General features: G+C 43.0%; 4 protein-coding genes across 5 annotated transcripts in view; 2 read left to right on the top strand and 2 right to left on the bottom strand.

The window, feature by feature from the left end:
* Positions 1–184,463, top strand: part of AGPS (alkylglycerone phosphate synthase) — a 531,881-nt gene extending 347,418 nt beyond the window's left edge. The window contains exons 15-20 of the mRNA XM_030208991.1: positions 104,825–104,894; positions 118,423–118,484; positions 129,942–130,031; positions 133,532–133,631; positions 134,030–134,087; positions 183,273–184,463. Of these exons, the coding sequence (XP_030064851.1) occupies positions 104,825–104,894; positions 118,423–118,484; positions 129,942–130,031; positions 133,532–133,631; positions 134,030–134,087; positions 183,273–183,394 (502 nt within the window). The 3' untranslated portion in view covers positions 183,395–184,463. The remainder of the gene's footprint in view (positions 1–104,824; positions 104,895–118,422; positions 118,485–129,941; positions 130,032–133,531; positions 133,632–134,029; positions 134,088–183,272) is intronic.
* Positions 184,464–328,128: 143,665 nt separating this feature from the next.
* Positions 328,129–872,488, bottom strand: PDE11A (phosphodiesterase 11A). The gene is made up of 20 exons (XM_030210333.1): positions 871,258–872,488; positions 778,187–778,345; positions 650,898–650,987; positions 650,197–650,337; positions 641,462–641,526; positions 615,211–615,343; positions 584,779–584,854; positions 578,774–578,841; positions 569,356–569,448; positions 528,252–528,302; positions 489,795–489,941; positions 489,587–489,694; positions 466,102–466,211; positions 457,139–457,229; positions 444,495–444,595; positions 410,232–410,309; positions 404,072–404,135; positions 390,234–390,308; positions 384,447–384,530; positions 328,129–329,622 (listed from the first exon to the last, which is right to left on the bottom strand). Exons 1-20 carry the CDS (start codon positions 872,041–872,043, stop codon positions 329,434–329,436), a joined length of 2,709 nt encoding a protein of 902 aa, XP_030066193.1. The 5' UTR covers positions 872,044–872,488; the 3' UTR covers positions 328,129–329,433.
* Positions 872,489–896,216: 23,728 nt separating this feature from the next.
* On the bottom strand, positions 896,217–928,846 carry LOC115474235 (cytochrome c, somatic). Of its 2 annotated transcripts, none has more exons than XM_030209617.1 (3): positions 928,775–928,846; positions 924,319–924,493; positions 896,217–896,481 (listed from the first exon to the last, which is right to left on the bottom strand). In XM_030209617.1, the coding sequence occupies exons 2-3, from the start codon at positions 924,485–924,487 to the stop codon at positions 896,333–896,335; spliced, it is 318 nt and encodes a 105-aa protein (XP_030065477.1). In that variant the 5' UTR covers positions 924,488–924,493; positions 928,775–928,846; the 3' UTR covers positions 896,217–896,332. The 2 variants fall into 2 exon arrangements, with proteins under 2 accessions (XP_030065477.1, XP_030065476.1); XM_030209616.1 differs by lacking the exon at positions 928,775–928,846 and adding an exon at positions 928,512–928,728.
* A 20,172-nt stretch (positions 928,847–949,018) lies between these two features.
* RBM45 (RNA binding motif protein 45) lies at positions 949,019–1,044,946 on the top strand. The gene is given in 10 exon segments (XM_030210623.1): positions 949,019–949,359; positions 964,951–965,085; positions 973,894–974,020; positions 974,729–974,845; positions 983,739–983,909; positions 984,940–985,069; positions 996,879–996,975; positions 997,831–998,006; positions 1,010,517–1,010,722; positions 1,044,692–1,044,946. Coding segments are annotated over 9 exon segments (1,425 nt in total). The 5' UTR covers positions 949,019–949,080; the 3' UTR covers positions 1,010,710–1,010,722; positions 1,044,692–1,044,946.
* Positions 1,044,947–1,092,761: the final 47,815 nt, after the last annotated feature.

Genomic DNA, 1,092,761 nt, shown 5'->3' with positions numbered 1-1,092,761 from the left:
TGAGCCTGAGAGCTAGGGATACCCCAGTCGTGAGAACAAGCAGCCTGCTTGTCCTCGGAGAAAGGGTATGATACATACCTGTAGCAGTTGTTCTCCGAGGACAGCAGGCTGATTGTTCTCACCTACCCTCCCTCCTCCCCTTTGGAGTTGTGTGTTTCATCTTTTTGCTAGTCATTCAACTGGCGGGAGCGGTCGCGCACGGGCGGGAAGACGGCCGCGCATGCGCGGTGGGCGTGCCCTGCGTGCCGACCGTCCCGCGAAGCTTCTTTCCGGTTGGTGGGGGCTGCCGCGGACGTCACCCAGTCGTGAGAACAATCAGCCTGCTGTCCTCGGAGAACAACTGCTACAGGTATGTATCATACCCTATCTTCTACCTCCTCAGCTTTTCCCGCCTGTTTTAGTTTCCGTTGTGGATTTATATTGTTTTGCCAGTCTTCCAGAAGCTGGTCTTTCTGCTTCAAGACACGTGAAACTTGACTGGGATTGACACCATATTCTTTAGCAATAGATACTTGACTTTGTTTTCTAATTTTTTAAGAACTTCTATTCGTTCAGCCATTGTTAAAGCCTTACAGTTGCGCGACGACGACTACGACCCCAGTGTACACTCTAACAACATTCTTTCGCTTATTCTGCCTTTGACAGTTAAAGGGGCGGTAAATTTGAAATCTCGTTGGTTGTCACGTGCCAGTCGGCTTCCGTATTCCATGCGCGCGCTTATGCGGAGTCTTTCCTGCAGAGGAGTGGTCTTGAACCATGCATATAAGCGAATCTTGCACTTATCAGTGGTGCGCTAAACCAAAGTTTGTCCCCATAGGAATTGATGGTGCCAAAAATGGGACCGAAGTACGGCATGCAGTTAAACAGAGCATGCGCTTATCCAATGTGCACTTAAATGGAGTGCACTGTACTTACCAGCCTCAGATGTCAGGTCCATTAGAGCAGCATGAAGTAGTGTATTGGTGGGTGCAGTGCAGTGTAGACAGGTGGACCCAGGCCCATACCTCCCCCTACCTGTTACACTTGTGGTGGAAACTGTGAGCTCTCCAAAACTCACCAGAAACCCATTGTACACACATATAGGTGCCCCCTTCACCCATAAGGGCTATTGTAGAGGTGTACAGTAGGGGGTAGTGGGTTTTGGAAGCCTCAGCAGACAAGATAAGGGAGCAACGGTGAGATGTGTACCTGGGAGCATTTATATGAAGCCCACTGAAGTGCCCCCTAGGGTGCCCCATTGATCTCCTGGGAAGTCTGGGGGACCAGTCTGCTAAAAATGCTGGCCCCATGCTACATCCCAGTGGCTTGATTTTCTACGTTTTTCATTTTTATGGGTATTTTTGTTTTTGTTTTAAATGGCCTGAAAAGATAATGCACAGAGCTGAAAACCTTGTTAGAAATGGTATTTTCAGAAAAAAAATATTTGTCTTGTGGTTTTGAAAATGGACATATTTCCTATTTGGATTTTGGACGTTTAGCGCAAAACATCCAATGTCCGACTTAGATGTCGTATTGAAAATGTCCCTCTGTGTGTTTAGAATTCAGGATGGATTGTGCAAGGAAGGACCCTGATATGATCAGTTTGCCATAACTTTAAAGTATGTTACATTCCCTTTTTTTAATGGAACAGAGGTTAAAATTAGAGAGGAATGAAAATGAAAGAGGGGGGGGGGGGGGGGTACACAATGAAAAGATTGGGTGGGGTGGGATAATATAGATTACTGTTTCAGGACGCTCTGGTTTTTTTTTTTTTTTTTTTGTCTTATTGACCTACTGTAATATAGTATTTTCAAGCTTGCAGCTGCTAAAGAGCCTTGTGAAACTTTACAGCAGAGGTTTTCAACTCAGTCCTCAGGACACCAGCCAGCCAGTCAGTCAGGGTTTTTAGGATATCCACTTAATCAGTAAGGATATTCTGAAAACCCTAACTGGATTGAAAACCTCTTCCTTACAGGGTGATTACGTTTATGGAATATTTTTTGTTTACTTACATGTTTTTAATGTAGGACAAGAATATATTTTGCATTCAGTTGACAATTTGAGTTAAATGTACAGAGGTTCTTGGTGGTAAAAAAACAAAAAACATTAATGGCACTTAGGACATAAAACTGTCTATATAGATGAAATTTGTCTCAGTTGACAAGAACAGCTGCCCAGCAAGCATTTACTGGCACTTGGTATTATAGCCTTAAATAAAAAATGCAAATGAAAATTAAACCCATAATAAATACAAATGGGTATGTGTTTGAGTCTTATTTCTGCTTTGCTTTAGCAGAGGTTAGGGAATGGCACTCTGCGAATGTAGGTAATTGCTACTATTAACCCTTAACAAGCATTGCAAGGGGAACAGAGCTAAGCACAGAATGTGAGCCTTTGTGTTAGATGGGTATTGATTACTGTGGTTTTATTTTGTATTTTTAATGCTGCTTAATGCAGTCTGTTCATTGGGAAATAATTTTTGCATTCTAGAAGATTTCACATAATAGATTTCTGTTTATGCGTTTACATTTCTATTGTTTTGAATGATCTGCCGCAGCAAGAATTATGAATAGGAAATTGCACATGCAGACAAAGATTTAGTATTTGCAGTGTAGTGGCTTCAAGAAACAGAGGCTCGGGCTAATTCACATATAGAATTTCTGCAGAAAAAAATAAAAATGGTGTTCAAGGTTTTCTGCTGTATAATACCACCAAAAATTGTACTGTAGTATATTTTTGAGTTAAATTTTCTGCTGTATAATAACTACCTAAAAAAGTACTGTATTGTATTTTTGAGTTAAATTAGTCTATTTTACTACGAGTGGAAGAGTAGTCTATTGGTTAGGGTAGTGTGATGAAAGCCAGGAGTGAAATCCAACTTCTTTCGCCAATGCTTCTTATGACCTTGGGCACATCATTTCACCCTTCATTACTTCAGGTACAAACTTAGTTTAGAAACCCTGTGGGGACAGGAGACTGTTCTGCTGCACCTGAATGTAATTCACCGTGAGCTGCCAGCGAAAATATATAACATATGTATGTATCCACAAAGTATTTACAAGAGTTTTAGGTTTCACCCCATTTGCCGCCTCCTAAGGTAAACACTAGCTCTTGATTTTGATTTATTCCCATGTTGCCGACAGGTTGGTATAACAAACCCAGGCATGTTCCCAGAAGTGTGCATTAGGATCCTTATTTGAAAAGAAGAGCACCTTGGTCATATTTAAGCTTTAAATTGAAATACAAATGGAAAATTTAATTTAAGGGGCATGTTAATTTAGGTTATTGCATGCTAATGGAGTTAGCACATGCTGTCTTCTGCCATGGCCCCTTATATTCCTATGGGTGTGGTGGCAGTGCATGCTAAGTAATCATGCCCCTAAGTGTGTATATGTATGCATATCTGTGAGGACCTTCAGTTAATTTTGATCTGCCATTAGTTATATGTTATATTCCTAGCCCGATGTTCAATTTTTCTGTACTACAGAATCGGATACTCTGGCTTGATGAAAAAAATCTAACAGCTCATGTAGAAGCTGGCATTATTGGGCAAGATTTGGAAAGACAGGTATGTATAGTGAGTTTACTGTCTTATGAGGTATAGTCCCTTTTTCATGGTTCAAACTATAACAAAGCTGTACTTTAAATATTTAGCTATGCTCAAGCACAGTTTTTCTCTAATAAAGCTTTTTAAAGATGTACTTAAATGGCAGCTGATTGCTGACTTTCTGCTGTAATGTTGCCGCAGATTATATTGTGAAAGGCTAGTGTGATTGCCTGCTATTTTATGTCTTTCTGTATAACTTCTACCAATAAAATCTAATAGTTAAATATATTCTAAAATATTTTACATGCTTTTGAAAAGGTTAACATTAAAGTGCAAAGAATATATTCTTTAAAGCTTTTAAATGTCATTGTTCAAGTTATTAACTAAAGTATTTCACTCTCCATCCCTTTTTTCAAATGCTGTTTGGAAGCTTTTTATTTCTTTGAGAAGAATGGAATGGGATTTTTCTCAGTCACCTTCCTTGGTTTAGCTAGGTATGCCCCATATAATTTTATCAGCTCTTTTCTTTATATCCGTGTGGTAGGTTGCGCTAGAACAAGGATGTAGAACTTGCAGGTCCACACACCAGTCAAGTTTTCAGGATATCCCTAATGAATATTCATTTGTTTTCACTGCCTGCATTGTATGTAAATATGTCTCCTGCATATTCATTAAGGATATTCTGAAAACTTGACTGATGTGTGGTTCAGGATTGCAGCTTTGCTAGAGGGCTCTTGACTCCCTCAGGCTACATCCTCATAAGAACAGAAAATGAGACCAACACTATTAGTGGGTTAGCTTCCAGCCACACACTGGTTTTATATTGTACAAAGCAGAGGGTGAGTGAAACTGAAGCTCTTGCCCACCCTCCCCCAAACCAAAAGGGGACTGCATGCCCCCCTCCCAGACCCCTTAGCCAAAAGCACTAATCTCCCAATACCTGTAGGCTGTCACGTTTTCAAAACAGGAAACTAGGTTGTGAGCCCTTGGGCCACTGTCGAGGAGCGGCAGCGGCAGGCAAAACCACCCCACACCAGTGACAAGGCAGAGCTTTAATGAGCAGTTAGGCTTCACCTGCACCTGGCCACTTTTCACCAAAGGTTGAGCCCTTGGCTTCAGGTGGCCAGCAGGACTTGTAGGACAGGGCAGGAACAGGATCTCAACTAGACTGAACAGGGTAAAATAAAGGACAGGACTGAAAGCTGAAAACAGCCACTAAAACGGAGCAAAATACTGACTAACAAGACACAAAACTAAAAGCTGCAGAGCAGCCACTAAGATACAAACAGACAAGGACTACACACAAAACTATAACCCAGAGACAAGACAAACAAACAAACAAACAAACAAGCTAATCTAACTATCCACAGACTAACTAGAACAGACAAGAATCAAGGCAGGAAACCAAACTAGAAACTGGACTCCGCAGAAGTGCACCAGCACCCCAACATACCAGGGCCTTAGACACGATGCAAAGGCAAAGCCAGAGAGTTTCAAAATGGCTAATAAGCCCAGACAGGAAAGACTCAGCTGCAGCAATCACCAGGAAGCTATGGTGGCTGTGCAGGCTCAATCCAAGCAAGCAAACCTGGCAGCCTGGAAGATCCGGACCGGACTCAGCTAAAATCTGGAACGGGTGATGGTCCATAGCAGCCACCTGTACTGGCCACCAGAGGGCGAGGAAAGCACAGACGTAACATAGGCCCTCCCCAAGCCTACCTTAGAAGCTCTGCTTCTCTGGTGGCCTAGTTGGGGCATGAGCGATCCCCAGTTGCTCTTACCCATGCTATCTCTGTGTTCAAAATGGCTTTATGTCCCTCTTTGGTGAAATCCTGATATCGGGACCAGGGCAGCATATGTCCCCATCCCAACAGTGGTGAGTTGGGGTGGTGTGGTTTGGGGGTGAGAAGTAGCCCTTGGGTCTGAGTGGTCCAAAGCCATGAAACAGTGTATGTGCATCATGCAAGCGACGTGACCACATCACACCATTTTTGCAAAAACTTCATTGGCTACCAGTACAATACAGGGATAAATTTAAAACTATGTGTCTGATCTTCAAGGCCCTTAAAGGAAATGGCCATGAGTACTTGAAGAATAAGTTGAACCTCTACACACCTCCAAGGACACCAAGGTCTTCCCAAGGGGTATCCCTAACCACACCCTCTCCAAAAGACATTACATGATGTGATACCCACAAGCGACCTTCTCCGGAGTAGCCATACACTCTAGAATGCACTCCCTGAAAGGCTCCACTTAGCAGAAGACTATCTCTAGTTCAGGAATCAGGTGAAAGCTTGGCTCTTCAACCTTGCTGAGATAGCATTTAATCATCTCTCTGACCTAATGTGCAACTTTCTTTAAATTAGTCACCTTATTTTGTAAATCCTCTTACCTTTTTACCTATCTATATGCTCCATCTTTGCTTATACCCTATGCTGTGTTTTAAAATGTTCTATTACGTATTGTGTTGACATTGTAAGTAGTATTCTATGCCATACTTTGTATTGTTGTTTGAATATTTTTTCTGCTGTAATTGTCTATTGCTTATGTTTGATTTATTCTTACAGTACACTGCCTTGAGTGAATTCTTTCAAAAATGTGGTAAATAAATCTTAATAAATACATAAAAACAAACGCTGTCAGAGGCATTGGCTGAGAAGTGGATAGCCATGCCCTGGCCTTTGGGGTTGCTGGGACTCCCATATGTACAGCTGAATGTGCTAGATGGGCAGAGGAGGGCTATCAGATCAGGGATCAAAGCCTGCCAGCATCACCGTGGGCTGATTGGAAGTTGGATAAGGATGGGCTCCAGCTGTCCCCAGAGGGTAATGTCTCAGTGGAGCAGGAGGACTCTGCTTGGAGGAAGAGGATTCCTCGGTGGTGACTCTGTTTAGGAAGGAAGAACTCAGTCATTTGATTGACACCTTGGTGCTACAGATTTTATCATTAAGCCAACAGAAGGTATCGGATGGCAATCCAGTTTTAGAAGTGCTACTAAAAAAAAAGGTATCATCTTATTTTCTTTTCCATGTTTTATTTTGTTTTATTTTTATTAATTACCTTTAGAAGTGCTACAGAAACCAGCTAAGACGTTTGTGCTCCATAGGGCCCTCTCCCAGATGACATTGACTGAATGGGAGACTCATGGTACCTGATGCTTGGGCAGACTTTACCCACTCCTTTGTGAGGAGCTGGATAGGATGTTGTGCCCAACACCAGCAGCAGAAGTGGTCCAAGGAAGGGGGACAGCCAGTAGTAGTTAGTCCAAATGGATCTTTATTGACGACAAAACCAAACCTGTCTTGGCCGACTTTCGGTGCTTGCCTGCACCAGGGGTCTATAAAATATATCCATATACAAAGACCCTGTAATGTATGTAAAGGAGGGCCTTGAATCAGATAGATTAAAAATTCTGCAGGAAACAAAACACATCTTGGAATCCCTATAGATTGAAATTCCATGTGTAAAGGGGAAAAGGATAGTGATAGGAGTATACCACCGTCCACCTGGCCAGGATAAACAGACAGATGTAGAAATGTTATCAGAAATTAGGGAGGCTAACAAACTGGGCAATATAATAATAATGGGTGGTTTCAGTTACCCCGATGTTGACTGGGTAAATGTAACGAGTCAGAGAAACTGAATGAAATCTCTATAAACCTGGAGGATGTAATGGCACAATTTGACAAATTGATGAGTAGCAAATCTGGACCGGATGATGTTCATCCCCGAGTACTGGTAGAATTGAAAAATGAACTTGCAGAGCTATTGTTAGTAATATGTAATTTATCTTTAAAATCAAGCATGGTTTTGGAAGATGGAACGGTGGCCAGTGTAACGCCGATTTTTTAAAAAAAGGTTCCAGAAGACATCTGGGAAATTATAGACCAGTGAGCTTGACGTCGGTGCTGGGCAAAATGGTAGAGACTATTATGAAGAACAAAATTACTGAGCATATTCCAAAGCATGGATTAAGGAGACAAATTCAACATTGGATTTAGTGAAAGGAAATCTTGCCTCACCAATCTATTACATTTCTTTGAAGGGGTGAATGAATATGTGGATAAAGGTGAGCCAGTTGATATTGTGTATCTGGATTTTCAAAAGGCATTTGACAAAGTACCTCATGAAAGACTCCAAAGGAAATTGGAGAGTCATGGGATAGGAGGTATTGTCCTATTGTGGATTAAAAACTGGTTAAAAGATAGAAAACAGAGAGTAGGGTTAAATGGTCAGTATTCTCAATGTAGAAGGGCGGTTAGTGGGGTTCCTCAGGGTTCTGTGTTGGGACCGCTGCTTTTGACATACTTTTAAATGATCTAGAGATGGGAGTAACTAGTGAGCTAATTAAATTTGCTGATGACACAAAGTTATTCAAAGATGTTAAATTGCAAGAGGATTGTGAAAAATTACAATGGGACCTTGAGAGACTGTGCATCTATATGGCAGATGACATTTAATGTGATCAAGTGCAAAGTGATGCATGTGGGAAAAAGGAACACTAATTATAGTTATGTAAATCAAGGTTCCACATTAGGGGTCACTGACCAGGAAAAGGATCTAGGCGTCATCGTTGTTGATACGTTGAAACCCTCTGCTCAGTGTTCGACAGCAGCTAAGAAAGCAAATAGAATGTTAGGTATTAGGAAAGGAATGGAAAATAAAAATGAGGACATTATAATGCCTTTGTATTGCTCCATGGTGCGACTGCACCTTGAATATTGTGTTCAATTCTGGTCACCACATCTCAAAAAAATCTCAAAAAAGATATAGTGGAATTAGAAAAGGTACAGAGAAAGGGGACGAAAATGATAAAGGGGATGGAATGACTTCCCTATGAGGAAAGGCTAAAGCATCTAGGGCTCTTCAGCTTGGAGAAAAGACAGCTGAGGGGAGATACGATAGAGGTCTATAAAAAATGAGTGGAGTAGAATGAGTTGACGTGAATCGCTTGTTTACTTTCTCCACAAATACTAGGACTAGGAAGCATGCAATGAAGCTACAAAGTAGTAAATTTAAAACGAATAGGAGAAAATATTTCTTCACTCAGTGCCAGAGACTAATAAAAGCAGTTAGCTTAGCGGGGTTTAAAAAAAGGATTGGATGGCTTCAAAAAAGAAAAGTCCATAGACCATTGTTAAAATGGACTTAGGAGAAAATCCACTGCTTATTTCTAGAATACAATATACACAAAGTATATGAATGCAAATGCAATCTGCATAGAGGCTCAGTAAATACTGTAAAGTGAAGTGGAGACTCATATATTTGACACAAAAATTTTTTTTTCATTCAATAGGTGAATAACTAACTCGTGTTCATTATTTAATCATTGACTCAACCTCCACCGACCTCTTCTTATCACTCATTTATGACTGTTAATCAATACAGCACTCTCAATATAATCAAAATATACACAGCACTTAGCTTAGGCAGGTTGGTGCACTCATAAACCCCGACAGGTCCCCGTTTCGTGTTAACTTTATCAAGGGGGAGTCACCAATTCTGTTGTATAAAAGAGAGAAAAAAGGGCTGTAAACTTCTTAAGAAACATCATTATATTTTGCATTCATTCTATATAGCTGGTGGCTTACCCGATAACTGCCTCAAATGTGTGTGCATATATTCCCTTGTGTTGTCAAACTAAGATGGCGACGGCGTCTTTTTATTGCTAACAAAAACCGCACCAGCTGATTAAATGGCGTCATGATTAAACGTATCGGCGTCAAAATTAAAACCCTCAATACACAATATCTTAAAGAGGATAAAGGTGCCCTTGCACAAAAAAAGTCACACCTGACCAACAGGGAAATTCTACAGACAACGTTAAACATTCAGATAAACTGAAACAATCCGAAAAATAAATATCCACCAAAAAGAATAGAAATGAGGATTCTGAAAAAAAATCTCCATTACTGTTTGAAAAAAAAATTTTTTTTTCATAGAAAAAATGTTTTAGAAAAAATATTTTACAAAAAACAACTCCATTGGATGTATGCGTTTAAACCATTAGGTTCTATCGTATCTAATGTGAAGATCCAGAACGTTTCTCGCTGCAATATCTTTCTGTTCAAATCACCCCCCTCTCTTAGACTGGACTACTTGCTCAATTACCATACACTTCAAGTCTTCTATGGTATGTTTGTTAGACAACCAGTGTTGAACAATGGGTGCCCCAAGATTTTGAGCCATTATCCGCGAGCGGTGCTCGATTAGTCTCTCGTGCAAAGATCTAGTTGATTTTCCAATGTAATATTTCTCACAAGGGCATTTGATATAATAAATGATGCCAACTGATCGACATGTGGTTCTGCCTTTCAATGTGTATGTTTTACCATTGATAGAAAAATCTAAACCTTCAATTGTAGTGGGGCACGTCTTACAACGAGGTTTCATGCATTTGAAATGACCTGGGCTGGCGATGTTACCTGCTGAGATGGCAGGCAAAACTGCGGGACTTAAAATCTCCTTAAGATTTTTAGAACGTGAAAACGCAGTTCTAATATTATACTCCGAGAACACAGGGTGTGATTTAATGATGTCCCAATGACGTCTAACAATGGCTGCTGTGGACTCCCCTCCTGGAGTATACCTTGTGACAAAAGTCATGATATGCTCCTCTTGTTGTGTTCGTCGTGGGCACTGGAGCAACCAGTCTCTGTTGTTATGTTTGGCCCTAGTATATGCACGTTTGATTGTTTTGCGCGGATAATTTCTTTGCAGCAATTTAGCCCCAAAAGCCTCAATGTGCTTTATAGTCCGCATCTGTTGTTAGCAATAAAAAGACGCCATCGCCATCTTAGTTTGACAACACAAGGGAATATATGCACACACATTTGAGGCAGTTATCGGGTAAGCCACCAGCTATATAGAATGAATGCAAAATACAATGATGTTTCTTAAGAAGTTTACAGCCCTTTTTTCTCTCTTTTATACAACAGAATTGGTGACTCCCCCTTGATAAAGTTAACACGAAAAGGGGACCTGTCGGGGTTTATGAGTGCACCAACCTGCCTAAGCTAAGTGCTGTGTACATTTTGATTATATTGAGAGTGCTGTATTGATTAACAGTCATAAATGAGTGATAAGAAGAGGTCGGTGGAGGTTGAGTCAATGATTAAATAATGAACACGAGTTAGTTATTCACCTAATGAGTGAAAAAAATTTTTTCGTGTCAAATATATGAGACTCCACTTCACTTCACAGTATTTACTGAGCCTCTATGCAGATTGCATTTCCATTCATATACTTTGTGTATATTGTGTTTGTGATTTTCCACACTCGACAGAGTGTAGGCTCTTATTTGTTTTGGCAGTATTTCTAGAATAAGCAGCATAAAATGTATTATACTGTTTTGGGATCTTGCCAGGTACTTGTGACCTGGATTGGCCACTGTTGGAAACAGTATGCTGGTTTAGATGGACCTTTGGTCTGTCCCGGTATGGCAAAACTTATGTACCTATATGCACTTATGATGGCTTTACTATAATTAATTTCGAAATGAAGGATTCCAAACTCCACTGAGTCCCAAAAAACACGTACCTCCAACACAGTGCTGTGTTTCTTCTCTCAGCGCTTCATCAGGGAGAATTAATGCAAATCAGTCTTTTACTGTGCTGCCTTCCTGATTTAGGGTTCCACCTTAGGAGTCAGCACCCAAAAACAAGATATACAGTGGTGGAAATAAGTATTTGATCCCTTGCTGATTTTGTAAGTTTGCCCACTGACAAAGACATGAGCAGCCCATAATTGAAGGGTAGGTTATTGGTTACAGTGAGAGATAGCACATCACAAATTAAATCCGGAAAATCACATTGTGGAAAGTATATGAATTTATTTGCATTCTGCAGAGGGAAATAAGTATTTAATCCCTCTGGCAAACAAGACCTAATACTTGGTGGCAAAACCCTTGTTGGCAAGCACAGCGGTCAGACGTCTTCTGTAGTTGATGATGAGGTTTGCACACATGTCAGGAGGAATTTTGGTCCACTCCTCTTTGCAGATCATCTCTAAATCATTAAGAGTTCTGGGCTGTCGCTTGGCAACTCGCAGCTTCAGCTCCCTCCATAAGTTTTCAATGGGATTAAGGTCTGGTGACTGGCTAGGCCACTCCATGACCCTAATGTGCTTCTTCCTGAGCCACTCCTTTGTTGCCTTGGCTGTATGTTTTGGGTCATTGTCGTGCTGGAAGACCCAGCCACGACCCATTTTTAAGGCCCTGGCGGAGGGAAGGAGGTTGTCACTCAGAATTGTACGGTACATGGCCCCATCCATTCTCCCATTGATGCGGTGAAGTAGTCCTGTGCCCTTAGCAGAGAAACACCCCCAAAACATAACATTTCCACCTCCATGCTTGACAGTGGGGACGGTGTTCTTTGGGTCATAGGCAGCATTTCTCTTCCTCCAAACACGGCGAGTTGAGTTCATGCCAAAGAGCTCAATTTTTGTCTCATCTGACCACAGCACCTTCTCCCAATCACTCTCGGCATCATCCAGGTGTTCACTGGCAAACTTCAGACGGGCCGTCACATGTGCCTTCCGGAGCAGGGGGACCTTGCGGGCACTGCAGGATTGCAATCCGTTATGTCGTAATGTGTTACCAATGGTTTTCGTGGTGACAGTGGTCCCAGCTGCCTTGAGATCATTGACAAGTTCCCCCCTTGTAGTTGTAGGCTGATTTCTAACCTTCCTCATGATCAAGGATACCCCACGAGGTGAGATTTTGCGTGGAGCCCCAGATCTTTGTCGATTGACAGTCATTTTGTACTTCTTCCATTTTCTTACTATGGCACCAACAGTTGTCTCCTTCTCGCCCAGCGTCTTACTGATGGTTTTGTAGCCCATTCCAGCCTTGTGCAGGTGTATGATCTTGTCCCTGACATCCTTAGACAGCTCCTTGCTCTTGGCCATTTTGTAGAGGTTAGAGTCTGACTGATTCACTGAGTCTGTGGACAGGTGTCTTTCATACAGGTGACCATTGCCGACAGCTGTCTGTCATGCAGGTAACGAGTTGATTTGGAGCATCTACCTGGTCTGTAGGGGCCAGATCTCTTACTTGGTTGGTGGGGGATCAAATACTTATTTCCCTCTGCAGAATGCAAATAAATTCATATACTTTCCACAATGTGATTTTCCGGATTTAATTTGTGATGTGCTATCTCTCACTGTTACCAATAACCTACCCTTCAATTATGGGCTGCTCATGTCTTTGTCAGTGGGCAAACTTACAAAATCAGCAAGGGATCAAATACTTATTTCCACCACTGTAGGTGTCATCGTGGACAATGTTCTGAAATCTTCTTTGATCTAAGTTTGGGTAACTCTGGAGTGGATAATAGCTTTTCAGATGAATCCTCCTCTTCCGGTGTGTTATCATCTAATTTTTTAGAGAGACGCCCCAGGCAGCGTTCATATTCCAAAGGCAAACACTTACGGCTCCACCTAAAAAAATTAGGTGGTAGCACACTGGAGGAAGAGGATTTATGAATTAATAAAGACTGTTTTTCTTCACAAGGTCTGCTTCCTCTTTTGTTTCCCAATGAGAACACTTCTACATACTTTATGCAACTGTACATATAATTTGCCTTCAATCTAGCCACCCACATATTTATCCCAATGCTTTTATCTTAGCCATCTTATTTGCCTACATATCCCAACTTCAGTTGTCCCCTCTGCTGCCTCTTAAGATGCTTCTTCTTATTGTGCTGACATTGTGAACATCATATTTGTTATATGAATGTTCTGTCATGCTGCTATTATGGTAAATCATTTGTATTCTGCTGATACATATTTCTGTTGTATGAATGTTGTGGTGTACTATTTTAATGTGTATAACTACTGATACTGTATCACTAGTTCTGTTGCTAGGTTTTAATTTGCCTATTTTCAAATTTAACATCATTTTTAACTTATTCTGTCGTTCGGTCATTTTATTAACGTTATACAGTTAATACAATGCAAGTTGTTTGTATCAGGTATACCTGTTGTACATTGCCTTGTGTGAATCTGGTCATGATGGTGGTTAATCATAATAAATAAATGAATTGTAACTGATATAAATTTTTATCAATGTTGGTCCAGTAAATCAGAGTCATTCTAGTTTATTTCAGCAGGAAATTTAGAAATGGAGGGTTTTTTTGCAAATGTGTGTTTTTAGATTTAGGTGATCAGTAGAAGACGCTTTTAGTAGTATTGTTGGCTAATGGAATTGAACAAATTTGTTGTGACTTGGTAGTTAAATTGTTTTGTTGCTCATATTTTATTAGGGCAGATGGCCATAAACCTACTTGATACCCTGTTATAATATGTTCCCGTCTCTGGGGGGAAAAAGTGACTAAAGTAGTGGATTCAAGATGTTGAGAATGGCTGTTTTGTTTTTTTTTTTCCATGACATAGGTCCATACGCAGTCTGAAAAAGTTACATGTTGGACTGTTGTATTACAAATTGTTTGCTCTAGCAGAATTCATTAAAAACTCATATATTTTTGTTCCTGCTGATTTAGTCACCTTTTCCCAGAGATAGTCAAATATCTGTGTGCTTATTTAAAAAAAAAATAAAGCACTTTTAACCATATTTTTTATCAAATTGATCAATGCATGGTAATGGTTTCAAGTACAATATAAGGAATGTACTGCAGATGGCGGGCCTATAATATTTGTGAGACTGCTGAGCTTTCAAAATTATTTCAGTGGGACTACTTTTGCTTTTGCTGCAGTTTAAGGGCATCGATTCAAACTCAGGTGCTGTGCAGATGGCAAAGCTGCACTAATGTAGAAAAATGAGAAACAAGTGACTGTCTCTAATGCAGAAGAATGCACGACCTGAATCACAAATACAAGATGCCATTGCATACAGGAAGCTTGGCCAGATGGCTGTACATTAAAACACATCACTCCTTAAGAAAATTAAGTACAGACAATTTGTTGAAATCTTTTGTGGGCCTGCTGCTTGTCCCATTAAGATAGAAGGTAGAAGGAATAAGGTATTAGGGGGCTTGTTCAATAAAAGGGGTTTTCCCATAGGCATAGAATGGGGAAAAGTCCCTTCTTAATATGGGCCTAAGAGCTTTATTGATAGTGTTTAAATGGGGCTGACTGTTATTTAGATGTAGTCTGTTTTCCATATGTCTATGACTTGTATCTTTACGAACAGTGGGAGTGTTGGTGCTGAAATAAATCCATTGTGTTTGAGTGAGATGCTTGTTAGCAGTGTTCATTATAATAGAAAGTAATACTGTGAAAGTAGCCCTTTGCTACTTTTGCTTTAAATTGGAAGTGCCATTTTTCAAGAACAATCGGATTTCTGAAGAGAATGTTTTATCTATGTAAAATGTGCTGACTGAATTTCTTCCTCATAAGAGACAATTGAAAAGACAGAAAAACTGCTGTTAAAATGATTTTTTTCTGTTTGTGTTGCATGACAGCATCAGCCCAATTGACATTGATTGCTTCCTAAAATATTTGCAGCTTGGAGAAAGTGGTTACTGTACAGGCCATGAACCAGATTCCATGGAGTTCAGTACTGTGGGAGGATGGGTGGCCACAAGAGCTTCGGGAATGAAAAAGAATATCTATGGAAACATCGAAGATCTGGTAAAGCTTTTACATATGTTATCTTTTACTGCAGGGAAAAATTAGCAGAAGATCTGAATGCTAGATTTCGTTTCTATGGTGGTGGTCTCAGAGGAAGAGAATCTGTTATGTGGTGATGTGTTCTCTGTTGGCCACCAGACTTCATTAAAAAGCCCTTCAATGTACATAATTTCTTTTATATAGAATAGTTTGGGGAGAAAATGCCTATTACTACCCTTTACTGGATCAACATCTAAGTTTAAGTCTTACAAGCTTTTGGGCAGCTTCAGAAGGAGAAAGTGAACCTTTTTGTAGAAGTCTGAAATTTCATGGTACTGTTATGTTGGCCAATGAAAGGTTTCGTGCTGCCTGTATTAGTAAGGGGTATCTATACAGCTGTGCATCAATTCTTGTGTAAGAATTCTAACTCATCAGATTAAATATACAAATGTGTATATTAAAAGCATATATTTAAAATCTCATATTGTAAGTTTAAAAAATATCTAGTAATCGATTCCTGTTATATTGAGGTACTGAATATCTGATGCTAAACTTAACTGATGCTGAGTCACATTAAAATTATTCTGGTTGTGACAGAGAACTGTGTGCCCTCAGGAGGACAATAACTTGTATATTTTATCTTGTTGTCTCTTGTGAGTTCCTTGTACTTGATTATCTTTTTGGTAAGGATTTTGGGAAGCTGTTTTTGGAGTAGGCATCTCTTCATAGTTCAGTAAAGGAGACAGCATTAGTAGGCAGCAAGACTTGAATTTCAGAGAGAATAGTTTAGATGTAAAAGGACTTTTGAAAATCTTTTTTATTTCTAAGGGAGTGTAATGCTGTGTTTTAACAGCATATATTTGCATGTAACTATCCCTCAAAGCCACTGGTCCCCAGACTCTGTCCTTAAGATCCTTTACTATATCTATCCAGAATATTCACAATGGATATTTGCACATGGTTGATGGTAGAACCAGGTTCGTTTACCTTTCTCTGTCAAAAAAATGGGATGAAGTCCGTCATGCAACTGAGTGTTGATTTTTCTGAACATGCATAGAAAATCCTGCACAATGACAACTTCATTAGATCTCTTGGTCTCTTTATTTATGCTTTAACATGGATGTGTTATTGTACTGTTACTCTTTTGCTGTATTCTGAAACTTTGATAGATTTATTCTGTTTTCTTTTCACTGCTCACTGGTTCTTCTCTGCCACCCCCCCCCCCCCCCCCTTTAAAGAAAAGAGACCTCTCTTGAGCTGCTATAATTAAGTTCCTCTTCTCCAACCTGCTGTGCTCCATGGCGGATTCAAGCATTACAATTGCGGCTGAAAAATGCCTACCATAGACTTCTGCAAGTGTCTGGATCCTGACTGCAATGTACAAACAGTGTCTTTGCCTTCAGAAATGAGACTTCCTCAAAGAACGTGGATCTGTGCTAAAGGAAGAGGTGCCATGGCTGGATGTGGGACACAGGCTCCAGTGTTGGAATCATCAGTGCCTAAGTAGTCATCCAAGTTGTTGGCTTACACGGCAGCCCCTACATTGGTGCTGAAGGCCTGGAGAGCCATATCTTTGTTGGTCCTGGCACCATCTTGGTCTCCATTAACACAAGTCAGCCACCTCTGCATGTTCAACTCAGTGCGAGAGGTTTTGGAGGAAGAGTTATTCATATTGGTTCCTGAAGAAGGCATCTCTTCACTGGGACACTCCTCAGTGCAGCAGGCACAGTAGTTCCCAAGGTGGACAAAGCTGGTGTCCAGATGGTCAAGAAGGCATTTTATGATCACTGTAATGAAAGTGCTGCTGAAGGTGGTCTGAAGACAATTGCCTTTTCTAAATGGCAAGTTTCCAGCCAGCTGCTTCTTCAAAGTTCTAGTAGGGAAGACATTGTTTATGTGTACCATACATGCACTAGTTTGCTTAATAGTTCTTTTATACCTTGTATCATAAAACTGTGATTTACAATAATACGTATGCATTAGTTGTGACCATGATTTACAAAATGTTTATCATTGCATTGTCTTTGGAATCTGAAATCATTCACTCAAATGCTCCCTGAAGGTGAGAGGGATAATTTCTTGGACCAACTTTGAATGCACCACTGTGGAAAACATCAGATCCACATATGAGTATTTGACAGTTCATCCAGAACATAGTAGCCACTGGGATGAGAAGAATGACCTCATAAAAGCCATCAGGCCTCTATGAAATATGCCCGGCACTTGAGAGAACCCATTGTGGTGAAGGTTGAAAGTAATGGTTGACTTGATAAAGGACATTGCTTCACCCTGATAGCTTCTCATCAAGTCATAGTAGAGCTGGAGCGCATATTAGGAAGCAGTGCTTCCCATACAAAAAGCACTTCTACCATAGGAAACCTACCAGCAGTATCAGAAACAAAGGCAGCAATTGTAACAGCAGTAATAGAAGTCCTATGCCAGAGAAAGGAGGATTCTTCCAAATCCCCAACTCAAGCCTAAATGTTTGGTTTTCAAACATAAACAGTATAGTTAGTCCTTCCCACGTGCCACGGATTTGATGGGAAGAAGAATCCAACTTCTGCTTGTTGTGGTAGGTGCCAATGAGTGAATTTTGGATACTAACAGCCAGGATTTTGATGAAGCTTTTTTAGTAGCCAGTGAATCCTGCCTTCCTTGTCAAGCAGATGCAGCCATTACAGATGGGTTGTGTCCAGCAGAGGGAGATAGAGAGCACACTTTTTTCAGTGCCTCATACCAGCTTGCTCCACTGCCTTTCTTCAGTATTCTCTATCTCCCCTAGCAGAGTGGCTGCAGCTTCTTCGAGCTCCATCTAAAATCTGCCTGGAGGTTGCTCCTGTGCTTTTGCCAGTTGTTAGCAGGGGTGTTGGAGGCTATAGCAGCTTCACTTTAAAGGCACATAGGTTCGCCCTTTCCCTGCCTCACCCATACCTCTGTGGATGTGGACACATTGCTTAGCTTTCCCTGCCTTTCCCACTCACCTGAGCCTCTGGAGTTCTATTTACCTCTGCTTTCCTCACAGCGTTTAAAAAAAAAAAAAAAAAGGAACAGAGGTTTTTCCTTGCCTTTTTCTGTGGGACCGGAGCTGTGATACTCGGTCCAGTGAGGTAAGAGTGTTTTCTGATTCCTCCGGGGTGGACCCGCGATCGGGGCGATTTGGCGCGAACCGCCATTTTGAATTTAACCGCCGTTTTCGGCGATGGCTGCGGAGACAGTAAAGCGCTGTTCCAAGTGTGGCAAGCGCAGATCAGCAGCGGGGCTCTGTAAATCGTGCTGTACAGACGTTAGAGCCAGCCCGAGCATGGCAAGCGACGATTCTTCGCGCTCTGAGCAGGCAGCGGACGCCATTTTGAATTTACCACATGGCGCGACCTCCGCTGAGATGGAGAGTCCTAAGCCCGGGGGGAGGCCTCGGAGTGAGGCTTATATGAGAGCTACTAGCCCCGGCAGAGATCCGGGTGCCCAGGGTGAGTTTTTCTCCCCTGATTTTGTCTTATTAATGCATAAAGCATACATGCTTAAAAGAGCTCTCCCACAAAGCCCTGCAGGGGCCTCTTCTAATGCCCCCCCCCCCCCCCCCCCCCCGGTGGATTCTAGCCTGGGTATGCCCTCTGAGGCGTTTTTCCCTGATAATTGGCAGAATATGAAGCGCAGAAGGGCTCTTTCCCCTTCAGAGAGTGCTGCACCTCCATTTTCCCCCCTGTGGTCGGGCTGCGAGGATTCGGAGGACTCTGGCAGGCCTTCATGGTCTGAGGAGCCAGAGTCTGGTGCAGAAGTGACTCAGGATCTGGACGATCCCTCCGCAGTGAGGATTTTGCACAGTGATGAGCTGCCAGCGCTTATTTCTGATGCCCTGCAGGCTCTCTCTATTGAGGACCCTGCCAGTGGCACAGCCTCCTCTGTGAATCCTAGGATGGCTAGTACCACAAAGCCTGCTCGAGCCTTTCCTTTGCATGACTCCATCCAAGAGCTTATTTCGGCTCAATGGGCTGACCCCAAGGGACCTTTGAAAGTTTCCAGGACTATGGAGCAATTATACCCTCTGAGTAAGGAGCATATGGCTTGCTTTGCTATGCCTAAGTGGATGCCCTAGTCACAGCTGTGACAAAGAGAGACACACAATGTGAATCTGCTGTAATAAATAAAGATAAAGAATTCCAGAAATAAGTCACATAAAAAGAGAACATAGAATTAAATATTCTCCAAAACTGAACCCCTTTAGATGAAGGTGAGCAAAGCAGTAGTTGACTGCAAGCAGCAGGAATGCCTAAATAGCGGAACCATTATTAAATTGATCACGTTGTCTTCTGTGGTGTGTTTGGACTGAATTCTATTATATATAGTGTTCCTTTCTAAGTATATTTTAAATTTTACTTTTAATCTGTATACCACTTCGACCTGTGCATTTGATTAAATGATATATTAGGCTTATAATAAACATAGAACAATTTCTTGCTGGATTGCAAATAACTGATGTCATGATGGTGCATCAGATCAGAGCTGTGGCATGCGGGGCTGTGCCAACCCGGTACGCGGGGTAAGCACCGCAGGGGGGCGCCTGCCTTCAAGGGCGCTGCGCCAGCCGCGGCTCAAAAAAACAAAAACAAAACCTTACTGCGTTGGCGCATCAGCGCCTATGCGCATGCGCTGCTGCTTTCTTCCCGCTGGCAGCGCTCGACTCTTTGGCACCGCCCCAGGTCCCTCCCATCCTCTCTCCTTCTCTTGGTAGATTCAATCTGTCTTTCCACCACCTACAGGTCAGCGGAACCAAATTCTGCCGGGGAGGGGGAGTGCGGTGAGAGCTGCTCTTTTTTTCCCCTGTGTTCACCTCCATCCCCCCGCCCTTATTCAGGGCAGGGTTTGTTCAGCCATCTCATAGTTTGTCCTTTCCTCTCCCACTCCTCCTCCCCTGTTCACGGCTGGTCTCTCCCTCTTCTTCCTACTAGTAGAGAGAGAGAGGGCGGGGAGTGTGTGGCAAACTCTCCTCTTGCACAGGAAGCTGAGCTGCTTTTCCATCCCTGCCGGCTCGAGAAAAGGGGGAAGACTAGCTGCCAGGCTGAGGTAAGCTTTAGTTTGTCATGCACTCAGCTTTATCATTCTGGCGTGCTTGGGTTTTTTTTTTTTTTTTAATGTATTTATAGGTTATATTTCCCCTTCCCTGTTACGTTGAGAAGACCGCAGAGCGTGGTAGTTCTTTCTGTTTTTCCCCTACCCACTCTATCCCTCAGTACTCCTCTGTGGTTAAACCACTTTAATAGCCACTCTCAGGTGACTGTATTTCTTTTGGTATGACGTTGATATGAACCTCCCCTTTTTCCTGCAACCTTAAGTAGGCTGTGGAGTTCTTGTTGCTTTTGTTTTTCTGTCTGGGTCTGCCCCCTTTCCTAGACTTCATTTCTCCCTGGCAGAGAGGGTTAAATGACTGTGGTCATTTTGGCTTTTTTTTTCTGTGGCCTTTATAGCCCTTCCCCTTTATATTTCAGACAGAGTCCAAGATGTGGAGTTGGACTTTTGTGTATGAAGTATCTATTAAACTCTTTCTCCCGACTACCTCCCCAAACAGGATTCCCTGGGAGGGCTTCATAGTCTTATTTAAGGTGAAAAGTACTTGGCTTGAGCCTGAGAGGCCTTTGTTTTTCTTGGCCACCTCATAGTGTGAGTCCTGCATTTCCCCCCTTTTCCAGAGCACAAGCTTCCTCCCCACTATCGCACATCTGTGGGAAAAGCTCAGTGGAACCTCTTGCCCATCTTCTAGACTGAATGAATAAGCAGCCTATAAAGTAAGGGGGTGCCTGGTGTAGCGACGGAGGGGTAAGTCACACCATTTTTTCCTCTTCCCCGGACCCCTACGTCTAGCGCTGTTCTGTTGCAGCAGGGCCTGGCACCAATTAACCCATTGACAAAAACATTGGGCTGGAACCCCCCCTCCCCCAAATGAGATGGCATAAAAAAACATGAACAGCAGCATTAAAGCAGGAGAAAAGCTAAAATTTCACTGAAGCTTTGCATAATATTCTTTCAGAAATCAAAACTATCTCTTAGGAAACCATTGCAGAAGCAAACCAACTAATATAGTTACTAGTGAATAAAGAAATCAAAATAATTTAGAAAAGGAAAGCCAAAATGAAAAATCCATGTGAAGTTAAAATCAAATGTTTTTGGGAGATCTGAGCAATTTGAAGAATCTAATGGAAGGTCTACTTGAGTAAAAATCTCATTAAAAGGTACAACTTTGTGCCCAAAACTATCTTAGAAATATCTGAGGAACTAGATCAAAGTAGCACAGGGGGGCAGGGTGGGAGAAGAGGGAGAAGAGAGAAAGGAGATGCCACAAGGGGGGGGGGGGGGGGGGCCAACTGATAGTCTGCAGGGGGGCACCAGAGACCCTAGGCACGGCCCTGGTAGCATGGTCATTTCTGCTTCCTAGTGATCAGGGTGGTTTGTAGGGCTGGCACTTCGTTTTCCATTCGTATCTTAACTTCTCCCTAGTGTCGACTATATTTCCTAAATAGATAGCGCATTTGGAAAAGCAGTTCTACAAAACCCATTCATTTGACAGCTCCCCTAAATTGAATTTTTGTGTTGGCCCTCACAGTCCAGTACCAGGGCACCCTTAATGCAACCACTGGTTATGGAAGCCCTCACAAGTGGGCTGATTTTCATTTTGGAAGTTGATAGAAAATAAACTACAGTTGCTTACCTGTAAGAGGGCTTCTTCATAGAGAGGATAAATTGGATATACAACCCTTTCTATTTTCCTAGGGAGTTGATTCCTAAGCTGTATAGACAGATTGAGGAGGCTGGTGGGTGTTGCTGACCCAGAACTCCTGCACATACTCAGAAAAATCTCTTTCTAAGTTGTTAAAAGTGGTGGATATTCATTCAGAGCTGTTGTCTGCCACTTATATGGTAGTTCTATTACAGGGTTTCAAGTCTGTTCTAGAAAGAAAAGTAGGTGCTTACTTTTCTTTGTGGAGTATTAGATAAAGTGGCTAAATGTGCTTACATTTAAGGCATGAATCCACAACCAAACATCTACCAACTTAATTGTTGGATTCTGTATTGACATTATTTATTATTTGGACCGTCAGAGGTGGCTTTTTTCACATGACCATACTAAACTCGGTTGATCATGGCTCACCACAGATCGTCACAGGTCCTTATTATTTTTGTCCAACTTTAAACACACTCAAACAACTTCTCTGTGAGGAAAGTCTAAAGCGGCTAGGGCTGTTCAGCTTGGAGAAAAGACGGCTAAGGGGAAATATGATAGAGGTCTATAAAATAATGAGTGGAGTGGAACGGGTAGATGTGAATCGTTTGTTTACTCTTTCCAAAAATACTAGGACTAGGGGGCATGCGATGAAACTATAAAGTAGTACATTTAATACGAATTGGAGAAAATGTTTCTTCACTCAACATGTAATTAAACTCTGGAATTCATTGCCAGGGAATGTAGTAAAAGCAGTTAGATTAGCGGGGTTTATAAAAGGTTTGGATAGCTTCCTAAAGGAAAAGTCCATAGACCATTATTAAAATGGACTTGGGGAAAATCCACTGCTTATTCCTAGGATAAATAACATAAAATGTTTTGTACTTTTTTGAGATCTTGACAGGTATTTATGACCTGGATTGGCCACTGTTGGAAACAGGATGCTGGGCTCCATGGACCTTTGGTCTGTCCCAGTATGGCAGTACTTATGTTCCATTGAGTAATGGCTATAATTGCTGCCTCTGCAGCATTCTCAAGTCTAGTTAACATAGCAACTATTGAGGCTCAGCCAGGAAACTGTACCTGGGCCTTTGAATACTAGTTATGGGGCTGACTCAATGGCTTCATTTTATTAGTAGATTTTTTTTTTTGTAGAAACTGCATGATCTATTTTTATTCTGGTTTAGTTTATTTACTATACTGTTTTTTTTCAGCACATCTAAGCTTGTGCTTACTTATTGCTGCCACCTTTCTAACAGTCATTTAAACTCAGTATAAAGACTTTCAGCTGTTTCCCTAATTCTTTCTCTTGATACTTTTGTCAGTGCTACAACCATTGTGGCTTTATGTTCTGTATCAGTGGTCCTTGAACCATTGTTCTGTGTTATAGCAGTATCGTATGAAACACACCAGCACTGATGGAAGGTAGTTAATCTCAGGTCCTGCTTATGTTATCTCTTCTGGTATAAAACTACTAGTATCTGTGACTTTGCTTTACAAAACTACAATGCCATAGATTGTGAAAATTCTGGGCAGTGTGGTTCATCAATCATAAAGAAGTTCACCAGTTAACAGCTGGCCACCAGCTGTTTACACTTCTTATCTTTAACTAAAAGCAGTATTGTGTAGACAGTGATAGATACACCCTGGGTTGAAAGGCTATTTGCTTGATCCCTTGTTGGGAGGTCTTGTGTCTTAAGATCTGAATTACCCTTCTGATCTACCTTAAACAGATGAAGGAGGAAGGGGAAAGAAATTTTAATAGACATATTGTAGTTTGTAATAAAGATGAGAGATTTGCTTATGTTTTATTTTCTGTAATATTTAGAGTAAGAGGATTGATTTGAAGTATTGAGTTAGCACCCATACGTGTGATGTGCTATTTTTTCTTTATACAGTAGTAATCATAGTGGCTTTCATTAATCATTCACAACACTTTATTTTAAACAAGGATATAAATTGATCAATAATTTGTGTATTATGTGTATTACAGGTTGTTCATATAAAAATGGTAACACCAACTGGTGTAATAGAAAAAAGCTGTCAGAGTCCTCGTATGTCAACTGGGCCCGATATTCATCATTTCATCCTGGGATCTGAAGGTGAAAACCCATCACAGATGCAGTAATTGAGATGAAAATATTTTTCCAATGAAATTCAGCATGTATTTGTGACAGAATCACTAAGATACATCCTTTTATTTATACCTTTAGGTAAAATAGCTGTAAAATATGCGTTTTATATCTTTGAATACTCTTCTTTCTAGGTTGACTGATGGTCTGGGCCACTGTTCTTATCTGTATCTGACTCTTACTCTAGTACTATCTTAATACAGGATAAGGAAAATGAAGTATAACCACAATGGTTGTGTTCATATTATATTTTATTCTAATCAAATATGAAAAAGTCTTATGTTAAGAGTAGGAGCTGGCAGTAATATTTTGATATGCCAAGAGTCCATAGGCAGGGCAATTGCCAGTGAATCCACATTAACTTCAGCTTCTTGCTGGGCCCCTCTTGCTACCTGCCCACAACCACAGATGGCCTGGAAAGAACAACACATTTTGCCGCCTCTTGCTTCTGACCTTCAACAATGCCAGCAGTGCTGCTGCTGTTGTGGGTACTGACAAGCACTGGAGAATCTGTCAGCCATATGTGAGGCAAAGTGAAGGATGGGGTGGTGGTCTCCCAGCAGCTCAATAGCACTTCCATAGCATCCCACAGATCAATCCAGAGACTTGTGGGTTATGTCCCTCTGCCAGCAGGTGGAGACAGAGAGAACTTCAGAAGTTTACTATATGTGGTCATGTGCACCCACCTTAACCTCAGTATTCTCTCTATCTAGCAGGTGTGTGGTCATAACCGTGTAGCTCTGGATTGCTTGGCTCCTGGCCAGGTCCGGTAGAGGTTTTGGGATTGAGGCGGCCCAGGCTTAGAGTCTAGGTGTACACTTGGTGCGCCATCCCTCCCTTCCTCCCCCCATCAGTCCCCTCCAAGTCTGTCTTTGAGGTACCTTGACTGAGATTTGCTCTGGCTCCTTCTTCTGCCTCTTATTAAAAAAAAAAAAAAAGCAGCATTTCACAGCCTGCTCACATTAGCGCAGCGGGCTTGTGCCGGTTTATAGACCTGACTGTGGCGTGAGGGGATCAAACTTGCCTCTGGTAGCAGATTCTCAAAGTGGGGTGAATAATTTTATGATAGCAGGGTCTCATCAGTGCGGCTTCCGATGTGGGAACTGGGGAGCAGCATCGGGTGTTTGTTCCTACTGTTCCCACGCAGGCCCGCCGACCGCTGTGCCACTGGATGCCGCTGGGCAGCCTGAAACCGGGGAGCATACTGTCCTCCCAGACCATTCTGCTGGGGGCATGGTGGAGTAGTGGAGTTTTCTTTGTTGCGCGCCTGCAGGCGTCTTCCTTTCCACTGCATTGTGTGGAGAGGCTGAGGCACCGGAGTTCCATGAAGGGCCCGGTTTGACTGTGATGCTATAAGTTTTTAGTGCTGGCCATTCTGAAGCTGTGGCTGGGGGAGCAGGGGTAGATTCCCCCCTTTTCTTGCTCCAGATTTGGTACCTTTGCGGAGTATGGCCTTTCTGATGAAGAAACCTGAGGGACTCACAGTGGGAGTCCTCAGGTCTCCCGCAGCATCCCAAGCGACTGCGGCACTGGGGACCATGAGACTGGTCTGTGGCTTCCCCAAGCTTAATGACTGTAATTTGGCAGGTAATGATTATACTGTGAGTGTTTTATTGAGGATAATGGCTGTGCCTCCTCTTGCAGTTGAGCATTAATAATATTTCTGTCTTGCTTTACCCTCACTTGGTACCCTTCTTGAGGTGGTTTATGGTTTGTGTGTACCCTCTTGCAGTTGAGCACTAAGAATATTTCGGTCTTGATTTACCTCTGATTGGTACCCTCCTCAAGGTGGTTTATGGTTTGTGTGCAACATAAAAGGAAGGGAGAAAGAGATCAGGATTAGGGAAGATCCTCCTCTAGGTTTTTCACTCTTTCCCTTTCTCAGAGCATGGCAGTACAGATGGTGTTCGGTTTAGTTAGGCTTAGTGCTGTTGAATCCATGTTTCTGGGAGAAATGTTACATTTTGAGTTAATTTCTGGGGCTGGTGCACTCTTCCCAGGTTTCTCTTGGTCTCCATGGTAATCCTGAAGCCCTCTGTGTTGACATGGTGGCATTTTCTCCGGGTGCAGTGTTTACATTAAAATAGTTTAAACAACCAGCCGAGAGTAGCACAGAGCTCTAGAAGTGCTGCGTCACGTGCCGCTGAAGCTTGCTATCTGTAGTGCACAATGGTGCAAACAGCCATATTCTGCTACACCATCTAGCTCTGGTTCTCAGCCACACTTGTTAGCTACAGTGTGCAGCCAGTTCTAGTGCACAGCCACACCAGCCAATTCTTGACCCTCTCTGCAAGAAGTTAGCTCTGGCTTAGATATTGGACAGCTGACGTGGCTTCCAACTCACATTTAGCAAGCTACCTTTTAAAAGTAATCTTGTGCTTGGAGATGATCCAGGGAAGTTGGGTAAAGACCTGAGGGACTCCCAAGTCTCAGAGCTTGCCAGAGGATGAGTCTAAAGATTTTTTTACATCTTCTCAGTTTAGTCGTAGCTTTCGTGAGGCCACGTGCTCCAGGCCTGGAAAACCACTTTCAGGGTTTCTGCTTTCACTAGGATAGACCATCTTGCGTGCTGGCAGAATGAGCTTGGCTTCAGCTCCAGGTATACCTATACCTAATTCATCTCCCAATGATGGGGTCTCTGTTCACTCCCTGGGTTTCGTAATAGCAGGACTCCTTTGTGGGTTTCATGAGAAGTGGACCAGAATTGCCTCAGAGCAATGGGTCTTGGATTTCTAACGCAGGGTTACAATCTGAAGTTCTCCTATTTCCCTGCAGATTTTTATTGGATTCTCCATGCAAGCTCAAGCCCAAATATCAGGCAGTTTATGCCACCTTGCAAACATTTCTTTATTTAGGCATGGTCAGTCTGTCCCCAGTTGCATTTGGGGGAATGGGAAGTAGTTGTTCCCTTTACTTTGTACTTCCAGTCATGGCGCTTCCTTCCAGCTGAGCTTAGACGTCATAAGAGTCTAGAGTGTTTAAGGTTCAATGTTTCACAATGGACACTTTGCAGTATGTAATAGTTTGTCTAGAGAGGAGAGTTTCTAACTTCCCTGGATCTCAAGGAAAGTGTGCTTTCATATTCCCAGTGCACCTTCCCGCAGAAGAATATTATCAATTTATGACCTTGAGGGGCATAATCGAAAGGGGCGCCCAAGTTTTCCTGAGGACGTCCTCGCAGGACGTCCCGGCAAAGGGGCAGGGAAACCCGTATTATCGAAATAAGATGGGTGTCCATCTTTCGTTTTGATAATACAATCAGGGATGCCCAAATCACGACATTTAGGTCGACCCTAGAGATGGTTGTCCCCGATTTTCGGTGATAATGGAAACCGAGGACGCCCATCTCAGAAACGACCAAATCCAAGCCACTTGGTCGTGGGAGGAGCCAGCATTCCTAGTGCACTGGTCCCCCTCACATGCCAGGACACCAACCAGGCACCCTAGGGGGCACTGCAGTGGACTTCAGAAATTGCTCCCAGGTAAATAGCTCCCTTACCTTGTGTGCTGAGTCCACAAAACCCACTACCCACAACTGTACACTACTATCATAGCCCTAAGGGTGAAGGGGGGCACCTAGATGTGGGTACAGTGGGTTTGTGGTGTGTTTTGGAGGGCTCACATTGACCACCACAAGTGTAACAGGTGTGTGTGTGTGGGGGGGGGGGGGGGGGGCCTGGGTCCGCCTGCCTGAAGTGCACTGCACCCACTAAAACTGCTCCAGGGACCTGCATACTGCTGTCATTGAGCTGGGTATGATATTTGAGGCTGGCATAGAGGCTGGAAAAAATATTATAAAAAATATTTTTTTGCAGCTGGGAGGGGGTTAGTGACCACTGGGGGAGTAAGGGGAGGTCATCCCCGTTTCCCCTCCGGTGGTCATCTGGTCATTTAGGGCACCTCTTTGTGCCTTTGTCGTAAGAAAAACAGGACCAGGTAAAGTCATCCAAGTGTTCGTCAGGGACGCCCTTCTTTTTTCCATTATCGGTTGAGGACGCCCATGTGTTAGGCATGCCCAAGTCCCGCCTTCGCTATGCCTCCGACATACCCTCGCGAACTTTGGTTGGCCCTGCGATGGAAAGCAGTTGGGGACGCCCAAAATCAGCTTTCCATTATGCCAATTTGGGCGACCCTGTGAGAAGGACGCCCATCTTGTGATTTGTGTCGAAAGATGGGCGCCCTTCTCTTTCGAAAATAAGCATTCATGTCTTTCAGCCTTCCCACATCACCAAGGTCATGCTGGTAGTGGCAGCTTTCCGTTGCGAGGATGTATTGCAATTTCATCCATACCTTGTGATTGGCTGATTTGCGACTCCCTCTGTCAAGACACTCTACTGATTTCATCCAGTATAGCTACTCTTCTTCAGTCCTTAGGATTGGTGATCAATTTCACCATGAGTCGGTTGTTTCTGGGAGGGACTTGGGAATTCCTTTCTTCCTTTTGCTCCTCAGCAACAGATGCCAACCCAAGTCAGGGTTTGTTTTTCCTACCAGGTCTGGGGTTCTGGGAATAGGTTCAAGTTCTGGGCGCAATGGTCTCCTTTTGGACATTCTCCCATGTGCCAGAATCCACATCAGACCACTTCAGGGGTTCCTTCTCAGCTTTGTTGTCCTCTCTCTTGTTCTCTTCAAGCCAACTTTGCCTTAACAGGTGAATTCAACATCCTTCCTCTGACAATTCAGAAGTTCTCACTCTCTGGAGGCGGCTATCTGCAGCTTGTAGGCTGCTGGGCATGCCTTAGCTGGCTGCAACAGATTACGGATCTCTTCCATAAGACGAACAGTTGACCTCCTCAGTTGCCAGATGTGGAGTCGAGGCTGGCTTGTTTGACAGATTTCTTGTATGATTTGTTTCAGCATTGACTAAGCAGATGTCTTTAGCGGTCACAGCAGGTCATTTGATGTGGTTGCACCACTGGGTGACAGATGCAGTTTCAAACAGCGACTGGATAAGCTCCCTTTAAAGGGTAAGCGGTTGAGGACTCAGTGAAGATGATGAAAGATCTGGGTGACTCATAGACTTGGTATCTTCCTGAAGACATGTCTACAGATTCTTTTTGGTCGGGTCAGACTCACCCTCATTTTAAAGAGACCAGGTACTATCATTCGGGGCAGCCTAGTTTTCTTCAGTGATCCAGGTTCAGTCTTAGCAGGGTTTCAGAACGCCTGACTTTGTCATTTCGAGATCCTCTGGAATTCTCCTGAAGGGGTGACAGGGCGCACAGTCCTGCCTTTTCTTCATAAGGTGGTTTCTGCCTTCCATTCCAATCAACCTTTGTCTCTTCCTGCTTCTTTGATGTTCTCCATGTACTCCTATACTATTTGGACGTGACCAGCGAGTTCCATTGGTCAGATCTTTGCCTCATGGTTTGCTCAGGACCTCAGGAAGATAATCTAGCTTCCAAAGCCACGTTGACTCGCCATTTTTAGATTAGCAGATTCAGATGTAGTGGGGCAATGTCTAGGGTGACCCACTAAGTAGAAATGACATCCTGCGTAGCCTCATGCACTGGAAAAGACTGAAGCAATCTTTTAGTGCTCATTAGTGCTCACCATTTAAAGATTGGCAGATGCTGCTGTGGCAGGATCAGAAGGAGACATATTCAGAACCTGGAGAGCCTTAGGTATACAGGAAGGCGGCTCCTTCTTACGAAACATCCACACTGCGGTGAGGTCATCAGATTCTTGACCTGCTGAGCAGAGATGACTCCTGGCATAGCCTCATGCTGTCCTCTTGCTAGTTGTATGGAAGGGGATATGGTTTTGAGAGTCGCGTTGGCTGAGGGAGGCTATTTCTTTGGCTGGCATCTCTATAAGACAGTCTCCACCATTGTGGTTGGCAGCACTTTCTTCCAGAACGTAGGTGACTTCCTTCTCCGAGTGCCGCCTAGCTTCCATGGCTGCCTTTTGCAGTTCGGTCTCTTGGTCCTCTGACCTGCCATGGATGTCTTTTGTAGATTGCCCACTTGATCTTCTGTCCTTCCCTTGCTAGGCATTGCAAGCTTGATGTGGCAGCACTAGGCATTCCAGGCTTGACGTGGCAACGCATGTAGCCACGGCCTGTGGAGGATTGCTCCGGTCTCCTTAGGATATAGTGCCCTGCCCCACTTGAGGACTGCTTTGGTACATCCCACAAGTCTCTAGATTGATCTGTGGAATTCTGTGGAAGATAAAATTAGTCCTTACTTGATAATTATCTTTACATTAGTCCTAACAGATCAATCCAGTGGTCTGCCCTTTGTTGTTCTTGGTTGAGTGTTTTCTTCTAGATGCTTCAGTTTCATCAGGTTCCTTCATTTGATCTAATTGCTTCAGTTTCATCAGGTTCCTTCGTTTGATTTTGGCTACAAAAACAAAACAAAAAAAACGAAGAAACAAAAAGAAAACCTTCTGTTGTTACCCTCCTGCAGGTGCGGTTGAGGAGTGTACCTGGGCTTTATGCAGGCAGGAGAGGGCTTACTGTTGGATTTCCTCTTTCTTCCACTGCTTTATTGACAATACTGAGGTTAAAGTTGCTGCACATGACTATGTATAGTAAACTTCTTAAGTTCTCTCTATCGCCACCTGCTGGCGAGGGACATAACCCACAAGTCTCTGGATTGATCTGTTGGGACTAATGGAAAGAAAATTATCAAGTAAGGACTAATTTTACCTTCTGAGCTGGGGGAAAGCTGCAAACAGCTGGTTTGCGTGTAGCTAGGGCTCTTCAGCTTGGAAAAGAGATGGATGAGGGGAGATAAGATTGAGGTCTACAAAATCCTGAGTGGTGTAGAAGTGCATCAATGTTTTACTCGTTCCAAAAATACAAAGACTAGGGCATACTCAAGGAAGTTACCTGGAAATTCTTTCAAAACAAATAGGAGTAAATATTTTTTCACTCAACGATTAGTTAAACTCTGGAACTCTTTGCCGGAGGAGGTGGTAACAGTGGTTAGCATATCTGGGTTTAAAAAGGTTTGGACAAGTTCCTGAAGGAAAAGTCCATAGTCTGTTATTCAGATGGACATGGGGAAGCCACTGCTTGCCCTAGGATTGGTAGCATGGAATGTTGCTGCTAATTGAGTTTCTGCCAGGTACTTGTGACCTGGCTTGACCATTGTTTGGAAACAGGATACTGGGCTAGATGGACCATTGTTCTGACCCAGTATGCCCACTCTCATGTTCACATTTGCATCAAACTTGTCCCTGGTTCACCACTAGCTGGAAGAAGCCTCAACTACATCTTGAACCAGTGTTGAAGGCTTCACAAGGTTAGAAGCTACTCACCTCAATACTATTGTTTCACCGTAGCCATAAATTAAAAAATATCCTATATAATAATTTGTACCTCTAACTTTGTCTGGCTGGCTGTCTGGGTTTGTAACATCTCCTGACAGCAAGCCTCCAGCATTCCCTTCCCTCTCACTGTCCCGCCCTTGCATAAACACGTAATGACGTCAGAGGAGGGCGGAACAGTGATTGGGAAGGGAACGCTGGAGGCGAGCTGACATCAGGGTGTTACGAACGGAGCGGAAGCCAGCCAGCCAGAGAACGTTCAGGTACAAATCGCTGGACATGGAGGGGAGGAGAGAATCGTGGGACATTGAGGGGAGGGCAGGGCAGAGGAGAATTGATGGATATAGATGGGAGAAGAGAATCGCAGGACATGGATGGGAGGGCAGGGAAGAGGAAAATCGCTGGACATGGGGGACATGGGAGGGGAGGGAAGAATCGCTGGACATGGAGGGGGAGGGTAGGGGAAGAGAGAAAAAAAAACACACGAGAGCCTTCCTAGGGCCCGTTTCATTGTTGACAAAACGGGCTTGGTTCCACTAGTATATATATACATTTTAAAAAGAGTAATTTTATAACCAAGTAGGATACATCACTGCTACCTTGCAAGCTTTTGAACCCTATCTGGTGTCCTCTGTTTCTGTCCTGAGGGGAGGAAAATGGTCCTAAGATGATCACCCAAGCCTTACTTGAAAAGGCACAAAACTTGAAAGCAATCTGATTTAAATTTGTTTTCATAAGAAGTGCTCTTTACAAAAAAAGGCTTGTGGAGGCAATTCTATAAAAGATGCTTAAAGTTAGGTGCCCAAAATCTAGTGCTAAGTTAGTATTCTACACCAGCCAATTTGTATGATTACTAGCTTAAGTCAGTGAGGTGCCTAAATATAAGCACGGTCACTTAGGCTTGCTTTGTGACAGGTGTTGATGAGCACGCCTAAATGCAACAGTTAGTGAAGATAAAACTGAATATTTAGTTCTGCACAATGAATAAAACAACGTGTATCCTAAGTACGATAATGGCATTTTCTCTACTTAATCTCTTTATATGGCATTAAACTTGGGGAAGCTGAAGAAAATAACATAGTTTATTAAAAAAAAAAAAAAGGGTATCTTAAACAGTGTTCCTGGAACTTGAGTCCTCTGAGCTGTGAAGCTGCAAGCAGTGACACAATACATTACAGTTCTGCTCATTCTTTTCAGACATTATGCACAAGTCTGACTCTGTTTATGAGTGCCTTGAGGCGATAAGCCTTGTTGCTCTATGTAAGCCGGGTACTGAAGTAATTTCTTTATCTGAAGCAGCTTAGCACATAGTAATGTTGGTCTTTACAGCTTAGCTGCCTTTTTTTTTGTTTTAATTATTTAAGTAATTTTTAGATTACATACTCCAGAAAAAATTCTTGATATAGAAACAATAGAGAACTAAATAAAAAATGAATGATGAATTATTAATACAGGGAAACCATAACAAGTTCTATCATATTTATTTATTAATTAGGATTTATTTACCGCCTTTTTGAAGTAATTCACTCAAGGCAACATACAGTAAGAATAGGTCAAACATAAGCAAAAGACAATTACAGCAGTAAAAATATTCAAATAATACAAAATATGGCATAGTATATATACTATTTACAATGTCAACACAATAAATAAAACATTTTAATAAACAGCATAGGGTTTAAGCAAAGATTGAACATATAGATAGGTAAGAGGAGTTAGAAAATAAAGGGACTAATTTGAGGAAAGTTGCACATGAGGTTAGAGAGGTGATTAAATATTAGCTAGGGTTGGATTGGATAAACATGTCTTGCTATAGTATGTGCAGTGCCACTTCTTGTATGTGTTTCTGACTAGCAGGGTAGATATAACAAATGACTCCCATTTATCTATGCATATTTGTATTTATCTCTATTAAATGTTTGTTAGGATTTCTTAGAGACTTGGGGTTTTACAGCTGTTAATTATTTCGTTTAACTTGTGCTAAATAAACCATTGTACTTTATGGACTTTTCATAGTCAGTATTCTTTACCATTAGATAAGAAGGTTGTAATAAGCCAGGGCCAGGTATTCGTCTTAGCCATCCCCTACATCTATACTATTTGGCTACCTTTCTTTTCTACACAAAAGTGTGATCTACGTTATGCCTACACCTTCTAAACTAGTTGCACCTCCTTTAGCAGCAATAATTGTAGCCAGATGCTTCCCATAATTTGGAATCAGTCTTTCACATACCTCAAGGCCCCACTTCCATGCCAGCAATAGCAGCAGAACCCAAGGGAGAGCAGTAAGCAATGCCACTTTTTAAGGATTTACGAAGGCAGTTCTGCCTACCTGACTCTTTGTGTCCAATGGCTTCAACTGAGCTGTGCTGTTCGACAAGTCCCTAATTTCTCTTCTGTTCTCTGAACCCAACCCTTTTTGATATATTTATCACGTTCCTTATCTATTTCTTGTCATGTGGCCTCACAATTATACAAAGCTCAAGTTAGGAAAGAGCGGTATACTTGAATATAAACCCCCTGACTTACACTCGAGTTATGTTTTCACCCCTTTTTGGGGGGAAAACTGTTAACTCGACTTTTACTCAGATAGGCTTATATTTGAGTATATACGGTATATATTTGCATGAATACTGTTTGTCATTTATTGGTTTTCAGCATGAATTGCATTTTTCTTCATAGTTGTTTTGCAGTGAGGTCCAAGTATTGGCTCACTGATATATAATGCAAATTTATTAATTTATTTTAGAATTTATTTACAGGTAAACATTGTAAAAAAAACTTGTTTAGGAAGTGTTGCCCAACAATGCAGTGGACCCCACTTCTAAGATTAAAGACTAGAACAGTAGCTTGTGGCAAGCTTTTTGAGAATAGGCAAGATTGTATTTTGCAGAAAAGACCTTTGAAGTAGTGGACAGAATTATTTTTTTTATAAAATGCCACTGTATACATACAGACTTATTGAAATGAACCTTCCTTTCTTGAAACTCCATATGAAATGTAGTTCATTTGTTCTTCCTGTTGTAATCTTGTGGTGTCTTTTGTGCAATTGTATATCTTTAGCTTTTTATGAATTTATGTTTATAATGTGCTACTAGGTGAAATCATCTGTTTCTTAGAGAATTTATTTTAGGGGAAAGAATGGAATAATGATTTTGAGGATCACAGTAATAGTAATAATGATAATACTAAAAAGTTCAAATGTTTATAACAAGACAGAGTGAAACACTCCTAATTATCAAGGTAAGCTTTTGCTTAAGTGTCTCAGCTTAAAAGTATGCTTCAGAGTTAACTGGTAAGAGCATTTTTATCTAGGGTCCGCTGATGAAACTAGCATAAAAACTTTGGGCCCCTTTTACAAGCTTTGGCAATGCGTGTTTTTGATGCGTACCGCTGCCCCCTTTTACTGCAGTGGGTAAAAGGGAAGTATTTCTTTTCTGCAGGAAATGGCTGTGCAGCAAGTAAAGCTGCTGTGGTAGCCCGGTGGTAGATCCTTTTTAGTGAGCGGTATGCCCACGTTAGGCTTACCTCAACTTTCTAAAAGGGGCCGTTTGTTGCTTTTATATTGTTCCTCTGAGTAGTACAGTATTAACATGCTTTTGTGTGTGTGTGTGTGTGTGTGTGTGTGTGTGTGTGTGTGTGTATATATATATTTTTTTTTTCCCTTGAAAGGAACCCTTGGAGTGGTTACAGAAGTTACAATTAAAATACGACCGGTTCCTGAATATCAGAAGTATGGCTCAGTAGTGTTTCCCAACTTCGAGCAAGGTGTGGCTTGTTTAAGGGAAATAGCAAGACAGGTAAGGCTGGACTTCATTTACAGATTTTGGTTATCTTAACATAACTCCTTAGTGTGACTTGAAAGGAAGTAGTCTCTAGAGCAGGGCTTCCCAAACTGTGGGTTGGGACTCCATTTGGGGTCGCAGCCTGGGTGGGGTCTCCATAGGTACATCTTAATTCTGTACTTTTGAGGGGTCGCACAGTATTATTTGGCCTTTATCATAAGGTCACTGTCACAAAAAGATTGACAAGTTCTGCTCTAGAGTCACAATGAGTACTGTGATAATGAAATAATCTTGGCAACAACATTTCTATGATTGAAAATTGAGCATAATTACCATAAGCTTAAAATAAAACAACCATACTGTGTTCTCTTAATGTTTATCTACCCACATGCAGTTAGAAAATTGTATTTTATTTTTGAAAATCGTAAAACTGCCATTAAAACCTAGTCCATCTAAAAGGAATGAGCTATCAGAAAACTAATGACTTGTTTCTTTTGAACGTGTGACACATTGTAAAGTGCATGCTGCAGTCATAACATAGAAGAACATCCTCTGTTATTAAGTTCCCCATTTCCCTTTCTTGTCTCCGCTAGAAGCCATGAGAATGGCAAGCACTGGCAGAATATACCACTGCTGCTGCAGCCACTGCCTCCCAGGTCCCAGAAGTGCCATGTGCTGTTGGATGGGGAACAGTGCGTCATGAGCTCTACTACTACTACTACTACTATTTAGCATTTCTATAGCGCTACAAAGCATGCGCAGCGCTGCACAAAAATAGAAGAAAGACAGTCCCTGCTCAAAGAGCTTACAAGCTCCTGCTGCTGTTCCCTCCTGTGTCCTATGGCTTTTATGCATAGTTGCACATGTGTACCTAAAATTAAATATTCATTTCCTTGTCATCAGGCAGATGCAGCCATTACAGATGGGTTGTGTCCATCAACCAGCAGAGGGAGATAGAGAGCACACTTTATCAGTGCCTCATACCAGCTTGCTCCACTGTCTTTCTTCAGTACTCTATCTCCCCTAGCAGAGTGGCTGCAGCTTCTTCGAGCTCCATCTAAAATCTGCCTGGAGGTTGCTCCTGTGCTTTTGCCAGTTGTTAGCAGGGGTGTTGGAGGCTATAGCAGCTTCACTTTAAAGGCACATAGGTTCACCCTTTCCCTGCCTTACCCATACCTCCGTGGATGTGGACACATTGCTTAGCTTTCCCTGTCCTTCCCCACCAACAGTGGATGCAGGCACATAGGTTTGCCCTTTCCCTGCCTTTCCCACTCACCTGAGCTTCCGGAGTTCTATTTACCTCTGCTTTCCTCACAGCGTTAAAAAAAAAAAAAAAAAAAAAAAGGAATAGAGGTTTTTCCTTGCCTTTTTCTGTGGGACCGGAGCTGTGATACTCGGTCCAGTGAGGTAAGAGTGTTTTTTGACTCCTCCGGGGTGGACCCGCGATTGGGGCGATTTTGGCGCGAACCGACATTTTAAATTTTACCACCGTTTTCGGCGATGGCTGCGGAGACAGTAAAGCGCTGTTCCAAGTGTGGCAAGCGCAGATCAGCAGCGGGGCTCTGTAAATCGTGCTGTACAGACATTAGAGCCAGCCCGAGCATGGCAAGCGACGATTCTTCGTGCTCTGAGCTGGCAGCGGACGCCATTTTGAATTTACCACATGGCGCGACCTCCGCTGAGATGGAGAGTCCTGAGCCCGGGGGGAGGCCTCGGAGTGAGGCTGATATGGGAGCTACTAGCCCCGGCAGAGATCCGGGTGCCCAGGGTGAGTTTTTCTCCCCTGATTTTGTCTTATTAATGCATAAAGCATACATACTTAAAAGAGCTCTCCCACAAAGCCCGGCACGGGCCTCTTCTAATGCCCCCCCCCCCCCCCCCCCCCCCCCGGTGGATTCTAGCCTGGGTATGCCCTCTGAGGCATTATTCCCTGATAATTGGCAGAATATGAAGCGCAGAAGGGCTCATTCCCCTTCAGAGAGTGCTGCACCTCCTTTTTCCCCCCCTCCCATGGTCGGGCTGCGAGGATTTGGAGTACTCTGGCAGGCCTTCATGGTCTGAGGAGCCAGAGTCTGGTGCAGAAGTGACTCAGGATCTGGACGATCCCTCCGCGGTGAGGATTTTCCACCGTGATGAGCTGCCAGTGCTTATTTCTGATGCCCTGCAGGCTCTCTCTATTGAGGACCCTGCCAGTGGCACAGCCTCCTCTGTGAATCCTAGGATGGTTAGTACCAAAAAGCCTGCTCGAGCCTTTCCCTTGCATGACTCCATCCAAGAGCTTATTTCGGCTCAATGGGCTAACCCCGAGGGACCTTTGAAAGTTTCCAGGGCTATGGGGCAATTATACCCTCTGAGTGAGGAGCACATGGCTCGCTTTGCTATGCCTAAAGTGGATGCCCTAGTCACAGCTGTGACAAGAGAACTACCCTCCCTGTTGAAGGAGGTTTTGCCATGAAGGATATTCAAGACCGTAGACTGGAATCAGCACTTAAACGGTCATTTGAAATTGCAGGTCTCGCTATTCGGGCGTCTGCATGCAGTTGTTATGCTGCTAGAGCCTGCCTGGCTTGGTTGCGACAGGCAGTGGAACAGCCCGGTGATGGAGCGGAGCCCTTTTCAGATGTGGCTCCGCGGATGGAGTTGGCCTTGTCCTTTCTTGCTGACGCCCTTTATGATATTGTCAGAGCTTCGGCTAAACACATGGCAGTAGCAGTGGCGGCTCGCCGTCTTCTTTGTCTACGGCATTGGGCGGCGGACATGGCCTCTAAGCAAAGGTGGGTGAAGTTGCCCTTTCAAGGCCTTCTCCTGTTTGGTGAGGAGTTGGAGAAAATTGTGAAGGGCCTGGGTGAGGCTAAACCCCAGCGCTTGCCTGAAGATAGGCCTCGGCCTTCCTCTAAGGGTGCGGCGGTCCACTCCTCTTACAGACCTCGCTTCCGTGAAGCTCGAAGGTACCACCCGGGGCGTTCTGCTGGGTTCACTTCTCGTGCCCGTTTTTAGCAGAGGAACTCCTTTCGCTCGGACAAACGTTCCACAGCCACTGGCTCAAGGCCTGGAGTTCAGGGGCGACCCTCTCAATGATGGTGCGCCGGCCCTCTCCTCGAGTCCTGTCATCGGAGGACGTCTTTCCCTCATTGCCGAGGAGTGGGCCAACATTTCCTCAGATCAGTGGGTGTTGGACCTGATCAGAGACAGTTACAGAATAGAATTCGACGCCCCTGTAAGAGACGTGTTTGTGGAGTCCCGATGCGGTTCTGCTGCCAAACGGGCGGCGGTAGAGGAGACTTTACAAGGTCTGATTCAGATAGGGGCCGTGTCCCCGGTACCTCCCGCCGAACACGGCTGCTGCAGCTGCTCCATCTACTTTGTGGTGCCGCGAAAAGGAGGGTCTTTTCGCCCTATTCTGGACTTAAAAGAATTAAACAAGTCCCTGAGAGTGCGGCATTTTCACATGGAAACCCTGCGCTCCGTCATTGCGGCGGTACAGCCAGGAGAGTTTCTCATGTCTCTGGACCTGAAAGAAGCTTACTTGCACATTCCAATTTGGCCCCCGCACCGGAAGTTTCTGAGGTTTGCGGTGTTGGGAAAGCATTTCCAGTTCCGGGCCTTGCCTTTTGGCCTCACCACAGCTCCCCACACCTTTTCAAAGGTTATGGTGGTAGTAGCTGCCTTTCTAAGGCGAGAGGGTATTCGGGTTCACCCGTACCTGGACGACTGGCTCATTCGAGCAAACTCTGCTGCAGAGAGTCAGCATGTAACAGCCCAGAGTGGTCTCAGGGGGCCAGGTTCGACACAGCCTCGAGGTATGTGTACCTACCCGAGCAAAGGTGGTGCAAGCTTCAGAATCAGGTCCATCTGCTCCTGAGGATGCCCCGCCCGCGAGCTTGGGACATTGTCCAGCTGCTTGGATCGACGGCCACCATGGAACTGGTGCCCTGGGCGAGAGCGCACCTGAGACCTCTACAGTATGCTGTACTCCAAAGATGGTCTCCAGTATCTCAGGATTACCAATGCAGACTCTCTTGGCTCCCTGCGGCCCGACTCAGCATGGAGTGGTGGCTCTCAGACAGAATGCTGTGGCGAGGAATGCTGCTGGCGCTCCCCGCTTGGTGCCTAGTGGTGACAGATGCCAGTCTGAAAGGCTGGGGAGCACATTGCAAGGGGAAGCATGCCCAGGGTCTATGGACACCCGAGGAGTCGGAGTGGTCCATCAACCGCCTAGAGTTGAAAGCGGTGTTTCAGGCGCTTCTGGCCTTTCAAGTGACCCTAGAAGGATTGGCTGTGTCAGAGTGATGTCAGACAACACGACAGCAGTGGCCTACATAAATCGACAAGGCGGCACTCAGTGTAGAGCTTTAGCCGCGCAGGCTGAACAAATTTGCCACTGGGCCGAGCTGCATCTACAGTTTCTGTCGGCAGCTCACATTGCAGGTCAGAGCAACGTGCAAGCCGATTATCTAAGCAGGCATCAGATCGATCCAGCGGAGTGGGAACTTGCAGACGAAGTGTTCCTTCAGATATGTGTCAAGTGGGGCAAGCCCGTGATGGATCTAATGGCGACAAGCTCCAATGCCAAAGTCCCGTGCAGACGGAGAGATCCTCGCGCGGCGGGGTTGGATGCCTTGGCTCAACCCTGGCCTCCGGGCCGACTGTATGTGTTCCCTCCGTGGCCCTTGATAGGGCGAGTGCTCCTGCGGATTCGGCTGCATCCAGGAGAAGTGGTTCTCGTCGCCCCGGATTGGCCCAGGAGGCCTTGGTATGCGGACCTCCGACAGATGCTCGTAGAGGATCCCCTTCAGTTACCTCTGGTTCCCAACCTGTTGTCACAGGGTCCGGTGACCATGGAGGACGCCGGCCAATTTGGTCTTATGGCCTGGCGATTGAGAGGGCGCAATTGAGAGGCAGAGGCTATTCCAATAAAGTAATTACCACTCTCCTGCAAGCCCGCAAGCGTCCCACTTCCGTGGCTTATGCCAGGATTTGGCGCCAGTTTGAAGTCTGGTGTGCTTCCAGAGAGATCACACCCCTGCGGGCTCCTGTCTCGCCGATTCCGGACTTTTTGCAGGATGGTGTACAAAAAGGCTTGGCCTATAATTCCCTGTGGGTGCAAGTGGCAGCATTGGCCTCCCTGCGTGGCAAGGTTGAAGGCGTGTCTTTAGCTGCTCATCCGGATGTGGCACGGTTTCTTAGAGGGGTGCATCGGCTCCGTCCTCCCGTGCGTGCACCTTGTCCAGCTTGGAACCTGGGGCTAGTGCTGAAGGCCCTTCAGGGTGCTCCCTTTGAACCGCTTCGGCGTACTTCAGAGAAAGATTTGACACTGAAGGCCATCTTGTTAGTGGCTATTACTTCGGCGAGACGGGTGTCAGAGCTCCAGGCGCTGTCCTGTAGAGACCCTTTTCTGCAGTTTTCAGAGTCCGGGGTCACGGTTCGGACCATGCCTTCCTTCTTGCCTAAGGTGGTTTCAGTGTTTCACCTAAACCAACCTATTTTCTTGCCCTCCTTGGTCGAGGAGGAGTTTCCAGAATCTTTTGGGCAATTGCACCTGTTGGACGTGCGCAGGACTCTGCTGCAGTATCTGCGAGTTACTAACTCTTTCAGGACCTCTGATCATCTGTTTGTTTTGCTGTCAGGTCCTCGCAGAGGGTCTCCAGCATCTAAAGCCACTATTGCCCGCTGGCTTAAAGAATCTATCTTTTCAGCTTATTTTCTTGCCGGCCGGCCTCCGCCTGATGCCTTTAAGGTGCATTCCACTAGAGGAATTTCCTCTTCTTGGGCTGAAACTGGAGCACTCTCTCTTCAAGTGATTTGTAGTGCAGCACCATGGGCTTCTAAGCTCTCTTTTGCCCGACATTACAGGCTGGATGTGGCTGCCAGGAGGGACGCACATTTTGGAGCGCAAGTGCTGGCGCGTGGTGTGGCTTGTTCCCACCCTATCTAGGGATTGCTTTGATACATCCTATCTGTAATGGCTGCATCTGCTTGATGACAAGGAAGGGAAAATTAGGTTCTTACCGTGATAATTTTCTTTCCTTTAGTCATAGCAGATGCAGCCATGATCCCTCCCTGTCTGATGCTATCTGCTGTAAATCTGTTTCAGGTTCTGTTCGTGTTTCCTGGAGATTCCGTCCTTGGGAGAAAGTCGGAAAACAGTCTTCAGGATTCTTGTTCAATTAAAGGAGGATGACTTAATTCCCTCCAGTTTAATGTTTTGGAGGATGAGTTTATTCCCTCCGGGAGGATGAGTTTATTCCCTCCAGTTATGTCTCAGTGGAGGATGAGTTTATGCCCTCCGGGAGGATGTTTCATTCCCTCCATTCTGAGTTAATGCCCTTTGTTGTAGGGCCATCGTTCGCTGTGAGGAAAGCTTATGTTATTCCCATTGCGGTTTGCCATACTGCTTTGGAAGCTTCAAATACTGAAGAGAGGCAGTGGAGCAAGCTGGTATGAGGCACTGAAAAAAGTGTGCTCTCTATCTCCCTCTGCTGGTTAATGGACACAACCCATCTGTAATGGCTGCATCTGCTATGACTAAAGGAAAGAAAATTATCACGGTAAGAACCTAATTTTCCCATGTTCAGCTAGAAAGAATGAACCCATCCTCCACAATAGTCAGTCTAGCAAAACACCCCTGAAAGCTCTTAGAAAAAGGTTGGACAAGCCTGGCTTATCAGGGTCCATATTTTATATTTTGTAACGTTCAGAGGGCCAAAACATGCGTACATGTACACACTCACGCTACTTTTCTAAGAATCACAGACTTGCCCCCATCCATCATCTCCTCTGTCTTTCCTTCCCCCCTCCATCATCCAGCATTGCTAGTTTCTCTGTCTTCCCCTCTCTCCAGCATGCAGCACTGCCCCTGTCTTTCTGCTCCCCCACTGCACTATTCAGCATTGTCCCTGCCTATCTCTGTTCCCCCTATCCAGCATTTCCTAACTGTTTCTGTTCCTTCTCCTATACAATATTTCCCCTTTCTGCAGTCTCTCCAACCCATTCAGCATTGCCTGTCTCTCTCCCCGCCTCCTATTCACTATTGCCCTGTCTCTCCTTCTCCTAATCTAGTATTGCCCTATTCTCTCTCCCTCCCCTTCCATCTACCTCCATGTAGCACAATTTTCCTCCCTCTCATTGTTCCTCTGCCGGTCTGTGCTAATAAACAACTTAGTAAGGAGCACAGGACTGTGGCTCTCTGCATTCCGCTACTGCTACCTGTGCCAGTCCAGGAAGTTCACATCTGAAGAGGCAGGACTGGCACAGGAAGAAGTAGGGGCTGCAAAGAGCCACAGTCTTGCGCTTCTTCCTTGGTGGTTTGTTAGTGCAGACCCAGGGGAGAAGCAGTGAGTCTGTGGTCTTGAAATGATTCAGTTGGGGCTGGGAAGGCTTAGCCTCCACAAGCCTCTTATATGGGGCACCTGTGGGTTCCCCACTATCTCAGTAATGACTGAAGTGGCTGTTTCAAAATGAAAGATCATGAGTGACATAGTAGATTACGCAATCAAGTATAAAGAGATCACATTCGGAATAAGAGATAAAGTGGTATTGCGTTAAAGTTCATATGATGGATCGTTGCAGTATGCCTTGTTGAAGAGGCAAGTCTTCAGTGATTTCCGAAAGTTGGTTAGGTCGCGCATTTTTTTCACGTCAAGTGGTAGTGCATTCCATAGCTGTGTGCTTATGTAGGAAAAGCTGGATGCATGTGTTAATTTGTATTTTAGTCCTTTGCAGCTTGGGAAATGGATATTCAGGGGCCTCTCCATTAATGATTTTATGAACCAGGGTGCAGACTTTGAACGTAATACGTTCTTTGAGTGGAAGCCAGTGTAGTTTTTCTCTTAGGGGTATGGCACTTTTGTACTTTGTTTTACCAAATGTGAGTCTGGCTGCAGTGTTTTGGGCTGTTTGAAGCTTCCTGATGATTTGTTCTTTACATCCAGCATAGAGTGCATTGCAGTAGTCTAGGAGGCATATTTTCAAAGCACTTAGCCTTCCAAAGTTCCATAGGTTTCTATGGAACTTTGGAAGGCTAAGTGCTTTGAAAATATGCCTGTAGGTGACTTAGCACCATTGATTGTACCAGGCTGCGAAACATTTCCCTTGGGAAGAAAGGTTTTACTCTTTTGAGTTTCCACATTGATTGGAACATTTTATTTGTTGTATTCTTCACATGACTTTCAAGTGTGAGATTTCAGTCAATTGTAACTCCAAGAATTTTCAGGCTGTCTGAGACGGGAAGTATATAGTTTGGTGTGATTGTAGTGGTGGGTTTACTCGTGTTATGTTGTGATGAGAGGATAAGACATTGTGTTTTTTCTGCATTAAATTTTAATTGAAATGCATCCGCCCATGAGTTCATGATTTGGAGGCTGTGGTTGATTTCATTGGTGATTTCTTTATAGATCATGTTTGAACGGGATGTAGATCGTGACATCATCTGCGTATATGTATGGATTGAGGCCTTGGTTGGATAGCGATTTGGCCAGAGGTGTCATCATTAGGTTGAAGAGGGTTGGAGAACTCCGCATTCAGGTTTGCATGGAGCTGATGTATTCGAATTAGATTTCACTTGGTATGTTCTTGCGGTTAGGAAGCCTCTGAACCAGCTAAGAACGCTTCCTCCAACTCCGAAGTATTCTAGGATGTTTAGTAATATTTTATGGCTTACCATGTCGAATGCGCTGGACATGTCAAATTGTAGGAGAAGTATACTGTTGCCAGTTGCAATTGCTTGTTTAAATTTAGTTAGAAGAGTGATTAGTACTGTTTCGGTGCTGTGGTTGAAACAAAATCCTGATTGAGATTCGTGAAGAATTGAGAATTTGTTTAAATAGTTGATAAGCTGCTTGGTTATCATACTTTCCATTAGTTTGGTTACCAGAGGGATAAATGCTACTGGGCGGTAGTTGGTTGTCACTTGTTTTTTTCTTTGAATCCTTAGGTATTGGGGTAAGTAGATTTGCCCTCTGGTGTGATGGTAGGATTCTAGATCCCTTTTGTTCTCCCCCACAAAAGTTGCTTGAATACCTTCTGCGTTTCTCAATCTGGTCTCAAGATCATCACTGTTAGGGTTTACCATGGTGCAATTGGAATTTATCATTAGGAATAAGCTCTATACAGCTTTTAGTTGTTTACTTGATGCATGACTTTTGTCTATTGAAGCCTTGCCATCTGTCTTACCCAGCTTATGAAATCACCATTTGAGCTACTTGTCACCTGCAGTCTGAAGTACCTGACATGGAAGGTCTTGTTCGTGCTGGTTACTTTAGCTCAGTGATTCACGTTGCACTGAGTTTTTCAAAAAGAGTGATTTTGTGCACCCATTCAAAATACCTTCCCAAAATAGTGTTTGAATTGTATCTTAACTAGTCAGTAGGCCTACCGACCTTTCCCCCCCCCCCCCCTCTCTCTCTGTGTCTCTCTAAAGCTTCATGCCCATAAAGGTGAAAATGCACTGCACACTTTGGACTGCAAAAGAACCTTGGCCTTAAATCTGGAGCAGTCTAAAGTCTGTAGAAAGGCCACCCAGCTTTTTGTTGCTTTTGACCCTACAAGATGGGGGCTGCTTTTGGCTAGCAGACTACTGTTATTCATTTGTGCCCAGGCAGGTCTGACTCTATACAGGCTCATTTTCGAAAGAGAAGGACGCCCATCTTTCGACACAAATCGGAAGATGGGCGTCCTTCTCACAGGGTCGGCCAAATCGGTATAATCGAAAGTTGGTTTTGGGTGTCCCCCAACTGCTTTCTGTCGCAGGGACGACCAAAGTTCACGGGGGCATGTCGGAGGCGTAGCGAAGGCGGGACTTGGGCGTGCCTAACACATGGACGTCCTTGACCCATAATGGAAAAAAAAAAAGGGCGTCCCTGATGAGCACTTGGATGACTTTACCTGGTCCTGTTTTTCTTACGAGCAAGGCACAAAGAGGTGCCCGAACTGACCAGATGAGAATTGGGGATGACCTCCCCTTACTCCCCCAGTGGTCACTAATCCCCTCCCACTTTCAAAAAAACATCTTTAAAAATATTTTGTGCCAGCCTCAAATGTCATACTCAGGTCCATCACAGCAGTATGCAGGTCCCTGGAGCAGTTTTAGTGGGTGCAGTGCAACCCACTGTATCCACATCTAGGTGCCCCCCCCCTTCGCCCGTAAGGGCTATGGTAGTAGTGTACAGTTGTGGGTAGTGGGTTTTGGGGGGCTCAGCACACAAGATAAGGGAGCTATGCACCTGGGAACAATTTCTGAAGTCCACGGCAGTGCCCCCTAGGGTGCCCGGTTGGTGTTTTGGCATGTGAGGAGGACCAGTGCACTAGGAATGCTGGTTCCTCCCACGACCAAAGGGCTTGCATTTGGTTGTTTCTGAGATGGGCGTCCTTGGTTTTCATTATCGCCAACAATCAGAAACGACCAAGTTTAGGGACATCTCTAAGGACGACCTAAATTTCAAGATTTGGGCGTCCCTGACCATATTATTGAAGCGGAAGATTGACGTCCATCTTGTTTCGATAATATGGGTTTCCCCGCCCCTCCATGGGGACATTTTGTGAGGACGTCCTCAGCAAAACTTGGGTGTCCCTTTCGCTTATGCCCCTCATAGTGTCATGGCTCATAATGTCAGAGCTGTGGTGACATTGATAGCACACTTGAAGTCAGCCTCTGTAGAAGAGATTTGCAGTGCTGCAAAATGGACTTTGATCCACACATTTACGTCGCATTATTATCCAGACTAGGACTCCTTAAGCATTGGTAGGTTTGCCCAGCCAGTCCTCTAGAATCTGTTATGGAGCGTAGGATCTAACTTCATCCCCCCTATTCCCATTACTTTCAGTTTCCAGCTGCCTTTTGAACAGAAAGAGAGGGAAACAATTATAAAGTTTATAATTTAAGGCTAGTTGCTGTCAAAAATAGCTTTCATGTTTGCTCATTGTAGCACCTCTGGTTTCTTTCTGTTTATCATTTTTTTTCCCCTGTTGAAAGCAGCCTATAGCTAGGCAGTCCTATTTGTGAGGATTCAGCTATTCTGCTAGTCTTTGGAGAAAACACAGATGCTTATGTGTTTTTCAAGGACAGCAAGACAGGAATCCTCATAACTCTCTGTCCTCTTGAAGGAGTCATATTCTGTGAAGCTTTCAGTGGACTGAGGGGGTTCCGTGTGGTAGTGGCAGGCCAGAATAGGGGTCAATGCATGGTTAGATAGTCTTAAAAGATCTGGAAGGGATGCTGGAGAAAAGTTCCCCTTCAGGCTCCGTAAGATCATGTCAGCCCACGTGTGAGGATTCCTATTCTATTATCCGATGGGAACACTTGCTACAGGTAAGTGTGTATTACAGTTTCGAATGGTTACTTCAGCTTAGGTTATGACATTTTTGTTTGTTTCAGGTTCAGAAAAGCTACTTAATTGTATTCTTCCATTGCCATATTGTACAGTACTTGCAAAGCAAAAGGTCTAAAACCAGGTTTATTCTAGGTATTGTAGTATTCTAATTCTACAGGCACAACCAGTAGATATGGAGATTTAATTATGTTTTTATAAATATTGTTTATATCAACTAGGAATGAAGTGTACTTAATTCTTTTATATGTTAATATTAAATTTTTTGGTTATCACCTTAGAACTCTATGGGTAAAGCAGAATATTTATTTATTTATGGTATTTATACCCCCAATATATATGTTTTAAATTAATAATTTCCAAAATGATCAGGATAAAGTGAATTATGAAATAAAACAGTCAAGTGACAGTTTGATTTCTGTAAAACTTACAAATTGGATTAATGAAATTTTGCAAAATACAGTGTTTTTGTAAGTTTTCACACCCTTGTACTTTTTCACGTTCTGCTGTCTGAAAGACATAGTTCAAAATTCATTGAAGTGGGAGTTTGTTTCACTGATTGACACAACATACGCTACAGTTTCAACACAGCTTGACTTAATACCCATAGGAATATAATGGGTGTCTCTGTCATTAGCACAAGCTAAATTTTAGCGTGCCTACAGTGTGGCTTAGTAAACAGGGCCCATAGTTTTTGTTTTATTTATTCAGATGTTGGTCATAACATAATTCACTACAGAAGCTGGAAAATTTAAAGCACTTTAAAAATACACTTTTTTGAGCTGGTAGTTTTGTCCTGCTCCTTTGGAACAAGGGCAGAGATCTGGTGCCAAGAGCCTTCATTCCCTGGGTTACCTGAGAACTTTTTCCCTATATTTTTATATCCCCTCACAACTCTCTTTATTTCAGTCATCACAGTGACAGTTCTTAAGCAAAGAATTCATTGAAGTGGGAGTTTGTTTCACTGATTGACACAACATACGCTACAGTTTCAACACAGCTTGACTTAATACCCATAGGAATATAATGGGTGTCTCTGTCATTAGCACAAGCTAAATTTTAGCGTGCCTACAGTGTGGCTTAGTAAACAGGGCCCATAGTTTTTGTTTTATTTATTCAGATGTTGGTCATAACATAATTCACTACAGAAGCTGGAAAATTTAAAGCACTTTAAAAATACACTTTTTTGAGCTGGTAGTTTTGTCCTGCTCCTTTGGAACAAGGGCAGAGATTTGGTGCCAAGAGCCTTCATTCCCTGGGTTACCTGAGAACTTTTTCCCTATATTTTTATATCCCCTCACAACTCTCTTTATTTCAGTCATCACAGTGACAGTTCTTAAGCAAAGACTTGCATTTTGGCTCTTTTTTAGGACCTTACAATCATGAACATTAAATCATGCTTCCTAATGACCATAACTGTGCTCTGTGGGACTATGTACATTGTCACCGTAGAATCTTCCAAGGAATGGTAGACATGAGCTGGTTGTCAAACCCAAATCCTTCCACATGGTAATGAGCCGTTCTAGGTAATGAGCATTTGTTAGATAAGGACTTTTGATTTCTAGTGATGCCACTAAAACAAGAAAGTCCATGCAGAACTATTGGAGTTGGAAAATTTTTGTGTTATATTGTTTCCCTTGTCGTTTATAAGAATGATTTTTTGTTCATTTGTTTACAAGGGTATTTTTTTTATTCCGAAGCAAATGTGAAGGGGGTGCATTTACAGGGCATGCTCTTCCTAAAGAGGGTTCACTCTTTTTTTTCCCCAATAGTGCAGTCATAAGGGAGCAACAATATAAAGTTCTGCTGTCTTTATATTGCCCCAAAACGAGCTTTTCAGGCATGTTTGAGTATTCAGGGAGAATGTCCCAGATATACACAATATCATGTTTCTCTAGGTGGTATGCTTTGGACCTGTGCACAGATCCTGAGGGTATTGGCAGATGATCATTTAAAATTTAAACAATTTGTTGGACATATCAATGGCAGTGAATCCTGAAGTTCAGTTGTGTGATAAATTGAACTAGGTGGCCATCCTGCGTAAGGGAAGAAAACTTTTGCTGTTCAAGACATGCTTAGTGGGAAAGAAGTGTATTTGGTAAATTGGAGAAAGTGAGAACAACTCACATTTAGTCAGTGGAAAAATGTTATTCCAGATATTGAAGTTAAGAGAGGTAAGTAAGGCAAGGAAATTACCACACCAGTGGGAAACTGTTCCAGAAAGTGTGGGCTCCTATCGAGAAAGCATGCCTGCAAAGGGGGGGGGGGGGGGGGGGGGGGGGGGTTGGGACTTGATATACCACCTTTCTGAGGTTTTTGCAACTACATTCAAAGCGGTTTACATATATTCAGGTACTTATTTTGTACCAGGAGCAATGGAGGTTTAAGTGACTTGCCCAGAGTCACAAGGAGCTGCAGTGGGAATCAAACTCAGTTCCCCAGGATCAAAGTCCACTGCACTAACCACTAGGCTACTCCTCAAAGTTAGGTATTAAACTATAATGTTTGGCTCATGGAGACAGGTTAAAGTGTTTTATTAATCGTGGAAACCATTTATTGAACAAAACAGGAATATAATTATAAATGGTATACTGAGTATTGGGGGGGCATGGGGGGGTTCTTTTTCTTTGCTCCGGAGATGAAACAACATGGAGCCAGGAATTTGAGGACTTTAGACTTGGTGGGGATATACAGAGGGGACGGGTTTGGGGTATGAAGGATGGGGAGGGCAATAAAAAAAGACCAAACATTTAACAACACTGGGGGACAGATGCACATAATTTATGGATGGTTTATTCTGTAAACAGTTGGTCAATTGCATTATTTCCTCTTTGATATATTTTGAAGAAGGAAGAGAAGTTGTGAACTGTGTTTCCATACCATCATGCCGATCAATCCATAGACTGGTGGGTTGTGTCCATCTACCAGCAGGTGGAGATAGAGAGCAATCCTTTTGCCTCCCTATATGTGGTCATGTGCTGCCGGAAACTCCTCAGTATGTTCTCTTTCTCAGCAGGTGGTGGTCACACACAGCAGCAGCTCTGGCTAGGTCTCCAAGCCTAATTCTTAGGTTTTGTTGAGTACCTGGGGTTGAGGGCTCTTCTTGAGCAAGTGCAAACCTGGTGGTGCCAGGTCCCTCCTTTTCTCCTCCCTCCCGCTGGCTCCGTTAAAAAAAAAAAAAATTTGAACGTCCTTTAAGGGCGTTTATTTCAACGTTTATATCAGCGTTTATTGCAGCTGCTCACTGGGACACCAGTTTGTTACAGCTCGGAGCGAGAAGCAGGTAATTTTACCTTTTATAGCGGGCAGGGGGTTCCCCGTTCGGTCTCCACGTAGCTTATGGCGTCGGAGGGTGAGGGTGCGAAGATTCGCCCCCGGACCGCGTGTGTGCGTCTAGCGGGGATGCGGGGGTTTCAAAGCCTGATTCGCCTTTGTTTGGGCATCAGTTTGGACTCCGGTCAGTGTTCCGGTTCTTCCTCCAGTGCGGCGGTTTTTTCCCGCCATAAGCGCCCATCCCCCGCTGCTCGCACCCCCCATTTTGGCCGGCCACTCTGCTTGGACGGCTTCTTCTTGGGCTGCCCTCGAGGTGGGAGACGTTAATGTTATGGTCGCCCTTGATTCGGGCGACGGCAAGAAAGCGGCGAAAGTTAAGCGCCGTTCTTTCCGCGCAGCTCCTTCTTGGAGTTAAGCGCCGGACGCCATTTTGGATGCGCAGCATGTTTCCCCCCCGCTCTTGCGAGCGCCGGTTGAGGGTGCGTCTAGGGCCGTGGCCCAGGCGGCAGAAGTGCACAGTTTAGGGGGTTCTCCCCTGAGTTCATTTTCCTGCTGCATCAGGCTTTTCTTATGCTAAACGCTGCCCCGGCTCCCCCCTCTGATCAAGGGGTTGAGGCCTCCGGAAGCTAACGCCCTCGGGTGGACTTCCAGGCCCTAGAGGACTCTGTCTCCTCTGATGTAGATGAGGGCAGCGTATCTGAGTTCTCCCAGCGGTCCTTTGGGGATTCCTTGGAGGAGACGGATTCCCGCTCGGATGGAGCGGATAACCCCTCTGCAGCACGGATCTTTCGCTCAGAGGATTTGCCCAACCTGTTAGTGCAGGCCATGAGCATTTTGAAGATTTCCTCTCCGGAGGACGTCTCTTCCTCAGCCTCTGTTGGCTCTGCCATTATGCTGGGGACGAAGCGCCCGCCTAGAACCTTCCATGTGCATGAAGCCATGCACACCTTGATTTCGGCTCATTGGGATTTCCCAGAAGCGAGCCTTAAAGTGGCTAGGGCTTTGTCCCGCCTCTATCCTCTGCCTGAAGGTGAACGGGAGGCCTTTCTTGGGCCTACCGTGGATTCTTTAATCACTGCGGTGACTAAGAAAACGGCGTTGCCGGTGGAAGGTGGCACGGCCCTAAAGGACGCCCAAGACAGGAGATTGGAGGCGGCTTTAAAGTTGTCCTTCGAGGCGGCTGCTTTAAGTTTGCAGGCCTCAATTTGCGGCTCCTATGTGGCCAGGGCATGCCTGACGCTAGTGCAGCGGGCTTCCCCCTCGGATCCTTCCTTGAGGGCTGATTGGCCAGCCCTGGAATCGGGCTTGGCCTACTTGGCAGACTTGCTGTATGATGTCTTGAGAGCCTTGGCTAAAGGTATGGCTCAGACAGTCTCTGCACGGCGGTGGCTTTGGCTAAAGCATTGGTCTGGTGACCACGCCTCTAAGTCTCGCCTGGCTAAGTTGCCTTTTAAAGGCAAGCTGCTCTTAGGGTCGAGCTGGACAAGATTTTGACCGATCTCGGCACGTCTAAGGGCAAGAGATTACCGGAGGTCAGGGCTCGGGCCGGTGGTGCCTGCCCTGGTTCCTCCAAAGGACGGTTTCAGGAAGCCCGTCGGTATCGCCCGGGCAAGTCGGGCTCCTCTGCCCCCTTTTCCTTCATAAGGAACTTCTCCCCCAAGCAGCATTCCTTTCACAGAGACCGCCGTCCCGGTGGTGCCTCCTCCGGTCCTCCCCCAGGGTCTCGTACCCAATGACGGGGCCCTGGTCCATGGCCCAGAGCAGAGTGGAGGACGCCTATCCTCGTTTCTGAGCGAGTGGACGAGGGTAACTTCAGTCGCTTGGGTGCTGGAAGTCATCAGAGACGGCTACAAGCTAGAGTTCTGCCGACCCTTAAGAGACGGGTTTGTGCACTCTCCCTGCAAGTCTCCGGTCAAAGCTGTGGCAGTGCAGCAGACTTTGGACAATCTGATCCGCCTGGGTGCGGTCGTTCCGGTGCCAGAAGATCAGCTTGGCAAGGGACGTTACTCCATTTACTTTGAGGTACCAAAGAAAGGAGGTTCTGTCCGGCCTATCCTCGACCTCAAATGGGTCAATCGGGCCTTGTAAGTTCAGCACTTCCGGATGGAGACTCTCCGCTCTGTTATAGCGGCAGTGCAGGCAGGGGAGTTCCTGGCATCCTTGGACATCAAGGAAGCTTACTTGCATATTCCCATCTGGCCTCCTCATCAACGCTTTCTACGTTTTGCAGTTCTGAGCTGACACTTCCAGTTCAGAGCCCTCCCGTTCGGGTTGGCTACTGCTCCGCGGACCTTTTCCAAAGTAATGGTGGTCATCACAGCCTTCCTTCGCAAGAAAGGAGTACAAGTCCATCCTTATCTGGACGACTGGTTGATCCGAGCCCCCTCTTTTGCAGAGTGCGGCAGAGCTTCAGACCGGGTGATTGCTCTTTTGAGCTCCCTAGGGTGGATCATCAACTGGGAGAAAAGCCAGCTGGAGTATCTGGGAGTTCGATTCGTCTCCCAAGTGGGCAGAGTGTTCCTGCCAGACAATCGGGTTGTCAAGCTTCAGGCTCAGGTGGACTAGTTCCTAGCAGCCTCTCCTCTTCGGGCTTGGGACTATGTGCAGCTGTTGGGCTCTATGACGGCCACGATGGAAGTAGTGCCCTGGGCCAGGGCCCATATGAGACCTATACAGCTCTCTCTGCTGCAGCGATGGACTCCAGCTTCGGAGGATTACGCTGTGCGCCTTCCCTTGGATCCGGCGGTGCGCAAGGCGATGAGCTGGTGGCTGAGGCCAGACAAGCTGTTCGCAGGAATGCCTCTTATGACCCCGGAGTGGGTTGTCGTCACGACGGACGCCTCTTTGACGGGCTGGGGAGCCCACTTCTTGGGAAGGACAGCGCAGGGGCTCTGGTCCCCTGCAGAGGCAAAGTGGTCTATCAACCTCTTGGAACTCAGAGCCATTCGGTTGGCGCCTTTGGAGTTTCTCCCGGTCCTGGCGCTGAAGCCAGTATGGGTCCGGTCGGACGATGCCACGGCTGTGGCCTATGTCAATCGCCAGGGAGGTACCATGAGCGCCCCTCTAGCCAAGTAGGCCATGAAGCTATGCCAGTGGGCGGAAGCAAACCTGGAACAGCTGTTGGCGGCCCACATTGCGGGAGTCATGAATACTGCTCAGGCCTTCTTGGACATCACGAAGCGCTGGGGCCAGCCGAGCCTAGATCTGATGGCGTCATCCGCCAATTGCCAAGGGCCGTGCTTTTTCAGCAGAGGACGGGACCCTCGATCTCTGGGAGTAGATGCTGTTCTCCAACAGTGGCCGACACAGGAGCTTCTCTGTGTTCCTGCCTTGGCCCATGTTGGGCAGGGTGCTAGGCCGGGTGGCAAAGCATCAGGGCCAGATAATCCTGGTGAGTCCGGATTGGCCCAGACGTCCCTGGTATGCGGACTTGATCAGACTCTCAGTGGACGGCCCTCTGCAGCTGCCAGCGGAGCGGGGCCTGTTGCATCAGGGTCCCGTGGTAATGGAGGATCCCTCCCCCTTTGGTCTTTCGGCCTGGCTATTGAGCGGCAGCGTCTGAGGAAGAAGGGCTTCTCAGACAAGGTCATCACCACTATGCTGAGAGCGAGGAAGCGCTCTACTTCTACTGCTTACGCCAGGGTTTGGCGTACCTTTGCATCATGGTGTGAGGCAGGCTCACTTTCTCCCTTCACTGCTCCAATTTCTTCAGTATTGGCGTTCCTGCAAGAAGGTCTGGAAAAAGGCCTGTCGCTCAGTTCCCTTAAGGTCCAGGTAGCGGCTCTTGCTTGCTTCAGGGGTCACCTGAAGGGTGCTTCCCTGGCCTCGCAGCCAGATGTGGTACGCTTTCTCAAGGGAGTTAATCACCTGCGCCCTCCTCTGCACTCAGTGGTACCTGCGTGGAATCTCAATCTGGTGCTAAGAGCCTTGCAGAAGCCGCCTTGTGAACCCTTGTCGAGGGCACCTCTGAAAGACCTGACGTTGAAAGCAGTCTTTTTGGTGGCTATCACTTCAGCCAGAAGAGTTTCCGAGCTCCAGGCGCTATCATGTCAGGAGCCCTTTCTGCAGTTCAGTGAGGCAGGAGTGTCTATTCGCACGGTGCCTTCCTTCCTGCCCAAGATTGTTTCTCGCTTCCGTGTGAATCAGCAGCTCTGTCTACCCTCCTTTCGTAGGGAGGACTACCCAGAGGAGTACTCTGCTCTCAAATATCTAGATGTGAGACGAGTCGTCATCTGATGCTTGGAAGTGACCAATGAGTCCGGAAGTTGGATCATCTGTTTGTGCTGTTCGCAGGTCCTCGTAAGGGTCTGCAGGCTGCCAAGCCTACAGTGGCACGATGGGTCAAGGAAACCATTGCAGCGGCTTATGTGGCCGCGGGGAAGGTGCCGCCTATCCAGCTGAAGGCTCACTCCACTAGAGCACAGGCGGCCTCGATGGCAGAGGCCGGGTCCATCTCCTTGGAAGAGATTTGTAGGGCGGCAACTTGGGCATCGGCTCATACCTTTTCCAGACATTACCGCTTGACTGTGGCTGCTCGGGCGGAGGCCCGGTTTGGAACTTCAGTGTTGCGGTCAGGGATTTCTATGTCCCGCCCTGGGTGAGTACTGCTTCGGTACACGCCACCAGTCTATGAATTGATCGGCATGATGATATGGAAGGTAAAATTATGTTACATACCTGATAATTTTCTTTCCATTAATCATAGCCGATCAATCCATAGCCCCTCCCAGATATCTGTACTGTTTATATTCTGGTTGCATTTCAGGTTCAAGTTTAGTCTTCAGTTTCTGTTCAGGAGGACTTCGTGTTCAAGTTTTTTCTATTGGATTCTTCAGGAGTTGAGACGATTTTGTGTTACAGTGAGCTGCTGCATTCCTCTCCCCTCCGTTTTACGGGGCTGGATTGAGACCTAAATTCTGCCGGCGCTCCCTCCCGCTTCGTGCGGCTGTAGGGCAGCTTTGTACCCCTCTCGCTTCGGCGGTGTTAGGGTTAGTCAGCTCCTCCCGCAATTGCGGTTGCAGGATAAGCCAGATCCCCCCGCATCGGCGGGTGTGGTGTCCCTCCCCCGCTCCGCGGGGATGAGCTGGACGGATTCCCCTCCCCCACTTGTGTGGGGATGAGCTGGGTTGATTCCCCTCCCCCGTTTCGGCGGTGGTGTGCTGGGCAGGGTGTCCCTTTGTGGGTGTAATTCTCTAAGTGCTGAGTCCTGCGGATGGAGCTTTGATATCGACATACTGAGGAGTTTCCGGCAGCACATGACCACATATAGGGAGGCAAAAGGATTGCTCTCTATCTCCACCTGCTGGTAGATGGACACAACCCACCAGTCTATGGATTGATCGGCTATGATTAATGGAAAGAAAATTATCAGGTATGATACATAATTTTACCTTTGAGCACGTAAGTTGAAGTTAAAAAAAAAAAAAAAAAAACTAAACAAAAATAGTGTGCACTATTATCAACAAACAAAAAGACACAAAATGTCATGTTTTCGGCTCATTTTCATTTAATGACATGGGATGTGTTGTTGATGTTTCCCACATCATTGCAAATGACAACCCATTCCTTTTTTATTATTTTTTAAATATGTGAATTAAAAAAAAAAAGCCATTCAGGATATACATGAAGCCCCTTTTACAAAGGTGCGCTAACCATGTAGATGCCCTTAGGAATATTATGGGTGTCTACACTATTAGTGTGCGCTAAAAATGCTAGTGCACCTTTATAAAAGACTCCCTAAGAGACTAAACACAAGTTATTAGACATACCTTCTCAAGCCTTATACCATTTGGAAAGAAGGGTAACATAAGAAATTTTAAACAATGTTCTTAGTTTTCAAGTTTAGGAAAATCAAATCTCTGTTAAACTGAAAGATCTTTACTATATACTTCTACTAATTTTTTGTTGCTTGAAATCTTTATAAAGTGTTTTTTTAAAGGAGCAAAACTGGTGAAATGATGGTATATATTACATGAGTCAAGATTTGTAAATGCTCCTTTCATCCAGTAAAATGTAAAACAACAGTGAAACTGAAAAAATTTAATGAACTATGTTTTTTTCATGTGCAACCAGGATCATAATAAGCCTTTTACAATTTTTCAGATGTTTTCAGTGTCTTCGGCTTTTATGTAAACAAGAAAAAACTTTTCTCTAGTAAATAAGAGCTCATAATTGCTGATGTTTGTGTCATTTAGCTAGTGAATATGATTTATGGAACATGTGGTTTGGCTTTTTGGGATATATCAAAAGACTGTGACAACGTGATACCACTGTTGATTTTATATTTATATCTATATCTATATATATATATATCTATCTATATATATATATATATATATATATCATACTGGTGATTTTATATCTATCTAATCTATCTATCTCCTGCCCACACCAAGGGAGTTCTGTCTGCCTCTGATAGGGAAGAAAAAGGTACCCCAAAGCAAAGGACAAAAAATGTACATAAAGCATAAAGTTACCTATTCATGTTTATTTAAATCAGGGGTTGGAACCACGGTCCTCAAGGGCCACAACCCAGGTGAGTTTTCAGGATTTCCCTATGAATATGCATGAGATCTGTTTGCATACGTTGGAGGCAGTGTTTGCAAGTACAGTAGATCTCATGCATATTCATTGGGGAAATCCTGAAAACCCAACTGGGTTGCAGCCCTCAAGGACCGAGGTTGCCAACTCCTGATTTAAATCGAGGAAAATTAACTGTGACCAATTGCTTCTAATCCCAGTGCAAAGAATTTTTGTCTTGAGAAACTGTCTTTGTTTTTTTCATCCCCTCAGTAGACCAGCTTGAGCTGATGGCCAGGTTTGCTGCTTATAAAATGAGCGCTTACTGAGAATTTTTCCTTTGGAAAAGGATAATAAATATTAATTTATTTATTTGGTACTCCAATTTCCTACCTCCCTTACAAAAAATGCACCCGAGACAGTTTGACCTGTAGACATCAAATATTAATACTTTTTAAATTTGTGCAAAATATGGGTAAATACATTTGCATTTTAAAATCTTGATTTGGGGAGCAAATTGTCAAAATATTTGCTATGAATATATATTATATTTCCTATCAGAATTTGTAATGTTTATATATCCTCAATGCTTTCTTACAGAGATGTGCTCCTGCATCAATTCGCCTTATGGATAACGCACAGTTTCAGTTTGGTAAGTTTCCATATTAAATAAACTAATATTTCTAATACATTAGTATGTTTTCTTTTTCTTATGATTTTGCTGTGGCGAAAGTGCTGATAAGCTGCGTAGAAGGATATTTACATGGCTACTCTTTTCTTTAATCTTATACTCTAATGCCAACCAAACGTTTTTAGCTTGTTGAATTGGAAGATAGAGGGAGATCTGAAAGACAGTTATCTTCTGGTTTTGTAAAATTTCTTAGACATTTCTTGAAGTTTTTGAAAAATCTTCTTGTATAACTTAAGTGCTGTGATCTTAAAATATCAAGATGCTGTTTTTGCTAAACTTTATTATGTATCTACTATACATACAGATATGTATGAAAATGTGAACAGTGAACAAAGAACCAAGCTTCAGAAAATGGAGACAGAGCTGAGTTAATATTCAGAGAAATCATGACCATTGCTAGTAATTATCTATATAAATAAAATCCCCCTCAGACATTCTGAATCCCCCTCAGACGTTCTGAAGCTCACCTCTCTCCAACTGTGGCTCCTGACCTAGGCTATTCGGACTCCCGCACTCAGCCACGCCCATCTGCGCCCTAGGCCACGCCCCATCTGGACATAAAAAGCACTCTCAACGTTCCATTGACCACTGACGTCAATGAAGCCAGTTCGTTTGTTCGAAGCTCTGTAGCAGCAGATGTGGGCCCCGCCCTCGCGTCAAACGTAATGACGTTGAGGGCGGAGCACATTCAAGGAGCCAATCAGTAGCCGAAAGCAGGAGAGAGGCCAGGTTCACACTCTCGCATAGGACGAAGAGGGAGGGCGGCAACACGGCGAGCAAATGGCTGCGGCGAGTGTCCAATGTGCAGGAGGCGGGTGAGGGCTCGGGGTCGAGGACCACTGGCGACTCGGAAGTGGGGGGAGGGGGGGAGGAAACAGCACTGGCTACGACTCCAGCGCAGCCGTCATCCCATTCACTGAAAACAAAAGAAGCAAACCTATGACATGCTTCAGGACGTTTAATACACAGGAGTGGAAGTGACCCAAGCAACTGTACAGTAAGGAAGGAAGCCCATTGGTTAATCTCTGTTTCAACTCCCCCACGCAGCCGTCATTGCTATACACTCACAAACAAGCAAACCTAGGAGCTGCTGCTTCACATTGTCGTTTTTAAATTGAGGACAAAAGGAGAGGGGACACAGACAGACCCTGCAACTGGGAGGGGGGGACCCTGCAACTGGGAAAAAGGGACGGGGGGAACCCCCCTGGAACTGGGAGGGAGGGGGGAATCCCCCCTGCAACTGCAACACAGACCGGGGGGGGGAGACCCTGGCACATACTCTCATTCTCACACACACACTCGCACCCAGTCTCACTCTCCCTCTGTCACACACACACGCGCACATTCACTCTCTGTCACACACTCACTCTCTCAAACATACACACTCCGAGGAAAACTTTGCTAGCGCCCGTTTCATTTCTGTACGAAACGGGCCTTTTTTACTAGTATTCAATAAGTCTCTTTGGTTTAATGAATTTTCCAGAGATGACATTGGTGGTCATGAGCTCTGTTGCAAGTAAGAGAAAATGTTCCTTTTATTTCATGACTGGTAGTAGTGGCTGTTCTGATAGTTTTGTTGTTCTTAAAAAAAACAACAACAAAACTCAAACTATAAAATTGCAGTCTGCCATAGACCAGTTGAGTGTGCTTTTTAAAGTTAGCTCAACATATGCAGTAACTGCAGGAAACAGTGATGTGTTTTTAAGCTACTCTGGTGCCTTGCAGATGAGACTCACTGGTGCCCTCAGGCCATATTCATATCATAATCTATGTCTTTCCATAGCATCCTATAGACCAATCCAGAAACAGATGAGTTATGTCCCTCCACTAGCAGGTTAGATAGAGATCAAGCTTTCAGCTCCCTGTCACGTATACACAGCAGGAACCTAGGTTTGTGAGCCCTTGGGCCACTGCCGAGGAGCGACAGCGGCAGGAGAATCACCCCAACACAAGAGAAGGCAGACCGGAACTGGAACACAGTGGACCGGAGCAAGGCTTCACCTGCACCTGGCCGCTTTTCATCAGAAGTTGAGCTTCTGGCTTCAGGTGGCCGGCAGGACTTACCGGACAGGACAGGGAGGCAGGACTGCAGGACACAGCAGCAGGCTGACAAATAACAGGTAACACTAGAAACACGCTGGGTTCCAGGAAAACCGCAGGCAAACGAACAATCCAGAAACAAGCCGGGTCAGGGCAGGCGGCAGGCAGAAGAAATAGTCCAAAAAACAAGCAGAGTAAAAGTCACCAAAACGAAAAGCACAAAGGCACTGCAACAACTCACAGCAAAGGAACGCCTCTGAAGAACACTGTTGCAAGGCAACTAGGAACCTTACCAGGTGGTTAATAAAGGCAGGTCACAAGGGAGTTCACCAGGTATGGGTGCTGCTTTGTTCCAAAAAACTCCCAAAACAATCTGGAGAGCTGGAAGATCCGGACCGGACCGGACCAGCATATCTTCCGGAACATGGGAAACGGTAAACCATCACTTCACAGCATTCCCCAGGTCTAAACCCCGAGGACCGAGGTGACTGCGAGCCAGGGACCTGGGCACAACCGTGACACTCCCTATATATGGTCACATGCAGTCACATGATCCTCGGTATTCTCTCTATCTAGCAGGTGAATGGTCACAGCTCAGCAGCTCTGTTTCGCTCCTCTGTTATTTTTAGGTGTTTGAGCAGGGACTGTCCTTCTTTGTTAAACTGTACAACGCTGCGTAACCCTAGCAGCGCTCTAGAAATGTTAAGTAGTAGTAGTAATAGTAGTGTAGTTGAGCCTGTTTGAATCTCCTCTCCTACTTTGTAGGTGCAGTTGAGTGTTTGGGTCTCCTCTCCTACTTCAGTGGGTGTAGTTGAGTTAACCCTGGGGTTGAGGGCTCTCCCAGGCTTGGGATCGAGCGGTGTTACACCTGGTGGTACCAGGTCCCTCCCTTCCTCCCCCCTCCCGCTGGAGCCAGTGCAACATGAAGTTTTCTCCTCGATTAACAGGATAAGAAAGTAAAGAACAGCTCACTCAGGACAGATTTGTTGCAGCTTCGGATTTTTTTCAGGTACTGAAAGCTAATAGCGGGAGGGGGTTGTTCCCGGGATGAGTAGCGCGGCGCCTGCCTCCCCGGACCGCGTTTGCACAGCGACAGATGTGCGGCCTTCCGCGGAGTGGGCCGCCCATTCCCACCCTTTGGCCACCGATTTTGGCGCGCCTGCCGCGCTGACCGCCCTACCGTTGTTCGCCGCCCAGGACACGATGGCGTCTCGGGCCGCGTTAGCCGCCATTCCCCCGAGGCCGACCTCTGACACACTTCTTTTCGGGCCGCAGTGGCAGCCCATCTCACGTTGGCCGCTCATTCTTTGATGGCCGCTCATGGAATGCAGGCCGCCCTAAAGAAGGGCGGTTTGGGAAAGGCGCCTAAGTCCAAAAAGAAGCGCCTTCCTTCCCGCACTGTTCCTTCTCGGGGTGAGGTAACGGGCGCCATCTTGGATCGCGCAGCTCCGTGTCTCCGCTTTATTCAGCGGTTTCAGAGAGCTCTTTTCTTCCTGAGCCCTGTTTTAATGTGGGATTGGATAAGGAAGCTTTGTTTCCCCCTGAATTTGTGCGTTTAACGCACCAGGCTTTTCAGCTAGAAAGGGCTGGGGCTGACCCGGCAGATACGGGCGCTGGGTCTGCTCAGAAACCCCCTAGGGTGGCCCCCCTACTTTTAGATCTTGTGTCTGGTTTTTCTGAGGTAGATGAGGGCAGCTTGTATCAAGTATCCCAGCTTTCTGGGGTAGAAACGCTGGAGGAGAGTGAGATCACCTCTGATGGAGCGGATGACTCTTCTGCTACCTGGCTGTTTCGGCAGGAGGAATTGCCTAACCTGATTGTGCGGGCTATGGAGATTCTAAACATCTCGGCTCCTCAGACTTCCTCCTCGGTGTCTCCTTCTATTATGACAGACACTAGGCGTCTGCCTAGAGGTTTTCACCTCCATGAGGTTATGAAGGGCCTGATTGCGGAGCAATGGGACTCTCCGGAGACCGGCCTTCGGGCCATTAAGGTCATGAAGCTCTTATATCCCCTTTCTGAGGGAGAGCGTGAGGCCTTCTGCCTGCCTAACGTGGACTCTCTAAATCATGGCAGTGACCAAGAAAATGGCTTTGCCCGTGGAAGGCGGCATCGCCCTGAAGGAGACCCGAGCTGGACAGAATTGTGAAGGAGCTGGGTGATGCCAAGGGCTAGAGGCTCCCAGAGGTCAGGACCAGAGTGAATTCTCGTGTGGACTCCTCTAGGAGCCGTTTTCGAGCTGCCTGCCGGTATCGCCCGGGCAAGTCTGGGTCCTATTTTAGGCTGTGTTTTCCCCAAAGGCAGCAGTCCTTTCGTGGAGACCGTCGCTTCGGCGGAAATCCCTCCAGAGCTCCCCCAGGGCCTCGTGCCCAATGATGGGACCCTGGCCCATGGTCCAGACTTTATAGGAGGACGGCTGTCCTAGTTTCTGGACGAGTGGGCCAGGGTGACGACGGACAACTGGGTTCTCGGAATCTTCCGAGACGGCTACAAGCTGGAGTTTTTGCCGTCCTCTGAAGGACCTATACGTGGCCTCTCCGTGCAAGTCCCCGCGAAAAATCGCGGCAGTCATACTGACTCTGGTCAATTTGTTCCAAATTGGCGCTGTCGTTCCCATTCCAGTGGAACAATGTGGCTCAGGACGCTTCCATCTACTTTGTGGTACCAAAGAAAGGAGGTTCGTCTCGGCCTATTCTAGATCTCAAGGAGCCAACAAGGCCTTGAGAGTGCGCCAGTTCAGGATGGAGACCCTCCGGTCGGTTATTGCCGCTGTAAAGAAGGGAGATGTTCTGTCCGCCTGGCCATAAAAGAGGCCGATTTGCACTTCCCAATTTGGCCTCCTCAGCGGTTTCTCCGCTTTGCGGTACTGAATCGCCAGTTCCAGGCCCTTCCTTTCGGTCTGGCTACAGCGCCTCAGACCTTCTCCATGGTGATGGTCGTCATAGTGGCGTTTCTCCACAAAGAAGGGATACAAGTGCACCCTTACCTAGACGTTTGGCTGATCTGGGAGCAATCCTTCAAGGAGGGTGTGCGAGCCACGGACAGAGTTCTCTCTTTGTTGCGATCTTTGGGTTGGATCATCAATCTGGAGAAGAGCTGACTGACTCCTTGCCAATCTCTGGAATACCTAGGAGTGATCTTCGACACTCGAATAGGCAGAGTCTTCCTTCCAGAGGCTCGGAAGCAGAAGTTACAGACTCAGGTCTTCAACTTCTTGGCCAGGTCAGCGCCGCGTACGTGGGATTACGTACAGCTGTGGGGATCCATGACGGCCACCATGGAGGTGGTACTGTGGGCGAGGTACTACAAGAGGCCAGTACAGCATTCTCTGCTCAGGCGTTGGTCTCCAGTGTCGGAGGACTACTTGCTTCGTCTCCCCTTGGAACCTGCAGTACGGATGAGTCTGCGTTGGTGGTTGCGGACAGACACTCTCAGTCTGGGCATGCCCCTGATGGCGCCGGAGTGGATAGTAGTCACCACGGATGCCAGTCTGTCAGGTTGGGGAACTCATTGCCTGGGACGGATGACTCAAGGTCTTTGGTCTCCGTCAGAGACAAAGTGGCCCATCAATCTCTTGGAATTGAGAGCGATTCGGCTGGCCCTTCTGGACTTCCTGCAACTGCTGTTTCGGAAGTCGGTACGAGTCCTTTCCGACAATGCGACAGCTGTGGAATATGTCATCAGACAAGGAGGTAGACAATAGTAAGAGGATTACCATACAGGACTCCAAGATGTAAGATCACCGACCATATAAAGAGGAATCCAATAAAATTTATATGGAAATATAATGTTTGATTTTAACAAAATATTTCTAAACAGCAAGGAAAAGACCTCAAAACGCCCGACCGCTTACTTTCAGTTTTCAGCGGCTTTAACTGGGGGCGTGGTGTTCATCACTGGTCATAAAAACCTTGCTTGGAAAGAATTATTTTAACTTTTAATTTATTTCCAAATAGATTTTAACAATTTTGCTCTTTTTACAAGAAATTTTTTTTAAATATATTGACAATATCAGTGCTAACTCCAAATTTTCTTTGGTTCATAAAAACCTTCATTGATTCTCATGAAGTGCTCTAAAGCAGCTTTACAAAGATAAAGTAAAGTCGAGCACTTATCTGTTGCCTGACGGTGGCCCCATCCGTTTCGCTTGTGGGCTTTTTCAAGGGCTGTGCTTCGACAGGGAAGGCATTGAGAAAATGTTTTTCCTCTCTCTTGATCTGACCATCAGCACTAAGTTATACAACGCCTGCTAGGGAGTCCCTGTAACCAGCCCCTCCAAATGACACAATGATTACGATTTACAATTAATGACTACTCTTACAGATGAAAGATTATTCAGTTGTGATACTTCCGCTGTGTACAGCTGTATGTTGCCCAAGCCAGCATGTTTGAAACTATAAGTGAGATCAAATAAAAATGCTACCAACAATAAGCGACAATATGGATACAGCAGCTGATAGGTTTGTTTGTTTTGGGTGTACCAAGATAGTGGCTGCACGGGAGAGACATCTTCAGCTTTTTGATGTCATGCCATCTCCTCAATCTAACCTCCTTGGTTCTGACACTCATTATCCCTCCCATGCACATAATTAGCGCCTTATCAATTATAGCCAACCGTCCCTAGTGCACTCACTAACTGCAGCAGTCGTGCATATCACACTTTATATGAAACATGCCAATGTGTCATTCTTAGAGTATGCACTTTTCTTCAACTTATTGACTATTTATATATTTGTTAAAATACATTGTTTAAATCAATGAAATAAACTTTCTTCTATGTTTGTGCAGCGCTGCGTATGCTTTGTAGCGCTATAGAAATGCTAAATAGTAGTAGTAGTAGTAATGCATTTTGCATTGTATTTTTTTGAACAATGTGAAAAAAGTTTGTGGGAAGATTTCTTTTACAAAGCACTTTTTTGTTTAAAGATCCATTGCTGATTTTTGTGTTTCATTCTCAAGCAAATATTTCTGTACAGAGAATTTAAGCCTCATTTCATTTACCCCTCCCACCTTTTGAACCTAGCTTGGGTCATGGTTATGCTGGTTCTTGTCAGAACATAGGACTCCACGAGTACTTGTAAAGAAGGAATTTAGTATGCTGTGGAAAGGGGATCTAGGGAGATATCTATATAAAATGTATGCACTTCTATTACTAAGAAGAAAAAATGTAGAATCTTTTTATTAGAGTTGTACCAAAATAGCATATGTTACTATTTGGCCAAATATGAACAATGAAAGATATTATTTGGCCGAATACGAATAATGGGCATTGAACTTTAACATAACAAAAAATAAATGAAACAACATGAAAACAGAAATCAAGTATTTATTTCAGTAGGATTTAGCACAGTGGAGCCCTGGATTATTCATATTTGAATTTAAATCACTATTCATCTGAATACGAATAATGTATTCAGGGTATTATTTGGGTCTGAATTGAAAATAAATATTCGATACAGCCTTATATTTTAATTAAAAAATAAATTCTATTCAGGAATAGGACACAAAAAGGAAGTAGCAAAATCATGTTTCTACTTTGAGAAGTCTCTATTTATCACTGTTGCTTTAAAGCATCAGGTCACTTGAAACATTAGACTGCTGTTACAGCATTTGCTGACCAATCTCAGAGTTTTGTATAGCATTTGCTTTTTAAACATACTGTTGGCCCAGTGTTGTAATTCCAAATGTTAGTGTTCAAATTCATGTTTAGTAGGAGGAACAGCTAACTGCTCCAAATAGATTCCTTCATTGTATACCCACCTATAAAATATATGAGCTTATGCTGCAGGGGCAGAAGAAGCACTTTTTAGTGCACAGAGATGGGACGTCCTTAATATGCTTTTGGTTTACTGCTATATTTGAGATGCCCAGGCATGGCTGGTTACAAAACCCACAAGGCAAACAGGAGGAAGCCCTCTACGGGAAACAATGAATAACAAAAAAAAAAAGGATTAGAGGGTGACACATGGTTCACAAAACGGGAAAGTTCACATCCGAAGTCTTTATTAGGCACCAAAATAGTGCCTAATAAAGACTGGATGTGAGCCGAGAGTCACCCTCTCCTCTTTTTTGGTTCTTCATGGCTGGTTATAACCCAGCCTCTTCTGGGACTCATTCATTTAGAACTGGAGCTGCCACAAGTGCTGCAGCTATGGGACTAACAGTCAGCATTATCCATAGGTGGTGATACTTAGTCTATAAAGAATACATCAGACCAGATGACTCATGATTCCTAGTAATGTTATGTTTTTTTATAGCTTGTGTACTGTGAGGAGGAACAGTATGGATCTTTGGACACTCATTTGCCAAATGGGCTGCCAAATGAGTGAAGTTAAAACCATATGGGACCTATCTAGGCCCAGTATCCAGGGACACTATTGTTTGTTGAATAGGTCATGGTGACATTGGATAACTATTCATTCCTCTCCTGTGGGCAAGGAGGGATGAGAGCACTATCATGTGATTAATTGTTATTCCCTTAAGGGGGAGCAACCTGGGAGCCTTGTCTAGCATACTGCTGTTATGGGTGGCCAGAGATCTCTTTGGCACAGCTGCATTGTTTAAAGATACCATCGTAATATAGTTTGACATCATCCTTTGACCAGAAGGTATGAAAAAGGGGTCAAAAAGGTGGACAGACAGCTTAAGATGTGGGTGTGCCATCTGGGCAGTCTGCAGATCCTGCACTGTTGTGTAGACATTGACTAGGCTGGTTTAAATTGGAAGGGCAGAGTACACTTGCCTGATGTTGGAAATAATTTTTTTAACAATGTCATAACAGAGGCACATGTAAACATACCTTTTATAAGCATATATTTGGGGGTGACTGCAGCTTGGTGGCAAGTTCAGAGCAACTGGCCTAGACCGGTGATGGGTGTACCCAGGGATGAGAATGTTGGAACATTTGTACTATAATCTGGTTGTGGCTGGAATAACTCTACAGTCATTACTGGCTATGATAGAGGCTGGGGAATCACAATTAACCACATGGCATAAGCTGGGTTAGCTGTGCCATTGATGGGCAATGATGGCAGCCTTTATGGTCCAGTAGTAGACAAAAGGTCCGGTGACCAACCAAGATACAAGCCAAACCCGGAGGGTGAAGAAACTGTTGAACTGCAAAGAATGAACTTTGACCAGGATAATAGATACACTGACACCTGAAGCAGGCATTGTATTGCTGAAACACAGTTCCTTGTCAAGTCGGTTTTGTTTGCAATATCTCCATATTCACCTCTGGGTTTGGCTTGCATTTTGGTTGGCAGTTGGACCTTCCCTATATTTTGTTTCTTTGGACCTTATCCTCTTAGGGAATCTACATTTCTTACATCCCTATAGTAGACAGACCATGCAGAAAAGTGTTATCACATGTTTTGCTCTCTCAGACACTGTTTTGAATTATTTAACTGTTCAATAGAAGCTGCAGCCACATATTTTCCACCTGTGAGATACTGTTCAATTTGATACCCCCACTTTACATGGGAAGGTGTAGTTGTTGGCATTGGGCACAGTAGGGATGTGGACTCTTGGCTGTCTATGGTAACCTATAGATTGCACTTTTATCCTTTTAATATTTTCTTGGATCCCATGTTTGGTTTCCCTCTTAGTGAAGCAAAGGATTCTAGGTGCAAGAAAAATGTATAGCTATGTATTTTACCAATCTTCTGATCTTATAAATAAGGTCAGTAGAGAATTAATAACTGTATATTGTTCAAGATAGTTCCTTCACAATGTTCCCCAAGACAGAGTTGTCATTTCTCTGTTCTTTGCTCAACTTCCTTTGTAGGTGTTGCGTCACTTAAAGTTATGCCGTTGAGCTGAGTAGAGAGGAATTGATGCTAGCTTGAACAGAGGAGAGTATAAATGTTAACTAGGAGGTCTGAAAATATGAGACTGTTTTATGGCTCATATAAGTAAAAATGTATTGTCTGCCATAAAAAGGGGTGTTAAACAGCACATTTCGTCTTAGGAACTTTGCCCAGGACAGTTTCTTCTGAATATAAAATTTCTGTGTTGGCGCTGTTCCTGCTAAACTTGAAACTTTATTTTGCAGGGCATGCTCTTAAACCTCAGGTGTCCTCAATATTTACATCATTTTTGGATGGTTTGAAAAAGTTCTATATTACGAAGGTAAGATTCTGATTTTAAATAGAAAATGTGCATCCTGATTTATGGGAAATAGAGGATTCAGAACACAGGTCTTTTTAATGGTTTTTGAAGGGTTTTATGATGATTTACACTGTAGCCAGTTACATACGATACTTGTCTATTAATGTTCCATTTTCCATAAAGACAGCATCTCTTTAGGACCTGTGGACTGATGATTTTGTGTTTCATTTTCTATGGCCTCTTGCTCTTTTTCTGGAGGCTCATTTTTCTGTTGCTAGAATTTGATCCCACATATGTTATAGCCAAATGAAAAAAGGTTATTCAGGGCTGTGAGCAAAGAAGAACTATCATCAGTTTTAAGCACCTGTCTTCGTCCTTTTTAGACATCTATTGAAGATACCAGAGTGCCCACCATTAGAAAATGCATTCATTTTCAGTTCAAGCATACTCACTGTTCACCCTCACTCATACAACAGAAAAAGAAAAGTTATCCTATAATATCTTAGTCATAAAACCCCATTCAAGAGCATAGGTCTAACAAAAGAGTCTAAAAAAGCTTCATGACAGGATAAAGCCCCCAGAACAAAGCTAGGTGAGTTGAAAATCGAGCCATTAGATTCTGCGCTTAAAGCTGTAATGTATAGCTTGATTCCCCAGTTTATTGGCTTGTCTTCTTTTGGCTTTTATTTCTATTTAAAAACGTGGTAACTTATGTTAGGATCAAATATGCAAGCTTGTATTAGAACCAGATCCTCATATTTTTAAAAATCTATTACCTCGCAGTAGCACTTCAGCTATTTGTCATCTGTACTATAAAATCAACATGCAGTTCCACCACTTCAGGTTGCTTCTTCTTGGGGGATGTTGGTGATCCCCAGGTGGAAAGCCACTGTGGTTCAAGGACCTGACTCTCTCATATCCTTCTGTTTAGAGCATCCTGTGCCCTAATAAACCCAGGCCAGTTTTCCATTGCTGCCACCACAAACAACTCACCCAGAATTACACCCACTAACACCTTTCTTGCCACAGCCTGTTCTGCTGCTGCTGCTCTTGGTATTCTCACACTACATTACCTGGTGCAACCCCTGTTTCTGATGTCTCCCTTTGATGTGCTTAAGTGCTCTGTCACACCACCACCAATGTAGCATATCTCTCACCACTCCTTACTGCTGTGGCCCAAATTATATCACTCAATGCCAAGCCCTAGTTCTCATGATGGCCAGCTTTAGGACTTGAGTTTTGCTGTTGCACCTCAAATTACCACCTACAGATACCAGGCCTTGTGGCACAATCTGCTGCTGTTGCAGGATTCAGGTAATGTGGTAACTGCTGACAAAATATTGATAAATGCACCTAAAGTAAGTATCTCTCTTTCTGCTCAGAGCTTCAACAGACCAACATTTGACATTTCTTACACACATTTTCTTTATAACTCCACACACAACCTCCATCTCTTGCTAATACGTGGAGGTGTATTTTCAAAGCATTTAGACTTACAAAGTTACATTGTAATCTATGGAACTTTGTAAGGCTAAATGCTTTGAAAATGAGCCCCATAAAGGCATATTTTCAAAGCACTTAGCCTTCCAAAGTTCCATAGAAACCTATGGAAATTTGGAAGGCTAAGTGCTTTGAAAATATGCCTGATAGTCTCCCTCTTTTTTATTTGCACATACCCGTTCATGATCACATAGTAAAAAACCCCACCTCACTCATTTAGCCATATGCTCACATCCTCCCTCCTTCTCCATCTCGTTCACAACCATCTTTGTTTGATCACAGACACATCCAAAGTCATGTTCTCTTACCTACAGTAGTGGAAATAAGTTTGATCCCTTGCTGATTTTGTAAGTTTGCCCACTGACAAAGACATGAGCAGCCCATAATTGAAGGGTAGGTTATTGGTAACAGTGAGAGATAGCACATCACAAATTAAATCCGGAAAATCACATTGTGGAAAGTATATGAATTTATTTGCATTCTGCAGAGGGAAATAAGTATTTAATCCCTGGCAAACAACCTAATACTTGGTGGCAAAACCCTTGTTGGCAAGCACAGCGGTCAGACGTCTTCTGTAGTTGATGATGAGGTTTGCACACATGTCAGGAGGAATTTTGGTCCACTCCTCTTTGCAGATCATCTCTAAATCATTAAGAGTTCTGGGCTGTCGCTTGGCAACTCGCAGCTTCAGCTCCCTCCATAAGTTTTCAATGGGATTAAGGTCTGGTGACTGGCTAGGCCACTCCATGACCCTAATGTGCTTCTTCCTGAGCCACTCCTTTGTTGCCTTGGCTGTATGTTTTGGGTCATTGTCGTGCTGGAAGACCCAGCCACGACCCATTTTTAAGGCCCTGGCGGAGGGAAGGAGGTTGTCACTCAGAATTGTACGGTACATGGCCCCATCCATTCTCCCATTGATGCGGTGAAGTAGTCCTGTGCCCTTAGCAGAGAAACACCCCCAAAACATAACATTTCCACCTCCATGCTTGACAGTGGGGACGGTGTTCTTTGGGTCATAGGCAGCATTTCTCTTCCTCCAAACACGGCGAGTTGAGTTCATGCCAAAGAGCTCAATTTTTGTCTCATCTGACCACAGCACCTTCTCCCAATCACTCTCGGCATCATCCAGGTGTTCACTGGCAAACTTCAGACGGGCCGTCACATGTGCCTTCCGGAGCAGGGGGACCTTGCGGGCACTGCAGGATTGCAATCCGTTATGTCGTAATGTGTTACCAATGGTTTTCGTGGTGACAGTGGTCCCAGCTGCCTTGAGATCATTGACAAGTTCCCCCTTGTAGTTGTAGGCTGATTTCTAACCTTCCTCATGATCAAGGATACCCACGAGGTGAGATTTTGCGTGGAGCCCCAGATCTTTGTCGATTGACAGTCATTTTGTACTTCTTCCATTTTCTTACTATGGCACCAACAGTTGTCTCCTTCTCGCCCAGCGTCTTACTGATGGTTTTGTAGCCCATTCCAGCCTTGTGCAGGTGTATGATCTTGTCCCTGACATCCTTAGACAGCTCCTTGCTCTTGGCCATTTTGTAGAGGTTAGAGTCTGACTGATTCACTGAGTCTGTGGACAGGTGTCTTTCATACAGGTGACCATTGCCGACAGCTGTCTGTCATGCAGGTAACGAGTTGATTTGGAGCATCTACCTGGTCTGTAGGGGCCAGATCTCTTACTGGTTGGTGGGGGATCAAATACTTATTTCCCTCTGCAGAATGCAAATAAATTCATATACTTTCCACAATGTGATTTTCCGGTTTTAATTTGTGATGTGCTATCTCTCACTGTTACCAATAACCTACCCTTCAATTATGGGCTGCTCATGTCTTTGTCAGTGGGCAAACTTACAAAATCAGCAAGGGATCAAATACTTATTTCCACCACTGTATATATCTATATATATCTATCTATTCATCCATATGTGTGTGTGAATATATATATAATATATAATATATATATTATATATATATTATATATATAATTCTCACCTCCAACGTTCTGAAGCTCACTGTGTGGCAGGGAAACACTGAAGCCCTGCACTGTTGGTGGCTAGGCTGTCAGCACCACTCACTCTCATTCATAGACCCGCCCTCACCACGCCCCATCCACACATAATTCACAACCCAACATTCTAAATGCAAATTTGTAGTTGCAAGATCCCATGAGTGTCTGCCCCGCCCTCAATCACAATGTGATGATGTAGAGGGCGGAGCTATCACACTCAGCGAATCGCATAACAACATGAAACGTGACCTCAAAAGCATCACAAACAGTATCCCAGGACTCCGGGATACTGCTGGCTAACAAAACCTTTCACTCTCTCCAGAAACAAGCTGCGGTGGAAGCCTAGCCCAGCTCTCACTCTCTTCCTCAACCATTCAATGCCCTATGAAAGAAAAACAATGCCCTCGAGGCCTCAGCTTCTGTGCCTGCATATTGCACAAAAAAAAAACAAGCTTCTACTACAACAAAGCTCTGCTCTCTGTGAGGAAACATGTACAGTTTGCAAAACCTTTCAACACATCTTTTTCCCCTGGGCATCAACAGGTTTGTTTTGGTTTCTTTTCAGGTGTTAATTTTCTGCCCTTCACAACCTTTTAACCTCTTTGCGCTTTCCCCTCAGTTTTCACAACAGGGAACTACAATAAACTGTGCTGTATTACATGTAATCCACTTACATTTCTGTGAGTTACCAACAACAGAGCCAGCTCATACACCTACACAGTAAGCTTCAACCAAGGCAAACACACTGTTTCCGGACAATCCACACATAGCTCAGTAAGCAGCTTCTACTACAAAAATGGGGTGATAAACACTGAGGATCCCTAAATATAAAGATGGTATTAAAACAAAACTTACCACCCCCTTTTTACAAAAGCTTCTCCTCAACACTTTCCAGAACCCATGCATGCCTAATGTTAGGTCATGTCATTGCAAGGGCTCTATCATATGTTTCCCAAAGATAGCATGGAGACATGGAAATTTTTCTACATAGGGGCAAAGGGACGGTCCCCACACCTGACAGCACAGGGAAAGAGGGACCACACAGAGGGAGGGGGGAGGTATCTCTGCCACACACAGTCTCTTCTCACTCTCACACACTGTCCACCACACACTCTATGCCTCTCACATTCACACACACTCTCATTCTCACGCACACACTGGCACCCACACTCTCTCCTCTCTCTCTCTCTCTCTCACACCCACATTCACTCTCTGTCTCACACAATCACTGTCACACACACACTCTCAAACATACACACACCGAGGAAAACCTTGCTAGCGCCCGTTTCATTGCTGTCCGAAATGGGCCTTTTTTACTAGTATATATATCAACAGTTTTGAAGGAAGTGAGGTATTGTAATCTACAATCAATATACATAAATCCCCACCAATAAACTGTATTTACAATAGATTTTTTTCAGTTTATTACACACACATACACACACTTCCTCTCACGTAACCATACACATTCCCCACCTTTCTCCATCTTAAGCATCACACAGCTGCCTCTTCACTCGCACAGGTGCACCCAGCCTCACATTCTTAGCCACATATTGCCACTCTCATTTAAACATACGCACACACAGTTTTAAATGATGGATGGTGCCCAACAAATCTCACCTACACCCATATGTACAATAACATGTTTTCACATTCATATTATATATAATTATAAAAATATTAAAATATATGTATATAAACTAATTAACAAAAACTGAAGAACACACCAATAACTAAACTTAAGTTATTCATGCTCCCTTATTTTTAAATTTGTTTTTTTTTATATGCATGTGAGAGAGATTTATTTAACTATGCAAGAGAAAGAAGTGTAGGTGGTTTATGGCAGTGTTTCCCAAGTACAGTCCTGGAGTACCCCTTGCCAGTCAGGTTTTCAGGCTATCCACAATTCCATATCATCAAGCTGATCAATCCATAGACTGGTGGTGTTGTGTCCATCTACCAGCAGGTGGAGATAGAGAGCAAACTTTTGCCTCCCTATATGTGTCATGTGCTGCCGGAAACTCCTCAGTATGTTCTCTATCTCAGCAGGTGGTGGTCACACACAGCAGCAGCTCTGGCTAGGCCTCCAAGCCTAATTTTTAGGTTTTGTTGAGTGCCTGGGGTTGAGGGCTCTTTTGAGCAAGTGCAAACCTGGTGGTGCCAGGTCCCTCCTTTTCTCCCCCCCTCCCGCTGGCTCCGTTAAAAAAAAAAAAAAAAAAAATTTTTGAACGTCTTTAAAGGCGTTTATCTCGACGTTTATTTAAGCTCTATTGCAGCTACTCACTGGGACACCAGGTCGTTACAACTCGGAGCGGACAGCAGGTAATTTTTACCTTTTTATAGCGGCAGGGGGTTCCCCGATTCTTCTCCTCGTGGTATATGGCGTCGGAGGGCGAGGGCGCAAAGGGTCGCTCCCCGGGTCGCTTGAGCGCTTCTAGAGGGGATGCGGGGGTCTTAAAGCCTGATTCGCCCTTGTTGGGTACAGTTTCGTGACCGATGAATGTCCCGGTCCTTCCTCCGGCTGGCGGTTTTTCCCGCCATAAACGCCCATCCCCCGCTCCTCGCCTCCGCCATCTTGGCCGGCCACGCGGCTCGGACGGCTTCTTCTTGGGCCGCCCTTGAGGTTGGAGACATTAATGCCATGAACGCCCTTAATTTGGGCGACGGCACAGAAGCGGCTAAAGTTAAGAGCCGTTCTTCCCGCGCAGCTCCTTCGCGGAGTTTCGCGCCGGACGCCATTTTGGCGCAGCATGTCTCTCCCCCGCTATTGAGAGCGCCGGTTGAGGGTGCGTCTAGGGCTGTTGCCCAGGCTGCGGAAGTGCACAGTCTGGGGGTTTCTCCCCCAGTTTGTTTTGCTGCTGCATCAGGCCTTCCTCATGCACAACGCTGCCCCTGCTCCCTCGTCTGGTAAAGAGGTTGAGGTTCCCAGAGGTAAACGCCCTCGGGTTGATTCCCAGGCCTTGGAGGAATTTGTCTCCTCCGATGTAGATGAGGGCAGTGTCTGAGGTCTCCCAACGGTCCTTTGCGGATTCCTTGGAGGAGACGATCCCCGCTCGGATGGAGCGGATGACCCCTCTGCAGCGCGGCTTTTTAGCCCAGAGGATTTGCCCAACCTGTTGTTACAGGCCATGGACACTTTGAAGATTTCCTCTCCGGAGGACGTCTCTCCCTCAGCCCCTGTTGGCTCTGCCATTATGCTGGGGACGAAGCGCCCGCCTAGAACCTTCCACGTGCATGATGCCATGCACACCTTAATTTCGGCTCAATGGGATGTCCCAGAAGCGAGCCTTAAAGTGGCTAGGGCTATGTCCCGCCTCTATCCTTTGGCTGTGAGTGAACGTGAGGCCTATCTGTGGCCTACCGTGATTCTTTGATCACTGCGGTGACTAAGAAAACGGCGTTGCCGGAAGGTTGGCACAGCCCTAAAGGACGCCCAAGACAGAAGATTGGAGGCGGCCTTAAGGTCGTCCTTTGAGGCGGCTGCTTTAAATTTGCAGGCCTCAGTTTGCGGCTCCTATGTGGCCAGGGCGTGCCTGACTATGGTACAGCGGGCTTCCCCCTCGGATCATTCCTTGAGGCTGATTGGCCGGCCCTGGAATCGGGCTTAGCCTATTTGGCAGACTTGCTGTATGATGTCTTGAGAGCCTCAGCTAAAGGCATGGCTCAGACAGTCTCTGCGCGGCGGTGGCTTTGGCTGAAACATTGGTCTGCTGACCACGCCTCTAAATCCGCCTGGCTAGATTGCCTTTTAAAGGCAAGCTGCTCTTTGGGGTCGAGCTGGACAAACGTGACCGATCTCGGCACGTCTAAGGGCAAGAAGTTACCAGAGTCAGGGCTCGGGCTAGTGCTCGTCCCGGTACCTCCGAGGACGTTTCAGGAAGCCCGTCGGTACCGCCCGGGCAGGTCGGGTTTTTCTGCCCCTCTTCCTTTAAGAGGAATTTCTCCCCCAAGCAGCATTCCTTTCGCAGAGACCGCCGTCCCGGAGGTGCTCCCTCCGGTCCTCCCCAGGGTCTCGTACCCAATGACGGGGTCTTGGTCCACGCCCCAGTGCAGATTGGAGGACGGCTGTCCTCGTTTCTGGCGATGGACCACAATACTTCAGACCGTGGGTGCTGGAAGTCATCAGAGACGGCTACAAACTAGAGTTCTGCGACCCTTAAAAGACGGGTTTGTACTCTCTCCCTGCAAGTCTCCGTCAAGCTGTGGCAGTGCAGCAGACCTTGGACAATCTGATCCGCCTGGGCGCGGTCGTTCCGGTGCCAGAAAGTCAGCTTGGCAAGGGACGTTACTCCATTTACTTTGTGGTACCAAAGAAAGGAGTTCTGTCCGGCCTATCCTCGACCTCAAAGGGGTCAATCGGGCCTTGAAAGTGCGGCACTTTCGCATGGAGACTCTCCGCTCTGTTATAGCGGCAGTGAAGGCAGGAGAGTTCCTGGCATCCTTGGACATCAAGGAAGCATACCTACATATTCCCATCTGGCCTCCTCATCAACGCTTTCTGCGTTTTGCAGTCCTGGGACGACACTTCCAGTTCAGAGCCCTCCCTTTCGGGTTGGCTACTGCTCCGCGACCTTTTCCAAAGTAATGGTGGTCATCGCGGCCTTCCTACGAAGGAAGGGTACAAGTCCATCCTTATCTGGACGACTGGTTGATCCGAGCCCCCTCTTATGCAGAGTGCGCAAAGCTGTGGACCGGGTAGTTGCTCTTTTGAGCTCCCTGGGATGGATCATCAAACTGGGAGAAGAGCCAGCTGCGCCCGACTCAGTCCCTGGAGTACCTGGGTTCGATTCGACACCCAAGTGGGCAGAGTGTTCCTGCCAGACAATCGGATTGTCAAGCTTCAGGCTCAGGTGGACCATTCCTAGTAGCCTCTCCCCTTCGGGCTTGGACTATATAGTTAAGGACAAATGTAACATAGTTTAGGGCCTCTAATGACGGCCATCGAGTGGAAGTTTGTGCGCCTGGGGCCAGGGTCCTTCATATAGAACACTTCAACACTCTTTGCTGCATGCGCGGGACTTCCGATGTCGGAGGATTATGCTGTGCGCCAGTCCCTTGGACCCAGCAGTGTGCGCAAGGCGCTGAGCTGGTGGATGCAGACAGACAAGTGTCTGCCGTAAATGCATCCTGGGACCCAGAGTGGATTGTCGTCACGACGGACGCCTCGTTGGCGGGCCTGGGGAGCCCACTGCTTGGGAAGGACAGCGCAGGGGCTATGGTCTCCTGCAGAGGCAAGTGGTCTATCAACCTCCTGGAACTCAGAGCCATTCGGTTGGCGCTTTTGGAGTTCATCCCGTACTGGTGTTGAAGCCTGTACGGGTCTTGTCGGGGACAATGCCACGGCTGTGGCCTATGTCAAACCGCCAGGGAGGGTACCAAGAGCGCCCCTCTAGCCAAGGAGGCTATGAATATTTGCCAGTGGGCGAAGCGACCTGGAGCAGCTTTCAGCGGCCCACATTGCCGGAGTCATGAATGTCAAGGCGGACTTTCTCAGTCGCCATACCTTGGAGCCCGGAGAGTGGCAGCTATCTGCTCAGGCGTTCTTGGACATCACGAAGCGCTGGGGCCAGCCGAAGCCTAGATCTGATGGCGTCATCGGCCAAGTGCCAAGTGCCAGCGCTTTTTCAGCAGAGGACGGGACCCTCGATCCCTGGGAGTAGATGCTCTTCTCCAACAGTGGCCGACACAAGAGCTTCTCTATGTGTTCCCGCCCTGGCCCATGTTGGGCAGGGTGCTAGACCGGGTGGCAAAGCATCCCGGCAGGGTAATCCTGGTGGGTCCGGATTGGCCCAGGCCGTCCCTGGTATGCGGACTTGATCAGGCTCTCAGTCGACCGATCCTATGCGGCTGCCAGTGGAGCAGGGCCTGTTACATCAGGGTCCCGGTGGGTGATGGAGGATCCCTCCCCCTTTGGTCTTACGGCCTGGCTATTGAGCGGCAGCGTCTGAGGAAGAAGGGCTTCTCAGACAAGGTCATCGCCACTATGCTGAGAGCGAGGAAGCGCTCTACTTCTACTGCTTCTTACGCCAGGTTTGGCGTATCTTTGCAGCGTGGTGTGGAGCAGGCTCACTTTCTCCCTTCACTGCTCCAGTTTCTTCAGTGTTGGCGTTCCTGCAAGAAGGTCTGGAGGAAGGCCTGTCGCTCAGTTCCCTTAAAGTCCAGGTAGCGGCTCTGGCTTGCTTCAGGGGCCGCCTGAAGGGTGCTTCCCTGGCTTCGCAGCCAGATGTGGTGCGCTTCTCAAGGGAGTTAATCACCTGCGCCCTCCTCTGCACTCATTGTGCCTGCGTGGAATCTCAACCTGGTACTAGAGCATTGCAGAAGCCGCCTTTTGAACCCTTGTCGAGGGCATCTCTGAAAGACCTGACGTTGAATCAGTCTTTTTGGTGGCTATCACTCCAGCCAGAAGAGTTTCCGAGCTCCAGGCGCTCTCATGTCGAGAGCCTTTTCTGCAGTTCACTGAGGCAGGAGTGACTATTCGCACAGTGCCTTCCTTCCTGCCCAAGATTGTTTCTCGCTTCCATGTGAATCAGCAGCTCTGTCTCCCTTCCTTTCGTAGGGAGACTACCCAGAGGAGTACTGTGCTCTTAAATATCTGGATGTGAGACGAGTCATCATCAGATACTTGGAAGTGACCAATGATTTCCGGAAATCGGATCATCTGTTTGTCCTGTTTGCAGGTCCTCGTAAGGGTCTGCAGCTGCTAAGCCTACAGTGGCAAGATGGGTCAGGAAGCCATTGCAGCGGCTTATGTGGCCGCGGGAAGGTGCCGCCTATCCACTGAAGGCTCACTCCACGAGAGCTCAGGCGGCCTCGATGGCAGAGGCCGGATCCGTCTCCTTGGAAGAGATAGCAAGGCGGCAACTTGGGCTTCGGCTCATACATTCTCCAAGCATTACCGTTTGACTGTGGCTGCACGGGCGGAGGCCCGGTTTGGAGCTTCGGTGTTGAGGTCAGGGATTTTCATTGTCCCGCCCTGGGTGAGTACTGCTTCGGTACATCCCACCAGTCTATGGATTGATCAGCTTGATGATATGGAAGGTAAATTATGTATAATCATACCTGATAATTTTCTTTCCATTAATCATAGCTGATCAATCCAGAGCCCCTCCCAGATATCTGTACTGTTTTTATTCTGGTTGCATTTCAGGTTCAAGTTTAGTCTTCAGTTACTTCAGAAAGACGTCGTGTTCAAGTTTTTTCACTTGGATTCTTCAAGAGTTAAGAACGAGTTTGTGTTACAGTGAGCTGCTGCATTCCTCTCCCCTCCGTTTTAACGGGGCTGGATTGAGACTTAAAATTCTGCCGGCACTCCCCTCCCGCTCGTGCGGCTGTAGGGCAGCTTTGTAACCCTCCCGCTTCGGCGGTGTTAAGGGTCAGTCAGCTCCTCCCGCGTTTGCGTTGCAGGATAAGCCAGATCCCCCCGCATCGGCGGGTGTGGTGTCCCTCCCCCGCTCCGCGGGGATGAGCTGGACACGGATTCCCCTCCCCCACTTGTGTGGGGATGAGCTGGGTTAATTCCCTCCCCCGTTCGGCGGTGGTGAGCTGGGCAGAGTGTCCCTTCGTGGGTGTAATTCTCTAAGTGCTGAGTCCTGCGGATGAGCTTTGATATCGACATACTGAGGAGTTTCCGGCAGCACATGACCACATATAGGGAGGCAAAAGTTTTGCTCTCTATCTCCACCTGCTGGTAGATGGACACAACCCACCAACATCCTATGGATTGATCAGCTATGATTAATGGAAAGAAAATTATCAGGTATGCTTATACATAATTTTACCTAATAATCATGAACTTGATTGCATACACTGCCTCCAATATATGCAGATCTCTTCATGCATATTCATTGTGGATAGCCTGAAAACCTTACTGTATTCCAGGACTGGACTTAGAAAACACTGGTTTATGGTTTAGTTATTTAACTTTATATACCGCCTTTTTCTTGGAAAATAGCAAGGCGGTTTGCATCAAATCAAAGGAGCAGAGGTTAATGGAACACCATTCCTAATAAGAAAGGGAAGGACGGAAGAACAATGCAAGGTCTGTCAGCTGGCCACAGGCAAAACCTAGAGGCTGACAAGTTGTCATAGTCCTTATAGAAGAGAAATGTTTTAAAGCACTACCCTAAATTTTAAAAGTCCAATGGAGTTCCAAAGGACAGACACAACACAGAAAAATGCACATTGGCACGTGGAGGCAAGATGGACAGGATGAACATGAAGTCATCCATTTATAATGACTGAAGTGTTTGGGAGGGAGTGTGGAGGATTATTTGTGAGGCAAGGTATGAAGGGCCACCATATGGAGGGCCTTATGGAGTGGAGGAGTGGCTTAGTGGTTAGAGGCACCGTTCTTAACATCCAGAGGTGGCCGGTTCAAATCCCGCTGCTGCTCCTTGTGATCTTGGGCATTTAGTCCTCTATTCCAGGTACAAAATTAGATTGAGAGCCCTCCAGGGACAGAGAAAATACCCAGTGTACCTGAATGTAACTCATCTTTGAGCTACTAGTGAAAAAGGTGTGAGCAAAAATCCAAATAAATAAATAATGTGTTAGGATAAGAATACTTATACCGGATCCAAGATTGAACAGTAGCGAGTGTTTTTGTTTCATAGGGAGTGAATGATCCATCTCTTCACATAGCAGAAGATCCTCACTGCATATTTGCATGGTCTGTAGTTGACAAAGAAAAATAAAGTGGAAGGCCAGCATAAATGACATTTAAATGATCAAGGGTAGATGCAATTATTGCATAGAGCAGAACCTTATGAGAGGCTGTATCCAGAAATCTTGGACACAACAAAAACTGTCTAAAGGGCCCCAAAAACATTTTTTTTAAAACCAGAGCTGCAATCTGACTTTAAAAAAGAAAGATGGTGGTCATGATTATCTAGAAAGAAACCCGAAGGTAAAGGGTAAATAATCCCCTACACAATGTCCAAACGGAAAAACAAAATAGTAAGGTGGACCAAAAAAGCTCTTCACAGCCAAATGTATACAAACAATTTAATTCAGCACCAGTCGTGTAATTGACCCAGGATACCAGTCACTGATCCAAAAATTCTTGATTGTCAAGAAATGTATTATCTAAGACCCATCGGAATCATCTTGGCTCTGCAATAATTGATTAAACCAATGAAATGGGAACTCATGCAAACAATGTCCTTTAAGACATATGATCTCAGTCCATTCGTCAACCAAGCTGTCCTCTGTATTACCTGTTCCCCCTGAAGGGACTCCTCAGGGGGAACAGGTATTGTAGAAGACACTGAAGGCGTACCTCAGAGATGCTGATAACATCCAAAGGCTGAAAAGACATGGTCATCAATAGTGCAATCCTGTTATTCAAATAGTGTGCCCTATTGACAACACAGAATAAAGAACCTGATTTCCAATGTTTTCCTACTATTTTTGGGTTAAAAATTATATGAAATGACAAATGTTTATCAAATGAATGTAAACCCTTAATGACCAATTTTCACTGATTTTCTCTTACAGAACTACACACACACTTGCACAAGGGAAAATGGACATGGATTCAAAATACACATAACTCTCAGATTCTATAAAGTTGCGTGCCCAAATTTCCGACTAGTGTGCAAATTTAGGTGCGTGAGTTACAGAATAGTACCAGTTGTGCACCTAACTTGTTAAATTAGGCATCAGTTGGCCTTAAGTATCCTCTTGAATTTGTGTAAGCCACATTGTGCCTGCTTATGTGGGAAAAATGTGGGTAAAAATGCGCCTAAATAAATAATAGCCTTTACGTGGCATTAATTGGTACTAATTGACATTTAATTTTGTAGTTCTGTGCGTAACTGTACTTAGGTGCTGTTCTATAAGCTAGTGTTGAACTACAAAGGGGGTGTGTACATGGTGGGTCAGGGGCGGGTCCTACAGCTGTTTGCATAACAGTTATAGAATACTAAGACTACATGTGCAACCTGCCAACTTTAGGCGTGACCATGTTACACCAGCCTTTGACATGGCGTAAGTGTTCACTCCTAGTTAGGTGCGTGCATGCTGACTTAACGTCCTCAATATAACTGCAATTTGTGGACAGTTGCCGTTAGGATTAGTGCTTAGCACCCATATTTTTGGCACTTTTCTTGGACCCTACACCTTAGTCAGTATCATCCTAAGTACACCTTAATAATCAAACTAATGGAGATTTAATCATAATTCTATGTTAGTCTAGTCTTAACAAAGTTCCAGCAACCTTCCCCCCACTTCAGACTTCTTCATCAATCCTCTATCATTCTCCCAGTATGCCTTTAACTTTGACCTCACTCACTGATAGCTGCATAAGGTTCTGGCTGTGTTAGTTGAGTACCATTCTTGAATTTACTTTTGTTCAAAAAGTAAAAATAATTAAATGACATCGCTTACACTGCGCCCCCCTCCCCCCCACTTTGGACTGATATAAAAGGATAACTTGTGTTAGTGATTTCTGTAATAAAAAATATTGCTAATTGAATTGTTAAGTTGTTAAATTTAAAACACTGTAACTTGTAGGCCTTTATTCAGGCTGTCCATCTGGCAAAGAGAGTAGGAAAGTTCATGTTTTGTGAACATCCAAGTCTTTGCCTATCTACTTTTTCCTCTTGAAACCAAGTGATTGCGTTACTTTGACTTGGAAATTTAAAAAGAGCAAACATATTGTGAATTTAATAACACATTATTCTTGTTAAATTATGTTTGTCAAATACATTAATTTTATACCAAATATTCCTAGTATAAATTCATCTCTTATATGGATGCTAAAGTAAATAAGTTTTTTATGTAGGACAATCTCCCCCAGATTCGATATATGGCGCCAAAAGATTGGCACTAAAGTTAGGCTCAATGTCAAGATGTGTGTGCAACTAAAGTGATAAGTGAGCTATCAGTATGAATTAATGAGTCTTATAATTACACTTGGCACTAATTGAAATTTGTGCGTGCATCATCTTATGAGCTGTTCTATAATACTCTGGCCCTAAAATCCTGTAGTGCACATCTCAGAAGGGGACATGGTCAGAGGACGGGCACATGCGTTCTAAAATGTTTGGCTCATTGCAAATGGTATAGCACCATTTACGCACTAAAATGCAAGAGTTGGGCACCAACATTTACACCAGGTTTCAGCTGGCGTAAATACCGGCGCTCAAATTTTAGGCATGGGAATCCACTCTAAGCACTATTCTATAAAGCATGCTTATCTCTGAGAAACCTTTGCACCAATTCTTTCCGACACCGATTTTTGAGCTCCATTTATTGAGCACCTTTTATAAAATTACCCCCACCATGTATATAGTTAAACAGAAAGAAGATTTTTTTTTAATCCAGAAAGTTGTGTCTTCCAAAGCAATGTGAAACAACATTCTTTCATTCTCGTTGTTTCAAGGGTTTAAGTAAATAAGCAATTTTCTTATTTTTCCCTGTTGTTGAAATGTTGCTTACGATTTTGTTCAATCATTGTAATACTTTTAATATTAGAAGATTATTTTAACTCAGAATGGAAATGAAGGTGTTGAATTTGGTTTTGCAATAAAAAAAAAATTGACTTACTAAACTTTTTTTCACAGTTTAAAGGATTTGATGCCAACCAGCTGTGTGTAACTACTTTATTGTTGAAGGTGACAGAGAGAAGGTCCTTCAGCATGAAAAGCAAGTTTATGACATTGCTGCCAAATTGGGTATGATTTTAAGTAACATAATTCCTTTTTTTTTTTTTTCGCAGAAAAGCTATTCTTTTTAAGTATGGCCCCTAGATTGACATGCTCCATGCGTCAAAGATTTAGAGAGCAGGAAGTTGGACATTACTAACAGGTGCAGAATGTATTTGGGACTTAGGTTTGGAAAGTTAGAATACAGGTCCTTAATGCTGGCTGTCATCAAACATTTCTCTTTGGCATGTGTGAGATAGTGAAAGGTGATCTACATGCCAGGAAGAGTCAAACAAACCAGTGGAATTGATGTGATTTGCCTTTTCAGACATGTGCAAGAGATTCAGGCTAGGTAAAAAAGCATATAACTTACTGATTATATAAACAAATTCACAATATTACATGAATCACAATCAGAATTTTGCCCCCTCCATAGCACTGAAACAGTACTAATTACCCTTCTAGCCAAATTTAAGCAGGAAATAGCAACAGGCAAAAGCATACTTCCTTGTCATCAGCAGCAGATGAATCTATTAACTGATGGGTTGTATCCGCCTACTAGCAGGTGGAGATAGAGAACACTGAAGAACCACAGTGACCCTTGGACGGCTAGCCCCAACTGCCTTCAGTATTTCTCTATCTCCCAGCAGGTGTGGACGTAGCTTGATCAGCTCCTGGATTTCTGCCTCGGGTGGCTCCTGTGCTTTGCCAGTTGAGCAGGGCTGTTCTGGCTGGTGGTGCCCACTTTAAAGGCATATAGGTTCGCCCTTTCCCTGCCTTACCCATTCCCCCCTCCTCCCGGAGTCCCTCTGTTGCTGCCTGCCTCCAACTTTCCTCACAGCGTTAAAAAAAAAAGTGCGCGCTTGTACAGCGTTGCTATTTCTGAGGCTTTTTCCAGAGATTCTGGTTCTGTGCAGCTTGACCGGAGCTCGTTGACCTCGGTCTTCTGAGGTGAGAGTGGTGTCCAGCTCCTCCAGGGGAGGTCCCACGGATGCCGTGTCCGAACGGGGTATGTTTGGCGCGATGTTTTATTGCTATTCCCATCCAGTCGGGCGATGGCTGCTGAGGGAGTTAAGCGCTGCTTCCGTTGTGGTAAGCGCAGGTCAGCAAAGGGGCTGTGCAAAACGTGCTCCTTAGACGCTCGCACTAGTACGAGCATGCCGAACGATGATTCTTCCCCGCTCGATGGAGCTGGCAGCGGGCGCCATTTGGAAGCGCCGCATGTCTCGAGCCTCGCGGTTGCGGAGGAGTCTGAGTGTAGGGGGACGCCTCGTTTGGAGGCTGCAAGAGGAGCTCCTACATCCGTTTCTCCTAATTCGGAGGCGGAGGGTCAGGGTGAGTTTTTCTCCCCTTGAGTTTGTGCTTTTAATGCATAAAGCCTTCATGCTGAAAAGAGCTTTGCCGCAGGTGTCTGACACTGCGCTGCATTCTGGATCCCCTCCGGGTGTTGATGGCCCGGGGCTGGCTACAGAGGTTATTTCTTCTCCCCCCCCCCCCCCCCCCCCCCCCCCGCCTGAAGCGTTTAAGGCACATTCCACGGGTGCACTCTCTCTTCAAGAGATCTGTAGTGTGGCTACTTGGGCTTCTCAGCTCTCATTTGTCTGGCATCACAGGCTGGATGTTGCAGCGAAGCAGGACGCGATTTTTGGAGCACAAGTGCTTGCGCGCGGAGTGGCCTGTTCCCACCCTAAGTAGGGAGTGCTTTTGTACATCCCATCAGTTAATAGATTCATCTGCTGCTGATGATGACAAGGAAGGGAAAATTAGGTTCTTACCTTGGTAATTTTCTTTCCTTTAGTCACAGCAGATGAATCCATGATCCCTCCCTGTCTGACTTTGTTTTTTGTTTAGATCTTTCATGCAGATATGTATCTCATTGGGAGAAGTTGGAAACCAGTTCTCAGAATGTCTACATGCTGTTCTAGTACAGGAGGTTGAGATCGTCCCTCCTTTGTATGGTTATTGCTCCGGTTCTGGGGCATTTGTTCACTGTGAGGAAAGTTTGTTATGTTACCTTTCTTATTCACTCTGCTTTGGAAATTTCAAATATTGAAGGCAGTTGGGGCTAGCCGTCTGTGGTTCTTCAGTGTTCTCTATCTCCATCTGCTGGTAGGCGGATACAACCCATCAGTTAATGGATTCATCTGCTGTGACTAAAGGAAAGAAAATTACCAAGGTAAGAACCTAATTTTCCCTTCTCCTCCAATTTGACATGTCCAGTGCGTTCGACATGGTAAACTGTAAAATACTACTAAGACTCCTAGATTACTTCGGGATTGGCGGACACATACTTAGTTGGATCAAGGGTTTCCTAACCACTAGAACATATGAAGTGAAATCAAGCTCAAACATATCACCACTGTGGAAAGCAGAATGCGGAGTACCTCAAGGATCACCACTATCACTGATCCTTTTCAACCTAATGATGACCCCACTAGCCAAATCCTTATCCAACCAAGGCCTTAACCCTTTCATCTATGCAGATGATGTCACAATATACATTCCTTACAAACGTGATCTGACAAAAATCACCAACGAAATCAAGCTCAGCTTGAATATTATGGACTCATGGGCAAATGCATTTCAACTAAAACTCATCACAGAAAAAACACACTGTCTCATCCTCTCATCCCAATACAATACGAACAAACCCACAAACATAAACACCCCAGATTATACCCTCCCTATCTCAGACAGCTTGAAAATTCTCAGCGTTACAATCGACCGTAACCTCACACTAGAGAACCAAGTGAAATCTACAACAAAGAAAATGTTCCACTCAATGTGGAAACTCAAACTCATGAAACCATTCTTCCCGAGGGAAACATTTCTCAACTTGATACAATCAATGGTACTAAGCCATGTAGACTACTGCAACGGAATTTATGCGGGATGCAATGAACAAATTATAAAGAAACTTCAGACCGCTCAAAACACAGCAGCCAGGTTTATATTTGGAAAAACGCGATTCAAAAGCGCCAAACCCCTCCGAGAAAAACTGCACTGGTTCCCAATCAAAGAACTTATTGCTTTCAAAATCTGCACCCTGGTTCATAAAATTATCTACGGCGAAACCCCGGGATACATGACAGACCTCATAGACCTACCAACCAGAAACACAAAAGGATCAACACGAACATACCTAAATCTCCAGTACCCAAGCTGCAAAGGACTAAAATACAAATCAACCTATGCATCCAGCTTTTCCTACATAAGCACACAACTATGGAACACATTACCAAAAGCCGTGAAAACAACTTATGATCACCTAAACTTCCGGAAATCATTAAAAACTAACCTGTTCAAAAAGGCATACCCTACCGACCCAACTTAAATGCCTGTACCCTGCAATACAACGAAACCAAAGCTCGTAATGGACATATAATAACTCTTCCTTTCTATGATTTTTCTTCCTCTCTACGATTCCCTAATGTGTCTGTACACACGAACCTTATTCTACCACAACATTACTGTATTTGTTCATACCGGAATTGGGGAACGCCTTTACGGTACTATGTAAGCCACATTGAGCCTGCAACTAGGTAGGAAAATGTGGGATACAAATGTAACAAATAAATTAAATAAATAAATAAGAGCACAGTTACACCACTCTCTCTATAAGCCCAAAATGAGAAGATTTAATGGAACATTCTTTTACATAACTTATTAAAAGTAGAAAATGCTTACCTACCCCACTCACACACACAGATACACACCTACACCTTTCCATAATAGAGTTGTAGGAAACCATTAGGGCTATGATTTGGTTGACCAGTAAACTAATATTTTCCATAGAGCAGAATGGAGGAGGATGAATAATGTTGTAAGGTTAATATTTGATATTGGTTTGTATTGACTATGGCACAAAAAGAAATAGTGCCACTGCTGTTTCTTAGAAAGAAAATTGTGTTTCATCAAAGAATTTGATAAATTATCTATAGCCCACCCCTTGTCACAGATTGTTTTGTGGCATTACAAAGAAACAGAAATCATTTCACTTGAGTAACAGGCTGAGTAATGATAGGGTGTTTTCTGTCCGTCTGGTTTGATTGATTACTCAGCTCATCGATGAGGACTGTGGTGAAAATGTCATTCGTCAGGGCTGCATTCCCTCCCTTTCTCTTTACTGTTCACACTAACAGTTCAGTAAATACTAGATTTTTTTCTGAATTTAATTTAATCTACTTTCTTTATTTTAAATTATGTTTTAATCATCTCACCTTGAATTTTGATTGTAATGTCCAAAGCTATCACTGTCTTATATTTAATTTCCATCTTGTTTCTTTATCAGAATAGCAGCAGAAATCTGGTCTGCTGTGTGAATGTCTTATATATGTGCAGTAATTGGTTGCTGTAATTCATTTTTTACTTTCATGACACTTGAATTAAATTTCATTACAATCATGTGGAGAGAAAGCATGAATGTTAACTTAATTGGTTTAAATCTTTTTCATACGTTTTTATAGAGTTAACCCTGAACAGTCCAAGTTGCCATGTCCTTAAACATAATTATCTACCTTTTTTATACTTGTATTAATTTAATTCATCTTGTCTGCTCTTTTCTAAATTATTAACATTTTCTGTGGTATTCAGTACGGAAAAATCCATTTAAGAGGTGCTTCATTCATTATAATCATTTCTTTTATTTCTTTTGTTGTGCATGATAGCTCGTAAGAGGTTAGAAAGTTCAAAAATGTACACAGTGCAATACAGTGGCATGCTTTTCTTTCTTCATTTGCAGATTCAGGCATGTCTGTGTGTGGGACTGTGGGGGAGTCACCTGGTAAAGTGTATCAGTAGGGAGGCAGGTGCTGTGTGTATGTATGGTGGGAAAGAGAGCTTGATGCAGTGTGGGTGGTGATAGTGGTCTCTTGTGAGATGTTTATGAGTAGTATGGTGTTTATCTGTGGGGATGTGTGGTATGAGTTTTTGTGGATGTGTAGGCGTTCTGTTCCCCTCACCCATGTACTCACTTTCTGAACCTCTCATCCTCTTGCACTTTCCCTTCTCTTCACCGCCCCCCCCCCCCCCCAACTTCTAACTTCTGCACTCCCCATCTCTTTGCATTCTCTCCTCCCTCTCCATGTATTGCCCTTCTGTAATCTCTACCCTTCGACTACTGCTACTGTCATCCTCTGCCACTGCTGCAGGTTCCACTTCCACTGTCAACCTTTGTCACTGCTGCAGGTTTTACTTTTCTACATGTCCCAAGTGGAGTTCCCTGTTAAAGTAGTGCCTAACTCATGCTGTCCATTAATGCCCATGTCCACCACATTTCAGAAAAATGTAACAACCTGCCTCAGCCATAGTCCTCTTACCTTTTCCACAGTGACTTTCTCAGTCTTTATGTGCTGGCAAGTGTTGGGTCACCGCTGTAGTCTTCTACACTGCAGCTTCCATTCTTTTGTGCTAGTAGGAGTGGATCCCTGCAAACACACTTAAGGTCAGTGTGCTGTAGAATTTTTCAGTCAGGGTTCCTACAACACCGATTGACTTCTTACATCCACACTAATCTTTAGGTGGTGAGGCCTAACTTCTCCAGCATGCACTTCTTCAAAATCACAGCTGCTTCTGTCTGTGCATTCGTACAGACTGAAAGACAGATGGCTGGACTTACTTTACCCCAATGGCTACTATTACTTGAATGAAACATACCTAAAAAATAAATGCAAGACAGTTCTCAAAAGCCATTGTAAGCTGTGTCATCATTGATTTTCACCCTAAGATTAGCTTATTTCCCTGAAAAGTAGCACTGTCCTTGTTACAGAGCAACCTAAAACATTTGCGTGTGACTTTCATCTCTCCAGAGCACACATGTGCAAACTATGGGTCACATCCAGTCTTGGGAAAGTATTGTTGATTCCACAGAGGTGAATCAGAAATGATGTTGCTGCTGGCACTTGGTCCTTCTTTCTGCTTCTTTTTATTCATGAACCAATGGTATTTGCACCCAAATATGGCCCTCAGGTCAAAAGGTTTTCCCCACCCATGTTCAGAACAAATGTAAAAGTTTTCATCTGTTGAGGCAAACTCTGCGAGGATACAGTAGCAGTGTTCAGCAATCAGCCAGAGAGGTATCAGACTGTGATTTGAGAAGCACCTTTTCTTCAAAGGCTCTATGTGGTCTCAAATAAAGACACTACAGGTATCTGTTTTCATTTAAATTATGGGGAACTGAGGCTATCCTGGATCGACAACATCATTGTAGGAGACAAAACATCAAAGAGAAAAATAACTGGTCAATATTCAGCCTGTGGCGGTCTGTTTTTTTTTTTTTTTAACGACTGCAGTGGGCAGAATTAACTCTAGATATTCAATGTTGGGCATTGAATATCTGGGGCAAACTCTCTAGATGCTTGCCACCAGAGCTTATGTGGCTCCTAGCTGATATTCAGCAGGGCCTGCATAAGAAACACTTATAGGCCTGGTGAATATCAGCCAGGACCCACATAAATGTTTTCCACATACCCTACAGCAGCTCTAATTCCCCTCCAATCCTCCCAGTGCAGCACCTTATCTCCCACCCACCCCCAAGCCCAGAAGGCCCCTTGGGCCAACTTACAGTTTCTAGTGGGGGTGATTGGGGCAGGAGCAAACCCCACTCGCCCCTGCTCCTGCCCCTAGAGGTTACCTCAGGAAAATGGCTGCTGTGACCTAAAGTGGCAGCCTCAGTGTACTTTATAACTTTTCATTCAGACTGTTGCTAGAGACAGGAGCAAGTAGAATTTGCTCCTGCTCCCATCGTCCCCACTAGATCACCAGGGACTATAAGTAGGCCTTGTAAGGGGCCTTCTGGGGTTAGAGGGGGTCCCCACTAGATCACCAGGGGCCATAAGTAGGCCTTGTAAGGGGCCTTCTGGGGTCAGAGGGGTTGGGGGTTAGGTGCTACATTTGGGGGAGGGGGTGAGAGGAAGATTGGAGCTGCATCAGGGGAGGGGGATTTAGGTGCTAGTTTGAGGGCAATGGGAGGGGGATCGAACGGATGGGAGCTGCCTTCTCTGCTACTACATGGAGGTTAGCCAGATTCTGGCCAGTATTCATACCGGTGAACCTCACCGTAAAAAAAAGTTAAAGCAGTTTTTCTGTCCTAACATTATGCGGTATTTGGGAGGGGGGGCGGGGTCTGTTATTAGGGATGAGGACAAGCCCGAAAAACGTGTGTATGATGGCTTTGCTGTTTGGTTAATTCTGAATTTGTGTGTGTTGTGAGTGTGGGGGCTATTATTTGATGTGTAGATGAGTGCATATTTGAAGAATGGTTGTGGACTCTGGGGAGGCTGAGCTCCAGAGATCTGCTGTGGAGTATATACTGTCAATATGTATTTGGCTCTAACCAGGCACTTAACTATGTCACGACGGGAGGTGAGATTTGTCTCCTTGAATTGGTGGGGGGGGGGGGGGGGGGGGGGGGGGAACATCAGTATGTTAGTAAAGCACTCAAAACCTTTGGTGGCTTTAAACCTACTGAATGTGATGTGGCTTGTATCCAGGAACTGAAGCTTTCAGAGGTAGAACATAGAAAGCTTAAATGCTTTTGGGTGAGGGAGGTGTTTAGTATCTCCTCTTGGGGGGGGGGGGCAACATGGGGGAGTAGCGATCCTGTTCCAAAAATCATTGGCTTATACTGCCTCTGCTGGCCACTGATGGGGACGGTCGTTATTTGTTGCTCCAGCTTACCTTGCAAGGTCATGACTTTGTCTTACTGGTTCTTTATGGTCCTAACAACTATGATGCCCAGTTTTACGGGCGCTTGTTGTACCTGTGTTCCCCATATGTTGGTGGAACCTTGCTGATGGCCAGAGATTTTAACTTGGTTGCAGACCCTTTGGTGGATAGATCTGTTCCTCAGCGGGGCCCCCTTGGGGGAGAGGGAAAGGGGATTGGCTGACTTCTGCCAATCCTTGGACTTGGTTGATGCATGGAGGTGCTTAAACCCTGATTCTAGGGATTATACTCGCTTGTTCCGTGCTCATGGCCTCTTCTCCTGCATCTTTTATCTCTTGCTGTCCTCCACTGCTTTTGCATCTGTGCTGAATGAGGGGATTGGAGACGTGGCTAGGGCCGCCGCTGCCCCCGCCCCCCCCCAGGATTGCCACCACCGCTGCTGCCCCTCCAGGATTGCCACCACCGCTGCCCCCCAGGATTGCTGCTGCCACCCCACCCCCCCACCACAACTCCACATACTTTGGCTGGCAGGGCTCCCCAAGACTCACCAACAGAAGCCTTCTTCCAGTGCTGTTCACTCTGCTGCATTGCCTGCCCTGCACCTGCAGTTGCTTTTCCCCTCATGTCACACTCAATTTCATCAAAACCGAGCATGCGCAATGTGAGGGGAAAAACAGCTGCAGGGCAGGAAATGTGGTGGAGTGAAGACCAGCAGTGGAAGAAGGTTCTTCTGCTGATGGGGTCTGGGGACCCTTGCCAGCCAAACCAGAGGCCCTGGCCTGAAGTCCTGTATTTGCTCCTCCCTAGCCTCTAAGGGGGGCCTGGTACTGGATTTTTCTTTCTCCTGCTCCTGTTGGGACGTGATCACCCGGGTCCCATCAGGAGCAGGAGAGAGAGAGAAACCCCAGCGCCAGCCCCTCCCCCCTTTGAGGCTGGTCCCTGGGGAATCTTGCCCCCCTTCTCGGCAGCCCTGGCCATGGCAATCAATGACCATGCTCCTATCTCCCTGGATTTGGATGTAGACCCTTATTGTCACCAAGTGAGATACTAGCACTTTCCATCTTACGTAGCCCAAGATGCTGAGTTTTAGGAATATCTCTGGGTACTACTACTACTACTATTTAGCATTTCTATAGCGCTACAAGGCATACGCAGCGCTGCACAAACATAGAAGAAAGACAGTCCCTGCTCAAAGAGCTTACAATCTAATAGACAAAAAATAAATAAAGTAATCAAATCAATTAATGTGGACGGGAAGGAAGAGAGGAGGGTAGGTGGAGGCGAGTGGTTACAAGTGGTTACGAGTCAAAAGCAATGTTAAAGAGGTGGGCTTTCATTCTAGATTTAAAGGTGGCCAAGGATGGGGCAAGACGTAGGGGCTCAGGAAGTTTATTCCAGGCGTAGGGTGCAGCGAGACAGAAGGCGCGAAGTCTGGAGTTGGCAGTAGTGGAGAAGGGAACAGATAAGAAGGATTTATCCATGGAGCGGAGTGCACGGGAAGGGGTGTAGGGAAGGACGAGTGTGGAGAGATACTGGGGAGCAGCAGAGTGAATACATTTATAGGTTAGTAGAAGAAGTTTGAACAGGATGCGAAAACGGATAGGGAGCCAGTGAAGGGTCTTGAGGAGAGGGGTAGTATGAGTAAAGCGACCCTGGCGGAAGATGAGACGGGCAGCAGAGTTTTGAACCGACTGGAGAGGGGAGAGGTGACTAAGTGGGAGGCCAGCAAGAAGCAGATTGCAGTAGTCTAAACGAGAGGTGACAAGGGTGTGGATGAGGGTTTTGGTAGAGTGCTCGGAAAGAAAGGGGCGGATTTTACGGATGTTGTAAAGAAAGAAACGACAGGTCTTGGCAATCTGCTGGATATGAGCAGAGAAGGAGAGAGAAGAGTCAAAGATGACCCCAAGGTTTCGAGCTGAGGAGACAGGGAGAATGAGAGAGCCACCAACAGAAATAGAAAACGGGGGGAGCGGGGAGGTGGGTTTGGGGGGGAAAATGAGAAGCTCGGTTTTGGTCATATTTAATTTCAGGTGGCGTTGAGACATCCAGACAGCGATGTCAGACAAGCACGCTGAAACTTTGGTTCAAGTGGGATGCCTATTGTACATATAATGATCAGCATAAGGGCGACCCCAAACTGTTTTGCGAAACCACAAAGGAGGTATCGAGGAATGACAACATAGCTTACACCAGCACCAGTAGCAAACGCCTAAATTCTGCCATGAGGAGTTTAAGCGAGGTGCTTGAGTGTTATTTTACACTTGTGATAAAGAGGTCACCCACTATTCTGATGGTCCACAAAACATTTAAGTGTTTTTTTTTCATAAAAGGAACCTTTATTTTTGGACACATGAATCCAAGGAGGTTTAATAGACAGGAGACCAAGTGATGTCAAAATGTTGAGACCAATTAGGTTAGTCTGAGTTTCCCCTTCCCCATGCAGCTGTCATCCCTGTACACTCAAAACAAAGCAAGTAAACCTATGAGCTGCTGCATCCAAGTTGTCATCCTTTATTGCTGGTAGCACTTTTATTAATCTCACTATATTTTCAAGCATGCCGGCTTGTGCAGTATACGGATCTGTACATCTGCTGTCTGGAATTTTGGAGGATAGAAATAAGGAAATAAAAATTAAAGTTTGGATGTACTCTGTAGAAGTTGTTGTTTACTTTTGCAATGTGATAGATGCCTGTTCTGGTGTGTGCATGTGATAATCTTTGAATAACTGCCAATATTAACGGCTATGGATTTCTGAACATGTGGTATCATTAAAGTTGGGTGTATATGCTAATCTCAACTTTGTTAAATGTTTCAGACATATCCATCTATTTGTTCTCATGATATAACTGAATTCTATTATTCTGTCTCACTGTATTTTCAAATGTAAGCCACATTGAACCCGACTTTGCTTGGGATAATGTGTGATATAAATGTTTAAAAAAAATCCTTTATCCTCCACCTTTTAAGACACTGCCTACCTGCTGGATAGTGATGGCATAAGGAAAGCAAGTTTAGTCCAGTGAAGACCAACTCAAAATAACCTGTTCCTTAGCTGGGCCCTAGTATTACCATATTGAAAATGAGACCATACCATGCCTCTGTGGTTATGCTCCACTAATAAGTTAAAAGATTAACTGGATTTCTTGAAAGGATTATATAAACTTAGGATGCATGACTTTGGACACAAACATACACTTATTTATTCAACTAGTAAAAAAGGCCCGTTTCTGTCAGAGATGAAATGGGCGCTAACAAGGTTTTCCTCGGAGTGTATGTTTGAGATGGAGAGTGTGATAGACAGAGAGTGTGATAGACAGAGAGTGTGTCATAGAGAGTGTATGTGAGAGACAGTGAGTGAGTGCCCCCTCCCCCCTCCCTTTATGGTCTGAGGCCCCCGTTCCACCCCACCTCCTCTCCCCTGCCCCCCCCTTCAGCCACCCATGTCCTGCGACCCTCCTCTCCCCCTGCCTCCCCTGCAGCCACCCATGTCCTGCGACCCTGCCCCCCCTGCAGCCACCCATGTCCAGCGACCCTACTCTCCCCCTGACCCCCTGCAGCCACCCATGTCCAACGACCCTGTTCTCTCAGGAGTGGCCTAGTGGTTAGGGTGGTGGACTTTGGTCCTGGGGAACTGAGTTTGATTCCCGGCACAGGCAGCTCCTTGTGACTCTGGGCAAGTCACTTAACCCTCCATTGCCCCATGTAAGCCGCATTGAGCCTGCCATGAGTGGGAAAGCACGGGGTACAAATGTAACAAAAAAAAAAAACTTGCCCCTCCTTCATCCACCCATGTTGTGTAACCAGTTCTTCGGGGCAGGCAGGAAAGATCCCTGGTCCTGCCTGCCCGCTGCTGGTGCTGGTGCTGATGCTCCTCCGCTGCCAGATCGCTGTTCAAAATGGCTGCCGAGACTTCCAATGGCGGACTCGCAAGACTTCTGCTAGGCAGCTGATGAAGATGGACGCTTAGAGTCTCTTTCTCCTTCTTCAGTTTGAGCATCGGTTTAAAATACAGTTCTTTACCCATGAACTTGATATGCATATTCCAGAACCAGACTTGGGAAACACTGTTCTAGTTTGACCCGTAAACACTTTTTGATGAAGACCACTAACCATTTTAGTATATGCCACCTGAACCAACTCCATCCTGTTAGTTTTTGAAGGTGTGGTTTCTGGGAATGTACACAGTATACGAAATGGGGTCTCAAAGACTTATACAGGGGCACTATCACTTTTTTCCTGCTAGTCAAATCCATTCCCTATATACCAAAGCATCCTTCTGTTTTTTGTACTGTGTCTTTTCTGCTTGTTTGGCTAACTTAAGCTAATCAGATCCGATCATTCAGAAGCCCTACTGTTGTATGGAAGTATTTTACCCCAAAAAATCAAAGCCAAGTACTTATCTTAACATGAGTTCCAGGTTGCTAACTACTTGGCTTTAATTTTTTTTTTGATAACTTTTTGACACTGTGGTATGATATGCACAAAATATTTGCTTTGGGAGTTATTTATTTATTTAAATGTGCATTGATTGAAAATGAGACTAAACTATAGATCTTCCCAATTCATGCTAGTCTATTTCAAAGTCTGAGCACGTTTCACATTTTTCAAGGTATGATATAATTTGCATAGTGATACATGCATGCTGTAGGTTATTTTAAAGTTTTTGGATATACATGTTTTCCCCAGCACTTCGTCATTTATAGTTTCCCAAACGCAAATACAACAGGAGCAGCAATTTATAAGGCTGCATATAGATGAAAAGGGTGGCATCACCTGGCAACTTCAAAGTATAAATGATGCCACCAATTTCACAAAACTCTACATATAAGTAGCGGTGGCAGTTAACTATGGAAGCTGCAAAAAGTATTTTGTTTACGTTTTGAGGCAAAACTAAGAAATAGGATTTAAGGAAAACTGCTCCCTTAATTCTCCATGTAGTGCTGAACACGTGGGCCTTCCTGCTTTTCCAGAGAGGCCTGGGGGGAATTTTTTTTTTTTTTTTTTACACAGATGTGTATTTCCATTGCAAAATGCATAATACATGTATACATTTTTGTCCCACCATAAATATCATTGCTCCATGCTTCCCTGAAATTTGTGTTCTACCTCTACATGTCAATAAGGGCTTTCTGAAATCGCCATTTACACTTGTAGCCAATGTATATATGGAAAATCCACTATTTACCAATACATCTTTTGTTACCCGCTAAGGTCCTTCTTCTATAAAGGTTATGCTAATTTATTAGCATAATTTATGCTCCTAAATTAGAAGCATACTCTATGCTCTACACCAGATTATGCTCCTCATTTAGGAGCATAAATTTAGGAGCCTAAATTATGCTCATAAATGAGGAGCATAAATTTAGGAGCATAACCTTTATAGAATAAGGACCTATATCCCCTAATAAGGGTTCACTGAGTCTTACAAATGTGGTACAATAACATCACAAATTCATCTAATATAAAACACTCAAAAAACAAATATTAGTAAAACTATTTGTTTTGAGTAAAAAAAAAAAAGTCAGAATGCCACAAAAGTACAATTTAAATGTTCCCAAATAAAAATGTTTTTTGCTTCTTGAAAAAATGTAAGTAATTCACTTCAACCCTTATAACACAAGGCAAAGAGTTCAAAAATGGTGACACATCCGAAGAAAACAGGGAAGTAAACTGTCTGGTATAATGGACCCCTCTAAAAAAAAAAAAAAGGGGGGGGTCAAAGTATCATCCGATTCCAAGAGGCACAGTAAAAAAAAATACAAACCAGTTCAATCAGCAGGCGCAATTCCATAATACAATCTGAAAAGTCAAACAAGCTGTCAAACAAAATATGCTCACCAACGGGAAGCCAATGCAGCTTAGCAATAAAAGAAGAGAAATTGCTAAACTTGCTAAGCCTAAATATTAGCCGAGCTGAAGAATTTTGAATTAGCTGTAAATTCTTCAGGAATTTAGAAGATAAACCTAGATAGAGAAAATTGCAGTAATCTAGGTGTGATAGTACAAGCATTTGAACTAACAAAATAAAAGCACCTTGATCGAAATATGATCGAATTAATCATAGTTGTTTCAATTTATAAATAGTATATCTCTATAATTGATTAATTTGAGGTTCATAGGTCAAAGATGAATCCAAAATTATACCAAAGATTCTGAATTTAGCCTCCACTGATAATATTTTGTCATCAGGTAACCTAATAGATGAGAATAAATCGATATCAGAAGGCCTTGAACCAAAGAACTTTTGTTTTGCTAGAGTTGAACTTTGGCATATTGTCAAGAGCCCAATTCTGGATCATTGATATACAAGATGAAACACTGTTTGAAACTTCAAGCAAATCGTCAGAACTGGATATCCATACAAGTATATCATTTGTGTAAGAAAGCAATAATTCACTTGGTCGCAAATTAAGATTTCCTAAAGTAGACATAAAGGGAAAAGGAATGGGACTTATAATACCGCCTTTCTGTGGTTTTTCCAACTACATTCAAAGCGGTTTACATATTATATACAGGTACTTATTTGTACCTGGGACAATGGAGGGTTAAGTGACTTGTCCAGAGTCACAAGGAGCTGCAGTGGGAATCGAACCCAGTTCCCCAGGATCAGAGTCCGCTGCACTAACCACTAGGCTACTCCTCCAATCGAAAAGCAGTGACGACAAGGGAGAATCTTGAGGTACTTCACAACTGGGTGACCAACAATTTGAAATCACATTATTCCTTCTCACACAATAACTTGATTACCTAAAAACTCCTGGAGCCACTTGAGAACCTGCCCTGTTAATTGAATCGCATTCAATCTCTCAGCAGTCAACCACATCAAGAGGGGCATAATTGAAAGGGACGCCCAAGTTTTGCTGAGGACGTCCTCGCAAAACTTCCCGATGGAGGGGCGGGGAAACCTGTATTATCAAAACAAGATGGACGTCCATTGTTTGTTTTGATAATACGGTTGGGGACGCCCAAATCTTGACATTTAGGTCATCCTTAGAGATGGTCGTCCTTAGACTTGGTCGTTTCTGATTTTCGGCGATAATGGAAACCAAGGACGCCCATCTTAGAAATGACCAAATGCAAGCCCTTTGGTCACGGGAGGAGCCAGCATTCTTAGTGCACTGGTCTCCCTGACATGCCAGGACACCAACCGGGCACCCTAGTGGGCACTGCAGTGGACTTCACAAATTGCTCCCAGGTACATAGCTCCCTTACCTTGTGTGCTGAGCCCCCCCAAAACCCACTCCCCACAACTGTACACCACTACCATAGCCCTTACAGATGAAGGGGGGCACCTAGATGTGGGTACAGTGGGTTTGTGGTGGGTTTTGGAGGGCTCACGTTTACCACCACAAGTGTAACAGGTAGCGGGGGGATCGGCCTGTGTCTGCCTGCCTGAAGTGCACTGCACCCACTAAAACTGCTCCAGGGACCTACATACTGCTGTGATGGACCTGAGTATGACATTTGAGGCTGACATAGAGGCTGGTACAAAAGATTTTAAAATATATTTTTTGAGGGTGGGAGGGGGTTAGTGACCACTGGGGAAGTAAGGGAGGTGATCCCTGATTCTCTTCGGTGGTCATCTGGTCAGTTTGGGCACCTTTTTGTGCCTTGGTCGTAAGAAAAACAGGACCAAGTAAAATCGTCCAAGTGCTCGTCAGGAACACCCTTTTTTTTTCCATTATGGGTTGAGGACGTCCATGTATTAGGCACGCCCAAGTCCTGCCTTCGCTATGCCTCCGATATGCCCCCTTGAGCTTTGGCCATCCCTGCGACGGAAAGCAGTTGGGGACATCCAAAATCGGCTTTCGATTATACCGATTTGTATGACCCTGGGAGAAGGACGCCCATCTTCCAGTTTGTGTCGAAACATGGGCGTCCTTCTCTTTCGAAAATGAGCCTGCAAATGTGGCAGAGATATCAAATTGCAATAGTATTGCTTGCTTTCCCTGACTCAATAGTTTTTACCCTAGAAGTCAAAGTTAGTAACAGGGGTTTGTTGCTATAAGCAAGGTCTGAACGGGAACTGGGAATCTTGTAAACATGAAAATTTCTCAAAATATGAGGAAAACGTCATGACAACTCACATAAAGCTTAGTGAAAAGGGGAATGGTAGCAATTGGATGATAGATAGATCATAAAGTTAAATCTAATCCAGAACCCTTAGGAATTGAGGTTAGAAATATTTGACCCATATCAGATGAAAAGGAGCCAGAACCAAGTTAACCACTGCAAAACAGACTGAGAAATAGAGGAATACAAAGAAACAGGGCATATATCAAGAGTGCAGTAGGAGGTAGTTTTCTGTAAAATCCTATGAACTTCCCCAGTAGTAATAGTTTGAAAAGAATCCCAAATTAAGGGCCCTGTTTACTAAGCAGCGCTAAGGGTGCAATAGTGTTTTTGTGTGCATGTTAAAGTCGCCCATAGAAACATATGGGCGACTCTAGGGTTTAGCGTTCGCTGACTTTAACATATGCTAAAAACACTAGTGCACCTTAGCAATCAGGGCCCTAAATTGACTAACACTGAATTTCCCGGCCTAAGCACATATTCAAGATTGAAGGTTATTTGAGTAAACCTTATTTTGGAAGAAATCAGCAAGATCCTGGGCTGAAGGTTGTAAGAATTGAGAGGATGCATCTTTAGATGGTCGAGGGGCCCTTGTACAGAGCGGCAGTAAGCCCAATGTGGGTTTACTGCTCGCTCTTTGGGCTTACCCTGAGCGTGCACCATTTCCAGGGGGAAAACGAAAACCCCCGGAAATGGCTTGCACGGTGATAACCTGGTGGTAATTGGGCATCACCTGCTTGGTTATCACCAGGTTAGCACGGGAGCTGTTATCGCCACTTCAGTGGATGGCAGTAAGAGTTCCCGTACCAAATGGCCATGTATGCTGGGGGCTTTTTTACCTGCTGCATTACAAAAGGACCCTGGGCTAGATGCATCAACCAAACGTAAAAAAATCTAAATCGTAAAAGTGCTTAACGAATTTGAAACAACGAAGAATGCACAAAAAAAACAGCTCAGAAATGTTCGGTGCGGTATTGAAAAGTACAATGTATTAAGTGTACGTTATCCCCGTCCTTAATTTGCTCCTTAAGCATGCGCAGAGCAGCCACAAACGTATTAAACCTACGTAGGTTGCTTACGTCAGACTGGGGCGTGCGAGGGGGGATCCCGACCTGCAAGCCTTTTAGCTTTCTGATCTAGCAGAAGAGTGCAGTTGAAGATAACTCTAAAATGAGCAACCGACCCTCTTAAATCCCCTTTTGAAACAAAAAACCTCTTTGCAGTTTGTTTACAGTACTGGGAAAATTGGCTTTAGGGTGTTAATTTTCAAAGCTGTTGGAGCTATAGAAATGCTAAGTAGAAGTAGTAGTAGAAGGGGAGAGACAGGATTTTTAAGCTGCAGGGAGACCAGTATGTTTTGTTTTATAATGATGCAGGGGAAAGCGGAGAGCCAGGTGTTTGTATCTCACTTTTCTTTTTAAACATGCTGGCTTGGATTTTTATGGTGCAGGGGGCCTTAACGACAGGTCTGATCACACGTAAAATTTCTGACGGTATATGATTCGTTGCAATCATTGGTATGGTTAGTGCATTCCGAATTGTCCACATTTCAATGGTAGTTTCTCCTTTGCATTCTGTTTTCGTTAGCTGCTTGCTTCGTAGGAAAAAGGCCTTTAATGCATGCAAGGGTTAGAAATTTCCTTCCTTAAAGGGTTGTTAGAGGGTCGTTAAGGTTTAGTGCATCTAGCCCCCTGTCGCACAGGAAATACAGCCCCCACCGCTAGTGCAGTGCCCTTTTTCCCCCGCAGCTTGATAAAAGGACCCCTTAGTGATTAACTCGTTTACTAGACCCAGGCAACCTTTGAGTGCTAAAAGAATTAGATCCAGTAAACTTGCTATAATAATTCTTTCTAGACTCGGCAGTCTACTTTTTATATAATCTATATAAAGATTTTCAAGAGAGCTTGTCATCTAGATCTCTAGTTCTACACCAACGGTGCTTCAAGTGACCACAATCGTGTTTTAAACTATCCTGTAAACCATGACAGTGTCTATGCTGTCTAAGTCTCTTGTAAGTTCAAGGAGCAATATTGTGGATTAAAAACTGGTTGAAGGATAGGAAACAGAGAGTGGGGTTAAATGGGCAGTATTCACAATTGGGAAGAGTAGTTAGTGGGGTTCCTCAGGGGTTTGTGCTAGGACCGCTGCTTTTTAATATATTTATAAATAATTTAGAGATGGGAGTAACTAGCGAGGTAATTAAATTTGCTGATGACACAAAGTTATTCAAAGTCGTTAACTCGTGACAGGATTGTGAAAAATTACAGAAGGACTTTACGAGACTGGGCGGCTAAATGGCAGATGACGTTTAATGTGAGCAAGTGCAAGGTGATGCATGTGGGAAAAAAGAACCCGAATTACCGCTACATCATGCAAGGTTCCACGTTAGGAGTTACGGACCAAGAAAGGGATCTGGGTGTCGTCGTCGATAATACACTGAAACCTTCTGCTCAGTGTGTTGCTGTGGATAGGAAAGCGAATAGAATGTTGGCTATTATTAGGAAAGGTATAGGAAACAGGTGTGAGGATGTTATAATGCCGTTGTATCGCTCCATGGTGCGACCGCACCTTGAGTATTGTGTTCAATTCTGGTCGCCGCATCTCAAGAAAGATATAGTAGAATTGGAAAAGGTGCAGCGAAGGGCGACTAAAATGATAGCGGGGATGGGACGACTTCCCTATGAAGAAAGACTAAGGAGGCTAGGGCTTTTCAGCTTGGAGAAGAGACGACTGAGGGGAGACATGATAGAGGTATATAAAATAATGAGTGGAGTGGAACAGGTGGATGTGAAGTGTCTGTTCACGCTTTCCAAAAATACTAGAACTAGGGGGCATGCGATGAAACTACAGTGTAGTAAATTTAAAACAAATAAATCGGAGATGATAATTCTTCACCCAACGCATAATTAAACTCTGGAATTCGTTGCCGGAGAACGTGGTGAAGGCAGTTAGCTTAGCAGAGTTTAAAAAGGGGTTAGACGGTTTCCTAACGAACAAGTCCATAAACCACTACTAAATGGACTTGGGAAAAATCCACAATTCCAGGAATAACATGTATAGAATATTTATACGTTTGGGAAGCTCGCCAGGTGCCCTTGGCCTGGATTGGCCGCTGTCGTGGACAGGATGCTGGGCTCGATGGACCCTTGGTCTTTTCCCAGTGTGGCATTACTTATGTTCTTATGTACAATATCATCCAATATGTTTGGATGCTGCATCCCAACAGGATTTTACAGATCTAGTATTTAAGGAGCCAGCTGTCGCCATAATCCATTCTTATCCAGAAAAGAAACTTGTCAATCTTCTCCCTAGTAAAAAATATTCTAGGCTGGTGCTTGTTTATAGGTCTAGATGTACAAATATTCAAAACAAAATCAAGTTGAAAGTGATCAGACCAAGGAATAGGAGACCAGGACGATGAATCTACTAGATTGATGGAATGAACTGCAACCAAATCTAGAGAACGACCCTTCTCATATGTGGGTCCTTCATTCACCAATTGTAGGTCACACAAATGTACAAAAGGTATAAAATTGTTAACAATAGGATCAAGGTGATCTTCATGATGCAAGTTCAGATCACTAATCTTTAGAATTGACTGACCACCTGGGTAATTGCATCCACCAGTAAGAATTCGGCCTTTGCCCAAGGTCTATGAGGACGATAAATGAGCAACAAGCCTATTACATTAGATGAGCAAGACATATCGTCTTGAAACTTGCATAGCATAACTTCTAAATCAGAATAAACACAAGAATTAACAAGAGATTAAAAAAGCTCTTAAATATTTCTTCGAAATTTCCTTCTCTACATCCTATTCTTGGAGAAGCTTCTAAAGTGATTGTCTCCTTCCTAGTACCCCAGCCAGTTTGTTTTAGAACTGGGATGTGAATGTTCAAAGACTAACTCAATTTAGCTCATAATTGTGAGATTTTGAGGCTGGTATTAATACTGTTGCAAATGCACTTTATTTTATTTTATTCTTTTTGAGATGTTATCCTTCTAGCATTTGAGCACTGGTTAACTCTTAAGTGGTGGTGGTTTTTGCCTTGTTGCAGGAGATTTATTTCTTCTGTGTGACATTCTGACACATTGTACTTCTCGATAAAGTGTAATGTTGCTTATTTGTGTTTCAAAATTTAAAAAAACCAAGCATCGTAAAACATACAGGGGGATCTTTTACTAAGCCTTGGTAGTATTTTTAGCTTGCAGTAGAAATCAGCTTGCGGTAAAAGCCAAGACGCCCATTATATTCCTATAGGTGCCTCAGCATTTACCACCAGCTGATTTTTACCACGAGTTAAAAACGCTACCATGGCTTAGTAAAAGACACCCACAGAATCTTCTCTGGTGTGAAAGCTATAAGCCTAGAACAGGAATTGAACTCAGTACATTAGGTTACTTATGTAACTAGTAGTAAGTGGAGTGCATGATCCAAAAGTTGTAGCTTGAGAGACATCATCATCCCATCTCATTTAATTGATAAATGATTTTAATCACAGGTAAGAAACTTCCACAAGAGATAGAAAGGTGGCTTTTGGAATTTGATACTTTGTGTATTTTTTTATATTTATATTCTGAATTTGTTATTCAGACCATTATTCAAACTTAAAGCCTTCATACTTATATTTCTCAGATAATTGAGATAAGGTCCTGGAAAAAAATCAGTTTCTTTCGTTAGTTAATTGGATTAGCTGATTTGACATTTTCTGGCATGGCTGTGGATGAAATCAGCTGGGACACAGATCTGTATTGTTCATACATTATAAGATACTTCATTCTAAAGAATTGTGGCCAGCTCTTTATCTACTGTTGTACTTTTAAAATCTAGGACTTAATATTTTATAGTTCAGTAGCATCTTGTACTGCATTTAAAACTGCCTATTTCAGTGGCGTAGCCAGAAGTCAATTTTTGGGTGGGCCAACAGGTTGGATGGGTGGGCACTAGACAGTGGTTTGCTGGTAAATGTTTAACAACAGGCTCTCTCCCCAGTCCACCTCTGCGCCCCCCCCCCCCCCCCCACCTCCCCTCAAAATTGCAGAGCTGGCTATGGCCGGGGAGAGAGCCTGGGGTGGAGGGAGGCAATGCATTTCTCTCGCCAGGAAAAATAAAATTAAATGATCCCAGGTTCCAATCTAATTCATGTTTAATGTGGGATAAAATGCCATAAATAAGTAAATAAATATAAACTTTTAATGTTGAGCACCTGATTCTCAAAGTGGACATATTCCAAACACTATAATGAAAATAAAATGATTTTTTCTACCTTTGTTGTCTGGTGACTTTGTTTTTCTTATCATGCTGGCCCAGTATCTGATTCTGCTGCTATCTGTCCTCAACTCCGTTTCCAGGGCTTCCTTTCCATTTATTTCTTTACTTTCCTCCTTTCTTCTTCATTTCTTGCTCTACATCCGTAAGTAAAAGCTGGGTCCTCCGCAGACTTGACTGTCCAGTGGATCCAGCTTCTGCCTATTTTCTCAATCCATGTGCAGTTTTTCTCTTCTCTTCCTTTTCCCTCATATCATCTCCTTTCTCTCTCTTCCCTCCCCACCATCCATGTCAGCATTTCTTCTCTCTCTCCCTTCCCCTCCATCCATGTGAATCTCCTTCCTCTGTCTTCCCTTCCTCCATCCATGTTCAGAATTTCTTCTTTCTCCCCTCCATCCATGTGCATCTCCGTCCTGTCTTCCCTTCCTTCACCTCCATCCATGTCCAACAATTATCTCCCTGCCCTCCCCTCCATCCACCCATGTCCAGGAACCCTCCTCTCTCCACTGCCCTCCCCTCCATCCATGTCCAGCAACTCTCTCCCCTCCATCCACCTATGTCCAACAACTCTCCTCTCCCCTGCCATCCCCTCTATCCACCCATGTCCAGCAACTCCCCTGCCCTCCCTCCATCCATCCATATCCAGCAATTCTCCTCTCTCCCCTGCCCTCCCTTCCATGTTCAGCAATTTCTCCTCTCTCCCCTTTGAGCTTTGACCATCTCCCTCTCATTCCCTCTCCAGCACTCTCATTCCCTCTCCAGCACTCCCATTCCCCCCTCTGTCTCTCCCTTACCCAGTCTCCTAAATTCCTCCCCCATCTTTCACCCACTTCATTAGTCCCCCATACTCTGTACTCACCACCCCTCCCAGACCCATCCTTCCCTCTGCTCACCACCCCTCCCAGTCCCATCCTTCCCTCTCCTTACCAACAGTAAAGAACGACAACGTGGATGCAGGCAGCAGCTCGGGTTGCTTGCTGTGTTTTGAGTAAACGGCGACGGCTGCGCGGGGGAGTAGAAAAAAAGATTTTCTAAATGGCCTTCTTCCTTCTCTACTCGCAGCGGCGAACTGGTGGGCGGCGGCAATAAAAGTATAAAGCAGCCAGGCTCCTCGACTCTGTCCCGTCCTTCGCTTTCACTTCCCTGCCCTCCCAGCGTCCCGCCCGAAAGGAAATGACATCAGAGGAAGGCGGGACGCTGAGAGGGCAGGGAAGTGAAAGCGAAGGACGGGACGGAGTCGAGGAGCCTGGCTGCTTTATACTTTTATTGCTGCCGCCCACCAGTTCGCCGCTGCGAGTCTGGAGAGATCATCAGTTGAGCCAGAGTGGGTGCTGTTTCTGCCCTGCTAAGCTGGTGCAGTGTGTGTGCGCTTGGGTGGGCGGGCCTGAAGTGAAATTGGGTGGGCCTGGGCCCACCCAGGCCCACCCGTAGCTACGCCCCTGGCCTATTTGAGCACTGTAAAATAATTTCTATTTACATTGTGTTTGAGTTGGAGGCTGCAGATATTCCCTGAAGAAACCTAATAACTATAAAGTAGAAAAATGGGGTACATGTTCTCTCTTTTTTTTTTTTTTTAAATTTTAAAATGTTTAATGATCACTATTAAGTTTGTTTGGCTGGAATATAGTTTATACAGACTTTTCACTGTGTGCGATATGTAGTTCATTTGACACCTCTAACATTTAACCATCCTAACAATTGCAGAGGGCTGGCTGCAGGAGAAGATAATGGACAGAGGGGATACATGCTGACATTTGTCATTGCTTACCTTCGGGTAGGTTACTCTTTTGTCTTCTCTGTTTTAAAAGTGATGTAGATATTGACACATTTACAGGCTTATTTTCGAAAGAGGAGGATGCCCATATTTCAGCACAAATCGGAAGATGGGCGTTCTTCTCACAGGGTCGCCCAAATTGGCATAATCGAAAGCCGATTTTGGACGTCCCCAACTGCTTTCCATCGCGGGGATGACCAAAGTTCAAGGGGGCCTATCGGGGTCGTAACAAAGGCAGGACTTGGGCGTGCCTAACACATGGGCGTCCTCAACCCATAATGGAAAAAAAAAAAGGGCGTCCCTGACGAGCTCTTGGACGACTTTACCTGGTCCTGTTTTTCTTACGACCAAGGCACAAAAAGGTGCCTGAACTGACCAGATGACCACCGGAGAGAATCGGGGATGACCTCCCCTTACTCCCCCAGTGGTCTCTAACCCCCTCCCACCCTAAAAAAACCCATCTTTAAAAATCTTTTGTACTAGCCTCAATGCCAGCCTCAAATGTCGTATGCAGGTCCCTGGAGCAGTTTTAGTGGGTGCAGTGCACTTCAGCCAGGCAAACCCAGGCCCATCCCCCCTACCTGTTACACTTGTGATGGTAAATGTGTGTGCCCCCCCCCCCTTCACCTGTAAGGGCTGTGGTAGTGGTGTACAATGGTGGGTAGTGGGTTTTGGGGGGCTCAGCACACAAGGTAATGGAGCTATGTTCCTGGGAGCAATTTCTGAAGTCCACTGCAGTGCCCCCTAGGGTGCCCGGTTGGTGTCCTGGCATGTCAGGGAGACCAGTACACTACGAATGCTGGCTCCTCCCACGAACAAAAGGGCTTGCATTTGGTCATTTCTAAGATGATCGTCCTTGGTTTCCCTTATCGGTGAAAATAAGAAACGACCAAGTCTAGGGACGACCATCTCTAAGGACTAACTAAATGTCAAGATTTGGGCGTCCCCGACTGTATTATCGAAACAAAAGATGGACGTCCATCTTGTTTCGATAATACGGGTTTCTCCGCCCCTCCACCGGGACGTTTTGCGAGGACGTCCTCCGCAAAATTTGGGCGTCCCCTTTGATTATGCCCCTCATAGTCTACCAAGCAATGCAGATAGCTTTGGAATAAAAAGCCTTGTAAAATGAAAAGCAAATCTGTCCAAAGAATTGTTGGCTTTTGCTTTAATCCTGAGATGGATATTATGCTATTGTTACTATTGTATTCTGTTCATCACCATGAGCATTATTTATGGAAAGACTGTTTACAAATCAAGGCCCTAATGCTCAAAAGTAAACGCGGGCACTAGAGGCCACTAACACTGTACTGGTGTCTGCATTTACCTGTGCAGAATGTTCATAGGCCCAGAGTGCGGGAATATACGAGTGCACAGATGAACAATACAAGTGGCATGCTAATTTCAAGCTCATGTTAATGAGGCCATTTTGTATTCCTCCTCAGTGCTGAGAAAAGAGCACCCAAAACAAAACTGCCTTACCACTGCAAAAAAATTTTTTTTTTAATTCTAGGTTGGAGCAGGCGTTAGGGTGTTGGAAGAGAGGATTTCTTATGATTCTCATGTTTCTCTCATGATTCCTTCTGCAAAATCTGCCTGTTTTTGATTGCTTTTGGAAGCAGAAGGAAGGCCATGCAAGTCCTTAAGTGCTGGGTGTGAAAGCACACTTTGGCATCTGCTTCCTATGTCTAAATTTAAAGCGTCCATGCTAAAAAAAATTTAAAATGCCCAAAGTGAAAACACGCATTGACGTCTGTTTTCTGTGTCCAAATATAAGCATCCAAGCTAAAAATAAAATTTAAACACTTACATTTAGGCCATAGAAAACAGACACCAATGTCTGCACGTGTAGTTTTTACCAGGTGCATGTTTACTGCTGAACTCTTCTGTGCATGTGCCAAACGCAATTCTTCTGCGCCACAGCACGATCTTTCCACCAAACTCTCTAATGCTCAATGCTATGAGTGTGCCTATATTTGCATCTCATTAGTGTTGAGCATTAGGGCGTTGTTCTGCACTGTTCAGCGGTATTTTTACGGCAGTATTTGGAACAGTGCTGCAGTTTTGAGCATCAGTGCCCAAATGAATGAATGAATTTTACACAGTTGTTGCTTTTTCCCCAGTTGACTTCCATTAGATCTGAGAATGCTTCAAATGTTTATATTGGTCAGTGTCATATGTTTACTGTTGTCATAATGGTAATATTCTTGTGAGAAAAGTGGATTCATTTCCATAGAAATGGAAGAAAACTTTTGAAAATATGCAATTTACTTGCCCTAGTATCATTGAGTTACTTTTTGTAATCAAATTATAGTTCTTTATCAGTAGATTAACTTAAATTGGTTACAGACTTGTTTGCCAGTGTGATGTCGATTTTTAAAAAGGGTTCCAGGAGTGATCTGGAAAATTATAGACCGGCAAGCCTGACTTCAGTGTTGGGCAAAATAGTGGAAGCTATTATATAAAAAATAAAATTACAGAACACATAGACAAACATGGTTTAATGGGACAGAGTCGGCATGGATTCAGCCAAGGGAGGTCTTGCCTTACCAATTTGCTTCATTTCTTTGAAGGCATGAATAAACATGTGGATAATGGTGAGCCGGTTCATGTAGTGTATCTAGATTTTCAGAAAACTTTTGACAAAGTACCTCATGAGAAACTCCTAAGAAAAATAAGGAGTCATGGGATAGGAGGCAGTGGCCTTCTGTGGATTAAGAATTAGTTATTGGACAGAAAACAGAGGGTAGGGTTAAATGACCATTTTTCTTAATGGAGGAGGGTGAATAGTGAAGTGCCACAGGGATGTACTGGGACTAGTACTATTTAACATATTTATAAATGATCTGGAATTTGGAATGATGAGTGAGGTGATTAAATTTGCAGATGACATAAAACTATTCAAAGTTGTCAAAACACATGCAGATTGTGAAAAATGGCAGGAAGACCTTAGGAAACTGGAAGACTGGGCATCCAAATGATAGATGAAATTTAATGTTGACAGATGCAAAGTGATGCACATTGGTAAGGATAATCTGAATCATAGATATCTGATTCTAGGGTCCACTTTAGGAGTCAGCACTCAAGAAATAGACCTAGGTGTCATTGTAGACAGTACACTGAAGTCTGTGCGGCTGCAGCCAAAAAAGCAAACAGGATGCTTGGAATTATTAGGAGAGGGATGCAAAGTAAGACCAAAAATATTGTAATGCCTCTGTATTGCTCTATGGTGCGACCTCACCTTGAGTGTTGTATTCAATTCTGGTTGCTGTGTCTCAAAAAGATATAACGGAATTAGAAAAGGTTCACAGAAGAGTGACCAAAATGAAAGAGGGGATGGAACTGCTCCCATCTGAGGAAAGGCTAAAGAGGTTAGGGCTCTTCAGCTTGGAAATGAGACGGCTGAGGGGGGATATGATTGAGTTCTACAAAATCCTGAGTGGTGTAAAGTGGAGAGGGTGAAGGTGAATCGATTTTTTACTCATTCAAAAAGTACTAAGACCAGGGGACACTCAATGAAATTGCATGAAAATACTTTTAAAACAAATAGGAAATATTTTTTCACTCGACTAATAGTTTATCTCTGGAACTCATTACCGGAGGATGTGGTAACAACAGTTAGTGTATCTAGGTTTTTAAAAAGTTTGGACAGGTTCCTGGAGGAAAGGTCCATAGTCTGCTATTGAGACAGACATGGGGAAGCCACTGCTTGCCCTGGAATTGGTAGCATGGAATGATGCTAATTGGTTTTCTGCTAGTATTTGTGACCTGGATTGGCCACTGCTGGAAGGAGGATACTGAGCTAGATGGATCATTGGTCTGACTCAGTATGGCTGTTCGTATGTTCTAAAATTTAAACAAATATGATAGTGGTATCTAACAGCTTCATACATTAACAGATTTTAAAGGATGGATTTTAAAGTTTAACCAGAGTGTGTCTCCATGATGACAAATACTAGTTGGCAATACTAAAAAGCAACCCATGAGACATAGGAAATTATTTCCAATCTCTTTGATGTGCGTTGTATGTGGTGTTTAGCTATGTGTGTGTGTGTGTGTGTGACTGGGAAATTAGAGAAAGAGGGGAAAAGCTCTAACTGCTTTGTCCATAGAAATACATTTGGCCATTTTTTAGAGGAGTTTATTTCTCTGAAAATTTCAGTCTCATTGGCCTATTTTCAAATTCAGTGTGTCTCTTCACTGCCCCTTTCTTTCTGAGCACTCTACCAAAACCCTCATCCACACCCTTGTCACCTCTTGTTTGGACTACTGCAATCTGCTTCTTGCTGGCCTCCCACTTAGTCACCTCTCCCCTCTCCAATCGGTTCAAAACTCTGCTGCCCATCTCGTCTTCTGCCAGGGTCGCTTTACTCATACTACCCCTCTCCTTAAGTCGCTTCACTGGCTCCCTATCCGTTTTCGCATCTTGTTCAAACTTTGTCTACTAACCTATAAGTGTGCTCACTCTGCTGCTCCCCAGTATCTCTCCACACTCGTCCTTCCCTATACCCCTTCCCGTGCACTCCATTCCCTGGATAAATCCTTCTTTTTTTTATGTTTCAACGGTTTTTATTGATGACAAATCAGAAAATACAACTTTACTATATCACATTAATAGCATGTTTGACATTAACACCACTGGTACGCATCCTTATTGATAGTCATCAAACTTTTACATTTTAACCCTCCCCCTCAACTATTTATGTTTCAACAATTTTTTTTATTGATGACAAAACAGACAATCATCTCCAACAAGTGTAATGTACATAAAGTCAAACATCAAAATTTTGTTCCCCCACAGCAGAACATTAATGTCAGTCAGCAAGCTTTGTCTATTATCTCCCCCCCCCCCCCTAATATATTCAAACAAGATAGTACTATAGCAGTGTTTCGTCCCCAGTGCCAACCTTTAACATTCCACTCCCTGCCCTACCCATCCCCCAGCCCCCAGGGTAGATGTTCGCCCAGCCAATTATGAGATCGTTTTGCCCTAGTATATGTGCCGTTCCACTATGGGGCAACTTTCAAGTGTGGACAACAGCAAATTCCAGATGAGGGGTCCTTTTTCCCTTAGTACTTAGTACTGGATAAATCCTTCTTATATGTTCCCTTCTCCGCTACTGCCAACTCCAGACTTCGCTCCTTCTGTCTTGCTGAGCCCTGTGCCTGGAATAGACTTCATGAGCCCCTACGTCTTGCCCCATCCTTGACCATCTTTAAATCTAGATTGAAAGCCCACCTCTTTAACATTGCTTTTGACTCGTAACCACTTGTATCCACTCGCCTCCACCTACCCTCCTCTCCTCATTCCTGTACACATTAATTGATTTGCTTTATTTTTTGTCTACTAGATTGTAAGCTCTTTGAGCAGGGACTTTCTTTCTTCTATGTTTGTGCAGCGCTGCGTACGCTTTGTAGCGCTATAGAAATGCTAAATAGTAGTAGTAGTAATATCCTTACTACCCTAGCAAGTTTTAAATTATAAACAGCACAATAATACTAAGATGCAGACTTCAGTCCCACAACGAGAGGGGTGCTATTCAGCCTTTTGCACTGAGTGTCACATGTGCAATTATCTACCAGTTGGTGAGAGGTTATATGTGTGTACATGATTCAAAGAGCACCTAGCTCTCAGAAAACAAGTCTGTTCTTTTGGGGCTAGAGTAGTAGACTTGGAGGAGCTGATGGAGACAGAGAGGTACATAGAGGAGTCCTAAAGGAATGTTGTAGAGAAGTCCCACCTCCAGGCTGGCAGCTTCTGTGCTGGCTTGGAGGAGGGAGGTCTCCTAAAGGAGAGCGTCAACCTGGTAAAGTAGGAAGTACTCCTGTAACCAGGACCCACCCACCAGCGAATGCAGTATCCTCTCCGCATCATGGATATATCTCCAAGAACTTCTGCCTAAGTGGGCACTCAGATCAGACAAGGCCATAGCGGAGAAACTGCTTTGGTCTTTACAGAAGAAATACCTCAGTGGTGTTAATGTACAGGAGGTGAGCCTTTTTCAAATAAAGGAAACCTCCGGAATGAGAGGGTATAAGATGAAAAGAGGAAATAGGCTTAGGATGAATTTGAGTACATAAGTACATAAGTATTGCCATACTGGGACAGACCAAAGGTCCATCAAGCCCAGCATCCTGTTTCCAACAGTGGCCAATTCAGGTCACAAATACCTGGCGAGATCCCCCCAAAAAGTACAAAACATTTTATGCTGCTTATCCCAGAAATAGTGGATTTTCCCCAAATCCAATTTAATAATGGTCTATGGACTTTTCCTTTAGGAAGCCATCCAAACCTTTTTAAAACTCTGCTAAGCTAACCACCTTTACCACATTTTCTGGCAACGAATTCCAGAGTTGAATTACACGTTGAGTGAAGAAACATTTTCTCTGATTCGTTTTAAATTTACTACTTTGTACCTTCATCGCATGCCCCCTAGTCCTAGTATTTTTGGAAAAAGTAAACAAGCAATTCACGTCTACCCATTCCACTCCACTCATTATTTTATAAACCTCTATCATATCTCCCCTCAGCCATCTTTTCTCTAAACTGAAGAGCCCCAGCCGCTTTAGCCTTTCCTCATAGGAAAGTCGTCCCATCACCTTTATCATTTTCGTAGCCCTTCTCTGCACCTTTTCTAATTCCACGATATCTTTTTTTGAGATGTGGCCACCAGAATTGAACACAATATTCGAGGTACGATCGCACCATGGAGTGATACAAAGGCATTATAACGTCCTCATTTTTGTTTTCCATTCCTTTCCTAATAATACCTAACATTCTATTTGGTTTCTTAGCCTGCGCAGCACACTGAGCAGAAGGTTTCAGTGTATCATCAACGACGACACCTAGATCTCTTTCTTGGTCAGTGACTCTTAACATGGAACCTTGCATGTTGTAGCTATAATTCAGGTTCCTCTTTCCCACAGGCATCACTTTGCATTTGATCACATTAAACGCCATCTGCCATTTAGACGCCCGGTCTCCCAGTCTCGTAAGGTCCTCTTGTAATTTTTCACAATCCTCCCGCAATTTAACTACTTTGAATAACTTTGTGTCATCAGCAAATTTAGTTACCTGACTAGTTACTCCCATCTCTAGGTCATTTATAAATATGTTAAAAAGCAGCGGTCCCAGCACAGACCCCTGGGGAATCCCACTTACTACCCTTCTCCATTGAGAATACTGACCATTTAACCCTACTCTCTGTTTTCTATCTTTTAACCAGTTTTTAATCCACAGTAGGACACTACCTCCCATCCCATGACTCTCCAATTTTCTCTGGGGTCTTTCATGAGGTACTTTGTCAAACGCCTTCTGAAAATCCAGATACACAATATTAACCGGCTCACCTTTATCCACATGTTTGTTCACCCCTTCAAAGAAATGTAATAGATTGGTGAGGCAAGATTTCCCTTCACTAAATCCATGTTGGCTTTGTCTCATTAATCCATGCTTTTGAATATGCCCTGTAATTTTGTTCTTTATAATAGTCTCTGCCATTTTGCCTGCCACCGAATTAAGACTCACCAGTCTATAATTTCCCGGATGTCCCCTTGAACATTTTTTTAAAATCAGCGTTACATTAGCTACCAGTACCTCGCTCGATTTTAAGGATAAATTACATATTACTAACTGCCGTCATCTACTATGTTACTATGTAATAGTTCCGCAAGTTCATTTTTCAGTTCTATCAGTACTCTGGGATGAATACCATCCGGTCCAGGAGATTTGCTGCTCTTCAATTTGTTAAATTGCCCCATTATATCCTCTAGGTCTATAGAGATTTCATTCAGTTTCTCCCACTCTTCAGCTTTGAATACCATTTCTGGCACTGGTATCTCTCCCAAATCTTCCTCTGTGAAGACAGAAGCAAAGAATTCATTTAATCTCTCCTCTACGGCTTGTCTTCCCTGATTGCCCCTTTTACCCCTCGGTCATCTAGCGGTCCAACCAATTCTTTTGCTGGCTTCCTGCTTTTAATATACCTAAAAAAAAATGTTACTATGTGTTTTTGCCTCCAATGCAGTCTTTTTTTCAAAGTCCCTCTTTGCCTTCCATATCAGTGCATTGCATTTGACTTGACATTCCTTATGCTGTTTCTTATTATTTTCAGTTGGTTCTTTCTTCCATTTTCTGAAAGATTTTCTTTTAGCTCTAATAGCTTCCTTCACCTCACTTTTTAATCACGCCGGCTGTCATTTGGTCTTCCGTCCTCCTTTTTTAATAAGTGGAATATATTTGTCCTGGGCTTCCAGGATGGTGTTTTTGAACAGCATCCATGCCTGATGTAAATTTTTGACCCTCGAAGCCGCTCCCAAGTTTTATTTTTTTTTCACCGTTCTCATTTTATCATAGTCTCCTTTTTTAAAGTTAAAAGCTAACGTATTGGATTTCCTGTGTATACTTCAAAACTAATCAAATTTAATCATATTATAATCACTGTTATCAAGCGGCCCCAGCACCATTACCTCCCTCACCAGATCATGCGCTCCACTAAGGTCTAGGTCTAAAATTTTTTTTCTCTCATCGGCTCCTGTACCAGCTGCTCTATAAAGCAGTCCTTGATTTTGTCAAGGAATTTTACCTCCCTAGCATGCCCTGATATTACATTTACCCAGTCAATATCGGAGTAATTGAAATCACTGATTATTATTGTGTTGCCCAGTTTGTTTGCTTCCCTAATTTCCTTCAACATTTCTACATCCGTCTGTTCAACCTGGCCAGGCGGACGGTAGTACACTCCTATCACTATCCTTTTTCCCTTTACACATGGAATTTCAATCCTTAGGGATTCCAATATGTGTTTTGCTTCCTGCAGAATTTTCAATCTATTTGATTCAAGGCTCTTTCACTGAAAGGGTGGTGGACGCGTGGAATGGCCTCCTGGTGGAGGTCGTGGAGATGAAGACTGTGTCAGAGTTTAAGAAGGCGTGGGACAGACATGTGGGATCTCTTAGGAAAAGGAGGAGTTAGTGGTTACTGAGGATGGGCAAACTGGATGGGCCATACGGCCTTTATCTGCCATCATGTTTTTGTCTACCTATACCAGAAATGATGATTCAGAGGAACAGAAAGAAATCTCAGTGAATCTGGAAGAAGTACTAAGCCAAATTGACAAGCGAATAGTAAATAAACTGGATCAGATGGCATGCATCCAAGGGTACTGAAAGAACTCAAACATTGCTGATCTGCTGTTAGTAATCTGTAACCTGTCATTAGTTGTCCATAGTACCTGAAGATTGGAGGCTGGCCAATGTGACGCCAATTTTTTAAAAGGGTTCTAGGGGTGATCTTGGAAATTACAGACCGGTAAGTCTGATGCCAGTGCTGGGTACAATAGTAGAAACTATTATAAAGAGTAAAATTGTGGAACATATAAATAAACATGGATTAATGGGACAGTCTCAGCATGGTTTCAGCCAAGGTAAGTCTTGTCTCGCCAATTTGCTTCATTTCTTTGAAGACCAGAATAAACATGGATAAAGGTGAGCAGGTTGATATAGTATACCTAGGTTTTCAGGAGGCTTTTGACAAAGTTCCTGTTTTGTTTCGGGGTTCAGAGACCCCTAGGTTCTGTCTGGTACTGGAGCTCAGCTGTCCAGTGGCAGAGAGAACCCCCAAGAAGGCTGGATTGACCTCAAATCTAACTCCATCTCTAAATAGAATATTTCACTAGTACAGGGGTAATCAAGAGGTTGTGAAGTTCTAAAAGGAATTGCCACTGAGAGGGACATCAGGTCTAAGGGACCCGCACTGGCAAGAAAAAGATACCAGCCTTATGACAAACTGGATTTAGGCTACAGGTTATACAATGCGGCGAAAGAAAGCCTGATAGAGCAAAAGCATTTATACTTACTGCCTTTGATCATTAAGTGAAGCCCACAGAACATCATTTGGGATGAGGAGTTTGCCAAGATACAGGTCAAATCAGTGATTGACAACAAGCATGTACAATCAATTAGTTATAGGAATATAATAATCCAGCTGCAAACAGGTGCTATCTGAATCTTAGTCTTTTATAATTTCTTTTACCAATCAAAAGGTTTTACATGGGAAAGCAATTAGGTAATTTGTCAATTCTGCTGGTCACATTGGTTTCCCCTGGAGAGAGTGAGTGGCAACCCTTCTCTCTAGCTTAAACCAGGAAATACACTAACTTTTATAGGTTCATACAGGATATCAGTAATATGACAGTAAGCCCATCTGATTGGATCTAATTTATATCATGGTTGTCACTGATTGGCTTATGCTAATGAGTAGCTTCATCTCGTGAACATGTTCTCATCTTTAGCTTGCTTAACCACAAACTTAAGCACGACCTTACACCTAGTTTGAGGAGCCATCTGTATCCTGTTTATGCGGTTTCTGCATCCTAACTTCTTCCTCATTCTGCTGCATTGTCCTTCCTCATTTAGCTCAGGAGCTTGCTGGAACTTCAGAGTAGAGAGTTGCACGGGGACAGAAATCTTACCCATCCCCACTGGAATCTTACCCGTCCCCACCCATCCCCACTGGAATCTTACCCATCCCCACCCATCCCCGCAAAAATGTAAACCATCCCAACCCGTCCCCACCCGTCCCCGCAAGAATTTAACCCATCCCCACCCATCCCCGTAAGAATTTAATAGTACATAAAAGAAAGTTCCAGTCAGCTCCCTCAGTCTCTCTCTGGATTTGAGCCACAGCACTGTAGGCAGGAAGGAACGGAAGTTGGAACTTGGAACACTCTGGTGCGCACATGTAAGATTTGTCTCTGATTCACTGGCAGTGTGTGCTGAGAGGTCGCCACATGCACGCGCCAGTAGGTCAGGTGACATCTGATTCTCGTGCCTGTGTCAGAGCTGAGGTCTGTGCACCAGCCTGGGAGCAAAGAGGATTAATAGTAACATAGTAAGTGACAGCAAATAGACCTGAACGGTCCATCCACTCTGCTCAATAGTCACACTCATGATCAATTCATCATTAAATCAACAAGTGTGATATTATATACTTGATTATGGTCTTTCTTTCGTGTTTCTGGAACAAAGACCACAGAAGTCTATCTGGCCCCATCCTTATGTTCCAACTGCTGGAGTTGCCATCGAAGCCCACTCCAGCCTATTCATGTTCTCATTTGTGGGACACAGACCATAAAAGTCTGTCCAGCACTGTCCTCATGTTCCAGCCACTGAAGTTGCTGTCTAAGCCCTTTCCAGCCCATCCTACACCAGATTGCCATGTATGAGACACAGACCATACAAGTCTGCCAGGTATCAGCCCTAGTTCATCACAGCCAGAGTCGCCATCTAAGCGTCACTTGACACATCCACACACATGCAGCCATTTAAGGTTAGGTTTTTTATAACTTCCATTTTCTAATTAGAGATCCTCTGTGTTCATCCCATGCCTTTTTGAATTCCGTCATCATTTGTGACTCTACCACCTCCTTAATGGAAGACTTTCCACATTTATGCTGTTAAAGCAAGGAGGAGGAGGAGGAGACAGCACTCAAAGAAATTGGTATTTGGTAGATGAGAGGCTGGTGCAGGTGGAGCTTACAATTCCACGGGAAGCCCACAGAACTGGTTCCATCCCCGCGGGAACCCCGCAGGAACTGACTCCATCCCCGCGGGAACCCCGCAGAACAGCTTCCGTCCCCGCGGGAACCCCGCAGGAACTGCCTCCGTCCCTGCGGGAATCCTGCGGGTTCCGCGGGATTCCCGCGGGGACGGAAGCCGTGCAGCTCTCTACTTCAGAGTTCAAATTTCGGCTAAAGGCCTGTACTTTTCTTGTCATTTTTAGAGCCTGTACCTAAGTCTCAGGCCTGGGCTTCCAAATAATTATACATTCCTTATGAGAGACTCCTGAGAAAATTAAAGAGACAAGTTCCTGGAGGAAAAGTCCACAGTCTGCTATTGAGACAGAAGCCACTGCTTGCCCTAGGATTGTTAGCATGGAATGTTGCTGTTATTTAGGTTTCTGCCAGGTACTTGTGACCTGGATTGGCCACTGTTAGAAACAGGGTACTGGGCTATATGGACCGTTGGTCTAACCCAGTATGGCTATTCTTATGTTGTTATGTACTTATATAAGAAGGACAATTGCTGATATGTCAAAAAGCAGCTGTAAACCGAGGGTTTTTAAATTATAACTTGGAAGGACTGCAAATATGAGTAGTAGAAACTGTTTCTATCTTTTTTTTTTTTTTAACACTAGTTTCTCTTTTACTTTGTGTGCCATAAGCATTCATTCACAACTATTTTTGAGGTTCTTTTTTTTTCCTAATTATGCTCCCTTACTGCCATAGCCCTTATCAGATGCAGACTGTGGCTCCCTCCAAACCCAGGAATGCTTGTATCTTTTTTTTGTTTGTTTTGTTTCGATCGATTTTTATTAAAAAATTTTCATTTTATATAAAATAAAACATCAGACACCCATAAACATAGAATATCACCAGAAACATCAGCACAGAATATTCCATAACCAGGGGAAACCTCCCCCTGGAATCCCCCCCCCCATGCCTGTCCCCACCCATATCCATATTAAACACCTCATGGGATGAGTGTTCACTGTTGTTTCTTCAGAGTGTGCCCCAAACTAAATGTTTGCCTTAACCCCTCCCCTCCCCTCCACAAGATGGGCCCATTCTTCTTGTGATGGGTCATATTGTCCATGGCATCTGTCAGTCAAATGTTCCATATCTCGTAGTACCTTTAAGCACTATACCCAATCCTGTAGGGTGGGCCCAATGGAATGCTTCCATTTGGTAGCTATCTCACTTTTGGCTGCTTACAAACAGTCATTTAAATCTCCATTGCCATTTAGGTCCTCTCCTATTACTGAAGCCCAATGCATGCATCTTAACTCTGGCCACTGGGTGTTACTGTTGTGAGATAACTAGGATTCCCTTCTTCCACCCTACTCTGGGGGCTTTGAATGTTGCCTTTGCTGTATCTCTGCTCAGTTGGAGGAACGGAACACCTAACCCAGGTCCTTCCATCTAGGCCAGCCCTGTTCTAATTTATAACCAAAAAACATGCAATGAAAATATTGTCCTTTTGTTAAATCATTGGCGAGTATCTCTTTGAAATCACTACATGAAGATGGTTTGTGTGTTCTGTAAGCTTATAAGGAAACTTGAATTAACTTTGTAGGAATGTGCATCAGTAAACGTTTAATGCAGTGTTTGGTGTTTTCTCTGGTAAGTAGTAAATCTCTTTTGTATTATGTATGTGGGTTGGTAGAATCTGTCGTGTATTCTTACCAGAAACTCTAACAGATTTTATAGATGTTTCATTTTAATTTCTTAAATGTCCGCAAAACAGTTTTTATGTGACTAAAATACAGTGCTAATGCTAAACAGAGCAGAAACTAGTATAGATCGGTATCAGATATGTTGCTTGTATGATTTGTGCACATATCCTTTAGGAACTGCTCAGCTAAGTATCTGTTTTCTTGGCTACACAAATCTGATTAGGCTTCTGTAAGTTAAAAATAAATCTGGCAGTTTTAAACCATTCTTTTATTACTTTGTGTGTTTATTAATAGGACCTGGGTATGGAGTACTATTTAATTGGAGAATCCTTTGAGACCTCTGTTTCCTGGGATAGGTAAAATAATTCTAATATTCTTTTTGTATATGAGCATTTTAAACTGCTGTCTGTATTGGGAGACTTGCTAAATATTCTTATTTCATTTGAATACATTTAGACATCTCAATTTATGTTGAAAAGTGAATACTGTATGTGAAGATGCAATCTGTTGTTTCTTGATGCTGGTCCCAGATTAATTTATTGGAATTTTATTGACCTCCTTTATGAACAGATTCACCCAAGACGGTATTCAGCAAGTACAACTTGATGTAAAAAAAACATATAATTTTGTTAACAGCATAATACTAAAATAGCCAAAATAAAAGCATAAATACAATCAATGAGGTTAAGTTGAATATGGCAAATTGAATCCTAGTACAGGGCTAACATGATACTATATCAGAAATATAAACATTTAACAGCACTGTAAAACAATCATATAACAGAAACATGATAAGTTAACAGAATAAAAATGATCCCATGATGGCAAGCACAGAAGAATATTCATACAATACAGGTAAGATCCACATGATGTCAGCACAATACAAATGAAACACCTTAATAGGCATGTATTAGAACATTCAAATAACATAGATATGATGCTATTGCTGATTGTACAATACGATGAAACATCTTAATAGATAGCCGAAGAGGCAGGTGCTATTAAATATGTTGCTAAGAGGCTTTTGATTTATTTATTTATATAAGAGTTTATAGGAGAACTGGAAAATAGCAGTTAAGGAGTAGAACTATTGTCAAATCATGATCATAGTTATGGGCCTTCTTACTGTTATGTATCTTGTGTTTGGGAAGAGTTTGACATAAAGTATATGACACAGCTTGTTGAATGTGACAGCTCTCCTTTCTTAACCCTCTCCTTTTCTGCACAGTCTGGTGGTGGGGTTTTTTGGTTGCCTTTGCTTCCTTTTCTGGAGTTAGTCGTCTCCTTATTTCACACTTGCTCCTAGGTGGGGAAGAAGTCTTTCTCCTCTGGCCCTTGGCCACAACACAGTATTAACACTAAGTGGCTTATAAGTGCATTTAAGTAGATTTCAGTCAGGATGAGAGAGAGGAAATAAAATCAAGGGAAGAAACTCAAATAGTCATGAATGAAGGCTTATGCTACTGTACTTGGGGCAGGTTTAGATTGTAAGCTCTTTGAGCAGGGACTGTCTCTCTTTGTTAAATTGTACAGCGCTGCGTAACCCTAGTAGCGCTCTAGAAATGTTTAGTAGTAGTAGTTTTATTGGAGGTCCAAACCTTTGCAATTAAGTTGCTGAGCCATTAAAAAATTAATTGAAAAGCAGCATTAGTTAAGAGGTTCAAATGAAACTTGTCCATGTTAAGGTCATTTTAGCAGATAAATAAAAATATGGAGTCGATTATTCAGCATGATTTAAGTTGGCTGCCCCCTTAAACCACACTATTCAGTAGTGCATAACCAGGCAGTGCCTCTGAATACTGCTCATTCCAAAACTGAGCAATATTGGAGGAATGAGTTGGGGAAGACCACGTTTAGGTGGGCACAGGCCATAATCACTGCCAGTGCCTGCATAGCGAACTAGTCAGATAGGACTGCCTTTTGTGTGGTCCTGTCTTTGACTGCTTAGCCATGCGGGTGCCGGTGCTGAATATCAGCCAGCCCCACATAACGTCTAGGTTGCAGTTGCCAAACCGATCCTCCTCCAGTTTCCACCTTCCTATTCCCCCTAATTCTCTGCTATCCAGAATGTCTGATTTTTTGTATTGTTCTCCAACAGTGTTGGGAGGCGGGGATAGTGCTGGGCAGACTTATACGGTCTGTTCCCTGAAGAGGGCAGGTACAAATCAAAGTAGGGTATACACAAAAAGTAGCACATATGAGTTTATCTTGTTGGGCAGACTGGATGGACCGTGCAGGTCTTTTTCTGCCGTCATCTACTATGTTACTATGTTATCTGTGGCTAAGACCTATATGCTGCTTTATTGCTGAAATCTTTGAACATAAGAATAGCCATACTGGGACAGACCAATGGTCCATCTAGCCCAGTATCCTGTATCTAACAGTGGCCAATCCAGATCACAAGTACCTGGTAGAATCTCAAATAGTAGCAAGATTCCATGCTATCAATCCCAGGGACAGCAGTGGCTTTCCCCATTTCTATCTCAATAGTAGACTATAGACTTTTCTTCCAGAAATTTGTGCAAACCTTTTTTTAAACCCAGATACGCTAACTGCTGTTACCACATCCTCTGATAATGAGTTCCAGAGCTTAACTATTCATTGAGTGAAAAAAAAATATTTCCTCCTATTTGTTTAAAAAGTATTATCATTTAATTTAGTCTTAGTACTTTTTGAAAGAATAAACAGTCAATTCACATTTACCTATTCAGGATTTTGTAGTCCTCTATTATATCCCCCCTCAACCTTCTCTTTTTCAAGCTGAAGAGCCCTGTCATGAAATGCCTAGCCACCCACCTGGGGCTACCCCACGGCCACTTGGAGGATCTGTCTCCAGCAAAGCTGAGGTACGCCTGCATCTGCCACTTGTGGTCTACACTAGCACTCTCCTCCCACCAACTAGATCCCAACTGCCTCTGGACAAGTCTCCCGCTCTCAAATTATCCCCAGTGATTCTAGGTTACTGGGGCCACACTCCCAGTAGTCTCACAGTTCCTAGGAAGCATTCACAGACCAACACGCAAACCACCGGGATTCTTAGTCAGTCCTGTGAAGCAGAGACAATAAACTAAAAATGTTTATTGTCATGAAAAATTAGAACATTGAACAGAAAAGGTGCGATCAGCAAAACAATAACAGGTAACTGAAATATGGATCAATTATAACACTAATTGTATACTGTCTAAATAGTACCTGGGTTGATCAGGACATATATCTGCTCACATGTTATCAAAAATAACTTTTCACAGGGCCTCAGCAAAGAGATCTTCCTCTCTCTTCCCGCTGGCTAAAAATGGAGAAAAAAGCCAGTACATCCTAGATGAATTGAGCTCCTGGTCCAATCAGAGCCCAGAACAACATGTTTTCAAAAATATATTGCATCTTACTTCCTGCCTGTGCCAGGTCATTCCTCTGTAACGGTTTTAAAGTAAGGAAACACCAGCTGCTGGCCAATAGGAGAAGTTCACTTCAAGAATTATCTAAGACAGTTTTACAGGCTTAAAAACTCACTGTTTTGTCACAAGCCTTAACCTCTTAAGCCTTTCCTCATATGAGAGGAGTTCCATCCCTTTAATCATTTTGGTCATCCTTCTTTGAACCTCTTCTAATTCTGCTGTATATTTTTTGAGATTTGGCAACCAGAATTGCACACAATACTCAATGTGAGGTCACACCATGGAGCGATACAGAGGCATTATAGTATTCTTTGTCTTATTTTCTATCTCTTTCTTAATGATTCCTAGCATTCTGTTTGGTTTTTTGGCGGTTGCCACACACTGAACAGATTTCAGCATATTGTCCACGATATGACATCACTTTTTCCCTTTATCATTGCTTTCCTTCTGGAGAGCACAATCTGAAAATCTTCCTTTTTTTTTTTTTTTGTTGTTGTTGTTAGAGAGCATCCTAATATGCTCTTAAATATTTTTTGCAAGCACTAATATCAAATAGCTTATTCTGCTATTTTGATTGAGTTATGACCATTCGAGAAGAGATCACTATAACATACACTGTATGTCATAACCTAGGTGAATTTTGTCTCGCGTATAACTCATCTGAGCTTATTTGCTTATGAGTAAAATTACCACCCTTAATGGGATCTTTTTTTCTGATACGGTGATGGTGGTGGTGGTGAGGGGTTATCAACATGGGCTACTGTTAAGATGAGTTATTTTACCACTACCTCGTTCTGTTTTAGCATGTCCCATTTTATGCAATAAGACCTAATTACTAATAACTCATTAATAACCTCTTCCTTTAGTGTCTTTCATTTTGATTCATATAAAGGCCAAGGTGTTTCCTTTTTTATTTAGGCTCAATTTATCATTTTGTTTCAACCAAGAATACAAAATACAGCAGAACTTGGACTTATGGTAGCTCCAAAGGGACAGCAGCTGCTGTAAGGAAAGCTCAGTGACAGGAAAATCAGCAGCACAAAACCCTGACATTAAGCTGAACTCCTTTGCCAGATCGCAACAGCCTGCTGCACTTCTTTTGATTTCACTTTCGATGTGTGGGGGCACACCAGAAGTGAAATAAAAAGAAATGCAGAGGGTATGCTGGACATTGTGGGAGGATAGGGATACAGAAAAGGAGATGTTAGACATGGGGGGGGGGGGGGGGGATATGGGCACAAAGGAGGAGATGGTGGACATGGGGGGGGGGGGATAGGGGCTCAAAGGAGGAGATGCCTAGCTCTAACGAGCTAATTTTACGGGTGCTCTGGAGCTGTCGGAGGAAGGAAACACAAGCATGCAGCTGCAAAGGCTGCCTGCTTGTGCTCCCTACCTCTTCTGCCCCCCCCCCCCCTCCCATGACACCTCTGTAGGCAATTCCCTGTTGGTCTAATGGAATCCAGACCCCCCCATGCCCCCCAATCCTTCCCCTGAAAAAATTCCCTGGTGGTCCAGTGAACTCCACACCCGCCCTCCCCCCCATCCCAGCAATTGACCCTGGTGGTCTAGCAATTCTCCCCTCCGCTCCCCTCCCCTGTACCTTAAAAAGAAGTTGGGCAGGAGCAATGGCTCCTGCCTCAGTGCTGCTGCTTACATTTCAGACTGGTGCCTGATTAGTTTGGCAGATCTGTCCTTTTTTTTTTTTTTAATTATCTTTATTGGAGTTCTCATCAATGGTAACAATATTAGAAAAACAAACTGCTTCAACATTCAGCAGGCAAAAAAAACCCATCCACAACATATCATATAACATGTGGTACCATATCAAGCAAAACCGATACACATATATAGTAACAGATGCAATCCAACCATCCATTGAAGAGCTCCAGCATCCATTTTTCTGTTATCTCCCTCTCCCCCTCCCTCCCCCCTCCCCCCCCCCCCCCTCCCCCCCCATGATGGGACCCTACAAACAAACCACCCATCTTCTTCCAGCTTCCTTTTACCGGATCACAAACCAAGGTACTAACCCGTGATGACATTATCTTGCATTATAACACATTAGTACAACATCCTACACAGATCCAGAGGAGACCATGGATATCCTCTGAGAGGAGCCCCAAGAGCATTTCCCCAACTGAACCTAGTAGTCTTGCAATGTACCTCAAGCATTAAGAAGCAAACTGCGCTCCTGATGCGAAAGGTGTAGCCAATAAGGTTCCCATATGCTCTGAAAGCATTTCCACTGTGTTTCAGCCCTCTTAGCCACCCCTTCTCTCTCAAATAGCGCTAGATCAAACATAAACGTTTTCCACATAGTGATTTGAGGAGCTCTTTGCATACGCCAATGTACAAGTATTACCTTTTTCGCTAACAAAAGAGCTTTCGCCAAGAACAGGTGCTGTGCCACAGATTCCACTTGCAGCAAGGTCTTGTCATAGAACAGAAACCCCACCGAATGATTCGGAACCTGTCGTCCTATACAATCTGATAGTACCCTCCTAACCCTTTCCCAAAACACCTGAGTCTTACCACAAGCCCAATACATATATCCCAGTGAAGCATTGTCTACCCCACATTTAGGGCATCTACCTGAATCTGAGAACCAGCTTGGAAGGCTGTCCAGGGAGCAATGTGCATTCTAAGAAGAAATTTATACTCCTGCTCTCTATGTTGCTCATTGCTAAAGGTTCGTACAATATTTGCAAGAAACTCCTGGAGCACCCCCACATCCATGCTACCCTTTAATTCTTCCGACCAGGCCTCTGTAGCTCTCTGCAAAGAGACCATCGGCCTAACATCTTAAAGCACCCGTATGTAATTGGATAATCTGGGATGCATGGTATCCTCCAATCTCAAACCCTCTGTTACCCGCTGGGCAGAGAGGAGACATAATGTCGAACTTGTAAAAACAAAAAAATATCAGAACTCCCCCATCCATATCTCTCACACAAAGTCGACATAGGTAGCATTTTCCCTTCCCCATCCAATATATCCCCTACCCACCGAATGGCCACCTCCCCTTCGTTCTCCATGAATCCACCTCTCCCCATCCCCGGTGGAAAATCTAGATTACCCACCAGTGGCAAGAAGGGTGACACTCCCCGCATTCCTCCAAACACTTTGCATAGGACCCTCCACACTGTCCTCATATACCTCCAAACCACTTGTTTCTTGGACGCCTCTGTCAGTTGTTCAACCCTAGCATGCAACAAGTAGGATGCTGACAAAGGGTACATGCAGCTAGCCTCTACCTCAAAAGGCGTAAACCCCGATGTCCCAAGCAGCCAATCTCAAACATGCCTCATGCCACAGCTCAGATTATATTGCCTCAGATCCAAAAGCCCCATCCCTCCTTTAGCCCTAGGGTTCATAAGAGTGGACAAAGATATTCTGGCCCTCTTACCCTTCCAGAGGAAAGAGCTCAAGACATTATTTAGTTTTCTCAGATCTGCCTCTTTCAGCCAGATAGGCAAGATCTGTAGCACATACAACCACCGGGGCATTATGAGCATATGCTATATAATAAAAAGCACCTCCAACATTCTGAAGCTGACTCTGTGGCACTGTGGCAGAGTAGGGTTCGTAAGTCTGTAGTTCAGCGTTTCATTGGCTCTCACTGTCCCCACCCTCACGTCGAGGAAACGGAATGCTGCATAGTTGCCAAGCAAACAAACGCGACATCACAGGAACGAAGACCCAATCAGACAGAACGGAACTTGGAGGAGGGAAGTGGAGTGGATTTAATCTCTAACAAACAATCATATACAGGGCAGTATGAACATCAGTGGAGGCAAGTGCACAGAACGGAAGGGAAGACAAACATTTAATCACTTTGTCACTCAAACACACACACACACACACACACTCAATCACTCTGTGTATCTCTCTCTTACACTGTAAAACACACTGTCACTCTCAGTGTCTCACATGGGCAGCTGTATGTTGCATTCTCACAAGTAAGGAGCTCTTCTGATGTGATTGTTAAACTGATTGAAGGGCCTGAACAAGGAAAACTTTTACCACATTGTAACACAGTTTACACAAAAAAATATTGTATATAAAGGAATCTTACACATGTAAACAACAATTATATTCAGAATACAACCGTGGAAACATTAATGGCAGGAACTCATTACATTGCTAGCGCCCGTTTCATTGTGTTAAGAAATGGACCTTTTTTACTAGTTATACAAGAAGATGCGCAAACACTCCTCCGTTCTCCATAATAACGGACACACATTTAGCTCATACAGTTTGTTTGTATCTGCAGCTATGTACGCACCCAAATACTTCAGGGAGCCCCCTGCCGCCTTCAGTGGAAACTCCGCCCCCAGATCTTCAAGCCTCATATTTATTGGCAACGCTTCGGACTTGGACACATTAAGTTTAAGTCCGGACATGAGCCCGAATTCATCAAATAGCTGCAACACCTGCTTCCATGTCCTGCCTGGCTCTGTCACCACCAACATAATATCGTCAGCAAAGGCCATACACTTTAGTGGGGCGCACCTTTGTGATACTGCTATCCCTGGTATGCTTTCAGCAGACCTAAGCCGCACCAACAATGGTTCCAGAAAAAGTATATATAACAAAGGCAACAGGGGACACTCCCGCCATGCACTTCTCCCTAATGGGAATCTATAGAACTGGGCAAAAATCTGCTCCAACTTCTTCTGATCTGTTTCTACCCTTCCCCCAGAGTCATACAGAGCAGATATCACGGACATACCTGACCACCTCTTAGTAAGATCTGCCAGCAATTTACCCGGCTTATTTCCATATTTAAAGAGTCTGTACCTTTGATAAAAGATGCTTTTCTGCGCCTGCTCCTGAAATAAGCTATTGGGTGCCCCTTGAGCCCACTCCAGAGCATGCTTACCCGCTGCTGTGGGACAGTCGCTCAGCCGCCTCTTGAGCATTCTAATTCATCTCTCCAACTCCACCATCCTATTAGCCTGTTGTCTCTTTCTCTTTGCGACATACGCTATGATGTCTCCTCTAATAACTGCCTTCCCTGCTTCCCACATTAAAGCAGGATTTGTCACATGCTCTTTGTTATTTTGTAGGTACTCCTCCCATTTATGACTCAAGTAATTTCTAAAAACCCTGTTCTTATACAGATATACGGGGAACTTCCATCTCCCCCTCATTCCTCCTCCCACACCTCCTAGGTCAGCAGTGATATATACAGGGGTATGATCTGAAACCACCAGTGGCCCAATTTCAGCCCTCTGCACTTGATGGAAAATATCCCTAGAAAGAAAAATATAATCTATTCTAGATTTTGTTGCGTGAACCCTCGAGACATGAGTAAAATCCTTCTCTAAAGGGTGCATAGTTCTCCAAGAATCTACCAGATCAAGACTTTTCATCAAAACCCCCGACCCCTCTGCTGTTCTAAATCTGGACCTCTGCACTCTAGCCGTAGTATCCATGTTGGGATCCAGAATTGTGTTAAACTCCCCCAGGATGACTTTTGGTCCAGCGATCCCTGACAGGACAGCAATTAATTTCCTAAAAAATGTCTGCTGAGAGGTATTGGGCGCATATACAGAAACTAAAGTAAGTCGAGATTGGTGCAAGGCCCCCTCCACAATCACATATCTCCTGTCTACATCAGCTGTGATCTTATACTTCACAAAAGGGACCTTTTTACTTATTAAAATAGCTACCCCATCCTTACTTTTTGGCGCAGACGCCCAATAACACTGAGCCACCCAAGCATGCTGTAATTTTTGATGCTCCATATCATTGTTTAGTTTCTTGTAACAATTTTTGATGCTCTATATCATTAAGTTTAGTTTCTTGTAACCCAGCAATACCCACACTATGTGCATTCAGATACTGCAAAATCTTAGCTCGTTTAATCGGCGAATTTACGCCTGACACATTCCAGGACACACAGGTTACCCCTTTATGTGGAGGAGTGGCCTAGTGGTTAGGGTGGTGGACTTTGGTCCTGGGGAACTGAGGAACTGAGTTCGATTCCCACTTCAGGCACATGCAGCTCCTTGTGACTCTGGGCAAGTCACTTAACCCTCCATTGCCCCATGTAAGCCGCATTGAGCCTGCCATGAGTGGGAAAGCGCGGGCTACAAATGTAACAACAACAACCCCATAAGCAAGAAGGGAACCTTGACAATACACTCTCCAACAATCTTACTGTTTTTCCCCACCCTGGGGCCCAGCCTCCCCCACGGTGAGCTATCAAACTCACATCTCCATAACCACATCTCCATAACCATACACTCCAACACACTCTCAACCTTCGCCTCCCACTGTTCCATCCCCCCCCTCCGCTCCCCCCTCCCCCATCCCTCTGCCCCCCAACCTCCCAGTTCTCCTCCATTACACTCAAAGGCCATTTCCCGACCCCCTCCCCACTATCTATACACACAGAAGAAACTTTACCCCCCCTACCTTGCTTCATAAACCGTACATCCACGCATCCCCTTATAACTGCCCCACAGTATGCAGTTTACTCATATCAAAAACTTTCCCCGACAAACAATCTCACCCCCAAAAACCCATACAATCTTCAACCTAATACTAGCCCACATACATTCCAGAATGTTCCACCACTCTTAATCAGCAGTGCAATACCTTTCCCCCAGAAAATTATTATATAATGTTCAATTCGGGAACCACTGCTGCATCTGCTTTTTCGCTGCTTCGCTAGTCTCGAAAATATGCGCTTTTCCTTCCTTGATCACCCGGAGCCTCGCTGGGAACTGCAAAGTAAATCTTGATTTGCTTCTCCACCAATTTCTTACAAATGTCCGAATATCCTTTCCTCAGCTGGGCCACTGCCATAGAATAGTCCTGGAACATCAGAATTTTGGAATTTTAAATCATGCATAGCTCGACATTTCCTCATCATTTGTTCTTTCTGTGCGAAGTTCAGAAATCTCGCCACCACCACTCACGGCCTAGTCGCTCCCTCCATCCACCGGCCCACGCGGTGCACGCGTTCAATCTGTATGGCTCCCACCTCCAACTCAGCCTCCATAAGCTCTGCAAACCAGTGTTCCAGGGCACCTTTCGATCTTGATCACCCGATATTTCCGGCAGGCCCACGAGTCTCACATTATTTCGCCTGGATCGATTTTCTCGCCTGGATCGATTTTCTAAGTTGTCCAGTTTTAGATTACAGCCCGCCACTTCTTTCTTTAAGCTCGTTAATTCCTCCAGCACTCCTTGCAGGCCGTCTTTCGCAGCCCCGACTCGCACTTCCAGCTCTGACACTCTCAAGTTAAAATCCGTTACCGCCTGGGTCAGTCCCTGCACACTGGCCTGAATGCCATCCAGTCGGGTGCCAAGCATGGTACTCACTGCTGTCGAGATTTTACCAATTAGTTCCTTTGAAACCGCCGCGTCTTCTCCCGCGTCTTCCGCCATTTTGTTTTCAGCCAGCGCTCCCAGTTGCATTTTGGCGTTATCTTTTTTAGTGCTTTTCGCAGCCATGTCCGCCCCGGATTTCAACACACATCTGTCCATAAGCGTGGGGGCTTTGATTCTGCTCAAACACAATAGTTAGATAGGAAGGAAATTATTTCAAAGCTTCTTGTTAGAGGAGAGGGCCGAGAAGCTCAGAGAGAACGCTGCCTCTTAGCTCAAGCGCATCACGTGACCCCCTCGCTGTCCTAACTTTAACCACTTACTTAGCTGGTTCGTGGACTGAATACAACCACTAACCGGTGAAGCCCCAGCTTTGCCCAGGTTACACCCACAGTCAGCCCCAGCACTAACCAGATAGTATCTGGGTTGTCACAGGCAATGCTCAGTGGTGCTAACTATTTAAATGCTGCTGAATTTTGCTTGATGGCCAAATCAGTGGGGTTTAACTGGCTTGGAGCCAGTGCTTTCATAAAATGGGATTTCAAATTTTAAAACAATTTGTAGTAACATTTCAAGTAGAGGAGTGTGGTAGCCGTGTTAGTCCACTCTTAAGGTTATCAATAGTAATCAAACAAAATAAAACATGGAAAAGAAAATAAGATGATACCTTTTTTTATTGGACATAACTTAATACATTTCTTGATTAGCTTTTGAAGGTTGCCCTTCTTCGTCAGAATGGAAATAAGCATTTCCGATCTGACGAAGAAGGGCAACCTTCGAAAACTAATCAAGAAATGTATTAAGTTATGTCCAATAAAAAAGGTATCATCTTATTTTCTTTTCCATGTTTTATTTTGTTTGATTTCTATTAGTAACATTTCTAAATTGGTACTAGAAGATATTTTGTAGGGTTTTATCTTCTATGCCACAAATAAATAAATACATATGTAAATCTAAGAATAATAAAAAAAAAAGCAGTGGTTGAAGATAATCAGTTGTATATTCAAAGAGATGCAGGGACTAGATGAAGAGACTGTAGACTTCCCGCTCATGTCATTTAGTGGTACTTTGTTCTAGGGTGCTGGACCTTTGCCGAAATGTAAAGGAAAGGATAGCACGAGAATGCAAAGAAAAGGGTGTCCAGTTCCCTCCTTTTTCCACATGCAGGTGAGTCTTATCTGTGTTCTTCCAGATGAATTAACCCTTTCAATGCCATTGCTTCCTTCAGCAGAAGAACTATACATCATTTAAAGTTTGGAGTCTGATAAGCTTGACTCTTGCCTACTGTTAAGATAACTTTTCAATGTCTCCCTTGCAGGCTATCTTTCCAGTGGAGAGATTACAGTAGCGCTTGATTAGACTTGTGAAATTTATTTCCCATATATCCATTGGGCTGTTGCACATTTAACCTCTATGAAAGTCAGAGCACTGATTGACAGAGTAAATGGAATTCACATCTGGATTTTATAAAGGATACTCTGTACAAAAGAACTTGCATGATGCTGACCCACCAAAGAAATTAAATATAAATGAACATTTAGTTTTTTTGGCTCAAGCATTTCTCCTGCTTTCATAAAATAGAACTACAAAAGGAAAATAATTTGAAGTAACCTTTCTAAAACTGTATTGGAAGATGTTTTGTAGTATTTTCTTTTTTCTTTAAAAGCAATAAAATGTCTTTAGAAGAGCTCGGGCAGTTGACTTTAAACTGTATTTCCATATTGTAGGATATTTATATCTGCGATCCCTTGTTATTCTTTCCAACCCAACAGAAGTTGGAAAGAATTATACAAAAGGGGCTAAATGTGTCAGTCTGTTTGGGGCAAAATAACTCTCCAAACATTTAACAGAATGGGATGGACCTTGGCATTTGGAAGAAAAAAACGGGATGGAATGACTTGGGGGGCTGGGGATTTGGGGGGGGGGGAGGGACAGTAAAAGATATAGCGAGTTCAGAAATGGACCAAATTGGACCAGGGATTCCAGAGAAATGAGCCCCCTCCCCCCAAAAAAATATGTCCCCAGTGTATTTCTATGGAAAAAAGTTCCAGCTTTTGTAGCGTAGAAACTATAGTAAAGTGAAATGTAGCAGTTAAAAAAACAAAGGGCTGTTATGTTCAAAAGTTAATAGACCTTTACTTTCAGCTAACATGTTGCAGTTTCTTTATTTTTTCATGCCCAATGCTTTCTGGACCCCTCGGAAAATATGAAGAAACAAACTTTTAAAGGATGATCTATGCTGGTATTGTCTATTTTCTGGATCAGTGAGATGTATGATATTTGATTGCCAACTAATATACGCCTTTTGGTCTAGAATTTGGCAAACAGTGACTTCTGTTACTTAATGTACAGCTACTTTATCTTATGATGTAGTGATTCTTCGCTTCGCTCTTTGCATCCTTGTTTTGATACTGCTTCTTGTAAGCTCAAACTGATTGATACTCTTATAGCAAATGCAATTCAACATATACTCAAGAACTGGAAAGACGCCAAATTTCTTAACTATACTTTTTCGTGGAAAACAGTTTGCCTATGTAAACAATATAAACTTAAGGTTTCTGAAAAAAGCTCCTCTTCAACAGCAGTTCATCAACTGTGGTCCCCTATTAACCTATATTTTTAATCAAATTGATTATAATGGACTCACCTCTGTTTATTGTTTGCTTATTGATAGTATTTGGTTTATGTGAGAATCCATTTCTCTGCTATAGTGTAACTGCAATGTTATTACTACTTTAGTACTTTATTACTTGTTTTCTTGTACTTTCCCTCCCCTGTCCTTTTTTTTCTTCTTCCTTTTATTGTTAAAACTTAGTTTTCAATAAAGTTACTGAACTTAAAAAACAAAAACAAAGGGCAAGGCAGTTGAAAAGGTGTAATTCCCTGTTCTTCCAAACCCCCAAACTGCTTCCATGGCCCAAATGCTACCTCCCACATCTGCCAAACTATCCCATAAATTGCTCCATGTCTAAAAACTACCATCCTGCAAACTGCTTTGTCCCCCAAAACCGCCCCATGTAACTGCTCCACAACCAAATACTACCCCTGCAACTATTGCTGCTGTGCACATACTGCCCCCACACCCAAAAATATCCCCAGCATTGTCATGCCACCCCAGCATTGTCCTGCAAACCTCTCCTCCACCACTTCAGAAACAGTCCCATCTCCCCAAAAATAACCTCTTACAAACTACCCCACACCCAAACCTACCCTAACGGCAACTGATAAAACTTCCTCACAAACTGCTCACAATCCCCAAAACTTGTCTCTCACAAGTACGTAGCATCTGTTGCAGAGTTATTGGAAAGAATTCCATGAGCCATTCTATACCTGTTTTCCTTGCTGGTATGGCTGCAGTATTAACTGTAGTGCTTAACTCTTGAATTACACAAAAAATGCTGGCAATTAAGCAAAAGACCTATTTAATCTTTCTACTACTAATTCAGTAGCATAGATTCTATCCAGTCTCAAGCTTTACTTGCATATCACCACATTTGATAACATCAGTGTTTCTTGCATGCTTTCTTGAATTCTTACTGATTTGGTCTTCACTACTTCCACTGGAAAGGTGTTGCTATCACCAGTTTTGTGAAACAATATTTCCCTATGTTGCCTCTGACTACCACCTTATGAACTGTATATCCTGACTCCTGGAAACACAGAAGCATAAGCAATGTCAACAGAAAATGAGCACTTGGTCCATTTGTCTGTCCCTTTCTGCCTGCCAAGCTAAATGGCACCCCAGGCAGCGCAGAATGAGAGATAACATCCTGCTCCCCCCTCCCCCACTTATACCACTATTGTGACAATTAAGGGTCAACTGTGCCCCCTCAGTATTTCAGGAATGGCCAAACTAAAAAGGGCTTTCAGTCCTTTCAAAGAAAGGGAATTTTAACAGTGTTTATCTGATGCTTCTAAATGTTCTTTGCTTGTGGATATTTACCTGCCGAGTATTCTTTATATAAAATCTTAGTTGCAGAGACAATATAAATAGACTGCAGGGGAGACATTGAAAAGTTATAATAGTATTGTTCCTGAACATTTTCCACAGCCATTTGAGAACAGATACAATATAAGACTTGTTTATAAAAATTTATGATTTTCAGAATACATGTTACTTTTTCAATAGTTGACTTGTTTATTTTTATGTAGTCTGGAAATAATTTTTTTAATGGATTTTGTGTAACATGAATGGATTTAATTGTGAGTTCCCTTCTGATTTGAAGGCAAGTCAAGATGGTCACCCTAAACATCACAGCACATAAACCTCCATTACTGCCAACCACCAAGCATATTTCTTCAGGACCTCTAAAACTGCTGAGATTGCAAAGCAGGGATATTTATTTTATTTCTCAAAGGGTTTTCAGTGACATGGTATTAAATATTAAGTAGATGATTGAGTGTGGGCTTGCTCAAATCATGCAAGATAACCATTCATTTAATTTTTTTGCCATGTATCCCTTCATTCCACTGATTGGGCATTGGCGAAGGAAAGGCACAGACAATTATTTCAAAGAAAAATGCTATCAATACTATCACAAGGAGGAATGCTAGGAATAGAAATAAAATAGTTTGAATTTATGGAGCATTTTCTATTAACATTTCTAGCTTTGTGATGTACCATTTTAATTTCTTGTAATTATAAAATTCTGTTTATTCTGTTTTAGGGTAACACAGACCTATGACACAGGAGCTTGTGTCTATTTTTACTTCGCTTTTAATTACAGGGGTCTTAGTGACCCAATTCATGTCTATGAACAAATTGAGGTAATACATTATTTTTCTCTGGTTTAGGTGTGCATTCTACATAAATATATTGTGATACTTTCTTACTAAGAACTCAGAGTATTCCAGCTCTGTACATACTTGCCTTACAAGGTAATGGTTCATTCTGTAATCTCATGAGTGAATGCTGGGGGTAAATTTTCAGGACCGTGAATGGTATGTTAAGCATTCAGCATATGTTAACAACAGCAGAATGGCATCTCTTATTCCCTTTGCAAAGTGCAAAAAATAGACCCAGAGCATTAGGGAGCAGTAAACACATTTTCTTTTCTATTAATTTATACATGAAATCAGTGAGTATATTTATTTTCTTTCATCCATTGCATCCAGTTTTTATGTTTAATGGCATTTTTTCCTTTAATCTTTTTCTCCCAATTTAGGTTGCTGCCAGGGAAGAAATTCTTGCCAATGGAGGTAGTCTATCACATCACCATGGAGGTAATCCAGTTTAAGCTTTCCAAATCTGCCATTTGCCAAGAATTTTTATAAGCAGTTTCCCTGCTCTTTTTAGGACCCTCTTTACTTTTCTGAAGCAGTAAAAATGGGGACAAATTTCTTTTGAAAATGGCCTGTTGTTGGGAGCAGATTTTGGTCCAGTGTTGTTCAGAGATGAATTTCTTCAGCAAATTACAACTACTACTACTTATCATTTCTATAGCGCTACAAGGCATACGCAGCGCTGTACACCATACACAAAAAGACAGTTGGGAATCACCTTCATTGGCATTAATTCTCATTCTAGCATCATTCTCCTGCCACTGTATGGTGCACTTCTAAAACAGAAGCAAATTCTGTTCTTTTCTGGGTGCATTCTGTGTTTGACAGAGAAATGTTCTGTAAAACATTCCAGTTATTTCATATAGTGACAATATAGCCATATTATTGCTACATGTGAACTTTTCTTTGTAATAGCCACTATGACCTTTGCAATAGCCACTCTGACCTATGCAATATAAACATTTTCAAATAAAATAAATAATAATTCCTTATATCCATGCTAGTATCTTCAGACATTTCTTTTAGACCTGTTTCAGTAGCATCTTTAATTGTGCAGCCTTGGCTTCTTTCTTAATCAAGAATCTTTCTCAAAGCACTTCATATGTTTACTACTCCCATTTGTTAGCCTCTACTGCATGTTTATACTTTCTGTGTAGACTAACTATTGCACTGTAGGACTGCAAGCGAATAAGGTTCTAGATCAGTGCTTCTCAACCCAGTCCTTGGGACACACTCAGCCAGTCAGGGTTTCAGGATATCCACAGTGCATATGCAAGAGAGAGATTTGCATGCACTGCCTCCTTGGTATGCAGATCTCTTTCATGCATATGTATTGTGGATATCTTTGCAAACCTGACTGGCGGCTGGGTGTGCTCTGAGAGTGGGTTTAGAGCCACTGTTCTAGATTTCACGTGAAGTGAAAAAATAACTATGAGACTTCCATCCACAGATCAGAAACCTCATACTCTAAATTCAAATCTCTTCTTAAGACGCACCTTTTCCAAGTCACTTTCTGCTCAGATACATAACTTTTCTTGATTCCTCGCTCTACTCCTCTTACCTTCTCTTTCTTCTGTCAATAGGATGTTGTTTAATGTTTAAATGCTTTTAAAAAATTATAGATCCAAGTGGTTCACAATAATAAAATACATACAATACAAAATCGGCATTAGAAATCCATCTCATGATAGGAAAGACCTAACAACACTCATTCAAGACCAATCATCCCTTACTAAATGGGTCATAACTATAAATGTGTAAAACAGATGAACCAGATCCAACTACCCCCCCCCCCCCCCCCAAAAAAAAAAAAAAAACCATTAACTAGTGAAAGCCTGAGGTTTTTAATACAACTTTAAACCTCTTAGAATCTGCTTCCCCTCGAACAGCCCTAGGCAACTCATTCCATAGGGATGGGGCTAGCCAGCAAAAGCTCACTCTTTAAACCACTCTTGTATAGAAGAATTGGAAGAGGGTAATACCAGGTGGTTATCCTGTAATGACTTTAAAATCAGACTAGGTAGATATAGAGGCGTATTTTCAAAGCACTTAGACTTACAAAGTTACATTGTAATCTATGGAACTTTGTAAGGCTAAGTGCTTTGAAAATGAGCCCCATTGCATCACCTTTGGATTTATTTATTTATTTCTGTTTATTGTTGTCAGCAAAAGACCTTCATATACAAATTACGACATAGCATAACACGAAGCAAATTATCAATTTACATGTTACCATCTTAAGTCTAGAAGACTTATAAACTGAACATATTCCACGTCGTCACTAACATAATCCATCTGACCTTTTTTAAAGAAATACCCTCCACTCATCTCCCTCACACACATCACTCAAACAACCACATACTCCATCTTCCAATCTTACCTCCCTAATCCCCCCTTCCCCTTCCTTCCCCCCCCCCCCCCCCTTTAAAGATTTTATACATCTTGAGACGGGCTATTGATTATCGTAAGCACAATGAGTTAATTTTAATATCTTAAATTTGACTGACTCTCTGGACAGCTGGCAGCTAATGAACAGTATTTAAACACAGGCATAATGTTTATACTTCTTAACTTTACCTAGTAACCTAATAGCGGTATTCTGCAAGGTTTGTATGAATGAGTACATGTAGTGTAGATTCATGAAAGCAGTATCGTGCTGCCCACAGGTGGCATAGGGCATAGAAACCCTTACAAATAACACTAGAGATTTGCTGTTCAGATGTCAAGTGAGCATCGATAACAACCCCTAAATATTTAAAACTACTTACAGAAGTCATTAATGCCTAATAAGGTCATTTGCATCAGTGGTTGAAATTGCCCAGTAAGCCAACATACCTTCATCTTCTCAAGATTCAAGATCAATGTAGAATAGATAAGCCACTGTGCCACATACTGCAACCATTTCTGTAATTTTGACAAATCTGGAGAGAGACGGTGAACCTTTTCCATGAGAAGGATGTCATCTGTGGAACAATAAAACAAAAACTTTGTATGATATCAAATAATGGACTGATGTATATGTTAAACAATATGGGACAGGATTCATGTGTATGATGAACAACACAGGGGACAGAAGTAATGGATTTTGTGTAGAGATGGGCTAAAGATTATACTTTAAATCCAATTCATGTTTATTTACTATTTTGTTTTATGAATTAAAAAAACTGTCAAAAAAGTCCCAATCCATATTTTATAGTTTGAAAATTACAGTTGAGGGGTAGAATGGTTTAAGTGTGTAAGTGAGAAGAGGGGTGGAGGGTGCTTGTAAATACCAGAAATGTGAAGTACTGTCCTGGATTTTACCTTGATTCATTGGAAGCCTGCATACTTGTAAACACACTTGTGTTAAAATGGTTACTGCATATTTTTTGAAAGACATAAGTATTGCCATACTGGGATAGACCGAAAGTCCATCAAACCCAGCATCCTGTTTCCAGAAGTGGCCAATCCAGCTTACAAGTACCTGGCAAGATCCCAAAACAGTACAATAAAATTTTATGCTGCTTTTCTAGAAATAAGCAGTGGATTTTCCACATCCATTTTAATAATGGCTTAGGAACTTTTCTTTTAGGAAGCTATCTAAACCTTTTTAAAACACTGCTAAGTTGTTTTTACTACATTCTCTGGCAATGAATCCAGTGTTTAGTTACATATTGAGTGAAGAAATATTTTCTCAGACTCATTTTAAATTTACTACTTTGTAGCTTCATTGCGTGTCCTCTAGTCCTAGTATTTTTGGAAAGAGTAAACAAGTGATTCACGTCAACCCGTTTCACTCCACTCATTATTTTATAGACCCCTATCATATTTCCTCTCAACTGTCTTTCCTCCAACTGAAGAGCCTTGCTGCTTTAGCATTTCCTCATAGGAAAGTCGTCCCATCCCCCTTATCATTTTCGTCGCCCTTCTCTGTACCTTTCTAAATCCATTGTATCTTTGTTGAGATGCGGTGACCAGAATTGCACACAACATTTGAAGTGTGGTTGCACCATGGAGTGATACAGAGGCATTATAACGTCTTCATTTTTGTTTTAGAAACATGACGGCAGATAAAGGCCATATGACCCATCCAGTCTGCCCATCCTCTGTAACCCCTAATTCTTCCTGTTCCTAAGCGATCCTGCATGCTTATCCCATGCCTTTTTAAATTCTGGAACAGTCCTCTACTCCACCACCTCCACCGGGAGGCCATTCTACGCCTCCACCAACCTTTCTGTGAAATAATACTTCCTTAGGTTACTCCTAAGCCTATTCCCTCTTACCTTTGTCGTATGCCCCCTCATTCCAGAGCTCTCCTTCATTTGAAAAAGGCTCTCTTCCTGTACATAAATGCCCTTGAGATATTTAAACGTCTCTATCATGTCTCCTCTCTCCCTCCTCTCTTCCAGCGTATACATGTTGAGGTTCATAAGCCTGTCCCTATAATTTTTGCATTCAAGACCGCTTACTAATTTCGTAGCCGCCCTCTGGACTGACTCCATCCTGTTTATATCTTTCTGTAAGTGCGGTCTCCAGAACTGCATTCAGTACTCCAAATGATGCTTCACCAGAGACTTATACAACGGCACTATCACCTCCTTTTTCCTGCTGGTCATGTCTCTCTTTATGCACCCAAGCATCCTTCTGGCTTTGGCCGTTGCTTTTCTACCTGTTTGAAAGCTTTAAGGTCGTCCGACACAATCACCCCCATGTCCCGCTCTTCCTTCGCACACTGAAGCACTATACCCCCTATACTGTACCGGTCCCTCAGATTTTTGCCACCCAAGTGCATGACCCTGCATTTTTTGGAATTAAACCTTAGTTGCCAAATATCGGTCCATTCCTCTAGCTTTGCTAGGTCCTTCCTCACGTCATTCATACCCTCCAGGGTGTCCACCCTGTTGCAGAGTTTAGTATCATCTGCAAAAACCTTACCAGACAGCCCTTCCACAATATCGCTCACAAAGACGTTAAAAAGAGCCGGACCTAGGACCGATCCCTATGGTACTCCACTGACGACATCTTTTTCTTCAGAGCAAGCTCCATTTACCACCACCCTCCATCTCCTACCATTCAACCAATTTTTTACCCAATCAGTTACTCTAGGTCCCATACTGAGGACACTCAATTTATTTATCAGTCGCCTGTGCGGAACCGTGTCAAAGGCTTTGCTGAAATCCAAGTATATCACATCTAGCACCCCTCCCACATACAACTGTTTGGATACCTAAGATTACCTAACATTCTATTTGCTTTCTTAAACTGCTGCCGCACACTGAGCATAGGGTTTCAGCGTATCATCAACGATGACACCTAGATCCCTTTTCTGGTTGTTGACTCACCTTGCATTACTTAGCTATAGTTCAGGTTCCTCTTTCCCACATGCATCACTTTTCATTTGCTTGCATTAAACATCAAATGCCATTTGAAAGCCCAATCTCCCAGTCTCATAAGGTCCTCTTGTAATTTTTCGAAATCCTCTTTTGATTTAATAACTTTGTGCCATCAGCAAATTTAATTACCTCACTAGTTACTCCCATGTCTAGATAATTTATGAATATGTTAAAAAGCAGTGGTCTTTTCACAGACCCCTGGAGAACCCTACTATCTACCATTCTCCATTGAGAATACTGACTGTTTAACCCTACTCTGTTTTCTATCTTTTAACCAGTTTTTAATCCACATTAGAACACTACTTCCTATCCCATGACTCTCCAGTTTCCTCTTGAGTCTTTCATGAGGTACTTTGTCAAATGCCTTTTGAAAATCCAGATATACAATATCGACTGGCTCACCTTTATCCACGTGTTTGTTCACCTCTTCAAAGAAATGTAGTAGATTGGTGAGGCAAGATTTCTCTTCACTAAATCCATGTTGGCTTTGCCGCCTTAATCCAAGCTTTTCAATATGCTCTGTAATTTTGTTCTTTATAATAGTCTCTACCATTTTGCCAGGCACTGACGTCAGGTTTATCAGTCTATAATTTCCCAGATCACCTCTGGAACTTCGTTTAAAAATCAGCGTTACATTGGCCATCCTTCAATCTTCCAGTATCATTCTTGATTTTAAAGATAAATTACATATTACTAACAATAGTTCTGCAAGTTCATTTTTTTAATTCTGTCAGTACTCTGGGATGAATACCACCTAGTCCAGGTGATTTACTACTGTTCAGTTTGTCAAATTGTGCATTTACATCTTCCAGGTTTATAGAGATTTCATTCAGTTTCTCTGACTCGTCAGCTTCGAATACCATTTCTGGCACTAGTATCTCTCCCATATCTTCCTCAGGTAAGATAGAAGCTAAGAGTTTATTTAGTCTCTCAGCAATGGCTTTGACTTCCCTGGGTGCCCCTTTTACCCCTTGTTCATCTAGTGGTCCAACTGATTCTTTTGCTGGCTTTTTCATTTTAATATACCTTCAAAAACCCTTTTACAATGTGTTTTTGCCTCCAAATCAGTCGTTTTTTTCAAAGTCCCTCTTTGCCTTCCTTATCAGCGCTTTGCATTTGACTTGCTATTTCTTATGCTATTTCTTATTATTTTCAGTTGGATCCTACTTCCATTTTCTGAAGAATTTTCTTTTAGCTCTAATAGCTTCCTTCATCTCACTTTTTAACCATGCCGGCTGTTGTTTGGTCTTCCTTCCACCATTTTTAATACATAGAATATATTTGGCCTGGCCTTCCAAAATGGTACTTTTGAACAGCATCCACACCTGATGTAAATTTTAGACCTTTTGCAGCTGCTTCTCTAAATTTTTCTTTTTTTTTCCACCGTTCTTCTCATTTTATCATAATCTCCTTTTGAAAGTTAAATACTGATGTATTGGATTTCCTGTGTGTACTTGCTCCAAAGCCGATATCAAATCTGATCATATTGTGATCACTGTTATCAAGTGGCCCCAACACCATTACCTTCTCCACCAGATCATGCGCTCCACTAAGGACTAGGTCTAGAATTTTTCCTCCTCTTGTTGGCTCCTGTACCACCTGCTCCATAAAGCAGTCCTAGATTTTGTCAAGGAATTTTACCTCCCTAGTATGCCCTGATATTACATTTACCCAGTCAGTAGTGGGGTAATTGAAATCACCCATTATTATTGTGTTCCCCCGTTTGTTACCCTCCCTAATTTCTGATAACATTTCTGCATCTGTCTGTACACTTCTATCACTATCCTTTTCCCCTTTACACATGGAATTTCAGTCCCTTGTGGTTTCCAAGATGTGTTCTGTTTCCTGCAGAATTTTCAGTCTATTTGATTCAATGCCCTCCTTAACATACAATTCTACCCCTCCCTAGCAGCTGCAGTAATATAAGTCCGTTTTAATCTGAAAAAATTTGATAGCACTGTGAACGGCTAGAATAGGATTTTAAATTTAAATTACTAAATGTATGTCTCATATAGGATTTTCCTCCAGTTTTTAGTTTGTTTGTTTTTTAATCATTTATTTATAATTTTTCATTTTACAAGGGTCACTTGCAAACAGTAATACAGAGATGACTGCACATTAATACAAGATAAGAAGAAAACAATCCCAACTAGATATATGGATTATATACAATCTTTCTCTTTCTTAGACCACAAAGTGAAGAAAAATAGGGAGAGTGAGATAAGACAAGGAGATCAATTAAACAGTAAACAGAAAAAGAAAACATGGTATTAACCTGTATCCCCAGATATTACTTATCTAATTCATTATTCCACATTGATCATCTGGTTGGCTTCTTCAAGACCAAATACTGTGTATAGTCAATTCATTTCATTGAGAACATACTTATTGTCCAGATTTTAGTTAGAAATAATACATCTGATTACATTCTGTCTCTTTTAAAAACCAGAAATTATTTAACAATACGTATACTTGAGTCTCTAATTCAAATCCCACTGATTAAAGCAATCCCAGTTTTCACAGGCTTCACTCCTTTCAAAGTAATAATTAAGGAAACTATTTCTGAGGAAAACTTTAGGAGTCATACCTGGAACTCTGGGAAAAACAATAATCTCAACATTAATCATCCACAATAACATCCACCTTATCATTCAAAGTTTCTGGTCCATTATCATTTTCAGGATCATAACCACTTCTAGCTTGTGTAGAACTTCATTTATTATATCAATTTTTCACTCTCAAAGGGTTCAGTCAAATTGTCCATGTAACTCTCCAATAAGATTATATCTGAAACAAAGTTATTTACTACCGCCGTCAGGTCCCGAAGCGCCTTCCAGATGGCATTCAATGTAACCTCCACAGAAGCCAAAAATTCCAAGGTGATTTATCTTGAGGTGTTTAGGAGTGGTTCCGCCGATTCGGGTTCTGCTGTAAACGTCCTCCATTTCAGCATATGTCTCTAACTCACTCCTCCACGCCTTTGGACATGGTGGTTGAATAATTCGGGAGCGATGGAGTTGTTTTTCCAGGTTCAAGAGCGTTGACGCTCCTTCGTCGGCACTAATCAAAGGACTCGCCAACCCTTTCATCTGTGGGCAGTTCGACGCGCAGCGGTCCCGCACTTGCTGCTCAGGGGACAAAACGCTGGCCATCAGCGGCTGACCGCCAGCTGTTCCCTTCCTCTCAGTTAAGGAAAGTGCAATTGCAGAGAGGGAATTTAAATGAAGAAGTCCATTCAAGTCTATTCAGCCACGATCCAGGAACAGATTGTAGAAGTCTGCCCAGAACTGGCTTTGTTTCCTAATTATCAGTGTTGCTACCTAATCTTCACTAAGCCTCTTTGTATCTATTCCTTTTAAACTGGATTCCTTTGTGTTTATCCCACACATTTTTGAATTCCATTACCCTTTTCATCTCTACCACTTCCCGTGGGAGGGCATTCCAGGAATCTACCACCCTCTCAGTTAAAAAAAAATGTCCTCTAGTTCTACCGCCTTCTCATCTATGGAAAATGTTTGTTTGTGGATTAATTAATTAATTTGCTACATTTATACTCCACATTTTCCCACCTATTTGCAGACTCAATGTGGCTTACAAGTACCATAAAGGCATTTGCCGTTCGGTTGATAACAAATACAATATTGTGTTGTGGTCAGATGAGGTAGATGTGAGCCAGGCGTCATGGGGTCGAGGGGAAGATGATGGTAAGTTGTCCAGTACGATGCTTGATTATGTTGTGTTGCTGGGTGTGGGGAGTTACGTTGGTTCGGCAGGATAGGCTTTTTTGAAGAGGTGAGTTTTTATTGATTTCCTGAAGTTTAGGTGGTCATGTATTGTTTTCACAGCATGCGGGAGTCCATTCCTTAGTTGTTCGCTCATGTAGGAGAAGCTAGATGCATATGTTGTTTTGTATTTTAGCCCTTTGCAGTTAGGGTAATGTAGGTTTAGGTATGATCGCGCTGATCTGTTTCTGTTTGGTAGATCTATAAGGTCTGTTATATATCCTGGGACTACGCCGTAGATGATTTTATGGACCAAAGTGCAGATTTTGAAGTAGATCCGTTCTTTGATTGGGAGCCAATGTAGCTTTTCTCAGAGGGGTTTAGCGCTTTCGAATCGTGTTTTACCATATATCAATCTGGCTGCTGTGTTTTGGGCGGTTTGGAGTTTTTTTTTGTAAGTTGTTGTTTATATCCCACGTAGATTCTGTTGCAGTAATCTGCATGGCTTAGGACCATTGATTGTAATAGTTTGCGGAAGGTTTCCCTCAGGAAGAAAGGTTTATTTGTTTGAGTTTCCACATTGAGTAAAGCATTTTCTTTATTACGGTTTTTACTTGGCTCTCGAGGGTGAGATTGCGGTCGATTGTGACTCCGAGTATTTTTAGGCTGTCTGAAATCGGGAGTGTGTGTCCTGGGGTGTTTAAGGTTGCGGGTTTGTAGTTATGTTGAGATGAGAGGATAAGGCAATGTGTTTTATATTTGAACATTTGTATCATATCATCCCTGTTTCTCCTTTCCTCCAGGGTATACATGTTCAGGTCAGCAAGTCACTCCTCATATGTCTTACTATGCAAACCCCATACCATTTTCGTCACTTTTGTTTGAATCACTTCAAGTCTTTTTATATTCTTAGCAAGATATGGCCTCCAAAACTAAATACAATACTCCAAGTGGGGCCTCACCAATGCCTTGTACAGGGGCATCAACACCTCCTTTCTTGGGTCTTTCCCTTTTTTCAAGAATGTAATACGTGCCTGACTTATGAGTATTGGTAGGTCTTTCCCCACCCTTGCCTGGATGAAAAGCTTCTGAAGAGGTAGAAAAAGCCAGATCTGACCAGTTTGCATGTATTTGATCTATCTTCTGCTAAGAGTTTGGCTCTAGATATGTTCTCCTTCCTGATACATGTCTGGAAGGTTAACCGTCACCAAGTATGCTTGATCCCATTTGGTGCTCCTCCTCCCCTCCTCCTCAAACTGGGAAAAGCTGTGATCAATTACCTCTGACCCATTCACAATGTCCCTTCCTATGTATCTTGGGTACAAAATTCACCCCTTGTCAGTGCTTAAGTTTATAGGCTAGCATCTTATCTGGTTTGTTTTCTCTCTCTTTGTCGTTCAAGCTGATGCAACTACCTCTGCCATTCATAGGGTGCTCAGCTTTACTGAAAGTTAGTGAGCTCCTTAAGTATTGACTGAAGCTCCCTTGATTTTGTGTAAGCCCTTAGCTTCTGTTATCTGCAGTTTCAAAATTTTTCCCTCTTAACCTTGCTTTTTTCTCCCTAGCAGATTGCTTCTCTCTGTTGCATACATAAATATTTACTAATGACATCTCTGAAAACTCAAACCATCCCCTGGAAATTAATGCTTCTCCCTACCCTAATCCCAAATCTATGATGATCCCTTCTCCTGACTGTTATTTTAGATCCTTTATATTTTGAGGCTAAGAGTATCTATCTGAAATTTTCATGCTATTCATTAGCCATTCATCGTTTAGTCTAAGAAGGGTAGTCCATGATGTCCTCCATTCCACTGCATGTTTGTAGGCAGAACTTAGCCCCTTTATGTTGTGTACCTACCTTATATGCCTACCTAGTACAGAAAAATATCTTCTTTAACAAATGTTGCTGTATTAAGATAATTATACTTCAAAATGTATAATTTGTTTTTCTACTGCACTTTATTCACAATTTTTCTGTGGAGCTCACTTGCAGCTGCAGACCAAACTATACACAAAGTCGTTACTAATGCACAGAAAATCCCATTGACTAGTACAGCAGCTTCCCTGAATAGCTCATATTCATGACAGATACCTGAAAAGCTGACTGGGTTGAGAACCAATACTTTAAAACATTTAAAGAGAAATAGTCCCCTTTGCCTTTAAAACTAAAAACTGGACCCCTCTGAAGGGACACCACCTTGTAGTGTGGAGGGGCTTCTGTGTTTCAATGACTCAGAGGGCTATGCTGAAGAGTTACCCATATCAGACAGGCCTCTGAGGAGAAACCAGACAAAGAGTGTCCCAAACTGGGAGAGTGGTAAGATGGTGACCTGAAGTTTGTATGCCCAGCGGCCACACCCCTGGAGTGGAGCTTTTCAGGGGTTTTGATGACAACTTCAGAAATTTTAGAACAAGGAGAATGCCGGGCAGACATCTGTGATCTACGCCCTGAAAATGGCAAGGATAAAACAAGCGTACTTGGCACTACTAACTCTCTCTTTAAGAGCCCTTCAACTGTAACTACTCCCCTAAAAAGGCTCATATATGGTTTTAACCTCCACCTTAACCATATATCATATAGAAATCATTCATATGTTTTTTATCGCCTCAGCAGTGCACATGACCAACTTCACTCTTTTATTGGACATTCAACAGCACCCAAATCCTCACTGGCGATAATATTTTATTAAACTATTTCTTCATTTACTTATTTAACTGTTCATTTTACATTTTAATCTCTAAGTTACTTATAAGCAATACTTAACTTGCACTGAACGGTCAGACCAGGGGTTCAACAATGCCTGACATGCATGTTTCGCCCTAAAAGGCTGTGTCAAGGGCTCCCCTAAAAAATACATAAATATTAAGTGCATTAAAACATCATCTTTAAGGAGGCAGCACAGGTCCCGTATTTTACAAATGCCCAGCTGTCTCCCCAAACTATACCCCATATTTTATTCTAAACCATACTTCCAACCTACCCTTAGCCGTTCTTAGTACCAGCCTCGCAATGTTTTCTTTCTGGATTTCCTCCTGCTAAGATGGCGACGGCTTCCTACTCTGTCCTTTTAGCTTCTCCTCCTCCTATTGATGTCTTTACCCCCTGAGTCTGATGGACCAATCACAATTCCCCACTACATTAAGGTAGCTCCTTATATTAAGGTAGCCCATTCTAACTCAGCATTAAGTCCCTGTGGGGTCACTGTTTTCAAGAAATATATATACCATTGCTCTCTGTAATTCAAAAGTTTTTTCAGCATTTAAAAGGGTAAAAGAGATTTCCTGTTTGCTTCCTGTGGGGTAAACACAGGAGATCGTTTAAGTTTTGCTTTAATTGGATTCCATCTTTTTTCTATATAGTGTTCATCTAACTGGAATGAGCTTTGACAACTTCAGAGGTTGGGAAGTATGACCTCTGTCAGTCAGATTTCTATGGTCTGGCTTCCATTTAAAACCAATTAGCAAGCGCTTCAAGGGTTAACAAACAGTCAAGCTGTGTGCTTCTAAAGCAAGAATGCCAAACTTGCTTTCGCTTTTAAAGGATAAATCAAGATCAGGTATACATATGAAGTATCACATACCGTGTGTAATGAGTTTATCTTGTTGGACAGGATGGACCGTGCAGATCTTCATCTGCCATCATCTACTATGTTACTATATATGAGAGTACAAGAATTATGAGCTGGTTGACACTATGCATTGTGGTTCCCATTTCCCTTCCAAACACTAATGTGAAATCTTAGTAAGAGTGTTGCCAGGGAAGCTAGTAGCTCTGATACCAGAGATGGTGCAGTGAGATCAAATCAGGTTCATTAAGGAGTAAAAGATTTCAGACAAGATTAAGAAGGTTTTAGACCTAATACGGTTGACCAAAACATTGGATATCCCTTGATAAATTTGGTTACGAAGAGAGCATTTAAAAGGGTAAAAGAGATTTCCTGTTTGCTTCCTGTGGGATAAACACAGGAGATCGTTTAAGTTTTGCTTTAATTGGATTCCATCTTTTTTCTATATAGTGTTCCTCTAACTGGAATGAGCTTTGACAACTTCAGAGGATGGGAAGTATGACCTCTGTCAGTCAGATTTCTATGGTCTCGCTTCCATTTAAAACCAATTAGCAAGTGCTTCAAGGGTTAACAAACAGTCAAGCTGTGTGCTTCTAAAGCAAGAATGCCAAACTTGCTTTCGCTTTTAAAAGTCATGACATCACAAAGCTTCATTGTAGAACTGCTAAAGGTGCAGCTGCCCTGAGTATCAAACTGTGGGCAGTGGCGTACCTAGGGTAGTTGACACCCGGGGCCGGTCATTTTTTAACACCCCCCCCCCCCAAATCCAGTACTAGGCATACCGAGAATACAAAACATCAGGACCTATAGAGCGATTCTACCATACCATAAGCAGTAATTTCTATGAGTCACACAAGGAAAAGGAAAGCATCTTAAACACTACAATGAGCACTAGAACATCAATTCACCTATTGTAAAACGAAACCAGACAGAATAATACAGATCGTCGATCCTGCACAGTCAATGCCAACTGAAAGCCATGTCTTTTTCACAAACACAGATATACCCTAATCCACTATAGAATAAGTAGTAATATTTAAACTTTCTATTTAGACAAAAATTAAACTGAACTCCCAAGATGCCAGACTCTGCATACAATGCAACACCACAGAAACAGAAAACGTCCCCTAGTACTGTGCAAAATATAAAGACAGCAGATGTAAATTTGAAAAAACTAACAAATACCAATCACCACTTTACAAATTAACAAATAGAAATAAAACAAATAATATCATTTTATTGGACTAATACATTTAGCTTTCAGAGACCAAAATCTCCTTCCTCAGGTCAATACAGTATAGTGCTGTTACATTATCCTATCCTGACCTGAGGAAGGGGGTTTTGTTCTCTGAAAGTTAAGTCAAAATGTATTAAAATTAGTCCAATAAAAAGATGACCTTATTTACATGTTCTACTTATAAACATTTATTAACACAGCTACAATACTATATCCTAAAGCAAAATAATTTAAATATATATTTACAGTTTGTTGTCTCTGGTTTCTGCTTTCCTCATCTTCTTTTCACTGTCTTCCTTCCATCCAGCATGTCTTCGCTCACTCTCTGCCATCCAGTGTCTGCCCTCTCTCTCTGCCCCTTCCATCCACTGTCTGCCCTCTCTCTTCCTTCCATCCACATCTGCCCTCTATCTCTGCCCCTTCCATCCACCATTTACCCCAGTCTGCCTCTTTCTCTCTGCCCCTTCCATCCACTGTCTGCCCTCTCTCTTCCTTCCATCCACATCTGCCCTCTATCTCTGCCCCTTCCATCCACCATTTACCCCAGTCTGCCTCTTTCTCTCTCCCCCTTCCACCCACCATCTGCCCTTTCTCTCTGCCCCTTCAATCCGTCTGCCCTCCCTCTCCCATCCATCCAAGGTCTGCCCTCCCTCACGCTCCCCACTTCCATCCAGGGTCTGTCCCCTCTCTCTCTGCCCCCTCTTTTCAGCCCCCTTATTCCACCTGCCCCTAGTTCCAGCCCCAGCCCACATCTCCCACCTGCCCCCCTTTTCAGCCCCACTATCCCACCAGTCCCCATCCCTTTTCTCCCATCAGTCACGAGCTTCAGCCCCAGCCAGTTCTCCCTGTCCCCTTTAAAGCCCCCAGTTTCAGCCCCTGCCCCGTTTCAGCCCCCAGTTCCAGTACTAGCCCCCTTATCCCAAATACCCTCCTTTTCAGCCCCCAGTTCCAGCCCCCTTCATCCACCACATGCCTTGCATCCCCCCTTTTCAGCCCCAGACCCATTCTCCCACCTGCCCCAGGCATGGACCCATTTTCCCTCCTGCCCCCTTGTCAGACCCCCAGACCCCTTCTCCCATCTGAGCACTCCCCTCCCCAATCCCCTTCTCCCCTATGACCACCCCCACCCTCCCCAATCCCCTTCTTCCCTCTGAGCACCCTCACCCTCCCCAATCCCCTTCTCCCCTCTGAGCTCCCCAATCCCCTTCTCCCCTATGAGCACCCCTACCCTCCCCAATCCCCTTCTCCCCTATGAGCACCCCCACCCTCCCCAATCCCCTTCTCCCCTATGACCACCCTCCCCAATCCCCTTCTCCCCTATGAGCACCCCACCCTCCCCAATCCCCTTCTCCCCTATGACCACCCTCCCCAATCCCCTTCTTCCCTCTGAGCACCCTCACCAATCCCCTTCTCCCCTCTGAGCCCCCCCTCTCCCATCTGAGCCCCCCTCCGTCGAGAGGCCTGAGCCCTCTTCACCCTAAAGCCACCACCCTGCTTTTTATTTTTTAATCCGTGCAGCAATGCAGGCAGCGCCTCGCGTCTGCCGTGCATGAACTGAAAAGAGGAAATCGCTTTGCTGACGTCGGGCCTTCCCTCGCTTGTTGTCCCGCCCTCTTTTGAGGTAACTTCCTATTTCCTCGAGGGCGAGACAACAAGCGAGGGAAGGCCCGACGTCAGCAAAGCGATTTCCTCTTTTCAGTTCATGCACGGCAGACGCGAGGCGCTGCCTGCATCGGCGATCGCTGCATGGATTTTAAAAAAAACTGTCGGCTCTCGCGGAGCACCCCCCCACCCGCTGACACCCGGGGCGGACCGCCCCCACCGCCCCCCCCTTGGTACGCCACTGACTGTGGGCCCTCTTTAATAAATTGCGCTACAGACGTGTTAACGGTTTTAGTGTGCGCTGTGTAGATGCCCTATATATTCCTATGGGCATCTACACGGTTAGTGCGTGCTAATTTTTAGCACATGCTAAAAATGCTAGCGCACCTTAGTAAACAAGGCATTGTGTGTCTAAATAAATTTTGCACAAAAATGAATGTTATGTGGCTAAATGGAAACGGGAGCCGATTTTGTAACGGAAAAAAGGCTTGCAAAAAGAAAACTAGTGCTTGTACTAAGTGTTATGTTGTATATAAAAATGCAGAAAAGTTGAGTCGAAGTTGGAGATTTATAAAATACATTAGCGTGGGAGAAAGGAAACCCAACATGCGATTGCAGTCAGTATACATGTGGGAACTAAAGTAGATGGGGACAGGGTAATAGAAAAGTCATGTCTGCAGAACTGTCTGCCAGAAACACTGGATTAAAACTTGACTTTAAGCTTTTTAAACAGTATGCAGTACTAGTCTCATGAATAAACATCACTATCTAAAAGCCTACTAACTTGCCAGCCTTGTACCTAGAATCTAAAAAGAACCTCCAAAAGTCTGCCATTGACCTTTACTGCTGCTGTGCGTTACTTGTTCATTGCTGATAAACTGTTAAATTGTCCCCAAACCCTCTCTGCCACATAGGGCCTAGTAAATATCAGCAGAAAAAGACCTTCACGGTCCATCCAGTCTGCCCAACAAAGTGGCCAGTTGAATCTGGCACTCTGCACTGGTTCCACTTCTTCATGATTTAACACTGGTATATTTAATATCTGTCTCTCCCTTGTCAATTTTGGGGCACAGACCATAGAAGCCTGCCCAGGACCAATCCGACTCACTAACTACTGGATTTACCATTGAAGCCTACTCCAACCTCGATCGTGATCTATTTTTGCCATTTATGGGACCCAGATCGTAGAAGTCTGCCTGGCATTGGTCTGTTTTCCCAAGCTCTGAAGCTGCTGTTGAAGCACACTCCTTTTACGAGGTCATTTAAGTTTTGCTTTAATTGGATTCTATCATTTTTCCATATAGCGTTCCTCTCTGTTTATCCCACGCATTCTTGAATTCCGTCACCTTTTCTGTCTTCTCAACCCCTTGTGGGAGGGCATTCTAGGTGTTGTCCACTCTTTCTGTGAAAAAGTACTTCCTGACATGTCTCCTAAGTTTCCCACCCTTCAGTCTCAGCTCATGACCTCTAGTTCTACTGCTTCCCTGTCTGAAAAGGATTAGTATGTGTATTAATACCTCTTAAGTATTTAAACATCTGTATCCCTCCTTTTCTCTATTGTATACATATTGAGGTCTTCAAGTCTCTTCTACTTCTTTTGGCACAGGCCCTATATTGTTTTTATCTCTTTCCTCTGAAACTCCTCACATTTTCTGATATGGAAGGATGGTGGGGATAGAGGAAGTACCATTTTGACACTTGTGACATCTCTCAGCCATTGTTGGGGGAGAGATGCAAATAATAGAAGCCACTAATTGCTATATATTTCAAAATAGAGATCTCGCGATGCTGTGAGCTGGACGGACGCTTAGCGCTGCAGCTCTGGGACCCCGGCTCCTAAACGCCCCCAAAATAAAAGAAATCAGCTGAGTTGCCTCCCTCCCGCGAACACACATAACGGAGGACTGTATGGACAGATATTTACGCCGCTCACCAGCTCAGATGGCGCATAAAGCGGTGAAAAAAGAAAAAAACAAACTCGCGAGCGAAAACAAAATGGCGGACAACGAGAACGAATTGAGAACGGAATTCTCCGAAGCCCAATTGGCACAGATTACAGCAGCGATCATGAAGGCACTAGCCCCGCAGTGGGACTCCCTGTCCGAAAAACTAGACAGTTACGCGGCGGGCTTTGATGGCTTGCAAACGCGAATGGGAGATGTGGAGACCAGAGTAATGGCGCTGGAGGATGATGTTAGAACGCATGGGCCTGAGATTGTCAGCTTGAAACAGCAACTGATAGATCTGACAGACAAGTTCGATGATCTCGAGAATCGCTCGCGGAGAAATAATATAAGGTTAGTTGGCCTGCCTGAAAGCATACCGGAGGCTAACATGGCGGAGTGGCTGGAACAATGGCTGGGCAAAGAACTGGCTTTGACTGATTCAAGAGGGCCATTGGTGGTAGAAAGAGCCCATAGAGTAGGCCGGAAAAACGAAGATGTTAATCGACCCCGAGTGGTAATAGCAAAAATACTGAACTATAAGCATAAACAAGAAATCCTGCAGGGTTTCAAATTGAAGAGAGACTCACTGACCTATAACACTAAACGAGTACTAATTTTTCAAGATTTTTCCCGGATTATACAAGAAAAAAGGAGACAATTTCACCCCCTCTGCACAATACTGATCAAGAAAAAAATTAAATTTATGCTAACATATCCAGCTCGATTGCGAATCTTTTACCAAGATAAATGGCAATATTTTGACACAGCACAGCCTGCACGAGCATTTCTGAATGGATGTGGATTATTGACGGGAGAATGAGAGTTGCTGGACAGGCGCGGGAGTCTGGTCATGAAGCATAAGCAGATTGTAAGGTGAGGGAAGCACAGGGAACGGGGGGGCAGGCGGGGGTCGGGGCTCCTTAGCGTCACAAGAGATCCCCCACTTTCAGCTAGCGCTGGAAGGGCACATAGGGTTTTGGCAGAGGGTGAAGGGGGGAGGGGAGGGAGGGAGGGACAAGAAGAACGGACAACTAATGATCTATGAAAACCAATCATCAGGGCAGGAGAGACAACGATTAATAACAGAGGACAGATGTTCCAGAGGGATAGGGGGAGGAAGAATAGATAAAGAATTGGATATAATACATAGGATTAAGACTCATGCAATCCAGCATCACAAGACACAAACATGCCAATTAGGCTAGCTACATGGAACGTAGGGGGAATAACTTCCCCCATAAAACGAACAAAATCTTGACTGCACTAAAGAGACATAAATAGACATTGCTTGTTTACAAGAAACGAGGCTATCAGACCAAGAGCATAAAAAATTGAGAAGCAGTGGGTTGAAGAGGTTTATGCAGTTTCGGCCCAGGGACGGAAGGGGGGAGTGGCTGTCCTAGTGAGGAGGGGAGTGACCTGTAAGTTTACAATAATTGAAAGAGGAGAACAAGGGAATTATATACTGCTCCAAGGGTGGGCACAGGGAATAAAATTTCACTTACTAGTAATATATGGTCCTAACGTACCGGATAAAAAGTTTTTCCAAAGTTTGATAGCTAGATGTTTGGCAATCCGGGAGGGAGAGCTGATGGTAGTGGGCGACTTTAACCTGATTTCTGACCCCACCTTAGACTGCTCGGCGACCGCGTCCCCATACTATCGGGGGTATAGAACACAGATGTGGCAGACTTTCGCCGACACTCTGGGATTGGTGGACACATGGAGGACCTTCCATACGGGGGAAAGGGACTACACCCACCGTTCCAGGGCCCATAATACCCAGGCTCGATTAGATTACATACTAACAGATCGTTCCCTGTTCTCCCGGATACAGGCGGTCCACATAGGCCCTGAAGAGATTTCGGACCATGCCCCAGTGTGGGCGGACATTGAATTTGCTGTGGAGGGGGGAGGGGGTGGCCCAGGCTGGCGTTACCCAATTTACTTGGCTAAGGACCCCCACTTCAATCAATATATACATACAAAATGGGCCGAATTTAAAGAATATAATATACAACATAGGGACCAACCCAAGTTATATTGGACAACCTCGAAAGCGGTGCTGCGAGGAGATATAATTGCTTATGTGTGCAGAAGGAAAAAGCAAATGGCGAATAGCATCCTACAGTTAGAGAAACAAACCCAGGTAGCTAAAAGGACATATATCCAAAACCCTAATACACACACAATGGAGGCCCTCAGGGCGACACAAGTCGCTCTAAACACTCTTATCCATGAGAAAACAACCCACTCCATGAATTATCAGAAATACAGACTTAAGCGCTTTGGAAACAGATCAGGGAAACTGATGGCCAGGCTAATTAAGGGATGGGGAGGCTCTAGAATTATAGAAGCGATTAAAGGCCCTAATGGACAGACAATAAACGATCATAAAGCAATAATTGACCAGTTCACGAAATATTTTGCCTCCTTATATGGAGCAGAGGAGGGGGGGCCGGGGACACCCATGGAGATACAACATTACCTAGAACAGGCGAAGGTCCCCAAACTGACGGAAATAGAACTAGAATCCCTAAATGCACCTTTGCAACTTAATGAACTTCAGGCAGCGATAAAGACTTTAAAGACATGCTCGGCCCCGGGACCTGATGGATACTCCGCGGAATACTATAAAAACATACCGATAGAAGTAATGGGAGACTTGCTAGCCTATTTTGAGGAGATAGTTGAGTCAGGTTCATTTCCCTTACACGAAAACACAGCATTAATCACCCTGATCCCGAAACCAGAAAAGCCCAGAGAGCAAGTGACATCTTACCGACCTATCTCTCTCATAAACGTAGAAGTAAAACTGCTGGCTAAGATACTGGCAGAGAGGATGGCAGCACCCCTTGCTAGGATGGTGACCCCAGAACAGGTGGGCTTTGTCAGAGGGAGACAATCTTCATTTAATGTTAGGCGCCTGCTGTTGGCGATGGCTCGCTGCCGGGCGGGGGGGAATCCCGCCCTGGTGGTGAGCCTAGATGCAGAGAAGGCCTTCGACAGGGTCGCTTGGCCGTATCTTTTCCAGACGCTAGAACACATGGGTTTCGATGGGTGGTGTATGGAGGTGATGCGGGCACTCTACAGAGAACCCTGGGCAGGGCTATTGGTGAATGGAAGGCAGGGCCCGCGATTCCCGATAATGAGAGGGACGAGACAGGGTTGTCCCCTGTCGCCACTCCTCTTTACTATAGCCTTGGAACCCCTGCTCCGAACTGTTTTGTTAGCGGAGGAGGTAAGGGGGGTGGCGCTGGGACAGGAGCAAGTCAAACTTCTGGCTTATGCTGATGACCTACTCCTAGTGTTAGAGGAACCGGCACGCTCTCTCCGGGGCATGATGACCTGCCTGGAGACCTATGGACGCTATTCTGGATTTAAACTGAACTATGATAAATCTTGGGCGCTCCCACTGATGCCCTCGGTGAAGGGCGACTGGCGTGGTCCCTTCCCTCTCGGATGGACAGAAGACTCCCTCAAATATTTGGGGATTCAGATCCCAGCAAACTTGAAGAAACTTCATGAACTTAATTTAACTGCTTTGCTGTCAGATACTAAATCAAAGCTGGAGGGGTGGGAGAACCTCCCGATATCCCTATTTGGACGAGTGGCACTATACAATATGTTTATTATTCCAAAATGGATATACGTCTTTCAAACAGTGCCCCTTTATCTTACCAAAACGGATGAACGGCAACAGAACAGACTCTTAAATAAATTTCTGTGGAGGGGAGGGAAACCAAGACTCCCGTTGAGGATGATGTGCACCCCAGTGGAATATGGAGGGGTGGGCCTCATGAGCTTACGGCATGTGACTGTCGCCTGCGGAATGCGCCATGTCAACGACTGGCATAGACGAACTTCAGATTTTTCAAACACCCCTCTGGAAAGACGGATGTCCCCGGTTGCGGACTTGGGATGCCTCCTGCATCTGACAGGGAGGGAGACCCCTACGGAACTACATCAGTCAGGTATAATGCCGGCGGCGCGGGCCGCGTGGCGCTGGGTGTGTAAGCTACACCATTTTTCGTCGAGAGTAACACCATTTCTACCCATATGTGGCAATCCGCGGTTTCCCGCGGGAAATCTATACCCAACATTTAAACGCTGGGAGAGACAAGGACTCAAATATCTGTTACAAGCGGTGACTGACGAAGGGAAAATTAAACCCTTTGCGGAATTACAAAGGGAGTACAGTATCCCCAGCAAAGATTATTGGCACTATTATCAACTGGCACATTATATACGGGGGCTGCCTTGGGCAGACCTGGCGGAAGATGTTAGGGAGGAACTGTCGACGGCATTCTCCTTTGAAGCACAACAACGAGTGCCACTGACCTTCTACCACAGACACATCAAGGACTCCGCCTCAGAACTGGATTATAAAAAATTAGCGGAGGCCTGGACCAAGGATCTCGGAACCCCTATTCAGGAGGAACACCTCAAGTCTTTTATCCTGGGCATTCGCAAAAGGTCCAGATTCATTGAGCACTGGGAGACATGGTATAAATTTGCGCTCCGAATGTACATTTCACCCCGCAGAGCATTCCACATGGGGACCTCCCCTTGGGGAGAGTGCCCGAGGTGTGGTACAGCAGGAGTATTAATTGGGCACATGTTCTGGGAATGTAGGAAGGTGGAAGAGTTGTGGAGGGAGGTGCTGTTCCAGGTCTCCTCTTGGTGGAGATCTAAGTGGTACTATGATGTGTTGCTGTTGTTTGGCAGGCCCCGCCTGGGACTGCCAGCACCAAAAGGCTACAAATCTTTTGCAAATAAAGTAACTTTAACAGTAATGCAATTACTCCTGGCAGGATGGACTACTGGACAGTGCCTAAATATTCAGCAATGGCGGGTCAAGCTGATTGAACTGATGAGACTTGAAAGGCTAGACATACAGGACTGGCAATCCGAAAGGGGGGTAGAGTTCCAGGACTGCTGGAACCCCTTCTGGAGAACGTTGTCATCTGGAGTTAGAAGTAGACTTTTAAATGTTTGAATACTTGCCTGTTCTTCTGCAGGGGGGTGGGAGGGGGGGAAGGAAGGGATAGGAATTAACATTGGGGGGGGGGGGAGAAAATAAAATGCTTGGTGACGCAGTTGGAGATGATGTTAAATACCAGATTTTATTCATGTTCATGTTGGAACAATGTATAAGTTGTGTTACCAATAAACAGAGTTAAACATATATTTCAAAATAGGGGGAGGGAGACTCAATGAAATGAAAAATATAAGAATGTAGCAAAAAATTGCATTAAATGTCTTAGTTACTAGAACTTATCTGTGAATAGTAATCTTGTTTTTGATTTCTTTTTTGTTATGTATACATAACAAATATGTTTAGATAGAACACATGGTAACACTTAAAACCAGTAGGCAATTGAATTTGACAAGTTTGAAGCCTGTGAACAGTAGCTCTAGATGTCAAAGCCTCAGCTGGGCTACTGACTTTCCCACCTCTTCCTGCAAACTCCCCTTACCTATTGATATTTTAAGTTCCTGATCTGGTCCTTAAAGAGTAGAAAGCAAGCATTCTCCTGCCTTTTACCAGCCAAACCATGAGATGAGTAAATATTGATTTATGTCATTTTTTAAGTAATTGAGTTCTAAAAGTTCATGAAAGATGTACAAATAGATGTTAGGATGGAGGCCTTGATCACCAGTGCCTTTGCTCACAGGTTTTAGACTTGTGGTAATTGACCTCCCCCCTCCCCATTTTGTTTTATTTCCCAGGTTAAACATACAGATCAGCAGTAAATCTCTTAATTTTTATATAAATGGGTCCAAGAGCAATTTAATCCCTTTATCCATATCCTGCATGAATTCATTGCTTCATGTTTACCTCATAGTGTCAGTTTTATTTACTGACCTTCAGACCTTGTCTTGACATTCTTAGTTTTAGGTCTGCAGAGAGGAAAAATAGAATATTGATGCAATTTCTCTTGTAGTGTTAGGCCTGTAATTATGATTAATAACAGTTGCTTTTGCTATCTGGAAATAGACAGGCTGGTTTGTCTGCCTACAATCATGCTGTGATAAATGGAGCTATTTTAGCTGTTTTGTGTATCAAAGAAAACAGATGTAGTCTGGAACTTGAGGCTATAAGAAATACAAACTGTGTAATTCAATCTTCACAGTACTTGTAAATTAAGAGCTGGTCAGTTTATACAAAGTATATTGGAGAAAAATATTTAGCCTAATTTTTGTAGTTAACTCAAAACTAAACAGACTCGATTAGCAAACAGAAGTTTTTGAAATCCATATATGGAGGAAAAAAATTGGAAAGACATTTTCTACAATTTTTATTCTGAAGATGGGTATTTCCATAATCTTCTCTCCTATGCAGTAGCTTAGCAACATATCCCTTGCATGTGTAAGAGATTAGGTAGAAAATGTATGTATTACTAGTGAATTAATATTTAACACTGGGCAATGCAGTCACTATAGTGATGGAAGAGAAATAGAGGATGGTATGATTGAGGCACTTTGATACCTCAAAGCTATAAATAATGTAAACAATGCAGATCTCCAGCAGTGGAAAAGAAATTATAGAGAGCAAGAAGTCATAGTATGAAATGCCAAAATTGTAGACTCAGGTTTAATATCGGAAATCTAGTGAAATTAACAAAGTTCTATGGCATTGCCCTAGGAAGTAAATTGAACAGACTTAAGTGGGCCTTATGGTCTTCTCATGTTCACATGCTTCAGGCAAAATGGTATCAGGATACCGCACAAAATTAGATTTTAAACAGCAAAGGGACAGATTGAAAACCTGAAGCATGAGCAAGGGAAATCCTGGAAAATATTGGGGGGGGGGGAGGGGGAATGTCAGCATGCAAATAACCCAAACAACTGTGTCGCCTGTTATCAGTGAGGTTGGAAATCAGCGAGCAAGATTGCCCAGTCATCCAACTTACATTGATCATCATACTGCAGGATGCAAAATTTAGCCTATCCTGGGTATTGCTTACATTATATGGTTTAACAGAGCTTCAACAATGTGTTATTTGCTGATGGACACTGTTAACAGACCAAATTTAAAGCACCTACCCCAGATTTTGCAAAATTTTAGATTTTCTTGATGTCCAGAAAAGTGATGATGTATTCAGACTCCAGTTAGCACAAAAAGGAAAGTGTCATATTTACCTATAACCAATTGTAGTTTCACCCCCAAACTTAAGCAGACTCATTAGTCCTAAGACTGGCTGGGTTAGGATTATTTGTGTTTGTTATTTTTTTAAAATCAAGCCTTCATACCCAGCCACCAAGACATTAGACCTTAATTTTAACTCCACCTTAACAGTATTGCACCAGGAAACTGTCCTGTTGACTGTCATTTAAAGATTGATTAAATAAATGCCAATTTTGTATCACTAACCTCTTGAAATTATATTTAAAACAATTTGATTCTAATTATAAAATTCAGGGTTTTTTTTTTTTTTTTTTACAAGAAAGTGCTCTTAAATAGTAGAGAATTATTGAGGTGTTAAATTTCTAAAATGGCGACGGGCTTTGTCTTCTGTTCCCATGCATTGATATTGTGCTTTAGAGACAGGTTCAAATAATTAAGGAATGTAATAGAAAAAGAAAAGGGACACTATTTTGAGAGGCAGAGATTATACAAAAGCATGAGTGTAATAGGAAAAAAATTCTTGTTTTGCACAAGGAGCCCTGGTTCATAGCTCCCGTCCTCAGGGCTGTCACTATAATGATCAAACTAGGAACAATTTGGCGGCAAGAGGATGAGACTACTAGAACTGGAGAAAAAATCCACAAGTGGTTGCCAATGAAGGCCCATAGTGCCGGATTACAATATTGGTTTCAGTTTACCTAGAGAGAGAAGGAGGACTATAACAAAATGGCTGTCTTCAGGCTAGTTGATTTGTTTTGTAACATTCTAGAGAAAATTATTTTTTTATTGCTTCCTATAGCACACATACTTACACTCTGAGTGGCCTCTCTCCTTTAATATGCATTAATATACCAGCACAGGAATTCCTGGTTCATTAGCTTTGGTTCATTGAGTTAGTTATTTGGTGAAATGGGAAAGAGGCAGATCAAAAGTAAAAAAAAATCCAGCAGTATGCTCTGCTATGAGGAGCCCTTTAGATAGACATCTACACCTTTAAGAGAGCTTTACTTGTCATGTGATAGAGGAGCAGCTTGTGTCATCCCATGATTTGGGAGCCTCCCAGAGTTCTGGTGAAAGTACCTGCTTATAATAGATATAAATTGCTTTGGTTGAACCACAGAAAGGTGGTATATCAAATCCATGACCCTTTACTTATAGCCCTATTTATGGCCTTTGAAAGTAGTTTTAATAGAAGAGGGTATCTGGAGCTGCCTCTGTGCTCCAGGTGTGATATCTACAACAGAGCAAGTCACTTTGACCATTTTATTGTAACCAGTAGCTTTCCATTGCTTAAAGTGGTAGCTTCACTAGCTAGTCTGGAAAGCATTTAAGGTAGAGCAGCACTTACCAAATTTTCCTTGGCTACGACTTCATTATCACAGGTACAGAAAACTTGCAACCCCTGAAACCCTACTTTGTGCTTCATGCTGCTTCTGCTCCTGGCCTTCTGCAATGTCACAGCCAATACAGCTGTCATTCCCCACCTTCCATGGAGTCTATGCAGACCTGAATATAGACCGGAAACGCAAGCCGATTACATGTTTGTTTTCCGTCTGCCCAGGTCACAACACCAAGTAGAGGCTGGGTCCAATCAAATTATTTCTTTGGTTGATATATAGAAGATAGTTACCAAAACTGAAGATTTATTAAAATAATCAGTGACTCAGTTTTGTGACTTCACCAAGGAGCCTGTGATTGAGTTGGATCAGAAATTCAATCAGATGGAAGTTTGTCTTAAGATTTTGGAACATAAGCATTGCCATACTGGGACAGACTGAAGGTCTATTAATCCCAGTATACTGTTTCCAACAGTGGCCAATCCAGGTCACAAATACCTGTCAAGATCCCAGAAAAGTAAAACAGATTTTATACTGCTTATCCTAGAAATAAGCAGTGGATTTTCCCATCCATCTTAATAATGTCTTATGGACTTTTTCTTTTAGGAAATTATGCAGACCTTTTTTTAAATCCTGCGAAGCTAACTGCTCTTATGCCATTCTCTGCAATGAATTCTAGAGTTTAATTACATATTGAGTGAAAAAATATTTTCTCCCGTTTGTTTTAAATTTACTACTTAGTAGCTTCGTGCCCTCTAGTCTTAATATTTTTGGAAAGAGTAAACAAGTAATTCACGTCTACCCATTCCACTCCACTTAGTATTTTATAGACCTCTGAGCCTTCTCTTCTCCAAGCTGAAGAGCCCTAGCTGCTTTAGCCTTTCCTCATAGAGAAGTCAGTCCATCCCCTTCATTTTTGTCGCCTGTCTCTGTACCTTTTCTAATTCCGCCATACCTTTTTTGAGATGTGGTAACAAGAATTGCCACAATATTCGAGGTGTGGTCACACCATGGAGTGATACAAAGCCATTATATAACATTCTCATTTTTGTTTTCCATCCCTTTCCTAATAATTTGTAGCATTTTATTTGCTTTCTTAGACGCCGCTGCACATTGAGCAGAGGGTATCAACACATCATCAATGATGACACCTAGATCCTTTTCCTAGACAGTGACCTTGCATCACTTAGCTATAGTTTGGGTTCCTCTTTCCCACTTGCATCACCTTGCACTTGCTCACATTAAATGCCATCTGCCATTTGGATGCCCAGTCTCATAAGGTCCTCTTGGCAGTTTTTCACAATCCTCTTGTGATTTTACAACTTTGAATAACTTTGTGCCATCAGCAAATTTAATTACCTCACTAGTTACTCCCATCTCTAGATCATTTATAAATATGTTAAAATGCAGTTGTCCCAGCACAGACCCCTGGGGAACCCCACTATCTACCCTTCTCCATTGAGAATACTGACTGTTTAACCCTACTCTGTTTTCTATCTTTTAACCCGTTTTTAATCCACAATAGAGCACTACCTCCTATCTCACGACTCTCCAGTTTCATCTGGAGTCTTTCATGAGGTACTTTGTTAAATGCCTTTTGAAAATCCAGATACAAAATATCGACTAGCACACCTTTATCCACATGTTTGTTCACCCCTTCAAAGAAATGTAGTAGATTGGTGAGGCAAGATTTCTCTTCACTAAATTCATGTTGGCTTTGCTGCATTAATCGAAGCTTTTGAATATGCTCTGTAATTTTGTTCTTAATAATAGTCTCTACCATTTTGCCAGGCACTGACGTCAGGCTCATCAGTCTATAATTTCCCAGATCACCTCTGGAACTTTTTTAAAAAATCAGCGTTACATTGGCCACCCTTCAATCTTCCAGTATCATTCTTGATTTTAAAGATAAATTACATATTACTAACAATAGTTCTGGAAGTTCATTTTTTAATTCTGTCAGTACTCTGGGATGAATACCACCTGGTCCAGGTGATTTACTACTCTTCAATTTGTTAAATTGCGCCATTACATCTTCCAGGTTTGTAGCGATTTCATTCAGTTTCTCTTACTCGTCAGCTATGAATACCATTTCTGGCACTGGAATCTCCCAAATCTTCCTTGGTGAAAACTGAAGCAAAGAATTCTTTTAATCTCTCTGCTATGGCCTTTTCTTCTCTGAGTACCCCTTTTACCCTTTGGTCATCTAGCGGTTCAACTAATCCTTTTACTGGTTTCTTGATTCTAATATATTTAAAAAAGATTTTACTATGTGTTTTTCCCTTCAACACAATCATACATAGTAACATAGTAGATGACAGCAGAAAAAGACCTGCACGGTCCATCCAGTCTGCCCAACAAGATAACTCATATTTGCTACTTTTTGTGTATACCCTACTTTGATTTGTACCTGTGCTCTTCAGGGCACAGACCGTATAAGTCTGCCCAGCACTATCCCCGCCTCCCAACCACCAGCCCCTCCTCCCAACCACCGGCTCTGGCACAGACCGTATAAGTCTGCCCAGCACTATCCTCACCTCCCAACCACCAGCCCTGCCTCCCAACCACCGGCTCTGGCACAGACCGTACAAGTCTGTCCAGCACTATCACAATCTTTTTGACAAAGTCTTTCTTAGCCTTTATCAGTAATTTGCATTTGACTTGCCTTTCCTTATGCTGTTTCCTATTATTTTCAGTCAGAGCCTTCTATTTTCTGAAGAATTTTCTTTTAGCTCTAATAGCTTTCTTCGCCTCAGTTTTTAAATGTGCCAGGTGTTTGGCTTTTCTTCCTCTTTTTTTAATACATAGAATATATCTGGTTTTCCAGGATGGTATTTTCGAATTACATCCACATCTAATGTAAAGTTTTGACCTTTGCAGCTGCTCCTCTTAGGTTGTTTTTTTTTTTTTTTTACCATTCTCCTAATTTTATCATAGTTTCCTTTTTGAAAGTTAGATGCATTAGAATAGATTAGATTTCCTTTGTGTGCTTACTCCAAAGATTGTATCAACTCTGATCCTGCTATGATCACTGTTATCAAGAGGCTTCAGCACCACTACCTCCTGGACCAGATCATGTTCTCCACTAAGGACTAGGTCTAGAATTGTTTCCACTCTTTTTTGATAACTGAACCAGCTGCTCCATAAAGCAGTCCTTGATTTCATCAAGGAATTTTACCTTCCTAGCTTTCCCTGATGTTACATTTCTAATTGAAATCACCCATTATTATTGTGTACCCCAGTTTGCTAGCCTCTTTCATTTTTGATAGCATTCTGCATCTGTCTGTTCATCCTGGCCAGATGGACAGTAGTGCACTCCTATCACTATCCTTTTCCCCTTTACATATGGAATTTCTATCCATAGGGATTCCAAGATGTGTTTGTGTTCTGCAGAAATTTTAGTCTATTTGATTCAATGCCCTCATCGTGTAATGCTATACCTCCACCAATTTGATCTACCCTATCACTGCGATATAATTTGTACCTTGGTATGACAGTATTTCATTGGTTATTTCCTTTCACTAGATCTCTGAAATGGCTATTACATCTATCTTTTCATTTAGTGCAACAAATTCCAGAGTTTAATTACACGTTGAGTGAAGAAACATTTTCTCCAATTCATTTTAAATTTACTACATTGTAGCTTCATCGCATGCCCCCTAGTCCTAGTATTTTTGGAAAGTGTAAACAGACGCTTCATATCTACCTGTTCAACTCCACTCATTATTTTATAGACCTCTATCATATCTTCCCTCAGCCGCCTTTTCTCCAAGCTGAAGAGCTCTAGCTGCTTTAGCCTTTCCTCATAGGGAAGTTGTCCCATCCCCTTTATCATTTTCGTCACCCTTCTCTGCACCTTTTCTAATTCCACTACATCTTTTTTGAGATACGGCGACCATAATTGAACACAATATTGGAGGTGCGGTCGCACCATGGAGCGATACAAAGGCATTATAAAATCCTCATCTTTGTTTTCCATTCCTTTCCTAATAATGCCTAACATTCTATTTGCTTTCTTAGTCGCAGCAGCACACTGAGCAGAAGGTTTCAATGTGTCATCAACGACGACACCTAGATCCCTGGTCCGTGACTCCCAACGCTGAACCTTGCATGATGTAGTTATAGTTTGGGTTCCTCTTTCCCACATGCATCACTTTGCAGTTGTTCACATTAAACGTCATCTGCCATTTAGACGCCTAGTCTCCCAGTCTTGTAAGGTCCTCTTGTAATTTTTCACAATCCTCCCACGATTTAACGACTTTGAATAACTTTGTGTCATCAACAAATTTAATTACCTCACTAGTTACTCCCATCTCTAGGTCATTTATAAATATGTTAAAAAACAATGGTCCCAGCACAGACCCCTGGAGAACCCCACTAACTACCCTTCTACATTGAGAATACTGACCATTTAACCCTACTCTCTGTTTTCTATCTTTTAACCAGTTTTTAATCCACGATAGAACACTACCGCCTATCCCTTGACTCTCCAATTTCCTCTGAAGTCTTTCATGAGGTACTTTGTCAAATGCCTTCTGAAAATCCAGATACACAATATCAATTGACTCACCTTTATCACCTTTATCCACATGTTTTTTTCACCCCTTCAAAGAAATATAGTAGATTGGTGAGGCAAGATTTCCCTTCACTAAATCCATGTTGATTTTGTCTCATTAATCCATGCTTTTGAATATGCTCTGTAATTTTGTTCTTAATAATAGTCTCTACCATTTTGCCCGGCACTGACGTCAGACTCAGTAGTCTATAATTTCCCGGATCTCCTCAGGAACTTTTTTTTAAAAATCGGCGTTACATTGGCCACCCTCCAATCTTCCAGTACCACGCTCGATTTTAAGGATAAATTACATATTTCTAACAGTAGCTCTGCAAGCTCATTTTTCAGTTCTATCAGTACTTTGGGATGAATACCATCCGGTCCAGGAAATTTGCTAACCTTCAGTTTGTAGAACTGCCCCATTACATCCTCCAGGTTTACAGAGAATTCATTCAGTTTCTCCGACTCGTCAGCTTCGAAAACCATTTCTGGCACCGGTATCCCACCCAAGTCTTCCTCAGTGAAGACCGAAGCAAAGAATTCATTTAATCTCTCCTCTACAGCTTTGTCTTCACTGATCGGCCCTTTTACTCCTCAGACATCTAGCGGTCCAACCGATTCTTTTGTCGGCTTCCTGCTTTTAATATACCTAAAAAAAAATTTTACTGTGTGTTTTTGCCTCCAACGCAATCTTTTTTTCAAAGTCCCTCTTAGCCTTCCTTATCAGTACTTTGCATTTGACTTGACATTCCTTATGCTGTTTCTTATTATTTTCTTCCATTTTCTGAAGGATTTCCTTTTAGCTCAGCTTCCTTCACCTCACTTTTTAACCACGCCGGCTGTCATTTGGTCTTCCGTCCTCCTTTTTTAATACGCGGAATATATTTGTCCTGGGCTTCCAGGATGGTGTTTTTGAACAGCATCCACGCCTGATGTAAGTTTTTGACCCTTGCAGTCGCTCCTGTAAGTTGTTTTTTTTTTTTACCGTTCTTCTCATTTTATCATAGTCTCCTTTTTTAAAGTTATAACGTATTTGATTTCCTTTGTATACTTCAAAGCTAATATCAAATCTGATCATATTATGATCACTGTTATCAAGCAGCCCCAGCACCATTACCTCCCTCACCAGATCATGCGCTCAACTAAGGACTAGGTCTAGAATTTTGCCTTCTCTTGTCAGCTCCTGTACCAGCTGCTCCATAAAGCTGTCCTTGATTTCATCAAGGAAATTTACCGCCCTAGCGTGCCCCGATGTTACATTTACCCAGTCAATATCAGGGTAATTGAAATCACCCATTTTTATTGTGTTGCCCAGTTTGTTTGCTCCCTAATTTCCTTTAACATTTCTGCATCCATCTGCTCATCCTGGCCAGGCGGACGGTAGTACACTCCTATCACTATCCTTTTCCCCTTTACACATGGAATTTCAATCCACAGTGATTCCAAGAAGTGTTTTGTTTCCTGCAGAATTTTCAATCTATTTTATTCAAGGCTCTCGTTAATATATAATGCTACCCCTCTACCAATTCGATCCACCCTATCACTACGATATGATTTGTACCCCGGTGTGACAGTGTCCCACTGGTTATCCTCCCACCAGGTCTCAGAGATGCCTATTATATCTATTTTTTCATTTAGTGCAATATATTCTAACTCTTCCATCTTATTTCTTAGACTCCTGGCATTCGCATATAGACTTTTCCCACTATGTTTGTTGTTCCTTTTTACATCATGCTTAGTACTTGACAGTATTAATTTGCAATCTTTTGTCTGATTTTTATTTTTATTTAGAGACACCAAATCTACTACGGTCTCTTTTGCAACCTCACTATCAGGATACCCTATCTTCCCTGTTTTGGTGATATCTTTGAAAGATACCTTATCCTGAACCATGCGCTTTTGAGCGACTGTCGGCCTTCCCCCCATTTCTAGTTTAAAAGCTGCTCTATCTCCTTTTTAAATGCCGACGCCAGCAGCCTGGTCCCACCCTGGTTAAGGTGGAGCCCATCATTTCGGAATAGGCTCCCCCTTCCCCAGAATGTTGCCAAGTTCCTAACAAATCTAAAACCCTCCTCCCTGCACCATCGTCTCATCCACGCATTGAGAATCCGGAGCTCTGCCTGTCTCTTGGGCCCTGTGCATGGAATGGGTAGCATTTAAGATACTGCTACCCTAGAGGGTCTGGATTTGAGCTTTCTACCTAGGAGCCTAAATTTGGTTTCCAGAACCTCTCTCCCACATTTTCCTTTGTCATTGGTACCCACATGTACCATGACAGCTGGCTTCTCCCCAGCACTATCTAAAATCCTATCTAGGTGACGTGTGAGGTCCGCCACTTTCGCACCAGGCAGGCAAGTCACCAAGCAATCCTCACATCCACCAGCCACCCAGCTATCTATATGCCTAATGATCGAATCACCAACTACAACAGATGACCTAACCTTTCCCTTCCGGGCAGCACTTGGGCCCAGATGCATCAACCATACGTAAAAAAATCTAAAATGTAAAAGTGCTTACCGAATTTGAAAAAACGAAGAATGCACCAAAAAAACAAGTCGCACATGATCGGAGCGGTATTGAAAAGTACAATGCATTACAGATTCGTAATCCCCTTCGGTAATCGGCCCCTAAAGCATGCGCAGAGCAGCCAAGCATTATGCTGGCTGCTCTGAGCATGCCACAAACGTATTAAACCTACGTAGGTTGCTTACGTCAGACTGGGGCGTGCGAGGGGGGGGGGGGATCGAGACCTGCAAGCCTTTAGCTCTGTGATCTAGCAGGAGAGTGCAGTTGAAGATGACTCTAAAAAGAACGACCCTCATAAACCCCCTTTTGTAACAAAAGACCTCTTTCACTGTGATGGAACAGAGGAAGGGAGGGGGACGGGGCAGCTTGTTTACAGTACTGGGAAATTGGCTTCAGGAGATAAGCAGAGAGTGTTAATTTTCAAAGCTGTGGGAGAAGGAGAGAGAGAGACAGGATTTTTAAGCTGCAGGGAGAAGTGGGGAGCAGTGTCTGTATGATCTGGGGGGGGGGGGGGGGAAGCCGTCCATACAGGACGCCTCTGACGAGCGCCTTTGCCCCCTCCCGATCCTTTTTTTGAGGTATGTTTAGTTTTGTAGTGATGCAGGGGGAAGCGGAGAGCCACGTGTTTTTGTTTGTATCTCACTTTTCTTTTTAAACATGCCGGCTTGGATTTTTATGGTGCAGGGGGCAGCGGGGAGATGACAGCTCAGGCCTTAACGACAGGTCTGAGCGCACATAAAATTTCTGACGGTAAATGATTTGTTGCAATGGTCGGTATGGTTAGTGCATTCCGAATTGTCCACATTTCAGTGGTAGTTTCTCGTTTGCATTCTGTTTTCGTTAGCTGCTTGCTTCTTAGGAAAAAGGCCTTTAATGCATGCAACGGTTAGGAATTTCCTTCGTTAAAGGGTTGTTGTTAGAGGGTCATTAAGGTTTAGTGCATCTGGCCCCTTGGAGACATATCCTCGGTGCAAGAGGATAGTACATCCCCTGGTGGGCAGGACCTGGCTACAGGAGTACTTCCTACTGCACCAGGGTGATGCTCTCCTAGAAGACCTCCCTCCTCCAAGGTAGCACAGGGGCTACCACACTGGAGGTGGGACTTCTCTACAACATCCCTGTTGGTCTCCTCTATGTACCTCTCTGTCTCCCTCATCTCCACCAAGTCTGCTACTCTAGCCTCAAGAGAACGGACACGTTCTCTGAGAGCTAGGAGCTCTTTGCATCGGGCTCACACATATGACATCTCACAAACTGGGAGATAATCATACATGTGACACTCAATGCAAAAGACTGGATAGCACCCTTCTCGCTGCTGGACTGCGTACTCCATCTTAGTGTTTTTGAGTTTTTCAATAATTTAAAACTTGCTACAGTATTAAGGATATTAGCCTAATATAAAAGTGTCTTTTAGTTTATATGGAGGGGCATAATTGAACGAAAACGCCTATCTCCATGGGCGTTTATCTCCGAGAACGGGTCCGTGAAGGGATGGACCGAACCGTATTTTGGGAAAAAATAGATGCCCATGTTTTATTCAACAATGTGTGAGCTGGGCGTTTTTGTTTTTCAGCGATAATGGAAAATTAAAGCGCCCAGCTCAAAAACGAATAAATCCAAGACATTTATTCGTGGGAGGGGCCAGGATTCGTAGTGCACTGGTCCCCCTCACATGCCAGGACATCAACCGGGCACCCTAGGGGGCACTTTTACAAAACCAAAAAAACAGGTAAAAGAGCTCCCAGGTGCATAGCACCCTTCCCTTGTGTGTTGAGCCCCCCAAATCCCCCTCAAAACCCACTGCCCACAAGTCTACACCATTACTATAGCCCTAAGGGGTGAAGGGGGGCACCTACATGTGGGTACAGTGGGTTTCGGGGGGGGGGGGGGTTGGAGACTAATAAGCATTAAGCAGCACAATTGTAACAGGTAGGGGGGATGGGCCTGGGTCCACCTGCCTGAAGTCCACTGCACCCCCTAACAACTCCTCCAGTGACCTGCATACTGCTGCCAGGGAGTTGGGTATGACATTTGAGGGTGAAAATAAAAAGTTGTGAAACATCATTTTTTTGTGGTGGGGAGGGGGTTAGTGACCACTGGGGGAGTCAGGGGAGGTCATCCCCGATTCCCTCCAGTGGTCATCTGGTCATTTAGGGCACTTTTTGGGGCCTTATTCGTGAAAAAACAGGGTCCAGGAAAAGTGTCCTAAATTCTAGCTAAAAACGCATACTTTTTTCCCATTATCGGTGAAATGCGCCCATCTTTGTTCGGCAGATAACCACGCCCCAGTTCCGCCTTCGCCACACCTCTGACACGCCCCCATCAACTTTGTCCGCATCCGCGACGGAGTGCAGTTGAAAACGTCCAAAAATCGGCTTTCGATTATACCGCTTTATTCGTTTTTGTGAGATAAACGTCCATCTCCCGATTTAGGTCGGAACTTGGGCGTTTTTCTCGTTCGATTATAAGCAGGATAGTATATTGTATGATTTATTTAGTGTTTCCTTCTTAGATGGTAATGAAATGTATTTAAAACTCTGTAAGAGCACTCCTTGATTGTTACCCTAATTAGAATAACTGACTATAAATGAAGAGTTGTCCTAGGGGTGGGTGAGTGTTGGTGAGGGTGGGTGGGAAGACTAAACTAGATCCTGCAGTGCCTGCTAGATTCTATCTGTTAATGCTGTGGTACAAAGTTTTTAAAACTAAGTGGAAAAGATTATGGAGATTAGTTGATAAAATTGCTTTTTATATTTTTATTTTGCCTAACACTAACCTACAATTCATCCTTTAAACCCCAATCTTTATGTTCCCAAAGCACAAAGCAAAATAGCATTCTTCTCTCAGAACTTCTCAGAAAGAAGGTTCAGTGGGACCTTTCCTCTTTATATAGTTTTAATCTAAGGGGCCTTTTTTAAACAGGCTCTTTGACGCTGACTCAGCAACCTATGCAAGTATTCTACTTCCTCACAACTTAATTAACACTTAATTGAGGTCGCTGGATGAGCTACCTCTCCAGCAGCCAAGGAACAGAAAATAACTGCCAGAGAAATGTCCTGTTCTCTCAGAAATTATTTGTTAGGCTTCTGGCATTTGCATACAGACATTTCATAGAGTTTACAACTCAGCAGTTGACAGTGATAATTTGCAATCTTGAAAATCTGTCTGCTCTTTATTTAGAGACATTTGGTCTACTGTGGTCTGTATTGCAACCTTGCTATCGGGGTGCCATATCTCCCCTGTTTTGGTGATATATCCGAACCATGCGCTTTTGAGCAACTGTCCACCTTCCCCTAGTTTCTAGTTTAAAAGCTGCTCTAATGTTGATGCCAGCAGCCTGGTTCCACCCTGGGTAAGGTGGAGCCCATCTTTCTAGAATAGGCTTCCCTTTGCCACAATGTTGCCCAGTTTCCTAACAAATCTAAAACCCTCTCCCCTGCACCATCACTTCATCCAGGCATTGAGACTCCGGAGCTCTGCCTGTCTCTTGGGTTCTGCGCGTGGAATGGGAAGTACTTCTGAAAATGCTACCCTGGAGGTTCTGGTTTTGAGCTTTCTACCTACAAGCCTAAATTTGGCTTCCAGAACCTCCCTCCTGCATTTTCCTATTTAATTGGTACCCACGTGTACCAAGACAGCAGGCTCCTGTCCAGCACTGTCTAAAATATTATCTAGGTGCTATGTGAGGTCCACTACCTTCATACCAGGGAGGCAAGTGGCCAAGCAATCCTCACGTCCACCTCCTTCGTTGCTGGACTGCTGCCTGCACCTTATGATTGGTGATTTCTTAATTCCGTTGCTAATGGAATGGGAATGTATAAACTAAAGTGCCCTAAGATTGCTAGTTATATGCTATGCTAATATTTAGTTATTATTATGATTATGTATGTATTATTATGATTATTATTATTTTTTATGTTATTAGGTTCCCCTCTGAATCTAAGTAGACTGTATTCTAAGAGCTAATTACTGTCTGATAGAGATGCCCTAATTGAATTTGTAGCTTCCTAATTGGTTCAAGGGCCTATAAATCAGAGGATTAAGCCAGGGGTGAGCGGGAGTTTGGGTAGGAATTTGAGGCTTTCTATGCTTATTAGTTGTGTTTCATACTGATACTATAGTAACTGTAAAATAGCCCCCTTAAATTCTAGCCTATGGAACTGTAACAGAGACATTGGGGCTCATTTTTGAAATTGAATGTCCAAAAATTGTCATAAAACACCGTTTGGATGTTTTTCTTCTCAAAACATCCAAATCAGTATTTTTGAAACCTATTTTGCAGATGTATATCTATGCAATTTGTCTGCAGTGCGTCCAAATCACAAGGGGGCGTTTTGAAGGTGGGATTAGGGCGTGCCTAACATTTGGACATTTTACAATACCTCCCCCCAGTAGGCACTGACTCCCACCCCTAAAAATGTGAATAAACATATGATTTGCCAGCCTCTGTGACAGCCTCAGATGTTAAAGTCAGGTCTATTAGCGCAGCATGCTGGTTTCTGGAGTAGTGTAGTGGTCGGTACAGTGCACTATGGAGTGGGGGATCCATGTCCTTATCTCCCTCTACCTGTCGCACTTGTGGTAGAAACTGTGATCCCTCCCAAAGTCATCAAAACCTTACTGTACCCACATATAGGTGCTCCCTTCACCCATAAGGTCTATTGTAGTGGGGGACAGTGGGTTTTACAGGGCTCAAGGAACAAGATAAGAGAGCAAAGGTGAGATGTGCCCTGTTTACTAAGGCACACTAGCGTTTTTAGCATGCTAAAATTTAGTATGCGCTAACACTAGAGACACCCATATATTCCTATGACTGTTTCTAACATTAGCGTGCACTAAAAATGTTAGCGCGCCTACAGCACAGCTTAGTAAACAGGGCCCTCTGTGTCAGATTTATCATTACTCATTCACTGTGTATAAGGCACTAGTATGATGTCAATCATAACACTAGTTACTGTTTTAAGATTATACCATACAGGAAAGAAATAGATTCCAATTGTGTAGCCAAGGCACTAGACAAGCATTTACTCTTCCGTCTTTCCTACCGTCCAGTAACAGATGGCTAGGTCACAGCAGCTTCACAGTGGAATCTGAAGTAGAATCTGTAATAGGAACCTTTACTAGAAGAGAAATATATACCCAAACAGTATTTTCTGACTTGAGTTTTCATAAAATAAAGAGCAGTATATCCTTTCTATAAATATTTCATGCAAAGCAGTAGCTAAAATTAGACATTAAAATATTTACAACAGGGGCAAGATTAACCATTTGATGGGCTCTACTCAAATGAGTGCATTGGGCCATTCACTGTAATATTAAATACATGTTTAAATCCCTACAAATGTGTTGTTAGACTCCACCTCCTGTAATAAATCACATCACTTTCTTCATTCCCCACCTTCTGACAATAACCTTTATTGCCCCTCACTTCCAGCCAGCAGGAGTCGGCAGGCAGTGCTTCTAACCTGCTGCTTCTATGTCCTCTACCAGCTTTCCTCTGCAGGTGGGGGGCCAAAGGGTCTTGTAAGACCACAGGACCCTGTGTAGTCCTGATGATAGAGAAAAACTGGCAGAGGAGGCAGCATCACGTAAGAAGTGCTTCTCATCAACTGAAGGACATTGTAAATGGGGTGGACTGACAGATTTTTGCACCTATGGTTCTGGGCATACCCTTGCTCTTGTTTTGTAAGCAGGTGACTTATAGAGGGTGAAAAATCTGCCTTGAATGCTGAATTAGAATATCTCTCATGGTGCCCTAAACTTTGGGCCCTAGACATGTGCTTACTTTAAGTATGCCTTAATTTTGTCCTGTTTACAAGTAACATCAAACATATGAGTAAAAAAATATGACATGCAAGTGTTCTCAACCCAGTCAAGACATACCTAGTCAGTTTTTCAGAATACCTACAATAAATAATGTGTAAGAGAGTAATTAGGGTAAGTTGGAGGGAGTGTATGCAAATCTCTCACATGCACATTTATTATGCATACCCTGAAGATCAGGTATCACCTGAAAATGTATCAGATTTATCATTACTAAATTCACTGGTTATGATTCACTAGTATTGATGTCAAACACACGGGCTACTGTTTTCAGATTAGACCATACAGTATGCTTAATATCTATTTGGTGAAAAGGTCACAAATGAATTGATTTTATGATCATATATGCTATCTTCTGGATTTAAACCATCATAGCAGGGGCGTAGCCAGACACCCAATTTTGGGTGGGCCTGGGCCCAAGATGGGTGGGCAGAAGAACTCCACCTTTTACTATGTTACCTTGACCCACAAGTGATTTGGTCTCTCCCTCTCTTGCCTGCATTCCATATAGTCTTTCAAACATCCCCCTCCCCGCATATCTTTTAAATAGCAGATTTTCACCGGCAGGAAGCAGCAAATAATACACACTGCTCATGTTGGCCCCACAGCCTTCCCTCTGATGCAACGTCCTGTTTCCGCATAGGTGGGAATACATCAGAGAGAAGGCTGTGGGGCTGGTGCAAGCAATATATATCAGTTGCTGCTTGCTGCAGGTGAAGATCTGCTATTTAAAAGGTACGCAGGAGGGACAGTTGTTGGGTGTTTTCAGCTGGTGGGGCTTGGGGATCCCTGCCAGCCACATCATAGATATGCTGCTACTGGGTGGGCCTGAGCCCAAAGTAGATGAGCCTGGGCCCACCCTTGTCTACGCCACTACGTCATAGGGAATGAAGGAAACAGCAGCAAGTAATTTATGATGTGGGTATTCTTGGGGAAGTGCAGGTATATAGCTATCAGGAAGCTGTCTCTTCCTACAGTGCTATTCTATCCTCTGCCTTAGACACTCTTGCACCTCTCATACCCCATCCTATAAGACGTACCAAACCCCAACCCTGGTAGACCACCAAATCTGCTACCTACGTTCCTGTACCCGATCCGCCGAACACCTCTGGCTGAAATCTCGTTCCCTTGCTGACTTCACACACTTCAAGTTCATGCTGACCTCCTTCCAATCTGCTCTCTTGCTTGCAAAACAGGACTACTACATCCAGCTGACTAATTCTCTCGGCTCAAACCCTCGACTTCTCTTCGCCACACTAAACTCTCTCCTCAAGGTGCCTCCACCCCCAATTCCCCCCTCACTATCTCCTCAGGCCCTAGCTGAGTTCTTTCACGACAAGGTTCAGAAGATAAACCTCGAATTCTCTACCAAGCCATCCCCACCTCTCCCTCCCCTTGTCCGTTCCCCTATTTCCTTAACCCCTCCATCCTTTTCCTCCTTTCCTGAAGTCACTGATGAAGAAACATCACATCTTCTCTCCTTCTCAAAACGAACTACCTGTGCCTCTGATCCCATTCCTACCCACCTTCTTAACACCATATCTCCTACTCTCCCCTTTTATCTGTCATATCCTCAATCTCTCTCTTTCCACTGCGACCGTTCCTGATGCCTTCAAACATGCTGTGGTCACACTGCTCCTGAAGAAGCCTTCACTTGACCCTACCTGTCCTTCCAACTATCAACCCATCACCCTCCTCCCCTTCCTTTCCAAGTTACTTGAACAAAGCCATTCATCGCTGCTGTCTTGACTTTCTCTCATCTCAAGCTGTTCTTGACCCACTCCAATCCAGCTTTTGCCCTCTCCATTCAACTGAAACGGCGCTTACAAAGTTTCCAATGACCTGTTCCTGGCCAAATCCAAAGGGTCTCTATTCTATCCTCATTCTTCTTGATCTATCCGCCGCTTTTGACACTGTTGATCACAGCCTACTCCTTGATAAGCTGTCTTCATTTGGATTCCAGGGCTCTGTTCTTTCATGGTTCTCCTCCTACCTCTCGCTTCGCAACTTTAGTGTACAATCTGGTGGATCCTCTTCCACTTCCATCCCTCTACCAATTGGTGTACCTCAAGGTTCTGTTCTCGGTCCTCTCCTGTTCTCCATCTACACTTCTTCCCTAGGCTCTCTAATATCATCCCATGGCTTTCAATACCATCTCTATGCTGATGACTCCCAAATCTACTTCCCTACCCCCGAAATCTCAACCAGCACCCAAACCAAAGTTTCAGCCTGCCTATCTGATATTGCTGCCTGGATGTCTCAACATCATCTGAAGCTTAACATAGCTAAAACCGAGCTTATCATCTTTCCCCCTAAACCCACCTCTCCTCTCCCCCTCTTTCTGTATCTCTGTGGATGGCACTCTCATTCTCCCTGTCTCATCTGCTCGTAAGCTTGGGGTCATCTTTGACTCCTCTCTCTCCTTCTCTGCTCAGATTCAGCAAATTGCCAAAACCTGTCGTTTCTTTCTCTATAACATCAGCAAAATCCGTCCCTTCAACTCTGAACACTCTACCAGAACCCTTATCCACACTCTTATCACCTCTCGACTTGATTAGTGTAACCTGCTTCTTACCGGCCTCCCTCTTAGCCATCTCTCTCCTCTTCAATCAGTCCAAAACTCTGCTGCGTGACTCATTTTCCACCAAAGTCGCTATGCTCACATTAGCCCTCTCCTTAAGTCACTTCACTGGCTCCCTATCCGTTTCCGCATTCAATTCAAACTTCTCTTATTGACCTATAAGTGCATTCACTCTGCCGCTCCCCAGTACCTCTCCACTCTTGCCGCTCCCTACACCCCCCTCGGGTACTCTGTTCTGTTGACAAATCTCTCTTATCCGTCCCCTTCTCCTCTACTGCTAATTCCAGACTCCGTTCCTTTTATCTTGTTGCACCTCACGCCTGGAATAAACTTCCCGAGCCTATACGTCTAGCCCCCTCTTTGGCCGTTTTCAAGTCTAAACTTAAAGCCCACCTCTTTACCACTGCTTTTGACTCCTAACCACTGCTCATCTGTCTCGTCCTTTTTCCTCACCTCTTTATTCCCTTACCTTAATTGTTCTGTCTGTCTGCCTGTCTTATCTAGATTGTAAGCTCTTTGAGCAGGGACTGTCTTTTGTGTATGGTTGTATAGCGCTGTGTATGCCTTGTAGCGCTATAGAAATGATAAGTAGTAGTAGTAGGAAGCACCTTACTGGTGTGAATGATGCATGATAAAGATTTGTACAGGACAATAAAATAAAGTAATTATATCTGAATTAAACACAATGGTCACCATTCAGATGAAAAGCTTGTGAAATTTTAAGATACGGCGCACCTTAGAAAATTGTTATTCTTTTCCTCATGCATGTTGGGTGTTTTGTTATGGTGAAGAAACTAATTGCAGTTGGTTTGTAAGATGAAAACAGGAAAAATCATTGAAAGGAAGAAAAAGAAAGGCAGAAAAGGAAAATGAAACAAGAACAAATGAGAACATGTGAAACCCCATAAAGACTAGGAATGAAACTTGAATGTCAAAACTATTATACCATCGTGACAGACCTGAAGACTTGACATTTCACTGGTTTTGTGACTCCAGTAATACTGAAGGACAGTATTTTCAAAAATTTAATTATTTGTTCACTTTTAAATGCTGTCCTTGTTTAGTCACTCAAATGACATTTCTGTTTTCTTTAAAAACTTTTAAAAAGTGATTTTGGAGCATTTTCCACTCTGACTTTGCAAGTATGTTCTGAAACAGTTAGTGCAGATGCTTTATGGCTACTGAGAACACAAACTACAACTGCCAGAAACTCCATTTTAAAAAATGCTGACTGCAACGCTTATATTGCCAGGCTAGAAATAAGAGCATTGCTTAGTATGGAGAAGGATGGAGCCAAGTTCATTAATAAAGCCTTACTGGAACTCCATGGCCTTTCTTACACACTTCAGATAATTCCCTTGGCAATTTATTGTGTTCAGAAACATTTAGGAATGGCTAACCAAATCATAAGACTTATTTGGCTAAACATTCTTTGCCCTATATAAACTATATAATCATAATGTTCTGTAAGAAAGCTGATTTGTGAAAATGAAGGTGATATAAAGCTGCTTTTTTTTTAATTAATGCCTTTTGAAATATACTTTTCAAATAAGGAAAAAAAACCGACTTGAACAAGGATATGTTGCAGAAACCACTACTAAAAGGACATAAACTTGCATTGGCATAAATGAAGAGGGAAGGGAAAAATAAATACCTGAAAAACAAAAGGAAATAAAAGGAAAACTTTTTCACTCCTCCAACTAAACTGCCCAGTTATCCATCCCCATCTACCTGTCCCCCAAGGCAAACCTTAGCTGGCATCAAAAATCTTAATCATACCATTTTATCCAATAGAAACATTTCTAATTATGCAGAATCCAAAAAGGTATAATTGTTCCCTTGAAAGCTAATCAGGCATTTGCAGCGAAACCTTGAAGTAAACATCTGAGCCTTCAACTGAAGAAAAGGAATGTGCCATATCTGGAAGAATCTGCATTTTCCAACAAGAAAGAAAGAAAAAAGAAAGATGTTTTGATGTAAGTCTTCAATTTTAGTTTAGGCAAGGAGTGATATTGTCCTGTGATGATTCCAAAAATCCTAAAAGATCTAAACTAGCTGGAGACACTACATCAAGTGCACCCTCTGTTTCATCTTGGCTATCATACTCCTAAAAACATAGGGTTCTGGTTATTTTATTAGGATTTATTTACCGCCTTTTTGAAGGAATTAACTCAAGGCAGTGTACAATAAGAATAAACCAAACATGAGCAATAGGCAATTGCAGCAGTAAAATATTCAAATAACAATTCAAAGTATAGTATACTATTTACAATGTCACCACAATACGTAGTAGAATATTTTAATTGCAGTGTAGTGTATAAGTAAAGATGGAACATATAGATAGGTAAGAGAGTAAGAGGAGTTAGAAAATATGGTGACTAAAGAAAAGGTGCACATGAGGCCAGAGATATGGTTAAATATTATCTCTGCTTTTTGGAGGGAGGTTCTGGGGGCAGAGTCAGCACTTGGCTTGGGGTCACCGCATAAATAGGACTGCATAAAAGTAAGTCCTATCTTTCTGGAGTGCCCCAGAGCCAGTTAAGTGCTGAATATGGTATATTTGTCTTACATAACTACACTGTACAAATGAATGGCTACTTCAGTTTTCGTAATGATGATTGAACTACATTTGTAATGTCAGTGTTATGAAGCAGTGCTGCAGTAGATTTGAAAGGCATTCAGGCTTATTTTCGAAAGAGAAGGGCGCCCATCTTTCGACAGAAATCGGGAGATGGGCATCCTCTCAGGGTCGCCCAAATCGGCATAATCGAAAGCAGATTTTGGGCATCCCCAGCTGCTTCCCGTCGCGGGGACGACCAAAGTTCCCAGGGGCGTGTCGGAGATGTAGCGAAGGTAGGACTAGGGCATGCCTAACAGATGGGCGTCCTCGAGCGATAATGGAAAAAAGAAGGGTTTCCCTGACGAGTACTTGGCCGACTTTACTTGGTCCATTTTTTCTTACGACCAAGCCTCAAAAAGGTGCCCGAACTAATCAAATGACCACCCCCTGACTCCCTCCAGTAGTCATTAACCCCCTCCCACCCTGAAAAAAATCACTTTAAAAACTTTTTTGCCAGCCTGAAATGTCATTCTCAGGTCCATCGTATGCAGGTCCCTGGGGGGGAAAGTATGTGTGTGTCAGTGGAGGCATAGCGAAGGCGTGGGCGTCCTTCTTTCAGACATTTTGGACGTCCTGAACTGCCCCCCTCTCCCCCCACAGGGACGGCCAAATTTCAAGGGAGTGGAGTGGAGGAGTGGCCTAGTTAGAGCACTGGTCTTAAAATCCAGAGGTGGCCGGTTCAAATCCTACTGCTGCTACTTGTGATCCAAAATCCCAAATAAATAAAGGGGATGTCGGAGGCATAGTATAGGCATGAACGTCCTTCTCACAGAAACATCCACATTTTGGACGTCCTCACTTGACATCGCAGAGACAGAGGCATAGTGAAGGACTCTAAAAATAAAAAAGACATCCCTGACGAGCACTTGGATGTTTTCACCTGGACTTGTGTTTTTCTAAGGTTGTAGGCAGCAATTTATTTAAGGTTGTAGACGGCTACTATACATGCAGCTTGTCTGCTTGTATGAAGCCGTCTTTGGCATGCGCAGAGCAGCCATGCATAATGCTTGGCTGCTCTGCACTGGCTTCCCCTCCCTAGGAAGGAAATCGTGTGCAAATGAGCTAACAGCAGTTCGTTTGCATGCGATTTCCTTCATGCATGCCTGTTCCTTTCCAAATCGCTATGGGATCGGTAAGGGAAGGGCTTTTTCCGTTCAGTTAGTGCATCTGGCTGAAGGTAAGGGAGCTATGTACCTGGGAGCAATTTGTGAAGTCCACTGCAGTGCCCCCTAGGGTGCCCAGTTGGTGTCCTGGCATGTGAGGGGGACCAGTGCATGCTGGCTCCTCCCATGACCAAATGGCTTGGATTTGGTCGTTCCTGAGATGGGCGTCCTCTCTTTCCATTATCGCTGAAAATCAGAAACGACCAAGTCCTGGAGGCGACCATCTCTAAGGTCGACCTAAATTTGCTGCTTTGGGCGTCCCCGACTGTATTATCGAAACAAAAGATGGATGCCCATCTTGTTTCGATAGTACGGGTTTCCCCGCCCCTTGCTTGGAGCCATCCTGCGAGGACGTCCCCAGGAAAACTTGGGCGTCCCTTTCGATTATGGCCCTCATTGCCTCGAAGCCTGAGGGTTTGCTACATGTTGTGTCTGAGAAACGCTTAAAGATTTTTTTTCCACAGATGCTTTCATCATTAACCAATTTCAATCATTTGGAAGGTAGCACGGGCCAAAATTAATTTTTTCATGTCAAGTAGAATTATCTCCCCCCCCCCCCCCCCCCCCTCCCCACACCCAAATTCTTATTTCCGAAAGTGATCATATCTGTCGGACCCGTTTACTAAAGTGTGGTAAACGTTTGCCCTTACCACTTGATAAGTGCAAAGCCTGTGCAGTGATTGTTGAGGGTGTTTCAAGCATCATCTCATATAATCAGTGTGCAGATAAAAGCTTTACTGTGCAGGAGGCAGTAGGGACATCTGCGCTATCTGTATTAAACAACACACAGTAAGTTACCATGTTTCTAAATGCAACTCACGGTCCACGCTCATTTCCCACTCCATCACAAGGTACATAGCATGAATTAGTGCATGCCAGCACAGTAACAGTTACCACAGCCATGCACTGTTACCACATAACTAATAATTCATGCAATAGCTCACATGTTGGCTAAAAGCCTCTATGTGTGTTTAGTGGCTTCTAGAAATTTGTGAAAACCAGTTGCCTGCTGATTTCTGATGAGAGATCTTGGCTACAAAAAAATGTCAAGTATATAGAAGGCTGAAATAAACCAACAGTAAAGATAATTTGCTTTCTATAGCTCAGTACTGGATATCAGTAATGTGCAGGGCTTTCTGGTCTTCTTTTGCGGTATATATGAATTTCTTTGTATTCATATTACTGATACTAAATTTTACTTTGCCAAAGAAAACAAACTTGATATAACATTTGCTTTATTTTTAACCAAATGTTTATGAAGGGCCAATAATATGCCTGTTCTACAGCTTTCTCACTTTCCAGTTCAATAATCAAATGTATGTTAGATTTATTATTGTAAAAGAATAGAGCATAGAAAATTTGACAAGATAGATGTGTAAATTATCATTCTGACAGAACTAATGATGCAGTCCAAGCACCTTCTGTTTTCCAGCACTTGGTGAGCAACTTCATTAAATATGCAGTGATTGTTTGGTGGCAGTTTAGACTTTTAGTTTAGCTCCTACTGGAGTTTGCTGTGCTCCTGAAGGTGGAGAAACAGGCAGAGAAGCAAGCTACTGGGCAGCCTGCTGTGCCTCTAATGTGCTCCATCTTGTTGGAGCAGTTGTTTGTAGTCTTTTCAGGACAATTGCATCCATAACCATAGGACACATTTACTGAAACTATATTACAGATGAGCTTTGAAAATGGCATGACCGGCCTCCCTTGGCTCCATGCAAAGCACAGGAGTGTGGGTGGCAGTGCAGAGGCAAGCCATCTCCACAGTCTGTCAAGAGTTTGTTCTTATTCATTCAACTAGGCCCAAAAATCTGCTTATGTTAAAGCAAGGCAAATAAGTCCTTACAAAACAATAAATATTTTGTTAATGTTAAATGGAAGGACTAGATGGCTGGTGAGCTACGACTGTATCTCTGGAATGGGTAAGAATTATTTTGTTAATTTTTTTTTTTTTTAATTGGAGTTAAGATTTCTATTTCTTTAGGCTGCATGCTACTTTTTTCCAGCCCACACTGTGCATACATTGTGTTTCCCAGAGGCGTAAACACAAATAGTCTGTTTTCCAGTTGTTTACCCATCATTTATTATTTTGATGTCAATTTGATGGTTGCCCTGAGAACTGGTCACAAAGATGGCTCCAATTTAGCTTGAACTACCTTTCAAGTGGCCACAGTGACAGATGCTTGATCACCTCAAACTGACAAATGAATTGTATTTTAGGCCAACAAGATGAATGTTGCTTTGTCCCTAATGAAAGAGTTAAGGCCACTCTGATTGACCCATTAAATCCATGTTGGTGGTTTTGGTTAATGAGTGAACATTCATATATTGACAATGTAAGTCCAGCCATTGAAACTGTTTACTAGAAAAATATAGATATGAAACAGAGCTTATTAGGATTTACTAGCTTATTATACAATTAATATGTTCTGCAAGTAAGGCATATTAGTTAGCAAACATAGGTATTTTCTCAGTTAATGAAAGTCCTTATTTATGCAATATACTAAAGGCCCTATTTACTAAGCCTCGCTGTAGGTGCGCTAACTTTTTAGCATGTGATAACGATAGAGACACCCATTATATTCTATCGTTTATGCACGCTAAAAGGTTATTGTGCCTACAGCACGGCTCAGTAAACAGGGCCCTAAGAATTGTTTATTACATGTGTTGCCTCAAGTTTTCCAGAACAAAATCTAAATCCACTTTTTTATCAGCTGTTATTCTATACATGCCCAAAGTGATTTAAAACAATCACAAAATTTATAATACACATGACACTGTTATAATAAATGAAGTTCATACTATACACATATATAAAATCATATAGAGAAACATGCACATACTTATATATATCTGATAAAATATTATGTAGCCCATAGCATTGTACATCTTTAAACATCAATGAAAACTGTCCAAAGATCTTCACCTAATATGCTGTCAATTAAAAAATAAAATCCTATAAACACAAAATGTCCATTTTGCCAATCTCTCATACATTTTGATAAAGCAGCCCTGTAGGACCTTGAGAATCCACCAAAGATATGGGCAAAAAGTTATAGGATGCACCATATTAAGAACAGAACAGTAGGCAGATATCAGTCATTAAAAGCTTGATCCTTAAAATATTGGTAATTAGGGAAAAATTAAAAGCTTTAGGAAGACTGTTTCAATGGAATATTATTTTAGGGCCCTGTTTGCAACGGCGTGCTAGTTTTTTTATTGCGTGCTAAAAATTTGCTTTTGCTAACCATGTAGATGCCCATGGGCATCTACACGGTTAGCACACGCTAAAAACACTAGCATGCCTTTGTAAACAGGGCCCTTAATTTTGTGTGGTAAGAAAATTCTCTGCATTTATATATTGCTATACTGTTAATCTTTCTCTCTCAGATTTGCTTTATGAACTGGTAAATTTAACTTCCATGTGAAGTTAAATTTACCAGTTCATAAAGCAAATCTGAGAACATAACTTGTAGATGGTAAAATGAAATGTAAATGCTGTGAAGTGTTTGCATTCTTATTCTCATTTTATTTACTTGAATCCTCTTTTATATAGGGCCCTGTTTACTAAGCTGCGCTGTAGGTACGCAGAACGCTGGCACGAGCTAACGGTAGGGACACCTATAGGAATATATGGGTATATCTATCATTTAGCGCGTGCTAATTTTAGCCGTGCTAAAAACGCTAGCGTGACTTAGTAAACAGGGCCCATAGAAAATAGATATGTGCCTCAGTATTAGGAAAAATTTAAAAAACTTTGCACAAGAGACTTACGTATGTATATTTTAAGAGTTATAATAAGCACTCAAGAGGCTGAGCTACTAATCAATGACTTAATCTAAACAGATGAGACAAACGTGCAGGCAGCAGCAGTACCCTGAAGAGTTTTCTTTTATTCTACACGTGCATGGAAGATGGTTCACAGGTCCTTGATGCACATAATTTTCCCTTATATATCTATATCTATCTATCTTATCCATCTATCTATCTATAAAAGAAAAATGGAAAAAAAACCTTTTATTGTTAAAGGTGTAATCTGAAATGGTTTTCCTCCTTTAGCAATAGGTCCTGTAGAATCAGGCACACTGTTTGGGATTGTGACCCAATTTCTCGGTTTTTTTTTCTTTAAATGAAGGCTAAGGTTTGTGAGAAATGTATGTATTTACCATTGTGGTGGTTGGAAAATGGCACACAACCTCTGCCTGAGCTTCATCTACATTTCATAGTTTGCTAAGAAAACAGACAATGTGGAACACTATCTTCCTTTGGGAATACATTGAGCTTAATGAGCTTGATAGTCTGGTGGGCTCAATAAATCAAATAAAGCAAAACATTTCTCATTTTTGAATAACAGCATTTATCACACAGTGTTCATTCATGGTCACAAGATTGATTGGCTTCCACTCTCATGGCATATATTGAAGTAGTTTTTTTTTTTTTTTCCTAGTGGGAAAGTTACGGAAGCAGTGGCTGAGAGAGAGCATCTCAGATGTCGGGATTGGAATGCTCAAATCTGTCAAGAATTATGTGGACCCCAATAATATCTTTGGAAATAGAAACCTTTTATAAGCATACATTTTCTCTGAAGCCCTAATGGTTCAAAACCCTGTTGTCTTTTTCCAGCTTAATGCTGCACGGTTATCTGACTAAATGAATACAACTTAGATGCTTTTTATGGAATGAGAGAGTCATTGGTTAAGCTGAATTTTAATTCTCTTCCTACCATTCCTGATAACAGATTTATATTCAGTCTTACATTTCACCACCTTCCTTCCCTAAAGAATCATGCTCCTAAATCAGTATTAGCATTGAGCATGGGTTAATTAAAAAGAAAAAAAAAAAAGAAGGCTGGCAAAGGGACAGCTTGCTTCATTACCAGCTTGGAGATGCAGACTAAGCATGTTAAGCCTTGAGTAAGCATGGCACAGCCGATGGTCTGAGTATCCATGGAGAATGCAACCAGCTGTTCAGTGCAAGAGCATCCCCTTGCCAGGAGAAAGTGTGTCTACAGAGGTAGCTGCTCTTCTACACTTTTTGCTTGAATGCAGTTTCTTGGAACTGGAAAACTAGACGTTGCGTCTGCTGAGCACAGATGTGTATGTTGTATAAGGCTTACTTAAGGATTATTTACTGTAAGTTAAAGTAGCTCTCCTTTTGCAAGTGAAATACACCTCCATATATTTAGTTTAGACATTCTCTGGTTATATACAATGTATAGCCTGGACAGCTCCCTGTGGCATTACTGAGAATTTGAAATTTTGGCTCAGCACACTATTTCTGAAGCTACAGTGCATTAATCTTTAGCTTAGCATTCTTCAGCTGTCATAGGAGAAGCACAGTTGTATTTGAATTCCTGGGATAATCTACTGTAATATTCAGTCAAACATTTTGTACAGAAATGCTAACATTCTTCATATTGTATGTTGAATACAAATCTAAGACATAAAATTAATTGCCATCATCTACATTGTCACAATCTGATATCACTTTCTTGTTGCACTAAAACAATACAGTTTAATCCTTCTAATGTCCATGATGGTTTCACTTCTAAACTGAACGTTTTCATGATTTACCCAGCACTTTATCTTTAAAGAAATATAATATACCGCATTAAATGTTGTCTGTTCTAATGTGTCTACATGCTTTTTTTTTTTTTTATAAATGTGTACATCAGTGGTTCCCAGACCTGGTCCTGGAGGCATCCATCCAGTCAGGTTTTCAGAATATCCACAATAAATATTCATGAGAGAGATTTGCATTCACCACCTTCACTGCTTGCAAATCTCTCTCGTGAATATTCATTGTAGATATCCTGAAAACCTGAGTGTCTGATGTGCCTCCAGGACCAGGTTTGGGAACCACTGGTTCTTACATAGATATAAATAGTACACACACACATATGTATTTAAAATTGAGGTCCCAAATGTGTGATAGTTATATGATAAAACCCAAGTCAAATTGTGTTTGAATTTTCAAGTTAAACAGTTTTCAGTGTATTTGTGGGCTTTTTTTTTTTTTTTTTTAGTTAAGATCACATGTAAGTTCTGAGCCATGAGCCAAAGATAATCTGTTGTTGGCGTTTAAGCTGAGATTGAGAACCTGTATTCTAACCCGGGATTGGGAGGGGGGGGGGGGGGGGGGGGGAGGTATACTGCCATCTAGCACCACCGGAGGCGATAGCATTATCTTCCTGCTTAGCAATGATCATTAAATCTGTTTTTAAACAAATACAATCTGGGGTAGTGGGTTTTATTTTGCATGTGAACATGATAAATTTTTGTTTAAATGCCAAGGCCCCTACTAACACTTAGCGTCATTGCACATTATCTCCCACAAATTCCATTGCATAAAATGTGTTGCACAGGTAAAGTTTGATAACATTATTATCGCATACTAAACACAAGTAAATAAGGAGCAAAATGTTGTAGTCTAGGTTTCCAGATGTAGATTCCTTTCAAACAATTATAAATTGATATGATTTAAGACTAAGGTATAGCCAGTACTAATCAGGTCAGAGAGAAGAGAGGTCTGCCCTGTTGGACCAAAATTGCAACTATTATGGTAGGAAATGTAAGAGTCATTTGAGCATGGCTGTCTAAGAAAAAGTCTGTGCCTAGCTGTCAGTCAGCCAGACTATACTGATTTTTCATTTTTTCTGATATTTCACAGGACTGTCATAAGGTGGAGACACTCTGCCTGCTCAGTAGAAGTATGATATCTCTGATACCACTAGAGCAGGGTAAAAGGGACATGTAACCTCAACCTAGGGAATATATCTGCATTCATTAGTGCAAACTCAAATTCCTTGGCTGTATTGGCTTGAGGTGATTGTTGTTATTAAAAGGGGCTTTTAAAGGTTTAATTTTGTGCAGTTTGAAAAATATAACTTGCTAAATGTTTATTTAAAATTTTATATAGATTCTTAGTGGTTTACAATATAGAAAAATCTTGAAAATGAAAAGAACTCCATAAAAAATATAGAGAAGACTTAAAACAAACATGCCAAACACATATACACCAACATCCATATAACATAATCTTATAAAAACTAATTAAATAACAAGTTAATAAACTTGCTACAAGAACCAAATCAAAACAGAGTAACTAGCATTTTTCTGTTGCAAATGGGCAGCATTTTGAAGGACACGTTTTGGAAAAGGGGGGAGAATGTACATAGATTTTTAAAATTCTGCTTGGCATATTTTATTAGATAAGAGTTTTAAAATATAGACAGCTTTTATTGAATGAAATGTAAGTAACCTTATTTTCTTGGATTAATAACAGTTTTGGCATTTAGGAGGCAAGTTTTGGGCTAGAGTCAGGTTATTTTAGCACAGGGCCTCATTGCATAAAATGGGACTCTGTGCTAAAATAACCCAACCTAACAATAGACCACGTTGATAACATTCTCCCTTAGTTTATGAAAATTACTTTTACATTTCTTAAAATATTGTAGTTCAAAATAAGGAAAAACTGCAAATATTGTAGAGCTCCTCATACCATTCTATATATTACAATTGATGAGACCCTATTAAAGGATTTTTAGCTTTGATTACATACCAACAAGTTTGGTTTTTAGAAGACTAAAATATGTAAATTAAAACTTTGTCATAACCCAAACATAAATGTGTGATCTATTTAGGGGCATAGGGAGCAGCTTGAGGACCAGAATTGAGAATTTTTGAGTAAGGACCTTCCTAAGTATAGATTATAGGATCAGATGTAAAAGTATATATAAGTATTTTTTAAAGAAGGCTTTTAAAAATGAAGTGTTTAAACTAGAAGGGGGGTTTCTGTTTCTGCTTGTCTACATTTCTTTGCAGTTTTCAAGTGTTGGTGGACCTCATAAGATAATGAAAATTGAAATAACTGGATTGGCCAATGATTCTACATATGGAGATGACAGTAAAAAAAAAATAAAAGCCTTTACAAAATATTCCAAAACAATTGTGTATTCTGTGTGTTTCAAAGTATATAATTAGGACTTGTAATTTAAGGTTTTGACCGATAAATACCTATAAAACTCCCCTGTTGCTGAATGAGTAAATTAAGTGTGGTATTTTTCCATCTTTCCTTTGCCTGCCTCGAATTCTCTGTTGTTTTTGTGCCTTGTCCATGTCTGAAGCTGCCTCAGCTGTATAGATTTGATTCCACCAGAAAAGGAACCCAGCAATGCCACCTGTGCTGCAAAAACACTGATAAACGTTCTTTTTTTATATTGTCAAATAACCTCTGATTGAAAAATAAACATCTAAATTTACAGTTTATAAACAACTAAGAACAGAAATCCTAAATATAATTAAAATGTTACAGTCTAGGGGGAAATGCTCTTGATTTTTCTTTTTTTTTTTTTGGCCTGTGCCCGGATCTTCCATTTTAATTTTTTCTTTGTTTTGTATCAGTAAATACTTGCAAATGAAGCAGCAGACTTGACTAATCCTGATGACCTGCTGCTGAGTCTGTTGCTCTAGCTTGCATGTATCTATTTCTATGCCATTCTTGTTTACTAATCCTGACACACTACTACAACACTAAGGCTAAGTGAACCTGTTCTTACTCGTTGCCCCCTTGAACATAAATTACAAGCAGGTATGGCGGAGTGCCCTAGGTAGCACTGCTATAACAGTATTTATTTCTTCTCTACTTTCCTATCCAAATAGAATTCCTTTCAATATGTTTATATGTGTAAACCGCTCAGATAGATTTGATGGGCGGTATATCAAGTAATAAACTTGAAACTACTCCAAAAGGAGAAAATATATAATTCAGTATGTTTTTCCAGGTTTTAAGTTCCCAGATGCCTTCACATGCTGTTGTTGCTGAATATGTCCAGAGCTGTAGTAAGAGTTTATCATGTAACAATGGAATCCTGGCAGCTAGGATCCCTTATACCAGCAGCACTTTGATGAGCAAATTTGGCAGTGAAGCAGCTAGACTCCTGGTACTTCAGAGGATGAATGAATTTTGATTTTTCAACCTGTATATAACAAAGGCAAACTTGTTTCTTTTATCCTGTTCCTTTGCCTCATTTCACAGATTATGTACCTCTGGAAGGATAGATGTGTTTCTACGAGGACAAGCAGGCTGCTTGTTGTCACGTGTGTCGATGTCCGCATCGTCCAGGGAATCAGACAGCTATTTTGGAAGCAAAATATTTAAAAAACTTCCAGAGTAGCATGCAGTGCGCATGCGCAACCATCTTCCTGCCCGTCGTGTGAGCATTCCCGCTCTTATTTTTTTCTCAGCGGTGAGGTGCGGTCGAGTTTTCCCCGCTCCTCGCAGGCCCGGGAAAGAGTTTTCTGACCTACTTTTTTGTCTTTTTCTTCTTTTCTTCTTATTTGTAGTAGAATTTATAGTTTGTTTTTTTTTTAAACCTCCCGTAGTTTTCTTTACTTTTTTGCCCCTTTTTAAGTTCCCTTTGTTTTTTGACATGGCCAGCTTGCGCCTTTCTTTTTGTGCCCTTTTTTCTTTTAACAGGCACGATTGCGTCTTTTGATTTTGCCGAAGCCGTTTTTTCTTCCATGTCATCGAAGACACCCAGCGGCTTCAAACGGTGTACTCGGTGCAACCGGACTATTTCAGGTACCGATACCCACACTTGGTGCATCCAGTGCCTTGGGTCCAACCACAGCCCAGCCACTTGTAGTCTGTGTCTTCGCATGAAGAAGCTCACCCAAGCATCTTGAGAAGCCCGAGGGAAGCTTTTTGGGGCTCAATCCGCTCCTTCAATGTCGACATCGGTATCAAGGGATGCATTGACGTCGGGAGCTAAGGTAATGGCTGCGGAACAACCAACTCATGCTGGGAGCATTGAGGCATCGAGTGGGTCTCCACCTGTCTTGAGGCCTCATGTTTAGCAGGCCCCCCAGGACAGACCGTCGGACCCGGCCCCGAGGAGACATGAGGATTCCATGTCTTCCTCATTGGTACCGAGGAGTCTCAATGACGGGCGTCAAGTGAAGGCGAAGAAGCACCATCATCGTTCTCCTTTGACACATGGTGCCGGGAGCTCCGGGGCATCGAGAGATTCGGCGCCGAGAGGATCACTCTCCCTCTATACAGGAGGTGCCGATGCGTCGGTCTAGCAGCCCGGTACCTGCTCCTGAGCCTCGACAGATTCTGCCACCGGCTCCTGTACCGACCCTGCAGCCTTGTCCGATGGCGGCTCTCAACGAGCACATCAGGGCCCTGCTTCCAGAGCTTCTGGAAGGGTTACTGTGCCAGTCTGCTTCGGTGTCGGGGGTGCTTGCGCCTTCCGTACCGTCTGCTGCAGCGGTATCTGGCCCTTCGCCTGTGGTGAGGTCCCTGATCTTGGTGCTGCCTGCAGCATCGGTGTCTGCTGCCACGCAGGTCGACTCTCCCTCGATGTCAATGGAGGAAGCTTCACCGGAGTCCAGGTGGGCGTGGACTTCTCGGCATCGGCATCGAGGACGTCGTTCCTTAGCGTCGAGGCAGGCTCAGTTTCAGACTGAGAGATGTCTTGTCCAATACTGAAGATGAGCATTCGTGGGAGGAAGAGGAGGATCCCAGGTACTTTTCTTCTGACGAGTCCTATGGGATTCCTTCTGAACCTTCCTCTCCACCAGAAAGGAGACTGTCTCCACCAGAGAGTCTATCCTTTACCTCCTTTAGGAAATGGCTGCGGCTATTCCCTACCCTATGGAGGTTGAGGATGAGCCCAGGGCTGAGATGCTCGAGGTCCTGGATTATTCTTCTCCACCTAGAGAGCCTGCAGCGGCTCCTTTGCATAATGTACTCAAGGAAGTCCTTATGCGAAACTGGTCGTTCCTTCTGTCTAACCCCGTGATCCCAAAGAGAACTGAATCCCAATATCGGGTCCATGGGGAACCTGGATTGATGAAGTCTCAGCTACCTCACAATTCCATGGTGGTGGACTCCGCTCTCAAAAGAGCTAAGAGTACTAAGGACTATGCATTGGCTCCCCCAGGCAGAGAATCTAGAACCTTTGACTCTTTTGGGATGAAGACTTATCAGGCCGCTATGCTCGCTGCCAAAATCCAGACATACCAGCTCTTCACGAGCATCCACTTGCGGAACTCGGTGAGGCAACTGTCTAGCTTGGTTGATGCGCTCCCTCTGGAGCAGGCTGAGCCTTTTTGCCAGGTGGTCAGGCAGCAGAAGAAGGCGTGTTGAAAATTCCTGGCCACGGGTACACTCGACACTTTTGATGTAGCATCCAGAATCGCTGTCCAAGGTATAGTGATCCACAGACTTTCATGGTTGCTTGTCTCTGACCTGGATCATTCGGTCCAGCAGCGAATGGCGGATGCTCCTTGCTGGGGGGATAACCTTTTTGGTGAGAAAGTAGAGGATCTGGTTGACCAGCTCAAAAAGCACAATGATGCTATGGATTCTCTCTCCCGCGGGGAGTCTTCTGGTACTACCTCCTCATCTAGGAGGTTTTTTGGAGGGAAGAGGAGTGCTCCCTATTCCTATGCTAGGCATAGGTACACTCCTGCTTCTCAGCAACCTGTCCAAGCTCAGTCCCAGCGCGCTCGTTCTCGTCAACAGCGTGCGCCTAAGGCCTCTGTGGCTCCCCAGCAAAAGCAAGAGATGGGCTTATGACTGGCTTCAGTTCAGCATAGTCTCAGAAAAAGTGTGCTGGATGATTTGCCTGTCGGGGGGAGGTTGGCCTCTCATAACCTCCGATCGGTGGGTTCTTCAAATAGTCCAGTCAGGATACACCCTCAATCTGGAATCCAAACCTCCCAAATTGTCCACCGGGAGCTCATTATTACAGTTCCCAGCACAAACAGGTACTTGCAGGGGAACTCTCCGCCCTTCTACAGGCCCGAGCAGTCAAACCCGTTCCACAAGGGGAAGAAGGACTGGGATTCTATTCCAGGTACTTCCTTGTGCAAAAGAAAACAGGGGGGATGTGTCCCATCCTAGACCTAAGGGTCCTGAACAAATTTCTAGTCTGAGAAAAGTTCAGGATTGTTTCCCTGGGCACCCTTCTTCCCATGATTCAGGAAAATGATTGGCTTTGCTCTCTGGACTTAAAGGATGCTTACATCCACATCTCGATACTCCCAGTTCACAGGAAGTATCTTCGATTTCAGCTAGAAACACAGCACTTTCAGTACCGTGTACTGCCTTTTGGCCTGGCGTCTGTGCCCAGAGTGTTTACCAAATGCCTAGCTGCAGTCGCAGCATCGCTACGCAGACTTCGGAGTGCATGTGTTTCCTTATCTCGACGATTGGCTGGTGAAGAGCATCTCGGAGGAGGGTGCTCTGGAGTCCATGCGAATAACTATTCGGGTGCTAGAGCTACTGGGGTTCGTCATAAAGTATCCCAAGTCCCATCTCACCCCATTCCAAAAATTGGAATTCATTGGAGCCCTGTTGAACACTCAGACAGCTCGAGCTTACCTTCCCGAGGCAAGGGCGGACAACCTTCTGTCCCTGGTGTCCATGGTTCGAGCATCCCAGCAGGTCACGGCTCGGCAGATGTTGAGACTTCTGGGGCACATGGCCTCTACAGTTCATGTAACTCCCATGGCACGTCTACATATGAGATCAGCTCAATGGACCCTAGCTTCCCAGTGGTTTCAATCTGTGGGGGATCTACAACTGTCCACCAGCTTTCGGAATTCTCTTCAGTGGTGGATGATTCGATCCAATTTGACCGTGGGGCGACCATTCCAAGTTCCTCAGCCACAGAAAATGCTGACGACAGATGCATCTCTCCTGGGGTGGGGAGCTCATGTAGATGGGTTCCACACTCAGAGAGCCTGGTCCTTTCAGGAAAAAGGTCTGCAGATCAACCTCCTGGAATTAAGAACGATCTGGAATACTCTAAAGGCTTTCAGTGATTGCCTGTCCAACCAAGTCACCTTAATTCAGACAGACAATCAGGTTGCCATGTACTACACCAACAAGCAGGGGGGCACCAGATCTCGCCCTCTGTGTCAGGAAGCCGTTCAGATGTGGCTTTGGGCACACCATCACGGCATGTTCCTCCAAGCCACTTATCTGGCAGGTGTAAACAACAGTCTGGCCGACAGGCTGAGCAGGATAATGCAACCTCACGAGTGCTCTCTAAACATGGGCATAGTCCGCAAGATCGTCCAAGCGTGGGGCACCCCCTCAGTGGATCTTTTTGCCACTCAGATCAATCACAAGGTCCCTCAGTCCTGTTCCAGGCTTCAGGCCCATGACAGACTAGCGTCAGATGTTTTTCTCCTGCATTGGGGGACAGGCCTTTTGTATGCGTATCCTCCCATACCTCTAGTAGGGAAGACTTTGCTGAAACTCAAGCAAGACTGTGGAACCATGATCCTGATAGCACCTTTCTGGCCGCATCAGATTTGGTTTCCTCCTCTTCTGGAGTTGTCCTCCAAAGAACCGTGGAGATTGGAGTGTTTTCCAACCCTCATCACTCAGAATGAGGGGTCGCTTCTGCATCCCAACCTCCAGTCTCTGGCTCTCACGGCCTGGATGATGATAGCTTAGAATTCACTTCCTTGGGTCTTTCAGAGGGTGTCTCTCGAGTCTTGCTTGCTTTCAGGAAAGATTCCACAAAGAGGTGTTACTCTTTTAAATGGAGGAGTTTGCCATCTGGTGTGACAGCAAGGCCCTAGATCCTCTTTCTTGTCCTACACAGACCCTGCTTGAATACCTTCTACACTTATCAGAGTCTGGTCTCAAGACCAACTCCGTAAGGGTTCACCTTAGTGCGATTAGTACTTACCACCATCGTGTAGAGGGTAAGCCTATCTCTTGACATCCTTTAGTTCGCTTCATGAGAGGTTTACTTTTGTCAAAGCCCCCTGACAAACCTCCACCAGTGTCATGGGATCTCAACGTCGTTCTCACCCAGCTGATGAAAGCTCCTTTTGAGCCACTGAATTCCTGCAATCTGAAGTACTTGACCTGGAAGGTCGTTTTCTTGGTGGCAGTTACTTCAGCTTGTAGAGTTAGTGAGCTATCAAGTTTTATCACAGAGTAGTCCTCCGCACGCACCCTAAGTTCCTGCCAAAGGTGGTGTCGAAGTTCCATCTGAACCAGTCAATTGTCTTGCCAACATTCTTTCCCCGTCCTCATAACCACCCTGGCGAAAGCAGTTTGCTCACCTTGGACTGCAAGAGAGCATTGGCCTTTTATGTGGAGCGGACGAAGCCCTTTAGACAGTCCGCCCAGTTGTTTGTCTCTTTTGATCCCAACAGGAGGGGAGTCGCCATTGGAAAACGCACAATCTCCAATTGGCTGGCAGATTGCATATCCTTCACTTATGCCCAAGCTGGGCTGACTCTGGAGGGCCATGATACGGCTCATAATGTTAGAGCCATGGCTGCATCAGTGGCTCACTTAAAGTCAGCCTCCATTGAGGAGATTTGCAAGGCTGCAACGTGGTCATCAGTCCACACATTCAGATCTCACTACTGCCTCCAGCAGGATACCCGATGTGACAGTCGATTTGGGCAGTTGGTGCTGCAGAATCTGTTCGGTGTTTAGAATCCAACTCCACCCCCCTAGACCCATTTGTTCTGTTCCAAGTTGCATGCTCAGTTAGTTGTTTATAGTTTCAGGTCAATCTATGTTATGTCCTCACTTTTGCGAGGCCCAATTGACCAATGTTCATTGTTTTGAGTGAGCCTGGGTGCTAGGGATACCCCACATGTGAGAACAAGCAGCCTGCTTGTCCTCGGAGAAAGCGAAGATACATACCTGTAGCAGGTATTCTCTAAGGACAGCAGGCTGGTTGTTCTCACAAACCCGCCCACCTCCCCTTTGGAGTTCTTTGTTGTTTATTTGCTTTCTGATTAAACTGAGCGGGAACGCTCACCTGACGAGTGGGAAGACGTCCGTGCGCTGCACGCGCACCAGAAGACTCTGGAAAGATTTTTTTTTATATTTTGCTTGCAAAATAGCCATCCGATTCCCGGGCTGACGCGGACGTCGACCCACATGTGAGAACAATCAGCCTGCTGTCCTCGGAGAATACTTGCTACAAGTATGTATCTTCGCTATTTTAACTTTGTTAAATGTTTCAGACATATCCATCTACTTGCTCCCTTGAAATAATTGAATTCTATTATTCTGTCTCACTGTATTTTCAAATGTAAGCCACATTGAACCCGAGTTTGCTTGGGATAATGTGGAATATAAATGTAAAAAAAAAAAAATCCTTTATCCTCCACCTTTTAAGACACTGCCTATCCAGTTGGATAGTGATGGCACAAGGAAAGCAAGTTTGGTCCAGTGAAGCCTAACTCAAAATAACCTATTCCTTAGCTAGGCTCTGGTGTTATCATATTGATACTACGTGGATCCATAGGAGTCTGACTTTTCCTATAGGAAGTATAGGTGCCTTTTTAAAGGTACGGTTACTAATATTTGTGTGATCAGAATTGATGCTGTTACACTTGCTGCATAGGCTCTGATAAGCTTTTTTGCAGAATTTAATGTTACTTCACAAAATAATTTGGCAGACAATCCTTTATTTGTCTGCTCCTTTGTAAGAGGGGGTGGAAGGAACACACTCAGGAACTCCAGGGACTTGAACTGGTTAATGTCAGCTTCAGAAATGAGAGAAAGCAGGAGCACTAGAGGAAGGGACAAGAAAACTTATTTTATTAATACAACTTAAGGCATTTTATATTTGTTATGAAGCAAAATTGAAGTATATGAGTCACTTCAATAATTATTTTCCAAGATACTGTGATGTTTGTTGAGAGGTTGATCAGACTCAAGTCTACTATAATGGCAAAGTTTAAGTTATGGGATAATGCAACTTCATTTAAAAATGTCAGTGTTTCCAAGGTTTCCATAAGTATGCCTATGGTTTATATTGATTCAGGACAGACTGTTAACTTAGAAATCCATTATCAAGTACACTCAAGGCATTATTTAGGAGTATACCAAGCACTACTCACATTATATGCCTAGGGCCACACACCCCTCACCTCAAATGTCAAGTCTGGCTACACCTCTGTCCTGGCTCTTTAGGGTCAGAGACTGTGCTAGTCAAATACCTTTCTGTAGTGGATTAAAAGATGCTGCAGCATGGAGGTTGATATATATTTAGTCCCCTTGCATTGATAGGGGAATTGTCAGACTGCCAAACCTTGGCCTTTTTGTATAGATGATGGTCTGGCTGGGAAGTCGAACCAAAGACAATGACCTTCCTCTTGGACAGGTTATTTATAAATACATAAGTATTGGCATACGAGGACAAACTGAAGGTCCTTCAAGCCCAGCATCCTTTTTCCAACAGTGGCCAATCCAGGTCACAAATACCTGGCAAGATCCCAAAATAATACAATATATTTTATGCTGCTTACCCTAGAAATAAGCAGTGGTTTTTCCCCAAGTCCATTTTAATAATGGTCTATGGACTTTTCCTTTAGGAGGTCATCCAAACCTTTTTTAAACCCTTCTAAGCTAACTGCTTTTACTACGTTCTCTGGCAACAAATTCCAGCGTTTTAATTACATGCTGAGTGAAGAAAATTTTTCTCCGATTTGTTTTAAATATACTACTTTGTAGCTTCATTGCTTGCCCCCTAGTCCTAGTATTTTTGGAAAGAGTAAACAAGTGATTCACATCTATGAACCTTGTTTTCCTCTGCAAGTGCGAGCTGTCTCCTACCTGGTTCCTCAGGAAGGAAGATAATGCCCCTGTTCTCAAAGTTGCAGGAGTTAGGGTACTGCTGCATAGGCATAAGCTCTGCTTCATAAAATATCTCACTAATACAAAGGTATTCTAGCTACCCAATGTCAGAATAAAAATACAATTCACCATCCAATACAAGTATTTCTTGCTAATACAAATATCTCCTGACTAACCCAATGAGTATAGTCCAATTTTCTCCATAACATACAAATTCTTACTAATACAAAAATCTTTAATATATGCTAAATATAAATATTGGGTCAACAATTTACAATGGTATACAACCAAACAAGAAACTGAAAAGAAAACAAATCAAAATAATACAGTAATAATAATAAAACTTTCAGTCTGTACAGCCCTAGGCATGACTGGACCAGTCATTGAAGTGGAGCCTGTGATAACCATATATGAATGTCAGCTTAGCTTCCTGCCCCAGAATGGAGCAATGAAGCCTTTCACTACACATGTTTAAAGCACCTCAGGGAATTGGAATCTCATCATGAGGTAAGACAAAAGTAATCTCAACAATATCCAAACTGACACATGTAACAAATAGGGTTCTCTTGCTAACTATGAACCAAATGACCCCCAGACTGAAAGGGATTTGAATTTTACAAAATAAAATCTCACCCAGCTCTATTAATTTCCCAGGTTTGGACTGGTGCATGATTGAAAGAGAAGTGTTACCGGGGTCTGTACTGCAACCACTTTTTTCATTGCATGTGATAGGGAAATACAGAGGCAATGTTTTAGCAGGCACTAAAATTAATTGCACAGCAAGTAATGAATGGCTGCAGGGGAGATAGTCAATAAGCTCCTGATGCTTTGTAGTGTTAAGAAAAGCACTTTGGGAGCACAGAAAGCATTACTTGGTGTATGGAGTGAAGGTTGAGCCTAGTAGTAGAACTGTGGGCCTAAGAGCAGGGACACCAGGGCTCAAATTCCACTGCTGTTCCTTAAGATCTTAAATATGTCACTTCACTCTCCATTGCCTCAGATACAAGCTTAGATTGTAAGCCCTCCAGGGACAATGAAAATATCTGCTGTACTTGAATGTTACTTGCATTGAGCTACTGCTGAAAAGCATGAGCTAAATTCCTTTCCTATTTAAATAAACAAAGTGCAGGTAAATAATCTAAATATGGCAGTAAAATAGCAGCTGGCAAAACATTAAGGGTTCCAGTAGCGAAAGATTAACAACAGGAAAAGAAGCTGAGAATACTGCTCTCTAAAGGTTTGGCACAGTGAAACATAGTCTTAATTGTGTTTTATACTGAAATTCAAAAAACAGCAGCAAAGATCATGATGGTTGATAAAGCTCTTCCATAAAAAGAAACTAGAACGTAAAGGGACAGTCATTATTGGAAAAGGAGGTTTAGGGAAGAAGTGACAGAGTCATAGAAGTCTTGAAGAGGACCTTAGGTATGTATTAGAAAAACTATACAAAATGGCTGCCATGCAAGACAAGTGATAAAGCTATGGCCCACAATTGCAGGGTTTGGGAGGAGCCCTGGTTCATGGACGGACTGTTGCCACAATGACTAAGTTAGATGAGTCAAGAGGGGAGGTACATATGTTTCCCTTGACTGGTAGAGAGCACATCTCTAAAAGAAGCAGAAGAATCTGTCCACAATCATCTGGGTGCTGGAGTTACTAGGGTTTGTCATAGGCTCAGTTGGGACATCAGGTAGTTTATCACTGCAATTGGAATTCTAGCTCTGCTAGACATGACTTGGGTGAAACCCTTTCTAGCACAACAGAGGGTCACCAATCTAGTGTGCTCTTAAGTGGTAGAATCCAAAAGAGTCAGCAGACATCAGCATGCAAAATGTTGAGAATTTTGGGCCAGATGGCCACAACAGTTCATGTAACACTTTTGGCACATCTCAGAATGTGCGAGTGTGGAATTATTTAACCCACAAAAGATGTTTTGAGATCCAGTTGGACGACAGAACAGAATCCACCACTGGAATATAAATTTTGTTCATCTATACATCGGTGTCTGCAATAAACGGAAAATATGACTCAGAATCATTCAGATAAGTTCTAAGACAACATTTGCTGGTCATATTGTGATTAGTGACGTTTTATAACAAGCACTAGATGTTGAGAATTAAGAACTGTTTAGTTATTTAACCTTGCTCCGTTAGCGGTCAGTAAAAGTGTATAGTGAGTGGACTGTTGTGTTTTTCACAGTTCCATCACTAATCATAGATTTTTGGTGGGGGTGGTTTGATCAGAATTGGATAATTGATACATGATTCAAGTTCCGTTTTTTGGCCACAATATTTTTTCTCCTTATAGGAGTTTGTTTTAATGATTGTGGTCTTTTTCGGAAGGTGGTAGGGCCTGTGATGTTAGCCAATTCAGTGGAGTCCTAGGTATAGGTTCCCTGGGCATCTGAGGCTGGTTTTTCAATTATATTTCATTTATTTTTTGATCATAATCCTACACCAGCATCTTTTATGATAAAGGAGTGGCGGTAATAGTTTCTTTAGATACATCTCAGAATGAGACAAACTCAATGGACCTTGTGCACACTATAGACTTGGGCCACTCACAGACTGCAGGATGTCACTTCTGTCATAGAATTCCTCTGGGACTGTTTCCTGGTGGATGGTTCATTTCCAAGCTGGCAAAAAGCATCCTTTTTAAAATATCACAATATCAAACGCTCATGACAGATGTGTCTAAATTACGAAGGTGGGTTTCATGCTCTGGACTCATGCTCCTCCCAGCAAAGTTATCAATAGAAATCAAACAAAATAAAACATGGAAAAGAAAATAAGATGATACCTTTTTTTTATTGGACCTTTTTTATCCTCCCAGCAAAGAATTCACCAAATAATTTTTCTGTAATTAAAGTAGTTTTGAGTACTCTAAGAGTTTTCAGAGAGCTGGAGACTATCAAGATGTGGAATTTGGACCATTTCTCACAGAATGATTATCCATCACTTACCTGGCAGGGAAGGATGTCTTCCTGGCAGACAAGCTGAGTTGTATTCTGCAATCACACAAGTGGTCCTTAAACAAGAATGTTTTAAGAGTGGGGCACTCCCTCAAACTTTTCAACTTTTCTCAGAACAAGAAGATACCTCAGTTCTGTTCCAGGCAGGGACACATAGCAAGCTAGCCTGAGATGTCTTCCATATAGATTGGGGAAAGGGTCTTCTGTACATGTAATTTCCGAAATTCATAATTACAAGAACTTATCTGAAACTTGGACAAGACCAAGGAACAATGATTCTCATTGCTCCACATTGACCAGGGTAAGTATGGATCCCTCTTCTAAAACTTTTCATAAGAAGATTGACAAAATTGGGGAATTCCTCTTCACTGACCACACAAGGTTAAGTACATAAGTTAAGGGACTCTGTTGCATCCCAATGAACACATCACCCTCACAACTTGGATGTAGAGAGAGTAATTATAGTTTCTTTGAACTTGCCTCAGAGTATGCCATGGGTGTTGCTGCCCTCCAGGACAAATTCCACTGAGGACTTGCAAATTTTATGTGGAAGAGGTTTGCTATCCACTATGATAGAAAAGCTCTAGATCCCTTTTCCTATCCTATACAGAAACTGCTTAAATACCTTCTACTTTTGCTAGACTGTGGGTTAAAACCAACTCTGTTAGGATACAGTGGTGTAGCCAGACAGCCAGTTTTGGGTGGGCCTGAGCCCAAAGTGGGTGGGCACAAACTTTTCTCTGCTCCGCCCTACCTCCACCTCAAAATATAAATACTTTAGCTAATGAGGATCCTCAAGCTCAGTCAGCTGAAGACTTTCTCTGAAGGTGGCCAGAACTCTCTTTTACCAAGCTTGGCAGGCAGCAGCAATGACCCTAAGCCACTGATGCCAGCACCCCACACATGCTTAGCTGTCGATGGCTCAAGGATGCTGTTGCCAGAGCTTGGTAGAAGGGAGTTCTGGCCGCCTTTGGAGGAGGTCCTTAGCTGGGGATGCCTGGGAATCCTCACCAGCTATACAGCAAGGGTTAGGACTGTTGTAAGACCTACTTGGCCCAGGTCAGAAAATAAAGGAGGGCTCCCCTCCCCGATTCCCTCTCCTCTTTGCCTCCCCTCCAATTTCCCACCTGCCATTACTATCACACCAAAAGACCCTCACTAAATACAGAACAAGGGATCACAAATTAGAAATAAAAATATTTAGACAGAAATTGAAAAGGAACCCCAAGAAGTTAAACATAGCACTACTGCAACACTGGAGACATAAAACAGAGATGCATTTCCTTTTCTAGAGAACACAATACAAAGGCATTTGCTATGCACATTTCCAAAAGCTAACAAATTCCATTTAAAACATTCAAAATAAAATGCTTTGTTTCTACCTTTGTTGTCTGGACATTTTATTTTTCCATCTTGCTGGTTCCAATTTCTCTTTTCTGCTTTCCTCTCTGTCATCTGCTAATTCTTCTTCAAGCGGCTGCAGTCCATTTGTCTTTTCTCCTCTCTTCTGTCTGTTCCCTCACTAGTCCTGCCTCTGGCATATTGATCATTCCTTTCTAGCTCTTTTCTGCCTCTCTCGCACCCTTCTTCGTCTCCTTTTTACTTTTCAACTACCTATCAAATTTCCATCTTCTTCTTTCACCCACTACCTCTCCCATTCCCCATCTTATTCCTCCCCATCTCTACTTTTTCTTTTATTGTTAATCTACTTCCTATTACCATATTTCTACCCTCTGTAATCACTATCTCTCATTCTTTTCCTTGCCACCCCGTCCTCCCCGTCTTGGCCTCTCCCATAGGGTTCCACCATTCCCATTGTCTTCCTCCCTCCACCCTTCTAACCGGCATCTGATCCCCACCCCACCCTGGTAGCCTTATATTTTCCTGCCCTCTCCCCCATGGCCCAGCATTCCCCCCCCCCCTCACCACCTACTGTGCACCTCTCCCTCCCTCATCCACCCCCATGTCTCCCCCTCTCATTCCCACTGTACACCATCTCTCTCTCCTTCTCCTTTGTGTTCTGGGTCCAACATCTCTCTCCCCTTCCCATACAGCATCTCTACCTTCCTCCCCTCTACCATCATGTCCAACATTTCTCTCTCCCTCTCCCTTGTGTTCTGGTCCAACATCTCTCTCCCCTTCCCATGCAGCATCTCTCCCTTCCTCCCCTCTACCATCATTTCTAACATTTCTCCCTTCCCTCCACCCCTATGCCCACCATTTCTCCCTCCTCTCCACCCCTATGTTCAAAATTTCTCCCCCTCTCGCCACCTATCCCCTCTCTATACAGCATATCTCCCTCCCCTCCCCTCCACCTCATATGCAGCCAAGACTTCTCCCTTCCTCACCCCCTACCCCTTTGCTGCATCTCTCCCTTCTTCCCTGTGCATCTCCCCCACCCACATGTCTCATCTTTCCATATTCCCTCCTCCTTGCGCAGCATCTTTCCTTCAATCTTCCCTCCCCCCCCCCCCCGTGCAGCTGCTGTCCCTGTCTTCCCTCCCCCGTGCAACATCTTTTCCCCATCATCCCTTCCCCCGTGCAGCAACTTTCACCCCATCCTCCCTCACCCTCCTTGCAGGTCTGCCCAGCAGCGATTCCGGTCGCAGGCTCGGCTCGCAGCGATTCCCACACGCCTGCCAGCTGCCGCTCAACACTCTCCTTGCAGCTACTAAGTGCAGAGGAGAGGCTTTCAGGTTAGCGCTTAGTAACTGCAAGGAGATTGTAGAGCGGCAGCCGGCGTGTGGGAATTGCTGCGAGCCGAGCCTGCGACCAGAATCACTGTGCAGGAAGGAACACTGCTGTTGGGCGGGCCTGACCCCAAATTGGGTGGGCCCAGGCCCGCCCGTGGGTACGCCCCTGGTTAGGAAACAACTTAGTGTAACTGGTGCTTATCACCATCACAGTTCATAGGATCTATTTTTTTTTTTTTTTTAAAGTATCAAGACTCGATGCAGTCCTGTGTTTTAGTGCATGGGGCATCTGCCTCTGGAGTCTCAACTTTAGTCGGACGTTTAAGTCCTTTGTACTGTTAAAGGACAGATATGAACACAATACAATCAAACAGCCACCCACACTATTAGGCTGTTTAGGCCAGTTACAGAATAAATGACCACAAATTAGAAATTGCCCTGTAGCCTGGCATAAACAGTGGCCTTCTCTTCCCTACTCCCCCATCCCTCCCTATAACCCAACATTAACACTGCCCTTCCATATAACCCAACATCAACACTGCCCTTCCCTACTCCCCCATCCCTCCCTGTAGCCCCATCAGTACTACCCTTTCCTACCCCACACCACTCCCTGTACTCCAGCATCAGCCCTGCCCTTTTCAATCTCCCACCCCCAACCAGAAACACATCAGCATGAAATATAAAACTTTTTTTTTAACCTGGAGATTGCAGAGCCCATGCCCACCAAAATGAAATTATAAAACTTTTTTTTTTAATCACCATTATACATACAACTGTTTTGTTTAACCTGACCAGTGCAAAGCCCTCCCCAACCAACGCCCCACCCCAGCAATCCAACTTTACACAGAAACTTTTTTTTTAACCTGGGTAGCACTTCACTGCAGAGTCTACTGCAGTACCCCCTGATGAGGCCCTGAAGCAGTGTGCTGAAGAGGAGGCGGAGGGGGGGGGGGGGAAGAGTAGGCTTGTCTGGGGGAGGGAATGCCGCACTTCTAGCCTCTGCTCCTGCCCCCATGCACCTGTATGGCACTGCTGCTTCCACTGTGCAGCAAAATCGGCCCAGGAAGTTGTTTATTTGGAGCTCTGGTGCTGCTTGTTTTTAACTTAGCCAGTGTCTGGGGCTGATGAGTGTCCAAATTTCTTCAGCAGCATGGCACAGCATGAGGAGAGGGGGGCAGCTGCTAAGTTTTAAAAAGCAGTGCTGGAGCTCCAAACAAATAACTTCCCTGGCCGATTTTGCTGCATTTCTTTTCTCCAGAGGCACAGCAGAGGAGGGAGGAGGGAGCAGCAGCTAAGTTTAAAAAAAAAAAGCAGTGCAGGAGCTCCAAAACTTCCTGCCGTGGGCTAATTTTGCTGCAGAGCAGTAGCCGTGCCTTACCCTTATGGGGGTGTCTGGGGCTGATGAGTGCCCATATTTCTTCAGCGGCATGGCACAGCACAGGGAGGTGGTGGGGGGAGGGAGCTAAGTTTTAAAAAGCAGCAGTCCAGGGTTGCCAGGTGGAAAATTTTTTTCCCACCCAAACGAGCCCAAAACCGGCCCAAAACCCACCCAAAGTCAAACCCCGCCCCTGACACCCACACCCCCCGCCGTCATCAACCTCGCACCCGCCGTCATCGGCCCCCGCCTCTTCCGTCACCGCCCTGCCTCCCCGTCATCGGCCCCGCCCAGAACGTCACTAACCCCGCCCAAAACGCCACTAGCCCCACCCCCCACGGCCCAAAAAACCGCAAAAAAAACCCGTCGTAAGACCCCAAAACAAGCCCAAAAAACCGCAACCCGCCATGGGCAAAAATTTCCCGCGGCGGGTCGCAGAAAACCGCCCACCTGGCAACACTGAGCAGCACCAGAGATCTGTTGCACGGGGGCAGAAGCAGAGGCTAGAAGTGCTGCGTGCAATAGAGCAGCAGCTTCCATGGGGAACTTTAAGCAGAGCAGACTTGGCATATAGGTAAGTTTGTAGTGAAGGGTCCTCCCCCTCCCGAATCCCAACTGGACTTCAGGGCAGCCCAAACAGCAGCAAAAAAGTACCTCTGCGGCTGTGCGTGTGTGCAGGGTAATCTATATTAATAAATCCCACCTTGAACGTTCTGAAGCTCACTCCAAGGCAGAGAAGCACAAAAATCCTGTAGTCTTCATAGGCTAGGACCAGTCACCCTCACTCATAGACCCGCCCTCAGCCACGCCCCATCTAATATAATAAAACGCACCGTGAACGTTCTAATGAGGACAACGTTCTGAAGTCACTCAAACATTTCTTAGGGTTCGTGGATTCGTGGTGTGAAGCTAGCCAGGCTGCCAGCCGTCTCTGCCCCGCCCTCGCGTCAAACGTCATGACGTCCAGGGCAAACGTCATGACGTCGACGGCGCAAAAAAAAACGCAGCGTCAGGGAAGGAGGCGGCGCTCCCGACGTCTCTAGCCTTCCCTTCGCTGTGTTCCGCCTTCTTCTGACGTCAAGGATGACGTCAGAAGAAGGCGGAACACAACGAAGGGAAGGCTAGACGTCGGGAGCGCCGCCTCCTTCCCTGACGCTGCGCTGCCGGAACCGCCGCCACGGAGGTAAATTAAAAAAAAAAAAAAAAGGGATGTAGGGGGAAGAGAAGAGGAGAGGGTGGGCAGTTGAACAATGGGAGCGGGAGGGCAGAGGAGAAACGACAGCAAGGATGCGAGGGGGGGGGGAAGAAGGGGGCGGGACATGCTGGGACATGGGAGACAGAAGAGCATGGATGTGAGGGGGGGTCATGGAAGGGAGAGAGGGGAATTGCTGGAAAAGGATGAATGGAGGGGGCAGGGGACAGAGAAACATGGATGGGCATGGATTGAGATGGCAGGGCTCAGGGTGAGAGGGGAATTGCTGTAAAAAGGATGAATGGAGGGGGCAGGGGACAGAGAAGCATGGATGGGCATGGATTGAGATGGCAGGGCTCAGGGAGAGAGGGGAATTGCTGGAAAATGATGAATGGAGGAGGCAGGGGACAGAGAAGCATGGATGGGCATGGATTGAGATGGCAGGGCTCAGGGAGAGAGGGAAATTGCTGGAAAAGGATGAATGGAGGGGGCAGGGGACAGAGAAGCATGGATGGGCATGGATTGAGATGGCAGGGCTCAGGGAGAGAGGGGAATTGCTGGAAAAGGATGAATGGAGGGGGCAGGGGACAAATGGGCAAGGATTGGGAGGGCAAGGCTCACACTCTCTCTCTCATATACAATGTCTTTCTGACTCTCACTCTCACACACTCTGTCTCACAATGTATCACATTCACTCTCTATGTGCCACACAGTCACTCACATACTCGCTTGGTCTCATACACTCACTCTCACAGAGAATCTGTGTCTCACACACACTCTCTCTCTCGCACACACACACACCCTCTCACACTGTGTCTCACATACACACTTGCACACACTTTCATTCTCACACACACACTCTCACAAACACACTCACACCCAGACTCACTCTCTCTCTCACACACACACACTCACACTTTCACTCTGACTCTCACACAGTCACTCTCACATACACTCTCCCAAACATACACACTCCGAGGAAAACCTTGCTAGCGCCCGTTTCATTTGTGTCAGAAATGGGCCTTTTTTACTAGTCTGTACATAAAATGCTACCTCAACATTCTGAAGACAACCTGCTGAAGCAATCTGCAAAATCCCTAAACAGTTCGTAAGTTCATGGTGGTGAAGCCATCCAACTCACCATGTCTCTCTGCCCCGCCCTCGAGAGCGGAACACAGAGAGTAAAGGGATCCATAAAGGCACCCCTACCAACTGGCAACCCCCTCCAACACCCAGGCAGGGGGAGTGTTTCCGTACCTGCCTAGGAATCGCTACAGACTGCTGGCAAACTCCCCAACCACACGACAACAAAAGCCACCCGCAACCCCCCCCCCCCCCACACACACAAACACACACACACATACATAAACGCACACACACACACATAAACACACACACAAATGCAAACACACGCAAACACACACACATAAACACACTCACATAAACACACACACACACGCAAACACACACACATAAACACACAAACACACACACACACACACACATAAACACACACACACACAAACACACACACACGCAAAAACACAAACACACACAAACACACAAACAAACGCAAACACACACACACAAACACACACACAAACACAGATAAACACACACGCAAACGCAAACACACACACAAACACAACCACACAACACACAAACGCACACACACAACAACACAAATACACAAACACACACACAAACGCAAACACACACACAGAAACACAAACACACACACACACACACAATAAACACACACACACATACACACACAAAACACACACACAAACACACACACACGCAAACAAACACAAACACACAAACAAAAACACACAAACACATACAAACACACACACACATACATACAAACAAACACACACACACACACCAACAGCCTCGACGGTGCACCTCTAAGTGCCCCCCCACCGCATCGCCACAACAACCCGTGCAACGGGGCATCAGAAAGCCCCTACCCCCCTTACCCCCTCGCCGCATCACCCAACCCCTCCCCCGCCGTTTCACCAAGCCCCTCCCCCCCACATCGACCGCCTCGCCACCCGCGACCGCTAATACAAACTCTGTCCGGCGGCTGCTGCTGCTTCTATTCAGCAGCAGCAGCCCGTACATAAAGAAAACAAACAAACAAAAAAACAACCTCCTAAAACGCACCTCTGTGGAGAACCATCTCACATTGGCTGACGTCTCTGCAGCCGCTCCTCCTCTCCCCTCAACGTCAGTGCCCCTGCCGGAAGACCCCGGAGAAACGCTGAGACATCAAAGGGGAGAGGAGGAGCGCATGCTGAGACTTCAGCCAATGTGAGATGCTTCTCAATGGAGGTGCGTTTTAGGAGGATTTTTTTTTTGGGTTTTCTTTATGTACGGGCTGCTGCTGCTGAATAGCAGAAGCAGCAGCTGCCGAACACAGTTTGTATTAGCGGTTGCGGGTGGCGAGGGGGTTGATGAGGGGGGAGGGGCTTGGTGATGTGCCATGGTGGGGGGGTCAGGTGATGCGCGAAGGTGGAGGACAAGGGGCTTTCTTTGGGTGCTGCGCCGGCTGGGGGGGAAGGGGGGGTCTCGCTGGACATGGGTGGCTGGAAGGAAGCAGGGGGAGGGGAGGGGAGGGGAGGGTTGCTGCACATGGGTGGCTGCAGGGGGGGCAGAGAACAGGGAGATAAGGATGGGGCTCCACACACCACATGGGTGCCTGCAAGGGGGACAGGGGATACAGGACGGACACTGCAGGGCGGGCAGGGGGACAGAAGGGTTGGTGGTCATCAGGGGGGACAGGTGGGTCGATGGACATGGCTGGCCACAGGAGAGGAACAGGGAAAAAGGAGAGGAGTGTCCTCAGACATGGGTGGCTGCACAGGAGAGGAGGGTTGCTGGACATGGGTAGCTGCAGGGGGGGGCAGGGGGACAGAAGGGAAGCTGGACATGGCTGGCTGCAGGGGGGACAGGGGAGAGAGGGGGGACGCTGCACATGCGTGCCTGCAGGGGGACAGGAGGGATGCTGGGGGGGGGGGCCTGAGACCACATGGGTGGCTGCAGGGGGAGCAGGGGAGACAGGAATGACGCAGCAGGGGGAGAGGAGGGTTGATGGGCATGGATGGCTGCAGGGGGATGCTGGACATGGGTGGCTGCAGGGGGATGCTGGACATGGGTGGCTGCAGGGGGAACACGGGGAGAGGAGGGTCGCTGCACATGCCTGGCTGCAAGGGGGCAGGGGAGAGGGAGGGGGTGAGGGGGTTCCTCACACCACACACGCAGTCGCTCATTCTCTGTCTGCCACATACACTCTCACTCACACACTCACTGTCTTTGTCCCTCTCTCTCACACAGTGTCACACAAAAACACAAACACTGTCTCTCACACACTCTCTCTCTCGCACAAACACATACACTCTGTCTCTCTCTCTCTCTCACATTCTCTCTTTGACACATACGCTCCATCTCTCACACACGCTCTTTCTGAAACATACACTCCAAGGAAAACCGTGCTAGCGCCCGTTTCATTTCTAACAGAAACGGGCCTTTTTTACTAGTCAGTTTATAAAGCACCTGATTGATGCAGAGGCTGAGACAGGGTGGGCCTGAGCTGAGATTGGGCGGGCCTAGGCCCACCCAGGCCCACCCGTAGCTACGCTCCTGCGTAGAAGGAAAGCACATCTCTGTACAGCCCTTAGTTGTTTGATTTATGCAGGGCTTGCTTCTAATGAAACTTCTCCTCAAGCCTTCCGCAGTACCATGAGACCTCAATGTGGTATTAACCCAACTGATTAAAGACTTCTTTGAGTCACTCAATGCCTGTGAACTGAAATACCTGACTTGGAAAGTCCTGTTTTGGTGGAAGTAACTGCAGCATGCAGAGTGAGAGAGCTATCCACCTTACACCAAAATTCTTCCACAACAGGATGATTCTGTGCACTCGCCCTAAATTCCTTTCTAATGTACGGCCAGATTTTCATGTTAAGGGGATGAGATTTGATATACCACCTTGCAGTGGTTAGAAAGCGGTTTACATATTATATACAGGTGCTTATTTTGTACCTAGGGCAATGGAGAGTTAAGTGACTTGCTCAGAGTCACAAGTAGCTGCAATGGGAATTGAACCCAGTTTTCCAGGTTAACAGGCCACTACACTAACCATTAGTTTCCTCCTCTTAACCAGTCTCATGTCCTACCAAAATCTTTTCCCAGGGTGAAAACACACTGCACAACTTGGATTGCAAGAGAACCTTGGCCTTCTGTTTGAACTGGCCTTAAGCCCTTAGAAAGTCCACCAACATTTTGTGTATAACCAGTGCAATTTTTCTAGCAAAAAAGGTGCCGGTACTCAAATGCCAGGCCACCCTTCAGGGGTGGGGTGATCACTGAGGGACTCACTCCACAGTAGCCAAGCCCCCTGCAACCAGTCACAGGCAAGGCAGAATTGGTGTCTTCAGCCTGAGCTCTTTCATTAAAACTTGTGGTCCATGGGTCAATTTTAGAAGACACTGGAAAAGGTGCCGGTACTCAGTACCCCCGAGTACCTCCTCAAAAAAAGCCCTGTGTATAACACAAATAGGATACGGGCTGTCACCACAAATATACAGTGTCTAATTGACTAACAGGCTGCATTACCTTTACTTACGCCCAGGAAGGTTTGACTTTTGAAGATCATTTCAAACACATCACAATGTCAGAGAAATGGCAATGTCAGTAGCCCACTTGAGATCAGCCTCTGTGGAGGAAATTTGCAGAGCTGTGACATAGATTTCGGTTCATCCATTCACATCCCACTACTGTTATAGTAGGTTTGATCAGTCAGTCCTTTAGAATCTCTTTGGGGAATAGAATCCAACTTCATCCCCCTTAGGGCCATTTCTTTTGTATTTCACACTGCTTTCAAAAAAGAAGAAGATTAAAAAATGGCTAGGTGTCACCAAAGACACTTTGGTGTCTGTCTGTTGCAGTTCTTTGTTATTGTTTTCTCTTTTTTTTTCAGTTGAAGGCAGCCTATACCTGGAGAATCCCGTGCGGTAGGATTAGCTATCCTGGTTGTTCTTAGAGAAAACCAATTTACTTTCCTGTAGAATGTGTTCTTCATGAATAGCAGGATACAAGTCCTCACCTACTTGCCCACCTCCCCAAGAAGTTGCATTCTACTCAAGCTACGTTAATAGGCTGGGGTAGTCCCACATGACAACAGCAGATAGGAAGTGGCACGCATACGCAGTGAAGCAACGCAAAAGTGTTTCCTTGCATCTCCATCAGTGACATCATCCATTCTGTGAGGACCTGTATTCTGCTGTCCACAGAACACCTGCTACAGGTAAGTACTTGATTTTATTTTACACCTTTCTCAAAATTCTAGGCAACTTACATTCAAGTACAGTGGGTAGCTTTCCTGTCCACAGAGGGCTTTATTATCTGAGGCAATGGAGGCTTAAATGGCTTGACTGTGGCCACAAGAAAAATTGTTGGAGAAACAGGATTTGAACCCTAGTTTCAGCCTGCTGCTTTAACCACTAGGCTACTCTTCTTCCGCAACATTTTTCAAATCTGTTATGCTGAAAGCAAAAGACCCCACAACAGTTTCAAAAGGTTTGGGCAGTGTGCTTGTAGAATATTAAATATTGACACATATAACTTGTGCATGGTTTGCATTGGGTCTAAACTTCTCATTAGAGGCCAATCAAATTTTGGTTTTGGCATTGAAACTAGCCCCGAATCTGTATTTGGCCTCCATTCTGTTTTGGCTGTTAAAATGCCAGTGCATTTTTGGCTGAAACTGAAACTTTGAGCTGTGTCCCTCCCTTCCTTAACAGGAGGAGCCTTGTATTCCTACTCCTTGTCCCTCCCTGCCCCCAAACAGGAGAAACACCTCTTCTGGCGCCACCTGTAGGCCCCCTGGGTGTACCTTAAGTCCTGATGGTCTAGTGACCTAGTTGGAGCAGGAGTGATCCCCAGTTGCTCCTACTCATGCCCTCTCTGCCGTTAAAATGGCTGTTGCAGTCTTCAGTGGCAGTCTTGTGAAATTGCCACTGATGGTGGTGGTAGACATTTTGTGATTGAAGCCCCTCCTCCCCCCTATGGTCCAGCAAATCCCTATGGCAATATTTATGTACTTATCATTTCCCTACTCACATTATAATTTGACCAGTACTTGTACTTGAAAACAATCATGCAGGTTCCTTTCTCATAGAATCTAGCTTCTGCATACCAAAAGTTTGATTAAAGCACTGCATCTTCAGCATACCCAACAGAGCCTGGAAATTCTTTAAAATTACCTAAGTAGTATCCAAGCCAGAAATATATAAAATTTTAAATAATGCAAGACCATAGCAAAATAGCCTCTATACATATGGACCTCAGATAATGAAAACTGAAACTAAAAGCCACAGTGCTTTTACAAAGGCTGATTTTGCGCCACAATTAGAGTGATAGCTGACATCATATCTCCACAGAGTCTAATTCTTAATGAGCTTATCAACCCAAATTTACAGCCTTAAATTCCTGCTAGAATTTTGTATGAAAACCATTTATTTATCACACTCTATTTACCACATAAACTACTATACAAGATTATAACTGCATTACTTGCAATCACATTACAGAAAAAAAAAAAGAATGTAAAAATTAGGACTCCCCCCCCCCCCCTCCCAAGACTACCTTACAATCCCTTGTAGTCTAGTGATGTACTCAGGGCAGAAGTGATCCCCAGTTGCTCTTGCCCATGTCAGCTCTACTCTCAAAATTGCTGCGTGACCTTTTGCGGCAGTCTCGCAAGATTGCCACTAAAGATCATGGCAGCCATTTTAAGGGCAAAACCAGCAAGGGCAGGAGTGACTGGGGATCGCTCCTGGCCTGACTACACCCCTAGACCACCAAAGATTGTCAGATAGTCCTGGGGGGGGGGGCATCTACAGGCGGGCAGGGCGGAAACAATTCCTCTTTTGAGGGAAGGGGGAGGGAGGGAAACAAACTGGACAAAGCACAAATTTTCGGCTTCCACCAAAAACACATGTTGAGTTTTAGCTGAAACCAAAAACAATGGCTGTAGCCTTTTGGACAATACCATAACATGACAGAAAAAGAATTTTGGGCCAGTTTTGGCAGCGTAAATGACCAAATCAAAATTCTGTTGACCTCTAATACAAGCGTCTCCTCTGACAGGGGAAAGAAGTGTTGTGAATATTATATTTTTGAAATAAATACCATAATGATTTTAGTATTACCAAAGCAGAAGCATGGAAAGAAAAGCTAAATAATAAGTTTGGAAGGAGAAAAATCTCTGGAAGTTTTAACATGCATGTGGCAAGATTTTCCATTGACCCCAATTTCTCTTTTCAGAAAAGCACTGAAGATAGTGAGGAAAGTGATGGCAGGGGATTGCAGGGGATTGGGCCGAGATTAGAAGAAAGACACTTCTTGACACAAAATAATATATGTGGAGGATTCGTTATCAGGTAAAGACACCAGGGTCACTGAGAAGCCCATGAGTGCTGAGAAAAGTGCCAGACAATGGGAGTGAGTACACAGAATGGTGCTGTTATTACCTAGCCGCTCATCAATCACAAGACCCTGCACCCTGGGGAGATGCAGTAATGAAAAGTGACAAATACAGCTTGACCCTCATTTCTTCCATGCCACCAGCAGCCTGCATTTGCCAATGCAAAATGCATTAACACTAAGCATCAGGAAATCCTTTTGGCAAGGAGCATACAAATTCTTTAACTTGCTAGTCCTGAAAAATTCAATTACATGCATAAATACACACACACACACACATATATATATATATATATATATATATATATATATATATATATATATATATAACACCATGAAAATACAGCACCTGTGTAAATAATATTTGACAAATGGAGCGATTGAGAATGGAATGATCTGAAGTCCAGTCTGGAAGCCATTTTATTGTGTTTCTGTAGTGGTTGCTACTAACCTGTGTGATGACTTCTGCTGCCACATTCACTCTATTAAGTACATAAGTATTACCATACTGGGATAGATCAAAGGTCCATCAAGCTCAGCATCCTGTTTCCAAGAGTGGCCAATCCACGTTACAAGTAACTGGCAAGATCCCAAAATAGTACAATACATTTTATGCTGCTTATCCTAGAAATAAGCAGTGGATTTTACCCGTCTATTTTAATAATGGCTTATGGACTTTTCTTTTCGGAAGCTATCCAAACCTTTATTAAACCCCACTAAGCTAACTGCTTTTACTACATTCTCTGGCAATGAATTCCAGAGTTTAATTACATGTTGAGTGAAGAAATATTTTCTCTGATTCTTTTTAAATGTACTACTTTCTAGCTTCATTGCATGCCCCCTAGTCCTAGTATTTTTGGAAAGAGTAAACAAACGATTCACGTCTACCCATTCCATCCCACTCATTATTTTATAGACCTCTATCATATCTCCCCTCAGCTGTCTTTTCTCCAAGCTGAAGAGTCCTAGCCGCTTTAGCCTTTCCTCATAGGGAAGTCGTCCCATCCCCTTTATCATTTTTGTCACCCTTCTCTGTACCTTTTCTAATTCCACTATATCTTTTTTGAGATGCGGCGACCAGAATTGCACACAATATTCAAGGTGCGGTTGCACCATGGAGCGATACAAAGGCATTATAACGTCCTTATTTTTATTTTCCATTCCTTTCCTAATAATACCTAACATTCTTAGCCACCAACGCACACTGAGCAGAGGGTTTCAACGAATCATCAACGATGACACCTAGGTAAAACCTTGCATTACATAGCTATAATTTGGTTTCCTCTTTCCTACATGCATCACTTGCTTACATTAACTTCCCAAAAAAATTAAAGTCCCTGTTTACTAAGCCGCGCTAGAGGTGCGTTAGCGTTTTTAATGTACATTAACTTTGACAACCCTTTTAATATTCCTACAGGCATCTATACTGTTAGCACATGCTAAAAGTGCTAGTGCACAGGGCTCTAGGTGAACCTAAATGGGAAGAGATATCTATTCATATGCACACATTTGTATATAAATGTATAGATAAGTCATACTTGCACACCTATTATTTTAACAGAAATGTTCACAAACAGCATCTTTTCAATACGTTTATCAAGGCTTTCATTTAAAAATAAAAACTATATTGCATATAGTGGGATATGAAGATACAGTGGGGGAAATAAGTATTTGATCCCTTGCTGATTTTGTAAGTTTGCCCACTGACAAAGACATGAGCAGCCCATAATTGAAGGGTAGGTTATTGGTAACAGTGAGAGATAGCACATCACAAATTTAATCCGGAAAATCACATTGTGGAAAGTATATGAATTTATTTGCATTCTGCAGAGGGAAATAAGTATTTGATCCCCCACCAACCAGTAAGAGATCTGGCCCCTACAGACCAGGTAGATGCTCCAAATCAACTCGTTACCTGCATGACAGACAGCTGTCGGCAATGGTCACCTGTATGAAAGACACCTGTCCACAGACTCAGTGAATCAGTCAGACTCTAACCTCTACAAAATGGCCAAGAGCAAGGAGCTGTCTAAGGATGTCAGGGACAAGATCATACACCTGCACAAGGCTGGAATGGGCTACAAAACCATCAGTAAGACGCTGGGCGAGAAGGAGACAACTGTTGGTGCCATAGTAAGAAAATGGAAGAAGTACAAAATGACTGTCAATCGACAAAGATCTGGGGCTCCACGCAAAATCTCACCTCGTGGGGTATCCTTGATCATGAGGAAGGTTAGAAATCAGCCTACAACTACAAGGGGGGAACTTGTCAATGATCTCAAGGCAGCTGGGACCACTGTCACCACGAAAACCATTGGTAACACATTACGACATAACGGATTGCAATCCTGCAGTGCCCGCAAGGTCCCCCTGCTCCGGAAGGCACATGTGACGGCCCGTCTGAAGTTTGCCAGTGAACACCTGGATGATGCCGAGAGTGATTGGGAGAAGGTGCTGTGGTCAGATGAGACAAAAATTGAGCTCTTTGGCATGAACTCAACTCGCCGTGTTTGGAGGAAGAGAAATGCTGCCTATGACCCAAAGAACACCGTCCCCACTGTCAAGCATGGAGGTGGAAATGTTATGTTTTGGGGGTGTTTCTCTGCTAAGGGCACAGGACTACTTCACCGCATCAATGGGAGAATGGATGGGGCCATGTACCGTACAATTCTGAGTGACAACCTCCTTCCCTCCGCCAGGGCCTTAAAAATGGGTCGTGGCTGGGTCTTCCAGCACGACAATGACCCAAAACATACAGCCAAGGCAACAAAGGAGTGGCTCAGGAAGAAGCACATTAGGGTCATGGAGTGGCCTAGCCAGTCACCAGACCTTAATCCCATTGAAAACTTATGGAGGGAGCTGAAGCTGCGAGTTGCCAAGCGACAGCCCAGAACTCTTAATGATTTAGAGATGATCTGCAAAGAGGAGTGGACCAAAATTCCTCCTGACATGTGTGCAAACCTCATCATCAACTACAGAAGACGTCTGACCGCTGTGCTTGCCAACAAGGGTTTTGCCACCAAGTATTAGGTCTTGTTTGCCAGAGGGATTAAATACTTATTTCCCTCTGCAGAATGCAAATAAATTCATATACTTTCCACAATGTGATTTTCCGGATTTAATTTGTGATGTGCTATCTCTCACTGTTACCAATAACCTACCCTTCAATTATGGGCTGCTCATGTCTTTGTCAGTGGGCAAACTTACAAAATCAGCAAGGGATCAAATACTTATTTCCCCCACTGTATGTGCTGTTCAGTTTATTCAAATATATTGTTTTTCAAGTAATATTTCCAAATCCTAAAATTATGACCATTTATTCTTTTCTGTTTATCTTCCAGTGCAGTGAAACAGCTGACAGCCAGGTTTATTCCAAACATTTAGCTTTACTGCCAGGTCTGTTGTTAATACTGCAACACTAGAGTTCGTTTATAAGGGGCTTTTTGACTTTAGAAGGGAGGTTTTCTTCCATTAGAAATTATTATAAAGAATAAAATTACTGAACATAGTCATAGTGTAACCCACCTTGAGCTACTACTGTAAAAGGTGTGAGCAAAATCGAAATAAATACTACTACTACTTATCATTTCTATAGCACTACTAGATGTACGCAGCGCTGTACACTTGAACATGAAGAGACACTACCTGCTCGACAGAGCTTACAATCTACTTAGGACAGACAAACAATAAATGGATTTAGCTAAGGAAAATCATGCCACACTGATCTGTTACAATTTTGATGGTGTAAATAAACATGTGGGTAAAGGTGAGCCAGTGTCTCTGGATTTTCAGAAAGTGTTTGACAAAGTCCCTCATGAGAGCTTCCTGAGGAAAATAAAAAGTCACAGGATTGGAGGCAGTGTCCTATTGTATATTGGGAACTGGTTGAAAGCTAGACAACAGAGATTAGGACTGAACCGAATGGCCAATTTTGTCAGTGCCTCGGGGTGCCCCAGGGTTCTGGACTAGTGATTTTTAACATTTATAAATAACCTGCAAATGGGGACAAATGAGATGATCAAATTTGCAGATGACAGACACAAGGTTATATAGAGTTATTACACCACAAAGGCCTCGATGCTCAAAAGTAAACGTGGGTGCTAGAGGCCATTAGTGCCATACAAGTGCCTACATTTACCTGCATAGAATGTTCAGAGGTGTCTAGCACGGGAAATAACAAGCGCACCAAGTATTAGCGCAGATAGCATGCAAATGTAAATTGCAGTCATTTTGTATTCCTCCTCAATGCTTAGAAAGGAGCACCCAAAATAAAAGTGCCTTACCGCTGCAAAAAATAATGCCAGGTTGGAGCAGGCATTAGGGTGTTGGAAGAGAGGATTTCTCATGCTTCTCTCATGATTCTTTCTGGAAGCGGAAGGAAGCCCATGCAAGCCCTTAAGTGCTGGTAGTTAGAAACAGCAGACCCAAGCAGAAAGCAGCTGTTTCTTGCATCTAAATTTAAAGCACCCATGCTAAAATAAATAAATAAATAAATAATGCCCAGTGAAAGCACAGATTGGAGTCTGTTTTCTGCATCTAAATATAAGCATCCAAGCTAAAAAAATTTTTAAAATACTTATATTTAAACCACAGAAGACAGATGCCAATGTGTGATTCATGTTTGGATTTTACCAGGCACATGCGCGCAGAAGCCAAGCTTACTACAGAAGTCTTCTGCGCATGCACTAAGCACAATCCTCCTGCCGAATTCCCTAATTCTCAATGCTATAAGCATGCCTATATTTGCATCTCATTAGCATTGAGCATTAAAGCGTTGTTCTACACTGTTCTGGCAGTATTTTTTGAAGCACTATTTGGAACAGCGCCAGAGTTTTGAGCATTGGGGTCAAAAGGAGGGGAAGAAATTGCAAGAGAACATTGCCAACAGTGCTCATACAAATGGCAGATTAAATTTAGGAGTGTAGTTATTAACATGGGCTACTGTTAAGATGCTTTATTTTACCACTAACTCATGCTATTTTAGCGTATGTTCATTTTATGCAATGAGATCTAGTTACTAATTACTGGGGTTAACTGTAAAATAGTAGTAGCACACAATGACAACTCCCTACTCCCACCCACCCCTTAATGTGAACAAGTAGAAAGTGATGCATATAAGGAAGAACAACTGAAACCTATAGCTAGCTACAAGATGCAAGCTTACCCCTTAAAAATCACCACCCAGGAAAAGGATTTAGGTATCTTTAAAGACGTGCAGTCCAAAAAGTTTCATTGTGTTTAGTTTCCCTATAACCTCTATGGAAAATTTCATTAAAAAATGTTTTCATTTCAGTTGTAAATAGTGCACTGTTTGCAAAAGAGTATGTACTATTTTCTAATAGTGTGTGCTCCTCAGGAAGAGTGCATACCACTGTTCCCTCTAAGCTGAGCAGGAGTCCTCCACCTATAGTCCTGCCAGCAGGAGGTGCTGTTTCACTATCACATTTTTAATAGTGAGGGACAGGCGAGTTCTGCTGGAATCCAAGGAGCCTGCCTGTCTTTAGCTATTGAAAACACAGGGGTCCTTTTACTAAGCCACGTAAGGCTCTACACGCGCCCAACACGCGCCAAAATGGAGTTACCGCCCAGCTACCACATGCCTCTTGCAGTAATTTCATTTTTGGCACATGTCCGATACGCACGGCTGAAAAAAATGTTTATTTTATGACGTGCATATCGGATGCACACAAAGTGACTTTGGGAGCGCATAGGTCATTACTGCCCGGTTACTGCATGAAACTTTACCACTAGGCTAATGGCTGGCGGTAAGGTGACAAGCCCAAAATGGATGCGTGGCAATTTTGATTTTGCTGCACGTCCATTTTCGTCAAAAATTTTTTAAATGCATTTTTTACAGGTTCGCTGAAAAATGATTCTGCGTGCGCCCAAAACTCGCACCTACACTACCACAAGCCATTTTTCTGCGCATCTTAGTAAAAGGACCCCACAATATTGAAGCAACCCCCTCCTCCATTGGGAGCAATGCAGTCGGAGGACTCTCACTCAGCTTAGAGGGAACAGTGGTTCATACTCTTCCTTGATAGTGTGCACGACGCAGGGAAATCTGAAAATTTTGAGCATCTCCAGTCATCTCAGAATAGAAACAACAAGGGAAATGTTTCAAATTAATGCACATTCCTAGGTGTTATCATAGATAATGCATGAAATCCTCTACTTACTGTGTGGCTGTGGTCAAAATAGCAATTAGAATGTTAGGAATTATTAGGAAAGGAATGGAGAATAAAAAACAGAATGTCATAATGCCTCTATATTGCTCCATGTTATGATCATACCAAAACTATTGTATGCAATTCTGATCATTACATCTCAAAAAAAGTTAAAGCGGTATTAGAAAAAGTATAGAGAAGGATGACCAAAATGATAAAGGGAATGGAACAACTCCCCTATGAGCAAAGACTAAAGAGGTTAGGTCTCTTCAGCTTGAAAAGAGACAGCCTAAAGACGGTATGATAGAGGATTAGAACGGGTAAGCATTAATTGATTGTTTATTCTTTCAAAAAGTACAGAGACTAGGGGGCATGCAAATCAGAGAAAATATTTTTCACTTAACACAGTATTAACCTTTGGAATTTGATACCAGAGAATGTTTTAAAAATTTCTGGAAACATCATTGGAAGAAGTAACAGGTAGAGCCACCTTGCTGGTAACATTTGTATTTAAACAAGATAAAGATAGGATATTCAATCTGTTCTTTAGAAATCGTTTGACATTATTTTTGGGTCAGAAGATTATGGATTTTCCTTGATATATGTAAACCTACTCAAGATCAAAGAAGAAACAGTTTTTTTGCCATTATGGGTCAAGGATGCCCATGTGTTAGGCATGCCCAAGTCCCGCCTTCGCTACGCCTCCGACACACCCCTGGGAACTTTTAGTCATCCCTATGACGGAAAGCAGTTGGGGACGCCCAAAATTGGCTTTCGATTATGCCGATTTGGGCGACCCTGGGAGAAGGACGCCCATCTTCCGATTTGTGTCGAAAGATGGGCATCCTTCTCTTTCGAAAATAAGCCTGATAGTAACATAGTAAATGACGGCAGATAAAGACCTGAATGGTCTATCTAGTCTACCCAATGCTTTTTGCTATTATAATGTTTTTTCAGTCTTTGGTTTTGATTATTCATGAATAGTCTGAGTATTCTTGTTTTTTGTGATTGTTTTGTTTTTTCATAATTCTTTTTTTTTATTTTTAACTGCCTGCTGTACCTGAATGCACATTGCTTCAACAGCCTTTGGACTTGCAGGCAATACATAAAATATTAAGTAAAATAAAAATGTATGTTATAATTGTATAGTGCTTAGATGTGCAACGATAGGTGGTCTGAAAGTTTTAATAAAAATGAACTGGAATGAAATGAAGAAAACAGAAAACTTTATTCATACTTGAGTGTATGTTTACTAAGGTGCGGTAGCGTTTTTAACGTGCCTATAAATTTAAGGCATGTTAAACGCTAATGTGTCAATGCATTCCTATAGGCACATTAGCATTTAATGCATGTTAAAAACGCTAATGCGCCTATAGTGCACCTTTGGAAACACAGGCGTTGCTTTCCTCTTCTTAATGTTCCAGTAGGCTCCACCTTTAAGACTGTACCTATGTACCTTGTGCTATATCTGTTAGTGTACCTTAGTAAAAGAATCCCTAAATTAGTACCTGAGGCAAAGGAGAGTTAAGTGACATACTGAAGCTCACCACAAATGTAAGTGAGGTTTGAACTCTGGCATCCCTGGTTCTCTGTGGTAGGCTACTCATTTACATGTGTTTTGCAAAGATACTAATCCCTCTGTTTACTAAGCTGTATGGGCTGTGTCAGCATTGCCACACGGCAGCCACTAGTGTGGCTTAGTAAACAGGAGGGTAATTGTATAGATATATCTTCTTTGAGTGCTCACAGGTAACTGCCTACTGTGGGTAGCTGAGTCGCCTTTAATTTCATCAGATCCTGCTAAGAAGAAGAGTATTTTGAATGTATGTTGTCTGTTTTCCTTGTTCTTTTTTTTCCCGTTTCTTTGCATACTTGGGGCTAGGTTTACTAAGCAGCGCTATGGGCACGTTAGTGTTTTTAACATGTGTAAATGGTGTATGCGTGTTAAACAATAGCGCACGTTAAATTTACAGACACGTTAAAAACGCTAACGCTCCTTAGTAAACATGCCCCTTGGATTTTTTAAACTTTTTTTTTCTCCATTGTGATAATGCATGGTTTTGAGAATTTATTTATTTGATATGTCATAAGTAATCCTTAATGGGTAATGCATTTGATATACCACATTTCTGTGTTACAACAAAAATGGTTTAAAAATGCACATATTTTTCCTGTTTCTAGTGGGCTCACAATCTAAGGGACCCGTTTACTAAGATGCGCTAAACCCATTTCATAGTGCATCGTAGTAAAAGGGTCCCTTAGACTGTAGCACATTTTAACACTGGACTTTCCCGTGTGCTAAGCCTATTTCTAAGGCTTCGTGCTACTTTTTCCATTAGTGCATGAAACGTGCAAAAATATTAATGCTAAGTGTTCCTGCGTTAAGTCTGCGTTATCCAATTAATGCACGTTAATGCGAATGTACTAGCTGGATAATGCTTCCATGTCCATTCTTCACCCCCTCCCAAAAAATACTAAAAAAAATATAGCGCACAATTAGCATACACTGACAGGCAAATTACCGCAAAATGCTTTAGCATGTTTTGTGGTAAGCCTTTTCTCATGCATTAAGCCTGCATTAGGGCTTAGCACATAAGATTTTGTTCCAGAGAGAGCTGTCATTGAAAACGTGAGTCAAAATGATTTTTAAAAAAATGTTTAGTGAGACATTTTGCTACTTTGTTCTCACTTGCCAGACCCAACATCTGCTTGTTTGGCACAGGCCTATCACTGCAATGTTTGGGACAGGCAGGAAAGAGAAAATTTAAAATGCTACTGCTGGTTAAAGTTTACTGCTAAATGCGACATAATGTAAACTTAACATGGAAAATCAGTCTTCCTCCTACATTTTTTTTTGGATTCTATCCAGTAACAGAAACAAAGTGCTTCTGGTGTTCAGTATATCACATTTTGCCAAAACCTTTAGATTAATCACTGGGGGCCCCTTTTACTAAGCCGCGTAAGGCTCTACGTTTGCCAAAATGAATTTACCACCCGACTACCGCATGCCTTTTGCGGTAATTTCATTTTTGGCATTCGCCCAAAAAATATTTTTTATTTTCAGACACACGTCAAGTGGCATATGACGCATGTAGGTCATTACCATGTAGATTTCTTACCACTAGGTCTATGGCTGGCGGTAAGGTCAGACACCCAAAATGCATGCGCAGCAATTTGGATTTTGCTGCACGTCCATTTTTGGAAAAAAAGTTTAAAGGCATTTTTGGTGCGTGCGCTGAAAAATATGTCTGCACGCGCCCAAAACCCATGCCTACACTACCGCAAGCCACTTTTTACTGTGGCTTAGTAAAGAGAGTCCTGGGTTTGGATTTTAGATTCTAGCTCAAAATGAGTTACAGGCAGGGACAATAGGTATAGACTTACTCTATCTAACAGGGCTTAGACAAAGTTATGGATTTACACTATCAGTTTAATGAGGGTAGGCGGATGATTCACCTTACTATTACTGTGGATCGCACCCTATCGACTGTGGGATAGTTTCAGATAATCTGAGACATAAATGTTGAAGCCTCAATGAAATTTCTTCAGCCTTACAAGTTGGTAATCTGTTCTGTTTATGCATTATATATTTTTTCTTTTCTGCATTGTTTGAACAATCTTTTATAATCTTCATTCTATAGAATATGCTAGCTCAGCATAAGCACAGGGCAAATAGAGATATTCCAAGCACAAGAATCAGATGAGGAACAAAATTTAATTAGTAAATAAGGGTTTTCTTTTCTCATTAATTTCTGTTTTCTTTTCTCATAACTTTATATATACCCTGGATAAAGTTTTGGTCTCTGTGAATCCTGATTATCTGCCAAGCTTTCATCATTTTCATTTTGTACTTATTAAACTTGTTTTCATATTTACCACCTATGGTTGAACCTTTTGCATTTTAATATGTTCTTGCAGAAGAAAGTGTTTGCTTTTTTTTTTGTTAAGTATGAATGCAAGTCCAGCACTTGTTCTACCTTGAATTCACTTGCTTTGCAAGGAGCAGTAAATCTAAATGGAAGAAAATTAAAACTGCTTCCTGATGGGGAAGGTAGAATTGATTTTATCGGGCTGAACACTTCAGCAGCTTCAGGCATGCATTGGGCAGAATGTTTAGAGGCTCTCTCTTTACAGAGGAATGCGAAAAAATAAATTAAGTTTACCTAGAAAGCTAGAAAGAACAGGCAATGAATTCAACTTTAATAAAAGTAAATCAAACTACTGAGATTTGCTTTAAAAAGGAAGTGAAAAAAATGACCTTCAATTGAAAACTAATAGGTTTTCTTTTTGCCCTGTTTTTTTGTGCTCTTGCTTGTTTTGCATTAACTCTTTCCTTGCTTGCTGAGTATTTGCTTGGAAACAGCAAGACACCTTGGTGGTACTAAGTGAAAATGGTCAAAATATTCAATCTGGGTTTAAGCAGTGATTTCCAATTCATATCATTGGGGTAAATGGCAAGCAAAAACATATATAACTAGTATTAATTAGCCCAAGAATGGGCAACCACAGTTCTTGAGGGCACAATCCAACTGTGTTTTCAACATTTCCGAAATGAATAGCATGGAATCTATTTGCATGCATTGGAAGCAGTGCATGCAAATCAACCTTGTGCATAGTCTTTGCGGAAATCTTGAAAACCCAACTGGGTTGTGGCCCTCAAGGACCATGGTTGCTCACCCTTGAATTAACCTGTTCCTCTCAGTTTACTAAATTATGATTGATGGTATGAAAACAGAGAAACAGGTCTTAGCATGGCTTCAAAACCAGATCTGTAGCATTTGGTACGGCAGGACCCAGCACCGCCATGAAGCAAGCGGAGTCCTACTCCTCTTCTGACAAGCCTGGGACTTGGTACTGCAAAACAGCATAAACAATTCTAATTGGGGATGGGGAAAGGGGGAAAAGACTCTCAGCTATCACACAATGGTGAAACCTTACCAGGTGGAGATTTGGGGGAAGGGAATGAATATGTAGCAGGTTCCAGAGAAAGCTGCTCTTTGAGGCATCAAGGGGCCCTTTTACTAAGCCGTGTAGGCACCTATGCGCATCCTATGTGCGTCAATTGTGAACTACCACCCGGCTACCGCCTGGCCCGGGCAGTAATTTCATTTTTTATGCATGTCCAGATAAGCGCCCTGGAAATTTTCTAGTGCATGGTGCTAACTGGGTGGTAATCCTTACCACTAGGTCAATGGGTGGTGGTAAGGTCTCAGGCCCAAAATGGATGCATGCCAATTATTATTTTGCCACATGTCCATTTTCGGCCAAAAAAGGGCCTTTTTTGAAGGTGCACTGAAAAATGGACCTGCGCACGTCCAATACATGCGTCTACACCAGTGCAGTCCATTTTTCAGCACCTTAGTAAAGTGACCCCCCAAGAGTGTTATTTGCAATGGCTGGAGTATCATGAGGAATCTCCAGTGCTCATCCTCTCCTCCCCCAGACTAGTTTTAGTTCTGCTTTAAGCTGGAATTGTAAGTGTTTCAAAGGACACCAAATACTCTAATATTTATTTTCATTATATTTATATGTTGCTTTTCAATTAATATCAGTGACTTTAATATCCCATTTTATGATAGCAGACATTTGGAAATACTTGATATTTGTCCACTAATTGCCTCCTAGCTGCCAAACTTGATACAGTTGAATCAACCCTTTTATTTAGATTTGATTACATGTTTCTGTATCACCTTGAAGTGAGTTACCCTACTAGGCCAAAAAAGAGAGAGTGACAGCCTTTGACCATCACATCCAGTTATTTTGGAGGCATATATGTTGGATAGGTGTGTCCTAATCCCTGAGAACTCTGTACAGATGTCATAATATGAGGCTAGTAATCCATGGTTTTACTGTTTCCAGTGGCTGAAAAGGAAGATGTCCACCAAGAAGGAATCCACTACCATAACTTAAACATGCAGTCAGGGCTGGATGAATGGTGGAGAAACTAAGAAATGGCTAAACGGCAAGTGCTTTACTTGCTGTACGGCCATTTCCTGCAGGAAAGAAAGACTTCCCTTTTACCCGCTGTGGTAAAAGGGGGCCTCAGCGCGCGTGAAAAACACACGCCAATGCCAGTGCAGGCCCCCTTTTGCCGCAACTTGGTAAAATGGACCCATAATTTGGTGTGAGACAGATATTACCCATGATAACAAAATTGACCCAGACTACATCTCCCACCTTACTCCCCTCCCCAATGCCTATTTCTACCTATTCATCTCGTCTTTTACTCTGGTATAATTAACTTTCACCCTCTAATAATATTCTGTATTCCTTTTACTATGTAAACCGCATTGAACCTGCTTTGAGTGGGAAAGCGCGGGATACAAATGTAATAATAATAATAAATGTTCAGAGGATTGGAAGGTCCTGGAAGGCAACAAATTTGGCAAATGTTTAGGACCCAGCACATGTAGCACTTTGGATATTAAACAAAGAATTATAACAGGAATCCTAACTTCAATAGGTAACCAACGCAAATGTTTTAGGAGTGGAAGACATAATCCATTCTCTTCTTGTTCAACAATACGCGGGCAACGGCATTTTGCATCAACTGAATCCTTCATAATATTTTTGCAGGCAACCAGTAATAAACTATTACAATAATCCAAGCAATTTGCAACAAAATCATGAATTAATATAGCTGGGTCTTTATGTTCCAAGGAGAAAATCAGGGATTCCTTTTTTAAATTAACATTTTGAAAATGTATTCCAGAATAAGAAAAGAAAAAGAAGCCACAGATAGGTAATTCTACATATTCCAAGTCAAAGCCAATGGAAAATAATACCATTACCCATACATCAAGTCCAAATCAATTGGGGGAGAGGGGGAGAGAAAATAAGAAATATGAAAAAAAAAATCCAAAACAGAGAAAACAAACAGCCCTTCTACAATTTACATGTAACTCTTAAGGTGTTTATACCTTCTTAGCCTCACTAAATATCTCCAGCAAAAAGCAGAATCATACCTTTCTATCAATTAGAATCTTTTCAAGCTGTGAAGGATGTAATAATGTATTGGGATTCTAGTTAGGTTTTATCAGGCATTGACGCTTTAAAAAAATGTAGCTCCTAGTGCCAATGCCCTGCTCTTTAACTGAAGAAGCTTCTTCCTCCACAATTATGCAACCCTTGCCATATCAGGAAACACTAGTAGCTTCTGACTACAAAGCATCAGATCCTTAAAAAAAAAAAAAAAAATCTAATTTTAACCTGGGCACTGCACAGCCCATCCCCACCTAGAAACCTACCAACATTAAATACAAAAACGTTTTTTTTTAATTATTTTAACCTGGGCCTGGGTACTGCAGATCCCAGGATTAAAAAATAAAAAAGTTTGTATTTAATGTAGGTGAGTTTCTGGGTGGAGGTGGGCTCTGCCATGCACATGACAATAAAAAACAAAGGGTTTTATATTTAATGCTGGTGTGCTTTATGGTGGGGTAGGGGTGAGATTAGGAAGGGCAGGGGAGATGCCAGACTATGGGGGGGATGGGTAGGGTTTAGGACAGGGCTAATGTTAGGCTACAGGGAGGGGTGGGGGTAGGGTAGGGCTAATGCCTAGCTACAGGATGGATGGTGGGGATCTTGTCATATGTTGAGGTGTTTGCTATTATAGTAGACTTATGTCTGGTCAAGTTTCAGATACAGGATAATGTAACTATATAAAAATATTTTTTTCCATTAAGTATGTATGTGGTTTATGTTGATGCAGGACAGCTGTTACATAGTAACATAGTAGATGACGGCAGAAAAAGACCTGCACGGTCCATCCAGTCTGCCCAACAAGATAACTCATATGTGCTACTTTTTGTGTATACCCTACTTTGATTTGTACCTGTGCTCTTCAGGGCACAGACCGTATAAGTCTGCCCAGCACTATCCCTGCCTCCCCACCACCAGCCCCGCCTCCCACCACCGGCTCTGGCACAGACCGTATAAGTCTGCCCAGCACTATCCCCGCCTCCCAACCACCAGCCCCGCCTCCCGATCTCGACCAAGCTCCTGAGGATCCATTCCTCCTGCACAGGATTCCTTTATGCTTATCCCACGCATGTTTGAATTCCGTTACCGTTTTCATTTCCACCACCTCCCACGGGAGGGCATTCCCGCGGGAGGACAGCTGTTGGACAGACTACTTAGAAATTCATGATCAAGTGCATTCTAAGGCATTATTTTGTAGTATCCCAAGAAACACTATTCATATACATAGTGCCCACCCATATTAGCTCTGGGTCCACCCAAAATGTTGTCTGGCTATGCCACTGCTTTGTAGTGAACTGTTCCCCTTGGCGGGTAATGGACAATTTCTCCCTGGGTATGGATTCAAGGATTGTACAAAATTGGTTTAGGTAGGGCTTCACCTGAGTGGACCATTTTGAGGAGGGCGGATCTTTAATATCCTATGCATCTCAGAGTAAGAGACTCCAATCTGTATCACACAATAAGCCTATTATATGGGTTTATTAGATTGTAGGGCTCTTGAGGAGCACATAGGTACCCACTTGAAAGAACTTATAGGGGAAAAACATCTATACCGGCGCCAGATCTTTATTCTCAATGTATTATGCCACATTGCCCCCCCCCCTTCCCTAAAGGACTTTGAACAACTTTTGAATCACTGGGAGCTTGAGTTTGGATTGAAGGTTTATGCTATTTATATTAGGGCCCTGTTTAATCAGATCCCTCGGGGTGTTCATGGGGCAGATCTCTAGGAATGTTAATTTAAAATTATGCATAGGGCTTATTATTCTCAAACACAAGTGATTAGGGTAGGGGTTGTGCAATCTCCAATGTGCCTTAAATACCAACAGGCTTTGTGGGAATGCACATCAATATTTTCCTTTTGAGGGGACATTTTTAATTATCTGGGACCTATGCTGGGACACATTATTAAACAGGACCCCATTGGTACTTTGTTTTGGGGAAGATTGATCTCCTGTGGATACACGGGAGGGGCCCCAATTATTTTTTATAAGGAAGTGTTAGTGGGGCAAACAAAAAGAGTATATTATGTCATTGGATAGATAGATATCCCCATTCACATTGGTTTGGGAGAAATAATGCACTCATGATATTAGAATTATGTCAGGCCAAGCTGACACTTAGAAGTATTTTCTGTAAGTGCGTGAGAGTTATATATAAGATTAGAACTTCCAGCAGGACTTCAGTCTCATCCTCAATTATATAGCTGGACCCTAATAACCCTTGCTGCAAACCTTGAAATGATGTCTTTTGGGAGTAAATGTGGGATGTAAGGGAGAATTGGGTGCGGAGAGGGGTGGTTAGAGGTTGGGGTGTGGTGAACTGGGATGACTGGAAACTATGCGCTTATTGTCAATGTCAACTCATTCTTGGATTGTATATGGGATGGATAAATGTGGGCTTGGGGTTGGGAGAATTCTTGGAGGGAGGGTGGGTAAAAAGGGAAGGGATTCCCCTGGGAATGCTTGAGTGGAGGGGGAGCAGGAAAATTTATAGTGATAAGATTGTTCAGTTATACAGTTTGAGGGGGGAGGGAGAGGGTGTTATGTTAACTTAGCAAGATTATTGACACATTATTGTATATAGTGGAAATATACTTTGTTGATGAAATATAATAATCATATCCATAAAAGGCATAGGTTGCCTACAGAGCATGACTGGTTCGATAGTTTATAGAATTAGGATGGGAGCATTTATTAAACCCTCAGAACCAGGCTCTAGATATGTTGACAATAGGTATTATACTTAGCTCATTATTGTTTTTCCTTTTTAAAGTTGACTTTGGTTCTCAATAAAAACTGTTTAAATATAAACATTAAATAATAGAGACAGTACTGTCAACATGATGTCCAAGTATCTGATCCCTCCTCCTCCCATACAGTGTGTTATCTACATACCTTTTTACAGATATCCATATAAATGGATTTAGTGATAGTATCCATATAAGTGCCACCATTGAATGTAATTGTATTACTTTATATGGATAAGATATCTGTATAAAGTTACACCTGCTATTGATATGTCAGCACTTAAAAGGATAACTTGAATGGATAGCTCTTAAATATTGTCCTATTGGTATACATTTTTGGCAAACTCCCAGTCTACCCAAAATTGAAATGGTGAACTTTGGCCATATAGAGAATGATATAGCCAACTGTTAACTATTCCATGATGGTGGTATGTCAGGACCTCCCCTGGCCAATAGCGTAGATGGAGCAGCTAGGACCAAGGCAGGATGGGCCCAAAAAAAAGCAGGGCAATCGATCTGCAAACTCCAAAATGATGCCAAAAAAACAAGCAGATCAGATGAGAAGATCAAACTAAAAGTTTATTAAAACCATATGTATTCAAACTGCCCGACAGAGACCGTGTTTCACCCACATCAGGGCTCCATCAGGGGCACTAAAACAACCAAAAATAAAAATATAAATATAGACAGTAGTACAATTTAAAAACAGATACCAAAATTAATCGAGCATGGTACCGGAAGATTGGAGGGTGGCCAATGTAACGCCGAAAAAGGTTCCAGGGGAGATCCGGGAAATTATAGACCGGTGAGTCTGACGTCGGTGCTGGGGAAAATGGTAGAGGCTATTAGTAAAAGCAAAATTACAGAGCACATGCGAGGACATGGATTACTGAGACCAAGTCAGCATGGCTTTTGTGTGGGGAAATCTTGCCTGACCAATTTACTTCAATTCTTTGAAGGAGTAAACAAACATGTGGACAAAGGGGAGCTGGTTGATATTGTGTATCTGGATTTTCAAAAGGCATTTGACAAGGTACCTCATGAAAGGCTACAGAGGAAATTGGAGGGCCATGGAATAGGAGGAAATGTCCTATTGTGATTAAAAATTGGTTGAAGGACAGGAAACAGAGTGGGGTTAAATGGGCAGTATTCACAATGGAGAAGGGTAGTTAGTGGGGTTCCTCAGGGGTCTGTGCTAGGACTGCTGCTCTTTAATATATTTATAAATGATTTAGAGATGGGAGTAACTAGCGAGGTCATTAAATTTGCTGATGACACAAAGTTATTCAAAGTCGTTAACTCGCGAGAGGATTGTGAAAAATTACAAGCGGACCTTACGAAACTGGGAGACTGGGCGGCTAAATGGCAGATGACATTTAATGTGAGTAAGTGCAAGGTGATGCATGTGGGAAAAAGAACCTGAATTATAGCTATGTCATGCAAGGTTCCAAGTTAGGAGTTACGGACCAAGAAAGGGATCTGGGTGTCGTCATTGATAATACACTGAAACCTTCTGCTCAGTGTGCTGCTGAGGCTAGGAAAGCAAATAGAATGTTGGGTATTATTAGGAAAGGTATAGAAAACAGGTGTGAGGATGTTATAATGCAGTTGTATCGCTCTATGGTGCGACCACACCTTGAGTATTGTGTCCAATTCTGGTCGCCGCATCTCAAGAAAGATATAGTGAAATTGGAAAAGGTGCAGCGAAGGGCGATGAAAATGATAGCGGGGATGAGACGACTTCCCTATGAAGAAAGACTAAGGAGGCTAGGGCTTTTCAGCTTGGAGAAGAGATGGCTGAGGGGAGACATGATAGAGGTATATAAAATAATGAGTGGAGTGGAACAGGTGGATGTGAAGCGTCTGTTCACGCTTTCCAAAAATACTAGGACTGTGGCGCATGCGATGAAACTACAGTGTAGTAAATTTAAAACAAATCGGAGATAATATTTCTTCACCCAACGTGTAATTAAACTCTGGAATTCGTTTCCGGAGAACGTGGTGAAGGCGGTTAGCTTGGCAGAGTTTTAAAAGGGTTTGGACAGTTTCCTAAAGGACAAGTCCATAGACCGCTACTAAATGGACTTGGGAAAAATCCACAATTTCGGGAATAACATGTATAGAATGTTTGTACGTTTGGGAAGCTTGTCAGGTAACCTTGACCTGGATTGGCCGCTGTCGGGGATGGGATGCTGGGCTTGATGGGCCTTTGGTCTTTTCCCAGTATGGCATTACTTATGTACTTATGTAACGTGTTATAGTATCTAACTACAAGAGGGGCATGTACAGAAAATCAATGAAAATGGTAGAGGATTTGCATTGCAAGACATATAAGGAGAGACTTATTGACCTGAGCATGTATACCCTGGATGAAAGGAGAAACAGGGGTGATATGATACAGACATTCAAGTATTTGAAAGGTATTAATCCACCAACAAACCTTTTTTAGAGATGGAAAGGCACTAGAACATGGTTTGAGGTTGAAAGGGGGTAGACTCCGGAATAATGTCAGGAAGTAGTTTTTCACTGAGAGGGTGGTAGATACCTGGAATACACTCCCGCGGGAGGTGGTGGAGATGAAAACGGTATTGGAATTCAAAAATGAATGAGATAAACACAAAGGAATCCTGTTTAGAAGGAATGGATCCAAAGAAGCTTAATGGAGATTAGGAAGCAACACCAGTAATTGGGAAGCAAAGCTAGTACTGGGCAAACTTTTACAGTCTGTGCTGTGATCGTGGCTGGACAAATTCAGCTTCGGCTTCAGAATTTGGAGAACAGGGACAGTGCTGGGCGGACTTATATGGTCCATGCCCTGAATATGGCAAGGACAAATCAAGACCAGGTATATATATGAAGTATCACATACCATATGTAATGAATTTATCTTGTTGGGCAGACTGGATGGGCTGTGCAGGTCTTTATCTGCCATCATCTACTATGTTACATGGGCAGGACATGGATGGGTCTTCCACTTATGTACATAGGTGTCGACTCCGTGGGTGATGTGGGTGCTCGAGCACCCCCAATATTTCACCCACCGGAAGTTCGTTCCCTCCCTCCCTCCTCCCTTCGAGTTCCAGGCCCCCTCCCTCCGAATTTTAAAAGTAATCTATTTTACCTCGTCAGGGTTAGGGCGGCAGCAGCGGTAAAAAGCATGTAGGCTCGGCTCGGTGCTTAGTTGTTTTCCCTTCTCTCTCTCTCAGCTCTGGTCCCGCCCTCATTTCCTGTTTCCGCACGGGTGTGGTCAGAGCTGAGAGAGAGAGAAGGGAAAACAACTAAGCACCGAGCCGAGCCTGAATGCTTTTTACCACTGCTGCCGCCCTAACCCTGACGAGGTAAGATAGATGACTTTTAAAATTCAGAGGAAGGGGGCCTGGAACTTGAAGGGAGGGAGGGAGGGAGGGGGGACCCTGGAACTCGGAGGGACTGGAACTGGGAGGGAGGGAGGAGGGGGGCCTGGAACACGGAGGGAGGGAGGGAGGGAGGGGGGCCTGGAACTGGGAGGGACTAGAACTGGGAGGGAGGGAGGGGGGCCTGGAACTCGGAGGGAGATGGAGGGGGGATGAGGGAGGGGGGACAGGGGAGGGGATGAGGGGGAGGGGGTCAAGGGGGAGAGGGGAGAGGGAGGGGGATGAGGGGGAGGGGGGAATGCACTACCTGTAAAAAAAAAACAGCACCCCCAATCATTTTGAAAAGTTGGCTCCTATGCTTACGTACATAACTTACAGAATACTGTAAGATGTGTATACTGTATGATGCACTTAGGCATGCAAACGTTCGACTGCCATAGACCTGGTGTAAGTGGGCACACCTAAATATAGGTGTGTCAATGCTGATGTATTCTAGTATTCTACAATTAAATCTTGACAGCAAGATGCAATTATAGAATTAGTGCTCAGTGTGTGGCATAGAGGCACCAGATTATAGAATTGCCCCCTAACACTTAGGGGGGGGGGGGAAGTTACCAACATGGGCTACTGTTAAATCAGGTTATTGTACCCTAAATTGGGTCATTTTATGCAATGAGACCCTTTGCTAAAATAATCCAACTTGACAGTAACCCACATTGATAATTTCCCTCCTAAGTTCCTTTGACTCTATTTTTGCATTAATAAACCCTATATCTGCCTTTATATCTGATATCTTTGATGAAATACATCACTTTTCAACAAATACAAGTGCCACAACTTGCATTTCAGTTTTTCAGTTTTATAAAATAGTTAATTGTAAGAATAATCTCTGTTGCTGTCCTTGAAGACTGAGACGAAAGAATGTGCTCGTGATCATACCATGAATTGACATCCCTGTTTTATTGATTCATCAAGAAGTCTCTATATTTTGCATTCTACAATTGCAGCTGAGCTTCTGATGTCGGCCATGTATCCCAGGAGATGTTAGCAAGCATCAAATTGATTTAGCCCTGTATCTGATAAATAAGATTTGACAACACATCCCAGCTTTCAGTGCAAAGGCAATTGCTATCAAGTTTCAAGTCACTAGAAATTAGATTTGTATTATTTTCAGACAATTTTAAGCCAGAAAGATTTATTTATTCAGCACTTTACTTTTCAAAGAGGTCACACTGTCCACATCTTCGTTTCAACAATCTGCAGCTTCCATAAAAATATCTTTTTTATCACTGTCTGACTTGTTTATTTGTAAGATGGATTCTTCCTTCACCACCTTTTTGAACTCTGTGGCAGTTTGTGGTTGAAGGCCTTTTTGTGTAAAAAATAAAATGTACAAGTACTCCAGGGACTGGTTTCATATCTTGAGCTCTTTATGGAACTATTTGTCATTGCAGACTGGAGACACCATTCATAGCAGATTAACCAAAATCAATTCAAACTGGCTATTCATTGTAGCTCTTGATTTAAAGAAGCCCTTCAGTGCACTTCTCTTACTTTATAGTTTAGCGGTTCAGCTTGAGTTGGGTTTCATGTTTGTTACATCGTTGGTGTTCAGGAATACTTTTTTTTTCATCAGCAGCAAAGTAATACGGATGCTTTAGAAACACCAGTTTTGAGGATAGGGTAGGTCTGCTGATGAGGCCTCATAGGAACTGAACTCCCCAAGCCTGGTGGAAAATTCCAGTAACACCTTGTTTTTATGGCAAACTCACAGAAGTACACGAGGTGCATGATGCCAAGAAATACATTGAAATCTGGTGCAGAAATGCTACAAGTAGCATGCCTTGCAGTCATGAGGCTGAGAAAGGGAAACTAGAGAGGGTGATATATAGAGGCCTAAAATACAAATTAATGCACGCATCAACCTTTTCCTATATGAGTACACAGTTCTGGAACGCACTACCACGCAACCTGAAAATGATTCATGAATTAACCGACTTCCGCATACTACTGAAGACCCATCTTTTTGACAAAATATATCACAAGGATCAAAACACATAAATTCCTTATATATAGTTAGAAATGTCTCATAATATTTCCTTTTTCACTCTCATCTTACGTACCTTCACCACATATGAAACCCCTCCCTCATAGCTAGAAATGTGTCATGTCACATGAAGTTATCTTCAAGTTGCTATCCTATAGCTCTTATTGCCTCATAATGTTATCTTACTTTGTCTTCTTATAATTCCTCACCATGTAACCCATAATCAAATTGTAACAAATTGTATTTCCAGCATTCATGATGTATTGTAAGCCACACTGAACCTGCAAAGAGGTGGGAAAATGTGGGATACAAATGCAATAAATAAATGATATCCCAGAGGCCAAAACAATCGCCATCCAGGGAGAACACCGATAATCACGAGGAACTTGGTGAGACAAAACTTTGTATCTTGAAAATTGTCTTGTGGTGTGTTCAAAATGAAAGGCGGCTTCAGTAATATGAACCAAGTAATGATGGCACCCATAGAAAGAATATAGGAGACTGAACAGGCAGGAAAGAAGTAGAAAAAAATATAGTGAGACACACAGAAAGGCACAGCAGGACAGATAGTCCAAAGACCAAAAATGGTGTATATCAAACAAGGATAAAAGATCCTAGAAAGCAGATTTAGATTTAAAAAACATATTTGTAGCCACTTTTTGCCCAGGTTGTTTCAGAGGTAAAACACCAATAACTAAAAATGTAAACATGGAAATGACAACTGAAAATAAAACAATAATGTGGGGAAGTGACATCATTCTCGCAGATGGCTAGAATGGTTTCTCCTCTAAATGTTATAAGACCTTTGCAGGGGCGTAGCCAGACACCCAATTTTGGGTGGGCCTGGGCCCAAGATGGGTGGGCATATGAACTCCGCCTTGTCCCACAAGTAATTTGGTCTCTCTCTCTCTTGCCTGCATGCCATATGGAGGGGCATAATTGAACGAAAACGCCTATCTCCATGGGCGTTTATCTCCGAGAACGGGTCCGTGAAGGGGCGGACCGAACCGTATTTTGGGAAAAAATAGATGCCCATGTTTTATTCAACAATGTGTGAGCTGGGCGTTTTTGTTTTTCAGCGATCATGGAAAATGAAAGCGCCCAGCTCAAAAACGAATAAATCCAAGACATTTATTCGTGGGAGGGGCCAGGATTCGTAGTGCACTGGTCCCCCTCACATGCCAGGACATCAACCGGGCACCCTAGGGGGCACTTTTACAAAACCAAAAAAACAGGTAAAAGAGCTCCCAGGTGCATAGCACCCTTCCCTTGTGTGTTGAGCCCCCCAAATCCCCCTCAAAACCCACTGCCCACAAGTCTACACCATTACTATAGCCCTAAGGGGTGAAGGGGGGCACCTACATGTGGGTACAGTGGGTTTGGGGGGGTTGGACGACTAATAAGCATTAAGCAGCACAATTGTAACAGGTAGGGGGGATGGGCCTGGGTCCACCTGCCTGAAGTCCACTGCAACCCCTAACAACTCCTCCAGTGACCTGCATACTGCTGCCAGGGAGCTGGGTATGACATTTGAAGGTGAAAATAAAAAGTTGTGAAACATCATTTTTTTGTGGTGGGAGGGGGTTAGTGACCACTTGGGGAGTCAGGGGAGGTCATCCCCGATTCCCTCCAGTGGTCATCTGGTCATTTAGGGCACTTTTTGGGGCCTTATTCGTGAAAAAACAGGGTCCAGGAAAAGTGTCCTAAATTCTAGCTAAAAACGCATACTTTTTTCCCATTATCGGTGAAATGCGCCCATCTTTGTTCGGCAGATAACCACGCCCCAGTTCCGCCTTCGCCACACCTCTGACACGCCCCATCAACTTTGTCCGCATCCGCGACGGAGTGCAGTTGAAAACGTCCAAAAATCGGCTTTCGATTATACCGCTTTATTCGTTTTTGTGAGATAAACGTCCATCTCCCGATTTAGGTCGGAACTTGGGCGTTTTTCTCATTCGATTATAAGCAGGATGGTCTCTCAAACATCCCCCTACCCTGCATTCCTTTTAAATAGCAGATTTTCACTGGCAACGAGCAGCAACTAATACACACTGCACATGTTGACCCCATAGCCTTCCCTCTTATGCAACTTCCTGTTTCCGCATAGGTGGGAATACATCAGAGGGAAGGCTGCAGGGCTGGTGCGAACAGTATGTATCAGTCGCTGCTTGTAGCAGGCAAAGTTCTGCTATTTAAAAGGTATGCAGGAGGGACAGTTGGGAGTTTTCGGCTGGTGGGGCTTGGGAATCCCTGACAGCCACATTAGAGATGTGCTGCTATTGGGTGTGCCTGAACCCAAAGTGGATGGGCCTGGGCCCACCCGGGCCCACCCTTGGCTACGCCACTGCTTTAGTGGTCTTTTAGCAAAAACACTCACATGTATGTTTAATGTCATAAGGGGGGGGGGCAGGGAGGCTGATCTGCCTGAATCTTTGGCAGAGGTAACAATTAGCCCTAAGCCCCCTCACACCTGATAAGGATGAAACCCAATGTGGCTCTTATTTCTCTGCTGGTCCTTATAGCGCTCCACAGACTGACGGGCAAAGTTTAGTCATCATATTCAAAGCACTCGGGTTTTATCAGTACCTTTATTGCTTAATCTACCATTGACAAATCATGTCTGAAATAGCTCTTCTTTTACAGAAACAAAGTCTTTGGGAAGCCCCTTTGTTACAATTGTGACTGACAAAGAGAGAGCAACGTCTGGTGATCATCCAGCTTATAATTGAAAAAGAAAAACGCCTATATTGCGACCCAAATCGGGAGATAGACGTTTATCTCACAAAAACGAATAAAGCGGTATAATCGAAAGCCGAATTTGGATGTTTTCAACTGCACTCCGTCGCGGATGCGAACAAAGTTGATGGGGGAGTGTCGAAGGCTTGGTGAAGGCGGAACTGGGGCGTGGTTATCTGGCGATCAGAGATGGGCGCCTTTCGCCGATAATGGAAGAAAAATATGCGTTTTTAGCGAGAATTTAGGGCACTTTTCCTGGACCCTGTTTTTCCACGAATAAGGCCCCAAAAAGTGCCCTAAATGACCAGATGACCACTGGAGGGAATCGGGGATGACCTCCCCTGACTCCCCCAGTGGTCACAAACCCCCTCCCACCACAAAATATGCCGTTTCACAACTTTTTATTTTCACCCTCAAATGTCATACCCACCTCCCTGGCAGCAGTATGCAGGTCACTGGAGCAGTTATTAGGGGGTGCAGTGCACTTCAGGCAGGTGGACCCAGGCCCATCCCCCCCCCACCTGTTACACTTGTGCTGGTAAATGGGAGCCCTCCAAACCGCCCCCCAAACCCACTGTACCCACATGTAGGTGCCCCCCTTCACCCCTTAGGGCTATAATAATGGTGTAGACTTGTGGGCAGTGGGTTTTGAGGGGGATTTGGGGGGCTCAACACACAAGGGAAGGGTGCTATGCACCTGGGAGCTCTTTTACCTTTTTTTTTGTTTTTGTAAAAGTGCCCCCTAGGGTGCCCAGTTGGTGTCCTGGCATGTGAGGGGGACCAGTGCACTACGAATCCTGGCCCCTCCCACGAACAAATGCCTTGGATTTATTCGTTTTTGAGCTGGGCGCTTTCATTTTCCATTATCGCTGAAAAACAAAAACGCCCAGCTCTCAAATTGTCAAATAAAACATGGACGTCTATTTTTTGCGAAAATACGGTTCGGTCCGCCCCTTCACGGACCCGTTCTTGGAGATAAACGCCCATGGAGATAGACGTTTTCGTTCGATTATGCCCCTCCATGTCTCCTCCGTTGGTGGCCCATCACTATGGAATGTACTTCAAGTTGATATCCACCTGGAAAATTATGTTTTAAAAACTTTCATATGAAACACAAAACCTTTTTTTATTGCTTTTATGAAATTTACATTTCCCATAATCAACCAATAGGAAAACAAACATATCAAAACTCTGCTGAAACCCAACAAAAGAAATTTACAAGAAATACAACATAACCCTAAGCCCACATCAAGGAGAAAGAAAGGCAATAAAGAAGAAAAAAACATAAAAGACAATAAAACAAGATCAATATCTTGATATCTAGGGCTTAAGCTAGTTACATAACTCCTATTCAACAACACACCAACTTACTCTCAATAACCAGCCTCCTGCAGAAATTTCTCAACTTGCAAAGATTCAAACGAAATATATTGCTTACCCTGATAAGTGATTAAACAATTATAGGGGAACTGAAGAAAAAAAAAAGTAGCTCCCTTAGCTATCACCCAGCTTTTTAAGGCCAGGAAGGCTTTTCCTTTGCAATTGAGTAACTCGCAAGACATCGAGGACTACCTGGATTGTCTTGCCACAAAGCAGTATTGATTTCTTCTTGAACTATGATCTCAAAATTACTGATTTATCCATTTCATTCAGGAATGTGACCAGTAAAGTAGACCCGGTCAAGATGGTATCAGTAGAGTCCTCCAAAAAGGCAGTTAAATGAACACTACCCAAAGGACCCACTTCAATCAGATCATCCTCCTGGTCACCTTCCAATATTTTTTTGATAGGTAAAAACATCTAGCCAATGAAATATGTTCTGAATTTGACAGACCCAATACCTCCTTAAAATATTTACAAATAAAGATCTCTGCAGATAAGTAATGAATTACAGGAAAATTAAAGAAACAAAGGTTCCTAACTCTTAAGGAATTATTTTATGGTGTAAATAGATTATTAGTTTGGAAAGAAGACATCGTATTCTCTATAGAATGAACTTGATCATTTAATTGTCCAAAATTTGTCCACTGCTTTGAATATTTGGACTGAGCCTGAAGAAAACTGACAAAGCTGAGGGACAGCATCCTTCAGCAAAGTCTTTGAGTAATAACAGATCAAATGTCCTTTAAAGTTATTTCCTTATAATAAATAGAGGATATGGTTGTTAGATGGAAAGATTACCTTCTTTGGAAAATCCATAGATACCTAGGTATCTTGTACTTCCAAAAGTTTTTGCTCCCCAGGAATCATGGGGTTAATCAGTAAATTACGCTGGCGTAGAGAAGTTCTAGCAGGAGAACTTAATGAAGCTCCCTCCAATGAGGGGCTTCCTGACATACCCCCTGGAATAGGGCCCCTCAGTAAGTGTCAATCCATAGGGTCAACTACCTTGGGGATAGGTGTTATCGCAGCCTGTTTTATTCTTCCTCTTTTTTTCCTGCCACTCAACAAAAGGAGATAGAAAACCAATCTTACCAGATCTTCAAAGTGCCAAACCTCCCAACATTGGTAGCCACCATATACCTCTGAGGCATTTCTCGGTGCTTCTTGGTGCTTCAAGGGGCCTGGCATGCCCTGCGGCCATGCCTTGCAGCTTTTTTTGTAGATGGAAAAGACATCTTTAGATGAAGTCAGACGGCAGAGGCACAGGAAACGCCCAGAGGGAAGGGAGAGTAGATGACAGCCTCTCAATTGCACTTCCTGCTAATAAGTCCTTCATGCCCTCTCTCTGCTTTGTTACTGCAACAGTGGCTTCTTTTATAGATGGAAAAGAGGTCTTTAGATGACATCAGATGCCGGCGGCATGGGAAATGTCCAGAGGGAAGGAAGAGTAGATGACAGCGTCTCAATCACACTTCCTGCTGGTAAGTCCTTTGTGCCCTGTCTCTCAACATAAAACCTTTTTATTTAGTGTATGTTTTTGTGTACGACTTGGAATTATGGGTTGAAATTCAATAGTGGAGATACAGGTAATAACATTGTAAGAATACATTTTATTTCAGTTTGTATACATTTGAATATTTAATTGGTTTATTAAAATCCACCAAGAGTGGAAGAATATAAATTTCTCATAAGTAAATAAAAAATGTAAATATGCTGATATACTAATTGTAGATGTAATGCCCCCTTGTGGGCATCCCTGGTTCTGGAGCCAACCTGACTGGAGTCTCCCTTGGGCAGGCTCTGTCAGGCCATGGAATGATTGGCGCCTGCTGCCTGCACCTGGGAAAGAAAAATGTTAGTGGGTGGGATTTTCCTCCTTACCCCTAGGAAATTCAAAAAGACTGCTGTGAACAAGGCTGGATGAAATGTTAAACAGTTTATTGAACTATTTGCAACTTATACTATATGAAGCCTTAAGACATTTGCTAATGAGAAGTATTTGTTATAATCAACTTGTTAAGTCATTTGAGTGAATGGTGCTCAATAAGCAAACTACTAAACAACCTTTAATCAGTACTGTTGAACCCACTTAGTTTCCTTGATAATATGGCGGCTTTAAACACCTCTCCCCGGTCCTTTATTAAGTCTTTTTATTGGACTGGCAGTATTACCTTTGTCCCTCTTTACTCCTTCTCTTTCCCCTTGTCCACCCCCACCAGGCCTCCCAGATCTCACCCTCCTGCTGGATCACTCTGGACCAGTGGCTGCTGGACATCCAATGGGGATGAGTCAGTCTGGCTGGGCCAGTCTCTGCTGATGAGCTCCAAGTGCTGATTGCACTCCCAGGAGCCTCTGCCTTCTGCAGGCTATGAGTACCTATTGTATTACCAGGAGCCCCTATCATGACTCTAAGCACTGGCTACACTCCCAAGAGCATCCCACCCCTCTGGGCTCTGGGTGCCGATTGCACACCTAGGATCCTTCATCAGGGCTCCGAGTGTCAATTGCACTTCCCAGAGCCTCCACCTTCTCCAGGCTCCGAGTGCTGATTGCACTCCCAAGAGCATTCCTCAGAGTTCCAAGCACTGGTTGCACTCCCAGGTGCCTCTCTGCCACTGGGCCATTGACACTGACTGTATCCCCAAAAACATTGCCCTGAGCTGGATCCCAGGGACCACTCTGCCGAAGCTTGCTTCCAAGGGCGACTCTAATGCTGAACCTTAGGCCCCAACTGGGCCCATGTCTCACTCTGAGCTGCTTTCCAAGGACCTTCTTGCCCTGAACGAGCTCCCAAGGGCTGCTCTGCTTATTGGCTTGAGGCACTTATTGTGCCCTGAATGGCATTTTTTTCTGCCTTGAGTGTGATCCCAAGGGCTGCTCTGCTGCTTGTCTTCAGGAGGAGCCTCCATAGCTCCTAGCTCTTACAGTCTTAGATAGAATCTCTATATCAGAGAAAAATAACCCCAACTCTGAAACCCAGGGAAGGTCACAGCTATCCCACCCCACTTATATTCTGGTGAGGAGTTAATCTAACCCTCATAATCGACTTCAGTTACCTTTACTTGTGTGTGTGCATTATTAACCCCAAGTTTATTTATTACTTTTAATGGATAATTCTTCCAAAGTATGTAAATGTTGATCATTTTCTCTGCCTTTTCTCCCAATAAACAATTCACATATTGTCACTCACTAGGTGAAATGTAACCATTTGAAAACTGTTACAAGGCTGCTTACTACCAGAGCATAATATCAAAATGCTTGCTTTCTCCTCCAGTTAATTTACCTCAGCCAGAGAGAATAATTTGATTTCCAAAATAATTTTAACCAATGATTTCTTCTTTTCCTTCTGTTTCTGAAAATCCCCCTCCTTTAGAGGTGGTGGTGGGGGGGGGGGGGGGGGGTCATTGTGTATTTAGGGGCAGTTAGGAGCAACTAGTGTTCTGTAGATGTGTAGCTGGTAAACCCATGCTGGGGGAGAGGATGGAACCAGTGGCATAGGAAGGGTGGGGTGGTGGGGCGGTCTGCCCCGGGTGCACGCTGCTGGGGAGGTGTCGACTCCGCTGGTTCACTGCTTTCTCTGCCCTGGAACAGGTTACTTCCTGTTCCGGGGCAGAGAGAGCAGGGAACCAGCGGAGCCGACGCAGCTCCCAGCAACGTGCACTCAGGGAGGAGTGGCCCTCCCGCCCGCCCTCTTTGGTAAGAATGCGCTCCGGGGGGGGGGCTCGCGCACCGAAGGGGGGGGGGTGTGCCGTGCTGCACCCGGGGGGGGGGGGGTGCGCAGCGGCAAACCGCCCTGGGTGTCAGCCGCCCTCGCTACGGCACTGGGCGGAACATCCTTGTGAAAAGGCTAGGAAAGCCAAGGAGTATCAGGACTAGAAAAGGCATTGCTACCGTGGTAATACTGGTGGTACCTGTACCCAGGGCTTTTTTTGAGGGGGTACTTGGGGGTACTAAGTACCGGCACCTTTTTCCATTGTCTGCTAAAATTGACCCATGGACCCCAAGTTTTAATGAAAGAGCTCATGCTGTTCATACCAATTCTGCCTTTCATAGATTCTGTGACTGGTTGCAAGGGGCCTGGCTATTGTGGGATGAGTCCCTCAGTGATCACCCCACCCCTGAAGGGTAGCCTAGCATTTGAGTACCGACACCTTTTTTGCTAGAAAAAATGCACTGCCTGTACCTGAGTACTGTTAAAGTGAATTAGTAGGCTTTGGTGCAGTCATTGCCAATAGGACTGCAAGGGTGCGTCACAAAAGAACCAAAGTTCTTTGTGCTACGTGGAGGATTAAAAGTGTAAGTAGCAGGGACTGCTTCTATTTTTCCTGGGCATCCAATAAGGTAACTAAAATAAAAAAAAGGGAAAAAGAAAATAATAATTTAATTTCTACTTTTCAAATTACATTTCCAAGTAACTCACTTGAACAGAAAATAAGCATAGGTTAGTGGAAACTACAGGAAACAAAATCATGAATAATCAAACAGCTTCTCCACACATACCAAGTCCACAATATAAAGTATGGGAACCCAGTCAAGATAATGAGCAAGAAACTTTAAAAGGAATAGAAAAGGAAAAGAAGAACAAACAGAGTGTATATCACAACTTTGTCCCCAGGGGCATCTAATATTAACGGGCCAAATGTCTGCTGATGACATTACTGAAGACTCAGCCTGTAGAGTACCTGCTATCTTTTTATTACTCAGACAGGTAATCAATTGAGATGGCTCAGTAAATATATCTAAAAGAATGATATGTAACAATACCTTCACAAGAGAGCTTCAGGAAAAAAGGAGCTCACATCTGTAATTATCTAAGTTTTAGTAAGAGAAACTGTTTTCTCTTCCTTTGAGTATCCTTGGTTACATCAAGAAGGATCCGACTGAAAATAATAGGAAACAGCATAAGGTGTGTTAAGTCAAATAGAGAGAGAGAGAGAGAGAGAGATGCAGAGTCAGTTGGGATAAATAAATGGGTGGCTAAACGCATAGAAGCCGAGTTTTCAGAATTATTGGGGGTGCTATGCCAAATGGAAATAACCCCTTCCTGGACATATACAAGGAATTCTCTCAATATTGGGGGTGCTCAAGCAACCACAGCACCCACAGAGCAGGCTCCTAATAAAGGCAAGCTCTTTGTACTGTTAATCAAGATATAAGGAACGTGTCTAAGTTATTGTGTGTGTAGCAAGCTAGTCCAGGTGCAGAATGGGTTTATAGTCAGTCACCTTGTGTATTAAAGGCTTGAGAGAAGAGCCAGGCTTTTACCTGCTTCCTGAAGTAGAGGTAGTCTTGAGTTATACGTAGTCCCTCTGGGAGCAAATTCCAGAGCATGGGGACTACTCCTGAGAAGGCTCACTGGCAGGTATCATATTGTACAATTTCTTTTGATGAGGGAACGGATAGTGATGCTCCTTGAGAGGTTCTTAGAGGTCTCAAAGGTATTTAAAGAGCTAATTTATTCTTTATGTACTCTGGCCCATTTTGTCTGAGGGCCTGGAAAATCAAACATAGTTTTAAATTTAGCCCTGTATGATCCTGGTAGCTAGTGTAATTTGTGCAGGAAGGGTGTGATGTGGGCACACCATTTGCAGCTTTCTATCAGTCGTGGTGCAAATAGTGTGACTAATTCTGAATTAAAGCTGATACAAACTCTTTTTGGTTTGACCAGTGTACACGGTATTACAGTATTCTAGTCATGATGTTATCATGGCATGGACCACTGTGGTCAGACTCATATTACGCAATATAACCGGCTATCTGTCAATTTTCAGTGCATCACTGTCTGAGTTTGGTGGCCAAATTTGGCCGCGTCAATAGCAGGTCTATCTTTGGTCGTTAAGAACTTAGCCGGCCAGCGCTGAATATCGACTTAGTCGGCTATGTTCTTGGTGGCCAAAAATAAACCAGATATTCAATGCTGGTCACAGGAAATGGCCCAGCAGTGAATATCTGGGCTCAGCACTGACCGTGGGAGGCAGCCCGGTTACCTCCAGTGGTCTGAATATTGGGCCCAAATTTTTTAAATATTATATACAGGTGTTTATTTGTCCTTGGGGCAATGGAGTGTTAAAGACTAGATTCTGTATATGGTGCCTGAAATATGCATGTGGAAAAAGATTACGCCTAGGCGTTGTTACGTCTGTGTTCATCTCGCCCTCTGGTGGCCAGAACTGGTGGCTGCTGTGGACCGTCACCCGTTCCAGATTTCAGCCCAGTCCGGTCCGGATCTTCCAGGCTGCCAGGTTTGCTTGTGCCGTTTGAGCCTGCATAGCACCCGTAGCTGCCTGATGATTGCAGCAGCTGAGTTCCAACTGCTTCTGGGCTTATCAGCCATCTTGGAACATGTCTTCTTGCCTTTGCATTGCGTCTAAGGCCCTGGTATGTTGGGGTGCTAGTGCATTTCTGCTGTTTCCAGTTCTAGTTTTTGCCTGCCTTGATTCTTGTCTGTTCTTGCTAGTCTGTGGATAGTTAGATTAGATTGTTGTTTGTTTGCTTGTCTCTGAGTGGTAGTTTGTTGTTTAGTCCTTGTTTGTTTGTATCCTGCTGGCTGCTCTGCAGCTTTTAGTTCTGTGTCTTGTTAATCAGTGTTTTGTTCCCTGTTTCAGTGGCTGCTGGCAGCTTCCAGTTTCTGTCCCCTAGCTTGTCCTGTCCCTGCCTTGTGTTGTATTGTCTAGCCCAGTTTTCTGCCTTGCTGCCCATGTTCCTTCCTTTCCCCTCTGACACTCAGTCCCTGTGCTGCCTAGCTGTTATCCAGCTCCTGCCCTGCCCTGCAAAGTCCTGTCGGCCACCTGAAGCTGGGAGCTTAACTCCTGGTGGAAAGTGGCCAGGTACAGGTGAAGCCTAACTGTTGTCAGAGTCCTGCCTTGCCCCTGGTGTGAGGTGGTTTTGCCTGCCACTGCTGCTCCTCGGCAGTGGCCCAAGGGCTCACAACCCAGTTCCAGATTTGAAAACGTGACAGGCGTCTTCTCTAAAGTATGCCTACATTTTATAGAATAGACTTAAATTTCCATGCGGTATATAGAATGCGCCAAGCGGCTCGCCTCATGACTAAATGTGATTGTGTCCATTTAGGCCACTTTATACTTGGTGTAAATCCCGACACCTAATTAGGCGCAGAGCGGATGTATGCTATAATAATGTGCATAGATTTTAGAAACGGCCATGCCCCACCCCCTTTTCAACAATGTGACTTAGAATTTAGGTGCACCATGTTATAGAATACACTTAGTGAGTTGTGCGTGTAAATCTCAATTAATGCCAATAATTGCTTGTTAACATCCAATTAACAGCACTGATTAGCTAGTTAACCAATTAAGTTATGGGCATTGTTATAGAATACGCTTCAGTTTCCTCACAGATTTTCAGGCATCATATATAGAATCTGGGAGTAAGTGACTTGCCCAGACTCACAAGGATCTGTACTGGGAATTGAATCCAGTTCCCCAGGTTCTCAGGCCACTGCACTAACCATTAGGCTACTCCACTACGCCAATGGGTAGCTAGTGGTGACAGACCAGGAGGTGGGGGGGATGACATGGTCAAAATGTTTGGCTGATGTATTCTGAACTGTTTGTAGTCTTTTAAGGACAGCAGAGGGGAGCCTGACATATATTATTTTTTTTTTTTGTACCGCGCGCTTTTCCCACTCATGGCAGGCTCAATGCAGCAGGCGATGGAAGGTTAAGTGACTTGCCCAGAGTCACAAGGAGCTGTCTGTGCCGGGAATCGAACTCAGTTCCTCAGGACCAAAGTCCACCACCCTAACCACTAGGCCACTCCTCCACATTAATGTGTGTGTTTGCAAGGCACTCAGATGAAAATGATGTTCTTTCTAAACTGAATGAGAATCCTCCATCTCCATTCCTGCCAGTGGGGGTGCTGTTTCAATATCACATTTTCAACAGCAAGGGACAGTCAAGTTCTTCAGAACTTCATAGGACCTGTCTGTTCCCAGCAATTAAAAACACTGTATTAAAGCACCGTCCCCCACTGGCAGAAATGCAATTGGAGGACTCCTGCTCAACTTAGAGAGAACATTGCTGCTTGGACATCTGTGTGTTTGTGACTGGGAGACTGACTTATACCACTAGCAGCTACTGGCAGTAAGGCTTAGTTCTTTCGTGCTTCCTTATGAGACATGCGAATATGTTACATAGATCACACAAGTCAATCACAATGAGGGTGACAAAAGAAGGAGCAGCAGACGATGTCCAAAAACACTTGGCTTTATTATACAATCCAAGACTCGACACAAGTCTTGTTTCGGCCTAAAAAGGCCTTCTTCAGGAGTCTTCTATTGGGCGTGTGGTGTGGTAATGTTAAGCTAGCCTTAGCGAAATGTACATGGTGTCTAATGCCTTACTACTTCCAAATGTTAAAAAAGTAAATGAAAAAACGCTTGGACTCTATGTAGAAGACTCCTGAAGAAGCTCTTTTTAGGCAGAAACACGACTCGTGTCAAGTCTTGGATGTTGTAATAAAGCTAAGTGTTTTTGGACATCATCTGCTGCTCCTTCTTTTGTCACCCTCACTGTGATTGACTTGTTTGCGTGACTGCAAAGGTTACTGTTCTTCTGTTTGTTTACAGAGATCACACAAACACACTGAAATCAGATACAATATACCTTTTATTGCAAGCAGGAGAAGTAATCAGATAGCTGGTCACACTGCATTCACTGATTGGCAATATGATAGGTTACAACACAGCAGGCTTTCTGAGCTCTATGTGGAGAGGACATGATGAAGGGGCACAGAAATACACACACACTGCAGATCCTCTCTGGTATATATGACGATGTTACTAACCTAAACAAACTAGAACATTTTATGCTTTCTATTCTCAAGGGGTGATGGCCACTGTAACCAATCAGAAAGTGCAAAAAACATGAAGAAAACATATTTATCATAGGTGCACAGGCTGGGAGAGAGGATGGATATGTTTTCCCATCTTGGTGTCTAATAGTGTATCTGTAACTGAGAAGGGTAATATGCAGAAAAACATGTTATGACTACATTAGGAATAGCTGCAGGGGCTGTGAGAAAGGAATGGGTGTTTTTCTCTTAGCCCGTGGGAAGCAGTGCCCCTAATTGTCTGATAAGAAAGGTTTGTTTTGCTATGCAAGCTTGGGAAGCTTTAAAAATATGCAATGAGAAAGAAAAAGAAAACACAAACAGTAACAGTCAATTTAACTTTAGTCTAGACCCTAAGCCTAATTTTCACTGAAATAGCCATGATGGTCCCATCCTGCATGAGAGAGAGAGAGAGAGAGAGAGAGAGAGAGAGAGAGATGGGTATTCTGAACAGCTAACTGCTATGTTATATGTTTGTATGTAGCTGCTGGAATTGGTCATCCCATAGTCCTATGCATTGGACTACATTAGAAATACATTGGGCCTATAAAATATAAATTTCTAAGGTTATATCAGTGTTATCTGTACCACTAAAGTAGACATATATAGAATATAAGGTATCGATAATGATATTACAAATAACAATATTTATTTAGTTTGACATTTATACCCCACGTTATCCCGAACATAATCGAGAGTTCAATGATATGACAATACCTAATTATTCTGCGAACAGAATAGATCCAGTGGTTTCTACACTTTAAGAAATTTACAAGTAGATCTGAATTTCTCAGCTAGTTTTTCTTCATATTTATATATACGAGACACAGAATTCCACCAGAATGTAAATAAAACTTTACTATTATCTTTCCATTCTCTTATAATAGTTTTCAATGCAATAGTAGTCAAATGCTCCTCAAAGCAAAGAAATCAGAAAATAGTAGTTTTGTATTTTAAGGTGGAGCATGTGTTCAGTAGCTTTGAAATTCTATCCCATACCATAACCCCAAAAGATAGCAGATTAGGACAAGAGAATATCATATGTTCCATCGTGCCTACATCTGTAATTGTAATGACCAGCTTTGATTAGATAATTTGTTATTAATTCTAGTTTAACAGGAGTCCAGGTGGCCTTATGCATGATGAAGTATAATGATTGCAACATCAAGGCTGAAGCCAGGGGTCTATTAAAAGTGACCACTGAGAATTATTAAATGACACAGAGAGGTCCTCATTCCAGAGACACTGCAATGTGACATTGTGATGCTGAGATTTAGACAAGAACAAGCTGTAAAACTGAGAGGCAGAGTTACCCTTGAAAAGGGCATCAGAGAGAATATTAATAATCTCGAGAGGTTGTTTTACTTTTACTAATGATCTTAGCCAGTGTGTTTTTTCTAGCAAAAAAGGTGCTGGTACTCATATGCTAGGCCACCCTTCAGAGGTGAGGTGATCACTGAGGGACCCACCCCACAACAGCCAGACACCCTGCAACCAGTCACAGAATCTATGACAAGGCAGAATTGGTGTGTAGAGCCTGAGCTCTTTCATTAAAATTTGGGATCCGTGGGTCAATTTTAGCAGACAATGGAAAAGGTGCCGGTACTCAGTACCCCCAAGTACCCCCTCAAAAAAAAGCCCTGATCTTAGCAGAGTTTATAGCAGATCTAAGTTGTAAGCATTTAAAAAATTGTGAATTAGCTAGATTAAACTTCATTCGAAGAATGCTTAAAGTGGACTGCTCTGTTATCCAAGAGCTCACAAATTCTGTATATACCTTGTGAAATCCATATATTCCATGTAATCATTTTTTTTGTTTATTGCAATAAAAGTTTCTTCCATAAAGGGGCATAAGTTGTACATAGAATGGGATGATTTCGAAGCTTGTCTAGTTTATTAAGGGGTCCTTTTATGAAGCTGCAGCAAAAGGGAGCCTGCGCTGGCATTGGTACGCGTTTTTGACACGTAAATGGCAGGTCTTTGTTTTTTTTCATGGCCATGTAGCCATTTCGGGGAGGGGGGAGGAAGCACTTACCACCAACCATTGAGGTGGCGGTAAGGGCTCCCGTGCTAACACAGCGGTAACTGGGCAGCGCGCGGTACTGCCCAATTACTGCTGGATATACACTGGTGCTACAAAAATTGAAATATTTTTGCAGCACTGAAAATGGCGCATGCAGGGGGAGGGAACTACTGCCGGGCTGCTGCAGTAGCCCAGCGGTACTTTCCTTTTAGCGAGTGGTAAGCCTGCGTTGGGGCTTAATGCTGCTTCATAAAAGGGCCCCTAATTGCACTAAGAGCATCTTGTAATATATCCTTGTCAGAATGTTTATTAGTAAGAGTGGTTCCCATTCTATACTTTAAAGGTTTGGGATATGATAGTTTAATGCTCACTGTTTTTTGTTTTTTTTTAAATTTCAATAAAGAGGATTTGGAGCCCTGTTTACTGAGGTGTGCTGACGTTTTTAGCACACACTAAATGCTAGAGACACCCATGTATTCCTATGGGTGTGTCTAGAATTTAGCGCATGCTAATTTTTAGTGCGCTAAAAACGCTAGCTCACATATAGCACGACATAGTAAACGTGGCTCTTGATATACAGTGGGCCATTTTTGGGCAGGGTGGGTAGTAGGGGACACACCTGTCAGATCTAACTCATTTCTAAACTTGACGTGTCTTTTCCCCTGTTTTTCTCCAATGTCAAATTTGGTCTTGTTCCATTAAATTTGTGGAATGTTATTTTGCCCCACAGAAAAGCATGGATAGTCTCAACCTGTTATGTATAATAGTGCAGTACTCTACAGCATTGCTGAAGTATCAGCCAACTTACCATTATTACCCTGGAATACAATAGGAACTGTGCATGAAATAAAGCATATTTTTATTTTGGCCTGATAGAACAGAAGAAACTTTCAAGCTTCCACTCTCTACTAGAAACTATCTATTGGGCTATGGCAAGATGAGCTTTTACAGTCACATATGTGAGGTTTATCTTCGTTTTATATCCCTCTGCTCCACCATCTACAGGCACATCTATCTCAATCATCAGGGCAGTAATCCTTGGCCGAGACCAAGGACTGCAACTCTTTAGGAGTCTTGGTTCTCACATTTTATGTTGTGAAAAATGATGAGGCTACTGTGATGATGAAGCTCCCACCTCAGGATCCCAGATCCCTCTTTCACTCAGGGTGAGCTGGTTCTCCATATGCAGATTTTATGCAAATTAATCTACTACCCTTTTCTGCTCAGGGTGACCTGCTTCTCAAAAGGCAAACATAGTCAGCATAGTCCGGTCTCACCAATCAGGCTATTTTCAAACACATCTTTATTCCAGCCTCTGGGGCACACTTCTTTTAGCTTAAAACACTTTCACAAGCTTAAACCGTTCTTCCAGCTTAACCCCTTCTTCTTTTAGCTTAAAACACTTTCCCAAGCTTAAACCGTTCTTCCAGCTTAACCCTTTCTTCTTTTAGCTTAAAACACTTTCCCAAGCTTAAACAGTTCTTCCAGCTTAAACATTTCATTTCTTTCTACTCAGTGCAATCTTCCCTTTTAAACATTTCTTCTTGCACATTTCAATATCCATGGATTTCTTCCCCCTGAGCCCTCTCACAGGCATTTGGGCTCAGTACTAACTCAGTCCCTGGACACACAGTCCCTCCTTGTAGCCCCCAGCTCTAGACACACAGTCTTTTCCCCTGGGACACACAGTACCTCTTCCTCTGGGACACACAGGACCTCTTCACTGTTCTAGACACAGCCCTTTCATCTGGGACACACAGGACCTCTTCACTGTTCTAGACACACTCTTTTCACCACCAGGCCATAGGGCTCAGCCAGTACTTCTCATGGGGATCCCTCTGCTTCAGTTACCAGCCCTCTTCTTCAGCTGCCAGCTTTTCTTTTTCCCCCTCAGAACTCAGGTGGGGTATTAAGTAGTTAATGGCCAAACAGGACCCAGCCCCTAACCGGCTGCACCTGTTTCCCCCTCCAGGACTCTCCCCGGTCCTAGCGACCTCCAGCTATACCTCCCCTTACTGGCTCCCTTCAGCAACTCACCCAGCCCTTCTCCCTGGACATTTTAGGGGGGTCCGCGCCCTCTAGGGGCCCAACCAGGGTAGGACAGCCTCTTCCTTATCACATACCCCCACCCTTAAGATAATTGCTGCTCCACCTCAGCAACCCTTGTAGCCTTTTCCACTGAGGAGCAGCAATTCTTCACAGAGGGCTTATTCATTCCAGGCTCATCCCTGTTCTATCCCTGGGTCTCACCAACCCCCCCCATCTAGGCTCCTCATCCCCCTCTTAGCACATCCCATGGCCCCGGGCCCTTCCCATTCACCAGGCCTTGAGGGGCTCCCACTACAGCGGGCCCTACCTGACCCTCTTCTCCTGCAGCCCCCTCCCACCTCTTGGGCCACCCGACGCTACCATGAGCCCTCCGAGAGAGGGGTCACCTAGCTCGCCTAGGTCCCTTATCTTTCTCTTAGCACCTCACATGGCTTGGCCCTTCCCCCCATTCCCGGGGACCTGAGGTGCCTAACCGCAGCAGGTCCTGTCTGACCCTCCAACTGCAGCCACCTCCTACCGCCTGGGGCATCCGACCTCACCACGATCCCTCCGAGAAAGGGGTCACCTGACGACTCTTCTCTTAGCACCTCACATGGCCCGGGCCCTTCCCTCTCACTAGGGTGCCCGCCGCTACCATGCTCCCCCAGGCTGAGGCCCCTGCAGTAAGTCCCATTTGACCCTCCCCCTGCAAGTCCCAAAACCTGGTTCTTAATGTCCAGCTTTAATAGATCCTCTCCAGCGGTAGTTGACTCCGGTGAGTGCTCTGGCCTTCTCCTCTCCGGCTTGAACTTGTCTCCGGCTTCTCAGGCATCCATCCTTCCTGGCCGTCCGATGCGGTGCAGCCTGCAATCACAAAAACAAATTCCAAGTGTGGCCTGTTTACTCTCCTGGCCCCCTCACTTGTGCTGCACCTCCCTGTGTGTCCGCCTTCCCTCCCAGGGAGGGTCTTGTGGCCTCCTCCATCCCCTACAGCCACTCCCAAGCCTCCAGTTCTCACTTACGTATCCACTCTCACCTCCCCCCTAAATACCCTTTACCTGGGGTAGGTGAGCAAAGCGCTTTTGCTAGTGTTGGCCCCCTCGACGGGCTTCTGGAACCACAGCCTCTGGAACCTCCAGGGACACCTCCATCTCACGCCGACCCCTCATCTGGTCTGATCTGGAATCCAACTGCTCCCACGTGGATGTTCAGTGCAGATCCCACTCCTGACACCACTTGTGAAAAATGATGAGGCTCCCACCTCAGGATCCCAGATCCCTCTTTCACTCAGGGTGAGCTGGTTCTCCATATGCAGATTTTATGCAAATTAATCTACTACCCTTTTCTGCTCAGGGTGACCTGCTTCTCAAAAGGCAAACATAGTCAGCATAGTCCGGTCTCACCAATCAGGCTATTTTCAAACACATCTTTATTCCAGCCTCTGGGGCACACTTCTTTTAGCTTAAAACACTTTCACAAGCTTAAACCGTTCTTCCAGCTTAACCCTTTCTTCTTTTAGCTTAAAAACACTTTCCCAAGCTTAAACAGTTCTTCCAGCTTAAACATTTCATTTCTTTCTACTCAGTGCAATCTTCCCTTTTAAACATTTCTTCTTGCACATTTCAATATCCATGGATTTCTTCCCCCTGAGCCCTCTCACACAGGCATTTGGGCTCAGTACTAACTCAGTCCCTGGACACACAGTCCCTCCTTGTAGCCCCCAGCTCTAGACACACAGTCTCTTCCTCTGGGACACACAGTACCTCTTCACTGTTCTAGACACAGTCTTTTCCCCTGGGACACACAGTACCTCTTCCTCTGGGACACACAGGACCTCTTCACTGTTCTAGACACAGCCCTTTCATCTGGGACACACAGTACCTCTTCACTGTTCTAGACACACTCTTTTCACCACCAGGCCATAGGGCTCAGCCAGTACTTCTCATGGGGATCCCTCTGCTTCAGTTACCAGCCCTCTTCTTCAGCTGCCAGCTTTTCTTTTTCCCCCTCAGAACTCAGGTGGGGTATTAAGTAGTTAATGGCCAAACAGGACCCAGCCCCTAACCGGCTGCACCTGTTTCCCCCTCCAGGACTCTCCCCGGTCCTAGCGACCTCCAGCTATACCTCCCCTTACTGGCTCCCTTCAGCAACTCACCCAGCCCTTCTCCCTGGACATTTTAGGGGGGTCCGCGCCCTCTAGGGGCCCAACCAGGGTAGGACAGCCTCTTCCTTATCACAATGTATAGCTGTTAGGTACGGATGTGCATGGAGAAAGCTTTTTGGTTTGCTTGGGCTCCCCCCCCCCCCCCAATTTTCTGCCTTTTTCAGTTTGTGTCACACATTTGTTTTAATGAAATATTTTTTAACATGCCTTAGAACTTTAACTTGTCTTAGAACTTTAACATGTCTTAGAACTTTAACATGTGCTGATTAACTTAGCATTCATGAATTTGTAGGTTAACACTTGCTAACAAAGTCAAGAAGACATGGTATAAGGAGAACCATGACTGGGATATAGTTAAACCAAATGATAATCTATTCAGAAAGGACAGAGCACGAAACAAAAGTGAAGGAGTGACACTATATGTAAAAAATATATAGTGCCACTCTTTACATGGCAATAAGGCAGCACTGTGGGTTAAGATGAAAAGAAAGAATGGAACATCTATTTGCATTGGTCTGATATACAGTCCTCCCTCACAGAACAAATACGGTTTTAATTGAAGATATTCACAATATTGCTATGAAAGGGGGAAGTGCTATTGATATGTGACTTCAATTTGCTGGATGTTGACTTGAACATCCTGCCTGCCGTGTCATCTAGAAGTAAAAAAATCCTGAATTGTCTACAAGGAGAAACATTCTGGAAACTCATAATTGAAACTCACATGGGAAGGGGTGATACTGGACCTGGTGCTTACGAATGGGGAGAGTGTTTCTGATATTGTAGTGGATGATCATCTGTTTTCAGTGATCACTGAATGGAGCGGTTCAATAGTAGAACACAGGTGAAGATCATTCATTCAATACCTATGTCATGAAAACAGCTTTGTCAAGATGGGGAAGTACCTGTCACGCTGGTGAGGAAAAGTGAGCCCTTGGGCCACTGCCGAGGAGCGGCAGGCAAATCACCCAAACAGGAGGCAAGGCAGACCACAGACAGACGGGCACAGGCCAGACTGGAGCAGCTGGACTGGAACAGAAACACTAAGCAGAAGCAGGAGAATAGTCCATGAATCAAGCAGAGTCTTACCGGCAGGCAGCAAAGCAGAAGGGAAACCAGGAACCCAACAGGGTCAATAGGCTGGCGGCAATCAGTAGTAAACCAGGAAACAAGCAGAGTCTTGGGTAGGCAGCAGACAGTAGAATAAACCAGGAAACCAGCAGGGTCAAAGGCAGGCAGCAATCAGTAGAATAAACCTGGAAACAAGCAGAGTCTTGGACAGACAGCAGACAGTAGAATAAACTAGGAAACAAGCAGAGTCTTGGGCAGGCAGCAGACAATAGAATAAACCTGGAAACAAGCAGAGTCTTGGGCAGGCAGCAGACCGTAGAATAAACCAGGAAACCAGCAGGGTCAAAGACAGGCAAAGCAAGCTTTCAGGGCAGGAACCGCAACAGACCAACAAGGACAAGAACACAACTGAAGACCTCTGTTGCCAAGGCAAAGTAGAAAGTTTCCAGGTGGTTAATAAAGGCAACATACAAGGGAGGTCACCAAGTAAGGGTGCTGCTTAGTTCAAAAAATCCCAAGCCAGTCTAGAAGGCTAGAAAATCCGGAACCGGCATGACTTCTGGAACATGGGAAACAGCAAACAGACATTCCATCGCAGCTACCAGGTCTAACCACCAGGTGGCGAGATGCTTGAGAGCATGAAACATGGGCACAATCGTGACAGTACCTCAAGGAGTCATTAGCAGGATGGCTACACTTAGGGGAAGGAGAAAGGCAGTGGACAAAATTGAAAGAAAATGTTTTAATGTCTACAAATTGTTTTGGTAGCAAAGTAAATAAAAGTAAAAAGAGGCAACCATGATTTCTGAAAGAAGCTGCTGAAAAGCTAAGGAAAGAGATTTGGTGATGGGTGGCATCAAATCATGGGGAACCTGAAGAATTTCCCCCCCAGATATTTCTTCAACATCTCCTGTGGTGACAAGCCTGGAGACTTTGGGACGTTGAGTCTCAGATTTAATTGACAGTCATAGTTTTCTAGCATGTCTAGTTTTTGGTGTATATTCAAATTATCCCTCATCATCAGTCGCTGCTCACTGCCGGTGAAGATCTTCTATTTAAAAAGATATGCTTGGGGGGGGGGGGGGGGGGGGGGGGGGTGTTGAGAGACTGTATTGCCTGTGGGGCAGGGGTGGGGTGGGGTGGGCTTCTTCTGATCACACACCTTGGGCCTAAGCCCACCCAAAATTGGATGTCTGGCTATACCCCTGCTGTGAGTCATTGAATGTTCACAGGCCCTGCTCCATTTCCACCATGTGGGCTTCCTGTTAGACTGGAACCCATGCACAGTGCTGGGGTTTATGAGTGCACATTGACACAAGGTCATGTGCTAAATCCTGCTACTGCTGCCACCAGCATTGCTGATACTGCCTTCATACTTTGGAAAAATGAGGGGAGGAATGAGAGGATAGAGAAACAGAGAGCTGCCATTTTGTTTTCATCATCATTGCAGTCATGAATTTTTAAGTAATAAAATGGGGACATATCGAATAAAGGTTTAGGAAGCACATGCCTAGGGTGTCAGAAGTTGGAAGCAAAAACCTTATAAACATCTGCCATGGAACTGCAAGAAATCTGGGGAGAGGCAGGGGGAATAAATGATTGGGACTGAAGCAGGTAGGAGGACAGGGAACATAGGGACAAACATTGTAAGAATGTTTAAAGCTTATGGGCTGGCACTTTCTTACTGCTGTTTTCATGCATCATGAGATTAGGGGTAAGAACACTGGACATGCCAACTCAAGAATTTTAATAATGTTTGCAGGCTGCTGGCAAAGTTACTCCCACCGAAGTCCAAAGGAGGAAGCAGTTAGAAGCAGGGGTTGGGGTGGGGGAATGAAACACAGAAGATGTTGGATAGGTGAGAAAGGAAAAGGTATTGGACTGGGAGAAAATAGAGAAAGAGGAATTATAGGAAGGGTGGGGGATGGTGGTTTGAGAAAAGACGGTTTTAGATGGGTGTTGGTTGGAGAGAGGATGCTCTACAGGTTAGGATGGGGTACAGCAAGAGAATGTTGGGCAAGTGAAGGAGGAACAAAGAGAGGATTTTGGGGGGGCCTTGTACTAAGCAGCGGTAAGTGCACCATGGCCTTACCTCGTGCGAATCTGGAGCTACAGCTGGCTCAATGTGGGCACCGGTGGAAGTTTCACCCCCAGTGCATGGTATTTCTAGTGCTAGCAGAAATATTCAAAAAATATTTCCGCAGGGGGTTACACAGTGGTAATCGGGCAGCGCTGTGCACTACCCGGTTACTGCTGGGTTAGCACGGGAGATCTTATCGCCACCTCAGTGGGTGGCGGTGCTTCCCTCTGCATAGTCACATGGTAAGAGCAATCTTACCACATGGCCATGTCTTTTTCCAGCCCTTTTCCCCATAGATGGTAAAAAGGGCTTCAGCACACGGCAAAAACAGCCGCCACTTCTAGCAAAGGGCCCGTTTTATTGCAGCTTAGTAAAAGGGCTTTGGGGTGATAGTGGTGTGCTGACAGGCGAAGAAGAGAGGGCAAGGAAAATATTGGATGGGGAAGTCGGGGTATAAGAAGAGAGAAGAGATAAAGGGCATGGTGGACAGGCCTGGATTTAGACAGGGACTACATAGGCAAATGCTGCAGATGCCAACTTTTTTATTTTTGTAATTTTTTTTTAAATTATAGAAATAGAAGGAAACTAACAAATACATCTAGTAGAGTTAATATCTAACCAAGAAAACCCCACCAACATCAAAGAAAACAGTGTAACATCACAGCCCACATTCTCGGGGAAAACAGGCATTAAATTAATTAGATAAAAAAATCTAATAAAACTGGAAGGGTGACTCTAACTTTATAAATCATACTTTTAAATTAAATTACTATCATCCATGAACCCCTAGACAAACCACAACAATAAACAATTAAAGTAATTACTCCATTTCCCCCTTAATAGCAATAAATCCTTCCAATTGGGTAGGTTCAAAGAGAACAAAATGATTCCCAGAATAAGAAATCAAACATTTACTAGGAAATTGAAGATAAAAAGTAACACCCATCGAAAATACCTGGGGCTTCAGTGTTAAAAAAAAGCCTTATGCCTCAGCTGAGTCGAATGGGCAACATCTGAGAGAAGCAGAATTCTCTGACCACAAGAGATAAGTCTTTATGTTGAAAGTAAGCTTTCATAATAAGACTCTTATCTATTTCAGAAACCAGTGAGACCAGCAGAGTTGCTGTATTAGGATAAGAGGCTTGAGAAATTTCCAAAATTGTCAAGAGATCTATCTCAGCGTTTCAACAGTATCCAAGCCAGTCTCTGTTTCACTGGTAATAATTTTGAGATACCCATCTCATGCAAATTTGGTAGCTTTAGTATCTCAGAAAAACATTGTCTAAGCAATATCTCAGGGGAAAGGAGATGAATAATAGGATAATTAAAAAAATAAATCTTAGATACTTAGGTCTAGAAACATTTTCCATAATTTCTAGTCTACTATGAAGCACTAGGCTATCTTTAACAGTAGATACCCCAGTTGAATTCAAAGTCTTAATTTGAGAATCCACAGATAGATGATTTTTTTCCCCACTCTCTTAATTCTAGTATCCAATTCTAGTTTGTCAACCGCTGTCTTTGAGAAGGAGCACAGCTAAGGTATTGTCCCTCCCAGGGTACCTTCTATATGGGTAACCACATTCAAAATGTCTGTTAAAGATGTATCCATCTTAGTACTCTCCAGTGCCTATATTAAAGTATTATCAGGAAAAATAACAGGAACAGGAAAAAGTAGATTAACAAAACCAGAGAATGAGGGACTTTGCTCAGTAGGTTTATTTATTTATTTATTCATTCATTCATTCTTATATCCCACAATTATCCAAAAATGAGTTTCGGTTCAATGTGGCTTACAATTATTACGGGGTTGCAGTATTAGTATTCAGTTACATATATTGTGGAACATTTGTGCATATGAGATTAACCATAAACTTTCTTGAATAGGTATGTTTTTAGTTCCCTTCTGAATTGGAGCTTTTCCTTCTGAATTGGAGCTAATTGTTGATTCCTCTTATGGCCTTGGGAATTGAGTTCCACCACTTGGTGCCCATGTAGCTGAATCCTCTAGTGTAGATAGATTTGTATGTGATGTTTTTGCAGTTGGGTAGGTGAAGTAATAGGTAGCTCCTGGTTTCTGGACTTCTTTTTCTTGGTGATAGCTCAATCAAGTTTAACATTTAGTCAGGAGACATGCCAAACAGTATTTTAAAGATTAAAGTGCTAGCTTTAAAGAATAGTCTAGCTTTGATTGGGAGCCAGTGTAGCAATACAAGCAGCGGAGTTACTCTTTCATATTTTGATTTTTTTGCTTTATTTTGGATGGTCTGCAGTGATTTTAGTATATTATTTTTGCATCCTACATATGCTGCCTTGCAGTAGTCTAGCTGTGGTAGTATCAGAGATTGTACTATAAGATGGAATGCATGTCTGGGAAAATAGTTTTTTATCCTTCTCAGTTTCCTTAGAGTTTTGAAACTCTTTGATGTCGTTGCTGAGACTTGATTTTCAAGTGATAGGTGTTTGTCAAAAATGATTCCTAGTATTTTAGTTGTTCCTCAATAGGGTATGTTGTTTGCTCGATTGTGAGATTTTGGTAAGAATTTGGATTATGCGGGCTAGATAGTACCAGTAATTTGGTTTTGTCTCTTTTAAGTTTGAGTTTAAAGGTGTTGGCCCATCCTTCCATGAGGTCCATACCTTTTTTTACCCTTTCTGATATCACTGTGATATTGTTCTTAAATGTTATATACATGGTGATATCATCAGCATATATATATATATTGATTGAATCCCATGTTCTCCAGTTTCTTTCCAAGCGGTGCCATCATAACATTAAATAGTATAGGTGATATTGGTGAGCCTTGTGGCATTCCACATTCTGGGATCCAGGGGGCTGAAAGTTCATTGGCCATTTTGACTATATATGATCTCGTCTTCAGGAAGCAATTTATCCAAGATGCTACTGCTCTACTGATTCCCATGTTGTCCAGCAGGATCATTAGTGTTGTATGGTCTACTACTTTGAAGGCACTCGACATATCAAATTGTAGTAGTAGTATTTCTGGCCTTGGCTTATCAGTTTTCTGAATGTTGTTAACAGTGTGGTTATGACAGTCTCCGTACTGTGTAGTGGTCTAAACCCTGATTGGGAGTTGTGGAGTGGTGAGAATTGCATCAAATGTTCTGTTAATTGTTGTGCTACTAGACCCTCCATCATTTTGGTCAGTAGTGGAACTGAGGCTACTGGTCTGTAATTTGTGATATCGCTGATCTTGTTTGTGGCGTTTTTAGGAATTGGGGTGAGTATGATGTTACCCTTATCTGAGGGGAAATGACCATTCATGAACATGTATTCTATGTGTTCCATGTAGCATTGGATGAACCAGTCTGGTGGATTTTGCATCATGTAGTTCGGGCAGCTGTCTAGTTGGCATTTAACATGTGCCTACTTTGTTAACATTGTTTTGACTAATTTGGTTGTTGATATTTTAAAGGATGACCAGATTCTATCTGCCTTGATATGATCATTGTTGGTTTCATATTCATGTAAGAATTCTGTGAGGAATGTTTGCGGTGTGGCAAGAGTTGATCTTATTTTTGTTATTTTTCATTCAAAGTGTTGTGCAAGCTCATCTGCTGTTGGTGGTGACCCATTTGATGTCAGATTTTAGTGTTTAGCAGGTTATTCATGAATTCATATACTTTTTTTGTGCCATAAATAAGTAAATAAATATAAACTTTTAATGTTGAGAACCTGATTCTCATGATATGATATCTGTTTTAGAAGCCCTTTACCAGGAAAAAAAATCTCTGCAGTATACCCAAAATGACACAAACCAAATTAGCATACAGACCAGGAATTAGGAGAACAGACAGTCTTGTCAACTCTGAAAAACAATGTGTTATCAAAATCTCAGAACCTAACAAACAGATCCATATTCAGACACTTGGCCTTGCAGTCATACATGTAGAACAGAGATAGCCCCTATTAAATTTCTTCAAAAATTAACCTGAAATCCTAAGAAGTAAGAGTCTGCATGCAGCACAATACCAGAAAAATAGAAAGAAACACATTGCTATACATTGCAAAATATGATAGCAGATGTAAATTCTCAAAGTGGACATATTCCAAACACTAAAATGAAAATAAAATGATTTTTGTCTACCTTTGTTGTCTGGTGACTTTGTTTTTCTGATCATGCTGGCCCAGTATCTGATTCTGCTGCTCTCTATCTGTTCCCTTGACTCTGTTTCCAGGGCTTCCTTTCCATTTATTTCTTTTCTTTCCTCCTTTCTTCTTCATTTCTTGTCCTCCATAAGTAAAAGCTGAGTCCTCCGCAGACTTGACTGTCCAGTGGATCCAGCTTCTGCCTATTTTCTCCATTCATGTGTAGTTTTTCTCCTCTCTTCCTTTTCCCTCAACTCATCTCCTTCCTCTCTCTTACCTCCATGTCCAGCATTTCTTCTCTCTCCCTTCCCTCTTCTCCATCCATGTCCAGCATTTCTCCTTTCTCCCCTCCATTCATGTTCATCTCACTTCCTCTCTCTTCCCTCCCCTCCATCCATGTCCAGCATTTCTTCTCTCTCTCCTTTCCCCTCCATCCATGTGCATCTCCTTCCTGTCTTCCCTCCCCTCCATCCATGTCCTGAAACTCTCCTCTCTCCCCTGCCCTACCCTCCATCCATCCATGTCCAGCAACCCTCCTCTCTCTCCTGCCCTCCCCTCCATCCACCCATGTCCAGCAACCCTCCTCTCTCCCCTGCCCTCCCCTCCATCCACCCATGTCCAGCAACCCTCCTCTCTCCCCTTACCTACCCTCCATCCACCCATGTCCAGCAACCCTCCTCTCTCCCCTTACCTACCCTCCATCCACCCATGTCCAGCAACTCTCCTCTCCTCTCCCCTGCCCTCCCCTCCATCCACCCATGTCCAGCAACTGTCCCCTCCCCTGCCCTCCATCCATCTATCCATCCATATCCAGCAATTTTCCTCTCTTCCCTGCCCTCCCCTCCCCTCCATGTCCAGCAATTTCTTCTCTTTCCCTGGGCCCTGCCCTCCCATCCATGTCCATTGATGGCTTCGATGCTCCTCTCTCCCCTGCCCTCCCGCTCCCATGTCCACCTGCCCACCCTCTTCTCCCCCCAACATCCCTCTTTTTGCTCCTGCCACACTGTGAGGTTTACATCTTTGATTTACCTCCGTTGCAGTGGCGCATCAGTGAAAGACCAGCCCATCTCTAGCCTTCCTTTCATTTCCTGTCAGTGTCCCGCCCTCATGGAAAGAGGAAATGATGTCAGAAGAAGGCGGGACACTGACGGGACTGAAGGGAAGACTAGAGATGGACAGGGCTTTCACTGCGGCTGCTGTGATGGAGGTAAATCAAAGATTTAAACCCCCCCAGGGTGGCAGGAGGAGGTAAGCAGCATGGCTTGTGGCGCCCTCCTGCCATGCTTACCTCACTTACTGCCGGGTTGCGCCACCCCTGGGAGCCGGCTCGTCTGCCAGAACAACCAGCTCACAAGAGCTTTAAACATTTAACAACCAGCTCTTGCAAGCCAGTGCGAGCCGGCTCCAGCACACCACTGCAACCCCTCCTTTCTTTTTGGCTCTATTAAGTTGTATGATTTTACAGTCTGATGGGCATATATCGAGTATTGCTGGATCATCTTTTTGTTGCAACCTTGTTTCTGTTATGAATAGAAAACCTAATTGCTCAGTTTCAATCGTCTCTAATGATATTTGGGGAGGGGGGTTGTGCTATATGTTAAAGAGGGAATTTAGTCAAATAAAATAAACATTCCACATGAAACAGATAGCAGCGTGGAATTATTATAGATAGAAATTCCACGTGTGAAGAGAAGGAGTATTCTTGTAGGGCTGTACTACTGTCCGCCAGGACAGAACGAACTGACGAAGAAATGTTTACAGAGATTAGGAAAGCTGGCAAATTCGGTAACGCTATAATAATAGGTGATTTCAATTATCCCGATATTGACTGGATAAATGTTACCTCAGGGAGTGCCAGGGAGATAAAATTTATAGATGTAATAAATGACTGCTTCCGGGAGCAACTGGTCCAGGAACCAACGAGAGGGGGAGCCATTTTGGATCTGGTGCTTGGTGGCGTGCAGGACATAGTGCGAGAGCTGGCGGTGTTGGGACCCCTGGGAAACAGTGATCATAACATGAGTAAGTTTGAGGTACTATCTGGGATGAACCCGCAAAGGAAATCTACTGTAGTTGCATTTAATTTTTGAAAGGGTGAGTATAATAAAATGAGGAAATGGTTAAAAAGAAACTAAAAGGACTGGCTGCTATGGTTGGACACTAAATCAGGCATGGACATTATTCAAAAATACCATCTTCGAAGCCCAGTGCAGATGTATTCCACATGTATTCCAGCGTGGTTAAAAGGTGAAGTAAAATAGGCTATTACAGTCAAAACATTTGTCCTTCAAAGAATGGAAAAAGGATCCAAATGAAGAAAATAAGAAGCAACATAAGCACTGGCAAGTCAGATGCAAAGCATTAATAAGGAAGGCTAAAAGAGAATATGAAGAGAAAATTGCTGCAGAGGTTAGAACTCACAGAAACAACTTTTTCAGGTACATCAGAAGCAGAAAGCCTGCGAGGGAATCCGTGGGACTGTTAGATCACAAAGGAGCAAAAGGGGAGAAACTGAATGAATTCTTTGCTTTTGTCTTTATGGAAGAAGATATAAGAGATCTACCAGTACCGGAAATGGTTTTCAAGGGTGATGATGTGAAGGAACTGAAAGAAATTAAAGAGTAGTAAATCACCTGGACCGGATGGCATACATCCAAGGGTACTCAAAGAACTCAAGCATGAAATTGCTGATCTGCTGGCAGTAATATGTAACCTGTTGTTAAAATCATCTGTAGTACCTGAAGATTGGAAGGTGGCCAATGTGATGCTAATTTTTAAAAAGGGTTCTAGGGGTGATCCAGGAAATTACAGACGGTAAGCCTGATGTCGGTGCCAGGCAAAATAGTAGAAACTATTATAAAGAATAAAATTCCAGAACACGTAGACAAACATGGTTTAATGAAACAAAGTCAGCATGGGTTCAGCCAAGGGAAGTCTTGCCTCACAAATTTGCTTCACTTCTTTGAAGGTGTGAATAAACATGTGGATAAAGGTGAGCTGGTTGATGTAATCTATCTAGATTTTCAGAAAGCTTTTGATAAAGTTCCTCATGAGAGACTCCTGAGAAAATTAAAGAGTCATGGGATAGGAGACAAGGTTCTCGTGTGGATTAGGAATTGGTTTTTGGACAGAAAACAGAGGGTAGGGTTAAATGGTCATTTCTCTCAATGGAAGAGGATGAACAGTGGAGTGCTGCAGGGATTGGGACCAGTGCTATTTAACATATTTATGAATGATATGCAAATCAGAACAACAAGTGAGGTGACTAAATTTGCAGATGATACAAAACTATTCAAGATTATTAAAACGCTTGCGGACTGTGAAATATTGCAGGAAGACCTTAGGAAATTGGAAGACTGGGCATCCAAATGGCAGATGAAATTTATTGTGGACAAATGCAAGGTGATGCACATTGGAAAGAATAACCCGAGTCATAGTTACCTGATGCTAGGGTCCACCTAGGTGGTCAGCGCTCAAGAAAAAGATCTAGGTGTTGTTGTAGATAATATGCTGAAATCTTTTGTTCAGTGTGCAGTGGTAGCCAAAAAAGCAAACAGGATGCTAGGAAGTATTAGGAACAGGATGGCAAATAAGACCGAAAATACTATAATGCCTTTGTATCGCTGCATGGTGTGACTGCACCTTGAGAATTGCGTTCATTTCTTGTTGCTGTATCTCAAAAAAGATATAGCGGAATTAGAAAAGGTTCAATGAAGAGCAACCAAAATGATAAAGGGGATGGAACTCCTCTCGTATGAGGAAAGGCTAAAGAGGTTAGGGCTCTTCAGCTTGGAAAAGAGATGGATGAGGGGAGATATGATTGAGGTCTACAAACTCCTGAGTGCTGTAGAATGATTTTTATTCGTTCCAAAGGTACAAAGACTAGGGGACACTCAAGGAAGTTACATGGAAATACTTTTAACACAAATAGGAGGACATAGTTTTTACTCAAGAAGTAGTTAAGCTCTGGAACTCTTTGCCGGAGGATGTAGTTGTTATGACTCTGCCCCGGTATCATGCTCTCATTCATCTCGCCCCCTGGTGGTCAGACCTGGTGGTCGCAATGGACTGTCTGTTGATGGTTTTCCCAGTTCCAGAAGTCATGCCGGTCCGGTCCGGATTTTCTAGCCTGCCAGTTGGTCTCGAGACTTTTTGGAACTCAGCTGTTTCCGTACCTGGTGAACTCCCTGGCTGTTGGCCTTTATTTACCACCTGGAAGTGTTTCTAGTTTGCCTTGCAACAGAGGTCCTCAGAGGTGTGTCTTCTGTGGTTGTTTGTTGCTGTGCTTTCCCTGCTACTTTCAGCTTCTGCCTTTGAACCCTTGCCTGGACCTGGACTTTGACTTTGTTTGCCGCCTGCCTTTGAACCTTTGCCTGGACCTGGACTTCGACTTTGTTTGCCGCCTGCCTTGGAACCCGTGCCTGGAGCTGGACCTTGACTTTGTTTGCCTGGCCCCGGTTCTGCTGGGTTCATGGACTATCTTCCTGCTCCCTGCTGTGGCTTCTGTTCCGGTGGGTGTTCCTCCTGCCGCTTCCACCCTCGGCAGTAGCCCAAGGGCTCACTATCCAGTGTTTCGTGTGAAGCGTGACAGATTGCAAGGCCATGAGCTCGGAAGAATCACCCGCCGGTGCGATAGCACACCTTTATAAGCTTTATAACGAAGTGAATGTACAGGTCCAGTTGTTAAGCCAATATGTGCACCTTAACCCCCCAGGAACTAGGACATCTTCCGGGGTGGCTCCTCCAGATTCAGACTCAGGACCGGTGGCAGCTCTGGTAAGGCCAGGTATCCGTCTGAAGTCACCCCCAAGATATGATGGGAATCCTAAAGACTGTAGGGGTTTTCTCAATCAGTGTGCTATAATTTTTGAGCTTCAAGCTCGGGACTTCCCTACTGAAAGAACTCAGATAGCCTATATTATGTCGCTATTGTCTGGACAGGCTCTGGCCTGGGCGTCCCCTTTGTGGGAGAAGAATGACCCAGTGATCCATGACCTCCGCAATTTCCTGGATCAATTTAGACGAGTGTTTGAGGAGCCCGGGGAAGTTACCTCCACAACGTCAGCACTTTCGAGATTAAAGCAGGGAACACGGACTTTGGGCGACTACGCCATTCAGTTCCGCACCCTGGCTTCTGAGTTAACTTGGAATAATGAGAGCCTGGTCGCGACCTTTTGGCAGGGTTTGGCGCCCCAAATTAAGGATGAGCTAGCTGGACGTGATCTTCCTACGGGATTGGATGACCTGATTAGACTCTACACTACAATTGATATTCGGTTCCAGGAGCGTAACCGAGAACGGCGCTCCACAGAAAGGGTGGGAACCAAAACACCTAGTCTTCAGGCTGTGCCCCCAGTGTCTAAAGGCCAGGAGGCTTCTCCACTACCACCCGTGGAACCCATGCAATTAGGACACACTTCCCTCACCATGCAGGAGAAACAGAGACGTCGGAGTCTCAACCTTTGTCTGTATTGTGGTGATACTGGACATTATGCGACCAGGTGCCCTCTTAAACCGGCACCCCTGGATCAGGGTTTGACAGCAGGCACTATAGTAAGTCTATCTCCTGGCATTCTATGTACTCAATTCTTGGTGCCAGCTATGCTCGATCTGGGTCACAAGAGGGAACCGACTGAAGTTTTCCTGGACTCCGGGGCCGGTGGAAACTTTATAGCCGAGGCCCTGGTTCATCAACTGAACATTCCTACACAAGAACTACCTAAGACCAAGCCGCTTTTTTCAGTTTATGGACGCATTCAAGGTTATGTAAACACCCAGACGGGTCCGGTGAGCTTATGTATTGGGGATCACAGAGAAGACATTTCCTTTTACGTCCTCCAGTCAGCCGTGAAACCCATTGTGTTGGGTCTACCGTGGTTACAGAGCCACAATCCGATCCTAGACTGGGAGAAGGGTGAAATCTTGGACTGGGGTGAGTCCTGCAGGAAGGATTGCCTCGTGTCGGATCATGGTGAGATGGACAGCGAACGGCAAGACCAAGAATCAGATGCCTGGACTGATATTAGTGACTCACAGTCCCAGAACTCGGATGTTGCTGGAATGGGTCTGCACTGTGTCTGCATGGCGCCTCCGATCAGCCAGTTCCAAGCTGGAGTCGGCAAGGCATCCAAACCCCAGAGTTTCGCCATCAGGAGCACTAAGAAGACCCCTCGGGGCGGGTTATCCTAAACCTCTCCTCGAGGACAGGATTCAGGTCTTAAGGCTCAGGACCGCCATGATGTTCGGAAGTCTCAGGGCTCACAGAGGAGTCCCCAGCGAATCATGGCAGGTAGCCCTGCTTCTGTGCTGGGCACTCGGGCCAACTCAGTGTACAAGCTCCAGTCTGGTCTACAACTGACCGTCTCACGACCCATGCCTAGTACAGGGATTATGGATCACTCGCTCAAACTCAACAACAGATTCCATCAGAGATATCCATGGAGACCTAGATCACCCGAGAGGTCCGGGGGGGGGGGGCCTTGAGAGGGAGGTACTGTTATGACTCTGCCCCGGTATCATGCTCTCATTCATCTCGCCCCCTGGTGGTCAGACCTGGTGGTCGCAATGGACTGTCTGTTGATGGTTTTCCCGGTTCCAGAAGTCATGCCGGTCCGGTCCGGATTTTCTAGCCTGCCAGTTGGTCTCGAGACTTTTTGGAACTCAGCTGTTTCCGTACCTGGTGAACTCCCTGGCTGATGGCCTTTATTTACCACCTGGAAGTGTTTCTAGTTTGCCTTGCAACAGAGGTCCTCAGAGGTGTGTCTTCTGTGGTTGTTTGTTGCTGTGCTTTCCCTGCTACTTTCAGTTTCTGCCTTTGAACCCTTGCCTGGACCTGGACTTTGACTTTGTTTGCCGCCTGCCTTTGAACCTTTGCCTGGACCTGGACTTTGACTTTGCTTGCCGCCTGCTTTTGAACCTTTGCCTGGACCTGGACTTCGACTTTGTTTGCCGCCTGCCTTGGAACCCGTGCCTGGAGCTGGACCTTGACTTTGTTTGCCTGGCCCCGGTTCTGCTGGGTTCGTGGACTATCTTCCTGCTCCCTGCTGTGGCTTCTGTTCCGGTGGGTGTTCCTCCTGCCGCTGCCGCCCTCGGCAGTAGCCCAAGGGCTCACTATCCAGTGTTTCGTGTGAAGCGTGACAGTAGTAACATCGGTTAGTGTATCTTGGTTTAAAAAAGGTTTGGACAAATTCCTGGAAGAAACGTCCATAGTCTACTATTGAGACAGACATGGAGGGGCATAATCGAATGGGGACGACCATCTCTAAGGGCGTCCATCTCTAAGGACGTTCCGGCGAAGGGGCGGAGAACCCGTTTTATCGAAACAAGATGGGCGTCCATCTTTCGTTTCGATAATATGGTTGGGGACGTCCAAATCTCAACATTTAGGTCGACCTTAGAGATGGTCGACCTAAATGTTGAGATGGTCGACCTTAGAGATGGTCGACCCTGGTTTTCGGCCATAATGGAAACCGAGGACGCCCATCTCAAAAATGACCAAATCCTAGGCATTTGGTCATGGGAGGAGCCAGCATTCATAGTGCACTGGTCCTCCTCACATACCAGGACACCAACCGGGCACCCTAGGGGGCACTGCAGTGAACTTCAGAAATTGCTCCCAGGTGCATAGCTCCCTTACCTTGTGTGCTAAGCCCCCCAACCCCCCCCTAAAACCCACTCCCCACAACTGTATACCACTACCATAGCCCCTAGGGATGAAAGGGGGCACCTACATGTGGGTACAGTGGGTTTTGGGTGGGTTTTGGAGGGCTCCCATTTACCACCACAAGTGTAACAGGTGGGGGGGGGGGGGATGGGTTTGGGTCCACCTGCCTGAAGTGCACTGCACCCACTAAAAACTGCTCCAGGGACCTGCATACTGCTGTGATGGAGCTGGGTATGACATTTGAGGCTGACATAAAGGCTGGAAAAATGTTTTTTAATATTTTGTTTTTGGTGGGAGGGGTTGGTGACCATTGGGGGAGTAAGGGGATGTCATCCCCGATTCCCTCTGGTGGTCATCTGGTCAGTTCAGGCACCTTTTCGAGGCTTGGTCGTGAAAAAAAGAACCAAGTAAAGTTGACCAAATGCTCGTGAGGGACGCCCTTCTTTTTTCCATTATCGGCTGAGGATGCCCATCTCTTAACCACGTCCCCGTCCCACCTTCGGTACACTTCCGACATGCCCCCGTGAACTTTGGTCATCCCCGCAATGGAAAGCAGTTGAGGACGCAAAAAATCGGCTTTCGATTATGCCGATTTGGGCGACCTCGGGAGGACGCCCATCTCCCAATTTGTGTCGGAAGGTGGGCATCTTTCCCTTTCAAAAATAAGCCTAATGGGGAAGCAACTGCTTGCCTTGGGATTGGTAGCATGGAATGTTGCTGCTAATTGGGTTTCTGCCAGGTTCTTGTGACCTGGCTTGGCCACTGTTTGGAAAACAGGATACTGGGCTAGATGGACCATTGGTCTGACCCAGTATGGCTAATCTTATGTAAATCTCTCTTCTCCCACTGGTGCCAAATTTTGATAGGTGCTGGAGCTTTGCTGCCATTGTCATGCTTTGATTCAGGCCTGGTGCAGTTTTGAAAATGATTCCCCACAGCTGCAGCAATATTTCTTCTATAAGCAAATTCAAACAGGCTTTCCCCTCCCGTGCTACCTTGCCCCTTCCATGGGTTTCCATTGTGACAGGAAACCTGTGCTGAATTAGGGGGGAGAGGGGGGGACACCACAGGACTTGTTAATATGTGAGTGCAGGATGGCCTGCAATAAATTTAATTACAAAAGAAATGTTTCTGAAGCTTGCAGGATGACTTTTGGCACAGGGGCAAGGTAAGGTGAGGGAGGGGAATTGTGAGAAATAAAGCTCTGGACAGAGGCAATTGAGAGTGAAGGACCCTGTTCTAGTGACCACTTCCCCTTCCTTGCCTTCCTACCCTATTCTTGTTCCTATAGGCACTCACTAATTAAATCTGGCCCTGACTGTGGATAAAAGAAAGGGCATGCTGGGCTGGCATAGGGGTAAAGAGAGTGAGAAAGAGAAGGGGATGTTGAAAGGAGGAAAAGAGAGAAAAGGTTGCTGTGCCAAAGCCTCCACAAATATTTAGGTCTGTAAGTGGAAGGAGGGGTACAAGATTAAAGGTTTGCCAAAGCTGTCTAACACCCTTGAAATAGCCCTGCAAACTTTTCTTCTGCAGTCAGAAGGTGGGTAAAGCTTATGACTTTTGCAAGCATTTTAAGAATGGATTCTAAGTTAAAACTCAAAGCAGACCATACTGGACATAAACTAAGAAGGCCTAAATGCAGACCCACATACATGCATAAGGGTGCCAACTGGATCCAGATTCATCCAAGGTGATGCAGTTCTAGGTTTATCCCATTGCATAGAGGGATCTGTATTCAATAGGCAAATCAGAACTACAAGTCCCTGTATGCAATGGGGTAAACCCAGGACTGGATCAACCTTGTTGGGTGTATCTGGATGCAGTTAGCAACCCTAGACTTGCACTGCCTTTTGCACAGCATGAAAAGGAAAATTCACAGGCAATCTACAGTCAAACACATAACAACATCATGTTCTACAGGTCTCTGACTTATATGGGATTAGTCAGAACCATTGCAGTCATCACAATAGGAGATGCTATAACAGAATAGTCTACACCTCCTCACTACACTAAGATGGTATGGTCCTGGTGCCTGGTACAAAGAACATTCTGGGCTCCTGAGGGGTCCAAAGGGACCCCTAGATAGGTATAAATTAAAATATGTAATAGCTTTGGAAATAAGCCGATAGAAAATCTCCCTACCCCCTCTCCCCACCTCTACATATATATAATTCCTGTTTTTCTTATATAGAGTTTTTAAAAGTGAGAGACCTGATTTTTTCTAATTTTACTCAAATAACTTAATCCCTTTTCTTAATTCTACTAAGTTGTAGGAAGGAAAGGGTTCTGATTATCGATGAGTTTGGTCATTTTAAAGCGGAGATGAAACCAAAACTGGTAGCAATTCTTGGAGAACAGACATATGTCTCTATCGCAACAGACTGCTGGTTATCCCATGGAAAATTTTACACTGGGGTGACAGTCCACTGGATTGACAGAGTCTTTAGAGAGGAAATCTGCTTCTCTGGCCTTAAGAATGAAAGTTTCCCTCACATTTGACATTCTTGTATCAGTTCTTGAAGATATTTCAACAGAGTTTGCTATCAGCTGGAAAATTGTTAGAACAATAGACAGTGATTCCATCTTTGTGAAAGTCTTTTCTGTAATTTGACAGCATGACGATGATGATGAAGATGCAAATGATGAATTAGATAGTACTATTTCTAATGCAGATGATAATGACAATAATGATGATAAACTACTCTTTGTTATGTGGAACTCAAGTGTTCCAGAGATTCCCTTGATCAAAACCTGCAGATCCAGTCAGAAGACATCAGTACTATTGCAACCTGGCCTGATCTGAAGGAACTTTTTTTCAGACTGAACAATCCACTTTCTGCTAGTGTAGTTGTTGAACCTTTTTAGCTGTGCTGGATTAATGGCTCACAAGCACACTCGCGTAAGTGACAAGTCATTTTCAAAAATTTAGTTTTACTACTAGAAAAGTGGATTGAATTGTAGAACAATAAAGTTGTTGGGATAAAAAACATTATCAATATTTGCATTCATTTTAGTTGTGGTACTTTTACTTTTTACTCAAAAATGATTTTATTAGATAATAACTTTTTAACTTTCATTTAAGTAAATTGTTTAATATGTTATTCACTGTACTTTTACTTAAGTATTAAAATATACATTTATTTTTACTTATACTTAAATGCTTTGACCTAGGACTTTGAACAACACTGCCTCTTGTTTCTTTGGCCACAGGATCTGGAGAACCCTGCAGCAAATCAGCATTGCCCCTCTGGACTGCTTCATGCTTCTTCACCCTCAAAATCTGGGGAGCACCATGTCCACTCTGGTCCTGAACCTTCACCTCCTAATTTCTTTAGAATGCTAAAGAGAAAGAGCTCTTTGCATGTGTATTTAAGAACCCCTTCAAGTATGCGTGTCACATGCACAATACATGTGACTTGGTATCTTTGGTAATCTGGTCATCTGCTTTTCTGCCAAACCTACTGTATATATAGCAGATTGCAATAATCCAAATTAGACATGATCAACATTTGTATGGCTTATTTAATATGCATGAAAAGCAGCTCGTTATCATGGAAAATGAATAATGCAGCTTTTGGCTAAAGGCATTGTTAATGTTCCACATGAACAACTTAAAGGAGCAAAATATGCACCCCCCCCCCATCTCAGATTCCTTTTGGAAAATGAAGATCTCTGCCTCTGATCTAACCCCCTCACTAAATGAAAACTCTTCTCCCCCCCCCCCAAGACCTCCACCTCTAATCTCTTATAAAATATTAAGCAGGTCCTAGCGCCCCTCCACATTTTTCACCCCTCCCCCCTCTTTCTTGGCATATACCCGAGGTTTAGTAGTGATCAGGTGCAATCACAATTACTAGCCCTGGGCAACTCCCAGTCTCACAGTACTCTAGCTAGAGATAAGGCTACACATAATGGAGCTGCAGCAATGCAAACATGTTACCATAGGGATTCACTAAACTGCACTATTGATGTACCATGGGTAGTGAATCCTGCAGTAAATTTTCCTGCTGTAAAATACCATACAAATGTACTATGTTACACAAGTTAACGCATAAGGGCCTTAGGTTGTTAACCCTCATAGGACAGGGAAATATATATTGTACTTGAATGTAATTTGTCTTATGCTTCCAATGAAAAGATGAAATGTAAATATAAATAAGGAAATAGTTCAGCAGCTGAATTAGAGGAAGCGATATGTTCTGCCTCATCTTCCTGTGCTAGAAAGGGCAGCATTGGCAAAATGAAGCACCAGCAGCAGGAGAGGGTTGTGCCCCAGAGGAGCAGCACAAGGATATGGAGAGGGGCCAGAGAGGTAATGGGTAGGAGGATGCAATATGACATAACAGAAAAAAGAAGACAGCAAAAAAAAAAAAATGGAGACAGGCTAGAGAGGCAGAAAGGAAATAGGGATGGAAAGAAAGACAGTTTGGAATTAGAGGAAGAATGAGGGAAGAAAGAATATATCCAGCCTAGCAGTGCACTTAATTTTGCTATAGTGATAGCATGTATTCACAATAAGCCTGGCAGAGCAGAAAAGGTTCACATTGTGCAATGCTTGTGAATGCCTTAGTGGTCTCTTGAGGCACTTGCAATGAAACATGGCTCCGTGTCAGAGGACTATTTTTCAATAGCCAAAGCCCCTGAAGACAAGTTTATTGTAATTGCAATATAAAAGAAAAACCTGATACAAATCTAAAACCCTATGATTGTATCATATTAACCCTCAGATAACGGTTCACTCATATCACATTGGGTTGTGCATATGAGGGCTGCTCGTTATCCACATTTCAGTAATCTGACTGGGCTACTTTAGGACGGGATCAGTGCTTTCCACTTTAATTTTTTTCCTTGGTCCCTAATAGCACTTGATCATTGGTAACATTTATTCCGAGCCACACAATTGTAGAGTAAGAAAAGGCCCTGGAGAACAAGAAAGAGGGAGAGAGAGGCAAATAAAAGATGAGGAAACAAGAAAAGGACTGATGAAATTAAAGCATGGAAAGGCAATGAGAGGTCACAGGAGAAGAAGAAAGCAAAAGGTGACAAATTGAGAGAAAGATGAAGACAGACAAGGACAGATGTGGCAGAAACATATGAATGAAGAGGAAAAATGAGAAGCAGAAGGTTGAGTGCAGTGGCGTCTCTAGATAGAACTAGAGAGAAGTTGCAGGAGGGGACAAATTAGATATGGAGGGGGGAGGGGGGAAGTCAAAGCCAAATTTCCTAAGTGTCTGTGCCTTTTCTGCATGCAACACTGATCATGCATCTTTCTGTGCCATTGCTACACGTATTTGAACCACAGCCATAGATCTGGAGCAAAGACAAATTGTCATCCCTATACTATATGACAAAGATACACAATGTGCAGACAATTTCAGGCATGAGTATAGGGTAGGACAGGCATGTAACCTCAGTCTTACTCTTTAACATCTGTGTCAAGAAAGTTTTATCTTCTCAAGGCTGGGTGTGATTTGCTGATGTCAGTAGGCCTGTATACAGAAAGGCATGATAAGGTAGCACAGCTCATTCACTGGAACAGTATATAACATCGCTGTACCAGAAAACCACTGGGATCAAAACACTGACAGGAGTTGTGGTTACATGGCATATTCTAAGACCATCTCAAATGAAAATAATGAAAGAGCAGATGGGACCCCTCCCCCCCAAAAAAAAATACCCAATCTGTGTACAAAATAATAATATAAATCTATGGGATGCAATATGGATTAAACAATAATGTGGAGAAAAAGACCTCAGTGACTAAAAACAAAAACCTAATATCCTATAGAGGAAAAATCACCATCACAGGTCAGAAACAAATTCACACGTAACCCATCTTCAAAGTATTATCAATGCTTATAAAGATCTGTATAATCCAAAATTCCACGTCCTAATTATCAATATGAAAATCAATACTTACAGTGGGGGAAATAAGTATTTGATCCCTTGCTGATTTTGTAAGTGTGCCCACTGACAAAGACATGAGCAGCCCATAATTGAAGGGTAGGTTATTGGTAACAGTGAGAGATAGCACATCACAAATTAAATCCGGAAAATCACATTGTGGAAAGTATATGAATTTATTTGCATTCTGCAGAGGGAAATAAGTATTTGATCCCCCACCAACCAGTAAGAGATCTGGCCCCTACAGACCAGGTAGATGCTCCAAATCAACTCGTTACCTGCATGACAGACAGCTGTCGGCAATGGTCACCTGTATGAAAGACACCTGTCCACAGACTCAGTGAATCAGTCAGACTCTAACCTCTACAAAATGGCCAAGAGCAAGGAGCTGTCTAAGGATGTCAGGGACAAGATCATACACCTGCACAAGGCTGGAATGGGCTACAAAACCATCAGTAAGACGCTGGGCGAGAAGGAGACAACTGTTGGTGCCATAGTAAGAAAATGGAAGAAGTACAAAATGACTGTCAATCGACAAAGATCTGGGGCTCCACGCAAAATCTCACCTCGTGGGGTATCCTTGATCATGAGGAAGGTTAGAAATCAGCCTACAACTACAAGGGGGGAACTTGTCAATGATCTCAAGGCAGCTGGGACCACTGTCACCACGAAAACCATTGGTAACACATTACGACATAACGGATTGCAATCCTGCAGTGCCCGCAAGGTCCCCCTGCTCCGGAAGGCACATGTGACGGCCCGTCTGAAGTTTGCCAGTGAACACCTGGATGATGCCGAGAGTGATTGGGAGAAGGTGCTGTGGTCAGATGAGACAAAAATTGAGCTCTTTGGCATGAACTCAACTCGCCGTGTTTGGAGGAAGAGAAATGCTGCCTATGACCCAAAGAACACCGTCCCCACTGTCAAGCATGGAGGTGGAAATGTTATGTTTTGGGGGTGTTTCTCTGCTAAGGGCACAGGACTACTTCACCGCATCAATGGGAGAATGGATGGGGCCATGTACCGTACAATTCTGAGTGACAACCTCCTTCCCTCCGCCAGGGCCTTAAAAATGGGTCGTGGCTGGGTCTTCCAGCACGACAATGACCCAAAACATACAGCCAAGGCAACAAAGGAGTGGCTCAGGAAGAAGCACATTAGGGTCATGGAGTGGCCTAGCCAGTCACCAGACCTTAATCCCATTGAAAACTTATGGAGGGAGCTGAAGCTGCGAGTTGCCAAGCGACAGCCCAGAACTCTTAATGATTTAGAGATGATCTGCAAAGAGGAGTGGACCAAAATTCCTCCTGACATGTGTGCAAACCTCATCATCAACTACAGAAGACGTCTGACCGCTGTGCTTGCCAACAAGGGTTTTGCCACCAAGTATTAGGTCTTGTTTGCCAGAGGGATCAAATACTTATTTCCCTCTGCAGAATGCAAATAAATTCATATACTTTCCACAATGTGATTTTCCGGATTTAATTTGTGATGTGCTATCTCTCACTGTTACTAATAACCTACCCTTCAATTATGGGCTGCTCATGTCTTTGTCAGTGGGCACACTTACAAAATCAGCAAGGGATCAAATACTTATTTCCCCCACTGTAGCTTCTATGCATTCAATAACAAGGCCCAGCATACTTAAAGAATAAGTTAGCCCTTTACACACCTTTATGACCTCTAAGGTCCTCTCAATGATCATCACTATCTGTACCTTCATCAAAAGAAATCATACGTTGTGATACCCACCAGCGAGCCTGCTCAGGAGTAGCCCCCATGCTCTAGAATTTACTCCCAGAGGGGCTATATATAACTCGAGACTACCTCTACTTCAGGAAGCAGGTGAAAACCTAGCTCTTCTCCCAAGCCTTTAATACATAGGGTGACTGACAATACACTCATTTTGCACCTGGACTAGCTTGCTAAACACATTGTAACTTAGATTAGTTCCATATCTCTTGCTTAACTATACAACGAACTTGCCTTGAATTTAACTAACCATCAAATTATCTCAACTGACTCTACCACGTATCTTGTTACCATCATATATCTCTTGGTCCCTCAGCTATATGGTAAGCCGTATTGTAGAAAATCTTTAGCATCGTATCTATGTTATGCATGCTTATTAGCTGTATCATTAGTATTATGCTAACATTGTATTATATCTCTGGTATTTGAATTCCAGTGCTGTTAAATGTGTTTATTTTTGATACTGTTTCATGGTAGTTCTATTATTGGGTTTCAATTTACTGTTTTCAAGTTTACCTCATTTAGTATTTATGTTGATTCGTGGTTATTTTACTATTGTTATGCTGTTAACAAAATGATAAGCTTTTTATGTTAAACTGTACCTACTGTACACTGCCTTGGGCGAATCTCTTCATAAAGGCAGCTAATAAATCCCAATAAATAAACAAATAAATAAATAAATAAATAAATAAATAAAATTGTCCAGAAGCTGGAGTTGTGCAAATAGGTATTATACATCTATGGCAGAAATTGCACCTTGAATGCGACATTCGTACATGTTTGAGAGCAGGTGTAAATGTTCATGCATTCAGTTTGCAAGTATGTTTGTAGATTAGCATATTATATAATCAACAAGCACACTTGTGAACTTTGCCCAGATCGTGCCCAAAGCAACTCTTGCAGTAATAGTATGCATGTTCATGCCATTGCATGTACTTTTCACCTGATGCTATTTTATCAGACTAATGAACAAAACCAAATCCAGACTTGGCAGTCTACCACAATGGAACCAATAAAATGTACTGAACAAACTAGTAAGGTCAGTATTGAATCAGCAGTTTTGCATTTTGCACTGTGATACAAGTAAAGCTGCTTTTTCTTTTCAATATCTGGAGGCCTTATATCGATAGGTGGTAATTCTAGGGATACCTAAATGATGGTGCTCCAATGCAGAGCAAGAACTACCTATTTTATAGCATCTGGATTCCATTATAGAATACTAGCATAAACCCACATTGGCATATGTCAGGTTAATGGCAGACATAAATGGGAATACCTAAAAGTAGCAAGCAACTTGAGCAACTGATAGCATTCTGTAAAGTGAGTGCATATTTTGGAGACATGCCCAGGTTTCACCCATGCTCCGCCCATGTGCATGCCCCCTTGAACTTACACATTATTCCCTGGATTCTATATACGGCATCCAAAAATGCTTATGCAAATTTTGGCACATGCCCAATTTGCATGTGCAATTTAATTAATGAGCCAATAAATAGCAATAAATAGGTGCAAACATCCAATTATTGCAGTTAATTGGCTCCAATTAGGATTTGCATGCACATTTTATTAAGTGCTATTCTTTTAGCATGCAACTGAAAAAAGGGGTGTGGCCATGGGAGGAACATAGGCGGGTCAGGAGCGTTCACTAAAGATGCACATAGTATTATAGAATTTGGGAAATCCGCACCTAATTTAACAAGCAAGGAATTACAATGGGTTTCAGTAGAGTAAATCCATGCACCCAAAGTTGGGAATGGATTCCAGCATTGCGCACTATGGTAAAAACAGTGCCCAACATGGAACACTATTTATAGAATAGCGCTCAGTGTGCATTTTTTTCAGTGCTCAAATTTGGGCACCATTTACTGAATCTAGTCCTAAAGCACTTATACTTACTCTTATAGAATAGCACCCAATTTACCCTGCATTTACATGCATAAAGGGCCAAATTCTATAAATGGCACCTTAAAAATCAGCACAAAAAAACCATGCGCTTAGAGTGATTCTATAAACTACATCCAAAGGTAGGCATAGTTTATAGAATATGCTCACATGCTGTTCTTGCAACTAAAATGTAGGCGCACCCATTTAGGCCACCTAAAACCAGGCCTAAATACACGCAGATTGGGTGTATTCCATGATAGTGTGCATAGTTTTTTGAAACTAACAGGAAAAGAAGAGGAAAAATCCGTCACGTGAATGTGAACGACAAACAGAAAAGTGAGATAGACTCAAGGAAGATATCAAGAAGTATTTAATTCTAAACAGCATAAAAACGATCCGACACGGCTGTGTTTTGACACAAAGGCCTGCCTCAGTGGTCAAGTGGACCTCTTATATTGTAGGGAAAAAAACATTAACTTAAAAGTAAAGTCAAGATCCTGGCTGTTGAACCTCTGTATAATCCTCAGTAGGAAAAACTGCTGTACTGCAAACCCCTCACTTTTCTGTTTTGTAGGTTTATGAAACTAATATGACCTGCCCATGGATACACATCCCCTTTTCGGCTGCGTACATTAGAAATTACACGCATTGCACTATAGAATATGCCTAGAAAGTTGCATTTAGTGCCGCTAATTGGTTAAGTGCCAATTATCAGTGCTGATTGGCTTGTTGATCAATTAAGTTGTGTGTGCAATTTGGCCATGCAGTCAAATTAGCATACACAACTTAAGGTGCCAGTTAGAGAATTTAGGGGAAAGCATGCTTAAGTATGGGTGTGCAGTTATAGAACTGCCCTCTCCTTGTTATACATATAAATCCATGATCCCCCCTCATCCTATAACCTTAGCATCTGAATGTGACATTTACACACTAAGGACCAAATTGTATAAATGGCAGCTAAAAAATCAATGCAGAAAAAAACGTGTTTAGCACTATTCTATAAACCTCACTTAAAGTTAAGTGCAGTTTACAGAATACGTGTAGTGCCTGTCCTTGCAACTAAAATTAAGGCATGACCCTTTACACCCACGAAAACCTGGTGTAAATGCCTCTACCTAAATTAGGTGTGGATCAGGCATATTCCATAACAGTGCCATGACCCGCCCATGCCCTTCCCATGGCCATGCCCACTTTTGTGATCCACGCATTAGAATTTACATGCACCACTTTACAGAATACGCTTAGAAAGCTGTGCATGTAAATTCTAATTAGTGCCAATTAGTGCCAATAATTGCTTATTAGTGGTCAGTTATCAGCGCTGATTGGCTTGTTACACAGTTGCATGCAAACCTTTAGTCACCATATATAGAATATAGGGGTAAGTTTGTAGAACTGTAGCATGTACTGCATTCACACATGTAAGTGCTGGTTAGATGCTAAGTAGTATTCTACAAGCTTGGCTCACAACCAACACAGCACAGAACTGCAAGGGGGTGTATATGTGGCTAGGGCATGGGAAGGGCATGAGCAGATCCCATTGCTAGGCAGGTAACTTATAAAATACTGTACGTTTTGTGCTAAAGTCCAATATTTACATGCCGTATAAGTGATGCTGCCTAAATATTGGTGTGCAAATGTGGACCTATGGTCTATTCTATAATGGAATCTGGGCACCCAGATGCCATTATAGAGTTCATGCTCAATGGCCTGCATTTTGGTGCCCAACTTTGGGTAGCCATTGTAGAGCTACCCCCTATACATATAGGGGGGGATTTTGTAAATAGCGCTCAAAAATGGATGCCGATAAAAATCAGCGCTAAGTGTTACACCTTTTATAGAATAGCTATTAGTGCCGAGTCCCGCACCCTAATGCTAGGCGCCAGACTTATGCCTGCTGAAACCTGGTGTAAATGCTGGCACTGAAGTTAGGAATGCTAAGCCAGTATTTCTTGTAACAGAATGACAGAGGAACAAAGATACTTTTCAAATTCCAATTATAATTCTTCTCAGTTACTCACAATGTCCAACATATGTAGTTAAAATAACAAAAATTCCGCACCAGAGTATGAAATATCTGGGTGGGGAGGTCTCAGAATCCTACCTCCACCTGTTCTTAATAGATGGCAGGACTTATCAAGGTAGTTTATGTCACTGGCATAAAAAAACCTTTCCAGTTCAATCATTAAAACTCTGAGTGGTCTCAAACCACTGGTTATCCTCTTTAAGTTGTGAGTGTGACCTTTCAAATTAAAAAAAATGAAGAAACTTAGCTATCAATAACAAGTGTTGTCAAATACAAATGCCCCAGCCTACATGTCAGATCTTGTAGACCTGCTGCCCAGGAACGCTAAAAGGTCATCTCGAACGTTCCTTAATCTGCACTTCCCCAGTTGTAAAGGCCTAAAATACAAATTAACGCATGCGTCTAACTTCTCATACCTGAGTACACAGTTGTGGAATAAATTGCCACGCAGCTTAAAAACTACTTATGAACTAACTAACTTTCGCAAAGCCCTGAAGACCGACCTATTCAACAAGGCATACCAATAAGAGCAAAAACTAAAAATGTAATACATAGCAACCTTACCTATTATCAACAATGTTCTTGCTTATACCTACTTGTCTGAATTTCGATTACGCTATTTTCTATGACATCTCCACCTTACCTATTATCAGTAATATTTTTATACATATATTAACTTGTCTGAATCTTAATCATGCTACTTTCCATGTAACACTAACTGTTATCTCCTAATCTACTATCTACTAATAACAACACATTGTAAGCCACATTGAGCCTGCAAAGAGGTGGGAAAATGTGGGATACAAATGCAATAAATAAATAAATAAATAAATACTCAGCTGCCGACCCCAGTGACTGTGGCCAAAGTTTTGCCCATGGGTGTTTCAAGGTGTAATGATCATATCAGTATTTCCCGTACTATCTTCTTCTTAGTGTCATTGAGTTCCCTAAGCATGGCGACGGGACATCCTTTGAGCCAGTTTTCCACAGTGACACGCACAACTATTCAGAACGCCTCAGATATACCTATGCCCCTCCCATGGCCATGCCCCTTTTAGAAATACACACTATGGAAGATAGCCACTCTGCCTTATAGAATAGTATACAGTCAGATATGTGTGCAAATTTTAATGGATGCCAATTAACATCAATAATTAGTTGTTAGCATATTATTATTGATGTTTTTGAGCTCGTTATTTAGTTAAATTGTGTGCACAAATTTGGGCTCGTGAATCTGGGCACCACACATATAGAATCCAGGGGAAAGTGCTATATGTAGAGGGCGAAGGGTGGGGGTGAAGGCATTTTGGGGCAGAGTTGCAAATATGTATAAAAGATACAAATTGGACACTGATATATGGCCTCTATTCCCCTAATTCTATAAAGCTGCACACCCAATTTACAAGTAGTGTGCAAAATTGCATGCACAATTAATAGAATAAGGTCAGTTGTGCACCTAATTTAAGTGATTAATTAGAGGCTAATTGGCCTTAATCAATTATTGGGTATAATTGGTGTTAATTAGTGCTAATGGGCACCATTTGGCAGTTACACATGTAACTACCTATAGTTGGTATTCTCTAAGTTGTGCCCTCAAATTTCAGTTTGTGCAACCCCAAGGGAGAGGGGGGGACGTGGATCTGGGATGGGCTTTTGCAAGTCATGGAAATGTCAGGCACTTTTGTGCTTGAGTTATAGAATACCTGCATTTAGACGCCTACAGTTAGGCATGAATATTTACATGTATGTGCTCATGCCAAAAGTTACATGCATAAATGCAGAATTATACTAGTATTCTTTAATGGCAGTTACAAGCACAACTGCTGTTAAGAATCCATTCTTAGCACGCATCAACCTGACACTTAACTTTAGGTAATCTATTGAGACTTACCCCCTATTTGTATTGATTACACATTTACTCAGATGTAGGAAAACCAGGTTTAACTTGGGCCATCTGAGCCAAATGTATAACTTATCTGTATAGCACCAATATTCTGGATCTTATATGGTATATCCTATATATAGAGGCCCCAATATTCTACATGTGTGTATATATATATATATATATATACAGTGTGTTTTAAGCCTGTAAAATATATTGGATATTTCCATGTTTTAATTATATCTGAAGTTCTCCTATTTGACCAGCAGATGGTGCATGTTTATGCTTAAAGCCATAGGCGCTGACTCCGTGGGTGCTGTGGGTGCTCAAGCACCCTCAATATTTCACCCACCGGATGTTCGTTCCCTCCCTCCCTCCTCCCTTCGAGTTCCAGGCCCCCTCCCTCCGAATTTTAAAAGTCATCTATTTTACCTCGTCGGGGTTAGGGCGGCAGCAGCGGTAAAAAGCATGCAGGCTGGCTTGGTGCTTAGTTCCGTTTTCCCTTCTCTCTCTCTCTCTCTCAGCTCTGGTCCCGCCCTCAAGGGGAGGGGGGAATGCACCACCTGTAAAAAAAAAAAATTCAGCACCCCTAATCATTTTGAAAAGTTGGCTCCTATGCTTAAAGCTGTTATAGGGAACTGCATGCTCTTTTTCTTTAACACCAGCAGGAAGCAAGCAGTAGTATATGTTTAAAACTTGTTGCTGGGCTCTGATTGGCCTGGTGTTTGAAACTGCCCAGTAGTGATGGCTGTTGCTTCAGTCTTGGCTTGGAAGAAGAGGGAGACAGATCTCTTTGCTAAGGCTCTGTGAACAATTATATGTCCTGATCTTTCCAGGTACTGTTTAGACAGTATACAGATGTTATAATTGATCTATATTTCAGTTACCTGTTATTGCTTTCCTTTTTTATTTTATTTTATTTTATTTTATTAAGTTTTTCAACAAATTTCACAAGTACAAACACTTGTTCAAGAAATACAGCCTGGAAAATCATCACAAGTAAAAGAAAAAAGAAAATTATCTCAGAATTTGAAATTGGCTTTCTTAGACCACTACTCGTGGGAAGCGTGTCAAACAGGAAATTATAGGAGTACATATAAAGCATATATTACAATTTAAAGGCTGCGTGATATTCCATTTATCTTCTTATGCTAACATTATTTGAGCCTTTTTAAATCTATAAAAGATTTTAATTGTTCAGGAGTGTAGAATATATATTTAGTTTCACCAAATCGAATCAAACATTTGCATGGATAGGCTAAAAAGATTATTCCCCCAAGTTCCACCACTTCTTTTTTCAGATTCAGAAAAACCTTTCTCCTTTCTTGTGTCATTTTTGTAACATCTGAATAAATCCAAATTTTTTTCAGATCCAAAAAATTCCTTACAGTGTTTGAAATATAGTCTCATGATAGCATTTAAGTCCTGCTCAAAGACAAAGGAGACCAATAATGTAGCTCTTTCAGATACATTTTCTATGGCTTGCTCCAAAATAGCTGATATATTGTTCAAATCAATATCAATCTTTCCTTCTCTTCCTTCGATTTCCCCAACTTGTTTCCCAGGTCTTTTAGGTAAGTAGTAAATCTTATTGATAGGAGGAATAGCGTCCTGAGGAATTTTTAAAATATCTTGCAAATATCTTTTGAATAAGTCCAAAGGTAACTGGCCTGGTACTTTTGGGAAATTCAGAAGACGGAGTTTTAATCTTCTGTTATAATTTTCAATCTGTTCTATTCTTCTATGTAAATTTGTTTTATCTTTGACTGTTGCTGAGTTAAATTCTTGCAATTGTTTTATTTCTGCTTGAATCAAATTATATTTAGTGGAAAAATCTTCTTTCACAACTTCTACATTTTTTACCAACTCATCGAATTTAATGGATAAAGCAGAGACCTCACCTGAGGATTTTTGTATCCATTTGGTTTAACTTTAGCTAGATTTTCTCAAGGCTCACCTCCGCTGTTGTTTCTGAGAGACTGCTTAACTCACAAGTCCCTTCCAGAATTTTCTGACGCATCGGTAGGCTCTCGCCAGCAAGTCCGCTCACCACATCTTCGGTGGGGTGGATACTCGTTCCTATCGATGCCGTTAATGCTGGGCAAGGAAGGATGTTAGAATCTGAGGGAGGCGATAGTGATGTTTGCAATCCCAGCTGAGGTTCCGCTCCTCTGGATGCCTCTGCTACAGGAATTACAACCCTCAGTTCACTCGAGGAAGTCCCGGTGAGGAAGCAGTCCAAACTTTGCTGGGTTGGCAAAGGGGTCGAGGTAGGTGGGGGTATAGACCTCACCAGACCTTTTCTTTTAGAATGAGGCATAGTATTTTTATTTTTACAGGTTTCCTCCACCAAAGACGCCTCACTTCTCTCACCAGCTCGCCGCCGCCATCTTGACACGCCCCTGGCTTGCTATTGCTTTCCAATTGCACATTTTTGTCCACTGTTCTACGTTCTGAGAATAAACATAATTGTTTGTTCATTCTGCCTGTCTGGACTGATAAAGAATCCTAGTGGTTTGTGTGTTAGGACTGTGAGTGCTTTCTGGGAATCGTGGGACCACTGGGAGTGTGACCCCAGTAACCTAGAAATCACTAGGGATAATTTGAACATGGGAGATTCGCCCAGAGGCAGTTGTGACCCAGTCGGTGGGAGGAAGGTGCTAGTATAGTGCACAAGCGGCAGGTGCATGCAGACCTGAGCTGTGCTGTGGGTTAACCCCAGGTGGGTGTCACATGGAGCAATCTTTAATTCTCTAGTTTGTATTATCTTATTATGTATATCATTTGTATATGTATCAAATTATTTTCTGTGTAAAATATTAGTGGCCAACCTCCATCACTGGGGCTTAGAGTCCATCCATTGTGCATGTGTGGAGGCAGAGCCATCAGAAGAACAGGTGAGAAGGTTGACTACCTGAGGCACCAAGTCTAGGACACACCAATCCACTTTGTCAAAGGACTGGGTATCAATGCCACTGCTGTAGTAGCAGAACACTCCAGAGCTCTAATGCAGCCACTAGCTTGTGACCATATCATCAGAAGGAGACCCCAGTAGGTTGGCTACATTTTCCCAGGAGGTTAAACTCCTTCAGGTATCAACTGGTATGGCAGTGAGCCTGTGTATAGAGATATAAACTAAGCTACACATTATAGATGTGTACCTTCTCTACAGTCTAAGAGGTGAATTAATAACTTTAAACTTAGCTAATGAAGAGGCCATTGCTTGGCTTTGCAGATGGCATTTATTGGTTCAGATTATTTACACATTTACTTGTTTACTGAATAGAATTTCCAGTCAACAACAAATAGCTTCTGTCTGATTTGGGGTTGGGAGACAGTTGAGGGATGCTATGTGGATTGTGAGGGGTGGGGGGTTAAGATCACAATTGAGGTGATTGCTAAATGTAACTTGCCTTGAGCTACAGCTAAGAAAAGATGTGAACTAAATCCAAAATCCTTTTCACCTTTCTTTCTGCTCATCTCTAGCATATTAAAGCAGAGAGAAGTTGATGCTGGTCAGGCTGAAATGTCCATTTAGTACAGCACATGGACAATTTATTGTTGGCTCATACTCTGGACAGAAAGCACTATCTAACTGCTTGCAATCTCATCTGGGACTTTGGGGATGCTATAAAGTTTTACAGCCAGGGAGCAGGAGATTGCAGCAGCAGGTTCAATAAATGGACTTTTCCCCAAGAAACAATAGGGTCTGACAGATGCTTATTGGGTGTCTCAAGAAGGCTTTCTACTGGAAAATGCAAATATCATTCATCAAAACCAGCATCTGCCTTTTCATTCAGAGTCCTATTCAACTAGTTTAACATATGAAGACTTTACAATATACATTCTTAATAGTTCTGTTTAAGTAATGAGATTATACATATTTTTGTATATGTAGGACTGGTAGTATTGCCTCCTCATCCAGCTCAGTCTTGGAGCCCCTTTTCATGCACAGAAACACTTAAATGATAAAGCAAGTACTGATTTTGGTGAATACGTTTATATTTGATAGTGGAGATTCTGTGAAATAATCAAGCTATTTGCATCAGTTGGCACCAGAAACTCTACCTTCTAGGAGAATCTATTGCACATCAAATCAAGACACAAAAGTTCATGATCAAAAGACTGAGTTGTCAGGTTATCTAGTTTAAGGTCCCAGAGCAGTTGGGGGGGCCTAGCGCTTCCTGCCCCACATGTTCATTTCTCACTCTGCTTCCACTCCACCTCTGGGTCTGGCACTACTCATCTTTCTGAACCCATCTCCTCCCCCCCCAACTCGTGGCCTGGTATCTCTTCCTGTGTCCAACCCCCCCTTCTTTAAAACCTGTGTTTTTGTGGCAGGACAGCAGTATTTCCCTTCAGCTGTCTACTGCCGAGCTTACGGCCTGCTCTCTACTCATCCATCCCTCTTCTGACACACTTCTTACTTCCACAAAGGCAGGATTCAGTGGAGAGCAGGCTTCAAGCTCGGCAGCAGACAGATAAAGGGAATCACTGCAACTGCCACTGCCATTCTGCCACAGAAATGCATGTTTTAAAGGGGGGGGGGGGGTCGGACGTAGGCGGAGATACTGGGCTGCAGGCAGAAGGGAGAGGAGTTGAGAGAGACAAATGCTGCCAGACCCGGAAGCAGAATGAGAAATGATTGATGGGTGGGGTGGGAAGGGAGAAAGGGAATGAAATTATTTTGGACCCAGGGGCAGTAGGGAAGGAGGAAACAGAGAGGGAGAGATATTAAATGCATGGAGGGAGGAAGGGAAGGAAGAATGATGGAGACATGTTGGATCCGGGGGCAGAGAGGAAGGAGGGAGCTAGATTAGAAACATGGGGTGGGGTAAGGGAAGGAAGAGAGATGGATAAACATTGGACCCAGGGGCAATGAGGAAAGAAGGAACAGAGAGGGAGAGATGTTATACACAGAGAAAAATGCAAGGAAGAGAGATGGAAAAATGTTGGACCTGGGGATGGAGGAGAAGATGGAAACATATTGGACCAAGGTGCAGAGGGGAAGTGGTAAGGGAAGGAAGACAGATGGAGAGACAGACCCAGAGGCATGGTGAAGGAGGAAACAGAGGGAGGGAGAAAAGGAACAGAGATGGAGAGATGTTGGATGTGGGGTTGGAGGTGGGGTAGAGTAAAGGGAGAGAGATGTTGGATCCCAGAGAAGGGAGATAGGGAGAGAAAAAGAGGGAGAGATGTTGAACCTGGGAGCAGATGGGAGAGAGGGAGATATGCTGGACCATGGGTGGGGACAGTGGTGGAGTGGAAGACTACAAGGCTGCTGGGGGAGGGGCAATACTGGGAATGTTGGAATCTTATGGGTGAGGCTATTGGGGGTTGTCAAGGTGATGAGTAGGAGGAGGAGGATAGTGAGTACAAAGGATAGAAATGAAATTGGACAGTAGATGAAAGTAGAGTGGAATAGGAGGCTAGGTAAGGGGTGAGATCAGAAATGGGAGAGCTATGGGGTGAGAGAAAGAGATGGAAAGTTGATAGGTAGGTGAAAGGAAACAGAAGATGGAGAACTGGAAGGAAAGAAAGAGGGTGAAGCTTGAGTGGACAGAGGCAGGAAAGAAAAAGAGGAAATAACTAAAAGGGAAAGATCAGTTTGTCAGACAGGTATAGTGAAGGAATGGAACAAGACAGGAGGAGAAGAAGGGAGAAATGATGAATGGACAACTGAAGGAAAGAGTAGAAGGCAGGAAAACAGAAAAGAGAATCTGGGACCAGCACGATGGGAAAATAAAATGTCCACACAAGAAAGGTAGAAAATAAGTTTTATTTTGAATTTATTAACTGTAATATTTTAGCTTTGGGAAATGTGCATTACAAATGGCTTTGTATTATGTTCATATATTTGATTTTATTTCTTCAGTGTTGCGATACATGCTGAGTTTGATTTCTTGGGGTTCCCAGTTCAATTTTTGTCTTCATATTTCTATTTGCAATTTGTGATCCATTGTTCTGTGTTTGATGAGGGTCTATCTGTGTTTTGGATATGATTGAGGTGTGGTATTCTGTATGTAGTTTCTGTATAGAACTGGATACCAGTTTCACTTGCTCTGTTTTGCCTGTAGTTGGTGTTTTAGGGCCCAGTGTAATAGTTGTAGTGCTGCCTATTCATAGGTAGGATTCTTGCTGTTTGAATCATACTATTAATGCTATTTTCATATGACATATTTGGTACATTATGTAGTTAGGATTTTTTTTTCAGGTTTTGTATTTTGCAATGTGCCTGGAAGTGGAGAGATTTATGTTACTATTCCTCAGATGAATGAGAATCAGAATGTTTTTTTTTTTTTGTACGGTGACTTCCATCAGGAAATTTCCTAGTTCCGATCTGCATCTGTTGTTGGGGAGAGGTTGGATTTTTGTGGATGTAGATCATATGTACATTTAACTCATCACAACTGCTATACTGTGTCAAACCAAAGATCCATGAGGGTCATATATGCAGTGTGTCACATATGTGAGCATTGTCCTTCAGGTGTGTCCAAATCAAAAAAGGTTGAGCCTCAGCAGCATTTAGAAAGCAAAACAACATACGTATCATTCCAGTTATTTACCCTGAATGCACCATTAGCAGGATTTAATGATTTTGTATATTTCTACATCAGGTTTTTGTCTAAAGTGTGTTTTAGAAATATTACGACCGATGCAGAGGCAGTAATCTGTCAGATGGGGGGTTGGGGGGGGGTGGGCATAACCCTTATTGCCTGGGGGCCCAGATTCCTGTCAGTCCACCCCTGTAGGCAGTGCTGTGTTTCTCACAGCCCCATCATGAGGCATTCTGGGACACCCATCACTGATTTCAATGTGTAGAATCAGGGTCTGCTAATACCACATTGAGTTGAGATGTAAAGGAAGTTCAAAAGAGGACTGACTGAAAGGTCTCACTCCTGGAAATGGCAGCTCTGAAAAGACTTTCCATCTAATTTCAAGACATCTGAGACATCATGGGTCAGTTCTGTTCATGAAACTTCTGGCACTAAGCATTGTGGGACTTGAAGTCTTGCATTTTTACAGACTTGCAGCATTCAGAGAGGGGCCTAATTCCAGGATTGTTTCGGGGCATCCCTAGTGGCCTGTGATAAACTGGCAGGATTACATTACACACTGTGATTTGCAGACAGCTAGTCCTGCCAAGAATTAAAAGCTGCTCTCTTGAGTGCTGTAGGCTTTGAAAACAAGCTCTGTGGTGTGTTATTTAGCCATTGTGTTTACTGAGCTGTGCACCTTTAATCATTTCTAGGGTTTCCTCTAAATGGCCCCAATATAAAGCTGTCAGAAGTAAGGCAATTTACTTTTGTAAATTAGTCTGGTTCTCATAATTGTTCTTGTTGGAAGTGACCATGGAAAACCTTGGTGACAAAAGTTTTGACATACCTGGATATATTTGAACATGTATCTGAGAGCTGTCTTGTAGTCGCAGACTGTGATTAATGGAGTGAATGGAAATTGTCCTATAATCATTGTAGTAAATGTAGGATATTAATAAATATTCATGCAATAATGTTTTTCCTTATTAAAATAGCTTATGTGATCAAGTGCAGAGCCGGCAAACTAAAAGCCCTTCCAAAGTCACTACAACAAGCTGGATCTCAAGCTTAATAAAGAGTGAATTAATTGCACACTAAACCAATTTACAAATGTGATCTGTAACTCAGAGTCTTAATTACATGGAGAAAAACTGAATTAGTTTATTAATGCCGTGAAAAGGACTTGTGACCTATCTGCCAAACAGCAAGGTGGAAATAATTAATCTGGTAAATTATAAAGAAACAGATAAATGGCAATGCAGAAGCCTTCCAGCAAAGGGCAGTAAATTAGGCAATCATGACCTAAGAGGTGGGTGTTTTAGTCTCAGTCCAGGTCTACTCAATAAGGAAGGGGAGAAGAGGGATTATAACCTCATGTCAAATCTACGCTTAGCCATTTAATTTGAATTAGATGACAAAGCACATGCCCGTTATGCATTTCTGTAAAATGCTGTGCTTTGCTGATATCGGGGCTGGGCAAAACAGTAGAATCTATGATTAAGAACTGGAATAGAAATACTGGGCATACAGATAGGGAAGAGCCAGCATGGATTTAGCATAGGGAAGTCTTCCCTTACCATTTGATAAGAAAATTTTTTGATAGTGGGAATAAACATGTGGATAGGATAGGAGGCAATGTCCTACTGGGGGTTGGTGATTGATTAAAGATAGAGTTGGACTAGATGAATGGGCTTCCCAATGGAAAGAGGTGGAGTGGAGTGCCTCAGGGATCTGTACTGAAACCAGCAGCTTTTAGGAGTGACAATTGCAGCTGCAGTCGAAGAAGAAGATGTCCTGCCAACCAAACAAGGTCAAAGATTCATCAGCACAAATGGTTACATACATGAAGGGTGGGTAATTATCCAATAGTCCATTTACCCAGGTAAATGACTTTTGGAAACTGACCTCTTTATGTTTCTATGTTAAGAATATGTACGCATAATGAGGTTAATATCCAGGAAATTGACCTCAGGAGGCAGGTGAAAACTGGATTCTTCTCCCAGGCCTTTAATAGAAGAGGCAAGGAATTAACTAGTCACATATACAAGGACTAACTTCAGCTGCATATAGGGCAGCAGGACTCACTCATACGTATTCTATCAGATTATTTTCCTGCACCTTTTCAAACTGCACATGCAATTTTTCCTCAAATTAGTCACCCGTATCATCGATCTGAACTCCTGTTACTCTAACTTATTTGTCTATGCAGTATGTTCCACCTTTGCTTGTCCTCTCTGCTATCTATTAGGGCGTTTTAATGTGCATTGTGCTGACTCTGTAAGTAGAATACCATGCTGTGCTGTGTACTATCATTTGAATATTTTACTGTTGTAATTGTTTATTTCCTTTGTCCAGGTTATACTTGCTTTACGCTTCTTTGGGTGAATTTTTCCAAAAAGGCAGTAAGTCAAATTTAATAAATAAATAAATATATCAGAGAGGGGGCTGAAGAGCTGAAAATGAATGAGGTGCAAGACCAGAGATTTGCCTAAGGTATCTAATATCCTTCTTTGGCCCTAATGATGATGATAATTTTACCTGGTTGATCCTGCCAGAGCATTTGCTTGTCTCAAAGATTAAGCCATGCATGTGTAAGTACACATGGCTGGTACAGTGAAACTGCGAATGGCTCATTAAATCGGTTATGGTTCCTTTGATTGCTCGGGATTTTCTTTGGGACTATGCCATTGAATTTCAGCAACAATGTTTTGGCTGTTTTTCAAACATAAGTAGTGGACATTTTTCATTTTTCTGTGCTCAGTGGTTTTGGGAACTTGTTTTGTGCATATTTTTCAGTTTCAGCAAGTGCTATGCTAGTAGTTTGGTAAAATTAATATTTATTTATTTGTAACACTTATACCCCGCGCTTTCCCACTTATTAGCAGGTTCAATGCGGCTTACATAATATAACTGGTTTACAAGATAACACAGATTGGATAACAGCTGTAATACAGTGTATGAAGAGGTGGACAACAAAATGTGGATGAGTAGATGGGTAAGGGAAGAAGAGGGTGTATATTGGGATAGTGTGTCGTTGATTAAGGAATAATGTATAATGAGGGTTGGAAGAGAGATAAATTCAGAAAGGATTAAGTAGGGAAGCATATTTCAGGTTCTGTCATATAGTCTGATCTGGTGAAGCGCAGATGGACTCCTAATATTGATACCAGTATTTTGGAACAGCTGTTTTTTTTTTCTCCGTTATTTTTGATTATAGAGTTTTTTCCAGCTGCTCTTTTTTCCAGTTTTTATTGAAACCTATGATAGAATTGGATTCTGAATGGGATTGATTATAAAGCCTTAGGGCTTTCCCATGGAGATTTGAGGTTTCATTGGTTTAGCATTTGAATTTATTGATTTAATACAGCACAGCACTCTCCTGATTGATGTCTTTAGTAAATATCTAGTATTTTAGAATGGTGATAATTAAAAAAAATCCACCTTGCTTACGTATGAGCACATTCCAGAGTTTCAGAGATGTTGTATAAGTTTGAAGCAACCTGAAATGGCTACTGCTGATGCTGAGCTTGGTCTGTTCTAGCATGGCACTGCTTTAGATCATACAACCAGAAAAAAGTAGAAGATCCAAAAAACAAGTCACAAGATGACCATGAGAATTTAAAAGTTTATTCTTCAATCTTAAAAACAGGATGCATAGATACATATGACCCAATACGAGCTGTGTTTCAGCTGTGGAGTCTTCCTCCTATTCTTTTGTATTAGTAAATAAAGAAAAAAATGTGTAGAAATATTTGGAAGAGGATATTATTATTATTGTCCATTTTTTCTCTCAAAGGTAGAACTGTAAAATATTTCCAGTTTTTCTCACTCCTATGCTTGAGTAAAAAATAATCTGTGCTTTGTCTAGATGTTGCTGTGGTTTTTTTTTTTAGTAGGCCTTCATGCCTTTATTTGGGAATCATGGGGCCCTTTCACTAAGCCACATAAGTGTCTACGCTTGCCCATTGTGCGCCAAAATGGAGTTACCGCACAGCTACTACATGGCCCTTGTGGTACTTTCATTTTTGGCGTGCATCCACTATGCGCACCTGAAAAATATTTTTTTTCTGCCATGTGTCAGCTATACCCGCCAAGTGGCATTTGGCGCATGTAGGTCATTACCGTCATTTACCGCATGAGACTTTACTGCTAGGTCAATGGCTGGTGGTAAGGTCTCAGACCCAAAATGGACATGTGGCAATTTTCATTTTGCCGCATGTTCATTTTCGGCAAAAATTTAAAAAAGGGCGCGCTGAAAAATGGATTGGCGCACGCCCAAAACCCGCGCCTACACTACCGCAAGCCATTTTTCAGTGTACCTTAGTAAAAGGACCCCCATATTTATTAGAAAGAGATATTGTCTGCATGTTGGGTTGATGGATATCTTACCCTTTTCATTCTACATTCTTATGTGATGTTTCCATGTTTCTGGGCAATAGTTGTGTTGACAGCTTTTGGCCTCATTCATTTAATGATCAACTGGTGTACAACCTCTTCAAAATATCCCACTCCTCAGTAAGTACCCAGTGGGCCAGTGTCATGTTCATGCCACCACTGGTCTAAACATTTTTTAAGCAAATGAAGGACTGTGAGATCTGGATTATGAGTCTAGATTTCATTTCAAAAATGTGTAAAATGACCCTAAACTAGAGCCACAGTATGCAAAGAAATATTATTAACATTGATTGTGAATCTGAAAAAAGACCTGCCTCTGACACTCAAAGACTAGTATTTAACATTCCTGGTTTAGAGTGATAGCACTGAATTCAGTTCCCCAAGCTATGGTTATAAAGCAAGTATTCTTGAGTTCTTCCAAATAACAGAATGAATAGGACAGTAATGATAATATAAACTTAAAAAATAATCTTACAGCCATTAAAATCCTTTATCTGGTTTACTGAATAGTGAATAGAAAAGTGTATGTTCTGTTAAGCTGGAATTGTTCCATTTGGAGTTTCAGCCCACTTTTGAAAGACTGCACTAGGGGTGAGAGGTCAGATAGCCACAATAATTTATGTAGCACTTTCCATTGAAGTCTCTCTGAAACCAAAACAGATAACCAAGCTATGCTTTTGTACCATCTTAGCTTTGAAATTCTAGACCAGACATGAAGACTTACTGCAAACAAAGATCATTATCAGTTGTGAGTTTCAATTACTTACTTTAGGTCCTGATTTACCAGGTTTTTTCTCATGCACAGAGAGTTTGGTGTGTGTGTGTGTGGGGGGGGGGGGGGGGGGGGGGGTGCCTTTGTAAGTAAGGTCCTCAGTCTCTCTGATAAAAGAATTAAAAAAAGCAAGGAAGCATCATCGAATGCTCCCAAATACTTGTATACTAGCTAATATGTGCTCAATTCCAAATATTTGGTGCTATGACTGTACTAAATGTAAAGGATCAGAGCTTTCTGCTATGTGAACTGAGGGGGTCTTTTACTAAAGGTTAGCTGGGCTTATCTGCAGCAGGTCCCATTTTATTCCTATGGGTCCTGCTGCAGATAATTCCAGCTAATCTTTAGTAAAAGACCCCCTGAGACATTCTACTTAAGGTTGGAAGAAATTCTGACATTGCAGAAAGATAATGTCATGTTCAGGCTTTAAATAATATGTTTAACTTTCCTTCACATATGAGGAAGAAACTGATATTGAAGGGGCAAGAATGAGTGTGAGCTTATAGTAACTGCAGATAGGATACAGGCTAGAGAATCAAATGACTAATCCAGGGGTTTCCTCCTTTTTGGCTGTGTGGACACCTTATAGCTCAAAAAGGTTCATTCAGATCACTCTTCTTCTCCTAACCCTCAAACCTGTTCATGCTATTCCTTCCAGCCTAGTGGTTAGTGCAGTGGGAAACTGAGTTCAATTCCCACTGCAGCTCCTTGTGACTCTGGGCAAGTCACTTAACCCTCCATTGCCTCTGATACAAAATAAGTACCTGAATATATGTAAACCGCTTTGAATGTAGTTGCAAAAACCTCAGAAAGGCGGTATATCAAGTCCCATTTCCCTTTCCAAGTCCATCTCCACTAGTTTCTTTCTCTGTCCCCATTGGTCTTGCTTCCCCCCCCCCCCATCATATATCTTTTCCCTCTCCCAAAGCCCATCTCTATCAACCTCTTTATCTACCTAGTCAGACCCCACCAGTCTCTCTCTCTCTCCCCCCCTGTCTCAGACAGACCCAGTGATCTTCTTCTTCCCTCAGAATCTCCATCAAATGCAAGGTGATGCACATTGGAAAAAAATAATCTGAATCATAGTTACCTGATGCTAGAGTCCACCTTGGTAATCAGCACTCACGAAAAACATCTGGGTGTCATTGTAGATAATAGCTGAAATGTTTTGTTCAGTGTACAGCAGCGGCCAAAAAAGCAAACAGAATGCTAGGAATTATTAGGAAAGGGAATGGGAAATGGGACTTGATATACTGCCTTTCTGAGGTTTTTGCAACTACATTCAAAGCGGTTTACATATATTCAGGTACTTATTTTGTACCAGAGGCAATGGAGGGTTAAGTGACTTGCCCAGAGTCACAAGGAGCTGCAGTGGGAATTGAACTCAGTTTCCCAGGACCAAAGTCCAATGCATTAACCACTAGGCTACAAGGGATGGTGAATAAGACAAAAAATACTATAACGCCTTTATATCACTCCATGGTGCGACCACACCTTGAGTACTGCGTTCAGTTCTGGTCACCGTATTCCAAAAAAGATATAGCGGTATTAGAAAAGGTTCAAAGAAGAGTGACCAAAATGTTAAAGGGGATGGAACTCCTCTTGTATGAGGAAAGGCTAAACAGGTTAGGGCTCTTCAGCTTGGAAAAGGGATGGATGAGGGGAGATATGATTGAGGTCTACAAAATCCTGAGTGGTGTAGAACGAGTAGAAGTAAATTGATTTTTTACTCATTCCAAAGGTACAAAGACTAGGGGACACTCAAGGAATTTACATGGAAATACTTTTAAAACAAATAGGAGGAAATATTTTTTCACTCAGTGAATAGTTAAGCTCTGGAACTCTTTGCCGGAGGATGTAATAACAGCGGTTAGTGTATCGGGGTTTAAAAAAGGTTTGGATAAATTCCTGGAGGAAAAGGTCCATAGTCTGCTATTGAGACAGACATGGGGAAGCAACTTCTTGCCCCAGGATTGGTAGCATGAAATGTTGCTGCTAATTGGGTTTCTGCCAGGTACTTGTGACTTGGCTTGGCCACTCCTTGAAAAATGGGATACTGGGCTAGATGGACCATTGGTCTGACCCAGTATGGCTGCTTTTATGTTCTTCTGTTTTTATTCTTTCCTGTTTCCTGCAAACCTTTGGGATGGCCTCAAAGACCACAGATTGAGAACCACTGACCTAATCTACTAGTTACAAAAGCTGAGAGGCAAATGTCTTGCTAAGAGCCCTATTCACTAAAAGTGTGATAACTATTGAGTTTCAAATTTAATGCACAACTCATGCAAATGTTGTTGACATCACAAAATAGATCTGATGAAATGAAGTTGCTTGCTCATAGGATTGTTTGGACTTCAGGAAAAGGAAGAACTAACATAGCGGGAATTGAAGAACTTGCCATACAGTATGTATAGTCCAATTGTACTGTGGATTTTTCTCATAGACAGATAGAGGACAATTTTATAACAGGGCATCTACTTAATAGGATAACTAGGTGCCAACTTAAATGCTATTGGTTTTTTTTTTTTTTTTTTTATAAATGTAAGGAAATACAGAAATTAATATAAAAAGGAAAACATTTTCTCTCAACAATATATATTTACATAATTGTCCACAATTGGAAGATCCAAGATCAGGAAAACAATCTTAAAGAAAATAAGAAAAACTCAAAATGGTTAATCTTACACTTCACATTTTCTGAGGGAGGAAGGTTAATCGGTTATTGCAGCCGGTACAGTGGTAACTGAAGGAAGTTGCTGCAGAGCATTCTTCATCTGTTTCCACAAACTCTTATAATTTCTTAGGTTCAAACAAATAAGTAATAAGGAAATAAAACACTTACAAGGGAATCGCGCTAGGAAGGTCCCACCTAGGGCAATGATTCCTGGCTTAAAAGCCAAGACCTCACACCTCCCAGTCTGCGATTCCCTTGATGTGTCAGGAAATATATGCATCTTTGAACCCAAAAAACTATCAACTATCGGAAATACAATTTCAAAAACATTGTTCCTATCTAAATCAAAGACGAAAGTCACTAATAATAACTCTATCTATAACTTCTGAATTTTCCAAAATGTCAGTTAAACTTACATCTCTTTTCTCTGATAAAGAAGATATTAAAGGAAATATAATTTTAGTCACCAAAAGGTGGCTATCAGAAGGTATTAGCAAATTATCAGAGAAATATTTCTTCAAGAATTCAGTAGCTGATATATAGGATATTATAGGTAAATTTATCATTCTCAAGTTATTTTCCCTTAATTGGTTCTCCAGAAATTCCAATTTTTACAAGAAAGATAACTATTCTTCATTACCAAATTATCTGATTTTCATAGAGAAGCCATTTCCGTAATCAAAATCTCTATTTTTATATCTTGGACTTCCACTTTGTTAGATAAGTATTAATATAAATTCTTTAACTCAAATAGTGAAAATTTTTCAACATCTGAAGAAGAGAGTTATTCACATTCTGCTGCAGTTCCTATAGTACGTTCATTATGACATTATTGGCTTCACCAAGTCCAATTTCTCCACAGAAACCGCTCCAGATATCTTCGGGGGGAAGAGCTCACTCTCCAATCCCCCAGTTGGTTTATTATCCAAGTCGATGCTGCGCCAGGACCTCCTCAGGTCACATGAAAATCCTAACCCACTTCGGGTGTTTCCATTATTGACCTCCATAGCGAAGCATTACTATTTCCGGGTCTTGGAGGGGTCGTGCCAACAGGGGAACTCAAAGTCACTCCCTCCACTGAGATTCGGCAATAAAACCTTGCTGTTCCCCGAAGCAAGAACCGATATCCCCGACGTTATGACCCCGAATCTCTCCAAAATAGACTGAGAAGTGGTGGGAACCCCAGCCATGTTTGAGGAGGACAGCACCACGGCTTTGCCTTTTCTCTTCCCCATTCTCTGGGAAGCGCGCCCTCTTCTTCAGGCATTCTGGTGTAAAACGGGAACACAACTAGCATACGTCCTCCCTCAACACCATCTTGGATCCTCCAGGTTGGGACACTCTTTGTCTGGTTTCTCCTCAGAGGCCTGTCTGATATGGGTAACCCTACAGCATAGCCCTCTGAGTCATTGAAACATGGAAGCCCCTCCACCACTTACAAGGTGGTGTCCCTTCGGAGGGGTTAAATGCTATTATATAAAGACACCTAGGTGCCTGTAGTTCTTTATAAAATAGTAGTGTAAATAGCATAAACTGCAACTACCTTGTAGGTGTAGACTCTTATATCTGCTCTTGAGCAGGTGTAAATCTCCACACCTAGATAATTCAAGTACATGTGTAGATTAGGATATTTGAGCAGGTGTAAATGCCCTCACCTATATAGATACATAGAAAAATGTAGTCAGATAAAAACCATAAGTGGCCTAGCAAGTCTGTCCATCCATGCCATCTGCTCTCCCTATCACTCTCTTAGAGATCCTATGTACTTGTCCCAAGCTCTCTTGAATTCAGATACTGTTTTCATCTCCACCACTTCCACCGGGAGGCTTTTCCATGAATTCACCACCCTTTCCATGAAGAAGTACTTCCTCAGGTTACCTCTGAATCTATCCCCTTTTACCTTCAACTTATGCCCCCTTGTTCCAGAGCTTCCTTTCAATTGAAAGAGATTTACCTCCTGGGCATTGTACGCCACATAGGTATTTAAATGTTTTTATCATATCTCCCCTCTCCCACCTTTCTTCCAAAGTATATATATATTGGGATCTTTAAGTCTATTCCCATATACTTTATGATGAAGACCACTGACCATTTTAGTAGTCACCCTCTAGATCGACTCCATCCTGCATATATCTTTTTGAAGATGTGGTCTCCAGATTTGTACACAATATTCTATGTTTCAACATTTTTTTATTGACGACAATCCAATATTAACACTTCACAAATAGAAAAGCTCCAGAGAACACACTCACGTGTAAAAGCAGAATACACATAATAGTACAGAATACACATAATAATAGTCAAGAATACCATTTGTCATCAAACTAGTAAACCGTTTATCCCCCCCATCATATAAATTAACAACAAATGATTAAACATCTGATTCCAATACAACCCCCAACTTTGCTACCCACCCCCATAAGTCACAATATCCCTCCCACACCCCTCCTCCTATCATTGTAACAATTCAACAATTCAACAGAAACCCCCAGCATACTTTCCTTCAACTATTGAATACAAACTCCATAAGTTGCATGAGCCCTAACATAATCCCAGAACCCCCACTCCCTACCTCCGCATCAACAATTCCCTAGAGCAAAAAAAATAAAGTCAATTATAAGTCATTAATGATGAGGCTGCGCCCACGAGGATTTAAGTTGTCCAAATAAGGATTCCATATGAGCAAGAATGTCTTCTTATGTCTAAGCGTACCCTTCACCTCCCTTGACTCCCAAGAGACCAAAAGATGTACCTGATTCCTCCAGTGCCAAAAAGCCGGAGGGTCTGGTGAAAGCCAGTATTGTAGGATAACTTTCTGTGCTACCAAACACACTTAGCAGTTCAATAGAGTCGCGGCACTAGGTAATGGTCTAAAAGCTCCAGGAACATCTAGCAAAAATTGTTCTACTGACCCCTGGACATCTCGACCCAATATTCTTGACAAAAATTTCCTAGTCTGTTCCCAGAAGCTCCGAACCCTGGGGCACGCCCAAAAGACATGATGTAGAGTATGGCGCGGATGCCCACACTTTGTACACAATATTCTAAATAAAGTCTCATCAGATTCTTATACAGGGGCATGATCACCTCCTTTTTCCTATTGGCCATTCCTCTCCTTATTCACTGAAGCATCCTTCTAGCTTTCGCTGTCGCCTTTTCTGTCTGTTTGGCCACCTTAAGATTATCACATATGATCACACCCAAGTCCCACTCCTCTTTCATGCACAAAAGTTTTCACTCCCTAAACTGTACTTTTCCCTCAGGTTTTTGTAGCCCAAAAGCATGGCCCTTAAATCTAAACTGCCAAATTCCAGACCATTCCTCTAGCTTCACCAAGTTCTTGCTCATGTTATCCACACCATCAGGGGTGTATACCATATTGCAGATTTTAGTATCATCTACAAAGAGGCAAACCTTACAAGACAGCCCTTCAGCAATATTGCTTAAAAAAAACTTAAAAAGAACAGGCCCAACAACCGGAACTTGTGGCACATAACTGGTAGCATCCTTTTTCTCAAAATGAGCTCCATTTACCACTACCTTCTGCGTAGTGGTTAGTTCAGGGGTCTTTGATCCTGGGGAATTCGGTTAGATTCCCACTGCAGCTCCTTGTGACTCTGGGCAAGTCACTTAACCCTCCATTTCCCCAGGTACAAATAAGTACTACTACTACTTAACATTTCTAGAGCGCTACTAGGGTTGCGCAGCGCTGTACAGTTTAACAAAGAAGGACAGTCCCTGCTCAAAGGAGCTTACAATCTAAAGGATGAAATGTCAAGTTGGGGCAGTCTAGATTTCCTGAATAGAGTATAGTGGTTAGGTGCCGAAGGCGACATTGAAGAGGTGGGCTTTGAGCAAGGATTTGAAGATGGGCAGGGAGGGGGCCTGGCGTATGGGCTCAGGGAGTTTGTTCCAGGCGGGGGGTGAGGCGAGGCAGAAAGGGCGGAGCCTGGAGTTGGCGGTGGTGGAGAAGGGTACTGAAAGGAGGGATTTGTCTTGAGAGCGGAGGTTGCGGGTATATACTATGTAAACCGATTTGAATATAGTTGCAAACAACACAGAAAGGTGGTATATGAAGTCCCATTTCCCTTTCCCTTCCACTCAACCAATTCCTAACCCATTAGTTTACTTACCACAAAAGTCAGACTCACCGGCCTGTAGTTCCCAACCTCTTCTTTATTTCTGCTTTTGTAGAGAGGGACCACATCTCCAGTCCTCTGGGACCACTCATGACTCTAGAGAAGCATTGGAAAAGTCAGTCAGCAGAGTGTCTAGAACTTCTCTAAGTTCCTTAAGTATCCTCGGATGTATGCCATCTTTGTCCACTTTTAGTTTAACCAGCTCCTTATGAACACAGTCCTCTGAAAATTGTCCAGGGAATACCACCCCTCCATTCCTATTTGTGCACATGTACTCATGTGACTGTTTGAGCAGGTGTAAATGTCCACACCTAGATACTTCAAGTATATGTGTAGATTACTATATATTTTTTAAATTTATGCACATATTTGCAAACTCCACCCAAACTCCATCCCTGTATATGCTTACTGGCAAAGTACTCACCATCATACATTTGATGCCAGAAATAGGCAATGAATGCTTAGGGACCCATTTACTAATGTGTATTAATGGGTGAAATGGTCCCTTCCATGTACCTCAGGTCCCATCTGAAAACTGCGGTCCAGTTTATGGTCAAAACAAAATGTTCTGGATAGGCGTCCTTTGCCAGTGAACAGTACAACCATCCTCAAAGGCACCAACTCTGATTACTGTTCATTCACTCCTCCATCAAAATCTCAGGTGATGAAAGGTAAGTGTCTGGACTGTATCTTGGAGAACTTGGACTGTAATAGGGTGTTATTGTGTTTGTTACTAATGTGAAAGAGAAGAGAAGTTTCCTACAGTGAAGGCAGCAACCCTCACCCATCTTCATCTTCCTGTCCTCCACCCCTACTCCAATAAGCCACAACACTCTGTTGAGAAATCAGAATAAAAGGTTTGTTGTTGATAGCCAAGAGCCTTCCCTTGTAAAATCTGTAGTTTTTTTTTCCACTGGGGATAACTGAGAGATTGTTGGATAATTCCTGTTAATTCTTTAAAAACAAAAACAGAAAAAAGAACAGCCAACACACAGTGAACCTTGATGGACCTATATAATTTGTTTTTGAGTGTTTGGGGGGAAAACAGAGGGGAAAGATTGCTCATAAGAACTTTGCATTGGTGAAAACTACACTTTTTTTGGATTTTTTTTTTGCACATGTTTTTAACTGGGTCAAACTGCTTGGGTTTATAAATGTTGGCTCCAATTTTCTTTACTTTAAATAGCAAATCCTAAAGTACCTACACAAAAGCCATGTTTTCAGAGCCATGAAAAGTAATTAACCATCCAGCTGCAAAGCTTTCTGACATCTGGTTATGTCTTGTTAAATTGTCCTAATTTGGGTTAATTGCGTGCTGGTTTTGTTGTTTTAGTAGTGGTATATATTTTTTTAATATAGTAAAGGACCTTGGTGTTTCCAGACATCGGTAGTCTCATGATGCCTAGGACGTGGACTCTAACCTCACCTTAGCCTGCAACAGAAGATTCCTGCCCTCACTACTGCAATCTCATTTCTGATGTACTAAAATAACATGTTTCTATTTGTAAATATTGAAATTGGGTTTGGATTTATGAATAAATAATTTGTTCTTCTTCCAAATCAAAATTGTTCTACTTCCTTTTCAGGGTCAGTGATAATGTTCTGTTTAGTGCTGGTAGAAAAGTCATTGACAATCATAAGAACATAAGAGTAGCCATACTGGGTCAGACTAATGGTTCATCTAGCCCAGTATCCTGTTTCCAACAATGGCTAAGCCAGTTCACAAGTACCTGGCAGAAACCCAAATCATGGCAACACTCCATGCTACCAATCCCAGGGCAAGCAGTTGCTTTCCCATGTCTGTCTCAATAGCAGACTATGGACCTTTTCTTCCAGGAATTTGTCCAAACCTCTTTTAAACCCAGATATACTAACTGCTGTTACCACATCCTCCAGCAAAGAGTTCTAGAGCTTAACTATTCATTGAGTGAAAAAATATTTCCTCCTATTTGTTTTAAAAGTATTTCCATGTAACTTCCTTGAGTGTCCCCTAGTCTTTGTACCTTTGGAATGAGTAAAAAATCAATTTACTTCTACTCATTCTACACCACTCAGGATTTTGTAGACCTAAATCATATCTCCCCTCATCCGTCCCTTTTCCAAGCTGAAGAGCCCTAACCTCTTTAGCCTTTCCTCATACGAGAGGAGTTCCATCCTCTATCATTTTGGTCACTCTTCTTTGAACCTTTTCTAATACTGCTATGTCTTTTTTTGAGATACAGTGACCAGAACTGAACACAGTACTCAAGGTGCGGTCGCACCATGTAGTGATCTGAAGGCATTATAATATTTTCGGTCTTATTCACCATCCCTTTCCTAATAATTCCTAGCATTCTGTTTGCTTTTTTGACCACTGCTGCACACCGAACAAAACATTTCAGCTATTATCTACAACGACATCCAGATTTTTTTCTTGAATGCTGACCACCAAGGTGGACCATAGCATCAGGTAACTATGATTTGGGTTATTCTTTCCAATGTGCATCACCTTGCATTTGTCCACAATAAGTTTTATCTGTCATTTGGATACCCAGTCTTCCAATTTCCTAAGGTCTTCCTGCAATGTTTCACAGTACGCATGTGTTTTAACAACCTTGAATAGTTTTGTGTTATCTGCAAATTTAATTACCTCATCATTCTGATTTCCATATCATTTATAAATATGTTAAATAGCACTTGTCCCAGTACTGATCCCTGTGGCACTTCACTGTTCACCATCCTCCATCGAGAGAAATGATCATGTAACCCTACCCTGTTTTCTGTCCAATAACCAATTCCTAATCCACACCAGAACATTGCCCTCTATGCTATGACTCTTTAATTTTCTCAGGAGTTTCTCATGAGGAACTTTATCAAAAGCTTTCTGAAAATCTAGATACACTACATCAACTGGCTCACCTTTATCCACATGTTTAAAAAAATGAAGGAAATTGGTGAGGCAATCCCTTGGCTGAACCCATGCTGACTGTCCCATTAAACCATGTTTGTCTATGTGTTCTGTAATTATATTCATTATGTTTGATAATATCTGCTTATACAGCATTGATCATTTTTTTGTTGAATTATCAGAAGAATTTGACCTTTAATGAGAATTCCTAAAAGTAGCCTATCATGCAAATGGTCAGAACAATCCCAAACCCCCACCTGTAATCTCAGGAGCTGCAGCAGGGAAGCCTGGTTCAAATCCCACTGCAGCTTCTTGTGATCTTGGGCAAGTCACCTAACACTCCATTGCTTCGTGTACAACTAGATTGTAAACTCTCCAGACACAGGAAAATACCTACTGTATCTGAATGTAACTTGAGTTGGGCTATCTCTGAAAAAGGTGTGAGCTAATTCTCATCCTTTGCAGCCTGATCAACTTCACCCTGTGGGTAGGGATTTAGCTTACAGTGAGTTATATTCAAGTACAATAATTATTTTCCTTTCTCTGGAGGACTTGCAATTAGGGTGTCCTTTTACCAAGCTGCGGGAAAACCTTTCCCGCATGCTAAGGTCATTTTTCTCATGCCAGAAAATGACCAATTTTCTATTTTCACAAGGTTATCAATAGAAATCAAACAAAATAAAACATGGAAAAGAAAATAAGATGATACCTTTTTTATTGGACATAACTTAATACATTTCTTGATTAGCTTTCGAAGGTTGCCCTTCTTCGTCAGATCAGAACTGACGAAGAAGGGCAATCTTCGAAAGCTAATCAAGAAATGTATTAAGTTATGTCCAATAAAAAAGGTATCATCTTATTTTCTTTTCCATGTTTTATTTTGTTTGATTTCTATTGATAACCTTTAAGAGTGGACTAACACGGCTACCACACCTATTTTCACAATTAATAGCCAAGCACTAATGTTGCCATTAGCAATTAGCCATTAACAGAAATTAGCATGTGAGCACTTACTGCCACCTATTTTGTTAATCCTTTGCTAATCAGTTAGCGCACGGTAATGTAGATGCACTAATTGATTAGCACAGAAATGCCCACTCTCTGCCCCTGACACATCATTCATACCGAAAAAAATAAAATATTATTTAGTGCACAGTTCACATGTACAGAATGGGATTTTACTGCAGAATGTCTGAGTGCATCCCTTGGTAAACCCTTTTAAGCTGTGGTAAGTACACGCTAGTGCTTACCGCAGCTTTCTAAAAGGACCCCTCAGTTTGTACTTTGAGCAATGGAGGGTTAACTGATTTGCCCAAAATCACAAGGAGCTGCAGTGGGATTTCAACCCAGCTTCCCTTGCTCTCAGTCTACTGCTCTAACCAATTGGCTACTACTCCAAATATCAGAAAAACTGAAAAGATTTTTGTGAATAAGGTGGCCTGATGCTGTTCACTATAGTACGAGGCACTCTCCTTTACTGTGTAGATCCAGCTCCTGTTCTTCAGGTTCTTCAAGCCAGTATTCTACAGCCACACCTAATAGCAGGCCAGGAACTCCACTTGTACCAGGTGGCCTGATGCTGTTCACTATAGTATGAGGCACTCTCCTTTACTGTGCAGATCCAGCTCCTGTTCTTCAGGTTCTCCAAGCCACTATTCTACAGCCACACCTAATGGCAGGCCAGGAACTCCACTTGTACCAGTCTCCTAAGGGAGTTATCTACTTCTCGTGGACAAGGCCAAACAATATGATGGCTTGCTTAGAAGTGTGTGAAAATAAAAAGGGGGAAAAAATCCTGGTAGCTGAAAATAAAGGTTCATTGTTCTGAATAGAGATGCAAATTTTAGCTTCATGAGCATGCTTTAAATATTTAGGGGCCCTTTTTACTAAAGTGTGCTGAAATCTGGGCTTAACGCATTCTAACACGGGACTTTCCTGCGTACTAAACCCTGATTTAACGTGGCACTTTTTAGAGCTTTTTATTTTCTTATTTGCAGGTCATACACTGATGTTCCCATTAGCACTCGATACCTGCAAAAAGTGAATGCAGGAGCACTTACTATCTCCCGCATTAATGGGCAGATGATCAAAAACAAACATGGGCACTAGAGGTGGTTAGCGCTGCACTAGGTTACTAGGGTTAGGGGGTCGGCTAGTAGGATCCCACTGGACCACCAGGTAATTTCTTTATTGCTGGGGAGGGGGGGGGGGGGCTGGAGATCCATCAGACCTTTAGCTACTTGTGCTCGTGGGGGGTGGGGGGTCTGGAGGTCAACTGGACCTTGATGCCCTTCTGTTGGGCTGTGTTTGATAGGTCCGGGCTTTTTTTTTTTGACAGATGGACCTGTCAAACAACATCTGCGGGAGGATTGTGCTTAATGATCAACATTAATAGTGTGCATAAATTTGCATGCTATTAGCATTGATCGTAGGGGTGTTATTTCCCTGTGCTGTTCTGGCGTTAATTTTACAGTGCTGTTCAGAACAGCGTGGGGCTTGTAAGTCTGCATTATCCAGTCAGGGCTATACATGGTGTCTAAAAAAATAGGCACATCCAAAAATAGCGCTTAATGCTATTCTATAAATCATGCCTAAACTTAGGCGCAGTTTATAAAATAGTGCATAGGCCAGGAAATGCACCTACATTTAGGCACAGCTATTAATGTCACTGAAAATCTGGTGTAAATACCCACGCCTAAATTAGGTGTGGTTCCCCTGAATTCTGTATATTTGAGGAATGCCCCTGACATGCCCACACTCCTCCTGTGACCATGCCCCCTTTCAGCTACACATCTTAGAATTTATGTGCACTTCTTTTTAGAATACCTAAAAAGATGCATGTGTAAATTCCAATTATTGCCAAGTAGTGCTGATAATTGGTTGTCCTATGTGGATGCTACCAAGAATACATTGAAATATTTTGGAAAATATCTGTCAGTAAAATAGCTTCAAAGTATAGGTACTGAGGGGGTATTTTTGTGCCTATGTGGCCTCTTATAACATACTGACTGATTTAAAAGTACGTGTTTTGACATGATGGCGTATATTTTGCCAGGGACAAAATTTGATTGGAACACGGGCAGAGTAATACATATGGGGAGGAGTGGTTAAAGTAGCAGACTGGGACCCAGAGACACCACGGTTCAAATCCCAGATACACATCTTGTGATCTTGGGCAAGACACTTAGTCCTCCATTGCTTCAGGTACAAACTTAGGAGCCCTTTCACTAAGGTGCACTGAAAGCTGGATTTAGTACACTCGAATGCAGGACTTTCCCAGATTTACTGTGGCAACATTTAAGGCTTTTTTTTTTTAATATTTGTTTTTCAGGTCTTGTGTTGATGTTCACAATATCATGCGCTACCTGTAACCAGTTAATGTGGGATCACTTTCTGCCTTCTGTTTAGGAGGCACTGATGGGTCCTTTTACTAAGGCATGCTAGAAAATGGCTGGCACTGAGAGTAGCATGTGGATTTGCCAAGTGCTCCAGCCACTTTCTAGCACAGCTGAAAAATGCCTGCGGCTAGCTTTTTAAAAAAAAATGGCCATGTGCTAATTTTCCCATTAGTGTGTGGCCGTTACCACTGGGAGCCCTTTCCACCATTACTACTGGGAGCCCCTACACCGCGCTACTCCTGTGCTAATTAGGCAGCATGCGGTAATGTGCCCATGCTACCTGATTAGCGCAGGCACGCCTACTCTCCACCTCCAGACACACATCCCGTGCTGGAAAATAAAAAATACACTTCCATGCCAATTCTCCATGCAGGACAAACTTGAAAGTTACAGGCCAGTATCCAACATCCCGTTTCTAGGGAAACTCATAGAACAAGCAGTCTGTGTTCAACTTAATGAATGGCTAGAAAAGAGTAACTGGCTAGATCAATGTCAATCTGGATTCAGACCCAGTTATGGAACAGAAACGGGCCTCGTATCCCTTCTAGATGATCTTCACAGAAACCGAGCCAAGGGATTTGCCTCGATGCTAGCACTGCTAGATTTCTCAGCAGCTTTTGACACTGTGAATCATGATATCTTGCTAGAACGACTGACAGAAACAGGTTTTAATGGTATAATACTTGCCTGGTTCAGTTCCTATCTATCAGACAGACGACAATCCATAATGTTTGGTAGCACCTCATCACCACCATGGACACTGACCTGCGGGGTACCACAAGGATCGATACTGTCACCTATTCTGTTCAATATCTACCTCAAGCCACTTGTCGCGTGCTCGAGGACCTTGGCATACTGTCAGGCTTCCTCCCCGGGAGCACTGGGTTTGTGAGTCCGTGGGCCACTACCGTGGAGCGGCAGTGGCAGGCAAGATCACCTCCAAGGTAGAGATAAGACAAAACTGGACCGGAACCCCGGACTGGAGTTCTACACAGGAATACACGGAACTGGAATGCACCGGACGGGTGCGCACTGGAGTGGAGCCCGCTGGACTGGAACACACTGGAGGGCCCCACTGGACTGGAACATACAGGAGTAAAACCCGCTGGACTGGAACACACTGGAGCGGAACCCACGGGACCGGAACCTGCTGGACTGGAACACACTGGACCTAGGCTTCACCTACGCTTGACCACCTTTCCACGAGGATTGAGCCCTCAGGTTCGGGCGGCCGGCAGGGCTTACAGGAAAAACCGGAACTGGAACTTGCAAGCAGGAACAGCAGGCATGAAGATCCAGGAGTGCCCCCTGGCACTTCGGCGAAGGCAAGGCAGCCAGGCAGGGAATGTCCGGGTTCTGGCAGTCGGCAGGTTAGACACAAGGACTAGTAGACTGTACCCAAGCTAATAGGAAAGCTATGCCCAGGCAAACCAGTCATACACAAGACACATACACTAGGTAACTCAGGAGACTAGTAAAGCTATACACCAGCTAACAACAAAGCTGTGCCCAAGCTAACAAGTCATACACTGGAAACAAACACAGAGAACTAGCAAAGCTATACACAGGCTAACAAGCCACACGGTGCCTAAGCTGGCTAGTCTAACACTAGGAACAAACACAGAGAACTAGCAAAGCTATACACAGGCTAACAAGCCACACGGTGCCTAAGCTGGCTAGTCTAACCCTAGGAACAAACACAGAGAACTAGCAAAGCTATACACAGGCTAACAAGCCACATGGTGCCTAATCTGGCTAGTCTAACCCTAGGAACAAACACAGAGAACTAGCAAAGCTATACACAGGCTAACAAGCCACACGGTGCCTAAGCTGGCTAGTCTAACACTAGGAACAAACACAGAGAACTAGCAAAGCTATACACAGGCTAACAAGCCACACGGTGCCTAAGCTATCTAGTCATAGAAACTCACACAGAGCAAACACTGAAACAGTGTACAGAGCACTCTATACACCAGGGCCCTAGATGAAATGCAAAGGGCAGGGCTGTAGTCTCTAAGTGATTAATAAAGCCCTTCCACACCAGAGGCACAGCTGCAGCAATCACCTTGCATCCAAACAGAGGCTTGACACACAGAGAAGTCAGCCCAGCGGGAGCCATCTTGGATACTGGCATAGAGGAGTCGGCGGCAGCCATCTTGGAAAAGGCATAGCCCACACAGGTGAGGTTCAGTAGGGCAATCAGCACACAGAGCCAGAGAGAAACTAAGACAGAGACAGACACAGAGACAAGCAGAAGCCAGCACAGCCACTGACTCCCAGAAACAGGGTAAGTCTGAGGGTGGTCACGGCCACAGACGTAACACCACTAGCTGAGCTGATTCGGTCAATGGACACTCAGTTCTACATCTATGCGGATGATGTGCAGCTACTCATACCTATTGAACCTGACTTACCTACAGCCTTGAATAAACTGATTACTTGTCTAACATCAATTCAAGAATAGGCTAAACACAACAAATTTTGCCTGAACCTGAGCTTTTCTGGGTCCCTAACACAAGTGGATACATACCTGACATCAAAATCCCTTTTGGGAAGTACGGACTCCCCCTCAAATCACGTCAGGAACCTTGGAATACAGTTAGATTCAACACTTACTCTGATTCCCCAAATCCAAGCAACCTTCAAGAGCTGCTTCTACTATTTGCGACAGCTACGCTGCCTCTCTCCTTACACCGAGAAGGTAAATCTTATCCCAGTTGTGCATGCCATGGTAACATCAAGACTGGATTACTGCAATGCACTATACAATGGTCTGACTTCAAAGGGCCTGCACCAGCTCCAGTTGATTCAGAATGCAGCAGCAAGACTCATAGAAGGTTGCAAGCGACGTGACCACATCACACCATTTTTGCAAAAACTTCATTGGCTATCAGTACAATACAGGGCTAAATTTAAAACTCTATGTCTGATCTTCAAGGCCCTGAAAGGAAATGGCCCCGAGTATCTGAAGAATAAGATGATCCTCCACACACCGTCAAGGACACTAAGGTCGTCCCAAAGACTTTCACTAACTACACCCTCTCCAAAAGACATTACATGATGTGATACCCGCAAGCGCAAGCGAGCCTTCTCCGGAGTAGCCTTCACACTCTGGAATGCATTGCCTGAAAGGTTCCGCTTAACACAAGACTATCTTTACTTCAGGAAGCAGGTGAAAGCTTGGCTCTTCAACCAAGCCTTTAATGGAAGAAGTAACTAACTTGTTAGTCTCACTCACACAAGGATTGACTTGGGCTGCACATACTGCAGTGGGACATGCTTTTTTTTTTTTTTGTTACATTTGTACCCCACGCTTTCCCACTCATGGCAGGCTCAATGCGGCTTACATGGGGCAATGGAGGGTTAAGTGACTTGCCCAGAGTCACAAGGAGCTGCCTGTACCGGGAATCAAACTCAGTTCCTCAGTTCCCCAGGACCAAGGTCCACCACCCTAACCACTAGGCCACTCCTCCAGTGGCCACTTTTCCACTCCTAGCCTAACTGAGATAATATTTAACCATCTCTCTGACCTCATGTGCAACTTTCTTCAAATCAGTCACCTTTCTTTCAAATTCTTCCTACTTTCTTACTCATCTATATGTTACAACTTTGCCTTACCCTTCACTACAAATTATAATGTTCTATTACGTATTGCGTTGTCATTGCAAGTAGTATACCATGCCATATTTTGTATTGTTACTTGAATATTTTTACTGCTGTAATTGCCTATTGCTCATGTTTGATTTATTCTTACTGTACACTGCCTTGAGTGAATTCCTTTAAAAAGGCGGTAAATAAATCCTAATAAATAAATGCATGACACACCGCTTCCCCAAAATATATTTTTAATAATAAACACATGGTCAGTACGCAGAAAAGAGAAAATATCTCTAAGTGCTTTATAGTGTTTTGCGGTAGCCTGTTTTCCCATGCTAAATGCATGTTAACCTGCAAATTCTATATATATTTAACCTGAATACTATTTATCTGTGGTGTTCAGGTTATTTCTTTCTATGCATGTCTCATGTTTTTAGGTCTAAGCTATTCCTAATCTGTGTCCAAGTGCTGACACCGTGTGGGTATACGGCAGTACTGTTGTACTACAGCACTAAATAGAAATAAAACAACAAAAATAAGATAGTACCTTTTTTTATTGGACTAACAATACATTTCTTTGACTAGCTTTTGAAAGCCAGAACCTTCTTTCTCAGGTCAGGACTATATGAGCAAACAAAGCATATGAGCCGTTGTTTAATAGCAGACACTAGAAATTCAGAAGCTTGGTATGAATCCAGAGTTGCCAAGAGGAAGGAAGTGTGAATATTTGCAAAGCAGAATTAGTGCCATCTTCCTTGAAGCAAGATCTGTTATGACTTGAAAATAGAAGTTTTTTTTGTTACTGGAGTGTGGGAAATTAAGAGTTGAAATCTCTTGCTCACAGCTAGCCAATTGACAGGACTATGAATCTGTGCCATATAGTAAAGGGGTAAGCAATGGCTATTGGTTTTTCAAGATAGATTTGGATTCCCTTTTCTTGGTGAGGCGCCATATATAGAATTTGGTCCACAGCAAGTATTCAGAGAGCTCTGGTGTGTTCAAAAAGATGAGTTTAACTGCCCGTGTTGTGCGTCTCAAAGAAATCTTAGAACATTGGCAAATAATCACATAGACCACAAAAGAAGACTCACAAGTGGTCACTGAATGTAATTTATAAGTCTTAGATGCAGTTGGAAGCCAACCCAGAGACTTAAAGGTGGCAGCAGAACTGATTTGAATGTTTGAAGCTTCCAATATGTTGACAGTTATTTAACTTTAATGTACTTTAAAAGAGTTTATTGAACCTTGAATTGTATGTCAGCACTGAGAGGTCCCTATTTGCGAAACTGTGGTATGGTATTGCAGTTACTATGAGGTAATTCCCAAAATCGACATACATTAGCTAAAAAACCTCTGCATTAACTTTTGGGATCTTTCCCAGCATTTTTGGGAGGGCCATTGTGCAGTTAATGCAGAGAAAAAAAATTGCTACCATATATTAATCACGTGGCAGATAACACATGATGTACCTCTTGAGGTGGTATTAACTGCTGAGCATTATCTACTATATTAACAGATAATGTGCAGTAACTACCTCCACACAGTCTCCACCAATTCAGTGCCCCAAATAAAGCTTTCAGGGGCACATTTACTAAGTGTCAGAAAGCCCACCGCGGACTTACCGTGTGCCAATCTGGAGGTACAGCTGGCCCAATGCGTTCGACATTTCCGGCGCTAGTGAAAATGTTCAAAAAATATTTCCGCAGGGGGTTACCCGGTGGTACTTGGGCAACGCTGTTTAGTAAAAGAGCCCCTCAGTGTTAGCTGTTTAATGCAGGACTTTTGCATGCCAAGACCTGCATTAAACTACTACCATGGTTTAGTAAATAGACCCCTGATTGCTAATTTAGCAACTGAGATTGAAAGGGGAATATGAAACAGCTAACCTTGAATGGGAGATAGTTTTGTTGTGTTGCAGGGATCAGGCATTTATGTTGGATCGGTGGGGTATGCCTTTTTGAACAGGTCAGTTTTTAGTGATTTACGGAAGTTTAGCAATAGTAAACATAGTAAACATAGTAGATGACGGCAGAAAAAGACCTGCACGGTCCATCCAGTCTGCCCAAGAAGATAAATTCATATGTGCTACTTTTTTATTTATACTGTCCTCTTCAGTGCACAGACCGTATAAGTCTGGCCAGCCCTATCCCCGCCTCCCAACCACCAGCTCTGGCACAGACCGTATAAGTCTGCCCAGCACTATCCCCGCCTCCCAACTACCAGTCCCGCCTCCCTCCACCAGCTCTGGCACAGACCGTATAAGTCTGCCCAGCACTATCCCTGCCTCCCACCACTGGCTCTGGCACAGACCGTATAAGTCTGCCCAGCACTATCCCCGCCTCCCAACTACCGGTCCCGCCTCCCACCACCAGCTCTGGCACAGACCGTATAAGTCTGCCCAGCACTATCCCTGCCTCCCACCACCGGCTCTGGCACAGACCGTATAAGTCTGCCCAGCACTATCCCCGCCGCCCAACCACCAGCCCCGGCACAGACCGTATAAGTCTGCCCAGCACTAGCCCCGCCGCCCAACCACCAGCCCCGGCACAGACCGTATAAGTCTGCCCAGCACTAGCCCTGCCGCCCAACCACCAGCCCCGGCACAGACCGTATAAGTCTGCCCAGCACTAGCCCCGCCTCCCAACCACCAGCTCTGCCACCCATTCTAGGCTAAGCTCATGAGGATCCTTTCCTTCTGCACAGGATTCATTTATGTTTATCCCACGCATGTTTCAATTCCGTTACCGTTTTCATCTCCACCACCTCCCGCGGGAGGGCATTCCAAGCATCCACCACCCTCTCCGTGAAAAAATACTTCCTGACATTCTTCTTGAGTCTGCCCCCCTTCAATCTCATTTCATGCCCTCTCGTTCTACCGCCTTCACATCTCCGGAAAGGGTTTGTTTGCAGATTAATACCTTTCAAATATTTGAACGTCTGTATCATATCACCCCTGTTTCTTCTTTCCTCCAGGGTATACATGCTCAGGTCCGCAAGTCTCTCCTCATACGTCTTGTAACGCAAATCCCATACCATCCTCGTAGCTTTTCTTTGCACCGCTTCAATTCTTTTTACATCCTTAGCAAGATACGGCCTCCAAAACTGAACAATACTCCAGGTGAGGCCTCACCAACGACTTGTACAGGGGCATCAACACCTCTTTTCTTCTGCTGGTCACACCTCTCTCTATACAGCCTAGTAACCTTCTAGCCACGGCCACCGCCTTGTCACACTGTTTCATCGCCTTCAGATCCTCAGATACTATCACCCCAAGATCCCTCTCCCCATCTGTACCTAGCAGACTCTCACCGCCTAACACATACGCCTCTCTTGGATTTCTACTCCCTAAGTGCATCACTTTGCATTTCTTCGCATTGAATTTTAATTGCCAAACCTTAGACCATTCTTCTAGCTTTTTCAGAACCTTTTTCATGTTTTCCACTCCCTCCGGGGTGTTCACTGTGTTACAAATCTTAGTATCATCCGCAAATAGGCAAACTTTACCTTCTAACCCTTCGGCAATGTCACTCACAAATATATTGAACAGAATCGGCCCCAGCACCGATCCCTGAGACACTCCACTACTCACCTTTCCCTCCTCCGAGCGAACTCCATTCACCACCACCCTCTGGTGTCTGTCCGTCAACCAGTTCCTAATCCAGTTCACCACTTTGGGTCCTATCTTCAGCCCATCCAGTTTATTTAAGAGCCTCCTGTGGGGAACCGTGTCAAAAGCCTTGCTGAAATCTAAGTAGATTACGTCTATAGCACGTCCACGGTTCAATTCTCCGGTCACCCAATCAAAGAATTCAATGAGATTCATTTGGCACAATTTCCCTTTGGTAAAACCATGTTGTCTCAGATCTTGCAACTCATTTTCTTCCAGGAAATTCACTATCCTTTCCTTCAGCATCGCTTCCATTACTTTTCCAATAATCGAAGTGAGGCTTACCGGCCTGTAGTTTCCAGCTTCTTCCCTATCACCACTTTTGTGAAGAGGGACTACCTCCGCCGTTCTCCAATCCCTCGGAACCTCTCCCATTTCTAAGGATTTATTAAACAAATCTTTAAGAGGACCCGCCAGAACCTCTCTGAGCTCCCTCAATATCCTGGGGTGGATCCCATCCAGTCCCATGGCTTTGTCCACCTTTAGTTTTTCTAGTTGTTGATACACACTCTCTTCCGTGAACGGTGCTATATCCACTCCATTCTCAAATGAACTTTTGCCAGTCCATCGTGGTCCTTCTCCCGGATTTTCTTCAGTAAAAACAGAACAAAAGTATCTATTTAGCAAATTTGCCTTTTCTTCATTATCTACATAGCGGTTTGCAGTATCTTTTAGTCTCACAATTCCCTTTTTAGTCATTCTCCTTTCACTAATATACCTGAAGAAAGTTTTGTCACCCCTCTTTACCTTTCTAGCCATTTGTTCTTCCGCTTGCGCTTTCGCCAGACGTACCTCTCTTTTGGCTTCTTTCAGTTTCCTCCGGTATTCCTCCCCGTGTTCCTCGTCTTGAGTTTTTTTGTATTTCTGGAACGCGAACTCTTTAGCCTTTATTTTCTCAGCCACTTGCTTGAAGAACCATGGCGGTTTCCTTTTTCTCTTGCTTTTATTTACTTTCCTTACATAAAGGTTTGTGGCCCTATTTATAGCTTCTTTCAGCTTGGACCACTGTCCTTCCACTTCTCGTACGTCCTCCCAGCCCATCAGCTCCTTCCTTAGGTATTCCCCCATCTTACTAAAGTCAGCATGCTTGAAATCCAGGACTTTGAGTTTTGAGTGGCCACCCTCCTCTTTAGCCGTCATATCAAACCAAACCGTTTGACGGTCACTGCCGCCCAGGCAGGGGTGTGCTGGTAAATTTTTAACAACAGGCTCTTTCTCTGGACGTAGCCAGCTCTGCAGTTGGAAGAGCCAGGGGTGGCCGGGGGGGGGGGGGGGGGGGAGCAACACTTGCCTCTCTCTTCTCCCTCCTTTCGTGCGGGCACACTAGGCATACCTTTGCTGGCAGCCAATAAATGGACTGCCACCACTCCCAACGTCTTGCTCTGAGCAGCATGCTGGAACTTCTCTCACATGCTCGAGAAGTCCCAGCCTGCTGCCCAGAGCTGGAAACAAGGAGCAGGGAGCAGCAGTAGTCTATTTACTTGGCTGGCAGGGCTCAGCATCCCCACCAGCAAAGTAAAAGAGAATTCAGCAAGGGGCCCAAGCCCACATGGAGGGCCCTACTTTAACAACCAGCTCTCAAAATTCTTAAAAACTTAACAACCGGCTCTTGCGAGCCTGTGAGAGCCTGCTCCAGCACACCACTGCGCCCAGGTGATAGTACAACGGCATTAGCTACCCCAGGTGGACCTTCATTCTTTTTCCCTGTCCTCATTATCTTTCAGGCCTCTAGGCCCACTCTGAGAGTCTATTATTTGTTTTGATTGTGAGTACACCTTTTTCATTAAAAGCTCAAGGCAGTGGTTCCCAAACCTGATCCTGAAGGCACCCCAGCCAGTCAGGTTTTCAGGATACCCACAATGAATATTCATGAGATAGATTTGCAAGAAGTGGAGGCAGTGCATGCAAATCTCTCTCATGAATATATTGTGGATATTCTGAAAACCTGACTGGCTGGGGTGCCTCCAGGTTTGGGAACCACTGGCTCAAGGTAAGTTACATTCAGGTACAGCAGGTATTTTGCTGTTCCCAGAGGGCTTACAATCTAAGTTTGCACCTGAGGCACAAGATCACAAGAAGCAGCAGCAGCAGCAGCAGCAGCAGCAGCAGGATTTGAGTCAAGCTTCAATGGCTGTCAGTACAGTGCACTAACCACTAGGATATTCCTCCACCCCACTTCAGCAGTATTAATTATCCCTACACATCCCCTCTCAGATCCTGTGAAAATGCATAGTTAAGACATTACATTTCTAAATATTTAATTTACTCATTCATACGGTTCAATATTTGGGCCACCTGCTTTTCCTCTCCCAATTACTCTCCTAGCCAGGCACTTGGGATTTCCACATTTAGGCAGGTCAAATATGACCATATTCAAAGTAAAATGTTTAGAGTTACCAGTCCGAGCTTGTGGAACGTCTACTGGTCCTATTGCAATTAGAGACCTTTCTTCTGAAATTCAGGGCTCTGTCAAGATGCTTTCATGTAATGTAACTGTACTCAATTCTGATACTTTAACTTTTCTGTCTGGACACACGGGTGCGACTAGACAGCTGGGGGCCTGAAACACACAGCAATCCTGTCTCTTGTGACTTTCCTTTGAAAAATATCGAGTTCCTGTCTTCATACCTCAATTTACTTAGTGATTGCGAACCACTCAGAAGGCCCTGATGGGCAGTATAGCAAATATTGAATAAACTTGAAACTTGAATTTTGTTTTGCATATACAATCCAGCTTATAATTGAAACTTTTCGCTGGCGATCTTCCGACACAAATCGGGAGATCGCCGGCGATTTCACAAAAGCGGCTAAAAGCGTATAATCGAAAGCTGACTTTTTAACAGCATCGCAGCTTTCCCGTTGCCTCGCCGGCAAAAGTTCAAAGAGGCGTGTCAGCGGCAAAGCGAAGGCGGGACATGGGCGGGTATGGGCATGGCTACCAGATAGCCGGCTTTCGCCGATAATGGGAAAGAAAATACGGTGTTAAGCAGTATTTCGCCGGGTTTACTTGGTCCTTTTATTTTCACGACCAAGCCTCAAAAAGGTGCCCAAACTGACCACTTGACCACCGGAAGGAAGCGGAGATGACCTCCCCATACTCCCCCAGTGGTCACTAACCCCCTCCCACCAAAAAACCCCACTTTAAACACTTTTTTTCCAGCCTGTATGCCAGCCTCAAATGCCGTACCCACCTCCATGACAGCAGAATGTGTTCTGTCCTCCGACAGCCTTTTCCTGCTTGTTATGTGGCTCTGGGGTGAGTGTGACACGTTTTCTGTTATTTGCACTGCAGAGTCACATCAGCAATGCATTATGGTGGGTGTAGGTATTGGTAGTTGGTAGGCTCTACTCCCCTGGTGCTTTCCCCCTGCTTACTGGGTCAGAGTGTGCCCTGTTTTGTTTCCTGTTGTAGTCCATGCGGTAGTGGCCATTTTTGTAAGCCAGTTTTAGTTTCCTTTCCTGTGTTACCCACGTTACAGAACTTAGTTATTACCTTGAATGGTGCTGAAAGAGGGCATTGTACACCATTGTGCCAGCTCTGACCTACTGCTGATCTTAGTACCAGGGGACTCTTTGCCAGTGGGGCACAACCTCTGATCTGCAGTTAACTGTGAGTAAACGTGCATATTTCAAGAAAGGACTTTTTCAGAGAGATTAGTTTTCAGATGTGAACTGGTGTGCCAAAGTTATACAGCAGCAATAAGTCCTAGAGGCTGTATGCAGGTCCCTGGAGCAGTTTTAGTGGGTGCAGTACATTTGTGGGTAGTGGGTTTTGGGGGGGGGGGGGGGGTTGGGGGGCTCAGCTCCCAAAGTAAGGGAGCTATGCACAAGGGAGCTTTTCTGAAGTCCACTGCAATGACCCCTAGGGAGCCCGGTTGGTGTCCTGGCATGTCAGGGGGGGCCAGTGCACTAAAAATGCTGGCTCCTCCCACGGCCAAATGCCTTGGATTTGGTCGGGGTTTGAAATGGCCGACATAACTTTCCATTATCACTAAAAAACGAAGCCGGCCATCTCAAACCCTGGCCAAATCCAAGGCATTTGGCTGGCCGGAACCGTATTATTGAAACAAAAGATGGCCGGCCATCTTTTTTGAAAATACAGATCTGGCCAGTTGTTTGCGGCGCCGCCAAAATACATCGCCGGCCATGTATTTCGCCGGCACCGTTCGATTATTCCCCGCAATATAACCCTTCTTTTAGAAGCTCCTATTCATGATTTCCTTACTGGCATTTACACATGTTTTGTGAAACCTGATTATAGAAAGCCAGCATTTACACTTGTATAACTGAACTACTTAAAGGTTGCAAGGGGACATGATTCGAGTGGGATTTGGAGAATGAGAACGCACATGTATGTCCCAATATATCAATGCTGGAGTTTACAGCTTCTTTCTTGCACATGTACATTTGTAAAAAGTGCTCATTCGGGCAACCCTTTACAGGGGGATTAAGGTGGTTTTTCCCCTTTAATCCTCCAATGCTTATTTCCCCCTCTAAAATGAAAAGTTAGCACGGAGATGGGTGCACTGAAAGTTTAATTTTATCCATGGAGCCCTGAAGCAGCTAGGTGAAATGCTGGGCATCGTCAGATACAAATGACATTTTCAGTGTTTGGGATCAGAAGATGAGCTGAGATCAACAGATCTGGAGGTATTTGCAGCCCTATTTTCAGAGGTACAGTATTTCCCTGGCATGCCTAACAGCCTCACTTCCAGATAACATCATCAAGAGTGCCTGAGGCTCAGTATAATATTATCAGAAGAGCCATGGTAAACTAGAGGACATCCAGTTTGCGAGGTCTGCATAGGAGTGAAGCAGACTTGGAGATATTTGCAACTCTACCTTCAGAGTGACCATGCTTCCTCAGTATGTCTGATGGCCTCAGCTCCAGCTGCTGTTATCAAGAATGCCAGTAGCCCACTATAAAATCATCAGAGGTGCTGTGATACATAGCTGCATGACTGTGAGCTTGTAGCTGAAAGGGCATGGACAAAGAGGTGCATCCGTTTGTAGCCCCTTCAGAGTTAACCAAGAAGCCTATTAAGGAATATGCTGTTGAGTCCACTGAAAAATTTTATGCCATGTGACTACTGTTTTTTTTTTTTTTTTTTTTACTATTACCACCAAGAGGAGAGGGAATGTAAGGAGAGACTAGAGGTTATATCATTTCTTATTCAGGGCCCCATGGACTCATTTGTGAAAATGGGAATTCTCTGGAAGTGAGCTGTGCTATGTTCTTCCTCTTTGGTGGCTAGAGACACATTAGTGGAAAAAGAGTCTTTAAGTCCTGTTCCACACTCCCTGCCTCTTCCACCTAACAACACTGGGGACCTAGTTCACCTGGCTCAGGAGCAATTGGAGCCAGAAGGTATGAAGAGGCTATGAACAAAGATCTAATTTGTTCAACAAAGATGGGGTGGGGGTAGTGGGGAGCAATGAGGAGAAGCCCTCACCTAAACTGAAATTTGATTTATATGTTGCTGAAGGATCTTCGACAGGTCAGTGGTGTACCAATGGTGGGACGGGGGGGGGGGGGGGGCAGTCCGCCCTGGGTGCTCCCTGCAGGGAGGTGCAGGGAGGTGCAGGGAGGTGCAGGGAGCAGCCATGCGGCTGACGGCTCCTCCGGTTCCCCACTCCCTCTGATGTTACTTCCTGTTCTGGGACAGAGAACCAACAGAGCCAATAGCCACATGGTTGCTCCCAGCACCCTCAGGAGGTAAGAGCAATGCACCCGGGGGTGTGGGGGTGTGAAGGTAATGCGCAGGGGGTGGGTGGGTGCTGCATCTGGGGGGTGCACAGCAGTGACCCTCCCCAGGTGGCAGCTGACCAAGGAACATCACTGGGAAGGGTGTAATATATTTTGGAAGCAGGGAGGAAATGAGAAGGGGAAAGAGAGCATGGATGGATGGATGGCTGGGGGTGGCATAGAGAGGAAGAGTGGAGGGACAAAGACAGATGGTAAGAAGGGGAAATAGTAGGGAAAAAGCCACTTTGAACAGTGGAAGAGTGGAAGGAGAAAAGGTGTGGTTGTGAAAAGGGGGAAAAGAGTCTTCAGGGAGGGAGGAAGGAAGCAGGTGCAAAAGGGGAGAAAGAGTGGAGAGATTGAGCGTGAAGGGGAAATAGTGTCTGGAGTGAGTGAAAGGGACAGAGCATCTGTGATGGAAGGAGAGGGTCAGAAGTGGGAGAAGAGTGTCTGCAGAGAGGGTGGAGACATAATGTGAAGGTTGAGGCTGGAAGATTTTAAGAAGCGGTGCAGGGGACTGTGGATGCGGTGACAGCATTCAAGCATCAATATGCTGTCCCAAAGCCCAGAAACCAGGAAGTCGTGTATGACATTATGGTGAATAATAAAGATATTACTAGATTTTTGTTTTCTTTTGACTTTATCAGCACAACAACAGGACTTAATTTTGTGACGGCCAGATTGAGAAAGACAGGATTTTGCTGCCTTTATAGTCTGCCCTTGGCTGATCTTTCCAACAACTAGCTTCCTAAATCTATTGACTAATAACATCCACTTCCTGGAAGAGAATCAGACAATTAGACAGATTGTTGGTTGTTGGCCGTGGGGACTGCATTATCCAATTTACACATGAATTTCTTCTCGGGGGGGGGGGGGGGGGGGGGACGACAGTTGGAGACAGACTGGATTTAGCAAAGAGAGAGAAGCAGGACTCTACCCTGGAAAAGGGATGATACAGGAAGAGGAGAACTCACTTATCCTGCGGCTAAGAGAGATGCAGCATATTCAGCTAAGTGTGGTTAAACAGAGATCCAGGAAGCTGTCTGTGAGATTGTAGGTGGTGGATGATTAAAAAAAAAAACCTTTGGCGGGAGGATTGTGCTTGGCGCATGCGCAGAAGAGTTCTGTGGTATGCTTGGCTCTTGTGTGCATGCGCCTGGTTTCTGTCAGGTACTTATGACTTGGATTGGCAGTTGTTATAAGCAGGATACTGGGCAAGATGGACTGTTGGTCTGACCCAGTATGGCTATTTGTATGTTCTTATGTACTGCCGCAGCCTGAATATCAGTTCCTAATTTGTTAGACCCTCTAACACATTATCAGAGATCAAAACTGAAATAAGGACAAACTGGGACTGGGGCTCCAGCTAGCTAAATTCAAAAGTGCACCCATGTGTAAACTGAAGACATAAAGATCTTTGGGGGGGGGGGGGGGTCAGTCAAATTATCCAGACTGTGACTTGACAGCCCTATTACTTTATTGGAAGGAGTCCTGTGAAGGGTTTGCTTTACTGTCTGTCTTATTTGTTTTTGAGAGAACTTAAACTTCTTTTGAACAATAGTAAAACAGGAATACAGTTAACCTAGCTGGATTAGTTATTCAGTTATTGTTCTGCTTGGGATATAAGTGAACCTAACTGCACTGTTTGATACAGGGCCGGTCTTAGCAAGTGCGGGGCCCTATGCAGACCAATTTGATGGGGCCCCACCCTAGCCACGCCCCACCCTAACTCCAGGGCCGGCTGCCACTCCCTCCCAGCTGCTCCCTCCCAGCTCCAAGGCCCCCTCCCCCCTAGGGCCCCCAGCTCCAGGGCTTCCCCTCCCAGGGCCCCCAGCTCCAAGGCCCCTCTCCCTCCCTCCCTCCCTCCCTCCCAGCTCCAAAGGCCCTTTCCCAGCTCCAAAGGCCCCCCTCCTCCCTCCCTCCCAGCTCCCAACTCCAAAGGCCCAGCTCCCAGCTCCAAAGGCCCCCCTTTCCTGAAATTTAATAAAACCTTTCCTCTTGCTTACTTCTTACAGCTTTAGGTTGCACTTTTCAGCATTGGCCAAACAAATGCTGATATTAATGTGACAAAACTCAGTGCCGTGCCCTTTTGCAGATCTTCTAATCACATCCTGGGGTTATATCCTAAATCTGTCAAGGTATGGCCCAGGGGCGTAGCCAGACAACAGATTTTGGGTGGGCCTAGGCAAGAAGTGGGTGGGCACCAAGTGTTCTTCCCCCCCCCCCCCCCCCCCCCCCACCAAAAATATATCTCAGCTGGCAGGAAAATGCTTCTTTCCACTATGGCAGTCTGCAGCAGGCATGCGCTGAAAACTGAGCATGCAGAGGTACCGGTATCATGGAGAGTAGCGTTTTCGTTACCATCAGAGGGAAGTCTTCAGCTGGCAGAGCTTGAGATCCCCACCAGCTACCGCTAAATGTGTGCTACTATTGGGTGGGCCTGAGTTCTAAGTGGGCCCATCCAGGCCCACCTGTGGCTACGCCACTGGTACGGCCTTTGAGTTTGAACCACTGTCTTTTCTTAACATTTTCTGTTCTGCCTTGCTCAGAGAACTTTGGTAAATGGAAATACAAACTCTTACTTTCAGCTTCACTTCCATGCTGAGAAATCAGTTGGGACCATCCTCTGCTCACCCAGAAACCGAAGCAGAATACACAAAATCTGCACCTAAAGTCATGACTGAAACTTCCCCCACCTCAAGTCGTTCCCAACCACAGAAAACTCCAAAGCAGAGAAAACCAGTAAAGTCTTTTATTGATTTCAGTAAGACAAAGAAAACAATACCCAATAGGCATTTCCAAACATGCTGATGAAAGCAAAACTGAATTTGACAGGTCACAATGGAACAACAATGGTAGTGATTTCAAGGATGTACACGTAGGGAAGGGGATGACAGCCCCAGGAAATGTAATGCCACATTTGCTAGCTTCATTTAGTCCAACTAAGGAAAAACAGACATTACATAGGTACATACATGAGTACTGTGTATAGCATGTAGATAGGGCTGTGCATATCATAAATTTATCAGAATAGGGTTATAAGGATTTATGGCTGTTTTGAGTATTCACAAATATATAACCTGAATTCCATATTCTGCTTCCACAAAATCAATGCATACCAAATGTTTTTCAATATTCAGTGAATTTCACTAATATTTGATTAAGTTATGCTGAAATTTGCTAGTTATCATCAATATTCACCCAAATCAGGCCCTGTTGAGTATTTGTGATCAGAGTCTGTGGATGGAGGAAGCCTAGACAGCACATGCACAGTCCTACATACACACATACACTGGTACCAGAAAACAAAGGTTACATGTTCCACATACCTGGAAGATGCTTTGTTAAACATGCACAATTACACAAATGTTCAAATTAGACAGAAAAAAATGATTTAAAAAACCCCCAAGTACCTGGCTAAAACTAAGCATAAGTCAAGCAACATAATTATGCATTTCAGGAATGTTAGATTCAAGCCTGGGTCACTGAAGATGACCTCTGGATCATCACGGTTCAGTTGGCTTTAAATTTGACCTTAGTAATTGTTGTGTTAATGTCCATTTTCATATTCTTAGAATGCATCACCAGTATCATTATCTTGCTTTAATGTTCCTAATGCAATGAATGCTCCGAGCATTTCATATGCATTATGTATCAGACACAGATTGTATTTCTGTAAACTCTGAATTGTAAATCAGGCCTCAAAGTGTTATAAAACCCAGTGTTGAAAAAGGATTTGGAGATAACATCAGATTCCTTTGAGCCCTTATACTAAAGCTTAGTTTGTGCTAACAGAATCAGAATGTGCTAAAATGGCTAAGAAACCTATAGATATAAAATGGACTTCTTAGCATTTAGCGCATGCTAATTCCATTAGCAAAAACTAAGTTTTAGTAAAAGGCTCCTAAGTTTATCATCTGTTCTGGAAAGGACAGTAAGCATACACACATACCCCCAGATTCTATATAGCATGACCAAAACAGTGTACGCAAATCTGGTCGTATTCTAGATTTGCACATGCAATTTAATTAACAAGCCAATCAGCGTCGATAATTGCCACTTAACAAGCAATTATTGGCACTAATTATACACTTACATGCACAACTTGCTAAGCATATTTTGTAAAACAGTGGACGTAACTTCTAATGTGTGCTGCTAAAAAGGGGCATGACCATGGGCATGGAATGGAAGGGCCATGGGCGTACTGAAAATCTACACCCAGGGATATAGAACATACCTGCTCCACACCTAACTTAGGGCCAGATGCACTAAACTTAACAAGCCATTAACAAGCAAGTAGTAAACCATGGCATGCACAAAAGGCTTCTCCAAGCCATTTTTCGATCATGGTAGCAGCTAATGAAAACGGAATGCAGATGAGCAAATTAGTACCCCAATGTGTATAACTCGTATTGTAATGAGATTCACTACCATTTTCCGATTGCCTAACCGTGGAAAATCTAACGGGAGGTCTGTACCTCTCGTTGGGGCTGCACGGAATTTATTCGCCTCTAAAAACGTCTATAAATTTAACAAAAAAAAAAAAATCGGAAAAAAAACGTCCAAGTGCTCGTCAGGAGCGTCCTTTATGGACATCTTTCACTGAAACAACCAGTTGGAAACCTTTGCCTAGCCACGTCCAAGTGCTTGTCAGGGCCGTCCTTCTAAAGTGCCTAACATGGACGTCCTTCACTAAAAAAGGATGTCCCTGACGAGCACTTGGACGTTTTTCCCCCAGATTTTTTGTGATGGGTGCAAGGACGTCCAAATCAAAAAACTATTTGGATGTCTCTTTCGATTATGCCCCACCTCCAGGTCTCTCTCAGCCAATCACAGTGTGCTTAGCTGATACCAGTGACAGCTAAACGCGCTGTGATTGGCTGAGAGAGACCTGGAGGAGGGGCATCGGTTGTGCTGCTAACACCCTGGGGCAAGGCAGCCCGAGCAGAAGCCGCCGATAGCTGCCAGGTATGAGTTTGATGACACGGTGTGGAGGGGCTTGAGAGAGAGGTTCTGAACTGCGGACAAGGAGGAAAGTAGAAGACTGAAGATCGGTTCCCCGATCCCCGGCTTGCAGATGCAGTTTGCCGCCTGTGGGATGCCTTACAGGGAGAGGCGTGCCTCGGCAAAGACGTCCTTTTTTTAGTGAAGGACGTCCATAAAGGATGTCCTTGGCATGCGCAGAGCAGCCAGCATAACACTTGGCTGCTCTGCGCATGCTCGACCGGCCGACTGGCTTCCGAGGGAATAGAGAATGCAAGTGAGCTACAATGAGCAGCTCATTTGCATTCCGTTTCCTTGATGCATGGCTGTTCCCTACCGATTCGCTATGGAATCGGTAAGGGAAGGGCTCTTCCGAGGACTATGCTGGTCACTTTCGTGCTTCAGCCAGATCGGAACGCTGTATTAAGACTTTCTTTACGACACTTGGATAGGCTTTTTATGGGTTCTAAAGTTAGAATTTATCCTGACCTCTCTAGGCCAACACAAATGAGGCGCAAGGCGTTTTTGGAACTGCGCCCCAGAATCGAGGCCTTGAGAGCAAACTTTGTATTACGTTTTCCTTGTATATGTCATGTAATGCTTGAGGGTAAAAAATTTCAATTTATGGACCCTAAACAGCTTAAAGATTTTTTGGAAGCTAGAGTTAAAGTGATAGTTGTATGCCCTCCCACATAGTAGGCTGGAGTTTGAGCACAGAAATGGTAAATGTGTGTTAATCTTTAATTCTGTTTATTTTTTTTTTTCCTTTTCTTGGAAACACTCTTTCTTTAATAGTGGACGGAAAATAATGTTTGTATTATTCCTTACACTTTTTGCGTTAATAAGTTTTTTTTCTTTTGAATTGATGATGGATTGCTAAGTCACATTGGTTTGTGAATTATTGAAAACATTAATAAAGATTAAAAAAAAAAAAAAAAACTCCAAAGTGACCTTATAGAGCTGTATTATTCTAATACTCTATCATGTCAGAATATTACAAGGTAGAATACACCTATCTGAGCTGTGGCGTTATCCGGAGGGACTGCTCAACAGAAAGCTTCTGTTTCCCCCCCAAAATGCTTCGCTGATAGTTTAACTGAACAATCAAGATCATCCCAGCACCACCTCTCCCAGAACAATCTCATAAAAATGCATAACTGGACATCACAGGTTGGATTCTATATAAGGCACAACAAGTAGCATGCTAAATTGTGTGCACGACCACACAATTGAGTAATGAGCTAATCAGTGATGATAATTGGCTGATAACAACCAATTACCATCACTAATTGACAATAATTGGAATTTATTGCGCTTCTTTTTAGGCGTATTCTAAAAAGAGGAGTGGGCCAATTCCAACGCGTGTAGCTGAAAAGAGGGCGTGACCATGGGAGGAGTGTGGTCATGTCAGGGGCATTACTTGAACTCGTGCATGTTGCTATAGAATTTGGGAGAATGCGTCTACATTTAGGTGCAGGTATTTACGCCAGGTTTTCAGTAGGCGCATTCCCTGGTCCTAGCCACTATTCTATACACTGCGCCTAACTTTAGAATAGTGCTAGGTGTGTTAATCAGACATGCTAGATTTTAGGTGCCATTTACAGAATCTGGTCCCATGCCTTTAAATATTAAACTTTGTTTTCTGTCAGCGCAAAGAGGGAATTTCTAAAGGCTATTCGTTTGGGTAAATAAGCTATTTAAAAAGTACCCACTTTCCCTGGTTCTCTGAGTTAGTGTGTCTGTCAGGACCTATTGTTCTGCTTTGATGGAAGCTGCTCTTCGCTCTTTGCTCTTTGCCACTCAAGGTGACTGCCTAGTCTGCCTAATGGTTGAGCCGTCCCTAAGGTTAGGAAGCAGAAGCCACTACTGCCATATTTGGAAAGATACCTCAGCGAAAGTGGAAAAAAAAGACTTTGTCATTGGACAGAGAATGTCTTTCTGATAATCCCTTTTATGTTGCATTCATGCACTTAAACTATGGCTATTAACTCTACAATAGTACATGTCAGCATAGCTTATACATTCTCATTCTAAAGTGGTCTCCTAGGATATGAATTTCAGAGTTACTTTTGAAGAGAAATAAGTTCCTCAGAACCCAGGTAATAAAGAATCACAAATGTTAACCTTAAAATTGTTCTACAAACAGCAGCAACTATAGACACTTTCTAAAAAATGATGTGTCAGGGAATAATTTGTTCAATAATTAATACCTTGAGAGAGATCAGACATGTTTATGTTTTACAGATAAAATAGGATTATTTTAAACTATATATGTAGTGTATTTTATTTATTTGTTACATTTGTATCTCACATTTTCCCACCTATTTGCAGGCTCAATGTGACTTACATAATACCGTAAAGGCAATCGCCAAGTCCGGTAATGGAAACAAATACAATGTATGGAGTAAAGAAGAAGCCTAATGGTTAGAGCATTGGGTTAGGAACCAGAAGGACCCAAGTTTAAATCACCAGCTTCTTGTGTCCTTGAGCAAGTCACTTAGGGACCCTTTTACTAAGCCACGGTAAAAAGTGTCCTGCAGTAGTGTGACTGCGTATTTTGGGCGCTTGCTGGACCAGTTTTTACCGTATCTGGAGAAAAAGGGTTTTTTTTTCAAAGGGGCCGGGAAAAGGGCCTGCGGTAAAACTGAAACCAGCATGCATCTATTTACGGACTGAGCCCTTAACGCCACCCATTGATCTAGCAGTAAGGGCTCATGCTACACGCATGATGACTGGTTGGCACGCGCCAATTTTGTCAGCACGTGCCAACTGCTAATGCCAGAAACGCCGCATGCGGTAGGTAATAAAAAAATAATCTGTCCAGGCATTATGGGAGCATGCCAAGTCCGAAATTACCGCCAGGCGTGTGCACTAGCCTGGCGGTAATCTCTTTTTGGCACGCGCTGCACATGTGTAGAGCCTACCGTGCTTTTGTAAAAGGGCCCCTTAATTTTCCATGCCTCAGAAGAAGACAATGGCAAACCTCTCCTGAATCATACCAAGAAAATCACAAAGGGGGATCCCTCACTATGTGGTTGCCAGGAGTCAAATCTGTCTCTCTTCAATAATGAGTATATGCCAGTGGTTCCCAAACCTAGTCCTATAGGCCCCCCAGTCACTCAGATTTTCAGGATATCCACATTGAATATTCATGAGACAGATTTGCAGGCGGTGGAGGCAGTGCATGCAAATCTCTCTCATGAATATTTATTGTGGATATCCTAAATACCTGAGCTCCAGGAGCAGGTTTGGGAACCACTGGTATATGCTGTTCTGACCTTATGGGAAAAACCCTTTGCTGAACAGGGCCACAACTGACTGGAACAGGGATTACTAGAAGACATGCTATAGACAACAATGCAATGAATTTGATAAGAACTGAGAGGGAAGAGGAGAAATATGGATAAATTCAACCTGTGTGCAAGTGTTTGAATCTGCAATGCAGATCATATTATTATGCAGCAATAAGCTGAATCAATGCCTATAAAATGAATGCGACTGTCAGCAGTTTTAGTGTAGGCTTTTACAATATCTACTTTTACCAGAAAACATTTACACTAAATATGTGTTTTGTACTAGCTGGCACTAGGGGCAACCTGTGGGGAATGTGAAAGGATGAGGGGCCATGTGCGACTCACTGCAGGGCCTTATTTGCATAAGTCAGTCAGGGCTGAAAACCAGGGCCTGGCTGGTCCCTAGCTACTCCAGAAAAGGGATTAAGGATGTGCATTCATTAACACACATCCTTAAAAAAAATTAGTGCATGCAAAATCGATTTAATGCACACTAACCCATGAATTTGTGCATGTACAACCAATTTGCCCACTTTAAAAGGTTCCATTGTTCATTAGAAAATGTATTAAAATTCACATATGAACCCCCCCCCCAAAAAAAAAAACTAATGAAAATCAAGGAAAAGTCCAAAAAATCCAAAAATTAACTGACCAGGTGGTATTCAGCCTGTGGCAGCTAGTGGTTTTACAGCTCATATCAACCACGGGCTAGACCAGGATATTCAATGCCAGGCCACACCTAGGCACAGGCATTGAATATCCAGCTCATCTGTGGACCTGGAAGTTATACAGGTACTGGACCGTGCCACAGCACTCAGAGGAGATATTCCAGTGGTATTACCTGGTTAAGGGGCCCTTTTACTAAGGCACACCGAAAAATGACCTGCGCTGGTGTAGACGCGTGTTTTGGATGTGAGCAGGTCCATTTTTCAGCGTGCCCGCAAGAAACGTCATTTTTTGTGGCTGAAAATGGACATGCAGCAAAATTAAAACCAGCGTGCGTCCATTTTCGGCATTTGAACTTACCGCCACCCATTGACCTATCGGTAAGGTCTCATGCATTAACCAGGCAGTAATTGTCAGCGCACGTACACTGCCGATTACCACCGGGTAAGTGCCACACGGTAGAAAATTTCTACCGCGTGTTTTGGATGTGCGTCAAAAATGGAATTACCACCTGGGGCACGCGGTAGCCGGGCGATAGTTCCAATTTGACGTGCGTTGTACGTGCAAAGGCGCCTATGTGCCTTAGTAAAAGGGCCTGTAAGTTCCTCTGAACATCCCCTCCTGGTTTGCCTATCGGGATTTAAGTGGGCCCACTTAAACTCCTTTGAATATCAGCTCCTAAAATTTGTCTGCTTGTGCACACCCATAAGAGGGATTTTCTTTAATAGCATGTCATATGAAAAGCTTGTACCATAACGACAAGTTAGTGCACACACCCTGAGTGGAGTACATATCATTTGGTAAAGAGCCAGACACCCAGAATGCTATTGGGGGCTAACGTGCCCTGTAAGACTGGTTGCATTCATTTAGTGCAGTTTGAAGCACACTTCTCAGCCTCTTTCTGGCCAAGATCACATGCAAGGTCTGAGCTATGAGCTGCTGGTAGCTCCTTCCTAGGCTTTTGAATAAGTGAATATATAAATGTGAAAAGGCTGGGATGTCTGAACAATAAGAAGGGGAACTTAATCCTTCCTTGATCTATACAACTTGTATACTAGTAACAACTAGTTAAATTATGGGAAGCAGCATTCACAGTTCTGGAATTCTTCTTTGTGCTGTATCAGAAGTTGCTTTTATTTATCCAGTGACATCAGTGTTATAACATGGCACAACAGCAGAAAAAGAATTAATTTTTTTTTTTACAGAATTAAAATGTCAGGTATGCTACTACCTGCAAAAAGCTTCATTTCATAGAAATTTGTAAGGTTTAGAAAAAATACCCAATAATATGTGTATACTAATTTTTTTTTAAAATTCTCTCTGTATATATTTATGCTAAACATTTCCAGCATGCTCGTTAGCCATTAATAATCCAAGGTTTGCTCCCTATATTAAATGAAGTGTATGCCATCTTTTGCTTATGAAACTCTGGATTCATATTTGGTAGTGCCAACCTCTGTGAATCCAAGGGACTAGCATTCATAGTGCCCAGTGCTGTGACTAAAACTCTCAAAGCCAGCACTACCATGCTAAGCGGAAGCCATCTTGGCTAGTATCAGTCTTAGAACACTATCAGGCTAAGCATTCTGTACAATTCAATATCACACACACACACACATATAAATGGGCAGCAGTGAAGAATAACATTTTATACTTGTAAAAGTAAACTAGAGGAAAGTAGGAGGTAGTCAGTGGTACTAGAGGCAATCTAATTCTACTCCACCTCTCCAGTTTTCTGCCATTTCTTAGGGTTAACTGTCAAAATTGTTGTCATTTTGATCTTAGAACATTTATGGCTTGGTAGCCATTGTTTTCGATCTGGATTCCATGACTGAAAAAGTATGAATATACTATCAGTGCTGCAAGAATTTAGGGTAAGCCCACAGAGTACTTTCTTTGGAAAACAACGCAATGTATCAAGAAAACTATTAAGGGGTCTGTAGAGAAATTAAAGTTATATCATGCAACAACACTTCTATACAAGTTCCCACACACAGAGGAGTTTTGTGCCGTTTCAATGGCTATTCTTCATACCTTTACTAAAGCGTATTTTAAAGCGTATTTGCAAATTTATCAAGGGCAAGCAATTCCAAGGCCCTGATCAATAATTAAGAAGCTTGGTTGTAAAAAAATATTTCTTTAAAATACAAAGCAGGCTTTTTGGAGCATTCAAACAGGAGAAAGAAAAAACACAAAATTCAGGCAAAAAGCGAGCTCAGAACAAACAAAGGAGAGATGCATACAGCCATAGAATTATGCACGATTCCATTTTCGTTGGCTGCTTCCAGATGCATTGATGGACGGTCTATGTAGATGTACAGCTGGATGGTCCCCCTCTCTGGCTGCAGTCAACTTTTAGTTACGGTTAACAGTCGCAGCTGGAAGACTGTAGAGCTGAATGAGTGCTGCTTGCACTCTCTGCCATCAAGACTTTTTCTCCTTTGCCTGTACACAACAACCTCATTTCTTTTCATCATTTTAGTCGAGCCCAGCTCACAGGCAAAAACCAAACCATGGCTAACAAAATCATTCGCCAGCCCCAAAATCAAAACTGCAGCATCTGTATAAATTGTGTGGCTAAGCTTATGACAGCCTTTCGGAGTATCTCTTGTGCATGACAACAGCTGATGTTTGGAAGTCATACTTATGTCTTCAAGGGACAATCTATAGCTGATTGAGCTGGAGGAGGAGTGGGGGAAGGAGGCAAAAGAGATACAGAAGAAGGAGGTTTCTGAGACAAAAGTATTTTTTGGTGTAATTCTTCCCATTTAGCTCTGTTTGCCGCCACAGAATCCAGCATGGGCTTCAGTTTCATGTTCACTTTCACTAGAGACTGGAACAAAAAATATAAACAGGAGAGAAAGAGACATGAGTTAAACTACACCAAAGTCAACAGCATCAGTGAAAATTGACAGTTACTCATTTTATCTTGATTGGCATGTGCAAAAAAAAGGGGTTAATCTGTTAAATTTCTGGTTCAGGAGGTCACTGGCCCTTGTTTTCCTCCTCAAGCTAATGCCTGGACTCTGGAGTATTAGTAGAGAATTAAGTAAGGTCTAAGATGGAGAACACGGAGAGCTACAGACTGCGCAGAATTTAGTAAATGGTGCTGAAAGATAGGCAGAGTGCTCTTTGCGGAACACTAGCTTAGTGCAGATCTCATGCCTTGGGCGTGGCATTAACACCTGCTGAAAACTGCATTGCTATAGAATATGCCTGGTCCGTGCCTAATGTAGTTATGGACATTTACACCAAGTTTCACTTGGCATAACTGCCTGCGACTACATTTAGTCATGTGGATGGCTGCTCGGCGTATTCTATAAACCGTGCTGAAATTTAGGCATATTCTATAAAGTAATCCTAACTCTAGGTGTACTTTATGGAACATGCCTAGGCGTATTTTTCTTTCAGCATGGATTTTTTAGGGAAAGGGGAATGGAACTTGATATACCGCCTTTCTGAGGTTTTTGCAACTACATTCAAAGCGGTTTACATATATTCAGGTACTTATTTTGTAGCAGGGGCAATGGAGGGTTAAGTGTCTTTCCCAGAGTCACAAGGAGCTGCAGTGGGAATTGAACTCAGTTCCCCAGGATAAAAGTCCACGGCACTAACCACTAGGCTACTCCTCCTATATGTGTTATTTTATACCTTTTTGTAAACCGCCTAGACTTGTGCGCATATTAGGTGGTATATAAAGTTCCATAATAAACATAAACATAAATGCTGTCACGCAACTAATGGCAGTTGGGCACGTAAATGATCCAATTCTATAACATTGTGCCTAATTTCTAGGAACGTCCCTGACCTTTTCAGTTGCGTGCTATAAAACTTAGGGGCTCTTTTACTAAGCCACGTAAGCATCTAAGCACACCCAACGTGTGCCAAAATAGAGTTACTGCCCGGCTACCCCGTGGCTTTTACGGCAATTTCATTTATATATATACTCATGACCCGCCCATTCCATGCCCATAATCATGCCCACTTTTCAGCTATGCAACTTAGATTTTATGTGCACCACGTCACAGAATACACTTAGACAGTAGTGCATTCACTCTGCCGCTCCCCAGTACCTCTCCACTCTTGTCTCTCCCTACGCCCCCTCTCGGGTACTCCATTCTGTAGATATATCTCTCTTATCTGTCCCCTTCTCCTCTACTGCTAATTCCAGACTCCGTTCCTTTTATCTTGCTGCACCTCTTGCCTGGAATAGACTACCCGAGCCTGTACGTCTAGCCCCGTCTTTGGCTGTTTTCAAGTCCAAACTTAAAGCCCACCTCTTTACCACTGCTTTTGAGTCCTAACCACTACTCACTTGCCCTGTCCTTTTATCCTCACCTCTTTATTCCCTTACCCTTAATTGTTCTGTCTGTTTACCTGTCTTATCTAGATTGTAAGCTCTTTGAGCAGGGACTGTCTTTTTGTGTATGGTGTACAGTGCTGCGTATGCCTATAATATGCATATGCGTAGCGCTATAGAACTGATAAGTAGTAGTAGTGGTGTGTGTAAATTCTAATTGATGCCGATTAGTGCTGATAATTGCTTGTTAACATCCACTTATCAGTGCTGATTAGTTTGTTAACTAAGTTAACTCATTAAGTTATGCATTTTGTTATGGAATATGCTTTGATTTCCATGTGTAAATCTCAGTGCGATATATAGAATCCCGGGGTATGCTCAAAATAGGCCTCTTTGAAAAGTTACTAGGGCTGAGTGCCTAAACTTTTACTCAAAATGTCACTTAGGACTAGATTTAGTAAATCGCACTGATTAAAAAATAATGTATCGAGCACTATTATATAAAGCATATCCACACTTTATAGAACAGCATACAGGTGCCAAATCTGCGCCTAAATTAAGTTGCCTGCATTTGCACCTGCTGAAACCAGGTGTAAGTGCCGGCGCCTAAATTAGGCGCTGATTGGGTGTATTCTATAAAAATGCACGTAACTCATAGGAATGCCATCTAAATAGGCCCCCTAAACATGCCCCTTTGAAATTATACACTTTGGACCTCTTTTATCAAGCTGCGCTAGTAGTTCCCACATGGCAATACCAACAAAGCCCATTCAAAGTGAATGGACTTTGTGCGGCATTGCCGCACCGGGGACCGCTAGCATGGTTTGATAAAAAAGACCCTATAGGTGTTACACGCACATTATTATAGAATATGATGTGTGTGTGTAACTGCCAAATAAGGCCAATTAACTCCCACAATTGGTTGTTAGCAGCCAATTATTGGCACTGATTGGCTCATTAATCAATTACGTTAGTAACATAGTAAATGGTGGCAGATAAAGACCTGAACGGTCCATCCAGTCTGCCGTGTGCTGATTTGCGCATGCAACTTTAGTTGCCACGCATAGAATCCAGGGTAAACTCTTTAAATTTGGGAGCATAAAAAAGTGGGTGACAACAGTGGTGGATTTAGGGTAGAGAAAAGAAGTCAGGAGAATAGCACTGATTTTCAGTACCAGGCTCATAAATGTAAGCAAAGGAATGGCAGGCCTAAATTTATGAGAACAACTTTTAAGCTCCTAAATTAAGATGAATTTTCAGCTGAAAAGTTACACTCCTAAGTCTGGCTGAAAATAGGGCACACATTTAGGAGCTCAGCATTTTCTGAATATTGGGCTGAGAATTAATGTTTCCTGACGTCTCTCCTATGACACAGGAGTTAGAGAATTTCTTGCTTTCAGACCAAGTGCTCTTCCTCTGGGAATGAGTTGCTTGTTTGAAATATCCTAGGAAATGTATCATTAAGTACCAGGTTAGGTTCTATCCATTTCTATAACCACCTCAGCTGAAGGGATTTATAGAGTAGGAACAATACCAATTGACTTGCAGTGCTTCTGTAGCCTCTCCCCTGGGAGTGATTTGGGGGCTGTAAGAATTAATGGGCCCAGTTTAAACCATTTTGGGTTATGGTTATTTTCCTGTTTTATTTTTCTTTCAGTTCTCTTGACTCCCCTCCATTATTGTGGACTTTGGAAGCAATGTTAGCAGTTCTATATAGATTATTATGTATTTATCTGTAGAATGTTGTAATTGTTTTCTTTGTGCTTCATTTCCTGCTCTGGTTAATTTAAAAACCAATAATAATTGCATAAATAAAAAAAATTAAAATTAAAAAGTGTTTATAGATCCCGAATGAGTTAGATATTGGCCTTTTATTCTGATTGATAGGGGGATTATTTTTTGCTATGTAGAGAGAAAGAAACTTAAGATATTAAGAAATAACTAAATTCTCAGAGAATTTGTAGTTCATACAACCCTTTACCCAGGGTGGGCTCAAAAGGCTGTGGCACCCTGAACCAACTCTTGCTCTTTGGCACCCTTAATCTTTTATGTCCTGAGCTGGTGCCTCACTGACTCATGCCTTAACTTATTTATTTATTGGGATTTATTATTCGCCTTTATGAAGTGTTTTACCCAAGGTGGTGTACAGCAGGTACAATTTAACATAAAACTTACAATTTTGTTAACAGCATAACAATAGTAAAATAACCAAGAATAAACATAAATACAATAAATGAGGTAAACTTGAAAAAACTAAATTGAAACCTAGTATTAGAGCTATCGTGAAACATTATCAAAAACATACACATTTAACAGCACTAGAATTCAAATACCAGAGAAATAATATAATGTTAGCATAATACTAATGATACACCTAATAAGCATGCATTAGAACATTCAACTAACAGATATGATGCTAAAGATTTTCTACAATACAGCTTACCATATAGCTGAGGGACCAAGAGCAGATATATGATAGTAACAAGATGCGTGGTACAGAGTCAGTTGGGATAATTTGGTGGTTAGCTAAACTCAAGGCAAGTTTAATTGTATAGTTAAGCAAGAGATAAGGAACTGATCTAAGTTACAATGTGTGTAGCAAGCTAGTCCAAGTGCAGAATGAGTATATAGCCAGCCACCCTATCTATTAAAGGCTTGGGAGAAGAGCCAAGCTTTCACCTGCTTTCTGAAGTAGAGGTAATCTCAAGTTATACGTAGCCCCTCTGGGAGTAAATTCCAGAGCGTGGGGGCTACTCCTGAGAAGGCTCGCTGGCAGGTATCATATCGTACAATTTCTTTTGATGAAGGTACAGATAGTCATGTTACTTGAGGGGACCTTAGAGGTCTTAAAGGTGTGTAAAGGGCTAACTTATTCTTTAAGTACTCTGTCCCATTTTGTCTGAGGACCTTGAAAATCAAATATAGAGTTTTAAATTTAGCCAACCTTGCCTTAACCACTACCAAAAACAGTACAACACAAAATAATATGGCCCTGCAGAGGCAATAGAGTAGATTGGAGTGGGGGATGTTTCTCAACCCAGTTCTTGAGACACACCCAGCCCGTCTGATTTTCAGGATGTCCACAATGAATATGCATGAAATGGTTATGCATGCACTACCTCCATTCTTAGCATGTTTATTGGAGCATCTCGAAATCCAGACTAGCTGGGTATGTCCCAAATACTAGACCGAGAACCATTTATGGTAGATACATTCAACAGTAGTGGAGCAGCTCATATTTGCAGCAAGGCCAGCTGAAGTGCTAAGGCTGGTGCTGTGCAGCTCTCAGAGCACACACTAAGGCTAATTGCCAAGCATTCTCACGAAAGGAAAGCCTCTAGTTCCAGGACTGTGGTTTTTAAATCTGACTCAAAGAAGTACCAGGCAGTCAAGTTTTCAGGATATCTACAACAAATATGCATGAGATTTGCAAGCACTGCCCTCATCTCATGTACGTTTATTATGGGTATCCTAAAACTCCAGCTGGCTAGGGATTGTTCTACAGAAACTACAAAAACATTGGGGTAGAGCAGTAGTTCTCAAACCTGTTTTGGGGGAGCCCCAGGTGGTCAGGTTTTCAGGTACCCGTCCGCTTTCTAGGTAGCAGTGGATTGCTTAAATATGCAAATCTATCTCATACAAATTCATGGTTGTAATCCTGAAAATGCTACTTGCTACTTCTGCCTCCAGGGGAGGGACCACTTTAAAGAATAAGATTGGAATGAATATAAAATTCATAAGGGGAGGGTGATATTCAAAGTGAGTTGTGCATTTGCTGGCAGATGGCAAATGAATAAGCAGCTTATATGTATATTTTCAGTCATTATACAGATAAAATTGTACCATTTAACTCATTGAATGACCAGATTTTATCATATAAGGAGCTACCCTGGGGAGGCGAGAAGGTAGAGCAGGCACGTATCCATTTGGTGAAAACATTCAGCCATTAATCAAGTAAGTTATATGTTTAATAGACGCCTGCCAAAAAGCAGGGCTAATTTACATGGATTGCTGTTGGCACATTCAGTGGCATTACTCAAATGCTGCTAAATATCTATTATATTAAGTACCAGGGCCGGCCAAATATCAGGCACACAATCTTCACATGCATTCTTTACAGTGAAAGTAAATTTTGAAAAATCTGCCACTCTGACTTTATAATCTGTTTGCACTAGTTCTCACAAATGGAGGAAGTGTTTCCAACATCTGGGTGGATGCCCACCTAGGCAATAGTGATCATCACACGATATGGTTTGATATAAGAGCTTTAGCAGAGCGCAGATGTACAAAACTCAAAGTACTGGATTTAAGATATACTGATTTTGGTACAATGGGAGGAGTTACCTGAAGAAACAGCTAATGGTATGAGCATACGTAGGTGAAGTGGAAAGACAGTGGTCCAAGCTGAAAGCTGCTATAAAAATGGCAAGACATCTTTATATAAGGAAAGAAAACAAAAACAAGAGAAGCCGATATGGTTCTCCAAACAAGTGCCTGAAAAAAATAAGGACAAGAGAGACTGCATTCAAGAAATACAGAAGAACGCAACAAGAGGACCACAGAAAAGATTACCAGATTAAACTCAAAGAAGTGGAGGGAAATACAGCTAGCAAAAGCACAGGCAGAATTAAAAATGGCTAAAGATGTAAAGAAACGTGACAAGACCTTTTTTCAGATCTAATGGAGAAAAGGCTAGAAATGGAATTATATGACTGAAAGATGCTGAGACATGCTAAACAAATACTGGTCTTTGGTGTTCACAGAGGAAAATACTAGTGAAGGGCCGCGGTCAGCTGCTGAAGGTATATCTGGGAATGGAGTGGATATTTCACTATTCACAGAACAAAGCATTTATAAACAACTTGAATATCTGAAAATGGACAAAGCTATGAGGCTGGATGAGATACATCCCAAAATAATGAGAGAACTAAGAAAGATCTTGGTGGGACCTCTTAAGGATTTATTTAATAGATCTTTAGAGATGGGAGAGTTTCCGTGACATTGAAGACTAGCGGATATGGTCTCGCTTCACAAAAGCAGTGACAGGGAAGATGTGGCAAACATGTTGGTGGCAGGAAAACAATGGAGTTGCTGAAGGAAAAGGCAGTTAATTTTCTAGAATTCAATGGGTTGCAGGATCCAAGGCAACATGGTTTTACCAAAGGAAAATCCTGCCAAACACCAAATACATATGATTGATTTCTTTGATTGGGTGATCAAAGAACTGGATAAAGAACATGTGTAGATGTAATCTTGGATTTCAACAAAGCCTTTGATATGGTTCCTCACAAAAGACTCATAACTAAGCTGAGAGGGCTGAACTTAGGACCCACAGTGGTGAAATGGATTGGAAAGACGACAGATGGTAGTGGTAAATGGAATTTGCTCAGAGGAAAGGAAAGTGAGTAGTGAAGTACCTCAGGGATCAGTACTGGGGTTGATTCTACCTAATATATATGTGGGAGACATTACTGAAAGGTTAGAGGAAAAGTTTGCTATTTTGTGGATGACACTAAAATTGCCAACAGAGTGGACACCCCAGAAGGAGTAAAGAGATCTCCAAAAATTAAAAAAAAAATGGTCTAAGGTCTAGCAGTTGAAGAAGTGCAGAGTGATGCACTTGGGGTGCAGAAATCCAAAGGAGATGTATGAGATAGGAGGCGAGAGACTGATAACCACAGCTCGGGAGAGGGACCTTGGGGTGATGGTGTATGAGGATCTCGAGGTGGCAAAACAATGAAACAAGGCAGTGGCCATGGCCAGAAGGATGCTAGGCTGCATACAGAGGGGTATAACCAGCAGAAGAAAGGTGTTAATGCCCCTGTACAAGTCACTGGTGAAGCCCTACTTGGAGTATTGTGTTCAGTTTTGGATAGTGTTATAGTAACTAAGTAACTAGTTATTATACTTAAGTAAAAGTTTTGTCACTTTTACTTGTAAAGAAGTACAGGAAAATTTGTTACTTTTACTTAAGTAATAATTTCACCAATTTTTACTACTTTTACTCAGTTACATCTGATGCTTGCAGCTAAAAGTAAAAGTAGAAACAAGATGTAAATGATGATTCCTCAGTAAACCAAATGAGACGGTAAAACCTGGAACAGGATTTTGCTATTGCATCTTCTTCACACAAGCACATTTTGCTATTCAGTAGCCTATGAGAACAATGGAGTTGCCTATGTTTGTTGAATTGGTTACTGGTCTCCAGCCAAACAGATCAGTGATGAGTTGGGTCACTTTGAAGCGGATATGAAACTGAAGCTGGTTACAATTCTTGGTGAACACACATATATCTCTACCACAAAAGACTGCTGGTTATCCAATGGAAAATTTTAACATTGGGGTAACTGTCCACTGGATTGATAGAGTCTTTAAATAGGAAGTCTGCTTTTCTGGTCTTAAGACTGAAGGGTTCCCTCACATTTGATGTTCTTGTATCAGTTCTTGAACATATTCAGAGTTTGCCATCAGACGAAAAATTGTTAGAACAAAAACAGACAATGATTCCAACTTTCAGAAAGCATAAGTACATACATAAGTACATAAGTATTGTCATACTGGGAAAGACCAAAGGTCCATTGAGCCCAGCATCCTGTTTCCAACAGTGGCCAATCCAGGTCACAGATACCCGGCAAGATCCCAAAATGTACAAAACATTTTATACTGCTTATCCCAGAAATAGTGGATTTTCCCCAAGTCCATTTAATAACGGTCTATGGACCTTTCCTTTAGGAAGCCGTCCAAACCTTTATAAAACTCCGCTAAGCTAACCGCCTTTACCATATTCTCTGGCAACAAGTTCCAGAGTTTAATAACATGTTAAGTAAAGAAACATTTTCTCTGATTCGTTTTAAATTTACTACCTTGTAGCTTCATTGAATGCCCCCTAGTCCTAGTATTTTTGGAAAGCGTGAACAGACGCTTCACATCTACCCGTTCAACTCCACTCATTATTTTATAGACCTCTATAATTGAACAGCATGACAATGACAATGAACATGCAGATGATAATGACAATGATGATGATAAAGTATTCTTTGCTATACGGAAGTCAAGTGTCTCAGACAGAGATTTCCTTGATCAATACCAGAAGACATCAGCAATATTGCAGCCTGACTTGATTTGAAGGAACTTTTTTTTATCAGACTGCAAATCAACTTCCTGCCAATGCAGTTGTTGAACACCTTTGTAGCTGTGCTGGATTAATGACTCACAAGCACACCTGCATGACTGATAGTCATTTTCTAAATTTATTTTTACTAGTGGATTGAACTGCAGAGCAATAACGTTGTTGGGATAAAAACATTAACAATAGTCACATTGATTGTAGTTGTGGTACTTTTGACTCAAATTATGTATGGCAATAACTTTTTTACTTTCACTTAAGTACATTTTAAACATGTTCTTCACTGTACTTTTACTTTAATATTAAAATATATATTTATTTTTATTTTTACTTAAGTACCTTGACCTAGAATTTTGAACAACACTGGTTTTGGAGTCCGCATCTCGCCAAGGATGTAAAAAGACTTGAAGCGGTTCAGAGAAAAGCAACAAAAATGGCATGGGATTTCTGCTATAAAATACGTGAGGAGAGACATGGAGGGGCATTTTCGATAAAATGGCTACGTCTGATTCTGGACGTTTTGCTAATAAGTCCAAAACTCAAGTGGTGAACATAGTCATTTTCACACCTGAAAAACATCTATCTTTTTGTTTGAAAATAACCTTTTTCTAGATGTTTTGTGCTCAGTGCGTTTTTCTTTTGGGATGGGAGGTGGTAAAGACGAAATGGTAGTGGAATTCAAAAATTCATGGAGATACACACAAACGAATCCTGTATGGAAAGAGAATGGAACCTAACCTTAACAGTGCTTAGATGGCAACTCCAGTAATTGGCAAATAAAGCCAGTGCTGAGCAGACTTCTGTAGTCTGTGCCCTGATCATGGTTGGACAGATCTGGATGGGCTGGTGTGGGACTTCAATGGCAGCTCTTGTAATTGGGGAACAAGGCCAGTGCCAGGCAGACTTTTACATTTTGTGCCCTGAAAATGGCAAGCACAAATTAAGGTCAAGTATGCATATGTTATATCGAATCATACCATATGAGTTTATCTTGTTGGGCAGACTGGATGGATCGTACAGTTCTTTTATCTGCTGTAATCTACTATGTTATGTGTGAGTTTTTTGAAACAGAGACATTTGTGTGAATTTGTGTGCATTGGTGACAGAGAATGCTGCCCTTGTTTTTCTGTGTGTGCGCACAGAGCGCTACCAAGTTACCCAGTTTTGGGAGTGACCTTTTAGTCCAGTCCTGGATTTATCATGATGCATTATGTGACCTGCAACACTGATTTCAAAGAATAGAATCTGAGACTACAAAACAGAAACAAAAACAATGTTTTAAGAAGAAAATTCAAAGTCAGGACAGAATAAAAAGTCTTTCTCCTTGAACTGGCAGCTCTTAATATCTGCAAAGCATGCTTGAGTACTAGAGCTAGGTCATAGCAGGGCCACCAATGGGGGGGAGGGGGGGCAAAATTCCTTAGGCCCAGCCTCCAAGGGGGGGGGGGGCTGGCATCGGCAAGCTTCTGTCTCTTTCCATGACTGTCTCTCTCCTGCTTCTGTGTGCCAGGAGGACCTGGATGACTGTATTAACGTGATAACCCAGGTTATCGTGTTAAACCAATCATCCGGGTTCCGGCACACAAGAGCAGAAGACGACAGACCGAGGGAGGAAAGTAAGGGGGGGTGGGGGCGGTTGTCCTGCCCCAGGTCCAGCTTTGTCTCTCGGTGGCCCTGGGTCATAGTTCAAGGATGACCAGAGTTTAAGTTGGAACAGTGGAACTCTGAAAAATATTTCTAAAGAGGGGGCCAAGATGGTGTTGAGAGCAGACATGTTTTAAGCATGCTACATTTTTGCAATGGGGAAAAGGAAAGGAAAGGCCCAGATTTACCTCTTTCCCTCACCCCCCAAGTTCAGGCCAGGTTCCTCATTTGGTTCAGGCAACTTTGGATAGTATGGGTGCTGCTCCCCACATGAAAGAACTATACTAGCTTCAGGTGGTCTGCCAGTTGATCCTGCAGACCTGAGTGCTGACTGGGCTTCACTGAGCTTGGAAGAGAGGCTGGTTCCTCTGAGACCCAGATGTGTTGCAGCTCCAGAGGTGGCATCGGCGGAGGATTTAGCTGTGCTTCTGCTTCCCAGTGGGGAGAGGCCACATAGTACCCTTATCCCCTGAGGTGAAGTGGGGGAAGGAGATGAAGAAGATCAGATTCACATTGTGAGAATAAATTAGCCCGACTAAGTTAAAGGAGGGCGCTATAACTTGGCTGAGCCCTTCCAGAAAAAGAAGTGCTTCTGAGAATTAGCAAAGGAATGTAAGGGAAGGCAATTGGATAAAGTAGGAGTAGAGAAGTTTGAGCGGGAAAGGAGCTGAAGGGCATAGTCAGCTGAAGAGAAGAGAGTCTTGTGAAATTTTCTATTTAAATTAATTATTACAATTGCCCACCCACCCACAACTTAGGTTTGGTTAGAGAGTTTCACGGTCTTGTGTTATTGCAGGTTTTGTCGCAGCTTAAGAGTTTGTGACAGAAGTTAGAAGTGAGTTGTGATTGTTAGAAGTGTAGGCGGTAAGGCATGTGCGATACCACTGTGCTTTTAGGTTAAAAGAAAGGATGTTTGAAAAATAATTTAAATTATTTGCAGTCTTACGTTACTGCAGGCTGTGAAGAGATGAATTATGTATTGAATGTATGGACTAGTAGGACACCGTCTGGTCCTATTCAGTTATTTATGTTCATTTATTCTTAAAAGTTTTATTTATAATAATAAAGCTGCGGCCAAGATTTATAACCTAATAGTTGTCAAGTCTGAGTTATTGTGATTCATTTATGCTTTGTGATTTATGTTCTGAATCGGGACGGTGCGAATGCCTAAATTATCTAAGATACTTGGAGGGGCATTTTCAAAAGAAACGACCAAGTTGGGATTTGGACGTCTTTGTAAAACGTCCAAATCCGGGGGTGGGGCAAAAAAGATGGACAACTATCTTTCGTTTCGAAAATACCAAGGACATCTTTGGATTTGGACGTCCTTAGACATGGAAGTCTTTGACTTTCGGCGATTTTCGAAACCAAAGACGTCCATGTATAAAACGTCCAAATACAAGCCATTTGGATGTGGGAGGAGCCAACATTTATAATGCACTGGTCCCCCTGACATGCCAGAACACCAACCAGGCACCCTAGGGGGCACTGCAGTGGACTTCATAAATTGCTCCTACGTACATAGCTCCCTTACCTTGTGTGCTGAGCCCCCCAACCCCCCCCCCCCAAAAAAGAATCCACTACCCCCAACTGTACACCACTACCATAACCCTTACGGGTGAAGGGGGCACCTAGATGTGGCTACAGTGGGTTTGTGGTGGGTTTTGGAGGGCTCGCTGTTTCCTCCACAAATGTAACAGGTAGGAGGGTATGGGCCTGGGTCTGCCTGTCTGAAGTGCACTGTACCCACTAAAACTGCTCCAGGGACCTGCATGCGCTGTCATGCACCTGAGTATGACATCTGAGGCTGGCATAGAGTCTGGCACGACATATTTTTAAAGATGTTTTTTGAGGGTGGGAGGGGGTTAGTGACCACTGAGGGAGTAACAGGAGGTCATCCCTGATTCCCTCCGGTGGTCATCTGGTCATTTCAGGTACCTTTTTGCAGGGCCGTGCCTAGGGTCTCTGGTGCCCCCCTGCAGACTATCAGTTGGCGCCCCCACCCCCTCCGTCTAGCAAAGCAGGAACAGAAGGGAGCAGGCAAGTAAGCTGGACCTCAGGAAAAAAATAGCACTGTATGTATCCCTCATTGATAAGGCTCTGACTCTAAAGTTTAGCAATTTCATTAAAGCAAAATGTATTTTCATAACACTTCAAAGATTTCCAACTCAAAATAGGAATGCTAATTCAAAATGTGAGCAAAGTCCTCTTAGTTTCCAAAGATTCTTTTTCTAATCTCCTTTGCACCAAAGGATATAATTCAGATCAAACATTTGTCTCTGATCAACTATCTCAGATCAAATATTTATTTCAGATTAAATATTAAGGTTTCCTTGCTTACAGTCACTTAAATCTACCTAGCCTTTATTTAGCTTATAGGATTTAAACACTCTTAAACTGAAATTCACCCTTTTCTATTCTTCATAAACTTAAAGTAATCCTGAAATATTCAGATCCTTTTTCACTAGAGAAATCTCAAACTTCGATCTCCACCAACCTCTTTTCATTCATATTTTCTCATTTACCACATAATCTGGCAGTCTTTTATAATTTCAGTCAACACACACAGGAACTCACTGCTGCATGTCTCTCTTGGCCAAACCGACAGTCAGTTGCTGTCTCACTCTGTTCCCTTCCGGGCAGATTTCTAACAAAAGCTGATCATCCAATCAGAGAGCTCTATTTGAATGCAGATTAACATACAGACACTGTAATGGGAATTTTTAGTCAAAAACACTAGATAAACCCTTCGTTTTTGGATCAAACTTCACACTTTTGATCAGAGCCATGCCCTAACATTAAGGCTGTAAACACTTCCATCATTTTTTATTCATAAATATGCAAATGAGAACCTCCCAAAAACGGACTAATTTGCATACGATTTAAACAAAATCTGAGCATATGACAACCAAGTACAGAGTCCCAGCACCTGAATTCTGCAATTAGATTTAATACAAATACTTTTAAAACTTATTTTTAGCACTTTTAAAATTTCAGGTTGTCTTTAATTTGAATGCGGTTCAAGCTCTGAAGCTCACCCTGAGTGAGGAATTAACCACAAACCACAGCATATATAGCAATTTGGTTGCATTCTTTAAAATAACTTGAAGAGCCTGCCTGCCTCAGTGAATAATGCTGTTGCTTTCACTTCTGGTTTTAGGGCAGGGGCGATCGCAACTTCAGCTAAAAGATTTTGCAAGTGAGTGGAAGGCAGGGACCGCAGGGCAGCAGCGCCCCTCGAAGGCAGGCGCCCCCCTGCATTGCTTACCTGGCTTACCGCATTGGCACGGCCCTGCCTTTTTGTGCCTTATTTGTAAAAAAAACACGTCCGGGTGAAAACGTCCAAGTTTTACTTTAGGACGTCCCTGCTTTATTCGATTATGGCTCAAAGACATCCAAGTGTTAGGCACGCCCAAGTCCCGCCTTCATCATGCCCCCTTGAAATTTGGACGTCCTTGCGACAGACTTCAGTTAGAGACGTCCGAAATCGGGTTTCAATTATACCGATTTTGATGTCTCTGGGAGTTGGACGTCCATGTTCCGATTTATGTCGGAAGATGGACGTCCATCTCTTTCAAAAATGAGCCTGTTGCTCTGTTTAAATAAATGGGAGTTTTGGAGATTTGCAGAAAAATGTGCTGGTTGACGTTGATGCCTTGTGAGAAACCACACAACTAAATTTAGTGCGGGCAGTTATGCCAAGTAAAACTTACAAGTGGACTGGGTGTATTCTTTAACAATGCGCATAGATTTTAGAAATGTCCATGACCTGTCCATTCCACATTTATGGTCATGCCCCTTTCAACTATACAACTTAGAATTTATGTGCATGAAGTAAATTCTAATTAATGTCAATTACTGTCAATAATTGCTTGTTAACTGGCAATTATCTGCACTGATTGGCTGGCTAAATAATTAAGTTGCACATGCAAATCCAGAATGTGACTGGATTTGTGCACGCAAATTTAGTTATACTATATAGAATCCAGGGGATAACCTCCTCAATACTTTGAGATGGGCAAAATGACCAAATATTATAGTGGGCAGTCTTACTATAGAAATGCAAATGTTATTTTTTTTTTATTTTTCACTATGCCAAACTCAAAAAAACATTTGGGATTAGAAAACCATTTAAGTGAAATTATCCTGTGCTTTAAGTGCACTGCACGATGTGTCTCTAAAACTGTCAGCACAGTATTTAGTGTGGCCTAACCCAGAAGCATCAATATTCTGATCAAGTCATTTAATTGAACTTACCACTGTAATTCCAAGGGAAATTGGTTTGCGCTTTATTTCCCAGCCACTAAAGCATTTCTCTATGAGGCTTTGATATCAAGTACACAAATTAGATTGTTTTTCTACCTGAAATCTAATTAAAAACTCATTTGATTACTACATTTTCTGGCTCTGCTATACTTATTAGGGTCCTGTAATCAATTTTCTTTTATGAAGCTTCTGGGAAATTATTTCGAAAACACCACATTTTTCTCTTCCTTGGCAGATTCGTCAACATTTACTTAATTATATTCGTTGCACCTGCCTGTGATCCCAATTAATCTGACATTTTACTCCATTTGAGTTTATTTGGAGCAGGGGCAATTTGTACTTTTTAATATTTATCCTTAACTCACTCTTCTGTATATTCTCGACTGTACTCAATGATGTACCCAGTGCAACTGTTTTTTTTCTTTTTATTTCACACCATAGGGTGTCTTGTTTTTCTAGCACACAACAAGACACCCATTGAAATCGCTGGCTTAGATATTAAGAGATAGTAAGGATGTGAACAAAAATTATCCAGTTCTCCCCTAGCATGATCTGGAATGAACTGCTTGATTTTAAAAGAAAAGAACCCCACCCCCAGCCCCATTCATATACTACTCCACCTAATAATGATATCATGTTACAAACCAGTTATTTATCTCACTGGAGCAGAGGTTGTCAACCCTGCCCTTGGGATACACCTAGCCATTCAGATATTGAGGCTATCCAAAATGAATATGCATGAGAATACATTCACATGCATTACCTTCCTTTTAAGCTAATCTGTTTCATGCATATTTGTTGTGGGTATCCTGAAAACCTTACTGGCTAGGTGTATGCCCAGGACTACTACTACTACTACTTATCATTTCTAAGAACCCCTGCTCTGGTGGGAGGTTAAGATCTAGTTTTCCTATCTCTTTGCTTATAGCGTATTATGAAGATGCACTGCTCAGTTGGACATTACCGAGTCTTATATGGGATTTTTGTTTTATGATGTTTTATCATTATTATGTATTTACTTTGTGAACCGCCTTGAACATCTGGTTCAGTTTGGAAAGACAGAATAGAAGTATTTTAAATAATTAACTAATTCATTTCTTCATAATACCACTATGAAATCAATTTATAACATAGGCAATAAGATTTATGTACTCATTTTGCATGTAAAAGTTTAGAATAATGTCATCTATGTATGTGTGTTGCACAGACCCATGTAACTGCCAAAATTCTGCCTAAGCACTATTCTGTAAATACTACTACAACTAATCATTTCTATAGCACTACTAGATGTATGCAGTGCTGTACAGATTATATGCAGGTACTTTCTCTGGCCCTAGTGGGCTCACAATCTAAGTTTTCCACCTGGGGCAATAGAGGATTAAGTAACTTGCCCAAGGTCACAAGGAACTACGGTGGGAATTGAAGCCAGGTCACCAGGATCAAAGCCTGCTGATGTAAAAGGGCCCCTAAATATGCATTAGGCTACTCCTCCACAATACCTGCTTAACTTACATAGCATGTATTTACAAGGGAGGAATACACATGGGCGGAGCTTGGGCGGGGCTCAAACTTGGATATGTAAATTATATGGTTATCTGCAGCACTTAGGTGTTAACATTTACATTAGCTCAATGGCTGGCATAAGCTCTCCTGACTAAATGTTAAGTACGTATATACCTAATTAGGCAAATATTCTACGAGTATAAAGGAAAGTAAGCACCTATATTCCTTTATACAATAGGCTCCTACCAGATGCCCTCTTATAGAATTGCCCTTCACATGATTTCTCCAAAACCAGTCATAATTAAGTCCAGATCTTATTTGACTCTTTGCCATTATGCTTGTTTATTTATTTGTAGCATTTGTATCCCACATTTTCCCACCTATTTGCAGGCTCAATGTGGCTTACATTGTTCTGTGATGGCGATCGCCAATTCCGGAATGAGAAGTACATAGCTATATTGCAGGTGACAGAGTGGGTTAGGCATTCAAGTAAAGAGAAATCACTTTCATAATAAGAATAAAAAGGTATTATATTAAAGTTCGATCGTAATAGAATAACTTAAGCAGTCCAGAATAGAGTTTATGGAATCCCAATGCACTCAGCATTAAGAGGCCCTTTACCAAGCCACAGTAAAAGGTAGCGTGTAGTGGTGTCGACGCATGGCCACCTTTTAATGTGGCAGGTAAAAGGCTATTTTAAAAATAGGGTTGGTAAATGGCCGTAAACTAATTAAAAAAGTGCCATGTGGCCATTCACTGCCTGAGACCTTACCACCTTCTCTTTAGTAGGTGGTGAGGGCTCCTGTGGTAACCCGGTGGTAATCGGGCAGTATGCGCCACTGCCCGATTACTGCTGGGCACACCTACTCCCGCCCACCCATGATAGAAAAAGAAATCTTTTTTTCTAGTGCAGGAAACAGCATGCGGTGATATCAGAACTATCACTGTGCGACTGGGCACACCTGGCGGTAATGCTAATTTGCCGTTTGCTACCCAAGCAGTAGCCCTTCCGCCGGTTAGTAAAAGGACCCCTAACTATGCTTTCCTGTTCCTTTTCTAGATGTTTCCATAGGAGTGTAGCTCAGTGACATGATGATGCCACATCACTCTCTATCAGCAGGACTACTACTGGCCTTGCAGTACCATACAATAGATGCTGTGTTACTGACTAAAATAATAGTCTATGAGTTAATTAACATTTATAATCAGATAATAGATCTTTCAATCTAGGAATCAGAATGAATCTGATTTAATTATGCTTCATAAATCTTGCATGTTATCCGATCACTTACATTTTGTTCTGTCGGTGTTAATTTTAAAAGTATGATTATGATATTTTCAGGGGTAATTTTGGAAGATTTGTGCAGCTTTTACATGTGCTCACAGCAGCATTTACACAAATGAAAGCCCTACACTTGTAAATAGCTGAAAGCTATTTTTAGTTGGGTCAGAAAAATATGCATGTATTTCTGATTTTACAATGGCAATACATTGATGGTGGCCCTATCATTAGGCCAACTGAGACGGGGGCCTTTGGCGGCACTGTCCAGGAGCAACACTCTCCCCTTCCCTCCTCAACCCTCTTTCCCACATTTACCTTATTTCTTTCTTTTCCAAAAGGCAGCAGTGGCAGCGATTCCCATAGGCTGCCCTGCCACCGGCACCGGCCTCTTCTCCCTACTACGGCCAGCCCCTTGACATAACTTCCTGTTTTCTCTCTGATATTTAAGATCCTTTATGGTACAGTGTGAAAGTATATGCTTCAACTTATCTGTAGGCCAGAAGTCACCCGATACCACCTAACCTATGGTTTTATCTTTTCCAAATCCTAGAGTGTTTTCCACTTATCAAGCTGCTAGTACTTGGTCTACTCTTCCTAGTGAGATAAGATTCTCATTTAGCTATTTATAAAAGGTATGAAAACTGTCCTGTTTTGAAAATATCTCTACGAAGACGGCATTAGGTTGCTATTAGTATGCCTTTTATCTTGTATTAATCTGTAATTTCCTACATATATAATCTAGTCTTCTTGTTTGTAATCCGCTTAGAACCATTAACAGGAATTAACGGAGTATAAAAGACATAACTGTAACTGTTTCACTAAGTGTAAATCCGGCACCCAGCATTAGTTGCGAGATCCACGCTAAGTTAGCCTTCTGTAAAGGGCACACACTCTTTGCAGAATACTAGTTTACCGTGGATGTTTTCAGCACCTAACTTTGGGCGCCATTTTCAGAATTCGGCTTCATACCACATATCTGTGCCATTATAGAACTGCACTTAGGAATCCTGCTGGAATTTTGTGAGTAAGTGTACACATACGAATGCAAGTTCTAGTATTCTATACATTTCTGCATGCAAGGGACACATAAATGCAGGCATCCAGTTGCAGAATTGCTCTTCAAGTGCATATTAGTGTGACTATAACACTAGCAAATTTTCTCATGTGTGCTTTCTGACATTGCTTCATTACAAGCCAGCCTCTTGAATAGACAGACAAGGGGCGTAGCCAGACCTCAATGGGGGAGGGGCACATTTTGGCCCCCACCTCGCCACGGCCCCCTGCGCCCCCCCGCACTGCCACTGCATGTTGGTACTTTGGCTGGCAGGGGTCCCCAACCTCCGCCAGCTGAAGCGTTTGTCTTGTGCAGGTCTTGTATTGTCTGCCCTGCTCTCAGTCGCGCCATTTTAATGAAAGAGAGCACGCACAAAGTGTCGCTCATGCTCAGTTTCACTAAAATGAGCGTGCATGGTGTGACTGAGAAGAACAGGGCAAGGAATACAGCGAGACCAGCATGGGACAAATGCTTCAGCTGGTGGGGGGTTGGGGACCCCTGTCAGCCAAACCAGGGGCCCCAGATTTGGGGGGGGGGCAGGCTCCCATGGTCCCCTGTAGCTATGCCACTGGGACAGACCTTTCTTAATTGTTCTCGGAGAGGCCAATTCATACAGTCCTGGCTGCTGAGCATCCTTGTATATGACGTTGATATGTGCCCGAAAATATTGAATGGCCTACTATTGTTTTTAATAACAGATATTGACCCTGCACACAATGATTCACAGTGGCCATGGGAGGCTGAATTGGCTCCTTAACCTCCTTGGTGGTGCATTTTATTCCTTGTTTGAATCAGACTGCATGCTTTTTAGCAGCCTCTTTCTAAACAATGTGAAGCCTCTTCCACATACTTATTCAGTGGCAATCAGTGCCTGATGCTTCTCATAGCCAGAGCTGATAAAAAGCTCTGCACTTAATATCACGCTCACATCCACACAGAGCTCTCAAAATGTATGTGCCTTCAGCTGAGGATCGTACAGGCTGTTATGATTCTGCTACATCTAACATATCTCAGGAGCTGAAGCATTCCATCCATCATTGTTCTGAATCCTTTTCTGATACAATATATTTTGCTATTTGTTTTTTCTGAAAACTGAAGGGCAGCAAAAGCATCCATTTATCTTCTTTCCGATTTGTCATACCAGTTTCTAAGTTCTTTTTCTTGACTATTTTTTTAATATCATTTGTCAACATCTCTGATATTTCTGTGCATGCTTGGTTGTAGTTTTCTCCTTATTTGAAACTAGTGTATTATGGAAATTGTTCCTCTTTCATGGGCTATCTTCTTGGTGTTCATTATTTCTCTAGTTGTGCTCCAGTCCTGGAATATTCTCTTGGAGCTGCACAAACTGCTTAGTGTACTCATGGCTTCACGTTACAAGGTTCTACAGAACCTTGCGATACGTATTCAGACTTGTTGTTCTTTTCTCCAATTTATCACACATTTTATTTGACTGTTATGCCATCCTTCAATTGTTCTTTAGTTGACATGGAAGGCTTTGTAGGCTCAAGAAATTTTTTTTTCAGTTGAGCAAACCAAACAGCCACACAAGCTCTTTAAGGCACATGGTCTTCCCTTTGCATTTTTTTTTCATCTTCAAATGGGATTTGACAGATATACAAACTCTTTGGGGCTCCTGTCCTTTGCGATATGAGAATGCATGGAGGATGCTGTAGATGTTGGGTAAAAGACACTCAGCCTGCACTTTCTTTTTCTGAGAATAAAAGGTCAGTGACATACTACTTACCTAAAGTCATAAGGTGATATTTCTTATTCCTTTCTATTAGCCAATGAGAAGCAGGGGATGTTTACTAAAAAATTAGTTAACCATTATAACTCATCTTTATGGGGCCCTTTTGCTAAGCTGTATTCTATTCTATTTGAGTTTTGTACACCGACAGTTGTTCCACAAAGGATTCACAGCGGTTAACAGACAAAAGGCTCTCGAACACTAAAGGAATTACAATGTAAATAGTACATAATCCATTAAAAAAAATAACCATTACTTATTAAAAAGATAAGTTTTTAAGCCCTTCCTAAAAAATAAGTAATATTGCAGACCTTTCAACGGCAGGGGTAATTTGTTCCAAATCCGAGCTCCTTGAAAAGGAAAAGAACCCCCTTATAAGTTGACTTTAACCTATCATTTTCTAAAACAGGATAACCTAATTGCAAAGTACAGTAAAAACACAGACTTCTCCCAAAATAAGGGATCACAAGCAGTTCTTTAAGCCCATCTGAATTCAAACTGAAAATTGATTTGTAAATCAGACAGGTTATTTTGAATTAAGATTGTTGAGCAGATTTGGACTGCATGGGGTGGTCTTGCAGTGGTTTCAAGGATTTTTATCTCTTTGCTCCTACAAAGTCAAGTGCGGGGAAGATGTTTCAGATGTTTGGGTGTCACCCTGTGGGGTTCCACAGGATTCGCCCCTTTTGACGATTTCATTCAATATGGTTTCACAGTTGCTGGGGGTTATTTTGGAGCAAGCACAGTTTTAAAATTTTAATATATGTAGATGACATTTCGGTGTTGTGTCCAGTTTTTGAAGATTGGAATGCCACTTATGTGCAAATTTTAAAGTAAATGGATTTGATTGAATCTTGGGTTGCGCAAAATAGGCTCAAAATTAATAAAGAAAATACATGGTATTTATGATTGGGACCTTTGGACCATCTTTTCCAGTATAATACAATAACTGTGGGGTCACATTGTTTTAGTTTTGGACACAGTCCAAATTATTGGGTGATAGTATGAAGACGCAAATTAATTCGGTTGTCAAGAAATCTTTTTATCAACTTAAAAAACTTTGTTGTGTTAAGAAGTATTTGTAGTGGGATCTTTTAATTAAGTTATTTATCTTGAATATATTATGGTATTTTGTATTATATCTTGAACATTGTGTTCAATTTCTTACTTTGTAACCCGCAGTGAACTGTATTGGTATTAGTGGCCTATACGTTCTGAATAAAATAAACTAAAACTTAACATGCTGATGTATTAACAACCAATGAAGATCTCTGATAGACGGCGATGTTCTATCAAAACATCCCAACCCACATATCAACCTGGCAGCAGTATTTTGTAACAATCTGTTTACCAAACGATAGTTTAGAATCCAAAATTATCCCAAGTACTTTTGAATGATCTTCAATTTTTAGAATCTCTCATGAAGCCAAAGACAGAGATCTATCTGGAATATTGTCTATATCACTAAACCACAAAATCTTAGTCTTTTGTTTATTCAGTTTCAGAAGAAGATCCACTACCTAATTACGTATCTCTAAGTGAAATATGATGCAGCCAGTGTGAGTTTTACTGCATGGAAGATGTTAGCGCAAATTGCACTACCAGCTACCACACTTTAAAACCAGAAAGTGTGGTAAAATAAAAACCCACACTAGCTGCTGAAAGGTTATTTTCATTTTTGGCCATGTTTTCAGTTTCAGTTGAAAATGACCATTTTTTTTGTGGAAGCCGAAAATTTGTGCTTTGTTCTGTTTATCTCCCTCTCTCCCCCTCCTCTCCCTACCCAGAAGTTTCCCTTCTCCTGGACTCCCTCAATTGCCATCTCCCTCTGGGCCTATTTTACAATCCCTGATGGTCTAGGGGTGTAGTTGGGGCAGGAATGATCCCCAGTACGCCTGTCCATACTGGCTCTACTCTCAAAATGGCTGCTGTGACAATCACTCTTGCCCTGACTACGCCACTAGACCACCAGGGATTGCAAGGTTGTCCTGGAGGGGCTACTCTGCATTTTATTTTGTACTGCTATCTTGCACAATAGTTTATATGGTAAATAGAGTGCTCCAAATAAATGCATTTAATAGGGAATTTAGCAGGAATTTAAGCTTGTAAAGTTAGGATGATAAGCTCCTTAGGAACTCTCCGAGTGTGGTGCAAAGTCAGCCACTGTAAAAGCACTGTGGCTTTTTGTTTCAGCTTTCATTAGCTACAGTCCATGTGTGTGGAGGCTATTTTGCTTGGAGATAAAATACAGTCTTTTATTATTTAAATTAATATATTCTGGCTTGGATACTGTGGGTTTAGCAGAGCCTGCAAGCTCTAACAATACCCGGCACCCCTTATTGGTTTACACAGGGCTTTTTTTGAGGGGGTACTTGGGGGTAATGAGTACCAGCACCTATTCCATTGTCTGCTAAAACTGACCCAAGTTTTAATGAAAGAGCTCAGGCTCTACACATCAATTCTGCCTTGTCATAGATTCTGTGACTGGTTGCAGGGGGCCTGGCTATTATGGGGTGGGTCTGTCAGTGATCACCCCACCCCTGAAGGGTGGCCTGGCATTTGAGTACCAGCACCTTTTTTGCTAGAAAAAATGCACTGGGTTTACATTCACACAATCAAACATGATTTTTCCGTTTCAGTTTCAGCTTCGGCCAAAACCAGGAGAAAGTTTTGGCTTCAGTTTTGGTTTTGGCCACACGCTTTTAGACAGTTTTGGTGGCAGTTTCGGTTTTAGCTGAAACTGTAAAAAGCATTTTGAGTCAGACTCTAATCAGAAGACTGAAGGGCAGATGGTCAAAAGCCCCGCGCTGTTCCAAACAGCGCTCTAAAAATAGCGCTGGAACAGCACGGGGCTTTACTGCACCTATGATCAGAGATAATTGCATGCAAATTTAAGCAAGCAATTCTCTCTGATCATGGGGTAGAAGTGCGGGAGGATTCTCCCCCACTTATTTGACAGGTCTGGGCTGTCAAAAGCCCAGACCTGTCAAACACAGAAGCTGGAGGTCCATGGGACCAGCAGACCCGAACTACAAATGCCCCGACCCCCCCCCCCCCCACAGGTTCAGGGGAGGCTGGAAATCTGGTGGGTCTCCAGCCCCCCCAACCCTCTCAACATCCCTAAGATGTCCCTGGTGGCCCAGTGGGTGACCGACTCCTCCCCCAGTGACAGGGGGCTGGAGATCTGACAGACCTCCGATCCCCCTGACACAGGTTCAGGGAGGGCTGGAGATCCAGTGGGTATCCAGCCCCCAATAACACCCCCAGCATTTCTGAGAAGTCCCTGGTGGCCCAGTGGGCTGCGGTCAATCCCCCACCCCCTATCTTAAGTAGGAGGAGGGAGGTGGCGCCCTCCTCTTCCATCGGCACCGCCTGCAAAATGGTGGCACCCAGTCCTGCCCAGTGTATCCTTGGATGCGCTGGATGGGGTCTCACACCATATATGGTGTGAAGCCCCGGCGCCCAGTGCATCCCAGGATGCACTGGGCAGGGCTAGGTGCCACCATTTTGCAGGCAGCGCTGATGGAAGAGGAGGGAGGCTACCTCCCTCCTCCAACCCAAGGTAGGGGGTGGGGAAGGGCCACTAGACCACCAGATGGGTGGAGGGGGATTGACTGCAGCCCACTGGGCCATCAGGGACATCTCAGGAATGCTGGAGGGGGGTTATGGGGGCTGGAGACCCACCGGATCTACAGCCCCCCCTGAACATGTTTTGGGGGTGAGGTCGGGAGGACCGGAGGTCCTTTGGACCTCTAGCCCCCTGTCCCGGGGGGGGGGGTCATTGGTCGGGTCAAGGTTCCTGTGGGGGGGGGCTGATGCATTGGGGGGAATGGGGGCCTGCTAGCATGCAAATGCATGCTGGACAGGGCTCACCATTCCTCCCCAATGGTCTGCAAACCCTAACGCCAGTTCCAAGCTGGTGTAGGGTTTGCCGCGGCCAGCTTGCCAATCTTTGGTGAGCTGGTCGCTGATCATTGGGGATGAATAGGTGTAGCATGCATTTGCATGTTACTTGCACTAAGAGCTCTGTTTTTCATGCATTTGCATGCTAGTTGCGCTCAGAGCCCACGAGCACGCTGTTTCACGTGCTCGGGGGCTCTGATCATGGGGCAGTAGCAAACGCAGGCGCTAGTATGGTGCTAACAGCCTCTAGCACCTGCATTTGCTTCTGATCATCGGCCCTTGAATAAGGTAGGAAAAGGTTTTCCTTGGAACCATGTGAGAGTCCTGATCCTTTGTGACCAGGCTGGAGGTCTCGATTTGTTTAGTATAAAATTTAAGCTACAGCACACTGTGCCAGTCCCTTTTGCAGATTGTATATGACATATAAGAGGTTTTATTATTATTATTATTTTATTATTATTCTTTTTTGATTAAGTTACCATGCCTATGAAATGAACAAGCTTCAGCATATTTGGTTTGACTTGATATGCTTTGACTTCGTTAATAAAATTATGCTTTACTTTTATATTGCTATGTGGCTGTGCTTGTGGAAACTCCATGCCCAACCCTCTATCACACTATCACATACTATTACTAATACAAAGACATCCTAACTAAAATATATAATTCTAAATTCAAAAGGGAACTAATTTATTATTGAATACAACCCATTTCTTCTTAATCAGTTTCTGTTTAGGTTGAAGCCTCAAAGAATCCTCAAATGATTCAATTCAATCCATTTGACTGAGCCATTGTGTGAACTGCCAACTTTTTAAAAGTTTGCAAAATTTAAGATGGTTTACATCCTATCTAATTCTATGAGTGGCAGAGCTGGTGGTTGGGAGGCGGGGCTAGTGCTGGGCAGACTTATACGGTCTGTGCCGGGGCTGGTGGTTGGGCGGCGGGGCTAGTGCTGGGCAGACTTATACGGTCTGTGCCGGGGCTGGTGGTTGGGCGGCGGGGATAGTGCTGGGCAGACTTATACGGTCTGTGCCAGAGCCGGTGGTGGGAGGCAGGGATAGTGCTGGGCAGACTTATACGGTCTGTGCCAGAGCTGGTGGTGGGAGGCGGGACTGGTAGTTGGGAGGCAGGGATAGTGCTGGGCAGATTTATACGGTCTGTGCCAGAGCCGGTGGTGGGAGGCAGGGATAGTGCTGGGCAGACTTATACGGTCTGTGCCAGAGCTGGTGGTGGGAGGCGGGACTGGTAGTTGGGAGGCGGGGATAGTGCTGGGCAGACTTATAGGGTCTGTACCAGAGCTGGTGGTTGGGAGGCAGGGATAGGGCTGGCCAGACTTATACGGTCTGTGCACTGAAGAGGACAGTACAAATAAAAAAGTAGCACATATGAATTTATCTTCTTGGGCAGACTGGATGGACCGTGCAGGTCTTTTTCTGCCATCATCTACTATGTTTACTATGTTTCAGAAGTTTGTTTTACACTTGAGAGGCCATGTTTAAATAGTTTAAAAAATCATACATATGTTTAGGTCAGGTAACTGAATTATAAGGATTAAGTGGAAGAATTTGTGTGTTAAGGTGGAAATTAAAGAGGAGTTTTATTAATTTTGAGAGTCTATTGTATTACTCAAAGAGTCAAGCAGTCAGGATAACTGGCCACAGATCATCATCTGAATACCATACGAATTTTATCTGGTGCATCCTAATGGCCATGTGAAAGTGAAGATCAACATCACGTAATTCTAGGCAGAATTTACAAGCTACACTTAATGGACACACATTTGATTAATTTAGACTGTTAAATGGGGTTAGGCAAGCTTTTAGAACTCATCAATTACACTCACATTTTGGTTTATCTTAATTGTATACATTTTGCTGTTTGTCAAGATTTTCTATTGCTTTGCAGTTTGTAAAGAAGAAACATGTTCTTCTTTCCTATACAGTATAAGAGTTATTAAATGTGTAATATAAAATGAAAAAAAAAACACAAAATGAATGTGGCTCTACCAGATAATTGCTTCTTGACCCTTTGACTTTAGAATACCCTCAGCTTCCAAAAAAGTCTTAGAGAGCCCAGACCTAACCAGCTTAGACTTATAGTGCAGCTTCTCTCTGGGGAGGGGCCCAGATTGAGTAAAGCTGTAAAAAGGACTTTGACCAAGGACCTCTACCGAGAGAGTCCATAAAGAAACCTACTAAATACAGCCAAAGGTAGAAAAATAGTTTTAAGTGTTAAAACTATTTTTCTACGTTTGGCTGTATATGGTTTAAACAACCAGTGGTCTGATATTTAAAAAATTATACATTCACCAGCATCCAATCAATGTATGCATTCACTGTCTGTAGATTTTAGAAACTTAATGGATAGTATTGGGCTGAAAATCTGACTGAATTGCCCAGTACTATCTGTTGTGGTAGAGCTAAGAGGCTGGAGAAGTAGCAGAAGGGAGTAGAACAGAATTTAGGTAATTTAGAAACAGTTCCTCCAGACACTTCTAACTCCAATAGTTGAGGGGGGAACAGGCAACAGTCCTTTGGGCCCAGTGAGCATGGTTGGAATGTAAATCTAGACTTCAGTTTTCATAAGTAGCTCAAGGGTTGATTTGTACATTAGAAAAATTTAGAGAAGATCCAAGATGGCGGCAACTAGTTAGGACGCTGAAGGTCCTAGCTGTACTTCTTATTGAAAAATGCCTAAACATCAAGGTAGAGCGTCTGCACAAACTCCCCAGACGCCTACCTCCTTATCTTCCGGTCCAATCGACCATTTTCTGGTGCCTCCACAGCAGCGAGGAATTGTTGTTGGGAGCAGTGCCATAGTGAGAGCCGGCGAAATGGAGGAAATATCGGCTCACACTGGACTTGATGTCACCTTGAGCCCCGATGTTCGTGCTCCTCCTCCACAACCCCAATGGACTAGTTCTCCCTCCGTAGAGGCGAAGGGGTCTCCGACGCAAGGTGCAAAGGGCCCCAACGCTGGAGGAGTTTGCGGAGATCATTCAGAGGGATGAGAGGTGGTGGAACCTATGGAGCTCCACGGAACAAGCGGTTCTAGTGGCTTAATTGTGGAGAATCAAGGTCGGGAACAGAGGGAAATCCAGGAATCTCAAATAGATGAGCTACCAGATTTTATGAGAAAACCAACAGAGGTAACACTAGAATCGTTATGGGACTTGATTTCTCAGTCCCACAAGTTTTTTCTCTAACAGTCCAATAAACTTTGTTCAAAAATTACAACTATAGAAAAAAGATTGGATAAGAATGACATTGATACAGAAAAATTGACAAAAAGTATTGAAAAAGTGGAGAACAAAATGGTTCAAATAGAAACGGTACAAACAACTTTAATTAAACACATTACAAATCTGAGATATAGATCTGAAATACATGACAATTATATGAGAGTACATAACTTAAGACTTGTAAATTTTCCAAAAATGAAATTGGTGACGCCACTTGAAATGTTTAAAAGATATTTAAGGGAAAACTTAGAGATTCCAGCTGACCAACTTCCACCATTTACTCAAGTCTATTATCTTCCTCAGCGAACCACTACTGATCAACAAGATAGGAGCCTAACGAATCTTACAGATTTCCTTGAATCTTTGGATTCAGAACAAACTGCTGCGGCCACTTTGGTGGCCACAGTAGTTTTATTACCTGATAAAAATTGGCTCTTCCGAATGTTCTTTAAAAATAAAGAAAAACCCTTTTTAGGATATAAGATATTCATGTTTCCTGATGTATGCAGACAAACTCAGATTAAGAGAAAACAATTTTTGTTACTGAAATCAGCAGTTCTTGCACTTGGAGGTTCATTCTATCTCAGGTTTCCTTGTATATGTATTGTGAAATACAAAACTGCTAAATATGTTTTCCTGGAACCCTCGCAATTAACAGCGTTCATAGCCTCAAAGAGAACTGAGGGAACACAATAGGTTATAAATCACTGCTGTCCTAACTTTAATAATTTTGAACTGTTTATTTGAAAACCTCTTTATTTGAACTCTTGGATCTAGAATAATGTGGACTTGAGCAATTTGAATACTTTATGATATAGTGAATGTATTTCTTTTGATTTATTTTTAAATAATGCTTTCTGTATCAAGTGTAATACCTTGATGTAAATTTAAAATTATAAATAAATAAAAATAAATAAATAAATAAATAAAAAAAGAAAATTTTAGAGAAATTAAGAACTAGGAAAACTAACTAACTGCTCATCAGCTGGAAAAAGAATGTGTAGGGAGTAATTATGCATGTGAGAAGGTAAAGTTGTTTGTGCTCCTTTCCCATAGAGGTAAATTAGATAAGCAGCATGCTGTTGCCTAACTGAAAGTAAAGAAGCTTTTGTTGCTTAACACAAAGTCTGTGCCTCATTCTGTCTGTAGAGGTTATATGTGTGTGTGCTCAATGCAAAGAGCTCCTATCTGTCAGAGAACGTGTTCATTCTCTTGAAGCTAGAATAGCAGACTTGGAGTAGCTGAGAATACAGAAAGGTACATAGAGGCCTACAAGGACATTGTAGAGAAGCCCCACTTCCAGTCTGGAAGCCCATGTGCTGTCTTGGAGGAGGGTGGTCTCCATGGTGAAGTAGTAATCCCGTAGTCAGGACTTACCCACCAGGGGATGCAACATCCTCTTGCACTAAGGATGTCTCCAGGAGCTTCTGCCCAGGAGGGTGATTTCATCATTAGGTATGCAGATAATTGGGTGGCTGGTGGGCATGAGGATCGCCTGGTCATTTTCCTGCCTGGTGCAAAGGTGGCGAACCTCATGTGTCACCTAGACAGGATTTTAGATAATGCTGGGGAGAAGCCAGCTGTCTTGGTACATGTGGGTACCAATGACATAGAAAAATGTGGGAGAGAGGTTCTGGAAGCCAAATTTAGGCTCTTACATAGAAAGCTGAAATCCAGATCCTCCAGGGAAGCATTTTCAGAAATGCTCCCCATTCCATGTGCAGGACCCAAGAGGCAGGCAGAGCTCCGCAGTCTCAATGCATGGTTGAGATGGTGCAGGGATGAGGGATTTAGATTTGCTAGGAACTGGGCAACCAGTGCATTTTTTCTAGCCAAAAAGGTGCCGGTACTCAAATGCCAGGACACCCTTCAGGGACGGGGTGATCCCTGAGGGACCCACTCCACAATAGCCATGCCCCCTACAACCAGTCACAGAATCTATGAGAAGGCAGAATTGGTGTGTAGAGCCTGAACTCTTTCATTCAAACTTGGGGTCCATGGGTCAAATTTAGCAGACAATGGAAAAGGTGCCGGTACTCAGTACCCCCAAGTACCCCCCTCAAAAAAAGCCCTGTGGGCAACAATCTGGGAAACAGGGAGCCTGTTCCAAAAGGATGGACTCCACCTTAATAAGGATGGAACCAGGTTGCTGGTGCTAACATTTAAAAAGCAGAGTTGTTTTAAAACTAAAATGGGGGGGGGGGGGGGGGGGAGCCGACAGTCACCCAGGAGTGCATGGAGTATCCTTCAAAGATATTACTGAAAGAGGATCTTTAGGGAATCTCAATAGAGAGGTTTCAATAATGGTGAGAGAAAGCCAGGAGTGTTTATTGGAGAACAGAGTAAATGATGCAAATTATCCACATCAACTTCAAAGCAGCTTGTAGATACAAGGAAAACCCACACAATTTGAAGTATCTATATACAAGTGCTAGAAGCCTGAAAAATAAGATGGGAGAGTTGGAGTATACAGCACTAAATGAAGAGGTAGATATAACAGGCATCTCAGAGACCTGGTGGACACTGTGTTATCAGGGTACAAATTATATCGTAATGATAGAGTGGATCAAATTGGAGGGGGTTGTGCTATATGTTAAAGGGAAATTGAGTCATACAAAATAAATATTCTACATGAAACAGATAGCAGCGTGGAATCCTTGTAAATAGAAATTCCATGTGTGAACAGAAACAGCATACTGGAAGGGCTGTACTACCATCTGCCGGGACAGAACGAACAGACAGATGAAGAAATGTTTACATGAATTAGGAAAGCTGGCAAATTGGGCAGCATTATAATTATAGGTGATTTCAATTACTCTAATACTGACTGAAGAAATGTTAGATCAGGGAGTGCCAGGGAGATAAAATTCTTAGATAATACATGACTGTTTCTTAGAGCAACTGGTCCAAGAATCAACAAGAGGGGGAGCAATTTTAGATCTAGTTCTTAGTGGAATGCAGGGCATGGTATGAGAGGTAACGGTATTGGATTCACTGGGAAACAGTGATCATAACATGATCAAATTTGAGCTAATATCTGGAGTGAAGTCACTAGGAAATCTATTATAGCAGCATTTAATTTTCAAAAGGGTGACTATCACAAAATGAGGAAAATGGTTAAGAAGAAGCTAAAAGGGTTGGCTGCAAAGTTTAGGACTTTAATGCAGGCATGGACATTGTTTAAAAATACCATCATGGAAGCCCCAGACTAGATGTATTCCACGTATTAACAAAGGTGGAAAGAAGAGCAAACAACAACCAGCATGGCTAAAAGGTAAAGTGAAGAAGGCTATTAGAGCCAAAAGGAACATCCTTCAAAGAATGGCGAAAGGATCCAAATGAAGAAAATAATAAGCATCATAAGCACTGTCAAACTAGATGCAAAGCATTAATAAAGAAGGCTAAAAGAGAATAGGAAGAAAAACTTGCCATAGAGACAAAAACTCATAGTAGCACCTTTTTCAGGTACATCAGAAGCAGAAAGCCTGTGAGGGAACCCATGGGACATTTAGATCATGAAGGAGCAAAAGGGGCACTCAGGGAGGGCAAGGCCATAGCCGAGAAATTTAATGAATTCTTTTTTTTTTTCTCTTTTTTTCTTACAAGTATATCACTTGTTACAGAAAAACAGCATAATACAAACGTTGAAGAAATAAGTAATAAGAAAAATTATAAGTGCTTCCTTAGACCTCATATTGAGGGGGGTGTTACAGTTTAGTGGAGTTTTATACAGGCATTTTAACGTAAATATATAGAAAATGCGGTTTATGTGTGTAATTCGTCACATGTCATTTAACTAATTCTAGATTAAGCTGTTTCATGTCCAGAAAGGATTTTAGCTGTTCTGAGTCATAGAATACATACTTTATCCCACTAAACCTGACCATGCATTTGCAAGGGTAAACTAACAAAAATGAACCACCCAATTTAAGAACATCCTGTTTCAATGCCAAAAATAATTTTCTGCGTTCTTGCGTTACTTTAGTAACATCTGGAAATATCCATACTTTTGTTCCATAAAAAGGAACCTTTGAGAATTTAAGTATAATTTCAATATTGCATTGAGATCTTGTTCAAATACCAACGAAACCAAAAGAGTGGCTCTTTGCGGAACTATTTCAATGGATTGTTCTAGAATTTCAGACAGATTGTTAAAGTCTATAACATCCAAACCTTCTTTCTTTTCTTCTTTTCCACTTAATCTTGTTGGAAGATAATAAATCTTATTTATAGGAGGAATAAGTTCTTGAGGCATTTTCAGGTTTTCTTGCAGGTATTTTTTAAATAACTCAATAGGTGTCTTATCAGGAATTTTAGGAAAATTCAATACTCGAAGGTTCAATCTTTTATTAAAATTCTCAATCTGTTCAATTTTTCTATGCATTGTCAAATTATCTTTTATCACCGTCACTTTAAATTCTTGCAATTGATCCATATCTGTTTTTAAATCTTTTAGTTGTGTAGTCAGGTCTTCTTTAACCGTTCCCAAATTTTTTGCCATGTCCTCAATTCTCAAAGATAAAGTATTTACCTTGACTGAAGCATTTTGAAGCGTGGAATCCATCTTACTCAACTTCAGCCAGATCCTCTCTAGATTAACCTCCGAAGTTGTTTCGGGTCCTTTAAACCCAAGGACCTCTCTCTCCTGGCTACTTTTCTGTGACATGGGTCCTCCGTCTGCTGGCTCCTTATTCCCCTTATCAGGTTCTCGGATACCTGCTCCTCTCACCGTTTCTGTAGCCAGGCACAGAGGGCATCTAGAGTCGGGAGGCGGGGATAACGATGTCTTCAAGCCCATCAGGGGCTCTGCTCCACCGGATGCCCCTGCAGCAGGCAACCCTGTCTCTACATGCTGCGACGGGTGGGTCAGGAAGCGCTCCATGCTACCCTGGAGTGGAGAAGAAGAAGCTGCGGGCAACAGTGGAAGCGTCACGGCTCCTTTTCGTTTTGTATGCGGCATCGGCGGAAAAGAAAAATGCTTCACTTTCGAGCAGCAGGGAGCGATCTTGCCGAACACGCTCACACATCCGCCATCTTGGTAACGCCCCCAAATTTAATGAATTCTTTGCTTCGTTTTTTACGGAAGAAGATATAAGTGATCTAACTGTACTAGAAATGGATTTCAAGAGTGACGATACGGAGGAACTGAAAAAAATCTCGGTGAACCTAGAAGACGTACTGAGCCAAATCAAAAAGTTAAAGAGTGATAGATCACCTGGACCGGATGGTATACACCCCAGGGTACTGAAAGAACTCAAACATGAAATAGATGATCTGCTGTTAGTGATCTGTAACTGTCATTAAAATTATCTGTAGTACCTGAAGATTGGAGGGTGGCTTCTGCTGGTGGGGCTTGGGGACCCCCGCTAGCCAATCCAGCAGACCTTGGTGTCCAGGCCCCAAGGCCTCCTGTGGCTATGCCACCAGTATGTACTATTAATGATTTCCCTGTGAGCTAGTTTAAGTGTGACAGCAGCCTATGGTTGTAGAGATTTGCTACTTCCAAATTTGGCGTCCACACAGTGACATCTGACTCTGACTCACACTGTTGAGCTCTTTCTTTGGCTCTCCAAACACAAAGGGCTATATTCTGTACATAGTGCCGAAGGTTAGATACCAGGAAGATCCATGCACAACCGTATTCTATAAAGGGCACTCAACCTTTATAGAACACTGGCATAGTGTGAGGTCACGCCTAACTTTTTTTTATTTATTAATTTTAACATAAAATGAGTACAAAAGCACTCATTTAAGAAAATAAACCAGCTCACATCAAGAGAGACGAAGGAGATAATAAAGAAAACTAACAAGTATACAAGATAATATATTCATTAAGATTTGTACCCTGCGCTTTCCCACTCATGGCGGGCTCAATGTGGCTTACATGGGGCAATGAAGGGTTAAGTGACTTGCCCAGAGTCACAAGGAGCTGCCTGTGCCTGAAGTGGGAATTGAACTGAGTTCCTCAGGACCAAAGTCCACCACCCTAACCACTAGGCCACTCCTTGAGTTAGCAGACTCACGAAAAATGTCAGGAAGTATTTTTTCACGGAGAGAGTGGTGGATGCTTAGAATGCCCTCCTGCGGGAGGTGGCGGAAATGAAAACGGTAACGGAATTCAAGCATGCGTGGGATAATAACTTTGTTCTTATGTAATGAGAAGGTGACCAATAATGTGGCTCATGACGATATGTCATTTGGGTAGTTTCCAAGAATTGAGTCAAATTGATAGACTCATTAGCTTTAAGTGACAATAAATCAGGGACCAAACCATCTTGGCCTTGCCGCCCTATTTTCAAAGGTAAATAATAACATTTAGAAATAGCAGTTGAGTCAGCATTAGATAACAATAAGATCTCTTTAAAATATTTTCTTAGTAAAATCTCAATCGCAAAGTTGCTGCACTGGTCTCTATAATAGTGCTTCAGTTCTTTTAACCGCTCTTCAAATATCTACTATAGATACTTCTGGGGACTCTTCTCTAACTGCGCCCAATTCAGCAGAAGGAAAACACACTGGTGTCAAAGATGGCCCCCGAATGAGGCAATTGTAAAAAAAAAGATTTTTGAATGAATTCCTCCAAGGGGGAAAAAACATCTTGTGATAAACCCCTTTGAAGAGGGAGAAAGGAAGAACTAGGCAGATTAGGGGTAAGCCATTCTCCTGAATTTAATGAGGCCCCAGAATCCAGTCCAGAGGTTGGAAACCTATTCAAAGGAACCAGATTTTCTCAATTAGACCTGGAGATGAGGGAGTACTCACAGCTGGGAATTGCAATTTTGCATTTTGTTTCTCTATAAGATATTAAATATAGTACCTGTATGATGATAACTGCAAACACAGTCCAACAGAGTCCTATGCTCACAAGGGGCCTGGTGTGCCCCTTAGGGCATGTCCCTTTGGCCACACCCTGTGGCTGTGCCACAAAAGCTGCTGGAATTTCAACCCTGAGATCAGCCCACAATGATGATGTCAGCAGGCCGCCTCTTCTCACCGGGCTCCTCTCAGCGGCATCTCTGTCAGCTGCTCCATGGCTGGTTTCTCAACCAGGTATGCCCTCTCCTTCCTTTCCGAGGGTCATAGGGGCTGCTAGAATTTCAACCTGAGGTCAGCCCACAATGATCTCAGTGGGCCACCTCCTCTAAGCAGGCTTCTCTCAGCAGCATCTATGTCAGTTGGTCCATGGCTGGCCTCTCAATCAGGTATGCCCTTTTCTTCCTCTCCCAGGTTGCAACTAACTTTGGACACCGGACTTATGCCTGGTTCTATCAGGTGTAAGTCCAGCATCCAAAGTTATTCACTGATAGGCATTATTCTATAACATGGTGCCTAACCTTTAGGAATGCCCATTCCCCTCCAATGGCCATGCCTCCTTTTTGGTTGCACATGGGAAAAGTTAAGTGGCATGTTATAGAAGAGTGAACAGAGGAGATCCGCGTGCAAATCCAATTAAGTGCTTGTTAACACCAATTAAATGCCTAATTGGTGTTTATCCAATTAAGTGCTTGTTAACACCAATTAAGAGCCTAATTGGTGCTTGTTATCACCCATTAATCAATTGAGTTGATCCACACGCAAATTCTAGCACCCAACTTTGGGCAATGGAAGATTGTGGAAGCGGCAACTTCTAGAAAGCAACCCCCATCTTTGTCCCAAGTAAACACCAGTATAAGCACTTAAAACATCTTGAGCTTAATCATTCTGTAGTGGGGACTGGTTTCTCTAAATAGATTGCAATTTCCGACACACCCCTTTATCTGAAGTTATGCCTTTGGGTTGCTGTAGATGTCATTAGGAAAATATTACTCAAATTAAAGGACTCATGCAGGTTGACAGATCACTCCATTCTTATCTGCACAGCAAATAATGTAGGAAGGCTTGATATTTGATTGCATTACAAATGAATTCGGGTTATATCTTGGACCCCAACATCCATGCTATATGATATTTACTATGTACCTGAAGAACCATTCATACTATATAGCTCAATAACTGATTGTTTTATGCTGTAATAAACGTACAACGTACATACATTTTAGCTTCTACGTGCATCATGCCCTCATATTATGTGACAGCCAAATGATCTGCCCTAATGATCCATTATAAGACTGCTCCAGGAGTGTATCTTGGTCAGTCAGACCTTGTGTTAAGCAGCCTTGTGTTGACTGGATTTCATCCAAATACCAGTGCAGGCAGCTACCTTTCCATGAAAGGCTATGTTAACATTGCCTTATACATGTTATTCTGAGTAAAAAAAAAAAAAAAGGTGACCCTGTTTCCTGCTCTGTCACCAGTTTTCCAGATCCCATGGAGTATGTATCAGTCTCTATATGAACTCTGAACCTATATTCCTCAAGACCTATCAGTTGTGTTCTTCTAACAAAGCATGTTTCAGTGCCAGATCTTGAATTAGTTTGTTTGGAAAGAATGCTTCCAGCAGCAGATGTTCTGCAGCTGTAAGTGGAATTCATCTTAATCCTTCAATGAATGTGTCCCCATAGCATGTATGAATGTTTGGATTGAATCATTTATTTATAAATTGTGCAAAAAACTGCTATACTATAGCTGCATAATGATTTAGCATCATTTTCTTTTACATTCTGTACTTTAATACTGACTTCAGAATATCATTCATTTATGGTATATGCAATATGCAACACTTTGAATGCGTTACTAGACTTGTATTTTCTGCACTATTATACAATAACTTAAAGGACCTTTTACTACACTGCAGTAAAACTTTGCAGTTATTGTGCAGTAATGTCCTATTTGATTGCACAAGCACTAACTGATTGCAGTGATGTAAATAAAAACTCTCATACATCTGTTTTTGTAAAAACTATTTCTTAGTGCCTAATACACTAAGGGGCTCATTTTTGAAAGAGAAAAACAACCAGTGTTATAAAGCATTTGGACTTTTATTTTTTAACAAAAACATCCAAATCAGTATTTTCAAGGCCTATTTTTCAGATGTTTTTCTATGCTGCTCTTCTGCAGTGAGTCCAAATCTCAAGGGTGCATGTTAAGGACGGGATATGGGCATTCCTAAGACTTTGACATTTTTCAGCCATAATGGAACAAACCAAAACCATCCAGGACTAAAACTAAGATGTTTTGAGCCAGTGGTCGATGCAGTACACAGTGGGAGACCCAGGTCCCTGTCTCCCTTTACCTGTCACACTTGTGGTGGAAACTGTGACCCCTCCCAAAGTCACCAAAACTCTACTGTACCCACATATAGGTGCCCACTTCACCCATAAGGGCTATTGTAGTGGTGTACAGTGGGGGACAGCATGTTTTGGGTGGGTATTGGAGGGCTCAGGGGACATGATAAGGGAGCAAAGGTGAGATGTGCACCTGGAAGCATTTTTGTGAAGTTCACAGAAGTGTCCTCTAGGGTGTCCCATTGCTCTCCTGGGATGTCTGGGGGACCAGTCTGCTAAAAATGCTGGCTCCTCCTATATTCCAATAGCATGAATGTTTTGCATTTGTTTGTTTGTTTTTGAAAATGGATCCAAAAACAAAACGTCCAAAGCAGAAAAACTTGTTCCAAACAGCATTTTCAACAAAAATGTCCCAAATTGGACTTAGACGTCATATCAAAAATGTCCCTTTAAGGGCCAGATTCTGTAATGGCGTTTAAAATATAGATGTGTCCAAAAAAGCAGTAAAGTTAGGCTAGGTTTATAGAATAGCGTATAGGGCCGAGGAACGCGCCTACATTTAGGCATGGCTATTTATGCCAATGAAAACCTGGTATAAATACCTGTGCCTATTGTAGGTGTGTCCTCTGAATTCTATAACCATGTGCGTAAATTTGAGTAACACACCTGAGATGCCCAAACTCCTTTTATGACTGTGCCCCCTTTTCAGCTATTTGCGTTATAATTTACACACGCCTCTTTTTAGAATACCCCTAAAAAGAAGCACACGTAAATTCCAATTATTGCCAATTAGTGATCATAATTGACCTTCCAATTAGAAACTGATCAAGGTCCTCACGTACCTATCTTAATTTGCACCTTCCCAACTGCAAAGGAATTAAATACAAAACCTACTATGCATCCAATTTCTCCTTCTTGGGCAGCCAGCTTTGGAATGATCTACCAAGATCCATCTGAACAATAAATGACTATCTACCCTTTAGGAAATTGTTAAAGACACATCTCTTCAAGCAAGCTTACCCTAACGACCCTACTTAATCCTATCAGCCCACTGATTCTACTCTGCTCTGACAATGACACTGCCTCTGACACCGATTATACCTTTAACCTTGTCTCCTAATACCCTTATACTTATCCTCCAATTCTTTCTTGTCCATCTTCCTATCCCATCCCCCTCTCCTCTCCTTTTACCTATCTATCCTTGATTACCTTCCCATATCAAACCCATATATTCTTTAAACCTTGCTATTATTATGTTATTGTAGTTTGTAATATTCTCCTTACAGGACTCTGTAATGCTTTTTCTTTACTATGTAAGCCAATTGAACCTGCTGTATGTGGGAAAGTGCGAGGTACAAGTGTAATAAATAAAAAATAATATTAATAACCAGCCAATTATCATCACTGATTGGCTTGTTACTCAATTAAGGTGCATGCATAAATTGGGCACATGCCCAATTTAATGCACGTAACTTACTGTGCCTTATATAGAATCCGGGGTAAAGGGCCCAATATGCAAAAAGATTTAAGCAGGCAGTAGAGGGTCATACCAGCTTTAATTATGCTAAGCAGGTCAGGAGGGGATATTCAGCAACGCTTAACTGGGCTTACTGCTGAATATACTTTCTGACTGCCGCGGCACTGTTCAGACAGTGCTGGGGCAGAGTCTGAGAGGAGCTGGGAGTTATGCTGGCACGAGTGATATTCCATGGTAGCGCTCACATAGCTATGAGGGTGGAGTGGAAGAGTAGCCAGTCTAATAGTTAGTGCAGTAGACTTTGATCCTGAGGAACTGGGTTCAATTCCCACTGCAGCTCCTTGTGACCTTGGGCAAGCCACTTAACCCTCCATTGCCCCAGGTACCAAAACTTAGATTGTGAGCCCTCTAGGGACAGAGAAAGTAAATGCATATAATCTATACAGCACTGCATACATCTAGTAGCGCTACAGAAATGATTAGTAGTAGTAGTAGTATGGGAGATGGAGGACTGTTTAAATACCAGTCCTAACTTTTCCTGGTTAGCTATGTGAGTTTGTCACTAAATGCTGACCATACCTTCATTAATTCTGAACTAAATAGTCAGTTCTGGAGCTCTTATATGGCTTACCACTGAATATCTGGGTCTATAATAGAAAAAAGGGGGACCGCTTACCAAATTACAGTATGTGTAAAGTCCATGTGATAAATGCAAGGATTGTGGCCAGCAGGGGCATAGCCAGACACCCAATTTTGGGTGGGCCTGAGCCCAAAGTGGATGGGTACAAGAACCCTGCCCCCTACCTGGCATCTCTGCCTCATCTCCTCTCCTCAAGCAACCAGGCATCTCTCAACTCCCCACTCCCTTCCATACTTTTTAAAACCTTCATTTCTTTGCTGGTTCTGAACAGTGACTGATACCCACTGCACAGGCCAACCCCAAGCTTCCCCTTTGACCTGGTTCCGCCTATGTGGAAACAGAAAATTGCAGCTCACTGCTGGCAAAGGACTGAAGACTTTATATGGGGGGGGGGGGGGGGGGGGGGATTGAGATGCCAGAACTGCTGCAGGGAAGGGAAAGGAGAGATGCCTAGAGTCTTCAGCTACCAGCTACTGTTGGATGGACTTGAGCCCAAGGTGGGTGGGCAGACCTGTGCCCACCTAGTCCCACCCATGGCCAGTATCTGCCACGCAGGGCAGAGAGTTACGACATGGTCTATGAAATCCTGAGTGGTGTAGAACGGGTAAAAGTGAATTGATTTTTCACTCTTTCAAAAAGTACAAAGTCCAGGGGACACTCAATGAAATTACACTGAAATACTTTTAAACAAATAGGAGGAAATATTTTTTCACTCAAAGAATAGTGAATGTTATTGAGATGGGCATGGGGGAAGCCACTGCTTGCCCCGGGATTGGTAGCATGGAATGTTGTTACTAATTGGGTTCTGCCAGGTACTTGTGACCCAGATTGGCTACTATTGGAAGCAGGATACTGGCCTAGATGGGCCATTGGTCTGATCTAGTAAGATTATTCTTATGTAAGATGGAAATCACATGATGCGAAGTCTAGGCTGTAAGGTGGATGGGGTAAGAATGTGAGAACCATCTTTGCAATTGCCTCTGTGGTGTTTTGTGGTGTATGAGGCCTAGTATTGTCATATGGCAACAAAATTTCCTTCTTGTACTTCTGAACTCAATCATTTTTTCAAATTTTAAAAGTTTCCAGTGTAACACGTTAAATAATTCTCCAACTGTCCTCTACGAACATGACAACCTTTCTCATGTGAGACTTGTCCATTTGCTGTCACATGTTATCCACTTTGTTTTTGATCATACAAATCAACCCTTTCTGGTCCACAATCTTTACATTTTGTGGCTCAGTGAAGCACAGTGCTTGCATCAACATCACCATAAACAACCTGTATATGGCAGAGGAACTCCTTCAACAGTCAGAATTACTATCATAGCAAGTGCTCACTGCATGCTTTCATTTCACAACAGCCTCTTCACACAGACATATTTCACCAACTGAGGTGAAGGAAGAGATTTCAAAGAAGAAGTGAACACATGTATATCAGAAGTGTAGCTAGGTGAGTCACCAGGGGAGCGGCCGCTCTGCCAAACGGACTTCCAACGGTGCCAGCGCCTATTTTTCATTCAATGTGTCGTATTTAAAATATGCACTGGCGCTGTCAGTAGTCCACTCTCCACTCCCTCTGAGCCCTCAACCTGGCTACGCTTCTGATGTAGAGCATCAATGCTGCCATCTGTTGATAAATTTTGGAGATAGAGATTATATATTGTTCGGCTTTCAAAGCTGTAAAGCACACAAAAAATATCTGCACATATATGGTATTGAACACAGCTTTGTAACTTAATGTTATCATGTCAATGCAACCTACAGATTACTTGCATATCCACTCACCTTCCTACGTAGCTCTTTCTGCTTAGACTCGATGAACGGGACGTAGCTCTCCAAAGATAGTCTCAAATAGCTTTTCTTGTCTAGTTTAATATATTGTCTATAGTCTATTTGTTCTTTATTTTTGATTGTGTGTCCTGGCAACATTACTTTCTCATAGTATGGAAAGCAAAATAATTTATTTACTTATTTTCATTTATTTATTTATTGGGATTTATTAACTGACTTGATGAAGAGATTCACCCAGGGGTCCTTTTACTAAGCTGTGGGAAATAGGGTCCTGTGGTAGCCATTTTTCCCGTGCACCAGGGCCCTTTTTACCGCAGCAGGTAAACCCCCCCCCCCCCCCCCCCCACAAAAAATGGCCACACGGTAAGATAACCCTTACCGTGTGGCCATGTGGCAGCCATCACTTACTGCCACCCACTGAGGTGGCGGTAAGGGCTCCCATGGTAACCCGGCAATAACCTGGCAGTGCACAGTGATGCCCAATTACTGCCGAGTTAGTGCTGAGCTAGGGAAAGAAAATGTAACAGAGTGCTGGAAATGGAGTGCACGCCAGCCGGAACTACTTCCAGTGGCCAAATTGGGCTGGTGGTAGTTACAGATTAGCAAGTGGTAAGCCCACATTGGGCTTCCTGTCACATAGCAAAAGACCCCCACCCCCCAAGGCTGTGTATAGACTGTACAGTTTAACATAAAATTTACAATTTTGTTAACAGCATAATAATAGTAAAATGACCAAATGTAAACATAAATACAATAAACAAGGTGAACTTGGAAATGGTAAATTTAAACCTAATAATAGGACTAACATGAAACAGTATCAGAAATATACACATTTAACAGCACTGCAGAACAATCATATAACAGAAATATGATAATGTCAGTAAAATACAAACAATACCATAATAGACAGCATGGAAGAACATTCAAATAACATAGATATAATACAATGTCAGCATAATACCAATGAAACATCTAAAAAGCACACATTAGAACATTCAAATAACAGATATGATGTTAATGCTTTATCTACAATTCAGTTGACTATCGTAGTCAAGTGAAAGGTGACCATATCCTGCCTTTCTGTGGTTTTTGCAAGTACTTATTTGTACCTGGGGCAATGGAGGGTTAATTGGCTTGCATGGCATCAGGAGGAGCTGCAGTGGGAAATGAACCCAGTTCCCTACGATCAAGGTCCACTGCACTAACCACTAGGCTACTCCTCCACTTCAAGTTGCCAAGGGCAGATATATAGATGGGGACAAGATGGGTAGTATAATTATAGTAATTAACTACCATATAAGGAATGCTCTGTTGCTTATGTTTTATGTTTCAACAGATTTCTATAGGGAAATTTTAAAATGTGTTTCCACAAGGGAAACAGTGCTTTCCTACAGAAATAAGCTTCTATAAAGCTGTCTTCCCGATATGTAGGTACAGCTATCTGCATACAATCTGAGCATAATTTACCCGGATTGAGTGGAAGCATTCTCAGGGGTGGTTCTGGTTTTCTAGTTACAAGAATACCTTTATAAAACATGCATGTATGCATTTAAATTAAGCTGGGAAATTTGGGTGTGCCAAGGAGCAAGTGTAAATATATGCACATGAATTCCCTGGGGTAATTTTCAATACTGTCATTTTCAAAAATTGTGAACACCCCCACAGGAAAAAACAAGCTGTTTGATTTCAATTAGCAAGATAACATATAAAAGATTTGGGTACTGAAGAGAGTAAAACCATTCCTCCCACAGAAAACTTTCCGCAACCTAGTACAATCCACAGTACTCACCCATGCCGACTACTGCAACAGTATATTCATCGATTGCAAAGCCCAAATCATGAAAAAACTCCAAACTGCCCAAAACACAGCAGCCAGACTCATCTTTGGCAAACCACGATTTGAAAGTGCAACACCACTTCGTGTAAAACTTCACTGGCTTCCTATCAAGGAATACATAAACTTCAAAGCCCACACAATGATCCACAAGATCCTCCATGGCGAATCTCCAAGCTACATGAACAACTTGATCGATCTTCCAGCCAGGAACGGGTCCAAATATTCTCGTACTTATCTCAATCTCCATCTTCCCAATTGCAAAGGCCTCAAATACAAAACCTACTATGCATCCAACTTCTCCGTCATAGGCAGCCAACTCTGGAACGCAATACCTCGACACATCCAAACAACCAATGAACACCTACCCTTCCGAAAGCTGCTTAAAACTTACCTCTTCAGACAAGCTTACCCAAATAACCAACTTAATTCTCGAACTCAAACCACACTACCCATACTCGAATCCTCTCCCACACATCCCTCCCTATTGTCCTACTCTTTCCAACTGGATCATCTCTGTGATACTTCATACCATACTCTGTGTTATCTCTGTGGTACTTTGTACCACACCTTCTACCTTACTTTGTGTTATCTCTATGATACTCTGTACCACATCCTGTAAGACGCACTGAGCCTGCTATCGAGCGGGAAAGAGTGGGGTATAAATGCCATAAATAAATAAATACATTTTAAATAAAGAAAAGTAAAGTACTATTGAAGAGAACTTTATTGGCTGTACTGGGTAAAGGAGTTGATTAACTAACTTTTCCAGGTAGAAGCATCTCTTACTTGGATATCTCGTTGAATATCAACCCTCTAGTGTTTCATTAATTCTATAATCTATTTTGGACTGTCTGAACTTTTTCATTAATAGTAACACTATATGTGGTTTGAAACACATGAGCCCCATTGTGTCCGGGTGGAGGTACGGGTGGGGGTAGTGGGATGGAGGTCTGCTGGACCTCCAGCCTCTTGTGTCTGAGGAGGTGGGGGCCTGTAAACATGCAAATGCATGCTGGACAGAACTCCCCATTCCTCCCCAATGCTCTGTAAATCCTAATGCCAGCTCTGAGCTGATATAGGGTTTGCTGCAGGAGCAGCGCCAATATTTGGTGCGCTGCCCACTGAGCATTGGGGAGGAATGCCTAATGCCCTATTTAGCGTGCATTTACATGCTACTTGCGCTCAGAGCTGGTGAGCTGATTGTTACATGCGCTTGCCGGCTCTGATCATAGGGTGCAGGCCAACGAGGGTGCTAGTCCGGCACTAATGACTCTAGTACCAGCATTTGCCTTTGATCATCTGCCCATCAGTGCACTGCATCTAGATGCCTAACGTGTAGTGTCCAGTTGTAGAATTGCCCCCAAAATGCCTCTTACAAAATTACCCCACATGGAAAAAGTAGACACTATGACCAGTACAGGTGTACTCTTATGTGACCTGAGTGTAGTTTGTTCTGGGACACGATTTGGGTGGAGTGTGGAAGAAATCACAATTTACACGTGTACTTTACAAGGAAAAATTATGTTGCTTCTGGCATCTCTTAAGGCAGGATTTCTGTAGGATCTGTGCTGATATTTATATAAAGACATAGAAATGGACTCTGATCCTCAAAAGCTCATGCCTTAATAGACTGGTTAGTCTATAAGAAGCCACATGCTTCTGTCATTTGTATTACACTAGAATAGCATGGCTTCTCTTTTGAAAGATTTCATAGACACCTAATTGCCTTTATAAAATAGGCTATAAATAGACATCTTCTCACCCTCTCATTCAAGGTGACCTGTTAGAAAATTACCCTCTGCATTCTCAGTCTCTGAAGTGTGTATCCCAGACACCCTGCCAGCTAGAGACTACTGGGTTACCCTATCACACCCTTATTCTGTAACTGTAGCTCCTGAATGCAAATGCCATTTGTGCACTGAAACAGCACTCACGCAGCTGAATGTACGTTTGCGTGTGTTAGCTGTGCGCTCACCACAGTTCTATCATTGAGGTGCATAATTTGCATAGGGGTAGATTCTACTACTAAGGGCACCAAAAAAAATAGGCACTAAGCACCAATTCTGTAAAGGCAATTGTGTGTGAAACTGCCATTATAGAATAGAGCGTAAGTTGGCATGTATGCACCTAACTTTAGGTGGGAGCACTTACACCAGGGGTTCCCAAACTTTTTCGGTTCACGGCACCCTTAGTGTTCAAGTAATTTTTCATGGCATCCCCAGGCCACATGGGTCTCCATCCCCCCCCCCCCCCGCCACATGGGTCTCCACATCACCCCCTCCCCAGCCACATGGGTCTCCACACTCCTCCTGACCACATAGGTCTCCACACACCCCCACCACATAGGTCTCCCTTTCCCTGCAGCCCCTTCTTCCCAGCAAGTCCAGCACACCATTCCCTGCAGCCCCTCTCCTCCCTCTTCCCAGAAAATCCAGCACACCTCTGCCTTCCCAAAATCCAGCATCACTCGCTACCTTCCTTCCTGCAGGTCCAGGATCACTGTCACTTTCCTTCTCCTTCCCCTGCCACCGCTGCAGTGCTTGCAGCTTACATTTTCGGGCCATCCATGATTCACACAGGCAGGCACTCCAGGGCCTTCCCAGTATGCCGCATCCGGCCCTTTCTGATGCAACTTTCTGTTGCGAGGGCCAGACGCGGCAGAGGGAAGTCCCCGCAGTGCCTGTGTGAATCGTGGACGACCCGAAAATGTAAGCTGCAAGTACTGCAGCGGAGGTGGGGGAAGAAGCAGAAAGCGGAAGATTCCGGACTTGTGGTAGGAGAAAGTAGGGAACGATACTAGATTGTGGGTGGTGGGAGGGCGGTCGAGATTTTCCACAGCACCCCTGAAAGCTCACTGCGGCGCACCAGAGTACCGCAGCGCACAGTTTGGGAAACGCTGACTTACAAGGCTGGTGTAAATGTTGGTACCTAAAGTTGTCAGTTGCGCTTGTAAGTAATAGAATTCTGTAACTTACGTGTGCAACTGCAAGTCACACTCCTGACCCACCCGTGGGCATGCTCCTTTGCGGTTGCACACTACAGCATTTATGTGCTAGGTTTATAGAATAGTGCCTAAGTGCAATTCCACATATAAGTACAAATTAGTGCCAATCAGCATCAATTAATGCCACTTAATGCCAGTTCTGTAAAAGACACCTAAAATTGTAAAGTTGGACGGGTGCTCAATTTGCACACACAATTTAATTTAACAAGCTAATTAAATTTAATTGAATTTTGCATGTAAAAATTGGGCATGGGATCCACACCTAAATTTTACATGCAATTTAAAAAAAAAGGAAGCACGGAAATGAGAGGGTCTTGGGTGGAACAGGGGTGTTCTTAAAATTAACACTCATTGTCATAGAATAACGCAGGTTTATACATTTGCACCACGTTTCAGATGGTGCACATAGCCACGCCTAAAGTTAGGTGTGATTCCCTGGCATAAGGGCTACTCTTTAAACCGCGCCTAACTTTAAGCTTGGCTTATAGAATGTTATCGAATTTGCACTCAGCACGCTGCATCTAAGCACCTAACTTGGTCCCCAGTTATTGAATTGCCCCCTCGATGTGTCTGCACAGTTGTAATTCTGTTTATTACGTAAGCCGCAGTGTACCTGCGGCTTACTTTGTGGGAAAGTGCGGGGTATAAATGTAATAAATAATAAATAAAATAATAATAAAATTACCCCCACAACTGACATCAGCTTAAAAAAGTTGATAAGCTGGAATCACTTAGATAAAGTAGAAAAATTATCAAGCAGTATTAGGAATCAGGTTTGCATAAATAATCATAATCTTTTTAGAATTCTGTCAGCCAAGGAGAAACTTAGCATTAAAGAGTGGAGGGGAACGGAGCATCAAACTGAATGGGCTATTTCTTTTCTTCTGAAAGTGTGTTCACTATTACTGAAGGATTTCTAATGCAAAGTCTCATAATGTTCTTTTCTAATGACAGACCATGTCACCCTTGCTATGCATTTCAGAATGCTTTTAGCTAATTCCTGAATGTCGCAGATATGCCAAGGGTCTGGTTGGGTGGTGTATGGAACCATAGTTGAGTTTTCATTTGGGAGAGACACTGTGGGTGTGACAGTGTGATATCAGTATTTTGTTGATGCCTGAGGCTGGTGCTGTACTGATTTCAGGCTTTGATGGTATCTTTTTCTTTAGTTGAGCAGCAGGCTAATGGTTGAACAACAGGGAGCAAGACAGCAGCAAGCTAGAAAAGCAGACATGAATATATTCCCCCAAGGTATCCTGCTTAGAAGTAACAACCCAGAGCAATGAGCCTTCCGATTCTGCCTCCTCCTAGGGTGCAAGCTTCCATGTCTCCCTGCCCAGGCTGCCTTATTACACCCGTTCAATTAAAAACCTTATCACAAATAAACTATAACCCCTGGCTAACATCACCTAATTTTTTTTCTTCTCCAAAAGTTTCAAAGTTTGAGACAACACCACTGGTAAGAGTCTGTTTTTGTACTTCTAAACTGTGACTCTTGCTCTTCCCATAGAGGCAAAATGACAAGCTTTATTTTATGACTACTGTAGTTTTGCATATTAATGGCAGAAATCTACTAAGCCTTCTTTGTGTGATCAGATTTGCAGTCAATGAATTAAAAATGAATGACAAACAGGTGAGGCAAGGCATTCCGTTCCCCAAATTTGGGTAACATAGTAAATGATAGCAGATAAAAGACCAGCATGATCCATCTAAGTAAGGTGACTAGAACTGGAGCTGGTCCAAGCTGATGCCCTAAGTGAACCTTCGGTGCACCCTCTTCCACTATCCCCCAAAAGTATATCATCTCCCTTTTCCCTCTCCAACTCCCCTACAGTCTAGCATCTCCCTTTTCCTTCCATACTTTCTCTACAGTCTAGCATCTCCTATTCCCCCTCTTCCTGTATCAGCGTCTCTCTTCTCTTCTTCCTACTGATCTCCTGCTACTGCTGCCTTGAATTACAGGCCTGCACTGAAGCACTGCTGTTTACTGCTCCTCTCCAATGCAGGACTTCCTCTCAGAGGGGGTGGGGTGAGACATGACATCGCTTCAGCATGGGCCTATGTTTTAAGGCCTCGCATCGGCAATGAATCCAATTGCTTCTTTGGCTCTGGAAGAGGGAGGGCTGTGGCAGGGGAAAGGAAAAAGGGGAGGGAGAAATAAGATGCTGCATTCCTATCCTGCTACCACTAATCCCCAACTGCCAGGGCCGCTGAGAGATATGGCTGGGCCCAGGGCAGAAGCAGACCACCGCAAGCCACCCCCCACTTGCACCGCTGCTCCCCCTCCCACTCGCACCGCTATTCCTGCACCTTTTTATCTTTATCTCCAAGGGGGGGCCGGGCCTGGCGTCAGCAAGCCACTCACATTGCCCCCCCCCCCCCCACTCACACCGCCGCTCCCGCACCTTTGTCTTTGCCTCCAAGGGGGAGGGGGGGCCCGTGCCAGCAAGCTGCTTCCTACCAGCCTACTCCCACAGTCTGTCCTCTCCTGCTCCTGACCGTGCTGGGAGTCAGGGCCTGGATGATTGCATCAATGCGATATTGTGTTAATGCAATCATCTGGGCTCTGGGCGGCACGCAGGAGCAGGGGAAGACAGACCCGGAAGCAGGCAGCAAGAAGAAGCTTGCCGGAACCAGGCCCGGCCTCCCCTTGGAGGCTGAGCCTGGAGAATTTTGCCCCACCTCCTCCTCAGTGGCCCTGCCAACTGCTGCTGTCCTATGTGACTGCTTAGTCCAGTTATTGGCAGGATCAGCCTTGGATAGAGTTGTACCTGCTGCTTCATGCAGGTTACCCTCCCATCCCCCCTTTATGCCTTTATTTAGGTTTGTGATTACCACAACATGTGGGTTACCTCACTCTCCGCCTTTTTTGAAGTATGAAAGTCCTTTGCTTTGATTCTATTCTCTTACTATATAGGGATCCTCTGTGTTTATCTCATGCCTTTTGGAATTTCATCACTGTTTTTGCCCCCAAGATTTCATTGGATGGGCATTGCAGGCATCCTTCACCCTTTCCTTGAAAAAAGTATTTCCTGATGTTGCTTTTATTTTTAGCTCTTTGCAGCTTCATTTCATGTCCTCTGGTTATATAGCTTCCCCGTCTTTACAAAAATAACGTGCTCTTTCATAACTTTTAAGCACTGAAATGTATGTATCATATCTCTCCTGCCCCTCCTCTCCTCAGCAGTATACTTTTCTGTATTTATACTTTTACGTGAGTAAAATGTAAATGGTGTGATGAATTTGTGAAGAGCCAGAGCAGGGCATCTCTTCCTGAAAACATGCAGAAAATAAATCTCTCCCTCAGAATGCAATTCTTGAAACACAGTTTTGTAACATACATTTATTTTGAAAGCATTGCACGACCACTTTTAGACTGTCTGAAAAAAAAATTAAATTGCAAAAATACAGGAGGCAATTTTCAGAGCCAGATAAGCGGTCAGCATCAGTGGTTGGCTGCATCACCTTTTCTTTTTAAAAGTTCCCAGCATAGAAGATGCATAGATTTTGGCCTTAAGTTGCTATGAGGTGAGTATTCAGTGGTGGCTGTCAGCGTCTTTTTCAATGTTATTGGTAGTGTTTAAAAAAATACACATATGACTAGATTCAGTAAATGGCGCTGAAAACAATTCCATGCAAAGTGCTATTCTATAAACGGTGCTCTGAGTGTGTGCCATGTATAGAATAGTTCTTTGAGCCAATTTCCATGCCAAACTTTGGGCACAAGGATTTATACCAGCTGAAACCTAGTGCAGGGCCGCTGAGAGACATGACTGGGCCCGGGGCAGAACCGGACTGCGGCAATTTAATGTGCATAACTTAACTGAATAACGAACCAATCAGCACTGATAATTGGTGAAACCAACCAATTATCAGCACTAGGGATCCACCCTAGGATATTGAGGGAGCTCAGAGAGGTTCTGGCGGGTTCTCTTAAAGATTTGTTTAATATATCCTTGCAGACGGGAGAGATTCCGAGGGATTGGAGAATGGCGGATGTGGTCCCTCTTCACAAAAGTGGTGATAAGGAAGAAGCTGGAAACTACAGGCCGGTAAGCCTCACTTCGGTTACTGGAAAAGTAATGGAAGCGATGCTGAAGGAAAGGATAGTGAATTTTCTGGAAGCCAATAAGTTGCAAGATCCAAGACAACATGGTTTTACCAAAGGGAAATCGTGCCAAACGAATCTCATTGAATTCTTTGATTGGGTAACTGGAGAATTGAATCAGGGACGAGCTATGGACGTAATCTACTTAGATTTCAGCAAAGCTTTTGACACGGTTCCCCACAGGAGGCTCTTAAATAAACTGGATGGGCTGAAGATAGGACTTGAAGTGGTGAACTGGATTAGGAACTGGTTGACGGACAGACGCCAGAGGGTGGTGGTGAATGGAATTCGCTCGGAGGAGGGAAAGGTGAGTAGTGGAGTGCCTCAAGGATCAGTGCTGGGGCCGATTCTGTTCAATATATTTGTGAGTGACATTGCCGAAGGGTTAGAAGGTAAAGTTTGCCTATTTGCGGATGATACTAAGATCTGTAACAGAGTGGACACCCCGGAGGGAGTGGAAAACATGAAAAAGGACCTACGGAAGCTAGAAGAATGGTCTAAGGTTTGGCAATTAAAATTCAATGCGAAGAAATGCAAAGTGATGCACTTAGGGAGTAGAAATCCAGGGGAGACGTATGTGTTAGGCGGGGAGAGTCTGATAGGTACGGATGGGGAGAGGGATCTTGGGGTGATAGTATCTGAGGATTTGAAGGTGACGAAACAGTGTGACAAGGTGGTGGCCGTAGCTAGAAGGTTGTTAGGCTGTATAGAGAGAGGTGTGACCAGCAGAAGAAAGGGGGTGTTGATGCCCCTGTATAAGTCGTTGGTGAGGCCCTACCTGGAGTATTGTGTTCAGTTTTGGAGGCCGTATCTTGTTAAGGATGTAAAAAGAATTGAAGCAGTGCAAAGAAAAGCTACGAGAATGGTATGGGATTTGCGTTACAAGACGTATGAGGAGAGACTTGTGGACCTGAACGTGTATACTCTGGAGGAAAGGAGAAACAGGGGTGATATGATACAGACGTTCAAATATTTGAAAGATATTAATCTGCAAACGAACCTTTTCTGGAGATGCGAAGGCGGTAGAACGAGAGGACATGAAATGAGATTGAAGGGGGGCAGACTCAAGAAAAATGTCAGGAAGTATTTTTTCACGGAGTAGTGGATGCTTGGAATGCCCTCCTGCGGGAGGTGGTGGAAACGAAAATGGTAACGGAATTCAAACATGCGTGGGATAAACATAAAGGAATCCTGTTCAGAAGGAATGGATCCTAAGGAGCTTAGTCAAGATTGGGTGGCAGAGCCGGTGGTGGGAGGCGGAGATGGTGCTGGGCAGACTTATACGGTCTGTGCCAGAGCCGGTGGTGGGAGGCGGGACTGGTGGTTGGGAGGCGGGGATAGTGCTGGGCAGACTTATACGGTCTGTGCCAGAATCGGTGGTGGGAGGCGGGGCTGGTGGTTGGGAGGCGGGGATAGTGCTGGGCAGACTTATACGGTCTGTGCCCTGAAAAGGACAGGTACAAATCAAGGTAAGGTATACACAAAAAGTAGCACATGTGAGTTTATCTTGTTGGGCAGACTGGATGGACCATACAGGTTTTTTTCTGCTGTCATCTACTATGTAACTATATGTAACTATGACCCTAATTAGGATTTAGGCCCATATCATATTCTATTAACGATCTGCACATAAATTCTAAAGCACGTAACTATTTGGGGCATGGCTAGGGGGTGTTTTTGGGGCGTTCCAAAATTTTATGCACGCACATTTATAATCACGCCTAATTGTAGGTGCCTACAAATAGGCCTGCAATTTCCATTGGGAGTTCTGCCTATGTATTCACTTTGTTGCAGTTACACACTATTCCACTTATGCGCACTATTACAGAATCACACTTAGGCACCCTGCTGGCAGTTTCCCAGGTATGTGTACGTTTATGTTTGGAAGTGCCAGTATTTTATATATTTTATACATTTTATTGTATTTTATACATTTGCACGTTTAAAGGGTATGTAAATGGATGCCTAGTTTACAGAAACAAAATAGCAAGATGTACCAACAAATCTGATGTCCTTTATGTAAAAAGTAAGAATCACCCGACATGGGCCATGTTTTGTCCTGCAGCTACTTCAGGAGTACAAACGCAATGTGTGTGTGTGTTCTTAGGCTTCACCTAAGCATGTCAAATTTCTCACACATTTCCTTCTTTAAAAGGAGAATCACACTAATCCTGCAGTTACACTTGTCTTTGTATCCTTGAAACAGCTGCAGGATAAAATGTAGTGCCATGTTGAGTGATTCTTGCTGTTTACAATAAAGAACTTCAGATTGGTTGGTAAAGTTTGCTGTTTTGTTTGCTTTATTTATTGGGATTTATTAACCACCTTTATGAAGAGATCTACCAAGGTGGAGTACTATGATATTCTGCCCAGCCAATTTCATTTTTATCCTCCAATATAAGGGCAGTTCTATAGAGTAGACACTCAGATTTATGTGGCGGTATGTGTGTAAATGTTTAGAATGGTTTGCGTGAATTCCTTCAAAAATGCGGTAAATAAATCCTAATAAATAAATAAATAAATAAATATATGCATGTATGTTCATACATACATGCATAAGTGTCATTATTCTGCCTAAGTGCTATTCTGCAGATACCCACTTACATAGAGTATCTGCACAGAGGGTGTGCAGAGGGGCAGGACATAGGAAGGACATCCACTTACATAAATACAATGAAAGAGGAAAACTGGAAAGTAGAAAATTGAAACCTAATAATAAAACTACCATGGAACAGGATCAAAAATATACACATTTAACAGCACTGAAATTCAAATAACAGAGATATAATATGATGCAAGCATAATAATGAATATCTAATAAGCTCACATTAGAACATTCAAATAACATTGCTATAATACTAACACTTTTCTACAATACAGCTTACCATATAGCTGAGGGACCAAATGCAGATATATAGATGGGACAAGATGCATGGTACAGAGTCAATTGGGATAAATAAATGGGTGGCTAAACTAAAGGCAAGTTCTTTGTACAGTTTATCAAGCTATAAGGAACTGGTCTAAGTTACCGTGTGTGTAGCAAGCTAGTCCAGTTGCAGAATGAGTGTATAGTCAGTCACTCTATGTATTAAAGGCTTGAGGCTTTTACCTGCTTCCAGATATTAGGCGTGCTGATAATGGGTCACATTATGGAATAGGCTCCCACCATGCAGCCTCAGGGTGCTTAAATGGAAGTGCTATTACAGAATTGCCCCTTATATGTGGCATATTCTGGATATCACAGCCAATAAAATCCCACGGGATCTATGAGCAGGGGAACTCTTGTCCGAATCCCTTCCAAGAGTGGCTGCAGACATTTTACAAGGCCAGCAGCTGACCAATTGAAAAAATAAATAAGAATTTTTGACCCCGTTAATTTAGTAGTCAGCATCACCATATACTATCTTTGATACAAATGTTTGCCCCAATTCTTTCTATGCTCAGCTTCCTCTTTTATTTCACTCATGTTGCCAACCTCTGATGTATCTTTGCCTTACCCTCAATCTAGTTTTCTCTCTATTAGTACTAGTGGGCCAATGTACTATCCCACTCGATTTCCTGTGGGTTAGTGGCTCATGCTTGGTGAAAGATTATTACATATGCAAATGGAGTCCATACTAAACTTTCATCAGAAACTTTGCTATGGCACCCAGCTGAAAACGATAACTGTCAACTGAGGTGTAGTTATCTTTTCTGCAAATACCAGCATGCAAAGATGTCTTTGCATGCCCGTTTTGGCTTGGTTCTGAATTAATGAGCTGCTCTGCACGATATTGCCTTGCAGCAGGTCATTAATTCAAATTGTAATTAAACTTTGCCCATAGTGAAGTATGTGTCAAATTTTACAACCTGGGATGGGAAGAGCTTCTGAATTTGTTTTACAAGCGGGGGTTTGTATGAAAAAAAATTCAAGAAGATCCTGAAATGTCCAGGTTGCTGTGCATTCCAGGGTATTTTCATGGGCTTTTCTGACAAAGCCCCTCTTGTAAAACAATCTTGGACAGTACACTTATCTCTAAATTAGCTAATTTAGTACCAAAGTCTTTGAATTCATGACCAGCAAATTTCATTTTCCTTTAAATCTGTTCTTCCCCACCCAATCATATCATGTCCTTCCAGCTAATCTTCTATAACACTGTAATTAAAATGCTTGACTTTTTTTATGATCACCTTTCTATAGCTCCATGTTTCACTTCGGTACCCTACCACTGAGAATACCAATGTACTCAATAGCTTTTCTCTAGCTTCAGATCTATGTCCATCCTAAGAAACTCTTCAGAGTCCTAAGTATGCACTATGAATCCTGGCCCCTCCCACGACCAAATGCCTTGGATGTGTTAGTTTTTGAGATGGTTGCCTTCGGTTTCCATTATCGCCGAAAACCGAGGCCAGCCATCTCAAATCCGCCCAAATCCTAGGCATTTGGCTGGCCCCAACCATATTATCGAAAGAAAAGATGGCCGCCTATCTTTTTCGATAATACGGTTGGGACCGCCCCTTCTCATAGCCGTTCCCGGAGATGGGCGGCCCCTTTCGATTATGCCCCTCTTAGCCTCTCCAACTTCGCCCTCCAATCCCAAGCCGACGATGGTAAGTGGAACTTTGTGAGGAGAAGCTGTTACCGTCCCAATACCAGCCCTGACGCCAAGACCCTGAAGCATCAGTGTGAAACGCTGGCTCGGGATTGGAGGGCGAAGTTGGAGATGCTAAGCATCCATTCTGCATTGTGATCCATAGACCAGTACCAGCTATAAAGATGTGTCGGTATTTGAGCTTAGCGATATATAGAGTATCTTTAAAAAGTTCATAAACACAACTGACTGTAGTTGGCAATTCAGAACATTATTGCGACAGGAAGTGTGTAGTATGTGATATTACAGCTAAGTTCTTAGCATTTAGCACATGCTAATTCTGTTAGTGAGTGCTAAGCTTTAGTAAACGGGCCCTATATTTATGTTAATAATAAAGTGGGTGCCTTTAAGGTCTGTTTATGTGGGAAGGCTGGCAAATCAATTCAAGGAACGAGAAGAGATGTACATATTTTAGTTTACACAGTGCAACCATAAAATAAAAATGAAATTGTTCTGTAAAAATTGCTAGAGGGTTCTGCAGATTAAAATGTTTAAAGCTGCCATGTCACAAGGGTCTTGCAGTCAAAGAAAGAAGAGAGGAGATACTGTGACAGACTGCTACAAACACAGTTTCAGCACAGTGGTAAGACAGGGGTAATATTTTTTTAATTTTATTTTTTGTTACATTTGTACCCCACGCTTTCCCACTCATGGCAGGCTCAATGCAGCGGGCAATGGAGGGTTAAGTGACTTGCCCATAGTCACAAGGAGCTGCCTGTGCCGGGAATTAAACTTAGTTCCCCAGTTCTCCAGGACCAAAGTCCACCACCCTAACCACTAGGCCACTCCTCCAAGAAAATTTTAATATACAAGCTTGAGACTAGTAAACTAGCTGAGGAAGGAACCACAGGATTGCTGAAAGTGAGCACCTTCAAACATTTTGCTGATCTACAAATACAGTACATTTTAATTCTGGCAGACCAATAGGTAACTCACCTGATACAGAGGCATGCAGATACTATCAATCCATTCCAACTGCAGTCTAGGAAGTTCATCTTTTCTGTTACGATCAAAAATAGCCTAGAATGAAAAGACCATGCTTTAGTATACTTGCTGGGGACATCAGTCAGGTCATTATCTTTGACATCTGTCAGTTATTAGACAAGGTTATGAACAAAAACCTTTGACAAATCGCACTTTACCTTTATCAAACTGTTATACTTCTACCTTTGTCAATAATAAGTTCTAAATGCATGATATAAAAATAAAATGGATTAGCATTATCATGCCAAGTGGTAGAGTTAAATATGTACAAACGATCAGTTTACTGTTGTGCAGCATAAAATTCCCATCTTTTGCTATCTTGCACTAATCCTTGTACAAAGAAAAGCACAAAAGAGCCATCAGGACTGGAAGAAACAAGAGTTCTTTATTAAGGAGACACCATAGATTGCATGTTGATTCATGGCCAATCTCGTTTGGTTGCTTTTCTGTGCTTGAATTTAGTGGCATGAGCTACTGTTCTCCTCTGCTGCTCATCTTACCTTTATGTTATATGGTAGTGAAAACTGATTCATCAGAGGTGCCATTTTTTTGTGTCTTCTAGCATATCGCTATTTGATTTTTGTTTGCAGACTTTTGCAAAATGATTCTTCTTGTTGCACATTCTGCTTTCTGCCCTGGAAGTGATTGCTCCCACAGAACTGGCACCTGCCACTCTTTCCTCTAGAGTGTGCTTAGGTCACTCATGTGCCCTATTTACCTAATCTTTCTTTGCTGTGAAGCTCACCATTTCTGTCTCTGCACGGTTTGCACACAGAATTTCTTCATTTGCAGATCAGCAACCTAACTTCTCCTTCCAGGTGGGCGAGACTTGGCATTCTGAACTGGAACCTGAGTCCCAAGTACTATCCAGTCACAAATAAGTTTGAACATTGCTACTAGCTGCCATAGCTTGGTGGCAGACATGGCTTGGCCTGTTGTATTTGTAGGATCACTGGAATCTTGTTGTATGGGTGCCTGCATAGATTCCCAGAACCTCTACTGTAAGCAGTATAAGTTTACTTCTTTCTAACATTAGTAGTTGCTAGGCAGAGAATTACATGGACATTCTAGCCTCTTCCAGAAAGGGTGAATATCTAATAGTATAATATTACAAAAAAGTGGAGAGAACAGTTTAGGAGAGAAACTCCCCCTGAATATAAAACACTGTTGCATCTTTGCATAACTGTCTTTGGCAGGTGAGCCTTCTTGACGTCTTACCATATACACACAGAGAGCTTTTCAAGTCTAAAGTTCTAGCCATAGAGACACAAACTTTACAGACTTTATAATGTGCTGTCCTAGTTGATATAATAGCCAAAGAGTGATCCAGGAGTATTCAGGAGACAGAAGCCTCTTAAGGATGTGCCCTGTTGGGTGTCTGAGGGTCCAAGAAACCCTCTACATCCCTTCTGAGGAACTGAGGAGAAAGGATAGACTAGGCTACATATGTATTCTCCAGCAGAGTAACCTGGGCTTTTCCCATCTACTGGTGGTCCAGGAACTTCTACTGGGCTGAAGGAAGCTTTAATATCTAAATTTACAGGATTCATGAGGGTTCAATTATGGATATAGTGGAATTAGAAAAAGTTCAAAGAAGAGTGATCAAAATGATAGAGTGGATGGAACTGCTCCCATATGAGGAGAGGCTAAAGAGGATAGGGCTCTTTAGCTTGGAAAAGAAACGGTTGAGGGGAGATATGATTGAGATCTACAAAATCCTGAGTGGTATGGAGCGGGTGGAGGTGAATCAATTTCTCACTCATTCAAAAAGTAGAAAGACCAGGGAACACTCAATGAAACTTCATGCAAATAATTTAAAAACAATTAGGAGGAAATATTTTTTTCACTCACAGAATAGTTAAGCTCTGAACTCATTGCTGGAGGATGTAGTAACAGCGGTTAGTGTATCTGGATTTAAAACAGGTTTGGACAAGTTCCTGGAGGAAATGTCCATAGTCTGTTATTGAGATGGACATGAGGGAAGCCACTGCTTGCCCTGGGATTGGTAGAATGAATGTTGATACTAATTGGGTTTCTACCAGGTGCTTGTGACCTGGATTGACCACTGGGATACTGGACTAGATGGACCACTGGGCTGACTCAGTATGGCTTTTCTTATGTTTTTATGTCCTTGATGACCTGCAATTAAGTGAAGACTGAAAGGAACTGTATATACCTCTGACTACCCACTATAGTGGACAGACAGAGAGAGAGAGAGAGAGAGAGAGAGAGAGAGAGGGTGGTGGGGGGGGGGGGGGTGTTTGGACTTTCTCTGGGATCTGGAGTTGGGAGTAAGTAATTTAGTTGCCACTTGTTGCCCCTTGCATTGTGTACACCTCTGCTACATTGTATTTGTTGCCGAAGACTCGAGTTTAGTAAGCAGTTGGCTCAGGACAACAATGTTGGTGTGGGCTGAGTCATCGTGTGAGTGGAAGAAAAGGGAGTGTGAGAAGCTGAATATGGCCTCCCGCTATGTACCCATCCTGCCCTTGGTCCCAACCAAATAAATACTGTTACATGGGAGGGCCTGCATCTATCTGGGCATGAAGAAAGGGACCTCCTCTCTAGCCCCTCATTACATGTTAAATATAAATCCCTTGCACAGAACACTTCTGGAGATGGCTTTCAAGTACTTTTTAACTTCCTGCTTGTCTGCCTTAGATGCTAAATGCACAAAAGGTTCCTTCCTTGGATCAATTCTGGCCTAGTCTAACTGCAACCTTGTAGATTTCTCATTTTAACCTGAAAAACACCCAGTTTGTAGCCAGATCTCCCTTACATTCCATGATGGATGGGACCAGAAGTCACTTGCTGCCATCATCTTCTTCTTTTTTCAGTCCTGCGCTAGCTTTTCCTTTCCTGGAAGCGTTCTTTCTGTTTACATCTTTCTTGATGGGGTTTCAGTTTAAAGGATTAAAAACATCAGACTATGCTCCAGGCTTCTGATACCATGTTTAATGATACTTTTATTTAAACACATTCCACAGTAAGAGAAACAAACCGGTACAATTTTCAGAATAGCCAATAGATGGCAGCATTACAAATGCCATCATCCCAGTGTCATAACAACACCCAGTTAGTCCTGTCTTATTATTTTACATACAAAATAATGCTCTATTATATTTAATTTTTAACCAATCACATAATTAAACAAAAATACATATTAAGGGAAGAAATTGAAAATCTGTGATTTTATATGACACATTATCCCTCAGATTCTATAAATGGTGCTTTAAATTGTGTGCGCAATTTAATTGAATAATGAGCCAATTAGTTTTGAGAATTGAGCCCTATCAATTATTGGTGCTAATTGGCATTATGTTTGGCATCACCTCATCGCCACCATGGGCACTGACCTGTGGGGTACCTCAAGGATCGATACTGTCATCTATTCTGTTCAATATCTACCTCAAGCCACTAGCTGAGCTGATACGGTCAATGGACATTCAGTTCTACATCTACGCAGATGATGTGCAGCTACTCATACCCATTGAACCTGACTTACCTACAGCCCTGAATAAACTGATCACCTGTCTAACATCAATTCAAGAATGGGAAAAATGCAACAAACTCTGTCTGAACCCAAGAAAATCTGAGCTTCTCTGGGTCCCTAACACAAGTGGACACATACCTGACATCAAAATCTCTTTTCAGAAGTATGAACTCCCCCTCAAATCACAAGCCAGGAACCTTGGAATACAGTTAGATTCAACACTTACTCTGATTCCACAAATCCAAACAAACTCCAAGAGCTGCTTCTACTAGTAGCGACAACTATGATGCATCTCTCCTTACATTGAGAAGGCAAATCTTAACCCAGTTGTGCATGCCATGATAAATTCAAGAATGGATTACTGCAATGCACTCTACATTGGTCTGATTACAAAGGGTCTGCACCAGCTCCAGCTGATTCAGAATGCTACAGCAAGACTAATAGAAGGTAGCAAGCGACGTGACCACATCATATCATTTTTGCAAAAACTTCACTGGCTACCAGTACAATACACGGCTAAATTTGAAACTCTATGTCTGATCTTCAAGGACCTTAAAGGAAATGGCCCCAAGTACTTGAAGAACAGGATTACCCTCTACACATCTCCAAGGACACTAAGGTCCTCCCAAGGAGTATTCCAAACCACACCCTCGCCAAAAGACATTACATGATGTGATACCCGTAAGCGAGCCTTCTCTGGAGTAGCCCCCACACTCTGGAATGCACTCCCTGAAAGGCTCCACTTAACACAAGACTATCTCTACTTCAGGAAGCAGATGAAAGTTTGGCTCTTCAACCAGGTCTTTGACCTCTCCCATATGGTTCCACCATTCCCAACATCTCCATTCTCCCAAATGGTCCAGCATCTGTTGCGCTTTTTCCTGCTGTCCTCCTCCCCCCACATGGTCCAACATCTTTCCTTTCTCATCCTTCCACCCTGTGGTCCAAAATCTCTTTCTTCCCTCCTGTCCAGCATCTCTCCTTCTCTCCCTCCCCTCTACAGTCTACCATCTCTCCTTCTCTCCCTCCCCTCTACAGTCTACCATCTCTCCCTCCCTACTCTCCAACATCTCTCCCTTTCTCTTCCCGCTTTCCCTTCCATTGACCATCATCACACTCTCTCTCCCCCATGCCCTGAATCCAGTATCGCTCTCTCCTCCATTGCTCCCTTCCTCCCATTCTCCAGTATTTGTCTCTCACTCCCCTTCCCATCTACCTTACATATGCCTTTCTTCATAGGGGTCACTGGCAGCAATTCACATATGCAGCCTGTGGCGGACACCAGAGCTTTCCCTTTGCCACATCTTGCCCCCTCTGATGCAACTTCCTGTTTCTGCGTGGGCAGAGCACGGTAGAGGGAAGGCTCTGTGGTCTACCACAGTTTTTTTTAATGTATTCATTTTTTGCTTTAAAAATGAAGACTTGCCATCCAGTCATGGAGCTCCCTCCTCCACCAAAACCCCAAGCTTCTAAAATATTAAATACAGGCCCCAGAACCTCTCCCTATCCTCCCAGCACACCTGTAATCATTGGGGTTTTAATGGGGCACACGTGGTGTCCAGAACCTTCTGCTCTGCTTCAAAATGGTGCCAACTGACCCACAGCTATTTTTTTCTAAGGCTTATATCAGTGTTTCTCAAGCCTTTATGAAGACCCTTAGCCTGTCTGGTTTTTCGGATTGTCTAGGAAAATACACAAGGAACGGCTTAAGATACACTGATTTATACATATAATGAAAAGGTGCCAACCGAGGTCACCAGCACTGTTGAAATAAAGCACTAGTGTGTCAGGAGTGACTGGGGATCACTTTTGCCCTGTGAAGAAGACCCTTATGATTGTGGGTAAACAAGCACGAAAGGGAAAAGGTTCAGGTGGTGGGTGTTTTACTTTTGGTGGGGAAGGGATGGCACTGTCTTACACAAAATGAAATGAAATATGAATGATATTTGGTTTGCATTTCTGTCATTTCATTTTTAAAACACCACAAAATTAAAGTACACCCCTACAGTCTACTTCTAGGCAACTGTAATAAGCATGCAAAATAAATGGTCAATAGAGGATAGGATTATAAAATAAATTGATGCCCTGTGAAACCAGTTTTTGATACCCACTCAAATTTGTTTCCTGCTGATCAAATCTCATTGTTCTCACTGAATTAAAAAAAACAGTAGGATATTAATTCCTATATTAAAGAACAAGTGGGGGGAAGCCAGCCACATTTATTTTATTGTCGCATATGAACTTACCGAAGGAGTGAGTTTGAGTTCAGATCTTTCACGGTCTCCTTGCTCAAAGAACTCACTGGTGACCAGTTCTGCAACCTACAAAGGTAAATAATTTCAGTCCTGGTTTTTAAAGGAAAGTCACAGTCACATTTTCAGAACACAGCTGTAGATGGAAACTGTGTGCCACTCTGTTTTCTGTTGGTCATAAAAGGCAACAGGAACACATGAAGGCAAATTAACTATTTGGGGGCCGATATTCAAACTGGTGGCTGTCAACATATAACTCCACTATCCCTCTGATTCTATGTAGGTCGTCAAAATTTGGGTGCAGATCCCAGATGTGTATGTAAACTATTTAGGGGCCCTTTTACAAAATGGTGGTAAGCCCAACGCGGGCTTACCACACACTAATCTGGAGCTACCACCGGCCCAACACGGGCACCGTTGGTAGTTCCAGCCTCTGCACACCCCATTTCCTGTACTAAGGATAATCACCCCATATTTTTTAATATGGCACTAACCCGGTAGTAATTGGGCAGCACCGTGTGCTACCCAGTTACCGCCAGGTTAGCACAGGAGCCATTACAGTGCTCCTGCCCCCCCACACACATATGTACATGGTAAGAGCATTTTACCATATGGCCATGTCTTTTTTTCAGCCTTTTTTACCCACTGCGGTAAAAAGAGCTTCAGTGCACGCCAAAAACAGCCCCCACAGCTAGTGCCTGACCCTTTTTACTGAAGCTCAGTAAAAGGACCTTTAGTCAATAAGGCGCTAACAATCAATTACTGGAGTTAATTGGTACTTAATTGACACTCATTAGGAGTTATGCATGCAAATGCCCTACACCCTATTCTATAACATGCGTGCCTACATTTCACAGCATGCAACTCAAAACAGGCATGGCCATGGGAGGGCATGGACAGGTCAGGGGCATTCCCAGAAATTAGGCACTTGGCTTTAGAATACTTGGATTTACGTGCCTATCTGCCATCAGTTGGGCACAAGGATTTACAACAGCTTTTGGCAAGTGTAGGTCCTTGCACCAAAGTTAGGCAAGGAAAGAGTGCTACACTAGTATTCTGTGAAGGAAGCAATGTGCAGAGCGCCCTCCTTTACCGAATACTCAGGGCCGGTCTTAGGCAGAGGCGACCGAGGCGGCCGCATAGGGCCCCGCGCCTAAGGGGGCCCCGCGCGGCGCGCCTCAGCTCTGCCTCGCCGCCGGACTGCCGCTGCTCGCCCGCCCTCCACCCATGTCAAACGACGGGACTCTCCGCGTTCCCCTGCTTCCCCTCCCTCCAGGCACCTGAGCCCCCCTCCCGTCCGAGCCCCCCCCCTCCCCGACCCGCGAAACGACCCTCTTCTGTCACCCGACCCGGCCGGCACCTCACCTGACCCAACATTTAAAAAAAAAATCTTTAAGCGGCGATGCCTGCGTCTGACTAGAAGAAGAAAAACCGCTTCGCGGTTCGTCCATTGGCCGGCCTTCCCTCATGTCCCGCCCTCTGATGTAACTTCCGCAAGGGTGGGACATGAGGGAAGGCCGGCCAATGGACGAACCGCGAAGCGGTTTTTCTTCTTCTAGTCAGACGCAGGCATCGCCGCTTGAAGATTTTTTTTGAAATGTTGGGTCAGGTGAGGTGCCGGCCGGGTCGGGTGGTAGAAGAGGGTCGTTTGGCGGGGAGGGGGGGGCTCGGACGGGAGGGGGGCTCAGGTGCCTGGAGGGGGAGCAGGGAAACAAGTCTCGTGCTGGACAAGGGTGGAGGGCATGGGGGACGGGGGGTTACTGGACATGGGTAGATGGCAGGGGAGGGGGGGGGGTTGGACATAGGTGGATGGCAGTTGGCAGGGGGGACAGGAGGGTCGCTGGACATGGGTGGATGGCAGGGGAGGGGGGGTTTCTGGACATGGGTGGATGGCAGGGGAGGGGGGGTTTGGACATAGGTGGATGGCAGTTGGCAGGGGAGGGCAGGAGGGTCGCTGGACATGGGTGGATGGCAGGGGAGGGGGTTTCTGGACATGGGTGGATGGCAGGGGAGGGGGGTTTGGACATAGGTGGATGGCAGTTGGCAGGGGAGGACAGGAGGGTCGCTGGACATGGGTGGATGGCAGAGGAGGGGGGTTTCTGGACATATGTGGATGGCAGGGGGGACAGGAGGGTCGCTGGACATGGGTGCATGGAGGGGAGGGGGTTTCTGGACATAGGTGGATGGCAGGGGCGGCCAGGGAGGACAGGAGGGTCACTGGACATGGGTGGATGGCAGGGGAGGGGGGTTTGGACATAGGTGGATGGCAGTTGGCAGGGGAGGGCAGGAGGGTCACTGGACATGGGTGGATGGCAGGGGAAGGGGGTTTCTGGACATATGTGGATGACAGGGGGGACAGGAAGGTCGCTGGACACGGGTGCATGGAGGGGAGGGGGGTTTCTGGACATAGGTGGATGGCAGGGGCGGGCAGGGAGGATAGGAGGGTCACTGGACATGGGTGGATGGCAGGGGAGGGGGGTTTGGACATAGGTGGATGGCAGTTGGCAGGGGAGGGCAGGGGGGACAGGAGGGTCGCTGGACATAGGTGGATGGCAGGGGAGGGGAGTTTCTGGACATAGGTGGATGGCAGAGGGGACGGGGGGGGTTGCTGGACATAGATGGATGGCAGGGGGGACAGCAGGATCGCTGGACATGGGTGGATGGAGGGGAGGAGGGTTTCTGGACATGGGTGGATGGCAGGGGAGGGGGATTTCTGGACATAGGTGGATGGCAGGGGCGGGCAGGGAGGACAGGAGGGTCACTGGACATGGGTGGGTGGCAGGGGAGGGGGGTTTGGACATAGGTGGATGGCAGTTGGCAGGGGAGGGCAGGGGGGACAGGAGGGTCGCTGGACATGGGTGGAGGGCAGGGGAGGGGATTTCTGGACATAGGTGGATGGCAGGGGGGATAGGAGGGTTGCTGGACATAGGTGCATGGAGGAGAGAGAAGAAATGCTGGACATGGATGGAGGCGAGGGAAGAGTGAGGAAGGCGATGAGGTGAGGGAACAGGAAGAGAGGAGAAAAAGTGCACATGGATATAGAAAATAGGCAGAAGCTGGATCCACTGGACAGTCAAGTCTGCAGAGGACCCAGGTTTTACTTACGGATGTAGGGCAAGAAATGAAGAAGAAAGGCGGAAAGTAAAGAAATAAATGGAAAGGAAGACCTGGAAACAGAGTTAAGAGGACAGATAGCAGCACAATCGGATACTGAGCCAGCATGATCAGAAAAACAAAGTTACCAGACAACAAAGGTAGAAAAAAACTATTTTATTCAGGATTTATTAATTGGAATATGTCAGTTTTTGGAAATGGTGGGGGTTCCCTAGTGTTTACAAGCTGCCGTCATTTAAAGATAATTTTATGCACTGAGATATGTTGGGCATATTTTATTATTAAAAACAGTTTTGCTGGATTACATAAATTATACGACTTGGATATTAAACAGTGTGATATGAATGATAAGAAGGGGATTCAATGAGGATTTGCACCATACCATTGCGCTTGTGACGCAAAGAACATAACTGTTCAGATGGATGTGAGAGGCAGTTAGATCTGATGAACCCCGAAAATAATTTGGAGTAAATCGTGAATGACTATAAAAATTTGTAAACCCTGCAGTGAATATATATGTTTGGGACGCTAATAGGATATTGGATGGAAGTTTAGTCCCCACATTTGTTCTATCTGGTGGGCTGTAATTTGAATAGTTTTTGGAAATGTGCATCTGTGATATTTTTCAAGTAAGTTTCAATTTTTGTAGTATTGCTGCATGCTGAGTCTGACTTCTTGAGGTAACTTTCCAGTTCAGTATTTTGCCTTCATGTGTTTTTCAGGTGTGATCAAGGAAGGTACAGTATTCTGCTAGCGTATAGTTTGCAGCCCTTTTTGTTTGTTTTTTTTTTCACTAGGTTGTGCACTGGTGTTTTAGAGCCCGGTGTAATTACAGTTGCCTTTCCACACCACGCATAAGGTTGTAGCTCGTCCTGTCCTTGGAATTAGTGCTGTTTATGGTTTGTTAAGGTTATGAGTGTGTTTTTGCACAAGTTTGTGTACAGTGTTTTGCAGTGGAGAGATAGTGTGTTGGCCTTACTAAGGTGGCACCAAACATCAGAAAGGGTGTAGAGCCTAAATCATGACACACTACCTCTAAAAGGGTGATTTGTGGCTCTACATGAGAATTGTGGTATTATGATCCCTTGCTAGCTTCATATTGTTGACGGTCTGCATTTTCCATATGGCTGGTATATTGGTGTATAAGGTATTAATTGTGTCTATTTTATTTTTACTTATTTTTTTTCTGTGTGTTGTCAGACAATTATGGATGACAGACAGAGTTGGAGTCTTCTTGAGTCAGAGAGTTGTGGTATATATTTTAAAACAATTTTAATACCTTGGCGGTCTATATGTTTTTATATTGTACATTATATTTTACACATCACTTAATTTTATTGTATATCTTTTCATTTCATTTTTCTTTTATTGCATATATGGATTACAGAGTAATAGGGGAATTTGAAAGTACTGAATCTTTTCTTAATATTTTTCCTTTATTCTCCTTTGTTATGAGAATTGGAACTACTAATTGTAGTGGACTTGAACTGAATAATTTCTGGGGAGGGGAGGTTTCATGATAGCATTGTGCTTATTATTTCAATCAGTTTTTTTGTACAAGTTTAGCTTCATTTGTCGTTATTTGAAATTTCATTATAAAATGTTCTAAAAATGGAATAATCGTATCAATGGGGCGGAGCTATGGTGGGGGCGGGGCTACAGTGGGGCGGGGCTAGGATGGGGCCCCACCAAATTGGTCTGCATAGGGCCCTGCACTTGCTAAGACCGGCCCTGCGAATACTAGCTTAGCGCGGATCTTAACAACACCTAACTTTGGGCATCATATACTGAATCCAGCCCTATGAGGATAATTCTATATCAGAATGGTGCCTATTTTGGCTTATGGTGACGGGGGCATTACCAAGATGGCGGTAGTGTGAGCGCGTTCTGTGAAACTGCTCCTTACCGCTCAAGTGAGACAGGATTCCTCAACTCCATGATGCCGCATACAAAGTGTAAAGTAGCGGTGAGGCTTCCACCACCACCCGCAGCTTCTTCTTCCCCACTCCAGGGCAGCATGGAGCATTTCCTTACGCGCCCGTCTCAGAGTGGAGAGACGGGGTCGCCTGCTGCAGGGGCATCCGGTGGAGCGGAGCCCCCGCTGGGCTTAGAAACATCTTTATCCCCGCCTCCCGATTCTAAATGCCCTCCGTGTCCGGCTTCAGCGATGGTAAGGGGAGCAGGCACCCGAGAACCCATGATGGCGAATAGGGAGCCAGCAGGTGGAGGTCCTCCACCACGGGAAGGAAGCCGGGAAAGAGAGGTCCTTGCGACTAAAGGACCCGGATCAGCTCCCGAAGTAAATCTAGAGAGGATCTGGCTAAAACTGAGTAAAATGGATTCAACTCTCCAAAACAGTTTATCTGTGAAGTTTGAGGACATGGCTAAAAATTTAGAAATGCTTAAAGAAGACTTGACGACACAAGTAAAAGAAGTGAAAAAAGATATGGATCAAATGCAAGAATTTAAAGTGACGGTGATAAAAGATAATCTGGCAATTCATAGAAAAATTGACAGATTGAGAACTTTAATAGAAGGTTAAACCTTCGTGTATTGAATCTTCCTAAAATCCCTGGCAAGACATCTATTGACTTGTTCAAAAAATATTTGCAAGAAAATCTGAAAATGCCTCAAGAACTTATTCCTCCAATTAATAAAATTTACTATCTTCCAATAAGTCCAGGTGGAAAAGAAGGAAAGAAAGAAGGTGTTGGTGCGGATGGTATAGACTTTAACAATCTGTCGGAAATTTTGGAACAATCTATTGAAATAGTTCCGGAAAGAGCCACCCTTTTGGTCTCCCTGGTGTTCGAACAGGATCTCAATGCAATATTAAAACTATACTTCAAATTTTTGAAGGTTCCTTTTTATGGAACAAAATTATGGATATTCCCGGATGTTACTAAAGTAACTCAGGAACGTAGAAAATTATTTTTGGCATTGAAACAGGATGTTCTTAAGTTAGGTGACTCGTTTTTGTTAGTATATCCTTGCAAATGCCTAGTCAGGTTTAGTGGGATAAAGTATGTATTTTATGACTCAGAACAGCTGAAATCCTTTTTGGATATGAAACAACTTAATGTAGAATTGGATAAATGAGGATTGACGAATTGCACACATAAACCGCATTATGCTTATTTTTTTTTTTGTTAATTTACCTTTAAAAACCACTAAATTGTAACTCCCCCCTCCAGTTGAGGTCTAAGAAAGCATGTATAATTTTTCCTTTTAGCTTATTTCTTTATCGTTTATATTATGCTGTTTTTCTGTAACAAGTGTTATACTTGTAAGAAATTGGGAAATTTTATTAAAAAAAAAAAAAAAAAGAATGGTGCCTATTTTAAGTCCACTTGCACTAGAATTCTATACAGAAAAGTAGCCAAAAATGCACATACATGAACTCGATGTCTGATCTTCAAGGCCCTGAAAGGAAATGGCCCCCGAGTATCTGAAGAATAGGATGATCCTCAACACACCGCCAAGGACACTAAAGTCCTCCCAAGGCCTTTCACTAACTACACCCTCTCCAAAAGACATTACACGATGTGATATCCGCAAGCGAGCCTTCAACGGAGTAGCCTCCACATTCTGGAATGCATTGCCTGCAAGGTTCCGCTTAACACAAGACTATCTCTACTTCAGGAAGCAGGTGAAAGCTTGGCTCTTCAACCAAGCCTTTAATGGAAGAAGTAACTAACTTGTTAGTCTCACTCACACACACAAGGATTGACTCGGGCTGCACATATTGCAGCGGGACATGTTTTTCCACTCCTAGCCTAACTGAGATAATATTTAACCATCTCTCTGACCTCATGTGCAACTTTCTTCAAATCAGTCACCTTACTTTCAAATTCTTCCTACTTTCTTACTCATCTATATGTTACAACTTTGCCTTACCCTTCACTACCAATTATAATGTTCTATTACGTATTGTGTTGTCATTGCAAGTAGTATACCATGCCATACTTTGTATTGTTACTTGAATATTTTTACTGCTGTAATTGCCTATTGCTCATGTTTGATCTATTCTTACTGTACACCGCCTTGAGTGAATTCCTTCAAAAAGGCGGTAAATAAATCCTAATAAATAAATAAAGATGTGATTGCTTACACAAACCTTATAGTTAGGGTAAATGCCTGCACCTGTTAGCATGTACACATATAAATGATAGAATTCTATATTGTGTGCGCTCTGCCCAAACTCCACCCATGTGTATACACACCGGCAAAGTACACATTATCAAATCATGGCGCATACTTTGCCACTAATCGGTATTCTACAAGAGATCTTTTACACATGTAAGCTTTTGCAAAATACTGCTGCTCGATTGATTTATGGCTTGGGAAAATTTAGTGAAGTCAGTCCTCTTTTGGAAAATTTACATTGGTTAAGAGTGGAATTTCGTATTCAATTTAAAATTGCTTGTCAAACCTATAAATGCATTTATGGTATGAACTCAGGTAATGGTATGGCATTTGATACCATCTTTAGGTTTAAGAGGACACTTGAGAAGTTCAAAAAACCTGACACTTGATATTCTATCTATAAGGAAAATAAAATTGAAATTCATTTGGGAATATTTTTTTCATTTCAAGGTCTAAAAATATGGAATAGTCTACCAGTATCTGTAAGACTGATCTCCAGTTATGGTCTCTTTGATAAGGTTTTAAAATTGTATTTGTACACTTTGTAGGTTTATTTTCTTTAGATGTCACCTTGATTGAAAGCTGTAAATCATATCTGATTGGGATATTTAGTCTTGCTGTGAACCGCTTTGAAATATATGGTAAATGCAGTATAGAATCATTGGAACAGAATAGAATAGAATAGAATCATTTGTGTGCCCATCTGCCTTTAAAACTAGGCAGCTCCTTGTAGGGATAGTATCAGGCTGAAAGATACTATCCATATAGTCTTATTTATTTACAAATACTTGATATATCGCCCTTCGCAAAAGTAGCAGCAAAGTCGTTTACGAATAAAAGGCTCAAGAGACAACTTAAAACTGAAGATAGAGAAAAACAAAAAGGAAGAAGGAGAAGGAAAGAAAAGAAAAGAAAAGAAGAAAGATAATGAATTCCAGAGTTTAGGTGCAGCATAAGCAAATGTTTCTTTAGATGTATAACAGATGGAGGGGGAAGGTGCAGTAAGGATTGTTGAGAAGAGCGAAGGGAACATATGGGATTATGTGGTAATAGTAAATTAGTAATGTAATCAGGAGCAGAAGATTCTAAACCTTTATAAACTAATCTCAAGAGCTTAAATTGAATGTGCGCTGATACAGGCAGCCAATGTTCAGATTTTAATAAAGTCGTCACATGATTAAATTTATAGGCACTGTATAAAAGCTTAATGGATGTTGACTATACAAGTTGAAGACATTTACGAGATGGAAGAGAGAGACCAGAAGACAGAAGTTACAGTAGTCCAAATGAGTAATAACCAATGATTGAATAAGTGAACTTGGATAAGAAACAGGAAGATAGGGTTTGCAAGAACAAATTCTCTGTAGTGCAAAAAAAGAAGCTTGAAAAACTTTGTCAGTGTGAGCCTTAAATATCAACTTACTATCAAAGATGACCTTTAAAATTCTGACTTGCTACTACTACTACTATTTAGCATTTCTATAGCGCTACAAGGCGTACGCAGCGCTGCACAAACATAGAAGAAAGACAGTCCCTGATCAAAGAGCTCTTTATAAGTCAGTATCAGGGGCATTTACGAAAGAGAAGGACGCCCATCTTTCGACACAAATCAGGAGATGGGCGTCCTCTCAGGGTTGCCCAAATCGGCATAATCAAAAGCCGATTTTGGGTGCCCTCAACTGCAGTCCATTGCGGGGACGACCAAAGTTCACGGGGGCGTGTTGGAGGCGTAGAACGGAGGGACTGGGGCATGCTTAAGAGATCAGTGTCCTCGGCCAATAATGGAAAAAAGAAGGGCGTCCCTGACGAGCATTTGGTCGACTTTACTTGGTCCATTTTTTTTTTCACGACCAAGCCTCGAAAAGGTGCCCGAACTGACCAGATGACCACCGGAGGGAATTGGGGATGACCTCCCCTTACTCCCCTAGTGGTCACCAACCCCCTCCCACCCTAAAAAAACTTAAAAAATTTTTTTTTCCAGCTCTATGCCAGCCTTAAATGTCATACCCAGCTCCATGACAGAAGAATGCAGGTCTCTGGAGCAGTTTTAGTGGGTGCAGTGCACTTCAGGCAGGTGGACCCAGGCCCATCCCCCCTACCTGTTACACTTGTGCTGGTAAATGGGAGCCCTTCAAAACCCACCCGAAACCCACTGTACTCACATCTAGGTGCCCCCTTCACCCCTTAGGGCTATGATAGTGGTGTACAGTTGTGGGGCGTGGGTTTTGGGGGGGGGATTGGGGGGCTCAGCACCAAAGGTAAGGGAGCTATGCACCTGGAAGCAATTTGTGAAGTCCACTGCAGCGCCCCTTAGGTTGCCCGGTTGGTGTCCTGACATGTGAGGGGGACCAGTGCACTACAAATGCTGGCTCCTCCCTTGACCAAATGGCTTGGATTTGGTTGTTTTTGAGATGGGCGTCCTCAGTTTCCATTATCACTGAAAACCGGGGACGACCATCTCAACATTTAGGTCGACCATCTCTAAGGTCGACCTAAATGTTGAGATTTGGGCGTCCACGACCGTATTATCGAAACGAAAGATGGACACCCATCTTGTTTTGATAATACAGGTTTCCCCGCCCCTTCACGGGGCCATCCTGCGAGGACGCCCTCAGGAAAACTTGGGTGCCCTGTTCAATTATGCCCGTCTATGTGTCCACTGAGAATAGGGAGAGGTGAAAGGATTTGGGAATTGTATAATCTCTGATTTTGCTATATTAAGTAAACATTTGTGACTTTTTAACCAAGTGGAAGTAAGTTCAAGATAACAATTGAGTGAACTAATATCAAAAGGGTTGGAAGGTGTGAACTGGATCTGTATATTTCCTGCGTAGCAATATGGACTGCAGCCTTGAGATTGAATTAAAGTAATAAGAAGAGCAACGAAAAGGTTAAAAAGTAAAGGACCTAAGATGGATCCCTGAGGGACCCCTGAAGTAGAAAATTATTTCTTAGAAAAGTTGCTATCAGAAAAATCAGGTAAGAATGCTGAGAAATATATGAAATAAACCACATCAATACTGTATCTGAAATTCCAATGGAGGAAAGGCAATACTCAAGGTGAGGTCGCTCTCTTTTGAACTGTATTTTTCTAAAATGGCTGTTCCTGCTGTACGTGTCACCCAATACATAGGTTTTCCCCACAGCCTTATACTGTAGGTATTTGTTTTTTAAAAAGGGTCCTTGATCAGCAAACCTCTTGTAAAATACCTTGACATTTTGACAGTCTCAGTTTGGATGCCATTTACCTACTGTATATGACGTATGCAAAATCTAGCTGTTGGTAATTTAACCAGACCTGGTGATTCTACTAAGACGGTGATTCTACTAAGACAGAGATGGCCAAAGGGATAAGGATGTCACTGGAGCCACATCAGGTTAATAAGTTATTGGTGACCCGACACAGCTGTGTTTCGGCAAGTGTCTGCAATATACATAAAATAAATACATTACATGAATACATTTAAATAAATACTTAAAAATAAATACATAAGCTCAAGGACAGCTGAAACACACAATTTCTTTTATTTTTTATTTATTATTATGTGATGGCATAATGGTCTTTTTATGTATGGTCAGCCTCCTTATATGTATTAAACATATTTTTAGTACAATTACTAAACATATTCTTTTAATTGTGACTATGTATGTCCATTTGATTTATGCAGTATCTGCCCGATATTCAGGGCTATTTAACCAGCCAGGAATAGCTCCTGGCTGCTTAAATAGCCTAAAGCTGACTAAGCGTTAATATTCAGCGTGAGATAGCCGGCTATAGACCCGCATAAATAGCAGGTCTATCTTTGGCCGCTATAACTTAGCCAGTCAGCCAACAAATATCAGCTTAACTGGCTATCCTGCTTATTTTCAAAAGAGAAAAACGCCTATAGTGCGACCTAAACCGGGAGATAGACGTTTATCTTGCAAAGGCGCCCAAATTGGTATAATTGAAAGCCGATATTGGGCGTTTCCAACTGCACTCCATCGCGGAAACGAATAAAGTTGATGGGGGCATGTCGGAGGCGTGGTGGAGGCGGAACTGGGGTGTGGTTATCAGCCGAGGAGAGATGAGCGTCTTTAGCTGATAATCGAAAAAAAAAAGGCGTTTTTACCGTGATTTTGGGTCACTTTTTTGGACCCTTTTTTTTCACGAACAAGTCCCAAAAAAGTGCCCCAACTGCCCAGATGACCACTGGAGGGCATCAGGGATGACCTCCCCGGACTCCCCCAGTGGTCACTAACCCCCTCCCACCAAAAAACCCTCACTTTACAAACTTTTTTTCCAGCCTGTATGCCAGCCTCAAATGCCGTACCAACCTCCATGACAGCAGAATGTGTTCGATCCTGTCACAACCTTTCCTTGGGTCAGATGTGGCTCTCGGGTGCAGTAGAGGATCACATCAGCATTGCATTGTGTGGGTGTAGGGTATTGGGCTCCGTGATTTCATTAGCTTGTATTACAGTCTCACAATGTTGGTAGTTGGTAGGCTCTACTCCCATGGTGCTTTTCCCCCTGCCTACTGGGTCAGAGTGTGCCCTGTTGTGTTTCCTGTTGTAGTCCATGCGGTAGTGGCCATTTTTGTAAGCCAGTTTTAGTTCCCTTTCCTGTGTTAGCCACGTTACAGAACTTAGTTCTTACCTTGAATGTGGCTGAAAGAGGGCATTGTACAGCATTCTGCCAGCTCTGACCTACTGCTCATCTCAGTACCAAGGAGACTCGTTGCCAGTGGGGCACAACCTCTGATCTGCAGTTAACTGTGAGTAAATGCGGTTATTCCAATAAAGGACGTTTTCGGAGAGATTAGTCTTCAGGTGTCAACTGGTGTGCCAGCAGCAGCAACAAGTCCTAGAGGCCTGCGTGTATGCAGGTCCCTGGAGCACTTTTAGTGGGTACCGCAGTGCACTTCAGCCAGGTGGCTCCAGGCCCATCCCCCTCCACCTGTAACACTTGTGCTGGTAAATGGGAGGCCTCCAAAACCTACTGTACCCACATGTAGGTGCCCCCTTCACCCTTAAGAGCTATGGTAGTGTTGTACATTTGTGGGTAGTGGGTTTTGGGGGAGGGGGGTTGGGAGCTCAGCACCCGTAGTAAGGGAGCTATGCATGTGGGAGCTTTTTCTGAAGTCCACCGCACTGACCTAGGGTGCACAGTTGGTGTCCTGGCATATCAGGGGGGCCAGTGTACTACGAATCCTGGCCCCTCCCACGACCAAATGGCTCGGATTAGGACGTTTTTGAGCTGGGCGTTTTTAGTTTCTATTATCGCTAAAAAAAAAAATGCCCAGCTCAAAAACGTCCATTTTTTCGAAAATACAGTTCACCCCACCCCTTCATGGACCCGTCCTTGGAGATAAACGCCCATGGAGATAGGCGTTTCCGTTCGATTATGCCCCTCTATGTTTAGACCATCCCCCCCCCCCCCCAAAATGGATACGCAATGCCTTTTGAAGATTCACATGAGGAAAGTCTAAAGCGGCTAGGGCTCTTCGGCTTGGAGAAAAGACGGCTGAGGGGAGATATGATAGAGGTCTATAAAATAATGAGTGGAGTGGAACGGGTAGACATGAATTGCTTGTTTACTCTTTCCAAAAATACTAGGACTAGGGGGCACACAATGAAGCTAGAAAGTAGTAAATTATATAATTTTTATGTTAGGATCCCTGACACTGGTACTTGCCAAAACATGGCTGTGTCAGGTCATTATTACATTATTAACTTTAGTGTGGTTCTGGTGACATCCTTATCCCCTTGGCCATCTCCAGTGTTTGTTTTCTGGTTTCTATGGAATGTTTTGTTCTCTTTTTCTCTTCTGACTACTAAAGTAAAATCTTCATAATTATTTTATGTACTAATTGCAGGGTTTTGGTCTTAGCCATCTGTCTCATTGTGCTTCAGTCTTTCATTATCAGACATTTCTTCACTTATGTTTGAATTTCCATACAAGTAATACTGCAAATTTTGCTTTATTACAATGTTGTAGGAAGCCAGAATGTGACATACCAAGCACTGTTTTCTAAAGCTTTTTTTTTTCAGACAGGTGAACCTTTTAGAAAATCTGACATTTCTCTATTTCACTCCTGAATCTAGAGAGGTAGACCTGTGATATCTCCTCTCCTCCATAAAAGATGAGTTTTAGAAGGCTTAAATTAATTAACTGAACTTGCTTCATTTGCAGGAAAGTTCTCTATAATTTTGCTCATGTATAGATAGTCAATAAACCTGGCTCAGCAAAAATTCAATCATTTGAGCTTAACTATTTTACACACATAATATAAAAATGCTGGTCATTTTCTGATATCTATAGAAGTTCAGATTTAATTGTAGAGAGCCTGCTGAAAATGTTTAAAAGACATATTCAGATATTTTTCTGAGAATGTGTGAACACTACCTAAAACTTCTTTGGTCCCCTAAAAATAGCCATAAGCACAGAAATGACTGTGCTACAGAATGACTTCCAGAACCTGTTTGTTCTTTTCACTGCATTAACGCTGTAAATTGACTACTGTCATGATCCTTAGCTAGTCCCACCAGGGCTACCTCCCACTCCAACACTGCAATTAATCATGACTTGCCTGCCTTGAAATTTCCCATGGTTTGGTCACAGCTCCAAGGTCACAAGATGTCATTAGCATTGAGCTGAAGGAAACAAAAACAAGCAAAACAAGTTGAATAAAGTATTGTAGTATTTTTAAATACACTGGCTGCTTGTAACAGTGGCTCTATGCATGGCTGATCCACTGATGAAGGATGCATTACAGCAGCAACATGTCCTGCTTCGATCTGTCATCGAGCACCTTACCTAGTAAGATGTCTGATGTAAACCTATAAGGAAAGGAAGGGTTGGTTACACAGGAGCCTAATTCTACTGAGGCTTGACCAAGTAAACGAGAAACCATTGCACACACAAGGTGCATTTATAGATGCTTAAGCTTCAAGCTGGCCAGTTTACTGCGGCAGTTGGTTAAGGATTCTGTATTCTTAAGCTTGCGTGTCCTGTTTCTTGCTGGACTAAATCCACAAGATTGTAATATACAGGATATTTTAATGTGACCTAATTTTTCCACAATACAAATAAAGGAATTAATCGATAAATGCATTCAAATATATTTCCATAAAAATAGGTGTACATGAAAAGCCCTCAAAGAAGCAATATGTGTGTTTCATTTAGTGCTACCTAAAGGAAACAGAGTAAAATACTGCGGAGGGCTTCACTTACAACCCACTGTAGCTTACCTTTTTGTAAAGAAAAAAAAACCTATTTCATTATAGAAAACATTTTCTGTATCAAGGTTTCTCAATCTTTTCCTAATGACCTCACAGCCAGCCAGATTTTTAAGATAAACACAGGGGTCCTTTTACTAAGCTGCAGCAAAAGGGGGTCTGTGTTGGTGTCAGTGCGTGTTTTTGACACGCACTGAGTTCCCCTTTTACCGCAGCAGGTAAAAGACTGGGTTTTTTTTAAAGAAACGGCCATGCGGCAAGTGAATCATTTGCTGCGCAGCGATTTCAGGGGAAGCACTTACCGCCACCCACTGAGGTGGCGGTAAGGGCTCCCACGCTAACTCAGCGGTAACCGGGTAGCGCATAGCACTGCCTGATTACTGCCAGGTAAACACCAGCGCTACAAAAAATAAAAATAATTTTTTAGTGCCAGAAATGGTGCACGCTGGGGTGGGAACTACTGCCGGGCTGCTGCGGTAGCCTAGTGGTACTTCTGGTTTAGCGATCAGTAAGCTTACGTTGGACTTACTACCGCTTAGTAAAAGACCCCCACAATGAATATGCATGACATAAATTTGCATAGCTTGGGAGAGTCAGTAGTAGTAATTTATAAATCTTTAGCACTGGTCAAATATGCAAAAAGGCTGGGTGCATATGTAACCCTAAAACTATGTATGACTGGCAATTTATACAGGGCACAACTTTTATGTGTACTCTGCAAAATACAGAGATGTATGCATATGAAAGAAAGGTATGTTCTGGGCATGATCTAGGTGGTCCTTCCAATTATACATGTTAAGGTAACAGTAATACATATACACCTTGGCATATTTTACCTGCTCAAAATCATGCATAACCCCCAGCTAGCTTGTCCTGGGAGCTTGCCCAGATGTTAGATGATGGAAACTTGATCATCTCTATGATAGCAAATCCACCTCCCCTGCAACAAAGTTTGACTTTTTGAGGAAGGCTCCCTTCTTCCCTGCTATTTTGCATGCATGTTTATAAAATTTGCCGCCTACCCATTATACCATATGTTGTATGGGTGTAGTGCTGTGTTGGGTTTCTGGGATATTGTCTGGGCAAGAATCCAGAATGTACTCCACCTTCAATATGAGTTTTTATATAGGGTGGTTTTTTTGAGATAATGGGTTTGGCTATACAGCGCATTTTGTGTGAGTGGAAGGATAGCTCCATTTTATCCAAGAATGCTTCATGGACTGGGGTTTGTATTGTACGCGAGTACAAAGAAGCTGATGTTGTTAAAGTGAAGTTGCATTCTGGAATTCTGGAAGATATGGGATTCATTAGATGGCTATTGTTCCTTGCAAAATGTATAACCATTGTATTGTATTTTGTGATTAGCTCTGCGGGGTGGGTGGGAATGGGTTCCTTGGGCTTTGTTGCAGTGTGTGTTTCAAAATGTCATGTCATGGAGAACTCTTGTATTTCTGATTTTTGATAATAAAGGTTTTTAAAAATAATAAAAAAAATAAAATAAAATTTGCCACGCATACATTTAAGTGATGCTACTTACATGCATAAGTGTCCTGCCACTTATAGAATCACCACCTATACATGCAACTGGTGTTATGTACATGAACATTTTTCCAATCTGAAAAAGCAGATTGTTTGAGTAGGTTTGTTTATAAAAATTGCCAGCATTTTTGTGTAAACGCTATGTACATGTATAAATTCAGCTGGTATTGTAAGTATTTCAATAAAGGCTCAGCCTTTTATGAACTAGTTTGCCTACTTTTTCTGTAACTTGACTTGAGGAACCCGTTTAGGCACTCAGCCTACTTTTATAAAATTATCTCTAATATGCACTAATTTATCTGATCCATCCACAAAACAGAATTGACTATGGGGCCACCAGGACTGCTTTGGGAACCCCTGACCTACTGTATACCATGCGTTAGCTAGTGTAAAAGTCAGGACACTGAGAGTAACTCCATTGTGATAGCTCTTTGTGGCAGCAAACTATAAGATTAACCTTAGGGGCCCTATGTTAGGCAGTTACCCACAGTGTCTATATATGGTACCCAAATTTGGGTGCTCTTCTGAGATGCGTACACAACTTAATAGGCTAATGAGCTGTTAACCAAAGTACTTCTATGAAATAAGAGCGGGACTTGGGGGCAATGGTACCTGATGATCTTAAGGTGGTCAAACAGGTAGAAACATTGACCTTCAAAGCCAGAAGGATGCTTGGGTGCACAAGGAGAGGAATGGCCAGCAGGAAAAAAGAGGCAAGAGTGCCCTTGTATAAGACTCTGGTGAGGTCTCATTTAGAATACCGTGTACAATTCTAGAGACCTTTGAAAAGATAGAAACAGGATGGCGTCCAGAGGGCAGCTACAAAATTGGTCAGTGGTATCTGATATAAAGCGTATAGGGACAGACTTATAGACCTCACTATGGAAGAAAGGTGGGAGAGAGGGGATAAAATAGACACATTTAAAAATCTCCATGGTATTAATGTACAGGAGGTGAGCCTTTTTCAAATAAAGGAAAACTCTGGAATGAGAGGGATTTAGCACATGGGATCTCTTAGGGAATCAGTGCTAAATGCTACTCTATAGAATACAGCTAGTGCCGATCTTTTCTAGCGCCTATTTTTGAGGGCAAGCCAACACAGAAAGGGTCCACAGGACAAAACAAAGTCCAGACAACAAAAAGAAGCACTAAGAGTCTTCAAAATCGGGACACAATTCCTTTAATGGTGTAAATTTAGAAACAGTCTTCCAAAAGTGACCCGACACAGGCTGTGTTTCGGTGCACAGCATCTGCATCAGGGGTCAAAAGTGATGTGACATCTAATGGGTTCAATGTACAGCAATGGAACTTGCTCCTTTATGGAGTAGATCTTTCACCGTGCCTAACAACCTTGGTGTGAGAAGGGCCAATACTATCTTTGTCTAAACAGCACCATTAGCCACTTCACCTTTGCACTTAAAACAACACAACACGGTGTCCTTTGCCTGAATGTGCCAACATGTGGGTGTGTGCTGTTGTGCGCGTAAATTCTAATTATTGCCAATTAGTGCTCATTATTGCTTGTTGGGTGCTGTTATCAATGCTTATTAGCTTCTTAAGCCAATTATGTCATGCGCATTGTTATGGAATATGCTTAGATTTCAGTGTGGAATGCTAAGCGCGCTATAAAGAATCTGGGGGGTTAATGTGCAAATTAGTGTACAGTAACTGCTTTTACACAAACTCAGTAATTGTTTCTGTGAAGTTAGCATGCAGAAATACACACATTGAGAGCATTGTGTGTTAGGGACTGGTAACTAGGAGGAACCAGGACTGCTGAGAGTCAGAACTGGGCCCGGGGCAGGGCTGCTGCCTTGCCCCCCTCCACTCAGTCCACAGCCACCGCCCCCCCCCCCCCCACACACTTAGGCTGCTGCCACTGCCACCGCCCCCCCCCCCCCACACACTTGGGCTGCCTCTGCCCTCTTACCTTCCTGTGTCTGTTCCTCCCTCAGTCTGTCACTCTCCTGCTCCTGTGTGCTGAGACCTGGGTTATCGCGTTAACGCAATCACCTGTGTCCTGACACACAGGAGCAGGAGAGAGACAGACCGAGGAGCAGAATCTTCTGTCTGCCTCTGGAAAACTTACCCCCTTGGAGGCCAAGCCTGGAGAATTTTGCCCTCCTTCCACCCCCGCTCTCGGCATCCTGGGAGGGACATGGGTGGAGAGTTGGCCTGGAGAGCAAACTACATTCTGTGCTACATAGGAAGCACTAAGCACAACCCCACCAATTGCAGCCACAGTACCATGCACTATTGCACATTTTAATGCAGGAACAGTAAAAGGACATGCTTGGCACACCCCTAATACTTACTGCATTAGATTTGCACTTACTGCACATAAAGTTTTTGCATTAAGGTGCAGTATCTGCAAAATCTAACACACTTTAGTAAAAGGGCCCTTTAGAGTGACTGTGTGCTAAGTTGGCCTCTGAGAATACAGTATTTCACAGTTTGGAGAATAGCAATCTATGTATAAATACAAATTTCCCAAATTTTTTTTACGAATAATGTAGTCCTACCCATTAAGGGACCCCTTTATTGAAGTGCTTTACTTAAAGCACAGTTAACATGCAGACACAAGCTACCACATCACCGCGTTAAGGTGTTTTGTGGTAGTTTCCTTGTTTTCACAAGCTAAATCGTACATTACAGAATTTTTCTGTCAGGGGCATGGCATTGGTGAAGAGTGGGCATGGAAGCGTTAGTCAATTAGGGCACAATAAGTAGCACAGTTACCCCTGGATTCTATATAGTGCGTCTAGAGATCCGTGCTGAAATACAGGCGTATTCTATAAGAGCACACATAACTTAATTGTCTTAATAAGATAATCAGCGTTGATAATAGCACTTAACATGCAATAAGCATTAATTGGTAATATTTAGAATTTACATGCACAACTCATTAAGCATATTCTGTAATGAACTGTTCCTAAATTCTAATGTGCACACTTCAAAAGGGGCGTAGTTATGGGCGGGGAAATGGGCATTCCAAAATTTACGTGCGTAGTTATAGAATATGGCCCAGTGCATGTAAATCTACGTGCAGGGATTTATGCCACGTTTTCACTGGTGTAAATAGAGGTGCATAGTTTTAGGCGCTGGGTTATCAATGAAGCATATTTTACATACCACGCCTAAATCTAGGTGCTGCTTATAGAATACATGTAGGTGGAAATGTTTACCACATGGATTTTTTAGATGCCTTACATAGAATCTGACCCTAAATGTAGGATCATTAACCACCTCCTAAATAGGAGGCGCTAAGTGCTTCTGCATTAACAGTGCACTGGTCCCACTGTTGGTTAACAGCATCATTAGTACATGGCCTAAATGTGAAACTACTGGGAATGCTCCTTCTTGATGCATTGTTAGTTTGGGCTTGCTGTATGTTAAACTCCTGTCCCCAGGAGCAGACTGACCATTCGGGCAACCAGGCAGTGCCTGAGGGCCCAGAGGCTCTGCTCGGTTGTTCAGTGCCACACACTTCAGCCCCCTCTGGGGCCCTGGTGGTCTTTTGGCTGCTGCCGCTATTGTCCCGAGTGCCATTGTGTTCTAAAAATAGCTGCCTAGACTCCTTGCGGCAGTGTTGCGAGACTGTCGAGACCCACGAGACTACCATAGGAAGTCTCAGCAAACATTTTGAAAACACGGCACTGGGCTGAGTAGCGGCAGCAGGCGAGCAAGAAAGAGCAGGGATCTTTCCTTCCCCCAAAGAAGCCACTAGACCACCACCGGGCAGTGTATGTGTGTGAGTGTGTGTGTGGGGGGTGGGGGGTGGGGACGGCAGCTGCACGGATGGTGTGGGGAGCTCAAAGTACTCTCACTGCCCGGGGGCCTAGAGTACTCTCAGTCCGTCCCTGCCTGCCCCTAAACTTTATATTGGTTGAGTTACTTTTTCCCAATGGATGACACCACAATAATAGTTTAATATTTAGTCAAGTTGGTCAAATGGGAAAAGTTTTCTCCTACCGAAATATGTCACGATGGTTTTTGACATTCCAGTTGTAGTCCCCCTTGCTGACTATTTCAAAAAACTCACTCCGTCTCCTTAAATATAAACAGAAACATCATCAGATAGTTTAGAATTGGATCAAACATGGGATTAATTATTTGGTGTGGGCTCTTAGCTATATTTGACAAATACTTATTTAAAAATGCTAACTTTATAGTCTACCAAGATAAGTCAAATTTCTCTTCCAGAGAAAGCGAATTACCATTTCTAAATTTATTTTTAGTCAATGCAATTAAAGCCATAGTGATTAGTTCTTTTTCAATTAAGTTGTTTTGAACAAAGTGTCATCCATGATTCAAACACAGTAGAAACATACATGTCTTGAAAAAGACTCAAAGCAAGAAAAGACATACAAAATCATATTTTCCAAACCTCACAGAATAGGGATGTACAAATTTGTTTCAAATATGGTTTGTAAAATAATTTGATGAGCCTCTAAAAATTTAGCTGTTTCGTCAAACCTCTTCTAAAGAAAGTGTTTGCCACTGTCAGTCCAGATATAAATACTGGGTATTTGTCATTTTGTCCATGTTCCTATGAAATTGACTTTTGGGCTCATTTTCAAAAGAGAAGGACGCCCATCTTTCGACATAAATCGGAAGATGGACGTCCTTCTCACAGAAACGTCCAAATCGGTATAATCGAAAGCCGATTTTGGATGTCCCCAACTGCAGTCCATCACAGGGATGGCCAAAGTTCAAGGGGGCGTGTTGGAGGTGTAGCAAAGGCGGGACTTGGGCGTGCCTAACACTTGGAAGTTCTTGACCCATAATCGAAAGAAGGATGTCCCTGACGAGCACTTGGACATTTTCACCTGGGCTTGTTTTTCTTACGACTAAGGCACAAAAAGGTGCCCGAAATGACCACATGACCACCGGAGAGAATCGGGGATGACCTCCCGTTACTCCCCCAGTGGTCACTAACCCCTCCCACCCTCAAAAAATGTCTGTAAAGGTATGTTGTGCCAGCTTCAGATGTCATATGCAGGTCCGTGTCAGCAGTATGCAGGTCCCTGGAGCAGTTTTAGTGGGTGAGTGCACTTCAGACAGGCGGACCCAGCCCCAGCCCCACCCCTACCTGTTACGTTTGTGGAGGAAAGAGCAAGCCCTCCAAAACCCACCACAAACCCACTGTACCCACATCTAGGTGCCCCCCTTCAACCGTAAGGGCTATGGTAGTGGTGTATAGTTGGGGGTAGTGGGTTTTTTTTTTGGGGGGGGGGGTTGGGGGGCTCAGCACACAAGGTAAGGGAGTTATGTTCCTTGGAGAATTTTATGAAGTCCACTGCAGTGCCCCCTAGAGTGCCCAGTTGGTGTCCTGGCATGTCAGGGGGACCAGTGTACTACAAATGCTGGCTCCTCCCATGACCAAATGGCTTGCATTTGGTCATTTCTGAGATGGACGTCTTTGGTTTCAAAAATCGCCAAAAATCAGAAACGTCCATGTCTAGGGATGGCGAAATTTAAGGATTTGGGCGTCCCTGATGGTATTTTCGAAATGAAAGATGGACGTCCATCTTGTTTCAAAAATATGGGTTTCCCCACCCCTGGATTGGGATGTTTTGCAAGGATGTCCAAATCGAAACTTGGACGTCCCTTTCGAAAATGCCCCTCCAAGTATGTAAGTTGTGACCTTCTTAGATTTGTAAATAATGCATGTCAGAACTTAAAAAAAAATAATGACCCAACGATCTTCAGGGAAACATTTAGATGATTCTGCCAGTAGATCTTGGGAGATCCATGGTTTCCAATTAAAGGGCTAGTTTAAGTCTGACACTGAATACTTTGCACATCCCCTGCTGAGAACAATTGTAAGGTTATGATGCCCTTCTTTTGTTGGGCTTAAATATATTTAAATCTGTAAACAATTTAGCACCAATTTTGTCTGACTACTGAATAATCATCTAAAGTGATGTACATAAAAACAGCCATATAAAACAAAACAGATTGAAAGACATAGCAGAGGAAAAAGCATAAGCCATTTTACCAAACAAGAATTACATTTTGTCAGAATATGACTGTAGTTTGACTAATCAAGCTGCATCTATCAGGACTACACTCATTTACCACAGGGGAAAAAAAACATGTTTTGACTGTTTTCCTGAAGGACTACAGATTACATTCTTGCTGAATCTCCAAGGGGAGATTGTACCATAAGTGGAAAACTGCAACTAAAAAAATACACAGCTCTGCCTTTGCTCCTTTAAAACCACTTTTTCTGTCAAAAACACCAGAAAGTGCCCTTGCCTAGAATGAAGTCATCTACTTAGAAAGTATCAGTTCAACATACTTACCATATAGACAGATCATTGTAAATGCAGGGCCCAAAGAGCCAATATCAGCAGTTTAAACTGAATATGCTTCTTGATGGTCAGTCAGAAGAGACTAGTTAATAAAGGATCCACATTAACCCACCGATTGCTTCAAGTGACTATCCAGCTAGCAGTATTATTATTTCAACACTTATTTTAGAATGAACAAATACAAATTCAAAAAGACAATGCTAGCAAACAGAATAACAGTAACATAACAGTAATGAGAACAGTAACAATTTTAAAATAGAGATGTGATTATTAATATATAATAGTAATAATCTTAAAACATCCATAGCACAAACCTCCAATTCCCTACAATAAATTAAAAAAATATATTCCTAAGATCAGCATTGTCATAAGCATTGCCTTACTTGGATAGAATGAAGGCTCATCAAGCCCAGTATCCTGTTTCCAACAGTGGCCAATCCAGGTCACAAGTACCTGGCAAGATCTCAGAACAGTAAAAGAGATTTTATGTTTTATGCTGCTTATCCTATTAATAAGCACTAGATTTTCCTAAGTCCATCTTAATAATGGCTTATGGACTTATGGCTTAACGCTGCTTTGTAAAATGGGCCCTCAATATCATCTGCATAACAGAAGGTAATAAATCCAATAGAGCATTATCAGTTGCTCTAAAGATGTTGAAACATATTAAACAACAGGGGGGAGAGGGAGGAACTCTGCAGAACCCTACAGCTCGTTGTGTAGACTGCTGAGGTCCTCTCCCTCACACTCACCTACAAGGTTTTCTCCAGCAGAAATAATCTTAGCCTGTGAATAACACATCCTATGAGACCAAATGACTCACACCTCCATAATAAGCCCTCCTGATTCACTAACTGAAATGCACTGAGTAGACATAATAAAATTAAAAGGACATAGGGCCCGATATTCAGACCATGGGAGTTAGCCCGGCTAACCCCCTCAGTCGGCACTGAGCCCAGGTATTCAATAGCTGGCCATTTCCAGTGACCGGCACTGAATATCCGTTTTATTTTTGGCTGGTTCAAAGTTAACCGGCCAAGCCGATATTCAGCACTGGCCGGTTAACTTTGAACCGGCCGGAGATAGGCCTGGTATTCACATGGCCAAATTTGGCCACCAAACTCATGCTGAAAATAGGCAGATAGCCGGTTATATCGTGTGATATAACTGGCTAGCCACTATCTGCACATTTTCAGCAGGTCATGGCTGGCCATGTCCCACTGGAAATTCGCAGATAGCCAGTTATGGGGCATTTAACCGTCCAGGTGCCGATCCTGGCTGGTTAAATGCTTTTGAACATCAAGGGGATATTGCTTAGTGTTTAGGCTATGACAGACCATATCTATAATTGTCACCAGTACTGATTCTGTGCCAGAACTTGGTATAAATCCAGCCTGACCAATATCCAGCTAGCCATGTTCCTCCAAAAAGACACCTGCTTGAGCACCAACTACCTTCTCAATTACCTTAGCCAAAAAGGGTTGCTTTGTAATTGCATGATAATTGGCACAATGTGAATGGTCTAAAGAGTGCTTCTTGAGAATGGAAATCAGTGGCATTGCTATGGGCAGGCCTGTACTTTCTATACTGGAGGAGGGGGGTGGGTTGGGAAGGGCAGAAGATATTGTGAGGTACGGGGGGGGGGGGGGTTGATGTTGGAAGGTCCAACCCCAGTTAACTCATAGGTCTGACTTTGCCACTGATGGGAATAACAATCGATTCCTTCAACTGAAACAGTAGATGGCCAACACAGCACTTCCAATAGGGCTGACTTTAGTACACAGCAGAAAAAGATCTAGTGAGTGGTTCCCAAACCCGGTCCTGGAGGCACCCCGACCAGTCAGATTTTCAGGATATGCGCAATGAATATGCATGAGAGAGATTCACATGCAGGGGAGGCAGTGAATAGCCATTATCATTCAATTGCCTCAGTACTTTCTGAAGCTCAGGGAGAGTCACTGGCTGGAACTCATTTAGTTCCAGGCCTGATTATCAATTGCTGATACTAGCAGTCCCACTGCCTAATAGATTTTCTTAAGGTGCCAGAGAATAAACTCCAAGCAGCATTCCACTTGACGGAATGTGGGACAGATTACTTCTAGCAGCCTATTCCCAAATGATATTTCTTTTCTGAAATGAAAGCTTTGCATGATGCAAGTTTAATTCTTTTGCTTTCCGTTAATGTAATGGCTTTCAGGACATGAATTATAAAATGCATGCTATACTTCAACGAATACAAAGGTAGCAGGCTTCCAAAATGTGCTTTCCTTATGGCTGCAGAAAGAACAATCTGGACCACTGCTCCAGAAAGGTGCTAATCTAGTTGGAATAAGGGGTGGTCCCTTCTGAGAAAGAGGACCAATATTATTGAAGCTTAAGCTTCTGGAAGAAAGCAGAAAACTGATTCAAGGAAGGAGTCTGGTCTTTCCTCCTCAAAAAGGGGTCCGACAAGGAGGAGATATAAAGGCTCTTCTGAGTGAGTACCCTACTCTGGGGTCCATAGTAGCCTAAGCACAGGGATTGCCAGTCTGATCCTCTGCTGTTCCTGGTGCATACTGAAAAGAGAAAGGCCTGCTTCCAAAGACTGAACTAACCAGGGGTTGCTAATCAGATCCACAGCTGTCCCCTGAGGCACATCGTGCCAAGAAGAAAGATTAGTCATGGGGGTGGGGGGTGGGGGGGCAACCCGATCTGTGAAAAGACAGTTCTTACAAGGAAAGGAGCTGAAAGCAGTGCAGTTGGTGAGTGCTGATACTGTAAAGTAACAGGAGATAGAACCCACCAAAGGTCTTAACAACTTGCCTGTCCTTTCTGAAGAGAAAAATAAGCACTGGGGAACACAGAGCCACAGAACAGTGAGAGAATGGTTACAACTGTGATTAGAGCACAGAAAAACAGTTTGAGAGAGAGAGAGAGAGTGCGCGAGCTTAACCACTGCACAAAAGATCATAGTAACTGGTAAAGAACAGGAGCTACTGACCAACATAAAGGCACCATTTATCTATTGATTGATTGATTGCTTTACTGCCCTTTTGAAGAAACTCACTCAAGGCACTATACAGCAAGAATAAGTCAAACATAGGCAATACACAATTACAGCTGTAAAAATATTCAAATATCAATACAAGGTAGGAGAGGAAGGATTGTTACAACTATCCAGTCTGCAAGGAGATGTGAAAGATGCATAGGTTTGAAGTAGAGTACTGCTCGTTGGAGACCAAGAGTTACCAATCCATTGAGAATTTTTGATTCTTTTTGTAGCTAATTCATTTTGTTTTTATGGACTATTTGCCTCATTGTTTCCTTATCCCTTCTTTCGTATATACTTGTACATTACTAGAGAGCCAAATATATGATAATTTAATTATAATTAATAACAGTTTCCTAGCTTCCTTTTTGCCTTTGAATTTCCTGTGCCTACTTAATATTATTAACTTTTAAGCCTGCAATTAGAGGACTCTTATTAGTCTGTGTGCATTGAGAGAGTAGTGTGGGAGATTTTGATTACACTTCGAGCCCAGACACCACTAAATTATTTGTACACTGGCCTCTGGGGTATCCCTCAGCTCCGCCAATCTGAGAGGCCAGCTACAGATATGTGAATTGTTTGCACCGGAATGGATACATGCACTGAAGGCCCTGCTACATTCCCATTCCCTCCTTCAACCCTAATTTCTGGTCAGTAACAGGAAGTCGAAGTCGAAGGAAGAAGTGAGAATATGATAGGACCTTCAGTGAATGCATTAGTTTTGATGCCTGGAGGCTAGTTGTTGCTGTAGGCTGGCTTGGGATCCTAAAAGTGCTGCCACTGCTGAAATTTCTTTGATGACAAGTATGGAAAGAAGAAAGTAGAGAAGGCAGAGAGGAACCGGGGGGGGGGGGGGGGGGGGGGGGGGAGGAAAGAGAGAAATGGCAAATGTTAGGGTGGAGAGGAGAAGACAGATAGTAGATGGAGATATCAAGCAGATGGTGAATAAGGGGGGGGGGGAGGAAGGGAGAGAGAGCAGATATTGAGCAAGGGAAAGTGCATAGGATGAGATGAGGGATTCTGCTAGTATAAAATTTCTATGAAGGGGATCTGTAGCAGTTTGGCTTGTTTTGTTTTTCTGATAAGAGATGCATTGGTGTTTTAGGGCTTGAAATAATCTTTGCAGCATTCTTGTTTGAGTTCTGGGTGTTAGTGCTGGTTTTATATGGTAGGTTTACTATATAGGCTGAGTGCTTTTTTTACAGGGTATTATATTTTTATAAACTGCCTTGCAGTGGAGGGAATTTGTATTGCTGCTACTGAAGTGACATTAGAATTTTGAATGTATTTTTATGGTGAGTTGTAAGGGGAAATATCTAGTTTTACATCCTCTGCAATTCTGTCAGGATCATGATCCCAGTGTATTTCTGATACAGCAATGATATTATGTTTACTTAGCTGTCAGTGGATGAGCTGTGCTACCTTATTGCAGCTTTCTGCATTCAGGTCTGCTGACATCAGCACATTTTATTCAACAATGAGATGAGAAAAACATTTATTGATGCAGTTGGGGGTTGTGGAATCTCAGTGTGAATTGCTACCACATGAGCTGGTTAAAAAAAAAAAAAATCCCACTGGCCAATATGTCCCTGTAAGGTGCTTATGGCAGCCTGATATGCTGTCCAAAAACAAAGTTTTTTTGTTTTTTTTAATGAGGGTGCGGAGAAATGATGTATGAAATATTTGCTGTAGCCTAAAGTTTATCAGCACATTTTGTACTACTGCACAACCTTACTTATTGATTGATTGGGATTTATTAACCTTTTTTTATAAATAGAGTCACCCAAAATGGTGTACAGCATATGGGAGCTGATAATCCCTTTTTCTGAGAACACTCATAAAAGAGTATTTCCAAAAAAGGCATTACAGTCCCGGTGTACCTGGGGGACACACCTCCATTCATAAGGCATTGTACTGAGCAGGGGCATAGCCAGACTTCAGCGGGAGGGGGGTCCAGAGCCCGAGGTGAGGGAGCCCATTTTACCTCCCCCCCCCCCCGGTGCCACCGACCCCCTGCAGCTGCCACCACCAACTTTGATCCCCCCTGCCAACAACCTTCTCGACCCCCCCTCCTGCTGCCAACCCTCCCCCGCCGCCATCGCCTACCTTTGCTGGCGGGGGACCCCAACCCCTGCCAGCCGAGGTCCTGTTCTTCCGGCGCAAGGCTTCGTTCTGTTTCTGTGAGTCTGACGTCCTGCACGTTGTACGTGCAGAACGTCAGACTCACAGAAACAGAACAAAGCCTTGCACCGGAAGAACAGGACCTTGGCGGCGGGGGTTGGGGTCCCCCGCCAGCAAAGGTAGCCGATGGCGGCGGCGGGAGGGGGTTCGAGAGGGTCATCGGCAGGGGGGTCCAGGGCCAAATCTATGGGGGCCCAGGCCCCCATGACGCCACATAGCTGTGCCACTGGTACTGAGATATTAAAGGAATGGGGCAATGCTACCACAATCTTGTATAAAGTATACCCATGCAACTGGAGGCATTGAAACAAACTACAGGGCCCTGTTACTAAGCTGCAGTAAAAAGGGCCAAGAGCTAGCGATGGGGGCCAATTTTGCCAAGTGCAGAGGCTTTTTTACCGTAGTGGGTAAAAAGGTCAAAAAAAGACATGACCATGTGGTAAGATTGCTCTTACCACATGACCATGTGGGGGGGGGGGGGGGGAGCACTTACTGTCACCCACTGAGGTGGCGGTAAGGGCGGTAACCAGGTAAGCACGGCGCTGCCCAATTACCACTAGGTAACCCTCCTGCAGAAAACTTTTAAAAATATTTTTGCTAGCACCAGAAATGCTAAGCACTGGGGGTGTAACTACGGCTGGTGCCCGCGTTGGGCCAGCGGTAGCTCCAGATAGGCACATGGTAAGCCCATGGTGGGCCTACTGCCGCTTAATTAAACAGCTCCTTCATGTGCAGCATAAATGATTGGCCCCAGTGACTGTGGCAAAGGTGCTCTTGCATCAATAATAATTAGCCTTCTTCTTTTCAGACTAAACAATCCTTTCCCTTCGCAGCTACAGTTAGGCTGTTGAAAAACATGGTACTTCCTAAGAAAGCCTGAAAATTATCCTTGTTCCATGGGAAAGGCAGATCCAGTCTCATAAATGCGTTCATGTAACTTGCAAGCAGCCTATGCTTCCTCTTAGAAACTCAGAACAGGGTTAGCATTCAGGCAATATCTTTTCAGATTTTGTTAAAGAGAATGCTGGAGTATAAGGTGGCTTTGACTTGGAATATTCTCTCTAGAGTTTTTAGATTTGCTGATTCATATTTTATATTTATAAAATGCTTAAATACTTTCTATTCACTGATAGCTGAGTTCTCTCTATTCTTTCTGGTTCTTTAGGTATTGTATCCTGTAGTCTATTTCTTTTGCAAACCACTTCGGGACTTTTTTAAGGGTAGAAGTGGTATATAAGACTAATGAATAGAACAGAATTTGAAGGCAGACCAATTGGAAAGAGACCTTATGAGCAGACAGCATCACCACACGGATACTTGTTTTTCTTTCTAACCCAACAGATATTGGAAAACAACTATGCGTAAAAGGTTGAAAATGTCTGTCTGAGAGTAAAATAATTCTGTGAAATTTTAATGGAATGGGGAAAACTGGTGAAAAAAACCAATGAATTTGAACCAGCCCAGATTAGGCTGCCAGATAAAAAAGATTCCCCAACTGCCCCATGCCCCCCCCCCCCCCAAAAGGTGAAATGCATTTCTATAGGAGAAGCAGGTCTCCTTGTCACTGACAAACACAGAGATGAAATACACAAAGCCAACACACAAACAAAAAACTCATAAAACACACACCGGGAATGGAAACAATTCCATGAGGTATGCTCTCCATGCTTTCCCCACCATATACTCCCTAGTGCCTAGCTTCCTTATCCTTGCTGAGCTGCTTCTTAATGATATAGATATTTACAGTGCAATCCGCTTAAGTGCAAGGGTCTGGGACCAAAGAAATACTTGCAGTTAACAGGAGCATGCACTTAACCATTGTGACCCAAAGAAGCTTGACATCTGATAAATATATGTACAATACTGTTTATTATATGTACAGTATACAGTCTCCGTTAACTGACGTTAGGCTTACTTGAAGTAATCAGTCATAGTCCTCTGTACACTCTTGTGTCTGTGAGTTCCATAGACTACGTCTGCCAGACGGTAAAAACTGTCATAGCACTGACATCCAGTGGCCTCCAGATAGGCCCGCACGGTGTTGAGACTCTCCAGCGCTCTTGCAAAAGTGACAGGAGGTTGTTGAATTTTGTCAGCATGTGCCTCGCTGCTCATTTCAACATCTGTTTCATCATCAGCTGTTGCCTGCGTGTAGGCGCATATCTCGATATCAGTGCTGCCGTCAGCTGTTTGTAGATCGTAATCAATAGCTACATAGTGATGAAACTCTTCTTCAGTAACACTGGCTGGGATGTCAATAGCCTGTACACCTGACGCGTTTGCAACAGCTGCATCTGTTTCGTCCCTCTCCACATCCTTAACAAAGCTTGCCCACTTGTAGCAGTTCACATTGGTTACCTGTGTAACATGATTCCAGGCTTCTTTCTGCATTTGTAGGGAATCCAACAGTGATAGATTACAAGCCAGTTCAACAGCACATTTATCCTTGCCAGTCTGGTCATCCATAATGCTCATCAGATGACGTAGCACAAGAGCCCGATAATGTTGTTTAAAAAATTGTCTATTATGCCCTGATCCATAGGTTGGATCAGAGAGGCAGTGTTTGGTGGCAGGAAGACCACCTTGACGTTAGACAGCCTGACATCATCACTGTGTGCAGCACAATTATCACAAAGCAGCAATATCTGACGCTTTTGTGCCTGCATTCTAGTGTCTAACTTCTATAGCCACTGCTTCCAAATTTCCCCAGTCATCCATGAATTTGCATTAGCCTCGCATGATGCAGGAAGTCACAACATTCTTGAAGCAACGGGGCCGTTTGCTCTTTCCAATGACGAGGGGTTCCAACTTCTTACTCCCATCCATATTGCAGCAAAGGAGGATCGTCAGTCGGTCCTTCGACGTTTTACTTCCTGTAGTTTTGGCTTGTTTGAATGCAATCGTTCCATCAGGAATCGCTCGCCAGTAGAGACCGTTTTCATCAGCATTGAAAATATCACGAGGTGCAAACTCGTTCAAGATGGTAGGAAGAACTGAAACAACCCAATTTTCAGCACCAAAGTTATCAGCGTCTTGTTATTCACCATGCTGTTTCTTGAATTTTATGTTGTTCCTCTCCTTCCATCTTTCCAACCATCCAACAGTGGCTTTGAATTCAGTTAGTCCAAGACTTTCAGCTAGCTGATTAGCTTTCTCCATAAGCAGTGGACCACTGACAGGAAACTGGTGCATGCTCCAACAACATTCTTTCCCCTAATCTGCCTGGGGCAGTTAAAGAGGCGGTAAATTTGAAATCTCGGTTGTCACACACCAATCAGCTTCCATATTCCATGCATGCGCTTATGCACAGTCTTTCCTGCTAAGGAGCGATCTTGAACCATGCATATAAGCGAATCTTGCACTTATCAGTGGTGCACTAAAATTAAGTTTGTCCCCATAGAAATTGATGGTGCCAAAAACGGGACCGAAGTACGGCATGCAGTTAAACAGAGCATGCTCTTATCCGATATGCACTTAAATGGAGTGCACTGTGTGTGTGTATATATATATATATATATATATATATATATATATATATTTATGCACACACACATGTACACTCACGTATACTGTATAAAGAGAGGTTGGAAATAATTCCATGAGTCATGCTCTGCATGCTTTCCACACTTGCTTTAATTCTTCCCTAACAACTGTACAATTTATAATATAATAAGGAAAATGCAGCTATAATACAAACAAAATATAACTTAATCAGCATATCACCTCTCATAATAATTTTACAGAAAAATACCGGCCATACAACAGGTGTAAATGCTTTCACCTAAATTATTAATGAACACACATACTTTAAATTATTTTATAATGTTGTGTAAATGTGCATCCTACCCACGTTCTGCCCAAACTCTGCCCATATTTGAATGCCCATTTGCAAAGTATGTGCCATTGAACATTGGTTAATACCATGTGTACATGACTTGAATACTGGCATTTAAGCACATTCTTGCTGCCTAAGGGGTCCATTTACTAAGGTGCACTGAAAAATGGCCTGCCCTGTTGTAGGCATGTGTATTGGACATGCGCAAGTCCATTTTTTAGCGCACCTGCAGAAAAGGCCCTTTTTTTGGCCGAAAAGGGACGTGTGGCAAAATAAAAATTGGCATGCATCCATTTTGGGCCTGAGACCTTACCACCACCCATTGACTTAGCAGTAAGGTCTCACGCATTAGCAGGGCGGTAATCATCAGCGACTGCCGATTACTGCCCAGTTAACGCCACACAGTAGAAAATAAAAAATATTTTTGGACGCACGTATCGGATGCATGTAAAAAATGGAATTACCGCCTGGGGCTCATGGTAGCTGGGAGTTAGTTCCAAACTGATGCGCATTGGACGTGAGTAGGCACCTACGTGCCTCAGTAAAAGGGCCCCTCAATTTAGGTGGCTCCTTACAGAATTACACCCTAGTGTTAAAAGTACGTGATTCCACAAGCATATGGCAGTTACTGATAAAGCTCTAGCCCTCATGTTTGATTGTTTGTTTTTATAAATATCTTCAGTTCTACCACCAACCTGGATTCCTGACTTCAGTGAAGAGTTCCAGGCAGCAGTTTACTGACTTTTCCCCTGACATTTTCCCCCAATTTTTCTTCTACAATTTTTCCCCTGGAAAAAGTTTCCCCAATGATATATTAAGTTATATGTAGAGCCTCTAAATTAAGTAAGACTGACATTTTATAAAAGATTCTTTATTATACTTAATAGCCCAAAATTGAAATTATGAGCAATGCCCCTCAGATATTCAGGGGTCCTTTTACTTAGCCATGGTAAAAAGTGGCCTGCAGTAGTGTGCGCTGGACTAGTTTTTACTGTGTCTGGAAAAAAGGGCTTTTTTAATGGGACGGGGAAAGGGCATGTGGTAAAACTGAAACCAGTGTGGGCCTAACACTGGCCTGAGCCCTTAATGCCACCCACTGACCTAGCAGCGATCTAGCACTACATGCCACCTACCGATTACCGCTGGAAATGCCTCACGCTGTAGGAAATTAAAAATAATTTCCCCAACACTATGGGAGCACAGCAAATCCAAAATTACCACCAGGGGGTGTGGTAGTCTGGCTGAAGTCTCATTTTAGTGCACACTGCACATGTGTAGAGCCTACCGCACCTTTCTATAAGGGCCCCTCAATGAGATCAGTTTTATTGCATTTTTTGACAATCTGCTGAATACCCTGAGTACAATTTTGGAACTTTTTTTTTTTTTTTGGTAGAAACTAGTGACCAGAAATGGCTTGTTTGATTTTGTTTCAATCAGTCTTTGTTCTTTTATTTTGTTTTACGTTAAGAAAACTTCAAAATAGACAAAAAAGACACACCCACCCGCGGTCTGCAGGACAGCATGATGCCAACCGTCAACTGTGTGGTTTCTTTTAGGCACTCCATGCTAGGCTTAATGAAAACAGTTCCATATTTTGCTCATCATCATTGATTTTGATATTGTGGTCGGTCAATTCAGGTATCTTTGAAATAATTCAATAATATGCAAGGGAGAGAAATATATGCAAAACTAATAATCACCGTTTTTCTAGTTATAGCTTTGAAATAATAACAGCCTGAACGTCTTCTGGTATAATTTCTTCTTTAATGAGTTCTTCGAATGCCCATTCGACATCAGACATACGTAAGTACAAAAGCTAAGGCAAATTCTTCATCATTCCCATATTGTTGTTGTAAGCCATTGTTTTGTACTGAATGGAAATATATTGGCTGAAATGGAAGAAGCAGACATGACCCGCAGTTCATGGCCATGACTGTTTGAACTCATTCTTTGCAGCAGTTTCAAAATCTATCATAATGCTCTGAGGTGATAAATTTGGTGCCAGTTTCTTTAGTTGTTGAAATAGTCAGCAATAATTTTCTTCAAACTTTCCTGGAAGTAATGCATTAATGACGGGAGTCAAAGAATTTCTTTTGATATAGTAAACTGTGTAAAACTGTCAGAGGAGTGGTGGAACCATTTTAAAGGTGCTATCAGCACAGAGATGTTGAACTGTGAAAGAAACAGAAGAGTCTGTGCTATACCAAAAGTTAGCAGTCGATCTTCATATTTTCATTGTCATACAACAGAAAAATATTTCACCATTTAACGTGTTCCTGTAACTTTCAGGAATTTCCAAAAGTAGACAACAAAATTGGATTTGGCTGTGCACTAATTGCTTTTGTCTTTGTGAATTGACCTCTTAAAACTTTTGATTGATGGTAGCTTTGCTTGAATTGCTTTTGACAAGTGGGAAAGTGGCCTAGTGGTTAGAGCACTTGTCTTGATATCCAGAGATTTTTTTTTGTTACATTGTACCCTGTGCTTTCCCACTTCATGGTAGGCTCAATGCGGCTTACATGGGGCAATGGAGGGTTAAGTGACTTGCCCAGAGTCACAAGGAGCTGCCTGTGCCTGGAGTGGGAATTGAGCTCAGTTCCTCAGTTCCCCAGGACCAAAGTCCACCACCCTAACCACTAGGCCACTCCTCCACTCCACTTCAGTTCCCAGTACCGCTTCTTGTGATCTTTGGTATGTCACTTAGCCCTCCATTGCCTCAGGTACAAACCTGATTGTGAGCCCTCCAGGGACAGGGAAATACCCAGTGTACCTGAATGTAACTTGAGCTATTACTGAAAAAGGTGTGAGCAAAATCCAAATATAAACCTACAATACATCTGGCAATAATTAGATGCATTACATTTAGAGTTGTACCTGCATTTTCTTTTGTGGAATGGACACCTTCTGTTGCTTTGAAACCTTGAAATAAATCATTGTTATGAAACGCCTAGTCATCCGCCCGCAGCCATTTAGAGGGTCTATTCCCAGCACAACTTAGGTCCGCCTGCACCTGCCATTTGTGCTCTACACTAGCACCCTCCTCCCACCAACTGGGCCACAACCGCCTCTGGGTGAGTCCCCTGCTCTCAAATTATCTCCCGTGATTTCTAAGTTACTGAGGCCACACTCCCAGTGGTCCCACAGTTCCTAGAAAGCACTCACAAACCCAACACACAAACCATCAGGATTCTTTATCAGTCCAGGACATCAGAGTCAAACTAACAGTGTTTATTGTCATAAAAATATTGAAAAGTGAAACAGAAAAAGTGCAATCAGCAGAACAAAAACAGGTAACTGAAATATGGATCAATTATAATACTAACTAAACATTTGTACACTAATTAGTACTTGGGAAGATCAGGACATATAACTGTTCACAGAGCCTCAGAAATGAGATCCTACTCTCTTTTCTTCCTAAGACTGGGGCAAAAGCCAGTACATTCCAAATGAATTTCAGCTCCTGGGCCAATCAGAGCCAGCGCAACAAGTTTGAAAGTATACTGCAGACTGCCTTTCCAAAAGGCTTAAACAAAAAAAATCAGCCTTGGTTGTGCAGCAGCTCCAAAACATAAACATGCACCACCTGCTGGCAAACTAGAGAAATACACTTCAAGAAATAATTAACACAAGTTACAGACTTAAACCCACTGTTTTGTCACAAACATAAAATAATTTTATTCCAATATAAAAACATTTAAACACAGGGTGGTTTGCAAAAGCAGGAACTTTTTCTTTGACCCGCAGCTGACTGAATAAAAAAAAAAACACAAAAAATTAAATTTTTACCAATACACGAACAATTACCAGGCATTTGTGAATCAGTTTTGTATAGCCTGTGACTAAGCGCATATGCCACCCACAGGTTCAGAACAAGATTATTTTTCTGCAACACATAGAGCATTTACAGGTAGACTCACTAAATGGCATCTAAAGACAGATGTCAAGTTTCAGGGCACTAAGGGCCAGATTCTATATATGTTGCTTAAAAAAATCTGCGCAGAAAACATTTCCGCCTTAGCGCATTCTATAAGCTGCGCCTAGATTTAGGTGCGGTATATAGAATATGCTTAGTTGATATCCTAGTGCCTAAAATTACATTGGCTTCCACTAAAAGATCGAATTGCATTCAAGGTTTGCACTTTAACCCATAAATCATCCATGGAGAAGCTCCATCATACATGTCAGACCTAATTGACTTACCTGCACGAAACATCAAAAGTTCATCACGTACCTTCTTAAACTTCCACTACCCCAATTGTAGAGGACTCAAATACAAATCACTACACGCATCTACCTTCACATACCTCTGCACAAAATCATGGAATAAACTACCGAATGCTATAAAAACAACGCATGACTTGACAACCTTCCGCTTTAGAAATGATAAGTAGTAGTAATAGTAGTTATTGAAGACGCACCTGTTCGAAGAAACTTACAATAAAAATCCTCCTTAATGACTTGAGTCCATTCTACATCTAAACCAACTAATACTGATCCCTTCTAATTTGATTATGTTAATCACATTATCACTATTGGTCATTATATCTTACCTGTTTTATTTTGTGTTATGTAAATAATTCTACTGACCTATCTACCTAATTTCTTACACAGTAATATGTTAAATTAGACCATACGTCTTACTCTGTTTATGATTATACCTTTTGTAACATAGTGTAAGCCACATTAAGCCTGAAAATAGGTGGGAAAATGTGGGGTACAAATGCAGCAAATAAATAAATAAATAAATAAAACCACACGCATCCCTTTACACCAATGAAAATGTGGTGTAAATCCCAGTGTGTAGATTTAGGCCCAAGGGGCCATATTCTATAACAACATGTGTTAATTTTGGAACACCCACGAAACACCCATTTCCCTGCCTATAACCATGCCCTGTTTTGCCTGCATGTATTAAAATTTAAGCGCAGTGCATTACAGAATATGCTTAGGGAGTTGTGTGTGTAAATTCTAATTATTGCCAATTAGTGCTCTTTATTGCTTGTTAAATGCTGTTAAAAACACTGATTAGCTTGCGTAAATGCTTGTGCCTATCTCCTGGGCATTTAGGCACATAATGTAATTATTCTATAAAACTGTCTCTGTCACCCGTTTAGGAAAGTGTGCTACAGAAATTAGGCACACCTCCGCCCCATATTTTTTAAAAAATGGCCGTTAAAACAGCACTTAGGCAGAAATCTGGTGTTATTCAGTGCCAGATATTGCCGGTTAGTGGCTTAAAGATAGTCATTACATGAGCGATATAGCAAGCTAATCTGACGATTTTTAAAAGGCAGGACACAATCGGTAGAATAACTTGGCCATCTGACTTTAACCATCCAGAGCTGGATATCTGCTTGGCCGATTAAAGTCGGACTGGCCAAAGTTAAACGGATATTCAATGCTGGTCACCGGAAATTGCCCGGCATTGAGTATACGGGTTTAGCGCGGACCACGGGAGACAACCCGGCTATCTCCCGTGATCTGAATATTGGGTGGACTGTTTACAAAATAGGAGGGTAGATCATTTATGCACATAATTCCTAATTAGTGCCAATTAGCACTTGTTGAGGCTAATTATTGATAGTTGTCCCCAATTAAGTGGCAATTGAGACAATTAGTTTACATGCACAAGGGACGCTATTGTATAATTAAATACCCAATTGCATGCCTAACTATGGGCATCATTTATAGAATATGGGGATTAATGTAGTAAATTGTTCAGAGACTACAAGAAGCCTGACAATTTTGATAAATCATGAATAAAAGCTGAATTTCCACATTTCATTTGAAAGTGGTAATTTTCATCATCCTTGAACAATATTTAGTGTTATTTATCATGTGAACCTTTGGAAAAATTTCATCTGGGAATCTAGATCCCCAACCCCCAATGCGTATTATCTGTATACAATGCACTGCAATTATGTTGAAGCATAAATATCATAATGATCAAGGGATCAGGACCTGATGTCAGTTATCTTATAGCCAAAACTTTCTACTTCTTTTACAGGGCAACACTAATGTAGCTTGTTGGAATATATTATTTCTGTTGGTGAAAAATTGGCTACATGTATGTCTGTCATCTTTTATTGTAGTTTTTCATCTCGGGCATGTAGGGGGGCAATTCTGTACGTTAGTGCCTCTAGACAGGCATGCTGATTTTGCACGCTGATTGTCAATTCTATAATGGCATCTGTGTACAGATGCCATTATAAAATACTAGTGTTAATCCAAATTGGCATGCCTACATTTAGTATTGAGACTGAAGAGGTGGAGGATTCACAAACTGTGAAGACGACAATGGATCAGAGAGTATGAAGAGCAAACTTTTCAAAAAAAGCCCTATGTGGCTCTGTTTCACCTATGGCAAGCTGCTTCAGGGGCAGTGACTAAAGGGGATTCTAAAAGCACACTGCCTCTCACTAGAGGTAAGAACTGCTGGATTCAGCCACAACACTCCTTTGATCTTTTTCATCTTCTATAATCCATTGCCCTATGGACTACATTTAGGCATGACCATTTACATCAGGTCAATGGCTGACACAAATGGGTGTAAATGGGCATACAATGCACATAATCATTGTATTCTATAAGTTTGCATGTGTAAGTCAGTGGCGTAGCCAGAAGTCAATTTTTGGGTTGGGCCAACAGGTTGGATGGGTGGGCACTAGACAGTGGTGGCTGGTAAATGTTTAAACAACAGGCTCTCTCCCCGGTCCACCTCTGCGCGCCCCCCCCCCCCCCCCCCCCGTCCACCTCCCTTCAAAATTGCCAGAGCTGGCTATAGCCGGGGAGAGAGCCTGGGGGAGGAGAGGCAATGCATTACTCTCTCCAGGAAAAAAAAAACATTAAATGATCCAAGGTTCCAATCTAATTCATGTTTAATGTGGGATAAAATGGCATAAATAAGTAAATAAATATAAACTTTTAATGTTGAGCACCTGATTCTCAAAGTGGACATATTCCAAACACTATAATGAAAATAAAATGATTTTTTTCTACCTTTGGTGACTTTGTTTTTCTGATCATGCTGGCCCAGTATCCGATTCTGCTGCTATCTGTCCTCTTAACTCCGTTTCCAGGGCTTCCTTTCCATTTATTTCTTTACTTTCCGCCTTTCTTCTTCATTTCTTGCCCTACATCCGTAAGTAAAAGCTGGGTCCTCCGCAGACTTGACTGTCCAGTGGATCCAGCTTCTGCCTATTTTCTTCATCCATGTGCAGTTTTTTCTCCTCTCTTCCTTTTCCCTCATCTCATCTCCTTCCTCACTCTTCCATCCCCTCCATCCATGTCCAGCATTTCTTCTCTCTCCCTTCCCTCTCCTCCATCCATGTCCAGCAACCCTCCTCTCCCTTATTCCTCCACTGGCCACATCCCACCCCCCAAAGATGTGAAAGAAACAGTACATAGCAACCTCTATGACACATTCAGATATTACAGCCAGTCCATTAGAGCAGCAAGCTAGTGGTCTGTGCAAGGCACTGTGGAGAAGAGAACCCAGGCTCATATCCCATTCTAACTGTTACATTTGTGGTGGAAAGTGTGAGTCCTTCAAAACCCTCCAAAAAACTACTGTATCCACATATAGGTGACACCTGTCGACATAAGGACTATTGTAGTGGTATATATAAAGAAAACTCACCCTTGGGAATGTGGATGCTCAGTGTGCATAAACTTATGTGTGTAAGATTATTCACATATCAGGAAAGCAATTTTATAAAAGGCTATTTCTGTGCATAAAACACTGTTTTACTTGCAGAAGTGCCTTATAATATTACCCTCTCCCTTTATCTATTTTGCTCTGGAGCTTCAGTCCTCTGTTCCATTTTGCTCATCCCCATGCTTTCTTATTGTCTTTTATTCCCCCAATTTACTGCATTGCATTCTTAAACTGTGGCTTACTATTATTTTTTCCCCACTTACCCTGCTCTCTATTGTATTTCTTTTCCTTGTACATAGCTGATTTTGTTTTAATTGTAAACTACTTAGCAGTGCTGTGTACAATAGGCAGTGTAGCAAGTTTCTTTAAAATAAATAAAAGGATTCAATATAAACTAGGGTTTCTCAACCCAGTCCTCGGGACACACCTAGTCAGGTTTTCAGGATATCGATAATGAATATGTATAAAATATATTTGCATGCACTACCTCCACTGAATGCAAATCTGTCTCATGCATATTCACTGTTGGTACCCTAAAAACCTGACTGGCTAGGTGTGTCCCAAGGATTGGGTTGAGAATCCCTGCTATAGACCTATAGCTCAATAATTGGAACAATGGGCCAACCGTCCATGTGCCAAAATTAAAAAGATCAAATATTCTGGTGTGGTCACAGTTGAAAAAGTTATTTAGGACTAGATTCAGTAAATGATGCTCAAAAAATGGCACCAAATAAAATCTGTGTGGATCACTATTCTATAAATGGTGCTCTGAGTTGGGTTCCATTTATAGATAGTGCTTAGAGCCAATTTTCAAGCCAAACTTTGGGCGTGAGGATTTACACCAATTGAAACCTGGTGTAAATCCTGGCATGTAGTTTAGGTGCAGATCTCCGGTATGCATCTTTAATGAACGCCCCGAAGTACTCATGCCCCTCCCATGGCCACACCCCTTTTCAGTTTCATGCTATAAGATTTGCATGCGGATCTTTATAGAATAGATCGTAGCAAGATGACGTGCGCAAATCCAACTTGTTGCCAATTAATGCTTGTTAGCACCCAATATTGGCACTAATGGCTTGTTAGCCAATGTAGTTGTGCAAAACATCTCAGGAGAGTGCGCAAATTTTGCACACACAAATTTGCACGCCATTTATAGAATCTGGGGGCTAGTGATAAATGAATCTGTGGATTGGCCACACTATGAGTGTGAAGCTTGCAGTTTCGTGATACAACCTTTCCCCTCCTTTTGTTTTTTTTACACAGTGTGCAGAAGGAGAATAATTGTGGGTGTTGTTTGCAAATAACACATTAATGGAAGGCTTGACACAGTTATTTTGTCACTGAGGTTTGTTTGCTCCTCTTTAATAGAAACATGATGCTATGCCTACTTATTGATGCTGCTAACACACAACCACAAAACAAAATTAATTTAGCTTGTTCGGATTCATGGCATGATGAGGACATTACCATCCTCTGAGACAATAAATACTCCAACGAAGGAGCCATGTACAGGTCAGTACTAAACTGGCTCCTACACTTAAATCAGCTTAATGCTTGCCTGGTCATTGACATGCCTGTAAGTAATGGGAGCAAAGCTGACAGCCAGAATGAGGTGTTATAAACAACCAGTGGCTTGCTTGTAATGGTGCTAATCAATCTTTCTCTTTATTTTTTTATTTGCCAAGGATCTTTTACATGATAAGGATATGTCAAAGCACCAGATCTGATCATTTTTTTCAATGGCTATTGCTTGATACATTTATTTCTGCATGTTGAATGTTAAATCCCAAGCAACATCCAGACAGTCTCTAGCCACCATAGAGGAAGAGTGGAGCACCTACTGAGCATTGCCCCTCAATTATAGATCAAATAGATTTATACGCAGAGAAATGACCTTTGGTCATTAGAACTGTCAGTTACCCTACATCCCTACTTAAAGTATCAACCAACCATTCTGGGAACCTTTACAAACAAGAGAGACAGTAAAAATCTACAGAGATTAACTAATACCTAAAAGGCAGCCTGTGTTCAAGGGAAGTGCAGACTGCAGACATCCCAAGGCGCATTCTTGGTACAAATATTCTTAAAGTGTATATCTGCACAGAATAATGGGTTTAGCCATACAGTAAATTATATTGTACATATTCAGTTGCAGGAGGTTTTCACAAGCGGCATAAATAGGAACAATTTCTAATTTTGAATAACTAGACTTTTAAAAGAACTCATATTGACAGTGAAAGAAAGCTTATCATATAGGCAGTTGAGCCTTCCATCTGACAAGACAACAAACATTACATTAGCCAATTTGGAAAGGGCATAGGGCAGGGGTCCCTTGGCCATATAGGCCATTTCAAATCACCCAAGAGAGCCAGGGGAGAAGAGAGGAGATGGTGAGTGTGTTTCCTTGGGAGTTTGCTTCTCAGGAATAAGCAGTGGACTTTTCCCAAGTTCATCTCAATAATGGTTTATGAACTTTTCTTTCAGGAAATTATTGAAACCTTTTCTAAACCTTGCTAAGCTAACTGATTTTACCACATTCTCTGACATTGAATTCCAGAGTTTAATTACATGTTGAGTGAAGAAATATTTTCTCCGATTTGTTTTAAATTTACTACCTAGTAGCTTCATTGCCTGCCCCCTAGTCCTTGTATTTTTGGAAAGAGTAAATAAGTGATTAAAATATACCCATTCCACTCCACTCAGTGTTTTATAGACCTCTATCATATCTCCCCCTCAGTCGTCTTTTCTCCAAGCTGAAGAGCCCTAGCTGCATTAGCCTTTCCTCATAGGAAAGTCATCCCATCCCCTTTATCATTTTTGTCGCTCTTCTCTGTAACTTTTCAAATTCTGCTATATCTTTTTTTGCGATGTGGTGACCAAAACAGCACACAATATTTGAGGTGCGGCTGTATCATGGAGCAATACAAAGGCATTATACTCTTTGTTTTCTTCACTATTTCTCTCCTAATAATTCCTAACATTCTATTTGCTGTCTTAGCCACTGCTGCACACTGAGCAGAGGATTTCAATGTATCAAAGATGCCACCTAGATCCTTTTCCTGGGTAATAACTTCTAATATAGAATCTTGCATCATGTAGCTATAGTTTGGGTTCCTCTTCCCTTCATGTGTCACTTTGCACTTGCTCACATTAAATGTCATTTGCCATTTGGATGCCCGGTCTCTCAGTCTTGTAAGGTCCTCTTGCAATTTTTCACAATTCTCTTGCAATTTAACAACTTTGAATAACTGTCATCAGCAAATTTGATCACCTCACTCATTATTTCCAGATCATTTATAAATATGTTTAAAAAAGCAGTGGTCCCAGCATAAATTCCTGGGGAACCCCAATATTTATGCTTCTCCATTGGTATTTAATCCTACTCTCTGTTTTCTATTAACCAGTTCTTATTCCACAATAGGACACTGTTTACTATCCAATGACATTTAAATTTCCTCAGGAGTTGTTTATGAGGTACTTGGTCAAATGCCTTCTAAAACTTCAGACACAAAATATTAACCAGCTCACTTTTACCCATATATTTATTCACCCCCTCAAAGAAGGGTCTCTGTTATTTTCTTTTCTTTATTTGCATTATCCCAAGCATGCTCGAGTTCCACATTATCCCAAGCATGCTCGAGTTCAATGTGGCTTACATCAAACTAACAATTACATCATAATTATGAACAAGATTTAACAGTTACATAGATTGATATAGAAGAATCAATAGCTGTATAAATATCATATCAAGAACATGTTGAAAGTGAGGAGACTTGAAAAATGGATTGTATGGAGCGTAGTTTGATGAATAACACTATGACTAGAAGTATCATTGATTACTTTTCATAGGAATTTTTTGAAAAGGGAATTTTTCAACATTTTACAGAAACTCGCATAATTATTCATATTTCTGATTTGTTTTTGGAAGGGAATTACACCATTTGGTATCTGGTAATTGAAACTAGCTGTAAGAACTGATTTGTAAACTATTTTTCTACAGCTATGAGTGTGGAAGGAGCAAATAGTCTTTAGCCCCCACCTGCTTGACAACAGGTATATTTTTACAGAGCAATTTTCAGATTTCCAGTTTAAACATATAAATTGCTATTTTCCCATGTACCTGGGTTTTAAAATTACTCTCAGAATGAAATAAAAAGCTCTTAAGCACCTCTGACCCCAAATTTGATAACTTCAGTATCTTTCTTCTACAGAAGTGCACAAAGTGTAGGATTAAAAAGATTGTCCATGTGGTAGAGGGTTCTGTGAGTTGACTCTTTTTTCCTTATTTATTTTTGTTGTGATTTGAATTCCTATATATATTGTTGTCTTCTGCAAATTAATAAAAATGTCAGTAATTAAAATAAACTGATAGCTAACCTAAGTGAGATATATTCAGCTGAAAATGAGGGTGTACAATGAAGTCAAAGCAATACTCTTTCAACAAAGCTTTTCAAACAGAAAAAATAATGCTTACATTTTAGGACAACAGAATGTGAAACCTTCATCCCTAGAAAGAACTTAAATCTTTCTATGAATGTCAAGTCAGCTGTATAGTTCTAGCAGTCAGGCCCTCCGGTTAATATTTTACACCCGAAGGCAGAGAGCGGGACACTGCAAAGTGGAGGACTGTATGACACTACGTCCGTGAAAACCAGCAGAAAGAAAGCAGCAGGGCTCTTCAACAAAAAACACTTCAGTGCTCTACCACATGCTGGCACAGGGCGACTGGCCATTTTGTTTAGGCTGCTCTTATCCCAAGATTGGCTACTGTCTGGGGTGTGGGAGGCGAGGGAGGGGAGGAGGACGGGCTGGGGAATCTATTATGAGTGGTTGGTTCTGGTTGGGGGATTAAGGGGTTATGTGTGTATGGGTTGTATGCATGGGGCTGTGTGAGTTTGGTGTGCTTTTCGGGGGTGGTAAACAGCTGATTCTTTGGAGGGGGATCAGGTTCACTTGGGCTACAGCGTGGATTGGGGGGGATGCTGGGGAAGATGTCAGGCAGGCATAGGTGGGGTGGGTTGTGGTGGGGGTTGCCTGTGACTACGTTTTCCAGAGAGGCTGGGTTTGGATACTGCGGTGGTCTAGCTGGGAGGCTTGTCCACAACAGCTCCATTAGTATGAAAGGTGGTTTTGTGCCTATTGTGCCATTGCTCCTGGGTAGGTTACGAGTTGCCACCTGGAATGTAGATGGGCTGCATTCCCTTGTGAAGTGCAACACGGTCTTGACCTATTGTAAGCATTTGAAGGTCAATGCCTTTTTCTTGCAAGAGATGCACCACACTGCCTCTGAGCATATCGAGCTCTGGAGGGATTGGGTAGGCGACTTGGTCTATGTCTCAATGGGAGGCAACAAGGAGTAGTGACACTTACCATAAACAAACCTCTTGCCTGGCTCATAAAATTATTCAAGACCCTGAGGGGTGCTATGTAGTGTGGGTGGGAGAACTCATAGGGAAAAAGTTTGCTCTGTGTTTGATTTATGCACCTAATACATACTCACACAAATTTTTCTCAACTCTCCTCGCTGTGTTGGCTCCCCTGCAGGACTATCAATTGGTTCTAGGAGGGGACTTTAATATTTCTTCTGATCCCATCATTGATCGTAAGCTCCCTAAGCTGAGCTCGAGGGGAGTAAAGGATAAGGGGGTTAATTTTGTGATGAACAATTTGGGGCTTTTGGATATATGGCACATACTGCACCCTGTTTTGCACATGCACCTTTCATTTGCATGTGCACAAAGTGCATGCTAGACAGGATTATATCCTTGTATCTGATTCTCTCCTATCTGTAGCCGTGGGAGTGGGTATAGATGACGGGGTGGTCTCTCTGACCATAGTATGGTATGGATTGACTTAGGTTTGTTGCAGGACAAAGCTAAATGCTGGAGAATGAATCCCACTCTGTATTTGGATCCTGAGTTTTGATCTTTTTTGTTGCAAGAATGGGCGCATTACATGGGAGACAATGATCCACATGAGGTCTCCTTGTTCATGTATTGGGAGGCTGGCAAGGCTGTAATGAGAGGGAAAATGATAGAATTCATGGCCAGAAGGTGGAGGGAGAGGGACAAGTTACTTTTAGAGTTGGCTAGCAGTTGAAGTCAGCCAGAGAAGATCTGATTTGCAGGGCTAGCGAGAGCTCTTGGCAACGTTACACCACCATTAGGAAGCAAATAAATGACTTGCTCATCTAGTGGGTGCTTAGGGATATACAGCTGTATAAATATAACTTACACCACAGGGGCAATAAGACCAGCAAGTTGCTGGCTATCCTGGTCAGACAGAGGGATGCTAGGCAAACCATTACACGTATAAAGACAACTGGGGGCAGGCTTGTCACTAAGGATACTGATGTGCAAGATGCCTTTGTGTGCTTTTATCAGTCTTTGTATGATAAAGAGCTGAGTGATGTGGAGACGCAGGAGACTTTTTTTTTGTTGGCCTTGAGCTCCCCTCTCTTACTCAGAAGCAGAGGGAGGGGTTGCATACTCCTATATCAGGGCAGAAGATCCAGCGGGTGATCCACTATTTAAAGTTAGCAAAGGTGCCTGGGCCAGATGGGCTTGGTTTGAAGTATTACAAAATTCTGGGAGTTCATGTTGTGGGGCCCTTTCAAGCTCTATGTCAGCACCTTTGCACTCCAGATGCATAACAAACCAACTTACTCACGCTACTATTGTAGTCCTGCCCAAATGGGGTAGGGATAGGGAGCAGTTAGGTTCTTACCACTCAATCTCCATGTTAAACCAAGATATCAGTTATTTGCCATGTTCTTGGCTGGCAGGCTGGGCTCTAATGGTATTACAAGGGGAGAGCTGTCAGCAGGACTATGCCATTATAGCCAGCTTAGACGCAGAGAAAGCATTTGACAAAATTCTTTGGGATTATCTTTTCTGGGTTCTCCCTCAGTTTGACATCTTGAGGAAATTTTAATGGGGATTCGGGCTTTGTATAGGAGCCCCATGGCCCAAATTTTAATTAATGGTGATCTTACTCCCACATTCACACTTGCTAGGGGTACTTGGCGAGGCTGCCCCTTTTCACCAATGCTTTTTGTACTTTCTTTGGAATCCTTTGCTGCAAAGATTTGGCAATTGGATTCTCTTAAGGGGATCAATGTGGGCTTGCTGGAATATAAAATAAACCTCTTTGCAGATGATATGCTCATTTTTCTGGGGAAGGCCTCATGGGGATTGGTCAGCTGGTAGGCCTTATTCAACATTTTGGTCCTTTTCCGGCCTTATTAATTTTGACAAATCAGAGGCTCTGGCGCTGGTCCACTCAACTTAGAGACCAAATGTGGCCGTCCTTTCCCTTGACATGGTCTAAAGGCACTTAAAAATATCTTGGCGGATATTTACATTTAAATGCTGCGGTTGTCTATAGATTGAATGTCCTTGACAAACTAGATGCTATTAAAGCATTGTGCACTAAGTGGAGGGATTTACCTCTTTCCTTCCTGGACAGAGTGGCCTTGCATAAAATGGCCATTTTGTCCAAGATTCTGTACCCCTTCCAGATGATGCTTTTGTGGTTAGCTCGTAAAAATTAATCCATGTATAGGGGAATTATTATTTCTTTTATTTGGAGGGTTCACCAGGTTCAGATTGGATATAATAAACTTACTCGGGATAAGCTTGGGGGAGGCATTTGTTTGCCTGATCTTTGCTTATATAAGTCAGTTGCCTCACTTAGGTGGGTACGTGAGCTTCATATGGTTCCTATAAATGTGCTCCCTTATATATTTGAGTGGATCTGGCCTCTCCAAATACTGTTTTTAATGTCCTGCATTCTGGGGGTGGAAGGCCATGTGTGCCTGCTTTGTTACGCCCTTTGCAGCTCACGTGGCAGTGGTGGAGGGTTCAACTGGGGGGGGGGGGAGCGGGGGCCTCTGGCCCTTTCTAGAGTTCAAGAAAATCCTGCCTTCCCAGAGGGGCGAGGCAACATGTCTTTTCAATGGAGTAAACAGGGTTGTAGGTATGTGAGACAGGTCTTTGGCCTGGGAGATGGTGAAGTCCCTTCTTTTGTAGCTTGTAGGAAGGGATGGGAGAAGTGTTTGTTTGCCTTATCTTCACTTATATAATGTAGCTGCCTCACTTAGGTGGGTACTTGAGCTTCATATAGGTTCCTGCTATAAATATGCTCCCTGAAATATATTTGAACGGATCTGGCCTCTCTGAATACTGTTTTTAATGTCCTGCATTCTGGGGGCGGAGGGCCACACTTTTTTAGCCCCTTTGCAGCTCACGTGGCAGTGGTGGAAGGTTCAACTGGGGGAAGCGGGGGCCTCTGGCCCTTTCTAGGGTTCATAAAGATTCTGCCTACCTGGTGGGGCGAGGCAACATGCCTTTTCTTCAATGGAGTAAACAGGGTTGTAGGTATGTGGGACAGGTCTTTGGCCTGGGAGATGGGGAAGTCCCTTCTTTAGCAGCTTGTAGGAAGGCGTGGGGTTGGTCTAGTGCTCACTTTTTTGTGTACCTCCAACTTCAGAGTTAATGTTGCTCCCTCCGATGAGGTACTGGATCCTACCCTTCATTTACCAAACTTGTTCACGTTTTTTTAGCCATGCCTCTTGCAGCTAGTAGGCTAGCTATGTGGTATCAATTAGGCAGAGATCATAGACCGATGTCGTATTTCTCCCAGTTGGTGACCTCTCACCTGGGAGAGGGAGTGTCCAAGGAACATCTATCATCCAGTTTTGCTACACTGGCTCACGTAACTCCTAATGTAGGTTTGCATGAAATTCACTAAAAGCTTGTTCATAAGGCTTATATAATTCGCTGCAAGGGCAAGTTGATGGGTCTTTGGGCAGAAGATACTTCTTTGCGCTGCCAGAGAAGCCCTGGCTCATTGGTACACCACTTTTTGGAATACCCCACAATGCAAGCTTTTTGACAGGGTGTTCTCACTGTGCTGGAGGGAGGTTATAGAATTGTCACTTGAATGGTCCTATAAGACCCTATCGTAGGGCATTAAAAGGAATCTCAGGGAACAGGGGTTGCCAGATTAAACAGAGGTATTTTCTTATCCTAGCTTTTAGCTTGGCAAAAAAAGGCCATCCTGCAGCACTGGGTGGGTGACAAGCCTCCCTCAGTACAGCACTGGAGTAATCTTATGGGACAAATGGCAGACTGGGATAATCTGAGCTTGGAGCTGTCTGATTTATAAAGTATTGTGCTCTTTGGCAGAAGTTCCATAACTTTTCGTTCTGGGGATATCTTCGGTCACGGGGGATAGGGAAGGGAGGGATACGTGTATATTTTGAAAAAGTGGGTGGGATGCTCACTATTGTTCCTCCTTTGCTTTTCTTCTGCATTTCCTTTGTTCTTTCTGCAACATAGACAGTAGCACTGTATAGTTTCTGTTTTGATGTTGATATTATTGGCATTGTCTAGCGTTCTGCTTGTTCAATAAAGATATTTGGGGGGGGAAATGCTTTTTACTTCTCCACTATCTGAGTGTAAGCAAGGTTAGGTACAAAACAGTGTTTTCATCGCTGTTTACCTACCAAGCTGCAAGATAGTGGAATTCTACTCTGAGATGCTTAACTGATTATAAGCAATTTCATAAGTCTTTGAAGACTTTACTATTTCAGAAATTTGTTCTTGTTAATCAATAAAGATTGATTGTTGAATACGGCAATTGATTTAAAGCATGTTCATCCTGTAGTTAATAAGAATGCTCAGTTGTTCTTAATGTGAACCGCTATGAACTCTTGAGGTAATGGCGGGTTCTAAATGTCATATGTAAAGTATGAATCTCCACAGTTAGCGCCTAAGCTAAAACCAGCTAATTTGTGGGTTGTCCTTGGGCAGAATAGGCACTTATGCAGTTAAATGCCAATATTCTGCACTTAATGGCATAGAATTACTGCACAAATTGGGCCATGTAAAAAGCTGTCCAAACCTGCAAAGAGGTGGGAAAATGTGGGATACAAGTGCAATAAATAAATAAATAAAAATGTGGTTCAACTTATGCAGGTCAACTTATGTTTTAAGTGCTGAATATTGCACTTAACTGCGTAAGTGTTTTCTGGCCACAAATGTCTGGATATTCAGTACTGGTGCTTGAACATGGCCCAGCACTGAATATTCCAGAATAAAGAGAGCAGTAGCTAAAAATATACTGACCGCTGAAAGCTGAATAGAAGGGTGCACTATAGGTGAATAATATTTCACCAGCTGAATAGAATGCATTATTATAAGTGAATAATATTTCACCAGCTGAATAGAACACTGCACTATTATAGGTGAATGATATTTCGCCAGCTGATTAAAAGAGTGCACTTACAGGTGAATAATATTTCACCATCTGAATAGAAGAGTGCACTATTATAGATGAATAATATTTCACCAGCTGAATAGAAGAGTGCACTATTATAGGTGAATAATATTTCACCAGCTGAATAGAACACTGCACTATTATAGGTGAATGATATTTCGCCAGCTGATTAAAAGAGTGCACTTACAGGTGAATAATATTTCACCATCTGAATAGAAGAGTGCACTATTATAGATGAATAATATTTCACCAGCTGAATAGAAGAGTGCATTATTAAAGGTAAATAATATTTCGCGTTGAAAGTCGGCCTGTTCCTAGTAGTGTCACTTTCAGGTGCCAGCACACAACCCGAAAGCAATCAGAAAGAGACTCCTCTTCGGCTTTGTCATTTTGGATCTTCAAAATTTGGTGCCCTAAGCAGTTGCCTGTGCCTAAATCCAGCTTGCTAACAGTCTTCTGCTATCGTATTGAATCCTTTAATGCTGACTGATTACACATGAAAATTCCATTCTCTACAAAAAAAAGCACCTTTACTTGTAAGCAATAATCTTTTTCAGATCCTCAGCAATGAAAGTTATTGTGATTAAACAAAGCTTCATAGCTCGGCAGGAGAGAAATTACCTTCGTGTAGTAACCCATAATTCAATGACCTGGGGGTTCAGGCTAATGTCTGATGCTTTCCAGCATGATCAGCAGTGCTCAGCATGGTGAGAAGAACCTTGCAGGCAACCCATGGCACATAAATTCTGACTTCATCAGCACACAGAAGGAACTCAGCTTTTATCTGTGTTCAGAACAAATTAGCGCATAACCGGGGATCATGTGAAACTGAGGCTATCCAGACAGCTACTCGCATCAAAGCCTTTTACATGGGGTGGGGCATCAGAAAAAGAAGAAACATGAAATGTTTCATGAGACAATCCAAACAGACTTAATTCAATTGAGGAATCACTGATTCCTAACTGATAAAAATGACAAAAGTCAAGCAAAGACAGTGGAACCAAATGGCCAGTGCCATAGATTTCATTAAAATATTGTTTAAGGGTTATAAGAAGGATTTAGTACTTACCTGAAGGCAGAAACTGCAAAAATTATATTAATGTTAGACTTTTTCAGAAAGTCATAGGGCCCTGTTTACTAAGCCGTGCAGTAGGCATGCTAACGTTTTTAGTGCATGCTAACAATTATTGTGCGCTATGGGTGAACAGTGAGATTGATTTGTCTGTGTTCCTCTGAGCTGTATGACTGGTTAACAAACTATAGTGAGAGGTTTTTTTTATAGATAAAAAGAAAGATATATTTAATAATATCGGTCTAATACATATATATCTCTGCTTTATCTTGTTGTTTTATTTAAGCATCCACATCATGTTACTATTCATGAAGATTTATATTCGATAGCATATAATTATTATAGAAATTTAATTTCTATTCAAAAATATGAAAGAAAATTATGGAGCAATTGACTCCATAATTAAAATTATGGAGCAATTGACTCCTCAAGTCACTTCACTGGCTCCCTGTCAACTTCCGCATTCAGTTTAAACTTCTCGTACTGACCTTTAAATGCATCCACTCTGCAGCCCCCCATTACTTCTTCACTCTCATCTCTCTCTACATTCCTCCCCCTGAACTCCGCTCACTGGACAAATCTCTCTTGTCATCCCCCTTCTCCTCCACTGCTAACTCCAGGCTTTGCTCCTTTTCTCTCGCAGCACCTTATGCCTGGAATAGACTTCCTGGACCTATACATCTAGCTCCATCTCTACCTGTTTTCAAATCTATGCTGAAAACCCACCTTTTCACTGCTACTTTTTAGCTCCTAGTCACTACTCAATTGCCCTCCCCTTGTCCCTTCCTTCCTTCTTACCCATTACTTCCCTCACCCGTAACTGTCTTGTCTGTCTGTATTATTTAGATTGTAAGCTCTTTTGAGAAGGGACTGTCTCTTTGTATCAGGTGTTCAGCGCTGTGTGCGTCTGGTAGCACTATACAAATGCTAATAATAATAATAATAATATCATTTCACACATACAGTTAATATTTATTTAATTTTGTCACTCTTTTTTCAAGTACTGTTTTTGCTGAATGGAACTAGGTATGTATAACAATCATTACTAGGTTTATATAAGCAATGTTATGATATATATACACACATATACACACATATACACACACACACATAACATAGAGGGGAATAATCGAACGGCGTCAGCGAAATAGATTGCAGGCAATCTATTTTGGCAGCGCCGCAAACAGCTGGCCATAACCGTATTATCGAAAAAGATGGCCGGCCATCTTTTCTTTCAATAATATGGTTTGGCCCAGCCAAATGCCAGTGTTCGCCGGGTTTGAGATCGCCGATTTTGTTTTTCAGCAATAATGAGAAAAAATGCCGGCGATCTCAAACCCGGTGAAATCCAAGGCATTTGGTCATGGGAGGAGCCAGCATTTGTAGTGCACTGGTCCCCCTGACATGCCAGGACACCAACCGGGCACCCTAGGGGGCACTTCTAAAAATTAAAAAAATATATATACAAATACCTCCCAGGTGCATAGCTCCCTTACCTTGGATGCTGAGCCCCCCAAATCCCTCCCAAAACCCATTCCCCACAACTCTACACCACTACCATAGTCCTTATGGGTGAAAGGGGGCACCTACATGTGGGTACAGTGGGTTTGGGGGGGTTGGAGGGCTCAACACTTACCACCACAAGTGTAACAGGTGGGGGGGGGATGGGCCTGGGTCCGCCTGCCTGAAGTCCACTGCAAGCAACAAAAACTGTTCCAGGGACCTGCATACTGCTGTCAGGGAGCTGGGTATGATATTTAAGGCTGGCATACAGGCTGGCAAAAAAGGTTTTTTATTTTTATTTTTTTAGTGTGGGAGGGGGTTGGTGACCACTGGGGGAGTATGGGGAGGTCATCCCCCATTCCCTGCGTTGGTCATCTGGTGAGTTGGAGCACCTTTTTGAGGCTTGGTCGTGAAAATAAAAGGACCAAGTAAACCCGGCGAAATACTCATTAACGCAGCTTTTTTTTCAATTATCCGCGAAAGCCGGCCATCTGGTAGCCACGCCCATGCCCGCCCATGCCCCGCCTTCGCTACGCCGTCTACACACCCCCTTGAACTTTTGCCGGCTCGGCAACGGGAAAGCGGCGATGGTGTCAAAAAAGCAGCTTTCAATTATACCGATTTCGCCACTTTTGAGAGATCGCCGGCCATTTTCCGATTTATGTCGGAAGATGCTGGGCGATCACTTTCAAAAATAAGCCTGATAATAAAAATTGGAGGGTTGACACATACCAAAAATAAAAACATTTGAACATCTTTAAAAAGTTGCAAAAAAAAAAAAAAATAATAAGAGAACATCATGGAAACCAGAGTCAATAATGAAAAACAGAACATGTGAGCATCAGTAATATGCTTTGTGAAAAGTCAACAATTATTCTGCCTGTCAGAACATACTTCATGTGGATTGCTAGTATATGAAACCAAAACCCTTTGATCATAGACACTTGGACAACAAGCCTTAGCACTGAGTAGAGGAGAAGAGAAGGACAAATATGTGCTGAATTAAAATGACATTAATAACAAAAGACACTTTAGACAAACAGAAAGGAAACCTAGAGGGGAACAATACAAAAGTACCAGAAAACAAAAAACAAAATCACAGTGCTCATTACAGCACCCCCCCCCCCCCCCAAAAAAAAAAAGGGTGTATACATGACAAAAGTGAAAAATGCACTGCTGAGAACAACCACTGAAAATCAAATTGAACTAACTACAAGGTTTGGCAATAAACAACTAACCAAAAGTGAAGTGATGAGGTAGAAGATGCACTAGGATTAAAGTCAAAAGATAACAATGAAAAACACGTGACATATGTGAGGCAATGAACTCAATGAAAAGACCTGCCATGCAGTGCCTTAGATTTTAAAAAATGTGAAATAACCAACTTTTTAAAGATGTTGAAATGTTTTTAGTTTTGGTAGGTGTCCACCCTCCAGTTTTTACTATGTGCCTCATATGTTTTTATGTTTTAATTTTTTAATCAATTATTTATTTAGATGTATTTATTGTTGTATGATTGATGTATGATTTATTGCTATTTTATTATTTATTAATCAATTATTTTAATTATGTGTTTGGTTGCTGTTTTATATTTACATTTTTCCGTATTTTTCTGTATTTTAGAGTTTATTTACCCCTGACGCAGGCATTATTGTTACCGAAACATAGCCTTGTCGGGTCACTTTGCTCAAATTGTGCTATGCTGGTTGGAATAAAGACTACTTGACTCTTGAAGTTGACTGCATCTCCCATTTGTTCTTCATTACTTTACACATGTAAATCATTTTTACATGGGTAAAATAAATTGTGCCATCCCAAACAAAAAGCAGCAAAAGCCTTCAAGACTGGAACATGTCCTTTAATTAATAGAAGTAGAAATAATGTACATCAGTGACCTGACACGAGCTGTGTTTTGGCACACAGTGCCTGCATCAGGGGTCTGCATACAAATTAAAACATAATTAACATTAAAAAGATACACATTAACATTAAAAATATGTATGTAAAACAATAATGAACATTGAAAAACCTTTACAAGAAATATATAAAAAGAAAAAAGGGGAGCATGCTACAAGTCTCTGCTATGAAAGCCACAGCTTACCTTTGTTGATCAATACCTCCATCACAATTACCCAAGCAGATTTAGTAAGTTTTTTTTATTTCAGCTGTGATTACTCATGAATTATAGCTATTAGAAATGGCATTTGCATGACATTTCAGATTTTTTATTTTTAAATCTAAGTTTTAATGAAAACAAACATTAAAAAAACCTTTCAGTCAAATGAGGAGATGCATTAGTCTACTGACTTGCAGATTTATTACAAACTTGCTTTGGAAGACATAAAAATGGAGAATACCTACTCAAAATAAAGGGTGATGTCTGTTGCCAATATTGACTGCTTCAAATGCTGCATAAGGTCACTGTACTCCCGGGACGATAAGTTAGCAAAGATGTTATGACCCTGTAATGAAAACCATGTTAATAGTGAAAGGTTAGCAGCTCACATCTGCTTGTTAGCAGGTAGGTGCAGTTTTCCATTTGCTAAAGTTTCATTTTGTTAGGGTCATAGCAAAGATGAGGAACCCTGCTATGTTCATATCCTGACAGCTGGGGCTGACAATTTTAATCAAGATTTGTGCCACCCGGCTTATCTGTGCTGTGCTAAACATTCATGTATTCATTATTCGCAGCTTTCAGGCATCTATTTTTTTTAATTTGCCTTCTGAGTTGCACTTCCTGCAGAGTCAATAGTTCACTGTAGATACCATTCACTAATGTCAGAGTAACTGGAGAACTGCTAAAACAATCATTCTTTCAAAAGATGCCATTTAACAAAATCCAGAATCTATTATCCAGAGTGTCCCTTTCATGCTTCCTTCTTCTGGAAACTCATCCCAAGAATAGTATACATTTAGTTTATGTATCTTAGGTTCTGTTGGTTCTGTTACTTGGTTTGTGGAAGATTTTTTTAAAAACACCCTGTGAAACAGGATCTTCAAGTTATTTTTGTTACATTTGTACCCCACTCTTTCCCACTCATGGCAGGCTCATGTCACATAAAATAAGGGTTTTTTAAGCCCCAATAAAATGAACAGTGGATTGGGGTAGGAGAGGAGTTAGGTTCATTCCAGTTGTAGAAAAAACAGCCAACTAACTCACGCCTGTGTTTACAAAGGCGCATTAGCATTTTTAACGTGCGTTAAATGTTAACTCACATCAAACGCTAATGTGCCTATAGGAATGTATTGGCGCGTTAGCGTTTAACGCGCTTTAACTTTGAAGGTGTGTTAAAAATGCTAACGCACCTTAGTAAACATACCACAGCTCAGAGTGATTCTCAACCTGTGTATCTTGATTTGCCAAAAGCTTAACCTCTCCATTTTGGAATTAGCTCACTAAACTCACTACTTAGGGCATTCTATTGACATCTAACAGCCATAACTGATCAATGAGAGGTCTGGACAGATCAAGAGAGGCAAACTCTCATTTTTTTCAGATTTAAAAAAAAAAAAGAACAAGTTAACTTCTACAATTTTCCAAACAAACTTCACATGTAAATCTGAGAAAAGATTTTCATGATCTAGTTATAATTATTGGTGGTATTCTACAAGTTATACAGCACGGTCAACCAGTAAATACAAAAGTCACCTTAAAGTAGCCTATTGCTTTTTTTTTCTGTGAAATTAATATGTAAATAAATAAAATTTGTCTATTTATTTATTAGGATTTATTTACCACCTATTAGAACAAATTCACTCCAGATGGTGTATGGCAAGAATAAGCAAACACAGTCAATAGACAATTAAGCAAATATAATAAACAAGCAGATAAATCAGCATATTTATTTGGGAGATAGTAATAGTAGTGGTGGTGGATACTGGGTTGCATGGCAAAAGAATTGCTGCATAGGATCAGCCTAACCATTGGACAGAACTAGACAGTTGCCTAAAGCAGCAGCTTATGGGATGGAGGGTGGGTGCTAAAAGCAGCTGGTATCAAAACAACAGGTCCTGGGAACCACACAAGTTCAAAAAATAAGAGGAGGTACTTTTACCAGTAGGGAGAATGGGCCTGGTGAGCAGTTGTCACATAGCCCATTTATCCAGATTATTATGGGAGAGGTGGGATTGGGATGATCATGATTGTTGTGGGTGGGGGAGACAAGGAGCCTAAAGGTTAATTGGGCGGAAGGGAGAGGGACACAGATCTGAAGTTTGCCTAGGGAGCCTAATACCCTTGTTCTTGCACCACCATGGTCAACCACCCTCTAGCATAGCACAGCATCCAAACATTACTTTGGAGTGGTGATTCTGGCACAAAGAACATAACAGGGCTATCTTACTGCCATGTAATTTTTAAACCCAATGCCATTTAGCACAGGGAGAACATTTTCAAAAGAGAAGGGGCAGCTTCATTTCCAAATTAAAAGAAGATTCTTAGTTTATCATACTTTGATGGACCTGGCTTCCCTAATTTAGAAAATCTCAGAATATAAAAATACATTTTTCCTATTTCATTCTTTTATTTTTTTTTCTATACTGCCCCCTCAGTAACTAAGACTGCTTAGTACAGTGTACAACATATGAATAAAATTACAATTAAATCAGAGCCAGTAACCTTAGAAGCTGGTTACAGACACATAGAGGGGCATAATCGAAAGAGGCGCCCAAGTTTTCCTGAGGACGTCCTCGCAGGACGTCCCGGCGAAGGGGTGGGGAAACCCGTATTATCGAAACAAGATGGGCGTCCATCTTTCGTTTTGATAATACAGTCGGGGACGCCCAAATCTTGACATTTAGGTAATCCCTAGAGATGGTCGTCCTTAGACTTGGTCGTTTCTGATTTTCGGCGATAATGGAAACTAAGGATGCCCATCTCAGAAATGACCAAATGCAAGCCCTTTGGTCATAGGATGAGCCAGCATTCCTAGTGCACTGGTCCCCCTCACATGCCAGGACACCAACCGGGCACCCTAGGGGGCACTGCAGTGGACTTCAGAAAAAGCTCCCAGGTACATAGTTCCTTTACCTTATGTGCTGAGCCCCTCAAAACCCACTCCCCACAACTGTACACCACTACCATAGCACTTACTGGTGAAGGGGGGCACCTAGATGTGGGTACAGTGGGTTTGTGTGGGTTTTGGAGGGCTCACATTTATCACCTCAGGCCTGGGTCCGCCTGCCTAAAGTGCACTGCACTCACTAAAACTGCTCCAGGGACCTGCATACTGCTGTCATGGAGCTTTGTATGATATTTGAAGCTGGCCCTCCGGTGGTCATCTGGTCAGTTCGAGCACCTTTTTATGGCTTGGTCGTAAGAAAAAAAGGGCCAAGTAAATTCGTCCAAGTGCTCATCAGGGACGCCCTTTTTTTCCATTATGGGTCGAGGACGCCCATGTGTTAGGCACGCCCAAGACCCGCCTTTGCTATGCTTCCGACATGCCCCTGGGAACTTTGGTTGTCCCTGCAACGGAAAGCAGTTGGGGACGCCCAAAATTGGCTTTAGATTATGCAGATTTGGGTGACCCTGGGAGAAGGATGCCCATCTCCCGATTTGTGTTGAAAGATGGGCGTCCTTCTCTTTTGAAAATAAGCCTGATAGGAGGCCAGTCTATAATTGGGTACCTATACATACGTGTACATACAAAAAGATCTGCAATAGTAAATGCTCAAAAATCATTTGAAGTAGGAGGAGAAGACCTCAGAGACCTTCAAAAACAGACTGTAAACATCACTGGTCTTAAAATCCTCCTAATTTTGTAAAAGCTTTTTATAAGACTTTTTAAATAGAATTTTGATGTATATAAATAGTTTGTACTCTATGACACTGACCACACAAACAATGCAAATTTTAATCAGAAACTCTTGATGGACACATCATAAAGACCCAACAGGCCTGTTTCACCAAATATAACGGCTTCATCAGGAGTTGATTATGCCCTCAACTTCATTAAAACCGAGCATGTGCGCGAGGGAGGGGGAAGCAGGGCAGGCAGTGCGGCAGCGAATATTGCCACAGGAAAGCTTCTGCCGGTGATGCTTGGGGGGCCTGAACCCAATTAGGGGGAGCACAAGCCCTCAAGGCCCCCCTGTGGCTATGCTATGGATTAATGCATGTATGTGTACACATACAGGTGTATCTGCTACTATTCTAATGAAATATGCATGTAATCTATGCATAATTGTAAGCACGTACTTTACAGAATGACCCTGGTCCTGTTAAAAATAAGAGAAAAATAATAAATCACATGTAAAACAAATACATAGCTTACCTGAGATAGAACACAAATGTTCATGTTGGTTTTAAGTAGTTAACTGGTCTGCTGTTAATTTGCACACATACACTAAAACCATATGCGGGAACATGCTCAGTGACCTGAAGGACTGATTCACAGTATGATATTACTTTCTCACTTGTGCCAATTAGATAAATCCTCAGTAAATCAACACTTTATTGTTATGCTTTGCAGACAAAAAAAAAGCTTTAATTATAAATTTGTTGATTTGTTAGAAGTTAGGACACCTCAGGAAAGGAAAAATCTGTTTATTCTTCTTGAATCACTTATATTCATCCCCATTGAAAATGTGTTTATAGTACTGCTTTCACTGCTTTAGTAAGGGGCTCATTTTCAAAATACAAAAACATCCAAAACAATGGCTTTATAGGCTGAAAAACGTCTAAAGCATATAATCAAACCAACACAAAAAAATAAAACGCCCAAGTCTGCTAGCTATTGAAAAGAAGATGTTCCCAGAGAGGGGCATTTCGTGGGCTTGACATGGGCAGTGTTAGATGATGAATGTTTATTGCTGATAACAGATAACTAATTGCTCCTGTTCTTCGTTCCTTGCATGCGGCTTCTGGTTGATGTCCTCAATGTGCTCATCTTCTCCCTCCTGTAAGTGCTCAGCAGCCAGCGATTCACCCTTCTACAGATGTGCCCGTGTTGCGTGCTGGTTGTTGGTTCCATGTCCTTGACTGCATAGTGAAAGTGTAGGAAATGTGTCTGTTGCACTAGCTAACCTGGCAGTCTGCTTCAGCCTTCCCGAACATACCCAGCCACGTGCACTTCTAGACCACAGTTGATGTGGAATGGCATTGCCATACAACACAAAGATATATGCCTCCACATTCAACACTGCAAGAGCCAAGGGGTATGGTGCACTGTGTATCTCTGAGGCTGGGGTGCAGGACAGCCACAAAGCCAGGTGGGTTCAGAAGAAAGGACTGGGAAGTGTTGTGGACGGCATTGTGAGAGGAACACAGAGGTGTAGAAAGAAGGAATATACACTGGTTGGTGATGGGCCTAGGTGAGGGGGGGGGGGGCGGGGGGAGAGAAGGTACCCAGCCTTTCAGCATGTACTCAAGGATGTTACATGGAAATACTTTTAAAACAAATAGGAGGAAATATTTTTTCACTCAACGAATAGTTAAGCTCTGAAACTCTTTGCCAGAGGATGTGGTAATGGCGGTTAGTGTATCTGGGTTTAAAAAAGGTTTGGACAAATTCCTTTGGGGAAAAGTCCATAGTCTGCTATTGAGATAGACATGGGGAACCAACTGCTTGCCCTGGGATTTGTAGTATGGAGTGTTGCCACGATGGCTTGGCCAGTGTTTGGAAAACAGGATACTTGGCTAGATGGACCATTGGTCTGACTCAGTATGGCTACTCTTATGTTCTTACCCCATCCCCTACCTAGTTGAGAACCTGGACTACACAAGGGAGTACAATTAAAGAGACCCCCCACATTGTCCTTGCTTGAGGAGAGGGTGACACAGAGAGAACAGCCAGCACAGCTTTATTTGCCCAAACTTACCTTACTCCCCAGCCTGTGCTGAGGTGTCCTGGATTCCCAGGCCATGGATGCCCTCCTGGGGAAGAAGCCTGTGCACTATATGCTTCATAGGGGTGAGGTTCATGGTGTTCACACCTGGCAAGTTTGACCCAGCCTTGCACCTCACAAACCTCTTTAGTTGCCTCCATTTTATTTTGATGTCCTCTAAATCTCTATGTGCATGGTAGATCACATTAAGTTTTTTGCATATGGTGAGCCATTCTTTTCCCTTGGTATAAGAACGTATAATTTGCCCCTTGGGAGCAGATTTTGATGGCGTGCTGTGATCTCCTTGAAAGGGAACTCAATCTCATGATCACTGAAATTGCACTTCCTGCCTGGGGCCTTCTTTTTGGGTGCCATAGCAACTGTTGGACGTGGAGGGTTGAAAATCCTGAGATGCATGTTTTTATAGGGCACTGAAGACGTTTCAGCTGCAGCCAGACATTTTGGAGATGGACTGTAAAAAATTATTATTATTATAACCCACATATGAAAATATTTTGGGAAGAATGACGTCTAAATGCTATGATTTAGAGGCCATTTTTGACCCTTAACATTGCCTTATTGTTCCTAAGGGGGAGGTGGCTTCTCATCTGCCTGGAATCTTCCACACCTAGGAAACTAACTCATTTGCTCTCCATTCTGTCTCTGAGGTATCAGGCAGCTGAACCCTGGAAGCCATAAGCCACCTGGAGTCCCCTTTTGCTACTGTCTCCAGGTAAATAATAATAATAATCCAGCATTTATATCCTGTTCAACCTAACAGTCCAAAGCAGGTTACAATAAGAATAAAAGCAGAACAATCAATTAAGATCAAATTCTAGAACAAATTAAGATAAAAGTAGAGAACAATTGTCTTTAAAATCATATTTATAATACTCCCTCTAAGGCATCAATTAGAAAATATCCTAATAGATCAATTTAAAGATATTTTTGTAATAGCCATGTTTTTATAGCACATCGAAATTGCATATAATCTGTAATTTTTCTAATCCCTAATGGTAGGTTATGCCATAAATCTGGTGCTTTACCAAGTAAGGTTATATTTCTAGTTGTCACAAATTGAGAGGATGAACGAGATGGAGGTACCAAAAGCAATTAATTTGAAGATCTCAATAACCAAGACCTCTGATCCCACCCTTCCCCTTCTGAAGGGAGATGACCTGAGACCTGCAGGCTTATTTTCGAAAGGGAATGATGCCCATCTTCCGACAGAAATCGGGAGATGGGCGTCCTTCTCCTGAGGTCGCCCAAATTGGCATAATCGAAAGCCGATTTTTTGCTTCCTCAACTGCTTTCCGTCACGGGGACGACCAAAGTTCAAGGGGGCGTATAATGAAGGCAGTCGGCAGTATAATGAAGGCGGGATGGGGGCATGGTTAAGAGATGGGCGTCCTCGGCCGATAATGGAAAAAAGAAGGGCGTCCCTCACAAGCATTTGGTCGTCTTTACTTGGTCCCTTTTGTTTCACGACCAAGCCTTGAAAAGGTGCCCGAACTGACCAGATGACCAATGGAGAGAATCGGGGATGAGTTCCCCTTACTCCCCCAGTGGTCACTAACCCCCTCCCACACAAAAAAAATATTAAAAAACATTTTTTGCCAGCCTCAATGACAGCAGTATGCAGGTCCCTGGAGCAGTTTTTAGTGGGTGCAGTGCACTTCAGGAAGGTGGACCCAGGCCCATCCCCCCCCCCCCACCTGTTACACTTGTGGTGGTAAATGGGAGCCCTCCAAAACCCACCCGAAACCCACTGTACCCACATATAGGGGCCCCCTTCATCTCTAAAGGCTATGGTAGTGGTGTACAGTTGTGGGGAGTGGGTTTTATGTGGGGGTTGGGGAGGCTCAGCACACAAGGTAAGGGAGCTATGCACCTAGGAGTGATTTGTGAAGTCCACTGCAGTGCCCCCTAGGGTGCCCGGTTGGTGTCCTGGCATGTGAGGAGGACCAGTGCACTATGAATGCTGGCTCCTCCCATGGCCAAATGCCTTGGATTTGGCTGTTTTTGAGATGGGCGTCCTTGTTTTCCATTATGGTCAAAAACCGGGTTCGACCATCTCTAAGGTCGACCTAAATGTTGAGATTTGGGCGTCCCGGACCGTATTATTGAAACGAAAGATGGGCGCCCATCTTGTTTCGATAATACGGGTTTCCCAGCCCCTTCGCCGGAACGTCCTTAGAGATGGACACCCTTAGAAATGGTCGTCCCCATTCAATTATGCCCCTCCTGGTCTGCCTTATGTCTCTTCTAACAAAAAAAAACTCCTTGCTTTTTGCAGGACCTGGCTGCTGGACAAGATACAGCACAAGCACCGGTCAGGAGGAATACAAGGGACAGCAATGGACTGTGATACAAAAGGTTTTCATGGTATTTACCTATTTACTGTTTAAAAACTGACACAATGGGACTGTTGGGATATATGCATCTGTGAATGTCATAGAGACACCCATTTGTGGCTACCTGCCTGACCAGCTGGAGGGGGGTGGGGGGAGGTCTGTGTGTGCACCATGTTCTCCACAGGCCTGAGGTTCATGGGGTCCACACCTGGTAGCTTCTCACCAACGTTGTGTTTCAGGTCTCTTTTTCATTGGCTCCTATTGTTTACTGCTAGTCCTCCACATCTCTATTTGCGTGGTAAACCCCATACAACTTTGCCCAAGTGCCCACCTGTTCCCAGGGTTGAGGGGGACCATTTTATTTATGTATTGTAATTCTTTAAAAAGTTAACTCACCCCCACAAGCATCAGAATTCCAGCTTCTTTTAATGGTATCCTTGTCCTGCCCCTCGTGATCACTAGGCTCTAACATGGCCCTTCACCTTCTACAGAGTTTAAAAAGGGGTTAGACGGTTTCCTAAAGGACAAGTCCATAAACCACTACTAAATGGACTTGGGAATAATCCACAATTCCAGGAATAACATGTATAGAATGTTTGTACGTTTGGGAAGCTCGCCATGTGCCCTTGGCCTGGATTGGCCGCTGTTATGGACAGGATGCTGGGCTCGATGGACCTTTGGTCTTTTCCCAGTGTGGCATTACTTATGTACTTACGTACAGGGCTGTCTTCCAGTAACTGTTTCTGCTCTTCCTCCCCTGTATGCAGCTTCTGGCTGGTACCTATACTATTCAACTCTCCTCTGGCCTACTGAATACAGAGTAAACTCTAGTCTCTGCTATGGCCAAGTACACCTGCTATTTTAAAAGAACAGACATGTGTATAATAGCTCCTTTCCCTCATGTATATATCCCCCATAGTTGTATCTAGTGTGTTTCCCTTCCCTCTCCTCCAATATCCACCGTTGCTGTAAATATGTCAATATGTAGATAAGAAGCAGCTGTTTGTGCATCTTCTAAAGCCCTTAGCCTTGTTGGTTGTGGACAAGGAAGCATGCAGAACACACAGTAAAGTATAGTCTAGCCACTGCCTATGCACACCTGCTGGTTGGTATCAGTTGGATGGCTAGTGCGAGGAGCCCTATGCAGTCTGCCAAAAAGCTGTGGGGCTACAGGGTGAATGGGGGGGGGGGGGGGGGGGGGGGTTATTGGGCTGGTCGCCTGCTGCATGCTATCATGAACAGACAGTGAAATGCTTAAAGTAGGGGAATTGTGGCCGACATCAGTACATATGGCCCCTTACCTGGGGCAAGCAGTGCAAATGTCTACCTAGGATCTTTGGCAAGGGACACCTGTGATGAGAACTTAGTTCCAGTCTCCAACATGGAGCTGGACTGGGAGATCAGAATGCTAGGTTTGCACCAATGTTAATGCGATGGACCATGCAGCCCCATCAACCCCAGCTTTCCCTCAGATATCTGTTGGCAGCATCGATAAAGGATAATGGGCAGATTGTGAACCCCCAGGGTACAGATGGCTACAGAATGCAATGGTGATGTAGGTGGGCAGTCTGCCCCATAATATGACCCACAAAGCAGTTTTTGTGACCTGCTTTGTATTCTCATGTCTAGGTAACTGTAGCTACATTAGGGGATAATCTCCTTTGTTCATTTCACCTTCAAAACTGTCCCCTTATCCCTGGAGGGATACTGGCTGAGCTCATGGCTGTAGGGCATCTGGAAGTGGGACCCTTCCTGAGCTGAGTCTAGAGGTCATATATTGCCCTGCCTCAGTTGGTGAGGAGCTGGCCCAGGAATTTGTCAGCGAGACATGTGTATGCACCATCCCATTTCCTGCACATGTCTCTCAGACATTTATCTTGGCCATCTCCCAGCCTGGCCCCAGGACCTGGCAGGGCAATCTCTGGCCTCATGAGTCAGTTTGGGAATGACCCTACTTCCAGATGCCCTCTGGTCATGATCTAAGAGAAGGAAGTGGAAAGGGAGACTACAGTCCTGCATGTCCCCTCCCCCTCGGGGAACTAGGTAGCAGCTTGCATAGATCTTACATCTGTGTCAAGTGCTGTGGTGAGCAACCTTACTTCCACCATTATTGCTAGCTGTGGCAGGCCCTAAGACACTTGCTGTCATCTAAATTTGACCTACTGGATGCACAACATGATGGTTTGGGGCAGGGCCGCCGAGAGACTGGGCCGGGCCTGGGACAAGGCCACCCCCGAGGTCATCATCACTGCCGTCCCCCCAGGCCACTGCACCGCAGTCCTCACATGCCCCCCTTCGTCTGCCACCGGGCCGGGCCCCCTGCATTGAAATCATCACAGCGCCTCACCTGTCACCTCCCCTCCTCTCCTCTCCTCTCCATGTCCAGCGATCTCTTCTCTCCCCCTGCCCTCCCCTCCTCTCCGTGTCCAGTGATCTCTTCTCTCCCCTGCCCTCCCCTCCTCTCCTCTTCATGTCCAGCGATCTCTCCCCTGCCCTCCCCTCCCATCCATGTCCAGCGATTTTCCCTGCCCTCCAACAGCCCTTCTCTCCGTTCCTTCCCCCCCCCACCCAGCATGTTTAACCTTTTATTTTCAGTGGCAACGACGGCAGTGAAGAAGACAGCACTGCTGGCTCGCCTCCAGCTTCTCCCTTCCCTCACACAGTGTCCCGCCTTCTGCGATGATGTATTTCCTGTTTCCACGAGGGCAGGACACTGTGTGAGGGAAGGGAGAAACTGGAGGCAAGCCCGCAGTGCTGTCTTCTTTACTGCCATCGCTGCCACTGAAAATAAAAGGTTAAACGCGTCGGGGGGGCGGGGGGGGGGGGAGGAACGGAGAGGAGGGTTGTCGGTCGGGGAGCTGAGAGCTGAGGGCGGGACAGAGGGAGAGCTGCCTGCAGTGTTGTGCCAGCCCTGCATTTCTCGCCCCTCCAAACTATGCCCATGACGCAAGCCACCATTTAGACATGCATATCGCATATATGTCTAAATCCTAATTTTACAAAGCTGGGCTATATATGTCCAAATCACAAATGTGTTCTTACTGCAAAAGGGCATGGTCTAGATATCTTTGGGGCAGAACTAGGGTGGGCAAAAATGTACATGTGCATCCCCCATTTCTTAAGGGGAATGCAAGTTTATGTATGCCAAGATCAACACTGGGATTTACAGTTGCTACCAGAGGACATCCAGGTTATATAAGGTGCTCATTTTGTGCAGCACTCTACTGGAGGATTTAGAGGAAGACACCCCATTAATCCCCAGTGTCTCTGTCCTCTCCCATAAGCGATACTTTTCCCCTAAACCAACCTCTCCTCCTCCCCCATTTTCTATTTCTGTGGATAACACTCTCATCCTTCCTGTCTCATCAGCTCATAACCTTGGGGTCATCTTCGACTCCTCCCTCTCCTTCTCTGCACATATTCAGCAGACTGCTAAAACCTGTCGTTTCTTTCTCTATAATATCAGCAAAATTTGCCCTTTCCTTTCTGAGCACACTACCAGAACCCTCATCCACACTCTTATCACCTCTCACTTAGACTATTGCAACTTGCTTCTCACAGGTCTTCCACTTAGCCATCTCTCTCCTCTTCAATCTGTTCAAACTTCTGCTGCATGACTAATATTCTGCCAGTGTCGTTATGCTCATATTAGCCCTCTCCTCAAGTTACTTCACTGGCTCCCTATCCGTTTCCGCATACAGTTCAAACTCCTCTTATTGACCTATAAGTGCATTCACTCTGCAGCTCCTCAGTACCTCTCATCTCTCCCTACATTCCTCCCCGGGAACTCCGTTCACTGGGTAAATCTCTCTTATCTGCACCCTTTTCCTCCACTGCTAACTCCAGACTCCGTTCCTTTTATCTTGCTGCACCATATGCCTGGATTAGACTTCCTGAGCCGGTACGTCAAGCTCCATCTCTGTCCGTCTTCAAATCTATGCTAAAAGCCCACCTTTTTGATGCTGCCTTTAACTTCTAACCCTTATTCACTTGTTCAGAACCCTTATTTTATCATCCTCACTTTAATATTCCCTGATCTCTAGTTTGTCCGGTTTGTCTGTCCTAATTAGATTGTAAGCTCTGTCAAGCAGGGACTGTCTCTTCATGTTCAAGTGTACAGGGCTGCGTACGTCTAGTAGCGCTTTGGAAATGATAAGTAGTAGTAGTAGTAGTAGTAGTAGGTTCTGTGACAGCTAGGGGAAACAGATATCTAAGGGACCCTTTTTAACTGAAGGTTTGTTGTGCAGCAACAGGCTTGCTGCACGCCAATCTAGAACTACCTCTGGGCTACCACAGGAGCCCAGTGGTACTTCCCACCCCGGCATGCACCATTTCCAGCATCACAAAAATATTTTCTATTTTTATAGCGCCGGTGCTTACCCAGCGGTAATCAGGAAGTTTATTACTGGTTATTGTGGGACCCTTACTGTCACCTCAATGGGTGGCGATAAGTGCCCCCCCCCCCCCCCCGACATGGCCACGGGCTGGCTCCTGACAAGTTAACTGGCGTTTAAGCACCTAACTGCGGCTATTCAGTAGGAAATAACAGGCTATCTCCCGCTGAATATCCCGGTTAGCAGCTACCATGACACAGCCAGCTAGGGCCAAACCAGCTATGTTGAGTGATCAAAATAGGGTGCTAAAAAGTGAACTGGTTAGTGCTAAATATTGGCATAGACTTAACTTTTTAGTGGCCAAAATAAATCTGGATATTCATTGCCGGTCATTGGAAATGGCCCAGCACTGAATATCCAGGTTTAATGCCGGGGTCAGATAGCGAACAACTGCCCACCTGTGACTGAATATTGAGCCCAGACTATTTTGTACCTCACTTTGAAGAATCATGACAGCGTGATTAAAATGGTGATGCTCCAAAGTAGCAGATGTTCCATAAAGCTGAGCCAAAGCTGAACCGCTCCTGAAACAGAAAATGAATGGCTATCAGCAAAGCTGCTACAAAGCAGTCCAGAAAAAGCTGTCTGTTCTTCATCTCACTGTTCTCCAAAAAGCATAAAGGAAGTAGTATGTTAGCTCATCAAATAATAACACTTCTTAAGAGAACTCTTAAGAGAAAAAATGATCTCTTTCTCTTCTGTTTCTGCTTGTAAGGATTATAACTTTAGTCTTGCCTTACATGTGCTGTATTGTGGTGTGTTGACCCATGTTTGTGATTTGTTAATTTGGTTTTGCTTTTACTTTGCAGTTTTATGTTGTTTTTATTGTAAGCCACTGTGAGGCTTTGGGAATAGTGGTACACCAAATAATTAAATATAAGTAAATACAAAATACTTGAACAGAGTTGGAAAAGTATTGTGGTTGCCATGTTGGTCCTCTTTAAAGGAAATAAAACAGAAAAAAAAAGGAAAATAAGGTGATACCTTTATTTATTGGACCATTGGAAGACATTTTTGACATGTTTTCAATGGCAGAAGGGTGGTTCTGCCTTTGAAAACTTATCCAAAAATGTATTAAATGAGTCCAATAAAAAATGTTCCAGTTCATTTTCCTTTCTTTTGATTTGTTTTATTTCTATTTATTACTTTGAACAGAGTTGAAATATTTCATTAGAATAACAAATGTTACCACTACGATTCCCTTTTCAATATCATGGTCCAATGAAGGAACAATAGCAGTCCTCAAACATTGCATCGCAGGCCATTTGTAGAGAAAGTGATCTAATGATTAGAGAAGAGTTCAGCACAGCAGCTTTTTAGGAAAGTGCCAAAAAGAAGGGATTTTGCAAATAAAGACAGTTTCTCTTTATTATATTATATCATTTCATTTCTGATTTGATATTTCTGTCATTTCATTTTCCTGCATTTTTCATTTCATTCTTGTTTAATTTTAGTGCATGCTAACATTTTAGCATGCATTAAATTTTAGCACACTCGAAAGTGTTTTAGTGTATGCTAAAACAATATAATTCCACAACATAAAACATCATTGGCGTTTTCATATCATTTTAAAACGCCAGCACACCCCACAAAAAAGATCTGCATCATCATTCCTAGTATCCTGGATGTAAAAGACTGGAAAACACCAAAGGGACCACATTAACATTATATTGGGCCCTAGGCACATACAGATTTGTGGGCTCCTACCAAGGAGATTTAATTGACAGGAGACAGTGGGAGAATGCTTGGTCCAGTATCTGGCCTGAAACCAGTAGGCTGAGCTTGCCACCTTACTGAGGGGCACTTTTATGAAGTGGCGGTAAGCCCAACATGGGCTTAGAGCTCGCTAAAAGGGAAGTACCCGCCAGGCTACCACAGCAGCCTGGCGGTAATTCCCTCCCCAAGCACGCACCATTTCTGGTGCTGCAAAAATATTTTAAATTTTGTAGCGCTGGTGTGTATCTGGCAATAATCGGGCAATGCTACGCACTGCCTGGTTACCGCTGGGCAGTGGCGTAGCCAGTATGGGGCCACAGGGGCCTGAGCCCCCGTAGATTTGCCCCTGGACCCCCTGCCGATGACCCTCTCGAGCCCCCCTCCCGCCTCCAACCCGCTGTCGCCTACCTTTGCTGGCAGGGGACCCCAACCCCCGCCAGCCGATTCCAATCCTGCACAAGGCTTCGTTCTAGTCTGACGCCCTGCATGTTGTACGTGCAGGACGTCAGACTCACAGAAACAGAACGAAGCCATCTTCCAAGGCTTCGTTCTGTTTCTGTGAGTCTGACGTCCTGCATGTACAAGTTAGACCAATGCCAGGCAGACTTCTACAGTATGGATCCCGTAAATGGCAAAGAGAGATCAAGATCAAGGCTGGAGAGGGCTTCAATGGCAACTCCGGTATTTGGGAAGTAGGAACGGTTGCAGGTAGACTTGGTAAGAATTGGTAAGGAGAGATAAAGTACACCAGCATTTAATCATAAAGAAGTGGGACCTGTGCAGAGTGCCAGATACTATTCTGGCCACCTTGTTGGGATGACTGGGTCAGGTGGACCATACAGGTCTTTATCTGGATACCTTTACTATGTCACTATGCAGTGTTACGTTTCATATTGGAATGCATAGTTTTACTTTAAAAAAAAGTAGGCCCACAAGGAAGTCAGGACAAGGCATGAATGACAGATCTTTACTCAGCATTATTGTGCATTTGACGGTCTGACACAAATCATATGTAGTGTGGTGGTGATGTTTTTGGTATCTACTTGGCTTTGATAAAATAGGTACATTATTGGACTTTTTACACTGGTGCCGTATTATAAAATTAGACCCCCACCTCCTTTGAATATTTCTGCACTAGAAGCTTCTTGACAATATTAATTGGTTTAAACGTACAGCTTCACTGTTGGAAAAGAGCAAACACTTGTCCTCCAATATATAGAAAATAGATCATAATATCTAGCTCACGCAGTAGAAAAGAGCTGTATAGTACAGATTTTCTTTATCTCACATCCGACACATCTTCCTACTGGCCCGTATTCACTGAAAACAGCCTTAATGTAAGTAACAATTGCAAGCGAAAATTATACGTGCAGATAAGTACTGTCACAAATTTGCACTGAGCTGTGACAGTGCAAAACAGACCTTTCCATACCCATGACCATTCCTCTGGAGTCCTCCTGGAAAGTTCTGTCATAAATTAAGCAATTTTCACGCAAGTGCAAGGCCTCTTAGCATTTCAAAAACATTATAAATTACAAGCAAATGGAATTCTTTTGTCGAAGATCATAAAACTCCAGAAATGTCAAAGCAGTAAGTATATTATGAAAGCCTTTGTGAGGGAAACGCAATTTATATCTCACAAGTGATGTCGCTATTTTTTCACTTATGCTTAAGGAAACACAGCAAAACCCTGAAATAATTTACTGTGTTCACTTGGTTATATTTAAATCACAAATGCTGTTTACCATACAATTACTGTGAGGAGAAAACTGCAGGCAAGCTCATAACATGGGCCACCCAGTGGTTGTGCTAATGCTTTGCCTGTAGACGAAACTGACCAGATGTAACGTTTCTAGTTCATACCAGCTCAAGCTGGGCCTAGTTATTTACAATTATTGAATTCTATAATTAAAGTGCATAACTGTGTGTTGTACTTTTGGGCCTCAGGGGGTAATTCTAAAGGAGCCACCTAGATTTAGGCAGCAAGAAAGTGCCTAAATGCTGGTATTCAAGCCATGTATGTACGTTTGTAGACATGTATGCATTTAAATTACCATTTCCAACTATATGCTATTCCGTAAGCAATACAGACCTCCATTGCTTTCCTATGTATTTAAAAGATGGTCAATTATTTTCCCCTGGCTCACATGCTTTTGACAATGCAGACACTTTGCAAAGTGTTGATTTTCCATGGCATGAAAATGCCTCCAAATATATGCTTTTTTTCTTTGACGGCGCATACTTTGTTGGTGGACGTTCACATGGTTGGATTCTATATATGGTGCCTAAAAAAATCATCACTGAAAAATGCTATTCTATAAGGTACGCTGAAAGTTAAGTGCGGTTTATAGAATAGTGCTTACACCCGGGAGTTGCACTAACTTTAGGCATGCACCAACTGAAACGCTGGTGCAAATGTAAGTACCCATATTCTATAAAAATGGCGGTAAATGCTAGGAATGTCCCTGTTCCACCCATGACCCTCCAATTTCCGCACACCTTTTTTAGGTGCATAAGTTCCAATTTACACATATAAGTTCCAATTAAATCTAAGTAATGCCAATAAATTGCTTGTTAAAATGTCAATTATTGGCATTAATTAGCTCATTATTCAATTAAATGGTGCATGCAAATTGTGCACGTGCCCAAATTTTAGCACACAATTTTTGGTGACTTTTATGGTAATAGGGAGATAATGTACATATGTTAGTAACATAGTAACATAGTAGATGATGGCAGAAAAAGACCTGCACGGTCCATCCAGTCTGCCCAACAAGATAAACTCACATGTGCTACTTTTTGTGTATACCTTACCTTGATTTGTACCTGTCCTTTTCCGGGCACAGACCTTATAAGTCTGCCCAGCACTATCTCCGCCTCCCAACCACCAGCCCCGCCTCCCACCACCGGTTCTGGCACAGACTGTATAAGTCTGCCCAGCACTATCCCCGCCTCCAAACCACCAGTCCCGCCTCCCACCACCGGCTCTGGCACAGACCGTATAAGTCTGCCCAGCACCATCTCCGTCTCCCGCCACCAGCTTTGCCACCCAATCTCGTCTAAGCTCCTTAGGATCCATTCCTTCTGAGCAGGATTCCTTTGTGTTTATCCCAAGCATGTTTGAATTCCGTTACCGTTTTCGTTTCCACCACCTCCCGCGGGATCAATGATCACACCAATTATATAGGCACATTTTTGACCTATTATATTACTAATCTATATTTTTCCACATAGAATAGACTCTAAATAGATGCATTCTTGGCACTTAAAAATAGGTCACAAACAAAAAAAAAAGGAAGACTAAATTTCCACAGAATTGGTCCACACACAAAAGAGGAGAACAGACTCAATGTCCAAACCATGAAGTGTGTGATCGAAATGTTTAAAATTTTACGTATTAAAATGACAAAGGACCCAAAATGGAGTAATTCTCAGCACGGAACATTCCAACTGTGGTGGATCTCCTTCGCCCTCTCTCCCAGGAAGCTGCAGAAATGAGGAGCTTTTATGTAGGAGGACGCGGTGCCAATGGTAATTCTCTGCACGAAACATTACAACTGAGGTGGATCTTACTCTCCCTCTGCTCCTGCCGATTGTTGGGTACCAATCCAAGATGTGCACCAATTAGAGCAAATACTTGGGTGTTAATTGACAATAATCAGTACCAATTTGCAATGTGCCAGTCTATAAGAATGTGCACCCAAATCCTATAGCACACAACCCAAAAAGGGGTGTGGCCATTGGAGGTGCACGGGCGGGTCAGAGGCATTCCTAAAATTTGCACACAGTCAGGGCCGGCATAACCCGGTAAGCATGGCAGGGGGTGCTGACCACTGGATGGCGCTACAAGCCACCCGGGCGCTCACCTACAGGCAGCTCCCCAACAGCCCTCCTTTCGTTCCTGCTGCCATGGGGAGTTTAAATCTTTTATTCTACCTCAGTCGCAGTGGCCGTGTCAGTGAAAGCAGCAAGCAGGCTCGTCGTCTTTAGCCTTCCCTTCCCTTTCAGTGTCCCGCCTTCTTCTGATATAATTTCCTCTTTCCGCGAGGGCATGACACTGAGAGGGAAGGGAAGGCTAGAGATGATGAGCCTGCCTGCTCCTTTCACGACTGAGGTAAAATAAAAGAATTAAACCCCACAGGGCGGCAGGAACGAAAAGAGGGATATTGAGGGAGAAGAGGGTGGGCAGGTGGGGCTGGAACCGGAATGTGGAGGCTGAAAAGGGGGGCAGATGGTGGCTGGGGAGAGTCACTGGACATGGATGGGAGAGGAGGATAGGGGGGCAAAGGAGAATCGCTGGACATGGATGGGAGGGGAGGGCAGGGGAGAGAGGAGAAATCGCTGGACATGGAGGGGAGGGCAGGGGAGAGAGGAGAATTGCTAGGTATGGATGGATGGTGGGGGCAGGGGAGAGAGAATTGCTGGATATGGATGGATGGAGGAAAGGGCAGGTGAGAGAGGAGAGTTGCTGGATATAGATGGATATATTTATGGAGGGGAGGGTAGGGGACAGGAGTGTTGTTGAATATGTATGGATGGAGGTGAGGGCAGGGGAGAGAGGAGAGTTGCTGGACATGGATGGAGGGGAGGGCAGGAGAAATTCTGGACATGGATGGAGGGAAGACAGGAAGGAGATGCACATGGAGGGGAGGGGAGAAAGGAGAAATGCTGGACATGGATGGAATGGAGGACAGAGAAGAGAGGAGAAATGTTGGACAGAGATGGAAGGAAGGAAAGACAGAAGAAGGAGATACACATGTATGGAGGGGAAGAGAGAGAGAGAGAAAAAATGCTGTACATGGATGGACAGAAAAGAAGACAGAGGAAGTAGATGCACATGGATGGAGGGGAGGGGTGACAGGAGAAATGCTGGTCATGGAGGGGAGGGAAGACAGGAGGAGATGCACATGGATGGAGGGGAGACAGAAGAAACTCTGGACATGGATAGAGGGAAGGGAAGACAGAGGAAGGAGATGCACATGGATGGAGGGGAGGGGAGACAGGAGAAATGCTGGACATGGATGGTGGGGAGGAAGACAGAGGAAGTGAGATGAACATGAATGGAGGGGCGAGAGGAAAAATGCTGGACAAGGATGGAGGAGAGGGAAGAGAGAGGAAGGAGATGCATATGGATGGAGGGGAGGGAAGAGAGACAAAGGAGATGAGATGAGGGAAAAGGAAAAGTAGGGAAAACAGGCAGAAGCTGGACCCACTCTATATCTCCTCCAGTGAAGTCTGGGGAGGACCCAGTTTTACTTATGGATGTAGGCAAGAAATGAAGAAGAAAGGAGAAAAGTAAGGAAATAAATGGAAAGGAAGCCCTGGAAACAGAGTTAAGAGGACAGATAGAGAGCAGCAGAATCAGATAATGGGACTAGCATGATCAGAAAAACAAAGTCACCAAAGGTAGAAAAAATCATTTTATTTTCATTTTAGTGTTTGGAATATGTCCACTTTGAGAATTTACATCTGCTGTCTTATTTTGCAATGAATAGCAACGTGTTTCTTTCTGTTTTTCTCATATTCTGCTGCATGCAGAGTCTAACTTCTTAGGGTTTCAGATTAATTTTTGAAGAATTTGAAGAGGGGCTATCTCTATTCTGCATGTGTGACTGCAAGGCCAAGAATCTGAATAGGGATCTGTTTGTTAGGTTCTGAGATTTTTATAACATATTGTTTTTCAGATTTGGCAAGACTGTTCTCCTAATTCCTGGTCTGTTTGCTAATTTGGTTTGTGTCATTTTGGGTATACTGGAGCTGTAACAGTTTACTGAAATTATTTATAATGAAAACAAAAAACCCCCCACAAGTTATTTTTCTTCTCCTATACTGATGTAATATTTTCAGTGATGCCTGTTTATATTTGCCATGGCTGGTAAAAGGAGTGTGGCTACTGTGGGTGTAAGTAATGTAGGGGTGGAGCCATAGTGATCCCGCCCCTGGATGGGTAGGGGCACTGACTAATAGGCTGCAGGAGGGCGACAGAAACCCCAGCACCAGCCCTGCATGCAGTCCTGTAGAACCAGGGATGTGCACCCAAATTGGGTCCAAAACAAACAAAGAAGAAATAACCTTCGCAGAACACAAACAGAAGAGATGCAAAACAAAGGTGACAAAGAGGAGTCCCAACAGATGAATCCTGGTGATGTAAAATGCCAGAAATTGCACCTGATTTCAGCAGGCGTAAGTCAGGGCAGCCAAATTTGGCACTCAGTGCTATTCTCATCTTTGAGCACCCATTAAAGAATGGCGTTGAGTAGTGATTTTTGTCGTTGCCAATTTTTGAATGCCATTTACTGAAACAAGCCCCTAATACAGAAATTCATATTAGAGAATATGTAGAGCTAACTCAAATTATTTTTAATACCACTTGGTGAGACAGTTTCTGATAATGAGGAATTGCTGTTTGGGGTTGTTTTACTATTATATGTTAGATCCTAGTTTAGCAAGAGTACCCCACGTAACAGCACCAGGCAAATGACAGTTCAGCCACAAGGAAAGAACAGGGAATTGTGAAGAAGTTTAGGTGCCCAATTACTAAGCTGTGTTAAGCAGCTGATGTGGCATTTTCAGTGCGGTAGACAATAATGCAGGCTTGTGCTACTGTCAACTGCACTAAAATGGGAGCCTATGCATTTAAAATGCAATATTAACTGTCTAACACAGGAGTGGACGGGTTTAGGCATGACCAGGATAGGTGGAAGTGTGACCAACTAGGACACTGGTTGTTACTGTTCATTAGCTGTCCTGACTGCCAATAATACAGCTGAACTTACTAGCAGTCCGGTGCACCACCCACTGTACAGGAAATGTGGCGGCACTCTCACCTTCAATCCCCTTCCTGGACAAACCCTACACCCTCTGATCCAACCCTTACTCCCCCAGTCAATGGACTAACTTCCAAATCTGGGCCCGACCTCCACTGAATCAACAGCGCTGCCGCTCCCCCAAGAAAAGGTCCATCTGCTGATGGAAAACCCTATCTCTCGGGGGTCAGAATTGGTTGTGCAGTGGGGCCAGGTGGCAGCAATCCTCCACTGCTGCCCAAGTTGACGCCAAATCCCAATATGGTGTTGATGATTACTAGTGGCAGTCTCATGGTATGGGGGGGGGGAGGCCTTTTCCTGGGGTGGGCAGAGCTATTGATTTGGTGGGGATTGGGGCCAAGATTTGGGATTAGTCCATTGACTGGGAGGTTGGATTGGAGCATCCAGGGTTTGTGAGTGGGAGTTCAGAGGTCAAGGGATCAGAGAATGCGGGGTTTGAAGGGGGGATTTGGTGAGTATGGGATTTGTATGGGGGGATATGGAAGCTGGGGGAATCAGAGGATGCGGTGTTGGTGCTAGAGCCAACTGTCAGTGTCACAGTTAGGACTGTGTTTCATGACTAGGCAAATAACTCAGAGGGCCTGTGTTATCAGCCCTGTCATGTAACACAGTGTCCCTGCACTCTCTGTCTTGTGCAGCAAATGCAGGGCATGCACCCTGCATTTATTATACAGCCTTTGCACTTACCACACAATAATTTTGGTGTTAACCATACAGCAAATACAAAATTGATCATTGCTTAATATAAGGGTCCTTTAGTGACTTATATATAAGAACCCAGTCTTGGACTAAGAAGACAAGAATTAATACTTCACTTTTAATCCAACTTCAAAATAAAACAGAAGACACTTACTTGGCCTGGAAAGCGTTGTTGGTTCCCCTGTGGTCGAGGTCGTGGCACAGGCATCCAACAATCAGAGCCAAAATTTCTATATCACTCAGAATTTCCTGAAACCCTGCTGTCTGATGAGAGAAAAAAAATATCATAAGTAATTCTAAGAGGCAGCATGGGCCGCTTATAGTAACACATCTGGGGAACAATCAGCCCTGTTTTCACACTATCATTATTGTTTAAATTGAGGAAGAAAAAGTGATTCATTGCCATATTACAAATTCCATATTATGTCAGGTCGAATGTGGAACAAGTTTAGTCTTTCTGTCATGTTACATTTCTCTGTTCCATACCCCATTCCCAAACACACTGAAACTGTTCTGTGGCGTAGCTATGAAATACACATGATCAACTCAGACTATCCGGATATTTTCTGTAACAGTTTTCACAACTATATTGTTAATCTATTTCTTGGACAATAATTACTTTGAATAATCCAAAATGCATGGTTTTTTTTTTTCTAAAATAGGAACAAAATCTTCCCATGCTTCTAGTTACAGTACATGCCACACTTTGTGTTTTCTTACGTAGCCATTACTCCTAGCCTATACTGCTGAACCTTTGCACAGAAGGCTGTCCTAACTAAGTACAGTGAGTCATTTTCTAGGGAATTTTATATATGGCACCTAGCGTTATGCGCTATTTCCATACCGATTTTTCAGCATGGAAAAGCGTTATAACAGAAGAAAGGTGCAGGAAGGCCCAAAACTGGCAGATTGGCATATAGCGACACTTACGCGCCCTGTTATAGAATAGTGCCTAAGTGTTTCCATGCGGATCTAAAACAGAAGCATAACAATGGGAGAGACAGGATGGTTCAGGGGCATACCATTAAAATGTGCAGAGTATTATAGAATTTGGGGGATCTGCGCCAAGCACGTAGCCAGACCTCAATTTTTTTCTGAGGGGGGGGCTGAACCCAAAATGTGGAGGGCACATTTTGCCCTGCTTCCTCGCTGTTCTCCACCCCTGCAACAACACCACATAACAGGCTGGCAAGGGTCCCCAGGCCCCACCAGGAAAGGCCTTCCTCTAGCGCTGTTCGCCACCTCGCTGCCTGCCCTGCTCGGTTTTAATGAAATTGAGCATGCACGCAAAAGGGGGGGCCGGCGGAAAGCAGGCAGGTAGCGCAGCGATGAAGAGAACTGGACAAAGGTTTCTGCTGGCAGGGCTTTAACCTTTCATTGGCATCGTTAATTTTTTAAAGACTCGATCCTGTTCATTTCTCATTTGCATATTTTCACAGTCCCTCTTCTGGTCACTACTATACAGAGCCTCCTGAGGCAGGCACTTTGCTGAAACACTGTGTCATGTCAAGTCCAGCTTTAGTACTGAATAAAGACCATACTCCCTCATTATGTCTCCTTGGATTTTTGGAAGAGTCTTGTTGATCACGCTACTTTTTTGTTTTTGTACTGGCTATTTTTGTTCCAGATTCCCTGTTCTAATAGGGGTGCTTCAGTTAAAGATCTGTGTAGAATCTTCAACACTACCGTATGAACTGAGATTTAATGTAATTTGTTTCCAGTGGTGTGCTGGAGCCGGCTCACACCAGCTTGCAAAAGCCAGTTGTTAAGTTTTTAAAGGTTTTGCAAGCCGGTTCAGGTTGTTAAATGCAGGGCCGGTCCTAGGGTCTCTGATGCCCCCCTACAGAATATCAGTTGGCGCCCCCCACCCCCGTCTAGCATCTTCATTCTCTCTTCTCCCACCCTGTCCCTTTTCTCAGCCCAGACACAAAGGGGCCAACGGGAGACCAACTTCTAAAAGTCAGCTTTTGTGCAGACTTATTGACCGTTTATCTTCTTCTCTATCTGTTCTGTAGCATATCAGAGCCGCAGGGTGTGGGAAGAACTTATAAAAGATCCTATGTACATATATTTCTGCCAATGCCAAATGAAAAGAAAGAAATAATTACTTTTTGTATGGTGGTAACCTAAGGCTGCCAGCTGGATCCAGATTCACGCGACACGGTTGATCCAGTCCTGGGTTTACCATGTTGCATGTAGGGACCTGTAGTTCTAATTTCCTCATTGCATTCCGTAAGAAAAGCAAGAATAAAAGCTCCAGCATGCACTAGGGTAAACCCAGGACTGGATCAATCCTGTCGTGTGAATCTGGATCCAGTTGGCAGCCTAATTGTAACCATGAAAGGAAATAACCCAGGACATTGAGGATCAGAGACCAGGCTGGGCTCACAAAATACACACTGAAATAAAATGAAAACCTGTTCATTTCAGTATATACTTCTATACATCCTTTACCCCTAAAGATGGAAAAGTCACCTATTAATAATGAATTTCCTAAGGAAGCTACAATTTTTCATGCACAAAAAATTTTAAGGCATAGAAATGAACTGAATGCCCACTAACAACAGCTCTACAAGTTTCAAACATGTACCAATTAAACCCCAGCAAAGCACTGCACAAGCTTACTTATGTCTGACTCCTGACTCGACGAATGCAACTGCCAGAAGAAGAACTGAGACCCCTCACAGCTCTGTGGCAGAGCGTGCCGGCTGGAGGACTCAGTCACTCAGAGAGACGCGAGAGACGCTCTTCAGCTTCAACCGGAAGGCGCGCAATGGCGCACACGAAGGTGCCGCAGGGGAGGAGGAGGCTTCGTCGTGACGTTGTCGGCATCGTCGAGAGTGGAAGGCGACAAGGCAAGAGCAGCGCCACGTGCAGCGTTACGGGGGAAGCTGGTAACCGGGAAGGTGCATGGGCAGGCAGGCCACAGCAGAGAAGACATGCCACAGGATGAGGGAACCCATCGTCGAACAGCTGGGCAGGCCGCCGGGAGGGGAGGCGCCCCCCTGCGGTGCTTACCCGGCTTAGACCGGCCCTGGTTAAATGCAGCAGAGCTGCTTCCTCCAGCACACCACTGAATGCAGGACTCCCTCCCGCTCCCTGTTTGCTTCTTCTGGAAGACTCCACTAAACCACCAGGGTGGCTTCAGGCATGTGCCGGGAGGGGACCATGGAGGAGGTCAGCACCAGCAGCCGGCAGGAAAGACTGGGGATCTTTCCTGCCATGAAGAATCCACTAGACCACCAGAGTGGATTTAGTTCAGGTATGTGCCGGTACCCTGCGGCTCGGGGGACCGGGAGGTGTGGAATAGTTAGGTGTTCTTTATTGTTTAATTTTTATTTAATCTCACTTATATTTTGAAACATGCCAGCTTGTGCTTAGGGATGTACACAGAGAAAGTATAATAACGGAATAACTTTTCATAGCTAGAGTAGTAACTTGTTATAAATCACAATCAATGTGCCATTTGGAGGGGCTGGCTATAGGGACACCCTAGCACATGCAGAGATTTTTTTTTCTCCTGGTAAAGACATCATGTTATGACAATCAGGTGCTCAAAATTCTGAGTTTCTATCTATCTATTTGTTTACTTATTTATGGCATTTTATCCCACATTAAACATGAATTAGATTGGAACCTAGGAGCATTTAAAATCATTTGTTTCCTGTGCCTACAGAAAGAAAAAAAGATGGCATGTGGGAACTTGCTCCTTTTGCTTTGTGGAATGTAGTGGTATATTATAAAAATGCCCTTGCCTTTTTTTATTACTACTATTTCACAAAGAAGACATTGATTAATGAGGGAAGGGTTTCCTTCAGCAGAACTGTCCAGAGTCAGTCTAAATGTGCCAACATTGTCCAGTTCAGCACATTATTAGCAGCCAAGTTCATACAAAGTTAATTATGAACATGGCTTTTGATTTGGGCTATAAAGATTTGTTGTTAAATGGGGGTCTTATGGTTTAATGAGAGCTCTGACATGAGGAGGGAAGGAGAGAGAGAATAATGCATCCCCCCAGTCCACCTCTTCGCCCTCCCCTGTGCCCCCCCCCCCCACACCCCCTCCCCCACACATTGCAGGGTGGAGAGAGAGCCTGTTGTTAAAAATTTACCAGCACACCACTGTTTATTTCCCAATGCATCTGGTGTTTGGTAGAGAATGTGCCTTTAAGGAGGGGCAGCTTCCTGGTGAGCTGGCAATTCCTGAGAAGCAGTCCCTGGGAGCACAAGTGTGATTTGAAGCACTACAAGCAAGAAAGATAAGGTCTTCTGAACTCATATATTTTCAGATTTTGTGTTTGGTTTGATTCATAGATCCTAAATGGCTCTCTTACCTGTGTTTCCCTCTCTTTCTGCTGGCCTAGACTGTTTGCTGAAATTACCTTATCCTATACAACAGGGCTCCTCAACCCAGTCCTCAGGGCACAGCAAGTCCCACTGGGTTTTCAGGATATCCACAATGAATATGCATGAGATAGATTGGCATGCACTTCCTCTTTGGTATGCAAATTTATCTCATGAATATTTATTGATTATTACAATGTAATCACTATTCTTTTACTTCAACTTTTTATTAATATTGAAAAAATTCAATCTTATTCTTGCTATTACTGTTACTTACTCTCATGTGCTTATGCTTATGTACTTATGAGGTCCCTGTCCACCAAAATGGTGACAGAGAAGAAGTGGGAAACTACGGGCCAGTAAACCGCACTTAGGTGGTTGGAAAAATAAGAATATATGGGTGTTTTTAATGATAACGTGCTAATTTTTAGCATGTGCTAAAAACGCTAGTGTGCCTGCAGCACAGCTTAATAAACAGGGCCCTAGCAGTTTTTGTAGGTGCCTGCATGATATTATATTCAACGGCTCTTAGAAATATTTTTGAGGAATTGGGATATATTGTAATATAATTTTGTTTTTCATTTTTATAGTATTTCTGAGCATTTTGCATATTTTAGTTGGGATTGTGAATTATTTAGCCTTCCCACTTCCGGGTATGTTAAAAAAAACTCTTTAACAAAATAAGGGCCCCCATATGCAATGCTCCTTTATGCACTACTGATGCCTGTTTTTACAATTAATGATAATGTTCACATGATACCCCCTTGAAGCCTTTAATGGAATAATGCAGTGCAGACTTATCCTTATGTTTTGCTATTACTTATGATTATTTATGATTCTGATTGCATGATTATATGTTTCTACTTTTACTTGGTAGTTTTATCATTATTGTTAGTGCACATGGTGTTATTCCTGGATACCACACACTTGTAATGTTTGTGTTATGTATTGAAATTTTATATTTATTTTGTCTGTTTATAATTTATATTGTTGTTTTGATTATTGTTTTTAGTATTATACCCCTGAGTGGACCACATCAGATGATTGTTTTAATAAAGAGATTTTGTTTTGGAGCAGTTAGTCTGGGATCTGTTTTCTTTTGCATAACATTAGCGTGTGGCCATTAATTTGGAAACTGGAAAATCGGCCATTTTCTGGCTGCAATAAAAATTGCCTTAGTGTACAGGAAATGCCGGCTTAAGGGCACACTAAGGTCAGTTTTACTGCAGCTTTGTAAAAAGATCCCTTATTTATTTATTTGGATTTTGCTCACACCTTTTTCAGTAGTAGCTCAAGGTGAGTTACATTCAGGTACACTGGGTATTTCTCTGTCCCTTGAGGGCTTACAATCTAATTTTGTACCTGAGGCAATGGAGGGTTAAGTGACTTGCCCAAGATCACAAGGAGCAGCAGCAGTGGGATTTGAACCAGCTACTTCTGTATGTCAAGACCAATGCTCTAACCACTAGGTCACTAAAACTTTACTACCCATGTAAATGAGCTGAGTAGTAAACATCCATAAAAAACTTTTCTCCCAGGGATGGTCACAATTTGCTAAATATGGGGTTAATATTCAGCTGGCAGTGGTGAGTGTTTTTTTTTTTAATACTGACTGCTGCTAGCTAAATTAGACCCGGTTATTCAGTGCCAGGCCCTATCCAGGTCTTTGTTACACGGGTGGTCCAAAATTTGTGCTTTTTTTTTCACAGAATGCTAACACACACACAAATAAAAATATTTCCACATTTGTGTGAAATGTGAGTGCTTTTTCATGAAAAAAATAATTGCTGTGTGGTAACTAAGGGACCCTTTTATAAAGGTACAGGAAGCCTACTGCGGACTGCCTGTACACCAATTTGGCACTACTTCTGGGCTACCACAGGAGCCTGGTGGTAGTTCATGCTCCTACCGCGCGCCATTTCCGCTGCTTGAAAAATATTTTTATATTTTTTGCGTGGGAGCCCTTACCGCCTCCTGAATAGGTGGTTATAAGGGCTCCTCCAGGAAATGGCTGCGTGGCAAGTGTTTAGCTTACCACATGGCCATTTCCTTTTTTTAAAAAAGCCTTTTACCCTCTGCAGTAAAAGGGGACCTTGGCAAGCAGAAAATCCATGTGCCGACTCCATTGCAGGGCCCCTTTTACTGCAGCTTTAATTCTGTATCTAAAACAATGGAGGGTGAAGTGACGTGACCAAAAGACACACGGAATGTCAGTGGCAGAAGCAAGATTTGAATGCTGGCTCTTAGCCTTAGCAGAGCATTATGTGCTTGACTATGATGATAGTTTTCATTTCATACTTGTAATGTCTAGACGCTACTGAAAACAGTAGGGACTTGCAGCAGATTATAGAAGTACTAATTAAGCTTCACAGTTAGCTCTTTTTTCAGGCAAGGTTGCTTCCATCCTGGCTTCACCCGATGCCTCCATGGGCCATTGAGCTTGTAGTCTCTTCTTGTAGGGAAATAAAACTACAAATCCCAGTATGCAATTTAGAATAAACCCATGATTGTATCAGCTAATCCTGAAAACAAAAACTGGAGGCAGGATGCAATGCTAAATGCTAACTATGAGTAGCTTAAAATATGTACTTAGTAAGGCTTAAAGAATATTGGAGGCTTTATTTTTATGTTATTTCATGCCTCAAAAATTATTAGATGTTAAGAAAGCAAGCACAGGTCTGTTTTACTGCAGTCTACAATCTAATAGAGGCAGCTGTGGTATTATTTATTTATTTATTTTATAGCACTTATGCCCCACAATTTCCTACCGCTGGCAGGCTCAATGTGGCTTACAACATTTAAATAACAAATAGGCAAGTACAATAAATGGAAAGGGATAAGCGGGGTGGAGAGGTAAAGATAAAATACCATTGCTTCCATCTTATTTTTCACGAGGGATTTACCCTATCAGAATATGGCTGTGGAATGTGGCCTTAGAGTGCCATCTGGAGGAAACTTATCATAAGTGAAACTACTCAACTTCTACAGTGCTCAGTGAGCTTTCAAAACCTTGTTGCACTTGGCTCAGTTGTACGGCATCCATTTCTGTTCAGTTGTGGGGAATCAGACAGCCTTTTTAAGCAGGAGCATCAGAACACTTTTTTTAGTTGGGGGAGGGTATCAAACCAAACAACTTCTGCCCTACCCCACCAGCTACCCAGTTGATGATGCCATATGGGGCAAAATGGTCACAGTGGCTATTTCTACTATACAGCCACTAGAAGCAGGAACAAGTGGGGTTGCTCCTGCCCCCATCATCACACGTTTAATGTGAGCAAGTGCACCGTAATGCACGTGGGAAAGAGGAACCCGAACTATAGTTACATGATGCAAGGTTCCACAGTAGAAGTCACCTAGAAGGGATCTAGGTGTCATCGTTGATAATATGTTGAACCCCTCTGCTCAGTGTGCGGCAGCGGCTAAGAAAGCAAATTGAATGTTAGGTATTATTAGGAAAAGAATGGAAAACAACAATGAGGGTGTTACAATGGCTTGTATCGCTCCATAGTGCAACCACACCTGGAATACTGTGTGCTGGTTACCGCATCTCAAAAAAGATATAGTGGAATTAGAAAAGGTACAGAGAAGGGCGACGAAAATGATAAAGGGGATGGGACGACTTCCCTAAGAGGAAAGGCTAAAATGGCTAGGGCTCTTCGGCTTGGAGAAAAGACGGCTGAAGGGAGAAACACTAGAGGTCTATAAAATAATGAGTGGAGTATCACGGGTAGATATGAGTCGCTTGTTTACTCTTTCCAAAAATACTAGGGCTAGGGGGCATGCTATGAAGCTACAAAGTAGTAAATTTAAAACAAATCAGAGAAAATATTTCTTCACTGAATGTGCAATTAAACTCTGGAAATTGTTGCCAGAGAATGTAGTAAAAGCAGTTAGCTTAGCGGGGTTTAAAATAGGTTTGGAGGCTCGAGGAACCAAGATGGCTGCCTGAAGGGAGGACGGCGAGGCAGCTTGGCGGTGTTTTGCTTACCTAACTACTGTTTGCCTGGAGAATGCCGAAGAGGAAGGGTAAGCGGGTGCCTGGTCCTGGGGCACTGGCGGGACCCGCTCTGGGAACGCTGGACCGCTTCGTTGTGGTGGGCGGCAGCCAGCTGAGTTCGGGTGTCTCGTTGTCGGGAGGGGCGGAGAGAGGCGAAGCGTCCCTGCTGCCTGAGACGGAGCTCAGCCAGGAGGTGCGGGAACCGCCTCCCATGCCTGCGTCGGTTAGGGCTGTAAGCGGACCGGGTTTCCTGGCTCCCGAAGAAGGGGCGGTTGGCTCTGTGATGGGACCCGCTGCAGCTGGGAGCACGCAAGATTCCCCGGAAGGGGGGAGTTTCAGTTTGCAGGGAGAAACTGCTTTGGTGGGATCGCTTCTGGAGGAGGGAGCTGGTATTGCCTTGGGATCCGAGAGGAGTGCTGCAGTCTTGAGTAAGTCCTCACTGTTGCCTAAGCCTCCTAACTTTACGTTGGAAATGATTTGGGATGCTTTACTAACACTGGAAACTTCATTATCTACTAAAATGTTGTTACTGTCGCAGGCCTCTCAGCTTCCAACTGAGACTGTTACTCAGTTGGGTCTGCAAGTGAAGAAGGTGGGAGACAGAACTGAGGCCCATGACCGGGCCATTCAATCGGTTCAAGAGGTGCAAGCAACCATGATAACGGAAAATAAATGGTTGCATAGGAAGATTGAGGCGCTTGAAAACCGGCAGAGGGTAAATACTCTGCGGTTGATTAATTTTCCTAAGGTACAGCTGACTGCACCGCTACAGACTTTTACAAAATACCTTATTGAAGTGTTAAAAGTGCCTGAACCGGCATGCCCGCCTATCTCGCAGATTTATTATCTGCAGCCCTTTAAGCGAGAGGTCCAGGGTGAGCGGGCTGCTGGTGAGCATATCACTGGGCAGTTTGACACGTTGGACTTTATTCGGGAGTTGGAGGGTGAAGAGGAGCGGCAGGAGCGAGCTACTCTTATAGTGACATTTGTTTCTCAGTTTGATAGAGATAGGATTTTGAAGTTATTCTTTAAGTTTCGGAAAGAAAAGTTTCTGAATGTACAAGTACGGATGTATCCTGATGTGACCAAGGTAACGCAGAGGAGGCGACAAGCTTTTCTTAAGTTGCGCCCTACTGTGTTTCAGTTGGGGGGCCTCTTTTGGCTCAATTATCCCTGTAAATGTGTGGTGAAGATGAACGCTGTTAAGTATGTGTTTTTTGACCCTATGCAGTTGAAAGCATTCCTGGAGTCCCGGGGGGATAGGGGAGCGCCTTCTCTGGAGGCAGGGGCGGAGAATGCATCCCCACCTCAGTTATAATTGCTGCCACTACTCCCTTCAGAGTCATTTTTTGTGTTGGATTATATGGTTTTAATTTGCCCAAGATGGTGATTGGTTCCTTGGCTCTATTTGTGGACTAATGGGGGAGGCGGGTGAGTGTGTGTGGGTTGTGATTTCCTGTGAAAAGATGTTCTTACAGTTCTCCTAGATTGTACAAGAGGTGTTCTTGTTCTTGTATATGTGAAATGTATAAATAAAGAATTAAAAAAAAAAAAAAGGTTTGGATAGCTTCCTAAAAGAAAAGTCCATAAGCCATTATTAAGATGGACTTGGGGAAAATCCACTGCTAATTTCTAGGATAAGCATCATAAAATGTATTGTACTGTTATGGGTTCTTGCTGGGTACTTGTAACCTGGATTGGCCACTGTTGGAAACAGGATGCTGGGCTTGATGGACCATTGGTCTGTCCCATTATGGCAGCACATATGTTCTTATGTTATGTTCTTATCATGAAGCGTATGGAGACAGACTTAAATATCTCAATATGTATAATCTGGAAGAAAGGTGGAAGATGGGAGTTATCATATAGACATTTAAATACCTCCATAGTATAAATGTACAGGAGACGAGTCTCTCAATTGAAAGGAAGCTCTGAAATGAGGGAGGATAGGGTGAAGGTGAAAGGGGTCAGACTCAGGAGTGACCTGGGGAAATATTTCTTCACAAAAAGAGTGGTGAATTTCTAGAATGGCCTCCTGGTGGAGGTGGTGGAGATGAAGACTATACCTAAATTCAATAAAAGTTGGGACAGAGTAGATAGGATCTCTAAGGGAGAGTGAGGGATAGTAAGTGGCATGGATGGGCAGACTGGATAGCAGGGGCGTAGCCAGACCTCACGGTGGGAGGGGGCCAGAGCCCAAGGTGGGGGGCACATTTTAGGCTGCCGCCCCCCCCCCCCCCCGCTGCCTCACACCTCCACCGCCTCGCTGCTCCCCCCACCGCCCTGCCGCACCCCACAGCAGCAAATACCTTTGCTGGTGGGGGTCCCCAACCTCTGCCAGCTGAAGATTCCAATGCTGGTTCCCTGCCCTGCTCTCTCTTCCTCAAGTCCTACATGCTCCTTTGAAACTGAGCATGCTCAGTTGCACTTAAAGAAGCGAGCAGGACGTGTGGATGAAGAGAGCAATGTGGTGGCGCCGGAGCAAATCCAGGGGCCCGGATGAAATTTTTGTTGGGGGGGGGCCCAGGTCCCCATGGCCTCACATAGCTATGCCACTGCTGGATAGGCCATATGGTCTTTATCTGCCTTTATTTTTTTATGATATGTGTTTCAATGCTGAAAGTAAATAGATCAAGCACAAAGAAATGTGTGCTAACATATGAAAGCACGCCAGATGCATGCGTACATGGGTCTGTGTTAGTTGCAACCATCTTGCACACAAAAAAATTATCAGCATTTGGATTGCATGCAGATGCATCTGAGCATATATTGGAATGCTATTTTGTGCATAAAATACAAGCATTCCAATATAAACATGAATATATGTCAGGGGCGGACTGACCATTCAGGCAACCGGGCAGTACCCAAGGGCCCAGAGGCTCTAGGGGGCCCAGAGACTCTGCCCAGATTCCCAGCACACCGCTGGTGATCTAGTGGCCTCAGCGGGGGGAACATGTTCTTTTCTGCCCTGCCTGCTGGTCTGCCGCTATTCCCCCCTGCCTGGCACCACCGTATTTTTAAAATGGTGGCCAAGACTCCCTGCGGAAATCTCGTGTGACTGTTCAGTCCCACGAGACAACCGCGGGAAGTCTCGGCCGCCATTTTGAAAACAAGGCGGCAACGGCAGGTGAGGAAATAGTGGCAGTGCAGTGGGCAGGAAAGAACATGCCCCCCATAGAGGTCACCAGATTATCAGGACCCCTCAGGTAGGACCGGGGCAGCGGGGGCATTGGCTGCGGCGGCAGGGATGGCCGGGGGGGGGCAGGCGGGGGGCCCAGACCACCCTCAGTCCGCCTCTGATATATGTGCATGAAATCCAATGAGTGTCAATACCCATTTGTCACAGTCCAGCACCTTACTCTTTGTTCAGCACATCTCCCCTTACCTCTGTCTTTAACCATGCTTTTCATAGAAGCCAGAAAAAATTTGCAGGTCCTTAAGCTGGCAGTAAAGGGAGGCAACAGGCATGAAATCATCACTAACACTACCACAGAAGAAAAAGCTAAGCTTTCATGCCTCCTCAGACCTTGTGTTAAAGCCTCAGCATGGCACTCAGCCTTCTTATCTTCTTCGCACTTCTCTGCATCTGCGCAGAACAGCTAATAGCTTCATTAGCAAGCATATAAAAGTGCTGTACACTCCCTACCCAAGGCTTTGTGCAGTTAGTCCATGCACAAAATTCATTTCAAAATTGTGTGCCAAAGCTAGCTAACCTGTGCACGAAACCTAGAAGTACTTTTACAAAGGCGCGTTAGCGGTTTTAGGGCACGCGCGAAACCATTCTTCCCAAGGGAAACATTTTGTAGCCTGATACAATCAATGGTACTAAGCCATGCAGACCACTGCAATGGAATTTACGCGGGATGCAAAGAACAACTCATAAAGAAACTTCAGACCACTCAAAACACAGCAGCCAGGCTTATATTTGGAAAAACGCGATTCGAAAGCGCCAAACCCCTCCGAGAAAAACTACACTGGCTACCAATCAAAGAACATATTGCTTTCAAAATCTGCACCCTGGTCCATAAAATTATCTTCGGTGAAGCCCCGGGATACATGACAGACCTCATAGACCTACCAACAAGAAACACAATCGGAACCACACGAACATACCGAAATCTCCACTACCCAAGCTGCAAAGGACTCAAATACAAATCAACTTATGCATCCAGCTTCTCCACATAAGCACACAACTGTGGAATGCACTACCAACAGCCATGAAAATCACTAAAAGCTTCCGGAAATCACTAAAAACCAACCTGTTCAAAAAGGCATACCCTATCGACCCAACTTAAGTGCCTAAACCCTGCAACACAACAAAACCAAAACTTGTTATAGACTCTGCATAACTCTTCCTCTCTACGATTCCTCAATTGTGTCTATAACACATGAACCTTACTCGACCACAACAACTCTTTGTATTTATCTCTCTACCGGAGAGGGCGAACGCCTCTACAGTACAATGTAAGCCACATTGAGCCTGCAAATAGGTGGGAAAATGTGGGATACAAATGCAACAAATAAATTAGTGCATGCTAAATGCTAGCAATGCCCATAGAAATATATGGGCGACTCTAACGTTTAGCATGTGCTTATTTTTAGTGTGCGCTAAAAACGCTAGCGCGTTTTTCTAAAAGGACCCCTAGTGCTCTTACTGCATCAGCCCTTAGAACTGCAGTATTCAAGATGTGATTTTCTAGTTTTATTTTCCCAAAACATAAGTCAGAAAACTTTAAAAGCTGCTATTTGGCCTTCTATTTATGTGAAAACTTAACAAAAATGTAAACAACTGTGGGTGGAGTTAGTGCTTTATAGTGTATTATAGGGCAGAGACATTTATTCAATTATTCTCTATTTGTCTCAAGTTGATTTCTTTCTTGGTTTTAACCACAAAAGCAGATGGCCTATGAATATTATGCAGATGGACCATTCAATTTTTGTGATCAAAATGTCATGATCTGGTAGGCAATTAGATTGTCAGTCACATTTCAATTCCAAACTGAGCCAAAAATTGTAAGAGATTCATCTGTTGTAACTTAAGCACAGTACAAAAGTGCCTAACAGAGTATAATGAATAAATTTAAGTACCCCAAAAGGTTCACTAAAGTAAGGTGGCTATTTTAAAAGGGCAATTCGCATTTGACATGTGCATAAACTGGCAGTTAAATGTTTCTCTTGCTTAAATATCTAAGTTCCCATTTTAAAAGCCAGGATATGCATGTCAAAACCTCATGTGCATATAAATGGCAAGGGGGGGGGGGGGGCATGGTCTGGATATGTTTTAGGTGGGTCCAGGGTGTGCCTAGAAGATTCTTGTTTATTCCTCATTTCAGAAGGGGAATAAACATCCATGTCCTAACAGATAAACATCAGGACAAACACCTGCTACAAAGCACATTTAGATTTTGGCAAACTGACTCGACTGAGCGGCACTGCACAGGAGGGATTAGGAGAGGTTGCCCCCTTATTCTCACTAGTAATTAATGTTCCCCAAAAAAGCCAAAATGGCAATGGATACCAGTCTCTGTGACAATGTCATAGAAATACATGTTTATATTACTAAACTTGCAAAGATAACTGTGTATCTGTCAACACTTGCATATTTATATTGCTATTCTATAAAGAAACAGAGAGACCGGATTAGAGAGGAGGATAGATGCCAGATTTGGGGGGGGGGGGGGGGGGGTAGGCAAGCTACTGAGAGATAGGGAGAAAGATAGCCCTGGGACTGGGTGTGGGGTGCAGGAAGAAGGGAAAAGAAGGGAGAAGCTAAACATGGGGAGAGTCAGGGTTATAGAGAAGAGATGCTAGGCATAGAGGGATAGGCGCAGTGGGACACATGGGGCAATGCTGAAAAAGGGGAAGATGAGGACACAGAGGGGTGAATGCTAGAAAAGGGGGGAGATGAAAACACAAGGGGGAAAGGGAAGAGAGGGACACTGAAAGGGAAGACGTTGAACATGGGGGAAGGATAGGGGCAGTGCAAAGAAAGGAGATGCTGGACAGGATGGACAGGGATGCAGAGGGAAGATGGTGGACATAGAGAGAGAAGAAATGTCAAATGGACAGGAAACCCTGAAAAGTCAGGAAAAATAGAGAAAATCAGAAAAAGAGACACTGGGACCAAAGCAAATGAGGAAAAAATGCTCAAACAACAAAGGTAGATAAAAATATTTAATTTTGACTTTATTAATTGGAATATGTCAGGTTTTGGAAATGCACATCTCTCATATCTTGTATTTCAGTTTCTGTTTCTCTAGTATTGGCATTTGTTCTGTTTTCTCTAGGGGGCCCTTCTATTTAGTTTGTTATAACATCAGACAGGGCCAAGCATTCAGTCTGGATAGAGGCAGAAAGCTGTATTGAGAGCTGAAAGAGATGGAAAATTGATAGGTAGCTGGAAATTTAAAAAGGAGAAAGCTGTGAGAGAGAGTTAATTTGAATGGACAGAGGTAGAAAAGGAAAAAAAGGGAAGAAATAGTGAAAGGAAAAAAAATCAGTATGTTAGAGACAGGTGTAGTGAGGGAATGGAGAGAAGAGAGAGAAAAAAAGAAAAATGGACAGCAGATACTGGAAAGAGAATTAGCAGAAGACAGACAAGAAGCAGAAAGAGAAAAATCTGAGATCAAGATGATGGAAAAAAACAAAAATGTCCAGACAACCAAGATGGAAAAAAGTGTTTTAATTTGAATTTATTAACTGGAATATGTTAACTTTGAGATATGTGCATCACAGATGATTTTTGTATTGTATTCATTGGCATAGCCAGATGGCTGATTTGGTGGGGGGGGGGCTTGAGCCCCAAATGAATGTACACCATATTTTCTCTCCACCTAACTACAAAATATAAATACTTGAGCTGGCAGGGATCCCCAAGCCCTGCCAACTGAAGACCTCCTTCTCCAGTCTGACAGCCAGAAATCTCTAAGCTCTGCAGCTGGTGGCAGTATCCCAAAGTTGCCACTGCCGCTCCCCCCCCCCCCCCCCCTCCCCGAACACCACACATGTTCATACTTATGTGAAAACCAAGCAGATGTGGAGGAGGGGGGATGAAGGCAGCAGCTCTGAAATACTGCTGCTGGCTGCAGAGCTTGGAGAGTTCTGGTCGCTAGACATGAGGAGGGGAAGGAGGTGGTCATCAGTTGGTGAGGCTTGGGGAGCCCAACAGCCACAGCAAGGGAGATGTTAATTTTGGTTATGCCACTGATTGTGTTCAGGACAAAATAAAGTGCATTTCAATTTTTTTTTCCTCCAGTCTTACAGTACTTGCCGAGTTTATCTCCTTGGGGTTCCCAGTTCCATTTCGGTGCTCATATTTCTAATTTGTGATTCTTTGTTCTGTATTTGGTGAAAGTCTGTCTGTGTTTTGTGTGTGAAGAAGTCATTTAAAGTTGTTTTTTGTGTGGTAGTAATGGTGGATGGGGAAATCAGGGGAGGGGACAGGGAGGAGTGGGGATTGGGGGTCCCCTCCTTAATTTCTGCCCTGATCCTCAGCATGTCTAAAACTGGCCCTGTATAGGCTTCTTGTTTCTAATATACCTAAAAACGTTTTTACTATATGTTTTGGCCTCCAACACGATCTTCTTTTCAAAATCTCTTTGCCTTCCTTATCAGCACTTTGCATTTAGCTTGCCATTTCTTATGCTGTTTCCTATTATTTTCTTCCATTTTCTGAATGATTTTCTTCTAGCTCTAATAGCTTCCTTCACCGTGCCGGATGTCGTTTGGCCATCCTTCCACCTTTTTTAATAGGTGGAATACATCTGGTTTGAGCTTCCTGGATGGTATTTTTGAATATATCTGGTCTCAGCTTTCAGGATGTAAATGTTTGACCTTTACAGCTGCTCCTCTAAGTTTTTAAAAAGTCCCTTTAAAGTCCATATGCCATTATTAAGATGGACTTGGGCAAATCCACTGCTTATTTCTAGGATGAGCAGCATAAAATCTATTTTACTCTTTTGGGATCTTGCCAGGTACTTGTGACCTGGATTGGCCACTGTTTTCCTATCCCTTTTTAAAAAAAATATATTTGAACATGCGACCTTGCTGTGCATGACCATTACTAACTGTTTCATTAAAGTCTGCATTAAGGGATCCTTTGTTAGTCTGTGTGCGCTGGAAGGGGATTTTTGAGAGTGTTCTATTCTATTCTTGTAATTTAATAGTCCACTAATCTCATCAATAGAACCTAGGCAAATAACAAACCATAGACATCTAACCAGATACAGACATTTACAGCAATTGTAGATTACAGTTTAGACAACTGCATTATAATTACAATTAAAATAATACGTTTTTAAAACTTTTCAAAAAAGAAAATAAGATGAATTTGTCTTAAATCCACCAAAAGATTATTCCTTTGCTAAGTTCCCTGTTATCCAAAAGAATTATCAATTAACGATAAGCAAACAGATTTTACTGAAGGAAAGCCAAGTTTCAACACAGACTGGTACCGGGAATTTGTATGGTTTATTGGAAATGAATGATAGTGAAACAAACCTTCTGAACTGGTCTTTGGGGTGCCCTGATGCTTGATGATGGTTTGAAAGTACATGTATGTAAGATTATCAGAGATGTATATTTTAAACTGCAATTGGTGAGAAGATTGAGGAATTTGTTGAAAACACAACATTTTAGAATGGTTGTGTAGGGTTTAATTACTCCATGTTTTGACTATCCAGTTCATTTTCGAAAGAGAAGGGCGCCCATCTTTCAACACAAATAGGGAGATGGGCGCCCTTCTCGCAAGGCCACCCAAATCGGCATAATCGAAAGCCAATTTTTTTACACCCTCGATGGCTTTCCGTCACGGGGACAACCAAAGTTCACTGGGGCGTGTCAGCAGGGTAGCAAAGGCGGGACTGAGGCGTGATTAGGAGATGGGCGTCCTCGGCCGATAATGGAACAAAGAAGGGTGGCCCTGACGAGCACTTGGCCGACTTTACTTGGTCCATTTTTTTTCATGACCAAGCCGTAAAAGGATGCCTGAACTGAGCAGATGACCACTGGTGGGAATCGGGAATGACCTCCCCTTATTCCCCCAGTGGTCACTAACCCCCCCCCCCCCCATAAAAAACAGGTTAAAAATACTTTTTTGCCAGCCTCAAATGCCATACTCAGGTCCATCGCAGCAGTATACAGGTCCCTGGAGCAGTTGTAGTGGGTGCAGTGTACTTCAGGCAGGCAGACCTGGTTGGGGGGGCTCAGCACCCAAGGTAAGGGAGCTATGCACCTGGGAGCAATTTCTGAAGTCCACTGCCGTGCCCCCTAGGGTGAGGGGGGACCAGTGCACTACAAATGCTGGCTCCTCCCACGACCAAATAGCTTGGATTTGGCCGTTTTTGAGATGGGCGTCTTTGGATTCCATTATCGGCAAAAACCAAGGTCGGCCATCTCTAAGGGCAGCCATCTCTAAGGTCGACCCAAATGTTGAGATTTGGGCATCCCGACCGTATTATCGAAACGAAAGATGGACGCCCATCTTGTTTCGATAATACGGTCTGGGATGCCCCTTTATGGGGCCATCCTTAGAGATGGGCGCCCCCGTTCGATTATGCCCCTCCATGCAAACCGCCTAGAATTGTAAGATAGTGCAGTCTATAAATTTTTTTTTGCAATCAATGTTTTGTTATTGGGGCTTCAGAAGACTCAAATTAAAGCTTTACAGACAGCACAAAATTATGTGGCCAGGGTTTTGACAGGTACTGCTAGGTTTGAGCATATTACACCAATATTGAAAAGTTTGCACTGGTTACCTATTGAGTATAGGGTCCAATTCAAAGCTGCTTGTTTGATTTTTAAGATTTTTACGCAACCAGTTTTAGAGATATTGGCAACGAGACTTCATATAGACCAACCAAATTGATCTCCGAGATCAGCAACTCAGAAATGACTTTCTATCTGTCTCATCATGTAATACATTCTGATGAGTACAGATGGGGATCTTTTACTTAGGCGCGCTGGCGTTTTTTGTACGCACTAAACACTAAAGATGCCAATGTATTCCTATGGGCGTATTTAGCATTTAGCGTGCGTCTATTTTTAGCGCATGCTAAAAATGCCAGCGTACCTAAGTAAAAGACCCCCTAAGATTTTTAATATTGCTGGCCCAGTTTACTGGAATAAGTTGCCAATGTGAATAAAGACTATTAGAGATTTCAAAGAACTTTAAAAAGAGCTGAAGACATTGTTATTTATGCAGGCCTACAGCTGGGGTGATGAGTGATGATTTAGTATCTGTTTTAGGATTTTTATTTCTAGGATATCTTGTGATGTTGCTTGAATGTTTAGTTTGTTTTTATATTATTATGTAAAGAGAACTTTGAATTGAGCAGAATAGAAGTTTTTAAATAAATAAACAAACTATACACATAACTGTTCAACTCCAATAAGCCGCTATGGTAGCAATTTTATGTACCAGACTTTAATTCTTTGTACAGTAGGAACTTTTTTTAATTAATCACACCTTTATCTTGGAAAACGGGTGCTGACAATTCTGAGATAAAAATGAAAACAGATCCCCAAGCAGGTCTCCAACCAGTTTCTGGACAGCAAACTAATAACAAATTATCCTGTTTTCACTCCATCCAGCTGCTTTATGTTATTCCACATGCTAACTTAACAGCCAGCCACAAAGTACCAAAGGCTGAATTATTTACACTTATTTTCCAGATACATTATCTAATATGCTTGTACATCCCTAAGCACAGAACATCAGAAGACACCCTTATTAACCCACTGCCTGCCATGTATTGGGTGATGGTGACATGTACGTGTTTTTTTTATGTGTAATTATAAAATCAGTCTGATTTGACCTGTGGCACATGGGTTATTAGGGGTTGCTCCCAATCCTGTGCCTATGGCAAAAAAGCTTTGATCAATCATACCTATAAACTCTTTTCACACAGGTGTGAGAAATTAGACAGGCGTATACAGGAGCAAAGTTCCTAGTGAAAACAACCCTTGCTGAACTCATGAGGCATGAGAATGGCAAGAAGCCTTGGTAAGGGAATGGGATTTGCTATACCACCTTTCTGTGGTTACAGGTACTTATTTTATATCCGGGGCAATCAAGCGACTTGTGCAGAGTCACAAGGAGTTGCAGTGGAAATTGAACCCAGTTCCCCTGGTTCTCAGGCCACTGCACTAAACACTAGGCTACTCCTCCACTCTTGGATACTCCTTTAACACTTGTCAATAGACATACCACTTATGTCAATTAGAATTATTCTAGAGAGTTCTCCAGCAGATGGAGAAAACTGGACAAGCCAAAACTGTATTGAAGCTAGGACTGTTTTGTCATCCCAGTCAAGTATTTGGAAAAGGGGCATTTGCCAATAAAAAACCAATGACAGATTATTCCAGTATTAAAGTCTTCTGATAATTAAACCCTTTGAACATTTCAAAAGTTTCATTCTCTAAGCATATGTCTTAATGGATCACTGAGACACACGAGTTTGGTCAATAGGGATGCACAGATGGTCTAGCACATCTTCATGCCCTCCATACCTGAGGATTTTTTCTAAACTCAAATAACCTGCCAGATAAAATATGTTAAGGTTTTCCTGTTCTTGTTCTTTGCCATAATGATTAGGCACTTAAAAAGATTTGTAGATGGAAAGACAACATTAATCTATTGTAATCGTCCTCCTCCTCCTGCCTGATTCATCTAGTGAAGTCCCAATCCTGTCTCTGTCAAATTTGAAAGATAAAGGGACCCTTTTACTAAACTGCAGTAAAATTTGTAGCTACCATGGCTTGATGCAGGAATAAACCATGCAGTAGCTGCAACTTTCATGCGACAACCAGTGGGGTTGGAACTAGCATTTTCTAATGCAGATCCCATGTTGAAGTGCCATTTAGCATACAATACATGGCCATGGTTAATGCGCAATACTTTCAGCCTCCTATTTAAGAGGTGGGAAGTGGGCCCCCGTTAATTCTGTGTTGGCCTGTTAGCACATGGTAAGTGTAACGTACTAGCTGGCTAACATTTCCATGCCCACTATCCACCCATGCCACTCCTCCTGACAGAGACATTCAGGCAAACTATCACAAAACTCCTTGACACAGTTGCATGATAGCCTGTTTTTGCTTATTAACCACACATTAAGGGACCCTTTTACTAAAGCTTAGTGTGCAGTAATGGACATTAGCATACACTAAGTGCCGCGTGTCCCATAGGTATAAAATAGGACATGCTGCGTTTAGTGCATCCTAATGTTCGTTAACTTGTGATAAGCTTTCATAACAGGGCCCCAAAGACTTGAAATAACTATCCCTTCAATGATCCCTCACAATCATTCACTTTCAGTCTTATGCAACTAGTTATCTCCTCTTACACTCTATTATCTCTACCTCTTTAATTATTTGATTTAAATTTATTTCAGTTTATTTGCTGCCCATCCAAACAAGCTGCCTCTGGGACATGTATAAGATTCACAAAACATACTACAAATAAATATATGTAGCAGTAATCCTAAATATTCCTCTGTCTTTAGAGTGAGGGCATTTCTGGAGCCCCTGTTTTTAATCTATGAGGCTATATAATAACTTAAATATTCTACAGAAACAATTGAAAACAATTACATAAAACCAATACAAAACGTAGACCCATAGAACCTATTTCCCTCCCTCCACTACTCTACTCTGACACTATTTCCCTCCCCCCACCACTCTACTCTGACACTATCCTCTAAGTACTCTCTCTCTCCCCACATCACTTTCTACTATTATTTATCATGAAGCAATGTAATGTACATTAGGATGGGTAAAAGTGTCTATCCACCTTATAATTGAAAGAGAAAAACGCCTAGATTTCGACCCAAATCGGGAGATAGACGTTTATCTCACAAAAATGAATAAATCGGTATAATGGAAAGCCGATTTTGGACGTTTTCAACTGCACTCCATCGCAGAAGCATACAAAGTTGACGGGGGGCGTGTCGGAGGCGTGGTGAAGGTGGAACTGGGGCGTGGTTATCGGCCAAGGAGAGATGGTCGCCTTTCGACGATAATGGAAAAAAAGTATGCGTTTGTAGCTAGAATTTAAGGCACTTTTCCTGGACCCTGTTTTTTCACAAATAAGACCCCAAAAAGTGCCCTAAATGACCAGATTACCCCCAGAGGGAATCGGGGATGACCTCCCCTGACTCCCCCAGTGGTCACTAACCCCCTCCCACCACAAAAAAAAAAAGTTTCACAACTTTTTATTTTCACCCTCAAATGTCATACCCACCTCCCTGGCAGCAGTATGCAGGTCCCTGGAGCAGTTGTTAGGGGGTGCAGTAGACTTCAGGCAGGTGGACCCAGGCCCATCCCCCCCCTACCTGTTACAATTGTGCTGCTTAATGCTTAGTCGTCCAACCCCCCCCCCCCCCAAACCCACTGTACCCACATGTAGGTGCCCCCCTTCACCCCTTAGGGCTATAGTAATGGTGTAGACTTGTGGGCAGTGGGTTTTGAGGGGGATTTGGGGGGCTCAACACACAAGGGAAGGGTGCTATGCACCTGGGAGCTCTTTTACCTTTTTTTTTTTTTTGTAAAAGTGCCCCCTAGGGTGCCCGGTTGGTGTCCTGGCATGTGAGGGGGACCAGTGCACTACGAATCCTGGCCCCTCCCACGAACATATGCCTTGGATTTATTCGTTTTTGAGCTGGGCGCTTTCATTTTCCATTATCACTGAAAAACAAAAACGCCCAGCTCACAAATTGTCAAATAAAACATGGACGTCTATTTTTTGAGAAAATACGGTTCGGTCCGCCCCTTCACGGACCCGTTCTCGGAGATAAACGCCCATGGAGATAGACGTTTTCGTTCAATTATGCCCCTCCACATGTACTTGGAGTGAACTATAAAAACATAATCAGCCACACACAACTGTTGAGAAGACATGGTTTGATATTAGTTATCCTAGTGCTGAGTCTTAAAGGGGGTATTTCCTAGGATGTGTCAGGTATGGGATCTGCCAGGGTGACTTTCTCCCCCTTTACACATCTTACTAAACATGCTATTCTTCTACTATTCTTATCTCAAATACCTCCAAAATAAGACAAAATAGCAAGAATATAATGGTAAGAATTTGGTATACTGGGGCTTATTTTCAAAGCACTTAGACTTACAAAGTTCCATAGGTTATTATGGGGCTCATTTTTGAAAGAGAAAAACGTCTAAAAGTGGCACAAGGCAGCATTTAGATGTTTTTCTCACAATAACACCCAAATCAGTATTTTTGAAACCCGTTTTGCAGACGTTTATCTATGCAATTCACCTGCAGTTCATCCAACTCACAAGGGGACATATCAGGAGCGTGGCAGGGTGGGATTAGGGCATTCTGAACACAGATGTTTTACAGCAATAATGGAACAAAACGAAAACGTTTAGGGCTGAAACCTCAATGTTTTGGTCTAGACCTGTTTTTTAGAACGAATAAAGCACAAAGAAGTGCTCTAAATTACCAGATGACAACTGGAGGGAATTAGGGATGATCCCCCTTACTCCCCTAATGATCACTGACCCCCTTTCACTCCCCCTCCCTAAAATGTTAATAAAAATATTACTTACCAGCCTCTATGACAGCCTCAGATGTTATGGCAAGGTCTATTAGAGCAGCATGTAGGTTCCTAGAGTAGTCTAGTGGTCGGTACAGTGCACTGTAGACAGGTGGACCCAAGCCCATACATCCCCCTAACTGTTACACTTGTGGTGGAAACTGTGAACCCTCCCACCAGAAATCTACTGTACCCACATATAAGTGCCCCATTCACTCATAAGGGCTACTGTAGTGGTGTACAGTTGGGGGGCAGTGGGTTTTTGGTGGGTTCTGGAGAGCTCAGCAGACAATATAAGGGAGCAATAGTATACCTGAGACCTTTTATGTGAAGTCCAGTGCAATGCCCCCTAGGGTGCCCCACTGCTGTCCTGGGATGTTTGTGTGGCCAGTCTAATATGAATGCTGGCTCCTCCTGCATCCCACTGGTTTAATTTTGTGCGTTTTTCACTTGGACAATTTTTATTTCGAAAATAGACCAAAAAGATAATTGTTTTGAGCACAGAACATCTAGAAAATAGCCATTTAAAAAAAAGATGTTTTTCTATTTCAAAAATTGCTATACTCCCCACTTTAACTTTGGACATTTTGAGCAAAACGTCCAAAGTTGGACAGACATTATATCGAAAATGCCCCTCCATGTAACTTTGTAAGTAAGTGCTTTGAAAATATGCCTCTAAGACTATTTGAATTGACCATCAATACTGCCATAACAAGAGCTCTTCGTTTTCCAGTGTAATTAATTACTTACAGTTAGCATTGCAAACATTAGTTGGCACACATTGAAGGCATGTCGCCAGTTATGATAGAGGACCATTCGATAATTCTTCCTCACAGTTAACAGCCATCTACACAGGATCTGAAACAAAAAATATGAGCTTAAGACACATAGGTATGATAGCTGACACCTAGCCTGTTGATGCTAAGACCACTCATGCTAACATACAGCAGATGATTACCTCATAATCAATTTTAAATTTCTGAACCATTCCCAGCTCCATAAACATTCGCAGGGCTGCAGTGATCATGGCATCCATATCCAAGGAGAAGTCATCAAATTGGATCTCATCAATAGAAAGCTCTGATACCAGTGGGATGTTGGCTGCCTAGAAAACAAGAGACACTCAGAAAAGTAGGATGAAGCCTCAACTTCTTAATTCAAAACACAATCCCCCCGATAGTCCAAGCTATTTAACTGGCCAGAAATGGCCGCTGACTGGTTAAGTAGCATTTCAATGCTGAAACAGATATTAAATGGTGAGTTATAGACAAGTTAGAACTAGGTTGGGAGGGAGGACATACTCTTTATTAAATTATAAAGAGCAGAGATGGATATACACTTTGAATATGATAGCCCTGTATGGTCTAAACTTGGAAATTGATTGGGCTTCATTAATCTGAAACTAGGTAGCTGATTGGCTGAGTCTATCATGCGATAGTTTAAAAGGTCAGAATTAAGCTGATGGCTCCATCTTAGATCAAATAAAGGTGTGAGAGTACTATCACTGATTGCAAGGTAAGGGATTTTATACAGGCTTTAGGGTTTTAAATGTTGATTATGTTCTAGACATACACTGATAAATATTATACCATTCTAGTACCAGGCCCTAATGCTGCTTTAGCGAAACATGGCCAATGTTGGCTAAGGTCCTGATAGAAGAGAGCTTTATTAAGATAAGTTTAAATTTAAGCAAAAATACAATAAATATATTGGGTTTAAATGAGTAAAATATAAGGACTGAAGAAGAGTAGAGTGAATCACGACGCTAAGTCCCCTGTGTGAAATGAGTTGCCGCTGAGTTCTGGAGTAATTGAGAAGTGAGAAATTATTATGCTATATGAAACTAGAACCTGTCACTATAGCAATGTAATCTAGCATTGGCCTTTCTTGGTAATTAGATAGTTGTTGCCCCCACTTAGCAGAACACAAGGACCATATAAACTGACAAAATCAAAAACCAGAATATCCAAAGAACAATTTTGACTGATGTTCCATGAAATAAATCTAAAACCAGAATATGTATCTTTTTTAAAAACTTAATTTATTCAAACAGTATGATGGTTAACATCCAGCCTAAACAAAAAGGAAACAATTCCATATGCAAAGATAAGCAAATAAACAGCCAAAACAACAAATAATGGAGAGACAAACTCTGCACTTCTGCATTGCCCCTTATCCATGGGACAGCACAATTGTCAACCATCCCACTGTAAGAGTTTTATGAATCCTTTTAACCCCAACCATACACAGAAGCATTCTCTGTACATACCACATTCACAACCTACCCATTATCCTCCTATCCCCAAAGAATAGGTTCCATTCATTAGAATCAACGACTGTTTATGCAACACACTGCCCAATAATCAGACATAATGTCCAACAGAACTTCACTTCAAGAAGGAGAGTCAGCTGAGTCAGGGTCAGCCAATGAATTTAGGGGTTAGGCATGGCCTAGTGGTCTTGACATCTAGAGGTGGCTGATTCAAATCTCACTCTTGCTCCTTGTGATTTTGGGCAAGTCACTTAACCCTCCATTGCCTCAGGTGCAAACTTAGATTGTAAGCCCTCCAAGGACAGGGAAATAACCAGTGTACCTGAATGTAACTCAGCTTGAGCTACTATCAAAAAAGGTGTGAGCAAAATCCAAATAAATAAAATAAATAAGTAAATTTCAGCAGCTTAGTCTAGTCCAAATCCATTTCTGAGAAAGAGCAGCTCTACTGCCATACCAGTTCAGATTCCAAAGCTCAAACTGGGCCACATGATACATTTGACAACCCCAGCAGTTAAATTGCAGAGATGCTTCCTTAATCCAATATTGCAGTATAAGTTTATGCAAGATGAAGATACCACACATAATGATTCTTTTTCCTCATAGCCACTTGTTCTTGCTCTTCCCAGTTTCCAAGTAACAACAAATCATAGGGAGAATGGGCGTGCAAGTGGCAGATGAAGTTCAATGTTGACAAGTGCAAAGTGATGCATGTGGGTAAGAGGAACCCGAATTATAGCTACGTCTTGCAAGGTTCCGCGTTAGGAGTTACGGATCAAGAAAGGGATCTGGGTGTCGTCGTCGATGATACGCTGAAACCTTCTGCTCAGTGTGCTGCTGCGGCTAGGAAAGCGAATAGAATGTTGGGTGTTATTAGGAAGGGTATGGAGTCCAGGTGTGCGGATGTTATAATGCCGTTGTATCGCTCCATGGTGCGACCGCACCTGGAGTATTGTGTTCAGTACTGGTCTCCGTATCTCAAAAAAGATATAGTAGAATTGGAAAAGGTACAGCGAAGGGCGACGAAAATGATAGTGGGGATGGGACGGCTTTCCTATGAAGAGAGGCTGAGAAGGCTAGGGCTTTTCAGCTTGGAGAAGAGACGGCTGAGGGGAGATATGATACAAGTGTATAAAATAATGAGTGGAATGGATCGGGTGGATGTGAAGCGACTGTTCACGCTATCCAAAAATACTAGGACTAGAGGGCATGAGTTGAAGCTACAGTGTGGTAAATTTAAAACGAATCGGAGAAAATTTTTCTTCACCCAACGTGTAATTAGACTCTGGAATTCGTTGCCGGAGAACGTGGTACGGGCGGTTAGCTTGACGGAGTTTAAAAAGGGGTTAGATAGATTCCTAAAGGACAAGTCCATAGACCGCTATTAAATGGACTTGGAAAAATTCCGCATTTTTAGGTATAACTTGTCTGGAATGTTTTTACGTTTGGGGAGCGTGCCAGGTGCCCTTGACCTGGATTGGCCACTGTCGGTGACAGGATGCTGGGCTAGATGGACCTTGGTCTTTCCCAGTATGGCACTACTTATGTACTTATGTACTTATGTACATTCAATGCCCCCACCCACTGTTTGCCCCAAAAGGACCAAAACATGTCTCCAGATTTCATGTAAAGACAGTCCAGGAAAGTATGTACCCAAGTGCACTGTCCAACCTTGCATTACAAACATGAGTCATCATCCCACAACCTCATTTGACACCCATACCACACACTCTAGTAATAAAGGCTCTATGTATTATTTTAAATAGGATTTCTTGTAAATGAGCACTGGCTAATAACTTATACCCTGTAACCTATAATTTAGAAAGCTCCATTCCATTGATGTTAACAGCCAACTTGGCAGACCAGGTCCAAGCCAGCGTGGCCAATGCTTTCTCCGATCATCCCAGCTGGCCATTCCTATAACATATTGTCAGCTTATTAAAATGACAAAGCAGAGATTCAAAGTCCTCATCCACCTCCCTACCTACCTCCCTATCTTGCTACCAAGGTTTGATAGTAGTGGCGAAGCTGCAATTATAAGAAGAAATGCTATTTAGAAAAATCCCACTTTAGTTGGAACTGTTTAAAAGAAGGAAAAATCTCGGCATCAGCTTTTATCAGGTCTCCCAATCACCTACAACCTTTCTGAGCCTGTCTGACATACTCCCCAAGTGAGTCCTGGTTCAAATTCAGATTACCTATCAGAGCCCAAAATGAAGAAGTCATTGCTGAGTGTGTCCAAAATTTGTTCCACCAGGACCATGCACGTTTAGGGGCACAGTAATCAGGGCAGTACCCGTTCCCCACCATCTACCACTCCCACTATGAAGCAAGATTAGGAGGTCCAGATTCCCAACCAACATGACAGGCATATCAGCCGGAAACAACTTTGTCGCCTTGCTATACAGTTCATGTAACCAGCAAATTAGTGCAGCAACATTGTATAGCTGGAGATCCAGAGCCCCCACTCCCTTCGTTCCCGAGTCAGGAATAGATTGCTAAGACCTATATGTGCTACTTGACCTCTCCATAGAAACTGTCTAAGGATGCTCCTAAATCATTGCTCATCTTTACTTTTTATCCAAAAGGGAACCATCTGTAAGGGGTATAGAATCTTAGGCAAGGCCACCATTTTAAATAAGGCATTTCTTCCTAACAATGGTAGAGGCAAATCTTTCCACTTTTCACATAACTTTTTTTATACTATCTATCTTGTTCTACACATTACATTTATAAAGTTGCTTGACATCAGCACCAATGAAAATCCTCAGATATCTAAGAACCCCAGGAGCTTGTTTCAACAAAGTTTGTTGCCTGGGCACTCCAGAAGGACTGTGACTCAGGATCTCCGATTTATCATAATTTTCAATCCTAAGAAAGAACCAAATTAATCTATGTCGAATCACTTCAGGCAACCCCCTAACCTGGTCCCCCCCCCCAAAAAAAAAAAAACAATAGCATGTCATCAGCAAAAGATATATTTTTTGCTCCATAGTCCCCAAATGGATACCTGAAACAGCAGCTGAATTGTGCAATTTCCTCTGTGTAGGGGCACATGACAGGGTTGTCTTTTGTCCATACTTAGAACTTAGGAAGGACTGTATTCAGCCTGGATGCCAAAACAAATGTCAATATTTTCAGATTTTTATTAATCAAGGAAACTGGGTGGTATGAGCCCACTAGATATGGATATTTCTGTGGCTTGGGAAAGAGTACTACATGGGCCCTATTTTGGTATAATCCCGTAACTTCAGTACTTAGAAATTCCTGAAACGTGGCACATAATGGTGCCGCCACCAGACCTGCCATAATCTTGTAAAATTCACTACCAAACCCATCAGGGTCTGGGGTAGTAGCCATTTTTAATCTTCAAATGGCCTGCCTGATCTCTCCTACCATAATAGAATTCCCTAGCATATTAGCCTCCTGGGATGTTACTTGGGGAAGCTGGATGACCTCAAAAAAATCGATCCCTCTGAACAGTATCCATATTTTCTCTATCATACAGTTGTTGATAAAAAGTCAAAAAGCCTGCACTATAGAGGCTGAATCCTGCATCAAGGCACCATCTACCATAATCTTAGTAATACATTTTCTAACTTTAGTCGGCCGGACAAGGTTAGCTATATGTTTTATTCCTCCATTTATGTAATTTATATTTATAAAACAAAAGATTATATTTGGCCTCTGGGTTAAAACGGAATTTAACTCACTTTTAATCTTCTGCATTTCTTCTCTTTCTTGTCCACTCATCATAGTAATATGCTTTTTCCTCCAATATTGGAGCCGGATGTAAGATCTAATATCTGCGCATCTCTGCTCTTTTTTATATAACTAACATAGCCTATAATTTTCCCCTTCATCACTGCTTTAGCAGATTCCCTAAGTATAGTAGCATTGAGGGTATCCCCTTCCTCATTTTGTTGTACAATATTAGTATCTAAAAATTTTTGCCTAGTCTTCCTGATATACATCTGAAAAGCATAATCCTGACACCAGGTTGGACTCAAGCGCCATATCAAGCTCTCATTGTCCAGATGGAACTGGAAGTCTAACACAAGTATAGAATGGTCATAGTTGGAGGCGCTATATCAGCTGATGTAATGGAGGGAAACAAGGATTCCGATACTAGAAAATAATCTAGCTTACTGTAGATATTATAAACTTTAGAATAAAAAGTATACTCAGTGTCTAACGAATGCAGACTATGCCAAACATCTATAAGCTGCAATTGAGATATAAGAAAATTTACCCCTTTGTTATAATGATTAGGAACAGCCACACAGGGCAGGTTACAATCAAACTGAGAGCAGGTCACCACATTAAAACCACCACGAAGCACTATGGTATAACCTTCATATTCACCCAACAATGCTAAAAGTATAGAGAAAAAAATGTGGTCGTAAACATTTGGGGCATATATATTTCCCCAAACTAATTTATGTCCCTTTATCTCTCCCACAAAAATCACATATCTCCCATTCCAATCTGTCAACAACTTGTGAATCACTACATTTAGACTCTTTTTTGCTAAAATTGCCACCCCTCATTTTCCACCATCAAAAGCAGAGGCCCACACCTCCCCCACCCAGTCATGTCTCAATTTGTTATGTTCGAAATCAGAGAGACGTGATTCCTGTATGAAAGCCATCTCTGTGTGCTGCTTCTTAAAATAATTCAAAATCCTGGTTCTTTTAACCGGAGAGTGTATTCCATCCACATTTAAATAAAGAATTTGCAAAGTACTCATAATGACATATAAGAACGCAAAACCATAGAACGAAAGAAACATACAAGTGGACGGTGCAAGGGCCCGAGCCCACAATCCCCTCTGCCCATCCCCTCATGCCAAACCAATAAGAAATCATCCTCACCCAGCAATGACTCACCCCTCCCTATCCATATGCCAAGGGACCCCAAAAACTGAACAGTAGAACCTTCTTCGAATCCTGACACCCAACAACTCCCAATCACATCTCTGCAGAATATCTATTGCCCACTCACACAAACACATCAGTCACTCACTACCACCAGTCATACATCCCCCTTTCCCTTCCAATCCCAATCCCCCTCCCTCAACCCATATCTCCCATATCCACTCCCCACATCCCCACTAGCCAAAAAAGCCAGACCCATATAATATTCACCCTTCCCCACCCCTATCCCACATCTTTGTCTACAAATGAGTAATTCGCTGGACCCAAGAAATCTAGACAGGTTAAACAAATGGACAGCTTCTGAGTCACTTTTAGAAATAAGAGAAATATAACATAAGGCCAGCCGCACAAAAGGGCCATATACAACACCATTGCAAATTGTACACTTCACCACATTTATGATCTCAGTCTGTGAGCCCAAAAAAATAATGACCTGGGGAGTCACAACACGATGGAGAAAATTGTAGATCCAAAGGAGCACAAAGCTTAGGGTATCTCAGTTGAAAAGTAGTGCCCTGCATGATCTGCACCTTCACAGGATACTGAACTACACATTTTATTCCCCTATTCCAAAGGTTCATGCAGTAAGGTGCCAAAGCACATCTGATGGCCACCACTTAACCAGAATACTCATTAAACAAAAGCAACTTGCAACCTTCGTATTCCAAAGAGCGGGTTCTTCGATATGAGCCATCAAGCGTTCTTTCTCTGCAAAATTTAGTACCTGAGCCAATACTGGCCTAGGGAGCTTATTTTCAGTGTGCTGAGGCTCTACACAATGGGCGCGCTGAGTCTTAAGGTCTCCAGCTGGAACTTCCATGCCTGTTTGTGGGAGCCAAGTGTCCACTAGTGTCCACAAGTCTTTCGATGACACAACCTCGGACAAACCCACGATGTGCAAACTGTTCCACCTGCCTCTATTCTCCTTATCTTCCAGGCAGTCAAGCAAAGTTTTGCAGCAATCTTCCAGACCCTGCTCCTTCACTTCCAACGGTGCAGTCTTTCTGCTGCGACACATGATGTTCCTCTTGTGTAAGCCTGGTTGCATGACTTTCCATGCCTTTCTTAATCTTATCTATGGTTGCCTGCAACTTTGCCAGCTTATTATGCAGTATGGCAGACAAAGTTTGGGTTAGCTCTCTCACCACTTCCTCCTGGAGCATGAAAACTGGTGGAGATGTAGAGTCCTCGGATGCCATTTTGGGAGTCTTGTGTTTTGACTTAGCAGTTGCAATGTGCAGATCGGCATGCCACTCCAGCTGCCTCTAGCTCTTGTCGCACCCCAGACTTGCTTCAATGTATCAGGGTCCTGCTGAGGTATGTCCATTTTTCAGCATTTCAGGTGTTTCTTGGGGGGAATTGGGAACGGAGTCACGTGATTCCAGAATATGTATCTTACGTCAGAAATGTAAAACCCTCAAACAAAATTGTAAAAAATGAAACCAAACCAAACCAAAATATCCTCAAATGAACACAATCCCTCAAAAGTTGACCAGTGGAAGCTGGCTTGTTCTAGAGGATTTATAAGTGGTGTTACTGTAAACTTACATACATCACTTGGTTTTCAAGCTATGGACTCTGTATTATAAAATAATGGTTTTGTGTACAGTGTATTTGGGTAGATTAGTAACTGGAGGAAGGTGATAATGACGTGGCGAGTCAGGAGAGAGAGGAAGAGAGACTGGAGAAAAAGATCTGGGAAGCAAACTGTAGAGGGAGATACAGATGTCAATATGGAAAAGACAGGGGAAATGAGACAGAAGCTTAGTGCTAAGAAAGACCATGCTTGCAGTGCTGTAACCTGGCATATGGAGTTTGAAGGGCCAATACAGAGAGTAACTGAAGACGGTATATGGGGTCAACGCTGAGTACCGTATGCACGCAGCTTACCAGCCGGATGATGCAGAAACAGGCTTAGTGAGGGAGTTAGCTTACATGGTAGGTATTGGTGCACAGTCTATTAAAATCAGGTTGTTAGATATTCCACCCTGACAGCTGATTTTAAGGTGAGCACAATATAAGAATTTTACTGCCAGGTCTGAGGTGGCATAGAAGGGTTGGCTCACGTCTGCATTGGGGAAGAAAAGCTAATATCTCCCCTCCCAGGCCTACCAAAGTTGTCAGCATCCCCATCCCCCCACCCAAGGTGACATCTCTGCCCCTGCCCCTACCCCTCCCGATCCCCATTGGCATCCCAATTCAATTCAATCCCCCCCTCCAGAATGGCTCCTCTACCCCTACAATCCCCCCCCCCACAAAAAAATATATTCTTGGGGCCCTTACCAAACTGAAGTAAAAAGTTGCCTTAGCATGTCATTTTGCAGGTCATTCCTTGCACTAAGGCCATTTTTACTGAAGGGATCAAATGGCTGATTTTTCTATTTTCTATATTAATGGCCACACGCTAATTTGCCCATTAGCTCATTTCCATTAGCACATGAGCCCCTACCAGCTAAAAATGCCTTACCACAGGGTACACTCAAGCATCCTATGGCAATTTGGGGATCAGTGCGCATTATTCAGATGCAAACATTTTTTTATTTTTTAGCACTGGGACAGGTCTGGGGGCAGAGAGTGGGCTGGCTATGCTAATTGGTTAATGTAGCTACATTGCCATGCACTGATTAGTGTGTGGTTAGCGTGTGAGGCCTCACCACCTACAAGATAATGGTACAATTAGTGAGTGTCCACAAAACAGCATTGAGAGGGTTCAAAGCACAGAACACAATGCAAAAAACAAAAGGTACCAAGAGCCTTCAAAACCGAGAAGTCCTTTTATTCCACAGCGTAGGTCAGTCTTGTACATCAGTCAAACAATCTTGTACATCAATGGCCCTATACCCCAGAGGCAACGCCACGTTGGGATCAATACATAGTGTTTGGACAAGGTTTCTATTTTTTTGCCTTCAGCTGAGATGCTGGGCATGTTCATATTGTACTGCGATGACAAACGACCCTTGATGCAGGTGCTGTGCGCTAAAACACGGCACATGTTGGGTCATTGATGCACAAGATTGTATAATTGATGTACAAGATGGACCTACACTGTGGAATAAAAGGACTTGTCCCATTTTTGAAGGCTCTTGGTACTTTTTGTGTTTAAAATTAGTGAGTGACCATTAATACAGAAAACAGAAATATCGGCCATTTTACTTCAATGGTAAAAATGGCCTCAGCACACAAGAATAACCTGTGTAAGGACGTGCTATGGTCACTTTTTACCGCAGTTTGGTAAAAGGGCCCTTAAGCTTGTAGAATACTGCTTAGTGCCCAAAGCCACGCTAGTGAGTCCCACGCAGCAAATGAGAGGAAGCCCATAGGAATTCAATGGGCTTTCTCTCATTTGCCGCACCGAGAATCGGTAGCACGGCTTTGTAAAAGAGTCCCTATGTTATGATCCTCGCACATTAAATACGCTGTTATTGTAATACTTAAGTGATTGCTAGAAATTATTTTGTCTTGTCTTTGTGTCTCATAGTTCTATAGAAAAAGGGATGTCTCCTATTTTATGTGTCTATATAGCAGTGCATATGAATAGTAGAGCTACAGAAATGTTAATTAGTAGTAAAATTAATAAAAATAAAGATTTTTTAAAAAGTAGCAATAATAAGGGCCTATCTTGTTAGGTGCACCAACTGCTAAATGTGATTTCCGACCGAATCATCTATGCCTGTTTATGTATATGAAGTATTGCTTTGCATGCAAAAATGGCTTTTAAAATGATCCCCCTACTAATATTTTTTTGTTTTGTACTTTTAGAAAAGAAATCAAAGACATAAAACTCTTAAAATGATATTGGCAAACATAATTGGAAACAGATTGGTGGAAGAATGTATTACCAGGTTATCAATGAACAACTCTATTGGCTAATAAGGCATTGGTTTCACGTCATCAAAAATATCATAGACAATATATCTGGTCACATGACCTGATCCAGTTGAAACAGTGGAGCCTCAGTTTTCTGGGCTCAATAAGATATAGCATTCTGCAGTGTTCTTTTTGAAGGAAGATGAAAATGAGGTAATGCAGTAATTTTCCATTAAAATTGCATTCCAATTTTATTTCATAATCTGAAGTTGCCCTACTTTTTGACATATTGACCTTCCATCCCACTTTGTCACCAGTGAAGACATGAAGGAACATTTTGCAAATGTTAATAAGATGCTGAAAACGTTACTAATGCTTTCACTTAATTGATGAAGCTACATTTCCAGAAAACTAGCAACAAATATTCTGTTTCAACTTGCCATAAAAGTGCTGACTCTTCGAAACAACAGCTCTGATTTCTGTGTTAAGAGTTCAGATGATGCACAATGACAATACTAGCAGACGAGGGAAGATTAAGAAAAATGAAAATGACACAGGCTCAGAAAAATAATATTGTCCTAAACAGAAAATAAGGAACATCACATGCAGTGTGCGTGTTTAGGAAGGATGGAGCTGGGAGTTTGCTTCTGCTCCTTTGAGCTACCAGTTGAACAAAAACCAGCCTTTAATGGAGAGCAACACTGCTAGATTCCTAACTACCTAAGAATTTTTGCCCCATTCCTCTGCCAATTTCAGTAACCATCCTCAGCTTGGGGCCATGCACCAGGGCTCCTGCTAGAACCCTTGCAATCATGGACCTGAAGCCTCAACAGCATCTTCAGCCTTGGGTGACCTACAGAATAGGAATTGAATCTGGGTCCTCCACATGGCAGGTTGTAGCATTATGATAATGCTCATAGGTCAGCCCTAGAATCCATTTTAAATTGGCCCTGATGATGAGAATCGTGGCATGCAATGAAAACTTCAAGGAGTGAACTATTACAGAAAGAATGGTCACATTCACAGCTTGAAAGAAAAGAAAGCAGAGAATCCTGGTGATCAACTACCCTAGCTAAGCTTTTCAAGAATGAATTAAACTGGGCAAATTTAGTCACAAAATATGAATCTGAGTCCAGTTTATCATGATGTAAGGGTCCTTTCAGGCCCCTCATAAGCCCAGGGTGTTCCTGGATTCAGGATTATACCAACTGAAGTGTAGAGAGTAGGTGTATACCATTCTGCTACAACATTCCCTGCTGAGATGGCTGCAGTGGTTTTGCCTACCCCTATGTAAGCAAGAGACTGCCATGGTGAGGTATGGATTGTGAGCTGGATTTTGTGGTGGAGTTCTTTTGCCTACTGAGCAAGAGAGTGTATGTGATTAAGGCTTAGCCTTTGGGCCTAGTTAGTTTATGCCTGATGAGAAACCTCCCTTGAGTTTTTAGTTATTGTCTTCTCTGAAGAGTTTGTGAAAGACAGAGGTTTTACCCACCCCTCTGCCTGAATGCTCAAGGAAGGACTGAATCTGAGAGCTTGCGCCACAACATAAAGGAAAAGACAGAAGCAGCTACCAGGTAGTATGCGGAAAAATTCCCTTTTGAGAGAATCAGTGAAGATCCCTGAACGGAAAGTCTGTTTGCCCAGCATCTAAGAAAACCCTGCTTTCCAATGAGACTGGTGATTTGTGTAGACGGAAATAATTTGCCCAGCAACCAGAAAAAGTGGTTTGCTGTTTGCACTTATCTTCAGTAGTGAGTTGGAGCACCCCATATCTGTCTCTGAGTTATTGTTTCAAGGGGCATCAATGCCAGAGCCATGAAAGGAAATCCCTTCTCCCTGGAGAGAACCTTCTCCCTTGGATAAGAGTGTGTACGCACTGATACCCTGATGATCAAAGGTAAATACGGATGCTAGAGGCCACTAGAGCTGGACTAGCACCTGCATTTACCAGCGCAGCATGATCGGAGGAGTCTGGTGTGAGTGCGCCAGGGAATACCACAGAGCTCATTCAAATTATTTTTAAATGTAGTATTCTGATCATACAGGTGGAATAGCTCTCTTCTTCCTCCCTGTCCAGTGGACCCCTGGACCCCCCACCCCAAATCAAGCCCCTGGTGCCCTACTGCCCACCAAGCCCTCACCCTGACTGGGCACTGACATGGTGGAGCTGGAGCACTAGCGTACCAAGAGCGATGCAAGCAGCAAGGGGGTGCGTGGAGCAGGTGTCTGGCTGTCGGCTCTACCAGTCCCCTGCCCCCTCTGATGTTTCTTTCTCTTCCAGGGTAGGGGACTGGCGCAGCCGACAGATGCATGCCTGCTCTGCAACCCCCTTGCTAGGAGGAAAGGTGGATGGTGTGGCATGCTTCAGAGGGGTGTGGCACGCTGCAGGGCGTGAAGTATCATGGGACATAGTAGCGACCCACCCCAGGTGGCTAACAAGCTAGGAATGCCACAGGGCTGCAGGTCCAGTGGACTTCCAGCCCCCCAACAACCCTCCCTTCCAACAGAAGAGAGGGCTGGAGGTCACCGGACCTCCAGCCCACACCTGGTGGTCCACCGTGCCCCCTCCCTCCTCCTTCCAGTGCCACCTTCAAAATGGCAGCTCGATGCGCTGGGTGGGGCTTCCATATCATATCAGGGAGAAAACCTGTGACTGGGACACCTCTCTTACAGTATTTTGCAATGACAGGAAAACAAACACAATGAACAAGTATATCACCATGTAATTCTGCCTCACCAGCTGTTCCCTCCAGTGCTTCATAAACTATTCATCGGGCCAAGTGGTTTCAAGTTCACAAACAAATAAAGGCGGTCCATTTGAAGTAGAAGCAAAATCATTTTTATAAATGTGCAGAACTGCTTATACTGGCTGAAAGTAAAAAAATGTTTTATTTCCAATGTTTCTTGAGCAACTTGCGTATGTCCTAATTTGCTCTAAGAAAAATACAGGGAAAGAAGTGAAAAGACACCTCAGCTGGCAAAAAAAAAAAAAAGAGAAAAAAAAGCTTGCTCAATATCGAAAGCATAATAGGTATTATAGAGTAAACACTCAGTCGATGATGGTGAGCAATTTGTAGCCACCACTGATTTTATCATCAGATGGGCCATGTATATACACACACACCCTCTCTCTCTCTCTCTCTCCCTACACAAACACACACACACACATGCATACACATATATGACCACAATTAAAGGTGTGTGAACTTCTTCAAAACAAGTTTGAAGACAATTACAAGCACCTTTGAACATTGCTGAAGGTTTGTTGAATTATTTACCCCTCTCTTCGTTCACCCACCAAACCATAGTGTTCTTCAGGGGTGACCCAAGACAATCTGTCACCTGAAGCAGGGATGAAATGCCGTTCCTGTCCCCCCACCCCCCCCCCCCCCCCATGTCCGGTCTAGCATCTTTCCCTTCCCTCCTCAACCCTTTACCTTAGTTTTGTTTCCCCCAAAAGGCGGCAGGGACAGCGATTACCATAGGCTGCCCTGCCGCGGTGCCGCTAGCACCGGCCTCTTCACTACTTCGTCCTGCCTCTGAGGAAATAGGAAGTAACATCAGAGGTGGGTTGCAGTGGAAGAAGAGACCAGTGCCTGTGGCACTGCAGCAGAGCAATGTATTGGAACCGCTGCTGCCTTTTGGAAAAAAAACTAAGGTAAAGGGTTGGGGAGGGAAGGGAAGAGTGCTGCTCCTGGAGCATACCACTTGAGGTCCTTGCCTCAGTTGGCCTAATGTTAGGGCTGCCCCTGGCCTTTTCTCTCTCGCTTGCTCTCCTCCCTCTTTTCTTTCCTGCAACATCTTACCCCATCTATAGTTATACCCTCCTTCCCCCCCCCCCCCCCCCGAGAGTGAGCAGGAAAATTTATCAAAAATATTTTAGGGGGATTCAGCTCTTGTTTTTTTAAAGTAGTGGCTGAAGATTTGGATGCAGATACAGTAGGTATCTCTCTGTCCTTGGAGGGTTTACAACATACAGAATCAGTGGAGCAGGTGCAAAGGGACTGGGGATCACTTCTGCTCTCAAGATACTGCAGGAGCAGGTTTCCAGGAGTGAGGAGAAGGGGTGTCAAAAATCCCAGGGGGATTTTTAACAATTATTTTTAATGTGTGTTTTATGGGCTATGTAAAGTTTAAATTTTAGTGTGTGCTATTGGAATATGGTGACCACCAAAATGAAACGAATTAACCCCAAATAAAACTCCCAAACAAATAGAAACCAGCAAGACAAAACAGGAAGAAACAAAAAATTCACCCTGCACTCCTTTTATTTTAAATACCTGTACTTAATAAACAGAATACATTTACATGTGCAGTGCATATAGCCCTCTCCTGTTTCCTCCTCTTTCCCTCACTAGTTGATCAGCTACATGCTCAGAAAAGCTCAACAGTTATGAAGGCTCAGCCTGCTGCCTTCTTCCTTTTGTGCAAGTGAAAGGTGCTCATCACTAATAGAATCATGTACACACAGATATTTTATGCCTGCATACTCTCCCTAAAATGATAATTGAATTACCAGTTTTATGGCCTTTCATTGTCTCTAAATTGATACCACCCAGATGGTTTAAAATGGAGCAAGAGTGGCACCTGGTGGCCAAACAGGTTCATCTCAGTGCAACCTTGCTGTTCCTGATTTTTCTTTCTACCACTCTTCAGGTTATTTTCATTAACAAGAGGGACTTCAGTTTTTGCAAATTTGTGAGTATGCAAAATAAGTAGATAAATAACGAAAAACACCAGCAACAGAAAGAATGCATCTCTGAGGAATAAATTTGAATTCTCCCTCAAGCTGACCCAGATAGCTTCTATGTAGCATGAGAAAGAATTGCGTAGGCTGAATATTGATATTTTACCATGTATAGGGCTCAAGAATGTTGAAGAGTTGAGCCAATCAGAGACAAAACATAGCACCCCAATTATTTGATTCTTTCTTCTTCAAAATATTCATGAATAATTTCCCTGTTTTTGCTAAAGGTTTATTAGTGTGCTTTGATGTATTGAGTTTATGTTTTTTACTGCTGTCAAAGCAATGTTACTGTTTGTTATAGTTGTGCACCTAGTGAGTAATTTAAATAAACGTTATTCCATAGGTAAAGCTAGTGTTATGCACAGAAACGTTTTTTTTAATAAGACTAGACAGCTATTTGGGCGGAATTCTATAACTTGGCGTTATCAAGGGAATATAATTGATCGGGACGGGTCTCTTAGCTGACTTCACCCTGTCTTCATGACACTAGAGCACAAGGGTGCTCATCTTTAACTGCCCATTATAGAATAGCATTGCACGCTGATTTTTTTCAGTGCTCATTTTTGAGTGCCATTTACTGAATCGAGCCCTATGGGGGCAAATATGAAGGGCCACTGAATATACTCTCCTAAACTTAAACAGATAAGCTAACCAACTAAGTTACAAGAGCTATTTGTGTGGTCTTACTAAACAGATAAAATGACCCAAATAGCCTGAATGTTAGCAAAATCTGCAAAAACCTTTGGGTCCCATCTCCCTCTAAACATTTCCTGGTCTCTTCTTAAATGCATAACTTATGGCTGGACATCAAGATGGCTGCCTAAAAGTTATTCATTGGCTGGCCCTGAATTCTGGCAAAGAAGTATTTATGTGGTTAATTCCAAGCAAACATGTCTTCAAGGTGCATTTAATGAAATAAACACTGTCTCTGAAGATGGTTTGACTCCCTCATGTTAATTCTAAGTTAATCACATAAATCCTTTTCAGTAGTGACCCCTTGGGCTTTTGCTGTTTTGTAAGATACCATTACATTTTATTGATCATACCAGATATTTAATGTCTTAATTTACTGTTTTATTTCACTATTATACTGTTTATTATTGCCTTTATATTTTAAGGCCTCTTTTATCAATGCTTTGTCAGCATTACCGCACCAGGGACCGCTAGTGTGGTTTGATAAACAAGGCTATGATTTCTTATGTGAAAGTATGACATATTTGTTTCCCAGTGTCTGTTCTCTGTTTGTAAAGCTGTTGCAGAAGTGATTGTTTCTTCCCGCCTAAGCTCTGAGGAAAAGTAATCTGCACTGCTGTTGGCCAGAGGCCCCCTCAGTGTTAATGCTCTGGGCTCTGATTGGCCCTGAGGTTCAAAATTCAGCAAGAATCTGTTGGAAATGTTTAGTCCCAAAGAGGGAATGTGGAGAGTAAGAGCCTCTACACTGCGACCCTGTTCAATCCTGTAAGCAGTTATATTTTTCTTGAACTCCCCAGGAACTACTCAGGTAGTAAATAAGTGTTTAGTTAGTTTTATGTTGATACCTGCTTAATTTACCTGTTATCGTTTCCTAATTACACCCTATTCCTCTGTTTACTGTTCTACCTTGGTCTGATAATAAACCTATTAGTTTATTAGCTCTGTTGTCCTGGACTAAGAATCCTGATGTTTATGTATTTGGTCTGTGGGTGCTTTCTAGGAACTGTGGGATCCCTGGGATTGTGGCCCCAGTGTCCTTAGAAACCACCAGGGAATTAACTTACAGGTAGGAGACTCGGCCAGAGGCAAGCGTAACCCAGTGTGGTGGGGGGAAGGGTATGCCAGTGTAGAGTATATGCCCAGGTACAAGCAGGCCTGAGCAGTAAGTCTTATGCTGTACCCAATTATTAGTTTAGAGTCTGTACGTACAGATTTCATAATATTGTCAATTACTGTGAGCCATTTTTAGTCCTCAGCCAATTGTCTTTTGATAGAATGGAATAGCGGATATAAACAGGCACTTAAAATTATGTTTTTCTTAATTCTCCTTAATATGTAATTCCAGATTGTCCCTCCGCCTATCTGTAAAGTGGTGGGAGGGAAGAGTGAGCTGAGATGTAAGGGGACAAATATTCTGCAGAGTTGGAACTGCCTGTTCCTGGCCGGTTAATGGTTTTACATATTGGGGGGGAAATGTCTAGGAAATGGCCATTTTCAAGACAAAACATTTTTCTGGTTCAAAAATGGCTATGTTCGCCACTTGATTTTTGGACATTTTCAGAAAAATGTCCAAAATTGGATTTATATGTCATATTGAAAATGCCCCTCAGAGTGTATCTAGATTTTCAGAAAGCTTTTGACAAAGTCCCTCATGAGACACTCCTGAGAAAATTAAAAAGCCATGGGATAGGAGGCAACATTCTTTCATGGATTGGGAACTGATTAAAAGATAGAAAACAAAGAGGAAGATTAAATGGTCAATTCTCTCATTAGAGAAAGGTGAACAGTAGAATGCCTTAAGGATCTGTACTGGGGCTAGTGCTTTTTAACATATTTATAAATGACCTGGAAATGGGAATAATGAGTGAGGTGATTAAATTTGCTGATGACATAAAACTGTTCAAAATCATTTAATCACATGCATACTGTGAGAAATTGCAGGAGGACCTCAGAAGATTGGAAGACACGGCATCCAAATGGCAGATGTGGGCAAATGCAAAGTGATGCACATTGGGAAGAATAATCCAAATCATAGCTACTTGATTCTAGGTTCTACATTAGGAGTCACCACCCAAGAAAAAGTTCTAGGTCTCATCTGGACAAAGCATCAAAATCTTTTGCTCAGTGTGCAAACAGCAGTCAAAGAAGCAGAAGAGAATGTTATGAATTAAAGCTGCCAACAGGATCCAGATCCACAGGACAGGGTTGATCCAGTCCCGTGTTTACCCCAGGGCATGCTGGGACTTGTAGTCTTGCTTTTCTTAGGGAATGCAATGGGGAAATCAGAACTACGGCAACTTAATTGAATCATCTTTAGCCAAATTATCCAGCAGAAGGTAACAAGTTATTGTTGTTGTTGTTGTTGTTTTTTAATAAATCTGAATTTGCTCTTAAATCTAGCCAGAAAGAAAATTGGTTGGCTTGATTCAGGCCAGCTATTTGTGTGACCAGAGCTGCCAGACTAAATTGAGCTGATTATTGCTGAAAATCAGTGTTTATTGGCTAAATCATAAACCTGACCTGGCTATGCCTCTAAAGCTGTCTATTTTTCCCATCTAAATCTGACCATTGTGCATCTGGCTCAAGTGCAATCTGTGATTCAAAGTTCTTGTTTCAAATTGCATTTAGTTAGCAAGTTGCACCCTTTGTTAGCGCATTCGAATCTTCAGGCTGTTTTGCAGTCAGTGGTTTGGACTACTGCAATATTACATACCTAGGTTTGCCAGCCTCGCATGTTTAATCTTTGCAGATAGTCCAAACCTACTCAGTTGTACGGATTGTCCAAATTTGAACATGTTACACATGTTTGTATTTCTTTGCCCTGGCTGCCTGTAGCCTAGCATATTAGATATAAATTACTGTTGTTTGTTCATATGTGTTTGTATCATGATTCTTCTTTGTATTTACGTTCTGATTTGCAGCAATATACCCCAGCCCATACTTTTCGTTCTGCAACTACTTGTGGACTGGTGGTACTGGACTTTTGTGCCTTTTGTCTGGATTGCACAAGAAAGAGTATCTTCACTGTTGCTGCTTCTTTGGAGAAGAATAAACTGCCATTGGAGATCCAACATGAGAGAAACCTGATCACTTTCAAACAATTGTTAAAGCATTATCTGTTACATCTGGCATACGAACTGTCGTGATTGGACTGATCGTGTTATTTTGTTTTGATGTACTTGCAGCTCTGGTTTTTGTGGGGACTTTTCTATGGCCCTGTTTACTAAGCGGTGCTGTAGGTGCACAAACCTTTTAGCGCGCGCTACACCCATTGGAACATAATGGGTGTCTCTATCGTTAGCACATGCTAATTTTTAGCGCACGCTATAAACTTAGCATGCCTACAGCATGGCTTAGTAAACAGGGCCCCTAATGTTTTATTGTATGTGTTGCTTGTATTTTAATTTGGTTTGCTTGTTCTCTGTTATGGATAAGGGCAAATTATAAATAATAAATCTAAATCTAAGCACCCTGTTTACTAAGGCGCACTAGCATTTTTAGCATATGCTAAAAATTAGTACACGCTAACCATGTAGATGCCCATAGGAATATTATGGGCATCTACATGGTTAGCGCACATTAAAAATGCTAGTGTGACTCTAGCGCGGCTTCATAAACAAGGCCCTAAATCTTTTTAAAAGATCTAAATCTGTTTAGCTTTAATGAGCTAACTCCCAAAATTAACCAGTTAAAGCTTTTGGAATTTAACTCCTTAGGGTATCATTTACATTTAAAAAAACAATGTTCTTGCTTTTTTTTTTTTGTTACATTTGTACCCTGCGCAGTGGGCAATGGAGGGTTAAGTGACTTGCCCAGAGTCACAAGGAGCTGCCTGTGCCAGAAATCGAACTCAGTTCCTCAGGACCAAAGTCCACCACCCTAACCACTAGGCCACTCTTTGTGCTGCTGAGTTAAAAACAACTGGCAAATGAGGTCTTAAATTCTTACCAACTGTTTTGTGCATAATAGTTAAACTCATCATAAAGTTTCTTGAAAGATTAATAAATAGTTCTTATTTGTTTAATTAAAAATTTCTATAGCAAAATATAGCAGCACTATACAAACAGATGGTTGAGCATCAGACTGCTGACTAAAACATTTTCTTAGTTCATGAGTACATCTGGCTCACAGTGTGCTAACATACATTGCTTTCACATGAGATAATATACTAAAATAACCCTGACTGTGGTCATCTCAGGTCATTCAATAGAGTTAACTGAGTTTTCACTAACGGAAGCAGTGAATATCATGTTGCAGAGCCCTTTGTCTGTGTAGAAAGTTGCCAAAGGGGGTAGGTGCAGTAAAAGTTGGGCTTTTACTGCACTTTAATTTCTCTTGGGAGTGACTAACCTGCAGTAGCTCAGTACCACAGATTAGTCACTCCCACAATGTATGAATAATGCTGCTTATAATCAACCTCACAAACAGCATTATTCACACTGCCCTCATAAACAGCATTATTCAAACAGCATTATTCACACTCATGCTCCTGGGCACTCCTTAAAGGGGCCGCCCTGCAATTTCCTGAGCTGCCCCTCCCCCTTCCCCCCCCCCCCCCGATGGACCTCCAGTTACATACTCCCTTCCTGATGCTTACCCCATTCAACAATCCTCCTCCTGATGCTTCTCCCCAATTGAAGACCCCCTCCCAAAGCCCCTCCATCATCAAAATACCTCCCTCTCATTGGAACCCCCAGGCCTACCTAGCTTAATGCTTAAAATGGCACTGGCCGAAACACAAATAGTAGCAACATTCCATGCTACCAATCCCAGGGCAAGCAGTGGCTTCTCCATGTCTGTCTCAATAGCAGACTATGGACTTTTCCTCCAAGAACTTGTCCAAACCTTTTTTAAACCTAGATATGCTAATCGTTGTTACCACATCCTCCAGGAATGAGTTAATTAAGTGAAAAAATATTTCCTCCTATTTGTTTTAAAAGTATTTCCATGTAACTTCATTGAGTGTTCCCTAGTCTTTGTACATTTTGAAAGAGTAAAAAAATGGATTCATTTCTACTTGTTCTGCACCACTCAGGATTTTGTAGACCTCAATCATATCTCCCCTCAGCTATATTTTTCCCATGCTGAAGAGCCCTAACGTCTTTAACCTTTCCTCATATGAGAGGAGTTCCATCGCCTTTATCATTTTGGTCACTCTTCTTTGAGCCTTTTCTAATTCTGCTATATCTTTTTTGAGATATGGCGACCAGAATTGAATGCAGTACTCAAGGTGAGGTCACACCATAAAGCGAAACAGAGGCTTTATATTATTCTTGGTCTTATTTACCATCCCTTTCCTATTAATTCCTAGCACCACCACACACTGGGCAGAAGATTTCAGTGTACTGTTTACAACAACTCCTAGATCATTATCTTGGGTGTTCACCCTCAGGGTGGACCCTAGAATCAGGTAACTATGATTTGGATTATTCTTCCCAATGTTCATTACTTTGCATTTATCCACATTAAATTTCATCTGCCATTTGAATGCTCAGTCTTCCAATTTCCTAAGGTCTTCCTGCAATTTGTCACAGTCCGCATGTGTTTTAACAGTTTTGAATAGTTTTTTTCATCTGCAAATTTAATCACTTCACTTCTCATTCCGATTTCCAGATGATTTATAAATATGTTAAATAGCACTGGTCCAGTACAGATCCCTGTGACACTCCACTATTCACCCTCCTCCATTGAGAAAAAGGGCCATTAAACCCTACCTTCTGTTTTCTGTCCAATAACCAATTCTCAGTCCACAACAGAACATTGCCTCCTATCCCATGACTCTTAAATTTTCTTAGGAGACTCATGAGGAACTTTGTCAAAAGCTTTCTGACAATCTAGATACACTACATTATCAACGTATTTATTCAGGCATTGCATTGAACAATGGAAAATAGCGGGCTCAAAAATTTGAAAATAAATAAATGAAATACCAGCAGCCATGGTCTGCCTTGGAACAGTGTAAATTTTGGGGTTTATAATTTTTAAGTACAAGCATAGATTAACATTTTATAAATCTACGCAATTTTATATGCACACTCATTCGCACTCTGTCCAAACTCTACCCAAATACCTAGTACACCTGAATGTAACTCACCTTGAGCTACTACTAAAAAATTGTGAGCAAAATCCAAAATAATAATAATAATAATGCCCATCTTCAAGCCCACCAGCACAGTACACATCATCATGTCAAAAAATATGTAGCTTTACGATCATCAGAATTTTATCAGAGGTCACATATGCATGAAAATGGCATTATGGGATTGTCCCCAAAACGATTTAAAAATACAGTTAGTTCATCCAAATAGTATACATTATTTATAACATTTATAAGGGTACTGGAGGCACTGCTATAAGATCTCTAGTAATGGCATCGATTGGCTTTGATTTTGTAGGAGCTTTGTCTCCAGCACAGGGGCGTAGCCAGACACCCAATTTCGGGTGGGCCTGGGCCCAAGATGGGTGGGCAGAAGAACTCTGCCTTGTCCCACAAGTGATTTGGTCTCTCCCTCTCTCACCTGCATGCCATAAGGTCTCTCAAATATCCCCCCCTCCCCCACATACCTTTTAAATAGCAGATTTTCACCGGCAGCAAGCAGCAACTATTACACACTGCTCATGTTGGCCCCACAGCCTTCTCTCTGATGCAAATTCTTGTTTCCGCATAGGCGGGAATACATCAGAGGGAAAGCTGTGGGGCCGGTGAAAGCAGTATCAGTCACTGCTCACTGCAGGTGAAGATCTGCTATTTAAAAGATATGCAGGAGGTACAGTTGGGAGTTTTCGGCTGGTGGGGCTTGGGGATCCCTGTCAGCCACATCATAGGTGTGCTGCTACTTGGTGGACCTGAGCTCAAAGTGGATGGGCCTAGACTCACCCAGGCCCACCCTTGGCTACGCCACTGCTCCAGCACCAGCAGCAGCTTCAGGAGATCTCCCAGCACAACACATGACAAGTGGAAAGGCTGCAATGATGTTGCTGAACAGTAGGTGGCAGGAGCTCCTTTTGATGATGAGATTGGTACCAGAGTTGGAAGCAAAAATACATAGTAAAAATTTTTTTAGATACATTAAAAGCAGGAAACCGGCCAAAGAGTCGGTTGGGCCGCTGGACGAAAATGGTGTTAAAGGGGCGATCAAGGAGGACAAAGCCGTAGCGGAGAAATTAAATGAATTCTTTGCTTCGGTCTTCACCGAGGAGGATTTGGGGGGGACACCGGTGCCGGAAAGAATATTTGAAGCGGGGGAGTCGGAGAAACTAAACAAATTCTCTGTAACCTTGGAGGATGTAATGGGTCAGTTCAGCAAGCTGAAGAGTAGTAAATCACCGGGACCTGATGGTATTCATCCCAGAGTATTAATAGAACTAAAAAATGAACTTGCGGAGCTACTGTTAGAAATATGCAATCTGTCCCTAAAATCGAGTGTAGTACCGGAAGACTGGAGGGTAGCCAATGTTACTCCGATTTTTAAGAAGGGTTCCAGAGGAGATCCGGGAAATTATAGACCGGTGAGTCTGACGTCGGTGCCGGGCAAGATGGTGGAGGCTATTATTAAGAATAAAATTGCAGAGCATATACAAAAACATGGACTGATGAGACAAAGTCAGCATGGATTTAGTGAAGGGAAGTCTTGCCTCACCAATCTAATGCATTTTTTTGAGGGGGTAAGCAAACATGTGGACAATGGGGAGCCGGTTGATATTGTATATCTGGATTTTCAGAAGGCGTTTGACAAAGTGCCGCACGAAAGACTCCTGAAGAAATTGCAGAGTCATGGAATCGGAGGTAGGGTATTATTATGGATTAAGAACTGGTTGAAAGATAGGAAGCAGAGAGTAGGATTGCGTGGCCAGTATTCTCAGTGGAGGAGGGTAGTTAGTGGGGTCCCGCAGGGGTCTGTGCTGGGTCCGTTGCTTTTTAATGTATTTATAAATGACCTAGAGATGGGAATAACTAGTGAGGTAATTAAATTCGCCGATGACACAAAATTATTCAGGGTCGTCAAGTCGCAGGAGGAATGTGAACGATTACAGGAGGACCTTGCGAGACTGGGAGAATGGGCGTGCAAGTGGCAGATGAAGTTCAATGTTGACAAGTGCAAAGTGATGCATGTGGGTAAGAGGAACCCGAATTATAGCTACGTCTTGCAAGGTTCCGCGTTAGGAGTTACGGATCAAGAAAGGGATCTGGGTGTCGTCGTCGATGATACGCTGAAACCTTCTGCTCAGTGTGCTGCTGCGGCTAGGAAAGCGAATAGAATGTTGGGTGTTATTAGGAAGGGTATGGAGTCCAGGTGTGCGGCTGTTATAATGCCGTTGTATCGCTCCATGGTGCGACCGCACCTGGAGTATTGTGTTCAGTACTGGTCTCCGTATCTCAAAAAAGATATAGTAGAATTGGAAAAGGTACAGCGAAGGGCGACGAAAATGATAGTGGGGATGGGACGACTTTCCTATGAAGAGAGGCTGAGAAGGCTAGGGCTTTTCAGCTTGGAGAAGAGACGGCTGAGGGGAGATATGATAGAAGTGTATAAAATAATGAGTGGAATGGATCGGGTGGATGTGAAGCGACTGTTCACGCTATCCAAAAATACTAGGACTAGAGGGCATGAGTTGAAGCTACAGTGTGGTAAATTTAAAACGAATCGGAGAAAATTTTTCTTCACCCAACGTGTAATTAGACTCTGGAATTCGTTGCCGGAGAACGTGGTACGGGCGGTTAGCTTGACGGAGTTTAAAAAGGGGTTAGATAGATTCCTAAAGGACAAGTCCATAGACCGCTATTAAATGGACTTGGAAAAATTCCGCATTTTTAGGTATAACTTGTCTGGAATGTTTTTACGTTTGGGGAGCGTGCCAGGTGCCCTTGACCTGGATTGGCCACTGTCGGTGACAGGATGCTGGGCTAGATGGACCTTTGGTCTTTCCCAGTATGGCACTACTTATGTACTTATGTACTTATGACAACACGAAAGTCAGAGTAGCTAAAGAGAGAGCTGGAGATTTTAAAAAATTGCTGTATGCTATTTTCTCATTGAGAGGGTTAGGTTCTTCATTCGACAGTAATGGTTATTGCTTAGACTCTTTTTTGCTGCTATTGTCTTTTCTGACCTTGAAGCCTTCTACAGATGGCATGGTGAATAGACAAAAGGTGATTGCATCCCTAAAGAAAGAACTTTGGAAACTTTATGATAGGCCATTTCAACTTTGCAATACATAGTGATTTCATGAATGAGTTTACTACATAAGAACATAATTTAGCAGCAAGAATATGAAGAGCATTTCAATATAATGTCTAAATTTTGCAGAAAATGTCCAAAAATCCAATAGCAAACATGACCATTTTCAAAACAGAAAAATATCCTTTCTTTTTGTTTTGAAAATGGCCATTTGCTAGACGTTATTGTGCTAAGTGTGTCTACCTTTTTGGACCATTAAAAAAACAAAAAAACTGTGCAAGGAAAAACGCAAAAATCAAGCCATTGGTATGTAGGAGGAACCATCATTCTTAGTAGACTGGCCACACAGACATCTCAGCAGAGCAGTGTGGCATCCTAGGGGACACTGTAGTGAACTTCACATAAAAGATCCCAGGTACACATCTCACCATTACCCCCTTATATTGTATAGTGAGTCCTCCAAAACACACCAAAAACCTACCATACCCAACTGTATTCCACAGTAGCCCTTATGGCTGCAGGTGCCACCTATATGTGGATACAGTAGGTTTTTGGTGGGTTTTGGAGGGCTTACGCTTTCCATCACAAGTGTAACAGAGTGGGATATGGGCCTGGGTCCCCTTTTCTACAGTGCACTGCACCAACCACTAGGCTACACCAGGGACCTGCTTGCTGCTCTAATAGGCCTGACCATAATATCTGATGCTGTCATACAGACTGGTATGTACTGTTTCTTTCACATCTTTGGGGGATGGGAGGAGGTCAGTGACCACCGGGGGAATAAGGATGGGGGGTCATGTCTTAATCCCTCCACTACTACTACTACTACACTATTTAGCATTTCTATAGCGCTACAAGGCATACGCAGCGCTGCACAAACATAGAAGAAAGACAGTCCCTGCTCAAAGAGCTTATAATCTAATAGACAAAAAATAAAGTAATCAAATCAATTAATGTGTACAGGAAGGAGGAGAGGAGGGTAGGTGGAGGCGAGTGGTTACAAGTGGTTACGAGTCAAAATCAATGTTAAAGAGGTGGGCTTTCAGTCTAGATTTAAAGGTGGCCAAGGATGGGGCAAGACGTAGGGGCTCAGGAAGTTTATTCCAGGCGTAGGGTGCAGCGAGACAGAAGGCGCGAAGTCTGCAGTAGTGGAGAAGGGAACAGATAAGAAAGACTTATCCATGGAGCGGAGTGCACGGGAAGGGGTGTAGGGAAGGACGAGTGTGGAGAGATACTGGGGAGCAGCAGAGTGAGTACATTTATAACTTAGTAGAAGAAGTTTGAACAGGATGCGAAAATGGATAGGGAGCCAGTGAAGCGACTTGAGGAGAGGGGTAGTATGAGTAAAGCGACCCTGGCGGAAGACGAGATGGGCAGCAGAGTTTTGAACCGATTGGAGAGGGGAGAGGTGACTAAGTGGGAGGCCAGCAAGAAGCAGATTACATAAGTACATAAGTACATAAGTAGTGCCATACTGGGAAAGACCATAGGTCCATCTAGCCCAGCATCCTGTCACCGACAGTGGCCAATCCAGGTCAAGGGCACCTGGCACGCTCCCCAAACGTAAAAACATTCCAGACAAGTTATACCTAAAAATGCGGAATTTTTCCAAGTCCATTTAATAGCGGTCTATGGACTTGTCCTTTAGGAATCTATCTAACCCCTTTTTAAACTCCGTCAAGCTAACCGCCCGTACCACGTTCTCCGGCAACGAATTCCAGAGTCTAATTACACGTTGGGTGAAGAAAAATTTTCTCCGATTCGTTTTAAATTTACCACACTGTAGCTTCAACTCATGCCCTCTAGTCCTAGTATTTTTGGATAGCGTGAACAGTCGCTTCACATCCACCCGATCCATTCCACTCATTATTTTATACACTTCTATCATATCTCCCCTCAGCCGTCTCTTCTCCAAGCTGAAAAGCCCTAGCCTTCTCAGCCTCTCTTCATAGGAAAGTCGTCCCATCCCCACTATCATTTTCGTCGCCCTTCGCTGTACCTTTTCCAATTCTACTATATCTTTTTTGAGATACGGAGACCAGTACTGAACACAATACTCCAGGTGCGGTCGCACCATGGAGCGATACAACGGCATTATAACATCCGCACACCTGGACTCCATACCCTTCCTAATAACACCCAACATTCTATTCGCTTTCCTAGCCGCAGCAGCACACTGAGCAGAAGGTTTCAGTGTATCATCGACGACGACACCCAGATCCCTTTCTTGATCCGTAACTCCTAACGCGGAACCTTGCAAGACGTAGCTATAATTCGGGTTCCTCTTACCCACATGCATCACTTTGCACTTGTCAACATTGAACTTCATCTGCCACTTGCACGCCCATTCTCCCAGATTGCAGTAGTCTAAACGAGAGGTGACAAGAGTGTGGATGAGGGTTTTGGTAGAGTGCTCGGAAAGAAAGGGGCGGATTTTACGGATGTTGTAAAGAAAGAAACGACAGGTCTTGGCGGTCTGCTGGATATGAGCAGAGAAGGAGAGAGAAGAGTCAAAGATGACCCTAAGGTTTCAAGCTGAGGAGACAGGGAGAATGAGAGAGCCATCAACAGAAATAGAAAATGAGGGGAGTGAGGAGGTGGGGTTGGGGGGGAAAATGAGAAGCTCAGTTTTGGTCATGTTTAATTTCAGGTGGCATTGAGACATCCAGACAGCAATGCCAGACAAGCACGCTGAAACTTTGGTTTGGATGCAAGGTGAGATATCAGGGGTAGAAAGGTAGATTTGGGAGTCATCAGTATAGAGATGGTAGGAAAAGCCATGGGATGAGATTAATGAACCAAGGGAAGCAGTGTAGATAGAAAAGAGGAGGGGACCAAGAACAGAACCCTGAGGTACGCTGACAGGCAGAGGGATAGAAGTAGAAGAGGATCCACCAGAGTGAACACTAAAGGTGCGGAGGGAGAGGTAGGAAGAGAACCAGGAAAGGACAGAGCCCTGGAATCCAAGTGAGGACAGGGTATCGAGAAGTTTGCTGTGATCGACAGTGTCAAAAGCAGCGGAAAGATCAAGAAGAATGAGGATGGAATATTGACCTCTGGATTTAGCCAGTAATAGGTCATTGGAGACTTTAGTAAGCGCAGTGATCATTTGGTAATTTAGGGCACCTTTTTCTGACTTAGTCGTGATAAAATCAGGTCTAGACCAAAACATCTAAAATTATAGCCCTGGACATTTTGTTTTATTCCATTATGGTAGAAAAACATCTAAGTTTTGGGAAGGCCCAAATCCCACCCCCAATATGCCTTGGACATGCCCCCTTGTGATTTGAATGCACTGCAGACGAACTTAAAATGTGTTTTGAAAATAGTGATTTGGATGTTTTGGCAAATAAAGCATCCAAATACCACTTTGTACCACTTTTTGGATGTTTTTTTGGTTCAAAAATGTGTCCCATAATCTCACTTTTTCTGACCATATTTAATAGGACTGAAATTAATTTGGGGAAATGCCAAGGTCACCATAAAAATGGACGTATCAAATGTATTACCTTCTATAGACAAGCATTTGTCCATTGAACCCTCAATTAATGTTTCGATTGACACCTCTCTGGTTTAACCAAAAAAATTAGAATTCTAATATAATATTGGAGAAACAAGAACTCAGAACTCATATTTGTAAATACTGGTGTTGCTTTAATCATAAATCTTCCAGATCCAGATTAAGAGTCCGTGACCATCAACTTAATGTCAATCTCTGTTCTGTTCAAACATTTACAGCATCCTTCTGGCAGTTATCCCCTTACTCCCTAAACCACCACCCCCTTCACCTCCACCAACACTTACTGCTGCATCCTGGTGTGGTCTAGTGAGAGTAGGAGCAATCCTTGGTTTTCCCTAACCCAGTGGATACAGTTTCAGAAATGGCACTGCTTGAGCACTTGACCTTTAACATGCGTTATTGCCATAACATGGCTTAGTAATTAGGTCCCAGAGTTCGCAAGTCAGATCTCCAAACCCACAAGAAGTTCAAGAGTTGGTCAATTAGTTTGATTACATTTAGGGAAAAATAAATTTCAGTATGACCCTTTTAGACCTGAGAATTTGCACTGGAGTTGGTTCAGGTTTGATTGATTTAAGGAATCCACAGCAGGCAAGCAATGCAGATTCCTGAGAACTGGTGAATCTGAATTTCTCCAAATTCACAAAGCAATTTTCAAAACCCAAGCTGGAAAAATCTAAAAATTCTGTCATGCATGCTGAAATTCACAGCTCAATCTCAAATTTTCTGCGCATTTCTAATTCCAAACAATAACAGACCCTTCCCTTCTAGGAAGAAAACCAAAGTGGGCACCTACCTCAGGTTTAGATAAAAAGCAGGCATGAAATGTTGCATAGTACAAGAACTATTCATATTATTTCAGCTTCAGACAAATTTTCCAATTTTCAGTACGTACAGAGGGATGTTTAATATTTGCTTTTAGTTTTCAGCTAGCCCTTTGGTACCATGGCTTCGGACCATGCAACCCGTGGGAGTTACATTATTAACATTACATGCCTGAATCAAACATTTTCTAAAGAAGGCAATTCATTATTTTGTGTTGCAGTGTTCTGCTGTGTGTTGTTTGCCTTACTCAAGGGAAGATCTTGTACGGTGGTAAATAATTCATCATAGCCATTAAATATTGATCTGCTTTGCACTGTTCTCAACCACAGAGTAAGGTTAGCTTTGTTTTTTTTTTGTTTTTTTAAAGCTTCCTGTGGATTACGTATCAATAGGAAGGCTTTTACCTAATGTTTTGAAAAATTTTATTAGAGTACGATGTGTGGTATTGATATCTTTTTTAAATGATGGATAAAACAAGGTGGCTATCATGTTAGTTCACATGACAATATAGAAATAAAAATTAATAATAAAGGTGTTATACATTAACAAACCTTTATTTCTGTTCTTTTAATGATGTAATTGTAGCACTTATTAACTTCATCTTTAAGCTGAATATTTATTGTTACAGTGGCATAGCCACAGGTGGGCCTGGGTGGGCCGAGGCCCACCCACATAGGGCTCAGGCCCACCCAACAGTAGTATACGTTTAGCAGTAGCTGGTGGGGATCCCAATCTCTGCCAGCTGAAGACTTCCCCCTGATGGTAACGAAAATGCTGCTCTCCACGATACTGGCACCTACGCTTGCTCAGTTTTCAGCGCATGTCTGCTGTAGACTGCCAAGATGGAGAGAAGCATTTTTCCACCAGCTGAGATATTTTTTTGGTGCGGTGGAAAACACTTGGTGCCCACCCACTTCTTGCCTAGGCCCACCCAAAATCTGCTGTCTGGCTAAGCCCCTGTATTGTTATATCCTGACAAAACCCATGGGGGCTCGACAAAAAAAGCTAGCCTCCTAAATTTAGGAACCTAAGAGGTATGTTTAATAAAGTGCCATATGGGTTTGCATTTACCACATGGGGCAGAGATATACCTCATGTCACCACATTATATGCAATGTCAGACAGCTCTCGCTATCTGACACCACTCTTCCCTCTAAGCTTAGCAGGAGTCATTCAACTGCATTGCTGCCAGTAAAGGGGGTGGGGGGGGGTGGTGACACTTCAATATTGTGTTTTCGATAACTAGGGATGGGCAGGTTCCTTGGAGTGCTGCAGAGCTTGCTGTCCCTCACTATTGAACATATGACAATGAAACAGCACCCCTCACTGGCAGGACTGTAAATGGAGGACTCCCACCCAGCACAGAGGGCACAGTGGCACTGCAGATAATGCAGTGCGATTTGTACACAAATAATGTGCAATGCCATACCAGCACTCCCACCAAACTCATTCCCCCCTCCACATCTCAATTCTCTTTGCCGACCCCGTTGATTGAATCTCCCCACCCCAACATCCAAGTTCTCACCTTAGTACAAGCCTGATCCATTTCCCTAATCCCCTAAGCCAATGATCAAAATAGTCAACCCCCCGGCATATCTTTCTGATCACCCTAGCCCTCCCCAATCAGCTAAATCCAAAAGGCCCTACCCCACTGCTATGTCCTGAACACATAGAATCCAGAGAACCTTCCCCCCCACCCACCTGCCACTCAATTACCCCATGGCCTAACTCAAAGGTGATCATTGGTGGTACATTGGGCCAAGTTAAAAGCAGTCCCTCTCTGCTCCCAGCTGTCCAGCTCCGGCTCCCAAAATGGCTGCCATGACCCCTAATGGCAGTTTCGTGGTACTACCACTAGAGGTGAGCCTGCCATATAAGAAAGTAATCTTCTTACATGGCAGGCTGACCCCTAGTGATAATACTGCTCCTGCCTGAAGACCACTGGATTACCAGGGAAACTAACAGAAAGCACTTTCGGGGATGGGGGGCTTTTAGTGGCTGGGAGAGCTTGACCAGAGGGTCGGGGAAGTGATGGGGGGGTTGAGAACAGCACAAGCCTTGCAGACTCCAGCCTGGGAGCATTAGGCCATAGCTTTGAGGCCTGATGCTCTCCGGTACGGTAAAGCAACCCCAGTTTTTGGCTGTGGTTATTTTACTGTGATTTGCAACGTGCAGTGTGCACCCAGTACACATTGCAAGTCATGTTTTGGTTTTTACATAGTAATGAGCTGCTTTACATGCATTTGCATGTTTTGCATCCCATTACTGTGTAACCTGTGCTGACCTGAATATCACCATGGTAGGGCAAGTCAAGCTGAATTACAGCCCTGTAAGTCACATTAAGGGGCAAATAATGTGACTTAAGACCACCGGTTCACAAGAGCCGGTTGTTAATTTTTTATGAATTTTGTGAGCCGGTTGTTGAGCCCTTCAGCACAGCTCATGGAGCAAGAAGAGGTCACAGCAGGTCACTTCCTCTTCCTGCGTCAGCTTAGACCCAACTGTTTATGTGAACCGCAATCTCGCAGTTCACATAAACAGTTGGGTCTAAGTCGGCGCACAGACATACCAAGTCACACACATCTTGCATATGACACACGCATTGGGCACCAAACTCCAGCCTTCCCACCACCGCGTTCAACCCCTGCGGCAACAGGAAATTATGTCACAATAACTGACTGCGGCAGCGAGAAGGCTTTGGGACCGACGCTAGCAGTGGTGTGTAAAATGCTAGCACTAGCGTCAACCTCTGGAGGGGAAAAAGATGCCTTTACAGGTAAACATGTGGGGGGGGGGGGGGGGTCAGATGAGGAAGAAAGTGCTGACTTGCAGGATAGGGGATGGCAGGATTGGGGCACAGCTGCATCAGGCTCCTCTGAAGAAGGGATAAGGTCAACCACATGAAACGACATGATATGTAGACATCAAAAGGGGTGTCTGCCATGGGGAGGGGGTTTGGGGGCAGATAAAAGGGATGAGTGTGCCATGGGGTGTGGGGGGTTCCTTCCTGCTAAGCATAGTATGGGAAGGGCAGCAATGTTCTAAGTGCACCAGGTTTGATTTTTTTTTTTTTTTTGGGCGGGGGAGGAGAGAGAGCCTATTGATAACCATTTACTAGCACACCACTGCTTAAGGCCATAATGCAGCTTGATAACTTCCCCCTAAATGACAGCAGAAAAAGACATGCATGGTCCATCCAGTCTGTACAACATGGTGGTCGGAGCTAGACATTCCACTTTGTGCAGGTTAACCCTGGCATCACAATCAGTGCAGGTGAGAATTTGATACCACGCATATCGCATGTAGGCTGTTCTATAAGAAGCCACAATATTACACCACCCTACCAACAGCCTAGAGAGTGGATTTATTATTATGGCCTCTGCTTAGTCACATTCATTATAACAACAATTAAACCAAATTCCAATCATATAGCTAATTAACAGGTATCTGCAGGACTTAGGTGATGATAACACTGACACCAGCTCTATGGCTGACGTAATTGCTCGTGCCTAAATGTTAAGGGCCAGATATTTAGCCGGTTGCAGGCAGAGCGTTTACTGTCCTCCGCCAGTGTTATACCCAGATATTCAATGCCAGGTCATATCCAGCGAACTGCATTGAATATCCAGATTTACTTTGATCACTAAAAAGTTAACCGGCTAGGCCAATATTCAGCACTAATCAGTTAATTTTTTAGTGGTTAAAGATAGGCCACTGTAGGCCTATTTTGACTGCTCAACATAGCTGGTTAGGCACTGAATATCCACGCCTAACCATCTATGCCGCATGATATAGCCGGTTAGCAGCTAGCCATTAACTGGGATAGTCAGCAGGAGATAACCAGTTATATCCCACTGGGTATCCATGGTTAGGCACTTAAATGCTATTTAACCAGCCAGGAGCCATTCCTAGCCGGTTAAATAGTTTTGAATACCTGGTTCAGTAGTAATCTAGAAAGGAAAGTAGGTGCTAATGGTCCTTTATAGAATAGGCTACTACCTGACACCTTGTTACAGAATCACCTTCCACGTGTAAGCTGTAATACCCAACTAATTCAGTACTATTCTATTGACACAGGAATTAGTGTTGTGATACATGTCAAGTTACTGTATAGTTAGCACTGGCAGGTGCTAACAGCATGCATTAATTCACACAATAACTGATTAATGCAGCTTAATAAAAGGGCCCTAAGTTTATAGCTGAAAATTCACCTCTGCATTATATTGTTAAATATAGGACTGCCATTCATTTGCCTAGATTTAGGAGCCTAATATAGGTGCCTAGTGCTGAAAATTACTGTTAAGTTCTTAACTTTTTTCCTTGTCTTAACTCTACCATTCTTGCCATTAATTTCAGGATACCAATGAAACTAGGAGCATAAATTTAGGCTTCTGGGCCTAGTAAACTTTCAAAGAAGATCCTAAACTCTTTGGCTATTGGCCTCATGGAGTTTAAATATAATATAAAGCTATGTTCATTTATAAACTAAATTGCCTTCAGAGTTGTTCTTGCTATTTGTTGGCATAAAGAACTATGATACCAATTATATTTAACTGTTATACATCCTGGGTTATTAGATTATTGCTACTATTTCTCCGCTACATGGGCCCATTAACTAATAGGCTTCAAATGGAACTGAGTTCAGTAAAATTAAGATGCTGATACACAGTGGGCATTGCGGTGTTACAATGGTTCTAAAGTTAAAATAAAAATAAATCTTGTCTAGGTAAAACTCCTCTGCTGAGAATATACAGCATTATTAAAGCAGGAACTGGTGTTAATGACTGTGACAATATAACATATTCAAAGCAATGCAAGGTATTGTAGGAGTCTCCAAGACTGGCAAAGGATTATTAAATTATCTTCTGGGGAACTGTGGTCATAGGGACAATCACCAGTTCTTACTTGAAATAATGGTAAACAACTACAGTATCTGGGCCTACCCAGCCTTGTTCACAGAGGCTGTACGTACAGTAACTTGTAAAACTCTTCACATTCTTATACATTTTCACATTCGTCTGTCTAAAAAAACACAATTCAAAAAATGCATTAAAGTAAGTTATTTTCATTGCAGGCTTGTTGTCCTCCTATAGTTTGAGCTAAATCTCCGGTTGTAGGCCTGCCACAATGATTTTGTTAGCTATATTAGCCCCTTATCTGATCTGGTTTGTGAAGACTGAGAGAAAGGAAGATGTTGCAAAATACAGGGAGACACTAGAAAATATTTTTAAAAACACCTGTTCCCATAGATGAATGAGATGGTGAGATGAATCATTTTTCAGCAGGACAGTGATCCCTAAGCATAAAACCTAAGAAACAGTGGGGTGGCAGAGCCAGAAAAAAGTTAATATTCTTGAGTAGCTTAGTCAAAACCTAGACCTAAATCCAACAGAAAATCTGTGGCAACACTTGAAATGCAGAGACAACCGATGATTCCCAGTCAACTTAAAATAGATCAGGCTCTTTCAAGTTGACTGGGAATCATCGGTTGTCTCTGGCTTTCAAGTCTTGCCACAGATTTTCTAGACAAAATAGGTCTAGAAAAATGGGCAAAAGCCTTCACCATCCCACCATGCAAAATTGGGAGACACCTATTCTAACCTACTCATAGTTGTTAGTGCTGCAAAAAGGAGTTTCCACTAAGCATTGAGTCAAGGTATTTGAAGACTTATGCAATTAAAACTTTTTGATTTCTTTTTGTTCATTACTGTTTCTATAATTGTTGTTCCAAACTGAAACAGACTCCTACTTTTAAACACTTTGAATTGTTCACATACAAAGGTGTGAACACTTTTTAAAAATGTGTATCTTTTATTGAACTTTTCCCAAAATGACATATCACAAATGCAAAGCTGACAAATTACCGTGCAATCAAAAGCAATTCTCCAATTAACAATAGCAAGCTGCCAAAAACTTTAAAAATATTGCTTAACTGAACAAACTTCCATCCTTCCCCATCCCTCTCCCTCTAAAGGACTTATCCACATTTCATTTAAAGCTTGATCTCATTTACATTTGTCCTGAGATACCGGCCTAGAGAAAGAACCAGGGTGTTTATTACCTTTATTAAAATACCCAAGGTGTTCTTGCAGCCATGAGAAATTTCATATGGTTTAGTGCTTAGGGTATGAGCTAAGCAGCTCATTATCTCCTTATCTGAACAATTTTAGCATGATCATACTGTATCAGAGGTTTTCTTCTGTGCTAAATCAGTACAGTAGAGCATGATTATTAGCACACATTAATTATCAAATGATTAGCACTCTTTATTGTCAGCCCCAAAATATTATGATACCTAATCTGTGTTAAGTCACCAATGTGACTCCAGCCATAGTACCAGCTGGAAAGACACACTGGTGATTTAATAAACCTTTCTGGCAAAGAAAAATAATATTTGGTATACTCATTCTCAGCACAGCTGATGGTATCCTGAGACATTCCAACTGTTTTTTTCAGTTACAACTCATTCAGGAGACAGTGAAAAAATACAGTGATATTGGAAAAAAACTAAGAAAAGAGCTAGAAGTGAACGGCACTGCTGAACTGAATTGATGAAACTGTTCTAGCTAAAAAGAAGGCGGCAGAGAAGGCTGGAGCAGTAGAGATGGATATAAGATTGATTGATTTATTTGTATTTTCCAAATATAAGATCAAGCAGTTAACAACAATATACAGTATAATATAAATAAAATCATGCAACACATACACTCACAATAGACGTAGAATCCAGTTTCAAGGCCAGAAAATAAAATGCCATAATAAGAATAGCCTCAAATTATTAAAAATCCCCAAATCCAGAAATGAAATGTTAAAACATTTGAACACATTATTCAAAATAAGACAGTAGGATGGCAATTCTATACAGGGGTGCCTACTTTTCTTTATAGAATACTAGCCTATATTTTAGATATGAGTACTTATGCCAGCTGCAGGGCTGATGTAAATAGTCACATCTATTTATTATTATTTAGTTAGATTTTGCTCACACCTTTTTCAGTAGTAGCTCAAGGTGAGTTACATTCAGGTACTCTGGATATTTCTCTGTCCCAGGAGGGCTCACAATCTAAGTTTGTACCTGAGGCAATGGAGGGTTAAATGACTTACCCAAGATCACAAGGAGCAGCAGTGGAATTTGAACCAGCCACCTCTGGATTGCAAAACCAGTGCTCTAACCACTAGGCCACTCCTAGATTGCTGAAAGCCACATACATTATTGTATTCTATAATTTATACGTGGGACTGTGCTTTCTGCCGATGCTCAACCCAGACTCCACCAATGTGTATGCCTATGCCCACTTCAAACCATATGCCATCATCATTTAAGCACTACAATAGCATGTAACTGGAATATTGGCATTTACGTGCATGGGGGTCCTTTTAGAAAGGTGCGCTGAAAAATGCTTGTGATAGTGTAGGCAAAGATTTTGGGTGCATGCCAATCCATTTTTCAGTGCTCCTGTAAAAAAATGCCTTTTTTAAAATTTTTGCCGAAAATGGGCGTGCGGTAAAATGAAAATTGCTGCGTGTCCATTTTGGGTCTGAGACCTTACCTCCAGCCATTGGCCTAGTGGTAAAGACTCACGCGGTAACCAGGTGGTATTGACCTATGTGCATCAAGTGCCACTTGACGCTTGTCCGATACATACGTCCGAAAATAAAAAGTATTTTTCCGACGTGCCTATCAGATGCGCACCAAAAATGAAATTATCACAAGAGTCACGCAGTAGTCAGGTGGTAACACCATTTTGGCGCACATTGGGCACGTGTAGATGCTTACGTGGCTTAGTAAAAGGGCCCCCTTAGTGTGTAAACGCCAGTATTTTGATCATTTACACACGTTCATTGCACCTACATGCTGGCACCTTCTTTACAGAATTATCCCTAAAAGTCTATCAAAATTCCTAATACTGCTTAAACATATGTAAAAAATATCACTATAATATCCTGATAATTTATATAATATTAATCTTAAAGTGGAAATCAAACATGAATCAAGGTTCAACATTAGGAGTCATCACTCAGGAAAAGAATCTAGGCATCATTGTGGATAACAAGTTGAAATCCTCTTAGCGTACAGCGGCAGCCAAGCAACCAAATAGAATGATAGGAATTATTAGTAAGAGAATGGAGAACTAAAACAAAGAATATCATCAGTTCAGGAAAATTTGGAAGTGGAGGGTGGACAGGAGGTGGGGCAATAGTATGCATACTATTGCCAAAGCCATATGTATTATATCAGAAATGTATATTCTTTCTCAATATGTCATGAACATGTTCTGGCAAGATATTGTTGCTGGAGTTTGTTTGCCATGGTTAATAAAATACAAAAAAAAAATACCCCAAACAAACAAAGAATTTCACAGTGCCTCTGTATTGCTTCATGGTGTGACCACATCTTGAATATTGTCGCCAATTCTGGTCAACACGTCTCAAAAAAGATACAGTGGAATTAGAAAAGATATAGAGAATGGTGATGAAAATGTTAAGAGATAGAATGATTTCCCTATGAGCAAAGGCTAAAGAGGTTAGGGTTGTTCAGCTTGGAGAAAAGACAACTGAGGGCAGATAAGAAAGAGGACTATAAAATAATGAGTAGTGTGGAAAAGGTAAACATGAATCAGTTGTTTACTCTTTCAAAAATTACAAAGACTAGAAGACATGTACATTTAAAACAAACTGGAGAAAATATTTTTTCACTCAACACATAATTAAGCTTGAAATGCACTAATGGAGGATATCGTACAAGCTGATGTTCCTGTAATAAGCCAAATGGGAACAGATTGATGGGAACATTGGACTCTAAAGGGTTAAAAGAAGTTTGGACAAATACCTAGATGAAAAGTCTATCAGCCATTATTAAGGTGGACTTGGGGAAATGCACAGTTTATCTCTGAGGTAAGCAGCATGGACTATCTATGTTTTGGAGTCCTGTCAGGTACTTGTAAACTGGATTGACCCCTGTTGGAAACAGGATACTGGGCTTGATGGGCCTTTGATCTGACCCAGTATGCCAAATTTTTATGTTCTTGGGATACGCTAACCTAAGTATAAAAGCAAATGTTAAAATAACATCAAGTTTCAAAGGCCTGGCTAAAAAGTCAAGAGTAAAAGGTCGGGTAGTTATTTCTAATAGAAGGCTGTGTGATACTGGATTCATGAGCTATGACATTACATGTAGATGACTTCAGGCTCAGTCTTTCAAGGTCACACACTGGAAAGTGCAGAGGTAAATATCCACAGCTCTGGTAGTGGAGATAAATGCAAAAGGACAATGCAGGTCTGCCCATCCATCAAGGAGAGAGGGCAGTAAATGGGTAACAGGGGAAACCACAGCTATTTTCATCTATACAGGCTTTTTATTCCACCTGTGGTTTGAATAAAATCTCTTATTGCAGGCCTGCCACAATGATTTTGTTAGCTGCACCAGCTCCTTACCTTAAATTTGTCAACTTCAGCCTTTGAACAAGTTGCATGGTAGGACAGAACCTGTGACAGAAAAAAAATCAATCAGGTCTGACACTATTGGATACACACTTTTGAAATGTGCTCAAACTTTGTTCCTGAAATCATAATACTATGCTACTGTAAAGAAGTATGTAAAGGTTTAACAAGCCCATTACTGTAGTTCCACATCATGGATGTATTGGTGAAATTGTTGGATCGTTCTGTATATATTTTGACAATGGAATTATTGTGTACTAAACATTAGTAAACAGGGGCCACAGTATAAACATTAAAATGAACCCTTTATAAACACTTGCCTCAGAAAGACATATAGTCCATTCTCACTTTCTGTGCATTCGGTATTCATGGATGTGCTTATTCACTCAAAATAAAGTCTAACCATTTTCACTATTCACAGGAATTTTTGCTTATTCATGGTCATGCACAGTATAGTGCAAGTGCAAATGATAGTGTGTTCCCATGAAGATGAAGATATTCATAGCTGTGTGTGAGTATTGTTACACCAAAAGACTGTATATATTGTGCTTTTACAAAAAAGTGTATAAAATACATTTATAAAATGCACAATATAATAAGTAAGCTGTTCTTTACAAGAAGGGTACACGAAATGATGAGTTTATGGTGTTAGACAGCAAAAATGTACAGTAAACAGGGTAGCACAGGAACCTAACCTCCTTTTTCCCCATAGGATCAATGGTTCTGTATTTGTGTTTTCAGTATTCACGGGGTTTTCTAGGAACCTAACCCCAGAGATTAGTGAGAATGGACTGTAAATATGGAAAAGGGTGCAGAAGTGAAAAGGAGCACCATCGAAACTGTAAGAAGTATGCGGTATCTCCACAATTGTTCATCAGTTAGTAAATGTTGATCCCCTATTGTACATTATTATTTATGCGTTCCTTAAAGTGCGGTGCTCACCTCACTCCAAATCCAAGCAACCTTCAAGAGCTGCTTCTACTATTTGCGACAACTATGCTGCATCTCTCCTTACATCAAGAAGGTAAATCTTATCCCAGTTGTGCATGCCATGATAACATCAAGACTGGATTACTGCAATGCACTATATAATTGTCTGACTACAAAGAGCCTGCACCAGCTCCAGTTGATTCAGAATGCAGCAGCAATACTCATAGAAAGTTGCAAGCGCCACAAATTAGTCACCAATAAAAATCAGCACTCAGTGTTATTCTCTAATGGGTGCTCCGAGATGAGCACTCTTTATAGAATAGTATTCAGTGCATAGCTTTGGGCATGAGGAATTACGCCAGCTGAAACCCGGTGTACATCCTGGTGCTCAAGTTGGGTGCAGATCCCCATTATTCTGCAAAACTATGCGCATCTTTTATGAATACCCCTGACCCAGACATGCCCCTCCAGGGCCATGTCCCCTTTTGAATTCATGTCCACTTTTGAATTCTGCACAATTCAATTTAGGTGCCCATTTTTATGGAACAGTGCCAATTAAGTGCCTGTTAACTCCAATATTAAGTCATTGAAGCCTTTTAACTAATCACTTTGGGCGCCTAAATTTAGGACCCCTTTACAGAATCCGGGGGGTAAGTGCGCGTTCCACCTGTGTTCCACCTAGATTCTGCCTATGGGGCCGATATTGAGACCATGCAAGGAAGCCCAGTTAATTTCTTTGGCTGGCGGCAAACCCAGAGATGCAATGCCAGGGCCGTATCTGGTGACCGGCATTGAATTTCTAGACGCAAAAACATAGCCGGTGAAGCTGATATTCATCAGCTGACTGGTGAAGTAATAGTGGACAAAGATAGACCTGCTATTTACATGGGTCTATTGGCTTTTAAACTTAACTGGTCAGTCAATAAATATTGGTGCTAATTGGCTATTGAGCTTATTTTCGAAAGAGAAGGGCACCCATCTTATGACACAAATCGGGAGATGGGCGTCCTTCTCTCAGGGACGGCCAAATTGGCATAATGGAAAGCCAATTTTGGCCGGCCCCAACTGTTTTCCGTCGCGGGGACGGCCAAAGTTCAAGAGGGCGTGTCGGCAGTGTACCGAAGGTGGGACAGGGACGTGGTTAAGAGATGGCTGTCCTGGGCCGATAATGGAAAAAAGAAGGGCATCCTTGACGAGCATTTGGCCGACTTCACTTGGTCCCTTTTTGTTCACAACCAAGCCTCAAAAAGGTGCCCAAACTGACCAGATGACCACTGGATGGAATCGGGGATGACCTCCCGTTACTCCCCCAGTGGTCACCAACCCCCTCCCACCCAAAAACAATATTAAAAAACATTTCTTTCCAGCCTCTATGCCAGCCTCAAATGTCATACCCAGCTCCATCACAGCAGTATGCAGGTCCCTGGAGCAGTTTTAGTGGGTACTGCAGTGCACTTCAGGCAGGCAGACCCAGGCCCATCCCCCCCCCTACCTGTTACACTTCTGGTGGTAAATGGGAGCCCTCCAAAACCCACCCGAAGCCCACTGTACCCACATCAAGGTGCCCCCCGTTACCCTTTAAGGGCTATGGTAGTGTTGTACAGTTGTGGGTAGTGGGTTTTTTTGGGGGGGTTGGGGGGCTCAGCACCCAAGGTAAGGGAGCTATGCACTTGGGAGCAATTTCTGAAGTCCACTGCAGTGCCCCCTAGGGGTGCCCAGTTGGTGTCCTTGCATGTGAGAGGGACCAGTACACTATGAATGCTGGCTCCTCCCACGACCAAAGGGCTTGGATTTGGCCGTTTTTTAGATAGCCGTCCTCGGTTTCCATTATAGGTGAAAACCGAGGCCGGCCATCTCTAAGGTCGGCGATCTCAACATTTCGGTCGACCTAAATGTTTAGATTTGGCCAACCCTGACCGTATTATCGAAATGAAAGATGGACACCCGTCTTGTTTCGATAATACGGGATGCCCCGCCCCTTCGCCGGGGCACCCGTAAAGATGGGGGCCCTTAAAGATGGCCACCCAGTTCGATTATGCACCTCCACGTCGTGAGACATAGCCCAAGACCAAGCTAGTTGCTAAGCACTAATAGCCAGCTATCTCGCACTTAATATTAGCACTTAGCCAGCTTTACATGGCTAGTTAAATAGTTTTAAATATCAGCCAAAACTTGTGCAATGGAAGCTATCCATATATTTACAAAATAACACTTAAGGCAAATTTTGTCATATATGCACACATATGCCATCATCCTAATCATCTATGTGCATAGTCGGTGCATAAATGTTAGCACGTGCCTTTATAGGATTAGCCATCACAAGTACATGCATGCATTTACACCAACTTTGGAGAAGGTGTAAATTGTGTGCTGGCATTTGTGCACTATTGGGGCTGGTTCTGGGAGCCTATTTTGTACAGTCACAAAGGTATTGATATTGCCTTTATAAAATAGGCTTAGAATTGAAGTATTTTTAGACTTCTCACATAGGAGCTCTTACAAAATCAGACTCTCAAAGTAGGGTGGGATTAAGAGTGGACCAGGTGTGGAGCTTAAATTTATATGGACTGCAGCGATTCTCAGTTGCTATCCATATAACTTCTGCATTCAAGTCTGAAGGCAGAAATAACAAGGATAACTTAATACAGAAAACATAGTCAAAAAATTGATGCCAGCATTTCTGTGTTTACACTTGAACACGTAACTGAACTGAAAATCCACTCCCTTTACTGTTTAATATTTACCTATTTTTAGGTGCTTACTTCCCACTATTTATTTATTGAGATTTATTAACCGCCTTTATGAAGAGATTCACCCAATGCGGTGTACAACAGGTACGGTTTAACATAAAACTTACGATTTTGTTAACAGCATAACAATAGTAAAATGACCAAATATAAACATAAATATAGTAAATGAGGTAAACTTGAAAACAACAAATTGAAACCTGATAATAGGATCACCATTAAACAAATATACACATTTAACAGCACTGCATTCAAATAACAGATATAATATGATGTCAACATAATATCAATGAAACACCTAATTAGCACATATTAGAACATTCAAACAACATAGGTATGATGCTTGTTCTGCCCCCACATTCATGGAGGCAGACTGCATGTTGTTTGTATAGAGTAAAACAGATGTATTTATGATCCACTTAATTGTTAGAGATAGAAGTTAAATAGGTATAAGGATTAAAGGAAGGAAAAGCCTCAAAGAGCTCCAAATCAACAGATTTATAGAGCTTAAAATGATCACAAGGATCCACTCTTCATCATCGGCTGAAAAACCTTCATAGTCCAAAACTTTTACACTTTTTAAAAACTTAATAAACTTTTCTTCTTTCTGTGACACTAGTGAATAACAATAGTACTGCACACTTTTCTTTCTGGTCAAATTGTTTCAGTATTCATTTTCAAGTCAAACATTACACAATGCACATAAATCCTGTGCTATTGAATTGAAAACAGTACGTATCTCTGCAAGCAGATGACGAGCCACTCCTCATAATATTTTGCAGTATTCAGTGCTTGTACCTTTAAGAGATGAAAGTATGTCCTTGGACTACAAATCTATGCAATTTTGTAGTTCTCTCTGATAGGCTCCTTTAGAGCACATGTACAGCCCCCTATGTTGTATGGGAGGCTTCCTATTGGTTGCTTGCTTTCTAGCATGCTGGGCTTGTACTGCCTGCCATGCCTTTCTTTTTTCTCTGCAGCTGCCCTTTAGAGCATAGTGGAAGCAAGCCTCTGATTTAGCAAGCAGTGCATGTCTCCAAAAATCATTGTAATTCCACAAGTTTTTTTACCCTCTTACCACCACTTCTACTGTATAGCATTATCTCTCAGTGTGTGCTGAAATCACTCTCCCAGTCCCTGAGTCTGGGGTACACTGGTTGAGAGTGGCAGCAGAAGCTACATATTTTTCAAGTAACAAACTACGTTATTTTCTCCTTGTTCTTTATTACATTAATGAAGATTTGCTTAAGAATTGAGACTCTACCTTGGTGATGTTGTATGCTGATCATTCTGAGAGTGAGGTAGCAGAACAGTGATAAGACTTGCCTGGAATAACACAATGCTAATGCTTTTGTATAATACAGCTTACCATGTGGCCAAGGGGCCAAGTGCAGATATATAGATGGGGACAAGATGGGTACTACAGAGTCAATTGGGATAAATAGATGGGTGACTAAATTCGAGGCAAGTTCTTTGTACTGTTAAACAAGATATAAAGAAATAATCTAAAGTACAGTGGGAGTAGCAAGCTAGTCCAGATGCAGAATGAGTGTATAGTCAGTCATCATATGTATGAAAGGCTCTGGAGAACAGCCAGGCATTCACCTGCTTCCTGAAGTAGAGTTAGTCTCGACTGAGACGTAGCCCCCATGGGAGTAAGTTACAGAGTGTGGGGGCTACTCCTGAGAAGGCTCACTGGCACGTATACATCGTGCAATTTCTTTTGATGAGGACAAAGATAGCGATGCTCTTTCAAAGGACCTTAGAGTTTTCAAAGGTGTGGAAAGGGCTAACATTCTTTAAGTACTCTGGGATGTTTTGTCTGAGGACCTTGAATATCAGAGTTTTAAATTTAGCCCCATACAGTACTTGTAGCCAGTGAAGTCTTCTGCAGAAAGGGTGTGAGGTGTTCATGCCACTTGCAATCTTCTATCAGTCATGCTGCAGCATTCTGAAATTAGTTGAAGCTGATGCAAAATCTTTTGGTTTACCAGTGTAGAGGGCATTACAGTAGTCTAGTCGTGATTTTATCATGGCTAGGACCACTGTTACATAACTCGTCTTTTCCATACAAAGAGAGATTTCGTAGCTGCTGCAGGCGATAGAGACAATTTTTAAAGATTGTTTGAATTTGCAGGATCACAGTGGTGATGAGTCTGACAGTATTCCAGGACTGGATCACAGTGAGTGATGAGTCTAGCAGTATCCCAAGTATGAATCCCTGTAGCACCTCACAGTTCGATGCCTAAGGTAATCATATACTGTTGATGAACAGAACTGATTGTTCTCTATCTGACAAATAGGATTTGAACCATAAGTACATAAGTATTGCCACACTGAGACAGACCAAAGGTGTAAGGTGTCAGAAACAGCTGATCATAACCAGGAAGCTCCTTGAACGAAGGCGCTACTCCGGCGCTGAAAAGACTCTCTTCGGGTGGCCCAGCCAGCAAACAAGGTATCGGCTGCGGCGGCAGGGCGGGCGGCGATGATGGGGGAGGGTTGGTGGCAGGAGGGGAGTTCAAGGGGATCGTCGGCAGGGGGGTCCAATGTGGCGGCGGGGCGGGCGGCGACGGCGGACTGCGAGGGAGGGTTGGTGGTGGGAAGGGGGTTTCAAGGGGATCGTGGCGGCGGTAGCGGCAGTGGTGGCTGGGGGGGGGCAGCTAAACAGTGCCCCCCCCACCTCGGGCTGTGGCCCCCGCTCCCAGCGAGGTCTGGCTATGCCCCGAAAGCTCTTCTTCTGGAGGGGTGCATAGAAGTTCTTTCAGAGAAGAAAGAACTACAGGTCAATATTCAGGCCATGGCTGTGAGTGTGTTTTTAAAAACTGACCACAATGGGAAAAATTAGCTCCAGATATTCAACGTTTATCCACTCCTACCCTAACTGAGATAATATTTAACCATCTCTCTGACCTCATGTGTAACTTTCTTTAGTCACCTTCCTTTCTAACTCTTCTTACTCTCTTTCTTATCTATATGTTCCATCTTTGCTTTACCCTTCACTATCAATTAAAATGTTCTATTACGTGCTGTGTTGACATTGTACGTAGTACACTATCCTGCTTATAATCGAATGAGAAAAACGCCCAAGTTCCGACCTAAATCGGGAGATGGACGTTTATCTCACAAAAACGAATAAAACGGTATAATCGAAAGCCGATTTTTGGACGTTTTCAACTGCAATCCGTCGCGGATGCGGACAAAGTTGATGGGGGTGTGTCAGAGGTGTGGCGAAGGCGGAACTGGGGCGTGGTTATCTGCCGAACAGAGATGGGCGCATTTCACCGATAATGGGAAAAAAGTATGCGTTTTTAGCTAGAATTTAGGACACTTTTTCTGGACCCTGTTTTTTCACGAATAAGGCCCCAAAAAGTGCCCTAAATGACCAGATGACCACTGGAGGGAATCGGGGATGACCTCCCCTGATTCCCCCAGTGGTCACTAACCCCCTCCCAGCACAAAAAATTAAGTTTCTCAACTTTTTATTTTCACCCTCAAATGTCATACCCAGCTCCCTGACAGCAGTATGCAGGTCACTGGAGGAGTTGTTAGGGGGTGCAGTGGACTTCAGGCAGGTGGACCCAGGCCCATCCCCCCTACCTGTTACAATTGTGCTGCTTAATGCTTATTAGTCGTCCAACCCCCCCAAACCCACTGTACCCACATGTAGGTGCCCCCCTTCACCCCTTAGGGCTATAGTAATGGTGTAGACTTGTGGGCAGTGGGTTTTGAGGGGGATTTGGGGGGCTCAACACACAAGGGAAGGGTGCTATGCACCTGGGAGCTCTTTTACCTTTTTTTTTGTTTTTGTAAAAGTGCCCCTAGGGTGCCCGGTTGGTGTCCTGGCATGTGAGGGGGACCAGTGCACTACGAATCCTGGCCCCTCCCACGAACAAATGCCTTGGATTTATTCGTTTTTGAGCTGGGCGCTTTCATTTTCCATTATCGCTGAAAAACAAAAACGCCCAGCTCACACATTGTTGAATAAAACATGGGCGTCTATTTTTTCCCAAAATACGGTTCGGTCCGCCCCTTCACGGACCCGTTCTTGGAGATAAACGCCCATGGAGATAGGCGTTTTCGTTCAATTATGTCCCTCTATGCCACACTTTGTATTGTTATTTGAATATTTTTACTGCTGTAATTGCCTATTGCTCATGTTTGATCTATTCTTACTGCACACCGCCTTGAGTTAATTCCTTCAAAAAGGTGGTAAATAAATCCTGAAAAAAAAACCAAAATCACCAGGCAAAGTCCAGGCCCTGCCACTGATTATTCAGGGATAACTCATCCTAAGCTGACTGCCGAGTCTTATGAGCATCCCAGATGATATTCAGTTGGGGCCTGCATAAGGCAATCAGGCCAGTTCCCTATCCCCTTGGTCTCTTTCTCTCCCTCCTACACCCCAATCCCCATTCCCCACCAACACTCTTTTCTGACCCCCCCCCCCAGAACATCACCAACCCTCCCTCCGGAGCCCCCTCTTTCCTGGAAAATCACTACACCCCCCACTCGGTGCACCTCGAGGCCTACTTGCCCAGTTCCTAGTGGCCTAGTGGAGGAACGGGCAGTAGTGATGCCCACTTATATCTTCCCACTGTGGCTATCCCTTTTCATAGGGCTACAAGGTCAAAAGGTCATTTTCAAGGTGCAGCCACAAGAGGCCCATTCTATGTGCAGCATTTTCTCCCTCTCTTCTCTTCACCTCCCCTCCTCCATGTGCAGCATCCATCCCCGATTTCCTTCTTGCCTCCATCTGTGTGCAGCATTTCCCCTTTCTCCTCTTTTTCATCCACATGCAGCATTTCTTCCCTCTCTTCTTCCCTTCCATTCATGTGCAGCGTTTCCCCCTCACTCTTCTCTTCCCTTCTCCTCCATCCAGGATCACTCCTGTTTCCCTATCCCCTCATTTCCAGTATTGTATCTCTGTGTGTCTCTGTACCTATGCACCCTCAGCATCTGGTTGCTGTGTCTCTGCCCCTTGCCTTTATCCAGTTTGTCCCCTTTTTTCTCTTCTTTCCATACCCCCAACCCTGTAGCTATCATCTCTCCTTTCCTTCTCTTGCCCCTGATAATGCCCCCCCAGTCCAGAATCTCTCACTCTCTTCCTCCCTTCCTCCATGGAGTCAGGCCTGCTCTCTCCCATGTGTCAACAGTAAGCTGCATCAGAAGAGGCAGGGTGTGGTAAAGGGAAGGTCTATTGATCAAGCTGGAGGAAGCCTGGTTTAATTGCTGAGGCAAAATCACAGAAGTTTGGAGTCCAGGGTGGGGGGGGGGGGGGGGGAGGGTAAGGAGGAGGGATCTAGGGAGAAGGGAAGGATAAGGGAGAGAGAGAGAGAGAGAGAGAGGGAAGGGGGGATAGCCTTGAGGGCAGGGGAGAAAGGAGACAATATTTCAGAAGAGGGACCTCAGGTGCAGCATGCAGTGTGCATTCTCACACCAGGCAGGCAGGAAGAAGTCTGTCTAGGCAGAGCAGCCACACATGACTTTTTTTGCAGGCAGAGCAGAGGAGGGGCCTGGTCTGCAGTTACATCTGCTGCACCTGCAACATGCTGGCCAATGGAGGAAGTGAATGGCAGTGTCCTTCAATGCAAAATCTGCAGTCTGCATCCAGCGGAAAAAGAAAAAAGTGAAGTCCGCTCCAGAGGTCTCCAGGGACAACCATTGCCCTGAGGGTCTTGCATTGAAGAACATTGGTTTAGGAAAATCTCATCTCTTTCCTTTCAGTGCTTTTTAAGTATTTCATGTGATTTTGTAAACTGCTTTGAGAGTTCTGATGGTATAGAAATGTTTATAAATAGATTCAAAACTCCAAGGTTGAGCTTGGAATTGAGATATCTAGGTCAGGATACATTTGATTCCAGCGGTATTTCACAAAGGCTCAGCTGAATGTGGAACATTTTTTAAAATATGTATAAGCATGCAGGAGTACATATATATTTGCCTGCATATGCAGCAGGAGCAGAGGTGTAGCCAGGTGGGGTGCAAGGGGAGCAGTCGCTCCCCCAAATAGATTTTGAATGAAATGGCGCCTACATGGATTGGCCCTTCAGCCTCGCACTGGAGCCTGTTTTACAATAGGTCTGCTCCCCCTGGTGGCAAAACCTCGCTACACTTCCGAGCAGGAGCAGCTATTTTACAAATATTCACACTGAAAACATGAGCAGTATGAACTCAGTGTCTTCCAAGTGGAAGTGCCAGCACTTACTCGAGTAGCCTGCTTGCAAGCTTGTACACAAAAGTACCTCCAATTAAGTAGCAAGGAAATAAACAATGGAGATAAGGAAACTTTCTCTCTTAATCCCTTGTATACAACCAGGTCAAAATAAGTACATTTCAAAATCTGTTTATGCCTCTGAGCTGATGCAAAACCAGATGGGGACATCTTTCACATAAATATGCTAGTCCCCTTGTAAAATGCGGAATGCATGTATAGATTTTTGGACTGCCCAATCCATACCCAAACCACACCCCACCACATCACCATTTACATATGTATTCCCTATGTCCATGTAAATGCTGCTATTTATCTATAAAGGTATTTCTAAAATAATCCCATCAGACTGCTTACTTAAGGTGAGACTAGCACTGCTTTATGAGCAGTCTGTAGAAGAGCAGCCTGATTTATTGTGATCCATAGCAGAAAGAGATAAATGGTGCCTTAAAAACTGGCACCAAAAAACCACGTGGTTAGTGTGATTCTATAAAGCGCGCTGCCTTATCCTTTCATCTCAACACAATAAGTCCAAACCTTTAACTCTAATCACCCCAGATTTTACCCTTTCAATCTCAGAGAGCCTAAAAATATTTGGTGTAACAATTGATCGCAACCTATCACTTGAAAGCCAAATAAATTCCCAAACTAGTCACAATCATCTTAATTTCAGGAAATCACTCAAGACCAGCTTATTTGGAAAGGCCTACCCCAAGGATCTAACATACGTCCCTACTTCCTGCAACACAGCAAATTAATGGACCATTTTGGACACTCTTACCCTTCCCTCCTTTTCCCCTGTATACCCTGTTCTTTTGATGCTTCCTGATCACTACACTATATTGTATTTGTATATTTACCGGATTGGCGATTGCCTCTATGGCTTGATGTAAGCCACATTAAGCCTGCAAATAGGTGGAAAAATGTGGGGTACAAATGTGATAAATAAATAAATATGCCTACAGGCCATTCTTGCAACTAAAATTTAGGTGCACCCATTTAAGCCACCTAAAACCAGGCCTAAATACCTGCACCTAAGTTAGATGCAGATTGGGTGTATTCCATAATAGTGAACATAGTTTTTTTGAAATGCCCACAACCCACTCATTCCACGCCCATGGCCACACTCCCTTTTTGACTGCACACATTAGAATTTACGTGCCCCACGTTGTAGAATACACCTAGAAAGTTGTGCACATGAATTCTAATTAAAGCAAATTAGTGCCACTAATTGGTTGTTAAGTACCAATTATTGGTGCTGATTGGCTTGTTAATTAGTGTGCACAACTTAAAGCGCCATATATAGAATTTGGGGGGATAGTAATATAGTAGATGACAGCAGATAAAGACCTGCATAGTCCATCCAGTCTGCCCAATAAGATAAACTCATAGCATATATATAGTAATATAGTAGTATGATACAATATAATATATGCATACTTGATCTTGATCTGCCCTTGCCATTTTTGGGACACAGACCACAGAAGTCTGCCCAGCACTGGACTTATTCCCCAACTACAGGACTTTCTGGCAAAGCCCACTCTAACCCATCCAGATCTATCTAGCTATAATTGGGGCACAGACCGTAGACATCTGCCCAGCACTGACCTTATTTCCCAATTACCGGAGTTGCCATCTAAACACTACTAAGGGACCCTTTTACTACGGCGTATAGGCGCCTAGGCATGTCCAACATGCGTCAATCTGGAACTACCGCATGCCCTGGGTGGTAATTCCATTTTTTACATGCGTCTGAAAATATTTTTTTACTTTCTACCGTGTGGCGCTAACCAGGTGGTAATTGGCAGTGTACGCACGCTGACAATTACTGCCCGGTTAACACGTGAGACCTTACCGCTAAGTCAATGGGTGGCGGTAAGGTCTCAGGCCCAAAATGGATGCACGCCAATTTTTATTTTGCTGCAAGTCCATTTTCAGCCCCCAAAAAAGGGCCTTTTTGCAGGCTCACTGAAAAATGGACCTGCACACATCCAATACATGCGTCTACAACAGCGCAGGCCATTTTTCAGCTCACCTTAGTAAAAGGATCCCTAAGTTTGTTTCACTTCCATTCTCCTTCCAGAAACATTTCTTTTCACAACTGCATTGAATGCAGAGCAATTAGAGTATGGTAGAAGTTTTGCATATTCCAGTGAGTGACTGCATTACTTAAAATGTTTTTGCAAGTACTGCTACTTTTAAAGGTCTTCATGAAGACAATTCTGGATGTTGTTTAGCTAGGTAACTGTTTAGTTACCTTTCTGGATTCTGCAGGGTGAAAATTGCGCAGTTCAGAATAGCTATATTTATCCACTAGGCAGATAGATTTAACCATGGCAAAAATAGGCCACCCTAGAGTAACAAAATTGTGGACAGCAGTGAAACACGTGCAGAGATTTGATTTACAAAATTACATATTTACTTTCAAGTACAAGGCCAACCTGCACAAATAGCAGCTGCATGGTCCATACATACCTCATGTATAATGTACTGTAATGTAGTTAATCTGAAAATTAGCCACAAAGTATGTGGAGAGAAAAGTACCTGCAAATCTTGGATTGGTTCATGCTACTGAAAAATCCTCTCCCCTTCTTCTTCCAGATTTTAGACTCTTCAATTATTTAGGCTACAGTTACTGCATGTGTAACCTTTTGTTGGGTATGGGCACCAGATGGGCAAGGCTTCTTACTCCCTATCAACCCATGCGATGTCTATGCTCATTTCAGTTTACTTCTCACAAGCAATCAGGGCTGGATGAATCCCGTCATACTGCATTTAGCTGTGTCGCCCCATCAATATGGAATTCTCTTCCGTCAGGGCTTCAACAGGAAGTTTTCTTTGTGAAATTCAGAATAGCCCTTAAAACCTGGCTGTTTAGACACGCTTTTAATTTGATTTAAGGCTGATGTTCTGTTAGGCAGATGGCATTAGGGCTCTGTTAGGCAGATGGCATTAGGGCAATGTCCCCTATACCTTATATTTGTTACTTTGCTTAATAGTTACTCTGGATAAATTTTATGCTGCTTCATTCCCCTCCTTTGGTGACCATTTTATTAATAATAATAATAATAATAAACAACTTTATTTATAACCTGCATATCTAAAACATTATAATATTAATAATAATAATAATAAAACCTGTATATCTAAAACATTCTATGCGGGGAACTAAAAAGAACATACAAAGTAAAGTATAAAACTACAAGTCACACTACAGATTTACCTTAGTATTTATTTATTATGTTCCATATTACAAACATATTCTGTATACCACTTTGATATCATTGTTTGATAGGCAGTATATCAAATACAGTAAATAAATAAATAAATAAATAAATAAATAAATAAGGTAATTCTATGTGGAGGGGTATTTTCGACAGTGCGTCTAAGTCTGACTTTGGACGTTTTGTGTTAAATATACCAAATCTGAATAGGAAATTAAAAAAAACTCCACAAGTTAAAAACACACAATATCAAGCCACTGGTATATAGGAGAGGCCAGCATTTTTAGCAGACTTGTCCCCCCCAGACATCCCAGGAGAGCAGTGGGGCACCATAGGGGGCACTGCTGTGGAATTTATATAAATACTCCCAGGTACACATCTCACCACTGCTCTCTTTTCTTGTCTGATGAGCCCTCCAAAATCCACCCAAACCCCACTACCCCCAACTGTACAATACTACAATAGCCCTTATGGGTGAAGGAGGCACCTATATGTGGGTACAGTGGGAATCGTATGCTGAAGTATTATAATGAACTGTTTAGTATTCAAATGTGCATTCCGAGTATTCAAATGTACATTCCGAGGGATGCACAGCCGTTTCCAACAGATGCAAAGAAAGGACTGCCTACCTTTAGTGGGAGAAATTTTACGGGAGGTCTGGAGCAAATGTAGCTAGCTTCTCAAGCTTCTCATTTTGTGCTTAGCTGTTTGAAAGCAAGTTGCAGAGTGTCATCCAGCTGTTCATGGCTTTGAAGGCAGAGGATCCCGAGAAGTGAACAGTTGTGTGTAAAACCCAGTGCTGCGTCCCTCTGGTGTGGAAAGCTTCTAAATCCCACTACCCCGACAGTCCCAATCAATTGGATTTCCTTCCTTTCATGTTTCCGCAGAGCTAAAACACCTGGAAGGTGAAATCCCGCCCCTGACTCTGAAGCAGGCAGAAGGCAGAGAATCCCGAGAAGTGAACAGCTGTGTGCAAAACCCAGCGCAGCGTCCCTCCGATGTGGTGAGCTCCCTGCTACCGTTCCAATCAAGCACTTTTGCAAAGAAAGCTACATGTGGCTTTCATACACACAGCTTGTATACGTATATGAAGCACTCGTAGTAGGTGGATGCTCTGCACATGCCCTGGTGTTTTCCCTACCAAGCTGCATGGTAAAAGTCTGCACAACTCACTTGCATGTGATTTCTTTAGAGAATCGCCTGCTATTTCCATCTTGGTCATTTTTACTGATGTGGAAATAGCAGGCGGTTGTATCCAGGGACTTTTGTGCATCAGCCCCTCGTCAATAAGCAGTCGACACAGTCAGTTTGCTTCAGACTTTGAAAGGTTTACTGCAACTTGGATAACCAACAGGGGTAAAGTATCTATTTATAATCTCTTATATATTGTAGAAGGTACAAATATTAGCATAGAGTGTTCTGCATCCATTTGCTTGGAGGCAGGCTGTTTGTTGTTTATGTGAATATGTTGAAAATTATCTTTAACAGATTACAGTGCCTATATCTTTAAAATGGATAAGACTACAAATCCCTGTAATCCTGTAGTTCCCTTTGATAGGCTCTTCCAGAGCACATGTTCCAGATCCCTGTGTCTTGTGGAACTCTATTGGCTTGCCTGATTCTCTAAGCATTGACCTATGGTTGTGGAGCTAAACCGAAGACAAAGACCTTCCCCTGGGTTGGGTATTTACATGAGCCTAACTTTCCCTAGTAGGGATGGACTCTTCTCCTACCTTGTCAGTGAGGAAGGCAAACACAGCCCTGTTCTGGAAGCTGCAAGGGTTAGTGAAAGGTCAGAACTGCTTTTATTCTGGTAGACAGCTGAACTTACTGTAATTGCTTCACAGGCAAAACCTCAGCCATTTTTGCACGTGTTTATTTCTATGTTGTGTATTTTTAGGCATTTTGCTTTTACACTGTTCTGTGCCCTGAGCATTTTTTAATGGAAGGGTGGGCTAGAAATCACAATAAATGAAATAAGATGTGACTAGCAAACGCTGGAAAGAAATTACCAGGCCACTGAATGATGTGTTTAACACACTTTAGCAACATGAAATTTCCCAGGAAAGCTGTAAATCTTTTGAAAATGTTAAAATAATAGAAGAAGAACAGACAATAAACTTAAGGGCAGAACGATTGCTTTAAAAATCATTATGCCTTTGCGAGGCACTTCTATTGATGGAGATAATGGCCAGATCAAGAAGACAGACTAGAAAAGAACAGAATTTCAATCTACTGTTGCAAGACCCATGTACAGCATTAAAGATGGTAGAAAGTGTATGTTGGAAAGGTGCTAAAGTAACTCATTTCTCAGTGACATCCAATCACAATTACCAATTATAGGTTAAATTTGCTATAAGGTGTGGTATATTTTAGCATGCTCAAATATGCATAATTTACGGTATTTATCACAGGTCCTCTTTTATGAAATGGGATCTGTGCTGCAGCATTTTAGACAGGATGTGCAAATCAGAATTGAGAGGTCCAGGTCAGAACATCTCAAGTTCTACCAGTATTTTAGAACAGGATCTGTCAATGTAGAGTCTGTTCTAAAATACATGGGGGAATGGATGTTTATATGCTGGATATGTGTAACAGACACATCCATTTTAAAATCTTAAATGTCTAATATACCAATGGGACACAACAGGCACATAAGCATTTATGTGCTGGAACATAAATATTTTTGTTATTGATTTTAGAAACATGTTTATTTTTTCCACAGCTGTCATAGAGCCCAATATCCATTGCCAGTTTCTCTTTTGACAGGGGCATTATCCACCCATATTTTTGAGCAAATAACTCCTAGGGTATTCTTTATAAAATTCACCTTACAGTGACTAACATACTGTAAGGAAACTTCAATTTTCATTATGCTGGGAGGTTTGAGGCACTAGAAGTAGTGTGGGGGGGAGGGGCACTCTCTCAGTTAAAGTGCAAATTGACCTTTATCATTTCGATTTCCACCACTACAATGTATTTTTAGGGGCTGGTGATTTAAAGATTGGGGCTACAAGAGAAAATGTAGATATACTGATAAAGATAGTTTGATTAAAAAAAAAAAAGAAAATTTTATTAACTAGTTTCCATAGTGTACAACCCTTTTCCCACACTTTTAAGTTTCAACTGTCTGCCAGAGGTAGACAGATAGCCTTTACAAAGTACAGCAGGCCTAGTTCAGTCTTCATGACTGCCTCTTGGAGCAACTGGTCCAGGAACTGACAAGAAGGGGAGCTATTTTAGATCTAGTCCATAGTGGAATGCAAGGCATAGTTCAAGAGGTAATGGTGATGGGTCTGCTGGGAAACAGTGATCATTACATGATCAAATTTGAGCTAATATCTGGAGTGAAGTCACAAATGAAATCTACTGTCATAGCATTTCAAAAGGGCAACTATGATAAAATGAGGAAAATGGCTAAAAAGAAGTTAAAGAATCGCCTGCAAAAGTTAGGACTTTAAATCAGGCATGGACGTTGTTTAAAAATACCATCTTGGAAGCCCAGACCAGGTGTATTCCACGTATTAACAAAGGTGGAAAGAACAGCAAATGACAGCCAGCATGGTTAAAAGGTGAATTGAAAAAGCTATTTGAGCCAAAAGAACACCCTGCAAAGAATGGAAAAAGGACTCAAATGAAGAAAATAAGAACATAAGCACTGCCAAGTTAGATGCAAAGCATTGATAAAGAAGACTAAACGAATATGAAGCCCAAAAAAACCTCACAATAATGACTTTCTCAGTTATAATGTACTCTGAGCAAAATTAAGCATGATAATAATGAACCTGTTTGATGGCCCGTATGGGGACTCAAACCCCGGTTTCCCATGTGACACGCGGGGATACTTACCACTATACTACTTAGAGGCAGATGCACTAAAGCTAAATGAGCCTTTAATGACTCTCCAACGAGGAAAATTTGATCCGTTGCATGCATCAAAGGGCTTTTACCGAGGAAGCCAGCAGCTAACGAAAACGGAATGGAGATGAGCAATTAGTGTGAAAACCCCATTGAAACGACATGCACTAACCTTTTCCGATTGCCTTTACGCAGGAAAAAGGCAGGAAAACTAACGAGAGGTCTGGACCACTCGTTAGGTCAGCTCTGTGGCAGGAAAAATCATTAAGAGAAAAAATAAACAAACTTTGAGCCAATCCCAGCGCATTAGCAGAGCTAAAAGCGCTGTGATTGGTCCAAAGGATGTCAGAAAAACAAAAATAAATAAAAATAAAAAAAGGATCGGGAGGGGGCAAGGGCGCTCATCAGGAGCGTCCTGTACGGACGGCCTTGCCCCCCCCCCCCCGCGCTCGCCACTTTCCGCTGCTCCCCCCACCCCGAAAAAGCAAAATTCGAGCAGCCCCTGCCCCCCTCCCTTCCTCACTACTCTGTCACCTCAGCTCCGCCTCCCGATATCCTCCGTCCTGTGCCCCGCCCCCTTTTGGGGTCATCGCCGCCATTCCCCTCTTCCATCGGGCCCCCCTCCCTCTTACCGGGCCCGTGCAGCGCCTCTCTCCTCTGTCCGAAGGCGCTGCACGGGCAAGAAGAAAGCTGATGGCTGCCTTCGCCCAGCTTCGATGGCGCGTCTTTCTCCTGCTGGGCCCGCCCCTGTCTGACGTCAGTAACCTACGTAGGTTACTGACGTCAGACAGGGGCGGGCCCAGCAGGAGAAAGACGCGCCATCGAAGCTGGGCGAAGGCAGGCATCAGGCTTTCTTCTTGCCCGTGCAGCGCCTTCGGACAGAGGAGAGAGGCGCTGCACGGGCCCGGTAAGAGGGAGGGGGGCCCGATGGAAGAGGGGAATGGCGGCGACGACCCCAAAAGGGGGCGGGGCACAGGACGGAGGATGTCGGGAGGCGGAGCTGAGGTGACAGAGTAGTGAGGAAGGGAGGGGGACCGGGGCAGCTAGCATTTTGCTTTTTCGGGGTGGGGGGAGCGGCGGAAAGTGGCGAGCGCGGGGGGGGGGCAAGGCCGTCCGTACAGGACGCTCCTGATGAGCGCCCTTGCCCCCTCCCGACCCTTTTTTTTTATTTTTATTTTGATTTGGGAGCCATGTGCTTGTGATTTGACTGTGTTTTGACTGTTTGTGGCATGCGCAGAGCAGCTAACATAACGCTTGGCTGCTCTGCGCATGATTTGGGGGCTGATTAACGATGTGTATTGTGATTCTTTGGTACATTGTACGTTTCAATACCGATCTCAGCATGTGTGACTTTTTTTTTTGGTGCATTTTTCGTTATTTTAAAATCGTTAGGGACTTTAACGATTTAGATTTTTTTACGTTTGGTTGCTGCATCTGCCTCTTAGTGACAGGTGGGGATACTTACCACTATACTACTTACCACTATATCAAACAGATTCATTATTATCATATCCGCCCTTGAAGGCCTGCATAAGCAAGGGCTTCACAAACAGGGATACCCGAGTTTGATGGCATAGGGAAATGTCCCAATGTACATAACAGTCCAGTCCTGCAGCTGGAACTGTGACCTGTCTACAGGTGCAATATGTTAGTACTCCAGTCATAGGCTGTGTTACAGGAATTTGGTTCAGAGAAGGCCCAAACAGGTTCATTATTATCAAGCAACAGATATCTAGGAATCCTTAGGCAGGTGCGTATTCATATACATAGAGGGGCATAATCGAACGTCGCTGGCGATCTATGTTGGCGGCGGCGCTACAGCTGGCTGGAACCGTATTATCAAAAAAGATGGCCGGCCATCTTTTTTTTCGATAATACAGTTTAGCCCGGCCAAATGCCTTGGAGTTCGCCGGGTTTGAGATGGCCGGGTTTGTTTTTCAGCGATAATGGAAAGTTATGTCGGCCATCTCAAACCCCAGCCAAATTCAAGGCATTTGGCCGTGGGAGGAGCCAGCATTTTTAGTGCACTGGCCCCCCTGACATGCCAGGACACCAACCAGCCAACCTAGGGGTCACTGCGGTGGACTTCAGAAAAGCTTCCACGTGCATAGCTCCCTTACTTTGGGAGCTGAGCCCCCCAAACCCACTACCCACAAATGTACTGCACTACTACTACTACTACTACTACTGCTTAACATTTCTAGAGTGCTACTAGGGTTACGCAGTGCTGTACAAATTAACAAAGAAGGACGGTCCCTGCTCAAAGGAGCTTACAATCTAAAGAACGAAATGTCAAGTTGGGGCAGTCTGGATTTCCTGAGTAGAGGTGTAGTGGTTAGGTGCCGAAGGCAACATTGAAGAGGTGGGCTTTAAGCAGTGATTTGAAGATGGGCAGGGAGGGGGCCTGGCGTATGGGCTCGGGGAGTTTGTTCCACGCATGGGGTGAGGCGAGGCAGAAAGGGCGGAGCCTGGAGTTGGCGGTGGTGGAGAAGGGTACTGAAAGGAGGGATTTGTCTTGAGATTGGAGGTTACGGGTAGGAATGTAAGGGGAGATGAGGGTTGAGAGGTAAGGAGGGGCTGCAGAGCGAGTGCATTTGTAGGTTAGTAGCAGAAGCTTGAACTGAATGCGGTACCTGATCGGAAGCCAATGAAGTGACTTGAGGAGAGGGGTGATATGAGTGTATCGGTTCAGGCGGAAGATAAGACGTGCAGCAGAGTTCTGAACGGAGTGAAGGGGAGATAGGTGGCTAAGTGGGAGACCAGTGAGGAGTAGGTTACAGTAGTCAAGGCGAGAGGTAGTGAGAGAGTGGATGAGAGTTCGGGTGGTGTGCTCAGAGAGGAAAGGGCAAATTTTGCTAATGTTATAGAGGAAGAAGCGACAGGTCTTCGCTATCTGCTGGATATGCGCAGAGAAGAAGAGGGAGGAGTCGAAGATGACACCGAGGTTGCGGGCAGATGAGACGGGGACGATGAGGGTGTTATCAACCAAGATAGAGAGTGGAGGTAGAGGAGAAGTGGGTTTAGGTGGGAAGACAAGAAGTTCGGTCTTGGCCATGTTCAGTTTCAGGTGGCGGTTGGACATCCAGGCAACAATGTTGGATAAGCAGGCCGATACTTTGGCCTGGGTTTCCGCAGTGATGTCTGGTGTGGAGAGATAAAGCTGGGTGTCGTCAGCATAAAGATGATAGTGGAAGCCATGGGACGAGATCAGGGAGCCCAGGGAAGAGGTGTAGATTGAGAAAAGAAGGGGTCCAAGGACAGAACCCTGAGGGACACCAACAGAGAGCGGGATAGGGGTGGAGGAAGAACCATGAGAGTGTACTCTGAAGGTACGATGGGAGAGATAAGAGGAGAACCAGGAGAGGACAGAGCCCTGGAACCCAAAAGAGGACAGTGTGTCGAGAAGTAAGTTGTGATTGACAGTGTCAAAAGCGGCGGATAGGTCGAGGAGAATGAGGATGGAGTAATGACCTTTGGATTTGGCGAGGAACAGGTCATTGCAGACTTTGGATAATGCCGTTTCTGTCGAGTGTAATGGGCGAAAGCCAGATTGAAGCGGATCGAGGATGGCATGAGAGGCGAGAAAATCAAGGCAACGGCTGTGAACGGCGCGTTCAAGTATGTTGGAGAGGAAGGGTAGGAGGGAAATGGGGCAGTAGTTGGAGGGACAGGTAGGGTCAAGTGAAGGTTTTTTTAGGAGAGGTGTGACTACAGCATGCTTGAAAGTGTCAGGGACAATTGCAGTGGAGAGAGAGAGGTTGAGGATATGACAGATGGGGGGGGGGTGATAGTAGGAGAGATGGTGTTAAGTAAGTTGGTGGGGATGGGGTCTGAGGAACAGGTGGTGCATTTCGAGGAGGAGAGAAGATGGGCGGTTTCCTCTTCGGTGATATCAGGAAAAGAGGAGAAGGAGGCCTGGGTTGGTTGGTTGAGGGAGTGGGTGATAGGATGAAGAGGAGGAGAAGGTTTAGTGGTGAATTCGAGGTTGATCTTCTGGACCTTGTCCCGGAAGTAGTCAGCCAGTGATTGAGGAGAGAGTGAGGGGGGGTGGCTGGGAGCGGAGGGCACTTTGAGGAGGGAGTTGAGGGTAGCGAAGAGACGATGAGGGTTAGAGCTGAGGGAATTATTCAATTGGGTGTAATAGTCCTGTTTGGCGAGGAATAGGGAGGACTGGAAGGAGGATAGCATGAATTTTAGTGAATGAAGTCAGTATGGGTGCGAGATTTCCTCCATAGGCGTTCAGCTGATCGGGTGCAGGAGCGAAGGTAATGGGTGCAAGGGTTAAGCCAGGGCTGGGGATTAGTGCGCCTTGTGGGACGGGAAACGAACGGTGCAAGGGGTCACCCACTAAAATTGCTCCAGGGACCTGCATGCAGCCTCTAGGACTTATTGCTGCTGTATAACTTTGGCACACCAGTTCAGACCTGAAGACTAATCTCTCTGAAAAAGTCCTTTCTTGAAATAACCACGTTTACTCACAGTTAACTGCAGATCAGAGTCCCCTGGTACTAAGATTAGCAGTAGGTCAGAGCTGGCACAATGGTGTACAATGCCCTCTTACAGCACCATTCAAGGTAAGAACTACGTTCTCTAACGTGGGTAACAAAGGAAAGGGAACTAAAACAGGCTTACAAAAATGGCCACTACTGCATGGACTACAACAGGAAACAAAACAGGGCACACTCTGACACAGTTAGCAGGGGGGGAAAGCACCATGCGAGTAGAGCCCAGTACCTTACACCCACCACAATGCATTGCTAATGTGACTCTGCAGGGCACCTAACAGAAAAGGTGTCACACTCACCCGAAAGCCACATCGCAACCAGGGAAAGGCTGTCGGAGGATAGCACACATTCTGCTGTAATGGAGGTGGGTACGGCATTTGAGGCTGGCATACAGGCTGGCAAAAAAGGTTTTTAGTTTTATTTTTTTAGTATGGAAGGGGGTTGGTGACCACTGGAGGAGTATGGGGAGGTCATCCCCCATTCCCTCCAGTGGTCATCTGGTCAGTTGGGGCACCTTTTTGAGGCTTGGTCGTGAAAATAAAAGGACCAAGTAAACCCGGCGAAATACTGCTTAACGCCGCTTTTTTTTTTCATTATCGGCGAAAGCCAGCCATCTGGTAGCCACGCCCATGCCCGCCCATGTCCCGCCTTTGCTAATCTACCGACATGCCCCCTTGAACTTTCGCCGGCGAAGCAACGGGAAAGCGGCGATGCTGTCTAAAATGCCGCTTTCGATTATACCGATTTCGCTGCTTTTAAGAAATCGCCGGCCATCTCCCGATTTGTGTTGGAAGATAGCCGGCGAGCACTTTCGATTATAAGCTGGATAGTAACATAGTAGATAACGGCAGAAAAAGACCTGCATGGTCCATCCAGTCTGCCCAACAAGATAAACTCATATGTGCTACTTTTTGTGTATACCTCAAGGCTGATCTTTTTCTTTTTAGGAGGCAGGGAGCACAGAGGCAGAGGGGTTAAGCTAGAAAAGGGCGGCAAGGCACAGAGGAGCAATGCTGCTAAAAAAGGAAATAGGGATACAGAGGGAATACGGGAAAGGGGTGAGATGGGGCACAGAGAGGCAAATCTGGAAAAGGGTGAGTGAGGACACGGAAGAGCAATGCTTGAACTGGAAAAGAGTAAGATATGGTTACTATCCGTAGCCTAAGTAACAGCATCAGCCCTTTTTTTCTCTCAGCTCCAGCATCATCCTACCCTTCTGATATTTGTCTTTTGTAATTGCAAGATTGGGATTAGAACTTTTCATCAAAGAATTAATTGCAATTAAAAATGTTAATTGAAAAGCAGCCCTAGGGTTTTGGCTTTGTTTTTTTTAATGTTGGCTGTGGCAGTCAAAACCTATCTATATATTCAGCACCATCATCTGGATAGTGGCTGACACTTAATATTTATAAGGCAGTCAGAGCTGAAACTTATCCAGATAGTGGGAGATAGTAGCAATATTCAATCAGGATAATTTCTGGAACCACCTTGGCTCCACCCATGCTCTGCCCCAGCACCATCTGCATAGTACCAAAGCAAGCTTTAAGATTATTCAGAAGCATTGTTAAATAACTTCTGGTTTTTAAAAGAGAGAGAATGTAATCAGATGTATTATTTCTAACTAATATTGGACGATAAGTATGTTTTCAATGAAATGATTTGACTCTACACCATATTGGCCTTGAAGAAGCCAACCAGATGATCAATGTGGAATAATGAATTAGACGAGCAATATCTGGGGATAATCAGGTTAATACCACTTTTTTTTTTACTGTTTAATTGATCTCCTTGTCTTGTTCTACTCTCCCTATTTAGTGGTCTAAGGAAGAGAATAGAATTACCTGACTGAAATAATTCCTATATGTTACTTTCTCTGTATTTCCGGCAAGTTGTTTTATCGCTTGTAAAAATTTAAATGGTTATAAATAAAAAAAACAAAAAAAAAAGATTATTCAGAAGCATTATCCAGATATTGCTGCCGAATATTCCATTGGCAGCACTTATTCAGATAAAAGATGTTATTCTGATAAGTGCTTTTGAATATTGACCCGTAAATGAAGTTTCTGCATGTGGTGGAAAATGAAAGATAATCAAAGCAACCCCTCCCCAAATGGGAAAAAATGCACATGAATACTAAAATATATATACTGACATACATCCAAACATTCACAGATATACCAGCCCAGAAAAAGAACCATAAACACACATACCCCAAATAGATGCATACATACATAAAACATACAAACTCTCTCTCTCTCTCTCTCTCTCTCTCTCTCTCTCTCTCTCTCTCTCTCTCTCTCTCTCTCACACACACACACACACAAAACACATTAGGGTTAGAAAGGATTTCATGAGCTATGCTTTCCCTACTTGTTAGTAGTAGCTTAAGGGTAGTTAGATTCAGCTACAGTAGGTATTTTCTGCCCCAGAGGAATTACTGTTCTGCCCTTTCACTGGGTGTGGTTTGGCATGCAGCTTAAAGCTGAGTATACAACATCACTATGAGAAAACTCAGAACTCTTGAACCAAAATTTTCTTTAATGCAGTAATCAAACAAGTTACCATTCAGAGGTACTGGACAAGAGTTTATGCCATACAAACTGGGAATATGTTCTCCACCAGCTCTCTCTCCATGCAAGAGAGAAGCTGGGAGTAATTCAACAACACATTGAGTAGAGATTCTGTTTATACTTTTACACTGCTGAAATCTTGATAGCATTATAGTAGCTTCAAGAGGCTCATATAGCAAAATACAGCATAAGCTGTTTCAATTCACAGAGGAGAATGCCGCAGACTCACTCTTCAGACCCAATGCAGAACTACCAGGTTACCCAGTCCAGGAGGGAGACATTTTGACTGGTCCTGGATTTCTACCAATCTCATCATTGTGCATGATGGGACCTGCAGCATTGATTCAATGGATAGAATCATGGACTACAAATATTACACTGCTTTGGGGTATAAGTTTAAAACCAACAATGGCCAAAAAGTCTCCCTCCTGGAATAGGTAACTTGGCAGTTCTGCTGATGGAGAGAGAAAGGGGTGTGTATGGGGTGGGGGAGGGAAGCAACTTGCCTAGCATACACAGAGAAAAAGGCAAGCCAATAGAAAGAGTCCCATAAGACACAGGGATCTGGAACATGTGCTCTGGAAGAGCCTATTATAGAGAACTACGAGATTACAGGGATTTGTAGTTCCAGGGCACAACCTTAATTAAAAGGTAAAGGCAATATAATCTGTTATATATACATAAAGAACAAACAGCCTGCAGAACAGTTACAGTATAACAACCTTAGACTGTTGTATATGAAGCAATGTTAGTAACTTATCCAAGGTCACAAAGAATATCAGTGAAATTTGAACCCTGCTTTGTTGATTCTCAGTTTACTGATCTAACCAAAGCTACTCCACTCCTTCAAACTTCATCAAATAAAGCAAATATTAGCACATTCAGAACTCATGCGCAGGTAGAGAGGGGCTGAGCTGCCTGTTTCTGTGTATCAGAAAAAGAAAAAAAGAAACCCTGAGACTGTATGTGCTACAACTGCAGACTGTACAGCAAAAGAACAACTCAACAGTGAGAACTACACTGTGGAACAGAGATTGGCAGAAAGAAAGCAAGGTAAAGGACATATATATGCTGTCTTTGTGGGTATGAGAATCACTCTGTTACTAAAGTCTGGCATGCTGTGTCACAGTAAAAGCATCTTCACTAGCATGCATTGATTCTGTTTATGGTTTGAGAGATTCTCAGCTACAAAAGTCTGGCATACTGTATGGATGGCACAGAGGTGAGTGGCTGGCTCTGATGTACTGTTACAGTGGCAGCATCTTTATAGGCATGGGGGAGGGTACTGTGATAGAATACTGTCTGCTATGCCTCCTCTGTGCTATCACAATTCCTGAAACTCTCCTTTCCTCCAGGTATGAGGTTATGAATACTGGTCCTTCCACTTGGCTAAAAAAACAAACAAAACCCACCTGCTCCTAGGCCAGTGATGGGCAACCTTTTGAGCTTGGTGTGTCAAAATTCACCAAAAAACCGAGCATAACTCGGGTGGTGTGTCACTTCGAGAAAAATCACTGCTACTAGGACCGCCCCCGGGCACCCCCCCCCCCAAGATCGCTGCCCACCCGAGGTCGCTGGGCCCCCCCTCCACCCGCTACCGGGCCCAGAACTAACCTTAAAGCCTCCTTTCACGTCGCAGCAAGCAGCAGCAGGGCAGACCTCTCCTCCTTCCTTCTGTGCTCCGCCCTCGCGGACGTTACGTCAGGCGAGGGCGGGACACGGAAGGAAGGAGTGGCCTGCCCTGCTGCTGCTTGCTGCAACGTGAAAGGAGGCTTTAAGGTTAGTTTCTGGGAGCAAGGAGAGAGGGCGGACCACACTGCGGCGGCACCGCGTGTCATCGAAAATGGCTACGCGTGTCAGTGCTGACACGCGTGTCATAGGTTCGCCATCAGGGTCCTAGGCCAATGAGCTTGGAGTATAGAAGTCTGTTTTTTTTTTTTTTAACCCATCAAAGTTTGTGATCTGTCTCCTCTACACCCACTCTTACATGGTTCATAGGATGTTCCCTCTGGCTACAACAGTTCTGAGCAATTCACAGTAAACCAAAATTAGTCCAATCAAACCCCACAGTTCTAGTGCTCAGTTCAGGATAAGTGATTCATTGCCTCTCCCTCTTGCTGGATTTCAGCTGCCATACTGCAGGGTTTAAAACCTTTTACAGCAGGGGTTCTTAACCAGTGGTTCCTGCACCCCCAAGGGGTAGGGGAAGAAGTCACACAGGGTGTGGAGAAGGGTCTTGAAATCGGAGGCAATTTAATGAAACTTTCTAGACAGAGTGAAGGCAGTTATTAAGACAATTATTGGTAGTATAACTGTTTACTACTGTAATTTTAGCAACATGTTAGCAATTTATTTTATTTAGAACATTTATATTCCACAGATTCCCACCATGGCGGGCTCTATGTGGCTAACAACATTTATGAAAAGAACATCATACAAATTCAAGGTCAGAACAGAGAATAAGGAACATCTTGGGAGGGGAGCAAACAACAGGAGGTACAAACAAGGGCTGGTAGGAAATTAAATAATTAGCAGCTAAGATCGAAATATGTAGCTGTCAGTAGTCACAGATACCTGGTTCAGGAAGAGAGTGTGAGAGTTTCACTCACTGGTTAAAAGGATGCGGGATCCAAAGAAAATTAATTAAGAACTCCTGCTTTATAGAACTAGTACCTCTTTCAAGTCTACTTCTCTTCCCCCTTTCATCCAAACAGCAAAGTTCAAATAAGGTGCTTAAAAAGAAAAAGAAAGCTTATTGGCTTAGTTTAAACTGAGTCAGACAGCATTAGCAGACACCTCACTGCCCACAACAGAGAAGGCTAATCCATGCCATGTTCTCTTTTACTGCTAACAAACACCTGATAAAACATTGACATGGCTGCAGGCTTGCAGTTCTTAAAATGTAGGGTAAACCTCTGCCCTGTTCCACAGACTCTAATAAGTCTGAGTCAGATAGGCAAGGACTGCAAACTGTTTCTTCAGTTTCCATTGGCTCTGGAGAAGTTTCACCCTTATGCTGTCCTAGCAGTAGAAAATGACACGGGGAACCGCAGTAACCGCGGGCATAGGAGCCAACTTTTCAAAATTATTGGGGGTGGTAAGCTCAATGTAAATAACTCCTCCCTGGACACATACAAGGAATCTTCTCAATATTGGGGGTGCTCAAGCACCCACAACAACCATATAGTCGGCTCCTATGACCGCAGGGATGGGGACGGGGGACAGAGCTTGTGGGGATGGGGCTGGGGCAGAGCCCACAGGGACGGGGACAAACTTTGTCCCTGTGTCATTTTCTTCTTTGAAACCTGTACATGAACTGGACTGTTATTTATGTTTGAGTGATGCCTACAAAGATATTTTGATTTTTTGGAAAAACAAGCAAACATACTGGCCACAACTAGCAAAATTTGCATGGGGGATCCTGTACATCCTGCTACCAGCACATCTTCTAAGAAGACAACTTCTATTCCAGGAAGGACTGTGGAAGACAGGAGAGCTAGATAGAATCCTGAGATCGTTGATGACTTCTTATTCATTCACAGATTAAAAAACCATAACAGTGCTTCTTCATAGGGCATATTTTTCCCCTCTAGGGCATATAGAACAGGTTGTATTTTATACCCCTGGACATTTTAACAGTGTGAATTAGGATTCCTTGGTGTAGAAGAAATCACCTATTTTTGGGGTTGGAAGGAGGGTTATTATAGCTGCTCATTGTTATTATTGTTTTCTATTTGTAATTTATACACAACAGTTGCATAGCATATTGTTCTTTTTTATACTTTAATAAAAATATTTAAATATAAAATCATAAGTGTTAAAGGCTTCTGCAGATGAAGACAGAGCACATGGGGACAGGGTGGGGATGGGGACAGAACCTGCGGGGACGGGGCGGGGATGGAGACAAGGCCTGCGGGGACGGGGTGGGGACGGAGACAGAACCTACCGGGATGGGGCGGGAATGGAGACAAGGTCTGCAGGGACAGGGTGGGGACAGAGACAGAACCCACGGGGACAGGGACAAACTTTGTCCCCGTGTCATTCTCTACCTAGCAGTCTTACTGGAAGCAGCTACTCCCTATTTTTGGGAGGGTCCACTGTATATCCATTATCCAGCCAGAGATTCTCCATCAACTTCTCCCCCTGCGCCCAGATGCTGAGCATCTTCCCTGAATTAGAATGACATCACTCCCCGCATGCTAGCTGAGCTGCCTGAGCGCATTCCTTCCTCCCCTCCCACCTGTCTCAGGTAAGGGGAATTCAGCCTAAGTTTGGTGGAATGTGAAACTGCTTTTTCTCTACAGCCTATCTCTGCTTTATTTTCCTGTCTCTTAGGTGTGCAGCCTGCCTTCCCTTTGTAGGTGTGAGCCTCATTCCACTACCAAAGTCTGGCATGCGGTAGTGTTTTTAGCGTGCGCTGATTAGCACACATTAAATGCTAGAGGCATCCAAAGGAATATATGGGTGTCTCTAGCATTTAGTGCATGCTTATTTTTAGCGCATGCTAAAAACGCTAGCATGCCTTTGTAAAAGGCCCACTAAGTGACTGTGCTGCAGTATCACAGTGACAGTGTCTTTAACTAGGAAGGTCAGAGGGCACACACATACCACAAAAAATTGAGAATTACTTTATGAATATGGCATGCCTATATAATTACAGTAAATTGGCTTGGTGTAGCTAAATATTCTCCAGATGCGCAGAGGACCTGCTTCCAGACCGATACTCCCCCTTCCAAAAAAAAAAAATGCAAATAGAATTCTTATTGATGCAGCTTTACCACTCTCCTGGTGTTTTGGTGTCTTCATGCCACTTTTTCTTTATTTTTTTCACATATTACAATCCTATTGTCACAAAACCTGTGTATGGAATTGGATAATAATAGTTCCTTTGTGACAGGGCAACAGTATAGATTAATGACTAGGCTGCATTCCAATCTTCCTAAGTCTTTTCATGTTGTCTTCTGGTAGTACAACAGAAAGTAGACTTTAGCCATCAAATTCTCCCAAGCAAACTTGCCCATAGAGATATTCAGATACTTTTTGTGCACAATTCTAATGGGCATATTTATTTTATTTCATTTATTTTATTTATTGCATTTGTATCCCACATTATCCCACCTCTTTGCAGGCTCAATGTGGCTTACAATTCATTGTGAATATTGGAAATAGAAAGTAGAAATATACATTTGGTTTATAGAAGGTTTGGGTTACATGGAGTGGAGGAGTGGCCTAGTGGTTAGGGTGGTGGACTTTGGTCCTGGGGAACTGAGGAACTGAGTTCAATTCCCCAGCACAGGCAGCTCCTTGTGACTCTGGGCAAGTCACTTAACCCTCCATTGCCTGCCACATTGAGTCTGCCATGAGTGGGAAAGTGCAGGGTACAAATGTAACAAAAAAAAAAAGTACATGGTTGTATTATAACAAAAGATGTTATAAGACATTACTATCTATAATAAAGATTGTGCAGTTACACATGTTGATCTTTGTGATATATTTTTTCGAAGAGATACGTTTTCAGTAGTTTGCAGAAGTTGGCCAGATCATGGACCGTTTTCAGGTTGCGTGGTAGTGCGTTCCATTGCTGCGTGCCCATATAGGAAAATGTAGATGCATGCAACACTTTGTATTTCAGACCTTTACAATTGGGAGGATGAAGATTGAGGAAAGTGCGAGAAGATTTTATTGCGTTCCTGTGGGGTAGTTCTGTTAGGTCTGACATGTAGGCTGGGGCGTCTCCATGGATGATCTTGTGGACTAGGGTACAAAGTTTGAACATGATGCGTTCTTTAAGTGGGAGCCAGTGTAGTTTTTCTCGTAGTGGTGTTGCACATTCATATTTTGATTTGCCAAATATTAATCTGGCCGCTGTGTTCTGGGCTGTCTGGAGTTTTTTTAAGTATTTGCTCTTTGCAACCAGCGTATAATGAATTACAGTAGTCCAGGTGACTGAGTACTAGTGATTGTACCAGATTGCGGAAGACAGACCTTGGGAAAAATGGTTTAATCCTTTTTCGTTTCCACATTGAGTGGAACATCTTCTTGGTTACGTTTGTAGCATGATTCTCAAGTGTTAGGTGTCGGTCAATGGTGACTCCTAGAATTTTTAGGGTATCCGAAACTGGTAGGTTTAGATTGGGTGTGTTGATGGTGGTGAATTTATTGTATTATGAGGTGAGTACAAGGCATTGGGTTTTTTCTGCGTTAAGTTTCAGCTGAAATGCGTCTGCCCAGGAGTTCATGATGTGTAGGCTATGCTTGATTTCGTTGGAGATTTCCCTTGGATCTTGTTTGAATGGAATGAAGATCGTTACATCATCAGCATATATATGTGGGTTCAAGTTCTGATTCGATAGTAGTCTGGCCAAGGGAGTCATCATTAGATTGAATATGGTCGGTGAGAGGGGGGATCCCTGTGGAACGCCACATTCGGGTTTCCATGTAGCTGATGTGACCGAGTTTGATGTCACTTGGTAAGAGCGTGTGGTTAGGAACCCCTTAAACCAGTTGAGGACGTTGCCTCCGATGCCAAAGTATTCGAGGATGTGTAATAGAATTCCATGGTCAACCATATCAAATGCACTTGACATGTTGAATTGTAACAGTAGTATGTTGTTCCCGTTTGCTATCAGTTGTTTGAGCTTTGTCATGAGTGTAACTAATACGGTTTCAGTACTGTGATTGGCTTATTTCCCGATTAAACTATCCTTTTTGTGTATCTTTACATTTAGAGGATTTCAGGAGCAATTCTATAAGTGAGTTCCTCCATTTAGGCATCTTGATATCATGCATTGAGAACCTACTGCATGACAGCATCTGGGCACCCAGATCCTGTTATAAAATGCTAACGTGCCTTACATTTATACACCTGAAGTTTCACCAGCCATAGAGCTGGCATGTCTACTACTACTACTACTTATCATTTCTATAGCGCTACTAGACGTACGCAGCGCTGTACACTTGAACAAGAAGAGACAGTCACTGCTCGACAGAGCTTACAATCTAATTAGGACAGACAAACAGGACAAACAAGAGATAAGGGAATATTAAAGTGAGGATGATAAAATAAGGGTTCTGAACAAGTGGACAAGGGTTCCAGAGGTGCCTGGTTCAAATCCCACTGCTGTTCCTTGTGATCTTGGGCAAGTCACTTAACCCTCCATTGCCTCAGGTACAAAATTAGACTGTGAGCCCTCCAGGTACAGAGAACTACCCAGTGTACCTAAATCTAACTCACCTTGAGCTACTACTGAAAACTTGTTATACCGCCCAGAGGGTCATATAGCAAAATATAGCATAGGCAGTTTCAGTTCACAGAGCAGACCCGATGGAGAGAAAAGTGTGTGTGGGGGGGGGGGGGGGGGGGGGGGGGCAGGGGCAACTTGCCCAGCATGCACAGAAAAAAAGGCAAGCCAATTGAAAGAGTCCCATAAGACACAGGGACCTCACAGAACTGAGCAGTTTACAAATTAAAATAAAATAGGAAGGAAAGAAACTACATCATTGCGATAGGAAAGGAAATGAAGCAGTCAAACCAGGGCAACCACAACAGGGCTGGGGGGGGGGGGGGGTTAAAAAAAGGGAAAGGGGGAAAAAGCAGGACGTGGGATGGTGACAATTATCTGAAAGGAAACAGAGAGGGGGTGGGGAATGAAGAAGGCAAATAGGAGAATAAGAAATGGTCAATGTTGCAGAAATGTGCATAGCTGACAGTACTGGGTAAGCTCTGTGTTTAAATACTTCCTCATATTATGCCACATTGAACCTGAGCTTTCTTGGGAAAAAGCGGGGTAGAAAAGTAATAATAAATAAATATTCCTCCCATTCTCCACCCATGTGTACACCCCTTGCATTTACACACTGTGCCATTACAGAATAGCACTTAGACGACCTGAAGGCACTTTTGTATTTAAGTGCTGTGTTCTATACTTCCATTTACTGTAATATCATCTAACTAGGCTGCTCGCATGCAAATGTAAAGAGACCCATACAAAATTCCGCTAGAAAACTATTATGCCATGCACGCAAGTTTGATCATGTTTCTCCATTGTTTCTGAAATTCCATTAGCTACGGATCATATTTAAGTTACTCACAGTTACTTTCAAAGCCCACAGATTAGACCTCCCAGATTATCTATCAACACTGACTATCCCTCATTCACCTGCTCAGCTCCTTCATTCGACCAATGATCACTGTATAGTCTTTCCAAGTCCAAAATCTACCCATTTATGGGCCGATGATCAGAAGCAAATGCAGGCAGTAGAGGCTGTTAGCGCCATACTAGCGCCTGCATTTGCTACCACCCCATGAACAGAGCCCCCAAGTGTGTGAAACAATGCACTTGCAGGCTCTGAATGCAACTAGCATGCAAATGCATGCAAAACAGAGCTCTTAGCGCAAGTAGCATGCAAATGCATGCTAATGTATTCCTCCCCAATGATCAACGAGCAGCACACCAAACATTGGTGTGCTGTCCGCAGCAAGCCCTACACCAGCTTGGAGTTGGCATTAGGGTTTGCAGACCATTGGTGAGGAATGGTGAGCCTTGTCCAGCATGCATTTGTATGCTAGCAGCCCCCCCATTCCCCCCAATGCAGCAGCAGCCCCCACCCCATAGGAACAGGAACCCTGACCCGGATCCCCCCAACAACACGGGGGCTGGAGGTCCCCCCCAAGCATCCCCTCAAATGGCCCTGGTGGCCCAGTGGGCCGCGAGTCAAGCCCCCCCCCTGACCTGGTGGTCTGGCAGCCCTCTTCCCCAGCCCCTCCCTTATGTGGTGTGAAGCCCCGCCCAGCGCATCCCAGGATGCACTGGGCAGGGCTGGGCGCCGCCAATTTTGAGGCAGCGCCAATGGAAGAGGAAGAAGGCCACTTCCCTCCTCCAATGAAGGTAGGAGGTGGGGAAAAGGGCCGCTAGACCACCAGGTCGGGGGAGTTGACTTGCAGACCAATGGGCCACCAGGGACATTTGAGAGGATGCTAGGGGGTCCACCAGATCTCCAGTACCCCCCAACTTGGGTCGGGTGTCGCTGGTTGGGGGGTCCAGGTCGGGGTTCCTGCTCCTGCTGAGGGGCTGCTGCATTTGGGGGAATGGCTAGCATGCAAACTTGAGTCGGGGGACTGGGGGTGGGGGGTGGGGTTGACTCATGGTCTTTAGCTCTTCCCTGTCTACTTAGTGTGGCTTCGCTCTCTATGTGTGTGACATGGTTTTTTCCTATCGCATATTGTAGTTCTTTTCCTATCTATATTTTTTACAGATATAGATAATTAACTTATAGCCCGCCAATACCAATCATATAGTTCACAGTGGGTTACAGAAAGAGAACTAGAACACAAAATGTCTAGGATACAAAAGATAAAATACGTCAAGTTAAAACCTAATCAAAAATCTTGATCATTTCTTTGCTACATACTTCTCAAAAAGTAATGTCTTTAAACCCTTCTTAAACTTTTGTCATTGATCAGAAATGTCAGGTCAGCTGGTAGACAGCTCCAGAGGTTTTGTAGCCTGATAAGCAAATATACACGTAAAGAGCTGAGGGGCCCCCTTTGCCAAGCTGCGGCAAAAGGGGGCCAGCACTGGCATCGGCTAGTGTTTTACACGTACGCTGAGGCCCCCTTTTACCACAGCTGATAAAAGGGAAGTCTCGTCTTCCTGTAGGAAATGGCCACGTAGCAAGTAAAGAACTTGCCACGTGGCCATTTCGTGGGGGGAAGCCCTTACCACCACCCATTGAGGTGGTGGTAAGGGCTCCCGCATTAAATTACCTCTGGGTACACTCCGGCGGTACAAAAATAAATTTTCGTAGTGCCAGAAATGACGGTCTGCTAGGGGTGGTAAGTACCGCTGTGCTGCTGCGGTAGCCTGGCGGTCCTTCCTATATAGTGAGCAGTAAGCCCACGTTGGGCTTACTGCCACTTAGTAAAAGAAGCTCCTTGTAAACCGCCCAGATCTGCAAGTTAGCTCGGGAGGTATAGTAAATGATAATTATTTATTTATTAGGATTTATTTATCGCCTTTTTGAAGGAATTCACTCAAGGTGGTGTACAGTAAGAATAGAACAAACATGCGCAATAGGCAATTAGAACAGTAAAAATATTCAAATAACAAAACAAAGTATGGCATCGTATACTACTTACAATGTCAACACAATACGTAATACAACATTTTCATTTATAGTGAAGGGTAAAGCAAAGATGTAACATATAGATTGGTAAGAGAGTAAGAAGAATTAGAAAGTAAAGTGACTGATTTAAAGAAAGTTGCACACGAGGTCAGAGAGATGGTTAAATATGATCTCAGCTAGGGTAGAAGTGGATAATAAAGTATAAACTATGTAATGTGGGCACCCAGTTACACACTTTTCCTTTTGGAGTCTTCATACCAACGCTGGTGCCACTTTAACTCTTTCTTGGTTCTTTGGTATTTTCCTGCCAATACTGATACTGTTTTTCTCACCTCATGTTGGCTTTGAGTCTTCTGCCACTGTTCATACCCTTTGTTTCTCTTTTGGTGCCCGGGTCTTCATGGCACTTTTCATCACTTGGAGTGCTGTTTCCTCTGTTGGAGATGCTTGCCAGCAAGTATTAAATACTTTTGATTTAAAAATAGATTGAAACCCCGATTGTTAGTGTGCAAAATTGCCTGCCCCATTGACCAGAAAAGAATGAATGGAACAAATGATCCAAATAATTCAGAATCTGGAAACAAACTAAACAGGTAATTGATCTGAGCCCAAACTGAACCAATATCCCTAACAGACACCAGGCATGGAGATGATGTCATGATGCCCAATCATGGTCAGTGTGAACATTTAACATTTTGCATAATGATATGGTATGGAATAGTGCACAGTAGCTTGAAATCTGCTTTCTTCCTTCTCTTATAGTCTGTTTAGTTCCTATCCTTTAATGTATCTTTCCTTCTTTTTTTTCTTAACTTTGTTTCATGATTCTTCCGTCCTATTGGTTTTGTAGTTCTTTTCAAACTTCTTATAATTTTAATTGTAAACCACTTAGATGGTTACCTAAGTGTGGTATATCAAATTTTAATAAAACTCCCATCACTACTATCTGAATGACATTGGAGAGTGACATGCTGATGGGGGGAGGGAACTGTATACTCCATGTTAACCATGGACCACCCAAAAAAGTATCTTATGTCTGGCATAATAATGTAGAGACCTGCATTTCATCAGCTATACTCCAGCCCAGGGGTGTAGCAAGGCACCTAATTTTGGGTGGGAATAAGCCCAAAATGGGTGGGCATGAGAACCCCGTTCTTCACTTGGCATCTCACCCCCATAGGCAACAGGGCATCTCTCATCTCTTTCCCCTCCCCTCTGTACATTTTAAAAACTTCATTTTCTTTTTGCCAGCAGAAAGCAGTGACTCATACCTGCAATGGCACACACACGGTTCCAAGCCTTCCCTCTGACCTCGTCCCACCTGTGCGGAAGCAGGAAGTTGTATCAGAGGGAAGGCATGGGGCACTGCAAGCAGCAAGTATAATTTGCTGCTCGCTGCCAGCAAAGAAATGAAGGCTTTAAAAGCCTGCGAGGAAGGGGAGGTAGAAATGCCAGGAGTCTTCAGCTGGCAGGGCTTGGGGAGCCCCACCAGTTATGTCAGAGATGCACCACTGCTGGATGGGCCTGTGGCCACCCGGGCCCACCTGTAGCTACACCACTGCTGGCTCAAATTATTATTCAAACAGTTAATATGCTAAATGGTATAAGTTCTAAAGAAAAAAAATAAGAATAAGAGGATCCTCCCATCCTCCAACTTCACTTCATCTCTGCAGTGACAAGTGTCCTTTTCCACATTACAAAATGAATCTTTACTCATTGATGTGAAATAAAATTTTAATTAACAAGCTGCTGTAATGACAGCCTGCAATATCTCAACAATATGTTCTACTGCAACTTTTAAACTAAATCATGTTCCCACTGTAAATATAGTTCGTAAGAATAAATATATTTCAGAGCTGGAGTGTACTAAAAATGTCAATATTTTTCCAAAAATGGAAAGTGTTGTACAAGAACTCTGATTAGCATCTAAAACCGCCTACTATAAACCAAAAAAAAAAGAGAAAAAACCCAAAAAACAAAAACATTTTCACAGTAATAATCTTTTTTGTTGAGTCTATGCAAATCAGCCCATATCTGGGCCATCTGCTTGAAAAATAAGCAACATTATTCATACTATGAAACTGTACAAGCAAGGATGATAAATTTTCATGCAAAGTTTGTACAAGTTTGCAAGTGAAGTAAATTAATGCAAAACTGTTTTAATGCCTTCCAAAATTTAGGCCTGGACGTTTGAGGTGATGTAATAAAGACTGATAACATAGCTGATAAACATGTTAAATGTGAAGTTTATCATGCATACTAACAGCTAATTTAAATGAGATGCAGATGAGACACGGATTGCTGCAGATGCTAAAGTGCATGCATGCATGAGCAAAGTATCACAAAAATCTATCTACTCCCCCTTGTAATGCAAATAATGTGTCTGTGAAGCCTTTGGCGATCATGCTTTTCTGCCATGCTAGTAGGTGATGAAATACTTTGCATAGTTTTATATCTGATTACCTCATTAGTAAAGATTACACATTAACTCTATTATAAGTTAGGTTATATGCATTAAACACTGTTAACATAGTTAAACTAGCCTGTACCCATTAAGAGTGCTATTAGGAAGTGCTGTTTCCAATATCATTAATACCATTTAGTATAGAGACTCTTTTGTCTTGCTCATGGTAAAAATGGATAGCAGTGCTATAATTTTCCTTTTCCGATTAACATGACTTATTATTTTCATTGAACTAGCCTCCTAGTGGAAATTGTTTTGAATATTGAGCCCTGTATTTTAGTACCATTTCTGGTTCGTACATGTGGTTTAGGAAGGGAGTGTGAGGGTTTCATCAATGAAACCCTCACGCCCCCTTCCTAAACCACACGTCCATTAATGACTATCAACAGCCACATATGTCACTGGTAGCTGCTAAAAGTGCTAATTGCTAATGTGATGCTGAAATTGCAACAGTACGTAGTTATACTACCAGAGAAGTCACACATAAAGCTACAATGCTACATAGATTGTATAAAAGTTATCTGGGCAAATTCCTTTGAAAGCTGTCCTAATAACGGCCTTTATTCTGTCTAGAAAGTTTCAATAAATGCTGGCTCCAAGTTCAAAGTGGCTGCTATAACCTCCAGAAGCAATCTCACAAGACTGTCGCTGGAAGTCATGGCAGCCATTTTGACTGTAGAGATGGCATGGGCAGGAGCAACTGGGGAATCATTCCTGCCCTGGCTAGCCATTAAACTACCAGGAGATAAGTGGTAGACCAGGGGGGAGGAGGGAGCCTATGGATTGGTCCGGGAAGGGGGATCCTTCTGTTTGGGAGGAAGTGAGAGCTCCTTTGGTTCAAGGGAGGGAGGGAGTGAGGGCTATTCCCGTTCTGGGGGCTGGGCCAGTTTCGATCAAAACCGAGTGGAGAATTTCAGTCATAGATTTGGTTTTGGCTGAAACTGGGGAAAAAATGGTTTTGGTCACCTTCTAGTGCATTCCTTTTTGCCTATTTTCTTTCTCTCCCTTTTACATCTCCCTGTTTTCCCCCTGTTCTATCCTTTTCCCTTTTCTTTTCACTTTATTATTTTTAAATTATTACAAATCATTTTGATTGGATTCCTAGTAAGGCAATATATCAAATGATGTAATAAACAAACACTGGATACAAACTAAGTAGGCCCTATGGCTGAGTTTCAATTAAAAGCACTTCCTTTTAGCACATCTACACAAATCCAACGACAGAAACCCACACCACACCCCAGGGGTCTCTGGCTTATATAAGGGCAGTCAGAACCATTACAGTCATCCCAGCAGGGGATGCTGTACATACCAGAATGGAATACATCTTATTAAACTAAGTTGATATGGTCCTGAAACCAAAAGCATACTGGGCTAGTGAGGGTCCTGAAAGGATCCTTTCACCACATTCCAGGTGTAATTGTCTGCTGGTACTTTCTATAGGCTTATTTTTAATAGGAAAGTATGCGCATACTTTCCCGTAGAAAACTGATACAACATATGCGTACTGGCTTTAAAAGTTCTCCAATTATACTCATAGTAGACAATGGCAAATAAGAACCGATTGCCTCCTCTAGTTTTCCTAATTATTCCTTCCATGCTATTAAAGATATATCCTAGCTACCAGTTGTAGAAGCTTGAGTGCTTGTAGGATATGACTCATCTCTAAATTTTGTTGTCTTCCTCTTTGGTTTTGTTTTATTAAAATCATTTATAGCTGCCTGTCACCAACTGTTCAAATAGGTCAGCATAAAAGGTCTCTAAACAAAGATACCAAGAGGGTAACCTGCACAGAATAGCAGTTCCAGCCCTAAACAAAAGCATGGTGTGGGGGATAACCTGCATAAAGGTGGTTAAGAAATCCTAATAAATAAAATAAAATATTGCCATGCCTCCGTAAGCCTGAATGTGCAATAATTTTCATATATTTATTTTGTACCCAAGTTTCAAAGTATCCTACTGCTTATCTCTGAGATGTCTGTTATGTCTACATCTTTATTTAAGGGGTCATTTATTAATGGTTAGGCATTAAGAATCATAGAAAACCAAACAGAAATCCATAATTAAAAAAAGAAAGAAAGAAAGCCATAAATCAAGCAAAGAGATTTTGGTGTCTATGCATCTGTATTGAAGAATTCTGTAAACCTGGAAGTATACCAGGAGCAACATTACTTAACTTTTAGGACATCCATGACGGCCTGTTTTTTGTTCCAAGCCTTTGCATTCTAGGTTGATGAGGAGAGGGAAATATTTTATTCAAAACTTTCCTGCTGTTATGAGCTTTTTATATGACTGTTTTGTTTTATTGTATCTGATGTTTTTATTGTAAGTCAAAGTGCTCTTTTGGGGAACTGAGGGTGATTAAATATTAACAAAGAAATAAATAAAAATTGAATTCATCCGAGCTTCCTTGAGTTACATAAGAATATAAAAACATAAGTGTTGCCATACTGGGATAGTATCCTGTTTCCAAAAGTGGCCAATACAGGTTACAAGTACCTGGCAAGATCCCAAAACAGTACAATACCATCTAATGCTGCATATCCTAGAAATATTGTCAAACTACTACGGCGCTACTCTACTAATACTGTGATATATATAATACAAAAAGTAGTAGAATTTAAAGCAAGAGTGACTTATAGCTTCCAAATAGGATTTTCAGGGAAAGTCTCATATAGTCACCGGGACGATTTTTGTTTCACCAATAAGGTGCATCCCTATTTTGTGACAATTTTAATCATAGACTGACCCCTGACCTACCTCTTTTGATTATTCTCTTAATATTCAAATTTTAAATTTTGATTTTTCTCATTTCTTCATTTATTTAATTTTTAGTTTTTTTTTTTACATAATATTGCTGCAACATTTATCAACTTCCATGTGTTCAATCAATTATCAGACAATGTCCACACTGTAACGGCTATGCTTAACGTTTCATACTAATGGAGGTATCTTTTACAACACTTATCTGTATGTCCAGGTGTAACTGCAACCCCGACAGGTGCCTGTTTCGTTCTGTATAGCTTTCTCAAGGGATAATTTCACACCGGACAGCCTTTAAGCCGTGAGCTGACGAGGAGGCTGAAAGACTGTCCGGTGTGAAATTATCCCTTGAGAATTTGTGTCAAAAGATGGGCATTCTTCTCTTGAGCTCATTTTCGAAAGAGAAGGACAACCATCTTTTGACACAAATCGGAAGATGGGGGTCCTTCTCACAGGGTCATCCAAATCGGTATAATCGAAAGCCGATTTTAGATGTCCCCAACTGCATTCCATCACAGGGACAACCATAGTTCAAGGGGGCATATTGGAGGTGTAGCGAAGGTGGGACTTGGGTGTGCCTAACACATGGATGTCCTTGGTTTCCATTATCAAAACGAAAGATGGACGTCCATCTTGTTTTGATAATACGGGTTTCCCCGCCCCTCCATCGAGATGTTTTGCAAGGACATCCTCAACAAAACTTGGATGTCCCTTTCGATTATGCCCCGCCACGTGAGAAAGCCAAAATTGTCTTTACATAAAAGGCACTCAGAACCAACTTCAATAGTGCACAAATGCCCATGCACTGAAAAAAGGTTTAACTTTGTATATGTACTCTGTATATACACAATTTTATAAAATATACATGTATATCGCAACTCCACCTCTGCTCTAATAACTAGGACCATGGCAATGCCTATATGCATACTTTTTACATATGTGGAGGAAACTTTATAAATTATCCCCTGTGAGTTTTCGTTGTTGTTGAAAGAAAATAAATTACAATGTGAAAGATAACTGATCAACTTCATATATCTTAACCCTTGAATTTATTTGGTATTACAAGAATCTGTCCACATGGTGAAGGATATGAAATTAAGACCTTGTGCTCTGTAGAGTATTGATAAAGTGAGACTTAGCTGAAATATTGTTGTTTATTGTTAAACCCAGTAAGAAATCCTTCTTATATCCAATAAATGGAAATTCGATTGAGAATATTAGAGAAGTTTGTTTGCTCAGTTATCCCAGTCAGGGTGATTACATTGAAAATAACTCACCCTAGTAGTCGTGATGGGTTATTAGCAATCTTATAAACTCTCTAGAGCCACAGGCATAAAAGTAAATTAGATTTATTCTGTGAAGGTTCATGTTGCAACATAAAATCTTGGAAACAGAAAATGCATTCATTTTCATTGCACAGTTATGCTGCTATTATATTCCCCCCCCCCCCCCCCCCCTGAAAAAACAGAACAGCAGTCAATACAACTAACAAATTAGTAATAATTGAGAAGTCAAAAAGAATTATTAGTACTTATTGGTATCTTCTTTTTTCTTCACCTAATTGTATTTCATTCCAGAGAAGACCCTGCTGTTTAAAGCTTTGGGTTTGTTTTTTTTAGCATTTTAGAAGCAAACTTGATAAAGAGATCAGAATTGTTCATTTTGTAATTATATCTCTTTAAAATATTGAGTACTTACATCAAGAGCCACAGATTGCTTTGCCCAGGATTTTTTTACTTGGTCATACATTATCGTGTTGTTGATGCCAAGGCCACAAAAAATAACAAAAGCCTGAAAAATACAATCACTTTTATTCTAAGCAACAAAATACATATTGTTAATGCAAATATGTACTCAAAATCATAGGCGTACCCAAACAAAAGTATGCCTGTGTTAATACAAATAATAATTTAGATTAAGCAATTTGGAATTATAAACTATGGGGGTGATATTCAATGCAATTTAATAGCTCCTGTTCAGGGCTAACCAGTCCTTTTCAGCAGCACGTAACTGATTAGTGCTGCTGAAAATAACTGGTTGACAGTTTGGGATAATGTGGGGTATAAATATCATAAACAAATAAGTGCTGATATGCAGAATTTAACCAGCTGGGTTAACCACATAAAAGTCAGTTCTACCTTCCAGCTGTAACTCAAGGCTGCTTAAGTGCTGAATATCGCACTCAACCAGTTATGTGATAGCTGGCTCAGCAAATCCAGAAATTCAATGCCGGTGCATGGACATGGCTTGACATTGAATTTCTGGGCTTAGCACCAGCAGTGGTCAGCAAAATACTGAGCGATGCCAGCTGAATATCGATCCCCCCATATGCATCATTCCAAGTGATCTGAAAGAAAACTTATCATCGGTGACATAGCTAGGACTGAATGAGCTCCAGGAAGAAAAATTAAGATGAACCCTCTATAATGCCATCTCTGCCAAGGTAGTAGAGACTGGGGGAGGGGGGAGGAGGAGGAGAAATCCCCTCAGAGCTCTAGTAAACAAACCCTGCAAAAAGAAACAGATTCCAGACCTACAGAGAAAACTTGTCATAGCAATAGAAATAGAAACTGAAATGCAAGATATCAGAGATGCACATTTTCCAAAACTAACATAATACAATTAATAAAGTCAGAAAAATACTTTTTTTCTACCTTTGATGTCTAAGCATTGCTTTGGTCTCAGTGTCTCTTTTTTGCTTTTCTCTGTTTTTTCTTAACTCTCTTTCCAGGGTCTCCTGTCCTTTTGATATTTCTTCTCTCCCTATGTCCACTAGCCATCTTTCTGCTGTGTTCCTATCTGTCCTCTCCAGTGCCTTCCGTATGTGTTGCTGTCTCTATCCTCCCCCCTCCCTCCATATTCAGCATCTGTCCTCTGTGTCCCTATCTTACTCTGTCCAGCATACTCCCTCTGTATCCCCTTTCCTCCTCTTGTGTGCAGAATTGCCCCTCTGTGTCCCTGTCCATATGATCCCTCTATTCCTAGCATTTCTTCCCCATGTCCCCATTCCTTCCCCATGTCCAGCTTCTCCCTTCTGTCTTCCCTTCCTCCTGTACCCAATACAGTGCAGCATCTCTCTCGCTCTCCCTCCCTCTGTTAGTTCAGCTTCTATCCTCCTAGTCCAGTCTCTCTCTCTCTCTCTTCCTTGCCCCCCCTCCCCAGGTACCATATCTCTCCTTGCTGTCATTTTGCTCCAGGTCTCTTCTCTTTCCTCTGCTTCTCTGTCCCCCTCAAGTCCATCATCTCTTCCCCTCTATCTCCCCTGCAATTCTAGCATCTCTCTAACCACCCTCCACCCTTCTAAGTGTCTGGCATCTCTCTAACCCCCCCCCCCCCCCCCCCCCCCGTCCACAGCGATCCTTAAAATTCATGGCAGATGGCCAGCAGAGGCAGCAATATACACAGGAAAGAAGTTACATCAGAGAGACGGGACATTGCAAAGACCCTGGCGTGGCCAGGCAGAGGCAGCCTGTTTACATTACTGCCTCTGCTGGCCAGCTGCTACAATTTTCAAGGACTGCATGGGGAGGGGGGGAGGAGGGAAGAAGAAGGGAGGGATGCCAGATGAAGGTGGGGAGGGAAGATCAACTGTAGGTGACCTCTACCAGTGAGTAGCTCTGAGCATTTTGCTGGGCTTGCTCAATGGTAGCTATGCCCCTGCTTATCATCCTACAGACAGAATAGATTTACGCTGAGGCTTGTTGTTATTATGGAGGGTAACTCTATAAGGAGATGCCTAGACTTAGGTGGCTGTCCCTGGAGGTCTCACAATTAAAAAAAAATCACACACAGCTGAAGGGGGATTTGAACCTGCTTCTCTTGGTTTTTAATCAACTGAATTAAGCATTAGACTACTCCTCAACTCTACATGGAAGTCTATTAAGAAGTTAATTAAAAAAAATTTGTACCATAAATGTCCATACTTCCTGAAGCTGTCATAAAGCCCTGTATCACTTGGTAGTTTCACACTGGGAGAGGGAGGGGGGCAGGAACCACTGGGAGATTAAGGAGGTGACTTACCTCTAGTGACTGGCTGCTCAATCAGAAAATCTTTCTGTTTCCTGTACATGTCAAGTACCAGATCTAAATAACAACATCTATCTTTTTGGACATAGAAAACAGAGTTGGATGTCTCTATTGTGGCCCCTCTCTAGTCTCACCAAAAATGCGCGTAGACCTTGCCCCTTGCCAGTGTTTTGCAGTATCACGTTATCGGTAATTACAATTGCTTTGGTAATGGTAATGGCATGAAAAAATGACTGTTTGCGATACTCTGCTCTTTCCATACCCCTAACCTGGATCAAACAGCCGCAAGGTGCAGCTCTGCTCCTGCTCCTGGTTCCTGCTGCTGCAGCATTTCACTCGGAGAGAAGACAACAAAGAAGTAGGGAGACTGAAGAAGGCAATGAGGTGTCCCGGATCCCTTGCCCTCCCACTGCTGCCCCCACACTGCCATGCCTCTGAGTTTGGGCCCCTGGCAGCAACGAAAAATTACCAGACCTGGCTCCAGCACTAATTTCAATACCAAGGAGTCTTCCAGCCTATCCACCGATGGAGGCCCTTTTGTTAACCCCCCTCTGATACATACATGTCAGAGAGGGCAGAACCAACAGGGTCTTCACAAGTGTGCGGGCTCTAACGCTCCTCGGCGCTGAAGTTAGCACTGGCACCGGGGCCTGATGTTTTTTCATTGCTGGCAGAGGCCCAGACTCAGAGGCACAGCAGTGCAGGTGCAGCAGTAGAAGAAACGTTTGAGGAGAAATGGGGAGAGAGAGGGGGAGAGGGAGACGATATTGCACCAAGGGAGGAGGTGAGATACAGAGAGTGGGTGATGCTGGAGGGAGGGGAGAGAGGAGAAATGCTGGACATGGATGGAAGGGAAGGAAAGAGAGAGAGGAAATGAACATGCATGGGTTGGAGGGGAAGAGAAGAGAAGGGAAATGCTGCACATGGATGGAGGTAATATGCAAAAGCTGTACCTGATCCAATGAGGTTAACGGAGGATCCAGCTGCCCTGGATCATCTGCTGCCTTGGACACAAGCTCCAACTTGCCCTGCTTTGTCCCAGATCCACTGCTGCCTCAATCTGCCCTGTATCTTATGGCTGCCCTGACTATGTTTCCACCTTTGTGATTTTTTTTCTTAATATTGAAGTTGGATCCAGAGGTTTCCTCAGATCTAGAGAAGACTTACAGATCCAACTTTAATATAACAAAAAAAAAATCCTGAAGCTCCCGGGCAAGGTAAGCCTTGCCAAACCAGAGCTGAGCAGGGTGGAGAAGCGGCCACAGCAGTCACTGGATCTGGGGCAGACCAAGGCAGCACATAAATAAAAACCAAATCCTTTGCAGTCCCCATTGTAGGAGGTATAGAGCTTTTAACCAGTTCTGATGGATGGAGATGAAGGGAAGGGAAGACAGAAGATGGAGATGCCAAAGATGGGTGTAGGGCAAGAAGTGAAGAGAAGAGAAATAGTGAATGGGCAGGAGGTGCTAGAAACTGAGATAAGAGCACAAATAGAGAGAAGCAGAACCAGAGATTGGGACTGACATAATCAGGAAAACAAAATCACCAGTCAACAAAGGTAGAAACCATCATTTTATTTTCATTTTAGTTTTGAATTATGTCCAATTTGAGAATTTACATATGCTGTCTTTATTTTCCATGTTGGGGTCAAAAGTAAAAGAAAAGTATTTAGTTACTCTAAACTGGTAACTGTAATCTGTAATTAACTACTTTTCTACAAGGGTAATTTAGTTACAATAACTAATTTCTTTAAGCTAAGAACTAAAAGTAACCGTAGTTAATTGCTTTCGATGAGTAATTGGCTCAACACTGCCCCTTGCCAAAGGAATGTACTGTAATTTTAGATATCCATATCCTGGCTTTATAAAATTGGGATTTGGACATCCGTGCAAAATGGATATCTAAATGCCGTTTTTCATATGCGCAAAACGTAAACAGAGATTCTAAAACAAGGGCCGTAAGAACATAAATGCCTATTCCCCAACTAAGCACTATTCTGTGAAAATGAAACAATGGCACATACATATTTTGCAGATGGGCGAGATTGGGAGAAGAATGGATAGGGTACACAGTTATAAACTATGTATGAGCATTTACACCAGCTCTATGGCTTGTATAAGTGCTTGATCCTAAAATATAGATGCATATTTGACCTGTTACCCTAGTACAGTACAGTCTTCACTATCTAACGTAAATGGGACCGACTGCTGTCAGATAAGTGAAAAGTTGGATAATATGGAAAGCAATGGTAACCCCTTAAAAATGCATGATAAACATACTTTATGCATAAAAAACATCTGTATTTAAAATTTTGTTTATTAACAGCAACATGATAACATCACCAGGGGGAGGGTCGGGGGAGGGGTAAGAACATAAGAATAGCCATACTGAGCCAGACCAATGGTCCATCTAGCCCAGTATCCTGCTTCCAACAGTGGCCAATCCAAGTCACAAGTACCTGGCAGAAACCCTATTAGTAGCAACATTCCATGCTACCAATCCCGGGGCAAGCAGTGGCTTCCTCCATGTCTGTCTCAATAGCAGACGATGGACTTTTCCTCCAGGAACTTGTCCAAACCTTTTATAAACCCAGATACACTAAGCGATGTTACCACATCCTCCGGCAGCGAGTTCCAGAGTGAAGGTTGAATAATCGAGACTGTAATGTATTCTATAAAGAGATGTAAGTACCTCTTTTTCATTATGGAATCAGCTACTATTACTACTTAACATTTCTAGAGCGCTACTAGGGTTACGCAGCGCTGCACAGTTTAACAAAGAAGGACAGTCCCTGCTCAAAGGAGCTTACAATCTAAAGGACGAAATGTCAAGTTGGGGCAGTCAAGATTTCCTGAATAGAGGTGTAGTGGTTAGGTGCCGAAGGCGACATTGAAGAGGTGGGCTTTGAGCAAGGATTTGAAGATGGGCAGGGAGGGGGCCTGGCGTATGGGCTCAGGGAGTTTATTCCAAGCATGGGGTGAGGCGAGGCAGAAAGAGTGGAGCCTGGAGTTGGCGGTGGTGGAGAAGGGTACTGAGAGGAGGGATTTATCTTGAGAGCGGAGGTTACGGGTAAGAACGTAAGGGGAGATGAGGGTAGAGAGGTAAGGAGGGGCTGCAGATCGAGTGCATTTGTAGGTTAGTAGGAGAAGTTTGAACTGTATGCGGTACCTGATCGGAAGCCAGTGAAGTGAATGCTCCAAATAGGTGCATTCTTGGTACTTAAAAATAATTGCCCCTTTATAGAAGTACCCTCTATGTACCTTAAGAGAGACAGTGGTTTTCCATTCTAGAAACAATTTTTTGTTTCTCACTTGAACAAATAAGCACAAGATAATGGAAAACATATCTTTTACAGAGACGAAAGCCATCACAAATAACTCACTGAATCAATAATAATAATTGGTTAGGGTACAACAATGCTGAGTTCCAGAATGCCCCCAGGATATTGAGCCTCACAGAATTCATTTGAAGTTTCTTGTTCTTGCAAATAGTGTTGGCTTTTTCATTTTTATTATTATTCCATCCTTGCATATTGCTCCCATGAACTGTCCCACTGATACAACTGCATCTACAGCCTGTCTGTGACTGCAGCTGTCAGCCCACTTTTCAAAAGCCAGCACTTCGGTGACAATGTGACAAGTTTAAGGCAGTGGCGTACCAAGGGGGGGGGGCGGTGGGGGCGGTCCGCCCCGGGTGCACACCGCTGGGGGGGTGCCGCGCACCAGTCAGCTTCGTTCGTTCCATGCTCCCTCTGCCCTGGAACAGGAAGTAACCTGTTCCGGGGCAGAGGGAGCATGGAAACAAACGAAGCTGACCACCGCGCGGCACCCCCCCAGCGGCGTGCACCCGGGGGGGTTCTTTCTCCGGGGTGGGGGGGTGTCCTTTTGCCGGGGGGGGGGGTGCGCTGCACCAGGGAGGGGGGGGCGCTGCATCCAGGGGGCGGGGCGCATCTGCGATCCGCCCCAGGTGTCAGCCCCCCTAGGAATGCCACTGGTTTAAGGTCCTTTGCAGCCCACCCTGCTCTATCTCTATGGTGCCTTTTCTAATCACTATACTACTGAACATCAAGAGGCAAAAGAATCACATTGGTTTCTTTGACTGGGTGACTAAAGAACTGGATTAAGGACATGCACTAGATTTATTTATTTGGATTTTGCTCACACCTTTTTCAGTAGTAGTTCAAGGTGAGTTACATTCAGGTACACAGGGTATTTCCCTGCCCCTAGAAGGCTCACAATCTAAATTTGTACTTGAGGCAATGGAGGTTTAAGTAACTTGCCCAAGATCACAAGCAGCAGCAATGGGATTTGAATCCAGCCGCCTCTGGATGTTAAGACTGGTGCTCTAACCACTAGGCCACTCCTCCACTCCAAGACTAGATATAGTCTACTTGGATTTCATCAAAATCTTGGACATGGTTTCTCTTAGGAGTCCCATTAATAAACTTGATGGGCTGAAGTTAGGATCGAAGTAGTGAACTGGATTGGAAACTGGTTGACTGACAGATGACTGAGGTTGGTGATCAATGGAATTCATTCAGATGCAAGAAAGATGAGTAGTGGAGTGCCTCAAAGATTGGTACCGGGGACAATTCTGTTCAATATATTTGTGAGTGACATTGCTGAAGGATTTGAAGGAAAAGTTTCCCTTTTTCTGGATGATACCAAAATTTGCAACAGAGTAGACACCCCAGAGGGAGTGGACAACATGAGAAGTAATCAACAAGAATTAGAAGCAAGGTCTAATGTTTGGCAGTTCAAATTTAATGCAAAGAAGTGCAGAGTTATTCACTTAGGATGCAGAAATCCAAAGGAGCTGTATGTGCTAGGGTGCAAGAGACTGATATGCACAGACTGGGACAGACCTAGGGGTGATAGTGTATGAAGATCTCAAAGCAGCGAAACAATGTAGACCGCCTTGGGTAAATCTTTTCAAAAAGGCAGCCAATAAATCCTAATAAATAAGTGCATTCGACAAGGCAGTAGCTGTATTCAGAATAATGCTAGGCCAAATTCAGGGAGGCATAGCCAGCAGAAAAAAGGAGGTGTTAATGCTCCTGTGCAAGTCGTTGGTGAGATCCGACTTGAACTGCTAGAGACTTGATTATGCTAGAGACATAAAAAGACTTGAAGCAGTTCAAAGGAAGACAACAAAAATGGTATGAGGTTTGTGCCAAAAGATATGAGAAGGGACTGGAAGACCTGAGTATGTATATCCTACAGGAAAGGTGGGATAGAGGAAATATGATGCAGACATTTAAATACTTGAAAGGTATTTATATACAATCAAATCTTTTCTAGAGGCGGGGAAGTGGTAGATGCAAGTGCCTTAGGAGCACTGGCATAGCTAGATGGCCGCTTTTGAGTGGGCCTGAGTACAAAGTGGGTGGGCACGAAATGTTCTCTCCATACCACCCTACCCCATCCCAGCATCTCTCCCTCTCTCTTCCATGTCTTACTTCACCAGCAAACCAGCATCTCTCTCTCCCCTCCAATCCTGCCGGTGATCCAGTACCTCTCCCTATCTCTCAAACCCTCTCCCTCCCATGCACCTTTTAAAATGTCTTTTCACTTCTGGAGCTCACCAGCAGTATGTAGCTATTCACACATGCTACTCGTGCCAACCGAGAGCCTTCCCTCTGATGTGATCCTGCCTATGTGGAAACAGGAAGTTGCATCAGAGGAAGGGTTCTGGGGCTGGCGTGAGCAGCATGTGTAAATCAGTGCTTACTACCTTAGGAAATTGGAAGACGAGGCAAGCAAATGGCAGATGACATTTAATGTGGACAAATGCAAGGTGATGCACATTGGAAAGAATAATCTGAATCATAGTTACCTGATGCTAGGGCCACCTTGGGAGTCAACACTCAAGAAAAAGATCTAGGTGTTGTTGTAGATAATATGCTGAAATCTTCTGCTCAATGTGCTGTGGCAGCCAAAAAAGCAAGCAGGATGCCAGGAATTATTAGGAAAGGGATGGTGAATAAGACCGACAATACTATAATGCCTCTGTATCGCTCCATGGTGCGACCGCACCTTGAGTACTGTGTTCAGTTCTGGATGCCGTATCTCAAAAAAGATATTGCAGAATTAGAAAAGGTTAAAAAGAGCGACCAAAATGATAAAGGGGATGGAACTCCTCTTATATGAGGAAAAGCTAAAGAGGTTAGGACCCTTCAGATTGGAAAAGAGACGGATGAGGGGAGATATGATTGAGGTCTACGAAATCCTGAGTGGTGTAGAATGAGTAAAAGTAAATCGATTTTTTGCTCATTCCAAAAGTACAAAGGCTAGGGGATACTCAAGGAAGTTACATGGAAATACTTTTAAAACAAATAGAAGGAAATATTTTTTCACTCAACGAATAGTTAAGCTCTGGAACTTTACCAGAGGATGTGGTAACAGCAGTTAGCGTATCTGGGTTTAAAAAAGGTTTGTACAAGTTCTTGGAGGAAAAGTCCATAGTCTGCTATTGAGACAGACATGGGGAAGCAACTGCTTGCCCTGGGATTTGTAGCATAGAATGCTGCCACGATTTAGGTTTCTGCCAGGTACTTGTGACCTGGCTTGGCCACTGTTGGAAACTGGGCTAGACGGACCATTGGTGTGACACAGTATAGATTCTCTTATGTTATGTTATGTTACCAGTGACCTCTAGGTACGTGGGGTGGGGGGATTAAGAGATGAGAAGAGATTCCAGATTGTCAGCAGAGGGGAGGGGAGAGAGAGATGCTGGGAGACTTCAACTAGCAGAGCTTGGAGATCCCCACTACTCACAGCAAGGGTGCTCAGCCCTAAGTGGGCCTGATCCAAAGTGGGTGGGTCCTTGCCCACTCGGGCCCACCCATGGCTGCTCCACTGCTTTGGAATAGCATTAGGAAGTACTTTTTCAAACTGTTCATAAACAGTTTCTTCATTGAATTGTGTGATATCATTTACTACGTTACTATGTTATTATCCTGAATGACAGTAGAAAAACTTTTTCAAAACCAGTACCAAAGTTGTGATCCCCTTGTACATATATACCTACTGAAGACTGCTCAGGGATGTGTACTGAACTAACAGATGCAATGGGATGAAACAGCTCCTACCTCAAAGAGTCGTTGATCAGCATCATCAAAAGGCTTTCCATCGAGCCTGTTCAGCACTTGAGCTACCCCTTTGGGAACAGTTCATGAACAGAGAATATTAATGCATGGCACTATGCCTCAGATCTGACAATCACATTCTGCCTTCATTTTACACTGAAAGATGAACCTCCAAAATATTCCTGGTGGAAATTAGGTAAATCCTCACAACTGCAATGAGGATTCCGTTGATTTTTGCACTGCCATTTCGGGTAATTAAACTTTCTCTTTTCCTTTTTAATACATTCATGGGCTTTTTACTAAAGTGAAGTAAGATTTTTCAGTTACCACGGGTTAACCTTTGCATTTGGGACAGTAAAGCTAAAGTGACCTCTTTGCAAAACCAAACAAGGAGAGTAAACAGAACAAAAAGGAGACTCACTAATGAAGTGCCAACCAAGGGGTATTTATTAAAATTATCCAAAGAAAAGCACAATCTATAAATCAGCTGTGTTTCTTTCAGCAGTTACTTTCACTTTTGCAGTCACAGCTAAATAGTGCGTTGAATCTTGAAACCAATTGTTAATAGATTGTATAGATCCTTATGAACTGTGTGGTTTTTAGTTGACTTATCTTTGGATAATTTTAATAAGTATTCCTTGGTTGGCATTTCCTTGGTCGTCCCCTGTTTGTTCTGTTTACTATAGGGGACAGTCCCAGAGTTTCTTTACTGCACACTAACTAAACAGCAGGCAAAGCAATGTAGTTATTTACACCTCCTGAGGTGGCATTAACTGCTCCATGTTATCTGCTGCATTAACAGTCAACACATGCCAGCAGATATTCAAAACCATTTAACCAGCCAGGAATAGCACCTGGCCAGTTAAATGGTACTTAACCGGATATCTGCCGATATTCAGCGGGAGACAGCCAGCTGTCTCCCGCTGAATATTCCCAGTTAACGCTTAGCGGATATTTGGTTATATCATGCGATATAACCTGATATCCGCCGATTTTCAGTGTATCACCCGATAAGTCTGGCCACGTCAACTACAGGTCTATCTTTGGCCACTATGAACTTAGCCGGCCTGTGTTGAATATCAGCTTGGCCTGTTATGTTCTTAGCGGCCAAAATTAAACTAGAAACAGCCTGGCATTGAATATCCGGCATCACTGCTGACCTCGGGAATTAGTCAAGCTAACTACTGCAGTCTGAATATCGGCTCCATGGTAACTACTTCCACAGTAACTGTAAGGCATATTCCCTTCCCATTTCATGTCACCTTCCATGTTAGCTGTTTATGGAGGGAATGGACAAAGTTTCTTGACAGTATGCACTATTTTATTCTCATCTTATACAGCTAACACATTTTGGTACAAAGGCTACTGAGTCATCTATGAATAACTATCTGCTTTCCATATCTTCTGGAGGCTTGATTTCTAAATTGTATGTAAATCACCATTTGAAGAATCAATACATGCATAATTCCATTGAGAGAAAAAGCTACTAAAGTTTGAATACTTATTGTTATCTTGCTAAATGTTCTGTTGAATCTATCAGATTATTTCCTTTATGCTTTGTTTCATATTTCAAACTACAGAAAAGAATTCAGAATAGGAATCATACATTATCACCCTAATTCTATATATGGCACTCAAAATTGCACATGCAAATATGTGCATGCAATTTAACTGATAAGTGAGCCAATTAGCGCCAATAAGTGGGTGCTAATAATCAACTATCACCGCTAATTGGCATTAATTTTAACTTGCATGTATGTATTTAGGCATGTAAGTAAATTTTATATGCAGATTAAAAGGGGCATAGCTATAGGAAGGGAATGGGCAGATCAGGGGCGTTCCTGGAATTTGCGCACAGTTTTTGCTGAGTAAGAGAGATCTGCACCTAGTTGAGGAGCGAGAATTTACACCAGGTTTTAGTTGGTGTAAATCCTTGCACCGAAAATTGGGCATGGATCCCGGATCCTGATTAGCACTAATTTTTATCGGTGCCCTATCAGAATTCAATCCTATTTGTCAACAGCAGGATAAGTTTGAATTGATATTCAGTGTGGTTTAAAAGGACAGCAGAGGCTCCTGCCCATTTAAAACACTCCAAGCATGCCATCTGCCAAATTTCAGTGACATGTAAACGGGTAGTGGCACTGAATATCAGCTATGACTGTCCCAGCACAATCCAGGCAGTCTCAGAGTCGTCCAGGGGTGGAGTCATGGTAGAGCCAGAGGATATACACATACTGGGGATATTAAGTGCTAGTGCCTGCATACCTAACCGGGCAGATAGGACCACATAAAAAGCAACTCTATCTTTATATGATTAGGATGGTAGGTATCGGCGCTAAATCAACCAGCACCCATATAATTTCCGGATCTGCCGATGGCCCAGATTTGTACAGCTAATGTCTGGACATGGCCCAGCAATGAATTTCTGGGTCTAACTTATTTGGCAAAGAGAGTTTAAAGAAACACTGACCACCACTTCCTGAATATTATAATGGCTAATATAATTACACCTAATGATACTCAAGTAGTGTATTTTTGAAATAGGTTCCAAGAAGGAGAAATCTTTTCGTATTTGCCCTCCTGTAGTGCATAGGCGTGCCACTTCTGTCCTTTAGTCTGAGAAGATTTACAGTACTGGTTCCCCCTCCTTCATTTAGGCACCATAACCAGGAGGAGCAGAGCACAGCCAGCCTGCAAACTACATTTAGGATTGCCTCCTAGGGACTAAGAGGCTAATATTCAACAGTCTGGGGAGCAGCATAACTAGTCATATATTTTTCTCTGATTAAATTTAGCTAATCAGTAGTACTTCTTGATAATGTTAAAGACACTCAATTTACTTTAGGGCAGCCCTCCAGAATGGCCAAACTTATCTGGTTAAGTCTTGCTAAATTCGTACCATACTCTCAAAATGCATCTGACTCCTCCTCTTTAATGGTGGTCAAACAAGATGTCACTGGTCATTGGGGGCAGAATTTCAGAAGAAACAGATTTAGGGGTCCTTTTACTAAGGTGCGCTGAAAAATGGCTTGCAGTTGTGTAGGCACGGGTTTTGGGCACTGTAAAAAAGGCCTTTTAAAATTTTTGCTGAAAATGGACGTGTGGCAAAATGAAAATTGCCGCGCATCCATTTTGAGTCTGAGACCCTACTGCCAGTCATTGACCTAGCAGTAAAGTCTCACGTGGTAACCGTGATGACCTACACATGTCAAATGCCACTTGGCACGCGTCTGGTACAGGTGTCCAAAACTTATTTTCGGATGCTCATATCAGACACACACCAAAAATGAAATTACCGCAAGAGCCACGCGGTAGCTAGGTGGTAACTCCATTTTGGTTCTCTTTGAGCGTGCGTTGATGCTTACACGGCTTAGTAACAGGGCCCCCTAGTTGGCACTCTCTTAAAGCTACCCAGGCCTCGTGGAGGGCAATTCTATAACTGGGTATCTCTATTTAGGTGTCCCAAGGGCATGTGCCTAGGTTCCATTATAGAATAGCAGTAGAACCTGGTATCAATACACCTAACATTTAGGCGCTCGAACTTATGCCAGACATAGAGCTGGTATAAGTGTGAGTGCCCTAGTGCAGCGGGGACTCACAAGTTACACATATAAGTGAGACCCTCATCTGCGTCCCACATCTCCTCCTGTGTGCACCCAGCTTGCAAATACATGCTATGTAAGTTAACCAGGTATTTGCTGAATAGTGCTTAGGCAACATGCATAGGCGCCCAGTATCGAAGGCTTGGGGAGGCTAAGCCTCCCCAGCCGCAGCGAACCGGCTCCTCCCCCTTCCTCCGGATCCGGTCCCGTCCCTCACATTACCGACCTGACTCTTCGGAGCTCAGCTGTCAGCGCTAACTCTCCCTCGCTGGCGCTGCCGGCGTTCGCGCTTTAAAAATGGCCGCCGAGACTTCCAGAGGCGGCCTCGCGAGACTTCTGCTGAAGTCTTCGAGGCCGCCCTGTAAGTCTCGGCGGCCATTTTGAAGCGCAAACGCCGGCAGCGCCAGCGGGGAAGAGTTAGCGCTGGCAGCGGGCAGGCAAGATTGCCTGCCCCGAAGAATTCGAAGAGTCAGGTCGGTGTGAGGGACCGGATCGGGAGGGAGGGAGAGAGAGAATTCACCATAGAACTCGGGAGGGGGTGGCAGGGGAGAGAAGGGAGTCGCAGGGCATTTGTGGATGGAGGGGAGAGAAGGGTTGCTGGGTATAATATAATGGGTTCATGCAGGGCAGGGGAGAGGAGGGTCACCGGGTATGGGTGCATGCAGGGCAGGGGAGAGGAGGGTCACTGCTGGACATGGGTGGATGGAGGGCAGGGGAGAGGAGGGTCATCGGGTATGGGTGCATGCAGGGCAGGGGAGAGGAGGATCACTACTGGACATGGGTGCATGGAGGGCAGGGGAGAGGAGGGGAGAGAGAAGAAATGCTGGACATGGATAGAGGGGAGGGAAGAGTGAGGAAGGAGATGAGAGGAGAAAAACACATGGATGAAGAAAATAGGCAGAAGCTGAGGACCAGAAATGAAGAAAGGAGGAAAGGAAAGAAAGAAATGGAAAGGAAGCCCTGGAAACGGAGTTAAGAGGACAGATAGCAGCAGAATCGGATACTGGGCCAGCATGATCAGAAAAACAGTCACCAGACAACAAAGGTAGAAAAAAATCATTTTATTTTCATTATAGTGTTTGGAATATGTCCATTTTGAGAATCAGGTGCTCAACATTAAAAGTTTATATTTATTTACTTATGTATGGCATTTTATCCCACATTAAACATGAATTAGGATGTTTTGTGGCTCTACATGAGAATTGTGATATTATGATCCCTTGTTTCATATTGTTGACGGTCTGCATTTTCCGTATGGGTGGTATATTGGTGTATTAGGTTCTGCCCAGTGTAATATTTATGGTACAGTAAGGTTCTGAGTGTGTTGTTGCACAAAGTTGTGCATAGTGTTTTGCAGTTGAGCGATTGTGGTTAGTATATGCTTTTAGCAACCACTTTATTCTTTGACATATGATACATATCTAATATCTATATTTAATAAAAGGTATTAATTGTGACTTATTTTTATTTATTTATTTTTTTTTGTGTGTTATCAGACAATTATGGATTTAAGCTCCACCCATGGCTCCACCCTAACCCCGCCCCCTTTAGCCTCCCCAAACAGTTGGGCCACCGACCGCCTATGGCAACATGCTAGCATATATGCATGTAAGTGCACACATACATGCATATATGCTAATATTCTAAACATATATGCACAAAATGCACATGTAAATGTTAGTGCCTAGGCTATAGGGAAGGGCAGTCATTTACAACAGAAGAAATGTCAATGACATTTCTTTTGTTGGTTCCTGTCGTTGGCCAACAATAACGGGCAGCTCAACCACCTGGACTCTCCTCCCTTTCTGCCCTTGATATGGCAGTCACAACCTTTTACCCTAGTTTCATGGCACTGTGTGGCTAGGGTGAAAGGTCATGACCACCATATTGGATGCAGCCATGGCCAAAGCAGCCAATGTCCCTCACTGGACCACCATTGCTTAAGATAGGCCTAGGAGCCTATGGGAGGGAGGGGTTTCAGCTGTGGGGAAAGGTGGGGGGGGGGGGGTTGCAGGAAGGAGACCTGGTGGGGGGGCGGGGGCACAGGAAGCTGGTCCATAAATTTTTCATTTGTGTCATCTCCCATAATGATACAAGAGCAGATAGGACCCCAAACAAATTGGGAATCCCCCAAATGAAACAGGAAATGACATACAACATCCCTATCCCTTAGTATTCTTCAAGTTCCAGTACCTTTGCCATTTGTTTTACAGCTTTTCCTTCTCTGACTGATTTCATCAGTCTCATGCATACCTGTTGATAAGAAGCAGTTAAGTGGTGATGGTACTTCACTACCATTGAGAGAGTGTAAGTATTCATTCCATTCTATTATCCATCATAGAAATCATTAAAAAAATGACAAACAAATCTACCATTAATGTATTTCTGTTCTGGTTAACTTACCAATTATCTGATGATTACTATTCCATATAGGGACACACAGAACAGATCTGATATGAAAGCCAGAAATGTGGTCAGCCTAGAATGTAAGAAATGAGACTTTAGTGTGTTCCAAGTTGACCATTTAAAATCTTATAATAAATGCTTTGACTGTCCATAAAGAAATGGATAAAACCACCAAGCACAGTTCCCACAAGACCCAATTTACTATACATAAACATTTCTAGTTCTGAAACTTTTTTATGAGCTCTTCTGTTGGTGCAGACAAGATAGTCAGACATATAAGAGGATAATTATTGTGCAAACAAAGAACCCCACAATAAAATACGATACAACGCTACAACAAAAAATAATTCACTCTCATGTTTAATAAGGGCATCATATCACTTGTAACTCCATGTCAGAAATCAAAGGGTTACACTCATATTTAAACTCATATTTGACATCACCTTATTAGATAAGATCATTTGCACATATTTTTTGTTTTCTTTTGCAAGTAAAAATAAAATTAGAGGGCCTGATATTGCTCCTAACTATCCCCCCTGTTGCTAGCGACTGCCAGTGCGCTAATGCTGACACAGCCCATTCACTTTGAATGTGTTGTGTCAGCATTACTGCGTAGTTTTGTAAACAGTGGGATATGAGAGTTACACTCAGATTGGTCTCTTTGAAAATTTACTATGGCTGAGTGCATACATTTTTACTTAAAATTTCAGTAAGGTGTTTATTTTAGAAGCTGTATTCATGCTTGGTCATCTGAAAACTGGCATTTAGAAATCCATATTGTATGGACATCCAGATACCAATTTTATAAAGCCAGAATATGGACGCCTAAAACTGCTGTACATGCATATAGTAAGGGTGAGCAGCCTGGTCATATTTTGGGCGGGACTAGGGAGGGGCCAAAAGATGAACCTCCAGCTCCAATTGCAGAAGGGGAAGGATGTCCATGTTCATAAAGATGGACATCCGTATTTAGACCCAGCAATTTGCATGTGCAGGTTACAGAAAGTTGTTCTGATTGAGCACTTCGCCACTGAATGGAGTAAGGAAAGTTTGTGGATCTGGAAATCTTAGAGTTAATATTTATGGCTTAAAATTGTAAGAAATTGCCTTCAGTGAGTTACTGATAGATGCAAGTCTCAGCAGATTGTACCATACATTGTGAAAAAAGCCTGTACTTGATTAATGTATATAAACAGAATTGTTTCTAATTCTACACTAATGAGGGGCCCCAGGATAGAGGAAGGAGAACAAATATAAAATACAAGGTGCTTATCTCTAGATAAAGAATTACTATTAAAAACTGTTTTCTTTTCTCCTGTTCCCATGCTGCAAATATTATATTTAGTCTAAATAAGCATTCTGTAGTTATAGTTTTCTTCCAATAGTTGAGAAAATACCATGTACCAGGCATGTTCCCATTTTCTTTAAAACACCTGTATCCTATAAGTCACTCAAAGATCCTCTACTTTGTATATTTGCTATCTATTGATTTCCTTTAATAGAACTGATTGTCTCTTTTGTAGTTTCAGAGCTATAAATGTAACCACCCGTATTGCCAGATTTGTGGAGACAGAAACAGAGAGATGCCTCTACTAGTCTCCCACTTTGTTAACAAGATACATTATGCAGCTCTAAAATAAACACATTGTCTTAAACACACTATCTTCACTGACCACTTGTAGACTATTTTATATTTCAGAATCAACTTTCATTAAATTGGTGCCCTGTGTGAGGAAAGCTCTCTCTACTGTCTAAGAAGATCAGCTGCACTGACCAGTAACCCGTTTGGAAGCATAGGTGAAGCTGTATTTTATCTTGATTCTATTAAATAAAAAAAGGGACTATCTCTCAGTGCAGCTGCTTCTCCAGACTAAAGTTAATTACAACAGGAAATGGTCAGTTGAATTGCTTTTACGGTTTCATAATGTTAAGGAATTCCAAAGTGCTCATTTATGTTAAGGAATTCCAAAGTGCTCATTTGTGTATGTCTTCTAACTTCTGTGTTTCTTTTCTGTCTTTGTGTTACTGCCCACATTTAGTTGTAAGTCCCTGAAATCATAATGAAGTCTAAAGGTTTAAATGGTGAATTGTCAGAAATTGAAAAACTTAACATTTTACACAGCCATTTAATGTTTTAACTGAATATAGCAGTTCGTGAAAAAAGTAATGAAACTGGTGAAATGCCTAAGGTACTGTAATGTTGATACAGTGATTGTTATCACAGAGGATCTAGAGTAGAATGAAAATTACTTTTTTTTAATAATGGAAATTTTGAGATAAGCAAGTCCTATAAAACCTATTGATTAGGAATATATAAATTGACTTTAGAGAGTAGACACTCAAGATTGCTTAGGGCACGAGAAGTCCAGGTATGGAACTCTCGGGAGCCTGGTGGGGAGCCAGGCAAATCTGTGGAAGATCCAGATTACAGGTCCCGTGGGTCAGGATCTGACAGACTGAGCAAAAAGGAGGCTCATTCTGACCGTGGGGGGGGGGGGGGGGGGGGTAGAATCAGAGTGTACCTCCAACTGGAGGGGTCAGGAGAATTTCCCTAGGGGAGGGAAATGGTTTGTGCAAGCAGTGTTGGGTTTCTGCTCACTAGATCAATTATGTGTTATTAGAAAGGTAACACTGAAATCAATTTATGGACCCACAGTTTAAAATGAGTTTAAATCATGATTTTGAATATTTGGCAACGTGGCACTTCTTTACTAAGTTCTTATATGACATATTGCCCAAAATTGATACAATAACATATTAAATTCATATCAGTGGCTAGATGTAGGAAGATTTTAAAGTTTTATAAGTGTTTTAGAGATTTAGGTACATGTGATCAATAATGAGACTGATGAATGAAAACAGCTCTGATAAAAGACCTCACCAAATAGCTATCAATAACAAACAAAGAAATTATAATGGTAATTGAATAGTATACAAGATTTTGTGTTTAAGAACCTATTTTTTTTTATTTTTTATATATATTGTTTATTGGCACAACAAAACACGGTACAATATGCCAAAACCACAAACATTGCACTGAATAATAGGAACAGGATAAGGCCTATATATAAAGGTGCCATCATACAATTTTCCATTAGTCAATTATGCCCCTCTACCCCCCCCCCCCCCCCCCGCATAAACCCCCCCAACCTCTCTCCCCACCCCTCCCCATCCCCCTAACAATTTAATAATCTACTTTTTGCCATGGGAGTGAGCGTGTCCCAATACGGAGACCAGATCTTGCAAAAATGGTCTCCTCGCTTAGAGGCAAGATCACGGACCCTCTGCTTCTCCACTGAGCAGCACTGCATCATGGCGCCTCGCCAATGCGCTATGCAGGGGGCCTCCCTGTTGAGCCATTGTTGCAAGATAGTTCTTTTCCCCATCAGTACAGATCTCTTCAAAAAATCTTTCATTCCCTCAGGCATGGGCCCTTGCACTAAAAATACATCAAACAGCTGGCCAGGGGCTGGTTTCCATCGCATTTTCCACAGTCTTGATACCTGTTTTCCCATATCCAACCAAAAAGAATGCACCAGCGGACAAGACCAAAACATATGGCCTAAAGTGGCGCTCTTTCCAGTACACTTGGGGCAATCATCTGACTCTCTCAGAGTTGCTCTAAAGGCCCTATGGGGTGAGATGTGTAAGCGCAGTAGGAACTTGTAGTTCAATTCCCACCACGCCGCATTCTCTGTCACTCTGCACATCAACTTCAGACAAAGCTCTAACTGTTGGGGTTCTAGACGCCATTTCAGCTCTTGACTCCACCGAGTGCATACAGAAGTGATGTCAAGTGGTGGCATAGAGTCTCGTAAGCAACCATGATAATATTTCAGAGGAGTTCTCAGCTGCGCCTCTAACCCCAACAGCTCATCCTGACGTTCCCACACCCCTCTAGTCAAGGAACTGGTCGGCAGTGACCGCACATAATGTTTTAGCTGTAAATAGGCAAAAGCGTCACCCCTGTCTAAACCAAATTCTTCACATATGGATTGGAACGGTTTTATACCTCCCTGCTCCGTGACCACCTGGAATAAAAAGCGGATCCCCCGGGAAGACCACCTCCTCCACAGAGTTGAGGACCCCCCCTCCGGGAAAGCCAGATTACCCCGGATTGGCAGCAAGGGCGACACTGATTTGTCCCATTTAAAAGTTTTACTGAGCCATTGCCATGTTTTACGTAGAGGGTTCAAAATGATTCGATAGGGGCCCAAGGGGGGAAGTTGGTCTGAGGGGGCCTGCAGCCAATATGCATAGTGAAGAGGTTCCATTAAGGTAGTCTCGACCCCCGTGCATGAGAAGAATTCAGTGGATCTAAACCAATCCGATAAATGGCGCATACAGCTGGCTAAGGAGAAAAGTTTCAGGTCCAGAAGCCCCAATCCTCCCCTTCCCCGTGGTCGCATTAGTGTCTTGATCCCAATTCGTGCTCTTTTTCCCTGCCATAGAAACCCATTAAGCTGCTTTTGAAGCCACAATTCTTCTTTGTGGGTCAAGACAAGTGGTAGCATCTGTAAGATGTATGTCCATTTAGGAAATAGGATCATGTTGTATAAAGCAATGCGGCCCTGTAACGAGAGTGGAAGCCCCCTCCATCCCCGCAGAGTATTCATAAGGTTATCCCTCATTGGTGTTAAGTTTGTGGCGGACAACCTGGCCAGGTCAGATGTAATCCACACACCCAGATAACGAACCTTCCCCTCAGCCCATTGGAATGGGAATTCCCCCGCCCACTCCTCCCTTATCACAGATTGAACCGGCAGAGCCACTGATTTTTGTAAGTTGAGAGTAAGACCAGAAAAAAAACCGAACTCCTTTATAACCTCAAGTACATGGGGGACTGAGACGGAAGGCTGTGTGAGGGTCAGAAAGAGGTCGTCCGCAAAGGCAAGCACTCGCGTCTCCCTCCCACGGCATGTCACTCCCCTAATGTCTGGATCCTTCAATATTGTACGTAAAAGCGGCTCCAGATACAGAAGGAACAACAGTGGGGAAAGGGGACACCCCTGTCTTGTACCCCTCGCCACCGAGAAGGGGGTCGAGCGGAGCCCATTTACTAGCACTCTCGCCGCAGCATTGCAATAAAGAGTCTTTATGGCAGCCAAGATCAGCCCTCCCACTCCGATAAACTCTAAGACATGGAATAAGTAGTCCCAGTTCACTTTATCAAAGGCCTTGGCTGCGTCGAGACTCACCAAAAGCAGGGGGTCTCCAGCAACCTGGCTGTAGGCTGTAGCTAGCAGCACCTTTCTTACATGAGTGACCGCTTGTCGGCCCCTTACAAACCCCACCTGGTGTTCCCCCACTAGGGATGGAATGTGGATTGCTAGCCTATCTGCTAAGACTCTGGCCAAAATTTTTATATCCACGTTAAGCAGGGATATAGGTCGATAGGACTCCATCTGATCCGATGGCTTGCCAGGTTTAGGTATCAATGTAATAAGGGCTTCATTTTCTCCCCTAGAAAAGTACCCCCTCTCTATCACCTCATCATAATAAGCCACCATGGGGCCACAGATCTGAGGTGCTAAAATTTTGAAGTATTCATTAGAGAATCCATCAGCCCCAGGAGCAGAGCCCAACTTCAATGTCTTGATGACTTTTTGCACCTCTACCCCTTGTATTGGAGCAGATAGCGCCTGTTGTACTTCTACCCTCAACTTAGGCATCCCCGCATCTTCAAGATAATCCCATGGCGAGGGCCCAAGTTCGCGGTCACCCGTGGCATACATGTCCTCAAAAAAGGATCGAAACCCATCCAATATGGCTTGTGGGGTGGAGACCCTGGCCCCCCCCTGATTGACAATCGTGGGGATAAACTGACGCGGTTTATACGACCGTGCTACTCTTGCCAATAATCTACCCGATTTGTTACCAAAACATTGAAATTTTAGCCTGCCTGCCAATAGATGTTTCTGGGCTTGTTCATGGAGAAGGGAGTTGAGTGCCACCAGGGAAGCATCCATTTTTTCTTTATTTACGCGGGAAGGGAGCGCGATATACTTTTTTTTTGATTGCCTATACTCCTCTTCTAAGCGGAGTACCCCTGAAGCTAGTCTCTTGGCCCTCGCACTTAGATACGCAATCACCTCCCCTCTCATGACAGCCTTAGAGGCCTCCCAGAATGTAATGGACGAGTCACACGAGTCAGCATTTGTATCAATATAAAATTGCCACTTTGTCCGCAGGTGCTCTAGAAATTGCTTGTCCTGGTGTAGATATGATGGGAATCTCCAGGACCTTACCCCCGGTGGGCCCACAGCCAGGTCCAGTACTAACCAGATCATCGCATGGTCAGAAATCGCCATCGGTCCCATTTCTGCTTTCCTAACCCTGAAATACCATGCTTGGGAGACTAGAATGTAATCAATTCTTGACCAGGTTTGGTGAACTTTGGACTGATGTGTATAGTCTCGAGTAGTAGGATTGTGCACCCGCCAGGGGTCTACTAACTGAAGTTGGTGACATAGCGCCGGGATACCCTTCCCGCTCCCTAACCCTGGGATCGCCCTGGGAGAAGATCTATCCAGGGCCGGATTCAATACTTGATTGAAGTCCCCTGCCCATATCCAAGGGGCGTCTGCATGTTGAAACCCCAATGATGTAAGTGTTTGAAAGAAGGTTAGGCTGTAGTCATTGGGGCCATACACTGTGCATAAATAGAATTTCAGGCCCTGGTAATTCAACTGTAGCAATACTATTCGACCCTCAGTATCTTTATAAACCAGTTTGGGCTGACAGGGAAGGCCTTTTTTAATCAGTATGGCAACCCCACTTTTCTTACCCCCCGAGGAGGAGTAAAAGCACTCGCCTACCCAGAGCTGCTTCAATTTCTGATGTTCTATGTCCGTGAGCTTGGTCTCCTGGAGACATGCTATTGTGACGCCCTTTCGTCTCAACTGTGTCAGAATTTTATAACGCTTCACCGGTGACGTGATCCCTGAAACGTTCCAAGAAGCTATTTTAAACTGTGAGTGGTCAGCCAGTCACCGGGGTTTCATTGACTATGGTAGCGGTAATGTACATTAGCCACCCCCAGGGGCCAGCCCCTCCCCCCGGGGGTTCCACCTCCACACAGAGCAGGGATTCCCTTCCAGGATCCAAATCCACAATTGATGGCATCCGCCTTTCACCCATGTACTCACACACTCTCACCATGAACTTACAATGATTAATAACTCTCCCCCTATCCCTTCCCTCTATTAACCCCATGTGCTCTTCCCTTCCCTCCCCCCCGTGCCCCAGACCACCCTCCTCCCATACCCCTCCCTTCCCCCCCTCAACCCCCAACCCCCACATGACACACAACTGTGGAATCACCTTGATGTTTTGGGGAAAACCACGCCCTAACAAGCAATAACATTAGACCCTAATATATGAAACAAGCATTTTTGTACATTTAACGTATCCTCTATAGATATCACTGCTACTGTTACTTATCATGCCCAAATGCCAGAGTCCTAGCCCTTGTAGCCAGAGACCAGATAGTTCATCACACAGGAGGCTCCTCTTGGTTGTTGGATCCTTGGTGTTCGAGTCCAGCCACAAATTCTCTTGCAGCAGAGGCTGAAGTAAAAGATTGCCAGCTTCCATTCCTCTTTATCTTTAGAATAGCGGGGTAGATCAGCATGAAATGAATGTTCAGATCATGGAGGCGGCTGCACGTGGCCGAAAATGTCTTTCGTTTCTCTTGAAGCGCTGCCGAGTAATCTTGGAAGATGCGCACTGCGCCACCCTTAAAATTTGTAGTTTCGCGTTTCATCCGAAAGCCATTAAGGATTTCCACCTTGTGGATGTAATTGTGTATTTTAATGATCACCGTGCGCGGTCCTGCACGGCCATCTTGGGGCCTCCCGATTCTATGTGCCCGCTCCAGGCTTAATGGTCCCGCGTGGTCTGATAGCGCGAATTCCGCTTTTAACCAAGTTTCCAGCTCAGCCGCAAGTACTCTGTCTCCCACCGACTCCGGAATCCCAATCAATCGTAAGTTGGAGCGCCGTGATCTGTTTTCCAAGTCGTCCATTTTCGCCGATAGGGAGGCTACTGTTTGCTGAAGCTGCTCAATACCCTGGGGGGTGGATGCCGCTGCGTCTTCCAGGTCTGAGACCCGTTGCTCGAGTTCTCCAGTCCGGCGTTCAAGAGCTTGTTGCGCTGCTTCAAAGCTAGCGAACTGGTTGGAAAGTTTGGCGAGTCGTGGTTCCAAAGCTGCTTCCACCGCGGCGGTAAGCTGCTCGAGTTGTTCTTTTGTAAACCCTCCGTTCCCGCTTAGCGGTTTTTTACGTTCTGGCGGCTCGTCGCATGCTCGTGGTTTTTCTTTCTCCCGTTTAGCGCTTCTGCTCGCCATAGGTCTCGGGGAGGATTCTACAAATTTGTCCATGCGGTCCCCTTATGCCCCAACAAATTAAGGTCACTCTGGATCCGATTTTCGGGTCAAATAGCAATTTTGGGCCTGATTTCCCTCAGAGAGAGCAAAGCACGCGTCCTGCTCCCTCTAACACATCACGTGACTCTCGTTTAAGAACCTATTAAAGAACCAAAGCAAAGCTTATTTCCAGAGGAAACAAAAATGTATATTAAAAGTTTATTTTTTAGAAACATAGAAAAATGTTAAGCTAAAGACTTGTCCCAAGATTCTATATAACATGCTGAGATTCCACGCAGAAATCAAAGTGTATTCCATAACAATGTGCATAACCTAATTGGTGCTGATAACTGGATATTAAAAAGCAATTATCAGCACTAATTGGAATTAATTAGAATTTACATGCACTACGCGCTAAGTGTATTCTATATTATGGTGTGCATAAATTCTAAGTCGCATAGTTGAAAAAGGGGTATGGCCATAGGCATGGAATGGGCGGGTCATGGGCAGGTCATGGGAGTTTCTAAAATATATGTGCATTGTTATAGAATACACCTAGTCCGTGCCTAATTTAGGCATTTACACCAGGTTTTACTTGGCATAACTGCCCACGACTAAATTATTCATGTAGACCAGCACTTGGTATATTCTATAAACAATGCAGAAGTTTAAGCTTATTCTATAAAGTATGCCTAAATTAAGGTGTATTTTATAGAATGTGCTTAGGCAAGTTTTGTTTCCCTGCCAAATTTTTAGGCATGATATATAGTACTATTCCTATATGGCCTGTACAGTCTGCTCATCCATGCCGTCTGTTCTTCATATCACTCCATTTTATACATACATAGGTGGTATAATTAAGTTCACTGGGGGAGAGAAGAGATATGTTTTTAACCATTTTTGTTTGAATTTCCTAATTAGGTGATTGGGAAAGGGGAATTGTCTATATTAATTGACAGCATTCCTAAATTCTATAGAAAGGAAAAGGCTATTTAAAAAATGATGTTTTATGTTAGATCCCACTAGTGCCCTGTATACCAAAGAGCTGAAGAAAAAATTATTGCAGCAGCTTTGTAAGTACCTTCACAGAATTGACTGTGTATAAACAGAGAACTGGAGAAAGTATATGGGACGTCTTTGAAGGTGTATCTTGTTCCTCGTAGCCCATTCCAAAAGGATGCAGTCAGGACCCAGTAACCTCATTTTATAAAGTTTCAACCTTCAGCCTTCTCTGCCTATACTCCTTTGGTTGCAAGAATGGACAGCATATTAAGGAACTAGAGACATACCTATATATGTTTGTTTTAAGCAACCCTAGCCTTGGAAGTCACCACATGTGTCCAAGGTTGTATCTTGCTAGAATACCGGCTGAAGGGGTGGGCTGAGGGGCTACACAGGAAGATTTGAAAATGGAATGTATGTATGCTGTTTTCCTTCCCCAACCTAAATACTATTCCATCCCCCCCCCCCCCCCCCCCCCCCATTCTTCTATTTAAGCAAGCTAAAAGTATGTATACTTTGAAAGCCCACTTGTTTTAGCTGGCAATTTTAAAACTTTTGCCAGGCCTATCTGCCTAGTAAATGGTTCTAAAAATTACGCTCCACGTAAATTCATTTTCATGCAATAAATTTAAAACTGCTGCTGATATGTTTTATCTCCAGGTTTGCCCCACCAATCAAAGCAAAATTACAAGTATAGTTTTGCTTTGATTGTTACTCCAGGAAAAAGCACCCACCTGGTTTTTTTTCTGCAAGTACGTTTTCCTCCAAAACAGCACATATAGCTTTGAAAAAGTCATCTATGTGCATTATTTTTCCTCTCCAGCCTAAAGACACTCTCAGGAATATACCTAACAATGCTGGTAAAATATGCACGTTGTAGAACACATGTAATGTAACCCACATTGAGATAATAACCCATTTCCTAGGTAAAATACTGTTTTACCCTAAGAAATAGCTTTAAAAATTGTCCTCCTAGTTAATGGCACTGAAGTTGGAAGCCGATAAGGCACAAAGTATTTCTCTTGCAATGAAACAGACTTTGAACTCTCAAGTAGATGAAATAATAAAAGCCTATTCTGAATCAGTAGGACATTTTCTCTGCACCTGAGGCTACTATCATAAGCAACCTTCAACTGCATAAATCTTCTTTTATATAGCTGATTTACTACTGTTCAAGCTGTGATATTTCTTCACACTAATAGAACTGCAATACCGCTAATGTGACAGGTGACTATAACTAAAGTTTGCAAAGTGACATTAAGGATTCATAGCGCATGTTTCCATATAAGCAGCTTCATATCTAAATAAAGAATATCTTCCGTGCACTTTGTTTTTGTGAGAGGTGTTTCAGTATCTCTTTTTGTGGAAACCTTTAATAAAGCAATTCTTTTACACTCTGCATAATCTGCAAATGAAGCAAAAGTTTTTTGTTTTTTTTTTTAAATAGTATTTTTATTGATAACTAAGCAACATAGAAGTGCAAACACATACAACATTATGAAATACATACAATGATAGCCAGAGACCAGCTTATACACCGAAGTGTAGTAGAAAACATTGAAATGTATGCTTTCTCAAGAACTGTAAACAGAGAAAATGAGACAGGGATGGGATTTAATGAAAATAACCAAGTGGGTACTTTAGTTTTTAACGTGAGCAAGTGCAAAGTGATGTATGTGGGGAAAGAGGAACCCAAATTATAGCTATGTGATGCAAAGTTCCAAATTAGGAGTCACCGACCAGAAAAGGGGTCTAGGTGTTGTTGATGATACGTTGAAACCTTCTGCTCGGTGTGCGGCAGCAGCTAAGAAAGCAAGAAGAATGTTAGGTATTATTAGGAAAGGAATGGAAATCAAAAATGAGGATGTTATAATGCCTTTGTATCGCTCTATGGTGTGACCGCACCTCGAATATTGTGTTCAATTCTGGTCACCGCATCTCAACAAAGATATACTGGAATTGGAAAAGGTACAGAGAAGGGCGACGAAAATGATAAAGGGGATGGGACAACTTCCCTATGAGGAAAGGCTAAAACGGCTAGGGCTCTTCAGCTTGGAGAAAAGACGGCTGAGGGGACATATGACAGAGGTCTATAAAATAATGAGTGGAGTGGAACGGGTAGACATGAATCGCTTGTTTACTCTTTCCAAAAATACTAGGACTAGGGGGCATGCAATGAAGCTACAAAGTAGTAAATTTAAAACAAATTGGTGAAAATGCTTCTTCCCTCGAAGTGTAATTAAACTCTGGAATTCGTTGCCAGAGAATGCAGTAAAAGCAGTTAGCTTAGCAGGGTTTTAAAAAGTCCATAGACCATTATTAAAATGGACTTGGGGAAAATCCACTGCTTATTTAAGCAGCATAAAATGTATTGTACTTTTTGGGGGTCTTGCCAGGTACTTGTGACCTGGATTGGCCACTGTTGGAAACAGGATATTGGGCTTGATGGACCTTCAGTCTGTCCCAGTATGAAAACAAACAAAAAAATGTCTGGCAGTTTTATTTTAGATCACATGTTTTCTAAAAATGGCTGCATGGGAGTCAGAGAGAGAGAGAGAGAGAGAGAGCGAGAGAGAGAGAGAGAGAACATATTCATAAATATAAGCATTGAAGATGTTCCTCTCTGTTAAGGCTGCACTGGTATGGACAAACACAAGGTCAAGGCACTGGGGAAGAGAAGAAATTTGTCACTGAAGGATTGGTCTGGTCTAGCATTCAAGTAACCAATTCTCTTTAGTTGACCATCTAATGGACCAGTTTAATTCCACCAGATCACCTACGATACTCCTGCTAAGACGTCGACGCTTACTCTGACCCCAATGTTATACTCAATCCCTCATCTTCTTCCCTCCATCCTTTACCATTTCCCTCCCATTCTCCTTCCCTTTCACCTATCATATCCTTCTCTACCTTCCCTATTCTAGTTCATTACGTTCTTTTCACATGTCCTTTGTAATGCCTTTCATAATGTAAGTAGTTATGATCATCACAATTTATAATACTGTTCCTACATTTCCTTGTTTTTACTGTATTCTTTACCATGTAAGATGCTTTCTTTTACTCTGTAAGCCGCACTGGACCTGCTGTATGTGGGAAAGAGCAGGGTACAAATGTAATAAATAAATAAATAAAATAAATCTATGTGTCACCTTCAAATTTTAGGACTCATCATCAACTTACCAAAATTCAACTTACCCCTAACTCAATCAACATAATTCATTGGAGTGTATATTTATACCAAGGAGGTTTAAGGACACGAGACGGCTTGAGCCTATCTGGCACATTATCTGGCCTGCAGGCAGTAGGCGGAGCTTGTCACCATATTGGTGACACCAAACAATAGCAAACTTGTGAGTTTATATTGTTTTATTAAACCTCCTAGTTTTCGCATTCTCTCTGTCACAAGGAGATTGGGGGGGGGAGTTGTAAGGGGAGTTGGGGGAGGGGTTGGGGAGTTTTCAAGAGGTCTGTGAATGGGGGAGGGGTTATTTTAAAATTGTATTTCTCAGTGCTCCAGAGCTTGCTTTGTTATTTGCAATACTGTATTGTAGATTTCATTGCTACACTACATGCCTTTATCTTTGCTTATGATGACAATAAAGATATTTCTATATAAAAACAATAGTAAAAGCTTATGATTGCCTATGTATGTTTTTTTGAATTTCACAGTTGTTTTATTTATTTGAAAGCTTCCCATGTGTAGATATATATCATGAAATAAAATTAAAAATCACATTAAAAATTATTGTAGCTAGTAGAAACAGCAGTAATAAACTCTGTATTTTGTGCTCATTTTTCTGTACTGTTCTATACAATTCAGTAATACATGGCCAAATCTCAGTGAGGATATCCTGTTTCCTGATGGGTTCATCCTAACTGTTGTAGTAATCTGCCCTAGGAAGCCTGATGTTATAAAAATGCAATATATTGAAATGAAATGGAAGTAAAATAAACTTTCCTTTCATTGGGGCAAATGGAATCACATCTTCAGAGTGGTTAGTGCGGTGGATTTTAAACCAAGGGACCCCTGTTCAAATCCCACATTAACTCTTTTTTAAATTGTGAGCCCTTCAGAGACAGAAATATGTACCTAAATACCTACCTAAATATGTACCTACTGTATCTAAATATATAAGCCACCGGCATGCCTGAAGTCTATTGAAGTGGTGTACATTCAAATACATTAGGTATTTTTCTGTTCCTAAAGGGCTCATAATTATAAAAATAAAAGAGATAAAGTGGGATTTGAAGCAGGGCCCCTTGGTTTAAAGTCCACTGTACTAACCACTAGACTACCCTCTGCTATACCTGGATATCTGTGTGGCCATTTTTATCAAAAGGATGCCAGACAGACATCCCTATCCCTGTTTTTTTGGCCAATCACAAGTTGGATGTTTCATTTTTGAAAATGGCTATTCATTTCAGACATTCTCAGCACAAAAAGTCCATTTCACAGCCATTTTCAAACAGAAAATCTGGATGTTTTTCCTGTTTGAAAATGGATGTGAGATAGACTTTTTTTTTTTTTTTACATTATGAGCAGGACCTCCCAATTCTGACTCAAATAACTTTTCGAAAATGTCCCTCTATAACATACTTTACATATAGTACCACCCCGATACCAGTTGAATTTAATACATTTAAATACATTTTGTATCCTGGAATTATAATGTTCCATAGATAATTCTCTTCCCACTATATCTGAGATTTTTGTGATATACATTATGACGCTCCCATCCTAATTTTTAGACTTCTGGTAGTTGCATGCACCCTACATGGAGTCCTATTTGCAATCATTAATTTAGGTCATTTGGAATCATTCATATGGAACTGCCCTCCTCTTTGAACATGCCACAGGAGGGTCAACCACTGGGTCCTGAGGCTATTTTTTCTTACTGAGCACTGAGAATGTGTCTGTTGAAAAAGCAATGTCCAAACTGATCAGTTCTTTCCAAACCAACTTACTTTAATTACAAAGCATGGCATTATTATCACAGACACTGGCTCACAGTTGAACTAACATTTTCCAATCATGACATTTAAGTCACAGTAAATTGTTTCTTGGGCATGATTGTTGGACGTTGTAGCCAACTTGATCTTTCTCAAACGTTTACTTGCTTCAGTGCCTCAGAGCTGTATGCCAAACTGAGGGGCCCTTTTACTAAGCTGCGCTAAAAGGTGGCCTGAGTTATGACTATAGCACGTGGGTTTGTCCACTTGCTGACTGAGGCCACCTTTAGTGCAGCTGTAAAATGGCCGAGTTTTTACTTCCTCAATTAATGGCCATGCACTAATTTCCCAATTAGCATGTGGCCATTAGTGCAGGAGCCCTTACTGACACCTATTTAGTGGGTGGAAAGGGCTCACGCACTAACCATTCACTAATTAGTAAGCACTTGGCAATATGGCTGCGCTGATTAGAACTGGGCATGCCTACTCTCTGCCTCACCCCCAAACATGCCCCCAGCATCTGGGAAGTGTGTGCAGATGCCAACACTACTGTGGGATGCTTGAGTGTGCCCTACAGTAGTATATTTTCCCCACGTGGTAAGCACATTAGTGCTATCACTTAGTAAAAGGACCCCTTAATCTTGCACTAATAGATCTTGTTCTCATAGCTCCAGAGATTTGTCCCTACTGAACTATCTATGTGTCCTCCTTTCTGGGATTCATTGGCGGTCCAATATTCAAATGATGTTAGGGCCGTGTTTACTAAGCAGCGCTGTAGGTGCGCTAACATTTTAGCACTCTCTAAAAATTAGCATGCACTAATGATAGAGACACTCATAGGAATATAATGGATGTCTCTATCATTAGCGCATGCTAATTTTTAGTGCACACTAAAAAGTTAGCGCATCTACAGCGCAGCTTAGTAAACAGGGCCCTTAGTCTGGAAAATGCTGCTGAGCAGGTCTAGCCAGATTTTCAGCAGCACTATCTAGACAGTATCTCAGAAAATTACTGCAGGCTGCCTGGTGCTATCCAGATGGCACTGGAGCAATATGGAGCGAAATGGAAAATACCTGGATGGAAGCACTATTCAGTGCCACTGTCTGGATAACTCTGCTGTCTTAAGCTGTCTGGATAATTATCTGGATAGTGACACTGAATATTGCCATTTTCTGGATAACTTGGGTGGTTGGTGGCCCACCCAGATATTTAACACCACCATCTGGAATATTTTTAAACACTATTGCCAGTGTTAAAAAAAAAAAAAAAAAATGCCAAACCATAAATGTTTACCCATGAGATACTTTTTCTATGCATGTGCAAGATATCTTGCAACTCCTTCGCCCTCTGCCACATTCTTACAACCATACTGTTGAACAACCCCGTCTAGGCCACTATTATTTTATGCTTGACTGAAAACCATATGAGCAGTAAATTAGGGTTATACATATTTGTTTGCTCTGCATTTAAATTCACCTGATCCATCCATGGCTTTTATCACATTCTCTTCTCAGGGACCTTGAATGGGGGCCAGTCCGAAAGAGGGGTGTATATATGATTCCTATTTAAGGGCCTCTTTTACTAAACTGCGTTAACAATGCCCGGCATGGCAATGCTGACAAAACACATTCACTTTTTTTTTTTTTAATATCTTTATTAATACTAGTAAAGAAAGTTACATTGCAGTATTTACCATGTCATAGTTACAAACACCATGTGCCAAATGAACAAATGCTACCCTATTTACCATTCCACCAATTAACCATCAGATTAGACCAGTCATCCCTTATATGTTAACCAGTCACACATTCACTTTGAATGGGTTTCATCGGCACTGCCAGGTGGGAATCACTAAAGTAGTTTGATAAAAGAGGCCCTAAGTGAATGCAAGGAGGTTGCAGAGCAAGTTAAGAAAAGATCTTATACTAAACAGATTTGGTCCTCACTGGATAGGCCTACTGAGCTGTGGGCTCAGGAGCCAGAATGAGAAAGGAAGAAATTCCCTTTAATTTGAATCTATCAGCTCACTATTGTATTCAAAAGATAGAAACCATTTATGCATTAATAGCAGGCAATGGAGAGGATCATGAAAGGACATCCAAACGATCTTATAAAAACTAATCTAAGCAATCTACAAGTTCCTTCTCTGCTCATATCCAGCAGATTGCCAAGACCTGTTGTTTCTTTCTTTACAACATCCGTAAAATCCGCCCCTTTCTTTCCGAGCACTCTACCAAAACCCTCATCCACACCCTTGTCACCTCTCGTTTAGACTACTGCAATCTGCTTCTTGCTGGCCTCCCACTTAGTCACCTCTCCCCTCTCCAGTCGGTTCAAAACTCTGCTGCCCATCTCGTCTTCCACCAGGGTCGCTTTACTCATACTACCCCTCTCCTCAAGACCCTTCACTAGCTCCCTATCCGTTTTCGCATCCTGTTCAAACTTCTTCTACTAACCTATAAATGTACTCACTCTGCTGCTCCCCAGTATCTCTCCACACTCGTCCTTCCCTACACCCCTTCCCGTGCACTCCGCTCCATGGATAAATCCTTCTTATATGTTCCCTTCTCCACTACTGCCAACTCCAGACTTCGCGCCTTCTGTCTCGCTGCACCCTACGCCTGGAATAAACTTCCTGAGCCCCTACGTTTTGCCCCATCCTTGGCCACCTTTAAATCTAGACTGAAAGCCCACCTCTTTAACATTGCTTTTGACTCGTAACCACTTGTAACCACTCGCCTCCACCTACCCTCCTCTCTTCCTTCCCGTTCACATTAATTGATTTGATTTGCTTACTTTATTTATTTTTTGTCTATTAGATTGTAAGCTCTTTGAGCAGGGACTGTCTTTCTTCTATGTTTGTGCAGCGCTGCATATGCCTTGTAGCGCTATAGAAATGCTAAATAGTAGTAGTAGTAGTAAAAGACACAATTGCTGTTAGAGTATTGCAATTGATGTTATGAATCTTTTTAACCAGTCTTGGTGTGATTAAATGATTAAATTGTGCAATATCTACTGCATTGATTATAGATGTAAAGAATTCTGTGGTTGAGCATCTTTCCCAAATTCTGAATACATATAGAGGGCAATGCCAGCCATATTGAAGGGCTGCAGGATCCAGTCTATTATGAACTGCTGGTTGTGAAACCAACCAATGCTGGAATTGCCATGTTTGCCAAGGATGATTGAATCAATGGTGTTGATTCTCTGCGACAGTTCAAATTGGCTGTGTTGATGATTTTTTAAATATTTCTTTAATGTTTGATGCTGTCGCACACCAGCAACACTCTCCTGCACTATCTTATGTCATTGGTAACCACAAGTTCCATTCTAGTTGACGCTTCCCTGGTATTCTCTAAAATGAAATTCAGGTGATGCATGAAATCTGCTACTGTCATACTTTCATGATATGAAGTTGGAAGGAGGAATGCTCAGAAAAAATCCATCTTAACTGAGATGGTGTCAATACCCGGAATAGCACATTAGCTGGTACATTTGGGACAAATATGGAAGGAAATGGTAAGAGGATGGGTATTAGAGTAAAAGAAATGGGGAAATCTGTTTGGATTAGGAATAGAAACCTACAGTATATATTTGGCTACCCAGAACATTAGGAGGAACATGAAGAGGAGGTAATATTGGACAACCTTTCAGGGGTGGCAAGAGCAGGGGTGTCAATATATTGGACAAATCTTTGAACTTGGTGAAGGCTCCTACCCCTCTTTTGCTCAGTTCAGAGATAAATGGGGGATCTCGCACAAGCAATTTCTGCAATATCTTTAGACACAACATTGTATCTGTTCCCTTTAGAGAGTGACAGGGAATTCTATGTCATTTGTGCTAACTGACAAACTTTTCATAAAAATGCTTCTCCTCAGTAACAAATTGGCTATGTGGAATAAAATAGGCAAAGAAAACAGGACAGGAGAGCACTTAAATCAATTAGCTGCCATGTGGGAAGCAGATCTAACAGAAGGGATTATGGCCCAAAATATGAGTACAATTGTGAATCAGGTTTTAAAAGCACCCATGTAGGCCTGCAAGAGATGCATTCTATAATTAATAATAATAGTTCATATAATACTAAGCAGCAGGCCAAACAAATGAGGTTATGGGAGGGGGGGGGGGGGTCAATGTGATAAATGCAAGGTACGTGTTGGGAACATGCTGCATTCCGTTTCAGAATGTGAGGCACTGCAACCCTTGTGGACAGGGGCCTTACTCATTATAGAACATAGTAACATAGTAAATGATGGCAGATAAAGACCTGAACAGTCCATCCAGTCTGCCCAACAAGATAAACTCATTTTACATAGTATGTAATACTTCATATGTTGTGACAAGGTTAACATTCTGTATTCCCCAAAGAAGCAGTCAGGTCCTGAACTACAGGTCCCAGAAGCCCTTGTAAGAGGAAGAGAGGAGGGGAGGCCAGAAAATAGGGAATGGAACTCCCTTCCCACTAGGGGGAGCCTGGGCTCGAGGCGAGGTGAGCATGGTACTCTAGGGGGAGATGGAAGGAGGAAGCTCAGTTTCCCTGGCTTCACTGTCGATATATAATTCCCCCCACCTGTGAGATTTCCTGGAGGCTTTGGATCACCAAGGAAGAGAGGAGATGAATGAAGGGAGAGAGGCCATGGAGTATGTGAAGGAAGGAAGGAGCCTGGCCCTAGAGCAGCCTAAGGAAGAAGAGCCGGCTTCCGTGGAATGGGAGTCTGCCAAGGTTGCTCTGCATAGTCCCTGAAGGTACTGAAGAAGGCCCTGAGAGTTGGAGGGGGAGAAACTGCCAGCCCTACCCCCCACCTAGAGGTATAATAGTTGGGAGAAGAGAAGGCAGGTGGCTGGCTATTACTGACCAGGGCAGAGCCATTGGAAAATGATGTATTGTTTTCAGTTATGGGGCCTGCTGGGTGGTGACTTACCCTTTTGAATAGGGAAGAATTAAAACCCCTATAGGGAAAGGGAAATGGGACTTGATATACCACCTTTCTGAGGTTTTTGCAACTACATTCAAAGTGGTTTACATATATTCAGGTATTTATTTTGTACCAGGGGCAATGGTGGGTTAAGTGACTTGCCCAGAGTCACAAGGAGCTGCAGTGGGAATCGAACTCAATTCCCCATGATCAACATCCACTGCACTAACCACTAGGCTACTTTTCCAATCCTGAGCACTAGTGGAACTGAAGGTGGCTGAAGGATTCCTTTTGGCCTGGTAAATCCTGAGTGAGTAGAAAGACTGTGTTCCAAGGACTGTGTTTATTTTGGAGGAGATGATATCCTGAGGATTGTTGTTCTATGTTTTGTTTTTTTATTTTATAAAGGTCTTTATTAAGCATTGATAAGGCAATACAACAGCCTAAGACCAGTGGCGTAGCCAGAAGTCAATTTTTGGGTGGGCCAACAGGTTGGATAGGTGGGCACTAGACAGTGGTTTGCTGGTAAATGTTTAACAACAGGCTCTCTCCCCGGTCCACCTCTGCGCCCCCCCCCCCCCCCCCCCCCGTCCACCTCCCCACAAAATTGCAGAGCTGGCTATAGCCGGGGAGAGAGCCTGGGGGAGGGGGGGGAGGCAATGCATTACTCTCTCCAGGAAAAAAAATTAAATGATCCCAGGTTCAAATCTAATTCATGTTTAATGTGGGATAATATACCATAAATAAGTAAATAAATAAATATAAACTTTTAATGTTGAGCACCTGATTCTCAAAGTGGACATATTCCAAACACTATAATGAAAATAAAATGATTTTTTTCTACCTTTGTTGTCTGGTGACTTTGTTTTTCTGATCATGCTGGCCCAGTATCTGATTCTGCTGCTATCTGTCCTCTTAACTCCGTTTCCAGGGCTTCCTTTCCATTTATTTCTTTACTTTCCTCCTTTCTTCTTCATTTCTTGCTCTACATCCGTAAGTAAAAGCTGGGTCCTCCGCAGACTTGACTGTCCAGTGGATCCAGCTTCTGCCTACTTTCTCCATCCATGTGCAGTTTTTCTCCTTTCTTCCTTTTCCCTCATATCACCTCCTTCCTCTCTCTTCCCTCCCCTCCATTCATGTCAGCATTTCTTCTCTCTCCCTTCCCCTCCATCCATGTGCATCTCCTTCCTCTGTCTTCCCTCCCCTCCATCCATGTCCAGAATTTCTTCTTTCTCCCCTCCATCCTTGTGCATCTCCTTCCTGTCTTCCCTTCCTTCCCCTCCATCCATGTCCAACAATTCTCTCCCTGCCCTCCCCTCCATCCACCCATGTCCAGCAACCATCTTCTCTCCACTGCCCTTCCCTCCATCCATGTCCAGCAACTCTCTTCTACCTCCCCTCCATCCACCTATGTCCAGCAACTCTCCTCTCCCCTGCCCTCCCCTCTATCCACCCATATCCAGCAACTCCCCTGCTCTCCATCCATCTATCCATCCATATCCAGCAATTCTCCTCTCTCCCCTGCCCCCCTCCATCCATCCATATCCAGAAATTCTCCTCTCTTCCCTGCCCTCCCCTCCATGTCCAGCAATTTCTCCTCTTTCCCTGGGCCTTGTCCTCCCATCCATGTCCATCGATGCTCCTCTCTCCCCTTTGACCATCTCTCTCTCATTCCCTCTCCAGCACTCCCATTCCCCCCTCTGTCTCTACCTTACCCATTCTCCTAAATTCCTCCCCCATCTTTCACCTACTTCATTGGTCCCCCATTCACCATACTCTGTACTCACCACCCCTCCCAGTCCCATCCGTCCCTCTGCTCACCACCCTCTGCTGAATAAAGAAAGACAACGTGGATGCAGGCAGCACAGCAGCTCACTGTTTTGCTTGCTGTGTTTTAAGTGAATGGCGACGGCTGCGCAGGAGAGTAGAAACAGAGATTTTAAATGGTTTCCTTCTGTAGTTGCAGCGGCGAACTGGCGAGCGGTGGCACTAAAAGCATAAAGCAGCCAAGCTCTTCGATTCCGTCCTTCGCTTTCCTGCCCTCTCAGCGTCCCACCTGCCCAAAAGGAAATGACATCAGAGGAAGGCGAGACGCTGAGAGGGCAGGAAAGCGAAGGATGGAATCGAAGAGCTTGGCTGCTTTATGCTTTTAGTGCCACCGCTCGCCAGTTCGCCGCTGCGAGTCTGGAGAGATCAGCTGGGTGGATGGGCCTGGGCCCACCCAGGCCTACCCGTAGCTACGCCCCTGCCTAAGACACAAAGTAATGAATGCAAAATACAAAGCAATGTATACACATCCTGGATACATTAGGCAAATTATAAAAGTACGCACAGAAAATAAAAATGGGAAACGGCATCAATGCAACAGTGAATATCAACTGTACCTCAAATTTTTAAAGAGTTTTTAGTCAACCCCCTCCCCCCACCACCCCCTATTCCCATTCTATGTTTTGTTTTGTACTTTTTTTTTCCCTGAACAAGGGGGATAAGGCCTGGGGGAGTTATCCGGTATCTGCAGTGTTGTTCCAGGAATCCAGGAGTAGCGAGCTTGCGGGCCCCCTTCCCCACGCGATAGAAGAGCACCCCCTTTACAATGTATACCCAAGTTTGATTTGTCCCTGCCTTTCTCAGGGCACAGACCGTAAAAGTCTGCCCAGCACTGTTCCTGTACTAAAAGTTCTGAAGCTAACATCAAAGCCCCTTAAAATTTACACGCCAGCCCATCCATATCTATTCAGTCACGATCAGGGCACAGACCATAGAAGTCCGCCCTGCACCTGTTTTTCTCTCCAAATACCGGTGTTGCCCCTAATCTCTGCAGATCCATTCCTTCTAAACAGTATTCCTTTGTGTTTATTCCACGCACGTTTGAATTCCATTACCGTTTTCATCTCCACCACCTCCCGCAGGAGGGCATTTTATGTATCTACCACCCTATCTGTGAAAAAGTACTTCCTGACATTACTCCTGAGTCTGCCCCCCTTCAACCTCAATTCATGCCCTCTAGTTCTACCACCTTCCCATCTCTGGAAAAGGTTCATTTGCGGATTAATACCTTTCATATATTTGAACGGCTGTATCATATCATCCCTGTTTCTCCTTTCCTCCAAGGTATACATGTTCAAGTCAGCAAGTCTCTCCTTGTACGGTTTGCAACGCAAATCCCATACCATTTTTGTTGCTTTTCTTTGCACTGCTTCCAATTTTTTAAATTTTTAGCAAGATACGGCCTCCAAAACTGAACACCATACTCCAAGTGGGGCCTCACCAATGACTTGTAGAGGAATATCAACACCTCCTTTCTTCTGCTGGTTATACCCCTCTCTTTGCAGCCTAGCATCCTTCTGGTCATGGCCGTCGCCTTGTCACATTGTTTCTTCACCTTCATATCCTCGGACACCAACACCCCAAGGTCTCTCTCTCATGAGCCAAGCTTCCTATTCGGTTTCTCTTTTTTGGGTTTCTACACCCCAAATACATCACTCTGCATTTCTTGGCATTACATTTTAAGCAGCCATTGGTAGTAGTGAGAATTAGTATGTAAAATGATGATATATTGTTTGATTTGTTAATGAAGATGAGATGGCTATGATTATGGCATGTGTTGGGTTATTACAGAGTATATGGGAAGTGGTTCCTCCTGAAGTAGTACCACAAAATGCGGTCATGCATAGAGTAACTGAGGAATGTGTGTGGATTTAACTGATTTTAATGGGCTTGACGGAAGCTTTCCTGCTACATTTGAAGCGTCAACATAAAGAGAGTTTAATGTGCCACATCATTAAGGAATTACAGTTGCCATTTGGTGGTGGACTTTTTGCCATTATTAAGTGAAGGAATCTATTGCAGCTGTGGAAAATTGAGAAACAACACTGAGGAACAATAATTTTCTATAACAAAGATGACCCCACTTGCGGAGTGCTACAATGCATGTTGATACATGAGTGATAAAATTACTAGCGTTTTTGAAATAAAGGAGGGAGCTGCAAGCAGCACAGTGGGACTCAAAGCTTGAGTGATGATGTAATTTCAATTAACACAGGAGCTGCTATATGGACGAGGGCGCTGAGATAAGTGACTAAGCCTTATATGTAAACCTTTATGGAGTTCTGAATGTTGCCAGGGAGCAATATAGGTTAAAATTGGTGTTGAAGGTTATATGATATATGTGAATAATCTTTGATGCTAGATATGTATGTGGCACTGTGTTCTGTTCAAGATCCAAGGGGGTGTATGTAGGGATGTGATTTTGTTATAATAAAATGTATATGGATATTTAAAAACATAAAGTCTGGAGTACTTTAAGATACTTTATCAAATTAAGCCTGCCAGACCCTCGACTATTCTTCTAACTTTTGGAGATCCCTTCTCATCGTTTCTACTCCCTCCAGGGTATCCACTCTATTGGCTATCTTCGTGTCATCCGCAAAAAGGCAAACCTTTCCTTCTAACCCTTCAGCAATATCTCTCACAAATATATTAAACAAAATGGGCCCCAGCACCAACCCCTGAGGAACCCCACTGCTCACCATCCTTTCCTCCGAGCGGATTCCATTTACTACCACCCTCTGCCACCTGTCTGTCAACCAGTTTTCTATCCAGTTCACCACTTTCGGTCCTAAAGTCAGCCCTTTCAGTTTATTCACGAGTCTTCTGTGGGGGACCATATCAAAGGTTTTGCTGAAATCCAAGAAGATTACATCTAGCGCATGGCCTTCATCCATTTCTTTTGTCACCCAGTCAAAGAAGTCAATGAGATTCGTTTGGCAGGATTTTCCTTTGGTAAAGCCATATTGCCTCGGGTCCTGTAACCCGCTGGCTTCTAGAAAGTTAACTATCCTTTCTTTCAGCAGCGACTCCATTATTTTTCCTACCACCGACGGAGGACTTACAGGTCTGTAGTTTCCCACTTCTTCCCTGTCTCCACTTTTGTGAAGAGGGACCACATCCACTCGTCTCTAATCTCGCGGAACCTCTCCCGTCTGTAAAGATATATTAAATAAATCTTTAAGAGGTCCCGCCAGGACCTCCCTGAGCTCCCTCAGTATCCTGGGATGTATCCCATCCAGCCCCATAGCTTTGTCCACGTTCAGAATCTCAAGCTGTTTATAAACTCTTTCTTCCGTAAACGGCGCAGTATCCATTCCATTCCCTGATTTTCCTTCGGCAGCCAACTACGGTCCTTCACCAGGATTTTCCTCCGTGAACATCAAAGAGAAGTAATTGTTTAGCACGCTCACTTTATCCTCCTCACTCTCCACATAGCCATTCTCATTATCTTTCAGTCTCACAATTCCATTCCTATCTTTTCTCCTTTCTCCAATATATCTGAAAAAGGTCTTGCCACCTCTTAAACATCTTTACCAATTTTTTCTTCCGCTCGTGCTTTCGCTAGCCGTATTTCCCTCTTCGCTTCTTTGAGTTTAATCTGATAATATTTTCCATGATGCTCTTGTTTCGTTCTTTTGTATTTCTTGAACAAAGCCTCATTTGCTCTTATTTTTTTCAGCTACTTGTTTGGAGAACCATATAGGCTTCCTGTTTCTCTTGTTTTTGTTCACTCGCGTAAAGATCAGCGCCATATTTATAGCAGCCTTCAGCTTTGACCTCTGTGGGACAAATAAACTTGGAGTGGACCTACAAAACAGTGCTCCTGGGAATTAGGTGAAAGAGATGCCCCCATTTTATTGGGAAACAAGTATGCACACAATGGCATAATGGGAAGTACACACATTGAACCAGAACAGTCAGAGAGAAAAAGTGTAGTATCATGAATTATGGCAACAATATCTAACATTGTTCCCCTAAACCACAGTTGGACAGTGCATGGGGTTGGGGGCGGGATAGGGTGGGGAGGGGAGGGGGAGAACGGGTATGTCTGAAATATGTATTATCTGCTAGATCCACTTCCCACGTGCCAGCTAATTGATTTAAATATGCTCCTGTAGCCAATTTGTTATTCAGCGGAGGCATTTTCAGGAAAAGCCTGTCAGTCATTGCAAATGACAGATAATTCCTTGTCACTCTCTGAAGAGAACAGCAGAAAAGCCTCAAGGTGAGAAATGTTGATGCTACTTTCATGTTCTTTTCAGCTAAATAGTTCTTTGATGGCTGAAGATAGGACCTGAAGTGGTGAACTGGATTAGGAACTGGTTGACGGACAGACGCCAGAAGGTGGTGGTGAATGGAATTCGCTCGGAGGAGGGAAAGGTGAGTAGTGGAGTGCCTCAGGGATCGGTTCTGGGGCCGATTCTGTTCAATATATTTGTGAGTGACATTGCCGAAGGGTTAGAAGGTAAAGTTTGCCTATTTGCGGATGATACTAAGATCTGTAACAGAGTGGACACCCGGGAGGGAGTGGAAAACATGAAAAAGGATCTGAGGAAGCTAGAAGAATGGTCTAAGGTTTGGCAATTAAAATTCAATGCGAAGAAATGCAAAGTGATGCACTTAGGGAATAGAAATCCACGGAAGACGTATGTGCTAGGCGGGGAGAGTCTGATAGGTACGGGCGGAGAGAGGGATCTTGGGGTGATAGTATCTGAGGATTTGAAGGTGACGAAACAGTGTGACAAGGCGGTGGCCGTAGCTAGAAGGTTGTTAGACTGTATAGAGAGAGGTGTGACCAGCAGAAGAAAGAGGGTGTTGATGCCCCTGTATAAGTCGTTGGTGAGGCCCCACCTGGAGTATTGTGTTCAGTTTTGGAGGCCGTATCTTGTTAAGGATGTAAAAAGAATTGAAGCGGTGCAAAGAAAAGCTACGAGAATGGTATGGGATTTGCGTTACAAGATGTATGAGGAGAGACTTGCTGAACTAAACATGTATACTCTGGAGGAAAGGAGAAACAGGGGTGATATGATACAGACGTTCAAATATTTGAAAGGTATTAATCCGCAAACGAACCTTTTCCGGAGATGGGAAGATGGTAGAACGAGAGGACATGAAATGAGATTGAAGGGGGGCAGACTCAAGAAAAATGTCAGGAAGTATTTTTTCACGGAGAGAGTAGTGGATGCTTGGAATGCCCTCCCGCGGGAGGTGGTGGAAATGAAAACGGTAACGGAATTCAAATATGCGTGGTATAAGCATAAAGGAATCCTGTGCCGAAGGAATGGATCCTCAGGAGCTTAGTCAAGATCGGGAGGCGGGGCTGGTGGTTGGGAGGTGGGAGGTGGGAATAGTGCTGGGCAGACTTATACGGTCTGTGCCAGAGCCGGTGGTGGGAAGCGGGACTGGTGGTTGGGAGGTGGGGATAGTGCTGGACAGACTTGTACGGTCTATGCCAGAGCCGGTGGTTGGGAGGCAGGGCTGGAGGTTGGGAGGTGAGGATAGTGCTGGGCAGACTTATACGGTCTGTGCCAGAGCCGGTGGTTGGGAGGAGGGGCTGGTGGTTGGGAGGCGGGGATAGTGCTGGGCAGACTTATACGGTCTGTGCCCTGAAGAGCACAGGTACAAATCAAAGTAGGGTATACACAAAAAGCAGCGAATATGAGTTATCTTGTTGGGCAGACTGGATGGATCGTGCAGGTCTTTTTCTGCCGTCATCTACTATGTTACTATGTTACTATGTTTGTGTTTCTTTTCCATTGTACGTGTATGGATACAGCCCTCTATAGAAGGTCTGTTGCTTACTTGCATTATATCCAATTACACTTGTTATAATGCAGTCTGCAACTGACAGGACTCGGACTTTGGGATTGGGCTTGTATGCTAATGTTTCTTATGATTTAATAAAATATATTTCAGACCTTTAATCTGGGAACAGTGGCAAGATTCCTAGCCTGGCCAGCATACTGATTTGACTGTACCCTTCCCTGCTAAGAAGAAAGGAAAAGGCATAATCTGCTGCAAGCAGTCAAGCTTGAATAGCTGACAGCTGGGAGATATCCTTAGCACAGTGGATGGAGGTAAAAGCAAGGAAGGTGATGTACAGCTGATGGTTAGAAGATACCCTTAAATATAACAGTGTGGGCAGGAGCAGACTGGCTGAGCCAAATAATTCTTATTTGTCTAAAACTTATTGTTATTATGTTATTCCCTGAGTCAGCCTGAACACATTGCTTCTAGTTTGAGAAAAATGCTGCAGGTCAAATATGACTCAATAGTCAGCCATTTATTTGTGTCATGCATTCTGAAGTGTGCAGCAGACCTGTTTATATTCCAACTGATTTTCAATCTCCACTTCTGTGTTTTCCCACATAGTCTCCTATTTCAAACCTCTTTAGAGCCAACTTTCACCCTCCTGTAGATTTCAATCTCTTCTTCCACCTCAGTCTCATTGCTTTTCTTCCTTCAAAGTCCACTCCATCCGTCTATTCACTCCTTTGCCTCTCTGAGTAGCAGTCATTTATCGACCCCCTGATAAGTCCCTTTCTTCTTTTATCACTGATTTTAATGCCTGGTTTTCCTTCTTTCTTGAACCTTCATCTCCTTCCCTCATTCTTGGGGATTTTAACATTTATGCTCCCCTCCGAAGGGACACCACCTTGTAGAGGTGGAGGGGCTTGTGTGTTTCAATGACTTAGAGGGGCTATGCTGAAGGGTTACCCATATTTAGTGGTCTAAGGAAGAGAATAGAATTACCTGACTGAAATAATTCCTACATATTACTTTCTCTGTATTTCCAGCAAGTTGTTTTATCGCTTGTAAAAATTTAAATGGTTATAAATTAAAAAAAAAACATTCATGCTAATGATCCCTCGGACTCTAATGCTTCTCAGTTTCTCGGTTTAACATCCTCTTTCAATCTTCAACTGTGCTCCACTACACCCACTCACCAGAATGGCTACTGTCCTGATTTTATCTTCTTCTCCAACTGCTCACTCTCCAGTTTCTGCGCCTCAGTTCTTCCCCTCTCTGACCATCATATGATAAGTTTCACACTTAAACCCCGTGACGGAAAGCAGTTGAGGACGCAAAAAAAATCGGCTTTCGATTACGCCGATTTGGGTGACCTCGGGAGAAGGACGCCCATCTCCCGATTTGTGTCGGAAGATGGGCGTCCTTCCCTTTCGAAAATAAGCTAGATAGTCTGTTATATGCTTAGCTCTAATCAGCAATTTTCAGTGGAGATAACTGGTTATCTCCTGCTGAATATTGGTGGTTAGGTGTGGAGGAGTGGCCTAGTGGTTAGGGTGGTGGACTTTGGTCCTGGGGAACTGAGGAACTGAGTTTGATTCTCAGCACAGGCAACTCCTTGTGACTCTGGGCAAGTCACTTAACCCTCCATTGCCTACCGCATTGAGCCTGCCATGAGTGGGAAAGCGCAGGGTACAAATGTAACAAAAAAAATGCTATTTAACTGGTCAGCAGCTGTGTCTAGCCAGGTAAATAGCTTTGAATGTACTGCAATCTTCAACTGGCTGTTACTTGTTCTCTGAACGCTTTGATTCGATAAGAAACACAACTTTCTTTATTCATGGTCCAATGCTTTCAAATTCCTTTCCTAAACAACTTCAATGTAAAGCCTCTTACATGAGGTTCTGGACCACCCTTAAGGCACAATTTTCTACCAAGGCGTTTGGTGATCAAGGTCAGTAATGGTCAAGTTATCTCAGCATCTGCCCTCTAGTTCTCTGCTCTGTGCCTTCTACTGGTTCTGTCTTCTGTTGTCTTCCCTACTTTCTTTCATACTCCCTTTCCACTACCTTCTACTTTCCAAAGCCCTCTCTAGTTGCTTTCCTATCAGATTTCATGTAATTGCATTTCTGACTTTTATTTTTATGAAATGTCAACTATCTTGATAACATAGTATGCAAAGGCGATATATAAAGAATGATTAAACATAAAGGGTTTAATGTTCTTGAGCACTATGATCTGGCCTTAGGATCTTTAGAGTTCTTTTATAAAAGCTTAGCATGAGTTAAATGCTAAGAAGCCCATTTCCCCCGAATTAAGTTCCGCATGCAAATCAGGAAGCGCAGCCAATTTGCTTGCAGAACTTAATTGGCTATCTAGCCAATCAGTGCCAATAATTGAATATTAACAAACAATTATTGGTACTAATTGGCACTAATTAGGATTTACAAACGTAGCTTGATAAGTGTATTCCATAAAATGATGCATGTACTGCACGGATCTCAAAAGGGGCATGGGCAGATTGTGGACATTCTGAAAATTTGCATGCACTGTTACAGAATATGCCCAATCTGCGCCTAAATAAACGTGTGCATTTACACCATGTTTTAATTGGCATAAATGCCTGCACCTAAATTTTAGTCGCAGGAAGGCCACTGCATTTATTCTATAAACCGTACCTAACTTTAGGCGAGGTTTACAGAATACCACTAAGCTCGGGCTTTTTTCAGGTCCATATATAGAATCTGGCTCTTTATGCCTATGCACTAAGCTTTAGTAAATGGTCCATTTTGTTATGTACACACCTTTTTTTCTTGTCTAGGACTTTTAAAAACATTTATTATTTTACAGGGTTTCTACTTGTTGCTTGCTATTTTCACATTATATACGTATACAATGTATTATATAGATATAAATTTTTGTTAAGGCTTTTTGTAAATAATTACTACAACTACTACATCATTTCTATAGAACTGCTAGACATATGCAGTGCTGTACACTAGACACTGCTCGACAGAGCTTACAATCTAATTAGGACAGGCATACAGGACAAATAAGAGATAAGGAAATTACTAAGGTGGGAATGATAAAGCATGGGTACTGAACATGTGAGTAAGGGTTAGGAATTAAAAACAGCATCAAAATGGAGGACTTTTAGTCCAGATTTGAAGACAGCTAGAGATGGAGCTTGACGTACCAGCTCAGGAAGTCTATTCCAGGCATATGGTGCAGCAAGATTACTAAGTTTCATATTTATCCAGTTTTAAATCCTTCTCATCCAAGAATCAAACTTAGATCCACTACTGGTGTACAAAATACATATGAAAGCCATATATATTATTTTCTTTTTAAATCATTTCTGCAAGAAAAATCTACAAATCTTTCAAGCCCTCTTTCTCTAAACTCTATGATGTGAACTATGCCAATCGGGTGTAATGCAGAAGAATTGGGAAGGAATGTGTGCCATTACTAGGGACCATTTCTAAAATCTATAGCAGTGGGTAAAAGAGATTATTCATGTTCAGTTTAATTCTATCATAAAGTTAATTTATTTTTTTACAAATATAATGCTATAAAAATGTGACAAAGTATATTTTTATTTCTAAAAAGCCCTCTTACTTCAGCATCAAAGCGAGGATCTTGATATGCATCACTGATGTTCACTGGAAGACCCGTGGAAGCAACTAGTTCAGCAATGCTGTTATTGATTAACCAGTCTGAATAAGATGACTTCTCTATGCTGTCTTTGATGCTACAAGAAAGACACAGAAATAATAAAATATAGCTGTTCATTGTAAAAAAATTCACCACATTTCTTGCAAAGTCATCCATATTAAGGGCTAGAATCTATATGTGGCACCAAAAAAAATCAGCGTCGAAAAATACCCATGTAAACAATATTCCATAAGCTGCACTTAAAGTTCAGTGCACTATATAGAATATGCGTTTAAGCAGAGAGTTGTGTATAAATTTAGGCGCAGCCATTTGTACTAACAAAAATGTGATGCAAATGCCCCGCCTAAATTTCCACGCGGAATAACAATATTCTGTAATTGCAAGTGTAACTCGAAGCCACGCCCCCATTCCACCCGATAGCATAGAAACATGTTGGCAGATAAAGGCCCACATGCTTGTCCCACACTTTCTTGAGTTCAGACACAATCAGGCTTATTTTCGAAAGAGAAGGGCACCCATCTTTCGACACAAATCGGGAGATGGGCGTCTTTCTCTCAGGGTCGCCCAAATCAGCATAATCGAAAGCCGATTTTGGGCGTCCTCAACTGCTTCCCGTCGTCAGGATGACCAAAGTTCCTGGGGGCATGTCGGAGGTGTAGCGAAGGCGGGACTGGGGCGTGCCTAACAGATGGGCGTCCTCAAGCGATAATGGAAAAAAGAAGGGCGTCCATGATGAACACTTAGCCAACTTCACTTGGTCCTTTTTTTTTACGACCAAGCCACAAAAATGTGCCCTAAATGACCAGATGACCACCGGAGGGAATTGGAGATGACCTCCCCTGACTCCCCCAGTGGTCACTAACCACCTCCCACTCCGAAAAAACAACTTTAAAAACTTTTGTCTTTTTTTTTTTTTACCTGAAAGTAACTCACCTTGAGCTACTACTGAAAAGGTGTGAGCAAAATCTAAATAAATAAATAGCGAAGGACATCCTCAACTGCCGTCGGAGGGACGGAGGCATAGCGAAGGAGGTCCTTCCCCCATACTCTAAAAAAATAGACAACATTTTTTAAAGTTGTTTTTTTCAGGGTGGGAGGTGGTTAGTGACCATTGCATACCTTTTTCCATTCAGTTAGTCCACTGCAGTGCCCCCTAGGATGCCTGGTTGGTGTCCTGGCATGTCAGGGGGACCAGTTCACTACGAATGCTGGCTCCTCCTATGACCAAATGACTTAGATTTGGTCATTTTTGAGATGGGTGTCCTCATTTTCCATTATCGCTGAAAACTGGGGACGACCATCTCTAAGGTCGACCTAAATGTTGAGATTTGGGCGTCCCTGACCGTATTATCGAAACGAAGGATGGACGCCCATCTTGTTTCGATAATACAGGTTTCCCCACCCCTTCACAGGGACGTCCTGCAAGGACACCCTCAGGAATACTTGGGCACCCCATTCGATTATGCCCTTCCACATTTGTCTCCACCAACTCCATCAGGAGGCTGTTCCACACATCCACAACACTTTCTGTAAAAAAACGTATCTCCTTAGATTACTCCCAAGCTACAACCTTTTACCTTCATTTTATGCCCTTTTATTCCATTGTTTTCCTTCATGTGAAATACACCCCCTGTATATTAATACCATGGAAATATTTAAATGTCTCTATCATATCCCCTCTCTCCTGCTTTTCTTCCAGAGTATAAATATTGAGGTCTATAAGTCCAACCCCACACGTGTTATGGCACAGACCACTGACCATTTTTGTAACCACCCTCTGGACTGATTTCATCCTACACCAACTACCTTAATAATAGTCTATTCACTTTTACTCCAGGAACTTGTCCAAACTTTTTTTAAGCTCAGCTACACTAACTGCTTGTACCACATCCTTAAGCAATGAGTTCAAAAGCTTAACTATGCATTGAAGGAGAAAATATTTTGCTTTGTAAATTCAGTGCATATCCTTTAGTCTTTTTAATTTTTGAAAAAGTGCGCAATCCATTTGTGCTTAACTGTTTAACTCTATTCAGGATTTTACAAACCTCTATCATATTTCCCCTCAGCCATCTCTTCTCCAGGCTGAAGAGCCCTAACTTCTGTAGTCTTTTCTCTTAGTAGCAGTGCTGCCGAGAGAGGGGGGGACGGGGGGGGGGGGTAAAATTCCTCGGGCCTGGCAAGCTTCTTCTTGCTGCCTGCTTCCGGATCTGTCCTCCCCTGCTCCTGCATGCCGCCCAGGACCCGGATGATTGCATTAGCATGATATCGTGTTAATGCAGTCATCCAGGTCATGACTCCCAGCACGGACAGGAGTAGGAGAGGACAGACTGGGGGAGCAGGCACGCAGGAAGCAGCTTGCTGCGCCAGGCCCGGGCCCCCCTTTGAAGGCAAAGACAGAAAGGTAAGGGAGCAGGCAGGCAGGAGCGGTGGTGCAAGTTGTGTGGCGGCGCTTGTGGGGGGGGGGGGGGGCAGCTTGTGGTGGTCCGGTTCTGCCCTGGCCCTGGCTATGTCTCTTGGCAGCCCTGCACAGTAGAACTGTTCCACCCTTTTTATCATTTTGGTCTCCCTTCTCTCTACCTTTTCTAATTCAGCTATATCTGTTTCGAGATGCAGGATCAGAACTGCACACAATACTCAAGGTGCAGTTGCACCATGGAGCAATACAGAAGCATTATGATATTGTTTGTTTTATTCCCAACATTCTGTTTGCTTTTATGGCTACTGCCATGAAATTCTTATTCTATGCAATAGCGAGTTACCCACCAAAACAATAAAACAAACGATCACTGCAGAACACAAAGTTCTGCACAATTTAGTATTATATATTCACAATACAACATCACATTGTATTTGTTCTCTACCGGAGGTGGCGAACGCCTCTGCGGTACTATGTAAGCCACATTGAGCCTGCAAATAGGTGGGAAAATGTGGGATACAAATGTAACAAATAAATAAAATAAAACAAAGATGTACCAGACCCTGCATATGACTGTACAACCAGTGGCTTAACAAGGGTCCCCGGTGCTAAGCCAATGCTTATATTTGCTTCACTCTCCTCCACTGCAGAAAAGTGCAGCTGGCAGTATGGCAGACCCAATGCTTCTCTGATCTGTTCCTCCTGCCCACGGTGCCTCTCCTATCAGCTGTTTGGCATGCATGGTGCATCATATATCTTTATGGCACACTATACTCCTATAAACCTGCATGCACAATTTAACACTTAGCTTGCAACACTGCACATGCAAGTTATAGAATACTGACAGCTGCGTGCATAACTTAATTGTTAAACTGGCTGCTAACTGGAATGAACAACCAATAATTGGCTATAATTGGTGTTAATTGTTGCTAATTAACACTAATTTGTGGTTATGTGTGTAACTGCCTTTCGCTGCTATTCTAGAAATTGAGCATGCAAAATCCATAATGCAAAACTGCATGACGGAGGTGTGGGGCTGGAATGGGCACAGGCAGGTCAGGGCATGCCTAGCTCTTACATATGCAGGTTATAGAGTAGGGGAGGACTGTAGGAGTAGCCTAGTGGTTAAAGCGCCAGTCTTAACATCCAGAGGTGCCTGGTTCAAATCATCAGCATTGATGTGCTATGCATTTTTGAATGCTTTTAGGACAGAGATATGTCAATTTTATACTAGACTTCTATGTTTAGTCCTGCATTTGTAAAATACATCACAGGCTGTAGACATTTTGCACTGTGTATACCTGACATTTTGCTTAACACATCTATATGCCAACATTCATGGCTTTTCTAAAATGGTGCTGCATGTATGTATCTCTAGCACTTAGGCATGATTTCTTACACAGCTCTATGACTGGCGTAAGTGCTCACATCTACATTATTGGCACGTACCTAATCTGTTATGCTAGCATTCTATAAAGGAAAGTAGACGCTCTGGGTCACTGGAACTAGAAGCTGTCCCTGACCTAGAGCCTAAAGGTACTGCTGCCCAATTGCCTGCAACTGATTCAAGAAGTCAAACCTCTGTGGTGTAATTTGTTGCCACTATTTAGAGCCCCTGATGTAGGCGAAACACAGCCTGTTTTTGGTTTGACCTTTCTTCTGCTCTTTTTTGGGTCTGCTTTCTTTTTACCATCACTTTAGATATATCCCAAGGACTGGGTTGAGAATCCTGGTATGTCGCAAGAAAACGGGATCAAAGCAAAAAAAAAAAAAAAAAAGACTTACATACTTCAAAAAAAAAAAAAGACATAAAGGGGTGTAACCTGCAGAGAGAATCAGGTGCAATCCTACACAAATGTAACCTGCGTGTTCCGCAGAGCAGGAGATATGATTCTAGCCACCTTCCTGGGCTGACCAGATGAACTATGCTTGTCTTTATCTGCCATCTGTTACTAAGTTACTAGGTTACTACCCTGGTAAATCATTATTTAGCATCATAAATAGCTTTGAAAATGGTCTTCCCTGTACCTCAGTTAAAGACGTATGAGCCTCAATTTGGGGATGGAAATCACTGAGTATACATAAGCCTTCAAGATTACCTCTGCGTGGCTGCTCTGTGGCCAAGTGGGATTGCTTCCCTAAACTCACTTTTTTTCTACAAACTCTGGATCCATAGGGTGAAACTGAAAACAAAGGAATGGATGTGTTTGATTCTGAACTGACACCGGACAGTATGTGCTCACTGTCTAATGAGGCCAGCTGTCAGATGACAGCTTTTCCAGGAACACCACATCCTGAGCCTTCTATTCTATTCTTCCCGCTTCGTGGGTATGTGTGAAAGTCAGTTTAACCAGTAAACTGAGCCAATGTGATCTGGAAGTCATACAACATCTACATTTTGGCAACCTTGAGATCTAATTTGCTTGAAAATAACATTGCTTGAAAAGACACTAATTAAGGTTTTTGGAGGGGCCTATGTGCTAAGCATTTTTTTTCTAAAGACACAAATTGAATAAAACCTTTAGTGCATCTGACCCTTGATGTCTATGTGCTTGGTATATCTTGATGTAAGTTATTTTAAAACTAAAAATAGGAACATTGAAACATATTTCTAAAATGATTAAGGAGGCAGTTTTTTAGAGGGATTCTCCACAGGTAAACAGGTGGTTATCCACAGACAAGACCTATTAAAAAGCTACCACAGTCCCTATGTGATGAAAGGCATGCATGTTGTCAACAGCATACACATTTGCTGTGGAGAACATAGAGGGGCTGAGGTAGACTGCAATTTCTTTTTCAAATATCAGCACAGTTTTGACCCTGCATAGTGCATAATATGCGGGGTAAGAGATCTCCGTAATAGAGAATGACACAGGGACAAAATTTGTCCCCATGGGTTGTCTCCATCCCCACCCCATCCCCGCAGGTCCTGTCTCCACCCCTGTCCCATCCCCCATAGGTTCTTTCCCTGTCCCTGCCCCATCCCCCATGAGCCTGTTCTCATCTGCAGAAGACTCAAGCATGATTTTATATTTCAATCTTTTTATTAAAGTATAAAAAGGAATAATACGCTGTGCAACTGTTATGTATAAATTACAAACAGAAAACAATAATAACAACGAGCAGCTATAATAACCCTTCCACCACCACCACCCTCTACCCTTCCAACCCCAACAATAGCTGACTTCTACTACCCCAAGGAATCCTAATCTACCCTGTTAAAATGTCCAGAGGTACAAAATACAACCCGTTCTGTATGCCTTAGAGGGGAGAGGGGAGAAATATGTCCTCTGAAGCACTGTTATGGTTTTTTAATATGTGAATGAATAATTCATCAACAATCTCAGGATTCAGTCTAGCTCTTCTGTTTTCTACAATCCTTCCTAAAAAAGAAGATGTCTTCTTAGAAGATGTTCTGGTAGCAGGATGTACAGGATCCCCCATCCAAAGTTTGCTAGCTGTGGCCAGCATGTTTGCTTGTTTTTCCAAAAAATAAAAATATTGTTGTCTACAACAAACATAAATAACAATCCAGTGTATTAACAGGCTTCAAAGTAAAAAGTGACACAGGGACAAAGTTTGTCCCCATCCTCACGGACTGTCCCCATCCCCGTGGGATCTGTTCCCGTCCCCACCCCGTCCCCGTGGGATCTGTCCCCGCTCCATCCCCACTGTTGACACAGGTCCCCATCCCCATGTCATTCTGTACTCCATAGCATCAGTCAGCCAACGTATTTCTAAAGGGAAATCCCATGAGGTAGGGAGGGTCATGAGTGTCCTTATTTAGCTGTAGGACTCCTGAAGGTAATTTTTAAAGGGAAAATCCATAAGGACCTTCAAGGACCTTGCAAACTGAACAAGGAAACTGAAAATGACCCTCCCTATATCACATTTAGGGGTGTAGTTATCACCATGGGCTACCATTAATATATACTATTTTACCACTAATCTGTGCTGTTTTAGAACAGGTCCCATTATATGCAGTGAAATCTAGTTATTAATAACTAGGGTTAACTGTAAAATAAACATCTTAACAGTAGCCCAGATTGATAACTTCCCTCTTTAATGACCTTAAAGCCTCTAGTAAATCAAGCATTAACAAATCAAGCATTAACAATGTAACGCCAATATTTAAAAAAAGTTCCAGAGGGAATCCGGGAAATTATAGACCGGTGAGCCTGACATCGGTGCCAGGCAAAATGGTACAGACTATTATAAAGAACAAAATTACAGAGCATATTCAAAAGCATGGATTAATGAGACAAAGCCAACATGGATTTAGTGAAGGGAAATCTTGCCTCACCAATCTATTACATTTCTTTGAAGGGGTGAACAAACATGTGGATAAAGGTGAGCCGGTTGATATTGTGTATTTGGATTTTCAAAAGGCATTTCACAATGTACCTCACGAAAGGCTCCAGAAGAACTTGGAGAGTCATGGGACAGGAGGTAGTGTCCTATTGTGGATTAACAACTAGTTAAAGGATAGAAAACAGAGAGTAGGGTTAAATGGTCAGTTTTCTCAATGGAGAAGGGTAGATAGTGGGGTTCCTCAGGGGGTCTGTGCTGGGACCGCTGCTTTTAAACATATTAATAAATGATCTAGAGATGGGAGTAACTAGTGAGGTAATTAAATTTGTTGATGACACAAAGTTATTCAAAGTGGTTAAATGGCGAGAGGATTGTGAAAAATTACAAGAGGACATTATGAGACTGGGAGACTGGGCGTCTAAATGGCAGATGATGTTTAATGTGAGCAAGTGCAAAGTGAAGCATGTGGGAAAGAGGAACCCGAACTTTAGCTACGTAATGCAAGGTTCCACGTTAGGAATCACCAACCAAGAAATGGATCCCGGCGTCCTTGTTGATGATATGTTGAAATCCTTTGCTCAGTATGCTGCAGCAGCTAAGAAAGCAAATAGAATGTTAGGTATTATTAGGAAAGGAATGGAAAACAAAAATGAGGACGTTATAATACCTTTGAATCACTCCATGGTTTGACCGCACCTTGAATATTGTGTGCAATTCTGGTCACCACATCTCAAAATGCCTTTCTATAGGTCCATGGTGCAACCACACCTCGAATATTGTGTTCAATTCTGGTCACCGCATCTCAAAAAAGATATAGTGGAATTAGAAAAGGTACAGAGAAGAGCAACGAAAATGATAAAGGGGATGGGATGACTTCCCTATGAGAAAAGGCTGAAGCATCTAGGGCTCTTCAGCTTGGAGAAGAGACAGCTGAGGGGAGATATGATAGAGATCTATAAAATAAAGAGTGGAGTGGAATGGGTAGACGAGAATCATTTGTTTTCTCTTTCCAAAAATACTAGGACTAGGGGGCATGCGATGAAGCTACAAAGTAGTAAATTTAATATGAATTGGAGAAAAGTTTTCTTCACTCAACTTGTAATTAAACTCTGGAATTCGTTGCCAGAGAATGTGTAAAGGCGGTTAGCTTAGGGGGGGTTTAACAAAGGTCAGTATGGCTTGCTAAAGGAAAAGTCCATAGACCATTATTAAATTGACTTGGGGAAAATCCATTGCTTAATATCTGGGCCAAGCAGCATAAAATGTGTTGAGTTTTCTGGGATCTTGCCAGGGATTTGTAACCTAGATTGACCACTATTGGAAACAGGATGCTGGGCTTGATGGCAGGAACAAGGACCATGATCCACCATTTCACCTACTTTGCTCTGAGTACAAAAGACATGTAGTAGGCTGAGCCTACCACACCATCTACAAGTACACAGCAGACATAGTGGGCTGAACCTTCCACTGTCTGAGTACCCTTATCCACCACCGCCAACTCCAGGCTCCGCCCTTTCTGCCTCGCCTCACCCTATGCTTGGAATAAACTTCCTGAGCCCATTCGCCAAGCCCCCTCCCTGCCCATCTTCAAATCTTTGCTCAAAGCCCACCTGTTCAACGTCGCATTCGGCACCTAACCTTTATGCTTCTATTTAGGAAATCTAGACTGTCCCATTTTGACTGCCCTATTTGACTGACTGTACATTTGTCATTTAGATTGTAAGCTCCTTGAGCAGGGACTGTCCTTCTCTGTTAAACTGTACAGCGCTGCATAACCCTAGTAGCGCTTTAGAAATGTTAAGTAGTAGTAGTAGTAGTAGTAGTATGTATTTATTTATTTATTTATTTATTTATTTATTTATTTATTTTCAGTATTTATATACTGCTTAGACCTAAGCAGTTTACAATTTTCTTTTTCATGTACTGGTACTGTCTCTAATGGGCTCACAATCTAGTATTATATTGTACATAGGGCAATGGTACACATCCAATTTGCACGCATAATTTTAACAGAATACCAAGCTAATTAGTACCAATAACTGGCTTTTTAACAAGCAATTATTGGCACTAATTAGATTAATTGGAACGTACATGAATAAATTTAAGTGCGGGATCCACACCTAAATTTTACACACAAGTAAAAAATAGGCCGCGGAAATAGGAAGGTCATGGATGGAACAGGGGCATTCTTAACATTTATGCAAGTTGTTATAGAATACGAGGGATATGCACCCAATTTAGGCATGTACATTTTCACCACATTTCAGTTGGTGCGAATGGTCACACCTAAAGTTAGCCACATGTCCTGGGCATAAGCACTATTCTATAAACTGTGCTTACCTTTAAGCATGCTTATAGAATAGTGCTCTTTTCGGTGCCGATTTTTTTCGGCATCATATATAGAATTCACCCCATAATGTGCAATCATTTATGCAAATTCATAAATAAAAGGTTGCTGTCTTGCAAAAGCTTGCAAAGCAGTTTAACTAAGAATTTTTTCAAAACTAATGCTAAAATATTTTTTCATGCTATCATTCACCAAAAGGCTAACTACTCCACAAAGGCATAGTCAACATTTTAGATCATCCTGGGAGAAAAGTTTCTCAAAAAAGCTTGCTACTAAGCTCATTTGCATGGGTAGCAAATCATCATGCGAAGAAGATCACTAACCCATGCCCATGAGTTAGTACATCAGCTTTTTTGTAGTTGAAAAACAATGCAGAGAATCATATTACAGTAGAAAGGGAGTGCCTCCAGAGAATGGATCATATGAAGTTAATGGCTCCTTGTACAAAGCAGCACTACTGGTTAGCATGGGAAATGAATGGGCTTCCTCACATTCAGCACACACTGATCGATAGCAGTGCTTTGAAAAGGGAGATCTAAATTTTGAACATTAAAAATTTTTTTCCTGAAAACTGAACTATGAAGCTAGCGGGCTGTTAGGCCCTGCAACAAAATCCGAAACACAAATTTCCTTCAGTAACTCAGAATTAGCTGCTGCCCAAATTAAGGCATACAGGCAGTGGCAGCACTCTAGCTCCTATAAACATTTAGCACCAGAGGCAGTTGCCTGTGTTAACCATGCCTGCTGGACATTCAGGTTTACAATAGGTCCACAGTCCAATGAAGAAACTTAGGTCCCCTTTTACCAAACAGCGGTGAAAGGTGACCTGCAGTGGCATCGGCATGTAGGTTTGCTGCATGCCAAGGCCCCCTTTACCACCGCCGGTAAAAGGCTCTTTTAAAAAAATAGGGAACTGGCCGTGTGGTAACTTAAACACTTGCCGCACGTCCATTTCCTGGGATAGTCCTTACCACCTCCTGTTTAGGAGGTGGTAGGGGCACCAATGGTAGCCCAGAGCTAGAAAATTAAAAAATATTTTCTAGTGCCAGAATTGGCGTGCAGCCACCATGCGCCAAGCTGGCACCACCCCTACCACCCTTTTGTAAAAGGGCCTCTTAATGAGCAAATTCAACCTTGGACTAGTACCTTCAGTGTTTTTATAACTGTTAGGAATGACCGGGATCTGTTGTTGACTACTGAATTTACATATAGTAAAGCAGAGCGTGACCTAACGATCTCACTGTTTACGTCTTTATTCATCAGGATTTGAAAGACTGCTATTTGAACACAACACAGACTGAAGAGCAGATGATCAACATCTCACAAGATAAAAATAAATAAAGCAAAGGTAGTAAGAGAATGTATAGCACAATTTTCCTGTGAGACAACAACATACAACTATGAAACAAGGGTAAAAGCATAACTCCTGTCAATTGCTACCTAGAGGATTAATACTTATGCAAAAACTTGGGTAAAAAGCTAAATCTTGACCTCAACCTTGAATTTCTTGTGCTTTCCAAGTGGAGGTCTACTGGAAGCATATCCCAGAGTAAAGCGGCTAGACAACTAAAAGTTGTGCTATGAGATGGCTCTAGAGTTTGCCGATGGTGGGTTTCATGGTTCCACTGAGAAGTACAACAATTGAGGGTCCCCGCAGCAGAGTGGACCATGAATCTGAGGGAGGTGCATGTCAAAATGCAACAAGCCTTGGAAAGGGCTAAAGAATATGAAAAGAGGCATGCAGGTTTATGGCAACAAAAGAGCCCCAGTGTTTCATGAGAGAAAAAATATGGGTCTGAATAACAGAAGACAATTACAGAACTTGATCAGAGATTCATGTGTCTGTCAGTCAAGAACAGATAAAACTAGTGATCATCAATGCACAGTTTCAAGCAAGTTTCCAGATCTACCCAATCTTCTAGGTGACCTTATTAAAAACTTATTTATAAATGATCTAGAGATGGGAGTAACTAGTGAGGTAATTAAATTTGTTAAATCGCAAGAGGATTGTGAAAAATTACAAGAGGACTGTATGAGACTGGGAGACTGGACATCCAAATGGCAGATGATGTTTAATGTGAGCAAGTGCAAAGTGATGCATGTGGGAAAGAGGAACCCGAACTATAGATACATAATGCAAGGTTCCACATTAGGAGTCACTGACCAGGAAAGGGATCTAGGCATCATCTTTGATGATACACTGAAACCCTCTACGCAGCGTACGGCAGCGGCGGCTAAGAAAGCAAATAGAACGTTAGGTATTATTAGGAAAGGAATGGAAAACAAAAATGAGGACGTTATAATACCTTTGTTTCACTCCATGGTTTGACCGCACCTTGAATATTGTGTGCAATTCTGGTCACCACATCTCAAAAAACATTTAGTGGAATTAGAAAATGATAAAGGGGATGGGACAACTTCCCTATGAGGAAAGGCTAAAGCATCTAGGGCTCTTCAGCTTGGAGAAAAGATGGCTGAGGGGAGATATGATAGAGGTCTATAAAGTAATGAGTGGAGTGGAACAGGTAGATGTGAAGCATCTGTTTATTTTTTCCAAAAATACTAGGACTAGTGGGCATGCAATGAAGCTACAAAGTAGTAAATTTAAAACACATCAGAGAAAAATGTTCTTCACTCAAGGTGTAATTAAACTGTGGAATTTGTTGCCAGAGAATGTGGTAAACGCGGTTAGCTTAGCAGGGTTTATTAAAAGGTTTGGCTAGCTTCCTAAAAGAAAAGTCCATAAGCCATTATTAAAATGGACTTGGGGAAAATCCACTGCTTATTTCTAGCATAACAACACTAGGAAACAGTAGAGTGCTATGGGAGAAACACACAGGTGGACTTTTTTTTTTTTGTTACATTTGTACCCTGTGCTTTCCCACTCATGGCAGGCTCAATGCAGCTTACATGGGGCAATGGAGGGTTAAGTGACTTGCCCAGAGTCACAAGGAGCTGCCTGAAGTGGGAATTGAACTCAGTTCCTCAGGACCCAAGAAGTCCACCACCCTAACCACTAGGCCAGGTCTCATATTTAAGACACAGCTAATTGTAGATTACTAAGCTGCTTATGTTTTTAATCATAGACTCATGCCTACCATCCTACCATTGATCTCAACTAGCAGCGCTACTGATTATCTTCGTGTCACTTTTTTTTCTTTTTAATTTTTTATATATATGTTATTCTGACATGCTACTAGCTGATAAATTACTTAAGCAAATTTGCTAGAAATAGCTGTAGTTTCTTGTAACTTATCTGAATGCCATCAGGACAAGCACACCCCTAGTGTTGTTATTATAGATAAAATGTAGAGTTAAAGCTGCGTTGTTTGGCAGTATTTCTAGCATAAGCAGCATAAAATGTATTGTACTTTTTTGTGATCTTGCCAGCTACTTGTGACCTGGATTGGCCAAGGTTGGAGACAAGATGCTGGGCTTGATGGACCTTCGGTCTGTCCTAGTATGGCAAAACTTATGTACTTATGTAGGAGAAATACATTCCTGCTTGACAGAAACTTCAAGTACAGCCAATAATGGTGAAGGAAGAACAAGAGTTCACTGTGAAGTATATTCTTCAAAGACAATTACATTATCTAGTTGATTGGAAGAGATGTGATCATGAAGACCATAGCTGGCAGCCTGTTCAGAACATTCTCATTCAATTCCACCAGAAACATTCTAACAAAATAGAACCTGAAGTCCCTGGAGGGGCAAATAAGATAGTGGGGTATACTATCAGAGTCAGAAGAATTTGAATAAGCAAACCTAAAGAGAGAGCTAAGAAAATACTCAGGATTACTTAGCCTCTGGCTGCCAGTGAGTGAGATATGCAGCTGGCCAAGAACAGGGTACACCCTGAACTAAAGAAGCATAGTTATTGTTATGGTTTATTGACTTATATATGAAGACAGTGCAGACCCACCAGTGCTAGTACAACAGACTCCAGGGATATGTCTATTGGAACCTCTGTTCATCTGGCTTTCCTGTTGTTCTGTTAATTTATAGTCTATGGCCTGCTCTCTCATCCAAATCCTTTGGTTCCTCCTCCCTGTTTGGTCTGGCAATCCCACTGCAGCACTCCTGGTCCTCTTAGTTATTCAAGAGTCTGCAGGTATGCTTTCCTTGTGAATATTATGTAATTTTAAGAGGATGGTTCTTGGCAGCCACATGGACCAAAATTTATTATTTTTCTTTCTTAGAAGGCTCATTGTTATACAAATCCATGAAATTTTGTTTTTCATATTCTTTTCACATATTGCTGTGAAAATATTCTTTGTATAGTTGTAAAAATGATCTAGAGTTGACAGGGGTTAATTACGATATACAAAACATATAATTCTCACTATAAGATTGAATAATTTTCTTTGCATGCATTCTCTTGATGCAATATTTTTAAAAATTGCTAGTTCATTCCTGAACAAAAGCAAAAGCTGTGTGAATTCAGAAGTATTGCCAGCCATATGGATATATTTTTTTAATGAATGAGTCTTTCCCCTCCAATTACGATATTTTTCTGGGTAAACAGAACCCTGTTTATATTACTGTTCCACACGTTAATAGTTCTGACTTGAGATTCTATACGATAACACGATGACTATAGACATAACTAAAGGAGGCTGTAAAGAAACCCTATCCACCCATAAGTGTTAATTCATGCTTAAAATTAAATACATAAATCATAAGGCTTCACTGCAAATCTGTCCCAGGGGAGGAACTAGACATAGGCGAGTGTGTCTCTTGCTATGTGAAACAGAGTAAGATCTGGGTCTAATGCCAAGAGTTAATAAACATTATAGAAAATCACTCATTCAAAATATTTGTTATAAAATTTTCAGTATCTAGTAAGTTTTCACAATGGTGCTTTCCTGTGAGTCTCTTTTTAAGTGTACTGTATTGTTGTTTAATAATTCCATTAAGAGTAGCATCTATGAATAAAATAAAAACACAGACATAGTTGGTGCATGGTCTGCAGATATGAGCTACAAGGCAGGTGGGTACAAAACTGCCTGTAACCCTTACACCTACCACACTTAAATGACAAGTATGTGCTAACAAATATGTGCATATATAAAAATCATACACAAGTGGAGGTTAAACCTGGATATTCAATTCTGGTTAATGTCTGGGCTTTGGGTGGTCCGCCTTGGCAGAGGAAAACTAAGATCCCATGACAAAATGCTCATTTGGAGCAGCGACAGCTTATCTGACTCAGAATCCACACATTTTTACAAAAAGGTCTTTTTAAAGACCATGTTTCTACATCTTCCTGCACCAACGGTTATTGACAATTTAATGTTTTTACATATTTTATATAAAGATTCCTGAAGCAGGCCCACAGCCGAAACACAGTATTGTGTTGAGTCTTCATCAATAAACTACCATCGATTGAAGTCTCCTCGTTTGTTTCTGGTCAGCCCCGGTTATTTTCCACTCCTTTTGCATCCATGTCTGGGCGTTGGCATTGAATATCCAGTCAGTTAAGTCCAGTGTTTAGCATTGAACTGGTTATGGATTACCGCATAAAGGGGTCCTTTTACTAAGCTGCAAGAAAAAGGGCCCTGCGGTAGTGGCGGGGGCTGTTTTCCCCACACATCAGGACCCTTTTTATCGCAGCTGGTAAAATGCCCCCCTAAAATGGCCACACTGTAAGATAACTTTTACTTGTGGTCATGCAGCAGGGAGCATTTACCGCCACCCACTCAGGTGGTGGTAAGAGCTCCCGCAGTAACCTGGTGGTAACCGGGCAGCGTGTGGCGATGCCCAATTACCACTGGGTTAACGCCACACTAGGGGGAAAAAAATTCCTGGAGCACCAGAAATGATGCACACTCCAGCCGGAACTACAACTAGCGGCCGTGTTGGGCTGGCAGTAGTTCCATTTTAGCATGCAGTAAACCCACGTTGGGCTTACTACCGTTTTGTAAAATACCCCCAAAGACAGGACTGATTTTTATGTGGTCTTATTTATGTGGTTAACCTGGCTGGTTAAGGGGTGTTTTTACTAAGGTGCGCTAACCTATTTACCCCCGGATTCTATATAGTGCGCCTAGAGATCCACACCAAAATCGGCATGCATTCTGTAACAACGCGTGTAACTTAATTGGCTGAGCAAGTTTATCAGCCTTGATAACAGCTCTTAACAAGCAATAATGAGCACTAATGGAGGAGTGGCCTAGTGGTTAGGGTGGTGGACTCTGGTCCTGAGGAACTGAGTTTGATTCCCACTTCAGGTACAGGCAGCTCCTTGTGACTCTGGGCAAGTCACTTAACCCTCCTTTGCCCCATGTAAGCCGCATTGAGCCTGCCATGAGTGGGAAAGCACAGGGTACAAATGTAACAACAACAAAAAAAAATAATAACAATTGGCACTGATTAGAATTTATGTGCCCAACTTGCTAAGTGTATTCTGTAATGAAATGTGCCAAACTTCTTACGCGCGCAGGCAAAAAGGGGTGTGGTTATGTGCAGGGAAATGGGCGTTCCTACATTTACATGCAAAATTATATAATATGGCTCAGTGCGCATCAATCTACGTGCTGGGATTTACACCACATTTTCATTGGTGAAAATGGATGTGCGTAGTTTTAGGCACTGAGCTATCAACTAAGCATATTCTATAATTGGCGCCTAGAATAATAGAATTTGCTTAGTTGGCACTGATTTCAGTGCAGATTTTTTAGGCACCATTTATAGAATCTCCTCCTTGGTGCATGCTAATGACTAGCATGGGCTAAATGATAAGGCACTCATTATATTCCTATGGGCATCTTATCATTTAGCATGCGCTAATCGTTAGTGCATGCTAAATCAGTGCATCTTAGTAAAAGGACCCCTAAGTGCTGAATATCAGCACTTAACCAGCCAAGTGCTGTCTCTGCCCCCGGAATACACCCAAACTAGCCAGGTTGCAGTTTGGTTTTAACCGGGCTATTTTCAGCGGCACTATCCAGATAAGCGCCAATGAAAATTTGCGGTTAGCCCAAAACAGGTGAATTAAGGGAAGTGGAAATGGGACTTGACATACTGCCTTTCTGTGGTATTTTGCAACTACATTCAAAGTGGTTTACATATATACAGGCATTTATTTTGTACCTGGGGCAATGGAGGGTTAAGTGATTTGCCCAGAGTCACAAGGAGCTGCAGTGGGAATCAAACCCAGTTCTCCAGGATCAAAGTCTGCTGCACTAACCACTAGGCTACTCCTCCACAAAGCCAGGAGCCTTTAAATATTGACCCCCCCCCCCCCCCCCCCCAAGTGTTTTTTTCTCTCCTCTGGCTGATCCCTACTCTGCTCAAGTAAGTGCCCTCTGAAAATTTGGTACAAAGTTCATGGTGACAAAAGTACCCATGGGCTTTGCACCTAACAGGGAAAGTGAAAAAGGACTCCTTTATGTCCTACAAAAGGAATTTCATGGGGTTTTTTTCACAACCAAATTTTAAAATTCTCAAGTCTCTAGAGTAAAGGAAACAAACAATATAGGATCTTTGTTTTTTTCCTAACTCCTTCAAATATATGAGACTCAGGAGTTGAGATGACCAGCAAGGAATCGCCTAATTGATTTTAACAGCAAATTTTGCAAAGGCATTGTGAAAACTCTGAAAAAAATATTTTGGAACCTCATGTTACAAGAATTAGCTGTGATATGGTAGCTTTAAAAGTACATGAGAAATAAGTCTATTTGCTAAATGCAAAAAGGAAAACATCTGCAAAAATACTTGCTGAATTAGTTAAATTTTATTAAAATTCTAGAACCCTAATACATGGAACTACTGAACTGCATGTAAAACAGCTATAATAATTGCAAGATTTAGACTAATCGAGTATTCCAATGTATTTCTCCTATGCCATAATTTAGACCGAGCCAATCTAAATTTCTGTGCTTTTTAATGTACAGCTTTTTTATTTCCAAAATTAATAATCTACACAGGACAGTGGTGCTGGCAATATCTCAGGTTAGCACACTGACTTTAATAATGCAATGAGTATTTAAATAAATCTGTTAGAAGCCATGTCCTTTGTGTTACACAGTTACAATTTCCATGTTTATTGCTAGTATTTAGATTTACTTTAGAAGCACAGAAAATTATATAAAAATTCTATTTTGAAAAGGTGTAATGGGATATATTGGATTTTTAAAATTCATTTTATATATGTTTGGTTTTGTGCTCTAGGTGTGAGCATTTACACCAGCTTTATGGTTGGTGTAGGTGGTTATGCTTAAATTACATGAGCATATTTGCTCTGCTCTGCTAGTATTCTGTAAAGTAGGTGCCTACTTTCCTTTATAGATTCAGCTCCAAATTGACGCCTTCTTGGCACCCCTTTATAGGATTGCCTCTATGGAGGGTAATTCTATAACAATGTGCCTATATGTAGGCATCCAGAGGGCACCTTTCTCTTACAGAATATAAGGATAATCGGATGCTAGTGTAATAGGATGTGCATGCCCTTGTGCATCTAGGCGTGAGCACTTAGGGCTAGATTCTATATATGGTGCCTAAAAAATCAGCACTGAAAAAGATGCTATTCTATAAGGTGCGCTTAATGTTAGGTATAGAATACAGCTTATCCCTGGACTCGCACCTAACTTTAGGCGCAGCCATTTGCACCAACTGAAATGTAGTGCAAATGTACACGCCTAAATTAGGCGCATATCCCCGTTATTCTATAACAACATGTGGAAATGCTAGGAAAACCCCCAGTCCTCCCATGACCCTCCCATTTCCACAACCCTTGTTTTACTCGCGCTTAAAATTTAGGTGTGGATCTCACACTTAAATTTATGTGCATAAATTGCAATTAAATCTAATTAGTGGCAATAATTGCTTGTTAAACAGCCAATTATTGGCACTAATTGGCTTATTCAATTAAATTGTGCATGCAAATTAGGGGCACACCCAACTTTGCGCATGCAATTTTTGGCAATTTTTATAGAATTTGGGGCTAATGCCAGCCATTGAACTGGTACACATGCTCACAGCTAAATGCCTGCAATTCATCCATAACTTGTAGTAGTGCTTCTCAACCCTTTCCTGAAGGCCTACCAAGCCAGGTGCTTGTTTTCTTTTTCTTTTTGTTTAGGATTACCACAATCAATAAGCATGAGACTGATTTGCCTTTAGTGGGTCTCTACTATATGCAAATTTCTCTAATGCATATTTAATATGGTAATCCTAAAAACATGAATGGCTAGGTGTGCCTCCAGGAGTCCCACCATGCTTCTCCAAGCTTAGTCTAGAACAGGGATTTTCAACCCAGTCCTCAGGGCACACCCAGCCAGTCAGGGTTTTCAGGATATCCCTTTTGATTCAATGGGGAAATCCTGAAAACACTGACTGGCTGGATGTGCCCTTAGAACTGGGTTGAAAATCTCTGATCTAGAATGTGTCTTTAGAGAGGGAGGAGCCAAGTTATCTAAGGTTTCAGAAACAATTTGAATCCAATTAGACAACATAGTAACTAGAACTGATTTGGTTCTTTCAAGAGAAAAAAACTGTCTACAAAAAAGTTTTTCTCATCAATTCTTCCTCTACCCGTATAAGTTTGATTCTGAGTCGGTGATTGAGATTTGATGCCTGGGAGTAGTAAAGAAAAGTCCAACAGGAAATGATTGGACCAGACCACAGGAAGCCAATTCAAGTCCAAAATTAAATTAAACTCAGATAAATATGAAGAAAAATCTATAAAATCCAAAGCCGTTTCTCATAAGTTCCTTGTATGATAGCTATAGTAATGTGTAAAGAATCAGGAAAAGCTAAGAATTTTGAAACATTAAGGTTAGAGTCATCTTCTAGATGGGGATTTAAATCTACAATAAGGTGTCTAAATAAAGCTACGTATTGTGCAATAAAATCATAGACATCACCCCTGTTGCCAATTTTGGACTATAGACAGTTTTACAACCTGGAAGGCAAAGCTCAATTAGTAATGGCCAATCATGGCCCGGGAACCAAGTTTCTACAATAAACACAAAGCCTACCTTTGAGTCATCAATTAAATCCCTTGCCAGAACAGCCTTATTGCATGATGATCTTGCATTAAATTAATAGCTTACAGTAGTTATATAGAGATCTAGAGATACAGTGGTGGAAATAAGTATTTGATCCCTTGCTGATTTTGTAAGTTTGCCCACTGACAAAGACATGAGCAGCCCATAATTGAAGGGTAGGTTATTGGTAACAGTGAGAGATAGCACATCACAAATTAAATCCGGAAAATCACATTGTGGAAAGTATATGAATTTATTTGCATTCTGCAGAGGGAAATAAGTATTTAATCCCTCTGGCAAACAAGACCTAATACTTGGTGGCAAAACCCTTGTTGGCAAGCACAGCGGTCAGACGTCTTCTATAGTTGATGATGAGGTTTGCACACATGTCAGGAGGAATTTTGGTCCACTCCTCTTTGCAGATCATCTCTAAATCATTAAGAGTTCTGGGCTGTCGCTTGGCAACTCGCAGCTTCAGCTCCCTCCATAAGTTTTCAATGGGATTAAGGTCTGGTGACTGGCTAGGCCACTCCATGACCCTAATGTGCTTCTTCCTGAGCCACTCCTTTGTTGCCTTGGCTGTATGTTTTGGGTCATTGTCATGCTGGAAGACCCAGCCACGACCCATTTTTAAGGCCCTGGCGGAGGGAAGGAGGTTGTCACTCAGAATTGTACGGTACATGGCCCCATCCATTCTCCCATTGATGCGGTGAAGTAGTCCTGTGCCCTTAGCAGAGAAACACCCCCAAAACATAACATTTCCACCTCCATGCTTGACAGTGGGGACGGTGTTCTTTGGGTCATAGGCAGCATTTCTCTTCCTCCAAACACGGCGAGTTGAGTTCATGCCAAAGAGCTCAATTTTTGTCTCATCTGACCACAGCACCTTCTCCCAATCACTCTCGGCATCATCCAGGTGTTCACTGGCAAACTTCAGACGGGCCGTCACATGTGCCTTCCGGAGCAGGGGGACCTTGCGGGCACTGCAGGATTGCAATCCGTTATGTCGTAATGTGTTACCAATGGTTTTCGTGGTGACAGTGGTCCCAGCTGCCTTGAGATCATTGACAAGTTCCCCCCTTGTAGTTGTAGGCTGATTTCTAACCTTCCTCATGATCAAGGATACCCCACGAGGTGAGATTTTGCGTGGAGCCCCAGATCTTTGTCGATTGACAGTCATTTTGTACTTCTTCCATTTTCTTACTATGGCACCAACAGTTGTCTCCTTCTCGCCCAGCGTCTTACTGATGGTTTTGTAGCCCATTCCAGCCTTGTGCAGGTGTATGATCTTGTCCCTGACATCCTTAGACAGCTCCTTGCTCTTGGCCATTTTGTAGAGGTTAGAGTCTGACTGATTCACTGAGTCTGTGGACAGGTGTCTTTCATACAGGTGACCATTGCCGACAGCTGTCTGTCATGCAGGTAACGAGTTGATTTGGAGCATCTACCTGGTCTGTAGGGGCCAGATCTCTTACTGGTTGGTGGGGGATCAAATACTTATTTCCCTCTGCAGAATGCAAATAAATTCATATACTTTCCACAATGTGATTTTCCGGATTTAATTTGTGATGTGCTATCTCTCACTGTTACCAATAACCTACCCTTCAATTATGGGCTGCTCATGTCTTTGTCAGTGGGCAAACTTACAAAATCAGCAAGGGATCAAATACTTATTTCCACCACTGTATAAGCAAAGATGTTAGGGAAATAGTTTTTAGACAATATAAATTTCTCTTGGATCTACTGTGGATTAAAAATGTTTGGATAGTCTGTTGTTCAGGATAATAACTTCAATATGCATGGTATGAAATTAGCACAATCAAATATTTGGAACTCCTCAAATAATAGATTTAGTTCTAAATTTACAGGAAGCTGGGAAAATGACAGGGATATAATAATAGACAGAAACCAAGCCACTTCCCTCCCTAACCACACTCAAACAAATCACGTATAAACAAAAACAAATAATCAATGCATTATTAAAATAGGAAAATAACACAAAATAAAACACAATCTCAAATCACGCTAACATCATATAAAATTTCCTCTTGGTTAAATCCAAATAATAAGATACGAGCCTCTCAAAAGGCTCATGAAGGGGCTCACAAAGGGTTATATCATGCCCCTTTGGCACGATGCCTCAAGATTAGCAGCACTTTAAGCTCACCATGTGTGATGTCATCAGAGCACAGTAGTGACTTCCAGTGGAGCAAAAGCTTCACACTTAGATGGTATACTCTTTATTCGAAATACTTGCATGTGTAATCGGCACATAAATTTTAACACCATATGTAGGTAAATATAAAGTAAAACAAATGGTGTCTACATGTGATACCTATTAAAAATGTAAGATACAGGTACACATCAAACATACATCCCTGCACCTTTTATGCAGACAAGTCTGTGTGCACTAGGAAGGTATGCATACAGATTTAGAAAACGTAAACCACTTAAGAGCACATGGCTGACATACATGGGTAGACTATTTTTACCTAGGTAACTGCCCACTAACACCGTTGAAAATTTACCCCATTGAGATGGAGATGCTGGCGAGACCTGGTTTTACAAAAAGGATGAGTGATTGTTATGGAAATATCAAGTTATGTGTCATTGTAGAGACAAAACTGTGGGCCTTCTCTATTGCTGCCCCATCCTTGTGAAATGCTTTACCCGGATATCATGTGACGACATATAACAATTCAAGCGGCTGCTAAAAACACATCTATTTGTGAAAGCCTTTTTGGCCACATGAAGACTTAGCTGATTGACTCCTTTTTTTTTTCTCTCTTTTTCAGTAAGGACCATTCAGTTGATCAGGTTTTACCTTCATATGCTTAGCGATTATTACATGTTGAAAACTATATATGTGACTATTGTTACCCGCCTTGGATAAAGGCAGGATATAAATGTAGTAAATAGATAAATAAAATCATCATAAAGGCAGTATTTAAATATGAAGTAGCAAATAAGCAGGTCAATATTCATAACCAGTGGTGAAAATTATTTTAAACCTTGACCAAAGAGCTTAAAATAATATGACTATTCAGTGCTGCTGGTATACTCAAACACTCAATACTCATTAGTAGTGACCTCAGCGACAACTCATTTTATATAAGCATTCAGCCCATGCCTTGCTCCTCATCGGTCACAAAAACAAATTTTTGTCCTTTATTCTTTTTTATATTTACTTAGATGTGCAACTCTGCAATTGCTTAATACTAATATAAAAACGTAACTTGGCTTTTATAAGCATCCATTATTTAGATCCGCTGCCCACATGGACCATGTTTCGCTTACTGCCCAGCGAAGCAGAGAAAAAAGGTCATTGACAGACAAAAGGAAAGGAAAAGAAGCTAGCCAAAGACACATTCAAAGAAGGACAAGACAGAGCAAATCCAGTGATGCACTGAGATTGTAATAGTAAAGAAAATAAATAATGAACATTATCAAAAACTGCAGCATAATCTGAGAAGGAAACTTTGAAAAAGTAATTATGGTATTTAGAATGAAACAGTACATTGCTTCCTTAGAGGTAGAGTTACAATAAGTCAGAAAGTCAAGTAGGTAATCAACATAGAGCAGAGGTTCTTAACCCAGTCCTCGGGACACACCAAGCCAGTCTGGTTTTCAAGATATCCACAAAGAATATGCATGATAGAAATTTGCATGCACTACCTCTATTGTATGCAAATCTATCTCATGCATTTTCATTGTGGGTACCCTAAAAACCTGACTCTCTTGCTTTCCTATCAACTATTGTAATTCCAACCCGGCTCCTATTGTATCTATCCTGCTGTCCGCTCTGTTCTTGCCTGTCTGATTTCACTACTACTAAATTATACGCCGCTCAGATGTGTGCTTGATGGGCGGGATAGAAAGTCCCCTAATAAACTTGAAGCTTGAACTTGGTTGGGTGTGTTGCAAGGACTGGGATGAGAACTCCTAGTAGAGAGAATAGTGACAGTGTACATGTACATCAGGGATGTAATATTTAGATGCCCACCTGCTGCATAACATTAAGATGACTCATCAATTTACTCTATGCCTAATATTCATTGTCCCTATCTGTTTCAGCAATCCCACTAAATGGAAAGCATTATTTGCAGAGCAGCTGAATATCTTGCCCCTCTTTTTCTTATGCGGATAAATTCGCGCATCTAGTTGTCCTGACAAATGTTATTTTCAGCACAAAATGGTTTTTAAAAAGGTCTATAATGTGATTAACAGCTGATGCTGAGCACACAAGCCCTGTTGAATATCAACTACCCTACCTCACCCCAGTGTTGAAGGAATGATAGAGGCAAAAGAAGGGGAAAGGAGTACTGCTTTGAGAGACATGGATTCTTTTTATAATTTATTATTCTCCTGTTCCAAATCTGAGTTCAAAGAAAGTTACATTTGGGTTCAGGAGTTATTTCTGATCCCAACAGCTCCAATCTAGGTTGTATCCAAGGCAGTGTAGGGTGAAATGACATGCCGAAAATCAAAAAGCTGGTGATTGGAGAAGTAGATTTGAACTCTGGCTTTACAGGTTTTCAGCCTGCTTCGCTAACCACCAGGCTATTCCTTCATTCCAGGGGAAAGGAAGGATTATGCTTTTTTTCTTGGGCCCGATATTCAGTGCTATTTAAGGGTTCCTTTTACCGCTCGCTATAATGGAAGCAACGTCAGGCTACCGCAGCAGCCCAGCGGTACTTCCCACCCTTACCGCGCCGTCATTTCCGGTACTACAAAAATATATTTATTTTTGTAGCACTGGACTGTAACTGGTAGTAACTGGGTAGTGCCGCAAGCTGCCCGGTTGCCGCTGGATTAGCGTGGGAGCCCTTACCGCCACCTCAATGGGTGGCAGTAAGGGCTCCTCCCCCAAATGGCCACGAGGGAAGTGCTTTACTTGCCACCCAGCCATTTCATTCAGAAAAGCGAGACTATCCCTTTTACCAACTGTGGTAAAAGGGGGCCTCAGCGCATGTGTAAAAAATGCACCAACGCCAGCACCGGCCCCCTTTTGCTGCAGCTTGGTAAAAGGGGCCCTAACTGAACAGGAATGACTTCTGGCTGTTTAAATGGCACTTAGCCTACTAAGCACTAATATTCAGTATGAGATAGCTGGTTACATCCACTGAATATTACTGCGTAGCAGCTAGCTGCTAACCAGCTCTGTCATGCAACTTAGCCAGCTAAGCACAAACATTTAGCACTAAACTGGCTAAGTTGAGGAGTTAAAAGATAGGCCTGCTATTTAAGTGGCCTATTATTAACTCAACCGGCTAGCACTGAATATTTGCTTAGCTGGTTAAGTTGCTGCAGCCAAAATTGAAACCATATATTCAATGCCAGTTGCTGGATACGACCCGACACTGAATATCTGGGGGGCAGCTAACCGCACTACCCACCGCTGGCTGAGTATCGGGAGATTTATGTAATTTTAAATCAGTGGCGTTCCTAGCCTGGATGACACCCAGGGCGGATCGCCGATGCGCCCCCTCCCCCGGGTGCAGCGCGCCCCCCCAGCGAAATGACACCCCCCCGGGTGCACGCCACTGGGGCGGGTGCCGCGGCACGCGCCTGTCGGCTCTGAGTTCGCTAACTTCACTCGTTCGCTGCAGCTCCCTCTGCCCCGGAACAGGAAGTAACCTGTTCCGGGGCAGAGGGAGCTGCAGCGAACGAGCAAAGTTAGCGAACTCGGAGCCGACAGGCATGCGCCGTGGCACCCCCCAGCGGCGTGCACCCGGGGCGGACCGCCACCACAGCCCCCCCCCCCCTTGGTATACCACTGTTTTAAATGGCTGTAATTTGGAGAGAATGAACCAGGGATGAATGATAGGCTGATGATCTCAAAGAATCTCAAGACACCATGAAGGTAGGAGGAGAAGGGCTGAAAGGACAGGCTGAGAGGGTATAGGTGGACAGAAACAGCATTCCATTGTCTGAAGTGGGGAATATAGCCATTTTCAAAATAGAAAATGTCTTCTTTTTATTTTTTTTTAAATGGCTATTTGATAGATGTTTTTTGTGCCCGGTGTGTTTATCATTTTGGTCCATTTTTGGAAAAAATAAGACCTGTCCAAGTGAAAAATGCAAAAAAATCAAACCACTGGGATGTATGAGGAGCCAGCATTCTTAGTAGGCTGGCCACACAGACATCCCAGGAGAGCAATGGGACACCCTAGAGGGCACTGCTGTGAACTTCAAATAAATGCTCCCAGGTACACATCTCATCGTTGCTCCCTTATCTTGTCTGCAGAGCCCCCAAAACCCACTACCCCCAACTATACACTACTACAATTGTCCTTATGGGAGAAGGGGGCACCAATATGTGGGTACAGTGGGTTTCTGATGAGTTTTGGAGGGCTTACAGTTTCCACCAGAAGTATGGGCTTGGGTTCACCTGTCTGCAGTGCACTGCACCCACCACTAGACTACTACTACTACTACTATAAATCATTTCTATAGCGCTACCAGTCTACTCTGGAGACCTGCATGCTGCTCTAATGGACCTGAGTATAACATCTGAGGCTGACAAAGAGGCTGGTAAGTAATGTTTTAAATCAAAATTTTTTTTGGGGGGGGGGATGGGAGGGAGTTAGTGACCACTGGAAGAGTAAAGGGATGTCATCTCCGATTCCCTCTAATGGTCGTCTGGTCATTTATGGCACTTTTTTGTGGCTTATTCGTTAATAAAACAGGTCTAGACCAAAACATCTGACTTATAGCCCTGGATGTTTTTGTTTTGTTCCATTATGGCAAAAAAAAATGTTCAAGTGTTAGGAATACCCAGATCCCGCCCTTAACACACTTCTGATGGACTTCATACAAAAAAGTCTAAAACTTGTTTTTGAAAATACAAATTTGGACGTTCTTGTGAGAAAAATGTCCAAATGCATATTTATGCTACATTTTAGACGTTTTTCTCTTTTGAAAATGAACCCCTTAGTCAAATAGGAACAGAATCAGGGGAGCCAGTTGTTAAGATATGTAAGAAAAATAGTCAGTGGTGCATCAGCAGTCAGCCCTACCTGTATAGCTTTGACAAAGGATCTGTTTCTGTTTGGAATTATGTATAGAACAGATGTGGATTATTATGACAAACCATCCATCAATAACCAGATAGGACATGTGAACATATACCTGCTCTCAGCATCAGCACTGCATTTTGGAGACAACAACTCAAAGGATTTGGTAAACTTCACCACCTGAAACATAAAACAAAACCCTTGATCACCGAGGGAACACATAAGTACGAGTTATAAAAATGTAATGAGTAGATTTTAGCAGCATGAATCCTAGTCTCATGCTTCTTAGTTTATTTTATGAGGGGCAACACAGAGATTCTTCAGCTTATCCTCTAAAACCAATTTCAGTCATAGTGGGACATGCCAAACAAATAATCTATAGTTACACATTGATTTAATAAATAATTATCACTTTTCATTATGCATGGATAATTGCTCTTGTGCTGCTTAGAGAAATCTGAAATGTAGGACTGACTCAAATGAAGAATGCATTGCAGTACTTTTGCCCTCATTGAAATGCTTGCTCCGATTTATTTGTGCATATCATGAAACTGGAGAACATACATCACTGTCCCAGACCTCCCAAATGCCACTTATCCTGGCTGCTTACAGTTCAAGTAGGTTTTGCAGTACACTGTGAAACAAACATTTGTCTAAATGTGCAGCATAATGGGGGTAATTCTATTACTGGCATCTCCATTTAGATGCCCCGAGGCCATGAGTAGAAATCTACTACTACTACTACTACTTAACATTTCTAGAGCGCTACTAGGGTTACGCAGCGCTGTACAAATTAACAAAGAAGGATGGTCCCTGCTCAAAGGAGCTTACAATCTAAAGGACGAAATGTCAAGTTGGGGTAGTCTAGATTTCCTGAGTAGAGGTGTAGTGGTTAGGTGCCGAAGGCGACATTGAAGAGGTGGGCTTTGAGCAATGATTTGAAGATGGGCAGGGAGGGGGCCTGGCGTATGGGCTCAGGGAGTTTGTTCCAAGCATGGGGTGAGGCGAGGCAGAAAGGGCGGAGCCTGGAGTTGGCGGTGGTAGAGAAGGGTACTAAAAGGAGAGATTTGTCTTGAGAGTGGAGGTTACGGGTAGGGACATAAGGGGAGATGAGGGTAGAGAGGTAAGGAGGGGCTGCAGATCGAGTGCATTTGTAGGTTAGTAGGAGAAGCTTGAACTGTATGCGGTATCTGATCGGAAGCCAATGAAGTGACTTGAGGAGAGGGGTGATATGAGTATATCGGTCAAGGCGGAAGATAAGACTGCAACAGAGTTCTGAACGGACTGAAGGGGGGATAGATGGCTAAGTGGGAGGCCGGTGAGGAGTAGGTTGCAGTAGTCGAGGCGAGAGGTAATGAGAGAGTGGATGAGAGTTTGGGTGGTGTGCTCAGAGAGGAAGGGGCGAATTTTGCTAATGTTCTAGAGGAAGAAGCGACAGGACTTGGCTATCTGCTGGATATGCGCAGAGAAGGAGAGGAAGGAGTCGAAGATGACACCGAGGTTGCAGGCAGATGAGACGGGGACAACGAGGGTGTTATCAACTGATATAGAGAGTGAAGGGAGGGGAGAAGTGGGCTTGGGTGGGAAGACAATAAGTTCGGTCTTGGCCATGTTCAGTTTCAGGTGGCGGTTGGACATCCAGGCAGCAATGTCGGATAAGCAGGCCGATACTTTGGCCTGGGTTTCCGCAGTGATGTCTGGTGTGGAGAGATAAAGCTGGGTGTCGTCAGCATAAAGATGATAGTGGAAACCATGAGATGAGATCAGGGAGCCCAGGGAAGAGGTGTAGATTGAAAAAAGAAGGGGTCCAAGGACAGATCCCTGAGTAGAAATCTAGTCTATAACAAAACCTAGATGCTCAGGTTCCTTTACAGAATACTAGCATAACCAGTATTGGCATACCTAATATTTAGTCCCCCATACCTATACCAGCTTTACTCTGTACGTTATGCACATAAGTGGGAGTTCCACCTATGCCCTGTCCATGCTCCATCCATATGTATGCTCCCTTGCAAATATGCGCTCTACAAGATAGTCATGCATTTACTGAATAGCACATAAAGGCATACTGGCATATACGTGCATATGTGTGCACCTACGCATGTATATATGAGTATTCTACCTAAATACATGGGCAATTGGTGCATAAATGTTAGTTTCTAGTTTATAGAAATGCCCTTTATCCCCTGGATTCTATATAATGCATGGTAAGTTGCACACATTAAACTGTGCACATGGCCAATTTACGCGCACTACTCAATTGAGTAATAAGCCAATCAGTCTTCTTGGGGGCATTGGAGTTGGTCTTGCACTGACTCTCAGGCAGCAGTCCTCTGTGTGGCGGTCCAATTCTGGGTGTCAGTGTCCTATGGTTGTTAGGGTGCTTCCAGGTCCGGCCCTAATTAGGGGGCGCACACACCGAAGTACCGCTTCTTATCCTTTGTGGTAGCTTCGCTGGGAGATCGCAAGAGGCATGACTTCCTGCCTTTGTGGTATTTAGAGAAGCCTCCAGTACTCCTCGGATGCCTTTACAACAAAGTCTCCTTGTGTCTCGAGTTCCTGCCTTGTTACAGTTGCTGCCTTGTTCTAGTTCCTGCCATGTCTCCCAGTTCCTACCTTACCTTTATGATCCAGTCGAGCCTTGCCTTGATTCCAAGTTCCTATCCTGTGTCCAGACCTTGCCTTGCCTTGGACCTAGCCTTGCCTCGAACCCAGCCTTGCCATGCTTCCAGTCCTGCCTTGTCTCCGAGTTTCTACCAAGTTCCAGCCCTGCCTTGTCTCTGAGTTCCTGCCAAGCTCCAGCTCTGCCTTGTCTCCGAGTTCCTACCAAGCTCCAGCTCTGTCTCGTCTCCGAGTTTCTGCAAAGCGCCAGTCCTGCCTTGTCTCCAAATTCCTGCCAAGATCCAGCCCTGCATTGTCTCTGAGTTCCTTCCAAGCTCCTGCCCTGCTTCCAGGCTTTGCCTTGCCTTGGACCTGGCCAGTCTTGCTTAGCTTTGGACACTTGTTGCTGCCCTGATTAGTCCTGTCTTGCCTACCGTTCAGTGAATCCAGACTGCCCCAATTTGACTGCCCCTATTGGACCGACCGTTCACTTATCTATTAGATTGTAAGCTCTTTGAGCAGGGACTGTCTCTCTTTGTTAAATTGTACAGCGCTGCGTAACCCTAGTAGCACTCTAGAAATGTTAAGTAGTAGTAGTAGTAGTCCTTACCTTCCTTCTTGCCTTGCTTTGCCTTTAGTGTCTTGTCTGTCTTGCTCATTGTCTTGTCCAGTCCCATCCAGATCCTGTTCTTGCCTTGCCCTCGTCTTGTCTTTTTGGACCCAGTTTTAGCCTAGTTCTTGTCTTCCCTAGTCCTGTCAGGGTTCCAGTTCTAGCCCCACTGCCTTGCTTTTCCTTGCCTTGTTTGAATCTGGTTCCTGTCTTGTCTGTTTTGCCTTGTCCAGCTGTGTCTTGCCTAGCCTTGCCTTGCCCAGTCTTGTCTAGTTCTAGCCTTGTCTAGTCCTGCCTTGCCCCACCTAGCTTTGTCCTATCTAGTCTTGCCTTGCCTTGCCCAATCCTGCCTTGGTTCTTGCCTGGGATCACCTTGCCTTGTTTCAGCCCTGTCATATTTTGTAATGCCGTACACTGGAAGGAGAAAATACAGCTTTTCTTTAAAAAGGAAATGTGTCTTTTAGTGTACTTATCCTGCTTGGATGGGCCAGCAGATATCTCAGGATAGGGTTTCTGGAGAGCACATGCAATGTATCTCTGGGAATGGTGGTAATAGAAGGGAGTGAAGTGTAAAAAGAAAAGTTATAGGAAAAGAGTAAAATAAAGCAGCTGGTGGGCAAAGGGAGAATTAGAAGTAACTGTAGAAGAGTGAGAGAAAAAAGGATTATGTGTTGCACCAACTGTTGAGGGAAGCATACAAATGAACTTGCACTGAATGCCATTGCCTTTCAGTTTCACAGCATCACTCTGTGGTCAAAGGACAGAAATGGCGGAGAATGACTTGGATTTGGATTTTAGATTTAATTACTCTCCTTTATGAAGCCAAGCTCAAGGCAATTTACAATCAAGTAAAGTAGGCATTTCCCTGCCCAAGAGGGCTTATATTCTAAATTGGTCCCTAAGACTATGACTTGCCCAAATTGACTTCCTTTGTTCTCAATCTGCCTCTGTGACCACTAAGCTATTCTAATTTCCAGGAAGCAGGACTGGCTTAACCATTAGGCAAATAGGCAAATAAGGCAGTTACATAGAGCAGCAGCTGCATTAAAAGAAAAACAGTTTCTGTAAGCCTGGTAAACTCAAAAATCCATTAGTGTGGGAGGGATGGTACTGGGGTGATTATATTTGTAGTAATTTGTCACAGGCAAGCTGGCTGTGGTACTGATAATCCCTTTGCCCCCAACACAATTTCACGGAAACAGTTCCTTTCAGCATCAAACAATGCCAATTTTATTATACTTTTTCCAAAATAGAACACAGTGAAGTTAGCCCAGCAGTATCCAAGGTAGCACATTCACTAATACAGCAGGCAGTCCTTTTCTCTTTATGGACATTACATTCACCAGTATCTGGAACAGCTTTTTTAGGTCAGGTTTCCCTTCTCTCAAGGGCTGCCATGCCTTTTGCCCACTTCTGTTTCTGTGGGGCCTTTGGAGAAGCGGAAAGGAAAGCTCCTGCCTAATTCCCCTTTACTCTCTGGGAACCTTCCTCCCTTCCTTAGGCAGCAAACAAACACAGTCCAAAATTAACCGTCAGCACAACTCCTGCTCTCAGTTAATCTTTACCAACAATCAAATGTCCGAAAATATTTCAGGGAAAACCTTTTGGACAAAACCTTCATGTGGTCATACCCAGGCCACTCTTTTCCAGGCTGGGTCTCTCCCACTTTCTATCAGACTAGGCTTAGCCACATTCCTAGCTTCTCGCCCACCTTTAGGGTCCTCACTGACCTAGGTTAGGTAGCTCACTTACTCTCTTGTTGGCCAGCTCTTATGGAGTTCCTCTCTTCATCTGCAAAACCTTATTCTAGAGCTGAGAACTGCCAGGTGCTTCCAGAACCCCGCCCTTCTCTTGTCCCAGGGAGATGACATCATCAGCCCTCTCACTTTCTAAGGGGTATAGGGCTAGACTATAATTCCTAGAAGACCTACCCCATTCCCCAGGCTGTAGCTACTGTGGAGTTCAGGAAGCCTATTCACTTCTTCCCCATTGATCATAGACATACAGCTTTCTCCTATTACATGAGCATTCCCTTGCTGCCATCTGACAGGAATCCTTATACCTAGGCTATAGCCGGGCTGACCCCAATCTCTCTTCACCTTGTGGCCACTCCTGTGACCGCTTAGGTGTCACAGATTAATTATCACAGGAGGAGTAGCCTAGTGGCCTAAAAGTTAATTGGAGGGGAAGATGGCACAAAGGTGAAGGTTCACATAGAATACCTTGTACCCTTCCACCAGCCCTGCTAAGGGCAGATGAATTATGAGGAAAAAGCAGAGGACGAGGACATGGAAACCAGGTAAAAGGCAGGTGGAAATGGATCCCTCAAACTATGGCCAGTCTCAAAGACACATTTCCCTTGATCATACTGGTCACCATTAGGAGCAGATAGAAAAAGGAGAGGCAGGAGCACCACAGGATAACCAGAAACAAAAAAAGGACTGTGCACTAAAATAAAACAACGTGGAGCACTGTGTTAAAAAAATCATACATTTATTACTATATAAAACCCAACATGTTTTGCTGACAGGTTACATTCAGGCTTATTTTCGAAAGGGATTGCCGGCAATCTTTCGACATAAATCGGGAGATGGCCGGCGATCTCCTGATCCCGGCCAAATTGGTATTATCGAAAGCCGATTTTGGCCGGCTTCAACTGCTGTTTCGTTGTGATGCCGGCCAACCTTCAAGGGGGCATGTTGGGAGGGTAGCGAAGGCGGGACGGGGGCGTAGGTAAGAGATGGCCGGTTTCGCCTTATAATGGAAAAAAAGAGGCTGGCTTGAACAAGCATTTCGCCGGCCGGACTTGGTCCATTTATTTTTAGGACCAAGTCTAAAAAAAGTGCCCCAGCTGACCAGATGACCACTGGAGGGAAGCGGGAATCACCTCCCCTTACTCCCCCAGTGGTCACCAACCCCATCCCACCCAAAATAATAAATAAATAAAACTTTTTTTGCCAGCCTGAAATGTCATGCCCAGATCCTTGACAGCAGTATGCAGGTCCCTGGAGCAGTTTTTAGTGGGTGCAGTGCACTTCAGGCAGGTGGACCCAGGCCCATCCCCCCTACCTGTTACACTTGTGGTGGTTAATGTAGAGCCCTCCAAAAAACCCCAAAACCCACTGTACTCATATGCAGGTGCCCCCCTTCACCCCTTAGGGCTATGGTAATGGTGTAGAGTTGTGGCGAGTGGGTTTTGGGAGGATTTGGGGGGGCTAAGCACACAAGGGAAGGGTGCTATGCACCTGGAAGCTATTTTGGTTTTTTTTTTAAATTTTTGTAAGTGCCCCCTATGGTGCCCGGTTGGTGTCCTGGCATGTGAGGGGGGCCAGTGCACTACAAATGCTGGCTCCTCCCACGCCCGAATGCCTTGCATTTTGCCAGGTTTGAGATGGCCAGGCCCGGTTTCCATTATGGCTGAAAACTGAAGCCAGCCATCTCATATAAACTTGACGATTCGCCAGCGATCCTGTTGTAAACCCGGCGAGCGATTTGGCCGGTGCCAAGCATATTTCAAAAATGCGCTTGGCTCCGTCCGCCAGCGATCCTGTTGTAAACCCGGCGAGCGATTTGGCCGGTGCCAAGCATATTTCAAAAATGCGCTTGGCTCCGTCCGCTTACGGCGCCGGCCGTTCGATTATGCCCCTCATTGAGGATTAATATTGAGCACGTATATTAATTTATTGTTTTAATTTATTGTTTGTATGTGTCTACAGTTATACATGCTCAACGTTAACCCATGATGTAGTTTTATGTACTAATAAAATATGATCTTTTAAACACAAATCTCTACATTGTTTTATTTTGGGGTGTGCACTCCTTTTTTTGGCCCCACCAAATTAGGAGAATACACCTTATTATCACATGATTCTTAGAGGTAAACATTACTTAACAGCAGATGAATACTATTTTGCTCTTACAGTGAATGCTGTGTAATTTGCAGGGAAGGTAGAGAGAGAGAGAGTCTAGGGTGTGGGATTCAGAGAATGCCCAAATATTGTAGCCTCAAGTTAAGAAGATGGAAGATTTAAGGAGAAGACGGGCTAATGGAGGACTAAGAGAGGGATGGGGATGGTGCAAAAAGACATGAATTAAGGAATATTGGGTCATAGGAGAGAGATAAACAGGCCATGAATTTAGTAGAGATAGATCGTGAGAGGGAGTAGATAGGTAAAGAAAGAGCCTATACAAAAAAAGTGGATACAAGGGAAAAAGAGTCAGGAGGGGAAGGATCTCGGTATACTGACCTGCTGGCTAGTGAAGAGAGATCAGCAATAAGCAAACATATATAGTTCATAAGGAATATGTTGGACAAGGGGTGAGGTGCACCAGAACCATCTACTTATTTCTGAAGAAAATGCTGTGACAGACTTGGGGTGTGTGGGCATGCTTTATGCTCTCTCCTTATTTAAGGGAAGAAAAACAGAAGATAGTACTTATTTTTTAAAAACTCAACACACTTACCTATCTCTAGTTTCTGTACACTAGCAATCTTGTGTTGTTTAGCTGTAGTTTAGATCAAGGGTAAACTGAAGTTAGTAAGTCTTAGGGCCTCTTTTACCAAACCATGCTAGTGATTCCCGTGCAGCAATGCCAATGAAACCCATTTAAAGTCAACACAACACACATTAAGACATCTTAATAGACAACTTGGTTTAAGTGGAGTTTGTATAGACAGATAAGACAGATTAATATAAGTTAGACAGAAAATAAGGGTGATTAACTTAAGGAAAAATTGCACGTGGAATCAGAAGAGATGTACAAAAATGATCTCAGTAAGAGGGGATATGCAATCCTTGCTACAGTATGGGCAGTTGATGTTGGTTCTTGTGTGTGTGACTAAACTAGTTATTTGCTTATTCCACTAAAGGCATGGGAGAAGAACCAAGTTTTTATCTGCTTCCTTAAGTAAAGCGAGTCTTGCATTAAGAAAAGTCTTTCTGGGATTGCATTCCAGAGTGTGAGAGCACCTCCAGAAAAGGCTTGTTGGCAGGTGTCACATTGCGTCATTTCTTGTGACTTGCACTGTTGTTGTGACTTGAATTGGCCACTGTTGGAAGCAGGATACTGGGCTAGATGGACCATTGGTCTGACCCAGTATGGCTGTTCTTATGGTCTTATGTTCTAAAGGTATATGCAAAAGCACTACAAGCAAGACTCTGGGCAAGTCACTCAACCCTCCATTGCCCCATGTAAGCCGCATTGAGCCTGCCATGAGTGGGAAAGCGCGGGGTACAAATGTAACAAAACAAAACAAAAAAAACAAGCATAGTTTGATAGCTCAGCATTTTGGCATGAAATTCCCTACAGTGCACAATCTCTACAACAAAGAAGAATCCTATTTAGATGTCTTCCTTGTAAGAACATAAGATATAAAATACATATTCAACATAAAATAAATATGAAGGTTTGGGAATAAATTTACTACAGAGCATTTCTATTGTGCTATTCTAGACACCTGTGTGATCTTGAGAGTTTATGTACTACAAAACCTTTGTTAGCTCTTTAAACATGTATCACAGCCTACCAAAGCTCTATAGTAATTCTGTAAACTCTTAAGACCAACATTAAAGACATCCAAAAAAGAAACATATTTGATTCATCCAATACATTTATTAGAAATGCGACAGGCTACTTACTGGTGATTCAATGTCTTCTAAAAGCAGCACTGAACACCGCTCACACTTTAACAAAGTCTGTGCTCGATGCATGATTTTCTTGACAATTTTCTCCAAGTCTGTCTGTTCTTCAAATAGGTCGTTAACCACCTCTAGCAAAGCCTGTGGAAGATGACAGAAACTTTATGCTGTTAATGTTGGCCTATTACGAAACAATTTGTAACACTCTACAATGAGACAAAAAGGAGGGAGTCAGTACAAAGGTAAGATGAATGTTTTTACTGTTTGAGTTCTTTTGTAATCTTCCTTTTCTAATATATGATTTTTTTTATCTTCTTGCATACCATTAAATGTTGATAGTTTTGTAAATACCTGCTGGACAATAAACTCCCATATACAGTATAAAATGCAATTATATAATAACAAATCTGCTGGGGTGGGGGCATAAAGGAGGAGTGATGACAGCAGTGGAGAGGATGTTGGTACAGCTGGACCCTATTCTGTATCTTCTTTCTTAAAAGGAGGAACATTCTGGAATTCATATTAGTGGCCGACCGAATTTTGGCTTCAGTTTCGGATTTGGCACTGAAACCATCCCGAAATTGAGTTTCAGATTTCAGCCGAAAATGCCAGTGCATAAACAGTCAAATGAAAAAGAGGTGATGGTGGTAGGGAGGGATGTGATAGTTTGTCAGCTGTCCAGTGTTCTTCTTCCTACTTACTCGGCTTCTGTCATATTCTTTTCTGGAAGCAGCAAAAAGCTGTGCATTGGATATTGCAATCCCACAGAATGGGAGGTACATCTGCATCACCTATGGCAAAAAAATATGTATATATATATATATATATTAGGGCATTAGAACAACTACTGTAACATTTTAAAATATTTTACCACATATCCCAAAGAGAAATAACATCCCTAAAGAATTTTCAACTGTAAGGGGCCCTTTCATTAAAGCTTAGCGTACGCTAATTCCATTAGTGTATGCTAAAATCTAAGAAGCCATTAGCATTTATCCAGTGGTGTAGCTATGGGGGGGGGGCACAGGGGCCTAGGTCCCACAAATTGGCTCCGGGGACCCCAGTTTGGCTGGCAGGGGTCCCCAACCCCTGCCAGCTAAGGCGTTTGTCCCGTGCTGATTTTACATTGCCTGGCACCCTGTTCTGTTTTTGGCGCCATGCACACAGTCCCGCCAACCAAGGTACCTTCAAGCAGCGGTAGGCAGGTGAGGGGAGCTGCAGTGGGGGGGGGGGGGAGGCAGAAGTGACGGCAGGAGGGTGGCAGCGGATAGGTGGGCCAAAAATGTGTCCCCCCACTTTGTGCTCTGGCCCCCCATCCCGTCGAGGTCTGGCTATGCCCCTGCATTATCACATGCTAATTTCATTAGTGTGCACTAAGCTTTAGTAAAAGCGCCCCTAAGGTTTCGTATCTGTAGCAGTATCAAGAAAGGTCTAAGCATTGTTCACTGTAAATCTGGAGAAAAGATAGAATCAGTAATTTAAAAATCAGAGTCATTAACTAAATTTCTTTTTTCATATACTAGCATATAATTACAGTCTATTCCGTCTCTCTGCATATTTTAATTTATATTAGAACAACTGCTTCTCATGCCATTATGTCTTCCATCATACGCAATTTATTTTGTGTTGGCTGTACACATTGCATCTGATAACTATTGTCTGGGTGTTAGTGAACTGGAAAAGCCCATTACATCAAGGTTGACATATCTAGCTAAAAAGTAAATATGAAATGTATGCTGTTTGCTTGAGTGTACAACATGTACTTAACTGTGGTTTATACTGGCCACCCTCTCTTTCTACTGCGCCCCCCTCCCCCCATGTATTTAATAGCATTTATTGGTAATAAAATAGCTTTAAAAAATCAAGAATTTTAATTTGTCACACAGCAACATATGCCAAGCAATTGAAAATGGCAATAATCACTGGTGAGTCAATATTCCTTATCATCCCACAAGACTAATCCAGACATTTGGGTTTATCTTCTCCTACCAGCAGATGAAGATTGAGAAACACTGAGCCAGTAACGTCACTCTTGTAAGCAACTTGTGCAGTCCCCACTAGTCAGTATTCCTCAGTCCCCAGCAGATGGTAGGTGAGGCATCCTGCGCAGCCTGTCTGGTCTGTTAGAGGCCGGGTTGAAGAGGTCAGGCATGTAGTTATTTTGATCTGCATTGACTTACCTGCAGCATGTCACCTTTTTAATTTTTTTTAAATTTTGGGACATCCTGGAAGCAAGTGGAGTGAAATTAGATTGCCTGCTTGCCTGGCCTAATGGATCAACAGACACACTTGCTATGTGTCACCTCCCTTTTTCACAAGATATAATGGAAACAAGTGGAGAGAGAGAAGGGGCATGTGATCACATAAGATCTCTTAACTGAGTCCCAATGCCTCTAAGGTCTGTTCTAGGGATTTTATTGGACAGTAGGCCACAATTTGCAAATTGCAGCATTAAAGTGGAAGCAGTCTGACCCTGGACATTACAGATTCCTTAATTTACAAAATCTCATGGTGCATGAGGTCAAATTATAGTTCCAGTGATATGCACTGGGCTTTGCATTTCATTCACTTAAGTGGTGTGGGTCACAGTGGGCCTTCATTTACAGGAGAAATGCCCACAAATCATTCACTCTATCCTCACCTGTGGCAATACACTATAATGCAGACCCAAGCAAGATTATATATCTCACTCAGCCCTTTGTGCATTATTGCAATGTTTTCCCCCTGGATTCTATATAGAGCTGTAGGAGCAAAACAAGTACTACAGAGCACTATATTCAGCACTGTATGTTACTATATAACAAAATATATGGGATTATAATACATGGCACTATCCAGCTTTAACAATCTAACTTTAAAAATGCAGACTCCAACTTATTTCATCTTTATTGCATTAGCACATTGTTTATGAAACCCTGTCAGGGTGACCCCTTCAATGTGGTGCCAGTGAGACAATCTTGTAGCCTTTGAAGCCACTTCATCGGGGATAAACACAATTATGTGTGTGTCACTCACAAGGCTAGAATGCACATCATTAGCTTACTGCAGCTCATGATTTCTGTATAAAAGGGGCTGTTATCTGAGGCAAAGGAGGCTGCTATGTTGACATTCTATCTGAGGTGCTGTCCTGCTTTGCATCTGATTGACCATTCGAGGAACACTCTGCCACCTGCTAGACATCTTTGTCAGGTTGTGTGTTTGCCATGTACTCTTATGTAGTGCTGTGGATTTAGATTATTTGACGGAATTAGAACTCCATCTAGGGTAATGTGCATTTACTCTGAGCTGTTTCTGTGATAAGCATTCCCATGTCTTCATTCTTGCCGTCTTGCACATTATCTTTACTGCTATTGTAAATAAATAAATACTCTAGTTTTTTTTATAATAATTGGTTGTAGAGTTTGTTCTGTTATTATTTAGGCATTATGAGCTTGGATTTAGAGATAAGAAGGGACATTTGCTTCTGACACTACATTGTCTAATGCTGAAACGTGGCAAGAGTCCCGTTCCTTTAATAATTTATACTAAGTGTCAGGTTCCCCAATAACACCCCTAAAGGTTGTTATCTGTGTACACCTCACAGTGCGAACAAAATTGTGTGTGCAAATCTGGTCATATTCTCGATTTGCACATGTAATTTAATTACTTAACAAGCAAATCAGCGCCAATAATTGCCACTTAAAGCAATTATTGACACTAATTGTCATTAATTAAAATTTACACGCAGAACTTGCTAGGCATATTCTAATGCGTGCTGCCAAAAAGGGGGCATGGCCATGCACATGGAATGGGTGGACCATGGGCATTCCAAAAATCTACATGCACGGTTATAGAACACACCAGCTCTGTGCCTAACTTAGACACCAGTATTTACACCAAGTTTTACTTGGCGTAAATGGATGTACCTAGAGTTAGGCATGGCATGGCCGCTAGGCATATTCTATAAACCAGCTAGTTGTATTCTATAAACTGTGCCTAAATATAGGTATAGTTCACAGAATACACTTAGGCGGAAATATTTTTGGTGCTGATTTTTCAGGCACCATATATAGAATCTGGTCCTCTATGTGTAAAGCCTTTAGCAAATGCAGTTGCTGTAAACTGCTGAACAATTGATTTTGAATAACAGATGTAATAATGGCCTGCTGACATTATTCATCAATTGTGGGTCCAGGAAAGTTTACATTTATGTACGTCTCAGAGCTGGCCATTGACAGATAATCTTGGTCAGTGAGTTCTATTACTGTAGCATTACACCAAGGAAACATTTCAATTTAAAGAACTGTGGGTTAGTTCTCTCAGTGGTCTACACATCTATTTATTTATTTATTTATATATTTATTTATTTATTGCATTTATACCGTGCTCTTTCCCGCTTGGTAGCAGGTTCAGTGCAGCTTACATAGTATGGATTACATAGAGGGGCATAATCGAACAAAAACGTCTATCTCCATGGGCGTTTATCTCCGAGAACGGGTCCGTGAAGGGGCGGACCGAACTGTATTTTCGCAAAAAATAGACGTCCATGTTTTATTCGACAATTTGTGAGCTGGGCGTTTTTGTTTTTCAGTGATAATGGAAAATGAAAGCGCCCAGCTCAAAAACGAATACATCCAAGGCATTTGTTCATGGGAGGGGCCAGGATTCGTAGTGCACTGGTCCCCCTCACATGCCAGGACACCAACCGGGCACCCCAGGGCACTTTTACATAAACAAAAAAAAAGTTAAAAGAGCTCCCAGGTGCATAGCACCCTTCCCTTGTGTGTTGAGCCACCCAAATCCCCCTCAAAACCCACTGCCCACAAGTCTACACCATTACTATAGCCCTAAGGGGTGAAGGGGGGCACCTACATGTGGGTACAGTGGGTTTGGGGGGTTGGGCGACTAAGCATTAAGCAGCACAATTGTAACAGGTAGGGGGGGATGGGCCTGGGTCCACCTGCCTGAAGTCCACTGCACCCCCTAACAACTGCTCCAGGGACCTGCATACTGCTGCCAGGGAGGTGGGTATGACATTTGAGGGTGAAAATAAAAAGTTGTGAAACATCATTTTTTTGTGGTGGGAGGGGGTTAGTGACCACTGGGGGAGTCAGGGGAGGTCATCCCCGATTCCCTCTGGGGGTAATCTGGTCATTTAGGGCACTTTTTGGGGCCTTATTCGTGAAAAAACAGGGTCCAGGAAAAGTGCCCTAAATTCTAGCTACAAACGCATACTTTTTTTCCATTATCGGTGAAAGGCGCCCATCTCTGTTCGGGTGATAACCATGCCCCAGTCCCGCCTTCACCACGCCTCCGACACCCCCCCCCCCCCCCCGTCAACTTTGTACGCTTCCGCAATGGAGTGCAGTTGAAAACGTCTAAGTTCGGCTTTCGATTATACCGCGTTATTCGTTTTTGGGAGATAAACGTCCATCTCCCGATTTAGGTCGGAACTTAGGCGTTTTTCTCGTTCGATTATAAGCAGTATAGTATCACAGAAAGAACACAACTGTAGCAATAGTAGAGGTAAGATGTGGTTGTTAGGAAGTAGGTTGAGATAGGTGAAATGGGCAGGGGATGTAGAGGTAGGAGAGGTAGGAGTGGTGTAGTTATGGTGGTTATTCCCAACATTCAGTTTCTGCCTTCAGAAAAAACCCTCTGGTCCACAAATCAAAACTAAGTATTTTGGGGGACATTCTATATATGGCACTGAAAGTTGGGTGCTACTTCTGCACCAAATTTTCAGCGTGAAAAAAATTTAAGGCGCTGAAACAGAGCAGAAATGACAGATCCATGCAAAAATACACTTACATGCCTATTTATAGTATAGTGCCTAGGTACTTCCATGTGGCTCTGCAAAGGGGCGTAGCCATGGGAGGGGCATGCGCAGACCAGGGATATTCCCTTAAAATGTATGCACACCAGGATTTACTCCTCACGCGCAAAGTTGAGCATGAATCCCAGTTTTATGCACTATTCTATAAAAGGTGCCAATCCCAGAACGCCCATTAGTGAATACTGTTCAAATTTCCCCCTTTATGCCTAATATCCCATAACGAGTATTTTTATATAGGGAAATCCCCATATATAAACTGACTCCTCATATATGCACAGCCCGATTCATAATTGTCCCATTTTTTGCATATTTTTAACAAACTTTATACTTTCATCAACACAAAGTAAAGCAAAAATTACATTACATGCAACAGCATGTAAGGATACATAAAAAATAATCACAATTTTAAATGTCATTCCTAGTCCAAACTAACGCAGGAGCTAGTGGTAGTAACAAGATAGAAAGAAAGAAAGAAAGAAAGAAAGAAAGAAAGAAAGAAAGAAAGAAAGAAAGAAAGAAAGAAAGAAAGAAAGAAAGAAAGAAAGAAAGAAAGAAAGAAAGAAAGAAAGAAAGAAAACAAGGCAAAACGAGAGACTGAACTCCAAGAATTAGACTGAAAATTCTAGATCTAAATTAAACAATCCCCCAATAAGCAAAAATCCTAACTGTAAATCGGGTGTACTTAACCCTGTCTCTCCATTATAAACTTTTCCAAATGAGTCGGATCTAGAAAACTGAAATAAGAATCCTTGTAAGTTACTAGATATTCACACAGGAAGGAAAAATATGGCTCCCATAGAAGTACTTTAACTTTCAACAAAAAAGGAAGCAGACCTTGTCAAGAAAAGAAGTCTTTATTAATTCATAAAAGCTCCCAGGATTCAAATACAGTTGCCTGACTTGTCCATGTGTCGCCAAAATCCGGATGCATCAGTGGCAAAAACACCAGCTGGTGTAAAATCTCAAACTTCACCAGAACTGGTCAGAAATGTTCCTCTTCTGGGTGGAGGGGGATTTTATAAGAAGGTGCCTAGGTTAGGGGGTCTTTTACAAAGGCACGCTACCATTTTTAGCGAGTGCTAAATTCTAAAATGCCCATTATATTCCTATGGCCATCTTAGTGTTTAGCACATGCTGTTTACAGTGCACTAAAAATGCTAGTGCGCCTTTGTAAAAGGGGTCCTTAGACAGTAAGTAGGCATTATTTTATAATGTCACACAGGTGCCTATATCTTTTAATAAAATAATAGCGTAAGTGGCAGAAATCAAGTCTACTTTACAGGTACAGACACTTACACCTGCAGGTTTAGTGGCCACACCTGGATTGTGCAAATATGTGCATAGATTAGCATATTTTATAATCTGCACATGTAGTTATAAACTCCTCCCACAGTTCAACCAAATTCCACCCCTGAACATCCCTATTGGCAAAGTGCTCGCTATTACGTCGTGGTGTGTACCTCTCAGTGGGATCATACCAATACACAGTGATTCCCAAACCCAGTCAGGTTTTCAGGATATCCACAATGAATATTCATGAGAGAGACTTGCATGCAATAGAGGCAGTGCATGCAAATCTCTCTCATGAATATTCATTGTGGGTATTCTGAAAACCTTAGTGGCTGGGGTGCCTTCAGAACCAAGTTTGGGAACCTCTGCCAATACATCTTAAAAAGCTACATACTATCAAACACTATGGTGCGATTTCTGCACCATCTCAGGTAGAGAGGTGTGGTAGCCGTGCTAGTCCACTCTTAAGGTTATCAATAGAAATCAAACATCTCAGCAAATTTGATCATGTTACTCCTTTACTGGCTGCAGGGTACTGATCCCCCATCAGTTATAGGATTCCTTTTAAAATGTTACCGCTTGACCATAGGGCCTTCCTTTCTATCTGTCTAACCGTCCTTATCCCAATGAACTCTTCTAGACCAACAAGGTCACAACATGAAAATCTATGCCACTTGCCTCCAGTGCTAGTTTTGCAATGAAATAACTCAGCTATCTGCTTTCTTTTTTATTGCCTTTTCACTCTTCAACTGTTTTCCTCTCTACTTGCAAACAGAATCCTCATGCCCTAAATTCAAGCAGGGTCTGAAGATCTTCATTGCCTTTGGGGATGTATTGGGCCCTGGAAACTCTTCTTTTTCTGCTCTCCAATTAAGTAGTGTCTCTAATGTATGCTGCTTATGGTTCTTTCTTAAAATATCACGTTTCCTATATAATATTGCTCAGTGGTTTTAATCTTTATTTTATTAATTTTGTTTCCCTATATAATATTGTCTTTTTGCCCCTATAAAATATTGTATACTTGTAAATTGCTCTAAAGCCCGAAACCAAAGGGCAGTATAAGAAATGTGTGAATAAACTAAACTAAACCTAAGACAATTGGCTAAAATTAGCCAGTTATCTTATCTGCTCAATGGCTGTTTGAAAATTGACCCCATTATGTCCAGTTCATCACTGTAAGATGATATAGAAGCTCAAATAAAATGAGTGAACCTCTAAGCAGAGCATAGAAAGTGACAGCGATCATAATTACCGACAAGTGCCTTCATCACCAAAAGGCAGAAATGAGGTAGAAATTGTCTTGCTTTGCGATGAGCAAGCATTGAGAAGTCTTTGACAAGAATCTCTGTGCGAAGAACTACTTTCTTTTCTTTTCTGCTTTGTCCTACTGCCTTGACTGTGACAGCTTGTCAATAATTAAATTAATAGATCTCATTTTGACTGGCATGACAGATGGTAACAGGTGGTGACCGAAATGGTGAAAGAGCATGCTTTAGTCTGTGCACTGTGAATGGGAGCAGGCAGGCTGCCAACCATTCTTCATCATTCATTATAATGGAAAGCTGATGACATCACCAGCCCACAGATTCACTTCCATTAAGGTCACAGAGAAAGTAATCCTTTTAACCCATTCTCTAGCAAACATGGCTATCTTAGTAGTCACTGAGGATCTACAACAAAGCAAGCCACGCAAACTCAAAACTATTATCAAAGCACTTTTACAACCCCCTAGAACAGAATTCCCAACAGGTCACACTCTTAAAGAAAAGCACTGCACATACTGAATATTAAAAATTACTAAATACTGCTGGAAATAAAGAATTGGCTACAGAAATACTGTTGTTTTATTTGGGCAAAAAAAGCCTCTTTCTTGCCAGACCTTATGGCATCACATTGGATTTAACATTTTATTAAATGCAATAAAAAAAACCTACTACTTAAGACCATTCTTGGGTAAATATATCTGGTGCATTGGTCAATCCAAAATAGGGACAGTGCTAAAATGGTCTGATACCTTCTAGAAACAGGTAGACTGTGCTACACTTCTTTTAAAAGATGCAAGCTCATTTTCCATTCTAGCTCTCTGGGCATAACCAGTTTTTTCACAGTAGCTGTTGAGAGAATAACAATGCTCACATCAATATACGCAGCACTATTCTATTTGACTCTACTAGTGATTTACATCACATTCTATAAATGTTATAGATGTCTAGTACAACGTAATGATGGAGGGAAAGGTTAGTTTTGTGCATGCTATGACACAAATGAACCTCACAGTCAAATTTACTGCTGGTGCTCTTCTTAATACTTGCATTGCATCATCAAAGAGAGTCACTTTCTGGAGTTTCTACAATATAATATATAAAGATAAATTATCAAGGTGTGTGCATACTCCTTTTTAGCAGGTTGACCCCTAGCAGTAGTACAGCTACACTACCACTAGAGATGCCATTTTGTACCAGGGCACCTTGTGGGTCTCAGAGGGTGGAGGGGCTTGGCTCTCTGTGACTGGGATGGGTGTTGGGAGGATTGGAGGACTTGGTTCTCTGTGTCATAGTGCTGGGGTACTTGGTTGTTAATGTCAGGGGGCGAGGGACTTGGTGGTCTATGTCATGAGGTGTCTTTGGGCTTTGATTCTCAGTGGTCTATGGATCCACTTATCATCTCCTGAATGGGAGGCAGTAAGTGCATCCAGGCTACTGGCAATGCAGTTACTATGCAGTGCAGTGGCGATCCTAGGTCGGCTGACACCCGGGGCGGATTGCCACTGTGCACCCCCCCCCCCCCCCGGGTGCAGCATGACACCCCCCCCCTGGTGAATCAACCCCCCCTTCCGGCGCATCAACTCCCCCCCCTCAGCGCATCAACACCCCCCCCCCCAGCGAATCAACCCTCCCCCTTCCGGCGCATGAACTTCCCCCCTCGGAGCATCAACACCCCCCCCCCTAGTGAATCAAACCCTCCCCCTTCCAGTGCATCAACTCACCCCCTCGGCGCACAAACACCCCCCCTGGTGCCTTCTTGGCTACTGGGGGGGGGGTGCTGCGCGTCTGTCGTCTCCGTTGGCCCTGCTCCCTCTGCCCCGGAACAGGAAGTAACCTGTTCCGGGGCAGAGAGAGAGCAGGGAACCACGGAGATGACAGGCACGCGGCACCCCCCCCCCCCCCCGCAGCGTGCACCCGGGGCGGACCGCCCCTCCGCCCCCCCCCTTGGTATGCCACTGATGCAGTGATATGTCCTATGTAGAAACTGGGCATGCCCCCATCACACTTTCACAGGCCCCTCTGTTTCACATTCCTGTAATAAAATATGATTGACACTCTAGCCTTTCTGTACCCTTTTTAGATACATTCTTTAGTGTACAAACATTCAATGAATCTTATTATCAGATTCTTTCTCAAATTTCTCATATATGTAGCCTCAACTGGTCACCCATGACCCTCCCATTTCCCTGCCCCGTTTTTTTACTCACTCGTAAAATTTAGGTGTAGATCCTGTGTCTAACTTTATGCAAATAAATTGCAATTAAAGCTAATTAGTGCCAACAATTGCTTATTAAAAAGCCAATTATTGCCATTAATTAGATCATTATTCAGTTAATTGTGCCTGCAAATTGAGCACAATTTGCACACACAAGTTTTGGCAACTTTTATAGAACTAGGGGGAAAATGTGTAAATTGTAAAGGGGGTGTACACATAAGCAGGCAATGGGCAGGATTCCCACTTATATGTTAATACCATAGGAGCCAACTTTTCAAAATTATTGGGGGTGCTAGGCCCAATGGAAATAACCTCTCCCTGGAAACATATAAGGAATTTTTTCAATATTGGGGGTGCTCAAGCACCCACAGCACCCACAGAGTCAGCTCCTATGGTTAATACTGTAAGTTACACGTGCCCCTGCATCATTTACGTGACTGCAGTTAGGATACCTGTATGGCTAGTATAACTGCAGGTGTGTAAATGTAAGACACGCTAGATACCAGGTTATGCTAGTATTCTATAACAAAATCTGGGTGCCCACATGCATCCTCAGGGTGCCTAATGGACATGCCCACCTACAGAATTGCTCCCTTAGGGGTCCTTTTACTAAAGGGTTCTGCAGTAGCAGTGGAGGCCGTTTTTCCAGCATGCCAGGGCCCTTTTTTCTACAGCCAGTAAAAGCCTCCCCCCAAAAATGGCTACGTGATGAGATAACTCTTACCATGTGACCAAGCAGCGGGTGATGATAAGGGCTTCTGCACTAACCCGGCAGTAATCAGGCAGCGCGTGGCAATGCCCAATTACCACTGGGTTATCGTCGTGCAAGCCATTTCCGAGGGATTTCTTTTTCCCCCGGAAATGGCACACAGTCGAGGCGGGACTATTGCCGGCGGCCGCACTGGGCTGGCGGTAGTCCCGGAAGAGTCAGCAGTAAGCCCACGTTGGGCTTACCATTGCTCTGTAAAAGGGCCTTTTAGTGCATTGCAAAAAAAAAAAAACCCAGATGCAACCACACTATAAGCAATGCACTAAGGGGTCACAGGTGCAAAACAGAACTCTCTCACCTACCCACCCCCAGATAGTACCCTCTCCCTCTGCTCTTACCAGGGGTTCCCTGGTGTCTAGTGGGGTCATGAGCAATCCCTGGATAATCTGCCCAATCACCAGCCAAAGATAAAAATGGTACCTTCGACCCCTAGCATTAGTCTCACAGTACAGATCAAGCTGCCAAATAAGAAGAAGGCAATCTGCGTTATATGCAAGGGTGACAGCACATATAACTTACTGTATACTAAATAACATGCTGTCCACACCCATAATCCACCCATTCTCTGGCATGGTGAAAAATTACCAAACAAATCAGAGCACAGTAACGGTTGTCTGCTATTCACAATGTAACTGCTTATCAGACATAGGTAAACATGCACCTACGTTTTTCATAAATATAATTACCAAATTATTTCATATCTTTAATTTGTTTAGATTTTTATTGAACTGATATTTTGATTTGTATTTATTCAACTAGATAAAGCAGCAGCATTCAATACAGTGGACCATGAATTATTGTTAACCAAGTTGGATTCAACAAGAATTTCTAGCAAAGTTTTACTCTGGGATAATGTCTTCTTAAAGAATTATTATCATAGAGACATATGAGAAGCTATTACTTCTCCCTCATGGTCTCTGGGTTTTGGGGCCTCAAGGCTCCCCTCTCTCCCCAATTTTGTTTATCATTTTTTTAAAAGTTCTTTAACTGTATTACTTAAAATTCTTGGACTGTCTTATTACACATATGCAGATAATATCCAAATAATTTTTCCATTCAACTCAACATTGTCAGAAACTTTTAGGTTTATGAATCATTGCTATGTAATAAAATTTCAGAATATAAGCTTTCTCATTCACTCAAGCTTCATGCTGATAAACTACTTTATTGCGGGTGGCTGGAAAGACCAAATCTAGTCCAAAATTATGTCCTGACTTGGAAGGCAAGGTGATACCACTGCAATCATCTGTCAGAAGTCTAGGTGTGTACCTCGATTCCTCCTTGAAAGGAAATACACAAGTTTGCCATCTAATATCTTCCATATTTTCAAAATTACATTTTTACAGCAAATTCACTCATATTTTAAATTGGATGATCAAAAGAAAATTGTACACACTATTCTAATCTCTCATACAGCTTACTGTAACTCCTTATATAAAGGAATATGTAAGTGGCTATTAGCTAGATTACAAGTTTTGCAGAATATGGCAGCCAAGATTATCTTGTTCAAGGCCAACAAATAGGGTTTGCCCGCTGTTAAGATCACTACATTGGCTTCCAGTTTCAGTTTGAATTGATTCTAAATTGTTGTGCTTTTATTTTAATGTCCTCCATATTTAGGCAGGGCCACTGAGAGACAAAGACAGGACCGGGACAAACACACCCCCCCGCATGCCCCCCCCCCCCCCCCGTGCGCCCCCTCCACGTATGTGCGCCCACGGGTCCCCCCAGTGCCTGCACGCATTCTGTTGCCCCCCCCCCCCCCCCGGGCCTTCTTACTTGCTTTTCTCCTCTCTGCTCCAATCTGCTGCACAGGTCTTTCTTCCTGCCATGTCCAAACAGGAAGTACTTCACATAGGAGGCAGGACGAGGCAGGAAGAAGGACCTGTGGCCAGCAGAGCACACAGTGCAATAACCAGGCACTGCTGTGACACACAGGAGCAGGAGAGACTATCTTAGCCAAGCTGGCACCAGGCAGACTCCTCTTGGAGGTTGAACCCTGGAGAATTTTGCTCTCCCCTCTTGGAAGCCTGTATTTAGGGGAGAAGTTATCAATGTGGGCTATCATTCAGATAGGTTATTTTATAATAAGTCATGCTATTTTAGCACAGGGTCCTATTTTATGCAATCAGTCCCTTTGTTAAAATAGTACAACTTAATGGTAACCCACGTTGATAAATTGGCCCCTTAAACTCTTTCCAGAAAATTAGACCAACAGTTAGGGCCATGTCAGACTTGTGAATTCTTGTACCAAGTAGAGCGCTGCTGAGCCCGGTACTCGGACCAGGCTCTGCTTGGTGGCTGGACAACCCCGGGTTTCACCTGCGCTGACCACCATTCCCCAGAGGTTGAGCCCCTAGGTGTGAGCGGCCTGCAGGACTTACGGGATGGAGCTGGAAGCGGGGTGATGAATGTATCAGCCAGGCAGGCAGCAGGTCAAGAGAGTAATCCAGGTACAAGCGGCAGTCAGTAGGTAGGCGGCAGCCAAGAGAGTAATCCAGGTACAGGCAAGTCAGTAGGTAGGTGGCAGGCAAGAGAGTAATCCAGGTACAGGCGAAAGTCAGTAGGCAGGCGGCAGGCAAGAGAGTAATCCAGGTACAGGCAAAAGTAAGTAGGAAGGTGGCAGGCAAGAGAGTAATCCAGGTACAGGCAAAAGTAAGTAGGAAGGTGGCAGGCAAGAGAGTAATCCAGGTACAGGCAAAAGTAAGTAGGAAGGTGGCAGGCAAGAGAGTAATCCAGGTACAGGCGAAAGTCAGTAGGCAGGTGGCAGGCAGAAGGGTAATCCAGGTACAGGCAAAGTCAGCAATGAGGGACCAGTAGATAAGAAGCAGACTACAGAGTTAGAAACACCTACCAAAGTAGAAGCCAAAGCATGGAGTCCAGGGAGAGCTCAGCTGATAAAGTGCTGGCGTCTGACATCAGCAGGAAGAAGGGGCACAGCCATAGGACAAGAGCAGGGGAAGGAGGAACCGGAAGACCAATAGGAGAGAAGCAAGGGAAGCCAGGCAGGGGAAGAGCAGAGCCAGGTGGGTGGAAGCAAAACAATCAAGGAGCCTGGAAGCCAGGTAGAGAGAGAGAGAGAGAGAGAGAACAGAAACAGGTGCATGGAAGCAAAGCAATTAAGGAGCCTGCAACCACCGCTCTCTGAACAAACCCAAAGAGGACTATACACACATGACTCAGGCAGTGCCAGTCAAGTGTGCATGTCGAAGGGACCCCGCGCAGCCCAAGGATGCTGCTTGCGTTGAGGTAGGGGACATGAAAGGCCAATCACTCTTTTTAGATTAATATGCTTGATTTTCCTTCCATTTCCTCTATAAATTTAGCCTCTTCACATAAGAGATACTTTACCTCAAACAATTTCAAAACTGAGGAACTCTTTGTCCTTGGAATTTAAAATGGAGTGGAACTACTTGAAATTTCAAAAGATGTTAAAAACCTGGGAGTAGATATTCAGCTGGTGGAGGTCAGTGTTTTTTGGCTCCCCCAGTATTATCTGGGGAAATTCAATGATTGGAAATGTTCGGGCACTGGCACTGGATATCCAGACATACATGGCAGGCTAAAACATAAGAAAATCTCAATACACTAGATTGAACTCACCTGCCTTTAGGACCCTGGAGGATCCATGATGTTCTAATTCCCTCCCCCTCACCTCTTTCTACTAATATGAGCCGGTAATGGCGTCTGTCCTATCTTTTGGCAGTTTTCACACAGACAGCGTCTGGTAGGATTGAACGCTCAGTGGTGGCTGGCAATTTACTCAGACTGTCTGAACATTCCTGCTCATATATTGTAAAGACACACTTTGACCCCTGAGGCAGGCGCTTGTGCGCCAAAACACGGCCCGTGTCGTGTCTTTTTCAAAATAAAGGACTGCCATTGTCTCTTTCTTGAAGGCCCAGTGTTGCTTTTTCTTGTTTATATTGTATGCTTGTATGCTGTATTAACCTCTCTTTTGTGATTATTTATATTAAGTTCACCATGTAAAAACAGAGGTAATGAATTCCAAAGGTAAGGGACAACAAAGAAAAACATGGGCACTGCCCAATTACCGCTGGGTAACCCCCTGTGGAAATATTTTTTGAATATTTCTGCTAGCGCCAGAAATGTTGTGTGCTAGGGCAGAAGCATAGTTGAGGGTACGGGAGGTACGGAGAATGATCTGCCGATGGTGCCGGTGTGCATTTTAAATGTGACAGATCACATGAAAAATAGGTGCCGTCACCGTCAGAAGTCTGTTTGGGGGAGCAGTCACTCCCCTGGCGACCCCCCCCCCAGCTATGCCTCTGTGTTGGGGGTGGAACTATTGCTGGCGCCTGCAGTGGGCTTACCGCTGAGTAGTAAAATGGCTCCTAACTGCTGATATTCAGTGGCACTAACCAGTTAAGCGCTGCTGAATATCCACGAATAGCTCCAGACAAGCAATTTAAATGGCCAGTAGCTTTTAATCAGATATCTGTGAACTTTGATCCTTATGATATGTAATATTTTAGGTTGATTGTTTGTGTTCTTTTTTAAGATTATTTTTTTTTATATGAACCATCTTGACCTTTTGGGATTGAAGGTACATAAAAATCCTGATTATTATTATATTTAAAAAAACACAATAATAATGTGTTAATATAATACTTTGGGAAGCAACAAGCTCCTCTCCTCTGCAATTTTCATTTTTAATCCTATTTGTTATATCTACTTTAAGTATGCGTGCCTAAGTGAACCAGGAATGCATCTAACTCACAATATTCTGTAAGATATACATATAAATGGGAGCCCCACAAATGTTCTGCCCATGTTTCATCTCTATATAAGCTTAGAATAGCGCTTAGTCACCATATTAGCATTTATTCATACAAGTGCTATGGAGTGGCCTAGTGGTTAGAGCACTGGTCTTGACATCCAGAGGTGATCAGTTCAAAATCCACTACTGCTCCTTTTGCGCTTGGGCAACTCACTTAACTCTCTATTGCCTCAGATATAAGCTTAGTCTGTAAGCCCTCCAGCAACAGGGAAATACCCAGTGTAACTCATCCTGAGCTACTACTGAAAAAGGTGTGAGCAAAATCTAAATACATTTTTTAACATTTATACATGTAACATGTGTCAATGTGAGTGCCTATTTTACAAAATTGCCCTTTAAGGGGCAGGTGCAACTACAAAAAGGCCCCCAAACCCCTTGATATCAGCATCAACACCATACCTCCCCCAACCCGCCTGGCTTTCACCTGGGATTTACCTGGTGGCTAGTGGGTGCAGAAGTGATCCCCAGATGTTCCTGCCTTCTCAGTGCCTGGCTTGGCCAAATAAACAGTAGCCTGATTCTTAGCAGCAGTACCATGAGACTACCACTGTGAGTCAGAGGTGCTATTTTAAAGCTGGGAACAGTTGGACAGGAGTATCTGGGGACTGCTCCTGCCCCCACTAGACACCAGGTAGCCTTCCAGTGACAGGCACGAGAGGTCCAGGGGAAGTGATACTGTTGATGCCCATATCAGGGGGGTTCTGGCAGGGTGGCAGAGTGTTGAGAAGGGTTCAGAGGCATGGTAGATTGTTAATGCTGATGTTGGGGAGATCCAGGGGGGTGGGAAGATTTTTGTAGCTGCACCAGCCATAGTAAGGACATTGCTGATAGCACAGACACACTCACTGCCTCCTCTTCAGGAGGAAGTAACTGCATCCATGCTATATGTAGGGGTCACAGCGCAAAGTAACTCACTGTGTACTAACTGCGAGGACTTTGCAAGAGATGTTAAGGGAGTCATTCTCCTTAAGGCCACATTGTTTATTTCCTTCTCCAAAATGAAAACTACTTAAAATTGCAGCTTCGTTACTTCATTGGTGGCACATAAAAATGTAAGATATAAAAGTGAAACAAAAACTGGACTTACATTAAAGAGGTTCTAAAGAAAATATAGGCATTTGAAATGTAGTGGTATAGAAAAATTCTGAAGATTGGCTGGAAGAATATGATCTTAAATGAAAGGTGTATGAAGTGACCAGAGAACCATACTAGCAGAACTAATGTTCACAGATACACACTCAGCTATGTCCTATATCCACGTCACAGTGGCATGCAGTCAGGACCTTCAGGGATTTCAGTGAACTCCAATTGGACTAGCTCTACCTACTTTTTCCCCCTCAGGTTGTGCACTACAGCCTGCTTACCTTTTGCCAAGGCCAACACTTCTTTCCTTCATCACAGCCCACACCAGTAGGAACAAAAGACAACCACTAAGAAATGCAGGAGGCATATGGAGAGGGAACTATTTTGCACCTGTTCAGCCTCCAGCCCTTGCTGCCTCATGTATCTAAGTTCTTGTTCTGCATCATTTGCAGCTGCAGTACACAGCCTACTTAATTTCTGGGAGCTATGCACTACCCTGAATCTGCAGCAGCTACTGCTGAACTCAGGACACTGACACTAGAGACAGAAATGGAAGGCTTCCTATCCAAAGAAAGAAGAAAGTGGTGGGGGCTTGAGGAATGGCTTGTTACACTTCATTTTTGTTTCTGCAGCCATGTTGTTAAGAGCGCACACCCTTTGCAAAGAATGCACCTTCTTTTCCAATGTCAATGACATATCTCATGTTGTTCTATGTTGTTAAACAAAAACAGGCAGGAAAAAAAATGACATTTTATGTTTTCCGTTCATTGATAACACTGCGCACTCTTAGCAGCAAGCCAACTTCAAGGAAACATGAGTACCAATGGTGGAAGGAAATACTTGCCCCCTGGAGGAACCCATTGAACCAGCAAGAGGTGTGTTTAATCAGTGATTGCATATGAGAGCTAGACAGACACACTCTTTCTGGTACAAAAGTTCTTAGTGGGCCTGCCCTGAGTTTACTGCTACCAAGTTCCTCTTTAGTGCCTAGTAGAGAGTTTAACCCTACTATGATTTGCACTTAGTTCCTCTGTTTCACAACTGGTTTCTGTTCCACATCCAGTTACTGTGCCACATCTGGTCTTGTGTCACACTTGCATTGCTCCACCCTGCCTTGGGCCTAGCTGTTCCATTTACACTCCTGCTCAGGGAGGTCCTGGCACTGATGTATCCATACCTTGAGTATTGTGTGTAGTTCTGGTTGTTCTATCTCGAAAAGGATATACTGCAACTAAAAAAGTTCAGAAAAGGGTGACAAAAGGGATGTAACACCTCCCTTATGAAGAGAGGCTGCTAAAGGGGATGGAACACTTCCCTAATGAAAAGAGGCTAAACAGTTTAGGACTTTTCAGTTTAGACAAAAGAAAACTGAGAAGGAATAAAACTATGAGTGGGATAGAACAGTTAAATAGGGAATGGTTGTTTAACCTGTGAAATAACAATAAATCAAAAAGGTTTACATTATTAATAATTAGAACAATGAAAATAACTACAAATCCTTAATAGGATAGAGAAAAGAAAAGCAAGAAACAAAGTGAGATTCAAAAGAGGATTGGGCAGGTTTCTGGAAGAAAAGTCTATAATTATTAACCAGGTAGACCATGGAAATGAACTACGGACTATAATTTCTGGCTATTTTTTTAACCTTATTTTATTTGGAATGTAAACCACATGAATGGAGTTGTCATAAATATGGTTTAAAGACCAATATGATGATGATGATGATAAAAATACTTTTTGGGATCTGGCGGATACTTGACATTCTATAGTCTGGGACACAGAGACAGGATGCTTGGTTTGATGGACCTTGAAATGACTCAGCCTGAATGAACAGAGACAGGAATATGGAAGGGGGGGCAGGGAATGGGGGAAGAAGAGAATGCAGGATGACGGTCTGGAAGGGAAGAGTGCTGGGGGTGAAGGAGAGGACAGAGAAGTGTGGGAGCAGGTGGGAAACAAAGAAGAGAATGTGAGGTGACGGGAGAGGGACCATGACAGGAGAGTTTGGAGTCAAGATGAGAACATAGTAGGAGACAGCAAGGGCAGAGAGGGGGATTATGGGGTGAAGGGTCAGAGGCAGAGAGAAGGGGGAAGCTGTTAGGCAAAGTATACAGGGGGAAAGAGAGGATTGGGAAGGGATACTGGTATTTATATGAGGGCATGAGGTGTTATATTGGAGCCACAGAGCCTCGCTTGTTGCCATTTTTATTCCTTTTGTCTGTGTGTGTGTGTGGGGGGGGGGGGTGTTTTTAGGGTTGCTGAACTCTTATTTTGTTTTCATGGGATAAGACATGTTATATTAGGTCCACCATTTATTGAATCCCCTACTGCAAATGTTACCCTGCACACTTCATAACTATTATGTTATGATTTGGATAACCAATTAGGTGACATATAGGAAAGAAAAGCATTTGGCAGCTAATAGAATTATATTAACATACTGAAAAACAACTTCTAAACACATATAAAAGGAACGGCCAGAACCTTCATCCCATATAGTTGCTATTGAAAAATAATTAAAACTACTAGAGAACAAAAGTAGAGAAATTTTAAGAATAACTCAAATAGGAAGCAGCTGCTTATTTTATCTGAAGTCTTCTTAAAATCCTTTCTGCAATTCAGATTGACAATATATTCTAAAAGGGTACTGCAATGCATACAAACAATTATGCTAGTCTACATGGCTCTGTTTATTAAAGAGCTGTTTATTGTACAGTGTGCTCCAGTTAAAAACAAGAGAGTGTGAGTCCTTATTTTTCCCACAGCTGGCTTTTTAAAAACATGCCCTGGATCATTTTTTATATGATTTGAGTGGCGGGGTCCTGGGGAGTTGAAAAAGAGGGAGTTTAGTGGGAACCAGAGGGGCAGAGAGATAGAGACTGCTAAGAATAGAGGAGATATCAGATAGATTTCAGATGGGGGACTGAGAGAGGGAATTGCTGGGGAAAGGGTGGAGAGATGATAAACACAGACTAGTAGTGAATAAAATATAGAAGCAACATGATTGAACACTATATAGATTAACACAATCTCCTCCTCCTCACATTGTCAACAAAGATCAGTGACAAGGTGTGCAGTAGACCTCGCAGATGTGTAGCAATCTGGCAGAGTAACAACATAAACCCAATGCTACTTTTAATTAAATACATGTCGGAAGCAAATTGCCACAGACCTCAGTAGTGACTCGTTTCACACAGGATCACAGTCTTGTGTCTCACCTTATTCATCAAGAACCACTTTTATAACTCAATACTTTAATTATTTCTAATAAAAGTTTGTGGAGTTCAGCAATCTGGCAGAGGTCATATATGGTAACGTGAACGTTTTTGTTATGGTCCTAGAACAGGACTGAGGCCATCAGCTCATTTCACATAAACTACTACTCAACCAAGCTGGATTTGAATTGGTGACCTACATGCAAAAGGCTCCAGCACCCTTGATTCATTCTTTTGAGCGACACAACTGCCATGAAAGTACATAAGAACATAAGCGTTGCCATACTGGGGCAGACCAAAGGTCCATCAAACCCAGTACCCCATTTCTAACAGTGGCCAATCCAGGTCACAAGTACCTGGCAAGATCCCAAAAGAGTAAAACAGATTACCAAGTCCATCTTAATAATGGCTTATGGACTTTTCTTTTAGGAAATTATCCAAATTTTTTAACCCTGCTAAGCTAACCACTTTTACTATATTCCCTGGTAATGAATTCCAGAGTTTAATTACAAGTTGAGTGAAGAAATATTTTCTCTGATTTGTTTTAAATTTACTACTTAATAGCTTTATTGCATGCCCCCCCCCCCCCTCAACCTTGTATTTTTGGAAAGAGTAAACAAGTGATTCACACGGGTACCCATTCCACTCCACTCAGTATTTTGTAGACCTCTATCATATCTCCCCTCAGCCATCTCTTCTCCAAGTTGAAGAAACCTAGCCTCTTTAGCCTTTCCTCATTGGAAAGTTGTCCCATCCTCTTTATCATTTTCATCACTCATCTCTGTACCTTTTCTAATTCCATTATATCTTTTTTGAGATGCAGTGACCAGAATTGCACACTGTATTCAAGGTGCAGTCGAATCACGGAGTGATATAAACATTATAACATTCTTTACATTCCTTTCCTAATAATTCCTAATACTGTTTTTGCTTTCTTAGCCACCGATGCACACTGAGAAGAAGGTTTCGACATATCATCAACGACAACACCTAGGTCTTTTTCCTGGGTGGTGACTTCTAGTGTGGAACCTTGCATCACGTAGCTATAGTTTGGATTCCTCTTCCCTACGTGCATCTCTTTGCACTTGCTCACATTAAATGTCATCTGCCATTGGGATGCCCAGTTTCTCAGTCTCCTCAGATCCTCTTGCGATTTAACAACTTTGAATAACTTTGTGTCATCGGCAAATTTAATTACCTCACTAGTTATTCCCATCTCTAGATCATTTCTAAATATGTTAAAAAACAGCAATCTGAGCACAGACTCCTGGGGAACCCCATTATCTACCCTTCTCCATTGAGAATACTGACCATTTAATCCTACTCTCTGCTTTCTATCTTTTAATAAATTCATAATCCACATTAGATTACAACTTGTCACCATAAATTGTAGGTAGTTAATCAATATGCATAATCCTTGTAAAACAGTTGATGCTGCAATGATTCTCTTGTTTTCCCATACATACTTCACCCTTGCAAGTAACATGCAAAAGCACAGTACTATATAGATTAGGGGGTAGCAAACCCCACCTCACTAAATTCTAAGAATTCTATTTGGATTGGCTCATGCCTTTTTCAGTAGTAGTTTAAGGTGGATTACATTCTGGTACAGTAGGTATTTAACTGCCTCTGAAGGCTCATAATCTAAGGTTATACCCGAGGCAATGGAGTGCTAAGTGACTTGCCCAAGATCACAAGGAGCCACAGTGGGATTTGAACCAAGTTTCCCTGAATCACATCCACTGCTCTAGCCTTTAGGCTACTTCTAATGTTCTGTTGCAAGCTACACTGAACAAGGTCAAAGAAATAAGAAGCCTTTTAAAAAGTGTCAACCTCCTCATAATAACTAAATCACCATTGCTCTTCTAGAGCAGAGGCATTCAACATGTGGCCCATGGGTCAAATGTAGCCCATCTGATCCACTTGAGACTTTTAGCAAAAATTATTTTTTACTAACAAGATACCATACATGACTTTGAAGCATTGTGGAGCTATCTATAAAATACAAATGTAATCCCCCAGTATAATGGGGCTTACTAAATGATGGCAACCCCTCCCTAGAGTCATTGTGGGAAAGGAAGTTGGTGGGAAAGGGAGAGTGTGAAGCTCAGGGGAGTGTTTGTGGGAAAGTACTGAGGGAAATGTTCCTGATCACTGAATGAAAGGAGGGGAGGAATTTAGAGTTAATAAATATTGTTGTTGGGGTTAGCAGAAGGTCTTTGGTTGCTCCTATCCCCCGCTGGGACTCTTGAGGAGAGGAGGAGTCTTGGATGAGTTCAAGAAACTAAGGCTGACCAAAGAGGAAGGTTTCTGCCAGTAAAGCATTAGCTGTGAAGTAGAGGAATGCGCCAGGTGGGAAGTAAGGGAGAGCAGGAACAGGAAAGAGACTGTTCGGAGCCAAAGGTGGTAGGCCGGTAGCCTTTCCTTTCGAAGAGTGTGGACACACAGACAGACAGGGAGGTCTGGTCCAAAGGAAAATTGCTTGTTGCACCAGTTCTGCAGGCACAGCCTTAGGTTGTTTCACTCAGAAAGGATGGGCATATGGACAGGAGGAGCCGTAAATGTGTACAAACAAGATTATAAATTGAACTAGAGGATTTACACCATATCCCTGAGTTTGGCTCCAGATTTATTGTTGTTGGATATCAAGTGGATTACAAATTAACTGTTTGTCTCCAAAAGGATTTGAACTGCCTGTTGAAGAATCTTCAGTAAAGTTCTTGTTGTTTCATATAAAACCATGAAGTGGAGTCTTTTCTTTGCATGAGAATGGGAATCTACTTGTTTTCTGAACTAACAGAGAAAAATGAGCAGAGTGTACAAAGAGTTTAAAAAAAACCTTGGTTTACTAATCTACGGCCTTCTGGCCCTAGCCCACGCCCAGCTCACTGAGTCGGAAGTGGCTAAAGAGAAATCAACCTCCCTGTGACTTTGTGGCCCTGATCTCGGGTGGTGACTCGCAACGAGCTAGCTGGTGCCCAGACTGTGTATATGTGTGATAAGACCAGGATTACAATTTCAGAAGAGATTCACAGACTTTAATGAGTATAGCTCACACTACAAGCTAAAGTATTCATGAGGCCCATGCACACATGGATTTCTGTTCACGTGGCCCACTGTGGAGAAAACAAAGTGCCTCTTGCCACATCTCTTTGCTGTATGTCTTATGAGTCGCTCACAAATTCCTTTTTCTCTCAGGACAGCCTGCTCTTTTATTTGTGTAAGCTGGACTGAATTTTAGTTTATGCCTTTAGTTATGAGCATTTGAGATTCATTTTGACAATATCCCAAAATATTACAAGGAGGAAATGGTGTAAATTTATAATCAGAGTCATCCTCTCTGGGCTTGTTTTCCATATCATTTGACAGGACAAACAATAGTTTTTAATTCAAAAACTGAAATGCAATCAAAGTGAGAATTAAACCCTGACTTATACAAAATGCATCAAATCATTTTCAGGATCAAATAACACAGAAATCAGCTATAGTACACATGAAATTGCTTTCAATGTGCTCTTGCAGCTTAACTGCCTGAAAACAGCTGAACCCAGTAAAATGTTTCTTCAAAGCTCAATAGGTAGTTAAAATAGGCCTGCTTTGTTTTAGGGGGGAAGGGTGTATTCTCTCTCAGCCCCTGCCCCACTTCTCCTCTCAGGTCTACCACAACTAGCTTCAACCTTTCCACCTATTCAATTGTAGATGCAGCAGGGTGACATGATAAAACAAACATTCTCAAACCTTTGTATTTCTTTATGATTTAAAAAAAATCTTCTATTTAGATTTATTTTCATTTCTTTAGCCTTTCCTTATTAATTCAATTTGTCTTTTTCAAAATTTCCTCTGCTCTCTGATTTCTAAATTTTCTTATTCTGTTACCCATTTTATTCTCTCTGCATCTCTTCTTATTGTCAACTTTGTTTTACATATCTTATTCCTAGCTTCCATTTTTTTCTTTTCCTTTTTCTTGTTTTTCTTTATCATGCTTGTACTCTTCCATTCTCCTCTCCCTCCTTCCCAGTCTCTCGCCCACTTCTTGCTCCTCTCTTCTCCACACATGTTCTTCCTCTCTGTAATTCCCTCATCCATCACCTCTTTCCCTTTTCTTCCTCCATACCTCCCTCTTTGCTCCTCTCTCCTCCACACTGCCCTTTCCATCCTTCCTTCTCTCCACTTCTGCCCTTCCCAATCATCTATTCTCTCTACCATTGTTTCAGCTCTTCTTCTTTCCCTCTCATGTCTCTCCTTTCCCTTTTTCCTCACCCTCCTTCCCCTCTTGCTTTTTTTTCCATCTGTCTTCTTTCTACCTTCTCTTTCTCCTTTACCTCCCCCTCACCTTTTTTCCTTCCCCCTCCTCCCACCCTTCCCTATTATCTCTTACCTTCCTCCTCCCTAAGATACTCTCTCTCTCTCTCTCTCTCTCTCTCTCTCTTAGCACTTTCCTTCTCTCCCCTGGCGCACTCTGTTTCTCTCACCACTGCCAGATACTGTCTGAACTATTGCAAGATTCTGCAATGGACACTCAGAAGCTTACCACACCATGGCCCTTATTTTAGAAGCTCTATACAGATTTTGGACATCTGAAAACCGGGATTTAGAAAAACATATTGCATAGATGTCCAAATCCTGATTTTATAAAGCTGGGTTGCTATCATCTAAAACTGCAGTACATCCTTATGGCCAGGAGGTGTGGTCTGGCTGTGTTTTGGGTGGGACTAGGAAGGGGCCAAAATATAGATATCCAACTCTGATTTCAGAAAGGGAAAGGACGCTTATGCCCACAACGATGAATATTGGTATTTAGACCTGGTACTCGGCACATCTAGGTTACAGAACGGTGCTCCAATTTGAGCAGCTCTCTGCTCTTCACTGGAGGGATTAAGAGAAGTCACCCCCTTAGTCCCTCAGTGGTTGTTGTCCCCTCTCCTCCCTGAATGTGAAACTGTCAAGGAATATCGAGTTCTGTAACAGCTTTGGGAACTATGGGCATTCAGGCTGCTAACTTTATTAAAATTAATTTTGTATATAGAGTGGAGGAGTGGCCTAGTGGTTAGGGTGGTAGACCTTGGTCCTGAGGAACTGAGTTTGATTCCCACTTCAGGCACAGGCAGCTCCTTATGACTCTGGGCAAGTCACTTAACCCTCCATTGCCCCATGTAAGCTGCATTGAGCCTGCCATGAGTGGGAAAGCACAGGATACAAATGTAATAAAATAAATATACCATCTGCAAGACCAAAGGCTATTGAAGTGGTAGATGTTCAGGTACAGTAGGGATTTTTCTGTCCCTGGAAGCCTTACAAATAAAACCAAAAATTCACAAAAGGTTACAGTGGGATTTGAAGTAGGATCTCCAGGGTCACAGCCTGCTGCTCCAACCATTAGGCTACACTTTTACAAAGTCTATATTTATTTATTTGGATTTTGTTCACACTTTTTTCAGCAGTGGCTCAAGGTGAGTTATATTCAGGTACACTGGATATTTTTCTGTCCCAGGTGGGCTCACAATCTAAGCTTATACCTGAGGCAATGGAGGGTTAAGTGACTTGCCCAAGATCACAAGGAGCAGCAGTGGGATTTGAACTGGCCACTGCTGGATTTCAAGACTGGTGCTCTAACCACTAGGCCCCTAGGCCACTCCTCCCCTTGTTGACTGTTATATAACATGACTTATTTAATGACTAGAACTAGATTTTCAAAAGGCATTTCAAAAGTACCTTATGAACAACTCCTGAAGAAATTAGAAATTCATGGATAAGAGGTAATGTTCTATTATGGATTAATAACTGGTTAAAGGAAAAGGGTAGATAGTGGGTTTCCCCAAGGGTCTGTGCTGGGACCTCTGCTTTTTAACACATTTATAAATGATCTAGAGATGGGAATTACTAGTGAGGAAATTAAATTTACTGATGACTAGGGCTTTTTTGGTGCCAGTATGAACGCAGCACCTTTTTTTCCTTCCCCCTCCTCTCTTCCACAGCCACAGCTGCTTTTCAAAATGGGCAGCAACAACGGGCAAAGCAAGGAGTAGCAGGCACAGGCTGCAGCAGTGCTCAGGTGCACACTGTCAGCTCTGCTGATCCCCTGCACCGGAACAGGAAGTTGACATCAGAGGTACAGAGGATCGGCAGAGCTGAAAGTGTGCATCTGAGCACTGTGGCCCCCACGCCTTTTACACCTTAATGTGTCCACCACTGCTGCTCATTGGGAGAAGCAGCAGCGACTGCAGGAGAGATGCTGGATGGGAAAGTGGGGGCAAGGGGAGAGATGCTGGATGGGGAGAGAAGAAGTAAGGGGTGAAATGCTGGATGGGGAGAGAGGGAGCAAGGGGAGAGAAACTGGATGGGGAGAGAGGGGGCAAGGGGAGAGAAACTGAATGGCGAGAGAGGGGGCAAGGGGAGAATTGCTGTATGGGGAGAGAAAGGATGCAAGGGAAGATGCTGAATGGGGGAGAGGGGGCAAGGGGAGAAATGCCAGATGCTGAACGAAAGAGAAGGGGCAAGGGAAGAGATGCCAGATGGGGAGAGAGGGGGCAAGGGGAGAAATGCTGGATAGGGAGAGAGGGCAAGGGGAGAAATGCTGGATAGGGAGAGAGGGAGCAAAGGGAGAGATGCTGGATGGGGAAGAGGGGGCAAGGGGAGAAATGCCAGAGGCTGAATGGGGGAGAGGGAGCAAGAGGAGAAATACCAAATACTGAATGGGAGAGAAGGGGCAAGGGGAGAGATGTCAGATAGGGAGGGAGTGAAGACAAGGGGAGAAATTCTGGATGGTGAGAAAGGGGGCATGGGGAGAGATGCTGGATAGGGAGAGAGGGGAAAAGGGGAGAAATGCTAGATGGAAGTGGGGAAGAGAGAGGAGGAAAATGCTAGATGGGAGAAGAGTGAGGAGGAATGCTGGTTAGGAGTGGGGGGAGAGAGAGAGGGAAAATGCTAGATGGAAGTGGGGAGGAGAGGGGGGGCAATGCTGGACGGAAGTGAGGAGGAGAGAGAGGGGTACACGATGGAAGTGGGGAGGAGAGAGGGGAAGATGCTGGATGGAAGTGGGAAAGAGAGAGGGGGCAAGCTGTAGGTAGGTATAGTCAAAAGAGGGAGAAATGCTGGATGAAAGTGGGGAGGATAGAAGGGCAAGCTGTAAGTAGACACAGTTAAAATAGGGAAATTGAAGACTGGATAGTAAGAAAGGCAGAAAAATAAAATCAAAGAAAGCTGAAAAGAAAAGGAGGAGAGAAAAATGGCAAACAGGAAATCCTGGCAATAGAGTTAATCACATCATCACATAATCAGTTATGCTGCATTACAAAATCTTTTATTATTTATTATCATTTACTGCATACAAAACATATTAGTTTAACATCTTCCTGCTTTCACATGTGCAGTCATATGCACTCATATCCCTTTCTGTGCATACCTTAAAATACTAATACAACAGACTCACTAATACAAATTCAAACTGCCTGTTCGAAATGCCTGTGAACCCCAACAAAATACTGATTGCAAAGTCCATGTAGCTTTAAATGCTGCACTCAACCAAAAGGTTGTGCTCAGTTCTCTTTGTCTCCTTGTTTTCGTAGTTAATCACTGTGCATTTCTGGCCACTCCACCTCAGTTCCAGAAATTTCAAACAGGAATCCAATCAATCCCTTTGAGTCCTTCATTTATATACGTGCCACCTTCTCTTCCACTCATACAATGTATCCCAGACTCTTCCAGTCATACAGTCTGCCCCAGACTCTACACCACGTGTGTTTCGCTATATCAGCGTCATCAGGTCCTACATAAAACAAATGCATATGATAGTGCTCCTAACATCCTCCTAACTTCCATACAATATCTGTTACTTTACATTATCATTTTACTCACAATTTACTCTTTAACATCTCTCATGGCTGCAGGATGATGGGTATTCACCTTCTACCTTGCATCCACCTTACAAACACTGGCGCATGCGCAGTGCAAGCTGGCTTATATTTCTCTTAACAATGGCCCAAGCTCCCCCCTCTCACACATGTAACCACTCTACTTCCTTATTCAAACCCCCTGGCTCTGCCGTATTCCACCTAAAAATGGTTCTCTGCTCACACCGTAACAGCTGTTTTGTAATGTTGCCTCCTCTGCAACCACACCTTGAATACTGTTTAATTCTGGTAACCGCATCTTATAAAACTTATAAAAGATATAGAGAAGGGTGACAAAAATGATAAAGGGGATGGGACAACTTCCCTATGATGAAAGGCTAGTACAGCTAGGGCTCTTGAGTTTGGAGATGTTTGGCTGAGGAGGTATGATAGAGTTCTATAAAATACTGAGTGGAGTGGAACAGGTAGATGTGAATCGCTTGTTTACTCTTTCTAAAACTACTAGTACTAGGGGGCATGCAATGAAGCTACTAAGTAGCAAATTTAAAACAAACCAGAGAAAATATTTCTCCACTGAACATGTAATTAAACTCTGCAATTTGTTGCCAGAGAATGTGGTAAAAGAAGTTAGCTTAGCAAGGTTTAAAAAAGGTTTCGATAATTTTCTAAAAGAAAAGTCCACAAGCCATTATTAAGATGGACTTGGGAAAATCCACTGCTTATTTCTAGGATAAGCAACATAAAATAGAATCCACACCCGATGTAAATTCTTGACCTTTACAGCTGCTGTTCTAAGTTTTTTTAAACCATTCTCCTCATTTTATCGTAGTTTCCATTTTGAAAGTTAAATGCTAATATATTAGATTTCCTGGTACCTACTCCAGATATTATATCTAATCTGATCATGTTATGATCACTGTTATCAAGTGGCCCCAGCACCATTACCTCCTGCACCAGATCATTGACTCCATTAAGGACTGGGTCTAGATTGAGGTTTCCTGTGACTATTACCAATGATTTATACTGACAACTATGGCAACTTTAAAATAGTCCCTTTAAAGTCCATAAGCCATTATTAAGATGGACTTGGGCTGGGATGAGCAGCATAAAATCTGTAGATACTTGTGACCTGGATTGGCCACTGCTGGAAACAGCCTGTTATGTTCGTGTGTGCATGCTTGTGTGTGTGGGTGGGTGTAGGAAGGGAGAGGCTGAGCTACTAAATATGAAATTGCCATTTTATTGTTTTGAGCTTTAAGATCTCATTTGAGCTGAACAACCTGAAGCACTATTACATATTCCAGCAACCCTGTTAGCTTACCATCATGAGAAAGGTAGGGGGCTCACAGGGGAGGTATATTCAGGAGTAACATAAAAAAATATTTCTTCATAAAGAGAGTGATGGATGCATGGCACAGCTTCCAACGGGATGTAGTGAAAGCAAAAACAGTAACAGCATTCAAGATTTCCTGGGTAAGCACAGACAATCATTAGTTGCAAAGAAGAGAAGGAATGCTAGAACTCAATAAGAAACTAAGATATTGCACCAGGGACTAAATTGGGCAGACTGGGGAGGCCTTGGGGACTTTATCAGTCATCACATTCTATGTTCTTATGTTTCTACCTGTCCTGTGGGACACGGGGCTCTACAGACTGTGTAAATTAGCTGTATTACCTATGTTGCATTGCTTGATAGTTTGTGGACTCTGGCTATAATAAGCTACATTTTGTATCTTTTGTCTCCCCTGGTCTACAGAGTTCAAGGGATTGATGCAAATACATGGACTGTGCTGGAAAGGAGCCACAATTCTTCTGTGTGGCATTCTTTCTCTTGAGCCACTGATTCACACCTACATTTTACTTCTAGAGGTTCATGGAGCAGGAGATTTATAGTTGGGAAATACAAACATATCTGGGTATCAAATGCAAGTTGGAAACAGTAAACTGTTGAAAACTGGATTATCTGCAGTCATATGATGGCAGACTGATGAAACAGTCAAGTGAAGAAAGAGTTCCTGAGATGCAGTTCCAAAAACTCTTGCTTCTACAGATAAAAGTTAAACCAATCCAGAATAATGATACATGGATAGATCTGTGCTGAGAAAGTTTATGAATATTACAGTTAATGTGCAGAAAAGAGAAAAAAAAGGAGGAAGGAAAGAGAGCTGAAATTAAAATAACAGCAGCTGAATCGAATGAAGAAGATGCCTTAACTAGAAATCATAAGGGAGCAAGCAAAGTCAATTACGGGATAACAGATGAGAGAATGAGGAAAGCACAAGAATCGCAAGCCCATTTGAATTAGTAGTTGATGATAAGTTTATTAAAAGTTTGTTATACCGCCGTTTCTGATGGACAGGTGTTCTTCCCTTCCGTTTACGGTCATTCCATGTCAAGTGGTCTGATTTCAGAGAAGTGCCCTGCTCGACCATCATGGATTTCGATGAAATTTTCTGTGAATATTCATACATGTCCCAAATGAACACTGGTAAAGTTTTACGTTCGCTGATGCAATACTTGCTGAGATATAGTAATCTGTTTGACCCCGTGCTGCAGCCTTCTATGGTATGACCACCAGACCACTTGACATGGGATGACCCATAAGGAAAATCTGCATTCTTTGTAAAAATGAATTATTAAATCAATCTGCAATGAAAGTAGTGCTGCAATATACAATAAAAATGCAAATTGGACTATTCTCATTCTAAAATTAAAGTAGCAGTATCTCACATTTTCTCTCATCTGTTTCTCTAATGGCACTTAGCTCTACTCCAACATGCTGAAGTGATTTGGAGGAATCTAAATCACCACTTGACCACATCTTATCTGGAATTCACTATGTGCCAGATATATTAAGCATTCTTCCATAGAAACAAAAAAAAAAACCTTTAGTGCGCTGACCCATGTCTGTCTTTAGCTCCTTCTCTGGCCCAAGCCAAATTAAATTGCTATCAATTCTTTATTCATTTATGTGCTGCTTAACCCTGCCATCTGTTCTCCGTGGTTGAATTCTCTTCTCTGTTGTTGTCCTGCTCCCATTCCATCCTCACTTACTGTAACTGACCTCAACCATTTCATATAAATCGCCTTCACCCATCCATCTGTCTCTTATCTGTCCAAGTTTATTCATCAGCATTATGTAATATATATCCACATCTACCTTCTCTTGAATGCCATCTGTGACTGTACACTGAACACCTCCCTTAGGGCCCCCTTTTACTAAGTCGTGTAAGCGTCTACAGCTCGCCCAACGTGCGCCAAAATGGACTTACCTCCTGACTACCGCGTGGTTGTTGCGGTAATTTTATTTTTGGCATGCATCCACTAGTGGCATCTGATGCGCGTAGGTCCTTACCGCCCAAATTCTTTACCACTAGGTCTATGGCTGGCGGTAAAGTCAGAGACCCAAAATGGATGCGTGGCAATTTTGATTTTGCCACACGTCCATTTTAGGGGAAAAAAGAGGCCTTTTTTACAGGCGTGCTGAAAAATAATTATCCATGCGCCCAAAACCCGCGCCTACACTACCACAGGCCACTTTTTATCATGGCTTAGTAAAAGGACCCCTTAGGACGTCTTTTACTAAAGCGTGCCCACGTTTTTAGTGCACACTAAAATTGTGGGCACGCTAAACATTAGAGACACCCATGCATTGGCATCTCTAACGTTTAGCGCACCCACAATTTTAGTGCACGCTGAAAACATGAGCACGCCTTAGTAAAAGACCCTCTTAGGCCCCCTTTTACTAAGGCATGCTCACGTTTTTAGCGCGCACAAAATTGTAGGTGCGCTAAACGTTAGAGATGCCCATAGGAATGCATTGGTGTCTCTAATGTTTAGCGCTCCCACAATTTTAGCACGCGCTAAAAACGTGAGCGCGCCTTAGTAAAAGGGGCCTTATTGATCTGGCTCAAACCTTTCCTCGTCTCAGGAACTTGTAACTTTTTCCTCCTTTTATTCTAGTGTTCTAGCTCTTCCATCTTTTCTGGCATATTCCCTGAGAACTTCAAGCTATTGTAGTTTACCCCATATTGAAAAAGCAATCCTTCAATCCTAACCTTTAACTAACTATAGAGCTTTTATTCCATCTTCTCTTCTTTTCATAAGACTCTGGAAAGAATGTTTCACCAACAGACTATGGAAGTCTTTCTTTCCACCAGAGTCCACATTGCTCTTAAAAAGCTGGGCTTCTACACTGCCATATTTCTCTTGTTTTCTCATTTTTTCCTTGACATGTGCATCCACTCTTCATCCTGCATCCCTGCACTATTTGACTGAATTTATGCATTCTTTTTTTAAAGAAAATAAGAAAAGCCATGCTGACTTGCATTGAGGTCTGCCAAGCCCTGCATTCTGTCTCTCACAGTGGTCAGTCTAGAGAGCCCTATTTAAAAATTACCATTACATTGGTCGCCCTTCAGTCTTCAGGTAATGTGGCCATTTTGAATGATATTAAGAAGTTACCAGTAACATGGTAGCAATTTCATGTTTGAGCTCTTTCCAGAATCTGGGGTAATGCTGCCCAGTCCTAGTGATTTGTTGGTAGTCTATTACATCGTCTAGACTCCCAGTGATGTACGTCGTCCTTTCTTTTTTAAATGCTGGGATTCTGACACCATGAACCTTCATTCACAACCACCCAGGGATTTTCTTACTCCAGACCCCCTCCACTAAATCTGGCCACCAGATATTGCCCTTAATGATGACCAAGACTCCCTCCCCGTACTCCAAAATTTATAAATGCTACCTCCACAACATCCCCAACCCTGGCCAAGCCATAGTGTGGAGGACCTGATCTAGAAATCAAACCTAGGACCTTCTTAATAGAAACATGCAACACTACAAGTAAGTCAGACAGCCATACTCACTTTTTCTAATATCTATTTATTAATTAAGGGGCCCTTTTACAAAAGGAGTTAAGGCAGTAGGGGTATATTCTATAAATAGCACTTAAAAATCAGAATCAAAAATTTAACACTTGGCATAAATTGCGCCTAACTGTAGGTGCCTGTAATTAGGCCTCCTAAGAGCAGGCTTAAATTTAGGCGCCTACAGTTAGGCGCAGTTTGGCCATATTCTATATCAAAGCGCATAACATTTAGGAATGCCCCCCAGAGATGCCCCTAATCCACACTCCCAAGTATGTACATGTGTTAGGATTTATGCACATATCATTATAGAATTATTGCCAATTACTGCTAATTGGTTGTTATCACCCAATTATCAGCGCTGACTGGCTCATTACTCAATTAAGTTACAAGTGTTAAATTAGGCAAGTACCAAATTTAATACTCATAAATCTTGGCGCCATATATAGAATTTGACCTTAATATGCAGTTAACATACAGAAACAGGCTACCATGGACTGCTTTAAGGGTTTTATGGTAGTTTTTTGCTGCAAGTTACTTAATTTGTTTTCTGTCAGGGACATGGCATGGGCAAACAGAGGGTGTGCAAACCCCCGGATTCTATATTGTGTTTTTATGAGAGACTGATCCCAGAATCTAGCTTGCATATGTTTCAACAGTTTCACCAGCCAAGCTCTTTTTTTGGAATTACTGCCTCTGATGCAGCCATTTTATACTGGCGAAACATGGCCATGTCAGGTATTTTATGTTAAATTTCTGGGAGCTTTTAATCTATTAATAGAAACTGTGTTTTTTTAACAAGGTCTGCCTTGCTGTTTTATCTTCTATTAATTAGTATATATGCACGCAACTGTCTAAGTGTATTCTGTAAAGTGATGTATATAAATTCTAAGGCACATAGCTGAAAAGGGGGCATGGCCATGGGTGTGGAATAGGCAGGTTGTGGGCATTTTTACAATCTATAGGCATTGTTATAGAATACACCCGATCCGCACCTACTTCAGGTGTCCGCATTTACACCAAGTATTACTTGGCATAACTGCCCATGACTATATTTAGTTGCACGGATAGTTACTAAACATATTCTATAAACTGTGCCTAAATTTAGGCATACTTTATAGAATATGTCTAGGTGTATTTTTTTTCAGGGCTGATTTTTTTAGGCATGATATATAGAACCTACCCTAACTATCTAACACAGAGCTAGCACAGGATCACTTACCATCCCCTAAATAAGAGGTGGTAAATGCTTCCTCATCAACCTTGAACAGGTACCGTGCATTAATCTAAATTTTAAGGCATGACTTGCAATACAAAATAGTGGGAATGCCCCTTCTTGATGCAGTATTTTGGGCTTATTGTGTATTAAAATTCTGCATTATAACATGTTGAGCCCAAAACACATTTGTATAGAAGGGACCCTAAATTTCTTACTCACACATTGCAACACTACTGGGCATCTTACAATAATAATAACACATCTACAACACATTAAAACAGTCAAAGAAATAATGAATAGAACAGAATATTCTAATAGATACCATAAGGCAAAATCTATGCAGGAAAAGCAAGAGTGAATAGCTAAGCTTTTAATTTCTTGTGAAAACACAATAAATCATTATCTCATTGCAAGTCTAGCAGCAGGCTATTGCACAATTCAGTCCCTTGAACTGAGAATATTCTGGAATGCATTTGTATTTTTTGGACTTCAGAAACTGTAGAAATACAGCTCTTGCTGGGATGAACACCAATGCCTTAAGGGATGATATTTCTGTATCAAACCAACAAAAAAGCCGATAAGTTATGAATTGCCCTAAAGGTCATATAAATGCATTTTTGGACGCGCGAGGTCGACTTTCCGGGGCTCGACACGGCGAAAACACGACCGTACCGAGTGCGGACAAAAGAAGACTGGCCGGCTCGAGCCGGTTTCGGGCGGGAAGACGGCCGCGCATGCGCGGTGCGCGCGGGCGCGCGAGGGCTAGCAAAGGACTTTGCTAGTGAAGTTTCCGATTGGAGGGGGCTGCCGTGGACGTCACCCCATCAGTGAGAACAAGCAGCCTGCTTGTCCTCGGAGAAATGCATTTAAACATTACTTGGTACTTAATTGGTAACCAACGGAGAAACTTCAGCAGCGGAGTAATAAGCTCTCTATAGTATAAGTCCTAGATCATCTGAGCAACTGCATTTTGTGCTAATTGTAAAGATTTTATCATCTTACCAGCTGGTTTCTCAGCTCTATTTTGTGGACAAATTCTTTGAGAAATGTGTGCATAAGCAGTTGTTAGACATGCTGACAGCTGAGAAAAACCTTAGTGCATGGCAATCTGGATTCTAGAGAGATCATGGGACACAGAGCATGTGAGTGTATCTTGATAGGTGGACCCAGGCCCACCTCACCCTTCCTGTTACACTTGTGGTGGAAACTGTGAGCCCTCCAAAACTCACCAGAAACCCACTATACTCATATATAGGTGCCCCTTTCACTCTTAAGGGCTACTGTAGTGGTATAGTTGGTGGTAGTGGGTTTTGGGTAGGTTTTGAAGGGCTCAGCAGATAAGATAAAGGAACAACAGTGAGATGTATACCTGGGAGCATTTATCTAAAGTTCACGGAAGTGCCCCCTAGGGTGCCCCATTACTCTCCTGGGATGTCTGGGGGAACCAGTCCAGTAAACATTCTGGCCCCTCCTACATCCCAACGGCTTGATTTTGTGCATTTTTAACTTGTACTTTTCTTCTTCAAAAATGGCCTAAAAAGATAAATGCACAAAGCACAAAACCTTGTTCGAAATGGTATTTAAAAAAAAAAAAAAAAGATAGATATTTTTTTCTTTTTTTGAAAATTGTTATGTTATAGCAGACTTACCACCCACCAATTTCCTCAATTTGAGATTTAAGGTGAGATACAAGTAAAGAAACTGATATAAAACATCAGGAAATTACAAAAGAAATTTAAAAAAATTTCTTAACAAAAATGTCTTAACAAAATTCAAAATAAATAGGTTTTCAAAGCTTTATGAAAATAATAATAACATTTCACCAGACGTATTTCTAAAGGAAGACTGTTCCATAGACAAACTGCCAAAAATAAAAAAGAGTGAGAAAATGAATCTAACAGACATAATCGTCGAAATAACTAGAAGCAGTTGATTACAACTCCTAGTGGTCAAAGTAGAGCTTAGAATATTAAATAAATGGGACACTCCTCTGAACTACCTTCCAGAATTTTAAAAACTAGGCGTAACACCTTAAAATGCATCCTAGCCTATACTGGCTTTAGTTGCACACATTTATGACTACCACAGAGCTAGGGTAAGTGCTCGTACCTAAAGTTACGCACCTAACTGCAGATTTATACCCCCAAATTCTATAAAATTCACCAAAACTTGTGCGTGCAAATTTGGGTGTGCATGGAACTTAATTGAATGACGAGCTAATTAGTGCCAATACTTGGCTTTTTCACAAGCAATTATTGGCACTAATTACATTGAATTGGCATTTACGCGCAATCTGAAAAAGTTGGCATGGAAATGGGAGGATCATGGGCATAATGGGGCAATCCTAAAGTTATAGAATAGTTACACACCTAACTGCAGATTTATACCCTCTGATTCTATAAAATTCACCAAAATTGTGCATGTAAATTTGGGTGTGTACACAATTTAATGGAACGATGAGCTAATTAGTGACAGTAATTGGCTTTTTAACGATTACTGGCACAAATTAGATTTAATTGGCATTTATGTAAAATGGCTGATGTTTTAATTTCCTCAATTAATGGCCATGAGCTACTTTCCCCAATTAGTGCGTGGTCATTAGTGCTTGAGCCCTTACCGAGACCTATTTAGTAAGCAGAAAGGGCTCAAGCACTAATTAAATGCTAATCTGTAGGCATGTGCCAATGTAGCTGCACTAACCGATTAGCTTGGGCACACCAAACATGCCCCCAGTGCTAAAAAGTTTTTAAAAATATTTTTAGTGCATGGGAAGCATTTGCAGATGCGAACACTACCGCAGGACATCTGAGCGTGCTCCACAGTAGTGCATTTTCCTGCATGGTAAGCATGCATTAGTGCTTACCACCACTTAGTAAGAGGACCTTTTAGATTCTGAGCCCTCCAGGGACAGGGAAATTCCTTGTGTACTTGAATATAACTCACCTTGAGCTACCACTGAAGAAAAGTTTGAACTAAATCCAAAAAAATAAATGTAAAGAAAAAAAACAGTTTGGTATTGTAAAAATGCACATGGGAGGACAAGCAAGATATCCCAAAAAATTTCACACCCATCCAGAAATATTTCAGCTTTACTGAACATAAAATATCCCTTTTTAAAAGTAGGTCACGCAACAGTAGAGCTTCCATGCATGTCAAACTAGAGAAGACCAACAAGATTAGCAAGAAAAGGTAATGCATGCTGATGGTGGGGCTGCCTGCACACTCTTTTGGAAAGCAGAAAAACACTAATAAGAAATATCCAATATCCTTGCTTGTTGAAGAAAAAAATGATTCCACAGTTTTGGCATATAGGTTTTTTATTCATAGGGCTGGAATGGAATTCAATGGTCACTGTTAGTTAAAGTTGTGTTTTACCTAATTTTAGGAATCTTTTACTCTTCACTTGCTCAGAAGAGTAATAATGGGCAGGTTATAAGTATATTAAATATAAAAAGAAATGATATATTGTCTTACCACAGGCTTTTCCCACTGATATTTCAACCCATCATTGCCACACTGTTTCCATTCATAAGATTATTCCTGAGCAGAACTGCTGACAGTGAACATATCTTTTGGATTGTGTATGGACAAGATGGAGATTGGATATCGTCAAATTAATCTTGTTCAAGACAATGATATCTGATGCAAACTTCCCAAAGATAAGAAGCTAGTTCAACAAAATGTGATAATTAAGCTCCACAGCAGCTGTGCTATACAGTAATCAACCATCCAATTGTCTTTTCACATGCTTAGGCAGAAAACTAATAGATGGTTTCTTGCTGAGAGTAAAACTGTATATGTTCTTGCATCTGGTGGAAATCTCTTGAAGTTTGCCATCATTTACTTTCTTTCTGCTCAACTGGGCTTCATGGGGTTGGCATTCAAAAAGATTTATCTGGTGGCTTCAGACTGTTAGGAAAAACTGAGCTAATCCTGGTCTCACTCTACTGCATGCAAGGATTTTGTCTGATTTTCGTATGTAGTAGAACCCCAGGATTTGTCCCTCTATATTTAAAAAAGATTCTCTGCTTCTATGTGACCTGTGAAGTATTGTGATGTAATGGAGGATGGACCTGCATGTCCAAGAATGGGCAAATGGTGTATCCTTCAAAGATTTGGAAGGAGACCTTTTAGGGAGCCTTGGCCTAATAAAAAGAGGAAAATTGAAGAGGTACAAACCTGGGTTGAAGAACAAATGTAATATTGAGGGTCCCTCAGGAGGTAAATGGGACCAAGAAGGTACATCTCATCTTAACCGCTGAGAAGTCTAGCCAGGAGTGCTTTGAGAAGACGGTTTTAAGATAGTTGGTAATTTTGTCTTTCAGGGAAAAGAAGCAATTTTCAGAAGTCTGTAGGTTCCCTAAGGAAGTTATTTTGAGGAGTGCATTGGAATTTTTCTTATGAAAAGTTGAGTGGCACTAATACTGAATGAGCTTGGTCTAAGTTTAGGAACAGTATTGTAATTTTGGAGAAACTGAAAATTAAGACTCATTCTGTAAGGATGTCTTGCAGGAGACTACAGAGAAGTCTGAAGAACCCAGACCTATACCCTGAAGAAAACAAGCAGTGAGGGAGTCCACCCAGGATCCCAGAAGAGAATTAAAGGGAAAGACAATAGAAGGGACCTGCCTGGAACCAATTAATGAGATGAAAAAAAGAATTGAGACTTTTTTTAACTTATTCTTTCTAGTTTGCTTTTTCCCCTTCTGCTTTTTCTGTAGCACTCAAGTCTACCAGAGACTAAAGCATGAGTCCCCTATTGCAAAATGTTCAGCAGACAATTAGGGACATAGATTATGGATAGTATACAAGTGTGTAAAACAGCTCCTTGTTATATTACTTCAGTGAGCTTCCAAATTTAATTCAGCATCGATAGTTGCCCCCCAGAATTCTTGCTTCTTAAGTAAAAAGCAGCAGCACTGCAGCAGGTCATGGAAAAACAACTTAGGGAAGCAAACTGTACTGCAGATGTCCTTACCAAAGCAGGGAGCTTAATTTCTGGGGAGAGCAGCTCAGAACCCCCTTTTCAGACTCCAGAGCAGCAAGGGTGTTCTGCGCCAGGCCCTCCCTTCCAGGCAGCCTGTTGGGAAGAGAAGGGGAGGCGGTGAGCTTGAAGCAGAGCACAGAACACTCCGTAATTCTGCTCTTCTCCTCTTGCTCCCACCGCAGGCCTGCTGGCCCCCTACTGTAGCCCCACAGTTTTACTTTCTTTTTGTCTACAAATTAAGTCCAGCCAAAATACATCTGTCTTTGAAAGGTTTAACAAACACGTAATTGTGGTGCATCAAAAAATTAACCTCCAAACAATTTGATTTAAAACATTAGTTTTCCAGGTCTACATATACTTGAATATCACTGGCATAGAACTGGAAATTAAGACAGAATCCTGACCAAAGCATCCAAGAGCTAGCAAGACACAACAGCTAGGTGCTCCGGGCTCAGAATATGCAGATTAATTTTAACCTGTTGTGACCTGTGGCTCAGAAAAGAAGTGAACTGCTTACTCCTTATACCAGCTGCTCCTAGCTGCTCACATTGGGGTCCCTTTATTAAGCTGCAGTAAGCACGCTAACTGATTAGCGCATGATTAGCATGTGAGCTCTTACCGACTACAAAATAGGAGTCAGTAAGTGCTCATGTGCTAATTTATTTTAATGGCTACACGATAATGACGTTAGTGCATGGCCATTCATTAAAAGAATGAGAAATTGCCTATTTTGGGGGGTCATTATACAAAGCTGTGGCAAAAGGGGGCCTGCGCTGGCATTGGTGCATGTTTTTGACACACGCCGAGGCACCCTTTCACCACAGTGGGTAAAAGGCAGGTTTCCCTTTTCTTAAAGAAAGGGTCACGCGGCAAATGAACCACTTGCCACACAGTCATTTTCAAGGGGAGCACTTACCGCCGGGTACACACCTGCACTACAAAAATTGAAATAGTTTTGCAGCACCACAAATGGCACGTGCCGGGAGAGGGAACTACCGCCAGGCTGCTGTAGTAGCCTGGCGATACTTCCATTTTAGTGAGCAGTAAGCCCACGTTGGGCTTACTGCCGCTTCGTAAAAGGGCCCCTTACCGCTGCAGTAGAAAGTGGCCTTAACACTCAGGACAAGGATGTGGTAACAGCATTTTTTCTCACACCTTTGTAAAAGGACCCCTCTATGAATAAGGATTTTGTGATCTAATGCAGCAGACATTGAAATCACCAAACTCCTTCACTGACCATCAGTTAGGGCTCAGAGAGAGGTCTCGGTGCTCAAACTTGAACAGATTGGCAACTATCAAGTAAATTTTCCTCCTCCAAGTACTGAGTTAGCCATTTCATCACAGCCTGCTCAATTAGTTTCCCCAAATAGGGTAGGTTTATCAGATAGAATTGGTTCAAAATGGGCCTATAATTCGCCAGAATTGAAGTATCTAAATTAGACTTTTCAATACTAGACAAATGACCTGAGAAAAAACCTAACTGAAGAGAAAAAGTTATAGGACATAGCAATGTATCCAATAGCCTGGATATATTTTCTTAAATCAGCCAAGATGGACATGGATCAAGGTAGCTATCATTCAGATTTACAGAGGATATCAAGCAACTGAGGTCTTTACAAAAACTGCGAGCACAAGAATGAATGATCCCATCTAAAAAGCATCCTACAATACCTTCCTCTGAGTCAGTAGCATTCTGAAGGCAGAAAAGAATCTGCCTTAAAAGTTGGGAGCAATCTAAACTTTCTCCCCTAAAATACCTCTAACTTCGAACACTGGTGCTTACATTTACATCTGCTCTTTGGCAAGCACATATTTTCTGTGTGGATTTACAAGCATATGCATTCACTGATCCTGGAACCAGTCTTAGCACAGGAAAAGCCTGCCCTTGCACTTTAGCCTGTGATAAGCAGAAGAAATCTGTCTCCAGATGTAGCACACACTCAGTTCATCTAACTTAAAGTATTGTGGTTGCTGTATTAGTCCGTTTCAATGAACATAAATATTTCCTATTTCAAAAATTACACAGTGCGCCAAAAGTTAGGTGCCTATTCTTTGATGCTCAAACAGAAGTTAATGGTAATTAAGCACCAAAATGGGGGTGAAACGGCATTATGCTCCTAAGTGTTATGCTTAGAGGGGCATAATCGAATGAAAACGTCTATCTCCATGGGTGTTTATCTCCGAGAACGGGTCCGTGAAGGGGCGGACCGAACCGTATTTTCGTAAAAAATAGACGTCCATGTTTTATTCAACAATTTGTGAGCTGGGCGTTTTTGTTTTTCAGCGATAATGGAAAATGAAAGCGCCCAGCTCAAAAACGAATAAATCCAAGGCATTTGTTCGTGGGAGGGGCCAGGATTCGTAGTGCACTGGTCCCCCTCACATGCCAGGACACCAACCGGGCACCCTAGGGGGCACTTTTACAAAAACAAAAAAAAAGGTAAAAGAGCTCCCAGGTGCATAGCACCCTTCCCTTGTGTGTTGAGCCCCCCAAATCCCCCTCAAAACCCACTGCCCACAAGTCTACACCATTACTATAGCCCTAAGGGGTGAAGGGGGGGCACCTACATGTGGGTACAATGGGTTTGGGGGGGAGGGCTGGACGACTAATAAGCATTAAGCAGCACAATTGTAACAGGTAGGGTGGGATGGGCCTGGGTCCACCTGCCTGAAGTCCACTGCACCCCCTAACAACTGCTCCAGGGACCTGCATACTGCTGCCAGGGAGGTGGGTATGACATTTGATGGTGAAAATAAAAAGTTGTGAAACATCATTTTTTTGTGGTGAGAGGGGGTTAGTGACCACTGGGGGAGTCAGGGGAGGTCATCCCCGATTCCCTCTGGGGGTAATCTGGTCATTTAGGGCACTTTTGGGGGCCTTATTCGTGAAAAAACAGGGTCCAGGAAAAGTGCCCTAAATTCTAGCTACAAACGCATACTTTTTTTCCATTATCGGCGAAAGGCGCCCATCTCTGTTCGGGTGATAACCATGCCCCAGTCCTGCCTTCACCACGCCTCTGACACGCCCCCGTCAACTTTGTACGCTTCCGCGATGGAGTGCAGTTGAAAACGTCCAAGTTCGGCTTTCGATTATACCGCGTTATTCGTTTTTGTGAGATAAACGTCCATCTCCCGATTTAGGTCGGAACGTGGGCGTTTTTCTCGTTCGATTATAAGCAGGTTAGCATACTATGTGCTCGCTGGTCTTGATTCTTTGCCCATTTAGAGGACCTGGACACTGTTTTTTTACAAATCTTTTTTAGTTTTCAGTTTGACTGTGTTTATGAAGAATTTATTGTGATTGTAACTGCAAAGGGGATGTTCACATGGGTGGGGCATGTGCTTTATTGAATACTGTCAATTAGGTGTCTAACTGCTGCATTTAGGTGCTCACATAGAGCTGGTGCCATAGAGCTGGTGTAAGTAACGGTGCCTAAATTTTGGCACCTATTTGCTGACTTTTGCTAGTAATTCTATAACGCATTAGGAGGCAGATTCTATAAATTGCACCTAAAAAAATCAGCACTAAAATAACATGCGCTTAGTGTTATTCTGTAAACCTCGCCTAAAATTAGGTGCGGTTTATAGAATACGCGTAGTGGCCGTCCCTGCAATTAAAATGTAGGCGCAGCCATTTGCACCAACTACAACCTGGTATAAATGCCCACACCTAATTTTGGTGCGGATCGGGCATATTCTTTAACAGTAGGCATAATTTTTAGGAACGCTCATGCCCCTCCCATAGCCACACCCTTTTTGAGATCCACGTATTAGAATTTATGTGCACCACTTTACAGAATACGCTTAGAAAGTTGCGTGCCTGTTAAATGGTTTGAAATATCGGACCGTATAAGTTGAACCCAAAGCATGCTGCACTTAGATGTGCCCATTAACTCTTGCCATTGACCACTTAGGTGCACCAATGCAGGTTTACGCTACTAATATATGACAGAATCTGGGCAACCGTACAGCATCGAGGCACCTACATGGAAACGCCCTGTTATAGACCTGTCCCCTTAGTGAGGAGTTTGAAAATGAACCCCTCTAGCAGAGTTACCTTGCCACTTCCCTGTTTTTCTTTTTAATACGCCTCAGTTGCACCAGCAGCAGAAATACTTCAGCATGCATCCCTCCTGATGCCATAGGATCAGGCTAATGGTATGAGCCATGAAATCGTGCGACTCTTATTGCATGACTTTGCCCCCCCCCCCCTCACATACACACATGCACACATTACTCCCCTGTTTCCCACCCCACAGGCACACATACACCCAATAGTCTTGCCCTAAACACTCTTCAGTCTCATACACATCACTATAAAGCCAGTTTTCTGATTATTTTGAGTGTGTGTGTGTGTGGGGGGGGGGGGGGGCACCGTATCCCCTCACTAGAGCTTCCATTGCACTTGAGTGACCTTTTTCAATTATTCACTTTAAGCTGCAGATTGACTTCAACTGCCCTTGTCCATGAGCTGTACCTTACTTTTTCCAGTCCCTGAGTTCCATCATCTCCTCTCCCAATCCCCAAATTTCACTTCATCTCATCTTCCCTTCCCCCCTCCTCATCTCTAGGGTTCCACCTCCCTTCATCTCTCACCTCTTACCCCACTCCTAAGACCTAACTTACCTCCCCCTCCTCATTCCATCCCTAAGTCCCACCTCAACTCTACTTCTATCTCCTTGAGTTCTATCTTACCTCAGCCGCCCCATCCCATTTCTGAATCTCACCTCATCACATCCTCTCCCTCCTCATCCTTGAGACCCTTCTCATTACTCCCCTGCCCCTGTCCCCAGCAGCAGGGAACCAGAGCCTCTAGCAGCTCAGCTCAGCAACTCCTTCTAAAATCTCTTCCTACCACAAATGTCTCTATTGCCTGCATGGCTCACAGCTGTTTGAACCATGCAGTGCTCTACAGAAATATATATGGACTATGGAGCCTCTATGGTTAAAACATCTGTGAACAGTTTGGTGTTGATTGTATTAATAAAGGTTTGTTTAAAAAAAACAGCTGTGAACTGTGAGCAGTAGACGCAGTGATGACAGGAGGAGCACACTAGGGGTGCATTACATAGTAACATAGTAACATAGTAGATGACGGCAGAAAAAGACCTGCACGGTCCATCCAGTCTGCCCAACAAGATGAACTCATGTGAGCTACTTTTTGTGTATACCCTACTTTGATTTGTACCTGTCCTCTTCAGGGCACAGACCATATAAGTCTGCCCAGCACTATCCCCGCCCCCCAACCACCAGCCCCACCTCCCAACCACCGGCTCTGGCACAGACCGTATAAGTCTGCCCAGCACTATCCCTGTCTCCCACCACCGGCTCTGGCACAGACCGTATAAGTCTGCCCAGCACTATCCCTGCCTCCCAACCTCCAGTCCCGCCTCCCACCACTGGCTCTGGCAAAGAACATATAAGTCTGCCCAGCACTATCCCCGCGTCCCAACCTCCAGCCCCGCCTCCCACTACCGGCTCTGCTATCCAATCTCGGTTAAACTCCTGAGGATCCATTCCTTCTGAACAGGATTCCTTTATGTTTATCCCACGCATGTTTGAATTCCGTTACCGTTTTCATCTCCACCACCTCCCGCGGGAGGGCATTCCAAGCATCCACCACTCTCTCCGTGAAGAAATACTTCCTGACATTTTTCTTGAGTCTTTTCATTAAGTTGCTGCTGGCTCAGTTCCCCTACAGTTGGGGTGGGCCTCCTCTTGAGGAGGGGATGGGAATGGAAATGATCCCCTGTGTCAATTGAAGGTGGGTGGCTTTTGGACAGAGCATCTATAGCAGGGGCAGCACCCAAAGGTTTCCAGTTTTGCCACCTCTCTACATTTTGATACTCTAGACAACAGCCCAATTTTTCTAATGGATGAAATGGCCTGAGTTTAGCACCTTCAGTCAGAAGTCTCACATCGCTTTCTTTCCATTACTGAATCTACAGAAAATTAAATTCTTGTCCAAAAGATAAACGATTTCAAATCTTTGCAAAGAAGGTGACTTGAAGCCCTCTTGCACATTTTTGTCATGCTGTTGCCCCAAACTGAAACTGGCTTTAGCAGATACGCCATTTTTAGGTCTTTTTATCCAAGTACAGTAGAGGAATGTTATACCAGGGAACAAGAGGCAGCATTTTCTGAATTGCAACCATTAACTGTCATGCACCTGGAGCTCTCTAGCTTCAACAAATGTCCGTTAAAAATAAAACACAATCTTTTCAGAGTGATAATGTATGCTTAATACGGCCCTCAACAAATGAACATGACGCAAGTCCATTAGTGGCAAATGAGAAAGTCTACAATATGATTAGGAGTGATCAAGATTAAACAAGAGGATTATACAAGAAACAAAAATGCTTTGTGCTATTTATGTCTGGAAAAACAAGTACACTGTCAATAATATTAAAAATTCAAAGAACACTCTTAATCAGATTTACGCGAAAAGGTCTCCTCCAGTCTCATATAAACCGACATTAGTTCCTGTACCCACAGTATCGGCTTTTATTTGTTTCTCAAGGTGATGGAATAATATCCAAGGGCACTTGGGAAACCTCATTAAACAGATCACACAGTTTGCTCGGGCCTCCATGCAACAAGTGTTCAATGTATCCCTTAAACAGAGTTGCTTGTTTTCCTATCCTATGTAACCTGAGGCAGGAAGTGTCCTCATCTTTATAGCAAACACAAACAAATTGGCTGCCCTGTAGGAACACATAATGTTCAGTTAATCAAAGTTGTCACTCTCCCTCTGCACGGAGTGCTTTATGAGATGGTAGAGTATTTTCCAGAGACTGCTGGAGGGAGGGATTTGGCAAGGATTCACTAACTGCTGCAAAAGTGAAAACAATAGAAAATACAGTTCTACTAAATTCTGGAATATTAAATATTTTAATAACCTGACAGTCATCACATGTGGAGGATTATTTTAGATTATTCAAGAGAACCTATGAGTAGTTCTATACATAGTAACTAGTAAAGGTCAGCTGATAAAGACCTGGATGATGTATTCCAGTCTGCCCAACATGGTGGCCAAAGTGTATCTGGCACTCTGCACAGGTTCCACTTCTTCATGATTTAATCCTGGTATACTTAATCTCTATCTCTCCCTGCCAATTTTAGGGTACAGACCATAGAGGTCTGCCCAGCACTGGTTCTACTTCCCAACTACTGGCTTTACTGTCAAAGTCCACGCCACCCTTCATCTAGCTTTGGTCTTACTTCTTAACCTCTGAAGCTGCTGTCAAAGCTCATTCCAGCCATGAGGTCATTTAAGTTTTGCTTTAATTTTGATTCCATCATTTTACTATATAGAGATCCTCTGTGTTTATCCTAGCATTTTTGAATTCCATCATCATATTTGTCTTCACAATCTCCCCTGGGGTATTCCAGGCATCCACCACCTTTTACGTAAAGGTTTTTCCTGATGTTGCTCATAAGTCTACCATCCTGCAACCTTTAGTTCTACTGCTTCCCTGTCCCTGGAAAAGATATGTACATAAGTGCATTCCAGGGTCAGAGTTAAGAGTTTGCGGGGATGGAGTGGGAGGAGTTGCATATATACTTGGGAAAATGCAAAGTATGGAAGAATGCCTACTGCTACTGACTCCATGTATAAGTGCTGATTTTAGGAAGGTACAAGGAAAAGTATACTTGTACCTTCTCCTTCTAAAATAAACACTTTTTAAATGCATATTGACCACATCCACTTATGCGACTTGTTCTTAAAATTGCCTCCTTTTTTTTTAAACATATCAATAGAAATCAAACAAAATAAAACATGGAAAAGAAAATAAGATGATATCTTATTTTCTTCTCCATGTTTTATTTTGTTTGATTTCTATTGATAACCTTAAGAGTGGACTAACACGGCCACCACACCTCTCTTTTAAACATATAAAAGGAAGTGCAGGAGTGCACATGTAATTGCCACCATATAGGGGAAGCAACCATTTTACAAATTTACACATATCACCTCAGCATTTTCCACGTGCAACAGCCAGCACATGCAAGCAGCAATTCTGCAACTTCCAAACATAACTGCCAACACTTACATGTGTAACCAGTTAAGTACATAAGTACATAAATATTGCCACACTGGGACAGACCAAGGGTCCCTCAAGCCCAGCATCCTGTTTCCAACAGTGGCCAATCCAGGTCACAAATACCTGGCAAGATCCCAAAAAAGTTCAATACATTTTATGCTGCTTATCCCAGAAGAAAAGCTGAGGATTTTCCCCAAGTCCATTTTAATAATGGTCTATGGACTTTTCCATTAGGAACACATCCAGACCTTTACCACATTCTCCGGCAACGAATTTCAGAGTTTAATTACAAGTTGATTGAAGAAATATTTTCTCCGATTCGTATTAAATGTACTACTTTGCAGCTTCATCGCATGCCCCCTAGTCCTAGTATTTTTGGAAAGAGTAAACAAATAATTCGGAAAGAGTAAACAAACGACTTAACAAAGTGCAACCAATTATGTAATGAAGACACTTTTTGTTAAAAGGCAGAAACAAACAGTGAGGGATTAAGGAGAATTACTTCCTTAATCCCTCGTGTAAAGCACTTTTTAAAAATTATGTGCATGTCTCTGAGCTGGTGCAAAGCCCAATGGGAACTTTGTTTTAACATGTCATTCTCTATGTACAATGGAGAGTACATGGGTAGGTTTTTGGCCTACCCGATCCACCCCTAAACCATACACAAACCACATAATCTCAGTATCCCAGCAATCTTCATATGTGAAAACAGATTTCTGAAATCGCCATTTACTTGAACGTTCAGTCTACAAGTATAAATGCTGCTATTTACATGTGGAGATGTTTATGGTTATGATGATGTTCTGTTTATTAGATTCTCGATATACAGGGAATTCTATATATGGTGCTCAAAATTTGGCACTTAAATAAAAAAAGGCACCAAATGCTATTATATAAAGGGTGTGCTTCCTGTATAGAAAAACGCTTAGAGCAGATTCCCACACCCAACCCCGGGCAGAAATCTGGTATAAATGCTGAGGCGGATCCCCCCCCATATTCTATAACATTGCACCTGCCCCTGAGCCACCCATGCCCCTCCCATGGCTACACCCCCCTTTGGGTTGCATGCTTTGGGAATTGCATGCCCAGTATTACAAAATAGCGCACAGACAGATGAATGCACAAATCTTAATTGGTGCCAATTTTAATGTCAATAATTGGTTGTTAGCATCCAATGATTGCTTGTTAATAGCTCATTATCCAATTAAGTTGAGTGCGCATCTTAATTCGATAGGATCCAGAGGAAAGTGTTTAAAAATAGAGGCTATAGTGTCACTCCTCCTCCCTTTTGATCTGCCCTGTCATTCCAATATAATTTCATTCTGGTATCTCTATCTCAGTCTGACTTTATCACCCATCCACCAGGTCCCTGAGAAGCCTATGACGTCTGTATCTTCACTTAGTGGCATACATGCTAAGTCTCCGATCTTATTTTTCAGACTTCTTCCATTTGTATAAAGACAATTTAAAGCATTTTTTAAACTTTGTGCATATCAGTTAGGAAGAGTAATTTGGAATCATTTATATTTGTCCACTCTTTTGTTTAAATGCACTTAGGCTAATTCAGACTTTACAACAACTTATCGAGAAATTCTAATGTGCTTATTTTACCTGTATCCTTTGAAGATACCTCACTCAGAAACCACAAGATCTAGTTTAAAAGCTGCTCTGTCTTCTTTTTTTAACGTTAGTGATAGAGCTAAGTTCCACTTTAAATAAGGTGGAGCCCATCTCATCAGAATAGGCTCCCCTTTCTACACAGTGCTGCCCAATTGCTAACAAATCTAAAGCCCTCTTCTCTGCATCATTATCTAATCCACTCCAGAGCTTGGACTGCCTCTGGGTCTGGCATGTGGAGCACTCAGTATTTCTGAGAATGCTATCCTGGAGGTTTCAGATTTTAATTCCCTATCTAAAAGTCTAAATTTACCTTCCAGAACCTCCCACACTTTTTACCACATATACCACAATATACATATACCACAATAGCTGACTCCTCCTCAGTACTTCCTTGAATCCTATCTAGGTAACACATGGAGTCTGCTATCTTCACCAAATAAAAAAAGTGGAACATATAAAGCACCACGATATTCCAAAAGTGGTGGTAAACAGTTCATTTATTAATAGCTATGAATATGTTTCCCAATCAAATTTGAATGCAGATACACTGTCCCAGGCAAACTCTCAAAACAAGACGTTTTTTGGCTTTACAGCCTTCCTCAGGAGTTGGCTTGTAAGCAAACACAAAAATATAATAAACAAGACAGTGGATATGAACATCTTTCACTATTTTGTTTTTTGCTGTTGCTGTTGTTGTTGTATTACTGTTGTTGTTGTTGTTGTTGACTAATTGTGTGGGAGGTTTGGTTTTCTCTTTTTTTTGTGTGGTCTGCTATCTTCAAACCAGGCAGGTAAATTGGGAAGTGATCATCACACCCAATAGCTAGTCAACTACCTAAGACACAATTTTATAGCTTTTCATTAGAATCCAGCACAAATTTAATAAAGGAAGAAAAATTAAAAGTGAAAATATATCTCATTAGAATATAGGCAAAATCAAGATAAGCAAAGTTGCTGTTGGTGGACAGATAATGTTAAAGTGTCTAAAGGCATAATAAGCAAAATGCTATCTGTATCAGCTAGGCCTAAAACTGAGAAATACATCCAACTTTGAAATACCTCCACTTTCCTAGTTCCAAAGTACACCATGACATTTCATAGACAATTTTACCCATCTCCACCTCCAAAAAGAAAGTGGCAGGCATTTCCCTGAAAATGAAGACCATGGCGGCATCTTGGATTCTTGGCTTCCTATGAACAGAAAGTTGTCAAAGATGATGTTGGACCACTTACACTCTGTGAAAGTAGATTTCAGTGCATGGTGTTCTTTTTCTAATGTTTAAAGTAAGCACTGCAGGTGCCAAAGTTAAGAGGCAAGAGGCTTCAAAAAGCCAGGACTAGCCTAAACTCTCCCTGCAGGCACCAGGGTCACTCGGCACTGTCCTTATAGGGATGAGTGTTTCTGTGAGCTGTTTTCAGAACTAGCATAGTAACATAGTAAATGACGACAGATAAACACCTAAATGGTCCACCCAGTCTGCCCAATAAGGCAGCCAGAGTTGTACCTGCCATTCCGTGCAAGTTGGCCAGAAGTAGACCTGAATCTAGATATGAATGGATTCTGACAGCGCAAGAAGATGTAGCAATATTTGTCACTATTGGAGGGACATCAAGCAGGAGGAAGAACATGAGGAGGGGGAAGGGAAGGGGAGGGGGAGAGGAAGATGAAGTTGTCATACATGATAGTATCCATCAGGTGTAGTGTTCCTGCTTTGCTGGTAGGGGAGGGGAGAGGCAAGGAAGTCAGACTGGCTGGGGAAGGAGGCTGATTCGAAACCAGAATGCAAGATGTTTGGGGAACCACTGCCCCTCCCCGTAACCCCTTCCCAAACTATGCCTGTGCGGAAAGCTCTACCTCATAATTTCCTTCCTAATACTCTCCAGTCCCTACATCTGTCCTGGGTCTAGACTGTGCAGAAGAAACAGAAGGACAGTGAGGCAGGGACCATAGTACCTTATGTGTAGTGAGGAAAATGCATAGGGAAAAGGTCTTGGAAGAGAAGAAATCAAATTGAAAAATAGAAAGACTCCATTTTCTAAAACTATCTGAGTATATGAAATATGAATAAAATCAAATAGCTCTATTTTTTTTACCGATGAAAAGTCCTGGCCCCTAAAACTAAAACCTGCTAATTCATTAGGAAGATCCACTATGGAGCTCATTTTCAAAAGAGAAAAACATCCAAAAAGTGACATAAATCTGCATTTGGACATTTTTCTCACAAAAATCTCCAAATCAGTATTTTCAAAACCAATTTTTAGATGTTTTTCTATGAAGTACGTCAGAAGTGCATTCAAATCACAAGGGGGCATGTCAGGGGTATGCTAAAGGCGGGATCTAGGCGTTCCTAACACTTGGACATTTTTCAGCCATAATGGAACAAAACAAAACCGTCCACAACTAAAACTAAGATGTTTTGAGCTACATCAGATGACCACTGGAGGGAATCAGGGCTGCCCCCCCCCCCAGCGGTCACTGACCCCCTCCCACCCCCCACAAATGTGAATACAAATATGATTTAGCAACCTCTATGAAAGCCTCAGATGTTAGAGCCAGGTCTATTAGAGCAGCATGCAGGTCACTGGAGTAGTGTAGTGGTCAGTGCAGTCCACCATGGAGTGGGGGACTCTAGTCCCTATCTCCTCTACCTGTCATATTTGTGATGGAAACTGTGAGCCCTCCAAAAGCCCACTGTACCCACATATAGGTGCCCCCTTCACCTATAAGGGCTATTGTGTACAGCTGTGAGCAGTGGGTTTTGGGGGGCTCTGCAGACAAGGGAGCAATGGTGAGATGTGTACCTGGACGCATGATTTTGAAGTCCACTAGGGTGCCCCATTTACCTACTGGGATGTCTAGGAGACCAGTCAACTAAAAATGCTGGCCCCTCCTACATCCCAATGGCTTGATTTTCTATGTTTTTCACTTGGACATTTTTTGAGGGGGTTTTAATGAACCAAAATACAAAACATCCAAAGCATAAAATCTTGTTAGAAACAGTATTTTAAAAAACAAAACATTTTTCTTTTTAGAAAATGAACTTCTTTCTTATTCAGAGTTTGGGTGTTTTTTGCAAAACATCTAAAGTTGGGCTTAGACGTCATATCAAAAATGCCCCCCCCCCCCCCCCCCCCCCCGTGACATTAGCTTGGGTGAATATCACATGCACTATAATTGCAGCTAACTTCATTTCAAGCAGTAAGTGCTTATATCCACCAGATGGCATTAGATACAGACTATCACCACGTTTATCATAACTTTGATTAAGGTATCATTTGAATGGGATTCAAGAAAAATGACAGCAAAATACCTCTCTTTATGAGCTGAAAGAAAAGTTGTAAATGTTTTTTTAAGGAATCTGGCTCTCCTGACAAAAAATGCAGCTCTTAAACTTCACAGACCCTTAGCATTTAAATTCAGATAAATCCATGTCTTCATATAGTTGGGTTCTGCTACAATTCCTATATCTAAGCACTGTAAAAAAAAAATTAAAGCCAATTGAACAGCAATATATTTTATCAGGATCATTTGTTTGCATTTGCAATCATTTATCAATTCATAGAACTTTAACATTTACAGGGAAAACATGACAGCTCTTTTTATTTTGATATTTTAAAGAGACTCCAAAAGTCAGACTAAAATGTTCCTAGAATCATGATGTGCACATGTATTCCATCAACCGTGGAGAGGCTAAATATCTTTTTTTTAAAAATTCAAGGTCCTGTTTGTTTGTTTATTTCTAGAGTATTTTCCCCTTTATGAAGGGATTGCATTTATTTATTTTACCTTACTGTATGCCTCTACAAAAAATAGCCTGAAACAATTTACAACTAGTAAAACATTTACAAATGACAAATCGAATTTCTCTCCATACTAGTACATCATCCACTCTTCGTTCTATAGCCTCCACCCTAACAGGTTGGTCCAGATTTGATGTATTGGGCTTAAAGAAGTGGTCTACATTGCACTCTCACGTCACTTAATTTTTACAGAACATGATAGAATACCTCACTGTAAACCCCGATTTGTCATTTTGCTGTAATCTCAGCTCATTAATTTCAGTTTTTGAGTTCTTTAAGTATATGGAGTATAGGTCTGACCAGGAGATGCCTGGGCAATGTGATCAAGCCAAGAGCTTGTACTGATGAACCAATTTACATCTTCAGGACCAGCCTGAGGGAGTACAAAAGGCCAACAGCAAGAACCCCATGTCTCATGAGCATTGTATTACAGCAGATAAACAGACAGGATTATATGATTATTATTATCAGAATATTAACAGAAAGCAGCCCTCTGTTAAAATTTCAGTTACAAGGTTCCAGATAGTTGGGAAACACATTGAACCATGCTGGTCTTGGATTGGCTGCCTTAGGGGTCCTTTTACTAAGGTGCGCTGAAAAATGGCCTGCGGTAGTATAGGTGTTGGTTTTGGGCGCGTGCAGAATTATTTTTCAGCACACCTACAAAAAATGCCTTTTAAAATTTTTTGCCAAAAATGGACGTGCAGCAAAATGAAAATTGCCACACGTCCATTTTGGGTCTGACACCTGACCACAAGCCATTGACCTAGTGGTAAGGTCTCATGCAGTAACTGAGCGGTAATGGTCTACGCACATCAAAAGCCACTTAATGCGCGTAGCTGCCATGCGCCAGAAACTATAAAATATTTTACGGGTGCGTGTAGTGGACGTGCGCCAAAATTGAAATTACCGCAAGGGCCATGCGGTAATAGGGCAGTAACTCCAATTTGGCATGCATTGGATGCGAATAGGCGCCTATGCAGCTTAGTAAAAGGACCCCTAAGTTAGCAGCCATTTCTAAAAGCCTCTTAAGGGAATTGTCCAATTGTTGCAATTTATGGTCCACTTCGTTCACCTTAGAGACCACTTGCTGGGGAAAATCACAGAGCTGTTGTACTGGATCTTGCAGCATTGCTTCATTCCTCTTTAACAACTTCCATACATCAATAAAGATATTTCTGAAGCATCAATGTCTAATGCTGGTGCCCCCTTAGGAAATTCAACCACCTTCAATGAAACAACAGATGAAATTGGATGTGGTATTGACTGCTGCAAAACCATGCTCCCCCCCCCCCCCTTCAGGGGAAACACCTTCTTGGGATAAGCCCCCTATGGGGGAAAGATGGCAAGAGATAGGTAGATTTGGGGCATGCCTTTCCCCTGAACTTAAGGAGACACCAGAGTCAATACCTACAATTAGAGTAGAGGGAGTATCCTTACTCAAGGATATCAAATGTCTTTCTATCAGGCCCGGTGTAGAGGTGTTTAGATTTAACCTTATATTTCCCCATAATAAAAAAAGGGAGGGGCGAGAAGACAAACAGTACCTGAACAGCTGAAAAGAGTCCAAGAAAAGAGCAATTACAGTGTCCAAACCCAGCGAGGCTTCACTGGGGCTCACAAAGGGCCTGACATGCCCATTAGGGCATACGCCTTTGGCCATGTCCTGTGACTGTGCTGCAGGGTTCTGCTGGTCTTTGTACCCGAAGCTGGCCCACACTGATGATGTCATCAGGCTAACAAGATGGTACCACCTCAGCAGGGAAAGATCTTCCAGGTGCCTCCAACAAGCTGCAGGTTCACACAAACCCCTCTTCTTCCCCCAGCTGCAGGGTCTGCTGATCTTTATACCTGATGCCAGCCTGCACTGATGATGTTAGTGGGACGATGAGATGTACCAGGAAAAAGTCACCATAGCAAGTAAAGATCTTCCAGGTGCCTTCAACAAGCTCCAGGCTCATGCAAACCCCTCTTCCTCCTTCAAGTGAATGGTATCACAGGTGCTGAAAATTTCAATAGTACATAGATATGAAAAATGATCTAAGTTCCACAAAACTGGATGATTTTATGAATCTTGCAGAACTATCAATGCAAAAGTCTGAACTGCATCTCAAGGTACTTCCTATGTACAGCAGGGTCATCCCTTTGGGTAGCCACAGTCAATCACACTGGGCCTCCCTTCATAACATAAAAACATTTAAAACATCCACAAATGAGGTCCCATGTGATTCTGACTGCACAGGAGACTGGTAGAGGAGGAAGATGCAGGTGAGGTAAATGGAGGGCAATGTGTATAGTTGAGGAGCGTCAGAGGACCTCTATGCTGAGAGGGGCTCTGGCTCTCTCTGCTGTTCTTTCTACCAGCAGCGGATTCAGCAAGGCAATAATAAGGATTGGGAGCCATTAAACTAGCATGTCTGACAGGACCCTTCCTAAACATTTGAGCCTTAGGCACGTGCCTCATTTGCCTGGGCCACAGTCTTGCCTTGCTCCAGTGCTACCTATATAAATTGCCCTGTCTGAAAACCTCCCTCTTTTGCCCAGCTAAAAATGCCTGTAAATATTCTTTGTACACATATTTTAAGCCACTGTAAAATAAAAAAAACATTCTCAGTTTGTGTTTTAGGTCAAAGGAGTAAACCAGTATGCAAAAATGTCATTTTCAAAAGGATGTGCACTCACTCAAATAGCAGGTGGAAAGTACACATGCAATTTTTGTGTGAGAACTTTATGCTAGTTGATTTCCACAGGGAAATAATCCAGGTACCTTCCCTTTGAAGATTAGCTGAAAGGATGCACAGTGAAAGCATCTATGTGCATTATATCTATGTGAGTCAAAGTAGAAATATTTCATAGTATGAAAAGTTTGAGGTGGAAGACCCAAGAATCGCATAACAAAATATTTTTCACAGAAAGGGCAGTGAATTTATGGAACAGCTAACCCCCTCCACCCCCCACTTCCAGTGGAGCTGGTAGAGACAAACACAGTATCAGAATTCAAGAAAGCCAAGGAATATATGAAAATCACTCACTTTAAAATCAAGGAAAAAGCTGAGGCATTGTTCACTAGCAGTAGGGAGAAGAAATAACAGAAGAGGCAGTTCTAGCCATTGCCCCTTGATTGGCTAGATATGGAGCACTTGGTTGCTATCTGTGGCCAAGAATTTTGCTGATGTCCTGGATTATTATGATATATCTGATTCTTGTACTATTTCATTTGATATAAATTGATATGGGTTGGACGTTTGTTTGAGGAAGGCATAAGATTTGTATAATCCAGGACCAACTCAATCACTAGCTGGACTAGGCATCTGCCTAGGGTGACACAATTTGTAGGGTGACACCTGCATGGCAATCAGTCAGTCTATAAAACACTTATTGCAGCTGGCTTGAGGCTTTGACCATCTGTGTATGCTCAAGGCCTGTTGGATCCCATCTTCTTCAAACTTCTTGTCTTGGAGAGAGTGGAATCTGGCAGGCCTTGAGCATGTGCTGATGCTCAAGGCCTTGTGCTGGTAGGAATGAGTCTTTAGTAGACACACTGACTGACATGCCACCACAGAGAGGGTAGGGAAAGGAACGGAAGGCATTGAACACCTGACAGGGGGAAGGGATCGGGAGATGCTGAACAAAACAGTGAGAGGGAATAGGAGATGCTGAAAATCGTGGGGGGGGGGGGGGGGGGACTCTCAGCAGACCTTTGGGAGGGAAGGGTGCGTGGCTGAAGGTTTGCCTAGATATGTTTGGGTTAGCTCTGGTATAATCGCAGAGGCTGAACAGTTGTAAGGAAAAATGATCAAATAGGGTCAGTGGTACAGCAATGGATAGTCTTCACAGCCTACGATATCATGTTCTATATCTATGTTTACTAAACAATATGGAAGCTTACATATATCTTTTCTAGGGCCGTTGGAATCTTGCTGTATAAGTGCCTCCATAGATCCCTAGAGCCTCTACTATAAGCAATGTAATTTTTATCCTTTGTCTGACATCAGTAATTGCCAGGCAGAGAAGTACATAATACTTGGAGAACCTAGCCTATTCCAGAAAGATAAAGTAGCTAGTAGTACATAAGAACATAAGAGTAGCCATACTGGGTCAGACCAATGGTCCATCTAGCCCAGTATCCTGTGTTCCTGTTACGTCCCTCACCTGTTCGACGCTCCTCCCGGCTAAGTCATTCTGCAGCTCCATCCAAAAGGGACAAGGTTCAGTCTTAGGGGTCTGTTTCAGTTTCCTAAGTCTGGCAGCCATCATCCGGCTTGGAGCAAGAGCAGCAGCCATCTTGGCTAGCTCAGGAGGGGGCAGCCATCTTGTCTAAACGAGAACAGGAAGGAACTTCATATCTAGTCTTGGGAGAATCTCCTATGGGGGGCTGCCATGTTGGATTCACCTGAGTTTGGTTTGCTCTGATTGCTTCACTATTTAAAGCACTGCCTCCAGGCCTTCTTTGCTTCAGCCTCAGTTGTTCTGAGGAGTTGCTGTCGGAGTGCTGTTCACCAGCTATCTTCTGTTCCTGATTTCCTGTGTACCGGACTTTGGCTAGTTTCTTGGATTTCGCTTGTTTGCTGCCTGCCTTGACCCTGGACTGATTTTTGACTATTCTTGCCTATTAGGAGTTCTGGTGATGGACTGTGTCCGTTTCCTGCCATCCTGGTCAGCGGCTGTGCAACCCCGCTGGTTCCAGAAGTCCTGGTGGCCACCTGCAGCTGAGAGCTCAACTCTCGGTGAACGGTGGTCGCTTCCTAGGTGAAGCTAGGGGTTGTCTGGCTGCCTGACCGAGTACGGCTTCACTCCATCTCAGCCGTGCTCAGTCGGGGCACAGGGGCTCACTACTACCGGGTCATAACATTTCCAAACAGTGGCCAAGCCAGGTCACAAGTATCTGGCAGAAATCCAAATCGTGGCAACACTCCATACTACAAATCCCAGGACAAGCAGTTGCTTCCCATGTCTGTCTCTATAGCAGACTATGGACTTTTCCTCCAGAAATTTATCTAAACCTTTTTTAAACCCAGATACGCTAACCACAGTTACCACCTCCTCCGGCAAAGAGTTCCAGAGCTTAACTATACATTGAGAGAAAAAATATTTGTTTTAAAAGTATTTCCATGTAACTTCCTCGAGTGTCCCCTAGTCTTTGTACTTTTGGAACGAGTAAAAAAATTGATTTACTTCTACACGTTCTACACCACTCATGATTTTGTAGACCTCAATCATATCTCCCCTCATCCGTCTCTTTTCCAAGCTGAAGAGCCTTAACCTCTTAAGCCTTTCCTCATACGAGTGGAGTTCCATCCCCTTTATCATTTTAGTCGTTCTTCTTTGAACCTTTTCTAATTCCGCTAGGCAACCGCCTACCAAATGCAATCAGTCCCTGATACATTGTTATCAGAAAAGGCATTTTTTTGTTTGTGTTAAACTGTAAGAGTTATTGGCGATGGAAAGACTTGGGGTAGATGTGAAAAAAAAGGGTCCCAGTGGAAAGATTTCCAAATGACTCGGAAACTGTATTGATCGACTCTATCCCCTAGAGCTTGCAGTTCATTGTTAAACAAACAGCTCTTGGTGTTGGTTTGATTAAGATGGTCTACTCATGGATTGATTGTTTCTTTTATAGCTTTTTCTACTTCTAGTTCAAATTGAATACAGAGGGGTGGTAGGGTAGGGGAGGAGGGAAGGGGAGAAGTATTAGCATTTAAATGGTTGTTTTTTTGTCATTGATATAAAAGATAACACTATATCATATTGTGACTGTAAGAAACAAACATTGGCAGTCTACATTGTATTTTGCAATTTGTCATTCAATAAACAGATTTAAAAAAACTGTAAGAGTGATTAAAACTACAAGTGTTATGTATGATTCTCAGCATTATTGATTTCTTGGTTTGATAGCTACCTTTGTTGTGAGGTGAAAATGTGATTTCTGGTTGTTTTGTGACAATTGTAATTCTGGTTTGGAAGCATCAAACATGAAAGCCAATGGTAATATGTTAAATGAGTAGGTGGGTTAATTATATATTAATTCTTATTCTGACATCTTATAACGAGTGTAGGTTATCAAGTACAGTATGCCTGAAAAATAATCTGTGTAGCATTATAAACTATTCCTATACCAATAGTTAATATTCATATTTTAATAACTCTTTAAAAATGACTAATACCGTGCATAAAATAAATCTCTAACAATGATGAAGTCCTTTGTCTTTCTTTTTTGTGCATTTCATGCACAGAAATCCAAGAAAGCAATATATAATAAGGGGTAAGATTGATGATACAAAGAAGACAAAAGACCTTAGAGTGATTTTCAATAATTTCAAGGTAGGGAAATAGTGCAACAAGACAGTGGCCAGAACTGGAAGGATGTTATGGTGCATAAGATGAAGTGTAACTTAGCAGGAAAAAGGACATGATAATAGGGATGGGCTGTCATTTGCAACAACATAAGAAATGCCAGCAATTTATATCCCATGTTGCTGCATGTTATTAACACATGAAAATGAGCAGAAAACCACAACATTCTGTATTTTTTTCATTTGCTGATTTGTAAATAGTGTGAGCTATTTGCAAAGAGAATGACACAGGAAATGAAACAAAACAAATATTTTTGGGTTGCCCATCCCTACATGAAAGTACTGTTGCACAGCTCATTAGTGAGACTACATCTGTACTAACATGTTCAGCTCTGGAGTCCAAACCTCCAGAAGGATAGAGAGGTTGGAGGTTGTTCAGAGAAAGATTACCAAAATGGTTCAGGGGACTTCATCAGAAGCCCTTGGAGATGAGACTTACAGGGGCATTTTCGAAAGAGAAGGACGCCCATCTTCCGACACAAATCGGGAGATGGGCATCCTTCTCTCAGGGTCGCCCAAATCGGCATAATCGAAAACTGATTTTGGGTGTCCTCAACTGCTTTACATTGCGGGGATGACCAAAGTTCATGGGGGCGTGTCGGCAACACACCGAAGGCGGGACTGGGGTGTGCTTAAGAGATGGGCGTCCTCGGCCGATAATGGAAAAAAGATGGGCGTCCCTGACGACCATTTGGCCGACTTTACTTGGTCCATTTCTTTTTCACGACCAAGTCTCAAAAAGGTGCCCGAACTGACCAGATGACCACCTGAGGGAATCGGGGATGACCTCCCCTTACTCCCCCAGTGGTCACCAACCCCCTCTCACTCAAAAAAAGCTAAAAAACATCTTTTTCCAGCCTCTATGCTAGCCTGAAATGTAATACCCAGCTCCATCACAGCAGTCCCTGGAGCGGTTTTTAGTGGGTGCAGTGCACTTCAAGCAGGCGGACCCAGGCCCATCCCCCCCCTACCTGTTACACTTGTGGTGGTAAATGTGAGCCCTCCAAAATCCACCACAAACCCACTGTACCCACATCTAGGTGCCTCCCTTCATCCCTAAGGGCTATGGTAGTGTTGTACAGTTGTGGGGAGTGGGTTTTGGGGGGGGCTCAGCACACAAGGTAAGGGAGCTATGCACCTGGGAGCAATTTGTGAAGTCCACTGCAGTTCCCCCTAGGGTGCCCAGTTGATGTCCTGGCATGTGAGGGGGACCAGTGCACTACGAATTCTGGCTCCTCCCATGACCAAATGCCTTGGATTTGGTCATTTTTGAGATGGGCGTCCTCAGTTTCCATTATCGGCGTAAACCGAGGTCGACCATCTCAACATTTAGGTCGACCTAAATATTGAGATTTGGGCATCCCCGACCGTATTATCGAAACAAAAGATGGACACCCATCTTGTTTTGATAATACGAGATGCCCCGCCCCTTTGCAGGGATGTCCTCAGAGATGGGCGCCCTTAGAGATGGTCATCCCCGTTCGATTATCCCCCTCTTAGCGATCTAAAAAATGTATATCCTAAAAACAGGAGAAGATATATAGTAATAGATACATTCAAATTACTTGAGAGGTATAAATAATACACCATAAGCAAACCGTTCAAGAAAGTGAAAATTTAAGAATAGGTCATGATATGAAACTTACAGAAGATAGACTGAGAAGCAATATCAGGAAATACTTTTTCAAGGGAGGCTGGATGCATGGAACACCCTCTCATGATGGATGATAGGGTCTAAAACAGTAATGGGGTTAAAGCATATGGGATTAGAAAAGACAGTAGTTTCGCAGGCTTAAATGTTCACGCTCAAAATGAGGTGCGAAATGTGCGCTAAGGTAGTATTCTATAAAGGCTGTTCCGTGCAGAACACCCTTTACAGAATACTAGATCCCCAGCACCTAACTTTGGGTGTCATTTACTGAATCGACCCCAGAGTGAGTAAGGGAATGTCTGGGGTGGGGGTGCATGGAGAAAGTGACACAATTTGCTAATTTATGCTGCAGAATCTTGAAAAATCTGCCACAGGAAACCAGGGGCTGTACATATGAGGAATGTAAACTAACAAATGAGCAGTAAAAAAAAAAAACTGTAGCTGAAACCAGAGTCTCCATGCTGCAGAATTTTCTGATTAGAGGAGATGTGACAGTCCCTGCAACTTTCAGAGGAACCAAGTGCTTTGTTTAGAATTATGAAATGCCTGCCTTTTTAAGATGTTCCATGTGACTTACCACCAACATACTTAATATAACAGAAACACAAATCCAAACTGACAGTACAGTAAGCCACTTACATTAAAATGTAAAACATATCATAATGAAATCATAGATAAACGCAAAACAGGTAAAATACACACTAATATTATAAATGTTATTGCAGAAACACTTCCTAAAATAACCAGGTTCTACAAGCCTTTCATAAAGCAAGATAGCCAAGACCTGATCTCAACTGTTCATTAGAGGGTCATATACGCTTTGTTGTAAATTTTGAGACCTTTACAAACATATATTTTTTGTATTTTGCCTATCCCAAGCCTTTCCACCTATTCTCTTTTCAACAAATACATGAAAAGCTTTTGACCCCTTATCTATATCTATATCTATATCTATATCTATATCTATATCTATATCGTGTGTTTTTCACCCGCACTCCAGAGCAAGTAGCAGAGATCTAGAGGAAAGTAAGTTCACAGAGACAAGCCATCTAGGAACTGTATAAGTAAATCAGCAGCAGCTAAAGATACAAATGAAGGCAATTAAGCACCTGGGGCCAGTTTGATGAACAGGTTAAGAAGAAAAGACCCAACTGTTTGCAAAGTCAGTCAGAAGAGAGGAGTTTGGCTAGAGGAACTCCAGTCAGGCAGCATGCAAGGAAGATGGTCAAGGAGGAACACAGAGGTGGAGAATGCTTGAGTGGTCAGAACCTGAAATAAGGTAAGATATGGAATGCTGTTCTGGTTTATGTTAAGTACAGTAAAAATTGTCAGCATTCTGGATCAATGAGAGAAGGCAATGTGGTTGCTGTAAGAAGTGTTACTACTACTACAAATCATTTCAAAGCCAAAGGTACCCTGGTTAAAAATCTTGCCAGAGAGCTTTGTATAAGCTGGGCATGTAGTAACATTATTAGAATATAGTCATATTTTGCTTCAGCCTGGAAAAGGCATATAAGCTCAGGGCTTTTTTTTTTTTTGAGGGGGTACTGAGTACCAGCACCTTTCCCACTGTCTGCTAAAATTGACCCATGGACCCCAAGTTTTAATGAAAGAGCTCAGGCTCTACACACCAATTCTGCCTTGTCATAGATTCTGTGACTGGTTGCAGGGGGCCTGGCTATTGTGGGGTGGGTCCCTCAGTGATCACCCTACCCCTGAAGGGTGGTCTAGCATTTGAGTACTGGCACCCTTTTTGCTAGTAAAAATGCACTGTATAAGCTAAAGGGAAGATCTTAACATGGAAAAGTTGCAGCTTGTCTGAGAAATGTGCTGTAGAAGATAATTATAAATTACCATAGAAGTTGTAAGTTTGATATTTAAAACTATAAGCTGTATGTTTGATGAATCAGAACCACAAGCTGAGAGTTTGCTGTTAAAGTTACAGGCTACAGATTAAACCAGGAATGGTCTGATAGATCTTATAGTTTGAGGAATAAAGTTGTGCAAGCTGATGTCCAAGCTAGCTGAGCTAGAGGGTCATGGCAATATAGTTTCAGATGAAAGAAATCCATCTACTATATAGAGAGATAGATACTTGCCTGTGGCATTTGTTGATATCTTCTCAGTTTTGGTGACCGCTAGAAGGCATCACAAAAGTGGATAGGAGACACTGTCTTAAACCGCTATGGATAGGCTTGTTACTCTGATATATTGCAAGGGATTAAATCAGCAAGCAGGAGAATGCATGCCAAATGCCCATATTCCTACAGCCAGACAGAGTCTTGGTACCTCAGGCCTATGTCTCCTACAGAAAGGCTGAGTCAGAGTCAACGGTATACAGGAAGTGAAAGACACTACATTTTTCAGTGACGTCCCCATGGGTACCAGCTAGTACATATTCTATAAAGGATTTGTCATATGTAAACCCCGTTGTATGCACATAAAAAGTCTGTTATAAAAATTATGTCATGCATAAAGTACAGGAAGGTGACGAGCAAACATGCATTTTTACACAACCCATGTGTATCTTTGGGGGTATAGTTTGGGTGGAGTGTGGGCAGAGTCATAAAGTACACACAAGGTTATAAATTATGCACCTATAAATGTACTCCAGCTGTGTACGTTTACACCAGCTTCTAAGTTGGTGTAAATGTATGTGACTGCATTTTAGCCATAATTTAGCTGCTTTTGAGATTCCATTTTATAAAGGCACAAGGACACTTATGTGTCTCTATAAAATAGCAAAAGTAAAAAAAAGAAAAAAAGAACCACGGTATCAATAAACCAAATGGAAAAACTAAAAAAAAAAACCTAACTAAAAATATAAAGTGAAAATGGTGCTCAGATAGTGTTGTGATTACTTGTGGCAATCACTAAATTCATTCATTGCACCAAAATTCCCTACCAAGCAAAGTCCTTCATTTCAAAGATCTATATAATATAACAGAACAAAAAGGAACTTATCTGTATCAGACGGTATCAGATAGTATCACAACTTTGCAGTTCAGATCGAGACCATCAATGGTCCTCAAAAAGCAACTGTTACAGAATTAGGAGGATAAGGCATAATACCTACAATGAATATTCATGAGAGAGATTTGCATGCACTGCCTCCAATGCTTGCAAATCTATCTCATGAATATTCATTGTGGATATACTAAAAACCTGACTGGCTGGGGTGCCTCCAGAACCAGGTTTGGGAATCACTGCCATAAGCCGTTATTAAGATGGACTTGGGATAATCCACTGCTTTTTCCTGGGATAAGTAACTTCAAATCTGTTTTACTCTTTTGGGATCTTGTCAGGTGCTAATGACCTGGATTGGTCACTGCTGGAAACAAAATACTAGACTTGATGGTTCTTTTGTCTGTCCCAGTATGGCAACACTTACATTGGCTTCACAAATTAGGCAGCCTGTTAAAAATTAACCGCTTCATGATTTACAAAGTGAAGCCTCCACAATTCTCATTTTCCAACATGCAATGCACTGCAAAAGTCATGTACTAATTACTAGCCAGTGCTATCTGCCACAAGACCCGTTTTTTTTCCCAATGTGCCCTGTTACAGATAATGCATGCACTATCACCATTAGCAAATGATTACTATTAGTAAATGACCTCCCATAGTGTTCTATATTAGTACCACCATGCCCCTGGAAATGCATGGTAAGTAGCTTGTTTACAAAGAAGAATGAAAGTGATATAACAGTTTAATCAGAAAATTAAGCTCACATTTTGAATTAGTTGAAGACAGGGGTTCTTTTATTAAACTGCAGTAAGCACTAATGCATGTTACATAGTAACATAGTAGATGACGGCAGAAAAAGACCTGCACGGTCCATCCAGTCTGCCCAACAAGATAAACTCATATGTGCTACTTTTTGTGTATACCCTACTTTGATTTGTACCTGTCCTCTTCAGGGAACAGACCATATAAGTCTGCCCAGCACTATCCCCGCCTCCCAACACCGTTGGAGAACAATACAAAAAATCAGACATTCTGGATAGCAGAGAATTAGGGGGATGGGAAGGTGGAAACTGGAGGAGGATCGGTTTGGCAACTGCAACCTAGACATTATGTGGGGCTGGCTGATATTCAGCACCGGCACCCGCATGGCCAAGCAGTCAAAGACAGGAGCATACAAAAGGCGGTCCTATCTGACTACTTCGCTATGCAGGCACTGGCAGTGATTATGGCCTGTGCCCACCTAAACGCTGGGTCTTCCCCAACTCATTCCTCCAATACTGCTCAGTTTTGGAATGAGCAGTATTCAGCGGCACTGCCTGGTTATGCACTGCTGAATAGTGTGGTTTAAGGGGGCAGCCAACTTAAATCATGCTGAATAATCGTCTCCATATTTTTATTTATCTGCTAAAATGACCTTAACATGGACAAGTTTCATTTGCGCTTAAAATGGTTTACTGTGGGGCACACTGAGATGTGCTGTGGTAATTTTTGAATGTGCAAGCACAAACTACCTGCTAAAATATTTTTAAAACTATTTTTGCAGAGAGTGCGTGTCTTGGGTGCAGAGTGGGCATGTCTGCGCTAATCAGTGTAACTACATTGCCATGTACTAACTGATTAGCACATGATTGCGTGTGAGCCCTTACTGCCTACAAAATAGGTGGTAATAAGGGCTCACACCAGTGGCATAGCTACGTGGGGCCACGGGGGCCTGGGCCCCCGTATATTGGGCCCTGGACCCCCCTGTCAACGACCCTCTCGACCCCCCTCCCGCCGCCGTCACAGAACTTTGCTGGCAGGGGACCCCAGCCCCCACCAGCCGAGGTCCTCTTCTTCCGGCGCAAGGCTTCATTCAGTTTCTGAGTCTGACGTCCTGCACGTTGTACATGCAGGACGTCAGACTCACAGAAACAGAACGAAGCAGTCTGACGTCCTGCAGGACGTCAGACTCAGAAAATGAACGAAGCCTTGCATCGGAAGAAGAGGACCTTGGCTGGCGGGGGTTGGGGTCCCCCGCCAGCAAAAGTAGGCGACGGCGGCAGCGGGGTAGGGTTGGCAGCGGGAGGGGGGTCGTGAGGGTCATAGGCAGAGGGGGGGGTCAAAGTTGGTGGTGATGGTGGTAGCGATGGCAGCGGCAGCGGGGGGAGCTAAAATGTGCCCCCTCACCTCGGGGTCTGGACCCCCCTCCCGCCGAAGTCTGGCTACGCCCCTGGCTCACACTCTAATCTTTTTAAATCACCATGCGCTAATGGGAAAATTAGTGCATGGCCATTAACACATAAAAATAGGAAATATGGCCATCTTACTGCTGCGGTACAAACGGCCTTAGTACATGGGAAAAATCTGCATAAGGTCACTTTATACTGCAGTTTAACTTCTTCAAAGCAATGCATTAAAGTAATCCCTCCAGCTTTAACCAATGCATTAACAAGCTTGTGGCAGGTGAGACCTGCCAAACAAATATTTCACTGCCTCCAAAATGGAGAACTAATTTACAGTAAATGTAAAATATTGTCTGCTAAATGCAAAGTCATCAATGAGTTTCTAATGCAGAATCTTTGTATTACTTCCACAGGACCTACAATGCTTTATGAACAATAATCAATGTAAAAATAAAACTGAAATTTAAACAAAATAGCAAACTTGAGAATTTTTGCAGGTAACAAGAACTGTTAAATGCTCCAGAGATGAAAGATGTCCTTACTCTGATTGTACATGTTTCTATTTGACTGCTTCAGTACACACAATTATAGCCTGGTTTGACAATAGTTTTATCGCATGTAGCACTGCCGGGTAGTATTATTACAATTTAACTAAACTCAGAAAACGAAGGGTCCTTCTTTCCTGTCATCTGGAACCAGGGCTGGCCTGCTGGGTTTCTAGAGGCACTGTCTGGCAGACATCAAAAGAGATGCATCAAGTTTGAACTATACTGTCAATACTCTGCATATTTTACTTCCCTAATATTGTTTCCCAGTTCGACTCTGTAGAGATTTAATATTGATTTTTCAAGCTCAGTGTTCTGCCCTCATTTGTAGCAAACTATAATCCCATTCCAAAACAATTCCTAGTACGCCAGAAACTCCTCATTAGGTTCTTGTTATACTCTGGCCTTAGGTTCTCGTTATACCCAAATGATTCAATAAGACATCTAATTATAAAAATATGTTTTAAATGTAAAAATTCAAGAACGTGAAGACAAGGCTGCTAGAAACTAGCATCCAAACACATCTGTTGAGAAAAGGTGAAACATGTTTAATAAGAAAGCCAAAGGATAATCATTCAGTTGGTACAAGGCCATGTTTTCACAAAATCAGACATATAAGAAACCCAACATGACACGTTTCAGGGGCAAGAACTACGTTTCAGGGGCAAGAACTAATGCAGAGTAAATATGCAAGAGTTGCAACAATCAGAATCTTATCATTTATTTATGGATTTCCATTATTGAAATGAAACTTGGAAAAAACAATGAAATACTGAGGCACCCTTTTACCAAAAAGCAGCAACACGTAGCCTTAGCGTACCCTTATGCAGGTCATTCCTGCACACTAAGGCTATTTTTAGCACTGGGGTATATTGTCCAATTTTACTATTATGCATATTAATGGCCACAGACTAATTTTCCCATTACCACATGACCATTAACCCTTGAGCTACTACCCAACCTCCTATTTTGAAGGTAGTAGGGACCTGTGCTAATTGATTGGTGCGTGACAATGCTTGGGCACTAACCAATTAGTGCAGAACATACTCATTCTCCACCCCAGAACTGCCTCTAGCACTAAAAAAATAAATTTTATTTTTTAGCACATGCACATCCCCAAATTGTCACAGGATGCCTCAGCACAGTCCACGGTAAGCCATTTTTTTGCCCTGATAAGCACACATTAGTACTTACAGCAGCTTTGTAAAAGGCCTCCTTAAATAACTATACACTAAATGCACATTTTTTCACAAAATAATCTAATGTACAAAAACCCCCAAAATGCACAAAAAATGATTCAGTTTTGGTTGGAGGAGAGAGTCTGGAGTGAGCTGTGACACCGGAGGGCTTCCTTGCTGTGCTTGCAAGATTTCTGGAATCTATCTTCCAATCTGCTGAAGTCATCAGGGTGGGACCGACATTGGGGACTAAAGCCCATAGCTCCCACAGTTTGTTGGAGGAGGAGAGGAGGGAGTCTGGAGTGAGCCGTGACACATGAGGGCTTTCCTGCTGTGCCTGCAAGTTTTCCCCGAGTTTATCTTCCAGTCCCACTGATGTCATCAGGGTGGGACTGAGATTGGGGACTAAAGCCCGTAGCTCCTACAGTTTGCTGGAGGAGGAGAAGAGAGAGAGTCTGGAGTGAGCCGGAACACCTGATGGCTTTCCTGCAAGTTTTCCCCAGGTCTATCTTCCATCCCGCTGATGTTATCAGGGCAGGACTGGCATTGGGGCTAAAGTGCACAACTCCCTGTGGTGCAGCTACAGGGCATGGCCAAAGGGGTGTGCACTAAGGGGCACACCAGACCCCTTTTGTGCCCTTTTGGAGCCCCTGTAGAGCCTTGGGATAGCCTGGAAATTTTGTTCGTGGAGTACCTGCCTTCCCTCTTCTTGGAGGTACTGTTTTCCTGTTTATTTTGGATTAAATTATATTATATGGAAAAGGAAAGCTAAAGCTAAATATCTAGTGGTAGGTACTTCTACTCTAGACCCTATAGAAAAATATTTGGTATCCATGACTAAGGGTGCTACTTCTCCTTCTATGATTGCTGGTATGGACTCTGTTGCTTCGCTGAGTTCAGGAGAGAGGCAGTCCCCTCAACCACCCATTTCTTACCATCTATCCCCCATTGGAGGTTTGTCCTCTGGTGGGAGAGATTTGGTGTTGCAATAGTCAGGAGCCATGACCACCTTGATTTGTTTTGTCTTTGAAATCTGTTGAATTTCTTAAAGAAGCCCTAACAGTAGATGTCGAAGCTTCACAAATATCCTTATATGATGTGTGGAATGTGGTTAAGAAGACAGACAATGCTAAAAGGTCCTGTAAACAACAATTCTGTATTTTTTCTCAGCAAGTTGTCTCAAAGATGGATGATTTAGACTTTAAGATTCAACAATTAGATAATTCTTTTAAGAAATCTGAATCTAAAATTGGGGTATTACAACAAGCAGATTAAAGATAGCTTGTATTTACATAGACAGAAAGATTAGATGATCTTCTTAGGGCTTACAACTTGAGATTCTTGAATTTTCCTGTTTGTCTATTGTCTGCAGAGATATTGCTTAGGAAATATTTCAAAGAAATTTTACTTTTAGTTAATTCTGATATTATTGTTGTTACAAAATATTATTTACTTTAAAAAAGTACAGAAGAAGGCCCAAGATGAGTTGGCATCTGATATATTATCCACTAAATGTAATGAGATGGTTAATTTAACTACTTTTTTAGAAAACTCCCAGGATGATATATCATTGCGGTCTACTATCCTGGTGTCCTTTTCTTCAAAACTGGGTAAGGCTACAATTATGTGAAATTAGTTAAGAAAGAAAGATTTCCTGTATTGTAGAGGGAAAATACAGTTATTTCCATGTCTCTAAGGCAGCTCGATTAAGATGTAAGCAATTTCTTCAGTTAAAAACCAGGGTGTTAGCTTTAGGGGCTACTTTTTTTGTTTTGTTTTATTTTGTTAAAAGTTCCCCTCCAAATGTTTGATTACTTTATTTGATGTTAAATATGTCTTCTTTGAACCAGATCAGTTGGGAAGACTGTTATTAGATAGGAAAGTTAAATAATACCATTATGAGTAGTTTGAAGTAATATCACCTTAAGTTTAGTTCAGGTATGTTATGACTAGTTGTCCTAATTTCCTTATTGTTTATTTTCTAATGTAATTGTTCTCTTCTTTTTCCCCGTGGAGGAATTGGGGAACCTCTAAAACTGTTGAGTCACAGGGAAGGAGAAGGAGTTACTTGAGCCTACATATTATACCAGTTAGGCACCTGTCCATAGCTCCTATGGTAATGGTACCACCTAGAGAAGAAGGGAAGAAATATTTGTCAGCAGCAGGATTTCCAAGGAGAAATCTGTAAAAACCGCAGGATCTCTAAAAGATAAAGTGACGTTACTTACCTGTAGCATGTGTTCTCCAAAGACAACAGGACAGGTATCCTTAACTTGAGTAATGTCGTCCCAATGGAGCCCAGTGTGGACGCTGCCCAGAGCACTATAAAGACTTCTTAGCAGTGGTCCCACTGCACATGTGAAGACCACATTGCAGCCTTGCATATCTCCCCGATGGAGGCTGACCTCAAGTGGGCTACTGACACAGCCAGGACTCTGACATTATGAGCTGTGACAGGGCCCTCAAGATTCAGCCCAGCCTGGGCAAAAGAGAAGGATTTACTTTGCACATAAAATGCAGTTTATATGCAGAAGTCACTTATGTAATTTCCTCCACAAAGGAAACAATTCTAGTTCTTATATCAGAAGTATGTAGATATATTGCAAGAAACAGTCATTGTGGAAATCATCAAACCCAGCCCTGTTTGCAGCTCTCAAGAGCTGGAACTGCCCACCCCTGCCCTGCTCTATTGAGCTTGGTAAATATTTTTGCATTTGAAAAACAAAAGGATGTAGGAAGAGCTTGATATAAGAAACATACCATTTTCACCCCAGGAGACTTTTCAGTTTGCACAGCACCTTCATTTATATATAAGCCTTAGCACTTAACTGAAACATTGCTAATATGTAACAGAAAGAGTTTCGGAGCAAGAATGGAAACAGACGTTTTAAAGGAGACAAAAATATTGTATCATAAATATGGGTGCCTCCGAGAAATTTGACTAGACAAGGCCATCTGTGACTTTACCAGTTACTTAAACTACAGGCTGACCTACAGCTCAAATGTCATTTCCAAATCCTACTCCTGATCGCTGTTTTTCTTTTCTGATATTGTTACTGGGGTTTTATAAATTCAGAGAAGTGCATATCAAGGAATCTAAAAGATACAAGAGAGAGATTCCTGCCCAGTTAAATGGCACTTGGAGCCCTAACCAACAATACTCATCCAATGCCACTGAATATCTGTCTAGCTGCTCTGGCACTGTCCAGTTAATCTCAGGGCAGTCCATGTGCGGAGCAGGGGAACAGCTGGTATTTAACCATCTACCAGTGATATTCAATCTGCTAATCAGTTAAGAGCCCTTTTACTAAAAGTCTTTAAGCACTTAGGGCCAGATTCTATATACGGTGCCTAGATTCCAAGCGGAAATACGCGTGTAACTTAATTGATGTAAGAAGGTAATCAGCATTTTTAACAGCACTAAATAAGCAATAATGAGAATTAATTGGCAAGTATCACAATTTATGTGTGGAAATCACTAAGCATATTCTATAAAGAACTGTGCCTAAATTGCAAAGCGTGCATAAAAGGGGCATGTTTATGGGCATTTCATGGGTGTTCTAAAATTTCCATATGTAATTACAGAATTCGGGTCAGTGTGCCTAAATCTATGCGTAAGGATTTATACCAGGTTTTTATTGGCGTAAATGAGTGCATGTAGATTTAGGCACTACAGTATTGACTAAGCATATTCTATACACCGCACCTAAATCTTATTGAATACGCTTAGTTCCATGTGGATTTTTTAGGCGCCATATATAGAATCCGGGGGTTAATGTGTGGTAGCATGTGAGACTAGAAGTGGACATCCAATAACAAATCACAGATGATAGCAGAGTTGAATAAAGTAGAATAAAAATACAGGTAGCAGCAGTATGGTTGTAATCTCTTTACTGAAAATAAATTCAGGCACTAGATGTAAGAATCGCCTGACATGGCCATGTTTCGGTATATGCCTGCATCAGAAGAATACATTCACATCTGTGGGAAACAATTGACAAGCGATTCAAATATGCTGCAACTGAAACAGATGAATCATCTCAAGTTAAATTCTGCAAATGAAGTGAAACAACTCCAACATGGATCTCAGAGCGCACAGTCCTTCAGCCATACTGTCCTAGTCCAGAAAGATTTTCTATGCTGCTTTTGCTTTACATGGTTTGTCGCAATGATGAGCTTTAAAAGAATATAAGATCTTCCTTTATCAGAAAACTATGCCTTGTGTGAGAAACTGTATTTATACAAAATGCAATATTAGTTGAAAGAAATCCATGTATTGTAAAAATTTTGAGATGTGCAGAAAAGTTTGGGGTGTACTGACATTGGCACAAAGTAAATTGTTTTGTATATGTTAAATGAAATCTTTAAACAATGCTAAACTGAGTGAATTATCATGCCACTAGCTCAATAGGCTAATATATTTGTATGTGATAACTTGAACTTTAGCTTGATAACTACAATGGTTAATTCCAGCTTTTTGTTAGTGACATAGGTCAAAGTGCATGCATATATATATATATATATATTTATATCTATATCTGTATAGATAGATAGATGTAGATTGATAGACATGATACATTTGCTTGCTAAGGCAGCAATTCTGTAAATTGGCACTTCCTTCCTGGTGCCCTGATGCAGTGTGGGGAAAGTCATTTCTATAACGGCTTCAGGGCACCTTGATGCTGTTACATAATGCTAGTGCAAACCCACACTGATGTGGCAAAATGAAGGTACAACTGCTTATGCCAAGACAATGGCAGGTGTAGGAGGGAGCACCTAGATCTGTCAATCAATGCACACAGCTGACAGTATTCTATAAGATGTGTGCTTTGATGGGTGACACACTTATATCACGCCAGTACTCCTCCCACACATACGCTCCCTTTTCAATTGTGTGCTATGCCACTTATGTGCAAGCTTACACAATAGAACTTTGGGCAAACCCACACATAATTGGCACCTATTCTACAGATACGTGCATCAGATGCGCCTAAATGCAGGCGCGCCTTATATAGAATTGTCCTTCACATAATTTTTTAGTAGAGAAGTATTAAGAACCTATGGGATCCTTTTACTAAGGTGCGCCAAAAAGTGGCCTGCGCTGGTGTAGATGTGTGTATTGGATGCGCAAGTCCATCTTTCAGCGCAACTGCAAAACAGGCCTTTTTTGGCTGAAAATGGACGTGCGGCAAAATAAAAATTAGTGCAAGTCCATTTTGGGCCTGAGACCTTACCACCACCCATTGACTTAGCAGTAAGGTCTCGCACGTTAACCGGGCAGTAATCAGCGCATGTGCACTGCTAATTACCACTCAGTTAGCACAACACGGTAGAAAATAAAAAATATTTTCTGTTGCATGTATCAGACGCTCATAAAAAAAATGGAATTATCTGCCCAGGGCTCACGGTAGCCAGGCAGTAGTTCCAAATTGATGCGCGTTGGACGCGCAAAGGTGCCTACACACCTTAGTAAAAGGACCCCTATATGTTACTTTGGGTTTTTTGGTTTTAGTATGTTACAATCTTAAAGAATTACACCATGGAATTTTGTCTTTCTGGCACTAGTCCAAGTACACGTTAGTTTCAATTTATTTTGCTCAAAAACATTGAGAGTGGTAAAGTTACATAAATCTTTAGACTATACAAAACACTTTTATTCTGTTTATTCCATATAATTTGTTATACAATGTCACTTCCATTTGTGTGCATTAATTATAGAAGGTTCCTGGGCTCTGTAGGTACATTCTGTTACCTTAATGACATAAACAGTAAAATTGCTTAGTCTTAAGACCAAAGTTATTTAAAACTGATTTATAATTAAAATAAGTAATTAGTATTGTACATCTACGTTAGCGTCCTGATTAAATAACTCTTGTTTGTAGCACAAAAAACAATTATTAATAAATGACATATTTGTTAGCAAATAAAAAGGTCCTTTTACCAAACAGAAGTAAACGGTGGCCCGTGGTTGCACTGGTGTGTGGGATTACTGTGCGCCGAGGTTACCTTTTTATTGCCATGGGTAAAAGGTCATTTTCTTTAAAGTCCTAGTAAATGGTCATTTGCTGGGGGAGCCCTTACTGCCTCCTATTTAGGAGATAATGATTTATTGCACTCAAACCCGGCCATAACCCTACCCCGGGTAGTAAACGGGTTCTTTTACTAAGCTGCAGCAAAAAGTAGGCCTTAGCACACCCTCACGTGGGTCTCTCCTATGCACTAAAGCCATTTTTTCCGCAGACATAAAAATGCTCTTTTTTCAATTTTTTGTATTAATTCCATGTTGATATTATAAAATTACTGCGTGAGCCCTTACTGCCACCCATTTTGTAGGCAACAGGGGCTCACACAATATCCCTGCACTAACCAGTTAGGATCTTTATGTTAAAAAAGAATAAATCCAGTGCAGTGCCATAGAAGTAAGTCCAACTGAATATAGGCAGTGGCAGAGCAATTTATGGTTGATTAGATTTATTTATTTATTTAATTCGATATTTAGCTGGTGGTTACAGAAAAAGCATACATACTCAAGGAAAAGAAATACAATTAAAATCATAACATCTAAAAAACAGATAAATGAAACAAATAATTAAAATTCATTCAAATTCATAATTAAATAGTGACATTTTATCAGCTTTCCTGAACTCCAGTGGATCAATAGATTTACAAAAAGAAGGAATTTTATTATAAGAAAAAACAATAGAATGAGAATATGCACAAGAACATGATCATTCGAAGTGCAAAGATCTAGCTGAAGGGATAAGAAAAGGTCTTTCTCCTTGAGAACACAAGGGACAAAGGCATATAAATTGGCCCTACCATGACTCAGAAGCTGGATCGTGCTGCCAGCGCGGGGCAGGAAAAGCCTTCCTTGCAGCATCGCGGGACCTGCATTGCAGCTGCCAGTGCACAGTGGATGATGTCAGACGCTTCTGCTCCAGTGGATCCTGAGACATCTGTGTGTATGTGTGGGTTCCAGCAGTACTTCTTGTCTGTGTGTGTGTGTGTGTGTGTGCGTGTGTGTGTGGGTGTGTGTGGGTTCCAGTTCAGCTTCCAGGGTCTGTCCGTATGAATGGGTTTCAGTTCAGCTTCCAGCATCTATCTGTGTTCCAGTACACTCAGCTTTAGATTCTTTGGCCTCATTACAACCTTTTTCTGTGAAACCTGCTAATAGACAGCCATGGTTCCATCCTGGCCTTCAAATCTTATAGCACCAAGCCGGAAGCGCAGAACATAAGTGGAGGAAATCTAAAACTCCAGAATCACTCTCTCTGTAGAGCTTGCCAACATTTTTACATCACTTCCCTAAGATCAGCATGGATAACATATTCTGACCAATTAATAACCCCCTTACAAAAAATAAATAATCTGGTTCCTCCTGCACTCATTTAGACAGTAGGTTCCAGATATAAAGAGGTACTGCTGAAAATGCTCACAGCCTGGTTAGTACATGGCTGAGACATCACTGAGAAAGGGAAAGTGCTGCTGGCAGCAAGCCAATGCAGTACCCTGCCAATGTCAACATTATGTGGTAGGACTTGATCGCCTAAGTCTAAGAGACAAGGCACCTATCTACTACCACCACCACTACTGGACGTAAAGTTAGCTCCTGAGTTGAGTATTTGAAATAAGTAGAATTTTGCCTCCCAACTGTATGATATCCATATTTGTTACATGATACAACAATAGAGTTGTGTAATGGTATGATATAGAGCTTTTTCTCAGGATTGTTAAAATATGTAAGTTGGTATGGGCGTGGATAAGTTGTAAGTTGGAGGTCGAGGCCAGGCATTGAAGAGCTTGCTGTTGGATAGATGTGAAAGCTGATCTCTGAGGAACAACCCAAAATCAGTAATCCCTAAATGTAAAATAGTTGTTTATAGTTTCATAAGATTGGGACTGTGATAATGAGATTTATGTATAACTTGTCTTTCGGAATACTGGAGTTTTCACCTTGTTCTTATGTTCTTACAAAGGGAAGTCAGACCACTAATTATTGGAGTGGAGGAGTAGTTTAGTCGTTAGTGAACTGGACTTTTATCCTGGTGAACTGGGTTCAATTCTCACTGCAGCTCCTTGTGACTGGGCAAGTCACTTAACACTCCGTTGCCCCAGGTAGAAAATATGTAAACCACTTTGAATGTAGTTGCAAAAAAAAAAAAGAAAAGAAAACACACAGAAAGACAGTATATCAAGTCCCTTTCCTTTACTAATGTCTGGCAGATCTGTCAAAGATTTGATCCAAAGCAAAATCTGTTTCCAATTAATGAATGAACATATTCCAATATTTTCAGGAAAAATATTAATGGAAAACCCTGCATTTCTTCTCTCTTTGCTACCTTATCTATCCAATGTATCCATCTGGCTGCTATTCTGGCCTGGAGACTAGTTGGGAGGCTTCTTCAGTGTCTATCGATGCCTTTGAGAAGAATTTGAAATCAGTGGTTTAGAGGGTCACCTTGATTTGAGCCTCAAATAAACACCAGAAGCTACCTGCTCGTGTTTGGAAAACTGATCTAACACAATAGCACTATTAGCTGAAGGTTAGTAAATGGATTTTGGATTTGGTTCAGGTCTTTTCAGTAGTAGTTCCAGAAAAGTTAATTCCCTGTCCCTAGAGGACTTATAATATAAGTTATATACCTGAGGCAATGAAAGTTAAATAACTTGCCCAAGCTCACAAGAAACATCAGTAGAGGATTGAATTGAACCCTGGCTTCCTGCCCGCTGCTCCAACCATTAGGCCACTTTCCATTCTAACAGAATTCACTTTACAATATTTACATTCCAGTAGTGAATACTGGGTCTCATTAATGTTTGTCCAATTGTGTGATAAGTGAGGAAAACATGTGAACATCTGTGAATATAATCATGGACTTCCTTTGACCACAAAAAAAAAAATCATCCCATATACAAAATATCTGTTCTAGTTTTTATAAAGTTAACATCTTTTTTCTTCTGTCTGTCAGTGTTCTCAATGACTCTATTTGTGATACAGACAAGAGTGAGCACATGTGATCCTGTTGGAGAGAATCCTTATATTCATACAAAGTTACAAACCTATAGCACTCAAAAGGGAATCAGACCACTAATTCACAATGTATGCAAGGAATCATTGTATTTCAGCTTTGAGGCAAAATGCTGACTTTGTTTTTCACTTTCCTCCCTAGATATGCCTTGAGATGGGCATATACACATATGCAACCTGTGGGTGAGGTTTCAGAAGATCACACCATAAAATGAAAGTTTATTGCTTGGTAACACTTTCAGTGGTCACACTGGATCACCAGGGAGGAATTACAAGCAACTTGAGCATGTAGAACAGCATCTGACATGCTCAATTAAGTGCTTATAAAATCGCCCCTGCATACACACACATAAAAGTAGGCACTTGGCAGACATCAGCTGCTTTTGTGTGATACTTGCATAGGCATTCCCAGAGACAGAGAATGAGCAGCACAGGGGTAGGATTGCCATTTACGTGTGTGTCTTATATATAAGGCTTCAGATTTTAAGTTTAAACTGATAAACAGTGATAAAACACTACTGATGCAAAATAAATTAAGAGGTGTTTATTGGATAAATATCAGAAAAGCACCGCTTCCCTTAGTACACTCTCACCCCTCTCTTGTTTTTCTTGCATCATCCACTCAATTTTTGTATCTTTTCTGTGCCAATCATTCCTAAGTAACACACTCATACATATTTCGATTCCATCGGGAAAGATACCTAGCAATATAGCATCTGTGGTATGAAAACACTGAAACACCAATATTTTTACCCTCAGAAAGCTAGAAACAAAACACCTAAATTTCCAATTTATAAACACAATTATACAAAAGCCCTGTTAATAAAATAGATACATAAGCATCAATTTGTACTGGCATAGACATACTAAGTTCTGAGTAGCCTAGTGGTTAGTGCAGTGGACTTTGATCCTGGGGAACTCATTTTGACTCCCACTGCAGCTCCTCATGACTCTGGGCAAGTCACTTAACCCTCCATTGCCCCTGGTACAAATAAGTACCTGAATATACTATGTAAGTGCTTTGAATGTAGTTGCAAAAAAAACATAGAAAGGTGGTATGTCAAGTCCCATTTCCCTTTCCCTCCTGCCTCAGAGCAGGAATAACCCTGAGGCAATTTTATATAAAGATAGGCAGCCCCACTTTAGAGAGAATGTAGAAGTCAGAATAAAGACTTCCAGATCAGGACATCTGTACTGTAGAACACAATCTGTTGATGTAGAGGCTGTTCTAAAATACAGGAGAAATGGATGTTTATTCATTGAGTGTGGGCGGCATTAACATCCATTTTAGAAAGACAAAGTTTGAAAATTTCCATGGGTTGAAAACCAGCATATAAAAGAGTTTGTGCCAACACATACATGTTTATCTTTGTTATTTTAGAAATATAAATATGTATTTTCTCTGGCTGTCCCTTGCTAATTTGGCTTTTGGGAGACAAAAAACACTGGCAGATTAAGAGGGTAACTCCCCCCACCCCCCCAATCCCTCCAGTGGAGTAATGCTCAGTAGCTGCTGTTTCCCAAATCCTAAACATGTTTGTTAACAGCTGTAATTCCCAATGTCGATTATTTAGGACACCGACATTTAGTCCCCTTCTGAAATGGGGAATAAACAACTATGAACTTGTCATGTCCTTGTTCCCCCCCCCCCCCCCCCCCCCCCAAAAAAAAAAAAAAGACATGCCAAGACCATGCACCTTGCCATTTGCATGCCCTTGGGATTGATATGTGCATAATCTGACTTTGTAAAAATGAGGATTTAGAAGTTTAGGAAAGATAAACGTTTAAGTGTCGATTTATGCACATCTCAAATGCAAACAGACCTTCTAAAATGACTGCCATAGGCAGAAACAAAATAAGCACAGCATATGCACCTATGTGCCTTCATAGTCTAAGTACCCTATTATGAAATTAACTTCTTTGCATTGTTCCTTCTAAACTGAGTTGGGTGTCCTCCACCTATGTTATTACCAGTGGGATTGCTGTTTCAGGATGACATTTTGGGACAGGCAGGTTCCCTGGAGTACTGCAGAGCTTGCCTCTGCCTTGCTATTGAAAATGTGATCCTGGAACAGCATGTCCCACTGGCAGGAACGTAAGTGGACAACTCTCACACACCTTAGAGGGAAAGTTGCTTAGGAGACAAGTATTTAAGCCATTCCTATATGTAAAGTAGCTACTTTCTGTACGGAAATAATTCAATATACATGTACAATTAAAGCCAAGCAGAGACATTCCCAGGGACGGGTTGGGGAGCACTTTGTATTTATACCTATTATTGAAAATACATATACACATGCCAAAGAACTGCTGTAAATGTTAGTGCGGAATTTCCCTGGGGAAATTTTCAAAATGGAAGTACGTACATATTGGTATTTTTTGCACATCTGCCAATATTCACACAATGACAAATAACTACTACTACTATGCCGTATTTTGTATTGTTATTTGAATATTTTACTGCTGTAATTGTCTATTGCTCAAGTTTTATTTATTCTTACTGTACACCACCTTGAGTGAATTCCTTCAAAAAGTTGGTAAATAAATCCTAATAAATAAATAATCATATCTATAGTGCTACTAGTTTGTATGCGGTGCTGTATACATTATATGCAGGTACTTTCTCTGTCCCCAGAGGGCTCACAATCTAAGTTTTTGTACCCAAGGTTACAAGGAGCCACAGGGGGAATTGAAGCCAGGCTGCCAGGCTCAAAGACCATTGCACTAACCATTAGGCTACTCCCCCCAAACTCTACAAATGGTGCCTAAAATTAGGCATGCAACTGCATACCCAGTTATAGAATAGAATCAGTTATGTGCGTAACATAATTAGCTAATTGGTACAAAAATGTCACTTAATTGGAGATAAGAAGCACTAATTGGCAATAATTAGTAGTTATGCCCCTGACTGACTTATGTCCCTATTCTGTAAATTGAGCATCTATCTGGTCTTATGAACAACTAAAAAGGGGGTGTTTACATGGGAGGGGAATGGGCATGTCAGGAGTATTCTGACTAATCTTTTCATGGGCATAGTTTGGGAGGGCAAAGGGTGCATTGTTCCCCCCCCCCCCCCAAATGAGCTGCCACCTGAGTTGAAAGTCTCTGGATTGCCACCCCATTTTTCCTGCTTGGCATCCCCCCGAATGGATAGTACAGCTACAGCATCTCTCTTTCTCTCCTTCCAGCCCCATGGCACCCAGTATCAACCCCCCCCCCCCCCCCCCCCGCCCGGGGTCTTCCAGTCCCCTGAGCTGTTTTGCAGCCTAAGTGAGAAAGCAGTGAGAATGCTGCTTTAGGCCTGCCCCTGGGAGCCTTTCTCTCTCCTTCAGCTTCCTGTTCCTACATAGGTGGTCACACCTAACATTTGGCATGATGGTAGTATTCCATAACAGAGATGGCATGCAACTCTGACATTATAGAATATTACCTTAGCACCCAGTTTTTGGCAGCTACCCTTTAGCACCATTTATAGAATTGACCCACTATTTTCTCATACTTCCAGTTATAAAATTACTCCCTCGGCCTGTAAGTTTGATACACAGCAAAGGAAAATTTATTTCACAGTTCTACAGAAGATAGTTAACAAGTTGCTGTAGAGTGGGTATATGTGTAACTGTTGAGTGATAGGGAAAGCAGAGTAATGAAGTCGTACTACGCATATCTGCTCACCATACATCCATGTAATTACCTCTTACCATGTAATTACTACTTCAAAGGGGAAATGTGTTTTTTTCCCTAAAAGTAAAGGCTGCCATACTAACCTTCATTAGTTCAGATGTTTACTGCCAAAGTAGATCTTTTCTGCATGGAAGAAGATGGCAAAATTAAGTGTAGGAGGCAGGAATTCTTTCCTTGCCTGTGAACAGAATTGTGTAGAAGGGACTTATACAAAGAAAAAAAGGCTTCTTGTGCCCCCACCTCTTTTCAAATCAAACCTTGGAAGAGATTAATAAGAAGAAAACAGATATGTCTGTAGTTCAGACTGAGGTAATGTTAGGAAAGGCGTGAGTAGAGAAGAATAATTTAATCTTCTAGGAGAATGGTTTCCAAACTGTAGGTTTGGATCCTAACTGGATCACATTATCAGTGGACCGTTTCACAAAAACAGGACCACCACTCCCCTTTCATCTGGCCTTTCACTGTGACCTGTGTCCAGTGGTGGCAATCAGCATGGGTCCTATCATCACAGGCTCCGACCCCCTTCAGTGTAACAGGAAACTTACTCAGCAAACCCATGGAAATTGAGTAGTTCAATGGTTAGAGGAGTGGTCTAAGAACCAGGGAAGCTCAGTTCACCTACTTGTAATCTTGGGCATGGCTGGCACCGCCTCAAGTACAAACTTGGATTATAAACTCTCTAGGAACAGGGAAATTGCCCACTGTATCGGAATATAACCCACCTTGCGCTACAACTGAGAAAGGTTGGGGTAAATCCAGAATCCCTTTCCCATACAGAACATTGATTAGAGTCTACGAGTGCACACTGATTCTCAAGTCTTGTACCAAGTAGAAAGGGAAATGGGACTGATATACCGCTTTCTGAGGTTTTTGCAACTACATTCAAAGCGGTTTACATATATTCAGGTACTTATTTTGTACCAGGGGCAATGGAGTGTTAAGTGACTTGCCCAGAGTCACAAGGAGCTGCAGTGGGAATCAAACTCAGTTCCCCAGGATCAAAGTCCACTGCACTAACCACTAGGCTACTCCTCCACTCCACTCCACTCCACACCAAGTGCTGCTGCTTTTCTGATTTTGGATTAGTGGGGGAAGGGAAGGTCTGATTTTTTTTATTTTTTGATTTCATCATCATCTGGGGACATACAAATATTCATTTGTTAAAATTGGATCATACCCAACAAAAGTTTGAGAAGCACCATTCTAGAGGCATAGAGCATGACCACTTATAAGATACTATGGAGCTCATTTTCAAAAGAGAAAAATGTCCAAAAAGCGGCATAAATCTGCTTTTGGACATTTTTCTCACAAAAACATCCAAATAGGTATTTTCAAAAACAATTTTTAGACATTTTTCTATGAAGTCCATCAGAATTGTATTCAATTCACAAGGAGATGTGTCAGGGGTGTGTTAAGGGTAGGATCTGTGCGTTCCTAACACTTGGACGTTTTTCAGCCATAATGGAACCAATCAAACCCGTCCAGGACTAAAATTAAGAAGTTTTGAGCTAGACCTGTTTTTATAACAATTAAGGCAGAAAAAAGTGCCCTAAATGCCAGCCTCAGATGTTATCTTCAGGTCCATTAGAACAGTATGCAGGTCACTGGAGTAGTCTAGTGGTGGGATTAGTGCACTGCAGACAGGTGGACCCAGGCCCATACCTTCCCCTACCTGTTACACATGTGGAGGAAACTGTGAGCCCTCCAAAACTCACCAGAAACCCACTGTAACCAGATATAGGTGCCCCCTTTATCCATAAGGGCTATGGTAGTGGTGTACAGTTGGGGGTAATGGGTTTTGGGGGGCTCAGCAGACAAGATAAGGAAGTGTGTCTTGCACTTGGACTTTTTTTTTTTTTTTTCCGAACATGGACCAAAAATCAAAATGTCCAAATCACAAAACCTTGTTCAAAACAGTATTTTTGAAAAAAAAAAAAAAAGACTTTTTTTTTTTTTTAAATGGCCTTCTTTCCTATTCAGATTTTGGAAGTTTTTTGCAAAACATACAAAATCGGATTTAGACATCATATCAAAAATGCCCCTCCACATCACATCACAGTTTTTGCCATCTTTCTGGTTTATTTTATCATCTAGGTAGATCAACATAACAAGATCATCCACTTAGCTCCCCTCCTCACATGCATAACTACTAAGCTTTGTAATAATTTAAATGTGCTACTGCCCAAACACTTCTAGACAAGCTTCAAAATATGAGTGTCTATATATTTCCTCTAGGACTTTACTAGTAAGTACTGGCAGCATGTCAGACAGACCCAGCTGGGAATTAATGACACCTGTGGCTGGCAATTTTTTTTCTGACTTAAATTTCCCATAGTAAATGCCACATACCTTATTAACACCTTACTACACAGAAATGGAATCCCTGAAAAGCTCATTTCATTGGCATGACTATATTTACATAGGAGACCAAGATAACACTTATTAACACTAAATTGCAGGTATAAATTGGGCACACACCCATATTTGCACGTGCAATTTTTGGCAACTGTTACAGAATTAGAGGAAATATGTGCATAAATATTAGTGCCTAGTTTAGGGCTTTTACAAAGCCGCGCTAGCGATTCCCACGCTGCAAGTGAAAGGAAGCCCATAGGAATTGAATGGGCTTCCTCTCATTTGCCACACCGAGAATCGGTAGCACAGCATTGTAAAAGAGGCCCTTATAGAACTGTCCTGTATACAGATACATTGATTCAGAGCTTTTATCAGCTGGTGCTTGTCGGTACACAGTACTGGCGCCTTATTCCCTGCCTGAATTCTTGGCTATCTCCAAAATACCCCTTGTGGCAGCCGCCTCACTTTGCAGCAGGAAGTGAAGGAAAATGGCAGAATGGGGGATTACAGCATGTGCATGCTCTCAGCATCTGCTGGTCCCACCCCATCTAGCACAGGAAGTCTCACCTGCATCATGGGCCAGACCAGCCAACACTGAATAGGGGCAAGGGCTCTGAGGCCCCATGTTGTCCTTTTCTTTATCTTCTTCTGCAGCCCTGGGAGACATGAAGACAATCGCAGTGATAAAGGCATGAAAAAAAAGGGAAGTAAGAGCTTTGGTGGACTGAGAAGGAAGCCAGTTTTTTGTTTTTTAATCCAAACAGGATGGGGGCTGCCATCAGCAAATGAAGTCTGTTAGCCAATTGGAAAGGGTGCATTTCCTTCACTTATGCCCAGGCTGGGCAGACACTAAAGAATTACGTCATGGCTCATAATGTCAGATCTCTGGCTATATCAGTAGCCCACATGGGATCAGCCTCCACAGAGGAGATTTGCAGAGCTGCAATGTGGACATCTGTCCATACATTCACATCTCACTATTGTCTAGAACAGGACTCCCAAAGTGATAGTAGTTTTGGTCAGACAGTGCTCCAGAATCTATTTGGAGAATAAAATCCATCTCCCTTCTCTTTCAGTTCCAGGCTGCCTTCCAAAAAAGAAAAAAGAATAAATACAGCCTGTTGCAGCACCACTTGTTGTGGTGTTTTTCCCCTTTTCTGTTGAAGGCAGCCTGTAGCTAGGGAGTCTCATATGTAAGGATTTTATGTCCTTGCAGAAAACAGTTACCTGTAGAGAGGTGTTCTCGGAGCACAGCAGGGCTTAAATCCTCACAATCTTCCCAGCTCCTCAAAGAGTTGTATTCCTTAGCATGCAATGGACTGACCAGGTCCCATGTGACAACAGCAGGCAGGAACAGATGTGCATTAGAAGTGAGGCTACAAAATTGCTGAGGTACTCTTTCCTGCACCGAGCACTATCAATGTCACCCATATGCAGTGGTGCGCTGATAAATTTTAAACAACGGACTCTCTCTCCGGTTATAGCTAGCCCTGCAATTTGGGAGGGAAGGGCCCAGGGTTGGACTGGGGGACAATGCATTCCTCTCTCTCCCTTCCCCCTCCCTGTGGGGGTGCACTAGGCGTACCTTTGCTGGCAGGGATGCTGAGCCCCTCCAGCCAAATAAATGGACTATCATTGCTCCCCGCTGCTTGTTTCTGGCTCTGAGCAGCATGCTGGGACTTACATATGCTCAGAGCATGCACAAGAAGTCCTGGCGTGCTGCTCAGAGCCGGAAACAAGCAGCGGGGAGCAGCTGCAGTCCATTTATTTAACTTGCAGGGCTAGGCAACCCCACCAGCAAAGTAAAAGGGAGTTCAGGAGGTGGTCCAAGCCCAAATTTGGGAGCCGGTTGTTCAAGTAGACACAGGGGGCCTACTTGAACAACTGGCTCCCAAAATTCTTGAAAACCTGACAAACAGCTCTCGTGAGCTGGTGCGAACCTGCGCCATCACACCACTGCCCATACGTGAGAATTTAAGTCCGGCTGTCTTCCGAGAACACCTGCTACAGGTAAATAATTTCGTTGTACTACAGATTCCTACTCAGACAGACATTCAGTGCTAATAGAACACCTGGCTTTGCTCACACACATAGAACTCAGATAGCCCTCTTTAAATACAGGATGAGTGACCACAAACTAAAAGTACTAGTAGAGGCAATAATTAAACTGAAAACTCAAGAAGCCAAACTCCATATGCAGTGCAACACCAAAGAAATAGAAAAAGATGCAATGGCACGCGGCCATTTTTTTTCATTTAGAAGAGCAAAGTTGTACTGAGTGTTAGAACCTCCGCCCTGACGAAGTTTTGAAACCTAGCCCTGTTGAGGTTCCTGATCCTTACTTTACTGCTGCCAGTTAAGTGATTTAATATATTTCATTGCTGAAGTTAAGAAACAGACTTTTTTGAAAAAAAGAACTATTGAAAAAATGCTACCGCACTGCGAATACATTACTAAAAAATAATCATCACAAAAAAAACATATCATACAGGATCAATGACGATCTGCATTTGACAGCCTTAAAAGGATGTATTAAGCAGTCTAGTCGCACCATTTCTGAAGATCCTTCAAAAATAAAAAAAATATATAAAAAATTTTATAGGAGTGAATTTGTGCCTGAGAAGGTTTATAAAGAATGGATAATTGATTATTAGCACCCAATTAGCGCTAATTGGCTCATTATTCAATTAAATTCTATGCACAAATTGGGTGCACTCCCAAATTTGCATGTGCAATATTAAGCACCACTTTAAGGGCTCTGTTTACTAAGGTGCGTTAGTGTTTTTAGCACGCCTACACTTAGCACGTGCGATAACCATGTAGGGCCTATAGGGATATTGTAGGCATGTACATGGTTAACGCGCATTAAAAAATGTTAACACTCCCATAACTCTGCTTAGTAAAGAGGGCCCACAGAATTTCAGGGTAACTGTGCACACCTGCAGCATAAGCTGGATAAAAAAATAGTCACAAATGCGTTCATTTTGGTGCAGTCTATAAATAGATTATAATTTTTAAATATTGATTTCTACTGGATCGTATGGCAAATTAACAGCTTCATTTATCCACAAAACTTAGGTAATGACAGAGCAAGTTTCTCCATAGTGATCTACTAATATGCTTCTACCAATCTCCAGGGGAATCACCTCCATACATTAATGAGTAATTCAGTTTCCATGTCTGAACAATCTTTACTTCTCTGCTGATTCTACAAAGCAATGCTCCCAGTTAACACTGAACAATCATGGTGGTTTTAGTATAGTGGACAGTAGGAACACGACCACCAATTCAATTCACACAAGCCATGCAACGGTATTCAGATGGTAGTGATTTTCTTTCGGTTAATATAAACATAAGTTAGATGTAAACTAGTGATAAAGAGGCAAAAAAAAACCTCTGTCATTTTCTTTAAGCCAATCAGAGCCCCAGGGCTTGATAGAATTTGGTCATCTCTGCTGCTTGTGCATTTCCAGTCAAAGCATGGCAGCTGGGATTCAGAATCCATATCCTTGGCAACAGTAGCCTGAACATGCCAATGTACTGATCTCCACTCCTATACTGTGCCCATGTGCCAGAATACTAAGCGTTCTTTGCCCAATATTTTTATACCATGCACATGTACAGCCCAGTTTTAATCTCCAAACTTTTCAGAAGCCCTTAAATGAAACAAATCCTTTTAAATTGACAAACGTTATGCTAAAACATGCTATATAATTTGTTTTAAAATTTCAAACCATATGTGAAATAGATGAGCCTAAAATATAGTTCAAGTTGCATATTTTATTTATTTATATATTGAATTTTATTAACTACCTTTATTTTATTTATTTATTTATTTGTTGCATTTGAACCCCACATTTTCCCACCTATTTGCAGGCTCAATGTGGCTTACATAGTACCGTGAGGTGTTAGCCACCTCCGGTGATGAAACAAATACAGAGTGATGTTGTTACAGTCACATTAGAGCATTAAGAGAAGAAGAGTAATATATTGTTCATTGCAAGTTTTGGTTTCGTTGTGTTGCTGAGTTCAGGCACTTAAGTTGGATCAGTAGGGTATGCCTTTTTGAACAGATCTGTCTTTAGTGATTTCCGGTAGTTGAGGTGATCTTGCGTTGTCTTTATGGCTTTCGGTAATACGTTCCATAGTTGCATGCTTATATAGGAGAAGCTGGATCCGTAAATTGATTTGTACTTGAGTCCCTTGCAGCTAGGGTAGTGAAGATTTAGGTATGTTCGTGATGTTCTAATTGTGTTTCTGGTTGGTAGGTCTATGAGATCAGCCATATAACTCGGCCATAGATAATCTTGTGGACCAGGGTGCAGATTTTGAAAGTAATACGTTATGAAGAGATTGACCCAAGGCGATATACAGCAAGTTTATGATTTAGTCTTACTGTGCATCAAAAAGTCACTTATCTGATTTTCTGAATTCTGGTACACTGACAAAGATTGGATCTGGAAAAATGTAGGCCAGTTTTTGGAAACCCTACTTTATTGGTGAAACCATAGAAGATTTAACAAAAAAATATGTCATCATAACCATCACAAAGCCTTCCATGACAATCCTTGAGGGGGGGGAAGGAACTGGAAACATTGACTTCTCACTCTTCCCTTCCTTCATCGACTTGCATGTTGGCTTCTGGTTGATTTAACATTCCTGACTGTGCAACATGTTTGTGAAGCCCTTCCAGAACAGAAAGCACATGAGAACACTTAAGAATCACAGCAAACAAAATGATATGGGTGTGTTAAACCCAAAAAAATGTGCCAATGGGGAGAGGCCTTGGAAATGTGCCTCTGCTCTTTCAGAGTACTCATGGTTCTGCAGCATGCACTTCAAAAGCAGAGCAGTATGGCACTGCTGTGAAAGCTGCTGTCTCTAGAAGAATCAGGCTCAGTTAAATCCATGAGGTACATGGGAAAAAAAGGGAGAGGGAAGAGAGAGAGAGAAGAAAAGATGGCAGACCAAGGATCATGCAGGAGAGAGGAAGGATTGATCTAGGGATGAAGGAAAGGAGAAGGGAAAGATAGGGTAAACGTGAACCAAGCTAGTGGAGGAAAGGGAGAGAAGACCAGCCTGGGGCATAAGCATGGGAAAGAGAGGGAGAGAGAGAGGACTGTTGCTGTATGGAAATCCTCCCCCATTAAGCAAATGCCACCCCACATCCATAATGTGCATGCTAGCTTGAGATATAGAATAAAGAGCAACAGCTCTTTTGTATGGATAATGGAATATTAAAAAAAAATCTTCACCATTGGTGGAATACGAGTTAATCTAGCAGAATGAAAGGGGAAGAGGGGATATAGGATAGGGAAATTTCAAGAGAATATACAGAACTGAGCTACCAGTCGAGATATGTACATTATAATGCAATGCAGATGATGCTTTTGAAATGTTTGAAAGATCACTAAGTTCTTTAATAAAAATGATATTTCATTTAAAAAATGAGTTACACAGCCTAAAGATTCAGAGAAGGTGATGGATTATATGTGGGTGTGTATGAAACCAGCAGATATTGCATGAAGCATCACAGCCCTGTGTGACCAGCAGATATACATTTAATGCTAGCGTATTTCATTCAATAAGTGGCAGATAAACAAACTGGGGTAATTCAATTACTGCCCACACTACAAATGTGCTTCTCACTAATGTGGACTTTGCTGGTTTTCAAAGTGAAAGTCTGCATGCATTATCAGTCTGAGAATTCTTCCAGAAAAAAATCGCTGAACACATTTACACCGGGGCTTTAATGCAAGGTCTGAGGAGAAGTAAAAACCTTTTTCTTCAGCTGACAGCGTTTCTTCTCTTTACTACAAGCATATCAAACCTGCAAATAGGATTGCCCCAAGGGCTGTGCGAGTGGTGTGATCACACAGGACACAAGGGAGACAGGGAAGCAAAAATCGCTTCCTGTCCACAGTAAGCAGGGCAGGGTGCTAGGGGTTCTGTCACTCCGGATGTGATTTCAGCTTGGCATGGTCCTGCCCACAACTTTTTTCTGGCTTCCATAAACAGCTTGGGTAAAAAAAAATAAAAAATAAGTAAAATGAAAATGTTCCCTTTTTTAAATTTAACAAATCATTTGTAAATAAGCTAGTTTCATATAGGACCACATTCTATAAATAGCACTGAAAACTTAGCACCAAAAAACCCCCACACTAAGCACTATTCTTTAAGCAGCACTGAAAGTTAGGCGCCATTTATAAAATCGCTCCTGGATTAGTGCCTAATTTTACACAAGAGGATTTACACCAGAGTTTACTCATGCCTAAATTAGGCATGGATCCTCCTCATTTTATAACAGTGCACATAAATTGTAGGAATGCTTCTGATCAGTCCAAGACCCTTCCATGGCTTCACCCCCTTTTTGGAGCCATGCATAAAATTTACATACGGATTCCCTGTGACTGAAAATGTGTATGTAAATTTTAATTAATGCCAATTAGTGCTGAAGATTCGTAGAACCCAATTATCAGCGCTAATTGGCTTGTTATTCAATTAAATTACAGACGCATATTAAGCACACCACCCAAATTTGTGCACACATTTTTAAGCGCCATATATAGAATTTGGAGGATACTGTTCGATATATAAACATATACAAATAAACTATTTTAATAAAATACCAGATGAGTGAACGTGCATTTAATATTAAAGGTTATTTCAAAGGACTGTTTCTATTGTAGTTCTAAATGAATGCCATAGGTCAAATGTAACTTTCCAGACACTCATACATTAGCATAAATTGTGTGAACCCCTAGCTTATTGGCTTGTCTCAAAAACCGAACACAAAATCCAGGATATAATTTCAACACACAACATTATATCAAAGACAGCTAACAATGTGTGGAGCTGAAGAATGCCCATAGCTTGTTACAAAGGGAGAAAAAAGACCTCAGTAGGCAAGTCAACCGGATTAAGATCCAATTATGAGATGTGTAACAAGGAGTGGAGAAGCAGTGAATATCATTAAAAAAATACATTGGGATGTAATCAAGACCCATTCTGTATTTAAGGATTACACATTGCATATTGCATTTTCTAGACAAAAATGTAAAGGAATTTTTGATTCCAGCCACATTACCAGCACACAATAATGAACTGAGAAATTTAAAAGGAGGTGTACTTGTGGTTGGTCATTATAAAGGCGACAACTGTAGACATGCGATGGTACATTACAGTCTAAAGAATTTGTCAATCCAGTAGACAGCAGACTGTATAAACTAAAAGGTTTCACCAATTGCAAGTCAGATCATGTTATCTACATTTTGATATGTACTTGTGAAAAGATCTATGTAGGGAAAACTGTAGAGCTTTGAATCTTAGGATCAATGAGCACAGATCCAATATACAGAGAAGCAAAACAGAAGTGCCGGCGGTGTCATATTGCATAACCTTTAAACATAAATTTGAAGATTTGAGCTACTTTGTGTTGGAACAAATATCCTTCAGTGTGCACAGAGGAAATTGCGGAAGGAGATTATCACAGCGAGAGCAGTGGTGGATTCACAAGTTAAGATCTTTAGAACCACATAGACTAAATAATTGCATCGAGAGTTCTGTTTTTTTTATGAATTATGTTCTACTATGAACTTTGCACATAGATAAACATTGTGCCCTAGATTCTGTATACGGTGCTGAAAAATCAGCGCCCAAATTTAGGCACAGATCCAAGATGCATGTGTATCTAAATTAATTAATGAACTATCAACAATGAACTAATAGGCCTTAACAATCAATAGTAGCACTTAATTGGCACTAATTTCATTTGCGCGTGCATCTGCCTGTATGCTATTCCATAACACCCCATACCTAAATCCTCTAGTGTGTAACTGCAGGGTCACTGAGAGGGGGGGCAGGGGGAGCAAAATTCCCCGGGCCCGGGCCTCCAAGGGGGGTCAGGCCGCCGGCGCAGCAGTCCCCCGTCTCACCTGCCTGCTTCCTCGGCTCTGGGCTCCTTGCATTCAAAGCGGCAGTCACAGATCGCCTCTCTTCTGGCCTTCCCTCCCTGTGTTCTGCCCTTGTGGAAACCGGAAGTTACATCAGACGAGGGCGGGACACAGGGAGGGAAGGCCAGAAGAAATGCGATCTGCGACTGTCGCTTTGAATGAAGGGGGCCCAGAGCCGTGGAGGCAGGCAGGTGAGACCGCTGACTGCAGCGGTGGGGGAGCGACGGGGGCGGCGGCAGTGGGGGTGGTGGAGGCGGGGCGGCCTTGCCCCGGCCCCTTCCTAGTCTCTCGGCGGCCCTGTGTAACTGAAAAGGGGTTGTGGCAAGGGGAGGGGCATGGGCATTCCAAAATGTTGCATATGGTTTTTATAGAATAGTGCCATTTACATGCTGAAATGCTATGAGTTCTGCTCTAGCATTTACACTAGGTTTCAGCTGGCATAAATTCCAGAGCTCAACTTTAGGCACGGGAATCAGCTCTAAGTTGCTATAACCAAAAACTCAAAAATGAAATTGCAGATCTATTATCAGTAATCCATAACTTGTCATTACAATTCTCTATGGTACCTGAAGATTGAAATGTGGTCAATGTAACACCACTTTTTTAAAAGAGTTCCAGGGATGATCTGAGAAACTTGAAAGTGAGGTATGTGGGAACAAAGAGCAAAAAGTGCTGGACCCTTAAGAGTTCATTTACGCATGTATGTAGCCACCAGGAATGACTCGACAAAAGTATCTGTACTCTGCATAAAATATGTGATTACACACATAGATTACAAGCACACATTAGCACCAGCCTGAGAACAGGGCTAAATTTGTGCACTCCGCTCCATGGATAAATCCTTCTTATCTGTTCCCTTCTCCACTACTGCCAACTCCAGACTTCGCGCCTTCTGTCTCACTGCACCCTACGCCTGGAATAAACTTCCTGAGCCCCTACGTCTTGCCCCATCCTTGGCCATCTTTAAATCTAGACTGAAAGCCCACCTCTTTAACATTGCTTTTGACTCGTAACCACTTGTAACCACTCGCCTCCACCTACCCTCCTCTCTTCCTTCCCATACACATTAATTGATTTGATTTGCTTACTTTATTTTTTGTCTATTAGATTGTAAGCTCTTTGAGCAAGGACTGTCTTACTTCTATGTTTGTGCAGCGCTGCGTACGCCTTGTAGCGCTATAGAAATGCTAAATAGTAGTAGTAGTAGTAGTAATAGGAATTGCTGTAGGAGCCTATTATATAAAGGTGCAAAGGAACCTATACTGCCTTTATAAAATAGTCCCAAAGTAAATGTGTAATTTAGTTTGTTAATAGGCATCCTGTCATAAAACTACCTCCCCCTCCCCAATACAGTATAGAGTAGAGAGCTGAACGGTGACAGAAATCTAACCTGTCCCCGCCCATCCCCACTGGAATCTAATACATCCCTGCTGGAATCTAACCTGTCCCCTCTCATCCCCGCAAGAAATTAACCTGTCCCCGTCAGAAATTAATGGTACCTAAAAAAAATTCTCTGGTTCTCACTGGGTTCGAGCCACAGCACTGCAGGCAAGGAAGAAACGGAAGTTGGAGCTTGGAACACTCTGGTGCACACATGGAAGACTCATATCTGATTCACTGGCACTGTGTGCTGAGAGGTCGCCACACGCACGTGCCCATAGGTTAGGTGACCTCTGATGCTCGTGCCTGTATCAGATCTGAGGCCTGCTTATCAGCCTGGGTGCAGAGAGACTTTCTGCGTCTGTGCTGTTAAAGCAAGGAGGAAGGAGGAGTAGGTGGCAACACTCAAAGATCTTGGTACTTAGTAGGTGAAAGGCTGGCGCATGTGTAGCCTACACTTCCACGGGAACCCTGTAGGAACTGCTTCTGTCCCCACAGGAACCCCCGCAGAACTGCTTCCATCCCTGTGGTAGTCCCAAAGCCCCAGAGGGGATTCCCACAGGATTCCTGTGGACTCTGCAGGATTCCCACGAACCACGTTCCCATGCAGGTCTCTAGTATACAGTAGACTGAGGGCCAGGTGCACTAAACTTAACGAGCCAGCAACGTGGGTTTTAAACTGGTTCTAGCCAGTTCAACGAGCAAGTAGTAAACCGTGACATGCACAAAAGGGTTCTCTGAGCCATTTTCCTATCACGGTAGCAACTAACGAAAACGGAATGCAGATGAGCAAATTAGTATTATAATGTGTATAAATCGTATTGTAATGAGATGCACTACCGTTTTCCAATTGCCTAACTGTGGAAAACCTAACGGGAGGTCTGCACCTCTCATTGGGGCTGTTCGCCTCTAAAGACTTCTATAAATTTAACAAAACAAAATAGGGAAAAAGTGCTCGTCAGGGATGTCCTTCACTCAAAACAACAAAAAAAGGATGTCGTACTTCTTAACTCAGGATTCAAAAGCTTAGATAGACACTTCTTCCATACACTTTATTCCATTAGTGAAGCCAAATGGACTGATAGGAAAGGGATTTAAACGTTCTCTTTCCCCGGTGATTTTTAAAAGCTGATTGTAGTTTTGTACGGAAGGGGAGGGGAAAGTAAATCTAGAATTCAGATATGAGCAGTGTGAGCATTTCTCCTGTATGTTTAATGTCTTTTTTTTTCAACAGGCTTTCTGTTATAACGTGTTTTTATTTTAACAGTCCTGCTGACTCGCAGCCAGTGAAAGCCATCCCGTTCCCAGCTTGCCTGCTTCGGGGGTGGGGGGAGGCTTGGGAGTCCCAGCAGCATGTGAACGCAGCTCTGCTTGATGCCACTCACGGCCTCTCAGCCAATCACAGTGTGTTTAGCTGACAGCTAAACGCGCTGTGATTGGCTGAGAGAGACCTGGAGGAGGATTTTTTTGTCCCGTCCAAGTGCTCGTCAGGGACATCCTTTTTGGTTTTGTGAATGAAGGACGTCCATATTAGGCACTTTAGAAGGACGTCCCTGAAGAGCACTTGGATTCCCTCACAGCAGCCCCGAGAGAGTATTGCAAACCTGTGAAAGACACCTAGACTTGAGTGAAGGACGTTCATAAAGGACGTCCTTGCCATGCGCAGAGCAGCCAGCATAACGATTGGTGCTCTGCGCATGCTCAGCTGGCCGACTGGCTTGGAAGGAAATCCCATGCAAATGAGCTAGCAGCGACCAGCTCATTTGCATGCGATTTCCTTGATGCATGCCCGTTTCTTACCGATTTGCTAAGGAAAGGGAAGGGCTTTAACAATTGTTTTAGTGCATCTTCCCCTGAGACCCAAAGGCAAGATCCTATTTCAATTAAGGTAAAGTATTCTACATTGTTTTAAGACAAGTGGTCTGTTTGGTATATGATGGTTCAACAATTTGAGCATTTGAGAATGAAGAACAGCAAATTACAATTTTCCCTCTTGTGCCTACTGCCAAATTCATCAGCTGTGGAAAAAGCTTCTTGTTACTTTTTAGTAGCTAGAAGAAGAAAGGGAACCATGAAGGTGAGGAGGCAACTTTTAAAATTCAAGTGACAATGAGAGTAGTGGAACAGAGCAATCTGTATTAGGAGAATTCTTTGCACCTGCAATGTAACTGATTTCTTCACAGAGCAACACATGCACAAACTCAAGACTGCAGGAAACAAACTGAAAAGCCAACAAACAAGGCTAGCATGTCAAGAAGGTTTGAAGAATCCTCAGTACAAGCAGGCAGAGCCTGTAAATATTTCATTTGTTTTGAAGCACTGTATGGGTCCACGCATTCTTTGCTACTTATCCTCCCGACTTGCAGACAGGTTTGAGTGCAGGCGTCCATGAAATTGCTTGGTTATGACAGAGTCTGTCACTTTAGGAATAATCACAGTGCACCCTGCCAATAAAGACGGTCATGTTTTTCCATCAGATCTCACCTCTGCTGATGCTCTTGACATTCAAAGGCCACCTCAGCTCATCAAGCCTCTGGGAGTGGCTCTGTGGAGCTCTAGACAGCAGATAAGGAGGGGGGCAAGCCAAAGTGACATTTCCATACATACTGTAGCAGCCTTGAAGACCTGTGAGCTAGGGGTAAGGTCCCCTCAGAGATTTGAGAAACAGCAAGGCACAAAATTGCCCCTTCCCCTCCTACTTCCCCAGGAACATGAAGAGCAGCAATGAGCAAAAGTAAAAATTAAAAAGAGAAGTGAGCATGGGCCTGTAAGTTGGCACACACTCATAGGTCCTGCAGTGACACTGTCGCCCACATGAATTTATTTATTTATTTATTGGGATTTATTAACCACCTTTATTTATTTGTTTGTTACATTTTCCCACATTTTCCCACCTATTTGCAGGCTCAATGTTGCTTACATAGTACCGTAGAGGCATTATGAAGAGATTCACCCAATTTCCTTGCAAAGGAAAGTTACAGAGCTTACATGCACCTAAGAGATTTCATTGTTTTTACTTTTGTTCATTACTGCCACTCTTACCAACCTGGAGAGGATTGGTGCCGCTAATCAGGCAGGCACCTTGTGCTGTGGCATAGCTTGCACAACCCTTGAGTTGACAAAATGGCTCCATCTTTAAACTGGCTATAAGAGAAACTATTTAAAAAATGCCCCAAGGGCCTGCTATGTAATATCTGATCACACAACACTACTCTCTCAGCAATATACTTCATTAGCTTTGGTACATCAAACAGTCATTTTGAATACGCTGTAAGAGTGTTGAAGTTATGTTGCTCAGACCTCTACTACTAATAATTATTTCTATAGTGCTACTAGATATATGCAGTGCTGTACACATTATATGCAGGTACTTTATTTTGCTGTCTCTAGAGGGCTCACAATCTAAGTTTTTGTACCTGGAGCAATGGAGAGTTAAGTGACTTGCCCAAGGTCACAAGGAGCTGCAGTGGGGATTGAACCCAGGTTGCCAGGTTCAACACCTGCTGCACTAACCATTAGGCTACTCCTCCCTGACCTCTACCCAGCTAAAGATCTCAAAACATGGCCATGTTGGCAGTGGGTCCAGTTACACTGCAGCTACATGAATGTTAAGTACTTCAAAAAACTTTTAGAAAGAAATTTCAATAATTTATATGGAGAGTTGAATTTTGCACAAAATAATCAAGCTATTACATAATGAGGGTTTTTTTTTTTTTTAAAAGAGAGATTTCTGGATCGATGACGAATGGGCTTATTGCGCCATAAAAGATTGATGTGCTGTAAAATTGCAATTTTCTGAGGGCCCAATCAAGATCAGAAACTGAATTGATATTCAAAATGACTGTTTGATACACCATAACTAATAAAGTATATTGCTGGGAGAGTAGAGCTGTGTTATAAAGTGATTCCTGCAATCAAAGTATTGAACTACTAAGTGGATGTAATATCTGACAGCATCATTCAGCCAGTTCTTCTGTGTGTACTCGAATATAGTAACATATGTAACCTGGGTCTCACTCACAGCATCCTGGAGTACTGACTAGCTCTCAGGGTCAGGCACCCCTGACCTGGATCACAAAACAAAATCATACATTTTCTCACTCAAGCTTGGGTGCAGGCTAGGGCTGGACTTACTCTGGTAGGCCTAAGCCAGGTTTTTCTGTGTATCTTTCATTAGTCCAGCAGCAACACTGCACTCTCACTCCAAAGAACACTCTTCTCTCCCTGGATGGTATTTGTTTTTAATGCCAAACAACTGTACTGAACTCTGCAATTGGCAGTTGATCCAAGCTTCACAAATCCTTGTGTATAGGGTTACCATTTTTTGTCCTCATAAAAAGAGGACACTTGCCCTGCCCCTTTCACATCCCCTGCTCCGCCCCTTTCAAGCACTCGCCCCGTCCCCGGTCACCCCCTCCCCTGTCATCTCCACTCCCCCCCATCACCTCCCCTCCCCTTACTCTACTATCTCTGGTGGTCTAGAGGTACCTCTTCGGGGCAGGAAAGAGCCCCCTCTTTCCTGCCCGGAATGCTGCTGCCAGCTCAGCTGCCCTGCATCCTGTGAGTCCGGCTCTCGGTGTTTCAAAATGGCTGCCGAGAGTTGAAGTCTCGCGAGGCTGCTTCAACTCTCGGCAGCCATTTTGAAACGCTGAGAGCCGGACTCACAGTATGCAGGGCATCTAGCAGCAGCGCTCCGGGCAGGAAAGAGGGGGCTCTTTCCTGCCCCAAAGATGAAGCGGTACCTCTAGACCACCAGAGATAGTAGAGTAAGGGGAGGGGAGGGGAGTCCCGCCCCCGCCAGCCCGCCCCGCCCCCACCAGCCAGCCCGTTTGTCCAGATATCTGGACAAACGGGCAGGCTGGCCAAATTCGCCCGGACATGTCCTCAAAAAGAGGACATGTCCGGGTAAATCCGGACGTATGGTAACCCTACTTATGTACATCTGCAAGACCATTTGTTACAGTCTCCTCCACTTAATAAACGGTTGCTTTTAACAGTCTTAAAATACATACAAACCTCCAACTCCTCCAGTCCTTTGCCCATCCCTTTGGGCTGCATAATCCAAGGCTGTGCTTGGAGTGCTGATTGGACTAGACCTCCTTGTCTGTCCCCTGCTCCAGAGATGCACTGCATGAGCTGCACCGTCTGGTCTTGAACAGGCTCTTTCCTGTTGTTGGCCCCAGGCTGGGCTCCCCTTCATCAACCCGGAGCACTGCTGGGACCAGAACAGAAGGGGACTGCTCCCATCCATGACCACTAGACTGCTAGGGAGATACTCAAGTAAATCCCATGGCAGCCAGGGTATTAGTGGGGATCAGATCAGGGAGCTTTGCTGTGGGGAGTTGGGGGGGGGATAGTAGTTGTGGGGAGGGGGGAGAGGGGCAGATTGCATCATGATGATGCATCTTTATCATTTTTGTTTTAGCCTTTGAGCCAGCACCATTTTACAAGATTTGGCAGAGAGTGCAGGAGCATCCATGCTATCTGCCAACGCATTTTATGCAATGCCCATGCAGTAGGTGTCTGCCAGGTGCACTAAGAGGGCAATTTTATAATGCATAACTTATATTTAGGCACCTAGAGGGTAAGCACCTACTTTCCTTTATAGAATACTAGTTAACCAGCTATACATATGCGATTAGGGGCAAGCCATAGAACTGATGTAAATGCTCACACCTAAATCTGAGAGACAGCGAATAGCTTAACATAAGCATTGCCATACTGGGACAAACCGAAGGTCCATCAAGCCCAGTATTCTGTTTCCAACAGTGATTAATCCAGGTCACAAGTACCTGACAAGATCCCAGGTACTTGTATTCTAAAGTTGCACACATAAATGTACGACCTGTTCATACTCTTAGTCTACCCAGACTCCATCCATGGAAATGCCCACCTGCAGTTATCAGAGATATGCACAGAATAGCACGTAGTCAGATTATTGTTATTTGTGCTTGTATATGTTCACATATGTGTATAAATTAATCTATTTATTTATTAGGATTTATTTACCGCCTTCTTGAAAGAATTCACTGAAAGCGGTGTATAGTAAGAATAAATCAAACATAAGCAACGGCCAATTACAGCAGTAAAAATATTAAAATAACAATACAAAGTATGGCATAACTAGAATAGGTGGCGTTGTTAAGCCTGGTTTTTGTCAATGACTAGAATAGTGGCATTGGCACGCACACTTGTGATGTAGCTTTAGGTGGCTCTTTACATGCCCTTTGCATCAGTAGACAGCCAGAAAGGCATTTTATGGAGGGGGGGGGGGGGTGTCAATGGTTCACCTAGGTGGGCACGCAGAAAGCAGTGGAGATGGCCAGTAAGATCAATGGTGTATAGCTGGCATTTATTGGTTGGCCTCAAAAGTGACTCAACACAGGCCGTGTTTTGGCAGTATGGCCTGTATCAGGAGTCTGCACTCATATCTGAGTGCTAACTACCAAACACTATAAACACCTTGTAGATCCAAACATAAACAACAGAACTATTGTGCACCAATATGTTAAACAATATGTCAAATGGTATAGAAATCCGTTCCTCTGTGGTGAAAAAAACACATACAAAACTCAATTGCAGTTGTTTTCTGCATGTGATTTGTGTTGTGGAGGTTGGTTCTTCTCTTGTTTGTGGTTCACGTAAGTGGGCACCCATTTCCTCTTCCTTCTCTCCCCTTCTCCCCTACTAAAATTAAAAATTAAAAATACCTTAGTTGGCAGGGATCCCCAAGCCCATAGGCGGTCGGTGGCCCAACTGTTTGGGGAGGCTAAAGGGGGCGGGGTTATGGGTGGTACCAGGGGGCGGGGCTTACATCCATAATTGTCCGACAACACACAGGAAAAATAAATAAAAGTAAAATAGTCACAATTAATACCTTTAACAATTCAACATCAGATCCTCCAAAATATTATAAAACTATGTCTGATGTTATGACAAACTAAAATGAATTTAAAGTGTTGATGTCACCTTAGTACGGCCAACACACAATCTTTCCACTGCAAAACACTATACACAAATTTGTGCAAAAACACACTCAGAAACTTACCAAATCATAACAGCACTAATTCTAAGGACAGGACGAGCTACAATCTTATGCGTGGAAAAGCAGCACTGTAATTACACCAGGCTCTAAAACACCAATACACTACCTAGTGAAAAAACCAAAACCAAAAGGGCTGCAAATAGTACACGCTAGCAGAATACTGCACCTTGATCACACATGAAAAACACATGACAACAGATATGACAAAAGGAACTAGAAATCAAAAGATATGAAGGCAAAATTATGAATTGGAAAATTACCTCATGAAGTCAGACTTGGCATGCAGCAATACTAGAGAAATTGAAACTTACGTGCAAAATATCACAGATGCACATTTCCAAAAGCTGACATATTCCAATTAATACATTCTGAATAAAATACTTTTTTCTACCTTTGTTTTCTGAGCATTTAGTTTTTCTATTCGCTTTGGTCCCAGTGTCGTCTGTTTTATGGTGTCTTCTTTCCATTTGATATTCTTTCACTCACCATGTCCACCATCCTCCTGTGTCCTTATGCGTTCTGTCTACCATCTGTGGCACCCTGTCCCTATCCTTCCTCCAGTTGCAGCATCTGCCCTCAAAGCGTTTCAATCCAGTCCTTAAATTCAGCAGTTTCCCCTCCATCCATATTCAGCATTTCTCCTCACTCCCCTCCCCTCCATTCATCCATCCATCCGTGTCCAGCAACTCTCCTCCCTCCCCTGTCCTCCATCCATATCTAGCAAATCTCCTTTCTCCCCGGGTCTTCCATCCATCCATCTAGCAAATCTCCTCTCTCCCCTGACCCCTCCATCCTTCCATATCTAGCAATTCTCCTCTCTCCCCTGCCCTCCCCTACATGTCCAGTCCAGTGATTTCTCTTCTCTCCCGTCCCGTCTATCCCCCCTCTCCTCATCCTTCCATCCGTTTTCCCTCTTTATCTCCCCATCCTTCTGTCTTCCTCTTCCCTCTTTCTCTCCATGTCCTTCCATTCGTCTACCCCCTCTCCCGATCCTGCCATCCAACATCTACCCCCCTCTCTCCCAATCCTTCCATCCAGTGTCTCTCTCTCTCTCTATCCCCTTTTCCATCCAGTGTCTCTCTCTCTACCCTTTTCCATTCATCATGCCCCCCTCTCTCTCCCCATCCTTCAATGTTTCTCCTCCTGTTAGTTTCTCTCTCCCTTCCAGTGTCTTCCCTCTTTCACCCCCCCCCTCCCATTTTCTCCTCATTTTAAGCAGCTTCTCCCTTTCTCCAGGACTCCAGCCCTTCTCCATGTCCCCTCCTTCTCTCCCCATCTTCCCACTCTCTCCATTATACCTGCCTAGTGCCTCTCGCTCCCCCTTCCACCCGGTATTAATTTGTTGGCCACTGCTGCTGCTTCTCCTCTTCAGCAGCAGCAGCGCCCCGAGTCCAGACAAAAAAAAAAAAAGGTAGCACGCGTTACACGCACCCAAAGTGCAGGAATCAGCTGGGAGGACCGACACCACACGCAGCTTCAACCGTTTTGGAGCCACCAGGAGCAACAGTTGGCTGCTGGAACAAGCGCGGGGCTGTACCGTAGCAGCTTTCAGCATGGGCGATCGGCACTGCAGCCGCTCCTCTCTGTCCCCGGAGCAGAGCAGGAAGTCGATGTCAACTTCCTTCCTGCTCCTCCAGGGGCAGAGAGAGGAGTGGCTGCAGCGCAGACAGCCCATGCTTGAAGGCTGCCACGGCCCCGCTCTTGCTTCTTTTTTTTGTTTTATCGCGCGACTCGCGCTGAAGAGGAGACTTTCTTCCCACTTTGCCGGCCCAGACTCGGGAGTGCGGGAGACTCCGGACTTGGCAGGTCTGGATGAGCGGGCCTCGGGCCTGGAGGGAAAGTGGCTATGTTTGGGGGGGGGGGGAGGCAATGCAGCATGGGCGGGAAAGGTCACAGCTGGGCTGGGGAGGCTTAGCCTCCCCAAGCCTCTTATACGGGGCGCCTATGCCCAAGCCTCACCAGCTAAAGAAACCCTGAGTCTGCCATCCCAAGTCAGAAAGTGCTGCAAATAGCAGTAACACTTTGAGCCGTCAACACCAGCACCATGAGCATGCTCAGTTCTCAGGCAGATAAGCCATTATTCCAATCCGTTCTGTGTATAATAGGCATTTAAATGTTAGCGCCTGTTTTACAGAATTACCCCAATAGTGCTTCACCTACTGTCCCACTCTCTCTCTCTCTCTCTCTCTCAACAAAGCGCCTTAGCCAAATTCCGCTGCTCCCTGCACCATATCCTCGACTCTCCCTAGTCTCTCATTTCTTTCTCGCATATCATATCAACTTAGATTATAAATTCTTTGAGACCTCTGGTACCTGTATGTTTGTTAATTTACAGTTACTTTATCTACAGTCAAATGCTAATATTTGGGTAGGGATGGGGCCATTAAACATAAGCCACCTGGAATGTCATCTTAATGTGATTACACCTCCCAGTGTGCAAACTAATGACTAACTTTATCTAGGATTTCTGCACAAGAAAAATCTACTGACAAGTTAATAAGGCCGTAAAATTGGTTTCCTTGCAGATGAATGAGTGACAAGAACAACAAATTTTCTTCTATGAGCTCAAATATAGTTTTTTTCCATGCATGTTGCTTCTCAGCCTCTTTTTAGTTCATATCAAATACGAAGTGTGAGCCATGACCTGAAGACAGTCTCATGTTGACCTTTTGGCTGTGATGGAGAAACTGCACTCCAAGGGCGCTTAAGGAGCAATTCTAATGCAGGAGTCTCATTTCCATGGGCTGCATACCTATTCTGTAACAACACACAGTACTGTGAAAGTTCCATGAGAAAGTGGGTGCCCCGCCTAAGGATTGCCCATGCTCTGAATGTAAATGCCCCTCTGAAAATTACACTCTATGGCAGTTTAGCACATAATTATTGAATAGCGTTCAGACGCTATGCTGCCATGTACACACATAAGAGTACACTTACCCATGTGGATGTCAGTATTCTATAAATTTACACACACAACTCCACAAGATTCTATACAGTGCGACTTGAGTTACCACGCAATTCAGATAATATTCTGTATTGAGTGCGCAACTTAATTATCCTAACAAACCAATCAGTGCCAATAATTGCCAATTAACAAGCAATTATTGCAACTAATTGGCTTTAATTAGAATTTACTCACACAGCTTGCTAAGCAGATTCTATAAAGTGATGTGCGTAAATTATAATGTGTGCTGCTAAAAAGGAGGTGTGACCATGGGCATGGAATGGGCGGATTGTGGGTGTTTTTAAAAATTATGCGTGTTTTATAGAATATACCTGCTCCACACCTAACTTAGTTGCTGGCAATTCCACCAAGTTTTACTTGTCGAAAATTCCTGCAACTAAATTTAGTCACATTGATAGGCCCTAGTGTATTTTTTTCAGCACTGATTTTTACAGCGCCATATATAGAATCCAGTCCTTGGTGTGTAAGTTTAAGCATTCTGTTATAGAATGAAGGGGTTAATGCCCTGCCACCCAACCCCATTGGGGACATGAAAACAGTACAACCATGGCCAAAGCAAGAATATTATACCTCCTGTTAAAAATACATTCATCCCATGCATGGGGAGAACAGTTTTTCATGAGATTTACCTGGATAAAATATTTACCCAGAGAGACTGCCTGGTTGAACACTGTCCCACCCACAGTCATTAAAATTATGTAAGAGACTTTCACAGCATACATACTTTTAGCATGGGGGATGTATCTAGTTCTGGGAGTAAACAGCATATGTACATTTATAGTCTAAAACGTGTGCCACAGGAGGGGAGGAGGTGATTTGGAGGAAGTTTCTGTGCTATGGAAGTAAAGTTTCTGCACGTGGTGAGGGTGGAAAAGAGAACAGTTCCATAGTTGTAGGATACATACAACAATTCACTGTTACATAGACCCCCATTTACTAAGGTGCGCTCTTGTTTATAGCGCGTGCTAAACGTTAGAGACGTCAGTGCATTCCTATGGGTGACTCTAACATTTAGAATGTGCCCAATTTTAGTGCACGCTAAAAACGTGAGCACACCCTAGTAAAAGTCCCCCATAGTGATTAAGGACTTGCATCTTCCAAAATGCCTTCCCCTCTCATCTCTCCTGATCACAAGCGCACAGAAAACACACATATACCAAGTATCACTTCTTATATCTATGCTGATGATATTTAGGTATTAATCACTCATGATACCTGGGATTGTACCTTCCAAACACATCTCAATAACTCTCTCAGATTGTTTCTTGGATTGCACAGAATAAGCTAATGTTCAATACCTCTAAGTGAGAAAGACTTTGGTTTCTGAATCACCACTAATTGCTCTCATTCTCTCCCAGTATAAATCAAACATCCCTGTCTTTTAAAGATTTACTTTTGTTTTGGGGTATTCTCCTAGACCTTTGCTTCCTTTACATCTCATATCACCAGGATAATTCAGAAATCGTTTTGTGCACTACACACAGTTTGTAACTTAAAGCATCTTTTGGATAGTAATTCTCTTAAATCTCTTTTTCATGTGTTTGCCCTGGCTTGTGTTGATTACTGTAATTCACTTTTAGCTGGCCTGTACCTCTATTTGATCAAACATTTGCAACTCATTCAAAATACAGCAGTTATACTACTGTACAGTCCCTCCCATTTTAACCATGTAACACCCCTATTATTTTCACAACACTGGTTGCCAGGTTTAGAATCCAGTTTAAAATTTTGTTTCTTGCACATACAGAATTTTATATGGGTTTTCCTTTATAGCTTTCTGCCATGCTCCTTCCATTTAAACCCTCTCATTCCCTTCATTTGTCTAAGAATTCCCCTTTTTACAAAACTTTGTCTAGAGAGTCCTTGTTCAACTGCTTTTTCTTCTGTCGTTCCCTCCTTGTGGAACCCTTTTCCACTTGAGCTCTGTCTTGAGGCTTCTGAAAAGCAGTTCAAGGTAGCTCTTAAAACCTTGTTGTTCCAGCAAGCTTTTCCCTCTATTCATTGACTTCGGGTGCTCTTCCATTGTTAAAGCTTATTTTTGCCCTCTCTTGCTTGTCCTTGTGTATTCAAGTACATGAATAGTCCTCCAAATAATTTATTGTTCTGCTATCATCCCCTATCTTCCCTTCTGTTTCTTTAATGTCTATGTTTGTTTTAAAGTTACAAGTCTTGAATGACTTGCTGTTCATTATCCCCTTACTTTCTCCTGGTTTTGTAAACCATTGTGATGCTGTCATGAATGGCAGTCTACCAAAACTCTCTAAATAAAGGAATAAATAAATAAGTGTACCCACCCCAGCAACCCACCTACACACTCACTCATATATGCATTTATATACAGAGGGGTTGGAAAGAATTCCATGAGCCATTCTCTGATTGCTTTTTCCCACTTGCTAGCCTTTGTAAGGTTTGCTCCTCTAGCAAGGTAATATTTCTGAGTTACTTGTTCTATATTGGAAGATGGATGAGGGATGTATCCCAGGCCAACTGTGCATTTTATTAAACCTTTTTGATAGCTTCAGTAATTCAACATAAACACAAGTGAATTTGATCATTACTGCTTGAAATGATTATCTGAAAAATACATTGTTTTCTTAAAGGCTCATCTTTAGTTTGGAAACTTTATGGATTCTATTATATTTTTATGAATTATAGTGCATATACAACTCTCACTAGTAAACACTCTGTATAAGCAATCATCAGTGCTAGCATCAAAAATTTGAAAGTTAGAAAATATTTTGATACAATAGGACCTGATTGCCTTTCTTTAATTCTGGGTCTAATTTACTAATGGGCTCATTTACAAATGGGCTCATTTTCAAAAGAGAAAAACTCCAAAAAGTGGCATAAATCTGCATTTGGACGTTTTTCTCACAAAAATGTCCAAATCAGCATTTTCAAAACCTAGACATTTTTCTCTGAAGTCCACAGAAGTGTGTCCAAATCTCAAGGCAGGGCCGCAGAGAGAGGGGGGGGAGACAGGGGGGACAAAATTCCCCGGGCCCGGGTCTCCTAGGACGGCCCGACGCCACAGTCCCACCCGCCCTCTGTCGTCGACCGTCTGCCACCGGGCCGGGCCCCCTGCATTGAAATCACAGCACCTCTCACCTCCATGTGAAAGCGTTGCAGGCAGCAGGGCAGCAGATCACTTCCCTTCGGGCCTCCTTCCCTTCATGTGTCCCGCCCTCGTCTGACGTAACTTCCACGAGGGCGGGACACAGGAAGGGAAGGAGGCCCGAAGGGAAGCAATCTGCTGCCCTGCTGCCTGCAGTGCTTTCACACGGAGGTCAGAGGCACTGTGATTTCAATGCAGGGAGCCCGGCCCGGTGGCAGACGGAGGGCGCAGGTGTAGGGGGGGGAGCGGCGGCCGTGACCTCAGGGAGGTGGAGGGGGGAGCGATGGAGGGGGGAGCGGTGGAGGTGACTTCTGGGGGTGGAGGGGGGAGCGGCGACCTCAGGGGGGGCAGTGGGGGCAGGGCCCTGGGGGTGGCCTTGCCACGGGCCCGGCCCAGTCTCTCGGTGACCCTGACTCAAGGGGGAGAGCCAGGGGCGTGTTCAGGGCGGAACCTGGGTGTTCCTAAGACTTAGGCCTTTTTCTGCCATAATGGAACAAAACAAAAATGTTCAGGACCGTGAGGCTGTCCTCAATGATGCTTTTACCATACTTTTCTAACTTCTGAATGGATTCTATGGTTCATTGCTAGACCAGTCCACCAGAGAATCCATGTTGCAATGAAACAATATATATGCCCTGAGTGTGGTAAAGGCTTTAGGCAGAAGGCAGACCTCACAATACACCAGAAAATCTACAATAGAGTGAAACCATTTATATGTTCTGAGTGTGGTAAAAGCTTTGGTTGGAAAGGAAGCCTCACACGCCATCAGAGAATCCACACAGGGATGAAAGCATTTACTTGCACTGTGGAGGTAAAAGCTTCAGTTGCACTGGGACAGGTAATTAGGGAATGTACACTCTTGCTATGAAGTATGGAAAAATAGTACTCTGGTATTTAGATATAAATAATGAGACCTCCTTTTTATCTATAGATCTGAACTCAAAGCCCAAATCTACTGAAAAACAATAGACACAAGGCTCAGATGTTATAAAAAATAGAAAGCTTGAAATCAGGTAGAATAATGGAAAAGATGACATCCCAGGAAAGCAATAGGGCACCTTGGGGACACTGCAGTGGACTTCGTAAAATGCTACTAGGTACACATCTCACCATTGCTCCCTTACCTTGTCCGCTAAGCCCCCCCCAAACCCACCCAAAACCCACTACCTCCAACTGTACACCACTACCATAGCCCTTACGGGTCAAGGGGGCGCCTATCTGTGGTTACAGTGGGTTTCTGGTGAGTTTTGGAAGGCTCACAGTTTCCTCCACAAGTGTAACAGGACTGATTCTACAGCAGTTTGAACTTTGTTATCCTCTAAGAATGCTTTCCTGTGACTGAACCTTTTCTTATGGTCTGTATCTTAATGGCTTCATTTTGTGCGTTTTGCATTCGGACGTTTTTTGTTCAAAAATGGACCGAAAAACAAAACATCCAAATCACAAAACGTTTAACAGTATTTTCAAAAGAAAAAGATATACTTTTTTTGTTGGAAATGACCTTCTTTCCTGTTCAGAATTTGGACGTTTTGTGTAAAACGTCCAAATTCAGATTTAGACGTCATATCAAAAATGCACCTCCACGTTTTTCTCCAACAGATATACTATGGAATTAAAGTCTTACCCCCTCATTCTACAATCTTAGCACCTAAATGTAAGTGCTATGTTCGTGCCAAGATTATAGAATACTAACATTTACGCTATACATTATTCTGCAAACTTAGCGTGCAACCCACATAGCACACAACTGCAAGGGGAAGTGTACGCATGGGTGAGCAAGGGTTACTTATGGGTGAAACTTTTAGAATACTACCATATATTTTTAATTCTAAGATGCAACTTTTTACTCATTTTAATGTATATACATTGTCATTGCAACTTACATTCGATGGCATCTTACTTTTGATGAAAAAATTAGAAATCAAAAGGTTTAGACATTGTATAGAAAATGTTCTGCCCTGACCAAATGGTAGGGGTGTAAGCCTTGGTTTTATCAGTATGCGGAAATAAGGTGACGTGTACACTACGGGGATTCTACCTCTACCCTGCCCTACTGTGGGTCTATTTTCCTGGACCGTGGTACTTTGAACCTTGAACAGCAAACATCATGATATACTGGTATTTATGTGCTTCACACATTAACCATCATAGTGAACGTAAAGACCCTTTAAATGCCCGCAAGAAAAGTGCATTATGACGAAGCAATGAAAAGAAAGGTACTTTGGTGCTCATTTTCAAAGCACACTGACTTACAAAGTTACGTAGAGGCATATTTTCAAAGTACTTAGGCCCCTTTTTACAAAGCTGTGAATAAGCTGTGTCGACATTACTGCACTGGCAGTCGCTAGTGAGGCTTTGTAAAAGGGGACCTTAGACTTACAAAGTTACGTTTAATCTATGTAGCTTTGTAAGTCTATGTGCTTTGAAAATGAGCCTCTTTACATGCTGAACAGAATGGGAACAGGGCACCAGAGAGAAAATTCACTATTAGTGAAGCGAATATTCACCGATGGCGAAAAGGTCAAAATTTAATTTTTGCATGTAAAGCTACAACAAAGTATCTTATCTAGCTCATTTTCAAAGGAGATCACCGGCCATCTTCCGACACAAATCGGGAGATGGCCGGTGATCTCCTAAAGCCGGCCAAATCGGTATAATCAAAAGTCGATTTTGGCCGGCTTCAATTGCGTTCCGTCACGGGGCCGGAGAAAGTTCAAGGGGGCGTGTCGGCATGGTAGCGAAGGCGGGACAGGGGCAGGACGGGGGCGTGTGTTGAGATGGCCAGCTTCGCCCGATAATGGAAAAAAGAAAGCTGGCCTTGATGAGCATTTGGCCGACTTTACTTGGTCCCTTTTTTTTTTAGGTCCAAGTCCCAAAAAAGTGCCCAAACTGACCAGATGACCACCGGAGGGAATCGGGGATCACCTCCCTTGACTCCCCCAGTGGTCACTAACCCCCTCCCACCTTCAAAAAACAATTTTAAAAACTTTTTTTGCCAGCCTCTACGCCAGCCTCAAATGTCATACTCAGGTCCATCGCAGCAGTATACCAGGGGCGTATCTGGGATTCGGCGGTAGGGGGGGCCAGAGCCAGAGTGGGGGGCACATTATAGCCCCCCCCGGCCGCCATTGCCAAGCCCCTGCTGCCGCCGCCATTGCCACACCCCTGCCGCCGCCGTCACTACCCCCTACCGCCGCCAACACCTACCTTTGCTAGCGGGGGACCCCAACCCCCGCCAGCCGAGGTCCGCTTCCTCTAAAAATATTCGTTGACCTGAGGTCTTTTAAGTTGTTCGTCCTCGCTCCCACTCCTCCGTGCTGCTGTTGAAACTCTCCGGAATCCAGTTTCGGAGTCTGTCCTGGCATGTGAGGGGGACCAGTGCACTACGAATCCTGGACCCTCCCACAACCAAATGCCTTGAATTTGGCCGGGTTTCAGATGGCCGGCTTCGGTTTCCATTATGGGCAAAAACCAAGGCCGGCCATCTCAAACCCGGCCACCTCTGACATTTGGGCGGCCTGAACCGTATTATCGAAAAAAAAAAGATGGCCGGCCATCTTTTTTGAAAATACGGTTGGTTCCGCCCACATGCGGATCCGGCCCCAGAGATGGCCGGCGCCATTCGAAAATGCCTCTCTATGGGTCCCAAAAAAGGACAACATCCCAAAATTGACCAAGTAGTTTTACGGTTCGTAAGTGATGCACGATTCAAAGGCCTACCAGTCACACTCCAAATGGTTCATCTTAAGACAAAAGAAGCTATAAATTCACTTGGAAAAAACTATTTTAAAGCTTCAAGAGGTTGGTGTGATCAATTTAATAGTTAGGGAAGGATTTTCATTAAGACAATGAACATCGATATGCCAAAAACTTCCTGCAAATTTCGAAAAAAAAAACTCACAGGCTTTCAGAGTTACATTTTCCCATTACAAATGAAAGAAAGACACAAATTCAGTCAAACAGGCAATGTTGATGAAACACCTGTATTTTTTGATATGTCACATAATTACACCATAAATCCAAGAGGTTTAAAGAAGTCAAAATAAAAACAGTGTATCACTGTTATGTTATGTATAATAGCCAATTCCTTATTTGATTCTTAACAGGAAAACCATTCCAAAAAATGAAACTTTTCCAAAAGATGAAATTGTACGTGCACAAAAAAATGGTTGGATGACAGCTGGAATGATGGAAGTTTGGGTGAATCTTATCTGGAATAGGCAGCCAGTGGCTTTCCATAAACCACCTAACATGCTTGTTGTTGATGCATTTAGAGGACACCTGTCTGAAGGAATAAAGAATAGGCTGAAAAAAAACAATTGTGATTTGGTAGTTATTCCAAGTGGTATGACAATCCATCTTCAGCCGTTTGATGTTTCAGTGAAAAAGCTATTTAAAGACTTTTTAAGAGAAGAATATGAGACTCAGTTATTTTCTGACAACCTTCCTTTGATGTCTTCTGGAAAAATCAAGAAAGCACCTTCTTCAAAAATTGCAGAGTGGGTGTCAGATGCATGGAAAAAAAGTTCCAGAAAACATAGTGCAGCACTCGTTTAAGAAGTGTTATATAACAAACACACTTTATGGTACAAAAAATAATCTGATATGGGAAGACACCGACAGTGACTGTGATTTCAAGAGTGGTGAGTCATCAAGCTCTGACACTGATGACTCAACTTGTGAGGTACTGGTTGGTACTGATGATAATGATTACAACGATATACAGCATTAAACTTAATTGAATACCAGTAATTCTGTTTTTCAAAAGTTATAGAGTAGTTAACCAGTAAGTTTATTTAGTGCTGTTAATGTTAAGTGTCAAAAATGGATGTGTTGGTCACACCGGTAAATGAAAATAGTTGTGTTGTGCTTTCCCTTTTGCATATGTTTATTTTTTCCTTTTGCAAAATTGGGATGCATCCTAGAATCAAAGATATACAGAATAAGTTACGTACCAAAGTGCACCACTTACATGCTCATACTTATGCTTGCCTTTTACATGGCATAAGTGTTAGGCCTACATGTTGAGATGAAAATGCAGACATATGCTTTAGTCTTTAATGGAATCAGGGCACCCAGATGTCGTTATATTATAATTATTATTATTTATTGTATTTGTATCCCACATTTTCCCACCTATTTGCAGGCTCAATGTGGCTTACAGAGTTCTGTTATGACATTGTCACTCCAGGATAGCAGGTACAATTAGTGATATACAAAGATTAAGTAAGGGGAAAAAGAAGAGAGTTGGGTGGGTAGGTATAGAAGGTAGATTTTCTTGACTGGTTGGGTTGGCGAGGTAGTTTAGTAAGTCTATATAATTCACACTCAGCACCCTGCATTTTGGCTCCCAAATTTGGGTAACCTTTATAAGCCCTTTACAGTGGAGGAGTGGCTTAGTGGTTAGAGCACTGGTCTTGAAATCCAGAGGTGGCTGGTTCAATTTCTACTGCAGCTCCTTGTGATCTTAGGCAACCCTCCATTGCCTCAGGTACAAACTTAGACTGTGAGCTCTCCTGGGACAGAGAAATATCCAGTGTACCTAGATGTAATTCACCTTGAGCTACTAGGTGTGAGCAAAATCTAAATAAATAAACTTCCCTATTAGAAAATCAGGCCCAAATATGTGTCATGAGGGGGAAACTTCAGTGAACAGGGGTTTAATGTGAAATCTACCATGAAATTTATGGGTCAATATTCAGCCACTGAGGTAGGAATTTTTTTAAGTGGCAGTCAAAAAATACCCAGTTATTCAGCGCCATTATCTAGATAGTGGCCAGCACTGAATATCTAGATAGTGAAAATATTCTGACTGCTATCTGGATAACGTATCCTTAACAGGACCAGCCCAAGGCAAGATGTGACCTGAAACGGAGCTTGCATGCCACTCCCCCCTCCCCCGGCTGAGATGTTACCCTCCCCCCTGTCCGAGATGCCCCCCCCCCCCCCCGGCATTTTACCTGGTCACGGTGACTTTCCAAACCCGGCAGCGATTCCCATAAGCTGCCCTGCTGCTGCCGGCACCTAACCCTTCCCTGCAGCTGCCTGAGCAAACCAGGAAGTTACTTCAGGCAGCCGCAGTAAAGGGAAGAGGCGGTTGCCAGTGGTGGCAGGGCAGCATATGAAAATCGGGCCACCTCGGATACTTAAAACTTAGGCCAGGCTTCTATCTGAACTAAGTTATCCAGATAAATTATCTGGATAGCAGACTGAATATTGCCATTATTATTATTATTATTTATTACATTTGTACCCCGCGTGTTCCCACACAATGCAGGCTCAATGCGGCGTACATAGTAATTTGAAATACAAAGTTAAGAATAGAATTTTCAATAAAACAGTAGTAAAACAACGTAAAGTCGGGCTTAGTAGTGTATGACAAGTTGAGCTAGATAATATATGAATAGAATAAAAGAGGGTAGACAGGATAGGATAGTGTAATTTGAGAGAAAAGGGGTAAGGAGGGATAAAATTAAGGAGAGATGGAAAGAGAAGGATGGAAGGTTGGTATTTAAGTCAGAACAGAATTGGGAGTGGAGGTTGGCGAGATTAGGTTGGGGCATTAGGGTAGGCTTGCTTAAAGAGATGAGCTTTCAGCATTTTTCTAAAGGGCAAGAAGTCATTTATTAATCGGATTGGTCTAGGTAGAGCGTTCCAAAGCTGGCTGCCCAAAAAGGAGAAACTGGATGCGTAGTAGGTCTTGTATTTAATTCCTCTACAATAGGGAAGGTGTAGGTTAAGATAAGTTTGTGAAGAAATAGATCTATTTCTAGCAGGGAGGTCGATCAAATCATTCATGTAGCCAAGGGATTCACCATGGATGATCTTGTGGGTCATTGTGTTGATCTTAAAATTTATTCTTTCTTTGATGGAGAGCCAGTGAAGCTTTGCTCGAAGAGGTGATGCACATTCGAATTTTGATTTGCCAAAAATAAGTCTGGCAGCCGTGTTTTGGGCAGTTTGGAGTCTCTTCAGTATTTGGGTTTTGCATCCTAAAAAGACATTGTTCCAGTAGTTGGCGTGGGTAATAACAGTAGACTGTATCAGGTTCCGGAAAGTGTTGAGTGGGAGATAAGGCTTCACTCGTTTCAATATCCACATCATATTAAACATTTTCTTCATGGTGAGTTTAGCGTGGTTATCAAAAGATAAATGGCTGTCTATCATTACTCCCAGTATCTTTAAGTTGTCAGATAAGTTCTGGGAACATCCTGACTCTACCCATGCTCTGCCTCAGCACTATCCGAATAGTGACAAGTCAGTCTGTAAGGATATTCAGAGGCACTTTCTGGCCAAATAAGTGATGTTGAATATTGACTCAATAAAATATAAACACCTGACATTTTGTTTAGGAGAACATCAGTGCTCTTTGAAAAGCGTGGAGGGGCATAATCGAATGGGGACGACCATCTCTAAGGACGTTCCGGCGAACTGAAACTGCTTACGATGCATTCTGTTTGTATGATCTCTTCAAGCTACTGTGAATCTATCAAAAGTATAAACAGCATCTCTGCTCAGTGTGTTGCTGAATTTCTCCCAGCCTCTTTTGCTAGAGACAGCTAGTTGAAAACAGACTCCCAGATTTGAAGGCAAAATTCTTGTCCAAAACATTTGAACTGCAAGTTATTTTTCCTTGTTTGATTACTGCATTAAAGAAGATTTTGGTTCAAGAGTTCTGAGTCTTCTCATAGTGATGTTCTATACTCTGGTTTAAACTGCATGCCAATCACTCAGTGAAAGGACAAAACAATGATGCTTGCTAGATGATAAGGGGACAGAAAGGGAGAGACTTAATTATCATATTTATAGTGCCACCAGACATATGTATAGTCTTACAATGGTGGTAGGCATTCAGGTATTCATAAGTACCTGTATATAGGGATTACAATCAAATAAGCTGAGCAAGGCATGAGGGGAATTTCTATTATGCAGAGAAGGGATGAGACAGATACAGACTAGGTCTTGGAGGGGAGGTGAAATAGCTACAAAAGGGTGAAAGAGAGTGTGAGAGTCTCAGTCTGTAGCAGGGCTTATCAAATTTTATGTGGCCATGACCCTATTTTTGCAGCCACACAGAACCCCCAGAGGCATGGGATGATGGCTTTTCTATGCACAGCACACCCAGATTGTGACTTGAAATGTGTGTGTGGTGGTGGTGGGGGGGGGGGTTACCTCTTTTGGGGTCATGAACCACAGTTTAGGAAGCCCTGGTCTGCTGCAGCCTCCCTCAGGGGTCGCTAATTGCTGATGTGTGAATTGCCATGATGTTCCTCTGTTTATACTGCAGTGCTGTGGTGTATTGTAACCCCTGAAGCAGGTGACTGTCAGGCTTATTTTCGAAAGCCATCACCGGCGATCTTCCGACATAAATTGGGAGATGGCCGGCGATCTCGCAAAAGCGGCGAAATCGGTATAATCGAAAGCGCATTTTTGACACCATCACTGCTTTCCCGTCGCCGAGCCGGCGAAAGTTCAAGGGGGCGTGTCGGCAGCGTAGCGAAGGTGGGACATGGGCGGGCATGGGGCGTGGCTACCAGATGGCCGGCTTTTGCGGATAATGGAAAAAAAAGCAGCGTTAAGCAGTATTTTGCCGGGTTTACTTGGTCCTTTTATTTTCACGAACAAGCCTCAAAAAGGTGCCCCAACTGACCAGATGACCACCGGAGGCAATGGGGAATGACCTCCCCGTAGTCCCCCAGTGGTCCCCAACCCCCTCCCACACTAAAAAAAAACCCAAATAAAAACCTTTATTGACCAGCCTGTATACCAGCCTCAAATGTCATACCCAGCTCCCTGACAGCAGTATGCAAGTCCCTGGAGCAGTTTTTAATGGGTACAGTGCACGTCAGGCAGGCAGACCCAGGTCCATCCCCCCCCCCTACCTGTTACACTTGTGGTGCTAAGTGTTGAGCCTTCCAAACCCCCCCCCCCCCCCCCAAAACCCACTGTACCCACATGACTGTGGGAATCCTGTGCCGAAGGAATGGATCCTCAGGAGCTTAGTCAAGATCGGGAGGCGGGGCTGGAGGTTGGGAGGCGGGGATAGGGCTGGGCAGACTTATACGGTCTGTGCCAGAGCCGGTGGTGGGAAGCGGGACTGGTGGTTGGGAGGCGGGGATAGTGCTGGACAGACTTGTACGGTCTGTGCCAGAGCCGGGGTTGGGAGGCAGGGCTGGGGAGGTGAGGATAGTGCTGGGCAGACTTATACAGTCTGTGCCTGTGCCAGAGCCGGTGGTTGAGAGGTGGGGCTGGTGGTTGGGAGGCAGGGATAGTGCGGGGCAGACTTATATGGTCTGTGCCCTGAAGAGCATAGGTACAATCAAAGTAGGGTATACACAAAAAGCAGCAAATATGAGTTATCTTGTTGGGCAGACTGGATGGACCGTGCAGGTCTTTTTCTGCCGTCATCTACTATGTTACTATGTTACTAGATGCCCCCTTCACCCATAAGGGCTATGGTAATGGTGTAGAGTTGTGGGGAGTGGGTTTGGGGGGGATTTGGGGGGGCTCAGCACCCAAGGTAATGGAGCTATGCACCTGGGAGCATTTGTGTATTTTTTAAACATTTTTAGAAGTGCCCCCTAGGGTGCCCGGTTGGTGTCCTGGCATGTCAGGGGGACCAGTGCACTACAAATGCTGGCTCCTCCCATGACTAAATGCCTTGGATTTCGCCGGGTTTGAGATGGCCAGCATTTTTTTCCATTATCGCTGAAAAACAAAACCGGCAATCTCAAACCCGGCAAACTCTGGCATTTGGCCGGGCTAAACTGTATTATCGAGAAAAAAGATGGCCGGCCATCTTTTTTGATAATATGGTTCCGGCCAGCTGTTGCGCTGCCGCCAAAATAGATCGCCGGCAAGCTATTTCGCCGGCGACGTTCGATTATGCCCCTCTGTGTCTGCCAAAACACAGCTCGTGTGGGGTCTTTTGTTCTGGTGCTGTTTTGAATTTCATCTCCCTGGTGGATTGTCATTGTTTATCCTCTATTCCTGCTTTGGTTTCTTTGGATTGTCATGGAGGTTGTCTTCCTGCTTTTGCTGTGTTTTATTTGTTATCCACCGAGAATTGTAGATTGAGCAGAATATAAATTTTTAACTAACTAAATAAATAAATAGACTAAACCCTTATTATCGGTCTTGTACTGCAGCCAGCACTGGCATTAGTCTAAGACTAGATTAGATGAGACGGCATATCTTCCAAGGTGCTGAAAACATTACAAAGTGTTCGGCAGGGACCTGAGGGTAAGTACTACAAGCACTGGATTGTAAGAGGTATGAAAACAATACAGAAAATGGGAAGCGTAACACTAGAAACAATTTTTAAAGCCACAGTGGGAAAGTATGGCAAATGCAAAATTACACTTCTTAGTCTGCCTCAAAGAATATTATTTGCTGAAAAAGCACAGAGTGTACAACAAAGCTGAATGGGGAAAAATGACACATGATATTGGATGGACTTTGCTATCTCTTTACCAGCTTAAGACACAGATACACACTTCAATGGCACAGAATTAATCTTCATGATGTTTCACAGTACGCTTGAGCTGGCTTCTAAAAGGTAGTATTTATTTATTTATTTATCTTATTCATTTCCCACTCAATCTCGTAATTCTTGGCAGGTTACAATAAAAACATGCACATTCCATCAGAACAAAGCATACAAGCAATATAAAACATCACCAGACAAGACAAAGTAATCCATCTTTCCATACAACAATCATACCGAGTGGGCCATATGATCTCATTCCCCAAAGTTACAATTTATAATTTAAAAAATAAAATCTGCAATTAAAATATCTTACCAAACGTCTGAATATAAATGCATCTAGTAATGCTATGCTTCACACATAGTAACATGGTAACATAGTAGATGACGGCAGAAAAAGACCTGCACGGTCCATCCAGTCTGCCCAACAAGATAAACTCATATGTGCTACTTTTTGTGTATACCCTACCTTGATTTGTACCTGTATGTATCATTATTAATGCAATCCGTATGCTGCTCAAACAACATTGTCTTCAAATTCTTTTTAAATGCACCAAGAGTCTTGATCTTCCTTAAAGTTAAAAGTAAACTGTTCCATAATTCAGGTACATAAGTACATAAGTACATAAGTAGTGCCATACTGGGAAAGACCAAAGGTCCATCTGGCCCAGCATCCTGTCACCGACAGTGGCCAATCCAGGTCAAGGGCACCTGGCACGCTCCCCAAACGTAAAAACATTCCAGACAAGTTATACCTAAAAATGCGGAATTTTTCCAAGTCCATTTAATAGCGGTCTATGGACTTGTCCTTTAGGAATCTATCTAACCCCTTTTTAAACTCCGTCAAGCTAATCGCCCGTACCACGTTCTCCGGCAACGAATTCCAGAGTCTAATTACACGTTGGGTGAAGAAAAATTTTCTCCGATTCGTTTTAAATTTACCACACTGTAGCTTCAACTCATGCCCTCTAGTCCTAGTATTTTTGGATAGTGTGAACAGTCGCTTCACATCCACCCGATCCATTCCACTCATTATTTTATACACTTCTATCATATCTCCCCTCAGCCGTCTCTTCTCCAAGCTGAAAAGCCCTAGCCTTCTCAGCCTCTCTTCGTAGGAAAGTCGTCCCATCCCCACTATCATTTTCGTCGCCCTTCGCTGTACCTTTTCCAATTCTACTATATCTTTTTTGAGATACGGAGACCAGTACTGAACACAATACTCCAGGTGCGGTCGCACCATGGAGCGATACAACGGCATTATAACATCCGCACACCTGGACTCCATACCCTTCCTAATAACACCCAACATTCTATTCGCTTTCCTAGCCGAAGCAGCACACTGAGCAGAAGGTTTCAGCGTATCATCGACGACGACACCCAGATCCCTTTCTTGATCCGTAACTCCTGGAGGACACCCAGGATGGGTACAGAAAAGGGGTTTCAAGAGGAGGGAGAAGAGGAAGAGGGGGTAGATTGGGAAGAATGATAGGGGGAATGTACAAGGAGGACTGGGTAGGTGAAGGGTAAAAGAGGGAAGGAAAACAAGAAAATAATTAAATGTTATGGGACTGATATTCAGACTGTGAGAGTTAGCTAGGCTGACTCCCCTGGTGACTGGCATTGAATATCTTGGTGTTTTTTGGCCAGTTTAAATTTAACAGGCCAAGCCGATATTCAGTGCTGGCTGGTTAAGTTTAAACCAACCAAAGATATTCCAGCTATTTCGGTGACCTAATTTGGCCACCAAATTTAGCTGGCGATGTGCTGAATATTGATGGATAGCCAGTTATATCGCGCAATATAACCAGTTATCTGCTAAGCACTAACCGGCAATATTCAGCAGGAGATAACTGACTATCTCCCACTGAATATTGGCAGATAGACGGTTAAATGCCATTTAACCAGCCAGGAGCTGTTTCTGGCCGGTTAAATGATTTTAAATATCGGGAGGCCTGACTTTAAATGTGAAGGGCTTGAATAGTGGAGAGAAGAGGCAAATAAAATTTAGAGAAGAAAAAAGGGGGAAAATTGGTGTACGACGGGGTAATATTCAGCCAGCAGTGGTCAGTGGCAGCCGTTTTCTTAAATCAGCCACAAGTGGCAGGACCAAGTGGACTTTTACTCCTGCTCCCATCACCCCCACTGAACCACCAGGGAATTGAGGTAGGCTCGAGGGAGCCTATCTAGACCAGGGGACAGAGGAAAAATTTGGATGAGAGGGGGGATTGTTATTGTCTTGGCCTAAGAGGAAGACGTTCAGAGAGGCTGCATCGGAGAGCAGGAGGGGAATCAGGGAAAGGGGATGGAAATATTACTATCTAGAGAAGGACCAAATATAAATACAATGAGGGGCCTTTTTACTAAGCTGTGGTAGGCCTAATATGCATGTGCCAAATCAACACTACCGCCTGGGAAGCGCAGGCAGTAATTTCGAAGTTGGCACATGCTGTTTCCTGCGGTAGAAAATATTTTTCTAATTTCTAACACAGGGAGTGTTCTTGGCAGTAATTGGCAGTGCAGCCACTTTAGCGTGTGCTGCATGATTACCATGTGAGTAGCACATGAGCCCTTACCACAAGGACAATGGGTGTCGGTAAGGGCTCAGGCAGTAAATAGCCGCATGCTACTTTTCATTTTGGTGCACGGCCATTTACTGCCCCAATAAAAAAAAGCCTTTTTTCCCAACCGCAGTCAAAAAATGGCCCAGTGCGTGCCAATTTCACGCGTCAAAACTACCGCAGGCCACTTTTTATCGCAGCTTAGTAAAAGGGCCTCTCAATGAGGTAAACTTGGAAATGGCAAATAAAATCCAATTAATAGGACTAAGCATGATACGCATTTGAAATATAAACATTTAACAGCACTGTAAAACAAATCATATAATCAAAATATTTATTTATTTTAAAAACCACCTATAACTAGCCTATGATAAATGCCAGCAGAGTACTAATGATACTGTAATAGGCAGCATGGAAGAACATTCATATAACGTAGATATGATACTCATGAGGTCAACACAATACAAATGAAACACCTTAATAGGCACACATTAGAACCTTCAAATAACATAGATATGATGCAATGCTGTTCACAAAATACAATGAAACATGTGAATAGGGAGCAACAGCAGAATTATAGAATCTAATTAACACCTGAGAGCTAAATAGATAGAAAAAGGGATGGAAGGGAAGTAGGACTGCTGGTGGGGTTGTGGGCACAAAAAGGAACAATCTATCATATTTAGTGAGAACGTTCAAATGTCCAAAGAATATGGACTACCTTACCCTTATATAATGAAGAAGGTTTGAGGGGTGGGAGCAAGGTTGGCACCTCTCAAAAGCATATGCTTGAGACCATTGGTGAAGGAGATGGACCCAGTTATAAATAAGTCTGTAGAATATTAAAGGGGCATAGCTATTGGTAGCTGGATGGACACAGGCCCATCCATTTTTGGCTCAGGCCCAGCCAGTCTGGCGGCCAACACTGAAAGGGGAAGGAGGTACAAAAGATGAAGCCATACTGCTTCTAGTCAGCCCAAGGGCCTTCTTTCTGTCATGGCCCATCTCTTCTAATGCAACATTCTGTTGCCATGTGAATAAGACATAGCAAAGAGACGGCCTCTGGGCTGGCCAAGGGCAGTCTGGCTTCATTGCTGCTGGTGAAAGACATGCAAGTTTAAAAGAAGGGGGGGGGATACCAGCTCCAGGGCAGGGGGAGGGGGGTAAGACAGAAAGAGATTCCGGATCCAGGAGGGGAGGATAGGGAGAGAAACAGGGCAGAGTGGAGGAATGGAAAGGAATGCTTTTTGGTCAGCCAAATTAACTCTGGGTCCTCCTAAAATTTCAGGTCTGGCTATCCTACTGGTATATTGTATGGTAGCAATGCAACCCTAATAGCAAAGTACAGGAAACAGAGTGAGCTCATTTCTGTGATAGACCTTTGAGACCACTTAAGGGAATATTATGTGTTAACAGTACTGTTCATAGGAAACATAAGGATAAGTAATTTTGGGAGACGTCAGAGCGGTTTGAAAAATGGTAGATGCAGAGGTCATTGAAGTATAGAAGTAAAGGGGGAATAGTGGTTACCACGCCAGCAAATAGGGACAAAGCAGGAGGAAATGGGGATTTTTGCTTTTTGTTTGTTTTTGGCTCTTTTGTGGCTTTTTTTCTAAATCCAAATTTTTTTCAGTTCTTGGAAGATCGTAGAGAAATTGGAAGTGGGGAAAAAGGGGTTAAGGGGGTTGGGGGATAAGAATCATTATTGTGGGGGAGTTTTTTTCACTTTATTCCGTTTTGGTTTATGGAAAGGAGACTAGCCTGATTATTTTCGAAAGAGAAAAACGCCTATAGTGCGACCTAAATCTGGAGATAGACGTTTGTCTCGCAAAGGCGCCCAAATCGGTATAATCGAAAGCCGATTTTGGGCGTTTCCAACTGCACTCCGTCACGGAAACAAATAAAGTTGAAGGGGGCGTGTCGGAGGCGTGGTGGAGGCGGAACTGGGGCGTGGTTATCAGCCAAGGAGAGATGGGCGTCTTTAGCTGATAATCGAAAAAAAGGTGTTTTTAACGCGATTTTGGGTCACTTTTTTTGGACCCTTTTTTTTCACGAACAAGTCCCAAAAAAGTGCTCCAACTGCCCAGATGACCACTGGAGGGAATCGGGGATGACCTCCCCAGACTCCCCCAGTGGTCACTAACCCCCTCCCACCAAAAAACCCCCACTTTACAAACTTTTTTTCCAGCCTGTATGCCAGCCTCAAATGCCATACCCACCTCCATGACAGCAGAATGTGTTCGATCCTCTCACAGCCTTTCCCTGGGTCAGATGTGGCTCTTGGGTGCAGTACAGGGTCACATCAGCATTGCATTGTGCTGGGTGTAGGGTATTGGGCTCTGTGATTTCATTAGCTTGTGTTACAGTCTCACGATGTTGGTACAGTGGGGGAAATAAGTATTTGATCCCTTGCTGATTTTGTAAGTTTGCCCACTGACAAAGACATGAGCAGCCCATAATTGAAGGGTAGGTTATTGGTAACAGTGAGAGATAGCACATCACAAATTAAATCCGGAAAATCACATTTTGGAAAGTATATGAATTTATTTGCATTCTGCAGAGGGAAATAAGTATTTGATCCCTCTGGCAAACAAGACCTAATACTTGGTGGCAAAACCCTTGTTGGCAAGCACAGCGGTCAGACGTCTTCTGTAGTTGATGATGAGGTTTGCACACATGTCAGGAAGAATTTTGGTCCACTCCTCTTTGCAGATCATCTCTAAATCATTAAGAGTTCTGGGCTGTCGCTTGGCAACTCGCAGCTTCAGCTCCCTCCATAAGTTTTCAATGGGATTAAGGTCTGGTGACTGGCTAGGTCACTCCATGACCCTAATGTGCTTCTTCCTGAGCCACTCCTTTGTTGCCTTGGCTGTATGTTTTGGGTCATTGTCGTGCTGGAAGACCCAGCCACGACCCATTTTTAAGGCCCTGGCGGAGGGAAGGAGGTTGTCACTCAGAATTGTACGGTACATGGCCCCATCCATTCTCCCATTGATGCGGTGAAGTAGTCCTGTGCCCTTAGCAGAGAAACACCCCCAAAACATAACATTTCCACCTCCATGCTTGACAGTGGGGACGGTGTTCTTTGGGTCATAGGCAGCATTTCTCTTCCTCCAAACACGGCGAGTTGAGTTCATGCCAAAGAGCTCAATTTTTGTCTCATCTGACCACAGCACCTTCTCCCAATCACTCTCGGCATCATCCAGGTGTTCACTGGCAAACTTCAGACGGGCCGTCACATGTGCCTTCCGGAGCAGGGGGACCTTGTGGGCACTGCAGGATTGCAATCCGTTATGTCGTAATGTGTTACCAATGGTTTTCGTGGTGACAGTGGTCCCAGCTGCCTTGAGATCATTGACAAGTTCCCCCCTTGTAGTTGTAGGCTGATTTCTAACCTTCCTCATGATCAAGGATACCCCACGAGGTGAGATTTTGCGTGGAGCCCCAGATCTTTGTCGATTGACAGTCATTTTGTACTTCTTCCATTTTCTTACTATGGCACCAACAGTTGTCTCCTTCTCGCCCAGCGTCTTACTGATGGTTTTGTAGCCCATTCCAGCCTTGTGCAGGTGTATGATCTTGTCCCTGACATCCTTAGACAGCTCCTTGCTCTTGGCCATTTTGTAGAGGTTAGAGTCTGACTGATTCACTGAGTCTGTGGACAGGTGTCTTTCATACAGGTGACCATTGCCGACAGCTGTCTGTCATGCAGGTAACGAGTTGATTTGGAGCATCTACCTGGTCTGTAGGGGCCAGATCTCTTACTGGTTGGTGGGGGATCAAATACTTATTTCCCTCTGCAGAATGCAAATAAATTCATATACTTTCCACAATGTGATTTTCCGGATTTAATTTGTGATGTGCTATCTCTCACTGTTACCAATAACCTACCCTTCAATTATGGGCTGCTCATGTCTTTGTCAGTGGGCAAACTTACAAAATCAGCAAGGGATCAAATACTTATTTCCCCCACTGTAGTTGGTAGGCTCTTCTCCCATGGTGCTTTTCCCCCTGCCTACTGGGTCAGAGTGTGCCCTGTTGTGTTTCCTGTTGTAGTCCATGCAGTAGTGGCCATTTTTGTAAGCCAGTTTTAGTTCCCTTTCCTGTGTTAGCCAGGTTAGACAACTTAGTTCTTCCCTTGAATGTGGCTGAAAGAGGGCATTGTACAGCATTCTGCCAGCTCTGACCTACTGCTCATCTCAGTACCAGCGAGACTCGTTGCCAGTGGGGCACAACCTCTGATCTGCAGTTAAATGTGAGTAAACGCGGTTATTCCAATAAAGGACGTTTTCGGACAGATTAGTCTTCAGGTGTCAACTGGTGTGGCAATGTTATATAGCAGCAACCAGTCCTAGAGGCCTGCATGTATGCAGGTCCCTGGAGCACTTTTAGTGGGTACCGTAGTGCACTTCAGCCAGGTGGCCCCAGGCCCATCCCCCCTCCACCTGTAACACTTGTGCTGGTAAATGGGAGGCCTCCAAAACCCACTGTACCCACATGTAGATGCCCCCGTCACCCCTAAGAGCTATGGTAGTGTTGTACATTTGTGGGTAGTGGGTTTTGGAGGAGGGGGGGTTGGGTGTTCAGCACCCTTGGTAAGGGAGCTATGCATGTGGGAGCTTTTTCAGAAAGTCCACCGCACTGACCTAGGGTGCCCAGTTGGTGTCCTGGCATATCAGGGGGGTGAGTGTACTACCAATCCTGGCCCCTCCCACGACCAAATGGCTCAGATTAGGACGTTTTTGAGCTGGGTGTTTTTAGTTTCCATTATCGCTAAAAAAACCAAATGCCCAGCTCAAAAACGTCCATTTTTTTTCGAAAATACGGTTCGGCCCGCCCCTTCATGGACTTGTTCTCGGAGATAAACGCCCATGGACATAGGCGTTTCCGTTCGATTATGCCCCTCTAGGTACATAACCCTTTATTAACCAGGTAGACTTGGGGAAAGACACTTCTTATCCCTGGGGGTAAACAGGGTGGAATCTAGCTATTTTGGGGGATCTTGCTAGATACTCATTAACTGGATTGGCCATTGTTGAAATAGGATTCTGGGAAAGACAGACTTTAGGTCTATGTCAGTATGGCAGTTCTTAATGTTCTTCAGTGTTTCTTCTGGAGGTTCATGACCATCTGCCTGATCTGACCATCTGGTGTTGCTGTTGCTTCTGTTCACGAATGGGTTAAGGCTTCCTTTTTCCATCTGGTACTCCAGGCTTTCCATCCAGGCCCCTGCTGTTGGACTGAGCATCTGGCCACACCCACTATGGTGATGTCATCTGCTGGCACAAATATTTCTCACAGGAACCAATGCCAGAGATGCCACATGGCAGAGAGAGCGTGCCAACAAAGGAGCAGAACTAAGGAGCTCCTTGGGGTGCTCCTTTGGGCAAATCTGGGGGGTCTTGGGAGGTTTGGGGTTGTTGGGTTTTTATTGGAGAAGATGTGTTTATTTCCTGTTATGGTAGGGAGGGGTCAATATTGGAATTTGACTTCTAGGCTTGCAATATGTTGGCAATTTACTGAGAAAAAGAACTAAAGGTTTTTGAAACCTATGGATCGTTTGTCTAAATCTCAGGCTTCTTCTTTGAGAATTGCCTTTGTGAATGTTAGACATAAGAAAACTCTTTTGGTTTATGATCTTATTAACAAAAAGAGTCTATTGATGTATTATATATTACAGAATCTTGGTCCTAGATTTTATTCATGGGAATGGTCATATAGAGAGGATCAGAGAGAGGGTGGTGTTCTGATGATTTTTACATCTGAATTAGATTTGAGGAAAGTGGAAGTTCCATCACTCCCTCTGGTTGATATGCTGGTTCTTAAAAATTCAGTGATGGGTTTTTGTTTAGTCTATAGTCCACCAGGTTTGCTGCAAGGCAGGTGGATAGTTCAGTTTTACTCAAAGACTTGATTCAGCTTCCATTAGATTTTACCTAAACATGTTTTTAGGTGATTTTAATTTATTTTTAAACCAAATTGTTTGGATCTAAAAGAATTGATGAATTGCTATCCTCCTTCATCAGTTTTAATTACAGCTGATATGAACGCCACTCAGGCACTAAGGCGATGGAATATAGCCTTAGAACAGATCCTAGATGGCATAGCTCCTATAAAAGAGTGTCTTAAGAGGGACATGGTTCATTATAGGCTATGGGTAAGGAATTTGCAATGTAGTTTAAGGAAGGAATTACGCCAAATTGAGAAAAAATTGAGGAAAAGTAGAGACAGTCAGATTTTTCAGTTGTTTACATTAGACACTTATACCCAGCAAAGTCCCATTAGAGCTCCATGCAGAGAAGAACTAGGCATTCTCAAAGAAGTATTCTGAAGAAGGTACATCGAATTCAGAAAAAATTAAATTTCAGCAGAATTACATATCAACACTGACTAAACAATTGAAAAAGACATGTTTAAAGATCTTTCTTGAACCGCTTGAATTGAGCTATTTTCCTAACATTTGACGGAAGCATATTCCACAACTTAGCTGATTAAAAAGAAAATGAGTCATTAAAAATGGACTTATAAATGACCCGTTTAAGACTTGGATATTGTAATAAACCTATTGGATAAAGTTCCTTTTCTTTGTGTAAGGCATACTATATTGGATAGATATTCTGGAGCAAATCCATACACTATAAGAAATTACATAGTGCATATTTCAAAAATAGCATGAGCCCTAACTGGGAGCCAATGAAGTTTAGCTGCCAGTGGAGAAGCTGATTCAAATCTAGATGATCCACAAATAAGTCTAGCTGCTGTATTCTGGTTTATACAGGTTTTTAGGAATCATATGAATCAGGCGAGAGATCAATATTACCAGGATAAAATTTGAGGAGTTTTAAATAAACCCAAAGAATTATTTAGTGTGGTAAGATCTTTAACCCACATTTCTAATCCTCATAGTGGATTCTATTCCTTTTGAACAATTTTCTAATTTTTTAATAATAAGATGAGGAATTTGGGTAGTGCTTTTGCTTCACAGTTGCTGATGAGGCACCACTGTCTATTTCTGAAAGTGTCTGTACCAGCTTTGTACTATGGATGTATCAGAAGTATGTTTCTCGCTGAACTCTTAGTCCCACTAATTCATCAGAAGATAGCTATTCAGTGATTATTCATGCAACAGGTGAGGGTGTAGGATCAGTTTTTACTACTGTGTTGAATGTTTCTGTAGCTACAGGGGAGGTGCCTGATCCTTTAAAGATTAAAACACTAAGACCGTTATTGAAAAAAATCTACACTGGATCCTACCCTTTTAAGTAATTTATATCTGTTTCTATGATGGCAAGATTGCTTCAGAAAATAGTATTAAGACAATCTTTTTTGGATGAAGCTGGGATTCTGGATCCTTTTCTTTTTTTTTTAATCTTTATTAGCATCAATACGAGACATTGTTTACACATCCATGTACTGTAGTGTACTTCACACACTATACAAAAATTATACATCACTTGTCATCATGAAGCTATTCCATTACATTAAAGCATCAGTCTCATATTAACTTTTTCTTTTATACAGCATCCCCTCACCCCTCCCTTAACATTAGTGACCCTCCACATCCAAACAGAAGAACCCCACCACGCATTCCATCTTGCACTCACCTCCCCTATACCCTATCCCCCCTCCCCCTCCCCCCTTCCCCCTCTCCTTCAATCCTCTAAATGGTTAAAGTCCTTAGACATTGTCTCCTCAATGAGCCTGTGCCAGAGAGAAGCATATTGCCTGTTAAGTATATTTGGAGGTCATATATCGAGTATTCATGATGAGCTATTTCTGTTACTCTTGCCACCCAGCCCGAATATGGAGCTGCTTCCTCCGCTATCCAAAACTGTAGTATGTTTTTTTTTTACTGCTAACACCGACTATAGATACCTTGAGACAGGGTCTGTCAGCAACATCTGATACACTGAATCACACTATTTTGCTAAATAGAATTAAAGCTTGGGTTAGTTCTTTATTAATTTTTAGGAAGGTGCAAATAGGAGATCAAGTGTCAGGTTTGAAAGATCTTGAAACTGGAGTCCCACAGGGTTCTTTCTTTGTATGTGGAAGATATTCAGTTTTTCTTTTTGTTTGATTATTCCATTGCTAGTGTAGTTTCAAGATTACAATCTATTTTTTTCAGCTATTGTGGCCTGGTGATTCTACAATAAATTTGTGCTGAATGTGAACAAAACAGAAGATATGTTGATAGGGTATATATTTGAAGAACAAGTTCCAGAGATAATTAATTTTAGTCATATAGATGTTTGTTTGGTACATCAGGCTTGGAACCATAGCCCATACGGGTAACTTTAGACACAAGACTTACCTTTAAACCTCATATTAGGAAAGTAGTGCAAACCTCAATCTTTAAGTTGAGAATGTTGAGTAGGTTGAAGGGTTGCATTCCTGTGAAGGATTTGAAATTGACAGTACAAAGTATGGTGATTAGTGGTTTGGATTACTGCAATGCTCTATATCTGGGACTACCTAAGGCCAGTATCACAGCACTGCAGATTGTCCAAATTACAGTGGCTAGATTTATTTCAAGATGTTCTTTTTTTTTTCAACATATCAGCCCTTTTTGGAATTTCACTGGTTATCTGTGGAACAGAGAATTATTTTTAAGATCTTATTGGTTGTTCACAAATCATTGAAAAAGGACACAGACTTTTACTTAAGTACAGTTTTAAAACTTTATCATCCGAACAGAGCACTGAAGTCAAAGGGTACATGCCGCCTCTCTATTTTATCTTTAAGGAAAATTAATTTTGAGGAGACTAGAAAACGCTCCTTTACCATTGCAGGACCAGCTTTGTGAAATAAATTACCATTGCTAGTTAGGACAATGAATACTGCTCAGTTTAAAAAATATTTAAAACACATCTGTTCTGTGAGGCATTTGGAGAACATTAGTAGGAGAGTGGGTTGGGAGCGAATTATTTTGCTGTGGAGCAAAAAAGGGAAGTTTTAAGCAGCTATGGTCTCAGGTTTATTGAAACTCTTGTTTTTCTTTTATTCTTTATATTTTCTGTAGTGATGTTTTATGTGAAAGGAATTACGTATGTTTTTTTTTCTTTTTGGTATCCACCATAAATAACTAAACTAAACATATTATCTGATACCCTTATAGAACTGTATCTTTGACATTTGGTTGTGGTTTATTTAACAAGGTTTTTCAGCAGAAAATTTTCTTCGAGGTAATTTCATAAGTGTAATTTTGAGTCTGCCATGTTTTCCCATGGAAGTGTTAAAATTGTTTCTATTGTCAAATCTGTCTGCGTTTTGTATTTTGGTTATTTCGTCTTTTTCTCGAAGGCTAAAAATGATACAATTAGTCTGAACTAAAATAGCCAGCTAGTGAGACAGAGAATTAAAGGGAGGGAGAAAGAACTATTAGAGAGTGAGAAGGAAAATGCTTGCCATCCATTATACATACAGGAAGCAACCAAGATTGATGTCACTTTCAACTCTGTTGACATGTCTCATTGTAAGGAAATTCAAGATTGATGTTATTTACAATCCAATAGTCATATCTCATTAGAAAGATGCTTATCATATAGGATCTAAAGAAGACATATTCATCAAATGATGCAGTGGCAAAGATGCTGCTGTTCCATGAATAGCTAACTGTACAACTCTTCTAAGTTTTGTATGATCGCCTACACATAATACATAGATAAAGCAGCTCACTCTAAGTGGTTGAGGAATGAAGACAATGAGAAACTCAAGTCTTACCTTTTCATCATCCTCAGTGAAGGGGGCACCTCCAGGAGTTTTATTTATAGCCTGAGCAACACCAATAACCTCACCATCACTGCTTCTGATGGGCATACAAAGCAAAGACTTTGTCTTGTATCCAGTCAGCTTGTCAATTTCATCACTGAACCGGCGGTCCTGCAAAGCAAAACAGTTTACAATATTAAAAATGCCTACAATTTCAACGTATGGCTTGATTTTAAGAACTCAAATCACATTTTTTACCTATCAAGAATACCCTGAATAGAAGGGATGTATCACTGAAAAAACTCAGTCAGATTAGCTTATGAAGGGGAGCAGTTATTAAGGTATGGTAAAAGCTGGACTTCTACTATATCTTAATTTCCAATGGAAGTCACTAACCTGTGGTAACTCAGTTCCACATGGTGTTAATCCCACAGTATATGAATAATGCTGCTTGTGTTCAACCTTGCAAGGGCACTAAGCCACATCCCAATGCTCCTGGGCACTTCTTAAAGGTGCTAGCATGCAATTTTCTGAGCTGCTTCCCTCCCTCTTCTGCCCCCCCCCCCATGGTCCCCCCTAATCACATATCCCCCTCCTGATGCTTTACCCCCATTCAAGACCCATTAACGCCCCTTCTGAAGTCACCTTCCAAGACCTCCCTTCCAAAGCTCCACAATTACCAAAGGCCCCTTCCTGTAGGCCCCCACTCCCAGCATATTTGACATAATCCCTGGTATCTAGTAAGGTCAGCACAGGAGTGTTAACCATTTGTTCCTGCCCCATGCTGATGCCCGGTTCAAAATGGAACCAGAAGCTGTTTTATTACCACGTATCCCATAGGGTAGTGTACCTTAATAACTACCTCCCTTTGACCTATTTATCAAAGTGTATTAAAAATGTGTGGTAGGGAACATTTTCTAGCATGCATTACTTCAAGCTATTTAACATTCAGTAAAGGTCATGAATCTATGTGTGAATATAGCAGTCTTAATGTGTATTTGTTATTGCTGGTACTAACCCAGTTGTATTATTAGGTGAGAAAACATCAGACGTCCTCCAAAACTCATACACACACAGTTATACAAGGGTTGCCTGTAGACCAACAATGATCCTGAAAAATTATGGCAGGGGCTCCAAACTACAATGTCCTCTTTTCCCCCACGATGAGATCATGTAAGAGGCTTTGTGCCTCAGTGCAGCCTCACCCTTTAAAACTCAAAGTTAAACTGCCCCAGTTCTTCCCACTCTGTATTCATATAAGGAACTTCAAGCCATGAGGACCCTCTCCATTTGCCAGCACAGAAAGGACAAGAGTGATCCTGCCCCCTCCCCTTATTTCTGTCCAACTCAATTCAAAACATGGAACAGCTGACCAAATGCCTTCCTCCAGCTTGCACCTTTATCCTTGTTGGAGCCAATGAGGGATCACTGTTGTCCCCACAGATTCTTTCTATGTCAGCATATGAAATAGCCAGGGGTAGAAAGGGAATGGGGGAATCAAAGAGGCCCTGAAAGAAGTGGGCCAGTGACCTCAGAGCCCCTTATTTTATCTCAAGAGTGGCTTAAAGCACTTTATGTAATCTAGGGCAAATGACATAAGGGTTTAAACCCACTTACAGAATCTCAACATTACCTAGCCAAGGGGAAGGGGGGGAGCAGGAATGTAAAGGGAGCCCTTTCTGCACCCAGAGGAAGGAGAAAACACAGCAGAAACACTGACAGGCTCATTAGCCTGCCAGTACCCTCAGAAAAAAAAAAAACTTTTTTTTTATTCTGCAGTTCTTGCCTGCTCCTATTTCTTCAAACTGAGTCCTTCATTCATAGGGAGCACTAGGCATATAGGTGTGAGTAGTTCTTGATATGCTCCTTAAAAATGCTGTAGAGTGCACTTGATGATGGATTTCTATCTTGCATCAACATAAAACCTATACATACTTACGGAAATTTTGGAAACACTGACATTTTTAAACACAGTAGCATTCCCATAACTTAAACTTTGCCATTATAGTACATTTGTGGCTGGGCAACATCTCAACACACATCAAAGTATCCTGAAAATAATTTCCACAATTCTACATATCCTTCAACTTTGTTTTATAACAAATATAAATTGTTTATAAAGTTGTATTAATAAAATAGGTAAATACCTTTGAAGTAGCAGTTTAAATACGTAGCCCAGGAATCTAATATTTAAAAAGAAATACCTACCCCTAACAATGCACTCTGGACCATCATGCTGTTAACTAACATATATTTTGCATCCATAGACACCCCCATAGCCCATCGTCTATGAATGTTATAAAAAAAGATATAGCAGAATTAGAAAAGGCTCAAAGAAGAGCAACCAAAATGATTAAGGGGAAAGAATTTCTCTCATATGAGGAAAGGCTAAAGAGGTTAGGGCTCTTCAACTTAAAGAAGAGACGGCTGAGGGGGGATATGATACAATTCTACAAAATCCTGAGTGGAGAACAATGGGTACACGTGAATCGATTGTTTATTCTCTCAAAAGGTACAAAGACTAGGGGACACTCAATGAAGTTGCATGGTAATACTTTTTAAATCAATAGGAGGAAATATTTTTTCACTCTGTAATTTTGTTCTTTATAAGTTACCATTTTGCCCGGCACCGGTCTGTAATTTTCCAGATCACCTCTAGAACGGTTTTTAAAAATCGGCATTGCATTGGCCACCCTCCAATCTTCCAGAACCATGCTTTATTTTAAAGATAAATTACATATTACTAACAATAGTTCTGCAAGTTAATTTCTCAATTCTATCAATACTCTGGGATGTATACCATCTGGTCCTAGTGATTTGCTGCTCTTCAATTTGTCAAATTGCCCCATTACATCATCTAGGTTTACAGAGATTTGATTCAGTTTCTCTGCCTCGTCAGCACTGAATACCATTTCTGGCACCAGTATCTCTCCCACATCTTCATCAGTGAAGACCAAAGTAAAGAATTCATTTAATCTCTCCGCTATGACTTTGTCTTCCCTGAGTGCCCTTTTTACCCCTCAGTCATCTTGCGGTCCAACCGATTCTTTTGCCGGCTTCTTGCTTTTAATATACCTAAAAATGTTTTTACTGTGCGTTTTTGCCTCCAACACAATCTTCTTTTCAAAGTCTCTCTTTGCCTTCCTTATCAGTGCTTTGCATTTGATTTGCCATTCTTTATGCTGTTTCTTATTGTTTAGGCATATATATTATAGAATAGGTCAGATCTGCACCTAAAAATTACTGCCAATTGAGTGCTTGTTAATGCCTAATTATTTTTTGCCTAATTAGGTAATTAGTTTGTGTGTGGATCTATGATCATGTCCAAAATTGTGCACCCAACTTTGAGCAACCTATACAGAATCCAGGGCAGCAGCAGTCACTGCTGTGTACAGATATTCAATGTAGTTGCTTCTATAAAACCAGTGCTGAATATACATAAGATATTTAAATACCACAGTTGGCATTTAAAAACTGATGACTATGACATTTGAATATTGACCTGAGAGGTTTTTACCAGCCAGCTAGTTAAACCTTTTGGAAATTGAATGTATGTTGTTAATGTGTATCGCATTCTTGATATACCAGTTTTCTGAAACAATTAATAAATTTCAGGAAATTGTAAATGGAAAAGAACTACAAATGTGGATAGGAAAGGGAAAATCAGGAAAGGAGAAAAGGTTTAAAAACTGTGTAAATAGGAGAGATATGGTTAGATCACCATTTACTACATTCCTTTCTTAATAATGCCTAACATTCTATTTGCTTTCTTAGCCACCGCTGCACAGTGAGCAGAGAGTTTCAACATATCATCAACGATAACACCTAGATCCCTTTCCTGGTCGGTGACTCCTAATGTGGAACCTTGCATCACGTTGCTATAGTTCAGGTTCTCAGTTGATTTGGCATTGAGAAAGTCTCTTATGTCCTTCAAGATATCTGGTACTTAGTACCCTGGTTTGTTATTATTATTTGATCATTAGTATACCAGTGATCTTATTGGGAATTATAGATTATAGTTTGGTTTGCCATTAGCACATGGCCACTTAAAACAAATACTATGGAGGTACTTATCCACACCGATTTTTACCATGGAAGTACTTATCCACACCTATTTTGTAGGCAGTAAGGGTTCCTGCAGTAATCTTGCACTAATCAGTTAGTACACGGTCATATGGAGGTGCTAACTAATTAGCACTGTAACACTCACTGTCCGCCCCAGGTACGCCCCCTCTGCACAAAAATAAGAACTATTTTTTAGTGTGCAAGTAGAATGCTCCAACTGGGAATTTACCTCAGGACACCTGAATGCATCCCATGATAAGCCCTTTTAAACTGCAAGAAGTGCGCACTAATGCCAACCTCAGCTTAGTAAAGGGACCCCTTAATCAGATAAGGAATAACCGACCACACAAACATGGATTTTCAATACCAGTGCCCCAACAAGACCCGGCACTGAATATTCGGGCATAGCGCCAGCAGTGGACAAAAAAACACTGACCGCGACCGCTGAATAGTTACCCCTATAGTTTCTGTATGAACTGACAGAAACTATGCCTCTATTAAAGATGACAATTTTTATTGATCAATACACGAGTCCTTAATAAACTGGCAATCTTTAGAACACCATATGCTTTAAAAATGCTATGTTACTTTTCAATACAAAAAAAAATGCAGTGCATATCTTTTATTGACACAACGAAAAAAACTCTGGCATGTTAAGATTTCAATTATAATAGCCCAATAAGCATGTTCAAATCTGCATCTTCCTGCATTATTATTCATATTTTACACCTATGCGAAGGTTTAAAAATGAACCCCTCCCCTTGCACCCTGAGTAGTTATGGTGAATATAACCACAGTCTGTTCGCATTAGACTTTTCACAGCTCTCCAAAGAGCTTATGGTATTTAATAAATCAGTTCTAATACACCACTCAGCAGTTTTCCATTACAAAAGAATAGAGTTGGTTTGCCACTACAAGCATAAAACCCCAGCAGGTATTCACTAGAATGAAATATAGTTCAAAATACCATTGCACCTGCAGCTAATAATTCTTAGGAAGATGTCATAATGTTCCAACAGCTTCAGAAGCCTGCTACGGTTTTCCACGTCACTGGAAGAGAAATGCTCCATGCCACTTGAAATAATGACTCTTTGATATGATTAAGGTAGAGACTCAAAATTATGCCCAAGTTTCCTGTCACAGATTTTATGATTTGAATTCTAGTCTAACTCCGCATACAGTAACAAAAAAAAAGCCAAGGTGCTCTCCCTTACAAAGAAATACACATCCAGTTTCATAGCTGGTATGCTTAAAATTCTCCTCAGAACAGGCCAGGCCAAACTATACCCTAGTGACATTTCAAGAGTGGAGACTCAATAAACGAGACAGAGAAAATGTTCCTACAGGGAGATGTTCACTGACTTCATCAAACAAAAATAATCACATTCTATGATAAATAAAAAAACCCTGTGTATTCGTAGAAAGTTGAGTGAAAACCCTTTAGCTCATTTTTAGACAGGCCACAATTCTGAATAGCACAATGGATTATCAACCTTATTTCGCTATACTGTTGATAAGTCTCATGATTCCTTTCCAGATCTGCAGTTGTGACATCCTCAGCATCTAAAAGTGGGTATAGGAAATCTACTAAACATGCTTAAGAGACGATCCCCTAAAGCATGGGAACCCACACTATGTTACTCTACATTACTGCATGTGTTGCCATTATTTTCAATGAAAATAAGAACACAGTAATCCAAGCTCATTGCAGCACAGATTACCATGATTTATGAACCAGCCTTTTAGACAGTTACAGTATGTCTACATGAAGAGTATGGAGCCAAAAATGATGGCTGATACTGACAGCCCCATGCGGATCTTCAAAAACATGTACATATCAGATTACACCATATGTTGGTTGATTCAACTGTCTGGCTATTTTGGGATTGTTTATATGAAGGCAACCTAGGTAGAATATCAAAAATGGATTCTGGATTTTAACAGTGGAGAGGAGAAAAGGAAAGGATTGGAGGAGTGGCCTAATGGTTAGTGCAGTGGGCTTTGATTCTGGCAATCTGGGTTCAGTTCCCATTACAGTTCCTTGTGGCACTGGGCAAATCATTCAACCCTCCATTCCCGAAGGTACAAACACCAAGATTGTGAGCCCTCTAAGGACAGAGAAAGTACCTACTTATAATGTGTGATTGTCCTCAACCTTGAGCTTGATGGTTAAGTAGATTATATGTGCCAGAATTAAATTAAAGGAGCATTCAGAGGAAAAGAAAGATTCAAGCATTCACATATCGGCTATCAAAAACATCCTTGGGGAGTCAGAGGGCCCAGAGAAGGCAGAAAGGAACCCATGTCCATAGGGAAGAAACAGGGTGTTCAAGAAATGTATGAAAGAAATAATCTAACCTAGGGGTTCCCAAACCTCCCCTGAGGGAAACCCATCCTCCAGGTTATCAGGCTATCCTAGGACAGGTTTGAGAACACCTGATCTAACACCATCCTTTATTCATATACAGCTAGTGACTCCATTGTCTGGAGAGGCTGAAGCAGAGGAATGGTGGGGAGTAAGGGGTGTAGGCAACCTTAAGGTGAACAGAATTTCACTCCTTTCCCCCCTTTCCCAGGACTCTCAGACTCACACAATCTCCTACTTTTTTATCTGCTTCAGCTGGTGGTGCACCAGAATATTTGCTGCTGCTATGTGACTGGGAACTAATTAAGCATATGTTAATTATGAGAGGAAAAATGAGCTTCTAAATTTACAATCCCCTATATACTACAGTGCATTACCTTTCTCATAGCCATGTAGTTGTAAAAATATTAGTGCTACTGGGACAGGAGAGTGGAAGAGAAAACACTAGCATACCTGTTCTGCATTTTAGGGTCACTGTATTACCTCTTTGACAACCATTACAACAAAAAAAAGGAAATCTAGATGCTGATTGCTTACTAGGAGTGTGCATTTCTGAGCACAAATTCTGTTCATTTGGACACCTAAATATTTAAGAACACAAATTGCTTGGTTGTGTATATACTTATGAATTAATACATATGCAATCAATTTGCATACTTAAAAAGGTTTTTCCATACAATGTGCATCTAAAAAATGAATAGATGAATTAAGCAAAAAAACTCATAGATGCTCCATAAAGAGGCTTAGGGAGACTAAGCCATTCCCAAACCCAAGCTGGCAGAACCAAACGTTTTGGCTATGCACATCCCTATTACTTCTCTTCATGATACAACAAACCTGCATAGATTCCCAGCATTCCTACTACTCCCTCAAACAACAATGCTGCACAGAGCTCCTAAAAATCTACCTGACCCCTCCTCCTCCTCCTCCTCCCGCTCTCCCCATCTTGCTGGTCCCCCTCCACAGCCAGGAGAACGTGCCCGGCTGTCTTATCAAAATCATTGCCAACTCTGTGCCATCTTGGGCTCTGCCTAAATGTGAAGCACTGCTAGCATGAATCAATTTAACAGTGATGGGCAAGACAGCAGGAGGTAAGCACCCCTCTCTTACTGTTGGGAGGAGGGAGAGGGACAGTGGGGCCGGAAAGCCTGGATCCTAAGGAGATTTGAGGGGTAAACAGCCTTATTATGTCGCCCAAACTTGGTTTGTGAAGTTCAGGGAGATGGGTAGGGCAGAGTTCAGAAGGAAGCAAAAGTTACAAGAATATACACATCACCCTCCAGGCAAAAAAATGGCAAAATATCATTAAAAATCATTGCTAAGTACAGCAGGACAAAATTAAGATAAGGAAAGTCAAACCAAACTGCTACATTTCTTAGAATGGGGAAATAAACGTGTGGATGAAGGTGAGCAAGTCAATATTGTATATTTGGATTTTCAGAAGGCATTTGACAAGGTACCTCATGAACGACTCCAGAGGAAATGAGAAAGTCATGAGATAGGAAGCAGTGTCCCACTGTGGATTAAGAACTGGTTAAAAGATAGAAAACAGAGAGTAGGGTTAAATGGTCAACATTCTCAATGGAGAAGGGGTAAATACTGGGGTTCCCCAGGGATCTGTGTTGGGACTGCTGCTTTTTAACATATTTATAAATGATCTGGAAATAGGAATAGCAAGTGAGGTAAATTTACTGACAACAGTGTGGGAGAGAATTTCCTCAACTTATTGCTATGGCCACATACTAGCAGATGTGTTAGGACTTAAAAGGACTTTATACTGATGTTATAGCAGCAGTAGCATGGAATGCTAGTAACCCAAACCCTGAATGAGACACGTGTGGCACCCTGAGCGGTTGTTTCTCTTCCCTACTGTTACCAATGACCTAAGCTAGAATCTTAATAATTAATTACAAAAATACATATAAAATAAAATCACAAAGTCATATAACTAGTAACACAGAACAGCGTTTTAGAAAGGACATCCAATAAGGATTTCCAGGTTGGTACTTGGATGGGGTGCTAGTGTTTTAGAACAGGATCTGCCAATATAGAGCCTGTTCTAAAATACATGAAAAATCGATGAAATTTTGAAAGCATGAACAGGGCAAAACAAGGGACACGATTGTCATTGTGGTAAAATGCTGGGCAGACTTATACGGTCTGTTGGTGGGAGGCGGGGCTGGTAGTTGGGAGGCGGGGATAGTGCTGGGCAGACTTGTACAGTCTGTGCCCTGAAGAAGACAGGTACAAATCAAGGTAGGGTATACACAAAAAGTAGCACATATGAGTTTATCTTGTTGGGCAGACTGGATGGACTGTGCAGGTCTTTTTCTGCCGTCATCTACTATGTTACTTTTTTACTATGTGGTAGCATAGCAACGTCCATATTATAAACTGTCCATGTGATATGGAGGAGTAGACTAATGGTTAGAGCAGTGGACTGACAAGCAGAGGACCCTGATTCAATTCCACTGCAGCTCTTTGAGATATATTGTTTTAAAACTGTGAGCCCTCCAGAGACAGAAAAATACCTACTGTACATGAATGTACATCATTTCAATAGCTTGCAGCCTTGCAGGTAGTATATGGCCATGCGGCAAGTGCTTCACTTGCCACATGGCCATTTCTTTAAAAAAAAAAAAAAGAAAGACCTATCTTTTACCCACTGCGGTAAAAGGGGGCCTTAGCGCACATCAAAAACATGTGCCGACACCAGAACAGGCCATCTTTTGCCACAGTTTGGTAAAAGGGGCCCTTGGAAACTTAGATGGTGGAGTTGAAGATTAAGAAATATGGGTAAATACTGAAAAAATGCAACATTAAGATAAGTTTATATATTCAACATTGAAATTAAAAAAAAAACTTACATATTAATTTAGAGGTTCTTTTCTAGACCACAGATGTATAAACAGTCACATGATTTAGAACAATGATTCAACGTGACTGACTTCTGAGGTCATTCTCCTCCTTTTAAACTTTTGTTGGTTTTTGAATCAATACACAGCTTCTTGTTTGATAATATTCACTGTTCAAGGTAAGATCGACAGCCTCAGATAAATCAAAAAGTTTTTTTTTCTCTCTTAGCTAATGACAGATAATACGAAGAGCAGAGCACGGAAAAAGCTTCCCTTGGAATTAATAATGCTTCTGCAAAATACAGTACTGCTTTTAAAATATCCAGAGATAGAAAAGTCAATTGCTTAGGAAAATTGAAAAATCTTAAATTGTTCTCTCTCACAGCATTTTCCAGCGACTCAATGTTAAGGGGCAGAACAATAGAATCTTTACAAAATGAATTATCTAAAAACTTAAAAGCAGGAACTTGAGATTCCAAAAGTTCTACTCTATTAAAAGTGTGTGGAACTGTGGTAATGAGATCGGACCTGTAACTGTTACCTTCATGGAAGATACAACTTGAGCTATTGAGCTAGACATTGAAGACTTCAGACTTGGAACAACACTCCAGACATTCTCCTGCAGGTTACAGCTAATGGTTTCATAAGCACACTTCTAGGATCCTGAGCCTCAGACCCTGCTTGCAAATATGATACTGCTATACTCCAAAATTTCTCTGGCATAATCAACCTCAAAGGGAAGCTTCCTGCATATGCAGTCCATCAGAGAGAACGATGTCCATTCTACCCCTGGCCTTTGAAGTATTCTTATGTTTTCCTGCTGGGCCATGTTGCAAAGTTTCTTACACAAGTTTGTGACAGAGTTCATATGCATTTCTTGCAAACTTGCATGGGAAAATAGCCACTAATCTGTGAATTAGTACACCAGCCTTCTTGCTGTAATTCTATAAATTGTTATGGATACATGGAGGGGAACAATCGAAAGGGGCGCCCAAGTTTTCCTGAGGACTTCCTCGCAGGACGTCCTGGCGAAGGGGCGGGGAAACCCATATTATTGCAACAAGATGAGCGTACATCTTTCGTTTCAATAATACAGTTGGGGACATCCAAATCGCAAAATTTAGGTCAACCTTAGAGATGGTCATCCCCGATTTTCAGCAATAATGGAAATTGAGGACGCCCATCTCAGAAACGACCAAATCCAAGCCATTTGGTCATGGGAGGAGCCAGCATTCGTAGTGCACTGGTGCCCTTGACATGCCAAGACACCAACCGGCACCCTAGGGGGCACTGCAGTGGACTTCACAAATTGCTCCCAGGTGCATAGCTCCCTTACCTTGTGTGCTGAGCCCCCCCCAAACCCACTCGCCACAACTGTACAACACTACTATAGCCCTTATGGGTGAAGGGGGGCACCTACATGTGGGTACAGTGGGTTTCTGGTGGGTTTTGAAGGGCTCACATTTACCACGACAAGTGTAACAGGTAGGGGGGGATGGGCCTGGGTCCGCCTGCCTGAAGTGCACTGCAGTACCCACTAAAACTGCTCCAGAGACCTGCATACTGCTGTCATGGAGCTGGGTATGATATTTGAGGCTGACATAGAGGCTGGAAAAAATATTTTAAAAAATTTTTTTGAGGGTGGAAGGGGGTTAGTGACCATTGGGGGAGTAAGGGGAGGTCATCCCCAATTCCCTCTGGTGGTCATCTGGTCATTTAGGGCACATTTTTGTGGCTTGGTCATAAGAAAAAAAGGACCAGTAAAGTCGTCCAAGTGTTCGTCAGGGACGCCCTTCTTTTTTCCATTATGGGTCGAGGACGCCCATGTGTTAGGCACACCCCAGTCCCGCCTTCACTACACTTCCGACACGCCCCCATGAACTTTGGTCATCCCCGCAACAGAAAGCAGTTGAGGACGCCCAAACTCAACTTTCGATTATGCCAATTTGGGCGACCCTGTGAGAAGGACGCCCATCTTGCGATTTGTGTCAAAAGATGGGCGCCCTTCTCTTTTGAAAATAAGCCTGATAGTAGCACAGGATTATACTGTGCCATGTTTGACTCCTGCATACAAAGGCTAGACTAGGCTCATCCACATTTAGTCCTCGAGGGCCACAAACATGTCAGATTTTCAGGATATCCCTCATGAATGTGCATGAGAAAGATTTGCAACCAATGAAGGTAATGGGCATGTGGATCACTCTCATGCATATTCATGAGGGATATCCTATAAATCTGGTCTGACTGCAGCCCTCGAGGACTGAACTTGGACAAGTCTGGTTTAGACACTTGGGGGACCTTTTAGTAAGCAACATAAACATCTACGCATGCCCAACTTGCGCCAAAATGGAGTTACCACCCTGCTACCACGTGGCTCTTACAGTAATTTCATTTTTATTTTCGGATACACGTATTGGATGCGCGCCAAGTGGCATTTGACGCACGTAGGTCATTACCACCCAGTTACTGCATGAGACTTTACCGCTAGGTCAATGGCTGGCGGTAAGGTTTCAGACTCAAAATGGACATGCACCAATTTTGATTTTGCCGCATGTCCATTTTCAGCAAAAATGTTTCAAAAGGCATTTTTGCAGGTGCGCTGAAAAATAGATCTGCACCCAAAACACGCACCTACACTACTGCAGGCCATTTTTCAGCACAACTTAGTAAAAGGACCCCCTGGTCCCTATTTCTAAAAGTAGTCTTGCACCCGCAACTGTATCATTTCCATCTTTAAGCACAATTTTGTGCTTGTCTCTTGCCAACAAATTTGTTGATAAAATAATGAAACTGTAAATTCTGTCAGCAACTGTCATGCCTCAAAATCATGCAAACAAGCCCTGAAGGCAGTAGGTAAGGTGAATAAGACACTGATGTACATGCTTAACACATAGAGATGAATCAATGTGTAAGCTTCTAGTGCTTTAAGGCTAATTTAGCACTTCTTCTTCTGCTGACCAGCAGAGCCCCCTGGGAGTGTTAGAAATTAATTGCTGTTCTGACGACTGACTTACAACATCATCAGTCTTGAACTGATGGCCCTCCACTGATTTTATAACATGAATTTATTCTTCCTAAGTTAGCTTTATCTATCCTCAAGGTCATGCATCTGATTTCTGCTAAACAGCTGTTAATTTTGTTCATCTTTTTTTTTAATAATGGGACTCCTCAGGTGATATGACTCTTACTTTAATCTTCAGATACTTATTGCCTTTTTCTTATGCATTCCTCAAATTTGCACTTTATTTCTGGTCTTCTCATCACCCTGCAGCCAGAATTACCGCATATTTTTTCCCACAGGTCATTCCCACCCATTTCCACGGAGAGCTCTTCTAAGTTTTGCTGATTCTTCATAGCTTAACTATCTTTGCTTTAGTAGGTGTGATATATGGAAGCAGTTTCCAAACATCCCATATAATTGCAATCGGGGCAGCCATTTTGCTGAGGTAGCTGTTAGGGGCAGGAGATAGTGGGGTTTGCTCCTGCCCTAGCAGGGATCTTAAGTAGGCCCAAGGGGCACCTATCATGATCGGGGGGGGGGGGGGTTTGTATCCATCTATCCATGCCAGGAGGAGGAGGGGGAATCAAAAAGAGGTGGCTATACTGGAGGGGTGGGAGGGGGATCAGAAGGGGTGTAGCCTCAAACCTTCCCTGCCGCTACCCAGTGGATAACCAGGCACCAGTCAGTATTCAGACTGGTACCTGATTAACTTCACCAATTAAAATTACGATAGTCTAACTTTATGCAGTTACGTAGCCGATTAGTAGACTGAATATTGCCACTATCCAGTTTGGTAGCCGCTCCGACTTAACTCCATCCCCGGCCCACCCTTAACCTCACTGGTTAGGGATGGCCAATTATTGGGAATATTCAGCACTGTCCAGATAAGTGCCACTGAATGTCCCTACCTAGCCCCAATAAAGTGATTTAACCAGCCAGGAGCCTCTCCTGGCCATTTAAATCCCTTTAAATATCTACCCCTAGATGTTTATGTTTAAGCTTAAACATCAAAGAGGAAGAAGTTATTAATGTGTGCTACCATCAAGAGGTATTATTTTATTGTTAACCCCAGTTATTAGTAACTAGGCCTCATTGCATAAAATGGAGCCTGTGCTAAAACAGCATGAGTAAGTGGTAGAATAACACATCTTAAGGTAGTCCACATTGATAATTATGCCTCTAAATACCAGTTTAAGCAAGTCTAAAACCTGAATAGCACTTCTAAAATAAGCACCTTATGGGGTCTTTTACTAAAGATTAGCTCAAGTTATCTGCAACAGGGCCCATAGGAATAAAACGGGACCTGCTGCAGATAACTCGAGCTAACCTTTAGTAAAAGACCCCCTTAGCAAATAGCCCCTTCTATTCTGTACATAATTAACATATACTGGAAACTGTAATTTGCATTCCTGATAGTTCTTTTTTTTTTTTTGCCTTTTCAATATCTTGTTTCTTGGTTCTCCTCCTTCTGTGGTCTTGAAAGGTCATAGAAAGATGGGGGGGGGGGGGTTCTTTTTTTGCTAATTTCAAGGAAGAATGAACCTCAAAGCTGCTCCTAAATCCAGATTTTTAACCTTGGAAAATATAACACAAAACCTACTACCAGGCTTCATGTTTGTTTGCTTATTTATTTAATATATTTATAACCTGCCTATCCAAACATCTAAGCAAAGCACAATAGAACACTCATAAAATAGCACATAAAACATGACAATAAAACATACCAACTCCCAATGCCCCCAAAAATACTGAAAACCCTCCCCTCAAGTATATTTATTTATGTAAGCAATGAGCCCAATATTCAGCCTGCAGCAATCAGCGTTTTGCTGACTGCCACCAGCATTATCCCCAGAAAATTCAATGCTGGGTCATGTCCAGGCTGTGCCACAGAATTTCTGGGTACACAGAGCAAGCAAAAGCATAGTGGTTAAGGGGCCCTTTTACAAAGCAGCGGTAAGCCCAATGCGGGCTTACCACTTGCTCTTCTGGGAATACCGCCAGCCCAACGCGGCCACCAGCGGTAGTCCTTCCCCGAGTGCGCGCCATTTCTGGGGGGAAAAGAAAACCCCCCAAAATGACTTGCGCAGTGGTATCCCAGTAATAATCAGGCATTGCTGTGTACTGCCCTGTTACTGCCAGGTTAGCCCTTATCACCACCTCAGTGGGTGGTGGTAAGGGCTCCCTGCCGCATGGCCATGCGGTAAGAGTTCTCTCACCGCGTGTACATTTTTTTTTTTGGGGGGGGGGGGCTTTTACCGGCTGCAGAGAAAAGGGCCCTGGCATATGAGAAAAACGGCTCCCAACACTACCACAGGGCCCTTTTTCCTGTAACTTAGTAAAAGGACTCCTAGTGGAATGCAGGGCATAGTACAAGAGGTAACAGTGTTGGATCCGCTGGGAAACTGTGATCATAACACGATCAAATTTGAGCTGATATCTGGAGTGAAGTCATTAATGAAATCTACAGTACCAGCATTTAATTTTCAAAAGGGCGACTACAACAAAAGGAAGAAAAAGGTTAAAAAGAAGCTAAAAGGGTCTGCTGCAAAGGTTAGGACTTCAAATCAGGCACGGATGTTGTTTAAAAATACCATCGTGGAACAGCAGACTAGATGTATTCCGCATATTAACAAAGGTAGAAAGAAGAGCAAATGACAGCCAGCATGATTAAAAGGTGAAGTGAAAGAGGCTATAAGAGCCAAAAGAGCATACTTCAAAGAATGGAAAAAAGATCTGAATGAAGAAAATAGGAAGCAACATAAGCACTGTCAAGCTAGATGCAAAGCATTGATTAGAAAGGCTAAAAGAGAATATGAAGAAAATCTTGCTGTGGAGACAAAACCTCATAGTAACAACTTTTTCAGGTAAATCAGAAACAGAAAGACTGTGAAGGAATTTGTGGGACCATTAGATCATGAAAGGAAGGACAAGGCCATAGCACAGAGTCTGAATTAATTCTTTGATTCAGTCTTTATGGAAGAAAAGCCACATTGAGCCTGCAAAAAGGTGGGATAATGTGGGGTACAAATGCAATAAATAATAATAATAATAGTAAAATGTAAGAGATTTACCTGTATCATTTAAAAGGATGACGATGCGGAAGAGTGGAGGAGTGGCCTAGTGGTTAGGGTGGTGGACTTTGGTCCTGGGGAACTGAGGAACTGAGTTCAATTCCCACTTCAGGCACAGGCAGCTCCTTGTGACTCTGGGCAAGTCACTTAACCCTCCATTGCCCCATGTAAGCCGCATTGAGCCTACCATGAGTGGGAAAGCACGGGGTACAAATGTAACAAAAAAAAACTGAAAGAAATCTCAGTGAACATGGAAGATGCACTGAGCCAAATCAACAAGTTAAAGAGTGATAAATCACCTGGACCACATGGTATACACCCCAGGGTACTCAAACTAAAACATGAAATTGCTGATCTGTTGTTAGTGATCTGTAACCTGCCTTTAAAATTGTCCATAGTACCTGAAGATTGGAGGGTGGCCAATGTAATGCCGATTTTTGAAAAGGGTTCCAGGGGTAATCTGGGAAATTACAGACTGGAAATCCCGACTTCAGTTCTGTGCAAAATAGTGGAAACAATTATAAAGAATAAAATTATGGAACACACAGACAAACATGGTTTAATGGGACAGAGTCAGCATGGTTTCAGGCAATGGAAGTTTTGCCTCACCAATTTGCTTTATTTCTTTGAAGGAGTGAGCCAGTTGATGTAGTGTATCTAGCTTTTCAGAAAGCATTTGAAAAAATTCTTCATGAGACATTCCTGAGAAAATTACAAAGTCATGGGATAGAAGGCAGTGCCCTTCTGAAGATTAGAAATTGGTTACTGGACAGAAAACGAATGGTAGGGTTAAATGGCCATTTTTTTTCAATGGAGGAAAGTGAATAGTGGAGTGCCTCAGGGATCTGTACTGGGACCAATGCTGTTTAACATATTTATAAATGATCTGGCAATCAGAATGACAAGTGAGGTGATTAAATTTACAGATGACACAAAACTATTCAAAGTTGTTAGAACGCATGCAGATTGAGAAAATTTTCAAGAACACCTTAGGAAACTAGAAGACTGGGCATCCAAATGGCAAATGAAATTTAATGTGGCCAAATGCAAAGTGATGCACATTGTAAAGAAAAATTCAAATCATAGTTACCTGATGCTAGAGTCCACCTTAGGTGTCAGCACTCAAGAAAAAGATTTAGGTGTCATTGTAGACAATTCACTGAAATCTTCTGCCCATCGTGCAGCAGCGGCCAAAAAAACAAACAAGATGCTAGGAATTATTAGGAAAGGGATGCAATATAAGACCAAGAAGATTAAAATGCCTTTGGATCACTCTATGGTGCAACCTCATCTTGAGTATTGCATTCAGTTCTGGTCACTTTATCTCAAAAACCACATAACAGCATGGACGTAGTTTGACTGTTTCATTTGGGGGGGCAAAGGATGGGGTGGGACATATTAGCATATTCATTTGCATATATATATATATATATATATATATACACACACACAAATGAATATGCTAATATGGAGGAAGGAAGGGAGGGAGAAAGAGCTGACTTTCTTGGGAACAACCATAATGAATATGTATGAGATATCTCATACATATTCATTACGGTTATTCCCAAAAAAGCCATCTCTTTCTCCCTTCCTTCCCTCCTTCTTTCCTCCTTACCCAGCACTCCTTCTTCTTCTCCAGTAGTATTTCCCCACCCCCTTTCCCATACCATGCCAGTGTAGACCTTAGAAATGCATAAGCTCTATATGCAGATCCTTCAAGAGGTAGTGTGTCATGATTTAGGCTCTACACCCTTTCTGATATTTTGGTGCCACCTCTGTAAGGCCAACACACAATCTCTCCACTGCAAAACACTATGCACAAACTTGTGCAAAAATACACTCATAATCTTACCAAACCATAACAGCACTAATTCCAAGGACAGGACGAGCTACAACCTTATGCGTGGAAAGGCAGCACTGTAATTACACTGGGCTCTAAAACACCAGTACGCTACCTAGTGAAAAAAAAAAACAAACAAACAAAAAGGGCTGCAAATACTACACCCTAGCAAAATACTGCACCTTGATCACACATGAAAAACACATGACACAACAGATATGACATAAGGAACTAGAAATAAAAAAAATATGAAGGCAAAATACTGCACATTTCTCCTCTCTTCCCTGCCCTCCACTCCATCCATGTCCAGCTATCTCTTCTCTCCCCCTGCCCTGCCCTCCCCTCCCATCCATGTCCAGCGATTCTCACTGCCCTCCCCTTCTCTCTGTTCTTTCCTGCCCCCCCCCCCACGCATTTAAACCTTTTATTCAGTCGCAACGATGGCAGTGAAGAAAACAGTACAGAGGACTCGCCTCCAGCCTTTCTCTTCCCTCACACAGTGTCCCGCCCTCGTGGAAACAGGAAATACATCACCACAGGAAGGCGGGACACTGAGTGAGGGAAGGGAGAAGCTGGAGGTGAGCCCACTGTGCTGTCTTTTCACTGCCATCACTGCAACTGAAAATAAAAGGTTTAAATACGGGCAGGGGAAAGGAACGGAGAGGAGGGCTGTCGGTTGGGGAGCTGAGGGCAGGAAGGAGGGGCTGTCTGAGAGCTGCCTGCAGTGTTGCACTGTCCCTGCGTTTGGGGGGGGCAATGCTCCCCTTGCCCCCCAAACTACGACCATGCATAGCAGAATTAGAAAACATTCAAAGAAGAGCAACCGCAATGATAAAGGGGATGGAACTACTTCCATATGAGGAAAGGCTAAAGAGGTTAGGGCTCTTCAGCTTGGAAAAAAGACAGCTCAGGGGGAATAAGACTGAGGTCTATAAAATCCTGAGTGGTGTAGAATGGGAAAAAGTGCATCGATATTTCACTCTTTCCAGAAGCACAAAGACCAGGGGACACTCAATGAAATTATATGGAAATACTTTTACAACAATTAGGAGGAAATATTTTTTCACTCAAAAGAATAGTTAAGTTCTGGAACGCTGCCGGAGGATGTGGTAACAGTGGTCAGCGTATCTAGGTTTAGAAAAGGTTTGGACACATTCCTGGAGGAAATGTCCACAGTCTGTTATTGCGATGGACATGGGGGAAGCCACTGTTTGCCCTGGGATTGGTAGCATGGAATGTTGCTACTAACCGGGTTTCAGCCAGGTACTTGTGACCTGGATTGGCCACTGTTGGAAGTGGGATACTGGGCTAGATGGACCATTGGTCTGAACCAGTATGGCTGTTCTTATGTTCTTAAGTGCGATATTCAGCACAATTCTATTCTATTCCATTCTATTTTAGATAGCTACTTCTATACCATTAATAAACGTAACTTCAAAATGGTTTACAATCGATGGCTGCCGAGTGGAGATCAAGATGGCGTTCGTGTGAGGGAGTGTAGCTTGCAGTTACCTGAACACCAGACTCTGCTTCAGAAGCGTGTTTTCCTTCACCCGATATGGTGAAAAGAAAAGGGAAAGTCGGGGCAAAAGCCGCTGCTAGCCCTGGCGGTCTTTCAACGCTCCGACAGCCGACTCTGGAAAGTTTTGGCCTCCAAGCTTCAGGAGTCCAGGCTCCTGCTTTGGTTGGACCCCCGGACCAACTCGGGGATCTTAGCACGGCGGCGTCTTTAAGTCCGCCATACCAGACTGCCCCGCCGAGACCAAGCGGAGAATCGGGAACGATGGGAGAACCCCAAGCGGAGGCTTTGGAGGTTAGCGGCGGCCCTGTCGAGCACTCGACCCCGGAAGGAATAACATCAGGTTGTAGGGCGGGACGTATTGATCCCTCGCCCTCCCCCATTCAGGAGGCCCCGCAGATTGGACTCGGAGGGAGGCCTAGGCCCGCAGTCGTTACTTTGGAGACCCTCTGGGATGCAATCCAGACCCTTAATTCATCGCTACTTCAGTCAACTAATTTCTTTAAATCAGAACTAAAGGACTTAAAAACATCTTATCAAACTTTGGAAGTGAAAGTTAAACAGCAGGAGGAAAAAAGTGAGTTGAATTCATTTGAAACTAAAAAGCTACAGACTGTTGTATCTAATATAATAACAGAAAAAGAACTGACTCAAAGGAAACTTGAATTTATGGATAATCAACTCAGGCGAAATAACCTGAGATTTTTGAATTTTCCGAAGTCTCCTCTGATATCACCTTTGGAGATGCTGAGAAAATATTTTCTTGAAATACTTCAAATTCCTAAAGAAGCATTACCTCCAATTATAAAGGCTTATTATATTACAGGAATTAAAACTACTCAATCTGTAGCTCCTGATTTAAATTTGACACAATTTTTGGAAAATTCCCTGGAAACAATTACAGAACGCACTACTCTCCTTGCTTCTTTTGCTTTCGAATCCGATAGAAATCATGTTTTCAGATTATATTTTAAATTTATTTCAATACAATTTCTGGGTTCGAAAATACACATTTTTCCTGATCTGAGTAAATCTACTCAAAAAAGGAGAAGAGAATTTCTGGGACTTCGGTCCCGGGTTCTCTCCTTGGGTGGTACTTATAAGTTGAAATTTGCCTGTAGATGTATTATTTCCTTGGAAAATGTATATTTTGTATTCTTTGAACCAGAAAAATTGAGACAATTTATAATTGCCAGAGAAAGTGGCGGTGAATTGGCTATGGAAGCCCCGGTAGGAAGCTGAAACCGCTGGCAGAGAATGGACTCTACCCTCACAATTTGCCTACTATAAGGTTTTTTTCTTTTTTGAAATGGAAAATTTTCCTTGTGTCTTGATCATTGTGGACTAAGTAACAAACATTATTTCAATGTGTTCTTTTTTTTTTTCCTTAAAGGACAAGAATTTGTCATATATAATTTTCTGTATTTTCCTACATTTATTATATGTAAATGTTTATTTGAAAACTGATAAATAAAAAAAAAAAAAAAAAAAAATGGTTTACAATCAAGAAGATATATTTGGACATGAATTTCAGTATCAAAAAGCAACAAAAGGTTTACAATAAATCAGAATAAATATGTTTTTAAAGCTTTACGAAAAGAGATATAATTTGCTATAGTTCGTAGAGAAATTGGGATTGAATTCTAGACTGGGACCTTGAAAAGAGAAGGAATGCCCCCATGTTAATTTCAGCTTCATGTTCTTTACTATTGGTATATGTAATGTAAGGTTTTTAGAACTCCTCAACTGTCCTCTGGTATCCAGAGGTGGTAACAGTTAACACATCATTGTCGAGGTTTCCCCCAAAACACTTTTGTGAACTAAACATGCGATTTTAAATGTATGCCTCCATTCCTAACCAGCGTAATCCCTGCAATAAATGGCTAGCTTCGCTATATTTTCCCAAACCGTATATTAAATGAGCAGCCGAATTTTGCAATAGTTGTAAATCAGAGCTTCCCAAACCTGGTCCTGGAGGCACTCCAGTCAGACAGGTTTTCAGGATATCCACAATGAATATTTATGAGAGAGATGTGCAAGCAGTGGCGGCAGTGCATGCAAATCTCTCTCATGAATATTCATTATGGATATCCTGAAAACCTGACTGGCTGGGGTGCCTCCAGAACCAGGTTTGGGAACCACTCGTTGTAAACGGTTCAGCTGCTTTTTTCCAATATTATGGTATACTGAATTAGAATAATCAAGGAGAGGGATCAAGATTGCTGACTATGGCGAACCTCATAAAGATAAGACTGACTTTTATGCCATCCTATTTATGCAGTTACCTTGGCCAGTTAACTGCTGAATATCAGAACTTAATGGTCAGGTGCTGAGTCCGCCTCCGAACTCCCCCAAAATAGCTGGCTTCAGGTTCATTTTCAGCGGCACCATCCGTTAAGTGCCGCTGAATATGACCAGTTACCCATGAACAAGCGATTTCACCACCCAGGAGCTGTTTCTGCCAGTTAAATTGCTTTGAATATCAATTTCAATGTATTTATGTAGACAACATTTGTAATCTGACTGAGTACAATATAATGTCATGGTACAAAAATCCACAGGTAATCCAGGAAACTACAGTCAGTGCCAAGCAAATTGTTAGAAACTATTATAAAGAACAAAATTACTGAACAAGTAGACAAACAAGATTACCAGATTCAGCCAAGGGAAGTCTTGGTTCATCAATTTGCTACACTTTTTAAAGGTGTGAAAAAGCATGTAGATAAAGGTGAGCCAGCTGATGTATATCTAAGCTTTCAGAAAGTTTTTGGCTAAGTCCCTCATGACAGACTCCTGAGAAAATTAAAAAGCCATGGAATAGGAGGCTTTGTTCCATTGTGGATTGGGAACTGGTAAAAGGATAGAAAAGAGAAAGTAGGGCTAAGTGGCCAATTCTTTAAATGGCTGAAGATGAATAGTGGAGTGCCATAAAGCTCTGTATGGCGACTGGTGCTCTTCAGCATATTTATAAATGACCTAGAAGCTTCCCAATGAAATAAAGAATTGCAAGTGTCCATTTCACCTGCTCAGCTGCAATCTTACAGACTCGGATGGCTCATGTTCCACATAGAGAAATGATCTACATATTCGCTCTACATTTATCTATCTCTCCTCATCAGGCCAATCAAGCGTGCATGGCTTCTAGTGGGCAATGCCCTAAATGTTCCTACTCAGGAGCTATTATGGCACATATGTTTTGGAACTGTCCAGCTATCAGACGTTTTTGGAGTCGCCTGCTTGCCAGATTTCATCGACTCTGGTCCTGTACTATCCAAGGCTCTCCTTTGTTATTGTTTGGTTTCTACTCTTTTGATGCGTTCAGTCCGCAAAGGAAACAAATCTTTTCTAAGAATAGCAGTTATGATAGTGATCAAAACCACTTTGTTTGACTGGCTGTTACCTACAGGCCCCAACAACCAAAGATGGCATTTTCTTATGTTATATTAAATGCGTATTGAGCACGTTCCAGTGCACGATTTTTCTGCTGTTGCTGGAATTCACTTCCAGTGTCTGGGAACCCTTCTGGCAGACATTATCTCCAACAACTCTTAGTCATTTATTGAATTTCTGACATGTTTTATATTGTTCAAGGTAAAGGTTTAATTAGTGTCAGCCATGGTGCTGGGGGGGGGGGGGGGTAGGGGTATTCTGAAAATAAAACCAAGGAGGCAGTGTTTTCATATTTTCTTATGTTTGAATCTGCTGGTTGAAGTTTTGTTCTGTATCTTGTTCCTGTGAACTTTAATAAATAAGATGTAAACATACATGACATAGAAATGTGAATGAGTGAGGTGATCAAAGTTGTTAAATTGCTTGCAAACTGTGAGAAATTGCAAGAGGACCTTAGGAGACTAAAAGATTGGGGAACCAAATGGCAGATGAAATGGTTTGGTATGGTATGGCCAGTAAAATAACCCCAGTTAAAATCTGGCATTATTTCACCATCCTAGAGTGTCGGTGGTAAAGCCATGGTCTGAGGTTCCTGAGCCGTACTGCACAGGGGTCAGCGCCAGCACAAAAGGTTGGTGACATATGGCAAATGCCCTTCTAGGGCTCCTCCCCCTCCAACCAGACCTCCCACCCCAAAGTGAACCCCCAACCAGACTAGACCACCCTAATGGTGTTGCTCAGGAGGAAGTGTTCCCCCCAGGCAATCCTCCCCCACAAAGCAACAACCTCCCCAACCCCCCCAAAAGCCTCCCTGGACCTACCTTACTTGAATCCTTGGTGGTTAGTGTTGCAAGCAAGAGCAATGCTCACTTGCTCCTGCCCTGGCTAGTGCTCTAATCCCAATACAGCACCGATAACCCCCAATAGCAGTGTTGCAGAGCACGCCTTTTACCGCAGCTTGATAACTTCTCCCTTAAATGTCAGTATTTTGTAAATTTAGGTGCACAGTTGGTGTGTAAATGTGAGTGACTTGTTATAGAATTGCCCTTTCAGCAATTTTGGCACTCAGTAGTCTCTGAATATTGAATATACAATAAATAGATATTGCTCATTAGTGAACATATTAATTTGTTTATAAAATGTCAGCATGTGATACAGATTGTAAATCTGTTAAGTGTTAATAGAAAGTTTTCAGAAATATGTTGGTAATATTTGGACTAATCATGAAGCACATCCAAGCTCTGTAGCAAAGCACTGCTGAAAAACTGTCTGTGCACAGCCTTACATGCTGTTGCTTCTGGGAGAACAGATGAATTGCATTCAGTCATTATCAAGCATTATGATGACTCTTTTTCTCAAAGCTTCCAAAGCCACAAAGACAAACTAAACAATGGCTCAATGGCACAACCAGAACCAATTTTATTTTGGGAGGGGGGAGGCTTATGGTGGCCATGGGTAGACACCAGACATCACACTCCTCTGTCTCATCTTTCCTCTTCCTTCCCCTCCACCATAACCACTACCACCAAATTAAAAGTACATTAGAATACGTTGATTCTTGTATTCTACAACTACCGATAGAGTTCAATGTGGATCACAGGAAGAAAAAGCAGGCAGACCCTGCGAGCAAACAGCACATGATCAAAATATAAAACTATACCATACAACAATGCAATATAAAACTAGCAAGACTCAAATGTTAAGCTAGAAATTTCTGGGAGAGAAATGTTTTTAAACATTTCCTAAAATCAACATAATTTTGAATTTTTCTTAAATATAATGGAATTGAATACCAGATGGCAGGTGCTTGACAATAAAAGTAGCAAAGAAAGTGGTTTCATATTTTAACCAACTAGGAGTGGGATACTGAAGTTGAAAATTATCATGAAGACCTCTATTCCTAATAATAGTCTGAACTGGGACTAGGCCATGGAAGATCTTAAAAATCATAGTGCAAACCTTAAAATGAATACGTTCCTCTACTGGCAACCAATGAAGATCCCTCAACAAAGGAGAAGCTCTATTGCTTTTACGAGCTGAAAAAAATTAAGTATTGGACTGTTTGAATTTTGGAAGCCTGCATATGTACTATTGCTGTAGTCTAGAATTGACAGAAGCAGACTTTGAACGATAAGTCTAAATGTGAAGTGTCAAACATATTACGAATTTTCCTAAGTGTTTTCAATAAAAGGAAAAATAAGTGAATTCACCAATGGTTCTAATGTATTTATTGGTTTATTTAAACAGATTTATAATCCACCCACCCAAACATCTGGGTGGAGTACAATAAAAACATATATAAAATGATTATCACGTTAAAGAACCAGATATATTAACTCCTAGAATCTTAATATTTTCTCAAAAGAGCTGGTGGGGATCCCTAAGTCTGCCAGATGTAGAAAACTACAACTAGCCTTAATCACCTAAAGCATGGCTGTCAATGGCTCATAGTGCCACCACTGACACCAGTACCAAACGCATGCTCCATTGCATGCATCAACTGAGCACGTGCAGAACGCAGCCTATGCACAGTACTGGCATCAGCAGTGGCACTTTAAGCTGTTGATAGCTGGATTCAGATTTCTACTCCTAGCAGGGCTTGGGGATCCTCACCAAACACAAAAAGGTGCATCCAGCTGCTGGGTAGGCCTGAGGCAAACACGAATGTGCCAAGGCCAGCCTAGCCTCACCCATGGCTATTTGCCTGATTTGGCTACCAAGACAGTGTCTGAATTGCAGTTTATGCATTATTTATAAAGGTGTAGTTTCATGTTGAAAATAAAAAGGGGGTTTCAGGGAAGTTGTGGCTATTTGTCTTATGCAGGCTTCTGTGCTCTGAACAACTAATTTAGTTGCAAAAGCATTTTTTAGGCATAGCAAAGAACAGGATTATACAGTACCAGACAATAAGAATAAATAAACTGGAAAAGGAAAGGAAGAGAATATAGAAAATGGAATAAACTGGGCAACAAAACACTTCCTGAAGAAAGACTGAAAGGAGAGAAAATTCTGTCGAGGTAATGGGCTACCCTAGAAGAATATTAGAAAGGTGAAGAAGTGAAATGAGAGAGCATATGGGAGATTAGAGACAAATGGCAGTGAACAGAGAATGAACAAGAGCAGAGACAAAAAGAAAAGCAGACAGAGAGCAGCAGTTATGTAAAGGGCTGAAAAGTGAGAAGACAGGAGAGTGGTCATATAGAAGAATATTATTCTGAATTCAATTCTTAGAGCATAAGGGGTCTATGTGAAACATCATTCATTCAAATAATGACTCACTCAATGTTACACTCATTTTCTAAGCTCATCTTCCACTAAGTCTCTCTCTCTCTCTCTCTCTCTGTCAGTCATTCTCCATTTCATTCATTTTTCAACACTTTATATAATGCAGGCCAAAATATTTTGTTTTGTTTAGTTTCCCATGCTGTTTGAGATTTTTCAGTTCATTCAAGGTTTGTAAAGTTTTTTTGTTTTGATGTTGTTGTTGTTGTTTCAGGAGCAATGTCATCAATAGTGTGCACTATTGCTCACTAGTGTGCCCTATTGCACAATAGTGCATCCATGATGCACAAGAGATTATATATATTCATAATGAGGTGCTGTGTTGCAGTAGCATACTAAAGGCAGGGCAGTGGGGGCAGTCCACCCCGGGTTCAGGCAGCAAGGGGGTGCATGGAGCAGACATGAACCTGTCAGCTCCCCCAGTTCCCTGCTCCCTCTGATGTTACTTCCTGTTTCCGGGGCAAGGGACCGGCGGAGCTGACAGCCTCATGACTGCTCCATGCGCCGGGGAGGGTGACGAGCGGGGGGGGGGGGGGTGTAGTAGCAACACACCCCGGGTGGCAGCCAACCTAGGTATGCCACTGCTGTGTTGCAAAAGAATATAAAGCAGCTCATCAATTATACATTTTAGGCCCAATATTCAACAGGGTTTAACTGGGCAAGTGAAGCTCTGGGGCAGTCAGGGGGCAGAGCTTGGGCCGAGCAGGCACTTTTAGTAGTGATATCCAGTCTGCTAACCAGTAAAGCACACGGGTAAAGTAGGACAGAAAAAAGGCTGTCCTAACTTTACCCACTGACATAACTGGTCTGAATATTGGCCAGTGCCCAGTTAACTTCAGGGTAACTGCATGTACACGGATATTTAGTGCCGGAGCCTGGACATGGCCAAGCACTGAATATCCAGGCTTAATTCAGCCTCCTACTCTCAGAGCCTTAAAAATTGCTGACTGCCACGGACTTAATATTGGGCTATTTGAAAAAATGGAGTGCACAAAAAATACAGTAAGATGCTGTCTTCATTGAGGTGTATTCATCTTTCTCAGCTGTTCCAGAAGCACATTTCCTCAAATTTACTGCTATATTTTACCCACAAGTAACCCTCTCTTGAATCTGTTTTCTTGCTGGCTTGTCTTTGTTAAATATTGTATTAGTAAAATAGGCAACCATTATTTAGAAATCTCAGCGCAGTAACATAAGGGAAACGAGACCCTGTGATCTCTAGCTTTCAGCTTCTTTGACTTGATGAGTTAAGTGCTTTCTTGGCCATTTGAGAACATTTCAGATTCTATTGTGATCTTCAACAATAATGAACTAATGCTAGTCTTCTACATGTGTAAATTGATAGTGTCTGTATTTTCTTATTCTTCCATTTTTACAATTTTTCAGTGCTTAGCTAGTCCCTCACTGGCAGCTCCCCAGGGTGTGCTAAAATGCTCTGATGTATCACTGATAACAACAGAGACTTAACAGAATTGCTGACACCTACTGATAACCCCTCCCACAAGGTAAACAATTTGTAATAATGGTCATACTCCACCTGGAGACACACCTAGCCAGCAGGGTTTTCAGGATTTCACAATGAATAAGCATGACAGATGTATTCTATCTGATGAATACTCATTGTGACAATCCTGAAAACCTGACTGGCTGGAATCCGGTAAATTGGTTTATTTATTTCTCAGACTTTTACACCACCTGTTCCCAGTGGCTACAATGCAGCTTACAACAATTGTATACAATACAGCAATTAAAACAATAGTCATTTCCTAGACATCATTTAAAAGCAAATTCATATAGACATATTTTACATTTCTTCCAAAAACTAGCAATGCCATTGAACATTTTTACATCCAGCAGGAGGACTTTCTAGAAAGCAGAGCCCTTATATGAGAAAGCTTGCTTGCTAATAGACACTACACAAACATCTCCTAGAATATGTAGCAACCTTTGATTCATGGAGCAAAGCTGATGCCCAGGAACATAATTCTCCATGCTATTCCATAAATACAGAGAGGCCCTCCCCCCCCCCCCCCAAAAAAAATGATTTTTAAAATCTTTCAATTCCACACTTTGATAAACAGGAAACCAGTGCAGCGCTGCAAGAATCCGCTTTACGTGTTCAGGCTTTTGCTCTCAAGATTACTTCTGCCCGTTGATGGTGTTACAACTGCACTTTGGGAAGGCTAGTATATAATGAATTACAATAATCCAGTCATGTAGGAATCAGCAAAAAGGTTATTTATTTATTTAAAAGATTTCTAGTCTGCACCATCATTCTGGGCAATTCAAATTTTCCTAAATAAAGGCACAATTTTCACAAGTGGAAAAAACAAGATTGAGCAGTATCACTAATTTGCCTGTGAAAAGAAAGAAAAAAGTCTAACCATATTCCCAAGGTTTTCACTTTCTCCTTAGGACATACTGTTCGATTCCCCAACTGAATCTCAGGACATAAGAATTTCGTTTGCTGTCTACAGACCCCAAGTTGAGAGTAATATGCACTTCTTTGTTAGATTAACCCTAAATCAAGAAATGGATAACCCCTCCTCATTTGCTGACCTTTGTTTCTCCAGAAATATGCAAAACTGGATTCTCGTTCACGCCAGGCTAGATCATTAACCAATGTACTTCTGTGAAACTCAGTATCCTAATTATCTATCATTTCATATCAAGATGGGAGACAGAACAAGTCACAAACTCTGATTAAGTGCAACCATATTTGCTTATTTCAATCTAATTTTAATATTATGAAAAATTTCTGTATTATTCAGATTGAACGTCCATCCTAGTAATATAAATTTTGCACATATCCTTTCTTACAACTAAACCCTATTTAAGGAATGTTTCTCTTATTTATGGAGGACACTAGATAGTAGCATCTTTCAATGTAATACACACTACAGAAGATGGGGGCGGGGGGGATAGTAACTAGCGTAAGGAACACAGAATTTGATCTTCTATGTCATGCTAAAAGGGGAGGACATGTTACTCCATTATTTCCTCATCTTCACTAGTTGCCTGTCAACTGCTGTATCCGATTTAAAATTGCAGTTCTAACCTTCAAGGACATTCACAAGGGAACACCATCCTATTTAGCAAGTCTTATAATTCTGTATGTTCCTCTTATCCTCTTCTGATATTACGAAGCCCTTCCTTTGCTTGACTCAAATCCACTCATCACAGTGCCTTTTATTTCCTGGCCCCAGCAGTTTGGAACAGCCTTCCTTTACCTCTTTCACTGTTCCATCTAAGTTGAACAGAAGTCCTCCAACTGCATTGCTGCCAATGGGGGGTGGTGTTTTCAATTACTAAGAACAGGCAGATTCCCTAGAGTCCTGCAGAGCTTGTCTGTTCCTCACTATTGAAAATGTGATAGTGAAACAGCACCCCCCACTGGCAGGACTGAAGGTGGAGGACTCTAGCTCAGCTTAGAGGGAACAGTGACCTCTTCAGTCTGAACTGTCTTATAAAAAATTTAGAACACTTTTGAAAACTAATTTTTTATAACTTTTATCAAATCAGCTGTTAGATGTTGAGAGTGCAGCCCTGTTAATAGATTACACAATTCTTTATTCAATTGATCTAGCATGATCAATGGCTTTCTCTTTTATGGCTTTGATTATGTGTATGTGTTTGCTACTTTTCTATTGATATAATGGAGTTCCTTTTCTATTTTGTTTTCTATTTTTAGCCTATATGCCATCTTGACCTATATTACAGATAAGGCATGTTATCACATTTTAATAAACAATATATGATAATTCTTTCTTACTATTCTGTGTACCTCATGGATTTCCAACCCAATCCCTGGTTCACACCCATCCAGTCAGAATTTCAAGATATCGGCAATGCATAAGCTTGAGTTAAATATGCATGCATTGCCTTCATTGTATGCAAATCTATCTCCTGTATGTTCATTGTCAATATCTTGAATACCAGACTGGATGGTGTGTCCCGAGGACTGGATTGAGAACCCCTGGTGTACTTTATTTCTTGTTCCAGTTTCCTGTTCTCTTTGAGTTATGTGATGCTTTCCAAAGCTATGAATCAAAGAGCTCCATAAAATAGGAAACAGGGATGATTACTAGTTAGTACTCAAAGTGAAGAGAAAAAAGGTGTTGGTATGGTCTTTCACTAGCACAATTTCAGCAGTACAGAAAGATACATGAGTGGTGCCATAACTAGCATACTGCGAGAGATGATTGTCATAAGAACATAAGACGTGCCAAGCTAGGTTAGACTAATGGTCCATCCATCAAACCCAGCATCCTGTCTCTGAAACCAGCCATTCCAGGTTATTTGAAAAGTACCAGCAAATCCTAATAGAAAGTTCATTCCATGTTGCTCACTTCCTGAAGTAAGAGATGGAGTAATCAACTGGCTCTTGCTGCTTTCCTTCAAGTTGGGATACTACAGGTTTATGCTCAGCATTGGTGGGTGCTCTTTGTGTTTCTTCTGTCACCAGCTTAATTCTCAAGGCAACATATGCTGCTAAAATGAATTATGAAATCAGCTGGAAGACTACCAGTGATTTATTCAAAGTGCATCACATGGCAGCTTTTACCTAGCTGTAAGCCAATTTTGAATAAGACATCTAGGTAATAGGATGTCCAAACTAGGATGTTCAGAATTTCCCATGTATTTTACGAAAGGCTCACATGACACTGGAAATACATTCATAGGTTGCAGCATGTACAGTGGGAAAAGCCATTTTAAAAGGAACACATCCAAAAAATAAATGGCATCACTGGAGGTTTGAATGCATAAGTTCCAGTTTTACAACCCATATAGGTAAGTATTGACAGTTACACAAGTGCTAGATTTTACAAAACTGGGCATCCAGGAAGAGCCAATTAAGGGACAGAGTAAAAGAACTCTTTTTTTTTCACAAAGTTTTGAGGTAGTTCTAATCAAATAGGTAAAAACAATTGCCCCCTCCCCCCCCAATCATTCATGCAAACCACAAGTCCAAACGAGTAGTTTACTGTCACTTAGCCTGCCTCAGAGCAAATGCCAATGTCTAATTTTGTTTATGGTATGCATGTATTTTACCTTTGCAAAATTGGAAATACACACATATTTTTTCAGCCTGCCCAAACTTTCCCCTTGAAAACTGTATTTGCTGCTGCTCTACATGTATAAATAGTAGCTTTTTAAAAAGCTATTTACCCACGTTGATCATTTACACATGCGAATGCAGTTGTTTAGACGTGCGAAAGTCATGCAAGCTTTCTAAAATGACTTCCTTAATGTCTATGTTGTTGAAACTGCCAGACCCACAAATAGCAGAAAGGAGTCTGTTTTGAACATTGTATGTGACCTTCTGGAATGCAGTGGCACAACAGAAAAAAAGAGATGCTTTTCTATCAATGCATTGCATCTAACTTGTCAGTGCTTATGCTTCTTCCTGTTTTCTTTATTTGGTTCTTTTTTCCACTTTTTGAAAGATGTTCTTTTGGCTCTAATAGCTTCCTTTAAAATGGAGTGGAGGAGTAGCCTAGTGGTTAGTGCAGTAGACTTTGATCCTGGGGAACTGAGTTCAATTTCCACTGCAGCTCCTTGTGACTCTGGACAAGTCACTTAACCCTCCATTGCCCCTGGTACAAAATAAGTACATGAATATATGTAAACCACCTTGAATGTAGTTGCAAAAACCTCAGAAAGGCAGTATATCAAGTCCCATTTCCCTTTCCTTCACCTCATCTTTTAACCATATTGGCCATCATTTACCCTTCCTTGCACCTTTTTTGATACATAGAATACATCTGGTCTGGGCTTCCAAAACGGTATTTTTAAACAACATCCATGCCTGATTTAAACTAAGAATTAGATCTAAAATAGCTCCCCCTCATGTCAGTTCCTAATCAGCTGCTCTATGAAGCAGTCGTTTATATAGGGGTCCTTTACTAAGCCGTGGTAAAAAGTGTCCTGTTTTGGGCGCAAGCTGGGCCATTTTTTACTGCGTCTAGGAAAAAGGACCTTTTTTTAAGGGGCCGGAAAATGGACATGTGCTAAAATTGAAATCACCCATTGACCTAGCACTAAGGGTTCACATGCTACACACGAAGAGACCGGTCAACATGCGCCAACTGTCAATTGATGCCAGAAACACCACGTACGGTAGGAAGAAAAAAAATCATTTATCCCAGCACTATCGGCGTGCGCCAAATCATAAATTACGACTAGGGGGATGTGTTAGCCTAGCAGTAGTCTCATTTTGCCGTGCACTGCATGTGTAGAGCCTACCACAATTTTGTAAAAGGACCCCTTAATCTAGAAACTTTACCTTCTGATGTGATGTTTAGCTTGTCAATATTGGGGTAATCAAAATAATTTTAAGCCTATTTGCTACAACACATGAGTGTATCCCCCTGAGGTAACCAATTTTTGCAAAACAAGTCACCCTTGTTGGGATTAGTTTGAGAAGACTGAAGATGCTCTCTGGTTGAGAAGTTTAGTACACAACAAAGATTAGTGCTGCTGGCTGCTGGAACCTACCATGCTGCTGGCTGCTGGAACCTACCATATAAGTAAACATTTTTTGGAGTTTGGATATTTGAGTCTGGACATTTAAGCTTGGTTATGGGTGTGGATCTTTTTGTTAATATTTGAGTAATTTTTTAATTTCTTATTTATGCAATTTAAAAAAAATTACAAGATAACGCATTAGGAAATACAGTCAAATCCATGGTAATAGAAAATAAAAAGGAAAGAAAACTTAACAAATATCAGTAATATACCAAGGAATGACTTAGTAAGCCCTCAATGTGAGGGGGGACCTAGATCTAAGAAAAGGGGTGCAAATACAAGAAACTAACATACCAGTCTATTCCAATTACATTGCTAAGCAGCATTGTCACGCTACATATTAAACAAACACATTCATTCAAGGAAGTAACCTTAAAAAAAATTCAAGTAAGCAAATTCTAGGTCAGTCTATTTTTCAGAAACTGTTTCATTTGAACTGGGTCATAAAATACATAATTATGATTATACCACTTTACAATACAAAGACAAGGAAAACGCAATAAAAAAAAAAGTTGCGCCCTTGGAAACAACAGATTCCCTGATAAGCAGAAAGGCCTTACGCCTTTCCTGAGAGGCTCTAGAAATGTCTTGAAAGATAGATAGTATTGATCCCAGAAACAAGACAGTTGTATAGAAAGCTCTGGTAAATGGAGGGATGGTTTCTGGAGACACCTTAAGAAATAAAAATCTCAAGTTTTATCTTTTAGAGAAATTTTCAAAAGACTCTTGTTTCATATGAAGAGCTGACACATCATAGATAATGGTACTATTAACACTCTTATGTTCAGTCATCTGGGTTTCAAGATTGAGTAGTTTTGATTTCAATTCACCAGATCTCTCTTCCAACAATTTAATACATTGGGATAGGGTTACCATATGGCTCCAGAAAAAGGAGGACGGATTGAGGCAGCCGGGTTTTACTTCCATTGCTTTCCATTGAAAGCAATGGAAGTAAAACCCGGCTGGTTCAATTACTTCCATTGAAAACAATGGAAGTAAAACCCGGCTGGCTCAATCCGTCCTCCTTTTTCTGGAGCCATATGGTAACCCTACATTGGGACAACTGACCTGACTGGCACAAAGTCATATCAATGACAGAAGGTAAGGAAATTCTATTTTCATGTAGAGCAGCCCAGATTAAATATAAAGTTATTACTTGGGGTTTTGTCAGGCACAGCTGTCACATAAGCTGCAATGACCCCCAAAGGGTTCTCACCAGCAGTTTGTAATCCTCCTCCAAAAGCCTCTGTTGTTCTTGAGAGAGTGGTATCCACTGCTACCATGTTCCTTTGCTCATCTGATTGGGTTCCCAGCAATGGAGAAGGGATACCACAAGTGAAAGTCTCTCCTTGATGTTCCACAACAATGCCTCCTGACAAAGTGGCTTTAGTTTTCCCCTTAGTACTTCCGGCTTCAGCGGCTACAGCATGTGTTTGTAGGCTTCCCCGGGTATTGGAGGAGGTGAATATTGTTTAGGGCTAAGCGAGGCATCCAAATCACCAAGAGAATCTGTGGCCTGAGTCAGCCACTTCTTAAGCCACTGGTTGCCCTGGGATTGGTAGAATGGAACGTTGCTACTAATTGGGTTTCTGCCAGGTACATGTGACACACTGAGATGGGAAGCCACAGCAAAACGAGCAATAGTCATCTGGGCAAGGCAAGGTGTGTTCACTTTGGATTTGAGGTGTTCCTATTCTTGTCCAGCCCTTGCACTTCCTCTTTAGACTGGGACGAACAGCAGGAGCTTCTCACCACAGTGTCTGCCTAGTGGCCATCTTGGCTCCCCCTAATGTTTGAGTAAGTTTTGATGGTATTATTATTGACAAAAAGACATCTCTGTGGAGTTTTTTAGGATCAATAATGGGCATTTTTCCTTAATGTGTTATATTTCTCAGGAATTTTGATAACACTGAAGTCCTTTTCTCCACTTTTTTGACAAGTACATTCTATTTAAGTTTTGTGGTTTCACCTTATTTTTTAGCATCTTTTTTTTTATTTCTAGTGTTTATTCTACTATATCTGGGAATCCAAATGGCAGATGAAATTTAAGGTTCCGCGTTAGGAGTCACGGACCGAGAAAGGGATCTAGGTGTCATCATTGATGTTACGTTGAAATCTTCTGCTCAATGTGCTGCTGCGGCTAGGAAAGCAAATAGAATGTTGGGTATTATTAGGAAAAACAAAAATGAGGATATTATTATGCCATTGTATCGCTCCATGGTGCGACCGCACCTCGAGTATTGAGTTCAATTCTGGTCACCAAACCTCAAAAAAGATATAGTGGAATTGGAAAAGGTGCAGAGAAGGGTGACAAAGATGATTCATGGGATGGGTCGACTTCCCTATGAGGAAAGGCTGAAGAGGCTGGGGGTCTTCAGCTTGGAGAAAAGGCAGCTGAGGGGAGATATGATAGAGGTCTATAAGATAATGAGTGGAATGGAACAGGTTAATGTGGAGCGTCTGTTTACGCTTTCCAAAAATACTAGGACAAGGGGGCATGCAATGAAGCTGCAGTGTAGTAAATTTAAAACGAATCGGAGAAAGTTTTTCTTCACTCAACGCGTGGTTAGACTCTGGAATTTGTTGCTGGATAAAGTGGTTGGGGCGGTTGGCTTAGCGGAGTTTTAAAAAAGGGTAGACGGCTTCCTGGAGGAAAAGGACATAGAATGTTATTGAATGGATGTAGGAATAATCCACTATTTCTGGGATGGGCGGGACGAAATGCCGCTGTCAGAGACAGGGTGCTGGGCTCGATGGAACATTGGTCTGTCCCAGCATGGCGATGCTTATGTCTTATGTCTTAAATGCAAAGTGATGCACATTGGGAAAAATAATCTAAATCATAGTTACTTGATGCTGGGGTCCATCTTAGGAGTCTGCACTCAAGAAAAAGATCTAGGTGTCACTGTAGAAAAAATGCTGAAATCTACTGCCCAGTTTGCAGCGACAGCCAAAAGAGTAAACAGGATGCTAGGAATTATTAGGAAAGGGATCAAAATAAGACTAAGAATATTATAATGCCTCTGCATCGCTCCATGGTACAACCTCACCTTGAGTATTGTGTTCAATTCTGGTCGCCATATCTCAAAAAAGATATAGTAGAATTAGGCAAGGTTCAAAGAAGAGCAACCAAAATGATAAAGGCAATGGAACTCCTCCCATATGAGGAAGCGCTAAAGAGCTTAGGCCTCTTCAGCTTGGAAAAGAGACAACTGAGGGGGATATAATTGAAGTCAAAGAATAGTTAAGCTCTGGAAGTCATTGCCGGAGGATGTGGTAATGGCAGTTAGCATATCTGGGTTTAAAAAAGGTTTGGACAAATTCCTGGAGGAAAAGTCCATAGTCTGTTATTGAGATGGACATAGGGGAAGCCACTGCTCGCCCTGGGATTGGTAGCATGGAATGTTACTACTAATTGGGTTTCTGCCAGGTACTTTTGACCTGGATTTGCCACTGCTGGAAGCAGAATACTGGGCTAGATGGACCATTGGTCTGACCCAGTATGGCTATTCTTACGTTCTTTTGTTTTCTCTATAGTTTAGTAATTGAAATCACCCATTATTATAGTGTTGCCAAATTTGTTAGCTTCCATAATTTCTGCTATTGGTCTGATGCACAGTAGTATAGCGCTATCAGTATTCTCTTTTTCTTTCACACATGGAATTTCTATCTGTAAGGATTCCACATTGCTGTTTCTTGCTTAGGGCCTCTTTTATCAAACCATGCTAGCGGCAATGCGGCTCCCAGTGCAGCAATGCTGACAAATTCCATTCACTTTGAATGGGCTCCTTCAGCACTGCCACACGGGAACTGCTAGCGCGGCTTGATAAAAGAAGCCCTGAATGTTTATTGTTTATCTCAGTTCCCTCTTTAACATATACCACCAACCTCTCCAATTTGATCCACCCTATCATTGCAATATAATTTGTACCCTGATAACACAATGTCCCATTGGTTATCCTCCTTCACCAAGTCTCTGAGATAACTATTACATCTACGTCTTCACTTAGTGCTATATACTCTAACTCTCCCGTCATATTACTTAGGTTTCTAGCATTTATATACAGACATTTCAAAGTATGTTCTTGTTTTTTTTATTTGTATCCACAAGCTGCTTAGCAGCTGACATATCTGTCCATCCCATCTTTCCTCCAGGATATACATGTTTGGATTTTTAAGTCTACCCCATATGCTTTACAGATCATTTCAGCAAACACCCTCTGGACCAATTTTGAAGGTGTGATGTCTAAAACTGTACACAGTACTCCAAGGCCTTTACTAGGGATTTATACAAAGGCAATATCAACTCCTTTTATCTGCTGATCATCACAGCCTTCAGTACCAGGAGTGGTTACATGGTGTCATGGCCGCCGAGAGACTGAGCCGGGCCCAGGGCAGGGCCACCACTGCTGCCCCCCCAGGATCACCGTCGCTGCTGCCTCCCCCAGCCGCAATTCCACATACCTTGGCTGGCAGGGGTCCCAGGCCCCGCCAGCAGAAGAAACCTTCTTCTAGCACTGTTCTTCACTCCGCCGCATTGCCTGCCCTGCCCCTGCGGCTGCTTTTCCCAAGTCGCACATGCTCAATTTCATCAAAACCGAGCATGCACGACTGATGGGAAAAGCAGCTGTAGGGCAAGCAATGCAGTGGAGTGAAAGAACAGTGCAGGAGGAAGGCTTCTTCTGCTGGTGGGGCCTGGGGACCCCTGCCAGCCAAAAAAGAGGCCATGAAGCCCTGTGTCTACTCTTCCCCAGCCTCAAAGGGGGGCCCAGCACCAGAGTTTTCTCTCTCTGGCTCCTGTTGGGACGCAGTTACCCGGGTCCTGTCAGGAGCAGGAGAGACAGAAAGAGAGAGGCTGGGCCCAGGGGAATCTTGCCCCCCCTCTCAGCAGCCCTGCATGGTGTCAACATAACAGATTAGAGACTATAGTACCAGTAGAGTGTCAGTATAATGGCTCAGACAGAAGAGCAGTCAATATTGTGGCCAGATTCAGGCAGGAGAGGAGCTGAATCTTCCTTTAAAATTGGGTATGGTTCCACTAGCCTATATCTGAATTTATATCTATCTACCTTCACACACGCAACAGTTTAAATTCCTTGCCTTTTCCATCACACTTTCAACAGAAAGGAGCAAATCTGGCAATAACTAGAAAGAGAAAACATAATTAATGGAAAAATTGCATACAAAAGACTACGGACCCTGTTTACTAAGCTATGCTGTAGGCCTACTAGCGTTTTTAGTACGAGCTAACATTAGGGACACTCATAGGTGTCTCTTGCATTAGTGCACACTAAAAATGCTAGCACACCTTAGTAAACAGGGACCTACAAGTTAACATGACTGAAGTATAGATTTATTACAACACAGCAAAGTTGATATGACTGAAAGAGCAGAACCAGTCTAACTCCTGGTGGAGTTGCTTTCTCACGTTATTTTAAATTACTGACTTTCCTTTTACAGTAATTTACTGTTGTCCACAAGTGTATACTCCATTTACAGCTAAAATTAATTAGAAACAGAACATTCCTTTTACAGCACACTCAATACTCATGACTTCAGAATACATTATAATGTGAAAATTATCTTACTGTTCTACAAGGTTGCTTAAATAGGAGTGATCACTGATAATGAATAACTTTTCACTTTTTTTCTGGAAGACAAAATTCTTTATTTATCCTTAGGTGAGAAAAGAAGAAGTTAACATAAAGAACATTAAACCAGTCCCTAGTCTGAACAAAAGTATTACAAATTAAAGGGGGTCTTTTACTAAAGATTATCTCATGTTATCTGCCACAGGGCCCATTTTATTCCTGTGAGCCCTGCTGCAGATAACATGCATTAATCTTTAGTATAAAAGCACCCAATTTAGGAGTCCTTTTACTAAGGTGCCCTAACAGATTTACCCTCCTGTTTACTAAGCCACGCTAGCAGCAATGCTGACACAGCCCATTCAAAGTGAATGGGATGTCGGCATTAGCGCACGGCAAATGCTAGCGTGCACTAAATAAGACACCCATAGGAATACAATGGGCGTCTTATCATTTAGCTCATGCTAATCATTAGCGCACACTAAATCTGTTAGTAAAAAGACCCCTTAGTTCTTCATGTTCAAAAATCTACCACAAATAATTCATTTTTGTGAGATTTGATAAGGACAAGCAGCCCTCTTGATTTATTCTGGGGATTCTGTGCCACTCTGAAAATGAAGAATGTGGCATAGCAGCTGCATCATCAGTTTGCCAGGATCAGGAGGGGGATGTGACATTGGCCACATGGACTAGATGAATGAACTGTTAACTGAATCACTTTTCCTGGGCCAGAAGAAGATACTGACAGTGGCTTAATTGGCTTATCTAACTCCTGTTACTCTCTTATCTGTCTGTATATTCCACCTCTGCCTACATCTTATGCTATCAAGATGTTTTATTTAAGGCTGCCAACTGGATCCAGATTTGCATGAGAAAACCCAGGACTGGATTGACCATGTCCTATGAATTTGGATTCAGTTGGCAGCCTTAGTTTTATTGTATATTCTGTTACATATGCCATACATTATGGCATAGTATATAGCATACTATGCTATATACCGGATAGGAGAGGAGAGATGAGTAAGCTCGACTCAGGAGAAAGACCTTGGGGTGTTGGTGTCGGAGGATCTGAAGGTGAAGAAACAATGCGACAAGGTGACGGCCATGGTCAAAAGGATGCTAGGCTGCGTGCCCCTCTACCAGTCGTTGGTGAGGCCCCACTTGGAGTATTGTGTTCAGTTTTGGAGGCCGTATCTTGCTAAAGATGTAAAAAGACTGGAAGCGGTGCAAAGAAAAGCTACGAAAATGGTATGGGATTTGCATTGCAAACCGTACGAGGAGAGACTTGCTGACCTGAACATTTATACCTTGGTGGAAAGGAGAAACAGGGGTGATATGATACAGAAGTTCAAATATTTGAAAGGTATCAATCCGCAAACAAACCTTTTCCGGATACGGGAAGGCGGTAGAACTAGAGGACATGAATTGAGGTTAAAGGGAGGCAGACTCAGGACTAATGTCAGGAAGTATTTTTTCACAGAGAGGGTGGTGGATATCTGGAATGCCCTCCCGCGGGAGGTGGTGGAGGTGAAAACGGTAATGGAATTCAAACATGCGTGGGATAAACACAAAGGAATCCTGTTTAGAAGGAATGGTTCCGTGGAATCTTAGCGGAGATTGGGTGGCGGCGCTGGTAATTGGAAACAAAACGGGAGCTGGGCAGACTTCTACAGTCTGCGCCCTGATCATGACTGAATAGATAGGGATGGGCTGGAGTGTAAATTTTAAGGAGCTTTGATGTTAGCTTTAGAACTTAGTACAAGAACAGTACTGGGCAGACTTCTACGGTCTGTGCCCTGAGAAAGGCAAGGACAAATCAAACTCGGGTATACATATAAAGCATCAAATACCATGTAAAATGAGTTTATCTTGTTGGGAAGACTGGATGGACCATATAGGTCTTTATCTGCCATCATTTACTATGTTACTATATGTTACTATGATAAATGAATTCTAGTAAATTAATAAATACTGTGAAGCATCACTTACTGAGACAGACTAAAGGTCCATCAAGCCCAGTATCCTGTTTCCAACAGTGACCAATTCAGGCCACAAAAACCTGGCAAGATCCCAAAAGAGTAAAGCAGATTTCAGGCTGCTTACTCCAGGAATAAGCAGTGGATTTTCCCAAATCCACTTTAATAATGGTTTATTGACTTTTCTTTTAGGAATTTGTCCAAACCTTTTTTAAACCCCGCTATATGAACTGCTTTTACCACATTCTCTGGTAATAAATTCCAGTGCTTAAGTACACATTGAGTGAAGAAATATTTTCTCTGATTTGTTCTAAATATAATTTTAGTAGCTTCATTGCATGCCCCTAGTCCTTATACTTTTGGAACGATTAAACAAGCAATTCACAACGTCCCTTTCCACTCCACTCATAATTTTGTACACCTTTAAAATATTCCCCTCAACTGTGATTTTGCCCTAGCCTCTTTAGACTTTCCTCAGAGGGGAGTCATCCGTCTCCTTTGTCGTTTTGGTTGCCCTTCTCTGTTGCCCATCTCCCTTGGCTAAATTATCTCATGATGTTTGGATTAGAGAAGCAGCAATGGCAACTGAATTGTTCATCACAGGCCAGGAGGCAATAGATAAACTGGCCTTTTTGGGTCAGAAGAATGTAACAATATCAGATTTTAGGCAGAAAAAAGGAGAAGACTGCGTGTACTGAATTGGCTCATAAGGATTTAAAGGATGAGGTAACACTGTTGGCCACAGAGGATAGAAGGAGGCAGAAGTAAGGTCAGCTGAACTGGAGGAGTGGCTGAACAGGAGGAGTGGCCTAGTGGTTAGGGTGTTGGACTTTGGTCCTGAGGAACTGCGTTCAATTCCTGGCACAGGCAGCTCCTTGTGACTCTGGGCAAGTCACTTAACCCTCCACTGCCTGCCACATAGAGCCTGCCATGAGTGGGAAAGTGTGGGGTACAAATGTAACAAAAAAAAAAAAAACTGGCACTTGTGGGCCAGATGGAAAAGGTGAAGTTGGCTGAAGCTGCACATTTGAGACAGGATAGGGCTCCCAGAAACAAGAGAATTAAAAGCTGGTGGGATCAGAATGGAGGAGAAAGAAAGGACAAAGAAAGGAGTGAAATTGGGTCTCTGGGAAGAAATTAAAACTGTCTTTATAAATGTCTTAGGGGTCCCATCATCCATATCCTACCTACATCAAACTCATTTCCTGTTATTCCTCAGTTAATTTCTGGTTCAGGTTAATTCCATTCAAGCCCTTCTTGGTTTTAACCCAGAACCTTTTGTTTTGCCTCTCTTGTGCTTTCTTCTTCATTAGACTGGAAGCTCCACAGAGCAGGGGACATCTCATGTGTTTCAGTACAGCTTTGCATGCATCGTACAAATGAATAATAGTAGCAGTAGAGGGTGCAAGACTTTGGAGAGGGAAGAAAAAAAGAAGTGGGGCTGGCCCTAGTGTGGTGGAGTGGAGGAAATGGAAAGAGGGGATGGTCTACTACATATTAATGTACTATTACAGTACTCCCAGAAGAATAATGCATTAAAAAATATAAACGCCACTTCTATAAAGAAATAATTTAATCTGCAATACAGAAAAAAGTTGTTTTACTCAAGACAGTGATTGCATTATATTGTTTTGATAAATATCATATGCTGAATTTAACAGGATTTTAAAATACAGTGTGTAGAATTTTCAAAGTAATTTCCTCCCAGAATAGTTGATGTAGCTGTACGTGAACAACTTATTTCAGCATCATGTTTGGATTTTCTCTAATGAAGAGCTCAGGTGTACAGCAATTCCATATGCATAAACTCTGCTTTTAGACTGCTTTATTAGATAAGTTAAATTGTGTATAGTGGACACCTTATAGGAGTGATATATACTTGCATGATAAATACACGTATGCAAATCTCTTCTTACTTTTTGACCACAGATATTGTAAGAAGATTGTATTTGTGGCATTAGAAGGTTTTTTTGGCCTATGATGAAGAGAAGACCTTTTTAGGTCTGATGACTTATACATTCACCAGCAGCCAATGAGCATCTATCCATCAATTTTTGGCTACTATCCCCTGGATTCTATATAGCGCGCCTAGCATTCCACACTGAAATCCAAGAATATTCTATAACAACACATGTAACTTAATTGGCTTAACAAGCCAATCAGTGTTGCTAACAGCACATAACAAGCAATAATGAGCACTAATTGGCAATAATTAGAATTTACGCACGCAACTCCCTAAGGGTACACCGTCTTGGATGAATCTCTTCATAAAGGCAGTTAATAAATCCCAATAAATAAATAAGTGTATTCTTTAACACACTGCACCCAAATTTTAATGCACGTAGGCAAAAAAGGGCATGGTTATAGGCAGGGAAATGGGCATTTCATGGGTGTTTCAAAACATACAGGTGCTGTGGAGGAGTAGTCTAGTGGTTAGAGCACTGGTCTTGACATCCAGAAGTGGCCAGTTCAAATCCCACTGTTGCTCCTTGTGATCTTGGGCAAGTCATTTAACCTTCCACTGGCTCAGGTACAAATTTAGATTGTGAGCCTAGACCTAATTGGTTAACAATTTCATTACAGGCACTGTCCCTTATGGACACACAATCTAACTATACATCTATATCAGTGCCCAAATGTACTTTAGTATTCAATAAATGCAAGAGTTAACTTTAAACTATGTGCACTTTTTTTTTATCACATTTTACTTAGTCTTTTACCTGATTATATGCAATATTTGTTAGAATTACCTTTACATAATGCTCATCTGACGTAAAGAGGCTGCTACTATTACTAGCTACCTTCTCCTTCATTTTCTGTGTTGTAAAAATCTTCGTTACAGATCTATTCATGATGCAATCTTCACAGACCAAGCTACTAGGAAATGGAATTCCCTACCAACGTCACTCAGATATGTTTCTGACCTCTTGAAATTTTGTAAGTTGTTGAAAGCATTCTTATCTAGTGAATTCCTCACCACTTTTGGCGATTGTTATTCTTTTAGTTAATTTGTTATTTCAAAATGATTCATCTTACTGCTTGGATGTTTTTACCTATTATTGTTTTGTATTTTTGTTATAGTTCTCTTATTGCAATTTGCTTTAAAAGTTTGATGTAAGCCATATTAAACCCGAACTTGTTTGGGATATTGTGGGGTACAAATGCCATAAATAAATAAGGGTACTTAGGCACCCAAGTGTCCATATAGAATAGGTTCTCACTCCATGTTACCAGGATGCCTACAGGTGCCCTATTGTAGAATTGCCCATTTGTGTACAAGAATATAACTATTATGGCTCAGCCTTCTATGCTTACTGCCCACCTATTTTAACAAATTAAATTCGCTTATGCCACTGAATTCAACACCATCATGGCTCTGTCACCTTTGTAAACAGGAGAGAGGCTTGCTACATACAGTTTTGTTTCAGTACAAAAATCTGTTTTTCCAACTGAAAACAAGACGTTGTTTCTTGTCAATAAATCTGATTCAAGATTTGCACATGAGTAAAGCTAGCCTAAACCTTTAATCAACAAACCCTCAGCAGCTGTATCAGGTCCAAAGCCTTTTCCGCACACAGGAATCCACTACTGATCAGGTATGTTCTTCATTCATAACTGTGATCAAAGCAAAGAAACAACTGAAGCTGTCAAAGCTCCAGGACATTTTCAGACTTGAGGTTTTCTTGCTTCTCACTGCATCCCATTAGCATTAGTTACCCTGCACCAACAACAGTGAAGTAGGAAGTTTTCAAACCGATAAATTTAATTCACATGCTAAAAATTAGTTTCTTAGCACACACATAGCATTATTAACATGCATGATAACCCATAAATTCTACCGGAACACTAAGATCCCCTTTTAAAAAGGCGTGCTAGCGTTTTTAGCATGTGCTAAAAATAAGCATGCGCTAAACACTAGACATCTCTAGCATTTAGCACGTGCTAATCATTAGCGTGCGCTAAAAATGCTAGTACACCTTTGTAAAAGACTCCCTAAATTAAGTGTGGATCCTACAAAAACATCAAGTTCATGCTAAACCGAACATAATCAGTTCTCTTTTCCTGATGGCTCCATCATCTTGCTTCAAAACTTTATAGACGTTAGCTGGGCAAACAGGGTTTGGGAAACCTGAAGGGAAACATGAGAGAACAACCGGACTCCATGAAAGAAGGTGAAAGATTTCTAAGAAAGGAAAAACCAATATCTTCTTAGCTTGTAGAGTGACTTGTACTCCTTTTGGGCCTGATTTTGTAAAAGGTCACGTTATTTTATAAAAGTTAATTTCCACATCTAGAAAACCTTCTATAAAATTGCTCTAGTTGTATATGATTCTTCCTCTCTTCATTCATTGTTCCAGATCTGTGGGCAAATAAGTGCATGTTTCTGTCCCATTCTGTATCACTAAAGGATCTCAAAAGAACAGGATAGGATGTGGTTGGTGTGAAAGTGGAGTGGGCAAGGGTGCGAGTGACTGCATGTGGGAAGTTTGTGGAAAGAGAGTGAGAGGTGACAGTGAGGCTAGATAAAACAGGGAAAAGAGTGGGAGGGGTTAGTACCAGGAGGAGGGTAGAAACTACAGGAAAAGACCTACTACATTAAGGTAGGTTCAGAGAGGGAGGTGGTAGTGCTAGAGAAGGACAGAAGCAGATTCTTCAGATCAAGATGGCGTCCGTGAGAGGAAGTGTCGTCTGAGCACTCCTGAGCCTTGCATCGCGCACCGCAGATCTGTTCATCTTTTCTCCCAGTTTATGGGGAAAAAAAAGGGGAAAACCGGGGCTAAATCCTCTTCTAGCCCTGGTAATACTCCAGCCTTGCAGCAGATGATGATGGAGGCTTTTTGTGCTCAAGGGCAAGGAGCACAGGTTCCGACTTTGGTTGGGTCCCCAAGACGATTGGGAGACCTTAGCATAGAGACGGCATCTTTGAGTCCGCCTCTACAAACGGCTCCACCGAGACCCAGAGGAGAATTGACGCCAGCTCAAGAGTCACTATCGGAATTGATAGTGTCTAAAGGAAGCCCTGCTCGTTTCTCAACTCCAGAAGATTTAACAACGGGAAGAAGTGTGAGCGACGCTGTTCTCTCACCTTCTCCTATTCTGGTAACCCCCGTGGAGAGGCGTGGTGAACATTTGAGACCTGCCATTGTAACCTTAGAGGTCCTGTGGGATGCAATCCAGGCCTTAAATTCAACACTACTGCAATCTACTAACTCACTTAAGGCTGAGGTAGCTGAAGTTAAACAACAACAGCAAGTCCTAAACTCGAGGGTGAAAATACAAAAGGATAAAAGTGAGTTAAACGAAACTGAGATTAAAAAACTTCAAAGTTGTATGGGAACTGTTGTTGCTGAGAAGGATAAAGTACAGAAAAAGGTGGAATATTTAGAAAATCAATTGAGACAAAATAACCTAAGATTCTTGAATTTCCCCAAGACGCCTTTGATAACCGCAACAGAAATGTTGCAAAAATACTTTTCAGAAGTATTAGGTATTTCTAAAGACTTGTTTCCTCCTATAGTAAAAGCTTATTACATCACAGGAATAAAATTACCATCTGCAGAACCTGTTCCTGATCAAAATTTAACTGAATTCTTAGAAACCTCGTTGGAGGTAATTACAGAACGTACAACTCTTTTGGTTACTTTCGCCTTTGAGACTGATAGGAATAACATTCTTAGGCTTTATTTCAGACATATTTCCAAGCAATTTTTTGGATCAACGATACAGGTTTTTCCTGACTTGAGTAAATCTACACAGAGAAGGAGGAAAGAATTTCTTGGGTTAAAGCCACAGACTTTAGCATTGGGAGGAACTTTCACCTTAAAATTCTCATGTAGATGTTTAATTTCTTTGAATTCAATTAATTATGTATTCTTTGATCCAGCTAAGTTGCAACAATTTATAATTGCTAAAGAAAGTGGTGGTGTTGAACAGACCTCGATAGCCCCTGCAGGTAGCTGAAACCGCTGGTTTGGAAATGTGCTCTCTCCTCTCTTTGAGTCAATTGACAAGATAGTTTTTTTTCCTTCTTTGTTCTAAATTTCCTTATATCTTGATGTTTGTGTGGACTAAGTTTAAAGGCAATTTTCCTATGTTTTTATGTATTAGGAAAAGAATATTTTCCTTAATGTATTTTTTTCCTGGCATTTATATTATGTAAATGTATAATTGAAAACGAATAAAGATTAAATAATAATAATAAAAAAAGAGAAGGACAGAGGCAGATGTGGGTCATTCAGGGCAGAAGGTTACAGGAGGGAGCCAACATAGCTCATCTGACACTGAACAGGGCAACACAGTATGGAGAAGAAGAAATGGAAGAAAGACAAAGGAGGAGATGTCAAGTAGGTAAGGACTCTCAAAAGCATGCATCTTCTGTGTCTGTAGTGGAAGAGGAATATAAAATTGCAGAGACCCTGACAGTGAAACAGGAGCCTGAGGTTGGACCAAGCGCTAGCAAGTAAGGCACATGACCACCAGTGGATGTTTCCATTCACTCAAGAAGAAAGCAACCACATTCTGGAGCTAATACTATAGCAGTACAGTGTGTTCTTTGAGAGAGACTCCATTGGAGTGCATTTAGAAAAGAATAGCCTAAGAGTTCAGAAGGCTCGGGAACTTGTAAACTGCTTAGGTTCCATTTGAGAGGGGGTATATCCAGGGCCACCGAGAGGGGAGGCTGGAGGGGGGGGATTCCCTGGGCCTCCAAGGGGGACCTGGCGCTGGAGTCTCTCTCTCTCTCCTGCTCCTGATGGGACCCAGGAGATTGTGTCCCGACGGAAGCAGAAAACTCTGGCACCAGGCCCCCCTTAGAGGCTGAGGAGGACCTGGAGGAAAAGACATAGCGTCTGCCGTGTGGCCTTTCAGTGCGGCTGCTTTTTCTCTCAAGTTGCGCATGCCACAAAACATATGCAGCTGAAGAACTTTCCTGACATGTTTTCTTTTTGGAGGTTCTGTAGCTTCAACTTCAGTTTCAGTTAATTCCAGATTATCTGAAGTCTGGAATGAATCATGTGAATATTCAACAAGTTCATGTGCAGTTGAGAAGATTTTATTTTCGTCTCAGTCCATTTTAATTCATCTGTTATCATGTGTAATTAGGTCTGCACATTTAATGAGTTAGCGCAATTAAGGCCCCTTTTACAAAGGTGCACTAGCATTTTTAGCGTGTTCTAAACATTAGAGATGCCCATATATTCCTATGGGCCTCTCTAGCAATTAGCGTGCATAAAAATGCTAGTGCGCCTTTGTAAAAGACCCCCTTAATGCATTAAAATGTTAACGGATGCTAATAAATTTAACTTGATTAACATATTAGGCTCTGTGCTTCCTACCCCCAGGGTCTGGCATCTCTCTCCTCTCTCTCTCTCCCCCTTTCTCTGCAATCCAGCATCTCACTCTCTCCCTTCCCTCCCCAGTCCCCACAGCCCTCCACACTTGCCTTTGTGGCTAGAAGCATTAAAGACCTGCTGCCTCCAACAAGCCCGGAGCCTTCACTCTACCACATCCTACCTCCTCTAACACGTTTTGTTTCTGATGGGCAGGTGGGGGGATGAGGGAGATGATGGACATTGGGAGGGGGAGAGGAAGATATGCTGGACAGTTAGAGGGGGAGAGGAAGAGATGCTCAGACCTGTGGGAGGAGAAGAAAGAGGGAGAGATGCTGGACCATGTGGGATGGAATAGGAGGGAGGGAAGAGAAAGAAAGAGATGTAAGCAATGAGGAAGGGGGCAGAAGGAAAAGGAGAGATGCTAACTGCGGTGGAGAAGGGAAAAGTGAGGGGATAGTGGATAATTAGTTTGTTCGCTCTGTGCCTGAAAATATTACAGCTTTTTTCTAAGGAAACTGGGATCAATATTATAACATTAATCTTTGCAGTTAAAAATTTCAATCACGATTAATTGAGCAATTAAAACTTTTCATCAATGTGCAGCCTTGTGTGTAATTTAAACCTTTGGTTCATACATGTGGCAGCTGTAAGGAATACATCTTCACAGATGTGAAAATCACTCTCTAACAGATACTATTGCCTCTGAGAGTGCTTTCTTCATTCCATTGTCACACATGTTGCAGTAGAGATGAAGACTTCACTACAGTCAAAACAATGGAAAGAGCTGAAGAGAAATTACATCTTTCATGGCTTAACTGTTCAAAAGTCTTTAACAGATATATCAAACTGTTCATCAAGGTCCATTGCTGAACGCTTATCCCCTAATATCATCCACTTCAGTAATGTAAAGCAGTATAGCTCTCTTTTGCTCCACAAACGTTCCAACATGTAATATGTTGAGTTCCATCTAGTCACAATATCGGCCAGAGGTTGATGCTGAGGCAGACCCAGTTTACACTGAATAGCATGTAGACAAGATGAGGCATTGGATGAATGTTTAAAATATGCAAACAAATTTTCTTGATATGTTAATCATTGTTGTTATGGAAGCTTCTGAAAATAAAGTGTCATGAATTCATAGCTGGAGTGTGTGAGCAAAGCAACTCATGCCATGTATCTCTGTATCTCTCACGGCTTTTGTTATATTGGTTCTATTATCTCAGAAGACAACCTGAACTTAGCTTTTCTGAGTATTCCAATTTGCCAGCATTTCTGATCAGGGACGGTCTTAGCAATTGCAGGGCCCTGTGCAGACCAGTTCAGTGCCCCCCACACCCACCCCCCCTACCCGCACCCACCCGCGCCCACCACCATAAGCCATAATTTATCAGTTTAAAAGGAGGTTTAGAGCTCTCAGAACCTCACCTCACACCATACCTTGATATGCATCCACCACGTTTCAGTAGAGAGCAGCAGACAGTGGCAGCAATTTTCATATCTCATCAGCTGCTGAGCCCAGAGCCTCCTCGCTGCTGCATCCCACCCTTGTGGAAGCAGGAAGTGATGCAGCAGCGAGGAGGCTCTGGGCTCGGCAGCTGACAGGATATGAAAATTGCTGTCGCTGCCTGATGCTCTCTACTGAAGTATGTATGCACATTAAGGTACGGAGCAGGGAGGTATTCCTAGACAAGAGGACAAATGTACCAGAGATGCAGGACCCCTAGAAGCGCGAGGCCCTGTGTGACTGATCCCTGTCGCCCCTGCCTAAAACCAGCCCTGTTTCTGATAGTAACATAGTAGATGACAGCAGAAAAAGACCTGCACGGTCCATCCAGTCTGCTGAGGTGGAAGGAGGTGTTTCAGAGAGCTCTGCAGACTTCCAGTGGGAGGAGAGTGAGGCCTAGCTCCCTCCCCAAGGATGTGGAGGGCCTCTGGGGAGCGTTCCCCAGGACAGGCCCAGGCCATGGGGCCTCTTGGGCTCAGGGACCAGAGGGTCAGGAAAAGCGGTCCCCTCCCTTGCAGTGCCGCAGGGAGGAGGGAAAGGAGCCCTGTGGATAGAAGAGGGCCAGACTCCAAGGGAGGAAGCCGGACTGGTACCCCCCTCGCGGCCGTACGACGTCCAGCAGGTGAGGGGGGGAGAGAGCTGGCGGAGGCCCTAGAGAAGAGCTGGTCTGAGAAGGAAAGAGTGGTAATGGAGATCTGTCAAGAGGCCCTGCCGGAGGTGGAGGAGGAAGGCAGTGAGGACAGTGACGATCTAGGGGAGGAAGAGCTTGTGGACTACTGCCAGGATCCAGAGGACTCGGCCAGTGGCATAATTAAAATGGTGAAGAGAATTAAAAGTAAGGAGAAGGAGGTGGTGGACCTGGGGAAGCGAGTCAAAATGGCAAAAGCCCTGAGCAGGCTGGCCCCAGCAGAGCATCGCAAGACCTATATGAAAGAGGAAACCAGGCTGCTTAGGCTTCTCCAGAAAAAAGAACAGCTGCTGAGGGCCCTGAGGAAAGGCCCTGGAAATCCTCTGAGAGAACTCTATATCAACAGAGACAGGATGGCCTCGGGGGGACAGGCCCCGTCAGCCTCGGTACAGTGGAAGCAACAAACAGAGCAGGAAGGAATCAGCCCAGGCTTTGGACCCCAGAACATTGAAGCATCAGGGGAGCTGCCAGGAACTAGCACCCAAAATACATTGAAATTCATGCAATACCTTGCTAGTCAGTCGGGGCCTCTGCAGGCAGCTTCTGGAGTAAGCAGGACTGAAGGTGGGGCTGTGGAAGCCTCATTGAGAGCACCTGAGTGTGGGAGAGCAGAACAGGAAAAAAAACTTTAACACTAAGACTTTTCACATTGTTGAAACAGAGGCTGGAATTTCAGGAGAGAGACCTTTTTCCACAGAAGTGGTGGTGGAAGTTGAAACAGAGAACTTACTTGGAGAAGAGGAGGTTGTCCTGTTCCCATTGCCTGTAGTAGGAGCAGACGGCAAGGAAAAAATGCCTGCCCCAGCACAGCCTGGGAGGCCTCACCCACAAAGCTCTGAGGAGCAGGATGTTCCAGCCAATCAGCCTGCAGCAGGGCTAAGGACTGAAAGTGGAGATGTTCCAGCAGGGAGCTGCCTCTTAAAGGAGAATGCAGGAAGAAAGGCAGGTGAAGACAAGGAGTGGTTTTCGATAGAGAAAGCACAGGAGGCCACACAGTATTCCCCACAAAAAGGTTCAGAATGGCAAGGAACTGCGCTGCCGGGTGGCAGGATGCCACGCCCGCCCAGCACATTGGAGCAGGAGGCGCCAGCCAATCGGGCTGGAGGAGCAGGGATGGCCGCAGAGGAGAATGCTACAGTGCAGGAGGATTCCCCACGTTTGGGAGAGCGAGTGGTGCTGGAGTGCGGGAAGCCACTCTTACTTGGCAAAACGGCAGAGCAGGAAGTCCCAACGAAACAGGACGCCAGAGGGGAGACCAGTTCCCAGGAAAACAGTGGGCCCGCACAGGGAAAGCTGGAGCAGCACCTTGCAAGGAGGGACCCAGCACTGAGAGCAGGTTCCGGGGGGGAAGGAGGGGGGGAGGAGCGGGAGGTGTTTGCCTTGCAGTGTGCACCAGAAGGAAACTTGACTGGTACCTCTGACTTTGAAGTTGGCCAGGCTGCGGGGGTGCGAGCCAGGGGGGAGTGTTCGGGCCGGGAGGGGAGGGTTGGCTCGGTGGGCGGGGGAGGGGGTCATGGGCATTGGGAGGGGAACAAGTATTTAGGGGAACCTGCTCTCACTGTCTCTAGCGAACGTGTTGAAGGGGACAATGGCAGGTTTTTTGCTGCAGGGGAAATGGTACAGAAGGACACTGTGAAGGCAGGGGATGTGCAAAGTCTGCTGATAGAAGGGAGAGAAGGGAGGGAGGCTGAGAGGGGGGCAAGAGAGAGAGGGGGGTATGACGCAGCAGGAGCAGGGGGGTCTCAGTGCAGGAGATGGAGGAGGGGGACGGTGGGGGGGTGCTCCATCCTTTACGGCGGTAGTAGGTGGGAGGGGCGGGCGCAGGGGGAATGGGGGGGCAGGAAGCATTGGGGAAGGATGGGGGAGGGTGGGGGGGCCAGGTTCCCAAAAGGAGGAATGTGATTCAGTTAAGGTGGGTGGGGGAGGGGGGATGCCAAGTAGGGATGAGGCCCTGAAGTTGGTCCTGGGTTTAGGATTTCTCCCAGAGGACCTCTATGCCTGTGTCCACCCGGTGAATATCCCAGAATATGATGTTAGTTTTCTGACCCAGCGAGGCATGGAGGTCTTCTGGGAGAAATACAAGGGGGTAAGGGGGAAAGGGGATTGGAGAAACTTTAGGGCCGTACCGATCAGCAGACCTGACCTGGTGCAGGTAACCCTGCTGGTCCGAAATGAATCCATCTCAGGGGCGGACCTGGCCTTCTGGCTACAGCGGTACGCAGAATTGCGTACCCCCTTGTCCAAGCTCCCTGACCCCAGTAGGGTGTGGGCGGGAGGATGGTGTGCGCAGGTTAGGCTGAAGCAGGCAGGGCACGTGACCCAGCACATTCCCTCCGCGGCGTTCATTGGCAGGGATCGGATCCTCTGCTTTTACAAGGGGCAGCCGCGGCAATGTCACAAGTGCGGGTCATTCAGACATTTTAGTATGTCGTGCCCAGTACGGCAGTGTGGGAAGTGCGGGTCTAAGGAGCATCCTACGGAGTCTTGTGCATCTATCCGGTGTAATTTGTGTGGGGGTCTGGGGCATGCATTCAGAGCTTGCCCTTGGGCCTCCCATAACGGGGGAGAGGAGGACATGGGAGGGGGGCGGTCCAGTTCAGAGGGAGAGGGGGGGAGTGAATGTAGGGCGAGATCAGGTTGCCGGGGTGGGGGGGAAAGGAGCTGCAGAGGGACAGGGAGTGGGAGGTGGGGGAGGGTTGGGGAAGGGCAGAAGCGGCAGGACGGGGCAGATGAGGGTTGGACGCGGGTGTCAAAAAAACAACGGAAGGTGACGGGGGTACGGGAGGAAGGGGGAGGGGAGGCAGGAATGGGGATAGAAGTAGAGAACAGATTTAGGGGATTGGAAGATGAGGGAGGGGGTGACGAACTGGCAGGAGAGGGAGAGGATGGGGTGAGCCGGCAGGATGGGTTGGAAAGCATGGCAGATGCTGGAAAGGGAACAGCTGGTAAAAGGAAGAAGAAGAAGAGGGAGAAGGGTTTGAGGGACGAAGAGGAGGAAATGGTAGTGGAGGAGGTCGGGGAGGTGGGGGGCAGATTGGGGGGGGCTGAAGGGAGGGTGGGGGAGAAAAGGAGGGTAGGACAGGAGGCAGGGATGAAGGCAAGAGAGGAGAGGGAGGATGGGCTGGAGGCAGGATTGATTGAGGGGGTCGAAGAAGGGGCAGAAGGGGCGGGAGAGGGGGCAGGGGGGGAGGGTCAGTGGACGACTCCCAAGGAGGGAGGGAGGTGGGCGAAGAAAAGAGGAAGAAGGGGAGGAAGAAAGTAAGGAAGGGGGGGCTTTTTGAGCTAGGGGTCCGGGACTGGGCGGACGAGGAAGGGGAGGGGGAAGGGGAAGGGATCCCTGGAGGTAGTATGGAGCAGAGGGAAGGTAGCCAGGAGGGCGGGGGGTATGGAACGGCACAATGATGGCGGGACTGCTGTTAACATTCGCCACACTTAATGTGGCTAGTGTCGCCTCCCTGAGGGCGAGATGCTTGGCGTTCGATGGCCTCTCTGCCATGGCGGCGGACTGTTTTCTTCTGCAGGAGACCAGGCTGCGAACGCTGGAGGAGGTTCGGCGGGCAAAGCAGGCCTGGAGATGGGGGCCCTCTATTTGGGGTCTGGCAGGGGAACGGTATGGGGGGATAGGCATCCTCTTCAAAACCTTTAAAGTAGAGATCCAGAGGGTGGTGGAGCTGGGAATTGGGAGGTGTCTGGTGTTAGATGTGAGATTGCGGGGGGTGGCTTTGCGGGTGATTAACATCTACGGGCCGCAAAGCAAATGGGGAAGGGCAGCACTGTTTGGGAAAATTCGGCCGTACCTTTACACCTCACGGCAGCTAGTTTGGGGGGGGGGATTTTAACACAGTCCTGAGGAAGGAGGATAGGGGGGAGAGGGCGGCGCAAATAGGTTACGATGGGGTACGGCTAGCAGGGATCATGAAGGGAGCGGGATTGGTGGACGCGCACATAGAGTTTGGTGGTGGGACGCAGGGTTTCACTTTTGCCCGGGGCACTTGTAGAAGTAGAATCGACTGGTTTTTAATTCGGGGAGGGGCGTGTGGGAAGGCACCAAGGGTGGTAGAGGTTGATTTCACAGACCACAAGATGGTGCTGGTCGAGCTGGGGGGAGGGGGGATTCACGGATTGGGGAAAGGATTGTGGCGTTTAAATCAGAAATGGTTGAGGGAGGGGGTGTTGTACCAGGAGTATCTGGAGTTTCTGGCAGACCAGGTATCCATTCAGGGTGTCTTCCCTTCCCTAGGGGACTGGTGGGAAGTTTTGAAACACCGCACCAGGGGGTTCTTTCTCCGTCAGGCGAGGAGGCAGGGGAGGGAGGTCACCCGGCTAGGAACTGCTCTGAGGAAGCGAAGGGACAATTTGATTTCCAGGGGAGGGAGGAGGGAGGACATTGAGGCCTTGCAGCAGGAGGTGGAACGGGTACAATACAATCGGTACTCTTCCCTCGTCTATGAGCGGGACTTCGGGAAGCTGCTCAGCCCGAACCCGTATGACTGCTGTAAGGAAAGAAGGGAGAGGAGGGTGGTAGAGGGTTTACGGGATGAGGGGGGGGACGCTCCAGCAGTCTAGGGAAGGTATCTTGCAGGTGGTGGGGACCCACTTTGGGCGGGTCTTTTTGGACCAACGGTTGGGGGAGGAGGCCATGGCGAGGTACATTGAGGAAACCCCAGGGGTGGGTAAGGGGGGGCCTCATCTTCGGGCCTTGCTGCGGCCGTGGACGCTGCGGGAGGTACAGGAGGCCATTGGGGCCTTGCGGCGCAGGACGGCACCGGGGCCAGACGGACTCCCGGCAGAGTTCTACCAGCGGTTTAGGGATCAGTTGGCGCCAGTCTTGTTGGCAATCTGGGAGGCGGCATGAACAGGGGGATCCTTGCCTGAGTCGATGGGGGCATCAGCTTTGGTCCTCCTTAGCAAAGACAAGGACCCCCAGGATGTGGCAAATTGGCGGCCGATTGCACTTCTGAACACCGACCGGAAGATCTTCGCTCACATGCTCCTTGCCCGCATGAGGAAGATCTCCGGGGAAGTGCTGGCAGCCCCGCAGGGGTGTGGGGTCCCGGGAAGGGGGGTGCTGGAGGCAGTGACCTGGGTGAGGGAGGGCCTGGAACGTAGTCGGGTGGGAGAGGGCAGGCTGGTCGTGGCCTTGGACCAGGACAAGGCTTTCGACCGAGTGCAGTGGGGCTTTTTATGGAAGGTCCTAGACCACTATGGATTCCCGGGGGAATGGATCGCGCAACTTCAGTTATTGTATGCGGGGGCGCGATTCTTTCCCCTGGTGAATGGATGGAGGGGGGCGGAGGTGGGGATCTCGGCGGGGGTGCGGCAGGGGTGCCCGTTGAGCCCCCTGCTGTACGCTTTCGCCATTGATCCCCTGGTGAGGAGGCTGGAAGGGGGGGGGAGGACGGGCTCAGAGGAGTGGAGGTAGGCAAAGGGAATGTGTTGCGAGTCATCGCCTATGCGGACGATGTCACCGTCTGGGTGGCGGATCGCAGGGAGGGGAGGAGGCTGCAGGAGACCCTTGCAGCATACTCCCAGGCTTCAGGGTCTCGGGTAAACCTGGGCAAGAGCACCAGCTTGTGGGTGGGGCCGGAGGTACGGCGGTTTAATTTAGGTGGTGGGTTCCCGGATGGGATAGAGAAAATGAGGGTTTTGGGAGTGTATTTTGGGGGAGGGGATTACGGGCGGGAGAATTGGGAACAAAGGATAGCGGAGGCGAGGGAGAAGGTGGACCGCTGGAAGGGGTGGCGGAAGCCCATGGAGGACCGGGTCCGGTTGCTGAAGAGCCAGGTGGTCCCCATGTTCCTGTTCCTGAGCTACATCTGTCTCCTGCCGGAACGCTGTTTCACGGCAATTTACAGCGTGTTCTTTCAACTCCTGTGGGGGAACAGGATGAACCCAGTTTGACGTAATATTACTTACCGGTCGCGGGAGGAAGGGGGGGTGGGAATGGTAAACCCAGTCTTGCTATTCTCCTCCCTCTTTATCCAGTTTAACCTGGGGCGGGCGGGGGGTCTGGATGCCCCAGGATGGGTACACAGTGTTGTCCAGTGGTGGGAGGGATTTTGGGGTCCTTGGTTGGGGGGAGGTAGGGTGGGACGGTTGCGGAAAGGGTTCCCGGAGGGGGTAAGCTACTACAAATCCTTGGTAAAGCTGGTTCGGCTGTGGGACATTACATGGGAGGAAGTTAGGGCAGGGCAGAGGGAGATCTGGGTGGAGCGGGTTCGCTCCCAACGCTTCTCCTCTCCCCTGGCTCTTAGGGATGCTCCGGAGCCCGTGCTGAGGCAGGGCCTGCATTTTATTTCGTCCAAACGCATCCCACACAAGTACAGGGACATTGCTTGGCTGTCCCTACATGGCAGGTTGTATGTTAGGGCAAACCTTCGGTGTAGGAACCAGCAGGACCGAGACTGCCCGAGGGGGGAGTGTGCTGGCCGGCTAGAGACCATGGACCACTTCCTGAAGGAGTGTCCATTCTCCGTAGCGGTTTGCCGGAGAGTGGCTGCCTTGCTGGCCATCCCCAGCTTCACGTCCTACACCTATGCGGACTGGGTGTATGGGAGGCAGGGGGAGACGGGGCGGCTAGAGCCAGGTACCGCCTTTTTAATCTCAGTTATCATCAGATACTGCCTATGGATGGCTCGCTGCGGGGTGTCCCTGGGCCAGGAGTGCAGGTCTGCTGAGCAGGTCTCCTGGGACGTTGTCCGAGCTGTCCAGGAAGTGGCCCGATGGGAACGGGTGGAGGTGGGGGTAAAGACCTTTGGGGTTTGGTGGAAGCATGTACGCTTGAAGTTGAGTTGAATGTTTGGGGGGGGGGGTTGGGGGGGACGGTCTTTTGTGTAAAATTTGCATTTTTGTATAAAAGTATAGAGGGGCTGGCTTTATATCTGCACAGTGTAATGTATTGCAATTTGATTTTCCACTTTCATTTAATAAAGGAATTCTCCAGTCTGCCCAACAAGATAAACTCATATGTGCTACTTTTTGTGAATACCCTACCTTGATTTGTACCTGTCCTCTTCAGGGCACAGACCGTATAAGTCTGCCCAGCACTATCCACGCCTCCCAACCACCAGTCCTGCCTTCCACCACCGGCTCTGGCACAGACTGTATAAGTCTGCCCAGCACTATCCCCGCCTCCCAACCACCAGCCCCGCCTCCCACCACCGGATCTGCCACCCAATCTTGGCTAGGCTCCTGAGGATCCATTCCTTCTGAACAGGATTCCTTTATGTTTATCCCACGGATGTTTGAATTCTGTTACCGTATTCTTTTCCACCACCTCACGCGGGAGGGCATTCCAAGCATCCACTACTACAAGCATCCTGATATTTTTCTTGAGTCTGCCCCCCTTCAATCTCATTTCATGTCCTCTCGTTCTACCACCTTCGCATCTCCGAAAAAGGTTTGTTTGCGGATTAATACCTTTCAAGTATTTGAACCAAAGGCATATCTGGCCTCCGGCAGTAGGGGGGGCCAGAGTCAGAGGGAGGGGGCACATTTTAGCCCCCCCCCCCTGCCGCCACTGACCCCCCCCCCCGCCGCCACCAACGACTCTCTCCACCCCCCTCCCACCGCCAGCCCTCCCCCGCTGCCGTTTCTTACTTTTGCACCGAGGTCTGCTTCCTCCTGGGCCTTTAAAAATATTTCTTCAGCTGGCGGGGGACCCCAACCCCTGCCAGCCAACCCAAGGTGATGTCTTTCAAGTTCTTCGTCCGCCGTGGACGACGTGCTGGAGTTGAGCGGCTGAATCCAGTTCGGAGTCTGACGTCGCACGACGTCCGAACATCGCACGACGTCAGACTCCGAACTGGATTCAGCCGCTGAACTCCAGCACGTCGGCCACGGCGGACGAAGAACTTGAAAGATGTCACCTCGGGTTGGCTGGCAGGGGTTGGGGTCCCCCGCCAGCTGAAGAAATATTTTTAAAGGCGCAGGAGGAAGCGGACCTCGGCGCAAAAGTAAGAAACGGCAGTGGGGGAGGGCTGGCGGCGGGAGGGGGGCCAGAGCGAAATCTGTGGGGACTCAGGACCCTGTGGCCCCACGCAGATACACCCCTGATTTGAACGTCTGTATCATATCACCCCTGTTTCTCCTTTCCTCCAGAGTATACATGTTTAGGTCAGCAAGTCTCTCCTCATATGTCTTGTAACGCAAATCCCATACCATTCTCGTAGCTTTTCTTTGCACCGCTTCAATTCTTTTTACATTCTTAGCAAGATAGTTTCATCTAGGCAAGCTCTTATGTGACTTCCATGAAAGTGGAAAATAGCAAAATAGCAAACTATTGCTGGAAGTCATTGTTGACTCAATGGGTGGTAAGAACTACAAAGCATCAAGTTGTGTTTTCAGAAGTCCATCAATCAGTGATGAAAGAAATTCTTTTAGCTTTATCAATGGCATTTTCCATATTATCTTTAATCTGTTCATACATTGACAAGATAACCTTTTCTGAAAAATATTTCCTTGACAGCATTTTGTTTCTAGGCTCTAGAACAGATGTTATCTTACACAGAGGTAGGAGTGTGTTTTAAGGTTTTTCACTTGCATGTCTGTCCCCTTTATCAGTCCATCTCATAGCAGTTATACTTGCACCCCACATATTTATATTATACTATATATGTTTTTATCTTATATATTTATTTACAAATAAGACACACTTTTCTATAACACCAGGTGTATTTATTTTATGCTGGAAGGTCCCCACTCTCCTGTTTCATCTCACAGACTTTGTCATATAAGGTATATTCCTCTTTTGTTCTGCTAGATAGCTTCCCATGTGTTTGTTGTAAATATATCTCCTCTAACGTCTATGGGATTTAGTCACAATTTTATGACACAGAATAGTTCATGCAGTCCACCTTTTAATACTTATGTGTCTTTAATTCAAGAGTGTTTCTTATTGTAATCTTTTTTTTATTTCATATTTAATTGCTTTTTAATGTAATACATTTATAATACATTTGTTCTTATGGTCATGTTAGTTTCATACACAAATACTCTGTTGACCCCAGAAGCAGGCAGTTGAGTCCACCGAAAAATGGACCTATGTTGGATCATTTATCTGGTGCTACTGAATAAAGGATTTTTGGATATCATTTCCCAGACTTGGAGTCAGTTTGTCACCCTCTGCTCTTGTGTTGACAGCTTTTTAAAGCTGACATCCTCAACAATGAGGAAAAGGTGAACATCAATGGCTATCATTTCAACAATAGCTTCATGCACCCTCTGGGCCATCTATGACCCACTGCTTTTCCTTTGATATAGAATTGCTTAAATTCAGTTGACCTTCCAGATTCTTATTTGCACTTTGAAGTGGCAGCACGTCACATTTCACCAGCATGCAGTTATATTTGTGCTTTAAATGCTTATTTAAAGTGGTGATTGTAAGTTTTTTGACAGGCCTACACAGCAAAAATATTTGTGCTTTAAATGTTTTGATTGCAACCACAGAAAGGTGGTATATCAAATCCCATCTCCCTTCCCTTCCCTTCCCTTCCCTAAAGGACTAATAATCTCCTTCCTTCTCATTCCCAGTTCTAACATCTCTCCCTTTCTCTTCCTTTCCTCCCTCTCCTCTTCCCCCAGGTCTATTATCTCTCTTTGTTCCTGGGATCCATTACCCCTCTCTCTCTCTCTCTCTCTCTCTCTCTCTCTCTCTCTCTCTCTCGCTTCCCTCCCTCCCATTGACCAGCACCTCTCCTTCCTTCCCCTCCATCCCCATGAGCAGATACAAACTTGGTGGAGAGCAGCACCAAGCTCTTCTCGTGGCTGCTGGAGCTCACTGTCTTGGCCATAGCTTCCATCGGTGTCCCTCCAGTTCTGATCATGGGTCTGCTGCTCACTTCCCTCCCCCCACCTTGGAATCAGCATCTGTCCCCCCCCCCCCCCTCCACCTTAAAAGTGGTCTTCTGTAGGTCCCATGAAGTGGCAACATTGCACATAAGCCGCATGTGGCTTGCTCCATCAACAGAAGACCCCTTTAAGGGGAGGGTAGATGATGTTTAATTGCAGAGGGGGGGGGGGAAGATGTCAGATTGCACAGAGGACATGGGTTGTGAGTAGAAAAGAACAGAAGAGACATTTGGAGAAGACACTGCGATGTGATTAAATTTTTTAACATCATGATTAATGCATTAATCTCAGAGTTAAATGCAATTAAAATGCAGCCCTAATTTTTTCATAAAATTGATGCTCCAACTGGATGTACAGGAAAATAGAAATTCACTCCAGCACATTCTTCTATGTATTTTAGAAAAAGCTCTGGTTTTGGCAAATCCTTTTGTAAAATACTGGAGGAATTGAACATGTTCAAACCTAGGCATCTCAATTCCCCTCTCAGTGGTCTATGTAAAATGGGGCTACTTGTATCTTCACAAAATAGGCTACAAAGAGACACCTGCTTGCCCTTACATCCTAGGCAACTTGTTATAAAATTACTCACCACAAGAATATAAGAAAACAGCATAAATATTAAGGGTGATAGTGGCAACCTTGCTCTCCACTGTTCTTCCTGTCCTCCTCCTTTCCAGGACCTCTCTGGCCTCCTCTGTCTCTGCTCTCACTTTCACCCTTTCTCTTTTCTGTCCCTCTACCTCCTCTCTTTCATCTGTCTGTCTGTCTCTTTCTCTGACCTACTCCTCTATCTCCTCCCTCTATTCCTTATCCTCTCTTGCACTCCTCCAACTCCAGTCTTGTACATCCCAAACCAAAAAATAAAACATGTTAGCCAAGTACCCTACAAATTCTTAATTGGTTCAAGGCTTTTGTTAAATTTTAGATTTTAGTGAGTGCTAACTAGATAGTGTTTGGAGAAAGGCACAACTCCCACACAACTACTAAAGCCTGTTATTCTATCACCTGCATGCACATATATTCTAATTATATCACCTGCACACTAATGTCTTCTGCACAAGTTTAGCAGGTAGACTAAAAGGGGCATGTTCGAAAGGGACATCCAAGTTTTGATGAGGACGTCCTCGCAAAATGTCCCCATCCAGGGGCGGGGAAAACCGTATTTTCGAAACAAGATGGACGTCCATCTTTCGTTTCAATAATACAGTCAGGGACGCCCAAATCCTGAAATTTGGTCATCCTTAGAGATGGTCATCCCTAGACTTGGTCATTTCTGATCTTCGGCAATAATCGAAACCAAGGACGTCCATCTCAGAAACGACCAAATGCAAGCCATTTGGTTGTGGGAGGAGCCAGCATTCGTAGTGCACTGGTCCCCCTGACATGCCAGGACACCAACCGGGCACCCTAGGGGGCACTGCAGTGGACTGCATAAATTGCTCCCAGGAACACAGATCCATTACCTTGCATGCTGAGCCCCCCAAACCCCCCCCCCAAAACCCACTACCCACAATTGTACACCACTACCATAGCCCTTACAGATGAAGGGGGGCACATAGATATGGGTACAGTGGGTTTGTGGTGGGTTTTGGAGGGCTCGCTGTTTCCTCCACAAACGTAAAAGGGGTGGGGGGAGATGGGCCTGGGTCCGCCTGCCTGAAGTGAACTGCACCCACTAAAACTGCTCCAGGAATCTGCATACTGCTGTGATGGACCTGAGTATGACATCTGAGGCTGGCATGGAGGCTGGCAAAAAATATTTTTAAAGATGTTTTTTGAGGGTGGGAGGGGGTTAGTGACCACTGGGGGAGTAACGGGAGGTCATCCCTGATTCTCTCCGGTGGTCATCTGGTGATTTCAGCCACCTTTTTGTGCCTTGGTCGTAAGAAAAACAGGACCAGGTAAAGTCGTTCAAGTGCTCGTCAGGGACGCCCTTTTTTTCCATTATGGGTTGAGGACATCCATGTGTTAGGAACGCCCAAGTACCGCCTTTGCTACACCTCCGATGTGCCCCCTTGAACTTTGGCCGTCCCTGCGACGGAAAGTAGTTGGGGACGTCCAAAATCGGCTTTCAATTATACCGATTTGGATGACCCTGTGAGAAGGACCTTCCGATTTGTGTCAAAAGATGGGCGTCCTTCTTTTTCGAAAATGAGCCTGTAAGTCACACTAGAGGCATGTTAACAATTTTAGCACACACTAAAAACACTAGTGTACCTTAGTAAACAGTGCCCTAAATGTACACAGAGCAAGATTTTGTTGAAAATCTTTCAGATTGTGAGTTTTAAAATACACACAAAATGAAATTTGCCTACAAGTGTCTTATGAACTATCAGGGAGGCAGAAGTGCACATCTGTGCACTCATATTTACACTTGCCTTAAATTTTGCACTGGGGACTCTGACCCTGGAAGAAATTCCAAATAGGCAACAATAGGAAAGGTTTCCAGGTAAATTGGAAAACTGGTCCTCTTTTTAGTTTTACCTTCCTTGGTTGAAATCCATTCCATTACTGGCATCATCCAGTGGGACCTCCACCCAGTTTATCATGATATAGTTTTTGGTCATAACGAGGCTTTTATAAACAAACAGGAAATGATACTATCTAAAGAAGCCAGCCTTGCAAACTGATCTAAGGTAGGATAGATTTAGAAACTGAGCCATTTACCATACCGTTAACAGCAGCTATAATATGGTTCCAAAAGTTAAATTGTAGGTCATTTCCATATGCCAGGGGCAATGGAACACATCTTCATTAGAAAACTAAACAAACCAATCTCCAGCCCTGCCCTCTAGTTCTCTTGTTGCTGATGATATACTGGGCAAAATATTGGGATAGCCATGGCCCCTAGTTACTCAGCCCATTCTGTTGCCTATGCCATATGCAATATACAGTACGTAAGTTCCTTTTCAAGATTATATTATTCCCACTTAAAAAGGCTCTAGCTGTCTACTATTCTGCAAGGCATTTCCCTCAACAGTGCATTTTCCTTACAGTTTTTTTGCAAAGCAGAGCCTCTTTCATATCCAGTCAGTAGATAAGCTTATCATTCTCTCCTGATGCCATGCAAGGATCAATTAACTGTGAATTAATCAATGTCATGTCCCCTACCTCATCACAAGCGGTGTCCTTGGGCTGCGCAGAGTCCCATCGACACACACTCTTGACTGGCACAGCCCTGAGCCATGTGTGTGTTGCTGTTCTCTGGCTGCAGGCTCCTTGATTGCTTTGCTTCCACCCACCTGGGTCTGCTCTTCCTCTGCCTGGCTTCCCTTGCTTCTCTCCTATTGGTCTTCCGGTTCCTCCTTCCCCTGCTCTTGTCCTATGGCTGTGCCCCTTCTCCCTGCCTGATGTCAGACACCAGCACTTTATCAACTGAGCTCTCCCTAGACTCCTTGCTTCAGCTTCTACTTTGGTAGGTGTTACTTGCTCAGTAGTCTGCTTCTCCTCTACTTTGTTCTTCGTTACTGACTCTGCCTGTACCTGGATTACTCTCTTGCCTGCTGCCTGTCTGGCCATCACGTTCATCACCCCACTTCCTGCTCCATCTCGTAAGCCCTGCAGGCCGCCCGCACCTAGGGGCTCAACCTCTGGGGAACGGCAGTCAGCGCAGGTGAAACCCATGGCTGTCCGGCCGCCAAGCAGAACCTGGTCCGAGTACCAGGCTCAGCAGTGCTCTACTTGGTACGAGAACTCACAGGTCTGACAATTAGCTGTTGGTTATGTAAACACTCATGGGTTCAAGAGGTAGAAAAACTTTCCTTGTGGCTCTGAAGAGCAGCGTATTGAGGAGTGGAAAGGCAGCTTAAGGTAAGAGCAGCAGGCTAACAACCAGGGAAGACCAATTCAGATCCCACTGTTGTTCTTGGATCTTGGGCATACCATTTAACCCACCATTACCTCAGGTACAAAAATTAGATTGTAAGCCCTCCAGAGACAGGAAAATACCTAGTGTACCTAAATGTAATTTACTTTAAACTACTACTGGAAAAGTTATTAATTTATTTGTATCAAAACCTGTTACATTAACAAATTATATAGATTCAGCATAATGTCCAATTGTAGAAATGTAAAGAACTCCTTAACTGAAAGATTAAAAGACTCTCTGTTAATGACTATCAGCTCTTTTCAAGGCACGGTTTGTGAAAGCACAGTCAGGATGCCTGTACTGCTTCTTAAGAGAAGCCTTCAGGCCCTAGGATACCCATTGTGGAGCTGGCATTTCTTAGAATTACTAGCAAGATAAAAAAATTTGTTAGGAATTTGGTTGTTCTTTCCATACCTCTCTCTTATGTTGTGTTTTGTATTGTATATTGTGTCAATTTTCACATTTTATACTATTTATCTACTGAGAGCTGGGTTTTTAAAAAATCACGTATCAGAGAGACAACTGCAAAAGTTACCCCTTTGATCTCCAGACCCTCCTCACCAGTTGTATTAGAGGGCTCTGTTTGTTTAGGTGGAAGCATATTAGATGTAGCATGGAATACATAACGATGATCAACAAATGTAATCAACAAGAAACAGAAGAACAAAGTCCCTCGCAAGGCACAAAAGTAGCAAACACAGTGAAGGTGACACCTAAAAAGAAATAGACTAGATGATGTATAGATCATACAAAATTTTAACATCCAAAGACTCAACACGAATCATGTTTTGGCCACAGCTCTTGAGTGAACAAGTAGAGAAGCCTACCAGTGTGATAGCAATTGTATGTTTGAAGGTGTTTAATTTCTCGCATTATATTTGAGGAATAGAGCACTAGAGCTCATCCATTTTAAAGACTACTGAAGCAGGCCATTTGGCCAAAAAACAATTCATGTTGACTCTTTGGCCAAAATGGTAAGCCTAGCTGCTGTTCAGTTTGTACACGAGTATAGGATGACCTGCCAAAAGCCAGACAAGGAAAGTGAAGCCATCTTGTGAATATGGTTGAAACATTTTCTTAATTTAGGGGCCCTATTATGAAGCAGCAGTAAGCCCAACGCGGGCTTACCACTCTCTAAAAAGGAAGTACCGCCGGCTACCGCAGCAGCCGAGCAGTAGTTACCTTCCCTAGCGCGTGCCATTTCCAGTGCTGCAAAAATACTTCAATTTTAGTTGTGCCGGTGTGTAGCCAGTGGTAATCAGGCAGCACTGTGCACTGCCCGGTTATCGCCAGGTTAGCGTGGGAGCCCTTACCACCACCTCAATGGGTGGCAGGTAGTGCTCCCCCCGAAATGGCTGCATGGCAAGTGTTTCAGTTGCTGCACGGCTATTTCTTTAAAAAAGAAAGACCTCCCTTTTACCCGCTGCGGTAAAAGGGGGCCTCAGCGCACGTCAAAAACATGCACTGATCCCAGTGCAGACCCCCTTTTGCCACAGCTTCGTGAAAGAACCCTGAAATGTCTGAATTTTTTATCCTGCATAAAAATCTGGAGATGATGATTATTATCATCATTCAAAAGATTACTGATATACCCCACTGCAAAATCCTCACCAAGCTACGCTGCAGGGGGTATATACATACCTCTCCTTTTAAAAAGCTGTGCTAGCGGCTACCTCGCAGCAATGCTGACACAGCCCATTCACTTTGGGGCTCTTTTACTAAGCTATAGTGAAAGGGGCCCTGTGGTAGCAGCAGCAGCCATTTTTGCCACACGACAGGGCCCCTTTTACTGCAGAGCGTAAAAAAGCCGAAAAAAGAAATGGCCATATGGTAAGTTCGTACTTACTGTGTGGCCATTTCAGAGAGGAGCACTTACCACCACCCACTGAAGGGCGGTAAGGGCTCCTGTACTAACCCAGTGCCCAATCACAGCTGGGTAATCCCCAGCAGAAATATTTTTTAAATATTTCTGCTAGCACCAGAAATGGTGTGAGCTGGGGGTGGGAACTGCCACCAGCACCCGCGTTGATCCAGCGGTAGCTCTGGGTTGCCACACAGCAACCTTTTAGTACAAGGGCCCCTTTGAATAGGCTGTATCAGCATTACCACGCCAGCAGCCACTAGCGCAGCTTTCTAAAAGGAGGGGGGGATAACCATTTAGGCAACAGTACATGTGTTGTTGTCTCCCCCGGCCTAATCATGTCACTGTATTAATCCCAAGACATCCTTTTACCTGTGTACAAGATTATAATTTTCTGATAGCCTACTTACCCAGGTAAATAAATGGCCTTTGAAAATTTCCCAGCCTGTATTTAAATTTGACCTGTGTAACAGTTTTCATTTGACACCCAATGCAGGCACTGGAATATCGAAAACAAGATTCCCATCAGGTCTTCTTAGACACAGGCATATTTTTCTAATTCCTACATCTCCTTTTTTGCATGCAGTTTTTCTAGTTCCTATCTCTTTCTTTTTTTTTTTGCATGCAATGAACCATGTTAGCTATATAATCTCTCTATGACCCACAAAGGGTGTCTGTTCATGCAACTGTGAAGATTTTCACCTATTTTTAATTAGAAATGCACAGTTAAGGCTGTCTCTTCCACTTTCCTTACAAAGATTTGTGCTTAAATCTCCTCTTGGATTTTATTTCTCTGATTTGTACATGAGCACAAAATATGCCCTTTACTCTGAAGATCACAGGCATTCTTACATTAACCTTCTAAAAAAATTTTTAAAATAATCTGTGATTGCCTTCTTTGAAGGCTTTTCCTGGAACATATGGGAAGATTTTTATTTGCTGAAAAAACATATATTCTGTCTATGATCCCAGTTCTTCTTTGAAATTGTCTTTGAAGTCCATCTGAACACAGAATGCTTTTTCTCATTAAAGGTTTATTTGAAGCATGCATGAGAAAAATATCACTCTCTGTTCACCTTTTGAATGAAGTTCTGCTTATGTGGGTGATTCAAGCAGATAAACAATTTAACCCACCTTTTACAAAGCCAACTAGCGGCTGCTGCGCAGTAATGGCAACTCAGCCCATTCACTTTGAATGGGCTGTGTCAGCATTACCGCACCGGCAACTGCTAGCGTGGCTTTGTAAACAAGAGGGGGGGGTTAGATAGGAAAGATTTCTAGGAAAATGTTAAATAATTTTTGTAGAAACAATATTTTTTACATACTAATAAATCCAAGGTCATGTGATACATGGAGCATAAGACAACATGGAGTCCTGATGCTAATGAGCCCACTCACTGATCTTTGCCCATTTGAGCTACATTAATGGTCAAACAATTGCGCTGGAGGGAGCATATGACAAACTGAATAGTGAATGGACAAGAACTCGGCCGAATTACAGCTGGATATCTCAGCCAAACCACAACACAAGGAGAAAGACAAGTAATGATCTGCTGAGGGTAAGATTTAATGCTGGATGCTCAGGGATTACCTAAGGCTCAGACTGAGCAATTTACCAAATGTTCAGGCACTTGATTACAGATTTGAACAGCTTTCTAACCAAATGCAGTCTTTATCACAGATCTTGAATAATTATGCGATATATGCCAGTGAAATGAAGTGTAGGGTAGAAGAGGCAGAAGGAGGCCTGATCAAGGCTCAACAACAGCTACAAACTATACAGACCGAACTGGAAAACTGTTCATGCTGGCATAAGATCCAGTTTATAGGACTCCCAAATACAATCACAGAGGCAGCATTCACTGGTTTTCTAGAAGAATGGTTGTCCATCGTGTTAAAATTGAAGCCACAGTGGGGGAAGCTTCAAGTTAAGAGGGTGCATAGGCTAGGCCTGCCAAATAGCAGCATGCAATGGCCCAGAGTGGCTAAGATTGAGATTGTTCTTGTTATGAAGAAAATTACAGAGAATAAGAAGTTCCATTGATCCATCAACTTTTCAGTTGTATTTCAAAGTCTATAGTCTATTGTTTAGTCTAAATAGGTTGTCATAAATACCTTCTCAAAAAGTTACAAACAATTCAAAATATGGCAACCCAATTGATTTATTCTGATCATAGATAAGACCAAATTATACCTATATTTATCAATCTTTATTGGTTGCCAACAGAGGCATGAATCCAGTTTAAATTATGTACAATGATTTTGAATATAATATATGGGAGGGCTCCACTATATATGCAAAATGTGTTATGTATTCCAAATAGGGATGCGTTATGCAATATGTTAATATTGCATTTCCCAGATCCAAAGAGATTACATTCCAAAAAGAGTGTTTTCATCAGCCTTTCCTTATCAAGTGTCTGTTGCTTGGAATTTACTACCTGTTCAAATTAGAATCCTGACAAAGTACTTAGTATTTCAGAAATCTCTGGAATCTTTTTATTTAAAAAAATATTTGGAGCTGAGATGATGAATGTTACTATGTACTCATATGATATCCTAGGGATTACCTGGCTTTCTTGACTTTGGAATCCACATAGAACCTCACGGTGTTTGCAGAATGTAAGAACATTTGTAACTAGCAGAAACTAGTGCAGATTTTGCAAGGCTATTCTATTACACTTGTGGCTCTACAGAAAGGCTAAGCAGGACTTTGTGCACAACTTGTTGGACAGAACATGTAGTTTGCAGTGTTGTACCCAGTCTGGCTGTGTGTGACACACAATGTGCCATGCACACAGGCAACAGCAGAGCAGTGGATATGCAAGCTGTCAATGCAGGGAGTCAATGGAGAGGTGGCTGTAGGAGAGTGGCACTTAACCTGCAAATGCAGACAGAGCTTAGCTGGATGGAGCGTAGCTAGGTTAGTGATATGAGGCAAGGTATAGGATCAAGGACATATCGGACTAGATTCTATATATCATGCCTAAAAATTTGGCGCTGAAATGAAATTCGCTTAGGCGTATTCTATAAAGTACACTTTAATTTAGGTATACTTTATAGAATAAGCCTAAATTTCTACGCAGTTTATAGAACACGCCAAGCGCCACTCCAAGTGACTAAATTTAGTTGCAGTCAGTTACATCAACCAAAACCTGGTGTAAATCCCGATGCCTAAATTAAGCACAAAGCAGGTATATTCTATAACACGCATTGATTTTAGAAACACCCATGACACGCCCATTCCACGCCCATAACGATGCCCACTTTTCAACTATGCAATTTAGAATTTACGCACAGCACGTAACAGAAAACACTTAGCAAGTAGTATGCATAAATTCTAATTAATACCAGTGCTGATAATTGGTTGTTAACATCCAATTATCAGCACTGATTAGCTTGGAAACTAATTAAGTTATGCGCATAGTCATGGAATATGCTTCAATTTCCGCACAGAAATCTCGGCATGATATATAGAATCCCAGGGATCATGTGAAGTAAAATGCCAAATGCTGATTTCATTTAACTGAAGACTTTATGGCCCCCGAAAGCAGATTTGGAGAATGCAGTTAGGCACGGTTCAGGCCTGCATAGTACAGCTAGTTTGCTGCTCTGTAAGAACTTTACATGCTCCCATATATTATTATAAGTCATATCAGAACTGTTGCTTACCCAAAATGAACACTGGGTAGAGAAGTAATAGCTGAGTATTTCCATCGGGGATTTTACTCTTGGAATGTGAAGTGCCACAAATGTGTAAGAATGGTTTGGTTGTACATGGATGGATGGGGGAGAGCAAAGGGTGGGTATCATCGATAATGTGACCAGAATCTCTGACAGAGGGATCCTATGAGAATGGGAAGAGAAATACTAACAAATTAAGGGGTCCTTTTACTAAGCTGCGGCAAAAGGGGGCATGTGCTGCTGTCAGTGCATGTTTTTGATTTGTGCTGAGGACCCTTTTACTGCAGTGGGTAAAAGGCTGTTTTTTATTTTTTAAATGGCCGTGCGTGGCCATTTGGGAGGGGACCTCTTACCGCCATCGTTGAGGTGGTGGTAAGGGCTCCCGCATTAACCCAGCAGTAACCGGGCAGCATGCAAAACTGCCTGATTACCACCACATAAACACCGGCGTTACAAAAATAAAAAAATTTTTGTAGCACCAGAAATGGCACATGATGGGGATGGGAACTACCACCGGGCTGCTGCGGTACTTCCGGACACAGCAGACTCCCTATGTTAGCTGGAAGAAGAGCCATTCACACATGGGTGGAAGGAGGAGTTGCTGACAGGGAAGGGAGGGTGACAGAGAAAAGGTAACAGATCTTGGAACATCCTAGACATCCCAGGAGAGCAAAGGGGGCACTGCAGTGGAGTTCATATAAATGCTCCCAGGTACACATCTCACAGTTGCTCCCTTATCTTGTCTGCTGAGCCCCCCCCCCAACCCACCCAAAACCCACTACCCCCAACTGTACACCACTACAATAGCCCTTATGGATGAAGAGGGCATCTATACGTGGGTACAGTGGGTTTTTAGTGAGTTTTGGCAGGCTCACAGTTCCCACCACAAGTGTAACAAACAGGGGAAGGTATGGGCCTGGGTCCACCTGTCTACAGTGCACTGCACCCACCGATAAACTACTCTAGGGATCTGCATGCTGCTCTAATGAGCTTGGCTATAACATCTGAGGCTGTCTTACAGTCTGGTGAGTACTATTTTTATTCATATTTTTGGGGGATGGGAGGGGTCATTGACCACTGGGGAGTGAGGGGGTCCTCCCTGATTCCCTCCAGTGGTCATCTGGTCATTTAAGGCACCTTTTTGTGACTTATTCATTCTGAAAACAGGTCTAGATCAAAATGTTGACGTTTTCACCCTATACATTTTCATTTTGTTCCATGATGGCTGTACAACGTCCAAGTGCTAGGCAAGTCCTAAACCCACCCTAGTCCCGCCTTCGAAATGCCAACACATACCCTTGTGATTTGGATGCACTGCAGACAAAATGCATAGATTAACGTCTGCAAAACAAGTTTGGAAAATACTAAAAATACCGATTTGGGTGTTTTAATAAGAAATCTGTCCAAATGATGCTTTAAGACATTTTTTGGATGCTTTTCTCTTTTGAAAATGAGACCCTAAGACTATGCAAAATTCATTTCAATTTCTCTAGATCAGTTTTTTTGAGTTATGATCACAAGCAAGAAAAGTTCATCCAATCAATAATACTCAGAATATGGGCAGAGATTAGCGAATGATCATAAACTGCTATAATTTTTCTCTCATCTCCGGTTACACGTAATGGACTAGATTCTATATATCACACCTAAAAATTTGACACCAAAATGAAATTTGCCTAAATGCACTCTATAAAGTACACCTTAATTCAGTCAAACTTTATATAATAAGTCTAAATTTCCACATGGTTTATAGAATACATTGAGCCTATATTTCTGCGTGGTTTATAAAATACGCCAAGTGCCCATACTCATGACTAAATTTAGCCACGGCAGTTATGCCAAGTAAAACCTGGTATAAATGCTGATGCCTAAATTAAGTGCAGACTGGGTAAATTCTATAACAACACACATAGATTTTAGAAACACCCATGATCCGCCCATTCCACGCCCATGGCCATGCCTCTTTTTCAACTATGCGACTTAGAATTTACATGCAGCACATTATAGAATACACCTATACAGTTCTGCACATAAATTCTAATGCCAATTAGTGTCAATAATTACTTGTTAATTGGCAATTATCAATGCTGACTAGCTTGTTAACCAATTAGGTTATGTGCATTGTTATGGAATAAGCTTCGATTTCCACATAGAAATCTCAGCGTGATATATAAAATCCGGGGGAATTGGGGGAATTCTATATATGGTGCCAAAAAGAAATCAGCGCTGTTCTATAAACCTCATCTAACATTAGGCACAGTTTATAGAATACACGTTGCTGCCGTTCCTTTGACTAAAATTTAGGCATAGCCATTTACACCAACTAGGTGTAAATGTCCACGTCTTATTTAGGTGCGGATGAGACATATGCTGTAACCATGCGCATAATTTTCAGGAACACCCATGACTCGCACATGACCCGGAGACTTTTACCGTCGGATAAGCAATTGATTTTCTTCCTTTTTGTTTTTTGCATCATGGAACTGTTGATTATTATAGTTATGCACTGATAGTGAATGATAACCTTTAAGAACAACTGGTTATGTCATAATTGCATTGAAACTGAAAATACTATGGACATTTAACCCTATATATGGTAGGGTTCTCTGGTGCGATGATGGAATCATTTTAAGTGCATTGAATGGCAATCAAGCCCTCAACCAGTGTGAGGCACTTATAAATACTCTGAGCACCATAAAATGTAAAAATTACAAAATCTAATAGTTTAAAAATTGATATGTTGAAAGTTTGGTTTAATAATATAAAAATTTTTAGGTTTCTAAAGTTAAAGAGGAGAGTTAAAATGTAATGCCAAGAAGTGCAGAGTGATGCACTTGGGGTGCAGAAATTCAAAGGAGGTGTACCAGACAGCAAGAAAGAGATTGATAAGCACATCTCAGGAGAGGTGTCTGAGGATCTCAAGGTGACGAAACAATGTGACAAGACAATAGCCATGACCAAAAGGATGCTAGGCTGCATACAGAGGGGTATAACCAGCAGAAGAAAGGAGGTGTTAATGCCCCTGTACAAATCGTTGGTGAGGGTCCACTTGGGTATTGTGTTCAGTTTTGGAGGCCGTATCTTGCTAAGGACATAAAAGACTTGAAGTGGTTCAGAGTAAAGGGACAAAAATGATATGAGGTTTGCATCACAAGACATATGAAGTGAGATTTGAGGACTTGAAAATGTATACCCTGAGTGATATGATACAGACATTCAAATATTTGAAAGCTATTAATTTACAAACAAACCTGTTCCAGAGGAGAGAAGGCAGTAAACTAGAAGACATTAATTTAGACTGCAGGGGGACCAACTCAGGAATAAGGTCAGGAAGTACTTTTTCATGGAGAGGGTGATAGAATGCCCTCTCGTGGGAGGTGATGTAGAGGAAAACAGTAATGGAATTCAAAAATGCATGGGATAAACACAAAGGAATCCTGTATAGAAGGCATGGAACCAAACAAGCTTAGTGGTGATTAGATGGCAACACCAGTAATTTGGGAAGCAAAGCCAGAGTTGGGCAAACTTCTACGGTCTGTGCCCTAATCATGCCTGGACAGATTTGGATGGGCTGCAGTTGGATTTCGAAGAAGCTCAGAAGTTGTAGAACAAGGACAAATCAAGATCAAGCATACATATGTAGTATCACATCATACCTTATGTTATGAGATTATCTTATTGAGCAGACTGGATGGACCATACAGGTATTTAGCTGCTGTCATCTACTAAATTACTTAGGATCTGCATCCAATTTTGGGTGACCTATATAGAAGCCAGGGATCAATGTGCCTTTATAAAATAGGTTCCCAGAACATTCCTCAGTAGTACACAAACCCCCTGCAGAAATATATACCTGCTGTGTGAACCAGTACCTGCATATAATAATTCTAAACTGTTTTGATTGTACCACAGAAAGGCAGTATATCAAATCCTATTACCAATATACAATGGCTTTTCAGTGGCTAGCATTGTGGCAAATTGCCGACTGCCCTGTTTGTGATGCCAGTGTTTAATCATTAAGGAGTGTAACGTGCACAGAATAAAGAGTGTGGCTCTGGCTACCTTCATGGGCAGACTGAATTAACTGTGCAGGTCTTTATCTGCAATCATTTACTATATTACTACGTTACCAACTGGGCATTCCTCTCCCTATGTACTCACACATAAAGTAGAAAATAAGAAGCCCCTTCTGTTCTGCCCATTCTTTACCCCTATCTGCAATCCCACAGACCCTACATGATCTCTGACTTTCCCCTCCACCAGTGATCCTTTGTGCTTCTCCCATGCTTTTTTGAATTCAGCTACCAATGTTTGCCTCAAAATCTCTATGCATCCGCTATCTTTTCTGAATCTATCTACTACAGCTTACTATTGCATAACTTACTATCATCCGCAAAGAGGCAAAGCTTCCCTTCTAGTCCCACTCTAATATCATCTATGAAAATACTGACTAGAATTTTAACCAGGAGTACTCTTTTGACACACATCTTTTCCTTACAGCAGACTCCATTTACTACCACCCTCTATAGAATATCACTCAACCACTGCATTGCATTGTTTATTGTATACAATTGTAGTGTGTTTTATTATTGCAACATATGATTATAATATATTGAATTTTATTTTTATGATTTTGCACAGACTAATCCATAGTCTGTGGCCTAGTGGAGGAGTGGCCTAAGTGGTTAGGGTGGTGGACTTTGGTCCTGGGGAACTGAGGAACTGAGTTCGATTCCCGGCACAGGCAGCTCCTTGTGATTCTGGGCAAGTCACTTAACCCTCCATTGCCTGCCGCATTCAGCCTGCCATGAGTGGGAAAGCGCGGGGTACAAATGTAACAAAAACAAATAAAATAAAATAGAACAGCTTGACACAGAATTAGATTAGACTAGATTACCTCCACTTCAAACATAGAGACAAGCTAACATCAGGCTCATTTTCGAAAGAGAAGGACGCCCATCTTTCGACACAAATCGGAAGATGAACATGCTTCTCCCAGGGTCGTCCAAATCGGTATAATCGAAAGCCAATTTTGGATGTCCCCAACTGCTTTCTGTCGTAGGGACAGCCAAAGTTCAAGGGGGCATATTGGAGGCGTAGCAAAGGCGGGACTTGGGCGTGCCTAACATGGATGTCCTCGACTCATAATGAAAAAAAAGGGCGTTCCTGACAAGCACTTGAATGACTTTACCTGGTCCTGTTTTTCTTGCAACCAAGGCACAAAAAGGTGGCCGAAATGACCAGATGACCATCGGAGAGAATTGGGGATGACCTCCTATAACTCCACCAGTGGTCACTAACCCCCTCCCACCCTCAAAAAACTTTAAAAATATGTCATGCCAGCCTCTATTCCAGCCTCAGATGTCATACTCAGGTCCATCACAGCAGTATGCAGGTCCCTGGAGCAGTTTTATTGGGTGCAGTGCACTTCAGGCAGGCAGACCCAGGCCCATCCCCCTCCCTACCTGTTACTTTTGTGGAGGAAACAGCGAGCCCTCCAAAACCCACCACAAACCCACTGTACCCACATCTAGGTGCCCCCCTTCACCTGTAAGGGCTATGGTAGTGGTGTGCAGTTGTGGGTAGTGGGTTTTAGGGGGGTTGGGGGGGCTCAGCACACAAGGTAAGGGAGCTATGTTCCTAGGAGCATTTTATAAAATCCACTGCAGTGCCTCCTAAGGTGCCCGGTTGGTGTCCTGGCATGTCAGGGGAATCAGTGCACTAGAAATGCTGGCTCCTCCCATGACCAAAGGGCTTGCAGTTGGTCGTTTCTGAGATAGGCATCCTTGGTTTCCATTATCGCCGAAAATCAGAAATGACCAAGTCTAGGGATGACCATCTCTAAGGACGACCTAAATTTCAAGATGTTGGCGTCCCCGACCATATTATCGAAATGAAAGATGGACGTCCATCTTGTTTCGATAATACGGTTCCCCCGCCCCTCCATCGAGACGTTTTGCGAGGACGTCCTCAACAAAACTTGGGCGTCCCTTTCGATTATGCCCCTCCATGTGAGCCTTTTATAAAGGAACGCTAGCATTTTGTGTGTGCGATAAAAAATAAGCATGCAGTATGAATGTTTCTAGTGTTTATTGACACTAATCGTTAGCACATGATAAAAATGCTTCTGTACCTTTGTAAAAGACCCCCTATATTCTTTGAACTCACAGTGCTTCTGAGGTGTTAGAAAATTTTTGTTTGTGTCCTTATCCATGTAGTTTATGGACATTTTCATTTTATTCATTTTTGTTAGGCCACTTCATCAGTTGCTGATAACAGTGTGAAAAAAGCGCTATTCTATAAGCTGCACTTAAAGTTAGGCGAAGTTATACAATAGCGCTTACACCCAGGAATCGTGCCGACTGAAATGTGGTGCAAATATACGCGCCTACATTATGTGTGCATCCCCATTATTCTATAACAATGCATGTTAATTTTAGGAATGCCCCCATTACGCCAATGGCCCTCCCATTTCTGTGCCCCCTTTTTTAGATTGCGTGGAAACTTTATTATAAGCAAGTGGAAGGTATGGCTATAGGTGCCTCAATGGCACCAAATATAATCAATCTCTATGTAGCTGAATTTGAGGACAATTATCTAAAAAAAAAGTTCTTTAAAAAAAATGTCCTTCTATGGAGAAGGTATATAGATGATACCTTTATGACATATATGGTCTGGATCGGTAAGAGATTTGAAAACATTCTCAATTTGGCTAAATGATAGGGACAGAATTTAAAATTTAAGATGAATTTCTATAATTATGAAATTTCGTATTTGGACATATTGATTAGATATGAGAATCACAATTTTTCTACCATTACCCAAGGATAGGAACACCTTACTTCATTTTACTAGTCATCACATATGATCATTAAAAGAAAATCTTCTGGCAGGTCAATTTTTAAGATTGTGACAACTGTGTACCATGGTTAAGGATTTTTCAACCTATGCCAAAGAAATGGGCATCAGATTTATTCATATAGGATATCCTCCCTCATGTGATATTAAAGGCTTTGATCCATTTACAAAGGCGTGTGCTAAATGCTAGAGATGCCCATATATTCCTATGGGCGTCTCTAGTATTTAGCGTGCATTAATCATTAGAACACACTAAAAACACCACCATGCCTTTGTACAAAAACCCTGAAAGAGCAAACTCAGTTGCCGTCAGACACTTCTAAGTGGCTCCAAGATAGTATAAGCAAACAATATAGTGATGCATTTTCGGTTCTCCCATCTCTACAAAAATAAAGAAAATTATACATAAACATTGGCATCTCATACAGGGCATTGAATGTTTTCAAAATAAAGACATCATGTTAGCTTATAATAGAAACTGTAATCTTAGAGTTATTTTGGTACCATCTGCCTTAAACATTAGGAAAATTGATACAAGACCAAATGGACATTATGGGACTGGATTCAGTAAATTCTAATGCTCAAATTTTGATGCTGAAAAAATCAGCATTAAGCAAGAGTCTACAAAAGGGTGTGGGCTCTTTATAGAATTTATGTTTTAATGTTTTAATAGTACTAAATATACTGCGTTTTCCATTGTGTGGATCAATGCCATTTACAATAAAAGCATAACATAAAACATAAAAGAATTCCATTAAAAGACAGCAAAGAGGCTTTCATTCATTCAACAAGATAAAAACAACTGGGCATCCAAAAGAACCCAGGACTTACGCTCCACCGATTCCCACGCCCAACTTTAGGCGCCAGACTTACACCATTTTCTATAATCCCAATGTGTACATTTTTGGAATGTCCCTGACACACCCATGGCCACACCCCCTTTGGAGTTACACGCTGGTAGAGTTAGGAGCCAAGTGTTATAGAATAGCGCACTGACAGATGCACACAAAAAATTTAATGAATGCCAACTAACGTCAATAATTGGTTGTTTGCACCCAATTATTGATGTTAATTGGCTTGTTGATTTGTGTGTAGCGATCTTGGGCAAACGCACAAATCTGAGCATGCAATTCTGGGCACCATATATAGAATCTAGGCGTATAAGTGTGGCAAATGTAGCATGTGTATGATAACTAGTTATACCTCTATATATTGTAAATATTAAGCAAATAGTCAGTTACAATATATAGAGGTGCAGTTATTACATTGTTTTAGCCCAGCAGCGTTGATTTGATGTGTATGATAACGCTACAAACAAGATTTTTTAATATACCCAATAGTACCATTAAATATACTTTTAAATAATTTCTAAATGTGCTAGTGAAGGATTGATATTTTCAATCATTTGCCCATGTGGGAAATTATATATTGGTAAAGACAAAGAGGAAACTATGAGTCAGATTATCGGAACACAACAGCTGTATCAATAGGAGAAGAGCGGGCATACCTATGGTTGAACATTGTAAAAAGAGAGGCATTTTTGACGATATTAAATATGTTGTTTAACAAGTGATACAAAACACTTGGGTCCTATTTACTAAGCAGAGCTATAGGTGTGCTAGCGTTTTTAGCGCGTGCTAACTCTAGAGAAACCCATAGGAATATATGGGTGTATTTAGCATTTAGTGTGCACTAAAAACACTAGAGCACCTTAGTAAACAGGGCCCTTGGAGAGGAGGCGATCTTGATACACACCTGCTAAGAAGTGAACAGTTTAGCTTTTCTTTTAAGAGTATGGAAACCATACAATTATTTGCTGGGTGGGGTGTGGGAATTGTGTGGCTTAGTAGCAGAATTCCTACTTGGTACGTGGAAAGCTTGGATTAATTCCTAGTTAATATATTGTCTTTGTTCTTAGTAATGGGGTGTTTTTACTTTTAATCACTAGCAGATGGTAACCTTTGTCTAAAGAACATAATTTTGGAGCCTTTTTAAAATAATATAATTTCAAAGTATCAGCACAGCGTATGATACTGGATCCAGGGAAACTGCACTGTTATTACAAGTGGATCTTTTTTCTGCATTTGAAGAAGTACAGAGGTGCTCAATGTCGGTCCTTGAGGTCCACAACCCAGTCAGGTTTTCAGGATTTCCCCAATGAATACGCATGAGATCTATTTGCATAAAATGGAGGCGGTGCATGCAAATAGATCTCATGCATATTCATTGAGGCAATCCTGAAAACCCAACTGGGTGCAAGACCTCAAGGACTGACATTGAGCACCCAGATATAGGGGATCATGAATTATTGATGAGTAAATTGAAAAGTATAGGAATCATAGGTATTGATGGGAAATGGTTTTCTGGACTTTTTAAAAAAAAAACGATTCTACAGGGTTAAATTTTATGGTTCACTATCTTCTTCTTGGAAACCGGATTCTGGAGTGCCTCCGGGATCCCCTTTGTCTTCTATCCTTTTTAATGTATTTTTTATGCTTTTACATGTTCTACAAGATGTACATTATATCAACCCTTGAAGCAGCCTGATAGCAAAACATGTCAGGTCATTTGATGTATGAATAAGGAATGTCTGATGCATGAATAAAGGATTTTTAATTCAGAAACACAGAGCATAATTTGTTACTTCTTTTTAGTTTATTTATTTATTTAATATCAATATTTACTTTCCACTCTATCTTTCCAATTCTAGGTGGAGTACATAATTACATACACATTTTGACAAACAATAAACATACAACATATAAGAAAATAAAATATAATAATATAAAAGTTAAATAAAATACAATTCAATAAAAGCAGTACATCACTCAGCCAATCCGGACATAATAATCAATTACACATAATTCTCTTAGGGGCCCTTTTACAAAGGCACACTGAAAAATGGCCTGCGGTAGTATAGACATGTGTTTTGGGCGCGCACAGAATCATTTTTCAGTGCACCTGTAAAAAAATGCCTTTTTTAAATTTTTGCCAAAAATGGATGTGTGGCAAAATGAAAACTGTCATGCATCCAATTTGGGTCTGAGACCTTACCACCAGCCATTGATCTAGTGGTAAGGTCTCCCGCGATAACTGGGGGGTAATGGTCTACGCACGTAAAATGCCAATTACCGCCCACAAGCCAGAAAATAAAAATATTTTCCGGGATGCATAGCAGATGCACGTCAAAAATGAAATTACCACAAGGGTCACGTGGCAGCCGGGCAGTAACTCAAAATTGACACACGTTGGGTGCGTGTAGGCACCTACGCAAATTAGTAAAAGGGCCCCATAATTCTTTATTGCTCCATCAAACAAGCAGTTATGAACCTCTACAATTTGACACTTTTATTTTTCATATTGTCCAGCCAAGATGGTGACGGAGCAGGACGGACTCTCATGAGCTCCATACCCAGGTGGAGGCCAAGAGTGCAGAGGAACCAGATGGAGCCAGAATCCGGCCAACAGAAGCTCCGCTACGACCCCCAAAGCACGGAGAGGCAAGCAAACCTCTCCCTACGGGGGTTGGCAAGTAAATCGCAGGATAACGGCCAGGCCCGTTCGGTGCCAGCCCTCTGCCCACCGTTGAAAGGCCAGCGGAGCCACAGTCGGGTTTTATGGGACCTTAAATTGCCACACATCCAAGCAACCCATATCAAAGGGCACACACTCGACCTTATCTCACACAAACTGTCCACAGACCAAAACCTAATAATATCAGATATCAAATGGACAAACACACTATGGTCAGACCATTACAAATTAAACCTATTTCTACTATGGCAGAAAAGAGGTCACACTGCACACATGAACACACAACATACAACACAAGAGGCCAAATAGACCCGGAAATATTCTGGCACCAAATGTACAATAATGAATGGACAGCACAAACGGACTCTACATACTACCTCTCAGATTGGGACAAAAGATGCAAAAACATACTAGATGAAATAGCACCCTTACAAACAAGAACATCACGTAGGCAAAATTCAATACCATGGTACAACGAAGAACTAAAAAAACTAAAAACACAATCCAGGAAGCTTGAATGAGCACAGAAAAAAATTAAAAGATGAACAATCACTCAACGCATGGGAACAAACTCAAAGAAAATACAAATATGCAACAAGACAAGCCAAAAGGTCATATTACAAAACCAAAATAGGGCCTGACTACAAAGACATGAAAAAACTATACCAACTCGTGAACAAATTACTAGACACCACCGTGGTCACCACAACTAACACAAACTCCCCATCTGCAGACACACTTGCCAAATACTTCAATGAAAAAATTGTAAATCTACGCAACACGCTACCTCAGAACACCACCGACATCAATAACTTCTTTGAGTGTTATGGACCCAATCCCCGGCGAATACCCAGCGGACAGACTCTGGACAACCTTCGCTCCCCTCACCACTGAAACAGTCAACCAAGCGACTAATATGTTCTCCAAGACTCACTGGAAATTGGATGTCTGCCCCAGTTACCTATTAAAATCCGCTCCCCACTACTTCATAATAGACCTCACATCCCACTTAAACTACAGACTTCAACATGGTCTCTTCCCAAATGAAAATGACAACATCCTACCGGAAGATTGGAGGGTGGCCAATGTAATGCCGATTTTTAAAAAAGGTTCCAGAGGAGATCCGGAAAATTATAGACCGGTGAGTCTGACGTCGGTGCCGGGCAAAATGGTAGAGACTATTATTAAGAATAAAATTACAGAACATATTCAAAAGCATGGATTAATGAGACAAAGTCAACATGGATTTAGTGAAGAGAAATCTTGCCTCACCAATCTACTACATTTCTTTGAAGGAGTGGAGGAGTGGCCTAGTGGTTAGGGTGGTGGACTTTGGTCCTGAGGAACTGAGTTCAAATCCCACTTCAGGCACAGGCAGCTCCTTGTGACTCTGGGCAAGTCACTTAACCCTCCATTGCCACATTGAGCCTGCCATGAGTGGGAAAGCGTGGGGTACAAATGTAATTTAAAAAAAAACATGTGGATTAAGGGGAGCCGGTTGATATTGTGTATCTGGATTTTCAGAAGGCGTTTGACAAAGTACCTCATGAAAGACTCCAGAAGAAATTGGAGAGTCATGGGGTAAGAGGTAGAGTTCTCTTGTGGATTAAAAACTGGTTAAAAGATAGAAAACAGAGAGTAGGGTTAAATGGTCAGTATTCTCAATGGAGATGGGTAGTTAGTGGAGTTCCCCAGGGCTCTGTGCTGAGACCGCTGCTTTTTAACATATTTATAAATGATCTAGAGATGGGAGTAACTAGTGAGGTAATTAAATTTGCTGATGACACAAAGTTATTTAAAGTCGTTTAAATCACGGGAGGATTGTGAAAAATTACAAGTAGACCTTACGAAACTGGGAGACTAGGCGTCTAAATGGCAGATGATGTTTAATGTGAGCAAGTGCAAAGTGATGCATGTGGGAAAGAGGAACCCGAATTATAGCTATGTCATGCAAGGTTCCATGCTAGGAGTCACCGACCAAGAAAGGGATCTAGGTGTAGTTGTTGATGGTACGTTGAAACCTTCTGCTCAGTGTGCTGCTGCGGCTAAGAAAGCAAATAGAATATTAGGTATTATTAGGAACGGAATGGAAAACAAAAATGAGGATGTTATAATGCCTTTGTAACGCTCCATGGTGCGACCGCACCTTGAATATTGTGTTCAATTCTGGTCGCCGCATCTCAAAAAAGATATAGTGGAATTAGAAAAGGTGCAGAGAAGGCAGACGAAAATGATAAAGGGGATGGGACGACTTCCCTATCAGGAAAGGCTAAAGTGTCTAGGGCTCTTCAGCTTGGAGAAAAGGCAGCTGAGGGGAGATATGATAGAGGTCTATAAAATAACGAGTGGAGTTGAATGGGTAGATGTGAAGCATCTGTTGACGCTTTCCAAAAATACTAGGACTAGGGGGCATGCGATGAAGCTACAATGTAGTAAATTTAAAATGAATCAGAGAAAAATCTTCTTCACTCAATGTGTAATTAAACTCTGGAATTCGTTGCCAGAGAATGTGGTAAAGGCGGTTAGCTTAGCGGAGTTTAAAAAAAGGTTTGGATGGCTTCCTAAAGGAAAAGTCCATAGACCGTTATTAAATGGACTTGGGGAAAATCCACTATTTCTGGGATAAGCTGTATAAAATGTTTTGTACATTTTTGGGATCTTGCCAGGTATTTGTGACCTGGATTTGCCACTGTTGGAAACAGGATGCTGGACTTGATGGGCCTTTGGTCTTTCCGAGTATGGCAGTACTTATGTACTTAAAAGATACCAAGAAAAAAACAGATGATATCACCAACTACCGACCAGTAGCATCAATTCCACTGGTAGTAAAACTGATGGAAAGCATAGTAACCAAACAACTTACTGACTACATAAACAAATTCACAATATTACACGAATCACAATCAGGATTCTGCTCCAACCACAGTACCAAAACAGTACTAATCACTCTACAAGCCAAATTCAAACAACAAATAGCAACAGGCAAAAGCATACTTCTCCTACAATTCAACATGTCTAGTGCGTTCGACATGGTAAACCACAATATATTACTAAGCATCCTAGAATACTTAGGGATTGGTGGAAGTGTACTTAGCTGGATCAAGGGTTTTCTAACAACTAGAATGTATCAAGTGAAATCAAACTCGAATATATCATCACCATGGAAAACAGACTGTGGAGTACCTCAAGGATCACCACTTTCACCACTCCTTTTCAACCTAATGATGATCCTACTAGCCAAATCCTTATCCAATCAAGGTCTTAACCCTTTCATATATGCAGACGATGTCACATTATACATCCCTTACAGACATAACCTAACAGAAATCACCAAAGAAATCATACTCAGCTAGAACATCATGAACTCATGGGCGAACACTTTTCAACTAAAACTAAACACTGAAAAAACACACTGTCTAATCCTCTCATCCCAATATAACACAAACAAACCCACCAACATAACCACCCCGGACTACACCCTCCCTATCTCAGATAGCCTGAAAATACTCGGAGTTACAATTGATCGAAATCTCTCACTAGAGAGCCAAGCGAAAGCTACAACAAAGAAAATGTTCCACTCTATGTGGAAACTCAAAAGAGTGAAACCATTCTTCCCGAGGGAAATATTTTGCAAATTGGTACAATGAATGGTACTAAGCCACCTAGACTACTGCAATGGAATTTATGCAGGATGCAAAGAACAAATCAAAAAGAAACTCCAAGCTGCCCAAAACAAAGCAGCCAGACTCATATATGGAAAAACAAGCTTCGAAAGCGCAAAACCCTTACGAGAAAAACTATACTGGCTCCCAATCAAAGAATGTATTGCATTCAAAATCTGCACCCTCGTTCACAAAATCATCAACGCTGAAGCCCCGAGATACATGTCAGACCTCATAGACCTCCAAATCAGAAACACATCAAGATCAACACGAACATACCTAAATCTCCACTACCCACGCTGCAAAAGACTCAAATACAAATCAACCTATGCATCCGGCTTCTCCTATATAAGCACAAAACTATGGAACGCACTACCAAACGCTGTGAAAACAACATATGTTCACCTAAACTTCCAGAAACTACTAAAAACTTACCTGTTCAAAAAAGCATACCCGAACGACCCAAATTAAATGCCTCAACTCTGCAACACAACAAAACCAAAGCTCATTTAGACATAAATTACCTCTTCCTCCTTATGATTCCTAAATCTGTCTGTCACGCAGAAACTACTCTACCACAACTTCACTTTGTATTTGTTCATACCGATATTGGCGATCGCCTCTATGGTACTATGTAAGCCACATTGAGCCTGCAAATAGGTGGGAAAATGTGGGATACAAGTGTTACAAATAAATAAATAAATATTATTTTCTAACAGGTCTTTTCCCTCCATAGCACTATCCAGTGAACTGCAGGATCGTAACTCTTTTGTGTGCTTTTAAACAAGCATTGCAGAAGTGCTTTGTCTCAAAGAAACTGCCTGTCTCATATGCAACAGGAGGGAGCCTCCTCCCCCCTAGGATCTCCTTCAGCTCTAGAAGATGATATGGACCTCACTTGTAAAACATCCAGTGCTTTTTTTGTGCCGGTACGCAATGGTACGGCGTACCGGCACCTTTTTTTTGCCCTGCGTTACCGCCACTTATCTGCCCGCCCTCTTCTCCCCCCCCCCCCCCCCGCCCCAAGGATCCTTTTTCTTTTATTATTTTAAATTTACCTAACCTCTGTCTGAGTCCAACCGCATGGGCAGCAGCATCACTGAAAGCGCTCCCCTCCCGAGTCCCGACGTCTGTAGCAGAAGCTTCCTGATTCATTCATTCTCAGTGTCCTGCCCTCGAGGGAAGCTTCTGCTACAGATGTTGGGACTCGGGAGGGGAGCGCTTCTGCTGCCCATGCGGTCGGACTCGGAGGTCAGGTAAATTTAAAATAATAAAAGAAAAAGGATCCTTGGGGGAGAAGAGGGCACCAGGGCAGGCAGGCAGGCAGTTGGACATGGGAGCGGGAGGGCAAGGGAGAGAGGACCATCTGGACATGGATGGCAGAGCTCAGGGAGAGAGGGGAATTGCTGGATAGGGATGAATGGAGGGGACAGGGGACAGAGGAGCACGGATGGAAGGGCAGGGCTCAGGGAGAGAGGGGAATTGCTGGATAGGGATGAATGGAGGGGGCAGGGGACAGAGGAGCATGGATGGGAGGGCAGGGCTCAGGGAGAGAGGGGATGGATGCCTGGAGGGGGGCAGGGGAGCCAAGGGAATCACTGGGTGGGTATGGATGGTTGGAGGGGGGCAGGGGAGCCAAGGGAATCACTGGGTGGGTATGGATGGCTGGAGGGGGTGCAGGGGAGCCAAGGGAATCGCTGGGTGGGTATGGATGGCTGGAGGGGGGTCAGGGGAGCCAAGGGAATCGCTGGGTGGGTATGGATGGTTGGGGGGCAGGGGAGAGAAGAGAGTTGCAGGACATGGATGGAGGAGAGGGAAGGGAGAGAGAAGAAATGCTGGACATGGATGGTGGGGAGGGAAGAGTGAGGAATGAGATGAGATGAGGAAAAAGGAAGAGAGGAGAAAAACTGCACATGGATGAAGAAAATAGGCAGAAGCTGGATCCAGTGGACAGCTTTTACTTACGGTTGTAGGGCAAGAAATGAAGAAAAAAGGCAGAAAGTAAAGAAATAAATGGAAAGGAAGCCCTGGAAACGGAGTTAAGGGAACAGATAGAGAGCAGCAGAATCAGAGACTGGGACCAATATGGAAAGAAAAACAAAGTCACCAGACAACAAAGGTGGAAAAAAATCATTTTATTTTCATTTTAGTATTTGAAATATGTCCAATTTGAAAACTTACATCAGCTGTCTTATTTTGCATTGGGTATACTGGAGCTGTAAAAGCTTACAGAAATTATTTATAATGAAAAAAATCACGTTATTTTGTTCTCCTATACAAGTATAATGTTTTAAATGATGTCTGCTTATATGCGCCATAGCTGGAATAAGGGGTGTGGCTAATGTGGGTGTGGCTATCATAGGGGTGGAGCCATATGTGGTGACCCCGCCCATGAGTACCGGCACCTTTTTTTCTACAAAAAAAGCACTGAAAACATCATAATGTACCTCAGACACTTGGGCTTATTTGCTAATAGAGCCTGGTGGTGCAGCTTTAAGGACCCCAGAACCATATTCCTGCCAGCACTAACCTTGGCTGCAAATCTGAAATCTTATAGGAAAGCTCAGCAGAAAACACTTCTCACCTCAAATAACGGCACTTAGATGGCTAAAACCTGAACTCCTTAAGGAAGGCACAGCAGCAAATAACTTCTCCCCTCAATACATAGTGAGTAACATATTCAATAATCAGTGTTTACACTTTGCAAACTCACACATAGTGCTGTGTACCACATCAGCCAATATATATATACAGTGAAATCCACTTAAGTGCAAGGGTCTGGGACCAAAGAAATACATGCAATTAACCGGAGCATGCACTTAACCGTTGTGACCCAAAGAAGCTTGACATCTAATAAACGTATGTACAGTACTGTTTATTATACGTACAGTATACAGTCTCCGTTAACTGACGTTAGGCTTTCTTGAAGTAATCAGTCATAGTCTTCTGTACACTCTTGTGTCTGTGAGTTCCATAGACTGCGTCTGCCAGACGGTAAAAACTGTCATAGCACTGACATCCAGTGGCCTCCAGATAGGCCCGCACGGTGTTGAGACTCTCTAGCACTCTTACAAAAGTGACAGGAGGTGGTTGAATTTCATCACCATGTGCCTCGCTGCTCATTTCATAATCTGTTGCCTGCGTGTAGGTGCATATCTCAACATCAGTGCTGTTGTCAGCTGTTTGTAGATCGTAATCAACAGCTACGTAGTGATGAAACTCCTCTCCAGTAACACAGGCTGGGATATCAATAGCCTGTTCATCTGATGCGTTTGCAACAGCTGCATCTGTTTCGTCCCTCTCCACATCCCTAACAAAGCTTGCTCGCTTGTAGCAGTTCACAATGGTTGCCTGTGTAACATGATTCCAGGCTTCTTTCTGCATATGTAGGGAATCCAACAGTGAAAGATTACGAGCCAGTTCATCAGCACATTTATCCTTGCCAGTCTGGTCATCTATAACGCTCATCAGACGACGCAGCACAAGAGCCCGATAATGTTTGAAATTGGCTATTATGCCCTGATCCATAGGTTGAATCAGAGAGGTAGTGTTTGGTGGCAGGAAGACCACCTTGACGTTAGACAGCCTGACATCATCACTGTGTGCAGCACAATTATCACAAAGCAACAAAATCTGACGCCTTTGTGCCCGCATTCTAGTGTTTAACTTCTTTAGCCACTGCTTCCAAATTTCCCCAGTCATCCATTAATTTGTGTTAGCCTCATATGACACAGGAAGTCGCTTAACATTCTTGAAGCAACGGGGCTGTTTGCTTTTTCCAACGACGAGTGGTTCCAACTTCTCACTCCCATCCATATTGCAGCAAAGGAGGATTGTCAGTCGGTCCTTCGACGTTTTACTTCCTGTAGTTTCGGCTTCTTTGAATGCAAGTGTTCCATCAGGAATCGCTCACAAGTAGAGACCATTTTCATCAGCATTGAAAATGTCACGAGGTACAAACTCATTCAAGATGGTAGGAAGAACTAAAACAACCCAATTTTCAGCACCAAAGTCATCAGCGTCTTGTTTTTCACCATGCTGTTTCTTGAATTTTATGTTATTCCTCTCCTTCCATCTTTCCAACCATCCAACAGTGGCTTTGAATTCAGTTAGTCCAAGACTTTCAGCTAGCTGATTAGCTTTCTCCATAAGCAGTGGACCACTGACAGGAAACTGTCTGCTCCTGACTCGAGAAAACTACCGAAGAAGAGCATCTTCTACATCCTCAGCTTTTCCCGCCCGTTTACGTTTCCGGTGTGGATTTGTATTGTTTTGCCAGTCTTCCAGAAGCTGGTCTTTCTGCTTCAAGATTCGTGAAATTTGACTGGGATTGACACCATATTCTTTAGCAATAGATGCTTGACTTTGTTTGTTTTCTAATTTTTTAAGAACTTCTATTCGTTCAGCCAGTGTTAAAGTCTTTCAGTTGCGCGACGACGACACTCTAACAACATTCTTTAGCTTATTCTGCCTGTGGCAGTTAACCAACAAGATTTCAAATTTACCGCCCCTTTGTCACGCGCCAATCGGCTTCCATATTCCGTATGTGTGCATATGCGGAGTCTTTCCTGCAGAGGAGCAGTCTTAAACCATGCATATAAGCGAATCTTGCACTTATCAGTGGTGCGCTAAACCAAAGTTTGTCCCCATAGAAACTGATGGCGCCAAAAACAGGACCAAAGTACGGCATGCAGTTAAACAGAGCATGCGCTTATCCGACATGCACTTAAATGGAGTGCAATGTATATATTTTTATTTTTGACTGATTAATTAATTCCTATTTCAATGCTGTCCTAGGAAAAAAACCATTAGCGGGAAGGGAAGAACTTCAGACACTTCTGAACTGTACCCCGGCTCCAATTCAAACATTTTCATTTTTTAATTTTGAAGAGCTTAGACCTAGCAAAGCACCCCCAGCTCATCTGGAGCTCAGTTCTCCAACTGGCTCAGTTTCCAATCCAGGAACTGCATGGTGATCCTGCTATCCATCTACTGGAAACAGAGAAATACTGATGAGCTCAAGCTGCATGGTGCCCTAAGAGGACAAAGCATGCAGGTCTTTTTTTTTTTAATTTATCTTTCTCCATCCACTGGTTGACAGACACAACACACAGGTTCTGGACTGGCCTAGAGACATTTAAATACCTCTGCAGCATGAATGCACAGGAGGCAAGTCTCTTACATTTGAAAGGAATGTAATGAGGTGGCACAGGATGAAGGTCAAAGAGGTTAGACTTGGGAGTAATCTATGGAAATACTTCTTTATGGAAAGAGTGTTGGATGCATGAAGTGGCCTCCCAGTGAAGGTGGTGGAGAGAAAGACTGTATCCGAATTTAAGAAAGCATGGGACAAAAACATGGAGAAAAGGAGGTAGTGGATGGTAAGAATGAGCAGACTGCATAGTCCATATGGTCTTTATCTGCATTCATTTACTATGTTTCTATTAGATTTGATCCAGTTTCTAATTCATTTTACCATTAGACTAGCAGCTTGCTCATGAAATTTCTGTGAGGAACAGTATCAAAGGCCTGACTGAAATTCAAAATACACTATACTAAGCAGTACTCCTTTCCATGGCCAGCTATGCCACTAGGTAGATGGCATCCACGTAGAGTTGGGTTTTTTTGGGGGGGGGGGTGGCTCTGGCACACATAAGAGCCTTCCTTGTGCAGAGCCTGCCACTGCTGCCCCTTCATCTACTCCTGCATCAGCCTCAAACTTGAAGAGTTAGTGCTGTAAAGGCCCTGTAAGCAAAGGCCACTGTTCAAGTGCTGTCAAGTCCCATCATGGGGGGGGGAGGGGAGTATGGGTACTTACAGGGCTAGCGTTCAATCTTCTTTAAACTCATGGCCAGTGCTGGAGAAGGCAGGGGCATTAGCAGAAGCCTAGAAGTAGGGAGGGAAGGGACGTAGCCAGACTTCGGCGGAAGGGAGCCCGAGCCCGAGGTGAGGGGGCATATTTTAGGCCCCCCGGCACCGCCAACCCCCACCACCACTTTTAACCCCCCCCCCCCCCCCCGGCACCACCGCCCCTCCCCCATCCCTTTTGACCCCCCTCCTGCTGCTGCTAACCCTCCCAGAAACCGCCAGGTACCTTTGCTGGCGGGGGTCCCCAATCCCTACCAGCCGAAGTCCCCTTCAGCGCTGGACTCCGAGTCTGGTACGTTCGCTGATCTGGATTCTGTTTCTGTGAGTCGTGACGTCCTGTACGTCCAGCTGGACATAAGTTGGAGGTAGGGAAGGGTGATGCTGGCAATTCAGGTGGGGTAGAGGGGGGAAGGAAAGATGTTGGCCACCTTGTGGTTGGGAAGAAGAGGAGATGATGGCCACAGGGGAAAGGCAGAGAGGAGAAAGGGAGATGCTGACCATGGGAGGTAGACAGGGTAGGGGAATGATTACCTCAGGGGACAGGAGAAGTAGTAAAAAAAGAGGAGATGCTGGCAACCTGAGGAGCATAGAGAAATGAAGGTGAGATTCTTAAAAAATGAAGGGGGGGTTAGGGCCTTAGAGCTGCCCCTGGAGGGCTGAAGGTTTGCCTAGAATATCAGCTACCCTTAGACTAGCCCTGCTCCACTCTCCCCAACCAATTTGATTCCATGATAACCTAAATCAAAGACGTCAGATTTGTCTGATATAGCCCCCCCCCCCCCCCAGTTTAACCATGCTGTCTCAAAACCTGAAATATTTTGAATTCAATATATTCCACAGTCCTTTTTTAGCAGTTACATTATTCATCTTCTTACTGCTGTGCTCAGGCTATCTGGCCTGTAGTTGCAGCTTTTTCCTTGCTCTCATATCTTAATGAACAGAATTATTAGTGGTGCTTTCATACCATTCTAAGCTCCCTTAATATCTGGGTGTACATAATCAGGCCTCATTTCTTGACTACTTTGGTTTTGCTAATTCTCTATGGCTAGGCTTCCCAAACCTGTCCTAGAGACCCCCACAGCCAGCTGAGTTTTCTGTATATCCAGAATGGCTATACATGATTACTTTTGAATATGTTGGGTCTCCAATACATGTAGATCTAACTCACACATATTCATTCTGGAAATCCTGAAAACCTGACTGGCTGTGGAGTCTCTGGGATAGAACTCAGATGCTTTGAAGAGAATAGCACTATTCCTGGCTTTTCATTCACTGCCAGCCTATATTTGCATTTCAGGGGGGGGGTTGTCCTCAAAGGGGCCAGTGGGGCTTTGCACTCTGGGCTACTGTTTGTCTTCCCCACCCCATTTTTTGTCTGCGGACTTTGCTCAACTACAAAACTTTTAATAGTGTAGTTGTCCTGTTAGTCCATTCAAATGCACAGAAATAAAGGTTAATACAAGCAAAAAAAAAGATATAAGGCAATACCTTTTTATTGGACTAACCTAATACATTTCTTGACTAGCTTTCTGAATAAGAAAAAAGACAGCAATACTAGAAAATATAATTCACTGTTCAATATTTTGTCATTTGATATACAAATTTAAAACAATCCATCCATGGCATAGTTTTTCTCATCCATACTGCCTCCAACTATCTAAGGCTAAAAAAAAGAAGGACTTTTTAAATTAGGAACTACTGCCAAACCAATCAATAACAACTTCCTTTTAATATGCTGTGTGCTGATGTCTACCACATGAGTTAACTACAGCGCTGAAACCTTTTCAGCATTGTACGGCCAGTAACAAGTACGTAGACCACTCCATTAAGGGAGGAAATTCTATATTCTACTATTGTTATGCTGTTAACAAAACTGTAAGTTTTATGTTAAACAGTACCTGCTGTACAAGCCTTGAGTGAATCTCTTCATAAAGGCTGTTATTAAATCCCAATAAATAATATTAAGAAGAAACACATTTGTACAACACAGGTGTAATAAGTACAGACACCGTACTGTTTTGAACTTGTAAAACTGAATTGCATCCTTGTGTCAGGCTGCTAAATGCCTTCCTGAATTACCTCTTTTTGCCCACCTTACTCCAAAGTAGCTCCCTTCATTCATATGCAAAACATTGTGTCTTCTCCCTTTCACTCTGCTAACCTGAACAAACTCACACTTCTCTTCAGAGCTTATCAAACACCTGCACCATCATTACTAACAGGGATAAAATCCTTTAGGCTCTTTTTATTAATTTTTAAAGTGCTGTATTGTGAAGGCTGCCAGTTATCTGAAAGGGAACATCTGTCGTTCGTATGGACACATCCCTCTATGCCTATTTAAGTCAATCTGTTTGGACCTTTTTGTTTAACAGTACTGAAGTGGTTAGATGTCCTTTGGTTTGAATATTCAATACACAACTTTCATATATCTTCCAGGTACAATCCCAGCCAAGCCATTTAATGTCACTGCTACAAGTCTCTTCACTTCCACAAATGATTAAGTGGTTGTATTAGTGAACATCTTCTAAAGAAATCCACTTGTGTATTACAACTTTTAGTGGAAGTATTGCAGAAAAAAAAAGGAATTGAAGAAAAATGTATAATCAGAGTGAAGGAAGGTTGACGACACACATCATGACATAGTGTTGGGTGGGCACATGAGGTAGAGCACACAACAGTACCTATATACTCGCAAACGCAAATGGACTTGGTCAGATTTTACGATAGCAAATAAGCTTCTATAATATTGGTGGCCTAAAAAATTGATGAAATTGCATGTAAAATCGGAAGGTTTTGTAAAAACTGACAAATAACCTTAATTTAATTAGCACAGTACAGCAAAGTAATGTGCAGCTGGCCCTCTAAATGTCAACCAGCAGGTGATGTGCAGGTTGCACAACTGTAAGCATAATCTCACTTCCTAACCATCCACGCGGGAAATCACCCCAGAGATGGAGCAGCAGAATGACTTTTTAGTTGGGGAAGCCATAAAAGCCAATCTCTAATTCTCCTACTCCCCAATCCCTCAAGCTGGGGTTCCATCCACCGGCTCAGACCAAACCCTGCTTATATATATATATATATATATATATATATATATATATATATATATATATATTTGCAAAGGCTATGTGGGGCAGAAAGTTGGACCATAGCTCATTGCACAGCCTGAGTGTCTCACGTTTATCTATATATACAGAAAACAGTGAAGGTGACAAAAAAAATATCGAGTGTGATTTTTTTTGAGTCACCTTCCCTGTTTTCTGTATATCTTCGATGGCTTTGTTTCTTCTGTGTGTATATATCACATTCATCTATGAAATCTTTTCTCCAGGATTTCCACCTATATTTGTGCTGCATTTGAGAAGCATAGCCCCCAGGGATTTCTCCTAGTTAGGGCTTGTTCAGAGAAAATAGAAAGGGATATGAAGAAATCAGAGGAATCAGGGCTGTGGAGTCAGAGTCAGAAGCAATTTTGGGTGAAGCTGGAGTTGGTATAAATGTACCAACTCCGACTCTGACTCCAGATTCAAAATAAAAGCAATATAAATAAATTTATATTGTTCAGGTTCTTTGTTCAGACTTCAAATAAATATATTTAGTGGTCTATTAGTTTAAGGGCCTTGATTACTAAGGCATGCTAGCTATATGGGTGTCTCTAACATTAGCATGCGCTAACTTTTAATGCATGCTAAAAATGCTAGCGAGTCTACAGTGTAGCTTAGTAAACAGGGCCCCTCATTTTGTGCACAAAGAAAGATCCTATGTTTTTGTAATTAATCAAATTTCTCTTAGATTTACTATTCATAGTAGGAATCTGAGTCAAAGGTTTGGTGTACCAATTCCACAGCCCTGGAAGGAATAAAGGCTTATAATTACTAGAACTCATGGAAGATTTCTGTAAAAGTTATTGTGTTAAGAGCCAAAGGTACTTAGATTGCAAGTGGTAGAAATAACGTTACAAAATGGCACCATTTTTTGGAGAACTGGCTGATTCAGTCCTAGTTTTACCTAACAGCCCACATAGACTTGTATTTCTGCTGTTTTCTGTTGAGCTCCCTAAGAAAAATAGGATTTTAAGAATCCATGGATTCTGTAGGTCAATGCCTAGGTTTGAACAGCTTGTCCTTAAAAAATAAAGGGTTTCTTTTACTAGGTTGTGTGCTTACCGCTGCAAAAAAAAAAAAAAGGCTTACCATGGGCAAAGGGATAGGTCGGGGGGGGGGGGGGGGAGAAGACATGTTCTGCGCTAATTGGTTAGCACGGCTACATTGCCACGCACTAACTGATTAGCACATGGGCCCTTACCACCTGCAAAATAGGTGTCAGTAAGTGTTTACGTACTAATGACCATGAGCTAATGGTTAACTTAACATGTGGCCATTAATACTGGAAACAGAAAAATCGGCCATTTTACCCACACGGTAAAAATGGCCATAGTGCATGGGAATGACACGCATAAGCACACACTAAAGCCACTTTTTTTGACGCAGCTTAGTAAAAATGCCCCAAAGTCATCTAGCACCCTAGGTAGAAGAAATATTCAGGTTGGAGGTCCTCTGGCTCCTGTTTTTATTATGATTATTATTATTATTATTGTGACTTTTTAACCCACAGTCCCAAAAGATACTCGCATAATATTAGTGAGCACAATAACCCCCTACCCAAAGACCTTACAGTATTGGTGGGTTGCTGAAGCAACAGCAGATAATTTGATTTGTCCTAGGTTACAAGGAGTGTCTACGGGGAAAAAAGTGCTCTGCCAAAATACTAGTACAAATTATGATTACAGTAGCGATTCCAGCTATGAGCAGCACCAACTAGCATTTCACAAAGGGAAGAGAGAAGTTGCTTTGGTAGTAAACTCAGAAGCAGGGGGGTGCAAGGAGCCCTTACCTGATAGGCATCAGGGATGTTGACAGTCTCTCCATGCTCCGCCACATAGCCAATGATGCCCTTACCCCAGGGCACTTGCACCTCATTGGAGTTCTCCATGCTGTAGGAGGGCAGCAGGGTGGCACCAGCGTGAACGTCGAAGAACTTAGACACCAAACTTTTCTTGCTGGCACTGCCTTCCACCAGGAAGAGGGAGCAGCGATCTGCGTCCACCATGATGCAGACAAAGATGAGAATCTTGTAGCTAAGGCTGGTGAGGTTCAGCTCGTTGGAGATGTCCTTGACCAGCTCCAGAAAGAACTCGCGCTCATTGTTCTCCTTGAGATAGTACTTATAGTCTATGGCAGTGGAGGGGTATTGAGGGATGTTGACTCGTGACTCCAGCAAGGCGCTGAGGATATGGGCAGTGGTAGGGGGCAGGGAGCTGGCCTTCCGCAGCAGGGCCCGGCGCCGCATGCTGGACAGGGGTTCCTGCGCCCGTGAGTTCACATGCTCGTCGTACGTGCGATTCACGTTGATTGCCTTGGAGCGGGCAAAACTTTTGCGGAGCTCCTTCTGGGAAGCTCTGCGCTGCAGCCCGTCGCCTCGGTTGCTCCAGCAGTCCTTGCCCGCGCTGCTCTTGTCCTCTGCGCCGGAGTTGGCAGGTGGCTTACTGAACGGATGCTTTTTTAGCCACTTTTCCACCATGCACTGTTTCCCTTTTCTGATCAGATAGTCTTCGAAGAGCTCTGGGTGCTGGTCCAGAAAACTTTCCACTTTGGAAAAGTCCAGAGCCGGATTGGCCATGTTGGCAGCGGTCAGGGCTTGCCCGGCTTTGAGATGGGCACTTCCGTGGCAGACCTGAAACCAGGGTCACTTTCGCGGACGCTGGGCATATTAGACTGGCACACTCAGTGCATCCGATGTGCAGCTGCTAGTACAAGTGGAAGGAACATTCCCCGCGCCACTGCGTGCAGGGAATCCCCGGCCAGAGGAATCCTTCTTGGGGATTACAGTCTGGCAGCCCTGCCCCTGAGAGCTTGCATGGATCTGAGCTGCTCCCAGGTCAGTGCTCGCTTCCCTTCTTACCAGAACCGTGGCACAAGCCCTACTGTTGCAGACAGCGGCTCCCGCAGGAGTAGACGGGCAGACCACTCAGACATACGCGCACAGTATAAGATGCTTGGCAGACTGGAGCAAGAGCTGGATCATTCAATACTGTCAGTTTAGGCTGAGAACACGGCATGCTGCAGAAATGTGACCAAAAGCAGAAAGCTGGAGAAAGCTCTCTTGACTATTGCAGCTGCTAATTCTCTCCACCTCCTGCCTGTGACGAGTTGTGGACGGCAGAATCAGCTAATCAGCAGCCGGAGGAGGGGAATCTCTTTGTCCAGCTCCTGCACTGATGTGGGAGGGGGAACAGCACAGGGAGGAGAGTGCAAGAGAGTGTTGTGTAGAGGTAGACAGTGAAAGAAAACAACTAAGGATGGGTGCCCCCCACCCAGTTATGCACAATGCATGCTGTTCACCACCAAAGTGCTAGCTGAATTACAGTTTAGCTGGGATGGGGGAGGGAAGACCAGAGAATGCAAGGGGCATTTGTGAGCTCTTAACCTCTACTGGTACAGCTTTTCCTCAGTCAAATAATAAAATATTAACAACTAGCAACTCCCCTCTGTCTCCTGCTGAAATGTGAAATGTTACCTAGGCTTGGGGGAGGGGAGTTGTCTCTGGAGGTGCTGGTCTCCAGGTGAAGATGCAAAGGAGAGGGGAACTATGAAGTGTGTGTGAGAGAATATGTGGGCCACCCCTCTACAATCAATCTCGGATGACCACAACTGAAAAGTTACCAAGTATGTTCTGGGGCTTGCATGTTGTAGTTTCTGAGTTAACCAATCCACACCAAAGAGAATCAGGAAACAAAATCCTCACAAAAAGTCTAGGACACAAAACAGGCAGGCATAGGGGTCGACCAAATAACCTCCAGCAACCTGATGAGTCGAAAACACAACTTTATCGGACAAGCACCATTTAAAAAGGGACCCGATACAGGACCGTGTTTCGGCAGAAGACACTGCCTGCCTCAGGAGTCACATGCATTGTATGTTAGAGAATGACACCGGGACAAAGTTTGTCCCCATCCCCACCCCATCCCTGTGGGTTCTGTCTCCATCCCCACCCCATCTATGCAGGTTCTGTCCCCAACCCCGCCAGCTCTGTCCTCATCTACAGAAGCCTCGAACAGTTATGATTTTATATTTAAATCTTTTTATCAAAGTATAAACAGGAACAATATGATGTGCAATTGTTGTTTATAAATCACAAATAGAAAACAATAATAAAAATGAGCAACGATAATAACCTCTATAATCAAACAGGGAATTTCAAACTTAATCAATATATAATCCAAATACTCAACGAAGTTTGAAAAATTAGGTTTGTGGGTGTCTCCCCTTAGGCCCAGATGCACTAAACTTAACGAGCCTTTAACGAGCCAATAACAAGCCATTAATGAGCAAGTAGTTAAACCCTAGCATGCACCAAATGCCATTTCCCGATCACGTAGCAGCTAACGAAAATGGAATGCAAATCATTATAATGAGCTGCAGTACCATTGCAAGGCTATTATAATGATATGCACTAACATTTACCGATTCTCCTTAGGGTGGAAACCCTAACATGAGGTCTGCATGTCTCGTTAGGCAGGGGCTGCTGTGGGAAAGGAAAAAAAAACAAGCTGCGCGTCTGTGCCTAACATTGACGTCTTCAAGGTGCAGAGGATGGCGGGGAAGCTGTCATTTCAAGAGAGGGGGGAGCGGCGGCGGTGATCTCAGGGGGGCAGGGCTGCGGAAAGATCTTTCAATGCAGGGGGAGCGGCAGTGGCGACCTCGGGTGGGGGGGGGGGGGCAAACGCCGTCTATAAAGGACGTCCGTAAGGACGTCCATAGGCATATCGGGTTTTTTTTGTTTGTTTTATTTTTGACGGCATGCGCAGAGCAGCCAGCATAATGCTTGGCTGCTCTACGCATGCTCTACCGGCCGATTCTCCGACCGTTTTACGAGGGATTAGAGAATGCAAGTGAGCTGCAATGAGCAGCTCATTTGCATTCCCTTTTTTTGATGCATTGCCAGTCCCTACCGATTCGCTATGGAATTCGGTAGGGAATGGCTCTAACGACAACTTTAGTGCATCTGACCCTTAGTATAGAAAAGATTCCTATACAGAAATCCATGATATCAAATTACACAAAAAGGAACCTCAAAGCTCCAGGTAGGGAACATACATATAGTATTGCAAAAACCACTATCAGATTAGGAATAAGGTAATATCATTGGTCCCAATAAGGAGAAAAATAGAAAAAAGAATCATACGCAAAAACTCACATATAAATGAGAAAATTGGATGGTTTAAAAAACTCTTTTCCTCCTATACTTTAACCAAGTGAGAGACACCTTACAACAAACCAATTAAACGGGATAAACCCAATAAGAACTGTACACGACTCTATATGAATCATTCAATATACAGGAACTTCCCCCGTGTACACACTCTCATACAAGCCTAAACTCTCTATATATCCCAGAACCACCTACTATCAGATTTTTTAATCTGTGGATGAATGTCATCAACAATCTCAAGATTCAGTCTAGCTCTCCTATCTTCCACAGTCCTTCCTGCAATAGAAGAAGTCTTCTCAGAAGATGTGCTGGTAGCATGAAAGTACAGGATCCCCCATGCAAATTTTGCTATTTGTGGCCAGCATGTTTGCTTGTTTTTTCAAAAAATCAAAATATCGTCGTCTGCATCACTCAAACATATATAACAGTCCAGTTCATTAGCAGGCTTCAAAGCAGAAAATGACACGGGGATAAACTTTGTCCCTGTCCCCACAGGCTCTGTCACCATCCCCACCCCGTCCCCGTGGGATCTGTCCCCGTCCCCTCAGGCTCTGCCACATCCCTGTAGATACCATGGGTCCCCATCCTCGTGTCATTCTCTACTGTATGTACCAGAAGACAGGTATAAAGAGCCATAATGTTGCCAATAAAGGCAATCCAAAATCAATGGTGCAGCAACGAAAGGAGCTATGTAGCACTTCCAACAAACAAACCAGCATCTGGTTCTACTACCAGCTGAGAGTGGGAAAGTAATGGAAAGAAAAGTGCCATCTAGCTGCTGAGTTTCCTGCCAATACTACTGCTGTCTGAGGAGCACTTAGCTGACCTAAGGAAACTTGGGACCAGTGAGTATTAAAGATCAGATATGGGGAGGAGAGGGGAATTCTAGGCAGGAGGGAGATAATGGGCAATATGAGCAGATTGTGAAGAAAGAAAGGGAGAAATGTTTGGCAGTGGGGAGAAAGTCCCTGTCTCAAAGAGTTTACAATCTAAGATGCTTGCAAGTTGATCAGAGGAGAGACTTATGTATAATTTTTATAGTACCCCTAGATATATGTATAGTCTTACAATGGTGGTAACTATTCAAATATGATTAAGTTCCTATGTGAAGAGCTTACATTCCAAGAAGCTGAGCAAAGCATGAGGGAAGGGTCAGTGAGACATAACTACACACTATGGCTGGAACTTAGAATATTAGAAGGCTACAGATTAGGACTGGCTGAGGAGACAGTCAGCAATAAAGGGGTAGCAGAGAGTGTGAGAGACAGCTACAGACCAGTGCTGGGAAGGGTGTAACAACTACAGAGGGACAGGAGTAGATAAGATACAACTACAGACTACAGCAAACCAGCTGGAGGTAATTAAAGACAGGCAAGATAGGATTGCCAGCTCTCTCAGTTCATTAAAACAGGTTGATTCAGCCCTGGTTTTGCCCTACTGAATGATGAATTTGTAGTTCTCATCTTCTCACTGATTTCCCTAAGATAGTGGTTCTCAACCCAGTCCTCAGGACACCCCAGCCAGTTGGGTTTTCAGGATATCCACAAAGAATATGCATGAGATAGGTCTGCAAACTGGCTGGGTGTGTCAGACTGAGTTGAGAAGTAGTGCACTAAGAAAATCAGAACCACAACTGCCTGCAGGTGGCAGAGGGGATGAAACACAGGCCGAATCAGCCTGTTTTGTTGACCTGGGGAGTTTACATATATATATAAACTCCCCAGTTTATATCAGAAGCGGAGCCAGGTCGACGGCGCGGGGGAGCGAGAGCGGCGCGAGAGCGGACTTCCGCCGGTGCCAGAGCACATTTACAATGCAACACATTGAAAAAAATAGGCACCAGCACCGGCAGAACTCTGTTTGGGGGAGCGGCCGCTCCCCTGGCGCCCCCCCCCCCGGCTACGTATAACTTGTCTGGAATGTTTTTACGTTTGGGGAGCGTGCCAGGTGCCCTTGACCTGGATTGGCCACTGTCGGTGACAGGATGCTGGGCTAGATGGACCTTTGGACTTTCCCAGTATGGCACTACTTATGTACTTATGTACTTATGAGGCAGGGCTGGTGGTTGGGAAGCGGGGCTAGTGTTGGGCAGACTTACACGGTCTGTGCCCTGAAAAAGACAGATACAAATCAAGGTAAGGTATACACAAAAAGTAGCACGTATGAGTCATCTTGTTGGGCAGACTGGATGGACCATGCAGGTCTTTTTCTGCTGTCATCTACTATGTTACTATATATATATAAACCCAAAACCCAAGGAAGTGACAGATGACTGGGGGGGGGGGGGGGGCAGAGGAAACCATGATGGAGGGATTGTGGAAAAAAGGAAAAGGAAGCAAGGGAGAGTGTGTAACAAACTGTAATCTTCATGCCATTTCCACAGCAAAGTACTTAACTATAGTTACTCCATTACTAAAGTTAACAAGTAATTAATCGCTAAATTATCATGAAAAAGTAATTCATTACTGTAATACATTACTTGTAACGTAATACTAAACAACACTGAAGGCCTGTGTAAAGTTCCAGCTGCTTGTGCAGGAGGGACCTCTCTCAGCTTAGTGATATGGCCATACACTAGCAGACGTGTTAGTACAGGGGGTGGGCAACCACAGTCCTCGAGAGCCACAACCAAGTTGGATTTTCAAGATTTCTGCAATGAATGTGCATTGAGATTGATTTGCATGTACTGCTTCCATTGTATGCAGATTGATCTCATGCACATTCATTGTGACAATCTTGAAAACCAGTGGCCCTTTGAGGTCTGTGGTTGCCCACTTCTGTTAGAATTTGCACCAACAGTATAGCGACAGCAGCAGGGAGAGATGATATTCCAACTCCTGAATGAGGTGCATCAATGTCTTGAGCCTTCGTCTGTCTTCCCCACTCTCACTAATAACCCTAACTAGGAGCCAGGGGATGTATTCAGGTGGAGAAGGAAGGATTATTTATAAGGGAAAGGGTTTGGGTTGAGTTTGATAAGAGGAAGTGAGGAGTCTGGCTGCAATTGGGGCAGGCACAAAAGACAACAAGGCAATGATCAGGTCTGTGGAACAAATATAAACATAGTATAGCAACCGGTATATATATATATATATATATATATATATATATATATATATATATATACAAGGTAGGCACAAACAAAAAGTAGTGGTGCAGACACCACAGCTATACAACAAGTTGTAGAAGTAAGTGTGTGATGTCACCTCTCTGTGCTAAAATAGGCAGAGTCTGGCTGCAATCAAGGCAGGAGGATCAAGAGAGAGCAAGGGACTGATCAGAGATCTGTGAAAACAGAGATATAAACAGTATAGCAACAGGTATATTATATACTTGTAACACCCGGATGAGGGGGAGGGGAGAGATGCCTCAGTTATAGAGTGACTTACTTTAATTTTGTGAGTTTGGATTCAGTGGAGCACTATTTGTTAATTTCAACAGGAAACGAAGGACTTTTTAGTGCTAGAGGTCAAATTTTGATACCTAGACACAGTCCTCTTGGTGATGAGCATTTTGAATTGCTGCTCTTCCTAAGAGCAAACAAAGGTTTTGCTAAGTACTTTTTCCCTCTGTAACATATGTTTATTGCACTAGTATGTTATGCTCTAATATGTTGCTGATAGAAGAGTTTTTAGTGCTGGTGGGCAAATGTTGACACCTTGTGATTGTCTATTATTATGTTCTCATGTCTAGTGTTGCATGCATCACATATGTTTATTGCAAAAGCTGTTTTTATTAAACCACGTGATTGAATAAAGCCACTATACTCATGTTGTGTTTAAAAGTAAAGGAAAAATAATTAGTTACACTAAACTAGTAACTGGAATCAGTACTTAACTACTTTCCTAGGTGTGTAATTTAATTACAATAACTACTTTAAGCTGAGAAGTAGCTTAATTAATTACTTTTGAAGAGTAATCTGCACAACACTGCAGGCCTTATTCTTATAACTGGACTCAGATAGGTGGTAGTGCTTTCCTTATCTTAACTTTATCCAGATGTATTTAGAAATGATTTTTTAACTTTTTTTTTTTTGCCTGAAGGGTGATGTGTTTAAATATTGTAACTTTTGCTTCTTTCCTGACTCTGCCCTACCCATTTCCCAGAAGTTCCCAAATCAAGCTTGGGCTATCTATAACAAGGCTGCTCACCCCTCAAGCTTTCTCAGGGTCCAGATCTACAAGACCCACTTCTCCTCTTCTTCCCCTCCCCTCTGCTGGAGGAGAAATACTTATCTTCTGCTCTCTCGCCCATCACAAAGGGTTGCCTGATCAGAAGAACTTTACATTTTGACCTATATCTGGACAGAGCCTGAAATGGCAAGGAGTTGACAATGATTTTAACAATAATGGGCAAAATAGCAGGAGATATTCTCCTATGTAGAGAGGGATGGGTAGATAGGGGTGTGTGTTAGGGGTGGGGTCAGGTAGATTTCCAGGAATTCTGGACAGCATTTTGTGTTGAGGTAGTAATAGGTGTTGGGGTTCTGTGCAGGTTTGTCCTTGTGTTGAGAAGAGAGGTAAGTAAGGGGGTACACACTGCCAAAAAAGGTTTGAATTATCTCACTACAATGGACCCCCCCCCCCCCCCCCCCCCATTTTTAGGTATGTTTTTAGGTTTGTTTAACCTACTCATTTTGAAGCACATATTGTTGCAAGAACTTTTGTTAAAGCATACAAAGTTAATGTACATTTGTTAATTAATAGGTATATGTGCATTCAAGTGTTTTGTGCAGTTACATTTTTAGGCACCTAAACAATGCAAACCCCTTGTAAGAAATTGTTGTTGTTGGAATGCTTGCCAGAGATGTTAATGCAGAGTTGACATGCTAGACCTTTCCCTACCATTATCATGCCCCAGTAGCATTACCTTTCTCACAACTACATAGTTATGAAAAAGTTAATGTACTTTTCAGCATGGGGGATGTGAAGTTAGGAACTCATTATCCATGTTATTTAAATAATTAGTATGTGCCTACTTTGCTCCCCAATCGCATAGCAGTAGCACATTTTCTGGTGTACCACCATCTCGAGCAGTCAGCCAACGCTCTTGGGCACACACAAAACACCAAACAAACAGGAGTTTGTGTGAGTCTGAGGGTCCTAGGTGGGGGTTGGGGGGAGAGTTGAAGGGAGAGAGAAATTCTGTGCAACCTTGGGCCGGCCTCCCCTCTTGCTCCTCTGTAACATCCTCAAAGAATTGAGTCACCAGCTGCCTATGCAGTCAGGGAAGGGAAGAAATGAGCGTATGCAGCACCAAGCCAGCTGTATCCTCCCTGACCATCCAATGACGTAAATACTGACAAGGGAAGATGAGTGTGCGCCAGGATGAGTGACTGCTAGATTCTAGGGAAGGACACAGCATGTGTCTTTACATGTACAGCATGTACACTCTGTACATATGTTTAGTGAAATTTTGCACTTAATCTCTTTTATTCTATTGATTGAAGCAGAAAACCATTGCAGTCACATAGACATAGGTAGGTCAGATCTGTGTGTGACTGCGAGAAAGAGAAATAATATAGAGATGGCAGTACATTTCTTTCAGTATATCTTTTGCATTTAACAGCTCTCTCTAGATATTGTGATTTCCATAGTTATTCTCCCACGTGGGTGGGGATTTTCTTCAAGCACAAACCAGTTTTAATTTCTGCATTTTTTCATACAGAAAACTCGTTTATGACAAGAAATCTCCGTGGTTGTCAGAAAAATCTGTGGCTCTGCCTAAAAGCTTCTTCCGCATCTTCCTTTTACAGAAACGCTATATGTCAATGAGATTGCAAACCTCTTCAGAAAGCATATGAGAAAAGTGACCTATGGACAGACTGCAATAAACTTTTTCCCCCCTTTGAAAATCTAATTACTCTTCATACTGAAGCATCCTGACTGAGCAGAGCTTTGGAAATCTGATTTTACAGACACTGACATTCTTTATGTGAGAGAAGTGGGAGATAGAGGTATTGCTTGTTCTGCAGTACATAATCATCCTGCACTGAAAAATAGTGAATTGGATGGATAGATAGGCTGTCTTGCCTAGGGCAGGTGCAAGGGTGTTGGGTACCCTAGGCAACTTCATTCAGCCAGGTAAATGAGTTATTTCAAAATTGCTTATCCTTCTTGTAGGTAAAAGTATTCATTGCTGATTATTTGGGTTTATGTGGCTATCAGGATGTTTTAGGGTTTTGTTTTGTTTTTTTTTACTGCAGCTCTTTTTGCAGAAGCATCTCCCTTAGGCAACCACCTAAGTAAATGACGGCAGATACAGACCTGCATGGTCCATCCAGTCTGTCCAATAAGGTAAACTCTGGTCTTTCCTAAAATGCTTCACTTGCTAACATCACTTTTAGCCTTATAAAAAAGATAATCACCTGGGATTTGCACCATGTATTCTGTTATTATTTCTAAAAAGCATCTATTTATTAAGGCAAAAGATATTTTAATTAAAGACTGTGCAATTTATCCTCGTGCTTGGAAGCCGATCATTAGAAAAAGTGAGTGGTATCCTAGGTGCAATGCAGAAGCATTGCAGAGCTTTCGGTCAATTACAAACAATATTGAAGCCCCCTTTTGTAAAACATCAATAAATGTTCACATATTTTTTTTATTTAAATATCTGCAAATCGCTTTTAGCATGTAGATGACCTGCCTCCCTCCTGTGACGGCACAAGACTCACGTGGGTGGCACTTCTCTAAGCAAATAGGCAAGGAATGCACGACATTACTGGGGTGGGGTGGGGGGCAGGGATGCCTCTAGTATCAGATCAGCAATCCTGCGCATCATGCACCTGCTAGAACGTGCTGAAGCAGCACCAAGGACAGCGACTTCTGCTCTTGGTGGACTTCTGCCTCTCAACTCGATCTATTCAACTGAGACATGCCGCAACGATTATCTTCCAGGATGAATCAAGCAGACTTAGCAGAGACGTTAGATTTAGATTAAGATGCTGCGAATTGTGCAGGGGAGGGATGCTTAATAATGTGATTTGCAATTCTGTAATAAAATGTACAGATTATTTTCTCAACAAGGAGCAGCTGTTGATAGGAAAACGGAGAGACCGGAAACAGACTCAAATCTATCGGGTTTTTCTTTTGTCTTTTAGCAAGGTAAAAATGAACTTCTCCCTGTGCTGCTTTCTTATGATCTCACTTGATTTACTGACTATTCAGTCTGGTATGGAGCTTTCATTTTCTTTGCTTCCTGCAAGAGCCAGGTATTTCCCGCACTGTATGAAGGTATCCCCTTTTCACTGAGAAAGCGTCGAAGAGGACGCAGAAACTTATCAATCGTCTGCAGGAGGCGCCTCTCTCAGTGCGCAAGAACAAGACTCAGCTACGCTGAATATTGCTGAACTCTGTGGTCAGACAGACTGACATAGCAGTGCCTTATGTGCCCTGCATACGCCCAGGGTGTCAGAACATCCCTGATACACATTCCCACATTCTCAGTAGCAGACTGCAGTCCTCGCGGACTATACAACTAGCCACCGAGTCACTTGCTACTGGCAAGCTGAATTACTGTCACCTCTTTGCGTGGGCAGTATCACCCACTCACACTACAAGGCATGGGCCCAAAGCTCTAGTATCTTTTTAATTCAAAGTATTTGGTTGGCAGGTGGGTATATTTTTTATTTTGATAGCTAGATAAATGAAGGCAATTTTCAATATCTATTTACCCAGGAAAATGTGCTGTTTGAGAAATGCCCATCCTGCCTGAATGGCAAACTATGTGCTAGTGCCTCTTTGTGTATCAGGACCTATTTTGATTGGTCTTGATTTTGCCAGTCCCCCCACCCTCCCCACTAGCAGCTGCCACCCTAGACAGCCATCTAATTTTCCTAATCGTTCAGCCAGCCTCCTGGCCAGGGAGGAAAACAGAGAAAGTGCAGTATGTTACCTAATGGCATTATATTGCCAACTCAGGGGGTCTTTTACGTAGGTGCGCTGGCGTTTTAGCGCACATTATAAATAGTTGTGCGCTAAACGCTAAAGACGCCCATAGGAATACATTGGTGTCTTTAGTGTTTAACGTGCATGTATTTTTAATGCGAGCTAAAAATGCCAGCACGCCTACGTAAAAGACCCCTTCAGGTTGGAGTGGCTTTCAGAAAGTTTAAGTCACACTGTAATCCTAATTCCTTGCTGTTGCGGCAGTGATTGATCAAAACCACAAAAGTATCAGTTCAGGCAGCTCAAAGTGACTAAGGCCCAGATGCATCAACCATACGTAAAAAAATCTAAAACGTTAAAGTCCTTAACAAATTTGAAAAAACGAAGCATGCACCAAAAAAACAAGTCACACATGTTCGGTGCGGTATTGAAAAGTACAATGTATCAAAGATTCGTAATCCCCATCGGTAATCAGCCCCTAAAGCATGCGCAGAGCAGCCAAGCGTTATGCTGGCTGCTCTGCACATGCCACAAACATCCAAAACAGCAACAACAAAAAAACACGTGGCTCCCCGCTTCCCTGTGCCTAAAATAAAAAATGAAACAAACATAAAAAGGATTGGGAGGGGGCAAAGGTGCTCATCAGGAGCGTCATGTATGGACGGCCTTGCCCCCCCCCCCCCCCCCCGCCTGAGGTCGCCGTTGCTCCCCGCTTCTCCCTGCATATGAAATAAAAGCTCAATACAAATCAAAACTTTTACAGCGCCGGGCCCCCCTCCCTTCCTGTCTCTCTTCTTCTTTCTCACAACAATGCTCCCCCTCCTGCCATGCTCCGCCTCTGTGCCCCGCCACCCTGAGTTCGTCACTGCCACTCCCCCCCTCCACCAGACCCCCCCCCCCCCGCCTTAATGGCCAGTGCAGCACCTCTCACCTCTGTGTGAAGGTGCTGCATGGGTTGGAACAGATGATCGTCCATCGCTTCTGCCTCCACCGACGTCTCTCTCCTTCTTCCTGTGCCCGCCCACCTCTGACGTAAGCTACCTAAGTAGTTAACTTACGTCAGAGGTGGGTGGGCACAGGAAGGAGGAGAGAGACATCGGTGGAGGCAGAAGCGATGGATGATCATCTGTTCCAACCCATGCAGCGCCTTCACACACAGGTAAGAGGCGCTGCACCGGCCATTAAGGCGGGGGGGGGTCCGGTGGAGGGGGGAGCGGCGGCGACGAACTCAGGGGGCGGGGCATGGAGGCGGAGCATGGCAGGAGGCGGAGCAGTGTTTTGAGAAAGAAGAAGAGAGACAGGAAGGGAGGGGAGCCCGGCGCTGCAAAAGTTTTGATTTGTATTGAGCTTTTATTTCATATGCAGGGAGAAGCGGGGAGCAGCGGTGGGGGGGGGGGGCAAGGGCGTCCATACAGGACGCTCCTGATGAGCGCCTTTGCCCCCTCCCGATCCTTTTTATGTTTCATTTTTTATTTTAGGCATAGGGAAACGGGGAGCCACTTTTCTTTTTAAACATGCCAGCAATTTGGTTTTTCATGGTGCAGGGGGCAGTGGGGAGCTGACAGCTCAGGTCTTAACAACATGTCTGAGCTCATGTTAAATTTCTAACGGTAAGTGATTCGTTGCTATCGTCGGTATGGTTAGTGCATTCCGAATTGTCAACATTTCAATGGTAGTTTCTCGTTTGCATTCCAGTTTTGTTAGCTGCTAGCTTTGTCGGAAAATAGCCTTTGATGCATGCTACAGTTGAAAATTTCTTCGTTAAGGGTCAGTAAAGGGTCGTTAAAAGGGTCATTAAGGTTTAGTGCATCTGGCCCTAAGAGCCCTACAAGCCAGCCAGGAGCCAGAGATGAACAAAATGTAATCAGGGGGTGGGGGAGTGAGCAATGGGGCCTAAAGAAAGGAAGATGCTGGAGTAGGGAAAGTGAACAATGGGGGATGTGCAAGGGAGAACCAAGAATAAGCACTGGGCTCTAAAGATGGGGTAAGAGTTAACAATGGAACTGTGTGTGGGGGGAGGGGGAAGATAAGGATGCCTTAATCTGACAGCTAGCAGGAAGAATAATTAATCATTTCCACCACTGACTTTTGCCCACACTTGCTGTAATAAGCACTGATAAATTACCATGAAAAGGAAGGTCCTTCTTTATATTTTACAAGTAGGTTAGAGAAAATTCTGTATTCTGGTGGTACATGTTTTAGGTGGTTAATATTTTTAATTTGCCCTTTAGGGACAACTCCTTGTGTCCGTTGGTCATTTTCAAGTATTTAAGGGGTTCTACATTTTTCCAGCATTGGTAAACCATCCACATACAGACACTTAATCATATTAATTCTCACAAAAAGCAAGTGGAGAATTCAGGTGAGGAAATAATGCGATTTTATGATAAGCCATCAAAACCCCGAGTGCTTAATTTTTTTCAGGTACACTGCCAACAGCAGTAAGAATGGGTACTGCACAAAACAAGGCATATCAGATGTTTAAGGGAATGCTCTTTGGGGGTCATGCTGGGATTGTGGGGAGCTTGTAGGGAGACCATTTGCTCTTTAGCACTTTGAATCAAGTCATTCATTAAAGTTGTTTGTAACTGATCTAACTCACTGTGGAGTGCAGAGTTTTACTATCATCTGTACAGCAATGTTCTATTTAATTTTTGCTGGCCCATGCACACATGAAAAACATTTTGTGCACAAGTTTCCAGCCTTGACTTAATATGTGCGGTATAGTCTATGTTCACAATAAACAAAGCCAGCAAAACGTCTATGTGTGTGTGCAGTTGCTAGGTATGTGCGCTCCCTTTCTGATCCATGTGTGCGCACAAACATGCACAGCTTAGAGGGAACACTGCTGTATAGCCTGCATGTAATCCTACATCTGTCACCTACTTATTAATATGGTATCCATGTCCACAGGACTAGTGTAAGGGTACTGGGCATCATAGGTAATCAGTCTTATGCTTGTTCTGCCAACCCCAAGACATGGTCACAGGACTATTACTTTTTGATGCCAAGCTCTTGATGCACAAGGTCAGCAGCAGGAAGTTCTGACCCCAGGGACTGAAGTTTTTAATGTGTCTAGTGCTAGCCATAAAGAAGACATAGAGAACCACAGCACAGGTTTCTACCATCCTGTTTGGCCAACTCAATTTGCCCATGGACTGGTAGGGGTACAGAGATCCCTGCCAGCAATGCTGTTCCATCTGTCCAACTCTGTTGGCTGTTTTGCTGTCTCCTCCCCTGCAAAAGCCTGGTACCCTAGGCCACTCCTTCTCAACCTGGTCCTTGGGACACACTCAGCCAGTTCAGTTTTCAGGATACCCATAATGAATATGCATGAGATAGACTGGAATACGGAGGAAGCAGTGCATGCAGATCTATCTCATTTATATTCATTGTGGATACCCTGAAAATCCAACTAGCTGAGTGTACCCCCAAGACTAGGTTGAAAACCATTGCTCTAGGCAATGATCTAGGTTTGCCTAGTGGTAGGGTTGGCCCTACCTGTCCATCACCTATCCACATTTTAAAAACAAGCTTCTCTATAATATATCATATCTGCAATACCTAGGCCTATTTATCATGATGCTTCTGGAACAACATGCTGGGAAAAAAAGGACATTATATGCATTTTTGTAAGGGTCTCCCATCAATAATATCATGAATGAGACAAAGTCAATTCGTAAATGATAACAAGGATATGGAGGAGGTGAGCGGTGAACAGGGCTGAGAAATAACAGGGATTATTTCATTCTAACAAATACGGTAAGAAGTCCAGGGTTTTGCATAATTTATATAGGGCATTATGTTTGGAACAGAAGAGACATGCTGTGAGTTAACAAATCAAAGAAGCAGTTGTAGACAGATTCCAGCAAAGTGTTTCTGTTCTAGGCTGAGTCAGAAATAGCTTAGTTCTAACCCAAATTACAGCAGCTTATCCAAAACAAGTAAGTACCACTTTTCAAAGCCTAGATAATATGCTCTCTGATGGAATATAATTTTATTTTATTTGGAAAAGAGTTTTCAAATACATTGCACCTGGATATTCTTTAATATTTCTTTATTCTTGCCCCCTAAGAAATGCATAAGATTGTTCCTCCCTTCTCAATTTAAGTCTATGGATCAACATTCACATTGTCCAAAATATTCACATAGAATGAGTAGATCCAGGAACGAAATATGGAAGCCAATAATGATAGTTTAAAAAAATCCTTCAAGTGCAATCACAGAGCACTGGCGGATAAAAGCGTCATCAGAGAAAAGCTCTGTTCTCATCCTGAGTTTGTCAGGATCATTATAAATGTTTTCTAGTCTTGGCGTTTCTGTGTTAGTTTGACGTGGGTGGAAGGCTCTGGTTTGTAAAGATATGAAACGCTATATTTTGAAGACTTTTTAAATGTTTGTTTGCTGTTGCAATGTATCTCTTATATTTGTATCTCTTATTTGCTCAATTTAATATCGTTCTACAAATCTAAAGTTTTGTTTCAGAGACGAAGCTCCTCAGCAATTTTTACTTTCAAGGGCAGAACCCATTTAGTAGTACAAAAGTGTCTGTATCATGCATTTGTAGCAATAGCATCTTATAGTTTCTGTTCTTACCTAGTAAGGTGTGGGGAAAAAAACATTGTTAGGATTTCTGAATACATTTTTACGAGTTAGCACGAAATTGATAAGTATAACTGCAGCGTTTTGTATCTAACATTTTGCCAGTTTTTATGATTGTGCTAAACAGGGTAGTAGCAAATCCTCAGAGAGAGAGAGAGAGTGTGAAAGAACCAAATTAGTTCTACGCAAACAGAACTACCATCTGTTTAGTTAGGTCTGTTCCAAACCAGTCGAGGCAGAGAGAACACACTGTTTTGCGAAGAAAAAGAACACTGGGAGCCATTCACTGAAAAGCTGAAAAGTATTTTTTTAATGCATTCTCCCATATTGCTATTCATTTTCACATAGTGCAGAAACATGGCAAGCTGCTAAAGGTTGGAACATATCACTTAGCATCTGTCCCGTCCTGTCTTCCTTCAGTTCTCAATGTGAGGAAGTTACAAACAAAACTGAACTAGAAATGCAAGCCTCCACTACAGGTGGGTCACAGTTTTCTGGTATCTCTATTTATAAAAATTGCTGCAAGTCTTTCTGTGTCTGTCTTGAAAGAGGCTGCCATGCTGATGGTGGAAAATATATTCAAATTGCTGGCCGGTAGCTGTTCAATGACAGTTGACTTCCACTTACATATTGTAGCTTCCGAACTTACAGAATGAATTCTTTACACACTCTTAAACTGCCTAAAAATCAGCTAAGCTATAGCAAAGTCTGAAGAATATTTTTATCTGCAGATAATGTAACTAAGAGTCACTATCATCAGACAGCGCCAGTATACTGTCTGATCGCACCACTTTGGGCTAGGAAACTGGGCATGACATCTTTCTTAAAGGGCCCATGACCGGTAGGTTCAACAAAAATAAATGTTAAAGTCAGAGTCGCTGTGTGATGAAACTTAACACAGGGCTTCCCAAACTGTGGGTCGAGAGCCCAAGTGGTGTCACAAAACCTACATGTGGGGTCAGGACGATGGTGGGCTCTCCATAGATGCATGATTATTCTGCACCGACAGGGAGTCACAGCCACAAAAAGATTGACGAGCATTGCTTTAGCAAGAATTTTTTAACCTGAGCGCTTCTCTGGAAGGCCCCATTAAGTGAAGGATGGGGGGCCCTCTTGGTGATATAGGGGATAATGCAGAGGCAGGGGGAAAAAGAGGGGAAAGAAAGGTCAGGGGACACTGGTTCCCATGGCTTGACTTGCTATTGGGCATAAGAACATAAGTGTTGCCATACTGGTACAGACCAAAGGTCCATCAAGCCCAGCATTCTGTTTCCAACAGTGGCAAATCCAGGTCACAAGTACCTGGCAAGATCCCAAAACAGTACAATACATTTTATGCTGCTTATCCTAGAAATAAGCAGTGGATTTTCCCAAAGTCCATCATAATAATGATTTATGGATTTTTCTTTTAGGAAGTTATCCAAACCTTTTTTAAACAGTGCTAAGCTAACTGCTTTTACCACATTCTCTGGCAAGAAATTCCAGAGTTTAATTACACGTTGAGTGAAGAAATATTTTCTCCGATTTGTTTTAAATTTACTACTTTGTAAGGCTAAGCCAGGCTGAGGGAAGAGCTGATAGGTGGGGCATGGAAAGGTCCCGGATGAAGCGGAAGAGCTGGAAAGGTTATTTAAGGGCATTGCCTCTGAGGCGCAAGGCTTTTCCTGCTCCTCGGAGATGGCTTTGCCTGGAGGCGGTTGGTGTTCCTTGTGAGAGGGAATTGATTGCCCGTTTGTGCCAAGAGTGGGTGAGTGTGCCGGAACTCTGAAAGCCTAGTCTGACAGCTAGCACGGGAACATATAGTAACATAGTAGATGACGGCAGAAAAAGACCTGCATAGTCCATCCAGTCTGCCCAACAAGATAAATTCATATGTGTATACCTTACCTTGATTTGAACCTGTCTTTTTCAGGGCACAGACCGTATAAGTCTGCCCAGTGGGATTCCCCGCCTCCCAACTACCAGTCCCGCCTATCATCACCGGCTCTGGTACAGACCGTATAAGTCTGCCCTCCACTATCCTCGCCTCCCAACCACCAACCCCTCTTCCCCCCACCCGCTCCACCACCCAATTTCGGCTAAGCTTCTGAGGATCCATTCCTTCTGCACAGGATTCCTTTATGTATATCCCACGCATGTTTGAATTCCGTTACCATTTTCATCTCCACCACCTCCCGCGGGAGGGCATTCCAAGCATCCACCACCCTCTCTGTGAAAAAATACTTCCTGACATCTTTCACATGTGAGACAGTAGAATGTGGCCATCTGGGAGAGTGGTGACTTGCAGCCATGACCCAGCTGGGTCTGAGTGGCTGTGGGAGGATTTGTCAGGTCTGCACTTGGCTCCCCTTTATCCATGTGCTTGTTCACTCCTTCAAAGAAATGTAATAGATTGGTGAGGCAAGATTTCCCTTCACTAAATCCATGTTGGCTTTGTGTCATTAATCAATGCTTTTGATTATGCTGTGCAATTTTATTCTTTATAAAAGTCTCTACCATTTTGTCTGGCACCGATATCAGGCTCACCAGTCTATAATTTCCCGGAACCTTTTTAAAAAAATCAGCATTACATCGGCCACCCTCCAATCATCCAGTACCATGCTTGACTTTAAATTACATATTACTAACAATAGTTCTGTAAGTTCATTTCTCAATTCTATCAGTACTCTGGGATGAATACCATCTGGTCCAGGCAATTTGCTACTCTTCAATTTGTCAAATTGCATCATTACATCCTCCAGGTGTATAGTGATTTGATTCAGTTTCTCTGACTTGCCAGCTTAGAATACCATTTCTGGCACCAGTATCTCTCCCAAATCTTCCTTGGTGAAGACTGAAGCAAAGAATTCATTTAATCTCTCTATAGCTTTGTCTTCCTTGAGTGCCCCTTTACCCCTCGGTCATCTAGCGGTCCAACTGATTCTTTTGCTGGCTTCTTGCTTTTAATATACCTTTAAAAAGTTTTACTATGTGTTTTTGTCTCCAACACAATCTTTTTTTCAAAGTCTCTCTTTGCCTTCCTTGTCAGCACATTACATTTGACTTGCCATTCCTTATGCTGTTTCTTATTATTTTCAGTCGGATCCTTCTCCCATTTTCTAAAGGATTTTCTTTTAGCTCTAATAGCCTCCTTCACCTCACTTTTTAACCATGCTGGCTGTTGTTTGGTCTTCCTTCCTCCTTTTTTAATACATGGAATATATTTGGCCTGGGCTTCCAGGATGGTATTTTTGAAGAGCAACCACACCTGCTGTAAAGTTTTGACCTTCGCAGCTGCTCCTCTCAGTTTTTGTTCTTCTCATTTTATCATAGTCTCCTTTTTGAAAGTTAAATGCTAACGTATTGGATTTCCTGTGTGTACTTACTCCAAAGCCAATATCAAATCTGATCATATTATGATCACAGTTATCAAGCCCCAGCACCATTACCTCCTGCACCAAATCATGCACTCCACTAAGGACTAGGTCTTGAATTTTTCCTATTCTTTTTGGCTCCTGTACCAGCTGTTCCATAAAGTAGTCACTGATTTAATCAAGGAATTTTAGCTCCCTAGCATGCCCTGATGTTACATTTACCCAGTCAATATTGGGGTAATTAAAATCAAATTCAAAAATGATGGAATCAGTAGAACTCAAAATTCACACAACTCACAATTAGTTCTACAATACTTGAATTGGTACTCGAAGGCAGATCTTGTGTGGATCAATGAAAAAGTAGTGGAGAAAAAAAAAGACTTCAGTACTAACAGACACACCTCTAATTGAAAGACACACCTTCATGAATTAAGAGGGCTCCTTATAATCATGAGCCTACAAACAAACCCTCCACTTATCTTTCAAAAATACCCAAAGGGGAGACTAAATTTTATAGCGAATATCTTGAAAAAATTCATTAATTATTTTGGATGACAAAAATGCTCCTCATCTTATATCTTCTTCACCCATTAATATTGTGTTGCCCAGTTTATTAGCCTTCCTAATTTCTGATAATATTTCTACATCTGACTGTTCACCCTGGCCAGGTGGACGGTGGTACACTCCTATCACTATCTTTTTCCCCTTTGCACATGGAATTTCAATCCATAGGGATTCCAAGATGTGTTTTGTTTCCTGCAAAATTTTCAATCTATTTGATTTAAGGCCCTCTTTAACATACAATGCTATACCTCCAGCAATTCGATCACTAAGATATAATTTGTACCCTGGTATGAAAATGTCTCACTGGTTATCCTCCTTCCACCAGATCTCAGAGATGCCTATTATATCTAATTTTTTATTTAGTGCAATATATTCTAACTCTCCCATCTTATTTCTTAGGCTTCCGGCATTTGCATATAGACATTTCAAACTATCTTTGTTGTTCCTATTTACATCTTGCTCAGCAGTTGACTGATAATTTGCAATCTTTTGTCTGATTTTTGTTTAAAGACACCTGCAGGTTCATTTTTGAAAGAGATGGATGTCCATCTTCCGACATAAATCGGCACTTGAACGTCCATCTCTCAGAGAAGTCCAAATCGGTATAATCAAAACCCAATTTTGGATATCTCTAGCGGAAATCCGTCAAAAGCACATCCAAATCTGAGGGGGGCGTATCGGAGGCGTGGTGAAGGCGGGACTTGGGCGTTCCTAAGACTTGGACGTCTTTGAGCCATAATGGAAAAAAGTTGAGACGTCCAAGACTAAAACTTGGACGTTTTCATCCGGACCTGATTTTATTGCGAATAAGGTACAAACAGATGCCCAAAATGACCAGATGACCACTGGAGGGAGTCGGGGATGACTTCCCCTTACTCCCCCAGTGGTCACTAACCGCCTCCAGCCTCTATGCCAGCCTCAGTTGTCATACTCATGTCCATGACAGCGCATGCAGGTCTCTGGAGCAGTTTTAGTGGGTACTGCAGTGCACTTCAGACAGGTGGACCCAAGCCCATACCCCACTACCTGTTACATTTGTGGAGGAAACATTGAGCCCTCCAAAACCCACCAGAAACTCTCTGTACCCACATATAGGTGCCCCCCTTCACCCGTAAGGGCTATGGTAGTGGTGTACAATTGGGGGTAGTGGGTTTTGGGAGGGGTTGGGTGGCTCAGCACTCTAGGTAAGGGAGCTATATACCTGGAAGCATTTTATGAAGTCCACTGCAGTGCCCCCAGGGTGCCCCATTGCTGTCCTGGCATTTCAGGGGGCCCAGTGTACTACAAATGCTGGCTCCTCCCACATCCAAATGGCTTGGATTTGGAAATTTTAGACTTGGACGTCTTTGGTTTAGAAAACTGCCGAAAATCAAAGACGTCCTAATCTAAGGACGTCCTTGTTATTTTCGAAATGAAAGATGGAAGTCCATCTTTTTTCGAAAATGACCTTTTCCCTGCCTCCGAATTTGGATGTTTTACAAAGACGTCCAAATTCCAACTTAGACGTTTCTTTCGAAAATGCCCCCTTCCTGGTCTACTATGGTCTCTACTACAACCTCATTATCAGGGTACCCTATCTTCCCTGTTTTGGTGGTATCTTTGAAGATACCTTGTGCTGAACCTTGCATTTTTGAATGACTGTCGGCCTTCTTGCAATTTAGTTTTATGCTAGTGTGACCACACTTGGTGGAACTGAGCACATTATATTTAAAAAATGTATTAAAAATATTACTTACAAAACTTTGTAAAACAGGGGGGGGGTTCAGTATTGTGTTCAGTACTGGTCTCCGTATCTCAAAAAAGATATAGTAGAATTGGAAAAGGTACAGCGAAGGGCGACGAAAATGATAGTGGGGATGGGACGACTTTCCTATGAAGAGAGGCTGAGAAGGCTAGGGCTTTTCAGCTTGGAGAAGAGACGGCTGAGGGGAGATATGATAGAAGTGTATAAAATAATGAGTGGAATGGATCGGGTGGATGTGAAGCGACTGTTCACGCTATCCAAAAATACTAGGACTAGAGGGCATGAGTTGAAGCTACAGTGTGGTAAATTTAAAACGAATCGGAGAAAATTTTTCTTCACCCAACGTGTAATTAGACTCTGGAATTCATTGCCGGAGAACGTGGTACGGGCGGTTAGCTTGACGGAGTTTAAAAGGGGTTAGATAGATTCCTAAAGGACAAGTCCATAGACCGCTATTAAATGGACTGGAAAAATTCCTCATTTTTAGGTACAACTTGTCTGGAATGTTTTTACGTTTGGGGAGCGTGCCAGGTGCCCTTGACCTGGATTGGCCACTGTCGGTGACAGGATGCTGGGCTAGATGGACCTTTGGTCTTTCCCAGTATGGCACTACTTATGTACTTATGTACTTATGTACTTATGATTAGCACTAATTATAGCCCTGATTCTAACATTAATCCTACTTAAGAATAGGCAGTGCTACAATTATTATATGGAGCTCTAAAACACCAACTACTACTATAAAACAGAAGTGGGACTGCTACAAAGTTCTACACAGAAGCTACATGTTAAACAGAATACCACATCCTGGTCACACACAAAACACAAGCAAATCCTCACCAAATACAAAACAAGGGATCACAAGTTAGAAATACGAAGACAAAAACTGAACTGGAAACCCCAAGAAATAAAACTAGACAGGTACAACCTGGGAGAAATTAAAACAAATGCATTTCCCCCTTTTCTGAACAAAATACACATACATTGGCAATCCACATTTCCCAAAGCTAACATATTCCAGTTAATAAATTCAAAATAAAACTTTTCTACGTCTGTTGTCTGGGCATTTTATTTTCCAAGCATGTTGGTCCCAGTTTCTCTTTTCTGTTTGTCTTCTAATCTTTTCCCAGTGGGTGCTGTCCATTTATCCTATGTTCTTCCATTCTTCACTATATCTATCCCTGACATATTTCCTCTATCTGCCCACTCAATTTTTTGTTTAATTTAAATGAGGTTTTATTGAGAACAATGAGTTACAGAACAATCTTAAGTGGTATACATAAAGCCAGAAAACCCTGGGATGTTTGTAACGTACTACAAGAAAAAGCAATCAAGCAGAGAACCTCATATATTATTGTTTTTTAAACCCTCAGAATTTCCCCCATTAATAGCCCCCAGTAACCTACCCCCAACCCTCCCCTCTCAAACCCAACCTCTCTCACCACCCCCATGAGTACAAAATTGTCACATTAAGTAAGATAGTTGAACGTTCACTAGGGAACATTAGACTTTCCTCTACTGGGTCATGCAGTTATCCTGTTTAGCCGTAAGTTTTCCAAATATGCATAGAGGGCGGTTCTACCTGTTTCCAACAGGTTGCCAATGTCAATTTTGCTGTGTTCAGCAGATATCGTATCTCTTGGGTGCGTTTCAGTCTTGGTATAGCTCTATTAATAAAAACATTCCTAGGTTGCAGAGCAGCCAGTGACCTGTACAATGACAAATCTGCTACTGAACACTCTTCCAGAAAGCTGTAACATTAAACAGGACCACCACACTTGACCAGGGATACTCTGGTTCCCACAGACCTCACTGGACTGTTGGAGACTCTGTGGCCATAAATGTTGAATCCTGTCAGGCGTCAGATTCTGCTCAATCAAAATGTTAGCTTCTCAGTCTTCAATTCTCCACCTATATTTCACTTACTTATCAACTTTCCATCACCAACTCTCACCCCCTAGCTCTCCTGTCTCACTCTGGCTTCTTATTTCCTTCACACTCCCCAATGCTACACTTCTGTACTCACTATCCTCTTCTCACTCATCTTCTTGACAACCCCCATTGTCTCTCACAGGTTTCACCATACCCAGTATCTCCCCTCCCTTCTTACATCACTGTGGCCCAGCTTCTTCGTTTCTACATCCACACTTATAGCTCAGCATCTCTCTCCCCTTTTTGGGTGGGGAGGAAGGGGGAGGGGAGAACCATACCACTGCTCTGCACAACAGACACATCAGTTGAGAACCACTACCTTAAGCCAGCAGGTTGAACTTCAATGAAGATGTCACAGATAATGTTGTCATACTAACATATGACAATTCAACCAAAAGATATGGTGCACTGCTTTGTCAGACCAAATAGTGAACATCTGTGCCTGCATGCCGCCTTTAAAAGGGCAATGATATGGAACTATTTGATCGTTTTCATCTGCTGGTCGACAGGCATAACACCCACATACTCTGGACTGATCTAGTAGGACTAGAGGAAAGAAAATTAGCAGGTAAGAATTTTTCCTTCTGAGAGACTCAATATTTTATGTGCATTAAGTATTACACAGCTTAATTTTATGCATGTGATCTACCATATGTGTTCAAAGAAATCCGCGATCAAGCGGAAAAACTCGAACTCCCCACGGGGAAACATAAATACAGGTAAAAGTGGGATGTTTGACCACGGAAATACAAATCCTGGAGACAAATATCTTAAAAGCTTCTTTATTGATGAAAAGACTCGACACAACTGTTGTGTTTCGGCCCACAGGCCTGTATCAGGAGACTGCCTGAAAGGCGTGACGTATTCAAAACTTAAATGCCTGAAACGCAGTGGGGTCCGTATCACGAACCTGGCGCTATGTGATTGGCTATATGCAGAAGTGGTCTTGAAAAAGACCTTTCATGGTGAACTGGCTCGTAGCAGGTCACTAAGAGTGTAGCATAAAAGCTTTTCACGTTTTATGCTACACTCTTAGTGACCTGCTACGAGCCAGTTCACCACGAAAGGTCTTTTTCAAGACCACTTCTGCATATAGCCAATCACATAGCGCTAGGTTCGTGATACGGACCCCACTGCGTTTCAGGCATTTAAGTTTTGAATACGTTACGCCTTTCAGGCAGACTCCTGATGCAGGCCTGTGGGCCGAAACACAACAGTTGTGTCGAGTCTTTTCATCAATAAAGAAGCTTTTAAGATATTTGTCTCCAGGATTTGTATTTCTGTGGTCAAATATCCCACTTTTACCTGTATTTGTGATCTACCGTAGACAAGTGTTGTGACACTGCAAAATATATGCTCCTGCAAATAAAATAGATAAAGGGAGTATGCTAATAAAAATGCCAACCTACAATTTGTAAAACAAACTACTTGTAAAATATTCAGAACACTTTCAACTCTCAGGACCATAATTCTGAAAACTTTGTCTTTATTCTGCCGAGACACAAACTGGCTGTACATTAATATGTGAATCCACGAAACAAGAGCATTTCAATTTTGAAATTCTTCCTTACACAAAGCATGCCTCATATTGTACATTACAGTTATTAGGAAGCATTTCAAGAAGATGTTGCTTTTTTCAAATATGCAATCAGATCTGCTCGTTCCTCTTTCTTTTTAATACCCGCGAAAATCATTTTAGTTCCAGGAATATACTTCTTAGGATTCTCTAAGTACTCCATTAGTGTACGTTCTCCCCAGACAATACCTGAAAACAAAGAAAAATAAAAATATTCTTCATATTTTACAACATATCACTTGATCACCTTCAATCCATAGCAATTGAAGATAACACTACTGTACCAGACAACTTTCAAAAATTTTAATTCTGCAGGTAGTGTTAACTCATCTATTTTACCTGAGTATGCTCTGTTAAAAAGTACCAGTTTACTTTTAGTTTTTACCTGTTCTTGTGTGGGTGGCTGACAGAGGTTTAAAAAAATGCATGTATACTTTTGAAGTATTTTGTATATGTGCTCTTTTTCTCCCCTAATTTAAATGAGCCTAAAGACCACCCTTTTAAAAAGAAACTAAACCACCTGTTTACAAAGCCACGTGGCATTGCCAACACAACTCATTCAAAGAGAATGGGCTATGTCGGCATTAGCTCACTGGCAACCGCTAACACAGCTTTGTAAAGGGGGGGGGGGGGGGAATCAGGAGATTTACTAATAACACTGTATAAACTGATCTTAATCTATTATATAAGTGCTGCCATACTAGGACAGACTGAAGGTCCATCAAGTCCAGTATCCTGTTTCCAACAGTGACCAATCTAGGTCACAAGTGCCTGGCAAGATCCTAGAACAGTAAATACAGATTTATACTGGTTATCCTAGAAATAAGCAGTGGATTTTCCCAAGTCCATTTTAGTAATGGTTTATGGACTTTTAAGAAATTATCCAAACCTTTTCTAAACCCTGCTAAGTACTTTTATAGAGTGCAATATTCCAGAAAATAAGCTTAACATCACATTGGCAGAAATCATTCTAAAATTTAAAAAATTTATAATGGAAAATTATTTTCAAGATTATTCATTTTTGATTTAAAATTATCTTTCACGGGAGTCAAGATGGCGGCCTGACTGCTGTGACTCGTTTGGAGGAAGTTTGTGGAGCTCTGTTTTTCTTGTCTAAACTACTTTTTTCTGACTCAATGCCACACACTAAGAGAAAAGGGACGGTAAAGGGTCAAATGCCACTGACCAGAACTTCGTCCCCGATCCAACAAACTCTCCATCGATACACAAGTCTTCCAACAGAAGCCGGTTTGTTGAGCCCTGCTGTTAGAGCCGACGGAGGAGCGTCGGCACTACTGGGGATTGAAACATCTCTATGTCCTCCGGATCTTAATCCACCACCATGTCCTGTGGGGAACCTGAGGGGTTTAGAGGAAGGCCTAGTCGAATCGGAAGTCGGTATCGTCGAAGCCTTGAGCGGCACTACTCTACCCCAGGCCGCAGATGAAGTGATCGTGGAGCATAAAATTCCCTTGGTGCCAACTTTAGAAACTATTTGGGGAGCGATACAAGAATTATCCACAATGGTTACAAAAACTGCCTGAGACACATCTCTTCTCGTAAGTAAAGTTGAAGCTTTAACTTTATCTATTAATAATGTAAAACAAGAATCACTTAACCAAATTTCTCAATTGCAATCTGAGGTTTTAAATATAAGAACTACTACTGAACGTTTGGTTAAGGATAAACTTTTGACATCATGTAAAATAGAACAAATAGAAAATTTTAATCAACGGTTAAATTTGAGACTTCTGAATTTTCCGATGTCGGAAGGAATAAATGCGTCAGATTTCTTCAAAAAATATCTAACAGAGATTCTTCGATTTCTCTCCGAGGCTATTCCTCCATTAAACAAAGTCTATTACCTCCCTCAAATGCCTCGACCCGGAGTGGGACTTGAAATTCCAGAACGTCTGCCTTTAGAAAATGTTTCTGAATTAGGAATTCATTATATTACTGCTTTACTTGAACAATCAATATCAGAAGTCAAACTACGATGAACCTTAACTGCATCATTCATATTTGAGCAAGACTTAAATGCAGTATTAAAGCTGTATTTTAAGAATTCGACAATGATTTTCTGTGGTTCTAGAATATGGATATATCCAGATGTTACAAAGAAGGAAAAAATTTCCAGCTTTCAGAGAAGAGACTAAGAGGGGCAAAATGGAAAGATCGTCCAAGTACGAATTAGGGCGTTCTTACGAAAACGTCCAAAAATAGACCTGTATAATGGAAAAATAGTGTGGGCGTTTTTCAATAATCGATTATCCCTGTAAGAAAACAATCAAATGACGAGCGCATAAGCGTGACTAAATTGGGCGCCCTAACACGGTCGATTATTGCAGGTGCAAACGACCAAATCACGTGGTGTGTAAAATAATGTACATAGGTGTATCGCAAGTACAGTACATGTTGTTCAGGCCATCCAGGTACGGAAATATATGAGGAACGCATATATGTGTCAACTACAGACATATCATGCTGCTCCACCCATACTTTCATCATATGTGCCCATCTGAATGTGCGGATCTGCATGCACTGTACACCTACTGAACATGCAGTAAATGCATATTGTGTATATGTGAAAAGGGTCGGGTGGGGTGCGTCATACTCATCCATAGAAGCCACGTTTCACACTCCTGCAGGCATGTGCACGTCAAAGACGTCTATGCTTACGAGGGCGTCCACGTGCTGATAGGGGCCATATATGGAATGGTCATCCATATATGGAGCTGTGCGTGAAACGACGTCCCTCACGCAAGGTCGTCTATATAAGGCACTTCTTTTCCAACACGTGGAAAAATGGCACAACGAAGAGAACCCAACTTCGGACAGGAGGAGAGCCTGATGCTGGTGCGGCTGTGCGTAAGGCACCGGCACAGGCTCTTCATCCAGCACCATCACCTGCCCCCCAGGCTGCAGGCCATGCGAGCCTGGTCCTGCATCCGGGAAAGGTTAGAGAGGTAAGGTTATGGCCCAACCCCCCTCCCCTCCTGTACCTACACATATAACAGCTCCGTCATCAATGTTACCAGCAGTAACTGGAGTGTCCATGCAAGGATCATGAGTAATATAGGAACATGCACAATCACTAATAATTTGTATGTTATTGAAACGACCACCATTCCCACATCCCTACAAGAATGTATTTCGTTAGGTTAGGTATGTGACATTTGCTATTAGTGTTACGTGACAATTTCGTTAGTTATGTGAAGGCCACATTTTCCAACCCCTCTTTGGAGCCTCCGAATAGTGGAAGCATGAGACCAATGAAACCTATACCATACTTTATAACATGGTCATGATAACACATATAAAGTAGTTTAACAAGCATACATTATAATGTATACAAACGGTACTGTCTGGCCTCATGGCCACCTCTCTGGCATCATCTGCATAGGAACCAACTCGGTGGCTGCTTCACCACCCCACCCCCAATATCAAATATGTATGGAGGGAGGGGTCATCTCCACTGGGGGTTCCACCCCCCAAAATGGAAAAAAGGTGGCTCCTATGATTCACTACCAATGGAGGTGCCCCCCCCCCCCCCCCAACACTGTAGACCCTCTCTCTCTGGTATGTGAATAGCAAATGAATGTGTGCAGAGGACAAAAAGGACCAACACCCCTGACCCCTGCTCTCCAAACTTATATCTTACAGACGCTTTGGAGTCCACCGGGACCTCGAGTCCCTCCGGAGGCGGTTCCTAGCTGTTATCACACCCTTTTAATTTACAATTTGTTTTGGGACAATGTTATACTTTCAATTAATAATGCTTAAGGTTTGTCATTTATTTTCCTTTTTGACATTTGCTTTTGGTCCCTTCTAGCTTGTGTAATCGGTTCTGAATTCACTTTTATATTAATATTTCCTGTTGTTGACGATGCCAGGCGATGTTTCTTTCTCCCAAGCGGTGTATAAATTCATATATAATTGCAGAGGTTTTCCTGAATTTGTAGTTTGAAATGGGTCTTTATTGTGACATAATTAGGAAACATACCTTTACAGTTTGCTGTTTAGACGCTATATAGATTATATCCTGCTCCCGTTATAAGCTAGGGGCTATGCTGTCCCCGGCCTTCAGCTTCTATTGCTTGCACGATCTATTTTACTGTTTGTATTATACTGCACTAGATATGAGGAGATCTTATTCACTCTCTAGATAAGATTCTCATATGCTTTGCATTTCCAATACTCATATAGTTCTGGTTTCTTGTGCTCTGTTTTAATGGCGTACTCGTTTAAAAGAAATCTAAGTTACAGCCCCAGCACCGTACTATCGTGTTAGTTAATGGTTTGACTTTAAATAATACCACAAGCCTGATTTTCTTCAGGAAACATGGGTTTTTGGATCCCGGTTTTGAAGAGTATTATAGATTGTCAGAATTATAAATTGTCCTCATATTTTAGTCTCATTTGAATAACCGGTGAGCCTGACTATATTATAACGTTATCTACAGGAAATATTGCACTTCCTCGCTTGCATTGTGGTTTTCGTCCTCCGAGTGCATACAACTTGGACTGGCTTATTTTAAACACTTGCAGTAATGAGTTATGTTATAATTTTTCTTAATGAATATTTCCACGTCCTGAGAATGGCAATCACTTTTAAATGATATGGTTCCATAAAGAATTAAATTGTGTAAGTCTTTATAACAAGTTTTCTGTTTTTACTCGACAGCATTGTGAACTCGGATCCAACACAGAAAGTTACTTGAAATTACAATGGTTTATTGTTACATTAAGAGATAGATAACCCCTTATATAACTTATATGATAGTGGAAGTATTCTGTACTATATAGAAACATTTCTTCGCTTTTACCTTAATAGATATGTATATAAAATGAGTTTTACCTTTCCGGTTGAGAAGATGATGGCTGTGTGCCATGAGAATACAGCATTGCTTCACTTCTTCAGTTATTTCCTGTTGGTTCTTTATAACCCACCTTCTCTTTCCTTTTAATACTGCAGCTGTCCTGCTTGTCATCATTTAGACGTATCATTTCAGTCACTGATTAGTATGTATGTTTCATGCCGTATCATTAGAAGTTCTTGGTGTAAAAATCACATGTTTGAATTTGTTTTTTTCCCTTTCACCTGTTTAGGCACAAAAGCTTCCTGCCATCGCATTCGGGTTTATTTTATGTACTATGTTCCTTTTCTGAGTGTATGGGTATTAATTTGTCATATTTATGGGTATTCACTTGTCATATTTGCACCACGATTCTGGTGTCCTGTTTCACAATTTATTATAATATATGCTTCTCTTATATTTTCCTGTTTAGATGCTACTTCCAACCTATCCGGTACCCGCCCCAAATGCATTTAATATGTATTTTCCTTTATTTCATTTATTCTAGGGGTATAGCTCTGGACTACACATGTTACAATGTCTTTCTTGCCTTTTGTTGAAATCGGTGTTTCAGTTATCCCCACAGTCTGTTTCCTTTCTTTTTTTTAATATATACTCTATATGTTTATTTTGTTTGTTTATTGCTCATTCCTTTACTCCCCGGTACTAGGGAGAATATAAAGCTGCTTGATTAATGGTCCGCAATGCCTGTCCATCAATCTCTAAGTCCCACCCACTTCCCCATTTTCTGCATGTCAGATATTTTTCAGACTTTTATGCTTGTGCTCAAGTTTTGTGTTTTAATTTTATGGTCATAGCTACACAACTTTTTTATTTCTCCACTTTATCTTTACATATAAAATACTTTCCTGTTGTACTACAGGTATAACTGTATGGATGAATTTATTTTCATTATTTGCCCCGGCCTTGCTCAATTTTTTGTGTCCTCTTTAATGCTCTTGAGTTTCCTTCTCGTGGTTTGTTGAGTGGAAAACATATTGTCTAGCGAATGATGAACGTGAAATTTTTCACATTTTTTGTTCTGACTAATGTGTTCCAACTAATGACTTTTTTATGGTAGTACCTTCCCCGAAGAGCTTACATGTGTTTTATTTCTTTTTTTATTATTATCCTTTCTTGCTACCTCTGAAGTAGGTTTCAGGGGTTCTTCCTAGGGATATGTCATACTTTTGTTCTTTCTTTTCCCTCCTTTTTATTTATTATTTTCTACTAGTGTCACGCTATAACCATTGGGTTTGATATCGATGCCTGGGGCTTACACCCATTGGAGGTGATCCTTCAATGGATGACGGTATCTCAATTTGTAGGAGCAGACTTCCATTCCATTTTCGGAGTGGCCTGCGGATTCGGTATTATTGCCCACATAGGAGTTGCTGGTATACATGATCGCCGTGGCAATAAAGAGACGTCTAAGACATTGGTTGAAATTGTGTACAGGTTGACTCGGGCATTCAATATTCTTGGAGGGTTAGTTTTATACGAGAAGTTTTCCTAACTTTTCAACGTTCTAGAATGGTTAGTCATATACGAGATGTTTCCTAACCACAAAATTTTGAGTGGGTTGTTGTACACGAGAAGTTCTCAAACTACAGGTCCTTTGGGGTGATTAGTCGTACATGAGAAGTTCAATCGTACACGAGAAGTTCAATAATCAGCGGAAACCCATTGGACCGCTGCTCTTCGACTCAGAAAACCTTATTCGCGGGTTTTTTGAGTTCTTTTTGGGAGTGTTTGCAATGTCCCTTTTTAGGGGCTCTATCATGGGCTGGAGCTCATGGCCAAGTAACCTGGATAGCTCTTGGCAGGCAGGGAAACCGGGTTTCTTTATGCTTTTAGAAGCACACTCTGGGGAGTGGTTTTCATTAATTAGGGGTAGAGTAGTATAGATACATAATAGCTGACACCATTCACTTTTTGTACTTTTTTTTCTTAAACTCTCCTTTTCTCTTTGTGACTGTCATTTGTCTGTTAATTTAATCTGCGGTAAAAGCGTTGAGCTTTCCGCCAATTAGTAATTTTTATTTTGGGTCCCTATGTTGGAGTACATTAGCAGATGCGTGAGTATGAATGTGTTATGTCTCTGCCTGTTCTACTATCAGGATAATCATTGCATGTTTTTGTAACCTGTTAGCACATTATCATTTCTAGGTCTCCTTGTTATCCCTGAAGCGGCTTTTTGAACCACTGACCTTGTACCAGGTTCTAGATCTGGTCAATATATATATTATTATTAATCTAGTTCATTTTTTTTCTATAGCATGTTACAGGTCTGGAGCTTATTTGTAGACCACTTGCTTACCAGGTTCCGTCATTATATATATTGGGTGATGTATTATAGTATGTAGAAGTATCATGTCTTGTTTAATGTCTATATTTTGTTTCCATACACAGCTCCCAACATAACTTTACAATTTATTATCTGCCTTACATTACAAATTAGGTAGGCCCAGTTTTTACCATATAATATGTACACTTTATTTTTATTTCGCAGCTGGATCCTTAAAGTCTTCAGAATCGGCTGCTGCCCTTAAGGTGCCCTACAGTTCGTCCCTCATATACGTAAATATACAAACATGATGCCAGGCTCTGCTGTTCCAGGCTGGAGATTATTGCCAGGTCCTTGTTTACATTTTGTAATTTAAATTTGGGAAATTTTTACTCCAATTCCCTATACTCTATACCTTTTCTATTTCTATATCTTTATCTTGCAATAAGTTAGAACAATTGACAATTACTGGTACTGGCTGGGATTGCGGTAAACCACCCCATATTGGGACTAATATCTGCCATAAGCAGGTTAACCGTGGTTGGGGTGACAGTAACTAAAATTATAGATTTTGGAATATACACCTGTTTTAAGGTGTCCTCTAGTGAGGTGTTTGATTTTGCGTAACTGGTATATTTGGCCCCCTTGGATATACTTATAGCTGGTGTCGATCAGTTGCTTGGGTTTCACTACTGATCTAGAGGTTAGTCGGGAGGGTGCCTGTCCTAATTCCGGCAGGGTATATCCTGGATTTCTGAGTCTAGAACGCTTAGGAACGTTAACTGGGGGTGTGTATAGGTCAATGACTAGAATGTACACTATGTATAATCCCTAATCTTCAAACTTTTTTCCTTTAACACTTTTACTAATTTTAACGCTGATATTGGGTTGTGAGCAAATGTTAGTTCTCTGTCTCTCCGAATTATGGGGATTCCTTTACCATCCATTTTGTGAGTAGTTAAATCTTGTACAAGTACTTTGATGGTAGAGTGAGTTCTTATTTCTTTGGACAGACTACATAATGTCTAGACATTAAAAGATATTTGAGTTATGAAAGATATATAAGAGTTATTGGATTTATTACTGAAGATACATAAGAGTTATTGGAGTTATTACAGAAGATACATAAGATGTTTGATATAGTGTAGAAACAGTTAGATAGAGTTCAGGGACTGATGCTCTGCGAAGCTTCCACTTGCTTAGGGGCAAATTCTTGTGCTGTCCCTATGGTAGGTGACAGTGCCTAGTTAGGGGTTTAGATACAGCTAGGGTACTAACACAAACATAGTTTTAGGGACATGTAAATACTTGGATATAGCTTAGGTACTAACCCGGATTTAGTCAGAAATAGTGTAGGGAATTTAGCGAGCATGGTTAGAGTAGTTAGGGAATGACGGAACGGACATTTGAGTCCTTTAGCATAGATTTTGCACGGTGCGGTGTCCCCCGCCTTATATCTATCTGTCTACCCGGCGCAGGGTAACACAGTAGTGGGGGTGTGCCGTTAAGGTATCCCCACCGAGACGGTGGTGTGACCTTTCGGATTTCCTCCGTGGACCTGTAGTTTATTGTCACGTTAGTTGTGATAATCTATGGAGTTGGTGATTTTTAGTTGGATTCATAGTCGGATTTCTATTGGCAATTTTATATTCGGATTTCTTGTGGAGATAATAGTAACAGATAGTAGTGATATAGGTGTTGTATAAGACTAGATTTGCCAGTACAATTTGACACAACCCTGATATCGGTGTTCTACCATACCAGAGTTCTGGTACCCAATTCATTATGCTGCCTCTTGAAAGAGTGATAAATCACTTCCCAGGAGACCGCATAAATCTTATAAAGTTTTGCCACATATGGCATTCCTGGAATAAGTTTCAGCCTGGACTCTCGTGGCCCCGTAAAGGCACCTTTAAAACCAAAAACCTGCAAAGGTTATTAGACTTTATTTACACATACACACCCGATTCCACCCGTCATCTCCATTATCAGATCCTCAGTAGATGGGTATCGACTATCACAGATTATGTGATCCCAGACACTGTCGATCTGACATCGTTATTGATACCTGGTGAGGGCAATCTTAATCCGCGGCCTAGTAGACGGCCCCCTGTAAGAGCCGATTCACTCATTCCACATAAATCCAATGCTCCTAGTGCTAACAATCAGTGCCGGGACCATCGCTCTCAGCCTACTCCCAGCCACCGAGCTGAAGTACAGTGCAACCGTTGTTTCCAATTGGGACATTACGCCATGGAATGTCCATGCCGGCACCTTCCTCATAGTCAATACCGTCAACCTCCTTCAGACTCCCCATCGCTACGTGTCTCCCGGATGCAGATACGACAGCCACAGAGAGACCGCAGACGACCGAGTGACCTCCCCTCGCTAGATAACCCACATCGCCAAGACTGTAGGAATGATTACCCTGATAATCATGGCCGCCGGTCTCAACCAAAAAAAGGCCCACTCATCACTAATATACGACCCAGAGACTACCATTCAGGCCCTAGTCCTGATTGCTATGCCAATGTCCTGTGTTATCGCTGCCAGCAATATGGCCATTATGCCTTCCAGTGTTCTCAACCACCACATAGTCTGCCCAGAGCTCAGGTTCGGGCAATGTGGCTATTACGTAGGTACCACATACACAGTGTTTGCTGTCTGATGGACACATATCCTTACCCACAATCCACATTGGTGGGGGGGGGGGGCCAAGAAGGACCTACAAACAGCTGGCTCATATTTTCACATTGAATACATCAGCTATGGTATATAATGCTGAGGAGCAAAAGGGAAACAATGGGAAACCCAATAGATGGATGGTTACTTCATCACAGTTGCAATGTAATACTTGTGTTAGGGAAGGGCACAAATAAAAATGGTGCTCATTATTTGCAGGTGTGATCACACTTTCTCCAGTAGTTGATCAAGGTGTGTTACATTCAAGTATTCTGGGTTTGTGTCAAACTTTGTCCCTGAAGTGACTTGCCTTAGGTGGGATTTGAACCAGCAACCTTATGATTATAAGGCTGGTGCTCTAACCACTAGACCACAGCAGCCACCAGGCTTTAGCCACCACCAGTTACTTTGGGTTGGTACCTGTACACACCCCCCTCTCCCTCACCACCACGTCATAGGCCTCAGTGGGACTACCTGTAGCCACCTCGATCATTTTGTCCAGGCTACCGATTAAAAACAATGTAATGTGCATGTTCCCTACCCTACTACCTATGGAGCAATTTAGTAAGGTGTTCCATAATGTGCTATACACATCCATTGCATTAATCATTCTCCCCTCCCCCGCCTATGGACCTTGAGAATGGGTGGCCACTTCATAAATGGGGACTGGGGTACACCACATAAACAAGGAAGATGGAAGCTACCGGGAACCAATACAGCACCTCGAACAGCTGGCCCACACCACTGAGGACCTGCCAACCCCACAGTACAGTGCACAGGAACCTGGTGAAAAGTGAGCTACCTAACATCTGACTCCAGACTACATACATACAGTGAATGCACACTCCTTGACTATGAGCACAAAGAGAAGAGGTGGCAGACAAATGAGAGCTTACCGTGAACGTCTGTTTCAAGACTGTGTAGTGCGCCTTTTATCTTCTGGAACATTACCTGCACATCTCCTTGATTGAAATGACCCTTACCGAGGGGTGCTTGATGTGGGCCGACTGTACTAAATTCTTGGCCCCCACACACTGCCTGCTACAACCAGGCAGAGAGAATGGGAGAAAGGAAGGGAGCATCAGGGGATGTGGAAGACAGGAAACGGAAGGCGTGGTGGCTGAGGGCCAACAATTATTCCTCCCCCCCTAAATACACAGGTGTACCCAAGCATACTTAGCTAAACACATACCTTCATATAAGTGAGGGTAAAACCCTGTAAATGATTATTACGAACAACGGGCAAGGTCTAAGTGCAGGAAATGGCAGGTAAAATGGCAATGAAGAAAGGGAAGGCAGGTGGAGACGCCCATACTTATCTACTCATAATCGAAACCATGTGTTCCTAATCGCTATCTGAGCTGGGCACGCTTAGGAATTATGTGTATAATTGAAAAAGAAACACCCATATCAGAAACGCCTATTCCCCCGTCTCAATGGGCGTTCTTGGCACCTATATAAACGCCCACTCCGTATTTTCGAAAACCCCATTGGTACAATGCCACCACGCATGCCGCCGACCCGGAAGGGTAATTTTGTCGAGGCAGAGGTGGAGCTCCTGGTCCAAGAAATTGTACAGCGCCACCGGAGTCTGTTTGCTCCCACAGGGCAGAGGCTGGCAGCAACAGTAAAGCAGCGCGAATGGGAGGCAGTACGGGACAGCCTGAATGCTGTCTTCCATGCTGGGAGAGACGTGGAGGACTGCAAGAGGAAGTGGCGGAAGCTGAGGAGGGATGTTCGCAGGAAGGCGGGGGCCAATCCCCCAGGCAATGACACTGCCAACCTTACACCCATGGAGCTGATGGTGTACTCCCTCCTACCCCAGGACGGCATCCACGGGATTGGCTCCATGGACACCTCGGGCCAGGCTGAGGACTCAGGTAGGTGTTTCATTATGCAGTTGGGGTATCTGTTGTGCTGCACTACACTTGTGTTGGGGTCAGGGGGAGGGAGGTGAGGAGTGGGGGGCAGGAGGAGGGAGGTAGGTGGGGGGGGGGGGGGAGTATCTCTGGCTGTCTTTATGTATATTAACAGGCCACCTTTATGATGCTGTTGTGACCCTACTCCCTAGCTCTCTACCCTTACTCCCTATCCCTACCGTTGTCATTGGGTTTCCTCTTACCTGTCCTGTGTGCCCATATTTATTGAATTAATTGTAAGCTCTATTTGAGTAGTGGTAGTGGTCATGTGTGTTATAGGAGCAAGCAGACAGGGTGGGTGCTGTGTGTGTGTGTGAGCACCCCCAATATTGAGGAAAGATCATGTAGCTGTGCAGGGAGGAGGGTTGGTCACTGGGCTTAGCACCCCCAATACTACTTTCCAGTTGGCTCCTATGGGTGTGTGTAGGTTACTACTGTGGCAGAACTTTGGGGGCCGTCCTTCCCTACTACTCCTCTATTTTCCCATTACCAAACTGTGCCTAGTTCCTCCTGTGACCTCTGTGCTCTACTGAGTGTGGGCCACATGCATTCAACTGAAGGAGCCTGTAATGGGGGTCATAAAGCAGTTCTATGCAGTTTAGCAAGTCAGTAGTAACACAACACATGCTGCAATGTTGTTCAATTTAACATTTATACAACTAACAGCTTGAGCACAATGTTGTGAGTGGTGTCCTTCTCTTGGCTGCTCATCCACCACCTCTACCCAGCTGCCTGCGGGGCTCTCTCTTTCGTACCCGTGTCAATTCCATTCCTCCTCACCATCTCTTTGCTGGGTCATCAGGTTGGGGGACATACCAATGTATATGAATGCTGAAAGACAAAAGTGGGTTATTTGCACCAACACTATTCCTCACTCTTGTGCTCTACAGGTGATGACTCGGAGGAGGCTGGCCCTAGTGGCCTGCAAGGCCAACGCCCTACACCAGCAGTCCAGCCTCAACCTCCACAGCCTGCAGCACCAGCAGTCCAGCCTCCACCACCTGCACCAGCTGTGCATCCTCTGCGTCCACCACCACCTGCACCAGCTGTCCAGCCTCTACCACCACCAGCTGTCCAGCCTCTGCCACCACCACCACCACCACCTGCACCAGCTGTCCAGCCTCTGCCACCACCACCACCACCTGCACCAGCTGTCCAGCCTCTGCCACCACCACCACCACCACCACCTGCACCAGCAGAGGCCGCACCTCCAGCACCGGAGGACTTTGTTGAGGAGGAGGAGGGCCCAGCTCCCCGCCAGAGGCCATCCGGCCAAAGGAGGCAACTCCTGCGGCTGGCCACAGAACTACTCCGCCACAACGTGCGCTTGGAGGAGTACCGGCAGCAGAAACTGGAGCTGCAGCGCCAAGCACTGGAGGCACAGCAGCGAGCACACCAGGAACTCCTCCAGGCGCAACGTGAAGGCCACCAGGAGGTGCTCCAGCAACTGAAACGGCTGGAGCAGAGCATCCAACACCTGCGCCCTCAGGGCACCGCGCCTACTCCAGCCCCCGTGCTGCTGGAGCAGCCCCTGCCATCAACATCCTCCTCCACTGACCACCAGCAACCACCAGCTAAGAGGTGGGCATTGCGATCCTCAGCCTCCGCACCCACTCCTGCAGCACCCACCACATCTGCTCCCATTCTGGGTCCTGTGGCCAGACCACTAGAACCAAGAAGGTGGCCCGATTTCCACGGTGCAGCCGAAGCCGCAGGCTGCCGTGGGGATAGGGAGGAGAACACTGGGAGCAGCAGCTCAGAAGAGGGTGAAGAGACTTCCCATGCAGCACCAGCTGCAAAGGAAGGGCGTGGGAGGGGTAGGAGGGGACGGGGGAAGGGAAGGGGAAAATGATGGGACATGCTGTAGGGTGAGGGTTGGTGGGAGGGGGGTGGGTGTGGGAGGGTGGTGGTGGTGGTGGTGGTGGTGGTGGTGGTGGTGGTGGGGTTGAACACACACATATGCACTGAATGTAAAAAATAAATGTTCACTTACTTTCACCTAAAACTTGTTTCAATGAGTCTTTGTCTTGCTCTTACGCCAAGCTGGTAGGCATTGAGCTCTGCTCTGTGGGCTGGGGGTGGAGGGGGCTCCTCTTCCAGCTCATCTGGGGCCTCTTCTGGTGGTGGCTGTGGCTCCTCTGGGAGAGGCTGTCCTCTGCGCTGGGCCAAATTGTGTAACATGCAGCACGCCACAAAGATCTTGGCCACCTTTTCTGGACTGTAGAGCAGCTCTCCTCCAGACCGGTCCAGACAGCGGAAGCGGTTTTTCAATAAACCAAAGGTGCGCTCAATGATCCCCCGGGTGCTGCGATGTTTCCTGTTGTAGGTTTCTTCTGGCCCTGGTTGTGGGTGGATCAGGGGGGTCATGAGCCATGTCCTCTGCGGGTAGCCTCGGTCACCTTTGCAGAAAAGCAGAATGAGATAGATGAGTGTGTATCGCTTGGAGCAGGTACAGGGGGGGCGGGGGGATTTGGATAGTGGGTTGTGGTGGAGGAAGCCAGGGCGGAGGGTTGCCCAGTGGAGGAGGTCTAGTATGGGTGGTACATGCATGTTGCACTTACCTAGTAGCCATCCACCAATGAACTCCCCTCGCTCGAACCTGCGGAAGATGCCCGAGTGCTGTAGGATGTAGGCATCGTGGCTGGAGCCGGGGTACCTGGCACACACGTCTAATATCTCCCCCTGGGCATCACATACAACTTGCATGTTCATAGAATGAAATGCCTTCCTATTTCTGTAGGTGGCTTCGTGCGCCCGGGGGGGTCTGAGGGCTACGTGTGTGCAGTCTATCACACCGATGACCGAGGGGAATCTAGCAACAGCATAGAAGGCGGCCATGTTGTTGTGCAGGGCCTGGGGGGTGGTGGGGAAAGTGATGTAGTGTGAGGTGTGAGTTATGAAGGCATCCAGGAACTGGGTGAGACAGTGTGAAATAGAAGCCTGGGTGAGGCCTGTGTTAGCAGCTAATACGGATTGAAAACTGCCAGTGGCCAGGACAGAGACAGCGGAAGTGATTTTGAGGTGGGCAGGGATGGGGTTATTCCTACGTGTCTGGGGCTGAAGGAGGGGTGTCAGCTGCTCGCACAGCTGACGAATAGTGGCCCTATCAAACCTGAACCTTGTTAGACACTGCTGGTCAGTGAGTTGTAGGAAGGTGGTGCGGGGCCTAAACACTCGGGGCCGTGAATACCTCCTGCGGTGGGTGGCCTCTTCGTGTAGCATGCATGCCACAAGTGCATTAAGTGCATCCATATCCCCACCACCAGTGCAAGTATTAGGACTAGTAGTCAAACAAACAGCAACACACACAGATCTTTCACTTCCAGCCACCACGCCCTCTGGCCACTCACTCGCCAAGCAGTACAGGAACACAGAGACAAACGGAGGTCAGGGAATAGAGTACACACGTGGGAAGAGTGAATGGGGAGGGATAGGGGGAGGGGAAGGGGGCGATGGAGCAAAGGAGTAGGAGTAAGGAACGGTCAAAGGGTAAGACACAAAAAGAGGCAGGGCACACAGACGACCGTCACAGGTACTCAACACGCTCGGCTTTCTCTCTGCAACCACCACTTCCGCTCTTCCACCAACAATATCGCCACTCTCCAACTACACACAATCGCTAATGGGTCTAAAGACGATTTCCCCCTTGCTCTGGTCGCTTTTATTTCGGGTCCATCATATTACGCCCATCTTCCCACTCAACCAGAGCCCTTTCGCTATTCGTTATACGTTGTACCCGTCCACGTCGTATCACCGCCCCTAACACGCCCCCGACACGCCTCTTATTTGGACGTTTTTACGTCCACGTACGAGCGACACGGGCGCACTGAAACATTGCTTTCGATTATATGGATTTACTCGTTTTTGTGAGATTAACGTCCATCTCCCGATTTAGGTCGGAACTTGGGCGTTTATCTCGTTCGATTATAAGCAGGTAAGGCACTTGGAGCAACATTTCTATTGGCCTACCCATGTAAATGCCTTATAAGATACTTGGGTAATAAATATGTATTCTTTGAACCAGAACTTCGAATTTTTTGGAAATGAAAAGAATAACCAAATAGACTCTAAGGTTGAATGATAACTGATTAAGAATTTGAATAGGATGGAATATTCAGGCTACACATTTTTCCTTTTATATTTTCATTATATCTCCTCATCTGTAATACTCCTCCCTCCCCTTTTTTTCCTTTTCTTTTATTAGTGGTCTAAGAAAGAGAGCATATATAATAATCTATGATGAATATTTTCTTATATTTTGATTTTCTCTGTATTGCAGCTTGCAAGTTAATCTTGTAATGTTAAAATAAATATTAATAAAATAAAAAATTTAAAGAAAAAACATAAAATTATCTTTCTGATTTGCACCCTCTAATTAGGTAATTTGGCTATCATGAGCAGAAATGTTCTTAAGTCCTAACCAGTTTCTCTTGCGATTTTAATTTAACTGCAGTTTCAGCAAAAAAAATTGCATAATTGAGTTGACTCCAATCTGGCTATCATCTTCTACAGCTTCATATTAAAAAAAAAAATTAGGAGAAACAGTGAAGAACCAAGAGAAAAATTTGGAAAAGCTGAAAATTGAACTGGCTTTACTATTAATATTACAGAAATATTAGTTATTACCAAATATGCTTCAGAGAGCGATACTTCTGTAGAGATACCTGTAAACTAGCCGGTTTTGTCTAATGAATATTAACAGATGGTATTAAAGTCACATCAATATCACCCCGATCAGTTCCTTTGATAAACTTTCACCACAGTTATTCCAATTACCCCCTCCAAGTACAATAACCAAAGTGAAAAAGACTGGAGTGGGAGAGAAGGGAGAGAACATCAGGAGAACCTAAAATACAGGAGGGAGACCCTTCCACCAACATTTACTGACAGTGATAAATCATCTGCTGAAACTGGAAATACCATTTTGGCCTTACCTCCTTCTGCATTGACAAAGTTGTCCATGGGGTCTGACAGTTGTATTACACACAGGATCTTTTGGTTTAACTTTAGCTGTTTTGCAAAGAAGCGAAATTAAACAACTATAAAGTCTATGGTTTCCATGGGGCTCCACAGGGCTCACGGCGGGTGTTCTTAAAACACCCCCTTTACACCACATGCCAGCTCTGAAGTAGTTTTTATAATGGCGAGTCTCAAGCTGTTGACTTCAGCACAAGCACACCTCTAAGTCTTGATAGCCAAGTTATTCACAACAGAGCCCACCTCCCTTCAAGTCAGGCTGTAATTGCTGACCTCATCAATCATGAAGGTGAAATTTATCTGTTAACTAGTAAAAAAGGCCCGTTTCTGACACAAATGAAACGGGCGCTAGCAAGGTTTTCCTCGGAGTGTGTATGCTAGAGATAGTGTGTGTGAGAGTGACTCTGTGAGAGAGAGTGAATGTGCGAGTGTGTGTGTGTGACAGAGAGAGAGTGAGACTGGGTGTGAGTGTGTCTGTGAGAGAGAGAGAGAGAGTGTGTGTGTGTGTGTGTGTGTGTGAGAATAAGAGTGTGTGCCAGGGGCCCTCCCTCCCTCCCAGTTCCAGGGTCGTTGTCCCCCTCCCTCCCTCCGAGTTCCAGGGTCATCCCCTCCCTCTCTCCCGCCCTCTTGAGTTCCAGGGTCGTCCCCTCCTTCCCTCCGAGTTCCAGGGTCGTCCCCTCCCTCCCTCCCTCCGAGTTTCAGGGCCCTCCCTCCCTCCCTCCCAGTTCCAGGATCCCTCCCTACGAATTTTAAAAGTCATCTTCACTTACCTCGTTGGGTCGTGTCTCGTCACTCATTAACCGGGAGGGCGGCTAATTCACGAGGCAGGCAGGCTTGAGCCACTGCGGTAAGTTGGGAGGGCAGCTGCTGAGCGCGTCAGTGGCGTCAGGCAGGCTCGAGCCACTTTTTTTTTCTTTTGCTGTCAAGCTGTATGGTGGTTCAAATATGCGCAAACCAGTTTTGGGGGGGGGGGGGGTGGATAAGCTGTGAGGCATGCATGTGTTTTTTTTTCTTTTCTCGCGGGTTCTGATGTTGATATCATAATGGCTACGGTGACGTCAGCCTGTGCTACGGAGCCTAGCACACCAACTCCGAAGAAGTCACGAACACAGGCAGCAAGACCCATAGAACGTTGGAGGTGAGAATTATTATATAGGATTTACTTTCCTTGAGTCTAGCCAGACAAGTGGGTTATGTCACCCAGCAGATGGGACAGAGAAAGCTCAGAGCTGACTTCACTACCTTTATTGTGGCTAGTACTCCCTTCCACTCTTCAGCTATGTGTCAGCTATGAGCCCAAAATAGTAAAAATTCATTGAAGCCAAAATTGTTTTATTTGAGCTTCCAAGCACTATCAACACCAAACCTAATACAGCCAAAAGCTCTCTCCTTGGTTGATTACAGTTGCCCAATCTGAAGTTATTTATTGCCAAACTTACGCCTGTTTACTAAGGCGCGCTAAGGGTGCATTAGCATTTTTATGCCCATAGAAATGTACAGGCGCTTTATCGTTTAATGCGCCTTAAATGTAAGGGCACGTTAGAAATGCTAACGCACCTTAGTAAACATTCCCCTAAGTTTTGGTTTTGACTTTTCTCATATTTGGGCAACAATGTACTTACCATTTTTATTCTTGACTGCCACAGCTTCCCATGGCGGGCTCTGGACTTCTCTGGCTGGATTCAAGAAAAGGAATTTACTATTTTACTACGGTGAGCTAGCGTTTTTAGCAAGCTCTAATATTTAGGGCACGCTAAACATTAGCGACATCCATAGGAATACATGGACATTGATAATGTTTAGAGCGCCCTAAATATTAGCGCACACTAGTGCGCCTTAGTAAAAGACCCCCTTAATAGGTAAGTTTAAATTTCACTTTCCTTATTGCTCATGCCAGACCAGTCCAGACAAGTAGGAAGTACCCAGGCTCCACCCAGACTGAATAACCAAGCTAAAATGCTTAGAGTCAGAATGCAGTAAAGCAAAGCTACTGTCCTTCCATTATTATCTAGAAAGATATTCAGACACTGCCTACAAGGATTCCAGCACCACCCTCAACAGGTTCCTCAGCTCACTGGTACCTGCAAACTGCTGGAGCAGCTTGAGGCAGTTGCCTCCTTGCAGTGGCGTAGCCATGAGGGGGCCTGGGTCTTGGGACCCCTAAGCTTTAAGGGCTGGCGAGGATGCCATGCCCTGCCAGCCAAAGTGATTTCTTCACAAGTCCCGACTGTGCTGCCAGAGTAGCATTTAAGTCAGTGGATGCACTTCAGCCTTGAATGCCAGCTCACATGAACATGCTTATTTTTATTTATTGCATTTGTATCCCACATTTTCCCATGTACAGGAGTGTAGACGTTAGTGGTGGAAGTGCGCTGCCAACTTGAGCGCTGCTCTGGCAGCACAGGTAGGACTTGCAGAGATTTCTTCAGCTGGTGGGGCTTGGCATCCCCACATGCATGCATGTATACCTCAATGCTGTGGCTGTGGTGGCGGGGGGGGGGGGGGGGGAGGGAGAGAATACCTGGCCCTTTCAGTCTACCTTTTGGCCCCCTCCCCCACAAAATGCACTTCTGGCTACACCCCTGTCTCCTTTACTTCTCCAGAGATCAATACCACAAAAAGACCTCCAGGGAGGCCTGTGCCCAACCTGAGCACATTGGTCCCAGTGCTCACTTGACTTCCCTATAATCATAAGTGATAATCCTAAATTCAGGCAGAAGTGGTATACTACTCTACCAAACATGCAAACAGAGACAGCACCTACAAAGACCAAGTGGGAGGGTGGTCAGAACCACAAGGATTAAGCTCAGTTTCAAGAAGAGATGATAAGGTGACTCAAAGGCTGGGGTTCCTGCATGCTTTCCTCTGAGGAAAATATCTCAGGACAATAGTTATAAAATACCTCTGTCCTTTGAAACAAGCCAGAATTGGACTCTGATCTCTATAAGAAGTGCAAATTTATGGCTCCATCTAATCTCCTGTGGTGGAAGAGCCAGATTGAAGGAATGAAACCCTCAAAGGAAACACTATCTCCTCTATAAAGCTAAATCCACAAAGGTTCTAAACTCTAACCTAAGTTTACTGCACGGCTAATTTTATAAAGGTGCTAACTTTTCTTTATAAAATGGTAGCATAATCCGTGTCTAGACTGCAGACATGAACATTTACATTTACAACAACCTTGGGAACTGGTGCAAATGTCCATGCCTAGATATCAAAAGCATACATATTACAGGTTTTTATCATTTATGTATGTAGATATGTGCTCCATTCATGTGTATGACCACTGGCAAAGTATGCACCATCAATTCTAGCATGTACTTATAAGTTAATGGGCAACATCTCATTTACACACACACACACACGCACACACACACGGAAAGGGGATGGGACTTGATATACCACCTTTCTATAGTTACAATCAAAGCAGTTTACATATTATATACAGGTATTTATTTTGTACCTGTGGCAGTGAAAGGTTAAGTAACTTGCCCAGAGTTGCAAGGATCTGCAGCGGGAATCAAACCCAGTTCCCCAGGTTCTCAGGCTGCTGCACAAAACATTAGACTACTCCTCCACTCGCACACATATGAACACACACATATAAATGACTAAAATCCCACTATTTATTCAAGTTGTTAACTCCTAAAACTAGGTGCCTCTTTACAAGTTACCCTCTCTCTATGAGATTTCTTGGTACCTACCAAAGGCTTCAGACAACAATGGCAAGAATCATCCCTTTGAAGACTGAAGCACTCAATGGCCAAGATCATAAGACAGAATAAATAGGGGTCCTCCATGAAAGGTTAGTGACTGAAGGAGATTTCCTACTTTCATCCTCCTCCATTGGTTGAAGAAATTGCACCTCTGCAAATTAACTCAATGAGAGTCATCTAACACCTAGTAACTAACAGAAGCATCCTTTGCCCTTTCATATTTTAGGTTGCTAAGAACATCAGTTCAAAGAGATTTTTTTTAATTTGTACATTTGTTATACCGCCTTTCAAACAAATACCAAAGAAGTTCCACTGCATCATGAAAATGCTATCTATGGGGGTAATTTTTTTAAAAACCAACAAATAAGGGAACAGACCTTCAAAACTAACACAAATATATAACAAAGTCTGTACACTTCATAAAACAGTGAGAAAAGCTGATGACACTTAAAAATGGTCTCAAAAGCTCCAGAACACTGCTGTAAATGCAGAATGTTTTCAATCTGGAGACTCAATTTCTGATCATAGGTCCACAACACCTGGGAAAAAGAGCAGGAGAAAATAGAAAATTATTTTCTACCGTGGGAAACTGCATGTGCCAACTTCGGAATTACCACCGGGCACCTGTGCTACCCTGGCAGTAGGGTCAACTTGGTGCACGGTAACCCTAGTGCGGCTTAGTAAAAGGGCCCCTAAATGAAAATAACGGGAGGAATACACCCATCTTCTTTCAACTTCGGCCAGAGATAGAGAAGTGGATCCCATCCAAACATGGAACTGTGCCCCAGATCCAGAGACTGCACCACGCTCCAGCAACAGATAGGGAGCAACGCTCCGCAACAAGAGATGGAACTGTAATGCACATCCAGAAAAAGCCTGATGCATACCTAGAGGGAGAATGCACTCCACCCCCAGCAATGTAGTTGTACTTCGCATCCAGAGAAGCTGCACCCCTTAATGTGGAATGAAAATGGGTCCCAAAGAATGTAGCAAAGCTAAACATTCATAAAAACTCTGCATGCAGTGACGACCCCACACGGCACCCTACAAAATGAAGCTATGCTCTCTGCAGAGGTAGTGCTAAACTCCATATACAGAGATAGAAGTTAGAGTAGATTCAGAGATAGCTACGCCAAACCTTTTGAGATGGTGCCATGCTCCACATACAGAATTGGAGCTATGCTCCATGGTCAGAGATAGAGCTATGCTCTACCCTTAAAAAGAGAGTCATGCTCTACATTCAAATATGGAGCTATGCTACAGTGGGGGAAATAAGTATTTGATCCCTTGCTGATTTTGTAAGTTTGCCCACTGACAAAGACATGAGCAGCCCATAATTGAAGGGTAGGTTATTGGTAACAGTGAGAGATAGCACATCACAAATTAAATCCGGAAAATCACATTGTGGAAAGTATATGAATTTATTTGCATTCTGCAGAGGGAAATAAGTATTTGATCCCCCACCAACCAGTAAGAGATCTGGCCCCTACAGACCAGGTAGATGCTCCAAATCAACTCGTTACCTGCATGACAGACAGCTGTCGGCAATGGTCACCTGTATGAAAGACACCTGTCCACAGACTCAGTGAATCAGTCAGACTCTAACCTCTACAAAATGGCCAAGAGCAAGGAGCTGTCTAAGGATGTCAGGGACAAGATCATACACCTGCACAAGGCTGGAATGGGCTACAAAACCATCAGTAAGACGCTGGGCGAGAAGGAGACAACTGTTGGTGCCATAGTAAGAAAATGGAAGAAGTACAAAATGACTGTCAATCGACAAAGATCTGGGGCTCCACGCAAAATCTCACCTCGTGGGGTATCCTTGATCATGAGGAAGGTTAGAAATCAGCCTACAACTACAAGGGGGGAACTTGTCAATGATCTCAAGGCAGCTGGGACCACTGTCACCACGAAAACCATTGGTAACACATTACGACATAACGGATTGCAATCCTGCAGTGCCCGCAAGGTCCCCCTGCTCCGGAAGGCACATGTGACGGCCTGTCTGAAGTTTGCCAGTGAACACCTGGATGATGCCGAGAGTGATTGGGAGAAGGTGCTGTGGTCAGATGAGACAAAAATTGAGCTCTTTGGCATGAACTCAACTCGCCGTGTTTGGAGGAAGAGAAATGCTGCCTATGACCCAAAGAACACCGTCCCCACTGTCAAGCATGGAGGTGGAAATGTTATGTTTGGGGGTGTTTCTCTGCTAAGGGCACAGGACTACTTCACCGCATCAATGGGAGAATGGATGGGGCCATGTACCGTACAATTCTGAGTGACAACCTCCTTCCCTCCGCCAGGGCCTTAAAAATGGGTCGTGGCTGGGTCTTCCAGCACGACAATGACCCAAAACATACAGCCAAGGCAACAAAGGAGTGGCTCAGGAAGAAGCACATTAGGGTCATGGAGTGGCCTAGCCAGTCACCAGACCTTAATCCCATTGAAAACTTATGGAGGGAGCTGAAGCTGCGAGTTGCCAAGCGACAGCCCAGAACTCTTAATGATTTAGAGATGATCTGCAAAGAGGAGTGGACCAAAATTCCTCCTGACATGTGTGCAAACCTCATCATCAACTACAGAAGACGTCTGACCGCTGTGCTTGCCAACAAGGGTTTTGCCACCAAGTATTAGGTCTTGTTTGCTAGAGGGATTAAATACTTATTTCCCTCTGCAGAATGCAAATAAATTCATATACTTTCCACAATGTGATTTTCCGGATTTAATTTGTGATGTGCTATCTCTCACTGTTACCAATAACCTACCCTTCAATTATGGGCTGCTCATGTCTTTGTCAGTGGGCAAACTTACAAAATCAGCAAGGGATCAAATACTTATTTCCCCCACTGTATACCCATAGAAATAGAGCTAAGCCCTACATTCACAGCTCTATATACAGAGATGGGACTATATGATAGATGGAACCATTCTCTACAGGCTTAGGAGCAGCCATGCTACACAAGCAGAGAGAATGGCCCATGTGCAGAGGTGGATCTGCGCCCATCAGACACAAATGGAGTTGGCAAAGAAAGAAGAAGCTGAACTCCACCGTCAAAAGAGAGCCTTCAGAAATCACTGATTACCAACCTTCAGCAAGTAGACATACCCACAATGAAACAGAGCTATTCTCAAACAAAAATGGAGAAATGCTCTACCTTAGGAGCTGGACCTAAGGACCATAAGTGGAGAAATGCAGTTTAGCTGCATAGAGAAGGTAAATTCCCCATAAGATATGAAGTAGGGTTCGAGATTCTAAAAATAAAAGAGATAACCTCCAGAACCAGCTGTGGTGAGCCAGCAAGGATGAAACAGCAGTGAGTAGATATAGACATAACCGTACCATATAATCAGAGGAAGAACTGACCCAAGACAGAAAGGGGCCCACCAAACAGTGCTGAGGTTAAAAAAGAAAACCACCATGAGAACAGCAAGGCACTGCTCAAGCCTGCAGAAAAAGCACCAGAACGATGAGCAGGAAATGCTGCCGAGGATGGGCAAAAATCCTAGACTGCCAACAGTGAAAACACTTGAAACTTGTAAACACAATAGCTCAGGAAGCTATGGTGGAAGCCCTGAGGGAGGCTGTAAGGAACTGCCTGGCTAAGGCTGCGCATACTAAGTGCTGAAAGTCAGTCAATGAGATAAGGCTCATGCCCGAAAGACGGTGACCAAACAGAAGGCACCTGGAATGGCCTCAGAAAAACCAACCCAGTGGATATACACTGAGGGAATACCACCGACCATAGAATAGCAAGGAAAATGAGCACTGAATAGCATGAGTGCCAGATAACCCAGCCTAGCCAAAAGGGTTATCCGTATGGCTAAGCACTAAGGACTGTATTGGTCAGAAAACCTGCTGCTACAGCAGCGCTCCCAAGACTCACAACTGAGAAACCCAGGAAAACCAGTACTTATCCCAATGCACCAGTGGGTATGGACATGAAATAAATGAGCACACAACAGCTGAAATGGCTGCAAACATCTCAGCCTGCTAGAAATACTCTGTACTGAAAGACGCTGGTACCAAAAAACTCTGATCTGTACCAAGAACAAATGACAACCATTACCATGTGGCCCTCCCATACCCCTCAGCTGGACAGGAATCAGCAGAAGAAAACATGAAAGAAGCATAGCTAGACAGGCAAGGTCAGAAACTCCATGTTATAACACAGCAGAACTATCTGAAAAGAGAGGCAGCCTGCCAAAACTAAAGGCAGTAGGCATGCTGAGACTAGTTAACAATAACATACAGACAGAATGAGCGGCCATGAAGAAAATACCACTAACACGGTTATGGTGTGGGATAGGGATGCAAGCAGAACTCTTGCCACTTAACGGTGACCAGCTTAGAAAAACCATCAAAACAGTACTTGCCTCAGGAAACATGTCTCTGGAAAAAGAGAAAAACATACCTGCCAGCAGGAAAGTGTTCAGACAAGTGTTACATAGACCAAGGCAGTTACACAATAAAACACAGCCTTATTACACTCCATATAATCTTCCATCAAGGAAAAAGCAGAGTTGTAGATTCCATGGAGTGAGGCAGGGAGAAGGGAGGGAACCAGAACTACCGGATGTCACCCAGGATGGGGGATAAGTGACTCAAACATTGTGTATCATCCAAGTTTAGATAGTAAGAGAGCGGCCTGTCCAACCAGTAATGACCCTCTGCTCTACTGACACCCGGACGAACCGGTCAGGAGCTGCCAGAGAAGCCTATTTTTAAAGAGGGATCTGGGGTGAACCAGAAAATTGCAGGCTGGTAAGCCTGATGTCACTGCCGGGCAAAAGAGTGGAAACTATTATAAAGAATAAAATCATTGAACACGTAGACAAACATGGTGATTTAATGGAACAGTGTCAACAGGAATTCAACCAAGGGAAGGCTTGACTCTATAATTTGCTTCATTTCTTCGAATGCTTGAATAAACATGTGGACAAAGATAAGCCAGTTGATGTAGTTTATCTAAATTTTCAGAAAGCGCTTGACAAAGTCCCTCATGAGAAACTCCTTAGAAAATTAGTCATGGGATAGGAGGCAATGTTATGTTGTGGATTAGAAACTGGTTGATGGATAGAAAACAAAGGGTAGGGTTAAATAGTCAATTCTCTCAGTGGAGGAGGGTGAATAATGGAGTGCCCCAAGGGTCTATACTGGGATCGGTGCTATATAACATATTTATTAATGATCAGGAAATGGGAATGATGAGTGAGGTGAATAAAATTTGCAGATGACACAAACTATTCAAAGTTGTTGAAATGCATGCAGATTGTGAAAAATTGCAGGAAGACCTTATAAAATTGGAAGACTGGGCATCCAGCTGGCAGATGAGATTTAAATGTGGACAAGTGGAAAGTGATTCACACTGGGAAGAATAATCAAAGTCATAGTTATTAGATGCTAGGTTCCACTCTAGGTGTTAGCACTCAAGAAAAAAATTAAGATATCATGCTCAGCATATAGCGGCAGCTAAAAAAGCCAACAGCATGCTAGGAATTATTAGGAAAGGGATAGAAAACAAAAAAGAATTTTATGTCTCTGTATCCCTTCCATGGTGCACCACACCTTGGGTATTACGTGTAATTCTGGTTGTCGTATCTTTAAAAAGATATAGTGGAATTAGAAAAGGTTCCAAGAAGGGTGACCAAAATGATAAAGGGGTTCAACTCCTCTCATATGAGGAAAGGCTTAAGAGGTTAGGGCTCTTCAGCTTGGAAAAGCTACAGCTGAGCGGGGATATGATAGAGGCCTACAAAATACTGTGTACTGTAGAACAGGTAAATGTAAACCAATATTTTACTCTTTCAAAAAGTACAAAGACTAGAGGACACTCAAAGAAGTTACATGGTACTACTTTTAAAACACACAGGAGGAAATACTTTTTCACTCAAAGAATAGTTAAGCTCTGGAACTCGTTGCTAGAGGATGTGGTATCAGAAGTTAATGTATCTGGGTTTAAAAAAAAAGTTTGGACAAGTTCCTGGAGGAAGAGTACATAGAGGGGCATAATGGAACAGAAACGCCTATCTCCATGGGCGTTAATCTCCGAGAACGGGTCCGTGAAGGGGCGGACCGAACCGTATTATCGATAAAAAATAGACGCCCATGTTTTATTCGCCAATGTGTGAGCTGGGCGTTTTTGCTTTTCAACGATAATGGAAAAGGAAAGTGCCCAGCTCAAAAACGAATAAATCCAAGGCATTTGTTCGTGGGAGGGGCCAGGATTCGTAGTGCACTGGTCCCCCTCACATGCCAGGACACCAACCGGGCACCCTAGGGGGCACTTTTACAAAAACAAAAAAACAGGTAAAAGAGCTCCCAGGTGCATAGCACCCTTCCATTGTGTGTTGAGCCCCCCAAATCCCCCTCAAAACCCACTGCCCACAAGTCTACACCATTACTATAGCCCTAAGGGGTGAAGGGGGGCACCTACATGTGGGTACAGTGGGTTTGGGGGGGTTGGACGACTAATAAGCATTAAGCAGCACAATTGTAACAGGTAGGGGGGATGGGTCTGGGTCCACCTGCCTGACGTCCACTGCACCCCCTAACAACTGCTCCAGGGACCTGCATACTGCTGCCTGGGAGGAGGGTATGACATTTGAGGGTGAAAATAAAAAGTTGTGAAACATCATTTTTTTGTGGTGGGAGGGGGTTAGTGACCACTGGGGGAGTCAGGGGAGGTCATCCCCGATTCCCTCTGGGGGTAATCTGGTCATTTAGGGCACTTTTTGGGGCCTTATTCGTGAAAAAACAGGGTCCAGGAAAAGTGCCCTAAATTCTAGCTACAAACGCATCCATTATCGGCGAAGGGCGCCCATCTCTGTTCGGGTGATAACCACGCCCCAGTTCCGCCTTCGACACGCCTTCGACACGCCCCCGTCCACTTTGTCCGCATCCGCGACGGAGTGCAGTTGAAAGCGTCCCAAATTCGGCTTTTGATTATACCGCGTTATTCGTTTTTGTGAGATAAACGCCCATCTCCCGATTTAGGTCGGAACTTGGGCGTTTTTCTCGTTCGATTATAAGCTGGATAGTCTGCTATTGAGATACACATGGGGGAAACCACTGCTTATCCCTGGAATCAGTAGCACAAATCTTGCTACTATTTGCAATTCTGTCAGGTACTTGTGACCTGAATTGGCCACTGTTGGAAGTAGGATACTGGGCTGGATGGACCATTGGTCTGACCCAGTAGGCTATTCTTATGTTTTTATGAGCTGCATGAACTGCAACCATTCACTTGGAGACAGAGAAAAAATGCTGAACATTCCAGGCTGCATGATATACTTAAGGGATGAATTACTTGCAATTATCTTTCTGACTCCATGTGCTGGTAGACAGATACAACCCATTGGTCTGGACGTGAAGGAATTTGAAATTAAATAATGCACTATCCAAAACTGTATGTCAATAATATGAATAACTCAGGAACATAATTTTGATGCAAAAGGTACACTCAGTCCAGGATCCCAGAAATGAAAGGACAGAATTAGGACAGAATTTTGTTACAAAAAAAGTCTAATATTTAGTTTAAAATTAAAGCAGGCAACAAAACTGAGTGCTGCCTTTTCCTGCATGTTACCTTTGCTCATGTTTGCATCTGTGTAACTGAATCCAGCTGCTTGTCCTGTTTTGCGTCCAAAGAGACCCCAAAGGTTTGGGCCTGTCTTGTGTTTTCCACCTTTTTCAACTGTGTGACACTGAGCACATTTCTGTACAAATATTTTCTTTCCTCTTTCAACATCACTCATTTTCTCCTATGAAAAAGCAACACAAAATCAAAAACAACTGACAAGTCCAATACCAGGATTTTCCATAAAAGCTTAAAAATGCTTAAAACAGGTATCAAAATTGCAAGTGATATTAAAAATGGCAATTAATATTTTTATAAGTACATTATAAATCCATTCTGTTTTTATTACTTTACTTTATCACGCAACCATCTGTTACAACACAAGCAAATATGGACCATATACCAGCATATGATACAACAAAAGCGACTGCAAAAACTTTGCCTGATGTTTGCAAGATACTTTCGAGTTTGTTTATAAAGGGGCCCTTTTACTAAAACTGAGGCAGGCGTATTCACACCAAAACATGGCCTGGGTTGGGTATTTTGAATAAAGGACTCTCGATTGTTCCAGTCTTGAAGGCCCTTTGTGCTTTTTTCTGTCTGTGTACTTTTGAACCTATTGCTACCTATTCCTATTATGTATCAATGGGAGAAAATCTTAAATCAGACCCTAAATATCTTCACTGGTTCTCAAAAGAGGGGCCACATGCCATTCGGGTTTTCAAGATATCTGCTATGAGGATGCATAAAAAATACGTATGTAATAAAAGTGGCACATACAAAATCTATACATGCCTATTCATTACCAATATCCTGAAACCTGAACAGCTCATGGACCCCAAAGACAGATCTGAGAACAGTGTTTCAACCTTCTCCTAGAGGTACACCTAGCCAGTAGTTACCAAAATTAATATACATGAGACTGATTTGCATACAATGGATCTCAAATATATACAAATCTAATTCATATATCTATTGGGGTATTACAAAAACTAGACTCACCCGCAAATGCGCAGTAGAGAGCAGCTGTCATTAACGTTCCGCGCATTCGTTGGATTCACGGAACAGCTGTCAAGGGGAGAGCAAGAGCAGACAAGCACCCCTCACACACAATCGCAGACTCCAGCAAATAGGAAGGAGGAGGAAGGCCTGGAACACGGAAGGGGAGGGAAGGAGGGGGTGTGCAAATCGGAGCACCAGACTTCAGGGACGGAGGGGAGGAGCCCTGGAAGATAACTCGCTGCGGAGCAGGACACTTAAGGGGACAGCAACACAGCAGACAAGCACACCTCCCACAAAACCACAGAGTCCAGGACGCTGTGAAAGGAAAATGCACACGCGACCTCTGCATTCAACATCTACCGGCAGACAAAAACAGAGAACCCACGGTGCTCTTTCCCCCACATCCAAAGCAAATACAAAAGTTTAAATAATGTTGACGCTCTATGATGCAGAGGAGGTCAAAATCACGAAGCGCGAGCACAGCACACAAATCACGCACACAGAATTCCACCACACATACACCCTCCCCCCTTTACCTCATCAAGCCGCGTTTGCACCTGCTACCAACGGACTGCCACACAGGGGAAACACTGAAGGACCCACAAGACAGACAGGGAAGAAGGCTGCAAACCGTTTATCCAAAGATTATTACTCTATTAAACAACACATTTAAAACATTACACAAAACCATCTATATAAATAAAATCCCCCTCAGACATTCTGAATCCCCCTCAGACGTTCTGAAGCTCACCTCACTCCAACTGTGGCTCCTGACCTAGGCTATTTGGACTCCCGCACTCAGCCACGCCCATCTGCGCCCTAGGCCACGCCCCATCTGGACATAAAAACCACTCTCAACGTTCCATTGACCACTGACGTCAATGAAGCCAGTTCGTTTGTTCGAAGCTCTGTAGCACAGTCTGTGGGCCCCGCCCTCGCGTCAAACGTAATGACGTTGAGGGCGGAGCACATTCAAGGAGCCAATCAGTAGCCGAAAGCAGGAGAGAGGGCGGAACGACGAAGAGGAGGCGGGTTCGAAGCTCTGTAGCACAGTCTGTGGGCCCCGCCCTCGCGTCAAACGTAATGACGTTGAGGGCGGAGCACATTCAAGGAGCCAATCAGTAGCCGAAAGCAGGAGAGAGGGCGGAACGACGAAGAGGAGGCGGGAGAGAGGGCGCAATGTGGAAGAGAAGGCGGCCCGGCAGCGCTTCTACACACTACGAGGAAAACCTGGCTAGCGCCCGTTTCATTTCTTTCCGAAACGGGCCTTTTTTACTAGTAGTATATAAAAGTGTACTGTAGACATCAACTCACAAATGTTGCTTACGCTCTTTCATTACATTTTTGAAAACAAAAAACTTGCCCATTTTAACGGGCTTAACAGCTAGTTTAAGCATAAATCCTGAAGGAGGAAACATTTAAATACTTGCTAAACACACTGGCCCTGATGATTAAAAGTAAATGCGGGCGCTAAAGGCCACTAGCGCCCGCATTTACTATTAACTGATCAGAGGACTTCTGGCGCAGCAAACAAGGAACACCGCAGAGCTTATTTAAATTATATTTAAATGACCTCTCCAGTATTTCGCCCGTATGATCAGAGCACTATGCTCTGATCGTACAGGCCAAATAGCGCCTTAACCCTACAACAGCTCAGAGCTGGCGTTAGGGTTAAGAATCTTCCTCCCCCCAATCCATGCTAGATAGCCTGGACTGCCACCATCAGTCCTGGGGGTCCATTGGACCCCCTGACCCTGCAATGGCTGACGCCCTGGTGGCCTAGTGCCCATGACCCCAAACACCCGCGGGACAGCAACATGGGGTCTAGAGGTCCAGCAGACATCCAGCTCCCAGACCCCGACAAACGGGCATGGGAGGGAGGCTGGAAGTCCGGTGGATCTCCAGCTCCCCTAACGCCCCCTCCCGAAACAAAAAAAAGCCCTTGTGGATAGGTGGGCTACACAACCCACCCACCCTGGTGCTCTAGTACTCCTTTACCCCCGTACCTCGTTTAATGGAAAGGGAGCAGCACTCCTTCTCCATCAAAGAACGAGGTACGGGGGGGAAGGGACTGCTAGATCACCAGGACGGGTGGAGGGTGGGTTGTGTAGCCAACTGGACTACACAACCATCACACAACATGGCATAGGAGCTGGCTCTGTGGGTGCTGTGGGTGCCTGAGCACCCCCAATATTGAGAAAATTCCATGTACATGTCCAGGGAAGGGTTATTTTCATTGGGCTTAGCACCTCCAATGATTTTGAAAAGGTAGCTCCAATGCAACATGGTATTGGGGGAGGGATTGCTAGACCACCAGGACAGGTAGGAGATGGGCTGTGTAGCCCACAGGGCCACCAGAGATTTTGGGGGGGAGGTTGGGGGGGGTTAGAGGGGCTGCAGATTCACCAGACATCCAGCCCCCTGTGCCCTTTTGTTAGGTGGGTGTGGGAGCTTTGGGTGGCACTAGGCCACCAGGGCCTTACTTTTTTTTTTTTTTTTGGGGGGGGGGGTCCCACAGACCTCCAGCTCCTGTGTTTGACAGGTCCAGGCTTTCGACAGCCCCGACCTGTCAAACAAGTGTGGGTTTCCCCAGATGATCAACATTAATAACACACTTAAATTTGCCTGTTATTAGCATTGATCATTGGGGAGTTAATGCTCCATGCTGTTTGGGGTTTATTTTCTTGTATGTGTCCAGCGAGGGGTTTTTTCCATTGGGCTTAGCACCCCAATAATTTAGTACCCCAATAATTTTGAAAAGTTGGCTTCTGTTGCTGCAGAGTCCTTGTTTGTCCAATTGCATTCAATTTTGTTACTTTGCTTTCGAGATTCTAGTTTTATATAAAATATTTCCCAAAATATTTTCTTGTGAACTTAAATCACCCAATAAGATCACCATCAGTAACCTTCCATGTCCCCACCCTTTTCACTAGCTTTCTTATAGGTGGAGAAAAAATACAAAATAAGAAATATACTAAGTCAAGCTTAGTGGTATTTTATTATAGCAAATCCCAACAAAACGTGTGTTATTTAAACGTAGAATAGGAAAAACAAAGATACCAAGCCACACGCATTCTGGGATCGGGGACCGACCTCCCCTCCCCATAATCTGCCATATGTCCCTCTATCTTCCACTCTCCTCCTTATCCGCGTTCCGGTAGTACCTCTCCTTCAAACTCCCTCCCCCGTTAAACTCATACCTGAAGTCGCCCAACAGTCCCCCAGTTTTTTTCCTTCTCCGGTGGCCCGTCCCCTGTATCTCTTTGAAGTATAGTTATCCCACCCGCCGCCTTGCCAGCAACAGAAAGCTGCGTCAGAGTACAGCGGACACAGCGGGAGCGAAACCCCAGAAAACGGGGGTTGAGGGAATCCCGCGGGATGAAGTAGGTACCGCCTCCTCCCTTCTGTAACTCAACGCAACCGCACTTGCTTTCTGCTTAGGCTGATGATTCGAAGCTCATACCAAGAAGATTTGTGACACACTCACTGACACATCCACGTGCCACTGCCAACAGCATCAGATGTGTCACCTGATGTACTGGCGCATGCGTGTGGCGATCTCCACGTGTAGCCAGATCTCAACACGAGGTGGTCGCCACACCCACTCCTCGGTAGATCAGGTGATGACCACTGAGGTCGTTGGTCCGTGCATTTGCTAGGTCTGTGAGAGGAAATGCGGCTGGGCTGAATTATTGAAGCGAGGACTGGTAGGACTTTTTGCACAGTGCTGTTTGCCACCAAAGCGGTAAGTGTTAAATAATACATACATCGGGAGGCTTTTTGGGTTTTTTTTTTTAATTCACGCTGGCTCTGCAAATAATTTTATGCAAGAAAGGTATGCATGGACTTGGAGGTGCTTAGTTAAGGGCAGACTGGGGCTGGCATAGGTTATATAGAGGGGCATAATTGAATGAAAACGGCTATCTCCATGGGCGTTTATCTCCGAGAACGGGTCTGTGAAGGAGCGGACCGAACCGTATTTTCGAAAAAAATAGACGTCCATGTTTTATTTGACAATTTGTGAGCTGGGCGTTTTTGTTTTTCAGTGATAATGGAAAATGAAAGCGCCCAGCTCAAAAACGAATAAATCCAAGGCATTTGTTCGTGGGAGGGGCCAGGATTCGTAGTGCACTGGTCCCCCTCACATGCCAGGACACCAACCGGGCACCCTAGGGGGCACTTTTACAAAAACAAAAAAAAAGGTAAAAGAGCTCCCAGGTGCATAGCACCCTTCCCTTGTGTGTTGAGCCCCCCAAATCCACCTCAAAACCCACTGCCCACAAGTCTACACCATTACTATAGCCCTAAGGGGTGAAGGGGGGCACCTACATGTGGGTACAGTGGGTTTGGGGGGGTTGGACGACTAAGCATTAAGCAGCACAATTGTAACAGGTAGGGGGGGATGGGCCTGGGTCCACCTGCCTGAAGTCCACTGCACCCCCTAACAACTGCTCCAGGGACCTGCATACTGCTGCCAGGGAGATGGGTATGACATTTGAGGGTGAAAATAAAAAGTTGTGAAACATCATGTTTTGTGGTGGGAGGGGGTTAGTGACCACTGGGGGAGTCAGGGGAGATCATCCCCGATTCCCTCTGGTGGTTATCTGGTCATTTAGGGCACTTTTTGGGGCCTTATTCATGAAAAAACAGGGTCCAGGAAAAGTGCCCTAAATTCTAGCTACAAACGCATACTTCTTTTCCATTATCGGCGAAAGGCGCCCATCTCTCCTCGGCCGATAACCACGCCCCAGTTCCACCTTCGCCACGCCTCCGACACGCCCCCGTCAACTTTGTACGCTTCCGCGATGGAGTGCAGTTGAAAACGTCCAAAATCGGCTTTCCATTATACTGATTTATTCGTTTTTGTGAGATAAACGTCTATCTCCTGATTTGGGTCGAAATCTAGGCGTTTTTCTCCTTCAATTATAAGGTAGCTAGACTACTAGAGCATGAAAATTAAGCTGCTTTACTTTGAATATATAACTTAAGCCAACTAAATAATAGGTCTACTTTATATGCATGAATGGTGGCAGAGTTATGCTTATATGGATTGTTCAATTTTAAAAAGTATCACTTTATTCTTTTTTAACGTCTGTTTCCATACTTTAAAATAGGCAATCACACCACTTTATCCACATATAATGAGTGTAGCAATTTAAATAAATGGAACCACTGAATACAAGCATAAAGGTAAGAGCTAGTGGTGCAGAAAGAAATAATAAAATAATAGTAGTAAAATGAATTTATAAAGCAAAGACAGTGCCAGGTTCTGTTGGTGATAGTTATTGTTCCTGCTCAGATTATAGTTCCAGCCTGGTGGCAGGAACCAACATATTTTATTGCCATAGTTGTTGTTCCTCCACATGCATGAAAGGAATTAGCATGTGTAAAATGCAGTGTTAACATGTGTTAAAACAATAACACTGCTTGATGAATTCCTCCCTTGGGTCTTTTACTAAAGGTTAGCGTGAGTTATCTTCAGCAGGGCCCATAGGAATAAAATGGGACCTGCTGCAAATAACTTGAGCTAACCTTTAGTAAAAGACCCCCTTAGTTTTCTGATGGTTCATTCTTGTACAGGTATGTTCTCCTTAAGCAGTTGTACAATGCAATGGCTTAATTTTTCTTCCACTTTTCTCTTGGCTTTCTTTTTATATATGATCTGCCTTGCTTGCATGATGTAGTGAAAAATGCAGTCAATTGGAGTAAACACATGTGGTTCAAACAAAGTAATGCTGAGAGCAGAAAGTAGCATGATCAACACGACACTTCCAAAAAGTCAAGGAGACGAATAATTAAAAGTAGTTCTTTAGTAAAGGATGAGACTCGACATGGCACCATGTTTCGGCGAACAACGCCTGCCTGAGGAGTCTATATGTTATCAATGCCAATAAAAAGAATTGGAGAAAGAACAAACCAAGTCAAGCCTTTAAAAAGACTAATGATTGGTAAGTGTACCAGGCACGTGGGTAAAAGAACGAACGAAACTGTGAGGAAAATTGAATACAACAAGTGCCCAACAGGAAAATTGCTGTGTCAGCAAAGTAATGCAACATTATTCTTCAGGGAGAATTAAATTGAACCCTTACATGTACAAAATGCATTAGAGGCGCTGGCAGAGACCCATTTATGAAGTATGTATTTTTTCCAATTAATATTAGCAAATTAATAAAGGGCTTTTGCTTATGTGGAAATATTAATTGGGAAGAATACATATTTCATAAATGGGTCTCTGCCAGAGCCTCTAATGTATTTCAGTAACATAATTAAATGAAATAAATACTTCTGGGGGATGGAGGAGATGACTTGTGAGGACTAACGGGGATCAGTTAGATTCCAACGGGGCTGGGTGAAATTTCTGTCCCTGTGTTTCTCTCTGGTTGGAAGGTGGGACATGAAGGTGGGGAGTTTGAAAATGAGGGAGAGATGCTGTATTGGGGCTGGGGGTTTGGGTTTGAGATAGGGAGAGATACCGAATGGGGACAGAGGGGAGGGTGTGGTGTGTGAGTTGTTGAGTGTCTGCTTCCAGTTTGTCTCTCGCCGCACTAGGAAGCTGATGCTCAAAGCTGGGTGCTAAAGCCCGCAATGCAAAAGCCCATAGTGCAACAGCGCAGAAAAATATCTAAGCGATGCTCCAGAGAAGTGTTATGCAAATGATATGTGCAGTTAATTGGTGCTAACAAATTGAAAGCAAGGGGAGGATTGTGCCTAGCACATACGAACAAAGACCTTGTGCTGTTCCAAGACCAGAGGTATCAGGCCAGCGGGCCGTGGATCCTGTTCCTGGATTAGCAGTTGGAAAGCCCAGTGCTTCACCTGCGATGACTGCCATCCCCCAGCGGTTGAGCTGGGGGATGTATGTAGCTTGGGTTCTGGTGGCCGACGGGACTTTAGGAGGGTCTGGGCAGGAACAGGAACCCGGAACTGGTCTAGCTTGGCAGAAACAAGAATCAGGAACCGAGCTAGCTTATCAGGACTGGGAATCAGGAACGGAGCTTTGGCAAGCAGAGGAATGAGGTGGAGTAGTGACCTCGGTCAGAGGACAGCGGCCAGTACTAGCTGTGGGATAGTAAGCCTCAAGCGCAGACAGAGACAGGTTCCAAACTTATTAGATCCAATAGACGGCTGGCAGGAAGCAGAATCGGGTCCAGGCTAACAGATATGAGCAGGCAGAAAGCAGAGTCAGGTCCAGCCTAACAGGTACAGGTACAGGCAGGCGGCTGGCAGAAAGCAGAGTCGGGTGCAGGCTTACCGCTCACTAATCTGGAACTACTGCTGGCCCAATGCAGCCACCAATGGTAATTCTGGCTGGAGTGCGTGCCATTTCCAGCCTTCTTGAAAAAGTTTTTTCTGTAGTGTGGTGCTAAGCCATTAGTGCTTCTAGCCACAAGGCCACACGGTATGGGTTATCTTACTGTGTGGCCAAATTTTTTTTTTTTGGGGGGGGGGGGCATTTTACCTACAGTGGTAAAAAGGGTCCTGGCACATGGAAAAAATGGCCCCCACCACTAACGCAGGGCCCTTTTTCCCACAGCTAAGTAAAAGGATCCCTAAGTAAATCCAACAGAATGCAAACTAGTAGAAATTGGAAAGGGCCATGGAAGCACTTCACTTAGATGAGGAGTCTGTTTCATGCAATATGACTTCAACATTTGTCAAAACATAATAAAAATGTAGCAGAAGCGCGTTTCAGCCTTTATATAGACAAGCTATAATGGCTGGCTTAAATTCATAAGCCAAACATTTAGAAGGAAGCTGAAATGGGTATTTAATAGTCATTTGTGTAGTTAACAAGAAATTCAGCAACAAGTTATTTAGAGGGGCATTTTTGAAAGAAACGTCTAAGTTGCGATTTGGACATCTTTGCAAAACAGTGAAATCCAGGGGCAGGGAAACCCGTGTTTTTGAAAAAAGATGGACATCCATTTTTCATTTTGAAAATACCGTCAGAGACGTCCAAATCCTTAAATTAGGACGTCCCTAGATTTGGACGTCCTTGGATATGGACGTTTCTGACTTTCGTCGATTTTCGAAACCAAAGACGTCCATGTCAAAAACATCCAAATGCAAGCCATTTGGCCGTGGGAGGAGCCAGCGTTTGTAGTGCACTGGTCCCCCTGACAGTCCAGGACACCAACCGGGCACCCTAGGGGGCACTGCAGTGGACTTCATAAATGCTCCCAGGAACATAGCTCCCTTACCTTGTGTGCTGAGCCCCCCAAAACCCACTACTCACAACTGTACACCACTACCATAGCCCTTACGGGTGAAGGGGGGCACCTATATATGGGTACAGTGGGTTTGTGGTGGGTTTTTTTAGAGCTCGCTGGTGGTGGGTTTTTTTAGAGCTCGCTATTTCCTCCACAAATGTAACAGGTAGGGGGGTATGGACCTGGGTCCGCCTGTCTGAAGTGCACTGCACCCAGTAAAACTGCTCCAGGGACCTGCATGCGCTGTCATGGACCTGAGTATGACATCTGAGGCTGGCACAAAATATTTTTAAAGATGTTTCCATATCATCAAGCTGATCAATCCATAGACTGGTGGGTTGTGTCCATCTACCAGCAGGTGGAGATAGAGAGCAAACTTTTGCCTCCCTATATGTGGTCATGTGCTGCCGGAAACTCCTCAGTATGTTCTCTATCTCAGCAGGTGGTGGTCACACACAGCAGCAGCTCTGGCTAGGCCTCCAAGCCTAATTTTTAGGTTTTGTTGAGTGCCTGGGGTTGAGGGCTCTTCTTGAGCAAGTGCAAACCTGGTGGCGCCAGGTCCCTCCTTTTCTCCCCCCTCCCGCTGGCTCCGTTAAAAAAAAAAAAAAAATTTTGAACGTCCTTAAAGGCGTTTATTTCGACGTTTATTTAAACGTTTATTGCAGCTACTCACTGGGACACCAGGTCGTTACAGCTCGGAGCGGAAAGCAGGTAATTTTTACCTATTTATAGCGGGCAGGGGGTTCCCCGATTGATCTCCACGTGGCCTATGGCGTCGGAGGGCGAGGGCGCAAAGTGTCGCTCCCCTGATCGCTTGGGCGCTTCTAGAGGGGATGCGGGGGTCCTAAAGTCTGATTCGCCCTTGTTGGGTGACAGTTTCGTGACCGATGAGTGTCCCGGTCCTTCCTCCGGTGTGGCGGTTTTTCCCGCCATAAACGCCCATCCCCCGCGGCTCGCCTCCGCCATATTGGCCGGCCACGCGGCTCGGACGGCTTCTTCTTGGGCCGCCCTTGAGGTTGGAGACATTGATGCCATGAACGCCCTTAATTTGGGCGACGGCACAAAAGCGGCTAAAGTTAAGCGCGTTTTTCCCACGCGGCTCCTTCGCGGAGTGTCGCGCCGGACGCCATCTTGGATGCGCAGCATGTCTCTCCCCCGCTCTTGCGAGAGCCGGTTGAGGGTGCGTCTAGGGCTGTAGCCCAGGCTGCGGAAGTGCACAGTCTGGGGGGTTTCTCCCCCGAGTTTGTTTTGCTGCTGCATCAGGCCTTCCTTATGCAAAACGCTGCCCCTGCTCCCTCGTCTGGTAAAGAGGTTGAGGCCCCCGGAGGTAAACGCCCTCGGGTTGATTCCCAGGCCTTGGAGGACTTTGTCTCCTCCGATGTAGATGAGGGCAGCGTATCTGAGTTCTCCCAACGGTCCTTTGCGGATTCCTTGGAGGAGACGGATCCCCGCTCGGATGGAGCGGATGACCCCTCTGCAGCGCGGCTCTTTAGCTCAGAGGATTTGCCCAACCTGTTAGTGCAGGCCATGGGCATTTTGAAGATTTCCTCTCCGGAGGACGTCTCTCCCTCAGCCCCTGTTGGCTCTGCCATTATGCTGGGGACGAAGCGCCCGCCTAGAACCTTCCACGCCTTAATTTCGGCTCAATGGGATGTCCCAGAAGCGAGCCTTAAAGTGGCTAGGGCTATGTCCCGCCTCTATCCTTTGCCTGAAAGTGAACGTGAGGCCTATCTGTGGCCTACCGTGGATTCTTTAATCACTGCGGTGACTAAGAAAACGGCGTTGCCGGTGGAAGGTGGCACGGCCCTAAAGGACGCCCAAGACAGAAGATTGGAGGCGGCCTTAAGGTCGTCCTTTGAGGCGGCTGCTTTAAGTTTGCAGGCCTCAGTTTGCGGCTCCTATGTGGCCAGGGCGTGCCTGACTATGGTGCAGCGGGCTTCCCCCTCGGATCATTCCTTGAGGGCTGATTGGCCGGCCCTGGAATCAGGCTTGGCCTATTTAGCAGACTTGCTGTATGATGTCTTGAGGGCCTCAGCTAAAGGCATGGCTCAGACAATCTCTGCGCGGCGGTGGCTTTGGCTGAAGCATTGGTCTGCTGACCACGCCTCTAAATCCCGCCTAGCTAAATTGCCTTTTAAAGGCAAGCTGCTCTTTGGGGTCGAGCTGGACAAAATCGTGACCGATCTCGGCACGTCTAAGGGCAAGAAGTTACCAGAGGTCAGGGCTCGGGCTAGTACTCGTCCCGGTACCTCCAGAGGACGGTTTCAGGAAGCCCGTCGGTACCGCCTGGGCAGGTCGGGCTCTTCTGCCTCCTCTTCCTTCAAGAGGAACTTCTCCCCCAAGCAGCATTCCTTTCGCAGAGACCGCCGTCCCGGAGGTGCTCCCTCCGGTCCTCCCCCAGGGTCTCGTACCCAATGACGGGGCCTTGGTCCACCCCCCAGCGCAGATTGGAGGACGCCTGTCCTCGTTTCTGGGTGAGTAGACCACAATAACTTCAGACGCTTGGGTGCTGGAAGTCATCAAAGACGGCTACAAGCTAGAGTTCTGCCGACCCTTAAGAGACGGGTTTGTACTCTCTCCCTGCAAGTCTCCGGTCAAAGCTGTGGCAGTGCAGCAGACCTTGGACAATCTGATCCGCCTGGGTGCGGTCGTTCCGGTGCCAGAAAATCAGCTTGGCAAGGGACGTTACTCCATTTACTTTGTGGTACCAAAGAAAGGAGGTTCTGTACGGCCTATCCTCGACCTCAAAGGGGTCAATCGGGCCTTGAAAGTTCGGCACTTTCGCATGGAGACTCTCCGCTCTGTTATAGCGGCAGTGAAGGCAGGGGAGTACCTGGCATCCTTGGACATCAAGGAAGCGTACTTGCATATTCCCATATGGCCTCCCCATCAACGCTTTCTGCGTTTTGCAGTCCTGGGCCGACACTTCCAGTTCAGAGCCCTCCCGTTCGGGTTGGCTACTGCTCCGCGGACCTTCTCCAAAGTAATGGTGGTCATCGCGGCCTTCCTGAGGAAGGAAGGAGTACAAGTCCATCCTTATCTGGACGACTGGTTGATCCGAGCCCCCTCTTATGCAGAGTGCGGCAAAGCTGTGAACCGGGTGGTTGCTCTTTTGAGCTCCCTGGGGTGGATTCATCAACTGGGAGAAAAGCCAGCTGCGCCCAACTCAGTCCCTGGAGTATCTGGGAGTTCGATTGGACACCCAAGTGGGCAGAGTGTTCCTGCCAGACAATCGGATTGTCAAGCTTCAGGCTCAGGTGGACCAGTTCCTAGTAGCCTCTCCTCTTCGGGCTTGGGACTATGTGCAGCTGTTGGGCTCTATGACGGCCACGATGGAAGTAGTGCCCTGGGCCAGGGCTCATATGAGACCACTTCAACTCTCTCTGCTGCAGCGCTGGACTCCGATGTCGGAGGATTATGCTGTGCGCCTTCCCTTGGACCCAGCAGTGCGCAAGGCGCTGAGCTGGTGGACGCAGACAGACAAGTTGTCTGCAGGAATGCCTCTGGTGACCCCGGAGTGGATTGTCGTCACGACGGACGCCTCTTTGTCGGGCTGGGGAGCCCATTGCTTGGGAAGGACAGCGCAGGGGCTCTGGTCTCCTGCAGAGGCAAAGTGGTCTATCAACCTCCTGGAACTCAGAGCCATTCGGTTGGCGCTTTTGGAGTTCATCCCGGTACTGGCGTTGAAGCCTGTACGGGTCCTGTCGGACAATGCCACGGCTGTGGCCTATGTCAACCGCCAGGGAGGTACCAAGAGCGCCCCTCTAGCCAAGGAGGCCATGAATCTATGCCAGTGGGCGGAAGCGAACCTGGAACAGCTGTCAGCGGCCCACATTGCCGGAGTCATGAATGTCAAGGCGGACTTTCTCAGTCGCCATACCTTGGAGCCCGGAGAGTGGCAGCTATCTGCTCAGGCGTTCTTGGACATCACGAAGCGCTGGGGCCTGCCGAGCCTAGATTTGATGGCGTCATCGGCCAATTGCCAAGTGCCGCGCTTTTTCAGCAGAGGACGGGACCCTCGATCCCTGGGAGTAGATGCTCTTCTCCAACAGTGGCCGACACAATAGCTTCTCTATGTGTTCCCGCCCTGGCCCATGTTGGGCAGGGTACTAGACCGGGTGGCAAAGCATCCGGGCCGGATAATCCTGGTGGGTCCGGATTGGCCCAGACGTCCCTGGTATGCGGACTTGATCAGGCTCTCAGTCGACGATCCTCTGCAGCTGCCAGTGGAGCAGGGTCTGTTACATCAGGGTCCCGTGGTGATGGAGGATCCCTCCCCCTTTGGTCTTACGGCCTGGCTATTGAGCGGCAGCGGCTGAGGAAGAAGGGCTTCTCAGACAAGGTCATCGCCACTATGCTGAGAGCGAGGAAGCGCTCTACTTCTACTGCTTACGCCAGGGTTTGGCGTACCTTTGCAGCGTGGTGTGAAGCAGGATCATTTTCTCCATTCACTGCTCCAATTTCTTCAGTGTTGGCATTCCTGCAAGAAGGTCTGGAGAAAGGCCTGTCGCTCAGTTCCCTTAAAGTCCAGGTAGCGGCCCTGGCTTGCTTCAGGGGCCGCCTGAAGGGTGCTTCCCTGGCTTCGCAGCCAGATGTGGTGCGTTTTCTCAAGGGAGTTAATCACCTGCGCCCTCCTCTGCACTCAGTGGTGCCTGCGTGGAATCTCAATCTGGTGCTAAGAGCATTACAGAAGCCGCCTTTTGAACCCTTGTCGAGGGCATCTCTGAAAGACCTGACGTTGAAAGCAGTCTTTTTGGTGGCTATCACTTCAGCCAGAAGAGTTTCCGAGCTCCAGGCACTCTCATGTCGAGAGCCTTTTCTGCAGTTCACTGAGGCAGGAGTGACTATTCGCACAGTGCCTTCCTTCCTGCCCAAGATTGTTTCTCGCTTCCATGTGAATCAGCAGCTCTGTCTCCCTTCCTTTCGTAGGGAGGACTACCCAGAGGAATACTCTGCTCTTAAATATCTGGATGTGAGACGAGTCATCATCAGATACTTGGACGTGACCAATGATTTCCTGAAATCGGATCATCTGTTTGTCCTGTTTGCAGGTCCTCGTAAGGGTCTGCAGGCTGCTAAGCCTACAGTGGCAAGATGGGTCAAGGAAGCCATTGCAGCGGCTTATGTGGCCGCAGGGAAGGTGCCGCCTATCCAGCTGAAGGCTCACTCCACTAGAGCTCAGGCGGCCTCGATGGCAGAGGCCGGGTCCGTCTCCTTGGAAGAGATATGCAAGGCGGCAACTTGGGCATCGGCCCATACATTCTCCAAGCATTACCGCTTGACTGTGGCGGCACGGGCGGAGGCCCGGTTTGGAGCTTCAGTGTTGAGGTCAGGGATTTCAATGTCCCGCCCTGGGTGAGTACTGCTTCGGTACATCCCACCAGTCTATGGATTGATCAGCTTGATGATATGGAAGGTAAAATTATGTATCATACCTGATAATTTTCTTTCCATTAATCATAGCTGATCAATCCATAGCCCCTCCCAGATATCTGTACTGTTTATATTCTGGTTGAATTTTAGGTTCAAGTTTAGTCTTCAGTTACTTCAGGAGGACTTCGTGTTCAAGTTTTTTCACTTGGATTCTTCAAGAGTTGAGACGAGTTTGTGTTACAGTGAGCTGCTGCATTCCTCTCCCCTCCGTTTTACGGGGCTGGATTGAGACTTAAATTCTGCCGGCACTCCCTCCCGCTTCGTGCGGCTGTAGGGCAGCTTTGTACCCCTCCCGCTTCGGCGGTGTTAGGGTCAGTCAGCTCCTTCCGCGGTTGCGGTTGCAGGATAAGCCAGATCCCCCCGCATCGGCGGGTGTGGTGTCCCTCCCCCGTTCCGCGGGGATGAGCTGGACGGATTCCCCTCCCCCACTTGTGTGGGGATGAGCTGGGTTAATTCCCCTCCCCCGTTTCGGCGGTGGTGAGCTGGGCAGAGTGTCCCTTTGTGGGTGTAATTCTCTAAGTGCTGAGTCCTGCGGATGGAGCTTTGATATTGACATACTGAGGAGTTTCCGGCAGCACATGACCACATATAGGGAGGCAAAAGTTTGCTCTCTATCTCCACCTGCTGGTAGATGGACACAACCCACCAGTCTATGGATTGATCAGCTATGATTAATGGAAAGAAAATTATCAGGTATGATACATAATTTTACCTTTTTGAGGGTGGGAGGGGGTTAGTGACCACTGGGGGAGTAACAGGAGGTCATCCCCGATTCCCTCCAGTGGTCATCTGGTCATGTCGGGCACCTTTTTATGCCTTATTTGTAATAAAAACACGTCCGTGTGAAAACGTCCAAGTGTTCGTCAGGGACGTCCTTGGGTTTTTTTTCGATTATGGGTCAAAGACGTCCATGTGTTAGGCATGCCCAAGTCCCACCTCTGACACGCCCCCTCAAATTTTGGATGTTCTTGCGATGGACTGCAGTTGGAGACGTCCAAAATCAGGTTTTGATTATACCGATTTGGATGTCTCTGTGAGAAGGACGTCCATCTTCCGTTTTATGTCGAAAGAAGGACGTCACTCTCTTTCGAAAATGATCCTGTTAATATTTCAGAAGAGTAAAGCTTTTTTTATTTGAGCAACCTTAGGATATTGTTTATTTGTTGAAGGTTCTGTATTATGGTTATGTAATAAACAATAAGGTGATATCTTTTTTCATTTTTTGTACAACGCAATGAACCCTTTTAGGGAAATTAGCGGTTTATAAGTACTATATTGATATTGATATATTGCTATTATATTTTTGCTGTCTGAATTTAAAATTAATTTTCCTTTCTTTTCTAGGATGCACTGTAGAAGGTGAAAGTGATGAACTAGGACAGATATCCCTGGAGTTCTACAAAAACAATTGTTGGCCTTTTTAGATGATGGTCCACACCAACCAAGGGATGCACTCATGATCAATGTGAAGTTGATCAATGAGCAAGAACAGCAGATATGCCGGAAAAAGGTGGGGAAGAAACTTGGTGAAAAGAACATGGTAGAAGTGATGAACAAGCATGAATACCTGCCACAGATGCCAACGCAGTCAGAGGTGGACAAGTGGGGTTTTTTTTAATGCAATTTACATATTACAGTATGCGTTTGTATAGAAAAATGCTAAAGATACAAACTATTATAAATGCTATTTTGAGTTTGTAAATTCCTGACTTGGTTCTTTTAGCCTCAGTTTGCTGTAGCTGATGTAACTGACACAGGCTGGAATAGGACAGAGCACCTGCCTGCCTGAGAGGACATGGTATTTTAAGTTTGTAAATTCCTGATTTGGTTCTTTTTTGTTTAAAACCCCTCGTTCCTTTAAACAAAGTCATGAATGAGGCAGACTCTGGCATTTCCACCTACTGTATATTTTCTGTGTGTTTCAGAGTTTTATGGCGCTTTGCACTAAGAAAACCAGTTCCCAGGAGTTGCTGGCTTCAGATGTCTCAAGAACACAGCGCTATTATCTTACCATCTTTCACTGTGCACAGCAGCATTTCCAGAGGTGTGGTTTGGCCCCACCCACTCTGTCATTACTTTCTGCTTGTTCACTCGTTACCCGCACGGTAACCATGCAGCGTGCACCAACGTGGCCATGCTGCCAGTTATCGCCGGGAACCACCTCTTTTTTGTAGAAAATAGAAAAATATTTTCTACCACGGGATACGGCACGCACCAAACTCAGAATTACCACTGGGCACACAAGCTACCCCAGCAGTAGTGCCGATTTGGCACTCACTACTCGCACGTTAGCCCTCCCACGGCTTTGTAAAAGGGCCCCTAAGAAAGGCTATGGGAGATTTCAAGGTAAAGTAGAGTTTCCCATCTGTGCAAACAGTTCATGGAACCCATTATAACACTTCATCTGAAACATGCTGATTAAGCGGGTCTTTTACAAAGCAGTGGTAAGCCCAACGCAGCCGCCAGCAGCGGTTCTGGCTGGAGCGCATGCCATTTCTGGCGTTCTGGAAATTTTTTTTTCTGTAGTGCGTTGCTAACCCAGTGGTAATTGGGCATCGCCGCACGCTGCCCAGTTACTGCTGTGTTGCCGCAGGAGCCCTTACCAGCACCTCAGTGGGTGGCGGTAAGTGCTTCCTGCCACACAGCCATGCGGTAAGGATTATCTTACCACATGGCCATTTTTTTGTGGGCACTTTACCTTCTGCGGTAAAAAGGGTCCTGGCGAATAGTCAAAACAGCCCACACCGCTAACGCAGGGCCCTTTTTCCCCGCAGCTAAGTAAAAGGACCCCTAAGTAAATCCAAAACAGAATGTAAACTAATAGAAATTCGAAAGGGCCATGGAAGCACTTCAATTAGATGAGAAATCTTTTCATGCAACATGATTTCAACATTTGTCAAAATATAATAAAAATGTAGCAGAAGCTCTTTTCAGCCTTTATATACACAAGCTATAATGACTGGCTTAAATTATTTTTCATTGCTGGACCTGTTTATTGGAACAAACTTCCACAATGATTACAGAATATCTCAGACTTTAAGGAATTCAGGAAAGAGCTTGAAACTTTTTCATTTATGAAAGCCTACAGTTGGGACAATGTGTGACAGACTTTTGCTCATCTCAGGACTTACTGTTGATTATCTGTTGATGCTTATGTTTCTATTTATGATAGATTTGTTATTTATTTTAGGATTTTGTTTGTATTAATGTTTGTGCTTTATGTTTTTATTTTGATTATGTTTGTAGTGATGTGATCTGCCAAGAACTTCGGATCGAGCGGAATAGAAACTTTTTAAATAAAAGCGTGCCAAGACTGAGGAAGGCTTTTTATTGTCTGCTATCCCTCTGAAATGTGCTTTTCATGCTGATCATTGGTTACATCTTATTTCAGCAGTGCTATTATCTTTCCATCTTTCACTGTGCATGGCTGCATCTCTGGTCTTGGTTGGCAGATACTGACTGTGTTATACTTCATTTATGTCAACCAAAAATACATCATATATCTCAAAGTCATAATGCTTTACTTGACTGTGAGTTGGTTTTCCAAATTTAATTGAAGTAATACCACCATTTGACACAGAAGAATCAACATGACAGATTTACATACTTGAAGCATGGTTCTTTTGCATGTCAGTTGACCAGAGTAGGGCATATACAAGAGGTTGGTTCAACTTATGTGACTATTGTGATATCCCCTTTCTCACTCAGGGTGACCTGGTTCTCAATATGCAGATCATATGCAGATTAGTGTGCTACCCCTTCTCGCTTAGGGTGTCCTGGTTCTCACTAAGCAAATTAAACAGGTCTCACCAACTGCATATTTCTCAGGCAACTCTTTATTCCAGCCCCTGGGCACACTTCTTCCAGCTTAATACTTTATGCTTTCATATGTCTTCACACTGAGCCGCCCCACACAGATACATGGGCTCAGTACTAACCTCAATACTTTGGGGACTTTTAACCCTAGGCTTTGCAGCCTGCTTCTCTCAGTACTGGGACACACAGTCCCTCCTTCTTTGGACACACAGTCCTTTACAAGTACTTGGAACACACAGTTCCTATAAATACTGAGGACACACAGTCCAACACTAATGCTTTAGGGACTTCTTACCCCAGGATTTTCAGCCTGCTTCTCTCCTTTGGACACACAGTCCACCACACGTCCATAAGGTTAGCCAGTATCTTCCAGGGGGATCGCTCTTCTTCTGCTGCCAGCTCATCTCCTTCCTTTCACAACTCAGGTGGGGTATAAAGTGGTTAATTAGCTAAACAGGACCCAGCCCATAACCACCTGCACCTGTAGCCACCCCCCCCCCAGGACTCTCCCCAGTCCTAGCAACCTCTTACTTCTCACACTATACTGGTTTATTATATTAGCACCAGATTTTTACTAAACAAAGCAAGCAATTAAGAACTGGATAGCGGAAGAACAACCGGGCCTGGTGGTCATTTCAGAAAGCTGGCTGCAACTTTCTGATGATCCTTTAAATGGATATAAGATGATTCACCAATCCAGGGTAATAAGGAAGGGAGGGGGCATAGCATGAATCTATAGTCACTCCTCAGTGTTCAGAGGAAGCTCACTTTTATGTCATCTTCATTAGAGATGTTATCCTGTACTATTCAGGATGACTGTTTAGAAGATTCACTGTGCTGTATCCTACTTTATTGTCCGCCAGCAAAATGGAAAATTTCTCATGATGAGAACTTTATAGATTTTATATCAGCAATTAATATAGAACATGCCGATATTATCTTGTTAGGGGACTTGAATCTACATTTAGAACAAAATACTGATCTTAAGGTCAAGACAGTAAATTCCTTTCTGAGCTCGTTAAATATGATATTACCACCATCCACTGTCACACATTCAAAGGGTCATCAGTTAGACCTCTTTATATATAAAGCTAACACTCGATAAGTTTTTGGTGTCAGGACAACATTGGGACTGAGTCAGTTGGTCTGTTCATTATAGACTATATTTTTATATGTCAATGGAAGGAAATTTAAAAAACAAATTTCAACATGTCAAATAATACATTATACTGCAAGAGGTAAAATTGATAATACTCTCTGGAGTATGGAAGATCATAGTTCAGAACAAGTGAATTTGCTATTACTAAACTGGAATGATCTCAACAGAAAAATCTTAGCTGAAATAGCAACACTGGTTGAGAAAAAGTGACCTGACAAAGTGAGGCAAAATTGGTTTAACGAAGAGCTTTTGAAAATTAAGATGTTGTAGGAAACATGAAAGAAAATGGACAAAGGTTTAGACAGAGGAAAACTGATTGCAGTGGAGGGCAGTAGTAAACAATTATAAATCTAAGGTTAAACAGGCTAAATTATCCTACTTTATATCTTTGGCTAGGAAATAAGGTTTTGATGTCAAAAATTATCATATTAAATAACTAACCAACTCCTCAAAGTTATTATCCACTGATAATTCTTCTCCTTCTGCTGAGGATCATGCCCTATTCTTTAAGGGTAAAACTGATAAAATCAGACAAGCCCTTAATCCTTGTCCATTTGATTTAACAGATTTAGATGATCTCTTCTGAAAATAATGAAAGCATAGTGTCAGACACTTTCTTAAATTCTGACACAGTCCTCATCTCCACGACCTCCACCAGGAGGCCATTCCACACATCCACCACCCTTTCCGTGCAAAAGTATTTTCTTAGATTCCTCCTAAGCCTATTTCCTCTTAACTTCATCCTATGCCCATTCATTCAAGAGTTTTCCTTCATCCAAAAAAGGTTCAGCTCCTGTACCACTGAGGTATTTAAACATCTCTCATTTGCTGCACTGAGAATCGGTAGCGTGGCTTTGTAAAAGAAGCCCTTAATTCTCCATTGACTCAGGTACAAAATTAGATTGTGAGCCCTCCAGGGACAGGGAAATGCCCAGTATACATGAATGTAACTCACCTTGAGCTACTACTGAAAAAAGTGTGAGCAAAAATCCAAATAAATATTAACTGTGCAATTTGTTTCTGGAATGAGATTAAGCATGTTACTAAAAACTATAAATGTAGTCTTGCCTTTATTTTTAATTTAAACATCAATGACCAAGACTCTAAAATGTGTAACCCACATTTGATATCTGTTATTTATCTCTGAAAATCTCCTGTAAACGGGATATATATAGTAATATCGCCAGTATAAATAAAAGGGCAAAAGCCCATTTTGGAGAATGTATAACCTAAGGCGTTTAGAAGAATGTTAAATAGAATTGGCGATACTGGTGAACCATGAGGAAATCCACAAGTGAGGATCCAGGAAAGAGAACAAACTTTATTTTAACCTGATAAGAACCACCAGAAAACCCTGGAACCACCCTCTCTTAATGACTTAAGTTCAACAGGATTTTGTGATCACTAAATCAAATGCACTCAACATATCAAATTGCATTAAAAAGCTCTTTTACCATAACTAATCTCTCCTCTAGACGCCAATATTTATTTACTGGGATTTTTTATCGCCTTTTTCGAAGGAATTCACTCAAGGCAGTGTTCAGTAAGAATAGATCAAACGAGCAATAGGCAATTACAGCAGTACAAATATTCAAATAGCAATAAAAAAAAGTATGTATACTACTTACAATGTCAACAATACATAATAGAACATTTTAATTGATAGTGAAAGGTAAAGCAAAGTTGGAACATAGAGATAGGTAAGAGAGTAAGAAAAGTTAGAAAGTAAGGTGATTAAAGAAAGTTGCACATGAGCTCAGAAATGGTTTAATATTATCTCATCTAGGGTAGGGGTGGATAAACATATCCTGCTATAGTATGTGCAGCCCGTGTTACTCCTTGTATGTGTGAGTGAAACAAGTTAGTTACTTCCATTAAAGGTTCTGGTCCCCAGAACTGTTTCCATGCTATAATGTCTAAAACTGGATTGAGATTCATGTAGAGTATTATAATATTCTTTCCATCATGTAGATTTTACCTCTAAAACTAGACAGGAGAACGTGTCACAATTCACTTTTTGTTTTTCCATCTAGTAAGGATGAAAGAGATTTACAATATTTGCTAGACTTTTTTTTTAATAATTCAATTTTTATTAAAGCTTTTATGATATATACAACCAAAAGAATACAAGAACAATACAATAAACAGTGAGTATAGCAAGGTGTCATGAGTCACTTACAAATATCAAACTACAACACATGAAAGCAGCTTGCTGAAATATATGTATCCCTCTGAAGTAAGGAACACAGCCCAATAGTATGGGATTTTAGAATAAAAGAAACCAGCCAGAAACATTCCATCCCAGCACAAGGTTAAACAAAAGAAAAATAGCAAGATGACAGAGCTATCCAATCCAGGGCATGAGGCACTATGGGCAAAACTCCCAAACTCAAACACTGCCAAAAGTACACCCAAAGAAAAGCCACAGGTGGCTAGATCTGAAGTAAGAAAAGTAAGTAGAGGTGACCAACAATGCTCCCACTGCGCCAGTCGACCTTGCAGCAGTGCTCAGAACTGCTCTCCCTCCACAATGGAGTGTAATTTTGTAATCCAATCCATTTCAGAATTCCTTATTTACAGCTTGCCTTTAAGACCATTACTAACAGCCTCAGCCACTTCTCCAGCAATTCCTAATAGAAATCTTAACATATGTACAGATTTTCAGCACGTCCTGTCCAATACCCATCCCTTTCGGCTATTGATAGTCCAAGGCTGCTCCTACTACTCCTGATATTGATCCACTTCTCTCAAGCACAGACCCTCAATTATGGTGTTCTTTTCCTGATTTTAAATGTATTGTAAATCACTCTCATTTTATGTTAGAAGGGTGGTATATCAAGTTTTTTTAACTAGTATGGCTGTCCTCCTTCCAGTGATTCACCTCCCAGGGCAGCAACCTGGCCTTACAGGCTTCCCCTGTTCTGGTTTCAGCTCACTGGCTAGGTTCCCATTACCCACCTGGGGCTCCTTCCTCCTTCTTAGCTACTACTGTTAAGGCAACAGCTACTGCTTAAAATCAGCCCAAGTTTATTCAGCCACTCCGGGACCTCCAAGGGATTACCCTCCTGTAATCCCTTTTATTAACTCTAACTCCTCCCCAACTATCAATCATCACTAACAAATACTTTTCTTCTGCAACTTATCCTAGAACCCACTCCCTTGTTCTGGATCCCCACACCACTCATAACTCCAAACGCTCCCCCCAGAATCTCTGGAGAGTTCTATTTGTGCTCTTAGTAATCCCCAATATAATAGAGGATTACATAAAGTTTTATCAATAGAAATCAAACAAAATAAAACATGGAAAAGAAAATAAGATGATTCCTTTTTTATTGGACATAACTTAATACATTTCTTGATTAGCTTTCGAAGGTTGCCCTTCTTTGTCAGATCGGAAATAAGCAAATGTGCTAGCTGACAGTGTATATAAGTGAAAACATTCAAGCATTACTATGACAGTCTGACAGGGTGGGAGGATGGGGGTGGGTCGGAGGTCTGCATGGGGACATCAAAGCATATCATTGATATTCTAACAGGATGGGTGTGAATAGGTGAGGGGTGGGGTGATCAACAGAGACATACAGCTTTATGGTTTATAATGGGTTAGGAACCCCAGATCCTTGTTAAGTCCTTTCTGTTGGGTGTTAAAATATTCAATCATTCTGACTTCAAAGGTCTTACGTTCTTGTATGGTTTTAAAGTTACCTTTCAGTATTCTCACTGTGAAATCACTGGTACAGTGTCCTGGTTCTGTGAAGTGCTGTCCCACCAGGGTGGGGGCCCTACTGGCTGTATTGTTCATATGATGTCTATGTAAATTGAATCTTGTCTTAAGCATCTGGCCTGTTTCTCCAATATAGCATCCTTCGTTACATTTTTTACACTGAATGATATATACCACATTGGAAGATGAGCAAGTGAAAGATCCCTTTATGTTGAATATCTTTCCTTTGTGGATAACTGTGGGGTCCTGTGAAATATTTTGGCATAGTTTGCAACTGGATAGATTACAGGGACGTGTGCCCTTCTGTTCCTTTTCAGTCTGTGATGGAAGTTTACTTCTGATTAGCTTGTGTTTTAAGTTGGGTGGCTGTCGGAAGGCCAGTACTGGTGGGGATGGGAATATCTATTTCAGTAATTCATAAAGTTTTATAAATAAATATTATTTAGTTATTTTATATGTTCATGTCCTTACAAAACTGGATATTGTTTAAGGAATTTACTATATTGATAAAAACTGACAAGTAGAGTAAAAGAAGCAGATGGACAAAATATGTTCCCTAGACCGGGTAAAACAGAATAACACCAAGTTCCAACCCAGAGAAAGACATTAGTGACCATAAGCACTCTTCTCAAATAAACTCATGACATCAATTTTTACCTCATCCCACCTCCCACTACTACTGCTTATCCCAGTTAATCCTAGCCCTTTTTCCTCCATATTTCAATTGTCTAGCTTGAATAAACTAACGGCCCTGTTTACTCAGTCATGCTAGCGTTTTTAGTGTGCACCTAAAATTAGCACAAACTAAATGCTATAGACATCCATATATTTCTGTGGGTGTCTTAGCATGTGCTAAAATCATTAGTGCGCCCTTAGTACTGGCTTAGTAAACAGGGCCCTAAGTATTTAATTACATATGTTCCTAACTCAAGTTTTACAGGTCTAACATTATATGATGTATTTAACTTTCTGTTAATATATTTTGAACGTGTTCATGCTTTTCTAATTGTTAGGTAAGCCACATTGAACCTGAGTTCTACTCGTGCTAATGTGGGATATAAATAAATAAATAATGTAAAGGTCCCTAGAAACTCATTTGGTAGTTATGTTATCACTGCTTAAAAGCACGAAAGCATAAGCCTAGCATTGTGTTTTAAAACTTTGAACTGTATTATGCAGTTGTACGGAAGACATGACAAAAAGCGTAGCCCTTAGGGTTTGCAGAGAAGCTGCAGTTGCATAGCTCTTCTTGGCCGGCAGATGGCGCTATTGCGTGAGCAGTGCTTGGAGATGCAGCGCGCAGACACTCTTCTGTGCCTCTCGGGTGGTTGAGCTCAGCTGACGCATGCGTAGTATTGCGTTTCACTGGAGGGTCAAGCAGCCGGAGCGACTCGAGCTGCGTAGTTTGCCCGCGGCGGTTCGACAACATGGAGGATGGTAGTGCGTTTAGACCGTCCGTGGACAACCTGGACGACCCTCCTAACAGTCGTGTCTTCCTGGTGATTAGCAAGTCCATCACGGAAGAGCAGATACGCGACCGCTTTTCGCCTTTCGGCGACATTCAGGACATTTGGGTGGTAAAAGACAAGCACAGCAAAGAGTCGAAAGGCATTGCCTTCGTCAAGTACGCCAAGAGCTCTCAGGCGTGCCGCGCCATGGAGGAGATGCACTGGACGTGCCTCAGTGAGAACTCAAAGCCCATCAAGGTAGAAGCCTTTCTGCCCATGTCACAATCTGAACAATTACCAGGGCCAGTGCAAGATAGTTGGTTGACCTAGGCGAGCCTTCAGCCTAAGGCCCCTCCCCCTCTATTAGCTTTAAGGCACCAAGACATCATACTTTTAAATATTATGTGTGTATATGATACACTACTAGGGCAGTTTCCAAAAGTCGTTAATCCAGGTAAATGGGCTATTTGGAAATTAAGCACCCTTTCTGCAGGTAAAAATATGCATTGATGGGTCTTGGCTATCAGAATCTATTGTGTTGCTTTGAAAGCAGCTGTTCTTTGTTGTCCTCTCACTCCCCCCCCCCCCCAGCTGTTGCCTTAGGTGATGGTCTCACCTGATGGTTGGACCGACCCTGACAGTTACTGACTAACCCAAGTGAACCCTGTTGGGGAAATATGTGCACTGGCAGTGGAGGATTAGCCAATTGTTAGTGCAGCAACTTGAGAGCCAGGGTTTGATTCCCACTGCAGCTTTTGGTCAAGTCACTTAACTCTCCATCACCCTTTCCCTTCAGGAAGGATAGTGATGCATTCTTCTCACCTGCCCAGTTCTTATCGCTTATTTATATCTTATGAAGGACTTCTGCTCCAGATAGGTCTGCTAAAGGAGCTTGAATTGAGTGATCCAGTACCCTGGCAGAATTTAAGTAAGCCTGAGACTACAGAGGCTGGGGTTGAAGCTGGCATGAAGAGCTAGCACAAGGGTATAGGGTGCCCTTAGCGCTGCAGCTTTGTTTCAGTTAACTGAGATACCTAGGGCTTTCACACCATGATTTTGATAAACCCGAGACAGAGATTCAAAGTCTAGTTTATTAGGAGTACGTCATGCTCAGTTGAAGGCTTTCACACTCACACTCTTTGAGCCTCTTCTCAAATGGTAGTGCATTTATCCTGATCAGTGCTTTCATGAGCTGCAAGCTTAACAGGAGAAAAGCCCAGTGGAAGAAATCTAAGCACATTTCCTTGCCTGCTTTGTCACTCCTGAGCCATCCCTTTCCTTGCATTTAAAAGTACAACTGCCATGAAATCTCTGTGCATACTTCTAGCCTCAGAATGGAAACAAAATTTCAGCCTAGAGAATTTACCTGGGTATCTGCTTAATTGGACAACTTCCTTTGAAAATTGTCCTCATTGTCCCCACTCGCTTTATCCTTTCAGAGGCACTGAAGAAAGGCCAATAACATTTTAGGCAGCTTTTTTCATTTCTAAAACAATACAACTTAAATTTAGAGAATGACATGGGGACGGGGCGGGGTCAGAGACAGAGCACATGGGGATGAGGACAGACTTTGTCCCTGTGTAAGTCTCTACTTTGAAGGCTGTTAATGGTTTGGACAGTTATTTATATTCGAGTGATGCAGATGATGTTTAGATTTTTTGGAAAACAAACAGAAGTGCTGACCACAACTGACAAAATTTGCATGGGGGATCCTGTGCATTCCTGCTGCCAGCACATCTTCTGAAAATACATTTTCTGTTGTGGGAAGGACTGTGGAAGACAGGAGAGCTAGACTAAATCCTGAGGTAGTTGATGACTTCTTTTTCATCTACAGATTAAAAAGTCGTAAGTGTTTCGTAGGGCACATTTCTCCCCTGCTAGGGCATACAGAGCAGGTTGTATTTTGTACCCGTGGACGTTTTAACAGGGTGGATTAGGGTTCCTTGGGGTTGGAAGGGTAGAGGGTTGTGATGGCAGGGTTATTATAGTTGCTCGTTGCTATTATGGTTTTCAATTTGTGATTTATAAACAACCGCCCTGAGTGAATTTCTTCAAAAAGGCGGTAAATAAGTCCTAATAAATAATAAAAATAAATAACAACAGTTGCACAGAATATTGTTCCTTTTTATACTTTAATAAAAAGATTTAAATATTTAAATATAATGAGAAGTGTTTGAGGCTTCTGCAGATGAGGGCAGTGCCGTAGCGAGGGCGGCTGACACCCGGGGTGGGTTGCCGCTGCGCACCCCCCTCCCCCGGTGCAACACGGCGCACCCCTCCCTCGGCGCACATTCTTACTGCCATACGAAAGCGGGGGGCGGGTGGGAACGCCGATCCGCCCCGAGTGCACGTCGCTGGGAGCTGCATCGGTTCCGCTGGTTCCCTGCTCTCTCTGCCCCGGAACAGGGAGTAACCTGTTCCAGGGCAGAGGGAGCAGGGAACCAGCGGAGCCGACACCCCCCCCCCCCCCCAGCGGCGTGCACCCGGGGCGGACCGCCCCCCCCCCCCCCCCCCCCCCCACACCACTGGATGAGGGTAGAGCATGCGGGGACAGAGACAGAGCTGACGGGGACAAATCCTCGTGTCATTCTCTACTTAAATCTTTATGCCCCAGACACACCATCTGTAAAATTTTATTCTGTGTGATGGTCCACTCTTTGTCTCTGCCACTTCCATACTGGTGTAAATTCTGGCATCCAACTACAGGGAGTTAGGCAAGTAAATGACACTACTCTATAACATGGCTGCTAAATCCTGGGATTGTCCCTGATGCACCCGTGCCCCTTCCATGGACATGCCCTCTTTGGAATTGCGGATCATAAAAATTAGCACGCAATGCACTTCCACGCTTTTCCTAATGACTGCCAACAAAGTGCCTATTAGCATCAGTTAAGCCAATTAGTTTAAACTTTGGCGACCTATATAGAATATGGGGTTGGTCTTTATCTGCCATCATTTTTCTATGTTTCAATGATTCTTAGATGATAGACAAAAGAGATGGCCCCGTCCTATGAATTTTGGCCTGCACTGATAAATATTAAGGTGGTGTTTGGAACATGCACATGTAAATCTAGCAAACAGCTTATATATAATGCATTATCTGTGGGCCAAGTTTCAACAATTCTACACATTATTGATTGGAGATACAGATGATGGCAGTGTACAGCCAGAATTCAGACAGGTGGAAGGGGAATGATATGAGTCTTATTGGGGAGTGTGAAGGGTGAACTTGGTGCACGTGTGAGTCTGGAGCTGTATGATTGGGGGGGGGGGGGGGGAGAGAGAAAAAGTTGCTAAAAAGGAGGAACATGGATAAAAATACACCAGGAGAGAGGAGATGTGTAAGATATTGTTATATATATATATATAATATGTATTTCTCTTAGCTTGGTATTGTATATGTTTTCCTTTGGAAAATGTTCACTTTCTTGGTGTGGAATAAAGCGATTAAAAATGCAAGATAGTCCTGAGCACTGCTTATTTACAGAAAATGGTACCCTATCAGTACTACTAAACCTCAATTGAAAATATTAGTTATAAATTCATTATTCTGAAAATTATTCAAGCAGCTCCTCCACAATTCCCCTAAATCGCAGACCTGTCATAGCAATAAAGGCAGATTACCTCAATCACACTGGATTTCACTAGGCCACACTTGTCTAAGTGCTTCGAAAATATGTCTCAATGGTACATGACCCAGTCATTTCTAATCCACAGCACAGTTTAGCAGACACGCCTGCCTTTTGGCCCTGCCTACACTGCTCCAGCTAAGGAGACTGCACTTAAACCGTTTCTCTCTGAACTGGAAAACGCAGCCAAGTCAGCCAGCTGCTCATTCTGAGTAACTGCTGGCTTCCCCGTCCTTCTACCTGCACATATTCCAAAGCCTGAGATGATTCATCTTGCCATCTCTATCTGAGAGGTCACAACAGCCCTAACGCCATTCATCTCTTTTTTAGCTCTTTTAGATCTTATCTCATAGAGATATGAGCATACTGCTACAGTGTAGTGAAAAAGTGCTTGCCCCCATTTCTCATATTATTACATTTATATCACACTGAATAGTTTATGAATGTTAAAGTATACGATAAACGAGAACTTGAGTAAACACAACACAGTTTTTTTTTTTATTAAATTATTACTTCATTTAAGGAACAACATTATCCAACACTCATGTGAAAAAGTAACTGCCTCATTGGATACTCAACCAACCAACTGACCAAACTTAATTGATAATTAGATTCAGCTGAATGAACACAGCCAGCCCTGTTGAATCTAAACATCACCATATATTGAACCTTACCATGAGAATGAAGTGGTCGCTATAAGAATACTATCCCATGATCAAATGAAATTCCAGAAGAGATGAGGGGGGAAAAAAAGTTGTTGAAATATATCAGTCTGGAAAGGGTTATAAAGCCACTTCGAAAGATCTAGGCTCTCCACTGAGAGCCATTATCTCCAAATGAAGAAGACCTGGAACAGTGTTGATTCTTCCCAGAAGTAGCCAGCCTGCCAAAATTACTCCAAGGGTGCAGTGACAACTCATCTGAGAAGTCACAAAACATCCCAGAACATCCAAAGAACTGCAGGCCTCTCTAGCCTCAGCTAAAGTCAGTGTTCATGACTCCACAATAAGAAAGAGCCTGGGCAAAAATGGGATTCATGAGAGAGTACAGCAGCACAGAGAGGGTCAAAGCTCAAACGATACAAAACAAACAAGCACCAGGAGCCTCCAAAATAGGGATAGATCTGTAATTTCATAGACCCAACAGAGCGCCTGCGTCAGTGGTCATTTAAACTGGTTCCATACAAAATGCACCCGATTCAAGAGTGAAGGTTATAAACCTAACTTAGGGGTAAGGGCTATTGTGACAACCAAAGGTGTTATGTCTTCTAGCACTCCAAGTCTGTGTTCTCCCAAAGAATGACGGCAAACCAATGTTTTGAGAGAATGCTGACATGGAATGCTAGAACACCTGCTTGCCTACCCCAATAACATATTGACATTTTGTTAAACGTCAGTGGTAGGGTTTCAAAATCCTTGTCAATCTCTTGAATACTGAACCTCTCCCAGTATTCCCATTTTAATGATAAATAACAATGGCACACCAGCAGATAATGCATGAGGTGATGGTTCGGTAATATGTAAAATCATACATTTGTACCAGAAAAATGCACCAGCTAAAAATCAATGGGCAAACTACTAAAATTAGCCCTTTCCACTTTAAATTCTATTACCTTTGGTTCACCAGCGCTAGAATGTAGCATCTGTGACAGTGATGTTATACTTGAAGATACAAAATGTGTATTTTTTGATGATGTGAGAGTCTGTCATTAAAAGTGGAAGTGTAGGATTTCGTTGATAACATTGCCAGTGCAGCCGTTGTGCCATGATTTTTAACTTTCTTTTATTGTTATGTCAAAAACTTAGTGATTGATTCAGAACTGTTGCCATATTTAACAACTTCCATGCCATCTAACTGTCACATCTGTGGCCGTGACCACCATCAGACTTACCTTATTTCTGGGGGTCAGCTTCTAAGCTGGCTTCTGCCTATCATTTCTGGAGTAGTTTTCCTTCTGTGTGCTGGCTGCTTCTAGCATGGCTTTAATTACTCCACTCTACTGCACCTGGGGGTGCTGCCTGAGTTAGCTCTACTACTACTACTACTACTACTATTTAGCATTTCTATAGCGCTACAAGGCGTACGCAGCGCTGCACAAACATAGAAGAAAGACAGTCCCTGCTCAAAGAGCTTTCAATCTAATAGACAAAAAATAAAGTAATCAAATCAATTAATGTGTACAGGAAGGAGGAGGGTAGGTGGAGGCGAGTGGTTAAGAGTCAAAAGCAATGTTAAAGAGGTGGGCTTTCAGTCTAGATTTAAAGGTGGCCAAGGATGGGGTAAGACGTAGGGGCTCGGGAAGTTTATTCCAGGCGTAGGGTGCAGTGAGACAGAAGGCGCGAAGTCTGGAGTTGGCAGTAGTGGAGAAGGGGACAGATAAGAAGGATTTATCCATGGAGCGGAGTGCATGGGAAGGGGTGTAGAGAAGGACGAGTGTGGAGAGATACTGGGGAGCAGCAGAGTGAGTACATTTATAGGTTAGTAGAAGAAGTTTGAACAGGATGCGAAAACGGATAGGGAGCCAGTGAAGCGACTTGAGGAGAGGGGTAGTATGAGTAAAGCGACCCTGGCGGAAGACGAGACGGGCAGCAGAGTTTTGAACCGATTGGAGAGGGGAGAGGTGACTAAGTGGGAGGCCAGCAAGAAGCAGATTGCAGTAGTCTAAACGAGAGGTGACAAGCATGTGGACGAGGGTTTTGGTAGAGTGCCCGGAAAGAAAGGGGCGGATTTTACGGATGTTGTAAAGAAAGAAACGACAGGTCTTGGCGATCTGCTGGATATGAGCAGAGAAGGAGAGAGAAGAGTCAAAGATGACCCCAAGGTTCCGAGCTGAGGAGACAGGGAGAATGAGAGAGCCATCAACAGAAATAGAAAACGGGGGGAGTGGGGAGGTGTCTCCAGCCTGGCTCTGTTTGCTCCTCTGTGCTGCACCTAGGTATTCTAAGTCTCTCTATGTTCTGTGTGCGCTCTGCCTGCTCCTTGGTTTGTGCTCCTCTCACCCGCTGGTGGCCAGAGCCAGTGGCTGCCATAGTTTGTCTTGCTGTTCCTACCCTTTCCAGACTGTAGCCCAGTCCGGTCCGGTTCTTCCAGGCTGCCAGACTTGTCTCTCTTGTTTGTGCCTGGACAGCCTCCGTAGTTGCTTACTGATGGCTGCAGCTGCTCCTCAGGTGTTGAAGGGCTTTATTAATCACTTAGAGACTGCAGCCTGAGTAGTTGCACACATAAAAATCTTATATGAACCAAAAAAAAATGAGACATAAAATATGGCATATCTCAAATGCCATCATGCTAATAACAAACACAAAAAATTATGTAAATGCATACAAAGCATGGTTTTATATGTACATACATGGGTGTTAATGAAATCTGAAACAAACTAACCTTGTGGCTAATGACGATGATAAAATATGATCATCATGGTTATGCTTTTGATGTTTTATGATATCTTATATCTTATAGTTGTTCCTCTTTTTGCATATCATATCTATGTATATTTTATTCATGTATTCATTTACTGTTTTTGTTTATAGACTCCTGATGTAGGCCACCTGGCCGAAACACAACGTTGTGTCGAGTCATTTTTAATGTGGAATTGTGTTATTATTTGTTTGAATATTATTAAATTTTGTTTATTTCAAACTTAACTTCAGGTCCAATTATTGGATAGCCTGGTTCATATTCCCACCTTTTTGTTTGCACATCAGAAAAGAGTGCCACATCTTCAAAGATATGTTCTTAGCTTGGTTTTCCCTGTATGTTTCACAGACATTCTTTCCATCCTTAATAACTCATGCATCAGGTCTCACCATAGTGAAGTTGAGCAGTTTCTCTGCTATCCTTTGTGTCAGCAGACATTTTTTGGCAGTAAGACGTTCTTTTCTAATAAACAGGTTATTTGCACTAGAGCCCAAGGAAAGCTCCTCCCCAATATGTCCAAGAGGCACCCTCCAGTTTCCTTTCGATCCTGACCTTCATTATAGTAGATGTATGGCCTCCTACCTTCTCCAAAACTGTGCATGGTAACGTAGTTAGTGACGACAGAAAAAGACCTGAATGGTCCATCCAGTTTGCCCAACAGTCACATTCATTCTCAATTTTAGATTAAATCAACAATGAATGTGATTTTTTTATACTTGATCATGGTCTTTCTTTGTTGTTTCTGGGACATAGACCATAGAAGTCCGCCCAGCTCTGTCCTTGTGTTCCAACTACTGGAGTTGCTGTCAAATCTTATCCAAATCTGTCTTGTCATTTGCAGGACACAGACCATAAAAGCCTGCCCAGCACTGTCTCATGTTCCAAATTACTGGAGTTTCCATTGAAGCTGTCACCATCCTATCCTAAACTGGATTGCTATATGCGGCACTCAGACCATACAAACCATCTAAGCACCACTTGATATTTAAACACATATGCTACCCTTTAAGGTTGTTGTTTTTTTTAAATGCCATTCATTTTCTAATACTCTGTGTTCATCCCACGCCATTTTGAATTCTGCCACAGTTTTTTTCTTCTCCGCCTCGCCATGAAAAAGAATTTTCTGACATTACTCCTAAGTGTACCACCCCACAACCTCAATTTATGTTCTCTAGTGTTACCATTTTCCCTTCTCTGGAAAATTTCTGTTTCTATACTAATACCTTTCAAGTGTTTAAACATCTATATCAGATCTTCCCTGTGTCTCCTCTCCTCTAGGATATACGTATCTCATGTCTTCCAGTCTCTTCTCATGTCTTTTGGTGCAATCCCTATATCATTTTTGTCATCTTCCTCTGAACTGCTTCAAGGCTTCTTACATCTTTAGCAAGATATGGCCTCCAAAACTGAACGCAATACTCCAGGTGGGGCCTCACCAACGATTTGTAAAGGGGCATCAACACCTCTTTTCTCCTGCTGGCTATACCTCTCTCTAAACAATCTAGCATCCTTCTGGCTACAGCCACCGCCTTGTCACACTGTTTTGTCACCCTCAGATCCTCAGATATTATCACCCCGAGATCCCTCTCCCTGTCTGCGCATATCTGCTTCTCACTTGGAGTTTTACTCCCTAAGTGCATCGCTCTGCACTTCTTTGCATTGAATTTTAATTGCCAAACATTAAACTATTCTTCTAACTTTTGTAGATCCTTTTTCATGCTTTCCATACCCTCCGTGGTATCCACTCTGTTATAAATCTTGGTATTATCCGTAAAAAGGCAACCCTTGCCTTCTAACCCTTTGACAATGTCGCTCACAAATATATTGAACAGAATCGGCCCAAGGACCGATTCTTGAGGCACTCCGCTTCTCACCTTTCCTTCCTCCAAGTGAATTCCATTAACCATCTCTCTCTGACATCTGTGCGTCAACCAGTGTGATCCAGTTCACCGCTTTGAGGTATATTTTCAAAGCACTTAGCCTTCCAAAGTTCCATAGGTTTCTGTGGAACTTTGGAAGGCTAAGTGCTTTGAAAATATGCCTCTTTGGGTACTAACTTCAGCCTGTCAGGTTTATTCAAGAGCCTTCTATGAGGAACCGTGTCAAAGGATTTGCTGAAATCTAAGTAGGTTACATCTAGAGCACGTCCCCGATCCAATTCTCTGGTCACCCAGTCAAAGAATTCAATCAGATTCGTTTGGCATGATTTACCTTTGGTAAAACCATGTCTCGGATCCTGTAACCTATTGGATTCCAGGAAATTCTCTATCCTTTCCTTCAGCATTGCTTCCATTACTTTTTCAATAACCAAAGTGAGGCTTACCAGCATGTAGTTTCCAGCTTCTTCTCTGTCACCACTTTTGTGAAGAGGGACCACATCCGCTCTTCTCCAGTCCCACGGATCCTCCTCCATCTCCGAGGATTTATTAAACAAATCTTTGAGGACCCGCCAGAACTTTTCTGAGCTCCCTCAGTATCCTGCGATGGATCACATCCGGTCTCACGGCTTTGTCCACCTTTAAATTTTCATGTTCATAAACATTTTCTTTTGTAAATGGTGCTATATCCACTCCATTCTCATATGTACCTTTGCCAGTCAATCGTGGTCTGTTTCTAGGATTTTCTTCCATGAACACAGAACAGAAGTATTTGTTTAGCACATTTGTTTTTTCCTCCTCATTCTCCACATTGCGGTTCACAGCATCTTTCAGTCTCACAATTACATTTTTAGTCTTTCTCCTTTCACTAATATACCTGTAAAAAAAATTCTTGTCGCCCCTCCTTACATTTTTAGCCATTTGTTCTCCGCTTGCACTTTTGCGAGACGTATATCTCTCTTGGCTTCTTTCAGTTTCATCCGGTACTCCTCTGTGTTCCTCTTCTTGAATTTTCCTGTATTTCATGAACGCCAACTCTTTAGCCTTTATTTTTTCAGCCACTTGCTTGGGGAACCATATTGGTTTTCTTTTTCTCTTACTCTTATTTACTCTCCTTACATAAAGGTTAGTAACCATATTTATAATTCCTTTCAGCCTAGAACACTGCCTTTCTACTTCTCGTATATCCTCCCAGCCCATCAGCTCTTTCTTCAGGAATTCCCCCATTTTACTAAAGTCAGCATGTTTGAAATCCAGGACTGAGTTTTGAGTGGCTGTTTGCTTTTGATGATCACTGCTGCCCAGGTGGGCACCCACTCGGTCATTAGACACACTTTCCCCATTTGTGAGCATCAGGTCCAGTGTCGCTCCCTCTCTTGTTGGTTCCATCAGCATTTGTCTGAGCAATTAACAGGCATTCCCATGCACAATGTAGAAAGGCGCCTTCAGAGTTGTATGCATAAGTAGAAATCACAACACTTTTGCTGTTCTTGGATGCATCCTATGTAGAATCTCAAAATAAATTTCTTGCAGTAGGGCACTTTCTAGTAATTCCTCCTCCCCCCCCCCCCCCCCACCACCCACATCCACCTACAATCACCCAGCACATAAGGTAGGTGAACTATACAGCGTAGGTAAAATGGCATTACAATAAGTATTCCAATACAGCACCGGAGGCCAAATAGACCCGAAAACATTCTGGCCGCAGATATACAATAACTAATGGACAGCACAAACGGACTCCACACACTATCTCACAGGATGGGATAAAAGATGCAGACGCATACTAGATGAAATAGCACCCTTACAAACAAGAACCTCACGTAGACATAACTCTACACCACGGTTCAACGATGAACTGAAAACATTAAAAACACAATCCAGGAAACTCGAACGAGCGTGGAAAAAAAAAAAAGATGAACACACTCTCAATGCATGGAAACAGATACAAAGAAAATACAAATATGAAATAAGACAACCCAAAAGGACATACTATAAAATTAAAATAGGGCCTGACTACAAAGACATGAAGAAACTATACCAACTTGTGAACAAACTACTAGACACTACAGCGGTCACCACAACCAATATAGACATTCCATCTGCAGACAAACTTGCTAAATACGTCAATGAAAAAATTACAAGCCTACGCAACACGCTACCTCAGGACAATACCGATATCGAAAACTTCATCAATAGTTTGGATCCAGGAGAATACCCAGCTGACCGAACTTGGTCAAACTTCACTCTTCTCACCGCTGAAACAGTCACCCAGGCGATCAAAAGATTCTCTAACACCCACTGTAAATTGGATACCTGCCCCAGCTACCGAATAAAATCCACCCCTGACCGCTTCATAACAGACCTCACATCCCACCTAAACTGCATGCTTCAACAAGGTCTCTTCCCTAAGGAAAACGGCAACATCCTACTCACCCCAATACCAAAAGACACCAAGAAAAATACAAAAGAAATCACCAACTACCGTCCAGTAGCATCTATCCCACTGGTAATCAAATTGATGGAAAGCATGGTAATCAAGCAACTTACTGATTATATAAACAAATTCACAATATTACATGAATCACAATCAGGATTTCACCCCCTCCATAGCACTGAAACAGTACTAATTACTCTCTTCAAGCAAGAAATAGCAACAGGTAAAAGCATACTTCTCCAATTCGACATGTCCAGTGCATTCAACATGGTAAACCATAATATACTACTAAGACTCCTAGACTACATCGGGATTGGAGGAAATATACTTAGTTGGATCAAGGGTTTCCTAACCACTAGAACATATCAAGTGAAATCAAATTCAAACATATCATCACTATGGAAAGCAGACTGCGGAGTACCTCAAAGATCACCACTATCACCGATCCTCTTCAACCTAATGATGACCCCACTAGCCAAGTCCTTATCCAACCAAGGTCTTAACCCTTTCATCTATGCAGACGATGTCACAATATACATTCCTTACAAACACGATCAGACAGAAATCACCAACAAAATGAAGCTCAGCTTGAACATCATGGACTCATGGGCAAATGCATTTCAACTAAAATTTAATATAGAAAAAACACACTGTCTCATCCTTTCATCTCAATACAATACCCTCCTTATCTCAGATAGCCTGAAAATTCTCGGTGTAACAATCGATCGTAACCTCACACTAGAGAACCAAGTGAAATCTACAACAAAGAAAATGTTCCACTCAATGTGGAAACTCAAACACATGAAACTATTCTTCCCGAGGGAAACATTTCGCAACTTGATACAATCAGTGGTACTAAGCCATGTAGACTACTGCAACGGAATTTATGCAGGATGCAAAGAACAAATTATAAAGAAACTTCAGACCGCTCAAAACACGGCAGCCAGGCTTATATTTGGAAAAACGCGATTCGAAAGTGCCAAACCCCTCTCAGAAAAATTGCACTGGCTCCCAATCAGAGAATGTATTGCTTTCAAAATCTGCACCCTGGTTCATAAAATTATCTACGGCGAGGCCCCGAGATACATGTCAAACCTCATCAACCTACCCATCAGAAATACAACCAGATGAACACGAACATATCTAAGCCTCCACTACCCAAGCTGCAAAGGACTGAAATACAAATCAACCTATGCATCCAGCTTTTCCTACATAAGCACACAACTATGGAACTCACTAACAAAAGCCATGAAAAGAATGTATAACCACCTAAACTTCCGAAAATCACTAAAAACTTACCTGTTCAAAAAGGCATATCCTACCGACCCTACTTAAATACCTGAACCCTGCAACACTACGAACCAAAGCACATAATGGACATAACGTAACTCTTCCTCCTTACGATTCCCTAATATGTTTGTTCCACATGAACCTTATTCTACTTTAACGTCACTGTGTAACTGTTTATACCGGAATTGGCGAACACCTTTACGGTACTGTGTAAGCCACATTGAGCCTGCAAATAGGTGGGAAAATGTGGGATACAAATGTAATAAATAAAATAAATAGTGTACATATAAAAAGTATTAAGAAAATACAAATCAATCAGAAATTAACTGTTTTTATTCTTTTTTTTTTTTTTTAATTTGTAGAAGTCTTTTTTGAAAATTACAAAGATACATCATAAAGTAAGCTTACAGATCAAGAGGCATCAATTATCTAGCCAAACAAAGCTGCTACACCCCTGAACATGAAGCTGAGCAACAGCTAATAAAACTGCTTTTATTCTTTTATAGATCCATTGCCGAATGTGTTTCAGCCAATGCCTGCCTCATGGGTCTTACTAAGATGAAAATCATGCAGGTAGAACAAATCAATAGCCTTCTCCAGGCTCAATGCCCAGAAGAAAGGAAAGGTGCTCAGGAAAGGCAGCTCCAGTGCTTCCTTGTTTGTTTGTTTTTTTGTTTGTTTGTTTTTTTTAGAATTCACCTTGCCAGTCCATGGCTGTGAAAGAAATTAAAAACATCATCACTCACAGGGAACACTTCAAATACTCTGTGCAGGACCTCACTGTAGAGTATTTGTAAGCAGGCTTATGTTGGACTAACTTAAATGAGGATTGTGATGCTTGTGTTATTTGATTTTAAATGTTTTTAAATACTGTTTGATTAAGAAAGAATAAAAGCAGTGAATACCTGGTCAGTTTTGTATTTTCGTTTACTACTTTATCCATACATTATTATATTTATATGTATTTTATGTTTGTATTTATTTGAATATTGTTTATTGTAGCTCCATTTTACCTGCACTTTGTGGTTTACCTTATTTGTGCGATGGTTTTTGCCTCTGTTGCATGTTTGTTACTAAAATGAGAATGATGACCCTTCATAAATCCTTTATAATATCCTGTCCTCTTTCCAATTCTCTTTGGGGCCAGACCTGATCAAACTCCAAGGCCTCAAATGTCTTTCTGCTAGCCAACAATGCCGTCGTATGACACATCTCCTGCAAATACTGAAACCTCTCTTTCCCTCCTAACTCGTATTTTTCCCATAAGCTATGAAAAGTAAGCAGCTTTGCTTCCCTTTCCTCCAGGATGTGCTTCAGTAGCTTTATTCCCTTGAAAACCTGGCTGCTGAATTATGTACTGTCCAGTCCTGGAGACATCTCCATTGCCCAGTTTAGGCATATAACATGAACATTGAGGTGCTAACCTAAACCTCTTCTTTACAATCCCTCAAGCTCAGTGCGCCAATTTAACCAATGTGTTCCTCAACCACAGTGGCAGCACTCCAGTCTTTGCTTTTAATGTGAAGGGTAGACTATATGGCTTTACTAATTGCTTCTCTGTTTCCAGATCACAGAATTCTGGGTTCCCATTCCATTTCATATCTGACACTTTCAAAACCTCTGGCAACCTTTGAAGTAACTACAACCATTTGGACCAAAGGACCTCTTAACTGATTGCACCCTTGCCCCCCTCCCAATATATCTGACCCAGTGCTAGATAGTACCAATCCTAAAACTTAGGGATCCCTCTGCTCTTTTAAAAGACCCCCCCCCCCCCCAAACCCCTCCTGCAACTGAGGATTTCCCTCTGTTGACCTTTAGCTCTGAGAAAGTAGCAAACTCTCTCAGATGGCCAAGCACCCAATTTAAAGGCTTGTGCAGGTCCATTAGTGCCACCAGCAGATCATCCACAAATATGAGCATGTTGAACTCACATTTGCCCAGCCGAATTCCCTTCACCTTATTATCCTGTAATATCCAAGTTCCTGCCTGCAGTGATGTATGAGATTTTTCTTTTTCTCCAGGCTACTAAAAAAAAAAAAAAAAGGAAAAATTAAGTGTAAATTGAAAATGAAGGTTTAACATAGCATAACAATATAATTTATATTCCGCCGTTGACCTCACGGTTCTACGGAGATTACAGCATAGAAACTGGGCATTACCAGGAAGATACATTATCAACAAAAGAAATAAATACAATCAAGTTACCTCATATGTTACCCTCTAAAATTCAGAACATAATTCCAGGTTGAAACAGCATGGGGTAGCTGTGCTGGAGCCAACAGAGTAAAGCTCTTCAGAAACCAACTGTGTCAGTACCTGGGTTCCATCCGGCAGGTTCACAGGGACTTATGAGTCTGGAGGTCTGGACAACAGCCTCACTGTATTTAGTAACTGTTTATTGCAAATCTTGGTGGTAAGACATGGGGAAAGGGGGCCAAAGGAGCTGGGTTTCGGATTAAGTATGGGAATTTGTATGTTCATCTACCCAGGATGGAGGAGAACCAGCTAGGAAAATAAAACCTGACTTGGATCAGGGATGATAGTCTATGAATACATCGGCTACATACTGTATGAAATCAAGGTATCTGTTTTGGATTGTATGGGTTTAGTAATGCTTTGGTAGCCAAGAAGAGCATTACAACCGCAACCTGAAAATTGACTATGAATTCCTCCTGTACTAGATTAAACTGTACAAGAGAATCAGCTTTTTTTTCTTGGCTCCGTCATTATGGAATATTCTTCTGCATAGTTTGTAGACTGAGGTGCGATTGGATTGCTTCAAAAAGGGATTACATACTTTTTTTTTACAAGTTAGCTTTTTTTGGGATCATGACTGGCTTGAAAAGTCTGGTTTTATATTGTATTTGGAAAGTTTATGATGTGAGTATTGGAAATTTTTGTATGTGTTTTAATTTTTACGTTTTATTCTATTTTTATGTGAAATGGTTATATTTAAAGCTGGATCACTGATATGAACTGCTTTGATTTGGTTTTTACCTAGAAGGGCAGTGTATCAAGTCACAAATAAATAAAGCAGGCAACTTCAGTAACAGGGAAATGGGCTACATCCTTGCAGTTTGGATAGGAGTAACTAGGCTGATGATAGAAAGGCTATTTGTATATTTTTTCTGCTGTCACCTCAGTATTAAGTGCTGTTCATGTAAGTGGTTTTCTAAACTTCCAAATGTCGTTGAAGGTTTTTATCGCACAGTCTCGGTCTTCTGGGAGCCACAGAGATGTTGAAGATGAAGAGCTTACACGAATCTTCGTCATGATTCCAAAATCCTATACTGAGGAAGATCTGAGAGAAAATTTAAGGTAAAATATGTTTGTCACAGGTTATTTTATTTTTATAGAGTGCTGTCCATCATCTTCAGAAAACGCAGAACTTTCCTTCTCTAAAGAGAAAGCAGAGAGGCTGATATTCAAAGGGTTTAGGTTCTTGACTTGGAGGCGGATATAGAAAGCAGTGTGTTTTAGCTGCTGACCGCATGCAGTGTTCCTGCAAAAGAATTTGCCGCTGTATGCATGCAGATTACTGCTGTCTTAAAATGGCAGCAGTAATCTGCATCACATTGCCAAATGTCACCCTTCCTGTTAGTGCCTGAGCTGCATTCAGCTCAGGCACTGACAGGAAGGGTGACATATTACAAAAAAAAAAATTGCCGACGATCTGCATCGGCCCATGGACAACCTCCCTCCTGCCTGACTCGGCCCATTCCCTCCCGCCCCCAACCAATATTTAAAAAAAAAATAAAATCCCTGTATACAACTATGAAGGCTATCGAATCAATTTAACTACTCTTCCCAATCCAAATTTGCAACACTAAGCAGATCCAAGGAGCCTGGACTCAAAATGGCTCCAGTGGATCTACCACAAGCAGAAAAATACATCACTCCCTACCTCACTTATTCCCCCCCCCCCCCCCCTTTCACCTCGATAAAACAGAGGGTTGAGCTACCAAGGATCTTGTATTAGTGGGTAGAATGCTCAGATCATTGAGTATTAAACTTCTGGCTCTGGGAGATAGACTTTGGATATAATAATCCCAAATTAATAAAAAGTGTTTTTGACGTTTATAAGTGTAACAAGCTCCTGGGAGCTGATTCCTCCATTGCCAGGGTGGATCAGCCTTCATCCAGTGATTGAAAATGCACTTCTCCACTGTTGTTGCCTGGTTTATTAACCATTTAGCCTTTTACTGGAGACACCATACAAATCCATTTTCCCAAACAAAATATCTAATGGTGTGAACTGAAAATTATGTTTTACGAAGGCGCCATAAATAATATATATGTCCTACCAGTAAGCTTTAATTCTTTCACATCCCCAAAGTGCATGCAAGCATGTATTATTTGTATGATGAAATTTTGAGCATAGTGGTGTTTCTAATTTCTCCCAGATTTGATTCAAAACAATTTAATCCCTGGTGTCTAGAGGCACCCGCCTACCCGAACCCACCTGATATACCTTATAAGAGAAGCAGGAGTGATGCTCACTCCTGCTTCTGGCACAGAACAAGGTCTGCGACAAACACAGAAGAAAACAAACCTTCACACTGCTAAAGCCAAAGCACAAAGTAACAGTGAAGGAGACAAGATGGATCTTTACATCATCCATCTTGTCTCCTTCACTGTTACTTTGTGCTTTGACAGAACAAGTTGCTGCCATTTTTCAAGATGGCAGCGCCAGAGACAGAGCAAGTGAGCTTCACTCCTCCCTTTCCTATAAGGTATGCTGGGTGGCTTTGGGTTGGCTGTGGGAGGGTGCCACTAGACACAAGGGACTTAATGTTTTTTTTACTTTGGGGGGAGGGGCACTACACAAGGACATTTTTTGAACTGCGGGGAGGGAGGGGGAGAGGGTCAGCTTGTGTCGGGGGGGGGGGGGGGGGGGCGCATGCAGACATTCAGGGCAGGGAGGTCGGGTTGGGGGGAGAAGGTGCTGGTAGACACCCACTCCTCTCAACCAACCTTTCTGTGCTTCCCCAGACTCTGGCATACATTTTCTCACAGTACTTATGTAGCTAAAGCTTTTTTTTTTTTTTTCATGCCATGGGATAGCAAATGCAGTGCATTTGCATTCATTTCATTGCACATGTTATCAGGGTTTCAGTGCGAGTTAACACCTGTGCTGAAACCCTTTCTGCATTGCCAGCTCATGGTAAGATTGTGTTTAAACCTGCAGTGACCACACAGGAAGCTTTCTGCATTGACCTCTTTGAGAGTTAGACTCATAAATTGACGACTTGGAAAATGTACTACTGCTCAGTGCCTATAATAATAATCTCCTAGATTCATTAAGCTGCTATATTTTGCCCCTAAAAAAATGGGTGGCAACAGGAGCAGATTTAGGGCAGGGAAAACAATTTGGAGCTTAATATTCATTTTCAGCACTAAGCACCTAAGGGGTCCTTTTAGTAAGCTGCAGCAAAAAGTGGTCTTATTGCACCGTTACAAAGGTGTTTCCCGCGTGCTAAGGCCATTTTTTTGCTGCAGCCATAAAAATGGCATTTTTCTGTTTTTGTGTTAATGGTCATGCCCAACTATAACTGTACTAACTGATTATTGCAGCAATGCCCCCTTTCCACCCCCTGATATGTCCCTTAAAAAAAAAAATTTTTAGTTTACAGTTATGCATGCTATTTAGCAGCTTAGGACCCCTAAATTAGGCTCCCAATTTTAACATAGTAGATGACGACAAATAAAGACCTGTATTGTCCATCCAATCTTCCCAACAAGGTAAACTCATACCATGAGGTATGGTATGATACTACATATGTATACTTGATCTATCCTTGCCATTTTCAGGGCACAGACCGTGAACATCTTCCCAGCACTGTCCTTGTTTTCCACCTTCTGTAGTTGTGATCAGGCACAGCAAAAAGGCAAATGAATGAATGGCAGGTCTAAATTTAGGGGCCTGAGTATTAAAGGGCATATTTCCTACAGACAAAGGAAAAATATTTCTCATGCCTGTTCCTAAGAACCCCAAGGCTAGCATGAGTAAAGTATCTAATTATAGGCCAGTGGCCTCCATATCACTGCTAGAGTCACCTTTGAACTGTGTGCCCTTATTTATCAAATTTTAGTTTGTCTTCTACCTGGTTATATGCAACACTTGCTGCAGTTACATCACGTAATGCCCATCCTGTGTTGAGAGACTATTTGCTTCTCCATTTTCCGAATTGTAAGAATCTCCATTACAAATCAATTCATGATGCTAGTTTATCATACCAAGCTACTAAGCAACCTCTTCAACCTAATGATGACACCCTTGGCCAGGTTACTATCCAATCAAAACCTCAATCCACACATATACGCAGATGACGTCATGATCAACCAAAGCTTCCAAATCATGCATTCATGGGTGGATGCATTTCAGTTGAATCTTAATGCCAAAAAAACATAATGTCTCATACTTACTTCACAACACAAGCAAATTTACCACCATAACCACACCAAACTTCTCCCTTCCCGCTTCAGACACCTTGAAAATTCTTGGAGTTACCATTGATCGAAATCTTACACTTGAAAGTCATGTGAAGAATACAACTAAGAAGATGTTCCATTCGATGTGGAAACTTAAAAGCGTAAGACCTTTCTTCCCAAGGATCATCTTTCGCAATCTGGTATAGTCAATGGTGCTAAGTCACCTAGATTATGGCAATGCACTTTACGCTGGTTGTAAAGAACAGATTATCAAGAAACTTCAAACAGCCCAGAACACTGCAGCCAGACTCATATTTGGAAAAACAAAATACGAAAGTGCAAAACCCCTAAGAGAAAAGTTACACTGGCTTGCACTTAAAGAATGTATCGCGTTCAAGGTATGCACTCTAGTTCATAAAATCATTCACGGAGAAGCCCTGACCTACATGCTAGACCTGGTGGACTTGCCACCCAGGAATGCTAAAAGATCATCCCGCACATTCCTTAATCTTCACTTTCCTAGCTGTAAAGGTCTAAAGTACAGGCTAACACATGCGTCCAGCTTTTCCTACATGTGTACGCAGTTGTGGAACGCCTTACCGCTTAACCTAAAAACAATTTACAAACTAATCAACTTTCGTAAATCTCTGAAGACCTATCTCTTCAACAAGACATACCACAACGATCAAGAACTGTAAATGTACCACATCATCACTTTACCTTATATTCTGAACTGCTTTCTTCCTATATCTGTTTGCTTAATTCTATTATGTCATCCATGATCTCTAAGCAACACCAATTGTTATCTTCTACTCTGGAATGGCGAATGCCATAACGGAGCATTGTAAGCCACATTGAGCCTGCAAATAGGTGGGAAAATGTGGGATACAAATGCAACAAATAAATAAATTCCCTCCCAAAGTCAGAGTGGAGGAGTGGCCTAGTGGTTAGGGTGGTGGACTTTGGTCCTGGGGAACTGAGGAACTGAGTTCGATTCCCACTTCAGGCACAGGCAGCTCCTTGTGACTCTGGGCAAGTCACTTAACCCTCCATTGCCCCATGTAAGCCGCATTGAGCCTGCCGTGAGTGGGAAAGTGCGGGGTACAAATGTAACAACAACAAAAAAAAAAACAAATTAGATGTGTTTCTGAATAGCTAAAATTTTGTACATTATAGACAGCATTTTTTTTTAGTGAATTCCTATGCTGCTTAGGTATTTAAATGTTTCTGTCATATCTCCCCTCCCCTGCCTTTCTTCCAAAGTATACATATTGAGATCTTTGTCCTCACACAGTTTATGATGAAGACCACTCACCATTTCAGTAGCCACCGTCTGGACCGAATCCATCCTGCTTATATCTTTTTGAAGGTGCAGTCTCCAGAATTCTACACAGTATTCTAAATGAGGTCTCACTAGAGAAGCATTAATGTCCAGGGGATGGTTTGAGTTTTCAGAGATGATGTTAGTTGCTAGGGAGAAAAAAGCAAGGTTAAGAGTGAAAAAATTTGAAACTGCAGATAACAGAAACTAAGGGCTTACACAAAAGCAAGGGAGCTTCAGTCAACACTTAAGGAGCTCACTAACTTTCAGTAAAGCTGAGCACCCTATGAATGGCAGAGGTAATTGCATCAGCTTGAACGACAAAGAGAGAGAAAACAAACCAGATAAGATGCTAGCCTATAAACTTAAGCACGGACAAGGGTTGAATTTTGTAGCCAAGATACATAGGAAGGGACATTGTGAATGAGTCAGAGGTAATTGATCACAGCTTTTCCCAGTTTTTTCCAGTTTGAGGAGGAGGGGAGGAGCACCAAATGGGATCAAGCATACTTGGTGACGGTTAACCTTCCAGACATGTATTAGGAAGGAGAACATATCTAGAGCCAAACTCTTAGCAGAAGATATTTATTTATTTATTTGTTGCATTTGTACCCCACATTTTCCCACCTATTCGCGGGCTCAATGTAGCTTACATAGTGCCGTCAGGGGTGTTTGCCCAGTCAGTGGATGACAGGTGCAAGGTTGTGTAGTGATCGTATGAGGTATAAGTGGAGGGTCGGAATGGATGAAGATTGCGTGATGTCCTGTTCGATCATAGTCATGCTGTGTTGGTAGGTGAAGAGGGTTACATCACTTGCTCGTAACCTTTATCTTGTCTTCCTCTCTTCAATAGACCCTTTCCCTATGTGTCCTTCTGTCTGTCCTACCCTTATCCTTATTGGTCCTGTCTGTCTGTCCTGATTTAGATTGTAAGCTCTTTTGAGCAGGGACTGTCTTTTCTTCATGTTCAATTGTGAAGCGCTGCGTACGACTGGTAGCGCTATAGAAATGATTTATAGTAGTAGTTATACAAGGGCATCATCACCTCCTTTTTCCTACTGGCTATTCCTCTCTCTCTCTGCACCTGAGCATCCTTTTAGATTTTGCCATCGCCTTTTCTACCTATTTGGCCACCTTAGGATCATCACATACAATCATACCCAAGTCTTGCTCCTCTTTCATGCATAAACCCCATAAACTGTACAGTTCTCTTGGGTTTTTGCATCTCAGATGCACAACCCTGCATTTTTTAGCGTTAAATCTAAGCTGCCAAATTCCAGACCATTCCTATAGCTTCGCTAAGTCCTTCCTCATGTTATCCACACCATCGGGGGTTGTCTACCCTATTGTAGATTTTGGTGTCATCCGCAAAGATGCAAACCTTACCAGACAACCCTTCAGCAATATCGCTTACATTACAAAAATGTTAAAGAGAACTGACTCAAGAACCGAACCTTGCATCACCTCATTGGTAACATCCTTTTCCTCAGAATGAACTCCATTTACCATTACTCTCTGTCGCCATCCACTCAAGTAGTTCCTAACCCAGTCAGTCACTTTAGGGCCCATACTGAGGGTACTCAGTTTATTTATTAGTTGTCTATGAGGAACCATGTCAAAGGCTGCTAAAATCTAAATACACCACATCTAACGCTCTCCCTCAATCCAACTCTTTTGTTCACCCAATCAAAGAAATTAATCAGATTTGTCTGACAAAGACCTGTCTCTAGTGAACCCATGTTGCCTCAGGTCCTGTAATCCATTGGATTCCAAAACCTTTACTATTCTTTATTTTAAAAGTGTTCCAGTCAATATACTTAGCACAGAAGTCAGACTTACTGGCCTGTAGTTCCCAGCCTCTTCCTTATTTCCACTTTTGTGGAGAGGGATCACATCTGCTCTTCTCCAGTCCTCCAGAATCACTCCTAACTCTAGAGAAGCATTGTAAAAATGAAGTGAAAAGTTTGTGTGATAAATTTTGAGGGCATGCCTAGCATTGGTTGCAGTTTTTGCACAGGGCAGACATTTACCATACTACATTGGTGCATAGGGCCAGATTCTATAAGCGGCACCTAGATTTAGGCACAGTATATAGAATATGCTTAGTTGATACCCAGCGCCTAAAACTGCACACCTCCATTTATACCAGTAAAAATGTGGCATAAATCCCCTCGCATAGATTTATGCGCACTGGGCCATATTCTATAACTACGCGTGTAAATTTTGGAATGCCCATTTCCCTTCCCCTTTTGAACTGCGCAGTTCATTACAGAATACGCTTAGCGAGTTGTGCATGTAACTTCTAATTATTGCCAGTTAGTGCTCATTGCTTGTTAAGTGCTGTTATCAGTTCTGGTTAGTTTGTTAAGCCAATTAAGTTATGCACGCTGTTATAGAATACACCTGGATTTCAGTGCAGATCTCTAGGCACACTGTATAGAATCCAGCATAGTGTGTAACTGCATCCACATTATCTGCATGTAGTTGTGGCCCACTACTTAAAAAAAAAAAGAAAAGATCATCCCCACCCCAATTGAGCATCCAGATCACTCCTCTCTCCCCTAGCACTCAACAGGGGTGTCTCTGGTGGGTTAGTGGAGAGGGCAGGAAAAAACCTGCCCCATTGCTGGCCTATATTCAAAATGGCAGCTTTGACTTCTAGGGGTAGTCTTAACGATCCTACTGCTAGGGATCCAGCTGTCAAAGACTTCAGAATAATTCATTCTCATATTTATTGTGCTTGTGGTTGCGTAGACTTATTTCTGAATAAACAGTCTGTTACTTTACAAGCCATGAGTTTTTCTCTTGAGTGCATCAGAGCTTTCAGCATCTACCTTTTCTTCCCAGCTTCTGCCTGAATATGTGCATGTAATAAAATTGACCCAGAACTAACAAGGAAAGATCCAAAACATAGTTGGTTTAAATGTCCTTGTAACAAAACTCAAAACAATTCTAACATCATATTGGGATAATTATTTTATGGATTGAGTGTTATGATTAGCTACACCGAGTATATATACATTTAGAATTAGCATGTTTTTGATACTCTTTACATTAATTTGTACACTGGTCTTCTTTTGTTCGCCATTTTGTATGATTTTTTCGGAAACAAAAATAAAAGAATTGTTTTGAGTTTTATTATAAGGTCATTTGAACTGATTGGTTTTTTGGATCATTGAGCGTGTGCATGACAGTGCTGCAGGATGAGTCAACAATCATTCCACCATTTCAGATCACACCCAGAGAAGCAGTAGAGGAGACACAGTGCGGGAGGATGGGTCAACGATCGTCCCACTTGTTCAGATCACACCCAGAGAGGCAGTAGTAGAGGCGCAGTGCAGAACAGAAGCATCTGTCATCTCTTTCAGTTGGGGCAGATTTGAGCTGCATACCCTGCTCTGTGCTTCCACTAAGAACTAGAGGAAATTCTCTTGGATACTCAATTTTGCTAATGTATAGTAATGGAAAGTGCCCCAGCCTGTCGGTACATTATTGACTCTAATAGACAGGTGCTCCCTATTCAGCCCTAGCTTTGGTTCCAGTCTTTTGCAGTCACTAACCATATCTCATTGTAGAGATGTGGTTTGTTGTTAGTCTCGACTACTTTAACATCATCTACTCAGGCTTACCTCGTTCTGCTGTCAAAAAGACTACAGAATACAGCTATAAGATTACTATGCCACACCCATTGCACCGATCACACAACCCCTTTACTAAAACAACATCACTGGCTCATGTACAAAATTGCTCTGTTGACATTTAAGGCTTTTAAGATGGGTGTCCCTGATTATCCCTTTGCAGTGATTTGTCTCTCAGGAGCTTCAAAGCAAATTTGAAAGCCTGGCTATTCAGGGAAGCCTTTGACCAGGAATCTCTGTCAGAATGTAGGGTCAAAAAATTAATGTATTTTTCTCTCTGTGTGTTACTGCTCCTTCTTTGAGTGATTGCTTTTCTTTCCTATCATTAAATGGTGTTCCTTTTCTTTTTCTATTATATTATTAGTTTGTACTCCATTCTGCTCTGCCTTGGTAGCTAGGACAATTTATCAAGTCCAATAAACTATAACTAGAACAGAGAGCTTCCCAGACTGTGGGTCAGGAGCCCAGATGGGGTCATGACCTGGGTGCATTCTCCATAGGTTCATCATTATTCTGCATCTCTGGGGAAGGTTACACAATTTTATTTGTCCACGTTCATGGGATTGCGGCCACAAAAAGATTGGTAAGCACTTTTGTAGAGTTCAGTTCTAGACCTGGAGGAAATGGGAACTCTTCACTCCTGAAGAAGGGACCTGTTTGATTATCATAGCTCACAAATGGCATCATCCTTTCTTTTCTCTGTACTGACATACAGGTTTATTTATCACAGCTCTCTCTGTCTATGCAGGTGCATGGAGACATTGAATATTGCAGTATTATCAAGAACAAAGCCACCGGTGAGAGTAAAGGTTTGGGTTATGTGAGGTATCTGAAGCCATCTCAAGCTGCGTTGGCCATAGAGAACTGTGACAAATGTAAGAATATTAACATCTTCCCTCAAGTTATTTGTTAAATATTTGCTTCAGCTCCAAACAGTGGTAACTCCTGCCAGTATTCCACAATATCCTATAGTAGATGCCTTTCACAGTATCTCAGTGGAGATGAAGAAGTTTAAATATAGGGTTTAAATTGACAGAAGTATGGAACAGGTGTAGTGGACCCTTAATGTTGGATCAGCAGATAAAAGTGAAGACCTTGCAGAGTCTGTAGCAGAGCATAAAGTAGGGAAACAAAGCAGACCACATGAGCTTGGTGCTGTTTATGGTCACTTTGTACATTTCTGTCACTATGGATTACCTGGGCTATCTTGGCTAAGGGTGGAGGTACATTGGATTTGCTGCTTGGGAAGGTCTTGCCTCAATATGCCTGGTCCATGCTTGGCCTGCGGCTGGGCTGCCAGTGTATGTGCGCCTCATTTTACTGTTGTCTACCAAAGCTGGTGCAGACTGAAACTTGGACTGGCTCAGACAGTGTGATATGTGGGTGTGGACCTGTGAACAAAAATGTAATGCTGGACTGAGGAGGCTGGCTCTCTATAATCATAAGGACCCTCAGAAAAACGGGTATAGGTAGAAAGAACTAATTCTTTGTGGGAGTTTTCTCTGAGCAGTACTGAATCTGTAGAAGTAGATGGTGTGTTATAGTATGAAACAGGTACTGAGAGTCCTTTTTCTTGTTTGAAGGTTATAAAGCAATCTTAGCTGAGCCAAAGAAAGCAATTACTTCAGAGAATGACCATTACAGCAGCTTGCGATCTGAGACGATGGGACATGAGCATGGAGCTGGGACATATCTTTTTGGTAGGCAGTGTTGTTTACTTTCCTCTTTTTCATTGTACAATATAATAGCTTTCCAGGTCAGTTTTGAGTACCTTCAGAATGGTAGCCCAGGAGATACTGCTAAATATGTCCAAGTGGTTTATAAGTGGTGATAATTCTTGTGTGTAATGGAGAAAAAACCTCTGTAACCCTGGTCCAAATATTGTAATCTTGTGACCCACGGGGTGAACTCTTTATCAGCAAAAACCCTCCAATCTTCTTTATCATTAACACTTTAAATTTCTAAATCGTGTGTGTAAATTGTGCATCTGCCATTTTTACATTGACGCATAAGCCTGTAACACTTATCTTAGTCGTCCGACGGGGTCTTGTTTCACCGTATAGGCTTTGTCAAGGAGACCAGCCTCGTGCTTATGCTGGTATCTGCAATGATTGAAACCACAATAAAAGACCATCCTCCGGACTTATCAGTGTCTTAGTTGTTAGCAAATCAGCAGTAATACTCCCTGCAGCATAGTATTTATATTTTAAATGTCAGAGTAATATCAACTTACTTGGATGCAGCTTAAATTCTCTCTGCTGTTCCAAACAGTCTGCTCAGAAATGGCGCCTAAATTTATAGACGCTCATTAATGCAAAGCGACGTCACTGGTTCAAAATGTTTAAAGGGATAGCCTCAACCTGAAGGCAATCCTTTTTTAAAAAAATGTTGCCCATTGTATAATCGTATTGAGTCCCTTTGGTTCCAAGGATTTTAACCTAAAGATCCATCGCTGCTCCAATTGTAGGAGATGTTAAGCTTTATCTCCCCCTCTAATATCTGACTTAATTTGATCAATTACAAAACAATGGAATTCAAAGAATTCATGTTTAGTAGCAGTGCAATGTGCTGTCAAAGGGGAACCTAGTTGTTTACGTTTTAGGCAAGATTTGTGTTCTATTAAACGAGTGTGTAGTTGCCGAGTGGTTTTTCCCACATACAACTTACAGCAGGGACTTTGCAATACATACACAACATGATCAGAACTACAATTTGTATAGGAGTTGATGGAATACTTTTTTAGATCCACAGGATTGATAAACTCGTCACCCTCTTTCGTGATGATTCACGTGCTTCATCCACCACATCTGAAATGACCTTTGGGTCCTATGGTATTCAAATTTGATCTTAATTGTGCTGGACTGAGTTTTTCTTTTAGATGTGTTCCTCTGGAATACGCTTTACGTAACTTGTTTTTTGTAAACAAAGGATGAGTCTGTATGATCCAGTTTTTTTCTAACCCCACCTCTTCACTGCCCCTTGTAAATTTCAAGATGAATGTTTCAAAACTATTATTACTCTCACCAGCTTGATTGTCCAACAATAGATAATTCCGCTCGCTGTACTTGGCTCTAGTGTATGCTTGCCTGACAACTGCAGTCGGATACCTTCTGTCTTCCAAATTGTGTATAAGATCTTTCGCTTGTGACTTAAAGTCCTTTTTGTCTGTACAGTTCCTTCTGTACCTCAAAAGTTGTGCGTAAGGAAGACTGTTCTTCAAGGTTCTTGGGTGACAACTGGCATATTGCAAGTGTATTCCTGTCCGTTGTTTTTTTGAATACAGTCGTCTTCCAGTTGTTTCCATTTCTTTGAATGTTTATATCCAGAAAATGGATATTGCTGGTGGAAATTTCATATGTGAATTGTATTTCGGCACACCTGCTGTTAAGCCATTCAACGAACAGTTTGAGACTGTTATCATCCCCTTTCCAGATCAAGAACACGTCATCAATGTACCACAGCCATATGATTGTTGATTTTCTGTGGACATGTCGTGAGCCACTTATCCTCATAATCCGCTATGAATAAATTCGCCACTGTTGGCGCAAATGTGGCGCCCATCGCTATCCCCAAGGTCTGTAAATAAAATTGTTTTTTGCCGATGAAGAGTTCACCCCGTGGGTCACAAGATTACAATATTTTGACCGGGGTTACAGAGGCTTTTTCCTCCATTACACACAAGAATTATCGTCACTTATAAACCACTTGGACATATTTAGCAGCATTTCTATACAATATTGTGGTTTAGTCCTCAGTTAAGTGAAAAGCCCAGGAGATACTACATTCTCTGCAGCAGGTAACTTCCACTAAGGCCTCTTGTGATCTTATTGCCAGCCTCCATATATTTACTCTGTAGCTCTGATGTTTGTTTTTCACCCTTTTCTAATATCGGTGTCAAATTGCTAATATGGACAAAGAGCAGAAGAGGCCCCCAAGCACACCAAGAAGAAACAAAATACAAAAATTGGGGGTAGGCCAATTGAGTCTATTCTGCTTAGATGTCAAAAGCTCATTTGGTTTGATATAAATAAAGAAATACTCTTGCATTGGAATTCAATTGGTTTACCCCCAATTTTATGTCACATTGTTAATGTCCTGTCAGTTATCCTGACTGCAGTATTGTTTTGACTTTGCTACCCTGTCATCCCCACAATCCCTAATTTTACAAGCATCAGCAGTTCATTACTGGGTCCGTACTGATAATATACAGATAGGTGAGATATGTAACTACAGTATATGAAAAATTTTTGACCTGGTTAGTTGAAAATAGGTTGGTATTAAAGTTGCATGAGACTTGGTTTCTCATTGTAAATAGAATCCCTAGATTAGAATTGCCTAGTGTTCTGGATCTTGGCCATTTTGCTATCCCAATTGTCATAAAACTAATTTTTTTCATATTCACTGTTGATAAGATCCGGTGTTCTTTAACCTATGTGTCTTGAGATGTCTAAAAAAAAACAATAACAACTAATCTTCCCAATTTTTGATTACTGTAATTCACTGTTCTGAGGATTGCCATTTGTTACTCTGAGTACTTCAGTGTCCCCAAAAGGCAGTACCATGATATAGAGCACACAGCGTTTGTGTTACTTTTACTATACTGGCTTTGTTATATATCATGCCTACTCTAAAACTGTGGACTTTTAATTTTTAAAGCATCACGTGGCCCAGCTTCCTCATTCCTTCATTAAATTGCTACCAGCTGGCCCACCGAATAAGAACTTCCTCTTAAGGTTTCCTCTTTGTCCCTAACGAGAAAGGTAGCAAAGAAGATCCGTGTAAACCCTCTTCCTCATTTGTGGGTCCTTGGCTATGGAATTCACCACTACTAGACATTGAAGTGTATTTTCAAAGCACTTAGACTTACAAAGTTCCATAGTAACCTATGGAACTTTGTAAGTCTGAGTGCTTTGAAAAGGAGCCCTTATAGTGCTTTGAAAATACTCCTCAATGTCTGGCTAAAGACTGACTTATCCTTTTGGAAACAAATCAAAACCACACTATTTCAGCAGGTCTAGTCATGAGTGCATTTGAGCCCTGCGACTGTAGGATGATATTACTTCATTCAGGACTCAACAAATTCTGGGCACCAGGTTGCCATGAATCCTAGAGATTGCACCCTAGCACCTTGGATTTCTTCCCCCTTGAGTTTTGTGGGGTTTTTTTAATATGCCAGTGGTAGAAACAGATGATCCTCTGTGATCTCTATTGCACAACTTAGCTCAAGTTTGGGCCAAGGGGTGTTGTACGATTTGAAGTTTTGTAAGATTTGAGGCTGTGAAACCAGCTCAAGAGTTCCTTCATGGCGCTGCTCAAAATGAGAGCTGAGTCATGTTGTCCAGGTGGAAGAGGCTCACTTGTTTCAGCAGAAGGGAAAGAGCCATGTTGGACATCAAGGTGATAGGGAAATAGACTAAAACATTTTCAGGTCACAAAACACATCTTGGAATCCCTATGGATTGAAATTCCATGTGTAAAGAGGAAAAGGATAGTGATAGGAGTGTACTACTGTTCACCTGGCCAGGATGAATAGATGTAGACATGTTATCAGAAATTAGGGAGGCTAACAAACTGGGGAACACAATAATAATGGGTGATTTCAATTACACCAATATTGACTGGGTAAATGTAACATCAGGGCTTGCTAGGGAGGTAAAATTCCTTGACAAAATCAAGGAGTGCTTTATGGAGCAGCTGGTTCAGGAGCCAACAAGAGGAGGAAAAATTCTAGACCTTGTCCTTAGTGGAGCACATGATCTGGTGCAGGAGGTAGTGGTGCTGGGGCCACTTAATAACAGTGATCATAATATGATCAGATTTGATATCAGCTCTGGAGTAAGTACACACAGGAAATACAGTTTGTTAGCATTTAGCTTTCAAAAAGGAGACTATGATAAAATGAGAAGATCGGTCGAAAAAAAAACTTAGAGGAGCATCTGTGAAGGTCAAAATTTTACATCAGGCGTGGATGCTGTTCAGAAATCCAGGCCAGTTATATTCCATTTATTAAAAAAGGTGGAAGGAAGGCCAAATGACAGCCAGCATGGTTAAAAAGTGAGGTGAAGGAAGCTATTAGAGGTAAAAGAAAATCCTTCAGAAAATGGAAGAAGTATCCGACTGAAAATAATAAGAAATACAAGGAATGGCAAGTCAAATGCAAAGCGCTGATAAGGAAGGCAAAGAGAGACTTTGAAAAAAAGATTGCATTGGAAGCAAAACACACATAGTAAAAACATTTTTAGGTATATTAGAAGCAAGAAGCTAGCAAAAGAATCAGTTGGACCGCTAGATGACGACAAGGTCATAGCAGAGAGATTAAATGAATTCTTTGCTTCTGTCTTCAGCAAGGAAGATTTGGGAGATACCGGTGCCAGAAATGGCATTCAAAGCTGATAAGGCAGAGAAACAGAATCAAATATCTGTAAACCTGGAAGATGTATTGGTGCAATTTGACAAATTGAAGAGTAGCAAATCGCCTGGACCTGATAGTATTCATCCCAGAATACTGTTAGTTAGAAATATATAATTTATCTTTAAAATCAAGCATGGTACCAGAAGATTGGAGGGTGGCCAATGTAACACCAATTTTTAACAAAAAGTTCCAGAGGTGATCCAGGAAATTATAGACCGGTGAGCCTGACATTGGTGCCTGGCAAAATGGTAGAGACCATAATAAAGAACAAAATTACAGAGCATATTGAAAAGCACAGATTAAGGAGACAAAGCCAACATGGATTTAGTGAAGAGAAATCTTGCCTCACAAATCTACATTTCTTTGAAGGAATGAACAGACATGTGGATAAAGGTGAGATGGTTGATATTGTGTATCTGGATTTTCAAAGTACCTCATGAAAGATTCCAGAGGAAATTGGAGAGTCATGGGCTATGAGGGTAGTGTTCTATTGTGCATTAAAAACTGGTTAAATGATAGAAAACAGAGAGTAGGGTTAAATGGTCAGTATTCTCAATGGAGAAGGGTAGATAGTGGGGTTCAGCTGTTTTTTAACATATTTATTATAAATGATCTAGAGATGGGAGTAACTAGTGAGGTAATTAAATTCGTTGACAACACAAACAGGCTTATTTTCGAAAGAGAAGGGCGCCCATCTTTCGACACAAATCGGGAGATGGTCGCCCAAATCGGCATAATTGAAAGCCGATTTTGGGCGTCCTCAACTGCTTTCCGTCGTGGGGACGACCAAAGTTCACAGGGACGTGTTGGAAGCGTAGCAAGGCGGGACTGCGGCATGCCTAACACATGGGCGTCCTCGACCGATAATGGAAAAAAGAAGGGCGTCCCTGACGAGCACTTGGGCGACTTGGGCCATTTTTTTTTACAACCAAGCCTCAAAAAGGTGCCTGAATTGACCAGATGACAACCGGGGGGAATCGGGGATGACCTCCCCTTACTCCCCCAGTGGTCACCAACCCCCTCCCACCCTAAAAAAAAACGTTTTATATATTTTTTGCCAGCCTCAAATGTCATACCCAGCTCCATAACAGTATGCAGGTCCCTGGCGCAGTTTTAGTGGGTGCAGTGCACTTCAGGCCCATTCCCCCCCTCCCCCCCCCGTTACACTTGTGGTGGTAAATGTGAGCCCTTCATAACCCACTGTACCCACATGTAGGTGCCCCCCTTCACCCCTTAGGGCTATGGTAGTGGTGTACATTTGTAGGGAGTGGGTTTTAGGGGGAGGGGTTTGGGGTGCTCAGCACATAAGGTAAGGGAGCTATGCACCTGGGAGCAATTTGTGAGTCCACTGCAGTGCACCCTAGGGTGCCCGGTTGGTGTCCTGGCATGTCAGGGGGACCAGTGCACTACAAATGCTGGCTCCTCCCACAACTTAAATGGCTTGGATTTGGTCATTTCTGAGATGGGCATCCTCGGTTTCCATTATGGCTGAAAACCGGGGACGACCATCTCTAAGGTCGACCTAAATTTCGCGATTTGGGCCTTCCCGACCGTATCATCGAAACGAAAGATGGACACCCATCTTGTTTCGATAATACGTGTTTCCCCGCCCCTTCACAGGGACAGGGCGAGGACGTCCTCAGGAAAACTTGGGCGCCCCTTTAGATTATGCCCCTCAAAGTTATTCAAAGTTGTTAAATCGCAAGAGGATAGTGAAAAATTACAAGAGAACCTTGGGAGACTGGGCATCCAAATGGCAGATGATGTTTAATGTGAGCAAGTGCATATGCACGTGGGAAAGAGGAACCCAAACTATGGCTACGTGGTGCAAGGTTTCACATTAAGAGTCACCGACCAGGAAAGGGATCTAGATGTTATCGTTGATGATACATTGAAATCCTCTGCTCAGTGTTCAGTTATGGCTAAGAAAGCAAATAGGAAAGGAATGGAAAATAAAAATGAGGATGTTATAATGCTTTTGTATTGCTTCATGGTACGACTGCACCTCAAGTACTGTGTTTAATTCTGGTCACTGCATCTCAAAAAAGATATAATGGAATTAGAAAAGGTACAGAGAAGGGCGATGAAAATGATAAAGGGATGGGACGACTTCCCTATGAGGAAAGGCTAAAACTGCTAGGGCTCTTCAGCTTGGAGAAAAGGTGGCTGAGGGGAGATATGATAGAAGCCTATAAAATAATGAATGGATTGGACTAGGGGGCATGCAATGGAACTACAAAGTAGTAAATTTAAAACAAATTGGAGAAAATATTTCGTTACTCAACGTGTAATTAAACTCTGTAGTACATTGCCAGAGAATGTAGTAAAAGCAGTTAGCTTAGCAGGGTTTTAAAAAGGTTTGGATAACTTCCTAAAAGAAAAGTGCAAGTCCATAAGCCATTATTAAGATGGACTTGGGGAAAATCCACTGCTTATTTCTAGAATAAGGAGCATAAAATGTATTGTATTGTTTTGGGATCTTGCCAGGTACTTGTAACCTGGATTGGCCATTGTTGGAAACAGGATGCTGGCCTTGATGGACCTTCGGTCTGTCCCAGTATGGCAACGCTTATGTTCTTAAGGTTGAGACTGCTAGGGAGGAGTGATTTTGAAAGAGGAGACTTCCAAGGGTAGAGGAGATAAGGAAGAGTATTATGGAGGATGGGGGGCTAAGGGAGGAGATTGAGGCATGGATCTAAAAGATAGGATAATAAGTGACTGAGCGAGGATGGGAGAGATGATAAGAGTTGGCCAGGGTCAGGAGATGGTGAGAGAAAGAAAAGAGGCTGAGGGGAACAGGGCCAAGAGAGGGGGCGAAGAGGACGAGGGGGGGGGGACAGAGTGAGGAAATGGAGAGAGGGAGAACACGAGGAAGAGGATGAGGAGGCAGGGGAGAAAGAGGAGGAAGAGGATGGGGGACAGGGTTGGGAGATGGGGAGGAAGAAGATGAGGGAGAACAGGGTCAGGAAATGAGAGGGGAGAAAAAAGGATGGGGACAGGGTCAGGAGATACGGAGGGGTAAGAGGATGAGAATGAGGGGGATCGGCTCAGGAGACGGGGAGAGGAGGAAGAGGATGGGGATCAAGAAATGGAGGGAGAGGGGGTAGAGAGTGAGGGGGCAAGGTAAGGAGGGGAGGAATGATGAGGTGGAGACAGAGTCAGTAGATGGGGGGAGCGATTGAAGGAGATGAGGGGGACAGGGTCAGGAAATGGGGGAGAGGGAAGAGGATGTTGGGAGACATGGTCAAGAGAAAGGAGGGAGATTGGGGGGACAAGATCAGGAGATGGTGTGAGAGGGGGGGAAGTTTGAGAGGAGACAGGATCAGGAGATGGGGAGAGAGAGGGGGATAGAGACTGAGGGGGGAGAGATCAGGAGATGGATAGGCAGGGAGAGAGAAAAAGGGTAGAGACTGGGGGGGGGGAGATCAGGAGATTAATGTGTAGAGAAAAAGAGAGAGATGTAGAGGCTGAATGGGGACAGGGTGAAGAGATGATGGGTGAGAGAGAGAGGAAAGAGGCTGAGGAGGGGATGGGGACAGGGCCAGGAGTTGGTGAGAGAGAGAGGAAAGAGGCTGAGGGTGGACAGGGTATCGAGAAGAATGTGGGGGCTGGGGGGAGGAGACTGATAGAGATCCATGCCACAGCTGATAAGTGAACCGGAAGCAATCGCCTCTGGTGCTAGCATGCTTGGGAAGGGCTCATGCTTTTTCAGTAGTAGCTCAAGACGTGTTACATTTGGGTATGCTAGGTATTTCCCTATCCCTGAAAGGCTCACAATTTGTAAAGCAGTGGAGGGTTAAGTGATTTGTCCAAGATTCACAAGGAACAATAATGGGATTTGAACCAGGTCTCGATCCTTATTTTGCTTCACTAACCATTAGAATACTTCTTCCTATCTTCTGCCAGTGCCTTGAAGGAGCCTGATTTACTAAGCTTTCTTTTGTATGGAAACAGAATGGGAGCGCAGTCTTAGTAAATTAGGCCCTAAAGGTGCAGTAACAGACCTCTGAGAGGCTGCCTCTTCTCTCCTGCTTTTTAGAACTTGGAATAATGGTGGTTTGGGAATAGGGTATGAGAATTCTCAGCTGCTGCTAGCCTGAAAGAAAAATTGTCAAGGCCTGATTTAGTGTAACATTGGCTGTTTTTGTGTTCTTTTTTTTTTTTTTTTTACAAAAATCCAGCAGAGTTTAGTGGTTATGAGAAAAATGAGCTGCGAGGCCAGGAGACGGTATCCAAGCGGCTGGCTGTGGTGTCTTGTGTCCCCCTGATCCAGGAGCAGCTTTACAGCCTCTTTGATTTAATCCCAGGCCTGGAGTACTGTGATGTGCAGCATGAGCCATATTCTAACTACGGTAAGGAAAGGAATGCAGCACCACGAAAGCAACAACATTGTGTTCAACTTCATGGCAAAAGCTTTCACCTTCAGCTTGACATGTAGCAGTGGTAGAATCACTTTCAGCAGTTTTCATTCATGTTTTTCCTCGTTCTTCCTCACCCCTTCCGAATGATAAGAAATTGGATTTTACAACTACTAGGTAACCTTTTTTTAATTATTATTTGCATAACAACAAAAAATATATAGATGTGTAACGCTTGACAGCAAAGTACATTTAGTTCATATAAGCAAAAACAAAAGAAAATAATCTTCAGCTAGAAACAAAAGAATAGTAATGCTGTGCAGTCAATAATATGAAGGAGAGCCAAAGGAAAATGATCCCTGGAAGCAAGAGAAAATAACTTTAAAGAAAAGCTGAGAATTAAGAAGGGAGCATGTTACGAAATTATACAAGTCTGCTTCCCTTCATAAGTCAGCACCCTGAGCTGGAATAGGGAAGCTCTAATCTCTTTGCTTCAATCAAACTTTTAGCTGGAAATGCATAATTTTATAGAAGAAATAATCGCCATACATTTACAAGGAAAACTCAACAGAAATTTGCCACCCAGTACCCATGACCTGCTGTCTCAATCTTTTCCTTAGCTCTTGTGTAACCTTAGTTAAATCAGGAAAAGCCTATATTTTCTGACCCAAAAAAGGTTTTTGTCTGTGATGGAAGAAAAGTTTCAAGATATGTTCGCGATCCTGGGGAGTTGAATAATCTTGCAATTGAGGAGCTCCCCGAACACTGTGTGTATTTTATAGATACTTGCTCATCAGGTTTTCCATTGGGTTATAGCAAATACACCTGTTCATTAAGGCTTAATATAAATTCTTCCAAATGATAGATTTCAGGTTGTTATTTGTTAACAGTAGAAAGACATTGCCACAGCTGCATTGTATCCTGCTTGGGAACTGCATTGTGTAGAAGCAGATTGGTTCGCTCGAATGAGAATGCAGTCTTCATGTTTCCATCTCCTTTTGTTTTGATGCTCTTGTCATTGCAGGGCACGCCGTGGTTCAGTATCAAAATATCGCATCGGCAGTGTATGCAAAATACAAACTGCATGGTTTTGAGTATCCTCCAGGAAATCATCTAGGTGTTTCCTTTGTGGATGATGGAAGCGACAGATCAGAGTGAGTTACCAGTCCTCAGAGCAGAAAATCAGATGCCACTTTTTCTGTGTGCCTGCAATGTATTGATTCTCTTGTATGTTAACAGAAAGTATTAGGAGAGAGCCTGCTTGAGTTTGTTACTGGGTCTTTCGGATTCTTCAAGAGATGTTCATGTTTCGGGATTCCCAGAATTTTCATGGCTTAACCAGTACGGTTGGAATACAGATGCTGGTGCTTTAGGGGCTAAGAACTGACTTGATGTGTTTGAACTTGTTTTTTTACAAAGTCTGAAAAAGTTTGCAGTATAAGGTTAGGGAGATGATGGGCATGGAGGTGGAAGATGTGGGAAGGTAGGGTAGGAAGGCATGGGAAGGATTAACAGTTATAAACATTTAAATATTTAATGGAACTGTACTAAAATAATGGTAATTAGGCATAGTTTTGCAGATATCTGTCTTAAGCTCTCTGGTGACCTGCTGGAGAGTAGCAGATGAATTTTTCCTTCAAGTTGACTGGGGATATAGGTATAAGCCTTGAACACAGAGAATGCAAATCAACTTGTTAATCTCCAGTTTTTCTGTTCTTCCAGAAGTACACATTTAGGGGGTAATTCTCTCTAGATCACCTAAAGTTAAGCACCAGGATGATGCACACTAAGCATGAAGTCTTTATATGTACAATTGTTCAAGCAATTGCTGTTCTGGAGTACTAGCGTGAGTTACGTTCCTAAATTTAGTTGAGAGCACTTGCTCTAATTCAATGGCTGATGTAAAATGCTAGCTCCTAAATGTAGTCAGTTATGCGCATAAGATGCCCTGACTTGCATGTGCCCACTGTGGAGATAACTGATGAAGGCATTGAAAGTGGCAAAAGTTGAAGGCTAGGGTTTATCAGACGGCTTGAAAAGTGCAATAGAAAACTGGAAGGAGGTGAGCATTATTGTGAAATTTGGGGGGTCAGCACAGACATGAGATTGTGGCCAAAGATGCTATGAAAAGTGTAGCACAGGAACACAAAGTGAATTCTGGAGGTCAACCAAGGCTGGGATTTTGTACACCTTACAGTCAGGCAATAGGAACAGAAAGCGTGTCCAGAACAGAGGAAAATATAGTAACTTAGTAGATGACGGCAGATAAAGACCTGTACGGTCCATCCAGTCTGCCTAACAAGATAAACTCATTACATATGGTATGTGATACTTCATTTGTATACCTGGTTTTGATTTGTCCTTGTCATTTTCAGGACATAGACTGTCCAGCACTGTCTTTGTTCTAAAATTTCTGAAGTTAACATCAAAGCCCCTGAAAAGCTCCACTCCAGCCCTTCCAAATCTATTCAGCCTTAATCAGGGCATAGACCATAGAAATCTGTCCAGCACTGGCCTTGTTCTCCAACTTCTGAAGCTGAATCTGTCCAGCCACAATCAGAGCATAAACCATAGAAGTTTGCCCAGTACTGTCTTTGCTTCCCAGTTACTGGTGTTGCTTCCTAATCTCCGCTAAACTTCTTTGCATCCATTCCTTATAAACAGGATTCCTTTGTGTTTATCCCATGCATTTTTGAATTCCGTTACCATTTTCATCTCCACCACCTCTCGCAGGAGGGCATTCCAGGTGTCTGCCACTCTCTTCTGTGAAAAAATACTTCCTGACATTATTCCTTAGTCTGCCCCCTTCAACCTCAATTCATGTCCTCTAGTTCTACATATAAGTACATAAGTAATGCCACACTGGGAAAAGACCAAGGGTCCATCGAGCCCAGCATCCTGTCCACGACAGCGGCCAATCCAGGCCAAGGGCACCTGGCAAGCTCCCCAAACGTACAAACGTTCTATACATGTTGTTCCTGGAATTGTGGATTTTTCCCAAGTCCATTTAGTAGTGGGTTATGGACTTGTCCTTTAGGAAACAGTCTAACCCCTTTTTAAACTCTGCTAAGCTAACTGCCTTCACCACGTTCTCCGGCAACGAATTCCAGAGTTTAATTATGCGTTGACTGAAGAAACATTTTCTCTGATTTGTTTTAAATTTACTACACTGTAGTTTTATCGCATGCCCCCTAGTCCTAGTATTTTTGGAAAGCGTGAACAGACGCTTCACATCCACCTGCTCCATTCCACTCTTTATTTTATATACCTCTATCATGTCTCCCCTCAGCCGTCTCTTCTCCAAGCTGAAAAGCCTTAGCCTCCTTAGTCTTTCTTCATAGGGAAGTCGTCCCATCCCCGCTATCATTTTAGTCACCCTTTGCTGCACCTTTTCCAATTCTACTATATGTTTCTTGAGATGCGGCGACCACAATTGAATATACTACTCAAGGTGTGGTCGCACCATGGAGCGATACAACGGCATTATAACATCCTCACACCTGTTTACCATACCTTTCCTAATAATACCCAACATTCTATTCGCTTTCCTAGCCGCAGCAGCACACTGAGCACCCAGATCCCTTTCTTGGTCCGTAACTCCTAACATGGAACCTTGCATGACGTAGCTATAATGTGGGTTCTTTTTTCCCACATGCATCACCTTGCACTTGCTCACATTAAACGTCATCTGCCATTTAGCTGCCCAGTTTCCCAGTCTCGTAAGGTCCTCTTGTAATTTTTCACAATCCTGTCGCGAGTTAACAACTTTGAATAACTTTGTGTCATCAGCAAATTTAATTACCTCGCTAGTTACTCCCATCTCTAAATCATTTATAAATATATTAAAAAGCAGCGGTCCTAGCACAGACCCCTGAGGAACCCCACTAACTACCCTTCTCCATTGTGAATACTGCCCATTTAACCCTGCTCTCTGTTTCCTATCCTTCAACCAGTTTTTAATCCACAATAGGTCATTTCCTCCTATCCCATGACCCTCCAATTTCCTCTGTAGCCTTTCATGAGGTACCTTGTCAACCGCCTTTTGAAAATCCAGATACATAATATCAACCGGCTCCCCTTTGTCCACATGTTTGTTTACTCCTTCAAAGAATTGAAGTAAATTGGTCAGGCAAGATTTCCCCACACAAAAGCCGTGCTGACTTGATCTCAGTAATCCATGTCCTTGGATGTGCGCTGTAATTTTGTTTTTGATAATAGCCTCTACCATTTTGCCCGGCACCAACGTCAGACTCACCAGTCTATAATTTTTTAAAAATCGGCGTTACATTGGCCACCCTCCAATCTTCCGGTACCACGCTTGATTTTAAGGATAAATTGCATATCACTAGCAGTAGCTCCGCAAGCTCATTTTTCAGTTCTATCAGTACTCTAGGATGAATACCATCCGGTCCAGGAGATTTGCTACTCTTCAGTTTGCTGAACTGTCCCATTACATCCTCCAGGTTTACTGTGAAGTCAGTAAGTTTCTCCAACTCGTCCGCTTGAAATACCATTTCCGACACCGGTAGTTCTAGCACCTTCCCGTCTCTGGAAAAGGTTTGTTTGCCGATTAATACCTTTCAAATATTTGAATGTCTGTATCATATCACCTCTGTTTCTCTTTTCCTCCAGGGTATACATGTTCAGGTCAGTAAATCTCTCATACGTCTTGCAACACAGATCCCATACCATTTTTGTCACTTTTCTTTAAACTGCTTCGTCTTTTTACATCCTTAGTAAGATACAGCCTCCAAAACTGATCACAAAACTCCAAGTGAGGCCTCTCTGATGACATGTAGAGGGGCATCAACACCTCCTTTCCTCTGTGCAGCCTAGCATCCATCTGGCCACGGCCATTGTCTTGTCACGTTGTTTCATCACCTTCAGATCCTTGGACACCAACATCCCAAGGTCCCCTCTCCTTACCAATCTCTCCCCTCCTATATGGTATATCTCTTTTGGATTTCTGCACCCCAAGTGCATCACTCTGCACTTCTTGGCATTAAATGTTAACTATCCCAATGGCAACTAGATGTGACTCTGCATCTTGATTATATATGATTAAAGATGCCCAAGGACTCTGTCATCAAGATAAACCGCCTAGTGGACAATGTAGATCAGCCAATGTGAACTATTGCTTGAATTCATTGATATTCTGTATTGGAAAGGAGTTTGACTTCAGATAAGTTCCGCAGGGGGGGTGTTGATTGAGTGTGCAGAACACCTAAGGGTGTGGAAATGATTAGGTTTGATTTAATTACATAGATTGCTATTCTTTATTGGTAAGTTTTGTGGACAGTATTTCAGCTGTTTTGTGGATAATATCTTAGCTATTGAGTGGGGGACTTACTCTAAAGTTGCATACAAGTTCGCACTTAATTGCACTTTTTGTGCATTTACGCATAATATAGTTTTAGAAAAGGACTTTTATATACACAAATTGGCATTTCATGCATGATAAAGGTTTATAAAATTACCTCTTATCTTGTTTTTCACCCTAATCAAATATTTCAGTTCAGGTAATGTTGCCAAATCAGATCACAGATCTACATATTTAGAACATCAAGAAAACTTGCTTAGTAAACTTTTTTGAGAAAGGTTCTGTACAGATTTGCGCAAAGTAAAACAAGTTGCATCAGAAATATTTCCAGTTCTGGATTCGTTGAAAAGACTCCATCTCTGCACCCGAGCCTGCCTGCTTTCCTACTGTGAGGGAGCTGTGGATTAAGATGTGTCAGTAGCATCTTGGGAACGGTTGTCGAGCTGTAGAAATAGACTTCACTGTGGCCAGCTATGGACTTCATCTGGTCCCTTGAAGCACTTTTATCTAATATTGCTGATGTGGAGTTTACAGGTAGTGTCGGCGTCCTAGAGACAGTGGATGCCATTTTGTAAGTTTTCAGGCACAGTGAATGGCTACAAGTTACTTAGCCCCCTGAGGAAGCTCAACAATAGAGTGAAATGGAGAGCCCCATTGGGCAGAGATTCAAAGTTAAGTGGCATATACCTCATGAAGTGCCGTAGAGTGTCATAATTATTTAGAAATATCAATAAGATTCATGGAGTGATAATTGATTTAATGAATAAACAAGTGGAGTTTTTTGACCGATAATGATAACGGAGTGTAGAAGAAGTTGGCGTTTAGAATAATATCCGTTCTGCTGCCACGTGTAGACTACTGAGGTCTGTTTCTCCACTATATTAATTTGAATCACTTCAGATAGTATTGGCTCATGGTGATTAGATTCCATTATTACATTATGGTAGTTGGAATTTTTTGAAACCTCAGCTTGCTAAGAACATAAGAATAGCCATACTGGGTCAGACCAATGTTCCATTTAGTCCAGTATCCCGCTTCCAGCAGTACCTGGCCAAAACACAATTAGTAGCAACATTCCATGCTACCAATCCTGGGGCAAGCAGTGGCTTTCCCAGTGTCCATCTCAATAACAAGACTATGGACTTTTCCTCCAGGAACTTGTCCAAACCTTTTTTTTAAACCCAGATACGCTAACTGTTGTTCCCACATCCTCCAGCAACAAGTTCCAGAGCTTAACTCAGTGATGGGCAACCTTTTGAGCTTGGTGTGTCAAAATTCGCCAAAAAACCGAGCATAACTTGGGTGGTGTGTCACTTCGAGAAAAAAACCATAATTTCGTGATATTTATAGTTTAAATAACAAAAATGTATAATTGTAATATATAGCTGTATTTAATAAACCAAAAACTAATTATTTAACTTACCTACTTAGTGACTTCTTTGTTCATCTGTCAGTCGGTTTCTTTTGTTGGTCTTGATATTATTTAACTTGTGTGGGGTGCTGTGAACTAAGATAAGTGAGGGGGAGGGGGAATTCTTTAACTAATCTGCCTATTAGTGACTTTTTTGTTGCTGAATTTCATTGGCTAAATCTTCAATTGAAGGTTGGTATTTTGTACACTTCAAGCCCAAGCAAGCGCTACTAACTTCATCTGTCAATCTGTTTCTTTTGTTGGTTTTGATATTATTTAACGCTGAGAATAAGGTTTCACAAAAGTACGTAGAGGGAAAAATTGTGAGTAAAGCCATTGCTATATTTTTCAGGGTGCTAAAAGTGTCTGGTAATCGGTTCCAAGCACTCCAAATTTCCTGTTCGTAGTGGCACTCCTCTTGATTCTCCAAGCGGCACCTTTTCAGATTCTCAAGCTTTGACCTCAAGTCGACAAACACCTGAGCCCAGATGCTGTCTTGAAATTCTACAAGTTGCATCTCCAAATCATCAATTTGCATCTATTGGAAACCATTTAATTCCAAACTACTGTAGACTACTACATCAGGATACTTAATTATTTTCATGGTCTGTTCTAGGCTTCTAAATTGGTTAAATCTATCACTGAACTGGTCAAGTAACGAGTCTAAAACATGCTGGTACTTTATATGCAAGGGTTCCATTTCATTTTGTATAGCTGCACTGGCCTTCTCAAAATACTTTGTTACTCGAGGAAAATACTTATAAGTTTTAGTTTCTACATCTCGCTTGAAAATTTTAAGTTTACTTTCAAAAGCTTTTATGTATCCAAACATAACGTCAATACTTTTGCCAAAACCTTGTAACTTTAAGTTCAGTTCATTAATATGAACAGAGAGATCTGTAAAAAACATCAGGGTGTTGACCCACTTATCATCATTGAGCTGAGGAAAGTTTCCCAGATCCTTATCCTCAAGAAATACCTTAATTTCTTCAAAGCACTCCACAAAGCGCTCAAGAACTTTGCCTCGGCTCAGCCATCTTACATTATTGTACATCAGCAGTCCACTGTAGGTGGAATCAACCTCCAGTAAAAGTGCAGAAAATTCTCACTTGTGAAGGGGGCGAGCAGCTATTAAATTAACTATTTTTGTAACAACTGACATTAAGTCGTTTAAGTCTTTGAATCCTGCCTTGGCACATAAAGCCTCCTGGTGGATAATACAATGAAAAGGCACAGTCGGATGTCCAATAGCTTCCGTAAACAATTTGACAAATCCAACTTTTTTCCCCACCATGTTTGGTGCCCCGTCTGTCGTCACTGACACAACTTTAGAGATATCAATGCTTAGGTCAAGGAATGTTTGTATAACAACCTTACATATTTCGCTTCCTGATGTACTTGTTGGCACTGATACTAACTTTATCAACTCTTCTCTCATTGTGAGACCATCAGAATATCAACCAATAATGGCCAACTGAGCATGTGATGTGACATCAGTAGTTTCATCAAGAGAGATCGAAAAATATTTACAATTACTTATGTCTCTCTTTAATTGATGTACATTTGTGTTCAGTCTCATTATTCAGTCTTTTATGATATTTCTACTGAGTGGTAACTCAGATATTCTCTTAATAATTGCATCTTTATTCTGCATATCGTGAAATAGAACTGGTGCACATCTTAGGAGAGTTTCTTTAATAAATTCTCCCTCACTGAGTGCTTTTCCATGCTGAGCTATGGAGTGAGCAATGCTCAAACTTGCAGATGTTAAATTTGTAGAACCTTTTACAAATTTAAGGATGGACTTAGATTGGCTCTTATAAAAGTGTAGCTGCCTGGAAATGTATTCCTTCCTTTCATCCTCACTTATTTTCAAGAGCTGGGAATGATTAGTTTCAAAATGTCTATTTATATTCCACGTTCTGCTTACTACCGTTTCAATACATAGAACGCAAAATGATCTGCCATTTTTTTCTATAATGCCATACATCTCGGTCCATGTCTCTTGAAAGGGTCGGCTACTGCTACTACCACTTCCTTTACTTAACCTTTGTTTTTTATTTTTTGGGTTCTCCATCAGGGGGGCAGAGACAGAAGATAGAATTATAGATAGCCTGTTAGCCCTGCAGGCAATTAGGGGTTAACTAGCCTAACTGACCACCTTATGTAAATTAAGATGGCTGCCGCTATTTCTAATGGCGGGAAACGGCACCCATAGCACATGCCCTCGCCTCTCCCAGCCTCCCCCTCACCTATCTCAGTAATGATGGTCAATTACAAATCCACGACACCCCAGAACAGTAGATTGGATGATGATTGCTGGTAATGGTGATCACAGGGCCCTCAGAGATGCGTCCCCCACGGCATTCCGCTGCTCTCTGCTCCGCTGGCCGGAAGTGAGGTCAAAGATCCCCTAACGGCCGTGCAGGAGCCGGGGCAGAGGGAGCAGCAGGGAGGGAACAAGCGGAGGATTCGGAGGGAGCCAATAGGAGCGCACACGGCACCCCCCCAGCGGGTAAACATGCACCGGGGGGGGGAGGTCGCGCTGCACCTGGGGGGGGGGGGGCGCATCGGCGATCCGCCCCGGGTGTTAGCAAAGAACTCCGCTGCTTCTCTGTATGCGGCCACATGCGGCCGCGTGTCACCGAAAATGGCTACGCGTGTCAGTACTGACACGCGTGTCATAGGTTCGCCATCAGGGGCTTAACTCCTATTTCCTCCTATTTGTTTTAAAAGTATTTCCATGCAATTTTGTCGAGTGTCCCCTGGGCTTTGTATTTTTTGAAAGAGTGCAAAATCGATTCACTTTTACCTGTTCTTCACCACTCAGGATTTTGTAGACCTCAATCATATCCCCTCTTAGTCGTCTCTTTTCCAAGCTGAAGAGCCCTAACCTCTTTAGATTTTCCTCACATGGGAGGAGTTCCATCTCCTTTATCATTTTGGTCACTCTTCTTTGAACCTTTTCTAATTCCACTATATCTTCTTTGAGATACGGCGACCAGAATTGAGCATAATACTCAAGGTGAGGTTGCACCATAGAGTGATACAGAGGCATTAAAATTTTCTTTCCTTTCCTAATAATTCCTAGCATCTTGTTTGCTTTTTTGGCCGCCGCCACACATTGGGCAGAAGATTTCAGCATATTGTGTACAATGGCACCTAGATTTTTTTTTTGAGTTCTGACTGCTAAGGTGGACCCTAGCATCAGGTGACTGTGATTCAGATTATTCTTCCCAATGTTCATCACCTTGCATTTGTCCACATTAAATTTCATCTGCCATTTGGGTGCCCAGTCTTCCAGTTTCCTAAGGTCATCCTGCAATTTTTCACAATCTGCATGTGTTTTGACAACTTTGAATAGTTTTGTACCATCTGCAAATTTAATTACCTCAGTCGTTGCGCCAATTTCCAGATCATTTATAAATATGTTAAATAGCACCATTCCCAGTGCAAATTCCTAAGGCACTCCACTATTCACCTTTCTCCATTGAGAAAAATGGCCATTTAACCCTACCCTCTGTTTTCTGTGCAATAACCAATTCCTAATCCACAGAAGAACTTTGCCTCCTATACCGTGACTTTTTCATTTTCTCAGGAGTCGCTCATGAGGAACTTTATCAAAAGCTTTCTGAAAATCTAAATACACTACATCAACCAGCTCACCTTTATCCACATGTTTATTCACGCCTTCTAAGAAATGAAGCAAATTGGTGAGGCAAGACTTCCCTTGGCTGAACCCATGCTGACTCTGTCCCACTAAACCATGTTTGTCTATGTGTTCCGTAATTTTATTCTTTATAATAGTTTCCACTGTTTTGCCCAACACTAAAGTCAAGCTTACTGGTCTGCAATTTCCTGGATCACCCGTGGAACCCTATTTAAAAATTGGCGTTACATTGGCCAGTCTTCAGGTACTGTGGACAATTTTAAAGGCAGGTTGCAGATCAGTAGCAGCAGATCAACAATTTCACATTTGAGTTCTTTCAGTAATCTGTTGATGTTGCAACTTGATTTAGAACAGAGGTATGGGGGGAAAGCTAAGGCTGGGGGTCTTGTGATTTTTGGAGCCTCTAAACTGGGTTTGTGGCTGGGAACAGTTTGGGAAGTTCTGCCATCAGCTGAAGTTCTGCTGGTTAAGGGGCAAAGCAGGATAGAGGGAGTAACATAGTAAGTGACAGCAGATAAAGACCTGTATGGTCCATCCAGTCTGCCCAACAAGATAAACTCATTTTACTTGATATGCGATACTTTATATATATACCCGATTTGATTTGTCCTTGCCATTCTCAGGGCACAGACCGTATAATTCTGCCTAGCAGTCTTCTTGTACTAAAAGTTCTGAAGCTAATGTCAAAGCCCCTTAAAAGTTATACTGAAGCCCATCCCTATCTATTCAGTCACGATCAGAGCATAGACCGTAGAAGTCTGCCCAGCACCGGTTTCGCTTCCCAATTATAAGCGTCGCCACCCAATCTCCGCTAAGATTCCATAGATCCATTCCTTCTAAACAGAATTCCTTTGTGTTTATCCCACGCATGTTTGAATTCCATTACCGTTTTCATCTCCACCACCTCCCGCGGGAGGGCATTCCACGTATCCACCACCTTCTCTGTGAAAAAAATACTTCCTGATATTGCTCCTGAGTCTGCCCCCCTTCAACCTCAATTCATGTCCTCTAGTTCTACCACCTTCCCGTCTCCAGAAAAGGTTTGTTTGTGGATTAATACCTTTCAAATATTTGAACGTCTGTATCATGTCACCCGTTTCTCCTTTCCTCCAAAGTATACATGTTCAGGTTGGCAAGTCTCTCCTTGTACGGTTTGCAACATAAATCACATACCATTTTCGTAGCTTTCCTTTGCACCGCTTCCAGTCTTTTTACATCCTTAGTTAGATACGTAAAGACTGGAAGCGGTGCAAAGAACAACTATGAAAATGGTATGGGATTTACGTTGCAAACCATATGAGGAGAGACCAGTGTTTCATAACTTAGGTGAGTAGTGTTTCATAACTTAGGTGGCAGTGTGGAACTGGCACACACTGCCGAATTCTATATAGGTACCCCTAATTTGGGTGTGATCTCAGATCCTCATATAAACTACTTAATTAGGCATTAATGAATAATTGATGTTAATTGGCAATCAGTAGTTACGTATGGATCTGCCCTACACCCTATTCTATAACATGTACACCTAAATTTTATGGTGCGCATCTCCAAAGGGGAAGGAGCATGGGTATGTCAGCGGTGTTCCCAGGATTTAGGCATGATGTTATAGAATGTTATTTATGCGCCCAACTGCCATTTAATTTGGCACCAGCTTTTAGTAGGCATAAGTGCGGGAACCCAAAGTTACGCACAAAATGTATGCTAAGCTAGTATTCTGTAAAAGGAAGGGCTCTGCCCATAGCAACCTTTGCAAAATACAGATCATAATGGTGCCTAACTTTGGGTGCGATTTACTGGATCTGGCCCATAGTGTCTGAGAGCCACAAGTCACTGGAACCATTTAGCAAACCTTTACTTCTTTGACATACTGGTTCAGCTTTCAGTTTGGTGTTTACTGATTTTTATCCCATCAGCTGTGGGCCAAGAATAAGTGTCCTAGTTTATAGAGACCTTTTTTTTTTTTTTTTTAAATAATTAATCCATTTCCAGAACCTGGTTAGATTAGCCTCTTGATCACTTTAAAGTTTACCAGTAGGTTGTACTTAGTATTTTTCTCACTTTTAATTGTAATTTAACATCAGTACAGCTGCTTTACTTTCGCAGGCAGACTGCTTCAAGGGCTATGATTTTATATTCATTGGGTTTGATTCCTGCTGCTGTCTGATGTTCGGCAGTGGGTTGAGATCCTGGGGAACCAGGTTCAATTCCCTCTGCAGCTCCATGTGACTCAGGGCAAGTCATGTAACCCTCCGTTGCCCCAGGTACAACAGTAGTACAAAGTACTACTTAGACTGTGAGCCCACTAGAGATAGACCCAGTACCTGTAAAATGAAAACTGTAAACCACTTAGGTCTAAGTGGTATATAAATACTTAAATGAATGAATGAATTTCAAACGAGTAGCATTACTAAGTTTTCTGACTGCTAAAACTAGAAGATACAAGGGAATTTCGGGGATGGTGGGGTTTGCAGTTATGGTGTCTGTTGTTGTGCTTGTGGGACAGTACATTCTGTGTATCTAAAGGTTTCTTCATCACATAACTGGGAGATGATCTGTTTGCAGTGTCCTCAGAAAGATGGCAGCACAGGTGGTAGCAACTCAGATGGCATCAATGGTGTGGAATACCCCAATCTCTCAACAATATGGAGCAGCAGCAACAGTAAGTGTTTATATATTAGAAGTGGCTGAAATTATTCACTGTGTATTTTTTATCATTATCTTAACTTAAAAATGTTCAGCTTTTTTATTTTATTTTTGTTTGTGGATTCCAGCTGGTAAGTTTGTTTATTTTAAATTTGCTATCTGCCATAACTAACTAGCAGATCTAGACAGGTTACTTGCATTAGATGAGGCCAAGTCCTAGAAACAGTGTGTGGATTTTAAATACAGCTTTTCCTTCTTAGCGCTCTTCTACTCTGCTTTGCAGAGGGTTTGTGACTTTGCAGTACAAAGTACTGACCTGCTTCAGTTTGCACTCAGAAAAGTGTGCTTTGTATTGGGTTTGTATTGTTTGAGCCCTGTGAAAGAGAGCTGTTTACATTTGAATGGTCCTTCATATTTGTCCTGGAATGGAAGATCCGTATTTGGTTTGAGTACGTTTAAGTGACACATTCTAAATTCCAAAAGCAGTCTTGGACTCCTTTGCGATACATGCAGAAAAATTACATTTTGAATTCGTACTCTGGTTTTCCTTCTAGTTCTCTGTGCTGTAATACTGTCACTCATTTCGTAGAGCGTGTTTTTCTGATATGGTTTTTCATATGTTTAGAGGGGTTGTTTCCTTTTGGGATCTTTGTTTTGCACAAAATATGTTTGGATGTGCAGAAAATAAAATGGAAATAAAATGTTGGGAGTATTTTCAAACAAAGCTTCTGCAGAGTTGTTCTGGTAAGGCCAGACTTCTAGCTCTAAGAATGCGATTTCTACTGGATCCTGGTTGGAGAACTTACTAGTCCAGCTCTCGGTGGTGTCAAAATGGTGACAGTTTTAGGACGTACTTCCTTTGTCTCCACAGGTATATGAAAGAGGAGGGTATAGTTCTCATTCATCTCATTCCGTTCAGCTCCAGACAGATGTCACACTGCCACCTTACAAAAAGAAGGCTCCAGCTGACAGCTTAGTGAAGGAACGGCTTTTTCTGGTCTTTCATCCCCATCCTTTGCCAGTAGATGTGCTAGATGATGTGTTCTGGTGAGTTCTCAGTTTAAAGGCTCAGTATATGTGGTAGGAATTGTTGTGTAGAAGGAGGTTGAGTGATAATGCACATAATTACAAAATCCTTCATGATACTTGGAAAATAATAATGTTATCCAAATTCAGGAACTATATAATTGACAAGCTGCTTGTTTTCATTATTGGGTGTAGGGTCTGGTATTGTCTTTTGTAAAAGTAAGAAAACACCTTTTATTGACTCTTTGGAATCTATGTTTGGTAATGTGTATTGTGCGAGCAAAAAGCAGAAGGAGCCCCCAACCACACCAACGAAGACAACAAAGAAACACAAAAATTGGGGGTAGACCAATTCAGTTCCAACACAGGGGTGCTTGTTTGTTTACATCTGGTATGTTTTTGATTATATGTGTGCGACAGAGAGATAGATGTATATATGTGTGGGTCTATATATATCCTTTTTTTTTTTTTTACATCCTATATAATAATTCTCACCTCCAGCGTTCTGACTTTCCTGGGACCATGGCTCATTCCGAGTTGGTCTGCTAGGCTCCGTAGATCAGGTTTACATCACCATAGCCATTATGATGACAACTTCAGAAACCGGGGGGGAAAAAAAACATGCCTCACAGCTGAACCATGTCCAGAGGAGGGTTGCTGGACATGGGTGGCTGGAGGGGGGGGGCAGGGGAGAGAGGAGAGTCGCTGGACATGGGGGCAGAGGAGAGAGGAGGGTCGCTGGACATGGGTGGCTGCAGTGGGGGGCAGGGGGTCACTGGACATGGGTGGCTGGAGGGAGGCAGGGGAGAGAGGTGGGTCGCTGGACATGGGTGGCAGGAGGGGGGGGGCAGAGGAGAGAGGAGGTTCGCTGGACATGGGTGGCTGCAGTGGGCGCAGGGGGGAGAGGGTCGCTGGACATGGGTGGCTGCAGGGGAGCCGAGGAAAACCTTGCTAGCACTCGTTTCATTTGTGTCAGAAACGGGCCTTTCCATATCATCAAGCTGATCAATCCATAGACTGGTGGGTTGTGTCCATCTACCAGCAGGTGGAGATAGAGAGCAAACTTTTGCCTCCCTATATGTGGTCATGTGCTGCCGGAAACTTCCCAGTATGTTCTCTATCTCAGCAGGTGGTGGTCACACACAGCAGCAGCTCTGGCTAGGCCTCCAAGCCTAATTTTTAGGTTTTGTTGAGTGCCTGGGGTTGAGGGCTCTTTTGAGCAAGTGCAAACCTGGTGGTGCCAGGTCCCTCCTTTTCTCCCCCCTCCCGCTGGCTCCGTTAAAAAAAAAAAAAAAAAATTTTAAACGTCCTTAAAGGCGTTTATTTCGACGTTTATTTAAACGTTCATTGCAGCTACTCACTGGGACACCAGTTCGTTACAGCTCGGAGCGGACAGCAGGTAATTTTTACCTTTTTATAGCGGGCAGGGGGTTCCCCGATTCTTCTCCTCGTGGCATATGGCGTCGGAGGGCGAGGGCGCAAAGGGTCGCTCCCCGGATCGCTTGAGCGCTTCTAGAGGGGATGCGGGGGTCTTACAGCCTGATTCGCCCTTGTTGGGTGACAGTTTCGTGACCGATGAATGTCCCGGTCCTTCCTCCGGCGTGGCGGTTTTTCCCACCATAAACGCCCATCCCCCGCTCCTCGCCTCCGCCATCTTGGCCGGCCACGCGGCTCGGACGGCTTCTTCGTGGGCCGCCCTTGAGGTTGGAGACATTAATGCCATGAACGCCCTTAATTTGGGCGACGGCACAAAAGCGGCTAAAGTTAAGCGCCGTTCTTCCCGCGCGGCTCCTTCGCGGAGTGTCGCGCCGGACGCCATTTTGGATGCGCAGCATGTCTCTCCCCCGCTCTTGCGAGCGCCGGTTGAGGGTGCGTCTAGGGCTGTTGCCCAGGCTGCGGAAGTGCACAGTCTGGGGGGTTTCTCCCCCGAGTTTGTTTTGCTGCTGCATCAGGCTTTCCTCATGCAAAACGCTGCCCCTGCTCCCTCGTCTGGTAAAGAGGTTGAGGTTCCCAGAGGTAAACGCCCTCGGGTTGATTCCCAGGCCTTGGAGGACTTTGTCTCCTCCGATGTAGATGAGGGCAGCGTGTCTGAGGTCTCCCAACGGTCCTTTGCGGATTCCTTGGAGGAGACGGATCCCCGCTCGGATGGAGCGGATGACCCCTCTGCAGCGCGGCTTTTTAGCCCAGAGGATTTGCCCAACCTGTTGTTACAGGCCATGGACACTTTGAAGATTTCCTCTCCGGAGGACGTCTCTCCCTCAGCCCCTGTTGGCTCTGCCATTATGCTGGGGACGAAGCGACCGCCTAGAACCTTCCACGTGCATGATGCCATGCACACCTTAATTTCGGCTCAATGGGATGTCCCGGAAGCGAGCCTTAAAGTGGCTAGGGCTATGTCCCGCCTCTATCCTTTGGCTGTGAGTGAACGTGAGGCCTATCTGTGGCCTACCGTGGATTCTTTAATCACTGCGGTGACTAAGAAAACGGCGTTGCCGGTGGAAGGTGGCACGGCCCTAAAGGACGCCCAAGACAGAAGATTGGAGGCGGCCTTAAGGTCGTCCTTTGAGGCGGCTGCTTTAAGTTTGCAGGCCTCAGTTTGCGGCTCCTAAGTGGCCAGGGCGTGCCTGACTATGGTGCAGCGGGCTTCCCCTTCGGATCATTCCTTGAGGACTGATTGGCCGGCCCTGGAATCGGGCTTAGCCTATTTGGCAGACTTGCTGTATGATGTCTTGAGGGCCTCAGCTAAAGGCATGGCTCAGACAATCTCTGCGCGGCGGTGGCTTTGGCTGAAACATTGGTCTGCTGACCACGCCTCTAAATCCCGCCTGGCTAGATTGCCTTTTAAAGGCAAGCTGCTCTTTGGGGTCGAGCTGGACAAAATCGTGACCGATCTCGGCACGTCTAAGGGCAAGAAATTACCAGAGGTCAGGGCTCGGGCTAGTACTCGTCCCGGTACCTCCAGAGGACGGTTGCAGGAAGCCCGTCGGTATCGCCCGGGCAAGTCGGGTTCCTCTGCCCCCTCTTCCTTCAAGAGGAATTTCTCCCCCAAGCAGCATTCCTTTCGCAGAGACCGCCGTCCCGGAGGTGCTCACTCCGGTCCTCCCCCAGGGTCTCGTACCCAATGACGGGGCCTTGGTCCACCCCTCAGAGCAGATTGGAGGACGGCTGTCCTCGTTTCTGGGCGAGTGGACCACAATAACTTCAGACGCGTGGGTGCTGGAAGTCATCAGAGACGGCTACAAGCTAGAGTTCTGCCGACCCTTAAAAGACGGGTTTGTACTCTCTCCCTGCAAGTCTCCGGTCAAAGCTGTGGCAGTGCAGCAGACCTTGGACAATCTGATCCGCCTGGGCACGGTCGTTCCTGTGCCAGAAAGTCAGCTTGGCACGGGACGTTACTCCATTTACTTTGTGGTACCAAAGAAAGGAGGTTCTGTCCGGCCTATCCTCGACCTCAAAGGGGTCAATCGGGCCTTGAAAGTGCGGCACTTTCGCATGGAGACTCTCTGCTCTGTTATAGCGGCAGTGAAGGCAGGAGAGTTCTTGGCTTCCCTGGACATCAAGGAAGCGTACCTGCATATTCCCATCTGGCCTCCTCATCAACGCTTTCTGCGTTTTGCAGTCCTGGGACGACACTTCCAGTTCAGAGCCCTCCCATTCGGGTTGGCTACTGCTCCGCGGACCTTTTCCAAAGTAATGGTGGTCATCGCGGCCTTCCTACGAAAGGAAGGGGTACAAGTCCATCCTTATCTGGACGACTGGTTGATCCGAGCCCCCTCTTATGCAGAGTGCGGCAAAGCTGTGGACCGGGTAGTTGCTCTTTTGAGCTCCCTGGGATGGATCATCAACTGGGAGAAGAGCCAGCTGCGCCCGACTCAGTCCCTGGAGTACCTGGGAGTTCGATTCGACACCCAAGTGGGCAGAGTGTTCCTGCCAGACAATCGGATTGTCAAACTTCAGGCTCAGGTGGACCAGTTCCTGGTAGCCTCTCCTCTTCGGGCTTGGGACTATGTGCAGCTGTTGGGCTCTATGACGGCCACGATGGAAGTAGTGCCCTGGGCCAGGGCTCATATGAGACCACTTCAACACTCTTTGCTGCAGCGCTGGACTCCGATGTCGGAGGATTATGCTGTGCGACTTCCCTTGGACCCAGCAGTGCGCAAGGCGCTGAGCTGGTGGATGCAGACAGACAAGTTGTCTGCGGGAATGCCTCTGGTGACCCCAGAGTGGATTGTGGTCACGACGGACGCCTCCTTGTCGGGCTGGGGAGCCCACTGCTTGGGAAGGACAGCGCAGGGGCTCTGGTCTCCTGCAGAGGCAAAGTGGTCTATCAACCTCCTGGAACTCAGAGCCATTCGGTTGGCGCTTTTGGAGTTCATCCCGGTACTGGTGTTGAAGCCTGTACGGGTACTGTCGGACAATGCCACGGCTGTGGCCTATGTCAACCGCCAGGGAGGTACCAAGAGCGCCCCTCTAGCCAAGGAGGCTACGAATCTTTGCCAGTGGGCGGAAGCGAACCTGGAGCAGCTTTCAGCGGCCCACATTACCGGAGTAATGAATGTCAAGGCGGACTTTCTCAGTCGCCATACCTTGGAGCCCAGAGAGTGGCAGCTATCGGCTCAGGCGTTCTTGGACATCACGAAGCGCTGGGGCCAGCCGAGCCTAGATCTGATGGCGTCATCGGCCAATTGCCAAGTGCCGCGCTTCTTCAGCAGAGGACGGGACCCTCGATCCCTGGGAGTAGATGCTCTTCTCCAACAGTGGCCGACACAAGAGCTCCTCTATGTGTTCCCGCCCTGGCCCATGTTGGGCAGGGTGCTAGACCGGGTGGCAAAGCATCCCGGCAGGGTAATCCTGGTGGGTCCGGATTGGCCCAGACGTCCCTGGTATGCGGACTTGATCAGGCTCTCAGTCGACGATCCTCTGCGGCTGCCAGTGGAGCAGGGCCTGTTACATCAGGGTCCTGTGGTGATGGAGGATCCCTTCCCCTTTGGTCTTACGGCCTGGCTATTGAGCGGCAGCGTCTGAGGAAGAAGGGCTTCTCAGACAAGGTCATCGCCACTATGCTGAGAGCGAGGAAGCGCTCTACTTCTACTGCTTACGCCAGGGTTTGGCGTATCTTTGCAGCGTGGTGTGAAGCAGGCTCACTTTCTCCCTTCACTGCTCCAATTGCTTCAGTGTTGGCGTTCCTGCAAGAAGGTCTGGAGAAAGGCCTGTCGCTCAGTTCCCTTAAAGTCCAGGTAGCGGCTCTGGCTTGCTTCAGGGGCCGCCTGAAGGGTGCTTCCCTGGCTTCACAGCCAGATGTGGTGCGCTTTCTCAAGGGAGTTAATCACCTGCGCCCTCCTCTGCACTCAGTGGTGCCTGCGTGGAATCTCAACCTGGTGCTAAGAGCATTGCAGAAGCCGCCTTTTGAACCCTTGTCGAGGGCATCTCTGAAAGACCTGACGTTGAAAGCAGTCTTTTTGGTGGCTATCAGTTCAGCCAGAAGAGTTTCCGAGCTCCAGGCGCTCTCATGTCGAGAGCCTTTTCTGCAGTTCACTGAGGCAGGAGTGACTATTCGCACAGTGCCTTCCTTCCTGCCCAAGATTGTTTCTCGCTTCCATGTGAATCAGCAGCTCTGTCTCCCTTCCTTTCGTAGGGAGGACTACCCAGAGGAGTAATATCTGGATGTGAGACGAATCATCATCAGATACTTGGAAGTGACCAATGATTTCCGGAAATCGGATCATCTGTTTGTCCTGTTTGCAGGTCCTCGTAAGGGTCTGCAGGCTGCTAAGCCTACAGTGGCAAGATGGGTCAAGGAAGCCATTGCAGCGGCTTATGTGGCCGCGGGGAAGGTGCCGCCTATCCAGCTGAAGGCTCACTCCACGAGAGCTCAGGCGGCCTCGATGGCAGAGGCCGGATCCATCTCCTTGGAAGAGATATGCAAGGCGGCAACTTGGGCTTCGGCTCATACATTCTCCAAGCATTACCGTTTGACTGTGGCTGCACGGGCGGAGGCCCGGTTTGGAGCTTCAGTGTTGAGGTCAGGGATTTCTATGTCCCGCCCTGGGTGAGTACTGCTTCGGTACATCCCACCAGTCTATGGATTGATCAGCTTGATGATATGGAAGGTAAAATTATGTATAATCATACCTGATAATTTTCTTTCCATTAATCATAGCTGATCAATCCATAGCCCCTCCCAGATATCTGTACTGTTTTTATTCTGGTTGCATTTCAGGTTCAAGTTTAGTCTTCAGTTACTTCAGAAAGACTTCGCGTTCAAGTTCTTCCTTCACTTGGATTCTTGAAGAGTTGAGACGAGTTTGTGTTACAGTGAGCTGCTGCATTCCTCTCCCCTCCGTTTTACGGGGCTGGATTGAGATTTAAATTCTGCCGGCACTCCCTCCCGCTTCGTGCGGCTGTAGGGCAGCTTTGTACCCCTCCCGCTTCGGCGGTGTTCGGGTCAGTCAGCTCCTCCCGCGGTTGCGGTTGCAGGATAAGCCAGATCCCCCCGCATCGGCGGGTGTGGTGTCCCTCCCCCGCTCCGCGGGGATGAGCTGGACGGATTCCCCTCCCCCACTTGTGTGGGGATGAGCTGGGTTACTTCCCCTCCCCCGTTTCGGCGGTGGTGAGCTGGGCAGAGTGTCCCTTTGTGGGTGTAATTCTCTAAGTGCTGAGTCCTGCGGATGGAGCTTTCATATCGACATACTGAGGAGTTTCCGGCAGCACATGACCACATATAGGGAGGCAAAAGTTTGCTCTCTATCTCCACCTGCTGGTAGATGGACACAACCCACCAGTCTATGGATTGATCAGCTATGATTAATGGAAAGAAAATTATCAGGTATGATTATACATAATTTTACCTTTTACTAGTATATTTATAATGTATTGATTGTGTTTTTTATTGTGCCATTAATCTAGTCAGTATATTTTTGGAGATGCACTCTTTACATATACAGTGAAACCTCGGTTTTTATCGATAATCCGTCCGAAAACAATTGGCGAAAACCGAGGCAATTAACGAGGACGCCCAAAATCGGGAGAAGGACGTCCATCTTCCGATACAAATTGGGATATGGACATCCTTTTTCGACGAAATCCGAGGCAACCGACGAAAACCGAGACAAATTTCTAGTCGAAAAAATCAACGAAAACCGAGGTTTCACTGTAGTTTTAATGTATTAGGTTTTTTTTTTTCATTTATATATAATCATAATTCATTGTCTTATTTCATTCTTTTTATTCATGAATTTTTTTTATTGTGTGCAGCATTGCTTCATGTATTTGGATTTATATTTTATTTGACTATACCATATTTTTATCTCAGCATTGTATATACATTTTATTTTGCAGTCATTTATTTACATATTTTATTATATAACTATATAGTATGAGATGTTTCATCTGTTTTTTATCTTCTTTTTTTTTTTTAAGGAGGTCTTTATTTAACAGCAAAGGATCATTCACAAAATAGTAAGCACAATGAGCCATACCACAAAACAGAGACAACTTAATACAACAGCTGTCCAGAAAGTCCAACATCCCAGAGTCCTCCAAATTTAACAAGTTTTAATGTATAAGTACAATACCCCCCTATACCCCACCCTGTGGGACCACACCTGGTGAATAGAAGAGCCCCCAAGACAATCTTCAGACTAACAATCAGGAAAGGAAGGCCTCATACAGGACCCAAATTGCAGTCTCAATTTATACATTATATATATATATATATATATATATATATATATATATATATATATATATATATATATATATATATACAACATACATACATGTAGCGAACCTTAACCCTCCACTTAAGCAGTGATGGTGCTCCTGGAACCTTCCAGGCCACCACAGTGTCAGCAGTGTGCAAGAGATGTCAAACCAGTTTGAGCCTTGAAACCTGGGATAGCCCTATTAAAAAGAAAAATCCCAGTGTCCCATGGCACTTTTAAGCCCGTAATACAAAGGATCTAGAAGCGTATGCTCTTCCAAAAAGCCTTGGCCTTCGGACAGGTCCACCACACATGTCCCAATGTTCCCGTGGAACCACATCTCCACCATCTATGGATGAAGAGCTTGCAGATACAAACGGCTAATATGGTCTGGCATTAAGTACCAACAGTATAGAATCTTGTAATAAATTGGAAGTGATTGTAATGGTAGCCAAAGACTTTTCCATTGAGTCCCACTTTTCAGGAGAAAACACCACACCAAACTCCTGCTCCCATTTCCACCTATGATTAAAATCCTTATGACGACCATAGAGCCTTCCCTCTAAATGCTTGGTATAGCGAAAATCCTTACACACATCCTCCAAGAATGTATAGTACTGCCAGACGTTTCTTTAATTCTTTGGAAGATAAAAGATGTTTTAGTTGCAAATAACATAAAAATGAGTCTTCAGTAAATTGTAATTTCTCTCCAAGGTTGCAAAAGGGATAATGGAATCTTCATCATACATCTGGCCCCATTTATTTAGACCCTGCTGCTTCCAAACTCTAAATATAGGGGACTCCAACACAGGAGAGAACAAAGGGTTACAACAGATTGGTGTATTTATTTATTTTATTTATTTATTTATTAAGATTTATTTACCGCCTTTTTGAAGAATTCACTCATGGCGGTGTACAGTAAGGATAGATCAAACATGAACAATAGGCAATTACAGCAGTAAAAATATTCAAATAACAATACAAAGTATGACATACTACTTACAATGTCAACACAATACGTAATAGAATATTTTAATTGATAGTGAAGGGTATAAGCAAAGATGGAACATATCGACAGGTAAGAGAGTAAGAAGAGTTAGAAAGTAAGGTGACTAATTTAAAGAAAGTTGCACATGAGGTCAGAGAGATGGTTAAATATTATCTCAAGGTAGGAGTGGCTAAACACGTCCTGCTGCGGTTTGTGCAGCCCGTGTCACTCCTTGTGTGCGTGAGTGAGACTAACAAGTTAGTTACTTCTGAAGTAGAGATAGTCTTGTGTTAAACAGAGCCTTTCAGGCAGTGCATTCCAGAGTGGGGGGGGGGGGGGGCTACTTTGGAGAAGGCTCGCTTGCAGGTATCATTGTCTTTTGGAGAGGGTGTAGTTATTGATAGTCCTTGAGAGGACATTAGTGTCCTTGGCGGTGTGTAGAGGATCATTCTATTCTTCAGGTACTCCAGGCCATTTCCTTTAAGGGCCTTGAAGATCAGACATAGAGTTTTAAATTTAGTCCTATATTGTACTGGTAGCCAACAAAGTTTTTGCAAAAATGGTGTGATGTGGTCACAACGCTTGCAACCTTCTTTGAGTCTTACTGCAGCATTCTGAATTAACTGCAGGTCCTTTGTAGTCAAACTGTTGTATAGTGCATTGCAGTAATCCAGTCTTGATGTTGTTATGGCATGCACAGCTGGGCTAAGATTTATCTTCTCGATGTAAAGAGAGGCAGCGTAGCTGTTGCAAATAGTAGAAGCAACTCTTGAAGATTGCTTGAATTTGGGGAATCAGAGTAAGTGTTGAATATAACTGTATTCCAAGGTTCCTGACTTGTGATTTGAAGGGGAGGTTGTACTTCCCAAAAGAGATTTTGATGTTGAATATGTATCCACTCATGTTAGGGACCCAGAGAAGCTCGGTTTTACTTGGATTTAGGCAAATTTTGTTGTGTTTAGCCCATTCTTGAATTGATATTAGACAAGTAGTCAGTTTATTCAAGGCTGTAGGTAGGTGGGGTTCAATGGGTATGAGTAGCTGCACATCATCTGCTTAGATGTAGAACTGATCATTCATTGACCGAATCAGCTCAGCTAGTGGCTTGAGGTTGATATTGAACAGAATAGGTGACAGTATCGATCCTTGTGGTACCCCACAGGTCAGTGCTCATGGTGGTGATGAGTTGCTGCCAAACCTTATGGATTGTTGCCTGTCTGATAGATAGGATCTGAACAAGGCAGATACTGTTTCATTGATACCTGTTTCTGTCAGTTGTGCTAGCATGATATGATCCACAGTGTGAAAAGTTTCTGAGAAATCTAGCAGTATTAATACCGAGGTGAATCCCCTGACTCAGTTTCTGTGAAGATCATCTAGTAGGGATATGAGGACCGTTTCTGTTCCATAACCTGTTCTGAATTCAGATTGACATGGATCTAGCCATTTTCTGTCTTCTAGCCAGTCATTAAGTTGAACACAGACTGTTTGTTCTAAAAGTTTTGTTGAATATTGGCTGGTAACTTTCAAGTTTGTCCTGGTCAAGGTTGTTTTTTTTTTTTAGCAAAGGGTGAACCACTGCCCTTTTCAATTCTGTTGGTAGTTGCCCATTAGAAAGAGAGGCATTCACAATTTTTGGTTCGCTTACTACGAGGCCCACACTTACCTGCTGTACTTACCTTTGATGGGTAGGGGGTCGAGGGAGCAGGTAGTTGGTCGAAGGTCTCTTAGTATTTTGTCAAGGCTCTTCTCTGTCATTGGGGTAAAAGTGTCCCATTTGTCTCTGTCAGGAGGGGGCGAGTTTGTGCACTCCTGGTTAACTGATTGGAAACTTGGTGGGATTGTCTGTAGATCCTGGTGGAAACTTTTAATTTTGTTGGCAAAGTATGCAGCAAAATCATTGCAGTTCAGTTTAGACTGGGCAGGCTGGTTCTGTTGTGGGGGTTGCAGTAGGCTGTTTACTATACTGAACAACTGCTTAGTTGAATTGGAACCTGTGCAATGCATTGAGAGAAATATTGTTTTTTGGTTGCTGTTAAGGCTTGGCGGTACTTTGTCGTGTGCGTCCTACAGTTTAGCCTGTTTTCATCCAGGCGAGATTTATTCCATCTCCTTTCCAGTTTCCGTCCTTCGTGTTTAAGGATCCGAAGTTCTAGAGAAAACCAAGGTGAGCGTTTGTGAGTGGGGCATAAGACCTTTTATAGTGATACCGTTTTCTCTAAGGTCTTGGCTAAGTGTATATTCCAAATTTCAACCTGTTCTGACACTGTATTTGTCTTTTCATCCATATGTGGGTAGTCCAAGGCTTCTAGGAAATTCTCAGTGGTCAGCTTTTTTTTGTCTCTGATCTCCTTCCAAACTCTGGGAGGTGCCATTTGTTTCAGGTGGTCACTTAGGGGAAAATGTAATTAGAAAATGGTCTGACCATGATAGGAGTGTTATTTCAATACTATTATCCCAGAATTCTGGGATATCCACCCCTTTATAAAATACCAGGTTTAGTATGTGACCCTTTTCGTGGGTTGGAGAATTGATCACCTTTGTAAATCCTAGTGCTGTCATCATGTCAAGAAAGGCAGCTGTGGTTGTATCTGGGGTTTTGATGTGTAGATTGAAATCTCCCATGATCACCAGCCTAGGGTAATTCAGGGTCACTTGAGTAATCAGTTCTAGGAGTTCTTGCACAGATAATGTGTTTCGAGGTTCTCGGTATACCATGCATCTGTGCAAGCCGAGCATGTTAGCGTGCATTGTACTTTACATATCCCCTAATGCAGGTGGACAAAATGCTGGCCATCATCGGACAATTGGGGCAGTTTTATGCAGAGTGGCTACTTTCTGATACAAGCTAAGTACAATTTATGCTTGCTTTTTGAATAAAGTGATTTTTCAAGTAAAGTTAAGTAAATACACAGGAGGTTTTTTATGCCTATGATAGGACTGCACCCATTATTTGATAGCAGATGTTAAAGCGGATCTGGCTCATTGAGGGTTTTTCCTCCTAGTGTTTTTAACTTGAAGATCTTTTTTCATATTACTTTCTTGGTGCATTTGGTAATAGGTGTGAAGATTCCTGGTGTTTGATGTGATTTTGCAGTTGATCTCCATCTTGAGTCATCTTCTTCCTTTCGGGTTCTCCTTAAGTCCCATTTATTTTCCCAGGCATTCCCTTTCCTCACGCCTGATTGATCTTGCCCGGCTGCCAGTCCTGGGGCCAGATAAGTCCCTCCAGCCCTCCCTGTAGTTGATTTCTGTCTTTGCTATCTTTTTCCTGATTTGAATGTAGTTCCGTTTTATTCCTTGGGTTTATTTGTTTGTTTGTTTTTGTTTTGTACATAGCTCTGATTGTTTGTTGAAGGGCGGTGTATTAAGCCTCAATAAACTAAGCTAAACTATAGTCTGCACTACACAGTGTCCAGAAAAAACAGGACCCCTTACATAGTTTCAAAATTCTGTGCAATTGTTTAAACATTTAGTATGACCTTTGAAAATACATTAGTCTAACCTTTATTAGGAAACTTCCTTAGTAAAAGCTTTGCACCGTATACGTTACATTGTCGCAAAAATTTAATTGCAAATTTATCTTTTTCACTAACCGCCATTTTATTAAAACGGATCTTAATGGTCACTTCCTGAAAGATGTCATTTTGAAAACAGGGCTTATCCAGTTTTTACAGTATCTTGCAGTAACACCTGTCAGTAATAGTGATAATTTTTTAAATAATTGCACATTTGTTTTTGGTTTATTTGGAAAACTATTGGGGGGTCTTGTTTTTTTCCGGACTGTGAATATAAAACTTTTTATATGTTTACAGACTTCCTTTTTTTTTTTATTTGCAGTCGTTTTGGACATTTAATAGAAGTGTACTTGGTGCCAGGAAAGAATGTGGGATATGCCAAATTTTCTGACAAAACAGGTGCTAAAGATGCCATGACTACTTTACATGGAAAGGTGGTGAATGGAGTGAAGCTGAAAGTGATGCCAGCAGACTCTCCAAGGAGTGAGTCTAATAAGCGGCAGAGAACATACTGAGCCCAGATTGGGGGTAAGTACTTTTATTCTGAGAGACATGGTAAACTGGGATCTGGGGTTACATGTTTTGTATGTTTGAATCCCTTTAAAATATATAGACAAACTCACCTCCAGATACGGCTCACTGAAACAACAAGTCATAAATGGCACTAAAAAACTCACAATACTGACTGGCATGCAGACTATGGGCCAGATTCTATATAAGGCGCCTAAAAAATCTGCACGCTAAACATTTCCACCTAAGCGTATTCTATAAGCGGCGCCTAGATTTAGGTGCAGTATATATGGAATATGCTTAGTCTATTTCACAGCGCCTAAAAGTAGGCATATCCATTTACATCAACGAAAACGTGGTGTAAATCCTTACATGTAGATTTATGTGCAGTGGGCCATATTCTATAACAGTACATGGAATGCTCTCGAAACGCCCATTTCCCTGCCCATAACCACTCCCCTTTTTGCCTGCATGCATTAAAATTTAGACGCAGTGCGTTACAGAATACGCTTAGGGATTTGTGCACATACATTCTAATTATTGCCAATTAGTGCTCATTATTGCTTGTTAAGTGCTGTTAACAATGCTGATTGGCTTGTTAAGCCAATTAAGTTACATGCGTTGTTATAGGATATGCTTGGATTTCAGCTTGGAACACTAGGCGCACTATATAGAATCCGGCGGTATATGTGTATTAGCAACACATGTCTGCTGTCAAATTGCACAAATTTAAAGTCTCTTTTAGGTGGAGGAAAGACTTAGTAAAACCAGCGCTACTATTTTGACGTAGCCACTGTATAACACATCACAAGTCAGAAACCTGTGGTGAAATGGTGAATTTTCCAGCATGTGAATTATATTTCATGGTGTATTTCTCTAGTTTGACCAGCAGGTGGTGCATGTTTTATGTTTAAAGCTGTTACAGAGAAATGACTGTTCCTTCTTTAGTTTAACACAAAGAGGAAGTAACCTGCAGTAATGTGGCCAGCTACTTAAAAAAAATGTTGTTCTGGGCTCTGATTGGCCCAAGAGCTCAAATTCAGTCTGGAAATAGTGGGGGTTTTCCCAGTCTCAATTTGGAAGTAGAGAGAAAAAGACCTCTTTACTTGAGACCCTGTGAGCAGTTATATTCTGTAACCCATGAGCAACTATATTTCCTGTACTTCCCAGACACTCTCCAGGTAGTGATAAAATTTTTAGATTGTTTTATAATTGATCTTTATTCAGTTATCTGTTATTTGCCTGTTATTTCCATCTGTTCTTCACTGTTCAATATTTTTTATGACAATCAACCTTTTTTAGTTTATTGACTTTGCTTGTCTGGACTGACTAAGAATCCTGGTGGTTTGTGTGTTGGGTCTGTAAGTGCTTTCTAGGAACTGTGGGGCCACTGGGGGTGTGGCCCCAGTAACCTAGTAATCACCGGGGATAACGAGAGCGGGCGGAAGACTTGCCCAGAGGCGGTTGGGACCCAGTCAGTGGGAGGAGGGTGCTATTGTAGAGCACATGCCCAGGTGCAGGTGGACCTGAGCGGTGTCGGGGATAGACCCTCTAAGTGGCCGCAGGGTTTGCCCCAGGCAAGTGGCTAGGCGTTTCGTGACATCTTCCCCTTCCAATTTTTTGTTTTTATGTTTTTAATCACGTTAATCCTCTTTTTAAATACAGCTTTTTCTTAAGGTCTAAATTGAAAATGTAAACTGTTGACTTAACTTTAATGTAAATGCTGTTTGGCATATGCGTCTACATTAAAAGTTAAGGGCGTCTACATTAAAGTTGAGTCAACTGTTTATGTTTTCAATTTGGGCCTTAAGAAAAAGTTCTATTTAAAAAGAGGATTAAAGTGGAGCACATGCCAGACTGAGTTCAGCGTCTACACTAAAGTTAAGTCAACGGTTTACATTTTCAATTTGGACCTTAAGAAAAAGTTCTATTTAAAAAAAGGATTAAAGTGATTAAAAAACATAAAAAATTGGGAGGGGGAGGTTTTGACCTGTGATGTTTTATGCAGTGGCTACGTCAAAATAGTAGTGCTGGTTTTACTGAAGTCTTTCCTCCACCTAAAGACTTTAAATTTGTGCAATTTGATAGCAGACTTGGCTAGTTTGACTAAAAAAACTCACAAAAATTCAACAAAATGTAAGCCAATAGTGAAAAATCCAACCACTCTGTGGTACAAATTATAATCAAAGGTCAAGGAGAAAAAGAATTCAGTGACTGTTTCCGGCCAAAATATGTGCCAGAGAGCCTTACACAGAAGACATCACTAGTCGGAAAAAAACTCCTTGCCATAAGTCATTTTTTTCAATCATTAATTTTCAAATTGCTATAAAACTTCACATTTGTTTTACAATATCCATATACAATACAGCTAGTGTCCATGAAAAACAGCAAAATTGTGATTTTGAATCTTGCAAGCGCACTTATCAAGCAGGAGCTCAAAATGATCAATTTCTCAATGAAGCCATCCATTTCACAGTGTATGCTTTGTCAGGAGTATTCAAAAGCAGCTTCATAGTACACGAGCAAATTTAGTAACAGTCCACACACCTTGGTGCCGTGCCATGGTGTGTGGATTGTTTCCACATTTGCTAGTGACCTATGAAGAGCCCAGTGGTGTATCCATGGGGACCTTGGAGGCCTGGGCCCCCCAATTTTGGGTTCAGGCCCCCAAGATCTGCTGGTTTGGCTGGTAGGGGTCCCCAATCCTTTCCAGTAGAAGCTTTCCTGCAGTGATATTCGGCGCTGTGCTGCCTGTCCTGCTTTCCCCCTCACCCGCACGCATGTTCAGTTTTAGTGAAACTGAGCATGCGTAAACTTCACGTATGCTCAATTTCATTAAAACCAAGCATGTGCATCAGGGCTGGACAACTGGGCAGGCAGTGCAGCATCGAATATTGCTGCAGGAAAGATTCTGCTGGTTGGGGTCTTGGGAGAGGGGGGAGGTTGAGAGTGGCGGGAAAGTGGGGCAAAATGTGCCCCTGCACTTTGGGCTCAGCCCCACCAAAACAAAAAAAAATAGAGGTCTGGCTATGCCTCTGTGAGCCTGTTTTTGAATACTTCTGACAAAGCATACACTTTGAAAAGGATGAGCTCCTCCTTGCTAAGATAATTGCACTTGCAAGATTCAAAATCGCTGTTTTTCATGGACACTAGTTGTATTGTAAGAAAAATTTGAAGTTTATTGCAATATGAAAATTGGTGATTGAAAAAAATGACTGTTATGGCAAGGAGTTTTTTCTGACTAGTGATGTGTTCTGGCCGGAAGCAGTCACTGAAGCCTTTTTCTCCTTAAACTTTGGTTATAGTTTGTACCATAGAGTGGTTAGATTTTTCACTATTGCTCACTTTTGGCTTACATTTCACTGAAACAACAAACAGTTGTTTGTAAAATAAGTGAATGCATGTTTCCCTTTTTGTGTCATTGCACTGACCGCTGTAGCCAGTGTTCTATATTGTTTCTATGCTTCTACTAAAAATCCTTCTCATCTCATCTCCGATTTGCACACTGATGGAGAAACAAAAAACTTTTGTTTCAGTACAGAGCTGCCCCATCCTCTACCATCAACAATACATATCAGTAAGAATTACCCAATTGCGGGCATAGATCTTTTTGGAACTGCCCCATTGATCGTGTTGAGAGATTCCTGATTGTAATATGATCTCTCTTGCCTAATAAATCACATGATTCCATTCTCACATTCCATTAGATCATCTCTGTTCAGCTGCTGTACTATGTATGAAAATTTGAGCTGTAGGTCACTCAGGCCCTAGAAGCAATTTTACCCCAGGCTTGTGAATGTACTTTTTAAGGAAATGACTCTGTTGCCCCTTCCCCCCCCCCCCCCCCCCCCAAATTGCATAATAAGCGCTTTTTCACCTTTACTTTTTGAAAATTTATAAGTTTAGGTCAGCCATATCTATATAAATGACACAAGTAAGTCTCTGGCATCTTCACACCTTGATATTCACAAATGCAAATGAGACTTGGGGCTACAGAATAACGTGGCGGCTTAAAGGACAGAAGGACCCTTACACAGCTCAGCCATTTCATAGATTTGAAATTGTGCACTGAAAGAAGTTTCCTCTTTTAACAAACTGTATTAGTGGCCTAAGGAAGTTTTTAATAGGGATTCTTTGCAAATATGAAAAAAAAAACCCAAAAAACTTCCAAGTCACTCTCCCCTCCAAATATGCCCCTATTACTCAGTCTTCCCTATCATCTTCTCTCTGTGTGCATCCCAGCCCTCTTTAAGCAGAAATAGTCTGCACAGCAACCTTAGGGACAGTCACTGCTGAGTGTATGGCATTGAAATTAGCAGCTACAGCTAGGGGGCATTGAAATTAACAGCTAGGGGGCATTGCTAAGCCCGTGCCCCAGTGCCATTAAAGCTGTTGTCCTCACTGGCCTATGAGCCTCTGTGCCTCTAAGGAGAGAATTTGGACAGGAAACCACCACCAAACCTTCTCTCTTTAAAAGCACAGGTTTGAGGACCAATTTTAAGAATTGTGTTGCTTGGGAGAGAGTGTTCTGAAGGCCAAATCTGATAGGCATTCAGCAACACCTCTAGCTAAAAACTGTCTTTTCATCCTGCTGCACTAGGCCTCTGAGTTAGTCAAACTCCTCTTCATGCTCTGCAGACAGCGGGTTTTCTAGTCATAGTGCCTTGTGTTACCACACAAGGTACTAGATTTATGTTGAAAATATCTGGAACACCCATTTCTGTGATACCAATAGATAGCAAGCAAGTACTTTGTGGGGAATTTACTACAGTTTTTCTTGGGTAAATTTAAATTTTTTTTTTTCAAAACATACACTTTTCCTGATCCTTAAGATTCATATTGTCTGGTATGTGTTGTTTTTGTTTTCAGGAAATTTAACTACACAACATTGTACATTCCATGCAGATCAGGGCTGGAATACCTTTTCAGAAATAAGAATTGCTTACTGGAAAAAGCTGAATCAGCTTATTCCATTACGTAGCTTCCCACTATCCCAGATTCTGTGGGATAGTCGTGTCCATCAACCAGCAGGCGGAGACAGAGAATGGAAAAGTGAGCTGAGACATATCTCTCTTGACATCCAGTCCAGCTTCTCAGTATGTTCTATCTCCAGCAGGTGGATGGACACTCTTTTCAGCCTAAGGTTCTGAGTGATTTGATCCTGGTCAGCTGGTCCCCAGTAGAGAGGTGAACGGGGATAGTGTGAATCCCACGAGGATCCCACGGGGATGGACCCAGGTCCTGCGGGGTTCCCGTGGAACTGTACGGCGAACCAAGCTTTTCTTTCCCTCTCCTAAGTCACAGGGTGCCCTCCTTGCACATACCTCAAGGTACCCTGGTGGTCTAGTGGCTTCTGCGGGGCAGGTTGCAAGGCCACTGCTTGAAGTCTTGGCAGCCATTTTAAACAAGTGGCAACAGCAAGAGGATCAGTGGCAACAGGCAAGAAAGAGTGGGGATCTTTCCTGCCCCGAAGAAGCCACTTGACCACTAGGGTGCCTTGAGGTATGTGTGGAGAGGACACCCAAGGCTGGAGGGGAGGTTGATGCAGTCGTTCAGTGTACGTGGGTGGGAGAGAATGGGCTGTAAAAAGGATGGGTGCTGGGAGGAGGGAAAAAAGATTGGTAAGGGGCAAGGAGGTTAGATTGAGAACAGGAGACAGTAAAAGGCTATCTAGCCCATTATATGGGTTGAAGCCTGTAGATGGAGATTGCTGCCACACTAGTTCACCCAAAATAATAGCAAATGCTATTGAAAACAATAGCAAAAGATTATTAGAAATAAGGGACTGACTATGTGTGGTCCATCTGTAAAAAGTCAAAAGCTGTTCCCGTTGGATAGGCAGTGCCTTAAAAGGTGGATGGCAAAAATATATTTTTTTAAAACTTATTTGACAGCTTTTTAATTTATTTGAAAGCTTCCCATATGTAGATATAAATATCATGAAATAAAAACCGAATATCACTAAAATAGCTTCAAAAATTATTGTAGCTGGTAGAAACAGCACTAATAAAGGCAGTATTTTGTGCTTATTTTTCTATACTGCTCTATACAATATAGTAATACATGGCCAAATTTCAGTGAGGATATCCTTTTTACTGATGGGTTCATCTTAACTGTTGTAATATGCCTTGGGAAGCCTGGTGTTATAAAGATTGAAAGTAAAATAAAACTCTCCTTTTATTGGGGCACATAGAGTCACATCTTCACCTCGTCTCTTTTGTACAAATGGATTATTCTGTTTTGAGCATGTTTCAGGGACAAGTGGTTTTCTTAAGTCAAAATAGTAAAAATAAATATTTCATGCAGATCTCTTTCTTGGGAGGAGGAGCAAGGTGACTGCGGTGCAGCAGGGGCCGGAATGGAGGAGATTACTTGCAGTGGGGTTGGGTTAGGTTCCCCACTGGGATGGGCAGGGACGGGTTAAAGATTTCTTTTACTTGCAGTGGGGTTAGGTTAGGTTCCCCACTGGGATGGGCAGGGACTTGTTAAAGATTTCTGTCCCCGTGCAACTCTCTAGTCCCCAGTTGAGCTTTGTGGGTGGCTTGAGTGTACAGAGTCATATCTGGGATCTGAAGTATTCAGATCCCTGTCTCTGGTGCCCTGCAAATTTACTTCTTCCTTCCCTTCACCTCTCCCCTGTTTCCTGTGGAGCTCTCCTTTTCCAGCACAATAACCTTAAAAAAAGAAAAAGGAGAAACAAAGAGTTTACTGGAGAGTGGGGAGAGTATCAGTCCTGATTCTTTCTCTTCTGGGGTAAGACTTGTGGAGACTGTGAGTGTGTGGGAGGGGGGGAGCAGCCGGCAGTGGTAAGTCCAGCTAAAGCTTGATTTGGAACCGCTTGGAGGGCTGAAAGTTGGTGCAGGGGAGGGATCCTGACTCACCACTTGGGACATGGGCTGCGCTTGTGCCATTAGGGGTGAATGGCAACTCCCGCAGAGGCAGTTAAGTGGTTTTCCTGCTGTTGGACCCACCAGCTGTTGTAGCGCGTGCAAGTCAGGATATGGGGGAAACAGCGGCAGCACATATTCAGATTTGGCACAGCATCTAAGTATGCTGGGGACTTCAGGTTCTCCAGCAGGGCCGATGCACAGTTTGATGCAGGAGAGCACAGGAATAGGCATCGTTTTGTTGGGGCTGACTAGCACTGAGGAATAACCTCTGTCTGATGATGCACGGAGCACAGCCACCATTTTACAACCTCATGGCCTGACAGAACATTAAGCTGCACCAGGATCTTTGTTTTCTCTGGAGTTTATATTGCTCTTACACCAAGCCTATTTACTGAAGCAGGGACAGTCAGAGTTGCTGCAGGGTGCTTCTGTTTCTTGCCCCACTGCCCCTCCAGTTCCTAAGAGATCTTGTTTAGACCTCCAGAAGTGGGCAGATGAGACTCTATTCTTCTCCCTCCTTATCTGATGTGGCCTCAGTCTATTCAGAGGAGCCATTGTTATCGGAGCCGTTAGAGGAGGGAGAAAGGAGTGCTACCTCCAGAGGAGGGGGTGACCCGAAAGTACCGAGGTTGTTTCATAAAGAGGAGCTCAGTGCTCTTATTTCTGAGGCAGGAGCCTTCTGCTTCGGTGTTAGTAGTTCCATCTTTGTCGATCATGAGGCGGCTTAGAGGTCCTTCTAAGGCCTTCCCGATGCATCCAGACATTCAGGACCTGATTACAGCAGAATGGGTCTTACCGAATACGGGGCTGAGAGTGAAAAGAGCCATGGCTCACCTCTATCCATTGGTTCCGAAGGATAAAGAAAATTTGCATCTTCCCAGGGTGGACTCCCTTGTTACAGCAGTGACTAAGAATACCACCTTGTTGGTGGAAGGGGGCATTGCCCTAAAAGACCTACAGGAATGGAAGCTAGAAGGCTCACTGAAACAAACCTTTGAAGTAGCCTGTTTGGCCCTAAAGCGACAGTGTGTAGCTCGTTCATGGCATGAGCATTTCTGAAGTGGCATCAGCCATAATGCCCTGCTGGAAGCGGGGTTGCCCTACTTGTCGGATGCTATTTATGACATGTTATGCCCGCGGTATGTCTTTGGCTGTCATGGCATGTCAGCAGCTCAGGTTGCGGCATTGGGCAATGGATGCAGTGTCAAAGTCACGTCTAGCTAAACTGCCTTTTCGGGGCAAGTAGATAGTTGTAGACGATCTCAGTAACTTGGTGAAAGAACTGGGGAGGAATCTTAAGTCAAAGCTGTTGCCAGAGGATAAGACGAAAGCCTCTGGTTGTCCATCTTCAGGAGGCTCTCGACCTCAATTTTGAGACAGCATATGGTACTGGCCTGGTTGTCAATAATTTGGTCAGAATTCCTGCTTTCAGGCATGCCAGTCTTCCTTTCATTCAGACAGGAAGCCCTCCTCTCAGCTGGGGGCGCCCTGAGCTTTGCAGTGATGCGAGGCTGGTCCACTCTTCTCTTCCTTTGGTGAGAGGTTGTTTTCAGGAGGAGTAGGCCAAAATCATGTCAGACCAGTGTGTTCTGAATATTCTTATAGAAGATTGCAAGTTAGATTTCTCCCACCCTCTCTTCTTGCAGTCTCCTTGTTGAAAGGGAATCAAGGCGGTCAAGGATCAGGCTACTGTAGATTCCTTGCTGATGCTCCGGGCCATTGTTGCAGTTCCCCATGCCAAACAGGGAAAAGGCAGTTGCTCTGTCTACTTCATTGCCCCAAGGAAGGAAGGGAGGGACCTTTTGTCTAGTCTTAGATCTCAGAGGTCAAAACCGCTGCCTCCAAGTGTCCCACTTTTGCATGGAAACACTAAGAGCACTCATAGCTTCAGTTCAAGTGGGAGAATTTCTCACCAATCTCTATCTCAAGGAGGCATACTTGCATATACCCATATAGCCACCGCATTAGAGGTTTCTACGTTTTGCAGTGCTGGGCAGTCACCTCCAATTCAGGGCTTTGACGTTTGGTCTTGCCGCTGCACCAAGAACATTTGCCAATGTTATGGGTAGTGGTGGGGGCATCCTTCCTGTGGCGTCAAGGAATTGGTGTCAAGAAATCAGAGTTCACCTGTATCTCGTTGACTGGCTCATTCATGCAGTCGGTGGATTGGGCGATCAATTTCAAGAAGAGCAGACTAACTCCATCGCAGACACTACAGTATCTGGGCATTCTAGTTGACCCAGCAAAGGATCTTTCTCATGGAAAGCTGGAGGTGGAAGCTGGTTCAACAGATTCATCTTCTCAGTCATGGCAGGCCCAGGATCTGGGACTATGTCCAGGTTCTGTGTTCGGTGACAGTTGCGATGGAAGTGGTGCCATAGGCAAGGGCTCATTGCAGCCTTTACGGGATTCTTTACTCAGCCGTTGGTCTTTGGTGTCACAGAAGTACGACCTTCATCTTTCTTGGACGCTAGTTGCCAGATGGAGCTTGCAGTGGTGGTTGTTGCCCAGACCATTGGAGCTCCCTTTCTGATAACACAATGTGGGGTGGTGACAAAGGGAGCTCATTACAAGTTACATCTGGCATAGGGCACATGGACAGAACAGGAGTCTCAGTGGTTGTTAGATCGCTTGGAGCTCACGATAGTGTGGAATGCCTTGCACAACTTTGTTTTCTTTCTGGCGGGAGCCTCGGTCCAAGTTTTCTCCAGCAATGCAAATGCAGTGACTTATATCAACAAGAAAGGCGGGACCTACAGCCATCCGATGGTCGAGGAGGCCTCCCTCATGAGTTGGGCAGAAAAAAATCTACTCTGCTTGTCGGCAGCTCACATCGCTAGGTCCTTGAATGTGGAGGCGGACTTTCTCAGCAGACATTCCTTGGACCTGGGAGAATGGGAACTATCCAGCCAAGGTTTTTAGCTGATAGTTGACCAGTGGGGGTTCTCCACTTCTGGACATGATGGTGACAAAACAGAATGCCAAAGTGGCCGAGTTCTTCAGCCATTGGAAAGAATCGGGCTCGATGAGGTCGATTCCTTACTGCAGCCCTGGCCAGAAACATATCTACTGTATGTCTTCTCTCCTTGGCCCATGGTATGCCATGTGTTTAAAAGGATCGAATTGCACAGAGGTCAAAAAATTCTCATAGTCACACTGACCTGATTCAACTGCTGAAGGGGGATTTTTTCTGTTTTCCACAGGTAGCCTGCCTACTTGAAGCAAGGTCTGTTTCACATGAAGGATCTGTGCCCCTTTGGTCTTACAGCTTGGCCATTAAAAGGGCTCAACTGAGGCAAAAAGGTTATTCTGATTTGGTCATTGCTACCTTGCTTCAACTCGGAAATGCTCATCCATGATGCATGCAAGGGTGTGGAGGATGTTCGAGGGCAAGTGTTCTGAGCGTGGACTTTCGCTGCTCAGATCGTGCATATCCTAGTATTTCTCCAGACAGGCCTTCAGAAAGGATTGGTGTTGGGTTTTCGAAAAGTTTAAGATGCAACTTTGGCCTGTTCCAGTGGCTGACTATAGAAGTAATCTCTTGTGGCTCACCTGAATATTGTTCGATTCTTGTGGGAGTGGGCCATTTGCGGCATACCTTTCGTATACCTTGCCCAGAATGGAACCTTAATTTATTCTTTTGGGCTCTGCAGAAGCCTCCTTTTGAGCTACTCTGGAAGGCTTCCTTGAAAGATCTTATGCTAAAGACAGCATTCTTGGTGGCTGTTGCATTGGTACATAGGGTTTCGGACCTTCAGGCTCTTTCTAGTCAGGATACCTTGCTCTGCTTTTTAGAGGTGGGTGTCTCCCTATACTCATTTCCTTCCTTTCATTAGATATCTGGAACTCATGAATGAGTTTCGCAAATCGGACAGACTTTGTGCTTTTTGGTAAACAGAGGCTTGGCCTCATGGCTTCCAGGCCCACAATTGCTAGATGGCTGAAGGAGCCTACTATGTCAGCTTATTTGTTTGCAGGCAAGCAGGCTTCTCAGGCCTCGCAGGTTCATTCTACAAGGCATATAGTGACATCCTGGGTGGAGGCTACCTTGCTGTCTCCAGTGGATATTTGCAGGGCAGCACTGTGGTCAACTCTGCAAACTTTTGCCAAGCATTACAGGGTGTGGATGTTGCAGCATGCTTGGAATCCAGTTTTGGGGCTTTGGTCTTCAGGGCGGTGACACCAGAATCCCCACCTACTCTAGGAATTGCTTTTATAATTCCCCCAGTTTCTAGAATAGTGAGAAGCTACGTAATTGTAGGAGAAATTAGGTCTTACCTGATAATTTTCTTTCCATTAGTTCTGCCCACTATTCCAGAGGCCTGCCAGAGGTTTATGAGTTTATTTAGCTGGTGTGAAGTAGTGGGCCAAATAACAACTGTCACCTTGCATGTTACTTCCTGCCTATCTCTTGTTCTCTACAAATTGTCCAGAGATGAGAGAGATTTATATGTTTTCTTGTCTGGTTAGTGTTAGGTTAGCGAGTTGCTTAAGGTTGCTGTGTTTATTCTCAGTATTATCCTTACTGGTTGTCTACGTAAATACTGAGGAGCTGGACTGGATGCCAAGAGAGATATGTCTCAGCTCAGTTTTTCAGTTCTCTCTCTCCACCTGCTGGTTGATGGACACAACTATCCCACTGCTCCTGGAATAGTGGGAAGGACTAATGGAAAGAACATTATCAAGTAAGACCTAATTAATCCTTAAATTCTCTTTTTCCGGTATGTAAACTCTCTATACAAGAGATGCGTGTAAGCCATGATATTTTGGCTCAGATATCAAGATATATTGTGTTGGATATTAATATTCTCTTTCAGCCAATAAAAGTATTTTTAACGTGTTTGTTGTCTCTGGCTTCATTTTCTGGTTCTGCTACTCTTTTCTTGTTCTTTCTTCCACTTTTTTGGTATACCTTTTTCTTTTCTGAATATAAGCCATGCCAAGTCAAAGGTCCATGGAGTGCAGCATCCTGTCTCTGACAGTAGCCAGTCAAGGTCACAAGTATCCAGAAGATGCCAAAAAGATGTATTTTTAGCTCATTTTAGTGATACCTGATGGCTTTCCCAAGAAAATTTTACTCATTGAACTCTTGATGCCTAGAAGCCTCTACAAGGGCAAACCATATCTGTAAGCAGTGTTGTCCTTTCCATCGCTAGATTTGGATCCAAGCTATTTCCTAATTTCTATTCTGCAACCATCGTTCTGTATCATTTTAAATCCTTTGCCATCCTTCAGCAGTGTGTGTTTATTTTTTATTTTTGTCTCTGCTTTCCATCAATACCTTATAGCCTTCCTCCTACTTCTTTTCATATTTGTCATATTCTCTTCTTTTCTCAACTTTGTTACGTTTTATTGGTTCTTTCCTTTCCTACTGCATGTACTCCATCTTGTTCACTCACCATTCCCACTTAGTGCTGCTCAACAGCAGATAAACAGAGGATGTGGGGCACTTGTGCTTGTCTGACTGGAAGCCAGGTTGTACTGCTCTGGGAGATTCTCATGGCCCTCATTTGATGACATAACCTTAATGGAAGCCTCTGCTCAGATGTTGGCCTATTGTGCTCACTTGGCTGCAAACACAGTGCCTTGAACTTTAAGTAGGACAGTTAGAAGCAACTTAAATTTTATGTGATAAAAGATGGCTTTAGTAAACAGCAGCTACCACAAAACAAAAACACAGTAGACCCCAAGGATTTACCCATTTTTTAAAAAAATAAATAGTAAACCATTTACTGTGTTTTATTGGCTTGCATGGTGACATGGTAGAAAACTGAGATGGCCCACTTGTCAGTAAAGCAGATTAGGTGGGGAAATGGGTTTAAATGGTGGCATTGTCCTTGAGACTAGCATTTGCAGCAAATGAGAGCTGATATGCTGGTAAGTTACCTATCAGTTTGAAAATAGCTTGCCTTAACAAGAAAATTGACTAAAAGTAATTGCTTGAGTGAAACGAGTACAAAGGGATTGTGAAGATGTTCTTGTGAGCTTGTGATAAGGTAGTTGCACAACAACTTCAATACTTAATTCAGTGTCAACAAAGTAGGTGTTAAAAAATTGTGACTCTTTAATTTATGATTATAGTCTTGTTCATTGAATCAGAAACAATTGTAATAGTAAGAGATGGATGGGTTATAAATGATGCTGAAGATATGATATGTGAAGTTGAACCCATATAATTTTTAGAATATATTTGATTTTTGTTGTGGTTGGATGAGCATTTACATGAACAGCCAAAATCCGATTTTGTGGCGTGGATTGCCTTTTAGAAAACATTAGAAAAAAGGGTGTCTATCAGATATCTGGTTGTTTATTAGAATTAATTCCTGAAATGATAATTATAGTGGAATCTTGGTGATTTACTGAGTAGTTCTTTCAAATAAGAATTTTTATACTACATAGTTAATATTTAATGAGATTTCAATGGTAGTAATAAGTAGGGGGGACCCTTTTGGATTTGATATGGTATCAAAAACAAGATGTATCAGAAATGTATATCTTTTAGCATAATGGATTTTGTTGTTTATATGTGCAGTTTCATATGAATGTGATTTTTGCATTTTTAGTGAAGACAGAACACTGATATGTAATTTATATATTTACAAGTATTTTAAATAACGGTGAACATTTGGTTTTAATATTTATTTATTTGCTTCATTTATATCCCACATTTTCCCACCTATTTGCAGGCTCAATGTGGCTTACAATATAATACAACAACAATCACATTAATGGGATAAGGAAATCAGAATATAGATAACAAATAAGGTGCATGAGAATATATCATGGTAATCATATTAGCACAATAACAATTTCAGCCTTATTGCAGTTAAGGTGCACAGAAAGTTATGTATAATGAGAAGTGGGTAAATAGATAAAACATAACATAATGATAACAGGACAAGATATAATGTTCAATAATTTGGGTGTAAGTTAGGATAAACAGATTTGAAAGTTCCATGAAACTTGTATCTTGTATGTTTTATTCAGTATTACCATGACCATGTTGGGTTTTATTCTCTTGTAGTAAAGTATTTTAACAGACATTTTATCCTGAGGATCTATTTTTATTAATTTGTTGTGTGGACCCCCTACTTCTCTTTTAACCAGCAGTTACCTTCATGTTCTGCTGATATATGTATACAGTGTTGCCAGAAATGAATACCAATGAGCAGGTGTCTAACCATTCTTGAACCATGCCAGCCAGAGGCAAACCAAAGATGTTTATAAGTGGCGAGGCAGCTGGAGGGCAGTGAAAATCTTAACTGAGCAGTTCTTAGGGCTAATAAAACAGGTTAATCACAGGCATAACATTTTGGCCTTTTTTATGCTGAATTGTAGTTGTCTGTACATTTTATTTATTTAAACACATGGTAATATACAAACGTTTTTTCAGTGTTTGACTGTTTTTGCAAATCACATGGCTGCTTTATTTTGGTTGACTTCTCTTGTTCACTAAATTTAAGCCCTGCCCCTTATATGACCTGAAAGTTTTGTTCAGAAGCAAGTTGCATGGATTTTTAAGAGCACATAGATTTTGCATCTATTATAGAAACAGAGAAAATGATGGTAGATAAAGACCATATGGCCCATCCAGTTTGCCCATCCATACCATTTCATATTCCTTCCTCCCATATCCATCTCTCTCTCTCTTTTCTAATAACAGTGTTTTCAGTCCTTACATATTTTGTATACTTAGTTGTAGAAGCAGTGCTTCTGGGGCTAAAGAGAAATTCTCAAGAGTACTACATTCTGGTAGAAAAGGCAAGTGCAGGATTCAAAAAGCCCCCCCTTCTCTACAATCTGGGTTATATTTCTTGTGCAAATGTGTTGGCCCCTTATTAAGAAAACACAATTTGGATCCAAGGTGGTGACAGAAATCATGTTTGTTCTCTGCTTCAAGACTTACTGCTGTCATTTTCTTTCGTTTTACATATTTATCTGTACTGGGGAGAAGGCAAGGGGAAAGTTTGGGATGTTCCTTCTGCCTCTCCTCAACCTTCTTCAGACCCTTCTTTCAGAGTACTTACCATATCAGGCTGTCTTACTTCAAAAATCTATTGCTGGCATCATGCTTGAGGCATCAGTTGACTGGATAACAAAACAACTCTGCTAGATAAGAAAGAGGCTGGCTATGGCGCTGTTTTACCTGCGGAGCTGTGACAGTATTGTTCAGCAATTCATGGTTTATTGTAGAAGGTGGGGAGTTGGCACTCAGTGAAGGAGCCACTGCTGTCGAAGTTAAGAGGGACTAATATCCAGGGGCAGAATGGATCATCCAGTTTCAGCAGAAATGGTTATCACTGTGATAGTGAATGGAGCTGATAGCCATTACAGTGGGCTCTCAGGCAGCAGCATTAGCTGATAGGATTTGGTATGGTTTAGCTATATCTTTTGGGGTAGTATCAGCTCTCACTACTTAGCTGAGAAAGAGTATTCTGCTAAACCCTTGTAGTAATAAAAGGCTCCATATAGGCTGCTTTGTCTTAATTTGAAAAGGCAGTTTCTTTGTTGGCCTGTGTGACAGGGCAAGCTCAGGAGAAAATCTCATTTGAACAACTGGAAGGAATTGGAAGTTTGGAACAATGGCTAGGCAATGTACCGTCATTGCAGTAGGGGTTAATTCTGTGGTGTAGTCCATCATAATTTGGAAAACTTGCATAACACCCTTAGGCATTTGAGTCTGCAGTTTGTGACTTTTATAAGACTTCCTTAATACCACCTATACTTCTCTTCAAGAGGTATCTCATGAAGGTGCTGGAGATACCTACTGAAGCTGCTAATGGTTAGTAACGTTTACTTTTAGCTGTTGGGAGGATATCTCGCATTTGGCTTAGGCGCTGGGGTATGGACCAGAGAAAGCAAATTCATCAGTAGACAGTTTGGATTTAACAAGGCTGATGTGAAAGATGTTCAACTAATATAGTTAATAAAATTATGCTTTTAGTGCCATTTTTATTTCCATATCATCAGGACAGTATCCAGCACATAAGTTTCTTTTTTGTGGCAAAATGTATTGTGCTGAGCTTTGCAAGGCAGTATGGGACCAGAGGAAGAAATTTTTGGCAGATTTGCCAAGAGATAATCTTTTCACGCTACTTATGTTTACAGTTTCCTTGTAAGTGTTTGATCAAAATAGCAGATATGTCAATTTTTGAGCAATCGAGATATTTCTTGAGTGCTAAAAGGTCAGCTTGCCTATGGGTTGGTGGATGTTGAATAAGTTTGCTTTAGTGACAGTGCAGCATGCCTGTAATTATGGATTAGGTTGAATTCTCTCTTGCCAATAGCATTTTTCCTCTTTTTTTTTTCTTATGTTTTCCTTAGGTTTATTTTAGATATTTCTTGTTTTGTGGGCTTGGTTCTGTGTTTTGTTTCCTTTCAATGTGCTTTAAAGGCAGTATTGAGAATGTTACTTTGAAAGCAGAGGTGTCCAGGTTCAGTCCTGGGGGTGGGGTGGGGGGAGGCACAAATGGTTGGGTTTTCAAGATATTCCTAATGAAGATGCTTGAGAGAGATGTGCATTCAGTGGGGTTAGTATGCATGCAGATCTCTTGCATATTCATTAGGGATAGGCCTGAACTTGGAGATCCCTTTTTTTGAAGTCTTTTGTTCATTTGCTGTATCAAGGTTTTGGGTTTTATAACATTCAATTGGAAAAAAAAAAAGAAGAAAATCCCAATTTTATTTCTCCTGCTTTTCTGTAGGGCTCTCATTTTGTCTGGGTTGTCCAGTTAATTCTATTTTCTATTCATGTATGAAGTTTGTATATTGGAGAGTGGAGTTTGTTTTTTACTTGAATAGATATCAGAAACTAGATGCAAAGATGAAAATTCAAACTGAAATTCAGAACTTTTTTGTTTTGGTATGAACATGGTGTGCCAAATTTTGATAAAAAAAAAAACAAGATAGCAGTGATCCAAGTCTTATTTGTAATAACAATGAATAGTAACAAGGTAGGTTACCATCTGTTTTGTATTTTCTTGTATCTCATAACAGCACCAGTGTTTAGTGTTCGATGTGAACATTGCCAGGTGTGTTACATCAGAAGAAAGTTTGAGAATCACTGATCTAGAGGAAGATTGCCTCAGTGAGGAAGCTGTTCAGGAGAGAGGAGTTGTTGACCTGTATTTTCCAGGATGTGAACTCCTTGTAACTCTCAGATGAGCACTGAGATGGTAGTCTGTAGAGGGGATTCCATGTGCTTGGATTCTTGTAGGCTTCTTCCCATCTAGGTGCTTCCTGCTATATCTGATCATTGGAGATGGGATTGTCGGGCAAATAGGGTGCATGTGTGTGTTTTGTTCAGGGGTCCCTGTCCTTAATGCTGGCAATAAGAACTATACTTTAGCAATTCTGTGTGTTTGGTACAATTCATCCAGAGTTCATCTGGGGACAATTGATCTAATGGCAATAAGTCCAGGGCTGCATTTCGACTAATGGACAATTGGTTCAAGATATCAGTCATGGAAGAGTAGCCAAACGGTTGGTTAGTGCAGTGGCTTGAGAATCAGGAGAACGGGGTTCGATCCCCACTGCAGCTTCTTGTGAATCTGGGCAAGTCACTTAACCTTCCATTGTCCCAGGTACAAAATAAGTAACTGTATGTTATATATAAAGTGCTTTGATTGTAACCACAGAAAGGCGGTGTATCAGATCCCATCCCCATTAACAATAAGTCTGATTGTTAATTTGTCTAAAGGACAAGTGGTATATTGTTAAAGGTAAAGGTGTAAATATGCTGTGAAAACATATGTCTGATACAGTGTGGTACAGAAAACTTAAAGAGGGGACTGATGCAGAAAGCTTGACTACCGCAAAATTATCAATCATAAAATGATGTGGCATGCTGTACATGCAATTTACTGCCACATTAAAACCGTCAGTAATCGCGCTTTCCATTGAGTCCTTGACACAGTCCATTAGACTTAACAATGCTATCTCGGGTCTTGCTTGTGGGGGAGAGCGGCACAAAATAATGCTATTTGTTGACGATATTTTGATGTCTCTGACAGACCCCACTGTCTCCTTACAACAGGTGATTATTTCTCTAATTTTGTGGCGGTCTCTGGCTTTTGCACTAATATGGCCAAATCTGAGATTTTAAATTTAAGCATTCTTCCTCCATTATAACAGGAACTTCAGAACCAATACCCCGTTTGTTGGGTGGATCAATCAATTAAATATTTGGGTGTACATATGTCTTGCTCCCTTTCAGATCTTTTTGCCCTTAACTTTTTCAATGTACTTGCAGGAGCTGTTATGAGAAATGGAACATTGGGAAGGCCTTAATTTGTCCTGGCTAAGGAGGATCCACACAGTAAAAGTGATCATATTGCCTAATAGTTTGTATCTGTTTATAGCCCTCCCTGTCCAGATCCTGAAATAGTTTTTCATTAGTCTCAAACGAAAAATCTTCCATTATTTTTTGGTCCAAACCCTCCCCTAGGGTCAATAGGAGGTATTATATAAGCATAAGAAACATGGAGGTATGGGTTGTCCTTAACTTCAAATTGTATTTTGTAGCAGCTCAACTCCACCTAATGACGGAATGACTGCACGTAGTGCCTAAGCTATGGCTTTGTATGGAAAATCCATACATGGGAGGCATTCCCTTGTAGGCAGCCCTGTGGCTTCCCAGGCATCCAGGCTTGGGGTTAGTTCAGAAATTGCCTAGGTTAATGAGCCATCCCTTCCTGACCTGGCTGACATACTGCTCAAAGTGGTATCCGGAGCTATGGCATTTCCTCTCTATGCCTACTTTGTATGCCTTTGAAGATCCAATAGGGATGCCTAGGGGTATTTATAACCGGTGAGTGACTGACTCCCTTAAGACTCTGGGACAACTTTGGGAAGAGGGAGAGATCATATCCTGGGAGAACTTTGGACTGAAATCCCATGACTTTCTTGCATATAGGCAAATCAGAGATTTGATCCCGAGGTGGGCCAAGGCCAAGCTCGCTCTGCCTGAGACCCTACTTGAGCAGGCCTTGCAATGTGGCCCGCTTAGAGGAACGATTTCACACCTCTACCAGGCCCTCTTGTCCCATACCGCTTCAAAACTAGTTTACACGATGAAATAGGAGGTTGACCTTCACCAAACGTTTGAATATGCTGCTTGAGGGAAAATTTTTAAGCAATTACTAAGTGTCCACTGCTACTCCCCAGGTAGAAAATGATTATAAGATCCGCTATAGGTAGTACTATACCCCTTATCTTCACAAAATGTTCCGGACAGGCACTCCCTATTGTTGGCGAGACTGTGGTATGATTGTGGACTTCCTATATAATAATTCTCACCTCCAACATTCTATGCTTGGGACCGTGGCTCCCTGGCTGCAAGTGGTCTGCGAGGCAGACACGCACGGATGTCACTGACGTCAACACAGCTGATTCAAAGGCAAGGGGTGGAGTAAGTTTCCCTACTCCTCCTACTGCCTCGGAATCAGCTGTCACCCCCCTCCCGCGAACCTGTCGATCCCCCCCCCCCCCCGAAACGCTGAAAACCGCACCCCCCCACCCTCCCGCCGCTGTTGTGCACTACCTTCGGGTGGGTTCCTCAATCATCTTCTCAGAAAGTTTAACTCCGTGCGTCTGACGTCAGACGCACGCAGAGGAACTTCCAGACAAGATGATTGAAGAACCTACGGGAAGGGAAGAACAACACGGCAGCGGTGGCGGCAGTTTTCGCTGGCACGGGGGGGAAACGACAGGTTCGCGGAAGGGGGGGTTCGAGGGGGCCGTAGCACGGGGGGGGGGGGGGAATTGCCTGCCTAAGGCCTGTTTCCTTGCCTACAGAAACGGGCCTTTTTTACTAGTTTACTATATTTGGTGGGTCTGCTCCTAGGTACAATTTTTCTGGCAGTTAGTATTGGATATCCTTGCTGTAGTTACTACAGTGCATTACCCAAGGCAGACACCATACTGCTTGCTACATGCTAAGCCTGTAGGACTCAACCTGATACACATAAGTTAGCTTGTTTCTTTTATACAGCAAGTAAACTCTTAATACCTGTACACTGGAAACAAAAACAAATGCCATCAACAAAACTAGTATTGAAGAAGTTGGATTGTATTTGTCTTATGACCAAATTGACTGCATTGAAACATGGACATACCCACTCCTACTATTAAGTTTGGGACATGTATGACACTTGCAGAGAGAGAGAGAGAGAGCACAAGCCACTTCTGATTACTCTGGTTGAAAGCTGGGTAACATGATGGCTTCTGTTTTCTAGTATTTGGATTTTGCAATTTGTGTGCTGGATATTCCCTGTAGCCTCCTTGAGAGAGCTTTTTCAAGACATTTGACAACCTTAGATTGTTTTTGTTGAGACTGGGGGTTTTCTTGTGTATTGGCTATCAATGTTTACCTATTAGCCTGTATCATGTGTTTTGTTTTGTTATTTGTTTCTTAATCAAAATTCAATTAAAAAAAATTGTGGCAGAAATCCACAGCTCATTGCTAGATGCTGATATGCTTTTTAGATATTACCCGTCCTGTCAGTGTATGAGCAGTGATTTCCTCAGTCACAGGAAGGGTGAATTAAAAGAAAAAAAATATCTGCATCGAGCCCCCCCCCCCCCCCCCTTCCCTGACCCAAACCAGACCTCCAGTCCCTGGGTCTAGGCCTCCCCTCCCACACACAGACACAGAGTTCAAAACATTTCCCTGGTAGTCTAGAGCAGTGCTTCTTAACCCAGTCCTTGGGGTACACCCAGCCATTCAGGTTTTCAGGATATCCACAATGAATATGCATTAGAGAGATCTATATTCCATGGAGGCAGTGCATGCAAATCTGTCTCGTGCATATTCATTATGGATATGCTGAAAAGCCTGCTGACTTGGTGTGTCCTGAGAACTGGGTTGAAAAACACTGGTCTAGTAGCCCCCTGACCCAACGTCCCTTTCCGTGAGTGTTAAAATAATAAATAAATGCCTAGTTTCTAGTAGCACCCTCTAGCTCCCTCCCCCCCACCCCCCACCTACCTTACCTTAAAACAAGAGGCAGGAGTGATGCTTACTTGCTCCTACCTCCAGCACTGCCATCTTGAAAAATGGCACCCTATCCCACACAGTGCATCCTGGGGCTGCATTAGGCAGTGTCTGACTGCCATATAATTGACTTATATGGCAGTCAGTCCCTACCTGGTGCATCCCAAGTGATTTTTATTTTTTTTTTAACTTGGGGAGAAGGAGGGGGTTGGGTCGGGGAGAGAGGGAGGCCTAGACCACCGGGGGGGGGGGGGGGGGGGGGCTGATGCCAGGTATCCAGGGTGAGGGGGGGCGCCAGTACACACCCAGCCCTCTCAACCAACCTTTCTACGCTGCCCATCATCTTTACTCAGTTGTATTCTATTCATGCTGCAGTTGGCCCTGATGACAGAAGCCGAATCCTTCTACTTGCTTGTGGTCTCGTGTTGTATAAGTCCATTGAATGTTACTGAATACTGTCCTAGGATTAGCAAGATTTCACTGCTGAAAACATTGCACTGAAACCTGTAATTTCCAATTTCGAGCAGGTGGCCCTAAAACCTTCTGGGAAAGAATTCCCAGAAACAACTCATAATGGCTGGTATTTATTAACTGGTTCAAATCGTCTACAGAAAGGTACAGGGACTTGTGAATAAATGCACAACCAAAGAGGATTTCAACAACAAAATGTGGCAGTTCACAGCACTGCCATTTCTACAAGCAACTGAAATTGATTTTAATGGAGAAAAAAAAACAGTTTAGAATTGAGGCCAAGTGGACTTCAACAACAACTCCAGTAGTTAAAAAGTAGAATAGGTGCTGGTTAGACTTCTGTGGTCTGTGCCCTCAAAATTGGCAGGAAGAGATAGAGATTAATGAAGAAGTGGAAGATGAGCCATGTATGTCTTTATCTGCTGACATTTAGACCAATTGTAACATTAGCCATCGTGTACTTCAGATGAACGGTCATTAGGCCAGTTGTCCATTAGAAAAACTATAATTAGACCAGTTGTCAGGAACAGAGATTCTGTAAGTAGGATAATTTATTGTAGCATGGCAGCATAAATAATAAAGGCATGAATTGAATTCCTAACAGTAGTTCCATTACAAAATTCTAGCTTATCACCTAATAGTTGTATGTTAGATAAATTAAAAAAACAAATATTCTCTAATAAAACAATTGCCAAAGTACCAACTTAGTCTAACCCACATTTCACAGAGTAATCAAATTGCTATCTAACCTTTTACCTCTAGGAATTTACATAAAGCATCCGTACAACCTTTTAGTGGCAGGCTTCAGATCTAATAATGTTTCTGGTGCCATCCATGATGGTGGTTGGAATGTTTGTCCTTACTCAGGCTACAAGCTGCCTCGATCTATAGCCGTGTGTGAGCCAGCAGCTGGGCTACAAAGGTGAACTGTGCTGCAGATAATCGGGGAAGTACAATGTTCAAGGAATTCTGAGGTATAGATGTACTACCAAAGATGGCAGCTCATAAATAATATGCCCTTTAATATCCTGGGCAAATGCCTATAGGAAAAGCAAAGGCAGAATGCCAGAGCAGTAATGCAAAACACCTTGCAAAGCAAGAATGCTCAAAGAAGGCAGAAGCGCATCATTTTTGTCTCTACATTTTTTATTGGTTGCATCGGAGCTCATCAATGCTGGTAGAATCATTCAGGCAGCTGTTCCCATGTGGGTATCCAGCATGTAGTGTCTCTGAAGTAATATGACAGAGTTCAGTTCAGGAATACAGTGTTTTGTCTTTCATTGCTACTTCTCTCTAGATAAAGGCAAGTTCTAGGCTAGAGAAGTTTCAGGCCAGTTTGAGCTGGTACATAGAAGGGGAATTAATATGCTATGCATGATCTTTCAAAAACGAAAGAGGTAGGATGGCAAACTGCTGAGTTAAATTGATAGTGTTTTGCAGGCAGCAGCATCCATGTTACTTTGGCTTAGTTTGGTTCTGTGGTGCACATAAAATTGTGGTCCAGGCTGTGCCCTACAGGATCTCCTTAGGGTGAGACACTTGATTCTTGCCTTAAGGTGGCCAAAAATGAGGGATCTATATTCCCTTCACATGGAAAATAAGGACATGGTGTTGGATCAACTGTAGCTGTTGTCCTTTCCTTGTAAGATCAAAGTGGTTTGGAGGGAAGCACAGTGTGTTCAGGACCCCCCCACGGTACAAAGGTTGAGTCTGTGTTTAAACAATCTTTCTTTTTTCCTATAGTCTTTCTCCACAAGCAGCTATATGCAGTGTCTCCATGACTTGAGGAGTCCTGCATGACATCTGACATCATCCAGATGAGATCATGGTGTCCTTCCCCACAGGCAACTGTGCAGAGGAGGGAGTTCTCAGACAGTGCTACATGGGGAGCAACTGTTACCAGATGGATTCACAGCTGGTGAGCCCATACGATGGAGGTAAGTTACGTTAAGAGCTCCTTTGGTTGGATCCCCTGTATGCCCTGGGTCTTGGTTGATTCAAGAAAGGGCCATAGTGTCTATGACCAGGCTTCTTGGGAGCTCCACTACAGAGCAGCAATCCCTGCAATGTCAGCTTTGTTGTGCAGTTTTACCATCTTTTAAGAGGTAGCTGTATTCTGGAGAAATCCTATAACTTTAGAAACAACAATTCGGAGGCTGGCTGGAGCTACTTACCAGAACCCTCTCCTACCCTCCACTTCAAATATACTATTCAGACAGCTCTCTGCCATCTTTGTGAAGGTAATCCGAAACAGTTGGCTTGACAATTGTTATAGGCTGCTGGGTTCTTTCAGTGCTGCTTTCCAGCAACACTTAGTCTTCTCATTGAGTGGTCAAACACCACCCAAGGAATTTCGTGTTGCCCACAATTTAGACTGATCTAGTCAGCGATAGGTTTTAGGGCTCCATTTCTCCTTTGAAAAGCAGTTATGGACAGAGTCTACGTGAGAGTCCAGCTGTTCTTGGGTGTCCCCATGCAGAATGGCAGACCTTTTCTTAGACAGTTCCCCACATGAATACACAGGAACATTCACTTCTATTCCCGATAATGGTTACCACCAAATATATTTCTCTGGATCATTATCCTAGATCCCTCACTAACAGGTTCAGGCTCTTCCCTTGGGCTAACTAGGGCCACCTGTTAGCCAAAGGATAGTAAAGGGCCTCCTTATGCAGGGACAGAATCTTGTTCTCCTTTTATTCAGACATCTAGCTATTTAGTGCTGAGTTAGAACAGGAAGATTGTTCGAATGCATTCAAGGTTCCACAAGTCTGAAATCCCTAGGCTTTACTGATGATTATCTTTAAGACTAGTTTACTCCTTCCCATCCCCTGGAGTACAGCAGAGCCCTCTTGTCTATAAAGAAGAAAATGGCTTTATGATGTATCTTATGAGCTGAAGACCTCACCCACTATGTCCAGATCTCTCATTTCCCCAGCTGCCTTGTGTGATCCTTTCTACGGGACCTAGGTTCAAGGGCAGTGGGCCTGAATGTAGTAGCCACATGCATCTCTCCTAATTTACACTCTGCAAGGGTGATCGCCATTAGCCTGCTATGTTTCTTTTTCTCTAAGCAGAGTAGAAGGAGCTTGAATAGTTGACTCTGGCAAGAAATGGATTTGGAGTCTTTCATGGTTATTTTGCACCATAGATGTGAACCTTACAGGCTAGTTGGAGTTGTAGTTCAGGGCAGCTGAAGTGAGGACTATGGTCCTAGTGAAGATCCAGTGGGTCTAAGTCTAGGCTGAATGTCAGAGTCAGCTGTCTAGTGCTCCAGCAATCCTGATCTCTTGCTCAGAAGACAATTCCAGATGACTGTGGACAGTGCAATACTATTAGCAAATGGGAACAAGCTGAGGGAAACTTTGTAGCCTCAGGTGCCCTGGTAAGTGTCCCTGAAGGACCTGGCAGCAATTTATATGAGTGATGTTTCTGAGCCAACCCCTTTGGGACCCTGAAATGTAAGGATGGGCATTTACGGCCCTTTACCCCAGCATTCAGCCAATAAAACAAAGCAGGAGCCTAAAGATTGGGTATGCTGATAGAACCATGACTGGTTCCATCAGGAGCCTGGATATTCCCTGGACTAATCTCTGAAGGGGACAATCAAGAGTATACCTTCAGTTTTGTTTTTTTTTTTAAACCAGATCATGGGAACTTATTTCTGTAACATCCCTTTCATTCTGTCTTACAGCCTTATCTGTTGAAAGAATCAGGCTATTTAGTGTCAAGTGTAATAACCTTTGGCTGCACAAAAGTTTTCCCTCGCCATCCCTTCCTATCTGCTTATTCCTGTGTTTCAGTCCTATCTTCTCTGTTAATTGTAATTTCTCGCCTCACTTGCCTTCTTTTAACTTACTCTTCTTTCTGCTTTGTTTCTACCCTTCTTGCCCCCAAGTAATAGGTAAACCATTTTGACATAGGTGCCAGATCTGTTGGTGCCATGGCACCACCATTAATTTTTTACAACACTGCCCTGATGCCAAAGTTTGTAATTTATTCGAACTTGCTAAAGCGCTCTAGCTGCCAGGGCAGAGCAGTGTGCAAGACTACAACAAACTTCAGAAAGGAAAGGAACTCCATTAAAATAGTAAAGATATACAAGCACACAGGGAAAGTGGAGAGGGGAGACAAATAAAGATAGGGAAATGAGAGCAAGAAAACAATCTCTGGCTGGTGGGCTCGATCAGCTTCATGGTACAGAACTAACAAAACTCTTCCGTTCTACGATTCCCTAATATGGCTGTACCACATGAACTTTATCTTACCACGTCAACACCTTGTATTTGTTCACACCTGAGCCTGCAAAGGCCCTCTGGTACTATGTAAGCCACATTGAGCCTACAAATATGTGGGATACAAATGTAACAAATAAATAAACTACAGGGGAAAGCAGAAAAGGCTGATATCTCCTAAGCTACTGCTCCCGCCTAAGGAACGTTTAGCCAATGATCTAAAAGGAGGAGTAGAGAACAGCAGTAATGTAGGCCAGATAGACTTCCTGACTTTGGTCTGCCATGGAGAGGAGGAACATGTTAGAGGAAAGGCATTGAGAAGCTAATAGGCAGGGGAAGGAAAGGAATTGCTGAGAGAGGAGCAGAGGACCTAGAAGGGGTGTGTGAGAGCTGCTGGCAAAGGAGATGATAGAGGGGTTGGAAGAGGAAAGCCTAGTTATAAAAGAAGGTCCTTGCTAGAAGATATAATACTGCTGTGAGCATCTGGGGGAGTTACCAAAAGAAGGAATCCTTCTTGGGAAAGGAGGAAAAGAACTAAGGGCAAGAGGATGGAGAGGAGTCTGATAGTGGAGCTGAAGGAGAGAAAAACGAGTAGACACAGGCTCTGATAACTGGAAGACATAGGTTATGAGGGGAAGAGAGGCTAAAAGAAGAGATATAAGCTGTGAAATGGAGAACAGAGCTGAAGGGAATGCAGGTTGGTGGGGGCATGGGCTGTGATACAAAAAGAGGTGAAGGGTTGACTGATGAAATAGAAGCAGAGTTGAAGAGGACTATAGGGAACTTTACTGGACTGGTGAGGATGGGGCCCATAGGGGAGATAGACTAAGAAAAGGGTTCTGAGAAGAGAGAGGATCATGGTTGGAGGGAAGAGAGGGATGGAGGTGGCAGGGGCAATGAGACGAGGAAGAGAAATAGAATAGACTCAAGACAATCCGTTGGTACAAAACCGTGAAAATTATCAGCTGCTCCCCACAACTGAAGAAGGCCAGGTATCACTGAGTGAGAGATATAATATTGCTAATTGGGCAAACTGGTATCTGCTGTTTTTTTTTCTAGCCTTGCAATCACTTAGGTAACTAAGGTAACTAAGGTATTTGGGGGGTGGGGGGGAGGATGAGGAAAGGAGAGAAGATTGTAGTAGCATGCAATATCATGAGCTGAAAATCTCAATTGTAAAAGTTTCTTTCTCTTGTCAGTTCTGATATTGAGAGGTCTAGTGGGAGCACTGGGCTCTGTGAGCCTAAAGAAGTAGCACATCAGCAGTAGGAAAAGGTGACAGGAGACCATTGGCAAAAGTTCTGGAAAGAACAAAGGATATATTGCCTCACAAACTCTTGCATGTTTCCAGGTATGGGGTGAGTGAGCCAAACCTGCATAGAAGGGCAACTGGATAGGAAAAGGTGCATTGGAGCTTACTGGGGAGCAGAGGGAAATAGAAGGTTGGGTTGGGGGAAGTACAGCAGGCAGAGAGCTATGTAAACTCTCTGCCCTCAAATACAAAACATCAAATTGTGCCTGTACAGGAGGAGAATTAAAAAGTGCTGAGGGAGTAAAGAGAGAGTAAAGAGTACAAGGAAGAAAGAGGGGGGAAGAAGTTAGTGGAAATAAAAGAATGGGGAAAGAGAAAGTTTGGTGTAGATTGGCTGAGAGGGGAGAGAGAGACTAATGAATAGTGATTTGGGGAGAATGTGGTACGGATGTCCTAAAGGGGGCGAGAGAAAGACAGTATGATATGGGCCAACTGTGAGGGATGAGGGGAATGAGAGACTAGCAGGACCATAGTTTTTGACTTGGCCACATGAGTCTTCCTCATGTCCACTGTTACCTGCCGTGCTCTTGACACTTAGGTGCAGGTTGGTCATGTATAACCAGCCGTACCTTTTTTTTTTTTTCCTTTTTTGCTGAGTGAGGGAAAATTTATGTTGAGTTCATGAATTCAGCACCCACAACCATTTTCAAAAGCTGGCTATGCATTTTGCTATGACTAAAAAAGGAGATATATCAAATTACTAAACTAAAACACATGCAGACTTGTGTTAAAGTTTTCAAACCTTTGCCTCCTCTGTAAACAACTCTCAAAAGCCTCATTTCTTCCATTTAGGTAATCAACCATTTAGTCTTTTCTTAAATATTTGTTAAAGGTTTAAGAGCCTCCTTTTGGTTAATTATCTGTTGGAAACTTTATTTGACTTTGTTTTTATTTAATAATTGTATGTCAGATTCAGAGAACATTTTTTTCTCCCAAACGCGTGCTCATAAGGTGGTCTGTGTTTCTACTCCGCTTTTTCTTAAGTGTGGGATGACAGAGGGTGCATTGTCACATGAATTATGATCAGATGACACAACATTTTGGACCAGTATACATTAAGATTTTACATTTTTATTGCAGAAAACTATAGTATACTCCACCAAGGGATTCTAATTTTGGTTGAGAGCAACTTTTGGGATACCTCATAAGGTGGAGCGGCTGCTGCTGCTAAATAAGGACTTTATAGTTGGGAAGAGGTGCCTCCTACAATAGTGGACACAAAGTACTGTTACGTCCCATTGGCATTGGAGAAATGCTTTTCATTCTCTGATGATGTTGAAACTAGAGAGGTGAAGTTGTCAAGTCAAGCGGAGGAAACATTTTTTGGTATGTCCGGGGGGTATGTATATACGCGCTTTATCTCACAAAGCACGGAATCGGATCCTTAATGATCTAGATATATAATTATTTCATGTGGCATCTTAATCACAATGGATTGAGCAGGAGGTTGGGTTGCTGGTTGGGAGGGTTACGAGATAATGGAGTAATCCATGGGAGGTTATAAGAGCACAGATCTTCTATGTTTGTAGGTGTTGATTCAAAAAAGATTAAGAGTGGGGTGTGGGATTATAGGTTTGATGACTCCTTTATGGTATTACTTCATGGATAAGTTGCATGTTGTATAGGAGGGGTAAATTCAGAATACTGATGTAAAAGTTCATAATTTGAGCCATATTGTACGTTTATTCAATAAAAATTGTTGAAAGTAATAATTGTAATTTTCACTGTAAATTGCCTTCAGCTATTGGCCCAGGTAAGTATATAAGTATTTATTTTTATATTGTTTTCCATCCTGGAGGATGGAAAGCCACAACTTTCACAGAGAGTGGGACACAGTTATAAAAGTATGACTCTGAGAGCTATGTGGCTTCCACCCAGTTTAGGAGGAACCTGAATACATTCACTCATCTGTACCAGTCTGGCATGGATTATTAGGAAAGTGAAATTGAAATATTTGTTAATTTCCTTTCCTTTTCTTTTCCTTTAGTCTTGCCAGCCTAGTCTATAACCCACCCGGGAAGCTATGACGATCAAAGGCTTTCAGTCTGACAAGACTGGAGGAGTGGCCTAGTGGTTAGAGCACCGGTCTTGCAATCCAGAGGTGGCCTGTTCAAATCCCACTGCTGCTTCTTGTGATATTGGGCAAGTCACTTAACCCTCCATTGCCTCAGTTACAAACTTAGATTGTGAGCCCTCCTGGGATAGAGAAATATCCAGAGTACCTGAATATAACTCACCTTGAGCTACTACTGGAAAAGGTGTGAGCAAAATCTAAATAAATAAATAAAATAAGATATGAAAGCCAACAGCAAGTATGATGTCGCCCACTCTGAAAGATAGCTGGCCTAGTAATACCTTTGAGGTAGGGCATTATCTTATTCCTGAATTCATGACCATGGAGTAAAACTTTTGACTGCATGAGGTTTGGTTGTGGTGGTGAATTGGAAACCAAAACATAACAATTGCCTTCTGTGGTATTATTTTTGACATAGGATACTGAGGAGTGGAAGGAAGCTCTCTATAAGACAGAGCTTCCCAAACACTGGATCACAACTGCATTTAGGGTTGCAGTCTGGGCAAGCACTATATCGAATGTTGTCCTTCGCCCGCTGAGGGTCGTGCGCTTTCGGTGTCCATGTAAATTGGGGTCGCGGCCACCAGAAGATTGGTGAACACTGCTATAAGGGGAATGACATCAGCTTTGAGCACTTTTTCTGTTTGCTGACAGTGGAATATAACCCACTTGTCTGGGCTAAAGAAAAGGAAAGTTAACAGGTAAGTTTAAATTTCACTTTATACTAAAGAAGCAATTACGTATGTGTCCGAAAATAGGAACGTCTTTATCTTACACTCATGCATCCACATAGTATGATTCAATGTGAGATCATACCCCGCGCCTCACTGGATTTTTCTAGAGATTTACACTAGGAGCTATAATGTCTCCTTGGCCCATCAGTCAGTTGCATTGCATTAGTGGGAAGTTCTGCTCAGTTCAATCTACTCTGAAACCACATTCAAAGGCCCTAATGAGATGTGAAATCTAATCTATGATGTATTCTGAAGCTTGTCATATCTCCAAAATGTGTCATCTCTGCGCACCATTTGTTTTCCTCTGTAGAGGGCTATGCAATCACCAAACTTCTGTGGGCTTACTGTTGTCCTATTCCTAAGGGCTGGTCACTTGAAACCTGGTCAAAAGAGTAGAGGTTTAAAAATTTTTAATTGAATCTTAAGTAGACTGTAGTAAAGTATGTTATGGGGAGAAGGCTTTTCATATTTAACATGAGCAGTGGAAAAGCAGTGCCAATCACAAGTTTTATGGCTGATCCAGAGAAGACATTTTGTGAGGGGAGAAAGAGCAGCTGGAACAGGTTAATGAGACTGTGACATTACGAATTCTCTGGCTTCTCCCAGACAAGCATTGCACATGTACTAGAGGATAGATTTGACTTTAGATATTTTAAAATTTGCAGTATTAATATGTATCTCATGTTTCGTTAGTGCAACTAACAGCTTTAGACATAAGCAATAACACTAGTTCTGTGGTATCATGAAAGGAAAATGTATTCAAGGATGATTTGTGGAACAAAGCTGGCCTACCACCCTCTAGGCAAGTTTGTCTAACATTTTGCTGGCCATGTTATTGTAAACCCCCAGGTCTGTTGATAGCTGATGGCAGAGGCCATTTAACCATCATTCAAGTGCATGGTGCTATTTTCAGAAGTGTATAAAACCAGTATGTGTTTGTGTCAAACCTTAGTAATTACTTTTGAAATTCTTTTAACTTCACTGCAGCTTCCCACCACCCATTGAAGCCACCACAACTGCAAGAAAGTATCAAGTTTCCTCACTTTCTGGGACCTAGAAAAACTCAATTTGTGAATCAGGCAGTGAGCAAGATGTAGCTGTTTTGCCAAAATGTATGTTTTAGCTAGTTTTTTAAGCTTGCTAACTAAAATTAAAATTACTTTATTCCATTTTTTTTTTTATTTCAAAGCAAAATAAGCTAGAAGGTTCTGAAAACCTCAAGTTATATAGCCATTCTCTGTATTTTTATTATGCAAAATTTCAATAATACATCATTTTACTATAATCTATGGCAAGAAATTAGGCAAACAAATTCTTCCAAAAATAATTAATTAAAGGAAAATATATAATAGCCATTTGTCCACAATATTAGGAAACCTAGGTTCCAAAATCAAAATAACAAAAAGAAGGAAATATACATTACCCTTCCCCACAAATGAGCCTACTCTTTTATAATGAAAGCAAAACAAACCCCGAGGGCTTCAGACTACTACATGAACTTCTTCCCTAGCTTCAAGGAATTCCAAAAGTTGTTTTGGGTCAAAAAAACGAGTACGTCTTATTCTGATACAAAATCATACATTGACAAGGAAACCTCACAAAGTTTGCCCCAAGAGCTACTACTATAGAGTGGAGAGCCAGTAATTCCTAGCATCTCTTTTGAGAAACCCTAGAGAGGTCAGGAAAAATTTGCACTGTAGCTCCAAAAAAACAAATTATTAATATGCCTGAAGTAAAGTCATAGTATATTGTTGCAGTCCATTTCTAATGCAAAAGTGACAATTATGGTAGTACTCTGAGTCACAATTTCTATGGAGGATTAAAGAAGCCTGTAAGATCAAAATTAGGCTGACTGGGATGTGTTACGCCTGCTGAAGCTTCCATTCCCTTAAGAACTAGGTAAGAAGCCCGAATAATTGGTGGAAGAGATTCAGATGGTGACCTTAAAACGTCCATACATTACTTCTTAACCGTATCTGCAGGAATGTTCAAGTGTAAATTATTACACCACTCAAGATTTTCCATATATTCCATTTTCCTATATAAATACAAATTATCTCTAACAGAGATAATTGATTAAGCTCCTGGAGTTTAGACTCCATAGAATCTATTCCGGTACTACATTTAGGGGTCCTTTTACTAAGCTGCGAGAAAGAGGGCCCTGTGGTAGCAGTGGGGACTGTTTTTCCTGCACGCCAGGGCCCTTTTTATCGCAGCAGGTAAAATGCACCCCAAAAATGGCCATGCGGTAAGATAACCCTTACCGTGTGGCCATGCAGCGGGGAGCACTTTCCAACACCCATGGAGGTGGTGGTACGGGCTCCCACAGTAACGTGGTGGTAACTGGGCAGCACACAGCAATGACTGATTACTGCTGGGTTAATGCTGCACTACAGAAAAAAATTTCTGGAGTGCCAGAAATGGCCGTGCTCCAGCCAGAACTACCACCAGCATCCACGTTGCGCTAGCTGTAGGTTCCGGATTAGTGAGCGGTAAGCCCGTGTTGGGTTTACCTCCACTTTGTAAAAGACCCCTTTAGTGAATTTCTGAGAATGTTCCACAACAGTTTGAGAAACAATCCTAACTTCATCATGTTCTTTAACCAAAAGCTTCTGCACTGAAGAGTTCCAATTCATAGTGAAAGTCCCAGAATAAAGTTATGGACGCAAGTCTCACCATTTTCTTCAGCATTCCTCTGGAAGAATCTTGCTCCACAACTGGGCCTGATGTTTACTCAAGACTGAGTTATACCTGAGTATAACCCTCCACTCTCTTGGGATTGGCCCCTTCTCTTGGAGTCAAAACCACAAGGGGCGGGCTCTCCAGCAGAGACACTGACACCATTTCAGGTCCAAGTTGTTGCGCTGACTCCGCAGTTCTACTTCTGGGTTGAAGAGGTGCAATCCACTGCTCAGGGCTAAGTAACGCTCTGTGTTCACTGTTGCCTGAGCCTAGTGGCCCAGGCTGAGTAGAAGAAATCACAGGTTAGGCTCTGAGCCCAAAAACTCCCCAATGTCATCTGACAGAGTAGCAGTGGAAACCCTAGTTATTGGGAGCCACCCAGAATACACTTTTCCTCTTCTCCATCCCGTAGAGTTCAGAATACACCGGTACTAAAAGAGGACAGTAGAAGAGCATCCAACAGTAGAAACCACTAAGACGCCATCTTGGAACCTCCATGGCTCATCTATTTTTCCATGCTCTTCTTTATGATGGTAATGAATGTGGTGCTGCTATACTGACTGCTTCAGAATGTCCTGCAAGGTTTCAGATCAGGTGTGACACTAATATGGGAGTTTCCGTTCACAAACGTATGATTGTAGTATCAAGATACATTAGGACACGTATAAAGACGGAACTTTAGAAATAGTCAAAATGGGGAAACACTAGTGCCAAGAAACAGGTGAGTTGATATTTTTAGGATCTGGTTAAGACTGCTGCTTTAAGAAATTGAAATCTCAATCACATAAAAATGTTACCACATAGGTAGAAGGGGTAAGTATTACTACCAATCATGTGTAGTTTCTAAGCACTCTAACAAGCACTCTGAACAAGTTTATTTTTACCACATCAGCTTGCTTAGTCCTGGTAGAATATAACAGAGAAAAAATGGGGTATTTATTGCAATTCACTTACCTAGAAGATAGGGATTATTCTTGCTGTTCTTTGTTCTCTCTTTATGCTATCATTAGTGATAACCCAAGAGCCCATGACTCCCTGTGAGTTCTAACCAGATGGACTGGTCCGTATTGTTAGTGAATATTAAATATATTTTTGTACTTTTGTGTATCCTTATTAATTCCTTCACAGTTGTCTCCCTGTATGTGACATCATGCAGGTGCTCTCTGAAACCCATGTAGTACTTCACATAATACCACCTTGTAAAATACTTCAAGCTCCAATTTTTGGAGCGACAGAGTTTGTGTAAACTTGGTGCATCGTTGCTTCTATAACTTAGAGAGATTTTATACTGCAAACCTTTTCTTGGACAAGAATTTAATTCTTGAGACTCCTCTCAACTTTTTTTTCTTGAGACATTTAGAAGCCTGTTTGTATGACTTCTGGTCTCCAGTTTCCATGGGGCTTGAGCAGGTGTTTGTCCTACAGGTGAAAAAATTTTAATTTTGATAATACTAAAAACCCTCCTTGTTTGGGTTTGCACTGTACTTGTGCATGAGCAAAACAGTGAACATAGCTGCCTGCATATTTTAAATCAAAGGTTTGATGCTTTCCCTTTCAGGTGATTATTTTCATACTTGTGTTGTGTTCTTTCTACAGAACAGAGACTAAATAATGACATGACCTTCAGCTGACTGACTGAAAACGTGACAGGACACACTTCCTTGAGGACAGTGACAGCTTTTTATAAAAATTGCTAGTAAAGTACGTTGAAAATCTTGTCATCTTGAAGCAAAAAAGGAAACAAACCTCCTAGTTTTGAGAGAAAAGCTAAGATATGTAATGTGTAAATTCCATTCTTCTTATACAAAGTTTTGCTATACTTTGGTTCTAATTTATGCTCTATAAATAAACATTTCCTGTTTTAATTATTTTGCAATTTGTGTCTGTTCTTTTCAGTTTTGCTAAGGGGCATCAGGTAGTCAGAAGAGAGCAATTAAATTTCAACTTTTGGGGGCCAATTATAGTGTCAAACATATAGAAGCAAAAAGAAATAAGCTGTAGGATGTGATGAAAGAGTAATGTATTGGTTTTCCTTGGAGGTGGGTAAAAGTAGTGGGGCTAGTATTCAAACTGTTATTCATTCATCGGTCATCAGTGAATGTATAGTTTCACTATCCATAGATTTTTAGCCACTGGGGGGGAAATTCTATAAATGACACCAACCAAATTCAGCGCTGAATGCTATTTTATACAGGGCTGTGTGAGCGCTCTCAGTAGAATAGCATTGAGTGCCAAAATCCACACACAACTTTTGTAATGAGAACTTACACCAGCTGAAACCTAGTGTAAATCTTGGCACACAAGTTGGGTGCAGATCTCCACCGTTCTGTAACACTGTGCACATCTTTTGTGAACTCCCCTGATCTGCCTATGCCCCTCACATAGCTACGCCCCCTTTTGAGTTGCACCCAAATCCAATTTAGTTGCCCATTGTTACAGAATAGTGCGCAGCCAGATCGGCGTCCAAATCATAATTAGTTCCAATTAAGTGCTTAACTCCAATAATTAAATTATTGGAGCCAATTAACAGTGTTTTGGGCGCTGATCTGGGATCCACACCCAGTTTTAGATGACATAGAATCCTGGGGTCTTTGGATAGTATTGGGCCAAACATCTGTCTGAATGGCTCAATACTATCCAGATAGTGAAGGGTGGGCACAAAACGTTTCTGGATAGTGTCAATATTCCACTGCTAACTGACTAAGCTGTACAGTTAGAGAAAATCCCATCACACAATGTGTAAACCAAGCAAGTAAAGTGTAATTGTGATTCTTGTAAATAAACTGTTTTAGGGGGAAGTTATCACCATGGGCTTATCACTATGATGGGTTATTTTACCACAATTCGTGCTACTTTAGCACAGATCCCATTTTGTGCAATGAGATCTCATTACTAATAACCCAGGTTAACACAAAAATAACCCATCTTAATGGTAACCCATGTTGATAATCGCCCCCCTATTAAAATATATTTTTAGCTAATTTGTTAAACATAGCTAGAATTAAAATAGAATTATTTTTGTTCCTTTTTTTTTTTTTAATTTCAGAGCAAAATAAACTGCTCAGTAGCAAGCCTGAACTGAAAGGATAGAGGTGGTAGTGATCATATTACACGCATTCAGCAGTGTTTGAATATATGAATTTAAATGCCAGTGTTAAAATTCATATTTTTGCCACTACTGCTAAATATTTGGCCCAGTCTTCTAAAGATATAACATCAGTAAGTCTTAATTTATTGTGACTATTTTACACTTATTTTCTGTTTGTGGGAAGGTTCCTACCCACAGTTTTGCCTATCAGTGTGGTGTTGCTTGAAAGTTAGGTGTTTGAAACTTCATAATTACATTCAATAGATAACAATTTAAGGCAACCCTCGGTACATGTAACTATTAAAAAAAAAAAAGCAAAGGGTTTATTTACAAGAATATAACAACATATAAGAAATGTTCAGAAGTTTATGCAGTTTGAAAAGGAAACTCACACATCAGAAATTAGTACACACACTTTACCCTATTGGCAACTGCCTAATCTGTCGCCCACAAGCAATACAAAGTTTGACGGTACAACCTGAAGATGCAGGGTTTGCCTTCATGGAAGGCAGTGCTTGTTCAGGAAGGCTGAAGTATTTAGTGACATGATAGAAGATCAGATGAAAGTCCAATGAATATCAAGAGGCTAAAAGAAGAGTCAGGATAAGGGTGCCTTCTAGCTGGGGATGTCTGACTTTATACCATTCTGTTATCAGGAATGACTGATGTGCTGGCATCCTTTCAGTAGGTGATTGGCTTGAGAAACCACAGTAATGCCTTTGATATCATTCAAGCTACATTTCTTGGAATTCAGGGCTCTGAAGTCTTGTGATATTGTTTCTGGGGTTTTCCTCAGAACTTGGACTCTAAGTGAGTCTGGTTACTTAACAGATACACAGGCATGTTCAGGCACGCAGCAGTCTTTATTCAGAGCAAACATGACTGCAAAATATTTAGGAATAGCAAAGGTCTTTGGATTGTAAAGCTAATCACTGCAGGACTGTTGATTTCTTTCACATTCTCACAGGTGTAACCCAATCAAACTCTGTTATGATGGCAGGGGCCTTGCCTCACCAACATCAGACCCCAAAATGAATGGTTGTAGACTAAACAGACGAAAAATAAATAGAAGCTGATAAATCCCATGGAAAAAGTTGAATGGTTGTAGACTAAACAGACAAAAAAATAAATAAATAGAAGCTGATAAATCCTATGGAAAAAGTTAAACAGGAAAAATAATTCATTCAGTGATGTACCATTTTATGCAAAAGTTAGGCCTTCTGGTCAGTTTGTATGTTTTATTGAATCCTGAAGTGATCAGAAGCTGACACACCCTCTGTCTGGTGCAAAGTTAAACGTGACATCTTTCTGCAATTTTAATACATAATTATTATTTGCCAATTTCAATACATTTAAAATAATATGTTTAAAAAAGTGAGTGTGCCATTCATTAGTTGATTCATTAGTACTTTTTTTAAACTGTCAATAAGAACCAAAAAAAATTGACTTGTTTGGCCTTCAGTCACTCAAGTGAACACAGTTTCAGAATAGAACAAATACTTGATCCTTCTACCTCTCAGGCTGTGATTGTTCTGCCTTCTTTCAACAACTATGGGGTGCCATAAGAAGCTGTCTGAGAATGTGACAGTGAAGATAATTCACTCTTAAAAGCAGGGGAAGGCTATTAAAAGTTTTCTAAATGCTTTCAGCTAGCAATTTCAAATGTCAGAAAGATTGTTAAGAAATGGAAGTTACATGAAATGTTGAGATTGAGGCAAGATCTTGAAGACCAAGAAAAACCTCTGATAGAACTGCCCAAAAACTGGTCAGAGTTGACAAAGTAACCCACAGATCATTGCAACAACCTGCTGAAACTGGAATAGTTGTCCTCAGGTCTACAGTTCACTGTCACTCACAAAATGATCTGCATGGGTCGGTTGTCAGAATAAAACTGTTTATATGACCTCATCACAAAAGTAATTGTTTCAAGTTTGCAAAATAAAACTTATTTCAATTTTAATCCACCTTTTCAAAAACACCCAAGGCAGATTATGGTAAACATATGTATACAGGCAACAAAGCCCGTTTTGTGAAAAATGAAATGGGCCCTAGGAAGGCTCTCGTCTAAGCGATTTCTCCTCTTTCCCCTGCCCTCCCCTCCATGTCCAGCGATTCTCTCCTCTCATCCATGTCCTGTGATTCTCCTCTGCCCTGCTCTCCCATCCCATCCATGTCCAGCGATTCTTCCCCCCCCCCATCCCATCCATGTCCAGCGATTCTCCCCTCCTCTCCTTCCTACCATCCTGCCTTTAAGAAGTTCATGTTACCTCAGGTCGCAGCGGCGGCAGGCTCAGCTCACATCGCCTCCAGCCTTCCCTTGCCTTCCCTCCGTGTCCCGCCTTCCTCTGACATTATTTTGTCTTACTGAGAGGGAAGGAAACGCTGAAGGCGAGCTAACAGCTCATTTGCATGCTGTTACGAACCCAGCCAGCCAGAAGCAGAATGACCAATTATATAGATAGATAGATAGAGAGAGAGAGAGACTGACACTCTTTTCAGGAAAGACAAGGAAAAAGGGCAGAGAGTAGCATTAGATGTTAAAGGTAATATTAAAGTGTCAGAATTGCTGAATTTAAAGGGTAAGGAAAGAGCACTGTAGGTTAATCTGGAGAGCGCAAATGGGCAATGGATTTGCATTGGTGTGATATACAGGCCTCCTTCACAGATATAAATGGGATGAGACTTAATTGAAGACATTCACAAGATTGCAATTAAAGGAGAAGTGATATTAATAGGTGATTTCAACATGGCGGATTTAGATTTGGGCATTCCTGTTGCAAGCTCATCTGGAAGTAGCGAGACCTTGGATTCTCTACAGAGATAGAGCAGTTCCAGCAGTTGGTAATGGAATCCACATGGGATGGGGCCATATTTGCAAATGGGGAGAGTACTTCTGATGTTACAGTGGGTGATCACCAGATGGTGTGGTTCAAAATTGAAGGTTTTAGACTTAAAAAAAATTTTTTTTTTGCTAAGATGGTGAATACCTAAAGAAGCTGCTAGCTGGATGGGAACCGCTTGAGGAAGTAGAAAAGCAGTGAGCAAAACTGAAAGGAGCTATTGTAGGGACAGCAAACCTTTTTGATAGGAAAGTTAAAAAAAAAGTAAGAGGAAAAGAAGGCTACTTTGGACTCAAAATCAGAAGTTGAAAAGGTAATGGAAAAGAAGTTGGCCTTCATAAATTACAAGGCATCACAGAAAGAAGGCGGCTACAATACCTGGAAAAACTAAGAACAGCTGGTAAAGTAGTCAGACAAGCAAAGATCCAAATGGAAAAAGAAATAGCCAATAAGGTAAAATTTGGGGGACAAGCATTCTTCTGATATGTAAGTAATAGAAGGAAGTGCAAAAGTGGCATTCTGAGGCTCAAAGGTGAAACGGAGCAATACCTAGAAGCTGATAAGTATAAAGTAGAATTGCTCAACAAATATTTCTATTCTGTGTTCACAGCTGAAGGGCCAGGAGTAAGCCACAGAAGACAAATGCTAATAAGAATGGATGTATGGTAGACCTTGACCAAATTTCAGGAGACTGTGTTGATGAGGAGCTACCTAAATTACAGGTAGACAAAGCAATGGGGCCAGATAGGATACATCTGAGGATACTGAAGGGACTCAAGGAAGTTCTGGTATCTTCATTATCTGATCTTTTCAATGCTTCTCTAGAATTGGGAGTGGTCCTGGAGGATTGGAGAAGGGCAGATGTAATCCCTCTCCACAAAGCGGAAGTAAGGAGGAGGCTAGCAGCTACAGGACAGTTAATCCTACCTCAGTGGTGTGCAAATTAATGGAAACAATTCTAAAATAGAGAGCTTTCTGAAGTAAAATGGATTGCAGGACCCAAGGCAGCATGGTTTTACTAGAGGAAGGTCTTGTCAGTGGCGTACCAAGGTGGGGGCGGTCCGCCCCGGGTGCCAGTGGGTGGGGGGTGCTCCGCTCCCGCTGCCTCCCGTGGCCGTTCCCGCGGCGCCGCACATTAAAAAAACCGGCGAAGCAGCGTCGCAGGCAGCGCCTCGTGCCCTGCTTGTAAAAAAAAAAAATCAAATCGCCTTCCAGTTACTTCTCCTCCTCGTCTTGACGTCGACTCGGGCCTTCCAATCAATTTGATTGGAAGGCCCGAGTCGACGTCAAGACGAGGAGAAGGAAGGAGATTTGATTTTTTTTTTTTTTTTTTACAAGCAGGGCACGAGGCGCTGCCTGCGACGCTGCTTCGCCGGTTTTAACGGGACTGAGGTGGGGAAGGAGAGGGGCGAAAGGGACTCGGGTGGGGATCTCAGAGGGGAGAAGGGGACTGGGGTGGGGGTGTTCAGAGGGGAAAAGGGGACTGGGGTGGGGTGTTCAGAGGAGAGAAGGGGACTGGGGTGGGGGTCTCACAGGAGAAGGGGAGGGGAGAAGGGGACTGGGGTGGGGGTGTTCAGAGGGGAGAAGGGATAGATCCTAGATGGAAGGGGGAGCGAGAGGGAGGGCAGACCCTGGATGGATGGGAGAGGGAGGGCAAATGGTGGATTGAAGGGGCAGAGAGAAAGGGCAGGCAGTGGATGGAAGGGACGGCAGAGAGGGCAGACACTGGATGGCAGAGAGAGAGTGAAGACAGATGCTGGATGGAAGGAAGACGGTGAAAAGAAGATGAGGAAAGCAGAAACCAGAGACAACAAACTAAATAAAATATATTTTTTTATTTTTTTTGCTTTAGGATAAAGTACTGCAGATGTGTTAAATGTTTATAATAGAACATGTAAATAAGGTAATCTTTTTATTGGACTAATTTTAATACATTTTGACTAACTTTCGGAGAACAAAACCCCCTTCCTCAGGTCAGGATACTGTAACAGCACTATACTGTACTGACCCGAGGACGGAGGTTTTGGCCTCTGAAAGCTAAATGTATTAGTCCAATAAAATGGTATTATTTTACTTTCTATATTTGTTAATTTGTAAAGTGGTGATTGGTACTTGTTAGGTTTTTTTTTCAAATTTACATCTGCTGTCTTTATATTTTGCACAGTACTAGGAGACAGTTTCTGTTTCTGTGGTGTTGCATTGTATGCAGAGTCTGGCATTGGGGGTTCAGTTTAATTTTTGTCTAAATAGAATGTTTATGATTACTTATTCTATAGTGGATTAGGGTGTATCTGTGTTTGTGAAAAAGACATGGCTTTCAGTTGGCATTGACTGTGCAGGATCTACGATCTGTACTATTCTGTCTGGTTTCATTTTACAATAGGTGAATTGATGTTCTAGAGCTCACTGTAGTTTTTAAGATGCTTTCCTTTTCCTTGTGTGACTCGTAGAAATGACTGCTTATGGTATGGTAGAATTGCTCTATAGGTCCTGAGTGTTTTGTATTCTCGGCATGCCTAATACTGGATTTGGGGGGGGGGGGGGGGGTTAAAAAATGACCGGCCCCGGGTGTCAACTACCCTAGGTACGCCACTGGGTCTTGTTAAACTAATCTTGATTAACTTCTTTGGGTGACCAAACAGTTGAATTTAGGAGGACCTCTCGATGTATGTAGCTAGATTTCAGTAAAACCTTTGACACAGTTCCATTTAGGTGACTGATAAACTGAATGCCCTCAGTCAGAACCAGTCTTAGGCAGGCGACATGGGTGGTCGCACAGGGCCTCAAGCTCGAATGTGGTAAAGGTGGTTAGCTTAGCAGGGTTTTAAAAGGGTCTGGATGGCTTCCCAAAGGAAAAGTCCATAGACCATTATTAAAATGAATTGGGGAAAATCTACTTCTTATTTCTGGGATAAGCAGCATAAAATGTATTGAGAATTTTTGGGATCTTGCCAGGCATTTGTGACCTGGATTGGCCTCTGTTGGAAACAGTATGTTGGGCTCGATGGACCTTTGGTCTGTCCCAGTGTGGCAGTACTTATGTATTTAAGATTTTACATGGTGCTATACCAGATTATTTGACTCAGTTTAATTTTGAGTCAGCACAAGGTAATCACATAATCGTCAAATACTTAACTTTCCTTCTTCAAAGGCATCCAATTTAAGAAAGATCTGGAAACATCCTTTATTTTTCAGGCTGTGTAACTTTGGAATAATCTGCCTAACATTCTGAAATGCAATGGACTAGATTCTATATATGGCACCATAAAAAAATGCCTAGGCGTATTCTATAAACTGCGCCTAAACTTAAGTGTGGTTTGTAGTACATGCCTAGTGCCCATCTGTGTGACTAAATCTTGTCACGGGAATTTAAAAAGTGAAAATCAATAGAGAAAATGAATAACCTCTAATTTTAGGGGTGATATTGAACAACTGGAGATGGTGCAGGTATTTCTGGCTGTCCTAATTTTCAGCTTTTGGCACACAGGGATTTTTTTTCCAGTCACTCTTTTGGACAAAAAAAAAAGGCAGCATTTACCATACTGTTTCCCCAAGAGTGACTTCAGTGGATTTTCAGAGTTTTTGTTTGGCGTATGCCTATTATCAGGAATAGTCTGGTTTCTTACAGAATCCTCTATATGAAGCATGTACAAGTTCAGTCCTTGAGGGCCAAAATAAGGTCAGGTTTTCAGGATGTCCCTAACAATATGCATGAGGGAGACTGCATGCAGATCTGTGCCTGTTCATTAGGGTGATCCCTAACAAATATGCATTATCACACAATAATAGGTTAATTAATATTCCAATATAGTTATAACATTTACATATCTCATAAATTTTACATAACTATAACAGATACCACCTTTTCATTTATAAACTTTATTATTATATCACAAATATCTATTAGACCACTTAATCATTCTAATCGTAAATTCAATAAAACCATTTTAACTTACCTACTACTAAAATGTCATTATTTGGATACAGGAGATTGAACACTCCAAAGTCTCACTCCTCAAATGCCATCAGCTGATAAAACACCATCACATGCGCAGAAGAGCATGAATACTTCTCAGTGGATAATATTCCCCACCCTTTAAATGTCTGCCCAGTCTATCTGCTTATTCAGACCATGTGGTATCATGGTTTTCCATTTAAAAATGAACCATTGTTCTTTACGTACCAGCAATTGAGATATATCCCCCCCCCCCCCCCCCCCAGGGATTTAGTATCTGGCACAGTATCGCAAATTGTAACTCCGCTATTTGGTGCTGAGCGATGATCTAATGTGCAACCAGAGGGGCTTCTGTTCATTGTACCCTCAAATTGCTCAAGTGTGTGCAATCCTATATTTGATCTTCCTTCTCGTTTGACTGATGTACCATAAATTGCAGGGGCGTCTTATACCATAAATTACCTGTTGCAATAAAGTGAACATTTTTGTAGTATGTGGAATTATCACTGATTGGGTTTCCCAAAGATATTGGCAATAACTACAAGCATTACATTTAAAATGATCTCATTGTTCCTCTAAAGATGATTTCTGTCTGCATACAGACAAAATTTCTCCCAAATTATTACCCCATGTATAAGTGAATCGTGGAGATTGTTGGCATTGACTATGAATAGTTAAAACATGCCAATGTTTTCTAACTAATTCTTCCACCTGCTTAACTGACTGGTGTGAAGATGAGGCTTCCGCTCCCACTCTCCAGCAGGCCTCACTGGCCTGTGGCCTCTGAACAGGACTCCAAACAGTCTCTTCCCAGCAGCCTGAGCAATCCAACCTCAAGCTCCTGGGGCCCTTTCTCACTCAGGGTGAGCTGGTTCTCAGTATGCAGATTAGCATGTTATCCTTTCATGCGCAGGGTGACCTGGTTCTCCAGAGGCAAAATTAAACAGGTCTTACCAACAGCATATTCAGGCAATTCTTTATTCCAGCCCCTGGGCACAGTTCTTCTAGCTTAAATACTTTATACATTTACATATCTTCACACTGAGCCTCCCCCCACAGATTCCTGGGTTCAGCATTAACCTCAATACTTTGGGGATTCTAACCCCAGGCTTTGCAGCCTGCTTCTCAGTACTGGGACACACAGCCCTACTTCTTCCTTGGACACCCAGTCCTTTCTTTGAACACACAGTTCCTCTAAGTACTGAGGCTACACAGTCCAACACTAATGCTCTAGGGACTTCTTACCCCAGCCTGTTTTTCTTCCTTGAGCACACAGTCCACCACAAGTCCATAGGGTTTAGCCAGTTCTTTCCAGGGGGATTCTCTTTCTTCAGCTACCAGCTCTCTTTTCTTCCTTTCACAACTCAGGTGAGGTATAAAGTGATTAATAGTTAAACAGGACCCAGCCCATAACTGCCTGCACCTGTAGCTATCTCAGGACTCTCCCCGGTCCTAGCGACCTCCACCTGTGCACTCCCCTACTGGCACCCTCTAGTGGCACACACAGACATTTTCCTGGACATCTTTAGGGGAACAGCACCATCTAGGGGCCTGCCTAGGATAGGACAGCCTCTTACTTATCACACTGGGTATATGGTAGAATACAAGTCATCCTCATCTGCTGTTCTTTAATGGTTGGTCGTAATAACCAATCATGTTGTACATTATATGCCCTATGAACGACCTTGGAAGGATATCCCCGTTGCGTAAATCGTCTTGACATTTCATTTGCTTTTGTAACAAATGTGTTCTCTTGAGAACAAAGTTTTCAAATTCTTTTTATTTATTTATTTATTTATTGATTGATTAATATATTTCAACATTTCACTACAAACTGTGAGTATGCAAGCGGCATTACAATCAGGAAATCCATAATAAAATAAGGAAAAAAATCTTTAAAGCCTATTCGTCCACAATTTAAGGAAAATTAGATTCCAAGAATTAAGAAACATTAATAACATAAAGTATTTAAGAAAATAGTTTAACGGTTGCTACCTCGGGTTACCGACCCTAGCCTGCTAATTATGGAGGGCATACAACATACATATCTACTCTAGCATCAAGAAATTCTTTTAACTGTTTTGGGTCTACAAACTGAAAATGTTTACCCTCAAGCAGTAAATTACATATACAAGGAAATTGTAATACAAAATTTATTCCCAGTGCCAACGCTCTAGTACGCTGCTCCAAAAATGCCCTGCGCCTAGTTTGTGTAGGCTTTGAGAGATCTGGAAAGATACGGACCTTTGAGCCCAAGAACAGGTTTTCTAAATGTCTTAGAGAAAGTCTTAAAACAGCATTGCGATCAGGCTCCAAGGCAAAAGTGACCAGCATAGTTGACCTCTGGGTAATAATTTCCAGTGAGCTCTCGAGGAATGAAGTCAGATTCATTCCATCCCCCACTACTGGGGGGTTTCCATCGCCCCCCTTCGGGTTCCAGATGTAATAGGCCCATGTTATGGGGGGTAGCGAGTCCTTATCCATTCCAAGAATGTCCACCATATACTTTTTTACCATTTCAAGAGGTGAAATTAGAGGAGATTTGGGAAAATTTAGAAGCCTAAGGTTAAGTCTCTTAGCCTGATTCTCCAAATACTCCATTCGTTTATGCAGAAAATTATTATCCTTAACCAATGCAGTTTCTAAAGTTCCCATTTCTTGCAATTTAATATTCACATTTTCCAATTTCAAGGATTGCTGTACAGTCACTTGCGCTTGGAGTAGCGCAGCTTCAGAAAGAGTTTTTATATCATGAGTGTTTTCTTTTAATGTAGTTTGCATAGAGGTTTGAATGTTATAGACCATGTCCCATAGTGACTCTAATGTTACGGTTGCTGGTCTAACCACGCCAGTAGCACCAGGGAGGGATTGAGATTGAGCCTCAGCACGAGATAGTCTAGAAACAATGTCCTGAGGTAATACCTGTAAAGCTGATTGAATCAATGTCTCTCGTGGTTGGAGTCCATTCTCAGTCACTGCAGACCTTCCCTCGAGCAGGTTAGGTTGAACCCCAACGGTTTCCGTCGCTGCTCGGGCTGTTAGCAACTCCCTCCCAGGCTAAGGCGGAGCAATGCGCTCCACAGGGCTCAGGGAAGCCCCGTTAGCGCTCTCAATCGACGCCGACGCGTCAAGAGTTGCAGAAGGGGTCGAAGTTCCCCGAGGACCCGGTTGTTGCTTCGGGAATCGCAGAGTCGTCTGCCGCCATGCCGAAGATGTTTCAGGAACTGAGGGATGTTCCTTAACTTTTCCCCTCCGTTTCCCCATCGTGAAAGACGAGGCACAGCGGTAGCGAAGAGGCTGATCAACGGAGCTATCTCGAGAGCCAACTCAGGTGCGTCCGTTCAGAGCGCCATTTTGGAATCCCAAAGTTTTCAAATTCTAAGGAATTGCCCCCCATTGGAATGCTGTTGCGTATGCTGCTCAGATAGAAACTCTGATAATGCAAAATGGCATTTCTGTCAGTGTTTTTGCAGGGGTCGCTTTACTCATACTACCCCTCTCCTCAAGTCGCTTCACTGGCTCCCTATCCATTTTCGCATCCTGTTCAAACTTCTTCTACTAACCTATAAATGTACTCACTCTGCTGCTCCCCAGTATCCCTCCATACTCGTCCTTCTCTACACCCCTTCCCGTGCACTCCGCTCCATGGATAAATCCTTCTTATCTGTTCCCTTCTCCACTACTGCCAACTCCAGACTTCGCGCCTTCTGTCTCGCTGCACCCTACACCTGGAATAAACTTCCTGAGCCCCTACGTCTTGCCCCATCCTTGGCCACCTTTAAATCTAGACTGAAAGCCCACCTCTTTAACATTGCTTTTGACTCGTAACCACTTGTAACCACTCGCCTCCACCTACCCTCCTCTCCTCCTTCCTGTACACATTAATTGATTTGATTTGCTTACTTTATTTTTTGTCTATTAGATTGTAAGCTCTTTGAGCAGGGACTGTCTTTCTTCTATGTTTGTGCAGCGCTGCGTATGCCTTGTAGCGCTATAGAAATGCTAAATAGTAGTAGTAGTAGTAGTATGACCTTGTAACAAACCTATCCCCATTCCACTTCTATGTATATCCAAAAAATTGCATGATGTCCCACCTGATGGGTGAATTGTATATTAAAGTCACATGAATTCAAGAATTGCACAAATTGGTTTAAAGTAGCTATATCCCCCTGCCAAATCAACAGCATGTCATCTATGTATCTGACCCACTTAAGGACTTTACCAAGAAATTGTGATATATAAACATACTTCTCTTCATATTGGGCCATGTACAAACAGGCCACAGTAGGAGCTACTCTGGCCCCCATGGCCACTCCTTTAATTTGTAAAAAGAATTGATCTTCAAATTTAAAATAATTATTGAATTCTATCAATTCCGCCGTATGGAGAAGTAATTGTATCTTAGTGGCAGATAGATATTTGTGATATAATAAAGTTTATAAATGAAGAGGTGATATCTGTTATGTAAAGTGTATGGGATAACAAATATGCATGAGAGAGACTGCACACAGGTCTATGTATGTTCATTTGGGATATCCAAATGAACTCTTATCTCTCCCACCGTACCTTCAGAGTACATTCTCAGGGTTATTCCTCCACCCCCATCCCGCTCGCTGTTGGAGTTCCTCAGGGATCCGTCCTTGGACCCCTTCTTTTCTCAATCTACACCTCCTCCCTGGGTTCTCTAATCTCCTCCCGTGGGTTCCAATATCATCTTTATGCTGATGACACCCAGCTTTATCTCTCCACACCAGACATCACTGCAGAAACCCAGGCTAAAGTATTGGCCTGCTTAGCCGACATTGCGACCTGGATGTCCAACCGCCACTTGAAACTGAACATGGCCAAGACCGAGCTTATTGTCTTCCCTCCTAAACCCACTTCTCTCCCTCCACTCTCTATCTCTGTCGATAACACCCCCATTGTCCCAGTCTCATCTGCCCGCAACCTCGGGGTCATCTTTGACTCCTCCCTCTCTTTCTCTGCGCATATCCAGCAGATAGCCAAGACCTGTCGCTTCTTCCTCTATAACATCAGCAAAATTCGCCCCTTCCTGTCTGAGCACACCACCCGAACTCTCATCCATTCTCTCATTACCTCTCGCCTTGACTACGGCAACCTACTCCTCACTGGCCTCCCACTTTTCCATCTATCCCCCCCTTCAGTCCGTTCAAAACTCTGCTGCATGTCTTATCTTCCGCCTGAACCGGTACACTCATATCACCCCTCTCCTCAAGTCACTTCACTGGCTTCCGATCAGGTACTGCATACAGTTTAAGCTTCTCCTTTTAACCTACAAATGTACTCGATCTACAGCCCCTCCCTACCTCTCTACCCTCATCTCCCCTTACATTCCTACCCGTAACCTCCGTTCTCAAGATAAATTCCTCCTGTCGGTACCCTTCTCCACCACCGCCAACTCCAGGCTCCGCCCTTTCTGCCTCGCTTCACCCCATGCCTGGAACAAACTCCCTGAGCCCATACGCCAGGCCCCCTCCCTGCCCATCTTCAAAGCCTTGCTAAAAGCCCACCTCTTCAATGTCGCCTTCGGCACCTAACCACCATACCTCTATTCAGGAAATCTGGACTGCCCCTACTTGACATTTCACCCATTAGATTGTAAGCTCCTTGGAGCAGGGACTGTCCTTTTTCTTAATCTGTACAGTGCTGCGTAACCCTAGTAACGCTCTAGAAATGTTAAGTAGTAGTAGTATATCCCTAACAAATATGCATGTATCTATATAATGAGTAATAATTTTTGACCAGTTATTTGAATTGCTAATTGCAATTATCAAAAATCTTTATTCACACTACAAAATGTCAAAATACACATATAAAACCTCTACATACAAAACTAAATATTCTCCTACACTGACTAAACTAATGTAACAGCCTCTGATACAATTTACAAATACGACAATCATTTCATATTGTACATTACTTATCCCCACCAGTTCCAATATGATGTTTCTTATGAAGCTGAAAATCACAATTTTGTTCTTCCATAAGCCGTCAACCCTCATCAGTAGGAGCATTTGGGAAATATTCAGATTAGCATTGTTCTCAAACAAGCCCATGAATTATCAGCAGCTACTCAAAATTTCACTACTGAGTTAATAACAAGTTGATTAGTGTTGACTATTAAAATATGAGATCCCATATAACAAATATACATGATAGAAACTGCACGCAGATCTGTGTATGTTCATTAGGGATATCCTGGAAACCTGAGCTGTTTGCAGCCTTTGAAAGACTGAACTTGCACACCCTTGCTCTATATACTCTGGCTGGAATGTCCCCTTTCAGTTATAACTTGGCATTCCTTTTATTTTAGCTGCTGATATTTGTGTGGATTCATTTCTTGCAGAAATTCATGAAATGTACACAGACTTTACAAATTACAGGCAACTGAGAAATATTAGCACTCGGTGTGTAAATTGTTTCATGGATCTTTAAAAGCTGTACTGTAAATAGAAATAAATATGAAAACCCTGCAGAAGGAATGTTAGTTAACCTGAAAAAATACAAACACCCAATGGAAACTCTCTTTAGCTACTGATATTTTATTCTGTCTGTGTTCTGAGTGTGAGTTAAGCCTTAGGGCTTGCTTTTATATTTATTCCTACTGGTACAGAAAGAATGTGATCTTTCCCCTATATTCTTATTTATTTGAAAATTTCTACCCCTCTTATACCTAAGCAGTTTACAAAGAAAAATTAATTCATAAAATCATAAACCCACAAAGACAATCGCATACAACTATTAAAATACTGCTGAACCACCTTCCACTTCCCACCATACTGTAAACAGCTCTTATAGAAATGCCTGATTCAAACTTATTTTTTTTTTTTTTTTTTTAATTCTTTATTGATTTTCAATTTCACAAGTACAACAACTTGCATAGGAAACACAGAAGGAAATAATATCAAGAATCAATTACAAAACACTTCCTTGTCTAAAATATGACAATTTTCATTCTTTCTTAGACCTCAATTATGGAAGGGGGGGGGGGCGTTAAGAAACATGAGGAGAAGTTTTATAAACATAACTGTTTAGTTAAATAAATCGGCTAATCTTTATTCCACAAACTGTCTTAATTGGTCTGATGTTATTACACTGTGGGGGTCTGAATCCTCTTAGCTTCCACAAAAACTTTTAGCTGTGATGGTTCAGAAAAAACATATTTATTTCCCTGGTAGTTAACTCTGCACTTACAGGGATAAGCTAACAAGAATGATGCTCCCAAAGCTTTTACATTCTTTCTTAAATACAAGAATTGTCTCCTTCTCTCCTGAGTTGCCTTCGCAACATCCGGGTACATCCAAATTTTTTGTCCATAAAACAATTTAACAGAATTCTTGAAATATAACTTAAACACATGATTCAAATCTTTCTCAAATACAAAGTGAACTAACAATGTTCCTCAGTCTGTAATCTCAAAATTCGAGTCCTCAAGAAATGCAGTTAAATTTTGAGGTTTCTGAGCCTCCCCTTGTGACAATCCTGCAACATCTACAGTTGAAACTTTCTTTTGAGGTAAATAATATATTTTTGTATAAGGAGGTAAAGTTGAATCTGACAACTGCAGGATATCCTTCAAATACATTGAAAATAGCTCATTTGCTTTCAATAAAGGAGAAATGGGAAAGTTCAAAAGTCTCAAATTCAAGCGTCTATTATAATTCTCCATTGACTCGATTTTCCTATGAATTATTTGTTTATCCTTAATTAAATTCGTCACTGAGGATTTTAAACCAGTCATTTCCTCATGTGTCTTTTGTGTTTGGGCATCCACATCATTCTTAATTTTCTCCAAAGATTGACCAAATTTTTCAATTTTACTCACTATTACAGCAAACTCTTTTGTTGAGTTTGAAACAGCTAACGTCAATGCCTGTACTGCCTTCCAGACCGCCATCAGGGTAATCTCTCCCACTTCTTCCTGGGACCCTAAGTCCTCCCCGTCCGATCTTCGAGGTACCTTGCCGACCAAAATCCCACCAGCAGCGCCTTCCGCATCCAGCGGGGTTTCCGGCCCTCGAGTCGAAGCAGGGCAAGGAGGCGGGACCAACTCCGGCGGCGTGAGAGAAACCTCGCAGCCCAGGAACGCCAACGCTCCTCCATCGGGGCTCAACAGCGGGCTCGCCATGCCGGTCACTGGTGGAATATTCTGCCAGAGTCTATCGAGCGACTGCTGCACTGGGGTCGACGACATAGCCTTCGGCAACACGCTTTTCGTCGCCCCTTTTCTCTTGGTATGTGGCATGTTGTTGAGAGGAAAAGTTTCCAGCTACCACTCGTTTCCTCTAGCAGTACTCAGGTGGCCATCTTGTAACGCCCCCCAAACTTATTTTTAAAACCTATCAGAATAACCAATTTGTCTCTTTCTGGCATGTGAATGCCTTCTGCTGTAGACTCCATGGATGCAAAACGTTTTTTAAATTTGCTTGCAGGGAACAGAAAATAAAATATGGGAATTCAAGTGCTGGTAGGTTGAAAGCATCAGAAGTTATTTTATTTATCAGGATTTATTTACCGCCCTTTTGAAGGCATTCACTCAAGGCGGTGTACAGTAAGAATAGATCAAACATAAGCAATAGGCAATTACAGCAGTAAAAATATTGAACTAACAATACAAAGTATAGCGTGGCATACTACTTGCAATGACAACACAATACGTAATAGAACATTATAATTGGTAGTGAGGGGTAAGGCAAAGTTGTAACATATAGATGGGTAAGGAGTGGAGGAGTGGCCTAATGGTTAGAGCGCTGGTCTGGCAATCCAGAGGTGGCCAGTTCAAATCCCACTGCTGCTCTTTGTGATCTTGGGCAAGTCACTTAACCCTCCATTGCCTCAGGTACAAACTTAGATTGTGAGCCCTCCTGGGACAGAGAGATATCCAGTGTGCCTGAATGTAACTAACCTTGAGCTACTACGGAAAAAGGTGTGAGCAAAATCTAAATAAACTAGCCGTTAAGCCTGTAACAACAGGCTAGTTTTTTGTTTTCCTATGCCCCGCCCACCAGCCCTGCTCTCTCCCCTGCCCTCCCCCCAGCGTGTTTCCCTCGGTTCTGCCCTCTCCCTGCTCCCTCCTCCTCCGATTTCCACGCCCATGACCAAGCCCTCCTCCCTATTGGGCTGTACTGCTGGTGGAGGCGGGGCTTGGACTTTTACACTCAGCATTCTGACTCTACTGCGCATTTGCTGGTGAGTCGGTCACTTGCCGTTTATATGTTTGATTACTACTACTACTACTATTTAGCATTTCTATAGCGCTACAAGGCATACGCAGCGCTGTACAAACATAGAAGAAAGACAGTCCCTGCTCAAAGAGCTTACAATCTAATAGACAAAAAATAAATAAAGTAAGCAAATCAAATCAATTAATGTGAACGGGAAGGAAGAGAGGAGGGTAGGTGGAGGCGAGTGGTTACAAGTGGTTACGAGTCAAAAGCAATGTTAAAGAGGTGGGTTTTCAGTCTAGATTTAAAGGTGGCCAAGGATGGGGCAAGACGTAGGGGCTCAGGAAGTTTATTCCAGGCGTAGGGTGCAGCGAGATAGAAGGCGCGAAGTCTGGAGTTGGCAGTAGTGGAGAAGGGAACAGATAAGAAGGATTTATCCATGGAGCGGAGTGCACGGGAAGGGGTGTAGGGAAGGACGAGTGTGGAGAGATACTGGGGAGCAGCAGAGTGAATACATTTATAGGTTAGTAGAAGAAGTTTGAACAGGATGCGAAAACGGATAGGGAGCCAGTGAAGGGTCTTGAGGAGAGGGGTAGTATGAGTAAAGCGACCCTGGCGGAAGATGAGACGGGCAGCAGAGTTTTGAACCGACTGGAGAGGGGAGAGGTGACTAAGTGGGAGGCCAGCAAGAAGCAGATTGCAGTAGTCTAAACGAGAGGTGACAAGGGTGTGGATGAGGGTTTTGGTAGAGTGCTCGGAAAGAAAGGGGCGGATTTTACGGATGTTGTAAAGAAAGAAACGACAGGTCTTGGCGGTCTGCTGGATATGAGCAGAGAAGGAGAGAGAAGAGTCAAAGATGACCCCAAGGTTTCGAGCTGAGGAGACAGGGAGAATGAGAGAGCCATCAACAGAAATAGAAAACGGGGGGAGCGGGGAGGTGGGTTTGGGGGGGAAAATGAGAAGCTCGGTTTTGGTCATATTTAATTTCAGGTGGCGTTGAGACATCCAGGCAGCAATGTCAGACAAGCACGCTGAAACTTTGGTTTGGATGCAAGGTGAGATATCAGGGGTAGAAAGGTAGATTTGGGAGTCATCAGCATAGAGGTGGTAGGAAAAGCCATGGGATGAGATTAATGAACCAAGGGAAGAAGTGTAGATAGAAAAGAGGAGGGGACCAAGAACAGAACCCTGAGGTACACCGACAGGCAGAGGGATAGAAGTAGAAGAGGATCCACCAGAGTGAACACTAAAGGTGCGGAGGGAGAGGTAGGAAGAGAACCAGGAAAGGACAGAGCCCTGGAATCCAAGTGAGGACAGGGTATCGAGAAGTATGCTGTGATCGACAGTGTCAAAAGCAGCGGAAAGATCAAGAAGAATGAGGATGGAATATTGACCTCTGGATTTAGCCAGTAATAGGTCATTGGAGACTTTAGTAAGCGCAGTTTCAGTTGAGTGGAGAGGGCGAAAACCAGATTGTAATGGGTCAAGAATAGCATGTGAGGAGAGAAAATCAAGGCAGCGGCGGTGAACAGCACGCTCAAGTAATTTGGAGAGAAAAGGAAGGAGGGAGATGGGTCGGTAATTAGAGGGACAAGTAGGGTCAAGTGAAGGCTTCTTAAGGAGAGGTGTGACCACAGCATGTTTAAAGGAAGCAGGGACAGTCGCAGTGGAAAGTGAGAGGTTGAGAATGTGACAGATAAAAGGAATAAGAGTAGGAGAGATGGCATTAAGAAGGTGGGTGGGAATGGGATCAGAGGAACAGGTGGTACATTTTGAGGAAGAAAGGAGAAGTGTAGTTTCCTCAATAGTAACTTCAGGAAAGGAGGAAAGGGAATGAGGGGAAGGAGAGAGAGGGGAACGGACTAGTGGAGGGAGAGCTGGTGAGGTAGAGAAAGCAAGGTTTATCTTTTGAACCTTGTTGTGAAAGAATTCAGCAAGGGTCTGAGGAGATAATGAAGGGGGAGTTGGGGGAGGGGGCACCTTGAGGAGAGAGTTCAATGTGGTGAAGAGAAGTCGAGGAAGTAGGAAGAATTAGAAAGAATTAGAAAGTAAGTTGACTGATTTGAAGAAAGTTGCACCACAAAGTCTAAGGTAGGGGCTGATCTGATGACTCAGCTGTACACTTCCATTCAGAAGGTCTGTGGTTCAATCTCCAGAGCTGCTTAGCTTGACTGCAGATACTGAGCAGGTAGTATTCACAGTCTCCAGAAGAGAGGTAGGCAAACTAGGTCTTTGCTTATGACTGCCACCTAGTGGCCAAATTCAAGCTCTATGATTACAAAATTTTGAAGAGACCCTAGTGCATGAAGCTTGGCACAGGACCATTGCTACCATGACCAGACTACATAGTGGCTATAGTACAAAAATATGCAGGTTCTGACTGAACTGGAAGTACAAAGGAACAAGAGGAAACAGGCAACAAAGAAAAAAAGCTAGGGGGCAGGGTGGAGAGTTGGACAACATTAAAAGGAATTAGATATTACTGTCAGGGCCAGATTTCTCTAAGCACAGCAGGCACATGCCTAGGCGTATCTGTGCTGTGCAGGGTGCCACGGGTACCCCTTTGGTATAAATACATTTCCTTCCATCATTAGAGAGAGGCTGATAGAGGAAGATACTAAAGATTGTGTGCCTAGGGGGCACTAGGGGCATATGAGATGTAAATCCAGGCTGGATCATTGTGTGTGATCTTGAAACGATGCTCTGCAAAAGGTTGGTGACTGTACATTTTTCTCCAGTGTATTCATTTCCTAGGCATTCCTACACAAAATCATGTGTTGATCACTGACTGTTAGATGTTATCTGTATAATCCATCTACTGTGTGAATTATTTAAGGGACAGTCTCTGCAAAAATTGCCAGTGACCTGTGTCATGCCCCAGAGTCACATGTGTAGTGAAGGGCAGGTCAAAGACAAGTATGCAGATCCAAGGAAGCTACCAATACGTTTGTAGAAAAAGGCAAAGCAATTTATATTTTGACTGTTTTAAATATTGTCAATCATAAAGTGGTTATGATCCCCCTTTTAAACCCTGCAACTATTAAACTAATGATTAGTTCACAGAAAAATGATCAAATTGGCACATATTTGAACAGCTTTGAGCAATATTGCTACTCCTGCATATCAAATCAATTTTTAATTCAGTCATGTTTCTGGTTATTATTATGTGTCCGATACATATTTTATTTCCTATTTCAGATGCACTTGCCAGATACCATTTTTTTTCAACACTGACAGTCACATTTTAATCTAATGAATACATTTCACATTTAAGCAGTCTGTTTACTCTTACTGTAGCATAATGATAACAATATTATGACAGACAGCAGACAGCATAGGCACTCAAAGAAAATAAATTATATAGAAAACAGTCAATTGCCCTTTGCTAAAAGGTGCACTACACTGAACTCTAAGATTCTTTTCACTGCTGAGCTGTGAACAGTTGCCATCTTAGCACTGAGAAGCAATATTGAATGGTATACTCTCTCTGATCCTTTTTAGGGCATATTCTGCTGCACAGCTTTGAATGCACGATATGATCACAGCAGTAACCAAAATATTCAAATTAACTGCATTCTTGGATCAAACATAGGCAAATGCATCACCTAAATATTCTTGGAGATCCTGAAAATTAGCCAGTGTTCTACCTTTCAGATGCAGGTACAAGAGCCCTGCTCAGGGATGTACAAAACACTGCTCCCTATAATATGTTAAAGAACAAACAGGGTTGCAGCTGTATTTTATTGGCTTTATCAGAATTCATGTACTCTTCACCACAATCTGTGCATGTGGTTCTGACATTTCAGAGTTTGTATAGTGGCTGCACTTAGAGTCCCTGATTGCAGAATTACAGAAGGTGCCCTGGTACTTGGTACCTGGCTAAGGACTGAAAACTGTAGAGCAACTGGCTGAAATATGTTGGAAGACAATATCAAATAAGTGGGAACCCCATGCAGTGTTGTGAATAAAGAAGTGCTTCACAACCTTTTATCCAATTTTAATACAGTGATACCTCGGTTTTCGTTGATAATCCGTCCAAAAACAATCAATGAAACCGAAACAGACAAAAACCGAGGCAATTATTTCCATAAGAATCAATGTAAATCCAATTAATTTGTTCTAGACACTCCAAAATACATACCAAAAACACATTTTATAGAGAATAAATATAGTCCCATGATGGAGCCAAAGGGTTAACTTATTAGCAAGGGAAACACTTAACAGGGAAAATGAGATTTGATCACATGTGATTTTATCTTGCGTGCGTTGCGTTAGATGCGCGGGGTGGTGGTCACACAATGAGAAACAACACCACAATGAGCAGGAGAACGCGTGGGTCGCCCTTTGTTTTCGCAAAATTACCAGTGAAAACCGAGGCATCCAATGAAATCCGAGACAAATTTTTCACTGGAAAAATCTATGAAAACCAAAACCGACGATAACCGAAGTCAACGAAAACCGAGGTTTCACTGTACTTAAAATTCACGGGACCGCATGTATTTAGAGGTGTAGACCTCCATTCCCTTTTCTCATCTATTCCCCTCCCTCCCCCCACAGCAGCATCAGCAGCTGTCAGCACATAGCACTACATCAGGGATTGAGGCACAAGGCACAAAACTGCTGAAACCTTCATCTTGGAGCCGCAGCTGAAAGTGCAAAGCAATAAAGAGGGACATTTTTAATATGATGTTCAAATAGTGAAATATACGTTTATCAGAAAATGTATAAAAACTTAACTCTATAATGGAAGAAAAAAACTAAACGTTTTCTTATATTTGAAAATACACACACAAAAAAAACGTTTTAAAAGAAAACGTACCAAAAACGTCATCGATGTTTGGAGATAAACGTTTGTGCCAATCAAAAATAAACTACGCAAAACATGCAACAGCGGAACTGGTCCCCACATTGAGAAAATGTCCCTTCACGTGCAAAACATGTGAATATACCTGTGCATATGGAGGAACGTTCCTCAGTGTGCAGAGCTATGTCACTGAGCAGGGAGCCCAATTTCTCTATGCAAGAATGAGAGCTCCTGGTCTTTCTGTGTCTCAGGCACAGGAGACAAATCATGAAGCACCACCACCATCTGCCCCAACACAATGCCTCCATAAGGGCATGGAGATAAATAAGGAGAAGCTTGGAAAGGTGAGTGTGAAGCATTGCCCCCTCCCCCAGGATCATAGCACCACTCATGTGCAAGCACTATACATAGGCAGGGTCATATGCACTGACAACTCTTTGTTGTTGCAATGCATGTTATTGCTTTTTCATAAAAAAGAAAAAAAAATTGCTGAAATCAAAATGTACAGAATATCCAATGACAACTAATTATGGGGCCCCCCCTCCACTAACCATGCAATTCTAAAATGAGGGGCTGCATATATCTGGACCCCCCACCCCTGCATGCCTACATACTGATGGGAATGTTGTGTAAGCACATTGAGCCACCCAAAGGAACACCTGCTTTACCCCACTCCCTATCCTCACCTCCCAGCAACAGTGGGCATGCTCCACAGAAAGGCCACCATTTCACCCTCTGTCCCCATGGCCACCTCAGCTCACACAGCACCTGTACTTGTATAATGCACACCCACTCCCTCAGCCCCCACCCCCCACCCCCACATCTGCCTGTTGCCAGCTGTCACAGGCTATGTGAGGAGAATTGCACAACATGTCCAAAATAATAGTGTATGTGACTCCAAGAAAGCCCATCACCTGAACCCTGTATCCACCAACTTGTGTTTTGCAGATGCTTTGCAATACACCAGGACCTTGAGTTGCTCCAGCACCAATACAGGCATGTCTGGTGAGAAGATCCCACCCTAATCCAGAGCATGAGGGTGTGTCTCAGGACCCGACATAAGTACCACAGACATAGCACCCCCTATAACAGCTCTGTCCCCGATCAAAGCCTGAGTATGCATCTACCCTCATTATAGTGTGCCCACAACTCCAATATCTACTAGAAAGTGTTGCAGACAACCCCCCAACCTATGAGATGATGTAGAAAGGCAGAGGAGAGTGGGGAAGTCCTTTGGTCAGCATCTTCCAGCAACTAATACAAAAATGCCCAGTATGTCACACCCACCTGCCTAGCACATTGCTGCCGCTGTGGCAGGGAAAACAAAATAGTAACCCCAAACACGCACAGTGAGAACCAAACTATGTCCCCTACATTCAGGACACATAGTCCTAACCCCTATGCCAAACATATCTGACAAAGGAGTGTTCAAGGAAGACAGTACACTGATCACAGTATCAGCTGCCCACCCCCCCCCCCCCCCCCCCATGAATGTTCTCTCATTCCAAGTGCATTTGTTCTAAGAAAACGTTGCTGGTACTCAAATGCCTGGCCATCCTTCAGGATTGGGGTGATCTCTGAGGGACCCACCCCACAATAGACAGGCCCCCTGCTATTGTCACAGAATCTAAGACAAGGCAGAATTAATGTTTAGAGCCTGAGCTCTTTCATTAAAACTTGGGGACCATGGGTCAAGTTTAGCAGACAATGGGAAAGGTATCGGTACTCAGTACCCCCAAGTACCCCCTCAATAAAAGCCCTGCTCATGCCACACTGATCATAGAGGGGCCATCACAGTATCAGTTGCTCTACCAAATGGATGGTCTCTCATACCCCTAACCCATACTCATTGGCTATACCATTGTCTTCTCCAAACGTTGGTATGCTGCCCTGTGAGACATCCCTCAAGTCCCAAGCTGGGGGCCCCTGAAATCTCCACATGATAGTGGGGCCCCAATCCCACCTATGAAGCTCATTTTCGAAAGAGAAAAACATTCAAAAAGTGGCATAAACTAGAAGATGGATGTTTTGCTCACCAAAAAGTCCAAATTGATATTTTAAAAAACAATTTTCCAGACATTTTTCTATGCTGTTCATCTGCAGTGCATCCAAATTTCAAAGGGGCATGTCAGGGGTGTGTTAAGGGTGGGATTTGGGAGTTCCTAAGACCTGGATATTATTCAGCCATAATGGAACAAAATGAAAATGTCCAGGACTAAAACTAAGATGTTTTGAACTAGATCTGTTTTTTTTAGATCGAATAAAGCACAAAAAGGTGCCCTAAATAACCAGATGACCACTGGAGTAATAAAAGAATGACCCCCTTACTTTCCCAGTGGGCACTGACCCACTCCCACCCCCCAACATGTGAAAGAAACAGTACATACCAGCCTCTATGACAGTCTCAGATGTTATAGCCAGTCCTATTAGAGCAGCCTGGAGCCATGGAGAGTGAGCCCTTGGGCCACAGCCAAGTTGATGCTGCCTACTAGTGCGGGGACTACATAGGCCCCGGCTGGCAGCAGGTAAGTCCACGCAGGTGAACATCAAGACAGTCAAGTCCAGAGAAACCACAGAGCAAAGGATGGAAGTGATTCAGATCTCTGCAGGCAAGCAGGTCCAGACACACACAGGATGCAGGCAAGGTTCAAGAGAGTCCAAATAATCAGAGAAGTCAAGGAGACAAGCCAAGGTCGAAATCGGGAAGAGAATCCTGGGATGGGAGTCGAGACAAAAGCAGGAGTGCTGGTAAAGTGGACGGAGGCGAGCTAGAACTAAGGATGTACTGGAACTAAGGCTGGAGACATACTGGAACTGGAGAGGAACTGGAACGGAAGTTGAAATCATACTGGAACTGGAACTAGAACTGAAGAGGATCTGGAGAAGAACTGGAACTGCAAAGAGACCTGTTGCAAAGGCAAAGGAGGTAGGCCCGGAGACCTCTTATATGTCCCCCATCCAGTGACATCATCTTCGGGCACAAGGATCCACCTTCAGTATCATGCCCTTTAATTAGACATTCTCAGTGCACATACGCGCGCCTAAGGTGACTGGCTCCTGCCAGTGCATCACTGGGAGCAGAATGCCGAGTTGAAGGAGTTCCCCCAGAACACTGGGGATGATTGAGCATGCAGCCCTGCACGGCGGAGAGGACTGCTAAACACCCAAGGAGAACGTGGAACCTGGCCCCTGAACAATGGAGGCAAGTCAGAGCATTGGGGCATCAGAGCATGGCTATGGCCATGACAGTACCTCTTCCCCAAAAACCCCCTGCCCCTGGATCCAGGTGTAGGTTTGTGTGGAAACATACAGTGGAATCTTTAGAAGAACAAGGGTGCATGGACCTGGCTCGAGGGTTCCCAGGAATTGTTCTCAGGTCTGTAACCCTTCCAGGCAATAAGGTACTGAAGTTTGCCTCATACAGTCCTAGAGCTTCTCCCTTCCCTCCAGTCCCTTCTTCCTCTCCCTCCCATGTCCCAGCAGCTTCTCCCTTCCCTCCAGTCCCTTCTTCCTCTCCCTCCCATGTCCCAGCAGCTCAGCCACTTTCCCCCCAGGCCCGCGAATCCACATCCTTCCCGCGCTGTCGCAGCCCTTTTGTCCCGCGGAGGCAGCGTTTCCTTCCTGCCCTGTCTTCTCCCCAGGCTCCACTGCATCGTCCCTGCAAGAGGAATCGTTTTCCTTTTCATCCGTCGCGCTGCGCTGCCATACACACAGGCAGCTTCGCTCCTCCCCCACCGCGTTCATCCGGCCCTAACAGGAAGTGCATCAGAGAGGGCCAGAATGGACGTGGCGGGGGAGGAGCGAAGCTGCCTGTGTGTATGGCAGCGCAGCGCGACGGCCGAAAAGGAAAACAATTCCACTTGCAGGCTGGGACGATGCAGCGGAGCCTGGGGAGAAGACAGGGCAGGAAGGAAACGCTGAACGCTGCCTCCGCGGGACAAAAGGGCAGCGACAGCGTGCGAAGGATGGGTGGGCCTGGAGGGAAAATGGGTGGGCCTGGGCCCATCCAGGCCTACCCGTGGCTAAGCCCCTGCTGTGACAAACACATTACAAAATTTATTTAAGTAAAAAGTTATTCCCAAATATAATACTTTTTGAGTAAAAAGTACAAGTACCACAACTAGAATGAATGCAACTATTGTTAACATTTTTATTCCAAGAACTTTCTTGATCTACAATTCAATCCACTTTGTTTTTAGTAAAACTAAATTTTGAAAATGTCTGTCACTCATGCAAGCGTGCTTGTGAGTCATTAATCTAGCACAGCTAAAAAGGTGTTCAACAACTGCACTAGCAGGAACTGGACTGTGCAGTCTGATAAGTTCTTTCAAATCAGGTCAGGCTGCAGTACAGCTGATGTCTTTTGACTAGGTTTGCAGGTATTGATCAACAGAATCTCTGTCTGAAACACTTGACTTCTATATAGCAAAGAATGCCTGTATCATCCTTGTCATTATCATCTGCATTAGACGTAGTGCTGTTTAATTCATCACTTGTATCTTCAACTTCTTTATCAACGGTCATGATATCCAATTACAGAGAAGGCTTTTACAAAAGTTAGAATCATTGTTCTAACAATTTTTCATCTGATGGCAATCTCTGACTATCTTCAATAACTGATACAAGAATGTCAAATGTGTGGGAACTCTTCAGTCTTAAGGCCAGACAAGCAGACTTCCTCTCTAAAGATTCTATTAATCTAGTGGACAGTCACCTCCATGTAAAATTTTACATGGAATGACCAATAATCTATGCTGGTAGAGACATAAGTCTGTTCACCAAGAATCGTAACCAGCTTTATCTCCACTTCAAATTGACCTAACTCATCACTGTTCTGTTTGTCTGGAGACCAGTAAACAATTCAATAAACACAGATAAACTCCATTGCTTTCATAAGCTGTATTTCCTGAATGGCAAAATTTAAGATGAGATGATCCATTGTTTGTGTGACAAGGATTGCAATAGCAAAATCCTGTTTCAGATTTTGCAGTTTAGTTTGGTTTACTGAGAAATCATCATTTATGTCTTGCTTCATTTTCACTTTTAACTGCCAAGCATCAGCGGTAACTAGGTAAAAGTAATACAAAATGGTGAAATTATTACTTCAGTAAAAGTAAAAGTAACAAATCTTTCCTGTATGTCTTTACAAGTAAAAGTGACAAAACATTTACTCGAGTATAGTAATTAGTTATTACTAAGCGGCGTTTGCAGCTGTCGTGTGCTAATGCCCTGAATGGGCTGTGTCGACATTGCCACACAGTAGCCGCTAGCATGGCTTAGTAAACAGAGGTGCTAGTTGCTATACAATGCTCCACATGGAGACTATAAGAATCCAGGTCTTTATGTGCTTAAATGAAGATATTTATAGGGTGGTAGTGTGTGGGGTGGGAGGGGAGGGGAGGAGAGAGAATGGAATAGGGAGGGAATCGGAGGGAGAAAATAGGAATAAATGTTTAATTATATAAAGTGGTAAACTACTGATTTATTACCAAGGATTGTTGGTTTTTTTGTGCACAGTTTACTGTATACCGGTTGTAGAAATGTTGTTGTTTGTTTATTATATTGGCACCAATAAAGAGATTTAACATTTAAAAAAAGAACGGTTGATCTTAAAAAATAGTTATGTGGACAGTAGCAGTGCCAACTACGTGGTTTTTTTTTAAAGAATTTCTGGAACTTAGAGTCATAATTTTGGTTTGACTGGGGAGCTCCACGGTAAGGGCTAAAAGTTATCTGTTGATTGGTGGTATTCAGCTGTTCACCAGAAAACTTATCCATCCAGATGGAAATGCATAGATAGTAGGAATATCTTTAAAAGTAAGCTAGAATTTTCAGTATTTCCACCTGGAAATTTGCCTAAAGTATATGGATAAATTATCTGTTTTACTTTATGCGTTTGGTGACTGCCTGAATATTGATCTCAGTGAAACTGCACGTCCAATACCATTAGAAACAAATTAAATGAAAAATGAAACTATAACAGTATTCAATTATATTAATACAGGTTAGGGGTTATTATTTTGGTTGCATTCTGACATGCTGTGAGTTAACATGTACAGTAAGTATGAAATATTCCTGTGTGCACTGCAGTTTATATATTGATCACTAGGTGACATAGTAATCATTCCAGGCTGAGGCAATGCATCTTAGAACTCGCTAAATTACACTTCTAGAGGAAATAATCAAAGTGCAGCACTAAAGTGGGCTAACCTTAGATTTGTTTTGGTCTTCTGTGACAATAGTTCAGCACCTTCAGAAATCATTGCTCATGTCATTTTAACTCATCTGAACTGTAACACATTGTAGCTGCCAAGTCTCTGGCATTTTCTTGCTCACTTCATGTACCTTATTTAAGCTAGGGAAATATGGATTTCTCTGACTTAGAAAACAGTCCGTAGGCTTGTTGCAAAACATCTGAGATAGGAACTAAGCAGAGTCTTTCTTCCAGAGTTCTGAGCAGAAAGATGAGCCCCAATAGTGAGACTGGGGGACAGTCGCATCAAAAGGACAATTCTTATGCTTCAAGAATGCTGTAAAAAAACCCCCATTAAAATAGGTTAAAAAAAACACCATGTGTTCTACCCCATGCATTTCACTGATATTGTCATGAGTTTCAAAATTGGGGTAAAGCCTGGACCTGACATAATTGGTATGCAAAAAGTGGAATGCATGGCATTTTTATTTATTTTAATGTTTTTTACAGAGTTCTTGAGGCTTAAAGTTTTCCTTTTAATGTAATTTGGAAAGCTAGGGTGCCAAGATTATATTCAGCTAGCAGCAGTCAGTGTTTTTATGTCCGCCACCAGCTGTATTCACAGAGCGATGGCAGCGTGTACAAACACACCTCAATTTCGCTGGACCCTGGAAAGGGGAAGAGGGGCTGGTGGGAGATGGCTGACTACTTCCGCGACAAGGTCCAGAAGATCAACCTCGAATTCACCACTAAACCTTCTCCTCCTCTTCATCCTATCACCCACTCCCTCAACCAATCAACCCAGGCCTCCTTCTCCTCTTTTACTGATATCACCGAAGAGGAAACCGCCCATCTTCTCTCCTCCTCGAAATGCACCACCTGTTCCTCAGACCCCATCCCCACCAACTTACTTATCATCATCTCTCCTACTATCACCCCTCCCATCTGTCATATCCTTAACCTCTCTCTCTCCACCGCAACTGTCCCTGACACCTTCAAGCATGCTGTTGTCACACCTCTCCTCAAAAAACCTTCACTTGACCCTACCTATCCCTCCAACTACCGCCCCATCTCCCTCCTACCCTTCCTCTCCAAAATACTTGAACGCGCCGTTCACAGCTGTTGCATTGATTTTTTCGCCTCTCATACCATCCTCGATCCGCTTCAATCTGGCTTTCGCCCACTTCACTCGACAGAAACGGCATTAGCCAAAATCTGTAATGACCTGTTCCTCGCCAAATCCAAAGGTCATTACTCCATCCTCATTCTCCTCGACCTATCCGCCACTTTTGACACTGTCAATCACAACTTACTTCTCAACACACTGTCCTCTTTTGGGTTCCAGGGCTCTGTCCTCTCCTGGTTCTCCTCTTATCTCTCCCATCGTACCTTCAGAGTACACTCTCATGGCTCTTCCTCCACCCCTATCCCGCTCTCTGTTGGAGTCTCTCAGGGTTCTGTCCTTGGACCCCTTCTTTTCTCTATCTACACCTCTTCCCTGGGCTCCCTGATCTCGTCTCATGGCTTCCAGTATCATCTTTATGCTGACGACACCCAGCTTTATCTCTCCACACCTGACATCACTGCGGAAACCCAGGCCAAAGTATCGGCCCGCTTATCCGACATTGTTGCCTGGATGTCCAACCGCCACTTGAAACTGAACATGGCCAAGACCGAACTTCTTGTCTTCCCACCCAAACCCACTTCTCCTCTACCTCCACTCTCTATCTCAGTTGATAACACCCTCATCGTCCCCGTCTCATCTGCCCGCAACCTCGGTGTCATCTTCGACTCCTCCCTCTCCTTCTCTGTGCACATCCAGCAGATAGCCAAGACCTGTCGCTTCTTCCTCTATAACATTAGCAAAATCAGCCCTTTCCTCTCTGAGCACACCACCCGAACTCTCATCCACTCTCTCGTTACCTCTCGCCTTGACTACTGCAACCTACTCCTCACTGGTCTCCCACTTAGCCACCTATACCCCCTTCAGTCCATTCAGAACTCTGCTGCACGTCTTATCTTCCGCCTGAACCGATACACTCATATCACCCCTCTCCTCAAGTCACTTCATTGGCTTCCGATCAAGTACCGCATTCAATTCAAGCTTCTGCTACTAACCTACAAATGTACTCGATCTGCAGCCCCTCCTTACCTATCAACCCTCATCTCCCCTTACGTTCCTATCCGTAACCTCTGCTCTCAAGACAAATCCCTCCTTTCAGTACCCTTCTCCACCACCGCCAACTCCAGGCTCCGCCCTTTCTGCCTCGCCTCACCCCACACGTGGAACAAACTCCCCGAGCCCATACGTCAGGCCCCCTCCCTGCCCATCTTCAAATCTTTGCTTAAAGCCCACCTCTTCAATGTCGCCTTCGGCACCTAACCTTTACACCTCTACCCAGGAAATCTAGACTGCCCAACTTGACATTTCGTTCTTTAGATTGTAATATCATTTGAGCAGGGACCGTCCTTTTTTGTTTATTTTGTACAGCGCTGCGTAACCCTAGTAGCGCTCTAGAAATGTTAAGTAGTAGTAGTAGTAGAATTGAGGTGTGTGTACACGCTATCGCTCTGGAGGATGAATTTCAGAATCCAATTTTATCTTTGGAGTTGTGTCTGTGCTGTTTACATTTGACTTCTGACTTTTAATTGTGGAGAATAGCCCACACACCATTTTTGTATTTTTACTACTACTACTTATCATTTCTATAGCGCTACTAGACGTACGCAGCGCTGTACACTTGAGCATGAAGAGACAGTCTTTTTGCCAGTCAAGACCACAGTATAGCCCCTAATGCAGCCCCTTTGGGCAAAACACGGCCTGTGTCGGGCAATGTACTAGGTTTGCTACTCTACAAATAAAGTGTGTGTGTACCTATTACTGATCTAAACCCAACCTATGCCATCACTCTGGAAATGAAACGTATCAGAGATGCACATTTCCCAAACCTGACATGGTCCAGTTGATAAATAAAATAAAAAATGTTCTACCTTTGTAATCTGAGCATTTTATTTTGCCATTCAATTTTGTCCTTGCCTTCTGATTTCCTCTGGGGTTTTTTCCTTCCTTTCCAAAGTCTTCTGTCTACTTGGCATTTCTTCTTTCTCCATGTCTGGTATTTATCTTACCTGTGTCCCTATCTGTTCTGTCCAGCACCTTTCTTCTGTGTCCCTCTTCCTGTCTACCAGGGGTGTAGCCAGACAGCAGATTTTGGGTGGGCCTAGTGAAGAAGTGGGTGGGCACCAAGTGTTCTCCCCCCCCCCCCCCCCCCCAATGCGATGAGACCAGTATCAGCAGCTTAGGAAGCTTAGACTGCTGAAGTGGAAAGCAGTGTTTTCAGCACCATCAGGGGGAGGTCTTCAGCTGGCGAAGCTTGGGATCCCCACTAACTAGCACTAACTACGTGCTGCTGTTGGGTGGGCCTGAGCCCTAAGTGGATGGGCCCAGGCCCACCTGTGGCTACGCCACTGCTGTCTACTTCCCATGGGTCCAGCCCATCTGTCTCTAGTCCCCTTCCCATCTCCTCCCCGAGTTTAGCCCATCTCCCACCAGCCCCTCTTCCCCTTTCCAGAGTCCAGCCCATCTCCCTCTAGCCCCTCATGCCCTCCTCCTCAGCTTTCACCCAGACTCTTTCATGCCCCCTCCCCAGCTTTCATCCAATTTCTCTCATGCTGCTCCCCAGCTTTCACCATTTCTCTCATATCCCCCTCTTGCCAGCCTTCCCTCAGTCTCTCTGCGGTCCCCCTTCATCCTTCTCACAATCTCTCTCATGGCTCCCCTCCAGCCATTACTCACAACACTGCTTCAAACTCCTCCTCTTCCCCTGCATGACATCTGGTTGTGCAGAGACTTGAGCTGCATGGTGCAGGAAGTTGGGGAAGTCTCACAGTTTGAAGTCCTGAGAGACTTCTCAGCTTCCTGCATCGCACGGCTCAATTCTCTGCAGAGCCCATTTGCAAAAGAGGAGGCTGGCGTGGTGCTACACTACCATGGGAACCCCAAAGCACCTGCATCCATCCCCACAGTATTCCACAGACCTCAAGGGGATCCCTTGGGACTCCCATGGCCCTAGAGGGGATCCCTACGGGATTCCCACAGTAGCCATGGGATTCCCACGAACTACGTTCCCGCGCAGCACTCTACTTCAAAGCCCATGGCTTGCAGGATCTTGTTAAGTTTTATTTGTGCTTTTTTTGTATGTAAGAGTCACACCTCAAAATAAGCATTCTATCTCTTTTATGGATGCCACACCTCAAAATAAGCATTCTATCTCTTTTATGGATGCCAGGATTGCATGCTGTTTTAAACATTCCACGTGGTGGTGACATAGCAAGAGCGTTAAAGAACAAAGAGCAGAGGATGATCTTCCAATGGGACACGGTCATACCACGTGGGTTAAACTGTGAAATAGAGTGGCTAATGGAGTGAACCCGTGGGAGGGGTTTGAAGATGAATGATATAAAAGCACGGCACATGCGTTGGCGTCTTTTTGTGAGGAAAGCACGTTGTAGGGAGTATGCTCCACACCAGGTATGTCAGAATTATTATGATTAACTCTACATCTGTGATTTAAAGATGAAATTCAAACTAAGATGGAAAGATAAGAGTGAACTACAAGCTCTATGATGCAATAAGTTAAATGGAGAGTAATATCATGTGTTTTAATATTCAGGACAAGTAAGGATGTTCCCCTGAAGACGCAAAGATCTGTGAAACACAGCTTGTGTCGGGAAAATCTTACAGGAGAAAAAGTCTGAATGGAGAGCTGAATATGGTCTACAGCACATAAGAAATAATGAGATTTTATAACACATGAGCAAAAGCATGGATATTGTTCACCCTGAACAAGCAGTTATACCATTCTGACACAATGGTGACTTGAGCTCCACCTTTCAGATAAGTGTGATCAGAGTACATCTATATTGAAAAGCAAGGATGAATGACCTGCACTGTTAGAATAATGTATGGAGGTAGGATAGGTCGCAGTGCAATGATGTAATGTAAGGCTGCTTATATTATTCACTCGAGCAATTCAGGGTGATCAGTAATAGGCACAACTGAGCACTGTTCACTTTTAAATTTTAAAGCTATCTAGGGATAGCTTTGATGGCAGGACTACATAGCTATCAAATATAAGAGCATATTAAAATAAAAAAAAGGTTTCTAATGAAATCCCATTAGTTATGAATATATGAAACCGGGACATAGAAAGGATACCCCAGGTTTGTAATACTTGCTTACTATTATGTGCCAAGTGTGTGCTTAGTTTATAGAATGCTAGTACTTATGCACATCAGAGGCACTAATAATTGGCATTTGTGCATATAAGTGCTAGGCACTATTCCATAAAGTGTGCACCAAATTCACTTAGCACATAACTGTGAGGGTGGTCTATATGTGGGTGGAGCATGGACAGACTATGGGCATGTCACCAAGCAATGCACGCATTTTACAGAATGCACACTTGGGCACATCAGCTTACACCAGCTGTTCTGTTCTTCCAAAGTATTCCTAACATTCAGTTTTAACCAGACTATAGAACATCACTATATGGAGACTCAGAACTCTTGAACCAAAATCTTCTTTAATGTAATAATAAAACAAGAGCTGACATAAATTAGGCTGTATAGTGATGCGGGTGCCAGCACTGATTATCAGCTTGCATCTGTATAACCTTTGGTACAAAAAGTGCCCCTATCTTCCTCCCAGCCCCCCCCCCCCAACAAAGGCCGCCTGCTTTCCACCCCCTCTCTCTAGCCCAAGCCATTAAGAAGACCTCCCCCCACCCAGAATGAATCCCCCCTGCCGCCGTGTACGCAGGCTCCTCAGGGCCTACTGATGTTTCCTGATGGTCCAGTGGGGGTGCTGGGGGTAGGAGCGGAGCCCCATCATTCCTGCCCCTTGCAGCTGAATATTCAGCCAGGGCCCTCATAAGCTCCAGTGGCCAGCCTGCCCAAAATTAGCCCCCAGTGACCTGGCACTGAATACTGGGGACTAATGTAGCCGGTGGCGGTTAGCATTTAAAGAAATGCTGACCGCTGCCGGCTGAATATTGGTGGGGGGGATTATCTCATAAAATGTTCATGGACTTAATTCACCACTAAAATGGAAAATGATGTTTAGGGAGTTAAAACAACTACAAGGGGACATATGTTTTCTACTGAAACCCACTTGTTCAGAGCGCATGACAAGTTTGTATTGGATACTTCTTACCCCACTAGGATCTGAGTGTCCAATATGAGAAAGAGGGAAAAGGGAGGTGTGGGTATTCTATTAGGTAGAAGGCTACAGGTGGAAATTAAAAGAGTGCAGCAGCTTGAGGGGGGAAGGCTTTTTTATTGGTGGTGGTGGTTATCCACAGTAGGACATATACTATAGTGAACATGTATGCCCCCATTTTGAAGGCGGCGCTGGACAGGGGAGGAGCAACTGGGCATTGCTCCTGCCTGAAGAGCCCCACAAACCCCGGAAGACCCCCACCCTGGACCACCACCTTTCAGGTGGGGGAGGGGGTGTGGGGGACTTCAACTCGGGGGGGGAGTGTGCTTAGTGGGTGGAGGAACCCTCAGCTAGTGGCCCGGGAGCATCTGGCTGCTGTTTTACCATGGTTTTTGAACCCTAACGAGACTTGCAAGTCGTGTTAGGGTATTTGCATAGTAATGAGATGCAAAACACTCATTTGCATATTTTATATCTCATTACTAACAAACTTGCGGTGATTTAAATAGCACGGTGGTATTTTTAGAAAAGCAGTGTTAGGGCTGTTTAAGTCACATTAAGGACGAATTAATGCAACTTAAAGCCCTAATGCTGCTTAATGAATTCCCTCTATATTATTTATTTGTTTTGGTTTTCACTGAGAAAGATGTGGGGGGAGATACTAATGCCAGAAATTATATTTAATGGTGGTGAGTCAGAGGAAATTAAACAAATCTCTGTAAACATGGACGATGTAATGGAGCAATTCAACAAGCTAAAGAGAAGCAAATTACTTGGACTGGATGGTATACATCTCAGAGTACTGGTAGAACTAAAAAAATGAACTTGCAGAGCTATTATTAGTAATATGTAATTTACCTTTAAAATCAAGCATGGCATCAGAAGATTTGAGAGTGGCCAATGCAACACCAATTTTTAAAAAGGGTTCCAGAGGTGAACTTGGAAATTATTGCCTGATGTCAGTGCCAGGCAAAATGATAGAGACTATTATAAAGAACAAAATCATTGAGTATATACATAGGCATGGATTAATGGGACAAAGTCAACATGGATTTAGTCAAGGAAATACTTGCCTCACCAATTTGCTACATTTCTTTGAAGGGGTGAATAAACATGAAAATAAAAGTGAACCACTTGATGTGTATCTGGATTTTCAGAAGGTATTTGACAAAGTACCTCATGAATGATGCCTGAGGAAACTAGAAGATCATGAGGATAGGAGGCAGTGTTCTATTGTGGAGTACGAACTGGTTAAAAGTTAGAAAACAGTGTAGGGTTAAATGGTCAATATTCTCAATGGAAAAGAGTAAATAGTATGGTTCCCCAGTGGTCTGTGTTGGGACCACTGCTTTTTAACATATTTATAAATGATCTAAACCGGAATAACAAGTGAGGTGATTACATTTGCTGACGACACAAAGTTATTCATAGCTGTTAAATCACAAGAGGATTGTGAAAAATTGTAAGAGGATCTTATGAGACTGGGAGATTGGGCATCCAAATGGCAGATGGTATTTAATGTACATGCAAAAGAAAGAAGAACCCAAACTATAGCTACATGTTGCAAGGTTCATTAGGAGTTACCACCCCGGAAAAGGATCTAGGTGTCATCGTTGATGTTACCTTGAAACCCTCTACTCAGTGTGCAGTGCTGCTAAGAAAGCAGATAAAATGTTAGGAATTATTAGGAAAGGAATAGAGAACAAAACCAAGAATATTACAATTTTGGTCACCGTATCTCAAAAAAATATTTAGCAGAATTAGAAAAGGTGCAGATACAAGTGACAAAAATGCTAAAGGAGATGGGAAAGGCTGAGACTAAGGTTCTTCAGCTTGGAAGAGAGATGGTTGAAGGGAGATATGACAGAGGTCTATAAAATACTGAGAGGACTAGAACAGGTAGATGTAAATTGCTTGTTTACTCTTTCCAAAAAATACAAGGACTAGGAGCAAGCAATTAAGCTACTAAGTAAGTTTAAAACAAACTGGACAAAATATTTCTTCACGTAATGTGTAATTAAAGTCTGGAATTCATTGCCAGAGAATGTGGTAAAAGCAATTAGCTTAGCAAGGTTTAAAAAAAGGTATAAACAATTTCCTAACAGAAAAGTCAATAAGCCATTATTAAGATGAACTTTTTTTTTTTGTTACATTTGTACCCTGCGCTTTCCCACTCATGGCAGGCTCAATGCAGCTTACATGGGGCAATGGAGGGTTAAGTGACTTGCCCAGAGTCACAGGGAGCTGCCTGTGCCTGAAGTGGGAATTAAACTCAGTTCCTCAGGACCAAAGTCCACCACCCTAACCATTAGGCCACTCCTCCACTTGGGAAAATACACTGCTTATTTCTAGGATAACCAGCATAAAATATGTTTTACTCTTTTGGGATCTTACAGGTACTTGGGCCTGGATTTGCCACTGTATGAAACAGGATACTGGGCTTGATTGACCTTCAGTCTGTCCCAGTAATGCAATGCTTAGGTTCTTAAGTAGCATGAAGTATGTGTCAGGTGTTGCTGAAGAGATACTCAGCTATTTAGAAATGTGAAAAGGAGAAAGGAGAGAGCCCACAGGGGTTCTTGAAGGGTCGGGAAACCCAGCACCAGTACTAAGGGAGCCTAGAATCCAGAAAAGGAAGAGAGGGTGTCTTACTAGAATGTGACAGCATGGATCAGAAAGCCTTATTCTGTCTGTAACAGTATATTGTGAAAGCTGAAACTAAAGCTGTTACTGTTTACAACTCTTACGCACTGAGGAATTTTCCCAGTAAAGAAAAAGCACAAAATATAGTCTCCAGCTAAATGTATTGGGCCCTAAAACTAAATTATTCCTTTTATTAGAGAATCCATGCCAAGAGCTACAAATTAGAAACAGAGAAAAATGAAGGCAGATAAAAACCATATGGCCTATCCAGTCCGTCCATCTACACCATCTACTATCCCTTCCTGTCCCTTAGAAATCCTATGTACTTGTCCTAAGCTTTCTTGAAATCAGATACAGTATTTGTCTCCACCGCTTCCATGAATTTACCACCCTTTCCACGAAGAAGTATTGCCTCAGGTTATTTCTGAGTCTATCCCCTTTCACCTTCATGTTATGCCCCCTAATTCCAGAGCTTCAATAGAAAGAGACTCACCTCTTGTGCATTTATGCCACATGGGTATTTACATTTTTCTAGTATATAAGTACATAAGTAATGCCACACTGGGAAAAGACCAAGGGTCCATCGAGCCCAGCATCCTGTCCACGACAGCGGCCAATCCAGGCCAAGGGCACCTGGCAAGCTTCCCAAACGTACATTCTATACGTTATTCCCGGAATTGTGGATTTTTCCCAAGTCCATTTAGCAGCGGTTTATGGACTTGTCCTTTAGGAAACCGTCTAACCCCCTTTTAAACTCTGCCAATTTAACCGCCTTCACCACGTTCTCCAGCAATTAATTCCAGAGTTTAATTACGCGTTGGGTGAAGAAACATTTTCTCTGATTTGTTTTAAATTTACTACACTGTAGTTTCATCGCATGCCCCCTAGTCCTAGTATTTTTAGAAAGCGTGAACAGACGCTTCACATCCACCTGTTCCACTCCACTCATTATTTTATATACCTCTATCATGTCTCCCCTCAGCCGTCTCCTCTTATATCTCCTCCTCTTCTGCCTTTCATCCAAAGTATGCATATTGTGATCTTTAACTCTGTCCCCATATGCTTTATGACGAAGACCACTGACCATAGGCGTAGTTTGACTGTTTCATTTGGGGGGGGGGGGGGGGAGAGCAAAGGAAGGGGCGGGGCATATTAGCATAATCATTTGCATATTTGTATATGCAAATTATGCTAATATGGAGGAGGGAAGGAAGGGAGCAAGCGCTGGCTTTTTTTGGGGAATAACCATAATGAATACCATATTCCCAAAAAAGCCAGCTCTTTCTCCCTTCCTTCCTTCCTTCTTTCCTCCTTACCCAGCACTCCTTCTTCCTCTCCACTAGTATTTCCCCACCCCCTTTCCCATACCACAGATGCACATTTCCAAAAGCTGACATATTCAAATTAAATTCTGATTAAAATACTTTTTTCTACCTTTTGTTGTCTGATCATTTCGTTTTTCAACACTTCCACCTCATCAGCAATGATTTCAGCACTCCTATGATGCACTGCCATGGATATCTCAGCACCACGTTTGTAGACTCTCCACTAATGAAGAAACTCCTGACTCCCTGTCTCCACTGACCGCCATTGCCTCACTCGGTACAAAAAAACTCTATTCCCGCTCCACCTCGCGCTCCCTCACCGACCATCAACAACACGCGCGGGAGTCCCAGGACACAGCAGGTGACGCGTAAAAGCAGCAAGCAAGTAGCCAGGCTCGACTTCCTGAATCCTGCCCTCTCTGCATCCCGCCCTCCTCTGATGTCATTTCCTTTCAGGTGGGCGGGACGCTGAGAGGGCAGGATTCAGGAAGTCGAGCCTGGTTGCTTGCTTGCTGCTTTTACGCATCACCCGCCCGTTCGCCCCCCCCCAGTCTACGCCCATGCCACTGACCATTTTAGTAACTGCCGTCTGGACCGACTTCATCCTGTTTATATCTTTTTGAAGGCACAGCCTTCAGAATTGTACACAGTATTCCAAATGAGGTCTCACCTGAGTCTTATACAGGGGTATCATCACCTCTTTTTTCCTACTGGCCATTCCTCTCCCTATGCACCCAAGCATCATTCTAGCTTTTCTACCTGTTTGGCCACTTTAAGGTTATCATATATGATCACACCCAAGTCGCACTCCTCTTTCATGCACAAAAGTTCTTCACCCCCTAAACTGTACCATTACCTTGGGTTTTTGCAGCCCAAATGCATGACCCTTCATTTTTAGCATTAAATCTAAGCTGCTGAAATCCAGACAATTCTTCTAGCTTCGCTAAGTCCTTCCTCATGTTATCTACACCATCAGAGGTGTCTACCCTATTGCAGATTTTGGTATCATGCCCTTCAGCAATATCACCTACAAAAATGTTAAAAAGAACTGGCCCAAGAACCGAAACTTGAGGCACCTCACTGGTAACATCATTTTTAAGCTCCATTTACCACTACCCTCTGTCGTCTTCCACTCAACCAGTTCCTAACCCAGTCAGTCACTTTAGGGCCCATACTGAGGGCACTCAGTTTATTTATTAGCCATCTATACAGAACCATGTCAAAGGTGCTGCTAAAATCTAAATATACATCTAGTGCTCTCCCTTGATCCACTGTCTTTGTCACCCAGTTAAATAAATTAATCAGATTTGTCTGACAAGACCTGCCTCTAGTGAAACCATGTTGCCTCAGGTCCTGTAATCCATTGGATTCCAAAAACTTTACTATTCTCTGTTTTAAAAGCATTTCCATTAATTTACTTACCAAAGAAGTCAGACTGACTGGCCTGTAGTTCTTAACCTCTTCTTTATTTCCACTTTTGTAAAGACCACTCCCGACTCTAGAGACGCATTGAAGAGGTCAACCAGCGGACTCGCTAGAACTTCCCTAATTTTCTTCAGTACCCTCTGATGTATGTCATCAACCCTTTTGCTTTGTCCACCTTTAGTTCCTCATGAACACAATCCTCTGAAAATCATTCAGGGACTACCACCTATTTCTGTTGGTCTTCTGTGATCCTGCTCCCCATCACTTTCACTCCTTGCTAATACACATAGAAGCTCCATCTCCTAATGCATAGGTCTCAATGCTCTTCCTCTATCCTCACAGCACTGACAGTTTCTCGAGGGTTTTTTTTTTTTTTTAGGTAGACAATAATTTCTAGGCCTCACTCAAATTGATGCAAAATTTCACAATGATAAATCTTTAAGCCCCAAAATAAATTTAGATGGGTTAAATAAGAATGTGACAGGTAACCCAAACCCTATGGCATAGGAAGGGGAGGCCTGCTGCAGTGGCAAAGATATGTGCAGGGTACAATGGGAACTCCAAATCCTGCAGCACAAGAAGGAAAGGTCTGTTATAATGGTGGTGAAGAGGTGCAGCTATCTGACCATGACAAAGATCACAGCAGTGTGCCGGCAAAGACACAACTTCCATTGGTACAAGAAAAGGAGCTGGCTGGGCTGTTGGGAAAGGTCAAAGGAAGTTTTAAGCAGTGATTGTGAGAAGAAGGGAACAGGAGTGGGAGTGAGTAAAAGATAAGAGGGGGAATGAGTGCAAGGGGGAGAGAAGAGAGAATGAGTACAAGAAGAAAGGGCAGTGGGAGTGAGTGCAATGGAGAGGAGGGGAAGAAAAGAGGACTGGAAAGTAATTATAGTGGAAGCGAAGGCTCATTACCAATGCTGTTTGATCACTTTAATATATTGAAATGGGAGTTAACAGAAACTGAAATGAATACACTTTAACATATTGAGATGGGAGTTAACAAATGGACTTGACACTGAGAAAGATTTGGGAGAGTCTGAGAGATCAGCAGATTTAAAGGGCTGAAAGGTGGAGACAAAATCATGATGTTATATTTATAGACCACCTCCTATGAAGAAGTTCAACCCAAAGTGATTTAGAATAATAATAATACATCAGTACAAATATAAATCCATCAACAGTAGGTTTATGGTTATTTATATACTTAACCATACCACACCTCTTATAGTAAAAAAAAAACCCCAGAACAATTTACAATACACAAAATTAAAAAGGTAAAAGAAAACAATTTTGAAAAACAGAGGAGGGACAGTCAAACAGTTGGCAGGAATAATATGCTGAAGAAACCACCCAAATTTGATACATAAACTAATGGATCATGCGCTTTATAAAGTAGTGTATAATAATATTTAGTTCTGCTCAGATTGCCATACATGTAGCTCAGCCATAAGATAGCTCATAACATGCCACTAGGACCCACCATCACAGCACACCCCTTCCTACCTAACAATGGAAAAAATCAATCAAAAATAGTAGTACTTAGCTTTTATAATTGTGGTATATCCTAGGCTGTGTCTTGGTGTTCCCAAGGACCATTAGGCTGCTAGTCGGCTGGCATCCTCAATTTCTTTTTTTCTGTTTTTCTATTATGCTCATGCTCATATTTTGTGTAACAAACAATCTTTCACGTAGAAAACCGTTCTAAACAATCCCCCGAGTATTTCTATTAGGAATAATATGCTGTCACAACCATCAGTCATCTAGAATAGGACCCTCCAAATCAGTCATCTGAAAATGGTATAGTAAAGAAGGGGGTCTTTTACTAAAGCTTAGCTTGAGTTACCTGCAGCAGGGCCCATTTTATTCCTAAGGACCCTGCTGCAGGTAACTCAAGCTAAGCTTTAGTAAAAGACCCCCTAAGGTTTTTAACTCTTTCTTGAATCTTTTGAAAGTACTTTCAGCCCATAGATATAAAGGAAGGGTATTCTATAGGGTAGGAGCAAAAATTAAAAAGCCACCTGTCTAGTGGAATTTGGCCTAGCAGTAGCCAGGGGAGGGATCACCAGACAATTCTGTTCCAAAGAGCGAAGACACCTAGCAGGAGCACATGGCATCAGAAACTGGTAGAGGTAACATGGAAAACCACTGTAAAAAGCCTTATGACACATAATTAGTTTATTTATCTATTTATAGCATTTATACCCTGTATGATTCCAAACAAGTTCAGGTTCAATGTTGCTTACATCAAACTTTCAAGCAAAGTACAATAAGGATTAAACAAAAGTAAAAGACAATAAGAGATATAACATCATAGCAGCATAAGTACATAAGTACATAAGTAGTGCCATACTGGGAAAGACCAAAGGTCCATCTAGCCCAGCATCCTGTCACCGACAGTGGCCAATCCAGGTCAAGGGCACCTGGCACGCTCCCCAAACCTAAAAACATTCCAGACAAGTTATACCTAAAAATGCGGAATTTTTCCAAGTCCATTTAATAGCGGTCTATGGACTTGTCCTTTAGGAATCTATCTAACCCCTTTTTAAACTCCGTCAAGCTAACCGCCCGTACCACGTTCTCCGGCAACGAATTCCAGAGTCTAATTACACGTTGGGTGAAGAAAAATTTTCTCCGATTCGTTTTAAATTTACCACACTGTAGCTTCAACTCATGCCCTCTAGTCCTAGTATTTTTGGATAGCGTGAACAGTCGCTTCACATCCACCCGATCCATTCCACTCATTATTTTATACACTTCTATCATATCTCCCCTCAGCCGTCTCTTCTCCAAGCTGAAAAGCCCTAGCCTTCTCAGCCTCTCTTCATAGGAAAGTCGTCCCATCCCCACTATCATTTTCGTCGCCCTTCGCTGTACCTTTTCCAATTCTACTATATCTTTTTTGAGATACGGAGACCAGTACTGAACACAATACTCCAGGTGCGGTCGCACCATGGAGCGATACAACGGCATTATAACATCCGCACACCTGGACTCCATACCCTTCCTAATAACACCCAACATTCTATTCGCTTTCCTAGCCGCAGCAGCACACTGAGCAGAAGGTTTCAGCGTATCATCGACGACGACACCCAGATCCCTTTCTTGATCCGTAACTCCTAACGCGGAACCTTGCAAGACGTAGCTATAATTCGGGTTCCTCTTACCCACATGCATCACTTTGCACTTGTCAACATTGAACTTCATCTGCCACTTGCACGCCCATTCTCCCAGTCTCGCAAGGTCCTCCTGTAATCGTTCACATTCCTCCTGCGACTTGACGACCCTGAATAATTTTGTGTCATCGGCGAATTTAATTACCTCACTAGTTATTCCCATCTCTAGGTCATTTATAAATACATTAAAAAGCAACGGACCCAGCACAGACCCCTGCGGGACCCCACTAACTACCCTCCTCCACTGAGAATACTGGCCACGCAATCCTACTCTCTGCTTCCTATCTTTCAACCAGTTCTTAATCCATAATAATACCCTACCTCCGATTCCATGACTCTGCAATTTCTTCAGGAGTCTTTCGTGCGGCACTTTGTCAAACGCCTTCTGAAAATCCAGATATACAATATCAACCGGCTCCCCATTGTCCACATGTTTGCTTACCCCCTCAAAAAAATGCATTAGATTGGTGAGGCAAGACTTCCCTTCACTAAATCCGTGCTGACTTTGTCTCATCAGTCCATGTTTTTGTATATGCTCTGCAATTTTATTCTTAATAATAGCCTCCACCATCTTGCCCGGCACCGACGTCAGACTCACCGGTCTATAATTTCCCGGATCTCCTCTGGAACCCTTCTTAAAAATCGGAGTAACATTGGCTACCCTCCAGTCTTCCGGTACTACACTCGATTTTAGGGACAGATTGCATATTTCTAACAGTAGCTCCGCAAGTTCATTTTTTAGTTCTATTAATACTCTGGGATGAATACCATCAGGTCCCGGTGATTTACTACTCTTCAGCTTGCTGAACTGACCCATTACATCCTCCAAGGTTACAGAGAATTTGTTTAGTTTCTCCGACTCCCCCGCTTCAAATATTCTTTCCGGCACCGGTGTCCCCCCCAAATCCTCCTCGGTGAAGACCGAAGCAAAGAATTCATTTAATTTCTCCGCTACGGCTTTGTCCTCCTTGATCGCCCCGTTAACACCATTTTCGTCCAGAATGACTCATTTGAAAATAACAAATTAGTTAAGAGAATTACAGTGGTCAACAGTGGCAAAGAATTCACTAAATAAAAATGCTTTCAACAATTTATGAAATTTTAGGTAATCAGAAATACGCCTAATTGACTTTGGAGGGAATTCCATTGCCTAGTAGCTTGGTATGAGAAACTGGCATCATGAATTGATTTGTAATGGAGATTCTTACAATTTGGAAAATGGAGAAGTAGATAGCCTCTCGAAGCAGGATGGACATTGCACAATGGTAATTGCAGCAAGTGTTGCATATAATCAGGTAGAAAATCGAACAAAATTTGCTAAACAAGGGTGCACAGTTCAAAGGTGACTCTTGCATTTATAGGAAGCCAGTGCAACTTGATTAAAAGAGGGGCTGATTTGGTAAACCAAGGGGCTTTGCATACAAGACTGGAGGTTGTGTCGCTGTCTGGTGGTTGGGGTTCTGCTTCTTCGGTTTATATTGGAAGGAATTGGGGGGGGGGGGGGGCTGCTTACATGCAAATGCATGCTGGACAGGGCTCACCATTCTTCCCTAATGGTCTGCAAACCCTAATGCCAGCTCTGAGCTGGCATAGGGTTTGGCGCAGACAGCGCACCAATGTTTGGCGTGCTGCTCGCTGATCATTGAGGAATATGTTTAGCATGCATTGTATGCTACTTGCGCTAAGAGCCCTATTTAGCATGCATTGCATGCCAGTTGCATTCAGAACCTCTGAGCGCATTGTTTCACTTGCTCTGATCATAGGGCAGTAGCAAACGCAGGTGCTAGTATAGAGCTAATAGCCTCTAGCGCCCGTGTTTGCTTCTGATCATTTGCCCATCAGTTCCTAAGTCTTTCTCCACTACTGAAACCACTGTCCCTCCCAGCCTCATCACAGCTTCTGTTTCTGCCCCTCCTCCCTCTCTGTGCATGTGTATGTGTGATTGTGTGAGTCTACCTAGGTGTGTATGTTTGTATTTGGGTGTGTCCTTGTGAGACTGCTTGAATGTATCTTTATCTTGCTAAGTCCATGTCTGTGTCCCTGTGTGTGTGTCTGTGTCTCCCTGTGCCATAGCTGGAGGTAGATGTTGTGTATTGGTGATGGTGGGTGTCAGTGTTGGTGGTAGTGGGTGCTGGGTGGTATTGGTGACAAGCATGAGTGAAAAGCAAGTGTTGTTCCTGTGGGCACTGGCTTGCAGGAGAGGCAACAGAGAAGGTGATGGCCCCTTTTGTTGAGAATACACAGGCTCAGAACACAGTTCATGACGTGTCAGAGGAGCTATGCCTGCGCAGGTTCAGATTTGATAAGGAGACAACAGTACACTTGTGCAATCAGCTGAAGGCCATCCACCTCATGCTGCATGGCTGTTTCCACAGGCTTTTCTCAGGAGACACACCTAATATATTCTCTCATGAGCATGAGCGGCAGCAACATCTATGAACTGGCACACCTTCCCTCTGTGATCCGGGCTGTTGACTGCGCACATATAACCATAAAACCACCTGCACTATGGGAACTAAAAGTCCTCCTTTAACATGCAGGTGGCCTGCAATGCCTCACATATTAACAGATGCACATTCTTATTATTCAGGCTTCTGTCACAGTGCCTCCATTTTGTCACAATCAAAACATAAGCCCCCCCCCCCCCCCTCATGTGTCTAAGTGTTCTAATGTGGCCAATGTGCCCTAACAAAAAACAAAATCCCTCTTCCATGTATGTAAGTGTGCAAGTGTTTGATGTGCGGTCATGACCTTAACTTTCCCTTTGTCTTGTGTATGAGTATGAATGTGAGCATGCCACTCCTTCCTTGCTCTATCACTTCCCCTATCATGGCCATGCTTTAGGGATGTGGATACAGGCACATGCTGCAGTGCACAGCCTGGTGTGACACAGAGGGCTGCACTGCAGAGGATGTCCACCTTTCCCTACTCCAGAGGCTCACTTGGCCTTCCCATGGAAGTTGAGGAAAACTAGGTATTGTGGCATGACACCACTGGGGCCAGGCTCAAGGGTGGGTTGAAGTGGACTAAGTAGGGAAGGGACAACTCATGTCCAAAGACAGCAGATGAGGGTATCACAGGTGCTGGTAGGTGCTTGACCAGCTGGACTAGCAAGGGAGGGGATGATTCAAGGTCCAGAGCTCAGTCCTGATGTTGTGCAGTCTTTCATACCATATATGAGAAAGTGCGATATATAAGTTGTAGAAGTAAAATAAAAATATCTCAGAAGCCCTGAATATCCTTAGCGGTTCCACAGACATTAGCCCTGAGCAGGGTGTTATGATGCCAGATGCACTTTGCTAGCTCTACTAACATATTTTCCCCATGCCCAGGGCTGTTGATCTCCTGCTTTGTGGGGTCCTCTGCCTCAGTCTGCTCCTGGTAATGTTCACTCTCCTCTTTTATCTCCCTCGCAAGGTCCTCCTTGTCCTCTGGAGACTTGTTTTTAGTGCTATCTTTTGAACAGCTATTCCTTTTTATTCTAGAACCACATAGGTCACAATAATTTGTGCATGGTGCTCTGTTAGGGGCCCTTTAACTAAGCAGCGGCAAGCAGTGATGGATGCTTCCAGCGCTTGCTGTGGTAGTTTTGGGATCTGCATGTGCTTCTCGTGCGCTATAAAATGCTTGTTATATTTTAGCACTGGGCCATCCAATTAGTGTATGGTTAGTGCATGAGCCCTTCCTGCCTACAAAATAAGTGGCAGTAAGGGCTCATGCGCTAATGGCCATGCACTAATTGGGAAATTAATGCATGGCCATTAATGGGAGAAATAAGAAATGTGGCCATTTTACAGCCGCGCTAAAAGTGGACTCAGTGTGGGGGGAAACCCACATGCTGTTTATAGCACAGGCCACTTTTTAGCACAGCTTAGTAAAGGGGCCCCTTACTCTTAAGGGACTAGAGTGGGATCTTGGGCAGCACATCACTTAAATTGTAAAGTATTAAACATAACAACTGTTCTGGAGGTATGCCAACAGCAAGTCTGAGGAAAAAGTGGGGGAGACTGTATACTGGGAAAAATGTCAAGGGGGCCACACAGGGTCAATGAGAGCCAACACTGGCCCCTGCAATGATGAACAATGGGTTAAAGGAAATGGAAGAGTTCTGTGCTGTTATGTTATACTGTGTTGAGCTTGTTCACTGTTATTATTTGAATGGTTTAAACTGCCTGGAGTTTCCCAAGGGAGAGTATATGCAAATGTAATACATGATTTTAATAAACTTGAAATTTCAAGAGGGTAGACTGAGCAGCAAAATAAACATTTCTTCACAAAAATGGTGGTGGATGCATGGCACTGCATCAGAGGTTGTCATGAGAAATGGCATGTATGGGAGAATATCGGGGATTCTAGTTTTGACGGAGGGGGAAAAAATAGAGGGTAGGCAGATTCTGCACTATTGCACTAAAAAAAAGAAACCAGGCAAACTAAATGGGCCTTAATATCTTTATCAGTTAGTGACACCAAAGCCCATTACTGCAATGAGCGACATCTCAGGCACTAGTCCAGTATAACTACATTTTGCTATTTTTAAAACATGTAATGCAAACCAATACCTTAAGATTGATTCATGCGTCAGCTTTGGGTTTTAGCATCTATTCTAAGAACGTACTTTTTCTTCGGAACAGCATATTGGCCTAAGTAGTTTTGGTTTTACTAACTCAATGTTTTTCTCATAATAAAGCCATACTGACTCAGGGTTTTTGCGGCTATATTTATATTTAGATGATCAAAACCTCCCCCACTGGAAAAAAATATAACCATGGCACAGTTATGAATTTGAATGGAGGAGGCAGGGGAGTAGTGAGCCTC

This window comes from Microcaecilia unicolor, chromosome 7 (assembly GCF_901765095.1).
Source record: "Microcaecilia unicolor chromosome 7, aMicUni1.1, whole genome shotgun sequence".
Taxonomy (NCBI): Eukaryota; Metazoa; Chordata; class Amphibia; order Gymnophiona; family Siphonopidae; genus Microcaecilia; species Microcaecilia unicolor.
This window is presented reverse-complemented; position numbering and strand designations above follow the sequence as displayed.

What these genes read in the sequence shown, in the direction of transcription:
- PDE11A (XM_030210333.1), bottom strand. Translation starts at nt 872,043, where the DNA reads ATGGCCAATCCGGCTCTGGACTTTTCCAAAGTGGAAAGTTTTCTGGAC. An exon ending in AACAACGCTTTCCAGGCCAA is followed by an intron (nt 457,230 to 466,101) that starts GTAAGTGTCTTC and finishes TTTCTGTTTCAG; the next exon opens with GAGCGGTTCAGCTTTGGCTC. An exon ending in CATGGGAAATTTCAAGGCAG is followed by an intron (nt 390,309 to 404,071) that starts GCAAGTCATGAT and finishes TTACCTTTGTAG; the next exon opens with GTTGCAGAACTGGTCACCAG.
- LOC115474235 (XM_030209617.1), bottom strand. Translation starts at nt 924,487, where the DNA reads ATGAGTGATGTTGAAAGAGGAAAGAAAATATTTGTACAGAAATGTGCT. An exon ending in AGATGCAAACATGAGCAAAG is followed by an intron (nt 896,482 to 924,318) that starts GTAACATGCAGG and finishes CTTTGTTTTCAG; the next exon opens with GTATTGTCTGGGGAGAACGT.